At 39.2% G+C, this 1,132,514-nt stretch overlaps 2 protein-coding genes, 1 long non-coding RNA gene and 1 pseudogene across 22 annotated transcripts; 3 read left to right on the plus strand and 1 right to left on the minus strand.

Moving 5' to 3' along the window:
• On the minus strand, window positions 3,988-8,559 carry LOC106504871. Its single transcript, XR_001298767.2, has 3 exons — window positions 8,439-8,559; window positions 6,152-6,313; window positions 3,988-4,035 (listed from the first exon to the last, which is right to left on the minus strand). It is a non-coding gene; the product is annotated as an uncharacterized LOC106504871 (long non-coding RNA).
• Window positions 8,749-268,151, plus strand: DDX10 (DEAD-box helicase 10). Its single transcript, XM_021062753.1, has 18 exons — window positions 8,749-9,069; window positions 17,305-17,365; window positions 18,124-18,254; window positions 19,306-19,464; window positions 20,474-20,594; window positions 21,195-21,384; window positions 24,705-24,831; window positions 27,899-28,061; window positions 34,422-34,506; window positions 50,909-51,010; window positions 52,181-52,268; window positions 54,509-54,597; window positions 57,520-57,997; window positions 152,110-152,229; window positions 155,043-155,204; window positions 165,991-166,047; window positions 239,509-239,645; window positions 267,492-268,151. Exons 1-18 carry the CDS (start codon window positions 8,884-8,886, stop codon window positions 267,667-267,669), a joined length of 2,634 nt encoding a protein of 877 aa, XP_020918412.1. The 5' UTR covers window positions 8,749-8,883; the 3' UTR covers window positions 267,670-268,151.
• On the plus strand, window positions 299,616-942,100 carry C9H11orf87 (chromosome 9 C11orf87 homolog). 20 transcript variants are annotated; one of them, XR_002346992.1, is made up of 8 exons: window positions 299,616-300,256; window positions 372,305-372,370; window positions 372,639-372,682; window positions 810,465-810,538; window positions 912,945-913,109; window positions 937,742-939,931; window positions 940,114-941,329; window positions 941,988-942,100. XR_002346992.1 is itself a non-coding variant. In XM_021102339.1 (5 exons), exon 5 carries the CDS (start codon window positions 617,285-617,287, stop codon window positions 617,879-617,881), a length of 597 nt encoding a protein of 198 aa, XP_020957998.1. In that variant the 5' UTR covers window positions 299,842-300,256; window positions 321,422-321,540; window positions 372,305-372,370; window positions 372,639-372,682; window positions 617,027-617,284; the 3' UTR covers window positions 617,882-623,785. The 20 variants fall into 20 exon arrangements, 6 of the variants coding, with proteins under 6 accessions (XP_020957998.1, XP_020957997.1, XP_020958001.1 ...); XR_002346993.1 differs by lacking the exon at window positions 941,988-942,100 and having other exon boundaries at window positions 937,742-937,999; window positions 939,802-939,931; window positions 940,114-941,348; XR_002346987.1 differs by lacking the exon at window positions 941,988-942,100 and having other exon boundaries at window positions 937,742-939,488; window positions 939,802-939,931; window positions 940,114-940,252.
• Window positions 1,049,235-1,050,296, plus strand: LOC100628100 (annotated as a pseudogene).

Genomic DNA, 1,132,514 nt, shown 5'->3' on the forward strand with positions numbered 1-1,132,514 from the left:
CCCTCACTGGATGCTCAATAAATGTTCACAGTTACTTTTAACTGAAAAAATTATGATGGAAAAATACTTCAGAAGTACTCCAGAGAACTTGAGGAGTACTAATTGTAGACCATGTTCTGAAAGCTCATTGTTCCAAGGCAGGTAAACTGACCAGAAAACCAACTACTTGGTGGCTATAAAAACTCAGATTGAATTTGGTCCAACCCCAAGGGAAAGATAGGCATGATCCTAGCCTGCCACCTGCTGGCCATGACCAAATAACAAGACTAGCTGGACGTTCCAACTCCTAAGTGAAAAAGGCAAAAGATGTTTAGTTTGTCTCAATGATTACGGCATAAGTTTTCAAGTGTTTTTATTAGTAGATCTCTTTATCAGCATGCTTTTGTGTGAGAGTCACAGTAGTTTTTATTGATAACACTCATGAGAGGAGGTGGTTTTGTTCAGCTTATTAGTATCATCTATGACTCAAATGTGAATCAAGGGATATGGAGACATTATTCACTACGATTTTCCTTTCATATGTCAATATTTTATAGTTTTAGTATGGTGTGATTTTAGTGGCATTAAACTGGAACAGACATAATTAATTATAATCAGCTTCAATTATTATAATTAATTATAATCTATTAGACCAGAGGTTCCCAAAAGGCAATGTGCAGACCAGTTGATCTGGCCAATCACATCAGATTGCCTAGTTTATGATTTATACATACAGAATCAGAATTTTTTTTTTGGTAAATCTGAGAAAGTACTATTTTAAAAAAAAAACTCCCTATGTGATTCTCAGGAAGCTAACTTTGGAGACTATCCTACAAGGTTATAAACTCCTTGAGACAAGGTCAATTTCTTATTCATTTTTGAATTCTTGAAGCTTAATAATGTCCAGTACACTCTAGGTGCTCACAAAAGTTAGACAGATGAATGAACAATGTGTGCAGAGACAAATTAATTGATTGATGACTCCTGGCACTAGTTAAAACACAACAGTTGTGCTGGGCTAGAACTTCTTGGGCTTCTGATTTATGTATACTAGCCAGTTAGGCAAATATATTTTTATTGTTGAAAATTTCAATAAAGTTACATACACTTTGGCTCTTTGGGATTGAGATGGCTGCATGTTGGCCCTGCAAGTTTTAGAGTATATCAGTTAAAGAAGATGGAACCATCCTAAGTTGCAACCTCTTAAATTCTGTAAAGAGTGACTGATGATATTGATAAGGCATAAAGAACAAAGGGGGATGTCTTTATTTGAATAAACATATGTTTTGTTGTAGGGCTATTAATTTCCTTTCCAATAAAAAGTTGACATATAGTTGAATTGATTTATTAGAAATTATTTGTCATTTTTACATGATAGGATTTAGATGAATCATCTTTAGCTTCTTTAGGCAGTTATTCAGCTCTTGCAGGAATCTCTTGAAATTAAACAGTATTTAGTTTTAGTAACAATGCATAGAGGCAGTTATATCATAGCAGAAAAATTAAACAAAGAACTGCTATTGAAGAGATCCTTTGTGTGTCTGGAAAAAAATTTACCTGTAGTGGTTAACTCTAAAACATGATTCAACTCAGTAAAACTATCAAATTTTCTTTATTGAACTATAGTTGATGTACAATATATATCACATCTTCTTTATCCATTACTCTGCTGATGGACATTTAAGTTGCTTCCATGTCTTGACTATTGTACATAGTGCTGCAATGAACATTGGGGTGCATGTATCTTTACAAATTATTGTTTTCTCCAGATATATGCCCAAGAGTGGGATTGCTGGATCATATGGTAGTTCTGTATTTAGTTTTTGAAGCAACCTTCATACTGTTCTCCATAGTGGCTGCACCAATTTACATTCCTACCAACAGTGTAGGAGGATTCTTTGTTCTCCACATCCTCTCCGGTATTTATTATAGCCTTATTAATGATGGCCATTCTGACTGGTGTGAGGCAATACCTCATTGTAGTTTTTATTTGCATTTCTCTAGTAATTAGCAGTGTTGAGTATCTTTTCTTTTGGCCAATTGTACGTTTCCTTTGGAGAAATGTCTTTTTAGGTCCATTTTTTTTTTTGATTGGATTGTTTGTATTTTGATATAGAGCTGTATGAGCTGTTTGTATATTTTGGAGATTGATCCCATATCAGTTGCATCATTTGCAAATATTTTCTCCCATTCTGTGGGTTGTCTTTTCTTTTTTCTAAATGATTTCCTTTGCTATGCAAAATATTTTAAGTTAAATTTGGCCCCATTTGTTTCTTTTTGTTTTTATTTCCATTACTCTAGGAGATGGATCCAAAGAGATATTGCTGTGATTTATGTCAAAGAGTGTCCTGTTTTCCTCTATTAGTTTTATGGTGTCTGGTCCTCAATTTAGGTCTTTAATCCATTTTGAGTTTATTTTTACATATGGTGTAAGAGTATGCTCTAATTTCATTCTTTTACATGTAACTGCTCAGTTTTCCCAGAACCATTTATTGAAGAGACTGTCTTTTCTCCACTGTATATTCTTGCCTCCTTTGTTATAGAATAGTTGACCATATGTGTGTGGGTTTATTTATGAGCTTTCTATCAGGTTCCATTGATTAATGTTTTTGTGCCAGTGTCTGTTTTTGTGCCAGTACCATTATGTTTTGATGACTGTAGCTTTGTAGTAAAGTCTGAAGTTAGGAAGCCTGATTCCTCCAGCTCCATTTGTCTTTCTCAAGACTGTTTTGTCTGTATGGGTTCCATTGTGTTTCCATACAAATTTAAAATATTTTTATTCTAGTTTTATGAAAAAACCATTGTTAATTTAATATATCTGAGCAGAAATAAATAAAATAGAGATGAAGAAAACAATAGACCAGATCAACAAAACTAAAAGCTGGTTCTTTGAAAAGATAAACAAAATTGATAAACCTTTAGCCAGACTCACCAAGAAAAAGGGAGAAGACTCAAATCAATAATATTAGAGGAGTTTTTGTCATGGAGCAGCAGAAACAAATCCGAGTAGTATCCATGAGGATTCAGGTTTGATCCCGGGCCTTGCTCAGTGGGTTGGGGATCTGGCATTGCCGTGAGCTGTGGTGTAGGTCACAGGGGTGGCTCAGATCCCGTGTTGCTGTGGCTGTGGTATAGGCCAGCAGCTGTAGCTCTGATTCAACCCCTAGCATGGGAACCTCCATATGCCATGGGTCTGACCCTAAAAAGACAAAAAAAAAAAAAAAAAAAAAGCTATAAAGCTCCCAACAAACAAAAGTCCAGGCCCTGATGGCTTCACAGGAAAATTCTATCAAATCTTTAGAGAAGAGTTAACACCTACCCTTTTGAAACTATTCCAAAAAATTGCAGAGGAGGGAATACTTCCAAACCCATTCTATGAGGCCACCATCACCCTGATACCAAAACCAGACAAAGATAACACAAAAAAAGGAAATTATAGGCCAATATCACTGATGGACATAGATGCAAAAATCCTCAACAAAATACTAGCAAACTGAATCCAATAATAAATTAAAAGGATCATACAACATGATCAGGTGGGATTTATCCAAGGGATACAAGGATTTTTTATTATCCACAAATCAATCAGTATGATATACCATATTAACAAACTGAAGAATAAAAACCATGTGATCATCTCTATAGATGAAGAAAAACTTTCTATCAAATTCAACATCCACTTATGATAAAAACTCTCTAGAAAATGGTCATAGAGGATTTCCTATTGTGGCTCAGCAGAAACAAACCCAACTAGTATCCATGAGGATGCAGGTTTGATACCTGGCCTTGTGCAATGGGTTAAGGATCTGGCGTTGCCTTGAGCTGGTGTAGGTCATAGACACAGCTCAGATCTGAGATTGCTGTAGCTGTGGCGTAGGCTGGCAGCTACAGCTCCGATCCAACCCCTAGCCTGGGAACCTCCATATGCCACAGGGTGCGGCTCTAAAAAGCAAAAAAATTTAAGAAAATTTTTTAAAAAGAAAGAAAATGGGCATAGAGAGAACCTACCTCAATAGAACAAAGGCCACAGCTAATATCATACTCAGCAGTGAGAAGCTGAAAGCAAGACAAGGATGTCCACTGTCATCACTTTTATTCAATATAGATTTGGAAGTTCTAGCCACAACAATTAGAGAATAAAGAGAAATAAAAGGGATTCAAATGGGAAAAGAAAAACCGTCACTGTTTGGAGATGACGTATTACTATACATAGAAAATCCTGAAGATGCTACCAGAAAACTACTAGAGCTCATCAATAAATTCAGTAAAATTGTAGGATACAGAATTAATACACAGAGGAGTTCCTGCTGTGGTGCTATGGATTAAGAATCTGACTGCAGCTAGGGTTGCTGGGGAGGCCTGGGTTCAGTGCACAGCCCAGAACAGTGGGTTAAAGGATCCACAATTGTTACAGCTATGGCTTGGATTCAATCCCTGACCCAGGAACTTCTACAGGCTGTGGGTGTGGCCATTAAAAAAAAAATTGACGCAATCCCATTCTTGGGCATATATCCGGACAAAACTCTACTTAAAAGAGACACATGCACCCACATGTTCATTGCAGCACTATTCACAATAGCCAGGACATGGAAACAACCCAAATGTCCATCGACAGATGATTGGATTCGGAAGATGTGGTATATATACACAATGGAATACTACTCAGCCATAAAAAAGAATGACATAATGCCATTTGCAGCAACATGGATGGAACTAGAGAATCTCATACTGAGTGAAATGAGCCAGAAAGACAAAGACAAATACCATACAATATCACTTATAACTGGAATCTAATATCCAGCACAAATGAACATCTCCTCAGAAAAGAAAATCATGGACTTGGAAAATAGACTTGTGGCTGCCTGATGGGAGGGGGAGGGAGTGGGAGGGATCGGGAGCTTGGGCTTATCAGACACAACCTAGAATAGATTTACAAGGAGATCCTGCTGAATAGCATTGAGAACTTTGTCTAGATACTCAGGTTGCAACAGAACAAGGGGTGGGGAAAAAAATGTAATTGTAATGTATACATGTAAGGATAACTTGATCCTCTTGCTGTACAGTGGGAAAAAAAATTGAAATTAATACACAGGAATCTGTTGTATTTCTATACACTAACAATGAAAGATCAGAAAGGTAAATTTATCATTTATCATCACATCTCATTTATCATAACATCCAAAAAAAAATCTCATTTATCATTGCATCAAAAAAAAAAAAAGCAAAAGCAAAAAAATGCCAAGGGAAAAAGCCACCTAAAGAGTCAAATGACCTGTACTCTAAAAAGTATAAACTGATGAAAGAAATCGAAGATGACACAAACATGGAAAGATACTAAGTTCTTGGATTGGAAGAATCAATATTGTAAAAAACGACTATACTATCCAAGACAATCTGCAGATTCAATGTAACATCTATTAAATTACCATAGCTTCTTTATCCATTCATATGCTAATGGACACTTAGACTGCTGTCATATCTCAGCAATTGTAAATAATGCTGCTATGAACATTGAGATGCATGTATCTTTTCAAATTAGTGTTTTTGTTTTTTCAGATACATACCCAGGAGTGGAATTGTTCGGTCATATGGCAGTCCTATTTTTAGGTTTTTGAGAAAACTCCATACTGTTTTCTGGTTGCACCCGTTTACATTCCCACCAACACTGTACAAGGGTTTGCTTTTTCCCTCATTTGTTATTTGTTAAAACTATCAGATTTGTTTTTTTAAAAAAGGGGGAAGTCCTCTAATTTACCAGTCAAAATAAACAACATTTCCAAAGTACATATTATATCACAATAATTTAGCAATTCCTGGGTAATCATTAGGTGATTATGTAAGAGCACTTGTTTCTTTGTTCTTATAAAATGTCACTAGACCAAAAAACAAGAAACAAAAAAACAATGGTGAAGGTTAGCAGCTTTTCGGTGGTATATATATTTTCAGATATTTACAAATTTTGAGATAAAACACAAAGCTCATATAATTTATTACTACATATCAGAAACACAATTTAAAAAATTAATAGATCCAGATAACAAAAAAGAGGAAGCTATTATAGAGAAAAGTAGTTAACTGAATACATATTTTTGGAGAAAACATAGGGAATACTGCAAAAAAAATAGTATTTTCATCAGACTGTAGAACCCAGAGATGGTGGGAATTTACTTACCTCCATGTTAACCAAGACAGATGAATTTAAATAAAAACTGGAAGGAAAAAATTAAATATACGTTTATATCACGTCTCTTTTCCCACTTCAAGTACATGGTTGTGTAACTTGAATATTAAAGAATAGGTCATTCTTCTTGGAAGTACATCACAATCGAGAAATCTGAAATTAAAAAATAAAAAACAACATTGGTAGAAGTTTTGGAAACAAACAAACAAAATACAAACTCTTTCAAACAGTGAAAACATATTAGATTCTGTTTATTGTATCTTGAAGGTTTCTGTTTTTATTAAAAACTGTCAATGAATGAAAAAAGTTTAGAATGCAAAGGGTGCAAAGACTGGCATTTATCACACGTTCTTAGAAATGATAAAGAGAATGAAAAAGCACATCAGCCAAGTGCTACTATTTGAAATTAAAGCTGAATTTTAAAAGTATATATGTAACTTAAAATATATATTTTAAAAGTATATACATATATACTAAAAGTATATATGTAATTTTAAAAGTATATATATGTAACTATGGTGTTATGTAATAGAGACTAGAGGGTAAAATATAAAACCAAATAATTAACATAATAGCAGGTGCATTAAATGAAATAATTTGAATAAGGCAAGATATGCTAAGTATAGTTCAATTATTTTAGTTATAACCTCCCTAGAACACATGTAGAACAGATAACAATTATTGTTAGACTTATGAATTTCTAAAATCCACCATTTCTATACATGAACATAGATTTTGCTCAGCAAATGATACAATTGGAAAATGATCAGATCTACTTATAAATACATAACAGAAAGAAAAATCATGTGAAGGGAAGAGATCTTTGTGATTTGTAACCATGATCTCCATCACGAGAGCATGTTGCCACAGCAAAAGCAATTTTTCCCTAAAGACTGAATTCAAAGTAAGTGCCAAAAAAGCTTCTGACGGCAGTGCAAAAATTGTGACTGTGAAAGAAAATAATGTTACCTGAGTGAAGTTTTATTTATTTTTTGCTTTTTAGGGCCACACCTGTGGCATATGGAAGTTCCTAGGCAAAGGTCAACTGGAGCTACAGCTGCCAGCCTACCCACAGCCACAGCAACTAGGGATCTGAGCCTTGTCTGTGACCTATACCACAGCTCAGTGCTGGATCCTTTAACCCACTGAGTGAGGCCAGGGATAGAACCTGCATCCTCATGGATACTAATCAAATTCATTTCTGCTGCACCACATCAGGGACTCCCTGACTGAAGTTTTAAATCCTACAGTTTTGAGGTTAACATGTTATGGCAAGTAGAAAAGAGAGTATCTTTGGGTTCATAGATTGATATCTGGAAAACTGAAATCTGGTACAAATAATAATTTTAGTGGCAATAGTATATTAATAATAATAATAATAAGCAAAACCACTAAACAACAATTCCCCATTTCCTCTCTCCCCAGCCCCTGGCAACCACCATTCTACTTTCCATCTCTATAAACCTGACTACTCTAGGTACCTCATTTAAGTGGTATCACAAGGTATTTGTCTTTTTGTGATTTATTTCACTCAGCATAACTTCAAGGTTTATCTAGGTCGTAGCATTGCCAGAATTCCCTTCCTTCTTAAGGCTGAATAGTATTCCATAGTATGGAAATGCCACATTTGCTTATCCATCGTTGTGGATGGACACTTGTGCTGCTTCCACATTTTGGCCGTTGTGAATAATGTTGCTATGAACATGGGAGGTACAGGTTTCTTCCAGACACTGCTTTCAATTCTTTTGTGTGTTTATCCAGAAGTAGAATGGCTGGATCTTGTGGTAGTTCTATTTTTAACTTTTAGTGGACCTATATGTACTTTTATGTAACCTCCCCTTATTGAAGTTTACTCTCTACTACATCTAGTGACTCCCTGCCACGCCCCCAACTCCATATTCTCTTTAGAGACTTGACATGTGGTTCCGGTATTTATCTGGCTACGTGGGGTTGGAAAGGGAATTTCAGCCCCGAACTCTCTGCATATGAACCTTGAACTTAATCTCTGTTTTTCCTTGCTACAACTCTGCTCCACCCCTATCTAGACTACATCTGTGCCCTAGGTAAATGTACCGGGAAAACTAATTCACGGAAAGACAATTCACTTAAATGGCCAATTTGCAAATAATTTTCTCTTAATCCTTTATTAATGTATCAGTTTGTCTTCATAATAGCATTTTAAAGCAAATTTAATTTGATTCTGCTCTAGTTCCCTGCTGCTGCAGCTAGAATCTGACAGGCTAAAAAAAAAAGGAAAAACCCTAAAGCTATTACCTACCTGTTTGATTTTTGGGCAAATCATTCGGCTCCATGGACAAAATATGCAAGACCGGGCTTACAATTGTAATTCACAGACTGTGTGTTTAAGTGCGAAATTGTGTGACGCCACCATAGTAACAGCAATCAGCGCGCATGCGCCCATTTAAAGCACCAGCGTGCCCCTGGAGCCACTCAGCCCCGCCCTCTTCCTCAGGTTGCACCGCCTCCGTTTCCCCGAGACGACTCCGCTCCGCCCTGCAGATTCCCAGTAGCCAATCACCGCCCATTTCTTTCTCGCCGCGGACGGCGCGTGCCTGGTTTCAAAGGCCCGAGGGCGGGCACCTGGTTTTGCGCACGCGCCCTCGCCTTCTCTCCCCACGCTGGTTCCGCGTCCTCGGAGTGGTGCCTCTGTCCGCCTCGGTTGCCAAGGGTCTGGGTGAGATCCGGGCTGTCGCGCCACCGCGATGGGCAAAACTGCCGATTCCCGGGGCCTCGGAGTCCGGCCCGACCCGGTGCGGAGCTTCAATCGTTGGAAGAAGAAGCACAGCTACAGGCAGAGTCAAAAGAAACAGTTGAGGAAGCAGCTGAAGAAGCCCGAGTGGCAAGTGGAGCGTGAGGTTATCAGCCGCCTCGTGCAGAACTATGAAAAGGTGAGTCCTGAGGGGGGGGGGTGCGGGGTGGGCCCCGCGGGAGAGCAAGGCATGGGGTGGTCCGGCAGATGCGCGGGGCTGCGTGTCCCTGCGGCGCGGGACTTCACAGGGGACTCTGTCAGGGGAGCTGCTGAGAGGTGCTACCTAGGCCCTCATGAGGCCACAGGTGGTCTGCTGGGTGCCACAGTCCAGGCCTCCCGACAGTTCAGGCCGCTCTTCTGCTGACCACACTGTTCTTGGTAAAGTGATGGAAATGCAGTGTTTCTTAAGCATAGGGAGAGTGATTGCTGTAATGGTTACAGTTTTATTCATAAAAATTATTTATTCATGCCGCCAACGAGAGTAACGGTAAATAATGACACCTACATTTCAAGCCACCCATCGTGTGCTTTACATTAATTATTTGACTTGACCTGAAGTAATGGTTCTTATTCCCGTTTCGCAGATGAGAACATCGAGCCTCTGAGAGGATAACTTGTCCTTGGCTCTCACCTGTAGTAGGTGCTGTGGAACTGGAACCTAGACTGAGTCCAAAGCCTTTGCTTTTAATTGGTCTTTATGCCAGCCTTGCATCTCTCAACATCACCCATCCTTCCTGTGCTCATTTCATTTTCGCAGCTTGTTTCATGGCCCCATCCAAGAACTAGTATAAAAAAGCTGCACCCCTGGTCTGTTGCTGGTACCTGCCATTCCGCAATGTAGGTGATACTCCTTGATGAGAATCCCCATAGTTACAGTTTTGACTTCTTGATCTCTTCCACCCTCAAGCTTCTTGCGGCTGTCCCTACCCTTTCTTTTCCTTCCCCTAATTACACCTCTTTTGGCCTTAACTCATCTCACTCAGCCTCTCAGTGATTGCTCTTTTCTAGAACAGGATTTAACACCGCCACATATCTGGAATTAAAGTCATCAGAGGTCATGCTAGTATAGCTTTCCTTTAAACAACACTTAGATCAAAAGTAAGTTTAGATAGAGCTGAGAGTGTTTTGGGCTTTGAAGTTAAGATGGTGATGATTTGATCCTGGCTTTTGCTCACCCAGTGAATGATGTGGGGCAAGTTACTTAACTTTGCTTCCCTTTTCTTGTCTTTAAAAGGCATAATAGTATCCATCTTGTAAGTTATGGGCAGTTAGTAAGAATGCATGTAGAGTATTCTGCGCAATGCCTGACACATGCAAATATTCCATATATTACCTGTTATTACTATTACCCTTACATACTCAGCATCTCAAAAAGCCATTGTAAATTACTGTTATTTTGCATTTGGGGCTTTTTGACTAGAATTGCTTAGGGAGGAGAGCCTCAGCCCTTGCTTATTCTCACTCTTCTCTTGTATAATCCTAAAGTTTATTCCTATTAACTCCTTCTTGTGTTCTACCCAGAGCACTTCTGAGTTTATATATATATTTTTTTCTCCTGACTGTGCTGGATGGCTTTATCTGTGTCATAGAATTCCTTATATACCACAAATCTAAAACTGAGATCATTATTTTTTTCTTTTAAATTCACAATTCTGAGGTGTTTTTTCTTTTTAAGGCCGCCCGCCTGGCATATGGAAGTTCCCAGGCTGGGGATGGAATCAGAGCTATAGCTGCTGCCCTACACCACATCCACAGCAATGTGGGATCCAGTCTGCATCTGTGACCATAGCTCAAGGCAATGCTGGATGCTTGACCCACTGAGCGAGGCCAGGGATCAAACTTGCATCCTCATGGATACTAGTCGGATTTGTTTCCACTGCACCACAATGGGAGCTCCCCACAATTTTGTGTACTATTTCCTTGTATTATTTCCTTATTGCCACCATGGCAAATTACCACAAACTTCATGGCTTAAAACAATAGAAATGTATTCTCTTGTAGTTCTGGAAGCCAGAAATCTGAAATCAGTCTCACTGGGCTGAAATCAGGGTGTCAGTAGGCCCACATGCTCTCTCTGGAGCTCTAGAGGAAACTCCATTTTTTTCTCTCCCAGCTTCTGGGGGTTGTTTGTATTCTTTGGCTTGTGGCTTCATCACTGCCATCTCTGCCTCTGTGGACAGATTGCCTTCTCCTGCTCCATGTCAGATCTGCCTCTATCCTTTTTTTGGTAGGGATAACTTTTGGTCACAATTCAGGTACTCAGATACTTGAGGATAATCTCCCCATCTCAAGATCTTTAATCACTGTACGAAGTCACTTTTGTTATGTAAGATTATATCCACCGTTCTGGAAGTTAGGATTGAACATATTTGGGAATGATTCTTGAGCCTATCACATCCTAGCCCCACTATCCAAGCAGACTGCTGACTTGGACACCTAGGAGTAATCCTGGAGGCTTCTCTTGTCACTCCTACATCCAATTAGTCACACTGGTGATCTACTCTGCCTCTTAAATCTCCCAATTGCTTCTCCATCCCTAGTCCCAAGCCTTAGTTCAGGCCCCATCATCTCTTGCCTGGGTTGCTACAATAGCTATTGCTATGGGTCAGCAGACTTTTTCTGTAAGGGATGGGACAGTACATGGTTTCAGTTTTGCAGGTTGTAAGGGTGGAACTATTCAACTCAGCCATTGTAACACAAAAGCTGCCATGGAAATACTTAAACAAATGGGCATGGTTGTGAGGTTGTGTTCTAGCAAAACTTCCATTACTAAAACAGGTGGCTGATGGGATTTGGCCATTGGACCTTATTGCCTTCTATTCTCTCCTTCATATTGCTGCTAGAATGATTCTTTCCAAGATGAAATCTAATAGTTTTACTCCTGATTGAAACCCTTCCTTGGCTCACAGTTACTTTTAGGAAAGTGGTCACTTAAACGTGTCAGCATGTTCTAGTCCAGTGAGAGTAAGTTTTCTGGGGGTCAGGCAGACCTAGTTTAAATCTTGCTCAGCTCAGGTGTTGACTAGCCAAGTTTTTTTTAACATCCCTGTGTCTCAGTTTCTTCATTCAACAGAGATTATTAGCCATGCAGAGTGTTGTAAGGCTCAGAGGAGGTAATATATGTAAACCAAGCAATATGTGTTAGGGACACCTGTTTGGTGCATGACGACCTTTTCCAGGTGACTTTATTCTGCTTAATAAGATGGGTCCATTCTTGGTTTCTTGTTTTAATAATTACTAACATTTATCAAGCCTTTATGCATGTTCACTTGCCATATCCTCACAACAAACAACCCCATGAGATTATTCCCATTATATAAGTGAGGAAATTTTAAAACACAGCAAATTAAGGAATTTGTGCAACGTTGAATAGTAAGTGAAAAAGTTCTAATCCAGGAGGCATAGTTCTGATGTCAGAGCTTGCTTTCTGTGTTGCACAAATGTTTAAATCACAATCTTTGCACTGAATTGAAGGAGGAATTTGTCCCCACCGAGTAGTGTTCTGTTTTTATTTTTTTTAATCTTAGAAATATTTTAATATTTTTGTCAAGAAACAAATGTGTGAAATCAGTTGCCAGGGCTAGCCGTAGTAGAATACAATCGAAGCCGATTGGTTATTCTCTAGGTAACAGAGGGGCAGACCCTCACCATATGGCTTCTTAGATGATGGAACTTATGCATAAAAGTTCTATTACAGCGAATAGTACACAAATGTTTACTAGCCTTTTATACTGAACAATTGGTGAAATACTGAAGTGGTGATATACTGAACAATTTGATTGAGAGACATTTTGAAACAATTTGACAGATACTGGTTGAGGTCCCAGTAAAAATAGGTGGGAAAAAAAAAATACAACCTCTGGGTCCCTAGGGAGGTGGGGTAGGATTGATAAATTTTGACAAATATTGTCTTAGTGAATATGTGCTATGGAGTTAGAGGTGTTATTAGATGGTGTAATTAGGGGAAAAGGTTGAGTTATTCTATACAGAGCCTTTTCTGGCCATGGGATTTAGAGAAACCTGTTTCTTCTGGGCATTGCTACCCTTCCTCTCAGCGGTTGCTGCCTCAGGCCTGGCTTGTGGAACTGAATGTTGGCTGGTTTCAGCGCCTGCACTTCAGCCTTACCAGGTGCAGGGCACGGATTGTGTAGGGCACGCACTGTCCAGCAGTTTGTGGTAGCTGTGAGTGGAGCTAGTTCTTGAATGATGTGTTCTCCAGGTAGAAAAGATTGCAAGGAAGTTGTAGGTGGAAGAACAACAGGAGGATGTACAGCGATGTGAAGGTATACGGAGTTCTCTGAGGGGAACATACTCCTTGAGTGTGGTGTGTGTTCCTGAATTGGCTTCAGATGGGGCTGGAGAAGAGTGGTGGAGGTGGACTGAATGGCTTTGGGGACTGTGGTAGGTAGGATAACAGCTTCCTAAAGATGTCAGCATCCTGATCCCCAGACCTGTGAGTACATGGCAAGGGGTCATGTGAGATTGCCACTCACCTGATCTTTTTTTTTTTTTAATTTTTTTTGCTTTTTAGGGCTGCACCCGCGGCATATGGAGGTTCCCAGGTTAGGGGTCCAATTGGAGCTACAGCTTATGGCTTATGCCGCAGTCACAGCAACGCCAGATCTGAGCTGTGTCTGCGACCTACACCACAGCTTACAGCAACGCCGGATCCTTAACCCACTGAGCGAGGCCAGGGATCGAACCTGCAACCTCATGGTTCCTAGTCAGATTCGTTTCCGCTGTGCCATGATGGGAACTCCAGCTACTCACTTGCTCTTAAACTTTGGTGATTGATCTGGATTTTCCAGGTGGACCCAGTGTAATCATCCAAGGGTCCTTACATGTAGAGGAGGGGGCAGAAGAGTCAGTGTCAGAGCATTGTGAAGTGAGAGGGTTGACCTCCATGCTGGCTGGCTTTGAAGATGGAAGGTTGCCAGAAGCCAAGGAATTCAGGCAGCCAAGAAAGCTGGAATGCAGCCTTGCCAACACCTTGATTTTAGCTGAGTGAAACAAGTTTTGGATTTATGACTTTTAGACTTGTAGGTTAATAAAGTTATGTTGGTTTAAGCTGCTCTTCATGGAAGTAGGTAACTTATACAGAGGCTATGTTTAGGAACTATCTGGAAGCAGTGGTGAGTTACTGGGGGCAATAGAGAGTATATCCAGACTGTAAAGGGTCTGGAGGCCCGACTGTTGTCCTCTGGCAGGCAGATGCCAACACAGGGTTAAATGAATTGGAACTTACTGGGGGAAAGTGTCTGTGCAGTAAAGGAGAAGGAGCAGGAACCAGGAGGGAAAGGAGAGGGGCTGGAAGGAGGAGTGGGTAGGAAGAGCTCAGGCTGCAGCACAGTTCTCAGCCGCTAAAGGGATGGCCTTGAGCCAGAGTTACCCATTAGAGGCATCCCCTGTCCTGCAGGAATGGGTGCTGTGGCCATGCTTGACTGGGCACACAGGCCAGGCAGGCATGGCTTTTTCAGGGGTGGCTGGAGAAGGGCGACAGCTATGTTCCCCAGAGTGGGAGCTCTGGGTGGCTTATTTCTAAGGCCACCACATCATAGGGTATATATTCTAGCAGGGCTGCTGGAGAGCTGGAGATTGAAGCTTATTGAGAAATATGAATTATTTTAGTTCAGCAACCGTTTTCACTTGCTGAATGACTGCACCTGGGATTCATTTAGATTTTTATTGTAATCAGCTATGCTCTATGCGAACTGCCTGCTAATCTGATTTTTTTCCCCTTAATCAGTAATTGGTCTAGTGTAATATGAGGTAGATTGCTTTTCTTCTCTTGATTGCAATAGGTGGAGAACCCTAGTAAGTGTTTAATACTCTCCTCCCCTCACCCCCACTTTGGGATGGGAAAGCATCATTCACTTTTGTGAGAAATAAGAAACAGTTGGAAAAAGAATAGGAGAGTGGTTGAGTAATATCCACCTTATTTCCCCTCTAACTTTTCCACAAACGCTGGGAAGCCTTTAATAAATACTGTCATGGAAACATCTGTTTTCTGATTTCAGAACAATGATGATACAGATTTTAGAGGATGTATGATTTTTCTAAGAAAAGAAAAGGATGCAGGGAAGGGGAAAGAGTTTTATTTTATTTGTAGGAACCATAGCCAGCCTCTGCTGTGGTTTCCAAGTATTCCTTGGACTATAATTGAGAGTGTTCTAGGACAGGGTTGGAAAACTCTGAAAAGGGGCAGATAATAAATATGAGGTTTCATGGGCCCTGTGATCACTGTCACAACTGCAGAGGCTATATGTAAATGAACGGCTGTAGCTGTGCCCTAGTAAAACTCTATTTACAAAAACAGGCAGCAAATTAGACTGGTCCTGTGGCTCATAGTTTGCTGACCATTGTTCTGGAGCATCAGTGGGATAAAAAATGCCATTTTTGCTTCTCTGCTGACTTTTTCCTAAGCATGTGCTCTCCAGCCTTGCAAGGACATAGAATGGCTGGGACAGTCTCATTCTTCCAGACTCTCCCTCTAGGAAGTTAAGAAGCTTCAGAAGGATGTGCACTGTTGGTTAAGTACCCCACTCTGCCTGTGGGATTAAAGGGTGTATTGCCCGTCTTTGTCTTCTGTAAGCATTCCATGCACTGTGAAATCAGATTTTTGAGCTGATGATATAAGTACAGGTGGACTGAACCTAATTTTAATGTCTGATTTGGGAACGTACTCACCTCCTAATTTAGGTTCCTTGATAGGACAGGATATTATTTGAATACATTTTTCGCTTTCTAATGCTACTATGCTGATTCTGCCCCCTCTGCAGTGTTATCTGGAATTATTTGTCAGAATTAAGGCAATGTTTTAATTGTGCTTTCAGCATTTGAGGCCAGAGCATAACCCTGTCTGGACTACATTAAGAATCTTGGGAAAGATGTTGTTAGACTGTAAAGTGAAAGACAGGCTGACCTCCCTTTACTGCCTGGAGTGTAATTTAAATAAATGAACCTTACAAATGCAACTTTCCCCTTTTGTGAATCATGAATAATTTGGCAGCATGTTCTCAGATCAGGGCACTCCGTTCCTGCTTTCAACATCCGTAATAAAATAATGCTCCTGAGCATCAGAAATGAAATTCACAAAATTGGGTTTATGTTAATGAAGAGCATCAGTGATGAACATTTAGATAATGTCAAGTTAAAGGGAAAACTGTTACTTATTGTGGCTTCAGATCACGACAGAGACACATCTCCTGGATATTGTTAAGTAATACCCTCCTCCAGTACACCCTCAGGTGATGGTTGTCAGGTTGGATTTTTTTTTTTTTTTTTTTTGGTCTTTTTGCCATTTCTTGGGCCGCTCCTGCAGCATGTGGAGGTTCCCAGGCTAGGGGTCTAATTGGAGCTGTAGCCACCAGCCTACGCCAGAGCCACAGCAACGCTGGATCCGAGCTGCGTCTGCAACCTACACCACAGCTCATGGCACCGCCGGATCGTTAACCCACTGAGCAAGGGCAGGGACCGAACCCGCAACCTCATGGTTCCTAGTCGGATTCGTTAACCACTGTGCCACGACGGGAACTCCTGTCAGGTTGGATTTTGTAAGCTACTGATTTATGGTTAAATTTTTGAAAGGTTTGTGCTAACAAGATATATTTTTGCAACTAATTTCAATTTATTCTCCAAAGTGTGTGAAGAGACTGGTCTCATCATGGTCTGTGGTTTATAGTCATTTTGCTTCTTACTGCTTAGACTGATATTCCTGGAAGGATGAGCTGAAAGTAAATTTTCATCTGAAAATTGATGGGATGATGACTTATGACATTCGTGTTGTGAATGTTTTACAGGTGTTGAAGGATGCTGGAGGTAGAAGTGTGTGTGTGTGTGTTGAGTGAAGTTTTTTTTTTTTTTTTTAACCAGTTGAATTGGTTATAAACTTATATTTTAGTTAATTTATTTTATTTTATTTTTTTGCTTTTTAGGGCCACACCTGCAGCATATGGAAGTTCCCAGGCTAGGGGTCAAATTGGAGCTACAGCTGCCAGCCTGCACCACAGCCATAGCCAGAGCAACTCGAGATCTGAGCTGTGGCCTACACTACAGCTCACGGCAATGCCCGATTCTTAACCCACTGAGCGAGGCCAGGGATCGAACCCTCATCCTCATGGTTCCTATTTGGGTTCATTCACCGCAAAGCCATGACGGGAACTCCCTAAACTTACTTTTTTTGATAATGGCGTCCTCAAAGTACATTTTTTTCAGAAGGAATGAGTTTTTAGTTAGAAGCGATGATTGAATTCTGTACTGCAGTACCAAGGATACAGCAGCACAATGTAGACAAGACATAGTTTTGTTGTAAAACAAATGAATTGTGTAGTATGTTATTTTGTCTTACCTGACATAGTCTCCTTTTACTTTTCAGATAAATGTAAATGAAATTACAAGATTTTCAGATTTACCCTTGTCCAAAAAAACATTGAAAGGTAAGTCTGTGATGATCTTGGGGACATGTGGTTGGATTTCTTGATGCTTTTTTTTTAATGGAAAAAGGTTTATAGAAAGTTTAACCTGAGAAATTTTCATTTTGGCAAATAATATGAAAACCTATAAGAAGAAACAGTGTTAATTCATTTAAGTGTTACTAAATTATCATTGTCATCCTTTCTGGACTGGTTAAAGAACAGTAGTAAAAAAGCAAGATGCCAGGGCCTCTGAATAATTAAAAAGTTAGTTAAAATAAGTAAGAGAACAAACAAAACAAAATATCACAGCCTAAGTGGTTAAAACAGCAGAAATATCAGAACAAAATATCACAGGCTAGGTGGTTAAAACAGCAGAAATTTAATTTCTCACAATTCTGGAGGCTAGAAGTCCAAGGTCATAATGGTTGAGACATAATGGAAGTATCTGTTCAGGCCTCTCGTCTTGGCTTATAGACAGTCACCCTCTGCTGCCTCGTCAAGTGCTTGTCCCTCTGTGTACTTACACCTCTAGTGTTTCTTTTTGTGTCCACATTTTTCCTTCTTATAAGGACATTAGTCAGATTGAATTAGGACCCACAGTGATAGACTCATTTTAACCTAGTCGCTCTTTAATCATCTGTCTCCTAATATAGTCCCATTCTAAGTACTGGGGGTTAGGGGTTCAACATGTGAATTCTGAGATTGGGGTGCACAGTTCAGCCCAGAGTACTGTTCTACAGGGATGCTCTAAGGTGTCATTCTCTTCTCCATCCTGGCAGGTTTGCAAGAAGCCCAGTACCGCTTGGTAACCGAGATCCAGAAGCAGACCATTGGGTTGGCGTTACAAGGTAAAGATGTCCTTGGAGCTGCCAAAACTGGCTCTGGCAAGACTTTGGCTTTCCTTGTTCCAGTAAGTAGTTTTCTCATATTGGGTTAAGTGATTTTAGAACATTCTCTGCCTAGATAGAAAAACTTGTCAAGAGCTGTTTCATGTTGGGTTTCCATGGCTAGAATGCAAGCTTTATTTCAGAAAGGGGCCACATCTGTCTGGTTTTCTACTATTCCCCAGGTTCAGAACCTGCACATGGTAGGTGCTCAGTAACTTACTGAACGAATGAAATACTGTGCCTGGACAAGCAGATACCCCTGAGGGATGTGGAGTGTCCTGGGTAGCAGGTCACAATGGTTCTGCTCAGCAGTGAACCCGGTGGGGACGCAGGGAAGACTGTTGCTGCGCTCACTCTCGCAAACCTGCCAGTCACATTTATACTTGCCACTTGTGTTGGGAAAACCGAAATATGCTCACTTTAAGGAGATTGGTTCATTCATTGAGCATTTTCTGGGCCACTGATACCTGTCCTTTCTAGCAGTGAGACAATAGAGCCTCATAGAAATTGACTTATTTCTGTTATGTAGTTGGTGTCATAATTTTTCATTCCTACTAAATAAGCAGCTTGGAAAAATCACATTTGATTCTTTGTTCCAAGTGTAACAAAACCATTTTTTCTCTTAAATCCTAATTTTTTATGACATTGTCTCCCTACAGCTACAAAATTCAGTCACTGTGTACCACAGCCCCTACACAGATGAGAGGTTATTTTAATGTGCTTTCTGTTCAGAAGGTGCTGACAGATATTTGTCTGAAATCTGAAATCCGTGTGGTCTTTGGGCTATACAGACCTTTCACTGATTGCCAGACTCCTCATGGCATGACTGGCAGCAGCTGAACTGCCATGGGGCTTCTTCTCCTTTCCATCCATGATTCAGGGAAGGATGCTTTTGGTAGATAGAAGAGAAAGAAAAAACAAAGCAAACAGTGTCTTCTTTCTGACTGGATAAGACTCATGACTGGTATGCTTTTTCCTTGGAAGGTGCTTTTGATTCGAAGGGGCAAGATTGACTCAGGTATCAGAAAGCCACCTTCTCTAAAGGGCTAACTGAACATGAGTTTTTTTTTTAAGGTGCTGGAAGCTTTGTATCGACTGCAGTGGACCTCAACCGATGGGCTGGGTGTTCTGATTATATCACCCACAAGAGAACTGGCCTATCAGACTTTTGAGGTTCTCCGAAAAGTCGGGAAGAATCATGACTTTTCAGCTGGCCTCATCATTGGTGGAAAGGTTTGTCTTTGTGTCCTTGTCCGTCTTTCTTTCCTTCTGTCATATACGTTGGAGCCCTGTGGCAGTTGGCCAGGAAGAGGTGGATTTCATCTAAGTACTCAGGCTGGCCCACGGGCCAGGGGGTGGTAGCGTCCTGGTATGGTCCTTATAATCTTGAGTCTGTCTGGAAAGTCTGTTTTGTCAGGGAGGGTGTCTGAACTGATCAGATTCTCTGAGACTGATTAACTCTAATCTGTAAATCTATTTGTTAATATTCATTGGGAAAGGTACCATTTCAGTATGTGGACTAGTTCCTTCTGATAAAGTATCTGAGAGGTTGAATGTTTCAGATTCAGAACATTGCTGGGTCAGCAGCAGAAGAAAGGAAGGTAGAAGATAGTTTTACGGAGTGTTTATTTTAGGTCATGGGAAAGCCTGCTGCTTCTAATTTACTTGGACTACTACTCTCTGTGAGAGTCTCTTCTAGATTGTGAGGATAAATACTTGAATTCTTAAATTTATATGCAAACATTCACACAAAAAGAAAGCGTAGTATCACAAACCCTCACATACTCACGTACCTGCTATCCAGCTTTAACAACTAACATTCTCTGGCTCTGGCTTTGGGGAGAGATCTAGAATGTAGAGAACTCAGCTCTTTTTTTTTTCAATTCACAAAAGTGCAGTAGGTGGTGTCAGAGCTTGTTCTGACGTAAAGAATGGGGATAATACCAGTTTTAAGTTGGTTCTGGCAGACACAGGAGGAAATAAAGACTTGGAGCATTCATATATTCTCTTGGCCTCAGAATCCTGAGAGGATTAAGAATCTAGAGGAACTCTGAGCTAGTTAGATCTTCACGAAGGACTTTTATGTGACCCCAGAAATGTGGATATGCTGCGGAAATTGCGTTTATTTCTAGAGTGTCTGCATTGCTATGATGAAATGCCACATGCAGATGGCTTGTGTAGTTTTGGTACACAAGTTGCTCAGTGATGTGTCTGTGTAATCAAAAGAAATAACTGTTTTTAGGATCTGAAACACGAAGCTGAGAGGATCAATAACATAAATATACTGGTGTGCACACCAGGTCGGCTTCTTCAACACATGGATGAAACAATATGTTTTCATGCCACCAATCTGCAAATGTTAGGTGAGTCTAATGAATTTCTAAAGAAAACAATCTCCGGAGAGAACCCTCATAAATTTCAATGATAGAAATGTTTTATTGAATAAATACGGTGATTAAAAATCTGAGAAATAACTTGAAACAATGTTTTGGCATATGGTTCTAAATCCAGAGAGAGTACAACTAAGACTTTTAAAATCAAAATTATGCACCCTTTTCTATATGAAATTGGAGACCTTCGTATTTGGCCCTGCTAAGAGTTTTTCATCTTTTATGGTACATCTACTTATGATGTTACCTAATGTACATTTTTTTAAATCAACTTTTTATTTTGAAGTAATTCTAGACTTAGAGAATATTTGAAGTGATAATACAAAGAGTTCCTCTACACCCCTTCCTCCCCCCAGTTTCCCCTAGTGTAACATCTTACATAACTTTGGCACCTTTGCCAAAACTAAGTGATTAGCATTGGCACATTATAAACTCTAGACTTTATTCTTTAGATTTCATGTTTCTTCACTAATACCCTTTTTCTGTTCTAGGATCCAGTCCAGAATACCACAATGAGTTTAGCCTGATGTATATCGTAGATACTATGGTTCAATTTATATTTTCTCTTTTTAGTTCTTGATGAAGCAGATAGAATCTTGGATATGGGCTTTGCTGACACCATGAATGCTATTATTGAAAACCTTCCCAAGAAACGTCAGACTTTGCTTTTTTCAGCTACACAAACCAAATCGGTAAAGGACCTTGCACGCTTGAGTTTGAAAAACCCTGAGTATGTCTGGGTTCATGAAAAAGCAAAATATAGGTATGTACTGTTTGAAACCATATTTGATTCAATCAAAATCAGTGCCCTCTCTTTTTAGATTGAGAACCTGGCATTTCACATCAGTACTACTTTTCTAGGAAATAAAGTATCCTCTTATATTTTATTTTATTTTATTTTTTATCTTTTATTTATTTATTTATTTGTTTTTCACTTTAGGGCTGCACCTGTGGTATATGGAAATTCCTGGGCTAGGGATTGGATTGGAGCTGCAGCTGCCAGACTACACCACAGTGTAGGATCCGAGCTGCATCCATGACCTACACCAGAGCTCATGGCAACACTGGATCCTTAACCCACTTAGCAAGGCCAGGGATCGCACCCACAACTCCATGGATGCTAGTCAGGTTCATTATTGCTGAGCCACAATGGGAACTCCTCATTTTATATTTTATGGATTAAATATGCAAGGCATAGTAAATATGTTGGTAAAAATTATTTAAATTCTCAGTGCACCTTTAAATATGAGACTATTCTAACGCACTATTTCCTAAAATGTGATCTGGGGAACAAGTATTTTTCCATAAGATGTTAATAGATATTTATTTATTCACCAGCTCTCCCCTATAAATTAGAGGTAGGATGGGGAAATGCATTCCTAGGTAGGTAGATAGCAAATGTTGGGTAAAGATGAAGTCATATTTTTCAAGACTTCTCTGAACTTTTAATTTTCGTGGACATTGTGATCTGCAAAGCAGTGGGAGAGAGTAAAGCCTCCTGCATTTCCCAGAATTATTTTGGTACAGAATCATTCTTTGTAGCTGTATTATGCAGGACCACTGTGCTGTGGAGCACATTTTATTTTACATCAATATTTAGCAAAATACCTTTCTGTTTAAAACATTCCAGCAACTGTTGTTTTGTCTTGATGTTTCTACAACTGGAGAGTAAGGATTGTATGTTTATGACAGTAAAAAGTATGTGTTGGGAAGAGAGCGGGGAGAGATGTGTGAAAGGGTTGGGGGAATATGTTTTAAAGTGTATTTTGATATTATGACAACTGGAAGTGTATGTATGTTTGATGTGAATTATTACAAACTGTGGACATACCTGACTTGCAGAAGTGTTTTCCAGTGAATTTAAGTTGACTCTGTGTTGAAGATCTCAATATACATTCATCCCTATTATTAATCTCCACCTGAATTTCATTTCTTGCTGTAAAATGTTAGTTGAAAAAGAAAAGTGGGAAAGTGAATTGGGAAAGTGAATTGGGTTACCCTCTTGGAAAATCTTAAATACAGGGAATATTTAAGTGTTCAGGACCACTTTGATCTTGTTCAACCAGTAGATGACTAGGATTAAAAAAAGCCTGAGAAGAGGCTAGATTCTTTGCTTCCAGGTGATCCTAATGGATAAACTTTGGAGAATCTGAGTTCTGGTAGCTTTGGTTATCAAGAACTTGGGAATAGAATAGCAGGAGATATTTGGCTTTCTCCCTGGCTTACCACTGAGTAGAGACTGGTTTTTGTTTGTAAAGTTGTGTTGAGATAGCTATTGAAATTCTGTTCAATTTGATAATATAAATGCCGTCTAGGTCTTTGGATTTTATTTTTTTTTTCTTTTTGCTGTTTCTTTTCTGCCTATTTTCAAAACTCATTATTGTCTTTATAAGACACGAATTTTTCAATCATTAGAAAGTCTCTAAAATCTTTTATAATTTATGTAAATTAATTATACATATTATCCCCGTTCCCAATTTCTGTACATAATAGTTGATCATTATCTGTAGATCATAGAGTTAGAAAAAGCTCAATGCAAAAACTATTTATGTCATAAATGATTCTGGAAATGCAGTTCCGTCCTTTGTAAAAAATGTGACTTTCAGAAAACATTTTAGAAGGCAGATATTTAGCAACATAATTTACAAAACTGCAGGCTTTATGATAATGACTGCAGTACTCTGTCATTTCAAATTCACCAGGAGGACTATAACAAACAGATGCTGTTGTGAATTTTGTTTAATGTCCTTATTGAATTCTCCCCTTTAGCAACTTAGCAATTTGGTTAATATACCCTGAGAAGTTATGGTTGAGAATATTTTAAGGCATAAAAGAATATTTACTTTCAAATTGTAAAGGACCAGAAAAGTCAGAACTGAATCTTCCTGAAGTTGTATATCAGCATATACTTAGATGAAGTACACCAGCGTTTCGTTCATGTTGCTGTATGTTGCCCTTTCCCCCCCTTTATATAAACAGACACACCTACAGACATGTCTGTATGTGTGAATGTACATATATATGTATATCCCTGCACCCTGATAAATGGCACTGAATTTTATGTACTCTTCTGCTTTGCTTCTTTTTTTTTTTTATTTTCCCACTGTACAGCAAGGGGGTGCTTTGCTTCTTTTACTTAACAATATGCCCTAGAGATCACTCCATAGCACTTTATAGATTCCTCATTCCTTTCTTACAGTCGCATGGTACTTTATTGTGTGGCTGTGCAATAGTTCATTCCACACATTTTCTACTATGGATATGTGGGTTGATTTCCATCTTTTTGTTGTTGTTGTTCTATAAATAATACTATATCTTTTTTTTTGATATAGTATGTTCCAGAGTATTTTTTGGAACAGAATCCTAAAAGTAGGTTTATTAGTTCAAAGAGTAACTGCATTTATATTTCTCGCCAACATTTTTATTATGAGAAATTTCAAACATTCAGCACAAGTGAAAGGATCTTCCAGTGGAAACCCTATACTGACCACCTAGGTACTCCTTAATGGTAGCATCTACTTACTATTCATTTATCTATCCCTGTGTATCAACCGTCTTATTTCTGATGCAGTCATCTCAGCACTTCCCTCAGATATTTCAGTACACGTATCTCTAACGAGAGCTCAGTATTTGTATAGAGATTTACTTTTTTGTTGTAAGATTTACATACAACAATGAGCAAATTAGGAGTAAATTCCTGAGTTTCGATAAATGTGTATGTCTCTGTAACCCAGGGCCCTACCAGAGAGGGAACGTTACCATCAGCCCAGCAGGTTCCCTCATGTCCCTTCAGTCGATCCTTGACCCTCCCCTTGCATAGGTGACCTCTGTTTGCATGTTTATTTTTCATATGTAATCTGGAAGGGATTTTGGAGGTATTTTAGTCCTTGCTGAATTCAATTCCTAAGGGACAGCAGAGAAGTTCTTTTTTGGGGGTGTGTATGTATGTGTGTGTGTGTGTGTGTGTGTGTGTGTGTGTGTATGAAAACTTTGAGAAGCATGTCACTGTTAACATTTGTTTTTTGGTCTGAGTTCAGAGTTACAGACATGGCATTTTTAACATTTTTCCTCTATTTCCGTAAGCACCCCTGCCACTTTGGAACAGAACTACATAGTTTGTGAGCTGCAGCAAAAAATAAGTGTGCTATATTCCTTTTTGAGAAGCCACCTGAAGAAGAAAAGTATTGTATTTTTCTCCAGTTGCAAAGAGGTACCTAAAGTTTATTTTTCTTAAGTTGTTTGTGTTGAATCATCCCTTTTAAAATACCAAATTTCGGTTAGAAAAATTTGTCTGTTTTAATAAATGCAGTGCTAGATGTGGAGGAATTTGTAGAAAATGAGAATCCTGTGCCTTCATTTTAAAGGAACCGAACCCACGGATGAGACTCGAAGCTCAGTAAGGAAGAGCAGAAACTGCTTCTTTTTCCTTCAGTATTAGCACCGAGCACAATACTTAGAACATAGTGGCCCTCAGTGAATATTGGTAGGACCAACAATTGAAAGGCTAGACTAACTAGAGGTCTTTATCATCTGAGGCCTACCTTACCTTCCATGAATGCCAAACCGAATGTGCCATTATTTCTATGCCTTCATATCTTTGTTCATGCTGTTCTTCCTACTTCCCTCATCCTAAACCTGGAGGAATATTTAATATCCTTTAAGGCTAAGCTCAAATGTTACACCTGAAAGTCCTTTTCTGACACTTCCCAATCCCCTTATTACACCCTCCCTGCACCCTCCATGTAGTGTTTTATATCTTTATTTAGTTAATCAGCATTTCTTGAACACTAGTCATGTGCTTATAAGTAAGGGATTCAGTGATACATAAGAAAACTTAGTCTTTTCCCTTGAAGAGAAGCAACTGTGGTTGATTTCTTTGTGTTACTTTTTCCTCTACTATATTACAGATTTCTGGATGACATGTAGTTGTTGGCATAGAGTAGGGTATTTCTAGATTTATAGCTTTTGCAGTAGCCTAGCATGATAAATATGCAGTGAGTTTTTCTCCAGCTTATGGGGAAGGTAAGTCGTGGTCTGTCTGATGTTGGGAGAAAGGAAAGAACCTCATTATTTTTCCATGTAAAGAATGACTTAGATTTTTTAGGACTTATTTTAGATTTTTAGAACTTTACATCTTCTAAGAAAGGAGTGTTTTTGATATCTACATACAAGGAAATCATTTTAAGAGTCAGTGTTTAAAGTTTCTACTCTGTAATACTCTGCTTTTCCTCTTTATAGTGGGCAAAGTATAGTCTGCCCTTTCTTGATTTATATGCTTTCTATACCTTTTCAGTTCCATGGCTTTAAATGCTGTCTGTATTCTAACAACTGCCAAAGCTACATCTCAAGCCCTGACCCCAGACTTGTGTATCCACTTGACTACTAGATATTTCCATTTGAGTGTCTAGAGGGCATCTTAAATTTAACCTAGAAAAAGCTATTTACAATTTCCTGTCCCTAAGATCTGCTCCCTCAGTTCTTCCCCATCTCATGAAATGATCAGATCCTTAATTCTTATCTGTCTTCAACTCAGATTCAATCTATTGACAGTTCTCATTGGTTTTACCTCTTCTCACCACCCCTCATACCACAGTGCGGCTTGAACCATGCTTAACTTTCTCTTGGCCTCATGGTTGATCTTCCATTCCCTTACTTTCTCTTTTACAGTTCTCCCACGTGATAGTCAGAGTAATCTTTGGAAGATAGAAATTAATATGTCACTACTTAAAACATTCCAGTGACTTTTCTATAAATTAGAATTAAACTCCTTACTTAGAATCTACATGGCTTTGTTTTACATCTTCCACCTCAGCCAGTGTTTCCTAGAGCAGGAATTAAAGGCCAGTGTTTATTCAAGAGACACAGATTGCAGAAAGTTTTCATGGGCTCAGTTTACCCTTCTTCAATTTTCATATGTACTTCCCTGAGATTGGGGTGCATGAAGGTGCAGTCTGGTCTGCAGGTTCTCCTTTCCCATCCCCTCTTTCACTGTAGTCCTTTTTAAAACTTTACAGAAGATAGGCAGGAGTGTCTCTATCCCCAGTTGTAACTGGTGCATTGTCTCAGGGTTAGAGAGTCGACCCAGTATCAGAGTATTGCTGTCGAGTATGCTGGGGTAACAAGTCAGTTTATGATGCAGGTGGTTTCCCATTCTTCACTTTCAACAAAATTAGAAGAAAGAATGAATGGAGTTATTAGCTGATAGAGAAAGTTGTTTGTGATCTGTCATCGTGTTTTTGACATATTTTATAGGGGCTCAGAAGGTTGTTTCCTTCCAGTCCATTTTCATGAAGAGATTTTCTAAACACTTATGTTAGAGAAATAGGAATAAAATGATGCTGTACTTTGCCTCAGTCTAGCAGTCAGTAGTATTCATTTAAGAGTACATAAACTAAAGAGAAAGAAAAGTTAAATAACGATTAGCTCCATCTAGTCTCATATATTAAGAGATGTATTTATAACAGAATTTTATTTTTTGCGTCTTATCAGTTTTTAAAATCAAATTTTAACATTTCTTGTTTTGGCCAGTTCTACACTAATAATTGTAATCATAGCTAAGTCTGAGAATTTTTTTATGCAGCTTTATGGCCACAGGAAGTTAATATTAAAACTTATATATGCATAGTTTTGTTATAGAAAGTCATAAATTGTGATAAACTGATAAGATTTTAGAGCATAAAACAAGATAAAATTTGGTGAGGTCAGCAAAGAGAAGTATGAATTTAAGGAGGAAAAGAAATGATATAAAGTTTTTTGACAAAGAAGAGTTTCCTCACATTTTATTAATAATCTTTCTTTTTAAAGACTTTGTTTCAGAACAGTTTCAGGTGTGCAGCAAAATTGAGGGCCCTGACCCACACATAGATAGCTTCCCCCATTATTTTCACATGTTTTTAAATAACCAGTGGTGGATATCAAATTGCCGTGCCATTTTTAGTCAGTTGGATACATTTATAAGAGATAGGTGTTTATTTTAAAATATATTTACAAGATACCAGAAATTAGATTCTTTGCAACCACTTAAATTGGAAAAATGTCAGCTACTAACCTAAAAATGTAAGGACAGCTTATTTTTTCCAAATTTCTTTTCGGAAATAATGTGAGCAAAAATGTCTGAAGACTACCAGTAGACTGCATTTCCCATTCTCTGCTCTGTATTTTTTTTTTTTTAATTAGTGAAACTTGTGCTTTGAAAAACACATTTTTCTGTTTATCTCATAAGCTTACTTCCTGCGGCTCTCCAGAAGTACCAAAATCATTTTTCTGTTAATGCCTAGGTTCAGTATCTGTACCGAGTGTTCTGCCGGCTACGTCCCGGTATTTCTATCCTTGCTCTGCATGGTCGACAGCAGCAGATGAGAAGAATGGAAGTTTATAATGAATTTGTCCGCAAGAAAGCTGCCGTGCTCTTTGCTACTGATATTGCAGCCAGGGGGCTTGGTAAGAAAACTTCTGACGAGAAAATATTCTGTGATCATGGGAAATAGTTTGCTTATAAATGGGTGTATTCTGGGAATTCAAATAGTTTGACTCAAATAATTGGGCTTTCTTATTTTGTAAAAGGAAAGATAAGTAAATTGGTAATGAGATGGCTGGCACCAAGTCATTAAGTCAGTGAACATTTTTGTAATCGTTTCATCTTTGTGCTCTTATTGTTTCATGGTAGTAATTATATCGTAGAATCCCGAGGAGCCTATAGGATCAAAGGAGGACTAAAGATTTAAAGGTGTGAAGAAAAGTCCTGTTGCTTTGAAAGTCAGAAACTTGAAGAATAACTTACTTAACAAGACAAATCAATGAAGTCCATCTTTTCTCCAGTCATTCTAATTTTTATTTTGGAATCATTACATTTAGTGTGTTTAGACTTTTAAAAAGCCACTGTGGTAGTCTTGTACAACTGGTGGTTTTGTGGGGGTGGGGTGGGGCATGGGAGTAATTACAGAGGTAAGAGCAAAGGCTGAGAATAAATAGGTGGTAATTTGAATTATTCAGTCACTTAATTTTAGTACATTATTATGGCACATTTTAAAGACACACTAGGAGATTAGCCTAATGTACCTCACATACATGTTCCCCAGTCTTGGCGTTTATCGGTTTTGTGACTCCTTTCCTCCTGTGTCCTGGCCCCTGGGAGTATGTTAAAGCATGTCTCAGTCAGGTATCAGCCACTCCCATGCTGATGGACATGGAGGTTGCTTCCTTGTCTTGGCTATTGTATACATACTGACTGGGGGCAGTAACCACACATGCATATTTTTAAAGCTCTCTAGGCTTCTTCCTCAGCCCCACAGTAATTCATCTCAATCTACCCCCCAATCCCCTGCCACCCCTCATCACTGTTTTGAAATATTTTAGTTGTGTTGGTATCTACTTTCCCTTTGATTCCACCCTGCCCCTCCCAATTTTTGAACCTAAAATAGTTTAGGTCAACATAAGCAATTAATTCTATTGCATATGTAATATGTATTTTCTGTGTATCATAATGAACAGACATTACTGTTTTGTCCTGTTTTCCTTGGAGATTGTTAAAGAAACCAAATATTTAGTAGCTGTAGTTGAAATCCTTTTTGTACCCTTTCCCTGTCTCATTTTTTTCTCCTCTCCTCCCTTCGCTATGCATAGCTACTGTCATAGAGTTGGTAGGAAACCTTTTAATTGAAGGCTCTTCACCTCTAGTCTGTGATAGAGTTCAAGGTGTCTGTGAACTAGACGGGGAAAAATTATATATATTCACTAACCTTTAACTGAGATTTAACATTTCCTTCAGTTTTGAACTGTTGTGGTATTAGCAGTACCTGTAACTTTGTCATCAGTTGAAATCATAAATGTTTTCATTTTACATAACAGTTTCTGTAAATATCTTAGAATATTATTTACACTTCGTACTCTTTTGGTACTATGATGATTATTTATTTTATTTTTTGGCCACCCCAAGGCATGTGGAGTTCCTTAGCCAGGGATCAGATTCAAACCACAGTTCAAACAAACCACAGATTCAAACAACTGTGGCAGTGCCAGATACTTAACCCACTGTGCCTGGCTGGGGATTGAACCTGTGTCTCAGTACTTCAGAGGCACCCCCAATCTCATTGTGCTATGGTGGGATTCCTGTGATGGTTATTAAATATACAACTAGGTTGTGTTATTTAATGTGTTAGTAAACAAGCATGTATATTGCTATATCAAAAATTTAATAAAGATATACATTTCATTATAATTATTTTCTCTTACAATCCTGTATGTTTTACTCTATGCATTTAAAAAATATTTTGAGAGGTGGTTTATAGGTTTCAGCTATGGCACAAAAGATGTTAAGAATCTCTCTTTGGTTTATTTTATTTTATTTTTTTGGTGGGGCTGCACCACACATTTATTTATTTTTTTAAACTCAATGAATTTTGTTATATTTATAGTTGTACAACCATCATCCCAACCTAGTTTTACATTTCCATCCCAAACCCCCAGCCCATCCTTCTCCCCCATCAACCTGTTTCCTTTGGTAACCATGAGTTTTTCAAAGTCTGCGAGTCAGTTTATGTTCTGCAAAGAAGTTCATTGTATCCTTTTTTTAGATCCCACCTATAAGTGATAGCATATGATATTTGTTTCTCACTATCTAACTTCACTTAGCATGGTAGTTTCATGTTGCTGCAAATGCCATTATTGCATTCCTTTTTATGGCTGAGTAATAGTCCATTGTATATATAGTAATATTCTGTTGTACTACATCTTCTTTAGCCACTCCCATGTTGATGGACATCGAGGTTGCTTCCTTGTCTTGGCTATTGTATACAGTGCAGCAATAAGCACTTGGGTACATGTATCCTTTTGAGTCATGGTTTTATCGGGATAGATGACCAGGAGTGGGTTTGCTGGATCATATGGTAATTCTATTTTAGTCTTTTGAGGAATCTCCATACTGTTTCCCATAGTGGTTGCACCAATTTACATTCCCATCAACAGTTGTGAGAGGGTTGTCTTTTCTCTGTACTTTCTCCAGTGCTTATTATTTGTAGATTTCTTGATGATGGCCATTCTGGCTGGTGTAAGGTGGTATCTCTTTGGTTTATTTTAAAAAGCTTATATGAATGTATTTATAAACAATATATAGTATTATCTTAGGTGTTTATGAAGTTTATATAAACAGTATTATACATCTATAATCTATGACTTTTCATGTCTTTCCATGTTGATGTATGAGGTTCCAGTGAATTTATGTAGTTTATCTCATAGTATGAATTTACTTATCCATTCCTAGAATAATGGACATTTAGGTTTCGGTCTTTTTTTTTTTTTTTTTTTTTTGGTTTCAGTCTTTTAATTCCAAAAACGTGCAGTGAATATTCTGAAGCTTTATTCTTCTATAAATGTGCAGAGATTTCTTTAGAGTACACCAGCGTCTTTTTTAAACTTTATTTTATTCTTAACTTTTCTCAGTTTTATTTCTTAATGAATAATACATGCAGTATGGCTGAAAGTGTGTATGAGACATAGCAATCCTACTCTACCCCTCCTCACTCTGTAGAAGCAGCTGTTTCTTTCTGTATTTAACTTCATATTTCTAAGTAGTTTTCTTATATTACCATTTCCTAATTTATCAAGTTTAGAAATTAACAAAGATTTCCTTTTGTTACCTCTGTCATTCTTTTTCTGCTACCCCCATCTTTTCAGTATTGTTACAGTATGACCTTTGGTAAAGTCTGCATTTTGTATTTATGGTGTTTTGAGCATGTAATTGTTTGTAGAAGGAAATGGTATGCTAAGATTATCTACTCTCTTTTGTTTTTCTTTGAGTTAATGATTGAGTTAAAATTTGCTTGGTTTTGTGTTTCTAGTTCTCATATTTCTTGAATGTTCTTGCCAATGTCACATGTCTAATTTCCTAGCAGTTCTAACACAGTCTGTTTCTCTTTTCCTTGGGACCTCCCTGTGGCAGCCTTTCATCTCCTGCTCTGACCTGGACTGGTTGCTCTGTAAGCCTGGTACACGTTTGTCATCCTTAGACTTCTTTCCAGATCTCTACCTTCCTCTTTCATGACTTATTATTATTATTTAAACTAAAGCTCATTCTTTAATAGCTTCTTAAGTTGGAGTGCATGGGCGGTACATTTTCTGAGCTGTTGTATATCTGATAATGTTCCATTCTAGGATGATAGTTGGGTTGAGAATAGAAATCTCGGTTGAAATAATTTTCTCTTAGAGCTTTGCAGCTGGTGCTTCATTGTCATACAGTAGTCAGTATTATGTTGAAAAGACCTTTGCCTTTCTGGTTCTGTTTTTTGTAGCCCCGCCTCCCCCGCCTTATTTTCTGGTTATTCTTAGGATTTTCTGCTTTTCCATGGAGTTTTGAAATTCTGTGATATTGTGCCTTAGTGTGAGGCCCCATTTGTTGTACAGGCACTCAGCATATTTTTTCAATCTGGACCAGCACTGTTCAATAGAATTTTTTGTGATCATTGAAATGTTCCAAGTCTGCACCCTCTAATACTAAGGTACTAGCTGCACATGACAATAGACCATTTGAAATGTGGCCAGTACAGTGAGGGAAGAATGAATTTTTACTTCTATTAAAATTTAATTTAAACTTGAGCAGCACAAAATAGAGAGTCATGTCTTCAGTTGCAGGAAATTTACCTCTGAATTGCTTCTTTGTGATTTGGTTAAATAGAGATTCAGTGTTTATTTTGACTATGTAATTATTGTTTACTAACGGAGATTTTTATACTTAAGATAGTTTCCTTTCTCATATCTTTTTTATTTATTTATTTATTTATTTTGTCTTTTTAGGGCCACACCCGTGGCATGCGGAGTTTTCCAGGCTAGGGGTCGAATTGGAGCTACAGCTGGTGGCCTACACCACAGCCACAGCAACACTAGATCTGAACTGTGTCTGTGACCTACACCACAGCTCATGGCAATGCCGGATCCTTAATCCCCTAGCGGGGCCAGGGATCAAACCTGCTTCCTCATGGATCCTAGTCAGATTTGTTACCACTGAGCCATGACGAGAACTCTGTTCTCTCATATCTTTTTGAAATAACATTTTCCCCTTCCCCCCCCAGTCTCTTTCTGGAAGAGTATTTAATCTCTTTGAACAATCCTCTAGTTTTCCTGTTTCTTCTTTTGCTTTTTTCTTTTTGTCTTTTTCTTCTTTTTTAATTATTCTTTTTTTCTGGCCATGCCTATGGCATGTGAAGTTCCCTGGCCAGGGACTGAACCCACACTATAGCTGTAACCAGAGCCACAACAATGGAAATGTTGATCCTTAACCCGCTGAGCCTTGAGGGAACTTCCTCATTGTCTTTATCTTATTAATTCTGGGAGATTTCTTGACTTTATAGTAGTTCAGCTTTTCTGATTAAAATTTTGAGTTCCATGAGTTCCTTTTTTACAGCTTCTTATTTGATGGATTCAGTGTTTTTTCTCTCTGAAGATATTGTTAGAGTTCTCTTCACATTGTTTCTGTTACTACTGAGTTTCATTTTTACATTTTTGTCTGTCTTCATTTTTGAAGCTTTTCTTGACTGTCTTGCAATTGGATATTCCTTATTACATTTAACAGCTTGCAGTCAGAAAGCTTATTTGAACTGATTTCTACATGGGTGACGCTTGTTGACTAATGGCCTTTATTGTGAGGGGATTTGGATGGAGTTGATCACCTTGTGCGGGACTCAAGATGTTAAAGTCTGCTCTTGAACATTCAGTCTTTCCAGAGAATACTTCAGCCTCATGAGCTGAAGGAATAAGCTTGCTGCTGACTGCCTGGCAAGGAAGTCAACGTAGAAGGCTCCCAGTCAGCAGTAGGACTTTCACTCAGTTATCCCTGTCTCTTTTCTGGCTCTGGTGCCTCTGCCTTCCACCCTCTCTGGTGTCTTGGTTTGGAGACTTTCTCCAGAATAAGATAAGCTTTTCTGCAGGAGACCAAGTGTGTAGGAAAAGGAGGGGGTCTGAGTGCTGCCTTCAACCTCTCTCTGTTTCCAGCCCTGAAACATGCCATGGCCTTCTGGTTACTTAAAGTCCTGAGAGAGAGAATTGTTCTAAATATCTTTGTTCTGTTTTTCTTGGATTTTGCCCCTTTAAATAGATTCAACCCTTTTGCATAACTTGTGTAACTTGGTGATAGTTTTTAATGCTCATAGGTACCTGTAGATATCATTACCTCCCCAAATCTTTTTCTTTTTCCCTTTTTTCATTCCCCCTCCCCACCTCAGCTTTTTCTCTGTGATAGAGGTTGATCTGAAGTCCTTACAACAAAATCCATAAATGAGTAAAGGTAGTTCTCTTAAATTGTTGAGATCAAAATCTCTGGAAATAAATGGAAACTTTTGTGGCCAGAAATATGTATGGAGTAATTATTGCTAGGAAATGGGGAGAGAGATTTAAAAAGACATCATCAATTCAAATGGAGATGGGAATAGCAGGAAAAGTAAATTTTCATTGAAATTTATAAACCAGTTTCATAGTTCACTGGGAGCCCATGAGAAGCAGTTCTTTTAGGTTATTAACTATCGGGGTATTTCATTATTTGTCTGACACAAAGCCATCTGTCTCTTCTGTGTCAGATGCAAAGTAATCTTCACATTCAAACACTGTCATTAATTTCAGTTCAGTTTGTCAAAGAAGAGAAGTGTTTATTATCTTTTGGTTCATGCAATTAATTTTATTTTTAATAGAGTTCACAGATGATATCTGTCAGTTTGATGTGATGGAAAGCCCTGGCAAGCAGTATTATAAAATAAAAATAGTGCAGCAAGGCAGATCTTGGAATTGGATTTTCAACTTGCTGTTCCTTCTGTACAGATTTCCCGGCTGTGAATTGGGTTCTTCAGTTTGATTGTCCAGAGGATGCCAACACATATATTCACAGAGCAGGTAGAACTGCCAGGTAAGTGTGCTGGCCAGTTTCTTTGCTTTTTGGCTCTAAGTAAAAAAGCTTGCTTTCTGAACTGTATACAAACAAGGAATGGAGGCATTCAGGTAAGTGAGTGCTGATTTGACATTTTTGTGATGGTAGGTTGTTGCCAGCAAGTGGATAAGTCAGTAATGAGTGCTGAGAAAAATACATAAAAACCTTATTTTAGTGTTTTTGTTCTTCCCTTACTGAGCTTTTCATTAGAACTTCTCACTGAACATCATCTCTTTGATGGGATATAAGACTATTTATTCAATCTGTTTTCAGATGACAAAACTTGAGTCTTTTGAGCAGTTAAACATTTTTTGTGAAGGTCCATAGAGCCAGGATTTGAACCCAGGCAGTCTGACTCCTGTGGTCTAGATCTGTGCACTCTCCTTCTCTGGTGTAGGTTCTAATAAGAGACAAGGTGATTTTGAGTCATAGATTTCTCTTATCCTTTTTTCTAGAGTGGGAATTGGAGGCTTTGGCTGGAGGCCACTCCCAAATACGCCCTTTTCATCCTCCCGCCTCAATGAAAGTACCCTGTGTTTGCTCACGAATGTGGGGAAATTATCTGGAAAAGAATATAGCAAAGTCAATAATCTGGGAGTAAAGGGCATAGGAAGGTATCTGAAAGAATGAAAAGGGTAATATGCTATGCATTGCTGTTGAGGTTGTAGTTAAGTTGGGAGATGTATGCTGCTGGTAGAATTGTAAATGTTGTGTCTTTCTGGGTAGCATTTGGTGGTGTTTATCAAAAGCCTCAGAGTTCTTCCCTTTCCCTCAGTAATTCCACATCCAGAAATTAATCTTAAGAAAGTTTTTATATAGCAGCAGCAACAACAACAACAACAACAACAACAAAAAAAGACAAAAGACAAAAAAAAAAAAAAAAAAAAAAAAAAAAAGGGAGTTCCCGTCGTGGCGCAGTGGTTAACGAATCCGACTAGGAACCATGAGGTTGCGGGTTCGGTCCCTGCCCTTGCTCAGTGGGTTAACGATCCGGCATTGCCGTGAGCTGTGGTGTAGGTTGCAGACGCAGCTCGGATCCCGCGTTGCTGTGGCTCTGGTGTAGGTCGGTGGCTACAGCTCCGATTTGACCCCTAGCCTGGGAACCTCCATATGCCATGGGAGCGGCCCAAGAAATAGCAACAACAACAACAACAACAACAACAACAACAAAAAGACAAAAGACAAAAAAAAAAAAAAGTTTTTATAAAGTTATTCATTTTGCTGATATTTGTCATGGGTAAGAATTAGAAATAACCAGTGAAGTGTTAGACTCAAGATCACTAAGTAAATAGCAGAGCGAGAACTAGAACTCAGATCTTTTGGCCCCAGATTTCATTCTTTTTCAACTAAGTAACCATTTGCTAAAGGACCAACCATGTGTGAGGTACTTACTGAATTAGGTCTGGTGTGGACTTCTGCATGAAAGTAAGGTATAGTGTCCATTCCATTAAGGGAGTTTTAATTACCTTGAAAACAGTCTATAGTTGAGACATATATGGTATGAGAGATATTGAGAGAAGTTTTGTGGAGCTCCAGAGGAAGTAGAAAAGGAAGACTTCACAGAGGAGAAACAGTGGCTTCAGTCTTGATTGGTGGATACAAGTTCTGCAGGGACATCTTGATACAAGATATTTTCTTCCTCTGTGAACTTCATGCTGTATAATGTATCTCTCTGTATTTTAACTCAGACTCAAATCCCATCTACTTTTGATAATTTTTTTAAGGGAGGGACTACTGGTAAATATAAGAATGTTATATATCCGTATCCTAAAATGTGATCCTTCCCATAAGCATCTACCAACTGAGCCCTGAGTTGGTAGTTAAACACTGTTCCCTAAGGTTAAGGAATGGTCTATGTGCCATGCAATATTGAGCCACTTGTGACATGTGGCAAATTAATTTTAAATTAAGTAAAATTAAATTCAAAATACAAATTCGGCTTCTCAATCACAGTAGTCACATTTAAACTGCTAATAACCATAGGTAGTTAGTACCAGCAAACAGAGTAGGTACAGAGCATTTCTATCATTATGAAGAATTCTGCTGAACAGCACTGGTATTTGTTTAAAATATATTTAGCTTAATATTGTTGGACCCTAGAACCATAGGTTCATATAATAAAACCATAAAATAGAAAATCAAAAAGATACTAGAGCTGAAAGTAATATAGATTCTCTCATTCATTTGTTCTACTGGGTTTAACAAATACGTATTAAGTGTCTGACATTGAACATAGTGGGAGATATAAGGAGCAAAACAGACACAATTCCTGACCTCATTCCTGACCTTGAAAACCTAGAGGGAATACGGACAATAAAATGTGTAATTTCAGTAGAACATGATTGGTTATTTACTCCTATCTCTAACTTTGTTGCAATCACCGGAATAAAGGACAACTCTTTCAGGTTTACATGTGCAGTGAGAAGCAGACATTTTTGTCTCCTGAGAGGCTATCATCTTCCTGAGTCACATAAACCCCGTACTAAGTTTTCTTTCAGAAATTTTTGTCGGTTTTTGAGGTGTGAGCTAATTAACAGGCATTTTTACCTCACATAGATTCAAATATGAGGTTCCTCACACATGGGTACATTTTGTTTAAAAAACTGTAAACAACCGAAATCATAACCACAATAGGGTTATGATTGGTTGTGATCAGCTACAAATGGACTGTCTCTTTGGTTTTACCTTTTCTTTCTCATCAGAACTGGATGAGTGACTCTAATATGGATGTCAGTGAGGCACTGATGCTTAATGATGGAAGAGACACCAACTGTTGGTCCAAATGGACCAAGCTACTTTTGATTTTTAAGGCACTAACTTCTATTTAATGAGTTCCTAGGGATGGCAGGATCCTTAAGACCAAAGATCTAGGAGTTCCCATCATGGCACAGTGGTTAACGAATCCGACTAGGAACCATGAGGTTGCGGGTTCGGTCCCTGCCCTTGCTCAGTGGGTTAACGATCCGGCGTTGCCGTGAGCTGTGGTGTAGGTTGCAGACGCGGCTCGGATCCCGCGTTGCTGTGGTCCTGGCGTAGGCCGGTGGCTACAGCTCCGATTCGACCCCTAGCCTGGGAACCTCCATATGCCGCGGGAGCGGCCCAAGAAATAGCAACAACAACAACAACAAAAGACAAAAAAAAAAAAAAAAAGACAAAAAAAGACAAAAAAAAAAAGACCAAAGATCTAAATCCTCATTTAAGCAAAGACCATCATTCTGCCAGCTGGCTTGCTCTTCTACTTGCCCTGTATCCTTTTCAGCCATGGCCTCAAGTATGAAGGTGTTCTCTATGCTTATCTAGGAAGTCCCTTTGGAGTTAAGTTCTCTTCGGTTTCTTTGTATCTGCCATTCTTGGATGGCTTTAAAGGGAAAGATTTTTTTCGTTTGTACCTGATGAATTTTGTTACTGTTTCAGCTGAAGTAGGGATTTTTCCTGTACTTCTATAGCCTAACAAGATATAGAGTTCCTCCTTCCTATTCATTTTCCAGTTTTCATAAACTGTCTTAATTTTTAAACTTTTTTTTTTATTGATTCAGATTTACTTTGTGGGTCGTTAAACATGGGCTATAATCAAGTTGTACTCATTTAAATTAAATGTATTTCTTTTGACCAGTGTGAAGGAAGAAGGAAGGGAGAGAATAGTAGAATAGTGAGAGATAAAACTGTTTACTAGTAGGACTTCACTAGATTTACTAGATTTTACTAGGATTCAAAAGTAAGTCTTTTTATTGCAATTAATTATGTAATTTGAACAAGTAATAGAGTTAGAATTAGGCTCTGTGTATGATTTTGTTGTCTGCATTCAGACAGACTTGCCTTTAGACTGGTAACCTTTTGATTTCTAATGGGATCTAAGTAAACGGAACAGGGTAGAACAGCAGCTTTGTTTTCCATTTGATAAGAAGTGCATTTGATAAGTGGTGCATCACTGGTCTTTGTGATGGGTACGTGTTTGGGTTATCTTTTGTAATGAGATATTTAGAGAAGTCCTTGGTAGTGGTTGGTAGAATGAGTATTTTAGCACTGTTTAATTCTCCCAGTAAAGGTGTACCGTGTATGAATTTCTCTATGTACCCATGCATACATTTGCATTTTGTGTCCCTGTGGGCCTCTGGATTATTAAGCTTGGTGGATATGGTCTCATTAGCGTATTGGACCAGGCCAGAAGGGCTCTTTAAAAGTGCCGATGGTGTGGGCGTGGACAGGGTACACCGATTCCTTTAAAGCATGCATTTAGCATGAAGATTATTGGACATCTCAGTATATCAGGAAAAGCTTCAAGAAGGGGAAACACTTCAGTGCTCTTGGTTCCTGGAGAAGTTGTTAAAAATCTTATGTAGTCGAATGTGCCGTGGTGAACGTTAAATTGATATTAACGACTGGAGAGGAGGTGCAGTATCACAAGGATGGTGTTTACAGAGAGAATACCAATTTTGAAAAGTAGCTGTAATGCATTTTCTAATATGATCATTAATTTTCAAAGTACAAGCCTGTTTGGCCCTTCTTAACCAATGAAAAAATAATTTGAATTGACTATTTTAGATGTACAGTCAGTGGAAAGATTTAAGATATGTAATGCTTATTTTTTCTTTGGCAGTCTAATAAAGAAAATAACCAAACTGCAGTTTAAAAGTTACCATTAATGGGCTTAGATATAATTAGAAAGTTTCGTGGGCCATCAGACTGGATAATTGAATTGAATAAAGACTAAATTAAAATTTGAAACTAATTAAAATCCTCTGTATATGCTGTAATTAAAACTAGGTTGCTAGATCGTGTAGCTTTCGGAAGTAAACTATAGTATATGAATATGGAGAAATGAACTCACTCCTTTGTGGCCAAATAGCCAAGGTTTAGGGGAAGTCTTATTTGTTTGTTTGTTTTCCTTTTTATGTTTTAGCTAAAAATAAAGGGTGATTTAGGTACTTGTTACCTTAAGTGCTTACTCTGTTTTAAATTTGTTTACCTGTTTAAAATCTTTTCATCTTTAGCAATTGAGAGAAATTTTAATTTTTTTTAACCGTCCATATCCCCTTTAACAAAGCGATCTCCTGTGGGGTAAGTGAGGTAAGGAATATGAATATAGTTTTATAAAGCTGTATCCTGTGATACATTCTACCACTTAAAAGCAAATGTCTTTAGGGCTTACAGTTTTTGGTACTTTTAAAGCCAAGCTCTTCTGTTTCTTATAAAAATGCTCAGTTGAGAATAAAAAAAATTTGGGAGGAAAGTCCTTACACATCAGATACTCCTAATTTTTAAAATGCTTTTATCTTGGGCAGTAGAGGTCTATGGGTGGAAGATGGGAGTTTATATATGTGTGTGTATATATAAGTACTTGAGAGTTTATAGATAAAAGATGAGACTTTATATATATAACTGTTTTGTTTTCCAGAGTAGTCGTAAAATTCCAGCCATATTTCAACGGAGCCTTGTTTGCCTGGCTGCATTTTGTGGATCTCAGATTTTGTTTGTGGGAGATTTAGGCAGCAAAGTGTGGTTCCAGTAGGGGGCAGCAGAGGCCAGTTCTTTGCATTGCATGCTCACTGGCATCAGTTTAGATCATCGGCAAATACGAAAGATGGAAAATAGTTAAAATTTCCAAAGTGATAATTTGTGAAGAGTTCATGGTTTGTGGAGAATACTTGTACTTGGTGAAACAGATAATGAGAATTTTTAATATAGTGTCTTTAATTGGTTTAACTGTAAATTCAAAATAATAAAAGTGAAAAGACAGTTTCTATGAACATAACATACTGAAGCCTGCTGTGTATATCTTCTGTATAAGATAGGAATAATCTTTGCTAGTGAAAATTCTTACCATCCTGATTCCTTTGTTGACTGATCCTATCTTTAATCAGCTCCTCCTAGATAGAGGCTGGTGCTTTCTTACCTGGCCTTCTCCTTTGTTGCTATCTAGGATTTAAAGCTTTAAAAAAAGGGCAAAACCAATCCTTTATTTTGCATCAAAAAGCATTGAGCTGGGGTAGAGAATGACGACTGTGGCCATAGAGGTGGATGGGGGGCTGATATTTCTTAGAAGTCGCTTATTTCCTAGCACTTCCTCCTGCTCTCTTGCTCTCTATGCTCCACACAGCAGAAAGAGTGATCCTTTTAAAACACAAGTCAGGTCACGTCACTCTGATGGCTTCCCATTTCACTCAGAGTGAAAGCCAAAGACCTACTGAGCCTATGCTATTCAACCCCCCTCCAGTCTTATTTCCTATTATTCTCCATCTGTTCCCTGGCTCCACACTGGTCGTACTCTTTCTCCTGCATGCCAGGCATATTTTTGCCTCAGGAGCTTTACAGTATCTGTTTCTTCTGCTGGATTGCTTTTTCCTCAAGTATCCATTTGGCAATCTTTCTTACACTGCCTGGATCACTTCTTACCTTACTCTGTTTTCTTTTTCTCCATGACACTTAACACCTTCACATATACTAGAGCTTTCACTTGTTCTGTTTATTGTTTCTTTTCTCTCTCTCTTCCCTAGAATGTAAGCTCTATAAAGGCAAGGGAGTTGGTCTACTTAATTGATGTTCCCAGAGCACTTAGAACAGAGCTTGACTTGGGTAGTTACTTCAGATAACACAATTAGTTTCTCAAATCAGGCTCATGAATCAGAGATGCCGTATTAGTTAGCTATTGTGGCGTAATGAGTTACTTCACAACTTAGTGGCTTAAAGTGAGGACTGTATATTATCTCATGGTTTCCGTGGGTTCGGAACCCAGGTGTGGCTCATCTGGGTTCTCTGGCTCTTAGTCTATCGCAAGACCATAGTCAAGGTTCACAGCTACTTTAAGGCTCAACCAGGGATGGATCCCTTTCCAGGCTCTGCATGTGTGCTTGTTGGCAGGATTCGTTTTCTTGCTGACTCTTGGTCAGTGGTGTTTTATCAGTCCCTTTCCATGTGGTCGCCTCTTCAGAGGGTTTCTCACAAGGCAGCTGGCCTCATCAGAGAGCAGATGAGAGGGAGAAGGAATAAGGGGGGAGCAGCAATGTCTCTTAAGTCTAGGCTCAGAAGTCACACTCCGTCTTTTTTTTTTTTTTAGTAATTGACATACAACATTATATTAGTTTCTGGTATATAACATAATGATTCAGTATTTGTATGTTTTGCAAAATGATTATCAAAATAAGTCTAGTATCTGTTACCATTTAGAGTTTAAGAATTTTTTTCTGGTCATGAGAACTTTTAAGATCTATTGTCTTAGCAATTTTCAAATTATATAATATAATGTAATTAATTATAGTCACCATGCTGTACATGACATCCACACGACTTCTTTTCTAACTGGAAGTTTGTTCCCCTCCACCCATTTGTCTGCATCCTATTTCCTGCCTCTGGCAACCACCTCTGTATCTATGAACCTGGTTTTTTTTTTGTTTATCTTGTTTTTGTTGTTTTGATTCCACATATAAATGAGATCATATACTATTTGTTTTTCTGACTTATTTTACTTAATATTTTTTAAAATCTATTTTTGCCCCAACTGCTCCTGAATGATTTCCTATTCATGTTGTTGCAAATGGCGGAGTCTTTTTTCTTTTGCTTTTTTTTCAGGGCTGCACCTGCAGCATGTGTATGTATGTGTGTGTGTCTCCCATATATTCTTTATCCATTCATCCATTGATAGACACTTAGGTTGTTTCCATATCTTGGTTACAGTAAATAATACTGCAGTGAACATGGGGGTGCATATGTCTTTTTGAGTTAGTGTTTTTGTTTTCTTTGGCTAAATACCCAGAAGTGGAGTTGCTGGATCTCATGGTAGTTCTATTTTTAATTTTTTGAGGAACCTCTACTGTTTTCCATAGTGACTGCACCAATTTATATTCCCACCAGTGAGGCACAAGGGTTCTCTTTTCTCCATATCCTTGCCAACACTTGTTATTTCCAGTCTTTTTGATAGTACCCATTCTGACAGGTATGAGGTGATATCTTATGGTGATTTTAATTTGCATTTCCCTAATAGTGATGCTGAGAACTTTTTCATGGACCTGTTGTCCATTTGTATGTCTTCTTTGAAAACAATGTCTACTCAAGTCCTCTGCCCATTTTTTGAATCAGATGCTTTTGTTTTTGCTATTGTATGAATTCCTTGAAAATTTTGTTTTGTTTTGTTTTTAGTTCCTTGAATATTTTGGATATTGTAACCCCTTATCAGATAAATGGTTTGCAAGTATTTTCTCCCATTCAGTAGGTTGCCTTTTTATTACGTTGATGGTTTTGTTTTCTGTGCAGGAACTTTTTAGCTTGATGTAGTCACACTTGTTTGTTTTTGCTTTTGTTGCCTTTGCTCTTGGTGTCAAACTCCCCATATCTTTGCCAAGACCGGTGTCAACACTTCATCTTGCCCAAGAGGCCCAGATTGTTGAGAGCCAGTAATTTAGAAAGCTGCCTACCACACCTAATACTAGCTTCACTAACGTGCAGTTCCAAGTACAAAGGTAATCATGCGCTGTAGGTACCGCAGGAAGAGGTCTGGGACCTCCATCACTGCTGCACAGGTGCATTCTTGCCACATCAGTGTGTGCTCTGGTCCAGATTAATTCAGCATCTGTAAGTGATGTATGAGGTTTATCACTTACACAGATGGGCCACTGATGTAGTTAAATCCAGACTTAAATCCCTTAAATCCATAGACTGTAAACAAACCTGGTACATGGTATTCATAGATGAGAGCTCTCATACTAGCAGATTTACCATGTTTGTTTCCAGAGGGCTTGTCATTATATGTTTATGAGGAGATTTGACTATATATATTGCTTTGGGGGGGGCAGGGCAGTTTCTTTCCCACCCCCTTCCCCTGCACCCCCATAGGCAATGAAGGGTTGTGGTTCAGCCATTCACTTCCTAACACTCAATAAGTAGCTGGGTGAATATAAATGAACTCACTTAGCCTTTATAATAGCCTCATTGCCGGGTGGCATGGTGGAAGGTGGTGGTGGGGAGGGGAGTCTTCTTTTTAGGAAACTGTTTCTCTAAGATTGTGAGGTAAACTATGTCCAAGATCACGTAGGAAGTACCCCCTCTAGGGCTTCTTGCATCTTTCTGGCTCTACAACTCACATTCTTGCCAGGGTGCCCCAGACCAGCTCTTTTCATTTAATGACATTAAGTGGCCACTGCTCCTATTCAGGGCTTCTAGAATGCATGAAAGACAGGTACTTAGAGAAGGAAAGTCGGTATTTTTATTTAAGTGTGCTGCCATTTGTGGTCAGAAGGTTAAACTAAAAATGTATGCACTTTCCTTCTTAATTTGGACTATGAGAGACAGCTATCCCATAGGTGATCAAATACTGTCCTTGTCCTTAAAAAGTCAAGAAGTTTAGCTTTGATATGGCCATGTACCCTTGGACCTTGTGTTCTTAACCTCTCAAAGCCTTAGTTTTTTTCTCTTGTAAAATGGGATTATTCATATTTCTCAGGTTCCTGGAAGTGTTGCTTTAGGTAGTATCAGTACTGCTTTTACATGGTTTTTCTTTTTGTTCTTTATTAAAACTTTAGTCTTTTTGGAAAAAAAAATTCTTTTGGGGGAACAGAGTTGACAGAGTTTAATGATGTCTACTCTCCTTGTGAACTCCATAAATCTTTGTTTTTAATCAGTTTGCTGGAAGCTTTCCATGCAACACATGTTAGACAGCTTGGCGTCTTTCTTTTACAGTGGACCTTGTTTATCAAACTGTTGAGCCTATCATGGTATACTTGTTTGTATTTCCAAGATCTTAGGCTGCAGATGACTTTATTTTTCCCAGAATATTTCCAAGGTGTCTTTTTCTTCCCTTTTTTTTGGCCTATGGAGGTTCCCAGGCCAGGGGTCTAATCAGAGCTGTAGCCACCAGCCTACACCAAAGCCACAGCAATGTAGGATCCGAGCCAAGTCTGCAACCTACACCACAGCTCACAGCGACACCAGATCCTTAATTCACTGCTCGAAGCCAGGGATCGAACCCGTGTCCTTACGGATGCTCGTTGGGTTCGCACTCTGCTGAGCCATAACGGGAATTCCTGTCTTTTTGTTTTTTAAATCTAGTGTGTCATCTTTAGATATTCTGTGATTCAGAGATACCCTTTTTCCTGGAATAAGCTCTCCTCTGTGGCACATTGTGCAGGAGGAACAGAACCGTGGGACTCTGACTCCTATGGCTGTCTGCATCTGCATGGCTGACTGCACTGTCTTCCCTAAGAGACAGGAACTCTTGGGGCTGGTTGCCACAGGTGACACTAAGGCACAGGGCGCAAGCAGCAGACGTGGGAGATGAGAGAGAAGGGAAGTGGAAGAGAGGAGTATGACCTACAGTTGTCTCCATTTCTCTACCTCTTGATCATACTTGTATTATGAACAATTACTAGTATATTAATGGAGTCACAAGTGTAGAATTTAGGTCCTGAAGGGACCTAGATAATCTCATTCAAATTGTATAATTTATAAAACGGAAATGCTATGTTTAGTGATAAAATGACTCATTATCCAAGGTGTAAAACTAATGAATAGTACAGCTGGGGCTTGAAATCAGTTCTATGACTCCAAATCCAGTATTTCATCTGTTAGTGCAACATCTAGTGGTTTGTTTGCTTTTGTTCACTCACCATGTATTTAGTGACCAGCTCTTAGCTTCAAATGATATATGTTAGGTATGAAATGCAAGTTCATACATGTCCTCAATTTTAGGCCAAGTTAAGAGAATACACTAATATTGATAATAGTAGGATGTTTGTTAAATGAGGTGAAAGTGATACAAAAGATGTACATTTTAAAAGCACTTAAAGGTTTTTGTTATTTAATAACTAGTGTTTTATTACAAATGTAATGCTTAATTGCCATACAAATTTGAGACAACAACAGTTGAACCACCAAATTCTACCACCTCCAAGAATTTATTTTTCATGTATGTTTATCAATTTTTTTAATTACAAAAAAGGAATCATTTTAAACATTCTTTTATAACCTGATTAGTAACCTGGAGAACCAGGCTGGGAGAACTCAGAGAGGCTAGGTAGTTGTGAACACTGCCAGATCATGTTCCAGAAATAGTTGAAGGTAGGAGTGAGCAAGGTTGAAGGACCACTTAAAGACTCAACTAGAATGGAGTTTGTGTTGGAGAATTTGAATTGGAGGGTGACTGGTTCTTGGGTAGAAAGCAAACTATGCCAGAATGGCAAGGCTTCCCCCCAACCCCCTCCCCTGGCCATATTGTTTCAAGGTTATTTGAATGCAAGAATTACTATTGGGATCCAAATGCCAGTGGTCTGGATCTCCTATTTTAGCTACAGCCACAAGTGATCTGTAGGGCCTAGTGGTTAAGTTTCCTGCTATCAAACAATTACGATCCATCTGTTGAGTATCCATTGTTCCAGAGGGAATCCTGGTATAGGTGGAAAAAAGTATTGAATTGTAAGATAAAGTTTCTGATATGTAGTGGTCAGCTGATTATTTATTTGTTTAGGTCAACTTCTTGGCCTTTCAAGAACTTTTTTATTTGTGCTCTCTATTGGTTGCTTGCTTTTAAGGTTGGCAAATTAATGTAAAATGAAGCTCATCATAAATTCTGAGGCATTACATACATGTAACATGGTGTTAACACTGATGGTGAAAATGAGATTTTTGTTGTATTTCAGATGCAGGGCTTTTTATTTGGTCCCTATGTCTCTTAAAATAATCTGTCTAAATATATGGAGTTTTAAAATGTATGTCTTATGAAGAACTCTTATTTTTCTTTATACGCATATTTGGCCTTGGGCCTTGGGTATTGCTTTTGAAATCTAAACGCTAGCTTAGGGGCAAATAGATTATTTTTGTAATCATTTAGAAAAAGGGGGGATTGCTTATGCATTTTTAAAAGTGCTTTTATTTATGAAATAAAAGCTTACTGGTACATTTTGGGTGTTGGTATGTGGGAGATAATTTGTGCTTTACATTGTTTCTGGGAAAAGATGTTTGTGATGTAAAATAGGTAAGATAGCCAATAATCCTCTTTATTAAATGATGCTTACTTTGTGGGATTTGACTTTGGACATACTTTTCCATTTTCCTTTGGGAACCTTTTTCTTGTAAATTTCAGAGTTGTGGTCTGTCATAACCTTAGCCTTTTATGTGTATATTCTGTTAGCTGTAGTTTTAAAGATTTGGATATGGCCCCTTTGTGACTTTACTCATGACTCATCCTAAGAGATTATCTCTGGATGCATGGATGGGTAGATAAGATAGATGTAGGTGATTAAACTTACTGTTGTTGCTGTGAGTCAGTCTGAGAATAGAGATCTTCACTGGATGCCTTTTTGATATCCTAGAGATTTCTTTTTACCCCTTTGCTACAGTTCTGGCCTAAGTAGACTTGAGAACCTTCTTACTTTCTCTCTCCATCTCTGAATTTGAATACAGAATGTTGAAAGGGTTTGTTATCCTTCAACCCACTGTTTTCCCTTATTCCCAGTTGTTTCTCCTGTGCCACATGCAGTAAGCCTTTTTACTTAATGACGGTAACGGACTTTACCCCAAGAGTTTGGCTGCTTTGAGGGTGTTTGGTAAGTGCATAGGAATTGATCTCTCTCCTCTTTGACCTTCACCCTGTCCTTGGTGAAATCTTAGAACTTCAGGGGTTGTGATGTCGCTCAGATATCTTGTTTGTTTAGTTGCCTCACTGCTTCATAGACTCATAATTTCTGCCTTCACAAATAATTTAGTCCAAGAGTGCCTAGGGAAATGCATATTTCTTCATAGTAAATTCGACAAATTCAGCTGAACCATTTGCGTCATACTAGTCTGTATTAAAATATAATGAGGAAGTTTTTCGGTTTGAAACATATTTAGTAAAAGGAGTAAATGTATGTTTAGCTTTACTCTCTTTTCCCTGTTTAATATACAGGCATTTAGAAAACCTAGAAAAGCAAACATGAAACTACCCACTGGACTCTTTTTTTTTTTTTTTTTTTTTGTCTTTTTGCTATTTCTTGGGCTGCTCCCGCGTCATATGGAGGTTCCCAGGCTAGGGGTCGAATCGGAGCTGCAGCCTCCAGCCTACGCCAGAGCCATAGCAACGCGGGATCCAAGCCGCATCTGCAACCTACACCACAGCTCACGGCAATGCCGGATCGTTAACCCACAGAGCAAGTCCAGGGACTGAACCCGCTACCTCATGGTTCCTAGTCGGATTCGTTAACCACTGCGCCATGACGGGAACTCCTACCCACTGGACTCTTAAATGCTGTTTCCCTCCCTGGAAAACCTGACTGTCCCCTAACTGTTGACTAATTCCTTCTCATATTTTCTCTTTGTTTTTAATTTTTATCAGTTTGATTGATGTGTGTCTTGGTGTGTTCCTCCCTGGGTTTATCCTGTATGGGATTCTCTGTGCTTCTTGGACCTCCTTTCCCATGTTAGGAAGTTTTCAGTCATTATCTCTTCAAATACTTTATCAGGGCCTTTCTCCCTCTCTTCCTCTCCTGTGACCCCTATAATGCAAATGTTGGTGCATTTAATGTTGTCCCAGAGGTCTCTTACTTAGACTCTTCTCATTTCTTTTCATTCTTTTTTCTTTATTATGTTCAGTGGCAGTGATTTCTACCAGTCTGTCTTCCAGCTTGCTTATTCAGTCTTCTTCCTTATTTATTTTGCTATTGTTTCCCTCTAGTGTATTTTTCATTTCAGTTATTATATCATTCATTTCTGTTTGTTCTTTAAAACTTCCAGCATTTTGTTAAAGATTTCTTGTATCTTCTTAGTCCTTGCCTCCATTCTTTTTCCAAGATCTTGGATCACCTTTACTGCCATTACTTTGAATTCTTTTTCGGATAGGTTGCCTATCTCTGCCTCATTTAGTTGTGGGGTTTTATCTTGTTTCTTAATCTGGAACATATTTCTTTGCCATCTCAGTTTTTGTGTTCACTTATTCCTAATTGTTCTTTAAATCTTAGCTGTTAGATGTCATTTCCTTGGGGTAGTTTTTTTGTTTTGTTTTTTTTTTCTTTTTATCTCCTAGAGCACATTTAGTAGAGCTCTGTGTTATGTGTTCTTACATCTTCCTCTCTGTCTACTGTAATACTCATACCACTTTGTTGTTACTACAGATTTTATGTCTGTCCCTAGTAATCTGTAAACTCTGGGGCAGCCAGAACTATGTCTCTTTCATCACTCTATTTCAGTGCCTGACATATAGTAGCCTCTTAATTTGTGTGTGTGTGTGTGTGTGTGTGTGTGTGTGTGTGTGTGTTTTAGGGCTGCACTGGCGGCATATGGAGGTTCCCAGGCTAGGGATTGAATTGGAGCTGCAGCTGCTGGCCTATACCACAGCCACAGCAACATGGGATCTGAGCCATGTCTGCAACCTACACTATAGTTCATGGCAACGCTGGATCCTTAACCCACTGAACAAGGCCAGGGATCAAACCTTCGTCCTCATGAATGCTAGTCAGATTCGTTAAGCACTGAGCCACGATGGGAGCTCCTGCCTCTTAATTTTTTTTAATTTATGGATGAATACTTTGGATGTTTATTTCCTACTTTTCAATGTGTCTTTGTACCCACTTCTGTAAAGATAGTACACTGGAATTTTTTTACCCTTGTGTGGGACTGGAATTTTGAAATCACCACATGAGGTAAAAATTGCTTTTAAGTTTTAGATTGACAGTAAGTCAGCCGAGTCAGTTTTTCCTCCAATGTTCAGTGATAAATCTCTGCTTCTATGCAGTGATAGTCAGTCTGTCTCTCTGCAGACTCTTTCAGAGTTCCCCAAACCAGATTGTCATGTACCTCCTAGCGTCATTCCTGCTGTGCACGTATATCTATTGGCTTCAGCTGAATTTCTTTTTTTTTAAATTTACTCTGTGTTTGTTTTGTATTTTCTAGTCTCCATTCCCTTTTTCATGATGTTTTCCTCTTTGGAATACCTTAGCATTTCCTTTTCTATCCATTTTTAAGGCCCACCTCAAATTCCATCTACTGTAACATGTTTCTTTTTTCCTCTGGCTAACTCTAAGCAGCTTGCCTTCACTTCTGAGTTCATGACATTTGCCAGTGGTTGTTCTTTGACACTCATTTACCATTTTGGGGCTTTTTGGAATCTCTTGCTTTTGTTTGCATTTTTTTTTAGGCAGCTAGATTGTTAGAACACTGAAGGCATCTTCTATTTTTTTGTGTTCTCAATTTTTACCTGGCACAGAGTTTCTCAGTAAATAACTTATTTGGTTAACTATAGGAATTTTTTTGCCCCTCGTATTTTATAGCATGAACCCCGAAGAGAGTGCTTTGGAATTGCTTTTTCCTTTGTGTCTTTAAGAAGTATGTACAAACACCTGATTCCATTCTCTTACTGCTTGCATGTAATATCTAAGGTATGGAAATCTGCATGTACGTAGCACAAGAAGCTTAAGTAAATATGGATGCCTTGTGGCCACTTGTGTAGAAATTTCTGGTGCACCTGTTTGGTGAGGAAAGAGAAATCACGGATTAGAGAAAAGTTTTTTTGTGGTAGCAGAGATCCATTTTGTATAACTGATAGCTCTGAACCACGTTATTCCCAAGGTGTAAGAAAAATCCCCAGGACGATATTTTGATTTCCATAAGGTATTGGGTACCATGTTTATTAAATGATTAATTTCATTATAGTACTCTAGTGGCTTGAATGAGAAATTGTCTCCTTGCTATGGGTAGAGAGCTATTTAAGAAATTCTCCTTGGAATTCCTGCTGGATTGGCAGTGTTTCTGGAGTGCAGAGATGTGGGTTCAACGTAAGGATCTGGCATTGCTGCATCTGTGGTGTGGGTCACAATTGTGGTTTGGATCTGACTGTTGGTCTGGGAACTCCATATGCCATGGGGCGGCCAAAAAATTTAAAAATATGTATATAAAAAAAGGAAGAAATTATTAATTGACTTGATTCTTTTACTGTAGTATAGCCTAAAAATCACTAAGAATTATTACTAGTGATGAAAATTTGAAAAAGGTTTTTAGATTCCTAGTTTCTTGTTGTAACAAATGTTTAAAAAACAGCAATCCGGGAGTTCCTGTCGTGGGGCAGTGGTTAATGAATCCGACTAGGAACCATGAGGTTGCAGGTTTGATCCCTGCCCTTGCTCAGTGGTTTAAGGATCTGGCGTTGCCATGAGCTGTGGTGTAGGTTGCAGATGCGGCTCGGATCCCGCGTTGCTGTGGCTCTGGCGTAGGCCAGCGGCTACAGCTGATTAGACCCCTAGCCTGGGAACCTCCAAATGCCACGGGAGCGGCCCAAGAAACGGCAAAAAGACAAAAAAAAAAAAAGGTAATCCTAATATTTACTAATTTGGTGAACTTACTTTCTTGTTACCTATTCATCAAACTATTAAAATGTAAAATGTAGATTGCATTAATGTGGCAGAGATTTTGTTTGCTTTTTGTTTAGGTACAAAGAGGATGGTGAAGCTTTATTAATTTTGCTTCCCTCAGAAGAAAAAGGGATGGTGCAGCAGCTTCTTCAGAAGAAAGTGCCTGTGAAGGAAATCAAGTAGGAACTATTTGCTGTCTTGATGTTATTGTTAGGAAAATGAAGGCATGAGATTATCATGCCTAATTATGTACACCTAATTCCCTCTTCCCTCTAATCTTCTCTGCTGTTTGGTTTTTGACTTTTTGTTTGTTTCATTTTTAACAACTTTTTTAGAAGGCTGAGAGTGGAGAAAATAAGATGAAAAGAGAATTTGTTAGCATCAGGAGGCATTGGTGGTTGAAAGATTAAACCTCTTGAGTGAAATTATTTTTAGGGCTGTCTGTGCCTTTTGGAGGGTTGTGCTCTACTGTCATTGAAGATGTTTAGATTGAAGGTCAACAGAATTGATTGTAGTCTCACTTATATTGGGGCCCTTGAGGCACCTGGCTTAATTTGGACGAAAATAATTTGGAGGGTGGTGATATGGGGTGGAGGAGTGGGTAAGGATTTAGATGAGACAAGACTGGGGATGAATTGATAATTGTTGAGGCTGAGTGAAAGATTTCTACCTTTGTATATTTTGATATTTTCTGTACTTAAAAAAAGTGAAAAACACCTCATCTACCACCACCTATCACTATCCCAGCTTTGCAGGAACAAAATGGTTGAGTCTAAAATCAGGGAAACAAGTGGGGTTTCCTCTGTGAAACCTAGAATAGCCCCTTGTTAAGAATTTCATTCTTTTCCTGTAGCTATCTGGGCAGATTTAAGTAATGATTCCATTATATTATGTGTAATTTCCAGATAAGGAAAATAATATTTATATCCTTGGCTATTTATTTAGTATTGAATTTGGTTTTGTGATACTTAACTGAAAATGGAAATCTTACTAAAATGACTTTTGCTTTCATTTATTCTGTTTCATTGTTGATCCACCTCTTGTGAGAGGCTGCTTTCTCTCTTTAAACACCAAAGAAGTAAACTCTGCTAATTGTGGCTGTTAACCTAATATTTCACTCAGCATGGCCTCTTTGGAGAAAATGTTGGATTTTTCATTTCTTTTTCTTAAATTATTCTAAATGTGCAGAGAGTCACATTTATGTCTATTGTAATTTCAGTTTAATCTGGCTCATTGATGAGAAATAACGTTATAGACTTTAAAATACTGAGGAAAATAGGAAAATGCTGCATACTATTTTCAGTTTCTAAAACTGAACAGTTTAACCTTTTATCTTTTTGTTATAAAAGAATCAATCCAGAAAAACTTATAGATGTTCAGAAAAAATTGGAATCGTTTTTAGCCCAAGATCAAGATTTAAAAGAAAGAGCCCAAAGGGTGAGTTATTTTGAATTGAATATCTTCATTGGAATAGAGCATATAATAAAGTTAATTTTTATCATTTTCTGCTACTTGTAGATTGCATGGTTATGCTTCAGATATTCAGGTAGTATAATTTTCAGATTAAGTTTAGCTACTTCTTTAGCTTTGAAAAAATTATATAATTCTTAGAGTAACCTGGGAAAATGTCCATTACTAATTCATAATCTTGTCAGACATATAGAAAATCCTTTTAATGATGATTTTTAAGTGCACAATAGCCAGATTTCTAGTATACTTGATAAAGTTATCAACTTTTGATCTCTTCAGTAAAATTATCTCAATTCCTGACTGCACTTTCTTGACTGTAAGATTAATGTCTTCCTTTATATATTAGGTTAAATTCCTAGAAACTTGCTAAATTGTCTTTAGGAATGAGATTTTAATCTATAAATATGACTTAATGTTCTTAATATGCTTTTTTGGACTTAGAGATCCTGTTGATTACTAAATACACAAAGAATTGTCACTTTTTTATTCTGTCTTTTCAGGGCTGCACCCATGGCTATGGAGGTTTCTAGGCTAGGGGTCAAATTGGAGCTGTAGCTGCTGGCCTATGCCACTGTCATAGCAATATGGGATCCGAGCCGTGTCTGCAACCTACACCACAGCTCACGGCAATGCCAGGTCCTTAACCCATTGAGCGAGGCCAGGGATCGAACCTGCATCCTCATGGATGCCAGTCAGATTCGTTTCTGCCGACGCATGATGGGAACTCCTGAAAAGGGTCTTCAAACAAATTCTTTTTCTTAAAATTTTTGTTTGAACCTGCAGATATTTGTGTGCATATTTTGTCTAGCAGTCGCACTTTAACCAAGGAGTTAAATCTTTTAGAAAATTAGGAAATAGTATGCACATTTGCAAATAACATGCATGAATTCTGATATGTTGTGACTTACTGCCTAGGTAATTCATTGGTGAGTTGGGAAATGTGAAACACTGGAAGGATGTTGTTTGTTGGTTACCTCATACAACAAATGAGCCTTCCAGAACAAGATTGTAGAAAAGCACATTGAAATAAATGATGTGATTTATTGGGTGTCATACATGGTTTGGCAGAATGGCTAACTGTGTTGCCAGCAGCAGCAGCAAGGTATCTAGTTTCATAGAAGTGATTTTCCTAGCTTTTGATTATAATCTAGATAGACCAAAACGAAAAGCAGCTGGGTGATTTCTTGTGGATGATTGTCGGGGAAAAAATTATCCTTGAATTATTCATTTTAATGCCTATGGAGACAGGGAAAATGGTTTGAAGATTAGTGTAAGTGGTTTGAAGAAAGTATTAGTGTAAAGTTAGAGAAAATGAGAAGTTAAGGAACTATAGAAATGGGAATTAAATATTATTTTACAAAGATTAATTTTAAAATAAAAAATGAAATTGCTTGTTTAGATGTGTTTCATCATCTTTGTTGCTTGCGTATTTTGCAAACTGACAGAAGATCTAGGACCATGTTTACTTTTTAGATTGTAATAGCTCTTGACATATAGTTTTCTTTTTTTTTAAACTGAAGAAAATATTACAAGTTAATAACAAATTCTTTAAAATTATAATCATGATGAATCACTCGAAATTATAATAAAAAGGAAACACTTTAGTAATAAACTTTTTCTGTTATGATTTTATTAAGTCTAACTTAAATACATTAAAATTTTACTTTTAGTCAAAGGATGTTATCCAATAATAATTCTACTGATAACTAGTATTCGTTGGTACTTAATGTATTCCAGAAGATATACCCAGGTATTCCACAAGCGTTTTTCTCATTTAATTCTCATAACACTTTGAGTAGAAGGTGCTATTATATTATCTTTGATAGATAAGGAAACTGACAGTTATAGAAATGAGAAACTTGCTCAGCTAGTAAGATGTGGAACACAGATTATCAACTGTATTATTCCAAAGCTTATGTTTTTTCCCATTAATGCACCTGAATGATAATAACTTCTATAATAGCATTTTGAGAAGGTTATATTTTATGCCAAGTTGGCTTGATGAAACCAGATTTAAAGTCTCTTCTAATATTGCAGTCTGAAAAGGTAGGTTTTTTGTTTTTGGTGGAATGGAGAGTACGTTCAACTCTTTGAGATTTTCACTACTGTTGAATTACCCTTTGGTCAGTTTTCTTTTATCTTGGTTAAAATTCATTTTCCATTTCTGGCTACTGCATGTCACACATTTCAACCTTTTCTGTTTACAGTGTTTTGTCTCCTACATACGTTCAGTATATCTGATGAAGGATAAAGAAATATTTGATGTGAGCAAGTTACCTATACCTGAATATGCCCTGTAAGTATTCATATTATCATTTTGATTGTAAATTCTCGAAGTTAGAGGGAATCTGTTTGAAAGCTGGTTCTGAGAGTCTTAGTTTAAGCCACTCTTAGCTGTAAAGAATGTTAGAGATCTGCAGAGAAACAGATTTTACAAACTGTGGAAAACTCATTGAGTGTTTAGTTCAGTTCGTAAGATGTTTTCTTACTTGTAAGGATAAATCCTGAAAATTATACTGGTAGTATCCTTTAGTTTGATATTCAAGGAGATGGAGACCAATTGATAAGTATTCTTTGAAATATTTGAAAGTTTGTAGTTCTCTTGTTTTCTGAAACACAGGCCTGGTTTACCATAGACAGTTCTTTTAATGCTTTGGATGCAAGTCTCTTGGCCATTTCTTCCCTTATTTTCGATTGGTTTCCCAGGCTGCTTGCTGCCTGAATATTCTTTACGTCTCGGTGTTTCTCACAGGTGCTCAGTGTTACCATGGCAAAATGTCCCTGTTTAGTTAATTGAGGATACTGTTACATGAAAACAGAGCTCTTGGTCTTGTTTTGGCTTAGTATTTGAAGGACTTTTTTCCCCTAACCTTTCCAGCTTAGAAAGAGGACCCATTTTTCAGTGGGGTCCTATCTATGGGAAAATCCTGTAGAAGCGTCCTTGAGGTTACTCATACTTTGAATTTCAGCATGAAATCTAGCCTGTGATGAAATGTGTACTTTTAAGGCAAGGTCCGTGTATTTGGCCTGCTCTCCAGGAATTGGAGTGCCTTTACCTTTAAATTGAGTCTAATAAAAACTTGTATCTGGGTAAGCTACTGTTTTCTATTCTACATGTTAGATTACAAGTTCAGTATAACAGATAATTTGTTAGTTGCAATATTTTAGAGCCATTTAATTTGCTAGATAACAGGGTAAGGTCACTGACTTTTGTTTAGGTAATGGATGGAAAACCACATGCCATGGCTAATGGATTTTTGTTCGTTTATCTGTTTACCAGTTACTAATTTTACAGTTTCTGAATATAAAGGTTTTTAGCTGATTTTTGTGCTTTCTGAAACTCTATCCTAGTTTTCTCATTGACATGGCTGAGATATCAGCAAACAGGAGAGGCACAGGTCTTTAATGCCACAGGGCCATATTTAGGAGACATTTTGTTGTTGCAGATGCCAGTAAATCTCAGCTGTTTACAGTTGAAGATTTTTGTTTTTTATTTTGATACTTAGGGAAACAGTTAATTTCTGAGACTAAATTATTGGTTTAGTTTAACTTGTTTTTTTTTACTTAGATTTTCTGGATGTCTCAACGTATAATTTCCTTGATCTATAATTTCCTTTAGAAGACTTTGATACCTAAAGCAGTGCTGTGTATGTAGGATATAATAAAGGTTTAAAAAAATATTTTACCAAAGAAATATGTTTTTGGAGTTCCTATTGCGGTGCAATAGAAACAAATCTGACTAGTATCCATTAGGATGTGGGTTCAATCCCTGGCCTCACTCTGAGTTAAGGATCCAGCATTGCCCTGAGCTGTAGTGTAGGTCACAGATGGGGCTTGGATCTCACATTGCTGTGGCTGTGGTATAGGCTGGCACCTCTAGCTCTGATTCAACCCCTAGCCACCTGGGAATTTCCATATGTGACAGGGTGCGGCCATAAAAAGCAAAAAAAAAAAAAGAGAAATATGTTTTCTTTTTCTTTCTTTCCCTCTTTATTGATAAAATACTTCTATTGAAAATTAAAGAAATGTTTTAAATACCTAGTTCATTGTGCTAGGAATCAGTGCAGAGTATATACTTTTAACTTAAAGTAGCTTCAGGTTTTAGTAGCTGAGAAAGGCATGTAACTGTAACTGTCATGCATTGAAAGAAATGTTCTGATGGAGATGAGCTTGTGATCCTAACCATTACCCCCCTTAACAGTAATAATGCAAAGCACTCAGTAGTCGCTGCCTGTGTGCTGGGCACTATTTTGGGTGTATTGCATCTGTGAACTCATTTTATTCTTAGAATAACTCTATGATGTAGGTGCTCTTATCACGCCATTTTGCAAATGAGAGAACTGATGTATAGAGAGGTTTAATAATGTCCTTTGATGCCACAGCTAGTAGGTGACAGAGCTAGGATTTGAACTTCCACAGTCCTATTTCTGAGTCCACATTTTACATCTCCACTTCGCAGTTTCTGTGAATCGTGTCTTAGAGGAAAACCACAGTGGATGCATGTTGTAATGTTAGCTTTTTATTATAGCAGACCTTGCTTTAAGAGTTTATCCCCAATCCATCTGTGGGAACCTAGAAGCTGGGAAAGACCTGATCATAAAGTAAATCTTGGTCTTAGAAGGAGAGGGTAAAATTTGTTTTCCTTTTTTTGGTTTGTAGTTTAAACATCTTTTTTATAGAAGTGATTATGGCACATTCCATGTCTCAGAAGGGAGGATGGTAGCACTTGAGTATTAAATGTTATGCATTGCAGGGAACTGTGTTTTGTTCTTTTACGGCCATGTCTTTTCCAGCTTTAGTATTTACATTTTACAGAGTGTTTTCACATAGTTAGTACAGCAGATATTTATACCTGCTGTAATACATGAGAGAGAACTGGTAGGTATTGTTATCTTATGTTTGAGGAAGCTGAGGTTGAGAGAGTTGTACTGAAAATAGACTGATCTAGGACTTGAACTGTTCCCTTGTTTCTCGTCTCATGCTCTTTATTTTGTATCATGTTAACGTCTCAATGGAAAATGGGATATCGCCAGTATTTTCTAAAGGGTATTCATCTTTTGGATCACCTAACCTGTCAAGATTGAGTTGCATCTCAGAGGAACATTTTCTTCAAACAAACACCTCTAAAAATCGCAATCCTGAGAAACCATTTTAAAATAAACTCTTAAAGATACCCACTGTGTATTGAGATAACTGTTTTCATTTACTCACATTTAAGGTCTCTTGGTCTTGCTGTGGCACCGCGGATAAGATTTCTTCAGAGAATGCAGAAACAACCCACCAAAGAACTGGAAGTGAGCCAGGATGATAAAGTTGTTGAGTCAAGTGCTCCCTCTCTCACCAATGAAGAAGTGGAAGAATTTAGAGCTTACTTCAGTGAGAAGATGTCTATTCTTCAGAAAGGTGGGAAAAGACCAGAAGGGACAGAGTACAAACAGGCTACTGGCATTAGTGATGAAGAGGAAGAAGAGAAGGAAGATGAAGTAGAAATGGAAGAGAAACTGGCAAAAGCCAAAGAGTCTCAACCTCAGGCTGTCCCTGGTGACAAAACATCGCAGAAGAGCAAGCAAGCTCCTATGCAGTTCTTGGATAGAGATGAAGAGGAGGAGGAGGAAGACGGCCTTGACGCTGATTTCTTTAAGGTGAAGCGGCGCAATGTGTTCGGGTTGGACCTTAAGGAGACTAAAACATTGCAGGTGAGTTTACTCCCAGTGGAGGACCTTATGTTGATTCCCACCACTTCTTACCATGTGCTGCTTGTTGCCTTTGGGGAACTATGGGAAAGTAACTAGGAGGAATTAGCAGAATGACTTTCTTTGCTTCGAACTCTTCCTCTTTCTTCATATTTAAAGCTGGAGTAAGTGCCAAAGAATTCTCACTTTTTATACCTTAGAGAACTCTAAGAAGTTGAACAGCTTTAATCTTCTTGGTTATTGGTTTTCTGATGCATGTTTTAAAAGTAGTCAGAGTCATGATTATAACATGAAGGAAGGTGATGAGGTTCTCTGGTTTGTGGGGTGAAGATCCCTCTTTGTGATTCTCAACATACTGCTTTCAGATTTGAATAATTACAAATGTTCTTTACAACAATTTAATCTCCCTAAACATGAATTTTACTTTTTAATGAGACTTTTAGTTTTGGGCACCAATCCAGAATCTTTAAAAAGAAAGCCAGCACTGGTATTTAAAGGCCACTTATGAAGGTTTATTAAAAGTTTCGTGTAGGTCCTTTGTTTCTCAGTAGGCACCTGCTAGAGGGAACAAAAGGGAAAATCCACATAAAGCACCTGTTTTCTGGGGTGCTTGTAGGTGCACAGTTAATACGTTTCTCCGCCCTTTCTTTATTTCTCTTGTTTTATTTTGTTTGCCTTATTCTTGATCATTTCTTTAAAGAGAACTGAATGAAAAGTGAACCTGAGCTCTTATTCTTTATACAATTCTAAGACTCACAATAGGAAATGTTAAGTTTTGAACTGTAAACTTGCATAGATGTTTCTTGAAGTGACTAAAAATCTTAAAATTAGCAAACATACTTACTGAATACTTAATCTGTATTAGGCATTTTTTAAACATTATCTCATTTGGTCCTTGAAAAACCCTAGGAGGTAGGTATTCTTTCATTATATAAGTAACAGGAAAAAAACTGAGATACAGAGACAAGGCAAGCAAAGTTGCACAATTAGTTATTGATGAAGTTCGAGTTTGAACAATCTGGTTTTTAAGGTCTCGTTTAGGTTTTTCTCCCTTTTTTTCCCCCCCAGAGGCTTTGTTGTTTTAGCACTTGAATTTAGGACTAGTGTTTATTTCAATTTAATTTTTGTGCATGGTGTGAGGTAAGGATCAAAGTTCTAGCTTCCTCTAACCTGGCCATGAGGATGTCCGATTGAAGCAGTACTATTTTCTGAAAATACTGTGCTTTTCCCATTCTAGTTACTCTGTCTCTTTGTTTAAAGTTAATTGACCATGTACATGTAGGTCTCTGTGTTGATTCACTTCTGTTCTATACAGCTATCCTTTCACCAATAACACCAGTGTTGGTTAGGTATAGCTTTATAGGAAATCTCAAATGACCTGATATCTTTAAAATTTGTTATGGCTATTTTTGGACCATTGCATCTCCATTTAAGTTTTTGCATCAGCTTGTTAATTTTTACAAAAGTCTGCTGCTATCTTCATTGAGATTACGTTGAATCTATCTCTTTGGGGGGAATTGACATCTTAACAATATCGACTCTTCTGATTCATGACTATGACGTGTTTTTCCATTTATTTAGGCTCTCTTTAACATCTTTTAGCATTTTAAAATAATTTTAAGCTTGCATATCTTACACATATCCTGTTAGATTCATCTCTCTATTTTATAGTTTTCAATAACACTTTAAAATTTCTCATTTTTTGTTTCTAGAATATAGAAGTAAAGTTTTTTTTTTTTTAATTGCAGTCATTCTAAACTGCCCTATTCTATTTTTTTTTAATTTATTTTTCTTTTTTGTCTTTCTGTCTTTATAGGGCTGCACCCGCAGCATATGGAGGTTCTCAGGCTAGGGGTCTAATCAGAGCTGTAGCTGCGGGCCTACGCCAGAGCCACAGCAACACCAGATCTGAGCCGCATCTGTGACCTACACCACAGATCACAGCAGTGCCAGATCCTTAACCCACTGAGTGAGGCCAGGGATCAAACCCGCAACCTCATGGTTCCTAGTCGGATTTGTTTCCACTGCGCCACGGCAGGAACTCCCCTATTAATACTAATGGCTTTTTTTGGAGATGGTTTGGATTTTCTCTGAAGATGGTCATGGTATTTGTGAATAAAGGTGGTTTCATTTTCTCCTTTCTAATCCATGTGTCTTTTATTTGATTTTCTTACTTGATTACAGTGTATGTTGAGTAGCAGTAGTGAGAATGGACATCATATTCTTGTTCCTGATCTTAGGGCAAACATTCAGTCCTTTATCATTACATCTGATGTTAACCATAGGTTTTTTGTAAGTGCTTTTAACAGGCTGAGAAAGTTCACTCCTTTTATGGCTGGCTTAGTGTTCTTATCAGAAATGGATGGTAGATTTTGTCAGATCCTTTTCTGCACCTGTTAGGATGAACATATATATAGCTGCTCTTACTTTGTTGGCATATTGATTTTCCTAATGTTGAACCACCCTTAAAGTCCTGTGATAAACTCATTCATTCATGATGTGTTTTCCTTTATCTATTGTAAGATTTTGATAAGGGTCTTTGCTTCTGTGTTCGTAAGGAATGTTGGCTTATAGTTTTCCTATAATGACTTTGGGAATGTGACCATTTTAAAAGCTTTTGACACATTTTGCCAGACAATCCCACAGAGAAGTCATATTGATCATTTCCCACTGCTTTATGTCAGTGCCCGTTTACTCACGCCAACACTGACTATTCACGTTTTTACTGATTTGAAAAAAAGAGTTAATGAGAAATATTACTTATTATTTGAATTTATTTTTCCTTGATTCTATTATTGAACATTATTCATTTATTTATCCATTATATAATTTCTGTGTCGTTATGTATTGCTTATTTCCCCCCCTTTGTTTCTGTTGTGATATTGGTCTTTCCTGTTGATTCGCAAGATGTATTTAAATGTAACTATTCCTGGCTTTTAATTTTTTAAATAGCCCACATCACGTTTTTTATCCTGAATTTCCTGAAGTTAATGTCTCACAGACCAGTGTGTGTTCATGGATACAGTGTCTAAGACCTAGTGCAAACTTCAGAAATGTTTCATGAATCACTTTTATATCTTCTTGCTTTGATAGTTTTGTTTGCTATTAATTATGTAGAATTCATATATAGAGAGTTTATTCTTTGAAATCTATATTTTGAAGCTAAGTATGATTTGTGTAGTCGAGTTGTAATGATTCAAAAGATATTGTCGAACTTTCTATAAGCGTGAGATAGTAAATAAAAGTATCTAGTAGTAGTGATGAAAATTTTGTTTTACGTGGTATACTGAAAAGTTCTATCTTTAAAATACCTGCATTTTTTTAAAAACATAATAAACTGGAAGTATTATGGTGTATGTGTCAAATATGATAGAACTTTTGGAGCAGTTAGAGGATTTTGAGATGCTGATATAGGAATGCTTTTCTGTTTCTTCCTGCATATTCCCTAGTGCTATACACAAAAAATAGAGTTAAAATTATTGACTCTTTAGCTGAAATAGAAATAGAAAGGCTTGTCAGCTGTACCTGTTATCTGCCTTTGAGTTTTCAAAATCAATACTTATTTGCACTTAAATTATATATTTTTATTCATTATTGTGTTTTCAAGGCATTTGATTTTGAGTGTGATTTTGTATCCACAATCCATTTGGCTTTCCTATTTAGCCTTTGTTTTTGCATTTTATATTTTTGTATTGCATTGCAGCCATCACTCACTGGAGGCTGCTTTTTTCTTTATTGCTTTCTTTTTTTTTTTTTTTTGCCTGCACTATGGCATATGGAGTTCTCTTTGAGGCCAGGGATCAGATCTGAGCCACAGTTGTGACCTATGCTGCAGCTGCAGCAACACCAGATCTTTTAACCCATTGTGCCAGGCTGGGGATTAAACCTGTGTCAGAGTGCTGTAGAGATGCTGCTAATTCCATTGTGCCACAGAGGAAACTCCCTTTATTACCTATTTTTTAAGGATAGACCTGATAAAGAAAACCATACAAACATACTCCAAATGGAAAATAGTACTCTCATTTACACATATAAATGAATCTGTTCCTCTTGGGAGACCAAGTGCTTTTTTAGACACTGTTACCTTTGTTTAGATATTTTTGTTCCTCCTGTTTTAGAACTGTCTTTAGGGACAGCATACCAGGCACACAAGAGAACTGATTTCATTACCTCTATCACAGTCTATTCTCTGTTTTAATTATTTTTTTCTTCCTTTCTTGCTCCCTTGGAGCAATCGTAGACCTCAGTTGAGACTTGGAGTCGGTGGGAACACTTGGATTATAGATTACATGGAAGTTTTTTTATCATATCATTATCATTAATACAATAATGTATTTTTTTGTATGTTACCATATACCAAATACTTTTCTCACAAATACTCATTTTATCTTTACATCAGGAAAGGCAGATGATGATATTGAAAACTTCAGAGACTTTTTTTTTGGTCTTTTTAGGACCAAACTCCCGGCATATGGAGGTTCCCAGGCTAGGGGTTGAATCACAGCCACAGCAACATGGGATCCAAGCTGCTTCTGCGACCTACACCACAGCTCATTGCAACACTGGAAACTTAACCTACTGAGAGAGGCCAGGGATTGAACCCACGTCCTTATGGATGCTAGTCGGGTTCATTAACCACTGAGCCATGATGGGAACTCCTGAAAATTTGAGACTTTTAAGTGACCTTTCCAAGGTCGCCATGGTGGAGTTAGATGGTCAGATCTACCTCTGATGTCAAATCACATCCCCTTTCTCCTTTCTCCTGTTGCTTAGTGTCATTTGTGTGTAGTTCACTTTCTGTAAATGGGTGGTGCCAGGGCAATTGACAACACTGTAAGTAACTTTGAGTCACTCATTGTGTGTAGACACTTGGAATACAGAATTGATATGTTTACCTCTTTAGAGGTGGGTATGAATGGAGAAGAGAGGTACTGAGCACCAGGTACAAGCAACATCCTCTGGAAGACTGCCTTTTCCATCTGACAGTTCAAGGCATTGACAGAGAAGCAGATCTCCCTCGAATTGGAGAGGGAGTCATAAATGATGGAGTATTGAAAGAAAAGGGCAGGAGAGAGCACACATGGGTTGATCAGGCACTAAGGCAGTAAGGGAAGGTGAGCTGACCTCCCACCGTAGGGAAGAGACTTTTTTTTGGCTTTTGCCTCATGGGCTGTTGGGTATCTAAAAGTTAAACCTCCAGGGAAACAGTGTTAGAGAAGAGTGTGAATGTATCATTAAAATGATTAAATTGAAAATGATTTTAAAACAGATTCTTAAATATGAGAATGAAATCTCTAAATACATACTTTTCTCTCTCATATTTTATAATTATTTAGAAATGACGCTAATAGGTGGGTTCCATTTTAGCTGAGCAAGTGTCCTTTTAAAGCTTTCCCAACAGTAAACATAGATTAGTTTTAATTAAGATTTGAGTACTACTCATAGATTATTCTTTGTTCTTAGAGTTGAATCTGTATTCTGTTTCTATTTAATTTTACATTTTGGCACAAAATTCTTAATATTTTAAGAACTCTCTGTTGGTGGTAAAACATAGATTAGCTAACTTTATTATTAAACTGTTGTTTATGAGTATTCTTTTATAAAAATACTTGAAGTTCTGAATCAAGATTCCCATGTATGGAGGCTGAGATTTTTTGCCTCTTGTCTCATCCTCTTTCCTCTTTCTCTTCTTCCTCACTTACTGAGTGCCTCCTAGGTGCCAAGGATTCTGGTAGGTTCATAGTTTCAGAGGCTTATACTTTAGTAAACATAGCAGATTATTAAGCCAAAATTTCAGTGCAGAATCTTGGATTTCTGTTCACTTATTGATTCTATTTTTTTTCTCCCCCACTTTTTAGGGCCATACCTGTGGCATATGAAAGTCCCAGGCTAGGGGTCAAATCAGAGCTGCAGCTGCCAGCCTATACCACAGCCACAGCAATGCAGGATCCAAGTCAAGTCTGTGACCTACACTATAGCTCACCATAGCTCCTTGATCAAGGCCGGGATCAAACCTACATCCTCTTGGATACTAGTGGGATTCACTTCTGCTGAGCCACAGTGGGAACTCTCACTTACTGATTCTTGAAACCAGATGTTTTAAAGTGTTAATATTGGCATTGCAGTAGAGCAGATATCCTGAGGGAAGTTGTACCTTTAAGGATAGTTATGAGTTAATAGGAAGGAGGAAAAAGCATTCTAAGCAAAGACTGCAGAATCAGCAAAAACAAGGCAATAAGACAGTGTGTGTTGGGTGTGAGGAGCTATTTCCGATGTGATGTTCAGTTTCAGTAGTTAGCCTTTCTAGGCCTTAGTGTCCGTCTCTATAGAATAATTACTTGGCAGATTTTGTGGACACATCTCCTTCTTTGTGTACATAGTTGCAAAGTACACTAACATAGTGTTAGCTATTATTTCCACTTGATGAAATATAATAGGAACATATCGATAAAGGGGTGATAGAGTTTTGCCAGTGCCATGGCTAGGCAGTGTCTGAAATAATGCTGAAAAAATAAGGCCTTTTTCTGAATCAGGACTGCAGAAAAGAAAAAGTGAATGCATTTCATTATTTTAGGTGTAGTATCAGGAAACAAACTGCTTCTGTGCATGGTTGGTAGAGGATTTTTCACATTTTCTGTGTCCTGCATTGATCTGGAGAATGCTAAGCCTGTACCGATATCGTAAGTCCAGTTGACATCACAGCTAGATTTTTAAGGAGAGTTTATAATTTGAGATAATCAGACCATAACTGGGCAAGCACAATGCCCTGTCAAAGTGAATCAATTGATTATAAATAGACCTAAAAGTGATATTAACAGTAGATATTTCATGTAGAGTCATTAAATGAACTTAATTATTATATGAATATTTTTCTGAGTGATATTCTCTGTTCAGTTTAAACTGGCAACATTCTTATGGAATATTGATAATATTGTGCAGTATATTTCTAGAAGATTTTGTATAAAAGACATTAGGTTATATAATACTGTTTATGTTTTTGAGACTTGATTTAAAAATGGACATGAGAGGAGTTCCTGTACAGTGGGTTAAGAATCTGACTGCAGTGGCTTGGGTTGCTCTAGAGGCACGGGTTCAATCCCTGGCCCAGCACAGTGGATTAAAGGATCTGGTGTTGCTGCAGCTACAATGTAGGTTGCAGCTGCGGCTCAGATTCAGTCCCTGGCCTGGGAACTTTCATATGTTGTAGGTGCGGGCTTAAAAAAAAATGGAGATGAGAGAAAGTAATGCCCTTGTTTGGGGAGTGATTGGACATGCTGATGAACTGCATTAGAAGCGTGCTGATTTAGCTGGGTTTTTTTTTTTTTTTTTAATCCCCATAATTATCTGATTTAAAAATGGGAATGAACTATGCTAACTTATTTCCGGAAATTTCTTGCAGATAACTGTGTTTTTGTAGAAGAGGATCAGGAAATGATGAGCATCTGTTGGTTTTCTATAATCTGCCATGCCTTTGAATATTGCATCTCATAGCTTAAACTCTTACTGTAGTCTTACACAGTATTACCCGTGTTTTGCAAGTTAAGAAACAGAGGCTTTGGAAAGTTCGGTCGCTTGTTTACTGTCCCACAGTTAGTGAAATGGCAGAACTGGAATTTGTTGTGCCCAGGCACATCCAACTCTTTTGGTTGTGCTATTTTTGATTTCTGTCATTTCTACCGTTTAGGGTTCTTTTTTACTTCCTGCCAGCACTACCACTAGTTTACCTCCAGACCCTTTTCACCTTGGACTCGGCTCGTGGGATAAGCCTTGTAACTGGCCCCAAAGGGAATGTTCTTCTGATTCATCTTCCTGTAAACCTCTATCAAGTCAGTGTTTTGTTTGTTTGTTTGTTTTGTTTGTTTGTTTTTTCCAAGTGTTTGACTTGCCATGCTTCCCTTCGTTTCAGCTCGGCTTTGTAACCCAGCCCCACCCTTTTACACCCCCAGCCCAGCCCATCCTTCCCAGTATGTTTCCACTTGAAGGATTCCTTCCTAGGATGTTCTCACCACTCCAGCCTTCTCATTTATCTTTCAAAATTTAGTGCTGATCTTGCCTCTTCCTTGAAATCTTTATTTATTTATTTATTCCACTGACCTATGGATTCCAAGTGTCTATTTTGCCAGTATTTTTCTTTTTGGCACTCTAATGTACCTAGATGAGTGTCTTAATTTCCATTTCTCCTGGTGATTACTGAGATTGTCATAAACTGTGTGCAAGGGTCTTATAAAATGCTGTTGAAGTAAACAGAAGAGAAAGCTCTTTAAAATCAAACCTAGGGGTCAAGAGCTTTATTCTCAGTTTTCGGTATCATGAAATGAACCGTAATCTTAAATGTTGAGTAGATCAAATAGAGTTGGTATATATGTTCTCTTGTTTTTTTTACAGGTGCCATTTATTTTTGTGTATTCTGCACTTAATTCTTATAAGCTTCATTCCAATTCAAAAGCAATAGTTACTGTGTGACTTTCAGCTTAGATATACATACATTTTGAGTTGTATGCAGATGATTTCTGATGATATTAATTTACAATGGAAAGCTAAAAGTTTGACATTTATTCTTTCACATGCTGCCTCATTACTGCATCAAAAATACTTTGGTTTATTTCCCTTCATTTGCTAGTTTTGTACATATTAAGTGTTTAAAGCAGCTGCTGACTACTGGATTTTCTCATGACCTACTTTTATAGCCTAAATTTCAAGAACTGCACTTATCAGGATATACATATCTTCATTTTAAGGTAAAGTGAAGGTAATAAAAGAAATTTGAAATAGGACAGGTTATTCTTGAGGTCATGTAAGTTGCCCTTGAACTTGATTATTAGAATAATCAGAAATAAGTCCTACTGTATAGCACAGGGAACCATATCCAATCACTTATGATAGAACATGATGGAAGATAATAGGAGAAAAAGAATGTGTGTGTATACGTGTGTGTGTGTGTGCGCGCGTGTGTGTGTGACTGGGCCATGTTGCTGTACAGCAGAAATTGATACAACCTTGTAAATCAACTCTACTTATCAAAAAATTAAAGAAATAAAAATCTATGGAAAAAAAGAAATAAGGAGCTTTTCAAAGTAATCAGCAAGTGACACACACACACACAAATATAATTGAAGGCAGTTTAGACTAATTTGCTGGGTTCTCTACTTACAAACAGGTTAATTCTAGTATGCTCTTCATGAGCGCCTTTGTTCTTAAGTCTAAGCCATCAGTATGGTTATATTTATCTAAAGGTTTTTAATGGGAGGACTGTCATTGTGGTGACACAGGATTTAACTCTTCAAGTTTCTTTTCAACTCTTAAATTTGTCCAAATGTATTTCCCTTTTGACTTTGTTCTTTTCAGCATATGTTTTATAAACAAGCTTTAAACATCCTGCTGTATATAAGTCCAAGGCAGCAGCTGAAGCCAGTGTCATCTGGTAGTTAAATCACATTTGCTTTGATGCGAAGCCTTGTTCCTATGATGGAAGTTTCTACTGTAGGTGAAATGGAGGCTTAGTAAACAAGGAATTAATGAGAATTTTTAAAAACATCACTCCTTTAGCAAATATTTACTGCATACCTGTTATGTGCCAGGCATTGAGAGCATCACCGTTCCCTCTTCTCATGGAGCTTACGTTCTAGTGTGGGGAGATGGACAAAGAATATGCCCCGAGGGAATACTGAAGCGAGGAAAGGGGAAGGCAGAGCTCAGGGGTGGGGTGTTGCATTTCGAAGGGTAGGATGGTCAGAGGGGCCTCCCTGGGAGTGTAGTGTAAGAAGAAGGCCTCGAGATGCTTGAGGGGCTGATGATTCTATGTTCCCTCTGCCTAAATGGAATTTGAAACCGAATACTACATTTTAAAACAGTAAAACTCCTCTAGTTATTATTCTTTCCATGATGACTGCTTCATGTTTTTGTTGAAATACATTATTTCAAAAACATGTTCTTCTTAAAATACTCCAGCTTTTGCTGGTGCCCTGAGCATGTGTGTGATTTGCCAGTTGGTTAATTGCACTTGGAATCTAGGCCTGGCAGGGGGGAGGGAAAGAGAATTCAGACCCACTTGAGAGCAGGTGCTAACAAGTAAATTAGAGCAGTGGTACTTCAATAAAGTTCAGTTGGAAGAGGAATGCCTGTATATTAAGAAAGGTGTATTTTCAGTAAAAGTGAAGTCTAAGTATAAACTATATAAAATAAACATGAGATTAGCGTAGTGATTTCAAGATTTAAATTTTTAAAGTGTTTAGGACCAAATTTCTTAAGCTATGTTTACGGAAGTGCTAATATTTTAATTTCCAATTCATCATAGACCAATAATGTTCTAAGGTATATTAAGGAAAAATTACTAAAAAAGTGAAATGAATCTCTTTGTTTTCCTGGCTCTTTACTTTCTCTGCCTTTTTTGCTGCTTTCTTTGTCTCTCTCTGGGGTGGACGATTGTTTTTCTCTTTTTACCATTTGATCGTAAAGCCTTCTACATCACTCCCTGCCCCCGCCAGCTCTTATGTTTGTGTGGCCCACGATAATGTTGTGGGGTATCTGTGTGTGTAGTGAATGATGTTTAATGAATGGAACATACTGTTTGTCATTTAGACAATGGTGTAGTTTCTCTTTAACCCCGCCATGCCTTTTGGGTTATTTTGGGGGGATGGGGTTTGGCCCTCTAAGGGACACCAGCACAGTTGGGATATGAGAGTTCCTTGGCTCTTTTTGGGACTGGTTCCTTGTTTAAAGTGTGCCCTTTTAAACAAGAAAGGAGGGAGAGATTACGAGGAAGAATCAATCGGTCAATGGGCTTTTGGTAGACACACTGACTTTGCAAAGAAACGCGTAGTAAGATGAATCTCCTTGAGAGCAGGTAACCGCACTTCGTGCCTGTAGTGGCGGTCTCTGCAGCATCTTTCACTAGTAGACACAAATGCTTGTTTCTAGAGTGCAGTCATTTTCTCTCAGTGAGTCTCTCCTATGGCATTCAGCCACAGCCCTTTCATCCCTAGTATCAAAATGAAAGGAAACAATAATGTTTTCCTAAACAAATCATAATTAGAAACATCTACGATGAAGTTGTAGTAAATTGAATTTAAACATTTTTGTTTATTTTTCAAGCTGAGAGTGTTTTGACATAGCATGAAAAGTTTATCTCTCTTAAGCAAGAGGCAGGCATTTAGCCCTCGAGAGTGCTGTTGCTGTTTTCGGTTTGTTTTTCTTCCTTCTTTTTAGCTTGCCGGCTGGCTGTTAGAGTGGAGGTGACAGACGGTCCTGATATACTGTTGGGCACAGAATCTGCTGGCTTTTATTTGGTATAATAAATGATGGAAAACAGGGTGATACTTTGTTACAGTTCTAATAAAGCCAGTGTAGAGGTGATTCTTATAGTGCGTTAATTTTAAGCTCCAGAAATAAGTGCCTTAGTATACTGGACACTGTAAATGTCCCTGGCATATATGAAGAAAATCCTAAGCATTTGGCAGATGTGATAGAAATCACATATTGCACCTTTGCTAGAGCACATAGAGGACGCAGCTCATATTTTCAGGGATAATCTCTGTTGATAACGATTTTCCTCCCATTGGCCTGTTCCCTCTCCACCCCTCACATTTGTGGAATAAGGGAGTCAATTAATTTCTCAGTGGCAATCACCATAGAGGCTGCCTCCAAGTAATAATTCTTACCTGAGTTTGTTTTCTAAATTAAAATGGCCTATTTCTATTACATCCTTTGGGTGATCCCGATTAGAATAATTCTTCCACCTGCACAAATTTTTGTACCTGCTGAGTTTTGTCATGGGAAGCAGCTGAGCGCAGGAATGCTTTCTTCCTTGCTGCGATGCCTAATTTTGGAAGGTATACTAATTTCAGAATGTTTGATGTTGGAAATGGTTGCATATTCCAAAAACACTTAGTAAGGACTTGCTGAATAATGTTCTCTCTTGTGGTTTGGTTCAGCATTATTTTCTTTCTTCTTTTGCATCTTTTGATCTGTCTGGGCTATTTTTCCTATCTGCCAACATTCCATAAAGTAGAACTTCACAAATCAAAGAGTAGGTGAGTTTCTGTTCAGTTCTCTATCTCTTTCTGAGACTGAACTCTTTTTTTTTTTAAGGAATCTGAAAAGCTAGCTTTTAGTGAGTCTTATTTTCTCCTTACTCTTTTTAAGGGTTTTTAGGTTACTCAATTTCAAGCATACTTAGTAATACATGTTTTAATAGCTATTGAACCATTTTATTTAATAACTTGAACAAAGATTTGGTTTTTAGTGGGTGTGTTTAGAAATAATACTCTATTTCTAACATTCCCTTCCACAGAAAGGAGGGAGCAAGTATTTTATTGCCCAGGAACATGCTATCAATGTCCTAGAGCCTACCTTCCTATCTAGTTTCCAACCTGTCTACGACACCAGCTTAGCTAACCAGCTTTTATACCAGATTTGTAATTACAGGTTTAGAGACAGTATACTGGTAATTCTTCCTCTCTTTCTTACCTCATCTCCCATTAACTAGCCCTATTCTGTGGTGGAAATTGCATATTAGTTTGTCTTTTCTTATTTCTGTACTGAAAAGAGAAAAACAAGTTATTTCCAGGTTTCCAGAACCATGAAGAGTCTGAGGTTCTACCCTACTTGCTACAGTTAGCCTGCCACATTTTGATATACATTGCTAGGCAACTGATGGCACAGCAGGCTGCATGAGCTTCAAGTTTGCCTTGGTCCCCTGATCTCTGCAGTTCCTCAGGGGCCATGGGAGGAGTCCCCAGGTTGGAGCTGTCCTTGGTCCCCTGTCTCTAAGTTCCACAGGGGCCATGAGAGGAGTCCCCAGGTTGGAGCTGTCCTTGGTGCCCTGTCTCTAAGTTCCATAGGAGCCATGGGAGGAGTCCCCAGGTTGGAGCTGTCCACAGAATACGTTTGTTCAGAGCTAGAAAACCCCAGCCTCAGAAGAGGACTGACAGCAAACCTGCCCGGCCTTCACCCAGAGGGAGACATTGTTAACTTTATTAATCTGTTTGCTGCCTCCGAGTGCAGTGCCATCTCTGTCTTTTAAGACTGAATGCTGTATTGACACCCTTGAAAAGATAATCTGGAAGAGTAACTGATTTAAGATGTACTGAAACGTGGGCGACCCATGGATGATTGTCTCTTGGTGCTTGGTAGCAGCAGAAAGTCAGAACTGGTTCCTTCTGTCTGTCTGTTTTGGTGTGCTTCTCCCAAATCAAAATATAGAAAAGCGACTTAAATTTAAATGATCAACATGAATACCAGAGTATTCATTCCTCCAAGTGAGAACCCTTGCTTTTGTTTGATAAGGCTTAAAGTAGTGGGCAGCTACGTTTGCTGGGTCAAGTCAGGTGCTCCAGAGTGTGCCTCCTGAGCGCCCTGTCCTTATGCCCTCAAAGCACTGAACACAGCACTGCCCTATTGCTTCTTTCTCCGCTATGCAATGTACTTTAAAAAAAGAAAGTTTTGTTGAAGCTGATTTACAAGGTTGTAATGATTTCTGCTGTACAATAAAGTGATTCATTTATACATATACACATATTCATCCTCTTTCAGGTTCTTTTCCCACATAGATTATCACAGAATATTGGATACAGGGCTCTGTGCCATACAGCAGGTCCCCGTTAGCCAATCCATATACCAGATCCCACAGTGTGCATATACCAATCCCAAACCCCAGTCCCTTCCTCCCACTAGGGAATATATATTATTCATTTCTGTGTCCTTATATCTGTCAAGTTGCCTGTCATTATAGTAGGTTTTTAGTAACTTTTTGTTGAATGAGATAAATGAATGAATAAACAAATGAGTAGGGCCTCTACTTCACATACTATCGATCTTTTTTGCCTGTTTAATCAGATTCCTTACCCCAATTTGAGACTGTACCGTTTGATAGAAAAATATTCTGGGAATGTAACGGGTAGAAAATACTGGTTGACCGAATGAGTTAATCTTAGGTAGGACCCTTGTATTTATTGGATTTGAGAAGCTGGATTAGACACAGAGTAAATAAATACCTCGTGTGAAATAATTTCCTAAGCTTGACTAATTCATCCATCATCCTTTCCTCTGTATGTTGATTATTTTGATCTCTAGGACCTGTTTTCTTTTTTCTTTTCTTTTTTTTTTGTGTGTGTGTGTGTGTAATGATTTTTATTTTTTTCCATTATAGCGGGTTTACAGGACCTGTTTTCTTGATGTAGTCCTCTGGGTTCACGAGAAAACCTCACCTTCACTCACCTTCTAAAGATAGTTGAGAAGATCCTTTGGAAAAGATACTTATGTTGAACTATCAGTCAGTTTATTTTAGAGTAAGTTTACTTACAGAGATCAGTTTGATCCTCATGCTACCCTATCAGTGGTTTGTTTTAGGTCTAAATATGTTTTGAGTAAAGACAGAGGGTGTGTGTGTACCAGGGAGACTTTGCAAGACTCTTTCCCACAGTTGTATACTTCTTCAGCTGGGATATTAACTTTGGCAGAGGCAGGGGCAAATGAAGGCAGGCTTCTTGTTTCTCCAGGCACAAATGCTCCTCCAGGGGCAGCACCACTGGATTCCTGTTGGCTCACATTTAGGAAGCCTGGAGAAGCAATCTAAGAACTACTAGTCAGGAGTTCCCAATGTGGCTCAGAGGGATAAGGACCTAACATAGTGTCTGCAAGGATGCGGGTTAAATCCCTGGTCTCTCTTAGTGGGTTAAGGATCTGGTGTTGCCACAAGCTGTTGATGTAGGTTGCAGATGCGGCTTGGATCTGATGTTGCTGTGTCTTTGGTGTAGGTCAGCAGCTGCAGCTCCGATTTCACCCCTGGCCTGGAAACTTCCATATGATGTGGATTTGGCCGTTTAAAAAAAAAAAAAAAGAGAAACAAAAAACTGCTAGGCAGTTCTTGTGCTGTCTCTTTTTGAGACATGAGTAAGCATGATCCTCAAAATTATCTAGTTATTTTAAACCAGGTGTGTGTGTTCACATCTTGTCAAAAGTGTTTTGTGTGTGTGTGTGTGTGTCTTTTTTTTAGCCTTTTCTAGGGCCACACCCACAGCACATGGAGGTTCCCAGGGTAGGGGTTGATTTGGAGCTGTAGCCACCAGCCTTCGCCAGAGCCACAGCAACACGGGATCTGAGCTGCGTCTGCAACCTACACCACAGCTCACGGCAACGCCAGATCCTTAACCCACTGAGCAAGGCCAGGGATCGAACCCGCAACCTCATGGTTCCTAGTTGGATTCGTTAGCCACTGAGCCACGACGGGAACTCCGCAAAAGTGTATTTAGTAGTATAAGGGAGAATGATTATTCATGAGCTTTTTCAAATTCAGATCTTCCGTTCATGAGTACTTAATTATATCTCATTAATATCATTTTGAATGGCTTTATATAGTTTTCTAGGAATACCTCAGGCCAGAAATTGGGGAGAAGTGTACTTTCGTTGCAGTAGGAAGCATTTTTCCAATAGTGTCCGTGTGTTGAGTTGCACACATTCTGTGAAATGTGAAGCCTTAGAAGGTGCCAAGAAACAGTCATTTAATGAAGCTATTTATGTCTCTCTTTTCTCAGGTTGAAAGACCCTGCTGGATTACTTAGAACTCCAGCTTCTTTCTTACTCTGTTGAAATCTCTGTAAAAACACCCACAGCCACAGGAACTTATTTATTCCTACTTTCACTGAAATAATTCATAATTCCTAGACCGAAAATCTATTGAGGAAAGAATACACATTCTGAACCTTCAGGCAGAATGCGTTCGCCTGAGTATTAGAGATTGTTTATATCAGTTTGCCTTAAATATCTTCTGCCACAATTTCCCCCCTACAATTGATCAGGTGTTTGTTTGAGTCACTTAATGGGGACATGTTATTGTACCAAATATGAAACAGTTAGACCTGTCAGCTCTCAGGAAAGTTAAAAGGTGAAGAGATAGGACATTTATGTGGAAACACTGAGTGAACTAACAATGTAAGATAGCTGTGTACAAGATAGAAGAAAAATAAGGCAAAATATTTGCTTGTAGTAATACAATGTTTCGAATTTGGGCTAGAGTCCCAGAGATCTTTCTGGAGAGGGTGGGACTTGATTAGTATTGAAGGCTGTGTTGGATCAGATAGGTGGAGGAAGAGGAAAAGGGTGAGAGCAGAGTCAGGGCCAGTAGTTGGGGTTGGTTAGTTTTGGAAGAGGAGAAGGATCTCTGCCGAAAGTGTTGAGGAACCTTGAAGCAAGTGGAGGGCTGTTTCTATTTATGTGTTTTTGTATTATCCAAGTTCATTACTATGAGCACTACTACCTTTGAAATACAAATCTGATCATAGTACCAAGTAAAAGAAAGTTGATGCAGAAATATCTTAAAACATGACTTCGAAGGAGAGTCCTCCCTTTTAAGAGTTCTCTGAATAGTCTTAATTATTAAGTCTTATAATTAGCATTTATAATTGTGACTTTATCAGCAAGAATAAAGTAAATAATTCAGATGCTGAACTCTTTTATTAGACTTTGAAGACTTAATGTATGGTTGAATGTGTTGGAAATTAGTGCATCATGTTATTCCCTTCTCAGTGGAAGACTCTGAGTGTGTCTCCCATATCCTCTCTCTTTCTTTCTTTTCTTTTCTTTCTTTCTTTTTTTTCTTTTTTTTTAAATAAGGGCTTGCATCTTTGGCATAGGTAAGTTCCTAGATGAGGGGTTGAATCAGAGCTACTGCTGCTGGCCTATACCACAGCCACAGCAATGCGGGATCCAAGCTGCATCTGTGACCTATGCCACAGCTCACCACAGTGCCGGATTCTTAACCCACTGAGCAGGGCCAGGGATGGAACCTGCATCCTCAAGGAGACAACATCGTGTCCTTAACCTGCTGAGCCACAGTGAAAACTCCCCATATCCCCTCTTTTTTTTTTTTTAATAACAACTCTATTAAGATATAATTCATGTATCATATAGTTCATCCATTTAAAGTGTACAGCTCAGTAGTTTATTTGAAGATTTGTCCAACCATCACCACAATTAGTGTTTTATTACCTGTCAAAGAAAACCCCATACCCTTTAGCAGTAACGCCTTCATCCTCCATTTATCCTCAGCCATAAGCAACCACTAATATATTTTCAATCTCTACAGGTTTGCTTATTTTGAATATTCCATATAAATGGAATCAAGTATGTGGTGTTTTGAAACTGGCTCTTTTCACTTAGCATATTTTTTAAATTTTATTTATTTATTTATTTATTTTTTCCCGCTGTACAGCATGGGGATCAGTTTACTCTCACATGTATACATTTTTTCCCCCACCTTTGTTCTGTTGCAATATGAGTATCTAGATATAGTTCTCAATGCCACTTAGCATGTTTTTAAGCTTTATTCATATAGTTTCATGTATAAGTACTTCATTCCTTTTTACGGTCAAAATAATTCCACACAAATACACCACATTTTGTTTATCCATTCATCTAGTGTCCATCTTTTGGCAAAAGATTATGAATTATGAATGATGCTGCCGTGAACATTCATGTACATAAGTATTCATTTCTTTTTGGTATATACCTAGGATTGCAGTTGTGCTAGGTCATGTGGTGACTATGGTTAACTTTTTGCAAGTCTGCTTTCCAGAGTGATTGTACCTTTTGCATTTCCAACGAACAGTGTAAGAGAACTCTAATCCTTCCGTATGTTCACTAGCACTTGTTATTATCTGTCTCTTTTGCTTTGGTCTTTTTTTGGGGGGCCACCCCCGCAGCATATGGAAGTTACCAGACTAGAGGTTAATCGGAGCTGTAGCTGCAGGCCTATGCCACAGCCACACAGCAACACCAGATCCGAGCTGCATCTGCAACCTACACCGTAGCTCACAGCAATGCTGGATCCTTAACCCACCGAGCGAGGCCAAGGGTCGAATCCTCATCCTCATGGGTACTAGTCGGGTTCATTAGCCATGACAGGAACTCCTCTGAATTTTTGGTTATAGCCATCCTACTGGATATGAAATGGTTTCTCATTGTGGATTTGATTTGCATTTCCCTCATGACCACTGAATTGCTTATACTCATGTTATTTGTAGTTTGGTTAAGTATAGAGAGCATAAGCATTAAAAGATGATTATCAATACCTATTATCTGATTATCAATGCCTATTAGCTTAGGTGTCTTAGAGAAATGTTTTGGAGGGAGGTAGTGCAAGGACCTGTGAGGGTCGGATGTGAATTGAGCCTTGAAGAAAGGAACCTAGCTAAGAATTATAATTGTAAGTTTGTTTTGTTTTGTTTAGCATAAACAAAGCCTTGCAGATAGAAATGTACATGTTATATTGTGCAAAAGGACTGAGTGGAGTTGTGAAGATACATGTAAAGGAATCAGCTCAATTTGGATAGGTAGATTGTGCTAGGCTAAGAGGCTCAGTATATGAATTTGAGTGTGCAGTATAAATAGGGGTCACTTAAAATATATTTATTTAGTCTGATTATATATTAATCATTTTGGTAGATCAGTCTGATCAAAATATAAATCAAGGAGAGCAGATAGGTTTCCTATTAAGTGGTGACTGATCAGTTAGTGGTGTTAACCTGGGTCCCTGTATTGAAAAGAATGATAAATTGTTTGGCTCAATGGGCCAGAGTATGGTGATTGAAGTGAGGCCCACTTTTAATACGGTGTGGACGAGTTTTGACATGATCAAGACTGATTTTCCCATTTCTAGGTAGACTGAGGTGCTAACAGTGAGTTTAAGAAACGTGGAGAGAGGAGTTAATGGCGTGATATTGGGGGGGCAAAATGTTCATGACTTCTACTCTAACATTCCCTTTGATTTCTTGGGAACTTACTTACCTGTATACTTGTAATTTCTTTGACCCAGTTCCCTTCCTCTTTATGCTCACCACTATCCTCTCCCTGTTCTTTCTTTGGACTGTTAAGGTAGTCCCCTAGCCAGTCTCCTTTCTCAGTCCATCTTCTAACAGAGCCATCAGAGTTATCTTAATTTAATGCACATCTGATCAGTACTGTTAATGATCTTCCTCTTGCTGTTGTTGTGATCCCAAAGTTATTGAGTCTTTGAATTCATTCTGTCATACTTTTTATGGATTCTGGCCTTCCTGAGACCCTTGAGTATTTGGGTTTATTATTAAGTTTCAGATAGAAATACACATATACACAAACATACATACAAAGTAATATTGAAAAATTCAGTCTGCAAAGGGGTAAGTATAGTAAGCGTCTAATAGGCTGACCCTCCTGCAATTCAGAATCATAAATTTTGGACAAAACAAAAACCTAAAGACTCAAGAGAGAGCAAAAGTAAGCAGATTTTTCAAAGGAAGTCAAAGCTAGCAGGGAAGGACTGGCTGGCACAGGGTGGATGGTCCATTGTGGCCCTTTTCATAGGAAGTATGCAGAAGTGGTCTTTCTGGTTTGAGGAAATGAGTTGGGCCAGGACAGTTAAGGCCCTCAGAGTGAGAGCAGACCTCTGGAAGAGAGAGCTGGAGAAGGAGAACCCCAAGTCATTCCAGGGCCATTGATCTCTCCTTAATCAGCAAATGATAGAGCAGCTAGGTTGAAAAAAGCCAGTAGGCATATGAAGACAGTGAGCATCTATCTGGACCATACTATCGACCACCTAGGCCTAACTGATATTTCAGAACAATGCATCCAGTAACTGCGGGATGTTTATTCTTTTCCGGTTCACAGAGTATATCCATACTACGCAATATACTAAGTTATAAACTGTAATATATTTAAAAGGGTTGAATTCCTACAGAGTATGTACTTTGATTACAACAGAATTAAAATAAGAATCAGTAAAACATCTAGGAATACCTCAAATACTGGGAAACCAAATCTGTTCAAGGCCTAAAGATAGTGTCCTTGCTAATTATCTTTTTTTTTTTTTTTTTTTTTTTTGTCTTTGTCTTTTTAGGACCACACCCATGGCACACGGATGTTCCCAGGCTAAGGGTCCAATCACAGCTGTAGCAGCTAGTCGATGCCAAAGCCACAGCAACTCAGGATCCAAGCTGCATCTGCCACCTATGCCATAGTCCACTGCAATGACAGATCCTTAATCCACTGAGCAAGGCCAGGGATCAAACCCCTGTCCTCATAGATCCTAGTTGGGTTTGTTAACCACTGAGCCACGACAGGAGCTCCGTCTTTTTTTTTTTTTTTTTTGCCTTCCGATTGTTAATATTGACTTAAATACGCATTTTTAATAGTGAGATGGAAATGCAGAGGGACATAGAATAGGTTACATAGGAATATTGAAATCTATGTCTGGAATTTTTCCTTAGCTTTATTGAGTTACAATCATGTGGATACTTTTAAAGGCCAGACTGGTAAAGGAAATAGAATTCCATTATTATACTGATTTAGAGATTTGTTGCAGGGTTCTATAATTCTTCCAAATTGGTATTAGTGATGGGAATCTTTATTCCAGGAATGGGGGATTACTGCCATGTTTATTTCACTCTTCAAATTTGTTAGCTTACTGAGAGGCTGCATGTTTTATCAGGTCAAATTTTAAAGTCCTCTTGATGCTTAAAGGTCAAAGAACTGATCTTCTTTTGTTATGCTTGAAAGAGAGAAACCATATATTATCTTATTAAATGCTTCCTTTAAATGCTTGGCTTTCTTCTTCATACTTCTTGGAGTTATTACTGCTATAATTTTTTTTTCCTTAAATGTCAGTACATATAGGACATTACAAAGTAAACTGTGGCTGAATCACATTTAATATTGTAAAATTTTGTTAATAAAATTGAATTACCATGAAAGAAATCACACTGAAACTGTTTATGATCATTTAGAGAGTCTAGAATTGCAGTGAGGTGTTTATTTTGATTTACGTAGAATTACTCATTGCAAATGGATTATTAAAATTGTCATTTACACGTCGTTACAAAGGTTTTTACTTTGTTAAGAAAATTAGGTAAAACTATTTTTTTAGGTTCTATATTGAAATTGGTTAGTAATATGGGCAATCCTATAAGTACTCTGTAAAAACAGATTTTATCTTGAGCTTGTAATTTCCTTTTTTAAAGAAAAAAATCATGATCAATCAGTATGATAAAAGCTAAAATCAAATTGCAGAATCTGTATGATGTACAGCTGTTGCTTTGAATATAGTAGTTTATGGAAATGAGAAGCCATATTAAGATTCTGTTATGAAAGATTCTGCTTAAGAAATTGGCTGTTGGAGAGTGTCATTGTTTTCTTCTCTGGGAAACAATCAGAAAAGCTGACCTCAAAGAAATCTTTTATTTTAGTACATTTAGCAGTGAATGATGTCATAGTACTGCTACCAGCTCGGTTTGTTCTTCATTTCGTACTGACTAAGCAGGTGCGACTCAGACTCAAAGTCAGTTACTTCAACTTTCTTAATGTTCACTTGCCAACTGTGGTAATAGGAAATGGGAGACCTGGAGTTCCTGTTGTGACTCAGTGGTTAACGAACCCGACTAGTATCCATGAGGACACGGGTTCCATCCCTGGCCTTGCTCAGCGGGTAAGGATCTGGCATTGTGGTGAGCTGTGGTGTAGGTCTCAGACATGGCTCAGATCCCGAGTTGCTGTGGCTGTGGTGTGGGCTGGCAGCTGCAGCTCCGATTCGATCCCTAGCCTGGGAACCTCCACATGCTGCCGGCGAGGCCCCCAAAAGACAACAATAAAATAAAATGGGAGACGCGAATCTTAAGTTTTCTGCTAACAAGTTATAGGATATTGAACTACTCACTCAACTGTGTGGCAGATCACCTTCTGTCTTGTCTTAGGGGTTCCTAACACTGCCTGTCTCATCCTCTTTCTCTTTTCCAGTGGGCTCTGTTAGCAGTCTGATAACATCTGTAACTCCTCAGAGTAATGTTTCAAGTGCATAAAATAAAATACATAAGATTTCTTGGAACCAAGTAATCGCTGTCCCCCTGATCCCTGGCTTTTATCACATATCAACTACAGATTAAGAGGTTTCATTATAGAAGGAATTAAATTAGAAGGATTCCTCTACTTCTTAAAATTTTTTATTCTAAACCTGTAAAAAAGTCTCCTTTGATGATGAAGGATCTGTAATGTAAATTTCTTTATAATTATTTGACTCTTTAGATATTCTACACCTACCATACTGAACATCCTTTAATTTTTTTTATGTTAAAATACATGGCCTAGAGTTCTTGTCCTGGCTCAGTGGTAGTGAACCCAACTAGTATCCATGAGGATTCAAGTTTGATCCCTGGTCTCCATCGGTGGGTTAAGGATCTGGCGTTGGCTGTGAGCTGTGGTGTAGGTCACAGACCTGGCTCAGATTTGGAATTGCTCTGGATGTGGTATAGGCCAGCAGCTGCAGCTGTGATTCAACCCCTAGCCTGGCAACTTCTATATGCCTCAGGTGCAGCCCTAAAAAGACAATAAGTAAATAAGTAAGTAAGTAAATAAATAAATAGAATAGAATACATGGCCTTTAAAAGGTTTACTTATCTCTTTATCAAAGGTTTGTAACAGCCAGTTTTTGAGCATCCATTTGAACAAAGCATGCTGGTAGGAATACAAAGCAAAACAAAAGGTCTTTTCCTTCATGGGACTTTAAAATGTAGTTAGGGGAGACCTCTTCATCTTAAAAAACAACCTAAGGCCTAAGGAGATTAAGAAACCAGTGAAAATATACATTTTTATGTTAGGTATATTAGTAATATTTTACTGGAAAGCTTAATAGAGTTCTTTTCACCATAGCATGAAGCCTTAATATATGGTAAAGTTTCCAATGAGTGTTACAGATTTTAAGTTTTAGAGCTTAAGTTTTAGAGTTCTCTCATCGTGGGTTGAATAGAGAGGGAAAACTTTCCCCAGCTAGAATTACACTGATTCCAAAAAATGGGGCAGATGGTCAGAACGAGGGACTGACTTCATGACTTTATGTTTTGAGGGTGATCATGGTAGTTCAACTGCAGTGACTAGTGTTTTTTTTTTTTCTTTTTCCAGTTTTTTTTTTTTTTGAGGAATAATTGGCAAAATTATAAGATATTTAACACGTATAGTGTCAATAGAAGTAATACACAGTCTACGATGGGAATAAAAAATAATTTTATTTGAGCCAAACTGAGGACTGTAGCCTGGAAAACATCTCAGATAACTGAGAAACTGCTCTGAGAAGCACAGTTTTCAGCAGTTTTATGTCTTCTCAGACCAAAGAACACCAAGAAAGTCAGGGATACATTCCTTCATAATTTCAAACAAAAACAAAAACAAAACAAAACCAAAAAACAGCTGCCTATACATAGCGAGTCAGTGCTGCCTTGGCATCTGTGAGTGGAGTCTTACCATCAAAAGAGTATCAGCATTGGCTTCTTAAGAGGGGAGGCATTTCATCTTTATTTTAGCATGGGCATTCTTTACTTCTGGTCAGTGTACTCTTTTCTTTAGTGATTAAAGCAGATGTGGGCTACAAACAGGTTGTTTTAATTAGCATAAAATTCAAGTTAAATCATATATAAGCCAGACTGACCTCCCCATACTTCAGTATGTTAAAATTTCTTTCATCAGTGGTGTGATTTGATATATGTATGTATTGTGAAAGGATTTCTCCCGAGTGAATGAACACATCACCTCACTCGTGTGTATGTGTGTGCGAGTGTGTGAGAGAACAATGAAATTCTGCCCTCTTAGGAAATTGTAGTTACTTAGTACAGTGTTATTAACTGTAGTCACCATGTTATGTATTAGATCCTTAGACCTTACTCATCTTATAACTGAAAGTTTGTATCCTTTTACCAACCTTTCCTCTTTCCCTCATCTCCCAAGCCCTGGCAAAAGCTTTTCTGCTCTCTTGTAGTGGCTAGTTTTTATGTGGAGGTGTTAGAAATACATTTGTGCTGGGTCTTCAAATGTAATCTGGGATTAAACTTGCTGATTTGCCTCTTGCTTTTGACGTGTGCTCAATACAAGGTAGGGAAAACAGCTAGAAGTGTCTTAATACTGCCTTCAGCATGTCAGTGTTTTGGGTTTCTGCTTCCTGTTTCTCCTTCTCCCACAAGTACTAACCAGACCCAACCCTGCTTAGCCTGAGATCAGACAAGATCAGGCGCGTTCAGCGTTCAGGGTGGTATGGCCGTAGACTCCTTCTCCTTCTTTCTTTACTTTCTCTTGTGGCATGAATTGAGTAGTGGTGGCTCACCAAGTAATTTATGTAGAGCCTTGATTAAATTCACAGCTGTCACCACGCCCGATAGCATGAATTTCCAGTAGTGTTTTATCTGATAACCAGTGATGCGTGTTTTGTATTGTTAGTACAGATCCATATTGGTGTGTGTTTGAATGAGTAGCTGGTAAATATTATGACTCAGTTGCAACAGTCTTTGTTGTTCTGGTCGAACAGCCAGATTAGATTATAGTATGCTATGTAATAGTCATTCCTTGTGGAATAATCACAGTGGAGAGAACACTTGCGATATTTGAAGTGGTTTTATATTTGTCATATTCATATAATATGTACTTCTAAAATAGAATTGGTAGAAAATTACGAAACTGTTTTCTCAGCACCACACTGTAGACATAGCTTAACAGTTTACCATTTTGAGCAGTAGCACCTTAATGTTTATATTCCTCAGGCAATTCATTGTTGTTATTTGTTGCTAGATTTAGAGTCTGTACTAGGCAACGAATGTCACAAAAGTTCCATTTTTGTCTCTTGGGGCCTGGCACATAGTAGGTACCAAATAAATATTTGCTGAATTGAATTCTGGTAGCCAAACTGTAACATCAGAAAATGTATAGCTCTTTATCATAAACTAGAAATGTGTTTCATATCAATTCCCAGTGATTATTAGCAGTCTATTTCAGAAGAGAGTTTGTAATGTATAATAATTTGTACACACCAAATGTGTTTAATTTTTTTTATAGATGGACTGGAATGTTCATTAAAAATTTATGTCAATCATAAGGCACAAACCCTAGATAATTACTTAAATACTTATCCTTGGTTGGATAAAGTCTGTCTAAATAGAGCCACTGTTTATTAATTTGCTATATGCTTATTTTTAGATTAAAAGAAATAACACATCTTAAAATATAGGTTAACAAACATACATGCAAACCTACAAAATAGAATCATCTACTCGAACATGGATAAACATTACAAAAGAATACAATGGCACTGTATTATGTACATATCACCCTTACTGTTGTAAAGGTACTTCCAAATGGAAGGTACTTCCTTATCTGTTAGGTTTTCGATGGTTATACTTTTTTTTTTAGAACCACGCCTGGGTCATATGGAGGTTCCCAGGCTAGGGGTCCAATCGGAGCCACAGCTGCTAGCCTAGACCACAGCCACAGAAATGAAGGATCTGAGCCACATCTGCCACCTACACCACAGCTCACAGCAATGCCAGATCCTTTAACCCACTGAGTGAGGCCAGGGATCGAACCCACAACCTCATGGTTCCTAGTCAGCTTTGTTTCCGCTGTGCCACGACGGGAACTCCGGTTATGCTTTTTATATATCATGAGTGCAAAGGAGTCTCTGTGCACTGATTCCTGTAAATAACTGGTTCAGAACAAAATTGGAAGCTAGAGTGATGTATATAGTTCCTATGGTGTGTTCTCATTTGGAAAGAAAAAGCATTGTGAAAAATTGGAAGTATTGAATGCGTGACAAATAAGCACTAATATTCTCATGGAAGTAATTTGGAAATATTTAGTAAAGGTTTATATTACTGAGTTATCAAATGAGTAAGTTTCTTGTTGTTGCTGTTGTTGTTATTGTTGTTGTCATCCTTTTAGGGCTGCATCCGAGTCATATGGAAGTTCCCAGGCTGGGGGTTGAATTGGAGTTGTAGCTGCCAGCCTATGCCACAGCCACAGCAATGCCAAATCCGAGCCATATTTGCAACTACACCACAGCTCACAGCAACGCTGGATCCTTAACACATGAGCGGGGCCAGGGATTGAACCTGCGTCCTCATGAGTTTTAGTCAGATTCATTTCTGCTGAGCCATGATGGTAACTCCTAAGCTTATTTTTTAATGTAGTATTATTCTGAGGCACATAGTACTTGCTTTTATAGGAGTATTACGAGGTTTAGTAAATTAAAATTTCTTAGATGTTTGAAACCTGTGGCCATAATCCTGTTTCCATGTAGAATGTGCTTGATATGAGGCATTGGGATATAGAAAGAAAATATTAGAACCTGCATTTGATTATTTAATCCTTCATATTTTTCTCATATAATTTGATTTTATATATGCCTACAATAAATTCATATATAAATTTTATAAGTTAAAGTGTGTATTGGGTAAATATTTAAAATGCTTTTAGTAAAAGGTGTAAGTGATTAAAAACATTTGGAAACGAAATAAATAATAGATGGGTAAAGGTCAAATTAGAGTGGTAGCATTGGGAATCTGAGAGGAAGGGGAGTAATTTAAGATATATTGCACATTTAGCTGTAGGTGAGAGATAGCATGAGAATAAGGTGAGTGATAGAAGGAACAAAGAAGATTCCATTTTCTTGTTCATTAGTTCAGCCAGCCTGGGGGATCTATGAGAACAGAGCAAACCTTGTTCACTCTTCTGTCCACTGTTCCTAATTGGGTGAGGAGCCAGGAGGATAGCAGTTAAAAACTAGAAAGTCAGCATCAGAAAAGGTTGAATTTTCAGAGTGATGCGTTTAATTTGCATACTCTGTTTAATCTAATTTGCATACTCTTAACTGAAGCGCACTCTCATGCATCCTGCTTTCAGTGTTCTAGGAAGTCTAATTTTGCTGGCTCAATGTCATGACCCCAACCCTGACAGAACAGATGCTGTTGAGGGGAAGTATATGTGGGCCAGGAACAAATGTAGACCATGCAGCAGCCCTCACGCAAATGCCTGTGGATTTATTAAACCTGTCCTTGGCAGGAGGTGCTACCTCCCCTGGGGATTTAGGAAAACCCAGAGGTGTCCATAAGAGGCTGCAAAGAGAAAAGCTGCTCTAAATATTAAAACAGTGCATTTTAGCAATGTAATTAAAGATAACAGATCTTTTTGCAAGTAAAACTGCACTTGCCCTTGAGAAGCTCCTTAAGGATCTTCTTATAAGAAGATTGCGTCATATAGCTCTGTGCAGACTTTTTCCTGTAATTGATTTCTATAGGAGTCAGGAGTTTTATAGTCTACTGAACCTTTTAAAATCTCCTGCCTGTGAGCTAGACTGGGTTGAAATTCTGGCCCCAAAGAAAAGTCTGGCCCATTGCTTTTGTTTGTAAATAAAGTTTAACTTTTTTAATAAAGTTTTGTTGGAACACAACTGTGCCATTTTATGAGTTGAACTTATAGATATTTTCTGAATAGTTATTTCTCTTGCCTCAGTTTTTTTTTTTTTTCCTGTTTACACGGAGAAGCTTTGATAATATAGTAGAATGATTAACGACATTGGCTCTAGAGTAAAACTTCATGAGTTCAAATCTTGCCTCAGCCACTTGCCAATTTTGTGACTTTGGCAAATATTACTTATCTTTTAGTTTCTTTTCTGAAAAGTAAGCTAATAATAGTGCTAGCTAGTTCTGAGAATTCAGTAAGTAAACTGTCTATATACAGTAGGTGCTCAGTAAATAGATGTTAGATGTTTTCACTATGGACTTTTTTTTTTTTTGCTCTGAAATCTGAAATAAAGAAAATGGCAAAAAGGAACAAGTTGAAGGTTATATATCATGTCAGAGGTTTGTACCCACTTTAGCCTCTGGCTGCATTAACTTCATTAATGCTGCTATGGTTTTCTTTAAGGATGTTTGTCCAAACCACAGAAAGGTTAGTTTTTGGTAAATGTTATTGAATGTGATTTCTCTTGGTTAATCCATGTTTATTTTTCGCACATCAACTTAATGAAATTCAGCCCAAGGTAGTTCATTGGACTGGCTGATTCTTAGAGAATTTATCACTGCTGTGAGAGCCCATGCATCTGGATGTCAGACTCACTGAGGTCAAATTGCATTCTTCATTTGCTTTCATCAGATTGCAAGCATAATGAAGTTCAAATTTATAGTTGTCTGGAGAATAGGCCACTGAACAGATGACAGGTAAATTGAAATTGACCCCATATTTTCACTCAGGTTAATGTACTCACTTCACTGAGCTATTTATTTGGCTGTTAGGTTGCTGCATTTAGTTGGATTTGTCTGTTGATTTAGGATATTTAGACTTTACCTGATCTTTGGTTTACATAGTACTGGGCTGGTAACTTTGTTCTTGAACATCTTTTTAGTTCTACTCTTAGAGCTGCAGATATATTAGAACTGTGAAGAATTTTCTGCAGACCTCAGTTTGGCTGCTTTTGGAAGTCCCTTTCAGTGCAGCTAGTCTAAAACCATAAGGTAGTATTCTCATGATGTTTTCAGAGTGTCTATTTGTGCTTTCTTGATGGCTTGAGATGGCCATTAGGCTTTTTTGGCTATTCCTCCACTGAGAAAAATGCAGTTCTTGTGTTTCAGTAAATTATAGTCAACATCTATCTAGTTATATCTTGCTTTCAGATTCTTTTGGTCTTAAGAGAAATATGTTGTAAAGTCATTTATTAAGTGGAATTTTCTCTCATGTAATTTCTTAAGCATCTCAATACATGTTAATTCTCTCTCCTGACTTAGGAATGATCTGAAAAAAATACACAAATATAGAGCATTTGGTTTTAATCCAGGTCTAAGTTAATGGAGGGTTAGACCTGAGGAAGGTGTGGTGTTGGAAGCTGGATGACTTTTTGGAGCCTGTGATCTGTGGCGTCAGTAGGTCATCTCAGCTGTAATTCACCAACCCAGTCACAAAACTCTCCCATCTGTCTGTACAGAGAATTCTTCAGACCAAAACATCAACCAGTCTGCATTCCCCTTTATCTTCGTCTCTTCCTCTTTTTCTATCTCTGTAGTTCTCCTTTCCATGATTCATGTTACATATCAAAATCATTTGCTTTCTAAAAACTCAGTTGCCATCTTTTGTGTTTCTGTCTGTGTCAAATAAGCTGCACCTGTGAATTAAAATTTTATGTAATTATCCAGATAAAAATATTCACTGGTAACCCTATTTTTATAATTCTGAATACTTTTTATGGGATTTGGGAGCAGATGTGTGCACATGACGCCCTTTGCTTATATGATAATTTCCATAGCATAGTTACCTTCTTTGCTGTCAGCCTTAATACTCAAGCTCTTCATCTCTTACAATCTTATTATGCCCAGATTTGCCCAAACTCTTTGACTTTTAGTTCCTTCTGGAACCATCTGTTTGTTGCCCTGTTGAAAGCTATTCTACTTTCTGATCCTAACATCTTAACCTTCCAGCCCTTATAATCTCTTCTCTTTCCTCTTCTTTCTGTCCAGCTTTTTCCTGATATCCAAACCCCCTGGTCAGTTCATTTTCTTACCATCTATCAGCCTCAGCCTCCTTTATTTCCTTCCTGTCTTCTAATTTGTGATCCATTTCTTGAATCTTTTTTTTTTCTTGGTACCTTTAATGCCATTGCATTCTTATCTTTCTACCTCATCCTGCCCAACAGACTTCACACCAGAATTCACCTGTCTGTCCAGCTTTATGCCTGAGCCTAGGTTGCCACAACCACCTTTCTCCCTCCTCTTACTCATAGCGGCATCATCAAATTTTCACTCTTCCTAAGCAGTCATCACCCTGCTCACTTTTATCAGATGACTCTAAAGAGAAAATAGCTACCATCTGGCAGAAACCCTGGTTTATGTTAAGTAAGTGAGGGTGACTCTATGATACACTTTTTTTGTATTCTCAGCACCTACTGTAAATTCATGTGCCATGGGTGTTCTGGATGTTTGACAATGTTGTATTATTTATTTTAAAAATTTATACCATCAGTCTATAAAGGATTTGAAATAGTTCATTGGAAGTATATATTAAACAGTAAAGTGAACTTAAAGATGAAACGTCTCGATTTTGTAAAATGTCAGGACAAGGGATATATATATAGCATGAGGAAAGTGGAATAATGGAGGAATTGTGCTAGTTTTCTGTGGCAGCTTTAACAAGTGACTGCAACCGTAATGGCTTAAAGCAACACAGATTTGTGTTCTTACAGTCCTGTAGTTCAGAAGTCTTACGTGGGCCTCACCGTGTCTGCAGGGCCGTGTTCTTTCTGGAGGCCCTAGGAGCAAGTCCTTTTCCTTGCCCTTTCGGCTGCAGAGAGGCCGCCCACATTCCCTGGCTCCCTGCCTTCCTCCTCTGTCTTCAGCACTAGCAACAGTGGGTGGAGTTCTTCTCACATCACATCACCCCTGACCTCTTCACTTTTGAGGATCCTTGTGATGACACTGGACCCACCTGGTAATCCAGGCTCCTCTCCGCACTTTGAGGTCAGCTGTTATTGACCTTAATTCTGGTAGCAACCTGAAATTTCCTTTCCTCTGAAACACAATAGATTCATAGCATGGGGGGGATGTGCATGTGGGCATATTTTGGGGGGGACGGAACTGTTTTGCTCCCCACCACAGCAACTGACTATACAATTCCACTTGATTGTCCTAGTTAAATCATAATTGTGTGTCTAAGATCCTTTATGATGGGCAAAAGGAAAATAGGAAATATTGCTTGTTTTATATTTATTATGTATATAGTATGTGTGTGTGTATATTTTTTTCCTTTACTAACAAACGTACCAGTTCTAGTAGTGCCGTTAGAGTGTAATCCACATGATCCTTTTATTTCTCCTCTCAACCATGTTGACTTGCATTATTAGAGGTTGGTGTTTTAGATGCTATATAATTATTTCCTTAAATTATTTGATTACAGTGTAACTTAACAAAAACCTGTGTCTAAGTTCCTTTTACTTAGAGCTTTTGTTTTGGTTCTATACCTGTAGAACCAAAACAAAATAAAAAACAAAACTGAAAACCAGTGGACTTGAAGTAAACAGCATTCATTTGGTGAGCTGGAGGACACTGTTTTGGGATAGTCATGCTGGCACTGCAGGGGTTGCGCGATGAGTCAGTGCTCCTACTCTGTTCGACTTCTCTGCCTCTGCTTGTGCTGTCCCAGCAGGTCCACTTGGTGCCACTATGGTTGTTAATACTCTCCTGAACTCAGATGCTGGATTTGGTGTAGGATAGTCATCAGTTGATCCAGAATGTAAACTAAGCATTTTAGATTGTCATTGAACAGAAAATGTGGCATCCTGAATTGTTATAGTGACCTCATCGAGACCTCTTTCTGCCTCAGTCCCAGGGCTGCCTTGAGGACCCTAAAACTAGGTTAGGCAGGGCTTGGTTTAGTCTCATCATCCTGCACCTTTTTTTCTCTGTCAGTAATAGCTTGTGACTTAGATTTTCCATAAATTTCTTTTTTTAAAATGATTTTTATTTTTTCCATTATAGTTGGTTTACAGTGTTCTGTCAGTTTTCTCCTGTACAGCACAGTGACCCAGGCATACGTACATACATACATTCTTTCTGTCACATTATCCTCCATCGTGCTCCATCGTAAGTGGCTAGATACAGTTCCCAGTGCTGTATAGCAGGATCTCATTGCTTATCCATTCCAAAGGCAATAGTTTGCATCTATTACTCCAATAGCTCAGGTTAGGATGTGGTAGTAGGACTTTTGTTGTAAGATGCTGCTTACTTCAGATGTCACATTTTATTAAGAGTTAGTGTTATTACAAAATTACAAGGGAACTTGGGGATTTCTAGGCATTCATGCTGTTCCCGAAAGGGAGATATTTTTCTGTGGAGGATGTTTTCCTAGCCTCTTTCCATTTCACCATATAGCTGAATTTGTCTGTGAAAGAAATAGTTTTGATATATTTAGAGAAATTGTCTGCCTTGATTCACTGCAAAAAAATATGATGTGATTATCCACCTCTGAGAGTCAGAGATAACTTGCATATATGAGTAGTGGATATGTCTACCAATTCTTACATTTCTTACTGGTTGTTCTTTTCTTTTTTTTTTTTTCCCCTTTGTCTTTTTGCCATTTCTTGGGCCGCTCCAGCGGCATATGGAGGTTCCCAGGCTAGGGGTCGAATTGGAGCTGTAGCCACCGGCCTACGCCAGAGCCACAGCAACACTGGATCCGAGCCGCGTCTGCAACCTACACCACAGCTCACGGCAACGCCGGTTCCTTAACCCCCTGAGCAAGAGCAGGGACCGAACCCGCAACCTCATGGTTCCTAGTCAGATTTGTTAACCACAGCGCCACGATGGGAACTCCCTGGTTGTTCTTTTCTTTGCTTGAATCTGGACTGGAACTTTTCACTTTTTCCTTTTTGTTGATGTTGTCTATGTGATATGTGTGTAGGTAGGTTTTTCTTATTCAAGTTTTGTTTAAGCTTTAAAAATTGTTTTGTATATTGAGCCAAGTTTTAGTTGGGGTATGTTCTCTGTCTTTGTGAAACACATCTGCCTAGGAAATTGGCCTAGCTTGTTAGATTACTTGGTGGGTTTGATGTGTGAGCTGATGGGGGTGGTTGTGGGCACACACATGAAAACTAAGGGAAAGACAGGGAAAGATAGAGAGACTTTAAAATGTCCCTGCTGTTTATGTTTTTATAAATTTTAAAATGACTACTACATTTGATATATTAAGGTTCCCCTATGCTTTCATATGAATTCATGTGAGAATTTTCTTAAATTGATCTTTTAGGGTTATAGGTAATACAGTTATCTGTACAACTATGAAATCATATTCAGATTCGATTTAAGATATGTTTTTATTAAAATACAACATAGCATTGTTTAAAAAAAAAAAATTTAGGGCCTGTAATAGGAAAGATGGGTGCCTTATCCTGACTGGATCCCATTAACTTATAGGTGAATGACTTGTTGCAGTAAAAGTCTAGAGTTTAGGAATGGGAAGCATCTACTTTTATGCTGTTCTCAAAAAGGAATTTTAAGTGTGATTTTAATTTTTGCCTTGTAATTCCTTCTCAATTTGATGGTTATTTTCTGTGATTGGCAGGGCTAGTCACCTAAATCTTCTTTGAAGCAATATGAAAAATCTTGAGGAGTAGATGATTGAATAAACAAGGTAATTCAGTCACCTAAGCACATGCTGTTGGAACTTTACCTACATGACGAAGCCTAGCTCATACGCAGTGCTTTATCGGGGCCTGTAGAGAAAAGCGAGACAAATGCACTGTGTGAAATGAAAACCATTTTCAGACTCTCATCATTTCACATCACTTTTATTTTGGAGTGAGATAAGACCTCGAAGGACCTGGTTGATTTTCTGTCTCCTTTTTTCCTGTTGTAGCAACAGTATGAACATCTTCTGAGAAGGGGTGAGCCAGCAGATCTCGTTTCCACTCTGCTGAATTTTCAGAGCCCCCAAGTTGTATAAAACCGACTCCATTTTGATTCTCTTATGAAAATTGTTATATTATGTGCTGTGTTTTTCTCCTTCTCTCCTTTTGCTGAACGGTAGTTTAGAGGCAGCTTCACTCTGGTTTTTTGTGGTCTGTGAGACAGTTCATTTTGCATGGCAGTAACAGTAGTAGGGTTAAAGTCTTCCTATGGGCCTCTTTGATTCCAGACTTTTCCTTCTAAATGGCTGTTAATGTTAACTTTTAAAGAGCTGTTGGACTGCCCATCCCCTCTAATAGAAAATTTATTTGATTTAGAACGTTCTTACTTCTGGCTGATAACATGGCTATCTCCCTATTATGCTGCTCTCAGTGATGAAGAGATTACCATGTATTGCTTCTGTGTTCATTGAGGAACTCAGAAAACATGTATGGACCACTATATCTGGGAGATTAGAGTTTCAGAGGAAGAGTCAAGTATAAATCCAGATCTGTTCTTCTTGTAACACATTTCAGCAGCCATAGTGTTGTTTCTGCTTCAACCTGCATGTCTTTCAGCCTCTTCCATTTGGCACAGAATTAGAAAGGACCATCAGAGAGAAAAAGTACCGCATAATAAGAAGTGAAACTGACTGGTAGTGTGGAGAGTTGTATCTTGCAGGAAATTTGAATACATATTTTGTGGAAGCACAACATGTTACTACCATTGCAGATTTACTAAGGATGGAAAATAAGACATAACTTGTAATAAATCATTAAGTAATGTATGTAATATTTCCTGTAGTAATGGAAATATGAAAAATCAAAATTTGACTTACTGCTTTCATTAAGAATGGATATGATTGATGTTTTTATGTTCACCAGAGTTTCTCAGGCTCAATTCTGGCAGTTGGTTTAGAACAATATTCTTTCATGTGAATTGAGCCTGCTGTTCCCAATTTTCTTAAATTATTAAAAGAAGGTCTGCATATATTTAAGAAGACTTATGGGTAAGTCCTAGCCAGCTGTTCATTTAGTAAATCTGATTCACTTACCAAATCTCTGTATTGAGAACACGAGTATTGCAGCCTCTCCGGTATGAATCAGAGGTAACCTCCCTAAACTCCCTTTTCAGAATCCCTCCTGATTTGCCATGATTACTTTATAGAGGGCATAATAAAGCTTCTGTTAAAGAGCAAACAACTTGACCTTATTTTAAGTATTAGGCGTATTCAGCCAACGTTGCAGAAAGAGACATTTTGTGCATTTTAAAACATTTCTTTGTTGACTTCTATTGTAACTTAAGTGCTATAGTAATAACAAAGTTTTTATCCAGTACATAATGAAAATCAATCTTATTATCTTAAATATTCAAGTTACATTTTGCCTTTTACTGAATAAAGTCTTCAGGTATTTAATTCTCCAGTAAAACTGGCAAGGAGATGTTCAAATGAACAGTGGATCTTTATGACCTTTCTATTAAAAAGGCTTAAATATGCCAAAAATCACAGTTAGTTGCTATTAGTCCTTAGTGACTTCTACATGTTCTACAAGTTGATTCAATACTTGTAGTCAGCTGTTGCTATGAGAAGCATTTATAGGTGTTTAGTTCATAATTTTTTCTCCAGATTGTCTTTGTAAATGACAGCTTAATTAAAAGATACTTATACATTTTATTTTTAAAAAATTATTTATTTATTTTTGGCCAGGCCCTTGGCATGCATAAGTTCCTGGGCCAGGGATCGAACCTAAGCCCACTGCAGTGACAATGTGGGATCCTTAACTGCTAAGCCACCAAGGAACTCCCTTCTATATTTTATTTTATTTTATTTTTTTGTCTTTTTGCTATTTCTTTGGGCTGCTCCCACGGCATATGGAGGTTCCCAGGCTAGGGGGTCTAATCGGAGCTGTAGCCACTGGCCTGCGCCAGAGCCACAGCAACGCAGAATCCGAGCCGCGTCTGCAACCTACACCACAGCTCACAGCAACGCCGGATCGTTAACCCACTGAGGAAGGGCAGGGACCGAACCCGCAACCTCATGGTTCCTAGTCGGATTCGTTAACCACTGCGCCACGGCGGGAACTCCCCTTCTGTATTTTAAAGGGAGGTTATACACCATTAGGGCTTTAAAGAAAAGCATCTTCTACATTTTAAAGGGAAGTTATAAACCATTAGGGCTTTGAAGAAAGGCATCTTGGTGAACATGGATCAATTTTAGGGTGCTCTGTTGCATCAATATGAAGTTGTAAAATAAACAGTTTTTAATTTTGTTATCTTATTTTGTATAAATTTACCAGTGAAAACTTGACAGTTAAAGAAATGTGGAAAAAAAATTAAATCATGTTGAAAAATAATTTGGACAATTCTGGAAGTCAGTTTTAATACACTGTTTTGTTCATGGTTATAAAATAATCTTATCTGGTTAGTCTAAATCTTAACTAATCTAAAGATGCCTGCCTCTCCCAAGATTATGACCCTAGTTTCCATTCATTTACCACATATTTCCATTTCTACTGAACTAACCTTGAATAGTTAAGCATTTGAATTAATGCATTATTCCAGGAACTTACCATTTTCTAGATAGGAGCCAAACATGGATTACTTTTCACAGCCCCCCACCATCCGCCCAATACCATTCACCTCTCCCTGCATACCTCTACCTAAAACAGTGAAGTGTTCACTTTGCCTCACTGAATAATATGCTTGGCTTTTAAAGAGAATTATTGATATATTCATAGAGTCACTGAATAATATTTCAAGATTTATTTTTTAAAAATGCTAGAAGTTAGAAGAATGGCGTAGAGTGAATATGTTTTTTAAAAAGTTGAGATAGATTGTGGCATTGACAACTGGCAAGCTCTTTGGTGAAAATATTACATCTTACTAAGTAGATGTGAGCAACATAGGGAAGAAAAAGGAAGGAATGCTAGAAGCCAGTATGGATTACTCACTTTAAATCTAGTTCATTTCAGTTCTCTGACTGGGATTGCTAGATTGACAAATAAAGGGATTTTTTTAGATGTATAGTGTGTCCTGCTTTTGACAGATATCCTCAGAGCATCTTTGATAGTAAGATAAGAAACTAGGAATCCCCAAAGTAGTATCTGTTTTGCTCTACTCAAAGTATGATTTGCATACCAGTTTTAGTTCACAAGAAATTTGCTCTTGACCCTGATCAAATTGGTATTTGAGTTTTAAACTTGACTCTTAATCTCTGTTTTTACCCATACTAGACAGGAGAGGATTGGACTAGACCATCTTTTAGCTCTCTTCATTGCTCTAAATTTCTGATGCTTGGGAATATTCTTACTCTTAATGGTTCTATTTGCTTTACTTGGTACAGGATGAAGTGCTCAAATGTACAAGACAGATGTGTACCAGTGAGGTGGAAATAAATCAGCATTCCCTATTAGTTAAAAAACTTAACAGAATGGGTAGTTTTTCCTCCTTGAATTACTTTCCTCTTTGCAGGGTTGTGCTGTCAGGCAAACAGTGTGGTTCATTTATTCTGTGGTTGTCAAAACAAACAAGCAAGCACACAAACAAATCAGGATAATAAATATGCTGGTATCACAGTTATGGTGAGAACCGGGGAGATTATCAGTCTAGAGCAATAATCCAGGTTTAAAAACTGGAGAACAAAGATTGAAAACATAGGCAGGAGTTTCTGAAAGCAGGGCATAACCTACTGTTCTTAGAGACTAGGGAAACTTGATTATTAAATTAAAGGCTCTATGACAGAGATTGTCAAAATACCTTTAAACTGGTCTCATGTGGGTAAAGCAGATCTTTTTGGATATAAGTAAACGATCCTGATTAAAGTTAGAAGAAAGCAATATCTTGATCAGCTGTCTCCGTTTTGGGGGGTATATATACAAAAATTATGTGCATTTCTATGCTCGTTTCATACATTAAGTATTTTATTCCGCATTCCCATGCAGAACGCTATTTGGCTGACAGTGAATGTTCCTTTCCTTTCTCCCTTTTTAGAACAGTGTGATTCCTTCAAATGTTGAAAATAGGCTCTGCTGGCTTTCTTTCCTTGCATATAGAATAATTTGGTTCCCATTAGAATATCTTTGAGTTTCAACATCATGCCTCAAAGAAATAAATTCTAGTCGCAAAGCCAGTGTGGTACATATGGATCCTGTTGTCTCTAATCTTGTTGCTGCCTCTGTGTTCTTGAACACGTTGAGTCGTGAACAGATTTTCACCATAGCGCACACCTCTTTGCAGAGCAGGAGCTGAGTGTCGTGATAGAAATGGCCACGACTGGCAGAGCAAGTGCTTTGTTAACAGATTCACAGAAGGGTCTGGTGCTTTTCTGCACCTGTGGTTTCAGTTCCATTGCTGTCAGAACGGTCTGCATGGTAGCAGTAGTATTGAGAAAAAGCTGATAGTTCCTCTGATGGGGGATGTCTAATTTCATAGGCCTTCGGAAAGCCCAGTCTCACTTGAGCTTATTTTTACCTCATCCGTTTCTACTTGGTTTTGGAAGAATCTGTAATAACAAAAACACTAAAAAGAAAAAAAAAAACCATTATCCATTAGGCATTCTATTACCAGAAACAATGTGTTAATAAACAAATAAAACTAAATAGAAATGTGGGAGATGTGGAGGATGCTTAACACTTGACAGTGCACATGTATTAACAATTTACTGTATTGGTGAGCTTTTTCCAGTGTTGAATTTATTTGGCTTCCTTTTTAAATGGGCTGGAAAGCTTTGTATTTTTGAAATGTTTTATAGTTGTGCTTTCATATAACCAAAGTCATTTGGTATAAGAACAGTGAACTTCTAAAATTGAATTTTTAAATTGAGCTGTGAATCATTGGATGGTAGGTTCTCTTTTAATGGGGAGTATGAAGGAATAAATGGGAGAGAAAGATTTGATTCTGCTCTAAATACATGTATTATAAAAAGCAAAGGATTTCTCTTCTCAGCAAACATTCTCTACTTAGTAATACTACATTAAACAGTCCAGGTTTAAAATTTTATATAAGAATAGCTGATATTCAAAGAGAATATGCTGTGTTTCTACATATTCAGATTTTCTGAAAATAGAAATTGACAAATGTTTACCATTCAAAATGTGGAGCTTTAATTACCTTATTGACTAAGTAAAAAAAAGAAGAGTGATAATTATGGAAATCAACCATTTTTGTTTTGAAGGCAAAACATCTAAAATCTGTGATGGGTTTTGAATAAAAAAACCTTTGTGTTTTAGTGCATCTTTATAACTCTACACTCATGGTTGAGAACTGCCTTTACAGGGCAATATATGTTGTGTTAGATTAGCAGCAAAATTAAGTTTGCCTCTTTCAATTTTATGGAATAGTCAAACCCAACATCAAAGGAATATCATCTCTTCCAGGGAATTTTTATGTTTAGCCAAGTAGAATACAAGATGAAGAGTTATAGGGGTTGTTAATTCATTTTGGTGTGACGGAGGAGAGAGAAATAGCATCCTGAACTTGGTTTTTAAATTTTCACTACAATACAGATCAGTTTCACTATATTTGCAACCAGACATTGTAAATTAGGAGGACATTCAAAGGGCAAAACAACAAAAAAATGAAGCTTAGGAAAAGAACAACAACAACAAAATACTACATGTATATGAATATAAGACCAAGAGTTTGAGATGGAATGACCTTGGGCATGGAATGCATTTTTTGCCATTGCTTTCCTTGATTTCGTCTCTTAAAAATCTGTAGTAAGTTTAAAACTTAAATAATGAATAAGTACTTGGATGCTGTGAGTTGTTCAAAATGACTTTTGAACATTCATATATATGGTTATTCCGGTATAAATTATAGCATAAAGTTCAAAGTTTATATTCATTCTCTTAGCTTTGGAATAAAAATCATGGTCTTTAAAAGTATAATACCAGACAGGACATACTTGGATTGCAGTTTAAATGTTTATTCTTATTTCTTTCATATAAGACATTTAGTTGACCTTCACATTAGTTTAAAATATTCTGAAGTAAGCAAAATTTCTTGATAGACCTGAAAGAGAGGTAGAGAGATCTACAGTTATTAATACAAGATCAGTTCCTCAAAGTGGGTTTGTACCTTGACTCTGAGACTCTGAGGCAATGAATAGAACAGTCTGTTACTTGCTTAAAATCAGTGGAAGTGTTAAAGCATCTGTAGTGCTGCTGAATTTTGAAATAGCTTCAGTTTTATACTACTTCCTCACATTGTCTCTTCATTGGTTCTTAACCTATATGCCGTTAATCATAATATTTGACTATGGATAAGAAAAATACTAGCGTTCAAGTTTTGTATACTGTAGTTTTAGAAAATTACTTATAACTCTTTTAGATAGGTTGCTTAGGACTAGATGACAAGGTGCTATTACTTTTTAGGTAAATTAGGTGCTCTGTCTTTAAATTAGGCCCAGAAAAATATTCGTTTCAGCTGTCTAAAGGAAATAAAATATTTTGACTGTGGTTTGAGAAATTTGACAACCTCATATTAAATCCGGGAGTCATTCTGTATTTAATAGATGTCAGTTTACTTCTGCATTGCAAAATATATTACTAGCCATGATGTTTGACATTTGTTTGTGTACTTTATTTTTCATGTGAGCATCATAAATTGATTATTGATCAGTGTCTAAATAGGTGAAATTCTCTATTAAGTCAGCTCTGGAATTCAACAATTATTTAATTGCTCTACCTTACCATGCAGTAAGAGGGTTTTGAATGAAGTGGAAAATTGGGCTAGGGGGTGATCCAAAAACCTTAAATTGTTGATGAATTTGACCATATTTTAAGGAAATTTAAATAGTTTCTCATTAATATGTTGGAGTATTGAATTATAGTTGCCTACAACATTTAATGATGAGCATTAGCCACAGTTGTATTCAGCCAAGCCGTATTTAAATTTAATTGATGTTACTTACTTAAAGCTTTACTTAAAAATGATTTTGAATTGGGTATTTCCCTCAATATAATAATCCATGGGTATCTACATTTAAAGTTCTGTTTGTATTTTCCTTTGTTTCTGGTATTTTTTGTACCCTTTTTCTCCACCACTAGGTTATAAGCCTATGAAGGCAGAACTATGTCTTGTTTGCCTTTGTATCCTTCACAGAACCCAGAATACCTCTACCCTGGAAAAGTTGAAGAGCATGATGACACATTGGGATGCAAGAGAAAAATATTATATTTTTGCTTATGTGTTTATCTTGGGGGAAAAAATCCAAAGCTTTGGCTATTGTAGATGGTACTGCAGTGAACATTGGGGTGCATGAATCTTTTCAAGTTATGGTTTTCTCTGGATAACGTGCCCCAGAGTGATAACCAAATGTCTGTTTAGATCTTCTGCCCATTTTTTGATTGGGTTGTTTTGTTTTTTGTTTTTGTTTTTTGATATTGAATTGTATGAACTGTCCGTATATTTTGGAAGTTAATCCCTTGTTGGTTGCATTGTTTGCAAATATTTCTCCCATTCTGTGGGTTGTCTTTTTGTTTTGTTTATGATTTCCTTTGCTATGCAAAAGATTTTAAATTTAATTAGGTCCAGTTTGTTTATTTTTGTTTTATTTCCATTACTGTGGGAGACAGATCCAAGATCTTGTTGTGATTTATGTCATATGTTCTGCCTGTGTTTTCCACTAGGAGTTTTATAGTATCCAGTCTTACATTTAAGTCTTTAATCCATTTTGAGTTTATTTTTGTGAATGTTCTAATTTCATTCTTTTACATGTAGCTGTCCATTTTCCCAGCACCACTTACTGAAAAGATTGTCTTTTTTCCACTGTATATTCTTGCCCCTTTTGTTATAGATTAATTGACCATAGGTGCACGGGTTTATTTCAGGGCTTTCTATCCTGTTCCACTGATATATATTTCTGTTTCTGTACCAGTACCATACTGTTTTGATTGTTGGAGCTTTGTAGTATGAAATCAGGGAGTCTGCTTCTTCCAGATCTGATTTTCTTTCTTGAGTGCTTTGGTAATTTGGGCCTCTTGTTTTCCATACAAATTAAAAATTTTTTTGTTTTAGTCTGTAGAAAATGCCGTTGGCAACTCGTCAGGGATTGCATTGAATCTATAGATTGCTTAGAGTAGTATAGTCATTTTAACATTATTGATTCTTCCAGTCCCAGGACACAGTCCATCTTTCCATTTGTGTCATTTTCAGTTTCTTATATCAGTGTCTTATATTTTTCAGAGTATAACTCTTCTGCTTCCTTAGGCAGTGGTTTTATTCCTAGGTATTTATTCATTTTGATGAAATGGTAAATGGGTAATTTCTCTTTCTGATCATTTGTTGTTAGTGTATAGAAATGCAACATTTATGTGTTTATTAATTTTGTATCCTGTAATTTTACCAAGTTCATTGATGAGCTCTAGTAGTTTTCTGGTGGTGTCTTTAGGATTTTCTATGTATAGTATCATGTCATCTGCAAACACTGACAGTTCAACTTCTTTTCCAATTTGGATTTCTTTTCTTTTTCTTCTCTGATTGCTGATTTAGGACTTTAAAACTATGTTGAATAACAGTGGCAAGAGTGGACATCCTTGTCTTGTTCCTAATCTTAGCAGAAATGCTTTCAGCTTTTCACCATTAAGTATGATGTTAACTGTGGATTTGTCATATATGGTCTTATTAGATTGAGGTATGTTCCCTCTATGCCTACTCCGTGGAGAGTTTTTATCATAAATGGATGTTGAATTTTATCAAAGGCTTTTTCTGCATCAGTTAAGATGATCTTCTGGTTTTTATTCTTCATTTTGTTAATGTGGTGTATCATATTGATTGATTTGCAGATATTAAAAAATCCTTGTATCCATGAAATAAATTCCACTTGATCCTGGTGTATCATCCTGTTCATGTTTGGTGGAGTTGATTGGTTAGTATTTTATTGGGGATTTTGCATCTATGTTCATCAGTGATATTGGCCTATAATTTATGTTTTTTTTGTGTGTGTGTGTGGTATCTTTGTCTGGTTTTGCTATCATGGTGATAGTGGCTTCATATAATCAGTTTGGAAGTATTCTTTCCTCTGCATTTTTTTGAAACAGTTTCAGAAGGATACATGTTAATAACTCTTGTCTAAATGTTTGTTAGAATTTGCCAATGTAGCTATCTGGTCCTAGACTTTTGATTTTTTGGGAATTTTTAAATCACAGTTTCAATTTCAGTACTGGTGATTGTTCTGTTTAAATTTTCCGTTTTTCCTGGTTTAGTCTTGGGAGACTGTACCTTTGTACAGTTTGTAAGAATTTGTTCATTTCTTCTAGGTTGTCCATTTTATTGGCATATATTTGTTTATAGTAGTCTCTTACAATCCTTTGTATTTCTGTAATGTTAACTTCTTCTTCTTCTTCTTTTTTTTTTTTTGTTGTTGTTTTTGTCTTTTTGCCTTTTCTGGGGCCGCTCCCGCAGCATATGGAGGTTCTCAGGCTGAGGGTCTAATCAGAGCTGTAACTGCCAGCCTATACCACAGCCACAGCAACGTGGAATCCAACCCACGTTTGCGACCTACACCACAGCTCACAGCAATGCTGGATCCTTAACCCACTGAGCAAGGCCAGGGATGGAACCCGCAACCTCATGGTTCCTAGTTGGATTCGTTAACCCCTGAGCCATGACGGGAACTCCTGAAACTTCTTTTTCATTTCTAATTTTATTGATTTTGTCTGTCTCCCTTTTTTCTTCATGAGTCTAGCTAAAGATTTATCAATCTTGTTTATATTCTCAAAGAACCAGCTTTTATTTTCATTGATCTTTTCTATTGTTTTCTTTACCTCTATTTCCTTTATTTCTGCTCTAATCTTTTTTTTTTTTTTTTTTTTTTTTTTTTTTTTTTTTTTCTCCTTTCTGACCCAGAGCATATAGAAGTTCTCTAGCCAGGGATCAAATGCAAGCTGCCACTGCAACCTATGCCACAGCTGCCATAACGCCAGATCCTTAACCCACTGTGCCAGGCCAGGTGTTGAACTCACACAGCTGCAGAGACAATGCTGGATCTTTAACCTGCTGTGCCACCAGGGTAACTCTTCTGCTCCAATCTTTATGATTTCTTTCCCTCTGCTAATTTTGGGTAGTGTTTGTTCTTCTTTCTCCAGTTGCTGTAGGTGTAAGGTTAGGTTATTTATTTGCGATTTTTCTTGTTTTCTGAGGTAAGCTTGGGTTGCTATAAACTTCCCTCTTAGAATTGCTTTTTGCTGTGTTCTTTAGGTGTTGGATTGATGTGTTTCTGTTTTCATTTGTCTTTAGGTACATTTTGGTTTCTTCTTTGGTTTCTTCAGTGTCCATTGGTTTTGTAGCATATTGTTTAGCCTCTATATGGACTTGCTTTTTTTTTTTTTTTTTTTGAGTTTTTTTTCTTGTAGTCGATGTCTAATCTCATAGTGTTGTGGTCACAAAAGACACTTGATGTGATTTCAGTTTTCTTAAATTTACTGAGGCTTAATTTGTGGCCTAGTATGCGATGTGTCCTAGAGAATGTTCCATATGTACTTGGAAAAAATGTGTATTCTGTTGGCTTTTCAATGGAATGCTCAATGTACATCAGTTTATCCATCTGGTCTAATGTGTCATTTAAGGCCTGTGTTTCCTTATTTATTTTCTGACTGAACGATCTGTCTATTGATGTAAGTGGGGTGTTAAAGTTCCCGACTATTATTATTGTCAGTTTATCCTTTTATGTCTGTGAACATTTCCCTTATATATTGAGTTACTCTAATGTTGGGTGTGTATATATTTACAATTGTTATATCTTCTTCTTGGATTGATCCCTGGATCATTGTGTAGTGTCTCCTTCTTTGTCTTTTGTAACAGTCTTTATTTTAAAGACTGTTTTGTGAGGTATAAGTGTTGCTACTTCATCTTTCTTTTGATTTCCATTTGCATGGAGTGCCTTTTTCCACCCCTCACTTTCACTCTGTATGTATCTAAAGATCTGAAGTGGGTCTCTTGTAGACAGTATATATATGGGTCTTGTTTTGTATCCATTCAGCCAGTTTCTTTCTATTAGTTGGAACATTTAATATGTTTGCATTTATGGTAATTATTGATGTGTATGTTCTTATTGCCATTTTGTTAATTGTTTTGGATTGGATTTGTTTTTGTTGGTCTTTTTTCTCCCCTTCCTCTTTTGTTCTCTTGTGACTTGATGACTATCTTTTTTTTTTTTTTTTTGTCTTTTTGCCTTTTCTAGGGCTACTCCCATGGCATATGGAGTTCCCAGGCTAGGGGTCTACTCAGAGCTATAGCTGCAAGCCTACACCAGAGCCACAGCAACGTGGGATCCAACCCACGTCTGCGACCTACACCACAGCTCACAGCAACACCAGATCCTTAACCCACTGAGCTAGGCCAGGAATCGAACCCGCAACCTCATGGTTCCTAGTTGGATTTGTTAATCACTGTGCCATGACGGAACTCCATTTTTTTTTAAATCTTTTTAGGCTCTCACCCATGGCATATGGAAGTTCCCAGGCTAGTGGTTGAATCAGAGCTGTAGCTGCTGGCTTACACCACAGCCATAGCAGCGTGGGATTTGGGCTGCATCTGTGACTTACACCACAGCTCATGGCAATGCCAGATCCTTAACCCACAGAGCAAGGCTAGGGATCGAACCCGAGTTGTCACGGATACTAGTCGGGTTTGTTACTGCTGAGCTACAATAGGAACTCCCTTGATGACTATCTTGAGTGTTGAGTTTGGTTTTCTTTTTCTTCTTTATGTGTATATCTATTACAGATTTTTGTTTTGCAGTTACCATGAGATTTTGCTATAGTAGTCTATATATATACCAGGTTGTCTTAAGTTTCTGATTTCTAAATTTCAAATACATTTTAAATATCCTACGTTTGTAATCTCCTCTTATCACAATACTGGTTTTTATATCATATTTGTGTCTGGATGATTGTCTACCTTTACCGTATGTTTCCCTTTACTGGTGAGCTTTCCTATTTTATAGTTTGTTTCTAGTTAATGGCTTTTTCTTTTCTGCAAGAGAATTTCCTTTAGCATTTGTTGTAAAGCTGGTTTGATGGTGCTGAATTCTTTTATCTTTTGCTTGTCTGTAAAGCTTTTTTTTTTTTTTTTTTCTCTGTGAAATCTGAACAAGAGCCTTGCTGGGTAGGGTATTTTGGGTTATAGGTTTTCCCCTTCATCACTTTAAATATATCATGCCACTTCTTTCTGGACTACAGAATTTCTGCTGAAAAATTAGTTGATGATTTTGTGGGGATTCCCTTGTATGTTATTTGTTGCTTTTTCCTGTTACTTTCAATGTTTTTGCTTCATCTTTAATTTTTGTCAGTTTGATTACTATGTGTCTTGGTGTGTACTTCCATGGGTTAATACTCTGTGGGATTCTGATTCCTGAACTTGAGTAACTTTTTCCTTTCCCATGTTAAGAAAGTTTTCAGCTATTATTTCTTCAGATATTTTCTCAGGCCCTTTCTCTTTCTTTTCCTTCAGATAATCCTATAATGCATATGTTGGTGCATTTGGTGTTGTCCCTGAGGGCTCTTAAGCTGTCCTTGGTTCTTTTCTCTTTTTTTATTTTTCTTTGGTCCGTTCACAGTAGTGATTTCCACTACTCTCTTTCAGCTCACTTATTCATTCTTCTACCTCATTAATTTTGTTTCCTTCTGGTGTAGTTTTAATTTTGGTTATTGTTAAAGTTATTCTTCAACTTTCTTTGATTGTTCTTTATATTTTCTCTTTGTTAAAAATTTCTTGTAACTACTCATTTTGTGCATCTGTTCTTTTCCAAAGTTCTTGTATCATCTTTATGATCACTGCTCTGAACTCCTTCTTGGTTAGACTGCCTGTCTCCACTTCATTTTGTTATTCTTTCATGGTTTTATCTTGCGCCTTTGTCTGGAACGTATTGTTTTGCTGTTTCATTTAGTTTAAATTTCTATTTGTAATTTTATATATGTAGTAGATCAGTTATGTTTCTTAACCTTGGAGAACTGATGCTCTTTAGAGGATGTCCTAGGTGCCCCAGTAGTACACTCCCTTCTCATCACCCAAGTTCCCAGGATAGCTTCTCACCTGTGTTTGCTGACTCCATTCAGCAAACTCTGGGGTCATAGTATTTAGGTCTATCATATGAATCTATTTTCCAAATTTCTTGAAACTATAAACCATTGTGTTTTATGTGTGGTTCTTTTTTTATGATGATGGATCATTTTTAGGTATGTTTTATAATTTTTACTCTGAAGCTATCTTCAGACTGCCGTCTTCTGTGGAAATTCTTTGTGCTCTAGTTTGCATAAAGAATATGTTCATCTGGACCTGTTTTTAATTCATTTTGGCACCTGGCATTACTTAGACTGGACATAGGTTAATTTCTCAGCTTGGGAGTTATCAGTCCAACCATTTGTAAACTTTGACCTGTTATTCTTTGATCTGAATTGGGATGTTTGTATGTACATCCTTAGTGTCATGTTGTTGAGACTGGAGATATTTCTTTTAAATGTTGGGAATTAAATTTCGCTTTAACACTGAGAAGTTTCAAAAATAATTTAAACATTATACTTTTCACATGTTAACCTAAGGTTTTTTTTTGTTTTTTTTTTTTTTGTCTTTTTGTCTTTTTAGGGCTACACTCACAGCATATGGAGGTTCCCAGGCTAGGGGTCTAATCAGAGGTACAGTTGCCCACCTATACCACAGCCACAGCAATCCCAGATCCGAGCCTTCTCTGTGGGTGGGGGTCAAACCCTCAACCTTATGGTTCCTAGTCGGATTCATTTCCGCTGCACCACAACAGGAACTCCAACATAAGTATTTTTAAACATAAATTATGTTCCCCCCCAAAAAAAAATTAGTAAGAAACTGGTACTGTCATATTTTTGCATTTTCTTCAATGTGTGGCTGATTAGAATTGAAGGCAGCTGGATTCTAACAACAACGTCTGAGTTCCCGTCTGTTTGCAACATATTTCATTGAAGGACTTGAAGAAAATTGGACCTCACATATTTGTACTTGGAAAGGAGGACTGTTAAAATAGCTCTACCAAATAATTATGGCTCTTCTTTGATACTACACTAGAATTCAACCACTGATATTGAAATGAGTTGCAGTGTAAAATATAAAATCACACCAGTGAATGTTTGTTACAATAATATCCATTGGTCTGTCTTGTATTCTGTCAAGACCTTTTACTTATGCAGTATTTTTAAATCTCATGTTTTTTTATTTGGAAAATAGTTATTTTCTCAGTCATGCAGATCTCCCAGATGGTGACCCCCTTCATTTTATAATATTACCCCTCTTCGCACATTTGTTATTATCACCACTGTCCTCATAAAGAGAAGTTTTATGTTATTAGGAAGCTAATCCAGTGCACAGTGGATAAAAGGTTTCTAAAACTCTACTTTTCTCTTTAAAGTTTGATTATTGTTAGTGGCAATAAATACTACCATTTGTTTTCCTCAAGATAATGGGTTTGCTTTGTTGCTAATATTAGCAAATTGTTGCTAATATCTAAGGTTCAAAAACCATTGTTAATGCTCTGTAGCCAGGTATTACTAGGACCCTTTAATTCACCTGTAGTTGAACGAGTTGGGTTTATCACTGTGGCACTGAGGGAGAATGCCTCCTGAGAACCTTGGAGTGGCTTAAGTTAGAATTCGTCAGAAAGGATTTATTATAGTACTAGGGCTTGTGTTACATGATTTGGTAGAGGGTTAAAAAATTGGGGCTTTGCTCCTGATTAGATGCTGTGGGAATATGGGGGTGACTCTGTAATTCAGTAACTTATTTAATGAGGTAAGAATAAATGCAGGCTAAAGGTTTATTTGGGGAATAAGCAGCAGTCACTCTTATTAGCCAGGAAAAGGGGGGGTTGTTTGGTCATTTCGTGGTTTGGATGATGCTCATGTTTTTGTTTTGCTTCATCCTGGTCAGAGTGGCCTTACCTGATGTTGATGTTCAGTTTATGTTTAGCAGAAGAACATCAAGACAGCTGCGAGGGTGAGATCTTAGTCACATCAAGTGTCCACAGATGGTACCAGACACATTTCTATCTTTTAGAGCTGCTTTGTAGTTTATCATTTGTTCTTTCAAATAGTAATGGTGTGCATATAAATTGTGTCTGGTTTGGTTTGTAGCACAGTCTCACAGGTGCCTTTCCTCAGGACAGCCTTTATGTTTCACTCTGCAGTACAAGTGCTTTGTGCTCACTTTCCCTTTGGTCATAAAGGCCCATCCAAAAATATATCCAAAAAACATATTACGTCTTTGTAGATGTGATTTAGTTGAAGACCTCGAAATCATTTCGGGTTTTCCAAGTGGGGCCTAAATCCAGTGATAAGTGTCCATGTGGAAGAGAGACAAGAAGAGAAGACATTTTGGAGTCGAGAAGGAGGCAGTGTGTGCGTGGAGACAGAGGTTAGAGGATGTGGCTTCACACCAAGGAACACTGGAGCCAGAAGAACGGACGAGGTGAAGAATGAGTTCTCATTATCTCTGGGGGAAGCATGGCTTTTCTGACACCTTGATTTTGGACTTCTGGCCTCCAGGAGAATAAATGACCATTTTAAACCACTAAATAACCATTTGTGGTTGCTTGTTATGGCAGCCTTAGGAAATGAATACACTTGTACTTAAGGGTTGAGATTTAATGAAATCAATAATTTTTACTGGTTTTTAAAGGGCCTTTGTAAGTGAAACTGACACCTCCTATTACAGGGAGTGTTTAGAAGTAAAGAATACAGTGATGCTAGTACAGTTTGCTGCCAAAACCCTGATTGGTGCTAATGCACTGGCATTTTTATCCACTGTTACAGTGAAACATAGTATTATTCGGAGAGTAGATTTGACCTTTCAGACCTCCTGAAAGGGTATTGTTGGGTGTATGTATATGGACCACACTCTGAGAACCATAAGTGGAGGAAACCTGACCCAATTGCAGAATCCAGATAGAAGTGAAGAACTTTTCTTCTTTGAGACTCTTTGTTAGGGCACAGGAATACTGCAGCCACCATTTTTTTTTTTTTTTTTTTTTTTTTTTTTTTGTCTTTTTGCCATTTCTTGGGCCGCTTTTGCGGCACATGGAGGTTCCCAGGCTAGGGGTCTAATCGGAGCTGTAGCCACCAGCCTACGCCAGAGCCACAGCAACGTGGGATCCGAGCCACGTCTGCAACCCACACCACAGCTCATGGCAATGCCGGATCGTTAACCCACTGAGCAAGGGCAGGGACGGAACCCGCAACCTCATGGTTCCTAGTCAGATTCGTTAACCACTGCGCCACGACGGGAACTCCAACAGCCACCATATTCTTTTTCACTGCCAACTCTGATGTGAACTGTGGCATGGTGTTTTGACACAAAATATTTCTATTGAATCATAACTTGTTTATTATTATGAACCTTATTGTACCAATGTAAATGAGCAGAGAAGAATTATTTCTCTCCTTAGAAAGTAGCTCTTTTACTTGAGACAGAAACCCAGCTCAACCCCAGTTTTCTCTTTTGCTCACTAATTGGCTTTTCCTTTCAGAGATATACCTAATCAAGGCAGCAACATGTATTGCTGGGTGCCTTGTTTGTTGATGAGGTCTTCTTGTCTAACTGCATTCTTTATATAACATAGTTCCTTTGGAACCATGAAAAAAAAGTTTTTTAGTTATGATTTATTATCAAAGTTGGAGTTCCCATTACGGTGCAGCAGAAATGAATCAGACTAGGAACCATGAGGTTGTGGGTGTGATCCCTGGCCTCGCTCAGTGGGTTAAGGATCTGGCGTTGCTGTAAGCTGTGGTGTAGATCACAGATGTGGCTCAGATCTGGCATTGCTGTGACTGTGGTGTAGGCCGGTGGCTACAGCTCCAATTAGACCCCTAGCCTGGGAACCTCTATATGCCGTGGGTCAGGCCCTAAAAAGACAAAAAGACCAAAAAAAAAAAAAAAAAAAAAAATTCTCAGAGTTCCTGTTGTGGCACAGTGGAAACTAATCCGAGTAGCATCCATGAAGATGCGGGTTTAATCCCTGGCCTCGCTCAGTGGGTTGGTGATCCAGCATTGCCCTGAGCTGTGGTGTAGGTTGCAGACGTGGCTTGGATCCTGCATTGCTGTGGCTGTGGTGTAGGCCAGCAGCTGTAGCTCCGATTTGACCCCTAGCCTGAGAACTTCCACCCCTGGCCTATGGGTGTGACTCTAAAAAGGAAAAAAAAAAAATATATATATATATATATGATTTATTCCCCTACCAAATTATATCTAGGAGATCTGTGGGGCTTTTCTGTCTTCTCTATGCTTCCTAGCCTGTGCACATATATGCACTCAAATGAATCTTTCAGTTCGTTATCTAGCTGTTTTTAAGCCTTTTCCTGGAATCTAGTTCCATCATTGCAGAATTACAAATACTGATTTCCACAGATGTTAAAGGTTTGGCATTAGTTTATTTACAGCCAAACTGAGGAGGACAGAATGCAGTAGGGGAAACCACCACAACAAAAACCAGCCGTTCCTCTGTGTAAGCAATCAAGGAGAGTCTGTATAAGTACTTTGTAATACGAGGTTTTTTCATTGGTTTGGAAATATCCGATAACCAGGAAGAGACTGCAGAGCATTGTCTTCTATCTAGTAGGAACTGTATCAGGTAGGAATTGATTCTGAAATTTGGGGTATAGTGTGGGACTGGATGTGCCTTAGTTTATTGCACATGGTTAGGTGAGAGTCACTGGTTTGTTGGCTGTGGGACTAGTCTGGCTTACTGCGGGCATTGCCCTGTGGGGGCACTCCGTTTGCATTTTTCTTCACACTGCTGAGTTATTTACCATTGTTCATCTCTTAACATGATGTAAAATTTTGTTAATATCTGCTCTGCTGTTTTCACTCTCTTGGTGGTTCCTATACTCATTTCTTGTATGCTTTTTAATTAATTCTTTTCTGGAGGGAATAGAAAGGGTAAACTCTTTCCATTGCCTGTAACTGGAAATCTCAGCTTTGATTTACAACTAAGTCTTGCATTATACCCTGGGCATTAACTTTTTCTTTAATTCCTGGAAGCTGTGCCTGGTTATACTCTTAAATATTGTTTCACATTCTTTCCCAGTGCCCCAAATCGTGCCCCTATATAGTCTTTCTTACACACTATTCTGTTTTCCTGACCAAGGAGATTTGTGAGCTTTACTGTTTATAGTTTTTATTACAGAAAAATATAGGCACATTAAATATGCTGTTTCATACTGTTCCTGGTACGTTTTGAGGAAAGATTTGGGTTTGAATCTTTTCTTCTGCAGTGAAAAATCCCAACTGCCACTTGCTAGAGTAGAAGGCATCCTTTATATGACTGCATGTCTGGCACCTGTTGACCCTTGGTAATTTGCTACAGCTTTTCTCACATGTTTACATTTAGTGAAAGAACTCAGTACCATGCAGCTTTATAAGTGAAATAGAACACAGTGAAATGTTTTCAAAACCTATTCAGAATTGGACATTGGCTCATTTAAATGGTTGGTATTGCCAATGCATCCAGATCTGAGAGAACTGAAATAAATCTGAAAGCTGTCTTTAGCTCATTAGTGAAATGAAGGAAACATCGTGAATCTGAGGTGAATTGTCATGGGAAATTTAAAAGGATATGAAAAATGTTAACAATCTTAAATTGGTTTTGCTATACATACCAATTTTTAAATGCATCAGGTTACACTGGCAGATGGATGCTATGAAGACTTTGACCTTCACAGGAAAACATAGTTCATTTGCCAGTTGAGTGATTGAGTGAATGCGTCAACAAAAAATGAGAGAGATACTGTCTGTTTAATTTAGGAATTGATGACCAGCTAACTGAAAAGAGTAAAAAGGAGAAATGAGTGCTAAGCCTTGGTAGCTGGGTTGAATTATGGAAACTCTGGCATTATCCACTTAAGTTCATCGTCTCAAAACAATGCCTAATGATCTTGTTTTGTTCATGTAGCAGGCTGTTTGAGCAATGGGTCACTTTTTACTTCTCTGCCCAAATACTGTTTAAAGTATAAATATGTAACTGTGACATCAAAAAAATTGACATAAATTTAAAAGTACTCATAAACTCTTTGCATTTGTCATTTTTGTCAACATAAAAATACTTTTACACGCTTGTGGTTTTAGTGCAATGTCATTAATTCCTTTATTTTACATTTTTAGAGGTATAATTTATATGCAGTACAGAACTTTATGTTCCCTCTGCCCATTCCTGCCCCTTGCCCTCCTCTAACTCAAATGCTATAATCATTCGACTAGCTTATTATCCTTGTCCATTTTAAATTTCAAATAAACATAATCATACAGTGTATACTCTTTTTTTTTTTTTTAAAGAAAGAAAATTTATTTATTTATTTGGCTGCACGCACAGCATGTGGAAGTTCCCAGGCCAGGGGTGGAATCTGAGCCGCAACTATGACCTTTGCCATAGCTGTGGCAACATCAAACCCTTAACCCACTGTGCCGGGACGGGAATTGAATAGGGGACTTGAGCCATTATATTCAGATTCTTAATCCACTGTGACACATGGGAACTTCCATCATATACTCTTTTCTTAAAACGTCTAGTTTCTTTTGTTCAACATATGTTTTGAAAAATTCTTTCATGTTCTTGGATGTGTGAGTAGTTATTTCATTTTTAATGCTGACTTGTATTCCATTGTGTGAATGTAGTATAGTTTGGTTACCTGTTCACTTGATGAACATTTGGGTTATTTCTACTTTTTGGCTACTATGAATAAAATTGTTGTGATCAGTCATATGCAAATCTTTTAAGAATATCTGCATTCATATCTGTTGGGTAGATGCCTAGGAATGGAATTGCTAGGTAAATGTGTGTTTAATAAAGCAGAAGTTCTCAACTGTGGATAATTTGCCACCCTGGGGGACATTTGTCAGTGTCTGAAAACATTTTTGATAATCATGACTGAGTGAGGGGTGGTCAGAGGTCCAAGAGACTGCTAAACAACATACAAGGCACAAGATAGCTCTGCATAAAAAGAATTATTTGTGCTACTATTTATACTGCTGAGGTTGAGACTTCTTGCTTTAAACGTAATTGCCAGTGTACCAAAGTAGTTATGTTGTACATCAGCAGTAGATGACAGTTTCCATTTGTTTCATGTACTCTATAAAATTTGATATTAGTCTTAATTTTACTAATCGTAGTAGTATCCCATTTGTGTTTTTAACTTGAATTTTTATGAGTCTAGTGATGTGAAGCCTTTTTTCATATACTTTTGACCATTCCTGTATCTTTCTTTTTCCAGTTTGACATAACGTTGTGTAAATTTAAGGTATATGACGTTATGCTTTGATATATGTCTATAGTGTGAAATGATTACCACAATAAGTTTAGTGAACATGTTGAACACCCCAGCCCTCCCACTTTTGTGGTGAAAACATTGAAGACCTACCCTTTCAGCAACTTTGAAGTATACAAAACAGCATTGTTAAGTATAGTCACCATTTTTTAAGTTATGTCCTAGACTTACTCCTCTTAGAACCTGAAGTTTGACTACCGTCACACATATTCTGCCGTTGGCAGCCACCAATCTTCTGTTTCTTTGTGTTTGACTTTTTAGATTCCACATATAAATAGGATCATACAGGGTTTTATCTTTTTCTGCCTGACTTATTACACTTAGCATAATATTTGCAAAGTTCATCCATGTTGTCACAAATGGCAAAATTTCCTTTTTTGTGGCTGAATAATACTCCATTGTACACATAATTCCTGATTTAAACTATATTACAAAGCGATAATAAACAAAAGTATGGTGATGGCATAAAAACAGATACACAGACCAGTGGAACAAATTTGAGAGCCCAGAAATAAATCTAGGCATAGATGGTATTTCATATTTGACAAGGAGCCAAAAATAGTCAATGAGGAAGCATAGTCTCTTCAACTTTATTCTCCTTCAGTATTATTTTGCCTATTCGAAGTCTTTTGAATTTCCATATAAATTTTAGAGCATACTTGTTAGTTTCTACAAAAAAAGGTAGGATTTTAATGATGATGACATTGATCGGTTTGAGGAGAATTGATGTATTACGTTACTTTCAGTAATATTGAACCTTCCAATTCACAAACATGAACTCTTTCTCCATTTGTTTCTTAGGGCTCTAATTTCTGACATCACTGTTTTAGAATTTTCTGTTACAGTCTCAAAAGAGTTTTGTGTTCTTTTAAATTATTTTATTTTATTTTTGGGTTTATTTATTTGTTTATTTATTTTGGGATTTTGGGGATTTTTTTGGCCATAGCCATAGCATGCAGAAGTTCCTTGGACAGAGATCGAACCTGAGTCATAGCAGTGGCAATGCCTAATCCTTAACCACTAGGCCACAGGGAACTCCTTATGGTTTTTTTTTTTTTTTTTTTTTTTTTTTTTTAGAGTGATTTTAGGTTCATGACAATATTGAGAGGGAGGAACAGAAATTTCCAATATATTCTTTATCGCCCCCACCCCACATGGATAGACTGCCCCAGAGGGATACATCTGTTAAAACTGATGCCTACAATGACACATCATAATTGCCCAAAGGCCATACTTTACATTAGGGTGCACTTTGGGTGTTCTAAGTTCTGTGGGTCTGGGCAAATGTATAATGACTCCCATCCACCATTATAGAATCATACAAAAAATTTTCACTGCCCTGAATCTTCTCTGCCTCCCCTATTAATTTCTTTTTAAGTATTTTATGATTCTTGATAACATATAACTATTATATGAAAAAAATATAATTGTTGCTAGTACAACAAATTTAGAATATAATTGGTGTTTGTGTTTTGATTTTGTATCCTGCAAAATTAGTAAATTTACATATTTTATTAAGGTTTCTTTTTTGTTAGGTTCTTTAGGATATTTTGCATGAACAATTCTGTCATCTAAGAATAGAGACAGTTTTAATTTTTCCTTTTCAATCTGTATGTGTTTATTCATTTTTCCTGCCTATTGAAATGGCTACAACCTCCAATATAATGTTGAATAGAAGTGAGAGTGAACATTCTTACTTTTCCCCCAATCTTTGGGCAAATGCATTTAATTTTTACCATTAAGTGTGATGTAAATTGTAGGTTGTTATTCCATTTAGCCTCTCCAGGGTTTCTCATGGGTTCACCTAAACATTGGATAGGGAAGTAAAACTGTCATTGCCATACTTGGCTTTGGGTCAGCCTCAGTTATCTTAATCTTGGAGCTCAGTCCCCACAGCTCTCCTCAGCATAGGTGAGAGTTCGGGTAAATAAGATAAGATCCCCAGTGAGTGGTTGGGGGAGCCATACTAGCTTAGAAATGTCATGCCCCTTGGGAGCTACTTTCTTTTGTAACAATTCCATAGTTATCTCTTCCATGGTTCCTGCAAAGGAGTTGTCCATCACAAAGAAGTTTGAGTTTATACTTGCTATCAGATGCACACTACCAACCAGAGATTATGTTTACTGTAAGCATAAGTGTTGTGGACATAGTACCTTTATCAGGTAGGAGATAGCTGATAAAGGAGATAGAACTGGGAAGTTTAGCCAAACGTCTGTTTACCCACATCATAACTGTCTTTCATTAAATTGATAACATTCTTTTTGGTTCCTAGTTTTCTGAGAGCTTTTGTTTTTAAAATTATGAATGGGTATAATTTAGTCATGTGCTTTTAAGAATTTTTGTATCCATGTTTCTGAGTAATATTGGGCTATAATTTTGTTTATAATGTGTTTATTAGGTATTGGTGTCAGGGGTTATGCTTGCCTCATGAAAGATGTTTCATGTTTTTAAGATTGTTATTATTTTGTCCTTAAATGATTGATAGAATTCACCAGTAAAGCCAGCAGTGTCTGGATAGTTTTTGTGGGAAAATTTTAAATTATGAATTTAGTTTCTTTAGTAGATGTAAAGATATCCAGATTTCTTCTTCTTATGTTTTAACGGTTTTGTTTGCTGGTTACTTGTCCCTTTAATCTAAGTTGTTTTGGGATAATTTTAGTTTACTTATCTTCTGATCCATTGGTTCTTTTTGCTGTTGTGTCAAATTTTCTATTAATTGTAACTAGTAAATTTTTCATTTTAGACATTTTTGTTTTTGAAATCTGGGATTCCTGCTTTTTCCATTTGATTTTTTAAAAAAAATATTCCACTCTCTTCCAAAAAAATCCAGTCTTTCTTTTCCTGTAGGCACTTTTATATATTGTGATAGAAAATTCTTATTAATTCCAGTATCTGGATCATTTGTGGATTTTCTCTATTGATTGTTTTTTCTCTAGACTTGATCCACATCTTCTAATTTTTTTATGTCTAATTTTTTAAAAATTGTACATTCCAGATGCTGTGTTGTAGAAGCTCTGGATTTTGTTATCTTCTTCTGAAAAATGTTTTCTATTAGGAGGTTAAGTTTTTGACAGACTCCCTTGAACTTGCGGAGGCTTCATTTTTGCCCTTATTAAGGAAGTTCTGTTTTGGTTTCATCCTTAGTTTGGAGATGCATTCCTTAGTCCTGGATCCTTTCTGGAGTTATAGTGGAAAGATAAAGGTCTACACTGAATTCTCTAATTTGATGGGACTCAAACTGGACATTTTGTGTTTTTCAGTGAACAGTAGCTGAGATCTCTACTCAGCTCTTTCTGTCTCCCAGCTGTTGTTTCTCCTTAAGTTCCTGGGGGTTTTGTCACTTCCATATGCATTTCAGTTGTCAGCCAAGAGTTTGAGAAGAATTGTAGGGTGTTTGAGCTATCTTCTCTGTGGCCCCTTCTGTTTTGGGTTTTCTCTTCTTAATTTCTAGATTACCTGGGCCTGAGCTACATTTCTAACTCTGCAGACTAATAGATAATGACTTTCTTCTCCACAACTTCTCCAGCATTTGTTATTTGTAGACTTAACAGTGATGGCCATTATGAGCACTGTAAGGTGGTACCTCACAGTAGTTTTGATTTGCATTTCTCTAATAATTAGCGATGTTGAGCATCTTTTCATGTGCCTACTGGCCATCTGTATGTCTTCTTTTTTAGAAATGTCTATTTAGGTCTTCTGCCCATTTTTCAATTTTGTTGTTTCTGTACAGCTGAAATTGGCACAACATCGTAAAGCAAGTATACTTAATAATAATAATAATGATAATAATAATAAAAAGATAGTGGCTTTCTGCTTTAGTGTTGGCAGTCCATAATAAATGGGTTGGGAGTCTCCCCAGAGAAAAAGCCATTTAATTGGGTGGGTAGGGAAAATGCTAAAAATGGCCCCTCAAGATTCCATGCTCTGATACCTGGTGCCTATGAATAGGATGGGATATCATCTTTGTGATTATATTGTATGGCACAGCTGACCTTAGGGTGGAGGTTATCTTGGGGGGGCCTAACTATTCACATGAGATCCTTTAAAATCAGAGTTTTGTCTTCATGGTGGCAAGAAGAGGAACTCAGAAATTCAAAGCACAAGAAGGATTTGACATATTCTTGCTAGCTTAAAGGTGGTGGGGGCCACGTGAAAAGTCATCTTAAGGGACTGGGAGAAATTCCTAGCTGACAGCCAGCAAAGAAATGGGGGGCCTTCGGTCCTATAACCACAGGGAACTAAATTCTGCCAAAACGAACAAGCAAGCGAACAAAAAAACTGTGTGAGCTTGGAAGCAGATTTTTTCCCCCAGAGGTGGGTTCCAAGTAAAAACTTGGTCCAGCCAACATCTTGGTTTTAGTCTTGTGATAACCCCGAGCAGACAACTCAGTTTTGCTGGCTAGATTTCTGCCTCTTAGAATTGTGAACTGTTTAATGGATGCTATTTTAAGTGGCAAAGTTTGTGGTAATTTGTTGCCCAGAGTAGAAAACCATTACATCAGGGTTTTCACCCAGCAAGATTTCCTTCCTTCCTAATAATCCCCTAGGGTTTCTGCCTGATTTTGGTTGCCCTCCAGTGTCTTCAGTGAGTTGTTTTGCATATTTTGAGTGGAGTTCATAATCACTGTCTGTGGGAGTGCTAGTATAATACAGACTATTCTGTCATTACTGGAGCTAGAGCTCTCTCCATATTAATTTCAGGGTTTCTTTTTCTTTAAAAATTATTTAGATGGTCTTCATATTAGTTGTATGATATTTCATTCTGTTGGAGTGCCATTCTTCTAACGTTAGCTATTTGGTTGTTTCTGTTTGCTATAAAAAGCTGCAGAGATATATTTATGGGTCTCTACTTTGGTTTTGTTGATTTATTTACTTAAATTTGGAGTAGAATCCCTAGGTTAAAGAGATCAGAGGAAATAACAAAGCCTTTAACAGGAGATGTGAGTTGAGTTCACATTCTGCTGTGCTACTTTATAATACTGCCATGTACATATTTGATGCTAAATCAGATCTCTGAAAGACACAATGGTCCTATTCTCCTGAGTTTGTGCTTCAAAAGGAAGTCCTTTTGAAATGACCTAGAGGAGTGGTTTTTGGACACTCTTTTTCTTTGCCTCTATGCTTTGGTTTGGGTCTGGTGTGGTGGTATAAGCCAGCAAACTGTGTTAGCTGGTTTGTTTCCAGTATAGCTGTCATTTGAATGGTCTAAAAAGCTCTGTATTGGAAGTCTTTATCAAGTGCTAATTGGACCTGTAATTTTCCTGGTTTACCACATCCTCCATAAATACACTTGTCTCTGTGTCCCAAGGGATGTTGTTTTATTACAACACATTGAAATAACATATTCTTATTATTCTACTCAAGCATTTTATTAATGTTGATGCCTGAGTTATATTGTTGCAAATGTTTCTGCTATTGACAACTTGCTCTCTTTTTATTTTGTTGGGGCAGTAAAGGTACTTAATTTACATAAGCCTATTAAATGAAATTCTCAAGAGGATAGAAAATAATTTTAAATGCAGTTTACAGTGTGGTGACAGCTGATCCACTTACAAACAAGCTCATTTAGTGGAATCTGATTGAATGAAAAAAAAAACTTTGAAGTTTCATAACATTATTGTTTGTAATATATACGAAATGGTATTCGTGATATTTAGCTGCATGAAGAGATTAACTCCATTTCTATTGACCCCCCTCTCTTTTTTCTTCTTACCCCTAGAGGGTAAAAGAAGAAAGAGTTTTTATTTTATTTTCCAGAATGGTTCTGTCAATTTGTAGTTGAATTGGCTCTCCTTTAAAAGAGAAGCAAAGAATCTGAGCTGTAGTTATTAGTGGTTCTAAAAGTATAGTTTAAGTTGCAAACCAAAGACTCACCTCTCCCAATTGTTTCCTTTCTTCGATGAATAATTTGCAGACTTTTTTTCTCCCCTGTAGAAATAAAATCAATGAGAGGGTATGAACAGGACAACTGAATTTTCTATTTCTAATGTCTCTTCAAAAATTTTTAAGAGTTGCTTCTGCATGCAATATCATAAGGATTTTGTTTCCTTTGGCCATTCGGCGTTAAGAGCACAGCTATCAGAAGAGATTATTCTCACACGTTCCTCTTTGGCTTCCACAAAGGTGCACTTTCTCCTTGAAAAAGCCCCTGACAAATTTAGCTAATGCAGAACATGGAGTTCATTTGTTTAAAGGGTTGCAGCCCTTAGGGCACAAGTATAGCACATACGCTCTTCCAATTAACTTCTGACAAGCTCAGGTGATGACTTTGATACATCAGTTTGTGTATGGTATGGATATGGACCTTGGTTACCTTAGAAACCATTTTTATATTAGGTTTCTGCTTAGGAATTGTGATTCTTGCAGGCACTTCTGTAGAAGATTTTCAGATTTGAATTCGGACACAGAGGACCCACCTACATTCTTCAGAGAAAGCAAAAGCCTAGGATTCTTCTCCCATTAATTCAATCTGTGGTCATTTTTAAAAACCTTGATATGTTTAGAATTTATATGACTAGTTTTTTCTCACCTGCAATTAAATTCCAGTTAAACTATTTCTAAATGACAGATTCTGCAATTTCATTTTCCCAGGATCACTTTCTGCTAACTTCTGTTCAATACATTTGATTAATCTGCTGTGGTATACTTGAGGCCACTATTTATGCACCATATTATCCTCATAATTACTATTTTTTAAAAAACGTTAGTTTGTACATTACTTTTATGAAAGTAATTAATTTGACTAATCCTGCAGAGAGAACTGAATATTCTTTTGCTCATCAGTACATCATTAAAGTTACAAATAAAAACTTTTTATAGTGACCCAGTTTGCAGTATCTGCCAACCAGTAGGAGGCTGGGATCAAATCTTCTTGAGAGCATTTAGAGTATGAGGAAGTTGGAGACAGACTCTTGGGAATAGAAAAAGAATCTGGAGTTCCCATTTTGGCTCAGTGGTAATGAACCCGACTAGTATCCGTGAGGATGCGGGTTTCATCCCTGGCCTTGCTCAGTAGGTTAAGGATCCTGCGTTGCCATGAGGTGCAGTATAGGTCACAAACTTGGCTTGGATCTGGTGTTGCTGTGGCTGTGGTATAAGCTTGCAGCTACAGGTCCTAGTCTGGGAACTTAAATATGCTACAAGTGCATCCCTAAAAAAGCAAAAAGGAAAAAGAAAAGAAAAGAAAAAGAGGAGTTCCCGTCGTGGCCCAGCAGTTGATGAGTCTGACTAGGAACCATGATGTTGCAGGTTCGATCCCTAGCCTTGCTCAGTGGGTTAAGGATCCGGCGTTGCCCTGAGCTGTAGTGTAGGTCGAAGATGCGGCTCGGATCCCGCGTTGCTGTGGCTCTGGCGTAGGGCAGTGGCTGCAGCTCCGATTGGACCCCTAGCCTGGGAACCTCCATATGCCACGGGAGCAGCCCTAGAAAAGACAAAAAGAAAAGAAAAGAAAAAGAGTCCAACAAAAGAGCGAGATAAAAGGAAAGCCAGAAAGAGTATCAAGGAATGAAGACTAATCAGTGGTGTTGAATTCTGCCTGACAGGTTAATTAGTTTCTCCTAGATCCATCCCTTCCTTCCTTCTCACTGCTGTGGCCTGAGTTTAGGTCATTTCTCTATTTTTCACACACATATGCTCTGTCTGAAATATCCTTTTCCGGTGTCTACAACATTATGAATTCTTGTTGAACCTGTAAAACTTTGATTATTTGTTGCTTCTTTGAAACTGTTTCTGAGCTCCTTTTCCCTATGATTTCCCTCTGTCATGTATAGGCTTCTGGTCTGAACTTACATCCAGATATTAAAATTGTCTCTGTAACTGTTTCTCCCATCAGACTGTGAGCTTTTTAAGATAGGGACTGTTTTAATCAACCTTGGACCTCAAGTGCCTAACATACAGTTTGGCTTTAATGGAAACTTAAAAATAATCAAGAAAGAAGCACAAAGACCCAAGTGGGGTCATTAATTTTAGCAGTGAGGCAATAATTGGTGAGCTTTCCCAGAGCAATTTTAATCAAGTAGTGGAGGTGGAAGCCGTATTGAAGTGTGTTGATAAATGTAGAGATGAGTGGCCATAATTCAGGATCGTGGACTGTAAAAGGCAGGGGTGGGAGTGGAAGCTGTAGCTGGCAAGGAAAGGAATATGAGATGCGGCGTCCTGTACTAGATGTACGAACTGGGAGCTGTGAACGTAATTCAAGGCCTAAGGCAAGGAGGACAGTGGAGACAGTGGGGAGCAGCAGGTTCAGGAGAGATGGGAGGGGTCCAATCCAGGGAATGGCGGAGAGATGAGCTTTGCATGTGACAAGCCGTCTACACTCCCTTGAGAATATCGAAGAAAGGTTTAAATAATTTACTCAGAAGTGAATCTGGCACAGAATCCTTAATTTTTTTTAAACAGGCTTAATTCATTTTACTTCTCTGGTATAAAAGCTGTATAGTGAGGCCATAGCCGGCACCTGCATCCTCTGCAGGGAGACTCTGGTGTGGGTCTTTTTGAGATGGTCAGTGCATTCTTGATAGGGAGACTTGGTCAAAGGGGTGTCTGCAGGGGCTTAGGGGTATAGCTGTGGGTTTGGCAATGATATCAAAAGCGGCTTTGGTGAAGTTGCTGGGGGGCATTATAGCCACCCTCTGTGTAGGCCATCAGCAGCAGTTTCTTGGGAACAGGGGTCTAGACCATGCCAGTGCCCCTGGAGGTAAGGGTGAGGAGCACCTGCGTAGAGCTGCACTGATTGGTGACCTTGCAAGAGATGGTTAGGGTTTTTTGCCCTTGTTCCTCTGTAGCCTCACATGGGGGCGACGGTGAGCTCAGCCTGGACCTGCAGATGGTAGTGGCTACCTCCCTGGAGCACTTAACACTCAGAGTGACGCATCCATAATAAGCCTTGATGGCCTCAGTGGCGGCAGATGCTTTAAACTTGGTCTGCTGGCCAGCACTGCTCTGCTTTTGCAGGAGCATAATCTTCAAAACCTTGTCCTTGAGGGATACCTCTGAAAAAGTTAGTGATCTCAGATTCCATGAAGGGCAGAGAAAAGAGAGAGGTCTCCTCCAGGGACTTGATCTTCATGTCCTTAACCAGGCAGCTCCGCTTGGTGACAGGGATCCACTTCTTGTCTTCAACTAAGCCTCTGTGGAAACTTTTCCAGTAGGACCTTCCCGTCATCTACTGTTACATGTTCTCTTAGAAGAAACGCAGAATTCCTCAAATCAGGTGCTTTCTCTTCTTGTATCTTAAGTCAGATCCAAAGTTGAGGAATGTACACCAGTAGCATAGCCTTGGTGGCAGTTGCTTTTAATGTCTTTATATATGTTGAATGGATGATCAGAACAAAGAAGGAAATGTCATCTATATATTGTTTCATGCTGGTTTTTGAGAATGACCTTATTCATTTCAGACTGCTCTTGTAGGTCTATCTGGGAAATAACTCTTAAAACTCTTGTGAAAGATAATATGCACAAGATGATATTAACTTATATACTACTGCATCATCAATTTCCAGAAGAAATGCTAGTCATTTGGAGTTGCAGTTGAGCAGGCATGATTTGGTCAAATATTCAAAATTAGATGTATTTTATAAGCTTCAGAAAAGATCTTTTCATGTTCAGTAAAATGACATCATTCTTTGCTGGCTCCTGTTAAATTGGCTTATCCTTTGTCAGCAGAATGACTGAAGTTCTGCTTCCTGTTTATAAAGCCAGACTTTTATCCTGAAAATTTTATTGCCAGGCGTAGCTTGTAGGATACTTTTCATTGTAAGTAACAGAAAATGTACCCAGAAGTGGCTTAAAGAATGAGAAAAATTGGAGTTTCCGTTGTGGCTCAGTAGGTTAAGGATGCACCGTTGTCTCTGTGAGGATGTACTTTCGATTCCTGGCCTTGCTCAGTGGGTTAAGGATCTGGCATTGCTGCAAGCAGTGGCATAGGTCGTAGATGTGGCTTGGATCTGGTGTTGCTGTGGCTGTGGCATAGGCCTCAGCTGAAGCTCTAATTTGACCCTTTGCCCTGGAATTTCCATATGCCGCAGTGCAGCTGGGTTTTTTGTTTTGTTTTGTTCATTTGTTTTTTTAATGAGAAAAAATGTTAATGTTGTAATTAGAATCCCGGAAGATAGACAGTTCTACTGTCAATTCAACTACATTTTCAAGATCAAGATTGTCTTTCTGCTCTGACAAACCTTAGTTGTTACTGAGTTGACTTTTTTTTTTTTTCTTTTTTTTTCAGAGCCACACCTGCTGCATATGGAAATTCCCAGGATAGGGGTCAAATTGTGGCTGCAGCTTCCCACCTATGCCACAGCCACTCCAGATTGGAGCCCCATCTTCAGCCTATGCTGCAGCTTGTAGCAATGCTGGATCCGTAACCCACTGAGCTTGATCAAGGTGAGGGATTGAACCCATATCTTCATGGATACTAGTCGGGTTCCTTAACCCACTGAGCCACAACAGGAACTCCCTGAGTTGACTTTTGTCCTCAGACTTATCCCCTAATGATGAAAAGACTATTACTATAGACTAGTTAAATGAGAATCACTGCAAAGGAGGGAGGGAGTCCAGGTATTGTTCTGTTTAAAAGTTCCCAGATGATTCTATGCTGCAGCTTCTCAGGACTGAGAACAGAGTTACACCAAGTAAGATTCACCCTCAGGATTATAAAGCCAGCTCCCCTGAGACATGGGAATTTAGTAGCTGAAGAAGGCAGGAGTTCTTTTAGCAAGGAATAATGGAGAAGAATTTGGGCAGTGTTGTCTCCCATGCTACAGATGATTTAACGTGTGAAAAACAAACAGTGTGTTTTGAATTCATGTGTGATCATTATTATCACTTTAAAAAGCTATAGAAATTGTTCCTGCCCCTCGCCTTGGAGGCAAATCTCCTCACAGGCAGTTCTGTTAACCCAGTGAACTACAAAGAGAATGTTTTGGCTAGGAAGGAAGCAGGAATATAAAAATATACTTTCAGGCATTTGGTGTGTAGATAAATGTCAATCTTTTAAGTAAATGTAAAGTAATAATCTATGTTGCCTTGTCTAAGGATTGTAGCCAGCTCTTGATCCATCAGAATTGAGTCTCTTCTTCACAAAGTTATATAGCATGTGCTCTTTGTTATGGCTGTCTTATTTCTTAATTTTCAGATGCATTCTATCTTCACCAGGGTGAGCCAACGCAGAATTTATTATTGTCTCTCCTAAACTTTGTGTTGCTTAATGGCATTGCCGTTTTCCAGCCAAGACATTTCCCTTGTATTCATATGGCATCTCTGGCAAGCATGTTTTCTCTTCTGTCTTGCTCACAGGCATTGTGCCATTTGAGGGTATCTTTTGTTTTCTGATCCTCAAATACCCCCTTGAAATGTCCTCCCTTTCCCTGCCCACACATATCTTCTTCAATCTCTCTGTTTTAGTTTATTCCTAATAGTGTTTCTGGAGTTACCACCCTAAAATTTAGATAAGTTCATGTTGTTTTGCATTGCCCTGCCTCCCACCTATCTACAGAATGAAAATCCAACATGGTAGATCGTCTTTTCTGAAATAGTCCTAAATATGTCTCCCATCTTACACACTCTGCTTTGTAATGTGATGTTGATTTTGAATTCATGTGTGATCATTATTATCACTTTAAAAAGCTGTGTAAATAGAATCTGGGCAGTCTTGTGACTGTGACGGAAGAGGCACTTAATTTGCCTAGCCTAGGTCATAAAGAGTGTTAAGTCTTCTGCCTGTAGCTTCTGGGAACACTCAGTATTGGAATCGAGGTCACCATGCTGTGAGGGACAGCCCCCAGCCCCCAGCCCACACCAGCTTGCTGCCCTGTGGGTGATCTTAGAAGTAGATCCTTCAGCCCCCATTTAGGCTGCCCTAGCTGGCATGAGCCATCCCTTTCAAGTCCTGCCTAAAATGAAAAAATCATGGGGGGATAAAGTTTACTTGTATTTGAAGTGACTACGGTTATATACTAATAGTGTTGAGTCAATGTTGGCCAAATTCTTCTCCATTATTCCTTGCTAAAAGAAAATTTCAGGAATGTTCAGTATATAGTCCAATGAATTTTGAGAAATATTTGCAGTCTCTTCACACTAACTCAATCCAAATAGAACGGTTGTATGATTTTACAAACTTCTCTGGTCCATCACTGTCCTCTCAGTCCCTGAGAACTGCTGATCTGCTTTCTGTTACTAGAGTTTTGCCTTTTTCAGAATGGAAAATTTGTTTTTGTACCAGTTTTTGGCTATTACAAATATACCTGTTATGAAGATTCAAGTATAAGTCTCTTTGTAGACATGAGTTTTCATTTCTCTTGAGTAAATACTGAAGTATTTAATAGCAAAGAGTGGGATTGCTGGGTTATGTGGTAGTTAGTCTATGCTTAATTTAAAATTTTTAAACTGGCTATTTTCCCAAGTTGTTTTCCCTGCAATGTGCGAGAGTCTCAGTTGCCCTGTATTTTTGCTAGTTCTTATCATTGCTGTCTTTCTTTCTTTTTTAAAATTCAGCCATTATCATGGGTATAAAAGCATCCCATTTCTGTTTTAATTTGTTTATCCTTAATGACTAGTGGTATTGACATCCTTCATGGGTTTGGCATTTGCATATCTTCTTTGATAAATTATCTATTCCAGTATTCTGCCATGTTAAAAAAAATGGGTTATCTCTTTAATACTTAGTTTTAAAATTCTTTATATATTGGGGTTATATCTCCTATCAGATACATAGTTTGTAAATATTTCCTCCCATTGTGTGGATCGTCTTTTCACTTTCTTGATGGTGTTCTTTGAAGCACAAAGTTTATAGTTTTGGTCAAAGTCCAGTTTATCAGTTCTTTATTTTGTGGCTTATGACTTTTGTATTTTATTCAAAAAAAAATAAACAAACTTAGCCTAAACAAAGTCACAAAAATTTTCTCCTGTGCTTTCTTCGAGAAGCTTTATATTTTTAGCTCTTGCATTTAGGGTTATGACCCATTTTGAGTTAATTTTTGTATGTAGCGTGGGAGAAGTTTCAGAATTCATTTGTTTGCATATGGCTATCAGATTGTTTCAGCAGCATTTGTTAAAAAGACCATCTTCTTCTCCATTGAATAATCTTGGCATCTTTCTTGAAAATCAATTGGCCATTATTCATAAGGGTATATTTCTGGAGTATGTGTTCTGTTCCTTTGATTATCTGTCTATCCTTGTGCCAAAATTATACTCTCTTGATTACTATAGCTTTATAGTTAGTCTTGAAATCAGTTAGTGTTTAAGTCCTCCAACACTTCTTTTTTCAAAGATGTTCTATCTATTCCAGGTTCTTTGCTTTTCCATATACATTTTATAGTAAGCTTTTAGTTACTATGAAAAGGATTGCTAGAATGGGGTATTGTATTGAATATAGTGATTAATTTGCTGAAAATAACATCTTTAAAATAATATTGTTTTTTCATTCTGCATATCCATTTACTTAGTTTTTTAAGCAGTGTTTATTGTTTTTGGCATATTAGTCTTGCACACATTTTGTTAAATTTATTCTTTGCACTAAATTTGGTGCACTAATTTTGGTGCAGTTAATTAATTGCACTAATTTTGGTGGCAGTTCAAATAGAGTTCACTCAAAGTGTACTAAGGAACACTCAAAGTTTCCAAAATTACAAGGCTTTCGAAATTTATTGCAGAGAAAGGATTCAGTACAGCAACAGGATTAGACCATTAAGGATATGCATTGCTGCCAGTGGCTTCCTCATTGCAAGAGACTTGGAAGGGTTAGGCTTGACCTTTGACTATCCCCTCCATTGATCATATGGACACACTTTTTCTCTCAGGTTAGGTGCCACTGGTGTGTGTACAGAACCATGCAGACCCAGAGGGAATCTAGCTGGTACTCCTTATACTCTGTTGGTCTGGTGGTCATAGTCTTCCATGAAACCATCCCCTCTGGCTGGTACTCCTTATACTGTCTTGGTCTGGGAGGCATAGTCTTCCATGTAACCATTCCCAAAGGTAGAGCCCTCTGTGGTGTTTCACTGAGACCAGATGCAAATCATCAAATCTCATTTAAAATAAATGTTGTTGACAGTTTGGTACAAACTACCCTGAAGCTCATCTTGGACCTGTCAGTACAAAGCAACACTGTCAAGCCATACATTTCATGTCTTTACAGGGATCAGTGCTATGCATGCACATTTTTGCTTCAACAGAACAGCTCAGCCTAATTCCAGGCATGCTGATTTATGATTTACATCCCTAAATTTTGTTTTGGTCCTATTAGAATTGCTATTTTAAAAAAATTCCATTTCCAATTGTGTACTGCTTTTATATGTGAATAAAAACATGCTTTGGGGGAGTTCCCATTGTGATGCAGTGGAAACGAATCTGACTAGGATCTATGAGGACTCAGGTTCAATCCTTGGCCTCACTCAGTGGGTTAAGGACCCAGCATTGCTGTGAGCTGTGGCGTAGGTTACAGACGCGGCTCGGATCTGGCGTTGCTGTGGCTGCGATGTAGGCCAGTAGCTACAGCTCCAATTCGAGCCCTGGCCTGGGAACCTCCATAATGCTGCGGGTGCTGCCCTAAAAAAGCAAAAAACAAAAACAAAAAACATGCTTTTTGTTTATTGACTTTATAGCCTGTGCCTTTTTGAACTTATTTATTACTTTTAGTAGCTTTTTGTTGATTTTCTAGGAATTTTTACATTGAAAGTCATGCAGTCTTTGAATAATAGTAGTTTTTTTTTTTTTTTTTTGCATTCTTACCAATCTGTATGCCTTTTATTTCCTTTTCTTGCCTTTTCACATTGGCTAAGAACTCTAATACAATGTTGACTGAAAGTCGTGACAGCATTCTTTCTGATCTCAGAGATAAAGTATTCAGTATCTCAGCATAAAGTAGGATGTTGTCTCTAGGATTTTTGTAGATGTCCTATATCAAGTTTAAGGAGTTTCTTTTCCTTCTCTTCCCAGTTTTTATCATAAATGGATATTAAATTTTGTCAGATGCCTCATTGTCTATCATTAAGATAATCCTTTGGCGGTGGAGGTGTGTTTATGTATTAGTCTGTTAATGTGGTGAACTGCGTTGATTTTTGAATGTTAAACCAGCTTTGCATTCCTCGAATAGGCATCTCTTGACCATGATTCTTTTTAATGTATTGCTTGGTTCAATTTGCAAATACTCTGCTAAGGACTTTTACTTCTGTGTTTATAAGACCCATCATTAGCCTGTAGTTTTTTTTTTTTTTTTTTTTTTTTTTTTTCTTTTTTTGGTAATGGCTTTGTCAAATTTGAGTATCATGGTAATGCTTGACTCACAGAATGATTTGGAGAGCATTCCTTCATCAGTATTTTGCACAAGTTTCTATAGCATTATTATTTATTTCTTAAAAGTTTGGTGTATATAGCTCACTAGTAAAGCCATCTGGGCCTGGGAATTTTCTTCGTAGGTAGGTTTTTAAACTACATATTCTTTTTCTCTATTTAAAATAGAGCTATTCAGAGTATTTTTTTCTTGGATAACCTTTAGTAGTTTCTACCTTTCAATAAATTTATCCATTCCATTTAAGTAACTGTTTGTTGACATAGAATTCTCAGTAATATTCTCTTATTAGCTTTTTAATATCTATTTGACCTGTAGTGATGTTCTCTCTTTCATTCTGGAAATTATGAATTGTGTTTACTCTCAAATATCAATTTCACTGACCTTTCAAAGAGCTAGTTCTGAGTTCATTGATTTTCTATAAGGACTTTGTTTTTATATTTTTTGGTTTTGATGGCTGAACTACTCTTGTTCCTCATAACTTTTTTTTTTTTTGGTCTTTTGTCTTTTTTGTCTTTTGTTGTTGTTGTTGTTGTTGTTGCTATCTCTTGGGCCGCTCCCGCGGCATATGGAGGTTCCCAGGCTAGGGGTTGAATCGGAGCTGTAGCCACCGGCCTACGCCAGAGCCACAGCAACGCGGGATCCGAGCCGCGTCTGCAACCTACACCACAGCTCACGGCAATGCCGGATCGTTAACCCACTGATCAAGGCCAGGGACTGAACCCGCAACCTCATGGTTCCTAGTCGGATTCGTTAACCACTGCGCCACGACGGGAACTCCTTTTTTTTTTTCCTCATAAATTTTATAGAACAGATTCCTTCTGTTCTAATTGAATGTATACTTGTGTTTTACTTTTTCACTTCCCAGATGAATATGCTTCTGGGGACAAATATTGTTATTCATCTTTGTCATGTCCACAGAATCTTGATTTAAATCAGGCTCAGTAATAGTGGATAAAGATCTTGAAAGTGAGCATGATTGATTTAGTCTTCTGGTAGCAGTCTCACATAGAATTCAGTAGTAAGCTAAAACAAAAAGGCATAGAGAATTATCATTATCTGGATGGCAAATTTAGGTTTTTTGTTTTTTTTTTAAATTAAAGATTGTCTCTATAATGTGGTTTAAATGTTTGCATGTTATTATGATGTACATGCTTGTTAATATGCTTTAGTTGATTTTGTTCTCATTTTCTTTTGGTATACAAAAGGGCTCTTAATATATTTACCTAATTTAAAGCTTTCTTTTAAGCTCCCTTCAAGCCTTTTTCTCCTATGCTACAGTGGAGATGAATGCAGAGGAATCCACACTGGTATATAACAACACAGATAAATGATTTCTATTACAAAAAGAGCCACTCTAGGAAGTAGAGCTCTATCTAGTAAATATGGGCTTTCTTAGAACATTTAACATGTGACTGGAGTTATCACAATTTTATTTATAAAATCTTTCAGAATTTCATCTGTTATGTAATTTGTAAAGAGTTGTGTCATTATCACAGCAGCTCAAGTTCAGGGAAATGTAAATGCTTCCATTGTGCTTGGCCAACAGCAAGTAGCAGAACAGTGATTATTTGCTGACCTTTATCTTTTTAGATAAGGAAAGGTATAAATAAATAAAGCAATTCTTTGATTCCTGATACTTGGCCTGAAGGCTGAAGAGCAAAAGAAAGGGACTCATTCTGCATCTTATGCAGTTTACTGTCCCTTTATCTTCTTGCTCAGCTACTCCTTAAAGATGACCCCAAGGGAGCAGACTCAGGCTGCATCCTTCCTTTTACCCCTAACAACTTCATCTTTGAAGTGATCCCTGGAATTGTTAGTCCTTTAATTTTTCTGAACTGCTTTTCTTGACTCCCTACTTCTGGGTCTTACTTCCATCTAATATACTTCAGTATATTGATGTCATGTTAATCTTGCTAAAAAAACACATTGCAATGGTATTACTATTTGGGTTTTTTTTTTGTTGTTTGTGTTTTCAGGGCCACACCCTAGGCATATGGAGGTTCCCAGGCGAGGGATCAAATCGGAGCTACAGCTGCCGGGCCTACCTTACAGCGTGGAATCCAAGCCATGTCTGCAACCTACACCACAGTTCACGGCAATGCCAGATCCTTGACCCACTGAGCGAGGCCAGGATCAAACCTGCATCCTCATGGGTACTAGTTGGATTCATTTCCACTGAGCCACAACAGGAACTCCCTGATATCACTATTTTTAAGTGTCCATATATTTACTAGCATAACTCAGTGCACTTCAGCCTCTTTGTGTATAAAGGAAGACTTAAGAAGACTTCTTTTTGGCACTTTTGAATTTCTGATAGCTTTGAATTTCCACCATGCTTGAGTGCTCAGGTATTCACCAGAAGGCGTCCTTGTGCTTTCTTGATTTCATATGTTGAGATTTTATCCCCCCGCCCCTGCAAACTTTTACAGTATAAAATACTCTAAACTCTTTGTCTCCAATAAATGTTCTTTTGGTTTCGCCTTCTTGGGACATGGACTCATCCTCAGTTATTTACCATTTTGGTCTCAGTGAGGTTTTTTTAAATCTTTCTTTAAAAAAAAAAAAATGGTAGTATTTTAAAGTACACATGAAATTTCCCGTCTTAACCATTTTTAAGTATACAGGTCAGTGTTGTTAAGTATATTCACAGCATTGTGCAACTAATGACCAGAACTTTTTTATCTTGCAAAAGTGAAACTCTATTCATTAAACAGTAATACTCCATTTTCTCATCCCTTCAGCCCCTGGCAACCATCACTATACTTTATTTCTATAAATTTGACTAATCTAGATAGCTTATGTAAGTAGAGTTATACAGCATTTGTCTTTTTGAGATTACCTTATTTCACATAGCATAATGTATTCATCCGTGTTGAAGCATCTGTCAGAGTTTTCTTCCTTTTAAGGCTGAATATCAGCTCTTTTTAAGAGCAGATTTTTTATAAGAAGAGATTTGAAGATGTTAGAATATTAAATGTGTGAGAAGAATTAGTATAGTTTGAAGGTTAGGATGGTGGGAAGAAGATTCTGGAGCTTCTGAAAGTTTCAGCTTTGCTTATCCTACTTGAATATGCTACCCTGAAATATGACCCTTGGGCTTATTATTGAGAATTATTTTTGAGTCAAAGGCACATAAACAGTAGATACAAGAAGGTCATACAGTAGATGCATTGTGACCTTTTTCTTCCTGAGAGCAAGAAGTAAAACTCCCAGGTAAAAAGTACCTTCCTGATACCAGGAGAAAGGAAAACATTCTTACTACTAGAGGCAAAGAAGAGAAACTGAGAAAATTCTGTGCAAATAAACCTTGTTACTCATCCTTATCTTCCTGGTCACTTTTCCACAGTTAATTGCTCTAGCCCAAACCCTTTATCTTATCATTTCTTCACAATTTACTACCCTCTGTCCAACCAAATATATAAGCTTTTGGCCTTAACTGCTGCTTTGGGTTTTCATTTTTCTCGTGAAGGCTTTCAGGTACACAAAAATTACAAAATAAAATAGGCTTATATTATTTTAGGCTTTTCTCCTGTTAATAGGTCTTCTGTCAATCTAATCAGGAGAGGGTAGAGGAGAAATTTTACTCTCCTATACTTGTTTCCCATTTATTGCATTTCCTGTAAGTATTAGTAGTGCCTGAGCTTTTGTAATTTTTTAAAAAATATAAGTAAAATCCCATCTCAGACCAGTTTATTTTTATTTTTTGCTTTTTAGGACCACACCTATGGCATATGAAAGTTCCCAGGCTAGGGGTCCAATTGGAGCTACAGCTGCTGGCCTATACCACAGCCACAGCAACACGGGGATCCTTAATCCACTGAGCAGAGGCCAGGCATCGACGCCCCAACCTCATGGTTCCTATGGATTCATTTCAGCTGCGCCAGGACAGGAACTCTACCAGTTTATCTTTAATAAGCATACTGAGTGTATCTACTATCTTAGGAGTTGCCTTTTCTTTGCATTCTTTGTGATGTGTATATATATATATATTTTTTTTTTCTTTTTTTTTTTTTCCTTCACTGAAGAGCTGTTGAAAGTAATGTAAATGACTTTTTTGGACTCGTGATAACCTAGATCTGAAAATAAGTTATTTCTTTAGAGTTCTCTTAGTCATCTATAGGTGTATGGATGACAAAGTTTGCTTATCCTGTTATATAATAAAACATTATTTCAATGTGAAAAAGTTTAGGCTCCAATTTGGAGAGAACTTTTTGTCCAACTTAGTCTCCTGAAAGGGTTAATTCTTCACCTCTGTGAACCAGAACCATCCTAAGAAGTTCTTTGGGACAAATCTGATCACTTTACACCTCCAGAACATGCCCTTGTCTAAAGTCCTTGGCAACTCTGTGCTTTCCAATCGAATGCAAAACTAAATCCATGTCCTATTTCTTGCCAGACTCCAGTTCTCTCCCTACTCACTTTCATCCCTGCCTTTACCTCCATGAAATTATTTAGAATTCTCCAGATGAATTTGTCCTTGCAAATATGATGCTCCATGCCTGGGGTATCCCAGGATAGCCTGGGATATCCCATTGTTATTTCTCTGTATCTGGTGAAATCTTACTTTTGATTGAAGCCTTTGTCTGCCAGGGTTTCTTTCTGAACCTCTGAACTCAATGGTCTGAGTGACTATTTCTCAATTTTTCTAAAGATAGTATGTGAATATTATCATTCTAGATGTATGAGTTAATTTATTACTTTCAATGGATTCTTAGGGCATTAGGAATTAATTTTCATTTTAGACACCCCCCATAAAAGAGGTCTAGACTGAATTTGTTTCCTTCTCTTGCCCCTGCATAGATGTCGCACTCCTTTGGAACATTTTCACATTATAAGTATTTGTTTGTATATTATGTATTACTTTTTGTCAGCTTTTCCATTTAGGCTGGGCATGAAGAGAGTCTGTCTTATTTATTCTCACACCCCAGGACTTGGCACCATGCCTGACAGAGAGTTGATATTCAGTAAATATTGGTGAATATAGATAGATACCAGTGCTGAGTATCATACTGACTTCCTAAAGTAGTTCACCTTCATTTTATTTATTTATTGGCCATGATGTGCAGTAGCTTGATGTGGGATCTTAGTTCCCTGATCAGGGGTCAAACCAGGGCCAAAGGATCAAAAGCGCCAAGCTGAATCCTAACCACTAGGCCACTTGGGAACTCTACCTTGTTTTTTTTTTTTTTCTTTTTAGAGCTGCACCTGTGGCATATGGGAATTCCCATGCTAGAGGTCAAATCAGAGCTACAGCTGCCAGCCACAGCCATGGCAATGCCAGATCCAAGCGTCATCTGTGACCTATATCACAGCTCATGGCAATGCCAGATCCTTGACCCACTGAGCAAGGCCAGGGATCAAACCTGTGTCCTCCTGGATACTAGTTGGGTTCGTTTCTGCTGCGCCACAACAGGAACTCCTCATTTTTTAAAAAGCATGACTGTAGTCTTCATTGTTTGTTTCCTTTTCAAACTTATTTTTGTATCTGCTTTCATTTTTTAATGGGTACCTTGACATTTGCTGCTCTATTTCCTAGTTGTCCATATATTACACTTCAGCGATTTTCTTGTTTGTTGTGGATGCTTTGCCTGCCTAAATAGAACTAATTGCTCCTAGTGAGAACTTGTTGGTATGGGTTTTTAGACTCTCTAGTTCAGATTTATAAGAAATTACATCCTTATTGATTAATTGATAGTTATGTGGAAAATTGAATGAGAGGATGCTTTTGCCTAATTTTATTAGGCGAAAATATGGTTAAACCATTTATTTGAATAATAATGTTGCTTTTGTAGTATTTATAATTTGTGTGTTATCTACTCCTATTTTCTCAGTTGATGCTAATTTTGACTATGCATTATTATTCTTACCCCTTGAGTGTTTGCTCTATGAATTGATCTCTCATCCAGGTGGTAAAGTAATTCCCTCCATTCTTTTTGCATCCCTATCTACCCAATATGTGGAGATGGAAATAGATATTGGTTGTTATTTGATGTCATTTTGTCAGGCTCTGTTCATTAAGAACAAAGGAATATAATCCTTTGAATTGGCAGAACCAGACTGTGCTGACCTATCAGTTCTCTCCCAGACCCAGAAGGATGGTGACAGTGCAGCGTCTTTTCATGGAAAAGACTTCTTGTTGTTAGATTATGTACTTAGGAAAGTCTGAATAGTTTCTCTGAGTGTCAGAGTGTGATTATTTTAACTTTAATCAAGCAGATATTTAAACTATAGTTTTCTAATAATATGAGAATAAAACGATGGGTTTATCTTCACCTCTCCTTATCTGCCTAACCTGTGAAAATTTTGTGTTTAGATTTTTAAATTTTATTTTTGGCTGCTCCATGGTATATGGAGTTCCCAGGCCAGGTATCAGATCCAAGCCACAGTCGTGCCCTAAGCCACAGCTGTGGCAATGCCGGATCCTTAACCCACTGTGCTGGGCCGGGATCAAAATTGCGTCCCAGTGCTCCCAAGATGCCGCCCATCCCTTTGCACCTCAGCAGGAACTCCTTGCCAATAAATTCAAAGGACACATTCACTATTTTGTAAACTGCCATAGAATCTGTAGGTTTCTGTTCTCTTGGCTTGTCTTCTCTCCTTAAAGCTTGAAATAAATGTGCTTTTCTTTTTTGAGCTTGATTGGAAATATATTTTCAAAGTGTCTGAATTGGTGAAGTGTTGAACCATTCCGAGATTGGAGGAGCTCGGTTGGCGTATATAGGGAAAACCATGTATCCTGCGGGGACTCATGTTCAGAAGATCTGTGAATCCTGAATGTTCTAGACAACAACATTCTGTTTCCTAAATTTGTTCTTAACTTCTTATAGCCTGGTTTTCTCTTATACTCTGTTGTAAAAATCAGATAAAAGCATAAATGGTAATATTTATATAGCCTGTATGGTACAGATGTGAAGTAGCATTACTTCTGTGTTTGATTGGTATGATATTAAGTCAGCTCCCACTTTCTCCTGCCTGAATTCAGTCTCCATGCTCTTCTAACCCCTTTCTGATGCATCCAACCCTAAAAACCCTTTTCCTCATGAAAATTTTGAGGATTATTTTAATGTACTAACAGTACTAATAAAAACACAGCAGGGAGTTCCCTGGTGGCTCAGCATGTTACTTCTTTGGCTGGGGTTGCTGCTGTGGTGTGGGTTTGATGCCTGGCCTGGGAACTTCTGCATCCTGTGGGCATGACCAACAACGCCGCCTCCAGCCCCCCCCCCCCAAAAAAAAACTAGTAAATAGCAAAGTTAGAATTCAGATCCAGGTCCTTTTTACTAAGCCTGGGCTGCTAACCAATACATGCGATCAACTATCAGCATTCTTTTATCATCATTAATAGTAGATTGGTGATTTTTGGAGTCATATTATTCAAAGATAAACAGTTAAAATGGAGCTATAGGAAGCTTGAAAAAGAAAATTACAGAAATTCTCAACACAGCACTGTTTTAGTGGGTGTGTGTATAGTCAAAACAAAACAAAACAAAAAAATTAGGATCAGTGTGTTGAGTACTCTGTGGCCCATTGTGGCTGTCAAGTGGAACCCCATCACTGCTCTCTTCAGAAAACTCATAAATGTGTGTGGATAAGTCTGCAGCATCCAAATAATCGCACATTTATATGCTTTAGAATGCACTAAATCCAATGGTACTGTTACTAGAAAGATAACAAAATTTTTTTCTTCTTTAAAGCAGTCTTTTAAATTTTCACTAGTTCATTTTTGTTTATGTATCAGAAGAAGCATCTGATTTCTTGCACAAAATTTATAAGACAGCAGCATGTTATTTCTCTTTAGGGATATGCTATTCAAGTCTTGTTCTGTCATGCTTAGAATAAGTTGTTTTTCTTTTGCAATTTTCTGAAACTCTCTGAGATTTTTTTTTTAAAGATAATTAAAAGATTCCTAGAGTTAGTTGCTTACATTGCGTGGAAAGAGACAGCTATGTGCTTTTATTTTTATAGGCACACTTTAATGAAAATTACTCTCCTCTCTTATTAACAGAGCGGATTTTTGAACAAGAAAGTGCCAACGCAGGATACTTGTCTCATGAATTTATTTTTCTAGATTTGAAATTTAATTATATCACTCCCTCAAACTTGGATATAGATACAGCTCCTAAGTACTGTCAGCAGAGGCAATCTATAAAATTAATGTCTGTATCATTTTTATAAATCTGACATAAGAAAAGTGAAAAACATAGTTCTCAGAAAAGTCAATCAGATTTAAATTTATTCTGTAGAACTGATACTCTGCTGTTACAGACACAGGCTGTCTCCAAGCAACTTTTTCTTTTGGCTGCTTATTTCATTTTCTTCTACTTTTTCTTTCTTTTCAAACAAATGATTTTTTTGCCAGCAGCACTCTTTCAGTGTATCTAATTTAGAAAGAAAGCTCCAACTGAAGTATGTATTCTCAAGTATAAACTTTTATTTTTCCATGGAATCTGTACTTTATTTTGAATTTTTCTCACGTTTGAGTGATAATGTGCGTGTACAAGTGTACACGCACACACACACCCCAGTGCATGGCTAGACTTGACACTCTGGGAATTTTAACAGTGCCAACACCCCTGATCCCCACCTCCCTCAAACACACGTACCACACGCCAGCTGCTCCTCCTGTCCCTGCTGTGTATTTTTTCCTCTTGCACTTACCTTCTAGTCATTACTCCTTGTCTATCTCCAATGGACTGTAAACTCTTTTAGGGGGATGTTTTTGTCTGTTTTGTTCACTTCCTACAAAAAGATAAATCAAATACATTTTACATGGTATTTGTATCTGTTCACCTCCTGCAAGAGATCATAGATTTTGTTGACTATGTTAGTAGTTGGTCATTTGATACACTATGTGTTACCTCGGCATCTTTTTGTACTAGGCAGTGTGCCCAGTACTGAGATGGTGGTGGCGGCTGTGGCTGCAGCTAGATGCATGTTTCACCTGTCACACTTCACACAGTTATACTGTGGAGATAGGTAGTATGTGTAAAATCTATCAAGTGATACAAGACCTTATAAAATTCAGGGCTAAATTTTACAGTAGTAGGAGTTGATTAAAGATCAGCCTGTTGGGTTGAGGAAGAGACAGATTCATGGCTGGACTTTTAAAATTATAGAGGGTAAGGAAGGATATTCTGGAAAGGAGCCCTTAATGCTACTTCCTTTCTGAACTTTCTCTGATTTTACCTGCCCCCCAATCCCTTAAGATTTATTTTTTAAAAGGAAACAAACTAAAAAGTTAGTCACTGTCTTCCACCATGATCTGACATATAGCACATAATTAAATTTAAATGTTATTTTATAATGTAACTGTGTACTGTCTTTTGTTCAAAACAAACAAACAAAAGTCTTAAGACATATTATTGACATTGCGTTAGAGATATTTGTTTAAAGGCAAGCGATAGAATGAGCTTTCTCTGGAAGTGAGGGGGAAAGAATCCTCAGAAGTCAGTCTGGCTCAATTTAGCACCCAGTTATATTTTCTCATTAACTGTCCACCAGTTCCCCATTGCCTTTATACCCTAGAAATGACAAGTGATCCATTGAATTTTAGTTAGTTGGGACAAATAGAGCAAAGGGTAATTCTGAAGGGGAAATTAATTGTAAATGTGAATTATTAACTGTAAATTAATTATTGGTGCTCTCTCTAGAGAGAGGGAGAACCAGTAATTAATGACTGACCATTTTTGATGGATGGTTGCTGTACTCTTCATGTATATATTTTAATTGTGTAAGATCTTCATGGTTTTTGTTAAGGTTCACTTATTCTAAAATTTATTTTTACTGGTACCAAATGTAAATGTAGACATTACTACATTCCTATTTTTCTGGTAAAATTATTGATCATTTTGCAGTGATGGCTGCAACCAACCTGCTCATTAATTTCCTTGTTGAAAGCGGCTTTGCCTAACACACTAGATATGGTTTGAGCAATGGAAAACAAAATCAATAAATAAGATGGTTTTAAAAAATCCACTTATCTCTCAGGATTTGTTAAGTAAATCACTAGTACACGGATATTTAATGAGCTTTTTTTTTTGCCACATATCATCAAATCTTGCTGTGGTTAATATCCTGTTATAGCCAATTAATTACCCATCCCTGTTTTCAATTGATTTTTGTTTTTCAAAAGTAAACTCTCTGAATACTCCTTTTTATTGTGTTATCTCTCTTAAAAAGCTGCATGTGAAGGAGAATTTAAGTACTTCATAGATTTTTTTATGTAATAGACATGTCAACTTATTACTTACATTGATTTATAAATAAGTATATTTATGTTAGAATAGTCCACATGGAGTTATATTTTTATAGTTCTTAGATATTACCACCCTTTATTTCCTTGTATATGTTCTTCAGTAACTATTGACTAAATGGACTATAGCATATGTGGAAAGATGTAAAATGAATATTTCTAAAATTATAATGATAAAAATTCATTTTATATAATGATATAAAATGCCATAAACAGACATTTGCTCTGTTTATGAACAGATTTCCTGGGTTTTTCTTAAGTTGTTATAAAATTGATAATATGTTTTTGGAAACAGATAACCAGGCAAAACCATATTTATTTTCTTCCTTACTAATACTGAGAATATTTAAGTATTTCTCTTCATTTAAACATATACTATGGAATAAATTCCTAGGTGAAACGACTAAATCAAAGGATCTGTGAATTTAGAATTTTAATAGATATTGTAATTTGGGCTATTTCACATTTTCTATTCATAATACATGGTACCACTTTTTCTCCTAACACAGCATCTTTTCAAATATTTGATCTTTCCAAGTTACATAGAAGGGAAATGGTTATCTCTATGAACTTTTTATGTATGTTTTTCATATCATGAATGAACCATTTGTATTACATTTTCTGGGAACTATCCATATATTTTGCCTTATTTGGCTTTTGGTCTTTTTTTCTTTCTCTTTGTATATTAGGAAAATTAGACCTTTGCTTGGATCTAATGAATTGTAAGTAGTTCGCTGTTTTTGTTCTTGGTTTGTTTTTGTTTTCCAGATTAGATTGTCTTTCGTTTTACTGACTTTGGATTATGTTTTAAATGTTTTTATGTAGTTGAATCTGCCAGTTTGGTCTTTTTTGACTTCCGAGTTACATGTTAAAGTTCTTGTGCATGTAAGTTTTTGATCCACTTGGAATTTATTCTTTTGTAAAGCATGAAAGTGTTGAAAAAATAAACTTTATTTTTTCTAGATAGCTATTCAGTTGTTCCAACATCATTTATCGATGTCTGTCTTTTGATCTGATTTAATGTGCGCCTTTATTCTATTTGAAATCCTTTGTATGTTTTGGGTCTGTTTTTGAACTTTCTGTTCCAGTCCATTGATATGTGTATTTTCCTTTATCATACACTTAAATATTTCATAGAGCTACTCATCACTTACTCTTTTTCAGAGTTTCCCCAAATTCTGAACTTAAACTTTTTTCTATTTCTTAGCTTGGGGACTTCTGGTAATGTAAATTTGGGCAGTCCACCTTGGCCTTTTAATTTATTCTAGGATTTTTTACTCATCTGCCTCCTCTTATGCTCTCTCTTGTACCCAGAGCTCAGAGCTTGAATTGAACTAACCTTCCTTAGTTGTTGTCTTTCTGGGCCCCCAGCCATATTTTTTTCTGATCCTTCTTTCACAGAACATACAGCCATTTGAAAGTTTCATAGGGGATTCATTGTACTCATTTCCCGTGCTTTTTCTGTCCAAGTGTGAGAATAATGCTCAGTCCCATGGCGTTTGTGGTATGTTTTGGGTTGATGGCATACCTCAAAACTACCCAATTTCCTTTTCCTTTTCTGAATTGGGGGATTTTTTTCTTGCTTACTTAGCAATGTATTTAATTATTGTAAAGCTATTTGGTGATATTTTATCACTGTTTCTAGATACTTGTGATGCGAGAGCTTCTACCCTATTGCCAGAGCTAGTAGTCTCTAAATATTACACATTTAAAGCTACCTCTCCTGTCTTGGCAGTGAAAGAATAGTGATTTATAGCTTTCTCTTGTGCCTAGATTAGGTAATGGGTAGCAAGTTCAACTTTCACTGGCCTTTCGATATTTTTATTCATCTTTTGGCATGGACTGGATGAGTCAGTTTATAAAAAACAAAAATTACATGTTTGTCAATGTTCCTAAGTTAACATTAAGCACAAATTCTTTTCTTTTCTTCCTTCCTTCCTTCCTTCCTTCCTTCCTTCCTTCCTTCCTTCCTTCCTTCCTTCCTTCCTTTTTCTTTCTTTCTCTTTCTTTCTTTCTTTTCTTTCTTCCTTTCCTTTCCTTTCCTTTCCCTTTCTTTCTTTCTTTCTTTCTTTCTTTCTTCCTTCCTTCCTTCCTTCCTTCCTTCCTTCCTTCCTTTTTCTTTCTTTCTCTTTCTTTCTTTCTTTTCTTTCTTCCTTTCCTTTCCTTTCCTTTCCCTTCCCTTTCTTTCTTTCTTTCTTTCTTTCTTTCTTTCTTTCTTCCTTCCTTCCTTCCTTCCTTCCTTTTTCTTTCTTTCTCTTTCTTTCTTTCTTTTCTTTCTTCCTTTCCTTTCCTTTCCTTTCCCTTCCCTTCCTTCCTTCCTTTCTTTCTTTCTTTCTCTCTTTCTCTCTTTCTTTCTTTCTTTCTTTCTTTCTTTCTTTCTTTCTTTCTTTCTTTCTTTCATTACTAATCACCTAATAAGTAGCTCCACCCTTCAATGGCTAGACCCACAGCCAGTGCCACGTATAGTGGGAGGGGAGGTCAGGGGTTATTTATTGTACTTATGCTACATGCTTTACAAATGCTGTTTTGCTTAGTCTTACCCCAGATCTCTAAGGCATTTTCTTTCTCTCTTTCTTTCTGTCTGTCTGTCTGTCCATCTTCTTGTCTTTTTATGGCCATACCTGCAGCATATGGAGGTTCCCACGCTAGGGGTTGAGTTGGAGCTGTAGCTGCTGGCCTACACTACAGCGACAGCAACAACAGATCTGAGCCACATCTGCGACCACAGCTCATGGCAACGCAGGACCCTTATCCCACTGAGCGAGGCCAGGGATCAAACCTGTGTCCTCGTGGATACTAGTCTGATTCATTTCTGCTGACTCACAACAGAACTCCCTCTTTGTTCTCTTGAATACTGCTAATGAGTATTAGTCGAGGTTTATTTTCCAGCTTGTGACTGGTTTATTTTTGGCCAAATTTATGGAAGGTGACTTTATGCTCAAGGGAACTAAAATTGAAAATAGGGGCCGGGTCCTTTGTAGTGTGTGTGAGAGAGTATAAGGTGGCAGGACGCCGTAGTGAAGAGGGAAGTAGCAATAGTGCAGTAAGTTTGATGATCATAGGTAGATGCCACTCTCAGTAGGATGATGAGTAGAGGTGGGAAGACCAGAATAGGGGGACACACCTGTGATTGGAACTGGTTGATGAATTTTGAGGTTAGTAGACTGAACCAGTGAAGACAATGCTTCTGGGGCCCACTCCTTTTCTCTGTTGGTCTCCATTGCCCCTAAATCTCTGGTATACTCTGCTTTGTTTACTGCCCTGTTGGTAGTGACAACAATATAGGAACCATTCATTGTGCTTTGCCTAGCACTTCACTTATATTTACTAATTAATATATTATTTTTCATATTTTACGGATGAGGAACTTGAAGATTGGGAGGTTCAAAAATCTTGAGCTAGTAAATGGTAGAGCTAGAATCTGAATATAGTATAAGTAGTTCCAACATGTATGTGCTTAATCTCCTTTGTGTTGACTTATTAGTGAAGCAAGTTTTTTGAGTCAATTTTCATCTTTTTGTTAATTTGTTAGACTTAATTATAGCAAATCTGTACCCTTTTAACACATTTGTGTAAATGCTGGCTAGCTGGGTCTAGGCTGGGTCCCACAATAAGTTTATATAGAATTGTCTTTGTTTAGCTCTTCTAGAGTTACTCTCTTATTCCCATAGATATTTATTAATAATAGAAAATTAACTGTCCCTGAATTAGATACCTTCTTCTTAGCCCAGTATTTCCTTCATTATATCTGAGGCTATTTTTTTTCATGGTGATTTTTAAAACTACAGCACTGTGAGTAAAACAAGCTAGCTGATAACTTCATGAGTAACAGAACATTTTGTTATCTTTCCACGCTCCGCCTGCTCTGTAAGATTTGGGAGACAGAATCTTCTGATTTGACCTTAGGGAATTCTACATTCTTCCTGTGGCTCTGACTTCCTCCCCTGTTATCCTCCATCTTGCTGAGTCTTGTCTGGTCACTGGGAATTTTTTATTTCTTGAACATAACAAACTCATTTCCACTTGTGGGCCTTTGGCACTTACTGTTTCCTCTACTTGAAAGTCTTATCTAGATTATTGATGACTTCCTCTTTCGTATCATTTCGATCTTTGCCTGGGTGTCTCCTCTTCAAAGAGACCTTCTCTGTCTAAAATTTCTCCATCCTCCCTTCTTTACTGTGCCTTTGTTTCTATCTTGCAAAGCTCCTTGACATATTCATTGTGGGTGTTTGTGTGTCTGTGTATCTGTGTGTGTCTGTGTCTCCCCACTAGAATGTAAGCTTCACTGTATCTTAAGTGCCTCGGATAGGACTTAGAATATAATAGATAGTCAGTATTTGTTGAATAAATGCCTGAGCTTCTTTTATTCTTTTAATTATATTTTATCCCTCCTAATCCCACAAGGAATTTGAAGTAGCTTCAAAAATACTTCTAAATGTAATAAAGTAGAAAATATCAGGCATGCAAAATATAGATAGAATAGAAATGACTGGTGGGAAATTTAATATGCAGGTCATGCAAGGTTTTACATGGTTCTTAATATGGATCAGGAATTTCGTTCTGAGGGCTTAACTGCCAAAATGAAAAGAACACTTTTTCCGTATGGAGAAAACATTCTTCTATGCTAGAGAAACACAGTTTTTGCTTGCAATTCAACAACTGTCCTACAGTAGATAAAATAATAAATTTTATGTGGCAGTGTTCATCCTAACGTAAATTGGAGAGATGATGCCGGGGTGAAGTTCAGGGAAAGTAACTCTCTGGAAACTGACTGATAAGATACTCATACACATCCATGTTCGTCCCCTTTCTCTGTGTCCCCCAGCTGCCGGGAAATATGTGCATGCTTCTCTGAGTAAGTCAGGGCTTATTTTAAACAGGATTGTCAAGGAGTAGCCACTGTTTTTTGTTTGTTTGTTTGTTTTTGTCTTTTTGCCATTTCTTGGGCCGCTCCAGCGGCATATGGAGGTTCCCAGGCTAGGGGTCCAATCGGAGCTGTAGCTGCCTGCCTACGCCAGAGCCACAGCAACGTGGGATCCGAGCTGCGTCTGCAACCTACACCACAGCTCACGGCAACGCCGGATCATTAACCCACTGAGCAAGGCCAGGGATCGAACCTGCAACCTCATGGTTCCTAGTCAGATTCGTTAACCACTGCGCCACGACGGGAACTCCGCCACTGTTTTTTGACAGAGCAGTGAGATGTAGCTTACTCAGTATTCTTAAAATGATTAGTTCATTCCAGAGCAAGGTGAAAATTATCCAAATGCTGTGCCTTTACTTGAACAAGGCTTACTGTAGGTGCTCAAATAAGTAACTGATAATAGTACTATTTTGATCAAGTTATTCTGTGGTAGTTTGTGGTCTTTATTAGGAAGTTTTGACATCCAGCATCTTAGATTCAGAATTAATGAGCCAGATTATTAGTGAGTTTCATAATACGCTAACTCCAGAAGTCTTAATACAAGTGGAGAATAAATTGTATTTTAATAGAGAAAATTCCCATCAGTTCAACCTGTTTATTATGATATTAGATTGAAATTGAATGTATTTAAAATGAGTTCGAAGTACATTTTTTATTAGGATCATCAAGTTATTAACCAAATCTGATTAAACCAAATCCTTCAAATTATTGTACAGTTTAATTATTCAAGTTTTTGGAGAAAAACCAGCCTTGGAAATGTTATAAATAGTATTTCCTGGTCAGTGATAACATACCAATCTGGAAATAACCACACTGAGTCCCAAAGAGTCACTTCATATCCCATTGTTCCAGTGAACTTCTTACCAGTTCTATTCTTTTTTTTTTTTTGTCTTTTTGCCTTTTCTAGGGCCACTCCTGCAGCATATGGAGGTTCCCAGGCTATAGGTCTAATCAGAGCTGTAGCTACCAACCTACACCAGAGCCACAGCAACTCAGGATCCGAGCCATGTCTGTGACCTACACCACAGCTCATGGCAATGCCAGATCCTTAACCCACTGAGCAAGGGCAGGGATTGAACCCGCAACCTCATGGTTCCTAGTCGGATTCATTGACCACCGCACCACAATGAGGACTTCTTACCAGTTCTATTCTTAGATCTTAGACATTCTTCTGGTGTAAGGGAGAGAATGTTTGGGAGATGGAAGACAGTTATTACACATCCTGTCATGAGCTAGTTAAGAAATCCTCATAGTTTCCTGTTGTTGGCTTAATCGTTTTGTTTTCCCTATTTAGAATTGATAGTGTGGCTGGGTGTCTATTAAGGGAAAAAAATGACTTGGCAGTACGGTGTAATGTTTTTACAACACATCACTAGTCCTGAGAGGGATTTGTTTTTGTAGAGCTTTTCCTTTCCCCTGTTTCATTCTTTCTTGTGATTTTGTTTTCACATTGTCTCCTTTTATTACTGTAACTGTCTTAACTCTGCACGGCTGTCCTTTCCCCTGTCTATTTTGTTCCATCGGTGCTGTCTCTTTTGTGCCAGAGTCTTCCCTGAATCTTGTCAACGGAACTGTTATTACTTTTCTACCACCAGCACTCCCTGACCCCCACTCCCAGTTTATTTCACCTCTCTCTGTGATTACTGTTTTCTTTTTTCCTAGAGTGACATAAGGATATTCCATTTGTCTCTGTTTTTAGTAGCAGTGTACAAGGGTAACACTGGAACTAGGAAAAAAGCATTTAGATTAGGATTTTGACCAATTGGTTATGAGGTTTGGAAACTGCATTAGTTTTTTAGTAAAAAGAGTAATTTTCCTAGTTTTCTATTAATGTAATTTATTCTTTTAAGAATGCACAGGGAAGATAGCCATAGGTGTCCCAGTGGATGCATCTTATCTTTATTTAGTGAATTCTTTATCATAGGCTTGCTCAAATGAAAACTGTACTTCAGTCTCTGAGAGAGGTTATGGACTCCAGCATATTTGGAAGGTAGACTAAACTTTCCTACCATGTTTCTAAAGTTTATTTTAAATAGTGACAGTGTGGAGTCTGAGAAGAGCATGAGCTTCGGGGTTTGAGAGTACATTTGAGATTAATTACTCTGTGTTCAGAACCTGCCTCTGTCTTTCTTAGCAGGATAATTGTTTAACTTATTTTATTGTCAGTTTTATCACCTGTAAGATACAGAAAATATCTCAAAAGGGAAGTTCTGAGGAGTAAATGAAATATAAAACATCTATCATGGTATCTATCAGATGGTATCTTTAATTCGTTACCATTCTGTAAGCATCTCAAAGAAGTTTAGTGACCTTCTGATTTGCCAGGTAAGTCCATCTGGATTGGCACTTGTCATGCACTGGAGTTTAGTACAGATTTCACAATATCATGTCATGGATTAAGGAATAGGCTTTATTGGGATTAGGGAACATCTCATGGGAAAGCCAGGATCAGCAAGAAGAAGGCGAGGCATGGGTTTCCCACCCTCCTATTATTCTGCACAGAGGGATGCCAGAGCTTTGGCAGTCTGCTCAACCTACAGCATTTTTATTCTAGTGAAGGCATCCTGCCCCATATTATTCTCTCTTATTAAAGAACAAGTGGTAAATCAACCTTATCAGTGAATAGTCCCCCCAAACTACTTGGGAACCAGGCAGTATAGGGTAGACACACCCGCAGTCATCTGTGAAATCACCTGTCCAGCGTGTGGAGACGTGGGGCATGTGGGAAGTTGGGTGGGCCCTGCTAAGGGGAGAACTGTGGTTCTGTCCAAAGCTGAGTGACGTCTCTGCCTTCCTCCTGGGAACAGGGATGAAGGAGTGACTCCAGCTCCTTGACCAGGCACCAAAATAACTCCTAACAGACTGTTCTACTTCTCGCATCACACTTTATTGCCCAGAGTCAGTGAATCCATTTGCTCGAAAAATAGATGTTAGAGGTGAAATAGCATATGTTTGTTTATTTTTATGCTATTTAGGTAAGTCGATGTCAGAATAGGTAACAGAAGAAAGCTTTTCAGAGTTTGAATGAATGTTGCTCCCAACAAAAATTGAACATGATTTGACCAGGCTCAGCTCAGCTTCACAAATAATTATTGATTTCTGCAGTCACAGTGTAGGCACTTACTCTAGGAATTGAACAGAAAGTAAGACCATATTCTCAGGAAGTTTGGTGTGGTATCTAAGCAGGGTAAAACAGAAGTAGAAAAATTTCTTAAAAATAGAAGTAGAGTATAAGAAATACCATGAGGGATAACCACCAGGAGGCTGAGGGAAGAAAGTGAGAAGAGGTCTTAAAAGATAGCCAGTGCTGAATCTTAAATTAAATGTTCCTTTTGGGGGGAGAATTTTAAGCAGATTGATAGCTCCCGCATTTTCTAGTATGTGGATGGGATGGTAGGAAGAAGAATTATTTAAAAAAAAAAGTGTTGCTTGGCTATGTAGCATAAGGAGTTTGGAGCTTAGCAAAAATTTCATTTTAATTCTTTGGGAACTGTGGTTTATAGTAGTTTTTAGTGAGCTGTAATTCAAAATATTATGTCTTAGTGTTACAGATTTACTAATGAAATAGTGAGGACCCATTCTAAGGTATGGGAAAAATAAAACAAATGAGCAGCAATCTGTCAATAACTTCTACTCACTGTCAAACTTTTAAATTACTTAAATGCTGAAGAAAGCAGATGGAAATTATATTCATCACTGCATATTTGTCAGAAATAAAAAAAGGTCAAAGTAGTAGAGCATTGAGAGACAGAATACTTTTTTCCTAAAAGTTTTGCTTTTGAGAGATTAAAAAAAAAAAAGGTTGGAGAGTTCCCACTGTGGCTCAGTGGGTTAAAACCTGACTAGCATCCGTGAGGATGCAGGTTTGATCTGCAACCTGGCTCAGTGGGTTAAATATCCAGCATTGACACCAGCTACAGCATAGATTGCGGATGCAGCTTGGATCTGGCATTGCTGTGGCTGTGGCATAGGCTGGCAGCTGCAGCTCTGATTCAACCCCTAGCCCACAGGTGTAGCCCTAAAAAGAAAAAAAAAACCTTTTAAAATGCATTTCTTAAGAGGTTTTTTTCATTGTAAGGAACACCATTTGCTACTGACCATATCTTGATTTCCATTTTATGTGGTTCTGAGTATTATTTAGGAAAATTATGGTTCTCAAAGGAAAGTGTGTAGTGTCTGAGATGTTTCTGAGATATTTTGTTAGTTATGTGTAGTATCAAGGTAAGACCTCAAACTAGGCTTGGAAGTTTTTTGGCAATCAGTATGAATTTAGTATTGTTATTTATTTATTTTTTTTGTATTTTTAGGGCCACACCCGTAACAAATGGAGGGTCCTAGGCTAGGGGTCGAATCAGCTGTAGCTGCCAGCCTACACCACTGCCACAACAATGCAGGATCCGAGCCATGTCTGTGACTTACACCACAGCTCACAGCAACACAGGATCCTTAACCCACTGAGCGAGACCAGGGATTGAATCTGCGTCCTCATGAATACCAGTCAGATTCGTTTCTGCTGAGCCATGACGGGAACTCCTAGTATTGTCATTTTTCAAGTATAATTGATTTACGATATTATATTAGTTTCAGGTGTACAACATAGTGATTCCATGTTTTTAATACGTTACAGAATTATTACCACAATAAGTCTAGTTATTATCTGTCAAAAGTTAGGAGCTCCTGCTGTGGCACAATGGGATTGATGGTGTCTTGGGGGCTCTGGGACTCGGGTTCGATCCCTGGCCCAGCACGGTGGATTAGGGATCTGGTGTTGCCACAGCTTTAGCTTGGGTCAAGACTCTGGCTCAGATCTGATTCCTGGCCTGGGCACTACATGTGCTGCGGGGCCCAAAAATGAAAAAAAAAAAAAAAAAAAGTTATTACAATATCGTTGACTATATTCCCTGTGCTATACATTACATCCCTGTGATTTACTTATTTTATAACTGGAAGTTTGTGCTCCTTTATTTATTTTGCCCATTCCGCCACCCCAGAATTTAGAGTTCCAGCCCTAAGTTTCCTGGTACTGGCTGTGTGATGTTGAAATTCTCTTAACTTCTGCATATGTGTGTGTTTGCAATGTTGTTTTCTAGGTGATTTTGGCCATTTCATTCTTCTAGGTGTGTACTTATAATGCTAATATTTTAAATCCCCATTATATGGCTTTGTATGCCAATATTTTATAAACGGCATATTTTTAAGAGTATCCAATTTAAAATAAATCGAGACATCATCCAAGCACATCTTGTTGAAATGTGGTAGACATATGCGGGGCTTTGAACTTTCATTTGGTACTTTTTGCTTAGCTAACTTTTATATACCATAGAAGGCAGAGCTTGGAAAACTGGGCTGTACATGTAGTTGTGAACATGCGTGTGGTAGTGATGTCTATTATTTCTTCCTCAGGATGCATCCCATGCAGTTCTTGTGATTGACTAATGTCAGCCAATTTAGAAACATGGCAGGCATTGGAACCAGTTAACAGTGTTTACCTTGTCTTGGGGATTTAGAAGGTTGGCATCAGCATCTCTTCAGTGTCTTAAAATGGCATGTCATGGAGAACAGACTTGTGGTTGCCAAGGGGGAGGGAGGGAGGAGTTTGGAGTTAGTAGAGCAAACTATTACATTTAGAATAGATAAGAATTGAGGTCCTACTGTGTAGCACAGGGAACTATATCCAATCTGTTATGACGGAACATGATGGAGGATAATATGTGAAAAAGAATGTGTGTGTGTGTATTCATACACATATACACACACATTTGTATGACTTGGTCACTTTGCAGTACCGCAGAAACTGACACAACCTTGTAAATCAAATATAAATTAATAGAAAAAAATTTTAATGGCATGTCATAAGTGGCTTAACTCACCATTTAGTTTAAGCCCAGTTTAAGTTTAATATATATCTTAGTTTTGTTACTCTAGGTCTTTTAGTCATATAGGAATTCTTTTTCTGTAGTTTAGAAGGTAGAAGCACGTGCATGTATGTGTGTATATAATTTTTTAAATTGTGGTTTGCTGAAAAACTACTATTACTGTGGGATTTTTCTGTTAGACTTTCATGATGAATGAATTTTCAGAAACTCTGATTTAGATCTCACTAACCAGACTGCCAAGTCATTTGTTATTCTTGTAGGTACTGGAGCCAGCTATGGAGTTCTCAGTTAAACCTATAATTAAATCTTGTTGAATGTTATTTTGATGCTATCTCATTTTGGTCATACAAATTCTGATTAAATTAGCTGCTGGTATATAATTACAAAGGCTTTGGTGTCACTTGGAAGGAAGGCGGTGGAGGAGTAAGATAGCTGCTTCCTCAAGAGAATGTACCTTAGTGTCATATTGTTTATGGTTGTTTCATAAATGCCATCCCAAGTCTTTTAACTTAGTTGATTTCCACCATGATTGCCTTCTTTAGGTAGTCCTATCTCCCTTAACTTTGTTAACTAAGTAGCTGTGTGATAGAAATTAGCTTTCCTCTTTGTATGGCTGGGTTTTTTGTAAATAGCTTATAATATTTATAAGTTCTAGAAGAATTTCAGAAGTTGTCAGAAACAGCAGAAGTTGATGTAGCCAATTTGGACACAAGTTAGAAATGAAATCCATACTGTCATTTTTAAAGTCTAAAAAGAGAGGCAAAAAGTATGTATCAAGCTCCTTTTCTCTAAATTGCCTCCAGCTGCCTGCTTCCTAATATAGAAATATTTATTAAAAGTGGCAGGTTAAAAATTGGATTCCTAAGGCAAAATAAATATGACTGGTTCCATAATTTTGTTAAAGAATGGGAAATATCTGAGATTTCACTTTTGTAGTGGCTTTTTTTGAGAGGAGAGTGGGGGAGCATGATATAGAGCAAATAATACCTGTTTCCTGGATAGCAAAAAGAAAAAGAAAGAAAGAAAGAAAAAAAAAAAAGTAACCAGACAGTTTCAGTGAACCAAAGAAAAATTTCCCAGGTCAGTGAATTAGAAATCTGAATTATTTTCATATTTTGTACCTTTCAACAATATAAAAACCACTGAAAAGGTAGAATGAAACATCTGAGATAATAGATAAGACAAAAACAGTGATGGATTTGCCTGGCCCTGAAACTCAGTCAGGGATGAGAAAGTAAGAAAATAAGCAAAGTAAAATATGGCTTGGGTGGGGAAAAAGAAATTTAAATCTAACCGAGGCTAGTGGAAGGCAATGGAAGATTTAAAGAATTGTTAGACTCAAATGATATAAATAGGCTTTTTTTTTTTTTTTTTTTTGTCTTTTTGCTGTTTCTTGGGCCGCTCCCGCGGCATATGGAGGTTCCCAGGCTAGCCATAGCTGCCAGCCTACGCCAGAGCCACAGCAACTCGGGATCCAAGCCATGTCTGCGACCTACACCACAGCTCAGGGCAACGCCGGATCGTTAACCCACTGAGCAAGGGCAGGGACTGAACCCGCAACCTCATGGTTCCTAGTCGGATTCGTTAACCACTGCACCACGACGGGAACTCCTAAATAGGCTTTTTAAAATCAAGGAAAATTTTATGCTAGTTCTAACAAGAAATTGATGAGGAAAAGAAGACACATGTTGAAAGGGAAAAAACATGGGCATTTGAGTGAGGGTTTGGTGCGTGGAACTTACATATGAAAAGTGAGAGAAAGACACATAGAAATGACAAGTGTATTGGAGATAGATTTGAAAGTTATTTTTCTGAAAGCATTCAGTAGTTAAGGTGGCAGGTACATACTCCTAGGAAGAGTTTATTTATTTATATTATAAACTTTCTGGAAAGTATTCCAAGTTAAGCTGCAGATTCAGGGAGCAGGAATCATGATGGGAGGAATCTAGCAATCAAGAAACCCTGCGAAGGATGGCTATCCCTCGTGATCCTCCATAACCAGAAGGAAGTCCAAACAAAGCTGAGATCACAGCAAATCACACAGTTTTCAGTCTGGGTGAAAAAAAAAAAAAAGCCATATACAATCGCCTGTGTTCCCATTTATACTGACTAGTTAAAATGATTTTTTAAAAAAGAATCATGAGTATTTCATAATAAATATTTTGTCATTGCTGCTTAATGTATTGTAGTATGCATTAACCATTCTCATTATTTTATACACTGACAGATTACAAAGAAATTAGTAGTGCATAACCTTATTGACTCTATGGAATAGAGAAAGAGTAATGCTTGCTTATGATTTGCTTCTTAGTGTAATCACAAGGACTGATGTAGCCTTAAAAAAATGAGGAACTTTGGATATGTAGGCTTTAATCTGTATGATTTTTATTTTTGGAATAAACACATTATTTATAAAATATTTGCAGAGTTCCCGTTGTGGCTTAGTGAGTTACAAATCCAACTGTTATCCATGAGGATGTGGGTTTGATTCCTGGCGTCACTCAGTAGGTTAAGGATCCAGCGTTGCCATGAGCTGCGATGTAGGTCACAGACACGGCTTGGATCTGGTGTTGCTGTGGCTGCGGTGTAGGCCAACAGCTGCAGCTCTGATTCAGCCCCTACCTGGAAACTTCCACATGCCACAGGTCTGGCCCTAAAAAGACCAAAAAAAAAAAAAAAAAAAAAAAAAAGGATGAATTTCTAGAATGGGTCTTTTAGGCAGTCTTCTACATATAATTTTTGAAATATAAATATGAAGTAATGAGACAAGTATCTCATACAAATAAATTCTGTAACAGCTGTGATTCTTATCAGGAAGGAAGTAGGGGTGGGACCTTGTAATTTGAATAGCATATTCTTCTCAATGATCTTTTGGTTGAGATGCCAAAACCATTTTGGGTATCTTTGAATTATGACTGTTTCTCTTGTTACTGGGACTGGGCGTTTGTATTTTATTACAAAAATTTTCAAACATACAGAAAAGTTGAAAAATTATACTTTTTTAAATGATTTTTTTTTATTATAGTTGGTTTATAGTGTGGAAAATTGTACTTTGGATACTGAAATATCTGTCACTCGCATTCTACATTTACCTTTTTACCATATGTCCTTTTTCATGTAATTTTCCATCCATCTATGCGTCATCCGTTTATTTAATGTATTTCAGAGGAAGTTGCCAACATCATTACATTCTCTTCCATATTCTTCAGCTTGCCTGGCATTAACTAAAGTTCAGGATGTGTTTACAAAATTCTTTTTTGAGGAAGAAATTTATATACAAGGAATTGCACCAGCTCTGTCACATTTGATGAGTTTTGACAAATGTATACACCTATGTAACAAACTCCTATCAAGATGCAGAGTATTATCACCCCCAGAAAGTTTGCTCCCCTTGCTCTCAGTATTTTTTGTGCTTTTATTTAAGTGATTATAACTTACTCCTGTTTAATTGTTATTTTATGTCATACTAATCTTCTCAGTTTGCATTATTTGATTGGCATTCTATCATTAGCTGAGGGCTGATGGACAGAGTATCCACCAACCCAGAATCCTTAAGACATGGCCTCACCATAAAACCAAAATCCAACAGGAGTTAGTAACATAGTCTCTAGCCCTGGTGGTTGTGTTGGTGGTGTTCTCTGATAAGTGTTTGCAGGGAAAAATGAGGTGTCAGAGTAATGACTGGGTGGAAGGAAGCCTTATTAGTGCTCTGTGTTCACAAGGTATACTGCAGGGAGCAATTTATTTTGGTTGACAAGCTTCCTGTTTTAAGAACTCTTACCCATCTCACCTTTGGACACAGCCTAGTTATCATTGGATGTTTTCCAGCATACATAGAGTGAATTACTGTAAGGGGAGGAAGATTGTTGAGTTGCAAACAGTGTATTGGAGTCATTTTGCTTTCCAGGTAAACATATTCCTGCTCTAAAAAACTAAAGTGTGTACCAGAAAATCAGAGTTGTTTTGAAAATGTGCTCTGTTTTTAGTGGAAAGATAGCTTTATCTTAACTGGCCATTAATCACATTATCATGTAGTTTCTGATGCATTATCAGCATAGCACAGTTTTAGTAATAGAAAAAACTTAAGGCTATTTGTGTCTTACATTCATATTCAAACTTAAACCGATTTAGCATTGGGGAGGTCATTAGTTAAGAAGTCTGGACAGTAAATTTGGTGCTTCTCATTAGCCAATAAGCAGTAAACACTCAGTTTTGGAAAGTGTATTGCCAAAGCTAAATTGTTAATATAAAGCAACCATTTCCCTAATCATCTGTGTTTTTTATATGTTCTCACACAGAAGAAAGACCCTTCTAAATCCAGCATGAAGAAAAAAGTGACAAAGGTTGCAGAAGCAAAAAAAGTAATGAAGAGAAATTTTAAAGTAAATAAGAAAATAACATTTACCGATGAAGGGGAGGTAAGATTCTATAAATGCTTTGTTTCTGAGGTACATTGCAAGTGTTAGAAAGAGTTTGACTCTCGTGCTGACTTACCGTTCTTTAATAAGAAAAATAATGTATCTCTAAAGCACTCAGGGCATTTCTTTCACCATTGTTGTTATTTGGTCAGCTGTGCATCTGTAGGCAAGATGCCTTACAATAAACTGAGATCCTTCTTGGTGATAACAACAGAGTTGGTTTTGAACTTCCAAAATCTGTTTTTATAGATTAGACTTTCTTGTCACAGGGTCCATCCGTCAGCATGTTCTGTGGAACAGGCACAAGGATACACAACTACTGGCCACAGCTTCTCTTGCTTGACTTTTAAAAAGCCTCTGCTCTGCAGTTCCTCAACTTTAGATGCTGTATTGGCATGCTTTTTCTTACAGGCCTGCTGTGGGAAGGAATTCTCTGATTTAAAATAACCTTGGACACACAGGTGTCTGGTTTTCATCTCACTGTTACCTGGTTTTAGTGTAAATACATCCTTATAGAGTAGGGGAGGGGTTACTGCTCACAGATTGTTCATGAAAGGTCACTCTATTACATAGTAATATTATCTCCATTTTTAAAGAGGAAATACATCCAGAATGTCAAGTGGCTCACCTAAGGAGTGGTGGCTAGAGTCACTGGCCATAGCAGGGTCTTCCAGATATTGTCTCTTTGTCTCACTCTCACCCACCTACAATTTCCATATTCATCCTGATATGGCACACAGCACCCTACGGCCACACAATCTTATTTCTGGTGACCTATCTTTATTTTTTTCTTCATAGCACTTATTATGTGACTTGACTTGATTTGGTGGTAGTCCCTTTCTTTTACTCCAGTGGATGAGGGAAGATACTTCTATTCCACTGGGGTGAGGGAAGCTACATGAGGGAAGGCATTTGTTGACTGATGTCTGCTCTATCCTCAGCACCAGCACAGTGCCTGATAGTAAGCCCTCAAAAAAGGGCTGCTGAGTGAATGAACCATTGTCTCATATCCCAGTAAAATAACAGAGCTTTTTATACGGACCATAATTTATCACACCAGATATTTCACTATTATTAATATAAAGTACTGTCTACACAGTCTATATTTGATGGACTAAGTTTCCTTTTACTTCTGTTAAAAAGTTAACAAAGATTTGCATGTTACTTTGAGGAAGAGGGCTTTGCTTTAGAAGCCCAGATCTGCATGAATAATATGGAATAAAGTGGTGTACAAATCATATTAAAATTAGCAAAACAGAATGCAATTCAAAGTGTTGGGACTTGCAAGGAAGGCTATATAACTGATAAATATGAATCTTCATGAAATTACTAAGGAGGTCAGCACCTGAGAAGTAGCTTAAACCAGAATATAGTTAGTTGTATTACATCAGATGCTCATTGTAAAAGCTTACTTCTGTCAGCAAAATGAAGTTCCTTACTCTGCTGCTAGGTTTAACTGCACAGATTATACCCCTTAGCTTGGAGATGAGTGTAAATCCTTAACTGTAAAATGTTTCAATGTAAATTCATTGCTGATAGGAGCTGTGTGTGGCTGTGAGTCACACAGAAACTTCTGATCTAAAATTCTGCAAGGAATGCTAACATTCGTTCAGCCCACAGAGGGGTGAACTTTTTTCACTCTGATAAAAACAAGGATGAGAGTCAGAGCAATGGATGGCGTTCTTAGTGTCACAACTGAGCCCCTCACTGCTTCCTCCATGTCAGCGTCTGCTGGCGTGGCTACTCATGCAGTAATATTTGTGACCCTCAGTTGCAACTCTGTAGGAATCTCATGTTGAAGAATGACTGTGGTGGTGACAGGAGGCATTAATACCTGTGATGTGTGTGCCTACAGCTCCCATTTGCCTGCTGCTTAATTAGCGGTCTTTCAGAATCTGTGGCTGCTACTTAAATCCTCCTGGCAACGAGTTACTAGGTAAAATAAGAGAATCGTTTTTGTCTAAACAGCCTAGAGTTTGACTCTTAGGCCTGAAAGATTATTAAGGCAAACAAACCTTATTTTTCGGGCAAGGACACAGGTGTCCAGAGCTTAAGAAATTCATTCAGGATTAGGCACTGAACAAGTGAAAGGGCCAGGACGTTAAGCCAAGTCTCCCAACCCCCAGATCAGTGCCCTGACATCTTTGTGCCCTTGTTCCTAACCATAAAATGTATGTGTAAAATCATGTAGACCCGAGCAGGCTTGTGAAGCCCAAACTTTCTCCTTTACACTTAAACTTAGTTATTCCAGTCTTTATGTGCAGTACCAGCTGACACGTGGTCAGTTTTGAGCACCTAACGTGTGCCAGATAATGTGTTGGTTTCTGAGGATACAAGAATAAGACTGCCCTCAAGGAGACTAATGCCAGTAAGAAAAACAGGAAAGTAAAACCAACCCAGGAAGGTGAGAGAGGCATTAGAGAGGGTCACCAGGGTGCCATGGCGGTGGCTGGGGTGCGCTTTGGGCAGCCTGGCTGCCACGCTGTGCAGATCTGAGTTGGTAGAGTAGCGAGCGTGTACCAAGATCACTGAAATGATGTTGAAGCAACTACCTTCTCCTTCAAATTATTTTATGAACTTTTCCTTTCACTCTGTGCTCATTGAGTTATGGCAACATTGCTTTCCTGACTGGGACAGTCTCCTCCGAACTTGCTCCCTTTTATTATAAAGTTTGTCAGAACGTTTAGGGGTTGTAGGTTGTAAGGCAGAAAGAGTGTATGTGCAGCATTTGAAAAATCATTATGCAAAGGGGCATGATGTTCTGTTAGTGTGCCCTGCCTCCTGCCCCATACTCACCTTTTTCCTGTTTGCAGTTGGTTCAGCAGTGGCCACAGGTACAGAAATCTGTCTCCAAGGATAACGAGGATGAGGACGACAGTGGTGGTATCAACTTAGATAAAGCCAAGGAGAGGCTTCAGGAAGAGGACAAATTTGACAAGGAGGAATACAGGAAGAAAATTAAGGCAAAGCATCGGGTAAGCTTTCCATCTTGAAGTAATGATGAGTGAACTTTAGTATGTCCTAAATATATGCAAATATTCATTAGTCATTAATAATCAAGTTACTTTATTATTTTCTTGAACACTTCCTTTTCTTTGGCTATTTTATTATTTTATCTAGTCCTTCTTTTTCCTTCTGCTGGTGGAGTCTTTGTATATTAACTGGTTTCTGAGAGTGTCACTTAAATCTGCTTTTGGTTGAGGTGACCCAAGTTATAGTGATTTGTTTTTCAGTTAAAGTTTTAATCTGGAGATCATTGCAGTTGCGCATGTAGTTGATAGAAGTAGTACAGAGGGATCCCATGTGTTCTATTTCTATAATTTTGTCCTTTCAGGAATGCCATATGAATGAAACTATGTAGTACATAGGCTTTTAGGATTGAGTTTTTTTCACCCAGCATGAATGTAGACTGATCCAAATTGTTCTTTGTACAGCACTCCTTTCTTTCTGTTACTGAGTTGTGTTCCATGGTGTGTAGGATGCAGTTTGTTTCACATTTCACTCATTTGAGTGGCATTAGTGTAATTTCTAGCTTCAACTTAGTAGTTAAATTTCTTTCCATAAGCAATTACTTAGTAGTGGATATAAAATTAAATTTACTATGTTAAGAAAAAAAAAAAAAAAGGAGTTCCTTTCGTGGCTCGACTAGGATCCATGAGGATTCGGGTTCGATCCCTGGCCCGCTCAGTGGGTTAAGGATCTGGCGTTGCCGTGAGCTGTGGTATAGGTCTCAGATGCGGCTCGGATCCCAAGTTGCTGTAGCTGTGGTGTAGACTGGCAGCGGTAGCTCCAATTTGACCCCTAGCCTGGGAACTTCCATATGCCGAGGGTACAGCCCTAAAAAGCAAAAAGAAAAAAAAGTAAAAAAAAAAGAGAGAAAGCTTGTGAGAGGAAGTGTTTCTATATAGGCATGTTCCCTGTTGGCTTTAAACTTGGCACTTTTCAGTTGTCCTTGAAACAGGGTTATTCCATTCTGGTCACTCATGACACTACTGTCCTTTCACACTACTTAAAAGTGGACATTTCATTAGATAAATGAGTCAATTAATGAAGTAAAACAGATTTACGTTTTTAAAGAAGTTTCTGCAGCGTGGCCTTGAGGAAATGAGTGATCTCAGGGTAGCACTGTATTATACTCACAAATCACTGCTATAATATTAAGTTCTATATTAAAAAAAAACTTTAAAGCCTTTGGATGTGAACATTATTAACCATATCCTGAGAAGAATTCCTGTAGTTTTTGACTTCCATTTGACCTCAGTGACTCAATAAACTTTTTTTTTTTTTAATAGAGCAGCAGTTCTTATTTCTCTATTTTAAGATTTGAGGCAGCTTCACAGTAACATCTAATGAATAAGAAAAAGTAGATATTGAAGTTAGCTTCAGGGATGGAAGTGAATGGTGGGAAAACCATTCCAGAGCTATGGAGAACAAATGAACCTGACCTGAAATGTAGTGGTGGCAGTGGTTGAGTATTTATGTTATTGAGAGAACATTTTCCCCATTGCTGTTAACAATTTGTTATTGAAATTTATAATAATATTGAGTGTCAGCAGCTTCTTATGTTTCCACTTATAGTCTTAGAGTATTTATCCAGCATAAGTACACTTTATCCTTTATTTTTAAATTATAGCCAGCGGTAAAAGAAATATGGAAAATTTACATAAAATAAAGGCTCCCCTTCCCCAGCTGTACCCTCCTCTGCCTCCCCTTTTTTGTCTTCCCTTTCACCCACTTTCCCCAGGTGTGCAAGTTACTACTGTATCCAGGTCGTGGAATATTATTTCTGAAACATTTAGGAACTTAGTTTCAAGTTCACTGTTGTATATTTTTAATGGAGTTAGTGTGCTAGGCTCTGCCCTGGGCTGTGAAGATGGAATGTTTAAAATGCATGGGTTCCTCAGCCATCAAGAAGATTATAATTAAATTATAGTTGGCTATGGACATTCTGTCACTGCACAGAATCTTTTTTTTGCCTCAATTTTTTATATTAAAATTTTTGAGATGATGGAGTACCTGTCGTGCCTCAGTGGTTTACGAATCCGACTAGGAACCATGAGGTTGCAGGTTGGATCCCTGGCCTTGCTCAGTGGGTTAAGGATCTGGTGTTGCTGTGAGCTGTGGCGTAGGTCGCAGACGGGGTCAGATCCCGCATTGCTGTGGCTATGGTGCAGGCCCGCAACTACAGCTCCTATTAGACGACTAGCCTGGGAACCTCCGTATGCCACTGGAACAGCCCTAGAATAGGCAAAAAGACCAAAAAAAAAAAAAAAAAAAAAAAAAAAAAATTTGTTTTGATATGAATAGTATCTTCACATTTTTTGAAAATCAAGGTGATAAAGTAATGTTGAGAAGTCTTGCTTCTGCCCATACCTGTCATTCCTATTTATACCTCCACCCCGTAGGTAACTTTTTATTAATTATTGTTTAATTTCGTTATGCAAAGACTGGTAAATAGAAATACATATTCTTATTTTCTTCCTTTGTTGCATGAAAGGTTGTAGGCACTTTCTCATTTCACTTATTTTTGAGCTCTTATATAATTCATTTACTTTTCTTGCACCGTTGTTAAAATGTAGCATATGATTTCTAAACTATCACTGTGATCATCAAGGTTGAAGAGAACAGTTTGGTGCTGATACAATTGTGAGAGAAATCACAAGAACTTTGCAAGCTACTGGTTTTGAAGACAGTCCTCTGTAACTAAAATAGATATGAGGTCTTTTTGAAAAACAAGTCATATCTTGTTTTATATAAAATAAGTATATTCTGCACAAAGTGGCCCAGAGCATACTTTCTGTATTGGATGTCGAAAATATTATGTAGCCTAAAAAAGGCACAAGGAAGTAACAAAGATAGTCTTTTCTCTACTCAGCCTGAATGTAAATGGTGCCTGGCACAAATATGATTCATTTCTTGGTATTTTCATTCGAGTAAAATTATTATTTAAACACACATATTTGTATATTTAATTAGTGGAAATTTCATGTTTGCGAGCACTTAGTATGTTTATTACAATAGCATACATAAGGCACAATACAGGTGCTCAAATCAGTTATGTACCAAGCTGCCATGGTCTGGATTTCTGCCCGGAAGGCATATGGAATATTTCCTTAAATGGCAAGTTTTAACATTTGTCATAGTGTTTGATGAAAGAGTGTTGTGCTTTCAGGGAGAATACTTGTATTTGAGTCCTTAGTCTGGTATTACCTAGTCCATTTGGAATCACCAGTCACCAGTGTGGACTGTGTTTTTTTATTCTGAAAAATGGGGGAGTGAGAATAGGGGTTGATACCAGGTGATCAGAGAGATCCTCTGACCCTGTGTATAGTAAGGCATGGGAATAAAAGTATCTTTCCTGTTTGAAAAATGAAATTTTAATTTGTCATTTGTCTCTGCTGACCAGTCAGGTTCCTTGCTGATGATAAGTCTTCCTTCTTGTTCACTTATTTTCCAGTGGTTTCTAAAATTTTACTTTAATTTTTTACTTTAAATTTAATATGTTATTATAAATCCTGCATAGTTTATTTTGTCTTAATTGCGTTTACTTGAGCACATTATTGGTTTTGAAATCAGGTCTTTTCCTAATTGAGTATATTAGTCTAATGATAATTCTTAGTTCTTCTAGAATGAGGTTTTACCTTGGGCAAATGTAATTATGTTTGCCTTGAAGCTGTCACTCATAATATTGTAATTTCTGTGAAAGTATACTGAGAAGAATTGTGTGTTCCTAAAGACTACTTGAAATATTAACTTTATTGTCTAAGAATAAGCTTTACTACATGAAGACAGAAAAAGGTGGCTAAACTTTTGACACAAAATTATAAATGAAAATATGCCTAAAAGGCTTTTACATGTGAAAAGAAAACTATAAAATCTATAATTCTGTATTTGACATATTTTATGACACATACTATATTTTTAAAAAGATGTGTCAATTTTAGAAGCTTTTATGAGCTGAGAAATATTCTTTTAGCATGTTTAAAATACTTCATGATTATGTTTTTGGTTTAAAAGGAGAAGATGGTTAATACGTAAATGAATATATAAGTGAATTTAGTCTTAATAATTCTGTTTGAAAGCAGTTTTTTGTTCTTGCTCTTTAAAATTAACCATCTTGTACCATAACTTTGAATATGCACTTGGTTTTTGTATTGTAGGTCTCAGCTACTCATTTATTTCCCCCTGTTTTTCCTCCATGCTATTATACCCATCCTTGACTCATATTTTCATTTACCAAACTCTGAAAGTTGTGTCATTTCTACTGTGACTCAAGTAAAGGTCTTTGTCCTAAAGATTTAGAAACTGGGAGCTATAGAATGTTAACTAGTTTATAGCTAAAGAAAAAAAGAAAAAGGAAACTAAAAAATAAAGGCTGTACAGTTTATGGCATCACTGGGAGTAAAGTTTAGCTGCCCACTTGCTGGAATTTGGTCACTCACTCTGGGGACCTCAGGACCTCTTGTGTAACTCCTTGGGGTCACCCAGTCAGTAGCTTTATTTCTCTTCATGGGTTTTCATTGCAGCCATTAAGCGTTATTTTCTTCTGAGACCATTCTGGTCCTCAGCTTTCCCTGGCAGTTTATAAGTGGCTATACACAATTTGTTTGTTACTCTTTTCTTTGCTAAACCTGAAACTATTTACCAAAAGTAAAATTATAGCAAAAGCCATATTTTTTTGCATATAAAAAACCATTAGTAAATTAGCAAGTTGTAAAGGCAAAAGCACTACTTTTGCAGGGAAACAAATTTTTCTTTCTGGTAATTCAATCAGAATTGTTAAAAATGGGCCATGGATCATATCACTGAAAGGTTTTTACTTTAATGGAATGAAAATCTGCTCTGTGGCATATGTCATCATTCTTAGCTCTGAAGGATTGCTTGTACTTAGTGTGATAATATCTGCTATAACAGCTGGGAGTGGAAAACAATTCATTAGGAGGTTCCCTTTCACTTCTTTGAAATTTGCTTTGAGTACTTTATCCATTTTGGATTGTGTATTTAAAGCCATAACCACATCAAAATGCAGCTCTGAACTATTTGCAAAAAATGCTCTGGGTTCTACTCACTACTAGCATGAATATTAGAAAGTTAAGAAAAAATTGAAGGGACTTTTTAGAAAATCTGTTTTGTTTTGTTGTTGTTGGCAGGGAATTGAGTTGGCATGGAATCCAGGTATCTTAAACATAAATTTATATGATAGTGGAGAAGGAGGGAAGCAGTAATTGGGCATCTCAGGAATAGTAGTAACAAGAACATTAACAATAGTAATAACAAGTAACAGTTTGCCCTGCACTAAGTATGTGTTATAGACTGTATTATAGGCTAACAAGTAACTTCTGACAGAAGTGATTCTAGCCTCATTTTACTCAGATGACACAACTAAGACTTATAAGGGCCAAGTAATTTGTCCAGAGCCTCGTGGCTCCCAGAGAATAGCCCTGGGACGTCACCAAGGTCTTTGTTACTCTGCACACTGTTTTTCACCATGTGACTGCTACCCATCTCCTACCATCAGGAGGTATCACCTACCCTCTTACAATAGGATAACTCCAAAGCAATGAATCAAAAGGTATAGGACGCCAACGGGAAAGGAGGATTTCGAAGAAGGAATGACAAATAATAGAAACTGTTCATGTTTCCAGAGCAAGGTCATTGGTTTCAAAGAAATTTGAGAGTAAAATAAGCATGGTGGTTAGTAGTTTAGTTTAGGACTCCATGCTAACATTACCTTTCCCTGAATGGTCTTTGCATAGCTGTATAGGTACTAGGACCATAATCAACTTTTACGTAGCTGTGACCATTTAGGCATCGAAGGCATTGTCAGAGACTGGTCTAGCTCATATGATCATACGAAGTTTTACTAATGTCAGAAGTGTTACAAGGGCAACGGACAGAGTATCTGGTGCTTAATTCTAAAACGGACTTTATGACTAAAGCTTATTTATAGGGTTCTTACTACAGAACCTTTGCCTGTAATTTATACCTGGAAGTTTCTGTCTTATTCTCATGAGCTTGTAACATCTTGTGACATTCAGTCCAGCATCTTGGTACTTGGGCCTTTTTTCGTATCCGAAATGAGGTCAATACTCAAGCGTATGTAGAACTTACCAGCTGTGTGGCAAGTCTTTGACCTGTTTATTATCTCTATTTTTATTTGTTAAGTTCTTTGTTTTGTGAACTTTTTCTAAACCGCTATATGGTGTTTGAGAGATAAGGTGGTTGTTAGGTTGATGGTCGATAGTTGGTGAGGCTGAGGAGCTGGGGCAGAATTTGGTGCTAATGGAATTCAGAAATCTGACAAGATTAGGTCATAGGCTCCAAAGCCTGGGGAAGCTAGGTGTGTCTGTCTTCCCCATGCCTGAATACCTAGAACCCACCACAGGGCCTGGCATATAAGAGCTCAGCAAATATTTAAAGGAATTAATTAATGAATCTGTGTTTCTGTGTAAATTTGTTTTTGCCCCTGTCTTTACACCATTATCATAGTTGTTATAGACATATATGGAAGACCAGTTTTTACTGTTCAAATAAAACACTGTAGAACAGATAACAGATCAGAGAAGCTTGTGTTCTTAGTTCTTGGGAGCGATTCAGGCTTACTGGGATTTTGTTCTTAGAGGGCAGGAGGTGTCTTCAAGGCCAAAAATCCTTGTAATCATTCTTTTTCTCACTTTTGTTGAGCCAATTTTCTTCCCTGAAAAAGAGGTTCCTATAATACGGAAATGAAGATTGATGTCCCATCCTGTTCTGTGTGACAGCTGGGACCTCCATTCCTTAGCAGATTGACACAGTTTCCTGAGACTCGTTCAAATAGGTTATGCTTCCACCACCCCCTGAAAAATATGAGTTTCCAAATCTACAAATTTCCAAGATCACCATGGAATGAAAATGGTTTAAATACATAGTTCTGACTGCTGATGAAATTCATATTTCATGGTACTTTCTTTTCTGAAGCTAAGGATCTGTAGTGTGTGAAAAGCCGACAGACACATAATAACATCTCTAAAGGGAGAATTTTGTACCTTGAAATGTAATTTTTCTGTTTTCTTGTCTCTTGTGAATTTGATTTTTATTATTGAATTTCATGCTCTTCTTATACTTAATCATTTTTAGCATGGCAGAACTAAAGATAAAATCGTGCCTTTTTGTTGGCATAAAATACCTTTTGGTTTCAATCTATCTTCACAAATAAAATAGGAGAAGAAAGGATTAAAGCATTTAAACCACGTAAAATTAAGTGGAAGGGAGGGACCTCAATAACTGAATTCAATTATATTTTTCCCCTAGTCATTTTAATCCAACCTTTTATTTTTGAATTGTCATTTATAATTCAAATACTCTTCTATTACAAACTTTTTTCTTGCCTTAGCGAATGAAAAAAAAATGTACTTTCTTCCCTATATCTATTTCCCAAATTTTAGATTACCATAATTCTAGTTCCTAGTCTTCTCTATTTAAAGACTAATGTTTACTGTTGCTTCTTTTCAGGTAGAGTGCTAGTGCAGCTTTTTAAGGCAAGAAAGAAAAGTTTTCTGATTTTCTTTTTGTTTCATCCAATATTGAAAGTTTGTTCTTTTTATTATACTTTAGCTTCATGCCATGGTCATGTTCACTTGATATTTTAAAGGTTTTGAATGTCCCTCATCCACCTGAGACTGTGGTAGAAATTTTAAAAGGAAAAATTCCACTTGCATGTACATGTGAATTCTGATAGCCAATTTAAATTCAAATTTTAATATATTCTTCATTGCTATAATGAATTAATACTGGAGTTCAGTAGTAGTGGAAACTTGCCAATATGTTTTTTCCGGCTATGATTAAAAGGGCTAGATGAAAAGCCCCCCCAAAGAGAGATTGTGTTTTACTTGGTTAGAGAGAGTTTTTCTGAAGTGAGCATGTTGAGGTTATTCTTTGGAACTTTGAAGTGCCATTTTCAGATACTCTAGTGTGTTGGGAGAAGGCCAGTTACTGAGTAATTACAACAACAATTTGTGTGACTGTTAAATGTGGTTAGTTATCTGTTTTTACTGTACAGGAGACAGGCAAACATTCATTAATTAATGCACTTAAAATGCTATCAGCAAAAAATTCCTATCAGGATGAAGGGCCCATATGTTAGCAGACCATTAGTAATAAAAGGAAATGCAGCATTTGGCTAAAACATATTGATAAGATAAAAAACACTGCTCAACTACAAAGCTTAAGTAAGCTTTCTAAAGGAGGAGAGAAAGAGGTTACAGTCGTGTGCTGGAGTTGAGGAGTTGGGGGTGTTGGCTCGATAGACCCAGTTTTAGTCGCAGATCTATCATTTACTGGCTCTGTGATATCAAGCAAGTTACTCAGCCACTTTACTCTTCAATTTTTTTCATCTATGAAATAGAATGATAATACCTCAAAAGTTTTGTTGCATAGATTTAAAAATATATGTACAACACTTAGCCCGGTGCTGATATTTAATAATTTGGTGATACTACTGATAATAAGAAAATAACAATATAAAGTGCTAAGGGACAGATACATATTAATAAAAGCACAGTTTTATTACTCTCTAATTATTTGATGTTTCATGTAGCTGTAATTTTAAAATTAGTTTAAGCAGTACAACGCTTAAGTCGCTGTGATCTTTGTAGAATAATATAAAATACTGTTTTTGCTTAATTTTTCCTTCCAAACATGAAAAATTATTTTTTGTGTAAAATGGAACTAAATTGTGTATGCACGAAAGGGGAAAAAGAGAGAAAATTACAAACACATGCATACACGAACTGAATAAAGCTAGCTGTTAAAGTAAGCATAATTATGATCAGATGCTTTAAATTCATTACTGTTGTTTTGCTACATTCACTTGTTTTATAGTCTGCTGATACTCATAGAGAGTCAGTAATTGGTGCCAACTCTTATGAAAAATTTGGGTGCAAGTGTTTAAAAACTGCTATCCACTAACTTTTTTCCCCTCCCACAGTTGAGAACACATTGAGATTATTTAGTGACAGAACAACTCTTTGAAGCTCAGTAGAGAACCAGTTCACTTATATTATAGAGTCTTAATAAGTATTGCATTCATTGGATGCTTTTTAAATTAATACTAAGGTGTTTTGTTTTTCTTTTTATTAAAGGTGTCATATATGTTAAGGTCTCCAAATCCTGACTTTTAAATTTTTTTAGAATGTGTTGGAAAGAAATATTGGACCTCTGGCACACAAAGACCCATGTTTGAGATCAATCTCTCACTTATTAAGCGCTTTGACAATGAACAAATCTTCTTCACCTTTCCTTTTCCAGCTAACCTTGATATGGAAACTTCCAAGTAATCGTTAGAATGTTTCTCTGAATAATTGCACATCGTTTAAATTTTACCTGCCTATTTAGTTGTATGTTTTATCTGGAAGTCAGCATAATACTTTTTCTTTCCAAAATGGGGGTAGAGAAAGAATAATAATCACGTAACAGAATAATTTAACATTATGCGTTATTTAGGGATATGACGTCTTCACAGTTGCCATTTGAATTTTATTAGTTTCACTTAGAATTTATCTTTCCTTGAAATTATAAAAACTGAATCTGTAAGTTCTGTGGACTTCCTTCCTCCTTGCATTAGTTAGTATTTAACCCCCTTTGAAACTTTTAACATTGATGTTCTCATTTCATTAAAAGGGGGCTTATAAACCTTGGTAAGTGAATAGTTTGTATCATAACAGTTGCCTTTCATTCTCAATGTTGTGAGCAACAGAGCAGCCTCAGGTCTGTCTTCAGAGTATGTAGTAGAGCTGGTCCTTGAATCTGGAGAAAGCCATGAGTAAAGCATGGTGGTAATGATAAATTGTCCAGACTGAAAAAACTTGTTAATTCTTATATTAGTGGATATTTAACGAAGAGTAAATCATGGTTGCAATTTCATATTACTTTGTGAAAAAATTATTTGTTCTTTCTTTAGTGACTTGTTACCATTGAAAGAATGGTTCATTTTCATTAAATTAAAAAAATATATATATATGTGTGTGTGTGTAGTTAGCTATGAATTTCGGATTGAGAATAGCCTTTTTATTGTTTTAACCCTTTTTTTTGAAGGGGTGTTTTATAATTTAAAACAAAAACTTTAGCTCCATTTTGTTGTTTGAATTTCATTATTATACATATTTATTTTCTTATTTTGAAAAACAGTAGTGTTGCATTTTCTGCCTGTGCACTGGAAAACTAATGGGGAAATTATAAAGCAATTGAGTAAAATAGCATCTTATAAGAATAATCTTTCATTGTTTTTCTGAGAAAAATACTGCCACTTTTCTAATAACTCCAAGGATGAGAATTTCATGTCCTTAATAAATTCTGCTTATAGAGGAAAGTGAAATAATCATCACTGCATTTCTTTCTTTTAATTCTAATAGCCAACATTATATACTAGTCATATGTCAGACATTGTGCTGAGCATTTGTGTTATTTTATATAATTTTCATACCAACTTTATGAAATCTTTGCTCTTGTTATCTCCATGTTTAGGTGAGGAAATGGAGGTAGCTACTATGTTGATCAAAATTGCACAGCTCGTAAATGGTAGAAGTGCAATTTGATTCCAGATCTGTTTGCCACATTATTTAAAGTTTATGAAAATTATGCGAATCCCATAGTAAGTACTTAATGTCTATTGAAAAATGAATACCCCTGATCAGTTGGCTTAAGAAAAATGATTTTGAGTGTATAGTATGACTTGTAGCTGCTAGATAAGCTTATATGTTACTAATTTCCCCCCTTTTCATGTAGGAGAAAAGATTGAAGGAAAGGGAAGCCAGAAGAGAAGCAAATAAGAGACAAGCAAAGGTAAGAGTTTATATTTTAATGAGAAAATTGTTTGTAACCTTCTGTGAAATTTAAATACTCTTCTTTCCCATATGTATTTTATTTTATTTTTATTTATGCATCATGACATTTGAATTGGATTTAAGGCTGAATGTGTGTCATTTACTTTCTCATGTTCATTTCTTTCGTCTGTGAGGCAGGATGAAAATACATAATTTGTTGATTGGACTTTGCCCTCCCACCCATGCCATCTCTTTCATTTTATTTTGTGCGTATCAAGTCTAAGAGATGGTTTACTCTGTAGGCCAGGCCTCAGAGGGATTTTTATATGTCATCTTCCAATGGGAGACAGCTGATATGAACCAACTTGATAGCAGGTAACCCTGAAGGCATTGGTCACTTCAGCTCCTAGAATCTAGGGGAAAGTGTTCTCTATTTCCCATCGCCACTATATTCTGTAAACAAATTTTCAGCAAGTGTCTAAGCTCCGTTTCTTTCAAATACATGTAGAGTTGTAAACACCATCATCCTTGTGCAACCTCAATATTTACCTGATGCGTTTGACGCCAAGGAAGGTTCAGCTTCTGCATTCTAAGGACATTTAGTAGAAATGATGTCCTAGAACCAGAAATGTGTGTCATTTCTCATGCTGTATCTCATTGTGCTATGCCTGCCTAGCCATGATTTCTTCTTAGCAGTTAGCAAAGATCCGACTCCCTTGAGTAAACCCATAATGTTCTTTATCGTTTTTTTTTCCATGCTGACCCTGGCACTTAGCAAGTCAGAGATGATAACTCATGCTATAGTTCTGAAGTGGGAAGCAATTACTCTACAGAGTAAGATGAAAAGACTGCTTATATTTTCAGTATTAAATATCACTCTGTCTTCAAAGGTGCCTGAAAAGCGAGAGCTACAGTGTATACAGCCTGACTGCTAAATCAGGTGGCAGAGTCTGCATTTGCTTTTAAAATACAGATGTAAACTGTCATGGCATAGACATGAGATCTCAGGGACCACTGGGGAAAATTTTAAATTTAAGAAGAAAATCTTAAATCTGATGAAAGCACTTGATATCTGTGAATATTGCATGTTCACTATTAAAATAAACCTGTTTTATTTTTACTAAGAAGCTTTCATTTCTGCACATGAAATATAAAATGACAAATTCAATCTGGAGCCAAAAGAAAACCCTGTTACTGTGTTTCCTTTGTGTGGTTTGTGCAAATTTGGGTATATTACTAAATCTGGTTTATTTTTTATTTTTTATTTTTATTTTTATTTGTCATTTCTAGGGCCGCTCCTGCGGCATATGGAGGTTCCCAGGCTAGGGGTCTAATCAGAGCTGTAGCCACCGGCCTATGCCAGAGCCATAGCAATGTGGGATCCGAGCCGCGTCTGCGACCTACACCACAGCTCACGGCAATGCCGGATCCTTAACCCACTGAGCAAGGCCGGGGATCGAACCTGCAACCTCATGATTCCTAGTCGGATTCTTTAGCCACCACGCCACGATGGGAACTCCAAATCTGGTTTATTTTTAATGCTTGTTTATACTGTATGCCTCACCTATCAGAGTGGCTTAAGCTATAAGAAATTGCTTTCACCTCTGAGCCTGCCTCTTGCGCCTCTTCTTTTATTTCCCTATGAGTTGATGTATGTATTTAGTTTTGATACTGCGCCAGCTGGGAGATGAACACCTATAAAGCTCGTCAGGGTTAAGTTTGCTTCTGGGGAGGAACCAAAGTGAACTCCTCAAGCAAGACCCCTCTGTCCACAGCCCTCCTGTGTTTGTGTGTGTTTGTTTTCTGTTGTCTGAGAAAAGAGGAAGACTTCCTTGTCGAGTGGTTTGTCTCATTTCTGTATAACCACTGAGGATTGTACTGGGAACAAAGAGAAGAACAGCTGACATGGCTTTGCTGCTCAGCCAGGAGCTTTCAGGAGGCAGAGGCTGTGTTTCACGATGGCTCTTGAGTGGTTGAGCTGGTCCATTGCACAGCCTTGTCTGAGTGCTCAGACGGCAACCTCAGGTAAGTAAGGGATGTTAGCAGAGGGATGAGAGAACAGGGTACAGCCAGGACCCAAACATTCCTCAGAACACCAAGGGCTGGCAGTAATGACAGATTCAGGCTGACTCATGGAGCCTGAGGAATTAGCTTGGACTAACTTCTTCACACCCAGCTTGTTCTCAAATGAAAGTTGGAGTGGAGGGTCTTATGGCTTTTCAGGTGCCATTTGGAAACAGACCCAGGAAATGCTGGGGGGACGTGGTAGAGAACTGATGGCCCAAAATGCTGTGATACTAGAGAAGAAATATATGAGATGAATTATCAGGTTTTCCTGTTGTTTGTGTGTGTCTTCGCGTGTGTACATGCTCACATTTTAAAGGATGGATATGACTTTGTTTTAGAGGAAACCTTTTCTTCTCTTTAATATGTTTAAACATAGTCATTGTGTGACTTGACTGTTGCCTTCTGAGGCCTTCTGGTCAGCTTCAATCCAGAGCATCCTTCAGTCACTGAACCTATACCTACAAGTTGTCTTAGTGGTCAAAGAAAGTGGTATTTGCAGACTTTCTATACCAGGAAGTGTCGTCTTACCCATTTGTAGCTATTTTGAGAAATCAATGCATAGAAACTGAAATTATGGGAAAGAGAGACTTGGAGCTGTCTTTCTACCTTGTTTTATGCTTCACTCAGCAAACAGCACATTACGGGAGGAACATAGAAGTTACAGAGGGTTGGTTTAAAAATTGGAAAAAGAAGTGCTGGTTTAAAAGTTGAGGAAATTATCTCTATTTCCCAGAAAAGAGAAGCCTTAATGATACTGTGAGTTTTCAGTTTTGTAAATGATACTTGGTAGTTATCTCTTCCCTGACATAATAAGTATTCATAAGAAAAATTGCTTTAAAGTTGGAGTACAGTAAAGTAAAGTTGGAATGGACCTCTGAGAAGTCTGATATAACTTCTTGTTAAAAGATAGATCTAAGATCTGCCTAGAATATGTTATATGCAGTGTCAGGAGGTAGAGAGAGATACGAAGTTGAGACTCTTAAGAAAGTTTTCAGGATATCCAATATCTAGTGATTTGTGAGATAGAGGTCTTTGTGTATCAAAACTTTCTTTAGCAGAGAAATATTTTGAACTGCTAAGAAATATTTGACTTTTTCTTAAGCTAAGAGGATGTTGTATGTTCTTATAAGTTAGAAACTTTAAACTGAGATCTGAAAAAGTAGTTATAGCAATGATCAATAGACCACATTGCTTTTTGGATTCATGAAGGTTATATAATCTGGGAAATATAGCTTTACCTCATTATCTGGCTAGATTGCCTCATATTACTTTGATGGTCTCAAGTACTTGTACCAATCTCTGGTGGCGGGAAGGATTTTACAGAAATGTAACGAAAAGGAACAACAGTGCTGCAACTTGAGGAAATAGATCCTCAGAAATATCTCAGCACTGTGCTACTCTTGAAAAGAAAGTAGAACTTTTTAAAATAAAGTATATGGTTGATAAAACTGAACTCTGAATTTGAAGGAGCAAAGAGTAGGAAACAGCTTAGAGGTACTTAAACATCTGAAAGTTGTGTTGCTTGGAGTATGTTACAGATGATGCTTATAGTTCTTAATTTTTTAGGCATGGGAAAAGTGATATGAAAATAATTAAAATAGTATTGTACATTTTGAGGTTAAGGTTATATACCCACTGTAAATTTTAACTTTATCTTTCTGTTTTTTTAATTGCTTTTTTAAAGAATTAGTGACCCTGGAGTATGTTATTGATGTACTTAAGAAATAGTAGTCTTAGAAAATAGTTTCTTAGATACCTAAAGCGGTCTTGGTTAGTTCTTTCAGAATAGTAAAAAAAGAAGTTGCTTAATTTTAGAATTTGAATATACTTGAGAGATGGTCTGGGTTTTCCTAATCTATTGGTTTACAATATCTTTTTTTTTTTTTTTAAAGGACTGCACCCAAGGCATATGGCAGTTCCCAGGCTAGGGGTCTAATCGAAGCTGTAGCCGCCGGCCTACACCACAGCCACAGCAACACCAGATCCATGCCGTGTCTGTGAATCTACACCACAACTCACAGCAACACCAGATCCTTGACCCACTGAGCAAGGCCAGGGATCAAACCCACAACCTCACGGTTCCTAGTTGGACTTGTTTCTGCTGTGTCACAATGGCAACTCCTGGTTTACAATATCTTTTGCTCTGGCTAGTGGTAGTTTCATGAAGTAAAGCTAAACTTATTTCTTTTGATATTATGTTCTTTCTAGTTTTTTTGGTGCTGGAATATCCTTTCATTTATGAAATAATAATAATGATTTTTAAAATCCTCTTTACTTGGCAAAGTAATGGCAGCCCTTCAAAATCTTTATGAGCTTTCCCTGGTCCATGATATGTAAGAATGTGAAATAGTCACTCATCTATTCTAGCAGTTTTAAATGGCACATTGAGTAACCTGGGGGCTCTTGGGAGGTGCACATACCCACCCCAGCCCTTGCTGCTGCTGCCATCACTTCAGGATACAGAAGGGTATTTGGCCAGGATCTAGGCTCCCATTCTGTCTTCAGTCAGAGCAGCCCCGTTTTTCGCTTTGTGTACACTGATGATCCAGGAAAACTTTTGTTTGAAATAATGGTTCTATTTAAATACATACAACCATAGATACTAGTTATTTTTGAAATACCCAAATAATTTTTTTTAAGTTTTATTGAAGTATAGTTGATGTATAATGTTGTGATAATTTTTGTGGTAAAACAAAGTGATTGAGTCATACATACATGCACATCCATTCTTTTTCAGATTCTTTCCCATATAGATTATCACAGACTATTGGGTAGAGTTTCTGTGCTGTAAACAGGTCCCCATTAGCTAACTATTGAATATACCACAGTGTTCATATGCCAATCCCACACCCTCAATCCATTTCTCCTCCAAATCTGTCCCCTTTTGTAACCATGAGTTTGTTTTCAAAGTCTATGAGTCTGTTTCTTCTTTTCTGCAAACAAGTTCATTTGTATCCTTTTTTAAGATTTCACATAGAAGTGATGTCATATGATATTTGTCTTTCTCTGTCTTACTTCACTTAGTATGATAACCTGTAAGTCCGTTCATGTTATTGCAAATGGCATCATTTCATTTTTCATTGCTGAATAATATTCCATTGTGTGTGTATATACCCTGTCTCCTTTATCCGTTCTTCTGTTGATGGACATTTAGGTTGCTTCCATGTCTTGGCTGTTGTAAATAGTGCTTCAGTGATGCATGCAGGGTGCGTGTATGTTTCAAATTATGGTTTTCTCTGAATGTATGTCCAGGAGTAGGACTCCTGGGTAATATGGTAGTTCTAGTTTCATTTTTTTGAGGAACTTCCATACTGTTTTCCATAGTGGTTGTACCAACTTACATTCTCACCGATAGTATAGGAGGGTTCCCTTTTCTCCATACTCTCTCCAACATTTATTGTCTGTAGACTTTTTGGTGATGGCCATTCTGACTGATGTGAGATGGTACCTCATTGTACTTTTGATTTTCATTTCTCTAATAATTAGTGGTATTGAGCATCTTTTCTTGTGCTTTTTGGCTGTCCTATATGTCTTCTTTGGAGAAATGTCTATTTAGGTCTTCTGCCCTTTTTTTTATTGGGATGTTGTTTTGTTTTGTTTTGTTGGCATTGATCTACATGAGGTGTTTGTACATTTTGGAGATCAATCCCTTGTTGATTGTTTCATTTGCAAATATTTTCTCCCATTCTGTGGATTGTCCTTTCATTCTGTTTATGATTTCCTTTTCTGTGCAAAAACTTTTAAGTGTAATTAGATCTTATTTGTTTATTTTTGTTTTATTTTCATTACTCTAGGAGGTGAATCTGAAAAGATGTTGCTGTGGCTTATATTAGAAAGAGTTCTGCCTATGTTTTCCTCTAAGAGTTTTATAGTAAACCAGTCTTATATTTAGTTCTTTAATCCATTTTGAGTTTATTTTTGTGTATGGTGCTAGAGAATATTCTAATTTCCTTCTTTTACATGTAGCTGTCCAGTTCCCAGCACCACTTACTGAAGAAATTGTCTTTTCTCTATCATATATTCTTGGCTCCTTTGTTATAGATTAGTTGACTATAAGTGCATAGGTTTATGTCTGGGCTTTCTATCCTGTTCCACTGATCAGTTATTTCTGTTTTGGTGCCAGTACCATACTGTTTTGATGACTGTGGCTTTGTGGTATAGTTTGATGTCAGGGAGCCTGATTGTCTCCAGCTCCATTTTTCTTTCTCAGGATTACTTTGGCTATTTAGGGTCTTTTGTGTTTCCATATACATTTTAAAGGTTTTTGTTCTACTTCTTTGAAAAATTCCATGGGTAATTTGATAAGGATTGTGTTGAATCTTTAGATTGCCTTAGTTAGTATCATTTTTGACAATATTCTTTTTATTTTTTATTTTTTTATTTTTAGGGCCACTCCCATGGCATATGGAGGTTCCCAGGCTAGGGGTCAAATAGGACCTGGAGCTGCCAGCCTATGCCACAGTGACAGCAACACCAGTTCTGTGCTGCATCTGTGACCTCTACCATAGCTCACAGCAACTCCAGATCCTTAAACCACTGAGAGAGGCCAGGGATCGAACCTGCATCCTCATGGGTGCTACTCAGATTTGTTTCCACTGAGCCACGATGGGAACTCCCATTTTTGACAATATCAATTCTTCCAATCCAAGAACATGGTATATCTTTCCATCTGTCTGTGTCACCTTTGATTTCTTTCAAAGCGTCTTATAGTTTGCAGAGTACAGGTCTTTGCTGGTTTAGGTAGGTTTATTCCTAGGGTTATTTGTGTACTTATTTATTTAATTAATTTATTTTGATGAAGTGGTAAATGGGATTGTATCCTAATTTATCTTTCTGAGTTTTTTGTTAGTGTATAGAAATGTGAGGCATTTCTGTGTATTAATTTTGTATCCCTTAACTTTACTGAATTAATTGATGATCTCTGGTAGTTTTCTGGTAACATCTTTAGAATTTTCTTTGTAGAGTATCATGTCATCTGCAGACAGCAACAGCTTTATGTCTTCATTTCCAATTTGGGTTCCTTTTTTTTTTTTTTTTTTTCCCTGATTGCTGTTGCTAGGACTTCCAAAACTATGTTGAATAAGTGACAAGAGTAGATGTCCTTGTTTTGTTCCTGAGCTTAGTGAAACTTCTTTCAGCTTTTACCATTAAGAATGTGTTAGTTGTACGTTTTCATATATGGCCTTTATTAAGTTGAGGTAGGTTCCCTCTTTCTGGAGGGTTTTTATCATAAATTGGTCTTGGATTTTGTCAAAAGCTTTTTACATCTATTGAGATGATTATATGATTTTGTTCTTCAATTTGATGCCTGATTTGAGGATATTTAAAATCCTTGCATTCCTGGGATAAATCCCACTTGACCCTGGTGTATGATTTTTTTTAATGTATTGATGTATTTGTTTTGCTAGTATTTTGTTAAGGATTTTTGCATCTATATTCATCAGTAATATTGGCCTATAATTTCTCTTTTTGTGGTATCTTTATCTAGCTTTAGTATCAGGGTGATGGCAGCCTCATAGAATGAGCTTGGGGGTGTTTCTTCTTCTGCAATTTTTTCCAGTAGTTTCAGAAGGATAGGTGTTATGTCTTCTCTAAATGTTTGATAGAATTTGCCTGCATATCTCTCTTGTCCTTGATTTTTTTTTTGTTGGAAACTTTAAAATCACAGTTTCAATATCAGTACTTGTGATTGGTCTGTTCATATTTTCTATTTCTTCCTGGTTCAGTCTTGTAAAGTGGTAGTACCTTTACGAATTTACCCGTTTCTTGTAGGTTGTCCTTTTATTAGCGTATAGTTTGTTGTAGTAGTCTCTTATGATTGATTCTTTGTATTTCTGTTGTATTCATTGCAGCTTCTCCTTTTTCATTTCTAATTTTATTGATTTGAGCCCTCTTTTTTTTCTTGGTGAGTCTGGCTAAGGTTATATCATTTTTGTTCATCTTTTCAAAGAACCATGTTTTAGTTTCATTAATCTTTTCTATAGTTTTCTTCATCTCTATTTCATTTATTTCTTTTCTGACCTTTATGATTTCTTTTCTTCTGCTAACTTTGGGTTTTGTTTGTTCTTCTTTCTCTAATTGATTTAGGTGTAAGATTGTTTGAGATTTTTCTTATTTCCTGAGATAAGCTTGTATTATAAACTTCCCTCTTAGAACTGCTTTTGCTGAGTCCTGTAGGTTTTGGATCACTCTCTTTTCTTTTTCATTTGTCTCTATATATTATTTGATTTCCTCTTCGATTTCTTCAGTGATCTCTTGGGTTTCAGTAGCTTATTGTTTACTCTCCATGTGTCTGTGTTTTTCCAATTTTCTCTTGTCATTGATTTCTAATCTTATAGGATTGTGGTCAGAAAAGATGCATATTATTATATTTTCTTAAGTTTACTGAGGCTTGATTTGTGGCCCAGCATGTGATTTATGCTGAAGAATGTTCTAAGTGTGCTTGGGAAGAATGTGTATTCTTTTGCTTTTGGATGGAATGTTCTATAAATGTCAATTAAGTCCATCTAGTCTAATGCATCATTTGAGGCTTGTTTCCTTATTGATTTTCGGTATGGCTAATTTGTCCATTATTGTTAGTGGGGTATTAAAGTCCCCTACTATTATTGTGTTATTGTTGATTTCTCTTTTTATGGCTGTTAGCAGTTTTGTTATATATTTTGGGTGCATATATATTTACAATTGTTATATCTTCTTGGATTGATCCTTTGGTCATTATGTACTGTCCTTCTTTGTCTCTTGTAATATTATTTTAAAGTCTGTTTTGTCTGATAGGAGTATTGCTACTCCAGCTTTCTTTTGATTTCCATTTGCATGGAATGTATCTTCTTCCATCCTCTCACTTTCAGTGTATATGTGTCCCTAGAACTGAAGTGGGTTTCTTGTAGATGGCATTTTTATGGGTATTGTTTTTGTATCCTTTCATTTACTGTATGTCTTTTGGATGGGACAGTTCATTCATTTACATTTAAGGTAATTATTGATATGTATGTTCTTATTGCCGTTTTGTTGATTGTTTTGAATGTGTTTTGTTGGTCTTTTTTCTTCCCTTCTTTTGTTCTCTTCTCTTGTGGCTCGATGACTATCTTTAGCATTGTGTTTAGAACTCTTTTTCTTAGTTGTTTGTGTATTTATTGTAGATTTTTGGTTTGTGGTTACCATGATGTTTTGGTATAAGAGTCTGTATATATACACGCTTGTTTTAAGTTCCTGATCTCTTAATTTCAAGTGCATTCCTAATATCCTGCATTGTACCCTCCTCACGATTGCTGGTTTTGATATATTTGAGTATGCATCATTTCCTGTCTTTACTCTATGCTTGCCTTTACTAGTGAGCCTTCTCATTTGTAATTTTCTTGTTTCTGGTTGTGGCCTTTTCTGCCTAGAGAGTTCTTTTAGTGTTTGTTGTAAAGCTGGTTTGGTGGTGCTGAATTCTCTTAGCTTCTGCTTGTCTGTAAAGCTTTTGATTTCTCCTTCAAATCTGAGTAAGAGCCTTGCTGGATAGAGTATTTTTGGTTGTGGGTTTTTTCCTTTCATCACTTTCAATATATTGTGCTACTCCCTACTTCCTTGCAGCCAAAATGCTGAAAAATCAGCTGATAACCTTATTGGGGTCCTCTTGTATAATATTTGTTGCTTTTCCCTAGCTGCTTTCAATATTTTCTCTTTGTCTTTAATTTCGGTCAGTTTAATTAATATGTGTCATGGGGTGTTCTTCCTTGTGTTTATACTGTATGGGACTCTCTGTGTTTCCTGGACTAGAGTGAGTGATTCCTTTCCCATGTTAAGGAAATTTTCAGCTACTATCTCTTCACTCTCCAGTCATTTCTCTCTCTCTCTTCCTCTGGCACCACTATAATGCAAATGTTGCTGCATTTAATGTTGTCCCAGAGTTCGATTATTGTTTAAGAGCCGCACATGGAAGTTCCCAGGCTAGGGATCCAATCAGAGCTGCAACTGCTGGCCTGTGCTCCAGCCACAGCAATGCCAGATCTGAGCTGTGTCTGCAGCCCACACCACAGCTCATGGTGATGTTGAATATTCAATCCACTGAGCGAGCCATGGATACTAGTTGGGTTCGTTACCCCTGAGCCATGATGGGAACTTCTTTTAGACTGTCCTCATTTCTTTTTATTCTTTTTTTTTTTTTTTTTTTTTAATTCTGTTCTATGTCAGTGACTTTCACTGGTCTGTCTTCCATCTTGCTCCTTCATTCTTCTGCCTGATAGATTCTGCTGTTGATTTCTTCTAGTGTATTTTTCATTGCAACTATTCTTTTGTTCATCTCAGTCTTTTTTTTTTTTTTTCCCTTTAAATATGCTGCTTCTTTGTTAAACATTTCTTATAGTTTCTAGATCTTTGCCTCCAGTTTTTTCCCGAGATCCTGGATCATCCTTACTATCATTACTCTAAAATATTCCTCATACAGATTTCTTATCTCCACTTTACTTAGTTGTTCTTCTGGGGTCTTGTCTTGTTCCTTCATCTAGACTGTATTTCTTTGCCACTTCATTTTGTCTAGTTTTCTGTGTTCATTGTCTCCTTTATCTGGGCTGGAATTTTGTAGCCTCTTTGCTTCTCGTGTATTCCCCTGAGTGGGTGAAATTGATAAGAGGCTTGTGGCAGGCTTCCTGATGGGAAGCTCACTGGTGAGTAGAGCTGAGTCTGGTCCCTCTGGTATGTGGGGCTGTGTCACTGACGTGATTAGAGGCAGCTGTGTACCTGGGAGGACTTTAGGCAGGCTATCTGCTGATGAGTGGGACTGTGTTCCCACCCTGTTTTTTGTTTGGCCTGGAGGTTCTGAGCACTGGTACCTGCATGCTGTTGGGTTGGGCCAGCTTTTTCTAAAATGGCAGCCTCCAAAGGAGCTGATGCTGATTATTCCTCCACCTCCATTGTCCTGCCCCCATAGTGAGACACAGCTGACCCTTGCCTCCCCTTGAGACCCTCCAAGACCTGCAGGTAGGTCTGGCCCAGATTCTTAAAGAGTCCCTGCTTTACCCTGGGACCTAGAGCACATGAAACCTTGTGTGCACTTTCTAAGAGTGGCCTGGTTCCCCCTGGCCCGTGGAGCTCCTGCATTCAAGCCTCACTTGCCTTTAATGCCAAATGCTCTGGGGGCCCCTCTTCCCAATGTCAGACCCTCAGGCTCAGGAACCTGACATGGGTTCAGAACTCTCACTCCTGTGGGAGAGCTTCTGTAATATACTTATTTTCTAGTTTGTGGGTACCCACCCAGCATGTATGCCAAGACTTACATTGTAAAAGCACCCCCTCCTAACATATCACTGTAGCTTCTTTGTCTTTTGGTGTCACCTATCTTTTTTGGGTAGCTTCCAGTCTAATTTGTTGATGGTTGTTCAGCAGTTATTTGTGACTTTTGAGAGGAGGTGAGCTAGAGTCCTTCTATTCCACCATCATTTCTCAACTTCTCTGAATTACCCAAATAACTTAAAGCTAATAGCAAACAAATGACTTACCTATCATCACTGGCTTTTTTGATCACAAAAGTGCTGTGTCCTCAGGCTCCCTGAATCCTCCTTTCCTGTTTTTCTCATTTCCCTGTGCTCTTTCTGTATGTTACTTTTTGCCTTTTTTTTTTTTTTCTTTATAAAACAAACCTGATGTATGGTACATGGGCTAACAATTATTCATAGAAAATTAATTATAGCAAGTAAGTTGAGCAAGGCGAGAACACCATAATACGACGGGAAAGCAGTCTGTGTCTGCATTGTTGGGTGGCCCCTTCATCTGAGCTGAGATATGTTATAAGTATGAATTGTTTCAACACAATTCCTCATGTAGGCCCTCAGCCTTTCTCAATGTTTGATTATCTACCTTTTTCCTTTCACATCTTACTGTATGCTTATCTGCTAAAGGATTATCTCTCCTTGTAGAGCCACAAATAGACATTGATGAATGTTGGTAATGATCATGCACAGCTTTTCTTTGTCTTAGCCTTTGCATTTCTTTCTTTTTTGGCAGTGCTTTATTAATTGACACAGAATTAATACTTTTTATTTTGGGGTAAATGCCTCCTCATTCCATATGTTTCATACAATCCTCTAACTCTCCCCCCTTTTATCTTTTTTGGCACTTTATAACATTGAAATTTAACTGGTCTCTTTCTTTGTTCTTAATATATTTATGATTTCAAGAGCTGTAGAGGATTAGTTTCTTTTAAACCAGACAGCTTTCAATAAAATTAAAAACAAGATAATGGAAACATAAGTTTGTTTATGGTCCCAAATTCCCAGGGAAAGTAAAGGTGCTCGCTGGGAGTAAATTGCTCTCCCATTTGAAGGGGCTGAACTCTTCCAGGGCACCTTTGCTGTACTGCTGCAATCACTTATTTAATGGTACCCTCAATGAGTCATTTGATTTCTCTAAGCAAGCTACTCAAATAATACCTTTTTTTAGTGCTAAAATAAGACCCATTATTCTGTCCTTCTGCTTCTTAAATAAACAACATTGAATCTTTTAAAAGACATGTTTTCCCCTTTAATATCTTCTTGAATTAGCAATGAAAAGCCAAGTAGGTTTAGCTTTTATTGTGATTCTAGTGTTGGTTTGGTTTGCTTGGAGATTAATGTAGTGGTTATTAATTTTTCCTTTCTTTCTATTTTTGTGATAATGAAGAAGGAGATAACTAAATATGAACTTGTAACCATCTTGGATTATTTAAGAGGTGCTCCCAGTGTTCCCTGTCAGAGATTGTCCTTTTTTTTAATCGTGAAGACTTAAAGTCAAATATGGGAGAAGAAATAGTGCTGAACATGCATATCATCCCCATGTTTAATACATGCTGTTCTTTTAACACTCAACTTATGAGTTTTTCCTTTATGAAGATTTTTCTGACCCTCTCGATATAAAGGACTCCCACTCCAGCCTCCTAAAGGACATCTCATAGTCTGTTGCATTTATTTGGACTTGTGTCTGTTTTCCCACCTCTGCTCTAAGTCTCATTCTTTTTATCTCCTATAAACAGTGCTTGGTTCACAAAAAGCAATTAATAAATACTTGAATAAATGAGTGGGTGAATGAGTTATTTAAAGGCATACAGACCACAGACTTTAAAATTCTTTTAAAATACTATGTATTGTTTTAAGACATATCATAAAATGTATTGTTTTATCCATCTTTAAGTGAATTGTTTGGTAGCATTAATTACTTCCTGATTACTGTGCAACCACTGCTACTGTCCATTCCCAGAACCTTCTCATTATCCTAGACTGAAACTCTGTGCCCCTTAAACAGCAGCTCTACATTCCTACCTCCCCCTAGAGTATAAACTTTTGAAGAGAAAACCCATATTCCAAATCATTCTGTATCAGATGAAGAAGTGGAGGCCCTTGATGAATAGGAGATTCTTCCCAGTTAAATAACAGTGAACAGGGCTAGACCCAAGGTCTCTGAATGACTATGTGTGTGCTTTTCATTTCTGCCTTCAACCCCTGCATAACAATAGAGGGAATACCAAAGAGCACTGAATATACTCTAATTAGATTTATTGTATTTAAGGTGTCACATTAAAAATATAATAAAATGACATTATTAATACTACTGTCAGTCACAATCTCAAAACTTATTACTGTTAAATTGAAAGTTTCGGTAGCATCAATGTTAAACTTATACCAAAAGATGTCAAAAAGGGTAGACCTTTTTTCCCTCTGGTATACTAGGAGTTGATAATGACAATAATTTGGGATATAACTTTCATGCCCAGTGTATAAGCATAATAGTAATTAGTAGCTGCTGTCATTCATTGACTGCCTCCTCTGTTACAAATATTGTAATTAAAGGCTTCACATACACTGTTGCTTTTTTTTTTTGTAGATGTTGCTTTTATTCATTTATTTATTTTTGTTGTTATTATTATTTTTTAATAGTTATTTTCCCAATACAATTTTTTTTTCTACTGTACAGCATGGTGACCCAGTTACACATATCTGTATACATTCTTTTATCTCGCATTATCATACTCCATCATAAGTGACTAGACATAGTTCCCAGTGCTACACAGCAGGATCTCATTGCTAATCCACTCCAAAGGCAATAGTTTGTATCTATTAACTCCAAGCTCGCCAACCACCCCACTCCCTCCCCCTCCCCCTCGGCAACCACAAGTCTATTCTCCAAGTCCATGATTTTCTTTTTTCTTTTCTTTTTTGTCTTTTTGCCGTTTCTTGGGCCGCTCCCGCAGCATATGGAGGTTCCCAGGCTAGGGGTCTAATCGGAGCTGTAGCCACTGGCCTATGCCAGAGCCACAGCAACGTGGGATCTGAGCCACATCTGCAACCTACACCACAGCTCACGGCAACGCCGGATCCTTAACCCACTGAGCAAGGCCAGGGACTGAACCCGCAACCTCATGGTTCCAAGTTGGATTTGTTAATCACCACGCCATGAAGGGAACTCCTGATTTTCTTTTCTGTGGAAAGGTTCATTGTTGTTGCTTTAATCCTCACAAACAGTGCTCTGAGGTAACTGGCCTTATCTCCATTCCTCAATAAGGAAATGGAGACTTAAAAAGATCACAACACTTCCCCAGAGATCACATAGCTCAGATAGGACAGAGCCCAGATTCAAAATCTACATTACTGCCCTCTAAAAGAGCTTTGACAATTTAGCATTAGGCCATACTGTCACCTCATTTCCAAGGCAGTCAAGAGTATTCACATTTGAGAGCCTTAAAAGCTAAAATAGATGTTGCAAGTAGATACTTTCTTCTCCTAAAATTGCTTTTCTTGTCCACAGTTAGTTCCCTTTTTATAGTGGTTAAAAAAGAGAATAGTTCATTGCATAACCATTGGCAGAAACAGTATTGTTCATTTCCTTTCGCTTTTTATAAAACTTCACTATAATAATTTACCATTGTTTCCAGCCTGTGGACATCAGTTAAAATTGCCTGTTCTCCTGTATTGTTTACTTTTACACAAATTTTCCCTCTGCCTAGCATGTCCTCCCTTAGCTGCTTCTTCCTCCTTGCACCATTTCTATTTTGAGGCCTTTCTTGCCTCCTTCAGGCAGATTTAGGCATTTCTTCCTTTCTGCCCTACTGTACTTTTTGTGCATTGTTCTGTTGATTCTTAGTGATTGTCTCTCTATTCGTAGACTGTAAACTCGCTGAGAGCAGCAACTGAGATTTTCCATAGCTGGCACGTAATACATGCTCATAAATATTTATTGAATACATCAATGAAGTGAACTTTATTCTTAAAGTTAACATTTACATGTTAATGCTATGCCAGTTACAGGCCCTTGAAATCCATCAAAGGGCTCCATAGAATTCAGTGGAGTTGCATCACACGCATTTAAATTTCTGCCAAACTCTGGGTGTAACCGGGATACCCAGTGCTGTCCAAGTTGACATTCCTCTCTGCTCCACTGTACTTTTTGTACATTGTTCTGTCATGATTCTTAGTGATTGTCTCTCTGTTTCTAGACTGGGAAATCACAATCCCTTTAGAATACTTGAATATAATAAATAACCTTAAAAGTTGAGCTGTCCTAATATGTGATACTGATTTCCTTTTCTTTCTTCCTTTCATGTAACTTAGAGGTCTTCAATGTTTAGTGTAGACAAATATACAAAATTATGTGAATTGTACTTTATGGGTAGTAGAAGGGGCATTCTAGGGTAGTTTGGTCATGATGCTTATCACCTTGCCTGCTGATTATGGCACTCCATCAGAGTTGTGAGACTTCATTCTGTCATCTAGTACCTTGCTCACAAATATTTGTTGATTGACCAAATCAGTGTATCCTGCTAAAACTACTTTATTGGCAGTGTCACATTGAATATTATATTTGATGCCATTGGATATGGATTGGTGACCTGAATAATTGCAGCCTTATTAAAATGTAGTTAGACCATGAAAGAAAACAAGTCATATTTGTTGCTTTTAAACTGCAATGCTATACCAGATTAATTTGAGACAGAATTTTTTAGAAAGAATTTAAACTCTGGTCTATTTTCATTCTTTTGCATGTAACTGCCATTTGTCTCCAACACCATTTATTGAAGAGGCTTCTTTTCCTCAGTGTATATTCTTGGCTTCTTTGTTGTAAATTAATTTACTAAATAGATGTGGCCTTATTTCTGGGCTCTCTTTTCTGTTTCTTTGATCCATGTGTCTATTTTTGTTCCATATAGTTTTGCTTACTGTAGCCTCTTTTTGTTAGTGTAGCCTCATTTTAGCTTTACTTAAGGAAGTACGTTTCTTGCAATTCCAGATCAAATGTTAAGCTTGGAGAACACTGCAGAAATAATGTACACATGATCCAAAATTTCCTTTATCAGGAAACTTATTGCTTGTCTGTCTCTGAACTGTAAGATAATCACTGGTAGAATTAAGACCAATTGTTTTATTTTGCTTATCTTGATTTTTCAGCTTTGTACATCAGTTCTCCCCTTACTTTAGATACATTTGATTTTGATTTTTTAAAGTCATCTCATTTCCTTCAGTTAGAAGTGATACACACTCTCAAGCTTATCCATGTATTTGTATTAGTGCAGCTTTCTTTGAAAAGTAGAAAGTGTATTGTCATAGGGCTTCAGCCTCATTGAATTGCTTTAACATGAGTCTCATCTAAATTCTAAACATGACTGCTATCGATTGCTGCCTCCTGGCATACATCCAATCCTAAGATTTTTGCCCTTCTGAGTACAGCTGGTACATGGTATTTTTGTGATGTTCCTTTGAGGATAACAGAAAGTGAAAGAAGGAAGAAAAAATATTAAGTCATTTCTAAACAAAAGAAAAAATTAAGATTGACTGATAGTATAGTCTGTACTGTGAGTTCATCAGTAGTGTTAGATCATAGATTTGGGGTTTAAGGTCAGCTTTTATCATTAACTGCCAGGCTGTTAGAGCTCTCCCAAAAAAGCATGAGATTTCAAAATAGAAGAAACAGGTACAATTCTTGCCAGTAATCTTTGAAATCCATGACAGTCACCCTTCCCCTGAGCCTCAGTTTCCTATTCCCTAGAATAACAGCATGATGTTGCCTGCATTGTCAACCTTCCAGGTCTCTTATGAAGATAATAAATGTGTGAGGGCTTGGTGAGCTATGAATCACTCTAATATTATTATATGTTGCCTTTTCAGGCATGTTTCTGCCTAAATTATAAATTACCCAGGATCTAAGTTAGTGGTTCAGTCAAGACAGGAATATATCAAGTCCAAATCACTGAAAGATATCTCAAAATGCACATATCTAGCTTCTTCCATCCTCACCCTCCTCCCATCAGAATCTCTGGGAAGGGGTTTATTTGCATGCATTCATGCAGTGTGTATGTGTTTAGTTAAGATACTACCACCACCCTATTGAGAGCCAGTGGCCTGAATCTAGATATGTACCTTTATACTTGCTTATAACCGTGAGGTACTGATAATAAGCATCTCATTTTGCATTTTTGGTTTGGCTTATGTTACTGTGGTGGAATGTTGTTCTACCTGAAGTACCTGGATAAGTGCATGCTCAATCTCTTGAATCAGTTTGTAACCCAGCATGAGCAGTTCTAGTTCTCACTTAGTGTGTTTGATTGTATGAAGGGTGACATCAGAGGAAGAGCTCCTTTTGTTCTTGCCCTGAAACCTCATGAACAATCTCTGAGCCAATGCTGGCTGTAAGGGAATGAGAATGTGAGAGGTATGTTGTCTAGAGACTTGTAAAAGACCAGGGCCACCAGAATTTGGCCTCTCCGTGGCATGTACATATGTAAGTCCTGTGTTTTTCAGCTTAGTACTGGCGGAAGAGAGTCCTATCAGTGACCACACTGGGAGAAAGTGGCTCTGGTTTGTTAGGTGGAACTAATGCTGACCTAGAGGATCGAGTGGCCTGGAAACCTGATTTGATTTCTGTGCTGCCAGGGGATCACGGTGTGTCCTTGAGCAAATTTGTCAAACAGCTCGAAGTGTCTCGGTCTTGAAGTTCTGTATGTCCCTTTTAGGCTTTACTTCTCATTTCCTTTTTTATTCAAGAGATAATAAAATATTCTCTATCATTTTTAGCTCCTTTCTAACCTTCCCAAATATCACTTACAGGTATGTTGTCTGTTCTGTGTAGTGTCATCACCAGTGATAGAAATACAGCAAGAGACCATAATTATTCCAGCATAATTCTTGGCATTCTTGGCCGTTGGGGAAGCGTCTGATTTGGGAGGGTCCCTCAGTTTGTGTTGGCACCTAAGAGGAGTAACAAAAGGAGCTTAGAGCTGGAGAAAGTTGGTAGATCGCAGAGAATCTCAAATGCCTAGTTAAAGATTTGGGCTGATTCAGGAATGTGAGGTATGCACTGAAGATTTTGAGGAGGGGTCCATCATTAGCAGTAGGATGATCCTAGAAAGATTTAATGGTTGTTCTACCTGCATTTCTTGAGGGCCCACTCTCTGTGAGCCCTCATCATTCCAAGATAGAATTAACCTGCTCATGAGAAACTGTAAAGGAAATATTAAGTTACAGTCTGTCTTCAGGCAGCCCTTCATATATGGTTTGATTTAAAGGCCTCTTTCATATGAATAGTAGCTTGGGACTCAAGGTAATAGGAAACTCCTAATTCTATAGATACTACAACTTGGTATTCACTGGGTTCATTTTCTTTTGCCTCCAGTGATTCTGACATTGTCATACACCTTGTCATAGGGATTTACAGTCAGCAAAGAAAAAAGGGCAGAAGAACTATTTTGGTGCCTCATCTCATTTAATACTTTTTAACAAAGGACTTTGACATGTTGTTCATAGCAGCACTACAAGATGGCTATTTATGTTCCTCCATTTTTCAGATAAGGAAAAGAAACCCAGAAAGTTTAGGTAGAAGGGCAGTCTGAGTGCAAGGCTAGATGACTGAAGATCATGAAGGTATGATCACAAAGAGTGAGTAATTCACTACAGGGTCTCCCATACTTTTTTCGTCTAGATCCTAGAGTAAGAAACAGTTTACGGAGTTCCCGTCGTGGCGCAGTGGTTAACGATCCGGCGTTGCCGTGAGCTGTGGTGTAGGTCGCAGACGCGGCTCGGATCCCGCGTTGCTGTGCCTCTGGCGTAGGCCGGTGGCTACAGCTCCAATTCAACCCCTAGCCTGGGAACCTCCATATGCCGCGGGAGCGGCCCAAGAAATAGCAGCAACAACAACAACAACAACAACAACAACAAAAAAGAAAAGACAAAAAAAAAGAAACAGTTTACGTCTCTTCCTGGTAACATGTATACACAACATTGAAAGATAAATTTCACCAAACAATACTTACCCTTACTATGTGTCATATACTCAGAATTTTCTTTTTTTATTTATGTTTTTTGATTGAATTTGCTTTTTAGGGCCACACCTGCAGCATATGGAGGTTCCCAGACTAGGGGTCCAGTTGGAGCTACAGCTGCCGGCCTACACCACAGCTACAGCAATGCAGGATCCAAACCACATCTGTGACCTACACCACAGCTCACAGCAACACCAGATCCTTAACCCACTGAGCAAGGCCAGGGATCGAACCCACAGCCTCATGGTTCCTAGTCAGATTCATTTCCACTGCGCCACGATGGGAACTCCTCTATTTTCTTTTTAAAAAAATTATAGTCAGAATCCACTCAGTGGCTTCCTGGTTCACTGATGAATTAAGATGTGCAATCTGATACACACTGGTCTAATGTGACTTGAAAGTAGATTATTTTAGGAGGAGGTAAAGCCAGAGGGGTATATTGTGGTTACATTGTAGATAGATGTCTCAAGTTTAAAGCTACAGTTAGGAATTAAGTTCAATTTTTCTGACTGGTAGATCAGTGAGAAGGAGAAAGAGCTTAGCTAACAGGACTTCTCAGAAGTCTGGGCCAGAGACAATGAGAGTGATTAAAATGGAGAGGAAGGGCCAGATGCAGAATTAAAGGAAAACCAAAATAATTGCTTGAAGAATTTACTTTTGTACAGAAAGTCGTATGCATGCATCCTTAAACTATGATTCTTTCTTTTGTAAGATAGGCTTTTGGTTATGTTGTAAAATTCCAGCTCATTTACCCAGCAAGGACAGGATATAAAATTGCCATTATGCTCTGTCATGGCCTATGATAGTTTTCATCACTCATTTTCTCTTTGGAAGGAACTGAATTGAGAAAGCATTTTCCATTGTTTAATGTTTAAATCTGGAAATACTGATATTTAAACTTCAGAAACATATTGTTTAGAATAAGACATGTCAGCAGGTCTTTTGTCAAGTGTGAATTGTTACAGATATGCCTGTATTTCTTTTTGTTATGGATTATTATTTGCATTGATAACCTTTCATTAACATTTTTTTTTTTTTTAATTTCTTACCCCCTCTGAAATTCATTAAAAGAATAATAAGTCTTGGAGTTCCCGTCGTGGCGCAGTGGTTAACGAATCCGACTAGGAACCATGAGATTTCGGGTTCGATCCCTGCCCTTGCTCAGTGGGTTAAGGATCCGGCGTTGCTGTGAGCTGTGGTGTAGGTCGCAGACACGGCTCGGATCCCGAGTTGCTGTGGTCCTGGCGTAGGCCGGCAGCTATAGCTTCGATTCGGCCCCTATCCTGGAACCTCCATGTGCCGCAAGAGCGGCGCTAGAAAAGGCAAAAAGACCAAAAAAAAAAAAGAATAATAAGTCTTGCTCCAAATTTTACTCTGAACAGATTAAAGATTATCAATATAAGTCTGAAACACAAAAATGAAAAAAATGAGTGCTTGAACATATTTGTATATAGGTAAACTTCAAAAATATCAATTTTGTACTTTTCTGATCTGTAATTTGCCAAAATAATTTTTTCTTTTACTACGAAAAGCTTGATATATATTCTTTTTAAAAAAATAATACTTTTTGTAAAATGTATTAATTTTTTAAAAAGTTATTACTGAGATTTTTTAGCTTTAGTGTAGAGAATTATGTTAAAATGTGGATATTAATTAGGAGAAAGCTAAAATTGACAAACTGCTCTGTCATCATTTATCTGTTTTTTCTTGCCTAGAAACCTGGAAATCATTTTTAGTTTTTTATATTCATCATATACAATTAAGCAATTTTTGCAGTTCTTTCTTAATCTTATACGTTACTCTTCCTTGAAACCTATGTTCTTATAATCACACCTGTGTATTGGACCTACCTCTTCACGTGGATACTTAGAAGGAATCTCAAACTTAACATAGCCAAACACAAACTTCAGATTTTTTTTTCTGTCAGATTTTTTTCTTGCCATGCTCTTCCTCAACCCAGAAACTGACCAATCCATCCTCCAGTTGCTCTGGTGAAACCTAGGAGATACCCTTGACTTCTTCTTCCTCGGTTCATCAGTAAATCCTATTGACTTTACCTTAAAAATAGATCCAGAAAAATTGGTACAGTCTTAGTTTAGTTCGTAGTAATTAAGTCTAGAGCTTAGTAAATAGTAATATGCCAGTGTTGGTTTCTTAGTTGTTATAAATATACCACAAGATGCTAAGAGTTGGGGAAACCTGGATGAGGATTGCATGGGAACTCTGTACTATGTTAGCAAATTTTTTGTAAAGCTAAAGTAATTTAAAAATGAAAACTTTTTTAGTAGATCCAGAATCCAACCACTTTTTAACACCTCTCACAAAAACTATGTCTTTAATCCAAGTCATGATCATCTCTAGCATGAATTATTAGTTGTAATATCCTTACAAGCAGTGTGCTTGTCTCTCTTCTTTCACCCTTCCTGCCTTTCTCTGCTTCTCAGTTTATTCTTAGTATAGTGGTCAGAAAGAGCCTTCAAAAGTAAGTCATTATTATATCACTCCCTATTCAGAACCCAACCCTCAGCGGGCTTACCTGTCTTCTTCATGATCGAAATTGCAAAGTCCTCCATACATGATCTAGTTCCCAGCTCCATCTCTGATCTTATCTCCCCCCATTGTGTTGTTAACTCCTTTCACATCAGGCCCTCCTCATTATTCCTCACATCGGCTGATTATATCCTTTGCCCTTTGTACCCCAGATAGCTGTGGGGTTTGCTTCCTTATTCCTTTCACCTCCTTCCAGCCTGCACTCTCTTACTCTTTACTTGTCTCCATTGTTGCTTGTCTTACCGCCATTAGAATGTGAACTCCATGACAGGTGTGTCACCAACGCCAAGACTGTGTATTACACAGCAAATAGTAGACACTCAGTATTGAATGAGTGAGTGAATGAAATAGTAACTCTGTAATGAAGTCACTTATTTTCACTGTGATACTTATTAAACAACAATTATAGAATTATAGAATTATAGAATTATAGAATTATAGAATTACAGCGTACTATTTATTGGAAGGCACAGTAAACTTTGGGGGATATTTCAAGATCATTTTAAAGGAAAAACAGTCAAACAAAACAAAATAAATTTAGGAGGGAGGCCTAGAAATCAGTGATGCCAGGCCAAAAAGGGATTATTAAATACAGACAGTCTCTGATTGCATACTTTATATCTCCAAATTCAGTTGTAAGCTGGAGCATGTTTTTTTTTTTTTTTCTATAGAAAAGATGTCATACATTGTTGATTTTATTGATTTTTATTATTACCTCAAGTGACCATGTAAGGTACCATACAAACAAGATACTTTAGAGAGTAAAAAGAGTGGAATTAATAACTACACTTGGACGGCTGGTCCTGGGCAAACCTGACTGTCTTTGGCAAACCCAGGCCATATGGTCTCCCTCATTATATCTCAAAGATGCCTTTACCCAAACCTGTGGGAAGGGGCGTCCTGAACTCTCCTGGAGGGGAGTCTGAAAACATAAGCTCCTGCTGGTAGAAAATATGAGTTGTAATGTTTTGCCACATTTTTTTTCACCTCCCCTTTCCTTTCTACCATCCTCCTCCTACCAGTCTCAGAAACTTAGAAAAAAAAAAGTTGAGCCTTGATAACAGATGAATGTATTCCCCTTTTTATGTCTAACAGAACTTTAGTGAGCTACCAAGAAATTTTTGAAGTTAACAAGTGATTGCAGTAATAGTAGTGATTTACTAAGTACATCCATTGCAGCATTCTTAAGTTGTGGAATGGGTTAACCATTTTGCACTTATCCTGATTCTTCCTTTTGCACAGTATGTTCTTGAAAACTCATCTTGTCCAATGTTCTTCTGAATACGAAACACTGTTATAATGTTTTATCAATAAGATAAATCACAAATATATAAAAAAGTTTGAAGACTAATTGCAAAGTCAACTTAATTTTACATAATTGATTTTCCATTAAATGGTTATTTGCACTGAATATCCTTTAAGATCATTGTGTTCTATTTTAGTATCTATAAAACAAGTAGTTTTTTCACAATGTTCAGCTCTTTCAGAGAAAAGCAAATTGGTATAAGCATTAGATAGTTAAGAAAACATTCCTCATTTCCTTAAAATTAGCACTTACATAAGTTAGCGTAGGGGGTAGAGGGATGGGGGTGTAGCCTATAAAAAGTGTTGAGTTGCACAAAACTAGGGATACTTTGAGATAATATTCTCCCAGGTTTAGATAGCTTTGGTTTGTAAAACAAACGTGTTTTGACAGCAAAACCACGAGTCCATTTTAGTTTGGTGTGCTAGCTTCTCAACCAACTTCTATTATTTTTGGCGCTATGACCATTCTGTTCCTTTTAGAAGAACTTCTAAGTTAATTGTGGTATTCCGTGGTGTTTAGTAGGGGGTGTGTGTGTGTGTTTGAATTTGTGGAAATTCATGATAGTATTTCCCTTCAGCAATGTTTTCTGATGCAAATACAAGAGTGTTGCTTATCTAAAGTATGTGGATGCTAATTTCTTCTATCAACTCTCCCACTTACCCATTTCTCTTTCTCTCTTATTTTCCTTCCCATTCAATCTCTCCCTCTCCTGTCCCTTTTCCCTGCCATACTGTAAAGACTCCAAAAACAAGGAATTGCCCTCATTAAATATAAGCCATGTTATGATTTGAGACCAGAAGCTCAGCAGGAGGCCTGGAATGAATTCTGTGAGTGAATGTTTGTAGAGTAAAGCATCATGGACATAATTCACAGTTAAAGCATCCTGTGCAATTATTTAACTGTTTCACATATCAGTAGAAGGTTACCATGATATTTTGCCTTGTCGTCTTATGTTAGTGTAATTATTTTAATGTTTAAGTTTGGACGAAGTGGCTTTTTTTGTTTGTTTGTTTGGTTGGAAATTTGAGCCATGGTGTATTGTTCTTCTAAGTCTGGTAGACAAGTGTGTCTTACCTGTCAAGGTCAAATTTGAGGAAAACTTGCCACCCTGCCCCTGAATAGCATGTTATTTGGCAGGGATGAATGTGCTATTTCAGTCCCCTTGGGAAAAGACTTGTGGTCTTTTTTCCCTTCTAACTTTTCACTCTCAGCCTTAGATCTCCAGTGTTGAAGGGCCTGAGAGTTAAGAGAGAGATGTGTTTATCCTCCTGCCTGATTGAATATCCTCTTTATATAGGAGTGACCCATTATAAGACTATTTTCTTTTCCTCCTAGTCTATGGCTTCCTTTCTCCTAAAACATTGTCCTGGGTGTTCCAACCAAGAAAATTTTTATTTACCTGAGAACACCTCCTTTTCGGGACAAATTTTTTAGTGATCTGGATCTGCTTCTCTTTTTCTCTTACAAAGAACCCCAAATTCCTTTCATAAAAGCTCTTTCCAAAGAGGTTAAATGATTGATTAGCCAAGGACAACACCACCTAATACCCCCTGACGTCTATACTGCCTGTGCATTTTGTTTGACCCAGAACATCACTTCAATATTTTGTCCATGATACAAAGCTGCCTCATAAGAAAGTTGAAATGTCATTATAGTTTTATCAGAACAGATTTTACAGCACCAATCCCAAATAAGTTACTTTGTTAATCTTTTATTTTTCTGGGTATTGGAGTAAACCAAATCAAACAGTACCTGAGCTGTGTTTCATTCTAATACCTCCAGAGGCCCTATTTCTGTTAGACGTTTCAGCTGCCCACGGTAGGTATGCTTGCTTGACCTCCTGAAGGATGCATTCTGTTTAATCTGCAAGATAGCTAAGTGTCAGAAGGGGTATTGATTTAGGTGGTAGTACTGTGTTTTCACAGCAGTAGAAAAAAATTCTCATGTTTTACAGCCAGTAAGTGCAGCAAATTGTTGATTAATCCAAGATGACATGGCTTTTGAAAAAGTCATTTTTTAAAATGCTGTATGTGTTGAAGAATAAAGGTTGTCTGTGGAAGACCTTCATGGCAGAACTACTGAGAAATGAAATGAGTTCTCTCATGAGGGAAAAATGTCGTGTCCTCACTTTCAGACGTTCATTCTCATGGAAGCTGGGGCTCCTGCTCAACGTGAGAGTTTGGATGAACAACTTCTGGGGCCTAGCAAGACACTCAGAAGTTCATGATTGTGTTGATTCTACTTGGAAGGGAATCCAAGGAGGCAGACAGCATGTTTTGTCAGCAGAGCGCTGTCCGTAAGAGTGATACTGGATTTAAGGATAGGTACTCTGAGATATTTGACAGTGCTGGAAGATGGTTAACTTTGTTTAGTGGCTTAAATTAAACCTTTTTAACATCCTAACAGATCCAGCTTTACTTGGTAGCTCAACAGTTAATTTCATCTGGTCTTCTTTTTTTAAACTATCAGTGTCAAAATGATGGGCCCTGAATTAATAAAGTATTGTGCAGTCCTTAAGCTCAGTTCCTTTATTGAAGGCAGTAGGACAGAGAGGTAAAGAGGGCTGGCCCTGGAATCAGAATGCCTAGGTTTGAGTTCTCTGGCAACTTACTGACATTCTCAGAGCAGTTTCCCCATTTCTAAAATGAAACTAATAGTAGTACTTATTTCATAGCATTGTTTGGAGGCTGAGGTAATGCATGTTAGAGTACCACAACTCAAGTTAATCAAAAAAGGTTATTATTGAGCCAGGAAGAAGTTTAGGGCAAATAGTTATTGCTCATTTCAAGGAATATCTCTAAATCAAGAAAGGAAATAATATTTCTAAGAAGACTCATTACTATATACAACATTTTAATTCTGATTAAAAGGAAGAGAGACTGGCTAATTTTGTCAGTCTGTGCTAGGTGTCTATTGCAACACAGATATTTTCTGAAATTTTAATGCACGTGTTTTTAAAATTAGACTTTTTGCATCTTAGAAGCCTTTGTCTCCACTGAGCGCTAAATGAGTCATAGCTTGAAAGTGCAGATCCTGGTGGAAACCAGAGGGCTTGATGGGTCAGAAGCTTAAAAAAAAATTGCAGGTACTTCTAATCCCAATTTTAGAACTCCCCGTGGCCCTTTTTTCTGTTATTATAAAATAGTTTCAGGGGTTATAAACTCAGAAGGGTCTCTCAGCAAGAGATTTGTTGTTCCAGATTTTTAAGCTCACATCAGAATGCCTTTAGAAGCTGCTGATGTGTTTAGTGCACAGATGCAGGAAAGTGCCTGTAACATTCTGGTATTCACCCAGGAGAAATGACCAGGTGGTCAGAAGAGCAGTTAGAAAAAGAGTCTTTATTTCCACAGGGAATGTCCAGAGCTCGCATCCTGTCAGATCTTACCTGTAGCCACAGTGGCTCAGGTCTACATCGGCTTTCCAGTTCCAGGCACACTTTCACCAGGTGTACGCCCATCGGTTGGCTTCTCCGTCCTCGCCTTCCCAGTAAGGTGGTGGATAGGAATCGTATTGGTAGAAACTGGAGGTGGGTGGTGAAGATAGAAAGGACAAATGATTGAGTTGCTGGAGGCATCTCTGAATTTTCCTGTTTCTTTTCATATAGCCCGTTTGATTCAGGGAGCCTGACTCAGTGACTCGGGTTGTTATCTGCGCTAGATCGTGTAATGGTCTCAGCAGACCTAGATGTAAGTGATGGTGTTCTCCCCGTTTTGTGCACAAGGAAAATGGAGCCCTGGAGAGGTTAAATATTGGTTGAATCTTTAAAAATTGCTGATACCTGATTATCTTTCCTTGACAATAATAGCACTTTGACATGGTTCAACCTGATAATTTAGTCATTGATACTAAATGGACATGTTTGTATATCTCTGTTCTGATTTATTCTATGTTGATTTTTGTCATTTGACTCTTGGAAGACTATTTTATTTTCATTCACTTTTAGGTTCTTCGAGGGGACCTTCCTGTTGCCACCATCTCTTCTTAACGTGATAGTTTTTTTCTTGCATCAGATAAGAAGCCTGAGGGTCAGAGAGGTTAAGTGATTTGTTTGAAGTGCACAGGTTATATAGCTTGTAAATCTACATACTCCACACCGCTTTTCCTGCTGTGCCACATCAGTGGACAGAGTGGTTAGGGGCCTTTGGAGCCATGAGATATGAAGAATAGTTGCAGAGGAACTGTAAATATTTAACTTGGCTGAGAAAATACTTAGGAAGGGGAAATAATATTGAGTTTTGAGTCATACAGGACTAGATTAAAACCCATCTCATTATTTACTAGCAGCTGTGCGATCTCGAACAAGTTTCTTAAACTCTCAAGTTTTTTCATCTGTCAAAAGAGGCTGTCAATACATACATTCTAGAATTATTGAGAGAAATAAGAAACATTTATGAAGTACCTATTAATGCTTGACATCTATGAGTTTCTCCACAAACTAGTTCTTTTTCACTCAATACTTCTTCAGAAGAGAGAAAATGCATCCATTTTTAAACATTTTATTTGTTTATGTATTTATTTAGTATTTACAGTGTGGAAAGTCACATCAGCCACTGTATGGATGTTAAAATATGGAAGGTTTCATAACATTGTGTTTTGTTTTTGTTTTTGTTTTTGTTTTTGTTTTTGTTTGGCCATAGCCACAGCATGTGGCAGTTCCTAGACAAGGGATCAAACTTGCACCATAGCAGTGGCCTGAGCTACTGCAGTGACAACACTGGATCCTTAACCCACTGTGCCACAAGAGAACTCTCATAATTTTTTAGAGATTTCAGTTAAAATTACTGGAGTTCCTGTTGTGGCACAATGGGATTGGTGGCATCTCTGCAGCCACTGATCCCTGGCCCAGCACAGTACGTTAAAGGATCCATCGTTGCTGTAGCTGCAGTCTAGGTCACAACTGCAGCTCAAGATCTGATCCCTGGCGCAAAAACTTCATATGTTACAGGTTGGCCAAAAAAGAAGAAAAAAAAAAATTATACTACCACCAGCACTAGTTGTGTCCAAATAAAAGTCCCCTTTATTATAAATGAGATTCTTGCTTTAATAATGGTTAGTCTAGTTGACCTCCACAAACTTCCTAGTTTTTTTTGGAGAGCTATCCATAAGCCTAAAAATAACAAAAGGCCAACAACTTTCATGTTGTCACCATAAACATCAAAATATTCTAGAATATTCAAAATTTTAATATATTTCCAAGATTGTCTTTTTCCCATAAAACTCAAGAATACCTAGCCCCAGTGTGAGAAGCGTAGTTGGATAAAATCTTGGTCCCTGTGTCTGTTTTTATATACTGTATTTAACTTTGTGAAAGGATACTCTAGGTTAAAACATGTGCAAACTTGAATATAAATAACTAGTATGGTTGTTTTATTTTCATGATTCTTTGAAAGTCCCAGCACCATTTGTCTTCTGTTTTTTATGCTGTTCTAGGAAAAGTCTAGTAAGTTATGTATAGCTGTGGTTCTTTAAATTTATGTAATGCTTTTGGGTATAGACAACACAGGTGGAATTTCATTTTAGTAACCAGATGAGATTTCAGAAGTTACTATATCTACATCTCAGTCACAGTCTAAAGCCCGTTATTACAGCACAGTTGCTGTAAAGAACTTCATTGCATTTCTAACATATTTGTATAAGGCAAACTTTTGTTAGGTATTTATTGTGTTATTAACAATGAAGGGGGCTTGGCTGTTGGCTCTGCATGGCTGATTTTTAGGAGAGGCGAGATGCCTTCTACATTAGCTATATTTGGTATGAAAAGGCATATGGTTGATAATCTGTACTCAGGGACCTGGGTAAACAAACATTACCAATATTACCATAGGAATCCTGGGGAAGATACCTGTATGGCTCCCTGCTGTGGAGACTCTTGTCTTGATAATTGGAAAATAGAAAAGTGCAGCTCATTTGATTTGCCATTTGTTGTAGCTTTCCAAATTTGGCAGAATTCTTCTGATCATTTGAAGTGAAACAAATCTAGCCGAAGGAAAATAAACTTCACATCCAAGAAGCTTATTAAGGCACTGCTAGATGATGCTAGCAAATGTTTCTTTTTCTTTATCTTGCTTCTGTTTGTACGTTGGTGATTCTTTTTCACTTTTTCCATCCCTCTTCTTCACTTCCTGTCTTGTCCTCCATCCTTCCATTATTTCAGAAAAAGGAAGATATTTAATGGATGGCTTTTTTCCCTCTATACTTAATGTGTGAAAATAACTTCTAAGATAAAATACCAGTTTTGACTGTTTTTGAACCTGCATGTTATTCAGAATTAGGCATATTGGATTCATATATAGGACAAGAAATATTTTTATTAGAAACTGTAATATTTTTTCTATCTGTAAGTATGGTAGAGTTTAAAAGCAAAAAATGAAGAGGTGGATTGGGCAGAATATCTTGTTTATTTGTTTCTCCCTGGAAGACAGATGCACTGAAACGTCCTCCTATAAAGAACGAGTTGTCTCTGGGAACTTTAGATTGCACGTCAAAGGCTTTATATAAATTACTTCATGGATATAGATGTATATCACACTGCTGCTTACAGAAAGTTTTTGTATCTCTTTTTAACTTTCTCTCGGTCAGCTACTGTTTCACTGAAGAATGATCTCTGTACTGGTTCTCTTTTCTCGATTTCTTGCCCTAATGTGATATTTCAGTTTTCCTTTTGGGATGAAATATGATTACTTGAACATCATTCTCCCTTTTTCCCCCACAATAGCCCATCAAGTCTTATGGCAGACCTCCTTTTTTCTGATGAAGGTATTTATTTCACACCATGTTACAAAGGAATTCTGTATCTTGAATGCCTTTCTTTGTTAGCTGCTTGCCAAAGCCATGTTCTAGTGTAAAGAACTCTCATGCCAGTTTAAAAACTTACTAGGTCTGTGAACTTGGGCAAATTTCTTAGCTGCTCTAAGCCTCAGTTTACTGACTTACAAAGTGAGGAGAACTTCTAAGTGGAACAAAAATGCTTTTGCTTTTATTATAGCTTCCATGGAGTTTCATGTTCAGTGCGAATTAAGGTAGAACAGATTTTTCCCATGAGAATTTTCTAAGTCTTCTAAACATTGAGTTTAATTAATTTGCTGCATTCTTCAAAGATAAACAGATAGTCTCCTATTTATATGAACAGCATTTAGCTTATATTCTAGCTTAGATTCTTCTTCAAATTCCTGTGAAGAAACCATATTCATAAATAATACAATATTCCTGAAGTAGTAACTTCTGCCTTGCTCCTACTGATGAAAGATCATGGAATAAGAGTTGCAATAGACTTTAGAAGCACATAGTTATATAACATTGGGTGGATATTTTGATACGGAGACATACTGAAGTATCAAAAAAAAAAAAAAAAAAAAGAGGAAGAGGGAGTTCCTGTCATGGCTCAGTGGTTAATGAATCCGACTAGGAACCATGAGGTTGTGGGTTCGATCCCTGGCCTCACTCAGTGGGTTAAGGATCCGGCGTTGCTGTGGCTGTGGCGCTCGATCCCTGACATGGCTCAGTGCATTAAAGATCTGGTGTTGCCGCAAGCTGCATCACAGATGCAACTCGGATCCGGCGCTGCTGAGGCTGCAGCTTCAGCTCTGATTCATCCCCTAGCCCACCTGGTTTTGTTACTGAATTATGACAATAAAATAGGTAACCGGAATCCTAACATGATCACTCTTAGCAGCTCTGGATAGGTGGCAGGCAGAAGTGGATTAACAATCATCACTATCTCTGCACGTAATACTTGCTAATACAAAAAAAAAATTTGCTTTTGCCTTTTAATGGGGTCATTCTGACATGACTTCATCAAATTAGCCTTGTCACAATGTCCCTTATTTCAAGGTGACCGTTTCAAAATGTTTCAACTGACACATTAAGACCAAGTTTTTACGGTATAACTGCATACTTTTCCAACTTGAAGGCATGATGTTCAAAAAATATGTGCTAGTAATTGAAGGGAATTTATTAGTTTGTGGCTCTTTTAAGACTAGCTTTTAAAAACACTCTACTTAACAAAATACTTCCTTGGTATTGCTGGGGACATGCTCAGATCATCAGTGTCGGAAAATGAGACACATCAACACGGGGAGATCTCGACAAGGCCCTTTACTTCTGCAGAAGGGTGCAGGTGCTCAAAAAGCGTGTGCAAAGAAGAAAAGACCCTCCCTATTTATCCCTAACGCAGGTGATGTACTGTCCCCTTCCCATTGGTCAGGTCAGGGCACACATTCTTCTCCGTTGGCTAATTTGAAACAAGTTGTTACTGGGAGAAGAGGGAAAGAGGAGGAGGGTTGCAGGAAGGCGTTTCAGCTGAAACCAGAGCAAAATGGAATAACCAAGATTTCCTTTGATAGAAAAGAGATTATGTTATTTTCCACAGTATTAGCTGCCTTGGACTGCTCACAAAATACCACAGAGTGGGTGACTTAAGCAACAGAGATTTATTTTCTCATGATTCTGGAAGGTGGAAGTCCAGGATCAAGGGGCTGTCAGGGTTGGTTTCCAGTGAGGCCTTTCTTCCAGGCTGGACAGCTACCTTCTCACTGCATCCTCATATGACCTTTCCTCCGGGCTTGTGTGTAAAGAGATCGCTGGTGTGTCTTTCTCCTCTATTAGATTAGGACCTCACCCGTAGGACATTACTTAACTTTGTTGACCTCGTTTAAGGCCCTTTCTCCAAATAGCATCACAGAGGGTGTTAGGGCATCAAATATGTGCATTTGGGGAGGGGGCAAAATTTAGTCTCTAACGGCATTGCATTGGATATATAAACATTAATTAGGCCTCACCTTAATCTTTAAAGGACTCTCAGTATGGAAGCCCAGTGTATAAGCTGATTCTTGGAGTATTATCTAGTAAGTATGATAGCAGTATTATTTTAGCTGTATCCTGAAAAAGTTGGAGGCTTTGCTATGAAGGAAAATACAGGCATTCTGGGAAAAGGGAATAAGATCACACTCTAGGGCTGAGCTGTAATTAATAGTGAACCTGGTAGAGTTTTTAAACAGGGAAGTGACATAATCTGATTTATGCTTTAGAAAAATAGCATTGGTCATCTGGCCTAGACTCCAGACAAATGTAAAACTTCCTAATTCTTTAGGCACTTAACTTAAAGCTATTTCCAGATGGTCCTTCTAATATATTTCTGGGAAGAAGGTTTTTCTACCACGTTATTTTGGAGGGGTTTTTTTTGTTTGTTTTCGTTTTTTTGGGCCTTGAATTTTCCTTATGTAGCATAAAGCATTTTTACATTGTTTTCTTTTTTGACCTAAAAAAAAAAATTTATTTTTATCACTACCACGGTATTTATAGATGGACTCATGTAATTTTTTGCTTTTTCCGAATTAAACCATGTTCATTATTTAACTTCCCCTTAATCATTTTTAAAGTGCTCTTTAAACTCTCACTTTCTTGATACATCTCATACATTGTGAACACAAAATTTTACAGCATCAAAAAAACCAGTATTTTATCCTGTAGAAAGCTCTCTGAATAGTCCAATTGGTAGCTTTATGGTATTTTCCACCTCTTCTTCAAGATGGTGTGGCTGTTAGGCTTCATGACTTCTTTCTGTAGGAAGATTGGCTTTGTGGAAGTTTCTTTTTCATAGATCAATTTGATGTGGAAACCTTAGATGTGAATTAAAGATGAGTAAGCATAGTATGATTATAATAACAACCCTGATATTTGGAGTAAAACAATCTAGGGAAATACACCTTTTATAAAGCTATAAAACGAGGTCAAATGAATTAAGAGGGTCTGACCTCGAGGAGAAAAGACTGAGAAGTTTTTAGAACAATCAGAAATAAATACCAGTATACTTTTCAGATGATTTTGATAGACTCCATTGTCTTTTAGTACAGAAAGTGTCTGGGCCTAAACTCTTGTCAGATGGAATTAGGTGAGACACCTTGAAATGGCTTAACACACAAGCTGTGGAGTCTCTGGGAATTCCAAGGGAGGGGGGGTCACACTTCATCTTTTCTGGGAAAATATTGAATTGGATACCTCTTTAAGAGCCTTTTAAATTCTATGCATGTGTGATTTTTTTTTCTTTTTCATTTTTTTCTTTTCTGGCCACCCCATGGCATATGGAGTTCCTAGGCCAGGGATCAGATCCAAGCTACAGTTGCCGCCTACACCGCAGCTGCGGCAATGCTGGATCCTTAACCCACTGTGCCAGGCTGGATGTCAAACCTGCGTCCCAGTGCTCCAGAGACACCACTGATCCTGTTGTGCCACAGCAGGAACTCCCTGTGTGGTATTTTAATATATTGTGGGCATTACAGAATCAGAGCTTATACTCTGAATAAATCCTTCTGTCCTTGATAGAGAGGAGAAAAGATTGTTTTTGCTGGTTTGAGAACACTATAAATAATTAGCTCTTTGCTGCTACTTTTTGTTTCTGCTATTAGGCAGGATCATTTTTCAATGATTAATTTAAACATTGTCTCTTACCATTAATTACAAACAGCTTAGAGTCACCAACAAACAAGTTTTTTAAACACCTGCTTGTGAGAAACAAGGATTCTATGAGCTGTTTTCAGGTGTGGAGAAAATTCATTAATTTTACTCTCAAAGGATTAATCAAAACCACCCAATGCTTCCTTCCTTAATTCTTCTGGATGTTTCCTTTCTAGTTTTCTTTCCTTTTGCCATCTGCTCCGATCTGAGATTTCTCATATATCAAACTATAGTGCTACAAAAACTTTCTAAATGGCTCCAAATTCTTAGAATTCTTTTCTTTTCTTTTCTTTCTTTGCTTCTTAGGGCCACACCTGCAGTATATGGAGGTTCCCAGGCTAGGGGTCGAATCAGAACTACAATTGCCAGCCTACACAAGAGCCACAGCAACACCAGACCCGAGCTGCAACTGACCTATACCATAGCTCCCAGCAACACTGGGATTCTTAACCCAGGGATCAAACCGGCAACCTCATGGTTCCTAGTCGGATTCCTTTCCGATGCACCACAGATGAGAGCTCCTAGAATTATTTTCTTTAGGGTATAATTCACATGCAGTATAATGCTAATGATGCCATCAACTTAAAAAAAAAAAAAAGCACAACCTAAAAGTTGATAGTTAAATTTTATTTGGGGCAAAATGAGGTCTTAAGCCCTGGAGGGTGACCTCAGGTGACCCTGAGAAAACTGCCCCGAGGAGATGAGGGGGGAGCTAGGATATATAGGAGTTTTGCAACAAAGGGCAGATGGTAGGAACAAAAGATTACTGCTAATAACTGAAAACCAGATATCTCAAGGAATTTAGTGCTTTTATATGGGAAGATGCAAAGGTTTGGGCTTGCTGAAGGCATTCCTTTGATATACATCTCAGTTATAGGCCAGCATCCTATGTTTTCCCAGCCTGCCCACTGTGAGGAGTGGCTGCAGTCCAATGGCTGCTAGATGGCAGGTATTCTTTGTTTCCTTCCTGAGTTCCCTCAGGGCTCACTGGGAGCCTTGCACACTGTTGTGGTCTGTGCACATGGGTCAGAAAAAAGAATTTTCCCGCATAGCGAGGTGAAGAGAAAGAAGAGTTTATTGAGTTAAGAGACACTGCTAGCGCAGCAGGACGACCTCCAAAAGGGCTTGTGTGTGGTCACGTCTGTCATAGCCCAGGGAGAGGATGGCACCTGCTGACCTGCTGATTGGTTGGGGAAAGAGGAATCTTAAGATACAGTTGCTGGTTGGTTGGGGGTGAGGCCACATACCTTTCCTAATAGGGGTAGGAAGGAGTAGGCCAGGTTGCTCAAAGGGAGGAATGGGCATTCTGATGCAATGGGTGGGGCAATGATAAGGGTCTGGTAATTCTTGTCTTAGCCAGAAGCTTTGAGTTCTCTCTCCTTGAAGAGGCCTTGAAGTCCAATGCACACCCTTTGCAGAAGGTTGCTGCTGGTCTTGTGAAGGTTAGTACTAGTCATGAGGAGCAGACATCACCATGAAGGATTTCAGTGCTTTTCTAGATAGGAGGAGATGCAAGATTTGGGTACATAAAATCTAAGAAAAAAAATCCGTCTGAAAACCTGTTCTGCCAGTTTTCCCAGAGCACAGAGTCCTCTCTCCTGAGCTCTGCTCAGCCACTCAAGTGCTGTGGGTCGGCAGGTACAGTGGTGCATGATTCAATCCACATAGAGGCAGGTGGCAAATGATGGCACGTGTCGGTTTCCAGTTCACAATGCCTTTTGTACTTGTGCAGTTCATGGCTGCCCCTTCACAAGCCTTACATAGTTCTGTAAAGTTCATCCTACCAAAATGCCGCTCTCACTGTATCAGTCTATTGTTTAAGAATCTCCTGGTTTTTTTCCCTTTTGCTTATTAGCTAAAGTTAAAGCTCCTGTTTAGAAATCTGCCTGTCCCTCGTGGCTTATTTGTATTTCATTTTGTGGTTTTCTCCATCTGAGGACTACTCACTTTTCTCAGCATTTTAGACCCTGAACTTCCTTTTCAAAGACTTACCTGGTCCATAAAAACCTTGCTTTACAGCTATCCTTGCCTGTTTTAAAAATGGTAAAGAGGGAGAGAAAGGAAACTAAAATGTAATTAAACTGGGCCCTGCAGGGCCTTCCCTGGACAGGCCCTTCCCCACATCCTTTGTTTTGGCTCTTAAGTATCTGATGCACATTTCCTGAGTTGTTTTACAAATGTGAAAACTTCCTACTGGATGGAAGGTGTTAGCTGCCTGACAACCACAAGCACATAGCCCGAGGCCTGTTGGAGCCTAAGAACTGATAATGAAAACCTGAGATACCACCCTGTTACCTCACCCTCAGCCAGAGAACTGCACTAGCAGATCGCACACCCTGCAACCCCCCACCACCCCCAACCAGCTTTTAAAAACGCTTTGCTGAAAACCCATTGAGAATTCCTGCTATTTAGGGGCAGGAACCACCTTTCTGCTTGCATGGCCCTGCAATAAACTTTTCTCTGCTCCAGACTGACATTTTGGGCCCAGTTTGTTTGGCCCTTGAACTTCTGCTAACAAAATGTGCATTCTCTGTGGGCCAGGGTTTCCTGCTAAACTGTCTCATTTAATCCTTTCTCCAAGCAGGACCTGTCTAGGTAGAGTTTGACAGAAGAGGAAATAGCTTCCTTGAGATTAAATCATTTAAATGAAGTTACACAACACAGAGGGTTGGGATATGGATTTGGGCTTGCCTAATTTTAGAACTTTTTCTTTTTTTGATTATCATTTAGGCCTTACTATGTTAGTTTATATTTAACAATATGTCAGGTTATATATTCTCTGGTTTTATTTAGTTTAGGACAAAATGTCATCTAGGGCAGCCCCCCACCCCTAGAGCTTCCTGCTTTTTTGTAAAGCTTTTGGGAACATTTCTCTCCTTTCTCTGTCAGTGTCTGTCTCACAAGGTTGTTGTTTGAAGTGTTAACTCTTTCAACTCAGGAATATAAAGTAGTCCTTTTATGATGCTATAGGACAGATAAGTTCTATGTAGAGTTTTCAAATGTTGTTTTATTCTGTGGTAGCATGCCCTTTGAGAGTAAACCACGAAGGTTGCTTAACCAGGAAGTAATTATGAATTATGGGAGAAAATGAAAACTAAAAGCATCTATCCTTTCTAAACTAGATAAAATAATCAGTCCAAATTACTCGAGAGTTCTCTGAAGTCATTTTCTTGTTTTTCTGTATTTTCCTCCATGGACTAGTGTTTGCTCAAAATCTTCTCCCTCCCATTTTTTAAAATCTGGGAACAGGCAGAAATGGTTCTAATTTTTAAAGATTATTCTCAACCATTATGATCTCAAGGTGTTCCATTCGTGTTCTAATTCTGCATTTCATCTAGGATGGGAGACAGTAGTTAGAAAAGAGCAAGCACCTAGTCCGTGAGAATCAGGGTGAAACAAGTAGTGTGGCAATCTGTTTGACTAAAAGACCTGTGTTTGATTCTACCTTCAGAACATACACATTTAAACTCTCATTATAATTTCACGGTGACATCCATAACATAAGCAGTTAATCCTCAATTGTGTAGATAATAAGGTAATTTGAAACATGCTCTTAAACCATTATGTAGTTAAGAGTGTAAAAATGCGTTGCTTTTCGTTGATGGATGGGAGGTCATATTTTTAAGTTTCATATGTCTCTGTTAACTTTGACTTCTATTCCTCTTAGTTCTTCAGAAAATTACCAAAAATATGTTGTATCTAATATTGTACAAAAGGATTCTAATAAAAAAGGTTTTGGAACAGTAGACTGGAATTAGGATACCATGCTTCTTGATTGTTCTGGGCCAGCGACATGACCTTGAACAAGTCATTTAAAATCTCTGGGTCTTTAATATTTCCTCAATTATTTTAAAAATGTTGCTTTCACAGCTAAAATTCTGATTTGTTACAGTAATGGCTTTCCCTGCATTCATTCCTCTTTTTCGCTCCTCCCATTTTAAATAACTAACATTAAAATTCTTAAACATTGGTTTTTAAAAAAGCAGAAGCGAATATATTGTGGGTTTTTTCTTTTAACCTCCTTTTTTTTTTTTTTTTTTTTTTTGACATGCTCTCTGTTTAAGGACACTTTGTACTAGCTGCCATTAAATTGTAGCTCAGGTTGCTAATTATGTTTGGTTGGAATACTAAGGTAAATTGAAGATACTTGTACAAAGTGTTTTTATTACATACTCCACTTCTAGTGATCAGTCTGTTCAGTTGACTTATTTTTTCTTGATTCAGTTTTGGCAGGCTAAACTGAAGATATTTTTTTTACCTATATGACTCATAAGAGCAGTGATCATACTTCAAGTTTTTATTTTCTCTGTAATATCGGTAATTATGAGAGTCACTGGAAAATTAATATTTTTTGCCTTCAGATTAGGCTGTAGTAGAATGAAATTGTAGATGCGGTATATACTGTTTTCTCCTTTGCTTTCAGGGAATACGTAGACTTGGAAGGTAACATGACACAAATAATTTTACAGTTTTTTTACATCTGTGGTAGTATATGCAAATCACACCTTACTGAAGTTTGCTTTGTACTAAGTAGTGTTTCCTAGAAGAACAAGTGAACACTGAAGAAATAAATGTTCCAGCTCTGTAGTGGTGTTCTATGTGATTGTGACCTTAAGAAAAATTCCCACCCCCACCCCCAATTCTGTGACCTTTGGTATAGCAGAGGGAGATCGAACTAAATTAAGAGTTAATTGGGAACATTCTTGAATACTTGCACAAATGTGCAACCTGATAGGGCAGGTCCTGCTGTCACCCTGCCTCATGTCAAGATAAAGAAACTGAGCTCTTAGGAGTTCCTGTCATGTGCATTGGAAATGAATCCAACTAGGAACCTTGAGGTTGCGGGTTCAATCCCTGGCCTCGCTCAGTGGGTTAAGGATCTGGTGTTGCCCTGAGCTGTGGTGTAGATCACAGATATGGCTTGGATCCTGCGTTGCTGTGGCTGTGGCTGTGGCTGGTAGCTGTAGCTCTGATTCGACCCCTAGCCTAGGAACCTTCATATGCCTAAAAAAAGCAAAAAAAAAAAAGAAAGAAACTGAGGTCTAGTAGAAATTAAGTAATTAGTCTTTAGTAGTGGACGAGCTGGTATTCAATCCACACCTACCCATGCACCATCTACTTCTAAAACTAATGATTTGACCACTTCGGAATAGTGCCTTCCCACTTGACCAGTCTGAGATTCTAGGAATTTCTAACACAGAAGGATCTATCCTTTTTTTTTTTTTTTTTTTTTTTTGCTTTTTAGGGCTGCACTTGCTGCTTATGGAGGGTCCCAGGCTAGGGGTTAAGCTACAGTTGCCAGCCTACACCACAGCCACAAAAACACAGGATCCAAGTCATGTCTGTGACCTACACCACAGCTCAGGACAACACCATATCCAGGGATCAAACCCGCAACCTCATGGTTCCTAGTTGGATTCGTTTCCACTGCGCCACAAAGGGAACTCCCAGAAGAACCTATCTTTTTTATTTTTATTTTTTTTGGTCTTTTTGCCTTTTCTAGGGCCACTCCCACGGCATATGGAGGTTCCCAGGCTAGGGGTCAAATCAGAGCTGTAGCCACCAGCCTACACCAGAGCCACAGCAACTCAGGATCCAAGCCGTGTCTGTGACCTACACCACAGCTCATGGCAACGCCAGATCCTTAACCCACTGAGCAAGGCCAGGAATCGAACCCGCAACCTCATGTTTCCTTGTTGGATTCATTAACCACTGCGCCATGACAGGAACTCCAGAAGAATCTATCTTAAACAACATGCAGAATCTCAAGATACTGCCCACATCCCCTGTAGAGTGTTCCTATGTAAATTTTCCATAGCCCGTGTCATATCACTACGTACACCTGTGACACTTACTGCTATTTCTCAATAACTTTAAAAGAGTTTGTACTCACGTTCGCAACACTCTATAAGGTAAATACTGAGGTATGATAATAAGATGAGAAAGGAGATTTGGCTGGTTTATTTAAGTGGTGAACTCCTAGAACCAGATCTAGAATCACTGCTTGGCTGCTTCTAATTTCTATAGGCCTTATGCCTATGATTATTGTTTTTAAAGTACAGCTTAGGGACTCTACTCAGTATTCTGTGATAATCTATGTGGGAAAAGAAGCAAAAGGAAAATGGATGTGTATACATGTGTAACTGAATCACTTTGTTGTACTGCAGAAATTATCACAACATTGTGAATCAACTATAACTCAATAAAACTTAAACAAAGATTCACAAAAAAAGATCAATCACTGAGACACTCAGATTACTACTGAGAAAATAGTAATAATTCAAGGGGTTATTTTATATTATATAGTATTTCTCCCTGCATCTGTGACTTTCCATCCATTACCGTGAATACGTTGTCCCAGCTCTGATCCAAGGCCAGGCTGTACTTGGGCTCTGGATCTCATCCCTTCCCTGCTACTCAAGAACTTGGCTCTTGAATTTTCCCGTGTGTCTTCTGTAACATCAACTTCTTGCTCTTTACCAGATCTTTTTTATTAGCATGCAAGCATGTTATATCTCTCCTCGTAAGGGGAGAAATGCTAGATTTTACATTCTCCCTTATTTTTATCACATTTTGGACACAGTTATGTCACTTTTTTGTCAATTTCCCTTGCTAGTAAAACACCACAGAACTTTTTCTGCTTCAATTACCATTTCCTCATTCCTCATCTCTTCAGGCTGCTCAGCATGTGATACTTCCACTTCACTGAAATGTTTCGTTTCATAACCATCAAGTTCCATCTTATCTGATTTGATTTAGTGGTCAGTTCTCAGTTTTCATTTTATTGGACCTCTCAGCATCTGACCTAGTGATTCATTTTCTCCTTCTTAAGACCTTTCTTTACCAAACTTTAAGACTATCAAGTTCTGAAAATCTTCGTGGAAGCTGCCTGGGAACCTCTTTTACTCGTGGACTTACAGTTGTGGGAATGCTTCTGAGTACAGTTCGTGGACCTCCTTACTTTTCTGTCTTCACTCACCTTCAGATAGTCTCATTCATTCTCAACACTTTAAATTCCAATGTGATGAATCCTAATCTGCATCTTTAGCCTTCACCTCTCTCCCGAGGTCCTGATTCATGTATTTAAATGCCTCCTTAATATTTTCACTTGGGAACCTGTTAGGTATTTCAAATTTATGATAATTAAACATACTGTTTTATTGCTGAACAAGGAAATTGATAAGCTTTTTAAATCAACAAACCAAAGGGGATGCAAAGAATTTAAATAGTCTCCATTCTTGAGAAAGCACTAGAGGATCTTATGTGATGGGTAGAGTGGCAATTCATCTTCATTTATGGACAATTCCGAAGATATTCCTTTCCCCATGAAATAAAGAGAAAGTGGTAGGTAAGTCATTTTCGAAACAGACCCAGTAACATAGAGAATCCATTCTTCCTAACAGTTTTGAAACCTGTATCTTAAAAGAGTTTAACCAGTGCCACCCAGTGCAGTTAGATGAGAAACTGGAAGGCACTTCCAGGCACTCTCTCCCCCGCCTTCCTTCTCTCTACCTGTCTCCCATACTTTCCCTCTCCTCCCTCTTTCTGCCTCTCTGGCTTCATGGTTCATGTGCCCTCTAAAAAATTTATATAAAAATTCTTGAAAACAATTCATTCGTTATTACGAGATTTCTGATGAACAGGAAGTGACAAGCCTCTCTCTACCTTCTTAAAATCCGGGCTCTTCTGAGAGGACTGTTGAATTTAGCCATGGAAAATCCATCCTCATTTTTTTAATTCAATAAATTTTATTATATTTATAGTTGTACAGTAATCATCTTAACCCAGTTTCACAGCATTTCCATCCCAACCCCCAGCCTGTGCCCTTTGGTAACGATAAGTTTTTCAAAATCTGTGAATCAGTATCTGTTCTGCAAAGAAGCTCATTGTGTCCTTTTTTTTTTAGATTCCACATATAAGCAATAGCATATGACATTCGTGTCTAACTTCACTTAGCTTGATAATTTCTAGGTCCAGCCACATTGCTGCAAATGCTATTTTTTCATTCCTTTTTATGGCTAATATTCCATTGTGTATATCTACCAAATCTTTACCCACAGCTCAGTCAGTGGACATTTAGGTTACTTCCATGTCTTAGCTATTGTACATAGTACTGCAGTGAACACTGGGGTACATGTATCTTTTTGAGTCACGGTTTTCTCTGGATAGATGCCCAGGAGTGGGATTGCTGGATCATATGGCAATTCTATTTTTGGAATTTTGAGGAATCCCCATACTGTTCTCCATAGTGGTTGCACCAATTTACATTCTCACCAAAAATGTAAGAGGATTCCCTTTTCTCCTCATCCTCTCCAGCATTTGTTATTTGTTGACATGTTAATGAAGGCCATTCTGATTTATGTGAGAAAGTACCTCGTAGTTTTGATTTGCATTTCTCTAATAATTAGTGACGTCTTTTCATGTGTTTTTTGGCCATCTGTATGTCTTTGGAGAATTGTCTGTTTAGATCTTCTGTCCATTTTTTAATGGGGGTTTTTTATGGTATTGAGCTGCAAAAAGTGTTTATAAATTTTGGAGATTAATCCCTTGTCAGTCACTTCATTGCAAATATTTTCTCCCATTCTGTGGATTGTCTTTTTGTTTTGTTCAGGGTTTCCTTTGCTGTGCAGAAACCTTTAAGTTGAATTAAGTCCCATTTGTTTATTTTTGTTTTTATTGTCATTACTATAGGAGGTGGATCTAGGAAGATATTGCTGTGGTTTATGTTGGAGAGTGTTTGGCCTTTGTTTTCCTCTAAGAGTGTTATAGTATTTGGCTTTATGTTTAGGTCTTTAATCCATTTGGAGTTTATTTTTGTATATGGTGTTAGGAAGTGTTCTAATTTCATTCTTTTACATGCAGCTGTCAGTTTTCCCAGCACCACTTATTGAAGTGGCCGTCTTTTCTCCATTGTATATTCTTGCCTCCTTTGTCATAGATTAGTTGACTGTAGGTGTGCGGGTTTAATTCTGGGCTCTCTATCCTGTTCCACTGATCTAGATTTCTGTGTTTGTGCCAGTACCATATGGTTTTGATGACTGTAGCTTTGTAGTATAGTCTGAAGTCAGGCCTGACTCCTCTAGCTCCATTTTTCTTTCTCAGGATGGCTTTGGCTATTCTGGGTCTTTTGTGCTTCCAAACAAACTTTAAAATATTTTGTTCAAGATTTGTGAAAAATGTCCTTGGTGATTTGATAGGGATTGCATTGAGTCTACAGATTGCCTTGGGAAGTATAGTCATTTTGACAATATTGATTCTTCCAATCCAGGAGCATGGTATATCTTTCCGTCTGTTTGTATCATCTTTGATTTCTTTCAACAGCATCTTGTAGTTAGTTTCCAGAATACAAGTCTTTTGTCTCTTCAAGTAGGTTTACTCCTGGGTATTTTATTCTTTTTGATGTGATGGTAAATGGGATTGTTTCCCTAATTTCTTTCTGCTCTTTCATTGTTAGTATATAGAAATGAAGTTGAGTTCTGTGTACTAATTTTGTATCCTGCAACTTTACCAAATTCATTGATGAGCTCTAACATTTTTCTGGTAGTGTCTTCAGGATTTTCTAGGTATAGTATCATGTCATCTGCAAACAGTGATAGTTGTACTTCTTCCTTTCCAGTTTGGATTCCCTTTATTTTTCTTGTCTGATTGCTGTGGCTAAGACTTCCAAAACTATGTTGAACAGTAGTGGCAAGAGTGAATATCCTTGTCTTGTTTTTGATCTTAGCAGGGATTCTTTCAGCTTTTCACCACTGAGAATGTTAGCTGTGGGTTTGTCATATATGGCCTGTATTAGGTTGAGGTGGGTTCCCTCTATGCCCACTTTTTGGAGGGTTTTTATCAGAAATGGGTGTTGGAATCCATCCTCATTGGAATGCTACTTATAGCATTGCTTTGATTCCTTTGACATTTAAAAATATCAGTGACATCAGGGTGTCAGACACCAGTAACAAAGTAGCTTTTATTTATTTGGAATGAAACAAATCAAAACCACAAGTTAGCAGCTAAGAGATATGTTTCTTCAAGACAGATCAAACAAACATTTTTCAGTTGGCTACTGAGTTATTAAGCTGATCTTTCAGTCTGTGTTCATAGATTTTGTTGTTATTATTTACCTGCAAGCATCATTCTGTTAGCCACAGGAAAGTTAATTCAGTAAATGAAGCTACACATGATATACTGGACATTTCATGAACTAAAACTTAATGAAACATTTCCATATTTTGTCTTCTGGGCTACTCTTAATCAACATCCTTCTTTCTTTCTTTCTTTCTTTCTTTCTTTCTTTCTTTCTTTCTTTCTTTCTTTCTTTCTTTTTTTTTTTGTCTTTTTGCCATTTCTTGGGCTGCTCCCACAGCATATGGAGGTTCCCAAGCTAGGGGTCTAATTGGAGCTGTAGCCGCCGGCCTACACCAGAGCCACAGCAACTTGGGATCCGAGCCACATCTGTGACCTATACCACAGCTCATGGCAAAGCTGGATCATCAACCCACTGAGCAAGGCCAGGGATCGAACCCACAACCTCATGGTTCCTAGTTGGATTCGTTAAGCACTGAGCCATGACGGGAATGCCTCCTTTCTTTTTTTTAATTAAGCATATAATTCTTGGAAAATGGTATTACATGGAAACATTAGAAATGGAATACTAGTTACTTACATGTGTTATAGTTTTGTAAATACCTACAAATGAACAAATTTTAATTTTCATAGAGAAATTAATGATTAGTTTCTATGTAATTTTAAACTTCTGAGTGTATTGCCATATTATACATAGGCCATGCAGGTATTGTCTAATGTATTGCTTTACCCGATACAAAAGTCAAGGCTGTTAATCACCAAAGAACTAATTGATAATCTAGGATTAAAAACTTATTTCCAAAAGAAAAAATGTCAAAGTATTTCTTTAAATCTTAGAGATATATATATTTTTCATTTATATTTGTCTCTGTATAGCAAATTGTTGCTTGGAAAAGTGTTCTTGGTTTTATTTTTATTCTTGTTTTGTCATTGATTTTTTTTTAATTTTACTGAAGAAAAAGTGTGATACAGCAAATTTTTTAGGCTCTGAGCAGGTCACTTGTGAATTCCCAAGATGCAAAGAATAAAATCACATCAGAAATAACCTGAAAATCATAGTCGGCTAAAGACTGGTTAGAAATATATTAATGTTTCCCTTCTGCCTTTCTAGCTACTAAATTACTCTTCGTTTTTATAACTTTTTCCTTCAGAGGAAATGGATGTTGCTTTGTTTAAGTTAGTGTTTTTAATGCTTATAAATCTTATTTTTAACATTAGATGACTCATGGATTTTAATAGTCCTGTCAGTCACTTCATGAACAAGCTTTCTCAGTAGAGGGATAATGATTAGAATAAAAATAAAGATACCAAGCCCTTTATATTACAGGCTTTGAACTGTAAAAAATCGTCTGTATGGGTTGTCAAATTAAATTCAAATAAGGGGTAACAACAATACTATCAAATTCTAACATGAATTTATGATAACATGTCTGTAAATACCATGCATGGTTTCAATTATCTTAAAATATTTACAAATATTTAATATGTATGTCTCTACCCTCTAAGCTTGCAGTTATGTTGACCAAAGAAGCTACTGAATACCTTTTTTGTTTTTGTTTTATAATGACTTTTATTTTTTCCATTATAGCCGGTTTACAGTGTTCTGTCATTTTTCTCCTGTACAGCACGGTGACCCAGTCACAATACATATATACATTCTTTTTTCTCATATTATCATGCTCCATCATGAGTGACTAGATATAGTTCCCAGTGCTATACAGCAGGATACCTTTCTTTATTGTACAAAACCCCAAGTAATAATATAAATAAAATATACTCTCTTCTGTTTGTAAACCTTATATGCCATTTTACTTCTTATAATCAAATATAGTTGTTAATGTTCCCATGTCTTGATTATTTCTATATAGGCTGTATATAACTTCACTGTGCACTCAGATTCCTGATTGACTGTGCAGCTGTACCTTTGTTCTGTATTAGGGTTTGTGCTGCAAAATCTCTGTTCCCTTCCCTAAAAAATTCCCTTAAACCAAACATTCTACTGGGGAAGTTGGACATGCAATACTGGTAATAGACTAGAAATGGGATATAAATGTTGATATATCTGACAAGATTTATCAACAACCAACCCCCCATAAAAAATTTTTTTTTGAAACCTAACCCGTAGCTTTTCTTAGTGCTCATCTTTATGGTTGAATTCTAGTTTTCTGCACTGTAAGATATTATGATTTGGTGATAAGAACATAGAATATGCAGTTAGACCTAATTCCAGTTCAGACCCTGATGTTTATCAGCATTATGGCCTGGGGCCAAGATATTAAAGATCAGTGAGTCTTACTTTCCTTGCCTATAAAAGAGAAATAAAGGCCTATCAAATAGATATGTCTGAGAATTGAGTCCACATGGAAAATGTGCTTTGTAAACACATTTACGTATGTTGATTATACAGATGTCAGAATTCCTTAATAATTCAGTATTTTACAATATATCCAGGTAGTCTTCCTCTGCTTTTATGATGATTACATAATCTGTCAGTGTCAAAATGACAGGAGATGGAGCTGAAGCTCTGTTGACTCATAACACATACTATTTCTTTCACCTAAAAATTCATTATCCCTAATTTCTACTCAGTCAAAGAGTCTAGTTAGTCTTTATTTAAATAATTGAAGTTTTAAGTTTTTTATGAACTCAAGAGTACTTTCAGTTGAAATATTTGAGCCAAAGCACAGTTGGCCATAGGAAAAAATGTTAAATTCTAATAAATGTTAAATTTATTAGAATATCTTGAATTGTAGGAATATATAAAGAAACCTTGAACAGTTTATTTCGTTATAGTAATAGTAATGTATTGTGTGCATTTATGGTTGCTATGAGACAAATAAACCAGAATTAAAGAGCAAACTCACAATTTCAGTATAGCCAAACATGAAAAAGAGAAGCATGATAAAGAGAGGAAATTTTGTTTCTTACAGTTTGGTTTGTAGAGCCACATCATAAATATAAGTGATCTTTCTGACACTTTGAGGCATTATAAAAAAAATTCTATGTGTAACATACTGAGTCTTAAATAAATAGAAGTTTTCAATAATTAAATAGGTTAAGGAATAGCAATGTTATTTCTTTTGTAGCAGAGATTTTCAAAAAGGTATACTGAATCTCCTTAAACAGATAAAAATTATGTGAAACTTGACGTATGGAACAAACCAGTAGATCTTAGGTATTTGTTAAAGTGTGGATACGTGGCTGCCTTAGAGAAAGGCCTTCCTTGAGAATGTCACTGTTTTGAGTATTTGGTAAATTTACTATGTCCTCTGCAAGGGTAAATATAATTTGATAGAAATAGGCCATCAGTTCAGGAACTATCAATCCACATCACTATGATAAATCGCAGCTGAAAGGGACACTGTTCATTTCACCTGCTAGTAGTTTGTTGGGAATGGCAAGTGCAGCTTGTGTGGAATCTGAGAACAACATGATGCAGGTGCCCTGGGCTGTTCTAGAGCTGCTGCCCTCTTCTCAGGGCCTTCTGATTACTGCCTGGTACCTGTAGTACTGTGACACCCTTGCCAACTCCTGCCTTTTTTGTAATTTAAAAAAATTTTTTTTTCAAAATTGCTTCAGCATGAGGCTTATGGCTAGAATGAATTTTTCAAATACCACTTTGTTTTTCCTTTTTAGTGCCACTTCTCTGTTTAAGAACCTACGTAGATGCCCTAATTCATTAGACTACTCTTTCAACATTCCAACTTCCCTGTAATCTGACCTTACCCTACGGTTCCACCCCAAATTTGTAGATTATACCAAGTTCCATTCCACTGAGGATTGGGAGAGCCCATGAGGACACTTACAATAACATAATGGATAAATGTATTTAGAACTGAGGCAGGAACTTTGGATGTACAGAATAAGGAGCCCAGAAAGTGACACTAGGAAAGAGAACTCAGATGCACAGGTTATACCTGCTGTGACTGAGGTTAAGGTGTAGCTCTGAACTGCTAGGTATCTATCACCTCTTCTGCTGTCCCCTCCAACATGCATCGTCTCTAGTTCAACCTTCTCCCCACTGTGCCCATGTTCAGTGGCATTTCCGTGTGTGTGTGTGTGTGTGTGTGTGCACGTGTGTGTTTACTCATCATCTTTCCCACGTCCTCCCATCATTCAAAGTTCATCTCAAATCCATTTCCCATCTTCCATGAAGCCTCCCCTATGAGTTCCAGCCTTCTTGGAACTTTTCTTTGGCTCCTGTAGCAGTTATACTCACTGACCACTGTTGTGTAAGCTCCTCGTTACCCGTCTTTTGTGGTGGTCAGGAATTATGTTTTTGGCCATTTTTTTAAATAGATTTTTAAGTGTTCTGAGAACTCTTTGTATTTGTAAACTTTTGTATTGGTGGCTCCCTTCTTTCACATCGATATCCTGTACTGGTGCCTGTGCCACCAGTACTCATCCAGGCCTTCCTGAGATCATCTTTTACTCTCCTATTCTCCTCCTGGATCCTTCACAGGAGCCTGCATGCAGCTGAGATGAGAGCGTAGCCAGTGAAAACAGAATTGACTGAGAGGTGGGTAAGTCTGTCTGTCCAGTCAGGCTTGTAGGTGCACAAAGCATGGCTTTAATATTTGGAACCTTCCAACGACTTTTACAGATATATGGCAGGGCGGGTAGTTTAATCACTCTTCCAGGAAGGGAAAGTCTTTGAAGAAAAGTGCTACAGTTTTGCACTTTCTTTCCTCAGAACACAATTGCGAATCAGTCCCCTTCATAATGTTGTTACTCCTGACCTTGTTTGCATTACTGTGGCTCTGACAGGCCCAAAACTGTCCTCTAAAGCATTCTACAACTCTAAGTTCTAATTGTCCAGTATCGTGATAATTTACACCCAGGATTATGCCGCTAATTACTTGAATTTGGTGAACAGCAGATATAGAGCCAGAAATCTCCAGAACATTTTGGGGGATAAGGAGTGAAGAGGTGAAGGGATAATAGGACAATATAAAAACCCTTGTAAAATTAGCAAGGGTGAGTTTCTCACACCTGGAAGTATCTGCAGTCTGTTCAAATGTTACCAATATTTTCTCTGTGTCTCCAGACTGACCTTTAGAGGCCCGGGAAGCCCGCATCTACGTGTAGGACTTTGCTGCCTTGCCTGGTGCTTTCCGTAGTAGTCAGGACAGGTGTGGTTCCATATCCTTTGCCATTAAAGAAATTTTATATTTTTAACCTCATCCGGTGGTGTCTTCCTTTATTTGCATCATCCTTTGGTAATGCCTGTGCAGCCAGCTCTTTTTTTTTTTCCGGCTGCATCCAAGGTGTATGGAGGTTCCCGGGCCAGGGATCGAATCCCAACCACAGCTGCAACCTGCACCACACCAGATCCTTAACCCACTGTGCTCGGCCGGGGATCAGACCCGTGCCACTATAGAGAGGACGTGGGACACTGCGCAACGGTGGGAACTCCAAGCCAGCATTTTTATTTATTTATTTATTTATTTATTTTTATTTATTTTTTTTTTTTTTGTCTTTTTGTTGTTGTTGTTGCTATTTCTTGGGCCGCTCCCACAGCATATGGAGGTTCCCAGGCTAGGGGTCTAATCAGAGCTGTAGCCACCGGCCTACGCCAGAGCCACAGCAACGCGGGATCCGAGCCGCATCTGCAACCTACACCACAGCTCACGGCAATGCCAGATCATTAACCCACTAACAAGGGCAGGGATGGAACCCACAACCTCATGGTTCCTAGTCGGATTCATTAACCACTGCGCCACGACGGGAACTCCCAAGCCAGCATTTTTAAAAACATACTTCAATTAAAAAGCTTGAACTGAATAACTCTTATACATATAAACTACTTACTGGAACATACATATAGTTGCTATTAGTATTAAGAATTAGTAAAAATATATTTTTGCTTTTATTTTTAGGGCTGCACCTGCAGCATATGGAAGTTCCCAGGCTAGGGGTCAAATCAGAGCTGCAGCTGAAGCCTCTGCCACAGCCACAGCAACACTGGATCTGAGCAGCATCTGTGATCTACACCACAGCTTGCAGCAACACCAGATACGTAACCCACTGAGCAAGGGCAGGGATCAAACATGCATCCTCAAAGAGATAGTGTTGTGTTCTTAACCTGCTGAGTGACAACAGGAAGTCCAAAATATACATTTTTTTAAAGAGTCTCAACTTATTGTAATTTTGGGCATTACATATGTTCTCATGATTACTATCATGTGGGAGGAGATGAAGATGGAGGAATCTAGGCCTTTTTTTTTTTTTTTTTTTTTTTTTAATGGGGAAAAAAAAAAAAAACCCTGTTTTTAAGAGGTTAACAGCTTTGGGCCCCTAGAATTAAGTCCAGATTTTCTTACCATACATTCAAGCAGGCCTCTTGCACACTGGCCTTTGTCTACATTTCTAGCCTTGGCTCCCAATGTTGTCCCATCCTTCATGGTCCTGAAACCCTGTTCTTTTCCTGCCCCTTTCTCTGTCCCTTTGCCCTGTAAATTCTGACTCATGCTTAGGATAGTTTGGGCTGTCTTCTATGAAGTGTCCTCTGTCCCCTTAGATTCTCTTTCTGTCTGCACACACCAGTAACTATAAGCAGGTGCTTTGTCGTTTAGAAGTCTTTCATCCACTAAAATGGCATATAATAAATAATTTATAAATACTTGCTGAAGAGAGGAAGGAAAAGACAAAGTACACGAGAGTTCACAGATTTGTGTAATAGCTTCATAGTGATTGGGATTTATATTGCTTTGAAGATTATTATCAACATCATTGACCTGGTAGTTCAGATTATAGATGAAGATGGGAGATGTTTATTTAAATTATCTTTTTTGGAAAGAATTTTAGGTTAATTTTGTATTAAACCCAAAGGTTTGGGTTCTAGCTCTATCACTGACAGTAATTAAATGATATAGTCCTATTTCCTAATCTGTACAATGTGAAATTTTAATACAATTTTCATTTATTCATTTGTTCATTCATTAAACACTTGTGCTCTAGACATTATTTTTATCTTTAAAATTTAATCTTTAAATAATGGGCTTACTACTTACATTGCTTAAACCTTTAAAAGATGCACCAAAATTGTTTTTTTATCTTTTGTTAGCAGCTTATTTGCCTACCTTATTCTTTTGGAAAACTGCGCAAAATAAAGTGTCTTTCAAATATGTGGTCACTAGAGATTGTAGTTTCAACTCTGTCTCTAAATAATTGTATATGAATAGGTGATTTAATCTTAGCCGAACATCTGAAAGATACACAGAAATTGCTTTTTGTCAGCTTCTTTGCAGTTTCTTACCAGGGAAGCATTGATTGCTAAATAGAATACTAAAGAGATTGATATGCAAGATTAGCTATATTTTTTTTTCCAAAGAGGGGAAGTAATAGAAGGTAAGAAATTTCATGCAAATTTATGCAGTGGATGGGTTAGCTATGATTTCGAGGAATTCATCTCCTCAAAATATGTTTCTCCTGTGTAAATAAAACATTTTCTTTACTTTTGTTTTGCTGAAGGGAAAATTGATTATCTTAATTGTACCTCTATTCAATCCCACTTATAAATGACTGTATGGCAAATTGTAAAGAAATAGAATAGAGAATTTCAACACTTGCAGGTTTTCACTACACAAGTGAAGTTTAATTTTGGATATTAAATTTTAATTTAAATATTAAAATCATGAACTAGTTGATTTCTTAGTTAAACCTTGTGCGTGAGAACATGAGGATAGTAATATACTTTGTACTGCTGTGTACTAAGTTGGTGCTGAGTTTTATAGATAAGAGAATGAGAATTAGAAAATAGTAAGTGAGCTTGAAATTTCATAGTATATTCTTAATGTCTTTAAGGTGAAGGTGGTAAAGATGTAGGAAATTCATGGTAATTCAGTCTTTCTATAGTATAATGCACTTAGAGATTGTTTTGTAATTTTTTTTAAATTTATTTAAACAATTTTAAATGAGAATCTTTTTTCATAAGTGTAAGCCATTGCTTATTATGTCCCACAGATTATGATTACTCTAATTTTAATGTGAAAGTCATTTCAACTAAATTTGAAAAATAGAAGCCTAAAATGGAGTTAAGTTAAAACTGCTAGAGTAGGTTTAAGAAAATATTGTCATGGCTTATCTTAGTGCTAGTTTATTATTTTTTGTAAGTAAAAACTTAATTTTTTTGTTGCCAAAGTATCATGGGGAAAATAACAAAGTTAATAGGATTCAAAATGCAGAACATTTTAGAAAATGGTATTTTGCTCATTTAGGCATACTCTTCTGTAAAATTGCTTTTAAAAAAAGTAAAACTTACAATAAAAGACAACTGTGTGACTTTTCAATTAAGAAGTGATTGTGGAATTTTAACTGAACTTGGGAACAATTTATAATCCATGTCCATTTTTGAAGAAGTAAAGACTTTCATTTACTGTAAAGAATGTTGAGTGATTGCTTTCTTCTTCTTCTTCTTCTTTTTCTTCTTCTTCTTCTTTAATAGAAATTTCTTATCCTATATACAAACTTTTTAGAATATTGGATTTGTAGTTGGCATTTATGCTCTGGCCTACAATTCAGATCATAACTATTTTGGTCAATTTCAAAATAAGTAAAAAATAGAATTTTAGGTAATTTGTAATTTGTGTTTAGTGAGATTTGAAATCTCTCCTTTGAGTAATAGAGGCAGGTTTTGATTTGGGTAATTAAAGAGTGCATACTGAGACCTCTTACTAATGCTTGAACAGTTAAATTGGCTGTTTTAAGATGTGTAAGAGTTCTCATAAGCCAGTGTAATGCTCCTCAGAAAACTTTCCAGGGTGTTAGATGTCATTATTGAGTGAATTATTTTTCTGCTTAGTACACAAGGCATAGCTGTTTTTCTAAATTGTTTTGTTAATCCTATTATATTTTAAGTCTTCTGTGTTCTCCTTAAACTCAGGTCAGAAAACTTATCATTAGTTTCTTTATTTTATTTTATTTTTATGTTTTTATTTTTTTCTGTCTTTTTGGCATTTCTTGGGCCCCTCTTGCGGCACATGGAGGTTCCCAGGCTAGGGGTCGAATTGGAGCTGTAGCCACTGGCCTACGCCAGAGCCACAGCAATGCGGGATCCAAACCGCGTCTGCAACCTGCACCACAGCTCACAGCATCGCCAGATCCTTAACCCACTGAGCAAGGCCAGGGGCCGAACCCGCAACCTTATGGTTCCTAGTCGGATTCGTTAACCACTGCGCCACGACGGGAACTCCCCATTAGTTTCTTATTAAATGCTTTTTTACCAAAATCTGAATATTATTTCTTAGGAGCAATATTAAAGATTTACCATTTTTGGGAGTTCCCATTGTGGCTCAGTGGTTAACGAATCCGACTAGGAACCATAAGGTTGCGGGTTCGATCCCTGGCCTCACTCAGTGGGTTGAGGATCAAGCGTTGTCATGAGCTGTGGTGCAGGTTGCAGACACAGCTCAGATCCCATGTTGCTGTGGCTCTGGCGCAGGGCGGTGGCTACAGCTCCAATTAGACCACTTGCCTGGGAACCTCCATATGCCGTGGGTGCAGCCCAAGAAAATACAAAACGGCGAAGAAGAAGAAGAAGAAGAAAATAAAAAAAAAAAAATTACCATTTTTCTTTTTGTCATGTGATATGTTGTATAACAGCTGGAACAAAATTTGTTTAGCCTTCAAACCATAATGGAATTATTTTTCTGTATTGCAATTATACATTAATACTGATTTTAGCATACATCTTATAAAATGTCCTTACTGATATTTCTTTTTGTAAAATGTAATTAATAGCAATAATATAGTTTCACTTAATAATATTGCTGTAGCTCTAGTCTGTAATAATCATCACCAAAAATATTTCAAAAGATTATAATTTTAATCCAAAGCCCTGTAGTTCTGATTAAAACAGAGGTCATAGCTAAGATTCAAGACTCATTTTAATAGAGTAAGATGCTTAGACACCAAACATGTAAGTTGCATCTGTTTAGCTAAGCAGTTTCAGATAGTCCAAAAGTTATCAACTTATTGCTCAGTATACCAAGTTGTTTTCTTTTCTTGTTGTTTATAATATACTGTTTGTGCCAAAAAGAAAGTTCTATCAACTTCCTCTTTGGAGCAGTTTTCCATTTACTGAGCAGTACTGGAATGTTTGCGTACCTCATGCCACCCAATTGAATCATTCAGAGGAAGTGAATCAAGACTTGAAGAGACAGGTTAACAGAAAAAGACTTTAGTAAGAGATCTACTTCATTGTGCATTTATCGTCCATTTTAGGTCATATGCATACGTAAGAAAATAGCCACTGGGAAGAATTATTATAGAGTAGCTCTTGCTAGCTGTTACGCATTCTAAAGAGTATGACAGTGGTCGTACCTATACATATAAAAGGCAAGGTGTGAACTGGAAGTTTGGGGTCAGCAGAGGCAAGCTATTGCATTTAGAATGCATAAACAAGGTCCTACTGTATAGCATAGAGAACTGTATTCAATCTCCTGGGATAGACCATGATGAAAAAGAATATAAAAAAGAATATATAACTGAGTATATGTATAACTGAGTCATTTTGCTGTACAGTAGAAATTGGCACAACATTGTAGATCAATGATACTTTTAAAAAAATTAAAGAAAAAAGGCCAAAAAATTAGCAAACATCTGGTGAGCCCGGAATTAAAGATCTCTGCAGCCCCTTGCTGGTTCTTAGAACTAGTGATTTTCAGAGCAGTAGTCCTTCACATTTCTTCCTCCTGCCAATGCAGATTTTACCTCCGCTCTCTCCAGGCCTAGTTTGGGAAAGTAATGGTTTAGGCACATTGCATATGGTGTGTTATTGTGAGTAACAGTAAATGCATGCACTGGTGTCTGTCCAGCCACCAGTCTCCTTTACCCTAAAATGCGAGCCTGCACATGGTTTAGAGTTGGACGTCCTCTGATTGGTCCTGACATAGAAAACTGAGTCTAGGGTTTATTGTTAAAGGAGTATTATACCTGGTCTTTATCACATTTTTCACTAAATTCTATCTTGCAATCATACCAGTTCCATAACTGATGCTTAACTCAGGGAGTTCAGGTCAGGTTTATATTAGAAGTCCATCCTGATGTCTTCCGTAGTTGCCTTTCTATTGAGAAAGAAAGATAATATTTATCGAGTGCCTACTTCTTGCCAGATACTTTGTACACGTGTAATCTTTAGGTGAGAATGGCATTGTCTGGCCTTGACTGAAAGACTGAAAACTTAAATATCTAGGCTAGTTCTGCCATTGACTTGTTCTGTGATCTTAGGAGATTTGCTTAAACTCCATAGGTCTGCATGTGTTTGCTTGCTTGTGCTTGAACGTAATCCGTAAAGTGAGAGTATTACCTAGACAATCTTCTTTTTAATTGTGATAAAATACACATACCATAAAATTTTTCCATAACCATTTTTATCATAAATTCATCATAATTTATCATAACTTTTTTTGTGTGTGTTATAATGGTGTTAACTATATCTACATTATTATGTAGCAGATCTCTAGAACTTTTTCATCCAGCATGACTGCAACATTATACCCATTGATCTGCAACTCCTCTTTCCCCCTCCTCGCAGCCCCCTTGCAGTCACCATTCTTCTTGTTTCTAAGAGTTTGCTTTAGATACCTCCTATTAGTGGAATCATACAGTATTTGTCTTTTTTTGAATGGCTTATTTCACTTAGCATAGTGTCCTGAGGTTCATCTAGGTTATAGTATGTGTCAGAATTTTCTTCCTTTTTAAGGTTGAATAATATTCCGCTATATGTATATATCATATTTTGTTTATGCATTCATTCATTTGTGGACATTTAGGTTGGTTCCACCTCTCAACTATTGTGAATAATGCTGCAGTGAACATGGGTGTCCAGTATCTCTTTGATATAACTTGCAGTTCTGGTGCTGAAAGGCAGTGCTTCTAAACTTTTTTCCCTCCTCATAACCCCTGTTTATGAGTAAAAAATAATTGGAGTAGATCAAAATAATGAAAAGTTTCACAGTATTTTTTGTTTTCTGAAGGGTTTTTGAAGCATACAATCTATATGACAATCGCATTGTATTACAGTATACATATAGAATGCAAAATACAGAATCACGATATTTTTTGAGGCGCTCATAAATTAGTGGCAGTAACTAGTTGCTTAATAGCATATGAAGTATTTCATAAGTGAAGAATATGAGCTTACACATGACTTATATGCAATATAAACAAGAATACCACAGCAATTTTATTACTATGTCTTGGTGGTAGATGGTAAGTTATTTAAAAAATGCAGATTCTCACAGATGTCACTGTATAAGAAACCCAAGTATATATGTTAGTATAATTATTTAGAAAGTTATGCACCAAAATTATGCAAACACGTGTCACCTTTGCTCTATAATCAATGAACAAACTCAATTAATAATAATAAATTTAAAGTGACCAAATTTCGTAGTTGAGGAAAAATAAAAATTATAAACAACCTAAGACAAGAAGGATGACGCTCTGATGCTAAAGTGACCTTTAATTTTTTGAGTACTCTATTCTAGTAATTTCTAATAATTCAGTTGATCAGGGCCCAGTAAGTAGTCTTGACAACTGTAAAAATAAAAGTTCAGGGAATTATTCATTATTCTCCCTAAAGAGAAGCAAAAAGAGCTCATGTTTTTTTAATGAGTTTGCTCCCAATCTTGGCTCGCTAGTGGACCATGGACTTTGAGATTTACAAATAAATCTAAGACAACAGTTCTCCATGTACTTGAACGCAGACAGCAGTTCTCCGTGTACTTGAAAGCTTCAAAGGTACGCTGCCCAATTATGATAGTTACACACGTTCACCTTCCCTCACAACCATAATACATAAACGGTTACAGCAGTGGGTGGCAGAGAGAAAGTTAAACAGAGTTAGTAGACTGTGTGATGTGGATAAATTAAGATAGTACTTGCTGCCAGTGAGAGGGGAGGGGTGAGTCGTAGGTAAAGTCATCCACTGCCCAAGTGAATCATACCTTCATTGGAACAATCCCTTTTCACCTCATGTGTATACAAACAAATATAGTCATGGCAGTTGTTCCTTCCATTCAGATCTGACGTAGTGCCAAGGAGTGACCTAGGCAGTAGGGAGATAACTGGATATTTTGTAGATAAAACACAATGCCTCACACTTTATCTATAAAGTGGCTCTGTAAGAGTAATTTTAGATAGAATGCTTTTTTAGATGTAATGCCATTGCACGCTTAATAGATTACAGTGTAGTGTAAACATAACTTTCTCTTATAACCACTGGCTGACGTGTGGTCTGTAACAAAGAAGAGACAGGTTCTGTATATTTACACTTATGTGGGGAATCTAAAAATTAAAGCCAATGAATGTATATAGAAAAACAGAAACAGACTCACAGAGAAAGAGTCCAAGCTAGTGGTACCCAGAGGAGAGGGATGGGGGGAGGGATGAAATAGGTGGAGGGAATCGAGTTATAAACCATTAAGTATAAAATAAATGTTACAAGGATGTAATGTATAACATAGGGAATATAGTTGATTTTATAAATAGCTTTGGAGTATAATCTATAAAAAATATCAAATTATCATGTCATATGCCTGAAACTGATGTAACAACTCAGATATACTTTTTAATAAGTTTAGCTTCCATTTGTGTAACTAGCTTTTCATTATAGATTTATTTCCTAAAGTTAAAACTGTAGACAGTATATATGACTCTACATATGGCTTCTGAGATATTTATCCTAGAGTATAGTTTTTCCATTTTTGAGTGTTCTGGGATTGTGTTGGAATGTATCTACAAATTAAGACTTCAGAAAGTGTCTCTTTGCTTTGCGTATACTAGAAGCTCATAAACATATGCTGCAGTCTTAAATACTTCATTTGCTAATAAGCACAACTCTGTAAGGAATTTTTCTCCTGTGGTCTTTATCTGAATTATAACAGGGAAAGTTAGGCTAGTCAGCAGAAACTGCTGAAAAGTACAAATATGTCATGAAGCAATTACTAAAATATTTTTTGGCTTGCCTATAGGGATTTTGATATCTAGGGTGTTAAAAGGGCATTATGAAATTGTATTTTAAATTACCTAAAATGTGATAGGTAATTTAGTGTTGGATTCTGAAAGAACTTGAGCAAAAATGTCTGTGGACCATTTAAGAAAAAGTTTTGCACAGCCATGAGGGCTTGGGGATAACTTCATTAATATTTCCTTTGACAGAATAATTAAAGGATGATCTTGTTCCTTTTGCAGAAAGATGCTACTGTAGCCATATCATTCGATTTTCTTAGTGATGATGAGTCTGTCCTAGTCCTCTCCATGAGTTCTCTTTGTTCCTAACATGAGCAGTTTTAATGAGACCATCTGGTATCAGGAGTTCATTCTCTAACGAAGAATACCCTGGAGCATGACTGACACAGAGGGCTGTAGCCCATGACAGTGTTCCTTTAACACTGCAGAAGGTTAGATTTATATTCCTCAATAGCAACATGAATCAGGAGTTCAAGGCATGCAATACTTGCTACTGGTGACTTGGGCACTGCTATAACAAACAAGGCCACAAAACTATAAGCTTACTGGCTATGTTTGGGTTACAATAAAGAGTTGGTTTTAGAAAAAAACACATGAGCAGATTCCCAGGACAAGTACCAAAGATGAGCAAACATTTGCTTATGGTTCTCTCATAGAGAGATAAGTGTGGTCTTTATGACATAATGGAAAGAGGATGAACTTTTAAGTCAGATAACTGTTTTTTTCTTTCCAATTCTGTCATCTAAACTATGTGTCACTGAGAAGTTATTTAGCCCATCTAAGCATCAATTTTCAAATCTAAATCTCTGTAATGAGAATATTAATACTTCCTGAAATGTAACACCCATTTTAAGATTAAAATGTTAGGATTTTCCCCTCATCAAAAATGGGATCTTAAAAATTCATTTGTTTTATAATTTTAAGTAGATATGATCTCTTTAGTTCTCTCCAGTGATGATAGAATTTGAAAACACAGAAAGTGTTCATAAATGTGGTGGGTTTGTGCTTGAGCGTTTTAGCTGACATCAAGGTGCTATCTCTTCTTCTTCTCCTCTCTAATTTTTTTCTTGCTCTACAACTGAAGTGACCATTATATAGAAAGAGGGTTTTTACATCATTATCTATTAAATAGCACTGTGTAATTGTTTGTTAGAATATAAATTTTTTCTTTTATAATGAAAATTAAAGTATTTTAATCTTTCTATATTTTAAAAATTGAGACATAATTCACATATAAAATTTACCCTTTTAAAGTATACAATTCAGTGGTTTTTAATATAGTCATGAAGTTGAATGACCACCACCACCATTTAATTTTCAGTACATCTTTGTCATCGCCTAAAGAAATACAGCACTGTCAGTCATTTTCCATTCTCTCCTCCCCTCAGTCTTGGCAGCCACTAATCTACCTTCTCTCCCTGTGAATCCATGTCTGCCTGTTCTGGAGATTTCATCTAAGTGGAGTCATATAACATGCTGTCCTTTGTGTTTGGCTTCTTTCATTTAGCATGTTTTAAGGCTTCATCCATTTTATGACATATATCAGTACTTCATTTCTTTCACCAACAAGTAATATTCTACTGTATGGATATCCTATATTTTATTTATCCGTTTATCACTTATAGGACATTTGAGTTGTTTGAACATACTGGCTATTATGAATAATACTGCTTCTAACATTCATGTGAAAGTGCTTGTGTGGACATATATTCAGCTTTCTTGGGCCTATACCTAGGATTGGAATTGCTGGCTTATTTGGTAATTCTATAATTAACTCTTTGAAGAACCTCCTGTTTTCCAAAGCAAAGTACCCTTTAGTTTTAAGGTTCTCCTTTTAGCTCTCCTCTGCTCCCATTGAGTCATGGGTGCAATGATATTGGTAGGTTGGGAGGGAGGAGAGAAAAAGAGGAAAAAAATTTCATTACTGGGATTTTTTTTTTTTTAATGGATAATTTTTTTTTTTTTTTTTTAACTAACCAGTTGCAAATGATCCTACTCTTACTAGGAGGCAGGTTGTTAGAGCAAAGCAGTCTAAACTGAAGTGACCATGTCTTCAAAATGCAAAAGGAAAAATTGATTTTGGTTGGAAGTGTTCAGTCGATGACATCTCATTCATTAATATCAAAATGACCTATTTCCTTGGAAATCATCCCCTTGTGGTTTACAGTTTTCATATTTGTAGGAATGTTTTCTTCACTATTTACCATTTTTGCCTTTTTGCATACATGTGGTTAATGGACTTTCATATTGTAGTGGATTCATTCATATGCATTTATCAAAACTTGAAGTCATTCGGTTCATTTCTGATTTTAAATTGCTGTTTATTTCCTACCAAACATGAGCCAGTTTTAGTCCCTGTGGAGACTAGTTTTCCAAAAGCTCACTGAGGAGTTCAGATTGGACTTGGATTTCCACTTGGTGAAGTGATAATGAATTGATAGAACAAACCATGAAGAATGTAGCAAAAGCAAACATGCACAGGACTGAAAACCCATCTCATCAATGTTTCCTTGCTCTAAGGCGTCAAGCTCAGCTAGCTTCATCATGTTTGTTTGTTTGTTTTCCTCTCCCTCAGCTATGACAGTTTTGGCCAAAGATTGAAAACATAGCCATGTGTTAGGAGAGGTACATGATTCTGTTCTTTCTGTGGCAGTTTTATGAATTATTGTGGTATTATGAATTCTTGTCTTTACTGTCAAATTTATGACTTTTGTTCTGTGTTTTTCTGCTTCTTAGCAGCTCGAAACAATTCTTAAGAGAGAAACTGGCAGGTGTTACTGTATAGTTGAAACCTAAATCATGTTCAAGGCTTTTTGGGATAAATGACCTTCTCAAAGCTCCAAAACTGTCTAATTTGAGACCTCTGTTCTTATTATCAGCTCAGCCCCAAGAAGTACAATTGTACCAAGCAAGGTGACCAGGGAGTGGGCTCATGGACTATTGAGAATTACAGCTCTCCTCCTCTCCAAATGCATGTGTGCACCTACTGAAAATATTTTGCATGTTGTTTTAATCATTTGGGGGCTTCCAGGAACCCTGTGTTAAGAACTTCTAATCTAAATATCAGCCTTAATACTCTTTATTTGATTAAAGAGCTCATACCAACTTCTTTTTTAGATCTTTTTAAAACAGTATTTTGTTTCTTTGATTTAAAAAATATTGCTTATTGTAACACACTTAGATTGGTAGAAAGGGGGGAAATCCTGTAGTCCCATCCAGCCACTGAAAGCTTCCTCTACATGGTTGTTTTTTGTCAGTATAGTCATTATACTTTACTGATTCATGGTGATGAAGTGTCATTAAAATAGTCTTTGTGGAATTCTTTATTTCTTAACTTGCTCACAGTAAAATTCACTATTTGTGGTGTTCACTTCTGTAGATTTTGAGAAATACACAGTAGTGCATCCACCACAGTTGAATATACAGGGTAGTTGCATCATCTCAAAAAATTCCTTCTTGCTGCCTCCCCCCAGCCTTAGCTCCTGACAATCACTGTTCCGCTTTCTGTCCCTGTAGATTTTTCCTTTTCCAGAATTTCTCATAAATTGAATCATTCAATATATATAGTCTTTGGAGTCTGTCCTCTTTCACTTAGCAAGGTGCACTTGAGACTCATCATGTTGTTGCAGATATAGTCCCTGTCATTGTTGAGTAATGTTCCATTCACCAAACTATTTACGACTTGGTTTACAAAGTAGTACTTTTATTTAAACTTGAACTACCTTCCTTAAATACTATGATTGTTTTCTTTTTTCTCCTTTTGTCTTGTCTTTTCTCATTTTTTTTTTTAATTTCCCCAATACATTATTGTTTTTTTTCTCTACTGTACAGCATGGTGACCCAGTTACACATACCTGTATACATTCTTTTCTCTCACATTATCATGCTCCGTTATAAGTGACTAGACATAGTTCCCAGTGCCACATAGCAGGATCTCATTGCTAATCCATTCCAAAGGCAAGAGTCTGCATCTATTAACCCCAAGCTCCCAATCCATCCCACTCCCTCCCCCCCCTCCCCCTTGGCAACCACAGGTCTATTCTCCAAGTCCATGATTTTATTTTCTGTGGGAAGGTTCATTTGTACCATATATTGGATTCCAGATATAAGTGATATTGTATGGTATTTCTCTTTCTGACTTAACTTCACTCAGTATGAGAGTCTTTAGTCTTTTCTCATTTTATCTTTTCTTGTCTTTTTAGAGCCACACCCATGACACTTGGAGGTTCCCAGGATAGGAGTCGAATTGGAGCTGCAGCTGCTGGCCTACACCACAGCCACAGCAATGTGGGATCTGAACACATCTGCAAGCCACACCACAGCTCATGGCAACGCCATATCCTTAACCCACTGAGCGAGGTCAGGGATTGAACCTGCATCCTCATGGATACTAGTCGGGTTTGTTACTGTTGAGCCACAGCAGGAACTCCAAATACAGCAGGTCTTTTCCACATTAATATTTTTACCCTTTATAACCTCTGTCATTTTATAGTTTCAATTATATTCTCTTTTGTGTGTAATCCTATATTCCTAATGAATATACTGCTTCCTAAGTAGATTTAAATCTATTTCACATTTCTGTTTATGTTAGAATCAGATTTGGAGAAAGCAGAAAGGTACTTAAGAATAAGATGACCAGGAGTTCCTGTCGTGGCGCAGTGGTTAACGAATCCGACTAGGAACCATAAGGTTGCGGGTTCGGTCCCTGCCCTTGCTCAGTGGGTTAAGGATCTGGCGTTGCCGTGAGCTGTGGTGTAGGTTGCAGACGCGGCTCGGATCCTGCGTTGCTGTGCCTCTGGCGTAGGCCGGTGGCTACAGCTCCAATTCAACCCCTAGCCTGGGAACCTCCATATGCTGCGGGAGCGGCCCAAGAAATAGCAACAACAACAACAACAAAAGACAAAAGACAAAAAAAAAAAAAAAAAAAAAGAATAAGATGACCAAACTGCTGGAATGTCTTTTCTAAGTTGGTGCAGTTTTGTTAATAATGATCATAAACATTTTTGTAGACATCTTCACATGCTTTTCTCGTTTAATGCTCACAACAACCTCGAATGGTAGATGTCATTGTTTAGATTATACAGATGAGGAAATAAAAGCTCCCTGAGTTAGTCAGTTGCCTAAGGACACACAGCCAGCCACTGGTAAAGCAATTAAATCAGGGTCTTGTGACTCATATTAAAGTATTCATTATTGTGAGAAGAATGGCAAATTGGACTTGTAAATTGTATTTTATTTAATATTTAGTGTAACTTCTGGATAGAAAAGAACAAGATACAAAGATGATCAATAATGGAATATACTTTTATTTAATAGGGTATTGTGAAATTGAAACATTGTTAATATCCTGTAGGGCTCTGTGAGATAAGCAAGTGAGTAAGCAATTTAGGAAGAACAATTAATTTTGCACAAGGCAGACTTGGAAGAAATTTTATTTTACTAAAACTCTTACTAAGGTTAAAATGCTAAATCATAGTCTCTTCTGCCGTGCTGTGTTTCAGATTATATTCTTCTTTTATAGTAATGCTCAGTACACAGTAAGTATGCAGTAAACAGTTGCTGTATGAATATTCCAAATTCTGAAGATCCCTCCAAATTTGGGGTTTGTTCTCTGGGACTTTAAATATTCATGTGCAAGCCCTTTGCCTGCCATTCTTAACTGTGTTCACTTCATGTATTATTTATTTCTCCTCTTCATAATCTTGTTTTGGAATGCTGGGGAAAAAATAAAGACATTACTGAGAGGAATTTGGGTAAACTCTACTAGATTTAAGAGAGAAATTGTGTTAAACAGTCAGCCTTTGTGTGGATTCTTCATATTCCACCTGGATTTTGCTTTTATCCTTTCACAACATCCTGCATTCGTCTTCTCAGATTCCTCTCTGGTTAGGTGGTCAGACCTGGCATGTGTTAGCTTGCTCTCATTAACTGTATCTATTTTGTAAATGCTGGGTGTTAGAAAATACAGAGATGTTTTTGAGCGGGATTCTCGTAATTGTAGAGAATTGTAGCCCTTGTGATCAAAGTTGGGATTTTCAGACATAGTTCAGCCAGCACATATTAGAAGTGCAAGAAGTACACACCTTGGCCAGATACCAAAGAGCCAAGTATATAAATAGTATTAAGCTAAAGTCCAACATCACCATTATGGATTCTAAGAGACAGAAATAAACTGAAAATATTCAAAAAGTATTTTAGTTAGTATTACGTTATTATGAAAAAGTAAAGGGGAGTCAGGCCATTCCACTTTGGCATTACAGTGCAGGAACAGTGATTTCTCAGCACTGTCACCTACTCCTGGGTGTGCTGTTCAGCACATTTGCTTTAGTAGATAGATGCTCATTTTTCAGGAGGCACATTTAATAATGACATTAATCTTTCTGTGCTCATAATGCAGAAAAAAACATTTTCAATAATTTTTTCTCTAACTTTGTACCTGGGATTTATAGCTTGGATAAGTGTCAAAAATCAATGTATCTCTAACTATGCAAGATGGTTGCTAATTTCAGCAATCTGAAATTTTATTAATGAGAATAAAATGTATTTTGAATACCTCATTTTTTTCTAAAATTTTATTTCCGTTACCATCTTTACATTCTTTGTCAGAATCAAAAATAGTTTATCATGAATTCTGGAATTTTCTCAATCCTCATGAAAGTTTGAGGTGTCAACGTTGATGTTCTGCTTTTAATTCATACAATATGGAATTAAAAGAGGAAGGCTCCTTTTTTTATAACCCTGAGTGGCATTAAATAACTCAAGTTTAAATTCAGCTCTTGAAGCTTATTTTTATGAATCCTGTATGCCATACAGGAGGGCAATAAAGGTAATTCTCTGTATTTAGACTTTAAATTGCTTTCCTCACTAATAGTCACTGACTGACCAGCAAGAGTGCCCATTCTGTCTTTCCCCCATTACATGCACTGTGGCTTCCACCTCTACACCTTAGAGTGGTTAAAACTAAGGTTTATTCCCTTTTATTTTATAAACATCTAAGGTCTTTGGCCTAACATTTACCATGGCTCTAAAGGGATGATTTCTTGCTTTCTGTATAGTACAAGGAAATAATCTATTCTCTGTATCCATTTCTCAGAGATTTTCTAGAGTAATATAACTTTGTTTTTCTTTTAAGAGAGCTTCAAGAGTATTACATTTCTTATTGAGACATTTTGTGTTCTCTCAATTTTAACATTAGGATTTCATTTTTGTTTTTGCTTTTGCTGTGATCATGACTGCTCTTAGAAAAGGAAATAAGGAAAAGGAAATATTTATAGCATGTATAGAAGCATAGTTAAGCATAAGTTTACACCTCTTTATGTTGCCTGTCCACCAGAGGAAATTTATGCAATATTCTATTCTAAAGTTTTTAACTTCTCAAAAGTTATACCCTAACTCCTTCATTTTTGCATACCTATCACGGGCTAAATATACTAAGCACTTAGGAAATGATTAGTAATTCGAGCTGAAGGCAATTACTTGAGGTTTCTATATTTTTTTAATGACTTTAAGGGTCAAGAACCTGATGATATGCAAGTCCATATGTGTAGAAATAACTGGATTCTTCATGTTTATATAAGCTCTCAGTGCGGGTACAGACTCTTACATGAAATTTTCTTACATGACCCCCTAGAGAGAATTTTAAACATAACTTATTTGTTATTTTATAGACGTTATTACGCATTTCATTTTTCTTTACTGACTACTCATTTTTCCCATTAAGGTGCTGATTGTGTGTTTTCCAAGCATCTGCAGTTAATTAAAATCTTTACAAGCTTCTTTAAATTTAAATATTGTAAATTTTATACTTGAGAAATCTGAGGTGGACATTAAGTGGTTGGCAGTTATTAATAAAAATCATAGGGTCAGATCTAAATTGGTGAAATTTCTAGTGTTAAACTCATCAATAATAAGTACCCAATACTTAATAAATGGTATTATATCCTACTTTAGTATTTTTACATTAAATATCCATTTATTTATCAAATATTTGAGAACTCTGCTCTGGCTTTTTGACAATAGTGAGCAATGTTAAAAAAACATTTAGAGGAGACAGTATAGTTATACAATCTTCATGTAACACTTCATGAAGTAGGCAGTCTCCTTTTGGAGAACTGCAAATTGGGGCAGGAGGCAGGAAGCTTTTATAGGATAAAGAACAAGAAGAGAAAAACTGAAGATCTGTGATTGGTTGGGACCACATAATCAATGTTGTTGGGAGTGAGAAGGCCTAGGTTGGCTTGGCGTTTGGGGATTGGCTGACTGGAAATGCCATGTTTCTGGTCACTTGGAGCATTTACAGGGATGCAGAAGTTCTTCAAGTTTTGTTTTGCTGGTTATGGCAGCCTGGGCAGGAGCAGCTCTGTCTTAGGCCCAGAAATTTATTTTAACAGTGATAACAAGATGTGGCCTCTACTGCCATGGAATTTAGTGCCTAGGAAGGGATGCAGACATTAAACAAATAATGAATTCACTCAAGGTGTGGGACTGAAGAGAAATCTGCAGGATGTTTTACTAGGAAGTGATGTTTAGAAATAGGTAGTCTGAGACCTGATTACTTGAAGTTAACCAGGTTTGATATAATAAAAATAAACGTTTGGTCTTTGTCCCTGGTTCCTGACACTAAAGTCAAAGATTTTAACCCATGAGATTTCCTGAGGAATAGAAGTGTCTCTCATTGTTCATAATGAGCCCCTGTTCAACACCCTTGAATTTATGCTAATAAAGTGACTCAGGGTGGGATCTCTAGATAGCTTCAGAGTAGGGACTGGTCACCAGAAAGACCAAGCATATGATTAGTGGATGGACTCTAGCCCCATCGCCCTTCCTGGCAGGAGGTTGGGCCTAGAAATTGAGTTACAAGAACTCTAGAACAACAAGATTCTGAGAACTTCTAGGGTGGTGAATGTGTGTTGGGCTGGAAGGCAGCCCACCCGGAGAAGACATGGAAACTCTGAACCCAATCCCCCCTGCATACCTTGTCCTATGCGTTTCTTCCTTTTGGCTATTCCTGAGTTGTATCCTTTAAATAAATAAACTTTCCTGAGTTCTGGGAGTCATTCTAGGGAATTATCAAACCTGAGGAGGGAGTCGTGAGAATCCCTGAATCCGTAGTCAGCCGGGTAGAATTGCAGGTAGCTTGGTGACTGCATTTTGCAGCTGGCATCTGAAGTATGGGCAGTCTTGTGGGACTGAGCCCTTTCCCCAGGAGGTCTAGGCTAACTCTGCATAGTGTCAGAATTGAATTGAGTTGATACACACTCATTTGGCATTGAAGAATTAGTATTGAAAAGACACCACATATTTGGTATCAGAAAACACTAATATTCCACACAACAGAAAAGAGAGGCTTGGGAGACAAGGGTAGTGAAAGTAGAGATGGACACACACAGGGTAACTGAGAAAGCATCCTCCTTGTTTTATGATACTTATAAAATAAGCTTGGCTCTGAAGAAGTAATTGTACAAGTAGAAAGTTCAAAGCTTTAAAAATGGTAAAAGTTGGAGTTCCCGTCGTGGCACAGTGGTTGACGAGTCCGACTAGGAATCATGAGGTTGTGGGTTCGGTCTCTGCCCTTGCTCAGTGGGTTAACGATCCAGCGTTGCCGAGAGCTGTGGTGTAGGTTGCAGACGCGGCTCAGATCCCGCGTTGCTGTGGCTCTGGCGTAAGCCAGTGGCTACAGCTCTGATTAGACCCCTAGCCTGGGAACCTCCATATGCCGTGGGGAGCGGCCCAAGAAATAGCAAAAAAAAAAAAAAAAAAAAAAATGTAAAAGTTGAGATTCAAGGTGATGTATACCTAGCATACATGCAGGTTTGCATGATTAAGCTGTTTAGTCATCTGAATCACAGTTTCTTTATTTTGAAAAATGGAAACAATAATTTTTCCTCCTACTTCATAGAATTTGAAGATCAAGTAAGATAATGTATGTCGGAGCACTTCATAAATTTGTTGTAGAAAAATGCTACTTCCCGTCTATTTCTTCTCATCATAATGAAAGCAGACTAAAAAGCTCATTGGGTTACATTTCTTCTCTGGATATTTTTAACTGCCCTACTTTTAATTGAGTCTTCCAAATAAGTATTTTAGGAAAAGTCATTCCTATTTTAGGTGAAATATTTTCTCAGAGGTTCTGAAACTGTATTTCAGGAACAGCCAGTTCATAGAGGTGACCCTGATATCCTGATATGTATGAACTACTTTCTTTTTTTTCCACCGGGCCTTAAGAGAGAAGTGTGGATGTGACAGTAGGGCTTCTTGTTTTGTTTAAGCTGGGAGGGTGGGAGGAGATGGGAGAGTGATTGGCAGAGAGGGTGGAGTGGTTGCAGGTTCCAGCCTCTTTCCTGAAGAGAAAGAGGCATGTTGACATCCAGGACCCATAAGTCGAAGACTGCAGTCATTCTACCAGATGTTAGGAATTTAGCAGGGCTGATGGATTCAACTCAGTCTTGATCGGCTGCTTTCCCAGAAATGGAACATAGCTTTCATTTTGGTGTTTATGTGGATAACTATCCTAGAATAGTTTATTTTAGCATCAGGGCAGGGACTTTGTCTTATTCACTGCTACATCCCCAGAACCTAGTAGTGTGTCTGTCATGTGTCTTCTTCATAAAAATTGGTTGAAGGAAGGCATTTTTAAAAAGCATCTTCGTAATATTTCTTAGACCATATTTAACATGTGCCACTATGATTATGAGCATATTCATTCTCCGAAATACACTGTGTACCCATGTAGTCTGCAGTCTAGTTTGTTCTCCTTCCTTAACACCTCTCATACCTGTTCTCCACCTCCATCTCCACTGCTGCTTCCTTCACTGAATCCCTTGTCTTACTTGGATTATTGTAGTTTTTAAACTGATATCCTATTCTCTTAAACCCTCCATCCACCCTTCCCATTGCTGCCAGGGTGCAGCATCTGTAAGGTACAAATTTAGTCTCCTGCTAAAATACTTAAATTGTTCACTTTTACTTAGAGGGGTGAGTTTCCAGCCATGATATTCTAACACATCGATAGGTCACAGTTATTTGGGAGGTGATAGGTGTATCATAGTATTTGTGTTGTCTCTCATGAAAATGATTCCAGAGGGCGATAAAAGGATAGTGCCATATTTATAAATTACCTTTTAAATAGCTCTGAAATCACAAGGATATAAAGAGACACAACAGCTAGAATGTTCATTTTCTTTGCCACCTTATAAAACTAGAAAGAGCATACTTCTAAACTAGACCTTTGCCTAAAAGATAAACCCAGTACTTTTCTCAGAGTGTTTTCATTACGGCAATACCTTTTTTACTTAGTGCCTTTTGTTTATACTTTATGGTTATTTTAAATGATAGTATTTCTATTTTTAATAGGTTAAAGGCACATTATACTTTTTAACAGAGGTTATACATTTTATAGTTACGTATTTCTAACCATTAAAAAAATAAACTAAAAGACAAAAAAGATCAATGTGAAAATGTCTTTCTTCCATCATCTCTACACTTTTAGTAGGTTGAAATTTTATTTCTAAAAGGAGTGATTGCCAACTTAAATTTCTTTGTCATTGTCATGAATTAGGAATGTAATACAGCACAGACAATATGGTCTGGCATCAACAGTGCAGTCATAGGTTAGGAAATAGCAAGACTTGAATGTCATCAACTACAGGAGAGTCATTGTAACACAAATCCAAGTAGTATTTTATCCATTTAAAAGTAAATTTTCATCATTTTGAATTACTGTTTTCCTTCAAATAGATAAACATGTACAGTGCAATATTGAGTTAGGTATTTATACTAACTTCCTAATTTATTTCTATCATATTGTAGATACTTTGTGAAGGCCACCTGCTTTATAGTAAATGTTAAAGGAGCATATTAAATGGTTTTAGATGTTAAAATACAATTAGTTGAAACATTCTGCTTGTGTCAGAGTCCAGATCCTGGAGCCAACAGAGCAACTGGAAATTAGGAGAAACCCCAAGAAGAAGGGAAATCACAGAGAAAGTGAGCCCAGTTCTGCCTAAGTCCTTGGCTGAATGTGACATTTCACAGACTGGGGGAAGACCCATAGGAAACCAGGCTAAAAAAGCATCAGTTGGAAGCCATAAGAATAAAATGGAGGTGAGATATAAGCACCTGAGTACCATAGAGAGATTTTGCAGTTTGAATCCAGGCAAAGTAACTGCCTATTAGAATAGAAATACAGTAATCCTCAGAAAAACCTGACAGAATTCAGTGTCTCTATAATATATTACCTGTAGTGTCTAGTTTTCCACAAAAATACTAACATGCAGTTAAGCAGGAAATTGTGATCCATGGCCAAGAAAAAGACAATCAATTGAAACTCTTAGCCCAGATTTGAATTTGGCAAAGATTTCAAAGAAGCTATTTTAAGTATGTTAAAAGAATGGGAAATATGTTTGAAGAATTAAAGGAAAATATAGGTATGAATAACAGAGAGCCTCCCAGAGCAATGGAAACTATAAACAAAACAAAAACAAACCCGGTCTTAGACCTTAAGATACAATTACTGTAATATTTCTGCTAGGTGGCTAAAGAACAGTTTGGCAGTGTCAAAAGAAAGCAACAGCAAAAAACAAAGAAACAAACAAAAAAAACAGAACAGAAAAAAAGATTGAAGAAAGATGAACCAAACCTAAGAGAACTGTGAAGTAGACTAAGATAGATGTTCTTGCAATCGTGGAGGGAATGGTGAGGAAGAGGCATAAAAATATCTGAAGAAATATTAGCTAAAAGCTTTTCAAATTTAGTGAAAAACATTGATAGATCTAAGAAGATTGCAGAGCTCCAAGAAAGATGAACACAAAGAAAACCATTCCTAGATACACCACAATCTCACTGCTATAAGATAAAGAGAAAAATTTGAAAACATCCAGATGAAAATGACACTTGTTGCTTATACTTCAAGGAAAAAACTGAAATTATTTGTTGCTAATGATAAAATTCAAGCTTTGAAGAAAAAGTTAGAATTCTGGAAAGCTTATATTCACTAATACTTTCCAATATTTGACTTTAGAAATCTTGTATCAGCCAATAGTTTCCCAATACTTTGAAAGACATTTTTAAGTGATAATGACAGTGACTATAAGAAATGTTATTTTAAAAAATAGTATATAATGAAATGTGGAATATTTGAAGATTTGTATAAGGAAGATATGCATAATTTAGTGAATTACTATTTTCCAAATGACTAATGCATGACATTGTGAAATCATTCACAGGCAAGATATCTATTCAAACCTCAAAGTAGACCAGTGGGTTTTAATGTAGCAGATTACAGAAAGTGTATTATTAGTGGCTTCAGATTCCACATTGCAAGTTTTTTTTTTGTTTTGCTTCACCTATAGAATGTAGAAATTCCCAGGCCAGGGATCAAACCTGTGCCACAACAGGGACCCAGGTGCTGCAGTGACAGTGCTGGATCCTTAACCAGCTGCACCACAAGGGAACTCCTGGCAACTACTTTTTAAGAAGCTATCATTCATCAGTTTTTACTGTACTATCAAAGAGTAACTGAATTTATTTTAAAAGGCTGTTAAGCAGCCAGAGCCATCATTGCTCCCTTTTCCCGTGTAATCTGGATTCCCAGGTGCCAGAGAGGGAAATAGACAGGCAGTTAGACATGAGCCCTCAAGAAGAGGGGGGAATGTGGGACTTCAAGGCCCCATCAAGGAGACTGAACTCAAAGCCTCTGAACCAGAGAATTACCAGCACCTTGTTATCGCCCCACCCATCTCATTGTAATGCCCCCTCCCTCCCTTGATCAACCTGGCCTACTCCTTCCAGCCCCTACTAGGAAAGGTATGGGGCCTGCTCCTCACTCCACCCCTATAGGGGCTTTATACATGCCCAGCCAACCAGCAAGAGTATAAGACCCCTCTTTCCCCAGCCAGTCAGCAGGTCAGCAGGTGTATCCTGAGACCTCTCCTGTCCCCGGGTTATAAAAACAGACATGACCAGGAGCCCAAGGTCAGCTCTCCCTGGTCAGGAGGAGTCAGCCCACTGTGTTAACAGTGTTTCTTGCCTCAAGAAACCTATATTTTAAAAAAAGAAAGCCATTGAAGTACTTCTCCGTTTCCCAACCCCCATCTTTGAGAAACTAGATTTTCTTCATATATTTAACCAGAAAGTATTGATGCAGAAGCAGATAGGAGAATCCAGATATCTTTTTCTAAACTAGACATTAAAGTGACTTGCAGAAATATAAAATAAAGTTCTTTTGTATTGGAGATTGTAGCTATTTTCATAAAAATACTGTTTATATTAATGTAGAGTAATATTTATTTTAAATGAATGAATTTTTTAAAATTTTGTTTTAACTTATAATACAGTAAATGTCAATAGATATTATCCACATTAACAGAAACTCTTTGGAGTCCTTCATATTTTTTAAGCATAAAAGTACCCCGAGACCAAAAAACCTTGAGAATTGCTTTGGTTTCCACCTTTAGATAGCAGATGCCTCTGAAAGCATCAGACTGGAAAATTGGAAATATTTTGTAGCCCGGGAGATTGGTGTTCTTGAGTGTATGATGACATTCAATTTTTGTTGATATCCTTGATTATTTTCAAGCGGACCAATAGTATGCTGTTGAGTGTGCTGCTTAAAACTCTAATGGCAGCCTTTTCTTTTTCCCTTCTGATATTTATTTCCAGACCTTTTATTTTTAGCAGGAAACTTTACCTGGAAAGCCATAAAGGACTTTGGCAGTGGTGACTAATCCTTATTTTCTTTACTTCTTCTTGCTTTTGTTATGTTAGAGGCTATCCAGGGAGAGCTGTTCAGAAAGTGTTAGGGGACTTCAGCAGGGGCCTGCACAGTCAGTTGCTATGCTATTCTGAGTTGTTATTCAGTTCCTGGGAGCATTAAATATTTGAAGTCAAAGAATCAATGGAGCTTGTCTCATATGGTGTGAAGAAGAATTATAGTTACCATAAAGATGGTAACTAAGAGATATTCATCTAGAAATTTGTTTTTTTGGTCCTGCTTACTGCTTATAATCGAATAAACACATGTGACAGTGCTTGTTTGTAATTTCTCATCTAGCATCTATCAGGTGACAAAACCAATCTGCCCGCAATAAATTCGTTATAAGGGTTATTCAGTACATAAATATGTAGTGAATTTATTTTAACATTCTGTTACTTTGTTCTTTGACAAAAATAAATCACTGCAAAACAAAAGCAAAAAATCTTACCTGCCTAGTTGCATGAAACTAAATAGTTCCCAACTTCTTCAGTGTGTCACTGCATTTTCTGTATCTTGGTCTTCATCCTATTTTTTTCATTAATTTGTGTTTAGAAGCCCCCCACCCCACCCCCACCCCACCACCGTTAATGAGCTTGAACAGATCTGATTGTTAGTTTAAGACTTGCTGTCATCATAAAATGATGAGACATGTTTCTGTACTCTTTTTCTGGCCTTTTATATTTTCACCTGATATTTTTGGTAGTCTTGAAACTTGCATCATGCCAGGAGCACGAAAACTATTTTATACTTTATTTCCTTGATAGTTGATTTACAGGGAAGTAATTAAACTCAATTTTTTCCCATATTTCATTTAAGGGATTTAAACTATTTACTTTTTGACCATATTTTGTTTTGTTTTTGAAATGATGTAGGTTTTCTTTCTCAGCGCAAGTGATTATGGCTCTGAAAGTCACAGAGGCTTCCACCAGAATAGAAGGCTTCTAATTTGTGGATCTCAATTGGGGTATTTATTTGGCGTTAGAAATAAGACCTGATTGTTTATCAGCTCTTTTCTGAAACCACGCTTTCTCTTGTGTTTTCTTAGGCCAAAGATGAAGAGGAAGCTTTTCTCGATTGGAGTGACGACGACACTGATGGGTTTGATCCAAGCACACTTCCAGATCCTGATAAGTATAGAAGCTCCGAAGAATCAGACAGTGATGATGTGGGAAATCAAATCAGGTGTGTTTTTACCATTCATAGCAGCTCTCCTTTTAATAAGTTCAGAAGATGTGTGGAGACAATGTCTCAGTCTTTTCTCATTTTAGGGGCCTTTTACTGTGTCTGTAATTCCTGCTAACAGATAAAGAGTGATACACGGTTGTAGTTTCTCCTGCTTATTCTATTCCCTTTTTCTTATCTCTCTTTCTGAATCCTTTATGCTTAAGTATCTGATGTTCTAAGGTATGTTTAGTGCAGACGGAGGTAAGATTTTATTTGGATTCACCGTCGAACTCTGTGGAGATTGTTGTTAAAAATTATCTCTGAATTTTTTAAAAGGGCAGTTATACTTAACATTCTTTGATATAAAATTAAGAAACATAAAATAATGAAAAACTCATACATAAACAGCCCTTGACATTCTCTCAGACGAGAACCTGTTCATTTTAATATGGACTTATTTGCTGCCATGCCAAAAACAGATGAAATGTGATGAATGACTTGCTCAGCATTTGTTTTCAGAGTACTGTGTATTAGGTTATATTGAGAGCCTGTTGATTTAAAAGCTGAAAATATTGGGAGTTCCCAATATGGCTCAGCAGTAACAAACCCTAGTATTCATGAGGACACTGGTTTGATCCCTGGTCTCGCGCATTGGTTAAGAATCCAGCGTTGCCTTGAACTGTGGTGTAGGTGGCAGATGCAGCTCATATCCCACATTGCTGTGGCTGTGGTGTAGGCTGGCAGCTGCAGCTCCAATTCAACCCTTAGCCTGGGAACGTACATGTGCCACAGGTGTTGCTGAGGAAGACAAAAAATAAAAATAAAATAAAAGTTGAAAATATTGAACTGCCTGGACATTCTAAATTAATGAACCTGTTTAGGCACAAGGGAGGTGCTAATGGCAGATGAAGTTAATATGCTTAAAGGGAAGAGGAACTTGTTGGAACCCTTCAAGTGCTAGTCTGGAAAGTTCAGAGTTGAAAAAATAGGCCACAAAGAGCTATAATCTAGTTTTCACCAAAAACATTACGAAAAGATCTCAAAAAGATCATCCCTTAGGAGCAAATGCTATAGGGAGATATTTTCAAAGTTCCTCTTCATTTTTATCTTGTGCTCGTTCAAACAATTATTTTACAGTAGTGAAAATGACTTGTCCAAAATACAGTCTTCCCAAGTAACGCCAGAAACCTGAGACGTTTGCTATTGGAAAACTAGGTAGTGGACACAATAGCTTTCTAGTTTTGCAGACTAGATAACTAATAGTAGCTTTACTACCATAAGAAGCACCACAGGTGAAAATAATTTATTAGGATTTAGAAAAATATATAAATATTAAGTGTTAAATAATTTAGGTTCAGGACATAATCCTAGTCTTTAGAAATTGACCTCTATGAGTAAATATGCAGACTCTGCTTCAGAAAGCTTCTTGGTGCACATGTCCACACTTTGATGAACTATCAGTGTAGTTAAGTCTGTTGCCCTTTTTATTCTTACATAAATGTCCCTCTTTCAGAATTGTTTCTATGAGTGTGATATAACTTAACCCATATGATTTTATATCATTAACTTCCGAATGTTTCTGTGTAATTTTACTCTCTGGAGAGAACTCTTTTTTTTTTTTTTTTTTTTTTTTTAGATGAGAGGAAACATTTTATTTTATTTTATTTTATTTTATATTTAATGATTTTTATTTTTTTCCATTATAGCTGGTTTACAGTGTTCTGTCAGTTTTCTACTGTACAGCAAGGTGACCCAGTCACACATACACGTATACATTTCTGGAGAAAAGTTTAATTTGTTCTCATAGTTTGTTCTTCGGCCAAATTTTCCACATCTGTCTGACATACTTTTAAAACAGAGCCAACCTTTGAAATCACTGGCATAATGTCTGATATTAGGTATCTGATTCATAAGGACTTTTTTCTAAAATTTTTTATGATAGTTTTTGGATCACCCTTAACCTATGCACAGCAGACATTTCATTTCATTCTTCTGGCAGTTCATACCCTCTTTGTGACATTTCCCTGCTTCAACCTAGATAATATTACTTGTTCTCTAGTATCTTATTCACATGTGTTTCATCCTCTTCCTTAGCCTATAGCTTTGTAGCTACAAACTCTGTCTTTTTATACCAACACTTTCAACTCTAGCCTCTACTCATCTCCCCAACATTCATGTCATAAGCACAGAGAAAGGCTCTGAAATATTTGTATTGATTAATTGATTGGTGAAGGAGATAAAAGGAGAGTAAAAGAAGTATAATGATAAGCAGCTATATCACCAGTCCTTGTAGGTAAATGGTAAGGAGATGACAGAATAGATGTTGGGAGAATTGGAAGAAGCCAAATTCACATGGTGCAGTGATGAGGGGCAAGAGGTGTCATAGCATCTAATTCAGTGACAAAGGTTCAGATGGGAATATCTAAGCCTTATATGAAAGTTAAAATAGTTTTAAGTTCATACATAACTAGAAACTGCATTATCAGAGATTGCAAGGAATTGATAAACTTGTCTTAAGCTGAAGAAAATTGTCTTTTGTTGACAAGACTATCAACTAGGGCTTTATTCCTTAAGTGCATTTAGGGGCTTCCTAGCAGTTTTGTCCTTTGTATGAGCACAGTGATTATTTAGTCCAACCCCCTCTTCTTATAGGTTAAAAAAAAAAAAAAAAAAAACAAGCCTTGATGGGATGAAGTAATTTGTGATCACAGTACAAGTTAGGGACAGATCAGTGTAGATCTGCCTGAATCAAATCAACTCCTTGCTTCTAATACTCCAATCAAGTTATAAAGGATTACTCTGGCATTAGGAGAAGTAGTGCAGGAAAACCACCCCAAGACAGATTTAATGTCTTTGGCTGAAGACCTCACCCATGGACTAATCATAGGATAGATTTCACTAGACCATGGTTTCCCAGACTCAGCCTCATTGACATTCTGGCCCAGATGATTCCTTGCTTTGGGGGATTTGGGGTCGTTCTAGACTGTTTAGCATCATCCTTTACTATTAGCACCTCCCCAGCTGGGATAACATGAAATATCTTCAGACATTGCCAGATATCCCTTAGGGAGTGAAATCCCTCACAGTTGAGAACCCCTGGACTAGACCCAGGATGGCCATACATATTCCTTGTGCTTAATTTCCTCATCCCTCATCCAGGATAGGCTTTGTCTGTACTCCTTTCCATTTAGCCCTGGCAGTTCTCAGATAGGCTCCATCAATCACTTGGGATTGGTATACAAGATAAAACCTGTTTTCCATTCCTGGGCCAGAAGGCAGGGTTTAAGGTAAGTTAACGAGTAATAAATAGTCTGCCTGTGAAGTTTCTGTTTATACTGTCATTTTTCCTTCTCTCTTGAAATTACCTCAATGGCAATGAGTAAAGATATATGTAAACTAAGACCACATTGTTTTGGATAAGAAAAAGTATTCTAGGAGTTCCTTTCATGACTCAGCAGTTAACGAACCTGACTAGGATCCATGAGGATGCCAGTTCAATCCTGGCCTCGCTCAGTGGATTAAGGATCCAGTGTTGCTGTGAGCTGTGGTGTAGGTCACAGACGTGGCTCAGATCCTGTGTTGCTGTGGCTGTGGCAGAGGCCAGCAGCTGTAGTTCCGATTCAACCCCTCCCCCGGGAACCTCTGTGTGCCATGGGTGCAGCCCTAAAAAGGCAAAAGACCAAAAAAAAGTCTTCCAGTGTACTCCATGTACACTAGAATTTTGACAGTAGTATTATTATGCATAGCTACTGCATAATATTATGCTACTGCTATGCATAATAATAGCACCAAATACAGTTTTCCTGTATTGTTCCAGTTTTGCTATGTCTTTTTTCTTTGCCTCTTATGAACATGACTAGATGCTAAGATGTTGTGATGTCAGCTTTAGAGGATCCTCCTAGCTTGTTCACAGGTTTTATTTGCTGCCCCATTTCTAGCTCTTGCTCAGTAATTCCAGGAACAGCTAGTGTCCCAGCCTCTCCGTCGTCTTTACTCTCCCTCTAGGTCATTTTGTGGATATAAATCTAGGGTTTTCAAATATGAGTTTACATGGGATTGGATATACCAATAGTATCAACTAATTTCTTTGAAAGTTTCCTTTGTGTGTTTCTTTTTCCTTCATTCAGGTGACACCCATAGATATTCAGCACAAGTAACACTTTTGTCTACCTGGTGAGACACTTAGTCAGTAGGAAATCGGCAAAGGAGAGCCAGATTTAGTGGAGAACAACTGAACTTGGGGTCAGTAATTCCTCCTCAGGGAAGTCTGATAGGATTTTAAAGAATTTGTACCTCTGTCTTCCTCCTCAGCTCAGTGCATAGCTGCAGGAGAATTTAAACCATCCTTAACCCTCTGTAGAGTTATCAGAATTGTCATCTCTAAGACTGAGATTCAAAAGAGATTCTGAGGAGTTCCTATTGTGGCTCAGCGGTTAACGAACCCAACTAGCATCTACGAGGATGTAGTTTCAATCCCAAACCTCGCTTAGTGGGTTAAAACGTTGCTGTGAGCTGTGGTGTAGGTTGCAGACTCGGCCTGGATCCCACATTGCTGTGGCTGTGGCGTAGGCCAGCAGCTGTAGCTCCAATTCGACCCCTAGCCAGGGAACTTCCCTGTGCCACCCGTGTGGCCCTAAAAAAAAAAAAAGGCAAAAAATTAACAAAAAAATTTTAAGAGGTTCTGATATATAAAATTCAACTCCTTTATGTCAGCATGACAAAAAGAAATACCTTGCTTATAAGGTGGTCCCAAGGACGAAGAAAATTATACAACCTGAGTTCCTTCTAAGGAATTTTAAGAATTCTGCCATTAATAACTCCATTTATCCTCAGAAACAAAGCTGTGAAATAGGGGGAGGAGAGAGTCTACCCATAGTACAGAAGAATGTCCGCTGGTGAGTCAGCAGCAGATGCCTGAACTCCACTGGAAGCTCCCAAGTTTTTGCTATTTTTGAAAGTAGATATAGAGGAGAGGGCTTGCTTTGATAGTTTCTGCCTTCTTTTCTCATCTTCAACCATCTTACGTATTGGTCCAGGCTGTGGTTTACTCTTTGGCTTTCATTTCTGATTCCTCCTTTGGAACTGTGGAATTAGCACAGATGGAGTTAATACAAGACGTTAGGATTTGTTGTTATTAAACTAGCGACGCAACAGTTTGGTAGGAAATCTGGCTCTTTGTTGCAGTGGACTTTGTGACATCAGAGAATTCATTGGTCTGCTGGGCACTACACAGAATCATGTGTTCTTGTCTTCAGTGAGTTTTGATATAGGCTTTAACACCTTTTGAGGACAAAAGACCTCAAACATTGCAATTATCTTTGTGATCATAAGTGATTTTTCATTTCTTTATCTCCCAAATAGTCCATATAATAGAGTTTTACTGCTTTCACAGTGAACATATTTTAACAAGCTTCTATATGTGATGCCAAGAACTGGAAAAAGAACTTTCTGCATTATTTAAATCACATTCTATTTATTTGAGAGTTAAAAATACCCACTTGATCTGTAGTCTCTGGCTTCTTGTCACATTTCCTCCATTCGTTCTTTCAGAATTTTTTAGTACCTATCCTGTGCCAGGCATGGTGCAGGTACAGAGGGTAGAACATTAAGCAAGAAAAGTGCCTTTCCTGCTTTCACAGAGCTTTTAGTTCAGTGAGGGTTAGAGACAGCTAAGCAAGCAATTACAAAACAAGGTGAAGGTTAAGTACTGTGATTTGTAGGGGAGGCGGTGGGGAGAGGGCTAGATAGGTGAGTGGGAAAATGATGGGCTGAACTTGTGCTTGGCAAACCAGAAGGCGTTTCCTGAGGGGAGCGATGGCCAAGCTGAACCTGAAGTCAGTTTTAAGTTATCAATGAGCCGGGAGAAAGGTAAATTGCCCTTCTAAAGAGTATGGCCTCTGAAGTGAAACAAGTGTCTTCAACCATATTCCAATATTCCAATTAAACTCTTCTTTCAATAAAAGTGTTCCTTTTAGCGGTGCCTCACAAGCTGAGAGAGATTTGGTTCTGAGCGTGTAATATAAGATTAATTTTTGTATATCTAGCAGCATTCATCATGTTTGGCTTATAACCATCTTCATGTGAATTGCTAATGATGTGAGAATTTGCAAAGTATTGAATTTGATGAAAAAGAAGCAGCTGGATGTTCCAGATATTCATTATCCAGTCAAATTAAGTTTTTAATATTTATAATCTTAACCTTTTTCAAACAAAAAAGGGAAAGAGGAAAAGGTTGTGGTTAGACTCTTACTGTGTTACATCAATCTTTTCTTCACAGACTGCAGTCTCTGGCTGAGGCAGGTGGCTTTATGAAGAATTGTTGTATAGTGGGGTGTTTGGTAGGTTATTCTAGGTGGTATAAGACCAACTACATCTATTATTTGTACTGAGACTATTGGCATAGTTTAGACATGAAAACATCTACATGAATTGGTACCTTTTCCTACACAGAGTAAATTTTCACATCTAATACAATTAGCTGCTCTTTTTGCGTGGTCTGACACAGCTCTGAATCAAAAAGCTGATCAAGGATTTTTCATTTGTCTTCCCATTTGTTTGGAGGTTTTGTTTTGTTTTTAAAAATCAGTTTGATATTAGTTTTCTGTTTTTAAATGAACTTGCCCATCTTTAAAAGTTCTCTCTTACACAAAGGAGAGAGAGAACCGCTTTAATCTCCGTGGTTTCAACTACTCTTCTAAGGCTTTACAGTCAGCTTTGTCATCTGTGGAAGACTTTTCACCTGGAAAAGAAATGTGTATGAATCAAAGATGAATCTGGGGGGAAGAAAAATTCCCAGAAAGTATTTTCCTTTCTTAACTGGTTTTGGTTGGGGCTGAGTGTGGCACATTATTTATTTTATATAAATTGGTAGAATTATTGATGCCAGGTATAGGAGATGATTTTTTTAAAGGGATTTTTCTTACTGAGTCTAGGTGATTGTTAAATAGTATTGGCTACAGTTTTCTCTTACTTGAACACTATTCATTGGTGAATCTAGTTGTGAGCAATAGACATGGAAAGGAGGTGGCTCAGCATGATGATATATTGACTTTATTGTGTACCTGCCATGCTTTCCTTTTACTCTTTTTGTTTTTTTTTCCTTTGGTCTTTTTAGGGCTGCTCTTTTGGCATGCGGAAGTTCCCAGGCTAGGGGTCAAATCATAGCTGCAGCTGCAGGCCTAAACTACCGCCGCAGCGACATTAGATCAGAGGCACATCTGCGACCAACACCACAGCTCACAGCAAAGCCAGATCCTTAACCCACTGAGGAGGGCCAGGGATCAAACCCACATCCTAGTATGCTAGTCAGGTTCATTACCACTAAGTACTGCTAAGTCCAACTAGTATACCAGTCGGGTTCGTTACTGCTAAGTTCGACTAGTATACTAGTTGGGTTCGTTATCACTAAGTCGTAATGGGAACTTCTCCTTTTATTCTTTTTAACTTCAGAGATTTATCCCTGGGTCCAGTATGCCTAGCAGCTTTCAAGAGAAAATCTCAATCATCTCTTCTTCATGAAATACAAAGTTCGTGACCTATCAAATTTCATAGAGCTTTTATCAGAACTTAACAGGAATTGTGAATAACAAGAGGAGTTAATTTACTTGACTTTCTTTAAATTGTGTTCCTTTTGGCTTTCTCTCTTTTGCTCTTGCCCTAAAACAGAACAAAAACAAAACAAAAGGATATCCTGTGTGATGTATAGCATGCATGGAGAACTTCTAAGGCAGATTGTTGAGACAGAGGTGGGGAAAGGCAGTATTATTTGTCTTGGGGGAAACGTTGCTCCCGATTGAGGAAGGAAGGTGTTGTTTTCTGAGGTAAGAGTTGGGATGGGGAAGGCGTTTTGAGAAATATGAGGTTTGGGAAGCTCCCAGCTTGACCTTACTTGCAGTCTCAGTTTTTGTCCTGTGTTTTCTACTTCTCTATCATTTAGGCCCGCTTTGAATAACTATCACTCAGTGATAGTGGTGAGTTTGTCATGTTTCAGAAGTGCTGGAATCTCTAAGACGGACGAATGGCTCTGGATGCCATGAGGCCGAGGTGAACCATCTCTTGGCTATGCCCTAATTATGGTGCATGGCAATGGTGCTTTCACTGAAAAGACTGTTGACACTTTCTTAGGACCATCTTTGATAATGACACCATCCTTTTTAAAAACTTCACATTGCTTCAGATAGAATTTGTTAATACCTAACTGACGTTACATCATTTAGTTATGCCATAACTTCTTTATCCATTCCTCCTGTAGAACTTTAGGTTGTACCCATGCTTAGGTTTCTGGTTCTTATTGTTTGGTTTTGTTTTCTATTGTTTTCACTATTAAAACTAATCCTTTAATGAAGAACTTTGCTGTAGATTGGATTTTCTCTCTCTTGAAATCATTTGAAGTACTATTGAAGAGTAAGACGAAACTGTAAAACTTGATTTTGTCAGATTGCTGGAACACTGCGGTGTGCTTGGATGGGTGATGATCTTGAGTATTAAAAGCTCATCAGTGAAAGCAGTTTGAGGAGAAAAGCTGAGCACAGGTTTAGGGGAACAGAAAGGGTTTTACATGCAACCTAATAGCAAGAAAGATCTATAATATTAAGCCAACTTGTATGGGTATTTAAATACTTTTTTTTACTGAGGGAAAAGAGAAATCATTATGCATGTCTTCTCAATTGCTGCGGAGCAGAGTTTCTGAACTTGGACTCTATGGATGAACTTTCGGGGGCTCTCACACACTGAATTGTAGGCAAATGATGGTGTGGGTGTGCACGCGGCACTGACACGCCTATGCCTTTGTCTGGAAAAGGAGTCACAAATTTTCATCAGATTCACAAGTGGGTTTATAAGCCAAAAAAACTAGAGATTGGGGGAGCCAAAACTTTTTACCCATCCCAAGTGACGTGTGTGTGTTTTAGAAGGATGCATGTACGGGAAACAGGAATGAGATGGCTGTCCCTGTGCCTCCTCATGGTCCCCAGCCTTTGCCGGTTATTAGAATTCTGATCCAAGAGGACATTTTCCGCTCTTGCAGTTATATTTGTAACGAACTCTGAGGCAATCAGTCTTTTCTTTGACTAAATTGTTTTTACAAATCTGTTTCTTGAACGAGCAGCTAGAAAAGAGACATTAAGGATATGATACATTTTCAGTTCCTTTCTATATGTGGTAGCCTTCATCATCAGAAGGAAGCTGGGCAGATTTTACGAAATGTACTGCAGTAATTAATCTTCATCACGGCTGTTGCCATAGCCTAGTAAATGAAAATTTATGATAAGGGGAAAAGTCTCTGGCACAACATATTTGAATATCTGAGTGCCAGTACTTAAGGATGGGTATGAAGACTTCTGTGAATTTTTTTAATCGTTCCAAGGTCATTTATTATTAGCTTAGAATTCTTTAAAAACACGTCCAAGCTACATTTACGTGAATGCAAGGAGAGTTTTATACAAACAGGGGCACAAACTGGACATTCAGAGGCTGAACTCTTGGTAGCTTTCCACACATAATTTGGCGGCATGTCATAAAAGGACACTCAGGTTTCTGTGGGAGTGAATATTCCCAGTTCTCCACTCAGTCCTCTTCTTGCTTGCAGCTAGATCTGTCTGCAGTTTCACCTGATTCTTTTCTTTGCAGTCTAAAGAAGAGAAAAAAGAACGAGGCTGAAAAGCGGCACAGACACTGTAGTAAAGGGCTGTGCTTTCTTCCAGCAGCCCGTTGTCCTGGCTTTTGTTGGGATTCTGAATAGGCTTGTATGGGGATGTTGATCCTCCATTTTACGATGTCACACACACCAACTCACACAGCCCTGATCGTGCGAGAACAAACGCAGCCACTGCAGAAGTTAGGAGCTCTCATGTTCGGCATCGTGACATTTTCTGGCTTACAGGCTCTCCCCGTGTCAAGCGTACAGAATCCCTGGTGATTTTGGTTGCCATTTTATAACTTAAATGATTAGAATTGCTTGCCTCAGCGTCCTTGGACGTTTAGTGCTCACTCTTGTGTTTTTGCAAAGCCCTGCGTACAACCAGAAGTCAACAGATTTTCCCAGCAGATCTTTTTCTTCTACAGTGCCTTGGCTACAGTCATATCAGAGAGCACATGGAACATTCTTGAGGTTTGGAGTAGCAGTTCTAAGTTCAGCATCCTTGAGCTCAAGGAATGTGGATGAGAGGTTGCAGAGAATATTCTCGTCTTTTGTGTTGGGCTTTATTCACACATCAGTTATTTAAAGTATGCTGTTTAACACTGAGTGATCTTCCCCTTCATGGCAGGTAGTAGGGATTACATTCTTCTTATTGTAACAGCCCATCCCGTTCTGTATTATCTGTTAAGTCTGGTGGCTAAAGCTTCCTAAGGGCCGGAGAGAGAATTTTTAAAAAATCAAGCAGAATAGGACTTGGTCATTTCCTCTACATGGAAAAATAGTGTATCAATGAATAAGGCTCTCTCCTTTCACCTTTCTCTATTGATACATAGGAATTTAAACTATGATTATTCCTGGAAGGATGGTCTCAGAAGCATCTGTACTATAAAAATAGTTCCTTGAGCAGGTGTACGATGTGAATTACATGAGGTTCTATGAACCAAGATATTGAATGCCTTGCCCACATGCACCCCTGCATAGAGTTTTGGAATAGTGGTCTACATGTCATATCCTAAACTTGGCAACATAGAGAGAAGTAGGAATTTTGTGAAATTAGGTCTGTATTAGAACAAAGGCAGGCTCGTTGGCTCTGTGGGAAATTGTTGCTTTTGGAGTCAGACCTAAGTTCAGATGTTACTTTCTTTTTCAAGTTGTGGACTATGAGCAAGTACTTAACTTCTCTGACCCTCAGTTTTCTTCATCAGTCAAATGAAGATAATTCTTACCTTGCATAGTTATTGTGAAGGTCTAATGAGGGTAAAAAGAAAGCAGAGTATGATATGTAATAGGGTCATTAATATATGATAATCATGTTAAGTACTAAAAGCAAAACCGTGGTAGGAGTTTTTCAATGAGTATATACATTTACAAGAATAGAATTTAATGTCTTCTGGAATATCTACTTTACATTTTCTTCCTCATCAAAATCATTCATTAAACCCAAGACACACAATAGTCTTCAAAACTATCCTACAGACTAGGTGGAAATGATGAATGATATAACGAAAATAATGCCATGTAATGTATCCTATTTCGTGTATGGATAAAGAGTCCATGTTACCAAGTTGGAATAGGGTAAATGCCTTTACTTGTCTTTCTTTCTCCTTCCTTAGCATTTCCCTTATGCAGACATTAAATCAACTGAAAGTTTCCCTGTGCCTGGAATAGAGCCATAAAGAAGAAAGACTAGATTGCAGCCCATATAAAGCTCACATTCCAGTGAGAGGATGCAGAGAGAAGAGATGATGGTCAGGGCCATGCAAGTGATAACTAAAGGATAATGAAAGAGGAATTGGGAGGGTTGGCTTTATATGACGTGGTTAAGAAAAACCCTCTCCGAGGTGAGACCTGAAGAATTATTGAAAACCTCTTTTTTAGGAAAGAAGGAATCATTACCCTTCATCCTCACACTCTACCATGAACTGCTTGGACAGTTATTAAAATTTAAATATTTACCCAAACAGTGACTCTATAACTATACGTATTCCTACCAGAGGGGACTCCTCAGCTTTTTTACATTCCATCGTCCTTCAACCATGTGTCTATCTTGACTTGGATTCTAATTGGTTTCATGGAGGTGATGAGGGTAAGAAACAGCTGCTGTTCTAGACCACAGAGTGGCAACTCATTAGAAAGGTGTATGCCAGCATGAAGTTTATGAGAATAGGAGAGTGAATTCAGATGACCTGAGAACTCCAACTGAGGACTGGGAAGGTAATTCAGGTTATGAATTAAAGCAGCATGTCATTCATTGGGGATAAGAGGAGAAAACTTGCATGTATTTTCATGCTTAATAATTTAGGTTATGACGTGTTGATGGTATAGCAGTTCTTTTGAACTATGAAGATCTTTTTATTATTAACTATTTTTTAGCAGCTTTAGTTTTTGCAGCAAAAATTAAATGAAAAGTAAAGTTCTCATTGACTCCCTGCCCACCACAGTCTTTCCTGTTATTGACAGACCCGGACACTACATGTAAAAGAATGAAATTAGAATATTTTCTAATACCTTATACAAAAATAAACTCAAAATGGATTGAAGACCTAAATGTAAGACCTGAAACCATAGAACTCCTAGAAGAAAATACAGATTACTCTTTGACTTAAATTTTTTGTATCTGTCTCCTAAGGCAAAAGGAATAAAAGGAGTTCCCATCATGGCTTAGCAGTTAGCAAACCCCACTAGCATCCATGAGGATGCGGGTTTAATCCCTGGCCTTGCTCAGTGGGTTAAGGATCTGGCCTTGCCATGAGCTGTCATGTAGGTCACAGACGCAGCTCGGATCCTGAGTTGCTGTGGCTGTGGCCTAGGCCGGCATCGTCAGCTCCAATGGGACCCCTAGCCTTGGAACCTCCATATGCCAAGGGCGTGGCCCTCAAAAGACAAAAGACAAAAAAAAAAAAAAAAGAAAAGAAAAAAATAAATAAATGGGACCTAATTAAATTTAAAATCTTTTGTGCAGCAGAGGAAACCATTGACACAATGAAAAGACAGCCTAGCAAATGGGAGAAAATACGCACAAATGATATAACCTTGGAGTTCCCATCGTGGCTCAGTGGTTAACGAACCCAACTAGGAACCATGAGGTTGTGGGTTCGATCCCTGGCCTTGCTCAGTGGGTTAAGGATCTGGCGTTGCCATGAGCTGTGGTGTAGGTGCAGACACTGCTCAGATCTGGCATTGCTGTGGCTGTGGTGTAGGCTGGCAGCTGTAGCTCCGATTAGACCCCTAGCTGGGAACCTCCATATGCTGCAGGTGCGGCCCTAGAAAAGACAAAAAAAAAAAAAAGATCCTACAAATGATATGACCAATAAGGGTTAATATCCAAATTATATAAAAAGCTCATACAATTAAATATCAAAAACCAAACAATCCAATTAAAAAACGGGAAGAAGCCTTTAATAGACATGTTCCCAAAGAAGATACACAGATGGCCAACTGACACATGTAAAGATGTTCAGTATCACTAATCATTAAGGAAATGCAAATCAAAACCACAGTGAGATATGACCTCATATCTGGCAGAATTGCCATCATCAAAAAACCCAAACAAACAAATACTGGCGAGGATGTGGAGAAAAGGAACTTCCTTACACTGATGGCAGGAATGTAAATTGGTACAGTCACTCTGGAAAACAGTATGGAAGTTCCTCAAAAAACTAAAAATAAAACCACCATATGATCCAGCAGTCCCATTCCTGGGCATATATCTGAGGAAAATGAAAATACTAATTTTTAAAGATATCTGCACCTCAGTGTTCATAACAGCATTATTTACAATAGTTAAGATACGGAAATAGCCTAAGTGTCAATCAGCAGATGAGTGGGTAAGGAAGATGTGGCAGAATATTATGCAGCCATAAAAGAAATGAAATTCTGCCATTTGCAACAGTGTAGATGAACCCAGAGAGTATTATGCCTAGTGAAATAAGTCAGAGAAAGGTGAATATTGTATGTTTTCACTTATATGTGAAATCTAAAAAATAAAGCAAGTGAATGTATATAACAAAGCATAAACAGACTGACAGATACAGAGAACAAACTAGTGGTTTCCAGCAGGAACAGGGGAAAGGGGAGGGTCAGGATAGGGGTATGGGACTAAGAGACACAAACTACCAGGTGTTAAATAAATAAGAAACAAGGATATATTGTAAGCATAGGGAAATATAGCCATTGTTTTATAATAATTTTAAATGGAATACAATCTATAAAAATATTGAATCACTTACTTTCTATGAGGTAGATCTTAATCACATTTTACAAATTAGCGAGTTAATATTCCATGAAGTCGAGCAGCCTTCCCAAGTTTTAGGCATTTGCTAGTCTGATTCCAAAGCCACTTTCTTCCTTACCAGAATTTTTATAAAACTATATTTAATAGCAGTAGTTGAGTCACTGTTAAGCAACCATTTCATTATTAACATGTTGAGGGGAAAAGATATGCTTTATATTATGAGATCTGTACATTCCAGAGAAATTACATGTATTGTTTCAAAGAAAATAAAAAATAGCTCTCTTTTTGTGGAATCAAAATGCCAAATTTTAGTCTTTCTATAATGTTAAAGTATTGTCTGATTTCTTATTCTGAGTCTGAGGTTATTGGGTACTTCTTTCTAGTATTCCTTCTGCCATTAGTGTTTCAGTTTTCTCTGTGACTTTGATCTTTTGGATTTCTTTGGGATAAATGGTATGCTACTTGAAAACAATACAGTACAGATTCAAATGTCCACTTATATACTAGCTTGCAAAGAAAGTAAGAATGTGATTTTATTTAGAGATTATTCTGTCTATGTGATAATCAAGTGGGCCAATCAAATATTTAGCAGTATAGAAGCTTAGCCTAGTAGGTTCATTCATCATTTATTTAAGAAGTATTTATCAAGTCTGTAGTTACTAAAGCAAGGTGACTGCAAAGAATAAGACAGTTTTTGTCCTCAGTGAACTTGGAATCTAATGGATGAAGCAGATCAGTAAAACAGACACTCTCAGTACAGCATTTCATATGGTCTAATGGAGGAGTGCACGGTGCCACTTCATATGGATTAATGGACGAGTGCATGGTGTCATTTCATATGGTCTAATGGAGGAGTGCACGGTGCCACTTCATATGGATTAATGGACGAGTGCATGGTGTCATTTCATACGGTCTGTTGGAGGAGTGCATGGTGCCATTTCATATGGATTAATGGAGGAGTGCATGGTGCCATTTCATACGGTCTGTTGGAGGAGTGCTTGGTGCCGTTTCATACAGTCTAATGGAGGAGTGCATGGTGCCGTTTCATATGGATTAATGGAGGAGTGCATGGTGCCATTTCATACGGTCTGTTGGAGGAGTGCTTGGTACCGTTTCATACGGTCTAATGGAGGAGTGCATGGTGCCATTTCATATGGTCTAATGGAGGAGTGCATGGTGCCATTTCATACGGTCTGTTGGAGGAGTTCTTGGTGCCGTTTCATACAGTCTAATGGAGGAGTGCATGGTGCCGTTTCATATGGATTAATGGAGGAGTGCATGGTGCCATTTCATATGGTCTAATGGAGGAGTGCATGGTGCCGTTTCATATGGATTAATGGAGGAGTGCATGGTGCCATTTCATACGGTCTGTTGGAGGAGTGCTTGGTGCCGTTTCATACAGTCTAATGGAGGAGTGCATGGTGCCGTTTCATATGGATTAATGGAGGAGTGCATGGTGCCATTTCATATGGATTAATGGAGGAGTGCATGGTGCCATTTCATACGGTCTGTTGGAGGAGTGCTTGGTGCCGTTTCATACAGTCTAATGGAGGAGTGCATGGTGCCGTTTCATATGGATTAATGGAGGAGTGCATGGTGCCATTTCATATGGATTAATGGAGGAGTGCATGGTGCCATTTCATACGGTCTGTTGGAGGAGTGCTTGGTACCGTTTCATATGGTCTAATGGAGGAGTGCATGGTTCTAGGGGGCATCTGTGTGTCTCTAACCTAGGGTGAGATGGTCTGGGAAGACTTCCCAGAGCTGAGTCAGGAGAATGAGGTCAATGAATGACAAATGATAAATATAGACAAAGCCTAAATTAAGGCAGTTACAGCGGCACCAGGAGGACTAATTGAAAGAATTAGTGAAGAAATGATCACTTAAATTAAGGATGTGAAGGAGAGGAGGTGGTAAAGGGTGATTTCCAGGCTCTTAGTAGGGTTATTACTGTGCACTCAAAGGGAAAATATCACAGGAAGAGTAGATTTGAGTCTGTGGTGCCTTTGAAGTAGAGGTAGAGGAGTTCCCATCGTGGCACAGCAGAAATGATTCTGACTAGTATCCATGAGGATGTGGGTTCGATCCCTGGCCTCACTCAGTGGGTTGAGACTCCACCGTTGCTTTGGCTATGGTGTACCCTGGCAGCTGTAGTTCCAATTCAACCCCTAGCCTAGGAACTTCCATATGCCACAGGTACAGCTCTAAAAAGAAAAAAAAAAAAAAAAAAAAAAAAGAATATAGGTAGAGGTATCCAGGAGTTAGTTGAAAATGCTAATCTGGTGGTCAGGAAAGAACTCTAAGCTAAAGATGCATATGTTAAAAGTCATTGGCAATATGAAAGATAGTTGAAATACTGAACCATATGAGAATACTCAGAATGAGTATGTAAAATGAGAAGACTAAAGGGCCAAGGATGGAATCTAGAAACATACACAGTTAAGTAATGGGGACAGAGGAGGAGGAAAAAGATACCACTAAGGAAAGAGTAGTTAATCTTTAAGTACTTAAAAGTTAGATTATTGCCCTTGCAACTCATATGGAACCTGCAGTAATGGTAAAATTATACCTGTCCCCAACTGAGTGTTAATAGACATTTTGTGTTTGAAAAAATGAGTTACTGAATTTAGTCATAATATGGCCATTTATATAGTTTTGAAAAACATATGCAAAGCCAAAATTTAGAACACTGGGAACTTGTGCTATTAAAAACAGAGGATTGGTCAGCCTACTGGAGCCTGTGTACCCACAGACCAGACTGAGTGCCGCGGGTGCTCCAGTGCGTAAAGCTGTCCTCCATGACTCTGCTGGAACTGGAGTTAGAAACAAGATCTGTTGAAACATCATCGCCTTCTTCATTACAGTCACGGTACTTCTCAAGACTTGGAAGAACATCCACGAGGTCATTTCTGCCCTTCACATGAGTGGACACTTATTGAATGACCTCTTTATTGGGGTCATCTTCAGAGATAAAGAAGACAAAGAGCCCCAGACTACAAAAACTTAACAATTTAGTAAACACAGAAAGAGATCTATATAAAGTTACTCTAATATCATCCACGAGTGCGACTGAGAAAGGCACAGGCAGTGTGTAAAGTGGAATTACATAAGGTGGACTCTTTGAGGAGGCAGCGACAGTTGAACTGGGCGTTGAAGGATAGGGAGTGTTCAGATAGTTGTGAAACAGAAAAGGGAATTCCAAATGGAGACAAAGGAAGTTAGGAGCCTAGAGCATGTTCAGGGAATAAGAAGTCGTCCAGAGGAACAGAGCGTATCTCAAAGAGGGGGTAACGCAGAACAGAGTACAGAGGCGGGCCTTTGCCAGACTGTGAGAGTCCTTAAAGATTATGCTAAATAATATGAGAAGGCAGTCACTGAAATGTTTATGAAAAGTTTCAAAACCAGAGTGTGTTTTACAGAGAATCCTCCTTTACGCATGTGTAGGGTTGTCAGGAAAGGGAGGACTGTCACATTGGAGACAAGAGGTTTAACATTTTTTTTTCAACAAGAAGCTAGATTTAAGACTGGCTTTTAACCTTTTCCTTTTTTCTTGGGGGATGGAGGCATGGAAATCACTATCAAATGCCTTCATTAGAAGCCTGATAATGTAAAACTGAAAAGTAAAACCTCTGGAACTCTGGCAGATTTCTCTGTATGGTCGGTGGAGCAAGTTCATGAGTCTAGACCAAGGACTTGCAACGTTTTCATCATCACAGAGAACTGTGGCTTTCAACTCCTCCTGTGAGCCCCTATGTCTTGAAAGATTTTTGTCTTTCAAGAAAGTTAATAAGTTAATGTTTCACATTTGTTTTATTAACAAAGGCATAATTTCCATTTCACCCAGGCTTCTGAAGTATCAAGTGTTTACAGTATCAGTTAATATAATTACAGCCAAAAGAAAACAAATGCCAAGATTTAGTCCCAGCCACACAGTTGGAGGTGTTTTGAAATGCTGAAAATAACCCATGACCCAACTGTCATGACAGAAGAAGCCTTACCTTTCCCTATACTTCTGTGGACCCAGGGATCCTGGTTGATGCTCTTGTACCACACCTGGTCTCTATGCTTTTGTAATGTGGAATTACAAAGAATAATTATGGTTATTCTTGGCTCAGAATTACTTTGAAGTAGTTTCTGAACCTGAACGAAAATTTGTTCCTTTCTTCCTTTTTTTTTAAATTGCAAAGAGTAATACAAGCTTGTTTTAGAAAAATCAAAAGGTATGTATACCGGCAAAAATAACATTTTTAAAAAATCTTCCAACTCTTACCCAATGCAAACATACATGCAGCCTTTTTAAACAAAGATGGACTCTCATTCTGTATTGGTTTTGTAACTGTTTTCAGTGTCAGTAAAGAAATTCCTGCAACAGTTTTAAAATAGCTGCATAGTATTTCATTTCTAACTTTATAATTTATTTAACAGATTAATCCCTTATGATTGGACCTTTGGGTTTCCAACTTTCTGAATTATAAATATCTTTGCCTTAAATATCCTGTAACTAAATCTTTATACACATTTCTAATTATTTCCTTGGGATAAATTCTCAGATGAGAAATTGCTGGTCACTCACACTTGAAAGGTGCTGCCAAATTGCCCTCTGGAAAGTTTGTACTAATTTACATTCCCACCTAGGAGTTTACATTCTAATTGGGAGTTAAGATCCACACAGGTTAAAAAAAAAATTACTTTATTGTTAGGAGGTAACAATGTGAGGTGAAAAATGACTAACAGATAGTTAGAGCTATAGGAATTCAGAGGAAAGATTTTTAATAGGGAGTTCAGGTACCTTTCATGGATGATGAGGAATTAAAGATGGGTCTTGAAGCAAAGGACGACCCAGGAAGGAAGTGCCACCAGGAGCACAGGTGGGAACATCTGAGAATTCTGGGAGAATTTTGAGGTTTGGGTTTAGAGAATTCAGAAAACAAGAAAACTGTATTCCATTTAATACTCAATTATTAATATATATTAAGATGTTAAAATGGGAGTTCCCAGGAGTTCCCGTCGTGGCGCAGTGGTTAGCAAATCCGACTAGGAACCATGAGGTTGCGGGTTCGGTCCCTGCCCTTGCTCATTGGGTTAAGGATCCGGCGTTGCCGTGAGCTGTGGTGTGGGTTGCAGACGCGGCTCGGATCCCGCATTGCTGTGGCTCTGGCCTAGGCCGGTGGCTACAGCTCCGATTCAACCCCTAGCTTGGGAACCTCCATATGCCGCGGGAGCGGCCCAAGAAATAGCAACAACAACAACAAAAAAAAAAAAAAGGACAAAAAAAAAAAAAATGGGAGTTCCCAGCTGTGGCACAGAAGGTGAAGGATCTGGCATTGTCACTCCAGTGGCATGGGTTTGATCCCTGGCCCAGCGTATTGGGTTAAGGAACTGGCATTGCCATAGCTGTGCCGTAAGTCACAACTGCAGCTCAGATTTCATCTCTGGCCTGGGAAGTTCCTAGTTTGGCATCATGAGAAGCTGTTTTGTAAGCATTTTCACCAGTCATCGAAGTAAAATGTCCTTGTTATTGTTGATTCAGATTACACATTGCAACATGATATCTGTGTGTGTGTTTTGTTGTATGGTTGGTTCTTTAAGTGGCACACCAGACATTTACTAGTTAAATCTCTTTGTAGATTATCAAAAGCTAAGCAAAATTCTTTTGCTTTTGTAGTTTTCCTCTTACAGCACTAGTGGGGCTTTTAGTGCTTGGAACCATCCTTTAGCTTTTCAGGGTGTGTTTTGTCAACCCAATATGTTGTACTCTTGATGTTGAGCAGTCGTATGGTCATACATTTGAAGAATGTAGAGAGTTTGGTACTCTATATCCCACAGAAATACTAATATAAATAGGAAATGCAGAGCTCAGGCTCAGATTCTCAGCCCTGTCTTGTAAGCACTACATAGTGTCATTTCATGCTATGAACCTCCTTACCTCCTTCGGTTCAGTGGAGTAGACTTATTTGATGAAGGGAACTCACAGCTGTTAGTGGTTTCCCACCTGTACTGCACTGCATGTTGGGAATCCAGTTCTTAATTGGATCCAGTAAGCTCCTGGTGAACATTAATTAGATAGAGGCAGAACTGTCCTGCCTAAGTCATTAGGATATAAATAAAATAGAGGCTTCTAGTGCCACCCATTTCCTCCCAGCCTTACGGAGATATAATTGGCATCTAACATTGTGTAAGTTTAAGTTATGCAGCATGTTGGCTGGCTACACTTAAATGCTGTGACACAATTACCGCTGTAGCAGTAATTAACTCCTCCATAGCATCACATACTTAATGGGTTTAGGGGGAGGATGGGGGGGGTTAAAACATTTATCATCTACTATCTTACCAACTTTCAAGTGTGTTATACAGTGTCGTTAACTATAATCATCATTCTGTACATTAGAGCCCCAGAATTAACTCATCTTGTAACTAGAATTTCATACCCTTTGATCAGCATCTCCCCATTTCCCCCACCTCCCCAATCTCTGGTAACTACCATTCTAGTTTCTGTTTCTATGGGTTCAGTTTTTTTTAGATTCCACTTAAAAGTGATAATGTATAATATTTGTCTCTCTTTGTCTCTGTATTTCCCTTAATGTAATAACCTCAAGGTTTCATTTTGTTCTAAATGGCAGGATGTCCTTTTTCAAGGCTAAGTAATATTACATTGTATCTATATACACACATCTTTATCCATTCATCTGTACTGTACACTAGATTATATCTGTGTCTTGCTTATTGTGAATAATCCTGCAATGACCATGAGACTGCTGACATCTCTTCAAGATTCCTATTTTCATTTCCTTTGGACATAGTAACCAGAACTGGGATTGCTGGGTCATATGGTAGTTCTATTTTTAAATATTTTTAGGAACCTCCATATTTTTCCCATAGCAACTATCCCATTCTCAACTGCAGTGCACAAAAGTTCCCCTTTCTTCCCATCCTCCTCAACTTACCTCTTGTGTCTTTGATGACAGCCATTCTGACAGGTGTGAGGTGATATCTCATTGTGGTTTTGATTTTCACTTCCCTCATAATTAATGATGTTAAGCACCTTTTTCTGTCCATCTTGGCCATTTGTATTCTTTGGGAAAATGTCCAGTTTCTCTGCCCACTTTTTAATCAGATTGGTTTTTTTTTCCTGTTGAGTTGTATGAATTATTTTGGATATTAACCCCATGTCAGATATATTGTTTGCAAATATTGTCTCCCATTCTGTAGGTCACCTTTTCATTTTGTTTCTTTTGCTGTGCAGAAGCTTTTTAGTTTGCTCCAATCTCATTTATTTATTTTTGCTTCTGTTGCTTATACTTTTTATCATATCCAAAAAATTATTGCCGAGACCAGTGTGAGGAGCTTTATCCATATGTTTTCTTTGAAAACACTGTAAGTGGGGAGTTCCTGTCTTGGCGCAGTGGAAACGAATTTGACTAGGAACCATGAGGTTGTGGGTTTGATCCCTGGTGTTGTTCAGTGGGTTAGTGATCTGGCATTGCTGTGAGCTGTGGTGTGGGTCACAGACACAGCTCAGATCTGGCGTTGCTGTGGCTCTGGTGTAGGCCGGCAGCTGCAGCTCCAATTAGACGCCTCGCCTGGGGACCTCCATATGCCACAGGTGCAGCCCTAAAAAGACAAAAAGACCAAAGAAAAGAAAATACTATAAGTCAAAAATGTATTTAATACTTCTAATCATAGCTTAGCCTAGCTGACCTTAAATGTGCTCAGAACACTGTAATTAGCCTACAGTTGGGCAAAATCATCTTAACAATATGCCTTTGTTGTAGTGTTAAATAAAATATATAATTTGTTGAATACTGTACTGAATGTGAAAAACAGAGTGGCTGTAAGGGTACTGATTGTTTATTTACCCTCATAGTAAGTAGTGTGGCTGACTGGAAGCTGTGGCTTTGCTACCACTGCCCAGAACAGTGGTAGAGGATCATCGTGTACATCACTAGCCCAAGAAAAGATCAAAATTCAGATTTTGAAGTATGGTTCCTACTGAATATGTGTCAGTTGCATAGCATCGCAAAATTAAACAATCATTAAGTCAAACCATTGTGAGTCAGGGTCCATTTGTATAGTTTGACATCAGGCTATGTGATAACTCTGACTTTATTGTTCTTTCTCAGATTTTTTGGACTCTTGTGTTTCCATACAAATTTTAAGGGTTTTTGCTTTTTTTTTTTTCTCTTTCTGTGAAAAATGCCATTGGAATTTTGATAGAGATTACACTGAATTTATAGATATTTTGCGGTAGTATACACATTTTAACAATATTAGTTCTTTTGTTGATCTTTGCTATTGTCTCCCTGGTTTATTTCTTCTCTGATCTTTTTTATCTTGTTGCTTCTGCTAACTTTGGGCTTCATTCTTCTTTTGCTAGTTCCTTAAAGTATAGTTAGATTGTTTATTTGAGGTCTATCTTTTTTCTTAATTCAGGCTTTTACTATTACAAACTTTCTCTTGGAAATAATTTTGCTGCATTGCATAGGTTTTGATATTTTATGTTTCCGTTTCTGTTTTCTTTGGGTTTTTTTTTTTCTTTTTTCTTTTTCCTTCTTTGACCCATTGGCTATTCAGAACTATGTTTTTTAATTCCCGTAGATTATGGATTTTTCAGTTTTCTTATAATTAATTTCTAGTTTCATACTGTTATGGTTGATAAAGATACTTGGTATGATTTCAGTCTCCTTAAATTGCTAGGACTTGTTTTGTGACTTCTCATATGATCTGTCCTGGAGAATGTTCCACATGTGCTTGAGAAGAATGTGTATCTTCTGCTATTGGGCAGAATGGTCTATGTCTATTAAATCCATTTGGTCAAAAGTATAGCTCAAATCCAACATTTCCTTTTGATTTTTTTTTTTTTTTTTTTGGTCTGGATGATCTAGCCATTGTTGAATGTGATATATTGAAGTTCCCTACTCTTATTGTATTGTCTATTTCTCTCTTTGGCTCTATTATTATTTAATATACTGTGGTGCTCCACTGTTTGGTCTATATATATTTGTTATGTCCTCTTAGTGAATTAGCCTCCTTATTATTATATAATGATCTTGTTTGTCTCTTGTTACCATTTTGGACTTAAAGTATATTTTGCCTAATGAAAATTTAGCTACCTCTGCTCTCTTTGGTTTCCACTGGCATGGAATATCTTTCTTCAGCCCTTCATTTTGTGATTTCAGCCCTTCATTTTGAGACTGTGCTTTTCTTGTAGGCAGCATATAGTCGGGTCTTATCCATTCAACTACTCTATACCTTTTGATTGGAGAATTTAATCCATTTACATTAGAGTTCTTACTGATAGATAAGGAATTGCTAATGCCATTGTGTTGTTTTCTGACTGTTTTGTTGTTCCCTCATTCCTCTTTTTCCCCTTTTGCTGCCTTCCACTGTGAATTGATGATTCCTTATAGTGGTATGCTTTGACTCCCTTTTCTTTATCTTTTGTGAATCTACTGTAGGTTTTTGCTTTGTGGTTACCATGAGGCTTACATAAAGCATCTTAGAGCTATTATAGTCTATTATACACCAATAACAGCTAATTTTAGTCACACACTAAAACTGTTTACTTCCCTCTTATGTTTTTGATTTTTTTTACCTCCTTTTATATTGTATATTAGTAACTTGTATTGTAGGTATAATTATCTTTAATACCCTTGCCCTTTAACCTTTATATTAGAGTTAAATGGTGAATATACCGCCACATTACAGTAGTAGCATATTCTGAATTTAACTATATACTTACCTTTACCTGAGTCTTAGATATTTTCGTGCACTACTTAGTGTCCTTTGATTTAACTTGTATCCCTTAAAGCATTTTTTTGCTAAGTCAGCTCTAGTAGTGATGGACTCCTTCCGTTTTTGTTTGTCTAGGAGTCTTTATCTCTCCTTCATTTGTGAGGGACAACTTTGCAGGATAGAGTACAGTAAGCCCTTTGTATCTGTGGGTTCCACATCCATAGATTCAACCGATTGTGCATTGAAAAATAGTCACGGAAAAAAAATTCTAGGAAGTTCCAAAAAGCAAAACTTGAATTTGCCAGCAACTATTTACATAACATTTACATTGTACTAGGTATTAAAAGCAATCTGGGGATGATGTAAAATACATGGGAGGATATAAGTAGATGATATGCAAATACTATGCCATTTTATATAGGTGCTAGAGTGGGGTGGTGGTCCTGAAACCACCACCCCCATGAATTCTGAGAGTGGCTATATTTTTGGTTGACAGTTTTTCTTTCAACACTTGGAGCATATCATCACATTCTTTCTTGGCCTGTAAAGTTTCTGCTGAGAAATGTGCTGATAGTCTTATAGGAATTCCCTTGTAAGCTACAGGCTTTTTTCTTTTTCCTTTTAAGATTCAGTCTTTTTCTTTGATTTTTGACAGTTGTATTACACTATGTCTTGGAGGAGATCCCTTTAAATTGAGTTTGGATACTCATGAGGTTCGTGAACTAAGTTTTCTGCCCTCTTCTTCAGGGATTCCAATAATTCACAAATTGTTTCCATTGAAGGTTTGCCATAGATCACAAAGGCTTTCCTCTCTCTTCTTTATTATTTTTTTCTTTATTCTCCCCTGACTAGATAATGTAAAAATTCCTATCTTCTAACTCACAGACTCTTTCTTCTGTTTAATATATTTCCTGTTGATCCTCTCTTTAGTGATTTTCATTTCATTCATTGTAGTCTTCAATTTCAGAATTTCTGATTGGTACATTTCTATGATTCCTATCTCTTTTTTAAGCTTCATATTTTGTTTATGTATTGTTTTCATGATTTTGCCAGCCCTCATAGAGATTCTCAGGGTTTCTGAGACCTTCTATAGGTGTACCAGCTCCATGCTTCTTCTTCCATTTGGTGGCAGAATTCTTAAGCTTGTGTGCCTTCATTTGATTCTGCCATGCACCAGGCTGAATGATGACCACCTCCCTTTTGTTATTCCATGGATGATACCAAAGCTGAAGTTTGTGGCCTCTTCCTGACCTGCAGATTTGGATTATGCTCTCTAGCTATCTACCCAAGCCCCCTCTCACCACCAACATGGGCGCATGCACAGGGAGCTGGACACAGAGTGGAGAGGGGTGTAAGTGAGTGAGCACATGCAGCACTGGGGCTGCCCATGAGCCATTTGGAGGGATGTATGCGCAAAGCATCTCCAGCAGTTCATGGGCAGACTTCTTGATGGAGTTCATGATGTAGTTAGTACAATTTGTGTCCTTTTAATTCCCTCCCCATATGCTACTTGCCTAGCCTCCCCCACACCCCAATCACGCAGCTCATGATTTAGTACTCTGGATAGCATGAGAGAAAAATGGGTCTCTTTGGCAGCATTTTGTACAGTTGGGGAAGCCAGGCACTCACTCGCAAGCTGTCACTTTTCCCCAAGGGGAAAATCACAGGCCAAGATAATCTCTCTTGGCCCTGAACTGTGCTGCCTTTGAGGAGGGGTGATGTGAATAAAAATCATACTGTTCTGTTTACTCTCTCCAGTGTGTCCAAACTCGTATTTTCTTGCTCTATTATGGTATGCTAGAACTTCTCCACTGACGATCTGGATTTCCATAAAATCTCACTGGTCTGTGGGTGATTGTCTAAGACAGTGTTATTCCACTGCCAGTAGGTACCAGAGCCATAGTTTATGGGTCACTGCAGGGTTCATGGCTGACACCGAGGTCTGTATGCCTCTTAACCAATACACAATTGGGTGAGACTCCTCCAGGGCCTTTGGTGGATAGTGCTGGGTCCCACAGCTCCCACACAGGCCATGCATGGATGGATGCCTAATGGTTATTGTTGGAAGGGACATAAATGAGGCATCTCATTCAGTCATGCTGCCGACATTACCCTTTAATGTCATACTGTTTAGAGGAGTCCTTTTCTGAAGATACTAAATTATGACCATATCTTGACTAATTGTTTTCTAGATTTATTACAGTACTCTCTTTCTGGGAAATTAAATGTTTTCTAGACTCATAACATTATCCCTCTTTTGGGTAAGTTACCTGTAGAATATCCAAGTTATTTTGTTTAATAACTAATTTGTTATACCAATTACCACTTATTTGCTATGGAAAGTAGTATACAATTTGAACTGGTCCACAAAGCAGCAAAACTGCTAATTGTGAAAATATTTTCCATCTGCATAAATTTTCCATTTTTTATTGTCTGAACCAGCTATCTCCTGTAGGGACTATAAGGTGCAGGAGCACATTAACGAAGGATGCATTAGTAAAGCTCACTAATTAGGCTGCTTCTGATGAGCTGCTCTGAGACGCACTTGAAGTACAGGCAGGGCAAAATCAGTATTAACTTGTTCCAAATAAACCATGGCACGCTAGCCCTGTGCACTGGCACCAGGGTGGACACACTCAAGCAGATTAGGACTAACTGGTCTTTTTTTTAAGTCCTCTTTCCAGTAAGAATAACTTTCTTTGCTGACTGAATTCCCATCACAGGGAACTCTTTTGTGTTCATCTCTGTAGGCACCCTTTTAAAGTTCAGTTATTTGTGGCTTTAAATAACCTCAGTGTTGTCTAGTTTATCTTTCCTCTAATGGTGAGAGAGAACGGCTGCTGAGTCAGAGCATTGGAGTTTCTGGGGGGTGAATGGGGAAGTTGTTTACAGTTCTTCAAGTTGGTCATACCTGGAAAGGCGGATTAGACACATTCACTTTGATAGCCAGGCTATCTTCTTAAGTTAAAATAGAGTCCATTGAAACTGAGCAATTTATTCTCTTTTAGAATACATTTCATGCTTGGGATATAGTATAATATTTCTGTGATAGGTTCTTACAGTAGTTCTGCTAAGTAAATTATATAATCTCCATCTTTATAGATAAGGAAATCAAGGCTAGGAAATGTTAGTTGATTGTCTAGGGTCTGACTGTGTTGATGTCAAACCAATGCTCTTTCCAGAGCTGATTCTTTCCATTACTATCATCTAAATGTGGACTGAAGCAAGTCAACTCAAATTGCTTTCAATAGCCTGGGGCTAAATTTAGAGTCATTCAGATCTGAGTTTGAATTCCATGTGCATAATCTGGGTTCAACCATTCAACCTCTCTTAACCTCATTATAGAACGAGGCCAGTGTTTCGCACAGCAAGGATTTTCCTCAAGGTAAATGATGTAATCTATATAAAGCATGTAGCACAGTTGCCAGACCCTTAGTAAGCCCTTAATAAATAGTTACTACTGCCTTCGCTACTAGATATTTTTTTTTGTTTTAAACTTGTATCTAATAATTGGATCACCTTCGAACATGATGGTATCTCAAATACCTTGAGGATGTTACAGCTTTTTCTTCTGTTTTTAATGTATCAATGTGGATTTTCTCCACCTTCAGAAATCAGCTCTATTTTTATGGTCTATGGCTCAGGTGTGTGCAGGATGCTACAGTAATGTGTATGTTTTCTTAAGACTATATTTGGGTGTTACATATTTAAATGGGGCAAATTTAGCTGGTGTCTCAAGTAATTTGTAATTTAACATTTCAGGTTCTGTTGTACTCATGATCTATATATCACAACTTAATGTAACAGATACTAGAATCAGTACCTGGTATTCTGATAGCTGTTACCCTACAGACCGCTAGCTAAAGGATAACCTAGTTTTAAATAGAGGTGGGTTGATATGGGAGGCCAGACGCAGACTGGAGCCTGTCTGGAGACAGACTGTGAGCCACTTGGTGTCCTCAAATTGTGGACACTATATCCAGAGCTTCCTAGAGTTATTGTGTGGATTGTATGAGACTGTGTTTACAAAATACCGTGCACAGTGCCTGGTATGTGATAAGCCCTCCGTCCCATCTGTTAATGGGAAGGTGGTTACTTATGACAGATACCCTGATGTTGTTGTAGTTTCTTTCCCTCTTGAATGATAATAATCACTTAACCAAGTATCCATTATTGGTTGTCCTACTTTAACTGTTTCATTTCATAATAATGGATTTAATTATTTATTTATAAAGTAAATCATTGAATTTGTTCCCACCAGTGATAGCAAGAAACAGCAGGGAATGAGGAAAAGGAACAACAGTGACGTGGAAGAGGCGGGGCCCACAAGTCGTAACAGAAAGAAGACCAAGTGGGAAACCTTGGAGCCTTTGGATACGGGCCTGTCTTTAGCCGAGGATGAAGAGCTGGTGCTGCATCTGCTCAAAAATCAAAGCTAGAAGTTCCTGCTCTTGTCTTCTCCTTGAAACCTCTGGTGGTGATTATGTGGACAAGAAGTTGAAAAAAACAGTTGGTTTTGGGGCACTTAAGTAGCATGAGTCCTCAGACAGGAGCGATCATTCCTCTAAGCCCCTTTCACAGGGCGTGCTTGCGCAAATACTGGGAAAGGGTGGATTATAAAATGTCCTGATTCCATGTTCCAGCATGTGCTCTGTTAGCTTTTATCCATGGGTTCCTACATGTTGTCATTGGAAATCCTTCCTGTATTTTACAGGCAAGTTCTGAAGACTTGGTTTCACTGTGAGAAATTCCAGTCTTGCTTACTGTACAGAAGTTTCTCTGTAATGTTAAATAAAATTGCTCACAATTTTGATGTATTTAATATCTCTAAAGAGAAAGAGTGTGATGGACTGACCCTGAGGGGGAAAAAAAGAATATTTTTGAATTTCCATGATCAATAATAAACATATTTCCTATGAAATGAACTGTTGATGTTTTCATTATGTCCAGTTAATTTGAGAGCATTCTCAGGGGAACGTTCTTACAATTAAAATGGTTGGCTAATTCCTACAACAGTGAATTTTTCATATTCTTAAATTAGCTTTCCTAAAGATACCATTTAACTTAGGCTTGCAGATTTGGTCACCATTTATAAAGTCTGTACAAGTCCTGACTCTAAAGACTTTGTGATCTAAAACCAGGCCATTTAATGAGCACCTGGCAGGCTGTGGGTCTTCTAAAGTTCCTTGTTCAGCAAGTACTACAGATTCCCACCCCCAAGCTAGCCCCTGATAATGAGTAAAAAGCAGAACAAGGCAGAGCCTCCTTTTCTTTCTTTCTTTCTTTTCTTTCTTTTTTTTTTTTTTGCTTTTCGGGGCTGCACCTGTGGCATATGGAAGTTGCCAGGCTAAGGGTTGAATTAGAGCTGCAGCTGCTGGCCACAGCCAGGGCCACAGCGACGTGGGATCCGAGCCACGTCTACAACCTACACCACAGCTCATGGTAACACTGGATCCTTAACCCACTGAGCAAGGCCAGGAATCGAACCCATATCCTCATGGATCCTAGTCGGGATCGTTAACTGCTGAGCCACAAACTTCTAGAGCCTCTCTTGGCTACAAATAACTATCAAAGTCTTCACGAACAGAGAAATCTGGGCTCTGGCATGAAACCACTGATTTGTCACCTTCTCCTTTTTTCCTCCTCTTCCTCCTTTCCGCTCCATTCACAAACAAGAGCAATTGTTGGTAACTAATGCAAATGACTCATGAATCCATGGAAGGGAATATCCACAAATACTTCCATCTCAGCCTAAGTCTGTATCTGTTTCTGAAAAGTTTCTCCTAGTTTTGTACTTGATATTCTCGGGAGGGACACCACTCTCGGTCATCAGAATGAGAGACCTGACCTCTCATCAACTTCCCCCTGCCCAGACCCTTCGTTTTACTGCTGCTGTCAATTCTTCTTCACGGTGACTCCCTTGTCTCCATTGTTTCTTCTCTATCTTCAGAGTTCAGATGCTCATCACAACCTGCTCAGATTTCTGCAGTGACTTCCTATTTGGTCATAGTGCTTCCTGCCTCACACTTGTCTAGCCCAACCTTCCACGTGGTCAGAAGTCTCTTCATAGCACTGATCTGAGCATGTTTCTCACTTTTGTTGCAGAGCTTATTATGTTGTATTGCAGACATTTGTTTATAAGCCTGGTTGCCCCCATGACATGTCAGATTTCTTGAGAGCAGAAGGACTGTGTTTTGTCTAACCTATGTGTCCCCAGAGCCAAACACAGCAACTGCCTATAATGGGTTCAGTAAAGATGTATTGAATTAATGAGTGGAGAGTAATAAACCAAGATGATTTTTAAAGGTGTGTTGTAGTGCATGGCTCTGTTATCTCTAGTGGGAAGGATGTAGAATGATAGAGATGAGAACTGGATGAAATGAGTGTAATGAGCAAGGATGACTATAATGGAGAAAATAGATGGGAAAGGAATTTGGGGTATAACAACCTGGGAAGATTTTGAAATTAAAGTTTCTGGTACAGGATGTCTTAAATATTTTCAAAAGACGAAAAGAGGCAAGAGTATATAAACTAAAGATTTACCATTGAATTCACACTATGCAGTAAATTAGATTTTGGTTTTTTCTAACCCAAATAAGGAATATTTACTTATTTTACTCTATATAGGTAAACACTGAATAAATATTCTGTAACACCTTTGGTTTATAAACTAGTTTGAGTCGTATTTTGTCCCTGGACCTGGTTGGATCCTGACTAATATATACATTGTTGGGAATTTCAAACATCAGAATGGTGCTGATGGAAAACTCACATAACAAATCTTTTCCTTTTTTGCTTTTTAAAGCTGCACCTGAGGCACAGGGAAGTTCCCAGGCTAGGGATTGATTCAGAGCTGCAGCTGCTGGCCTATACCACAGCCACAGCACCACCAGCTCCAAGCCACATGGGTGACCTACACCACAGTTCATGGCAACACCAGATCCCCTCACTGAGTGAGGCCATGCATCCTAGTCAGATTCATTTCTGCTGCATTACAACGGGAACTCCCAACAAATCTATATTTCAATAGACTAAATTAGTTACTGTTTTGGCTGTGGTGGAGGCAGGATGGCACAGCCAAGTTAGCCCACTTCTTGGACACAGGGATTGGCCCAGAGATGGAGATATGTCAGAAAGGGACAGAATAACTCCTTCCTTGAGAGTGAAATGCAGACTATGAAAGAAAAATTCCTTACCCCTGGGAAATTTCTAAAAAAGGGGGAGGATGTGGATCTGGGGCCTTTGGCAGCCATTTCTCCTGGTTAAATGGAGGCCCCCTCTCGGAGGTTGGGGAGAATAAGGCCAACACACTGAAGTGAGCAGAGTGGAGAGATGGAGAAAGAGCTTTGGTGGCATTGTTTGAGCCCTTTGGCCTCAACTGAATCTACTTGTACTTCCCAGCTGTGGGTCAGTAAGCCCTTTTTTTTTTTTTTTTTTTTTTTTTGTATAAACTACTTTGAATTCTGTTGTATTCCCAGAACTGAATGGATCCCCTCTACTATCGAGGGTTTTAGTTTGCTGATTTGAAAAAGAATTAGAAGACCGGAAGCGCTGATAGAAAGCTTGGTTGTTGTTATTCAGCAGAAAGCACCCAGCCCCTCCTTTCCTTGGAGAAGCATGATGTTCCCACTCTGCTCCTTTGGGCTCGGCTGAGGGACTGACTCCAGCCCGCGGAGTTGGAGTGCAGTGCAAGGGACTGCCCCTTAGAAGCAGAGGCTTTAAGGTGCTCTGATGCTTCCATCAGCCCTCTTGCACGCCTGCCTTCCAGCATGGACAAGAGAGGAGACACTGCTTCCAGCTGGGCACCAGGTGAGAAGTGTGAAACAGACCTACAGCCATCTCCAAATCTTGGGGAGCAGGAAAATCCACTGAGACTTGGGGTTCTTCACAGGAAAAAGTGAGGAAGCACTTAACCATTGAGCAGCAACATTCATTCAGTCATTCAAAAAGTGTTCATTCAGCAAATACCGCACGCCAGCCCTGCACGCATACTCGTGAAAAATGCAACAGTCCCCTCCCCTGCTGTCATGTACTGGGGGGAAGAGAGAAGCAAATTCCTAATTTTAGTGCATTGTAAAGAGAGCAGGCAGGAAAAGGAAGATTTTTGTGTGAGTGAGAAAGCTGTTGCTGGAGTGCAGGAAGGAGGGAGGCCAGGGGTAGTGTCTTGGCCTAGGACCAGAAGCTAATCCTTGCTCGATGCTTAGCTGAGGGCGAGAGGCCATTCATCAGACTCGCTCACGTAAAATGATCCCTAAGACGCGTAAGTCCCTGCAAGCGGATACACCCAGCAGCAGAGTCCTTTGGAGGATTGCCATCTCATAAGCTTAACATGGCATTTTAGATTGGTTTGGAGCTATAAAAAATGGATAAGTTTAATTAAATGTAATTAATTTTGTTATACAACACTTGAAATCCCCTGAACATGAAAAGTCATCTCCCTGGCTCTCAGAGTCTGCCAGAGGATGCAGATGTTCCTGGGAAGCGTGGGGAGGAAGGTGGGCAGGTGGAGAGAGAGGGATCTAAAGGGGGGAAGCCAGCAACCAAGATTTTGAAAACCCTGCTTCATATTTTTTTTAAGACCATTTTCACTAGACATGTAATCATAGTGTGAGTTTCTTCCATAGCACCTGCTGCTCAGACAGCCCAGGGCAGAGTGCTATATGTTTTATACCCTATTACCCAGTGCCTGCTGAATCAGGAATTGGCAGCTAACCCAAAGCCTAGCCATTAGTCTGGGAGAGAGGATGGTGCAAAAAACTCTGCCCAAACAGGGACAAATTGGGCAAATAATGTTCTTATTCTCTGAAACTGAAATGTAGGTAATCAGCAAAATAAGGTTATGAGGCAGACCAAGAGCATATCATGGGCATAAGTGAACTCAGATTAGAAGTTAGGCAAAGCTGTAAGTGGAAAAGAACTCTGGCGAAAGATCAAGAGTAAATGGTGAGGGATTCAACCGATCAAGACATTTGAAGCAAGTACATACAGAGTGGTGCATCCAGGCCAGAGCAGCAAAGCCTCGCAGATTCCCCTTGTTGAGCTTCTGAGATCCATCTGGACCTCCCGGCTCCTGTCTCCAAGCACCTTCACCTTATCCTGGGTCCTAGTCTTAGATTTCTGTAAGAGTCGGTCTCCTTCACTACCAGGGGTGTAAGACCCCATTGCCTGAGCTAGTCTGAGTGAGTCTTTGGGATTTTTGTACCCAAAAAGCTTAAGTAAAATTCAGATACTTTAATGTTTAGACTTTAATGTGCATAGGAATTGCCAGGGGATCTTTTAAAAGTGCTAATCCTGGGAGTTCCTGTCGTGGCACAGTGGTTAACGAATCCGACTAGGAACCATGAGGTTGCGGGTTCGGTCCCTGCCCTTGCTCAGTGGGTTAACGATGCGGCATTGCCGTGAGCTGTGGTGTAGGTTGCAGACGCAGCTCGGATCCTGCGTTGCTGTGCCTCTGGCGTAGGCCGGTGGCTACAGCTCCGATTGGACCCCTAGCCTGGGAACCTCCATGTGCCGAGGGAGCGGCCCAAGAAATAGCAACAACAACAACAACAACAAAAAGACAAAAAAAAAAAAAAAAAAAAAAAAAAGTGCTAATCCTGGATTGGTAGGTCTGGGGTGAGCACTGAGATTCTGCATATCTTAGAAGCTCCCAGGTGATGGCATGCTGCTGGCCACAGCCACATTTGAGTGTCAAGGCACTAATGGGATTCAGAGAGTTATTAAAATCATTATTTACAAATAGGGACCCTGTCAGAGTCCCAGCAGGAAACAGATGGCACACGCAAATTAGGATCACTCTAAGGGGATTTAATAAAAGGATGATTTACATAGGCCAGAGCAGGGTGTAAGGAAACCACAAAAGGATAGTTAGTCTACCAGAGACTAGTAATAGAAATGTTATCACTCCTCTCCCCAAAGGGCTGAGCAGAGAGAAGGGAAGGAGAGACAGCTGATTTTTGACCTTCAGTTGATAGATGTGAAACCTGAGGTAACCACAGGGAACTGGCAAGAAAATAAACTCCGTGACCTGACCTCATTCTCCTGCCAGTGGTCACAACTGGCCCCAGCCAAAGTCAGAAAGCAAGGTGCCCAAAGATGTAACTGCAGGAGTCCCCTTCATGGCTCAATGGTTAATGAACCCGACTAGGAACCATGAGGATGGTGGGTTTGATCCCTGGCCTCGATAAGCGGGTTAAGGATCTGGTGTTGCCGTGAGCTATGGTGTAGCTCGCAGACGAGGTTCAGATCTGGCATTGCTGTGGCTCTGGCATAGGCTGGCAGCTGTAGCTCCAATTTGACGCCGTGTGTACAGTCTCCCAGGATGCAGAGCAAGGTGGAGAAGTGAAAGGGCCAAGAGAAGACACTGGCAGAGATGCAGGGTATAAATGTAGAACCTCTTTGTGGGAAAAGAGGAGAGACCCTTAGACTTTGCCCCTTCAACAACTACTGAGCACCACTCACTGTTCTAAGAATAGACACAGAGCAAGGATGGACAAGGAGCAAAATGGCATATAAAACGCTGTCAGGGAGTTCCCATCGTGGCTCAGTGGTAACGACCCCAAAAAAGACAAAAACAAAAACAAGCAAACAAAAAAAAAGGATAAGTGTTATGAAGAAAAAACAGCAGGGTATGGAGATGGAGCAAGTGAGCAGCATTTTTTCATTTTTTTAGATTCCACATAGACGTGATCCCATATGGTAGTTTTACTTCTCTGTCTGACTTACTTCGATGGGTATGATAATATCTAGGTCCATTCATGTTGCTGCAAGTAGCATTATTTCATCCTTTTTTTTTATTGTTGAGTAATATCTCTTCAAATATTTTCTCAAGCCCTTTCTCTCTTTTCTTTCTGGAACCCTTATAATCCAAATATTAGTGCACTTGATGTTGTTGCAAAGGTCTCTTAACCTGTCCTAGGAGTTTCTGTTGTGGCTCAGTGGTTAGCGAACCTGACTAGTATCCTTGAGGACGCAGGTTTGATCCCAGGCCTTCCTCAATGGGTTAAGGATCTGGCATTGGCTGTGAGCTGTTGTGTAGGTTGCAGACGTGGCTGGAATCCCGAGTTGCTGTGGTTGTGGTGTAGGCCAGCAGCTATAGCTCTGATTAGACCCCTACCCCTAGCCTGGGAATTTCTATATGCAAAAAAAAAAACAAAACAAAAAACCCCACTGTCCTCATTTCTTTTCATTCTTTTTTCTTTTCAATGGTAATGATTTCTACTACTCTGTCTTCCAGCTCACGGATCCATTTCTGAGTCATTTAGTCTACTATTGATTCCTTCCAGTGTATTTTCAGCTATTGTATTCTTCATCTTTGGTTGTTCTTTATATTTTCTGACTCTTTGTTAATTTCTTGCTCTGTGCATCAATTCTCTTCTTGAGCTATTTGATCTATTTTCATTACTCTGAACTCTTTCTTGGGTAGATGGCCTGTCTCCACTTCACTTAGTTCTTCTGTGGTTTTATCTTGTTCCTTTGTCTGCAATATATCCCTCTGCTGCCTCATTGTGTCTAAATTGCTATTTGTATTATTATGTATGTGGTAGGCTAATTACATTCCTTGACCTTGGAGAAGTGGCCTTCTATAGGGGATGCCTTATGTATCCAAACAGAGCACTCACCTCTCATCATCCAAGCTATATACTCTAGGGGTTCCCCTAAGAGGGCTGCCTGGGTCCTTCTGTTGTGACAGGACTACTATGTATGTTGTCTGGTAGGCTTGGCTGGCCGCTTAATCTGGTTGGTTGCCAAGCTCTGGCTTGTACGGATGCAGCTGGCTGCTCTCTAGTGGTGCCTTGTCATGAGGTGGCTGGTTGCAGATTTTAGGGCACCCCAGGGCTAGTGCTGGCTCACTGGTGGGCAGAGTCAGGGTTCTGAAGACTCTGGGGCTGTTGCCCACCCACTGGAAGGTGAAGCCAGATCTTAGGGTTAGTGCCAGACTACTGGCAGGCAGAACTGGTTCCTGGAGTCTGGCTGTAGGACCTAGGAATCCCAGAGCTTGTTTCAGATCATTGAGGGGGTAGCAAGGGGTGGTGCCAGTCCTGATACAGTTTGGTATCGAGTCTGGGGTGTCCCAAAAGTTGCGTTGGCCTGCTAGTGGGCAGGGCCAAGGCCCAGCTGGTCCCAGGGTAGGGTCTGGCCTGTGTTGTGGAAAAGTCCCTTTCTTGCTTCTGGTATCTGTCCCCTGGTGGGTGAGGCCAGTCTAGAGGCTTGTCGGGCTTTCTGCTGGCAGGGGCTGGGCTAAGTCTAGGGGCATGTCCAGAGGTGGCTGTGGGCTCTTTAGTCTTTAGACAGCCTGTCTGCTGCTAAGTGGGGTTGTGTCCCTGTCTAACTGGTTCTTTGGCCTGAGGCGTCCTACCTACTCCCTATGCGTGGCCACACCTGTGGTTTTCTTTCAAAGAGGACCACATGGGAAGAGAGCAAAAAAAAAAGAGTGAGGTGATCAAGGTCAACGCTGACAGTGGTGAGGCAGAGTGACTGTGTGTAATCCTGATACACGTGATGGAACCAGCACGTTTCCTCTATGTTCTCCTCCCCAAAAGACGTACCCCCAACAAACACAATGAAGAAAACATCAGACACATCCAAGTTAAGAGACATTCTACAACATATCTGACCTGTACTTTTCAAAATTCTCAAAGTCGTCGAAAATAAGGAAAGTCTGAGAAATAGTCACTGCCAGGAAGAGCTTAAGGAGACGATGATGAAAAGCAATGTAGTGTTTTAGATGGAATCCTTCTTCTAATAGAACATCAAGTAAAAACTAAGGAAATTAATAAAGCATGGACTTTAGCTAATAATAGTTTATCAGTATTGTTTCATTAATTGTGAGAAATGTACCATAAAATGTAAGACAGTTGTAATGGGGAAATGGGTATAGGGGATATAGTAACTCTGCACTAGATTCACAATGATTCTGTAAGTCTAACAATTTTCAGTTTTATTTTGAAAATGACACAGAAGATGCATCATATTTAATTTAATATCTTATGATTGGGCATTTAAATAATTTCTAAATTTTTGCTTTTGAGCACGTTTATAAGGAATAGCCTTATGATTAAATCTTTGCACACATCTATTATAATTTCCTTTAGAATAAGTTTGTGGATGTGAAATTGTGCATATTATAATTGTCTTAGGGATTTTGATACAAAATACCTAATGAGGCACTTTTAATTGAAGACTAAGTTAACTCCAAATAACAGTCATGATGAGTGATGGTCAGATTTGGAAAAGCCTTCTTGGATTTTATCAGGCAATCAGACTAAGAAGAGTACTGTAGATCGTTGGTTCTCAAACTGTGGTCCCTGGAAACAGCATCATCAGCATCATCTGGAAACTTGTCAGAAATGCAAATTCTCAGGCTCTACCCTAGGTCTCCTGAATCACAAACTATGGGGTTGGAGCCCAGCAATATATATATATTTTTTGAGAAGTATATACACACTTACATTTTTGAAAACAACTTTATTAAGCTATAATTCACATACCATACAATTAACCCATTTAAAGTGGGCAAATAGTCACAGATTTGTGAAACCATCACCACAATCAATTTTAAAACAATTTCATTACCTCAAAAAGGAGCCCTGTACACTTTAGCTATAATTTCCTATCCATCTAGTTGCAGCCAAACACTAATCTACTTTTGTCTCTATAGATTTGCCTATTCATATAAATGGAAACATAAAATATACCTTTTGTGTCTAGCTTATTTCACTTACCATAATGTTTTCAAGGTCCATCCATGTTGCAGCATATGTCAGAATTTCATTCCTTCTTATGACCAAATACTATTCCATCATGTGGATATACCACATTTTATTTATCTGTTCATGAGTTGATGGATACCTTTCGGCTACTGCAGGTGGTGCTATGAACATTTCCTGGGTTTTCACAAGCCCTGCAGGTGATTCCAGGGCACGTGAACTTTGGAGAACCACTACTGTAGTTGAGTGAGGACAAGAGCTGGTCACAGACAGGTATTTTTAGTAAAGGGAGAACACCATCGATCCTTTAGTCATAAGTCAAGGTGGAAGAGGAAGAATCCAGGTAGTGGGATCCAATGGTGGGTGCCCATGCACTGATGTTGAGATGAAAGGAAAGGTTGTGTTGAGACAGCTGAAGGAAAGGAAGCCCTGGTTATAATGGAATTGCTCACTTTTTGACCACTGGCCTCCTGTCTCTACTTTTCCAGCGTGTCATTGTGTTCTGAAGGTCACCTGGGCTCTTAAGTGTTGAAGCTTCTCTTCAGAAAGAATGGTGCACTGGCACCTTGAATTTTGATGGTTCTTGAAATTTTGCAAAGCTTTTCTCTCTACATTGTACCTTCATACTGTCAGAATCCTTAGTTACAGCCCAGGGACTCATTTTACAGGGAAAGCCCCTGAGGCATAATGAGAATAAATGACCTGAAACTGTAGAGCAGGATGTGGCAAACGGGGAATCAGCCTCTGCTCACCTACTCCTCTGTTGATGCGAACAGTGGTTCTCAGTCTTAGCGACACATTAAAATCACTGGAGGGTTTGTTTTGTTTTGTTTTGTTTGCTGCACCTGTATCATGCAGAAGTTAGCAGGCCAGGGATCAAACCTGAGCCATAGCAGTGACCAGAGCTACGAAGTGACAACACTGGATCCTTAACCCTTTGCACCACAAGGGAATTTCAAGGAGGGTCTTTTTATTTATTTCTTTATTTATTTACTTATCTATTTTTGCTGGGTTTTTTTGGTTTTTTTTGTTTGTTTGTTTTGTTTTTTTTAGGGCCGCACCCACAGCATATGGAGGTTCCTAGGCTAGGGGTCCAATCAGAGCTACAGCTGCCAGCCTACACCACAGCCACAGCAATGCCAGATCCGAGGCACATCTGCGACCTACACCACGTTCATGGCAATGCCAGATCTTTAACCCACTGAGCAAGGCCAGGGATCAAACCTGCAACCTCATGGTTTCTAGTCGGATTAATTTCCTCTGTGCCACCACAGGAACTCCAGTGTCTGTTTTAAAACACTCATATTCAGGCTCCAGATATGATTGATCTGGAGTGGGACTGAGGAATTGATAAGTTTTTTTTTTTTGGCCGTGTGCATGGTGTGCAAAGTTCCCAGGCCAGGGATCAAACCCTAGCCACAGCAATGACAACGCCAGATCCTTAACTGCTAGGCCACCTAGTAACCCTTGATATTGAGACTTTTTAAAGGCTTCTTGGGAGATTTTGGTTTTTTTTTTTCCAGTTACTTTCTTTTAGTTATTATTATTTTTTTTACTTTCCCTTTTGAAATAAATTTGGACTTACAAAAAAGATATAAAATAGTATAAAGAAGCCCCATCTAGACTTCTGCCAGCCTTCCCAAATAGTAATGTCATTACATAACCATCATATAATTATCAGCCAGATATTAACATTGGTACAGTACTATTCAGTAATCTACAGTCCTTAATCAAATTTCATCAACTGCAATTTTGGATAATTTTAGTTGCTCCATCTCCTTGGTGGCCTTTAATCTTTTCCAGGTGATTTTAATGTGCATCCAGAGTGAGAAATGCTGGGGTGGACAGTGGAGCCCTGAGGTTAGCATTCACTTGTAGACTATTGACTGAATGGTGTACTTTTCCCCATTCTCTGACATATAAGAGCTGTATCTGAAAATCCAGTGTATTTCTAAGCCATTATGATGCGGCTGATAAGATTAATCATTTGAAGATTTCTGACTATTTTTTATGATCGTCAGTTTTCATATCTGCCAGGAGGAGAAATGAGGCTAGTTACATTCATAGTAAGGTTACTGGCACCCAGGTGAAAATGGAAAACGGTTCATTAGAGAAGGGAGAGTTAAAGAGCTTTTCAGTGTTAACTCAGAATTCAGTAATCTAGGACTTTGCTGAACAGAATGGCATTCTTTGGATGTAAATGTCTTGAATGCAATTTAGATTTTAATTAGAGATGTGCTGGACCTTAATGTGGAGGTATTTATATAGGGACGCCAAAGACACTAACATGAAAACCTTGCATTTCTTACAGATGGTTTGTTAAATTAAAAAGTGCCTCTCAGCCTTTAGTGTTGACCCTGATGCTGCAAAGATGAGTCATTAAAACATCAGCCTGTCTGTTATTCTGAGTGATTGGCTAGGTGCTCCAGCTGGATACATCACTGACAACTCGTTAAGCTGGGTAATTTATGAGAGTTTTTATTTTTATTTTCTCCTAAGGTAGTTGAACTACCTTTATCCAATTAGAATTTCATCCTCATCTATTTATATTATCCCTTGTTCTGAGTAGAAACAAACCTGTGTGTCTCTGTTGTGTGCAAATTAGCCTGACTCCCAAGGCCCCGAGGCTTAACAGAAACCCATCAGTGAGTAAGTAAAAATGTTATTAAATTTGAAACTGCATCCCCACCACCTGAACTGGATTCCTCTAGGCAGCAGATATTCACTGTCAGCAAATATTTCCTCTGCGAGACACCAGCTTGGAAGTATTTGAATCTAGCAGTATCACATGTGTGTTTATAACCGAACTCATATACACAGCTACATCCATGGCCTTCAGCTTCTGGGAGGATGCAGCTGGCAGACAGCTGCAGGGCTCATGGCCTTGCAGGGTATCTGCCCAGGAGACTCTCTCAGGAGAATACACAGGGCTTTTGAATACAGTGTTTCCCCTGTCAAGCCCGCCCTCGCCTCCAGCCCAGTCCTCACTCTTTTTGCTGGTTCACTGTTGCCACTTCCTCTCAGAAGCTTTCCTTGATTTCTCCCCCTCGCCGGAGTTAGAAGTCTTTTCTGTGTATTTGCACAACAGCTAGTGCTTATCTTGTGCTATAGTTTCAGTCATTGTTTGCTTGTCTGGTTTCTTCACCTGCAAGCACCCAGCCCAGCACCTGCCCCGCAGTAAATGTCAGAGACAGGTATGTGTGTGTTTGGTGGGTGAAGGATGAATCAGAGCTACTAATTCAGCCTAAGAACTGCCAAGCACTATGGTAGCCATTTGCTCCCATTATCTCCTTCAGTCCAGGCAACGATTCTAGATGGAGCGGGTTCTTTTTCCCACTCTACAGATAAGGAAGCTGGCTGACAGGTAAGGGACTTGCTTTGCTTCCATGTCACCCAGAGCCAGGATTTGAACACAGTCTATCTAGTTCCCAAGCTGGGCCTCTTTCCCCTGCACTGTGTGGCCCCTTCTGAATAAGGCGGGGCTGGCTGAGTGGCCAGCTGGCTGCCGGGATGGGAAACGGGGAGCCCCGCAGGGGCAGCGTCACAGGGGCTGCGGGGCTCCAAGGGCTGCATCTGGGCTTGGTCCCGCGAGACCTTCAGCGGGAGAGACAGGGCCCCAGGCCAGGAAGCTCTCTGTGCTGGTGGCAGGGACCACGCCTGACCTGAGCTCGCTGGTGGGAGGATGGCTGGTGTTCACGGGTACCTGAGAACCACCTGGCCAGGGCCTTCACCCGCGGAGCTGCCTGAGCTCACTGCTGCCATGGGCGGAGGCACGTGCTGATGGTCAGGCTGCTCCGGAAAAGACTTGAAGCCTCGGGTTCCTCCTGAAGCTTTGCAACCGGAAGTGTCGGTCAGTGCGGGGTGGTGGGGGCGGGGGGGGGGGTGTCAGTCCGGCCCCACTTTCAGGAGGGGGCGCTGCCTCCCTGGCTAAAAAGGCACAGAAGGGTGCGGGGCCGAAGGGGGCTCTGGGTCGCTTCCCCAAGAGGAAGCGTGCCCGTGGGCACACGAGACACATGTCCACGGCCCACTCGTGAGTCCCCCGCCGGCTGTCCTGGTGGGTCCCGCTCAGGTCCGTCCCCTCACCTGCACCCCACCCCCCGTCCCCGCCCCCAGAAATTCTGGAAGACAGCGCGGCCTGGGCCGAGGGGGGGACACTTTGTGCCCTGCGGTTCCCAGTGTGAGGCCCCCTCTTGCTTCCTGGCTGCTTAGGTGAAGAGGTAGGTAATTAATTGTGGAAACAGGTCAGACACTTTTAAGGGTTCCTCACTGGAATTTCTTACTAAGGAAGGCTCTGGTTTTTTTAAATTCCTTCTCCACCCCCTCTTCTGTGCCTCCCACAGCTGACAACCAGGACTTGGCGAGGTGGTTCAAGCTTGAGCCTGGGCTGCCTGGGCTGCTCAAGTCCGCTTTCTCTCCTCCTTGGTAGCCTATGAATTCACATGTGAAGGACCTTCTGCTCCACTAGCACCATTCTCACAGAACCTTCGAGTAAAGAGGCCCATCCTACCTCCCAGCATGTGGAAAGGTTGCCGGGGGAACCCCTGTCCCCTCCAGGTCCTGCTCCCCCCACCCACCCCACAGAGCAGACCAGGGCCAGCAAAACTGACAGTGGCTGATACAAGAGAGAAGATAAATGTGTTGCTCAGTAAGAGTATCTCACAGGGAGTTTAAATGAGGGAGCCCAGAACCATGCAGTGGAAGTGGGCAGGATGTGTGATGAGCTGCCTGAGCAGCCACAGCGGACCCCCGCTCCACTGCTCCAGGTGGGAGAAGGAGCCGCTGCGTGCTTGTCTTTCCTCCCTGCTGCATCTTGTGTCAAGTCCTCCACTATGAAGAATCACTTTTTCCTATTCACCTAAAAGTATTCAAATCACAACCCTGGCGTCACAACTGTGTTCCTCCGAGGCCCATGACCATCTGTAGGTCTTATCTGGAAGCCATCTCTTTTCAACAGAGGATATCTCCTGCTGAATAGAGTAGACACTTTCAACATGACCAAGGCAGCCTGGAAGATCTGCTGGAAACTGTCTTGCTGCAGATCCACCATGTAGCTTGTATTTGTGGTACCCTGAGAATCTCACTCCACACCATGGGAGTTTTGGGGCTTTGCTCCTGAGCACCCCCCAAATCACAGTGTAACGGAGCAGGACCCTTTGAGGCCTTCCCAGAGTAGACCCACCCACTCGTGCCCCCCAGCTGCCTTTTTATCTATAGAAAAACTTCAAAGAATTAGTTTAATCAGAGAAGGAAGAAAATACAGAGAAAAAGGAAAACAGTCAAGCAAGACAATAATGATAGTTTAGCCATTCAACAAAGGCCCTTTACTTCTTCAAAGACTATAGGTGATATTCTGAGCCATATGTTTGGAGCTGTTTTGCAGATGCTGAAGCTCCCACCAGGTGGAAGAGGTCAACGATATGCTGCCTCCAAGCCTGTAGACTCCAGGCCAGGTGAAACCAGAAGGTTGATGACACTGACTCCCAATTACCTCACCACCACGCAATCCGAAGGATGTCCGCAAGGTAGCTGATCACGCCTCGCTCCTCCAACACTGTAAGACTCCTCACTATACTCGCCCCCCGCCAAGGGTGGACACAGGCCTTGAAGGACTAGCCTGCTACGTTTCCCTCTTTGCCTGGCAATTAAGGCTACTTTTTCTGTTTCCTCCAACTCTGTCTCTGAATTTCCATTTGGCATTGATGGACAGAGGCAGCTGATATTTAGGCAACAGCAGACACCACCGATCTTAAGGATGGCTTCTGGGGAGACAAAGGAACTTGGAGGAAATATTAGGAATCGATGGGTCCAGCCTGAACAGAGGTTAGGGGAAGAAGGATGAAAAGATTTCAAGAGTAAGCTCAGTATTGAAAGCTGGTCTCTGGGCTTTAGAATGATTGCAGATTAGACTCTGTAAAGAACAAATACAAACACAGAAAAGCTTCACTATGGTGTCTTAAATGAGGAGACCCATTAGCCTTATGGAGTGTTGGATAGAGGTTTTTTTTGCAATTTGGTGACTGTGAGCAATTTTAGGGAAAAGAAAAAGCAACAAACAGCTTTAGCAAGGGGAGGAGAGGGGAGGGTTGGAGGAATGGGAGGGTGGGGGTTGGGGGTTAGGGGTGGGTGTTCATTTGGACAGACACATTGCCTCACTGTGTCCTGTGAGGCAAGTGCATGGGTTTGCTGGGTGGTTAAGCTGTTGACATCCTTTAAAACCTTGCTTCTGCTCTGCCATTAAATCTTTGCAGAGATTTGAGAAGAAACCCTTAAGGAGTTTGCATTTTGGTTTGATTTTTTTTCTCTTTGTAGGAGAGGGTTATTGAGTTCTCAGAAAATGGAAATTAGCCTTGTTCAAAGAGTCTCAAGAAACTGCCTTTAAAAAAAAAAAATAGGAACTGTGGGTTTTTCCTGCTTTACAAATCTCTGTATCAGGGACAGCCAGCTGCATTAGTGGGACTGCTGTCGGGGCATTAGAGGAAAGAGATTCAGCACCTGCCTGAGGAGATGAGATGACGTCAAGTGCAGTGAGGGGTTTGCGGAGATGAGTATTTTTCCACATAAACAGTACAGAGAGTATAGCAATAATTACAAGACAAACCTGCTTTATTTTTTCTACTGCTTCTTGAGGACAACTTGGCAATATACATCAAAAGCTGTGAATTATGTGTTTCTTTTGCCCTGCAATTCCACTTCAGCAATTTATGCCAAAGAAATAAAGGATATGGAAGGATCGTCATTTTAGCCTTGTTTATAATAGAAAAAAACCTGAAAATAACATAAATTTCCAACAATTGGTGAGTGGACTAGTAAATTATGGCAGATTCAACTGAGTACTATGCATCCGTTAAAAATTCCATTGGAAAAATATATTTCTTGATATGAAAACATATTTATGATATTATATTAATATAGGACTCCGATAATAATCCAGAAGGAACCATTAAATAATTGAATGTTTGGGTGAGATTATGAATCATTTTTCTTTCCTTCCTCTTGCCTATCTGCATTTTATGATTTTTCCCCAGCATTTATAATTTTTTTTAATAAGAAAAGAAAACCAAACTGCTCACTGACTATTTGTAAAAAGAAAGAAACTTTGTGATATGTCTCACTGTGCCTGTAGGAGAGCAATTGCATCAATGCATAGCAAGCAGGAGAAATGGGGAGCTCCGGGCCAGAGAGTTGGATGGAAGGAAGGGAGGAGGGAAGTCAACGCGTGAGCGGAGCCTAAGCTGCTACTACAGAAAAGGCCCCAAATTCAGTGACTTGGAGAACAAAGGAGTTTATTTGTCCTTGGTGTCCAGGGTCAGCATGCCTGAAGGACAGGCAGTGCTGTCCACTTCCTGTGGGTCCAGGCTCCTTCCATTATCTTGAGGCTCTACTTGTCCAGCACTTTGCCATTCGCTGTGTGTGTGAGGAGGCTGAGCACACAGTGCCTCGGGCATGCCTGGCAAGAGAGTATGGAGGAGACCAACTGACACCAGTAGAACTGCACACCAGAAGCAGCCCAGTGGTGAGAGCTTCGTCCCTGACCTGAGCTATCAGCAGGTGTGGGGTGGTGGGAGAGCTGCATGGCTCGCTTTGATTCTGCTCCTGTGGAAGCGGGGCCGAGTGGATTTGGGTGGACCACCAGCAGTCTCCTCCAGGGGGCCTCTGAGCTGAGTGCAGTCACAATGAGCAGTGGGGCAAGGCAGGAGCAGAGAGAGGAGGAGGAAATGGGAAGCATAACCCCTGCTGGCATCTTGCAGCCAGCGTTTCCTATTTATACGCTGAGTGAGGATTCTTGAACATACACGGATGGGCAGTGCACAGGGGTGCTAAGCACTTTTGTCGTAATTCCTGATGTGCCAGCATCGCTCCCTTCTCTCCTGATCGGGAAAGGGTATCAGGGTTCAAGTTACTGTGGCATTGTTATGAGGAGGCCTGTCTCCATGGGCTTCTGCCTGCGTGTCTGCAGCAGCCTTCTAAAATGTCTTCTCACCACGATCCATGGCCAGAGAGATCTGCAACTAAATAAAGGCACCTCATTTTCCTGCTTCCAGCCCTTCAGAGGCTTTCCAGTGTTCTTAAGGTAATGTTTCGAGCCTTTGCCTTGATTCACAATGCCCTCTGCCATATGGCCCCTGCTGACTCCAACAGCCCTGTAGCTTTGCTCATCTGCAACCACCCTGGTTGTTTCAGCTCTTGGGTATAAAGAATCTTTCTCTCCCACCTCAGGGCCTTTGCACATGCTCTTTCTTCTCTCTGCCCAGAGCACACCTCTTCTTGCTCTTCTCCTGGACAATCCCTCTTCGTCATTCAAGATCTTTGAGAAAACATCTCTTCCTCATAGGGACTCCCTGTCTCCCCAAACCAGTCAACACATCTGTGCTGTACATTTCCACACCCCCTCGCATTTACAGTTCTCCTAGGAAACATGGAACTTATGTAGTGATGTCTTCCTCATTATTGTAGAAGACAAAACAATACAATAACATCTATAATAATGTCTTACTGTAGAGTGAACCCTGAGGTCAGTGTCCAAATCTGTCTGCCTTGTTAGACTCTGTGTTAAATGGGTGAAACACAAAGCAACTGGATTCTTTGGGATGATGGAATTCTTTCAAATGAAGAGATTTAGAACCAGGTGGGAGTTAACTCGGGGAAGGGCTGCCAGCCGAAGGAGAGCAGCCTGCCATGAAGAATGTTGAAAGGCGAGCAAAGCATTCACTGACTTTGAGGGAGATACCTGAGTTTTAGATACTGAAGAAGCTGAAAGAGGTAGGAATTAGATATTTCAGAAGGTGCCAAAAGTAAACGTGTCTGGCCTTGTCTTCAGAGCATTCTTGGCTCTGGGGTAGATTTGTATGCAGCTGTCATTTCTTATTTATAAATTAGCCTGGAGGGATTGTGGGTGGGGAGGTGGCAGAAGGACAGTGACGGGTGATGGGTCCATGTGGGGGTGAGAGATTGGAGGGGGAGGAATGGAAAAATGTCTATTCTGTATCTTGTACATCAGTTTAACAAATAATTTTGACGATTTACTGACGTGCCAGGCACTGTGCTGGCCGCTTTTGCAGGTGGGAGGAAGGTCATGGGGAGATAGAGGATTGAAAGCTCAAGGTCTGTCGAGGCACAGAAGAGAATTTGCCTGAGCCAAGCAGGAGAAAGTGTCATGGAGAGGGTAGATTTGAGCTGAGTGGGCCTTTAAGAAAAATTGGAATTTTCCAGTCAAAGAAAGAGGGGGGAAAAGCATTCCAGAAAAGGGATAATTTGAGTTTGTGCAATAGTGAGAAACTAGAGTGCCCCGTGCATTAGGGCCCAGAGCTGGAAGGCAGAGATAATGATACTGAGTTGACGTTTGGCAGACCCTCGTTATGTGGCAGACGCCGCTTAAGTGCTCTACCCGCATTATCTCAGCTGGTACGAGGCAGAGCCAGGATGGTGAGCCAAGGCAGTCTGACTCCAGCACCCACCCCTGTAAGCACGGGGCTCTTCCCCAATGTCAAGGAGACTGAATGCCATGCTCAGCTCCTGGGAGAGGAGGACTTGGGAAAGTGACCCATTCAGACTGCGTTTTAGAAAGTCCACTCTGAGCGCTGGGTGCAGACTGGATGGGTGAGATGTCGAGAGAGGCAGAATACACAGGAACCTGCCTCCCATCGGGAAATGAAGAGAGTTCCCTAGCAAGCCAGGAAACTTGAGGGGGAGCCAATGAAATGCTAGTGCTGGTGTCTCCGGTGAGGAGGAATTTGAGTTCTGAAAGGCCTGGGAGACAGCAGAGCTAGCCTGGCCGGCGGAATGCTCCCATTGTAACTTGAAAGAAGGTGGAGTTGCTTTGTCCAAGTTGAGATTTTCTTTGCCTTTGGCAGTGAACTGGCCCTGTGTTTGTCCCCCAGATTTACAGGTTGTGTTCCCCTAAAATTCAGGCTCATCCCGAACCTCAGCATGTGACCTTATTTGGAAATAGGGTCTTACAGATGTAATCAGGTAAGAGGAGGCCAGTCGAAGTAAAGTGGGCCCTAAATGCAATATGACTGGTGTCCTTAGAAGACGAGGAAAAGAGACAGAGATAGACACGGACACACAGGGAGAAGGCCACATGAAGGCAGAGATGGATATTACAGTGTGGCACCTACAAGCCAAGGGATGCTAAGGGTTGCTGGCCACTACCACCAGTAGCAAGAGACAAGGATGGATTCCCCCCTGCAAAGCCTTCAGAGAGGAAGTGGCTCAGCTGCCAACACCTTCATTTAAAAAAATTTTTTTTGTCTTTTTAGAGCCGCACCCACAGCATATGGAAGTTCCCAGGCTAGGGGTCAAATCAGAGCTGCAGCTGCCAGCCTACACCACAGCCACAGCAATGCAGGATCCAAGCTGCACCTGTGACCTGCACCGCAGCTCATGGCAACGCCAGATCCTTAACCCACTGATCAAGGCCAGGGATCAAACCCATATCCTCACAGACACTATGTTGGGTTCTTAACCCACTGAGCCACAGTGGGAGCTCCCTTGATATCTTGATTTTGGACTTCCAGTCTCCAGAACAGTGAGAAAATAAATATCTATTATCTTAAGCCACTTAAGCCTATTATCTTAAGCTTCTTGTGGTAATAGCGGCCCCTAAGAAAGCTTTAGGGGGTGCTGAGAAGCCAGAGCCAACGTGCTCTCTGCCTACCCAGAGCCCACAGCCATGTTTGTTGTGGTTAGCCGTGTGGTTAACCAGGCTAAGGACTGCAAGTTAAGGGCGAGAACTCTGGATTTCAAGTCCCCACTTCTTGCCTCCACCACCTACTCATCAGGTGACTTCAGGTAAGTTACCCAATAGCCACATCCATATGCCTTGGATTTCTTACCTGTAAGATGTGGTTAGTACTAGTTCCTCCCTCATAGTGTTGTTTTGAGGATGAAGTGAGTTGTACACTAGCATTTATCACCCTGTTCATAAAGGACATCATTCACTTGAGTTTGGGAGGGGAGCAGGATGCTTTAGACCTGCCCTCCTTTGCCCCCTGCTCTAACCGGGTATGCCCCTGCCTCTGTGCACCAGCTAGTGAAAGTCCATCATCCATGCTGTGGTGCACACGGCCTTGGTGGTGAGGGCGATGGGTCCAAACATAAATATACTGGGCAAGAGGCTGGTTGAACACCGGTGTGCATCTCAGACTCAGGCCCAGATGTGCCAAGATGGGGCTCTGCTGTGTGGGAGCCATCTGTGACTCAGATAGCATCGGTCCCAAGGGCCCAGGCACCAGGCCTGCTGAGAGGTTGTTTGGTCCAGAAAAGGTGGTGCAATTTGCGAGGCGATGCTGAGGCCGCAGCTGTTGGATCCCAGGAATCACACCTCCAGGTCCTCCCAGACCCGTTTCAAATGCAAGGCCCTGGGAGACATCCAAATGCATCGCTGGGAGTTTCTCTTTCCCAGACCTGGCCCAGCCAACGGGTCACAGGACAGCAACCGCTGTGCACACACACCTGAGTCTCATGCTGAGAAGAAACTGAAGTGTTCTGTGGGCTTCTAACCCCGCCGGCCTTACCAGGGTCCTTGGGGCTCTTGGCTTCTTAAGATCCAGGCTTTCCTAGTCTGGGAGGGAGCCATTCTGTCCACTCTCCAGAGCCTGGCTTACAGAATGTGAATGCGAGGAATGGAACCAAGCAGGGGTCCATGTTTCCCAAAGAAAAGGCTCCTCAGAAAACTGCAGGTTTCAGATGAAAATGGGACTTTTTGCTCCTTCCCCCACCTTATGATCAGATGGATCTCCCCATCATGGTAAAATGCCTGCAAACCCTTCCATTGCACATAAGGTCTATGGCCCCTATTCTTGAATCTGGTAGGATGTTTGACCAGCAGAAGATGGGTGGAAGGGACCCTGAGCCAGTTTCCAATGTTCTTCTGGTCGTTAGGAACATTCACCCTTAGAGCCCCGAGTGGCATGTGAGGGTCCATGCGCCCTGCTGGAGGGACTGCGTAGCAAGGGCCTGAGACTCCACAGAGAGGAGAGGTGCCAGCCCAGCCCAGCCTTCCAGCCATGCCAGCCATGGTGCCCGGCATCCGAGTGAAGCCTTCTGGGAATCTCCAACCCGGGCCCGCCCTGGTCATTGCCTTGCGGAGCAGAATTGCCCAGTCAAATTTCTTTTCTACAAAATTGTGATGTATTACAAAATTGTGATGCATTACACGATTGCTATTTGTTTCCAGCCACTAAGCTTGGGAGGAGCGCATTACTCAGCAGTGGGAATCGGAACGTTCCCCCAGTTCCAGTGGGCAATGCTGGATACTGGGAACAGAGGTCAGGCTTGGCAGAGGAGGCAAGCACTCTCTGGCAATCCCAGGGCACCCAAGTTAGGGGTCCACGAGTGAGAGGGGAGTGAGGAGCCCAGGATTTGAGCAGACCCGCCCCTGGTGGACGCACCCAGTGGTGTCAGCCTCCCACCACTTCCACTGAGCAGACAAACCCCTCTCTGGAGGACTTCCTGAGAGGGTGGAAATGTTTGCAGAAGGTTCTTCTTCTGTGAAAACTTGAGAGTCGAGGAGTAAATATCATATGTTAACCGATAAAAACCAGAAATGGATTATCTGATCTGACTTCGCAAGGCAAAGGCATACTTGGAACTGGTAAGACAGAATCTGGCAAAATACTGGATTTTCCCTTTCCAAATCTGTCCTTAATCCAGAGCAGGCCAGGTCCTGTTATATGCTCTCTTGGCACTTCCTATTTCTCCCTGGGAACCCTTTTCCACTTTATAATTAATGGTTCATAGGATTATCTGTTTAACGCCTGTGCTTCTCTGCTCTGAAAGCTCCATGGTGGCAGGGCATCTTCCCCCACTGAGTCCTGGGGCCAAGCACGATGCCTTGCTCGTCGTGGATGCCCAGGAGGTATTTGCAGAACACAGAAATCAACAAGTCCTGACATTTGGCTTGTGGGGGCCCTGATTTCATCTACTCCCCAGAGCTCCTCCTATGAGCCAGCTCCACGTGGAGGCCTCGGGTAGGCAGCTGGTACTCCTGGCCTTGCACGAGACCACTTGTCAGGCACTAGCTTCTTTTTCCTTTGCACTCAGCTGAACTGTGCAGCATGGAGAGAAAACTCTAAGCACCCCCAGGTAGGTGTTCACGTCCCTACCTCCTACTGCCCAGCGGGCTGTGTGACCCTAAGCAAGTCACCTGACAGGTTGAACACAAAGTTCCATAAACAAGCACAATTTCTGCTCTGGCAGCCCCACGTGGCAGCTGTGGGAATCCGATCAGAAAATGAGGGCAGGACACTTTGAAAAGCTTTCCTTCGGACCATTAGCAGTGAAAGTACGTGCCCAGAAAGGATATAAAACACAAACTTCGTCCGTGGCTCAGGACTTTTTAAAAAACAGTTTTCTTGGCATGTAATTCACATTCCATACAATTCACCATTCAAAAGTTACAAATCAGTGGTTTTTAGTACATTTGCAGAGTTGTGTATCCATCACCACAATCAACGTTTGAACATTTTCATCTCCCTGCAAAGGAATCTCATACCCAATAGTAGTTACTCCCCATTTCCTGTCTGACCCACCCCCAGGCCTGGACGACCACTCATTTACTTTCTGTCTCTACAAATTTGCCGTTTCTGCACTTTTCTTATACATGGAATTGTACGAAATGTGACCTCTTTGGCCCGGCTTCTTTCTCTGCGCGTGACAGTTTTCAGGTTCATCCAATCGTAGCAGGTAATATTCCGTTGTATGAACATGCCATCAGTTGATGGACATTGGGGTTGTTGCCACTTTTTTGGCTATTATGAATAAGGCTGCTGTGAACATCCAGCTGTAAATTTTGGTACAGACCTGCATTTACATCTCTCTTGAGGACATAGCTAAGAGTAGAACTACTGGGTCAGAATGTAACACCATGTTTATCACTACCAAGGAATTTGCTGCTTTGGGAATAGAAAAATGAGGCTGTTCTGAATGGCACATATGTATGCATGTGTGCGTGCATGCGAGTGTGTGTTGCAGGAGCCCTGATGGTGAGGTAGGTGGAGCCACTTTTGAATAACATTTTGTATTCAACGTGATTCTTGGTCAGTCAAGTCCTCGTGGGCCTGAAATTGCTGCCTGTCTGCTCCCTTGTCTGAATGGTGTCCCTATGGGCTGATGGCCCTCAAATAATTCCCCCATCAATTAGAAGCCTGAAAAGTTCAATGAAAGCATTCTTTTTGAAAAAAATTTTAATTTATTTTCTTTTTCGGCCACCCTGTGACCTATGCAAGGTCCCAGGCTAGGGATCGAATCTGAGCCAGAGCTGCGACCTACACCACAGCTGCAGCAATGCTGGATCCTTAACCCACTGCCCTGGGGTAGATTCCCTACCTGTACCTCCACGAGACAAGCTGGATCATTAACCCACTGCACTACAGCGGGAACTCCCTCAGTGAATGCGTTCTAACAGAATCAGTTATACGAAATTGACAATGTGGACTACTGCAAATGTTATCATCAGTTGTCTCTGTGTGTTATGCATGTTTTGGATCCATGCAATTTATGATCAATATTTGGATGTATACACATGCACACATTTACCCCCTGCCCAAGAGCTGTTGTTAAACATGTACTAGTATGTCTGTCAGTGTTTCAGTAACTGAACTAGGAGCTCTGCTGAGGGTGGAGACAGAGAGGGAAGGTGAGGTTTTAAATTTCCAGGATAAGCCCAGGTAATTGCCAGTCATAGAATGTGATCCTTCCAGACCCTTGCTCGGCCCCTCTCTAGCCATCTCTGACACCTCCTTTTAAAACCTGCTTCTGCTGGGCTTGAATTCCCCCAGTAACTCTGAATTCCCTCCTTACTTTAAGGGAGCCCCATTTAAGTCTCTCACTCTGGCCTGAGTCCAGCATAGGAAAGGCTTGATCTCCTGGAGCCCCACACACTGCATCCTAGAAAGTGTCCCTGACAAACACACATCAGGATGATCCCGCTGTGCCTCTATGCTGGCAAAGGCCCTTTTGGCAAGCACCAGAAAGATACTCCTTAGTTTCTAGGCTTTGATGGCATAGGCTTTTTTTTTTGAGTTGCCTCTTATTGTGAGCATAGATGCAAAGAGCCTGCTGACGTCCCTGGAGTCAGCTGCCATCTCTCGGGTGGGTGTCTCCTGACTTGAGAAATGTTAACTCCTGGTGATGACGGGTCTGTAATAATACTCTTAGATTTTCCTCCTGAGCCATTTCCTAGGGCTGATTGAGTACTGCATAATCTGGCGGCTCTTTTTAAGGAAGGGCTCAAACCTCAGTTCACCTGTTTAATTTTCTTTGCTAGAAGGATATGTTGGAAAGACTCTGATGCAATGACATTCCTGCCTGTCCAGCAGAGCCCCTGGCTCTGGGGCAGGAGCTCTGTTCTGCTCTGTCCCCACTGCCTACTGCCTCGCAGAGGCACCTGTCAGCCAGCCACCTAATAACTCAGAGGGAGCTCTGCAGCCTCCGTCTGTGAGACCCCAGAGACCAGAGTGTCAAGAAAAGAAGGGGTGGAGACAAGAACCCACATGTTTTCTCTCTGATCCCGTCCTGACAGCATTCGCTCATCCTGCCTCCAGCTTCCCAGAGTTTTTAGAGCATTGCCTGAGATCACCACACTCCTGGAAGAATAAAGGCCTTTGCCTGCCACCTGAGACTGAGATTGCTTCCTATTCACTGTCCTTGATCCCCGCACACTGCAGGTGGGCCTGAGTGTTGAAATGTCAAGTCTGCGGAGAAAGAAGTCTCACTGTGATGGTTTTCAAAGAGAAGGCCCTGTTGCTAAGTGTATAAAGATTTTTGCACAACGTATAAGATTCCCCTAATGATTAGTGCCATAAGAAATTGGCATACTGATCTCTTTGTCAGGGAAATACATTGATCAGGTGCTCACATCACACCATTGGCTCAATTTTACTGCATTTGATGAGCTGAGAGCATTCTTCATCTGATTTGTGTTAACTCCCTAATTGATATATTCCATAGCTTTATTATAAGCCCCACAATTACTTCTGGGGTAACTAATTTGTATTGGCAAGAGCTTCAGAGCAGGTGTGTGGCATTTCCCAAAAGTGATTAAACTGAGACATGTGAGATCGAGTGGAAAACATCTCTGACTTTTGGATCTAAAGGAGACACCCTTGACCAGTGTTGCACCTGTGCAATTCAGATGCAAATGGAGAAGCCCCAGCAGTATGAGAGGCTCATAAGTTATAACTATATATGTGAGTGGTTTATTGCGGTTGAGTTACAGTAAATTAGACTCTGGTCCAGTTTCCTAGGCACAGTATTTTACCAGCCACTGCATCACTTTCTCTGCCTAATTTGCTTCCCATATGTCACTGGGGAGACTTGGAGCTTTCTAGGATGCAGAAAACTAAGGCAGACCCATTTCCCCTGGAGGCTCATCGCTAAACAGTACTGACAGCACTCACCATGCCCCAGTCGTGAAACGTTACCTTAAGCTCTCTCCCAGCCCATCATGTCGATGCCATTCCAACCTTGCTCAAATATTTGCAGGCACAAACCAATCCTGAACAAATAATTGCCCACAGAGTGAAATTGTTTGTAATGTTTACTATTCTGCTAGCTTCCTCGCAAATTTTGTGATTTTGTAAGTGCAACCAGGAGCAAGCATGCTGGGGAGGGTGCCTACAGCAGAGAAGCAGAGTGAGTATGTGCATGTATGTGGACCTTTTGGTCCAGTCTAGCCCCCATCCTCTCCACCTAGCACCTGATGTGATTATTCTCTGCTAAAAATAGGAGTGTTATCGCAGCTTTTCTGCAGGTGGGAAGCTTTGTGGAAAGCGGTTGTCTTTGTTTTTTTTCTGGCTCCCTTCCCAAGTCCTGGAGTGCCAGATGGATGATTGTGTATGCAGTGCAAGCTGGAGAGATGAGAGCAAACTCCACTTGTGTCCCTGGTCAGAGGCAAGGCCAGGGCAGCAGGGCTTCCCCGGTTCTCTCACCCTGTGATCATTTCAAACTGCAGCATGGAAGACAGTACCTGTGTGAAAACCTCATCTTGGAAAACTGCTAAATTTTGTTCTCTTACTGCTATACATGGGATTGTATTTGGGATGGAAAAAAAAATATGAGGATTAGGGGATAGTAGATATAAAAGTGAGAAGAATAACTTCTTAAATATTCATTTGATTCCTACTCCACACAAAGCAAGAAAGGTTTCCCCATCTGTGGACTACTGAAACCACCTCATAAAGGGCTTCATTGGTGATGTCAAGGAGTTTACAATCTATTCTAGGAGTCAAGATATAAACATAAAAGTTATGGTGATATAATAAATAGTATTCAACAGCAAATTCTTAGCATATACAGGCATACCTTGATTTACTGCTCTTCACTTTATTGCACTTCACAGATACTGTGTTTTGTTTTGTTTTTTTTTTTTTTTTTTTTACAAATTGAAGGTTTGTGGCAACCCTGCATGGAGCAAGTCTATTGGTGTCATTTTTCCAAGAGCATTTGTTCGCTTCATGTTTCTTCGTCACATTTTGATAATTTTCACGATATTTCAAACCTTTTCAATATTGTCATATTTGTTATGATTTCAAACCTTTTCAATATTGTTATATTTGTTATGATATCTGTGATCAGTGATCTTTGATATTACTATCTCAAAAAAGATTACAACTGGCTGAAGGCTTAGGTGAATAGATGTTAGCTAGCATTTTTTTAGCAATATAATAATTTTTAAATTAAGGTATGTACATAATGCTATTGCACACTTAATAGATTACAATAGAGTATAAACATAACTTTTAACAATTAAAAAACAATATTTTTTTTGGTCTTTTTTTAGGGCCACACCCATGGCATATGGAGATTCCCAGGCTAGGAGTCTAATAGGAGCTGTTGTTGCCAGCCTACACCACAGCCACAGCAATGCGGGATGCAAGCCACGTCTACAACCTACACCAAAGCTCACGGCAACGCTGGATCCTTAACTACACTGAACGAGACCAGGGATCAAACCTGCAACCTTATGGTTCCTAGTTGGATTCGTCTCCACTGTACCATGACGGGAACTCCAACAATTTAAAAAAATTCTTATTGGAGTATAGTTGACTTGCAATGTTGTATTATGTTCAGGTGTACAGCAAAGTGAATCAGCTATATATGTATTCATTTTCCCATATAGGTTGTTACAGAATATTGAGTAGATTTCCCTGTGCTGTTCTTGTGCTATACAATGCTATATAATTATTTTATTTATGGTAGTGTGTATGTGTTAATTTCATCTCCCTAATTTATCCCTCCCTACCTCAGTTTCCCCTTTGGTAAACCATAAATTTGGTTTTAAAATCTGTGAGTTCATTCTGTTTTATAAATAAGTTCTTTTGTGTCATTTTAATTTGATTCCACATATAAGTGATATGATATTTTTCATTCTCTGACTTCACTTAGTATGATAATGTCTAGGTCCATCCATGTTGCTTCAAATGGCATTATTTTGTTCTTTTTTATGGCTGAGTAATATTCCATTGTATATATGTACTACATCTTTTTGGGTTTTTTTTGGATGCACCTGCAACATGTGGAAATTCCCTGGCAGGGATTGAATCCTCGCCACAACAGCGACCTGATCCATAGCAGTGATGATGCTGGATCCTTAACCCACTGAGCCACAAGGAAATTCCCACATCATCTTGAACATAACTTTTATATGCATAACTTTTATATTTGTACTATTCGCTTTTCTGTGATATTCTCTTTATTGAGTGGTTTAAAACCGAACCTGTAATATCTCTGAGGTATAACTGTATAGAATTTTCTCCTATTTCTTCTGAAAGAACTCTCTTAGTTATGCTGGAGTATATTTGAATGACTCTTTTTTATAAGTTTTGTTTAGTTTTTGTTTGTTTGTTTTTGTCTTTTCTAGGGCTGCTCCCACGGAATATGGAAGTTCCCAGGGTAGGGGTCCAATTGGAGCTGCAGCCACCAGCCTATGCCACAGCCACAGCAATGCCAGATCTGAGCCGCGTCTGTGACCTACGCCACAGCTCACAGCAACGCCGGATCCTTAACCCACTGAGCAGGGCCAGGGATCGAACCTGCAACCTCATGGTTCCTAGTCGGATTCGTTAACCACTGAGCCACGAGGGGAACTCCTTGAATGACTCTTTTTTATAAGTTTTGTTTATTTTTTTTAATTGAAGTATAGTTGATTTACAATGTCATGATCATTTCTGCTGTATGACAAAGTGATTCAGTTATACATGTACACACTTCCATTCTCTTCCCACATAGATTATCATAGAGTATTGGGTAAAGTTCTCTGGGCTATACAGCAAGTGCCTGTTGGGGAAGTTGTTGGAGCAGTTATGCAAACATATCCAACTCACCAAATAGCCTCTTTTCTGGGAGGAATGAGCTATAGGAGTTGGGTAAGGAAGTGAGGTACAGATGGTGGGATTTTCCAAGGAAGCAAAAAAAGTGGGTCCTAAAGGAAGGGCTCTCCCCCATACTCCATGCAAGTAATGGCAGTAGAAAAGGCACTGGGCACACGTGGAAGAGAGCACTGTGAAGTACTGAGAGATTTTGCCTCAACGCATCATCGTTTCTCCTAAATGCTCTGCTATGGATTTAATGTCATTTCTGTGCTAGAGGGCATGAGTCTGTCTGTGCCGGAAGTAGAGGCAGGCCCTCAGGAGGCTTACCCTGTACAGTTTTGCTTTTTGCAATTTCAGTTATTACCTGCTGTCCACTGTGTTCTAATAATAGTATATGGAAAGTTACATAACTACACTGTAAATGTTAAGTTGCAGGCAGTTCTGCATGGGGTGATGAAACCCCACGCCATCCGCTCCATCCCACCTGGGATGGGGATCGTCCCCACTTGTTCTGCCCACTTGCCACTTAGGAGCCATCTCAGGTGTCAGGGTGACTGGCACGGTATCACAGTGCTCGTATTCAAGGAACTCTCATATTTAATAATGGCCTCAAAGCACAAGAGTAATGATGCTGGTGATTCAGATCTGCCAAAGAGGAGCCACAGAGTGCTTCTTGTACATGAAAGGTGAAAGGTCTATACTTAATAAGGGGGAAGGAAAAAAAACTCTTATGCTGAGGTTGCTAAGATCTACAGTAAGAACGAATCTTCCATCCATGAAATTATGAAGAAGAAAAAAGAAATTTGTGTTGGTTTTTCTGTCGCACATTTAACTGCAAAAGTTAAAGCCACAGTCCGTGGTATGTGCTTAGTTAAGACGGAAAAGCCATTAAATTTGCACAAGATAGGTTGAGAAAGAGAAAGACCATATTGACATAAATTTTATTATAGTATATTGTTGTAATTGTTCTATTTTATTAGCAGTAGTTGTTAATCTCTTACTGTACCTAATATATTTTTATCATAGGTATGTGTGAAAAGGATAAAAACATAGTATATACAGCGTTTGGTACTACTAATGGTTTCAGGCATCCACAGGGGGGGTGGGGGGGCGTGTCTTGGGACATCCCCTGTGGATAAGAGGGGCATGCATGGGCCAGGGCAGGGCGGGCTAAGCAGCTATAACTAACAGATAAATCCCCACCTCAACTGGATGAACAATAAACCAGTTTTGGGAGTTCCCTGATAATCTGGTGGTTAGGACTTGGTGCTTTCACCACTGCAGCCTGGGTTCATTCCCTGGTCTGGGAACTGAGAGTCCTCATCAAGCCATTGCATGCTGTGGCCAAAAACAAGATAAAATAAAATAAATCAGTTTATTTCCACTTATGTAACCATCCGAAGTCACTTTCTGCCATGTAGTCATTCAGGGACAAAAGCTGATGGCTGACCCTTCCAAGGATGCGTGTTCCAGCCTAAGTTATCCCCTCAGAAAGCAGAGTCTGAGACAAGGGTTTGGTGCAGGTGCAGGGCTTTTATTTGGGAACTTAATTTGGGATCCGAGGAGTTATGAAGAAATTTCAGGGAAAAGGGATTGAGGTGAGGCCAACGCAAGGGCGGCTTATCAAGCTGGTCCCACTGTGGGACACTGAGATACCTCTTATGGGATGTTCTAAGGTTCTGTGTATCAGTTTCCTAGGGTTGCAGTGATGACAGACCACAAATGGGTGCATGGAACCTCAGAAACATGTCTCACAGGAGGCCGAGAGTCTGGGATCGAGGTGCTGGCAGAGTTGGTTTCTTCTGAGGTCTGTAAGAAAGAATATATTCTGGCCTTTCTCCCAGCTTTTGGTGATTTGCTAGCAATCTTTGCTGTCCCTTGGCTTGTAGAAACATTGCCCCGATCTCTGCTTTTATGTTCACATGTTGTTCTCCTGTGTCTTGTGTGTCTCTCTGTGTCCAAGTGTCCCTATTTTATAAGGACACCAGTCATGTTAGATCAAGCCCACCCTAATGACACTATTAACATGATTGTCTGCAGAGACCCTATTTCCAAGTAAGGTCACATACACGGTACTAAAGGTTAGGACTTTAACATCTTTTTGGGTGATACAATTTAACTCACAATGAGCCATATAGACTCTACTTCAGAATTATCTGCCCAAGGGACCAAAGAGGAAGCACAGGCTCATGGCTTCCATCGTCAAAGCCCTATGGGGCATAACTGCTCCTGTTTTTCCAGGTTGTACTGTGTGAGTGGCCAGTGGGTCCTGCTGGTACCCGTACAGAAGCTGCAGAGAATCTCTGGCACAGAGAGTGAGGGTATCAAGCAGATGTCAGGGTACAGCTGTGGGAAGCTCTCAGGTGGAAAGCCGGGCTCAAATGTGAGATGAGGCTAACAAGGTATCTCTTATGGTGGGTGTCAGATAATATAATTCCCTACTTAGACCCTGATGCTATTCCTGCCTGTCTGCCTCTCTTACTGGACTGGGAGCTCCTGCAGGCAAGTTCATGCCGATCGTTTTCACTGTTGTATCCCTTGGTACAGCAGAATGCCTGGTACCCTAAAAGCAATAATTCATACTGAAGGAATAAAGGGATGTGGGGGTGGGTGTCTAGTCTCAACATCTCTATCAAGGCTGAGTGTTTTGGAGACTTGGGAGAGCTACAAGAGGCTGCTTAAGTGAACTAGGGAAATAGGATTCCCTCTTTTGTGCCTCGTCCACACTCAGCTAAACCACTGGGAGAGTTAGAAAGTATGGCCTGCCTCCTCTCTTCCCCCTGCACCCCTCCCCGCCCACCCCACTCTGCTGCCTCCCCCTTCTAAGTCCTGAGGGATGGAAAAATAGCGAGGCATTTAATTTTTTCTTAAACTGATGTTTTGCAGTTGTTTTTATTTGGTGCAACCACCTTATAACGTGTATTTTGGGTATTTTAATAATCAAATCCCTTTGGACAGGATCCAGGATGGAGCCTCAGTGGAACAAACAGTGCTATAAGAAGGTTGTTGTGTCTTATCGTTATCACCGTCGCCTTTATTTCAGCACGGGCTTGCAGAGAGAGAAGAGAGGTCATCTGTAAAGTGCTCATTTAAAAGTAATTTCTAAGCATCTGTCTGCACTGAGTTCCGCATTAGGTACTAAGTGTACAGAGCGTGTTCAATGGGGATCCTAACAAGGTCATGCCAAAGCACTTACCCGCTTGGCTCAGGCTGGGAGGATGGGGACACTGTGACCTGCCTCTGGGAGTCACTCATTAACAAAACGGAAAAATAAATCTCTCTCTCTCTCTCTTTTTTTTTTTTTTTTTTTGTTTTTTAGGACCACATTAGTGGCATATGTAAGTTCCCTGGCTAGGGGTCAAATTGGAGCTGCAGCTGCCAGGCCTTCACCACAGCTACAGCCACGTGGGTCCGAGCAGCTTCTGAGACTTACACTGGCAGCTCACGACAATGCCAGATCCTTAACCCACTGAGTGAGGCCAGGGATTGAACCTGCATCCTCGTGTATACTCGTTTGATTTGTTTCCACTGTGCAACAACTAGTGGAGGGCCCTCATTAATCTCTTTCGTCTTGAACTCAAAACACTTGTCAGGCTTCCCGCCCTGCAAAGCGGCTGGGCTGGGCGCATGCTCGGAAGGCTTGCACGGGCCTTGCTTCCCATCCCCCTTTCCACAGGCAGGTCCCTGGGCCTCCGCACCCGCTGGTCATCTCAAGAATGCGCTGGGTACCCCGAGGCTGAACACCCTGCTCCAGGACTTGCCAAGGCCTGGCTGGCTCTGTGCCCGCTCCTCCCCACTCCCCTTTGCTTTCAAAATCATGGGACCTTTACGTAAAGCATCACGTGGTCGTCGCGATGGAACAAAGAGGTTTCTCCACGGCCCTGACCCTGTGCTTTCTCCAGCCTCTGGGATTCGCCAGCACAAACCTTTCTCACCACGGAGGCGTCTAGGGGGAGATGGCTGTGTGTTGCTGGAACCATCACCAGGGCGTCTTCTGCCCCCAGGTGAGTAGGGAGCAGTGTTAAGTAGGGATTGAGCAAGAACCACGGAAAGGTGCAGTGAAGGCCTCCTGTGCATGGGCTAGGAGGGAGCTGGTGGCGTGTGGACAATGGCCATGATGAAGAAAAAGCGGAGTGAAAGTGAGTGAGCGCTTTCCGCCTGAGGAGTTTAGGGCCAGTTCTTCCGACTGCTCAGGGAGAAGAACCCAGACGCCCCAGAGTGGATTTGCTTGGGCCCCTTGTAGCGACTTCCTCTTGGGTGTGCAGGCAGACCCTTAGCTGGGGGCTGGCTTAGGTCGCTGAATTACCAAACCTGAGCTCCTAGCTCTGGGCTGGGGTAGTAGTAGAACCCACCCAGAAGGTTATTGTGAATCTTACATGGGGAAAAACCTTGGAAAGCTGCTAATTGCGGGACCTGAGACTAAAACCAGATTTTAACAATCATTTATTATCAGTATCATCTGTGACATGGTTAGTGATTAGCCGGGAAGGAGGCAATGTTCTCTCAGGACAGGCCTGAGAAGCCAATGAGCTGGCCATTCAGGCAGAGAGGTGGACATCCACCTGGCAGAGGAGCCCCAGTTCTCTGGGTGATGCTCTGAAAGCTTCTCAGTGGCTGTCCCTTAGAACCTGGGACAAACCTCTGCCCCTCTCTCCTCAGACTTCCACCCACCAGACTCTGACCCAGTCTGGTAGCCCTGCCTTATGAGGGATCTTGGTTGAAAATTCAGGCAAGGTCCTGACCAGGTTGTCCTTGTGGCCTGGGTGACTTCTGACAGGTAGGGTGGACGCAGAACATTTAAAAAAAGAAAGGAGCTACTTGTAGTGACACTAAGACTTGATTATCCAGTGGCTCCTAAAATCAGCAAAAGAGAAGATCTTAAAAAAAAAAGAAAAAGATTTGCAAGTCTTTGAAAAAAATGCACAATGACTTTCATTTCCAGACCGCGATGTCTGCCTCAGGAGGATCCCAGAGACAAACAAGGCTCACCCATGTTTGTGCCTCTTCCTCCTGGGCCATGCCTGGACTGTATGTCCCAGCCTCCATGGCTGTGAGGTTGCTGGCGGGGTTGGTGGGGGTGGGGCCCATAACTGAGTTCAAGCCAGTGGAATGTGAGTGGAAATGATACGGTCCACAAACACCTGCCACTTACAGTCTTCGCTCTTTGTTCACCAGTGGACTGGAGAGGACGGTGAACATTTAAAGGAGGGCAGGGCCACCAGATGGAAGGAATCTGGGTCCCTTCATGGCTGCATGGTCCCTAGATTATGAAATTATGATGAAGGAACAAATAAGCTATTATGGTATTATGCCACTGAGATTTTGGGGGTTTTGTTACAGCAGCCAGCTTTATTTACCCAAGTGCTGTTTATTTGAGATGATACTTTTCTCACACGTTGCAAGATGGCGGTCCTAAAACTAGGTAGATTGTATGGCTGAGCCTGATGGCATCTTACATTTGAATATATACTCTTTCCTTTGGCCAAGACCATTGATGGTGGTTAGGTTGTAATAAGGCTTTAACCATCATTCACTTTTAATATATTTCCCCACCCATCTCCTCTATTTTCCACATATCCCCTCCCCCCATGCCCTGCTGCCATCAAAATGGCATTGCATTCAGACTGTGTGTTGAAGAAAAGCATGGAGAATCGGAGACTTTTAAGCTAGTGGGAAATTTATAAAATATTGAAACTCAAAAAATTGAGAATTATGTAACTATGAAGGGTGGTTATCTTTCAAATATATATCTTTTCAATTTCTTTTTAATACTCAAACACACACACACATATATACACTTATTGATAAGGGTACTAGCTAGACTTTATTGACAGATTATTGCCTGAGAGTCACTTTTAAATCTAATTCTCATAGTAGCCCCATAGAATGGACATTATTCTTCCCATTTTTTGAATAGAGAATCTGAGGTTCAGAGAGATTAAATAATTTGTCTCAGATAATATCGTAGTGATAGAGTTCAAACCCCTACCGGCTGTGTCTCAGATCTTGCCTGTAGATCTAACCTATAGTACATTTTCTCTTATTCTGGGGATAAGAATTTTTGGAGCCTCTTGCTAGGGGCCTTGACCTTAGGGATGGTGCCTTCCCTTATCCTGGCTTGTCCAATAAAAAGTACAGGGTCCTCCTGACCAGCATGGTCTTCATAGACCTCTTTTCGGGACCTCCAGTCAGGCCCAGAGACCTTTGTAGCTGCCTGTCCCATCGATGCCTTCTCCAGCCTTAGCCTCTTGTGTCTTTCCTTGTCAGGGTCCTGGCCCCGAGCAGAGCCCTATCTGACAGGGCCAATGGAATAGCTGGCTTGGGAGGGCGAAGGTTCTTCTGGGTCAGTGGTGGTCATGTGGAGGGAGACAATAGAAAAGGGGCTAGAAGGTGGAATAGCCTGGATGAGACAGGTGAAGGGAAAATAAGAGTTAAGTTGGTCCCCAGTTTTTTCCTTGGGCTTCTGGGTGGGCAGCACTGGCAGGAAAGAACCATCCTTAAGGGATAATTATGAAGGAAGCTTGGATCCACAAACACCTCCCATATACACCACCCTCTTGGGAGATGTTCTACAAATTCGTGGAGGCTTTTTTTTTTTCTTTCTTTCTTTCTTTTTTTTTTTTTTTTTTTTTTTGTCCTTTTAGGGCCACACCCGTGGCATATGGAGGTTCCCAGGCTAGGGGTCAAATCGGAGCTGTAGCCACCAGCCTGTGGAGGCTTTTCTGGGCCACCTGGTCATGAGATAATGTCAGTAGTCCTCAGGACTTTTTACTGAATTTTAACCAATTATAACAAAAACTAAAGGACGGTTTGTTTTAATTGTTCATCATAACAATGTGTCTGTGTTTTATGAAGCTCGTTTATGGCAAAGTATAGTTTCGCTGGCTTCCATGTGTGTTTTTCTTCTGTGAATATTGTTCCCTTATGTAATTATATATTTTTTGTCATATTTATATACACATACAAAACATTTTCTAAAATAGTTTCTTTTTTTAAAGGGAACTCAGAGATACTCTTTGAAATTAAATTGAGATGAATTTATATTAGCTTTTGCTTTGGATACATAGGACTAAGTTTTCTTTGGCCTTGATTGACTAAGCTGTGGTGGTTTCCATATGCAATTACTCATCAAGATTACCTGGGATGATTTTAATAGATACAGCTTCTTGCCATGACCCCTCCTCCAGGAGGCTCTGATTCACTGGGACAGAGGCATCTGCATTTTAAGTTCATCAGAAAATTCTGATGAGCAGCCAGGTGTGGGATCACCCATCTGGAAGTAGCAGCTTCCAGATTTATAACCCCAGCTTTGGTCACATTAGCATTTTATTTTCATTGAAGAAAAGGTAGACATTTTCGTACAGAAGTACATGATATTTTATTAACAAAAAGTTAAATTATTGACTACTTGCTGCCACCAGACCCTGGGTAGAGTCTTCTTCGGAACACGTTTACTTAGTGCGGTCCTCACGGGTGAGCTCTAGAACATCCTCTTGTTCTAAATCCACAGAAACTGAAGCTAAAAGAAGTTGAAGAAATTGTTTGAGAAACTAGTTCAGGTGACCAAGTGGAGGAACGGGGTTAGAACCCAAGTAGCTGTGACTCTGGAAGGAAGCCTATTTCTGAACCACTACCCTTGGTTGCCAATTTATGGGATTAATGATGATTCCAGAATTTCTCAGCCACATTTTGCCTTTTGGAGATGACTCCCTTATTATTACTGGGAGGACAATAAGTTAAAGCTGACACCTCCCACAATAGCTGAGCTCTAGTGAAGGAAAATCTCTTTATATCCTGCAAAGGAACTAGAGAAGGCATTTGGAAGGAAAAACAAACAAAAGAAGAGAAGAAGAAAATCAGAAGAAAAAGCTACACTTTCCTAAATATTTGAGCCTTTTATTCTTGTCTTTCTTTTTTTGAACCAGGGTTGATTTGAATTTATTACTTATAAGTTAATGTATCCAGTTAACTACACCCGTAAGATGTTCCTTCTGTTTGCACTGTCATAAATCATTGAGAGACTGTTAATAGTAACACGGGCTTAATCACTCTGATGCCTCTGTTGCTAATGGGGACTATAAAAATAGATGGAGGTGTGAACAAATGTATTTTCTGAGACTTGCCAGGCTTGAATGGAGCAGAGCATGGACCTGGAAAGTCAAGCCCAAACACCTCGGGGTTAGGAAGATAAGATAAGCTCCATCACTTGGCTTCTGTGTGGCTTGATTGAAAAGCTTCGTTTCACTTTTGGAAAGTGCTGTGAGGCCAGCATGTTGGCCTCCGACTTCAGGTGAGGCGACCTAGGCAGCTTCTAGGCCAGAGCATCCTCCTCCTTTTATAGCCCGCCTTGGGGTCCAGGCGGACACTGCCTGGCTCTGGCCCATGCCCGCTTTATCCTGCCACCCACCGATCCTCACAGGGCCTTTGGATCCTGTGATTTCCCCATGTGCTTGATTTGATGTGAGCTGGGCTGAGATTTGAAGCTGCTCCAGGCAGCACGCGCACACTTCAATCGCTGCTAAAAGGGAACAGAGAAACTGAATGGTCCTTTGGCTCCTCGGAGGGGAGTTTGCCATAAATTCTCAGCTGTTTCAATAGCTCTGCTTTATTAGAGCATGAGCCAGTGATATTTTTCTTCATTTCCTAACTTAGTGCTCACACAGGATTATTGCTTTGTAATATTTAGTTTTCTTGACATTGTAGCTGTATTAAATGAAGACAAGGGGGCCCTGGATGGGAAGGAGGGGGCACGTCTCCTTGCCTTTGGATCCACCTCTCGGCCCAGTTTGCTGTGTTTAATGAACACAGTGGCGAACATAAGAATTGACCCACATGCTGTGGGCCTCCACAGAATCAGGGCAGGCCTTGCAGAAATGAAAAATATCATTTAAAGTGTTTCTGAAATTGGTTTGCCCTCCCCCCCCCCCCAGGAGGCAGGCGTAGCAGGTACTCATGATTTTCTAGTTGGAACTAGGTTGAGGGGAGGAGGAGAGACACATGAAGTATTTTTTAGGTCTTTCTGTTTTTATTAACCTGTAAGTGGGTTAGTTTCATCACCCCACCAATTGCAATTTATCTGCATCTCTGGAACTAAATGGTGGCTGGAGTCAATGAGTGCTCAGTTCAGGTGGGGCTGGAGGCAGTGTGGAAGGGGAGAACTCAGACAGGAATTCTGTGCCAGAAGTAGGCACAGGTTTGGCAAGAGTTCTGAGACAACCACCAGTTTGTGGAGATTGGAAAGCACTTTTGTGAAGGGCTTGGCCCAGTGAGGTCTCAGAATCCCAAGAAAGAATAATGGCATCAGCCTTCTGGGTAATTCTCATCCTTCTGGTGCCTGAGAGGCCAAGAAAGAGCTAAGGGGGTGGCTGAAGGCAGCTCTCCACTGAGGGTGATGGAGTGCCAGATACTTTCCCTCTGCAGCCTCAGGAGGGCCTGCTTTTGTACTGCCAGCCTTGGAGGAAGAGATCTCTTTCTGTCTACCACCAACTAGACCTGATCCCCACTGAGCCCCTAGAGAGAAAGAACATGCAGGAGAGAGATCCCTGAATCTAAAGAGAGAAAGATGGGTCAAACTAACAGAACACAGTCTTAGCAAAATGGAGTTGCTCTAGGAAATAGGCAGAGATATAAGAGAACTTAAAGAGATTTAAGTGTAGTATAAGAGAACTTAAAGAGATTTAAGTGTAGTACAAACAGAATTTCTAGTCGAAAAAAAATCCTCATAAAGTAATTTTATAGGTGTAACTGAAAGTTAATGATCACTATTGAGACCCACTTTGGTGGCTTGGAAGACTAAAGCACAGAGTAAAATCATAAGGAGATAAAAAACATAGGAAATAAAAAAGAGACCGAGGAGTTCCCTGGTGGCCTACTGGGTTAAGGATCTGGCATTGTCACTGCTGTGGTGGGGGTTCCACCCCTGGCCTGGGAATTTCTGCATCCCTTGGGCACAGCCCCTCCCCCCAAAAAAAGGAGACTGGGAGGGTGAAACCAGGATACTAACTTGCAAGTAGTAAGGTTTATAGAAAGAAAAAAAGAAATAGCAGAAGAAAGGGCGATAATTAAACACATGATAAAAGATAATTTTATTTATTTATTTTTTATTTATTTATTTTTTTTTTTTTTTTTGTTGTTGTTTTTTGGGCTCCGGCATATGAGTTCCAGTAGGGTTGAATCGGAGCTGTAGCACGCCTACGCCAGAGCACAGCAATGCGGATCCGAGCGCGTCTGAACTAACAAGCTCACAAGCCGGATCGTTAACACTGAGCAGGCAGGACGACCGCACTCATTTCTATCATTCGTTAACACTGCACACGGGAATCTTATTTATTTTTATTTTTTTGTCTTTTGTCCTTTTTAAACATTTTTTTAAATTAAAAAAAAATTTTTTTTTACAGAATAAAATACATACATTTAAACACAGTTAATTTACACAGATTATTATATCATGGATCTTAAAAAACAGATTGACTCCCTCTGGAGAAGTGGAATGAAAAATATGCTGAGACAAATAGGAAATTTATTCTATACTTTATCCCATTTTGTATGGCTTTCATCCTTACTATTTAGTATTATCTATTGCATTTCAATTTTTCTTTAAAAATTAGCATTATATTAAAATTGTTATATTATGCAACTAAAATTTATAAAGAAGGCCTTATATACCATTAAGTAATTTATGTAGCATAATAAAAAGAATAACTTACCTCATAAGAATAGCAAAAATAATACACCCTCTGAAAATAAGCAAATATAAAATGCATAAATTGGTTAAAAAACAATGTAACTATATAAATATGTCCTCACAATTTGTTATCTCATTGATTCTTCAATATAGGCATTACATCATTCTAGGTGATGTGATAAACAAGACATTATAGACCTTACATTTTACCATGGAGAGAAATGGTTATGAATAATACAGTTGTAGAACTGTATTATTTAATTGTACAGTTGCATTATTTAATTATAATTACCATAAATTCTTTGATGGAGAGGAAATCAGAAGTAAGAAGACTTCAGCATTCCAAGAATGATGTCAAATGACCCCCTTTATGGTGGATTATGCACTTATTTACTATGAGATATATTTCTTCTCCAGAGATTCCTTGTTTGTGTATCAATTGTAGATTTTTGGTTTGCGGTTATTCTGAAGTTTTGATATGAGTCTGTATGTATATGGGATTGTTTTAAGTTGTTCTCTTAATTGCAAGTTCATCTGCAGTGTCCTGCATTTGTACCCACCTCTTCTCATGATTTCTGATTTCGGTGGTATAATTGTGCATGGATTTTGTATCTTTACTGTATATATATCTTTACTGGTGAGCCTTGTCATTTGTGGAATTTTTGTTTCCTGTTGCTGTCTTTTCTTTTCTGCCTAGAGAGGTTCCTTTAGTGTTTGTTGTAAGGCTGGTTTAGTGTTGCTGAATTTTCTCAGCTTTTGCTTATCTGTGAAGGTTTTGATTTCTCCTTCAAATCTGAATGAGAGCCTTGCTGGGTAAAGTAATCTTGGTTGGAGGTTTTTTCCTTTCATCATGTGAAGTATATCATGCCACTCCCTTGTGGCCTGCAGAGTTTCTACTGAAAAATCTGCTGATAATCTTGTTGGGGTTCCCTTGTATGCTACTTGTTTCTTTTCCCTAGCTGCTTTCAAGATTTTCTCTTTGTCTTTAATTTTGGTTAGCTTGATTAATATGTGTCTCAGTGTATTCCTCCTTGGGATTATTTTATTTTATTTTATTTTTTTGTCTTTTGTTGTTGTTGTTGTTGCTATTTCTTGGGCCGCTACCATGGCATATGGAGGTTCCCAGGCTAGGGGTTGAATCGGAGCTGTAGCCACCGGCCTACGCCAGAGCCACAGCAACGCGGGATCCGAGCCGCATCTGCAGCCTATACCACAGCTCACTGCAACGCCGGATCGTTAACCCACTGAGCAAGGGCAGGGACTGAACCTGCAACTTCATGGTTCCTAGTCGGATTCGTTAACCACTGCACCACGACGGGAACTCCGGGATTATTTTATATGGTACTTGTTGTGCTTCCTGGATTTGAGTGAGTGGTTCCTTTCCCATGTTAGGAAAGTTTTCAGCTATTAACTCTGAGAATATTTTTCCTGTCCCCTTTTCTCTATCTTCTCCTCCTGGCGTCCCTATAATACAGATGTTGGTACCTTTAACCTTGTCCCAGAGTTCTCTGAGACTCTCTTCATTTGTTTTCAATCTTTTTTCTCTTTTCTGTTCTGCATCCGTAATTTCCACTAATCTGTCCTCCACCTTGCTTATTTGTTCTTCTGCCTCCTGTATTCTGCTGTTAGCTGCTTCTAGTGAATTTTTTATTTCAGTAATTGTTATTTTGCATCTCTTCTTGTTTAAGTTTTATACCTTGTATCTCTTTGGTCAATGTTTGCTGTAAGTTATCCATCTTTGCTTCCAGTTTATTTCCAATGTCTTGCATCATCTTCAGCATCAACAATCTAAAATCTTTTTTCTGGAGGCTAAGAATCTCCTGATCACTTAGCTGTTTTTCTGGGGTTTTTCCTTTCTCCCTCATCTGCGTTATAGTTCTCTATCTTTTCATTTTTATAGGTTTTTGCTATAGTGACCTTTTTATAGATAATAGGGTTGTAGCCTCTCTTACTTTTGGTGTCTGCCCCCCTTGTGGCTGAAGTCAGTCTGGGGGCTTGCTGTAGGCTTCCTGATGGGAGGGGCTGATGCCTGCCCACTGGTAGGTGGAGCTGATTCTAATCCTTCTGGGGGGTGAGGCTTAGTCTTTGGATGAGGCAGCTGTGTGCCTGAGGAGTCTTTAGGTAGCCTATTTACTGAGGGGTGGGGCTTTGCTCCCACCTGGATTGTTGTTTGCCCTGGGGCTTCTCAGTGCTGACTGATGGGTGGGGCCAGGTTTTCCCAAAATGGCCACCTCCAGAGAAAGGCAGATGCTGAATATTCCTGAGAACTTTGCTTTCAATGTCCTTCCCTCACAACAAGCCACATTCACCCCTGTTTTCCCAGGATGTCCTCCAAGAACTGCAGTCAGGTTTGACCCAGATTCCCTTGGCGACTTTGCTTTGCCCTGGGACCCAGTGCACGTGAAAGTCTGTGTGCGCCTTTTAAGAATGGGGTCTCCATTTCCCCCAGTCCTGTGGAGCTCCTGCGCACAAGCCCCACTGGCCTTCAATGCCAGATGCTCCAAGGGCTCTTTCTCCCAGTGCCAGATCCCCGCACGTGAGGGTTTGATGTGGGGCTCAGAACTCTTACTCCTGTAGGTGAGTCTCTGTGAACCATTAGTTTTCAGTCTGTGGAGCTTCCCACCTGGGAGGTATGGGGTTGTTTATATCATGAAATCGCCCCTCCTACCTCTTGAGGTGGCTTCCTCTTTTTCTTTTGGAGTAGGGTATCTTTTTTAAGGTTTCCAGTCCATTTGGGTGGAGATTGCTCAGTCTTTAATTGTGAATTTTGTTGTTTTTAGGAGAGAAGTTGAGCTCTAGTCCTTCTATTCCATCATCTTAATCCTGTCTCTATTGATAAAGAATAATTTTAGAAAGACCTGACTCTATATATTGAAGGGACAAAAGAAGTTCCAGATCAGATTGATGAGAAAAGTGAGACCCAATATATGCCCTTAAAAAAAAAATTCCTGAACTCTAAGAATAAAGATAAAATCCTATAAGTTTATTTTAGACAAGAAGAACGTGTTATTTACAAGGGCCTATAGTAGGACTGACATCACACTTCTCATCTGGCAGCTAATGGATATTGGAACAAAATCTATAGGAATACACAAGAATCCTATTCCCAGCCAGGATATCATTCACCTGTCAAAGCAGGAAAAAAAAAAAAAGTGATTTAAAGGTATGTAGTACTCTGGAGTATTATACTCACATTCCCTATTCTCAGCAAAATACTTGAAAAGGACTCAAATAGCAAAGGAACTAACCCAGAAGAAGGTGAAGTGGAAAAGGAAACACTATTGAGCAGAGAACCTTGCTCTTTCTGTCTGTAGCTGATGGATGAAGCCGTTTCCAGCCCTGGGGCGACAGTGTACAGAGCAGAGGAGGTACCGAAACTTGATGAAAGATTACCCAGTGAAAACAGGCCCCAAGACCAAATGGGTTCATGACTCAGATTTATCTAATTTTTAAAGAAAGATTTTTGCAATGTTATTTAAACTCTTTTAGGCCATATTAAAGTAGGAAAACCAAATTCACTTCATGAATTCAACCAAATTTTAGTACTTAACTCTAATAAAGGAGGTATAATTGGAAATTTAAAAGTATAAACTAATCTCACATGAATATTGAGACAAAAATGAAAATAAATAGCAAATGGAATCCAGTGAAGTTTTAAATGAACACTATACTGTACCTAGTAAGATTTATTTTAGGAATGCAAGAGTAGGTAGAAATAAGATATCTACCAATGGAATTCATTACACCTGCAAATTAAAAAAGAAAATAGGAGTTCCCATTGTGGCTCAGTGGGTTAAAATCCTGACTCATATCCATGAGAATGTAGGTTTTATCCGAGGCCTCACTCAGTGGATGAAGGATTTGGTGTTGCTGCAAGTTGCAGTGTAGGTTGCAGGTATGCCTTGGTTCTGGCATGTTAATGTGGCTGTGGCATAGGCCTGAAGCTGCAGCTCCAATTTGACCCCTAACCTGGAAACTTCCATATGCCGTGGATATGAGTGATATCATATGGTATTTGTCTTTCTCTTTTTGACTGACTTCACTTAGAATCTCTGGTTGTATCCATGTTGCTGCAAATGGCATTGTTTTGTTCTTTTTTTTATAGCTGAGTCGTATTCTGTTGTACACATGTACCATGTCTTCCTAATCCATTCATCCGTTGATGGACATTTAGATTGTTTCGATGTCTTGGCAACTGTGAAAAGTGCTGCAGTGAACATAAGGGTGCATGTATCTTTTTGAATTGTAGCTTTGCCTGGATTTATGCCTGGGAGTGGGATTGCTGGATCATATGGTAGTTCCGTATTTAGTTTTCTGAGAAACCTCCATACTGTTTTCCATAGTGGTTGTACCAATTTAGATTCCCACCAACAGTGTAGGAGGTTTTCCTTTTCTCTACACCCTCTCCAGAATTTGTTATTTGTAGAATAACAAATCTTATTAATGAGAGCCATTCTGACTAGTGTGAGGTGGTATCTCATTGTATTTTTGATTTGCATTTTCTCTAATACTTTGTGATGTTGAGAATTTTTTCATGTGCCTATTGCCTGTGAGTATCTCTCCTTTGGAGAAATATATAGGTCTTCTGCCCATTTTTGGATTGGGTTGGTTTTTTTGTTTTTGATGTTTGCATAAGCATTTGTTTATTTTTTATTTCTGCAGTACATTATTATTATTTTTTTTCTGCTGTACAGTGCGGTGGCCCAGTTATACATACTTGGATACATTCTTTTTTCTCACATTATCATGCTCCATCATAAGTTACTAGGCATAGTTCCCAGTGCTACACAGCAAGATCTCATGGGTTGGTTTTTGTTATTGTTGTACCTGAATTGTATGTGTTGTTTCTATATTTTGGAGATTAAGCCCTTGTTAATTGCATCCTTTGGAAAGATTTTTCTCCTATTCTGTTGTGTTGTCTTTTCATTTTTTAAAATGGCTTTCCTTGCTGTGAAAAGGCTTTTAGGTTTAATTAGGTCCCATTTTTTTTTTTTTAACTGTCGTTATTCTGGGAGGAGGATCAAACAAGATACTGCCATGATTTATATCAAAAAGTGTTCTTTCTATGTTTTCCTCTAGGAGTTTTATAGTATCTGACCTTCTGTTTAGATCTCTAATCCATTTTGAGTTTATTTTTGTGTATGAGAATGTTCTGATTTCATTTTTTTACACGTAGCTGTCCACTTTTCCCAGCACTGCTTATTGAAGAGACTTTCTTTTCTCCACTATATGTTCTTGTCTCCTTTGTCATAGATTATTTGACCATGGTCCTTGGGTTTATTTCTGAACTTTCTATCCTGTTGCAGTGATAAGGAATTATTGATACAGATGTATTTATTGCCATTTTAAACTTTGTTTTCCAGTTGATTCTATGTTTCTCCTTTGTTCCTTTCTTTTTCTTTTTTGGTTGGATGATTTCCTTTCATCATGGTCATGTCCTCTTCTTTTTGGTTTTTATGAATGTATTTGGTTATGATTTGTGGTTGCCCTGTTTTTCAAGTATGTTAACCCCTTCCTATATCTACTGCTTTAGAGTGATAGTCATATAGGCCCAAACACATTCTAAAAAAAGTCTACATTTTCTGACTCTCTTTCTCCACATTTTATGATTTTGATGTCATTTTTTACATCTTCATGTTTATCCTTTTGTGATTTCATGTGTTTTATCATCACTTTTAGAAGTAGTTTTCTTTTTTCCTTTTTGATCTTTATACTGGCTAATTTCAATGCTATTTAAATGCTATTTTCCAGTTGTGAGTCCCTCCATCCCATGTCTTCTTACTTCTTTCCTTTTTGGAGGAGACCTTTTAATATTTCTTTTAGGATAGGTATAGTATTGCTGTATTCTTTTAGTTTTTGTTTGAGAAAGTCTTCATTTCTCCTTCTATTTTAAATGATAATCTTGCTGGATAGAATATTCTAGTTTGCAATTTTTTCCCTCTTAGAACTTTGAATATATCTTGACACTCACTTTTGGCCTGTAGCATTTCTGTAGAGAAATAGCTGATAGTCTCATGGTGGTTCCCTTGTAATTAACTCTTTGTTTTTTCTCTTGCTGCCTTTCAGATCTTTTAATCTCTAAATTTTTATTATGATATGTCTTGGTGTAGGTCTATTTGGCTTCATCTTGTTTGGGACTTTCTGTGCCTCTTCTATTTGGATATCTGTTTCCTTCTTTAGTTTGGGAAATTTTCAACTATGACTTCTTCAAATATGATTTCTTTTTTTTTTTTTCTTTCTGTGGCGGCACATGCAGCATATGGAAGTTCTGAGGCTAGAGGTTGAATCAAAGCTACAGCTGAGGCCTGTGCCACATCTGCAGCAACACCAGACCCTTAACCCACTGAATGAGGTCAGGAATTGAACCCATATCCTTATAGAGACTACATTGCATCCTTAGCCCACCGAACCACAATGGGAACTCCTTCAAATGCATTTTCAATCCCCTTTAGTCATTCTTCTCCTGCTGGGATCGCTATTATGCGTAGATTGGCTTGCTTTATATTATCCCATAGATCTCTTATATTGCTTTCATTTTTTTTTTCATTTGGCTGTCTGCTGTCCTGATTGAGTGATTTCCATTATTCTATCTTCCAAGTCACTTATTCGTTCCTCTGCATTATTCATTTTGCTCTTCAATGCCTTTAACTCAGTTTGTATCTCTGCAAATGAATTTTCTAATTTTTCTTGGCTCTTCCTTATAGTTTCTAGTTCATTTTTAAAGTAATCTGTGTTACTGCTGATAGCTGTTCTTAATTCCTTTAGTATTTTCATTACTTCCTTTTTGAACTCATGTTCGAAAACTCATGGTGTCTATTACACTGCAGAGGTCTGTTTCCTTATCTGCTGCTTCAGGGGAATTCTCCTGTTCTTTTTGCCTGGGAATGGTTCCTGTGCTTCTTCATTTTGCTTATATTTTTCTAACTCTGTGAGGTTAGGGAAAACAATTATCTACTGTAGTTTTGGAGGGCTATTTATATCTGGGAATATCCCTGGGTAGCTTGTGGGAGTTTAATATATTTTTGGCATGAGGGCTGGTTTTGGTTTGGATACTTGCTATCTCTTTCCCCAGTGTGTGCAGGCTATTACCTCTTTCATAGTGGGTGCGCAGGTGTGTGGTCTGCTTGTATTTCCAGGGAGGTGGAAGCAATGGGTGGTTCCTTCAGGCTGCACCTGGTCACAGGGCTCTTGGCAGTGGTGGCAACTCATGGGACCTGGTTGCAGGGAAGTGGGGACAGTACCACAGGCTCTAGGCAGCAGCAGCTTCAGGGCATGTGCCTTTCCAGAGTTGAGGGGGCAAAAGGCAGTGCTTGGTTGTAGGGTCCTCTGTGGTAGCGACCCCTGGGGTTACTGGGGTGGCAGGCAGTGCTTGGTCTCAGGACTCTCAGTGGTGGTGGGCTGTGCCTATCCAGAGTCCAAGATGGCTGTGGCAGTTTGTACCCACCACTGTTGCCCATGCTGGAGACACCCTGCTGCCTGAGACGCCACACATGCACAGAGAAAAAATTTCCTGTGGCTGTTCTGCTTACCGCACCCCCCCCCCCCACTCCCCAGCAATGGCACCTTGCTTCTCTGGTGGGCCCAGGCCTCCTCCTGCACTCCCTGGGCTGCACTTTCTGGCCCCCAGGCTGTCTTCACACAGCCAGCTCCTGCCCTCTCCATGTAACTGACCTCAGAAGCCCAAGTCTCAGCCCAAGACCCCCGCTTGAGTGTCTCAGGCCATGGTGTCTGGGGATGGTGGTACCGATAGTTTGTGTAGCTCTCTCTCTGCTTTGCCCTCCTCAGGCTGCCTGTTGTGCTTTTTTCCAAGGCTTTGAGGCTCCTTCTCTGTCTTGGCTGATCTCCCAGTCAGTTAGGTGGCCTCCCAGGGTGTTGATTCCTTTCCTCTTTCACTGCTCCCTCTCAGGAGTGCTGGTCCCATCCTGACTCCTTCTCTCTCTCTCTCTCTCTCATTATCTCTCATATTTCCTTTGGTTCTACTCCATTACATGGAGCTTTTTTTGCCCTTTACTTGAAGTCTGTGGTCTCTCTTTAGAGTTCAGTAGATGTTCTGTGTGAATTGTTCTACATGTAGTTTTTTAAATGTGTTTATGGGAGAAGGTGAGCTCTAGATCCTACTCCTCTGCTGTCTTGATCCTGGATCTTTTTTTTTTAAGACTATATTTTATATAAAAGAAAAATGGAGAGGAGACATTCCCCAGCAGATATCACCACCCACTTTTAAGGCAGTGAGGTTACATCAACAGATTACTGGAACTAAGTAGACGAAGAGATTCTTGGAACAGAGTAGATAATCCAGAAGTAGAGTGTGATTTATGTGCAAATTTAATATATTCAAGAAGTGACAGTTTAATTCAGTTGGATTTAATAATATGGTCTTGGGATCCCTGGTTCTCAAACTAGAGGAAAGCAAAATTGGATTACTTTCATATGCACAATAGTGCAAATCTTGCACAAAAATTTGGGACCTCACTTGTATAATATAATGGCAGGGAGATCTTGACCAAGCCCAAGAATTGCCAAGCTATGAAAACAAAACAAAAAAGAGATTTCACCAAACATAATGACATAAAAACAAGTACATGATACCATAGGAGAAAATCAATGAAGAAATAGAATTAATAACCATACATCAAATAATGTACAAACAATTCTTACAAATTGTCAAAAAGGAGCAGATTACCCAGTAGAAAAATGGGCAAATTATATGCATAGGAAATATGCAGAACAACAACCCAAATGGCAAAATTTTTCTGAGAAAGTATTAAAAAGTCATTGCTGTTCAGAGAATCCAATTTTAAGTAACAGTGTGATACAGAATGGCTGACATTTATTTATTTATTTTTTCTGTCTTTTTGCCTTTTCTACAGCCGCTCCCACAGCACATGGAGGTTCCCAGGCTAGGGATCCAATCAGAGCTGTAGCCTCTGGTCTATACCAGAGCCACAGCAATGCCAGATCCGAGCCGTGTCTGCAACCCACACCACAGCTCACTGCAATGCCGGATCCTCAACCCACTGAGCAAGGCCAGGGATTGAACCCGCAACGTCGTGGTTCCTAGTTGAATTCGTTAACCACTGAGCCACAATGGGAACTCCCAAAATGGCTGAAATTTAAAAGGGTAGTCATCCCCATTGCTAGTAAGGATAGGAAGAAAAAAAGAGTTTTCTTATACAATGCTGGCAAAATATAACTTTTTATAGTCTTTGTGGAAAGCAAATTATTAAAACCATTAAAATTAACACTGCATTTTAGTTCAGTAGTCACAGGACTGGCACTTTATCCTGTATCAAAAAACAAAACGAAAAAACTGCTATGTAAAGAAATTGTGATAGACAATTTTATGTGTCCACTTGCCTAGGCTATGTAGTGCCCAGATATTTGGACAGATATTATTCTGGATTTGTCTGTGAGGATGCTTTTGGATGAGGTTTTTTTTTAAAGGTCGTGCTCCATTTAGAGTTGTTATGAAAGTATTGGCTACATTCCTTGTGTTGTTCACTATATTCCTGTAGCATATTTACTTTACACATAATAGTTTTTACCTCTTAGTTCCCTACCCCACACAGCCCCTCCTCCTTCCCTCTTCCTAGTTTGTTTTCTGTGTCTGTGTTTTCTATGTTTCTGTTTTGTTATATACATTCATTAAATAAAATTTTTAGATTCCACATATAAGTCATATTATGTAGTATTTGTGTTTGTCTGGTTTATTTTATTTAGCATAATACCCTCCAAATCCATCCACATTTCTGTACATGGCAAATATCTATTTTTAGTTTTTTTTTCCTTTTTTTTTTTTCTTTCTGGGCCACACCTGTGGCATATGGAAGTTCCCAGGCTAGGTTTGAATCAGAGCTGCAGCTATAGGCCTCTTCCACAGCCGTAGCAATGCCAGATATGAGCTGCATCTGTGACTTACGCTGCAGCTCACAGCAATGCTGGATCCTTAACCCACTGAGTGAGGCCAGGGATCAAACCCACATCCTCATGGATACTAGTCGAGTTCATAACCCACTGAGCCGCAGTGGGAACTCCTGTTTTAGTTTTTCGAGGAACCTCCACACTTTTTCACAGAGGTTACACTAACTTACATTCCCATTAACAGTGTATGAGGCTTCCCTTTTCTCTGCATCTTTGCCAACATTTGTTATTTGTATTCTTTTTGATGATAACCGTTCTGACGTATGTAAGATGGTATCTCATTATGGTATTGATTTATATATGCCTAATGGTTAGCAGTTTTGAGTATCTTTTCATGTGCTGCTTGGCCGTCTGTGTGTCTTCTTTAAAGAAATGTCTATTCAAGTCTTCTGCTCATTTTTAAATTGGGTTGTAAGCTTTTTTGATATTGAGTTGTATGAGCTATCTATATATTTTGGTTACTAAGTGCTTACTGGTCACATAATTTGCAAATATTTTCTCCTATTGAGGAGGTCGTTTTTTCATTTAGTTGCTGGTTTTCCTTTGTTGTGCAAAAGCTTTTAAGTTTCATTAGTTCCTATTTGTTTATTTTTGCTATTATTTCCTTTGCTTTAGGAGACAGACCCCCCCCCCAAATATTGCTAAGTTTTTTGTCAAAGAATTATTTTGCTTGTGTTTCCTCTAGAAGTTTTATGGTTTCTGGTCCTACATTTAGGTCTTTAATCCGTAATGAGTTTAGTTTATCTTTGTATAAGGTGTTAAAGAATATTCTAATTCATTCTTTTACATGAACTGTCCAGTTTCCCAGCATCACTTACTGAAGAGACTGTTTTTCTCCATTGTATATTCTTGCCTCCATTGTCGTAGATTAAGACCCTAAATATGTGGATTTAATTCTGGGCTCTCCTGTTTCATCAATCTATATTTCCTTTTTTGTGCCAGTACAATACTGTTTGATTACTGTATACTATACTTTGTAGTATATTTTGAAGCCAGGGATCCTGATTCCTCTAGCTCTGCTTTTTTCTTTTTTTTTTCACATCAGGATCACTCTGGCTATTCAGGCTCTTTTGTGTTTCTGTACAAACTTTAAAATGATTTGTTCTGGTTTTCTGAAAAATGGCAATGGTAAATTGATATGGATTGAATTTAATCTGTAGATTGTCTTGGGTAGTATGGTCATTTTAACAATATCGATTTTTCTAATCTAAGACCATGGTGTGTCTTTCCATTTGCTTATGTCATTTTCAGTTTCTTTCATCAGAAGAAAGAACCGCTATCTCATAGTTGTTCAAGTATAAGTCTTTTACCTCCTTAGGTAGGTTTATTCTTAAATATTTTATTCTGTTGATGGGATGGTAAATGGGATTGTTTCCTTAATTTCTCTTTCTGATAATTCATTGTTAGTATATATAAAAACAACAGATTTCTGTATATTAATTTCATATCCTGAAACTTTATCAAATTCACTGATGAGCTCTGGTAGTTTTCTGGTGGTATCTTTAGGATTTCTTTTGTGTACTATCATGACATCTGCAAACAGTGACAGTTTTACTTCTTTTCCATTTTTTTTTTTTTGGTCTAATTGCTGTGGTTAGAATTTCCAAAACTGTGTTTAATAAAAGTGATAAGAGTGAGCATTCTTGTTTTGTTCCTGATATTAGAGGAAATGCTTTCAGATCTTCACTGTCGAATATGATTTTAGCTGTGGGTTTGTCATTGTAGTTTTTATTATGTTGAGGTATATTCCATTTACATCCACTTTGTGGAGAGTTTTTATTGTCAATAGATATTGAATTTTGTTGAAAGCTTTTTCTGCATCTATTGAACTGATCATATGATTTTTATCCTTCACTTTGTTAATGTGGCATATCACATTGGCAGATTTGAGAATATTGAAAAATTCTTGCATCACTGGGATAAATCCCACTTGATCATGTTGTATCAATCTTTTAATGTGTTGTTGGAATTGGTTTGCTGGTATTTTGTTAAGAATTTTTGCATTTGTGTTCATCAGTGATACTTGCCTATAATTTTCTTTTTTTTGTGCCATCTTTGTCTGTTTTTTTGTATCACGGTGATCCTGGCCTCATAGTGTTCTTTCCTCTGCAATATTTGGAATGGTTTGAAGAGGGTAGGTGTTAACTCTTCTCTAAATGTTTGGTAGAATTGAGCTGTGAAGCATCTGGTCTTGGACTTTTGTTTAGGAGTTTTTTGAATAAAGTTTCAATATCATTACTGGTAACTGGTTTTTTCATATTTTCTGTTTCTGCCTGTTCAGTCTTGGGAGGTTTTACTTTTCTAAGAGTATGCCCCTTTCTTCTAGGGTGTGCATTTTATTAGCATGTAGTCTCTTGTGATCCTTTATATTTCCATAGTGTTGGTTGCCCTTTTTTATTTCTGATTGTATTGATTTGGACCCTCTTCCCTTTTTCTTGAGTCTACTAAAGGTTTATCAAGAAGCAGTTTTTAGTTTCACTGTTTTTTCCTGTTTTATTCTCTATTTTACTTATTTCTGCTCTGATCTTCATGATTTATTCCTTCTACTAACTGTGGGTTTTGTTTGTCCTTCTGTCTCTAGTGTAAGGGTACATTGTTTGAGTTTTTTTTTCTTGTTTCTTGAGGTAAGCTTGTATCACTATAAACTTTCCTCTTAGGACTGCCTTTCGTAGTCCCATAGGTTTTAGATCATGAGGTCCCATAGGTTTTAGATCATGAGGTTTTCATTGTCATTCATCTTTAGGTATTTTTTTTTTAAATTTTCTCTTTGATTTCTTCAATGATCCATTGGTTGTTTAGTAGTATATTGTTTAGCTTCCACATGTTTGTATTTTTTGCAGTTTTTTTTCTTGTAGTTGATCTCTAGATCCACAGCATTGTGGTTGGAAAAGATGCTTAACATGATTTCAGTTTTCTTAAAAATACTGAGGCTTGTTTTGTGGCTCAGTATGTGATCTATCCTGGAGAATGTTCCATGTGCAATTGAAAAGAATGTGTATTCTGCTGCTTTCAGATAGAATGCTCTATATACATCAGTTAAGTCCATCTTGCCTAATGTGTCATTTAAGACTTGTTTTTCCTTATTGATTTTCTATTTGGATGATCTGTCCATTGATATAGGTGGGGTGTTAAAGTCCCCAACTATTATGGTGTTACTGTCAATTTCTCCTTTTATGCAAATTAATACTTCCTTTATATACTGAGGTACTCCTATTTTGTGGGTGTGTGTGTGTGTATATATATATATATATATATATGTATATTTACAATTATTATATCTTCTTCTTGGATTAATCCCTTGATCATCGGTGTAGTGTCTTCTCTGTCTCTTGTAATGTCTTTATTTTAAAGTCTGTTTTGTATGAGGTAAGTATTACTGCTTTGGCTTTCTTTTGATTTCCATTTGCCCCCAAGGGCCAGGGACTAGCTAGTCTGAAGGGTAGGTTCTGACCTGTATTTGTGAGCTCGTTCTGCAAGCTGCATGATTATATTTTCTTGCTCTTGGTGTCTGCCCCCTGGTTAGGCTTGTTTAGGCTTCCTGATGGGAGGGGCAGGTACCTTCCCACTGGTGCATGCAGCTGGGTCCTGGCCCTCTGGTGTGCAGTGCCATGTCGAGAGGCATGTCTAGATGTGGATGTGAACTCAGAAAATCTTTAGGCAGACTGAGTTGGGTGAGACTGAGTTGTCCATCTCTCGTGCCAACAGGCCTTGGGTAGGGCCAACTCTTGACTCTAAAGAACTAGAGGGAGGATTTTCCAATGGTACCCTCTAGCATCAGTGTTCACACAGTAGAAGTAGCTCCCCAGATTGGCTACAACCAATGTCTATGTCCCCAGGGTGAGCTGTAGCTGCCCCCCATCTCTCTGGGAAAACTTCCCTAGACTGGCAGGTAGGTATGACCCAAGCTCTGATCAAATTATTGCTTGTGCCCTGGGTCCCCAAGCATGTGAGATTTTATGTGCACCCTTTAAGAGTAAAGTCTCTCTTTCTCTCAGTCCTTTGGGACTCTTAAAATTAAGCCTTATTGGCCTCTCAAGCCATGTACTCTGGGGATGCATCTTTCTGGTTTAGGATTCTGGGTGGTGGAGCACAACATAGGGCTCAGAACTCTCATGCCTGTGTGAGAACTTCTGCAATATAATTATTCTCCAATTTGAGATTTGCCAGCCTGGGAATATGGGCCCTGATTATGTCACAGGTCTGCCCCTCCTGTCCATCTCATTGTAGTCCCTTCTTTGTGTCTTTATTTGTAGAAGATCTTTTCCAGTAGGTTTCAGTCTTTTTCATTGATGCTTGCTCTGCAAATAGTTGTGATTTTGGTCTTTTCATGTGAAGAGGTGAGCTCAGGGTCTTTCTACTCCATCGTCTTGGCTGATCTCCTGGAAGAGGTTAAGATGTGAATTAGTAAGCTGAGTAAAGTATACTGCTCTCCCCAGTGTGGGTGGACTTGATCCAATCACTTGAATACAAATAGAAGAAAAAGGCTGACCGTCCTGAGAGTAAGAGCTAACTCTTCTTTACTGGACATCCTTAAGGAAAATTTGTTTTTTTTTTCTGCTTTCAGACTTGAAAACTCCTCTTGACTCTTGAGCTCACTGACTTTTGAGCTGGAATTTACACCACTGGCTTTTCTGGGTCTCTAGCTTCCACACTGCAGATCTCGGGACTTCTTAGCATCCCTAGGTACATAAACCAATTCCTTATAATAAATCTCTCTCTGTCTCTCTGTCTCTGTCTCTCTCTCTATATGCTATATATATGTATATATCCTTTTTTTTTTTTTTTTTTTTGGCTTCACCCATGGCATGTGGAAGTTCCCAGGCCAGGGATTGAATCTGAGCCACAGCTGCAAGTGCATCTGCAACCTGCAGCATGGGTCACAGCTGCAGCAATGCCAGATCCTTTAACCCTATGTACTGGGCCATGGACTGAACTCGTGCCTCAGCAGCGACCTGAGCCATCACTGGATCCTTAACCCACTGCACCACTGTGGGAATGCCTATATATTTTCTATTGGTCTTAGGTCTTTGGATAACCCCAAGTAATACAGATTTACACATGGAAAAAAACCTAAATTTTGTTGGGAGGGGAGTGGTTTTATCAATGTTGTATTTTCATCCATACACGATATCTTATATAGGTATTTAAAAACCAAAACCAAAAAATAAAACTGTAACTCCACTGCCTGGGAGTTCCCTAGTGGCTCAGCAGGTTAAAGATCTAGAGTTGTCACTACAGTGGCTTGGATTGTTGCTGTGGATTGGGTTTGATACCTGGCCCTAGCACATCTGCATGCTGCAGGTGTAGCCAAAAAAAAACTCCATTGCCTAACTGGAGGGATATCCATGACTTGGTTTGTCCTGAGAAAAGCAAGGTGCGTAAAAGCATTTAAAATACAATTCCATTTTTGTAAAACAAACAATGCCATATCTCTTATATTTGAATGTGTTTATATAAGGATATGTGTGTGCATTTGTACAATGTTATACGTGCACAGGGAAAAATATGGAAGAACACATGTTTGGTTTTTAACCAGAAGACTTCTGTTTTGGGAAGGAGGTCATGATTTGGGTGGAGCCATAAGGGAAAAGGGGAGCAAGGTTGCAAAACAAAATAAAAAACCCAATATGTGTTGTATGATATGCTTGTGCTTTTAATTTAAAATGTGTATTTATGAATAAGGAACTTTAAAAATAAAATATATAAAAAGAAGAGAAAAAGAGAAGAAAAACCTGGTGGATGGGGCTGCCAGAGTCTGCAGATCTAGCATAACTGGCAAGACCAAGTTGAGTTATTGGTCAGGGTTGCAACTGACCCATTTTATCATTGGGTAGTTTTGTCTGTCATACAAGACAAGCCACCTGACAATTTTGGCTTCACCAAAATCATAAGGTGTTTGGGGGCCAGATTTAAAGCTAAAGGCAGAGTTCGGTATATCAGATATGAGTAGGTTGGACTACCACACTCAAGGACTCTGTTAAATTTTAAAATAAAGTACTCATAGAGTGGGTCTAAAAAAGTTGTTTATGAAAATTAAAAAGGCTTAGTAAGCTCTTCTTCCATGCCCTGGACTAGAGTGTACTTCCCTGAATTGTTCCAGGGTTAATATTAACTCACATTTAAGAGAGACTTGAAATTGAAAAATCTTCTGTTCCAGTACCAAACAGTCCTATGTAATGCCAAGGCTTTCCCGATGAATAAAGGGGAACCTGGTGTGTCTATTGCACCTTTACGACTTTGTGGTCCCAGAACAGATTTCCGTGTTTATTTATAGAAAGAGAATCCATTTCATTGTCTCGTTATTCCTGCTGCTTTTTGCTACTCACCAGTGTGAAAATGTTGCCTCGGTTTGTCAGGAGGGGAGGCACATCTACCCTTCTAATAATTATCTCCCGCCTGCCCTGAGCCTGGGCAGGATGGGCTGGTGTGGTGGGGGTGTGGGAAGGGGGGACATCCTGAAGCAGAGGTCACGTGCCTTCTGCTTTCTATAGGGCAAAGGACCGTTTGTATGGGGTTTGGGATGGGAATGTTGCCGTTGCAGAACTTTTGCTTTGGCCTCTGAAGAGGAGGTAGTGGCAGAGGATGGGTGAATGGGCATCACTGAGACATCTTCCTGCAGATGTCCAGCCATGCCCCATCTCCCTGAGCGGAGAACTGGGTTCCCTCAAGGTGAGTTTCTTGCTCGGCTTCTGCCAAGATCCACATCAGCAGAGACTGCAGCTGCATTTTCTACCCCATTGCTGGCCTTCTTCCTCAGATGATATTTTGTGAAATTGTGAAAGGGTAAATTGCGTAACTCTGTCCTGCTTTCTCCTTGTTCATCTTGCATCCCTTTGTCCCTTCCCCCTTTCCCCAGATGGCAATGTTTGACATTGTTAGGGCATTTCTAAACTCTCCACGATATGTTTGCTTTCATACCAATAATAGACATCTCAGACTTACTCCTGGAGACAAAATAAATTCTTATATTTTCTGAGTGTTATTGATTAGTATTTCATGGACTCTGTTGACCAAAATAAAATTGGTGTATTGGACATAGTATGTTTCATTTCAAGAAATAGGCTGTTTGATTGGTACGAGCCTGGATAAAAGGATTTAGGCAAGAAAGAGTACATGAATGCATAGAGGACAAATTGTGGTAGGTCCAGGCCTCAGGATATCTAATTTTTCAGGCTAAAATCTGGGACATGTAGTCTGACCAATATGTTTGTAACGGTGGAGGCAATAAGGCAGACTGTTTTATGTTTGGACTGTCCCAAAGCATAGAAGGCAGTAAGTGCTCCATCTCGGTGTATAAAACAAGGGAAGCAGCGAGAACTGTGCCGTTTAGATGTCAAGGGAAGCAAACTTTTAGTTTCATTGCTGCCTCTGAAATCCCATTGGTTCTAGGATTTCAGAGGTCAGAGCCTCACTCTGTTGAATAATTATTTAGGGGAGGCACAACATAGTCTCACTTCTGCCTGTTTTCAAGTAAATTATTAAAAAATGACTTGAATGATTTCTAGGCAGTTTTATGGACCAAACCTCTAGATTGTTAACGTTTGACGGCGTCTAGGAAAGAAGTAATTAAGGACATTTACTGTAAGTTGCTGTACTGAGTCTTGCTTCTGGGCACATTCAGCACTTGAAAATGAAATGGGAAGTTTAAAAACACAATCAACATCTCTGCAGTTTTCTAGCTTCTGCCCAAACCCCCTGGTTTCTGTCTTTCATAGTCTTTGAAATGAAAATGGACTCCTTGGTTACTTGTTTGTTCCTGTTTCCACTGAGAGGAATGTTAATTGCTCTCACAGAACAGAAATATGAGCCACCAGGATTTTTCAGGAAAAGGGCCAAATTGTTGTTAATGTAAGATTTCTCAAAATCACTCGTAATGGACTAAAAAATCTATTTTGAATTTGGAATATGGGCAACAATTATTTTAATGGATTGAATTTCAGTCTTTTCTGACAAACTGTTTTTATTGAGTTTGGTTTTTTTAAAAATTGGTGGTAAATCATGCTACTTTTAGGTGTATAGTTCATGTTTAAGAAAACAGGCATTATCCACTCATTATCTTTAATCGGAGGCATTTCGTTGACAACATGGAGTCCTAGAGCTGGAAGGGACCTGGCGGTCATGTTATTCTATTCACCTATTTCATTTTATAGTTGAGGCACATGGAACAGGTACAGAGAGGTTGTGTTGGCCTCAGCTCTCAGAGCTGGTTAAGGTCAGTAAGACTAGCACATGGATTTCCTGACTAGTGATCTTTTCATGTTACTGTTCTGCACTTAAGACCTTAACCAACTCGATTTTTTACCTTGAAGACTGTGGTTTTCAGTACGGTCAAGAGGTACCGTGCCCTGCATTATTGGTGCAGTCTTCCAAGGACTCCGTATTTTTACCTTTACAAGCATCACTTCTGCTTATGTTCCTCTGTCTAGAAAAATACCATTATTTACATGTGTACGTTTTAATTAGATTAGGCACATTTGAACTAGAACTAGAAGATTGATGGTTGTTGAAAGGACCTTAGGGATCATCTAGGCCAACGTCTCAATCACAGGTAGAGTGATTATTATTTTTTAATTTTAAGAGTTTGAGCAAAAATGGAATGGAATTGGGCAGCACAAAACCAGAAATGGTTAGGACGAGAGTGATTCTATCTTTCCCTCTGGAGGCAGTCTTTGTTGAGACAGTCATGATCAGGTATTTTTTCCTTCTGGTTAACTAAGCAAGGAGCCCAAGCCAGTAGAATATTTCTCTTGGAGGAAAGGACTAGAAACAAACCAAATGGGAATACAGGCATTTCTTTCCACACTTTCTTTTCTTTATTTCCCCCCCCTTTTTTCTTTTTAGGGCTGTACCTGCAGCATATGGAAGTTCCCAGGCTAGGGGTCAAAATACATCACCAGCATTGATAGTTGTTATATGGTTGAGCAAAGACCCGATAGCCATTTGCCCCTCCTGTCCTCCCACTGTGCAGGGCTTCTGTTCAAGAACCGAACTGAGCAGGCTACATGCTTTAAACTTGAGCTGAAGAGCCATCTTCTGCTTCCTTCTTTATGAATCTCATATTAGTCTCATCTTCATCCCCAGCCTAAAGAGGGATTCTTTGAATTTTGAATCAAGGTCAGACTCATCCAAAGCACACCTGTTAACTCCAGGAGAAAAGGAGATGTAAGTGTGCCTGTTGTGGCTCAGCAGTAATCAACCCAGCTAGTATCCATGAGGACACGGGTTTGATCCCTGGCCTCGCTCACTGGGTTGGTGATCTGGCATTGCTGTGAGCTGCAGTATAGCCTGCAGATGTGACTGGAATACTGCATTGGTGTAGCTGTGGTGTAGTCTAGCAGCTGTAGCTCCCATTTGACCCCTAGCCTGGGAATTTCTATAAGCTACAGGTACAGCCCTAAAAAGACAAAAATAGGAAAAAAAAAAAAAAAAAAAGGAGATGTGCATTAACATGGGGCATATTTGTGACCAAGGTGTCACCCAAAGTGGGTTTATATTGTTTGGCTCCAGGCCAGTTCAGCAGCCCAGGTTGGGCTGCCTGATGGGAGAGGAGAGGAGGCATTTTCCCATTGCTTGCTTGCTTGCTTGCTTTCTTCCTTCCTTCCTTTGAAATTTAAGTATAGTTGATTTACAGTGCTGTGCCAATGTCTGCTGTACAGCATAGTGACCCAGTTATACATATATACATTATTTTGCTCATACTATCTCCCATCATGTTCTATCCCAAGAGTTTGGATATAGTTTCCTGTGCTGTACAGTAGGACCTCATTTCCCATCCATTCTAAATGTAATAGTTGCATCTGTTAATCCCAAACTCCCTGGCTATCCCACTCCTTCCCTTTCCCCTAGGCCACCACAAGTCTGTTCTCTATCTCTGTGAGTCTGTTTCTATTTTGTAGATAGGTTTGTTTGTGCCATATTTTAGATTCCACATATAAGTGTTATCACATAGTATTTGTCCTTATCTTTCTGATATGAAAATCTCTGGCTGCATCCATGTTGCCGCAAATGGCATTATTTTGTCCTTTTTATGGCTGAGTAGTATTCCATTGTGTAAATGTACCATGTCTTCTTAATCTATTCATCTGCTGATAGACATTTAGGCTGTTTCTATGTCTTGGCTATTGTGAATAGTGCTGCAGTGAACATAAGGGTGCATGTATCTTTTTGAATTATAGTTTTTTCTAGATATATGCCCAGGAGTGGAATTGCTAGATCATAAGGTAGTTCAATATTTAGAATTCTGAGGAACCTCCATGCTGTTTTCCATAGTGGTTGTACCAATTTACATTCCAACCAACAATGAAGGAGAGTTCCCTCTTCTCCACTCCCATTGCTTTCTGTCTGCTGAGTGGTAGGGAGTGCAGAAGGCAGTCGGAAGAGCCTGCTGCTCATGGTGCAGGAAGTGACAAAGAAAGAGTGATGTCATTCTTGTTTAAGGTACTGGAACTCTGTTATCTGGCAAAATGTGGTCTAATGACATCAGGCTCTGACCAATCAGAGAGACAACACTTTCTCTTGTGGGGAGGGCTAGGAAGCAAGGGAAGAGAGTAGGAGTACAGAACCCTTTTTGGCCAAGGCCAAAATGTAGGAAAATAAATTGAGACTTTCCCTTATTAACAAAACTTTATTATTCATAGAATAAAGGATTATGAGTTTACAGATTAATTAAGGAGAAAGCTCATCTTTGTTAATGTGAAGCCTAAACTAGAAAAAATTAATGCCATTTTATTATTTTCTCGTACAGCAAAAACTAGTGGGCTCAGTTGTAATTTTGCCTAGTACATTTCCACATTTCTCCACAATACTGTCAAGAAGAGATATGTGACCTTGGGCAAGTCATATCACCTCCCCAGAACTCATTTTCCTCAGCTGTGTAATTTGATTTGGATGCTGTCCTTATGGATGCTAAGATTTTTATGACCCTATGACTTGGAATTATTTACACAGTTGTATAAGGCAGGGTGATTTAAGGAGGATTCACTATGTTTTGTGCTGTTGTGCTCTTTAGATGTGCATACACTGACTGCTGTTGTGTATAAAGGGTCAAAGGAGTGGGATAGAGGAGCATTGGGAAGAGATGAGAGGCATTTCTGCCTAAAGTTCAAGGGGATTTAGAACATTTCAGTAATTATCCAGGGATCAACGGATCAGTCACTTGATAGAAGTAGATTTCAAACCAACCAGTGACACTGTGGAAGTATTAGGATTTGTCAAGGCTCTGTCTCAATATGTAAGAAGCAAACAATGCATTTATTATGGACATGAAGATAGTACTGTATTTTTTTAAATTAACTATTTTCTCTGTAACCTTTTTAATAAGAGTATTTTCAAGTAAGGAAAAGATGATATTTTAGTATGGTATATTTTTCTAGATGTATTAGATGGATGTAGATCTAATATTTAATTCCAGAAAAGGGTAATCAGAACTCTTGTGACAGAATGTAATCTGCAGTAGCATATAAAACATTTTTAAGTTCTTGTTCCTAAAACCCTCAAAATTCTTTTTTTTTTTTGGCTGCGCCTGTGGCATGCAGAATTTCCTGGGCCAGGGTTCAAACGTAAACCATAGCAGAAGCCTGAGCCACAGCAGTGACAATGCCAAATCCCTAACTGTCAAGACTCTTAAAGATAACATTAAGATGCTTCTTCATGGAGTTCCCATTGTGGCATGGCAGAAATGAATCCGACTAGGAACAACGAGGTTGCAGTTTCGATCCCTGGCCTCACTTAATGGGTTAAGGATCCAGTGTTGGCGTGAGCTGTGGTGTAGGTCACAGACACGGCTCGGATCCTGCGTTGTTGAGGCTGTGGTGTAGGCCGGCGGTTACAGCTCTGACTCAACCCCTAGCCTGGGAACTTCCATATGCCACAGGTGCAGCCCTAAAGAGACAAACAAAAAAAGACACTTCTTCTTGGTATAAGTGAGTTTATAATGACAATTTTTTAGGAAACTATGTTTTTATGGATATAGCAAAGATAGGCATAGCAAAGTTCCCATTGATGAAGTCTGAATTCATGAGGTTTCTCTTTACTCAATATTATTCATTAAACTTAATTTCATTGCCAGACTGTTAGTTATGTGTATACTCTTCTAACCAAACTTGGACTCTGTCACTGAAGTTTTCTCTCAAGACACCCAAATTGTGGTAGGAAATTCTAGTTTATGTATAATTTCTAACTTGTGCAATTTCAGTGTAAGGATAATATGAAGTAGAAATTGTCCTTTAATAGACAGTTGAAGGTAATTACAGTGATTATAATAGATGCTGGCAAATATTGCAATAAATTGACTAATTTAGTTCACATTACAGAAACCATTAAAACTGAAGCATTAAATGCTGTGTGCAATATTTATTAAGAATCACACAAAATACCTTTGAAATTGTAGTTGTGTAGAAAACATTTCCCATTTTTATTAATCTAAATTCACAATGCTTGTTCCCAAATCAATACCTTCTAAAAGTTAGCGCCCAACAACATATTCTTCTGTCATTTTTTTCTGTTCTCTCTCTCCCTATCCTCCCTCCCTCCCTTCCTTCTTCCTTCCTCCCTCCCTCTCTCTCTCCCCCTCCTTCCCTCCTTCTTTCCTTGAGACCTTTAAGAGTTTATCTTTTTCTCCCTGAGTATTGGCAGTTGAGGATTTATATGATCAATTCCTTTGTCTTGATAAAGCTGGAAGCACTAAGAACGGCCACATAGTTAGAGGCCAGAGATAGAGAAGGAAATCTTCACATTTTCGGAATATCTTGGTCCATAACTCTTCTAATGCTGCTCCACTTCCTGTAGATGAAAAGTGCTGGATAATATCAATGGATAAAAGAGACTGTATCAGAGCTGGGGTCGTGCTTTCCACTTTGATGGCTACTTTTTTCTTGTAAGATTTCCTTCCTGCTGGATCTCTTTGGAAATTTTTTATTTTCAAGGTTGACTTGGCACTAGTTTCATCTGGAGAGCTTGGCCTGCTCAGCCATTGCTCTCTCTTCCTGCTTCCTTCTCAGAATTGATGCTACTTTTCAGCAAGCCTTGCAAGTGCTTTTTCTAAAAATGTTCTCAGCAAAACCAGAATCCTAATTATCCCTTCTGAAGCAGATGGCCTCATGCCACCTGCTTCCCCTCTCCTCTTCTCTCCAAAATAAATTCTCCTCTTGACCAAACTCCCTTGGTTTTGCATTGGCATTTTATAGCATTGTTCAAATTATGTAGTACTTAAATCACACCTAATTATGATCCCTGCCAGCAGGGCTTGCTATCCGGAATGAAAATGGGAGTGACCCAAAAGAAACTAAAGAATCAGTCTTTTGAAAGGGGAATCAAATACTTGCAGTTGGTTGTTTTCTTTTAGAAAGATTGGAAACTCAGATGATCAGTTCTTAACCCACCCACAGCCTAGTGAGTAATTCCAAAAGCCTTGTTCTGACCAGGTTGTTGAAGTAATACCATGTGCCTCTCTCTGTCGGTACCAGCTCTCTAGTTCCTTGAAAAGATTCATGGAAATGAGAATGATTACATCTGTGGAAGAGGCTTGGAGCAATGAGGGCCACAGGGAAGGTCTTGTGGGGCCACGTCTTTCCCCAGAGGAAGCTATGCTATATTTCTAGAGAATGTCTGTAATACCTGGGTTTTTGTTATCCCTTTATTTTAAAAATGTCCAACTACTGTGTTAATTTTCTTTTCTTCTCCAGTGATTCTGAGCCAGTTTTTCCCCTTTAGTTTGCAGAATTTTCAGTAGATATGAAATAATTTTTAATATTGATCAGAGTCAAATACAGTTAGGTATTAAATTTTGCAGCGCATCCCTGGTTTTCATAGCTGAAGGCCCACAATTAAAGGTGGGTGGATTCGTGAAATTCTCAAAATTGCTGATGTGCTGATGGCACCTGTCTTGCTGCCGTGCTATGTAATTTTCTTATTTAATGAAACTTGGGGGGCAGCTTAATGTGTCTACTTAGTAGATGTGGCACTGCCACCTCCATATCCGGTCTTTGCACATGCTGCCTCCTTTCCCGAAAATGTCTTTTTCCTCATTTTTCAAAGCTTTCTAACTCACCATCTACCTTGCTCCCTACAACTTAAAGCTTTTCCCACACCTGAATTATGTGTGCTTCTTTGACATTTTTTGCAGTGGTGTTTACTTGTCAGCTTCTCAGCTGAGAAGGTGATTCCTGGAGACCAGTAGCTATGTCTTTTTGTCTTAGTTTTGACTGCATCCTTCGTGCCCATCACAAGGCTGGATGCACAGTAGGTACCACATAGATGTCACCAAATCAAGAATAGCAAGCCTGCTCCACAGCTCGTTCACGCCATCTTTCATTGATTCCTTGGAAGAAAGTGTCACTTGCAGCAATGCTGAGCTGTTAGGTTGTCTTTAGGGTCACCATGGCCCTCTGGGCTGGAGCAGAAAAATAATCTTTTAAAGATTCTCAAAGGTCTGACATAGAGACTGACATCCATTTTCTCATATGTAGGAAAAAGATCGAGCACATTACTGTTACACTTCAAGGTAGCATCTTCTGTTCCCTGTTTGAAAGAATAAAAATGGTTGTTGAAATATTTATGAAATGCAGCAAAAGAAGTTAAATTCTTTTACTTCTTTTATTTGTAAAAAGTAAAAGCTAAAACAGGTAAAATTAACTTGTCACTAAAGAGCAATAAACTTCTGAAAAAATTTTAATTATTTTTATATCCTGCAATATATGATATGTAAAATACATAAACCATATATTATAAAACAAATGAATTGTTAAAAATATGTTTTCTAACATATATGTCATTTATGTGTAATGAATGAAACACCAGGAACTCACCACCCAGCTTAAAAACTAGTACATTAAAAATATATTTTTGGGAGTTCCCGTCGTGGCGCAGTGGTTAACAAATGTGACTAGGAATCATGAGGTTGCGGGTTCCATCCCTGACCTCGCTCAGTGGGTTAAGGATCTGGCATTGCTGTGAGCTGTGGTGTAGGTCGCAGACGCGGCTCAGATCTGGTGTTGCTATGGCTATGGTGTAGGCCGGCGGCTACAGCTCCGATTCGACCCCTAGCCTGGGAACCTCCATATGCCCTAGAAAAGAAAAAGATGTATGTATATATTTTCATCTATCTATGGGCTCTTTCTCCTTCCCAAGCCCCTGTCTCCACCTCTGAGGCGTTTCTCCTTTGAGTTTTGGGTTTATCATTTCTATTTCTCTGAATTTTAAATAATAGAAATGTCAGAAGATGAATGTATGGGTTCACACCATTTCTATAAATCTTCAGTTGAATTTACTGGATAAGCAGTTATATCTGTGGCTCATTAATTATTCATCTCATAAACATTTGTGCAAGGGTATGTGCCAGACACTGTCCTCAGTTTTGGGGATACAACCACAGATAAGCTATAGTTCAAGCCTTACAGAGCTCATGACCTTGTAGAAGACACAGATGCTGGACAGGCCATTGCACTGCAAAGGGGCAGGCAGAGGGGGCTTCTAGGATGGGCAGCTAACCAGGCCTGGAGGTCATATGAGATGAGGAACAAGGAGTTTATGTTGGTTCCCAAAGGCTGAGCAAGAGCTAGGCAGGCATCGTGGAAACTGGTGGGAAGCAGTGGGTGCAAGGCCTTGGGAGCCTATTAAGTCTGGAGCATTTGGGGAGCTGCATGGAACTCAAAGGAATGAACTGTAAAGGGCAGTTCTGGGAGTGGGAGTCATGAGGCTCTGAAGGAAGGCAGGACCGAGACCAAAAGCCTTGCATGCTGTTATTAACCAGTGTTATTTTTTGAACATTGTCTATGTGTATGGAACACAGAGCTTGGCTCTAGGAATGATACAAAGAGTTAAAAGGACAAATCCTTGTATTTAAGGAACTAAAAATGTTCTTGAGAGATACGACATGTATATGGGTTTGTGCGCAAGTAGCACAAAAATGACATCAGCAGCGGGCTGGCTAGGTTCTAAGTAATAGTTCTTACCAAGAGCTACATGAAACTCTGAAGAAGCATCTGAAGATAGTAACAACACCATGGTCTAAATTAGATCTTCTCTCAGAATATGGAATATTTGCATGCTTTGCTGGCAAAGGTGAAAGTAACTGTACATTAAATAACCATCACGCTCTAATGTCTAACTTCCCTAAGCAATGTTTATGGAATTGCTTTGTCCAAACCTGTCCAAACCCTGCCAGCTGTCTTGAATAATATCCTCTAAGACAGTGCTGTCTAATAGAACTTTCTGCAGTAATGAAAATGTCCTAGGAGGCTTTTCAGCAGTCCGTCTACAGCCAAAGACTAGGAAAAAGGTAATATATAGAGTGAAGATGGGGAATGGTATTAAATGAGGATGGCAGGTGAGCTTGGTCTCAGTGTACCTGTGCAAGGAGGCCTGTCCTCGTAAGTGAAGGAATTCCCGATTGGTGGTGTTTGGGAATTTCAGTCCCTTCTCTCACCACTCCCTCTGTAGCCTCCAGTGATATTACTTCATCACTTTTAAGCCCCTGTCCTTTTACTTATCCTGTTTACTCTCTTATGGAGGTCTTATCCCCACTGTGCTGTCTACTCATCAGATACAGCCTTCCCTCATCATGTCACAAGTATTGACGCCCCTGTGCTATAATTCTTCCAGCATTTTTCACATCTTATTATTGCCAATTGGGGTGGGGGGTCTGTCCCATTATACTCTCAAGGAACTTGCTTATTTATTGTTGGAACTTGTACTTCCTCCTTGAGGAACTTGCTTATTTATTGCTACATTTTCTTGGTTTCCTACCTCTGGGCAGTGATATGCACATAGTAGGCTCTTTAAAAAAATGTCTACTGACGTCAGTGAGGCATTCCAGTTTAGCAGTGGAAGTGAAGGATTCTACTGACTCTGGTGCAGTTGTTAAGCTGGAGACCTAGCACTGTCAAATGACAAATACCCAGCATATCAGAGCAAAATGTCTGTCTTTATATATTCTTCCTTGTCATGTCTTTCCAGCAGATCTAAGGTCTACTTTGACAAGCAAGCTGATTAGCTATAGGCAGGACTAAATAGGCTTGGAAAAGACAAGTCATTTGAAGACTTATCTTCTAAGGAGTACTTTAAGACTTTCTTTGTAGTCTTCAGTAAGAACAAGAAAAACAAAGGGAAAAATTCATCGCCTGCCAAATCAACCTGTATACAGGGGCTTACAAGTGGATGCACTTCATTTAATATGAGCAGAAGCCCTAAGTATTCATAGGCAGAAGTTAAAAGAGTGAACTGTGGCTTCTGGAAAGTGGATTGTCCCCAAATTTGTGGCCAGCGGGTTGTGTCACACTCTCTGTCCTTGGTTCAAGACTACCCTTGGTTAGTGTTGCTTGGAGGCACCTTCAATGATGCTTTCAGTAGATCCAACAGAACCCCACCCAGGCTGGGCCAGTAATTAGCTGAGATGCTTAGGGCTCAATTAATAATAATAATCACTAATATTTACTAAACCTTTACTTAGTGTCAAGTGCTGTCTTAAGGCTTTTATGTGTGTGAACCCATTTGATTGTCATGACAATCCTGTGTCCTGGGACTTAGATATTATTATAATAGTCCTCATTTTTCATCTGAGAAGTGTGGTTCAGAGAAGGCAAGTAGCTTACCTAAGGTCTCACAGCTCGTATTGGGTGTGCAGCATTAAGATTTAGGACATTTGTCTAGAGTTTGTAGCTGTCAGAACAGTGCTGGTCTGACTCCCCAACAGGGTCAGAGAGGTTTGGAGGATGTGTGCCCACTCCCGGCTTGTTCTTTGGATGATGCTCTGAATTGTGTCTTCCCCCAAATTCATATGTTAAAGTCCTAACCCTAGAACCTCAGAATGTGACTGTGTTTGGCAGTGTGAACTGGAGGTGGGCACTTGCCATCTGCCTCTATAGGGACTGAATCAAGAGCCGCTGCAGCTGCAGCCCCTCAACACCCCCTGAAAGATCTCAGGCTAGAGATCAGGAGTGAGGTACTCTGTGCTCTGGGAAGACTGGCAGACAAGGTCTTCAGATAGCTATTTTCAGGAGAAGATTTTATGCGCTGAATTCTTGCATCTCCTCATAACTAGAAATGTACTAAAATCCTTTATGGTGATAATTGCTCCTCATGACTAGCAGCAACCTTCTGTAAAGAGGGTACATGTGTACCTTTCCCTTCACCAAAATCACATAGATACTGACCTCCCCATGCTGCCTCTTTGGAGCGGTATTTCAGATGCTCTCCTCCAGGCTATAGTCCTCATTTTGCCCCAAATAAAACTTAACTGTCAACTTTTAGGTGGTGTATATTTTTTTAAGTTGACAGTAGATAGGGTCTTTAAAGAGGTAATTAAGTTAAAATGAGGTCGTGGGGGGGGGTCATAATCCAGCATGACCAGTGTCCTTATAAGAAGAGGAAATTCGGACCCAGCCATATACAGAGGGAAGACAGCCAGATACAAAGCAATAAGGCTTCAGAAGAAACCAACCCTTCCAACATCTTGGTTTTGGACTTCGCATCTCCAGAACCACGAGAAGATAAATTTCTGTTTTTTAAGCCACCCAGTCTGTGGTGCTTGTTTTTCTGCACCCATGGCATATGGAAGTTTCCTGGCCAGGGGTCACATTGGAGCTGCTGCTGCTGGCCTATGCCACAGCCATGGCAAGTGGGATCCGATCCAACGCCAGATCCTTAAACCACTGAGCAAGGCCAGGGATCGAACCCTTCTCCTCATGATACTAGTTGGTTTCCTTACTGCTGAGCCACCATGGGAACGCCTCCATTGTGTTCTATCCCAGGAGACTGGGTATAGTTTCCTGTAGGACTCCATTGCTTATCCGTTCTGAATGTAAGAGTTTGCATCTACTAAACCCAAACTCCCCATCCATCTCACTCCCTTCCTCCTCCCACTTGGCAACCATAAATCTGCTTTTCATGTCCATGATCTGTTTCTGTTTTGTAGATAGGTTCATTTGTGCCATATTTTAGATTCCATATATAGGTGATATCATACAGTACGTATCTTTCTCTTTCTGACTTACCTCACTTAGTATGAGAGTCTCTAGTTCCATCTGTGTTGCTGCAGATGGCATTCTTTCATTCTTTTTTTATTGCGGAGTAGTATATTGCATTGTGTGTATGTACCACATCTTCTTAATCCATGTGGTGCTTTTGATGGTGGCTTGAGCAAAGAATACGGATAATCAGAGGTGGGCAGTGCTGTGTCCATCTTTGCTTTCAAAGATAGTATTTCTAAGGAGCATCTATGGACATCTCTGTCCATATGGTCTGGGCTGAGGGTCAGGGATTGCTGTGGCCGTATGCCCTTTGTTGGGTGGCTCTTGGTCAGCAGAGGCCCCTCCCCTTCCAGTCTGCCACCCACTGACGTCTGGCCCTTGTTAAATCACCACCAAGTGCAGCATGTTAAGCTGCAGTGCACTTGCTAAGAGAGACGTTTTGCTGAAGGCCTTTGGGCCCTTCTTTCATAATACAGGGCTCCACAGAGGCTGAAACAAAAGGCAGGTGATTGAAAATTATACCAAATCCCTCCTCCCTTACTCCCCAGCTCAGAGCAGCCCAAAGAGAAGAAGGCTCTTGGATCATTTTGATAGAGGCTGTATCCTAAATACTGAGGATCTTTTCCCCCAAGCTCATTAGAATATATGGAAGATTAGAAATCCAATTAAAACAAGGTCCCAAATGACGTTCTTTTAATGTGTCTGAGCTTAGTATCAGGTAGGCCTGAGGAGATGGGATCTAAATTCTATTCTGTTTGCATACTTATGCAAACATTACTGCTTTATTTCATGCACCAAAATAACTTTTTAATAGGCTTCCAGCATGGAAAATTGTGTGCTGTTAAAATGGAGGTGATTTCTCATCTCCTCATGTTGGCCTGTAAGGAGAAAACGCTCATGTTCATGTGTGCACATGTATATGCACAGACACGTGTGCACAAACACACACAGAGTGAGTGGAGTTCCACTTCAGTCTCTTTTTAAACCACGCAGATTAAAACCCACCCCTCATCCCCAGTTCTGATTCCAGAGCAGAATTGTTTGCTATCATCACTTGAAAGCTAGTTTTCGGGTGTTTACACCACGTTATTAGCTTATGTTAAAGGCTGACACGTCTCTCAGGCAATCCAGCAATAGGCATGTTAAGCCTGCAGCGCACTGTGCTGAGGAAGATGTAAAAGATGCTAGAGGTGGAGTTCCTGTCGTGGCACAGTGGTTAACGAATCCAACTAGGAACCATGAGGTTGCGGGTTCGGTCCCTGCCCTTGCTCAGTGGGTTAACGATCCGGCGTTGCCGTGAGCTGTGGTGTAGGTTGCAGACGCGGCTCGGATCCTGCGTTGCTGTGGCTCTGGCGTAGGCCGGTGGCTACAGCTCTGATTACACCCCTAGCCTGGGAACCTCCATATGCCTCGGAAGCGGCTCAAAGAAATAGCAAAAAGGCAAAAACAAACAAACAAACAAACAAAAAAACAAAAACAAAAACAAAAACAAACAAAAAAAGAGATGCTAGAGGTAAGGCTGGCCCCTGCCCCTCCCCTGGGCTGGCTGGCAGGCTCACTGACTTAAAGTAAGGGCTGCTGGAGGCTAACCTGGGGGATCCCAATGGCAGAGGAAGTGTAGCCAAGAGAGTCCATGGGCTGAGGATGCCTCTTGGGAGCGTCTGCTCTCCTCACAGCAGCTCCCTCTTTCTGGAAACCACACTTTTCATCCACAGGGTCACAGAGTGGCTCCGCTGGGTATCTTGGAACCCACAGGCTGGCCCTCACTCTGACAACAAGCATGGATGCCTAAGCCAGATTCAGCCAGTTGGCTTTTCTCCAGTCTGTGGGACTGACCCCGAGGCTGTGAACTAGGGCCATCTTCTTCTTTTCTGTGCTTTTAAATTATTTACTACTTACCTTTGCATCACTTTTTTTCATAGCAGTGCTACAGGATTTTCAGTGGTAACTTAGCTTGTTTATGTTAGTTGCAGATTTACTTAGAGGACACTATTTATTCTTTTTACAGAAAGTTTTTGACAGGAAAATTTAAGGATATAGACCAAAGGTAAGACAAGAAGCCATTATGATATCTTTTTGGTAAATTCCAGATGAATTTGAGATCAAACCTTTAAGTTGCTCAGGCCAGAACTGAAGCAAGGTGTGGAGAGGGAACAAAAAGACGCAGTGAGTCCCACTGACCTCTTTCTAGCCACCGACCCAGAGAAGAGCCTTCACATACTGGTTCATCAGTTTCACAGTGTCAACCAGACACATCTGTACCTGGTCCCTTTTTCTGTCTGAGAGATGGAAACCTGCAAGCATTTGTGTTAACTTGAAACCTGTTGATACTTAAATGATAGCAGGAAACTAGATTTAAGTATGAGATATGAAAGGAATGTGATTCGTTTTTATTTGGGGCAGTCTTCTAATATGGGGTAGAGAAAGAGAGTCTGTCTCTCTTAAGACACAGAAGAATAAAGCTGATGTTTGAGCCGAAGGCGTTCTTATACATCTTTTATCTGTGTAATACACTCATCTTCCCGCACACTTCTCCACTTGGCTTCTGTAACCAACAAAATAAAGAGTTCTAACTAAGGCACATGGTTCACCAGACAAGCAGGTCCATCAAGAGTGGATTTTATGGGCAATACCATCAAATGAAAACCCAATACTTTAGGGCAAGAGAATTGTTTAGATTCTCCTAATGAGAAGGGATCCAGAGTCTAGAGAGTTTTCTTTTTTTAAAAAAATATTTTAAATAATAGTTGATTTACAATGTTCTATCAATTTCTGCTGTACAGCAAAGTGACAGTTATACACATATATATGTATATATATACACAAACATTTTTTTTCACATTACTCTCCATCATGTTCCATCACAAGTGATTAGATATAGTTCCCTGTGCTATACAGCAGAATCTCATTGCTTATCCACTCTTACTGGGTTTGTGAGGCAGGATCAATCTTTTCTGTGACTGGCCTGTGGGAAATATTGATCATTATTCTGGGCTTCTGCCTGCCCTAGCACTATAAATCCTTTCCTTGTACGTGAACTCTAGGTAGAAATATGATTTTATAAGAGCCTGAGACACCTTCTTTAGTTCCTATTATAGGTGAAAAACAGAAAATTGGAAATATATAGAAATGTACAAAGAAGAAAAAAACCCTGTAATCCTACTGTATAGAGGCAAACAGTTTAAATATTTTCTTATTATTAAAAAAATCTTTTACACAGCAAAGGAAACCATAAAAAAAAACAAAAACAAAACCAAAAAGACAACCTACAGAATGAGACAAAATACTTTTGAGTGATGCAAGTGACAAGGGCTTAATCTCTAAAATATGCAAACAATTCAACAGCAAAAAAAACCCCAACAACCCAATTGAAAAATGGGCAAAAGACCTGAATAGACACTTCTCCAAAGAAGATATACAGATGGCCAACAGGCACATGAAAAAATGCTCAGTATCACTAATTATTAGAGAAATGCAAACCAAAACTACTGTAAGCCACCACCTCAGAATGCCCATAATTACAAAGTCAACAAATAATAAGTGCTGGAGAGGGTATGGAGAAAAGGATACCCTCCTACACTGTTGGTGGGATTGTAAATTGGTACAACTGCTATGGAAAACAGTATGGAGGTACCTCAGAAAACTTAATATAGAACTACCGTATGATCCAGCAATAATCCCACTCTTGGGCATATATCCAGACAAAACTTTGATTGAAAAAGATATACGTACCTATGCTCTTTGCAGCACTATTCACAACAGCCAAGACATGGAAACAACCTAAATGTCCTTTGATGACAGATGAATGAAGAAGATACAGTGTATGTATACGATGAAATACTGCTCAGCATAAAAGAAAACTAATGCCATTTGCAGCAACATGGATGGAACTAGAGACTCTCATACTAAGTGAAGTAGTCAGAAAGAGATAGGCAAATACCATATGATATCACTTACGTCTGGAAACTAATATATGGCACAATAGAGTCTTTCCACAGAAAAACTCATGGACCTGGAGAACAGACTTGTGGTTGCCAAGAGGAAGGGAGTCGGATGGACTGGGAGATTGGGGTTAATAAGTGCAAACTATTGTGATGGAATGTGATGGAGAATAACATGAGAAAAAAAAATATATGTATGACTTGGTCACTTTGCTATATAGTAAAAAATTGACAGAACACTGTAAATCAACTATAATAGAAAAAATAAAAATCGTAAAAAAGTCTAGTTGTATGTATGTGTCCAGATAACTATATATATCTAAATATCTAGCTAGGTACAGTGACCTAGGCAGCTATCTCTATGTTATCTAGCTATCTAGGTAGTCAACTCTATTTATTTTAAATTTTCTTAATAAAAATGAGATTATATAGTACTTACTGTTTGCTGACCTCTTCTCCCTTTGCAGTATATCAACATTTTTTTTATGTTGTAAAAATGGTCTCCTATATCTTTACTTCTAATGACTGCATTGCGTTCCTTGTATAGATATACCATTAGCTATTTCTCCTGTCCCAATTATAAATAATGTTTATTAAGTAACTTTATAGATGAATCTTTGTACATAGTAATTTCTTTTTTCTTTTTTTTTCTTCTTCAGTTTGTTTTAATTTATTCTGAAGTAGCATGGATTTTATGTTTGGTGAGGAATAATAGTAATTTCTAAAGGAAATAATATACTATACTAATATAATATACTTTATATATTTTATATAATATATAAAAACTGCATTGGCCAATTGTAAACTGCAAAAGCTAATGTTTGCTAAATTGCCTCCTGCAATGGTTATACCATTTAACTTTTGCACTAGTGCATGAAAGTGACTGTTTTCCCAAACTCTTGCCAACACTACGTATAGGCTTTTATGCAAATATGGTTGGTTCTGTCATTTACTACCTGTTAATTTGGTTGAATTTCTTAGTTTCTCTTAATCTCAGTTTAGTAGTCTATAAATTGAAAAAAAATATTTTCTGGGGCTATTGTAAGGGTCTAGTAAGTTAATCTATGCAAAACACATAGCACTGTACTTGGCAAATAGGAAACATCCAATAACTGTTTAGTTTTTAGAGGTGACAAAGGGGTGAAACAATCCAGAGCATGGTCTTGGAGCCCAAGTATCTGAATTAAAATTGTGTTTTTAGCACTGTCTAGTTGTGTGACTCTGGCTAAGTTAGTTAACCTCTTTGTGCCTTACTTAGTCCCTTCGCTGTAGAATGTAGGGGATAATACTAGTAACTTCCTCATAGGCTTGTTGTGAAAATTAAATGGATGAATTCATGTAAAGTACCTAGAAGAGAATCTGGTTCATAGAAAATACTTAATAAATATTAGCTATTGGTATTTTATTTCATCTTTACCCAATTCATGCATTTAAAATGTTTAATTTGCATTTATTTGGTTATTAGCAAATTTAAATTGTTGAAAAATTACGTATATTACCCACATATTTCTCTTGAAAACTGCCTGTTCATATTCACTGACCATTTTTCTGTTGGGAGGTCTATTTTCTTTTGGATTTATGAGAACTTTTTTTTTCCCCCCTTTTTACAGCTATACCTGTGGCACATGTAAGTTCTTGGGCCAGGGGTCATATTGGAGCTAAGCTTTGGCCTAAGCCATAGCTACAGCCACACTGGACCCAAGCTACATCTGTGACCTGTGCCACAGCTTGTGGCAACTTTAGATCCTTAACCCACTGAGTGAGGTCAGGGATCGAACCTGCATCTTCACAGAGACAACATTGGGTCCTTAACCCACTGAGCCACAATGGGAACTCCAAGAGCTCTTTATATATAATATTTATAAAACCTGTATCTGTTGCAAATATATCTTGATTTATTCCTTGCTTTTAATTTTTCTAGCCTGCTAAGGAAGTGAGATATGGCATGACTCAATAGAAAAAGGCGAAGAACTCCTCCATCTGCATCTTCTCCCTCATGGCAATGACAGTTCAGTAGAGAATATGAGTCATATACAAATGGAAATATAACACATAATGAGAGGCAACAGAAAACTTAGTAATAAGTGGTATTAGTAGTAGTGGTGAGAACCATCTACTTTGCAAGTAGCTTGTTCCATTGTGAAGATCAGATGATCTCTTTTGGCATCTTGAGTTGGTGAGCAATAGTCACCGTTGAAGTGTTTGTTATGAAGGTATGTTTACCCTCAGTGTATTGTGAAGATTGGATTAGAAGATGGTTAGAAGATGATTTGTAACCGTGAGACCATCCAGGAGAATGTCTGCCATAATCTGGGAATGACGAGGTGAAGATCTGTGTTAGGAGGTGACACTGGAGCCTGAGTGGCCAGGGAGTCTGGAGAATGTAGTTCTCAGTCGTCTGGCCTTGTGATACAGGTGAGAGCAAGATGGGGGAATAGCCGACAGTCTGGCACGGTTGCTGTTTTGGATACGGTAGTGAGGAAAGTCCTTTTGGAGGCGGAATGTCTTAGGATGCCTCCAGATTTTGTTCCTCTCTTTCTGTCTCACTAGGACATGTCATTATTCTTCACCATCACCTCTGAGGCAGCCACTTTGGAGATTTCTCTTTCTCTAATCTTATTCTCCTAAAGTCCATTCCCCACGCTGCATAAAAAGCCTAGGGTCTTGTTATTACTCCATCCTCTCTTCTCAGACTGCCAGTACTTTCTAGAGAAAGTCTCTGAAACAGCGTATCACTTAGCTGTGGAAGGGCTGTATTTTGAGGGCAGAGAGGGTCCTAGAATGGAAGCGAGGGCACCCTTAGAGGGACCATCTGTGAGACTGGATGGTGAACCTTGGAGTGGGTGATGGACTTGAGCTGATGTGGGCAAGGATGTGGAGTCACAAGTGCCAAGAGAGGCGACTTAAGGTTCAGGAAGGGGGACAGTAGGGGTTTATAGACATGGAATGATGCTTGACGGTGGTTGGGAGGAGTGGTGATATCTAGGGGAACCCTCCACTCCCGCAGCTTCCTGTGGCTGGGCAGAGAAGGAGAGCACTAGCTTTGTAGGGACGCTTAGAGGCCAAGGAGTTAAAATGATTGTCAGTGTGGGTTTGGAAACCTTGAGGATGGTGCCGGGGGACATCCTAGAGGAAGGTAGGCTGGGAGGTGGTCCAGGGGAAAGGTGTGGGCCAACATCTCTGTGCCTTCCTCTTTTGTGCAAGTATACCTGGTTCTATCATTTATTAACTGCTAATTGGAAAAGAGAAAAGGAGGAAAGGAGGTTGATGCAGAAAGGAAATGGGACTCGAGCACCCGTCTGCTCTGTCTGGCTATGAGGATACATCCGTTCACCAAAGAGAGTTGGAGGGAAGTAGAGTCAGAAGAAAATATTTGAATCGTGAGAACCTGAGCATGGAGTGGAACGGACTGGTCTGCTTTGAACCCTGACTCCTCTAAATGCTCACTGGGAACTCAACGTCCTGAGCCTCACATTTCTCATTTGGAAAATGGGGATAATGGTTTTTGACTTACACTGTAAATCAGAAAGCTGTAGGAGAATTTTATGAGAAAATATACAGAAGTGCCTGGTATGTCATAGGTGTTCAATAGGGATTCTACGAGGATTGGTTTTCTGTGGGGAATTTATAACAGAAGGATGGTTCTAAAGAGCCAAGGGCAGAAACTTGTGGGCTGACCTGAGTTCGCTGGAGTCTGGCCCCTCTGGGCGCGATTGCAAGTGCAGGCAAAGAGAGTTCGGAGATAGATGTGAGGTCTCTGCGGTGATTGTCATTTGCAGGGTTGGGCGGTGGGAGGGGGAGAGCTTAGCAGAAAGGCCATCGCATCCTGGCAGCTCTTGGAGACACAGGCGAGGGAGTAGGGGGCACCAGGCTGGAGTGGACAGAGGCCATTGCTGAACCATCTGTAAACTTGACAAGGCGGAAGGAGCGGGGGCCTGAGTTCAGAAGTCCTGGCACTGACTAGTCCTGCTCCCTCCACCTAAACCAGCCAAGGAGCTGCGTGACTTGTGAGCAAGTCACACATTTTGGCACGTGAGAGTGGTCTGTCGTCTGTTCAGGGCTGTGCAGTGTTGGCCTGGGGGTGTTAGAGGACAGCCCTGCGCCCATGTCAGACAGGAACACATTCACATGGAGAGCAGCTCCGGCTCACATGCTGATGCCATCAGTGACACTGACTGTTGCCTTTAACAAAACAGACTTTATTTATTCATGCATTAATAATTTTTTTTTCTTTTTGTCTTTTTCTAGGGCTGCACCTGCGGCATATGGAGGTTCCCAGGCTAGGGGTGTAATCAGAGCTGTAGCCACCGGCCTATGCCACAGCCACAGCAATGCTGGATCCAAGCCGTGTCTGCAACCTACACCACAGCTCATGGCAACGCCGGATCCTTAACCCACGGAGCAAGGCCAGGGATCTAACCCCAAAACCTCATGATTCCTAGTTGGATTTGTTAACCACCGAGCCACAACGGAAACTTCTAAACTTTAGTTTTTAGAGCAGTTTTTTGTTCCTAGTAAAACCGAGAGGAAGGCACAGAGATTTCTCATATGCTTGCTGCCCCCAGAGGGGATGTTTGTCACAATCTAGGAACCTGCACTGGCACGTCGTTCCCACTCCAGTCCCTAGTTTACTCTTCTCTTGTACATTTTGTCGGTTTGAACAAATCTGTAATGACATGTATCTATCATTATAATATCACACAGAGCAGTTTCATTGCCTTACAAATCCTGTGTTCTGCTTATTCTTCCCTCTCGCCCTCAGCCCCCGGCAATTGCTCATCCTTTTACTGTCTCCATGGTTTTGCCTCTTCTGGAATGTCACTTAGCTGGAATCCTGCCCTGGACCCCAGCCTTGATTTTAGAGTTGGCAGAGGACTATCATAACAATAGCAACCCTGAGAGGCAGGTATTCTGGTTTGTTTTCTTATTTATTTACTTATTTTTGGCCGCACTTGTGGCATGTGGAAGTTCCCAGCCTGGGGATCAAACCCGAGCCACAGTGGTGACAGTGCCAGATCCTTAACCCACTGAGCCGCCAGGGAACTTCAGGCTTTCTTCCCCCCATTTCATAGTCCAGACACTGAAGGCAAAACCACTGCAGAAGGCCACACAGCAGGTGAGGGGTGATCCCAGATCTTCAGATCCGTCCTCACAATCAAGCCTTCCTGGTGTGAAGGGGAGAAAGCTCTGATGATGGTGACTCATTGTTGTCCTGTTGGCGAGGCTTTTCTCTGGGGCCCTGCATGATTCTTTCTTCCTTTACGTGAAAAACATATTCCAGATACGCAGTTTTTCTTCTGCCCCTGTTTCAGCCAGAAAGCTGATTTTCTATTTGCTCTGAATCTCCCATTGAGATACTGCTGTCTCCTTTTCTGCCACATCAGTCCTGAAAGACACACTGCTGCCTTGTTGATCTCCTGATGTCTCCCCAGCCCAGCCACTCTCCCCATCTCATGTCTGTCAGTGATGGCTTCTCAGCACAGCACACAGCCTTCCTTGGAAAGTGGTGACCTTCGCCATGTCATTCCTTCTGAATCCCCATCTCTCCCCGCACCCCCTTAGATGTAGTATCCTGTGATTCATTACAGTTAGCCAGACTGTTTTGTGAATGCATTCTCTAACGGGGCAGGTCCTGTAAAAACCCTGGTCCCGTTCCGTAAGGCGTGGAGCAGAGCCGATGGAGGGGCAGGGAGGTGGGGTGGTCTGAGCTGCTGTTGCAGGAGGAGAGCATCCACATTACAGCCTGCCTGGGTGCGAGAGAGCAGTAGGTATGCACTCAGGAGCTGGGCTCTTTCTGATTCCGTCACCCCCTGGGTGATGGGGGTCAGGGCCTGCCTTCAGGAGAAAGAAAGTAGAGGTTTGCACTTGCAAGCGTGAGGTGTTTTAGTGGTTCCTTGCGTAGGCCGATGGCCAGAGTCCCCGAGGAGTCCCCTTGATGCCCTGGTTCCACGGAAGACCTGGGGATCTTTGCACAGCCTCAGGGACGAGTCCCTCAATCGAGATCAAATTTTCTGCCACCCCTTGGAAGGGGCCCCGGCACTGAAGTTAAGTTGATATGAAGTATGTGTGGAAATATGATGTTCTTGCTGACCTGAGTTTGTAGACTGAATCATTCCTGCTATGTCCTCAGCCTGAATCCCCATCTCCTCAGACCCAAGCATGTCTTATCCTTAAACACTCTCTCTCTCCTTTCCAACGTGGCCAAGCCCCTTCTGCTTCCGAGCAGAACTGCTTTTCCGCTTCAGTGCCTTTGCTCGGGGCCCTGAGAAGAAGCTTCTGAACAAGGTCGTTTATGGGTAGTGCACTTTAACTGTGCAACCTCACCTCTCTGCAAGCAGGAACAGGCATGTGACACACAGACACCGCTGAGGAGTAGTTTCAAAATGGCCTGGCAGGAGATCCCTGCTCAGCAGGACTGCTCTGCCTTGGATGGGTCTGGCCAGCAGCTCACTCCTGTTCTTGGTAAATCTGAATGCAGTGAACAGAAGATCAGCAGACCCTGGCATGTGAAGTAGCCGAGGCATAAAGGAGAAGGTGCAGGTAGCAGGAAACACCATGCATCAACAGAAATCAGAGGGAATGAGGTAAAAACATAGCAGTGATGGGGCTGTAGAAAGATGAGAACAAAGGAGATAGGGCATGAGAAAGAGGGTGGAGAGAGAAAGCAGGTCAGAGAGGGGGCTCATTGCATTATTAGTGTGGTGGATACCTAAGACAAGGGGCAGTGGATCTACTGCTAAGAGAACACAGGGTAACGGAGCGCTCGTGTTGGTCCTTGAATGTGCCACATGAGGTCTGACTGTCTTGCCGCAGAGATGGCTTCCTGGCTTTTATTTGCCCGTGAACGTTTATATTAAATTTCCATTAACTGTACAACCTTTAGTCCTTCAACCTGAAAGAACTCCACACAGTTCTGAGGTCCGCCCTGCCCAGATTCCTTGCCTCCCTCCTCTGCGTATGGCTAATTTCTATTCTTGCTTTAAAACTCTGTTCAGGTGCCCCCCCTGCTTTTGTCTTCTCCCCTTTCTCTCCCCCAGGCTCCATCCTCTGTGCTCCCAAGACTATGAATGTCTCCATCACCGTGCTTTCCTCACCATGTCGTAACCATCTATCTATTGTCCCTATTAGATGCTTGCTTCTTAATGGCAGGGATTACATCTACTCATTTTTTAATCCCACTAGCAAATGTCAGAACTTGAAACTGAACTCAAGCCCTCACTACTAAACTCATTACTACTGCTTTTTCCTGTCTCCCAGTAGATTTGTTCAGCAAGAGATTTTTCCACACGTCTTCAAGCTCACACAAGTACAGGCATCTTTATTTGCTGAAACCTGTATACATATCAGAGTAAAGCACAGTTACTCACTACGTTCACGTTTGCTTGATAATTTCTTAGTTGAAAAATAAAATACACAGAGAAGATACTTTCTTACTGAAGAGTAGTATGGTTGATAAATTAGGGTTAAGCAAGTCTTTAGAATCTATTCTCAGGTACAAACTATGTTAAAATATACCAAACACATGTGTGGCAGAAAAGGTCCAGAGATTTATGGTGAGCTATGAATGAATCAAAGAAACATGATTCTGGAAGCTTGGCTTCAGAAAACTTAACATTGCCAGGAGGAGAAATGGGGAGCCTAGCTACAGGGCTGGTAACCCACTGAATAGTTAAGGGAGGTGCCTAGGGTCTGAAATTAAAGACAACATCATTCTCAAGGCCATGCAGGAGAACCTTTTTTACCTCACCCTAGTATGGGCCTAGTCTATGGAGTCCTTGCTCCAGAACCTAAAACATATTTTGTAAGCCTTTGTGTAAGCCTAGGAGGTTCTGAGAGATGGGATATTGTCTGATTTTTTTCTCTGTCATTATCCCCAGCACCTAGTACAGTGCCTGGCGCAGTCAGCACCCAAGGAAGGTTTGTTGAGTAAATAACTTAGTAGGATCCGGGGAAACCAAAGCAGATTTAGCAATAAGTGGTGTGCATGTCTTTTAGAGCAGATAAACCTAAAGACATTTGCATTGTAGAATGGATGACAGGGAGTTCCCATTGTGGCTCAGCGGGTTAAGAACCTGGCATATTGTCCATGAGGTGGCATAGGTCGCAGTTGTGGCTTGGATCTGGTGTTACCATGGCTGTGGCTTAGGCCGGCAGCTGCAGCTCCGATTTGACCCCTAGCCTGGGAACTTCCATATGCTACAGGTGCGGTGGTAAAAAGAAAAAAAAAATATGGTGGATGACAGGATGGATGAGACAGGTCTTCTTATCTCCAAGAAAGGTTGCATCCCCACTTTTCTTGTCTAGTGGATATTTACAGAGAAAACACTAAGCTTTAAATGAGCTAGTTTAAGCTAGTGACAGGGGACTAGCGGAGTGAGATGGACTTTGGAAGAAACTCTTTAAGTCTTGATTCTGTTACTATTTATTAATACATTCTCTCAGTAACCATTTTTTGAACATCTACCTCATGTCTTATTGACAAGGCCTTACTGCTGAGGAGCACTTGAAGGCCTGGATCTATCTGTAGAAATTTGGGAAAGCTGGTGGCATCACCTGAAGGGAGCCTGCTGCAGCCGGGCAGGATCTAGGACCTACTGCACATAGAGAGCCTAACGTGACCAGAACCTGCAGTTGATGGATGGCTTCAATGAAAGGGTAGATTAAAGTGAGGAAGCATAAAACATGATCATAGGGCTCATAGACCGTTATTTTAACTTAAAAGATACAGACGCATTTATTTGCTGATTGTGGACACAAAGCCTTTGAGTGTGGGTACTTCATCCTGGAGTTCTGCACTATCTTTTTGTATAATCATATCCGCAGCACATCCATCATCTGTGACTTCTGGTTTCAGTTTCTGTAAGATGGAATGAGAATTTAACACTTGGAGGCAATCTGTGTGCAGGACACTTCCACATTTTTTTATAATGCTCCCCCTCCTCTAATCTTTTAAAAATTTCTCCTTCACACCCAGTTGATCAACAGTTTTAATGGCTCAGTTTTATGAAGTCCTTCTAAAACGTTTGACTTCACTTTGGAAATGAGTTTCTTTTCTTTTCATATTCATATTTAGTATTTTCAATGTACGAGCATGAAAAAGTATAGAAGTGTATTGACATATGCTTCGGTAATATATAAATATGTAAAATAACAAGATGTAAGCTATGCTACATGGAGGGGATAAACAACAAGGTGCTACTGAATAGCACAGGGAACTACATTCAATGCCTGTGATAAACAGTAATGGAAAAGAATATTAAAAAAGGCTGTACATGTATGTATAACTGAATCACTTTGCCATACAGCAGAAATGAACACAGCATTGTAAATCAACTATACTTACATTAAAAAGTTTAAAAAAAATGACATTCTGTTAAATTATGTAATTCCAGGAGGTAAACAGTTGTTTGTGTTTTATGCAAAACATAAACACATATTTCAACTCAGAGAAACATGTGCTGCTGAGACGGTGCTTCTGGCTCCTATAATGTCCAGTGCATTGTGGCCGTTGGTCTGTTGTGTCACAGGGGAGCTGAAGGCCTTCTGTCAGCTCAGCTAGTAGAGGTGGGTTAAGAGAATAGGTACTAAATCCGTATTGTTTTACTGGTTCAGGAATTTGGTCTTCCACCTCAGATGGCCATAAACTCACTCTTGTTAGGAACAGAAGGGATTTAGACTTAAGATACTGACTCAGACTAATGAATTCACTGAGACTTGAGATCTTTGCAGTTTATTAGCTGTTCATTCACAGTGAGGGACCTGGACTCTCAGGGTCTGCGTGGTGAGTATATTCTCCTGGTGGTCTCTCAGCCCCTCTTATTTTTTGTGTAACTATTTTATGCCTTCTTATCTGGTAGCTGCAACTGAGGGTTGACTGAGGCTTTTAAAATAGTTGTAAATAGGCTTTATTTCTTTTAGGTTCTTAGCAACCTAAAAAAAGGGACAGAGATTTCAATCCATAGAGCCTCTGACTTCTCTCCCAGCCTCCATGCATCCCCTTCCCCATTATCAGCGTCACTCACCAGAGTGGTGTGTTTGTTACAGCTGATGAGCAGACACTGACACATCCGAATCCCCCCAGGTCCATAGCTCCCATGAGGGTTCACCATTGGTGTTGCACATTGGATGGATTTGGATAAATGTATAATGACATCCATTCGCCATGATGGTATCATACAGAGTATTTTCACTGCCCTAATAAGCTTCTGTGCTCTCTGCCTGCTCATCTTCCCTCTCCCCCAACCCAGAACAACCACTCGTCTTTCTGCTGTCTCCATAGTTGTGCCTTTTCCAGAGCGTTATGTAGTTGGAATCATACAGTATGTAGCCTTTTCAGATAGGCTTCTTTGACTCAGTAATATGCATCTAAGTTTTCTCCAATTTTTTAATGGCTTTTGTAGCTCATTTCTTTTTAGTGCTAAATAATATTCCATTGTTTGCATCGACCACAGTTTATTTATCCACTTACCTACCGAAGGACATCTTGGTTGCTCCCAAGTTTTGGAAATTATGAATAAAGCTTCTGCAAATGTCTCTGTGCAGATTTTTATGGGACATATGTTTTCAATGCATTGGGGTGAATACCAAGGTGAACAAAGATTTTTGTTGCTTTACCTTTATTATTATTATTATTTATAATTTTTTGGCCACACCCACAGCATATTCCTGGGCCAGGGATTGAATCTGAGCCACAGCTGCCACCTATACCACAGCTGCAGCAACACCAGATCCTTAACCCACTGCACTGGGCTGGGGCTCAAACCCCCACCTCTGCAGTGACCTGCGCTTGCTGCAGTCAGATTCTTAACCCACTGTACCACAGTGAGAACTTCTGTTGTTATTATTTTAATGATGGAAGAGACTTGAGGAGGTTATGGGCCCCTGGGAAGGACATAATAGAAAATTAAAGCTGAAGTTTGAAGGATGGTGCAGATAGTTAGTGGTTCTGAGCGCCTGAGCATGGAGGTCAGGGCTCGGTGCAGTGATGATTCTTAGACGGGAAGAGGGATTCCTATTGGTTGTAGTTGGAAGGAAAGAGGAAAGAAAAGGTATGGACACATTAAGTTGGCAGGAAGTTGGGAGGGTTTTCTTCAGTATCTTCTGTTTTCTTGGTGAAGTGATAGGTAATGTCCTGAGGGTTTCTGGAGAGTGGTGGAGGCCTGAAGAGCAGTTCAAGAGAAGAACCTTTTCACCAGGGGAATATTCAAGCTGGCAGGCTTTGTGGGGCTGGGGTGGACAGTGGGGGTGGAAGCTCTGGCTGGTTGTGGCCTTGGTCTCTTAATCACCCTCAGAGCTCAGGGGCAGTCATGAGAAGGAAGAAGTCATCTTGTTCTAGGACAGGTCTGCCAGGTGGGCGCATGGACATTGCCAAGAATGTGGTTGAAGCAGTGGCTCCTTTGAGGACTTTTTTTCTCATTTTCTTGCATTTTGACCCTCTTTGTCTGCAGTGGGGTGACTGGCTGAGTGAATGAAGAGAGGCTAGTGACAGGTTTGCACACATCTGGTGGTGTCCTAGGGCAGTTTGTGGACTTTGCTTATACTGAAGCACTCTAGCAATATGCATCGTGAGTCTTAGGATTTGGCTGTTCAACTTGGGTAAGTAAACACTGAGAGTTTTGTGGACAAATGCCAATGCCTGGACATATTAAAATGCACAGTAAGAGCCTCCTATGTTCCAGGACTTTACAGTCTAGTGGGACAGACAACTGATTGATTACAGGGAAGAGTAATAATGCATTAAGTCCAGATATAAAGATGTTTCCGTGGGGTTGTGGCTTCCCAGGGAAGGCTCCACACCCACTCAGGCATTTCCCTGTCCTGTTGGAAGGGCAGTGGGCAGAAGGATGCTTAGCTTCTGCCTGTCTGCGCAGAAGGGATGCTCAGAAAGCAGCAGGTCTGGGCAGGGCTAGAGTGCTGCCTTCCTTTCTGAAGCTGGTGCAGGCTCAGGAGGAAGCCACCAGGTTCCTGCTGGGCGTGTGGAAACGCAAGGGAGAAGCTTGGCTCAGATGAGCTTCCCCAGGCACCTCTTTCAGGCTGCCTCAGCACCACTGTGTGCCTTTTTCATGGCTGGGAGCCTAGTAGGAGCAATGCTGAACTTTGGCAGGTTGTAATAATAACATTAAGAGCAATAATAGCAATCTACTACTGACATTGATTAAATGCTTGCTTCATGAGTGAGAAGAATCTGTGGCTCAATCACTAAGACAGGCTATAGAGCAGATGTTAGGGACCCTCTTTTAAAAACAATGACTCGGTTTGAAGAGGCTGAGCACCTTGCTCAGAATCATACTGTGGAAATGACAGAGCTAGGACACAACCTAGGGGCACCTCACTTTAAAGTCCACCTTCTTGACCACAGCTGCCCACTACTCCAGAGGCATTTTACATTTGTGCATTGCTTTTCCGTATCAAGTCATCTTTCCCTCTATCATCACTCTCTAACTTCAGAATGTTCCTGGGAGGCAAGCGGAACAGGTATTATTGGCTCAAAACACAGGTGTGGAAATTGAGGCTTCAAGAAGCTAGGTGACCAGCCTAGTGGTGCATAGCTGGCTTATAGTTGAGCCTCCAACAAATGTTTGTTTATATCCTGCTCTTCTCTCTGTATCCTATTCCACGATTTTCAGTCTCCTTTATAAGATGCCAGGACAGGTGAGAGAATACAATCAATGCCTTTGGAAACAGCCAGAACCACATAGGAGGAAAAGCAGCCCTGAGAGATGTGCTTCCAACACCTGTGGTTGTTAAGGGAACTATGAGGTGGCCTGTAGCTGAATTTGAAGGAAGGGACGGTTTAGGTCAGAGACAGGGATGAACCTCTGCATAGACTATGGCTGAACAGAGAAACCGGTTCAGGAAGGCCTGCCTGAGACCGACGGTAAGTAGTAGCAGTTGTTTGCCTTCTGATGTACCCTCCGCCCGCACGGTTCCTGTGCTCTTTGGCTGTCCCTCAGCACTTTGCCTATTCCTCGTCGTTAAGAATGATTGCCTCTCATGCTTGGGCCACACGCTATACTTTATTTTTTGTGTACATGATCTACTTGACTTCTCATAGTGGCCATGAAGGGAAGAAAGCCAGAGCAAGACATTTTATTAATAGTTATTAGAAAGCATACATGACTTTTTTTAAAGATATACAGGTATTCAGTGGTAGAATAAGGATTCAACATAACCCTGTAGCTCTAAAGTCCCTGGTCTTTTTATTATTCTTCTTTTTTTTTTTTTTTTTTTTTTTTTTTTTTTTTTTTGCTATTTCTTGGGCCGCTCCCGTGGCATATGGAGGTTCCCAGGCTAGGGGTCTAATCGGAGCTGTAGCCACCGGCCTACACCAGAGCCACAGCAATGCGGGATCTGAGCTGCGTCTGCAACCTACACCACAGCTCACGGCAACGCCGGATCCTTAACCCACTGAGCAAGCGCAGGGACTGAACCCGCAACCTCATGGTTCCTAGTCGGATTCGTTAACCACTGCGCCACGACGGGAACTCCCTTTTTATTCTTTTCGCTTTGTTTTTAGGGCCACACCTATGGCATATGAAAGTTCCCAGACTAGGGGGTCTAATACAAGCTGCAGCTGCTGGCCTACTCCACAGCCACTTGGGATCCAAGCTGCATCTGCAACCTGTACCACAACTCACAGCAATGCTGGATCCTTAACCCAGTGAGCAAGGCCAGGGACCGAACCTGCATCCTCGTGGATACTAGTCAGGTTCGTTAATGCTGAGCCACAACAGGAACTCCTACTGTATTTAATGATTTTCAGAAACCCATCTGCTCTGGCTTCCATCTCCTCAGGGCCTGAAAATTCTCAAGCTTATGTATTACTTCTATCAGTCTGTTTTAAGGAGATTTTGGCAACAGAAATGCTTAAAATCTGGTGGCAATTCCTGGAACAGGTAAGTTACTTAGCCCTGAAAATTCAAAATTTCACTGTTTTGCCCATGGGTCCTATCACATATCAGGGCATACAGATGCTGAGTGGCAATGCGTACTCATGGCTCTGCCAAAGTTAAATTCTGCCTTTGGTGGGTTAGAAGCTCTACCTTCTTATAGGAGAAGCAATGCAATTTTTATTAGTTTATCATTTTGAAGAAATACTTTTGGCAGCTATGTGGTTATACTTACTCTTCACGGGTAAATTAGCCAAGGGAAGAGACTTTGAGGGAACTAAGGATGGACATAAAAATTACTTTAGAAAGAACCATAGAGAATGTAGCTTGACCCTCATATTTTATAGATGAATATCATCTATTGGGATATTTTTGGCTGCAAGTAACAGAAAACCTACCAGCCAGGTCTTACATCATAGGGACATCTGTTGTTTACTTAAGAAGTCTGGAGGAAGTTGTAGTAGAGGTTAGTTTCTTGGCTCAGTAATACCCCCAGAGACTTAGTTTCTGCCAGTCTTTCTTGTCTGCCAAGGTTGCAAGATATCTGCTTTAGTTCCAAGTATCACATCTTCCATGAAAGGGTGTCATGGAAGGATTAACAGGGTATCTGAGGTGGCAAGAGAGTATTTTCCTTGTGTCTCTGTTTTCTTTTTTTCTTTTAAATTAAGATTTAATCTTTTGTAGCAATTTAGGTTCACAGTAAAATCCAGGGGATGGTAGGGACATTTCCCATATACTCCATGATCCACCCACTCCTGGCTTCCCTCAGTGTCAGTATCACCCACCAGAGTGCTGCATTTGTTACAATTGATAAACCCACACTGACACATCATAATCACCCAAATTCCACCGTTTATATTACAGTTCACTCTTGGTGTTGTATGTTGCATGGATTTGGACAAATGTGCAGTGGCATGTATCCATCGTTATGCTGTCATATAGAGTATTTTCAGTGCCCTGAAAGTCCTCTATGCTCTGCCTTTTCATCCCCTTCCCTGCCATCCAAACCCTGGAAATCACTAATTGTCTGCTATCTCCATAATTTGGCCTTTTCCAGAGTGTCCTATAGTTGTAATTTTAGTGTGTAACCTTTTCAGATTGGCTTATGTCACTTAGGAATTTGCATTTAAAGCTTACCCATTTCTTCTCATGGTTTGATAGCTCTTTTAGTGCTAAATAACGTTTCATACATTTTATTTACCCATTCATCTAATCTGGCAAATCATGGTTACTTCTGAGTTTTGACAATTACGAATAAAGATGCTGGTAATTATCTTTGCGCAGGTTTTTATATGGAGATAAGTATTCACCTCCTTTGGCGAAACACCAAAGAGTTCGTGATCGTGGGGCCACATGCAAAGAGTATGTTTTTGTTTTGTAAGAAACTGCCAAACTGTCTTCCAAAGTGAGTGTTTCATTTTGCATTCCCATCAGCAATGAAGGAAGTTCCTATTGCTCCACATCCTTACCAGCATTTGGCATTGTCAGTGTTATAGATTTTTGTCATTCTAATAAGTGTGATAGGCCATTCTGATAGTGGTATCTAATTGTTTTTTAAATTTGCATTTCCTTCATAACATATGGTATGGAGCATCTTTTCATATGTGTATTTGCCATCAGAACATCTTCTTTGGTAAGATGTCTGTTAAAGTCTTTGGCCTATTTTTTAATCAGTGGTTTGTTTTCTCTTGTTGAGTTTTTAAGCGTCATTTGCATCATTTGAATACCAGTACTTATCAGATTGTCTCTGTGTTTCCAGGATGAAACTTTTGTCTAGAATCCCCTCAGCTGACTTCCCTATATATCTCATAACACCTTGATGGCGAGGAAGGCTAGCAAAATGAGAATTCAGAATTTGTATCCTCTGCAGTTGGAGGCAATTCAAGAGAAGAGGGTTGGGAATACCTCTTGGGTGGTCAGTCATTGTACCTGACCACTGGAGACATTGAGGTCCTGAGAAATATGACCTCTATGGGGTCATGTAGCCAGCAGGAGCTAGGACCAAAATCCACAGTTTCAGTCAGGTATGCAAAATGGGCAACCAAGTGTGTAGGGTGGGAGCACTTCCATTCCAGGGCATCTCCTATTCCCAGCTGATCTGCAGAAATCACATGGCTTGATTTTTGGCTCATCAAGACCCCACAGCTGTAATTTGGAGGCTGATTCCTGATGCAGCAAAGTAGTCTTGGTGGCCAAGGGACCATCAATTTTTCCTTTTGTCTCTTTGCTTGTGGGATATGATGCCAGGTCAGTTGTTTGGCCATCACAGCAAATGTTGGTGTTTCTTCTGTCAGAATCCATATTTTGTAAGGTGTTGGTGATTTTTTTGGTTGATCAAAGGACAAAAGAAAAGTACTTGAGTCTCTAATTCCCCTAAGGTGAGCTATTTTAGAAATCCTCATAAAGTCAGGTAGGAGAAGATCACAGCCCAGATCAATAACTGCCTCTTGGACTGAGAGCAGAAGATGGTTTATTTATGTGCCTGGGATGTTGTTGAGTGCATGCTCAATACCCAGGGCTTTGGCCACATGGGCTAGATAACACCAAGCAGTGAATTATTAAAGCCAAAAGAGACTTGCTTGATTCACATATCCTATATCGATGCTGCAAAAAGCAACTTCTATTCTCTTGACTTCCTTGAAAAACTTCCCAGAGCTGTGATTTGGAATTACTTTTCGCCAAAGATCTTAAGTTCAATATAGGTCAAATCCATCACATACAATAACTGTATTCTTGGGAGGGGATTTCTAAATGCTGTTGGGAAAAAAAAATCACATCATGTTTTAATTGCACTGCAGAAGTAGACAAGTTAAAGGGACCATAGAGCCCAATCCTTTGCACAGAGAAGGCCCATTTTGTAATATTATTTATAATGCTAAAAGCCTCTACCCCACATATCTGTTTAGTGTGTGGTATACTTAGTTGGATTTCTAGAACTAGAAGTAGGGCCATACTGCGTTTCTTCTTTCCTTCCAGTTTTATTGAGACGTAATGGACATACAGCACTGTGTAAGTTCAAGGCATACAATGTAATGATTTGATTTACATACATCATGAAATAATTATCACAGTAAATTTAGTGAACGTCTGTCATTTCACACAGATACAAAATTAAAGAAATAGAAAGTTTTTTTTTTCCCTTGTGATGAGACCTTTAAGGGTTTATTGTTTTAACAGCTTTCATATATAGCATACAGCGGTGTTAATTATACTGACCATGTTGTACATTACATCCTCAGTACTTATTTTCCCTGTAACTGGTCCATGGTCACTTTTTGACTCCCTTCATCCAATTACCCCTCCCACCACCTCTGCCACTGGTTACCACAAGTCTAGTCTTTTTTTTTTCCTATGAGTTTGTTTTTAAAGTATAATTGACTAGTTCCTGTTATAGTGGTTCAGTATTTCTATACATTCAAAATGATCACCAGGATAAGTCCAGTTACAATATGTCCACATAAAGATGTTACATAGTTATTCACTGCATTCCCCACACTATACATTTCATAAGTGTGACTCATTTGTTTTGCAACTGGAAGTTTGTACCTCTTAACCCTTCTCACCTATTTCTTTCCACTTCTTGTCTCCTTTCTCTCTGGCAACCATCTGTTATCTGTATCTTTGTTTCTGTTTTGTTATATTTGTTCATTTCTTTTGTTATTTGGATATAATCTCACATCATGTAATATTTGTCTTTCTCTGTCTGACTTATTTCACTTAGCACAATATACCCTGGATTCAATCTGCATTGTTGCAAATGGCAACATTTCATTCTTTTCATTCTTTTTCATCCATTGTTCAAGTGTGCATTTCCATATCTTGGCTGTTGTAAATAGTACTGCAATGAACATAGGGGTCATTTTAACAATATTATTTCTTTCAATATATCTTTTATAATTAGGTTTTTTTTTTGGATAAATAACCAAGAGTGGAATTGCTGAGTAATATGGTAATTCTGTTTTTAGTTTTTTGATAATTATCTGTATAGTTTTCCATAGTGACTCTTTCAGTTTACATCCCAACCAACAGTGCATGAGACTACCCTTTTCTCCACATCCTTCACCACCTGTTACTTGTCTTTTTGATAATAGCCATGCTGACAGGTTTGAGGTGATATCTTGTTGTGTTTTAGATTTGTATTTCCAACACAACTTAGAATAGATTTACAAGGAGATCCTGCTGAATAGCATTGAGAACTTTGTCTAGATACTCATGTTGCAACAGAAGAAAGGCTGGGGGAAAAATGTAATGTATACATGTAAGGATAACCTGACCCCCTTGCTGTACAGTGGGAAAAAAAAATTAAAAAAAAAAAGATTTGTATTTCCAGAATGATTAGTGATACTGATGTGCCTGTTGGCCACCTGTATGTCTATAGAAAAATGTCTATTCAGGTCTTTTGCCTTATTTTTATTCTCATTTTTATTTTTAGGGCTGTGGGTGCAGCATATGGAAGTTTCCGGGCTAGGAGTCGAATTGGAGCTATAGCTGCTGGCTTACACCACAGCCACAGCAATGCCAGATCTGAGCCTGAATGCAACCACATCACAGCTGATGGCAACGCTGGATCCTTAGCCCCCTGAGAGATGCCAGGGATCAAAACCTCATCCTCATGGATACTAGTCGGGTTCATTTCTGCTGAGCCACAATGGGAACTCCTTCTGCCCATTTTTAAAATCAACTTGTTTGTGGTTTTTTGATGTTGTGTGAATTATTTGTATATTTTGGATATGAACCCCTTATTGCATATATGTCATTTGCAAATACCTTCTTCCGTTCAGGAGATGGTCTTTACATTTTGTTGTTGGTTTCCTTCGTTGTTCAAAAGCTCTTTAGTTTGATGTGGTCCTATTTGTTAATTTTTTATTTTTGTTTCCCTTGCCTGAAGAGATATATCCAAAAGATTACTTACACTGATGTCAAAGAACTCACAGCATATGTTTTCTTCTGGAAGTTTTATGGTTTCAGATTTTACTTTAAGCCTTTAGTACATTTTGAGTTTATTGTTATGTATGGTATGAGAAAGTTGTAGTCCAATTTGATTCTTTTGCATATAGCTGTTCAGTTTTCCCAGCACTATTTATTGAAGGATCTGTCTTTTCTCCCTTGTATATTCTTACCTCCTTTGTTGTTGACCATAAGGGCATGGGTTTATTTCTGGCCCATTGATCTATGTGTATGTTTTTGTGCAAGTACCATACTACTTTAATTACTGTCATTTTGTAGTATAGTTTGAAATATTGAGCATGAAACCTTCAGCTTTGTTCTTTCCTGAGATTATTTCAGCTTTTTGAAGTCTTTTTTGTGTTTCATTACAAATTTTAGAACTTTTTGTTCTAGTTCTGTGAAAAATGCATATGCTATTTTGATAGGGATTACATTGAATCTGTAGATTGCCTTGAGGACTATGGTCATTTTAACAATATTATTTCTTTCAATCCATGACCACAGTATATCTTTTCACCTGTTTGTGTTGTCTTCAGTTTCTTTTGTTAGTGTCTCATTGTTTTCAAGTATAGGTCCTTTACCTCCTTAGTTATATTTATTCCAGGGTATTTTATTCTTTTTGGTTCAATTGTAAATGTGATTGATGTTCTTAATTTCTCTCTGATAGTTTGTTGTTAGTGTATAAATGGAATAAATTACTGTATGTTAACTTCATATACTGCAGCTTTACCAAATTCATTGATGAGCTCTAGTAATTTTTGTGTTATCTTTAGGATTTCCTGTGTATAGTCTCATGTCATCTGCAAACAATGACAATTTTACGTTTTCCTTTCCAATTTTAATTCCTTTTATTTCTTTGTCTTGTCTGATTGCTGTGGCTAGGAGGTCCGATACTATGTTGAAAAAAAGTGGCAAGAGTGAGAATTCTTGTCTTCTTATGCCTAATCTTAGAGGATATGCTTTCAGCTTTTCACCATTGAGAAAGATGTTAGCTGTGGGTTTCCCATATATGGCCTTCATTATTTTGATATAGCTTCCCTTTGTACCTATGTCGTTGAGAGTTTTTGTCGTAAATGGATGTTGAATTTTGTCAAATGTCTTTTCTGAGTCTATTGAAGTGATATTTTTATTCTTCAGTTTGTTAATGTGGTATATATCACATTGATTTATTTGCAGCTATTAAATCATCCTTGTATCCCTAGGATAAATCTACTTGATCATGGTGTATGATCTTTTTAATGTATTGTTGAATTCAGTTTGTTAATATTTTGTTGAGTCTGTTAGTGATATTGGCCTGTAATTTTCTCTTTTTGTGATCGATTTTTCTGGTTTTGGTATCAGGGTGATACCTCATAGAATTAGTTTGGAAGCATTCCTTCCTCTATAATTTTTTTTGTAATAGTTTGAGAAGCATGGCTGTCAGCTTGTCTGTAAATGGTAAAATTCATGGGTGAAGTCATCTGGTCTTGGACTTTTGTTTGTGGGAGTTTTTAAAATTACTAACTCAATTTTACTTCTGATTAATTGGTCTTTTTATATTTTTCTATTTTTTCCTGATTCAGCCTTGGGAGAGTGTACATTTCTAGGGATTTTTCCATTTCTTTCAGGTTGCCCATCTTACTGGTGTAGAATTATTTGCTGTAATCTCTTATCTTTCCTTTTTGTTTCTGTGGTGTCAGGTATAACTTCTCCTTTTTCATTTTATTGATTTGGGCCCTCTCTTTTTAAAAAAATTTTTTAACAATTTTTGTTTTTTTCCATTATAGTTGGTTTATAGTGTTCTGTCAATTTTCTAATATACAGCAAAGTGACCCAGTCATTCATATATGTATATATATATATATGTGATATACATATACACACACATTCTTTTTCTCACATTATTGTCTCTCTTTAAGTTTTGAGTCTGGCTGTAGGTTTATCAGTTTTCTAAAAACCAGCTGTTAGTTTCATTGTTCTATTTTTTTTAATATGTATTTCATTTATTTCTGTTCTGATCTTCATGATTTCTTTTCTTCTATTAACTTTGGGTTTTGCTTGTTCTTTGTTTTCTAGTTCCCTTAGGTGTAAAGTTAGGTTGTTTATTTTAGATTTGTTATGGTTCATTGCTATGCAGTTCCCTCTTAGAACACTTTTTATGTGTTCCATAGATTGTGGATTTTTGTGTTTCCATTTTAATTTGTCTCCTGATATTTTTAAAATTTCTTCTTTGATTTCTTCAGTAATTCATTGGTTGTTTCATAGCTATTGTTGAGCTTCCATCTTTTTTTTTTTTGATTTTTTTTTTTTTTGGTAGTTGATTTCTAGTCTCAGCGTTGTGATCAGAAAAAAATACTTGATATAATTTTAATTTTTCTTAAATTTACTGAGACTTCTTTTGTATCTTAGCATGTGATTTATTCTGGAAAATGTTCCATGTGCACTTGAAAAGAATGTGTATTCTACTGTTTTGGGGTGGAATATTTTATATATAGCTATTAAGTCAATTTCGTTTAATGTGTCACTTAAAGTCAGTGTTTCCTTGTTGATTTTCTGTCTGGATGATCTATCCATTGATGTAAGTGGGGTATTGAAGTCCCCTACTATTATTGTGTTATTTCCAGTTTCTTACTTTATGTCTGTCAGTATTTTCTTTGTATATTTATATGCTTCTATGTTGGGTGCAGATATATTTACAATTGTTACATCGTCATGTTGGATTGATCCCTTGTAATGTCCCTCTTTGTCTATTGTTATAGTATTTGTTATTGTTTTTGTTTTTTGGCTGCACCCACAGCATGCAGAAGTTCCCAGGCCAGAGATCAAAACCGAGCCACAGCAGTGACCATGCTGAATCTTAACCGCTAGACCACCAGGGAACTCCTATAGTCTTTGTTTTGAAATCTATTGTGTCCAAGTATTTCTACCCTGGGTCTTTTTTCTTTTCCATTTGCATAGAATGTTTTTTTTGTCCCCTCACTTTTAGACTGTGTGTCCTTTAGATCTGAAGTGAGTCTCTTGTAGGTAGCATATATATGGATCTTGTTTTTGTATCCATTCAGCTACTCCATGTCTTTTGAATTGAGCATTTAGTCCATTTATTTTTATAGTAATTCTTCATAAATACATAGTTTTTGCCATTTTGTTCATTGTTTTAATGTTTTCTTGGTAGTTTATTTTTTATTTTTATTTATTTATTTTTTTGTTCCTTTCTTCCTTTGCTCTCTTCTCTTGTGATTTGTTGACTATCTTTAGTGTTTGGATTCTTATGTTTATGTTTGGATTATTTTTTCTTTTTTGTGTGTTTATCTTTTATATCTTTTTACATGGTTGATTTATTGCCTTTGCTGTTTATTTGCCTTTACCAATGAGATTTTTCTTTTCATACTTCAAATTCCTGGTTGTGGCCTTTTTTTGCTTAGGGAAGTCCCTTTATCATTTCTTGTGAAGCTGGTTTGGTGGTGCTGAACTCTTCTAGCTTTTCTTGTCTGTAAAACTTTTGATCTCTCTTTTGAATCTGAATGAAAGCCTTACCAGGTACACTATTCTTGGTTGTAGGTTTTTCCCTTTTATCACTTTAAATATATCATACCACTCCTTTGTGTTCTGCAGAGTTTCTGCTGAAAAGTTAGCTGATCTTGGAGCCTCCTAAAGAGGCAGGGGCAGCTGGAGCTCACCCTGGGAACACAGACACTGATATTAGCCATATGGGGAGCTCATGCTACTGTGAGGACACTGGTCCTGACAAATGTCATTTTTGAATCCTCCCTCTAGCTTATTAGTTCCAGAACCTAGTCCCACTCACCAGCCTATCAGCACTAGTACTGGGTTGCCTCAAGTCAAGGCAAAAGCTTGGTGGGGACACAGGCCCACCCACTAGCAGGCCTATTAACTTAAAACCCCTTGAACCCACAGCCATCCAGGACCCAGCCCTGTCCACTAGAGGGCCCAGGACCTGGCCCTGCACAGCAGTGCACTGGCAGTAGCTTGGGATGCCCAAGTCCCTGCAGCTAGGGATGCTAGTACCAGGCTCTGTCTACAAGTGGCACCAGTCCTGGGACCCCCTGTAGCCTAGTCCAGCAGTGGGCAGATACCACCCCAGGACCACCATGGCCCCACACCTGCTTTATCAGGACTAAGCCTACCCACTAGCAGTCCAGAACCAGACCAGCACCCCCTGGGCCCAGGCCTTGCCCACTAGCAGGCCAGTACCATCTGTGGGACCCATTAGGACTCTTAGCCAGATACCCCAAGATCCAGCCTCACCCACAGCAGACCAAAACTAGATCTAGGACCTCTGATCCTACAACCAGCTCCCAAGTTTACAAGCTACCCAGAGAGGTTAAGGTTCTCTTTTTTTCTGGGTCCCAATCCCAAATTACAAGGAAGGTACTATGATTGGTCCATTTTGTGTCAGTGGCCCATTCATGGAACAGTCAGCTATGTCCAAGGGCCAGGATCAAGCACAGAAATGTAATATCCTGTAAATATAATGCCTGTGGTCAAGATGGGCAGGTTCTAGAGAACAGGGTTGGGCAGGTTGCAAGATATCTGCTATATCCTTTTTCTGTGCCTATGAAATAAATAGCCTTTCTTCCCTTCTTCCTCCCTCCCTGCCCTTCCTTCCTTCCTTCTCATACAATCAGTAAATGTCTCAGGAAAAGTTCTAGTTGCTAGAGGTACAGCTCTGGCCATACCACAGAGATCTTAGACCTGAGCAGAGAATATATGATTAGGAAACTCCTCCTTATCCTTTGCAACCCAGTTCAAGTATCACTCACGTTAGTTGGAGAAGCCTTCCCTGGCCCTCTTCCCATCCCCAGTTCTCACATCTTTGTTGGTGCTACTTTCTCCATTCCCTGTGGTTCCATGACCTACCTCTACTGTGGTAATCACATTTCATTACAGTTTTGTTTCCATGATTCTGTCTCAGTAGCCTGTAAAGTTCCTGAGGAAAAGAGATGGACTTTGAATTCAGAGTAGTTGGCCCAAGGCACATATTCAGGAAATGTCTGTTGATTGAATGTACTGGTCACCTTTAGGAAAGATGAGGTCACTAGGCCTCTGCTTCCTCCAAGGTGTAAGGCCAATGAATGAGGCCACATAGCTGCATGCATCAGGGTACATGGCTTGGCTGCTCTTGGGAGGACAGGGTTACCATGGACACATGGCCTGTTCCATCTGAATAGGACTTGGAGGAATTAGTCTGCTGCCCACAAAAGCAGTAATTGATAGTCCTCAATAGTCCCTGTGGGAAATGCCTCACAGCTTGTTTTTATTAAACAAAAGGCAGGTCAGACCATTAGCTTGACAGCCTTTTTGAATCTTTGGGTTTTCCTTGCTGAAAGGGAAGCTTAGTACCAAGGTCTTTCTCTTCTGAATATTCCATTATTCATTATTTCCCTTCCCCACCAAGTCCCTCTCTGTGATAAGCTCTAACAGAGAGTATCAAAATTCTTTATTGATGAAAAAAACCAGTAAAATAAAATTTGCCCAAGTACTCTTTGAGTGATTCACTGAACAATTAGCAGTACCCAAGTTTGATTTAAATAATCTTTTTTTTTTTTAATGAAAAAATTTCTGAAAGTTCTTAGCCAGGGCTTGTTATACTCATGGAACTGACTCATGGTGCTTTTGGGGTTTTGAGTGAATGCTGTTGCTTTCATTTTTCAACAATATCTAATTGGCACCCAAGAGCTCCACATTTTTCTTTTTTCCCCACAAGTCAATTGTGAGTGGCAGGAGGAAGGAACATTTCTCCTGGGTCTGTGCTTCTCTTCTGATGAGTTCTTTTCTGCCCCCTTGACAGTTTGTTTACTCCGAGGTGCTGGATGAGTAGGATATTCGGTAAGGGTATTTTTTTTCTACTGCATTTGCTCTAGCAATTTTTTTGAGTTTTCTTACTATTCCACATTTTGGGGAGAAAATCAGTGGAAATAATTCCCTTCTAAATCTCTTCTCCTCTCCCCTCACCCTTTTTTGGGGGAGATGGCTCAAACAATGACCAATTATTAGAAAAGAGTTTTCTCTAATCACGATGTCTTTGGTTTCCTCTTCTGTAAAATGAGCTTGATAATAGAACATACTTCATAAGGTTGTTGTGAGGAAAAAAAAATGACAAAATAAATAAGAAAATACATATAAAGCGGTTACAATACTGTATGACTTGGTAAATCCTCAGTAAATGTTACCTGTTCTTAATTTCCCAAAGACTCTTCAGATGTTCACACTGTACAAACCAGATGCAAATGAGTCAGGGTGCATCCTTCTGCACCTCCTGCTTCCTCGTGCCACCTACCTCTGTGATGCTCAGAACTCAGTAAGGAGTCACCAGCAGTGACTGGGGCACCACTGCTGTCTGGTCTCCAGTCCTCCAGATGAAAATTGCTCTTATCCCAAACTTAATGTCTAAAAATAAATGGAAATCCTCTGTATGTACGTGTTTTGAGTCTGCTGCCAATGAGTTTTGCTTCCATTTATCTCTTACTTAAAGTGATCTTTCAAGTTAAACAGTGAGCATTTTCTGAAAAAGAAATCTGGATTCTAATTAACTTTATCTCTAATTGTTATGCAGTTCTGAGTCACTGTTTTTTTGGTAAACAAGGGTAAGAACTACAAAGATTAATGAAGGTTGTCAAGACTGGTAGAAGTACAAAACTGAAAATTTCCATAATGATATCTTATAGATCCAATACTTTGCCTCATTTGATTGCATACAGCCTGGAGAAGGTAGGAGAGTTATTTCTGTTTTGGGGTGAAAGAGAATCAAGGTACAGAGGGGTGCATGCTCTTCCACATGGCTTGGGTTCCGTATTCCTTCCCTGGGCTCCAGCCTTCTGACAGAGCCTTCCTTGTCCTGTAATGTAATTGTTCTTTCTTGTGTCCTTCTCCCACCAGAGTGAGATCTTCTTAGGACAGAACCCCACCTTCTTCATCTCTGTGTCTCTCATGTCCATCTCAAGGCCTGGCACATTGTACCCACCCAATAATGTAGAATAAGTGATTGGATGAATGAATGAATGAAAAGAGAGTGAAGACCAAAGACCTGATCTTATGAGTCTCAGGCAAGTGCTTGTGTTTGCTCCTTTCATGCTGCTTCCCATGCTGCAGTGACCATGACGTTAGCAGAGGAAGAGGAGACATGGCGACTTATGAAGATAGAAGCAGGAAGCACTCAACCAAGAATGTGGATTTTTTTTTTTGTATTGGTTTTTTTTAGATGGGACTCTCAAAGAATCATCTAGCTTGACAACCTTAATCAGTCCCCATAGATTTATTGAGGGTTTGCTACGGCACTGAGCTCAGCGATGCAGGCTTGTTCCCTCGTTTGGGAGACAGGAGGAGTGAAGGTGAACAGGGTGCCCAAGGTCAACACTGAGAACTGACTGTCCTAAGAGTTGGAGATAGGGGGTGACCACCTGGAAGAGGCTTCTTTTGGCCTGGACCCAAAGGGTCTGAAGGAGTAGCTCTCTAGCAGAGGGGATCCTAGGAGAGGGGAGGCACCAGAGTGGACAGTGTTGGAAGTGCATGGGGACTGCTGGGAATGGGTGCTCTACTGGATTCTATGTGGAGCCCAGGACCTTTGAGAGGGGGAGAACTTGCTTCATATCATCTGCTCCAAGATGATTCATGGTCACACTGTATAGTGGTCTTCAGATGCAATCCTCTAATGACTAGAATTACCTAATTCTTTTGTAAGACGAGTCAATATGAAAGATGCCACCAAACAAAAAAAGTTATTTCACGAAAGAAATTGGTAAATTGAAACATACTAAAATCTCTCTCTGGACATCCCTTGTCGCCCACTTCCCAGCATGGACAGTCAGGCACAAAAGTGTTAAGGTTTACATTTTTTATCTGCCACCTTCTAGATACATTTATCAAATTATTGGAGTTCCTTGGTTGGGCAGCAGGTTAAGGATCTGGTCACTGCTGTGGTTAGGGTTGCAGCTGTGGCAGGGGTTTGATCCCTGGCCCTGGAACTTCTGCATGCCGTTGGGGTGCCCCCCCCAAATTTGACAAGTTATTGGACCTCTCTGAACCTTAGCTTACTCAGTTATATGACAGAGTAAAGAAAGTTACGTTGCAAAATTGCTGTGAGAATAAACGAAGAACATGTGGGAAAAGTGCTTGGTATACAGTGGGTGCACAACAGGTGGCTCATTAGATGCATTAGGTTCAAACACAGGTGCCCACAGGGACCAGGCAGATGATGTGAATGAATAATGGAGACCAAGTCAAAGATGTGTTTAGGGGCCTGATGGGCACTATAGCAAAATTGATGTTGCACGAGCTCGCCGAAAAGAGCAGCTGCTATTTAGAGCCGTCTAATTGTTGCTGCATTGGAGTTTAATCTTTGTGTCATCGGTCTTTTCTTTTTTTAAAAAAAGAAGCCAGTAATATAAAATTTATATGAAATTGTTTGATTTCAAATGTAGCAACTATGGCAGAGATGGCTAATTGCCTCCAGGATCCCCTATTCGCTACTTCTTCTTTGTATTAGAACCCTCAAGTTTTAGTTAGGTCCACATTCTCCCCCTTCTCTCAGCCTCTCTGTACCTCCCTACCAGCAGCTTGATAGTATGTTTTCTAGCTTCCCTTGTGGCTAAGTGTGCCTGCCTACCAAGTTCGTCTGACAGAGCATGGAGATGAGGGATGTGTGCAAGTTTGTGGTCCTGTTCTTAACAAAGAAGCTCCTTGAATTCCACTTCATTTTTCCCCTCTCCCAACTGGATCAAGAGTCTGTTTCAACCACGTGGATGACTTAATTCATCATTTTCAGGGACAGCTTGGAATGACTAGATGGGGTAGAGCCTATACCCCTGTAGAGCCTACCAGTTCACACCTTTACTGAGAGAGAATTAAATGTCCATCTCATTTAAGATACTGTTATTTGGTCTCTAATAAAGCTACAGGACCAAGACCCTAAATAATACAACTAAATCACAATTTTAAAAAACAGAGGAAAGAGACACTTATGTGTATATATTATCTATGTATCTATCTAAAATATATTTGTGGGCTGAACTTGCTGTCAGGATGTTATTTTTCTCAATAAAAAGAATGAAATAGTATAAGACACAATCCATGCTGGCTAGAAACTTTAGTCCCACTGGAGAAGTCAGACTGGTATCCAAAGCAATTAGGCCGTGATAAAAAAGCAGAGTGCACAGACTCTTGAGTACTGTAAGAATTCAGACAAAATGTGTACCAACTAAAGACATCCCACCTCCTTTGCTAGGGTACTGCCAGTGCATTTGCCACTTCCAGGAGCCTGAGTGTAGCACCTAGTCAAGGTGGTGCAAACTGGACCAGGAACAGGTGTATCCTCGGCCTGCGACAGGTGCATTCTGTGTCTGCTCATCCCGGTCACTCTCCTGGAGAAGAGGGATGAGAAACCCTGGGCAGGTGATGCTCCTGTTGTTGAGCACCCACATTTTACATCTACCATACCCTTTAAACCACCCTCCTCCGTTTTATAGGTAAGGAAGCTGTGGCTGAGTGAGATGAAATAACTTTCCTGTAATCATTGATAGAACAGGATTTCAAACGTGACTCTTGGACTCTTGGGCAAAGAGTCCTTCTTTCCTTCTGCTGCCCAACCATAGCATGTGCTTCCTTGGTGGGCTGTGGCAGGCTGAACGATGTCGTTAATCATATGAAGGAAGATGAGGAGGAAAAACAAAGTCTGAAATCTCTACTTGATATTAAGGCCTTGCTTGAAATACATTCCCGAGGAAGAAATTCAAAGGGAGGGAGGAAAAGGATAAGGTGGAAGAAGTATTTTTTTTTTTTTTTAAGTTTAATCACATCGAATAAACCTAGAAAACAAATGGTGTTTGGAGCATCATTTTCTTGAGGTTCCCATAATGCATTTTGATCTCTAAGAAGAGAGGCTCATTATAAACAGGAAGATTATCTGCTTATTTGGGATGACAAATCTATCCTTATAATCATGGCTGCAAATACTTGGGAGCCTGATCCTAAGCACATTTTCATAATCTTTGCAAAGATTAATGAATGATAATTACCTTATTCAATGGGAAAAACTGTGGTTTGGAGTACGTGTCATAGAACAATTTCTGCTATTCATATTCTAAAATGAATCTACATAATGCATTATTTATAATTCTGTGTTTTCCCCTCCCTTTAGATTCACTGGTAGATTCTCTTCATTTTATAGTGTAAAGTAATTCAACTGTTTCTTCACTGTCAGTTACTGCATTAAAAAAAATCACACTTTGGGCTTTAGTTCTCTGATGATCCACGGCCATTATTCAATATTTGTTGACATTGTGGCTACAGGAGCCTTTGTTTCCTTCAAGTTAGATGAACTCCCATTTCAATATTGAAGTTTAAGGAACACCAAAGAGCAATTCTGAAATTACACAGTTGATGCTCTTAATTGCAGTGTGGGGATTAGAGACCATTGCTGAGTTGCAAATTAATAAAATCCTTTTGAAGTGGAAAGGTCATCGTCAAAGAGAATGCAGGCTTTAAGTTGTAAAAACCTGGGAAGGCACCTACATTTGCACAGGAAAAAATTACCCTGACACAGCCCTGGTAATTCGTGAGGAATTAAAAACAAGGGTGTTCTGGGCACCCAGGACAAGGGGTAGCCTCAGAGGGATGGGAGTCGGGGGTTGTCCAGTAGAAATCTGGGAAAAGGCCACATGCCACATGTGGCCCATACCTTTCTTCCATACCCCATGGTGACAGAGACACAAGAGCCTCTTTTCGTGATAACTGCAAATTCTTCTACCCTCACTTCCCAGCACAAAGGCCCTATATGGAAGCTGAGGCCATGGAAATAGAACTAGTTTTCCTGCAATCCCTCAATCTCTTTAAAATTCTCTTCTTCTAGCCATAAACTTGTATTCCTTCCTGGAGGTAAAACTCATTCTGATAGATGTTGCAAAAGATAACACTTAAGTGATGTGTGTAGAATAGGTTCTTATAATTCTTTTTTCACTAGTTGAATAACCAATTTCCCACCTGAACTTTAGTGCCCTTTTTATCTCAGGTTCTTGGCTCACAGCACCTGTAAGTTTCCATTCTCTTTTTCTTTTCTTGGCTTTTCCCCTGATGTTGATCTGCTTCAGCATTTCTGTGTCATAGAGACTCACTGTGGCAGAATCATGAGTCTTCTTTCTTTAGCTTTTCTTGTTACACGGCCCCAGAAATACCTCCTTTCTGACAGCCCTTTGCTCATATGACCTCCTCCTGTGATCTTAGCTCTGACTCTGAAGCTTTCATTTGTGGGGTCAGGACATGCCCTCCAGCAAGGGTGGCCTTTCCAGAGACCATGTCTTCACATTCCTTAGAAGCAGAGATAGTTCTGTGGCCTCTCAGCATTTCTGTACCTCGAAAGGGGACAGAGCCTGGGTCTTTGGCTTTTTCTCTCTCTCTTTCTTTTTCTTAATGGCCACACCCAGGGCCTATGGAGGTTCCTGGGCCAGGGATTGAATCTGAGCCACAGCTGCGACCTGTACTGCAGCTGTGGCAGTGACCTATCCTTTAACCCACTGCGAGGGGCCTGGGATGTAACCCACACCCTGACAATGACCTGAGCTGCTGCAGTTGGATTCTTAACACTGTGCCACAGCAGGAACTCCTTGGCTTAATATCTTTACATCCTCGTTTCCATTTTTATTCTAAAACAGATGCCCACTCTTCCCCTTATCACTGTACACACTGTATCCTGCACTTCATCAACTTTGAGGCAAAATTCAGCTGCTTCACCGATTTTGTCAGGAAGTTCAAGGAGGTTTACTGAATGTCTCTGGGGTCTCAGGGAGAGGTTTCCTCACAAAGTCCACAGCATTTTTCATGGAAAATCTTAGTCCTGTTTCTTTTCCATCATCTCTCCTCCCCGACTCCTTAGCCAGGCATCCCGCTGATGCTGAGCCCATGCAGGGCTCTGCTGCTTTTACTCCATTCTTCCCATTTTCTTGATGTCCACTCTCTTCTCTTTTGATTATATAAAGTAGCTCTTTGCTCCTCTGAAGGAAATCTCCTGGCCAGCCTGGTTTCCTTGTCTGGAGGCTGATGCTTCTGGATTTGGGTGAGTGGGCTTATTCAACAGCTTTTCAGCCCCACTAGCTTTCTCCTCACAGAAGTCTCTGACCAGCTACTATTAACAAAAAGGTAAACATTTCCGCACACCATCACTTAGGAAATGGGGTTATTAATACCTCATGGGTTTGCTGAGAGGACGAAAGGGGAACATGGAGGATGTTGCACAGCATAGTTTATCATCCTCTTCATTGAATGGAATCAGGTTATGCCATTTTTATCTGCTTTCTCTCTGGGTCTGTGCGGCTCCTTCATTCCAATTCCTACAGCCGAGTTGTCCGAGGTTGTTTCTAGCTTTGAGCTCCCCAAGGGTAAGTGCTTCGTCTTATCCATCCTTGTATCTCTAGCACCTGCTTCAGTATCCTGTGCACAGTGATGCACAATAAATATTTGTTGAACAATTGAATCTTTGGCCTGAGGAGCTTCTGGTACAAACTGAAAAAGCATTCGATGTTGAGAAAAAGACAGATCTGGGGAGGAATGAAAACTTAAGGTCTGGGGCCATTGCTGAAGACTGTTCAGTACACTGAAAGCACTTTGCAGGGAGAGGCCAGGAGGGGCTGTGCACCCTCATTTGTGGATTCCCAGCTTCCCAGATGAGGTGCCAGGCCTCTCCCACCCCAGAATGGACTTCTCACATTCACTTTGTTAGCAGCTTCAATGTTTAATTTTTAAATGTAGTAAGTTGTTTGTGTTTTAATAAGTCACCTTTAGCATTAATGAATGAGGTTCTAATTACGTGAACTATTCATCATAAGTTACTTACTCACCGCAAAAGGATGCACTCTGAGAGCCTCTGTGCTTTCACCAAGTCCCCACTGTGCTTTGTGCCTCTGGTTTTCTTCCCGTTGTTTGAACACACAGTCCCACGGCTGACTCAGTGGAAGGAGGAAGGCTCTCATTGTGTGCAGTTCCTCCCCTGTGTGCTTTCTTTCTCCCCGGGCCGAAGAAGAGTGGGTGTGGGGAAGGGCTGAGCTTAAACATTGAAGCATCTCAGGAGAATGCTAAAATTTGGTGCCCTGTCAATCAGGTACTCTTAAAAAAACATTTGTTCATAGAGGCCAAGCACCTCTCTCCAGGGGAAAGGATGAAGACTGCATTTGGGGAAAAGATGCAGATTATGTATAGCTCTAATCAATTCATATCAGCCCCAAAGTGGTGTACCCAGCTTAGACAAGCGAAATCCCTGCATTAACCCAGTCAACTTTCTTAGAAGACAGCTCGTGAATGTGACATCTCGCATTACTTGAACTTATTCCTGGGTGGGTGAGGAGCTCATCCAATCTGAAGTGATTTTTTTAAAAATATTTTTTTCTCACCACATAGACAAGTACGCTGAAAAAAGTTCTTGTGAAATACGTTTTTCCATCTCATTAAATTTTTAGTGATGTCTTAGCATTCATCAATGATTGACACCTTAGCCGATATCAGCTTGCCATTCCCCATTTAGCTTGAGAGGTATTTGAACTTTGACCCAAGAAATGTATCTTCTAAGTATGTGATTCCATTCATTACATTGGAAGATAGAATATGAATGTTGGTATAATTTCTTATTAATTTTGATCACCACAATTTTTTGGTGTAGAGTATTTGTTTTATTACTCCAGCAGCTGATGTTTGTTAACTCTGAGGTTCTGAATCGTTCTTCTAGGTTTTATATCTCTAATGAGGAGGTCCTAGAATGCATTCTGGAGCATTGCCTGCAAAAATAGCCCAGGTGAGTATGGTTTGAGTGAGTGAATAAATACTTGAATAGAACACTATCTGGCTGATGAAAGATCTTGCTTATATTTTGGGCTTTTGTATCTTGAACTGCTGCTCAGATTTACACAGCTGTTCAAGGGAAATAATGATTACTACCATGTTTCTTTATAATGGGTGAAATCAGTTATTAAACAACTTTATTCTGACATGTATAATGCAAAATTTTGGTACTGAAAAAAAAAAAAGACCTATAAATCTATTCCAACCATTTCCTTTTACAGATGAAAACCAGGTACAAGACTTGCAGAGGGTGATCTGTCATACGGTAAGAAGCCCTTTCTATTGGGCCTGAGTTGGTGACTGTCGCCGTTACTATTTTCCATTGTCAGCATTTTATCAGGTTTTCTCTGATTGTCGCATATCCGAGGACGCCATGCGTTTGGTGGAAATTAAGTTACTCCAAGCTCCGCACCAATCTCTGCATGATTAAGCTAGTCATCGAGGGTGAGGAAAGTTAATAGAGTCCAATCTTTTGTAGAAAATTAGCAAACTGGTGAACTCATCAGATGTAGGGATTCTGAGATCCAAATGGACACCTGGCAGAATTACATCAAATTTTCATGGAGACAATTATGGTCCTCCACCTAGAGCCATTCATTTATACACTATCAATTAAACGCCAGCCCTCAACATTAAAATGCGATTAGCCCTTTGCTAATAACACGTAAAAAAACATCAAGGTGATCATGAGGGAAGAGGGAGTAGGTCTGAAGTACAAAGACTAATTTCTTGATTGTTCAGTGTCCACTCACCCCTGGATGAGATGGCAGAATTTCTTCCATGACACAACAGCCATCCCTTTGGTTGGTAAGAATGGAGAGTTCTGTACTTCTGCCAGGGAATTTTCTAAAATATGATATGCTCTTCTGGTTCAAATACCAGTCAAAAAGGACTTTTCAAGCAATGCTTGAAAAGGTTGAAACAACTGGGACTATTCAGCTTGAAGAAGAGACAGCTTAAGGGCACTTGAAACTACTGTTGGCAGAGCTTTTCTAGACAGCTCTAGACAGTGTCTTTTCTAGATGGTGAAAATCATTCTTTACCCTTCCTGAAGCCAGAACAGACAGAAACTAGATTAAATTTTAGTGGATTGTGGGTTAAAAATAATTACTATTAATTAAAGACAGTGTTAGAATTCTTGGTTGAAAAGGCGAGAAACTCAACTCAGATTTACTCAAGTGAAAAAAATAATATCTTGGGTTTTTTTTTTTTTTTTTTAACTGACATCAGGAGTTTACCCACATCAGGGAAGGCATGATCCAAATTTTCAGTCTTGTCATTAGGGACCTGGTTTCTTCTCTCTCCGTTTATTGGCTGGCTTGTCTTTCTTTCTCTTTTTCTCCCTTCTTTCCTTCCTTCCTACCTGCCTTCTGAAATAATTTATTGTAATGAAGTTAACACAACATAAATTAACCATTTTTAAGTGAACAATTTTTGTACACAATGTTTTGCAACCATCACCTCTATCTAGTTCTGAAACTTTCCCATCACCCAGAGGAAAGGCCCATCCCCTTTAAGCAACTTCTTCCTATCTTTCTCTCACCTCCTAGTCCCTGGCAGCCACTGATTTGTATTCTGTATCTATGGATGTACCTGTTCTGGTCATTTCGTATGAATGGAATCATATACCATGTGACTTTTTGTGCCTGGAGTCTTTCATTTAGCATTCTGCTTTGGAGTTTCATCCATATTGTGGTATGTATGAGAACTTCATTTTTCATGGCTGAATAATATTCCATGTATGTATAGACCACAATTTGTTTATCTGTTGTTCCACTGATGAACATTTGGGCTGTTTTCACTCTCTATTGTTAATAGTGATGCTCTGGACATGTGTGTACATTTACTTGTTTGACTACTTATTTTTAATTCTTCTGTGTACATACCTGGGAATTTAGGATCATGTGGCAGTTCTAGATATATATATATGAGAGAGTGACCTATGTGTGCTGCAGCCTGCAGCAACACTGGATTCTTTAACTCACTGTGCTGGGCCAGGGATCGAACCTGCACCTCTGCAGTGAACTGAGCCACTGCAGTTGGATTCTTAACCTACTGTGCCATGGCGGGAACTGCCCACACCAGTTATTTCAATACAGACTTAATGAAAGAAATTTGTTGAACAGGTATTTATGTAAATACAAAAGGGAACACTGAAGTAACACAGGTGTAGCATCTTTAGGAAGAAGCTACTACCTCTACAGCTAAGGGAACAGAGGAGGCAAGAGGTTGGGGCTGTTAGAATCTAGAATCTAGGAGAAGAGGCCCCAGATAGCTGGCTGGTGCTGTATCTGATGAGGTGCAATGAGGCTGGTCCTGGGATTGTGGGCAACATTTGAAACTGGAACCAACTACTGCTGTAGGTGCAGAAAGCAGCCTTTCCATCTCCCTCTAGCACCCCCTTTTGGCAGAGCCTTAGAGAGCCCTGGCTAGCAAAGCAGAAATGTGGTTAGCAGGCTCCCAGCTCTAGCATCACATAGGAGATTCTAACAGGGTGGGCTGGGAGTGGAGAGACAATGGCTTAATTACCAGTGGTGCTATTTTATTTTATTTGTTTATTTTTTGTCTTTTTTGTTTTTTTTTTTTTTTCCATTTCTTGGGCCGCTCCCGTGGCATATGGAGGTTCCCAGGCTAGGGGTCTAATCGGAGCCGTAGCCACTGGCCTACACCAGAGCCACAGCAACGCGGGATCCAAGCCGCGTCTGCAACCTACACCACAGCTCACAGCAATGCCGGATCCTTAACCCACTGAGCAAGGCCAGGGATCGAACCCGCAACCTCATGGTTCCTAGTCGGATTTGTTAACCACTGCGCCACGACGGGAACTCCCAGTGGTGCTTTTAAAAGGGGGAAACTGTTTCAGAGTTTGCAGTAAAACTGTACATATATAAAATTAGAAACATGATTAGATGCTTTCTTTATTTTAACAATCCCAGACTTTTTTATTTTCTGAATTTAAGATTACTTTCTTAGATTTGAGGAATTAACATAATTAAAGCCTACATTCCTTTGTGCAGGTGATTTACCAGGCCTCTCCCCAGTCCTACTCCAGATAACATTATGCTTGAAACTTTCAGACTATCTCAAATTCATTTCCATTCTGTAATTTATCCATTGAGGTATTACTCAGAGCTTTCAAATGTGGAAAGATCAAGGGCTTTCAAATCAGAAATGTATAGATTCAGTTTTGCCTCTGCCACTTAGCTTGTGGATTAACCTTGGGTAAGTTAATTAGTCTTAATTTCCTCATCTTTTAAACAAACAGATAATTCATATCCATATCATAGAGTTTTTATAAGGTTTACATGAAATTATGTATAAAAAAAACAACTGGCAAGTGGCCTAGCAAAGCAGTGCTGCTTAATAAAAACAAATTCTTGTTCTTTTTACTCAACCCTCTACTTGAGAGCAAATCATGAGTTTCAAACAGATCAGCTCTCTGAAGATGGGGGGAAATCTCACTTTTGCAGTGGCAACAAGAATTGGACAGGCATTCGTGTCTCCCACATAATTTCCATCCCCTCTTTGTTATAGCTCCCCCAAATAACCCACTGTTCTAAGCAGCAGTATGATCACTTGCTATACCATTACTGCCAAGCCAAGCTCCCTATTTTCTCCTTCCAACTAGAATGCCATCTCGGACTCTCTCCTATGAAGAAAGTCTGGGTCCCAAGACTGGTCATTGTCTTCTCCTTGCTCCCCTTAACTGCCCTAAGATTTCTTAATTGAGAATTGGAGGCAATGACTCATCTTTGAATGAGGCAAGGGAACGAAGCAAGGTGAACTTTGGTGAACTGCATGTTCCAGGCTTACACTTCCAAGCATTGGGAGATGGTACTTTTGAACTCCCAGAGTGGCCCCTCCTGGGGAGATATGGGCAAGCAGTGATGCTGGCAGAAGTGCCAAGTGTCACTGGGGACACTTCATAATGAAATTATAACTGGACAGATGGTCACAAATGTGTAGCGGCCTTGGGTGCCTGCCTCAGAATATGCTCTGGAGGGTAACAGAGAGACAGAGATGGTTGCTTTATTTTCAGGAAGTGAGGAATTGGGTCCTAATGTTCCTTTACCTCATCAGAATGTACAAACTTGCCGAGCATCCCCTGTTCCTTCTCTGCCTTTTCCTGAGCCAGGGAAGATTCCACATGTGTCCCTCGAGAGTTGTCATGGATGTGGTCCACGAGGGGGACATTGCTCCCAGGGGAACCCCCCCCCCGCAGCCCCGCCCCAAGGAGCAAGTTCTAACACATGCTGTCCCCACTGCTTTTCCAATCGGAAAACACATCACGGAGCTCAGTGCTTTTGTCTTTAGCGTCCTCACAGGGCTCTTTGCACATGGGAATTAATAACCTGTGAAAACTCAAATTTGAAAACAAAATCACCTTTGAGTCACGTGGGGTCAGAAAAGCAGGGCAAGGCTCTGGCTGTCTTCTTTTTAAACAATCTGTTTCCTTTTTCTTTTTTTCTCTTTGTTGCTTCTCAGCTTTTTATCCTTTCTTTGAATCAAACTGCTTCCTGGACTGCAAACTCACTATGTTGCTTTTCCGCCTGGATTGAATTTTTACAGCAAGTCATAAACCCTTGGAAATAGGATTTATAATGGAAACCCTGATAAAGGCCTAGCTAGTGTGGCCAGAGAGGTGTTCTAATAATACTGGAGAGTAATATTCTCTAAATCTAATACTCTATAGATGTTTTTCTCCTGCTCTGATTCACACTGACCCAATTCTTTCTCTCACTTCTTCAATGCCACAGCATGTCCCTGACGGGCAAAGTCAAATGCCCTTTGGGCATGTTTGGGTCACACTGGCATCTGGCAGAACATGACACAGTTAATTCTTATAGGCATAGACTTGGGGAGGGGAAGTTCTGAAAGGAGACCAGATCCCTGGAGTGAGGCAGGCTTGGGATGGAGGGCGCAGGCACAGCTGGCTAGTCCTGCGGGCAGAACCTCATAGGAGCGAGTTTTCAGGTAGGCAGACAGGCTGCCCTGGCAGGTGTGCAGACAAGTGATGGGGAGCCAGGAAGCGTTCATAGAAATCCAAGCAGGTGGCTCCCTTAAGGGAAGTCTGGTGGCAGCTAGCAGAGTTTTAGTCCCTGGCCATGGTTCCTGGAGGGGTGAGGGTGGGGTATACTTAAACAAATACACACACATGCATATATAAAATGAGTATATATGTATGTATGTATGTATGTGTATACATGTATATACATTATTGCCCCCAATTTCTGGCACAGAGCTTCAGAAACCCTTGGAATTTCCTGAGTGATGGGAGTGTTTTTTATTATTCATAAAGAGCCCCTTTCTACCATACCTGACTTTATGCTAATGAGATGACTCCAGGTGGCCCCTCACATAGTTTTCGGGAAAGAGCTGGCTACACACTGTGTGACTAGAGTTGGAACTTTCAGCCCCTTCTTCAACTTCTGGAGAGGAAAGGAGGGCTAGAGATGAAGTTCAGTCCCCGGTGGCCAAGGACATAATCAAGGATGCTTATGTAAGGAAGCCTCGATAAAAGCTCTTGAACAATAAGAGAGCTCCCAAGTTGATGGTCATGTTGATGTGCCAGGGCGATGCGCCCAGAGAAGTCATGGAAGCTCTGCACCCCTGTACCCCTGGACTCCGCCCTGAGCGTCTCTTCATGCGGCCGTCCTGAATCATAAGGATAGAGTTTCCTGAGTTCAATGAGTAGTTTTAGTGAGTTATCAAAGGATGAGCCTTGGGAGCTCCCATGTTTATAATCAGCTGGGCAAAAGAGCAGGTATTTTGGGAACCCCATTTACAGTTGGTGTCTTTGGGACTGTGTCCTTAATCTGTGGGGTCTATGCTAACTCCCATACTTAGTTCATGAGTTGACCTGAGTGGTAGGACACCCAGTCAGAGAATTTGAGAATTGATGATTGTTCAGAAAATGACATAAGATCAAGGGGAGGAAGGTATAGGCAGGAGCAGGGTAGGGCCCAGAATTGAATGCTAGTCCTGCTATTTACTAGATGTCGAATGGCAGACAAGTGATTTAACCTCTCATTTTCTGTCTTCCCATCTGTAAAAGGGGCACAATAGCATATTTATTAATTGAGTGCATTCTCTCTTGTTCATGATTAGTATGTAGTAGATAATCAAAAATATTTGTCCAATGAATGAGTGAAGACCTCAGAGTAAATTGTAGATAATCTACACAGGGCCTCAAACCTAGGGAACAAATAAGGAGCTTAGCTATGCGTTTGGGTACATAGTCAAGTTTAGAGCCACAGGAATATGTCTTAGTCTATGTACAAAGTCTCTCAAATCCCTTTACCACCTGAGATTAAGATAGGATTTAGATTCTTTGAAGCCTGCAGTAAGTTAGGAGATCCGAGCTATGGGGAGAAGAAGGCTATAGAAGCTGGTGTGTGGGAAGGGCCTGGCTCACACGGTGTAGCAGAGGGGTAGTGAGAGCAGACTTTATCCTCAAGCTGCCTGGGTTCTAACCCCAGCTCTGCCTACTAGCTATGTGACATTGGGCAAACTCACCTCTCTGATTTGTTTCATCATCTGTAAAGTGGGGTTAAGGGCAGTCCTGACCTCCTGGGTTCTCGTGATGAAAACCTTGGGAGTTTCTACAGTGAAATCTGAAACTAGCTCTATACACAAAAGGCAGAGCGAGACCAAGAAAGAGGCAGCCTACTTCAGAGTGGTAGCTGGCAACTCTAGTAAGCAAGAGAGCTTACAAATGAGGCTTATCTTGGGTGGCTAAAAGATGAGTAGATTTCCACACCTGCTACCAGAGTCTTTTTTTTAAATACATTTTTAAAATGAGAGTGTAGTCGATTTACAATGTTGTGCCAATTTCTGCTACACAGCAAAGTGACCGAGTCATATTCATAGGTATATATTCCTTTTCTTATACTATCTTCCACCCTGGTCTTCCCCAAGAGACTGGACGTAGTTCCTTGTGCTAAACAGCAGGACCTCATTGCTTATCCATTCTAAATGTAATAGTTTGTATCTACCAACCTCAAACTCCTAGTCCATCTCACTACCCCTTCTTCCTGCCCTTGGCAATCACAAGTCTGCTCTCCATGTCTGAGTCTGTTTCTGTTCTGTAGATAGGTTCATCTGTGCCATATTTTACATTCCACATGTAAGTGATATCATATGGTGTTTGTCTTTGTCTTTCTGACTTCACTTAGTATGAGAATCTCTAGTTGCCACCAGAATCTTGAAGGTTTATGCAGAGGCCTAAACTGGGTTCAGTCACGTATTCAATCCAGGTGGTCTTAGGGCATGTTACTCTGTCAAGGCTGCATCCTTGAAGTGGTTGTGGGCGTGGTGGGCAGAGGTAAGGTAAGGATGGATGGGGAGAGGTCCGGACTCTCTCTCGCCTGGGTCAACTGTGGGTCCTGTTCTTGTGATGACCTCCCCAGCAATAACCAGAATGTACCAGGCACACACCTGAAACGAGGGAATTGATTTAAGTGTTACAGTGTATCAGGGCTGCTCTTACAACTCTTCTTTCTGGGAGAGTGAGTTCAGTAGTAAAGTGGGGTTGGGTGGGCTTGGCAACTTCCAGGAAAACCAGGCCCCAGGAAGGAAGATGAAAAGAGCAGACATCTCTCTGGAGCAGCTCCAATTCTTCCCAGACCGAGTGGAAAATTTAAAAGGTAGGGCCTGAGGGACCTAAAAGAGCTTCCCGTTGTTCATCATTTCTTGTCAGAACCTGGAAGCACAGTTTCTTTCTGCTGTAGCTTTGTCTGGTTTCCACTGGGTCCTGCCCCCAGGTCGAAGGAGCCTGGAACCTCTCGAACCCCTGTTTGAACATAAAGGTATTGGGATGGATTCCCACAATGCCAGGGTGATGTTGAGGCCTTACTGTCAAGGAAAGGGGAAGAGCCGAGTGCTTTAGCTCTAAAGATCCGCACGGGCAGATGGACAGTAGATTTAACTCTTTACATGTGGTTTAGTGCCTGAAGCTTAGCAAGTACATTGACGATCATCTCCATAAAGAAATTCTAAGGGAGACAGTGTAAGAAGTAAGTACTGCCTTTCTTCCTATGTTGGCCTGCCTTTGCAGAGCTTCTTAGGAAATGCTAGAGGGCTTTGTTTTCATCAGATAAGAAGAATGATGGGCTTTGTATTGATTATCATGGGAAAGGTGCTGAAAGAATTAGAGTCATACAAAGAATGCAGTGTCAGAGCTGGAAAGGGTCTTAGGTAGCACCAAGTGTGTGGCCTCCCAACTTTCAGGTGAAGAATCCGAGGCCCAGAGAGAGGTGACTTGCCTAAGGACACCTAGCTAATTAACGCTAGCTTACATCACAGTTTGGAAAATTCACCTGTTGGCACAGCTGTTTTTATATAAGCTTTTGAAGACAATTTTGCTGATGTGGTTTTGAATGGAGTAGATCACAGGCAGTCTTCTGTGGACAGTGAATAGGCCACTGGTGGAGAGCAGGATGCCCAGGTCCTCAGTGATGGATCAGTGGTCCCTGGGGACAAGGCAGAAGCTGGGGAAGCTCTTTGGAAGGTGGAGTCTCAGGTACATGTTGGGAGGGGTCGTAGTTACCTCAGAGTGGGGTCTTTCCTAGTGTGGCTCTTTGTAGGATTCAGTGGAAAACATTTTTTTTTTTTTCTTACTGGCCTTTGGCTCTTCCTTTGATTCTCTTTTAAAGCTTTAGGTAAGCAAGAGCAGCAGTTGAAGGCTGAATGTTTTTCTTCTTGTTTAGCCTGAAGGCTGTGTGCAGTTCTGGCAGTTAATGTCATAAATTAAGGCCTTTGAAGAACATGCCTGTTTTTGTCAAACTTGGCAAGTGTTGAGGTTCAGCATTTTCCCAAGGAGCCTCCATCAAGTATAGAAAGAGAGAGAGATTGAGGCCTGGGAACACTCTCTTCTCCTTGCACTGATTTATTTTGGCCTCTATGGGACTTAGGCTGCCATGTATGGCCTCCCAGGCTGTACACTGCACAACTCCAGGATCATGATCCAAAGATGTGCCAGGAACCCCAGTGTATGATGCTGGGACTCTTGGCCTGTCACTGAGATGCTGCAGTTCTAGAAGCCTCTGGGGCTCACTGGTGACTAAGCTGCTGCACAGGTCTCTGCTTCTTTCATCGCTTTCTTTCTAGCTCTATCCCTCGTGTGGGGTCATGGTATCTTCCAGCGTCTAGGGAAACCCAAACCAGGGTTCATCCATTCTGGGTAGCAACTGTGACCTGATCTTTGTCCTATCAAAATGTCCTTGTTCTGAATGTGGCATACCTCCCAGGACTATTGACATTTATAATGGTACTTTTGGAGACAAAATATCAACCTAAATAGAAATTTTGCATTGTGGGGAGTAGGAACATTTGGGAGGAGAGGGGCCTTTGGAGGCAGCCCTCATACCATGGCAGTTATGAATGTCCTTTCTGTCCCCTTCCCCCTGATGCGCTTTAGTCACAGGAGATAGTTGCTCTGTAAGTCCCCTAACAACCTTTTTCGCTTTTGCATCCTCCCACTTGAGGGCAGGATAAAGAATTACCCTGGACACCTCCTAACTCTGGGTGGGGGCCCTGCCCTTGGAAACCGAGCCTGGGTATAGACCCATTTCCCTTCCATTTCTTCCCCTCAGGACGGCTGAGAAAGGATGGCTTTTTCCAAAGGAACTTTTATGGTGTTTATGCTGGTGAGCCTTTAATAAAAGACACAGAAGCGCTACATAAAAATTTTTTCCTAACTTTTTTATAGAGGGCAAAGGAAAAGAAATTCAGAAATGAAGAGCACTAATAGGGTGGGTTGAGGAGGAAAGTTGTTTAGAAAATATTAGCTTGGAGTTCCCATCTTGGTGCAGCAGAAACAAATCCGGCTAGGAACCATGAGGTTGCAGGTTTGATCCCTGGCCTCACTCAGTGCGTTCTGGATCTGGCATTGCTGTGAGCTGTGATGTAGGTCGCAGACGCGGCTTGGATGTGGCATTGCTGTGGCTGTGGTGAAGGCTGGCAGCAAAAGCTCCGATTAGACCCCTAGCCTGGGAACCTCCATATGCTGTGAGGGCGGCCCTAAAAAGATAGACAAAAAAAAAAAAAAAAAAAGAAAAAAAAATTAGCTAAAAGAGACAACTGAAAGGAAGCCTAAAGTTAAGTATTGTGATTGCAGGTCAGGTCAGGTCAGAAGAGGGGATGCCATGACTATGTAAGCTGTAACTGAAGGGAGAAAATTCATTTGTTTAGAAAGAAAAATTTCCCCTACAATTCCAGTGGCAAAAACAAAACAACATGTGTAATAGGGTATAGATCTGAAAATATTTTACTGTGATTTTTTTTTCCTTTATGAATTCATTTTCTCCTCACTCAGCTAAGGATATCCATCTGCCGGCAGATACGTTAGGAATGTTTGGGAAGGAATGCAAAGAGGATGGATCTATAGAGTAATATTCAGCTTCTGGCATGCAAAATAGGATGCAGTCAGACAATAGGCTTGAAAACCAGGCATTTTAGCATTATGAAGGATTTACTAAATTAATCTTGATCTCATCTAACAAACCAAGGGCTCAACCTACAGGATTCATATCATAAAGTTCTCCTGCTGTGTAGAGAAAGCCCCCTTATTCTAGATAGAATTCAGATCACAGAGTCCTTTCAGTGTGTAGAAGAAGAGCCCTTTGTTTGCAGTGAGTTTTAGCTGCAAGCCTAGAAGGGGAGACTATGTCTTACTGTTTCTTATAGTGTGGTCCTCAGACTGGCAGTGTCAGCATCATTCGGGAACTTGTTAGAATTAAAAGTTGCCTGGTCCCACCGCAGACCCACTGAAAAGAAGCTCTAGGGATAGGGCTCAGCAGTTTATTATTTTAAACAAGCCTTTTGAACGATTCGGATGCACACTTCAAGAAGCAGTGATCTAGGGTACCCTTCACCCTTTTCTGATCCAGGGCATTTAGGAGGAAGGAGGAAGAGTCAGGAGGGATGTGTATTCCTATTTCTCTCTTCTCCAAGCTTCTGCCAAGAAGTGGGAGGGGCTTTAGAGCAGTGAGAGTAATACAGAGGGAGCAGGGTGTTCCTGCTCATGCTCCTTATCTGGAACTCTGTGTACTACCTTTCACTAGGTGGCCTAACCAGCTGAGGATGTCACCAGACCTAAAGGGAATTTGGTGTTGCTGTGGTTACACTGAGGAGCTCTGCATTTTCAATTATTTGTAAGCCTTCTGCGAGACCTCTGTGGCATGGACAGGTCCCAGACTGGCCTGAGAGTCCAGCTGGGGCTTTGTCCATAGGACTTTCTCTATTGGGGGGGGTGAAGAAGCTTTGAGCAAGGATTGCAGGAGGGTTTCCCAGGTCAAGGCTGTGGGAAGCACGGACATATCTCAGCGTTCTCTAGAATCAGAAAGCTCCTCACTTAACCAGGATGGTTAATCAGGCGCTCTCGCCAAACTGAAAGAAGATGACACCAGCCGTGGGGTAGACCCAGGACAGTGCTGCAGAGTCTAAGACCAAGTCACCCCCTCTCTTTCCCTGTCACATGAGTTAATATATTCCCCTTTTACTTTGGTTGCTTTGAATGGTGTTTCTGTCACTTGCGATGGAACACATTTGGAGATTAGGCATCTTGAACTCACTAGTGCAAAGTGAAACTCATCTTCCCCAATCTGGCCCCGCTCTTATTATTCCATTAATGACACCACCATTGATCCCATTATCTGGGCCAGAGCCCTGAGTTTCATCATTGACTCTGTTACCTCCTTTCCCCTCTCCCCATTTTTCTCTTAATCTGATCACTTTTCTTACTCTACACTGGTTCAGACCGCCGTCATCTCCCCTCTGGATTATTGCAGTAACTTTCTAACTACTGTCCCTGCCATCATCTTTGCCTCTTTCTCCCATTCTCTGCAATCCAGCAAAGTTATCTTTTGAAGGTGAAATTTCACCATGTGATTCAGTGACCTTGGTTCCAGACACCTGGCCTTTCTTATGCATCGTGCATCTCTAGGAGGCTTTGTTTTTCACCACATTTTCCTAATAGATTTGACCATGAGCTTTTAATCATGAAATATTTCCATGGGGATAATATTCCTCTGAATACAATCTGGGAAACAATATTCTAGAAGAGTTTAAGGGCAAGAGTTACAAAATCTTGCTTCTGCCATTAGAAGGCTCTAATTTGATTCTTATGGAATGTGCCATTTCAATAATTGTGGCATCTGACATTTATTGAATCCTTATTATAGGGCAGGCAATGCTAAGTGTTTTGCATGCATTATCTTATGTAACCTCCAAAACAGCCTTTGAGTTTGCTATTATTATCTGCATTTTATAAATGAGGAGTAGAAGCTTAGGTTAATTTGCTCTAATTCACATAGGTGATAAATGGAAGAATTGGGATTTGGAACTAGGATTTTTTTTTTTTTTTATTGAAGTAGAGTAGATTCACAATGTGCCATTTTCTGCTGTTCAGCAAAGTGACCCAGTCATACACATATATGCATTCTTTTTCTTGTATTATCCCCCATCCTGTGGAACTAGGATTCCTTGATTTTGAAGACTGTGTGTTTAACCACTAACTAATATTTTTCAATTATGTTTTACATAGCCCTGGGGTTCTACAGTTATGCCTCAGAAGAAAGCTGTATAAGAAGGAACAGGGGCAAAAGAAAATGAGGGAGAGAAAACTATGAAATTGTGGGTCCCTGAAGGCCACTTCAACCAGAGCATCTATACCTTTATCTCTTGCATAGATGAGGGCTCTGTAGAAAACTTGTCTTAAGCAAATGGCTGGAACATGTTGGAAACTACTGGATTACTTGATACTGATAATCAAGGGACATTTTCTGTCAAGAATCCTTGCCCTCCCATTTCTTCTGATTCTCCAGTCTGAGTTTCCATGCAAACGCTGAAGCATTTGATAGACACCTCATTTAGCCGGCACCATCAGTAGATCCTGTTTATGTACAGTTTCCTTAGCTGTATTCTGAATTACATGGAATAGAGTCGGGTGCATATGACAGACTACTCCATATGAGCCTGCCTCTACCTCATCTCAGATATTAGATTGAGGGAGTTGCAATTTATTCATTGGAAAGCTGGTGTAGGATATTGAGGGATATTCAGGAGATTGATGGGTCTGAGGAATTTGCAAAGTGAGAGAAATACAAATGAAAACAAAGAAAGGCAGTATTAACTGAGTGGAAGAGTTTTCACGAGGCAGGTTCCTTAAAGTTCTCAGTTAAATTCATTGGGAACTTGATGCATCATGAAATCCCTTTTATCTCTCAGTATCTTCCCTCAAGCTGCAGACTGGCTGGCATAGGTCTCTGCCATCTGGCTCGGTTCCTTCTCTTCCTCTCCGTGTTATCTTCACTGAGACACCATCTTGTTTCCTGCCAGTCAGGAGCAATCTGCCTACACATGTATTTATGCACTGGCTTCAGCACTTTTTTCCCCTTGATGTAAACCACCTGTACTTCTGGGTATTTCTAGTTCAGTTTCCTGACTGGGGGCTGGGCCTAAGCTAGACTTAATTCCCTCATCATGGTGGTAAATACTATTGGTCTTCTGTGAAGACTTAGATGTTCTGAGCTTCTGTCCTCCTGGCAATTCCATAAGTTTCAAGGGGTCTATTCTCCAGCAATATGTTTTTTAAACTGTGGCCTTTGGGAGGCCATTCTGATTGGTTATTGTTTAACTGGTTGTTAAATTAATTAAGGCTCCTAATGAATTAGAAGTTTGGTGCACAAGTCCCCTTAGCGTGGGAGAATTGTACAGTGAATTCAGATCTTGGGAAGAAGACCATATTAGGTGGCCTCCTAGGTCTTTTGATCTATTTTTTTTTTTTTTGCAACTTGATTTATGAAACTCTTTTGATCTATGCATTTCAAGCCAAGTAGGAAGGCCCCCATTTGTACCCTGCAATTGATAGGCATCATATTAAGGCAGACTTAAACACAGAACTAAGTCTAGTTGTAGCTATAAGGTATGGGTGCAAGTTAGAGGCAGATTAGAGGAGGACATCAGAGGTGGGGGTGGGGAGAGGTGTTACCCACTTCCCATATGGATATGTTACAGTGATAACAGTGTTTTTGGTGGGAATTACTTATTACTATTGATGCAGTCATCTAGATACTTTTATAAAGAAAAGTTTCTCAAAAGCCCCAAAGGTATCCCAGGACCAAGTGTGTCTGATGAGTGGTGGTAGCATCTGTAATCTTGGTGCCTTTCTTCATTAAAATAAAATTGAAGAATGTCAGACACCCACAAGCAAGACACAAGATTAATCAAACTGAGCACCTCTTTTCCTCAGGGATTCCTAAATCCTAAATCTCAGCCTTTCAAAAGTTACTGCAAAGATTATAACGGATAAAAATGGCCATTTAAAAACCCATGGAAGAACATTAATTTAAATTATGATAATATGACCTATTAAAGAGATGCACTCTGGTCTCCCACCAGACCAGACTGAAATAAATCAATTTAGTTAATCTTTTGGGAAGAAAATGGAAGTTACTTACATTAGTGGTCAGAAATTAAAAATAAGTGAAAATAGCCACAATATATTACCATTTTCTCTAATGGTGTTTACACAAGGAGTGATCGTCTCTGCCACTTTCTCAGGCTTTCAACACTTTATCTAAGCTCTACAATTGGGTGTAAAAGGATCAAAAGCATCACACACTGAGAGAAATGCCAAACAAATTCCTGCCCACATCAGGAGGAGCAGACAGAACTGGACGCAGGTGTTTATGCTGTCCGGGAAAGCGTATATAAAATTAGTAGCATCTGTGTCTTCTAAAAGCTAATCATTAGAGCTAGACAAATACTTTATATGGAAATTCAGATCTGCCAATATCCCATCATCCTCTTACCTACACCACCATTTACAAAGGAACATAGCCCCTATCAGAGCCCCTCCCATCTTGCCTTTAAGTTCAGTCGGCAGTTGACATCATGTTTAAGTGGGGGTCTTTGGATCAGGACTGGAGTAGCTTTATCAGCATGCCTAATAAAATGTTAAAATATCAAAGATTTGGGTCGTGTTTGAAGCAACATATTTAAGATGGGCATAGACACCGAGAAAGGATATGAAGGCAGATCACAGAGATAATGTATTGGAAATAATCTGTGACACCGTCTAGATGTCATTAGTATTTCAAGGAGTCTTGAATTGCGTACATGCAAAAATGTTTTGTTTCTAATTATTGTGGTTAGCTGAACTCTATTGAACTTACTTTTCCTTCACTTATTCATTCTACAAATATTTTTTTCTTTTTTCTTTTCATGGCCACACCTTTGGCATGGAAGTTCCCAGGCTAAGGGTTGGATCAGAGGTGTAGCTGCTGGCCTACGCCACAACCACGGCAACTCAGGATCCAAGCCATGTCTCTGGTGTAAACTGCATCTCTCAGCAATTCTGGATCCTTAATCCACTGAGTGAGGCCGGGGATTGAACTTGCATCCTCATGGATACTAGTCAGATCTGTTCCTCCTGAGCCACAACAGTAATTCCCATTCTACAAATATTTATTGAGAACTTATTATATGTTAGGTACTGTTTTTGGTGCTGGGAATACAGCGATAAAATCCTTGCCCTTATGGATCTTACACTCTTCTTAAATTCCCTTTGTAATAGTTTGATTCATACTTCTTCAGATACTTTGGTTTATTTAAAAGCCACTGTGGGAGTTTCCTGGTGGCCTAGTGAGTTAAAGATCCAGGATTATCAGTGCAGTGGCTCAGGTCACTGTCCTGGCGTGGGTTTGATCCCAGGCCCAGAGGCTACTGCATGCTTCAGGTGTGACAAAAAAAAAAAAAAAAAAAAAAAAAAAAAAAAAGCCACTATGATCTACTAAGGATCTCTCTGTTTGGGGTTATTCTGTGTACTGTTCTTAACGCTAGGTACAATGTGTAAAGTGCAAATAAGTCAATACCAGTACAGGTATAGGTAAGTTTTTGGCTTTGAAATGTAGGCAACAGGGCAGGGAACTAGGACAAAGAGACAGGTTTAAGACAAACATTTGGGACACAAAAAACCAAAACAGATAAAAAGCACAAGATAACAGGATAGTAGTGATTTAGGGTGAGTGCCTTGACTTAGTGGCAGGAACCAAGTGAGAAATGTAGAGTTGGATGGAGCGTAGGCCTGATACTCAATGCCAATAAAGAAATCTCTGAGCCAAAGTCAGGTAGGGAAGCTGGAGGAAAGGCGTAAATAATGAAGGAAACTCAGGTGTGTGTGTCAGCAGCACATGTAAGCAGACTCCAGGGTATTGAGCAAGATCAGGTGTCCTGGGAGAATAGCCAAATATTAGTGGAAACTGAAGGAGGAGAGTAAAGCCAGTGAGAGACAAGAGGTAGAGGTGTTGAGTGGGGTATAGCTGGGGGACCACGTGGTCTGGGCACATGAGATGAGGCTTATGGGGCCGGCAGTCAACACAGCAGGAGGTGGGAAACCTAAGTTGGACCTGGCAAGTGTAAATGCAAATTGAATGAGTATTAGGATGGAGAAATCTGAAAATTTTGGGGTGGGAAGGAAGATGGAAATCTGGCTCTGATCCTTCAGGAAGTTCAAGGGCTTCTTAACAGGAGGAAGTCTGCAGATTGGCTGTGCTGGGGTTGGAAAATCTTTGTTGAGAATAGGAAGTTGACAAGGACAGTTTTGAGGGTACTTCAGAGCATATGGGGTCCTCTCACTGGGGGACAGTCCTCCTTGTGAACAACTCAGTCCCTGAGAAAGGAGGCTGTCATTTCTGAGCAATGTAGTATCAAGCTGTATTGAGGCATTGCATATATAAATAATAATGATGGATATTTTTAATACAGAACTTACTGCTTCTACTTTGGTCCTGTTCTCCACATGGCAGGGAAAAGGATTGTTTTAAAATATGAGTCAGGGTTGAGACTCCTGGAATGGTATGAGGAGCTTGGTGGACACTTTCCCCAGCAAGATAATTATTTAACTGATGAAAATTAATACATGTATATATTATTTAAAGTCTCTTAATTCCTTAGAGCATGCAACAAATGGAGAAATATTTATTTAAGAAAATCTACCAGTCTCCGTAAGAACAATGCGTCTCTGGCATTCGAATCAGAACCTTCACCATTTCCTCCTCCCCCAGCTCCATGCACTAGAAGTTCTAATGTGGGCACTTTACTTTGAGCAGATGCAGCCAAGAAAACAGGTTTTTCTCTCCCCCCAGTTCCTAGGGCTACTGTTTCATGCCATTAGGGGCCGTGTCTCTTACCTGCCTTTCACCCTCCCAGCTCACATCACAAAAACGCTATTCCAAGCAAGTACAGCTGAGGGGACTGGTGCTCCCTTCCCTTATCCTGCTGCTATTTGTATGGTAAGGGCTGTGGCTACTCCCAACTCCAGTGCAGAGTTTCTTCCCAGGGAAAGAGGCAGGCTTTGAAGACAGAGAGCTCCATGACTGCCTGAGGAGACTGAATTTAGTTGGAACAGAGTATGGAGAAGTTCCTAAGGTTTTTCTGAAAAACAGTAGACATCTTTGTGGTGAGCAATTAAAAAGACCTGGTAGTTCCATGATAGAAGCAGTAGAGAAGGAGATAACTAAGGAGAGCCCTTGTGGTCACTCTCATCCCCCAGGATCCAAAAGGTTGTGTGTATGTGCTTGCACCTGCTGAGGAACAGTCAAAGCTGAATGTGGGGCATACATGAAAGCACAACCCATGCTACACACAGATCCATTAGCAAAGTGTGGAAGCCTCATTGGCTCAAGAAAAGTAAGTGCAACTTCCGACCAGACACTAGCTGAACAATAAGCTGCTCTGATCCTAGGGAACCAAGCTTCAAAATAAAATTACACTCTTGCCTGGTAGGTCTGGAAGACTATCTGCATGTACAAGACTGCCCTCTCAGGAGTGAATGGTGGCAGGAACTAAGCTACCAGTCCTGGGCTGAACATGGGACAACATTGTAAACCCTTGAGCCTCTAAGCCACACACACATCTAATTGTAAGAGTGTGTATCTAACTTGCTAAAGAGGCTTATGCACAACCTTTGATCAAAAAGTGGTTCATACAGATCCAAGAGTGACCCATAGCTAAAGGAAATCATGTTTAAAGATTTATGAGAAAGTATGATATCACTCATCAAATAGTGTAAAAAATGCAGACATTATTAAAAAATCTAAATGTTGGTATTGAAAAGTACAGTAACTGAAAAGAAATATTTACTAGTAAGACACTAGTACATTTGGGTAAAAGAAAAATCAGAGAACTTGAAAACTGATCAATAAAGATCATACAATCTAAAGAACAGGAAGTAAAAAAAAATAGAGAAAAATTAACAGTCTCAGAGAAATGTGAAATGCCCTTTAATGCACGAACTTACAGGTAATGGTAATACCAGGAGAGGAGAGAAAGGTACAGAAAATATATACAAAGAAATCATGGCCAAAAACTTTCCAAATTTAGTGAAAAACAGCTAATATACAAATATAAACAGCTGAACAAACTATTAACATGATAAACACAAAGAGATTCATACTCAGAAATGTTATAGTCAAAATATTGAGAGCCAAAGATAAAATCTTGAAAGCAGCAAGAGAAAAGTGAGATCAAGACATCAGATTAACACAATAAGATTAACATCAGAAACAATGGAGGCCAGAGGGCAATGTGACAATATATTCAAAGTTCTGAAGGGAAAACAAACAAAACCCCCAAAACTATCAACCAAGAATCCCACATTCAGTAAAGCTATTTTTCAGAAATGATGGCGAAATAAAGACAGTTTCACATAAATAAAAACTGAGAGAATGTATTATTGACAGAGCTGCCTTATAAGGAACACTAAAGAAAGTTCATTCAGGTTGGAAGGAAGTGACAACAGACAGTATTGAATCTACATGAGAAGACAGCGAGTTCTGGTATAAATAATTCTATGTAATGGTAAAAGACAATATGATTATTTTTTATTCTAATTAATTTAAAATCAAACTATCTTTAAAATTATATTATTGGATTTACAACATAATAGAAATTTATTTGATATAATACCACAAAGGAGGGAGTGGGTGTGAAGCTACATTGATAACCTGAGGAGACAACACCAGATGATTCTCAAATCTGCAGGAAGAGATGAAGACAACCACAATTGGTAAATAAGATTAATATATTAAAAAAATATAAATATATTTGTGTTTGCATTTCTTTGAGCTTACATAAAGATAGAATATTATAAGATGCATTAATGATAACAATGTATTATTGGGTTTGTAACATATATAGGTATTCATATGTAAAACAATAATGGTACAAAAAAGGGAGAGGGAATGGAACAATATAGAAAAAGTTTTGATATTTCACTAAAGTTAGTATAAGTCTAAAGTAGATTTGAATAGGTTAAGATGTACATTTTAAGCCCTAGAGCAACCACTAAAAAATAGCTAAAAGTATATAGTTCAAAATTATTAAAGGAATTTAAATAGTACACTAGGAAATGTCTGCCTAAGTCAAAGGAGTTAGTATAATAGTGGCATATGACAACATAGGTATGAGACATATAGAACACAAAAGAAAGTATGGTAATTGACAACGCAACCATGATAATAGTATTAAATGTAACTATATTAAACAATTCAAGCAAAAGAAAAGGACTGTCAGATTGACTGAGTTAACAAAAAGAACATGTTCCTACTATGCATTGTCTACAGGAGACACAATTTAGATTCAGAGATGCAAATAGATCGAAAGTATAAAAACGGAAAAAAGTGCCCTGTAAACCACAGCCATGAGATATGGACTGATAAACTATCAGATAAACTATAGGGTCTACTAATATCAGGTAAAATAGACTAACAGATCAAACATGATCAATACATTAGATCATGCCACTCCTCTAGTCAGACTCCTCTAGTGGCTTCCCATCTCTGGGAATAAAATCCAAATGTTTAAATCAGTAGCTGCCCTTCACCCCCCACCCCACCCCCCAGTCTCAGGCCATCCTTTACTTGAAAATGTCTTTATCCCACCTTTTGATCTTATTTTGGAGGTATAGAATTCTTGGTTGGAAATAATTTTTCCTCAGAATTTTGAAAGCACTTCTCTTTTTCCCCTTTGGAAGCTTTTAGGATACTTAGATATTTCTTTTCAACCCCAGTGCTCTGAAATGTCATAAAAATGTGCCTAAGTATGGATCACTTTTCTTTCATTGTGTTGGACACTTAATGGGCCCCTTTGATTTGTAAATTCTCATGTTGCCTGTATGTGCATGCATGCGCATGTGTTTGATTTTTCTTCCATCACCTCTCATGTGTTGAGTTTTATTAGTTCTGGTCTTAAGATATTTTCCTGTTCTCTGTCAAAGTTTGGGAGGAACTTACTGCAACCCCAAGTGCACCAAACCTATTCTCTTGATCATCACTTGGCATACAACTGTGCCTAGTCAGTATCTATCAGTTGCCAAAATGAAAGTAATTATTAGGAGTGATTAACAAGATGAACTGAAATGTGGTGGGCTATACAAACATCACCGGTCTAGGTTGGATGGATGGCCCTGCATCCCCTCCTCCTGTCCCCATTTCTTTTGTTGGCCTCTGTGGGTTCCTAACTGATTCTCACAGATCTTGTATATGTTACACTTTTGTCTTGATATCCTTTTATTAACCAGTCCTCCAAAACTATCTCCAATAGTTGTGTCCAGAGTCTCTGTTTGGCTCCAATGTCATGCATTTAACCAGTTAGTTAGTACTTCTAGATCTAAAATTCCTAAAATAAACAAACACCTAGGGAGTTCCCGTCGTGGCTCAGTGGTTAACGAACCTGACCAGTAACCATGAGGTTGTGGGTTTGATCCCTGGCCTCGCTCACTGGGTTAAGGATCTGGCATTGCTGTGAGCTGTGGTGTAGGTCTCAGATGTGGCTCGGATCCCATTTTGCTGTGGCTGTGACATAGGTCGGTGACTACAGTTCCGATTAGACCCCTAGCCTGAAAACCTCCATATGCTGCAGGTGCGGCCCTTAAAAGACAATAAAATAAAATAAAATAAAATAAACACCTAAAATAGTAGTTTCCTGTTACTGAGAAAAGGCAGATAACATGATCCCTATTTTTCCTATGAGGTACTGAAGCTTGCCTGGGTGAAAGAATGAGCCTTTCAATCCAGGTCTGACTCCAAGGCTTCATGTTTTTCCAGCCTTCCATGCTGCCTCTCAGTCCACACAGTGCGTTTATAAGGATCAAAGGAGGCAAACTCTGCACAGACTTTGGTTATGTTAATGGACATGCAAATCCACCCTGAAGTTTTCTTGTCTTAAAAGGTGATTTCTAGAGCTAGAGAGATTAACACAAAGGAATGAATCTCTAATGATAAGATGTAAGATGAGCTGGCAGCTATGTGCAGGATGGAGGAGGTGGACTATTACTAGGGAAAAGGAGGCATTTTGGCTGTACCCTTGGAGAACCTCATCCAGGTGCTGCTTGGACAAGCAGAGCTAGGTGATAACATCAGAGGTTTTGTTGGCACTGCTTCCTTCATGGATGTTGAAGCCAAGGACAGTGTGTTCTAGCTTGAGCGAGGAAGCAAGCTGTGCATTAGGAGGTAAATCTCTGGCTTGCAAAAGGTTGAATAAGATACTCCTTTAAAAAGCTCACCAATTGGCTAAATATAGGATGGTGAATACCAACTGGCCAAGAATATTTTTTGGATTTGGGCCCATAGCATTTTCAATTGACTGGGAATTGGATGTGTTTTCATTTCCTCTTGAGTCTTCTTTTGAGGTGGGAGACTATGTGCTGATAATTGGGTAGGGCCCTGTGGTGAGGACTAATGTCCCTGCTGATTATGACAGTTAAAGATAACCTTGTTTTGGGGGATGTGTTTTCTGTAAGTACTTGAGTGTGTCAGTGTTTCTTGACTCTGCTCTTCTTTTTTCTACATTCCCTTCTTTGAACCTTATTCTTTTCTTTAAAGATGTTTTCAAAGACAAGGACATCATTAGCAACCTTTTGCTGGCCGTACATAATGGATTTGAATGCCTGTTCATCTGCTTATTGATTCAGTGCCACCACTCCATTCAACTCCCATGACTTCAAGGATGCCCATCTTCCAAGCCAGCTTCCTGCTAACCAGACTATGAAAATAAACACTGATATCTATCAAATTTGAGAAACAATAAGGCAGAGGGAAAAAATATGGACTTTGACATCAGCAGATCAGATTTCCTATCTATGGACATATCATTTGCCCCTTGAGCACTGGTTTCCTTATCTGTAAGAAGATGATGATAACAATTTCCTTGAAAGCTTTTATTTGGCTTAAAAAGGATGTACATAGGTGCTCTATAAGTGGTTGTTCCCTTCTCTTTTATTTACAAGGAACTGCTGGCTTGGCATTTTCTTTCCTCTGCCCTCTGGCACTGCCCATCCAGCAGTACCAACCTCTCATTCCCTCATGGTGCTAATTCATTGTGAACCCCAGAGAGAATACTCAATTTTTATGCCTAGGAACCTCTACTTTCCCCTTTTTCTTTTATTGGTTTGTTCCTCAGTAGACTTCTTTTTCCCCCCACTGCACCTGCAGCATATGGAAGTTCCTGGGCTAGGGATCAAAAAGAGCTGCAGCTGAGGCATATGCCACAGCCATGGCAGCACCAGATCCAAGCTGCATCTGCTATCTATGTCACAGCTTATGGCTACTCCAGATCCTTAACCCACTTAGTGAGCCCAGGGATCAAACTTGCATCTCATGGAGATAATATCTGGTTCTTAACCCATGGAGCAACAGCAGAGGTTCCCCTCAGTAGACCTTTTGAAGTGGTTTGGTAATTATAAAAACAGAAACCACGTGTTCTTGGATTAGAAGAATCAATACTGTCAAAATGACTATTATCCAAGGCAATCTACAGATTCAAGGAGATCCCTATAAAATTACCAATGACATTCTTCACAGAACTAGAGCAAAATACTTTAAAATTTGTATGCAAACACAAAAGACCCTGAATAGCCAAAGAAATATTGAAAAAGAAAAGTGTAACTGGAGGAATCAGGCTTCCTGTCCTAAGACTATACTACAAAGCTACAGTCATCAAAATAGTATGGTGCAGGCACAAAAACAGAAGTACAGATCAATGGGACAGGATAGCCCAGAAATAAACACAAGCACCTATGGTCAACTAATCTGTGACAAAGTAGGCAAGAACGTGCAGTAGAAGATAGTCTCTTCAATAAATCATTTTGGGAAAACTTGACTGCTACATGTAAAAGAATGAAATTGGAACATTCTTTAACACCATAAGAAAAAAAAAAAACAAAGCTGATTAAAGACCTAAATGTAAGGCCACTCTAAAACTCCTAGAGGAAAACATAGGCAGAATGCTTTTTAACATAAATCACAACATCTTGTTTGATCCTCCTTCTAGAATAATGACAATAAAAACAAAAATAAACCATTGGTACCTAATTAAACTCAAAAACTTTCAGAGCAAAGGAAACCATTGAACAAACAAAAAGACTACCCACAGAATGGGAGAAAATCTTTGCAAATGATGCAACTGACAAGGTGCTAATCTCCAGAATATACAAACAGCTCATACAAATCAACAACAACAAAAAACAAACCCAACTGAAAAGTGGGCAGAAGACCTAAATAGACATTTCTCTAAAGAAGACATATGGATGGCCAGTAGGCACATGAAAAAATGCTCAACACATCAATAATTGTTAGAGAAATGCAAATCAAAACTGCAGTGAGGTACCACCTCACACTTGCCATCTTAACAAGTCAACAAATAACAAATGCTGGAGAGGGTGTGGTGAAAAGGGAATCCTCCTTCACTGTTGTTGGGAATGTAATTGGTACAACCACAATGGAAAACAGTATGGAGGTACCTCAGAAAACTAAATATAGAACTACCATATGACCCAGCAATCCTACTCCTGAGCATATATCCAGACAAAACTTTCATTAAAAAAGATACATACACCTCTATGTTCATTGCAGCACTATTCACAATAGCCAAGACATGGAAACAATCTAAATGTCCATCGACAGATAAATGGATTAAGACGATGTGGCACATAAATACAGTGGAATAGTACTCATCCACAAATAGGACAGAATAATACCATTTGCAGTACCATGGATGGAAGTAGAAATTCTCACACTAAATGAAGTAAGTTAGAAAGAGAAAGACAAGTACCATATTATCACTAATTTGTGGAATCTAAAATATGGCACGAATGATCTATCTACAAAATAGAAACAGACTCACAGACATGGAGAACAGACTTGTGGTTGCCAAGGGGAGAGGGGAGAAAGTGGGATGGATGGGAAGTTTGGGTTTGGTTGATGCAAACTATTACATTTAGAATGAATAAGAAATGAGGTCCTACTGTACAGCACAGGGAACTATGTCTGATCTTTTGGGGTAGCACATTATCTGATCTTTTGGGGTAGTATATGAAAAAGAATCTATGTATATATGTGTATGACTAGGTCACCATGCTGTACAGCAGAAATTGACACAACACTGTAAATCAACTATACTCAAATAAAAATAAAAACATCATGAAATATTGGAGTTCCCATCGTGGCGCAGTGGAAATGAATCTGACTAGGATCCATGAGGACGCAGGTTCAATCCCTGGCCTCACTCAGTGGGTTAAGGATCTGGTGTTGCTGTGAGCTGTGGTGTAGGTCGCAGACATGGCTCAGATCCCACGTTGCTATGGCTGTGGTATAGGCTGGTGACTACAGCTCTGATTAGACCCCTAGCTTGGGAACCTCCATATGCTGCAGCCCTAAAAAGACAAAAAAAAAAAATTATGAAATATTGTGCATTCCATGAAGGAATTTATATAACAATATAAATATTTACTCAATGTCATCAATGGTTTGAAAATCAGATTAAATATTGCCCCACAAAGTTTGTTATATTGCAACATCTAGGGAAACAATAAAAGCTGAGTTTAAACATGTAAAATAATTAGTGGTTTTTAATTATATCTACTAATCTGGTTCAGATTCATTCAACAAATAGTTACTGAGCACTTCTGTATGCCTACAGTGTGTTAAGTGCTAAAGATATAAAGTCTCTGCCATCAGTGAAACTGCAGTTTAGAGAAGATAGGTGAGTCAACACACAACTGCAGTAGAGCGAGCTGATGCTAAGACAGTGCGGATGCACACAGAAGGGTACCTACGCCAACCTTGGGGAGTCACTAATGGCTTCTTAGTGGAGGGGACATTTATACTGAGATCTGAGGATGAGTAGGAATTGGTCAGGCAGAAGCCTGGCAGGGGTAGAGTGGCCTGAAGAAGGCCTGGGCCTGGGGAGAGATTGTGCTGACCTTGATACTGTCTACCTACAAGCTCCTAAGAAGCTGTGGGGCTTGGAGGCATTTCAGAGAAGCACAGGGTCATCAAGGATGATGCTGAGAATTGTCCTTTTGTGGAGTATTTTAAAAGATACTTTATTACTTTTCAGATACTATTCTGAGAGTCCCAGTGTGATATTTTTTGTTGGTTAATGGGTCGGTGTTTGTGTGCATTTATGTGTGGAGAGGTGCAAAGGGTAGGGGAAAGTCACTTCTCTCAAGTTTTATGGCATATAAAAGGTGTTTTCTTTGTAGGTTGTTCATTTTCTAGGCTCACGCAGAACAGGCTACCCATCCCCACATGAGGAGCTCATGAAACTCTCGCTGACTGTAAAGAAGATGCTGCTGCTTTTGGCTGATGGGGAAGAAGGATGCATAGTACTGGAAACAGGGCCCTGGATCCCCACCTAAGTGTGTGTGTGTGTGTGTGTTCATTGAAGGCAAGTGGGAGGCCAGCATACCTCCAAAGATGGCTGCCGCTTTTTGCTGTCCTTCTCCAGTGCATGTGGGGAACACCCAGGAGCTCCATGATGGACTCTGACCTAGATTAGCCAGCTAGGGTCAAAGTGGCTCAATATTTCATGTCTTCCTTGTTGGATCGGAGGCTCTTCCACTGGAAACTTGCAACCATGATTTCAGAGGCCGAGGATTGTCTTTTCTATCCTGTTCTCTTTCCCACACTGCTGCCCCCACCCCAGCTGCTTTTGAGTATGATACAAGGTAGTTCCGTTTGATCCAGAATCTTTGGATCCCAGGTGGTCAGTAATTCTGAACCTGTGCAGCAATTCTGGTGGACCCCAAGGTGATGTCTCTTTATAGCTTTTTTTTTTTTAGCATTTTCATCTGCTCCCATCTTTGAATCTGAATTCCCCTCTCGCCAAAGGGCCTCTCAGAGATTATCTAGTTCATTTTGCATGTGATGAAGTTAATGCATCAGGAAGTGTAGTGATTTGTTCAAAGTCGCAGAATTAACTGGTGTGAGAACCAGGTCACTAATTCTTAGCCCAGTAGTAGACAGTCCCAAATGTTGGTTTCAGAAGTGTGAGAGACAACTGATAGGTGTTAAATATTGTGCTGAAGACCTTACCCAGGCTTATCTCATTGACACTCACAGTAAAAGAAGGGAGAACAGACTCAGAGTGAAGCAGCTTATCCACAGACGGAGTGGGGATTTGGAACAAGGTACGGGGCCTATGTTCTTTTTTCAGGCAACGTGATATCTCCCTGTCCCACTTGAGCCTGAGAATTGCAGGACTGGGGTCAGCGATTTCTGCCTTTTGCTATTAACACTGCAGAAATTCAAACCTGGGTCTGGCTTTGCATTTTCATTGTTAGCCTCTCCAGTAAGGTCTTTAGGGCTTAGTTTCTCCACTGAGACAAGCTTTACAGCATCCTGATTGAGTCCAGTATCTGCCTCAGCCAGCTCCCCTGGAGTGGATGCTTTGTTATTTTTTTAACTCAGCCATCTTGATTCTACCCAGATTTATTCTTTTCTTTTGGATTGATTAAAGAATATTTGCTGACTCTGGGAGGAATAACTTTAAAATGCAGAGCTCACTAATATCAGAGAGGGATCTCAAATTCTTGTAAGTAGTTTTTCATAATGCCGTCCTGGAAAGGCCTCTTGACTTGTAGGCTTGTAGCTAACCCATTTAATTGCCACCTAGAGTCCTTGTTTATATTATTAGCAGAAGCTCTTGGAAAAGGTAGGCATGCCTGAAATTTTAGTCTCTTTCTTTACATTTAAAATGTTCAACCATAGCTGATTTGAGTTGTGTGCCATGCATTCAAATCCTTAAATATGGGCCAAGCACAGGCTGCAGGTCACTATAGTGAAGACAGTCAGGCTGAGTTATCTCTACTTGTTTTTGGTCTTTAACTTTTGGAAGCTGGAGATTTGAATGTAGAATTTAAAGGGGCCAGGATGGAGTTTTAATAGGCTATTCACTGTCTTAGATTTAAGTTATTTATGTCAGGCTTTGGGCCTGGCCGTGCATCTTGAGTTTGACATGCAGTCTGTGGTGTGCCAGGATGTGCTTATGTGGCTTCAGTTTCGGGTTTTCTTGAAGTCATGACATTTCTTAAACAGGCTCCTTCTTCACATCCAGGCTCAGCTGCCTCTCCCTTTCATGACTATTTTGAGGAAATCCTGAGGCTTGGCACCTTTCCTTCTTGGTCCACAGAGCACATGGCCAGGGGGCACTCAAGGGCCAGGCTGCAGCTGGAAGACTGAGCCCGTCAGGTACTGAGTGAGCTTTCTTCTCGGCTCGTTCATGGGCATCTGGCATCCCTCAGCCAACACTCTCTGGTGTTTTACTGAATTACTGACCCACAATGAGCTCTTGCATTATCTCCTTCTCCCAGACGTGCTGTGGACTGATTTTTTTCTCAGAACAGAAGCTCCTCAGACCTATAAAGGGCCGGGGCAGTGGGAAAAGGTGCAGCTTGTGTGCGCACACGAATCATCTACAGGGGGTGGGGAGAAGATAGGGAGGAAGGCAGCTCTGATTTTGGAACCACCCCTTCCCTCTCTTCAGAATGAGGCTGCTCTTTAGGGAGATTCTGTTATAAACCGTCTAGCGACTAGAACACTGTAAGGGGCTGTGGACCTCTGAGTGAGAAGAGAGTGATGGGGACTTTGCAGGGTGTAATGCGCTGGTGAACATCAACCTTGAACTTTTCTTCAAGGGATATTCTTCTAACCCCTTCCCTGTACCTTTTGGATCCTTTCCCCCACTTCACTAGCTTTATCTAGTACCCCTTCACGGTATGTTCCAGGGCGATTCTCAGCCAGGAGCTTCAGTAGGTCTTCCAATGACATGACTCTTGGGAGTCTGAGGGTCTCAGAAGTGGAATGCATCTTGGACTGAGGGTTAAATTATTTTAACTGCTGCTGTCTTATTTTAAGATCACGAAGGTCCCAAGGATGCGGAGGCAGCCTACCCTTGTGTGGTTAAGCCTGCTGTATCATCATGTGTAGTTGCAATCAGTTCTGTGTGGGTCTTCGATTTGTCTTACATAGATGAACGCTGACCTGGTATAAACGCCAAGGATAGGATGAGTAGGTCCTTAAGATAAGATGATGACAGAGGAGATTGTTTCCCTCTGATGGCATCTGGCTTAAATTATTGCGATGGAAAGGCTGGTAGGGCTGGCAGAACAGTCTCTCTCTTCAATCTTACCTCTTGCAGCTGCTTAGTAAATGGCAAGAGTGAGGGAAAAATATGGATGCGGCCTTACTTCTCTGGAATCCATTTATTTAGCAGAAAGGATTCTAGAATTAGGTGGTTTTTCTCCTCTTCATTTTTTCCTAACAGATTTTCTCTCCCTGCTACATCGTAAGATTGATTTCTATCTTCAAAATGTGTTCATGAGAATGAGGGCTTTTCAGTGAAAGCATTACAAATCATCCACAAATATCGGGTGTCTCGGGAGAAGTGAGACTGTTTCTCCAAAGCTCATTTTTCACAGAGAGCAGCACCACCTGGCATCTTCCTGTATTTCCAATTTTGCATTGTCCTTGTCTGTTTGAAGCTTGGGGATGAGAATTCCAGATGAGCTTGTGCTGGCTTTTTAAAATTGCATGGTTTGAAGAGAAGGAGCACTGACAGCTGATCGACACAGAAGTGGCTACGAAAGCCAGGCTGAATCAGGAGCCCTGATTCCGATGAAACCCCCATCTTTGCTGAGTGCTGGCTTGTCACCAGTGAGACCATATTTCAGAGTAAGTTCACAAGTACTGGTTCATTGACTCCTCCCAGCATCTCTGAAAGAGGCAGAGGAGAGATTAAGTCCACATGGTAGAAGCGGAAGCTGAGCGCTTGAAGGTTTTTATGACTTAGTTTTAGCCCAAAGCAGGTTAGCGGCAGAGCTGGGATAAAAACCCCATTCCTTTTCCACTGAACTTGGAGAGACCAAGGCCTGGGGAAATGTTCCTTAGGAATCTATATAAAGCTTTTTGATTGTATAGTACCAAGAAACTCAGAGAGGGTCAGAAAATTAACCACAAGAGATCTGGATTTTGCAAAGAAACTCAGTGGTAGCAAATGATGGAGTGGACTGGGAGTTTGGGGTTGGTAGATGCAAACTATTACATTTAGAATGGATATACAGTGAGGCCCTACTGCACAGCACAGGGAACTGTGTCTAATCTCTTGGGATAGAACGTGATGGACGATAATATAAGAAATGTGAGTGTGTGTGTATATATATATATATATAGAGAGAGAGATGACTGGGTCACTTTGCTGTAGCAGAACTTAGTACAACATTGTAAATCAACTATACTTTAATAAAATTAAAAAAAAAAAGATGTGACTGTGGCTAAGCCCCAGGATGCTTGCATCTTGGCCTCAGGCCTCTCATTTGTTTGCTCCCACGGGTTTGGAACTGACCGTTCTAGGGATTTTTTCCTGTTGCATTGTCCATTTAGATTCTCGGAAGCCCCATCAGGAAAAGAAACTGGCATTTTCTGTCAGACGTCTTCCAGAGCGGCCTATGACATGCCTGGCAGGACGTACATGACTTTGAGGGTTTTAGAGGAGAGGTTGTTGAGATTTGAGTTTCTTCTGGTGTCTCCCAACTTTCTAACCTACCCCTGGCTTTTCACTTTGTCACTGATTTTCTGTCTTGGACGAGACATTCTGATCCATCTTGTCTCAGACATGAGCTCTTGCTGTGCGTTTTCTTGGTGCCGTGGTGTCCTCTCACTGCCCTGGACCTGCTCTTCAGGGCCCTGCATCCCTGAGGCCCGACTGCTTGCCCGACTCCAGACCCCAGCTCCATCTGAACCTTTGCTTCCTGGGCTTCTCTAGCCTTTGGCCCTGTGACCTGAACCATGTGTTATTTTCTTGCTATTTTTTTATCTTTTCATCTGACCACTCTTACTGACCAATGTCCATGTAGGGGAGAGGTTATTTTGTAAGTTGAGAGCAAATTATCAAAAAAGTCTCATGGAACTTTGAAATTTGTTGGTCAAAGTCTTCATTTTACAGATAAAGAAACAGGCCCAAAGAGTTTTAGGGAAGTCTCAGTTCATAGAGAGAGTTAGTGGCTGAGTCAAGTGTAGAACCCACATGTTTGTTCTACCACTGTGTAACTATGATGTCTCCTATTTTACTTGAATTTATAAAATCGTGTAAACCCCACTGGCAAAGGAGAGGAGGAGTAGGAACCTCTTTTCTGGTGGAGTGGTTGCCCATTCCTTGTCTTTCTTCACCAACACTTAAGCTCCTAGGGAAGGAGGGGCATTTCAGACACAAGTGCTCTGACTGCCTGATGCTTCCCGTTTTCCCCAGAGTGAAGGCTATGGGCCATTAGCAAGAGCCTTGCAGCTGGTTCTTACAAAGAAGCATAAGGTGATCCCCATGGTAACCGTGACCAGAATGGGAATAGCGGCTTGTATTGCATCCTAGAGCTAATTGTTGGTCATAGAAGACCACAGACCATAGATGTAATGAGCTCCTTGGGACCTATGGTCTCAGAGTGGTGACACTGGATGCCACCCAAAGTTGGTAAGTGAATGAGCTTGAACAAACTCGATTGGTCAAGCTGTAAAGAAGAGAATCAGAACAGAGAAATTCAGCTTTGAAATTTGGCTCTATTTTGTCTGCAGCTGTCTGAGCCAGGTTTGGTGCTGGGTATGATGTGGAGGCTTCCTCTGGGCTGAGGAACAGGGCTGTGCCCAGGGGCACCTGGCCTGGGTAGGCTAGACTTGTGTTTTCTGCTGTTGTCTCTCTAAGGCACGCACACACCCATGAGTTCTATCTTAGGTCCATACCTCGGAAGACCTCCACCTGGCTTCTAGTTCTGCTATAGGGACAGCTAGATTCCAGGAGTGAGTTGGGGTGGGGGTGATTTCAAGGGGTAAGTAACTTGGATTTGGAAGCTATCACAGACCCACCTCACTTCTAAATCTGCCATTTTTTTTGCTGGAAATGACTGTAAACCCAAGAATCCTCGTCTGAGAGGCAGGTTGCTAAAGACCAAGAGAGAAAAGTAAGTGGTTTTAGATGAGGTCAGATACATGTTCGCGTTGTCTAGGCTGCTTCCTGCCCCAAGTGCTACTGTGTCATTTCTCTGTCTACATCATCCGTATCCCCCGCGGCTGTGCTTTCCTCCTTCTTTCTTCCTTCCCTCTCTGTCAGCAAAGGAAACACATTTTCTAGTAGACATTTCTGCAGCATCAATGGCCTATGACAGACCTGGCCTGATTTACATGACCGTCAGTGTTCTCAGAGGAGATATTGGGAGGACTGCAGCAGGTTAGGACTGGAAAGAAGGGGACTCTGGTACTTGGTTACAGCGAGAAACCTTTTCTACTCATTGCGAAGTGCTGACCTTGACTGAGGCCTGTAATGAGCCAGGACACAAAGGTGAATGAAGGAGAGCTTCCTGGAGGAGGTGGTGCCTGAGTTATATCTTAAAAGTTATATGAGGCAAGGAAAGGGCAGAAGGGCATTCCAGGAAGCAGGGTCAGTGGGAGCAAAAGCAGGGAGGCAAGAAGGAGTGGGTGTGCAGGGAGGTCACAAGCATTTGGATTTTGCTAAAGAAGTGAACCGAAGCAGGAGATTAAGAGCATGGGAATCATTTTTTGTCATGTGCTGGAGGCACTATTTGTTCTGTTACTGTGGCTATTTGAGATTTTAATGAAAGCTGTTTTTTTTTTTTTTTTTTTTTTTTTTTGGCCACACCTGCAGCATGTGGAAGTTCCAGGGTCAGTGATTGAACCTGAGCCACAGCAGTGACAATGCTAGATCCTTTACCTGCTTTGCTACCAGGGAACTCCTAATGAAAGGTATTTTTGATTATCCATGATGGTGGAACTTCAGACATTACCAAATAATGGATAATTCTCAAGTCACTTAAATCCGCCAGGGAAAGTGACCAGATGAGAACATGGGGTACAAGGCTGACTTTCTTCTTCTTTTACAAGAGCGTCTGTTTGAGGGGCATGGGGAATCTGCCTGCAGCATTTTCTTTGTTCCTCTCTCTGTGCAGATCTCTCTCGGCTCTGCTCTGGGACCCTTGGAGGGGCCTGCCTTCCTGCTTCCAGCCGCATGTGCCCGGGGGCAGGCGGGGAAGCCAAGGGGCTGGGAATAAGGCTCCAGACATGCCTCTGATATTTGAGCTGGAAGACCTCAGACAAGTCACTTCACTGCTCTGTACTTCTGTTTCCTTGGCTGTGAAATGAAGGGATTATTTCTCTGAAATCCTGGGTGGGAGCTTTGCTCTGCTCTGAGTGCCCTTCGCTCCAGAGATGTTGCTAGCTGTGGTTTTCCTGAATTGTATTCCTATTTCACTAAAGCAATACCCTGGCACATTAAAACAAATGAAATAAAAATCCAGTTGTAAAATATAATATATAATAAATAAAATTCAAATATCAAATAAAATATAATAGTACATAATAAGTATTATATTTATAGATATAAAATTATATATGTATTTATATACACAACATACACACATAGGTGTTTCAGAGTATTAGCACAGCTACATTGTCCTAGCTCACATTTGAAATTCATCTTAAGATTTCGGATATTTTGTGGCATCATTGCAAGTAAGTAAGTAAACCTGTGGAGAAGGCCAAAATAAAAACTGCCCTTGTCATCCCCACCCTCTTTTCTTTAGAGTACAACCTAATTCTTTTTTTTTTTTTTTTTTTTGGTCTTTTGTCTTTTTAGGGCCACACCCATGGCATATGGAGTTTCCCAGGCTAGGGGTCTAATCAGAGCTGTTGCTGCCGGCCTATGTCACAGCCAAGCCACATCTGCAACCTATACCACAGCTCATGGCAACACTGGATCCTTAACCCACTGAGTGAGGCCAGGGATCGAACCCGCAACCTCATGGTTCTTCGTCAGATTTGTTTCCACTGCGTCAAGACGGGAACTCTGAGTACAACCTAATTCTAATTGGAATCTGTATTGGCCACGTCTTCTGAGTTTTCAGGGTGGGGCAGGGAGCTTTTTACAAGGAAATCAGTTAGTAGGAAAGGAAACACAGCCTGAAGACATTCCCACTGCTTAGTGTGCTTTAGCTCCTGGAGGTGGTGAGGGCCAGTATATTAATAATGTGATGACTACCATCTTTCAGAGCCTTCATTGTCGTTAACTTCTTTTTTTTTTTTTTGGGGGGTCGGGGGGCTATGCCTGCAGCATGTGAAAGTTCTGGGGCCAGGGTGGAACTGATACCACCGTAGTGACCTGAGCCACAGCAGTGACAACATCAGATCCTTAACCTGTTGAGCCACCAGGGAACTCCTGTAACCTTTATATGAACTTGCCAGGTATGTATTATTTCCACATTTTGCAGGTGAGGAAACTGGCTCAGAGAGGTTTGACAGTATACCCACAGTCACCAAGCTAGTGCACAAGGAGTGGGAATATGAACTAAATTTACTGGGAAAACTGGTCCTTCCTTCCTGGTCCCCCTACCTCTCAACTTGAGTAAACTTAGTGTGTGTAACATGAATTCAATACCTTCAACTGCCTAAGCGTTCTAGGGTGTGGCTTAGAAACTGAGGGGCATAGAAGCTTCATCTTCATCTGGGAGAGGGAGTTGCAGTTTTTCTTAGATAAGATTTATATAAAGGACACAATGCTTAGCCAGGGACTGCATATTCTTTGTTCTGGCCCTTATAAAATAATGTGCCATTAACCCCATAATCTTAACATTTGTAATGTGGCTAATTTAGGTACTTTGTGTATATGCTCAGCATTTTTCTGGGAATGGCAGCTCCCAACTCCAGCCCTTTAGTTTTACCAACATGGCCATCTTTTTCTCCTCACCTCATCCATTTGACCACCAGCGACCAATACAAGGTTGGACACAGATCCAAGCAGGGCCAGCCCAAGTAGCCTGCTTTCTTGGCCACAGTTGACTGGCCCAAGTTTGGGAATCTGATTGGGTCTGGGCCACAGAGCACTTTTTCCATGTTTTCAACTGGGATTAGAAAAAGCAACAAGTCATTCTCTGAAGGCTGGAGCTTGAAGACCTACAACTCTGGTGTTGTTGACCAAGCTTACTTCCACACTGGTCCCCATGGAGAGATAGAGTGAAGCAGGGATGCAGAGGGAAGCAGAGATGAGAGGATGAAAGGAGCCTTGGCTGGGCATGTGTTCCTGCTTTTTTTTTTTTTTTTTTTTTTGTCTTTTTGCACTTTCTAGGGCTGCTCCTGTAGCATATGGAGATTCCCAGGCTAGGGGTCGAATTGGAGCTGTAGCCGCCGGCCTACACCAGAGCCACAGCAACGTGGGGTCTGAGCTGCGTCTGCAACCTACACCACAGCTCACAGCAATGCCGGATACTTAACCCCCTGAGTGAGGCCAGGGATTGAACCCACAACCTCATGGTTCCTAGTCATATTCTTTAACCACTGAACCATGATGGGAACTCCATGTGTTCCTGCTTTGAGTTGCCACTCAGGTCTCAGTTTTCCTGGCTTGGGTTCCATGAGACATCTCATATACTTTTTTTCTCCTAAACAATCTCTGGTTGAGCTTCTGTTGCTTGTAAACAAAATAGCTCTCACTCTGTAACTGATAGCCCTAATAGTGTTGATGAATTGGATTGCACAGGAGGCTGGTTAGTTCAGTGTTTAGAACACCATGCTAATGAAGCCAAGGGTTTGCAGTATATTGAAATGATCTGTTCCACATTGACTAATTTCATTCTGTTTCTCAGCTTAGTATTTGTAAATTGTAAGTTTTATTTTTCTGATAAAGCCATCTCTTTAAAAGGTAGTATGCTTCAGGACTAGAGTTTCAAACCTCAAAGCTATAAAGTAAATATGCTTAGTAGATCTCATATTACACAAAAATGTTCTGTGCTTGGTGCTCCAGTTTTGCTTCTTGCTCTCCCGCCTTTGTTTTGGTACCTTGACTGGCTGTGTCTGTTTTCTGAGCTCAGAGCTTGGTCTCTGACTATGGCCCTCAACCAGATCTGACTATATTGTGATCGTAATATGTTGGTGATATCTGATACCCTAAATCCAACTTATTGGTTAGATTCTTCCTTCCCTTCTCCATTTCTGAGCCCTGGGTCAGCTGGGGCCTTGTTTGAGTTAGGACTCAGCTATGTGTACCTTTCGAAATAAGAGAAAGCATTTAAAAGTATATGGTTGGAATGGTTAAAATTTATCATCACTACTTTTATCACAGGTCAAAAACATCATCTTTCTTACAAAGAGCAGCCTCCATATTCCTGTTTAGATGAGTTCAACTTGCTATAAAATCTCCTAGATGAAAAACAGAAAGCAAAGGATAAGGGCCGCCTTTCCTCCCGAGTTTCCTGGTAACGCATAGAGTTCCTCTTTCAAGTGCTATTACACAAAACATATTTTCTCTGTTCTTATTTTTAAATGTATTAACATTAGTTTGAAGGAAAAAGGATAATAGAAAGTAACTTAAACAACAGTGCAGTTGATATTCTGCCAATGATTTTTTATGTACGTATCAAAGATCACTTTGAACAACAAACTATTTCCAACACTATTAAGAGTATTTTACTCAATACAGTTCTCATTTGGTTTTGAAAAGCTTTAGTGCTTGAGTGAACACTGAATGGCAGTTCTGCAAAATGAAAATAAGTAGCTGATCACTTGTGGATCATGTCTCACAGCACTTGGCTGTTACCATTGAAAACTGCCACTGGAATGGAAGAGCAGCAGTGTGGTGAGACTGGTGCATGGCCCCATGAAGACCTGCGTCCTGTTGACTTTAAATGGTCAACAAATTTGTGGAATAGTATAAATGGAAGGCACAGCATTTGTTTATGGAGCTGTGTCCCATATTGGATGTGCATGTGGGAGTTTTCTATCATGGGACTTGCCCCCAGGAACACACAAGGGCTTTCCCTTTGTGGATTCAAGGTTTCAGGGGTTTGCGGGATGTTCCAGGCCAATGCAGGCTTTCTCTAAACAGAGTGTTGGTTATTTTATGTGCATTTTGACATGGTGCTGTGCATCATCATGCAGCAATAGTTGCTGTTATTTTCAAGCGATGGACATAGAAATGTTTTTAGAAGAGGAGCAAAGCAAGGACTGGGCATAAGGTGAGAGGATGTGGCTCACAGGACAGGCCACTGGTGAAAGGGGAAGAAAACAACAGAGACCCCAGTAGGATATGAATAATTGGACTTCCTTATGTGTTCAAATGGAGCAGGCTAGGGCCTACTGGCTTCCTAGCTCAACCTGGCTCTAGTTTTGTCTCTGCTATTACGATTTCTCATCACATACCTTATTTTTCAGTTACACTGTTCTCTGAAGAACAGGGGAGCATTAGATACACTTGATTCTCCTTGTCCCTTTCTAGAAACTCCATTGTTCAAAGTCCAGACCAAATGTTACTGAGTGCAAACTCATTCCGCTCGCTGCAGGACTGGCTGATGAATCAGAGGACAAAGTGTTGGGGCGAGGAATCATGACTATTCAGAAAGCCAGCAGACTGAGAAGACGGTGAACTAGTGGTAGATTAGCGTTCCATAGAATCAACTTCCCCACATCAGAAATCAGGCTTCTTTTATACTAAAAGGGGAGGAGGCGTGGTTGGTTGTTGAAAACTTGGTGTCGGGATCCTTTGTTCTTGCAGCTGTCCACATAAATCAGGTCATGATGTTCCTGTAAACCTCCAACAAGACAAAAGTAATTCTCTGTTTTGCAAATTTTTATCTCTATATGAATGGGAAAATGTTATACCCGAAAAGGTCAGAGCTGTGAGAATGGACTGTCCTATATATTTCGGGCTATAGGCAACATTCTTAACTTGAAAGAGGAGCAATAGAATACAGAAATTAAAGTTAAAGGAATAGATCCAGTATGGAGTCAGATTTATTCTTCCTCATTACAACTTCCCACAGGCAGAAGTGCTGTGGGAAGAACTGATTCCCACAGGCAGAAGTGCTTTCTTAGAACTTCCATGACACTTTGTATCAATCTAATTTATTATTTATTACATCTTGCTATTTAGATAGCTGGTATCATTCTGTATGTGTTTTTCTGTGACACACTTTTCCTCACTATTTTGTTTTTAACCTTCACCCACATTGATGGGTGTAGCTGTTCATTTACTTACTTTAATGTAGACCATTCTGCAGTATTAATTTGCCACAATATATCTATTCCCTTGGTTATACACATTGAAGTTGTTTTCATTTGATTGCTCTCTACAGACATTACTGCTCTGTCATCTAGGCCATATGTGCAAGTGTGTCAGGGATATATATCTAAAGGTGGAATTCATAGACTCTTTCTAGATTTATTTATTTTCCTCTCTCTCTCTCTCTTTTTTTTTTTTATTTTTTATTTTTAACGGCTGCACCTGTGGCATGTGGAAGTTCCTGGGCTAGAGGTAGAATCATAACTGCAGCTGCCAGCCTATGTCGCAGTCATAGCAACGCCAGATGAGAGCCGCATCTGCAACCTATCCTTCAGCTTGAGTCAACACTGGATCCTTAACCCACTGAGCATGACCAGGGATCAAGCCTACATCCTCATGGATACTAGTTGGGTTCTTAACCCACTAGGCCATAACAAGAACTCCTCTTTCCAGACTTAAAGGTAATATTAAATTATTTTACAAAGGAATTGTATTCTGTTATGGGCCCGCCCATCAGTATATGAGGGTTCCCATTATCCTGCTCTTTATCAAAATGGATACTATTAGAGTTTAATATTTGCATTTCTGATGATATAAAGTTGCCTTTAATTGCAGTTAAAACTTGTATTTCTCTGATTACTGACCAAGTTGACATTTTTCAATATGTCTGATCAGTTTTTTATTTTGCAGCATGGCTGGACAGACTTTTGTCCATTTCTCAATTTGGTTATGACTTTCTTATTGATATATGGGTTTATTAACTCTGTATACTAATCCTTTATCAGGTACATTTATTACAACCCTTCTTTTCCTAGCTTGTTGCTTGTTTTTTTTTGTTTTAAAATAGCATCTTTTGCTTAACAAAAGTGTCACATTTGTCATAGTGAAATGCTGCAATTATTTCTTTGTAATTTTTATGTCTTGCTTAAGTTCATAGAGATGCTCTTCTCTGTTTGGTTCTAAAAATTTTAAAGTTTTGCATTCCACAGCTAGGTTTATAATCTACTTGAAACTTAATTTTGTATATGGAGGGAAGAAGGAGTCAGATTTAATTTTTTTCTGTGTTAGAACCAGTTGTAACAATGCCAGCTTTTAAATATTCCCTCTTTATCCACTAACTTGCAGGCCACCTCTTTCATTTAGTTGCCATACATGAATGGCTCTCTTTCTGAGCTTTCTGTTTCATCCATTGGTCTGTTTGTCTATTCTTACACCAATGTCACAGTGACTGTATTATTTTAACTTTATAATGAGTTTTGGCATTTCATATGGTGAGTTTTCCTCTTCTTCATTTCTCAGGACTTTTTTTTTTTAATATTTCATTATAGGTTTAATCAGTTAATTAAAACAAATTCTTATGATGTCACCTGATCCAATTACATGGGTATGATGTAACAAAGTCAGTTGCAAACTGATATATGCGTATTTACATTATATATCCCAAACTATCAAGCTAGTTAACTATATCTAAGGAAATAGATGTTGACATGAGTTAAATAATTTTTCATTGCTTATTAGAAAGAATGCAGTCAAACTTTTAATGGAAATACTATACAGGTGAGGTACTTTAGAGGTCTAAAATAGAAAGCAAATGGCACTACACACTGACAGTGTTCACAAAAATATATGTGTGTATTTAATACAAAGGCTTTTCAACTAGATAATTCTTGAAAAATTTCAAAACTAACAACTTACGCAATTTAAAGAGTTTTCAGGAACAATGGCTGACACCAGTGTATCAAAGCATATGAAAGTTTCATAATAACCTGGCTGCTAGGCAAGTAGTACCTTGATACCCTAAAGCCCGCCACCCCTTTTTTTGGTTTATATAAATTACCTCAGATTTTGATTTCTTTTTTCATGTTTTTGACTTACTGTATATTTTCATATATAATTTTAGGTTCAGATTATTAGCATCCACAAAACAAACATTAGCATGTTGATTAGAACTATATTGAAGCTATGTATTAATTTGGGAAAACCGATACCTATGATATTGAATTTTCTTATCTTTGAACATGCATCTCTCCATGTGAGCATTTTTCAGTGCCCTTCAATAAAGTTTTAGAATTTTTGTCATAAAATTCTTAGACGTTTTTCTTTTTTGTAGATATGTTCCTAGGTGACTTTGCTTTTTGTTGCTGTAGTAAAGATTATTTTAAATTACTTTCTCTCTATTGCAGGGATGTAGAAGTGCAATTGATTTTGTATATTGGTTTCATATTAGTTCATGTTACTAAACTTTTTGATAATTTTAATAATTTTTCTAATGTTGATTTAGATTTTCTCTATAGAAGATACTAACATGAATAGTTGATTCACTGTTTCATTCAATAGACATTTACTCTGTATCTACAATGTGCTAGACCCTATTCTAGGTAATATTCTAGGAATTTAACAAAACAAACACAAGTCCCTACCTTCATATAACTCACATAGACAGTTGCTCCTCCAATCTTCCAGTCCTCATACCTTTTATGACTGGGAAGGGAAAGGTTGGCAGCTGGTCTGTAATCCAGCCTATTCAGGGAAGAGAGGAAAAGAATTCAAAAGAATGAGATGACCTGATCAATCTCCTTGTAAACATAATGGAGAGTCCTTATACGTGGACTACTTTTAGCAGGATATGCCTAATCCATGTATGTGCTTCATGGTAAATAAACCAGTTGTTTATAGACTTAAGGGGCATAGCTCAGTGGAAAATGTCAGTGTTAAATAGGTAATTTTTGGTGTACAAATGGAGATGTTTCACAATAGGAACTGCTCCTCTTTGCTTGAGTGATGGGCAGTGTGCATCATTAAATATCGCATCTTAAATCTGGACCAGGGAGTGTTCTGGCATAATACAATGAGCAGAGAATTAGGGAGCTGTGATGATACAATCAGAATTATCTGTGATTTACCTGCTTCTTGTGGTTCATTACCTTTAGTCTTTGAATTACATGTTTGTTTATTTTTAATACTTATTTTTATTTAATGATTTTTATTTTTTTTCATTATAGTTAGTTTACAGTGTTCTGTCAATTTTCTGCTGTGCAGCAAAGTGACCCATTCTCTCACACACACATACATATCCATTCTTTTTCTCATATTATCCTCCATCATGTTCCATCACAACTGACTAGATACAGTTCCCTGTGCTATACAGCAGGATCTCATTGCTTATCCATTCCAAAGGCAATAGTTTGCATCTGTTAACCCCAGATTCCCAGTCCATCTCACTCCCTTCTCTACCTTGACAACCACAAGTCTCTTCTTCAAGTGCATGAGTTTCTTTTCTGTGGAAAGATTCATTTGTTCTGTATCTTAGATTTCTGATATAAGTGATACATATGGTATTTGTCTTTCTTTTTGTGACTTACTTCACTGAGTATGAAAGTCTCTGGTTTCATCCATGTTGCTGCTAATGGCATTATTTTGTTTCTTTTTTATGGCTGAGTAGTATTCCATTGGGTATATATAGCACATCTTCTTAATCCATTCATCTGTCAATGGACATTTAGGTTGTTTCCATGTCTTGGCTATTGTGAATAGTGCTGCAATGAACATAAGGGTGCATGTATCTTTTTTAATGAAGGTTTTGTCTGGATATATGCCCAAGAATGGGATTACTGGGTAATATGATAGTTCTATATTTAGTTTTCTGTAGAACCTCCATATTGTTTTCCACAGTGGTTGTACCAGTTTACATTCCCACCAACAGTGCATGAGGGTTCCCTTTTCTCCACACCCTCTCCAGTATTTTTTATTTGTTGATTTGTTAATGATGGCCATTCTGACAGGTGTGAGGTAGTACCTCATAGTAGTTTTGACTTGCATTTCTCTAATAATTAGCTATGTTGCTGAACATTTTTTCATTTGTTGGCTATCTGTATAACTTCTTTGGAGAAAAGTCTATTGAGGTCTCTTGCCCACTTTTCAATTGGGTTGTTAGCTTTTTTGCTGTTGAGCTGTATAAGTTGTTTGTATATTTTAGAGATTAAGCCCTTGAGAGTTGCATCATTTGAAACTATTTTCTCCCATTCCACAGGTTGTCTTTTTATAATGGTTTCCTTTACTGTGCAAAAGTTTGTCAGTTTGATTAGGTCCCATTGGTTTATTTTTGCTTTTATTTCTTTTGCCTTGGGAGGCTGACCCAAGAAAACATTTGTATGGTTGATGTCAGAGAATGAATTATATATGTTGACATATGGCTATTTATATTTATTTTAAAATGGTGGTCATTTAAATTCAAACACATTCTAAAAGATGTAAACTTTTTATTCACCATGTTTTACATTTTTGATGTCATATTTTACATCTACATGTTTATCCCTTATTATTGTAGTTATAGTTTATTTTATAATTTGTTCTTTTAATTTTCGTACATACTTATTTAAGTGGTTGACCCACTGCCTTTACTATATATATTTACCTTTGGTAGTGGGATTTTTCCTTTCCTATAGATTATTACTTCTTGTTGTAGCCTTTTCTTTTCTATTTAGACAGGACTCTTTAATATTTATTTTAGGGTTGTTTATTATTGATGAACTCTTCTAGTTTTTGTTTGTCTGAGAAGTTCTTTATCTCTTCTTCAATTCTGAATGATAATCTTGCTGGATGGAGTATCCTAGGTTGTAGGTTTTTCCCTTTCAGTACTTTAAGAATGTCTTGCCACTCCCTTCTGGCTTGCAAAATTTCCAGAGAGAAATCAGCTGAAAGCTATATGAAGGTTCCCTTGTATATGATTTTTGGAGTCTTTCTTGCTGCCTTTAGAATTCTCTATTTATCTTTAATGTTTGCCATTTTAATTATAATATGTCTTGGTGTAGCTCTCTTTGGATTTATCTTGTTTGGGACCCTCTGTGCTTCCTGTATCTGGATATTTGTTTCTTTCTGCAGGTTTATAAAGTTTTCAGCCAAAATTTTATCACATACCTTTTCAACCCCCTTCTCTTTTTCTTCTCCTCTGTGATCCCTATAATGTGATTGTTTTTATGCTTGATGTTGTTCCAGAGGTCCCTTACATTGTTATTTTTAAAAAATTTGGAGTTCCTGTCATGGTGCAGTGGAAACGAAGCCAACTAGGGACCATGAGGTTGCAGGTTCAATCCCTGGCCTCGCTCAGTGGGTTGAGGATCCGGTGTTGCCATGAGCTGTGGTGTAGGTCGCAGACATGGTTCAGATCTGGCGTTGCTGTGGTTGTGTTGTAGGCCGGCAGCTGTAGCTCTGATTAGACTCCTAGCCTGGGAACCTCCATATGCCGTGGGTACACCTCAAAAAGCCAAAAAAAAATTTTTTTTGTTCTTCTTTTGGCTGTTTTGATTGGGTAATTTCCATTTTTATTTTCCAGATCACATATGTGTTCTTTGTTTCACCTAGACTGCTGTTAACTCCTTCTAGTGTTTTTTGTTTCCATTATTATATTTTCCTGTCCTGACTGATTCTTTTTGTATGTTTACTTTCTTGTTGAAATTCTCACTGTGTTCATATATTCTTTTCCCTCATTCTTAGCATTCTTAATATTAATGCTTTGAACTCTTTGTATGGTAAATTATTTATCTATTTCATTAGTTTTTTCAGGGACTTTTCTTATTCTTTTGTTTGAAAAAAATTCTTCTGTCTTCTCGTTTTTCTGCACTTCCCCTGTTGCTATGAAATTAGGTGAAACAGTTACCCCTCCCATCTGGAAGGTGTGTCCTTGTGAAGGAACATCCCTAGAGTGTCTGCATGTGTCCAGTGGGTGTGGTGGGAGAGCCCAATCTGATGTGAGTGTGACTCACCTCTTCCACTTGTCACTCTTAGTAGGTGGTGCTGGAAATGGAGGGGCTAGAGCAAGAGCCAGGTATGAGCTGGAGCTTCTCTGCTCAGGGTTCAACAGTACCCTATTGGAGGTGGGGTGGGATCCCAAGTTGCTGGAGTAGGAGCTGTGAGGTTCTAGTCTGAGCTGATTTTGTTCCTTCTAAGTGCGTTAGAGTTATAGTTATTTTCATCCATCAGTTCAAGCATTACATTGTATTCTGGCTTCTAATACTACTCTTTTATTTTTTTATTTTTTGCTTTTTTTAGGGCCACTAGTGTGGCACATAGAAGTTTCCAGGCTAGGGGTCAGATTGGAGCTGCAGGATCCAAACTGTGTCTGCAGCCTACACCATAACTCATGGCAATGCCAGATCCTTAACCTGCTGAGCAAGGCCAGGGATTGAACCTGCCTTCTCATGGATACTAGTCGGATTTATTACTGCTGAGCCACAACAGGAATTCTTCTAATATTACTCTTGAGAAGTTTAATATCAGTCTAAGTTTCATTCATTTAAACGTGATCTGGGTTTTTTTTTTTTTTTGTGTGGCTGTTTTAAAGATATTTTTGTCTTTTATAGTCATCAATTTAATTTTGATATTTCCATCCTTATTATTATGATTGCAATTCATTGGGATTCCTCTGGTGTATGTATTTTACAAATTCTGGAAATTTCTTAGCCATTCTCTCTTCAAATATTCTCTCTCCTTAATTCTCTGTTTGAGTTCGTTTTTGGAACATCAATAAGTCCTATGTTAAGTCGCTCACTTTTTATTTTCTATGCCTTAATTTAGTTTTCTAGTTTTTGAAATCTCCCTATCATTTATCCTCAATTATGGATAAATTCTTTAATTCTATTTTCCAGTATGTTAATTATCTTTCATAAGTATCTAATTAAATTTAAAGTCTACATTTATTTATTTATTTATTTGTCTTTTTGCCTTTTCTAGGGCCACACCCATGGCATATGGAGGTTCCCAAGCTAGGGATCTCATCGGAGCAGGCTTTCGCCACAGCCATAGCAGCGTGGGATCCGAGCCGCATCTGCAAACTACACCACAGCTCACGGCAATGCCGGATCCTTAACCCACTGAGCGAGGCCCGGAATCTAACCCGCAACCTCGTGGTTCCTAGTCGCATTTGTTAACCACTGCACCACTATGGGAACTCCAAAAGTCTACTTTTAGATTTCAATATGTAACTATGTCCTAGTTGTGAAATTTAAAATTTAAATAGTTATATGTTTTATTTTTAATATTTTATTTGGGTCTATTCATAACTTGATCATTTTTGGTAGTCTTGTTTCTTATGACCTTTTTTATTTCATTTAAATTTTTTCTTTAAAAAATATTGTATAGAGTATTTTATATTCTGAATCAAGTAATTCTGAATATCTGAAGTCCTTGGTGGAGAGTGGGCTAAAACTTAATTTCTTTTCTCTTCTAACTCTTTTTTTTTTTTAGCTATTTCTTGGGCCGCTCCCTCGGCATAAGGAGGTTCCCAGGCTAGGGGTCGAATTGGAGCTGTAGCCACCGGCCTACACCAGGGCCACAGCAATGCAGGATCCAAGCTGCATCTGCAACCTACACCACAGCTCACGGCAATGCTGGATCGTTAACCCACTGAGCAAGGGCAGGGACCGAACCCGCAACCTCATGGTTCCTAGTTGGATTTGTTAACCATTGCGCCACGATGGGAACTCCTCTTCTAACTCTTGATCATGGTATCATATTCTTTATTTGCTTAACAATTTTTATTTTGAGTGCATTATTGTTTAAACATAGTCTGTGAGAAGTCTTAGGGGCTTAGCTTTGGATATCTTTATCCAGAAAGAAATGGTATTTGTTTTTGTCATATTCCAGGACACACTTTGGTTTATTTTCTGGATTAGGGATTTCCTCTGACTATACCCATGAGTGAGAAAACCTATGATTGTGAATTGTAAATTCTTAATGGGTAGGTCTCATCAACAGTAATATTATTTAATTTTTACTAACACAACCATAATAGAGGGAGATAGCGTCCTTACAGGCTTACTTTCCTGAAGGATAATATTCTTCTAGTTCACTCTTTCATTAATGCAAAAGTCAAGACTTCTTCAGCAATCTAGGAAAGCCTATGCACCCTTCTTGAGTGCATAAAACATATATGGGATGACAAACGATTATAATTATATTGAAGTACAGTTGCTGTAGGTTGAACATTTGTCCCTCTCTCAACCCCAGATTCATATGTTGAAAACTAAAGCCCGGTGTGATGATATTTGGGGATGAAGCCTTTAGTGTGCAGGCCACAGAGGCACTCAGGAATGGCATTAGTGCCCTTGTTAAAGAGAACCCAGAGAACTCCTTTGCCTCCTTCTGTTATTTGAGGACACAGCAAGATGGCCATTTATGAACCAGGAAGCTGACCAGACACCAGGTCTGCTGGTGCCTTAATCTTGTACTACCCAGCCTCAAGAACTGTGAGAAATTAATTTCTGTTGTTTATAAGCTATCCAGTCTATGGCGTTTTGTTATAGCATCCTGAATGGACTGAGACAATAGTTAGAAAAATACCAAAAAACAAATGTGAAATAGTAATATATGTGCTCCTTTATTCATGCATCAAATAATGCAACTTAGTGATCTGTCCAGTAACGACCATAATGGCAAAGCAGTCACAATGAATTAAATATCATTTCAAGTTATCTCCCTTGCTCTAATGTGATACGAAATATCAATGATTTCTATTGGAGGCAAAGACACAGTTATTGCTCATACTACTATGATTTACTGCTTACATTTTGTAATTAAATGAAATTGTAATTAGAGATATATGAAAATTTTTATTCCCATCCAAGTCCATGAATTTTTTGAACTCTCTATGAATACTTTGAGAGCCCTCAAAATCCGGGTTTAGAACCCCTGGAAAGGACTGACCTCCCACTTCCCTTTGGCTAATCTAAAAAGTCTAGGTTTTGAGGCTTGGTACCCTCTTTCTGGTTACCCCTGGCTTCTGCCTTACAGATCAGAAGAACATAAACCTTATGTTCCTTTTTCCCCTCGATAAGGATTCTCTGACTTCCTTAAAGACCAATAATATGTTTCAAACTTTGCTTTTGTTGCTGCTGCTGGAGCTGCTTGTATTATATCGAATACCTGTTTTTATAATATAAATGTGGTAGCACTGGCTGCACTGCCAAAAGTGGAATTATAGGTTTCTCCCCTTTTATACGATCTTAGAAAACAGAGACTTTTTCTTTTCGTTGCTGTTGTTAAACCCACAGCAGTGGAAAAAAGTGTCTACATGTAATAGATGCTACATGTAGATATTTGCTGAATGGATAAATAAATACATGCATAACTGTGAAACTTAAAGATTACCTCTGACTTCTCACTTCTCAGAGCCAACTCTGTGAACTAGTGAAGGAATTTTATATTTTCAAGGTTTGAAGAGGCATTTCTCCTGTGAATACAGTGTGACCTATGTTCACAGTGAATATTCTATCTACAGATCTATATATAGAGATAATGAGTGAAGCATATACCAGGGTTGGCTATATATAGATTTATCAAGCTCTAGAGAGCAAGGGAGATTAGAACAGAGCTCTTATACAACTTTAGGAAGATAGTACCATTTTCTACATTTTTAATTGCTCTAATAAAATCATTTTTAAGGAGAAACATTTTACAAGATCGTCTCCACTTTAAGTACCATACTTCCATCTGAAGATAGATTAGTTTTCATTTTTGTTTAATATATTAACCGCAAGGGCAAAATCTGCCAGACTTCTCACTACTGCTGCTTCCTTTGAAACTGCTGCCAAATGGAAGATGACTGACTATAAATCAAACTTTGGGACAACTTTAGTACAAACGTAACAGTTTCCCCAACCACCATTATTTCAAGCTGCTGTTAAGGAGCAAAAAACACTCAGATGTGTTAGTGACATTTGCTGTTATGAAAGATTAAAAGTGAGTCCTTACTATGTTTGATTCCCACTGTAATTAGTCTTTCCTTTATAAAATATCATTACTCCTCTGCCATTTGCTAAGAGCAAATTATATATTACTTTTAGCATTTCATTCACCTTTTATCTACAAAAATGAGGTGCTGAATAAGAAAGGGACATTTTGTTCATAATGTGCAGTGTTCTAGAATGCCAAGTCTCTATAGAAAGATGAAAAATGGGAGTGCAAATAGAGAAACCACAATAGAGCCGTTTTGCAGCTGTGTTATGTTCAAGCATAACACACTTGGATATGCACACACACAGCTATTTGAGAGTGGGGACCAGTGGATAGCTCACTCATACCTTCAGCTAAGGAAAGGAAGCCTTCCTTCATTTATTGCCAAATATGTAGTTTCTCCACCTTGTGGGAGTTATGCAGGCAATATTCAGGATAAAACAACAAGATCAAGTGGGGAGCTGGCTATATTTTCCTGGATCAGATTTTGGGGGGTGAATAACTGATCTTTGGTAAATGGTTAATAGTTAGAAAGTGATCAAGATTAGTGGGTATTTGTGGCAAGTTGAACTGTGTCCCCTCTCCCCTCTGCTCCAAAATTATGTTGAAGTTCTTACCGCTGGGACCTTTGAATATGATCTTATTTATAAATAGAGGTTTTAAGATGTCATCAAGTAAGTTGAAGTCATACTGAATTAGCAAAACCCTAATTTAAGCATTGGTGTCTTCATAAGAAGAGCGAAGTCTAGACACAGGGACTCAGATACACAGAGGAAAGGTGGAGGCAGAGATTGGAGTGGGATGCCTGGAAGCTGAGGGGCACCAAGGATTGCCAGCCACAACCAGACACTGGAAGAGAGGAACAGATTCTCCTTGAGAAGCTCTTAAAAAAAAGGAACCAACTGTGCTGACACCTTGATTTCTGACTTCTAGACTCCATGATCGTGAGAGGACAAATGCCTGTTAAGTCACTCAGTTGGTAGTACTTTGTTACCACAGCCCTAGGAAACTAATTCCTATTAATTAACAAGGAAGTGCTTTCTGGATTTCAATGTTTTTTTTAAAAAATTCAGCTTATTTGTTGGTATAAGATAGTAGTATACCTATTAGTGAAATAAGTGAGATCTTGACTCTTTCTAAAAAATTCTGGGAAGTTTCTACCTTTTTAAAAATTGAGGTATAATTGATATATAACATTATACTATTTTCAAGTGTAAATTATTCAATATATGTACATATTGCAAAAGTTCACCACAATAAGTCTAGTTAACATCCATCATCACACATTTTTTTTTTCTTGTGATAAGAACTTAAGGTCAGCTCTCTTAGCAACTTCAAAATATACAATACAATATTATTAACTCTAGTCACCTTACATTACATTCCCATGACTTATTTATTTTATGACTTGAAGTTTATATCTTTTGACCCCTTTCATCCATTTTGCCCACCATCCACTCCCCATCTCTGACAATCACCCATCTGTTCTCTGTATTTGAGTTCTGTTTTCCTTTTTTTTTTTTTTTCTTTTTAAAGATTCTACACATAAGTGAGATCATGCAGTATTTGTCTTTCTCTGTCGGACTTATTTCACTTAGCATAATGCCCTCAAAATCTATCTAGGCTAGAGCAAATGGCAGGATTTCAAGTCACAAATGATAGAACTTCAATGATTTTTGATAATTCTTTGTCTTATTTTGTTTGGCCTAACACCCAGAAGGTCAGTGACTATTCCTCAAGGCCCACAGGGCCTTTTTTGGGTTATAGCTACGTTTACTTTCTTTGTCTTTTTATTGTTAATATTATTAACAATAACTTCTTTAAAAAACAAAACAAAACAATGGCCAATATTATTCTTATCTTGATAAATTGAAAACCACCCTTTCTCACTCCTGCTTGCTTCTGGTGCTCCTCCCCCCTGTCAGTGGATTTTCAAACTCAACACATACTTGTCTTACACAGAATCCCGCATATTGGAAAGGGTATGTGTGAACAGTAAGAAATAGAAAAAGAAAAGCTTGCTCAGCTCGAATGCTGTTTGGTAAAATGATGGGCACATGCTGTGAGTCTCTGAGGAGAGGTCTTTTGGGTAATCCCTGCGTTGGCTTGTGTACTGAGGTATCCTTTCTTCCTCCAGGCCCTGCTAAGGCTCCCTTCCTCTGTCCCAGATCACTCTTTGAAGCACCACATTTCGATGCAACGGCCTCTCTTTCGGCTAATGTTCTCTCTCTGTCCCTGGTCTCTCTCCCGCACGAGCCTTGAAGGGCCTGCAGCAGGGTGCCGTTTGCATTCCATCGACGCCTTCTTCACATTCAGAATCCTGTGTCGCAAAGAGCAAGCTTGCGGCCTTGGAAGATGGAGTCTCTGCCCTCAAGGGTCCCGTGGTGCAATCTGGCACCTCTTCTTCAAAGCAACAGTGACAAATGGCAACTGCTTTCTATTAAGCGCAGTTTTATAAATGCTGCATTTAACAAAACATGTCCCTCTGCTATAGTGGCATATGTACCCCGATAAAAATAAAATGAAGTCACTGACACACAAAAAAGGTTATCCTGAGATGAGCCCTGCCTTCAGGGAGGGGAGGTGCAAAAGAGAGGAGTCAAAATATTTACAGGTGTGTTGAGGATACAGGAGGCATGCTGAAATTTCTCATTATTTATGTTCTCCTACCCAAGTCTCTCACTAACAGTGACTTTGGTGAGCTGTGGATGCCCTGGCTTTAAATCAGTGATGGTGCTGCTATTGACTTTTGGGAGCAAATCTAAGCTACTCCATATTTTAACTGATGTGTCAGGTGTTGCCAGCAGCTGCAAATTAATCCGGCCCCACTCACTCCACCATGCTCGTTGGCCGGGATTTACTGGCTGCGGCTGTTCTGTGTTAACGCACTTCTTGGAGTGGGACTGTCCCAGCAATGATTATTTATTTTCAGGAGGTGGCCTCTTCACAGGAGCCCATCCGTCCCTGTGTCAAGGCAGCCTTGTCCACCAGCTGCTGCGGGCATCCTGCGGGCATCCTGCCAGCTGAGCCCTGCAGGCTGAGCGTGGCTTTCTCTGCTTCCTCTAATTCCCCTTCCCCTTTCCTGCCATGTGTATTTCCATGATAAATCACCCAGGAAAGATTTTCAATGCCTTTTGACAGGATGAAACTGTCTGATTCAGCTTGATCTCATTAAGAGCCCCATAGCCAAATCCCTCCAAAGCACAGAAGACAGGGAAAGCCTGCAAACCGTGATGGCTTGTCTCTCTAGCTGAGAGAAAGACACTGAAAGACCTTAACTGACACTGCTGACTTTCTGCCCTTGACCTAAGGAGAGAAGGATATTTACTGCATGATTTAGTCTCCAGAGTCTTTGTGTAAATCAGGGAAGGCATTCCTGTAAGGGGCAAGCCTCCAGGCTTCTAAAGAATGTACTAGCCTTCTTCATTCATTCATTCATTCCACAAACAGATGAGTGCTAAATATAACAAGCTCTGTGCTTAAATAATAAATAAGATAAAAATCCATATCCAAGTAGCTTATAGTATGGTAGGGAGCGAGATATGCATATATACCAGTATGCAGAATGCAGTGGTATACAAAAAGCCCCGGGTGTTAATAGGAAGGGACACCAAACTCCACCTGGAAGAGGTGGTGGCAAGGATGAGCTTCCAGGTGGAAGTGCTGCTGAGCCTGGTTTCGTAGGATGAATGGGAATCAGCAAGGCGGATTTGAGGTGGTGGAGGTGGGCTGTCTTAAGCAGAGAGGGCAGGTGTGAGCAAAGGTCTCCTTGTCAGTCTCTGCGGCCTTCCAGTCTCAAGATTTCCTCATGGAATGTGCTTCTCCTCTTTTCTCCTTTTGTGTTTTCTGTGCTTGGGTTGTGCGGACTATCTGAACGTGTCTGCTCTGACTCTGTGTGGCTTTCATTGCAAGGACTGATTTGAATACCCTGCTTACATGCTCCTGACCATCTTCAGCCCACCCTTGAGTTTAGGTTCATCACTCTTTTCATGATACCAACAGCTTCTGGTGATTCTTATGGAACATACAACCAGTTAAAAAGACCAAATGCATTTCCTCAGAAACAAGGTGACAGGCCCCTCTGTCCAAGTTGATGGGAAAGTCAACGTTGGATTTGTATTTTCTCCGTCTTTTTATTCCCAAGTGCCCTGTGCATTGGAGGGGCTCAGTAGATATTTGGTGAGAGAATGAATGAATGGGCCCAATGAAAGAGAACTTAGGTGTTCAGTGTCTTTTATTATTCTGGCTCTTCTAAAAGCAGAGAATGCCATTTTTATGAAAATTCAACTTCTCTGCACAGTCAGAAGGAGCCTGGAGGCTTGGAGGGAGGCTGCAGTCAGATGCCTATTGTTGTACATGACAGGAAAGCTCTACCCAGAAAGAAGAGGGCTCAACTGAAGTAAATGCAGGAACCTTGAGCACAAGGACTGCAGCCTGGGAAATCAGAGTGGTGATGATGGATGGAGATGGATCCATCTTTATATTTAGGACTCTGCTGTGGCTAGACAGGAGGCACTTGTATTCTGCATATGAGAGGCAGAATTGCTTTTTCCAGGCAATTAGCTTAAAAAGAATGCAATTCCCTGGCATTACAGAAATGCCAAAAATGATTCTGAAGTCTCTAGAGCTCAGAAAAATGCCAGGGTGGTAAATGACATTTTATTCATTAGGATGGATACTCAAGTATTCTGTGCCTCAGAGAATGCTTCGTCCTTCGTACACTGGGATGAGGAGCTTGGGGTACCGTTAAGTCATAAAGGCAGCAGTAAAACACCTTACATTTGCGTGATACTTTGCGGCTCTGAAACATGCTTTTTTGTATGTAATTATAGAGGGAACCTCTTGTGGGGGGATGGGAGGAGGAGGAGGTTTTCAAAGAAAGCTCTCTTTCTGTTCTGTAGGAGATCTGACAGTCAGCTAAGACTGAGTCTGTCCTTGATGAATGGGATTATGCAACTCAGTGACATTTCGAAGGTGGGAAGGTTTGAACAGTGGATGATTGTGGTACAGCCAGATTGTTTTTATTTCTTATTTCTTGCTAGAGGAGAATGTGCAAGACAAAATCTGAAGGAATATTTTTCCAAAATCATAGCTCTGAGCCAGAAAGTAAAAGGAGAGAAGAGAGATGCAGATTCTAGGAACAGTTTAGTACTACCTGTGTTAGAACAGACAGGGATGTCCTTAAGATGTAGCCTGAACATTTAGAAGCTCAACTGAGCCTTCCTGAAGGGATGGAGGAACAACAGGTGGCCAAAGAACATGGAAGAAGTGCTCCTTGCTCTCCACTTTCTCCTCCAGACCCACTGTCCATCTTTCCAGACTTGCTCTGTGCTTCTGGAGGGTGACCTCTACCACTTAGGCTTCTTCACCCTCTAGATCTAGTGATTCTGGCCAGTGGAAGGCCCAGGGGATTAGAAAGCAAGAGGGAGGCTGAGGTATTATTCACTGGCTCCCTGGCTGACAAGTTACCTTTTGGCGGTGGCTGCATCCCCCTATTGGGCAGCCCCTCCCTTATGGCTGCTGCTCCTTCCTCTCACCCCTTCAGCCTGGGCTGCTGATAGCGTCCTTTGTAGGTGATCTTTCCCTGCCCACAAATCCTCCAACACAGTGCTCGAAGGAAAAAGTGAAAATTTAGAGCTCTTTTGTTATGTAGAAAAGCAAAAAAAGATACCTCAAATAACATCTGATGACTGATGCTGTCGTTATCGCAGTTCTCTAAACTTTGCAGTCATACGTTATTCCTTCAAGGTGTCTCGAATGCTGCTCTTTTTCGGGAGAAAGACAGTATATACTGGAGAGGGTTTCCCCTGGGGAAATGTACACACATAGTGTCAAAATTTGCTTGCCAGTGGGAGCTTTCTCCCCGTTTTATTGAAGGGCATAGGTGGTGTCCTGGTGAGGATGAGCTCAGAGATCTTTGTTGTCAACTCTTACCCCTTTTAGCATGGAGTCTTAGCTATGCTATGGTCCATCGTAACACTAAGTGCTTAGATCTGGGGACCTAGAAATGTTGGGATTTAACTACAGTCGGGGCTTATTTTGTCATTATGGGACTAGTGCAACACATAAGTGAAACATATGCAAATCTTGCCATTTAATTCAACTTGAGGGGTCTGAGAAAATAAAATTCATATGGCAGACAAGAGCCCAGGCAACAGCTACTGAAAAATCCAAATTCTACCCAGGCATCATGATCCTCCAATTTGAGGTTCAGCAAAGTTAAAAATTCAGAGGGATTATATAATAATCATGTAGATTTAAAATTCTTGAGATTTTGAATTTTAAAAGATAAGAAAATTTAATTTTAGACTTTAACTTGTGAAAAAATTCATTTCTGAACATTAATTTCTCCCTGTAAGATTCATAATTGGAGACGATTTATACGCAAACTTGGGAACACTTACTCTTGGTATTCTCTTAATAAGTACAATATTTTTTTATTTTTTAAAATTTATTTATTTATTTATTTTTGTCTTTTTGCCTTCTCTAGCTAGGGCCGCTCCTGCGGCATATGGAGGTTCCCAGGCTAGGGGTCTAATCGGAGCTGTAGCTGCTGGCCTATACCAGAGCCACAGCAACTCAGGATCCAAGCGCGTCTGCTACCTACACCACAGCTCATGAAATGCTGGATCCTCAACCCACTGAGCAAGGCCAGGGATCAAACCCGCAACCTCATGGTTCCTGGTCGGATTCATTAGCCATTGAGCCACAACAGGAACTCTGAAGTACAATATTTTATGTTATTAATAATAACATTGTAGAACCTCTGATGAGCTGCAGATTTTACAGTTGGGCAAATTTGGGTTGGGAATGGAATAGGGAGTGAATTTTTCATCTTTGGAGTTAATCACATTAATAAACCACATCACCCCATTTCAGAACTCTTGGAGAGCAAAGTGTTAGAGAAGAAACTGCAAAGAAGCTGTAGTTGACATTGAGAGATTGACCCCACAGAGATGGGACAGACTTTTGAGCTCATTCGTCTGTTTGAACATGGGATGAATGCAGTGGTTCTCAGCTATGGCTGCTCATTGGAGTCTCCTGGGGAACTCTTAAAATCCCAATACTAAGGCCACTTCCCAGCCTTACTTATCAGAATCTTATTGATCTTACTTATTACCTCAAGGTAGGAGAACAAAATTCTGATTGTGGATTTTGGAATAATTACTGGGCATTCATTTGCCTCCTCTTTCTTATGTTCGGATCTTCCTACTGAAAGAAGCATGTGCTCTCCTTTAGCTAATAGGTGAACTTAATGTTAAAAGCCTTTTGCTTTTTAAAGGAGGCTGGTGTTGGTCTGTCTCTGCCAGGAACTTGATGCATAGAATTAATTCAGAGCTGAGATATGAGAAAGGCAACTTTGGTCCCAAGAATCTTTTTTTATTGGTTAAAAAAGAGCCATTGTTTTTACCTTCATCTACATGACCTCTGTGTTTTTCCTCTCACTTTGTGCTGACTTTAAGAGAGGAACATAATAGGCCAGGACTCAACGTAGTTAAATCCGTGCAGATACCAAAGGCAGGCTAATAATCTGACAACCCTTTATCAATATTTGCAAAATAATTGTTCATCATTTTTATTAGGGAGAGGGACACATATATATTTTGCTGAGAGAATGTTTATGTATAAAATTACATGCATTGTATCAAATATAACCTAATATTTTAACTCACTGGGTTTATCTTTCACTTATAGGTTTTTATAGCCTCTTGATCAGATAGGTTTAGTTACTTGGACTCACTGAGGATAAAAGTAACTTACATGGGAATTTTTACCAAATCTTATCAAAATATTTTGAAAGTTTTTTCCCTGACTTTTATATAGGCAGAGTATTTCTCACTTGTTAGTTGTTCCTATTTTATCTTTATTTTTATTTTGGAACTTTCTGAACCAGACAACTTCTTTAAAATAATGCTACCAGTTTTATCATACAGATAGCATGTATAGCAAAAGGCATTACATGATGTTGACAGGATTGCCAGCTTCAGGTTACTGTAGTCACATCATGAAGTGTGCATGTTTACCTTGCGGAAATAATAAACACAAAGAGGTCAGCACCATCCAGGAGCAGCTTTGAAATTTTCCCTTGAGGACACTACCTTCCTCCATGTGAAATGAACCACAGTGCCTGTGACTGTGGTCATATGTGGAAACTGATAGCACAATTTCTGTATATTCCCTGATGCTTTGATGTCCTTTGTAGACAAATCAGACTGGGTACCTACCCTTCTGGCTCCTTCTTTAGTTAGAGCCTGGCTGGGATGCAAGAGGAAATGACTATTAAAATCCCAATACTAAGGCCAAAGTGAGGCCAGATTTCAAGTTAGTGGCATTTGGATTATTCAATAGAATAGTGAGTTCTGATGCTTAGAAGTAGTGGGGTAGGGCTCGTATGAATGCCTTTTAGTGAAAGGTCCTGAGGGCTAACCAGGTAGAAAAACATGAGGGGGATTCAGATTATGAGATGTTTTTAAAAATGTGATACTTTTGACTTCCTGAATAGAAGCATTAAAATAGTATGTATCTAGGGTTCCCAGAGCAAATTAGTGAGTTGCAGTAAAATAAAATATTTTCCTTTACTAAGATGCAATGGACTATGATAGGTTTTAATGAAATTATTTAAAGTATGTTGATATTTTTAATCAGTTATCTGAACTTATAATTATTGAAATGTGCATTAATATATAACTGGCTTGACCTCAAATAGCCAAAGAAATATTGAAAAGAAAAAACAGAACTGGAGGAATCAGGCTCCCTGACTTCAGACTCTACTACAAAGCTTTAGTCATAAAAACAGCATGGTACTGGCACAAAAACAAAAATGTAGATCAATGGAACAGGATAGAAAGCCCAGAAGTAAACCCAGACACCTATGGTCAAGTAATCTATGACAAAGGAGGCAAAAACCTAGAGTGGAGGAAAGATAGTTTCTTCAATAAATAGTGCTGGGAAAACTGAACAACTGTATGTAAGAGAATGAAATTCAAACATTTTCTTACACCAATATACAACAATAAACTCAAAATGAATTAAAGACCTAAACGTAAGGCCAGATGCTATAAAACTCCTAGAGGAAAACATAGGCAGAACACTCTGACGTAAATCACAGCAACATCTTGTTTGATCCACCTCCTAGAATAAAGATGATAAAGACACAAATAAACCAGTGGGACCTAGTTAAATTCGAAAGCTTCTGCACAGCAAAAGACACCATTAAAAAAACAAAAAGACAACCAATAGAATGGGAGAAAAATTTTGCAAATGACTCAACCGTCGAAGGTTTAATCTCCAAAATATACAAACAACTCATACGACTCAACAACAAAAAAAACCCAATTGAAAAATGGAGAGAAGACCTAAATAGACATTTCACCAAAGAAGATGTACAGATGGCCAATAGGCATGAGAAAAAATGCTCAACATTGCTAATTATTAGAGAAATGCAAATCAAAACTACTATGAGGTACCACGTCACACCAGTTAGAGTAGCCATCATTAACAAGTCAACAGATAACAAATTCTGGAGAGGATGTGGGGAAAAGGGAACCCTCCTACACTGTTGGTGGGAATGTAAATTGGTACAGCCACTATGGAAAACAGTATGGAGCTACCTCAGAAAACTAAATATAGAACTACCATATTACCCAGCAATCCCACTCTTGGGCATATATCTGGACAAAATTTTCATTGAAAAAGATACATGCCCCTATATATTCATCACAGCATTATTCATGATAGCCATGATGTGGAAACAACCTGAATGCCCATTGATGGATGAATGGATTAGGAAGATGTGGTATATATATACAGTGGAATACTACTCAGCCATAAAAAAACAAAATAATGCCATTTGAAGAAACAAGGATGGAACTAGAGACTCTCATACTAAGTGAAGTAAGTCAGAAAAAGACACCATATGACATCACTTATATGTGGAGTCTAAAATATGGCACAAATGGTCTGTCTACAAAACAGAAAAGGTCATGGACATGTAGGACAGACTCAGGTTTGTCAGGGGGAGGAGAAGAGGGTGGGGTGAATTGAGAGTCTGGGGTTAGTAGATGAAAACTGTTACATTTGGAGTGGATGGGCAATGAGATCCTGCTGTATAGCACAGGGAAGTATATATCTAATCACTTGTGATAGAACATGATGGAGGATAATGTGAGAAAAAGTGTGTGTATGTGTATGTGAGAGAGACTGGGTTACTTTGCTGTGCAGTGGAAGTTGACAGAACATTGTAAGTGAAGTCAATACAAAATTAAAAAAATATGTAACTGGCTTATTGATAAGACTCTTTTTTTTTTTGTCTTTTTGCCATTTCTAGGGCCGCTCCCACGGCACATGGAAGTTCCCAGACTAGGGGTCTAATTGGAGCTGAAGCCACCGGCCTACGAGAGAGCCACAGCAACGTGGGATCCGAGCCATGTCTGTGACCTACACCACAGCTCACGGCAACACCAGATTCTTAACCCACTGAGCAAGGCCAGGGATCAAACCTGCAACCTCATGGTTCCTAGTCAGATTCGTTAACCACCACGTCATGACGGGAACTCCGACAAGACTCTTCTTTTATGTCTAGTTTCTCCAGAGAAAACCAGAAATGAGTATCTGCAAAAATAATTAAACTTATTATTTGGATCACTCAGGAAACATCTGAGTTTACCATCCTATAATCTCTTTGTCCTTGTGTTAAAACCTATCACTACTCTTTTATCCCATATGTATGCAAAAAAGTAACCTAAAGATACATTAAACTCAGGTGTGCTTTTGTCATAGGTCATGCCCTGTCTTACCTGTAATTAACTAGGAGACCTGTTCTCAATATAGACCTTTCTGACTAATGAAATTTGTATCACTCTATTCATTGGTGACACTTTGTGCAACTTGGCTCCTTCCTCCACGTTGGAAGATGAACAGGGGTCAAATGTCATTACTTTATACCTAGTGGTTCTGTACATTAAAGACTTCACTCAGTATAATAATTAAAGATCATGTCTAATTTTTCCAAAGAAGACATAAGGATGGCTAATAGGCACATGAAAAGATGCTCAACATTGCTAATTATTAGAGAAATTCAAATCAAAACCACAATGAGGTACCACCTCACACCAGTCAAAATGGTCATCATTAAAGAGTCTACATAACAAATGCTTGAGAGGGTGTGATGAAAAAGGAACACTTCTTCACTGTTGATGGAAAATTAAATTTGTGCAGCCATCTTGGAAAACAGTATGGAGGTTTCTTCAAAAACTAAAAATAGAGTTATATAATCTAGCAATCTCACTCCTGTGCCTAAATCCAGAGAAAACCATAATTTGAAAATTGCCATGCCAGTGTTCATAGCAGCATTGTTTATAATAGCTAAGACATGTAAGCAATATAAATGTCCATCAACAGATGGATAAATATAATGGTGTGTGTATATATATATGATGGAATACTACTCAGCCATAAAAAGAATGAACTAATGCCATTTGCAACAACATGGATGGACCTAGAGATTAACATACTAAGTGAAGTAAGAAAGACAAATGCCATATGGTACCACTTATATACAGAATCTAAAATATGATAGAAATGAACTTATTTACAAAACATAAACAGACTCCCAGACATAGGAAGGAAATTTGTAGTTATCAAAGGGGAAATGGAGTTGGGGAGAGCGAAATTAGGAATTCTGGGATTAGCAGATACAAACTACTATATATAAAATAGGTAAACAACAAGGTCCTACTATGTAGCACAGGAACTGTATTCAGTGACCTGTAATAAATCATAATGGAAAAGAATATGAGAAATAATCTATATTATATGTAACTGAATATATGTAAGTATACACATATAAAAAATATAATGACTGAATTATTTTGCTTTGTACCAGAAACTGATACATGGTGAATCAACTATACTTCAATTATAAGGATTTTTTTAAAAGGATCATATCTATTTCATCTCTATATCCCCAGCATAATTTCTAGCATAGAGTACATATTTAATGAATGCTTGTTGAATAAAGGAATGTATTTCTGAAACTTCTACTACTGATATGCTTCACTGAAATACATTAAGAAGTCCAGCTTGTTGAAAACGTATCAGCCCTCATTTTATTTTAAATTGCAGAGTGAACCAAATCAATAGTACCTTGATAATCTTTAGAAGGGCTCCCAATTTGATGAAAACCTGACATCATTTTTGAGTGTGGCTATAGTATAGATTGATAATATTAGACTTAGAGTGGTTAAATTGGCTGAGATTTCACTTTGTTCAGCAAATCGGCTTCTGAGTCATTAAGAATTGGCAGTAATGTAATGGAGCATTTGGATGTATGAAAAGACACTTGGCAGATCCTGTCTGGTTTACATGCTGAACATTTGACAAGTTTAGCAAAGAATAATTAATGATAAATCTTAGGGAAAGGCAGGAAGTATGAATATTTGCATTTGTTATAGTCAGTTTTTCCCCCCACTTTATTCTTCAGTTTGTTAATTTCTGTGGATCTGTCTTCAAGTTTACTGATCCATTTTCGTGTTATTTCCAATCTGTTGTTTAGCCCATTGAGTGGTCATGTCATTTCAGATATTGTAATTTAGATTTCTAGAATTTCTTTTTATTACTTTTAAATTTGAATCTCCATCTATCTCTTAAGACCATATTTTCTTTAAGTCCTTGGAGATGCTTATTGTAGTTGTTTTAAAGTTGTCTGACACTGGATTGTGATGATCATTGTACAGCTATAAATGTAATAAATTCATTGAGTAATAAAAAACAAAAGCAAAAAAAAAGTTGTCTGACAGTGCTAACATCCATATTATCTCAGGGTCTGTTTCCATTCATAGTTGTTTTTCTTGATTATGGTTTACATTTTCCTGCTTCTTTGTATGTCTAGAATTATTTATTGTATTATTGTGGATGATATATTATAAGGTGTCTGAGTTATGTTCCTTCATTTACAGGCTGTTGAAGTAGATAATTTTGGGGTGTTTCTCCATCATTTCAGGCTTGATTTTCAGCTTTGTTTGACTAAGACTACCTAATGAATCTTTCTGTGATGACGGGAATGTTCTGTATCTCTGTTGTCCAGTGTGGTTGCCACTAGTCACATTTAAATCTTGAGCATTTGAATTGTGGGTAATAAGACTGACAAAATGAATTTTAAATTTTATTTAATTTTAATTGGTTGAAATTTAAATTTGTTTAAAAACATTTTTAATTAAAGTATAGTTGATTTACAATGTTCCTTCAATTTCTGCTGTACAGCAAAGTGACCCAGTCATACATATATATGCACATTTTTTAAATTGTTATATATGGTCAGTGGCTACTGCATTCACTGGTCAGTGCAGGTCTAGATTGAATCTTACTCTAGAGTGTGATCCTTCTGCCTAGACCTTTCTGGGGTCTCAGTGAATGGGGTGTTGATGAGTCTCTCCATTCTGACTGGGCGAGAGCACTAGTGTCATTCAGAACCGTGTAACCTCTAGCATTTTTGTTCTTTTAAATCTACGATGGGCAGTCTTTGTCAGACTTTGTTTAGTCTTGCCTTGTATGTGTTCAGCCCAGCGCTTGGTCAAGGACTTATAGGGAGCTTTCACACGTGCCACTAATTTGCTATAATTAGGATTTGGAATTTATAGCATATTTTGATTTTTCATATTGCACTGTCTTGTTACTGCTTGAAGATGACCATAAAATTGTGATTTTAGGACGTAAAAAGTAAGACAAGCTATAATGATGGCTTTTTGGCTGCTTCTTCCCTATTCCCAAAGTACTTTCCATTCCCCCATCATAGCTTCTATCACATTCCTCTAGTGAGTTATGTACATGTCTGCCCACCCAACTAGTCTATGAGCTATTTAAGACACTTTCGTATCTCTGGTACCTAGAACCTGATAGATACATAGTGATGCTGTATTTATTGAATTATGGAGGACTAGCAGAAGGCAGGAGGAACTAAACTTTTAACAGGCCGGACAAACCGGCACTGCAAAAGCAAATAAACCCTTAAGTGAGGTATCCATGTGACTGAAAGAGGCAGTCAGACAGACTCTGGGTTCAGCAGGAGCTGGCTAGAGATTGCTGTCACATCCCTGCACACTCATAGTCCCTGTTAAGAGTTAGGAAATTAAAAAGACTTTGAGACTCCCACCATTATTCCATTGTTCTTGTGGGGTCCTAAGAGAGCAGATCTTTATGGAAGCAAAGAAAAGTGGGAGAGGCACACCTGTGATATAGCCTCATGTCTATGGTGATGATGACAGCTGACATACTTTGAGGAATTGTTATATGTCACACGTTAAGTCTCTCACCACAACTCTATAAAGTAGGTATTAGTATCCATTTAATATATGATGAAACTGTGGTATAGAGAGAAAAAGAATATGATAAGTTTATAAAAACTAATACTTGTCAGAGAGGGATCCAACCAGGTAATGTGCTCTCGAGCCCATGCCCTTAGCCTCTACATTTATTGTCCAGACATCAGGAAGAATGATGAATTGTTTACCAGAAATTTTCAGCATCAGTATTTTCAGAAAACACACTTACTCTTCAGTACTCTGTGAGACATCAGTAGTTAAAAGATGTAATATATAGAGCCCTAGTCTAAGAAACTTGAAATCTTGCCAAATAAGACAGCTAAAAATTGAATAATGATGTAAAGTATACATCATGTGTGTGTATATGCGATATATATTATAAGACATATAGATTACACAGCTATTTTCAAGAGTTATTATTACATAGGATACTTGGGTAAAATCGTCATATAAGCTAACTTTGTTACAGGTATGGAAACTGAAGTATGCAGACGTTAACTGACTTGCTCAAACCCTTAGTCACTCTCTAGTCGATCTGTATATCTATCATCTATTTATCTGTCTATATATCCATCCACCAAAAGTTTATCAATATTTGTCAACATATTTTCAATTTCTGGAACCTCACCTCATTCCAGAAAGTGTAAGTCCTGTTTTTATGGAGCTCTGATCTAGTGCTAAGAAAAAACATATAGTTCTTTTGACCATCTAACATACTATGTCGTGTGTTTTTTTTTTTTTTTTGTTTTATAATTATTTGTTTATCTCCCCCTTCACTGTGGAGGTATATATAAAAAATATGTAATATATGTATATTTCTATTTGCTTCACTCTATATCCCTACCTCAGGTGGATATAAGCTTTGTGAGGCTTTTGTTAATTTGAGGTCCTCCGCTTTAAGAAAAATAAAACAAGATTATTAACACAAATTAGTTCTCAATGACTATTTGTTTGAAATAAAAAAATGACAAAACTATGCATTTATGAAAGCTGACAAACAACAAACATCATAAATTGTAGAAAAATAACATGATATTCTCATTAATTGTCTGTCACTGTTGCCATACTTTTTCTTCATATATTTTTTGGCTACATACAGTTTGAGCACTCTTTGTTACTATAATAATTTTATAATTTAAGGTAATAGAATTATAATATATTTTTTCCCAGTTGATCAAACTTTTTATTATTGGAAGTTTAGGAGAGTTTCTTTGAGCCTTATAGTTTGCCTTGTAAGTACCAGCTTTCTGATAATTTTGATTTTGCATGTTTCCCTTCTTAAAAAAAAAAAAACTAATCAAACTGACAAGCTTTTGCACAGCAAAGGAAACCAAAAAGAAAACAAAAAGACAACTTACAGAATGGGAGAAAATAGTTTCAAATGATGCAACTGACAAGAGCTTAATCTCTAAAATATACAAACAACTTATACAACTCAACAGCAAAAACGCCAACAACCCAGTTGAAAGATGGGCAAAGGACCTGAATAGACATTTCTCTAAGGAAGATATACAGGTGGCCAACAAGCACTTGAAACAATGCTCAACATCACTGATTATTAGAGAAATGCAAATCAAACTACCGTGAGACACCACCTCACACCAGTCAGAATGGCCATCATTAATAAGTCCACAAACACCAAATGCTGGAGGGGGTGTGGAGAAAGGGAACCCTCCTGCACTGTTGGTGGGAGTGTAAGCTGGTGTAACCACTATGTAGAGAACAGTATGGAGGTACCTTAGAAAATTATACATAGAACTACCATATGACCCAGCAATCCCACTCTTGGCCATATATCCAGACAAAACTTTCCTTAAAAAAGACACATGCACCTGCGTGTTCATTGCAGCACTATTCCCAATAGCCAAGACATGGAATCAACCCAGATGTCCACTGATAGATGATTGGATCAGGAAGATGTGGTATACACAATGGAATACTACTAGCCGTAAAAAGAACAAAATAATGCCATTTGCAGCAACATGGATGGAACTAGAGACTTTCGTACTCAGTGAAGTAAGTCAGAAAGAGAAAGACAAATACCATATGATATCACTTATATCTGGAATCTAATTTAAGGCACAAAGGAACCTTTCCATAGAAAGGAAAATCATGACTTGAAGAATAGACTTGTGGTTGCTGAGGGGGAGGAGGAGAGAGTGGGGTGGTTGGGGAGCTTGGGGTTAACAGATGCAAACTATTGCCTTTGGAATGGATTAGCAATGAGATCCTGCTGTGTAGCACTGGGAACTCTGTCTTGTAAATTATGATGGAACACGTAATGTGAGAAAAAGGAATGTGTACATGTATGTGTAACTGGATCACCATGCTGTGCAGTAGAAAATAATATATATAAAGAAATAAAAAAACCAAACATATGGTGAATTTATAACTGCATTGCATGATTGGATATAATTTGGATAAGGGAGGATTTTTGTTTTGACTTGGTGCTGATGAGGGTCAAATTGTCTGTGTCCCATTTTCCACATTTGATTTTGGACAGACTAGTTTCTGGCTCGTATGCTGAAACCTGACTTCTCCTCCGCCTGTACCTCTGGTACTGGATACTACAGGGTATGTTCATGTGAGACCATGTGTGGCACAGAGCCTCTCTGTCACAGTGGCTGGTGAGTTAACACAGTACATGGTAAAATAATATTAGTATGGATGTTACAAAGGAAAAATAAAGCAGAGTAAGGATGTACAGTTTGGCACGGATTCTTTTAAATAGGATGACCTCAAATGGCCTTTGTGAGGACATTTGTGGAGAGAATTGAGTAACAGGCAAACCATGAAAATATCTAGGGGACTAGTATTCCAGGCAAAGAGAACAGGGACAAAGACCCTAAAAGTACTGCATGCATTTTCATCCTTTCTAGAGGATTGTTGCCTTAAATGCTTTCAAGGATGGGATCTGGGACTGGCAGCTCTGTTAACTATTACCGTTTGCCATCTGAGACCTCCTCAGCTTCCCAAAAGTAGGTACAGAGCTGCCTATCCAGAAATAGAGACCAATAAACAGGCTCTGGGCCCCAGGAATTTTCATCATTTGACCACACTGCATCCAGACCAATCCCTGTAGGTGGAGATCTTTGGAAGACAGGGGCCAATTTTTGTCTAAGTAGGTTGCTTAGTTTCCTGTTGCTGCTGAAGGTTCAGCCCCAGGAGTTTCTAGAATCTTATTTTCAGCAATATTACCTTTTACTTGAAGATACAGGGCTTTCTTTGTATGGATTACTGGCCATAACAGCAGATAGTGTCTCTTGTGTTTAATTACCTGTTTGCTGCATCTGCTTGCTGAGATGTCTAGGGGGAGACAGCTCAGGCATTCTGGAACCAGCATGGGCTCTGTGAGGTCAAACTCACTCACCACTTCATAGCTGTATGGCCTCAGGGAAATGATGCCTCTCTGGGTCTCAGCTTATGCATCTGTAAAATGGCTCCAGTTTCTTCTTGAATTTAAGTCCCTCTTACTTCCATTCACCAAACCCTGAAGAACTCCTGGATGTGGTAGTGTTTATATCTTAATTCACCTAGAAGACAGGGGAAGAGACATTCTCTCACACAGTGAGCTTGCTCCCTCAGTGGAGGCATTTGGCTGGCAGACACACTAATTTTGATGATAGCTCATTCACTTTACCTCTTGGCAGTCAGACTCTATTTACTGACTTTTGAGAGGGCTGTTGATCCTGTTACCAGGTACAGAGGCTGGGAGAAGATACAGAGTGTCCAAACTATTAACAAATGGCTCTCAAACACTACCCACTAAGTGAAACAGTGGATCCAAAGGCACTTGTAAGCTTAGATAACTGGCCTGGAAGGTATTGTCTGATTTTCTAAAGTTTCTGGTGTGGGGCTCATGTAGGGAGAGTCTCAGTGAACAGTGTGGAGCTCTTGGGAAGAGCAGTGTGTTTCCAGGGGATAGCCAAGGATAAGCAGGACCTACAGAGGTGAGGGATTGACATCTTTAAAAAGTTTCACACCCAATATTTTGATTATTCTTTCTAAAAAAGTCTGTGAGCTAACAAGCCTTAAATGATAGACAGCAAAGCCTCGAGTGAACACTGAAATGTCTCTAATGAGAAAATCAATGACCTTGGACAATATTATTGCCTGCAAGGAGGCACCTGTGCCATTATTCACACAGAGTGTTTCATGTTCACACCTGATGAGTCTGCTAATGTGTCATATGTATTAAATCACATGAGGACACAATTGAATGCCCTGAGTGATCTGACCACCAGCCTAGAGAACTTACTAAATCACAGGTTCAGATCATGAGACTCTTAGTGGAAAAATTGTTACTGACATCAGAAATCACAACCTTAATTTGTTTTCTCTTGCTTGTGCCTATGTTGTTGCTATGGCATCTGCCACCAATACTGCCACCAAAGGAAGCATCTCCATGCTAGTACAACTCCTGGCTGACTGCTCAGGGCACATTGCAGAAGAGGATGTGTGTATGAGATTGCAAGAGCCGGGGTGGAGCCCTGGGGGAGGTCATGGAGGTGATGTGGCTGCTGGTTGACCCACAAGTGGGACCAGGACAGTCTGAGGCTCCCCACCCCTCCCTTGTCCTTGGAGTTACATTCCACCCACCATTCCAACAGTGGGAGCCATTTTCAAGGACATAGCCTTGAGAGAGCAAAGTGTTGCGGAGACCCTTTTAATCACTGAACCCAGTTAAGGCCTCTATGTACATTATTTTGTCTTGTCTTTTTAGGGCTGCACCTGTGGCATCCCGGCCTATGCCACAGCCACAGCAATGCCAGATCCAAGCCACGTCTGCAGTCTGTGCTGCAGCTTGCAGCAGTTCTGAATCCTTAGCCCACGAAGCCAGGGATCAAACCCGCATCCTCATGGATACTAGCTGGGTTCTTAACCTGCTGAGCCACAATAAGAACTCTGCCTCTATATAAACTTTTAAGATTCCGGTGGTGGATGCAGAGAATCTACTCATCTTGCAGTGGCTCAAGGGAAACCTTGAATGTAAGTTCCCTTGCTTATTAAACTTGCCACAACAAACCAATCCCCCCACAACCCCAAAGCTTTGTATAGAAGGCAGAACAGATATATTTTTAAGTTTTATTGAAGTAAGTTGATTTACAATGTTTGAATTACAGCAAAGTGATTTAGTTATATATATAAACATATCCATTTTTTTTTTCAGATTCTTTTCTGACAGGTTATCACAGAACTTGGGTGGCATTCCCTGTGCTACACAGCAGGTCCCTATTGACCATCCATTCCATATACAATTAATGTGCATATGCCAATCCTAAACCCCCAATCCATCCCTCCCCCAACTCTGTCCCTTTGGTAACCATAGGTTTGTTTTTGAAGTTTGTGGTTTGTTTCTGTTTGTAAATAAGTTAATTTGTATCTTTTTTAAGATTCCATATATAAGTGATATGTTTGTCTTCCTGTCTGACTTACTTCACTTAGTGCGAGAATCTCTAGGTCCATCCCTGCTGCAATAAATGGCGTTATTATTTCATTCTTTTGCTGGCTGAGTAGTATTCCATTGTACGTATCTACCACATCTTCTTTACCCACTGATCTGCTGGTGAACACTTAGGTTGCTTCTATGTCTTGGCTATTGTAAACAGTACTGAAATGAACACTGGGGTGCATGTATCTTTTTGAATTATGGTTTCCTCCAGATATATGCCTAGGAGTAGGATTGCTGGATCATATGGTAGTTATATATTTAGAGGACAGGAGGATTAGAGTGTTACAGTTGCAGTTAGAATGAAGTAGGTGCAGAGAATGAAGGTATAAGGTTATAAATGATGGGTGGCTGGCGTTTTGGGCAGGAGTCAAGGATGGGAATTCACCAAGCTGGTATGTTTCCAAATGAAGTACCCATGGAGGTTGTTGAAGTGCTGAAGGAGCTGAGCTTCCAGATGTAGTCAGGGACTCAGAGCACATGTGAAAATGTGCCTTCATTTCAGGTTCCAAATGGGAACATGAGAGTGCTCTTGTGCCTTCATATACATCCTTTCTGCATTTCTGACCATTTCTTGGTCAGATAGGCAAAAGATAAGATTGCTCTGTTTTCACAATCTCAGATTGATTTGGGAGAATCATATTTCTGGGAGGACTTAGTTGAGGCCTCTGTGGATTCTGCTCTAGAGGGGATTCTAGCCCAAGTGTGTAGACAGTGTCATTCAGCAGTTCTCAGTAGCTTACTCTCATGCATTAGTATCATCAGCCATCAGACATCATAAATGTGTCGTGTCAAATTTGATTTTTTTCTGAGTTAATTGTTTTTCATTTATTGAAAAGATTTGGTTTTGGGGACGTCCAGTTATATTAAAATATATTTTATTTCAATTCATTTCAAAAGCCTAGAAGCTGGAAAAATGACATTTCTGTTGTTAAGAATCCATGAGTTAATTTCTCCAAGAAGATATACAGATGGCCAACAGACCATGAAGAGATGAAAAGATGCTCAACATCCCTAATTATTGCAGAATTGCAAATCCCCTATATTGTAGGTTATACTGCAATGAGGTATCGCTTCTCAAACAAGTCAGAATGACCATCATCAAAAAGTCTACAGATAGTAAATGCTGAACGTGTGGGGAAAAGGGAACCCTCCTACACTGTTGGTGGAAATGTAAATTGGTACAGCCACTATGGAGAACAGTATGAAGAGTCCTTCAGAAACTAAAAATAGAGCTACCGTATGATCCTCCAGTCCTACTTCTAGGCATATATCTGGAAAAGATGAAAACTCTTAATTCGAAAAGATGCACGCACCCCAGTGTCCACAGCAGCATTGTTTACAGTAGCCAAGAAATGGAAGCAACCTAAATGTCCATTACCAGAGGACTGGATAAAGAAGATGTGAGATATATATATATATATATATATATATATATATATATGCTATAAAGTAGAATGCAATGTGGATGGACCTAGAGATTATCACAGTAATTAAAGTAAGTCAGAGAAAGACAAATACCATATGATATTACTTACATGTAGAATCTAAAAAAATGATACAAATGAACTTAATTACAAAACAGAAATAGACTCATGGACATAGGAAACAAATTTATGATTACCAAAGGGGAAGAAAGGTGGTATGAGAGGGATAAATTAGAAGTTTGGGATTAGCAGATAGATGTTACTATATATAAAATAAGTAAACAACAAGGTCCTACTGTATAGCACAGGGAACTATATTCAATGTCTTGTAATAACCTATAGTGGAGAAGAATCTGAAAAATAATATATAAGAATATATGTCTATATCTATATAGGTATAGACAGATATATCTGAGTCCCTTTCTGTCCTCCTGAAACTCTGTAAATCAACTATAATTTTAAAAAAGAATTCATATCTTTAGAGGAGGACATTCTGTTGACTTTAATTCATGGTTTTGGAGGCTTCACAGTTGTTTTAGACAGACTAAAAGTCACTCTCACTAAATAATGAGCTCTTGAAGGTTGGTTCACAAGGAATATTCAATTAATGTTTGTAGAATTGATAGCACGTTTCTGACCATTTCTTGGTTGGATGGGCAGCTGTTTCTTTGTTAATAACACCCTTTCCACAGGCCCTCCTTTTCCGATCCTGCTATCTCTAACCCACATGCTAGTGCAGGATGTCTGTCTAAAATCTCATCCCACTGTGTCCTTTCCTCCAAAATCTGCTTCCTCCAGTCCATCCCAAATATTATTGTCTAATATCTTCCCTAAAAATGTTATGTTTACTATGCCATTCCTTGGTGCACAAGCCATCCCTGGAGATCTCTGTTCCCTAAATGACAGCATCTAGAGTTCAGAGTGTGGCAGTCAGTGTCTTCCAGTGATACGAGCAACACCTTCTCAACTTAATTTCCTTTTCTTCTTTATAGGAACTTACTTTTCTAGCCAAATTGATCTGTTCCCTGTCTTTTGTGCAAGACTAGTATTTCCTCACCTCTGTTTCATTATCAGTGCTCACTTTGCTTGGAATAGCAGTCTATTCCTTGTGTTTATTTTCTGCTTCCTGAAACCAGTGCATGTTAATGAAGTTTTGTGGTATTGACTATAAATGTGATGAGAGTTCACTTGAGGTAAATCCAGTCACTCAGTCATTCAACCAACATTTATTAAACTTATACTGTGTGTTAGCCAGTGTTTTAGGCACTTTTAGACAACAACAATAATAGCTAAAACGTGTTAGGGATGCTTGTAAGTGTTTTACATATAATTGCTCATTAAAGTCACTTAATTTAACTCAAATAATACTACTTTAATGTAAATACAGTCTGCTCTCATGGGAGTCACAGTCTTGTTGGGGGGGACAAAGTTAAAGGTAATTATGATGCTGTTTGGTAACAGGGTTAATCACATGGTGCTATGGGTTTGCATAGTATATGGTATTAGGTTAATATTACTGTGTAACAGATTCCCACAGGCATAACAGCTTAAAACAACACAAAGTTATTATCTCACAATTTTTTTATACCAGGAGTATGGTGTTGCTGTGTTCTTTGTTCCTTGTCTTATTAGGCTGAAATCTAGGTGTCAGCTAGGCTGTGTCTCAGCTGGGGGCTCGGCGTTCTCTTCCAAGAACACTACTTATTGGCAGAATTCATTTCCTTGAGATTGTAGGTGAGAGATACGTATGTTTTTTTGCTGGTTGTTAGCTCCCATTGTTTACTTTTCTAGGGGCTCTCTAAGGTTCTTTCCAGGTGGACCCCTCCATCTTCAAGCTGGCAGTGGCACATCAAAACCCTTCATGCTTCAAATGTCCTACTTCCTCTTCTGCAACCAGGCAGAGAAAACTCTGCTTTTCTAGGGCTCATGTGATTAGATCAGGCACTCTGATGTCTCTTTGGATTAACTCCAAATCAACAGATTAATAATGTTAACCACATCGGTACCGTTTCTTTTGCCGTCCATGCCGTGTAATGTGGTCATAGCAATGATGAACTGTCACATTCACAGGGAGGGGATTATAGATGGAAAGGGTCATTGGAGGTCATTTTGGAACTCCACCTGTAGACATAGTGGGTGAGCACTCCACCTAATTTTGGGATTGGAATGGGAGTAGGTAGAGCAGGGCAGAGCTTTTCAGAGGAAGTGATATCTAAGCAGAGAACTAAAGGGTTTATAGAGATTAGCCAGGTGGAAAAGGATAGAAGTGAAAATGGGGAGAAGTAGATTCCTGACCAGTGTGATATGGGTGATATTTGATATCATCTGATGTTCTCTCTGTTTCTGATATATTTTTTTCTGCAGTGAAATCTTTTATTTATTTTGTGTTTTCATCCCTGATATCTCCCTGTTTACTGAAACCTATCCATTATTTCAGTGGCAGCTAAGGCAGCCTGAGCTTACAGCTTCAGGGACAGGCTAGGTCAATATTCAGCTTTTGTATTCCACAGCAGATTTTTAAAACTCATGGTAGAGAGCCTGCAGATAAAAGACATTTTTCCCCCCATCTCAAAAGTCAAAACCCGGAAGGACTTAGACATAGAATTTTGAATTGGAAGACTGAGAATCTGTCAGAGCCTATTTTTCCAGATGAGAAGAAATACATTCTTTCGGGAAGAAGAGCAGGATAGTGAGAACCCGGTGGTGCACTCTGTGCTTGGTCTGAGCCTTGCCTGGTGAGGACAGTAAAATCAACATGTAGATTGGAGGGTCCCAGAGCAGAAAAGAGCTGAGTCCAGCTTCCCTGCTTGAGTCTTGGGAATCAGCAATTTTAGCAGAGTTCTCGTGCCTCTAGGGCAAGAAGACCTTAGTGAAGATATGGCTGTGGAGGATGTCTAGACAAAGAGGCTTGACATAGCCTCATTCAGGTGTCTGTCACCCTAGAGAGATTGAGAGAATGGACCGGCTTTGTGGACAGGCAAGATACAGCAAAAGATGCTGGGTTAGTCTTCTGAACCAGAGAGCACCCAGGAGCGAAGCCCTGAAAAGTAGATGTGAGTAGGGAAAGACTGATGATGGGTCAGTGGGGGAGATGCCCCTGTCAGCAGGTGCCAGAGTAAAGTGTGGACAGTGCCAGGGTGATAAGATTTTCATCACCCATCCTTCAACCTTAAGCCTTACATAAGCTTGCCTGGAATTTAGATGCAATTCTAGGAAGAATAAGAATCTGAAAATTTCAGAAACGATGGAGAAAACGGATCTGAGAAAAGCAAACCAAACCAAACAAGAACCAAACATGACTATGATTGAATCACTACTTCTGGTTGGAAAGGGGGTTTGTGCTGGAAATTACTGAGGCTAAGGCTGGAGGAGAAGAGGCTTGAGCTAGATCTTAAAGGATATTGGTGGGGGGAGGATAATGAATATAGAATGTGAGTAAAGGGAGAGAGGTAGAAATGGAGGTGAAGAGGGGTGGGAGCCTAGTTGGGGCACAGAATTCATTTGGGAGAGAATCAAGTTTGGATTTGGAGCATGGAGTCAGGTTCTGAAGGGCTTTGGTGAGTTAGGAAGAGCTGGTGCTGAGTAGGATCATAAGATCTCAAAGTTACTGGAGAGGCAAAAGTGAAGCAACATTTACCGAGTGCTTTCTGAAGGCCAGGCATTTTTCACATAAGGTACCATTTATTTGTTATAACCTCCAAGGCATGCATTAACCCATTTTACAGATGAGTACACTGAGGCTCAGGGTTGTTCAATTTCTTATACAGATTCAAACAACTATAGTTGATGGAACAGGGATTTAAGCCCTTGTCTTTGGCTCCAGACATTTCCCACTGCACCTACCTTCCTGTGGTAGATTTTTGAATAGGGAAGAAGCCTGAATAAACAGCATTTTTGAAAGATTGGTCTGGCATGATTGTGAATGATGGATTGGAGAGCAAGAATCTAAAGAGCACAAACGGGAGCTTTAATTTGGGGAGCAGGTGATATGAACCAGATTTGGGAGATGCTGAGAGATTTTGGGAGATGCTAATGGAAAAGGAGAGGATGAATGTTCCAAGGAATGACTTAAAGGAAGAAGCTGCATAATAAGATGGATCTGATAGATGAGACAATTTTTTTTTCAGTGTAAATGATTTTCCTCCTCTGTTTCCAGTGGTTTCAACTGCATTCTCCATAAACCTGCAGCCATTTAAAAAAATCATAAAACATTAAAAAGAAGTAATAGCCCAAGGCTTTTCACTTTTGGTAGGTTTATTTCAGGACATCTAGTTCTCATAATTAGTCTCCAGAAGGTATGAGGTCTACCTGCCATGTTTCAAAGAAACAGTTTGACTTTCTCCAGACTTTTTGATAGGAAAATTCACTTAGCCACTGTTGCAGCTTGCCACACATCCAGAGCTACACAGACTGTTCTTTTGTAACATATGGGAAAAGAACAATGAAAGCACAAGCCCTCTGAGATGTCTGAAATTTATGCAATTTTAAGCCCACATTTTCATGGAATTTCTGGTAACAAGACATCTGGAAGCTTGCTATCAGCAGTCTGCCACCAGCAACTGGTCCCTATTTCTCAGGCAGGTCTGTGATTTGGGGCTCCCAGCATTTTGTGAGGAGTAATTTTCTTTTCTTAAGGCATTGCTATCACCTGAATTTCCATTGGTGATGAGAAAAGTCCAGATTCTGGTTAATAACTTCAGGTTATTTGTTGTGAGCAGTAAAAACAGATGCTGGCTAGCTTAAGCTAAAATAATGGAAAAGTAGTGGAAGATTCCTAGGGTATTTCATGAGACTGAAGGAAGAGCCAAAAAGTTTATGAACCAGGGCCATCTGGGGATCCCAGCCACAGGACTCAGTGGATCCCTTTAGAGTTCAGAAATTAATGTCATCCAGCTGCGAGGACAGATCTCTCTCCCATTCAAGTTTCAGATTCCTTGGAGAGAATGTGCTTGGACCAGTTAGGTGTGGGGCTCTCCCTCTGTATCAAGGTCATTTCCAGAAGCAGGACTCAGTATGGGTCAGTCAGGCATCCCATGTCTTTGGAGTCAGACAGATCTGGTTAAATCTAACTGATCTCCTTTCATTTATTCGTTCACAAATATTTGTGGAGAATCTATTGCATCTAATATGCCTATATTTCATGTTTATAAATGTTCAATCAATGTGGATTTATACTTTCTGAAGAAGGAATATAGAGATAATCTCTGGTATGTGTGGGTTTTGAAAGTCAAGTTCATCATTAAAGTAAGAGTATTTATAGAGAACAACTCCCCTTCTATTAAGAATTAAGGCAAACTACAGAGGCTCACTGGTGGAGGAGAGGTATTTAGGGCAATAAGGTGCTAGGTGAACTACTAAGTATGAGTTGAAGATCTATAAATGTGAATTTGTACAAATTTGCAGGAGAGTGAATACATGTCAAAAGCCTTAACTATATTTATTTTTTGACTCAGAAATTTGACTTCTAGGCATTTATTCAATGGTAATAATTTGACAAGGGAAGAGATATTATCCTGTAAAATATTCAACATGGTACATTTAAAATTTGGAAATTCTCTGAACATCAACAGAATGAGATTGGTTAAATTGATTATCATAATGTATAACATACTGCCTAGCCATTAATATCATGTTGTAAAAGACTATTTATTGATACTAAAAGTGCCAAGTAATTCAAAGAACTTGAGAGACTGAATTAATACATGCTTCTTGGTGAAAAAACAAGGAAAACACACATATACGAAGGTGTCTAGAGATAATGGTACTTCTTTCTGAATAGCGATAAAGGTTTACATTTTTTACTTTGTATTTTCAAATTTTTGTACAATAAAGGTATTTTTATAATTTGAAAAAAGAAAAAAAAAAAATCCCAGCAGTGCCAGTCTGCTGCTTGGGAAAACTCTGCTGGCACGAAGGCCTCAAGTTGCCTGGCTTCCTACTTTGATTAACCGAGTCCCACCTCCTTTGCTGCTGTCAGAATCTCTGAGGAAAGCTGACCTTTTTCTCTGCCTCTGCATAACAGAACCAGCTTCTGCATAGTTTGTACTAGGCCACTATCAAAGAACATTCTGCTAGGATGTAACTCAGGAGGCATTCAGGAGGCATTCAAGAGTCAGTGCTAAGAGAAGGCTTGAAAGGACCCATAGATAATTAAACAAATGACACTGGACAGTGCTGAACCTGCTGGAGCCATAGGGGTATTTTCTGTCTCTGTCCTGCCATTAGGACAGGATTGGTGATTAAGATTTGTGATTTATGTATCTGCTACCTGTGTCCTTTGCAGTGAATGTATCACAGAGTAGATCATGCCTCTCTTTGGGCCACAAAAGCAGGACAACTCTAGTCTGCTTCTTCCCTGGGCTTGTTTTAATTTTATCTTAAGGAGTTTAAATGAAAGGAAAAAAATGAACTCCCTCAGAATATTTACCAAATGCTCCTCCCTTAAAGATAAACCCTTATTTCTTATTTTATTTTATTTTTTTTGCTATTTCCTTGGGCCGCTCCCACGGCACATGGAGGCTCCCAGGCTAGGGGTCCAATCAGAGCTGTAGCCTCCGGCCTATGCCAGAGCCACAGCAACGCGGGATCGAGCCGCGTCTGCAACCTACACCACAGCTCACGGCAGCACCGGATCGTTAACCCACTGAGCAAGGGCAGGGATGGAACCCGCCACCTCATGGTTCCTAGTCGGATTCGTTAACCACTGCGCCACGACGGGAACTCCAAACCCTTATTTCTTTTTTGTTTACTTTGAAATAATAAAAAATGCTATTAGGCTCTTCCTTGCCTTTATGGTAGAAGAAATTATGTGACTCTTAGCTCTCCAAGCCTGCATGTAGGCAGCTCAAATGCTGATAGAATATCCACTCATTGCTTGGCAGAGCTCTCTTGAGTCACAGGCTTTATGGGGGAAGAGCCAGCTGTATGCTGAGTGTCAACTTCTCGACCACTCAGCATCTCTGTCTCTAGGTTGACTCATCTGCAAAATGGAAGACATGATACCTATCTTAGTGTTTTGGACTTGAGGTATCATGTATGTAAAGCACTGAGAATGTTCTCTGGTACATTTGTAAGCACTAAAATATGGTGACAATGTCATCAAATCAAATAGGGCTTTATGTTATAGCCATGGAAAATCCAACTCAAAGTGGCTTGTGTAATAAAGGAAATTTAAAAAAAATTTTTTCCCCATACAATTTTTTTCCTACTGTACAGCATGGTGACAGTGTTACACATGCATGTACACATTCTATTTTTGTACATTATCATGCTCCATCATAAGTGACTAGACATAGTTCCCAGTGCTACACAGCAGGATCTCATTGCTAATCCATTCCAAAGGCAGTAGTTTGTATCTATTAACCCCAAGCTCCCCAACCACCCCACTCTCTCCTCCTCCCCCTCAGCAACCACAAGTCTATTCTGCAAGTCCATGATTTTCTTTTCTGTGGAAAGGTTCATTTGTGCCTTAAATTAGATTCCAGATATAAGTGATATCATATGGTATTTGTCTTTCAGTTTCCGACTTACTTCACTCAGGATGAGAGTCTCTAGTTCTATCCATGTTGCTGTTATTTTGTTCTTTTTTATGGCTAGTAGTATTCCATTGTGTAAATATACCACATCTTCCTGATCCAATCATCTATCAGTGGACATCTGGGTTGATTCCATGTCTTGGCTATTGGGAATAGTGCTGCAATGAACACGCAGGTGCATGTGTCTTTTTTAAGGAAAGTTTTGTCTGGATATATGGCCAAGAGTGGGATTGCTGGGTCATATGGTAGTTCTATGTATAATTTTCTAAGGTACCTCCATACTGTTCTCTACATAGTGGTTACACCAGCTTACACTCCCACCAACAGTGCAGGAGGGTTCCCTTTCTCCACACCCCCTCCAGCATTTGGTGTTTGTGGACTTATTAATGATGGCCATTCTGACTGGTGTGAGGTGGTGTCTCACGGTAGTTTGATTTGCATTTCTCTAATAATCAGTGATGTTGAGCATTGTTTCAAGTGCTTGTTGGCCACCTGTATATCTTCCTTAGAGAAATGTCTATTCAGGTCCTTTGCCCATCTTTCAACTGGGTTGTTGGGGTTTTTGCTGTTGAGTTGTATAAGTTGTTTGTATATTTTAGAGATTAAGCTCTTGTCAGTTGCATCATTTGAAACTATTTTCTCCCATTCTGTAAGTTGTCTTTTTGTTTTCTTTTTGGTTTCCTTTGCTGTGCAAAAGCTTGTCAGTTTGATTAGGTCCCATTGGTTTATTTTTGCTCTTATTTCTGTTGCTTTGGGAGTAATAAAGGAAATTTTGTTAGCTGATATATCCAAAAAGATTGGGGATAGGAGTAGCTTCAGATGAGATTTGATCCACCTTCTTGATAGTGGCACTAAGGAAACTTTCTCTTTCTCTCTCCCATCCCACCCACCTTCACCATCAACCCTCTGCTTGCCTTGACCTTCTTGGCTCTCCTTTTTAACTGTACTAGATCTAGATCTCAGATGATCACTTTCTATCCTATGTGGAAAAAAATGAAAAACTCACAATTGGTTGGCGAGAGAAGAATTTTTCTTTGGCTGAACTGCAGCTTCAAGTTACAGCTTCATATTTCACTGGTTCTGATTGGGTTTCATATTCACATCAAACTTTGTCATCTACCAACCCCAAACTCTATGTCCATGAGTCTGTTTATGTTTTGTAGATAGGTTCATTTGTGCCATATTTTAGATTTAGAATGGATAAGCAATGAGATCCTACTGTGCAGCCCAGGAGATTATCCAATCTCTTGGGATAGAACATGATGGAAGATAGTATCAGAAAAAGAATGTGTGTGTGTATGTGTGTGTATATATATCTATCTATGTATCTGTCTGAATGATTGTGTCACTCTGCTGTACAGCAGAAATTGACACAACACTGTAAATCAACTATACTATAATAAAAATAAAATTTAAAAATTATCTTTGTGGCCAGAAAATTGGGTATGTTAATTGACTGGACTCAATCAAGTTCTATCCCTAGAGTTAAGGTTTAGTTGAATCCCATCCAAAGGACATAGCTGAGAATCAGAAGTAGTTGTAGAAGAGAACTTTGATTATAAAGGATATTTGATACAAGGTGTTGTTTATCAGTGTGGTATTAATTTGCATTTTTCTGATAATTAATGATGTGTGCAGTTTTAATATGCTTATTGGCTTTTCCTCTTTTGTGAAGTGACTGTTTAATTCTTTTGCTCATCTAAAAAACTTGTGTTGCCTTTAAAAAAATTGATTTATAGGAGTTCTTTTTGTCAGTGATATGTGTTGCAAATATCTTTTCCCATCTGTGGCTTGCCTTTTCATTCTTTTAAAGGAATCTTCTGATGAACAGAAGTTCTTAATTTGAGTAAGGTCCAACATATCAGTTTTATTCCTTATGGTTAGTATTTTTAATGTCCTGATTAAAAACTCTTTTCCAACACTATCCTCTGATGTTATCTTTATAGTTTATTTTATTCTCCAAGTTTTAGGTCCATAATCCATCTGGAATTAAATTTAGTATATGAAGACACTTGGGCCTGGAGTTTCCTTTTTTGGAAAGGTTTTTAATTACAAATTCAATATCTAATAGTCACACTTAAAAAAAATTTATTCTGTTGTCAGTTTTGCTAAGTTGTGTTTTTCCAGGGATGTATTTATTTCACCTAAATTGAATTTATTGGCATAAAGTTTTAAGTAATACTTCCTTATTATCCTTTTTAATGTTTATGGGAGGGCTTGACAATTTTTTTTCTGTAAAGGGCCAGATAGTAAACCTTTTAGGCTTTATGAGCCATTCAGTCTACATCACAAGTACTCATCTCTGCTATTGTAGTGTGAAAGCAACCATAGATAATATGTAAATGAATGAGCATGGCTGGGTTCCAATAAAACTTTATTTGTAGGCACGAAAATATGTTTCATATAATTTTGATGTGCTACAAAATATTCTTCTTTTTTTTTTCAACTGTTAAAAAATGCAAAAACCATTCTTATCTTGCAGTGGGTTAAGGATTTAAAATTTTCCTTGTGACCTCTTATTTGACTTAAGGGTTATTTAGAAGTGCATTGCTTAAATTTCCAAATATTTAGTATTTTTGATTTTTTTGTTATTGGTTTCTAATTTCTTTTGTGTTCAAAAAATATAAAGATCAATCTTGAAATTTGCATTTTATGGTATGTGGTAAACATAACTTGGTAAACATACTATGTGCACTTGAAAATAATGTTTATTTTGCATATGTTGGGTTAGATAGCAATTAGATCATGTTGGTTGATAATTTTGTTCAAATATTCTATATGTTTATTGAGTATTTACTTACTTGTTCTGTCAGTTACTGAGTGAGTATTGTTAAAATCTCCAAATATGATTGTGGATTTGTTTATTTGTTTACGTCATTAAGTACATTTTACACCTTTTATCCCTGAGAAATATTTCTCTTCTCTTCTGGGTATTTAGTCAAAAGAAATGAAAGCAGGCTTTGAAGAGATATTTGTACATCTATACTTGCAGCAGCATTGTTTACCGCAGTCAAAAGGTAGAAGCAACCCAAGTGTCCATTGATGGGTAAGAAATCACAAGGAAAATTTTAAATGATTGTGAAATGAATGAACATAAAAACACAACATAAAAAATTCTGTGGGATGCACCTAATGTAACACTTAGGGAGATGAATGCAAAGGCTGAAATTCTTACATTAGAAAAAGAGCTAGCTTTAAAATTAATGGCCTAAGATTAAGCATTAAGTATCTACAAAGACTAGAATATTATTCAGTCTTCAAAAGGAAGGACATTCTGACATGCTACAACATGGATGGACCTTGGAGACATTATGCTAAGCAAAATAAACCGGTCCCAAAAAGACAAACTATATGATTACCCTTATGTGGGTTATCTAGAGTAGTTAAATTCGTAGAACCAGAAGGTTGAAATGTGGTTGCCAGAGTCTGGGAAAAGAGGAGAATGAGGAGTTTAAGAGGTCCGGAGTTTGGAGTTCCCATCGTGGCGCAGTGGTTAATGAATCCAACTAGGAACCATGAGGTTGCAGGTTTGATCCCTGGCCTTGCTCAGTGGGTTAAGGATCTGGTATTGCCGTGAGCTGTGGTGTAGGTCGCAGACATGGCTCGGATCCTGTGTTGCTATGGCTCTGGTGTAGGTCAGTGGCTACAGCTCTGATTAGACCCCTAAGCCTGGGAACCTCCATATGCCATGGGAACAGCCCTAGAAAAGGCAAAAAAAGACAAAAAAAAAAAAAAAAAAAGAGGGGCAGAGTTTTGCTTGTGGAAGTCTACCTTGTCCAATATTAATATAGCCTCACCTCTTTCTTATGCTTACTCTTGCATGGTATATCTTTTCCCATCATTTTACCTTTGGCCTGTCTCTCCTTTTTTTATTTGTGGTGCAAATCTTTTAGACAAAATTTAGTTCTACCTTCTTTAGTTCTACCTTATTTTTTTTTTTTTAAAACTGTATTCTGACTATCTCTGTCTTTCTATAATGTTTTCTCTATATACAGTGTTTTCTCTAGTTCCTCTCTGTTTAATGCATTTTATGTTTACTTCCTTTTTCCTGTCTTCTTTTGGGTTAACCAATATTTGTTAGTATTACAATTTTTCTTTTATTCATATTTTAGCCATACCCCATTGTATTTTTTTAAAATGAATTTTCTGTGGATGATAACATGTATCCTTAATTTACACATTCTACTTTGTTTTAATATTGTTTAACTATCTGTAAGAATCATAACAGTGTAGTCTTTTTATATTTTCTTATTTTTTAAATCTTATTTATTCTTTTTATCTTCTCTGTTTCCTCTCTGTTGTAGATTCTACTTCTAAATATGTTAGATCATCTGCATAATACAGTGTTTTTTATTTTTGCTTTTCAAATCAGTTTTTTTTAAACATTAAAAGAAGATAATATATTTAAAAAATATACCCCATATTTTCCATGCCTAGAACTATTCTGTAGACCTGAATTTCCATTTATATTATTTCTCTTTAGTTTGAAGTCCTTATTTTAGCATTTCTTATAGTGTAGATATACTGGTAATAAGTTTTTTCAGCTTTTGTTTATCTGGAAATGTCTTAAATCTCTTTTTATAAGGGCTGTTTTTCCAGATATGAAATTCTTTTTTTTTTTTTTTTTTTTTTTTGTCTTTTTGCCTTTTGTAGGGCCACTCCCACGACATATGGAGGTTCCCAGGCTGGGGGTCTAATTGGAGCTGTAGCCGCTGGCCTATGCCACAGCCATAGCAACGTGGGATCTGAGCCATGTCTGTGACCTACACCACAGCTCACGGCAATACCAGATCCTTAACCCACTGAGCAAGGCCAGGGATCAAACCTGCAACCTCATGGTGGTTCCTAGTCGGATTCATTAACCATTGAGCCACGACGGGAACTCTCCAGATATGAAATTCTTAATTGACATTTTTTAACACTCTAAATAAGTTACTCTATTTTATTTTGCCCTCCATTGTTTCCATGAATAGCAGCTGCTATTATTATCATTGTTCCCCTATATATAGTGTGTCATTTTTCTCTGACTGATTTGAAAATTTTCTCTTTACTTTTGGTTTTCAGCAACTTGTCTATTAAATAATTAGACACAGTTTTACTTCATATTTATCTTGCTTGAAATTTGTCAAACTTTCTGGATCTGTTGGTTTACTTGTGAGCTTTTTCTGTCATTATTTCTTCAAATAACTTTTCTACTCCATACTCTTTGCCTTCTCCTTCAGAAATTCCAGTTATACATATGTGAGACTACTTGATGTTTTTACAAATGTAATTGAGGTTCTGTTAATGAGAAACAAATCTTTTTTTTCCTCTTTGCCAGTGTGGATAATTTCTATCAACTTGTCTTTTACTTATGATTATATTATTATTTTATTATTATATTATTATTTTCTTTTATTCTGTGAGGTCCAACATGCTCTAAGCTCATTTGGTGAATTTCTTATTTCAAATATTATAATTTTCAACTTTAATTTTTAAATAGTTTCTTTAATATTACTCATCTGGCCTACTTTTTCCCTTGAATCTTTGCATGGGTTTTCAATAGCATTTTTAAACCTCGTGTCGGTTAATTCCAATATCTTTGTGATTCATGGTCTTTTACTTTTGACTTCTGCTTCTCTTGGTTCCGAGTCATTTTACATGTCTAGTATTTTTATTCTGTGCTATACATTGTGGATAATATATTGAAAGGAATATACGTTGACTTCTTTTAAGGATGTTGAATTTTATACTGCCAGATGACTCAGTTGTTGGAGGAACTTCTTGATTCCTTCAGGCGTGGTTTTAGTCATTGTGTTGTCCTCAGTCCTAGGGCAGAACCCTTATTTTAGGGTGTGGTCTTTACTTGCAAGAGATGCTCTTTCTGGGGTCCCAAATGAAGTCTGAGGTACTCAAAGAGGTGTATCTATTCTGGCTCAGCCAGTGTATCCAAGCATTTCTTAAGCTTTGATATTTCCATTCAGCTCTCAGTTTCCCAGGAGCCTCTTTCTGCTAAGTGTTAGGGAATTTCACTGTGCACACACACAGCCCCTCCCATGGCCAAGGACTCAAGGGAACCCTGAACACAATGTTCTGAGGTCTCTACTTTGCAAAGCTTTTACATTTCTAGTATCTTGTCCCCCCCAAAACCACTCCCTTCAGCAGGAATAAGCTCTGATATCTGCTTCCTCAACTCAGTGATGCAGGTGCTCTCTCCTTGGTCTCTACTTCATTATGTTTTTTATTTTGAAAAGGGACCCAGGCAAAAAGCCAAGGTGAGTATAGGTTTTACCTGAGTATTCCTTATCTCAAGGACTTCAGCCCTGTGTTTCTCATTGTCTAATGCCTGACAACAGTTGTCATATATTTTGTCCAGTTTTATAGTTGTTTATGGTAGGAAAAGTCTAGTTTTACTAGTTATTTCATCATGTGCAGAATCAACTGTTACTACATTGTATAAATAAGTAATCATTTCTCTGGTGCTTTGACTCATTTGTTGACATCATTTTCCTGTTCCCCAAGCTCACACACTCACACGTTTTAAGTAAAGGCAAAAGTCATTAGGGTTTTGCTTCTATTTCAGTGGTTCTCAAATGTTGGTGTGCAAAGGAATCACCTATTAAGAAATATAGATTCATTTGGGTGTGGGGTGGGGCCTAGGATTATTCATTTTCAACATGCGCATAGGAGATTTCTGATACATTTGATCTTAGTTCCACACTTTTCAAAATATCATCTATATTGTGTTGGTTAATAACTTATTTGTCCAAATATCTTATTGATATCTTTTTGATCTACATATCATTTTCTCAGAGGGACGTAATGACTTCATAATAATGATGCAGCTTCTTCCTTACAAACATTGGTAAGTGCTCCCCTTCTAGACTTAGATACACTCCATGTAATTTAGACTATTTTTTTTTTTTTTTTTTTTTTTTTTTTTTTGCTATTTTTTCGCTCCGCATATGAGTTCCAGCTAGGTCTAATCGAGCTGTACCCGCTATGCAGAGCCACAACGCAGATCAAGCGGTCTGCAACCTACACCACAGCTCAGCACCGATCCTTACCACTGAGCAGACAACCGCACCTCATGGTCCACGATTCGTAACCACTGCCCACGAATCGAAGACCTATTTTAAAGTGCAGCAATCCTAAAAGAATTTAAAGGTGACATTATAAATCAGATTCCATTTTGTTTCTTGTGATAAAGACTAAAGTGTTAGGGGTTTGGAATTCTGTTACCTTTAAGGTTTACTGTTGCTTTCTATAAGAAATATCTTGCCCTAGGCTCTGGTGTGATCCTGCGTCACTTGGTTTGATGGAAGGAATTCGTAAGCTTGTTTGATTGTTTGTTTTTTTGTAGCTTCAGCAGCATATTTCTCTTCCGAGGTAGAGAATTTTGTTGCACTCTCGAGGAGAGGTTAATCTTCCCCATTCCTTATTTAATTTTCAATCTGTCCCACTTGAAATGTATAAACACTGAGCTTTGTCTATATATATCCAGCATAAAACCTATGCAGCAACATGAACAAGTATAACCAATTATCACTTCTCCTCAAGATGCTTTCTGTTTTCTTTTTCTTTTAATAATGAAAGTCAGGGTAGCTCAGGGAAACATTACATAGACCTCATAAAATAATGTTGCCCTGTTGTCCTTAAGGAGCCATTACTTGAATTATAGCCTTCATTTATTTAGCACTTATTTACTAAGCAAAACATGCTCTCAATGAATAATAAGTCTCTGAGAAGTTGTAATAGAAAAAGGGATGGATGTAATGTTTTTCCATGAATGGTATTATTTTTTGCTTTTTTCTAGGGACACACCCATGGCACATGGAATTTCCCAGGCTAGGTGCTGAATTGGAGCTGGAGCTGCTGGCCTACACCACAGCCACAGCAACGCAGGATCTGCGCACCATCTGTGACCTATACCACGGCTCATGGCAATGCCAGATCCTTAACCCACTGATCAAACACATATGCTTATGGACACTAGTTGGGTTTGTTACCACTGAGCCACAGCGGGAACTCTGGTATTATTTTTTGAATGTGGTTAATAAGGATTTGAGCCATTCACTAGAGTGATTTCCTTGTTTCCAAAATATGGGCAAAATAGTCATCTCACTATAGTCAGCCTCACTGGTAGTTCTTTAAACATTTACTCAAAGAGTGTACTCTGTGCTCATTATGTTTCAGACATTGAATCAGGAAAATGAGAGCTGAAGCTGGGCCTGTCTTGTTCACCACTGTATCTTCAATGATAGCTAATGTTTAATAAGTATCTCTTGAATAAAAGAAAAAAGGAAAGCCCCAGCCCTTGCAGAATCTAGGTGGAGGGATAGGAATGTAGATGAATAGTTATGATAGAATTTGAGATATGTTCTAATAGGAATAAATACAAAATTCTATGTGATTAAGCTGGAAGGATAACTAGGTTTGGAGGGGTAAATGATTTCTCTAGTGCAGTAATTCTTATAGGTTAGGACTATCAAAAGACATTAGGTACAATAATTAAATTAAATCTATCAGGAAAAATTAGGGTCCCTGACCTTGGAGAAGTGGTTCAACTTGGGGCATCGTGTGGTACCCTTCTGGCTTAAGTGCTTAAAAATAAAAAAAGTTAGAGCATGTTAAAAGGAACACAGGAACCTACCTAACAGAGCTTGCAATGGCCCAAGCTGGAACAATTTGAGTAACAAAATAAATAGCAATAGAACTAGATTATAACTCAAATAATAAAATAAATATTCATAAGTGATAGCGATATAAATAATTGAGTAAAAAATAAAAGGACATTTTTTTTCCTTACAAAAAACCTCCAGTTAATAGATGTAGAAAGAATGAGAGATGTAGAAAATCACCATTAGAACACGATGGTAGTCATTGCTGCAGAGAAGATCCACTGATGAATATTAAAATCAGTGGAGAAAAAAGTTTTTGAAATAATTCTTACTCAGTACAAAAGAAAACTACTTACTGATTACAAATAAGTTTTCTGCAGAAGTAGAAAATCTGGGCACACTTCATTTTAACAAAACAAAGTTAATATCACCAGGAACAACTCATCTAGGTATCATGTACTGTACTTTAGGATAAGAAAAGCCCATTCCCTCTGTGGTCTTCTTCCAAACATGGATAATCTCAGTCTAATCAGGAGAAGCTATCAGACAAACCCAAACTCAAAGACAAAACACCTGATCAGTACCAGTACTCTCCAAGAGGGTCAAGGTCATGACACCGATATAGAAAACAAATTTATGGTTACCAAAAGGGAAAGGAGGGGAGGGAGGGATAAATTAGGAGTTTGGGATTAACACCTACACAGTACTATATATAAAATAACAAGGACTACTATATAGTGCAGGGAACTATACTCAATATTTTTGTAATAACCTATATGGGAAAAGAATCTGAAAAAGAATCTACATTTATATCTCTGTATGTATGTCTGTCTAGAACTGAATCACTGTGCTATACACCTGAAACTAACATGACATTGTAAGTCAACTATGTTTCAATAAGAAAGAAAGAGTATCAAAGTCATGAAAAACTGAAGAATAGGCACAGATTGGGAAAAACTAAGGAGGCACGATGACAGAGCAATATGGGATCCTGGACTGGATCCTAGAATAGAAAATGGACATTAATGAGTAACTGGTGAAATCTGAATGAAGTCTGTGGCTTAGTCAATGGAATTATATCAATGTTAATTTCTTAGTTTTACTAATTGTCCTGTGGTTATATGAGATGAATACGGTAGAAGCAGCAAGTTGATGGGTACACAGGAATTCCCTACTATCTTGGGCAACTCTTCTGTAGTGAAAGGTACGTCAAAGTAGAGTTAAAAAATTAGGAGCCCTGCAGTTAAGCTTGTTTTGTTCATTTGTGGACAACTCTACACATCGCCCTTATAAAACAGCTTTTTGCTAATTGACGTAAATGCAAGTCTGACATGGATGCCTCTGTGTTGAGCTTCAGACCTTGGCAATGAAACTTTCATATTTGGTGTCTCACTCCTCAGTCAAGGCAGAGGTGGACTCCTCTAGCCTTGGGTAGCTGCTCAGGAAAAGAGCAGTTCAATACCTTTAGCAACTGAAACACTTTTTAATTCTAGTATGAAAGAATTGATAACTGCTTGAGCACAGGCCAGAATTGTTTTGTGTTGATGATCTTACTGCTTCATAGTATTCTGTGGGGGCATCTCAGAGAGATGAGAGGTTGTAACAATATTTTGACGTTAAGTCTGTGAGAAATCTGCTTAGGAATCTGAGAAAGAACAGAGTCACCAAGATGGCCAAGATGGAAAGTATTTCAGATCCTTACTGTGAGGAATAAGGTTTACTGATAAAATAACTAGACATCAGTAATTTTTATCAAATTAGCAAGTTTTATTAAGATGTTACAAATGCCAAGTACTCTTCATGTGCTATCCCATTTAAACATAAGCAAAACACTTTGAAGTTGATATAATTATTCCCATTTAATAGGTGAGGAAGCTGAGGCATGGAGAAGTAGGTTGCCCAAAGACATAAACTTGGCAGTGTTGCTTGCAAGTGGAGGAGAATCCTAAAAACATAAAGTTCACTCACTAAATTAGTTAAAAGGAACACTTGGTACTGTGCCAACATGTTCAATACATGCTGGTTGATGTGCACAGATTCAGAAAGTTTAACTTTAATGTGAAATGGGAGATCTGGGATAATAACTCAAGCTTGTCCATGTCTGAAACTGGTGATGTTTGTATCTCATAAGATGAGTCTATGGGGATTCAGATAGAAGAGGTGAAACTTGCAGTAGAACTGGACAAGTGGGCAGGATTTGGATGAGCAAATAAGAGGCAGAGATGTAGTCATAATGGTCCCTTGATGATTTGAAGAATTTCCAGTCCTCTTCTACTAATTTTTGTTGAATTTTCAAAGAAATTCATCTGCTGACCACTTTCAAGTTCAACTGATAATTTAATGTCTACTCTTTGCTGATACTTCTTGGAAATTTCTCTCCTCCGCTGAGAAATGTCTTGCAATAGTGCTTAAACAATGCAGAGTGTCTCTTCTTCTTAATGGCCCTGGCCTAAGCCCTCCTTTTCTTCTAAAAAGCCCTCATTTTCTTCTTTGGGGTTTTGGAAGAGGATGGGAGCCCTAACAGGATCTTTCACTAAGAGTTCGTCTTTGGGGAGATTAGATAAAGATGGTGGAGTAGGATGTAGAGCTCACCTTCTCCCACAAATACATCAAAAAAATTTACATGTAGGTCAGTTCTCACAGAACATCTACTGAACATTGACAAAAGACATCAGATTTCCAAAAGGCAAGAAAGTCTCCAGGAACCTGGATAGGACATAGGAAAAAAGAAAAGAGAAAGGATTTAGGATGGGACTGGCACCCCCTGGAAAGGAGCTGTGAAAGAGGAAAGTTCTTCGCACACTGAGAGGCCCCCTGACTGGAGAGGACTTCAGTCAGGATGGAGAAGGAGCTTCAGAGCCTCAGAGAAAAGTGCAGCAGCTGATCTGAGAAGGGCAAAGTGGAGAAAGTGCTGCATAGACAGTCAGTGCTGCACCTGGTGCACCCCTACCTGAGATGCTTGTCTGCTGGGGTGGGTGGGGCCTGGGTACCGAGGCTAAGCTTCAGAGATCAGACTCAGGGGGAGGACAAGGGCTGACTGTGTGGAAACAGCCTGAGGGGTCTGAGGTGTGGTGCACCACAGCCAAGGGAGTGTGGAAAGAAGTTGTGATAGATATACACAATGGAATATTACTCAGCCATGAAAAGAACAAAATAATGCCATTTGTAGCAACATGGATGGAACTAGATTATCCTACTAAGTGAAGTAAGTCAGAGAAAGATAAATATGACATTGCTTATATGTGTGATCTAATAAAAGTGATACAACTAAACCTTATTTACAAAACAGAAACAGACTCATAGATTTCTAATTCAAACTTAGGGTTACCAAAGGGGAAATGTGGGGGCAGGGCTATATTAGGATGTTGGGATTAACACATACATACTACTATGTGTAAAATAGATAACTAACAAGGACCTACTGTATACCACAGAGAACTCTACTCAGTATTCTGTAATAACCTACATGGGAAAAGAATCTGAAAAAGAATGGATATATATGTATAATTGATTTATTTTGCTGTACACCTGAAACTAACACAACTGCAAGTCAACTATAATCCAATAAAATTAAAAAATAAAAGTATTACACCTACCCTTGGAAAGGTCACAATCCAGTGAGAGAAGCTAAGCAGTTGCTATATAATGTCATAGTTCTAGGATGAATACATACGTACATACATATATATACATACATACATACACACACACACACACACACACACACACATATAGATGTGTGTATGTATATATATTTCAGAGGAGCAAAAAGGGAGTAGACTACCTTTGGGGATGGGAAGTGGTTGACAAAAAGTCAAGTGGGTTCATGGTAATTAATAGTTCAGAGTTTGAACAAGTATAGCTTGTCTGCAGTTAAAAGTTCATCTTACTCTATTTGGCTGCTATAACAAAGTACCATAGACTGGGTGGCTTATTACCAACAGGAATTTTTTCTCATACTTCTGGAGGATGAGGAGTCCATGATCAAGGCACCAGCAGAGTCAGTGTTAGTGAGGCTCTGCTTCCTGGTGCATAGATGACCATCCTCTGTCTCCTCATGTGGTGGGAGGAGTGAGGGAGCTCTCTGGGGTCTCTCTTACAGGGTCACTCATCTCATTCATAAGGCCTCCACCATCATGACCTAATTACATCTCAAAGCCCCACCTCTGAATACCATCATGTTGTGGGCTGGGATTTCAACATATGAATTTTGAGAAAGCCACAAACATTCAGATCATAGCAAGGTTCTAGTAGGAATGTTTTCTAGAGTCAATATAAATAAAATAATTTCCTGGATGAGAACAATTAGAAAGTTATTGAAAGGCCAACCTTACCCTATTAAGGCAAGAAAGAATCATAGAGAAAGTCAGAAAAATTCTAGCTCAATTAGGATATTGTTCACTCTTGTTTAAATAGAGATGTTTTGATACATTGATTAGATATGTGTAATGGATGAGTCTAGCCAATGCTGGCTTGATCACCTCTATTTTCTATTCTTTTTGAAGACAGTCTGGTTGACACACCTTTAAATGTGAAATCTCAGAGAATAGAGACATGTTCTACCTGACTTTGCTTCAAAAGGTACCTTCTAAGTACTTTTTAATGGTAAGAATAAGAAACAGCATGAGAAGTAATCTACTCCTAAGTACAGCTGGTGGCAAATTATTGTTAATAAACTAGTTGTTTTTCTTGATGTTGGCTCACTGTCATACACGCTCCATGGTGCATATGCAGGTTAGACTACATTAAATTAAATCCATCAAACATTTATTGAGAGCCTATTGTGCACCAGTCTTAGGGGTACAAAATGGATCTGGAATGCTGACTGCAAGAATAAATGGCCTTGGTTTCACTTAAACTTCCTATTATCACGAAGTCAATGGATTTTGACAATTTATACACCCCAAACAACAGAGAAAAATATAGATTTCAGACTATTATATGTAACTACCTCAAACAAATTATTATCTTAACAGCCGGCAGCAGAATTTCTCTTCAAGAAAGAAACTCTTGAAGGAAATATCTTGATAAGTTGCTTGAACAAAAGGTAAGACACCAAAGTGATAGTACAGCAGGAGGTAAATCAACCAAAGGCATAAAAAGTTATCATTAGCTCTGAAGAGAACATGACTGGAATGAGGAAGCCTGGAACATAGAACAACGTGATAGAGTTCCCCAGGACGGTTCAGAACAGGGATGCGTAATATTCCATTTTAAGTTTTTGTGTTGTGATGAAGTAAACTGTCTTTACGTGCCTCCCATAAGCCTACAGTAAACTGCTACACACGCGCGTGCATGCGTGCACACCCCCCCCACACACACACAGAGGCTGTGTGTTGGGGGCAGGAGGGAGAGAGAGGAGAAGCAGAGGATGGGAAGGGAAGGGAGGAGCAGGGAGAGGAATGACCACCATGGATAGGAAGAAACTGTGTTTTATGTCTGTGCTGACACTTGGGGTTGAAAAAAGACAGGGCCATTAAGGGAGTCAATCTCTTAACTGAATGAATTCTGCAAAACTGGAAGAGGAGATCAAGAGAATTTGGTCACATCAAACCTTGAACTTACAGATTTCTTTGGGAAGCCTTTGGACATTTGAATTAGTCTTATCGAGCTCTCTGGTGTCCTGTCATTCTGTTTTATCAGTTCATTCTGTTTTATTGCCTTCACAGCACTTGCTGTTGCCTGAAATGATCTTATTTATCTGTCTCTTTATTATTTTCTGTATCTTCTGTCTTCTCCATCCTCCCTTGCCGCACCCTGTGAAGATAAGCCTCTCTAGAGTAGGCTCTTGCCTATCTTGTCACTGCTGTAACCCTGGTGCCGGGTACAGCGCATAGCACAGTAGTAGAAATTCAGTGTTTGTTGGATGAAGGGACTTTTTTTTTTTTTTTAAATTTTTATTTTCCCACTGTACAGCAAGGGGGTCAGGTTATCCTTAGATGTATACATTGCAGTTACAGTTTTTTCCCCCACCCTTTCTTCTGTTGCAACATGAGTATCTAGACATAGTTCTCAATGCTATTCAGCAGGATCTCCTTGTAAATCTATTCTAGGTTGTATCTGATAAGCCCAAGCTCCCGATCCCTCCCACTCCCTCCCCCTCCCATCAGGCAACCACAAGTCTCTTCTCCAAGTCCATGATTTTCTTTTCTGAGGAGATGTTCATTTGTGCTGGATATTAGATTCCAGTTATAAGTGATATCATATGGTATTTGTCTTTGTCTTTCTGGCTCATTTCACTCAGTATGAGAGTCTCTAGTTCCATCCATGTTGCTGCAAATGGCATGATGTCATCCTTTTTTATGGCTGAGTAGTATTCCATTGTGTATATATACCACCTGTCCAATCATCTGTCGATGGACATTTGGGTTGTTTCCACGTCCTGGCTATTGTGAATAGTGCTGCAATGAACATGCGGGTGCATGTGTCTCTTTTAAGTAGAGCTTTGTCCGGATAGATGCCCAAGAGTGGGATTGCAGGATCATATGGAAGTTCTATGTATAGATTTCTAAGGTATCTCCAAACTGTTCTCCATAGTGGCTGTACCAGTTTCCATTCCCACCAGCAGTGCAGGAGGGTTCCCTTTTCTCCACAGCCCCTCCAGCACTTGTTATTTGTGGATTTATTAATGATGGCCATTCTGACTGGTGTGAGGTGGTATCTCATGGTAGTTTTGATTTGCATTTCTCTTATAATCAGCGATGTTGAGCATTTTTTCATGTGTTTGTTGGCCATCTGTATATCTTCTTTGGAGAACTGTCTATTCAGGTCTTTTGCCCATTTTTCCATTGATTGATTGGTTATTTTGCTGTTGGGTTGTATAAGTTGCTTATATATTCTAGAGATTAAGCCCTTGTCAGTTGCATCATTTGAAACTATTTTCTCCCATTCTGTAAGTTGTCTTTTTGTTTTCTTTTGGGTTTCCTTTGCTGTGCAAAAGCTTTTCAGTTTGATGAGGTCCCATGGGTTCATTTTTGCTCTAATTTCTATTGCTTTGGGAGACTGACCTGAGAAAATATTCATGATGTTGATGTCAGAGAGTGTTTTGCCTCTGTTTTCTTCTAGGAGTTTGATGGTGTCCTGTCGTATATTTAAGTCTTTCAGCCATTTGGAGTTTATTTTTGTGCATGGTGTGAGGGTGTGTTCTAGTTTCATTGCTTTGCATGTTGCTGTCCAGGTTTCCCAGCAATGCTTGCTGAATAGACTTTCTTTTTCCCATTTTATGTTCTTGCCTCCCTTGTCAAAGATTAATTGACCATAGGTGTCAGGGTTTATTTCCGGATTCTCTCTTCTGTTCCATTGGTCTGTCTGTCTGTTTTGATACCAGTACCACACTGTTTTGATGACTGTGGCTTTGTAGTATTTTTTGAAGTCTGGGAGAGTGATGCCTCCTGCTTGGTTTTTGTTTCTCAGGATTGCTTTGGCGATTCTGGGTCTTTTGTGGTTCCATATAAATGTTTGGATTGTTTGTTCTAGTTTTGTGAAAAATGTCAGGGGTCATTTGATAGGGATTGCATTGAATCTGTAGATTGCTTTGGGTAGTATGGCCATTTTCACAATATTGATTTTTCCAATCCAGGAACATGGAATATCTTTCCATTTCTTTACATCTTCTTTGATTTCTTTGATTAAAGTTTTATAGTTCTCGGCATATAGGTCCTTTACCTCTTTGGTCAGGTGTATTCCGAGGTATTTGATTTTGTGAGGTACAATTTTAAAAGGTATCTTTTTTTGTATTCCTTTTCTAATGTTTCATTGCTGGTATACAGAAATGCAACTGACTTCTGAATGTGAATCTTATATCCTGCCACTTTGCTGAATTTATTAATCAGTTCAAGGAGTTTTGGGGTTGAGTCCTTAGGGTTTTCTAGGTATAGTATCATGTCATCTGCATACAGTGACAGTTTGATCTCTTCTCTTCCTATATGGATGCCTTTGATTTCTTTTGTTTGTCTAATTGCTGTGGCTAGGACTTCCAAAACTATGTTGAAGAGCAGTGGTGAGAGTGGGCATCCCTGTCTTGTTCCAGATTTGAGGGAGAAGGCTTTCAGTTTTTCCCCATTGAGGATTATATTTGCTGTGGGTTTATCATAAATGGCTTTGATTATATTCAGGAATGTTCCTTCTATACCCACTTTGGTGAGGGTCTTGATCATGAATGGATGTTGAACTTTGTCAAATGCTTTTTCTGCGTCTATTGAGATGATCATATGATTTTTGACCTTTTTTTTTGTTAATGTGGTGTATGATGCTGATTGATTTGCGTATGTTGAACCATCCTTGTGAACCTGGGATGAACCCAACCTGGTCATGGTGTATAATTTTTTTTGATATGTTGTTGGATTCGGTTGGCTAAGATTTTGTTGAGAATTTTTGCATCTATATTCATCAATGATATTGGGCGATAGTTTTCTTTTTTGGTGGTATCTCTGCCTGGTTTTGGAATGAGGGTGATGGTGGCCTCATAGAATGTCTTTGGGAGTATTCTGAAGGGACTTTTGAACTACGAGGATTACATACAGTTGACACTGCTCTTGTTCTTTGAAACGTTATTCTGTTTGTGATCAGTGTCACACATTTTGCCTATAGTAGACCATACAGTTGGCTGTCCATATCTGCATGTTTTGTGTCTGGGGATTCAACCAACAGTGGATCAAAAATATTTAGAAAAAAATTTTCCAGAAGGTTCAAAAGCCCAAAACTTGAATTTATCCCACGCTGGCAACTATTTACATAGCATTTACATTGTATTTACAACTATTTACATAGCATTTGCATTGTATTAGGTATTATAAGTAATCTAGAGATGATATAAAGTATACGGGAGGCTGTGCTTAAGTCCCACGCAAATACTATGCCATTTGATATATGGGACATGATCATCACAGATTTTGGTGTCTGCGGGGGATGTCCTGAAACCAGTCCCCTGTGGTTAAGAGGGACAACCCTATTTCTTTTCAAATATATTAGTCAGTGACTATTTCTTATTCTCAGGAGTTTTAAAAGTCACTTTGGAGGAAAGAATGAGGCACTGGTAATTTTATCTTTATTATTAGAAAATGTTCTCTACCCTTCTCAATCCCTTCATTCCTCTCCATTTCTCTATCAACATCAGCGTGTGCATTTCTGTTCGTTCCAAGATAATGGAGTAATTGGAAATGGTAATTTTTAAGTAGAGAAGTGGTGTCATCCTGAAAAGAATTTTGTGTCAGTTGGCGGGGTGGGGTGCATATGAGGTGTAGACCGTTCAAGAGCCTGCTGTCCATATTTCTTTGGATTTCCCTCTTGTTACCTGTTGATTGAAAAGACTGCAGCTAGAGATGGCCAGGCACCTTTCATAGGATTCAGACCCCCGTAGGAATGGAATAGTTCACCATTTTGCCATTTTGATCTGGGAGTGAAGGCTCATGTTTAAGAATTCTCATGGATATTTTTCCCTTAGTGAGACTCCCTTGTTGAGATTCACATTTTTGTATAAAGTTTGATCCCCCAGTTTTTGACATTGGGATACTGTTCATTGAACCTAGTCTTTTACTGTCTCTTCAGCATCACTTGCTGTTTCAAATCTCCTTGGGGATAAAGTTGTCAGATAAAATATAGGGCACTGAGTTAAATTTGAATTTCAGACCAACAGTGAATAATTTTTTTCATATAAATATGTCCCATGCAATATTTGGGAAATACTTGCATTAAATTTATCATTTGTGTAAATTTCTAACTTATCTGGGCATCTTGTGTTTTTATTTGCTATTTAGAGAGAAAAGTCACTTGGGACTGAGATGCTGAAATTCACATTTTAGGATGCCTGTAGGATACATGGAAATATAAACCTGTCTCATGCTGGGAAGACAACATGAAGCCACTGCAGTATATCACTCTGGCAAGAACTAAACTTCTTTTCCAGCACTTTTCTTTTCAAAACACGTGCCAAAGTAATTTTCTAGATTGAGGTAATGAATTCCAGATCTTTTAATACCGTGTACTGTAATTAGCTGGATAATAATCTATAATTACTCAGGGAAAGTAAGCCCATGTATAAATTATTAGAGTTGTAAACTATGCTTTCAGTGGAGGAATTTTTGGCCTTTTCTAATCGGCTGTGGCGTTCCGAATCCTCTGATGAGTATTTGGCTCTCTGCGCTGGGCCATCGATCTCCTGTCTCTGCCATCCTCCTAGACTTCTCTCACTTTCTTTAGAGAGACTGGGCAGATGGTTCTGGATCTGCTCTGTCAGTGGATGGTACAGAGCCCAGACAGACACACAGAAAGCTATATGGGTTCTATGAAGCAGAGGCCAGGTAGCCCCTTCTGTAAACAGTTGGGGATGCAGGTGCCCAGATATGTGGGCTGGACATGGGGAACTAGCCAAGTGGTCAGTGGAGATTATTGTGTATGAAGGGTCCTTTGGCACAAATCACCTCCCACAGCCATCGCCAATGGGATACGCTTTCTACACACCGTCCCCCCGCCCCAGTCCAGGTACAGTGCTTGTCAGAGCTGGAAAGTTAGTAAAAGTTTATCATTAGAATTCAGTTAGGATTTTTTTCTGCCTCGGAACCCTCATTCCTATGATGCCCCCCATCTGCTTAATCACTAACAGCTTACTCATCACTCTCTGAAGAATTTGGAATTTGAAAAAAGAAATCTGGCAAGGACTCCTTTTGAGCCTTTATCCAAGAAGCAAGTCTCTAATAATGAAATTTCCAAGCCCCTGTGGGGACAGTTGAGGATATATTCTGGGAAGTAGGAACTTTCCAGTGGTCTTTGGTTCACATCACATGAAAAACTGATATAAGAGAAGTCATGTCCTGATCTTGGTGGATGGTGGGTATCTCAGAAGAAATGTGAGGAAGGCCCAGGGTGGTGCCAAACTGTTCCAGCACTTATGCCCCTTAGCTGTCATCGTGGTGGAGTCTTAGTCTTCTGACCGAAGGGTCAGACATCCAGGAATCTGAGACTCTTTCAGATCTTGGAGTCTTAACAGATTTTTGTATGTTTACTTTTAAAAGTTTCTGATAGTCTGTTTTATGCATTAAATGTGAGAGGGGAAATAATCTCAATTAAGCTTACATTTATTGAACACCAAGTATGTGCTAAGTAACTTATTTCCTTTGATTCTTACAGCATTCCTATAAAAATATCACTGGACTCATTTCTCATTTGCAGAGTAAGGCTTGTTGAGGTAAATGATTTGCCCCCATCAGCGAGTGATGCAGCCAGAATTTGAACCTGGGTTCATCCACATCCACTTTGTTCATGGGCTCTCATCATTCCATTCTATTGCTAACGGTAGCCCTGGAGTGGCACCTCACAAAGAGCCTACCTCTGTTTAAATTCTGAGCTTGGAAGGACCTTAGAGAATATCCAGTGCAAATTCTTACATTTTGAAGGTTAAGAATCTGGGCCAGGGCTTCTAAATGACTTGTGTAATATCTCTTAGTTGGGTAGAGGCAACATTGGGATCAGAACCCGTATTTCCTCTCAGCACTATTTCTGTTTAACTGGCCCATGGCTCTGTACCCTCGTTTTAGTCACAACGTAGGTTCTGGTTGACATTCAGCTGCTTGTGTATCCCTGTAGGACTGTTCCTGCCAGTGTGGCTGTCTTCATGACCTCTCAAGGGGTCAGGAATCAGGTCTGCCTCTTTTCTGTCTGCATCTCTCAGCCCCGTACCGGGAATGATGAGGAACTTGATGATGATGATGATGATAGGATGATCTCATTTAAGAACTTTTGATTGGAGACATATAAATGCATCCTCCAGGCAGTAAATATATAACCAGAGACTAAAATATAAACAGTTAAAAAAAATCTACTCCTTCTTCTATATATCAATGCTTATTTAATACCTGATGGGTCAGTTGTTTGGGTTGAAATACAAATTAATTTTGAGGGCCACATATCTGACATTTGTTAATTTTTCTTGCCTGTAATCTGATGTCTTTTAGGTCCTGGTTTTTTTTGTTGATATGTATTAATTAGTGATATTTTATATAAGTATCATTTAAATTAGGCTCTACAAGTGTTAGAATGAACAGAGAACAGTTGTTTTTTTTTTTTTTTTTTTTTTTTTTTTTTTGCTTTTATGGCTCTACCAGTACTGTTATTTAGAGCTCAGTCAAAAACCCAGTCAAGATTTAAAAACTCTACCAGGAATTCTGAAATAGAAAGTATTCTCATTGATTCATATCAACACTTAGTTACTGACTTCCTGCTACAGCTTATGCATTGATTAGAAGGTAAGGGAAATATAAAATACAGTCCTTTTCTGCAGTGTATTTGTAATGGAAATGGCAAACATGTCTGAAAATCTACGAAATAAAATGAGACCAAATAAGTGACAAATGAGCTGTGTTTTGGTAAGATCACAGGAGAAAGGTCACTTTGAGCTGCTGTGGGCAGTGGAGGCTTCATAAACTAAGCAGAATCTAAGCTGTATCTGACGTTCATTTAGAATATTAAGGTGACCCTAGGATGGTCAGTGTTTTTGCTACACTCTGGAGAACAAGTGTGGAGTTTAAAATGGCCTTGATGAGTCAGAGGAAAGGTCAGAAACTGACAAAGCAAGTCCGAGAGGACAGTGCCCATTTCTTTAGATAGATAGGGAAGATGTGGTTCATTTATTCTTTCAACAGATTTTTGTTAAACACCTTCTAGAGGCAGGGAGTACAGTGGTGAGTAGAAACAGATACATCCTGATGGAGGTATTGGGAGGACCGTGTGCTTTTTTTGGGTTCTGTATTTCTAGCTAAATCTATATTTAAATTCTAGATAATGAAGGATTGAAAGACTGAACTTCCTAGAGACAGAAAAAGATGGGAAGAGAGTGGCTGGTGCTTTTTAACAGCGCAAAGGCAAGGGACAAGACTGAGTGGGAGGTGGCTGACAGTAAGTCAGTAACGTGGCCCTGGGTTATTATTATTGCCATTGTTATTATTACTATGATCATTTTCAGAACAAGCCTGACGTTGGCCTTGCATAAAGAAAGTCTCACTGGGTGAGCAAACAGTCATGTTATATGAAGGTAAAACCTTTTGTTCATCTTCAGCCTTCAGAAATTTTGTTCTTCTGTGGATTGAGAACACACGAAGGAAAGGAAAAGAAAATAAAAGGATCCACTCCTTTCTATCCTAGTCTTGATCTCACTTTCTGTCCAGTTCCAGCCCCCCCATCCATTCCTTCTTTAAGAAATGAATTAAAATATGGAGACCTCTGAGATACCCTCTATTAAAAGGCCTGTAGCCCTTCTCCATTCTTCATTCTGCTGTCATTTCAAGCTGTCACTTTTTCCCCCTGAATTTGGTCAGCACAGTACCCTGCCTCTTAGTGCCTTCTTGACTTCCAGCCGGAGAGCCTGTCTGTTCTAACAGTAACTGCCGTCCTTATGCATACGAGTTGAAGCTGGAACCCACTGTCTATGCAGACAGGGGAATTCACAGAGCAATTGCTGTGGGAAGTGATTGTTTGCCGTTTGGTAGGGAACAGCCTTGCTGACTTGTGTCCGCTGCGAGATAATTTAGCTCTGAAGTCCAGGGAATAATAACCAAGGCCTTTCCTGAGGACCCCTTAGTAAGTGAAAGCACAGCCACGGCAGCTGACAGGATGAGTTCAGAAAAAGCCACACGGGGCAGTTTTTAACCTTGGAGAAGCTGTTACATAAGCCTTGCCAATGTGCTGTTTTTCCATGCTTCCTTTTTGCTGTACAGACACAGAGCCCATCCATCCCTTTACCTATGCCGTTGATGACTTGGGAGGGATCCTGTCAGACAGTCAGCCCACTCCCCTCCTACTTTTATGGCTAATGCATTTTAGGTGCAGGGCCGTGTCTTTGAGCTAATTCATAATAAAGGATGAAAATTAGTCACTAGCGGGCTGAAAAAAGAATCTCTCTAGAACAAGTTATTTTTTTCCTGTGATAAATACAACACTTGTCATGGATTGAACTTAAATTTTTAAAATAATAAAATATTTTGATCTTTGTAAAATCTCTGTTACCTTTTTCCAGTGAGTTGATGACCTTTAGACAGGGAATTAAGGGACACCACTGTGAATGCTGGCTTTGTTTCTAATGACCTCTGTGACCTTGGGCAAGCCTGCCTAGTGATGAGCGGGGGTCAGTTTCCTCATCTGTATGCAGCTTCTGGAGTGTCCCTTGGTTGAGTGAGCCTAAGCATTGATTGGGCTGGGGGTCCTGGCAGTCCAAGTGCACCTTCCACTGGGTGTATTCTCATGAAATCATTGTCATGAGGACCTCCCTCCCTTCTTGGAAGAGAAAGGAAGGACATTTCTGTACAGGTACAAGCAAGAAAAGAGTAAGATAGTGAAGGAGCAGATAATTCAATTCATTTTGAGCCACACGAGTCAGAGAAGTCTTAGGCAGTAGCTGAGGAAAAGTCCTGGTGAGGCCTAAGCACAGGCAGAGCTCCTTCAGGGCTCAGCTGGCACAGTACAGACCAGAAGTAGAAAGAGAGCTATTCTCTTCCATCAGCCACAAGCAGCAGCTCAAAAGGGAGGAGAATTCCAGCTAAAGCCTTTCTAGGTTTGTTGAAGTTGATGGCTTCTTAAGGGAGGTACCTGCAAAGATGGGACTGAGAAGGGATCTTTAGCCCCATACCCTGGGCACTAAGTTTCCCAAGAGATGACACTTTCTAGAGAAAAAGATCAGACCAAATCAGCCCTGGCTGGTCTCCTTGGCTGTAGGTATCACTTGTTCAGACCCAAGCTTTGGCGTGCCATCAGAGATAAACATTTATAGTGGAGGAAATGATGGAGAAATTTGGTTAGCCTCTTGTGAGAAGGATGAGGTCAGAAAATGGAAAGTTTTCTTAGTTCTTTTTCAGCTTTAATAAAAACCTTTGAACTTTGGCTGAAAGTTTTGCCTCCTCGAGAGAGATGCTCTGCAAGGAAATAGAAGAATGTTGACAGTTTGCAGGGTTTTTCACTGGAGTCTGTCTATCTGTTCTGGCAAACAGGACTCTAAGTGTGATGGAGACCTTGGGTGTATTTAATAGTTACTCAAATGCGGGAAGTTGTAGGACAGTTCAGGTTCAGTTTCTTAAGCCTGACCCACTGGAAGGGAATGAACATTCTTTACTTATGTGTGTCCCTGTTCTTGCAGAAAAGCCATTGTCCATTCATTTTCCAAATGCTTTTCACAGAACCCGAAAATTTCCTCAGTGTCTACTTAGAGGACTCGCCGTAGTGGAACTAGAGTGAGAAGGGGTGATGGGAGAGGAAGAGGCCAAGAACATGGGATTCCTGGTCTCCTAGTCCACTTTAACCAGAGTGGCTCTGCCTTGACTATTGGGGCCCCTGCTTATAACTTTGTTTAAACAAAGCACTCCTTGGCTGAACCATGGCCACTTTTTTTTTTTTTTTTTTTTTTTTTGTCTTTTTGCCATTTCTTGGGCCGCTCCCACAGCATATGGAGGTTCCCAGGCTAGGGGTCTAATCGGAGCTGTAGCTGCCAGCCTACGCCAGAGCCACAGCAATGCAGGATCCGAGCCGCGTCTGCGACCTACACCACAGCTCACGGCAACGCCGGAACCTTGACCCACTGAGCAAGGGCAGGGATTGAACCCGCAACCTCATGGTTCCTAGTCAGATTCGTTAACCACTGCGCCACGACGGGAACTCCACCATGGCCATTTTAATAGAGGCCGTGGATAGAAGGAAATAGTTAGTTCACAAATGCCTCAAAAACTCATCGTCAGGAGAGCCTTAAGGTAGGGCTTTGGTGCAGGTTCTGGCTGCAGTGATGACGTAAAGAGTCTTCTGGTTCTCTGGGCTTCAAGAGGAGAGGAAGAATATCAAACATTTGGAATAGTCGCTAAGCCCCCTGCCAGGGTTGAGGAGACAGCACAATCAATAATTTCACATTTCAGAGCATTGCCGGAATAGACTGCAAAGGCTGCTGGGACTGTAGGGAGCATCATTCAGCCCTGAAAGCAAGGGCCCCTGAGACTTCTGAAGCAGAAATTCTGTTATTGCTGGACAAAGGATGGCCGTTTCCTAGAGGCTTTGAATTTAGGGATCCTTCAATTCCTGATTCAGAAACAAAATGTCCTTGAAAGCACATGAACCCTATACCCCACCATCCTTCCTACCCCACCATCTCCCAGTTCCCAATTCCCGGGTAGTAGAGCATTGTCCTCCGTTTTGTCGCATCTTGAGGGCTGATTGAGCTCTTGAAGAAGGGATGTTGAATGCAGCTCCATTCTCACAGTTGCTCAGGCCCCAAACCTGGAATCTTCCTTGATTTTCCTACCTCACACCCAGTGTATCACCCAGTTTTGTTGGGTCTAACCTCCATATGGATTCAGAATTCCACCGTTTCCCACCACTCCCCTAACGACCACTTGGATCTCAGTTTTCTTTTCTTTTTATCCTGAAATAGTTTCTTAACTTGCATCCCCACTCCCATCATCTATTTTCAGTAGAGAGGCCAGAGTTATTAAAGTACAAGAAATATAAATCACTGTACTTCCCTTTTCACTTGTAGTGGAAGTCAATGTCTCCATAATGGCCTAAAGGGCCCCTCTACTTGATCTGCTCTTCCGTTCTTTTTCTAAACTCATATCCTATTCTCTCCAGACATACTGGCCTCCTTGTTAATCCTTGAACACTCCAGTCTTAGGGTCTTTGCACTGTCTGTTCCTCCTGTTTGTGATATTCCTTCCACAGAAGTCCACATGGTTAATTTATTCATCTCCTTCAAGCTTTTATTCAAATAATATTTTCTCAATAAAGATTTCCCTGACTACCCCTACCATACACACTTGCTACTCCTCTTACTCAGTTCTACTTTTTCTTTTTCCAAAGTATGTTTTAGTGGTCTGACCCAGATCACTTATTTATTAAGTTTATTTTGTATCTTTTTCTGACCTAATGTAAACTCTGTGAGGACAGGGTTCTTTTCAGTGTGATTGACTCCTCTATTTAAAGTCCCTAAACTCCCGCCTGGCCCTATTAAGCGCTCAATAAAAATGGAGCACTTGCTCACATGAATGATTAAGGGAATTGGACTAGATTTTTTTCTGTCTCTACTATAATGTATGATAAATTAATAAACTGGCATTTGGGCATTCAACTCAGTCTCATATGTGTTTCAGTGAATGAGAGTTATTTTCTCAGCTCTGAGCGGGATTTGGAACTTGGTGACCCAACAGTGGTTAGGGCCTTTTGAGGTTCTGCTTAATACCTGCTGATACATCGTTATATCTTCCATCTCTCAATCTACTGGTTGGATCAAGAAAATACCCATTTGGAAGAGCATGATGCATCTATTTAACTAAAATTATTGATAAGAAACTTTTTAATGTGTAAAAATATGAATTGATGAGAAGTCATGTGGTTGTGAAAGTTCTGTTTGAACCCCGATTTTAAGGTTCCCACCAACCTCTCTCATCCTTACTTTACTGCTCGTTCTGTATCTACCTGTAGAAAACATCTTCAGAAAACTGAAAGTAAGCAAGAGAGGCAGAACACATGGGCTATTATTTTTTTAAGTTTTACTGAGGTATAATTAACAATTTAAAATTGTGTATAGTTAAGTTGTGTGACTTGATTGATATACATATTCATTGTGAAATAATCACTACAATCAAGTGAATTAACATATCCATCACCTCACATCCTTACCATATATATATATATATATATATATATATATAAATATATATATATATATATATTTTTTTTTTTTTGGTGTTGGGAACATCTAAGAGATCTACCCTCATTGTAAATTTCAAGTCTACAACAGTATTGGTAACTATAGGGTCAGTATTGTACAGTAGGTATCCAGAATCTATCTATTCATCTTGTGTAACTGAAAATTTGTAGCCCTCGATCAACATATTCTCATTTTCTCTCCCTACTACCTGCCTCCCCTCCCCCGCCCCCCCCTCCCCGCCCCTGGCTACTACCATTCTACTCCTTTCTTCTGTGATTTTGACTGATTCATTTTTTTTAATTAAAAAATATTTTCTTTTTATGGCCACACCAGCATATTGAAGTTTCTGGGCCAGGGGTCAAATCAGAGCTGCAGCTGAGGTCTGCACCACAGTCATGGCAACACTGGATCCAAGCCTCATCTTCAGCCCATGCTGCAGCTTGTGGTAATGCTGGATCCTTAACCCACTGAGCAAGGCCGGGGGATCAAACCTGCATCCTCACGGAGACTATATAGGGTTCTTTGCCCACTGAGCCTCAGCAGGAATCCCTGATTTTGACTATTTTGGAGTCCATGTGTAAGTGAGATCCTGCAGCATTTGTCTTCCTGTGTCTGGCTTATTTCACTTAGCATAGTGTCCTCCAGGTTCATCTGTGTTGTCACAAATGGCAGGATTTCCTTCTTTTTATGACTGAATTATATGTATGTATATATAACATTCTTTTATATATCCATCCACTGATGGACACTTAGGTGGTATCCACATCTTGACTAAATCCACATCTTGACTAAAGCTGAAATGAACGTGCTTCCAATAAAGTGAATAAAGCTGAAATCAACATGCTTGCTGTCTTGTCTTTCTGATAATAGGCATTCTAACAGGTGTGAGGTGCTGTCTCTATGGCTTTCATCTGTATTTCCCTGATAATTAGTGAAGTAGTGCACCTTTTCAGGTACATGTTGGCCATTAGTATGTCTTCTTTTGAGAAATGCCTGTTTTTAAAAATTGGGTTATTAGGGTTTTTTTGCTATTAAATTATGTGAATTCTTCATATATTTGAATACATGTAAATATTTTCTCCTAGTACATAGATTGCCTTTTCGCTCTATTGATTGTTTCTTTGCTGTGCAGAGATTTCTTTAGTTTGATGCAATCCCACTTGTCTGTTTTTTATTGTCTGTGCTTTTGGTGTCATATCTAAAATGAACATGGACATAGGCTATTCTTTATTTTCTGGAAAGAAGAATAAACTGAGCTTCATAATAACTGAGTTCTCCTTTGAAATCCTATGCCACTCAGTAAATGTATAGGAAAAGAGTTTGAGGGCAATTAGTGGAGCAGAGGCATTCCGGAAATCAAAGCCAGAAGGCAGCCACCTAGAGCATTTCTGGGCAGAGGGCATGGTCAGTTCTTACAATGTTGATTACTATTGCTTACCACCTTTCAGACTGGAAGGAGGACACAGTCCCCCTAACGTGTGTACTAGTCAGTCTTCCATCTCCTGGACATTTCATTCTCTGTTCATTTTACAGTCTGCTCATGGACTGGATCCTGGGAAAGTGATTCCTTCTCTTCCCCAGCTCCTTCATGATGTTTGAGCATTGGGTGAGTGATTGCAATGACCCAGTTTGTTTAATATCATGTGCACAGCTGTATTGTGCATTGTTATACTGCATTAGAGTATGGTGATGGCTCTATTTGAGCATGGGAGACATTTCCTGTAATCTCTGCTGTGGTATTTGAGAATATTACTATGCTGCATGTGGACCTGCCTCAAGTACACAGTTAAAAAAGAAAAACAACACAGAACATCCAATAAATGTAATCATTTCAGAGTGGAGGGATGCAGTTCTGAATCTTGCTTTCTTTTACTTCCAAACATGTGCCTGTAAGAATTGCTCCACCAGAGGCACTGAAAATATAAATTGTGAGGAAAACTAGGTTTTATTGAATGCAATCTCTTTTGGTGGATATGGGTCAAACCAATCCTCTTAACCTCATTTTATCAGATTGAAAAGGCTTTCCTGCTCCTTATTGTATATTTCAGCTGTGATGGTGTATGTGGATAAAATACACAGTCTGAGATTACCTTCAAAGAATTTCAGGAGCTCGTAGCATATTGGCCAGGGCAGTAATGATATAAAATCCCTTGACTGCTGAATGGTTAGCAGTGCTCATTTTGTGCTCCTTTTAATGTGTCCTTTTTCTTTTGGGCCAGCTGCAGAGGAGTGATTTGGCATCTGGCTTATTAGTTGCAGGATTTAGGTTATAGGTTTAAGTTGTTTATTGGCAACATCTGGATTTCAGTAGCCAGCATCTTCACATCTTTCGACAGAGAGATTGTTCCCCAAAGGTGCTCAGTAATGGTGATGGTTATTCTTATTTCTTTCTTCTTTCTCTCCATATCTTCCTTGCAGGCTGGGCCAATCTATGTGGATGGGTAAAAAATAAACGGAGAACTTTGGGAGCAATAAAAAGCAAGAGAATTTTCAGTGCATTAGGCAAACAGCACACTAGGGTGTGCATATAGTTGCAAATGAGCTTTGGGTTTGAGGTCTCAAGCCAAGCGTGGTTGCATGGGGTCCTGGTACATGCCCCTCAGAATTGCATTCCCCATGGTCCTTTCTGGTCTGAGAGCACAAGAAGTATTCCAGGGCTTTGAATTGAGATATTTATATTCATTCCTCCTGCCCTCTATGTCTTGGTTTCTGAAGCTTAATATTTTATTGACAATCTGGTCCTTTGGATCCTTCCAGATGAGGTTGGGAACAGTGATTTTAGATGAGTTCTACCCAGAGAGAAGTGAGTTCCTCGGGGCAGACTTGGTGTCTTCAGGTGAGCAGTGTGTATCTAGATACATGTCAATAACATAGGAGGAGGAGTTAACACTAGGATAGGAAGAATGGTGGGCAGATATGTTGGAATTTAGGGAGGAAGGTGGAATTTATATCCTTATATAATGAAACAAGTAGGTGGAGATTATCATCTTGGCCTATTGTTCCTGCTACAGATAGGCCCACTGCCATTTGAGCTGATCTGGACCAGAGCACAATTCCAAACCCACATCTTGAGGCTGTACTGTTCCTTCCTTCATTCACTTCCTTATTCATACATTCATTTATCCATCTCATCCATTTCATTTATCCATCTACTTATTCAAGAAATAGTCATTTAGCACTTATGTGTAAGAGCTTGAGCCGGACCCTTTTTATATAGAGAAAAGAGCCAGTTTCCCCTTCATACTGTAGTAGGTGAGACATGGATCAGTGCTTATAGTATAGAGGGGGATTGTGCTCCAGGTAAGCACATTTCTGCACAAGAGTAAATAAGATGTACATATATATATACAGCAGAATATTACTCAGCCATAAAAAGAATGAAATAATGCCATTTGTGGCAACATGGATGAATTAATTAGAGATTATCATACTAAGTGAAGTTAGTGAAAGACAAACATCATATGAGGTCACTTATATGTGGAATCTAAAAAAGAATACAAATGAACTAATTTACAGAACAGAAACAGACTCCAAGACTTTGAAAAATTTATGGTCACCAAAGGGAACAGGTGGGATGGGAAGAATGGCCTGGGGGTTTGGGATTGGCATATGCACACTGAGGTTGTATGGAATGATTGACCAAGGGGTACTTGCTGTAGAGCACAGAGAACTCTATCCAGTATTCTGTGATGATCTATGTGGGAAAAGAATCTGAAAGGAACTGGATGTGCGTACATGTATAACTGAATCCCTTTGTTGTACAGCAGAAATGATCACCACCTTGTAAATGAACTATACTTCAATAAAACTTTTAAAAATAGAAAAAAAAAAACAAATACATCCCACACAGGCCACACAGGGATGATGCCTTGCTGAGTCTTAGCAGATGAGGAAGGGTTAGCGTGGTAAAGGAGGAGGAGAAAGGTCTTCTGGGCAGTGGGGCAGTTTTCCACCATCTGGTTGAAGATGCTTTTTTAGAACATTCTTTCTTTATCCTCAGACTGACTGGAAGAGACCTGATAATCTGGGGTCAAGTTTCCTGCATGCTCACTGAACTCACCTAAGTTTGAGTCATTTTTGCTCTGGTGATTGTTTAACTCTCAGGAAAGTACATGGAAGCCACTGCTCAGTTGATTTCAGGGAAGACTGAGATGTGTGTGCTTTTCTGGAGGTTTTGCTTTTCTTTTTAAGGAACTCATAGCAGCTTCATAATGAAATGGTTCTGATTAAAATCATCCCTACTAACTGATAAAAGTGTGAATAGTCTTTGGGATTTCATGCTATGATTTATATTCAGTGGTGAGACCTGCGGTCAGAAGATGACTGTTTACTAAGTTGGCTGGAAGGGAACTCTTAAATAAATGTTTGAGAAAATGAGTCAAATCCACAGGCCTGGCACTATTCTGTGAAATGAAGGCCTAGCTTTGATCCTTTCAGACTGGACTGACAGTGAGTCACAGCAGTGTCTTATCATTTATCCTGCTCCCAATACACCATTCCTCCTTTGCTCAGCTGCAAGGCTGTGTTTTCATTTCTGGCTTTCTCAAGATGACCGAGAGAGCTGAAGGTATTACTTGCAGACAACAGATGCTCTTTCTGACTGTCAGAGAAATTGCCAAAGGTAAATGGCCCTTTTCTAATATCAGAAGAAAGTACCTGGGCATTTTTTCCTTCTCTTTCCTGTCAGGTAAAAAAAAAAAAAATGATGGCCTGAGGTTGAACCACGGCAACTCCATCAGGTCTAGGATCTCAGTGATGAGGGAATAGGTTCCTCCTACACCTGAGATGTGGGTTTCACAAGGTTTGGTAGTAAACACTGAGTGACAAGAGGTGGCAGTTGGGTGACATGTGCCCTAAGTGATGCCTGCTCTGAAAATTCAGAGGTCCTGATTTTTAAATAGAGTTATCTGGTTTATGACAGGTCTTGAAGAAACTGTCCAGATCAGAGAAAGCTTTTAAATGGGTCAGAGGTAGCAGATGATATGCATGGTGGTGGCTGGAGAAGGCAGTTGAATCAGCAGAGGAGGAAATGTTGAGCTTATGTGGAGATTGAATCCATGACCTTGATCCCATTCCTACCAAACTCAGGCACCTGAAGGTCTCAAGGGACTGCAGGTGGGAAAGGTAAAGCAGGGATATTAACATGAAAGTGTGCTCATGGGCATCAGATGGATCTGGATTTCAGATCTGGGTCTCCCACTCATGAGCTGTGTGGTTTTAGCTGTTCCCTAACCTCTCTGCCCATTTCCTCTTACATAAAATGGAGAGAATTAATGTCAGAGCGAATAGTAAACACTGAGATGAAAAGAAGGATTGTCCAAAAATGACTAGTAAAGTTCTTGGCACTCAATAAAGGATATCTAAAAATAACAGAAAAAATTAGCCAGAAAGTGAACAACATGAATAACATAGGGCAGAAGCACGTGTAACTCCTAGGACAATGGGACACTTTTGTACAGCAATTGACTACGCAAGTGACCTCTCCACTTCAGAGTCAATAATAACAGCAATAAAAACAGCAATAACAATGACAGTTTGGATCTTAGTAGGCTTCTGATGTTATGAAATGGTGTGACTGACTGCTTGAATGCTACCTACCACATCTCTTTTTCCCCACTGGGGCCCTGAACTTGTTGTCTCATCAGCACCACCTTCCTTCCAAGTCTTGGAATTTGAAACGTTCTTATTAGCAGCACGAGGCAAGTGGATACAAAGTGGAGAGCTTGCGTCTATATTCATCAAAGATATGGGCTGATAGTTTTCTTTTTTGGTGGTATCTTTGTCTGGTTTTAGAGTTAGGGTGATGGTGGCATCATAGAATGTCTTTGGAAGTGCTCCTTCTTCTTCAACCTTTTGAAAAAGTTTAAGGAGGATGGGTACCAGATCCTCTTTATATGTTTGGTAGAATTCAACTGTGAAAAAGACAAATACCATATGATATCACTTATAACTGGAATCTAATATCCAGCACAAATGAACATCTCCACAGAAAAGAAAATCATGGACTTGGAAAATAGACTTGTGGCTGCCTGATGGGAGAGGGAGGGAGTGGGAGGGATCCAGAGCTTGGGCTTATCAGACACAATTTAGAACAGATTTACAAGGAGATCCTGCTGAGTAGCATTGAGAACTATGTCTAGATACTCATACTGCAACAGAACAAAGGGTGGGGGAAAAATAATGTAATTGTAATGTATACATGTAAGGATAACTTGATCCCCTTGCTGTACAGTGGGAAAAAAATAAATTAAAAAAATGTAAAAAAAAAAAAAAAAAAGAATTCACCCCTGAAGCCATCTGGTCCTGGACTTTTATTTGTAGGGAGTGTTTTTATGACATCTTCAATTTCATTTCTAGTGATCAGTCTGTTCAGTTGGTCTGTTTCCTCTTGATTCAGTTTTGGCAGGCTGTAAGATTCTAGAAAATTGTCCATTTCTTCCAGGTTGTCAAATTTGTTGGCATATAGTTGTTCATAGTATTCTCTTATGGTTTTTTGTATTTCTGCAGTATCCATTGTGATTTCTCCTTTTTCATTTCTAATTTTGTTTATTTGGGTTCTTTCCTCTTCTTAGTGAGTCTAGCCAGGGGTTTGTCAATTTTGTTTACTTTTTCAAAGAACCAGCTCTTGGTTTTATTAATTTTCTCTATTGTTTTTTGAATCTCTATTTTATTGATTTCCTCTTTGATCTTTATAATTTCTTTCCTTCTGCTGACTTTAGGTCTTTTTTGTTCTTCTTTTTCTAATTCATTTAGGTGGAGGGTTAAGTTGTCAATTCGAGATCTTCTTTTTTGAGGAAGGCCTGTATCGCTATGAATTCCCCTGTGAGCACTGCTTTTGCAGCCTTCCATAGATTTTGAGAGGTTGTGTCTTCATTATCGTTTGTCTCAAGGTATTTTTTAATTTCCTTCTTGATTTCTTCATTGACCCATTGGTTTTTTAATAGCATGTTGTTTAGTCTCCATGTAGTAGGTTTTTTCTCATTTCTTTTCCCATGGTTGATTTCTAGTTTCATGCCATTGTGGTCAGAGAAGATACTTGAAATAATTTCTATCTTCCTAAATTTGTTGAGGTTAGCTTTGTGTCCCAATATGTGATCGATTCTTGAGAATGTTCCATGCACACTTGAGAAGAATGTGTATTCCAATTTTTTTGGGTGTAGTGTCCTGAAGATGTCAATTAAGTCTAACTTTTCTATTGTTTCCTTTAGGATCTCTGTTGCTTTATTGGTTTTCTGTCTGGAGAATCTGTCCATTGGTGTGAGTGGGGTATGAAAGCCTCCTACTCTGATTGTATTCCCATCAATTTCTCCCTTTATGTCTGTTAATATTTGTTGTATGTATCTGGGTGCTCCTGTATTTGGGGCATATATGTTGATGATAGTAACATCCTCTCCTTGGATGGATCCCTTAATCATTAAATAGTGTCCTTCTTTGTCTTTCTTTATGTCTTTTGTTTTAAAGTCTATTTTGTCTGATATGAGTATTGCAACTCCTGCTTTCCTGTCATGTCTTTTGGCATGAAATATTTTTTCCCACCCCTTCACTTTCAATCTATATGTGTCCTTTGTCCTAAGGTGAGTTTCTTGTAGGCAGCATATTGATGGTTTTTGCCTTTTTATCCACTCAGCCACTTTGTGTCTTTTGATTGGAGCATTCAGTCCATTGACATTTAAGGTGATAATTGATAGATGATTATTTATTGCCATTTTGAACCTCGTGTTCCAGTTGATTCTATGGTTCTCCATTCTTCCTTTCTTTTTTTGGTTGGATGGTCTCCAGTTATTATCTGCTTGAGTGTTTTTTCTTTTTTCCTGCATTTTTTTGCGAATGCAGTGTTTGGTTTTGGTTTGTGGTTGCCCTGTTTTTTAAGTATGCTAACCCCTTCCTATAATTGTGTGTTTTAGCCTGATGGTCCTGTAGGTTCAAACCCTTCATTAGTATACTATTCAGCCATAAAAAAGAATGACATAATGCCATTTGCAGCAACATGGATGGAACTAGAGACTCTCATACTGAGTGAAATGAGTCAGAAAGACAAAGACAAATACCATATGATATCACTTATAACTGGAATCTAATATACAGCACAAATGAAACTTTCCACGGAAAAGATAATCATGGACTTGGAGAGTAGACTTGTGGCTGCCCTGGGGGAGAGGGAGAAAGTGGGAGGGATCAGGAGCTTGGGGTTATTGGATACACCTTGGAATGGATTTACAAGGAGATCCTGCTGAGTAGCATTGAGAACTATGTCTTGATACTTACATTGCAACAGAACAAAGGGTGGGGCAAAATGTATACATGTAAGAGGAACTTGGTCCCCATGCTGTACAGTGGAAAAAAATTAATAAAACAAGAAAAAAAAAAGTGGAGAGCTTGCTAGCTGGTCTGCAGAACAGACCTTGGCTTCAGTTCACCCAGTTGTAAACCTGTGGGGCAGCACAAAAGCACCAGAGGAAGATGGCAGGACCTGCTCTCTGGGCAGTGTATTCACTCAGCAAGGTGCATGCCTGGGAAGAGAGGTCAGAGAGCACAGAGGGACTCCTATCCATTAGGACGATATGGCCCAGTATAGACCCTGCAGCCTCTTCTTCCTTGGAGGGGAAGGGGACTTAAAACTTCTCTCCCCTCATTGAACATGGTAGATACCTTTTTCTGAAGCAGTCGTGTCTGGCTACAAATCTCAGTTCTTAACATCCCTGTTAGCAGGTCCCAGAAAGTAAGAAGCTGCTACTCTTCAGACCTAAAATGCAAGAGCATGAGCCCTCCTTTGTGAAGATTATCTTAGATGTTGCATTTCATACTGATGTTTTCTTTTCACTTTACCTTTTAAGCTTGCAGAGTATCGTTAATCATATCATACTTGATTCCAAGAGTTCTTTCTCTGGCTCTTACCTTTTTAAACTGCCCCAGCTTGGTAGATGTTACTTTATATTTTGTTTTAGAAATCCATACTAAAAAATTGGCCTTAGTAAGATATGTATCTTTATATTTTAAAAGCACTGAGTTATATTATCAGGTAAGCATTCGTGGTTTTAATGCAGAGAATCAATTTCATTTACATGTTAATAGGTCTGGGTAACATTGTAAGATCTTAGGCAAACACAGGCTTGAGGGCTCTGCTAGAATGCACTAAGGTGCAGTGCTAAAACAAAACAGATCCAGCTATATCATTATATACTCACAATTTCTCAAAAACTTCTGTATCCATGTCCTTTCTGAGGGGACAGGACAAAAAAGCCAGCTCTTATCACAGTGGGTACACGAAGTCTCTGATTCTTTTCTGTACTTTCAGAAGAAGTCTGATGACTTGATGGAAGGGTTTTATGAATAGGAAAGCCCCACTCTAATATTACCTGTTCTTACTACTATTTTTTATTTTATTTATTTTTCTCAATGAATTTTATTACATTTATTGTTGTACAATGATCATCACAACCCAATTTTATAGCATTTCCATCCCAAACCCCCACCCCATCCCCCCACCCCCCAGCCTATCTCCTTTGGAAACTAAATTTTTCGAAGTCTGTGAGTCAGTATCTGTACTGTGAAGTTCATTGTGTCCTTTTTTATATTCCACATGTAAGTGATAGCATATGACGTTGGTGTCTCACTGTCTAACTTCACATAGCATGATAATTTCTAGGTCCATCCATGTTGCTGCAAATGCCATTATTTCTTTCCTTTTAATGGCCGAGTAATATTCCATTATGTATATGTACCACATCTTCTTTATCCACTCCTCTGTCAATTGACATTTAGGTTGTTTCCATGTCTTGGCTATTGCAAATAGTGCTGCAGTGAACAGTGGAGCACGTGTATCTTTTCAAGTCATGGTTTTCTCTGGATAGATGCCCAGGAGTGGAATTGCTATTCTTACTACTATTATTAGTTCAGTAATTTTATTCTATTCAGGGAATGTTTATTAAGTGATTTCTATGTGCCTGGCATATTCTGGATGTTTTGGAGAGTTTAAAAAAAATCATAGGACTGAATTTTTTCTCTTGAGATTGTAGTATACTGGAAATAGCTGGCATTCATGAACAAATTAGAGAGCTTAACTGCTTAAATAAATGCAGAAAAAATTTTAAAAAGTGTTCTGAACAAAAAGCATATTAGGAGCACAGTTTTCAGCCACACTGTTATTACACATTTGTGTCACAATTAGTTGCAAGATTTGTGGCAGGTAATATTATTAATAATAACGAAGATCTAAAGTTTATGAATTATGTGTTTTTCATAATTCTAAAGTTTATGAATTATGGTGTATTCAATGTAATTCCTAAACATTACTTGTTTGCATGCCGAAATGTTTTCCTAAAGGAGATAAGATCAGAGAGGTTGAAGCTAACAAGTTGTGATTACAGTACTGCTTCTTGTTTAGGAGCTCAGGCCGTGGGGTCATTTGAGCTAGAATCCCAGTTCCCTCACTTGATCTAACATTGCAGAGACTCCTTGGTTTGCTCTGAGGATTCAAGGAGAGAAGCCCTGTGCAGTTGTGCTCACCTTGCCACGAGGCAGCCACTGGATAAATGTCAGCCCGCATCATTATTAATTACGTACAGCACTGCGTGTACAGCTATTGTTCTAAGAAACCAGAAAAGGGAGCAACTGGTGTTGGCTGTAGTTAAGAAGAAAGGCCTAAGGACAGGATCAGTGCAAGTTCGGAAGAAGTGTTCAGTTCATTTTGGCTGCCCTTGTGTAGGCCCCCATGCTATGCCTCTCTTCCTATTTTCTCCACTACTGACAAGCCACTCTTTGGTTTTCTGTTTATTGTCCTTGGAGTTTGCCTGATCCTTAAGAGATTGGATCGTTTGGTTTTGGGAAGGTATGTGATGCCTTGATTCCCTTCTTTTCTTTTTTCTTCCCACACGAGCAGAGAAAAATGTCACTACTCACTCCTAACTACCATTTCTATTCCTCCACCAGTGCAGCTGGCTCCACCCAAGCCAGGACCCTTACCCTGAGGGTCCTTTTCTTTAAAGCTTTTATTTATTCTTGATCAACCCAACTCTATTTCCCTCTGTAACTCTTTCAAATTACCACTTCCCTTAAGCCCACTATTTGCACTCATTTTTAAAAAATAAAATCATTGTATTATAAATATTTAAAAATATATGAGTAAAAATGAAGCTCCCCAAATTTATATTAATATTCAGTAATTTTAAAGATTTTCCCTCTTTGCCTTATCTTATCCCTTTTGGCTTTTTCTGTGATAGATTATTTTAAAACGAATTTCACATGTGTTATTTCATGACTGTGTGCTTAAGAACGCATCTCTACAGATGGTGGACATTTTCTGACATAACCACAGTGCTGTTATCACACCTAACAAAAAAATAAATAAAAGTTTGGTATCATCAACTACCCAATTATCAAAATTCTTTTTAAAGTTAGTTTATTTGAATTAGGATTCAAGAAAAAGTCTAAGAAAACAGGAATATTAATTCATAAAGATACATATACCCCTATTTTCATTGCTACATTATTATATATATATATTTTTTTTGTTGTTGTTGTTAGAGGACACTCTTGGGTGTACAGGATGGACAGCTGTGGGCATTCATGAGTCAGGAAAACCTTAGAAACCTAACAATCCAGATAGGACCTGCTACAATTCTATTAGGGTGAGAAATTCATAGTTATTTAATGTCCTGAACTCTAATAACCACGTATTCCATGATAAGTAAAAAAAAAGAAAAACATCTTTTTCCTGAAGAAAATTGGGGAATTTTAAAACTAGAGAGAATGTGATAGGCTGAGCAGAAGAACAAGATGTGGAGCTTAGATACCTAGAATTGATCTTACTTCTACCACCTCCAACTGCATAGAAAAGACATTTATACTCTCTATGAGCAGTTTCTTCATCTGTAAAATAGGGACTATAATAATAATACCTACTTCTCGAGGTGGTCAAGAGTATTAAGTAAGTTAGTAAATATAAAGTGTTTAAAAGAGTGCCTGGCATATACCAAGTGTTCACTAGTGTTAGAATCTGTGGATGCCACCTTCCACTTTAGAAATTGGAAGACTGAGGCGTAGAGAAGTTAACTAAGCTAACATCCTAGAATTGTTTAGAGCCCTCACTGACCTGCATATTAATAGCAAAACCATGGTAACATTTAGGTCTGGGAGGTCTGAACATGGACAGCATTAGCCTCTATCCTGAAGTTGGAAAAGATTCAAGAACGAGGAGAACCGATTTTAATCAATAGGACTAGAGGGCCCAATGGTGACCTGATCTCTTCTCAGAAGACAGGCCCTGAAGCTGCACAGGCTCTGTGAAGCACTCCCGAGAAAGGGGCTGAAGGTGGGCCCTGCTCACCATCTAAATGTTCACCAGGAAATGGCAGAGTTAGAGGAGGCCAAGTGGCAGCTGGGGAGATGTGGGAGTTCCCTCAGGAAAGGAAAACAAGAGACACCTATGAGCTCAGCTGTGATCTGAAGTCCAAGCTGGAGCGGCCCACTCATTTCAAGTGTGTCGTCCTCTTTCCCTCTTGTCTCTCCAGCACAGCTCTTGGCAATGCATTAAATCTTCTAGCAGATGGCTGCAGCTGCGATGGCGGCATCTGTGGCTGCTCTTTCACCTTCTAGCTTTGGCAGGAGCAGTTGGCAAGACAAACTCGCAAGGTCTGTCAGCACCCGGTAGTATTACTATCTGTCAAACTTGTAAAAAACAAAACAAAACCTAAGGCAGAGGAAGTGCTGATGTCACTGGCTACAATCCCTGGGGCCTCCTTGATTCAAGATTCTGCTCCACATGGGTTCTGCTCAAGGGATCAGATGCATTCATTCACCCATCACCCAACTCTAGGAATGAAGACCTTTCTGATCGGCAAATAAAGAAGCCCAGCTACAAAGAGCAATAGCTACACTGAAAAGCAGAGGAGATGGAGGCTACACTGAAAAGCAGAGGAATAACTGGATGAAACAAAGATGCATGATAATCTCTGCTTTCCTCAGCCTCACTCCACAGGATGAACCCCAGCCTGGCCAGAGTCCATCCTCCCCAGGCCTGGAGATACATTCCGAGCCCCGCCCAGATCAGTGAGGGGAGTCTGTGGGAGCCCTGGCTAGCCACTCGCTGTCACAAGTTGTAGCCTTCTGTTGGGTTTGCCCAGTCTTGGGAAGTGACAGTTGCTGTAGTTTTCTGTTTTATACTTCCATGTCCTTTAGAAGCAATATTTGTCCCCCAAACCCCAGACTCTTTGGCATAAGTTTAGGTGGCCCTTTAGCACTTGTTAGATCCTTTCCCTGCAGCCTGTCATCCATACCAGGGACCATCGAGGATGAAGATGCGTCTGTGCCCTTGACGATGATGCTCATCCCTGCCTTGAGGCTTTTACTGCCATGTCCACATCAAAAGTCAGATATATTGGATACTAAATTAAGCTTGACTTGAGCCCAATTTTGCCATGCTCTTCTGAGAACTTGTGATTTGAATGAAAAGTCTGTAGCTGTATAATTACCCCTACTCGACCTTCATCTTCCCTAAAACTTCTTTGCCTCCACTGATTTACTACGGAAAGAATCCTTGAGCCATAGATTTCTCTCTCAGCCTTTGTTGGAAATTGGAAATCCGCAGCAGTAGAAGTCTGGGAGGCCAAGGCTGAGTAAGAGGCCAGTATTTTCCCACTGATCAAGTACTTATATCAAATGGTAATCCATAGGAAAAAGAATGTGATAGGTTTTGAAGAAAATTGTTTTGATGAAAATACATAAAGGAAATAGGAAAACATCATAATTAATTCAACTTAAACCTTCATTTAGAGTCAAACTGGGGTATTATTCTAGTGGCTCGCCCCCAGAAGAGATTTAAAGCACGTGGAGCCCAGGAAGGAAGAGAGGGGGAGACACAATCAGGAGGTAGGGGGAAAACTCACAGAAATTAAGATAATCTCAGAAGATACAGCATCTTCTTGTCAGAGAGGGACTGACAATCAGACAACACATCTAAATAAGAAGAGTCAAATACAGTCTAATTCTGAACAAAAACCAAGATCAAGAAGGAGTGTGTCCGTTCAGCTGTTCAACATGAGCACATACATCCATCTACCTCCTCTCTCCCAAGGGTCTGTTGAAATGACAAAAATCCCAACATTTCTAAACATCAAAACCATAATAATACTAGAAAATGATCAAGAATGTAATCAACAGAATAAAAATGTGGACAAATTTATAATATCTGGAAATCCCTGGAATCAGATAGACCAAGAAGCCATTGCAGACAATACATCTGTCCAACATACCAAATGAGAGTACTGTTCTTCTAAAGGGCAGCTTTGGAGAGCTCCAAACTCAAAGGACTAAATCCAATAGTTTAGAGGCCAAGGGGGGTAACCATTAATTAAGAGGTATATTTGGAATTACAGTAATTATGAATTTCTCATCCTAGTTGAATTGTAGCAGGTCCTATCTGGATTGTTACGCTTCTGGTGTCCTCTGACTTTTCAGATTAAGTGTCAGTTGTTCATGCTACCTTCAAAGCTTTCCAACTGCATGAACTTGTGTTTCTAAAGTGATATAGTTGCTTTCTAATGCATTTCTCCTTATAGTAAAACTTGCATTCTCCCCACTTCCTTTTGCCCTGAACATTGTCTGTTTTCATAAGGAAACTACTGTTTTATATTCGTTTGCTTCTTGGTTTACAGTATACTTGCACATAATATATTCTCCTGGCTCCCCATGGCAAACCCATGGGGCGTCTACCTCGATTCTTATAGCCAAAGATTAGTTTTTCTACCTCTAGCCATGTCCATCGCAATTTCTTCCTCTTCGTTGCTGCCAGAGGAATCTTTCAGAACAAATAAATCTGTCCTATCCCTCCCTTGCACAAAGCCTTTCAGTGGATTCTTATGCTCGCAGGATCTTGTTTTCCACCTTTCCTGCTCCTTTCTCTTCCCTCTCCTTTCCTCACCATGGGACTCAGCAATATCGAACTAAGCATAGCCCCCAGGACTCAGCACAGTGTATCACACCTCTGATATTTTGCTTATTCTCTTCCTGGAGCATCACCTGCCTTCTTCTTTCATTGCTCTCTAATTCCTCTAATTCCATAATGTCCTTTATGATTCTGGGGCCGGTGCCTCCAGACAATTTCTCTGCCACCCTCCCTGCTCCAAGATCATACTCCCCTAATGTGTCCATCCATCCATATCCTAACATTCATCTGCTTGTATTGAAATGCTCTATTTCTTATCTGCCTCTTCTCCCAAACTACCTTTATTCCTGACATATATAAACTGTAGAAGATATGCCTTTAAAGCCTTTGAATCCCCAGGTCCGCTGAATTCTGCTAAGTAAAAAGTATGTTGAGGGAATCTTCATTTTATTGATCAGTCAGCTGAGTATGAGAAAGGTTAAATCGACTTTCTGGCTAAAAATGACAGAACTAGGACTAGACTACAGGACTGTCACTGCTTTAAGACCTTGTGCAAGTTGTCCTGAATATGTGCATTAATCTTCCTCCTCCCTTACACAAGTCTCTCCCTCTTTTTCAAATATCTTCTCAAGATGTAGCATCTCTACCAGTCTTCTTCCTCAACTCAAGCTTGTAGTGACTCTGTTTACTAACTAGGTTATATGTTTTAATCATGCTTTTTCCCCATTGTTTTTAATCTTTAGATCCACAACTACATCTTCTTTCCTCTCTGCCTCATTGCTTAAAAAGGACATCCAGTGGGCCCCAGTCATTGTTTTCCTTCTGACTGAAATACATCAATGGAAACCCCAAGGCACTCTTGCCCAGTTTGTGGAAATAGTGTCACTCTGCCGAGGGCTGGGCCAACTCTGGCTTGCCCTCATTCTCCCAGAGTAAGTGTACTATGTCAGCTTTCCACTGCACCCCATTTCTCTGGGACAGCTCCACTTGGCTGAATAGTCCTGGCATCTGACACAGCCTGAGCAGAGTTGGCTTCCTCCTACTGCATAGTAGAAAAAGCAAGAGCCTTGGAGTCAAAAGACCTGGGTTTGTGTCCCAGGTCTTTGAGCCCCAGTCTCTCATCTAAATGGTGGGAATCAAAAATAGCATAGGCCCTCTTTAAGTTCCAGAGCTGTTACTGTAGGATGAAATAAGATAATGCATGTAAAATGTGCTTTGTAAGTTTCAAATATGCATATGTGTATATAGTACAGTTAATTCTTATTATTTGTGGATTCTGTATTTGCACATTTGCCTACAGTATATGTGTAACTTCAAAACCAATACATGGGGGATTTTTATGGTCATTTTTGGACATGCACAGGGCTGTGAAAGATTTGAGTTATTCCGCATGTGTTCCCAGTGGAGGGGGAACAAAGAGACGCTCTGCCTTCTTGTTTCAGCTCATACTTTTTATGGTATATTTAGTGCCATGTGATTTTTGCATTTGTATGCTTTTTGCACGTGACTTCATGATTTAAAATAGCCCCCAAGCTGAAATACTGTCTCATGTTTCCAGGTGCAAGAAGGTTGTGGTATGTCTAAAGGAGAAAATACACGTATGAGATAAGCTTCACTCAGTTACGAGTTATAGTACTGTTGGCTGTGAATTCAGTATTAATGTGCCAGCAATATATAATTAAATTAGATGTCTTTAAACAGAAACACATGTAAAACAAGGTTGTGTATTTATTGGTTGATGAAAATACATCAACTAAATCAAAATAAGTTGTGACTAGAGGCTCTATATTTGTAGGAACAATGGTTTCGTATTTGCTAGTTCAGTGTTTGCGGTCACTTTATGAAACATAACTACCATGATTAGTAAGAATCAACTGTGTAAGATTTTAGGAGACTCTTCTCACTTGAGGCTACTGCTATTCTGTCTCTTGACCAGTCCCAATCCTTAGCCCAATACTTCTCAAACTTTTTTTTGCTCCTTAAGGATCATGGAAGGGTCTGCTAAAAGGCAAATTCCTGATTGCAATCCCACATATGCAGATTGAGTAGCTTTTGATGCAAGTAATTGCCCAGGAATGAATACGGAGAAGCCCTGACTCAGGCAATAGCTTTTGGGTGGTGTAGGGCTAGCAGGCTATGGGCAGCCTTGAGCTTATCATGCTAGGATTAGTCTTCTGAAGACTTTCCATGGAACCCAGTACTCTAGGAATCTTTCCCCTTGAACTGGCCCCAAGTCCATTAGGTGTCTTTTCATATCTTCCCTTGGAGTTGCCAGAACCAGAAATGAAGAGAAGGCCTCAGAGAGGGGAAGGGAACGACCATGCTAGTACCAGTTACTCAAGCCTTTGCGTTTTGGAGAATTGCAGACACATCCTGCTCTTTGACTTTTTACTAAATTTTCTCCTAAGACATGGGTGAGCAAAAGCCAAACTGTCTCTCGGACTACAGACACTGGGCTGAGCAGCAGTGTGGCCATTTTGGTCCCATTAATACTTCATCCCTGATAAGACACAACACTGGCTAATACTTAAGTCCATTGCATTTTGTCAAGGGAACGCTAATTAGTTTCCTCCAAGAATTCACTTTTCTAATTAATTTCTGCTCCTAAGCATGACAAGATTATTTAGAGACTTTTTTTTTTTTAAATCATAGGGGCTTTATATTGTGTTCAGTGAGGAAATAAAATATGTTTTCAGAGCTAGTCAGTCTCATGCTCAAAGAAGGGGTCCCCAGGAGTCAACATAGTGTCCCCCTTGAGTGTTGAGGAGGGTGGTTGCAGTGGAAGAGAGTGGGCTGTGGACATCAGACAGCCTGAATTCAAACTCTTGCTTTGCTATTTTCTAGCATCGTGAGCTCAGAAAATGTATTCAACCTCCTAAATCTTCCTCTTCTAGAAAAATGTAGAAGAAGGCGTTAGTAAGGTTAGAAGGTTCCCAGTCCGATGCACCTTGGAACTTGGATTTCTCTTCAAGGAAGGGCATCATAGAGTTAATTAAGAGATGACAGACCAGGAAGAGATGCTTTGTGATGTCTAGAATCAAAAAGCAATTCATATCTAAAATATAGAAGGAATTTCTTCATTCAATAAGAAAAGATAGGAACCACCGTAGTGAATGGGAGAAAAAAAACACAGTGAACAAACAAAAAACCAAAGAAACTATTTAAATAGATGAAATGGCTCCAATTCATAATCAGAGATGTGTAAATTAAAACAACCACTTTCTTCGTTTTTAGTAAGTCTGGGTGTAAATTGGATAACTCTTGAGCGTTAGCAAAGCTGTGGGGAAGCAGGGCCCTTATACAGAGCTGAGAATTGACACAGGCATTGTGTGGAGCCATCTGGAGGTCCTCAGGGAAGTCATATCTCTCCCTGCTCCATGACCCAGCAGTGGGCTCCTGGAACTCTGTCCCAGCGATACCCTCATGTGTGTCCACAGGAGGGCGTGGCTTACGGTGGTCCTGAGGAGCTGCAGCACCTCTGTGGCGGCTACTCTTGTAGACTGTGCTGCAGCAGTAAGGAGCGAGAAGCACACTAAGCAACATGGATACATATTAAAATGAGATGGAGAGTGAAAAAAATAGAGAATAAGGTCTGAATAAGGTCAAGAAAATTAAAGATGAAACTGCTTTTACAAGAAAATTTGTTTTCAGCTTTCCCAAGGTATAATTGACAAAGTTGTAAGGTACTGAAAGTGTACAATGCAATGGTTTGATATATGTGTTCATGTGAAAGGATTCTCTTTATTTAGTTAATTAAAACATCCATCATGTCACGCTAGAATAAGAATAGTTACCATGTTATACATTAGATCCTCAGACCTTATTCATCTTACAGCTGAAAGTTTGTACCTTCTTACCAACCAATCCCTATATTCCCCAACCCCCAGCTCAGTTTTCTACTTCCTGTTTCTATGAGGTCAACTGGCAACCACTTTTCTACTGCTTCTGTTAATTTGACTTTTTAAATAGATTCCAAATATAAGTGATACCATGTAGTATTTGTCTTTCTTTGACTTATTTCACTTAACAATGCCCTCCAGGTTCATCCATGTTGTCGTTAGTGATGGGGTTTCCTTCCTTTTAAAGGCTGAATAAGATCCCGTTGCATATATTGTGTCTGTCTATCTACATATCGTCTATCTATCTATCACATTTTCTTGATCGATTTATCCATTGATGGATCTTTAGAATTGGTTCCATACCTTGGCTATTGTGAATAAAGATGTAATGAACATAGGAGTAGATAGTTTTTTGTGATTATGATTTCATTTCCTTTGGATATATGCCCAGAAGTGGGATTTTTAATTTTTTGAGGAACCTCTATACTGCTTTCCATTGTGGCTATACCAGTTTACATTCCCACCAACTGTGTCCACCGGTTCCCTTTTCTCCACATTCTTGTCAGAATTTGTTATCTCTTATGTTTTTGATAAAAGCCATCCTAACAGGTAGAAGGTGATTGTGGTTTTGATTTGCATCTCCTCGATTATTAGCGACATTGAGCACCTTTTTTGTAACTCTCGGACATTTGCATATCTTCTTTGGAAAATTGCCTATTCAGATATCTGCCCATTTTTAAATTGTGTTGTTTTATTTCTCTTGAGTTGTATACGTTCCTTGTGTATTTTGGATATCAACCCCTTATTGGATGTGTGTTTTGCAAATATTTACTTTCATTCACTACATTGCCTTTCTGTTTTGGTGATGATTTCCTTTACTATGAAGAAGCTTTTTTAGTTTTATGTAGTCACACTTGTTTATTTTTGCTTTTGTTGTCTTTACTTTCAGACTCAAATCCAAAAAAATCATTGCTAAGATCACTGTCAAGAAGCTTACCCCTGTGTTTTTTTTCTGAGAGTTTTACAGTTTTAGGTCTTATATTCAATTCTTTAATCCATCTTTAGGTAATTTTGGGGAATGGTATAAGAGAGGGGTCCAGTCTCATTCTTTTGGATGTGGTTGCAAACTATTTATTAAAAAGACTGTCCTTTTTCCATTGAACATTCTTGGCTCCTTTGTCAAAAAAATCAATTGACCATATAGGAATGGGTTTTTTCCCTGGCTCTCTATTCTGTTGACTCATTGTGTGTTTTTTTTTAATACTGTTTTGATTTTTATAGCTCTATAATATAGTTTGAAATCACATGCCTCCAGTTTTGGTCTTTCTCAGCAGCTGCTAAGGCACCAGACTGATGTATAAGTTCCTTCCAGGGAGATACTGGTGACTTGACATTGGCTATAAGAAGAAGACAGGGGAGTGCCCACCAGCTTCCCTCATCTCCAGGGAGGAATACAGCCCATCCCTAGATGCATGCTAACTTAGAAGCTTGACCCACAAGCAGCAGCTTTTAAAGAATGTGGTTGAGTCCCTCTTAGGGAAAGACCGAGGTATGGGCATTTTGCCGGCTCTCTGTGCTGAGCGCCAGTTAAGAATTGATTCTTTGTTTGCTTCAGTCCTTGGGACTTTGGAATGAAAATTCAGTTGGTTGTTAGAGCCAGGCAATCTGGGGGTAAAGATATATATACAAGCTCTTTCCCATGATTTATTTATTTGTCTATTTATTTATTTTTGTCTTTTTGTCTTTTAGGGCCGCACCTGTGGCACATGGAGGTTCCCGGGCTAGGGGTCCATTTGGAGCTGTAGCTGCCGGCCTACACCAGAGCCACAGCAACGTGGGATCTGAGCAACGTCTATGACCTACACCACAGCTCATGGTAATGCAGGATCCTTAACCCACTGAGCAAGGCCAGGGGTCAAACCCTCGTCCTCATGGATGCTAGTCGGGTTCATTAACTGCTGAGCCATTATGGGAACTCCCCCGTGATTTAGAGTAGGCTGGAGGGAGACCCTAGGGGAAGTGTCTGCTGGTTTTCCTTTATCTGGGGGGATTGCAGCCTGCCCTTACGTGCGTACTGATAAATGAGAAGCCTGACCTTCAGTCAGTAGCTTTCAAAAATATTCAGATAGACCCCTTTCAGGGAGAGGCTGGGAGATGGGCATTTTTCCCCTACCCCCTGTGCACTGGGCAAGTCCTCATGTGCCCACGAACAGCTGCTTCTTTGTTTGCTGTGGTTCTGTGGTCTCATGGATGTGAGCCCTGTTAGCTTTCAGAGTTAGGTGTTTTGAGAACCCCCTGTTTGGGTAGGAGTCTTAAAAGGGTGCTAACTGTGGGGTCCAAACCCTTTACTGTTCAAAGAGAAGCTGGGACGGTCCCTCTGATTGTATGATGCTACATCAGGGGTGTGGGAGGGTGTGTCTCAGCCTTCAATAGCCGTGTCAGTGTGGGTATTTTCTCATTCACCTGAAGTGTGGGAATCATTTAGCTAGTTTCTGGATTTCTTTCAGAGGTCATTGTAGCTGTATATCTGCTGTGACTGTGGGAAGAGGGGAGTTTAGGAGCTTCTTTTATTGTCATCTTGGTCAACCCTCACCCAAAAAACTTTTGTAAGGAAGCAAATGGGTGTGGTTCTTAACTTCTAGCATATCCAGTTTTTGAGGTTTAAAACTTGTCAATGGAAAAAAAGGGCACAACCTAAAAGTTGAGAATTGTTTTATTCAGTGAACTTACTGAGGACTTAAGTCCAGGGATATAGCCTCTCAGATGGCTCTAAGGGACTGTTCCAAAGAGTTGAGGGAAGAGCCAGGAGTTTCTGCTAAAACAAACAACCCCCCCCCAAAAAAATGTAGCTGAATGTCAAAAGTTTACTGCTAATGACAAAAACAAATATCTCAAGTTAAAGATTTTAGTGCTTTTCTATGTATGGGAAGATGTGAGAGTCTGAGCATATTGAAATTATTCCTTTGATATGCACCTTAACTATCTAGGGCTAGTATCTTGTTTTTTCTCCATCTGGCTTCCCTTCAGGGCACACAGTCCAAGGTGGCTGCAGTGGCTGATGGCTTTAAGGCTGAAACATCCTTTGTTTACTACAAACTCTAAAAAAGCATATGGAAACATAACAAACTTTTCTTAATTGATGCATAGATTTCCTTATCAGATGTGTTTCTAATGTGTACCAATTTTTGTGTGTCTAAAAATCTAAATGCTTTGAAATTTAAGTTGAGTATATAGAAGAAATCTATACATTTTTATTAAGGCAAAACATATTTGGACCAGAATAATTGTTACTATGTTTGTTTGTTTCTTACTTTGTCTTTTTGTACCTGGCATTTATTAAGGCAAAACACATCATCCTTTTTCTGAATAAGAGGTAATAACCATTCATTTGATGAAGCCCTTTGCATTCTCTCAAAGATTTTATCAAATGCCTCATTCTTGAGGGAGGATTACTGAGGGATGGTGAAGTTACAGAGCACAAAATAAGGCTGAGCTGTAATTGGCTCATTCTGTATGGGTGCAGAGATTTGCAAAGCATTTTATTCCTCATGTAGATTTCTAAAAGTAGTTTAGGAAAAATAAATGTATGTATGTATGTATGGTGAAAATCCACTCTTATCCTAAATGAAATAAATAGGAGTGCTCGCTGGAGTGTGCAGGCAGCAGCCTGGTTATGAGAGTGTTGCCAGAAAACTAGCAGAGTTGAAGGCGTGGTTGACATGAAGCAGGAATCTCTCACACGGATGCCAGGGGGGCAGGGTGTCTTCACGAGGGTCACTACAAGTGGCAGGTACATATGCCTAGAAATGCTCAACACTGACTCTAAGGCAATCACTGAAGTGACTGGCTATGTTTAAACGAAGAAGCCAGAATCGTCTACCAATAACCTGAAATAGGTGGCAGCTCCATTTTTGAGGAAAGAAGACATAAATCTCAGGGTCAGTGATTTCTATTAAAGGGTGACATCCACCTATCATTTCAGGGTGATCCAGCATTTGCTCATCTTTCAAGAGTAAATCTAATCAGATGTAGCACCCAGACTGAGCCTTCCACATTTGCAGCTAAAGATTTTCCATTGCACTCAGCTTTGTTCCAAGGTGGCACTGAGGCTAGTGAGTGGCAGCAGCTTTGGACTCTATTGGATTATATGTCATTTATTATGTAATGGATTTTTGTCACTTATTTTGACAGCCTAACATCATTTTCTGTTTGGAAATGTCTTATGAACCTGTCTCCCTCTATGAAAGCTTAAAATGGAAGATGTTCTGATATTTAGTTTTCCAGCCTCCCTTTCAGTCAGGGCACAGGCACATCATTTAGGCTCTACCAATCAGATGCAGCTCAACTTGAATCTCAAGTCAGGAACTAGAAGTGCTAAGTATCTAGGATGGAGGAACATGAGGAACAGTAAAATGAATTTTCAGGGGCGACAGCAATAGAGCAATGGCTGTTTCCACTGGCTAGATCCCTTCATGGTGGTGACTGTATTGAGTCGAGGGTTGGGAGGTGACAGTGTCCTCTGTCGTCTGGTGTTGTGGAATGGGAATTTTGACTGTAATTCAGGTTCACACATTCGCTTCCCTTGCTCTATTTTCCAAACCTGGCCTTCTTAGCAGCTATAAACTACCCAGTAGCCTCTCAATAAATTTGTTTTCTGCTTATGTCAGCCAGAGTTGGTTTCTATTGTAAAGCTGACTGATACAGGATGCATACTCAGGTTTCCGATGGTAATTACTTTCTGAAATCAAGTGTGTGGCCTGTGGCTTTTCCACATCTGATTTGTCTCTGAAAAGGTCTAAAGCTATATTATAAATAGTTTATCATGATAATATTTAAACTCTGTGATTTCAGTGTTGCATCTTTAAGTTATTCCCAAAGTCAGCATTCAGTGAACACCTTTCTGTGTGCCAGATACCATACTAGAAATGACGTTGACCAGTAGCTCCTGGTCTCATGGTGCTCACTGTCTGAGAAAAGAGATGGACAAAGAGGGACAGTTGTAATACAGTTACTGTGAACAGGCAGTGGGCTTTAAGTGCCCCTAAGAGGATCAACTATCTAAGCCTTATAGGAACTGAGTAGCTGCATATATCATTACCTGAATGTTCCATTTGACTTAAACACATCTTCATTTTCTACCTCTGTCCCATTATTTTCTTATTATTATATTTCCATTACAACATCATTATTCTCCAAGTTACCTAGATCTTCACTTGGAGGATAACTCTTTTGTCTTCATTCTCTGTGTTCACTTAGTTACCCAAATTGCAAACTAAAGACACACACTTGCAAACCACAACTGAAACAATAGTTTCATAAAAACTATAATAATTGACATCTTCCTTTCCTTCCATCAGCATTCTTCTCTTTTCAAGTTCATGGAAATCATTGGTAGTTCAAAAACCCTTGGAGCTTTCCTTTGCTCTACTTTACTCTGTGGGATAGCCTCTATTATAGTCTATCCTATTCTGTTATATTTCATGTTTCAAAAATAATGCAACTTGCAACTCACTAACTTGATTTCATGGCTTACTGATGTTTTATTATGCATTCTGTTTTCTTCTATAAACAAAGTTTTCCTTCCAACTAGATCTTTTGTGTTTTATTTAGGAATGACTCTCCCATCTTAAAAGTAGCACTATCGAAAACAGACCAATCTTCTTTCGACGCCCTTTCCCCTAATCTCTAGTGTTGTCATAGCCCAAAGGATCTCCCATTTTGTTCCTCCTCTATTCACTTAAATTTAGGTTTCATCACTAGTATGCCAGAGAACCTGCTTTTTCGAGGGTTACTAGCTGCTTTCATGTTTAAAAATGAATGGATATATTTTAGTTTTCTTCTTGCTGAATATCTCTCTCCTTCAGAAACACTTCTTAACATGGCTGCTGTGACCCCTACCTACTGGTTTTCCTTTTATTACTCTGGTATCTCCTTATTTTAGGTCTTTTTTTCAGGTTCCTCTTCTTCCATCTGGCCATTCAAAATTTCTCAAGATTCCAACCTAAGTTTTTTCTCACTCTGTGGTCTCATTATGCTCACACCTTTAATTTCCATGTACATGCCAATGGATCCCAAACCTGCCCCAGTGTTTCTAAACTGTGGCATTATTGCCATTTGAGGCTGAATCATTCTCTGTTGTGAGAGGACTGTCCTATGCACTGTAGGATGCTTAGCAGTATCCCTGACCTCTGCCTACTAATAGCAACCCTTCCATTTCCAACAGTGACAACCAACATTTCTGCATGTATTGTCATCTGTCTCCTGGGGACAGGGGGTGGGGGGGCAGGGTCACTCCTGGTTGAGAATCTTGGTCCTACCCTGACCTCTTGCCTGAATACTAGGCTGCCTTCCCAACCACCAAATCAACATTTCCACTTGAATATTTGAAAGACGTCTCAACTTCACCCTCAAAATGTAATTTATTTTTCAATCCTGGTCCTCTTCTAATCATACATTCATCTAGTGCCTTAAGTCAGAAAGCTAAAAGTCATGCTTGATAACTTCCTTTCCTTCCATTAGCACTCTCCTCTTTTCAAGCTCACAGAAATCATTGGAAACTCAAAAACCCTTGAATCTTTCCTTTACATTATTTCATCTAAACTCTATGTGCAAGTTTATTTTTTCTCTTAAAAAATCTTCAGATTTTCCTTTTTTTTTTCCTTGGCACTGATCCTCCTACTTCATACTTGAGTTATACCAGTTGCCTTCTTACTGCTCATCCCTGGCTCCAGTCTCTCTCTCTTCCCCTTCTAATGTGTATGTATATATATGTGTGTGTATATATATATAATCTGTTCATAATTTTAAATATCCATGTTCATTATTTATTCCTATTCTCAATAAGCTGAATTATTTCTCTCTGTTTCGATTCTTCAGTCCAGTTTTTACAGCTCTCCCTAATACCTCTCTCTTAGGACCTATCACTTGGCCCCCTGTCCAGAGGTGCCCTCTGCTACTGACATACTGATCACCTCATCAGTCTCTCTCTGGATGTTCACACACGTTGTTCTCTGCATCTGCAACTCTACTGCCTCTCTTCCACCCAGTGAAATCTCCGTCTCTGAGGGCAAGCTTGATAAATCTTCTCTGAGCCAATCTACTCCACAGAGTGCTTTCTCCTTTCTAATCTCCCAGTTATACTTCTAGTCAACACAGAATTTGTTCTTAATTGCTTAACTTCCTTTAATTTCATGCACACTAGGTTTTCTACTCCCAACTTGATTGCAAGTTTATTGAAAACAAGGTCTTCATCTTACAGGTTATTTGTATTCCACATTTCATTGATCAGAATGACTGGTACATAGTACATGTTTATTAAATGTTTGAATAAATGTTACTAGGTTTTTTTTTTTTTTAAAGTTTATAGAAAAGGCTTCTTTTAGTCATTTTTTTCCTGGAAATTTTTTTCTTTACAGACTCCCTTCTTTTACAGCTTAAACCTAGTGGTCTTGTTTTGAATTCATAGAAGTAAAAATAAAAACTTTTTTATGAACATGAAAGTTGATGTCCTTTTTCACCTTGTTGAAGTTTTGTTTTAAAAGTGTTCCACTGCAGTAAAGGATTAAATGCCTTTATTAGAATAATTTACTCTCTAGTTACAGATGTTACTGTTCTCTTGAACTCACTTTTGGAATTCCTTTTTCTTATTTCTTTTTAAAAGGGGAATAATAAATGGAAGTACTATTGAAGTCAATTACTCTTGGGGTCACTGTCTATTGAAAAAGAATATGTGTGATCAGGGGGATGAGCACATCTCAGAATAGGAAGCAGGTTTTCTGATTAGACATCCAGAATCATTTTGTGGGAGGGTGAGTTTTAATATTTGAAGGTTACAAAGGTGAACTCAAGCTGAGTGCAGTGTATGAAAACAGCCTATTTTTGCTAAGCAAATTACCTTGGAAGTGATTCATTGTTGGATTCAGGAAAGCTTACGCTGGCTCTGAGAGAAGGCGGGGAAACTGCATTTTTTGCTAGGGAGTGCCAGTCATCCATCCAAGCCCATCAATCAATAGTGGATGTCAAAAATGAGATTGAATGTCCTGATTCCTCTGATAATGGCCAGGGAAATGAAGATGTCCAGAAGCAGAAAAGGCTTTGGATTTCAACACTCTCCCCTAGGGATGGATTCTGCAGTACTTTCTCTAGGATCACACTTAGTATTCACTCCCAAACGTCCTCTTAGGATCTCAAAGAATTTTGCATAAACCATCCCATTTATTGTGTTTTTTTTTTTTTTTGGCAGAAAAATCATGTTGTAGGCTATTTTTCTGATTTTGGAGTGTTAATAAACAGTTCATACTCAGACTTAAGTAAAATTTATCCAGTATTAACCATATGCCAAACACTGTGCGGTTTTTATAGTTGCATCTTTCATGTAACTTTCTTGGTAACATTGTTACTATTACACATTATAATAACATTAAGTAGATATTAGTATTCCCATTTTGCAGATAACAGAATTGAGGCTAAGAAAATTTATGCAGTTTGTCAAAGATATCTTGTAAGAATCAGATTCCTGGGAGTTCCCATTGTGGCGCAGTGGTTAACGAATCCAACTAGGAACCATGAGGTTGCGGGTTTGATCCCTGGCCTTGCTCAGTGGGTTGACGATCTGGCATTGTCATGAGCTGTGGCATAGGTCGCAGACGCAGCTCGGATCCCGCATTGCTGTGGCTCTGGCGTAGGTTGGTGGCTACAGCTCTGATTAGACCCCTAGCCTGGGAACCTCCATATACCGTGGGAGCGGTCCTAGAAAAGGCAAAAAGACAAAAAAAAAAAAAAAAAAAAAAGAATCAGATTCCAGGATGAAAATGCGTGTTTTTGGACTTCAAGTCTCATATTTGTTATATGCTGCCCTGGAGAAAGTCTTGTAAGAGTGCAAATCCCATGAAATGCAAATTTCCTTCTAACTTAAACTAACAACCACTTGAGATAAAGTGGGTGTGCTGATCTATGGCTCTGATTCTCATATGTGAATGAAGTGGGGTGTGAGCTGTGTGATTTCATGGTACATAGTACATGTTTATTAAATGTTTGTAACACAAACTGACTGGAATTTGACTGAAATTGTCTCAGGGTATGAAACTTACAAACTTACCCATAAGTGCACATGGTAAAATGGCCCTAGTCGGTCATAGACTGGGACTATCACATTTGAGGACCTCAAGACACATGAGGGCTGTGGTTGTGCCTTAATTGATCAATATGGTGTACTTCTGTTTGTTTCAACTGATTTTGAGATTACTATTAGGCAGGCAAATTCCCATAAATTTGTCCCTAGCCTCATTACTCTCTGATCATTACTTACGGCCAACTCACACCATTCTGTGACCTGCCTGATCCCTGAAGACATTTGATCTTGAATCCCTGATTAAAGGCTTCAAAATCCATTACAGTTTCACTCTGGGATATAGTGTTTTCATTGTCTGAGGATTCCAACCTTCACCTCTCTAGAGGACAGTATAATCATGCAACTGATTAATTTCACTAAAGCCTAGACTCTGCTAGGTGCAGGGGACAGAGTTACGTTTAAGACATACTTCTTAGCCTCCAGGAGCTCTCAGACTAGTGATGGGATAGTTACGTAAAAATGTATATCCTCCTATATCAGAGGTATAAACTTGTAAAGAGAGGTCCTACACTAAAGGTATGTACAGTATAGAATGAAGCCCTGCTGTACAGTACCAGGAACTATATCCAGTCTCTTGGGATAGACCATGATGGAAGGTAATATGAGAAAAAAGAGTGTGTGTGTGTGTGTGTGTGTATGACTGGGTCACTATGGTGTACAGCTGAAATTGACACAACAGTGTATATAAACTACACTCTAATAAAAAGAAATCTTAAATTATTAGCACACACAATCCCCAAAAATAGAGTCTTCAACAGAGTATGTAATTTCTGAATTGTGTCTTGAAATTACAGCAGAAGTTTGCCAAGGAAATGGGGAAGAAAGGCTATTTTTGACACATGAGAAAGCTTAAATGTATTAAAGCGTGTGTCTTGATTGGGTAAGAACAAGCTTTCTGGTTGTGATTATGACATCCTGTGCATGGGAATAAAGGTTAAAGTTTAAATAAGAAAAAGAATGTTATATAGAATGTGAAGGATTTTATATGTTGTACTAAAAAGTTTAGATTTTCTCCTGTAGGTCATGGGGAATTATTATATAATTTTTATTGATGACATAACATAATCAGTTTATTTTTTTGGAAGAAACATTTGGAGTTAAAATTAGAAAGGAAAGACAAGACAGAGATCACGTTAGGAGCTTATTCAATAGCCCAGGTCAAAAATATGAGGGCTTGAACAAAGGAAATGGCAATGTAGATGAAGAAGCATAGTTTCAAGGGATTATTAGGAGGTAGAATGGATCAGATTGGGTAAGGGATAGAAGAGTAGGCTAATGCACAATGATCCAGGGTAAAAATGGACTGGTACCATACTATGGTTTCACCCAGGGGTGATCATAACAGACAGTGTTAAGGGGCATTCTCCCAGTGGGTGGAACTTGGGGCAGTGCACTTGTTTATCCACTTTGTGTAGAGAGAGAAGTGACCCAGGATAAAGACATACATAAACTCTTTGGCTGTGGTGAATGGCTTGGTTGGTTGATCAGGGCGCTAGAAGGAGCAAAATAGGAAGATTATAAACAAGAAGGTCTGGGGAAGAAAAATGTAGAGAGACCTATGGGAGTGGACACAAACTGTGAGGATTGTTGTATGTTTATGTTCACCAGACAGTGTCTCCTTCAGAAGACCACCAAACAGCCAAATGGATAGGATAATAGAGATGTCAGTCAGCCTCTGTCCCTGGCTTTCCCTGTGTTTACACAGTAGTTTCCTAAATGAAGCAGGTAAGGTGGTAGAGAAAGAAGTCCTGCATAGGCCTCCTTGTACAAAGGCTGACCTAACTTCTGCTGCTGTTGAGTATCTGAACTTTCAGTAACAGAGACTGATGCTGAACCCCTTGATAAAGTACCATAGCTTACGGAGACCATCTAATTACTTGGAGGCAACTCTGGTGAATCTCTCCCATTCTACCTTGGAAAGGAAGGTGTTTGATTCTGATTTGAACTGACGCACATTTTGAGTATGAGTTTCCCTTCCTACTCACAGGGTCTCAGCCCAGTGTTACTATCTGAGGCCTCACAAAATGTGTGATTTACTAATATGGCATGTTATGTAACTGTCTCAGATCAAGGAACCATTGTTCAGCAAAGGAGTTATGTCAGTGGGCATGTACTACGGAAACTGTTGGTCCTTGCAGGTTGAAAGGTACGGCTGTGAGAATGGGATGTTTTCTTTCAGAAGATGGTATATACACTTTTTGTCTTAGGCCATTGTGTGGTAATGTGTCTGCATTGAATGGTAAGGAATTGAAATAGAAGTGGTTCCAATTGCCATGACTTCTAATTACTCATTTGAGAGATTTTGTATTTTTTATTCTTTTGTCTTTGTGAGTCCCACAAAATTTTAAGGCACTGCTACCACTTGGTTACTTTGTGGTCAGTATGTTAGAAGACCACTAAACAACGATAACTGAATCCAATTGTCATGAGGAGGTGGACTGCTGCTACATCCTGAAGCATAGAAAAATATGGTTAGGACTTAAGAATTGTACTGGCGTATCTTTTTAACTGCGAACGAAAAAGTACAGCAACTACGATCTGAAAGGAACCAAGTCTTCAGGGCACAGGAGTTTTAGGGATGAAGATTTGGGTAACTCCCCTTAGGCAAGCCACCTAAACTAGCAGAAGTATCAGCTAATATGGAGAATCATCTAATATGGGTAGTGAAAAAGGGAGATGATGAGTACTAGTTATTGGCCCAGGACCATCTATAGTCCTGAGTGGGAGCAGTAATTTCTGCCACTAACTGTTTTCTGAGAATTTTTTTTTTTAGAAACTGTGGTGAACTAGAGTCCTAGAGAAGCTGTGCCTGGTTAGTGTGAACCAATATAAGAAGTAAGTGAATCCAGGCAGTGCAAGTGTTGGATTAGATACCTTGCCCTGCCTATATTCCCTTCACCACTGTACCAATCTCACAGTTGCTGTTACTGGTAAAAAAAAAAAAAAAAAAACAAAAAACAGCTGCTAAAGACTGATGACTGCTCTTTCTCCAGAGAATTGTCCTTTGCTGATCAGGAGCCATTTCTCTTGGGAAATCTATCTCCAGTCCCCCAGGAGAAGCCAACAGCTAATAGCTGATGCATAGGGCGTTCTAGGAGATCGATCACCTTGAGTCAAGGTGCTACCACCGATGTTCAGCAGAATACATATCCTTATTTAGCATTTTATCCTATCCTGCTTTCCTCATGAGAGCAAGGCTTGGCCTCTTAGGAACCTGGCTTGAATCAGAAGTTCTGGCTTGGAGGGATATATATGGAATGAGGAGCCCATAAGTAATAGTTGATGATGTGAATGGATGAGAATGCTCAAGGGGAGGAGCTATAATGAGAAGAGAAATAAAGACAAATTTTGAGGAGCACTAAGTTTGGATAGGAGTTCATAAAAAAATTTAGATCAGAGGATAAAGAGAAGGAGAAGGAAGCAGTGAGAAAGTAGTAGGAAAGGGTAGGAAAGGGTGAGAGTATATTTCAGGTCTCATCAGCCCTGGATTATAGCAAAAAGCATTTAACTCCTGTCTTGGATGTAGAAATCAAAGAAGAGAATTTGACAAAAAGATTGGCAATTATGGTGAGAGATGAGAAGAGGCTGTCCGATGTAGTATGGATTGGAAGTTCATTGGTATGCTCAGGAGGAATATTTCGTATTTACTATAGAAATTATATTTACTATATAAATATATTTACAATAGAAACTTTGTGTACTTATGGATCAGTTGATATTTGTGATACCACTTATGAGATTCTATGCTCTGATCATCCTGCCATTCTTGCTGAATTCAGGTTTAGGTGTAGGAGGCAAGCAGAAATAGATAAAGGATTTTTGTGTTCAGACTTGTGGTTGCCAAGGAGGAGGGGGTGAGGGGAGGGATGGAGTGGGAGGTTGGGGTTAGCAGATGTAAGTTATTATATATAGGATGGACAAACAACAGGATCCTACTGTATAGCACAGGGAACTATATTCAATATCCTATGATAAACCATAATGGAAAAGAATATATATATGTATATGATATATATATATATCATATATATAAAATATGAATCACTTTGCCATAGAGCAGAAATTAGCAGAACATTGTAAATCAATTATACTTCAATAAAAAGAAAGTATGAGTTCAAAAAAAAAAAATCCCACAGTGGATTATTCATAAGTGCTTTTGCAACAAATGGCTGGCCATCTGTAAAAGAAAAAAAAAAGTGGACTTTTAGTCTCACTTCTTACATTTAAATAAATTCCACATGGACCAAAAATTTAAGCATAGAAATGAACTATAAAAGTCTCAAGGAAAAAATAGGCAAACTTTTTATAGTTTTAGTGTGGGGAATATCTAAATAAAACAAAACTCAGAAACTATAGATGAAAACAGTACATTAAAATTTCAAATTTCTGCAGGACAAAAATAATAGTATTTAATAATAGCTAAGGTTTGAATACTATATATGTTTTACAAGTGCTATCCCATTTATTCTTCTAAACAAATATGCAAAGTAAATATTACTGTTATCCTTATTCTAAGCTAAGGCAACAGAGATTCAAAAGATTAGGCAAATTCCTTTGGAGTGGATTAGCAATGAGATCTTGCTGTGTAGCACTGGGAACTATGTCTGGTCACTTATGACTGAGCATGATAAGTGAGAAAAAAGAATGTATACATGTATGTGTAACTGGATCACCATGCTGTACAGTAGAAAATTGATGGAACACTGTAAACCAGCTATAATGGAAAAAAATAAAAATCATTTTATAAAAACAAAAACAAAACAAAAACAAAAGATTAGGCAAATTTTATAACATTACAAAATTGTAAGAATCAGTGAGAATTCAACCCAATTGGTATGCTTCCATAACCTATGCTTTATTTTAAACTTTTTGTTTTGAAAGAGTTTTAGACTTATAGAAAGTTGCAGAAATTGTACAGTGAACCCCTGTACATCCTTCATCAAGCATCCTCTAATGTTGACAGCTTACATAATCATAGCAGTGTTATAAAAATGAAGAAATTAATCCAGTTCCCTCTGTGGGAGAGTGGTTTAAGGATCTGACTGAGACAGCTCTGCTTGCTTCAGAGGTGTGAGTTTGATCCCCAGACTGGTGCAGTGGGTTAAGGATCTGGTGTTGCAGCAACTGTTGCATAGGTTGCAGCTGTGCCTGGGATTCAGTCCCTGACCTGGGAACTTCCATATGCCGTGGATGTGGCCATTAAAAAAAAAAAAAAAACAACAACTAAACAATTAACATTGGTTGAACTACAGACTTTATTAGAATTTTCTCATTTTTTCCTACCATCCTTTTTCTGTTTAAAGATCCAGTCTAATGTCTGACATCACATTTTTATATTAGGTTGTTTTGTTGTGTTTATTGTACATTTTTCTGTGTTCCAGATATTAATCTTTGTGAGATGTAATTTGCAAATATTTTCCCCATTTTTTGTAGTTCCTTTTCACTTTCCTTTTCATATCTTTTTATGTACAAAAATTTTAATTGTGTCATCAAGACAGTGTGGTACTGGTACCAAAACAGACATATAGACAAATGGAACAGAATAGAGAACCCAGAAATAAACCCAGACACCTATGGTCAACTAATCTTTAACAATGGAGGCAAGAACATAAAATGGGAAAAAGAGTGTTTTCAGCAAGTACTGCTGGGAAACCTGGACAGCTGCATGCACATCTGTGAAACTAGAACACACCCTCACACCTTGCATGAAAATAAACTCAAAATGGCTTAAAGACTTAAATGTAAGACAAGACACCAAAAAACTCCTAGAAGAGAACATAGACAAAACATTCTCTATCAACCTTACAAATGTTTTCTCAGGCCAGTCTTCCAAGGCAACAGAAATAAAAGCAAAAATAAATCATAGGACCTAATTAAATGGACAAGCTTTTGCACAGCAAAGGAAACCAAAAAGAAAAAGACAACTTAGAGAATGGGAGAAAATAGTTTCAAATGATGCAACTGACAAGGGCCTAATCACTAAAATATACAAACAACTTATAAAACGCAACAGCAAAAAAGCCAACAACCCAATTGAAAAATGGGCAAAAGACCTGAATAGACATTTTTCCAAGGAAGATGTACAGATGGCCAACAAGCGTATGACAAAATGCTCAACATCACTTATTATTAGAGAAATGCAAATCAAAACTACCATGAGATACCACCTCACACCAGTCAGAATGGCCACAAATACCAAATGCTGGAGAGGGTGTGGAGAAAAGGGAACCCTTCTGCACTGTTGGTGGGAATGTAAGCTGGTACAGCCACTATGGAGAACATTATGGAGGTACCTTAGAAAATTACACATAGAACTACCACATGACCCAGCAATCCCACTCTTGGCCATATATCCAGACAAAACTTTCCTCAAAAAAGACACCTGCACCCACATGTTCATTGCAGCTCTATTCCCAATAGCCAAGACATGGAAACAACCCAAATGGCCGTTGACAGACGATTGGATTAGGAAGATGTGGTACATATACACAATGGAATACTACTCAGACATAAAAAAGAACAAAATAATGCCATTTGCAGCAACATGGATGGAACTAGAGACTCTCATCCTGAGTGAAGTAAGTCGGAAAGTGAGAGACAAATACCATATGATATCAATTATATCTGGAATCTAATATAAAATGAACCTTTCCATAGAAAAGAAAATCATGGACTTGGAGAATAGACTTGTGGTTGCTGAGGGGGAGAGGGAGTGAGTGGGGTGGTAAAATTAGTGAAATAAGCTAGAGTGACCAAGAAAAAAGAGAGAGTACTCAAATTAGAAAAATCAGAAATGAAGATGGAGCTATTTCTACTCATCTTACAGAAATAAAAAAGATCATAAGATATTATAGTAATTCCCAGTGTGGTACAATAGGACAGCAGCATCTCTGGAGTGCTGGGATGCAGGTTCAATCCCCAGCCCAGCACAGTGTAGTGGGTTAAGGATCTAGTATTACTGCAGCTGCAGCTGCAGCAAAGGTCACAACTGCACCTCAGATCTGATCCCTGTTGCAAGATATTGAATATAGTTCCTTGTGAGATATATATATATCCCTTCAGGTGAAAAATTAGATTGTTAATTTGAAGTCTTCTTTCTAAAATATAAGCATTGACAGGTATAAATTCCCATTTTAGTACTACTTTTTGCTACATCCCATTAAGTTTTCGTATGCTGTATTTTCATTTTAATTTGTGTAAAGATATTTTCTATTTCCTCTATGGTTTCTTCTTTGACTCATTGAAGTTTAAGTGTGTGTTCTTTAATTTTCACATATTTATGGATTTTCCCATTTTCCTTCTGTTATTCATTTCTAGTTTCATTCCATTGTAACTGGAAAATATATTTTGTGTAATTTCAATCTTTTTAGATTATTAAGACTTGTTTGGTAATCTAAATATGGAGAATGTTCCATGTGCACTTGAGAAAAATGTGTATTCTGTTGTTGAATGGAGTATTCTGTGTATTTCTGTATGTCCAATGTTGAAGTCCTCTTTATCTTATTGATTTTCTTTTGGTTGTTCTATTCATTTTTATTTTCTTTTTCTTTTCTTTTTGATTGCACCCACAACATATGGAAGTTCTTAGGCCAGGGATTAAATCCAAGTTGCAGCGGTTACTTGCACTACAGCTGCGACAATGCTGGATCCTTAACCCACAGCATTGACTGAGAAATGAACAGCAACCTGAGCTGCTGCAGTTGAATCCTTAACCCACTGCACCATAGAGGGAACTCCATTCTATTTATTATTGAAAGTGGGTATTAAAACTTCCAGCTATTATTGTATAGCTATCTTCTCTCTTCAATTCTGTCAATATTTGCTTCATATGTTTAGGAGCTTTGATGTTTGGTGCTTATATATTTATAGTTTTTTATCCGCTTGGTGAATTGCTGCTTTTATTATCATATAATGTCCTTCTTTGTCTCTTATGACAGTTTTTGAATTAAAGTGTATTTTGTCTGATATTAGTATAGACACATTAGATTTTTTTTTGGTTACTATTTTTATGAAATATCTTTTTCAATTCTTTCACTTTCAATCTACCACCATTCTTTGATTTAAAATGAATCTCTTGTAGACAGCATATAATTGGGTCACTTTTTAAAAATCCTTTCTTACATTCTCTGTCATTTAGACTGTGGAGTTTAAACTGTTTACACTTAAAATAATTACTGATGGGGAAAGATTATCTTTTGTCATTTTATTGTTTTCTGTATATCTAATTATTTTTTCTCTTTAATTTCTGTCATTACTATCTTTCTTTAAATTAATTTACTGGCATGTTTTGATTCTCTTCTCATTTCTTTCTGAGTATAGTATATTGATATTTTCTTCATGGTTACCAAAAGGAATGAATATATATATATATATATATATACATTAAATATATATATATACACAGACACACACCATGGAGAATATCTATATATATCTATCTATACATCTATATCTATCTATATATATCTACTCTTAAAACTATTACAATTTGTTTTGAATTGAAATCAGTTTAAGTTCCATCATATACAAAATATACTGTATAGCTCTATCCCCTACCCTGTTATTGATGCCAAAAGTTGTATCTTTGTACACTGTGTTCCCAGCAACATAAATTTATAATTATCTTTCAGGCTTTGGTCTTCTAAATCCCATAGAAAATAAAAAGTGGAATTACAAATCAAATTTGCAGTGTTACTGGTTTTCATTTTGACTTTGTATTTATCTTGTAAATACTTTGTGTTTATCTTTGTAAAGAGATCTTTTAAAAATATGTATGTATATTTATAAAGAGAATTGTTATATGCTTTCAAATTAATATCTAGAATCCTTTCATTTCAACCTAAAGCACCCTTTTAGCATTTTTTTTTTATGATAGGTCTAGTTGTAATAAACTCCTTCAGGTTTTCTTAACTGGGGGGGATGTCTTAACTTTCCCTTCATTTTTGAGGGACAGTTTTCTGGATGTATAGTTCTCTATTGATAGTATTTTTCCCCTAGCACTTTACATATATCATCCCACCATTTTCTGGCTTCTAAAGTTACTGCTGAAAAATCTGATATTCTATTGATGGTCTCTGTTTTATGACACATTGCTTCTATGTTGCTGTTTTCAAGATTCTCTTTTTGTCTTTGTCTTTCAGCAATTTTATTATAATCTATATCAGTGTGGATCTTTTGGGGTTTATCCTATTTGGATTTATCCAGTTGGTGCCCCCTGTATTTGTAGATTTGATTTTTTTTTTTTTTTTTTTGTCTTTTTGCCACTTCTTGGGCCACTCCCACGGCATATGGAGGTTCCCAGGCTAGGGGGTCGAACCGGAGCTGTAGCCACCAGCCTACACCAGAGCCACAGCAACATGGGATCTGAGCCGCGTCTGCAACCTATACCACAGCTCAAGGCAACGCCAGATCCTTAACCCACTGAGCATAAGGCCAGGGATCGAACCTGTAACCTCATGGTTCCTAGTCGGATTCGTTAACCACTGCACCACGACAGGAACTCCTAGATTTGAATCTTTTATCACACCTGAGAAAGTTTTGGTCATTATTTAAAAAATAATCTCTTCCTCTTTCTCTCTCTCTTTTTCTGATACTCGCATAATATGTGTGTTGGTCTGTTTGATGGTATAGCACCAATCCTCCAGATTCTGTTCCGTTTTCTTCATTCTTTTTTTTCTTTTTGTTCCTTGGACTCAATAATTTCAAATGTACTACCTTCAGTCTTACTAATTTTTTTTTTCCTGTACTAACTCAAATATACTGTTGAAATCCACTAGTAAATCTTCAATTCAGTTTTTGTATTTTTCAGCTCCAGAATTTGTTTTTTGGTTCCCCTTTTATACTTTTTATCTCTTTGTTGATATTCTCAACTTATTCATATATCATTTTCCTGATTTTCTTTAGTTCTTTATCCATTTTTTCTTAAACTCTACGAGTATATTTAAGACATTTTAAAAAATTTATCTTTTGAGTCTTGTAAGTTTTGTCTTTTAAAGAGGCTTAGGGTCAGTTTTTGCCAATTTATTTTATATTCTTGAACAGGCCATATTCTCATTTCTTTGTATACCTTGTGATTCTTTTTAATACAGGGGAAAAAAAAAAACCCTCAGCCACCTCTGTCAGCCTTTTCAGACTGACTCTGAACTGGGTGGTCACCCACTAATTAGCTGAATGTGCTGAGGTGTAGAGATCAGTTCAAGATGAAAGCTTAAGGTCTGTGAATGTCTTTTCTGAGCATGTGTCTCTCCTTGGCATATGTGTGTCATTTTCAATTGCCTGATACACATAGTTGCTTTTGAATGTTTTAATTTCTCAAAAAGTCATATCCCAACTTCTCCTTGGGACTTTTTCTATTCTATTTTATGTTTCTACCAAAAAAAAAAATCTCTTGACTCAGGCATCTGTGAGTCTCTAGTCCCCCTGAAGTTTTCATGACCATTGCCTGCCATTTCTCCTGTCTCAGTCTTAAATTAGGTGAGATAGACACCAGTTCTCAGGAAATGCTCAGATAAGTTGAAGTGTTACAGATAAAAGGCTACTTTATTCCCTCTAAATTGAGAAAGGGATTGGGAACTAGGATGCCACCTCCTCCAGACCAAGACCACATTGCCAGAGAGTGGGTGGGACAAAGATGAGTAATAATGACTCAAAGTTTCTTCCTAGTTTGAAAATAGTTGTTCTGGATTGTGTGTCTGCTTAATTCCTACAGATCTAGGTAATTTTAACCAGGTTCTAGGTTTTTTTTTTTTTTTCCTTTTTAGGGCCTTACCTGAGGCATATGGAAGTTCCCAGGCTAGGGGTTGAATCAGAGCTGCAGCTGCCGGCCTATGCCACAGCCACAGCAACACAGGATCTGAGCTGAGTCTGTGACCTACACCCCAGCTCATGGCAACGCTGGATCCCCAACCCACTGAGTGAGGCCAGGGATCAAACCCACATCCTCACGAATGCTAGTTGGATTCATTTCATTTCTGGCTGCACCATGATGGGAACGCCTGTTTTTTAATGTTTCTATGGGAAAGTGAGATTTTGAAGTTTCCTAGTCCACTATTTTCTCTGTATGTTTTTTCTTGAGGACCATTTTAAAGATTTTTTTTTGTCTTTTTAGGGCCATACCCACGGCACATGGAGGCTTCCAGGCTAGGGTCCAGTCGGGGCTGTAGCTGCTGGCCCATGCCAGAGCCACAGCAACGCAGGATCTGAGGTGTGTCTGTAACAACTCATGGCAACGCTGGATCCTTAACCCTTTAAGCGAGGCCAGGGATTGAACCCACAACCTCATAGTTCCTAGTCAGATTCATTTCCCCTGCTCCACAATGGGAACTCCCCATTTTAAAGGTTTTTTTTCGGCAAGTTGTTTGACCTTTCTTCCAAGCTGCCATCATTTTGGGATCTTTATTGTACCCAAGGTATTAAAAAAAAAAAATCTCTCCTCTATGACTGGATAAAGCTAGAATGTCTCTGACATTGGTGTGATTTGTACAAATTATTCAGCCTATGATTTCTGGGAAGATCTTTGTCCATCCTTTTGTGCTTATTATAAACATTCTCATCTTAATGTTTAGAAGTTGAATTTGAGAAAAATTCTGTGAAGATTTCTAGAGATATTTCTTTTTTTTTTTTTTTTTTTTTTATTTTCCCACTGTACAGCAAGGGGGTCAGGTTATCCTTACATGTATACATTGCAATTACAGTTTTTCCCCCATCCTTTCTTCTGTTGCAACATGAGTATCTAGACATTGTTCTCAGTGCTATTCAGAAGGATCTCCTTGTAAATCTATTCTAGGTTGTATCTGATAAGCCCAAGCTCCCGATCCCTCCCACTCCCTCCCCCTCCCATCAGGCAACCACAAGTCTCTTCTCCAAGTCCATGATTTTCTTTTCTGAGGAGATGTTCATTGTGCTGGATATTAGATTCCAGTTATAAGTGATATCATATGGTATTTGTCATTGTCTTTCTGGCTCATTTCACTCAGGATGAGATTCTCTAGTTCCATCCATGTGGCTGCAAATGGCATTATGTCATTCTTTTTTATGGCTGAGTAGTATTCCATTGTGTATATATACCACCTCTTCCGAATCCAGTCATCTGTCAATGGACATTTGGGTTGTTTCCACATCCTGGCTATTGTGAATAGTGGTGCAATGAACATGCGGGTGCATGTGTCTCTTTTAAGTAGAGTTTTGTCCGGATAGATGCCCAAGAGTGGGATTGCAGGGTCATATGGAAGTTCTATGTATAGATTTCTAAGGTATCTCCAAACTGTTCTCCATAGTGGCTGTACCAGTTTACATTCCCACCAGCAGTTCAGGAGGGTTCCCTTTTCTCCACAGCCCCTCCAGCACTTGTTATTTGTGGATTTATTAATGATGGTCATTCTGACTGGTGTGAGGTGTATCTCATGGTAGTTTTGATTTGCATTTCTCTTATAATCAGCGATGTTGAGCATTTTTTCATGTGTTTGTTGGCCATCTGTATATCTTCTTTGGAGAACTGTCTATTCAGGTCTTTTGCCCATTTTTCCATTGATTGATTGGTTTTTTTGCTGTTGAGTTGTATAAGTTGCTTATATATTCTAGAGATTAAGCCCTTGTCCGTTGCATCATTTGAAACTATTTTCTCCCATTCTGTAAGTTGTCTTTTTGTTTTCTTTTGGGTTTCCTTTGCTGTGCAAAAGCTTTTCAGTTTGATGAGGTCCCATGGGTTCATTTTTGCTCTAATTTCTATTGCTTTGGGAGACTGACCTGAGAAAATATTCATGATGTTGATGTCAGAGAGTGTTTTGCCTATGATTTCTTCTAGGAGTTTGATGGTGTCCTGTCGTATATTTAAGTCTTTCAGCCGTTTGGAGTTTATTTTTGTGCATGGTGTGAGGGTGTGTTCTAGTTTCATTGCTTTGCATGCAGCTGTCCAGGTTTCCCAGCAATGCTTGCTGAATAGACTTTCTTTTTCCCATTTTATGTTCTTGCCTCCCTTGTCAAAGATTAATTGACCATAGGTGTCAGGGTTTATTTCCGGATTCTCTCTTCTGTTCCATTGGTCTGTCTGTCTGTTTTGATACCAGTACCACACTGTTTTGATGACTGTGGCTTTGTAGTATTTCTTGAAGTCTGGGAGAGTGATGCCTCCTGTTTGGTTTTTGTTTCTCAGGATTGCTTTGGCGATTCTGGGTCTTTTGTGGTTCCATATAAATGTTTGGATTGTTTGTTCTAGTTCTGTGAACAATGTCATGGGTAATTTGATAGGGATTGCATTGATAGAGATATTTCTTTACATAACTTTATCTCCTCTCATAATCTGTTCTGCAAATTCCAGCCATTCCAGCCTCCTTAAACTCTAATCTTTGTCTTCTCAACTCAGTGAAACCACTATGGGCTTCCCCTCTCTGCACATGGTTCAGATAATACCTTCAAGTGGATAATCAAGGCTCATCTTGTTTTTTTTTTTGTCTTTCTTTGATGATCTTCATTCCTTTACTGATTGCTTATTGTCCAATATTGAAAAATAACTTCTTCTCATGTATTTTATTATTTTCTAGTTATATCTAATAAGGCAAATCCTATCTGGTCATGATTGCAGGTAGAAGTCTACAAGTGGCTCTTACTCTTTTGAATATGTATTAAATTTCTTCATAATTAAAATAATGTAAATTAAAATGGATATTGTTTTATATTTACTGTTCTGAAATTGGGACCTTTATGTGTGGGATAGCAGTGGAATCCAGTATGACAATCTTCCCCATCTATCATGCCCAGAACAGTGAATCACATAGAGTAAATCCTCAATATGCATTTTTAAAAAATTCTCCAGGCAATCAGGGGGTATGTTTTTGCAAAACATAAATCCAGGGAAGAAGATTTTTGATCCTAGATCCAAATGTCAAGCCACCTCAGCTTGATAATCAGTTTGCTTCTGTTTCTATTCCAGCAGCTCCTGGATCATGATTTGTTCTCTGCTTGGCCATCCTTTAAGGCCTTTACTCTTGGATTGTTTGGGGGCAGTCTAGGAAAATTATGTTTTTCACATATTATAGCTCATATGTTGGAGAAGGAGACATAATTATTTCCTGTGGAAATGTAAGAAAGCTGAGTATATCTGGAGTTTGCAGTCACCATTATCTTCACGTAATGTAATGCTGATTAAATTCCCAGGGTGTGTATGTCACTGCTTTCCTCACTACTGGGGATGTCACAAAGCTCAGATATGACATAGACATTGGTCTTATGAGAAATATGGTTATTGTATTTTTAAATAATTTGCACCTAGTAGAGCTTGTTTATATAGGATAGTTCTAACATTGGATTTCCGAAGGCCTTCTCCTATTTCTGATGCTAATATCCTAGAAAGATCTTATCATTTCTATTATTAGCTTTGACCTGAAGATAACTCTGCTTTTGAGATTGTGATTGGTTGTTTACTTTTTGGAGATAGTGGGCACAGGAAGTAATTGTAATTAAGTGTATGTATTTAGAGAAGATTTCACAACTTAGCTCAGTCACATCCTTTTCTGTGACCTTGGGAAATATCTTAATCCTTTCTGGGAGTGTTTCCTCATTGATAAAATAAAGGTAATAATTCCTTCTTTATAGAGCTTCTCTGTGAATTAAATGGAATATGTAAAGCTCTTAGTACAAAGTTTAGAATGTTATTACAAACCAAACAAATTGAAATTATTATTGCTAATACTAGTAGTAAAGATGTATTGCTAATTTCCAAATAATAGTACACCAAATATTGTAGACATAATTGCTGCTTTGTTTTGGTTCTGTCCTTTACATTATGGCCTATGGCCTGTGAAATATTTTTAGTTTTATTTTTTATTATTTAAAAATTTTTTTATTGTTATTTACCCGATACAATTTTTTTTTTCTACTGTACAGCATGGTGACCCAGTTACACATACATGTATACATTGTTTTTTCTCCCATTATCATGCTCCATCATAAATGACTAGACATAGTTCTCAGTGCTACACAGCAGGATCTCATTGCTAATCCATTCCAGAAGCAATAGTTTGCATCTGTTGACCCCAGGCTCCCCAGTCCATCCCACTCCCTCCCCCTCAGCAACCACAAGTCTATTCTCCAAGTCCATGATTTTCTTTTCTGTGGAAAGGTTCATTTGTGCCCTGTATTAGATTCCAGATATAAGTGATATCATATGGTATTTGTTTTTCTGACTTACTTCACTCAGGATGAGAATCTCTAGTTCCATCCATGCTGCTGAAAATGGCATTTTTTTTCGTTCTTTTTATGGCTGAGTAGTATTCCACTGTGTATATATACCTCATCTTCCTAATCCAATCATCTGTTAAAGGCCATTTGAGTTGTTTCCATGTCTTGGCTATTGTGAATAGTGCTGCAGTGAACATGTGGGTGCATGTGTCTTTTTTAAGGAAAGTTTTGTCTGGGTATATGCCCAAGAGTGGGGTTGCTGGGTCGTATTTTTTGTTTTAGAGTCACTTTTTTAAGGCACAAGATGACCAGCTATTCTATGTTCAGAGGACTCCATATCTGTTGGCACTGAAAAACCCCAGTGTCTGCAGGAGTCAGCTTTCTTGAAGTTAGAGCTAGACTCTGGCCCTGTTGCCATTTGCCTCTAACACAGGTACACTGACAGAACATGATCCTCAGGCCGAGTGTAGGATTTTAGGGTTAGAACTGCCAGAAACCAGTTCCCACTAGTTTGTCACTGTCCATCCACATGGGATGCCGTTCCAGTAATAAGCCCATCTGGGTCTCTGCTGTGCAGACAGATGGCAATTGATTGTTTTTATTGAAAATTACAGTCAGAATTGTTCTCTAAATATACTACTGCTGTGCATATGGCCATAGCCTAGACACTTAAGATTATAGGTTATCCACAGGCTCCAAGGATATCTGTGAAGAGTTCCTGGAAGCAGCCTGACTCTGCCTCCCAAGCATGTGCTGATGACAGTTTCTCTCTCATTTGGAATAATTCCTTATGCTCTTCAGAGAGATCTCAGGGTAATTCTGAGTTGGTTAGAGATTGAGAGTTTTTCCCTTTGGCTTCTGTGGTAGGTTGTGGAAACTATAGGCTCTTTTTTCCATCCAAAAGGAATTATAATTCCTTAATTATAAAAGCAATATTTTATCACTATAAAAACTTTATAATGCTTGAAAGAAAAAGAAAAAGTACCCACTTCCCTCCACCCCCCTACACACAATCTTGTTATCCAAAGACAGTTACATTTTGAATTTTGATTTTTTTCCCTTAGGCTTAATTTTTTTCTACTACCAAGTGATTGTGGCAGACACATTCTGTTGCCCACTCAATAGCTACTTAGCTTTCCTGTATTCTATTAGAACCCCCCAAATGGTGGAAGGACAATATGCCTGGTCTTAGATGGTGAATCATTATCAGGATAGATTTTAGTGATTTCTGTTCCACTTTGCCAGTGATTGTACTAAGAATGAGCATGTGTCCCGGGACAGTGAGATGCCTGAGGATATCTACTGGGTTGGGGTTCCATAAAATTTTTATCTCGTATTAAAAATAGAATCAATGAAACTAGAACACACTGTCACACCATGCACAAAAATAAACCCAAAATGGCTCAAAGACTTAAACATAAGACATGACACAATAAAACTCCCAGAAGAGAACCTAGGCAAAACATTCTCTGACATAAATGATACAAATGTTTTATTAAGGCACTGTCCCAAGGCAATAGAAATAACAAAAATAAACAAATAGGACCTAATCAAACTTACAAGCTTTTGCACAGCAAAGGAAACCATAAAAACAAACAAACAAACAAAAGACAACCTACAGAATGGGAGAAAATGATTGCAAACAATGTAATTGATGAGGGCTAATGTCCAAAATGTACAAACAACTCATACAACTTAACAACAATAAAACAAAAAACTCAATTGAAAAATGGGCAGAAGACTTTTCTCCAAAAGAAGAATGTTTTCTCCAGAAGACATTTCTCCAAAGAAGATATATGGGTGGCCAGTAGGCACATAAAGATCTGCTCAACATCACTAATTATTAGAGAAATGCAAATAAAAACTACAGTGAGGTACCACCACACACCAGTTATAATGGCCATCATTAATAAGTCTACAAATAACAAATGCTAAAGAGGGTTTAAAGAAAAGGGAACCCTCCTACACTGTTGGTGGGAATGTAAATTGGTACAACTGCTATGGAAAACAGTATGGAGGTTTCTCAGAAAACTAAATGTAGAACTATCATATGATCCAGCAGTCCCACTCCTGGGCATATATCTGGACAAAACTATAATTCAAAAGATACATGCACCCCATTGTTTGTTGCAGCACTATTCACAATAGCCAAGACATAGGAACAACGTAAGTGACTGTTGACAGATGAGTGGATTAAGAAATGTGGAGTACTCCTCAGCCATAAAAAGTATGATATAATGCCATTTGCAGCAGCATAGATGCCACTAGGGATTCTCATACTAAGTGAAGTCAGTCAGGAAGAGAAATACAAATGCAGTATGATGTCATTTACATATGGAATCTAAAATATGGCACAAATGAACCTGTCTTCAAAATAGAAGCAGACTCACAAAGATGAAGAACAGACCCGTGGTTGCCATGGGGAAGGGGGAAGGAGTGGGATGGACTGGGAGTTTGAGGTTAATAAATGCAAACTATTACATTTAGAATTGTTAAGCAAAAAGTCCCTACCAAATAGCACAAGGAATCATATCCAACCTTCTGAGATAGATCATGATGGAAAATAATTTTTTAAAAAAGTGTATAAATGTATGCCAGGGTCACTATGCTGTACAGCAGAAATTGGCACAACATTGTAAATCGACTATGCTTTAATAAAAGAATCAAAGACAGTTTTGAATATTGACATTTAAAAATATTCTACCTGGAGATTTGGCAGCCAGTTGCAGCCATAAAGCTGCATGCCTCTGGATGCAAGTCAGTATCCTGAGGATGATAAAATGGGAAGTTGAAAAGAGGCTGAGTCTTTGATGATGCTTTGAAACTTGTCAACCAACGCATCTTCTTGTTAAGCAATAAATGTCAAAATAGTACAAACCAGTGTTACTTTTTGTTATTTTTGTTATTTGCTGTTGAACACATACTCTCTGATGAACAGTTCTTTTGAAAAACTGCTGAACATAGTATCAGCTAGAGACTGAAGAAAAGACTCTTATTATTGAAAGTAGTAGAACAGTAGAATCTACAGGATCAAGGAAGTGTCATAATCCATGCTTTGCGCCTTTTAGATATTATATTTTGATTTAATAGTACTCTAGTGAAGGAAAATGCAATTGAGCTGATACTGCTCTTTCGTCATGTTTTGGAACCACGGATTCTTCATGAATTATTTGCATTACTTATCTGCTTAGAATTTATTTTGCAAAGAATTTGAAGATGGGTGAATGTGATGGTAGAAATTATTCTGGCCACATTTCACTCTGGAGTTAGCAAATTGCCATTTGTCTGCTCCTGACAGTGGTAACACACAGTTTATCTACTTTTGAGAAGATATTGTTACACCTTGGAGACAATGCTCTTACTACTGTCAGCTTTTCTCTGATTCTATAGGGCATAGGTAAAATAAGATAGAAGAGAAGAATAATGAACTTTTTCTCTGTAAAAAAAATGAAAGAGTTAAATATGTTGTGCTGAGATGAAATTGTAATTAACTTACAACACAATTTTTTTGAATAGCTATGTGTTGGGGCTAACCCTAGCCCCAGAATAATATGGATACCTACCATTTATTGAGCTCCTAGAATATGCATATTATTTTACATTTATCTCTTTCAGTTTGACCCTTTAGAGGTAAATATCTCCACAGAGACTGCTGTGCTTTTCAGTTAAACATAAGAAGTGTCCTCAAGTAGAATCTGTTTTTGTTAATATTTCTCCCCCTTCGTTCTCTCCTGCGTTTGCTTAGGCATTCATAGGAGTTAGCTGTATTTCTCCTGATTAGGTTATGTGACCAATTATATTCTATATATGAAATATTGACACTGAGAAGAGTTCTTTATCAGTGTGGAAAAAATGAAACTTACACTTACGTAAAAGCCCAATTTCCAAGTAGACTACATATCTGAATGTGGAAAAAAGAATATTTTTGTGAATTTGGGTATGGAAATATTTTACAAATGAAAGCAGAATGCACTAAAGATAAAGAACATTATTATTAAATTGGACTACACTAATAGTAAGAACTTCTGTTTATCAAGAAGCTCCCTTAAGTTAGTACAGTGGATGCTCTACTTGTCATTCAGATTCCTCTTCAGTGGAGAACTTGCTGTTTCACCTGCTGGTCATGTTGAGGACAGCCAGTCAGCAGCTGTCAGTTTCTTCAGGAACTGTCTCAGCTACAGAGCTCTGCCATCCCCTTTCTCGGATGGCAGATAGACAGAGTGACTGATGCAAGAATATAACGATCTGTCTCCACCCAATATGGAACGACTCTGAAAGGCCATTCGACTCCAAAATTCTCTGTAGGATCAGCTGCAGCTTTCTTTGGTTCTGCATCACAGATTTCCTTCTTGCTCAGTCCTGTTTCTTGCTTTTCCCTTCCACAGTTATTAAACCCTATGAGACTCCTTAATATTCTGCATGCTAAAGTTTGACTGAGTGTGCCTCCTTAGTAACCCGACCTATGGTGTAGAATTTTTTTAAAAAGCTAAAGAGACAGAAGAAATATTTTCAATCCATAAACCTGGAAAGAGACCATCAAAATATTATAAATAACTTTTAAAGTCATTAAGAAAGGTAAAAAACCCAGTATAAAAATGTGAAAGAGATTTGAACAGTCAGTTCATGAAACAGAATATTCAAAATAGCCAATAAAATGAAGAAAAGGTGTTCAACCTTGTTAAACCATCAGATAAATACAAACTGAAAAAAAAAAAACCCAAACCCAAAAAAACTAGATACCATTACACACCCACCAGAATGGTTAACATTAAAGAGACTGTCAATAGGAAGTATTCGTGAGGATATGTAGCAAGAGGAACTTGTGTGTACTCTTGTTGCTACAGTTGATGAAACCACTTTGGAAACTGAATTGATAGCTTGGGGTTATTTACTAAGGCTTATGTGTACACCGTGACCAGAAATTTCACTCCTAGATGTACACCCAGAAGAAATGTGTACCTCTGTTTAGAAGTCAAGATCCTGCTTATCTTTGGGGTAATGCAGAAGCAGCACCAAGGGGGAAATCGAGGTGCTGACAGTGTTGCATGTGGTCATTCACTGTGGTGTACATTTGTTTTCTGCATTTTGCTGTATGTGTGTTAAATTCCACAATTCTAAAAAAGCTTAAAATAATTGACTGCGAGACCAAAAATAATAATAATATTTTAGTATTGGAATTATGAGAAATTTTTCTTCACCATGGTAAGAGTGATTCAGAGAAATAATGAAGCCTATGGGGCAGGCACAATGTCCATAATGTTATAAATATTGGAGAGGAAGAACAGCTACACACATGTGGAGATCATATCAAGGCAAGGCCTCTGTTTTCCAGTGTTACATCAAGGTTATGCCACATCACTACAGCAGGTTTCAGCATCTCAGATTATGTGGTAGTGGAAAGAGGACTGGTTCTGTCGCCATTTCTAGGATAAATTATTTAACCTCTGAATCTTTGTGTTGTTATTGCTAAATGTTAACAAGACTTATTTCATGTTGTTACTATAAAGAATAAAGAAAATAAGGTAAATAAAGTGTCTGTACATCATAGATACTCAATAATAATGGTTTCTTTGTCACCACATTTCTCTCACAATTTTGTTACACTGTTGGCTTATCATAGTTGGCTTTGGGGTTGATAGTCCAACTTTCAATTACCTCTCTCTCTGCTATGGAGGAACAATGGGCTTTAGAGATATATTATGGTTTCAGGGTTGGATTATGATTTGTCTAACATATTCATGGAAATCCCAAATTCCTTGCCAGTGATTGGTTTAAGAACCAAGACTAAACTTTTCCAGGCAATGGGATTTCCCTATGAGAAACCCAGCTTGAGAATCAAGGTGACCCACAGCAGAGGGAATTTCTTAAGAGACTTGTAGGGAAACAAAGCTTAGCTCTTACTCACAATACACCTGAAGCAGCCTCACCCAAGTCTCCACTTCTGGTTATATTAACAAATAACATTTCATATTTCTTAAAGCCTGTATGGATTAGGATTTCTATTAGCGTTGAATCAGTCCACCTGATATGCTCATAAGCTTTTATGTTCAAAATTGTTGGATCTCCTATATAGGAGATGTTTTTAAGTCCTGCATATTTATAGTTAATTTGGGAACTTAAGTATAATTATCCTGGGAGTTATTTGACTATTAAATACCAAATAATTTTAGTCAGACTGTTCTGATGTGTTTGAAATCTCTTTTCTTGAACTTATATTAGGAATACCTCTCCATAGTGTCCCAGAAAAAAATTCCTGCATGTGGCATTAGCCTTCCCAGCACAAAATAAGTAGAGTTCTGTTCCCGTCTTCCTTTGTAGTAACTATCTGTATCATTTCGGCTCTCTGCCTTTATTGCTCTGTGCTACCATATCTTTCTGCCTTTGTCTCTCTGTCACTTCTTCCTCTCTTATCTCTGTTAGTCTCATTCTTTTCCCGCATCTCTCTGTATCTCTGCCTTTATCCATCTATCTTTTTCTGTGTTGTCTTTCTTGTTCTCTTTCCTTGTTATCTTATTGACACCACAGGGAGATTTTGCTTTTCTTATCCAGAAGGATTGATAATTGTTTGGAATAATGAGTGACTCATGTGTTGGGTTTTTGTTTGTTTGACTTTTTTTTTTCTCCTTCCTCCCTCCCTCCCTCCCTCCCTCCCTCCCTCCCTCCTCCTTCCTTCCTTCTTTCCTTCCTTCCTTCCTTCCTTTCCTGCACCTATGGCATATGGAGGTTCCCAGGCTTGGGGTTGAATGGGAGCTCTAGCTGCCGGCTTACGCCACAGCAACACCAGATCCGAGCCATGTCTATGACCTACACCACAGTTCGCAGCAACGCCAGATCCTTAACCCACTGAGTGGGGCCGGGTATCAAACCTATGTCCTCGTGGATACTAGTTGTTTATTTTGAGCCACCAATGAAATTCCCTCAAGTGTGTTTCTGACTCTTAACTTTGTTAGCCTAAAGGGTTGTATAGTAGGGATTATAGGAAATAACATAGAAAGTGCCAGGTACATGGAAGATACTAAATTAAATGGATTCACCATTGCCTTTCTCTCTTGAGTTCTCTTCTTCCTCAGATAGCCAAAAAATATGTGCCATGTTTTCTCTGCACTTTGAATAATTTGCCATTCTAAAGTATGTGGGATTCATGACTAAACATACTTGGTGTTTCATTTCTCAGGTTTTTGTGAACTCTTTCGAGGCTGGACTGCACTCTTCTAAAGTACTTCTCATTCCCACTGACTAACGTGTCTTTCTCTTTTCTTTTACGTTCAGAGAAGAACAGTGAAGTAGGCCAAATGTGGTCTTTGGAGCAAAATTCTTAATGCATTTCTCCTGTCCAAGTGGTTTGTGGAATATTGCCACAAACATATTATTTTGATTTTTCTGTGATTTATCTTGTCCTTAAAATTCTCTCTTCTCATGTGATTCCACATTCAGGTCTTGAGTTTCATTAAAAAATTTGTCGTCTTGACTTAGAAACCTCTTTATTTTAAACCCATCTTTAGAATCTGTTTCTTTTAGATACTTTATATCCTCTACTGTTGAATTCTAGCCATGAATTCTATCCAGTCAAATCTTGGGACTTTTTAAAAATATTTTTAGTCTTGCATTAAAGTTGCAAATATATTGAATATATGTAGTCTACTAGTCTATGCAGTGATATTCGGACAATTCATTTGCTTCATAATATGTGTGTGTAATTATACATGTATAGTTGTGTAGTTATATATGATATGATATAATATAGTATATGATATAAATCTCCTACCATGTGCTAGTGCTGGGTGCTGGGGTGCAACTGTGAATAAGGTAAATCCGGTCTTCTCATTCTCGTGGAGACTACTGTATTGGGTTGAATAATGTTGACTCCCCACCCTCAAATTCATGTCTATCTGGAACCTGTGAGTGTGACCTTATGTGGGAATGGTATCTTTAAAATACAATAAGTAAAAATAAGATTATACTAGATTAGAGTGGACTTTATTCCAATATGACCTTATAAGAGGAAAGGCATAGGAAAGTTGGGTGAAAGAGGACCTGTGTGACATTAGAGGCAGAAATTGGAGCTCTGTGTCCTCAAGCCGGGGGATGCCAAGGACTGTCAACAACCACTAGAAGCTAGGAGAGAAGCATGGAACACATTCTCCTTCAGAGCCTCTGGTAGGAACACGCATGATGACCCCTTGATTTCAGATGTCTCATCTCCAGAATTGTGAGAGAATATATTGCTGTTTTAAGTCTACTCAGTTTGTGATTATTTGTTATAGCAAGCACTAGGAGATTGATTATATACAGTGTCCTTTCTAAGCTCTTTTCTTCTGATTTCTCTGTTTTTGGGAGGGAGAAGGTCTCTCTTCCACTATTTTTCTTTCTGTGGCCCCACTGTATCCACTTCTTTTTTTTTTTAGGGCCGCACCTGCGGCATATGGAAGTTCCCAGGCTAGGGGTTGAATTGGAGCTGCAGCTGCTGGCCTAAGCCACAGCCACAGCAATGGAGGATAAGAGCCTTGACTGTGACCTACACCACAGCTCGGATCCCCGACCCACTGACCCACTGAGCGAGGCCAGGGATTGAACCCGCATCTTCATGGATGCTAGTCTGATTCGTTTCTGCTGCATCACAACGGGAACTCTGAGTATCCACTTCTAGAGTATTATCTAGGCATTTATCTTCATATCTCTGGGCCATTTGTTTTATGTCTTCAGGATCATGATGGTAATTGATTTCTTCTTGTTTTTCATGGGACATGTCCTTTGCTTGCCAGTAGCCTTTGATTTAGAATCATAAATCACAGTCTGGAAGCTTGTTCTCTGATGCTGTCTGTTTAATCAGCATCAACCATTTCCATATCTTCTATACCCAACCTAAAGTATGACCTTAGGCAGGAAGTAAAACATATCTAAGGCTTTTCTAGTCCTTCAGGAATGCACTCATTGCATGTGGTCTTTTGACAAATGACTTCCCATTTACTGTTTAACTCAGTTTGACTTGTACCTTCTCTATTAGTTTTGTCTCTCTGAAGAAAGTATGTACACTGAAGTTGGAGAATTTTTAAAAAAATTCTCTTTCTCCTTTTTTTCTTCTTTTCACCTCTCAGAATATTTAGCACTGAGATGAGCACAGAGTCAGCATTTAATACTAACTGGGGGACTGATGATTTGCTTTGACTCTTTCTTTTTCCCAGGGGAATTTTGGGGAGTAGATGGACATAAATTAATCAGAATGCTCTTTGGAAATCCCTGACTAGATCCTAATGATGTTTGGAACTCATGAGGGTATAAGTCAACTCCCAGATTTTCCACTAAGGGATTTTGGGTAATTCTTTTGGGATGATCCAGGTTATGGTCTTATTAGCAGCTTGGAGAAAGCCTTATAGGAACTAATCAAATAAATGCATACTCTTCTTCAGTCTCATATTCTTTACTTCCATTGAACTTTCCAAGGGTTTAGAATTAATCCAAGCCATGTATTCAGATTGGAGACTTTCCTGTCTGTTTATACACACTGATCAGTAAATTTCAATTCAGCTCTGGTTTCACAGCACGTGCCTTGTGTCCAGGCTGAAGCTTATGTACCTGAAAGCTCTTTTGCATCAGTCTGAGCAAAGATCAGCCATTACAAAGAATTGTGTTAAGCTCCTTCGAAAGGCTACTGGCTCTACATGTAGTCAATGACTCACAAGTACATTTGTTGTATAATGATTGTGAAACTCTGTCATCTTCCCTAATACTCTCCCTTAAGAGGCCCTAGTTCAGTGATCTTGTTCATTGTTTGGGGTGTATTCATTTGATTTAGTAGTTTATGATGCAGATTGAGGGATCATTGAGGACAGATACTGTATTATTTAATCTGTCTTGGAACATGTCCATCCCCTGGGCAACCTTAATTGAGGATGATTTATCTATTCTCAGTTGTATACTTTTGACATGTACACTTAATTGGAAGGCAATTAATTTTTTGGTAATTAATTTTTAATTGAAATATGGTTGATGTACAATATTATGTTAGTTTCAGGTATACTGCATAACAATTTAATATTTATGCACATTATATATGAAATAGTCACAAGTCTAGAAACAGTCTTCATACAGTTATCGTAGTATTATTGACCATAATTCTTATGCTATATATTATATCCCTGTGACTTATTTATTATATAACTGGAGATTTGTACCTCTTTATTCCTTTACCTATTTTGCCCATTCCCTATTCCCTTACCTTCTTGGAACCACCTGTTTTTTCTCTGTATCTATGACTCTATTTTCATTTTGTTTTGTTTGTTTTGTTTTTTAAATTCCACATATAAATGAGCTCATGTGGTGTTTGTCATTCTCTGACTTATTTCGCTTAGCATGATAACCTCTAGATCCCTTCATATTTTTTGCAAATGACAAGATCGCATTTTTATGGCTTACTAATATTCCATTGTATATGTTTATACCATGTCTTTATTCTTTCATTTGTTGGTGGACTTAGGTGGTTTCCATATCTTGGCTGTAATGAACATACAGTGAACATAGTGTTTCATGTATCTTTTCAAATTAACATTTTTATTTCTTTGGGTAAATATCCAGAAGTAAAATTGATGGCTTATATAGCAGTTCTATTTTTAATTTTTGAGAACCTTCATACTGTTTTCTATAGTGGCTACCCCAATTTATATTCCCATCAATAGTGCATGAAGTTACACTTTTCTCCACATCTTCACCAACACTTATTATTTGTTTTCTTTTTTATGGTGTGCATTCTGACTTCTGTGAAGGGGTGTCTCTTGATGTTGATTTGTAATTCCTTGATGATTAGTGATATTAAATATTGTTTCATGTGTCAGCCATTTGTATGTCTTTGGAAAAATGTCTGTTCAGGTCCTTTGCCCATTTTTTAATCAGGTTGTGTGTAGGGTTTTTTCATGCAGAGTTGTATTATTTTTTTGTATATTTTGGATATCAATCGCTTGTTAGATATGTTATTTGTAAATATCTTCTGTTCAAGAGTCTGTTTTTCATTTTGTTGATAGTTTCTTTTTGCTATGCAAAAGCTTTTAAGTTTGATTAGGTCCCATTTATTTATTTTTGCTTTTGTTTCTATGCCCTTAAGAGACAGATCCAAAAAAATATTGCTAAAACTTACATCAGAGAGCTTATTGCCTATGTTTTCTTTTAGAAGTTTTATAGTTTCAGGTTTTGTGCTTAAGTCTTTAATCCATTTTCAGTTTATTGTTGTGTATGGTGTGAAAAAGTAGTAGTCCAGTGTGATTCTTTTGCATGGCTCTCCAGTTTTCCCAGCACTGCTTATTTAAGTGGTTGTCTTCTCCCCAAAGAGAGAAATTCTTACTTCCTCTGTTGTAGATTAATTGACCATAAGGGCATGGGTTTATTTCTCTCCATTTATTCTGTTCCATTCGTCTCTGTCTGTTTTTGTGCCAGTACCATACTATTTTGATTATTATAGTTTTGTAGTTTAGAAATCAGTGCACATGAACCCTTAAGCTTTGTTCTTCTTTCCGAAGATCATTTCAGCTTTTTGAGGTCTTTTGTGTTTCAATACAAAACTTAAACTATTTGTTCTAGTTCTGTGAAAAATGCCCTTGCCATTTTGATAGTGTTTGCATAGAATCTGTAGATTGCCTTGGGTGGTATGGTCATTTTAACAACATTAATTCTTCCAACCCATTAACACAGGATATTTTTCCATTTGTTTATGTAATATTCAGTTTATTTTATCAATATCTTATAGTTTTCTGAGTACAAGTCTTTTACTTCCATGGTATTTTTTTTGACACAATTGAAAATAGAATTGTTTTCTAAATTTCTCATTATGATAGCTTGTAGTTAGTGTGTAAAAATGCAGTAACGTCTGTATATTAATTTTGTATCTTGCAACTTACTGAATTTGTTTATTAGTTCTAATAGGTTTTTTTGGCCATGCTCATGGAATGCATAAGTTCCTGGGCCAGGGATCAAAGCCATGCCATAGCAGCAATCTGAGCCACAGGAGTGATGATGCCAAATCCTTAACCCATGAGACACCAGGGAACTCCTGATTTTTTTTTTTTTTTTGGTTATATCTATAGTATTTTCTATATGTAGCATCATGACATCTATAAATAGTGACTTTTTACCTTTTCCTTTCCAATTTGGATACCTTTTGTCTCTTTTTCTCATCCAATTGCTGTGGCTAGGACTTCCACTACTATGTTGAATGAATGTGTCCAGAGTGGGCATTCTTGTCTTGTTCATGATCTTAGAGGAAATGTTTTGAGCTCTTTACTGTTGAGAATGATGCTAGCTATATGTTTGTCATATAAGGTCTTTATTACAATGTGTTGTTTCTTTTATACACTTTGTTGATTTATATTAACACAAATGGATGTTGTTTATTAACATAATTAATTAACATAAATGGATGTTAAGTTTTGTCAAAAACTCTTTCTACACCTAGTGAGATAATCACACAATTTTTATTCTTCAATTTATTAGTTTGGGATATCACATTGATTGACTTGTGAACCACACCTGCATCCCTGGAATAAATACCACTTGATCATGATTCTTTTAATGCATTGTTGAATTTGGTTTCCTAATACTTTATTGAGAAATCTTGTATCTATGTTCATCAGTGATATTAGCATTATGGACTCCAAACCAGACATTCTGGGGGCTTACCCTTCTGATATAGGAACCTACAGACTGGGGAGTCCATTGTGAGACTCAGATTCCTTACTCTAGGCAGAACCTCTGCAATTGTAATTATGTTCCTATAAGTGAGTCCACTACTCAGGGTGTCAATCTTGACTGTACCGCATCTCTGGTCTTCTTATCTATCTTGTTTTGGATCCCTTTTTTTTTTTTTTTTTTTTTTTTTTTTTTGTCTTTTTGCCATTTCTTGGGCCGCTCCCGCGGCATATGGAGGTTCCCAGGCTAGGGGTCCAATTGGAGCTGTAGCTGCCAGTTTACTCCAGAGCCACAGCAACGCAGGATCCGAGTCGCGTCTGTGACCTACACCACAGTTCGCGGCAGTGCTGGATCCTTAACCCACTGAGCGAGGCCAGGGATCGAACCCGCAACCTCACGGTTCCTAGTCGGATTCATTAACCACTGTGCCACCACGGGAACTCCTGGATCCTTTTTTATATCCTCAGTTATAGGAAATTTTTCTTCTTGTCTTCAGGTTGTTCTCATATAGATAGTTGCTTCGAAAAGAGTTGTAATTTTGGTGTGCCCATGTGAGGAAGTGAGTTCAGGGTCTTCAATAGCTGCCATGTTGGCAACTCCCCTTTGTAATTAATTTTTAAAAAGATATTATCACACCGTATATATCCATGAAGTATAGTTCTGTTTCATTTTCTTAATACTGTATAACACTATATGGAAGTTATAAAGAATGATTTGAGAGCATGAGGCGTAGGTATAAGAGGTTAATGAGAGATAGCTTGAAAAGTTGAATTAGTTCAATTTAGAGTTTTTTCAATGATTGTTATTTTCATTTTATTTCACTTTATTTTTATTGAAATATGGTTGATTTCTAATGTTATATTAGTTTTGGGTGTACAGCATAGTGATTCAGTATTTTTAAAGATTATGCTTTAGGTTTATTTCAAAATAATGGCTATATCCTATGCTGTACAATATATTCTTATCGCTTACTTATTTAACACATAGCAATTTGTATCTCTTAATCCTATACCCCTGTCCTATCCCTTCCTCTTCCCTCTCCCCACAGGTAACCACTAGTTTTTTTCTCTGTATCTATAAGTATTTTCTGATCCATTTATATACATTTGTTTGTGTTATTTTTTAGATTCCACAAATGAGTGATAACATATGGTATTTGTCTTTCTCTGTCTGACTTATTTCACTAAGCACAATAACCTCTAGGTCCATCCACATTATTGCAAATGGCAGAATTTTATTCTTTTTTACACTTATTAATATTCCATTGTTCATATCTATATCTATCACATCTTCTTTATCCATTTGTCTGTTGATGGACACTTGGATTGATTCCATATCTTGGCTATAATTGTAAATTATTATTTTATTTTTCTTTACTTAGAGCCTCAGGCACACCATATGAAAGTTCCCAGGCTAGGGGTAGAATCGGAGCTATAGCTGCTGGCTGGCCTACACCATAGCCATAGCAATGCTAGATCCAAACTGCATCTGTGAACTACACTACACCTTGCCAGAAAGCTGGATCCTTAACCAACTGAGCGGGGCCAGGGATTGAACCTGCATCCTCATGGATATTAGGTTTGTTTCCCCTGAGCCACAACAGGAACTCCCTAAACATCATTGCATAGGCATAGGGGAAATGTTCAAGGTCTTTGAAGAAAGAATTGACATAACTGGAGTTGCGCTTTGAGAGGATCAATCAGGCATTCAAGTACAGGCTGGACTGGAGAAGGACAGAGTGTGGAGGTGAGAAGCAATAAGCCCTTACTATTTTTGACACTGTTTTGAATTGCTGAGCGGAGTACACATGACCAACAATCATATTGTTGCAGACCTTTTCAGCTGTGTGTCCCTGTTATTGTTCTAGGACTAAGAAGTATTATCTATTTGCCTACAAACTGAAACAAAAACTGGGTTCACAGCTTTAGTTTACCAGTATAAAGTCAAGTAGCTAGACTTGGTGAATTGAGAATAAGGTGCTGATGAGCCAGAGAATATTCCAGGGGTTATAATGAATAGTGATTAGGCCTCTGTGGTATACATCTTTCATGCCTATTTCTATCTCTGCCTACACCTCCACATGATTTAAATATACATTTAATAACTAGGGCTTCACATAACCAAAGATTCACAGATGGAAGAATTAAAAAGGGAGGAAGCACCAAAGAATTAACCTATTATGACATGTGAACAAGTGAAGATAAGGCTCTCTCAGCTTTTGAGGAAGAGCTTCTAATTTTCACAAGTTTGTGAGAATATCTATAGGTGCAGTAATAGACTGAATAAACAGGGCTGGGTAAATGAATATGACGATGTTGACTTTTACCTGCACCTTGTGCTTCTTCAGAATAGCTATGGGTAAGATTCTTCTGTCATTTTGTGCTTAGGAAAATGATTTTTTTTTTTTTTTGCGAAGAATTTCTCTTTCTCATATGACTTAGGTAAGACTCATTAACATCCCTCTTGGTTACCTATGACAAAGTCAGACATGGACCTTCTAAATTCCCATTCTTTGATTCATAAATAACTAACTGAGCTATTTATACCCACTGGCCAATGTAGTGGTAAAGGTGCCTTTTGCCTAGAAATATCTGGATCCGAGTGTTAATAAGTGTCAACCCACTTCTGGACAGATAATTTATCCCCTTTAGTCCTCAAGATTATTCAGCTATAAAATGAGCGTAATAGTATCTACCTCACTGTGCTTTTGGAGGACTGGAGAAAATAAAATGTGTATCACATGACGCCTGCAACATGGTATGTACTCAATAAATAGTAGTTGCTATTACTAATACTGAAGCATCAGTATTATTTAGAAGCTCTGATAGATGCATAGAAGGAATTGCCATTTTGCCAGGATTTTCTTAAAAAAGAAACAAAGTCTTTCAGCCATTTTGAGTTTATTTTGGGGAATGGTGTGAGAGTGTGTTCTAGTTTCATTGATTTGCATGCAGCTAACCAGGTTTCCCAGCCCATCAAACTCCTAGAAGAGAACATAGGCAAATCATTCTCTGACATCAACCTTACAAATGTTTTCTCAGGCCAGTCTCCCAAAGCAACAGAAATAAGAGCAAAAATAAACCAATGGGACCTAATCAAACTGACAAGCTTTTGCACAGCAAAGGAAACCAAAAGACAACAAAAAGACAACTTACAGAATGGGAGAAAATAGTTTCAAATGATGCAACTGACAAGAGCTTAATCTCTAAAATATACAAACAACTTACATAGCTCAAGAGCAAAAAATCCAACAACCCAATTGAAAGATGGCCAAAGGACCTGAATAGACATTTCTCCAAGGAAGATATACAGATGGTCAACGAGCACTTGCAATTCAACATCACTGATTATTAGAGAAATGTAAATCAAAACTGCCATGAAATACCACCTTACACCAGTCAGAATGGCCATCATTAATAGGTCCACAAATACAAAATGCTGGAGAGGGTGTGGAGAAAAGGGAACCCTTCTGCACTGTTGGTGGGAATGTAAGCTGGTACAACCACTATGGAGAACATTATGGAGGTACCTTAGAAAATTATACATAGAATTATACACAGAAATCCCACTCTTGGGCATATATCTGGACAAAACTCTACTTAAAAAAGACACCTGCACCCACATGTTCATTGCAGCACTAGTCCCAATAGCTAAGACATGGAATCAACCCAAATGTCCACTAATAGATGATTGGATCAAGAAGATGTGGTATATTTACAAATGGAATGCTACTCAGCCATAAAAAAAAAACGAAATAATGCCATTTGCAGCAACATGCTGGGAACTAGAGACTCCCATCCTGAGTGAAGTAAGTCAGAAAGAGAAAGACAAATACCATATGATATCACTTATATCTGGAGGCACAAATGAACCTTTCCATAGAAAAGAAAATCATGGGCTTGGAGAATAGACTTGTGGTTCCTGTGGGAGGGACTGGGAGCTTGGGGTAAATAGATGCAGAATGTTGCCTTCAGGAGGGATTAGCAACGGGATCCTGCTGTGTAGCACTGGGAGCTCTTTCTAGTCAATTATGATGGAACACATAATATGAGAAAAACGAATGTGCATGTATGTGTACCTGGGTCACCATGCTGTGCAGTAGAAAAAAACATATATAAAGAAATAAAAATAAAAACAAGCGAAAAAACAAAAATAAAAACCAAAAAGCTTCCTTGGATTGACTGAATTTTAGTTAAGTTTCTCTCTTTTCCCTAGGCCCTTAAACTTTGACCCACTGTCAGAGAGAGCCAGCATAGAAGCCCATCCTTAATGTCCTGAGCATTACTGACCACAAAGAAAACATTCCCCAATCAGCTGTCCCATTAGTATACCCCTTTATTCCCTTTACCTGTACCTGGTTCTTTCTAATTTTGTTCACCCCTCCTTATAAAATAGAACCTTTTCCTACCAGGCTTTTGAGGCACTTGCAGATCTCATAGTCAGAGCCTTCTCCCTATTTCAGTGGTCCTCTGCAATAGTCTCCATATTGTACTAGCCCTTTGCCTTCTTCTCCCAATAATCCTTTCACATAAAATCTCATTTTACTAAGTCCAGGCTTATTTTTTATTTGGCAGGTAGGATATGGAAAAAGAAATTATTGAGAGGATGCTGAAAAGAGGTTATTGCCAACTTTGTTTTCCTCCTTGGAAATTCCAACCAAAAAAGGGAAGAAGTTAGCACAGTGATAACTTGTCTGGACAACCTATTATTGTCATAGAATCTTCTAAATAGAATGAATCTTGGGATTAACTCTCAATTTGAAAATAAGAAAGCTCTGGCCCCATGCATCAATTTTCTACTGTCATGTAACAAACTGCTCAAAACTTAGTAGCATAAGAGATTACTCATTTATTTAGTTTAAGAATCTTCTGGTTGCCAGTCTAGGCTGGCTCCAGCTTTTCAACTCCGTGGGACTGGTCTGGGCTCACTTGTGGATCTCTGGTCAGCTTCCAGGTCTAACTGGCAGCTGGAGGACTAACTGGTTAAGGAGGGTCTCAGCTGAGATGGCTCACCTCTGTTCCACATAGTCTCTCATCCCCCAGGAGGCTAGCATTGGCTTGCTCACAGGATGGCTTGCAGGGTTCTAATAGATTGAGTGTAAATGCACATGGCTTCTTGAAACCTAGATTCAGATTCATCATATTGCTTCAGTCACAAGGCTGGCCCATGTTCAAAAGGTGGAGAAATAGATTTCATGCACTGCATGGAATTATGGCCATTTTTAAAATCTGTAAAATCCCATGAGGTGAAACAGTTTGCTCAAATTTGGTTTACTCAGTCAGTGGCAAAGCTGGAACTGAAAGAAATTGTGTCTTTTAGTTCAGTACCTTTTGCTGGTCACAGCTCTGTGGTATGCAGATAACACCATTCTAATTAGGGACTCTTATACCAGAAGAAAGAGGAGGGCTAGCCCTTTTCAAAGGTTTTACCACGGAAAGCACATGGTTGGAGCAGGAGAGACAGAACATGATAGTTTAGGTAGAGCCCTGCACTAGGGGATGGGTTGGGAAGAGGAGTGGGAGCTAAAACTCATTTTGTGCTCTGCTGACAAGCCCTCTGCTCTTGCACAAGGTTTTGCTTGGAGAAGATTTCCTTTAAGTAACTTCTACAATGTCACTGTTCCTCAGAAAGCTGTGCACCCACCAAGGGGGATGTCTATTTCTAATCCTCTCAAAGCTCCCTGTGAGCTGGCTTTGGCTTGACCACATAGCTCCCAACACTGCTTATAAGAAGCCTAGTATGAAGGCAAGAGTCCCAAGCTCTTCTCCCAAATCCACCCTTCTGATGGACAGCAAAGAGATGTCAGCATTTGGAAAATGCTGTTAGTGGAAACTAGTGTAGGTACTGAGAAATAACTGATGATGAAAAGAGGCAAGTACAATTTTGAAAACATTAAAAGGAATTTCAGGAACAGGAAAGGTCCTCCTTAAGTGTTTTTGGTTCATCCCACACTTGGCTTCCTGTTCCTCTTACCACTTTCCTCCAGCCCTTATACTTCTCTAGAAATAGCAATTCTGTAGGTGTTGTCGACCACATTGGTTGTGTGCTTTGTCTCAGTCACCTCCCTAGCAACTCATTCCTTATGTTCACTGATTTCTGTGGGCTGTTCTACTTGAATTTGCTCTCTGCACGTGGTTTCTTACCCTATAAAATCTGATATCTTTTAAGACTCTGAAGGTAAATAATTTTTGTTGGAAATTGGTAAGAATAAAATATTTGGTGTCCCCTCAAATTGGAAGATCTTTTAAAAAAAATTCTCTTAAGTATTTTTGGATAGTTGGTTCCATGCTGCCAAATTGTGTTCTATGCAACAAAACACCCCATGAGGCAGTTCCTGATAACAGCAGCCTGCAGTCAACTGGGTTTGGGAGACATTCCATATTTGTACCATCTCTTAGAGAGTCACACGTACATTAGCATGTTAGAGGAAGGTCCTTGAGGAATGAATACTGTTTAATGTATTTAAAAATTTTCTTAAATATCTCGGCTTAGGAAGACCTTTATTCTCTTAAAACTACTAATACTGGTAGACCTAGTGACTCAGAGAGGACCAGTCACTCAATGCGTCCTAACTCTTCAACTCAGTTTCACCTTTTTCCTGAAGTCTTCCCTGGTCACCCTTGGCTTTTGTGGTCTCTCTGTCATATTTCTGAAATTCTCTTGAATTCACTGGGCTACAAATCTTCCCTTTGTCATTCCCATTGAACTTTGTCCCCGACTTTAATCTTGGCTTTTCTTGTATGGACTTTTGCAGAATTCTTATAACTGGCACCCTATCTGTGATGTGAAACTTCGATGGCCACTCCGCTGTTAGTCCCACCTTTAGTCTGGCATTGAATTTGTCTAGAACACAAATCCATGTACTTAACTCCCTCATTTAAAATTTTTTTGGGTGAATCTTTGTTGCCTACCAAATGAAACTCGAACTTCTTATTTTGGCTTACAAAGCAGATAGCAAAATGGTCCAACTTAACTTACTTGTCTTATTCCTTACTACTCCTGCCCAAACACATAATAATTCACTTACACTGGACTCCCTGTTGTTTCCTAAAAATTATAAGTAATTTGCACATGTGCTCACACTCTCTCTACCTTTTCTACTTGGAATCTCCTTATCATCCTTCAAAGTCAGTCCTGAATAGCGTGTTCTCTTTTTTATGTTCATTTAGCCCTTTGTATATCCCTATATAATAGCACTTAATCATACTGCATTATAGGTAGACATGGCTATTTTTAATTCTTTGTGAGCTCTTTGATTGCAAAGTCTGTATCACAGGCGTCGCAGTATCTCAATGCATAGCATGACATCAACCGTATAGAAGACTTTTAGTAAATGTGTGCGAGTAGGTTGAAAATAAGCCGCTCCCTCCCAACTTAAGCTAGAAGGTATCTTCATAATAATCTATTCAAGGGGATGGCATATATATGACTCTGCTTCTAATACTCTCCCTTTTTAAATTCATGGTAGTCCTTGCTCATAAAAAATGGCCACCTTTCCCACTGAACTCAGGTGTATTTTAGAATCTGTATCACCACAGTGCTCTAGGAAATTACTATTGTTTGTTTAGAGTTGGCACTTAACTTGAAATCTGTTTTCCATCCTTGATATACTTGAATTCATTAGAGAGACTTGATATACTTGAACTCATTAGAGAGACCTAATGAGTTGTCCAAGAGTTCACATAGCAAATGAATATCAGACCCAAGAGTTGAATCCAGTTTTCCTGATTGTTCCTCTGGTGCTCTCCCTGCTATGCTGAGAGGCCCAACTTTGTTAATGTTCATTTTGTTCCTATATTTTCTGGGCTCTTCAGTAGGTTTGAAATTCTCTGAGGGAGACAGCTAAGGATTATGTATCTTAGCGTCTTTTGTTGTCTTGCACATTGTAGAAGCTCAATGTATGTTTGCATGAATTCTGAATTGAGAGATGAGGTTTTTCTGTGCTTCTCGGTTCTGCCACTCCACTTTGCAGCATTGGCTTTGGTATCACATGACTCTTCACTTACAAAATTGCCAGACTTTGGTGTTACATTTGCAATCATGGTCTCTCCAAGTACCCCCACCCCAAACTAGACAGGCTGTAGTAACACGTTAGTTGTTGTGGGGGAAAAAATAAAACACATTTGTAAATCATGCAGCACATCAAACACACCCATTCTTCCCTTCCCCATATGGGAAAGGTGGACATACATTTAAACAAACTGAAAAAAAAAAACCCTTTATACCTTTTATGATCATGTGTGTGTGCACATACGCGCTTAGTATCAATAATAGATTTTCTCTTTTCCTACAGCAGCTGCTTACACATAGCTGTGAATCAGGAACATACTGGCAAGTGTGATTCTCTGAGAGGCGATACCTTGGCTCTCTGCTTCAATTTACCCATTTTCCCTTCTCTACCGTGACTTTGACATGCCAACATGCTAGAAATCCCCACCACTAGAGTGATTCTGTGAGGCCAATGTATATATTTCCTGAAAGCAACTGCTAAAATACCAAAATGCCTATGAAAATTTCAGCAAGTATTCGAACTTTCTATAGAAGGGTAAGAGAATAGCTCCCAAGATAGACAAGTTGTTCACGTTCTTCAAGAATTATTGTTGAAGAATTAGCAGAAAAGCCTAAACCCTGGGTGTTCCCTGGCTATGGAGATTCCAAACATTGAAAAGACAGCAAGCACATGGGCACCAGGTACCTGTAGTGGACTGTTGAATGGGGACCTTTATCACAGATGCAGCGATGGAGAAAACTATAAAAGCAAGTTTCGTCTCAAATTTAGCTCATGAATTATTAGGTGACTAAATAGCCAATAATTTGAAGACTCAAGCCACTCTTTGGGTGATATGATGCATTTTACTATTTTTATTCAAATTTGTAAGGCATCTTCTACAATTGACCTAGTATGGCCCTTTGTCTCTCACCTAAAATATTGCAGGTGCTATTAACCAGTCTGCTTCCTTCTAGAACCCCCAAGCTCAGTTCAGTCTTCACACCATCTCCAGTGTAATTTTCTCAAATACAGATCTGATTACCATCCACTTTGTTGCCTTGGTCATTCTATTCCATCTACCTAGTGGGTTTAGCTCTCTTTTCTCCTTTGTCCACCTCTAGAAGGTCAACATTTCAAGGCCCAAGTTACTATTTTAGTGGAGAGTCCCATATCCACCAGACAGTTTAATGCTATCTTGTTTGTGTTCCTATAGTATTTCCTGATAGTGATTTTGTGATCTCAACACTTAGCATTCTTTTTTTTAATATAATTTTTATTTTTTTCCATTAATAGCTGGTTTACAGTATTCTGCCAATTTTCTACTGTACAGCTTAGCATTCTTTTCAGTGGTCTGTCAATCTGTTTTTCCCTGTCCAAGTCACAAACTATTTTTTCTTATTTATTTTTGGATGTCTAGCACTTAGTACAATGCCTGACACTTAGTGTGACCTCATTAAGCATTTTTGGAATTGAGTTGAACCCAAGGCATTTGATAATCAATAAAGTAGATCAAACTTGCCACAAAAAGTGAAAAAAAATCTACATTTGGAGACATTCTCAAGAGCTAGAAGTAGTATCTTTCAGTGTGTAATGCATTCACCTGTCCTGTTTGGATATTTAAAAATCTTTTTCTGTTACCTAGAAGAAAATAAAAAAGGAGTTCTCTTTACACTGAATTCTGTCTTTCTATTTTGATTTTGATCTTTACATGACTTTGATTTCCTTTAATAGAGATTACTACTTCCCCTTTTTCTAAAAATAGATTTGGTTGATGTTCCTCCCCCCTCTCTCTCTTTTCCCTTCCATCAATGTTGTCATTGCCAACAGTCATTATTATCATCATCATTGCCATTATTCTACGTGCCTGATGCTTTATAAATATCACCTTGTGCTTGATCCTCACTGTGTTTTGCAGCAAAGGTCTGATTTTCCTTTTGTTTAAAGGTGTATAAACTGCAGTTCAGGGAGGTTGAAGAAATTGTTAGTGTCACTGAACTGGGTTTTAATGCTAAGAATGTGTCTTTCCTTCTCTCTCTCTCTCCTTCCCTCCCTCTCTCCCATCATTCCTTCATTCCTTCCTTCTTTTCTTCTTCTCTTTCTCTCTTTTCCTCTTCCCCTTGTTATAAAAGAATAAAGGCAGGATCTAAAATTCTGCTCTTTCACTTCTGGAAGTGAATTTCTTTGGTTGATTAATATATGTTCATAGTTTGGGCAGTTTTTCAACCACTTAGATAAGCCCCCTTTAAACTCCAGTGCAAGTGGAGAGGCCAGATTAACCTAACTGTTGTAGAGAGATGCTTGGCAGATATGCATAACTTGCTAGTTATCAACCTAGATCCACATCCAGGGCCTATTCAGTGTTCACTGTGTGGGTGGCTCTTTCAGAGACAGATTTTTCTCTTCCCTTCACCAGTTTGTTCTTCCCGATCCCTTATTTTAGATCCAAATGTTATCTTCTGGAAAATATATTTCACTGTGGTCTAGTTTCCCCGGTACAATAACAAATCAAGTTTTTGTGTATTTATGGACAATTAGATTTTTGAAAGCTTTTATATCCCTAAGGAAATTAACTCTTAAACTTGAATAGATCACCAGAGACCCTTAGCCAAGATTTGTGTGCATATAGTGTAGGTGAATTACAGATGATTTTCTAATAAGAAAAGAGAGGAACATCTCAAATCACACTAGACAGTTTTCCTTCTAACTTGTTCAGTCCTTAAGTATCACTGACCCAGATAAATGGCAGCAGATGGACTGAGAGCTAACTTGCGCTAGGATGTGGCCCTCTTAGCAACCTACTCTGAGCTTGTAGATATTCCTAAAGACACGTGCTGGCCCTGAGGAACAGGGCTGTCCTCTCATGAGGCACCTGGTAAAAACAGTGTGATGACTGAAGCACCATCTCTGCTACACACTGGCCTTATTGCCACCGGACTTCAAATACTCCTCCAAAGGGCACTGCTCTCAGTCACTGTTTTATTGTAACCTTTTTTTCTGGGGTGGGTGCTGCCTGTCTCAAGAGACATCCCTGGTGCCTTCTGACCTGCCATCTGCTCCTGTGAATAGTTCTACCAACCACGTGCTTCATTATTTGCTTCATTATGTCTGAACGTCCTTTACACAGTGTGTGATTTTTATGGTGCTGGTATTTCTTGGGAAGGAGAGAGGAAAGGAAGGAGGGGGTTCATAAAAATAATGAGACTGAGCTTTGCTTAAAAAATGTTCTAAATCACCCACTTATAAATTGACTGTTTAGAGAAGCAGCTTTCAGAATTGGCTGGGGAGCTAGAAGGAAAAGAAGTAAAAATAATTCAAGCTCAGCAGATATATATTTAGATAACAAATTCAAAGAGAAGCAGATGAAGAAACCTGGATAAACAACCAAAACCCAGCAAATGAGAATAGCATATTGCAGTTGGGCTGCACAGCTGACATAAGAGTAAATTCTAATGGGGAAAATGCAGATGAGGTGGCCTAGGAAGAGAGATTACCTGGGAATTTGGGGCTTATCTTCTCCAAAGTCCCAGCATCCCTACTCGAAAAAGGCTCTGGAACCTGAGAAGTGTGCAGTGTCCTCTTTGCTTCAGCATCAAAGGAAGACAAATGTACTGCTCTGTGTACCGACATCATTATTCTCAGCTTGGCTGCAACTCCTCTCTGGCCTCCTGCTGAAAGGTCATGCCCCTCCCCCAAGGCTCATTTATGAACTGTGCACTCGTTCCTTCATTCAGTCAACACACACACTTGCTTGGAACTATACTAATGGCATGCAATATTGATTTATATTTGTACAATGAATTACAGATTACCAAGGATGTTCCCATAGAAGTTTCCTGATAACTTGGGAAGTAGATTATAATACTTTCATTTCATGTATAGGTTAAAGATAGGGAAACTCAGGAGAGTTTGTCTAAGATTTTACAGCACTGAAGTGGAAAATCTGGCATTGAACACCTATTGCACATTGTACATAGCACAGTATTAGTTGCTGAAACCTCAAAAATGAATAAGACATGATCTCTGTTCTGGAGAAGATTAGAAACCAAAAAGAGAGAGCAAGGAATAAAGACTTCTGTATGGATAATGCAAGAAAGAATCTAAAGAATCTAGATATGATAAGAGAGATTTAATTGAGTGGGGCTGATAAGAATTTAAGAACTCTTTCTAAGGACAACTGAATGTCAGGTAAGAACAGATGAAGCCAAAAGTGGTCTCTGTGGTCTGAAGGGATGCATCATAAGTGGAGGCATTTCAGCTAGTGGTGAGTGGCAAGTAGGAAGAATACTTTGGGGCAGGAAACCCTGCTGGCTGACTCCTAATTTGTACAATGGAGGCAGTTTTCTATTGTTAAATCTGATGTGTTGGCCCATGTTGGCAAGTCTAAGGACAGACTCCCCAGTGAGTGGGTTAGAACCCCATCATTAGAGGGCTCAGACTGTGGAAGTGCTTTCTTCCTTAGACTCTACTCTGAAATCGTGTGGGTCCTAGCCTGTACTGGACCATGTATATGAGAAAACTCAGCCAATGGGTTGCAAACCCATTCCTGCACAGTACCTCCTATGACTGTCCGCCTCCCCATGATTTCTGCCCCAGCAGGGTCTCATTTTCCATTTAAGTTAATTATCACAATGGCCTCCCTCAGTTTCTCCTCAGCCTATGCCCTACACTCCTACACAGTGAGCAATCTAGCTCACAGCTATGATCTGTAGTACTGCTGGGTTCAAAAGCATAGTTCCTTGATTAATAGAAAAATATCCATGATATGATACTGAGCGCTGGCATGGCCACGAATCTCAGTTTTCCTAGAAGGTGGGACAACTTATATCTGTGGTTTTGGCATCAGAGTTCTGCCCTCAAATGTGCACTGGTTTGGACCTCATCCTACTCTAGGTCCTCAACCATCTGCTTATCTTTCCAGACCCATAATCTACCCACTACTCTCTGCCCTAGTATCCAATACTACAGAGAGAGCCCTCATCGTCACCCCAGCCAGGACCTGCCCTTTGGCAACTTGGCACTTTTGTACTGGACTGGCTTTTTTTTTTTTTTTTTTTTTGCCTATCCTACTTTTCTTATCTTTGAATGCCAACTCAGATGCCACCATCTCCTTCTAATCAACTCCCTTGGTCCAGTACTTTGTACATATGATGGGCTCAGAGGTCTTGACTTAGTTGCCTCAGTTGCCTTAGTTGTTGAATAGTTCAGTAAATTGAGAGCTAGTTCATGGCTTCTCAGTTTTGATAGGATTGGTCTCTTTTCCAACAATCACATCTTCTGGGGCCTGTGTGACCTACTGCTCTTTGCCAGAGGAACCTCATGTGACTTCTTGTATAACTGAGTCATAGGTTTCAACCACAGACACATTATCCTTCATTAGATATTCCTTGCATCATTAATAACCACTATCCCTTTCCGTCTCCTTTATTTATTGAATACTTGTGTCCTATTTTGAGTAAACCAATATGAGTCAACCAAAGTTTATGAAATACATTAAGGAGTAACTGTTTGCTTTATGTAAGGATTCTCCATAGGATTGCTTTTGGCAGTCAACTCCTATTATGTTCTTTATTATTTTTTTTAAAAAATAGTTTGAAGAAGGAATTAAATTCATTAAAGGCAGACCCTGTATTTTGAAGCTTGTGAGTGGATTTGTGTCTTGATAATTGGTTATCCTTTCTTAGTTTCTTGATTCTTCTGGGGTAAGTTGGTTTATCTCTGACCATTCTGGGTTTCTACCCCTGTCAATCTTTTGCTTTTAGAAGACCCTGGATTACCTCAGTAAGAGGTACCTTATCTTTTGGGATATCCAGCACTTTCTTACACTCCTCTACATTGAGGAGTTTACTACCATATAAGTCATTGCCTGCCAGAGTAAAAGATGGTAAAAAAATCATTTTCCTACCTGTCCTCGTAGGCAGGATTTATATTGGTGGCTTTGGTGTTTGCAAGCAGAGTATCCTCTCCAAACTTCAGACTGGAAGCTAGTGTTACAAAGGAAAATGTACCTTGGGAAAAATCACTGTGGTGAGCATGGTAGCAGTTACATCTAATTTTCTGAAGCAGCTGGTCTGTATCCAGCCTTGGCCATGTGGGAGGTCAGCTATGGGACTTCACATTAGTCATGTGGACAATGATGTTTCTAATGAAACATCATCATGATATGATTTTACCATGATTCATGGCTGAAGAACCTTTTATTCTGTTTCCCTAACCCTCCAGGAGATTCTGTGGATGACCTAGTATCCTAAATTATTTTGTTTGAATTAGCTAGAGTTTGATTTTCCTATTTGCACCTCAGAAAATCCTGATGAATATAGAATCTGCATTATGTCTGGTGTTAGTTCATATTGTTGGTTCTGGTTCTGGAAATAGTCTGTCATGGTAGAAGGGATGGTGAGATGGGGAAATCCTGCCGTGGCTTATGTCTTTGGAGTGTAGCTAGCGTCTCTGTCATTAAGCCCTAACTGAAGACTCTTGACTTTTAAACAAATTTCTGATCTGTTGACTCTCCATCTCCATTGCCATCAGTTGAGTTCAGGCTATTGCCATTCTATCCCCAGGCTGGTGCAATGTCCTCATACATACCTGCCTGGGTGTGGTCCTGGCCCTCTGTGATCCAGCCTCTGTATTACAAGCAGATGGAGCTTCCCCAAGTGTTCATTTGATCCTATTATTCCACTCTGAGAAGCTCACTTATGACTTTTTAATACTCATCAAGTAGAATATGAAGTCCCTCATATGATTTCAAGACTTTTATGTCATAGTTCTCTTGACATCTCAAACTGGATATCTCACTACTCTGTTTCTCCAATTTCATACTCCAAATATATTGGGCTATCAGTTTCTTGTACATAGTCCTAACCCCTGGGTCACTCTGTCCTTCTGCTTAGAACACTGTTCCTCTTCTCATACAGCCTCTTTTGTCTGGCTCACTCTTTTTAGTATGCAAAGTATTTCTTGTTGCCATAAAAGAAAAATCCAGAATTCTCAGAGACTTAACACAGTGAGAGCATACTTCTCATTTGCTTCAGAGTCTAGTGATGGATTTCCTAGTTGGGAGGCCTTCTTCACGTTCATCCTTGGATCTGGGATACTTCTATCTCCCTGGATTTCTTGTCCTCTAGGCCCTTTGAGAATCTCTTCAGTGGAACAGAGGAAAGAGAGAATGAAGGATCTCTAAATTAGGCATGAACCTACACTGTCTCTCTCTCACGCACAAACACACACCTCAGTTATATCATCACTCCTAATTATGAAGAGACTGGAGGCTCTTGTCTATTCATGTACCCTATAGGAAACAGAGTGGAAGTCTCTGGCATAGAACTCAATCATTTTCAGCTATCACTATCTTTTAGAGGATTTCTTTGATTCTCTGGTCCCAAGTCTATTCAATACCCCTTTCGGTGCTCTTAAACTAGCACATTTTTAAAGAAAGATGATGGAGCCTAGAAGCTAAAAAAATGCAGGTTCTATAACAAGGCTTACATGCATTTGCATCTCAGCTTCACTATTTACTAGCTGTTGGATTTGAGAAACTTAGTTGTGTTTTGGACCTAGTTACCTTTTCTGTAAAATATGGGTACCAGTAGTACTTACTTTGGAGGGATGAAGATTAAACGAGATGATGCATGTAGAGAAAGTAGCACCTCACTACATATATGGTATTGGTAGGTTGAAATAGGTCATTGTGTGAGCATTTATAGCATTGAAAAAGGCAAATGCCACAAAATGTCAGTATTTATTTTTTCTAAACACCACTGCTTCTGCATAGGTTCTTTACCTGGTTCAGTGAAGGAAGCTCTGTGAAGGAAAAGCCCAGCATAATACCTTACAGGTAGTAAGTGCTCAGTAATTGTATTTTGAGAGACTGAAAGTGTTGGGGGAACATACACTGGAGAATCATAGAGAGGGTGAGCAAAGTAGTGTATGCCTCAAAGGCCTGAGTGACAGAAGATTGAAGTTATTTAGTCTCCAAAGACTTACCTACAGTATGACTTGACTGAGCTGGTTAGGAAACCATGAGAAGAGTCAGTGAGGTCAGAACAGATTAACGATGCATGTTTGTGTTCTCTGGTGTCACTGAGAAGTACAGGGTGGTAGAAAGGTGAAGTTTCTCAGGGAAAAAACGAGCCAGCGATTCTTGAAGAAAGATGATACAAGCAATGCAATGGAGAACAAACACCATAACTGATCTGTGTTGTTTCTCCCACTGTACTTTAGAACTAAATTGACTAGTTTGATCTTCTAAAAATTATCTTCCATGTTTACACTTGGGGCTAGAATCAGCTTGGGTCATGCCAGTTATTCTATATATTACTTACTAATTTTGAGGAGAAGATCATTTATTCTTTTATTATATCAACCCTCTTTGAAAAGTGTCACAGTGTTTAGGGGCAATAGGAGATGTTATCCGGTTGGGCTCTCTGCCTCCCACCAGTCTTAACTCTGTTTTCCTCATAGCATCTGGTCCATGTTCAATAAATACTTACTAAAAGAACAGCATTGGCTAGTTATATCAGAACCCTTTCATAGAAGAAGAGAATCTAATTTACTTTAAAAGGTAATCAGAGATTTTCCTCTCCTCACCCATTTCCATGAGGGTTTTTCTTTCTTCTCTCACCCTCTCTTCCTTCCCTCCTTTATTTCTTTTATTTAAACAAATTCAACCTAACTTCATATCTCTTACTTCACAGGTGTACCTCAGTGAAGATGGAAAGTGGTGGTAAAGTTTTAAGCTTTGTTTATCACCTCAGATGCAGTAATTTTTGCACATAAAAATTATTTAGTTCAACTTCAAAACTATATTCGCTGAACTTAAAAAATCCAATTTCCCATCCATTTTTTTTTTTACAAGTTCTGCAGCACTCTGAATTCCCATGATATACAAGGGGTCTCCCCATGGTCATAATTTCTTTGTGTTGAAATTTCTTCTTGAGCTACTTCTCAGTCTAGGTTGTGACTTACTTGAGGGCAGGGTCTTTATTTTATTCCTCTAGGTTTTTCCAGTATAGAACACAGTATCTGACATATAGGAAGAGTTCTAGAAATATGTATTGAATGCCAGTTTATTTGATCAATGAATAGAAGAGGCCGAGCCTTGTAGTACTTCTGTTTGCCCTGCAGTTCAGAGGCTATAGGGTTCTTAAACACTGAAGGGAATTCAGAAAGCTTTTTATGTTCTCAAATTCTCTTTCACAGTCAAAAGAAAGGAAGCCTTAAATAACCAAACTCAAACCCAAAATTCAAAGTGAATTTTCCAAGGTCACACAGCTACTAAGTGGCAGAGCGGAGACTTGAACCCAAAACCCCTAGGCTCAAACCAGACTCTTTCTATAAAACTACAGCTGCACTTCTGCTAGTGGGCATATTCTGATGGATTGTCCGAGGCAGAGCATGGAAAGGAATTTCATTGGCCTCCTTTTGGGGGCACGTGCATTTTTCTTAAAGGTCCATTTAGGAGATGAATTGCCATAAATTGCTACTCAGAGGCTACAAAATTGTGCTCATTTATGCAAGAAAGACAATACACTACCAAATAAAGACAGATTTACACTAGTCACTGCTCCTTCTGACCCGTTACTTTAACTTTAGAAAGGGAACTAAGGAGGAGTTATTATCTAGAAAATTTAATCCAATCTGAAAATGAAAATGCCAGTCTCATTCTTTTTTTTTTTTAATAGTTATTTCCCCAACACAGTTTTTTTTCCTACTGTACAGCATGGTGACCCAGTTACACATGCATGTACACATTCTATTTTTGCACATTATCATGCTCCATCATAAGTGACTAGACATAGGTCCCAGTGCTACACAGCAGGATCTCATTGCTAATCCATTCCAAAGGCAGTAGTTTGTATCTATTAACCCCAAGCTCCCCAATCACCTCACTCCCTCCCCCTCAGCAACCACAAGTCTATTCTGCAAGTCCATGATTTTCTTTCTATGGAAAGGTTCATTTGTGCCTTATATTAGATTCCAGATATAAGTGATATCATATGGTATTTGTCTTTCTCTTTCTGACTTACTTCACTCAGGATGAGAGTCTCTAGTTCCATCCATGTTGCTGCAAATGGCATTATTTTGTTCTTTTTCATGACCGAGTAGTATTCCATCGTGTATATATACCACATCTTCCTACTCCAATCATCTGTCAGTGGGCCAGTCTCATTCTTACTGAGGGAGAAGATATCCATTTACTAGGAAATAAATTAATGGCTATTTGCATTTTTTGAAATAGGCTTAAAAAACCTATGATGGAGTAATGCAGAACCACATAAAAGAGATGCCTGTCCAATCACAAGTGGTTAACAGTGGTAAGCACAGAACTAGAAAACAAGGAGAGGAGAAACAATGTAACTCTTAAACCTGCTCTCCTGCTCCCTAGTGTGTTTGGAAACTCCTTTATTGAACTGAAGGACCACTGTGGTCTTTTGACTTTTTTGAGTACAGGGCCTGCTGACTACAGGGTTACTGTTATTGTTTTAGCATAGCAATTTCCCAGGAGACAGGAGCTCTACCTGATACCTCTTGCCTGATCAGCAACAAGAAGGATGTTTCTGAAATAATTGGTTTTAAGAGTCTTCTATAATTGCAATGAAGGGAAGGGAAGTCATACAACATTTTTGCTGATTCATTTCATTCCCCTAAACTCAGTGTCTGGTAGCTACTAAACATTCACAATATGTACATGACAAGGTCAGCCTGGAAAACAGTATAGAGAGGTTGTCAAGATAGCTCTCTTCTTTAGCTATCCGTTCATCTTTTGACAATATCTAGGTACCCACTGTAACTGCCAAAATCATTCAGACCTGCCAGTATACTTGGATGATGGACCATGCACTGTATTTCTTTTGTATTCTTCCACTAAGTGTAGTAGTGCACAGCTCAGTATGTAATAAGTGTTTAGTAAATATTTATTAACTGAATAAATGAAACCTCTCTTACTTTGTCTTTTAAGTGCTTTGATTGGCATTAGTCTACTTGATCTATTCTCCAACCTTGGGATGTGGGCTCTGTTAATTTCCACAACTGTGGAAATTGGACCTTGGAAAGATTAAATGACTGGCCTAAAAAGACATAAAGAAACAATTCACAGAAGAAGCATAAAATAATTAATAGACAAATTTAAATAGTTTCAATTGTATTAGTAATAAAAATACACCAAATAGGACATACCATTTTCATTCATTATATTAAAATTAGAAAGAGCATTATTGAGTGTTGAAAAATTCTGGGAAAACGCAAACTCTCATATACTTTTAGTACAAGTATAAATTAATACAGTCTATTTAGAGGTCAGTTTTCGATATGTAAAAGTCCTTCAGAAATTATTAACCTTTTGTTCTAGCAGTTCTGTTTAAAGATATTTATTTTAAGAAAATAATTATACAGTATATTTATGAGTGTTTATTAAGGCATTATTTATATATGAAATAATATTAAAGAAAAATAGAAGCAAACTAGAAATCTACCAATAATTGGTTAATTGATTTATGTATTGGTTAATGGATGAATATCCATGTATTAAAATACCATTCAGAAATTAAACTACTTTGATAATATTTATTGCAATGGAAGAGTTTCCATGACTTGGTCAGTTAAGATAGCAGTTGACAAAATCATTTGCATAGTATGATTACCTTTTGTTTAAAAAAATCTTTGTGTGTGTGTGCCTGTGGATATGTCTAGATCCTCATATGCTTAGTGCTCACGTATTTGGAAGGATACATCAAATTTAACAAAAGTCCTTTGGTGTATTAATGATGTTTTAAAAATTTTCTGTGTCCTATGATTTTTTTTTTTTTTTTTTTTTTTTTTTTTTGCTTTTTGGGGCCATACCTGAGGCATATGGGAGTTCCCAGGCTAGGTGTTGAATAGGAGCTCGAGCTGCTAGCCTATGTCACAGCCAAAGCGATACAGGATCTGAGCATACCATACACCATAGCTGATGGCAATGACGGATCCCCAACCCACTGAACGAGGCCAGGAATCCAACCCATACCCTCAGAGGCTAGTCAGATTCATTTCTGCTGAGCCACAATGGGAACTCCTGTCTTATGATGTTTTGACATCCGGAGAGGACTTACAGGCTTGAGGAGGGACTGCCTCTCCTAGGGGTAGGTAATTCCTGAAGATAGCAAACAAGTTAGGAACACACAGCTCATTTGCAAGTCACCTATCCCCTTTATCTAACGCTTTGTCTAATATTGGCACCAAGCCAATATTTCCCCTATTCTAAGTCAGCCCAGGGCCATGTATCAGTCAGCTAGGGACAGCCCCTACACCCACAAGCCCCTCTTAGAATTATTCAAACTATCTAATCCCAAAACAGTTATGCTGTGCCTTGCCTTTTCTGCGGAAATCCCAGGAAAAGCCCAGGCATAGGCTCTCCCCTTGTTCCTAATTTTGCTTCCTGACCCAAACTCGGTGCTTCCTCTCTGGGCCTCCTTGGGAAATGTAAGCAGTAAGTTCTTCCTCCAACGGTATTGACCTTTCCATGTCATCACTAGTCATATCCATAAACCCTATAGACACAAATAAAGATATCTAGGTAAGAGGTCAGGTTAATTTTACTTTTTTTTTCTTCTTTTTTATATTTTATGCAGGTGGGCATTTTAAGAAATAGCATTTTTCCCCTTATGGTTTTAGTTTCTTCATTTATTTTAAATATTTTTCTCTTAAGGACGAACTAAGAGCATTTGGTGCTTTGGAAAATCTTATTCCTATTGATCTTGTGTTTGCTGGCTCACTCAAGGTAGATTGTTTTCTTGTCTGTTGATAACTGTGAGCTCATCTTACATGGGCCTTATCTGAAGAAATCTTATGTAGTTTCCTAGAATTATCTCCCCAGAGGCGTTTTCCATTCTAACCTAACGTTATCACTAACTACTAGTTCTCACTTTGAGGCATCCCTGGACCCTGAAGGTGGTGGACATCCACTTACCGACACAGCCTGAAGTCAGTGGGCTGTTGCAAATTCTTTAGGGGTTTTAAAATTCCCACTCAAAGCACAGGTAACAACAAGCAAGCCTCCTGTGGACCTTCCTGAGCTGGTAGTCACTTCTCTTTTTGTTTATAGTCCACTCTTTCTTCATCTCTTCCCTTACCCTTAGGCTTACATTTCGCTTTTCTTTTTCTCTTCTTTTTTTTCTAGCAGTTCCTGGGCTAGGGGTCGAATTGTAGCTGCAGCTGTCAGCTTATGCCACAGCCACAGCAATATTGGATCCAAGCCATATTTATGGCCTACACAGTGCTGGATCCTTAACCCAGTGAGTGAGGCCAGGATCGAACCCACATCCTTACATACACTATGTCGGGTTCTTAACCTGCAGAGCCATAATGGGAGCTCCTTTACATTTTGCTTTTGATCTCTTTTACTTCCACCCAGGTCTCTTCATCTTCCTCATAATCAATTTCCCTATCATTGTGGTCTTCACCTTGACCTTCTCTCCATTCACAGAAGGGTAAAATCCAACCGTCCACCATGCTTGAGCCCAGGGACTCATCCAGCACTTTCATCTGGACATTGAATTTCAAGACTCTTAGTTCCTAAGAATGAGGTACCACCCACGGCCCATCATCTCTGCCACAATCACCTGGTCATAGTAGCTCACAAACTGGCCGCTCCCTCTGGTTTTTAGTTTCGTCTTTGTACTTTGGCTCCTGAGGATTTCCCTTTACTTTTATAAGAGCTCAACTTTGTATTTAAAAAGAATGCCATGATTTAATAGCTTTACAAGGTGTTCTACAAATGGAGTTTTAAAATTATGTCCTGGAAATATAAATATTATATAAATAGAAAAATAATAAACTGTTTCACTTTGGAAGATAAAAATGATTTGTACAACATCATAAATTGGCAGAGTCGAGACTTAAGGATAGGTCTCTGACTCCAAGTCCTGTGTTCTTTTTCACTGTGTCTACTGACCCTTTTAGAAAAGACCACAGTATGATAATCTCTAGGTCCATCCATGTTGCTGAAAGTGGCATTTCATTCTTTTTTACTTATGAATAATATTCCATTGTATATATGTACCACATCTGCTTTGAGTGAAGTTAAGTCAAACAGAGAAAGACCAGTACATGATATCACTTATATGTAGAATCTAACAAAAATGATACAAAATAACTTATTTATAAAACAGAAACAAACCTACATATTTCAGTACCAATCCAGTGGTTACCATAGGTGAAACCATTGCAGAGAGGGAAGAATTGAGAGGGTGGAAATAACATATGGACACTGCTTACAAAATAGATGATTAACGAGAACCTACCGTATCACACAGGAAAACATACTCAATAGTTTGTAGTAACCTATATGGGAGTAAAGAATGGATGTATGTATTTGTGTAACTGATTCACTTCGCTTCACAACTGAAACTAACACAATATTGTAAGTCAGCTATACTCCACTAAAATGAAATTTTAAAAAAAGAACACAGTAAGAAAGAAAGAGAGGCAATGAGCACTACATAAGAAGGCAAATGTCCTAGATTTTTTCAATAAATTTACCACCTGTGTGATTGTGAGCAAATTTTATTACTTTTCATAACCTTTCTTTCATTATTGGCCAAATGGGAATAATATCTACCAAGCTTATTGCCAGTCTTGCCATTAGGATGTCCATAAACAAAAGACTGAAAGTTCTTATAAATTGTTAAGAGAGAAAAAAAAGTCTTGTAAAGGATGTCTTGTGGAGGTGACGGTAGAGACTCACTGATCCTTAAATATTTTGTCTACAGCTGACTTTTTATCTTTCATCTAATTCTTCCTTATGAAGATTTCCAATCTCCATCATGTCTTCCCAGTGTTCTCTGATATTTTGAACCCTCTTTTCCTTTTATTAATTATTCAGATATTGATTAAAGTCCTGTCTGCCGAGAAAGAGTGTTTATAGCCCCTGACTGTGCAGTGAGGTGAACGCTACGTATTGGCGAGCACAGGGCTACAGACTCTGGGGAAGGACACTCCTTTCCATCCTTCTCACCACACATTCCACATTTTCCTATGTACTGGTCCTTTGGAGCCCTGCTTCCAGCTTGGTGAGCCAGAAAATATTGATCTGTTTTATTTTGATAAAGGCTGTTGTTGGTTATTCTTTAGGAAATAAACTCTCTCTCTCTTTTTTTTTTTTTTTTTCGTCTTTTTTTTGGGCCGCTCCTGTGGCATGTGTAGGTTCCCAAGCCAGGGATCCAGTCAGAGCTGTAGCTGCTGGGATACACCACAGTCACAGGAGCACAGGATCCTTAACCGACTGAGCAAGCCCAGGGATCAAACCCACATACTAGGTTGGATTCATTAACCACTGAGCCATGACAGGAACTCCCTGGTTTTTTTTTGTTTGTTTTTGTTTTTTGTTTTTTTTCGTCTTTTGTAGGAAATAAACTTTCTAGAGCCAGTGCCAAGCCTGGAGGCATGATACTAATAGTGGGGATTCGGGCAGCCCAGGCTGGCAGAAGGACTGTTGGGGCAGGCAGGCCTCTGGTGCATCGCTGGACACACCGTGGCAGTTAGCTACATAGACAGATGCCCCAAGTGACCTTGAACGACAACTCAAGCTGAGTTTCTTTTTAGGAGAGCTATCAGACCAGCACTGACAAAAATCTATGTTTTTAGGAAGGGTGGCTTGTGGGTGCAGATAGGGGAAACTTTCTTCCGTGAAATGCATTTGTGTATGTAACACTACACTTGGAATGGGTTTGTTGGAAGAAGATCATGTATCGGTATCAAATGGAGAATCAGTTTTGTTGTGACTTTTTAAAATGCCTTGCGATGCCCCAATCTTTTAGTTCTGAGTTTATCAAAATTACAGGCTACAGTAAATTTGTCCTACTGATGAATATGCTCAAGGAAAATAAATCAGGGGTTGGTGGATAGGGTGGGGGTGGTTGAAAGAGGGCGACTAATCCTAGAATAGGTTAAAAAAGCAAAATACCCAAAGTAGAAATTTTAAAAATAGAGAAGCCTCCAGGACCAGATGGTCAGAGTTGTGAACAAGACTGGGGACAAAATTAAATCAACCCTCAGGGAAATATTTTGTCATCTTTTGAAAGCCTTGATGGGCACTTAAAACTGCTAAAAAGCTTCCTGTACCCCCTCCTCCATATAAAAGCTATGATAGTGAGAGTTAGCTGAAATCTGACCTACTTTCCAGGAAACTTTTTTGGTTAGAAAGAAAAGAGAAAGAGAGGAAAAAAAGAGCTGACAGGGAGACAGTGGGATGCAGAGCAGAAATGACTGGATTTACTGTTAAGAAATCTGGACGACAGTGCTAATTCTATCAATAATAAGGTAACAACTAACATTTATTGTAGTTATGGCACTACATACATCACCTCATCTAATGCTTATAAAATCCAGACGTATGAAGCTATTGTCCTCATCTTACTGATGTAGAAACCCTGAAAGTGGTGTAGGAGAAGCAAACATCCTTCTATCCTCTTAGATTCTGTAGCTGGTCTAAGAATTCAACTGTAATCCAGCAATTTCACAGGAGAAAACATACAAATGTATTTAATATTTCCATGTGTATACAAGAGTCTTCAGAAGGAAAATGAAGACCCCAAACCTCCTTTTTATATGAAAAATGATAAATTGTGGGGACGTGGCAAGACAGAGGGCTTGGACTAGGGTGAATACATTTTGGGATTGTGACTAGGAAATACATGGAGAAAATAATGGAAGATAAATTATTTTAGTAGGTTTGTGTGTGCGTGTGTGCAAATTCATTTTGGTACTGACTTTTGGTCTCTGGTAATAAAAATGTCCTTCTCTTCCTGGTACATGGAAGGTATCTTTCTCGTGGGGAATTTTAGGACTCGCTTTGAGGTAGAAAGGGGGAAGTCAAAGAACCCTTCCTGTATCTGCTGTTTCTCAAGTACCTCCAGCTCAAAATAATTAATACACCAAAGCAGCATTTTTTTTGGGTGGCATGTTCTGAACCCTTTCAAGGGTTAAGTACCATGCCTGATATCCTGCAGTTATTGAGGAGCAAAGTCAAAGCTTGAACCTGGGTCAGGTTTTACTCCAAAGATCATGCTTCTAACCATATGCTATACTGATGCATCCACCTGACTCACTTTGGGAAGGTCATTTTGTCTCTCAGCCTCATTTTTCTATTGTTCACTTTTACGTGATCCAGCTAGACTTGTACTATCTGTTGATGAGTTAGTGCATAATTATTGTTTTAAGTTCATCTTTCTCTCTCAGATTGTCATAAGGACAGCTGTTTTGTTGGAACTGCCATATTTGCAGCACCAAGCAGAGGGTCTGACATATGGTGGATACCCAGGAAATATTCCCTGAATAAGGACATGAACGGCCAATCTCTTTTTTTCACCTGTCAATCCTAAGATCCTACACGGCAAAGTCAGATGAGCCTTTTGCACCACTCTCCCTGCTTCCTGAGGAGTCTGCCCAGAGAATGAGGTCTGGCTTATTTGGTTTCCCTGTGATTCTGCTCTTGGAGCCAACACTAATTTCTGCAGGACAATTTCTGTCCCAGACACAGCAACCAACATTGTCATATATTAAAGTCTCTTTATACAATTTAAGAAACAATGGCACAGTCAATTATAGAAGCTAATTTTTTATTAAAGTGTAGTTGATTTATGATGTTTCTTCAATTTCTGTTGTATAGTGAAGTGACCCAGTCATATATATGTACATTTTTTTTGTTGTTCATACTATATTCCATCATGTTCCAACCCAAGAGACTGGACATAATTTGTCCATTGCTTACCCCATTGCTTATCCATTCCAAATGTAACAGTTTGCATCTATTAACCCCAGACTCCCTGTCCATCCCACTCCCTACCCCACTGGCAACCACAAGTCTGCTCTCCATGGCTGTAATCTGCTTCTGTTTTGTAGATAGAATCATAGGTGCCATATTTTAGATTTCACATAAAGTGATATCATAAGGTATTTGTCTTTCTCTTTCTGACTTCACTTAGTATAAGAATCTCTAGTTGCATCCATGTTATTGCTAATGGCATTATTTTATCCTTTTAATGGCTGAGTAGTATTCCATTGTATATATGCACCACATCTTCTTAATCTGTTCATCTGTTGATGGACATTTAGGTTGTTTCCATGCCTTGGCTATTGTGAATAATGCTGTGATGAACACAGGGTACATGTATCTTTTTGAATGAATGTTTTATCTGTATATTGCTGGGTTGTATAGTAGTTCTATATGGGATTGCTGGGTCATAGAGTGGTTCTATTTTTGGTTTTCTAAGTTATCTCCATACTGTTTTCCATAGTGGTTATACAAATTTATGTTCCCACTAACCATGAATGTAAATGTGTAATTTACATTCCCCTTTTCTCTATTTTCTCTCCAGCCTTTATTATTTGTTGACTTGTTAGTGATGGCCATTCTGACCAGTGTGAGGTGGTACCTTATTGTAGTTTTGATTTGCATTTCTCTAATAATTAGTCATGTTGAGCATTTTTTTTCATGTGCTTCCTGGTTAACCATATGTCTTCTTTAGAGAAATGCCTATTTAGGTCTTCTGCCCATTTTTCAATTGTGTTGTTTTGTTGTTGTTGTTGAGTTGTATGAGTTGATTATATATTTTAGAGATTAGGCCCTTGTCTGTTGCATCATTTGCAAAGATTTTCTCCCATTCTGTGGATTGTTTTTTCATTTTTTGAATGGTTTCTTTTGCTGTGAAAAAGCTTTTGAGTTTAATTAGGTCCCATTGGTTTATTTTTGTTTTTATTGACCTCATTCTAGGAGATGGATCAAACAATATAATGCTGTGATTTATCACAGAGCATTCTGCCTATGTTTTCCTGTAGGAGTTTTATAGTATCTGGCCTTATATTTAGGTCTTTAATCCATTTTGAGTTTATTTTTGTGTATTTTATTAGTGTTCTAATAGCAACCAGAGAAGAAAAAAATTAAATAAATTAGAAAAGATGTAAAACTATCACTGTTTGCATATGACATACTATACCTAGAAAATCTTAAAGACACTACCAGGAAACTGTTAGAACTCATCAATGAATCTGGAAAAGTTGCAGGATACAAAATTAATACACAGAAATCTCTTTCATTTCTATATACTAACAGTGAAAAATCAGAAAGAGAAATTAGGGAAAAAAAATCCCATTTACCATCACATCAAAAAGAATAAAATATTTAGTAATAAACCTACCTAAAGAGACAAAAGACCTATACTCTGAAAATTATAAGACACTGAGGAAAAAAAATCAATGATGACATAAACAGATGCAAAGATATACTATGCTCTTGGATTGGGAGAATCAATATTGTCAAAGTGACTATACTACCTAGGGCAATCTACAGATTTGATGCAATCTCTATCAAATTACCAAGGGCAGTCTTCACAGAACTAGAACAAAATATTTTAAAATTTGGGAGTTCCCATTGTGGCTCAGTGGTTAATGAATCTGGCTAGGAACCATGAGGTTGCAGGTTCGATCCCTGGCCTTGCTCAGTGGGTTAAGCATCTGGCATTGCCATGAGCTGTGGTGTAGATCACAGATGCTGCTCAGATCCTGCATTGCTGTGGCTGTGGTGTAGGCTGGTGGCTACAGCTCTGATTAGACGCCTAGCCTGGGAACCTCCACATGCTGCAGGAGTGGCCCTAGAAAAGGCAAAAAGACAAAAAAAAATTTTTTAATTTGTATGGAAACACAAAAGACCTCAAATAACCAAAGAAATATTGAAAAAGAAAAATGGAAATGGAGGAATCAGGCTCCCTGACTTCAGACTATACTACAAAGCAACAGTTGTCAAGGAGGCAATGGAAGGAAGATGGTCTCTTCATTAAGTGGTGCTGGGAAAACTGGACAGCTACACGTAAAAGAATGAAATTAGAACACCTTAGACAAAAATAAACACAATTATAGGAACTTTAAAAAGCACACTCTTTCTTTCCAGGCTAGTGCTAGTTATTATCAGGTTAGAAATGACAGCAGCCTCCCCTAGTAAGGGCTCAGGTTGGCATGGAAAGCAAGCATATGCTGACAAGACAGTTGTTAAAAATGCTATATGGGAATAAGGGCCAGATTACTGAAGCTAATTACCATGGTGGTCCTGAGAAGGGGAGGCCAGCTGTGGCCTTCCTGAAGCCTTGGTGGAGAAGGAACAATGGGGGAGGGGAGGACAAAGGTGAAGGGTTTCAATATGTAAAGAAAGGGAAGAAAGATGGGCCCTAAAATGCTTTCGCCCTCCTTCCAGAGAATAGAAGGTTGAACACTAAATCCTGCTGGTCACCAGGCACAAAATAATGTCAACGTAATGTTTTTTGAACATTAACCACATGCCCTGTACCATAAGTTCTTTTATATGTATTATATACTATATAATGCTCAATACAATCCAAGGAGGTGGTACTGATGGTCATTATTGCTTCCATTTTGTAGATAAGAAAAAAATTAGGCACAAGAGAGGTTAGCAACATGCCCAAAGGAACATACTTGGTGGTGGAACTAATATTTAAACCTGAGAATCTGTATCACAAGAGCTTCATTGGAGACAAGACCTCATCCTGGATTTGTGGTGAGGAGTTTCTCAGCTTACAGAATGGCCCGGCTCCAGCCAGCTCTGTGCCTTCTCATGCTCTTCTGATCTTAAGGCCCTTACATGTGGGAAATTAGGAAAAATAAAAATCATAAACCAGATGGAGTCCCAGTACACAGATCCGAATTATGGAACCCTCAGACCTCAACTAGAATTGAAGTGTGGTTTAGACATGCCTAAACATCGGGATAAACTTGGAAACTGTGAAGATTAGAGGAGAGATTGACAAACCATGAGTTCTCAGCAGCCCAGAAGGAGCCAGTCACTAATGCTATAAGGAATGAGGATCATGTGACCGCCACTCATCTCAGCCCCCATAGGATGAAAGGCTGTTTGTTGTCAGATCTAGAAACCTAGAAGAGGTGCTGTGGAGAGTCCTGTGCTTCTGGGCAGCAACTTCTGGACAGGTTGGCACCTCCTCCCAGAGAAGAGGCTGAACACAATTTATAGGAGCCGCTGGAGTGAAGATGGTCATGAGGCTGAGGAAAGGTTTGACATGGCCCAGTGTACACCCCAGCTTCATCTGCTCCTTGTAGAGGGCTGGAACATGCCTAAGTGACCTTGCTGATGGCTTTCCAGTAACTATATTGTGAAGCCATTGCAATCGAAGACTTCTCTCTGTTTTTCAAATGAACTCTAAATCAGCATGTGTTAAGATAATAGAAACCTTTTCATATGTGTGTGTCTTATGTCCTTAATTTTTTAAGTTTCTGGTTAGTAGATGTGGTACCTTGTCTTTTATTTTTATTGTAGAATTAATGATTTCCAGAGTCTCTTCCAGTACTAAAATTTTGAGATTCATTTGCTTATATCCATAACTTTAGAGGGTGACTGGGTTAACATGGGTGTAGGGAAAGCTGGGAAAAGTGCTGATTCAGCAGTTATTGACATAACTGGGACTCTTTCATTGATTACTGATATTATAGATGATTTATGGGAAACTGATATCCGTTTTTTTTTATTCTCTTGAAAATTGAAGGAGTTCCTGTCATGGCTCAGTGGTTAATGACTAGGAACCATGAGGTTTCGGGTTCAATCCTTGGCCTTGCTCAGTGGGTTAAGGATCCGGCGTTGCCATGAGCTGTGGTGTAGGTTGCAGACACGGCTTGGATCCCGCATTGCTGTGTCTCTGGCATAGGCTGATGGCTACAGCTCTGATTAGACCCCTAGCCTGGGAACCTCCATATGCCACGGGAGTGGCGCTAGAAAAGGCGAAAAGACAAAAAAAAAAAAAAAAAAAAAAGAAAATTGAAACTTGTATCTCTTTTTTTTCCACATTTTTATTTTGAGTTTGCTGGCTAGCAAATCTCAGGACAGTTTAGGGTAGAATTTTAGGAACATTCTGTAGAATTTTCTATCATGTGGAAAGCCCAATTCTGAAATGTAAACAAAGAAAACATATTCCCTTGTCAAAATGTGAATTAAAAACACTGTTGTTTTAATGTTTTCCAGATAAAATTAATACCTATAGTAACTTTTTTCATGAGCAAAGAAAATGTCTTCCCACTCTCCTATTAATGAAGGGCTTTGCTCTCTGAGACAGGACTGAGCCTCAAAGAGTTGCAGGTAATGGAGGAGGAGGGCAGACCTCATAATGACAAGAGTCACAAGAATAACATTTATATTGTGTGATTGTTGAATACTTAAGGATGTTGCCCTTGTCCTTGCTTTGACCTGTTCCCTACTGCTGACAAAAGTGCAATAAAAAGTAATGTATTGATTCTTCAAACTTCATGTTCATGGTGTTTGCTTTTTTGTCAACATACCTCATTCTTTTGCACCTGTCATTTCTAGGATGCTTTCTCCATAGTTAACTTGATCCATCTAGTAAAAGGGCTTTTTTAACTGAGATTGGTCTTTTGTATTCATATTTGTGGAGACTGAGGACTTCTTTGGGGAAACGTCATGATTTTCTTGCTCTTGCTATAAGCTCATTCCTTTGTATTACTCAGTATGGTGTTCAGTAGTATATATGCACTGCAGTTTTTTTTTTTTAATAAACATTCACCTATTGAAGGATATCTCTGTTTTCATTTTGAGACTATTATGAATAAAGCTGATATAAACATTTGAGTACAAGTTTTTGGGTGAAAAGTATTATTTCTATCAGAAAAATATCTTAAGAGTACAATACCTGGGTTGTATGGTGATTGCATATTTAGTGTTACAATAGACTACCAAGCTGCTTTCCAAAATGGCAGTGCTATTTTTCATTCCAACCAGCAATGTATGAATTTCACCACATCCTTGCCAGCATTTGGTGTTTTTACTATTTTTTTTAACTTTGAAGATGTGTAATGAGTGATATAATATTTTAGTTTTAGTTTGTATTTCCCAAATGGCTAATGTTATTGAATATTTTTTCATATGCTTATTTGACACCTATGTATTCTCTTCGGTTAAAGGTCAAATTAATTTTTTTTCGTTTTTTAAAGTTTTTTTGAAGTATAGGTGTTTTACAATGTTGTGTTAATTTCTGCTGTACCACAAAGTGATTCAGTTATACATATTCACATATGTATTTCTTTGAGATTCTTCTCCAAAATAGGTTATCACAGAATATTGAGTAGAGTTCCCTGTGCTATATATATAGCAGGTCCCCTTTGACCATCCATTCCATATAAAATGGTATGTGAAAAATGTCGTGGGTAATTTGATAGGAATTACACTGAACTTGTAGATTGCTTTGGATAGTATGGCCATTTTAACAATATTAATTCTCCCAATCCAGGAGCATGGAATATCTTTTCATTTCTTTGAATCTTCTTTAATTTCCTTGATTAATGTTTTATAGTTCTCTGCATATAAGTCTCTAATGTCCTTTAGGTTTATTCCTAAGTATTTAATTTTTGGGGTGTGTGATTTTAAAAGGTATTATATTTTTATATTCCTTATCTAATATTTAATTGTTAGTATACAGAAATGCAACCAATTTTAGACTTCCTGTCATGGCTCAGTGGAAACAAATCTGACTAGTATCCATGAGGATGCATATTTGATCCCTGGCCTTGCTCAGTGGGTTAAGGATCTGGCATTGCCGTGAGCTGTGGTGTAGGTCACAGATATGGCTTAGATCTGGCATTGCTGTGGCTCTGGCATAGGCCAATGGCTACAGCTCTGATTCAACCCCTAGTCTGGGAACCTCCGTATACCAAGGGTGTGGCTCTAAGAAACCAAAAAAAAAAAAAAAAAAAAAAGGGCAACTGATTTCTGAATGTTAATCTTATATCCTGTTATTTTGCTGATTCATCAATCAGTTTGAGTAGTTTTTATGTGGAGTTCTTAGGGTTTTCTATATATAGCATCATGTCATCTGCATAGAGTGACAATTTTAACTCTTCCAATTTGGATACTTATTTCTTTTGTTTACCTGCTTTCTATGGCTAGGACTTCCAATACTGTGTTGAATAAAATGGTGAGAGTAGGCATCCTTGTCTTATTCCAGTTTAGTAGGAAGGCTTTCATTTTCTCTCCTTTGAGTATTATATTGGCTGTGGATTTATCATAAATGGATTTTATTATGTTTGTTCCTCTATACACAGTTTAGTAAGAGTTTTTATCATGAATGGATGTTGGATTTTTTCAGATGGTTTTTCTGCATCTATTGAGATGATCGTATGGTTTTTGACTTTTCTTTTGTTAATGCGGTGTAGGACATTGGTTGATTTCCATACCTTGTGAACTTGGGATGAATCCCACTTGGTCATGGTGTATGATCTTTTTTATATGTTGTTGGATTCTGTTGGATAAAATTTTTTGAGAATTTTTGTACCTGTATTCATCAAAGATGTTGGCTTATAATTTTCCTTTTTGGTAGTATCTTAAATTACCCATGACATTTTTCACAGAACTAGAACAAACACTCCAAAAATTTATGTGAAATCATAAAAGACCCAGAATCACCAAAGCAATCCTGAAGAACAAAAATCAAACAGGAGGCATAACTCTCTCAGTTTTCAGACAACATTACAAAGCTGCAGTAATCAAGATAGTATGGTACTGGTACAAAAAGAGACATACAGACCAAAGGAACAAAATAGAGAACCTAGAAATAAACTCAGACACCTTTGGTCAGTTAATCTTCTGCAAAGGAGGCAAGAATATAAAATGGGAAAAAGACAATTTTTTCAGCTAGTAGTGCTGGGAAAACTGGATAGCTGCATCTAAATCAATGAAACTGGAACATACCCCCACACCATGCACAAAGATAAACTCAAAATGGCTTAAGGACTTAAACATAAAACAAGACACCATCAAACGCCTAGAAGAGAACATAGGCAAAACTTTCTCTGAGATCAAATGTTTTCTTAGGTCAGTCTCCAAAAGCAACATAAATAAAAATAAAAATAAAAATAAGCCAGTGGGACCTAATCAAACTTATAAGCTTTTCTATAACAAAGGAAACCATTAAAAAAAGACAGCCTACAGAATGTGAGAAAATAGTTTCAAACGATGCAATTGACAAGGGCTTAATCTCTAAAATATGCAAATAACTTATACAAATCAACAGCAAAAAAACCAACAACCCAATCAAAAAATGGGCAGAAGACCTGAATAGACATTTCTCTAAGGAAAATATACATATGGTCAACAGAAACATGAAAAAATGCTCAACACCACTAATTATTAAAGTAAATCAAAACTACAATGGTCAGAATGGTCGTCATTAACAAGTCAACAAATAACAAATGCTGGAGAGGGTGTGGAGAAAAGGGAAGCTTCCTACTGTTGGTGGGAATGTATATTTGTACAACCACTATGGAAAACAGTATGGAGGTACCTCAGACAACTAAATATAGGCTACCATATGACCCAGCATTCCCACTCCTGGGCATATGTCTGAACAAAGCTTTCATTGAAAAGGATATATGCACCCTTATGTTCATTCAGCACTATTCACAATAGCCAAGATGTGGAAAAACCTAAATATCCTTCAACAACAGATGATTGAATTAAGAAGATGTGGTATATATACATAATGGAATACTACTCAGCCATAAAAAAGGACAAAATAATGCCATTTGCAGCAAGATGGATGGAATGAGAGACAAAGTGAAGTCAGTCAGAAAGAGAAAGACAAGTATCATATGATATCACTTATATCTGGAATCTAATATATGGCACAAATGAAACTACGTACAGAAAAGAAACAAACTCATGGACTTGGAGAACAGACTTGTGGTTGCCAAGGGAGCTGGGGAGGGAGTGGGATGGACTGGGAGTTTGGGGTTTGTAGATGCAAACTATTGCATTTGGAGTGTATAAGCAATGAGATTCTGCTGTGTAGCACATGGAACTATTTCTGGTCAGTTGTGATGGAACATGATGGAGGATAATGTGATAAAAAGAATGTGCATGTACATATACACATACATATACATGTATGACTGGGTAACTGTGCTGTACAACAGAAATTGACAGACCATTGTAAATCAACTATAATAGAAAAGATAAAAATCTTAAAGTAAAAAAAAATACGAATAAAACGGTGTGTATATCCCAGTCCCAAACTTCTAGTCTATCCTTCCCTCTGCAGTAAACATTTCACCTTTGAGAACTATAAGTTTGTTTTCAAAGTCTGTGAGTTTGTTTTTGTTTTGTAAATTAGTTCATTTGTATATATATATTTTTAGGTTCAATGTATAAGTGATCTCATATACTTGTTTTTCTCTTGTCATACTTTAGTTAGTACAGTGATCTCTGGCTCTATCCATGCTGCTGTGAATGGCATTCTTTCATTCTTCTTTTTTTTGTCTTTTTGCCTTTTCTAGGGCCACTCTTGTGGCATATGGAGGTTCCCAGGCTAGGGGTCTAATCGGAGCTGTAGCTGCTGGCCTACACCAGAGCCACAGCAATGTGGGATCTGAGCCGTGTCTGTGACCTATGCTGCAGCTCATGGCAACGATGCATCCTTAACCCACTGAGCAAGGCCAGGGATCGAACCTGCAACCTCATGGTTCCTAGTTGAATTCATTAACCACTGAGCCATGATGGGAACTCCTCTTTCATTCTTTTTTATGTATGAGTAATAGACCATTGTATATATGTACCACATCTTTATCCATTCCTCTGTCAAAGCAATTTAGGTTGCTTCCATGTCTTGCCTCTTGTAAATAGTGAACATTAGGATGCATGTGTCTTTTAAAATTAAGGTTTTCTCTGGATATATGCCCAGGAGTGGAATGGCTGGATGATATATTAGTTTTATTTTTAGTTTTTTGAGGAACCTCCACACTGTTCTCTATAGTGGCTATACTAATTTATTTTCCCACCAACAATGTAAGAGAGTTGCCTCCATACCCTTTCTAACATTTACTGTTTGTAGATTTTTTTTTTGTCTTTTTTTTTTTAAGGGTCGCACCCAGGGCATATGGAGGTTCCCAGGCTAGGGGTCTAATCAGAGCTGCAGTGGCCAGCCTATGCCACGGCCACAGCAATGTGGGATCCCAGCTGTATCTGTGACCTATTCCATAGCTCACAGCAATACCGGATCCTTAACCTACTGACCGAGGCTAGGGATTGAACCCAAATCCTCATGTACACTAGTTGGGTTCATAACCACTGAGCCATGACGGGAACTCCAGTTTCTAGACTTTTGATGATGGGCATTCTTACTGGTGTGAGTTGATACCTCATTGTAGTTTTGATTTGCATTTCTCTAATAATTAGCAATGTGGAACATCTTCTTATGTGCCTTTTGGCCATGTGAGTGTCTTCTTTGGAGAAATGTCTATTTACAGCTTCTGACCATTTTTGATTGGGTTGTTTGTATTTTTGGTATAAAGCTATAAGAGATGTTTGTATATTTTGGAGATTAATCCCTTGTCTGTTGCCTCATTTGAAATATTTCCTCCCGTGCATTGTTTTTTCTTTTTGATTATTGTTTTCTTTGCTGTGCAAAAGCTTTTAAGTTTAATTAGGTCCTATTTGTTTATTTTTGTTTTTATTTTCATTACCTAGGCAGTGGATCCAAAAGATATTGCTGCAGTTTATGTCAAAGAGTGTTCTGTTTATGTTTTCCTCTAAGAGTTTTATAGTATCTGCTCTTATATAGGTCTTTGATCCATTTTGAGTTTATTTGGAGTATGGTTTTAGAGAATTTTATTCTGTTGCATGTGGCTCTCCAGTTTTCCTAGCACCACTTATTGAAGAAACTGTATTTTCTTCATTGTATATTCTTGCCTCTTTTATCATGTGTTAGTTGACCATAGGTGTGTGGATTTATTTGAGTTTCTATCCTATGCCACTGATCTATGTTTCTGTTTTTATGCTGGTACCATACTGTTTTGATGATTATAGCTTTTTAGTATAGTCTGAAGTCAAGAAGCCCAATTTCTCCAGCTCCATTTTTTTTTCTTTCTTTCTTTTTTTTTTTTTTTTTGTCTTTTTGCCTTTTCTAGGGCTGCTTCCCACGGCATATGGAGGTTCCCAGGCTAGGGGTCCAATCAGAGCTGTAGCCTCCGACCTATGCCAGAGCCACAGCAACGCGGGATCCGAGCCACATCTGCGACCTACACCACAGCTCAGGGCAACGCCGGATCGTTAACCCACTGAGCAAGGGCAGGGACCGAACCCGCACCCTCATGGTTCCTAGTTGGATTGTTAACCACTGTGCCACGACGGGAACGCCCCATTTTTCTTTCTCATAATTACTTCAGTATTCAGGGTCTTTTGTATTTCCATACAAATTTAAAAATTTTTGCTCTAGTTCTACAAAAAATGTCATTGGTAGTTTCATAGGGATTTCATTGAATTTGTAGATTGCTTTGAGTAGTATAGTCATTTTTAACAATATTGACTCATATTTAATCTTAGCTTGTCTATTCTGGGTCTTTTGTCTTTCATATAAATTTAGAATCATTTTGTCAATATGTACAAAATAACTCACTTGGATTTTGATTTGAACCATGTTCAATCTGTAGATCTAGTTGGCAAAAGCTATCTTCTTGATGATATTGAGTATTTGTATCCATGAACATGAACTCTCTCCATTTATTTATTTCTCTGTTGTCTCTCATCAGAGTTTTTTAGTTTTCCTCAAATAGATCTCTTATGTATATTGTTAGATTTATTATTTTTTAGGGGTGCTAATGTAAATGGTAATGCATTTTAAATTTCAAATTCCACTTGTTCATTGCTAGTATATAGAAAAATGCTAACTTTTGTATATAAACCTTGTATTCTGCAACCTCTCTGTAATGGTTTAGTTGTTCTAGCAGGGTTTTTTTTGTTGTTGTTGTTGATACTTTTCAGGTTTTCTGCATAAGTGATCATATAACTGGGAACCCAAACAGTTTTATTATTTCCTTCACAATCTGTATATTATTTATTAACTTATTTGTCTTATTGCATTAGCTATGACTTCCAGTGCAATATTAAAGACAGTAATGAGAGGAGACATTGTTACCTGTTCCCAAACTCAGTGAGAAAGCTTCTAGTTCCATTATATATGATGTTAGCTGAAGAATTTTTATAGATCTTTTTATCAAGTTGAGGAAGTTTACCTCCATTCTTAGTCTGCTGAGAATTTTATTATGAATTGGTGTTGAATTTTTAAAAATGCTTTTTCTGCAGCTTTTGGTACAATCATGTGATTTTTCTTCTTTAGTCTGTTGATGTGAAAGTATATTTTAATTGATTTTTGAATGTTAAACCAGATTTGCATACCTGGGATAAACCCAACTTGGTCACAGTATGTAATTCTTTTTATACATAGTTGGATTTGACTTGCAAGTATTTTACTGAACATTTTTGCATCTATACTCATAAGATATGTTGGTCTGTGATTTTCTTTTCATATAACATCTTTGTTTAGTTTTGGTATAAGAGTAATTTTGGCCTCATAGAATAAGTTTGGGAGTATTCTTTCTGCTTCTGTCTTCTAGAAGAAATTGTAGAGACTTGGCATAATATCCTTCTTAAATGTTTGATAGAACTCACTAATGAACCTTTCTGGCTCCTTCCTCCCTGCTTTTTGAAAATTGGTTTTCACAGCCTGAAATGTACTTCTTCATTATATCTAGAAAACCATGACTTCATCTTTAAAAAATTTTCTTTGGGAAAGATTTACCATCCTTCTATTTCTCTCCCCAAAGTCCTTGGGCCTGTAGTATATTTATTATTATTATTATTATTATTTTTGCCACACACATGGCATATGGAAATTCCTGGGCCAGGGATCGAATTCTAGCTGCAGCTGTCACCTACACTGCAGCTGTGGCAATGCTAGATCCTTAATGTTCAAACTCTTGCCTCTGCAGTGACCTGAGCCACTGCTGTATTCCATTTTAACCACCTTTAACTTTGCCTCCTCTTTCTTTTTATAAGCCTGCCCATTGTATGAAGCACAATATCCACCACTTTCCTTTCCTCTACCTTTGAATTTATGTCACAGGTCCTTTTCAGTAAAAGTGGTTTTATTGTTCATCCTTGTGGAGAAAGAATTGAGTAGCAAAAAATTAAATGTGATGCCATCTTTTATGGTTCTTAGACTAATAACCTCTGGCCTATGTTTCTTGCTTATCCTTCAAGTTTTAAATTTATAAAACTACTTATCGATGGGGTTATGATATAATAATCATTAGTCGCAAATATCAGTGGCTTATCACATCAAATTTGTAACTTTCTCATGCTACATTTTCATCATGGTCATTCAGGGACCCAGAATCATGAAGCAGCAACCATTTCCAACACTACTGGCTGTGGCGCTAGAGGAAAAGGGAACTTGGTGGTGGGGTGGGTCTTATGCTGGCCCTCAAGTAACACATGCCTTCCTTTTAAAATTCATTTGCCAAACCTAGTCATATGCCCCTATATAATAAAAGGAGATCAGGACATAGTGAAAAACTGGATATATTTGGGGAATTTTTTTACTAATATCTACTAGTAAATAATTCCCCTTTATATTTCTTAGGGAAGGGCCCACAACTCTTAACTTCTCCAACTGTTCTCCAAATTTAGGGGAAAAGCCTGCCAATCTCCTTTACTTCACATATGAAGAAAAGTTTTTTGTGACTGTCTGGATAAAACTATACATGTCTTCATATTTTATAAGGACAGTTTTCACCTCTAAGAATATTAGTGTGAGACATACTTACCCCAGCGGCTCTGATTCATACAGAAATAATTCCTTTTATGCCTTTGGATTCTAGCCTTAACTTTAATTAGTTCTGTAATCTAGGATTAATAGTAATAATAACAACAATAATAAATAGTAATAGTAATGATTAAACTTGACAGTAATTTGGTGATTACTAAATTCCAAGTCTAAGAAGTCCAAATGCATTAATTTATGTAATTTTTACACACACAAAAAAACCCTCAAGTAGATAGTATTTTCCACATTTTTCAGATGAGGAAAATAAAGCACCAGAGAGTTAGAAACTTTGCCCAAATTTCCATTGCTAGTAAGCCAAGGGGTTGGAGATCTACTTTGAGCAATCTGATGCACCTACTAAGGTAGTGTCTACCTTTCTGTTTTCCACTTTCTTAACCATGACACTTGATACCCTGTTTTATTTCATTTTATATGCCCATTGTCTAGATTAATATACTAGAATTGCCATCCTGAGTCAGTGATCTTTACCGCCTCGCTCTCAATATTTTATGTTTTAGTCTATTTTTAAGTATTTTTAAAATACTTGATAGTCTTGGCTACAATGAGCTAATGGTACTGATAAAAAGTCATGGGCCATGACATTGCCTCTCCACTCTATCCTAAAACATTTTATCTGTTCCATTTTCCATTTATCAGTCATGGCCCAGTCGGAAAAAATATCCCTTTAGGCCTTTCATACAGAGGGAATTTATTAAAATAATTGGTTAGATGGGGGAGAGGAGAAGAATCATATAGCAAATAGTGATGCAGTGTAGGGACTAGCAGAAAACCACTTCTTCCTCTAGGGCCGGAAGGACACTGGGAGGAAGAATCCGGAAGGCAGGATCATTTAGTTAGAGTTAGACCATCATGAGGGGCTGCTGGAGGACCAGGGACCAAGAACCAGAGAAAGAGGAGGTTTAGGTGGTAACTTTAGCCTACTGCTAAAGATGACAAGAGATGGAAAAATATCCTGGCTTCCTTCTGTTTCCTCTTGGCTCTTCTATCAGTTCCTTGATTTGCCAAAAATTTCCAGATGCCAGTTGCCAAGGAAGCCTAAGAAATGTGCAATCGAAAGGAGACTGGGGAAGAACAGAAAATGGATTTGAAAAGAAATGAGCAAGTGACTGGCACTCTGACCATCTCTGTAATTCTCTTTGAAAGGAAGGGATAAATTTAGTATTGCTAGGTCAGCACCATTAAATTTGTTTTTTCTCTTGAATTTATCTTAAATGTATGTTACGTGATACAATCAGCTTGAATAAATTTTTTCACCTTTAAAGTGAATGATTTGATATAATACAGACACAGTGAGACTCAGTAAGGTTTTTTTCCCCTTTTAAAAAATTTTTTATTACTCAGTGAATTTATTACATTTATAGTTATACAATGATCATCACAATCCAGTTTTATAATATTTCCATCCCACACTCCCAGTGCCTCCCCCAACCCCCCAGCCTCTCACATTTGGAAACCATAAGTTTTTCAAAGTCTGTGGAGACTCAATAAGTTTTACTAACTGTTTGGGGGTCATAATGCCACATAGCTGGCAAATGTGAATCATTTATGGCCTATCGTATATGATTATATGCTCCTGTTCAACCCTCTTCCCATTCTAGTTGAAATTATAATATTTTATCCCAGGATTACCCACTGTGTTCCCCAGTGAAGACTCAGGAATAACAGTTTTCAATTAATGCATGAGATTATGTTCCTTAAGGGCAAAGTGAAGATCTACAACTGTGTCTACACAATATAAATTTAACTTGTTGAAAAGGGAGGAAAAAAAATCTACTAAACTGGTTATTGTGAGTCACACAGAACAGCACTTCCCATACCATGTTTCCAACACAAATCATGCAAGATGCTTTGTGGAAAAAAACCATACTGTGTTAAAATAAGTTTGAGAAAATCCCACAATTTATACCCCTCCAGGAAAGTCACAATGTTTAATAAGGCGTTGGTGACAAAAAATTATGGAATCCAACATTCTAAAACCAATATGTTTAAAAGTGTCAGGGGAGTTCCCATCATGGCGCAGTGGAAGCGAATCCATGAGGATGCGGGTTTGATCCCTGGCTTCGCTTAGTGGGATGGGATCCAGCATTGCCATGAGCTGTGGTGTACATCGCAGACACAGCTTGGATCCTACGTTACTGTGGCTATGGTGTAGGCCGGTGGCTGTAGTTCCAATTTGACCCCTAGCCTGGGAACCTCCATATGCCATGAGTGTGGCCAAAAAAAAAAAAAAAAAGAAAGAAAGAGTCAGGCTGCCACCATCACCTAGATAAGAAGTAATAGTTCTTTGAATTAGGGCTGTGATCACAAGGGTATAACAATACATGACAGTAATAATGTGGACCTTGAATGGATGAAGATTGCCTTAGAATTGGACTGGGAGTGGTATTAAGTTGAAAGAAGTCAAGAGAAGCCAGCATTTTCAGTATTCAAAAGAATAGTGGTGTCAACACACATGGAATGTATAAGGATGTTTATTGAATCACCATTTATAGTAGTAAAAAATCTGAAAACAAAGATGTTCATCTATGATAATTATTGAATAATACATATTAAATATTATATTGCATATATCATAGAATATATGAATATTCATTCAAATACAGATTTATGTATGTATATACATATAGCATATAGCTATATACATATAGCTACATATAGCATATAGCACACAATACATATAGCATTATTGCATACCTGTTAACAAGAATGAATAACCTTTGTATTCATAGACAGAAGCACATATGTAGAGTATGATCAAATTTGAATAAAAAAAGATACAATATGAGCATGTTAAAAAAAACTCTATTTGTTACAATAGACGGGCGTTGCTCTAACAAATAACTCCAAAATATCAGTGGCTAAATGCAATAAATCTTTCTCTTGCTCTCATAGTCCCATGTGGATCAGCAGTCCTTGTACCTCTCCATTCAGTTGGCAGATGGGCAAGGTCAACCGTGAAAGTATCATGTGCTTCCTTTTATGAGTCAGGCCTCGTGGTGGTGCACATCACTTGTACTCACATTCCTTTGGTCCTACCCATACCCATCTTCAAGGGAGGCTGGAAAATGAAATCCAGGTATATGTCTAGCTGGGAGATGGGAACACAGATGTTGGTAAGCATTAGCAGGCTCTTCTTCAGAAAGTTATCACTAATACCTGGTCATCATGGTGGAGGTGAAAGACAGGAGAAGTAATGATTGTAAGAGACACTTGGGTCAGGGTGAGATATAGAGTAAGGAGGTGGGAGGTTATAATGGGTTTAACTTTGGGAGTAATCGGGGTGCTGGTGAGATAACCTTAAAGGAGAGAGCAAGTAGGCAGTGGGAAATGTGAATGGATCATGGAAGAGAAATCGGAACCAGAGGAAAGTGTTGGGTCATTTACTTGACTCAGTACACATGCAAACTGAAAAGGCTGTCATGGATCGAGGCTAGAATATTCATTGATTTCTCTAAAAGGAGGTGGGAGAAAAAAGCCAAGGAAGAAGCGCAAACTAGTCAGAGAAGTAGGAAGAAAACCATAGAGTATCATAGGGTCTTGGGCGCTAAGCTAGATAAACTCTTTTGGGTTCTGAGCAAGAGTGGCTGCAGCAAGTGATGTGTTTTTATAAATTTTTTTTTTTTTTTTTTGGTAACCAGAGATAGCTGAAGAACTCATCTCAGCAGGTAAAAGGAAGACCTTGAGAAGAATTAGAACAGTTTTTAAGATGCAGTGTGCCTCTAGCAGCTCATTTTGTCTTGACTCAGCACCTCTCTCTCTCCAAGCCTCTTTTTGCCTACTTTAACTCTACTGAATGATTGACTCTCTTTCTATGTGTAACTGCCATTCATACCTTCCAGGAGAGGAGCTGATTGATGCAGGTAGTGTTTTATACTATAGAGACTGTTGTGAGCAAATTTCTAGGACTGGGCTTCCTCAAGAGCAAATGTCTGTTCTGTTGGCAGAACTTCTGGTATGAACATGGTAGGTTAGCTCAGAATCTACTCCTTTCTTCCCCAGGGAATAAAACAGAACAAGGTGACACACACACATATACACACACTTCATTTTCAGTGAAACCAGAAGATACTCCAAACATCGTGTAATGGAGGCAAGAAGTGTCTATGAAGCAGAGCTATGTAGGAGGTGACGTTGGGAGGGGTGGGGAGCTGGGTTGAAAGAGCTCAGGGTGCTGAGTGGCAACAGACTTCAGGAAGAACTCACAGTACAGTCCCTTAGGAGAGAAACCAGACCTGCAACTTGAGAGCTAATGCTGCTGTGAGAAGAACTAAGCTTAAACAGGACTCGGGTCAGGACACGGTCACCTGCACAGGGACAGGTGAAGAGCAAAGGGACAGAAAGTATCACAGAGGACACTGTTAGACTTTAAATTATAGAGAGTCCAGGTAAATAGTTTTGGAAGGACTCAGTAAATACAGTTGATCCTTGAACAATATGAGATTGAACTGCCTGGGTCCATTTATGTAGTGGTTTCTCAAGAAATACATCCCACACTACTGCATGGCCCATAGTTGGTTGGCTCTGTGGGTGCAGAACCTCGGGTTTGGAGGGTTGACTGTAAAGTTACATGCAGATTTTCCATTGCCTGGAGGTCAGTGTCCCTAACCTTCCCACCCTCACGCCCTGCATAGTTTACAGTTCAACTGTAATTGTTTTGTGAGTCTTTGTTAAAGAACCTCCTAAAAGACAAACAAACAAACAACAACAAAAAACAAAATGAGATGATTGGAAAACTTTTGGCAAAAGACTGGTGGTGAACACCGACAGTATATAAGATTATGATTAAAGGGAAAAAAGAAAAAAAAAGCAATTTTAGAATAAGGAGGTGAGAGGTATGATAAGTTTGTCGATTGATTGCTTCATTCTTATTCCAACTAGATCAGCAGCACACGTGTTTGTCACAGTTCTTGTTCCAGGAAGACAAAAAGATTTAATGTGGAAAACAAACTTGAACACTCTGAAACAAGATATTCTTTCACAGACTAATATTCTAGGGGTTATGTTTATTTTGAAGAAAAAGTGGCTCACTTTAATTGGATTTGTGGTAACCTGTGCTTGTCTTTTAAGAATTGGCCGATGGAAATGGCAGCCACCATGAGACCTGTGGTCCCAGGAAGATGGGCCCAAAGCCTGGCTTCACAAGGCTTACTTGGGCCTGGACTTGGCTTGAGACAGAAGTGTTGGGCTTTTTTTTTTTTTTTTTTTTTTACAGCCCTGCAGACCGTCCTTTTGTGAGCTTTGGTGGACTGAGTATAATTATTTGTGAGGCTGGTAAATGTGTTCCCTTCTCATTCTTTCTCAGGCCTGCATCTCCTCAGTTGTTCCCCTCCATCCCCCACATCCCAGAACCCTTGCTGAGCACAGCATTATGAAGATGTGAGGACAGTGACAGTGAGGGTTACTTGAAAGGCCAGTCCCTCTACTCCTCTGAGACAGTGTTGTGCTGTTATATTATCTGCTGCTGACTTGCTATGAGCTTATTTTAATTAAGCCTGATAATGAGTGCTGAATATGCTCTGCAGAAGTCAATATGGATAATAAAATGGAAAAGAAAAACGGTGATTCTGTTTCTTTTCCAATAGCACCAGAATACACTGGTGTGCTTAGTCCAATCAGTCTGATTTTATTTCCATGAAATGAAGTCGTTCGTTTGTTTGCTTGGCTCAGGTGGCTGCCTGGCAATGGTCACGTGCATGGGGATGGAAGAACTAACTAGCCTATTTGCACCATCATGAGTGACATGAAGAGGGGAGGTCCTGGCTCATTGTCTAGACTGGCTGGAATTTGTGTTCTGTCATGAATGACAGGCTGTCTCCTCAGTGTGGTCTACAGAATGAAGAAAATTGACCTTGCCCAAAAATGACCCTTTCGTGTTTTATGAAACCCCAACATGGCTTGTGCCTATGTTTTTGTGTTTTGAGGACTGACGTAAATATAAATGGTATACAAATGCAAAATACAAATTCCCTGTGGGAGGAATATCACATAAAATCACAATGATGTGGTCATACTGCTCAAATTTGTGTGTAAAAATAGCCTTCCTGGAACCTACCAAGAGCCCAGTACAGTCGGCAGAAGGAGGAAGATTTTCATGAGCCAAAGGGAGGCAGGAGAGGATAAAGGGAATGGTGAATGTAGGCTACCTAAATAAGGAGCTAATGTGGTGCTTGGTGGAGTTGTGACACTGAGAGGCTAGAAAATAATCCTTAAAAGAAACCTTGGGGCCTGGAATTAAGTTGATTTATTTTCTAATTCTGCAGAGGGAGGACCTATAGCTGGCAGAAACGGAAATTTCACATACAACTGCACTGGCCTCCTTTCCTAACTTTGTGCTGAAAAAGCCTCTTCTATTTAGGCTAAGAGGTGAAAATAAGGAGGACAGAAGGGCAGAGAAGGGCCAGTTATTTAGGGTAGTCAGGGAGAGAGCACATAAAGCATTTTGGTTAAAATTGGACAGAAAGAAGAAGCAGTTCAAAGTCAATCTGTAGGAAATTAGACCCGAGGATAGACTTCAAAGCTCCAAGGTTGCCTCTCTGCAGTGTCACTCTTCAGATGCTTCCCAAGCAAAAAGGAGAACAGTGATGGCTGAGAGAACCAGGAGTGCATTTGTGTTGTGTGATACTGTTTCATGCTCAAGATAAAGCTCAACGCCCTTGGGCAAATGATGGGTAGCGATAGAAAAGAACTGTTTTCAGGTCCATAGAATTGTGCCTCCATTGTTTTTCCATTGGGAAATTTGCTGGGATTTAATCCTTTGCTTGGAAGGATCACCGTGTGCTGAGGACTTTGTTTAGGGGACTTATCTGCTGAGCCATCGTTTCTGAACACCAGGTTGAGGGTGTTGATGCGGGACAGGGCTGAGAGTGGAAGCAGAGCCCCAGAAGTGCAGCCCCTTGGAATTAAAACACTGCTAGACACGTGACTATGAGTGTCTGAGAACAGGGACTGTGCCTTATATGTTGTAAGTTGGGTCCCCTGTGAAGCAGGCTCTGAGACCTGCAGAGTGTTTTTTAGGGAGTGCTTTTGAGATCAATGTCTGTGAAAGGGGAAAGAAGCAGAATGGGGCAGAGGGAGAGGCTGAGTGAGCCCCACAGGGAATTCGGGAGCTGGCATGACCCTCTGGTTGACATAAGTTGGAGCAAATAAAGGAAGGATTGGATTCAGGCTATCTGGGTAAAGAGGAGAAAACTGCATATCCTTACCTTGTGTAAGGCAGGTTCCTCCAGCCAATGAAATCACCAAAGAGGGACAATGGCTCAGAGCTGTCTTCCAGGAATACTCTCAGAAGCTGGGGAAATGAGTCCACAAAATTTGACACCCTCAGCACCTAATGTAATACATGGCACACAGTCAGTGCTAACACTTTTTTTTTTTTTGACCAGATGTTGAACTGATTTTCTAAGAAATAAGAAAAGTATCACTTCTCCAAGGATCCCATCTCTCTTAGTCCTGTGACATCCCTCTGCACCAATCCTTTGCAGGATGGGAGGGCTTAAAGATTTAAAGAAAACCACTGCCTTGACATTGTTCACATTAATTTACACAGAACCAGTTATGTTCTTACAAGGTGATAGTTGAGTGGCTCTCAGTTAGAGGTGATTTTCCCCATGAAGGACATTTGGCAGTATCTGGAGACATTTTTGATAATCATGACTGAGTAGGGAAGTGCTACTGGAATCTAGTAGGTTGACATCAAGGATGCTGCTAAATATGCTATAGTACACAAGACAGTGCCCAGACTAAAGAAATATCCAGCCAAAATGCCAGTAGTGCTGAGCTTGGGAAACTGCGGCTGGGCCCATAGAGTATCAATGAGAGTGTCCGGGGCACTCTGTCTCTTCCTTGATGTGCACCCCTTCAACCCAACCACATGTATTTTGTGGCTACCTCTGCCATTGATTCAAATGTCGTTGGACACCTATTCCCTTCAGAGACTGTGAGTGTCTGGAAGGTTCTTATTTACTCTGTCTCTCTCATCACACTTAGCACATGGTAGGAGTTAAGTTGTAGTGAAATATATTGGAAGAGCATTGATTTTCAGGCTGTTATCTCTGTGCCAGACCATACTGGTGCTCCTCTCAGAGTCTCAAGTACATGCTAGGAGGAGTCAAGAGCTTGGGTCCTGGGTGGGGTCATCGGAAGAGCTGGACAGAGGACAGTTTATGTCAGGGTGATTCAGGACATGGAAATCCTGGCCTGAAGGTGCTGTGTAGTTGGTCCTTATTTCCTCAGGCTCTCAGAAGCGGAATCTGGATAAAAAGGGCCTCTGAAGCTGAGGACAGGAGGAAGCTTCCAAGGAAGAGAGGGTTGTCTCTCTTTTATGCCTTGTTCCTTTCACCCCACCCCCAACCCCCACCCCGCCCAGTGCTCTGGGTTCACTCATATATAGTCCAGGGGGCAGATGGTCCTGTCTCTTCCTCCTCTGGGTCTCTTGGAATCAAGATTGTCTATAAGTGTGTGTTAGGGGCCATGTTCAGGACTGCAGCTTCTACTGAGGGAAGAGGGGGTGTAAAAGCCTCTTCCTCTTTTCTTTACCTTTCCATGCCTGGGAAGAAATGGAAGAGTTATTCATCAGTTTTCCAAGTTTGATTTAGAGAAGTCCTGGATCTCAGTCCCCATGGACAAAAACCTTATGTCTACACACTCAACACCCAACAATTTGTCATTTTATTAGACCACCAAATACAATCAGCTTGGTGCACTGAAAGTCCCCAGGATTAAAACTGCTTAAGTGTACAGTACCTATTACTGTTCATGCAACAATTTAATTTTCCAGATTTTCCTAGAAGAAAACTACAAATGTTTATTGCTACTGGTAGAGCATAGGGATGAGAATTCTAGGTCTTTGAATCTCATGGGATTTATCCTAAGTGAAAAAGTCCTCCTTCTCTAGTCACTGAAGACCTCCTTTTTGGTTTTCAGCCCTGAAGGAGGCATTGGAGGTGATGTTTTTACACATAGCAATAAAATGCATATTCCTCCCTTCCAGTAGAAGAGAGTATCATTTACATAACACATTCAGCCCAATTGGCACTGTTGTCATCTATCATTCAATTAGGTATTTAGGATATGTCCTATTCTAGTCATAATAAAATCATTTTGAAAATCCTTGGAGAAATGCATTCTTCCTGGGCAGACACTGGTTTTTAAATTAGAACATCACCACTGTTATTATTAATTGTTTTTTGTGTAAAAATATAAGTGATTGGATCAAATTATGAATCAGTCCTCTGCCAAATTAAATTCTTAAAACCACCATCATCATTACTAGATTATGCTAATGTGAAAGAGAAGCCACTCAAACCTAGGAAACATTAGAATATTCTTACATGCGTAACAAGTAGAGAAAGAAGCTCATGTTTTCCCAGATGCCTCAGTCCTCAGACCTCCCACTCCTTCATCATCCCCCGCAGTGACTGCTTGTGTATGTGCATGCACACACACGTACATGCACACACACTAGTACACCTCTGAATACAGCCTAGCAAATTTGTATATGTACAACCTCCTGAAAACTTTATTTTCCATCTTTATTGAGAAATAATTGATATACAGCATTGCATAAATTTTAAGATATACAATGTATTGATTTGATTTATGTATATATTGTGAAATGATCACAACAATAAAATTAGTTAACACATTCATCACTCACATAATTATTTTTTTGTGAGATGAGAACTTATAAGATCTATTCTCTTAGCAACTTTCAGCTGTACATTTTTGCTAACTACAGTCATCAGGCTGTACATTACTTCTCAAGTACGTATTCATCTTGTAACTAGAAATTTGTACCCTTTGACTGTCTTCACCCCCTCCCCTCCCCCTTCCCCTGCCCCTTTCCCTTGGCAACCACCAATTTACTCTTTTTCTATGAGTTAGGGTCTTTTTTTTTTTTTAAATGAGATCATGCAGTATGTATTTTAGGAAGATTTTAATAATAAATTTAAATATAAATTTGTTAATTTATGAAATCAATACATTTAATTTGTTTATTTTATTAACTTTTTATTAAGAGGCAAAAACCAACTCTTAAGTTTATAGTTTATCAGGCTAAAAAAATGTGTAAAATGAGAGAAGAAAAATGATTGATACTGAAAACACCAACTGGAACAACAGGAAAGTATACATTTGGAGAATCAGAAATTCCATGAAAGTGTAGCAAAAAGATGAGATTTGGAGTCAGAAAGTTCGTGTTTGGTATTTAATGTTTTTGAGTCTCAGCTTAAAATCAAATATACTTTTTACGTTAAAGTGGAAATCAAGGAGATATATGAAGGCATTTTATAAACTCTAATAGCATATCAGATTTCATTATCATCATTACATTTTTCAATACTTATGTAGTTGAGCTTTGAACAATGCAGGGGTTAAAGGTGCTAAGCCCCTGCACAGTCAAAAAGCCATATAAAACTTTTGACTCTTCCCCAAACTTAACTGCTAATAGCCTACTATTGATGTGAAGCCTTACTGATAACATAAACAGTTAACACACACTTTATATATTTATTTATTACACATTATATTCTTACAATAAATTAAACTAGAAAAAAAGAGAATTTTGGAGTTCCCTGGTGGCCTAGATGTTAAGAATCCAGGGTTGTTACTGTTGTGGTTCAGGTCAGTGCTGTGACAAGGGTTCGATTCCTGGCCTGGGAACTTCCACATGCCATAGGGGTGGCCAAAAAAGACAATGTTATTAAGAAAATTATAAGGAAGAAAAAATACATTTACAGTACTGCATTTATTGATTCATCTGTTTACACAATGAATCATCTGTCAGTGCCTACATCAATATTGTCTTATACAAAACACTATACATACACTATAGTTATACATATTACTAACACTGATGCATCAAAAATTACAATACAATGTTAAAAAGAAATCTAAATTTATTTACAGGTATAACAATGCATGCATTGATAATAGAGAAGCACCATATGATTGCTTTATGCCTGGGGTAATTGATGTGATTGCTTCATGGTAGACTATTCTATACACTAATGAATGAATCATTATAAAAATTTTATGGCATACAGTATTACATTTATATTCATAAATATAGTATTGGAAAGGTTGTTAAATTTTTTTCAAAACCACCAACCTGAGATGATAGTCTGACACACAGTTTCTCCTATTACGAGAGAGGGAGAGGCATATTGTATGGTAACATAATTATTTGAAATCAAACTTACAATGCAGTAAGAAAACTACATACTATTAGTTTTATTTTAAATGTCACTTATGCCTACATAAAAATTGGCTATTCACTTCAATACAAGTTTTGCACACAGCGTTTTTCTATGTTTTCTTCCTCATCTTCTGGAACTGGTTCAGAAGCACTCATCTCCATCAAATGATCTTCTGTTAATTCCTCTGATGTGGTGCTATTAGCCCTTGAATTTCTCCAAGATCCATAACTTGAAACCCTTCACCCATTACCTTTTTTTTGCCATATCCACAGTTCCTTTCATGACTTCCTTGTTTGGCTCTGTCATAAATCCTGTGAAGTCATACAAAACATCTGGACACAGTTTTCTCCAGTAGGAATTTATTGATTCAGGCTGGATGGCTTTCATGGCTTCCCTGTAACAACAATGGCATCTTCAATGATGTAATCCTTCCAGACCTCTATGATGTTCTCTCTAGCAGGGCTCTCGGCTACAGTGTTAACAATCCTTGAGTACCATGTGTAGTGAGTCTTAGAGGTCTTTACTGACACCCTGGTCTAGAGGCTGAATTGGAGATGTGTTTTGGGATCAAGTAGACCACTTTGAGGCCTTTGGTGTTGAACTCATGGGTTTCTGGGTGAACAGTGGCATTGTCCATATCAAAGAACTTTCAAAGACCGTTCCTTACTGGCAAAGGTATTTCCTGACTTCAGGGACAGAGCACTGATGGAACCAATCCAGGAAAACAGTTCTCATTGTCCAGGCCTCCTTATTGTACAACCAAAAGACTGGCAGATGGTGTTTATCTTTTCCCCTCAAGGCTTGGGTGTTCATTATAGATAGCTTATAGTTAAGGACAGTCTTGATCATAAGCCCAGCTGCATTTGCACAAAACAGTAGAATTAGCCTATCCCTTCTTGCCTGAAACCCTGGTACTCGCTTCTCTTTCCTAGGAATAAATGTCCTCTGTGGCATTTTTTCCCCTTTCCTCTGTATTAAAAACCAATTCAGGTAGATATCCTTTCTCCTCAATGATTTGCTTAATGGTATCTGGGAACTCATCTGTTGCCTCTTAGTTGGCAGAATCTGCTTATCCTGTTACCTTGCCATTTTTAAGCCAAAGCTCTTTCTAAAATTATCAAACCATCCTTTGCGGGCATTAAATTCTCCACATTAGATCCTCACCTTTCTCTTGTTTTATGTTGTCACGGAATGACTTCATTTTTTTCTCAAGTCGTATTAGAGTTTGTAGGTATGCCTTTCTTACAGAAATCCTGCACCCACATAAAAGCTGCATTTTTAGTATGAGATAAAAAGGTATTTCACAAAAAGTGCAAGGTTTTTGTGCCTGCTGGCAGAGCTGTAGTGATGGCTGCATGGATTTTCTTTTCTTTTTAAAAGGTGATTCATTGGCTGGATTCATTTATCTTGAAACGGCAGGCAACCACAGTAGCAGATCTCAATCTATAGCACACATCAAGCATTCAACTTCTTCTTGTCATGTCATGGCTTCTCTTTGCTTATTGGGATCAAATCCAGCATCACCAATGGGATGTCATATGGGTTCCATGATGTTATTCAGGATTTGTGGTATTTTACTACACATGATAAAAAATATGCAAGAACCACAAGTGTTCACTTTTCACTGTGATGAGCGATTTGCTGGAGGGTTGAACTGCTCATGCAGAGATGATTAGCATCACACAGCATTTTAAGCAGATACTTAGCACTTGAGCTCAACACAACTACAACAGGATGTGGCTATGAAATTATGACAGTGGTGCAATAATTCTACAACTAATGTGGATATAATTTAATACTGCATCTTTACATTTCTTTACATTTCTCTTGACTGTGAATGGTGCCGTGTATTGTCTAAGTGTATACTTAAGTTTTGATAAACTTTAACTTTTTGTAATAGATTTGTTTATATTTTATGGTAGTATATGATAAAATAAACTAGTCCCTACATGTATTTTATGCAGTCATAACATACTTGACTTTTTCTCAATATTTTTGATATTTCTGGGGTATGCGGTTCATCTGCAGGTTTTTGTAAATTGTTGCAGATCTCTAGAAAATTTCCCAATATATTTATTGAAAAAAAATCTGAATATGGGAGTTCCCATCATAACTCAGCAGTAACGGACCTGACTAGTGTACATGAGGATGTGGGTTCTATCCCTGGCCTTGCTCAGTGGGTTAAGGATCCGGTGTTGCTATGAGCTGTGGTGTAGGTCACATATGCAGCTTGGATCCCATGTTGCTATGGCTGTGGTGTAGGCCGGCAGCTGTAGCTCCAATTAGACCCCTAGCCTGGGAACTTCCATAGGTGGTGGGTGCAGCCCTAAAAAGAAAAAAAAAATCTAAATGTAAGTGGACCTGCACATTTCAAACCCCTGTTGTTCAAGGATCAGATGTAATTAGTCTGATTTTTTGTAGAGCAGTATTCTGTGTTTTAGTTTCCAGTAAATAGCAAGTAGGTTTTTTTTTTTTGAAAAATAAAGGTAATTCACCAATCCCTCTGATTCATTAGAAATATCATTTTTGACAATATCTGATTTCCTTTTCTGAGATGGCTTCCACAAATGAAATAAAAGGGCCACTTGGGGAATAATTGATCTAGGGCAGGGTGGCTTGCCTAATTTCTCAGTCATCACACATTTCTCTGAAGAAGGCCCTGTGTTAGGAATGGGGCACAGGGTCCATTTGATACAGGAAATGTGGCATGAGGTTGGGGGTGTCTAGAGTAGCACAAAGTTAGGGAAAGGAGAGACTCCTGGCAACTCAAGTGCAGGACAATATACTAGAAAAAAAGAGCCTCACACCAGCTTCATAATATTGAAGCCTAGTTCTGCTTATGAAAGAATCCCCCCAAGAATGGCCTGGATGAATACTGTTTTTATACATTCAGCTCTCTTTAATGCCTTACGTGTGGTTATTTCTTTTTGTTATTTTCCTTTTTGGGAAAAAAAAAAAGTGATTGCAAAACACCAACACTGACTAGACTAGAGGTGGTATTCTGTTTCCTGGTTAGCCCGGGGTTCTGATTTTGCAGGAGGTAGGCTGAGTCCTAGGCAGACAGCAGATATACACTAAGGGTGGGAAACTGAGAAGTTCTGTCCTGTATATTGGGTTAACACAGGTGGGGTAGAGTGAAGGGAGTAATTCTTTGGCTCAGAGTCAGCAAAGGTGCCCAGGCATGAGCTGAAGGGAATCTGACAGAAATGAGCAGCTGCAACTACATCACCTGTCCACAAGCAAAACCTATGTCAAGTCTACTCATGTGTGGCCAGACCCGGAGAAGGTTGACTGGATCACTTGGAAAGGTGGCAGCAGGGGGTGTTATGTGAAGTCCTTGATCAGCAGCCTCTGATTGGATAGGATGATCTCCCTGCCCAGGCTGCTCCTGGGTGCAGGTGCCGCCATCTCTCTCAGGGCTCTGCTTGCCTCAGGCACCCATCCTCTCTTGGTTCTTTTCTGCTTGGCTCCTTGGCCTCTGATGCACTGCTTTTTCCTGCTCCTCAGCTTGTGTGTGTGCCTAGATCCCTAACACTGGTGTATGAATTATTCAACTAGTCCTTTCCCATCTTTGCAGACACTCTCCATGCCTTCTGTTGCTGCTCGTAATCCCCGAACTCGCAGGCCCTGGTAGGGGAAAGGCATATTCTAGAACAGAAATATATACAACAGGTAAAGCGGTTTTATTTCTACAAGATGCCACTAAATTCATTTAAGCAACTACGCAATTTGGCTGGAGGTGAGGGGGAACATGAGTTGGAAATAAATCAATTAGACCAGTTGTATTAAACTAATTGGTCATTTCAGCCCAAATGCTTGATCACTTTGCACTGGATAGACACAGCCTTAGCTTCAGGAACACTGTTCCCATAGCAACTATACAAAGAGGAAGCGGCAATAAGAAACAGTGCATGTGAAATTTATTTTATCTTCTTTTGCCTGACTTCCTTTAGACCCATCTCATATTCCCTTAGGCTCTGGCCATCTGGGCATGTTCTTTTTTCCAGGCAGTTTCCCCCAGGAAAGAACTCTGCTTAAAATGCCCTTTCTCACCTTCCTCTGACTGACAGATTGAGATTGTTGTTTGCAGTTGCAAACTTCAGTACTTTGTGTGTGCCTCTCTTGAAATTTGGCCTCAAACTGTCCCTGTCCTTCTCCCTTGAACTTTCCTGGTTTCATTTGCTGTAGGATTAGGAGTTTATTGCAAAAGGGATTAAGATTTTAGTGCTAGGACCCGTTGGAGATGATTTCTCTCAGTCAGGGAGCACATGAGTTTGCACACAGCAGTTCTGGTAGCTGTGAGAAACTTGAAGGAAAACCCAGCCTGGAGGTATCTCACTCCTCACCCCACTCTTTATCACTAACAAGGAGATTCAGAACATTCCTTATTTTGGTGATTTACAGACTGCTGTTTATTTCAGCCTCCTCTGTTGATCTGTGTCTTAACTCAAATGTCCATCTTCTGAACATTGAAAATGTCTTCATTTGAACTGCACTGTCCATCTTTCTTTAACTAAATAGAGAACATAGCAGGCCAGGCTGTCTCACCCAAACTTAATTCATTATGGGTAAAAGGCTTTATTTCCTCTCCTTTTGGAAATCACTCTCCCTAAGAATTGCTTCCAGCTCCTGTTTCTAATATATGGGCAAAGAGCTTCTGCTTTAAGTTGCCTGTCCAACCTCATATCAAAAAAGCAGCTCCCGTCTTTTTTAACCATCTCTCCTAGGATACATGTCAAACTTCCTCAGGTTGACATTCAAAATCTTTCACAAGTTCATCCCAACATACCCTTGCAGTTTATGCCAAAATAAGAAAAATGCAAAAATCTTCTGCTTTAGCCAAAATGGTTTGTGTGCTGGACCTTCCAAAGCATCTTACCATTTCGAGCTACATATCTTTGCTCATGTGATTCCTTTCACCTGAAATGACCTCTGTCTTCCTCCATGCCATTCAAAAATCTCCCTACTCTCCACTTCAGTTATCTCCTTTTAAAGCTAATTTTGATCATATTATAGGTGCTGCTTGTTTGATATTTCTATGAATGTGTAAGGACTTTGTAATAAACCATCGCAAAAATCAGTGGCTTAAATCCGTAAGCATTATTCTTCTGTACAAAGGTCTCCAGTCAATAGCAGTTCAACTGATCTAGGCTGGGCTCAGCTGAGCAGCTCTGCTTCATGCTGAGGGTTAACCAGGACTGGCTCCAGATGGCAAATTGGGCTCAAGTCTATTCCATGTACCTGAGTTGAAGGGGCAGTGGTTACCTGGGGCATGTTCTCATATGGGATTGGCATATGCACAGTGAAGTATATGGAATGACTGGCTGATGGGAATCTACTGTATTCCCATATTCCTGCTCTCCAATATTCTGAGATAATCTAAATGGGAAAAGTATTTTTAAAAGAATGGATGTGTGTGTATGTATAACTGAATCAATTTACTGAATAGCAGAAATTATCACCACATTGTAAATCAACTGTACTTCGATAAAACTTTTAAATAATAAAAATTATTTATTTATTTATTTATTTTCTGCTGTACAGCATGGGGACCAAGTTACACATACATGTAGACATACTTTTTCCTCCCATTGTTGTGTTGTGATGTAAGTATCTAGACATAGTTCTGAATGCTACACAGCAGGATCTCATTGTAAATCCATTCCAAGAGCAATAGTTTGCATCCATTAATTCCAAGCTCCTGATCCCTCCCACTCCCTCCCTCTCCGCCTGGGGAACCACAAGTCTATTCTCCAAGTCCATGATTTTCTTTTCTGTGGAAACGTTCATTTGTGCTGTATATTAGATTCCAGTTATAAGTGATATCATATGGTGTTTGTCTTTCTCTTTCTGACTTATTTCACTCAGTATGAGAGTCTCTAGTTCCATCCATGTTGCTGCAAATGCCATTATGTTGTTCTTTTTTTATAGCTAGTAGTATTCCATTGTGTATATATACTACATCTTCCTAATCCAGTTGTCTGTAGATAGAGATTTGGATTGTTTCCATGTCTTGGCTCTTATGAATAGAGCTGCAATGGACACACAGGTGCATGTGTCTTTTTTAAGGAAAGTTTTGTCTGGATATATGCCCGAGAGTGGGATTGCTGGGTCATATGGAAGTTCTATGTATAGATTTCTAAGATACCTCCATACTGTTCTCCATAGTGGCTCGACAAGCTTACATTTCCACCAGCAGTGCAGGAGGGTTCCCTTTTCTCCACAGCCCCTCCAGCACTTGTTATTTGTGGATTTATTAATGATGGCCATTCTGACTGGTGTGAGGTGGTATCTCATGGTAGTTTTGATTTGCATTTCTCTAATAATCAGTGGTGTTGAGCATTTTTTCATGTGCTTATTAGCCATCTATATATCTTCCTTGGAGAATGGTCTATTCAGGTCTTTTGCCCATTTTTCCATTGGGTCGTTGGCTTTTTTGCTGTTGAGTTGTATAAGTTGCTTGTATATCCTAGAGAAAAAAAATTAAATAAAAAATAAAAATTAAAAAAGAATCCAGACACATAGGAACTTTTAAGTCTTCTGTTAAAAATCACATTCAATAATACACCATGGCCAAATCAAGTTAGGTGACCAAGCCCATGATCGACTGGGTAGGGAAGTCTACTCTACCCACTGTGGAAGGAAAAAGAGAGTGAATATTTGCCGAGAAAGAATGCAAACCTTCACTGTATTTTTTCATATATTTCAATACCCCTTTCCCATGTAAACATGCTGCATCTACCCAAATGGGTGATGGGCTTCTGCTTAAAGGGTAGGACTGTATTTTGTTCATCATATGAGCTTCATAACACCTATCCCAATGACTGAAACATAGTTGGACCCAAATTAATCTCTGTTTATGTGTTGTTCTCACTGCGTATTTTAATAGACTTTACTTTTAGAGCAGTTTTGGATTGATAGCAAAATTGAGCAGAAGGCACAGAGATTCCCTATATAGCCTTTCCCCCCAACACAAACATAGCCTCCCCTATTATCAACAGCCCCCACTGGAGGTACATTTGTTACAATGATGAACTTCCATTGACACCTCCTAATCACCCAAAGTCCATAGTTTACATAAGGGCTGACTCTTGGTGGTATATATTTTATGAGCTTGAACAAATTTGCAATTTCAAAATTATAGTAAATTTGTAATTTGATTTTATAAATGACCATTCTACTGTCACACAGAATATTTTTACTGCCCTAAATATCTGTGTTCTGACTATTCATCCTTCTGTCTTCTCTAATCCCTGACAACCACTGATCTTTTAACCATCTCCATAGCTTTGTCTTTTCTGGCATGTCATATAGTTGGAATCATACAACGTGTAGACTCTTCAGATTGGCTTCTTTCACTTAGTAATATGCATTTAAGCTTCCTCCAGGTCTTTTCATGGCTTGATAGCTCATTTGTATGTAATAGTTGAATATTATTCTATTGTCTGGATGTACCACAATTTATCCATTCACCTATCAAAGGACATCTTAGTTGCTTCCAAGTTTTGGTGATTCTGAATACATCTGATGTATACATTCGTGTGCAAGTTTTTGTGTGAACATGTTTTAAACTCCAAGTAAATATGAAGGAGTGTAGTTACTGGATCATATATGATAAGACTATGTTTGATTTTTATAAGAAACTGCCAAACTGTCTTCCAGTATAGCTATACAATTTTGCATTCCCACCAGCAATGAATGAGAGTTATTATTGCTCCACATCTTCACCAGCATTTGGTGTTGTCAACGTTCTGAATTTTGGTCATTCTAATAGGTGTGTAATGTTCTCTTATTGCTATTTTAATTTGCATTTCCTTGATGACATATGATATAGAGTGCCTTTTGCTATGTTTATTTGTCCTTCACTTCATATTTTCACCTTACAAAGAGATAACCCAGAACTAAGTCTGAAAGCTGTGACAGTAGTTCCAAGGGTCTAGTCTGGACTAGAGCAGTTCCAAGAGGTGCTGTAAGCTTGAAGTGGACAATTTCCAAGTTCCAAGGCATTTTACGTAAGGACTGAGTAGTTATACTGTGGTTAACTAAGATGGACAGGTGATGGTATCTTTATTGGTACATTACTGAGTCCATTTGAAAAACGGTGAAAGATCAGACCCTGATCAAAAATTTCCCTGAGAGTCATTTGAATCTATTAAAGGGAAAACATTTGTTTTTCATTTTCTTCTTTGTGGAAATAATTCTGATATATTTGGTCATAACCTCCACTTATTCTTGGCAACAAGAGCTCTTTTCTTTTTTCTTGCTGTCTACTCTATGATATAATCTTCAGCTATCTCCTTGAGAAAATTCTTGAGTGGCTTAGTACAAATCTGTAGTGTCTTTGATGGGCCCTGATCCATTCAGGGCTTCCTTGTGCTGTTACATTGTTGATCACATGTGCAGTCCTTCCCAATATGACTTTTGTTCTCATTGAGAAAGTAGTGGGGGCTACAGAGGAATTCATAGCTAAGAGGTATTATAGAAAGTTTGCAGGTGGAGTCCCGTTGTAGCACAGTGGAAATGAATCTGACTAGGAACCATGAGAATGCGGGTTCTATCCCTGGCCTTGCTCAGTGGGTTAAGGATCTGGCATTGCCTTGAGCTGTGGTGTAGGTCACAGACGCGGCTTAGATCCTGTTGTGGCTGTGGCGTAGGCCGGCAGCTGTAGCTCTGATTAGACCCCTAGCCTGGGAATCTCCATATGTCGCAGGTGTGGCCCTAAAAAAGGAAAAAAAAAAAAAAAGAAGAAGAAGAAAAGAAGTAAATCACACCTGGGTGCAAATCACACCTCTCCCATTTTCCGTCTCTGTTAATTTAGAAAAATTACTTAACCACTGTGCAACTCAGTTCCCTTATCTGGAAAAAAAAAATAGGGTATGATCTTCAGTAGTTTTACTGTAATTGGTAAAATAAATTGGTTATTTACAAAGTACTCAAAGGGTGTCTGGCTACATGGATCAAGGGGAAAAATGCATTTTTTTTTCTTTTTATGGCTGCACCTGCAGCATATGGAAGTTCCCAGACCAGGGGTTGAATCAGAGCTATAGCTGGGGTCTATGACAATGCATATTTTTATATAAAATGTCATGTGAGATGAATAAGAAGATCTCACTTCTACTTCCTACACTGTGCTGCCCTTCATCTCATGACCAGCTCATCCACATATTTATATTTCTTAATGTTATTGAACTTTAAACAAATAATTAATTAATAAATCAGTCCACTGGTGTTTTATGTGTTATGAGTATGTGTACTACCCTGGGGTCTGTAAATAAGTACTTGATTTTGTGATAGGCTAGGAAAATTTGGAATTTTTTTTTTTCTAGAAAGGATTAAGCTGGACCTCTCTCCAATTTAGTAGTTTTCAAGTGGCTCCCCCAGCAGACATGTGAGAATGTCTGGATGCATTTTTATTGGCACAGCTAGAGGGAGGGGATACCACTGGCAAGTCTGAGGTGCTGCCACAAAGCCTGCACTGCACAGGACAGCTCCCTCCCCATAACAATGCATTCATTGGCGCAAAATGTCAGTAGTATCACTTTTAACAAATCCCATAGTCCAACTTGGGAGAAAGGTATTCTTTAAGTGAAGAATGGGTTTTGAAAAATCTCACTCTTACCTTAAGAAGGATGCTGAATTTGTATGTAGGCAGCGAAATGTCTAATGGTGTTGAAGTGTTTGGGTAATTCACATGAAGACTATCTCTATGAAAATCGGTGGCTCTAGTTGACTAAATAAATGAAAGTATAAGTTTCTCTCCTCTCATTGCTTTCAAATTAAGGTAAATGACTCAGAATTCTTTGGCAGAAATTACTGACAACAATCTTGTTTTCAGTTGCTCTAGAACCTAGGATTAAAAGCACATAAATATGGGTTGACAACCCAAACATAGGCCCTGAGCTGTCCTGTCTCTCACTTTTAACTTTCCTTATGTTTGAGCCCTTGGATGCTCAGGGAATGACCCAGCCATTTCTCTGGAGCTGCACTCTGAGGGGTTGAAGTGTTGGCACAGTTCTCTTAGGCAAATTGTCCTGTGAGGATCCCAGACTCCGTCTCCCTACTCCCCACTCTCCTTCCTCCTTTCCTTTTACCTCTTGCCATGTGGACTCTGGGAGGTCCCACCTGTTATGTTGTACGTGGCAGTTGACAAAGATGAGTCCAGGAATTGAAGTTTATCATCCAGGATTAGGCTTAGTATATCAAAAATTGTTTCAAATGACAGGACTTTGCTGAATTACACCAGGACGGGGGTCAGAAAGTAAAAATTGAGGGGGAAGCTAAGGTAAAAACTAGAGGGAGTAATGTGGCAGAGACTGGCTAGCTATTCACCAAATCCTTTTCCTTTTTCTCTCTTGAGCTCACAGTTAAATGTCTCTAGACTCCTTTGTATTACACTGTGGCCATGTGACTGACTACTGGAACATGGGCATAAATGATCCTTGCCACTTCAGGCTCGACCTATAAAAAGTTTCTGTGTATCTTTCAACTGGATTTGAATGCTTAGGGAGAACTTGCAAGCCATGTGTTGAAGAGAGCAGAGCCTGCTCCTCCGATATGTAATAGCCAAGGTATGAGAAGCAAGAATATATCCAGAGTCCTAGATAAGAACCTACTGGGGACCAGGAAAGTCAGTTAACAACCGGCAGGAAAAATAGATGTGAGAAGTCAAGATGACTCTGAGAGAAAGGGCATGTCTGATTTTTTGACTAACCGTTGGAGAGAATTCACTCTGGCTATATCTTGTAGGTATCATTCAGCTCTGAAAAATGACTTTGGACATCCAAAGAGGTATTGGATAAACTCATGAGACTAAATAATAATTATGTTTAAGTCACTGTGGTAAAAATCATGGCTCTCATTCTGATAGGTCTGCCTGGAGAGGTCCAAGTTAGAAGTGGACTTTTTTTTTTGGTCTTTTTAGGGCTGCACCTGTGGCATATGGAAGTTCCCAGGCTAGGAGTCAAATTGGAGCTTCAACTGCTGGCCTATGCCACGGCCACAGCAACGCAGGATGTGAGCTCTGTCTGAAACCTGCACCACAGCTCATGGCAACGCTGGATCCTTAACCCACTGAGGGAGGCCAGGGATTGAACTTGCATCCTCATGGATACTAGTCAGGTTTGTTACCACTGAGCCACGATGGGAACACCTAGAGGTGGACAATTTCACTCTGGAAAACACAGTTTGAACCTATTCTGGCTGTCTTTCCTTTACTATACTCCTTAGGGTAAAAGGAATTTATTTTTAACAAATAAAAATGGCATACTAATGACAAAACCAAATAATTTTTTCTTAAACTTCCTATTACAAGCACTCTCAGGTTTTAATTGAGTCCTTTTTTTCCCCCCTGCCTCAAACCTGGCCTTCCTGGGCAGCACAGGTGCCCATAGAAATCACTTGAAAACGGCCTGGAAGCTTGTTTAATGTCACGGCCTAATCATTTTGCGAAATGTCACTGCTTCAGAGCATGCATTTTTATCTTAAATTTCTCCTCTGCTTATCTTCTCTCTCAAGTAGGAGCCTCTCAAAGCATCTACAAGGAAGAACAAAATCTTCTCCAGTTTGGTTTCACTCTGTTCCTTTAAGGATTCTGGAAGTGCCTCTAGGCAGGCAATATCATAGATATGACCAGACATGCTTGTGTGTAATAAGGAATTTCATAATTTATGATGACTCAGGTTCCCTTTAATATGTAGAATTAAGGTTCTATGTCTTTGTGGCTCTTCCAAACTCCTGAAATTTTGTCAAGGCTCCCTGCCACCCTGATCTACCCCAGACCTCTTGAGATACACAGGGTGTAAACAGCACCTCTCTGTTTTCTGTAGATGTTTCATCATTATACACAATTCCTTTGTTCTTTCTTCCAACTTTAGTCCTTTCTCCAAACTTTTATTCCACTCCATTTTCTCTAACTCACTGATAAATGAATAGCAATAGTACATTTAAAACATATTTCAAATAAACTACGAAAAGAAAAGCACAGGATAACTTCTTCTTTTGGGGCCTTAATGTGAAGGAATAGTGCAGACGAAGGTGATGAATGGAGACATATGTAGAGTGAAGGACATTGGAGGCTTACTCTGCCCATTTTAACTCAGAATCTCAGACCTTCACCTCGGTGAAATGTTTTTACTCTTTTTTCCATCTCCCTCTCCTTTTGGAACTATGGTCTAACGTGGTCAAATTTCCTCGCTCTTTTGTATTCCTTTTGGTAAATCTTTTTATTTGATAACATCGAATAATAATAGCAAGCCTCACAGAGAAGGGAAGTGAGGACTGCCTCAAACTGTGGGAAACACCACTTGTTACTCAGCACGTATCAACTTCTTCCACTTCAAAGATGTAAATAAGCAGTTATGGCTCTCCTGAGAGTTCCTAGTCTAGTGCAAGGAAGGATGTATTGAACATTATTACAACAAGTATAAATGCCTTTAAGAAGGTGAGCAGACACCGCAGGGGCCAAAAGGGAAATCCTGTAACTCATGAAGAAAACAAGGACAGCTTTTGAGAAGAGGAAGTACTTATTTGACTTGCTTTGCAAATGATGGGCGGTGCTGTTAAATCAATGGGGGAGAATGTGAAAGAAGCAATTTTGGGTTAATATGATTTTAAACTGGCTGCGGAATACAAAATGGTGATATTCGTCTTGCATTCCAGATATACAATAGCTATATATTACTAGGTCTATAATAGGAAATGTAACAGTAGATTCAGGCATCCCTGGCAGATAGTAGTTGCAATAATAGAACTAAGTATTTTCCAGGGAGAGTATATAAAGTGCTGGAGAATGAAGGCAAAAGCCAGGTGGATGATGGAAGAAGGAATATAACACACAAGAGGTCCCCAATAAATATCAGTTGAGTGAGTGAATAAATGAGTAAATGACTAAACCTAGGAAGGTTTTCAAAAAGACTAGCTCAAAAGATAGGCAGAAACCAGCAGAGAGTGATATGAAAGGTACATTTCAAGAAGGATCGTTTGTCAACAGTACAAAATACTATACAGAAGACAAGTAAGATTAACATGCCCATTGAGCTGGGCTAAAACTTGTATATTGAATTCGTCTGTCAGAAGATTATCCACAAAACCTATAGTTTATATGACAGAAAATTTTAGGTGCATTTCCTCTTCAACATAATCATAAAGATTTTGATCAATGCAATAAGAAATAAGAAGCATAATCACTGGAAAGGCAGATGCAAAATTGTTTAAGTCACTGTGATAAAATCATGGTTTGCAGATCATTTGAATAAAAACATAGGAAAATCAGCAAACTCTTAGATTAAAAGATACCTCAGCAAAGCTACTGGATTAAAGATTAGCAGTAGCATTTTTCCTATAGCAATTAGCAATAACCAATTGGAACATGTTATAGCAAATACATAACACCCAGAGAAGGGGAGCTCAAGATGATGGAAAAAGAAGATGTGTATCCTCAATCCCACAAACAGACATCAAAAATATATCTACATGTGAAACAATTCTTATGGAAAACTAACTGGAAACTTGCAGAAAGACTGCTATGCAACCAAGGCTGTAGGAAAGAATACACACATCATCAGGCAGGATGTGAAGAAATGCATCAGGTCAGGGTCATTGGTGCCCCTGGGAGGGGACTAAGAGGAAAAGGGAGCTAACATGGGCAGACATTCACCCTGAGAGTGAGCAGGTCAAGACACAGATTGGGCATCCCAGTCCTGGGAGCCTACATGTAGGAAGTGGCTCCTTAGAAAACCATCAGGACAGACAGAAAGGCTGGAGAAACCTATATTTCACGTGTGAGAGGTGTGCAGGGGCTAGTTTGCCTCCAAACAGGGTGGAGAGAGGACTGTCCTAGTGGCTGATTCTTCATCACACTCTCCAGTCCAAGCCAAAAAAAAGGCCTGGCCCTGCTCACTCCAAGCCACAAACTTGCACTGGGTCTAGGACAGGCAGGATCTGAGAATAGACTCTATCTAGAGATAGGGAAGTGATCCAGGGCACCAGGGTATAGTCCAGATGGGATGGTGACAACCATCATGGGTGCTTACTCAAACAGCACCCCAGAAGCAGCTCAGACTTCTGACAGCAGTGTGGCTACCTGAACTCCTGTGACCACCACACTTTGCCCTACAGTCCCAGCTGTGCTGATAATCTGGCCCCACCCACTACATGCCACAGTCTAGCACTAGATCTGGGTCACTCACAAAAGGGGAAGTGATACAACCATAAGCTATATCTGAATGGAACCACAGATGCCTAAGCAAGCAATGCCTTGGACGTGTATAAGTGCACAAATCCTACTTGCTTTAGTATTCCCTTCATTTGGAGCAAAGTCCCAATGCAAGGAGAAGGAAAAGCACTTAAAAGGAGCTGAACCAGATGAACCTGACACTCGGGACTTCCGTGCTAGCATCTTGGGAGCAAACCCTGCCTCTGACGTAACGACAGCCACTGAGCTGACAGGAAGTCCAGCTGTATACCCTGTGCAGGTCCTAGCTCTTACATCACCAACCATGTCCCTATCAATGTGGTGGTGGCTAGAATTGGATGCAGAAGGTGAATTAGGCACCTGAACAGGTAAGAAGAGTAGAATTGGGATGGTCACATAGAGGGAATCAAAAAAATAAAAACAACAACAAAAAAATACCATGACAGTGCTTTCATAGACTTTTGGTGACAGCTTGTTATGAATTTAGAAGGTAGAAAACTCAATTCCATGCACCAGGTCAGAAGACAGGAATCATCAGCTCTTACTGATGAATTTTATAAAAATATTTTCTGTGAATTTGTTGTGGTGGAAATGAGTGCGCTAGATTGAGATGAGAATGTGAAGTGAGACTAATTTTTCTGTATAGTTATCAGAAAGACAGTGAGTTATCAAAGAAGTTAAAGGGGCAGGGGGGTAGAAAGAAGAGTCTAGAGAGGGTATATTTATGGGAGATTCTTGAAGCACTTGATAGATGGAGAGAAGGGGATCTATAGAGGTGATGCAGCTGGTTTTTAGAGTTTTCTGAAGAGACAGAAATGTATGGAAATTCAGAACAATGGACTGCAAATGCTGTTCCCACACAACAGCTTGATTGGTTCCATTAGATTGCCTGGAATATATACTGTATACATACATAGCCTCCCCACCTTTTTTTTATATGAAATACTGTACCACAAAGAAATGGATCATCAGCTTGTTAAATTTAAGATTCCTGATTCTTCCCTCTTAGATTCAGCTGATTTCTTGGGAATCTACAGTTTGAACAGTCTCTGAGTGATTGCTATGCTTTCAGATTTGGGAATCACTCATTTAGGACACACGTGAAGAAAATAATCTTGGGCAGAAGTAAGAACACTTATTTTGAGACATAAAAAGATTTAAGGAAGAGTGTGGATTCAGAGACTTTCAATGGCTCATCAAGGTGGTCTCTGGTCATGTCATCTGCTAAGAGATGTGGGGAAAATATATGCAGCATTGGCCCCAAAGCCCAGGAGGAGTCTCCTAGGGAATCAGTGATTGACATTACTCTAAAAAGCCCTCTTTCCCAGGATCAGGGAAATTCTTAAACACAAAGAATAACATGGCTGCAACTTTGAGGCTAAATGACCCATAATCATCTGAGTCTCCTAGGGTCCATCCAGAGCAGTGGAATGGAAGCAATCAGATTAAGCAGTGGCCATAGAGCTGACCACATCTGGAGAGCAACAAGAGCTTTTCAGGAGATACAGCCAAGAGAGGAGACTAGGTCAGGACTTCTACTCCTCGGTGGGTGACCCTATGTGACGGGAACTATGAGGGTAGAATGGAGAGAAGCATAGGTTGGAGGAGACTGTAGGCAAACTCCCAGCTAGTGATATACCATTCTGTTTCCTTTCTGAGACTTTCTGTGCTTTATCTCTTCTTGAGTCCTGTTCTTCTCCACACTGTCACCCTTGCAATCCCATCTACCTGGCAAACTTGAGCTCATTCCTTGAGAGTTATCTCAAGCATCATTTCAAGCATTATCTTCTGTGAGGCTATGCCTGACTTCCAGAATAGGTGCTTTCTTTCTTCGTATGTCCAAAGGATGATGTTTATGCCTGCCATTGTAGTGTATACCACATTGCCTCATTTATCCCAGTGGCTTGAAAGCTACCTTGTAGATTTTCAATAACTAACCACAAATCCATTAATATAGGAATAAATTGAATGATGATGGGAGCCAAATATTTCTGTGAAGCAGGGATGTCCTAGAGAAAGAAGTCTCATGGGTGGGCCTGATTGCTATGCCGATAATTGAGACGGGTCTATAGACATTCCCTCCAGTTAGCCAGGAGTTCCAGAAGCATGAAAGTCAACAGATACAATTTTACTCCAGGTAATTCAGAAGTACTTAAAATGCTCCTAAAGTCTACCAGGATAAGCGTGCTTGTCCTGGGTGAAATTACTTTAGGAAACCTAATTTCAAGATGATTCTACCCCCTGTTTTTAGATGCCAATAAAACACAAAATCCTGTGTAGTAAAGACTGTTATTAGAGACAGAAAGCAGGTGATTGGTGTTTAGCTGAGCATCATCTTCCTGGCATGTTTCTAGTTTCCCATCATGTCATCTAGCTTTATTCTCCTTGAATATTTAGCACCTCTGTGTATATTTCTATACAATTATAATTGACTTACATATGCTTACAAGTTCCATCAGCATGATTATACATTGTTCATATGGGTAATATCCCCCAGGGTATCTAGGTCATTGCTATTCACACAAGAGACATGAAATCATAGAATGTTAAAGAGCATATAATACAAAATTCTTATTTTGCAAAAGCGCCAGAGACACAGACTTGCCTTACATCACATATTCATTTAAACTATGAGTGAGGCATCAAATTATTCATCGATTCAACAGATATTCCAGTGACTTAATGCCCAAAAACATAAAGATGTAGGATATAAAGATGAATAACACAATCCCTGACATCACGAATTTCACGGTTTTCTTGGGAACAGACACATAAATAGCAGTATACTGCCAGCGGAGAGTATGCTTTGATTTAAATCTTTGGAGAAGCATCTGATAATATATAAGTTTTAAGAAATGATTTTGGTTCTTCAGTTCTATTTGAGAATTAATCCAGTGGAAATAAATTTGGATATAAGCATAAGCAAAGATTTAGCCGTAAAGTGGTTTTTTTTTTTTCTTTTTAAGTAATAGGATTGTTATGAGAGTGTTGCTAGATTTCAGAATAAACTATGGTTTGTGATACATGGAGTTCTTTGCAGTCATTAAACACATGTGGGGAAGAATACTAACTTAGATCATAACATATTGTTTAGAAGGCAAAAGAGCAGGTACCCTTACAGTTTATATTTCATGAACTTATTTTTTAAAAGTTTTGTATGCCTTTATTTATGCCTATTAAAAAACTCTCAAAGTATAAACCGTAGGCATCTCCAAATGGTAAATTAAGGATATGGTTCTTTTCATTGTTGTTCCTCTTGGCTGTATTTTCTAAGAGTTTTGTTTTGTTTTGTTTTTTTACCATGAATACACATTCTCTTTACGGGAAAAAAGAAAAAGTTACTTCTAAAGAAAATACATTATCTGGATATCAAGGCAACACTTTAGTACCGGAATATCTGAATCTCTTCACGTGGAGCAAAGGGTGGGAAGGTCTAGCCTGTACTCAGTCTTTAATCCCCGACCCACTGGGCACAAACTAAATTGTCAGATTGAGCATAATATGTAAATAATTTTTCAATCTCATGGAGGACAGCCTAGAACAAATTTTTTTCCCTAAATTTTCATGAGGAAGAAACAAGTAACAAGTGACATCAGAATCAATGATGCTTTCACAGCATTTCCAGAGCTAGAGCTGCTACCGCTCTTCCCAGTAAGCTCCATGCCCCAGCCTCCAAGGAGGTCCCAAATTACCAGCTATCTTCATGTGTTATGTGTTTCCATTGGTTCTATCTTTGCAAATTGATAATTTGGGCATATGTACTGACTCTCTTAGGCAGAACAGCAAGTTGCTCAGAACACCCCACTCTCCAGTCATCCAGGGTAGACAGGTATTTACTGGTGATTAGATCTTACTAATCTCTCTTCTCAACACAGAGCTTTCAAGTTATTAGGGAGGCATCAGTATAACATCAGAAAGATGAACTGAGACAAATTCAATGGGAACGCTGCACCAAGGTCAGAGTGAAAACAGTATTTACCTTGCAGAGACCTCCAGGCACTCAAATAGATTAAATTAGAACAGGAATAAGTACATGCTCTCCTCTGTTTATTTAGTTGGCAGAACGTGCTTTGTTTTATATGGATCACATAGCTGTCATTGAAAATGTGGTCTATTTTTAAAGTGTCACACCTTGTTGGAGAATCTGGCTACTTAAAGGACATGGTGTAGTCTATGGGGCTACAGAAAGAGGGAAGAGACAGAGAGTGAATATTTCTTGAGCATCTCTAGGGCTCTCATTTAACCCTTCCCCTTGAATTCTCATTGATCTCAATTCTGAGCCCTTTCAGGGAGTTATGCTTTCCATTTTGCAGATGAGACAATTTAAGGTTGAGTTTCAGAGAGTTTAAAAAATAAATCTATGTTTGCATAGTTGGTTAAATGGTTAAGTGGCAGCAACATATTTCAGACCCAGGTTTATCAGATGCTTTTCCTATGCTTTCTGCTATTTCCGAAGGGGAGACAGAATGAATGCTAGTGTCATGTTAAAAAGGAGTCAGAGAGATCAAGTGAGAGGGAAAGTAGACTCGGCATTTAGACATTGAAAATCTTCTACAAAATTGTCACATACCTTCCTGTCTTGATACAGCAGGTATCTCTGGGAGATGCTCAATGCAATGGAGGAGGAGAATATGATCAAGTTATGGCACCTCTGTAGGCAGCTACTCGGTAGCCCTGAACCTCAGCAAAGTGAAGGTGCAGGTAGTCATCATCTCTAATGTTGAGTGGGCCTGTTACTTCAAGGTGTGCAAAGCAGAAAGCTGTAGTGGACATCCAGTGCCCAGCAGATTCAGCCTAGATCTGGCTTGCTTCATAATTTCACCATGCTTCCTGCCCACTCCTAAACACCTCCTGTCTTTGTTCTATGAGCTTCTGATTTTGAGTCTGCCTCAGCTCTGGCTTTAGTGATTTATAATCCGTGAATCTACCCAATAGAGATTTTAAAAAGATTTATTGAAATATAGTCGATTTAAAATGTTGTATTAGTTTCAGGTGTACACTAAAGTGATTCAGTTACACACACACACACACACGTGTGTGTGTGTGTGTGTATATGTATATACTTCTATATGTATTCTTTTTTACATTCTCTTCCATGATAGATTATTACAAGACATTGAGTATAGTTCCCTGTACTATATAGTAAGTCCTTATTGGTTATCTATCTTATATAGAGTAGGGTGTATATTTTAATCCAAATCTCCTAATTTATCCCTCTATCTTCTTCCATTTGGTAATCATAAATTTGTTTTCTATGCCTGTGAATCTATTTCTGTTTGTGAATAAGTTCATTTGTATCACTTTTTAGATGCCACTCATAGGAAATGCCATATGATATTTGTCTTTCTCTATCTGGCTTACTTCACTTAGTATGATAATTTCCAGGTCCATTCATGTTGCTACAAATGGCATTATTTCATTCTGTATTTTGGCTGAATAATATTACATTGCATATATGTACAACATTTTCTTTACCCATTACTATGTTGATGGGCACTTAGGGTGCTTCTGTGTCTTGGCTCTTATAAATAGTGCTGCTGTGAACATTGAGGTCCATGTATCTTTTCAAATTATGACTTTTTCCAGATATATGCCTAGGAGTGGGATGGCAGGATCATATGTCAATTCTATTTTTAGTTTTTTTTTCTCTCTTTAGAGCCACACCTGCAGCATATGCAAGTTCCCAGGCTAGGATTTGAATCAGAGCTGCCTATGCCAGTCACAGCAACGCTAGATCTGAGCTACATCTGTGACCTATGGCACAGCATGTAGTAATGCTGGCTCCTTAACCCACTGAGTGAAGCCAGGGATTGAACCTGCATCCTCATAGACATTATTTTGGTTTCTTAACCCACTAAGCCACAATGGGAACTCCAATTTGTAGTTTTCTAGAGAACCTCCATATTGTTCTCCATAGTGCCTGTACCAATCTACATTACCACCAACAGTGTAAGAGGCTTCCTTTTCTGCACACCCCCTCTAGCATTTAATATCTGCAGACTTTTTGATAGTGGCCATCTGACTGTTGTGAGGTGATACCTAATTGTAGTTTTTATTTGCATTTCTCTGAAAATTAGTGATGTTGAGCATTTTTTCATGTGCCTTTTGCCAAAGCAACCTTGAGAAATAAAAATGGAGCTAGATAAATCAGGCTCTCCGATTTCAGACTATACTACAAATCTACAATCATCAAAAGAGTATGGTACTGCCCCCCTCAAACAGAAATGCATATCAATAGATCAGGATAGAAAGCCCAGAAATAAACCCAGGCACATATAGTCAATTAATCTATGATAAACTGGGGAAGAATATACGGTAGAGAAAAGATGGTCTCTTCAATAAGTGGCATTGGGAAAACTGGACAGCTAATGTAAAAGAATGAAATCAGAACATTCTCCAACATCATACCCCCTGAAACTCAAAAATGGATTGAAGACCTAAGTATACATTAAAACTCCTAAAGGAAAACATAGGTAAAACACTCTTTGATATTATTTGCAGTGATATCTTATTGGATTCATCTCCTAGGGTAATGAAAATAAAAGCAAAAAAAAAAAAGGGGGGGGCTTAATTAAACTTAAAAGCTTTTGCACAACAAAGGAAACTGACTTCAAGACCCCTTCAGGGAGATAGAACTCAAAGCCTCTGGCCAAGACAAGAATTGCCTGACCCTTATCATCACCTCACCCATCTCATTGTAATGCCCCCTCCCTCCCTTGAGCAACCTGACCTACTCCTTCCTGCCCCCACTAGAAAAGGTATGTGGCATCACCCTGCCTCTATAGCAGCTTATACGCCCCCAACCAACCAGCAAGTGTATTGTAAGATCCCTTTTTCCCCAACTAATCAGGTCAGCAGTTGTATCCTAAGACATCCTCTCCCTGGGCTATAAAAACAGGCATGACCACGCTCCTGAGATCAGCTCTCCCTGTTCATCAGGAGGTCGGCCTACTGCACTAGCATCATCTCTAATCTCTTCTTCCTCTTCGCCTCGCTATGCTGGGAAATTCTTTCTTCCAACCCACATGCACAGACCATGATAGAAACTATTAACCAAATAAAAAGACAACCTAGAGAATGGAAGAAAATATTTGCAAAGGATGTGACTGACAAAGGATTAATCTCCAAAATATACAGTTATTTAGCTCAATATAAAAAAAAAACCCAAAAAAACCAATAAAAAAAATGACCAAAAGATCTAAATAGACATTTCTCCAAAGAAGACACACAGATAGCCAAAGGCACATGAAAAGATGTTCTACCAATAGAGACTTTTTTCTTTTGCAGGGAATGGTGATGGTCTGGGCTTGTCTCTTACTTTCTGATTTAGAGTATAAGAACTGAGCTCAGGGAAACTGATTCTTCACTGACCTCAAAGAAGCAGCTCCTTCTCTCATAAGCAGTTCTCCTAGAACCCCATTTGAGATCTGACCCTCTGCAAACCCTTTTTCAGACACGCAGTATTATACTGGACTTTATAGGATTATGCACCCAAAGAACGACTAACTCACAGCCCTCTAGGATGGAACGTCTTACTGAAACTTTACCCTCCCATGTCCTCTTCCCTTAGGCCTGGCAAAGTGATTGGTTAGAGTTAAACTTTTATTATAAATCATGGAATTTTAACTTTGACCTTAAAAGTTAATAGTGTTCGATCTCGAATCTCTGCCAGTTCAACAACTTTCCCACTTAACAATAATGATTTGAAAGTTAGGTCTTATGTTGAATCAAAATCAGCCTCTCACTAGTTCCAATTCTGCCTCTGGGATTATGCAGCCTGCAGGAAGGTAATGGTAAAGAATACTTAAAAAAAAATGCCTTTAATGCAATTGTTAAGAGAGGCTTCATGTCGGAGTGTAGTATAAGAGCAAGCTCCAAGGCAGGCCTCTGCTAGGAATCACCTTTGCATTCCCTGGGATCCCATTTCCCCTGTAAGGTGGTGTTTGGAGTTTCTGTTCCTTACATGAAACAAGCCAGGAATAGGCAGGGCTCCAGTTCCAGGCTGCAAATCCTCTGAGGACAGCTTCTGTTGCCAAATCTTTAGAGAGGATGAGCTGTGTAAGGAGAAGATCGTCTTCAGCACGGTCCCACTTGACCTCACAAACAGAGCCAAAGCCCTGGCTAAAAAAAAAAAAGGTAGAAGTAAACTCTTTGTGAGTTTTATTTTTGAGAATTGGCTTGCAAATAAACAGATGTAAATTATATAAGGCTTGTAGAACACTGAATACATTTTATCAGTACAGAAACACATAATAGGGACTTTGGGGGTATGTAAAACTGACATTAGCTGCCTGTTGGGTGCTGGATCATTGAAAACACAGTAGCCATAAGCCCAACAAAGAGCAGGTTAGCCCTTTGGGTCCTAGTGACTAAGTGCCCCATGCCACACCAGCTCTGCTTTTTCTAATACTCAAGTCTCCTGGCTATTGGGGCTCATGGAACCAAGCTAAGTGTAGCCACCCCTGGAGTCAGGAGATTGGCCAGTGGAGGATGTATTCACTTGGATTAATGGAAGGAGCAGGCTTTATAGACAGGCAGACTTGAGGTTGAGTCCTGACTTCATCAGTTAGTAGTTGTATGCTCTTGGTCAAATTAACCTCTCATTTTTTTCATCTATAAAATGGAGTTAATTCTCAACCCACAGAGGTGTTGCCAAGAATTAAATGAAATCATATTTGCAAATACTGTGTATTATAGCTGTTGTTCAGTGAATATTTGTCCCCTTCCCCTTTTCTGCTGATATCCTCCTTGCCTTGGCTCTTTCTCTGGTCTAGGGTGTGGAATGAGGTCATGTTAAAAAGTACTTTAGAAAAGAGATACTTCTACCCACTGCTCTTTGGAAGCTCTGCCTCTGCTTCCTGCTACTGCTTCCTCTTTCAGTGATTTTGATCCTCATCATCACCTCCGTAGAAAGATGAGCCAGAGGACATGGAAGAAGCAAAACTCAAAACCATCTGCTCAGTTCTTTGTATGCACAACTTTTGGAAGGAATCTAAAAGCTATTAATGGAAGTATGTATAAGGCTCTTATTTATGATGTATCTATTCTAGACAGTATAGAGTGGAATCAAACATGATGCTTTTGTTCCAGGGCCATGCTGTCCAATGTCAGAGTTGTACACGTTGGGGAATAATTTCAGGAATGTGGTAGATGTTATAAATGAGGTATGACAGGTTATCTGGTGGTTAGGAGCCACAGGCTCTGTTACTCTCTCTCTCTTTATTTCACATAACGAGGGTTCCTGGCTTGACACTGTTGAATTGACAACTTACTATGAGTCTGGGAAGGACATTAGCTTTCTTAAGTTCTCTTTAGATTTTGCTTCTAGTGAATAAATTCCTAGATGGTGGTGGAGAACTTAATGGCAAATTGCTGTTGTTAGCAAAGAATGACAGATGTGGAGATAATTTTGAATTGTGTTAATGTTCTCAGGAACAAATCAGCTCCTGTTGACATAATACCTGATTTAAATATTGGATTACAGTGTATTAAGTTTCAGTGACCCTGCTGGAAAACTCAAATCTAAGAGCCAGGGGTATTATGAGATCTGACACCATCATAATCCCAAGAGTTTTCTTCTTTTCTTCTCATTAAAGAAGGAGAAAAATCAGTTTCTTTGGATTATCTAATCAAATTCCTAAGGATAAAAGTGTTACACTTGAAAGATCTTTGTACATCAATATAATCATGCCAAAATGTGTCCTGTGATGCAAAAAAAAAAAGATATAATTTAAGACTATTTGTTAGAATATCTGTCCTTTTATGATATTTGGTTTCTCGATGTTATGATCACAAATTGATTTGAAAGAAAACATACCTACATTCCAAATAATATGGCTCACTGGCCTCCTGTTCTTATTAATGCATTAGAAAGGAGTGTGCAGTGACCATCTCTCTTTTTCCACATGCATTCCTCTGACCATTCAGCATTGAAGTCGGGCAAAGATTGATTTTATGTCACCAGTACTGACATCATGCTTCCATAATTTCAAATAATCCATGAGGTCTGTAGAACCCTTAAGAACTTTGAATATTCCCATCCTCTACTTCTCTTTTCTATGCTTCAGGATCATCTAGAATAAGGAGTTCTTGGAGTTCCCATTGTGGTTCAGCAGGTTATGAACCTGACTAGTATCCATGAGGATGTGGGTTCAATCCCTGGCCTTGCTCAGTGGGTTGGGGATCCAGCATTGCTGTGAGCTGTGGTGTAGGTCATGGATGCGGTTTGGATCCTGCATTGTTGTGGCTGTGGCATAGGCTGGCAGCTGCAGCTCTGATTCAACCCCTAGCCTGGGAACTTCCATATGCCACAGGTGTGGCTCTAAAAAAAAAAAAAAAGAAGAAAAGAAAAAAAGAAAAAAAGAAGAGGGAGTTCTTGGTGGCCTAGCAGTTAAGGATTTGGTATTGTCACTGCAGTGGCTTGGGTTTCTGCTGTGTCTGTGTTTAATCCATGGCCTAGGAATTTCCATAAGCCACCAGAGCAGCTAAATGAATGAATGAATATATGAATGAATGAATAAATAAATAAAATAGAGAGGGAAGTTTGAGGAAAGGAAAGGGAGGCTAGCCTAGAATCCCACTATATACCAGTGCTTTCTGTGTGCTAGGAAATTTCCAGATATGTTTTAAAATTTGACTTTATACTATAAAGTTACCACAACATTGTAAATGAAATGTACTTCAATAAAACTTTTAAAAATGAAAAGAAAAAGAAGTCTCTTCTCTCTTGTTACAGATGTAGAGACTGAGGCTCACAGAGATTAAATGATTCATCAGTTTTCAGAATTAGTGGTGGCTGAGCTAGGGGTCTGTATCTCAATTCATCTGCTGCTGAAGGTGGTCTGAATCAGCAGACTAGGGCTCATGGGTATGATCCAACTCACGGTCATGTTGTTTTCTTTTGCTTGGTCAGCAATGGGATATGCTCTCCTGGGTTAGCTGTTTTTACTCTCTTATACCCTGTACCTTGTCATTCATGTATATATATATATATGTGTATATGTGTGTGTGTGTATAAAACACACACACATACACACACACACATATATAATACACTTATTTTCTATCCCTCTCCCTGGTAGTACTTAGAGCTTATGATCTCTCTCCCTGGTGTAATGGAGTGATTGTGGACTTTGGCACCAGATGAGTTAAGCGTTTTAGTTTGGGCCTAGCCAATCACTAAGAGTGTGCGTGCTTAGGACAAGCTTAAGTCCAATTCCACCACACACGTGGGAATAGTCAAACCTAGGTCATAGAGCTATTGTAAAGATAAGAAGGAAACACACATAAAGTGTCTGGTATTTGGTGTCTAGTGCCCTCTATGATCCCCTCCCATCCTGATCACTATCAGTTGTGATCCCTTTGAAATATGTCCACATGTTCTGTTGGCTTCAAAGACTATCTTGAGAGGTTTTGGTTGAGGCTGTGGTCTCAACTGCTGCTGTAAGAATATTGCACTAGACTTCTTCCTACCTCCATGTCTACTGAGGAGTGAAGCTAGAAGATACCAACTCTTGAAGAGAAGGTGGGACCTGCCTTCATATTTATGTGTGATGATTTATAATAGAAATATTCAATAATCACCTTCATAATGCTTGGTCTCTTAACTATGTCACAGATATAAGAAAGGGTCATAATGCAGAGAAGTGGGAAGATGGGTGAAAAGATTTCCTAGGAGTTGGCTGTTGCTGTGTTAAAAGCCTTTACTCCCCTTCCCCTTTGCGTCAGCCTAGTGGGAATGGTCTTCCCTGTGGCCTTGGGGAAGGTAGATGTTGTGATAGATGTCAAGTGGGAAGGGGGGCTCTGTTTACCTGGGTCTGATTTTCAGGCAGGAAATTTAGGAGACAAAAGTTTGATGGAGTGCTTTGGTGGCAGAACCAGGAGAGTGTTGGTAGAATCTCATTCATCTTGTTCCTCAGTCTCATCTGACAAAGGTACGTGGACATTTCCAATGGAGTGCATTGGGCCACGTGGGGAGCTTGTAGCAGATGCCTCCAGCGCTTCATATATATCCCGTAGGCCCTTCTACATCAGTGTGCTCCTACTGACATCACATTTCTAGTGACTACAGGGCTTTAGGGTTTTTCTAGAATGGAAGAGGGCTGCTCTGCCTGGGGGTGAAGTCGACCAGAAGTGCCAGAGAATTAACTCCTCCTTGGAGCAGTCCTACAAGATTAACCTGAAATGTGAAACTGAGGTGTGTTTGTACACACACAAATACCACAGTTCCCATGTTTCTAAGCTGGGCTAATTCTGAGGCATGTGTCTGATACTCTTTCCCAAAACATCCCTGTGGGACAGCAGCAGCTGGCTTTGTGTGGTGCCCTTCACTGGATGTCTCCTCCTCCCTCATTACCTGCTGGTGTTCTCTGCAGCTCCCCACCCCCAAACTGCGTGCATTCGAATCCTTGTCTCAGGGTCTACTTTCGGAGGAACCCAAATGAAGACAAGTGGTACTAGAGGAGGTCCAAGGAAGAACATCATAGGGAAGGATTCTGGAACTTGCCAACCAACCAAATCACAAAAACGGACCCCATTATTGGTGGTGATACGAGAGGTGATGATCATTACTAGCATGCTAAGCGTCATAATTATAAATATTCTCATCTGTGGTGAATTGGAGGGAATAGAAGCTTATACAGTATCTCAGCACTTTTTAAAAATATGGCAGTGGTAATTATGAGGACTGCGGAAATGGTTATTGTTAATTGTCATAGTGGCACTGAAGGGAAAATAGTGACAGCCTCAATTCAACAACCATCAAATTATTCTTAGTGTGAATCCCAGAAGACCTCTAATATAGCATTTAAAGACACCGTATTTCTTGTAGCCAGAGGGCAGATCTAGCTGAAATTCAGGTTCAGATCTGAGTATGGAGGAGGGAGAATTGCAAAGACTTTATTCTCAGCCCTGATAAGTCTCTTCTGCTAAAACTATAGCCTTGATAGGGGTGTGGCTCTGAGAATTGAGATGGGGATATTTGGGGCAGATGTACTTGAAAACCTTGAATTTATAGATTCTCCTGAACTCCTGGTCCTACAGAAATGGTTTGCTCCCCATTGTTGTAGGATAGAAGATTTTCTCATCACCCAGAAATCATAAGAGGCAGACTCCTCATGAGATGATGCTTATTTTCTTCAAGGTTTACCTCTTCCCCCCTCACAGATTCTAGGACACTAGAATCAAAACTAGTAGGATCAAAATTCAGCTGGAACTCCTGGGAAAATACTATCCCTGCTCCTGGAAAAAAGTGATCATCTCAAAAGAGGTATAAGACTTGGCTAATGTGTCTTTGCAGAATCAGGAGAACATACCTGAAAGTGGACTTGGAGGGTACCAGCCCATCAGTAAGGACCATAATCCTGGATACAGAGGATTTTTTAAGTGGGGGCATTCTCCCATGGCGTTAGCTTTAATATCTTGGGGAGGACTGCAGTAGACCTCGAGTTGATTCTAACATGCTGCTAGGATGGTTCCTTGAATCTTAGAAAATGATGGCCTGCAGCAAATATGACACAATTGGTGAATAAATACTCAGCTCCCTTGCTCCTCTGGTGGGAGGATTCATGGGCATGTGCTGAAAACTTTTCCCCAGAGTTTTGCTTTAGGATTAAGCAGAAAAAAGCTGAAAGAAATAGGTCCCTGGTTGAGGGTGGTGGTGGTGAAGAAATAGTCACTAGTGATAACTGAGAAAAGGGCTGAATATAAATCAGTTGAGGAGAAAATTTTCCATACGGAGTCAACCTGGACACCTACCAGGCCCCAGAAGTGTAAAGGCATCTTGAGACAGGACCAGTCTAAGTCAAATTTTCCTCTTCTTTTACCATTTTTCCTTCCCCATTGCTTTGACTCCAGTGATTAAAAACAAAACAAAACAAAACACAAACAAACAAACAAAAAAACTATCCAGCAATCTAAGGATGGGTAGTGAAGAAAAAGGAGGAAAAATACAAGCCAGAGAGATAGGGAAAAAGCCAAATATTACTACTGCGTATGGCTCTAGGTTTTCATTTTAAAATTAGTCCAAGCTGTAAGGAAAGAGAAAATATGTGATTAATCAGTTTTTGTAAGGGTCTTATACTAGATATTCTAGTTACTAAATTGACATTGTATTTATTTAAAAGGATATAGGAGTGTCTTTTAACTACAAATGATCCAAAAAGGCATGATATCTACCAATTTTTCATTCACCAGCGGAGAAAATATTTCTGGACAATATCTAAAGGTCCAGTGAAACAAACCAAAAAAACCCAGTTTCACTTGATTGCATCAGGTGTGCCTCTTCAACATGGCTCTTTTACTGCATTATTGCCTTTGTCTACTCCCCTTATATTCTGTTACAGTAATAAAAAGATAGTTGACAGCAACTGATGTAGGGAAAAGGTAACTTAGGGTAGAGGAAGAAATCTAAGCTGTCTCATGTATTTTTCTCCTAGTCAGTCATACTTTAGGGTTGATAACTCCCAGGCTGCTTTAAAGCCATATTCACATTGCTTCGCTTGTTTTCTTTTTCAAGCATGAATGATATATAAACAATGAAAAAAAATGTATAGGCAATACAAGGTTGAAAACCATGGGGCCATTTGGCTTTCTTTGCTGATTCTCCGATTAAATATAGTAATGTTTGCTTTGTAAGGAAGAGAGAAATGGCAGCAATTGAAATGACCACCCGCCATGTAATAAGTCATTTACTGTCATGAGTTCTCTCAGAATCTTTCAGATCATTGAGGATTGTGCACCTACCAACACATCCGTGCCCTGAGCCAAGTGTTTCTCTCTTGCTTTGAACTTTTGTGTTACAGAAAACAAAATCCAAAGCTGTATTCAAATCCAGCAAGATCACTTCCCTTTTCTTTGCAGGAATTTTCACTGACTTTGGACAGCAACAGTTTTTGTTGGGACTACTTAATCTCCTCAAAACCCTCTTGATTGCTCCCTGGACCAGTTTCTTTTTTAATTTGTTACAGATTGATTTACTAGAGAATCCTCACTCTGTATCAGATTCTCTCTTGGTCCAATTTGATAACTCAGAGAAAATAGTAATTAAAACTGTCATAAAATATGAGTAGGGCTCAAGTTGCCCATCTCTTCCTTTGAGCCATTGTTTCTCAACTGTACAGAGGTTGTATGTTTAGTCAGGGCGATTTAGCACCCTCAGCCTTATGACATTTGGCAATGTCTAGAGATATTTTGATTGTCATGACTAGGAAGGAGTATTACTAATCTCTCATGGGAAGAGATCTGGAGTGCTGCTAAACAGATGTGTTAGTTTCCTGTTGCTGTGTAACACAGCATCTTTAAACGACACTTATGTATTATCTCATAGCTCTGTAAGTCCAAAGTCTGGGGGCTTGGAAGGGGTGCCCAAGCAGTTTCTCTACTTAGAGCCTCACAGGACTGAAATAAAGGTTTTGTCTAAGGTAGGACCTTACATGGAATCTCTGGGGAAGATTTCAATTCTAAGATCATTCAGGTTGTTGGCAAAATTTAGCTTCTTGCACTGGAAGACTGATGTCCCCATTTCCTTGCTGCTTGTCAGACAGTCTCAGATCCTAAAAGGCCTCCACATTACTTTGTTCCTGCTATCTTCTAAGTCAACAACAGCAAATTGAATCCCCCTTGTGCTTTGAATCTCTGACTTCCCCTTCTGCTACCAGCCAGAGAAAACTCTTTTCTTTCAAAGGGTTCACCTGACTGAATCAAGCCTATCTGAATGATATCCCTGTGTTAAGGTCAGCTCTGTGGGAGTTTAATTACATATACAAAAATCTCTTCATGGCAGTACGTTGATTATTTTTTGATTGAATAATCAGGGACTTAATCATGGGGGACCATCTTTAGAATTCTGCTTGCCCCAACAGTCTATAATGCATAAGACAGCCTCTCACAACAAAGAATTATCTGGTCCTAAATACCAATGCTGCCAAAATTGAGAAACCCTGGTTTTGGCCTGTCTTTTGGTGCATAGTGGAAATATTTTGTTTATCTTTCTCATGAAAGGCAGATTCACAGCCTGGAGCGCTTGAAAGAAGCATATGCCAGTGGGTTTCTTATCATGATTCAGAATTCTCATTTTCCAGAAGCTGTTGGTCACAAAGATCTTAAAATTATTTGACATCTACTGGTCCATCTATATGTACCCATTAACCTGTTCGTTTCACATCCATCAGTCTACTTAGTTCACTTTCTTCTGTTCTTTGACACACATGATACTTCATTTAAAAATATTAGGAAAGAAAAGGAATATTACCATTCTTTACCTTTGGCTAGATAACCAAAATGTGATCATGTATGTAATTGGGATGCAAGTTCCTGATTTCAGATTTTTCTTTGGTCACTGATGTACTGAGTACCTAGCACAATTTGAGAAACATGGTAAGCACACAATGAATATTCACTGAATAAATGAGTTTCCCAGTCAAGGATAATAAAGCAAAACGAATCTTGACTTTCTGCACAAATACTCAGATTTAAATGGGTCTAAGACTGATTGGAGAATGCTTTTATTACAAGGTATAAAGGGATGACGCATATGTTTATGCACCTTGGGCTTAAAAATTCCCTGATGGGTATATAAAGGTATGTATGCTCTCCACCTTTCTTAAAGTTAGAGAAGCCACCTTGTATAAACTCGTACTGTGGAAAAAAAATCTCTGTATGACATCTCTGATGGCTCTAGTTTGTGTTTGAGCCTTCCAGATCATGTCACAAGGATTGGACACTTTGGAATAGAAATCTTCCAAGATTTTTTTTCCTGAATACTCTGTAAAAGAATTTTGGAAAATAGTATACCCCTCTGCACATTTTAATTTGGTATCTAGAACTTTTTAATCATAGGTTAATCATTGCAAAGAATGTAATTTCTGGCACAGTCCATATCATGTATCTACTTTAAATATGTTTTGTCAGAATATCCAGATTGATAGATTTAGTTCATTCCGTTTGTATATGTCTTCCATGTTATCTATCAGAAAAATGCAGTTCAAATTCTCAATTCAAATAGACAAATCAGGCTTACTTTGTGTGTGACAGATCTGAATTCATTTTTCAGTTTAAACTGGACTACTTGTATCCCTGTGACAATTATTTCATTTCTAAAATCTAATTCTAAGGTAAATTGATATACAGATAGAGACAGTCTTAAAGTGAGTGAAATAAGGCACTGTCCCATCAATATTTCGTACAGATGATCTTTTTGCTTTGGTGTCACTTCCTCAAGAGTCATACACCCATAAAGTATTCTTTTGTTGCTTCTCAAAAGGTTTTTACACCCTGAGTAATGCATGCTGGTAAGACTGAAGATTGGTGAATATAGGTTTTTCCCCTGTAAAGCAAGAGAAATACAGGAGAGTTGATAAAGGGTAAGTTATAACCTCAGATAGATATATTTGGGGAAAAGTACACATAGTGGTTGAGGATTTGGGAAATGAATCCTTTAAAACGATTCATACCCAAATACCTGTAGAGAAAATCTTAATGCCAGGAATATAAGTGTCCCAATTTGAAGACTGCTGTTTTAGATGAGAACCTGCAGCATAGTTAGAAAACTCTTTTCAATAAGGAAATAGTGAAATAAATATACTTCCTACCATGTATCTATCCCATTATATTTCAGTTTTCTCTTGAGTACTTGAAGCAGGATCTTCTACTGATGATCTAAACATTTGAAGATTCTATGATTCATCCCCATGTCTTCCTATCTCTAGTATTCAGATTCCCAGTTCCTTGAATTACTCTTTATCTCTGTTTTCAGTCCCTTCACCCCCTGTAGTTATTCTCCCATAAAAATATTCAAGGTCACAAATTTTTTTCCTGAATTTTGATGTCCAAAAGAGCATAATGCTTCTATTGCCAGGGTTAAAATATTAATCTTAGTAATAGCTTTATAACATAAACAGCTACCATTTCCTGAATGGTTACTATATGTTCCATGCACAACAATGATACTATTTGCATTTTATGGAGGAGAGGAAGGAGTCAGAAAAAAAAGTACTAGATAACTCCAATAAGGTCAAGAGCTTCATTCAATACTTTGTTCACTAATTAGTTGCTGACTGGGCTGGTAGTTGATTTAACTGCAACACCTAACATACAGAGCCTATCTCTGTAGCATTGCATGGACCCAGAGTAGCTGAGATGTGATTAGGCAAAATGTCAGAATTGCCTGAAGAGCCGCTAGAAGTCCCTGTAAATCTAAGAGAAACCTGGCGTGTATCATGCTGCCCTGTGGTCTAGAATAACTGTTGGGGTGACCTAGCCCAGTACAAGGGATTGTGTGGAACGTCTCGTGGACTGCTGCTGTGGGGGAGGGGAGGATGCTGTTGATAGAGCTTCCCCTCTCTAGTTTTACTTCTTTTTTGCCCCCAGTCCCACAGTCAGAAGTAGATTGTGTGTGTGTGTGTGTGTGAGAGAGAGAGAGAGAGAGAGTGAGAGAGAGAGAGAGAGAGAGAGAGAGAGAAAACACTAGTCATGAAGAGATTAGCAACTTTAGAATCACTTTGCTTGGGTTTTATCCCAGTACTGCACTTACTATTAAGTGATGTGGGCATGGTATTTAGCTACTTTGAGCTTCAGTTTTCTTACCAGACATACAGCAGGTAATCAATGATTTTTGTTGAACAAAAACATTCATGAATAAAAAAATAAATAAATGCGTAGTTTGGCAAAGCAGGTTATGTTGCGGTTTAGCACTGTTATTGGGAGAGTTTAGTACGGCCTGGTACATGGTAGGTATTTTTCAAATAATAACAAAATAGTACTTGTTATGGTTGTTATTATTATTGATTTCTTGGATTGATGTACCAGGTGCCCATGTGGCATTGCTCTCTAAGCTAGGTCATCAGACTTGAGAGCAAATGCTCTGTGTCACTGAATATTTGTAGTGTGCCTGAGTCCGGAGAGGTTTTCCCATCACAACGGGAGATTAAAGGAGTCTCAGGGGCTTTTTGGTCCTCCACTCTTGGAAGTGTGGCCCAAGAAGTGTGGTGGCTAACACAGTGGTAGCTGTTGGCCAGAAGAAGTCTTGCCATTGTGCCAGGTGTGCCAGAATCATCTAGCAACTTGGTGGGATCAATTCTTGCAGCCTAAGAAGTGTGCATGTTTGCTGCCACTGATATGGTTGGGCCTTGAATCATACTACCCAGTGACATCTACATCTATCTATTGAGCACATTCCTTCTCTGGGTAAGAACAAATTATAAAGCTAGACTATTCTTGAAAGAAAAAGGAAAAAAAAAGTGTTCTGGGCTTTTGACCTGAAAATTGATGTCTTTAATCTGCCTAAATCATTTCCAGTTAAATACCATTGTCTTATGGATCACATTCATCTGCTGTAGATTGTAAATTCTCCAAGGCAAGACCTTGTCTTTTCATAACTTGTGTAAAATGGTGCAGACACTTTGAGCACTTGCGGTGTAACAGATGGTTATCATTTATAACAAAAGAATAAGAACAATGGCAGCCTAATCACATGCCCTAGAAGTTTGGTGTGCACAAGGAAACCCATCATATACATATTGTAATACCATTACAGCTATAAGGTATGTATGTTTCTCACTGGCAAAACCTGACAACTCATTTTTCCAAGTTTAGAAAACAGACTAGTGAGAGTTAATTCTAATTATGTAAAGATTCTTTGCTTTACAAGACAGTTTTTCTAAAGAGTCTCTTTAAATAGCCAGATCTCTTTTTGGAGTATTCAAAATTGGATCTGCTTTACAAAATGTTGATTAGACCCAACTTTTCAGGAGCAAAGAAAGTGTGCAAAAATGGGGCATTGCATGTCAATGGTGAAGTCTTACTTAGTGATCACAGTGAAAACAAGGCTCACCATTCTAGTCCTTGAGCCCATCACAGTTAGAATGTCCAAATGTGGCAGGTGACTTTTACAGGGCATTAAGTGTCCTCATTCCAGGAGAAAAGCTAAACCAGCATTGGAGTCATTGTCTGTCATTAACTCTGTGACTTTGGCAGCCAAAGGCATCAGTCCATGCTCTTAAGTATTCATTATTCAGCATGTACTGCACTATCAGCTTAAGTAGAATTTTTTTTTAATTGAAATAATTATGAAGAAAAATGATGGCTTTTATTCAAATAAATGAAAACATAATTTTGGGGGGAAATAAAGTATTTCTTCTTCTGTATCTAATCATGGGCATGGAAAGGAAAAGGAAAAGTTGGAATAGGACTTGATAAGAACACAAGCCCAGAAGAAGGGGACCCCCCCAAGTTACAGACAAACAAACTTTTACTCCCCATGTCAAACCCCTCTTTCTTTTACAAAACTATCTGCTTGCAAATACAAGCAGATAGGTGGGCATTAGTCATTGCTTCTTTCTCTCAATTCTGAGGCATAGCAGGAAAAAGCAGTGATGTACCCTGCAGCACTCACTTTAGCCAGTGAGTATTGTACAGGCACTCGGTTGGACTCCAAGATAGGAAGAAAACAAAACAGGAAAGGAAGAAGAAAATGCACATTTAATAAGACATTTGAATAGCTTCAAAGACCACACACTAGCTCTGAATCTACTGTTTTCTACAGTTGGAAAATGAGAGTACTTTATTTCGAAGTTGGCTACTGTAACCAAATGCACTATTCATATTTTCCCAAGGATTTTAAACCAATAGTTGATTAGTCTCTGCCCAGATGTCAGCAGGCTGTTGAGAAATCTTTCGGGAAGTCCCTATCCATTGCACTGAAAAGCTATTGTTAATACTACAGAAAGGCACCAGCCACTGTGACAAGGTTTAGGACCACTGAAAGGGTACTGTGTCAAAGACGCAATGCTCAGAATTTTCCTAGGGTAGTTTATTTCTGCACTCCTCTGAGTGATTTTTGTCTTTTTGCCTTATAAGCCTTTTGTGTGCTTTTTGTGCTCATGAGTGTCTAGATTGTGAAGATAGAGTATTTAGTCCATGGAGTGGGTCTTGGGCCTGGAGATGAGTGTGTGAGAGAGAGGAGAGGAGGATCCTGAGTTGGGTGGCCTAAAAACAAGTTGGAGACTCTGATGAAGAGTTCATTTGGATTGTTTGATGTTAAATACATGTTCAGGTTTGTATTTCAGGTTCTGCCACACTTACATTCAGAAATGCCTCTCTCATGCACGCAGTTTCTGTTCAGAGCCAGGCCAGCATATTCAGGATTGGAGGGGGAGGAGATCCTTGTCAGCAGAGGGAGAAAATCTATTGTGTGCCCTGAGAGGAGACAGAGCTCTAGAGTGTGAAAACGTGTGCTTGGGACCACGTGGGAAAGGGTTGAGGACGAGGGATCAGGCAGCCAGAGAACTGAAGCTTCAACCCTTTCTCAGAAGTGCTGAAGGTGGGTGGCTTACAGGGTGAATGTGGGGGCCACTCCTCAGCCCCTGGGCAGGCAACAGCAGGGAATTGGGAACATTTGTGGCAGAGAGTCGCTCTGTCAGGACGAGGTGTTGGGGTATGAGGGTGGGGTAGGGGCCTGAGGGGTGGCTTGGAGCCCTGGCGGTGGCTGTCTGACGTCACCGGCCTCTCTGGCAATAGGCTGCGAGCTGAGCTCCCCGAAGCGGCAGCGGCGGCGGCAGCAGCGCGGCTTGGTCTCTGGCCCCTTCACTCCGCGCCTTCTGCAGCCACCACTGCAGCCGCGCGGCGGGGCTCCCTCCCTGCAGCCAGCTGGCGGCCCCAGGTAAGGGACATGGTGCGGCTAATGCTCCGGGTGGCCGGGCGCGAGTGGGTAGGGCAGCCCGGGCGGCCTGCGCAGGCACCCCTGGCCGAAGCTTTGGCCCCCGCCCCTGCCCGGGCTTGCGCGCTGCCTCGCTGCTCCGCAGTGCAACAGTTTGCAGCTGCCTCTTGAGAGCGGCAAGGGGGCTCTGCTGCGCCCTGGGGGGTCTACCTGGTTCTGGTCCCCGGGAAGAGCCTCGGGGCCCTGAGGCTGCGTCTTGGAAGGCCCAAGAGAAGGTCCGTTCCCCAAACTTTGCAGGCGGGAACCCTCCTTTCATTTCCAGCCACCTTACAAAGAAGCAGGATACTGTTGAGTGGGGGGGAGGTGTCACAGGGATACGGGGAGAGGGGGTGTTTGCAGTGATGTGCTTTAGCTGAGAAAGGTGCTTCAGCGGGTTTTTTATTTTATTTTATTTTTTGGTCGGGGTGGGGGCAGGTACCAGGGAAGAAGGCTGGAGAAAGGATGGAGCGCGATCCTGCGCGTGAGCCACGGCCGCGGACAGAGGCGGAGTGGAGTGGGATGTGGCTCCAGGGTTATCCCCATAGGAATGGGACCTAAGGAATCTGACGCCGTCCAGGGAGGAAGAGTGGAGGGGGAGGGAAGGGAAGGGAGAATTGCGTACAAGGAGCCGGCTTGGCGGCCAGGGGTGGGTGCTGGGAGGGGTAGGATCCAAGCGCAGACCTCCTTTGAGGGCGCAGTAAAGAGGAGAGTCCGCGATCTGGGCAGCAGGGGCTGCGTTCCGAGGTGGCTGCGTGTCTCTTGCAATTAGAAAGTTGTGGAGGGCCCAGGGAGGCTGCTTTATCTGCTGAGTAATCGGCATCTCTGCGGTGCGGGCGCTGACCCCTTCCCGGCAAGTGGCGCGAGCGCGGAATTGGAGGCTTTGGTGCGCCGCCAGGGGCGGGTGGGCTGGGGTCCGTGGTCTGCGGAGAAGATGGGCAGCGCCCAGCTGAGGCAGTCTGCCCAGAGGGCCGCTTTGCAGTGGCGGCGCTTATTCCGATTCTCCATGCTCCGTGAGCAGCAGCCCAGATCCTAACTAAGCCTGTTCTCTTTGCAGCCTGGTGCCTTGGCAAAGGAAAAGGGCGCGCGGACACGCGTTCGAGGCGGGGCCGGAGAGGATCTCCTGGGCACTGCTCGCTCCCTGGCCAGCTAGCTTGCCCACAGTTGCTTCCTCAGTTCTTCGCTCGCGCGCTCATCCCCTCCCACGCCAGGGAGTAGTTTTGGGTGGCGTGGGCTCCGTCCTTTTCTTGGCTGGTTGGAACCGTGTGCCAAGAGAGGAAGTCTGGTGGGCCCGGCCCCTCCCAGCCCAGCGCCGATGAGTGCCAGGGCGCCCAAGGAGCTGAGGCTGGCGCTGCCGCCGTGTCTCCTCAACCGGACCTTTGCTTCCCCTAACGCCAGCGGCAGCGGCAACGCGAGTGCCCGGGGACCGGGCGCCGCCGGGGGCGGTGGCGGCACCTGCATTTCGCAGGTGGGACAGCAGCTCTTCCAGTCCTTCTCCTCCACGCTGGTGCTGATTGTCCTGGTCACCCTCATCTTCTGCCTCATTGTGCTGTCCCTCTCCACCTTCCACATCCACAAGCGTAGGATGAAAAAGCGGAAGATGCAGAGGGCTCAGGAGGAATATGAGCGGGATCACTGCAGCGGCAACCGCGGCGGCAGGGGGCTGCCCCAACCAGCTGGCGGCCAGGCCCCAATCCACGCAAAAGAAACCCGACTGGAAAGGCAGGCCCGGGACTCTGCCTTCTGCGCCCCCTCCGACGCTTCCTCCTCTTCTTCCCCTGGCCTCCCGTGCCAGGGTGCCTGTGCTCCTCCGCCTCCTCCACCGGCCCCCAGCCCGCAAGGAGCACACACAGCCTCCTCCTGTTTGGACACAGCTGGCGAGGGCCTTTTGCAAACGGTGATACTGTCCTGATTGTCTGGCCCCTCTACTCTTCCCTTCCTCGTTTCCAGCATCTTTGCCTTCCTTGCTTTTTTTCCCCCCCTCCGGCCTTCCTCTTCCACTTTCCTGTGGCCTCCCTCTCCTCTTCTTTCCTTATTCGTCTTCCCCTACTCCGTTTCTCCTCCGCCGAGGCACTGTGCGGTATTTGTAAATAAATATTGGGCGAGGAAAGTCTCGGAAGAAGAAATAACGCTGATAATACTACTTTATTATTAATATTTATAGTAATTATTATAATACTAATAACACGATCCAAGCGCATGACAAATCACATAATTTTTCATTGTTCATGGTACGTCTTCCCTCTTCACCCTGCGCCCCCCACAATAAGGAGGAGAAACCGGACAAGCTACCAGATACGTAAAAGGCATTGACCCCCAGAGCGAAGGGAGTGGAGGGGGCCCGGTGTGTTGTACATAGCTGTCAAGTTAAGGTTCAGTTGCCTTTCTTCCCTTCCACCCCCATAGCTTTCACTTTTCCTTCAGCTTCCCTCCTTCCCCATTCTTACCTTCAGCTGGGCTCAGGCAATAGTATATTATAAAGGAAACGTATACGTTAAGCACCAGGACTACAAGAGGCCACAGAGACAGTCCCAGAAAAATGTTTATGGCAGGTACCGCTCTCCACTCAGCCCTCTTCGTACCTTTAGTTAACCATTCTCTTTTCCAGAGCCAGGCATTTCAATTTACCTTTGGAAACGTCCCTCGCTGGCCGAGCATATAAGTACATTAAAAACCTTTAAATGAGTTGAAAGAAAGAAAAAGAAAGAAAGAAAGAAAGAAAGAAAGAAAGAAGAGAGAAAAAGAATTTACTGCTTTCTGTTGTTCCCTGCCCTGCCCCCACCTGTACACCTTTGATTGAGGCACTTTCAGGATTCGCAAAGGATCCATGGAGCTGTCCAGCCAGGTCTGGTGTTGAAATTGCCTCACAGAACTGGTTACCTTTTTTTGGTTTGTGCAGGCGGAGGAAGGGCTGTTTTGGAAAGTGATTATCCTAGCTTTCTGGTGGTTTCTTTCCTCTTTTTCTACAATCGGGTTTGTGTGTACTATTATTTTACTTCTTATTAAACATTGCATAAGTTACCTTTTTTTGTAAAAAAAAAAAAAAAAGTATTAGGTGATGTGCAGTGCTGAAAATGCAGTATCTAACCAACCAGAATGTTTCTGTTAAAATTTTAGAACAAGTGCACCTTTGTTATATATTTATTATATTGGTACCAAATACAGAAGCAAACTATAGTTCTGTACTATGTCCTCCAAACTGTATATTCTTGTTCTTAATTTCCAGCTGTTGATATAATGGTAACCACTGGATGAGGAATTCAGTGGTGCAGGCCCGGCTATTTCCAGAAGTGTTCTTTTGTACCTTACTCTGTAGTAGACTGTTATAAAAAGATGATACATATGTTTTCTTATTTCTTTTGTGGATAACAGAAACAACCACAACAGAAAACAAGCAAATAATGGATGTGCAGGAATGCCATCTATTAAAACATGGATAATATTTAAACAGTGCCTGTAGTCCTCCCTGCATGCAGTTACCACCTGGAGGCAGTGGTGTGTGTGCTTGCTTGTACTGTATGTGTTTGGGGGTAAGATTGGTGGGGACATTGGGCAATTTGGATGACTGGACATGCAAATTTCAAGAGAGGTGTTAAACCCAGTAACCGCTTATAGGATAAAAATGTTTGCAGCTTATTTCGTTAGAAACCTGTGCCTGTATCTGAGATGCAACAAAAGAGGGGCTCTCTTTCTCTTTCTCAGTCTGGCTTGTCTAACTTCATTAAATGAATGCATGAAGAAAGATTAAGAAAAAAGGAAGTGAGAAAAAAGATCAATATTGATGTTTTCTCTCCTAATGCTAGACAAGGCCATCGATGTTAGAGATGGCTTCCACCTCTGGTTATTTGCCACTTGGATTCCCTTGGGTTGATGATAGAAGGGGCCAGAAGCATATTATAATCTTAATTGTATGCAGTGGCATCATTTTGGGGGAACAAATTTGGAAAATGTATGATGAGAATGTTTTACAAAAATCTCAACCAAAAGAATCCTTACTAGCCAGCAGGATGTAAGGTAACAGTGCCCCTAAGTGCATCCCTCTCCCAAGTAACTAGTAGTTCTAGATTCTCTGTCTTGGTGGCATATGTGCTCTTATCCAGAGAAAAAAATTACCTCTAAGGTCTTAGGTTATCTATTAAATTGCCCAAACTCCGTCTGAATCTTTTATAAAGATAATTTAATAAGCTAAATTTTAATCACCCATTAGATACCCACTCAAGACCTTTCCTGAAGCACAGAGGATCATCATCTAAGCATGCTATGTTGTAATATTAGGAAGACTAGGTGTAATCTTTGGGTACAATATGTTCAACAATGAACCAGATTCTCTCCAGTGCCTTAGTCACTTCCTAGTAATAAGTAAAAGAGTGCATTAACTCCCTCAGGCCACTAGGGGATCCTTTCGTGCATCAGAGCTCTACACTGTACTTCAGAATGACTAAGGCACTGTGAAGAAGAAAGCCCATTAATTTTTGTAGCTCACCCTCATCTAGCTGTAGCTATTTAATACCTTATTACAGAATGACTTTGGGACTTGAAATTTGAATAGAATTAGGGACTCAGAAGGGAGCTTCCTCATTTCCAATGAGCTCCACTAAGTGTATGGATATTACTTTCTCCCCCTTATTTGGTGCACTTTTTACAGTGAATAATTTCCCATTTTATTAAAGCAATAAGATGTTCTGTTGTGAGCAGTGCTGGATGATGATTCCATTTCCTTGGTGCTGAAGCTACTCATACATTTTTGCCTTATGAATCATAGTGAATTCAAGGCATGCAATAATAATCCCCTTTCAAGGAGCAGCCTGTACACTCTAGGGGGTAATTATGAAATCAGCTTGTATAATTTTTCCCCAAAGGGATAGAGGAAACAGGATAAATAAAAACACTACATATATTGTTTTTAAAAGATCTTGATACCTCTAAACATGGGCACACATCTATAATATGCTCTTATTGTACACCTTTAAATATGTATGCCTTTCTCCATTAATTGGCTATGGTTTAATATTTTTAATAGTGCTCTGTGTGAAGATGATGTGGTTTGTGAGTCAAATTTCATACTGAGTTAATATGCTGAGAACTCTATAAGCTTCTGATGGTGTCACCTGAGATTTTTTTTTTATGAGTTAGAGAATTACATAAAATTCTATTAATGCCAGTCCCCACACCAAATTACTGCAATAAGCACATATCCAAGCAATTTGCACAAACCCTGTTTAAAGTATTGCTTCTTATAGAGCTCAACTGACAGTCTCAGGAGTTTGGGATGCTACCAACAGGGCATTTTGGATTTCATTTTATATGAACCAAAAGGCAATCTGGAAATAGATAAATTTATTTTAAGGATTTTATTCACTGATGTCCCGTCAAACTAATTGCTTCAAATCCCTATAGCTACAGCTCAACTTCTGCACTTGCTATTCAGTATTCATAAGGTGGCATGCTTGATTCTTATTGTTTTTAAAGATAAGAAAATTGGAGCAAGAATACCATTATGTCAACTGTATGGGATTCTGAATCTTCAAGATATAGATGGATATAATCTTCTTTAGACTTTATATACACCCATAGATATGTATTTATATATGCATACATTTTGTACAAATTTACAATGGACTTTTTGTATTCTCTTTTCTGTCATTACAAGAATGAGATGGAAACCAAATAGTTTTTCCATCCTCTTATGCAGAGAGGATCCTGAGAAGTCAGGTATATGCATGCACTTATTTCTCTGGAGTTAAATCTGAATGACTTTCTCTTTATTTAATGAAATGGGAGAGTCCCGTTTGGCTCGGGGGAATTGGTAATTAGATAAGCTTCCTTTCTTAGTGACTTAAATGTAGCAATGATAATGAATTTATGACCATATCCTTGTGGCCTGAATGTGTAGTTGGAAAGCAGAAATCCCTTGAAGAGATTTAGGGCCATCTAGACCACAAACCTGGATTGTGGCTTGATTTTTAATTTTCAATCTATGTGTGGTGTGGAGATAGAACATATCTGCATAGCAAAAGGTAAAATGAAAATAGGACCATCATCTGTTTAGTTTGATAAGTAGTTTTGGGAGAATATGGATAAATTAGCTTTAAAAAACTTTGGCATCTGACTTTTCAAACGTTTTTTATCTGTATCAATTAAGTCATTTAGATAATGGTTAAAATTCCATTTTCCATCGTGCAGACATGCTTTAAATGCTTTTCTGTGGGTGGCAGTTAAGTAATTGCCAGCTGATATTACATGGAAACTGTAGATTAAATGAGAACCTAAAACTTAATCTGGTCAGGCTCCTCAGGTCCATTCCCATGTGAATCTGGACTTTGAGCCTAAATCTGAAAAGCCGCTTATCTGGGCCATTGTTTTTTAGAACTAGTGATTGTGGCTCCTAGATGTTTTAGTTTACATTAGAATAAATTGAGCTATCTATATAGGGTATTTAGTCTTTGGATTGAACATAAATCTTATTCTTCTGATTTGGTTTTTATTTATTTTGATAACATGAGAAACATCTGATGGCTTGAAATCACTTACTAATGTCACCAACATAATAATTAAATTGGTGCCATGTAAGAATGCTTAGCTAAGAATAAGAATTTAATTAGCTTTAATTGGGGACAGTGTCTTACCAAGGTGGTCCTACCTGTGTGAGGCAAAGGCATATGATTTCATTGGGTTGTTTCTGTAGAGAGGCTAACAACAGAAATAATGATGACAACAAGACCAGCAACAGAAAAAAGAAAAAAAAAAAAAAAAACTAACTGATTTTGGAACTCGAGTATATATCCAACTGACAGAATAAAACCGAAATTAGAATTCATGGAGAAATTGTTTTGCTTTTCTATCAATAAAAGAGTTTTCTTGTTAATTGGCTTTTTGGACACTATTTCCTCATTAATTTATAACATAGCAGAATTATAAAATTATTCACTCTGTTAACCTCAGATGCTCAAACTATTTTTTAATTAAAAATTCCATCACTCATCTTATCTTCTTCACAAACCAACTGCATGTGAGAAATGGGCAGTGTATACATTTTAGATAACCTGATAGACTGAGTCAAGTACAATAATTCATCAATGCTTTTAAGCAGATGCTCAGGTTCTTTAGGGCATGTGCTTAGTCTCTCAGGTTTCCTCTTTCTGCCTGTACTTCTCTAATATAAATCAGATATGTGGGAAAAGATTATGGTTAACATGATTTTATGGCAGTCGGGGGAAAGGGAGCCTCAGATTCATATAAATCCTATGGCTCTTAGCTGAACACTGCTGAAAGCAGCTGATTGGGTCTGTCCTCTACTCTGAGGTACTACTGCCTTATCCAGCTTTTGTGCTGACAGTCACCAAAGCAGTTTCAGACCCCAGAGTTTTGTCCCCAGGCTCAAAGTCATCATCCATGGGAATCTATGCATCCTGCCCCTGCTATCCCTAGGATCAGCAATGCTCTCACACTTTGTCCCCTTCTTGTAATAGGAACTTCTGGGTGTCCTGCATGTTATGGAGCTACTATTGAAAGACATGAGTTCTAGCTCAGGATACCTATCCACCTCTCACTGCCACCCCAGCTCTGCTAGTTTCGCTTCATGTCAGATGGCGTCATGAAGAAGGATTTCTTCTGAAGTCTTATATCAACACTCTGATACCTTCTGGGGAAGGGGTTGACATTTGGCCTTAATCATTGGGCTCCTTCAAAGCTGTTTAGAGGTTTATGAAGTACCACTCCTCTTCTTTTTGACTCATAACTGCATGTGGAAAAAAAATGAAGGTCTTAGCAGATGCCTACATCACTTTTCTGTCTCACTTTTTTTTTTTTTTCAAAATTGCCCCAGAATACAAGAAACATATTTCCCTCTTAATTCTTCCCTTTTCTCTGCCTGAGACGACTACTACTATTGTTAGCATCCCTCTTGTGCAGTGGACTCTGTCTTTTCTGACCTCAGCCTTATAACTAACTCTAAAAAGCAGTTGAACAGCGTATAGGAAACAGAGAGATAAGCTCTGATAAGGAATTCTAAATTGGGAGATAGTTGGAACTTATAATGCTTTTCATTTTTTTTAAATGATTTTTTTCCCATTATAGGTGGTTTACAGTGTTCTGTCAATTTTCTACTATACAGCAAGGTGACCCGGTCACACATACGTATATACATTCTTTTTTCTCACATTATCATGCTTCATCATAAGTGATTAGATATAGTTCCCAGTGCTATATGACAGGGGAACTTATATGCTAGCACAGTAAATATTTGTATTCCTGCAAAAGATATTTATTCATGATTAAGGTCCTTCTCTCCTTTTCTCCAGGAATGTGAGAGCTTGATCATTAGCCTACATTTATTTTTCTATTAAAATCTATACAATCCCCCTGCCAAGTTTGGATAGAAAATCTGGGTGCTGACAGAATCTTGTACATTATATTACTATTTGGTTTTCAAGAAGGCACAGCCTCTTCTCAATACCATCTTCAATATCAACTTCATCCTACCCCCACCCTCTAGGAGCTGCAGACTTTGTGTCAGAAATGTTTCCCTTGAGCTGGGATAACTTTCTAGTGGCTGTTGACTATCAAAGTGCAGATAGGGAGCTAACTCTACCTAAAGGCAGCAGGGAGTATAAGTTGGTGCCACAAACCAGTCTGCAACCATGGTTGTCTTTACTCTTAGGAGATAAATATCCTTTAACCTCATCTGTTTGGCTCAAGAGATGGACGGTTCCCTGAGCTAGATGGCACAAGACTGACAAATCTACTTGCTGGCCCCTTGGATATCCCCATGTGGACTTAATTAATTAAATACTAGCTGGGTATGCTCTGTCTGATCAGTTGTTGAAGTCCATTCTCATTTTCCAAAAATACCTCTCCAAATATGTCCCAGTCTTGAATTGATGCTGATAGTATCAGGCCTCCCTTTCTGAAATGTTGACTCTCCTTTTCAGAACTTTGCAAATCAAGAAGGGGATCTAGAGAGAACTTTTATTTGTCCCTGTTTTCTATCTTCTGCTGACCATCTTCTACCTGCATCTACAAATCTCCTTTCTACCTGGGTCATGGCTCTAAAATAGGAATTTTAATTTTAGCTTGGGTTTTATGTATCACTCCATGGAACAAAAATTTGTTCCACATAGATTCTCAAAAATCCTGGGAAAAAAACTTTAAATGCACTGAGATGGCAAAAAATACTCACCTTTCACACACAGATGTGCAAAGCAAATTGGCTACTCTGTTTTCCTATAATTCATCTTATCTTTCCCATAGGGGCCAATTTGCAGGGTAGCCCTTTTAAGAAAATTTTCAGAGCCTCATATTTCCCCCCTGCTCCTTTCCAAGTTAGTGTATAGGAATGATTTATATGATCTCATGGAGACAGAAAAGGAAGTTTCCTCAGATCTGTGCAGTGTTAAACAACCTTTGTTGGTTTGGGCTGCAGAGTAGCCAGTCCTGTCTGCTTCCTGGGAAGCAAGTTCCAGCTAGTATCCGCCTGTACCCTATGCTTGTAGACATTTTATGTAGTCTCAAAATCTTAGTCTACAGTGGCTTTTTTGTTCCAAATGCAAGATTTTGCTGATTTGCTGTGTTCTAAGCGTCTCTGGATCTCCTCACTTGGGACAACTGAGAATTTCTGGTTAGGTTGGTATATCCCTTTGGCAATGGAAAGTAAGAAGACTGAGAATTGCCTGCTGTCACCCCCACTGCCCCAGTGCGGCTGTCTTCCTATAGGAGAAAGGACAGTAGGTCCCCAAGTTCCAAAGGGGCAGGCATTCTCAGAGAAGAACAAAGAAGGAGAAGCAGGAAGTTATGTTTCTCTAGCTTTGCGCTTGTGGGTGGGACCCCCTTCCACTGTCACAGTGTGTCCTATGGGGAGATGCAAAAAGGATCATGCTTATGCCCTGCATAAGAGAATGTGGGCATGCGGTGACAGATTAATCTGCAGGATCCACCTAGGTTAGTATACTTCTTAGACTAATTGGTAGCTGCATTGCTTTTCTCCAGGTATACTGCCCTGCTTCTGACAGTTGTCAGTCAGCCTGCAGCTCCCACTGTTTGGCCTCATTTCCATAGCTAATTCTGGCTTGGCCACCGACTAGGTGTCGTTGACAATTAAAAAAAAAAATCTGATTAATGAGATGGTCCCTTTGAATTTTTCACCTCTAACATTTAAGAGTTAATTCATCAATAGATATTGAGAGCCAGTTATATGCCAGGCATCATTCTTGGTGCCAGAAATACAGCAGTGAACAAGATAGGCCAAATTTCCTGCCTTCACAGGGATTTCATTCTTGTGGAGAGAGACAATAAACAAAATGCATAAGTAAATTACGGAGTATATGATAGGGAGAAGATACTATAGAGACAATAAAGGAGGAAAGGGGAAAAGGAATCTGCCATGGAGTTCCGTGGAAGCTCAGCCAGTAAAGGATCTGGAGTGGTCACTGCTGTGGATCTGGTTATTGCTGTGGCATGAGTTCGATCCCTGGCCTGGGAGCTTCTCCAAGCCCTGAGTGTGACCAAAACAATTAAATAAATAAATAAATAAATAAATAAATAAATAAATAAATAAAGGAATGTGCCAATAGAGAGTGTTGCATTTTATATAGGATGGCCAGGGAAGGTTTCACTGAGAAAATGATACCTGAGCAAAGACTTGAAGAAGTCACGCAAATATTGTGTATGAGTTAACTGATTAAAGGTTGTTTGGCTAGAAAGACTTGTAATACCCATTTCAACCAAGGCCCTCATGTTGTTGATGAGCAAATAGAGATTTTGGTAAAAAGAAGACAGAAACTCATGCTTACGGAACAGTGTATCCAACTGATACTCCTCAAATAGGGAAGAGAGGAGAAATCTGCCCCAATTGTGAGGAGCTCATAGTATAATTAACTGAGAAGTTTCAATTGTGGTAATAAATGTGCTTAAAAAGTACTTCTGGGAGTGCCTACTCTGCTGCAGTGGTATCGGCAGCATCTCTACAGAGCCAGGACAAAAGTTTGATTCCCAGCCCAGCTCAGTGGGTTGAAGGATCCAATATTGCTACAGTTTCAGCATAGGTCAAAACTGTGACTGGGATCTGATCCCTGGCCCAGGAATTCCTTATGCCTGGGGCAGCCAAAAAGGGGAAAAAAATTAAAAAGAAAAAGAGAAAAACAAAAACAGAACCTAGAAAAAAAATATTACTCTAGGAGCACAAAGGAAATAGCAGCAAAGTCTATAGGGGAGGGTAGAAAAGTTTTCCAGAGGAGGTAATACTTTAGTTGAATTTTAAAGGATAAGGAGGAGCTCACTAAGAGACGGAAACACATTTCACACCAAAGAGAAGTATGTCTGAAAGCACAGAGATAAGAGCACTCCGCATATTTGAGGAGTGTTATGAGGTTCGTACTGGAAATAACATAAAAGAAATCTGAAGAGTAGAAGTAAGCCAGATCACTTAATGGAATAGCTTTTGAGAACATGCTTTTCTGTTGTAAGGAATTTTGAATAGAGAGCATCAGTGCATAGAATAGATGCAGTGGTGATCACAGAAGAAATAGAAAGCAACCGCATAATCCTGCAACAAATGAGGAAGTTTGAACCAGTGGGGATGGGGGTGAAGAATAGGATATATTCATTGAATTGGAGTTGGTAATTAATAGATGCTTGGTATGAGGGAAAGGAAGCCAAAAAAAAAAAAAAAAAAAAAAAAAGAAAAAAGGAAATGGCGGAGAATTAATTTATGCTTTCTAGTTTGTGGATTAGGGCACATTTGACCTGGGTGCTGCTTAGCTGTCATGACTTGAGGACAAAGGTAATTATTAACAATAGGGAGTTCAAATGGAGGTCTGTGCTTTGCTGGAACAGCCTGAATGGTTTTGTCTCCAGGCCATGCTAAAACTTGTAAAGCCTCGCTCTATGAAGTAGCCTGGAATTTGGCATGTGAGCTTTGAGAAATAGCACTGTCACTATCATGTAATTCCTGGATAACTACTCATCGTCTGTCAACTTGCAGTTCTCCATATGTCTGGATGTGTGTGTTCTGACATTAGCTTCCAGGCCATTTGTTGCAATTCTGAGACACACTTTCAGAGAACTGTGAAGTTTTACAGGGTCTACTATAAACCCTTCTTGGCTCTCTTGGAATCGAGAAATGATAAGATATAAGAAGGAATCTTAGGGTGCCATTCCTCTTTTTAATCCTTCCACCTACCCCAAGATGCTCATATGCTTTCCAAACTTCCCAGTGTTTCACAGTGTGCCCTACTTTCACTTGAAGTTCTGTCCTCTTTTGGGCTTTTTGTACTCATTTCCAGCATGTGGAAGTGTTATTTTTCATGCCACCACTGAGAAATTCTCGGACATCATTTGGGTATCATACAATTCAATCCTGACACTACCTACCCAGAGATAGCATCGGATCCCATAGGTAAAGAGCTCAGTCCCTCTAGACTGTCATACCCTCACTTCAGACATCACTTACAAGCCCAGGTTGTTACTTCTGACCCGCTGGCTATAAATGAGAGGTTCCCACAACTTCCTCCTCAGGTTCAATTTGCTAGAGTGACTCATGGAACTCCAAGAAACATTTTACTTATTAGATCGCCAGTTTACTATAAAAAGATGTAACTCATGAATAGCCAGATAGAAGAGATGCATGGGGCAAGGCCTGGCGAAAGAGCACAGAGCTTCCATGCCCTGTCCAGATGCACCATCCTCCCCAATTCTCCACATGTTCACCAACCTCGAAGCATTCTGAACCACATCCTTTTGGGTTTTTTAGGGAGGCCTCATTACATAAGCATGATTGATTAAATCATTGACCATTGAACTCTATTTCCAGCCCCTCTTGCCTCCTTGGAGATCTGAGGGTGGGATTGAAAGCTTCCCATATCCAATCACATAGTTGGCTCGAAGTTCCCATCCTTAGGTATTTTCCTTGGTCACTCTCAACACTTAGGAAATTCCAAGAGTTTTGGGAGCTGGGATTTTGAGATCTTGGACTTGACCAAAAATATATGAAAAATAATGTTTTTGTTATATGAAAGACCAAATATACATTTGTCTTATAAATCACAATATCACACCTCCCAAAGTCACTCTTTCTACTTAGGATTATTGTCTCTCTCTGAAAATTCAAAATGAAAGTATGTTCCTTTCCTAATATTATCTGTGACCTACATCTTTCCTTCTCAGAACAATATTCTTTGCAATATTGAGCATGAGTATTTGGTATTAATCACCAATAATGACTATGACATATTAAGAGCATTTTCATTTCATGGAAGCTACGATGCCTTAGGTAGGAGTATTTCAGCAGGGCGCCTGGTACATGAGTGTTGATCTCAGTACCTTTCTAATCATATCAGGGGAGTAACTACATACTTTGCTCTCAGCAGGGAAGGCCCAAAACAGATGAATAACCAGAGAGGCCTCAGGTCTTGAAAATTGAAAATCTTTGAAAAACCTTAGGGCCCAGGCTTTTTAGTCTGTTCCCCATTATGTGATTTAGTGTAAAAATAAAAACTGTTGAAGGACATTTAGATTGTTTCCATGTCTTGGTTATTGTGAATAGTGCTGCAATGAACACAGAGATGCATGTACCTTTTTGAGTTGTAGTTTTGTCTGGATATACACCCAGGAGTGGGATTGCTGGATCATATGGTAGTTCTATATTTAGTTTTCTGTAGAAACGCCATACTGTTTTCCATAGTGGTTGTACCAATTTACATTCCCACCCATGGTGTTGGAGGGTTCTCTTTTCTCCACATCCTCTCCAGCATTTGTTATTTGTACATTTATTAATGGTGGCCATTCTGACCAGTGTGGGGTGGTACGTCATTGTAGTTTTAATTTGTATTTCTCTAATCAATAGTGATGTTGAGCATCTTTTCAAAACAGAAGCAGACGTAGAGAACAGACTTGTGGTTGCTAAGGGGAAGAGGGAGGGGGAGGGGGAGGGAGTGGGATGGACAGGGAGTTTGAGATGAGTAGATACAAACTATTACATTTGGAGTGGCTAAGCAGTGAGGTCCTATTTTACACAGAGAACTACATCCAATCTCTTGGAATAGAACATGATGAAAAATATTATGAGAAAAAGAATATATATATATCTTTGCTGTACAGCAGAAATTGGCACAACATTGTAAATCAGCTCTAATTTTAAAAAAGAAATACAATATGAAAAAAATTAACAACAACAACAAAAAAACCCTCTTATGTCAGTCAGGAAGTCCATTAATAAAGTTCTAGTTTTCCCCATGACAACTATTTTAATGCTTCGTTAAAATAACACTTTTTGTTTTTTCAGGCTCAGTCTGCCTGATGGAAAATGTAGCCAGGTGACCTCAAGTGGATTTAGTGAAGTAACTTGGCAGCCTGGTGTGACCTCTACAATGGCCAGCATCTCACATTATGACTGAGGGGCTGTCTGTAGAAATTTCATCAACCAGTCCTCTAGTCCTGATGGGCTTAGTCCCCAAGGATCTGCATCTTTTGATTCCACACTGATGTGGTTTCTCCTATGCAGAGTACAGTGCGGCCACAAAGTCTTGTCAGGACTTGCTGACCCTGACTTCTACACTGTCCTTCAGGTTTGAGGGTCACTTTGGAGAGGAGGACCATGAAGGAGAGTGCGCTCACTCCTGCGCTTTTTTTCACCTTTAAATTTTATTGGGGTATAGCTGATTTAGAAGGTTGTGATCATTTCTGTTGTACAACAGAATGATTCAGTTGTGCATGTACCTACATCCATTCTCTTTTAGATTCTTTTCCCACATAGATTATCAGAGAATATTGGGTAGAGTTCTCTGTGCTATACAGCAGGTCCCCTGTTGGCCAGTCATTCCATATACCTCAGGGTGCATATGCCAATCCCAAACCCCATCCGCCCCCACTTCTAATCAGAAGGTTCTTTGCCTCTTTGGAGGAAAGAATGTAGAAGAAAAAAAAATGTCCAGGAAGATGCTGTTTCAGGAGTTCCCTTCGTGGCTCAGCAGTTAACAAACCCAACTAGGATCCATGAGGATGGGGGTTTGATCCCTAGCCTCGCTTAGTGGGTTAGATATCCAGCATTGATGTGAGTGGTGGTGTAGGTCAAAGATATGGCTTGGATCCTGCGTTGCTGTGGCTGTGGTGTAGGTCGGCAGCTGTAGCTCTGATTTGACACCTAGCCTGGGAACTTCCATATGCCGGAGGTGCGGCCCTAAAAAAAAAGATCCTGTTTCAACCTAGTAGAGCATCATTACCCTCTGTTCTTTTCCTTGTAGAAATGGTCATCAACATCATTTAAGGGAAGGGAAACTTTAGCACCACTTTTAAGAAGTATCCTATCCAAACTCAGAGTACCTGCCATTGTTTGCACATGTTTTATATTCAAGAACTCTGTTAACCTTCTGGGTAAACTTTCAAAGGTAATTATTCCTGTTTTATACATAAAAAATTGAGGCACAGGGTGATTAAGTAATTTCCCCCAAGATCACCTAGTTGGTAACTAATTGAGTCTGGTTTTGAATTAAGAGTTGCCCCTAACTCCAAAGGGCATACACTCATTAAGTATTTACTGTGTTAGTGGAACACAGATACTATTTCTCTGTGTGCTGACACTTAGCACTGGAATCAAATGGAATGACCCAGCTTTTTGAGCTCTGTTTTGTTGTTGTTGTTGGCATGAAAGGGACAAAGGAACCTCATGGCCTGCAGGCCTGCCAGTCAGTAGATCTGGCAGGTCTCCCCTTCCAAAGACAAGTAAAAAGAATTATGCAGATTGCATTGGCAAAGTCATTGCCTCTGAAACAAACCCAAAAGCCACAGCCACCCACCAAATTGCATAAAGCAGAGCTGTGGAACAGAGAAGGTGCACAGCACCTCCAAATGCAATGGTGTAAGATGCTACCAATATAGCCGTTGGAATACCACATTGCTGGCAAAATAATCCTTTACTCCTTTAGGACTGATGAAGGTCATAGGCCATATCTGAAATATTTACACTATTATCATTTTCCAAGGAGCCAGATGAAAAGTGAAAAAATTCAAATTAGAACTGGAGGCGGGTGCAGAGAATGAGGAAAGGGGCTTCTGTATGGAAAGGGAGGCCATAGCTATGATGAGTTTGGAAAGGAGACATGAGCTTATTCATTTTTTAAAATGATATAAGTGGAATAATTGGATATGCTTCACCATCATTTATTAAATAGTAATGAGCTGCATAAATGATGCTAAGAATTTTACTCTTATTATCTTTTTAATTCTTCACAAAATTTGTCCTCACTCATGATTTACTGATGAGGAAACTTCAAGGCTTAGCAAACACAAGTGATTTGCTTGTGGCCACAGGGTGAGTTGCAGAGCCATTCTGGCCCAGAGCCTTATGTCAGTTGAGTCTGTCAGGTTCACCCTATTCCTGTATTGTCTCTGTGTTCCCATTCAGGTTCTTTGCGAACAGCAGGCTATGGCTGGTCCAATATGAGAATTTTTCCTCTGCTCCATGCATGCTGACTCTAACCAGCCACTCTTGCCACTGTATTGAAAATGGCCTGTAGCAAGGGATTCAACCTCCCCCACCCCATGGTATTTACCCCACCTCTCACTACTTTCTGGTTTGGAAATCAGTCTGGCAAGGTGCAGATGACCCATTTTTTTTTTAACCTGTGGTAAGATACGGCTAAGAGCATAGGGTCTAAAGTCAGACTACCTAGGTTTGAACACTGCCTCATGATTTCATAGCTGTGTGAATGTGATTTTGTGTAGGTTACTAAATCTCTCTACCCCTCAGTCTTCTAATTTGTAGAACTAATATGAGGATGAAAGAGTGAAAGGGTTAGAGTGAGGATGAAATTAGTTAATATATTAAAATAAACATGCTCAGAACTGTAGCACAAAGTGAAAGCTCAGTAGATGATGTTGTGTTTGCAGTTGTTAAGGGTTAGTAATTAGAAACTTTGAGGCCATTTATATGTTAATATGTAGCATTATGTGTCACAAGCCACAAAAAAGTGAAACTAAGAGTAACTTTCAGAGACAAAACAAGGAGAGGTTCAGTGACTAAGAATGTGGACTCTGCACCAGACCACCTGACAGCGGATCCTGTCTTGTCACCCACTGTCTGTGTGACTTGGATGATTTGCTCAACTCTTTTGTGCCTCAGTTTTCCCACTGAAATATAGTAGTAATGAAATGATTTACCTCATAGGAATATTATTTTTTCAATATTATATTGCTAGTTTTTATATTTCATTTATTTTTTTATGGCTGTACCCACAGCCTATGGAAGTTCCTGGGCCAGGGGTTGAATCTGAGCTGCAGCAATGCTGGATCCTTTAACCCACTGCGCCAGGGCCAAGATCAAACCCGCACCTCCTCAGTGACCTGAGCCACTGCAGTCAGATTCTTAACCTCCTGTGCCACAGCAGGAACTCCTCAGAGAAATATTATAATGATAAAAACAAGTTAACATTTCTAAAGCGCTTAGAAAATGTTTGGCACAGAGTAAGAATGCCTAAGTGTTCATTAATGGAGAACAACTTAAAGGACCAATTAAGATGACACTATTGAAGTCTTTTCTTAAAAGTGTGGATTTTCTAATCATCTCTTGTATTTGTGTGGCCACTGCAGCTTTTCCAGGTGTTAAAGTCAGACTTGTCAGCAAATTCTGGGAATGCATTAACCTCAAATGATGAATGCCTAATTCCAGTAACCTTAGACTAAAGGCCTCAGTGGTTCACGTGATCATAAACAAGAGTAAAAATGGATGCATTGTGAGAACTGAAAAAAATATAAATAAAAAAGACTTGCCTAAATGTCTTTTGACAGACGAATGGATTACAAAGAAGTGGTACATATATACAATGGAATAGTACTCAGTCATAAAAAAGGGCACAACAATGCCATTTGCGGCAACACAGATGCAACTAGAGATTCTTACACTAAGTAAATTAAGTCAGAAAGACAAAGACAACAATGATATCATTTATTTGTGTAATCTAAAATATGGCACAGATGATCCTGTCTACAAAACAGAAACAGATCACAGCCATGGAGAGCAGACTTGTGGTTGCTGGGGAAGGAGGGAGGGAGTGGGATGGATGAGGAGTTTGGGGTTGGTAGATGCAAACTGTCACATTTGGAAGGAATGGGCAGTGGGGTCCTACTGTACAGCACAGGGAACTGTGTGTGATTGGGTCACTTTGTTGTACAACAGAAATTGAAGAAACATTGTAAATCAACTCTAATAATTTAAAAAAAAAAGTCATGCAATTTTGGATCAGTCCTCTGATCACCAGGAAAACTCTTGGTAGCCTGCCATAAGCCCCAGATTATACTTTGAGAAATTTGGACTTCAATCTTCAAGATCTTCCTCTGACAGTATGAAAAATCCCCCTTCAACCATGGAAAATGTGAGACGAGGGCAGCAGTGTATACAGCTATCCAGATGGACACTATGCATGGCCCCTGGCAACCCCACAGAGAGCATCCTTCAGCAATGTCTGTACCCAGTTAAATGCCCAGTAGATCAGAGCATGTGAGTGAGCATGTCTGCAGGACACAGGCTGAAGCAGCTGGTGGTGGGAACAGCCTAGACTTTGACCTGCATTAAATTCCTGTTCCCTCACTCACCAGCCATGGACCTGGAACAATTTACTCAGGCCCTCTGAGCCTGTATTTCTTTCAACCTCAAATGAAGATAGAGATACCTACTTATAGAACAACTTAGATTTTATTAGTAAATTAATTTATATCATGCATCTAAAGGAGTAATGTAACCTCGGTTGTCGATGCCTGTCAACAGCAGCAGTCAATTACTGGACACAAGCACTGAGGATGCAGTCAGTATTCACTTCCTTTCCACAGGAGAGGGGTTCTGTTAACTCTTTCTATAGATGAGGAACCTTAGAGTGGGCAAGGCTACATAACGTGTCCCAAGGTACATCACCAGGATTGTGTGAGCCACGATTTGATCCCAGATTTGTCTTGAGTCTGAACTCCTGCACTTTTACCATCTTTCATTCTTCCTTCTCCTCTACATCCCCTTTCTTTCATTACAATTCCTTCAGGTCTTCAAAGGCAACCACCCATCCTCAGAGCAAATATATGGACTACAATATTAGGTACCTATAAATTGAGCCCAGGATACTTGTTTATGGGCAGGACTTTAGTAAAGGTCGAGGCAACTGGGGGTGAGCAGAGCAAAGTCAGGCAGCAGAGCTGAAGGATCCTGTTGGATGCAGTTGACCTTCACAGGAAATATGTATTTAGAGGCCTGATCTTCTGCTCTTGCTATGCTGTAGTTCTGAAATAACCTGCTTTAGAAGAGAGAGGCCAAGGTTTGCTTTGCCACAACTGATTTGGAGGTATCACACTGACTTAATCTGAGGCCTCTGATTAAAACACTGGCACATGATCATCATAGAGGCTTTCACTCATTTTTCCTTGGATGAGGCTCCCAAACACTTTCCAATAGCACCTCCTAGACTTTTATATTGCTCCTTCTTCTATTAGGAAATCCAGGGAAGGCTAATGGACCTTCAAATTTGAAAATTAATGCACCTGGACATTATTCAGTGTAGTGTTGGTTTTACAGTTTTACAAGAGCAGCTCATTCAAACAGGAAATCTCCTAAGTAATGGACCTCACTTACCCTGGCTTAGGAGATAAGCAAATTAAATAGCAACAACCTCCACTGCACAGACAGTGTTCCCTGGTGGGTGTCAGGATCCAAGACATTCTTCTTAAACTTGAAACCAGAATGAAATTGATATGCGTGTCTTAACACCGTGGCAGCTATAAGACATATCTGCCATTAGATGTGAGATTTTTGCTTTTCTGGCTAGGAACGTCCTTGGGCAGAGATCAGACAATTTTCTTCTAGAAGGATTGGGGATATTTATCCTCTCACTCCCCCTTACAGAGATGGTCTCAGGAATTGCTGATGTACTGTTAATTATAAATCACCACTCAGTCTACCACATCTGTCCCCATGAAATAGGTCCAATACACCAATGCAAGCTGGGTAAGTATTTCTTAGCAACCACAAACAATCTTCTTCAGAATTGCTTCAGGCCACCCCCGTTTACTTGCTCCACTAGTTCTCTCTTTGCTCTTTCTTGTTTTTGCTATGTGCTCCATGTTGGCTGCATGCTACGGCTCCTGTTCTCCCTTCTAACCCTTGGACCCATTACCCAGTTCCAGTCTCCTTATCGATGGTAGCTGCTGTCGGTGCCTCCCCCTAATTCCCTTGGCATTAGTGAATGCCATGAGGATTCTCTTGCATGTGGACGGCTTCTTACTGCAAACACTGCAGCGCTCAGCCTGACTGCTTTTTTCAGGCTGTTAGGAACACACCAGCCTTCCTCCCGTGATGGCTCGAAGTCCCAGGAAGCTCATATTCCCCACAGGAGATCATCATGAATTTCCCCAGCTTCCCCGCCCCTAAGATGGACCAATTCTGAGATGTGTTTTATACAGTCTCTTAAAGATTCCTCTTGACTGATTTTCCTCCTCCCCTACGGATGCTCCCTGGAATCACCTCCCAAATAAACTAGTCCAGTTTAAATCTTTGTCTCAGGGTCTTTGACTTGGAGTAGCCCACCTACAGTACTATCCCAGTTTTAGACATGAGCCTCCTACAGTACATAAACTTATATTTGCTTTCTGAGACCTATAGTAAGAGATCCCAGCCTTTAAGTCTGACCTTTAAGTCTAATCTCCTGAGAAGAGCCCCAGTCAAACCTAATCTTCACCCAGGTTCCTCAAGGCAGCAGAAGTTTGAGACATTACAAATACCTAAATTGATGCAAAATTTCATGATTTATGCAAGCAAATAGACAAAGTAAGGCAGTTTGTGAAAAACTCCCAAGTTACCTGACTACTTCAGCAGTCATTTCTATGAACTTGGTTTAGTATGGTGAGCAGTATAATATAGGGGTAGGAAGCTTGGGCTCTGGACTGGCTCTCTTGTCCTGCATCTTAGTCACTGCCTGTGAGATGTACCTTCTGGGGGAAGGCACAACCTTCGAGGTATTTCCAGGGGAGGTGACTTTCATTTGCTGAGGACAGTTCTCAGTGGAAGGATGCAGCTGTGAGCTGTTGGCAGCTAACATTCCCCATAGCTGAGGGTCAAAGGCACTGCCTGGTAAGGAGGATCTAAGTGGGACCTCAAAGCCACTACTGAACCCTATTTCCTAAGATGTATATCATGTTGTTAACATCAGAGTTTATCAGTCATTTCTGCTATAGTGATTAGGAAAAAAAAAAAAATCCACCAATGCTTATCCTGCTTCTTGGTCAGTTGGTAACGCAAAGTATTCCAGTAGTTTGCTTCCTCTCTCCCCAGGTCCCTATGCGTGTAACCTCTTGATGGACATAGTGCCCAAAGGCTGTTACCAAGGAAGACTTGTATATGCATCTCTCTCTCTCTCCGGTATCTCATAAGTTTCCTGCTAGTCTTAGGGATTCTGATTTTGCTGTCAGATCTCATTTGGACAGCATCTCTGTATCTATAAAAGTCTTGGGGAGGGAAGGCGATTCCACTGGGTTTATGAAAAATCCACCAGCCTGTTTTTGGACAGACTGTCTGTATTGCCACAATATACTTTGGGTCCAGGGACAAAATCTTGGACCCATCACATCTTCTTTATGAAAAGTCATTTTCTCTTAATCTTCTCCTTCATGTGCATAACTATTCTGTTTACTTATGGCTAATACAGTTGTGAGCAAAATGGGGTGATGAGAAAACACTGAATTAAGAATTAGGAGGCGTGAGTGTGAACCCTGGTTTTACTGCCTCCCTGTTATATAAGGCTCAGGAAGTCACTGTTCTGTTAGGCATCCTTTTTTACAAAAGAGGTTCAAAAGTTCTGCCCTGAGTCCTTGATTGTGTGATCAAGTGAGAAAACACATACTAAAGAGCTTTATCAAAATACCGTCCCAAGGTAAATTATTAATACTATTGCCATTACAACTATTCGTACATTTACCTTTGCCTGTCTCTAGCCTTATGACTTTGGTTGAAGTGTAGTACATCCAAAATAATTGCCCATGAGAATCCCTGTGAAAGCCTTGCAATGGCACTGCTTTCCTCTCAGCATCATCCCTTAGCTCCTCAGTGATCCGTTCTCCTCTGTCTTTGACATCCGAATAATTCCCCAGGGGTTACAGACAAAGATCTTCTCAAGTCCCACAAAAGATTTGCTAAGGAAAGGCCAATGCAATTTTCAATATGTGATTTCCTACAGAGTCCAGTCACCTAAAGTCTTCCTTTCCTGGTAAAAGTTATTCAATTTTTATCCAAGATTAGCTTTCTGGAGAAATAGAATTATGCTGCTGTACCAAGGAAGATAATTTTAAAATCCATTAAAACGAATAATTTAACATTAATATATTTGTTTAGTTCATTACTTTAACACAAATGTTAACTTTTCCTTTAGAACTGTACTGCGAGCCCTTTAATACTGTTACATCTAATATATGTAACACAGAGCTTGGTCCAAATCCTAGTCCTTTCTTTTTTTTCTTTTTTTTTTTTTTTTGTATCTTTTTAAGGCCGCACCCACACCATACAGAAATTCCCAGGCTAGGGATCAAATTAGAGCTGTAGTTGCTGGCCTACACCACAGTTCACAGCAATGCCGGATCCAAGCCAAGTCTGCAACCTACACCACAGCTCATGACAACACTGGATCCTTAACCCACTGAGCAGGGCCTGGGATCGAGCCCATGTCCTAATGTATACTAGTTGGGTTTGTTACCACTGAGCCACCACAGGAATGCCCCAAATCCTAGTTCTGATTCATGCCATCTGTGTGACCAGGAACATTAGTACATAACCTTTCTCAGTTATAGTTCCTTTAATTTATAAAACAGGAGTGGTAAGGAGTTCCTGTCATGGCTCAGTGGTAATGAGCCTGGCTAGTATCCATGAGGATATGGGTTCAGCTCAGTGGATTAAGGATCTGGCATTGCTGTGAGCTGTGGTGTAGGTCGGAGATGCACCTCGGATCTGGCATTGCTGTGGCTGTCGTGCAGGCTGGCAGCTACACTTGTGATTCAACCCTAGCCTGGGAACTTCCATATGCCTCGAGTGCAGCCCTAAAAAAGACAAAACAAAACAAAACAAAAAACAGGAGTGTTAATAATGGAACCTACCTCAAAGAGTTGTTGTGAGAGTTAAATATCATGATACTAAACCCCTTATCAGGGCTCCTAAAACATTACACATATAAAAGTAAATATTGGCTATCATTAATATGCCATAATAGAGCCAAAGAGAAAAAATATACTTGGATAAACACAGTGATCTGTAGATTCCATTTTCTTGCTATATAATAAGTGGAGATTTGGGGCGGGGGGGCGAAACATGATCCCTTTGGGTTAACACATTGCTCCTGGTCTCCAGACTTGTTTCTTAGAAGCAGAACCTGATATGGGCATTCTTGTACAAGGAATTAATTGTGAGAGAACCCTCAGGTGAACCTGTAAGGGTGAGGAAAGCAGAATAAGGCAGAGAAAGTAGCTAAGCAGAGATGTAGATTCAGCTGAATCTGGACTCATTTAACCCTAGTCCCAGGGAGCTTTGATGTGAACGGCTCTGTAGTTACTCTACACTGAGGCAGGAGGACAGCATTTTCCAACACAGTTGTTAACCTCTTTGTTCTTTAGGTCTGTTAGGCTAAGCGGGCTTGTGAACAATTTAGATATCCCTAACCAGATTCTGTTTCAAAAGAGGTCCTATAACTAATGGTTTCTTTAATCCCTAAAGATCCTTGCTAATAGCAGTAAAATTCTAATAAAAGATATTGATTTAAAATACTTTTTCCAAATACGGCTTATTTAACGTTTTAAAATCAATATCCTGGTATTACCCAGTTCTTCATATTTTTTTTTCTTTTTATGATCACACCTGTGGCATACGGAAGTTCCCAGGCTGGGGGTCAAATCAGAGCTGTAGCCGCCGGCACACTCTGCAGCCACAGCAATGCCAGATTCTAACTGCATCTGTGACGTACACCACAACTCAGGCAACACTGGATCCCTAACCCACTGAACAAGGCCAGGGATCGAACCTGCATCTTCATGGATATTAGTCAGATTCTTAACCTGCTAAGCCAAAAGGAAACTCCTGCGCTTCATGTTTTCTTAATCTTGCAAATAATTCTTTACAGAGGGAGGATTGGCATCCAGCCTACCTAACGTTGTTTAGCTTATCTACATGCTAGGCTAGATAATAAGATTCTATTATGAAGTTTAAGGTTTTTTGCCCCCAAGTATTTAGCATTTAAATTTCTAGAGTGAATGGTGGGCTCCTATTACCTTCTCACAATAGGCTTCCTTAGGAAATGGTTTCTGCTGTATATTCGACATTCATTATTTTTAGCTTTTTCCTGAGGGACATTAACTTACCATGAAGAGGGTACATTAACATGATGTATAAATCAATGGCATAGTTATTAATGGTGTAATAATGGGATGTCAGGCTTTGGTAGCCTGATAACCACCTAATATGGAAATTAACAGCCATGAAATCTTAAGTCTGCTGTGTATTTTAAGGGAAAAAAATTAAAAACAACATGTTATGGCTGCAGCTTCAAAGAGTTAAAATGGCATTGTTTTCCCTTTGAGGTGACACATTTCCCTTTTGAAATCATCTTTAAAGTAGCAGGACACTGTACCATAGACTTTGGATATTGAGGATGAAACGTGCTTTTTAGGGCAGCGGGTGCCTTGCTTAATACTAGGTGATCATCTGCTCACTTCTTTATTCAAAAATATTTATTTAGTGCCTCCCTTTCACTGAACACAGTTTGAGCACTAGGGAAACAAAACAAAAAAGACAGACATTTCTTTTGCAGCTGATAATCAAGTGCAGTAGAGAAGTGAGTTGATAATTCCAATTACAAGTAGAAGTAGTCATTCTCGGAGGCCCCCGCCTTTCCTTTAGAGTCAGGCAAGGGTTCCAGGGAAGAAAACATTGTTCTGAGTTTCCAAAAAGGTGGGAGCAAAATGTTTTATGTATTATGAAAGGCATTCTAAGAGCCTTGAAGTTCCACCCACAATGGTAGAATGTATGTCTATTCATCTTTCTATCCCATCACTTAGCACAGCACTAGTACTCTGTAGATTAGCAATAAATATATGTTGAAGGAAGGAAGACCATGGGACAAAATAGATGTTTAGTACAGTGTCAGATAACTTGATGTGTGTGTGTATGTGTGTGCATCTGAAGCTACTGATGCCAAATGGTATTGCTGTTCCCCTTAGCCTTAGAGTTGTTTTCTCAATGGCAGAACTGATTAATGCCTCTTACACAGCTGTTTGCCTAAGCAATGGATTTAAGAGTGACTGCTAACTATTCAGTTGGATAAAATAGACCATCATTTTTGTTTTTCAGATGAGTAATTAAGGCTGCCACTCTTGCTCCCCCTATTGTACATTATTCATACAACAGAGTAAGGTTTTTAAAGAGCTGAATAAGATTCAGATAAAATGTAGAAACTAATTAAATTAATCATTTATCAAATACCTATTGAGATTTTATTATGTGACAGGCTCCCGTAAAAAGTCTTAGAGATAGAAAAATGAAAAGATACAGTCTCAGTCCTCAAGGTGTTTACAGCGTAGAGGGAGAGAAATGCTGAAACAGACATTTACAATGTGCTATAGGCATTATTATTAAGGTGTATGTAAGATGCTATGAGACCACAGAGGAGGGAAAGTGATTAGAGTGTTTGGGAAAAGACGTCTTAGAGAAAATGGTACTTCGGGTGAATATTATGAGATAAATAAGGACCAGATTATGATGGTAGTCACTTAGAGTGGATAAGCAATGAGGTCCTGCTGTATAGCACAGGGAACTACATCTGGTCACTTGTGATAAAACACGATAGAAGATAAAATGAGACAAAGGATGTATATGTATGACTGGGTCACTTTGCGATACAGCAGAAATTGATAGAACATTGTAAAAACTATAATAAAAAAGGAAGGTGGTAATGGAAAAGAAGTATATTTCTTACAAACTCTGGGAGACAGGGAATTATGATGTAAGTTGGTGATGAAAAGTAGTGTGCAAGGCAGGGGTAAGGAGAGGAGATTAAAAAGAAACGGTGGGGAGTGTGTATTGCAGCACTATTCATGATAGCCATGATATAGAAACAGCCAGTGTATCATATGAACAGATAATAGAGAAAGAAAATATGGTATACACATATAATAGGATAATGTTCAGCTTTAAAAAAAAGAAGGAGATCCTATCATTTGCAACAATATGATGAACCTGGAGGACATCATGCTAAGTGAAATAAACCAGTCGCAGAAGAACAAATACTGCATGATTTCACTTATATGACAGATCTAAAATAGTCAAACTCATAGAAATAGAGAATACACTAGTGGTTGCAAGGGGTTGAAAAGGTAGGGGAAATGGGAAGTTGTAATTCATTGGGCAAGTTTCAGTTGTGCAAGATGAGTAAGTTCTAGAGATCCATTGTATAAAAAAAGCCTACATATAACAATATGTATGTATCATGCACGTCAGAAATTTTTGTAAGGGGAGAACTCATGTCAAGTGTGGGTAAAACTCATTACAAGTGGTCTTTCCACACATACGTAACAAAGAAACAAGGAAACTCTGGAAGATATTGACCATGTCTACTACCTTGATTGTGGCAATGGCATTATGGGTGTTTGTGTATGTTCAAACTCAGCAAATTATTCACATTAAAATATGTACCGCATTCACATACACCTCAGTAAAGCTGTTTAAAAAAGATGACGGGAAGTGGGATGGGTGGGGAGATTGGGGTTGGTAGATGCAAACTATTACATTTAGAAAGGATAAGCAATGAGGTCCTACTGTACAGCACAGGGAACTGTATCCAATCTCTTAGGATAGAACATGATGAAAGATAGTATGAGAACAAGAATGTATACATAAGTATGACTGGGTCACTAGGCTGTATAGCAGAAATTGACACAACACTGTAAATCAACTATATTTTAATACACATTTTAAAAAATTTAAAAAAAGATGGTGGGAAATAGGACTAGAAAGATAAATGGAGTCAAATCATAAAGAACTGTGTATGCCACACAAAAGAGTTAGACAATAAAGAATTTGAAAGTTTTGAGTAGGGGAGTGATGTAGTCAGATTTGTATTTTATTTTATTTTATTTTTTTGCTTTTTGAATTTTACTTATTTTTTACCATTTATATATATATATATATATATATATATATGTATTTTTTTTCGACTGTGCAGCATGGCGACCCAGTTACACTTACATGTATACATTATTTTTTCTCACATTACATGTTCCATCATAAGTGACTAGACAGCGTTCTCAGTGCTACACAGCAGGATCCCATTGCTAATCCACTTGGGGTAAATAGATGCAGAATGTTGCCTTCAGTATAGATTTGTATTTTAGAAGCATGGCACTGGCTGCACAGGAAATCATGCCTGATTCAAAGAGATGACTTAGAAGCTTGTTGCAGCCTTCCCTGTGATTAGTGATGAGAACCTGAAAGATCTGTATAGACTGAGTAAAGCACATATCAAGAGTAGGAGAGGTTATAGAGAAGGGAGAGAATGGAGATAAGTGCTGGAGTAAAGTTCTGAGAAGTCAGAAGGGAATATCTAGATCTCAGGAAGGAATTAGACCCTCACAGGAGAAGAGTCATTTTTTTTTTTCCCCGTGGAATCCAGAGTGAAATTTGTCAGCTGTCTATGAATGCACAGAATGAGATAAGCAGCTCATTATCATACTGTTCATTGTACAAAGGAATTTATCTCTTCCATTTCCATTCTAACCAAATTATAGTATTCCTGTAGGCAAGACTTATGTCTTATTCTTTAAAATATATATATATATATATATATATATATATATATATACACTCATACCTGGCATAGTAAATGAAGCAGTGTAGATAATCAGTAAATGTGCTCTTTTCTTGTAAATCAGTGTGGGAGTCAATATTTCATATGAATTCAGCATGTGAGCATGTGAATCCAGCATGTACTTAAGACTCTATAAATGATTTGGGGTTTAATAGCCTTTGGAATTAATCACAGTCACAGCTTTTCTAGAGATACAACAATACATAAATACCACTAATATAGGCAATTTTTTTGCATTCTTTTATGAAGGTCCATTACATTATAGACCCTGGAAGAAAGGGCCAGTAGGAGAGATCTTCTTTGTTGTTTTGCACTTGATCTCAAGAAACTAAGAAATTCATATAGAGTAAATATGAGAATTTTTTCTATGGGTATGCGTGTATTATGTCTCTGAGTTGCCAAAACAATCCTGAGGGAAAAGAACAAAGCTGGAGGCATAACCTTCCAAGACTTCAGACAACCCTACACAAGTTTTACACAGCCCAGTGGCAAATATAGACAATAGAGGGAAACCATCTGTGAAAATATGAGTGGTCCCATTACATATAAACATTCAGATAATATTTTAATTAGTTAGAGTTTCATGGCTATAGAAGTGCAGAGTTAAAAATATATCTCGGAAGAATAAAAATGTCATTACATACAGTTGTAAGTATTGGCTAGAGTTATGAACACTAATTCAAGCAAAGTCAAAACTAATTACAGGGATTAGGAATTAGTTTTCAAAAGAGGTGATACTTCACACATTGAATAGTGAACATACAGTATACATTAACCCTCAGAGAAAGTTTATAGATATAAATGTCAAGAAAATAGATGTGTAAATAAAGTATCTACAGTACATATGTAAAGATAAATGAGAATTTCTAAGTACTTGTGAGTAATGTTAAAATTAATCCTCATTCCTTCCTATGATATGATACCTGATGCTTCACTGTAAGACAAAATGCTAGTATGTGTGAGTCATGTATCTCTCCAGGGAGGTATATCTTTGGTACAAGATCAACCTGGTAAGTAGAAAACACAGGAGACCATCACTCTTACCTGAACAACCAAAATAATCTGGATAAGCTACAAAATCATACTTTCTTTTTAATTCATCAAAAAACTAATGATGTGATGCCAAGAAATTTAAATTAATTATCTCCAGAAAATGAGAAGTCTTTCAAAATTGAGAGGGGACTGTGGCTGTTCTCATCTTAGAATGATGGGATGTGGAACCTGCCACAGACAGGAAAAAGGAGAGACAAGACACAATGTTAAGTAACTGAACAGCATAGATAATCACACAACAGATTAGAATTTCAAGGTGCCCCAGGCCACTGAATGAATCTGAATTACCCTACAGCCTTTTCTCTTGGGAATTTATCAAGTGTTCAGGTATAGTGAATTTAAGGCTGAAGATGGGACAGGAGAACTGAGAGAGAGACCCTGTGAAGCACAGGGCATTTACTCCAAATAAAAAGGGAAATTTCGAGTTCCCATTGTGGCTCAGCAGAAAATAATTCAACTAGTAACCATGAGGTTATGGGTTTGATCCCTGGCCTCACTCAGTTGGTTAAGGATCTGGTGTTTCCGTGAGCTGTGGTATAGGTCACAAATGTGGCTCAGATCACATATTGCTGTGGCTGTGGCATAGGCTGGCAGCTGTAGCTCTGATTGGACTCCTAGCCTGGGAACCCCCATATGCCACAAGTGTGGCCCTAAAAAGCAAAAAAAGAAAAAAAGAAATTGAACATGATTTGAAGAAATGGAAAGATTTCCATTGCTCTTGGATTGAAAAAATTGTTAAAATGGCCATACTGCCCAAAACAATCTCTAGATTTCATGTGATCCCTATCAAATTATCCACGACATTTTTCACAGAACTAGAACAAAAATCCTAAAATTTGTATGGAACCACGAAAGACTCTCAGTTGCCAAAATAATCCTGAGGGAAAAGAACAAAGCTGAAGGCATAACCTTCCGAGACCTCAGACAACACTACAAAGCTACAGTAATAAAAACAGCATGGAGTTGGCAAAAAACAAAAAAAAAAAAAAAAAAAAAACCAGGTATATGTATAAATGGAACAGAATAGAGAGCCCACACACCTATGGTCGATTAATCTTCGGCAAAGGAGACGAGAATATACAATGGAGAAAAGACAGTCTCTTCAGAAAGTGGTATTTGGAAAGCTGGACAGCTGCATGTAAATCAATGAAGTTAGAGCATATCCTCACACCATACACAAAAATAAACCCAAAATAGTTTAAAGACTTAAATATAAGACATGACACCACAAGACTCCTATAAGAGAACATAAGCAAAACATTCTCAGACATAAATCATACCAATGTTTTCTTGGGTCAGTTTCCCAAGACAATAGAAATGAAAGATAAACAAATGGGACATAATCAAACTTATAAGCTTTTGCACAGGAAAGGAAACCATAAACGAAAAGATAACCTGTGGAATGGGAGAAGATATTTGCAAACAATTCAAACAGCAAGGGCTCAATTTCTAAGATATACATACAAACAGCTCATACAATTCAATAGCAAAAAAAAAAAAAAAAAAAAACCCAATTCAATCAAAACATGGGCAGGAGATCTAAATAGATATTTCTCTAAAGAATATATACAGATGACCAATAGGCCCATGAAAAGATGCTCAATATAGGTAATTATTAGAGAAATGCAAATCAAAACTACAATCAAGTACCATCCCACACTAGTCAAAATGGTCGTCATTAAATAGTCTACAAATAACAAATGCTGGAGAAGGCATAGAGAAAAGGGAACCCTCCTACACTGTTGATGGGGATGTAAATTAGTGCAGTCACCATGAAAAACAGTATGGAGGCTCCTTTAAAAAATAAAAATAGAGTTGCCATATGATTTAGCAATCCCACTCCTGGGCATATATCTGTAGAAAACTCTAACTTGAAAATATACATGCACCCCAATGTTTATAGCAGCATTATTTACAATAGCCAAGATTTGGAAGCAATCTAAATGTCCATTAACAGATGAATGGAATACTAATCAGCCATAAAAAAAAAGAAATAATGCCATTTGTAGTAACTAGTTTGGACCTGGAGATTATCATACTAAGTGAAGTAAGTTAGAAAGATGAAGAAAAATACCATGTCACTTATATATGGAATCTAAAATATGAAAATATATATATATTGAACTTATTTACAAAACAGAAAGAGTCATGGACATAGAAAGCAAAGTTATTGTTACCAGAAAGGAAAGGAGGTAGAGAAAGGACAAATCAGGAGTTTGGGATTAGCATATACAAACTACTATGTATAAAATAGATAAATAACAAAGTTCAGCTGTATATCACATGGAAATACATTCAATATACTATAATAAACTATAATGGAAAAGAATATGGAAAATATTATATATATATATATAAAACTGAATATATAATGTGGATATATATATATATATGAATCATTTTTCTGTACACCAGAAACTAACACAACATTGTAAATCAAAATCAAGTATACTTCAATTAACAAAAAAGTCAATCACTCTCCATAAGAGAGGGGAAATGCATGAGAATTAAGAGAAATTCATCTGAGGCCATTTAGGAATTCATCTACCAAAGGCTTGGAGGAAGGGCAGAAGAACTGAGAGGAACCTCTTTGAATCATTCACGACCTTCATCAAAGGCAGTGTATCTCTACTCCAAAGACTGGGGTCAGAGAAGCAGGGATGGGAAAGATTCCCAAGGCACTAAAAGCTGATAGTGCTGCCAGAGAGCAATAAGAATTCCTCAGTTACTTAGTAAGCTCGCAGTCAGCTATAATGCAGAAAGAGAGATATTTTATAGTTAAGGAAGCTGGTGGTTCAGCTTTAAATCATAATGAGAACTCTGGAAAGTTACCAGTGCTTGGATCTTAAGTCATGCAAGAAAAGAAATCCCTGATGAACTGAGTAAATGAAGCCAAAGGAGAACTGAGCAAAACTAAATCTGCATTTCCTCTTTGGAAAAATGTCCATTCAATTCTTCTGTCCATTTAAAACAATTTTTTAAGTTGAATTTTATGGACTGTTTATATATGTTGGATATTGATCCCTTTTTAGTTGTATCATTTGCAAATATTTTCTCCCATTCTGTTTGTTGTCTTTTTGTTTTATCAATGGTTTATTTTTCTGTGCAAAAGCTTTATGTTTAATTAGGTCCCATTTATTTATTTCTGCTTTTATTTCCTTTGCTTTACAAGATAGATCCAAAAATATATTGCTGTGATTATGCAGATGGCCAATGGACACATGCAAAGATGCTCGACATCACTAATCATCAAGGAAATGTAAATCAAACCAACAATGATATATCACCTCACACCTATCAGAATGGCTGTTATTAAAAAGAATATAAATAACAAGCATTAACAAGGATGAGGAGAAACGGAAACTCTCATATACTGTTAGTGGGAAGGTAAATTAGTGTGGCCACTGTGGAAAACATTATGGAGATGTATCAAAAAACTAAAATTAGAACCACCGTCTGACCTGGCCATTCCATTCCTAGGTATATATCTGTGAAAAATGAAAACACTAATTTGAAAAGATAGATGCATTCCAGTGTTCATAGCATTATTATTCATAGTAATTATTTAAAATTGCCAATATATGGAAGCAACCTATGTGTCCATCAACAGATGAATGGATAAAGAATAGATGAGGTGTGTATATATGTATATATATATATATATATATATATATATATATATATATATATATATATGGTATACTACACAGCCATAAAAAAATGAAATTTTTTCACTTGCCACAACATAGATTGACTTGGAGGACATTATGCTAAATGAAATGTCAGAGAAAGGCAAATATTTTATGATATCACTTATGTGTGGAATCTAAAAATACAACAAATTAATGAATATAAAAAAAGAAACAGATTCATAGAGGACAAACTAGTGGTTACCAGTGAGGATGGGGAAAGAGGCACTATGGGTTGGGAGATGTAAACTATTGGGTGTAAGATAGGCCAAGAATGTATAGTTCAACATGGGGAATACAGTCAATCTTTTGTAATAACTTTAAATGGAAAATAATCTTTAAAAATTATGTAATGGAAAAAAATCATTATACAAAAAGAAAAATACCCATAATTTAAAAAAATATTAAAGGATTGTGGTGTAGGTAGACAAAATGTGTGAACTGATAGGAAATTTCAGTAGAGACATGGAAACTGTGAAAATATTATAAGTGAACATTAAATGAAAAAAATAAGGAGTTCTTTAAATGGGCAGGGTAAATACAACACAAAGGAAAGAATGAGTGAAAATAAAATGTCAAGAAAAGTAAACTGACATATAATTAGAAGAAAAAAGTGAAAAAAAATAAACTGACCAAGTGTTTTGGAATAATATTACAAGGTCATACATGCATGTAACTGGAGCCCCTGGAAGTGAAAGCAGCAATTTATTTGAAGAAGTAATGGCTAAGAACTTTTTATTGTAAATATCAAACCAAAATTTTAAGACCAGTAATTCCAAGAAGTATAAATATAAAGAAAACCACAGGTCAGCACATAACCAATGGTTGTTTTTTTTAAGTGCAATTAATTAATAAAACAGAGAAAGTAAAACATACTGTACACTGAAGGATAATTAATTACAGATGACTTTTTCCCATAAATGATAGAAACCAGAAAGCAGTGGAATTACATTTTTCAGAAGTTGAGAATAAAAATACTGTCAAGTTAAAATTCTATTTCTAGAAAAAAATCTTAAAATGAATGTGATCCAAATTACTGGCAGTAAAGACAGACTTTTAAATAAATGATTCTAGGACAAGTGGGTAGCAATTTGCACAAAGTTAAAATTAGGTTCACATCTCACACCATACACAAGACTGAGCTACAAGTACTAGAAAAAAGTAGAAATGAATTCTTATTTAACCTTGGTGTAGGGAAATGCTATCTAAAAACTCAAAATCCCAGGCCAATAAAAGAAAAAATAAGTTTGTACACAAAATGAGGGACAGTAGATTAAGAACCTAGTAGAAAAATAGCAGAAACATGAAGAGATAATTTGCAAACAAAGATACACAAATTAGCTCTCAAACTCACCCATAATGAGAAAATGCAAATAAAAGAACACTGAGAAAATATTAGTGACTTCTTATACTGACAAAATAAAAATTCTTCCTTAATTTTAATTAGGAAACTAGTGGTTACCAGTGAGGATGGGGAAAGAGGCACTATAAAACTAGTGGTTTTATAGTGGAGAAACAAGTGTTCATACAGTGCTGATGGAAATTAAACTTGTTCAGTCCTTCAAAAGAAGATTTGACAATACCTACTAAAACTACATATTCCCTCACCTCTGATCCATAAATCCCCCTTCTAGAAATACAACCTGAAGATAACCTAAAACAAACAAAAAACACGTGCACAAGCCTATTCATTGCACTATTGTCTGTAGTAGCAAAATATTGGAAATAATATAAATGCCCATGCATAGGAGAGTGGTGGTTGAATAAGTAGCCTATTTACATAAGGAAGTATTACATAGTTGTCAAAAAGAATAATGTAGATCCCTATGAACAGTTTAGAAATTATTTCTAAGATATATTTGAGTGAAAGAAGCAAAATTTAAGCATATCTAGAGTATACTACCCTTATTTTTAGAATATACATTTTATACAAAATGTAAGCATATCTAGAGTATACTACCCTTATTTTTAGAATATACATTTTATACATATACATCCACAGACATACATATATGTGCTCCATTTAGGGTACTTACGTATATTTTGTAGTTCTGTCTTCTAAGAGGGTGTAGAAGTAATAAGAATACCTAGAGCCCAGATGTAGAAAAATACCATTTTTCAGTAAAAGAAACCAGAGCTTCCTGGAGAAGAAGTTGATTCTTGGACTGGAATATGGAACATTCAAGATGAGCTTGAAACATCTTGTGATGTCAGAATACAAGGAAGTACTTAATGTATGGAGAGAAACTAAATCACTCATGTATTGCTGGTAGAAATGTAAAACTGTATGGCCATTCTGGAAAACATTTCAACAGTTTCTTATATAAAAGTAGGTATGTAATTGTTACAAGACTCAGACATTGCTCTGTGGGCATTTATTTCTTAAGAGAAATAAAAATTTATATTCACACAAACATCTATACATGAATGTTCATAGTAACTTTATTAATAATAGCCCCAAACTGGAAAGAACTTCAGTGTCCTTCAGTGGGTGAAGAGTTACAAGCTGATTGTAGATCCATACTATGGCATACAGCTCAGTAACAAAAAAGAATGAATTATGGTATATACAAAATTTGAGCTTAATCTTCAGGAAATAATGTTGGGTAAAAGAAGCCACTCCAGGAGTCCTGAGGATGCAGGTTCCATCCCTGGCCTTGCTCAATGGGTTAGGGATCCGGTGTTGCCATGAGCTGTGGTATAGGTCGCAGACATGGCTCAGATCCCGTGTTGCTGTGGCTGTGGCAGCGTAGGCTGGCGGCTACAGCCTGGGAGCTTCCATATGCCACAGCCGCGGCCCTAAAAAGGTGGAAAAAAAAAAAAAAAACAAAACCAAAAAAAAACCCCCAAAACGAAGCCATTCCCAAAAGGCATTCCTAAAAGGTTATGTAAATGAGTCCATTTATATAACATTTTCAAAATGACAAGTTTTAGAAATGAAAAGTGGATTATTGTGTGCTCAGGGTTACAGACTATGATAGAGAATGCAGTGAATGGTAGATGGGGGTTTATAAAAAGGGAAATACAAGGGATTCTTATGGTACTGAAACTGTTATGTGTCTTGACTCTGGGTAAATATATAAATGATAAAATTGCATAGAACTAAATACATATACACACAAATACTTAAAGTGGGGAAATATGAATAAGATTGGTGACTTGTACTCTCAGTATCATGACTGTGGTATTTATCTCGAGTTTTGCAAGCTCTCCCTCTGAGGAGAACTGGATAAAAGGAACATGAGATTCCTCTATTATTTTTTTTTACAACTTTATGTAAATCTAAAATTATCTCCAAGTTAAAAGTTTAAAGAAAAAGAATGGTGGAATGACAAAACAACGCAAATGCCAAACAGGAAGAGCTCCCAATGGCCAGTACAATTTGAACAACAAAGTAAAGGGTATTAGATTACAAACCATGTAATAAAATAAACATCCATGAGACTAAACTGATACAAATTAATGAATAGTATACAAATGGAAGATGAGGGATAACTCTTCTCTACAGAGGAGGTCCAAGTAGAAGAAATTGAGGAATATAAAATAACCACTAGGCAAATACTTGAATATGCTAAAATCAATAGGCAAAAATTTGAGAGAAGCAGGCTATCAATAAAGCCTCAAAGTATCTCTCCCAGTTGTATTTATCAATTAAAAAGGAAATGCTATTATGCATAAAGCTACCATGAACAGAGCATTCACATATGGGTTTTTTTGTGAACATAAGCTGTCCTTTCTTTGAGATAAAAGCCCAGCAGATACCACCCTAACTCAATGACCAAAGTTAATAAAACTAGTAGTTTAAGGCAAATTAACTTTGTCTACTCACCCGACCTAATGAACTTAGAAAGATTGTGAGTAGAGTTAGTAAAACCAGTCCGTTTTTCTCAGTTCTTACTTGTGTCTGTAGCCATAATGATGACTCTTTGTCAAATTCTGAAAACTACTGGAATGATCAAAACATTGCTTGGTAACATTATGGGTTTATAGCTTTTCTATATGCTAAAGCAGTGGGTGAAGATAAATTGTTGGTATGTTTAAAGTCAAAATGAAGATTCATGATATATTGCTAGTACCAGGTTTAAGGTCTGGTCATATGGAAGAGATGTACCTTTGTGACCAGCTCCCTTTAAGAATTTTGGACCCCAAACTCAAGCTGGCGTTTTTGGGCAAGGACATCTCACACATGCCCTTGCAGTTTATAGCTAGAAAAAGACATGCCTGTGCATCTTTGTCCTTTGTACTTTTCTAGTCCATGCATATATATATCCTTTTCCTGCATAGTGTTCTCTGCCATAACGTTTTAGTTGTGAGTGTAACTTTATGTAGAGTTCTGTGAGTCCTTCCAGTGAATCTCCAAAATAATGAGCCCTAGACAGGTATCCTTGAGATAGGGACAGAGTATCACAGCTATTATATTCCTAACAAAAATGTGTAACTCCAGTCTATTCATGAAAAAACACCTGAAAGAACTAAATTATAAAATGTTCTACAAGATAACTGACTAGTATTCATAAACACTCAAGTTCATGAAAGTTCAAAGAAGGTGAAACTGTCACTCATTGGAGGAGACTGAGGATTTCCATAAATTGAATGCAGTGTGAAATCTGGGATTGAAATCTGGACAGGAAAAAATGACACTAGTGGGGAACAGATGAAATTTGAAAATGCATAGAGTTTGGTTTATAATATAATGTGTGCGCTGTACAGTATGGTACAGTACAGTACAGTATAATATAGTTAATAGTCTTGTGTAAATGGTAATTTCCTGGTTTTCCAGTAAGTGTTAACATCAGGGGAACTGGGTAAATTGTATATGTGAACTCAGCCCTATTTTTGAAACGTCTGTAAATCTAAAATTATTTCAAATACAAAAGTGAAAATGAAAATAAAAATTAAATACAGGTGTTATCAGACAGACAAAAATTGGGAAAATTCATTTCAGCAAACCTTCATTACAAGAAATGCTATAAAGCAAGATATTCTTAAGTCTGAAGGGAAATGATAGCAGATGAAAGTGAGGATCTGTCAGATGGAATTGATAACACCAGAAAGGGTAAATATAAAATTAATTTTAAAGTGTATTTTAAAAGCCTACTGACTATTTAAAACAGAAACAATATATTATGGGTTTATAACATGTAGAAAACAACAAGAGCATAAAAGGAATGGAGAGTAAATCAAATATAAAGTGCTTTTCTTACAACCTTCTTAAGCAGTATAACATTATTTGAAGGTAGACTGTAATCATTGAAAGGTGCCTACTGAAATATCTATAGCAACCATTAAAAACTGAAATGTAAAAAAAAAGATACAATAAAACTTTTTACTGTATTAAAAAGACAGGAAAGGGGAAACAGGAACAAAACTCAAATAGATCAAATAAAAACTAAACAGGAGGGTAAGAGGCCTAAGTCTTCCCATATCAATATTTACATTAAGTATAAATATACTAACACTTTAATGAAAAGGAAGAGACCATCAGGCTGAATAAAATAATATTTGTGCTTTATAAGAAAAATATTTTAAATGTAAAGAAACAGATTGGAAATAAAAAGGTGGAAAACATTGTATCATGAAACACTACTAACCACAGAGAAGCTGGTATGACCACATAAGTATCAAACAAGTGGACCTTTCCCAGTTTATTGAGATAATACTTGACATACAGCGCTGTACAAAGGTAAGGTGAACAACATAATGCTTTACATACATCATGAAATGATTAGCACAATAGGTTTAGTGTATACACTCATCATATCATATAGGTCATATAGGTCCAACATTAAAGAAGCAGAAAGAAATTTTTTTTGTGTCATGAGAACTCTTAGGGTTTACTTTTTTAACTTTCATTTGTAATGTACAGAAGTATTAATTATCTTTGTCATATTGTATTTCCTGAGTACTTATTTATCTTATAACTGGGAGTTTGTACCTTTGACTGCCTTCATCTAATGCATACTCCCTTTATCCCCCCCACCTCCAGTAGCCACAAATCTGATATCTTAATCTATTTTTTTTGCTTTGTTTTGTTTTTGAAGTATAACTGACCTACAACACAGTTAGTACCTGGTTATTATACATTTCAAAATGATCACCATTATTAGTCTAGTTGGCATGTGTCACCATACAAATATATTACATAATTATTGACTATGTTCCCCACACTATCCATTTCATGCCTGAGACACATTTGTTTTGTAACTGAAGGTTTGTTTATCTTAATCTCCCTAAACTATTTCTCTTTTCCTCCCACCTGCTCCCATCTGGCAACCACCAATTTGTTCTTTGTCTATGACTCTCTCTCCGTTTGGTTATGTTTACTCAATTTTTTTTTTTTTTTTTTTTAGGTTCTACACATAAATGAAATCCTACAGTATTTGTCTTTCTCTTATTTATTTAGCTTAGCATATGCCCTCTAGGTCTATCCATGTTGTCATAAATGGCAAGACATTAACCTTTTTATAGCTGAGTAATATTCAATTGAATATATACACTACATCTTCTTTAATTATTCATATTGATGAAAACTTAGGTTGCTTCCATATGTTGGCTATTGTAAATAATGCTACAATGAGCATCAGGGTGCATACATATTTTCCAATTAATGTGTTTTTGTTTTCTTTCAGTAATTAGCCAGAAATGGAATTGCCGATTATATGGTAGTTCTATTTTAATTTTTCGAGGAGCCTCCATATTATTTTCCATAGTGGCTGCACCAATTTATATTACCAACAGTGTGCAGGGGTTCCTTTTCCTCCTTGACTCTTGTTATTTCTTTACTTTTTATAATAGCAGTTATGACAGGTGTGAGGTGATATCTCACTGTGGTTTTGACTTGCATTTCTGTGATGATTAATGATATTGAGGATCTTTTATCTGCCTGTTGGCCATCTATATGTCTTCTTTGGAAAAATGTCTATTCAGATCCTCTGCCCACTTTTTCTTTTTTTTCTCTTTCTTTTTTTTCTTTTTTATACTGTTAGGGCTGCTCCCTAGGCATTTGGAGGTTCCCAGGCTAGGGGTTGAATTGGAGCTGTAGCCACTGGTCTACACCACAGCCGCAGCAACACGGGATCTGAGCAGTCTACAACTTACACTACAGCTCATGGCAATGCTGGATCTTTAACCCCTGAGCAAGGCCAGAGATCAAACCTGCATCCTCATGGATGCTAGTCAGATTGATTTCTGCTGAGTCACAATGAGAACTCTTCTTTTTCTTCTTATTTTTCTTTCTTTTCCCACTTTTTAATCAGAGTGGTTTTGGTTTGTTTCTTTATTGTCTTTTTCAGGGCCACACCCACAGCATGTGGAGGTTCCCAGGCTATGGTTGAATCAGAGCTGTAGCCATTAGCCTACGCCATAGTCACAGCAATGCCAGATCTGAGCTGCATCTGTGACCTACACCACAGTCCAAGCAACACTGGGATCCTTAACCCACTGAGCGGGGCCAGGAATTGAACCTGTGTCCTCATAAATACTAGTCAGATTTGTTTCCACTGAGCCAAGATGGGAACTCCCAGAGGGATTTTTTGATACTGAGTTGTGTGTGTTCTTTTTATATTTTGGATATTAATTGATTGTTAGATATATCATTTGAATTCTCCCATTCAGTAGGAGGCCTTTTAGTTTTGTTGATAGTTTCCTTCACTGTTTTGAAGCTTTTTACTTTGATTAAGTTCTGTTTGCTTATTTCTGCCTTTTTCCCCCTTGCATGAGGAGACATATCCAAAAAAATAGTGCCAAGACCAACATCACAGAGCATACTGCCTAGGTTTTCTTCTGAAAGTTTTATGGTTTCAGATTTTACATGTAAGTCTTCAATCCATTGTGAGTCTGTTCTTGTGTATGATGTGTGAAAGTAGTCCAGTTTGATTGTTTTGCATATAGATATCCTTTTCCCAACACCGTTTATTGAAGAAACTGTCTTTCCCTCTTTGTATATATTGTATATTCTAGCCTCGTTTGTCATAGTTTAATTGTGCGTGTAAGTGTGAGTTCATGTCTGGATTCTCTATTCAGTTTTATTTGTTTATGTATCTGGTTTTATGCTAGTACCCATGCTGTTTTGATTACTGTAGCTTGATAGTATAGCTTGAAATCAGGGAACATGATATCTCCTGTTTTGTTCTTCTTAAGATTATTTTGGTTATTTAAAATCCCTTTTTTCCACAAAAAAATTATAATTATTTGTTCCACTTCTGTGAAAAATGTCTCTGGTATTTTGATAGGGAATACATTGAATCTGTAGATTGCCTTGTGTAATACCATCATTTTAACAATATTAATTCTTCCAGTCCATGAGCATGGTGTATCTTTCCATCTGTTTGTGTCATCTTCAGTTTCTTTCATCAGTGACTTAAAATTTTCTGAGTAAAGTCTTTTACATCTTTACTTAGATTTCTTCTCAGGCATTTTATTCTTTTTGATATGATTGGAAATGGAATTATTTTCTTAATTTCTCTTTCTTATACTACACTGTTAGTGTGTAGAAACATAACAGATTTATGTATATTAATTTTGTATCTTGCACTTTAATGCATTCTTGATGAGTTCTAGTGAATTTTGGTGGCATCTTTAGAATTTTCTATGTGTCGTATCATGCCATTTGTAAACAATGACAGTTTTACTTCTTTCTTTTTAACTTAGACTCATTTCTTTTTGTATAATTGCAGTGGCTAGGACTTCCAGTAGTGTGTTGAATAAAATAATAAGCAGGGACCTCCTTGTCTTATTCCTTATCTTAGAAAAAAATGTCTTCAGCTTTTCACTGTTGAGTAGGATGTTGGCTGTGGGCTTACCATATGTGGCCTTTATTACATTAGGTATGTTTTCTCTATACCCATGCTGAGAATTTTTCTTTTATTGTAAATGGATATTGAATATCATCAAAAACATTTATTGACATGATCCTACGATTTATATTCTTCAAATTGTTAATATGATGTGTCAAATTCATTGATTTGTGGCTGTTGAACTATCCTTGCATAACTATCACAAATCCCACTTGATTATGGTGTGTGATCTTTTTAATATACTGTTCTAATACTTTGTTAAATGTTTTTGCATATATATTCATCTGTGATATTGGCCAGTGATGTTTGTGTGTGTGTGAGAGAGATGTTTTAATCTAGTTTTGGTATTAGGGTGATGATGGCCTCATATAGTGAGTTTGGAAGCACTCCAAACTGCAATTTTTGGGAATAGTTTGAGAAAGAATAAATATTAACTCTTCTGTAAATGTTTGGTAGAATTCACAAAGTTGCCTGGTTCTGGGCTTTTGTCTTGGGTAAGTTTTTTAAAATTACTGACTCAATTTCATAATTGGTCATTGATCAATTAGTATTTTCTATTTGTTTATAGTTTAATTTTGGGAGATTGTGCATTTCTAGGAGTATGTTCATTTTTTTCTAGGTTGTTGATTTTATTGGCATATAATAGTTCTTAGTAATCTCTTATGATCCTTTGTATTTCTTTGGTACTGGTTGTAACTTATCCTTTGACATTTCTGATTTTATAACTTGGCACTCTTTTTTTTTCTGGATGGATCAGGTTAAAGATTTGTCAAAGATTTTATTTATATTTTCAAAAAATCAACTCAGTTTCACTGATCTCTAATTTTTTTAGTCTCTATTTCATTTATTTCTGCTCTGATATTTATGATTTATTTCCTTCTGCTAACTTAGCATTGTGTTTTTTCCTCTTTTTCTAGTTCCTTTAGTTGTAAAGTTAGAGTGCTTATTTGAGATTTTTTTTTTTCTTTTTTCTTGGGTTAGGCTTGTCTTGCTATAACTTCTCTCTCAAAATTGCTTTTGTTTTATCTGATAGATTTTAGATCGGTGTGTTTTTGTTTTTACTTGTCTCCAAGTATTTTTAAAAATTTCCTTGTTGATTTCTTCAGTGTACCATTGATTTCTTACAGTAGATTGTGTAGCTTCTGTATGCTTGTGTTTTTGCAGTTTTTTTCTTATAGCTAATTTCAGGTTTCATAGCATTGTGGTAAGAAAAGATGCGTGTATAAGTTGAATCATCTTAAATTTATTAACCTTAATTTGTGGCCTAGCCTATGATCTATTCTGGATAATGTTCATGTGCACTTGGGGAAAAAATTGTATTCTGCTTTTGGGTGGAATGTCCCGTGTGTGTGTGTGTGTGTGTGTGTGAGAGAGAGAGAGAGAGAGAGAGATCTAATGTGTGGCTTATAGTCAGTGTTTCCTTATTGCTTTTATACCTGCATGCTCTGTCCATTGGTATAAATGGGATGAGAAAGTTCCATGCTATTATTGTTACTGTTGGTTTCTCCCTTTATGCTTGTTAATATTTGTTTTTACACTTAGGTGCTCCTGTAATGGGTGTAAAGGTATTACAGTTGTTATATCTTTTTGTTGGATTTACTTGTTTATGTAAAATCTTTGTTTATATCTTGTTACAGTCTTTGTTTTAGAGTTCATTTTGTCTGATATACATATTGATACTCTGCCTTTCTTGCTAGACTTCAGGTTGCTCTCATAGATAGTTGCTCAGTAAATAGTTGCAATTTTGTTCATTGGAGAAGGTAAGCTCAGGGTCATTCTTCTTTGCCATCTTGGCAACTCCTCGAATGTTAATCCAGTAGACCCTGAGATGAAGTGTATTATCAGATATAAAGAGGGTTATTTCATGATGATACAGGGATCAACTCACCTGCAAGATGAAAAAATCCTAAATATTAAATAGCTAATTATATAGCTTAAAAATTCATGTAGAAAAATAGAATTTTAAGGAAAATCAGGATTCATTTTAGAAATTTTAACTCTTGATTGATACAAGACATAGGCCAAAAAAAAAAAAATCAGTACACATATAGAAGTAGTGAACAACTTGACCAACTTGACATTTATAGAACACTACACTCCAAAACTTTGGAATACACATTCATTATTTTCAAGTGTAAATCGCATGCTGAGCCTGAAACCAATAAATGCTCTGGGACTGAAACATACAGCATGTATTCAGTGACACTATGGAATTAAATTAGAAATTAGTAACAATATGGTATCTTTGAAATACACAAATGTTTGGAAACTAACACCACACTTCTTTTTTTTTTTTTTTTTTTTTTGTCTTGGGCCGCTCCCGCGGCATATGGAGTTTCCCAGGCTAGGGGTCCAATGGAGCTGTAGACACCGGCCTACACCAGAGCCACAGCAACGCGGGATCCGAGCCACGTCTGCAACCTACACCACAGCTCACGGCAACGCCGGATCGTCAACCCACTGAGCAAGGGCAGGGACCGAACCCGCAACCTCATGATTCCTAGTCGGATTCGTTAACCACTGCGCCACGACGGGAACTCCCCACACTTCTAAATAATGAGAGCATCATGACATTTAAGGAATCATGATTCAAAGATACTTATGGAGTATTTGCTTGCTATAGAGATTAGTCCTTTAATTGCATGCTCTGGGAAGAGTCAGACATCATATCAAAGGGATGGACACCTGAGGCACCAAGAGAAGCCCATGTGTGGAATTTTGGGGATGTTACATCTAGAAGTATCATCAGGTTCTTACAGTGAAGATACGAGAAATATTTCACTGGGGGCACTGACAAGAGGAGGAATAGAGTTATCATTGAGAAATAATTCAGAGTATTTCTCCCCAAACAAAGGCTGCTCTTGAGAGGGAAATGCTTTACTAGACTATTATCTCAGCTGGGGTAAGGAGGTTTTTTTACTCTAGGTTTCCATAGCTTTCCTGCCTCACCTTGATAGGAAGGTAGAACTATAATATTGGAGAAACATTTGTGAAGGTCACAGCTCAGAGACCCATGCCCACAAAAAATTGAGATTAAATCACACACCCCCATTCCTGCAATAGAAATGATTATTCTTCTCATTAGAATCTCAGCATGAGAAAGGTTTTAGAAGTTCATATACGTATTTTTAACTTGCAAAGAGAATGCAGATTTCTAGATAATGGGAGGGAGTGGGAAGAAAAAAGGAAATTATCTATACTACAAAACTTCGCAAAAGCTCCTACACTAGTTTTGTGAGTCTATTCTCCTTTCTGTATTGAGAAAAAGCAAACATGCTCTGTGATTGAACATAGTAGAAATGAACACCTCACTGCCTAGAGGTAAGTAAGGCTCAGAGGATAGTTAGAGAAGGGGAAACATTATTTGCTCTACACAAGATTTCTGCTCTTGCAAGTTATATAGTAACCAGCTCATTAGTGATATCAAGTCAGTCAGTCAATCTGTCAAATTTTGAGTCAGCTGAAGAAATCATCTTGTTATTCTCTTGAACACATTTATTGAAGGTCTTCTATGTGCTAAATATTGTTCTAGATATTAGAGATGCAGCAGAAAGCAGAACAAAATCCCTTGTGTAATTTAGTGAAAGAGACAGGTAATAAACACAAAATAAATAAACTATAATCAGTATAATTTCCAATAGTAATAAGTTTTATGGCAAAATTAAAGTAAGGCACAGAGACTGGATTAGGGTGAGGAGATGGACAAAGGCAGCTAACAGCCTGAAAAGGTATTGCTAAAGAGATATTGTTTGAGGTGAGATCTAAAACAAGAGCAGAAGAGGGAAGAGCCTTCTAGATGAGAAAGAAATGCTATTGTAGAGACCCTGAGATAGAAATGAAAGAAGATAAATGTGGTTTGAGTGCCGTCAATTTTATAGAACAAAATAAGGGATGAGCTGTATGAGATTCACTTACGTAGGACTTCTGGGCCAGGAGAAGGATATGACTTTTAGTTCATGTATAGTTTGAAATGATTAGAGGACTTTCTTCAGGGGACTATTCTGATTCCTGTGCAGAAAATGGACATAAGCAGGTCAGGGAGATAAGTGAAGAGGTTAGTGCAGTAATCGAGGTAGAAGATATTGTGGATTAGACTAGGGTTAGCAGTGGAGGTGGGGCAAAGTGGTGAGATTGAGACTACATTTTGGTGATGGATCCAGGGGAACATCCCTATGGTTTGGATCTTTCAAAAAGCCAACAAGGATTTCAGGATGGATTAGAATTCAGGCATTTTACAAAGTTAGAAAGACTTGTGGAGGAATGAATTGGAGTAGGCAGTGATGAAGAGATTTCTTTTAGATTCCAGTCTAAATGGCTATTAGAACTCCAAATGGAGATATTTAGGAAGTAGTTAGATATCTTAAGTCTGGAGGTCAGAGGAAAAGTCTAAGCTAAGGATATGGATTAAAGATTAACCAGTGCATATATAAAATTTACGTCCTCAAACTTGATGAATGTGTAGATAAAGAAGACCAATGAAAACATCCTGAAGAAGTATAATAAAACCCAGAAACTTCCTACCATCTACACAGAAATAGCATATTAGCTATGCAGTTATTACTTGGTAAATGAATAAATTAGTTACCATAGGGACTGCCCAATATGTTAGGAAAAAATTTTAATATGCCATGGCCTGCACCAACACACTTGATTTATCTACTAAAATATGCTACATTTATCATTCTTATTTTGTGCTAATCAGTATTCTTTAACTCTTTATTGCATTACATTTATGACAATATATATTTTATCCACTCCCAGACAACCTCTGGTGTATTTCACCATTCTTCTGGCCTGGGGCAGAGGGAAATCTTGTGCTGATTCTGTTTAGTCCCCATTCAAGTACAGATATGAGATGGAAGCTTTTCCTTTATTGTCCCTGTTTGTTTTGCACATCCAGGTGATCAAACAATAGTAGAAAATTTGTAAGTGTCCTGAGTCACTATAATTTGGAAGGAGCTAAAATTGTATGGCTCTTAAACTATTCTCTTTCCAATGTGCTATTTATACACAAATATTGTGTCCTTGTGCATCAAAAATTTTTTCTTGTTGCTATTCAAAGCCAAACTCATAGTACTCAATAAAATCACTTATTTTTCAAGAGGTGATTGTTTTCACCATAGTTTTGATATTTTATTCCACAGATGGAATTGGCATTTCTTTTAGATGGTTTCTGCTCTCCTCCTAAGGCATTTAATGAAACTGAATTAATGGTTTGGGGGTGGCAGGGAACAGAGGAGGGAACAGGGTAACCAGAAAAATGTGGGAAGAAAAAGCTTAGGTAATAACTGGAAAGAGAATCCATTGATAAAACGTATCCGGTAAGAAATATTCAACATTATACTGTATCTTTACTTCTTTTTTAATGTGTTAAAGGAAACGTCTAGAGCAAAGAATATGATTTCTCACATACAAAGAACCAAAAGTATTTGCCAAGCTTCTTTATTCTTTTATCTGTATGTGAATTTACTCTCTGGGAGCTGAGGCCCTAAATGGCTCCAGGATGGCTTTAGTTCATGTTTGAAGAACCAGGCTCTGATTGAAGATTTGAGTACAAGTGATTTATAAAGGAAATATGCCAAGAAGTAAGAGTTGGGAAATAATAAAGGGAAAAAAAATGAAGACAATCCAAGTATGTTAATGAGCAGGTTACCTCTGTGGGCAACTGGGACTCAAAGCTTGCTGGGAATTTTGGAAGACTGCATCAAATTCATTTCTCAGGGTGAAATGTGGAAAGAGTGAGAAACACTGAGTATTTTTCATTCAATTCTTACCTTTCAATGGATGAGAGTTCTCCTGGGGAATCAGCTGACAGATGTTTTGGCCTGCCTTGTGTAGACCCATTATATCAGGAAAAAAACCTTCAGGCAGAAATGTGCAGGTGCTCATAGTAGAAAACTGTCAGCATCTTTAAGAACTGGAAATGCCAAGGCAATACAGGTGGGGCACTCAAACAACTTCTAAATCTCGTTGGCTTAAAACACCAAATTAACATTTTTCTCACTAATACTGTGTGTATATCACAAGTTGGCGTGATAGTCTGTTCAGTGACATCCTTGCTTTAGGACCAGGCTGATTGAAAATTGATGACCTTTGTGGCAGAAGGAAATGGAACTCTGGAGGATAAAACAAATAACTAAGTTCTCCTGCATAGAAGCAACGATGACACTTTTTCTGACAACTCATTGGCTGGAAATAGTTACATGAACCCTCTCAAAAGCAAGAGATCCAGGAAATTCAGTTTTGTATGTGTCTGAAACAAAGAGAAGAACTGGTTGTATATGAGAAGCACAGTTTACCACAGTTTAGGGTCACGAAATATTTCAGGCTCATTCCCTTTCTCACATGCAAAATATACTCATCTTCTCCCTAAGGAAAACCACTGCAGTGTTAAGTTATCTATGCACCCAGTAGACAGTAGTGAAATAGGGATAAGATAGTTGTAATAAACACATCTATTTACAAAAGGGAATAAAGGCAATCGGTCACAATGCTTATATCCTGTGGGGCAGACCCTTTAAGGGCTTTTGGTTGGGGAGGTTATTCCTTAATTAAACTCTAATTCTGCTCCCAAGAAGAGCCCTTTTGTCTGTTTCCTGCATGAACCTTATCTCTACATTCTGGAATATAATTCATTTTCCATTATCCGTTTTAATCAGATTTAAATATGACTTGGGACTACACCCTCCTTGAAGGCTGAGTAGATTTCTTAGCTCGGTTTTTTTCCCCACAGAAAGTTAGAGCCTATGGGTTATTTTAGGTCTTGAGCAAGCACAGTCTCCTTTAGTCTAAACCAATAATTTTTTGGGGAAAAAACTCTTTCAAAAACAAGGTTTCTTATAAATATTTGATTCTATTCTATTCTATTTGACAATAACCACATTAAAACTATTTTCAAGACCCATTCTCATGTCTGGTACACTTACTTTCCTGCTTACTCCATGCCTTTACCTCTCCATTTAGTTTAAGGTATCTTGAGCCTATGAGGCTTTGGCAAGAAAGCCACACTGTTCTTTTTTTCTCCCTTGAGTCATTTTATCCAATTAAAAAGATTTATTGGGGCCACCTTAATCCATTCAAAGCTTTTTAAACAGTCAGCATAATAGCCATACCTTTGATTTTATTCTTCTTAATGATTTGAATTTTAAACTTTTGTTACTTAAAGCATTTTTCAATTTTATCTTTCATTATATATGGTTGAGAGACAGTTTTTTCCTTTATACTTACAAGTTACAGAAATTGCCAACCATTTCTATTTCTTCCTTCCCTTCTTGAAATATGGTCAGTTCTTTCCTCCGCTGTATTCTTTTTTTTTTTTTTTTCCTAATACCTTGCTGAACATAGCTATTAGCAAATTAGCATAATAAGGAGCTCCTGTTGTGGATCAGTGGGTTAAGAACCCAACTAGTATCCATGAAGATGCTTGTTTGATCCCTAGCATCCCTCAGGAGGTTAAGGATTCGGCATTAGCTATGGTGTGGGTTGCAGATGTGGCTCAAATCTGGCATTGCTATGGTATAGGCCAAGAGCTGCAGCTCCAGCACCGACTTGACCCTAGCTCGGGAACTTCCATATGCAGCAGGTGCAGCCTTTAAAAAAAAAAGCATACTAATATCATTTACTTTTCAACATCTGCTAAAAGTTCATTGAGTGCATACTGACCTTCCCAGTTACTGCCAACATCGGTTCTACTGAATGTTTTGCCAATGTATAAGATAGGAGCAACTTTGAAAGTTTCAGGTGCTTAAAATAATCCTGCTTATGGTATATCCATCACAGGTTTACTGAGAGCTTTTCTTGGCATTACTGTATTCTAATGACATACCAATGGAGAAACCTTGAAAATTTTGAAATTTTTCACTGAAGTGTAAAAATGTGCTCTGGAACGTTTCACACAAACAATTACATATTTCAATCCCAGATGGAACAACTCATTGACCAGAAGTAGTCATATGGCATCATGCAGTCATCAAAGGGCATGACATTCAGATTTCCCTGTGCCTGAAGAAGAAAAGAACTTAGCTTAGTAAGCAGAGAAGTGACTACCAGTCATCACTAGGGGTAGAGCCTGAACAGAGGAGAGATACACCCTGTTCTCTCCTGCCTCCTAGTGGATGGGAGGTGGGGAAGCAATGATTCTCCATCATCTGAATATGTTCAGCAGGCATTACCTACCAATACAGTCATACACAGTTCCAGTTGTTTGCCAGTTCTGATCTGCTTGGAAATGTAGAACCTGGAGACTATTAAAGTTGTAAAGACACAAATGCTAGTGCTTGAGGGAGCTTTTGATAACATATAGTCCAATTTCTAATATTTTAGAAATAAGAAAATGTTATCTATTAATGTTAACCATTTGATTTATATTACCAATAATTACTTACTCTATTATGTCTTATGTGCCAGGAATTGTGATAAGTGGTTTACATTTGTTTTCATATTTAATCCTCCAAACAGGCCTGTGAAGAGGTATCATTATTATTGTTAGCCACATTTTTTATATTAAAAAGCTAATGTTTAGGGAGGTCCAATGACGTGCCTACATAAATTAGTACAAACAGTCAGTGCTAGGTCTTAGACTCAAATGCAGTTCCACCTGGATCCAATATCCTTGTTGTCAAAGACTGCAGGATACCTCTTCCTGTGTCCAGTATTTCATTTACCATTATTAGATTTTCATTCTCAGCATTTTCTACTTTAATATAATAATGCATTGTCAGAATCCATTTTCCCTCTTGATATCAAAAAGAAATATCTTTGAGTTATGTGATAAGCATAAAGAAATACCTTTGTTGAACTGATGCCCACAAAGACTGAATTCACAAATCCCAAGATGTTTAATTATTGTGTCCAGATGCTGGGATGACAAGTTTTATTTACATGTCCCTCATTTGTTTCCATGCTTGGTTTGGTTCCTCTTTACTTGGCATCTATCCTTGGGGGCATTTCTGCTTAATGGAAGAACAAGATCAATAAGCAGGCCTGTTTTATTAGCCTCAACAAATGGCAGAATAACTAGCCTGATGGCCACATTTTTGTAGACCTGTTATCAGGAGTTCGGTGTTCTGCATTTTGTAGCAGCCATTCCTCAGAAAAAACAGATTGAGAGATAAATAGTACCAGTGACATTACATAAACCCCTAGATCTGGCCATACTTGAAGTCAAGTAAAAAAAAAAAAAAATACTCCCTTATTCTTCCTGATAAATATATTTTTTTTTCTCTTAAGGTAGCTCACGTATAAATGCAGTTAGTTACAGTTTTATAACGTTGATGTAATTCACTGTGATCAGATCTGTTAGCTATACTTTCTATTCTTCTGAGCAAATAGCTTCTTCTATCCCAAATCTACATGACAAAGAGGTATTGTGAAAGACCCAGATTAATTCTCACCTTTAGGTTAAAAGGCCTATATTTGCATTAATTTAGCAATTTGGCAAGTTACCTATGCTTCCTCAAAACAATCTTTACTTCAAAATTATTTACACACAATGTTGTTCTTTGATATCAGCATTTACCACAGGTCATTATAGTAAAGAGCCTGTATTAGTTTCCTCTGACTGATACAACAGATGACTTTAGAATCACACAAATGTATTCTTTTATGGTTCTAGAGGTCAGAACTCAGAAACCATATCGTTGGGCTAAAGTCGTGGTGTTGGCAGGGCAGGATGGATCAGGGGGAGACTCCTTTTTCAGCTTCTAGAGCTGTGGTCCTGGCATTTCTTAGTTTATGGCCACTTCCCCCATCTTAAAACCAGCAGCACAGAATCTTCAACTCTCCTCCTTGCTTCTGTCACATCACCTTCTGCTGCAGCGCTATCTCCTGTTGCTTACCTCTTATAAAGATGCTTGTGAGTACATTTAGAGCCCACCTAGATAATACTGGATAATCTCTCCACAGCAAGATCTTTAACACTTTTTACCATATAAGGTAATATTCACTCTTGTGCCATGTCTGGCAATAATCACAGGTTCCAGGGGTTAGGAAATAAATATCTTTTGGGCCCATTATTTAGCCAAACACAGGGCCCTGTAGACTGTGTCTCTATTCACTGTAAATCCTAATTTGAAGACACTGTCTCCTAATATATATTTCTATGTATGAGGAATGCATTTTTGAATCTCGTATTGGAAAAAAAAAGTTCTCATAAATAGTAAGTAAATGTCCGATGTAAGTTGTAGAAATTGTTAAGATTCCAGTTTTTTGTCTTGAATTTCAAGAAGCTCATGGTCTAATGTGTTGCCTAGTACTGGGAGAATACTCATTTTTATGGGTAGCATACTTACTTCCTCTTCCTTTGTAGCTTTTTAAAATTATAATATTTTGTTAACCATACATTATGTGTGTATTAGTGTAAGTCATTTCTAGAGTGTCAGGAATGTGCATGAGATACAAGTTGCTTATTAGCCAGAAAGGAAGGTACTTGTTCAAACAAGGTAAAATATAACACATATGGAAAAGCAGTGCTATACAGCCCAGGGACCTATGTCCAATCTCTCAAACATGATGGAAGATAGTGTGAAAAAAAAAAAAGAATGGGTCACTTTTCTGTACAGCAGAAATTGAAGGAACATAGTAAATCAACTATGTTTTAATTAAAAATTAAAAAAATATATACTTTCTTAAAGATTCCTGGCAGAGGTGGCATTTAAGTTGAGTTTCTGTGATAAAATATTTCAATAGAGGAAGGGAAGGCAAGGATAAATTGAGGTGGGTATTCATTCTTTTATTTATTTATTTATTTATTTATCTTTTGACTTTTTTTAGGGCCACACCTGCAGCATATGGAGGTCCCAGGCTAGGGATCGAATCGGAGCTGTTGCTGCTGGCCTACGCCAGAGCCACAGCAATGCCAGATCCGAGCCGAGTCTGTGACCTACACCACAGCTCACGGCAATGCTGGATCCTTAACCCACTGATCGAGGCCAGAGATCGAACCCGCAACCTCATGGTTCCTAGTTAGATTCATTTCTGCTGCGCCTCGATGGGAACGCCTTCATTCATTATTTCATAAAGATTCTTCGAGCTGATAGTGTATTTTAGGCATCATCTGGGCACTGGGGATACCAGAATGAACAAAAAGAGATAAATCCCTATTCTTATGATATCTGTATTTAGAAAAGAGTAGGTAGACGATAAACTTAAAGAAATGTGTAGTCAAGTTAACATAGTAAAAAATATGATAAGAAAAATCGTCACATTCCAGGAATATAGACATGACCTATGCAGCTAGAGTAGTGGTTCTCAGGTGATTGTGTTGCCTAAGGGACATTTAGCAAATATATGATATGTTCTGTGTTGTCACAATCCCACCACTACGTCCTACTATGTGCAGGATAGACACCCAGGACAAAGAATTGCCTGTGTCAGTAGTGCTGAGGTCAAGAAACTCTGGGTTAGAGGTTGAGAGTGAAATTGGTAGGAGCTGAAATCACTGAGGTTGGCAGAGGCTGGCTAGTAAGAGCCCATTGGCATTGGTAATCATTTGTCTTTCATTCTATGTGTAATAAATAGGAAGCCATTGGAGAACTTCAGTCAGGGAAACCAAATTATCTGATTTGCATTTTAAATAATCACTTTAGCTGTTGGGTATAGAATGGACTGTAGTTAATGCCAGTGGGATTAGAAAAAAATAAGAAGGTTATTAATATAATCCAGGTGAGCTAATCATGATAGCCACAACATTTTAAAAATATTTCTTCTTTGGAGTTCCCATCATGGTTCAGTGGTTAACAAATCCAACTAGGAACCATGAGGTTGTGGGTTTGATCCCTGGCCTTGCTCCGTGGGTTAAGGATGTGGTGTTGCCGTGAGCTGTAGTGTAGATTGTAGACATAGCTCAGATCTGGCGTTGGTGTGGCTGTAGCGTAGGCTGGCAGCTGTAGCTCTGATTGGACCCCTCGCCTGGGAATCTCCATTTGCCATGTGTGCAGCCCTAAAAAAAGGCAAAAAACTGAAAATAAAAGTATTTCTTCAGACTCTTTGGTACTCCTCCCTTAAGGAGGTGGAGCTTAATTCCTCTTTCCTTGAGTGTGAGACAGACTTAGTAGCTTGTGTTTAGTGAATAAACTCTGGTGGAAGTGACAGTGTGATTTGAGATTAGGTCATAAAAGACAACCTAATGCCTTCCTTTTTCTCCATTCTCTGGGTCCTGCCAGATTACATGTTTACAAGGATATACAAGCCCTGTAGTGAATTCCATGTGGTGAGGAAATGAGACTTCTTCTGTCCAATATCAGTCAAGGAACTGAGGCTTCTCCTAAAAGCCGTGTAAATAAGCCATTTAGGAAGTGAATGCTCTGACCTCGGTCAAGCCTTCAGATTACTGCAACCCCAGCTGACATTTTGAGAGCAACCACATGAGACTCTGGGCCAGAATCACCAATCCAGATCACTCCCAGATTTCTGACCTAAAAAAACTGTGAGATAATATATGTTTATTGAGACTCTAGGGTATTTTGTTATGCTGCAATAGATAACCAATGCAGACAAGGAACCAGGACCAGCTTAGGTGCTTGTTGAGGGAAAAAGGAATATGGCTTGAGTAGTAGAGGAAGGTAAGTTATAAATACCAGTTACTACAGTGTGACCAAGTACAGAAAGGAAGAAGGTTACAGTTAAGAGTACTTCTTTCTTAATTTGATATATTTATATATATATATAAGTATTCTTGTTTTCTTCTCCTCTTCTTTTCCAGTACCGTCTGAGATATAATACTCTTAAGAGTTAAATGGGCACATTGGAGTTCCCTCATGGCTCAGTGGGTTAAGGGTCCTGTGTTGTCGCTTTTGTGACTTTGGTCACAGCTGTGGTGCAGGTTCAGTCTGGGCCAGGAACTTCCACATGCTGCAGGTATGGCCAAAAAAGGAATTAAGTAACAGGAATATGAGTAGCTAAAGAATGAACATTACCCAAATACAAAATATGGCCTTTGCAGCCTTTTTGGGGGAAAGGGTTAGCATGTTTCTGTTTGTATGTGGGATAGCTGTCTCATGTTAGGTGGAAGCATGATTTTTGCTATTGTCTTTATTTCTCAAGTAGTATAGCTATGTTTTAGAGAGGTGTGTATGGGTGCCAATCTGTCAAGATATGTACTGTGATAGTTTTGTAATGTGCCACAACCAGGCCTGCAACTGCTCAACCTTCCGCTGGAATTCCCTTCAACTTTTCTAATTGATTGGCCAGGTGTATACTTTGGTCTGTGATAAAGGGCATCAACTTTTTTTCCATGCAGAATACATCAATGTTGAAGGCAGCAGGAACAGAATGGGTATCCTTTCTTCCTTGTGAAGTCTCTCATGCTCACCCATTTTTATATCTCTTTTCCTTTCCTGCCTTCTGCCTAAACTGTAGACTTCGAGGTCTTGTGTCAGATGCAAAGACAACAGCTTTAGAGAGACTGTTTAACCAGCTATGTCAGTTGAGTAATGGATCTCAAAAGAGATCTGCAATGGATCTCTCTCTCTGTCTCACACACACACACACATACACTCTCACTTTCACACTCACACTCACACCCTAGTGGATTGCCTCTGATTGAATTCTGACAGTGGTGTTAATAAGCCGGTGGTGAGAAGTGGTTGGAGTTGTGACACATTTTGAAGGTAGAACCAATGGTCCTTCTGGAGGCTTTGATCTGGAGATTAAAAGAAAGAGGTGAATCAAAGATGATGTGTAAGTTCTTGATGTAAACCACTAGGTGAAATTAGAAACACTTGGGGTGGGGGGCAGAGAATTAATCAAAAGTTCTACTATAGATATTTTAAATTTGAGATGCTAATTAGACATCCAAGTGAAAATATTAAGCAAATAAATGGATAAAACAATGTCTCTCAGGAAAGCAGTCCAAAATGGAGACAGAAAATTAGGAGTTATAAATCTGTTCAGGATATTTATTTACTTATTTATTTATTGGTCCTTTTAGGGCTACACCTGTGGCATGTGGAAGTTCCCAGGCGGAGGTCGAATCAGAGCTGTAGCTGCTGGCCTACGCCACAGCCACAGCAATGTGGGATCCTAGCCATGTCTGCCACCCCAGTTCATGGCAATGCTGGATCTTTAACCTACTGAGCAGGGCCAGGGATTGAACCGAAATCCTCATGGGTACTGGTCAGATTCATTACTGCTGAGCCATAGTGGAAACTCCCTGTTCTTGATATTTAAAACAATAGAGGTGGATTCATTTCCTAGAGAGAGCAGATGGAGAATTGATGAGAGATAAGAGCTCTCCAACATTTAGAGGTAAATGAGAAGTGGTGCCAACAAGGGAGACTGGAAATGGCCCATCAGTAAGTATAAGAAAATGTGAATAAAAGCCAACAGCTGAGAGTGCTTCAACAAGGAGTGGAAAATGAACCCTAAGAGTTGTGGATGTTCCTAGAACAGCAAGAGGCCCTAAACATCAGGAGGCATTCTGGAAAGGCCCACAGCTCCTTCACTTTCATCTTTCAGTTGGCTGGAATCAAGAGTGGATGTGGAGTTCCCGTCGCGGCGCAGTGGTTAACGAATCCGACTAGGAACCATGAGGTTGCGGGTTCGGTCCCTGCCCTTGCTCAGTGGGTTAACGATCCGGCGTTGCTGTGAGCTGTGGTGTAGGTTGCAGACGCGGCTCGGATCCCGCGTTGCTGTGGCCCTGGCGTAGGCCGGTGGCTACAGCTCTGATTGGACCCCTAGCCTGGGAACCTCCATATGCCACGGGAGTGGCCCAAGAAATAGCAACAACAGCAACAACAACAACAACAGACAAAAAGACAAAAGACAAAAAGACAAAAAAAAAAAAAAAAAAGAGTGGATGTAAAGGGGTTCCCGCTGTGGCACATTGGGTTTGATAGGGCATTGCCACAGCTGTGACATAGGTTGCAAATGTGGCTCGGAGTTGATCCTGGCCCAGGAACTTCCATATGCCTTGGGTGCAGCTGAAAAAGAAAAAAAAAAAAAAAAAAAAAAAGAATGGATGTAGTGTGCTAGATATTCCTCACTTTCCTTTCTTTCCAACAATTCTTATGACTGCCCCTGTAAACTCATCATGCTGTTTGTCCCTCTGGCTAACTTAAACACTAATCTCTACAAGCTTAGAATTCCAGGTCATTCCTCCTTCCATCCACTGAAATCTTATCTCTTAGGGCTCAAACCTCTCTTGCCCTCCCATCAAACTTGAATATCAACTCTTCTTACTCAGCAGCTCCTAAACCCTTCCCACCATGCCTCCAGGATTCTTAGTCAGTCTCAAGCAGAAGTTCCTGCTTCTTCAATATATCATCTCTAAAAATTCTTTCTTTGCTTGATTAAAACTTGGCTGGGTCTCCTCTGAGGTTTCTGCTTCCCCTATAGTGGTAGCATTTTGTCTCTCACATTCCACATACCACAGGGGTATAAACCTGTGTTGAGTGTCCTCTTACTTTACTGCTTCCAAACTGGAATTCTGACTGTGAATGGCATGTCATCACACTACACTCCCTGGCAGTCATTTACTGGCCTCTCTCCCCAAACACTCATTCACTTTTAGCTTTTAGCTCCTTCCAATACTATTTCTATCATAGTTTGGGGACATGTCACTTTTCACACAGATAATCATTCACAGATCCTGGAATGACAGTTATTGGATCACCTCATCTCCACTAATTCTGTACTCCTAGTACTCCTAGTCGTCCTCTCTCAAAGCTATATCTTATAATTACCAATAGCTTCAACTTCTCCGTTAACTCAATTTCAAGATCCTTGTAGTTCTAGTTACTCCCTAAAGTACTCCATATTCAAAAGTCTTTTAATTTCTAGGACCTATAATTCATTGATCTCAAAACTGTTTCACTGTCCCTAAACCCTAACCCCTCACTATCCCAGTTAGTCAGTTTAAATTCATGCTCACCTTTAAAAACTGTCTTTTGCATACATCCTCATGTCTCCAGCACCCATGTGTCTGGATTTATCACACGTGCCTAGCAAAGTCCCAGCCTTGGTTAAATCCAATCTTCTACCTATTTTGTATCTATACTCCAATAACTAAATATAGCTGAAGAAACTCATAAACATGATTGCTATGGACTGAATGCTTATATCCCCTGGAATTGACCCTTCTAGTTAAGACTAGCCCCAATAATATACTAGGTCTCATTCTCTTTCACTGACCCTAAGACATACTGATAGTAATGCCCTCTTCTCTCATGAATTATCAGTTTTGCCATTTCTATATTTAATTATAATCTTAGTTAATAAAAACTTGTTATTTCTCTTATCTGGAATAAAGCTTTTTTTGATCCTAACTCCCCTTTATAGCAAACATTTAAAAATATTTGTCTGTATTTGGTATCTCTAAATTCCTTATCTCCTATCCTCTTTCACATCTACACTATTTAGGCCTTTGTCTCTCACTGTTCCATTGAACCAACTCGTCGAATTTCCTATTCATGTCCCTGATGCCATGTCCAGTGGTTATTAATTCATGGTCCACACCCTTTTAGGTCTATCAGCTGCCTTTTACATCATCTTCTTCTTAAACACTATTTTTTCTTGGCTTCTAGAACTCCACATTCTCTTTTTTCTTGGCCTGTTTCACTGGTTGCTCCTTCATAGTCATTTTGTTTGTTCGTTTTACTGGCTCTTCCTCGTTGTTCTGACTTCCAAACTTTGGAATGCCCCAAGACTCAGTCTTAAATAGTCTTGTGCCCTGATAACTACCTAGGCCGAACCTGGTAATCAGATCTTATCCTTGTGTTCCCAATCATTTGTCCAAATGCTTATTTATCCGTGTAGATATCTGTTAGCCATCCCAAAATCACATGTCTAAAAAGTCAGCTGCTGATCTCCCTGCACCATACTCCAGCCTACACAAAGCTTCACTTTACACAGTCTTCTCCACTTAGTAAATGAAAGTTTCATTCTTCCATGTGTTCAGGCAGAAAACCTAGGAGTCAACCTTCAGTTTTATTCCTCAGGACATAGCAATTGCTACTTCTTCTGCTTCTTATGCTTACCCTCTAGAGAAGTATATTGGTGACTTCCCCACCATCTTTAGGCCTTTACTCAAAAGTGGCTACTTTCTTTTCTTTTTTCTTTTTTTTTCCTTTTCTAGGGCCACTTCTCATGGCATATGTTGGTTCTCAGGCCTAGGGGTCTAATCAGAGCTGTAACTGCCGGCCTACGCCACAGCCACAGCCACAGCCATGTGGGATACAAGCCGAGTCTGCAACCTACACCACAGCTCACGGCAACGCCGGATCCTTAACCCACTGAGCGAGGCTGGGGATCAAATTCACAACCTCATGGTTTCTAGTCGGATTCGTTAACCACTGTGCCACTATAGCAACTCAAAAAGTGGCTACTTTCTTAGGGAAGAGTTTTTCTGACTACCCTATGAGAAATTGCAGCCTCTCCCTCTCCCACCCCTTGCCACTCCCTCGCACCCTTATCTTTCTTTCTTGATATATTTTCTTAACAGTAGTTTTGATCTGATATTTTGCATTTTTTATATATTTGTCTTTGGACCGTCTCCCTTCTCCAGCATATAAGCTCTGTAAGGAGAAGTATCTTTGTTTTGTTCACCCTTGTATCTCCAGGGCCTCAACACTCTCTGGCTTATGGTAGTTGCTCAAGAAATATTTGTTGAACGAACAAATATACCTCAACAGACTCTAACTCCTTATGTATTGAGTTGGTGAATACATCTTTGTTTAAGATTGCAAAGGATCACCGAATAGCAACCCATATTTTGCAAATGAGGAAAATACAGTATAAAAAAGCAAGTGAGTTACTGTAATGACACCAGTAGTGGAGTGCCATGCCTAAAAGTCAGATCGCTTATAAGTACACATGACATTTAAATTCAACCAAAATACAAGCAGAGGTTTATATACTTCAGATGGTTTGGAGCAGTGAGGGCCAGGGATCATATATTCATCTTTATATTCATTATATAAATATTAATTTAAAAACCCAATGTGCCCTGTTTGGGGTCTGAACCCAATGTTGTGAAAGGCAGAAAAAGCCCTGTCTGCATATGGCTGTCAAAGGAAGCAGTTAGAGGAGCAATTATAACAGAATGTGATAGATGGTGTGATAGGAAACTATAGGGTACTCTGAAAGCCTTCCCTGGGAAAAGGCTTCCCAGATGAAATTTCCTTTAAAGTGAAACCTAAGGATTCATAGGAGAAACTGATTTTAGTTTTTTTCTGAGCAACGCTGTGAGGTTTATGACTAGAGTCTTACCACTTGAGAATCTTAGCAAAGTGAATAATCTGATTCTCACTATTCTCCTCAGTGTCCATCATTGCCGCCCCCACCATCGGCACTATCATTATCTTAAGAATTTGTTGTAGTTGCTGTCTTAGAAAGAACTTGCCCCTTATTTGGAATAACCTCAGTTATTATGGATGGTCATGAGAGTTCCAGCAGTGTTTGGTTTTCATGAATGAACCTTGAGGATGAACATTTTCCAAATGGCCCTGAAAGCGCATTATGTAAAAAGACCTGTGCTTGCTCAATAACCTGCTCAACTCAAAGGGCCCGATACACTGAGATCCTTTTTTACTTCTCCTATCTGCCTGAGCAGTACTTTAAATTGCTTATTAGAGCAGTTATACATTCAGAATGTTAATACTCATCTATTAAATTACAATGGCAATTTAGAAATTTAGTGTCATCTTTATTTTGGAGCTTGGTCTGCTAATAAAGGATACACAGAGTCAAGGTGATTTTCAGAGCATTTTAACAGGATAACGAATGTAAAGGATAAGAATTTCTATCCTGGACTGCTTTCCATTTCAAAGTTGATGGGGACACTGGTCTGCTGGCAATAAAGATAGAAAATTTATAAGGGTATGCAAGGCAGACTGTGGTGTGACTTAGCTGTTGAATTTTTCATCTGTACCATAAACAAAGAAGAAGGAGAAACATTTACTGTGCATTTCAAAGAGATCTATACATGAAAAGAGACCATGAAGTGGGAAGCCTCAGCAATTAAATTTCAGTCTTTACAATGTCACTATGTGTTAGATATTTCTGTATTAGGTTGCTGGTTCTTAATTTTTAAATGTTTTATTAAAGTTTATAAAACTCTACCTCCTTTGGAGGACAAATCACTGAAGAGCAGCAAGCCAGTTATTAGAGGTTCTAGACTAAATGTCATCCCAGGATTCAGTGTAACAGTGATTAACATGAAATTTCTTATCTTTATAACCAGCTTACCCTGTAACCATCCATAAGCTTGAGCAAGATGAATTATCATCATGGATATTGGCAGAAAGTTCAATTTGGAAATGCAAAATAAATTGTCTGAAACGTTAGTGACCACGTATTATTAGTATAGTGGATTAGTATCATGGTTCCAGAAATTGTGGCATGAGCTCAAAAGATGGGGAGGACAATGTAACAGACTGTTTCTGACAGGGACATCAAGGGACTTTGAGAAGACAGAATGTTTATTTCCTCTGATGTCAAACTCTGACCTCAGTTGGGTCCAACCATGTCTTTTGTGTTAACTGCGGGTCAGCAGTTAGTGATCTCTTCTGATTCAGGTAATGTAGGTGATAATGTTTCAATTTTTGCCTTCCCTTAATGCTCATATGAGGGACATTCTATTTTCTAGGTTTTGTTTTTTATTTCTTTATTCCTGTGCATGTGTGTGTGATGCACATACATGTATTCACACATATCACAGGAAATTTTACCTCTTTCAACTATTTTCAAGGTATGTTATTATTCAAGAGAGGGATTTGTCGTTAATATCTATGAATCACGTTAGCTTAACAGATGGAATGGTTCTTTTGTTTTCAGCCTTAAAACTGACTTTTTCAAATCTATAGTGACTTCTTAGCATAAGATAAAAATGTTTGTGCACATTCGAAGATGTTAAAGAAATCACCTGTGACAAATGTTAGTCACTGGGGACTTAACAAAGTGTGCTTAGGCTCCTTTGAGACTCTGTTACTCAATTTTTGTGGGTATAAATTAGAGACCTGAAGCCACAAGCAAGGCTGTGATGCATCACCATTAAGGCAGACACTGCAAGCAGGTGGCTCACAGTGATGTTTTATTTTGCCAACATGATATTTTAACATTATTTGATTTTCCAACACTTAAAAACTGTGTGTTCACAAAAATATCTGACTTTCTGCTTCTCGAAGTACTGGGGGATCTGGGAACACTTGGTCTATAATCAGTAGTATACTGGTAGATGTTTAACGTCCAGCTTGCGTTCTCTCAAAAAAATCCTGATTTGTAGCATTTGCTGATTTCTCTGGTATGATCTTAAGTTACTAATGTGATACTACTCAAGTGAAGTTGAGAGAAGATGAATACAGTCTGTTCTTGCAAACCAGTGTGAGCCAGCTCATCAAGTCTACATTACTCCTCAGCAAAACTGGCTGAAGTTACTAGCTGACCCGTTTAGATGAGGTACAATCTTTCTCGTTCATGATATTCTCTATGGTATCTGTGTCCCTTAGGAGACTTGCTCATTCACACAGGGATTATGTTTGTGTTTTTTACCTCCAGCATAAAGGATAATTATGTTGAGAATTAAGGCCTGGGACCTTGGAAAAATGACATAAGCTCAATATTATTCAAGTAGGCCCTGTGTAGTTAAGGCTTTTGGTTGAAAAAGAGGTGACCTGATTAGAAAAGCATGGCAAATTAGGGACAGGAAGAGCAGAGGCCAATATACATGCATTTGTAGCTCTAGTCATTTTCTGGAGAATGTGGCCTTTGCAATGGTTGGTAAACAAAGTCAGTGCAAAAATTGTGGCACATCTAGGTTTATAGTGTTGAGTCATAAGGAACAGCTCATTTGGGAGGCAGCTTCTTGGACTGTCTTTGTAGAGCTGGTGGCCTGAGAAAACATCTAGTGATTTGGGCCTCATGACTTCTCAGGTGCCTCTAGGGAAGTGTGGCCAGGCAGCTGCCTGATCTATAAGTGGGTATGAACTATACCCACTCTGGCCCTCAGTAAACTCACTCCACTGCTCTGCTTTCATGAACCAGCACTGAGCCTGCCCAGAAATGCCATAAATGATTTGAAGGTTTGCACACTGCACATCCCTGGACGGTACCTTTTCCATAGACTGTGATTTGGATGGTTCCTCCTTAGCTGTTCAATACATTAGCCTGTGCAGCCATACCTGTTTGGAAATAAATGACAACCAACCAAATAAGAACAAGCAAACGCTATTTATTCATATCTTGCTATAGCGAGCAGTTGGACAGAGTGCTTCAGCCACTGTCACTTGCATTTTGAATGAGACTCAAAGTCAAGTAGAAAAGAGAGAACACTTTCTAGTGGAAAAAAGAGAAGGCTTCATGTATGTCCTGATTGGAGGTTGTTTGCACAAGGAAGCCATAGGGAGGCTAATGAGAAGCCTAGAAATGGTATTTTATAGGATACCTATTTGGCCTTCTCTGACTGGTGGTGGGAATACAAATTAGAGAAGCTGTCAGTTATTAGTCAAATCCTTGCCATTGTGAGCCAATTGCTATAGAAGTTATTCTTTGACTTATTGGATTGTTATTAGAGATGGTACTCTGGTCTCCTGCTTCCTGGGCTGATGATTACAGATAAAGTGGGTTGGTTTCCTTGGCATGTTGCTATAGGTTGTGGGTCAGAGTTCTGTTTTTATACATGTTTTGGCCATTTTGGATTCAGTATCACTGCTGATGGTCCTGACTGTCCTTCTCATTGATTGCCTTTTCTCTGTCATTTATTTTTATTTCTAAGGGTATCTTCACATTGAGTCAGCCAATATTGGGTTGTCCAATAGTTAAACTAAGTTTAATAGAAGTATGTTTTAGATGGTATGATATTGTGATTTATAGTAAGAACCATATATTTGGTCCTCATTCACTTTTCTAGCACAGAGCCTTAAACCCTGGGGATTTCTTAGGCGTTTAAAGCCATAAAGGTGTCTTTTGCTGTGATAATGAGATGACTTTTGGAAAGCACCTAAGGCTGTGAGGGCTGGTTGCCAGGGAATGAACCCTGGGATTAGAAAATTAGAACTTTCACTCCCATCCCTCAAACATTCAGGGAGGGGAGAAGGACTGAAGATTAAGTTCAATTACCAAGGGTGCTGTTTTTTATTACTTATAGAGTAGATCAGGCGCCTTCACATGTTTCTGGCTAAGGTGTACAGCCTTTTATTTTTTTAAATTTTTTTTGCAAGTCTTACAGAAGGGGAGAAAACAGTTTAAATGATGTAACTGACAAGGGCTTAATCTCTAAAATATACAAACAACTTATACAACTCAGCAGCAAAAAAGCCAACAACCCAATTGAAAAATGGGCAAAAGAGCTGAACAGACTTTTCTCCAAAGACGTTATACAGATGGCCAACAAGCACATGAAAAAATGCTCAATATCACTGATGATTAGAGAAGTGCAAATCAAAACTACTATGAGGTACCAACTCACACCAGTCAGAATGGCCATCATTAATAAGTCCACAAATAACAAATGCTGGAGGGGTGTGGAGAAAAGGGAACCCTCTTATACTGTTGGTGGGAATGTAAATTGGCACAACCACTATGGAAAACAGTATGGAGGTGCCTCAGAAAACTAAATATAGAACTACCATATGACCTAGCAATCCCACTCTTGCGCATATATCTGGATAAAACTTTCCTTGTATAGCATTTTAAGGAAGAGTTGTACAAGATAAGGCAAAGCAACAGACTGCATTATGCTTAAGGCCAACAATGCTGTGGCCTGTGATTAGGCCTGGGCCAAAGTCTAGCCCTTGTGTCCTTGGGTCAATAATTCACTTCCTGTCCTCATCCAGAGCAGCACACACAGTAACACTGCCACTTTGTTTCCTTAGGAATTTGACAAATGGTATGTGAGAAGCTGAGCTTCCAAATTCCTTTGGTTTCATATTAAAGATGAGTTCTTGAAAGTTTGCATTTCCTGGATTCTGCATTTCATACTATTTCCACTTGGCTGCTCTGTCTTCCTTCGATATTGTTTCTCCCAAGCCACAGACATTGAGACTTACCATGATTTTCCACTTTCTTTCAGTAAAATTCTAACTTTTTAAGATATATTCTTTGTCCATTAGAATAAAAAATAAAAGCAAAGATGATGAAATCATCTCTAGTTTTACCTTATCTCAATGTACAGTATGAGGACTTTGCTCCCTTTCCTTTCTTTTTCTTTCCACCTCTCCCTTTTTCTTTATTTCTTGGGCTCCTTTCCCTTAGCTTGTGCCTGTGCCTGCGCTGCTGCTTAGTGTTAACAGCAGCTCAGAGGGCGGGGATACATCACCCAATCTGCTTTGCATGATATTCATACCATACCATGTCCAGCTGTGTTTTCTAGTTTGACCATGATGCCACCAGAAAACACTTTCTTCCCCAGATGACACATTGAACTTTTCAATTTCAAACTGTCCATTCTAGATCCCTAGTGAAAAAAGTCACCTCATTCTGCATTATTTGTGGTGGTGTCTGTTCAAATACATTAACAGGTGTAGAAAAGCACAAAAGCATCACTGCTTTGTTCTATGGTTGTGAAGATACTGGGAAGGTACTGCCATTTCTTTTTTCACCAAGTATGCAAAATAAAGTCATCTGCAGGTAAATGAGCAAGGCTTTGGGTTACAGTTTTAAATGGTTAGATGTCGGAGTTCCTGTCATGGCGCAACAGAAACGAATCTGACTAGGAACCATGAGGTTGCGGGTTCAATTTTTTTTATTTAATTATTTATTTATTTATTTATTTATTTATTTATTTATTTATTTCTCAAATGAATTTATCACATCTGTAGTTGTATAATGATCATAACAATCTGATTTCACAGGATTTCCATCCCACAGCCCAAGCACATCCCCCCACCCCCAAACTGTCTCCTCCAGAGATCATAAGTTTTTCAATGTCTGTGGGTCAGCATCTGGTCTGCAAAGAAGTTCAGTCTGTCCTTTTTTCAGATTCCACATGTCAGTGAAAGCATTTGATGTTGGTGTCTCATTGTATGGCTAACTTCACTTAGCATGATAGTTTCTAGCTCCATCCATGTTGCAAAAAATGCTGGCATTTCATCCTTTTTAATGGCTGAGTAATATTCCATTGTGTATATGTACCACATCTTCTGGATCCACTCCTCTGTCGATGGACATTTAAGTTGTTTCCATGTCTTGGCTATTGTAAATAGTGCTACAGTGAACAGTGGAGTACATGTGTCTTTGCAAGTCGTGGTTTTCTCTGGGTAGATGCCCAGGAGTGGGATTGCTGGATCAAGTGGTAGTTCTATGTTTAGTTTTTGGTGCTTTCCACAGTGGTTGCACCAATTTACAATCCCACCAACAGTGTACTAGAGTTCCTTTTTTCCCACACCCTCTCCAGCACTTATTGTTTGTAGACTTTTTCATGATGGCCATTCTGGCTGGTGTAAGGTGGTACCTCAGAGTGGTTTTGATTTGCATCTCTCTAATAATAAGTCATGTTGAACATCTTTTCATGTGTTTCTCGGTCATCTGTATGTCGTCTTTGGAGAACTGTCTGTTTAGATCTTCTGCCCATTTTTTGATGGGGTTGTTTGTTTTTATGGTATGGAGCTGCAGAAGGTGTTTATAAATTTTGGAGATTAATTCCTTGTCAGTTGATTCACTTGCAAAGATCTCTCCCATTCTGTGGGTTGTCTTTTCGTGTTGTTTAGGGTTTCCTTTGCTGTGCAGAAACTTTTAAGTTTGATTAGGTCCCATTTGTTTATTTTTGTTGTCAATACTCTGATAGGTGGATCTGAGAAGATGTTGCTGTCGTTGATGTCCGAGAGTGTTTGGCCTATGTTTTCCTCTAGGAGTTTGATAGTGTCTGGTTTTCTATCTAGGTCTTGAATGCATTTGGAGTTTATTTTTGTGTATGGTGTTAGGGAGTGTTCTAATTTCCTTCTTTTCCATGTGGCTGTCCAGTTTTCCCAGCACCACTTATTGAACAAGCTGTCCTTTCTCCATTGTATATTCTTGCCTCCTTTGTCATAGATGAGTTGGCTGTAGGTGCGTGGGTTGAATTCTGGGCTTTCTATCCTGTTCCACTAATCTATATTTCTGTCTTTGTGCCAGTACCCTGCTGGTTCAATTCTTGGCCTCGCTCAGTGGGTTAAGGATCTGGCGTTGCCATGAGCTGTGGTGTAGGTTGCAGACACAGCTTGGATCTGGCGTTGCTGTGGCTCCGGCATGGGCCGACAGCAACAGCTCCTATTGGACCCCTAGCCTGGGAACCTCTGTATGCCACGGGTGTGGCCCTAAAAAGACAAAAGACAAAACATAAAGAAATAAATGGTTAGATGTTTATGGTAATTGTCTTCAGAAAGACAAAAATTTTTTTGTCCCTCCCTCGCCCCTTTTAGAAATATGTTCTCCTTTGAGCAAATGGTTCAAAAGTGAGAAGAAGGTGCTTTTTGAGAAGAAAAAGTCACTCCTTCCTCCTGGCAAACATTCCTCCTGGGATTAGTGACCCGTGGCTTAGTGAATCCTGGGAGGGCTGCACTTATCCCCACCCGTTCCTTTGACTGGGAGATGTGGTAGAGGGTTCAGTTGATTCCCTTCACCTGCTGCTTTCACAATAGCTGCTGAATCCATCAGAGTGCCACCAGAGAAACAGAGCCAGTGGGACATAGGTGAGAGGGATAGAGAGATAGAGATACAGAGGATGGATGGATGGATGGATGGATGGATAGATAGATGGATGGATAGGTAGATGTAGATAGATAAACAGATTGATAGGGAGTGAGAGATTTACTACAAAGATTGTCTTATAGGATAGTGAGGGCTGGCTGAAGAAGTCTGAAATCCTTAGGGCAGGGCATCAGGAAGGGCAGGCTGGAAGTCTCCAACTGAAACTGCTACCCACAGGCAGAATTTCTCCTTCTTCACAGGAAGTCTCGATTCTGCTTTTAAAGCCTTTCAACTTTTCTATCAGATCCACCAGATATCTAGGATAAGTTTCCCTCCTGGGAGTAAACTGATAATAGTCTTAAATCACATCCTCAAATACTTTCACAGCAATACCCAGTGTTTTTGTTTGTTTGTTTGTTTGTTTTTTTGTCAGTTTGTCTTTTTTTTTAGGTTCGCACCTGTGGCATATGGAGGTCCCAGGCTAGGGGTCTAATTGGAGCTGTAGCCGCCAGCCTATAGCACAGCTCATGGCAACGCCGGATCCTCAACCCACTGAGCGAGACCAGGGATCAAACTTGCAACCTCATGGTTCCTAGTTGGATTTGTTTCCACTGCACCACAATGGGAACTCCCAAATACCCAATGTTTACTTGGATAACTAGGGACCAAAGCTTGGCCAAGTGGATGCTCAAGAGTCAGAACTGCCCCTTCTCCAGAGAAGTGCTCTTAGGTAAGAGGAGCCCCCTAGGGAAGCAGGGCTGGGAGATGGGGCTGTGCCCACCCCACCCCCAACACCGCTGCCCCCCCTGCATAGCTGCTGTGGGGTTACAAACAGTCTGCTCAACCTCTTATTTCCGGACGGAGACCATCTGTGATGAAGTTCATGCGCCAGGGTCCATACCACCTCGCCTGCCCAACCCCTGAATCAGACCTAAGCTAGACTTTACCTGAGGCCACATCCCTGGCTCCTTCCCCTGCTCTATCCTACTTCCCTCTCCTGTTCACAGGTTTCCATGAGGATCACACCTTCAGGAAACTGCCTTGGCAGAATGCTTGTCTCAGGCTCTGCTTCTAGGGATTCTGACCCATGACAGTGCTTTGTGCAGTGAACACACTACTCAACTCAGCAGTTCTGGGAGGGAGCCTCCCTTATTTTTATTTGTACAGCCTTTCACCTTTTTCCTCCCACCTTGTTCTTCTAGAAATGCCTTCTTCATCAGATTTAGTTTCTCAGTGCTATACTTTTGATCTGGCAAACTATGGTCTGTTAGAGTTCCACTGGGCCTCAGGCACTGGGAGAAGCTTGTAATACTTTTTCACTCCCACCTTTATTATATTTTCTGTTATTGTTCTTCCCTCCCCACTCTCTCTGTTCCATTCCCCTTTTTCCTTTCTCCCATTGTCTTCACTGTTCCTGTTTCTAACCCCTGGGGCCTGCCAGTGGCAGCCTGTGGGCACTGCTCAGCCCAGGCAGGAACCCACAAGGGTAAGAAGCTGCTAACCTTGGTTCTTTCATGTAATATAAAATCAGATGTTCACAGAGTTGGTCATCACAAGAGATTCTACGATAGAGAATAGTGCTGAGGACCTGGATTCCTCTATGGTATTTGGCTTTTTCATCTCTGCTTATTTTAGGTGATCTAGTCCTAATTCTCCCTTGCTCTCCTGTCATGGCTGTACCACAGCCTCTCTCTCTGCGTTATGTACCTGACTGCCACACGTCACCCCCACCCAGCCCCCTCCTTGGATGTAATGTCAGAAGCCTTCAAGGGACAATTCCTACTATGGCTTGTCCCATGAGGGGCCAAGAGAGGAGGTACCTATTTCTTCTCAGATTCTAGAAGCATAAATCTTAAGGATGAGCCCTGACCAGGTGGAAATCTTACTGGGACCAGGGGCTTCAATTTGCTTAGGCTCCAAAGCCCTTAAACACCTAATTGAGTTAACAGCGCCTATATCCTCTATCTCTATCCTTCTTGGGTCATTATTAAATAGACCCCCCCAAATCCACCCCACCAGGTCATCTGACATCAAGGGCTTTCAGCCAGCTCAGCTTGTCCTGCGGGATCAGATGCTTCCCACTGCTATTTTCTGGTGTGCTTTCTAAGAAGTCTTCTCTGACTTGGCCAATCTTGGGGCCTCTCCACCATGGTGCACTGCCTCCCCAGGGATGCATCTGCTTTGTGGCCCCCCAAGATCCAGCGGTTTGTCTTTATCTATATCTCTTATCTTGCAATCAGAAGTAGAGAGGTCGGAGTTCCTGTTGTGGCTCAGTGGCAACAAACCCAACTAGTATCCATGGGGATGCAGGTTCAATCCCTGGCCTCGCTCAGAGGGTTAAAGATCTGGCATTTGCCATGGGCTGTGGTATAGGCTGAAGATATAACCTGTGTTGCTGTGGCTGTGGTGTAGGCTGGCAGCTGCAGCTCCAATTTGACCCCCAGCCTGGGAACTTCCATATACTACAGGTGTGGCCACAAAAAAGCAGAAAGAAAGAAAGAGAGAAAGAGAGAGAGAGAAAGAAAGAAAGAAGGAAAGAAGTAGAGAGGTGAAGAATATTTAGAGTTTTCTACACCAATTTGCAAACTTTTTTTCTCTTTTTCTTGTGATTAACAAATGTTTGCATTTATTTTCTGCATCCCACTACCATAGCTTCTCTTCAGGCCTCATCACTACCTCCAGTGTCCCTTCTTTGAAAGCCCAAACTTGCTTCCCTATTTTCTAACCACGACCCCCTGACCTTTCATCTTGCACAGTCACTCTGCCTGGTGTTTGTTTTTTTCCTTTTACTTCAATGCCCACAAGTGCCTTGACCCATTCTTTCCTTCTCGTCTATCAGGGAGCCCTATACCTGCATCTGCTTTCCCTTTTCCCCACCTCTGCCTGGAGTCGTCAGCCAGTCATCTCATTTACTCTCTGGTCATCACTCTCAAAATGCCTCTCCTCTTCTATCTGTTGAGTGAAAGTAGAAAAAGCCTTACAAATTGGGAATTGGTGATGCCATTGAAGTCGTATCCTTGAATGGCCCTCTTGCCTCTTTTAGTCAGTAGCTCTTTCCAAATCACAGATGTTAGCTGATGTTAATTTAAAATAAGTCATGGGGAGTACCTGTCGTGGCTCAGTGGAAGTGAATCTGACTAGTGTCCATGAGGACGCAGGTTCGATCCTTGGCCTCACTCAGTGGGTTAAGGTTCGGTGTTGCTGTGAGCTGTGGTGTAGGTAACAGACGTTGCTCAGATCTGGTGTTGCTGTGGCTGTGGCTTAGGCCAGTAGGTACAGTTCTGATTCGACCCCTAGCCTGGGAACCTCCATGTGCTGTGGGTGTGGCCCTAAAAAGACAAAAAAGAAGAAATAGAAAAAAAAAGAACTAACCAGACAAAAATAAGTTGTGGAATTCTTGTTGTGGCTCAGTGGGTTAAGAACCCGACATAGTCTCTGTGAGGATGCGGTTCGATCCCTGGCCTCACTCTGTGGGTTAAGGATCTGGCATTGCTGTGAGCTGTAGTATAGGTTGCAGATGTGATTTGGATCTGGTGTGGCCGTGGCTGTGGTGTAGGCTGGCAGCTACAGCATCTGTTTCACCCCTGGCCTGGGAACTTTTCATATGCTGTAGGTGGGGTTACAAAAAGAAAAAGAAAAAAAATAAGTTAAAATTCTAATTGGGATGTTCTATGAAATTATGACAAATATTTTCTGAGTAGCCACAGAGAAAACAGAAGCTATAAGCCATGGACTCCCTCAGCTTCCTGCTGTCCCCCCGTATATTTACATATTAATTTATATATTACTTCTTATATATCACTTATTATATTATACATATATGCATGTATAGTACACATGTATGTACATTATTACATATATGGTATATGGTACTTTATATCTAGTACATATTATAATGTTATTATATCTTCTACATTATATATTTATGGATTATAATTGATAATACATTTATGTATATTATAATTAATATAATATGAATATATTATTAACACAATATAAATTTATATATTATATATTAAATTCATATATTTACATGCATCTTAAATTACCATTGCCTCATGTGCCGGAAACCCATACTTTGTGGTCACCCAATCTTTTTACATTTTCCTCTTTCTGGGCACATTGTAAGCCAGTGTCATTTAGGAGGGCCTTGTGACTAGATGTATAAGCAGATGTGATGTATGTCATTCTAAGGCCAAAACATAGAAGAGCAAAAAATGTGAGCTCACATTTCCTCTTTCTTTCCGTGCTTCCCCGTAAGATGCAGATGGTTTAAATTCTGTTGATGATCTAGATACTGCAGCTGATGGATCCTGCAGCAGTTTAGATCCCTGTGTCACTGCCCAGGAGGGAACTGCCATAGACAGCCACCAGACCTGCAGTGGGTTTTCATGAGCAAGAAGTGAAGCTTTCTATACTATGCCCCTGGAATTGTGGGGTTTATTTGTTATTAACCTGAAATATACATATCCCGTCTTTTCCTTTGGGAAAGAGTTGTTGTACCTATCTAAGGATTTTGCTTACCATCTATTATGTGACAGACCCTGAAAGCAGTTCTCTGAACCCACCATGCATGTTTATCCTTCTGTGCTAATTCTTCTGCTGTCCTCCCAGTCTAGAAAGTCTTGACACAAACTTACAATCAATCTTAGGTCAAGTTCCAATTCTAATTTCAGAGGTTTGACCTTAATTAGATAGATTACTTGGATTCCTCACCAATAAAAAAAGTAGGAATAAAACCTAGTCAGTGTCGTTTTTTAGGATTAAATGAGTTTGTGTATATAGAAGCCCTTAGTACAATTCCTGATTCCAAAGTGAAAATGTTAGCAGGAGCTCATCAATGGTTCACCTGCCTTTTTCTTTCTTCTGCCCTTATTAAAATCCTAGACATCTTTCCAGGCTTACCTCAAATATGACCTCTTTTTCGTTAAAATAGTTTCCTTTTTTTCTTTGCAGTCACTCAGAGCAATGTGTGTTCTTTTGCTTAGCCTTATTCTGTTCTTCCTAGAATGAGAGTTATTTGTTCACACATCTTATTGCTTTCCAGTAGATTTTAAACTCTTCAAGGGCAAAGAGACCTGCATCTTTTATCTTTGTATTTTCTCCTTCCTCCTCACAGCACCCAGGGAACATCTGGCAAGTAGGAAGTACTCAATGATATTTATTTAAATGGAATGAAATGAAACCGAACAGGTTTTGCAAATAAAATGGACTTGCCTTTTCCCAGAACCTCAAAGACATTTTGGTGAGGAGGGAAAATGAAACAGGCAGTATACCTGGCACATGTTCACTAAATCATTAGCAAGTTTAAAGCGAGAGATTCATGTTGTCTTGAAGCTGTAACAGGGAATATTTGCAGTGTGCCACGTTTTATGAGAGTCGTTCTACATGGATTTTGCACAGCTCAGTTGCTAACAAAGACATGCCGCAGAGATATTTGACATTGTTCTTTACAGAACTCATTCCATGCACAGCGCTGGACTCAGAGCTTAACACTTAGCTTGCATAATGCCTGTTGGAAGAAGAAAAAGCCTGCAGCTTCAAAGTCTGAGAGGGGACTGAAAGAGAAATGAGATGTACAGAAGCATTTTGGATTTCATTGTTTTGCCACAGCCTTAACCACAAGGTTTAAAAGTAATTGCAATGGCAAATATTTAGATATTTAGGAGAAAACAGAAGTAATATGTGTGCTTTTAAGTGTTTGCTATTTTCTTTTCAAATTAGGCATGGTTGTTACCTGAATAGTTCATGGAATTATGGTTAGAATAATTTTTAAAATTCACTTCTAATAGAAAAAGGGTAAAATACATTATGGTCCATTAATTCAAAGGGATATTATGAGACATTTACAAAATCATATTCTTGCAGAATATTTAATAACTATTGAGAATAAGAGAAGAGAGCAGGTTATCAAACAGGAGCAGCACAATTAAATATACCTGTCTCCAAAGGTATGCATATGCATGCACATAGGGACAGCCAGGAAAGAAACACATCCAAACGTTAATACTATGTTTTTCCTTCTAAATTTTTGGCTGACTGAATTATGGATAATTTTGATTTTTTTTTTAAATTCTAACTTTTCTGTCTCTCATTTTAAATTCCTATAGGATTTTCTTTTAACTTTTCCATTATTCCTGCCATAATAACAGAAAAAATCAGAAAACAAAAAACAACTTAATTTGACTTAACATAATAGCAACATTTAGGTGCTTATTATAGGTGAGGTACAAGTCTGAGTATTTTTCATAAATGATCTTATTTCATCTTCATAACATTGCTGCTATTATTTATACTTATGTACCAGATGAGGGTATCAAGGCATGAGCAAATTAAGGCAGATGCTCGTGGTAACCCAGGTAATAAGAGCTCAGATTTAATATCAGCTAACTCATTCCAGAGCTGAGCTTGTAACATTAGACTCAAGGTAACTCCTAGGAGGCAAGAGGGGAGGAAGGTCTGTACTGACTTGTGCTTATATATATTTTTTTAAATTTTTTAAAAAACTACCTCATTGAGGTAAGATTTACATACAAAAAGCTGTTCATATTTAAAGTATACAACTCAGGTTTGAAGATATGTGTACATCTATTAAAACCATCACCATAATCTATACCATAAACATATATATCACCACTGACAAAAGTTTTCTCTTGCCCTTTATTATTTTTTGTAATAACACAACACAAAATTACCCTCTTATCAAAATTTAAAGCATAATTATACCATGTTATTAAATTTAGGCACTATGCTATGCAATAGATCTCTTGGATGGATGCATTCATCTCACATAACTGAAACTGTACCCTTTGACCAATTCCTCCCCATTTATCCCTCCCTTTAGACCCTGGCGACCACCATTCTCCCCTCTGCCTCTGTGAGTTTCCTGTAAAAGAGATCATGTATTATTTGCCCTTCTGGGCCTGGCTTATTTCACATAAGGTAATGATTTTATATTGTTTTAGAGAAACCACATTCCCAGCTCAGCCTGTTGAAAACAATGAGGAAGATCAGGGATTAATCTTAGAATGGAAGAAAGGGGGTCTCTGAATTAGCAGGGCATGGTTACCTGGAAACACCAGTCCAAACTGCAAATTATTTGTAGGTAAAACAAGTTCTAATTTTTTGGGGACCTGAGTGATGGCTACAGAATTTGAGAGTCTTTGAAAGTTTTCAAAAAAAGAGCGGCAGTCAATTCTTATTTTTTAATCGGAAAAATATGTTTAATTTGCAACGTGTCTTACAGTAAAAGGGTAACATCATATGTATATCTTCAAAATCAACAAAAATTTAAAAATCAGTAAAAAATTAGAGGTGCAAGAACAGTCAATTCACAAAGAAACATGTGTGACCAGAAAGCCCAGGAAAAAATTACCATTCTCATTAAGAATTTCAAAATTAGGGAGTTCCTGTTGTGGTGCAGTGGAAACGAATCTGACTAGTATCTGTGAGGATGCGGGTTTGATTCCTGGCCTTACTTAGTGGTTGGGGATCCGGCATTGCCATGAGCTGTGGTATAGCAGATGCCTGAGCAGATGTGGCTCAGGTCCCATGTTGCTGTGACTGTGGCTAGGCTGGCAGCTGTGGCTCTGTTTCAACCCCTACCCTGGAAACTTCCATATGCCGCCAGTGCGGCCCTAAAAAGCAAAAAAAAAAAAAAAAAAAAAAAAAAAAAGAATTTCAAAAACAGTAGAATGCGGAGCCTATTTATTTTTTTCATTGTAATGTGATTTATATACAATACTGACTAGTTTTAGGTGTACAATATAATGATTTGATATATGAATATGATGCAAGATGGTCACACGGTACGGTTAGTTAACATTCATCACCACACAAAGGCTACAGTTATTTTTTTTTTAACTCTGTTCTGTTCAGCAAACATTATTTGAGAATATTTGTGAATTATCAGGACAAGTCTTCATGCAAGTGGTTTTAAAGGCTGGAATGGACTGGCAGGAGGCTTGGAAGCTGTCATGACCAATTGGGATAAGGTTCTGGAGCTTGGGAGAGAGGTCAGGTCAGTCTTACCATACAGACCAGAATGGTAACTGATACCTGCATGCCGCTTTACAGTGTCCAGTGTGATTTCTCAAACTGTTGTATTTGTTTTTACTTTATGCACCTAAGAACTCTATAAAATAGAAGGACAAGCATTTACCAAGGACACATGCTAGGCGTTATGCTACAATTTTGGCTCACATTGGCTAATGCAACCTTCTTAAAAGCTCCTTCTAGGACATCTTGGTTACATATTAGGTAACAGAAGCTCAGGAGAGTGAACTAGCTTCTGCATGGCTACATATGGTAAACTCTGGGGCTCCACTGAGTCCACGTATGGAATTCTGTCCATTGCACCATGAGCCTGGGCTCTGAGTCACCTAAGGCCTAGATATTGGAATAAACACACTTCTACAGGAGAGGTGTTCTTAATCAACTTGGTACCTCTTTGGGCTCCTTTGCCATCTTTAAAAAGAATTCCCGTCAGATTCTCAGAAAATCTCTTCGGTTCTCTCAACTATTCATCATCTGGGTCAGGATGCACTTGATACATTTATGGCCCCTTGCCTGCAGGGCCCAGGCTTTGGATTTAATTTTTTCTCCTTATTAGCCTTCGTTGGAATTGTGCTCAGCAAAGGTCAATGCCCAAAGTGCTGCCTATTCTTATAAAAAGAAGTTTTATTGGACTACAGCCATGTTCATTTGTTCATGTCTCTCTGTGGCTTCTTGCTTTTATGCTACAATGGCAGAGTTGAATAGTGGCTGCAGAGACTAGATTTCAAGCCCTAAAATATGTACTATCTGGTTTTTTTTTTTTGTTTGTTTTTTTTGTTTTTTTTGTTTGTTTTTTTTAAAGCTAATCATAATATGCTTTGTCATGTCACTTACCTAGGTCTTGTGTTGCTGTTCCTCCTTAATGCTAATACGGTTCAGTTCCATTCTTTGTTCTTTGCTCATCAGCATTAAGCCAGCCCTGTCCACTGCCGGGCCCATCCTATACTTTGCCTAGAACATAAATTGAGGAAAAGACTGAAGGGATAGCCCTGGCCTTGCAGAAGTCCACAATTACAAGGAAAGAGGAAAAATAGAACTGCCAGAAAACAGGGTTGCAGAGCCTGCTAGAAACCAACAGATAGATTAAACAACAAAAGAAAACAAAACAACAGCCAACCAACCGACAGAAACCCCAAGCATTTAATGGTGGCTGGAGTTGCAGAAAGAAGTTGAGGAAAATATGAAAGGAGAAGTCACATTTGAAAGGAGAAGTCAAATATAAATTTGACCATTAACAGGCCACTGCTGACCTTTGGAACTGTTGTATCAGCTTAGTGACAGGGGTGGAAACCAAATTTCCAGCAGGGAATAAGATAATGATTTGGGTTTCTAGAATGGACTTTGCATTAGTGGCTGAACTTCCTTCCTGATTCATTTCTCATGGGTAATTTTGTGATTCTGTTTCCTTATTTAACTTCCCGACACAGTTAGAAGAGCTAGTTATGCTCATCATTTGTAATCAAGCAGCTGTTGCCTTTGGAGGATCTCTTGATAGCCACATCAGCACACTTACGTAGTATCTCTAATTGACTGTTTAGTTTCACTTAGTTTTTTCCCTTTTTTTGAAGCTGTGGAGATATAACTTTTGCCCTGGTCTGTGCTCTTTGGATCCATGATAGCAAAAGCTGTGGAATGTTAATAAGGTCATGTCTTTGCTGGTAGGCAGAGAGATCAATGGCTTTCAGGTGTTAATGAGATGTCCTCAAAATTTATGCCATTATTACAGGGCTGATGGTTCCCTGCGGAACAGTTAGACCTTTCTTAAATGGACAACCAAAGGTGTTTTTCAGCCCTGCATAAATTTTAGTCATCAGATTTCGACATTGAGAAATCCAAGCCTTCTCAATCATGAACTTCTCCCCTGCCTTCAAATTTTAATGTCTCCAACCTCGAAGAGAACTATTCCTCTTCCTTCCCAGCTGTGCTTCTGATCCTAATTCCTATCTCCTCCTTCAGTCACTCATCCATCATGAATCCCATCTCTCCAATATATTTCGCTTTTTTTCCAATGCGTCTTCTCTTCCGTCTACAGATGTATTTAAGCTTCTCCCCACTTAGAAAAAATTTTCACCCAGACCCCCTTTTCTCTCGTTGTTGTACTCTACACCAGCACCACTCCCCTTCAACTGTAAAACTTTTTCGATTGAGAATACTACCTTCTAGTTTTTCCTCGATGTTTTTCTCTCCTTTATTCCAGTTGGTTTAGGGCCCACCTAAGTTTTAAAATACTTGGGAAAGGTCATTAATGACCTCCCAAATACCAATCCACTGACCTCTTCTTAATGTCCTCCTACTTGGCCTCTCAAGCCTTCTCATCCCTTTCCTGACACTCATATTATGTCTTGGGTACACAAATGCTTTCTGCTTCTTCTCCCTCTCTGATCACTTGCCTCTGAGTCATTTTTATGAAATCCCATTTCTCCCTCTATTCCTTAGTGCTGAGTTTCCTCAGATTTCTGTTCTAGGCTTCCTTTTCTTTATAATTTTATGAATTCTTCCCAGGATATTTTATCTTCATTAATGAATTCACCCATCTTCAAATGCTCAAAAAAGTCCCCAGTTTATATCTGTAGTCTTTTCTTCTCTCCTGAGCTCTGCACCAATACTGCTTTGTGCAATGATGGAAATGTTTTCTGCACTGTGTGATACTGTAGCCTCCTGCTGCATGTGGCTGTTGAGCACTTGAAAAGCGGCTAGTGTGAGGAATTGAATTTTTGGTTTTATTTAAGTTTCAATTTCAATAGCCCCATGTGACTAGTGACTGCTATATTTGAAAGCACAGCTATAAATAAATAATAATAAAGCACAGCTGTTTAAATCTCCTAGTTGATATCACCTTTTAACTTTCCCTCTCAATATATCCCAAACCAAAGTCATCATCTAGTCCCGCAAATATCTCCTCTTCTTATGTTTCTCATTTTACTAAACAGCATCATCATCTAAACATTTACCCAAAGAGCAAACCTCAGAATGAGATTTGAATTTTTTCTTTTCCTCACACTGACAATCAGTTGTTTCTGTTCTGAAAATATCTGTCAAATCCAGTCTCTCCTTTTACTACTAATGACTCTGTTTTCCTTCCAGCACTCATTATCAGTGACTTGGAGTTCATTGTCCAATCACCTCACATATACAGACACATACACACACGCACCTACATCATGACTTGATATTTGCCGTTTTAAATGCTATGACACTTCCATTCTTTTAATAAGGGCATTTCTACATCCTGGGAGATAATCCTGGTTCTGAAACTGGAAAGAATAAGGTATTAAAACAAACTATAAAGAAATGTTAAATATTTTAGACTTCTGTATTCTCTGGACAGTGTTTGTAATACCAGCTCCTGGTTATTTCCTATGTCTCCTGTGACACAAATTAATGTTGCAACGGATGCTGATAATCCTTCACTTTTCCTCCTCCTTAAAGACAAATTAATAGTTTATTTGTAGTCCTCCTCATCCTCTAGTGACTTGAGGAGTCACTATAATGTGTATTTAGACTGACTAATAAATATATGGCCTGAACCATTTTGAAGGACGGTCTTCCAGTTCTACTGAAACCATGAAATTGACCCTAAAAAAGAATCATCTTAGAATTGCCAGTGTCGGAGCCAAGAGCTCTTCATTCCCCTTCCCTTACAGGGCACCAGCCTCTGAAATTCTTCCCAAGGTCCACTCTATACTTAGGAAAGTTCACATAGCACCCAAGGAAACAGGGATGCTCAGAGAAACCTTGAGAATCCACCAGGGTGATGCTCAGGTCTCGTCTTCGGCTGCTGTTGCTGTACTAACTGCCTGTCCCTTTAGTTAAAAATCAGAAATATTCTCTTGTTTAAGTGATGGGGATTGGGATTGTTACTTTTGCCTTCAGCATACTCATGAAGAGAAAGTCACACCTCATGGTGTGGAGGACAAAGGCCAGCGTGTAGCTTGTGGCCATCTGAACAGGAGGTGGAAAAAGAGTGTCCTCTTAAATTAAAGCTGCTCTGTGGACCACAAAATTGATACTGTTTTCTTTTGCCTGAATAATTTTAATAATTGAATAAGTCTTCTTACCTCTGGCCTTTTTTTCTACACTCTATCTACACCCTGCCCTAGTTGTTCTAATGAAATATAAGCCTCCTCTAGTTTTCACTGCTTGAAGGATAACGTCCTAAATTTTAAGTAGCACACAAGATCCTTAATAATCTGACCCTCACCTAAATGATGCCCCCATTCGTACTACCCCTCTCAGCTACCCAGTGCCATGGAGTTTCAGGCATTTTCCAAAAATCAAAGTTGATTCCCTTCTCCAGACCAGGCCTAAATGAACCATAAGGAGATTTCAAGTACCTAGACATCAGTCAGAATGTTTTATTTCACATTTAGTCACTAAATAAATAAATATTCAGATAATATCAGGTTTCAGCTGTTTTCTTGTGAGATTTACCTTGTTAAAAATTATTAAAAAATTTTTTTTAAAATTATTTAAAAAAATTTTTTGTATGGCTGTACCTGCAGCATATGGATGTTCCTGGGGCCAAGAATTGAATCCAAGCCACAGTTGCAAACTATGCCACAATTGTTGAATCTCAGGATCCTTTAACTCATTGCACTGGCCAGGGACTGAACCCGCACTTCTGCAGCAACCTGAACTGCTGTAGTCAAATTCTTAACCTTCTGCATGTCACTGAGGGGACTCCTTTACCCTCTTATTTTTCATTTGTCAAATGTTGGAGCTTACTGGGCCCTCCTCTTCATCCCACAGGAAGTTTTGCCTCAAACGGGAAGTTTGCTTCAGTAAAGGGAAGTAAGCAGATACATACTACAGCCTGAATGAATCTTGAAAACATAGGGCTAAATGAAAAAAGCTAGACACAAAGGTCATACGTTGTATGAAGTATCCAGAATAGGAAGCCATAGAGACAGAAAATAGATCAGTAGGTAGGGCAAGGAAACATGGAGAGAGACTGCTAATGGGCATAGGGCTTCGTTTAGAGAAGATAAAATGTGCTGGGATATAATGCTAAATTCTATAGTGATGATGGTTATATAACCTTGCGCATATATTAAAAAAACACTGAATATACTTTAGAAGAATGAATTTTAGGGTATATGAATTATATCTAAAAAAAAAAAAAAAAAAAAAAAACTGCATATGCAGCTCCCCCATTGTAATAGCCAAGACAGAATAATAGTTCTTTCATGGGTGAATGGTTAATCCATCCACTGTAGTATTTTCATACCATACAATAGTACTTGTGATAAAATGGGGCAAACTCGTGATATAATCAACCATCTGGTGAAATGCCAGAGAATTACACCTAACTGGGAAAAAAAAAGGCAATTTCAAAAGCTTGTATACTGTATAATTCCATCTATATAACATTATTTCAATGAGGAAAATTATAGAAATGGGTACTAGATTAGTGATTGGTTAATCATTAGGATTAAATAGGGAAGGGAGGCATGAGGGGGAAGTGGGTATTCCTATATCAGGGTAGCAAGTAGCATTGTCATGGTAAGGGAAATATCTGCAGCTACATTATATCAATGTCATTATCCTGGTTGTTGATATTATACTATAGTTTTGTAAGATGTTACCATTAGGAGAAATTGAAGGGTGCATGGAATCTCTCTGTATTTGCTCCAATTGCATGCAAATCTACAATTAACCTAAAATTTAAAAAAACTTTTAATTTGAGAGTACCCTGGTGACCTAGAGGTTAAGGATTTGGCCTTGGCTTGTGTTAGAGCCCTTGTCTAGAAACTTTCTGCATGCTGCAAGTGGGGCACAAAAAAAAAAAAAAAAAAAAGAAAGAAAGAAAGAACAAGATGAAAGAAAGAAAAGAAGAAAAGAGTTCCTGTCATGGCTCCATGGTTAATGAACCTGACTAGAAACCATGAGGATGTGGATTCAATCTCCAGCCTCGCTAAGTGGGTTAAGGATCTGGCATTGCCATGAGTGTGGTGTAGGTGGCAGGCATGGCTTGGATCCCACATTGCTGTGGCTGTGGCGTAGGCTGGTGGCTACAGGTCCGATTTGACCCCTAGCCTGGGAACCTCCATATGCCATGGGTGCAGCCCTCAAGAGACAAAAGATGAAAAAAAAAAAAAAAAAGAAGAAAAGGAAAGAAAAAATGTTTAATTAAAAAACAAATAATAAATAGAACCTCTGAAGTTAGTCTTCAGAGATATTTGTCAGTTAAAGCTCAATGAAAGAACCAGACCATGCTAAGATATAAACTATCTGTGGCAGTGACTCAAGATGAAAGGAAATGTCAGTGAGATTGCATATTTACTGAGCAAGAACATCTGAGAATATGAGATGAGGAGCCTCAAGTCAGAGGGCTCTCCCACTGTTAAGGCACATTTTGCTAAAAAGTTTAGCTGATAAAAAAAAGTTCAGAACTTCAGGGGTGATCATCTGACTTTGGAAAAGGGAATTTAATGGGCTGTTTCATGGGTCAACTTGCGAAGTGGCAGTCCCCACTTACCCAGTTAAATACAAATCTAAGAGTTTCTTTAACAGCATTTTGTAGACATGATTAACATTCTTAGCAGTTGCCTCTAAGTAAGGAGATTATCCTAAATACTCTGGGTGGGCCAGATTCTAGCAGTTAAAGACCTTAAAGAGCAGAACTAAGGTTTCCCCAAAGAAGAAATTCTACCTGCTGATTGCAGTTTGAGCTCATGCCTGAGAGTGAGTGAGTGGATGGCCTTTCTGATGGCCTGCCCTGCAGGATTTGGATTTGCCCAGTCAGTCCTACAATTGCAAAAGCTAATTCCATGCAACAAATCTCTTAATATAAATATATCCCTCCACATCTTTGGTGAAACCCAGAGTGATAGGTGGGTTTGTTAACATTTAAAAATAAAAACAGGAGTTCCTGTTGTGGCTCAGTGGGTTAAGAACCTGACATAGTGTTCATGAGGACTCGTGTTCGATCCCTGGCCTTGCTCAGTGGATTTAGAATCCGGCATTGCTGCAAGCTGTGGTGTAGGTTGAAGATGCAGCTCAGATCGGGTGTTGCTGTGCCTGTGGCATAGGCCTGCAGCTGCAGCTCCGATTTGATCCCTACCCTGGGAACTTCCATATTCTGTAGGTACAGTCCTAAAAAGAAAATAATAATAATCAATAAATAAATACAAATTTTTTTCTCATCTGGTAAACACCAGAAAATTTTGAACACAAATATGTGGACTCAAATTTTATTATAACTTGAATTTACTGATTTGGAGCTTACGAATTACAAGAAAAATCCAACTCCTACAGCAAATTAGAAAATGACAGAATCAAATTTAAAAGGACTTTCCCTAAATTTAAAGACGAAATGGGAGTGAGTTGTCTGATCTTCAGTTTTGGTGAGGCATCAGGCTAAGAGGTAAAGGCCGTCTTCATTGTCAAAAGTAAATCCCCTCTCTTTTCAACCTCTCTCTTTCTTGTATTCATCACACTTCCACTGAAACTTGGCTAAGTGTCAGGGTAGGCGCTAGGTACTGAGGTTACAAACACAAATGAGCTGAGTCCAATTTTCTTTCAAGGAGCCGTTCATATCTCTCATGAAAGAAACAAACATAATTGATTAGCATAAAGAAAGCCTTGTCGTAGGAAAGAGATTAATCTCTATCATTTTTAGAGATTCATTTCCTATTTGGGGGGTGACATTCGTGACATATCATTTATTCATGATTTTAAGGAATCTTTAAACAATTTTAAATTACATGCCCAATGGTACACTTAACACCAAAGGACAAACTGTGGCAAATTCTTCTGAGTTGTTAACACTCTTTATTCGTGAACTATGCAGTTCCTGCTGGCAAAATTAGAAATTTATTTTACTAAAGTAAAACTTCTGGAATCATTTCCTTCTGACACCTCGTCTGTGCTTTCTCTCTGGTCATACTTTCTCACACAATGTAGAGCCAAGTTCCTATTTAGATGGCAGTGTTGTGGGGACCATGACATGCAAGGTCTCTTTAGGTTTGGTTTTACCTGTGCTGTAGCTGCAAAAACTCTTATCTGCTGTTCAAAAATAACTTGTATGTTTTTGTTATTACATTTGTTGTGTGGTTTTTAAACCAGCAGAAGAGCTAGTATTTTCTTTGCTAGGTTAGTTGATATCAGAGTAAAAGCACTTTACCTTTTATTAGGAGTCATGACTTTACTTGTTTAGTGTCTTTTCAGATCCACTAAGCATGGTGATTATAGGGATGGCTTTGGGGACAGTATGGCAGGCTTATTCCACTTGAGCCGTAGTTTCCTTATCTGTGAAACAGAGATAAGAATAAAAATTAGTATGACAGGATTAAGTGAAATGTCCATGTAAAGTATTAGATATATACCTAGCATGCAGTAAACCCTCTGTGAATCTCAGCTGTGGTGATGTTCTCCCAGCAGCATTGAAGAAGTACAGTAGGAAAAAAAATTGCATTGGGGAAATAACAATTAAAAAAAAATGGTTAAAAAAAAAAAGTACCCATCTCGTGTTACATCATGTGAGTCACAAAATGCGAACAAGTAGATGAAGTTTGTAGGAAGGCAGACAGCTCATCACTGCCAGCATATATCTTGACTGTGTGATCTTATCTATTCTTCAGAAAAATCTACAGATAAATTGCACTTATCATTTTTAAGGCTTTCACTTCCTCATGGTCTGCTTTACTTACTACGCATATTTATATAACGTACAAAGGCATGTCTACTTCTGCATTGTCCAAAGAAGTTGTTCTCAAAGAAGTAGGAATGTTTTCAAGATCAAAAATCTCCAATGGGAAAGAGTTTGGACTGAAACTCTAGTTCTTTAGATTTGGCATTTTTCCATCGTATCTCATTTATTTTGTCTAAATCAAGAATTCCTATTCTTTGATAATTATAAATTTGTATCTAACAAAAACACTCTCATTTTTTAGTAACTTTGTTTCTAATGTGCCTCACCAAAGAATATTAGATGGATATTTCTAGTCTGTGTCTCAGGATTTGCTTGGTCCAATCTGCCTGAGATTTATTCCCTCTTCTGTGTAAGAAGCTCAGTCACCTGTCGTTCATGATGCAGTTCAGCACACGTATCTTCCATAAAGCCCTCCTTGGATGCCCCAGTCTGAACATTTTACAGTTTTGTCTGTCCAACTCCCTGGGCATTTATTCTGTGCTCTCTTTTATTGTTATTTACCTTTCGTGCTCATGCTTACTTCTTCAAATTGACTGTTGTGTCCTTGTGCAGAGGCATCATAGCCTCGCACATTACTGATTTAAACAAGTACGTGGTTGTTTGAAGATGCTGGTGGAGATGATGATGCTGGTGATGATAGCAATACTTATGGTAATATCTCCAGGTAACCTCATTGGTGTTCTTCCCATGGCTGTGACCCTGGCAAGCAACAATCAGTTGATCACTGATAATTCACCTGTTCAGTTGTGTTTATTCATTTGACTCAGAATATTTCTGGAGAGTCTACTATACACCAGGCCCTATCTAGGTACTAGGATTATGAAGACAAAGAAGGTATGAACTCCAGAACTTACATTCTAGTGGAAGAGTCAGACTTAAAAAATATATTTTTAATTTATATTATTGGGATGGCAAAAGTGAGGATATGATTCCTAATTTATTTATGAGGGGAATGGTAGGTTCAGGAAAAACTTCAGAGAGGAGGCAGGGTTGGAATCGAGTCTTAAAAGATGAGTAAGTGGAACAAACCCACTTACGTCTGCTCTTTTTCTGTTATTGGCAGCAAATATGTCTCAAGGCAAGACAAGACCACTAGTTTAAAGTTCCTAGAGCTAGAACAGAACTGGAGATTTTTGACCTTCAGTGACTGGAGTAGGAGGTAATGACATGATATAATTTAAGGAAACAAATTATCTGTTATTTGGAGAAGTTACTGTGAAATGACCTGAAATTGTGTTGAGATCACTGTGGCCTGCTCTTGCAAAAAAGGGACCTCCTCTGTCACTGTGGGGGATTCTAAAGAGCTCATGAAAAAAAAAAAAAAAAAAAAAGGCTTGCTCTGCATTTGAGACTTTCAGAAAAATGGTGCATAGCTATGTCTCATTGTACACCAGTAGGCAAAATCCCTACATAACTACCAGCTTATTCAGCACATTTATTGAGCAACTACTATGTGCCAGGTACCATGACAAGAGCTGAGGGCTATAGCAATGAGCAAACTGACTTAAATCATTATCCTCCTGAAGCTCACATTCCAGTGGGAGGAAATTGACAGTAAGCAAGTAAATAAGTAAATTATATAGCACATTAGAGAGAGAAAGCTCTATGGAGAAAAATAAAACATATAAGAGAAGCAAGGAGTATTGAGTGGGAGTAAGAAGTTGCATTTTTATACAGGCTTTTAGAAAATCTCACTTTGAACGGGGCAAACAAGCCAAAATGTGAAAGAGATGGGGCACAAGCAATGCAGATATGCAGGAGGAGAGGATTCCAGGTTGAGTAAACAGCATGTACAAATGCTCTGAGGTGGAACTAAGCTTGGCTCAATTAAGGAACATCAGGGAGGCCAATGTGGCTAGAAAGGAGTGACTGAGGGAAAGAATATGAGATTAGTGAGATAACTAGGGACAGATTGTGTAGAGTTTTCACATGCTTGTAACCTTTCACTCTCAGTGACATGGGGAACCCTTGAAAGTGTAAAGCATGATCTGTCTTATGTTTCAGTGGGTTACCCTAGGCTTGGGCAGTGAGTATATTCTCTGGGGGAGCAAGGGTAGAATTAGAACGGTTATGAGATGTTTTTCAGTAATCCAGGTAAGAATGATGTGGCTTGGTCCAGGATGGTAGTGATAATCATTAATGAAAAGAGATCAGAATGTGAATATAATCTGAAGAAAAATTCAACATGATTTGCTGATGGATGAGATTTTGATAGCCTGGAAAGAGAAAAATAAAAGATAACCCCATGGTTGTGACGTGATCTGTTTGCCGTTAACTGAGACGGAGAAGACTATGGGAGAAGCAAGTTCAAGTTCTTTTTTTCCTTTTCTTTTTAGGGCCACATGTGTGGCATATGGAAATACCCTGGGGTCAAATCAGAGCTGCAGCTGCCGGCCTGCAATCATAGCCATATAGCATCATAGCATCGCCAGATCCGAGCCACATCTATGAACTACACTGCAGCTTGCAGCAACACTGGATCCTTAACCCACCAAGGGCATAGCCAGGAATTGTTGAACCTGGATCCTCAAGGACACTATGTTAGGTTCTTAACCCACTGAACCACAAAAGTAACTCCCAGGAGAAGCAAGTTCTAAGATAAGGTCAGGTGTTTTGGACATGTTATACTTGAGATATTTATTGGACATTTAAGTAAGATGAGTGTAGGAGACCAGAAGTTAGGGGGAGACATCCATTCAGACATATAGTTTTGAGTCAACAGCATATAGATGGTATCTAAAGTCATGAGACTGGATGAGATCATCTATGAAACAAGTTTAAATAGAAAAGAGAGTCCAGGGCTGCCATTATATTTAGAGGCTGTGAATAGGAGAAGGAACCAGCAAGGAAGACTAAGAAAGAGTCACCAATGAGGTAGGAGGACAATCAGGACTGTGTGGTATCCTGGAAACCAAACAGAAGAGGTTAGAGAGGAGCCATTACCTGTATTGACCCTGCAGTGGATCAAGATGAATGAGTACTAAGAATCCATCATTGCATTTAGCATCTCACTAATCACTGGTGACTTGATAGGAACAGTTCTCCTTTTGGCGTGATGGGGAAGAAAACTTGACTAGATTGGCTCTGAGAGTGAATGAGGGCAGAGAAATTGTATACAGTAAGTATACACAACTTTTAAAATAAGTTTTATTCAAAGAAATGAAGCTTAAGATAAAGAGTATAGTGTTGGGTTTTTGTTTATTCATAGGAAAATAAAAATAGTATATCCCCACAATCCATATAAACTCATTATCTTTACTGGAGGAATAAAAATGATATGCCAGGGTAGGAACAGACTAAAATGTGGGTACCTATATCACTGTGCTCCTCTATAAGAGATTAAATGTTGTATGAGATTGGATTCTTTCAGGAGAAATTTTGCCTTGATATAACCAGATATCAATCAGGAAATTTTGACTTAAACCAAACTGTAAAATCATGAGCCCCCAAATTTGCAACTAAAGTCAAGATTCAAAGTAATATTCCTGGAGTTCCTATCATGGCTCAGTGGTTAACGAATCCGACTAGGAACCATGAGGTTGTGGCTTTGATCCCTGGCCTCGCTCAGTGTGTTGGGGATCCAGTGTTGCCGTGAGCTGAGGTGTAGGTCGCAGACATGGCTCAGATCCAGTGTTGCTGTGGCCCCAGTATAGGCTGGCAACTAGGCAACTACAGCTCAGATTAGACCCCTAGCCTGGGAACCTCCATATGCTGCAGGTGCGGCCCTAGAAAAGACCACCAAAAACAAACAAACAAACAAACAAAAAAGTAATATTCTTGGTTGATTTACTATTACAAGAATACTGTTAGTTTAATGATAATTTCAGTATAATAACTTGGTGGCCCAGCTATGAAATTTTGATCATTTAAGATGTCATATTTAATATAACGTTATGCTTGGAAGAATCACAAAATACAGGGCTAAAAGCAACTCTCTAGATGATTTATCTTAATATGTATATTTTATCAGTTGGTAATTTAACTCCAGAGATTAAAATGACATAACTAAGATCACAAAGACAGTTAAACAGGGCCAGGACTAGAAGCCAGTTATTATGGTCCTAAGGCTCATTTCAACCTTGGGAGAGTACCCTGCTGATGCTTAAGAAAAGTGGCATTTGTATCCATTTATATGGCAATTTTCTATGAAGAATAAACATTATAGGAGAAAGCTGCTAATTTAGCTGGTAGATGCTGAAGTCAACTCTGTCTATTGATTTCCCCTTCAGTCTGCAGCTGAAAGGAAGAATTAAAACCCAACAACCCTGTTTTATTCAGTATGTACTCAGAGAACACCTTCTGTATGCCAAGCTTCACAGAGGCATCTAAGAGGAATATGGTGAATTCTATATGCTTCCAGAGCCTAGTGCCATTTGTAGGAAAGAAGGTGGGGGGCTGACAATTTGTGGGCCAGGCACCTTCATGTACAATCCCTCTTAAATCTCCTCACAGACATGTGAATTAGGGATGGTCATTCCCTTTTTACAGATAAGGAAACTGAGGTTAATCAAGCTGTTCAAAAGTCAGAGCTGTACCCTACAGACCTTGCTGAATGCAGGAGTCACGTTCTTTCCATGCGTACCCAATGGGGAACTGAAGCCTATTCTATCACAAGGTAGGGTCAGGGACCTTGTCCTTGAGCAACTACATTTTTGAGGGACTGAAGAGAAAAGGTGGGGGGAAAAAGTCTCATAGAACACAAGAGGACCTTTTGTATGTCTTGACCCAGTAACTCAAAGAAGTGGGTGATATGCGGTCCTCTTGGATCTGGGTAGGATGGGGGAGAGGAAGAGGGTGTGGGAAGACTTTAAGGTTAATTAGAGCTGGGTTGCTCCAACCCAAGAAGCTAATAAACTAATTTCCACCATGCCACAACACTATATGGGCAATTTTAAAGAAGTTGGCCTGAATTTTAATTAAGCAGCCTAGAATATGGTGACCAGTGATCTTGCTCTCTTTGGAAAAGTAGGATTTTAATAACTTGAGTAAAAATTGATTCAAATAAGTGAATATCACATACAGTGGTGGAAAACACACATCTAGGAAACAGAACACCTAGATTTTGATCCTAACTCTGCCACTTACCAGCTTTGGGAATAGTGCAAAGTCACTTAAGTAGCCCTCGTCTTTAAAATGAACATAATGATAAGCACTCCTTTATGTAGTTCTTGTGAAGAACAAATGAGATGATGAAGATAAAAATGTTTTAAAATCGAGAATGTCAGTACAGACCTGAGTTGTCATCACTCTTAAAAGTATCCTTAAATTTCTAAATGCACTGTTTAAGATAATTTGAACATACCAGGGTTATCCAGGAGTTTTTAATTATTTTCCTTGGTTTTGAGAGTCTTTGATATTGGGTGACCTAGAATCACAAGATCCAGTTAAATCTCTTTGGGCTACTTCAAAGAATCCCTGACTCTCAGGAGTTCTGAAGTCCTTGGAGTAAACAATAAATCCTGGGGTTCTTCCAACTAAAAGCAAATTCCCAGGCACCACCCAGTACCAGACCTAATAGGGAACCGTGGATTATATAGGCTTTGGAAAATGTGGTAGCATTTTTGGAGTGCTGTGGGTTGATCATAAAGACTACACTGAAAATGAAAATGTGACCGTTCTTAAAAATATGTTTATGTAACTATCAATGTGTTAACCTAGAATATAGGGTCACTTATGTATCAATGACCCCTTGAAAATTTGGAATTTTTAATGTACTAGCTATGCAACAGATGTTCTTTGGGACTGATAGGAAGTAAGTGATTAGTAGTCGTCAGTATGTTGCAATCTTTCATGGAATTCTAATTCATTTGCTTATTTTGCACATGGATCTGATTAAAAATCTACAGTATAGAAGATGGAGCTTTATGGTACTAGGGATGTGAGAAGATTTAAAAATTGTGGCTCACTTTTTCTTTCATTTATATTACTCTTTGTCTTTATTGTTTCCCATTTCATTGTTGAATTCAGGATTGCAATAGATGAAAAGTGAATTGTTCTGATTTAATGGGTTGACGTTACTGCAGAGGGATTTGATAGATTTCTCCTTAGCATCTTGTAATTGAAATAGAATTGCCCTATATATGCACTGTTAACAATTTAAATAAAATTCCTTTTATCAGCTGAGAATAATTTCCATGGGACAAAGTTAAGCCTGCACCTTTCTGACTTTGTGGGCAAAGGATTTGATTAAAATTGACTGGCTAAGCATGACTGCCCTTTAGAGCTATGGAATATCCTAATGATGTGGAATATCCTAAAATCCCATTTGCTGGGGACTGTTTGCTAGTGAGTAGTAGCTGACTGCAGTCAACTGTGTGGTTTTTGGCTGAGAAACTGCTCTCTGTGTGTGAAAAACAGGGAAGCAGAAATAACTAACCTTCATCAGGCTAATGTTGGTCAAGTGAGATTGTAGTTATCCTGGTCAGGAATTGCTTGGTCACAAGCAACAGAAACCTACTGAAAGTTACTTTTATATGAAAGAGGCACCGATTGGTAGGAAACTGGATGCCTTTCAGAGCAAGGACTATAACTAGCCTCACAGGTGGCTGGCCCCAGTGACTGGACATGGGTCCAGGCAGCCTGACTACCTTTGCACTTGTTTCCCCATCAATCCTTAGAGTCAGATGGCCTATTATCATAGCTTCTCTATGCATAGCTGCTTCATTCTTCTCTCTCTGAAGACCAGCTTTCTCTTATCACTTTTGCATGGGCCCAATACAGCCACCCGGGATCACAGGTAGTGGAGCCAAGTCCTAGAATCTTTTGTAGAGTTCTGATTAAATGTTTTGCAGTTTGAAGCCTACTTCATTCCCTTTGTAGCCAGTGGTATAGTCTGGCCTTAAGGATCCTTAGAACTCTGAGTAAGTCCCAGAACTCCTGGGAGCAGAGAAGGTCTGAGGACTAAACCCCGAAATAGTTGCATGGCTTGGTTAGGAAGAATCCTGCTATTCTTGGCTTCTTCCTTTGTCTCCATCTGGATGTCATTACCCATTTGGGGGCATCTGCTGCCCTCAGACTGTCTAATTCTTTCTTCTCTGATGCCCATCTTCTTTGTCAGCAGACTCAGTTAAACTATACCCATTGCTATTTGTATCTTCCTAGCTATGGTCTCTCATTTATTCAGCTATGGTCTGAATGACACCAACTAGCAAATGGGGAACTCTTCACAGTCAACAAAGAGTACTTGTTTGTTTTCTTTCTTTCTTTCTTTCTTTCTTTCTTTCTTTCTTTCTTTCTTTCTTTCTTTCTCTCTCTCTCTCTCTCTCTCTCTCTCTCTCTCTCTCTCTCTCTCTCTCTCTCTCTCTTTCTCTTTCTTTTTTTGTCTTTTTAAGGCTGCACCCATGGCATATGGAAATTCCCAGGCCAGGGTTGAATCAGAGCTGCAGCTGCTGGCCTACACCCCAGCCACAGCCACAACAATGCCAGATCCTTAACCCACTGAGGGAGGCCAGGGATTTAACCTGCATCTTCATGAATGCTAGTCATATTCTTAACCCACTAAGCCACAATGGGAACTCCCAAGAGTACTCGTTTTCAAAAGGACTTGAAGTAGTGACTCGAATGATCAAAGTTCAGATACGAAGCAGGAGCCATTTGAGGTCAGGAGGGTCTTAATGTAAACCATTAAGTCAGAAAGATTTGTGTTTGAATCCTGGGTCCATTACTCTGGGTTGTGAGAACCTACAAATTTGTTTGGCATCTCTGTTCCTACATTTTTTTTGTTTTGTTTTGACATTTTCTGTACTTTATCACCATCAGAGAAGTACCTCCTATGTAGTACCAGCAAAACAAATGACATAACATTGTATGCTCTGTGTTAACCCATGCAATAGCTTGAGTCTCCACTTAGACCTGCCGGCTTACAGCCTAGTTTGTAGCATCAGCAAATGCCCAGCTTGCATCAGTAACCCCACCACTACCCCAAAGCCTCAGCCCCCCACATCTTACCCTTACCCACAGGTCCATAAGAAGTTACAGAAAACTTCTCATCTGCTAAGGTTGTGGCAATTCATATTTAGATCTTTAAAACAACTCTATCATGGAGTTCCTGCTGTGACTCAATGGGATCAGTAGCATCCTGAGAGTGCTGGGTTGCAGGTTGGATCCCCGGCCCAGCACAGTGGGTTAAGGATCCCCCATTGCCATAGTTGTGGCTTAGGTCTTGACTGCAGCTCAGATCTGATCCCTGGCCAGGGAACTCCATATTCCATGGGGCAGCCTAAAAAATTTAATTAATTAATTAATTAATTAAAATAACTATATTATGAAATCTTGATGGTAAGGTTCTTGTAAGGGAACTTCAGATATATTGGATTTTTCCTTTTTTTTTTTTTTTTAATGATCTCATTTCTACTTACCCCATAAAGTTGGCATATTAAATGATATAAGGAATGCAGGTATGTTAAGTACCCAAGTGTTGTAGGATTTCAGTAAATGATCATCCCTGAATCCCCACCCCATTCCCTTCACTTAAATTTCATTACAATGATGGTTGACTTAGAGTAAGAGCAACACTCTGTGGGCACCTTTAGAAATACTACTGACTGCTCTCTCCAGGGCAGGTGTCTCCCAATCTTTGATACACGGATTGAAGACAAGATGCCATACTCTTCCCATAAGAGGCATACGTGTTTACAACTTCCAAGACAACAAAGGAACCCAAGACAAAGAGGCACTTTAGATCTAAAGGTGTTTACTGACATCATGGGCCATGGAAAATATAGGGATGGACACTTTTCTAGTGGTGCCATCTCTTAACCCAGGAAGCTCTTTTTATATGGCTATATTAATTTACACATAATCATGCCTCCACTCGTGGCCATAATCATAATAAGATAATGATCTAATTAACAACTGCCACGTTTTCACCACTGGCTTTATATTTACTATATGAAGCATTTCACGTATTATTTCAGACAGAAATTGTCCCACTTTACAGATAAGGAAACTAAGACTCAGAAGTGCTCAGTAACTTGTCAAAGGTATGCTTGTATTGAAAGACATAAGGATTCCAACTCCAAAAATGATGCTTTTAACTACTTAGGATACATGGTGCTGTGCTCTACTGCTTCTGTGCAGCTTTCATTGTTCCTATCACCATCACAGTGATGACAAAGCTCCCTGGAAGTTCCAGCTCCCCGTAAGCCCCTGCACTGATGGGTTCCTTGGAGAATCTGCAGCCCCACAGCTGAGATCCAAGCCTCATCCCGCTCATATATCCAGGACCTGGCTCTTCAAAGTGTGGCACCTGGGCCAGCAGTGTCCTCTGGGAGCTTGTTAAAAGCGTAGCATCTCACCTCAGACCCACTGAATAAGAACTGGCATTTAAAAAAGTTTCCCAGATGATTTCTATGCATATTAAAGTTTGTGAAACACTGGTCTGGGATGTGAATCACGGTGGCTACAGATTATCTTCATTGTGTGGGTAAACATTTTTCAGGGTGTTATTCTCCTTTCTAAATAGCCACAATGTTTTTGATCCCTGTAAGCAACGTCTACCAGGAAACTTTATCACGTTCCACTTCTTTCCCAGCTTTATTCAATAGCACTTTCTTCACTGACTTCGAGTCAGAGAATTTGGAAACTGGGGAGAGATTTAGCTTTGGGGGGGTCCTTTGCCCCAAATAGAAGGCCCTGCTCAGGTCCTTCGCTCCAGAGGTCAGGCCCACTGATGAGTGAAGCCTCTGTAGCTCAAAGGTTAAGAGATGTTTTTCTTCATTTACTCATCCTGAGCCTTCTCTCTCATTTTTCTCCTTTCTGCATTGCACTTGAAGACAGCAGAACCGCCTTTGTGGCAACTGTCCGTCTCTGTAGCCAGACCTGCTGAAGATACAGCTGCTGGGCACCCAGAGAAGCCCCCTCTTATTTGTTGCTAATAAGACATTTCTGTCTTATTTTTAAGAGCAAATTGGGCCAGAAAAGGGGAATTCTTTCCTTTAAGGCAGTAACAGAGGGGCACTGGTGCTTTAACTCTGGCAGAACAGAGATTTCAACTACTTCTTTAATGTAAGGCTTTTCAGTTGTGTTGAGGTTGGTGACAGTAGGAGGGCAGGCTGCCCCTGGTGCTGGTGAATCAATGGCAATAGATGGCTTTTAAATTTTTTAAGAAATTCTGTGGTTTAGAGATGCTGTCAATGGTCTGCAGAACAGGTGAGCTTCCCAGACTCCACACTGTCACTCCTCCCTCTATCACAGCCCTGATTAGAGGCCACAGAAGGACTTTGAGCTGGGATGCAGGCTGTGATGACCCAGAAGCCTGAAGGTTGGCCTCCAGGGCTACTGAGAGTAGTGCGCACATGAAGAAGCTGGAAAAGCTAGAAATCCTGGTAGAGGGAATTCTGCATGACTTGACTTTCCTCTCAGTGCTTCATCAGGCCCTGGAGTGGGTCTCGGGGGTGGGATATCATCTGGGAAAGATAGATAAGATAAGGTTTGGGAGAGGACTTTGTCACCATGCATTTAAGAATCTTTTTTTCCCCTTGTTTATGAAATAATAGAGTATGTGTTCATTACAGAGAATTTGGAAAACACAGAAAGGTCCATAGAGAAAATAAAAGTTGCCTGTAACCCCACTAGCCAGAATAATTACTTATGTTGGGTTATATTTCCATTCAGTTATACACATTTTTTTCACCTAATATCATTTGTGTTCATTAGTAAATATTGTCAAAAACAATTTTAATGATTGCTCCATGTAAATGTGCCCAGTCTTACTTATGTAAGATTGTTAAATTGATTGTTTTGGTGATTTCTAATTTCTAGCTATTAAAAATATCTGTTATGACTATTTTAGAGTGAAAGGTGTGATTATTTTTAAGGTTGCTAATTTGCCCTCTTGAGAGGTTGCTTCTAATTCCAACTGCTGAGTTTGTTAGTACCCGTTGCAACCTTATCAGAGGAAAGTCAGTATGCTTTCCCTTATAAGTAATAGTAATAACTAGCTCAAAGTGGCTTAGTCGGAAAGGAGATTTATTGGCCTATATAACTGGAGGGTCGCGGTTTCACTTTTTTTCCCCAGATAGTTTTCTTCCTCAGTCTGCTTTCCTTGCCATTACAAGATGGCTGCCAGTGATGTTTGGCTTCTTTGATAACTAAAGGAGAAAGTCCCACAGCTATTGGTAAAAGCCATTTTGATTGGCCAGGTTGGGCCAGGAACACCAAACAATGGGGCTGGGGGGGCTCCTGTTACCCTGACTAACACTCAGGGAGCAACCTAGGAGCAGAGAGTGGGTCAGGCTCCCCATGCCATTTTGGGGCTCACAGCAGCCAAAGTATGTGATGGGTGTTGGCATGGCAACCACTAGGTCCTTCACATCCTGCTGGATACTGTAACTTTTAAACTTTACCAACGTGATAGGCAAACATGGCATTCCGTTGCTGCTTTGCTTTCCATTTCTTTGATTACTCTTGAGGTTTACTATATTTTTTTAAAAAATGTAATGGTCATTTCTTTTTTTTTTTTTAATTTTATTTTCCCACTGTACAGCAAGGGGGTCAGGTTATCCTTACATGTATACATTACAATTACAGTTTTTCCCCCACCATTTCTTCTGTTGCAACATGAGTATCTAGACATAGTTCTCAATGCTATTCAGCGGGATCTCCTTGTAAATCTATTCTAGGTTGTGTCTGATAAGCCCAAGCTCCCGATCCCTCCCACTCCCTCCCCCTCCCATCAGGCAACCACAAGTCTCTTCTCCAAGTCCATGATTTTCTTTTCTGAGGAGATGTTCATTTGTGCTGGATATTAGATTCCAGTTATAAGTGATATCATATGGTATTTGTCTTTGTCTTTCTGGCTCATTTCACTCAGGATGAGATTCTCTAGTTCCATCCATGTTGCTGCAAATGGCATGATGTCATCCTTTTTTATGGCTGAGTAGTATTCCATTGTGTATATATACCACTTCTTCCGAATCCAATCCTCTGTCGATGGACATTTGGATTGTTTCCATGTCCTGGCTATTGTGAATAGTGCTGCAATGAACATGCGGGTGCATGTGTCTCTTTTAAGTAGAGCTTTGTCCGGATAGATGCCCAAGAGTGAGATTGCAGGGTCATATGGAAGTTCTATGGATAGATTTCTAAGGTATCTCCAAACTGTTCTCCATAGTGGCTGTACCAGTTTACATTCCCACCAGCAGTGCAGGAGGGTTCCCTTTTCTCCACAGCCCCTCCAGCACTTGTTCTTTGTCGATTTATGAATGATGGCCATTCTGACTGGTGTAAGGTGGTATCTCATGGTAGTTTTGATTTGCATTTCTCTTATAATCAGCGATGTTGAGCATTTTTTCATGTGTTTGTTGGCCATCTGTATATCTTCTTTGGAGAAATGTCTATTCAGGTCTTTTGCCCATTTTTCCATTGATTGATTGGTTTTTTTGCTGTTGAGTTGTATAAGTTGCTTATATATTCTAGAGATTAAGCCCTTGTCAGTTGCATCATTTGAAACTATTTTCTCCCATTCTGTAAGTTGTCTTTTTGTTTTCTTTTGGGTTTCCTTTGCTGTGCAAAAGCTTTTCAGTTTGATGAGGTCCCATGGGTTTATTTTTGCTCTAGTTTCTATTGCTTTGGGAGACTGACCTGAGAAAATATTCATGATGTTGATGTCAGAGAGTGTTTTGCCTATGTTTTCTTCTAGGAGTTTGATGGTGTCCTGTCGTATATTTAAGTCTTTCAGCCATTTGGAGTTTATTTTTGTGCATGGTGTGAGGGTGTGTTCTAGTTTCATTGCTTTGCATGTTGCTGTCCAGGTTTCCTAGCAATGCTTGCTGAATAGACTTTCCTTTTCCCATTTTATGTTCTTGCCTCCCTTGTCAAAGATTAATTGACCATAGGTGTCAGGGTTAATTTCTGGATTCTCTGTTCTGTTCCATTGGTCTGTCTGTCTGTTTTGGTACCAGTACCACACTGTTTTGATGACTGTGGCTTTGTAGTATTTCTTGAAGTCTGGGAGAGTTATGCCTCCTGCTTTGTTTTTGTTTCTCAGGATTGCTTTGGCAATTCTGGGTCTTTTGTTGTTCCATATAAATGTTTGGATTGTTTGTTCTAGTTCTGTGAAAAATGTCCTGGGTAATTTGATAGGGATTGCATTGAATCTGTAGATTGCTTTGGGTAGGATGGCCATTTTCACAATATTGATTTTTCCAATCCAGGAACATGGAATATCTTTCCATTTCTTTACATCTTCTTTGATTTCTTTGATTAAGGTTTTATAGTTCTCAGCATATAGGTCCTTTACCTCTTTAGTCAGGTGTATTCCGAGGTATTTGATTTTGTGTGGTACAATTTTAAAAGGTATCGTATTTTTGTATTCCTTTTCTAATGTTTCATGTAATGGTCATTTCTATGCCTTCTTTTTTTTTTTAAAGAGTTTTAGTTTTTTCTATTATAGTTGATTTACAGCATTCTGTCAATTTCTGCTGAACAGTAAAGTCCATGTCTTCTTTAGCAAATTTCTTCCTCAGATCTCTTTCCCAATGAAATCCATTCTCTTACAGATGTAAACTCATATTTCAGAGCTTGAATATGCAGAACAGTGGCTCTCATCTTGGTTGTATATTAAATTCATCTAGGGAGTCTCAAAAAAATATGTCATAACCTCCTAACTCCTATCTATTCTTATAACATGCGAACTAACCTTTTGAAACACCCCTCCTCAAACCTACCTAAATCTCTTTCACATCAAACCTAAACTCTGCTTCTTTTGTAGAGTACTCTGGACAACTCTAAGGTATCATAAGTACCTCTAGTAAAGTGCAGCACTTACTCAAACCCTGTAAGAAAGAGAACGAGATGAATATTCATGACCACTTAGTACACATAAGTCAAGCAATCAGCAGCTTCTCCAGCAGGGTCAGTGCTGCAGTGCTAAGACTCACTGGAATCATTATTGGTCCCTTCCTTTCTGATTAAGGGGAAAAGGCAAGTGTCCCTAAGAAATACAACTTAGGAATCGTATATTTGTAAACAGGGAGCTAAATAGGGACTTATTCCTGTTGAAAAGCAGAAACATATTTACTTCTACCCTTGGTTGTTTATGGCATTGCAGCTGTACTACAGAAACAAATGCAGTTATATTTGGTTTATTCCCACTCCTAAAGAGCCTAAGGAAATGTGAGCAGACACTTCTTTTAACAAATGACAACACTTCTATTAAGCAGCTATTCTGCATGCATCTGCCTTCTCCATGTTTGGGGAATAGCAGGGTATTTGTTATTCCCACGATGTGTTAAGTCAATGAAATCAAATGAGAAACTTTGTTCCTTCCAACATTTTACTGACAAATTGGTCGGAATTTTTTTTTTTTTTTTTTTAATCAGAAACACCTCACTGCTTCAAATCATCAATCAGGAGAAATTGCTTTGTAAATGTTCCTTTTCTTGGTGATAACTAAGATGTGCTTCCTCCTTCAGTGTTCAGGAGGGCTATTAAGGCTTTTGAATACTGAGAGGAAAGCTAGCATCCCATCCCACCAGTTCCTGCCATTGCCGCTAAGTGTTTATTTGATAAATCATCACGTGTACTTCCTACATCCATCACTGATTGATCATCTTTAATTATCTCACTCAGTCTTCCTGTAGATTTATCCATAAGCTGTTTGCTAATGTTTTATCAAATTATAAAAATATTTAGCACTTTAACCACACACATAAACGCCATCTGTGCAAAATAGTTGCAACTATTATTAGACAGAAATAACTAGCAATGAGACATGATAGACTTACTGGCATTTGACAAGCACTTTGTCGTCCTCAGACAAAATGGCAAGGCAAATGTATTTTAAAGGATGGCAAGAAAAGAATAGGGCATTTAAGGAAGCCCTCCTTTGTATAAGACTGAACCTTGTACTGCATTTTCACTCAAACTTGTATACCTGCTTGTCCAAAAGGCGTAATGGAAATACCTAAAGGACTTTATTATTCTAGCACTCTAATTTACCTATGAAGCCCAGAGAAGTATTCATTTAACAAAAGGAAGTTTTTTTTTTTTTTGCCTCCTTGAGAGTTAATGATACAAAATGCAGAGTTTTGAAAAATATAATCAGTCCCCAAGGAGATTGTTCCCATCTTCATAATTTGCAAATCCAGCAAAGTGTAGCAAACTGTGCAGTTTAGCAGTGAGTGAAAAATCCCAACCCTCAAAGAGGCAACAGAGTATTACTGTCGGAAAATTCAAATGTCCAAGCACTGGGAAAGCTATGGCTGAGATTTTTCTTGTCCAGCAGACAAGAAGAAAAGGTAATCAGTGGCCCAGGTGATATTCAATGCAGTATTTTCTTGAAGTAGAAGGTAAGAATAAACGAAAGTTCTAGAATAGGCTAGTGAAACTATGACCCAAAAGACTCTGGGTGAGCCCTTGGGCTATTACTGGAGGCACTTCTGCTCCTACGCTGTCTTTCTAGATAAATGCCTCCCCCTCCTCCAACGTGCCCCGCCCCCATCCTCTTTGTAGGTAGAAGAATATGGGGAAAAGAGCAATGACTTATGAACCAAAAAGAACATGGTACTAATCTCCATCACAAACACACCATGTAACCTACAGAAAGTTATTGGCTCTTTGGACTCAATTTCTTCAGTAGCAAAATGAGCATAAATTAAAGTAGGGTCTCAAACAATATAATAGAAGGGAGGAAGGAAGGGAGGAAAGAAAACAAGAGAAAGAGACAGTGTGAGATGAAAGGAGAGGAAGAGAGGAAATAAGGGTGGAGAGGAAGGGAAAGAAAGTGGGAGGAAGAGAAGGGGGAGGAAGAGGGGAGAGGAAGGGAAGGAGAGAGCGAGGATGGGAAGAAGATGGATGTTGTCATTAGGGTCAAATGAAATAGTTTCTCAACCAGCTCTAGTGCCCTGTTTGCCTATCTGTTCCCACTTCCTTCAGCCTCTCTCAGACTCTTGGCTCTGCTCCCTTTACCTTTGTCCCAGGGCGTCAACCACGTCCACTCAAAGCTCCGACTTAGAAAGAAACACTTTGCTCCCAGGGCTGCTGGTACTGTTGCCAGGTAACACTCACAGTGCATAATGGAAATGACACATAGCATTGGTCTGTTTGAATCTGGTTAACTTTACCAGTGTCTTCATTGTAGGAAAGGTTGAATACCAAAAAAATTGTTGGTGAAACCTGCAAGTAATCCATCTGTTGTTGTTAGGATTTTTTTTTTTAATCCTCCCTCCCTGACTAAAACTTATATATTTATTTATTTTTAAAGTTTTTTTTTTCTCGTTTTTTTTTTAGGGCCACAGCATATGGAAGTTCCCAGGCTAGGGGTTGAATTGGAGCTGCAGCTGCTGGCCTACACCACAGCCACAGCAACTGGGGATCTGAGCTGCATCCGTGACCTACACCATAGCTCATGGCACTACCAGATCCTTAACCCACTGAACAAGGCCAGGGATCAAACCTACATCCTCCTGGATACTAGGCAGGTTCTTAACCCACTGAGCCACAATGGGAACTCTAAAAGCTTATTTTTATTTTTTGTCTTTTTAGGGCTACACTCACAGCATATGGAGGTTCCCAGGCTAGAGGTGGAATCAGAAACTTATATATTTATTTATTTTTAAAGTTTTTTTTTTCTTTTCTTTTTTTTTAGGGCCACAGCATATGGAAGTTCCCAGGCTAGGGGTTGAATTGGAGCTGCAGCTGCTGGCCTACACCACAGCCACAGCAACTGGGGATCTGAGCCCCTCTGTGACCTACAGCTGCCAGCCTACACCACAGCCACAGCAACGCCAGATTCCTGCTGAGTCTGCCACCAATACCACAGTCACAGCAGCACCGGATCCTTAACCCACTGAGCGAGGCCAGAGATAGAACCTGTGTCCTCATGAAACTAGTCATATTTGTTTCCACTGAGCCACAACAGGAACTCCTAAAAGCTTATTTTTTATCATTTATTTACTTTTTTCCCTTAATTCAGCTATTTTTATTATTTTAATTTTTTTCCCACTGTACAACATGGGGACCAAGTTTCTCTTACATGTATACATTTTTTTCCCCACCTTTTGTTCTGTTGCAATATAAGTATCTAGACATAGTTCTCAATGCTACTCAGCAGGATCTCCTTGTAAATCCATTCCAAGTTGTATCAGATAACCCCATGCTCCCAATCCCTCCCACTCCCTCTCTCTCCCCCCAAGCAGCCACAAGTCTATTCTCCAAGTCCATGATTTTCTTTTCTGTGGAAATGTTCATTCGTGCTGTATATTAGATTCCAGTTATAACTGATATCATATGGTATTTGTCTTTCTGACTCATTTCACTCAGTATGAGAGTCTCTATTTCCATCCATGTTGCTGCAAATGGCGTTATTTCATTCTTTTTTATGGCTGAGTAGTATTCCACTGTGTATATATACCTCATCTTCCTAATCCAATCATCTGTTGATGGACATTTGGGTTGTTTTCATGTCTTGGCTATTGTGAATAGTGCTGCAATGAACATGTGGGTGCATGTGTCTCTTTTAAGTAGAGTTTTGTCCGGATAGATGCCCAAGAGTGGGATTGCAGGGTTATATGGAAGTTCTATGTTTAGATTTCTAAGGTATCTCCAAACTGTTCTCCATAGTGGCTGTACTGGTTTACTTCCCACCAGCAGTGCAGGAGGGTTCCCTTTTCTCCACAACTCCTCCAGCACTTGTTATTTGTGGACATTTAAAAAAGCTTATTTTTAAATAGTGTTGTTATGCTCTACTGAGGAAGAAAAGTCGAACATAAAACAAAAACGACCTCAGGGTTTTTTTCTGGGAGGGATGGGCATCAGGGAAAATAGGAACAATAAAAGATAATAACTAGTATTTATTGAGCATTTACCAAGTGCCATTCAGTTTAAGTGATTTGTGTGTTTCACCTCATTTAATAATTATATATAACAACTTCACAAGCAGGTAGGGGTCACAGAGAAGCTATGGAGGCACAGAAAATTTTTAAATGTCCTCATCTTGAATTTGATCTAGGAAATGTGGAGCTCGATTTTAAAACTAGACTCTGATTCCAGAATTCTTGAGTTTAATTTGTATGCCGAGAGGGACATGGGTTTAGAGTTACCCTGCCATGTAAAGGCTGAGTGACATTGACTATGATGCTTAAACTTTGTGAATCTTCATTTGTTAAATGGAGATGTTCACAGAACTTTGCTTCAGAGGTCTGGCTGAATGTTAAATGCCTTGGCCTGGGACTTGATATAGAAGATATCTTCTTAGTTATGAAGAGATTCGTTTTATTATGGAAGTAACAGAAATAGCAACACTACTTTGTTTCAATTTGCCAGTTTTTGTACATTCATCACAACATAGGCACAGTTGGCACTGGTGCAGATATTTATATATTTTTTAAAACATGAATTCTTATTGCACAAAATGAATTATATTCTGAAAACTTCTCAGGCATTAGGGTGAAATGGTTTCTGCTGTTGTGATAAACTTCTGACTAGGATTTAAAAGTCATCCTGGAGACGTGGACTGTGGACAATAATAAATTGCTACCCTATTATCCTGTTTTCTTAATCCTATCTAATCCTTGTTGTTTTGTCTAGGTCATTAAGAAACCATATCTGAAGGGCTCAAAGGAAAGCAGTGTTGTGGAAAAAATTAAGAGTTCAAAATTCATATACTAAGATTCTTTTTGCTCACAGATTCGAGGCAAATTCATGCTTTGGTTCCGCATATTGGATATACTTGTATATACACAGGCAACCCTTGGGTGCTCTTTGAAAAGAGATAAGCTACAAAACATTAGCCCCGCAAGGAAGCAACCTTAAGATGGTACCAGTTCTATCAAACCAAGTTTCATAACCATGTGCTATTCATTCAAACTTTGAGCTAGAAGGTTGAGTAAAATGAGGAAAAGTATTTGAGCACCTTTCCTTCCTTTTAATGATGTATTGAAAATCATCCCCAATTCTTTTACATACCTCCACTCTCCATGACTAAATTGTGTTTCAACTCTGCCATTAAGCTATTTCTTAAGGTGTTTCCTATCAATGCATATTGTTTTTACACCAGTAATTTTCAGTAATTTTCCTCTTTATCACAAAGCCCTGTAGGTGGGGAAAAAACCAAGATTTCCAAGAATGAACTATAGGTAAAGAGAGCAGTGAAAGGGAATAGAAAGTGGGGTCAGAGAGGCTCCTGGAAACAGTGGGTGCAGAAGGGGCTCTAGAGGAGGACATATGGGGTTTCTCTAATTACCTGCACCATCCCAGCCTCTTTAAAGGGCCCATGGCCCTGAGGAAGAAAGCAAACAGCCTCTCTGTTCATTCAAACCATGTGGAAGCTAAACAGATTCTTTTTTGAAAAAATTGTTGTCATTTCAAAAATACTGGGTTTCATGGTACAATATTTAAAACAAACAAAAAGGAGGAGGGGGAGATGACAATACATGATATCTTTCGTAATTGTCAACAGAGTAAACACTCCCCTGATATTTTTGATACTAAATAAAAACAGAATGAAGTGATCCAAAAAAAGAGGATGAAATTGCATATGGGAGAGAAGGTGAGAGGAGAGAGAGGGAGAGAGAGACAGAGACAGAGTGAGAGGAAATACAGATTTAGAGGGAAGCGGGGAGGGAGAAACTGGCCGTAGGATAATCAGTTGAAATCCTTTCCTATCCTGTCAGACATTTTTAGTGGCTAATCTATCCTGCCTGTTGAGTGAACTCCAAAAGCTCACCCCACTGTGATGTCAGCCATGACACAGCCTTTGGACCAGTCTAGGAACTAGCTCCATGCGCTTCAGTGTATTGCTCAGAAAATCAGAGTGACAGATTCTGGAGCAGAAGTTTATTTTAGAGAGCAAATTTAAAAGTCACTGACTATTTTCCTTGCATCAAAGACACTTGTCTTCTGAAGCAGAGTTGGTGGTACTGGGAAGGAAAGGCATCTCTGGTGTTTATGAGACCATTTAAAATTTTTTTTAAATTTAATTTTTATTTTTTTAAATTACTCGATGAATTTTATTACATTTGTAGTTGTACAATGGTCATTATAACCCAATTTTATAGCATTTTGAATACATTTTTTATTAGAGTTGATTTACAGTGTTCTTTCAATTTCTCTTATACAGAAAAGTGACCCAGTCATACATATATGTACATTCTTTTTTTTTTCATGCCATCCTCCATCATGTTCTAACCTAAGAGAATGAACATAGTTCCCCGTGCTGTATGGTAGGACCCCACTGCATATCCATTTCAAATGTAATAGTTTTCATCTACTAACCTCAATCTCCCCATCCATCCCACTCCCTCCCACCTCCCCTCTGTTGATTGTGAGACACAGCTATAGGAAGAGACATTTGGAAACTGAGCTCTGAGAGAGAGATGGAAGCCATGGAAAACAGTCTCTATACAACAGACATAGGGCTTGAAGGATTCATGGATATAAATCTAGAAACATAAATTTAAGGTTGAGGAAACTATAGTCTGAATCAGAATGACTTGTCCAAGGGCAATATTTATTAGCTGGTATAAATAACAAAAACACTGGGGATTTTTGTTGTTGTTGTTTGTTTCTTTGTTTTATTTTATTGAAGTATCATTTACAATGCTGTGCGAATTTCTGCTGTATAGCAAAGTGACTCAGTCATACGGGTATGCACATTCTTTTTCTCATATTTTCCATCATGTTCTGTTACAAGTGATTGGATATAGTTCCCTATAGCAGGACCTCATTGCTTTTCCGATCTAAATGTAATGGGTTTGCATCTACTAACACTGGTTCTCAGTCAGGCTGGTTCTTTTTAAAATCACCCTCTACTTCCTCTTAAACAATCAGTGGACCTGGGGCCAATGTATTCTTCTCCCCATCTTTAATGCCTATCACTATGAAGAATGTGGGAATGTTCCACTCCCACTGCTGAATCTCCCAAGGCATCCACACATACACAAATATCTCGTTTGTTCGATTCTTTTTAGTGTAATATTTTGTCAGTAAATTGACATTTGAAGAGGCGAGGGTCTTTCAAGCTAACAAGCAAAATTACTATAACAAACATACAACATCTTCTAGAAACTTGAATCTAGAACCTTCAAAATACTTCCTCTCTAGTCTTTCAAATAGTAGTAGCCACAATGTCTTCTGCTTACCATCCTTGAATTCCCATCTCTTCCATATTAGGAAGTGAACTGATTATTTCTTCCTGTTTCCAAACTTTGATTCTGCAATCCCATAACTATCTTTTCATCATCTACCTCACTATATGAAATCAATCATTCTTATTTTATTGTGTCCATTTGATATACCTGCTGTGGCACAAACAGCTGCCTTCATCAGAATAGAGGAAAACTTTCTCACAGCTCCTTACCCTCAGATTCAGAAATTGTTTCAGTTTTTTCCCCCTTGCCTGCCTAGAGGCTTTCATTCTTTCATTTTTTCTGACTAGTAGTTTGTCTCTCACAGGTACTGGAGATTAATAAATATCAGAAAATAAATATGCTCCTTGTCCTCAGATAGCTTTAAGCTCAGGGAAGAAAACAAATCATTGATACCCAGAATGGTAGTTGTATAGGGCTAGCAGAATCCATATCACTTGGGGTCTTGTTAGAAATGCAGAATTTCAGATGCCATCTCAGACCTACTAAGTCAGAATCTGCACCTTAATGAGACTCCTGGGTGATTCAAATGCATATTAAAGTTTTGGAAGCACTGAAATCAACACCAGATTAGTAAGTATAATGTGGGGTGACTTTCACCATTATGAGGCAGTGAAAGCTATGTGTTATGAGAACACACAGGCGGACACCTAGCTCTGATTTATTGGGTCAGGGAGGGCTATCAGAGTTGACATCTGAAGGACACATTTGCATGCGTTTGTGTTGGGGAAGAATGGTTGGAGAGTTATGGAGTCCTCTGTCAGAATAGGTCAAGTTCTGACAGAGTAAAACAACCCCTAAGTTCCAGTGTCTTGGAAAATCACAGATTTCTTTCCCATCCCTTATATTTGTTGACTGTAGACCAGACTCAGAGACCCAACTGAAGAAAGACTTCAGCTGTGCTTCCATGTTCTCTGAGACAGAAGCAAAGAGTGTACAATGATTTATCTGCTGACTCTTCAACCATCAGCCCAGAAGTGGTGCAAGTCACTTCTTAAATTTCATTAGCCAAAATGATTGACATGGCCACCCCTAATTATAAGCTGGCAAAGAAGTGCAACTCTACCATGCATGGATCAATAAAGAGCCAGCATAATATTAGTAAACAGCCCTTATGAGTTCTATGGGGGAAACACCGATTAAGGAAATGTTCCAGGAAAAAAGAATGGTGGGTGCAAAATCCCAGAGACAAGACATAGGATGAGGCTCTGATAGGAGTTCAGAATAACTAGAGCTGGGGTTCAATAGCTACAGTGGGGTTCAAGAGGAGAAACTGTGAAAGATAAGGCTGGAGAGCTAAGCCAGAGGAAGATCACTCAAGAGTATCGTAAACTGTATTAAATTACTTGGAATTTGGGAGTTCCCACTGTGGCACAGTGGAAACGAATCTGGCTAGTATCCATAAAAATGCCGGTTCTATTCCTAGCCTCACTCAGTGGGCTGGGGAGCCAGCGTTTCTGTGGCTGTGGTGTAGGCTGGCAGCTGCAGCTCCAATTTAACCCATAACCTGGGAACTTCCATATGCTGTGGGTACAGCTCTAAAAACACAAGAAAAAAGAAGAAAGAAAAAAAGAAAAAATTTACCAAAGATAATACTATGCATCAGGCACTGCTCTAGGCTGATTAAAAAAAAAAAGAAAGAAAGAAAACTGAATAAGATCCCTGACTTTGGAGCTTGAAATATAGTGGATGCACAGAGAACAGTTAGGAGGCTATTGTAATATCCAGGCAAGCAGTGAGCGCCCTGGACTAAGGAATTAAGGTGCTGGAAATGGGGATAGAGAGAAATGGGCATATTTGCAGAAGAGTTATGAGGTGTGGGTGGTGAAGGAGGGGGTGATTCCATAACAAGATTCTTCCTCTGATTTAGACTTCAGGGTGATGGTGACGTCATTTCCTGAGATGGGGAACACTGCCGAAGGAGCAGATGTGGGCAGGAGGAAGTTGGATAAGTTCCATTCTGGCCCAGTGTTTGAGCTTTAGAATTAGGTTCTTGTTTTCTGTTTGTTTTTTGTCAGTTGGATATGATACTTTTACTTAAGTGCTCAGTGCATTCTTTTTAGCTAACTTCTTGGATTTGGTGACTAGGCATTTGAACTGTTCTCTAGCCTGGACCCTCACCCTCTCCAGACTCTGCCCCATTTTCACCTCCTCTCACAAGTTTCTGTCGAGAGGGAAATGGAGAAATTTGTCAGGCACTGGCTTCACTTCACCCAGAGATGAGCTGTTCCACTTAGATAACTTAACCTAGTGGTCATTTGGTTTAGAGGTTGCTATGGACTGAATATTTGCATAACCCAAAATGTGTATGTTGAAGTCCTAACCTCCAATATGATGGTATCAGGAAGTGGAGCCTTTGGGAGGTGATGAGGTCATAAGGACAGAGCCCTTATGAATGGGGTTAGGGCTCTTATAGAAGAGCCTTAGAGCTCTTTGTACCATATGAGGACACAGTAGGAAGGCAGACACGTATGAACTTGGAAGTGGGGTCTCAAAAGACATTGAATCTGCTGAAACCTTTTGTCTTGGACATCTAGCCTCCAGCACTGTGAGAAATAAATTCCCATTGTTTATAAGCCACCCAGTCTATGGTATTTTGTTAGCACCCTAACCTAAGACAGGGGCCTTTATATCATCCATCTGTCTTATATTGGCTACTTGTATTCCATTGTATAGTATTAAATGGCAAAAGCCACATCAACATTTTAATGGCTTTGGACATTGAAGTGTTGGTGGAGATGTGGAGCAATGGGGACTTTTCTTCAGTGCTCTCAGGAGTTTAAATCATATGCAAATCCTCTGAGTGGTTAATCCACTCCTAGGTACACACCTCAGAGAATGTTACACACATATGCCCAGGGTCCATGAAGAGGAATATATGTATTACAGAATTGTAATAATTAAGATTGGAAAAATCCAAACATCTAGAAAAAGTAGAATATACAAATAAATTATAAATATTCATAAAACAATATACCTACAGTAATGAACATGAGCAAATCTTAACTTTGGTCAACATTGTAGACAATTTTCATAAATTTAAATACCAATGAGTGCAAGACACAAGAAAGAAAACATGATATGATTTTATTTAAGTAAGATTTGAAATCGTCAAAGCTGCCATATTGTCCAAGGATGCACACATAGGTAGTAAAATATAGTAGAAAGTAATATATATCTATCCAAAGACCAGAAGATATAGAAAAGTTAAAGAAATTAAAACTATCTAAATTCCACCATCTACAGATGTCTGGCATTTCTTTCTAGTTGTTTTTTCCTATGTGAATATTTTGAAAATGAAGCTCATACCCTACATAAAGCTTAACATAATTTTCCACTCATAGTATATCATGAACATGTTCCATGTCAAAAAATACTTTTTAAAAGCATAAGTTTAAATGGCTGTGAAATACTCAGTCTACATGATGTGCCAGATCCACATTTCTAAAAGAAATCCAGAAATATTTCTCAGCAGCCATTGTTTATATGTTTAGAATATATTCAAGTGGAGACACATTTCTGAAGGAAGAGTTATTGGGAGACTAAACCACAGTACAGAATACCAAATTCGGATTTCAGTCGGATGACAACCTCTTTCCATTTTCAATACTGAACAAAATTAGCGGAAATTAATAGATAGCACACACATTTGAAAATAGAAATTTAAGAGCTGGATGTTAACTTAGAAAAGATATTACTTGGAAATGTTGCTACAGCAAGAAGCCCACTAGAATACAAGTAATTGCCTCTTGTGGTTTAATTAATCTATTTTCTCAAGAACACAGTTTGGAGCTCAAGTGTGCATATTGGGGAGCGATTAACCTTCAACAGTAATGTAGAGGACACCAAACAGCTTATTTAAGCATCTCCCTTCGTGAAATGCCGCTAAAATGAATTAAATTCCAATTTCTATTCAGGGATTAGAACAAATTGCTCATTACGGTCAGGCGGATGGAGACCTTGTGACACGTGGGAGGACACTGGAGTTGGAAATGACTGCCTATGAGCAAATCTGTGACAGAGAAAAGACAGGAAGGTCAAAGAGCAAATGTCCTCCCTAGGAAACTGGCGGGCTCCCTGCCTTCCCCACGCTCCACTTCCCTGCCCTTGACAAGCCTGTTAATTCATCTCAGGCTGGCTTGAAAATGCTTCCAGGTCACGACCAGATTCCCACCTGCCCTACCTCTGCCCCATGCACTTGACCTTACATGCCTTCAGAATAGCAGGAGGATTCAGTGGAACAACCAGAAGGAGTTTTCTAAAGTGCCCTCTATTCAGAAAATATTTGTCTCCCCTCTGGCAATCAAGTGATGAGGTAACAGTCCTGAATGAGGCACTATTGTGAAGACAGCCAAGTTGCCCTGTGGCTAACGGCGGAGGGAGGGGGGTCTCTGGATTCAGAATCCGCAGAGGTTAGCTGTGTAACTTTGAGCAAGTCACCTGCCCTGTCTGTGCCTCAGTGACTTCTACCTGCCTAATGGTAAGAGCACGAATACCCACTTCTAATGACTGCTTGAGGGTTAGACAAGACAGCATCTGTAAAGCAGGGCGCTGGGTGTTAAGGTACAGGTGCAATCTCAGCAAGTGTCCTTATTCTCTGTTCTCCCTCTACCCTTCAAGGGCCAATACATCTAGGTGTCCAATAGGAAAGGGCTATCATAAGTGCAGGGGAGTGTTCAAGGGGGATGTGAAGAGAAGACTGAAGGTATTTGGGGAAGGGTCGTGGAGTTCAAGCAATTCCCTCATGGCCAGTTAGGTTCTCTCTAAGCCCCTGAGACCAATACTCCTCTTGGTCCTATTTCTGAGTGGCTTGCATTTAGCATGCTGGCTAGGCTGATTTAATCTATTCCTCCTTGTGTAGGAAAGGGAATAGCTTTCTGACAGTGCTTCTAGGGGAATTGTCACACATCCATTCATTCATTCAGTTATTCAACACACATATATATTGGGTATCTGCTCTCTGGGCCACACAAGAGGTAAGCAGGTGAGTGAAAATGTAGACCCTACTCTGAGATAACTCAGGGTTTATTGAACTAGGGAGATAGTTGAAACAGACCTCAACAGAAGGATGAAGGCTGTTAGCAAGCAGAACAAGGAAACAAAAATCACTGACCCCTTTCTCTATATAGACATTTCCTGCTTCCTTACAAAAAAAAGTCTTCCTCTTCTCGCAGCTGCTGGTAAAGAGACAGAATATTAGCATTCAACATATGAAAACTGTGGCTTACATTCAAATTGTTGAACATCTAGCAGAAAATCCTTTTAGAATCCTTCAATCAAGTAACTCTTTGACTGTCTCAGTGTCTCGGAATGCACTGGCATTCTCTATTGTTGAGTCCCCTTCCTTTATTTATATGTTGAAAGGAAAATATGTCAACATTAAGGAGAAATTTGTGAAGTTTGAGTTAGAATCAATTTCAGGACTTAAATCCTATGTTTGAAAGTATTGATTTCTGGGCCAAACTCTCTGTAAGGTGATCATGATGAATTCCCTAATTCTATCATATGTTTGACAATATTTTTGGTTGCTTGGCCTTATTTTGTATTAAAGCTAAGATTTTTTTCTAGTTGGTCTGCGTTAAAAAGATTCCTTTCTGGCTTACCCACAGAGCTTTGTGCTGGAGGCTTTACAAAAAATGGTAGACACCAGAACAAAATCTAGTGAAATGCAGTGAACACATTCTACTCTGGAATTGCGTTGACCATGGAGTAATTCCTCTAAAGATGTGATGATTTAGACCAAATCAGACATGCAATGCACTTTTAAAAACATTATTTGGTAAAAGTGCCAACACATGGGGCTGAGGACAAAAGTTCTCTACAAATAATTTTGTCCTAGAGTAAGTAGACAGTCCTCAGAGCGAACAATAAGTATAACGCACACTGCAGACTTGGGAATCTGTAATTGCCTTGCTTTCATTGCAAGCTTCGAAGTGGGTTGCCCAATGGATAGTCTATGCAAAGTAACCACTAGAAGCAGCCGGCATCAAGTCAGTTTGGTTTTCCTGATGATTGAATTGCCTGACAGGTGTAAGAATTCCTTGGTCCTTGTTCTCAAATCCCTCAGATTACCATATACTTTAGCTTCCATCTGGAGGCCTAGCTTTTCTCCAGGCTTTATAAGCAATTATTTTCTTGAATTTTAGGAAGTACAAGGATTCCTAGGTTCTGTATCTGGGTCTTGCTTTAGCCCCATTCTGGCTTAATAGATGTGTTCTCAATTTTTTTTTTCAATGTAACTTTTTTTTTCAATGTAACATCACATAATTCACTTATTCAAAGTGTACAATCCTGGAGTTCCTGTCATGGCTCAGTGGTTAACAAATCCAACTAGGAACCATGAGGTTGTGGGTTCGATCCCTGGCCTTGCTCAGCGGGTTAAGGATCTGGTGTTGCCGTGGGCTGTGGTGTGGGTTGCAGATGCGGCTCAGATCCCGAGTTGCTGTGGCTCTGGTGTCGGCTAGTGGCTACAGCTCCAATTAGACCCCTAGCCTGGGAACCTCCATATGCCACAGGAGTGGTCCTAGAAATGGCAAAAAAAGACAAAAAACAAAAACAAAAACAAACAAAAAACACAAAGTATACAATCCCGTGATTTTTAAGTTAAATTTACTGTGTTGTGCAACCATCACCATATATCAGTTTTAGAATATTTCCATCACCCTGATAATATATCTCATGTCTATTTACTTCTACTCTCCATCTCTATCCCACATTCCCTGCCCTGGGCAAGCACTAATCTACTTTTGTTTCTATAGATTTGCCTTTTTTTGAATATAAAAAAAATGGAATTATGCAATATGTAGTCTCTTCTGTCTGGCTTCTCTCCTTTAGTGTAATGTTTGACAGTAGGTTGTTTAAGAACTGGATTTCTTCCTTAGCTTAGTATCTTTCATTAGAGCAGGTAATCACTTTTTGTAGTTATTCTTCAGTTCTCCCACAAACTCTCCACCAATCGGAATTTCTTTTTCCCCAAGGACAAAAGTAGTTTATTCGTTTGTGTGCGCGCACACACACACACACACACATACACACATCTTGATGTTTTTGGACAGCTGCATACACCCATATCCCTGCCACTAAGTTACTAAACATATCCATCACCTGTAAAAATTTCTTGTGTGTGTCTTAAGAACACTTAACATGTAATCTGTCCTCTTAATATATTTTAAGGCACACAATACCATATTGTTAACAATAGATATTATGTTGTATAAAAGTTCTCCAGAACTGATTCATCTTGCATAATTGTATCTTTAATACTCATTGAACAATTCCACATTCCTGCCCCCCACCATGGTCCCTGGAAATTATCATTCTATTCTTTGTGAGTTTGATTATTTTAAATAACCTTTATAAGTGGAATTTTGTAGCATCTGTATTTCTGTGATTAGCTTATTTCCCCTGGCAAAATGTTCTCTAAGTTCATCCATTCGTTGCAAATGACAGAATTTCCTTCTTCTTTAAGCCTGAATAGTATTCTATTGTATGTACACACCACATCAAAAATAGTCACTTCTTCTTTCAAGCTTGTACTTGTTCGTCCTTGTTTAAATTGTATTTGTACAAATATGTACTTGTTCTGCATGAGATATAAAATTCAGTTGAAGCTGAGAGCAACTCTAGAAGCTATAGGTGCCCCAGACCTGTTGTCTAGGGCTCCTAGATGCACAATATTTCCCCTCCACCATTGGTGGTTGCTGTCGCCTTTGTTGTTGTTCCGACAGCCACTGCCTACATTTTCTAGGAGTTGCACTCTTTCTCGGGCAGTGCATAAGACCTATATGGATAATCTGGCCTCTTTATGCTTGTGTCTCTTCAGCATCCCACACATTGCTATCCCTTCTCTAGCTGCAGATGAATATAAAGGGATATGGTGTCATGGTGTCTTCAGTACTCAGCATAGCACCTGGCCCATGGCAGGGACCAAACAAATATTTTAGGACTATTAAAAACAAAGACTGTACTTTTCGTCCCTATTAAAAGCAAACAAACAAACCAAGTAGGATGCAACATTCCCTGGTGTCTATGTTTCAAATTCTGTTTTTGATGTTTTCAGCAGAAGCTCTCTGTATCATCTTATATTGATTCGTTTTTGAGATCGGCCTGGACTTAGGGTTTTTAAGCCTCAAATGTTTTTAAAGACCTAATTTGATTATTCAGGAATCCAATTGCACTTTGTTCTTCAAATATTTTGATCTCATTTTCACTTTAAAACTGGAATGCTTGCTCATCCCCCCTTAAAAAAATTAGTTTCATAACCCTAATCTGGGTGTACTTTAGAATATGACTTTTTTCCATAAGAGTTTGCAAATATGCAGCCTGAGGCATTTACATGAATGTGAGACACTGGAAGAGAAAATGAACACTTTCGTATCTCAGAACTCTGGCTATAACCCCAAACATATTACTCGCCATCAATTCCATTTTCAAGCTTCAGTGCAACTCTTTTTGGCAAGGGATTTTATATAAGTCTTTCTTTTTTCCCCTCTGAAAGCTTTTCTCATATAAGATTTAAGACTGAGGTGAAGCAGTGGCCTTCACTGGTTTTTATTTTGTTGTTTTTTTTTTAATTCCCAACCTTGAGCATCCACACAGGAGATTAAGAAATGAACTAGAAGAAGCCAGCCTGCAGTCTTTCCACTCTTCTCACCTCCTTTGCTTTTCTCTATATTTCCATTACCCCTGTTCAACTTTCAGGGTGAAAGGAGGCTATGAGAAGGGGGGGGTGGATTGTTCCTGGATGAAGGGAAGACACGTGACAGCACAGCCCAGCAGACAATGATGCAGCCTTCTATTTTTGCTACAGTTAAATTGCTTTTCAGGATTTCTGTGTTATAAGAATGCATGGATTTTTAGAAAATATACCTGATTATATAATCTAATCCTCATTCCAATCCTGAAAGCCAGATGTAGGGCAAACAGCAATACAGTTTTTCTTGCTTTTCTGTCTCAGCTCATAAAATAAGAATTTTTGACCTCTCGGAATTCTCAGAAGGGTGGGAAAAAAAGTTTTTTTGTTTTTTTGTTTTTTTTCCCCCTCTCTCTCTCACTGATTTCTTTCCATGGGAGAAGAGTGCTCTGACTGATTTGTAGATATGACTAGAGCCTGGCATCTGATGGCCTGGGTTTTTCCATTGTATTGAGCTATGTGTTTACAGCTTTGCACAAAAGTGGCCTCAGAACCCTGGGCTTTTAGCTTGTCTCTGACTTGATCTTTGGACTCTGCGTGCTCAGTAACGGAGAGACAGTAATGGTTCCCCGGGCTACTGGCTCACTTAGTGTCTGCATAGCAGTCCAAAGTCTCACCTCAGATGTTCATAAAATCCAGGATTTTTAGTCACTTGAAACCCCAAGAAAAGCTTTTATTACCTCCATGTTCTGAGGTGGAAACTATCTCAGGGAAGTTAATAACTTGTCCAAAGCCGTATCGTTGGTGAAAGGAAGAATGCAAGTTCGAACCTGGATGTACCTGTCTCTGTGCACACACTTGTTTATCCATACTGTCCCCATCGCACATGCCCTGCAGTTCCTGGGCCAATACCATGACTGGAAATCACCAGAATGTACTTTTCTGATTTCACGGGTCAACTTGTTTTTATACCTGGGTGTGGAGATTGGAGAGAGAGCAGTGGCCAGGATACCAGAGTTCTCTCTCTGCCTTCCCTCTATTCCTCACTCTGGAGAAATCCAGGATATCATTCATGACTGGAAGGCTTGTCACATAAACATTCCAGAAATCTCAAAGAATTTAGCATCATGAGGACTTTCCTGATCTGCCCTGATTATCCATCTAAATATAATAGGTCCAGCCCGTCACTTGTTCCATAAAGCACACTCTTTAGCTAGCTACATAAATTAGAAAATCCAGACCATCAATGGCTTTACACAAAAAAAGCAGACATCACTTTAAAGGCAGGCATAGTCATTCCATTCTGTGATCTTCAGGACGCAAGTACTTTCTATCTTTCTTCTCTCCCATCCTTCCCATGGCCCTTAGTCATTCAGATTGGCTGCTGGAGATCCAGCTATCATGGTCACATATAGGAAAGAAGAAGGGAGGGAGGGCAAAGGAGTTTTCCTAAATATTCCACCAACAACTTCAGCTTATATCCCACTGACATCAGGCTACCAGGAAAATGGACCTTTTTAGCTGGGCATCCTATAACCCAGAATGAAAACCAGCATTCTCTTAGTGGGCAAGAAGGATAGAATGGATATTGGATCTGCACACATACACTCCCCAACAAACACACAAGGCTGCAATGTTGTACAACTCCAGGTGTAATTCACATTATATTCTATAAGCCCAGAAATTTAAATATCAGTTTTACTCATCTTGCTCAGGTAGCTTCCTGAATGTGTTTATTTAAATTACACTTTTATACATTCAACATCAGAAATTAGTTAAGCATTATTGATCTTGGGCTTTGGAAGAATTTTTCTAAAATGGTTAATCTAAATTTTTAAATGCATACATGAAATAAGTATAAATAATCATCAGATAGGACTTCAGTATGTTTTTGTAACTACTCACCATTTCTCAAGAAAATTGGAAAAACAGATTTCTGAGTCTCACTATCAAAATTTTTCCCAGCCCCTATGAGGCTGAAGTCTCTCCTCCTGCCGTCTTGCTAAATTTCTGTTCTTTAATCAGTTATATGTATCTATTTGCTTATGTATCACACACCTGTGTTACATATGCATTAGGAAATTCATGGGGGAAGTAGGGCATACCTTAAAGTCATCCTTCTTTGAAGGCCAACAGCCATACTGAACCACAAATGCTCCTCCAAAAAAGAATTATCCCTTTAGAGAGGCAAGAACCCTCTTTTCTGGTTATGAGGCTTGAAAGATAAAAACCTGGTGATGTTTGTTGCCATGGAGTGTAAGGACAGCCAACCAAAGAGCATGGAGTTGAAGGAGATGTGGAAGAGAAAGACTGTCTTTAAGGGGTACAAGTCCCTGCAGTTCCTATTATACTCTGATAGTCCTTCAATGATCCCATCTTTTCCTTAAGCTAATATGAGTTGGCTTTTTCTTACTTAGAGCTAAAGACCCGACTAATGTAGCCTGGACTATTATCGTGTTGTGATACCATGACACCACATTCTTATATTTCTGGATACGAAGCTCTCTTCTTCTCTTGGAAAGTCATTAACTGGATTTGATTTTTCTGTGTGGATGAGATGACCTTGAGAAGTCCTCGTGCTTCATGATCCCCAGGAGGAATAACCATGGACAAAAGGCCTTTTTTTCTTCAGCTTGAAGCGAAAAACGTTAATCTACCTTTGGACATACAAGACCAGAGTCAGATATGGTAGAAGCCTTCTGTCATGGAAAGGTGGTCCTGTGACTGAGACGAGGCTTACAAAATCACAGGTGTGATATGAAAAGGAGCGTTGGCATACATTGAAGGTATTTTCACTCTTCTGGGAGAAGACTTTTTCAACCCAAAACATAGCAATGAGGAGTATAACCAAATTTGAGAATGTGGGTCCCTTCCTTAACGCTAATGAGTTTCTTGAAGGCTTAAGCAGCAACACCACATCTCTGCGTGGGTGGGAAGGGTACACACATCCACTTTGCCCATGCATTTTATCAGTGAGTAATAAAAGTCACAGATTAACTGGACTCCTTCATAAAAACACAGCAAGTTCCAGCATCTTCCTTTACTGATGCTATTTTCATCAAAAAGTTATATTATTTTATGGCTTGTGTTTCATTCTTCTTTATAGTTTCCTCCTTACCTCACAGCCAGCTACTAATAAATAGTAAAATGAGCAAGGGCAGACAACAGGAAAGAGAAACAGAGAAGTAACTGGCATGGCATGGATAACCCTAAACAATACGGACTTTTCCTGAGTAATCAAGAGCTGCTGATTTGCAAAATTATCATGCATCCTAAACAGTCCCTTGCTTTTTCAAAGGCTGCAAACTCTGCAGTAATTACCTAATCAGTAAGCACAATTCCCTGCATTGAGGAGATGTGCAATTTGCAGGTGGAGAAATGAGAAATAGAGTCAGTGAGGGAATTGCTTTATTAAGAAATCCTTGTGTGTGTACTGGGTTTTATAGCTCACAGTGAACTTTCACATTCATTATCTTGTATCTGCCAGGAATATTGTAAGAGAGTTAGAAGAGATATATGTATTCACATCCAGTGAGTTAGAAAAGCTCAGATTCAGAGCGAATCTAAGGTTAGTGCAAGTTTATACTCATGGAATGTCTTAGAGGTGGGACTTCACAAACCAGCACCAGTGTTCCTACTTTAGAATTCATTTTCATTAAATGATCTGGGCTCAGGATTAGAAGCATTGGCTCTTTAGACCACCCCAATTTTTGAGTATGTTTTTTTCCCCCTGAATATTAACTAACACGTGGCTTTTATGGAATATTTGTATGAATAAACAATATTACCTGCAAAACAAAGAATGTTGCAGCCATTGGTCCATCATTACATAGCAGTGACCCAATGGTAATTCCTGAGGGAACTCAGGATGGAAACAGAATGCCCTCCCCTGCAGCGTCTACCTCCCCCAACCTCTGACAATGCACCCTGAGGAGGCTGAGGGTGAGAAAACACAGGTTGCTGCACCCAGATAGCTGAAGTGCATATCAAAGGAATAATTTCAATAAGCCCAGACTTTGCATCTTCCCATACATAGAAAAGCACTAAGTTCCTTAACTTGAGATAACTGGTTTTCTTTAATTAACAGTAATCTTTTGATGTTTCCATCTACCAGGTCTTTGTTGCAAAAACTTCTATATATATCCTGGCTCACTTCTTACCTCTTTGGAGCAATTTTTCAGTTATTGGGACATGCTGTTTCCTGGGCTTAAGTCCTCAGTTTTGTCCACTAAATAAAACATAACTCTTAACTTTAGGTTGTGCATTTTTTTCAGTTAACCTTTGTAACACAAAATAAAATACAAATCACTCAAAACAGCCTGGAGATTGAATGTCGAAAATATTTTAGCATGCATGTTTTTCTAACATTTTTATTGCATAACTAATAACATTAAATGTTAACATAATAAATATGCTAGGCACTGCTTATGTACTTTATATAAATTTATTTATTCTTCATAATAATCCTTTGAAGAAGGCACTGTTATTGTCCTCATTTTTTTTCTGTTTTTTTTGTTTTTTTTCTTTTTGGCCATGCCCACTGCATGCAGAAGTTTCCAGGCTAGGGATGGAATCCGAGCCATAGCAGTGACCTGAGCCATGGAAATGACAACACTGGATCCTTAACCCACTACACCATCAGGGGACTCTATACTGTCCTAATTTTTGAATGAAGAAACTGAGGCATAGAAGGCATAAAAAAAAATTCTTCAGTTGCACATAGCTGTTGTATGTGACTCTTGAGCTTATACTCTTAATTATAGTAATATATAAATACTTCCCACTATAACACACATGTACACACTCACACATACATGTATATAAATATACAAATTTGAGAACTTGATCTACAATTCTTTGGAAGCTTCTTTTTGCATTTATCTATATTTTTGCATATTTTCACATTAATATACATTAAGATAGTATATATGTATTTTAGATTTACTCTTGTTTTCTTAACCATCTCTTGTTACTAAATATTCAATTTGCTCCTATTTTTTTTCATTTCTAAATAAAAACGATCATTCTTAAACATGGGCCATTTATCCAGCTGATTATTTTTCCTAAGGTAAATTCTTAGGCCCTGATTTAACTTTGATACATTTTGTCCCAGTAGCATTTCTTTGCATATGTACATTGTGGAGATCCAACTGTACCTGCAATTTTTTTTATCCTGTTTTTTATCTTACCAGCATATTGTAATAATCACTTTTCCCATTTCATTTAAAAATTCTATGTAAGTGTTAATACAGCAAAACCTAGATCAATAAAAAGGCAGTAAAGGGAGGCAATGAGACCTGAAAAGAAGATGTCTGCGGCGGTGAATTGCTCCCAGTTTCACTCATTCACATCTGTCCTCCACACCCACTAGAATTCTCTAATAGAAAAGCAACCATGCTACGCTTTTGCCTACAGCTCCCAGTGGCTCCTATTTCGTATAGGTTATTATCCAAGCTCCACTGTGGGGCGCACCACGTGCTGTATGACCCAGATATTTCCCATACCTTAGGTTTTTTTTTTCTTAATTGAGGTTTAATTGATGTATAACATTATATCACTTTCAGGTGTCTCCAAAAAAAATGCACAACCTAAAAGTTGAGAGTTAAATTTTATTGGGGTCAAAATTAGGACCTAATCCCAGGAGACAGCATCTCAGGTAGCCCTGAGAAAACTGCTCCGAGGAGGTGAGGGGGGAGCTAGGATATATAGGCATTTTTTTGGAACAAAGGGCAGGTGGTAGGAACAAAAGAGGTGTGGGCTCTCTGAAGTCATTCCTTTGATAGGCACTTCAACTCTGGGGGCCGAGGGGGGTTGCAGGATCCTGTGTTTCCTTCGGAGTGGCCTCAGGGCTCACCTGCTCACCCTTGGAGGTGGCTGCATTTGCAGATGATGAAATACCACCCCAAAGAGGAAAGGGGAAATATCAGAACATATGTGATAAAGGTGAAGTGGGAGGTGCATGCAGCCATGCACACATTTTACAAAAGTTTGTTACTGGTCTTGTGAAGGTTACTACTAGTCACGAGGAGTAGACATCAATCACCATGAAGGATTTTAGTGTTTTTCTAGATATGAGGAGATATAAGAATTGGGCATATAAAATCTTCTCCTAAAAATATCTGGTTATCTGAAGATCTGTTCCTCTAGTTTTCCCAGAGCACAGAATGCTTCACTCCAGGTCTCCACCCTGAGCTCTGCTCAGGGGCTGCTGCAGGTTGGCAGCTGTAGTGGCTCATGATTTAATCCATGTAGAGGCTGATGATGGCAAGTAGTGGCTGGTGCCAAACTCCAGTTTACACGGGAGTACAACATGCTGATTTGGTATTTATATATATATTGCAAAATGATCACCACAATAAGTTGAACTAACATCTATCACCATATATAGTTTAATCTGTGTGAGTGATATGAAGAATTTTAAGATTTGTTCTTTTAGTAACTTTCAAATATGCTGCATGGTATTGATAACTGTAGTTACCATGCTGTAATTACACTCCCATGACTCCCCCACCCTTCTCTGTACTTATGAGCTTTTTTTCTTTTCTTTTTTTCTTTTTTTTAATTCCACATATAAGTGAGATCTTATGGTATTTATCTTTCTCTTTACTTCACTTAGCATAATTCCCTCAGTGTTCCTCCTTGCAAATAGCCAGGTTTCTTTTTTATTTATTTATTTTTAATGGCTGAATAATATTCTCCTTTATCCTTGTTTTTGATGGTCTTCTTTCCTGGAATGTTTCTCTTTCCTTTTCCCCAGAATAGTCTGTTAATTCTTTAAAATCTTACTCAGAAATTATTTCCTCCAGGAAGAATTTTTTTCTTGGACTCCACCACACTCTGAGCTGGGTATGCGAGCCCCATCTGTATCACCACATGACACCCTGGGGCCCGAAAAAAAAGCTTGCAAATACCTCCCATGTTGGGAATACATCTATCCAGGGACAAGGCCAGGAAATCCCGTCTTCTTTATGTAGTCTAACGCTACTCTTGAGTGATCTTGTGGAATCCCATAGGAGTCTTGGATCAGAATTTCCCTGGATCATAAGATGAGAGATCCCGAGGGGGGCTCCGGGGGAGGCAGCTTGTGACTATCTCTCTTGGCCCCTCTCTCCGAATAGTCCGCCAGGTTTCCTGGTAGAGAATTCATCCTATTTCTTAGAAGACTTTACAAAAAGGTTTTCTTCCCATGCTGCTGTGAGCGCCAAGAATCTCTTTATCTTCTGGTTTAGATTATGAAAAAATAAAAATAAATGAAAGAAAAATAAAGAAAAATTCCCTGGAGACTAATGCTGCTTATATTAGTTCTCTATACCTTGATATGAACAAGGGTCTGAAAGAAAGATTCAGAAAAGGAAGGGAAAACAACGGAGCATCCTTAAATTTGCCAAAGGCCTTCCCTGACTACAACGCACTCTCAGAGTTGCAAGCACCCCCTCTAGGAGAATGAGCCTGGGGTGACCTGGGCCCTGGAAACCCACTAGGATTTCTTCTAAACCACAAGGTCAGTCTCTTCACTATTAACTTCACTTTCTGCCAAAGCATCTGGTCAACACCCACCCACCAGGGCCTGACTTGGCTGTCTAGCACCTCTTCACTAGGCACCATTCTCCTCTGACCTCTGCACCCCAAACCAGGATCTGCATGCTTACAAATGCAGTTTGAACTATCCCTTGTTGCCTGGAGGATTTGCTGCTGTGGAAGAGACAGCAGCTAATACGTAAGGAATGTATCTACCTCTCTGTGACTCGTTTGTAGGTAATTTAAGGTCACTTGTTTAAACAATATCTATCTCTTTATGAATGGGACAGAGTCTATGTATTGCTATTTTTTTACCTTAATATCTTGTTCAAAATAAAAATAACCTGTTGCAAATATCACATCCAGTCCATTTAATTCAGATCTTGTTTTCAAGTCCCTTCATAGGGCAGCTTACTGAAACCAGCATCCAAAATAGCTTAGCCCTCAAAACAAATATCATTCCATTAATGCTTGGGACCAGAGGCCAGGCTGAGAATTAAGGTTGCTGGGATGCTACTCGGCTTTCTTACACAGGCTGTAATGATCTGAATCAAACCATTTCACCACTGAGTTTCAATTTCTTCCTAAATTAGGAAAATAGTACCCCTCTCCTTCTTCCAGAGGCTGATGGAGAGCAGTTGACAAGTGTCCCCAAGGCATCGGAGTTCCGTAGTTGCTTTTTCTAGCAGCATCTCTTTCCCAGTAAAGGTTCTCAGAGGCTCAGTGTGGCTCAGGTAAAAATTGCCTTTCATCTATTTCTTCCTTGCTTTGCAGATAATCCGTGGCTAAAATTAGCAATGCTTAGTTTAGTAAAAATATCGTTATAGCGGCAGCCATGGAAACAGTGTTTGAGCAGCTTCCCCTTCAGGGAGCTGCCTTTTGCAGGATATGCTTTCTTGCTGATTAAATGAAACAACTCACCACATTTGAAGCTGGGGTTTGAAATTAGTTAAGAGTACAGGCAAATCTTTCAAAAGAACCATCTTCTTCATTCCCCCTCCCCCTCTGACTTTCCATCAAGGGAAGAAAAAAGGTATCTCAGATTAAGTGTCAGGTTTTGCTTTGAATAGAGTATGGAAAGATTCATCTGTTGACCCACCAGTCTACATTTGAGGTGTTTTTTTTCAGTAGAAATAGTGGGTGATGATATTAGTGCCAATGTCTTCTTCCATACATCATTTTATAGTTTATAAAAAAGCTTTCAAGGGCTTTGCCACTCAAGTCTTATGCTAAGTCCAGATGGTAGAGTGAACATGATGAAGAAATTCTTGATCAGATAAGGAAACAGGCTCAGGCATTCTTGCCTGCTTGGCTAGTAAATGGGAGAGAGAGGATGAAAATTTTCTCACCTCTGACTCGTTGTTCTTTTGCATTCCCTGTCCTGTGTCCTTGTGTTTGGGGTACCTAATGCAAGTGGCCAAGGTCAGGTGTATCTGGTTAAGTCTGTGTTTGGTAAACTTTCTGCTTTGCCTTGGTCAACCTCTCTGATTAGCAAGCTCTCCTCTACTTCAGAGAGCGGAGCCCTCCGGATGCCCCTCTAGGAAGAAGTCTATATTTCAGTTGCCGCTTTATGATCTGTCTGTCATCCCTCCAAAAGACCCTTCCTCTGGGTCCTTATTTTCCTCAAATTTCCACCATCTTTTCTTTTTTCTTTCTTTCTTTCTCTCTCTCTTTTTTTTTTTTTAGGGCCGCACCTGTAGCATATGGAAGTTCCCAAGCTAGGCATTGAATTGGAGCTGCAACTGCTGGCCTACACCACAACCACAGCAACGCTGGATCCTTAACCCACTGAGCAAGGCCAGGGATGGAACCCACATTCTCATGGATACCAGTTGGATTTGTTACCACTGAGCCACAATGAGAACTCCTTCATCATCTTATTTCATCTGTCCTTATCTCTTTATTTCTAGTCCCTGCTCCCCTGAAAATTATCTAAGAAGTTTATTCTTCTTAATGTGTTTATAGAGCCTAATGAATTGATGGATCCCAGGACAGGGGTGTTTGCTTTTTAACAGACTTTAATTGCTTTGGTTTTAGTAAATGGCTCCTTTATGTAAGTTTGGCCAACCTGGCCAAGGTCAGGAGCCAGACTACAATGTCTTCCCCTAAGGCTGTAATGGGAATGGAAGGGTGATGATTTTAGGGAGAATGAGTATAATAAACTATTTTTATAGGTTTTTTTTCTTTTTCTTTTTTTGCTTTTTGGTTGAGCATCTTTAGGAAATTGCAGTTAAAATTATTTTAAGGATTTAATATTAAACATCACTGCCACAAAGTATCCTGTAGGTTTCTGTCCCCTCTCCATTCCACTTCCTCCCCTATCCTAAAGACTTCAGAAGCTTTCTAAGAAGCTGTGGGCCAGAGTGGGGTTCCTGATCACTCTGGTCATTGAGTCAGATGTAGCTGACTCTTTTCTCTCTCTCTGACGCCAGAACAGAGATTCATCATTGAATCTACGAGCCTACAAGCCACATGCCACTTTATGAGGTGGGGGCAAGACAAACTCCTCACAGTAAGGTTTTTTTGACCCAGAAAGTCTCCAGTGCTGCACATTGCAAGTGCCAAGTTTTGTTTTCACTTTCTGTAAGAAGAAAGATTTTTCTAAAGTATGATTATTTTGCGGAGGTTTCAAAATCGATGTCCTCACCCAGTGCTCACATGGACATTCTCTGCCCTCAGCAGTGCTGAGGTTGTATAAGGGATAGTGATTCATCCACAGCTTAAGAGAATTGTCCAGCTGTCAAAAATGCACAGTCTCACTGGCACACTCAGGGTAGAGGGGTCAGAGAAAACAGCCACACACATGACTTGTATTTCTGTGTCAGAAATTGTTTCTTCTTAGTACATGAGCTTAATGGCTTCCTCTTCCATGAAAAACCCTGTGTCACCTCCACTACCATTCTGCTCTCCCTGGGTCCCATAATATCCCATTTCCATCTCTAAAGTCTTATCAAACTGTGTTCTATTTACCCTTATCCTTAGTTTCCTCCTGAGGGAAATCACTGTTTATCTCTACAACCCCAGTACCTACTAATTTATACCTTAAATGAGGTTAGGCTAACGGCTTGTGTGAAAAGAGAGATGACAAATAGATCTCATTTTACATGTTAATTCTCATCAGCTGAATGTGTCTGGCTAGAAACAGTGCAGTAGTTGATTACAAATGCCTGACAGGAGCTTGGTTGTGCTACTGATGTCTCTTAGTCTAGTGTTAGATGCATGTCTTATTAAATTATTAAACAGTGCATGGTACATCAGGGACCCTTGTATGCTGTGACATTTTCATATCTGCCTTAATTTAGGAAATGTTATTTTTTAAAAGTCTGGTTGGATGATACAGACTCAGAAGGCCACTCTGCTTAGATTTTCATCTTTTTTCTCTATTCCTTTTTTTTTTTTTTTCCCATTTTTGTCTACCCAGTGGCATATGGAGTTCAGCAATCAGGGATGAGAGCTGAGCTGCAGTTGCGACCTAAACCACAGCTGCAATAATGGCCTTCAGCTTGCACTTAACTCATCAGATATTCAGACCGCATCCTTCTTTTACACAGGAAACTTTTTCTCTAGTTGGGCAGCACTCAGTTTTTTTTCAGGAACTTCTTCTAGTGGCACTAGGAGGGAAAGGAAAGAAGACCTCGGTCTATGTCCTATGGCTGACGCCTACTTATTATACAAAATTCAGCCCAAATGGCACTTCTTCAGGGACGCTGTGACAACCACCCGCTCCAGGCCCACTAGACTGTATTGGTTCCCTCTTTTTTAGACAGCACAGCACCCTACACTTCTCCTTCACAATACTTGTCACCATTGGAACTGATTAATTTTTAAAAACTATCACTCCTGTTAGAGTGTATGCTCAGTGAAGGCTGGAGCCAGGTCTGTGTTGCTGCCATAATCACCAGCACCAAGTCTTTGCCATATGAAAAGTACTCAACAAATATTTATACAACTAATGAGTTGGGAAAAGCTTTGTACTTGTAGCTGGAACCCCAAGAAAGAAGTAAGGTCAACAATTGTCAATAATTTTTCTTTATTCAATAACCCCCCATTACTGTTGTCAGGGACCATTCTCCTTGAGCATTTTTATGATCAGAAGATTCTGAGGTCAGAGGTGAGATCTTCCTTTAACAGACCCAAAGATTAAAGATTAATTTTATTTAGCCAGCTAACTAGTTTTCTCTGAACAACGCTTCTAGGTTTCCTGTGATGACCTATGGAAGGTATAAGAAATGAACATCTTGAAATCTGATGGTTTAGTCAAACCAGCAGACTGCTTCCAACTGAGTCTGTAATAGCAAACCAAAAAGGTAACTGACAATTTGAGAGAGTTATGGCTGAACTAACTCCCAATTCCTGAGACAGTCATCTATGGAACCATAAGTCTTCCAGAGATGTAAACCCCAAGACCTGTTGAAGCTAAGAAGCTTACAGAATTTTAACTTAAAAAAATAAGTAACAACTGTCTTGCCCTGCCATCAGCATGTAAATGGCCTTCTCTCAACACACTCTAAAACAGCCCTTTCTGTTATTTGCTAAAGGCCAAAGAGTTGCAATAAAATATCTCTTTCTCAAAGTATCAAACCAGATATAGCAAAGTAACAAAGAAAAATAAAACTTGGAATCTATTTGCAAATATTAGCATTGATTATTTCTCCAGCAATATGAGGCCAAAATCCCATGGGGTCTAACTAAATAAACACTATACTTATTAAAACCAAAATGCAGGACATGGTTCTCGCTTCCCAGCTCATAACCAGGCCTGCTGAAGCTTCACTGTATAAGGTTGAGTTTAGTCAAAATTAATACACCTAAGACCCTTATAGCCAGAAATATTTATTAGAAGATTAGACCATAATTTTTATTTAGGTTATGTAAATACACAACATTTCACATATCTTTTATATTTTAACCTCTTGGAAGTGGCTTCTTATATCATTAGAAAGGGCTGCTAGGGCTGAGAGAAGAGACAGAATTAAACAGAACTTGTACTTGTTATAGCCTGACTTTCATGTATCTGAAGAATATAGTGCAGAAATTGAATAAAGTCTAATCCCATTTTGCTATCTCTTATATTTTTTGTGTGCTAGATCCTGGGAAAATTCATTCAGCTCTGCTTCCTTTTTGTTAAAGATGTATAACTGCTATTAAGGTGAAACAGGGAGGAAAAGAAAGACTAATGCGTCTCATTTTCCCATAAAAATTTTCCTCAGAGGAGTAAAAGGCTCTTTCTTCATTTTGCATGCAGAAATATTCTTTTCAAGTTTCTATAAAATTTCCCTACCTAATGAAATCTGAATATTAAACAGACTGGTATAACCATTTCTTAGCTTTTAGGTCTTATTCTGCAAGTGAATACTAATTTTAGTTCCAATAGTTCCTTCTTAGTGAACTAGCTCATATTATTGATATTGGAAATAGATATATATTCATCATAAACTCTTTCATTTAACGAATATTTAATGAGTGTCACCCTAGGCATTGCGAGAACAGAAAATCTAATGAAGAGAGGACTTCCATTTATATCCAAGAGAGAGGGACATAAATATTCTCCAGAATAAACCAAAAATATAGACAATACAAATCAGACAATGATTTGAAGTCACTGGACACCCTGTAGTGAAGGACAGTGATCCCTGTGAGATGGGAAACAAATTAGGTGAGTCCTACAATTTTTCTCATCTTAATGCCTTGAAAGAATTTCTAGGCTGCAGTACCAGAAAGGGAAAAATCAGGAGGAACCTGGAAAACTCCCTGGGTTGGGAAAATGAAGCTGAAAGGCCAAGGTGGTTAGAATTCATAGGACAGTGTAAGTGACAGGGATCAGAGAACCCTGGAGATCGACAGATCCCCTTTAAGTAGTCAGCAGAGTACTTATTTGTACATACATGGGAAAAACAATCTGTGACTAAGGAAAGAACTACCTGAAAGGAATAGGAATATTATGTCCATGCTCACGTATAGCCAGGACTAGTGCCCATTACCACAGCCAGACTGGAAATCCTTATGACTAAGGGTCCTGCCTCTAGAGTGGAAAACAATTAGTCCTAGTCTGAGAAATGCTTTGGTCCTGCCTAATAAATCTCCAAAAGAAGACCTGAAAGGATCAATTGTTTTAAGTGACTGTGTTCCATAACAAATTTCAAGAATATTTATAAAAATACCAAAATATCCAGGACATAACAAGGTGAAATCCACAATGTTTGGTCTCCAATAAATATTAAGATACACAAACAAGTAGGAAAATAAGATTCTCAGTGAGAATAATCAGTCCAGAGAAGCTGACCCAACAGACATAGAATTTAAACTTCACAGAAAAAAACATTATCGAATAATTTCTTGCATATATTTGAAAATTTATGTAAAGAAAAGGAAGATTATAAAGACTAAATAAAACTTTTATAGGTGAAAACTACATTGTGGGAGATTAAAATGCAGATTAGATGTTACAGAAAAAGAGTATTACTGAATTTGAAGACATACCAAGAGAAACTATCCAAAATAAAACATAGGAAAAACTTTTTTTTTTCTAATCAGAAAGTATATTGATGACCTGTAGAATGACTTCAGTTGACCTGATTGGAATCCCAAAGAAGAGGAGAAAGGTAGGGGATTTAAAAAAATCTGAAAAAATATATTGAATAGCTAAAATTTTCCAAATCTGTTGAAAACTATAAATCCACAATTCTAATAACTCAAAGAAAAGGGAACAGGGGGAAAAAAACCCTACACTGAAACAAATCATAATCAAATTACTGAAAAGTAATGATAAAAGAAAAAAATCTTAAAGCAGCCATAGGGAAAAAAGGCATGCGATTAAAATTAAGATGACAACACATTTTTCACTGAAAATAATATAAGCAGGAAGAATGGAGTAACATAAAGTACCAAATTAAAAAAAAAAAAAAACTGAACCAAAAAACCTAAAGGACAAAAAGAATTCTATAACCAGCAAAAATATCATTCACAAGTGAGAGTGAAATAAAGACTTTTCCAGACATAAGAAAATAGGAAAAAAATCCACCACTGACAGAACTACACCACAAGTAATGTTAAAAGAAGCCCTTCACACAGAAGGAAAATTATACCAAATGGAATTATAAATCTTTATAAAGAAATAAAGAACACTAGAAATAAAAACCACTAGGATAAATGTAAAGCAATATTATGTTTGTTTATATATCTTTAAAATATAATTGACTAAATAAAAGTAACAATCAGCATCATATAGGATTTATAATATGCATAAAAATGAAATGTGTCACATCAATAGCACATAGGCTGGAAGGAAGGAATTAGAAGCATAACTATTTTAAGGCTTTTATACTATAATGAATGTGGTATATTATTTGAACAAACTTGGCTATGTTAAATATGTGTACTATTAAAAGGAGCTGAAAAAATAAAATAAAAATATATCAAAATCAACTGTATTTATAATAGAGACAACATTTAGAAAATGAAATTTAAGGAAAAAGTAGTTTGTGAGAGTTCCTGTTGTGGCTCAGCGGTAATGAATCCGACTAGTATCCATGAGGATGTGGGTTCGATCCCTGCCCCTGCTCAGTGGGTTAAGGATCCAGCCTTGCTGTGGCTGTGGTGTAGGCTGGCAGCTTCAGTTTTGATTTGACCCCTAGCCTGGGAACTTCCATATACTGTGGGTGTGGCCCTAAAAAGACAAAAAATAAAAAACATAGTTTGTCACAATACCAAACTTAAAATACTTAATAATCAATTTAATGAAGATATGCAAGATCTCTACACTGAAAATTATAAAGCATTGCTGAGAAAATTTGAAGAAATTCTAAGTTGTGAGATAGATCATATTCATTGACTGGAAAACACAATAATGTCAATGATGTCAATTCTTCTATCAATCTGCAGATTTGATACAATTACAATAAAATCCCAGGTGAAGTTTTTTTTGCAGAAATTTACAAACTAATTCTAAAATTGATATGGCAAAAAGGATGTAGAATAGTCAGAATAATCTTGAAAGGGAACAGAGTAGGAGGATTTATAATAACTGCTTTTAATATTTAACATTAAGCTTCTGTGATTAATACTGGTATGTCCTAATGCTATGTTTGTATAAGGCTAGACAAATAGATCAATGGAACAGAATAGAGATCCCAGAAAGAGATCCACAAAAATATGGTCAATTGATTTTCAGCAAATGTACTAAGAGATCTCAATGGGAAATTAAATATTTTCAATTAATTTCTCATGATAAACAAAAATTAATACCTAAACATAAAAGCCAAAACTATACAGCATCTAGAAGAAAGCTTAGGGACAAAGATTTCTTAGAGAAAACAGAAAAAACAATAAACATATAGGAAAAAAGTTTTAAAATTTAATGCTAAATTTTTAGAATTCTGCTCTTAAAGAACACAGTTCAAAAATACAAACACCAGAGTCAAAGAAAAAAATACATGTACAAGAATTTCTATCCAGAATGTATAAAGAACTTCTAGATTCTAATAGCAAAAGATAAACAACTGAATAAAATTGGGCTAAAGGATTGAAGCAGGTAGGTCAGTAAAGAAGATGTATCAATGGCAAATAAGCAATGAAAAGCGATACTGCATCAGGGAAATTGAAATTATGAGCACAATGAGGTATCACTACACACTATGCAATGGCTAAAATCAAATCAACAGCAAAATCTTGGCAAGTATTTGAATCAATTTGAACTCATATCATTTAAAGGTGTGTAAAACATCAAAATTACTTTGGAAAATTCTTGGAAGTTTCTTATAGTGTTAAAATTTCTTCTTCCTCCTGGCCCTTGCAGTTTTACTCTTAGATAGCTATCTAAGAGAAATGAAAATATATGTTCTCAAAATGACCTGCAACATTATAGAAGCTTTATTCATAATAGACTATAAGAGGAAATAACCTAATGCCCATGCACAGGATAACACGCAAACGATTTCATTATACTCATGTAATGGAATAGCACTCAGTAATAAAAATATGAACTGCTGATACATGCAATAACATAGGCCAATCTCAAAAAATTATTTTATGGGAGTTCCCGTCATGGCTAAGTGGAAACAAATCTGTCTAGCATCTACAAGGACGCAGATTTGATCCCTGGCCTTGCTTAGGGGGTTAAGGATCCAAGGATCTGGCATTGCAGTGAGCTGTAGTGTATGTTGCAAATGTGGCTCAGATCTGGTGTTGCTGTGGCTGTGGTGTAGGCCAGTGGCTGCAGCTCCATTTCGACCCCTAGCCTGGGACCCTTCATATGCCTCGGGTGTGGCCCTAAAAAAAAAAAAAGACAAAAGAAATTATTTTATGTGAAGGAATTCAGATACAAAATATTATATTCTTAATGATTCCATTTATATAAATTTCAAATATATGCAAAACTAATTAATAGTAGTAGCAATCAGAACTGTACTTGCCTATGGGTTGTGGGAGTTGACTGGAAGTAACGGGGAATATTTTGAGAAATATGAGAATACTCTATATCTTTTGTATTGATGTGTTGATTACATTAGTTATACTTTTTATAAAACTCATAAAATTATATGTTTAAAATCTTGATAGTTCACCTTAGTTAAAAAAGAATTTATGATCTGCAGTTGGCTGTGAAATTCCTGCTGTGTCTCAGTCATTCATATGATAAAATGAAGTTTGTCTCTTCAGTTAATGAGTTTTCTGAGCCAAAAAGTAAAAACCATAGATATCAAGAATCCCACTACTATTATTTTTCAAAGGAGGAAAGAGAACCCCAGAAAAGTATCTGCCTCAAAACCAAATAGGAAGAAAGACATCCTATTCAGGAAAAAAACAGACATTCTGTTTCTAATCCCAGTACATTAAGTATTACCTCATAGCACAATTATCTAAAATAATTTAACATATCTAGACTAAATTTATAAAATCATAAAAAGGGCAAATAAAATTTTGAGGCAAATTTGAACAAGATTCGCAGCTCTATTAGATAACAAAATAGAACCCTAACATCATTTTGATATCTAGACTTCACAGTTTCATCCAAAAACATACTCCCATGGGTTTTTTTTTTTTTTTAAATAAGCTCTACCATGACATGATAATATTATTGCCTATAATGCTAACTTATGATGTTCTGTGTAGAAAGTTGTTTCATGCTACATATGATAATGTACTACTATGAATTCAATACTTATTGAGTGCTCTGTATGTGACAGTAGTGTCCTGAATGTGACAGTAGTGTCCTGAATTGTTTTCTGATGAAAATTCGAGAACTGAGTCACATTTAGTCACTTTAATTTTTTTCTGGCTACGGCTGCGGCATGTAGAAGTTCCCAAGCCATGGCTGTGACAATGCTGAATCCTTAACTGCTAGGTAACCATGGAATTCCAACATTTAGTCACTTTAAATGGGTCACTTTTCCATGCACTTAATTATGAGTTAATATTACAGTCAATAATATTATGATTTCACGATATAGCTTACGTTTAAAAAAATCATAAAAGTACTGTTTTGGACGAGCCATGAAGCCTAGATACCAGGCCTTGTTTTATGCGTGTGTGTGTGTGTGTGTGTGTGTGTGTGTATGGCTATCTAATATAGCTGGAGTTTTTAAATTTACTTCAATTATATTATTTTACCCTTTTAATAATTTAAAAAACTTAACTTAGTTTTTGATAAATAAACTGCAGTGTAGTTTTGAGTGTTGAGGCTCCAAATGAATCAAATCTCCATTGCAATTAGTGATTCTCTATTTGTGATATGTAACTGGATAGAAAATGACAAATGTTTCCCAGGAAATAAACAGAGAGAGGGCTTGATCTCTCTAACTAATAACTTATTCTGAGATGTCTAAAAGGAGTGAGGCCAAAGAGTAAGGAGGCTTTTGGTTTGATAGTCTAAATTCAGCTGCTTGTGGTCCATAGTAACTCCCAGAATGTGGCAATCCCAACTGCTTTTGCTGCTCTTGTAGTATCCTTGAAGCTGTTTGCCTCCTCAAACATCCTGTGTTAGGATAGCTCCAAATGACTGTGTTACTCAGGCTAGGCACCACCTCTAGAGGGCGCTTCAATCTGGGTGTGCTCTGATCCCTCTGAAACAGTGTGGCTTTCACACTTTGAGGGAAATTTACAATTAGGAACATACTTTACACTGTGACTCATTAAACACATACACGCATATATAAAACAAAAACAAACATAACAAAATAATACTTTTATTAAATGTGCTTTTGTATTTTACTTAATTCTTAAATGAGAATCACAAGCTGAATTGATTTCATGACTAATAATATGGTACAGCTTGCCATCTGAAAAATATTGCTCAAGAAGAAGCAACTATATGGGGACATTATTTTCCATAAAATATTTTTTAAGAATTTAAAGAAATTTCAGGTTTAGAAGAGTGAAAAATTTCCAACACTTAGCATATGAGGATTTCAAATATATTGAACTAATCAGAGATTCCAATAATGGAGAAGGTGGAGAACAGTACTGCTGAAGATTATATGCTAATGCTTTCTGCAATACCACTAGGCATTTTTGGTAATATTTTTTTATTTTAGGATACACCATTATATAATCATAACACTCTACTCCCTGAAACTGTTTATTTCTTATGTTAACACACAGTTGGCTTTTCTTTTTCTTTCTTTTTTTTAAAATTATTTACTTTATTTTATTTATTACTCAAATGAATTTATCACATCCATAGTTGTATAATGATCATAACAATCTGATTTCACAGGATTTCCATCCCACAGCCAGGCACATCCCCCCACCCCCAAACTGTCTCCTCCAGAGACCATAAGTTTTTCAATGTCTGTGAGTCAGCATCTGTTCTGCAAAAAAGTTCCGTTTGTCCTTTTTTCAGATTCTACCTGTCAGTGAAAGCATTTGATGTTGGTGTCTCATTGTATGGCTGACTTCACCTAGCATGATAGTTTCTAGGTCCATCCATGTTGCAAAAAATGCTGGTATTTCGTTCTTTTTAATGGCTGAGTAATATTCCATTGTGTATATGTACCACATCTTCTGGATCCACTCCTCTGTCGATGGACATTTAGGTTGTGCTGGCTTTTCTTAAGCTTATTAGAGTATATTTTCTACATTTTCATTTTTTCTTGTAAGAAAAATTCACATTGGTGTAAATTACACACATCTAGGGTTGGATAGATTTAGATAAGTGCATACACACCTCAGCTTTGTTCTCTGCTTCCAGCCCTTGCCAACTTAGCTTCCCATTTTGCTGCACTCTTTCCACTTCTTATGGAAGAGTTTGATCTAGGCTCAGGGCATCATGCCAGAATTCCCCATGGAGAAAATTCCCCATGAAAATTCACTTGGGAAGGCAAGTTGCACTTTTCAGCAAGTCCAACAGGGGCAGACCTCACTCTCAGATGAGCACCCCAAGAAACCACTGGCTTGTGTGGGGAGTCAAGTTGTATGGAAAATGTGAAACCTTTAAAACTAGACCTATAGCAGCCCAGTGAGATGCATATATCAGAAAAGGCAGAGTCAGATCTATCTCATACAGAGCAAATGATAACTCAAAGGACTGGCAGATAGGGTCATCTGTTTCTGTTAGGATTGTGTTTGCCTTGAATAACAACAGCACAAGACAAAAATACTCCTGTGGCTTAAGCAAACAGGAAGTGATTTGCTCCCTGTGATGTAAAGAGCAAACATAGGCAATTGAGAGCTGGTTTTGCAGGGCTCAGCCACGCAATCAGAGACCTGGTCTTTAACTCTTCATTGTCCGTAGTTCATTGGCCTCTGTCGTTATTTGTAGAACTGTGTGGCTAAAGATGAGGTGGGTTCAGGCCTTATGTTCACACTTAGGCAGAAAGAAGGAAGGGCAAAAAGCCTAAGAAGAAAAGTCCTTTCTCCAGGGAGGCTATGTAGGATGCCCTCCCTAGGGACTTTTACAGAGATCATATTGGCCAGAGCACGGCCATGCCCTTGCTGCAGAGAGAATGTAAATCAATCAAATCTTTGGTGCAAGTTGGTGCCTTTCATTGGAAATAAAGTGGAGGTTGGCAAATGAGAGTCTCTCTTTCTCTCTGTCTTCCCCTTCTCTCTTTCTCTTTTTTTCTTAGCCTATTTATTTTTCTTAGTGCATAAACTGCACATATAACCATGAGTCCACTATAATTCATATATGGATATCTGAGAAGGGAATTTGGAAAGGAATTAAAATTTATTGAGTACCTTAAATGTGCTAGGCATATACCATACATGTAGATATATATATAACACACTTTATATGTACATATTTTCCATATATACTAATCTTCTATATTATATATTATTATTCTATGTATAATGTATATTATTCTCTATTATATATTATCATATATATGTTATATATACACATACACACACACACACACACAAAAAAAAAATCCTACAAAATCTATGGAAAGGTGTAATGAAGACAGCATTATTCCCATGATGTTACAAATTGAGAAAATGATCTTCAGACAGATTAAGAAAGTTGCCTATAGCTTTTTAGTGGCAAAACTAGAGCCAGAATTCAGACATAATTCTGCCCATAATCCATGCTGCCTACACCTACAAGATAAAGCAGGCACGAGGAAAATAGGCATGCAGTGTTTAGAACTCTGCACATGATTTTGAATTGATCATTACCAAAGCACTCAAGTCACTAGGACAGTATATGCAGTCAGAAAATAGTCTCCTGTGCCCAATAGTTCATATGAGAGTTTTGAATATCTTCCAAGACCATCTCTAATGTGACAGGGGCTTGGATGACCTGTTGCCAAGTAAGCAGCAGGGCGACAGTTTTAACTGAATTGACTAGCTGCTCTGGTGCCACATAGGAACAGCCTGAGGGTAAAATCATCTTTTTGATCCTGTTTCCTGAATCCCAGATGAACACAGTTTTGTCATAGCTCTATGCCAGGCACAGCCTTGGCAAAAATTCCATAGCCACCATGTGGCCACCACAGGCCTCAAACTCTTTCCATTCTGCTTTAGTGAAAGTAGGGTCTGTTCTGAATTAGAAAAGAGAGACCTACAATGTTCCAAGAGGAAGAGATGGTGGAAAGCAAATAAAATCCACTGATATTATCAAAATATAGTTTGCAAATTTCATCACTGGGAAATTTAGGTACGTTTTAAATAACATATTTAAACACAGGCTCAGGGATAGTTTTCACCATGCTCCACAATGGCATTCATAGAAAAGGGTTTCCTTTTACATAATAATGCACAATTGTTTAAAGCTGTGTTATCTCTCTGAAAAAAAATGAGACTTTTTGATCCACTACAATATACAATAAAAATGGCTTGATTTTAAAAATGGGTTGGATTCAGCATGTATTTGCAAAACCAGTGTTAGAATATTTACATCTCACCTCCTTTAAGAAAATAACCAGGGTGGCTCTCACAGTCATTTGAAGAGCTACTGCTGTCATCTCATTATTATTTAGTTACTGGTATGCTGCTTTTATTACCTGTAGTGATCAATTCTCAATAAATAAATTGTCAGACAAGCAAAAACTAAAAAACACAGTAATACTAAACCTATCCTAAAGGAAATATTGAAGTGTCCTCTCTAAATGAAATGAAGTAAGAATCTATAGGAAAGAGAAAACTACAATTGGGAAAGTAAAATCACTTACATAAACCAGTATACAGATTTTTAAAAAAAGGATTCAAAAAAAATTTCTGTGAAAGTAATGATAACAACAATGAAAAACAAAATTATGAACATGAAGATGTAAAGGAGTGTATCAAAATCATAAAATGTTGGGGAGGAGAGTAAGAAAACATACACTTTTTCCTAGAATGTGTTTTGAGTCTATATGACTACTAGTCTAAGGCAGGTAGTTATAGGAAGGGGTTAACATACTCAAAAACAGTGTAACCACAAATCAAAAATATATAATAGAGTCACAAAAACCAAAAAGAAGAGACCATAAGTATAATAAAAAGGAAAATCATCAAACCACAAAGGAAAAACAAAAAGAAAAAGAAAGGGACAAAGAAGAAATATAAAATCAACAGAAAAAAATTTTAAATGGCAATAAATGTATATCTATTAATAATTACCTTAAATGTTGATGGGGTAAATGTTCTAATAAAAGATGCAGAGTAGCAGACTGAATTTAAAAAAAAAAAAAAAGAGCCTACAATATGCTGCGTAAAAGAGATCCATTTTAGGGCAGAGGATATTGAAAGTGAGGGAGTGGAAAAAGATATTTCATGCAAACAGAAATGACAAGAAATTGAGGGTTGCAATACGTGTATCAGACAAAATAGACTTTAAAACAAAGGCCTTAAAGAAGAACACTAAGAGTTCCCATTGTGGCTCAGTAGAAATGAATCTGACTAGTATCCATGAGGATTCCATGGGTTCAATCCCTGCCCTCATTCACTGGGTTGGGGATCCAGCATTGCCCTGATCTGTGGTGTAGGTCACAGACATGGCTTGGATACTGTGTTGCTGTGGGTGTGGCATAGGCTAGCAGCTACAGCTCCAATTCGACCCCTAGCCTGGGAACTTTCATATGCCACACGTGTGGCCCTAAAAAGCAAAAACAAACCAGAAAAACCAAAAACAAAAAAAGAAACACTCTATAATAACAACAGGATCAATACCAGAAGTTTTTACACTCATCAATATATGCACCTAATATAGGCACACCCAAATAAATAAAACAAAAATACTAACAGACATAAAGGGAGAAATTAATAGGAATACAATAATAGGAGACTTTAACCCCTCACTCACATCAATGGACAGATCTTGTAGACAGAAAATCAGTAAGGCAACAGAGATCCTAAATGACGCAATAGGACAGTTAGACTTAATTGATACTTTCAGGACATTACATCCAAAAAGAAAGAAAAAGAAAAGAAAACATATTCCTTTCAAATGCACATGGAAGATTCTCTAGGATTGACCACATACTAAGGCACAAAACAAGCTTCAACAAATTTCAAGAGTACAGAAATTATCTCATCATCTTTTCTGACCACAACAGCATGAAACTAGAAAGAAAACACAGAAAAAGAAAGAAGAAAATGATTACATGGAGAGAAAACAATAGACTACTAAAAAAACCAATGGGTCAATGATGAAATCACAAAAAAATTAAAAAAATATCTTGAGACAAATGACAATGAAAATACAACCATAAAAAATGTGTGGGATGTACAAAAGTAGTTCTCAGAGGGAATTTCATAGTGATATAGGTCTTCAAAAAACAAGAAAAATCTCAAATAAATAACCTAACATACCACATAAAAGAATTAGGAAAAGAAGAACAAGCAAAACTAAAGTCAGCAGAAGGAAGGAAATAATAAAAATCAGAGGAAAAGGGCAGATGCTGCTGGCATAGTCCCTCTCTCCACACTTTTCCTTCCTCAAATAAGGATGTGTCAAATGGCAGCAGCTTGCACATGACCATGAAGCAGCAAATATCAACAAAGAAAGCTAACCTGCTGAATGACAGCATCATGGAACAGCTAAAACAATGCCAGCAATCACCTTCTAATGGTTACATAAGAAAAACAAACCTTTGTTTGCTTAAGCCACTGTAAATTGAAGTTTCAGTTACTTGTAGTCATATCCAGTCCTAACTAATTAATCACCAAAGGAATCATCTTAGAATCCACAGAACATACTATGCTTCCATTTTCACAATGTCATGACAAATAAGATAAGATGCCTTGAAACATGCCATGGATATTCCTGACTTCATAAATCTTTTTAGAGTTGCTCCTACGCATAATTCCCTCTCATTCCTCTCCTCTTACATGAATTCTGTCTTCTGTTAAATATTATTTCCTTTCTGAGAAATTCTGTTATCATAGACCACATTGATCCCCTTTCTCTTCTATTGTATTTATAGACTGAGATTTGCAACTTTTTTTTTTTTGGCTTTTTGCCATTTCTTGGGCCGCTCCTGTGGCACATGGAGGTTCCCAGGCCAGGGGTCGAATCGGAGCTGTAGCCGCCAGCCTATGCCAGAGCCACGGCAATGCGGGATCCAAGCCAAGTCTGCATCCCACACCACAGCTCACGGCAACGCCGGATCCTCAACCAGGGAGTGAACCCGCAACCTCATGGTACCTACTCGGATTCGCTAACCACTTAGCCACGATGGCAACTCCCGAGATTTGAAACTTTTATCTTATACCTGGGGACGGCATCCCTCAGTTGATTTGTTGCTTGATTTTTGTGTTGCTATGTGCGCAACATCTCCCCTAATTGGATGCTAAACTCCCAGAGGGCAGACAGTCCCTCGTGTTTCTGTTTTCAGTGTCTAGCAAAGTGTTTTCTAGATATAAATAGTAAGTGTTTGTCTTGTCAGTGACAGCAATAATAATGCCATTAGAGGATACTTGGGGAATTTGATAAGACTTCTGGCTATGAGTTCTAGGGCAGAGGCTAGACTAGATGGTTTTGCCAAGACAGCCACAGCCTGAAGGAGAACTCAAGAAGGACATTTAGCAGGTATATGAGTTTTGCAAGTTGCTTAACATCTCCAAGTTTCATATTTTCTTCTGGAAAATACAGTGCTAAGGTGAAGATTAAAAATAATGTTGGTAAACTCAGGGCTTGTCACATAATAGGTATTAGAATCATTATAATTCAGCTTTAATCTCCTAATGTATATGCCAACCAAATTATAAGATTTTTGTTTAGCGTTGAGAAAGGATAAATTTGTATATTTTTCTTAACAAAAGGGAGGCAATGAGAAAACAATACATTTAAAAAGCACTGGACTAGTAAACAGAAGAGCTAGTGCTAACTTGCTAACAGGCGGTGTGATCTTAGGTAGGTCACTTAAAATCTCTAAAACTCAGTTTTCTGTTTGTAAAATACAGATAATGGGACTTGATTTATTTGCCTTGTTGAGTTATTATGAAAATCACATGAAATGATATATTGAAATTTCCTTGAGAAATACATTTATATTAACTTAAGGGTAGAGAAGGGAATCTATAGATTTGAGAATCAGCAGCAGATGCACATTTATTCATAGCTTGAAAAATGTCCAAATTTCAAATTCACATTGAGTGATTTAGCAAAACTCCAGCATTAAGAAAGTGTTCAATGACAAAATGAGCTAGACTTTAATTAATGGAACTGAAATGAAATTAAAACAGAAAACTCATTTCCCTTGAATGAAATGCAAATGCATTTAAATGCACAAAAGGGTAGTACTATTTCATTTTTTAAGAAACACTTGTGAAAAACATTAACAACAGTTAGAAGCATTATCAAGACTTCATACCTACAGTGTTAACCTGGAAGTGACGGGGCCAAAGATTCTATCCGATATGGATGTGGCATACTGTGGGTGAACTCTCAAATTCATGCTTTGCTTGAAGGCGTGCAGATTCAGGATTAAAAAACAAATCTGCAAAACTCTCCACCAACACTAGTTATCACTTTAGTACTAAAAAGCTGAGAGATATGATCATGCATTTTTGTTCATTTGGCGATGGGATAAGGTGAGGAAGAATGTGCAAATGGTAAAAATCAAAACTGGATTTGTTGAAAGACATAAGGTGTAAACTGTACCAGACTTCTTTCCCACCTTGAGTCAGCAGACCTCTCTGGAGGGAAGTCTTTTCAGTGAGGGAAGTCTATAACTTCAGCGTATTTGACATTTCCCTTCTGAGATGATCATTCTCCCTCAATTTCCCAGATGGAAGGAATTGCTTGCTCTTTTAAACTACTGGAACAGATCTAATTTGTGCTAACCATCTGGGTGCTTTTTACTCCCTTGCAGTGAAGTGTTAATGTGCATGTCCTATGGTCCATTGTTGGTTATGAGCTCTTAAAAGATCTGCTAAATACATTTTTGCAACACTACTCCAAGGATTTCCAGGACAGTGTCTTTAACAAAGGAAACAAACAATGAGCATGTTGGCTGATGGGTTTGTTATGCCACCCGAACTTCTGGCTTTGCTAGAAGTCTAACCAGTGGTTATTATTCTGAGGCTTATTGGCTCCTACAAATTCTAGAGTGATCTTTCATAGTATTCATGAATCCTAGTTTGTTCTATCTATCTATCTATCCACTTATCTATGTATCATCTATCTATCTATGTTAATTGGTATGGTGCAATACATAATCTATGACTTTCATCAGAATCTCAAAAAAGTTAAAATTCATTGTGTCCAGTCTCTTGGGTTAGAACATGATGGAAGATAGTATTAAAAAAAGCAAAAACAAAAACAGTGTGTGTGGCTGGATCACTTTGCAGTACAGCAGAAATTGAAGGAACATTGTAAATCAACTATACTTTAATAAAAAATTTTTTAAAAAAGAATCATTGCATCTTTTTGTTGTAGGCCTTCATCCAGTAGTTTATGACTTTGGCCGTAGATTAGACAACTTTTAAAATATATGGGTGTTACTTTAAGGATTATGATATAATTAGATGTGAAGTGTAAGCATAAGTACTGTTAAAAAATTCCCTAGACAATTCTAATTTGCAAACAAAGTTTGTCTTGAATCTCAGAAATGCTTTCAGTCATGGAACTCTCATGGGCTAGCCTGCTTCAGTGACCCCAGTCCTATGGAAGTCCTGACCATTCCTACAAGTAGTAATTGCCTAGGGCATTCTCTTAAGTCAGTGCTTAGTCAGGGACTCCAAACACTCCCTTAGGTTATTTAAAATTCTATCAGTATTCTCAATGCCCTCTTATCTGTTTGATTCTAGCAGGGAACACAACATACTTTCTTAATATCAGCTGTGTACCTAGGGAAAGGAAATGCATTAACTGCAGTTCTCGGGGGAACATGCCCATATATGGTCATGTGTAAGCACGGAATAACCTTGGAACAAAGAGTGCTAGTGATAATTAGAACAGTCCCTTCAGAGAGCTGATGTCATAACCCAGGCAAGAGCAGCCTTTTGTCTATTAGGTTTGATGTCATGACTTACAAGGAGAGTCAAAGCTTGATTTTCTTCTCCTGTTTCCCCTACATTAAGAATCAGCAGCATTTGGAATGGAAACAGATTTCTGGGATATTGTCAGATATCTTTTGGGGATTTTTCGTGACTACAGTGTTTATCTCAATTTGCCATTTCCTATAATTAGGCGGCACACCACAATCTGATTCTTTGAGAGATAATTATTCTCTGCGTGGATCATTCAGACTCTTTGCTTTGCCTCTCTGAAGCAACCCCTTTGGATGTTTCACTCATTAGTAAGTCTGCCAAACTGTGAGATGCAAAAGAAGGAAAAAAATTCAAATTTAAGTGTTTTTCTTTCTCACATGTTTGTTCATGGTCAGGGAAGTAAAGAGGTCAGATTTCACAGCTCAAGTTTAACTGACAGTTGCCCACGGATATATATTATCTTCACACCACAGAAACATACAGAAATTTTTAAAAGGTTAGTTCACTTCATTAATGTCTTTTTTTTTTTTTTTTTTTTTTTGTCTTTTTACCTTTTGAGGGCTGCTCCCACGGCATATGGAGGTTCCCAGGATAGGGGGTCTAATCCGAGCTGTAGCCACCGGCCTATGCCAGAGCCACAGCAACGTGGGATCTGAGCCGCCTCTGTGACCTACACCACAGCTCACGGCAATGCCAGATCCTTAACCCACTGACCAAGGCCAGGGATTGAACCCACAACCTCATGACTCCTAGTTGGATTCGTTAACCACAAAGAGAACTCCATTGTCTTTTTAAAATTTTTTTTGTTGGAGTGTAGTCGAGTTACAATGTTATATTATTTTCAAGTGTACAGCAAAGTGAATCAGTTATCCATACACATATATCCATTCTTTCTCAGACTCCTTTCCTATATATATATATAGGTTATTACAGAACATTGAGTACATAATGTCTTTTTAAACTACGTATCTGTTCCTTTACTGAAAGTAGTAAGTGATTTTAGTTTCTACTTTTACTGCCTTTGCATAACCCTTCCAATGTTGAAGGTCATAAGACCAGTGACACCCTGTATGTAACCATGATGAGCTGAGCAACATAGAAGATGATCAGAGAGAAAAAGAAAATTTCAAGGTCGTAAATATAAGGAGGAGTAATTATGCAAGCGGAGGTGAAGGAGTGTCTACAATGTGATCAAAATATGTCTGCGAATAGAGAAAATCACAAAACCAAGAGAAATTTCTGTATTTTAAGTCAGTTAGTAGTTCCAGTAGAGCACCCACAGGATGCTGAGTGTTGAGAAATCAACCTCAATGAGATGTGTAATTATGAGCAAACGGCAGGATAGGAACAGGACTAGCAGCCTTTATAATCATGGAAACCCAAAGTCATGGGGAGTGCACATCTGGTTCCATGATGAAATACACAGATCCTAGAGGAAAAATGATGAATACTTAGAAAAATAAAGCCCATTTGTGAAACAAGCTGGCCTTCCCATCAATCTTTCTTCTGGGGACGTTAATTTTTATTGTTAAGGCTTTAGAGGAGCACTATGACATAGAAATTTAAGTTACAGGTTTCAGAGTTAGACAGCCAAGGGTTCATGTGATTTTAATACCTGTTTTTCTTCTGTAAGCTGTGTGATTTTTATATCTTTTTTACTTCTGTAAGTCTGGCACAAATAAGTATTAATGTTTATTATTATTATGATTATTATAACAGTCATCAGAAATAATATTTACGAAGCACTTGGTGCCACCGTAGGCATTTGAGTTAGTTAATAGACCTAGCTCCTGCCCTCTGAAACAGTCTAACACAATAAAGTGAGTTTTATGATGTGGAGATTTTGACTTGAGTCTGAGCCCTACCAGTTAGTTGCACCTTTATGACTTGGGGCAAGTTACCTTGCCATTTTAAAATCTCAATTTCTTCACTTAAAAGAAAATGAAAGTAATGAAGTTCTCTTGTGGTCCAGCAGGTTAAGGACCCATTGTTGTCACTGCTGTGGATCAGGTCACTGCTGTGGCATGGTTTCCATCCCTGGCCCAGGAACTTCCGCATGCAGCAGGTATGGGCAAAAAGAAAAAAAAATGGAGGTAATTACACCTACCTAACAGTTCCATAAGAATTAAATGATGATGAGATAACATATGCTACAATGTTAGTAAAATGTCTGTTGTGTAAGGGGCTCTCAAAATAATGATGGTCCCTTTTACCCTCTGCAACCTTCTAGCCACCATGTGACAAGGTTGATGTGGGCAAGGCATATTCTGACCCAAGCATAAGCATTGCATAAGTGCCCACATTAAAGTAAGATTGAGAGTTCCCATTGTGGCACAGCAGAAATGAATCCGACTAGGAACCATGAGGTCACAGGTTTGATTCCTGGCGTCGCTCAGTGGGTTAAGGATCTGGCATTGCTGTGAGCTGTGGTGTAGGTCGCAGACTAGGCTCGGATCCTGTGTTGCTGTGGCTGTGGTGTAGGCTGGCAGCTGTAGCTCTGATTTGACCCCTAGCCTGGGAACCTCCATATGCCTCGGGTGTGGCCCTAAAAAAAAGAGTAAGATTGAATGCATGTGCGTGGTACAAAGAGCTTTATCAGAGTAGAACAAGAAGTGAAACCAGCATTGAAATTGACACTTCAGACACCGAAGAGTCAAGAAACATTCACTATTAGTGGGTGAGATTATTTTAAATAATGTCTTATAAGAAAACGTAGGGGAAGGCTAATTTCTGGAGGTTTCCAGAGACCTTGTGAAGAGCTGAGAGTTAATCATCTTTTGGATATACTTGCAATTGATTGGCATGTTTAAAAGCTAGGTCTGTTTTACAGTATTTAATAGTGAAAGCCTATGCACAGGTCCAATGGATGCAAGAGACTTATTTTGTTGCTGTTGTTCTAAGTGTAACCATCAGAAAATTAATAGTCTGGGTCTATTAAGTTGGCCTTTTCATGATGGTGTGTTCTTGTAGATTTAATTAGTGCCTGCTGTCTTCATTACAATTAGCATTTCAAGATGGTTTTGATTGAGAACTGAATTGAATTGACCAAGAAACACTGTATTTGTATGTACTCTTTTCTTCTCAAGATTAATTTTTCAAATCGAATCTGCTTTTTTGATGGGCTGAGTCTCTAACAAAAATGGTTCAATAAACAAATCATTAGACTGAAAACAGAAGTGCCTCCACAAGTCCAACAGCCCAATTTAACTCATCTGATGACATATGACATCCAACTTTCCAGAAAGCAAAATGCCTACACCGTTTTTCAATTATTATGAAGAGTGGCAGTTTTACAATTATATTCAACCAAGAGAAAGAAAGAAAAGTTGTAACATGTCACTGGCACTTGTTTTCTGAGATCCATTCTCTTTCCTCTGTCAATAATAACTTCTTTCTGTTGGATTATATAAATACAGCATGCTGTAATCAGTATCTGCCCTGTAAGGACATGCTTTTCAGAACACGCAGCAGCTATAATACTCGTTATTCAAACCTCCAATTTTTCTTCTGTTGAATAACAATTTTTATTTGTGATGGTGTTGGTTTCATTCCAACCTCTTTTCTCAAGATGGAGGAGGATTGGGCTCCTGGGGCCCTTGTACTGCTTTTCCAGCTAGGAATTATTTTCTAATATTGTAGGCAGGAAGAGATTGCTTCCCAAGGGCAAAGCATTAACTCCAAACACTTGCCTTCCTGGGGACTTACTGCATTCTGAGTGCTCTTGCTGAGTCAACTCTGGGAAAAGAATTAGGTCTCTCTGTATTCAATAGATGTGCTTGGTGTATGAGAGGAAAGATCATATCTTCCAAGGCGTTGGAAATATTATTTTGCAAACCTTAGGTAAGAGGTATGACAGAGGTGAGACAAAGGACTTTGGTTTCTTTCTTAGAGAAATTGTCTAAAGGAGTCATAGATTTGGAGAGTAGGAGGCAGTTTTTCTCTCTTGGTTGCTTTGCTAATAAAAAAAAAAAAATGGACTTGGCAAAGTACTTTGCTAATTTCTCGCTTTCCATAGAAGTAATACTCAAGAATGATCATATTGTGTCCTACATATACTCAGAGTGGGAAAGCAGAAATATTTGAGTCTTTCCTGTTAAAGTGTAGATTCTTGGAAAACATATCCCTAGCCCTGGTCAGGACTATAACTAATTCTTAGGATGTATGTTCAACATCCCAACAGGTGTAAAAAGTTGATGATGGGACTTCATGGGTATAGATTTTATGGTTATTCCAGAAATAATGAGGATAATGATAATAGCTATCATACATCAAAATAGTTATAATGTGTCAGTTTCAGGCTACACAATGCACACATGTAACTCATTTATCCCTTCCAGCTACAGCATGAGGGAGAGGAAGCACCTTTTCTCAGATGAGGAAACTTAACAATTCAAGTGATTTGCAGTTCTCAGAGTTTAAAAAGTGGTAGAGAAAGAAAGTTGAAGTCAGTTGTATCTGAAACCAAATTTTGTACTCTAACCCTACAATTGTTAATTTTATGTGTTGTCTTAACTGGACTAAGGGATGCCCAGTTGAATAGGAGTTGACTGTACAGTCTGGGCTTGACTGGGGCAGTTGAGCTGGAATGCACATTTGACTTATCTTGCTCTTATGACCAGTGTGGAAGCAGGACAATAGCTAGGATCTGAGAAAGGAAGCCCCATCATGTAAGCAGTTTTGAAGGCTTTGCTCACGTCCAGTCCAGTAATATTTCTTTGGTCAAAATAAATCTCATGGCCAAACCCAAAGTCAGGGGCAAAAAGAAACACTGCATCTTTATAGTGGAAGTAATTGCAAAGTCACTGGCAAAGATCATGCACTGGCTGCAGAGATAGTCAGGAATTGAAGCCACAGAGTTCCCGTTGTGGCTCAGTGGTAACAAATCTGATTCGTGTCCATGAGGATGAGGTTTGATCCCTGGCCTCCCTCAGTGGGGTTGAGGATCTGTCATTGCCACAAGCTGTGGCTCAGCTTGAAGGTCTCAGATGTGGCTTAGATCCTGCATTGCTGTGGCTGTGGCCACGGCTGGCAGGCAGGTCCAATTCAACCCCTAGCCAGGAAGTTCCATGTGCTACAGGCATGGGAAAGAAAGACAGACAGACAGAAAGAAATCAGCATTAAAAAAAGAATTGGAGCCACAAATCCAATCCACCATGAATATAAAAATGTTTTAAATGACAGGCAATTATTCATTTTTCCCAATAATTGGATGTAAGATTAATGCCCCAGAAGATGAGCCATATAGTTTATCAGTCACCTTATCAATAATATATGGCTAATAATATATTATTGAGATGAGTGTGTTGCTTAGAACTTGGCATGTATAACCTTTTGACAAACATTATTACTTCTGAGGTTAGGTTGAAGTAAATACCCTCATTATACCTCCCTCAGCCTTTGAAAATTGGACTCACTAATATATACCCTAGGAATTAGCCATAGCTTTGCAAACAAATCTGATTTGCTTCCCAGATTATACCATATTTATGCCTCCCAGCACATGATCACATATAACATTTTGAGAAGCTCCTCAAAGCAAGGTCGTAGATATTTTTATATTAAATTTGCAGAGGAAGTGGTGAATGTTACATCTTTTCCAGTTCTCTCCTCTAAGCTGCCTTTTCAGGAATCTGCAAGTTCAGAGGCCCCTGTAGCTGGATTTCCACAGCACATTTCTCTGTCCTTCCTTGATGAATGGAGGCCACTCCCACATAAATTCTTCCCTACCCACATTACATTTATTAACTGGAAATAAAAAGTAATTTGGACATAAATTCATTATAAATAGATCAATATTCCCCCTGCTCCCTCCTGCAATTTCGTTACCTAGGATTGTAACACATTTACTACATTCACCACCTAGGCCTTCAGTGGTTTTATTCTGTAAATCAATGCCTGATAATATAATTCAAACTAATCCCATAATTGAGTCTAATTAAGTACAGCTTCAGACAATTATTAGAGAATTATTGAAAGCAGAGATTGAAGAGATCTGTTCTTTTACCCTGTGTCCCCCTGCTGAGACTAGAGTTCCCTGTAGCTTTTCTTTCTAGAGATTTGTCTGGTCTTGTTTTGAAGTCTTATAAGAATTAGTCTGTCTGGTTTTTGTTTTTTTTTTCTTTGAGACCCTACTTAGAAGTATAATAGGTGTCACTAGAAATTTTAGTATCATTTATTTTCAGTGGTACTTGCTTCTCATCATCCTTTTGAGATATGTGTTTCATCTTGGGAGTCATGAGGCAATTTGGGAGCAATCTAGACTATAACACATGCCCAAGAGAGGAAATGAAGGCCTCAAGGGAAAAATGTATAGTGACTTAAAATAAGATCATATATTGCCTTATTTAATGGAAAGCGCATTCAGATCAAGCGCTCACACAGGACTTGATTTTTTCTTCTCTTGGCTATTTTTCTCTGACCAGTTTCCATTTATGGCAGGTTATCCCTACGAAGGGACAAAGGTGGGTCTTAACATCTCCAGGCTTCCAAAGAAGAGCCATTCTTTCTCCATATATATATATGGAGAATTGTGGGGCAGGTACAATTCATGGCAGCCTACAATGAACCACAGGAGGAAGATGCAGCCACTGGAGGGAGGGTCTTTGAATATTTCCTCCACCTGGGATTCAGTTAAAGAAGAGATGCTCTTTCATTCCATTACAGCCATCTGCCTGGATATTCTTTCTTGGCCAGAAAAGGAATTCTTGGGCTATACTATTTTCTTTTCTTCTCCTCAACAGAACCACTCAGTCTTACACTAACAACTAAAATATGTATGTATTTTCTTGCCCCATCTTATATCTCTTCGGTGAACTGGCATCTTGGTACAGAAAAAGAGTTAGAGGCAATTGAACTTATCTTTGACCTGTAATTTGGGGAAAGAAAATAGTTCTATCACAAATGTTTTAATTGAGAGATATTTGATATGAAGCTAATAACAAAGTTCAGTAAATAAAGCAACAGGCTGGTCGCTGTGAGTTTACCTTGTGTGTCATTTTTCAAAAATGTGAAATAAATAAAGATGCCAAAAAAGGCTAGTAGCTAAGGAAAACAAAACAAAGTAAAACCAACAAAAAAACCTTCCATGCAATACCAGATGCGTGCAGTTTAAAAACAATGGCCAAATCTGAGACATTGATTGAAGTCAAATAAGTTGGTTTGAAAAATCAGAGATTGGCATTAGGGAACGAACTTTTCCCAGGAGGAACGGTTATCTGGTTCCCAAGCTGACATCCACTCATATGGCTATTCAAAGTAGTGGAAACAAGTCTGACTAGTATCCATGAGGACACAGGTTCAATCCTGGCCTTGCTCAGTGGGTTAGGGATCTGGCAGTGCCATGAGCTATGGTGTAGATCACAGATGTGGCTCAGATCCTGAGTTGCTGTGGCTGTGGTGTAGGCCAGTGGCTACAGCTCTGATTCAACCCCTGGCCTGGGAACCTCCATATGCCCCGGGTGCGGTTCTAAAAAAGCCAAAAAAAAAAAAAAAAGTATTATTTAAGATAACAGGTTAAGTCTATTAAAATCGATACAATTGTGCCACTCTCTGGTATATTGCAAAACTATCTTCACACCCCAACCTATGTCTCCTTATCATTTATCTGAAGAAATGAAATCTTTCACTCTCAGATGATTTTGACTATGTGCAGGAATTCACTAAATCTAGTTTAGACATGACAGCATCACCATTTATATAATAAAATACTTTGAAACTATCTTTAAAGTTGTGGATAATGATGTTATTACCTTCTCAGCCCCCACTCCCACCTCATCCCTCCTATTTATACATACATCCTTCCTATATAGACAGTCTTGAATCCATCTATGCATCCTGTCTTCACAGAGCCTTGTGTTTGCTGACCAACCTAAGAGCCCTAGAGGAATATTTGGAGTGCACAGAGGACATTCCCTCCCCCCCCCCAACCCCAGTCAATCCCCTCCAGTCAGCCTAAGCTTAATCAGCACCTTAGGCTAGGAACAAATTTTATTTCTTATGCCAAAGTCAAGAAGTTAAGGCAGTCATTCTAATATGATATAGGTTCCTTCCTTAGTTCCCTTTCCATCCACATCTCTAAAATGCTTACAGAGCTAGCATTCCAGCCATATCAGACTCAGACGACTTGTTTTTCAAATAAGTTATATATACAGTGCCAGGATTTCTAAACTTGACCACACCTTAGACTTCACTTGACCCATGTGGCTAATGACAAAGACCCTATAAATAGCATAGATTAAAGAATCCTTTTCTTGGCAATGAGTGAAGTCTCTGTTATGCTGGATGTATTCAGGTGAGGGTTAGCACCACAGAAGACATTCCTTACCCTGCCTCTCCAGTACGCTCTCGCTTGATGAGGATGGGTGGGAAGGGCTGAGAAGGAACAGCAGAGTGCATGCTGGATTAGTAGTAAACATAGACCTTTCTGTCAGAATAACTCTTATACTCGATGAAGCAAGAACACAAGTGCAAATCTAGCCTCTCTATTATCGCTTTACCATTTAGCACCTAACTGTGCCTGAGAATCCTTAAAGTAATTACTCTGCACTCCTTGAATGTGGATAGGTCCTATAAAACTACCCCCCAAAATATCAGTATCCTTTAAACCCAGGTTATCATATTACTGTTTGCTGGAGTCTTATCTATTCTGGGTGAATGCTTTTTTTTTTTTTTCCTAATCTTTTTTTTTTTTAAATGTAATGTTTCTTTTTTTTACCATTTCTTTTGGCTGTGCCCACAGCATGCATAAGTTCCCAGGCCAGGGATCCAACCCAAGCCACAGCAGCAGCTGGAGCTGCAGCAGTGACAGTGCCAGATCTTTAACCCGCTGCACTGCAAGGGAACCCCTTAATGTTTATTTTTATAAGAACTATACATGCACACAGTTTAAGTGATCAAAATTTCTGTAATATTATTATTGAAATAAAGTTGAACTAAACAACTGTCATCTACCCAACCCTTTGCCCATTTCCAGCTCCCAGGAGGCAACATTTGTTTGGTTGTTTCTTTCAGTATTGACTTCCACATCTATAATTAACATGATTATTGGACCATTTTTTAATTAGGGAGGTTTTGGTGTTAATGATTATTATTCTATGAAGATGAGGATTTAGCTTTCTTTCACCACTATCTCCCTTGTGTTTATACCCTGTTTTTCTGAAATGGCTCTAACATGATTAAACAAGCATTCAGTACGTAGCTTAGTATGACAATGTAAATATTATTCCCAGTTGAGCCTTGTACTATACTAAAATGACTACTTTCCTACATTTGTTTTGTCTTACTGGAATTAAAAATTGTGTTGTACTCTGTTTGCTTAGTATTCTGTGCACCTGTCCGTCATTCATCAACAAACTCTCCCAGTTAACTAAAATGTTCTCTGAATAATAAATGTTCATCAACAACCTCTCTCTGATTACCTGAAATTTTCAGACATATCAGACATCTTATCAATTTCATGTTTTGGAAACATCTTTCTTAGAGTTTTCTGCCCATTCCAATATGAAATACGGTCTCTAAGGAGTTCCCGTCGTGGCTCAGTGGTTAATGAATCCGACTAGGAACCATGAGGTTGTGGGTTCGATCCCTGGCCTTGTTCAGTGGGTTAAGGATCCGGCATTGCTGTGAGCTGTGGTGTAGGTTGCAGACATGGCTCAGATCCCGCGTTGCTGTGGCTCTGGCATAGGCTGGCGGCTACAGCTCTGATTCGACCCCTAGCCTGGGAACTTCCATATGCCACGGGAGTGGCCCTAGAAATGGCAAAAAGACAAAAAAAAAAAAAAAAAAAAAAGAAAGAAATATGGTCTCTATGTTTCAGGGCTGTTATCTTGGAGTTCCCCATAATCATTAGCCTGGGGGTCCCTTTGCCTTTCTCTTGAGTTTGATCTGATGCTAAGATTCTGTCTATCCTTTTTCCTTCGGCTTCCCCCTTGCTTTTATGGAGCAATTGTCCAGCCCTATAAAGAGTGCCTGGAGAGGGGAGGGTGGGAGAGGTAGACTTTGTAAGATCTTGCATGTTTCAAAGTCTATATATCCTCACATTTAATCAATAAATGTTCTAGATACAGAATTTTATGTTAAATATCAATTTCTTCCAGAATGCTGGAGGCATGGATCCTTCTGGTTCTTGTGGCTGCTGTTGACAAGTCCAAAGGCATTCTGAATTATTATCCTCTAGGAATGACATGACTTTAATCTCTGATGGTCTATAGCATTTTTCTTTAACCCCAGTTTAAATTTCACAATAATGCATATAAATGTGGACTTTTGTATCCATTGTGCTGAATACTCACTGGAATACTTTAAAAATTCATGGCCCTTAGTTGGTGGAGTGATTCGTCTGGTTAATTCTGATAAAAATTTATGACCTTGACATTTTTTTGAATTATTTCCTAGCTTATTTTCTCACCCCCCCCCTTTGTTTTTTCTTTTGGTAACTATTATTTGAATATGGAACCTCCTTCTTTTATTTCTTGTTTTTCTTTTTTTTTGCTCTCCTGTCTGTGAAATGAGCATATTTTTTCTTTTTTCAGTTTTATTGAGGCATTATTGGCAAATAGACTTATAAGATATTTAAAGTGTACAATGTGATCATCTGATATACATTGTGAAAGGATTCTCAAAATTGAGTTAGCAATCCATCATCTCACATACCTCCTTTTTTCTTTTTGTGAGAACATTTAAGTACTATTCTCTTAGAAAATTCTAATTATACAATAGTGTTTTCAGCTACAGTCACCATGCTATACATTAATTTTTTTCTTTCAACCTTTACATTGCCAGTTCTTTAGCTAGTTCATTTTTATTGTTTTTTGTTTATTTTCTGCTACAATTATTTTTAATTTCTATGTATTCTTTATTATTCCCTAAAGTTCTTTTTATTAATCCTGTTCTTGGTTCTTTTACATTCTTTTTTTCTCTTTTCTTTTATGTTTTGAAGTTTTCACTGCCACTCACAATATTGGTTTCTCCAAGATATTCTTTCTAATTAAAAAAAAATATTTCCTGAGATGTCTGACTATCCTTAGCCATCTGTTCATATTTAAAAATGAAATTGTTTAAAAAGCTAATTGGAGATGTTGTGAGCATGTCGATTTCCTGGTTTTGATAATGCATCGGAGTTATTTAAGATGTTAGTGTTGGGGGAAGCTGAGTGATGGGCACACAGGAGTTCTTTATACTGCAATTTGCAACTTCCTATGAATTTGTAATGATTCGAGAATAAAGTAAAGCAAATTGCATTGGAAATTCCAGGTGTTCAGCAAGGGAGTTTCCTGCTTTGGCATCACTGAATGATGCTGTTGCTAGAACACTTCCATTAGTAACTGAGGGTACTCTCTTTGGGGCTTTAACACTGGGCTGCTTAGATGTAGGAATCTGCCTAGTGGCCATGTTGCCCTGGCACTGAGTTGGGGAAAGCATGCTATACTTTTGGTGTAAATATTTATCTCCCTCCCAATTTGACAAGGTTTCCCACCCTTAGCTATGCCTGAGGTGAGTCCCAGTTGAAGGACTCTGTTCTACTGTATCTAGAGAATAAACTTCCAGTTATCTGTTGGTGGGAGATGGGTAATTGCCTGGATATATGGAATGGGGTTTCTAATTGTTTAAATTAATTCTGCCATGATTATTACTAACATGCCATTTTCTAGATAAGCAAACTGAGTTTCAGATGTTAAGTGACTTGCCTGGGATCCACGTTTAAATCCAAGTCCTTTAGTCACAAACCCTGTGTCTTTCCATTACATCCAATGGCTTTCTTATAAACAGCAAAATACCAGAAATTATCAGTTTCAAGTTTTACTCATTTTGTTATAATGAAAGGACTTTGACTTCTTGTCGTTGAAGAAAATGCTCACAGCAACAATTCCATGTAAAAGGATATGGCTAAAAAGATGAATTCAGCCAAAGCAATTCTATACCATGAAAATTTAGAGGCTACAGTTCTTACCAGTGCTGTTACTTTAGGTGTCTCAATCACCCAAATCCTGGTGAGCCTAAAGCCTTGCTCAAGAAGAAAACAAGTAAGTCTGCAGGTACCAGTCTCAACATCATTCAAAGCAAACTGTAAAGATGTATATAGTTTTTAAATGTTTCCCCATGTTTATATCATAAACTGCAAGTTTCAGCAAGGGGTATTTGCTAGGAGTTTGAAAACACTTGAAGGATTTAAAGACCAGATTAGTATTGGAAAACAAATAAACAAACAAAAAAAACAACCTTTTTGCTGGTTTTGTTGGTTTAGAAGCTTAAACCAGGTCAGGTGTCTATAGCTTTAACAAATATTACTCAACAACCAGGAACTTTTATCTATACCTGATTCTGTCATCTCTCCCCCTTTTGTTGTTTTTCATATTTATCCCTGGTAAGGAGGGTACCTTGTATCAAGCAAAGCACATCAAAGTTAGGCATTGAGAAATGATCAGTATTAGTGTAGATAGGGCTTTTGTCCTGTAGGTGCTGAAGTATGACCAGTATAATGTGCAATACAAGAGGAAAGGCTCACCAGCCTTGACCAAAAGGGAAAGGGGCAAGAGAAACGGGGGACATGGTACCCAAAGGAAGAAGAGTGCGGAAGGAGGAAGGAATGCAAGAGAAATGGAACCCAGGTGCTCCACTGGAGAGCACATCTATGGTTGAACATTGATCAATGGCAATGGCAAAACACATTTTGTACCCATCTTAGCACTCCCAGTGCATTCGTGAGTGGCTACTACTAAGACTTTTTTTTACTACTAAGATTTTTTCTTTTCCTGTAGCAAAAGGGGTCACTACACCGATTCCAGACACTATGGGACCTAACACAGAACAACAGAAGCATGGTTATTCCTGAGCATGACATGAGCGAGTCTTGTACCATAGAATGAATTTCTTCACGGTTGAAAAACTGCAATGAATTCACTGAATTTTTCCCCTTCTTTTTCTAAGCATAAGAGAACCAACTGGTCAAATCCTTGAATATAAATAAAAACTCTGCTTGAAGATAGAACATCAGGACATCAATAAGACAACACTTCTAATTACTTTCGGAGCTCCTGGACTCTTTGTGCAATCAAAACCTTCCACTGAATCTAGAGCATTAAAAAGTTGAAAACACAGTTGAATAATTACCTCATTCTTCAATACCTAAACCCCTGCAAGGTCCTCACTCCTTCTATACTCTTTGTTTCAAATCCTTTACTCTTTATTTTAGTTTTTTAGTACCACACCTGCTGCATATGAGGTTCCCAGGCTAGGGGTCAAATCAGAACTGCAGCTGCTGGCCTAACTCAGAGCCACAGCAACACAGGATCTGAGCAACACAGGATCTGAGCCTGTGACCTACACCACAGCTCAGAGCAAGGCCAGATTCTTAACCCACTGAGCAAAGCCAGGGATCAAACCCACGTCCTCATGGATACTACTCGAGTTCATTACCCCTGAGCCACAACGGGATCTCCTCAAATCCTTTCTTTTTAATATACATAGTACATAAAACCCAAAAGACCTTGAAAGCTAACAGATATATTTTCTTTGTCCCTTTCACATTCTTTGTTTCAACTCATAAATCATATGTGAAACAAAGCAGTTTCTTGAATATTAAAATATAGATACCATGAATAAGTCTAAAGTTCAAGTATAAACTCTTTGTCCAGTCATCCAATGTGGCCAGAAAGGCTGGAGGCTGAACCCTCTCAGCTCACCCCAATACATGGAGGAGGTTAAGTTGGTTAAAAGGGAAGTGGCCTCAGACTTTTTTTTTTTTTTTTTTTTTTTTTTGTCTTTTCAGGGCCGCACCCTCGGCATATGGAGGTTCCCAGGCTAGGGGTTGAACTGGAGCTGTAGCCAATGGCTTGCACCACAGCCATAGCAATGCCAGATCTGAGCCTCTTCTGCACCCTACACCACAGCTCACAGCAACGCTGGATCCTTAACCCACTGAGTGAGGTCAGGGATCGAAATCCACATCCTCATGGATACTAGTCAGAATTTTTCCACTGAGCCACAGTGGGAACTCCCAGACATTTTGTTTCTGTTTTTGTTTTGTGTTTTCTTTTTTTAAGTTTTTTTTTTTAATTAAAGTATAGTCAATTTACAATGTCGTGCCAATTTCTATTGTACAGCAAAATGATCTAGTCATATATATATATATTCCTTTTCTTATATTATCTTCCATCATGGTCTGTCCATGGAGACTGGATATAGTTCTGTGGATTCTTAACACAAACACTGAGCCATGGCCAGAACTCCAGAGTGGAACAACTTCTTCTTTTTGTTTTTTGTTTTTTTTTGGTCTTTCTGTCTTTTCTAGGGCCACACCTGCGGCATGTGGAGGTTCCCAGGCTAGGGGTCAAATCGGAGATGCAGCTGCCGGCCTACACCAGAACCACAGCAACACAGGATCTGAGCTGCGTCTGCAACCTACACCACAGCTCAAGGTAATGCTAGATCCTTAACCCGCTGAGTGAGGCTAGGGATGGAACTGCAACCTCCTGGTTCCGAGTCGGATTTGTTTCGGCTGTGCCACGACAGGAACTCCTGGAACAACTTCTGGTCTTTGGTTGTTCAAGTCTTCAGTTACAGTTTGGGGAAAACAACTCTTTCTTGGGGCTGTTCACTCTTTCTGGCCTTCTCCCTCTCCTCGGACCTCAGGTGACCCTGTCCCTGAGGCTCTGGGGACTCTCAGGAGGTGTACTTCCCACTGAGGTGTACTACCCTAGGGAGCTGGTCAGGCCTGAGGCAGCCGGCTTTTCACCCGGAGCACAGACAAGCTGAGATGGCACGACCAGCTCACTTTAGCCTGTGAAATACCTGGCTCTGCCTTTTTCAAGGTAACACACCTCCTGAGTCTGAAGTGGCATAAATAAACTCTATTTTTAAAGCTCAATTTCAGGAATAAAGACAGAATGACGTAAAAATGCAGGGTGCACTTCTTTATGAAAACAAGGGGGTGGAAATAGAGAAAAGAGCAATAATGAAAATCTCAGCTCTTCATTTTAATCATTTGATCCTCTTCTGCCCGAATCTTTTACCAGAGCTACTTCAATAGCAATGCAATAGATAGATTCAGATTTTATGTTGACTGTCTTTGAGCGGAGGTAATGACAAGCCAAGTTTGTCCAAGGACAGATGGAAAAGATTGCGGGGAGTAAAAGAAAAGACTGAGGCCTAAATTCCCAGCTCCTGTGTAACTGAGCAGTAGCTGGGTAATGTTTGTGTAATTTTATGCCAAGAGCCCAGATGGGGGTGTGGGACACAGTTTAAGGGTGTACCGGACTTGCTCTTAATAATATTTTTCTTCTTGGCATGGAGAGTCTAACCAAACAGAGACTGTTTTTTGGCTAATTAGATGTATCAGCACGTTGCCAGGAAGTGGAAGGTGTATCAGTACCTTGAGTAATTGGAGGAGGGAAGAATCCAGCGGAATGGAAGAGAGCAGCTGAGAAGCCCCACCCTTTGGGATGGGCTGGCAGATTCCAGAAGGGCTCATTCTGTGAGCTGGGAAAGCATCCAGCATCAGGCTCACTTTAATATGCAGACCCAATGAGCCAGAGAGAAAGCCCCACATCAGGCTGCTGCAGTCCCACCCCTGTTACGAATGGGCTGCAGTCTCTCCCTCACAGCGTCAGCCACGTGGAATTTACATCCAGGTAGCAACTACACACTAGGCAGTGGCAGAGTTGAAATAATTGTTGCCCTTGACTCAGAGAGGCCATATCCCTCTATGGCTTTAGATGGCACTGTTTTAGACCCTAGTGAAAATCCATTCAAAAGGGAGGTTGGGCCCAATTCCTTAGTGAATCTGAATTTTTTTTCCTCTCTCTCTCTTTCAAGATGTAGCACAGAATTAAATCAGTGAGAAGCCAAATGGAGTTGCTGCTCTACTAAGTCAGATTGAATGGAATTGATAGGCTTCATCCGTATCTCAGAGATTCCTAGAAACTCGATCTGACCGTTCTGGTCCATACTGAGCAACACGGACCAGGGGGTGGGGCTGTTTGGAAAGTGGTGGCATCAGAAGAGCAGTCCTGGGTGCAGATGAAAAGTCAGGCTCTCTCGTAGAAGGGAAAAGCCACTGGGAACGGGGGAAGAAAACGGCCCCAAAGGGGTGGGAACAACCCATTATTGTTGGCAACATCCCTTGGTCTCCGGGGAAAATGGGAACTTGGGAACCAGAAAAAAGGGAGACTGGGTTGGAGTGGGAAGAAGTCCTCTGCCCAGTGTCTGGCATACTAAGGGGAGAACAGCTACACGGCTGGCATCACGCTGACCTATTTTCATATCCAAGCTCAGTCATTTCTTATTCATTCATGACCTTTGTCACCTAAAGCAAATTAGTTTTTCTCAGGAACAAAATGCATTACATAATGATGCTTCCTCTTAGAGGGTACATATGAAGATTAAAGGAAATAATGTTTCTAAGGTGTTTGTGACTCGCTCAGCACGCAATAGGTCGCTGCTGCTGGTGGTGGTGCCATTGGGGCTTGAGGAAAAGCATCTCTTTTCTCAAGGCTGGTGTAACTTTCTCTATCAAGGGAGGCAGAAGGTTTCAGAGCAGAATGGCTGTTATTCCAGACCATCAACCTCTCTGGCAGTGCAAAGAATCATGACAAAAACAAACAAATAAAACTAAAAAACTTGAACTAGAAAAGATAGAAGCAGCAACTTATTTCAACTTAATTTTAAGGCTTTTAGACTGTCTCAGGAAAATTTAAAGAGAGAAAGCCAGTTGAGTCTCGGGAATAACTGCAAGCAGAGGGTAGGAACCCAATTGCTTTGTTTTGTTGAGAAAGCAAGCCCAGTTCCCGAGGCAGCGCAGAGCTAAGCTTGTGCTTAGACAGTCAGTGGGGGGAGTTGCCATTGTGGCTTGGTGGTACCAATGTGAGTAGTATCCTGAGGACACAGGTTCAATCCCTGGCCTTGCTCAGTGAGTTAAGAATCTGGTCTTGCGTTATCTGTGGTGTAGGTCGAAGACATGGCTTGGATCCTCGTTGCTGTGGCTGTGGCGTTGGCCAGCAGCTGCAGCTCCAACTTGACCCTGGCTGGGGAACTTTTATATGCTGCAGGTGCGGCCCTAAAAAAGCCAAACAAACAAACAAACAAAAAAAGTCAGTGGGAGTTACTGACTATAGCCTGGACTGTGTCTCTAACTTTTCTTCGTTTGTTTCATTATCTCTTTCACTGAGGTCATGGATGGCTGTTGAGCCATGTAACAGTGGAATCCAAGCAGCAGACAATATTCTTGGATTTATATTTTATAGTCTAGATCCCCCCTAGAACCAGACTAAAGTATCTTTGTGAGATCCAGTTATAAACAAGCTAGCAAAGACAGTAATTATCTAATTTGGGCAAGATAGCCACCCATAGACAATAACCATGTCTTTGATAGGCACAATTTGGTCGAGTGTCCAGTTCCGGACCAGCCACCATGGTCATGAGGGCAGAATCATGCCAGTGGTTTCCATGGAAACCATGTAAATGAGGGTGGAGGGGACAGTTCTCAGAAGTGGAGTTCTTGGAGTTCCCCTTATGGCTCAGTGGATTAAGAATCCTACTAGTATCCATGAGGATGTAGGTTTGTTTGATCTCTGGCCTCACTCAGTGTTAAGGATTTGGTGTTGTCGTGAGCTGTGGTAAAGGCTGCAGATGCGGCTGGGATATGGCAGTGGCTGTGGCTATGGCCTGCCGATGCAGCTCTGATTTGACACCTAGCCTGGGAACTTCCATATCTCACAGGTGCAGCCCTAAAAAGACCAAAAAAAAAAAAAAGTGGAGTTTTGGAGACTGAGTTTAGGAGGACTCAGCCCAGAGCATCTCCATGCTGGAAGGGAAATATGATAGAATCAGATCTCTATTTCCATATCCTTGGATTCTTTTGGGACTGTCATGTTCTAACCTGCTTTTTCCCAAATGGCAAAAGGAACTATGTCATCAGGATGCATTTGGAGTTCTGTAACATTGGAAAAGGAGTGAAGGGTAGAAGGAACCATTAAAAAAATAATGCGAGAAAAAGAATATAAATATGTATGACTGGGTCACTTTGCTGTACAGTGGAAATTGACAGGACACTGTAAACCAAGTATAATGGAAAAATAAAAATCATTTAAAAAAAGAACTTGGAGTTCCCATCGTGGCTCAGTGGCTAACGAATGGAACCATGAGGTTGCAAGTTCGATCCCTGGTCTTGCTCAGTGGGTTAAGGATCCAGTGTTGCCGTGAGCTGTGGTGTAGGTCACAGATGCGGCTCGGATCCCATGTTGCTATGGTTCTGGCTCTGGCTGGCAGCTACAGTTCTGATTAGACCCCTAACCTGGGAACCTCCATATGCGCGGGTGTGGCCCTAGAAAAGGCAAAAAGACAAAAAAAAAAAAAAAAAGGACCTTTGCACTATTTTTCTAAAATGAATCTTTTGGCCCGATGCAAACAAACTCAGGATTTACTTGACTGCTATTTATTGATAAAACTGTAAAAGTTAAGATATGGTTTTGAGTCTTGGTTGTGCTACTCAGGAACTGTATGACCCAGGTAGATTCTTAAACGTTGATTTCTTCCTGCATAAAAAAATGAGGATAACAATGAAACCATCCATCTAGTCTTGTGAGGAAATATGTGTAACATGCTTAGGACAGCGGACATGGCATAGCACTCAGGAGACATCAGCTAGTATTTTTATACATCTTAAACAATTTTTCATTCAACAGACTCATAGTATACAACTTTCGATTATCGCTCTTAGTGTCTTTCTCCTCCTTCGGAGATTATAAAAACTCTGTGGGGTCAGGGATTACTTATTTGCCTTTGTATCGCAGGACTCCCACAGCAGAAGCTCACTAAATATTGACCAAATCAATGGCGAGTGAATGATGACTGGGCTGAATGGCCCTATGTGTTCTTTCCACCATCTCTTGGGGGCTCTGCAAGCAGGCAGCATCCTACGGTAACATAACTGGCACATACAATGTGAGCTGACATCTTTCACCATTTCAGATGGATTAATTCCATTCATTTGCTCATTTGTTGATTCATTCAGCAAATATTTACTGAATGTTTACTAATATTCTCGATACGAGCCAATTTCTGCTTATATAGAGAAAAAACTCCTGCTGCCATGGAGTCTGCATGGAATGTCGTATGCTGGTGCAGGGTTTTCATGCCCCCACCTGCAAACCCATTAGCTCTGGATAACTTCCGTTGAATTGTCTGTCTGCCTCGCTTGCTGGTGACCTCCTTGAGGACCAGACTCACATATTTATCTCCGTGCCTAGCTCAGTGATTTTTCCATACCAAGGTTCAGTAAGTGGAGGACAAATGAATGAATATATGAATGAACGATTTTCTGGAATCATGTCCAGGTTTCTGGAGAACAGGATAACCTTTGCATGTATTTGTTCCTTACTGAATCTCCAGATGCTTTGAGTGAGACAGGAAAGCAACAAGTTTTACAGGTTGGTCCTTTGAGCCTTCCGAGTCCTGCGTGAACAACTTGAGTGATAGATATGCTCATAGTCCCTGAAGCCAAGAGAACAAAACAAAGCAAAACTTAACAGTGAGAATGGAATTTGATTTTAAGAAAATACCTCTTGCTCTAATCTTTCAATATTCTCTCTTCTTAGAGAGGAGATACACCTTCTCTCTCCCAACCTTAGCTCTTTGCCTCTGAGCTCAAACTTATATTATTAATCATTTGAAACAACTGTTTCCATGGAGATAGCCTAGCAATTTTCCAGAGCAGAAAATTACCTTTGGAGACTTTTGCACACTTGGGTCAGACACATGGAAACTTTGACAAATATAATGTTTTAAAGATGATTTTAAGTAGATTTTTGAAACCAAGCTGTGAAAAAAGATAAATCAGTTTATTTTTAATTCTATTCAAAAGAATGCTGATCTGGACAACCAGTGGGTTACCTCTACCCCTCCGAGAAAAGACAGTAGGAATCGGGTCATTAAAAAATTAATCTGTAAATAAAATATATTGCCTTACTAGGATTTTTAATGGAGTACATGTTCATTATGAAAACTTTGGAGAACACACAAAAGAATATTTAGGTTTATGTTCAAGATGACAGCTTTAGACTCATTACAGCTGATGTCTTTTATTCCCAAGTGCCCAGATAGTTGAAGAAAGTATTATTTACAGCCACCATCATCCTGTCTCCATCCCTGGGGTCCGACGTTATCAGAGGTGTCTACTGAATTTAACATTGAATAAGCCATATCACTGATAGACACTTCATTTTAAAATTATTGATTCATGAAAGTTAAGTGTATTTAGTAGTTAAGTATATTTAGTTAAGTCTATTTCATTAACAAGTTCCTTTTCCTCTGATTTCAGAAGAAGCAAAACAGAATAAAATATTTTTCTAAAGCCAGGAACAATTGCATAGGACTGCCACCGAGTGATGTTTTCATCATTTGTGATTTATTTATTTAGCAAATGTTTAGATAGCCAGGTACCATTCTAAGTGCTTTAGAAATATTAATTATTTAATTGTTGTAATAATATCATAAGGTTTGTACTATTATCTTCATTTTAGAGGTAAGGAAACCTGGAGGCATCAAGAGGTTGAATAAATAGGAGAGATAGTAAGCATGACGCACCAAGCATGTTTTTCTCCTTAAACCCAATCTGGTTTCCATATCATTAGAATATACACGCTTTGCTTCTCTGCACATTTTATAATGAGAGCAACTTTGCCCCTCTTGGGTCTTGACCTCTTCCATCTAGATTTGCCTGAGGTCCTGTCTTAAAGTAGTTTTTCTACATAGGTGTGGTTTTAATGACGGTGATCTTTCTATGTCCCTTCCTTTGTAATACAAAAATATTTCTAGGCTGGAAAGAGCACGTTTTCTTCTTTTGTTCTGCTATTAGATGACTGACCCATGATGAGCCAGCCCAGGCAACTGCTTAAAGGTGGCACATTTCATCTTCAGTGCTCTCAGTGCCTGAAATCACTGTCATCACAAGATGCTTGGGGGTGTTCACCCACTCCCTGTCCTAAACAGTCCTTGACAAAGGCTCTGAGAATCTTATTCCCACTGGGTTGTTGATTGGTGAGCTTTTGAATAGGGAACAAAGGTAGACACATAAGTATGGTTTCTAGACCCCTACACCAACAAGTGTTTATTGAGCAACACTTGCATCTTTCTAGGTATGTGCCAGCAGGTAAATATATAAAGATTCAAACCTCAAACCTGCTCTTGATAGTGAACATCAGAAGGTGGCTAGGTGCCATTTCTTCACAGTCCGTCTCTTCCCCTCTGCTGCCGACATTGCCACAGAGCCAAAGAGACAGAGGCAAAGACAGATTCCAACTGTGGGCCAAAAGAAATTTCAGAAGAAGTGTGCATTGTATAAATTCTGAGGACAGAACACATTTGGTTCTGTGCATAAAAAAACTTACCTTCTAAATCATCTTTCTCCTAAATAACTATTTTTTAATAGTTTTTAATTCTACTTTTTTTAATTCTACTTTTTTTTTAATTCTACTTTTCCCTAAAATCACATATGCCATCCCACCAGCAGGAGGGTCCCCGTATAGGCAGAGGGCACAGTTGGCTGTGTTGAGGAAGCCATTTCTCCCTCAGTCAGTCTGCAGTGGCCCAGCTGGAAGGATTCTGCTCCTGAGCTGATTGCAGTAAGTGCTAAATGCAAAGCCTTCTGGGAATTGGCACCTCCTTGAACCTGGCCCATGTTTTGATTACAGAGACCAAAAATAGGTAAGCTCCAGGTAGGAGGCACTGCAGACAGAGGCATCTGCGATATCCCTGAGTAGAAGGCAATTGTAAGAGAGGTGAGTTCTGATACCAGCCCCATCTGTGTTTGTAGGGGGTTGGGGAGTGGAAGATTGCCAGTGTAGTGTGTGTGAGGCAGAGGTGTTGAGGGAGAGATCCTGTGCCCCCACCCTCCATAGAAGTCTGAAGTTTATCAAGTGAGAAAATGCTTATGAATTATTCCTAAATATTTAAAATATAGTTTGCTATTCAAAGGTAAGATGTCATTGTAGCAAGAACATGCCAGCTATTTTTGAAACAGACTTTACACAAAAGCTCTACAGCTACAAATGATCCTCACGTACCTCAGTCTCTAGCTTTTAGACCTTCTTTTCTTACGGAGGCCAGTTTTTATACCCTGAGTATTCACCTTTCACTTGACTTTTATTTCTCAGTTTGTATAAGGTCTCTGGTTAAGAAGAACCATTCCTCATCTTCTCTTATCCATCACCTTCTGGGACTGCAAGTTGAAATACTGTATACAGAATACCCTAAGTTGCTAGTTGTTCTATGACCACTTCTTCATTCTTCTTCTCTTCCCCTCTTCCTTTTCTTTCCTGTTCACCTTCCAGTCCCTAAAAAAGTGGAATAGTAGACAGAGAGCAGAGAATGTGAAGCAGGTTTCAATGCTATGTCTCTTCTAGTGGGTAATTTCATCATATGATCTAATCTCTCAGATCCTCTGAGTCTGTATCTGAAAAAAAGATAATGAGTAAGAATAGCAATACCTATCTTGCTGGTTGCTGTGAGTTCTACAGTATATGAAAAGCATTTGGGTCAATGCCTGGCCCAGAATTGGTTTGATACTTTCTTACCCTATTCCCACCTTGTCCATCTATTTGCACCTTTCTGATGTGTAAAACATTTTAGGGAGCTCTGGGATTTTTAAAATCTGATTCCTTGACCTCAGCCTAAACACATCTCTTCCAAATCGCCTTTTTACAGGTGAGGGGAGTCTCTATACATATAAAAAGTTGTATAGTTGACTTTATTCAACTATGTTAACAAAAATATGTCTCCAAAACCAGTGCTGATCCTTTGGAATAGTTACCAGACCAATCTGTGCTTCTGTGATAATTGAATAAATCAACACATGCAAACTACTCAAAATATTTCTTGACATATAGTAAGCATTCAGTAAGTGTGAATTAGTAGTAGTGGTAATAAGTAGTATCTATTGAAAAAGAACTTCCAATATAGTAAGTGTCCTATCGCTAGCATTCTGTACTACCTTTAAAAAAAGGAGCAAAATAGGAGTACCTGTCATGGCTCAGCGGTTAAGGAATCTGAGTATGATCCCTGACCTTGCTCAGTGGGTTAAGGATCCGGCATTGCTGTGAGCTGTAGTGTACGTCGCAGATGAGGCTCAGATCCTGTGTTGCTGTGGCTGTGGCTGTGGCTGGCAGGTACAGCTCTGATTGGACCCCTAGCCTGGGAACCTGGGAATCTCCATATGGCGTGGGTGCGGCCCTAAAAATAAAAAAAAAAAAAGAAGAAGAAAAGAAAAAGAAAAGGAGTTTCTGTTGTGGTTCAGCAAGTTAGGAACCTTACATAGTGTCCTTGAGGATGCAGATTCAATCCCTGGCCTTGCTCAGTGGGTTAAGGATCTGGCATTGCTGCAAGCTGCAGCATAGTTTGCAGATGTGGCTTGGATCCTGAGTTGCTGTGACTGTGGTATAGCCGGCATCTGCAGCTCCAATTCGACCCCTAGCCTGGGAACTTCTATGCTCTGCAGGTGCAGCTTGTAAAAAGAAAAAAAAATTAATACTTTTGCTTAAAAATCTATTATCTACATCTACATTTTACCATCTAATCTTAAAGGTTAAGTTCTGAGAGACAGCAAGCAGGAGAAGTTATAGAGGAAAGTTCATGTGGCTAAAGGCAAGACAACTGGGTTTTATTTATTTTATTTTGTTATATTTTTGTCTTTTCTAGGGCCCTACCTGTGGCTTATGGAGGTTCCCAGGCTAGAGGTCTAATTGGAGCTGTAGCTTCTGGCCTATGCTACAGCCACAGCAACGCCAGATCCGAGCCACGTCTGCCACCCGCACCACGGCTCACAGCAACGCCAGATCCTGAACCCACTGAACGAGGTCAGGGATCGAACCTGCAACCTCATGGCTCCTAGTCAGATTTGTTAACCACTGAGCCATGGCGGGAACTCCACAACTGGGTTTTAATGAGTACTCTATCACTAATGAACGAGTGACCCTGGGTAAGGTAGCCTTGCTTTTTGGGGTGTTTTAATGACTTCCTCATTGTTTTATCAACCATTTCTTGAAGATGCCTTCTGGCCCCAACACTTCATGAATCCATTACACCAACGTCTAGGGAGCAAGAGGAAGCATTTACAGAGCTCCAGGAATCTACCTCTTTCCTAGTGCTTCAGATTCGGCTGACATCCTCAGACCTGACACTGGGAAAAGAAACTTAGAACATTTTAGTTTATGGCCCAAACAAAAAGTCCTCTTAATTAAAATCTAGAAGCCACTTCCACAGACAATTTCTGGAAGTAAGCCCAGAAAAAAAGAGAGTTTATGACATAACCAAATAAACCTATAAAAGTTTAAAAAATGGTTGAAGAGAAATCATTGTATATCTATGTAAACCAAGGTAAAGGTCACTTGGAGGTAAAAGAGGGTAAAATAAACTGACTTGGGCATACAGCCTTGGCTTGGCCTTGACCCTCTTAAGTGGTCGAGGAAACAGACATAATCAATAACTCACTTTTTACTTTCCTCACTATATGACAAAACATAGAGGAATAGGTTTCTTAGAGTTCTACTCCTGGGAGATTTGAGGAAACTTTTGAAACAATAGATACGTATATTATCGTGATTTCAGTGGTGGATTTATGGGTGTGCATGTCAAAATTTACTAAATCGTACACTTTAAATCATGCAGTTTATAATGTTTATACCTCAGTAAAACTGTTAAATAATATTCTAGAATAACTACTATAATCGCCTAACTCTTCATGATTCTATTCATCTATTTCCCTCAGGGTCCTTTTGAGAGTATTAGCTCTGAGGTGTAACACAACTTGAGTATCACTGGGTCCCTGGCTAATTTCCATCCTGAGAGTACCTCAACTTTATCTCAGGAAGTACTAAGAACCGTGTCCTTCACCTTTGCACAAGGTGATCCTTCTTTCCCAAGAGACAGTTTTGTCTTTGTTGCTTCCCAGCTCATTGCAGTATCTTGGTAATTAGATGGGCCTCTGCTGTCCTAGAGAATCTTACCAAAAACAAAAGGACCAACAATGGAAGCAACCAGAACATAAAGTGTAGACCTCGAGACCAGCAGAAATAATAGAAAGGAAGGTTTCAAAGGAAGAGGAAGGTTTCCAAGAAAGCTATAGTGGACCATCTACACCTACGCAGAATTTGTTGGTATAACTGACTATAAGAAACCTTATCGCCGAGATCAGCTCAGCAGGATGGGGCTGAAGAACGGGTGCCGTGAAACTTAAGGAAAAAAGTTAACATAAAACAAGACATAGAGACATTTATCTTAAGTAAAGGTGGGAACCGGGGGACTCAAGGTCTCAGGGACCAAGAGCCCCACCTCAAGAAACCACACTGCTTTTACTGTGCTCTTGAGGATTAGGTCAAGTGAGGAGGGGGTTGTAGGGGCAGGATGTAGGTTTTTTTAAGTTATTTCAAAAGTCACATATTCGGTTGCTGATTAAGCATTTATTCTGACCTTTAGGCATTTAACAATCATTAGCATTAGAGGAAGCTTGGCGTCAGCTATCTATGCATAGCATTCTAGAGAATCACCATTGTGCTTCTGCAGATAGCAAGCCTAGGTTTGCACCTCAGTTCTCTTTGCTAATGCATATTCTGCTAACAACTGCTTGTAAACCACTTGGGGCCATGAGGATCCTCTTTCTATTATTCTTTAGAGGACATATCATGCTTGTGCAAACTGCGTGCCTAGACCAACGCATTATGTCCTCAGTCAGCTGACCCTATGAATAACTTATGCCTTTAGGTCTTTGTTCTTAATTTACCAGCACTGCAACTGTTTTCCAAGCAGGAAGATGGGGTAAAGTAAAGCAGGACAAGATGGAGTTTTCAGCAGAGAGGCTAAGAAAATATTGTAGAAACATGTCTCTGACACCTTATTATGCAGAAGCTTAGGAACACCACTTGACAAAGCCCTACAGAAAGTAGCAGCAAGGCAGGAGAACAAGACAATTTTATTTTATAGTTATGTCAACCTGAACGTAACTTAGCATTGGTAGACCTCTTTGTGTAGTGATTATTGAGAAGACTTGTAAATATGTATCAAACATATGCTTTTTGTTATGAAAGGAACTAATGAAATAATGCAGGAAAATGGGCTTCGTAAAGTATAAAGCATGGATAGCACTAAACAATAAGTATTCTTTAGTACAGAACAACTAACCGTTACAAACAAATGTGTCTGGATGATATAGAAGGCATAAGGAGCAGAATATAGAAATCAGAAAGAGTCTGAGTATCTTTTTAGAGTTTATTTCAGGGACATTTAAACAGAATCACATGAGCCAAAGAACTTCCAAAGGATAATATATATTAATGGTATTTGTAAAATATAAAGCATCACACAAGTATTTGTTTTGAATTATATGTGTGTGTGTGTGTATGTCAATGTGCATATCCATCTATTTATTTGTATATCTATATGTTTATGTTGTTATTATATGCCTACCATTTTGACTTCCATGTAAGGTCAGAATTCCCACTCATGGTGCAGCCTAAGAGGTAATCATCAGTCTATAGCAACTCCAAGTATTAAAGATAGTTATACTTTGTGTTGATCAAGTCAGAAGCTACTCTTTTGCAAAAGGGACTGGGCTATTTGCCTCTAGAGCAAACTGAGGAATCCATGTGTTAGAGCAGCTCCAGCTCATTTTATGCTGCAATGAAATAAAGATAAATTTAAATTACGCCTTTGAGTGGCCATGCTCTCTTGAGGAACTCCTCGCCTTTTGCATCTGACAATGTAATGATCCAGCCCTAGCTGATGAGGACACCATTTCCTTAACCACGGTGGTTATTTCAGGCAGGCACACATGATCCAGGCTGGGCCAATAAGGATCATACCTAAGATTTTATATAATTATTGATAATAGAGTGATCTCTTTTTACTAGGGCTGCTAAGGTTATAGGCTTGAAGCCCCTGGTGGCTACCACAAAGGGAAGGATTTATTTCAGAATGAAGTCAATATCCAAAAATAAAGCCAGCCTAGAGATGGATAGGTAGTATTTTCATGTCAACATTTGAGCCTCAGGATCCAATCATCCCTGAAGTTTTTTCAGGCGTTTAAGTCAATAATAATTCTTATATTTATTAAATGAATTTGAACTAGGTTCTGCTGCTTGCAACCAACAAATGCTTATCCATATTATGGGAAGGATTTAAAATGAAAAACTCTCAAAAGCTGTGGATTTCACCACTAATGCCATCTCATCAAGTTCTTTTCCTACCCAAATGTCAAAAGACAAACAAACAAACAAACAAAAACTAGCTTTCAGAGTAGTAATACTCACCTTTGGGAGAGTTAAAGTTCTTGGCCAAAAATTTAGGGCTGGGGAGCTTGAAACTGCCTTCAACCACTCTCGAAGAGATAAGCCCAGTAGAAATTCTGGAGCAGTGTATATTGCAATGCTTTTTTTTTTTTTTTGGACAGAATACAAAATACGAGGCACCGTGTATTAGCTTAGGTGATTTTGTTTGTTTATCCAGTCTAGCAAATGAAATTTCTCATCTCTGTTGATCACATCTATTTTACTATATCGAAGAGAGAAAATTATTGATATTTTGGTGTAAATACTCTAAATATTTATACACCAATCTGGTCATACTTGCAGTAGCCATAAAGGAGATTCTGGAGTTCTTGGCATGGCTCAGCGGTAATGAACCTGACTAGTATACCTGAGGACACGGGTTCAATCCCTGGCCTCGCTCAGTGGGTTAAGGATCTGTCATTGCTTTGAGCTATGGTGTAGGTTGCAGACAAGGCTCAGATCTGGTGTTGCTATGGCTGTGGTGTAGGCTGGCAGTGACAGCTCTGATTCAACCTCTAGCCTGGGAACTTCCATATTCTGCTCCTGTGGCCCTAAAAAGACAAAAAAAAAAAAAAAAAAAAAGAGTCCTAGGACCGGGCTAGGGATCAGGAGCTCTGATCTATGCATTTAATTGTCTGCACAGTAAGGAGCAGGAGGAAAATTAAACATTTCTTACATTTCCTTATTGTAATGAATAAATGGGTCTCTAAAATAGTATAAACACTGAAATATATGGAATGATTGGCCAACAGGGATCTGTGATCTGTGTGGGAAAAGAATGGATGTGTGTACATGTATAACTGAATCACTTTGTTGTACAGCAGAAATAATCACAACATTGTAAATCAACGGTGTGTCAATCAAAATTTAAAAATGAAAAAAATTAAAAGTTACACAAGGAATCATATCCTGATATGGCAAAATTTTCATCCCTCTCTAATAAATCCATAAGATATGGTGTCTAGTACTCCATTCATCTCACAAATTCTCCAAATAAGAAGAAATTCCTTTAAATCTGTTTGGTAAGCTGGCTGTGTGTTAGCCAACACGGGACCCGCATCCCTGTCATACTTGATCAAGAAGAAACACTTGAGCTAATTTATGATACAGAAAGCTCACTTGGATAGATTTTACTGGAATCAATTCTTCAGAGAAGAAAATTAAAATAGTTTTTCTAAATCAATATGAATTCTCTGGTCTGAAACTTTCTTGAATTTAGAAAACATAAACTGGTTTTGAATACAAATTAAACTCCTTGACAGTAGATTGTGAACTATTAACCTATTGTGCTATACATACATACAAAATACACATACACACACATAAACTTGTAACAATAAAATTGACATCTACAGTCTATTTACATTTACTTACCTGTATATACCTGTGGGTCGACATCAATTTCTCCTATTATTCTGTCAGTAAGGAATAAAAACATGAGTACTTGCCAATATAAAGCCAATTCTTTATATTCCATTTATTCTCATCTCAATCAACCTTTTTTTTTTTTTGCTCTTACAATTCAGTATTCAAATACCAAAACGTTTCTATATTATAGTGTGAATGATCCAGTTCCACTGTTTAAATGTCCAAATTAATTCAACAATTTTCAGTAGCTATTTGGCTCATTAAATAATGATATACTCTGTATCCTGAGTGAATAATGCCAATAATTAGCATTAAGTCCACTTCCAAACATGATGGATGCTGAGTGCAGGTGCAGCCCTGAATTTCTTCCTTTTCGCTATGAGACTAGAATTCAACTATAAGAAAAACAAAACAAAACAGCAAAAAAAACGTTCCTGGAAGCTAAACAATATGATACTAAACAACCAATGGCTCATTGAAAAAATCAAAGAGGAAATCAAAACTTCCTTATAGACAAATGACAACAGAGATAAGACAATCCAAAACCTATGAGACACAGCAAAAGCGGTTCTAAGAGGGAAGTTTATAGCAATACAATCTTATCTCAGGAAACAAGAAAAATCTGAAACAACCTAATTTTATACCTAAAACATCTAGAGAACGAAGCACAGACAAAGCCCAAAATTAGTAGAAGGAAAGAGATCATAAAGATCAGAGAAGAAATAAGTGAAATAGAGACAAAGAACACAATAGAAATAGAGACAAGAAAACTTTCAATGAAACCGAAAGTTGGTCTTTGAAAAGATCAGCAAAATTGATAAACCTTTAGCCAGACTCATCAAAAAAAAAGGAGAGTTCAAATAAGTAAAATTAGAAATGAAAAAAGGAGAAGTTACTACTGACACCACAGAAATACAAAGGACCATTAGAAATCATTTTGAAAGTGTGAGAGGAGTTCCCTGGTGGCATAGCAGTTAAGGATTTGGTCTTGTCATTGCTGTGACTCAGGTTCAATCCCTGGCCCTGGGGGAAGTTCCACATGCTGTGGCTCGGCCAAACAAACAAAAAAGATGAAGGTATTTTTGGAGTTCCCTAGTAGCTCAGCAGTTAACAATCTGGCATTGTTATTGCGGTGGCTCTGGTTACCACTGTGATGTATTTTCAGTCCCCAGCCTAGGAACTTCTGCATGCCACAAGGCCAAAAAGAAAAAAGAAAAAGAAAAAGAAAAAAAGCATGAGAGATATGAAATTATGAGTTATGAGCTAAAAATATTCAAGAAAAAAGGGGTGTTGACTTTGGGGTTGGTAGATGACAAGAAGGAAAAAGAGCGGAGGCATGAATCTCAAAGCTGGTGGATTTCAGGGAGGAAGGGGACTTCTGAAAGTGAAAGAACAAGGGGGACACCCATCCCACCTCTAGACCCGGGGTTAGGAGGCCTATTAGAACCAAAAGGTGGAGGGAACATTCAGAACATGTTCTGAAAAATTAGGAAATTTTGCTGACAACTGACCTTGAATTTCAGAAAGTACACTTCATTAGTTTTAGGCTCTTGGGGGGGATGGGATAAAGTCAGAAAAGGGGATGGGTGGGGTTGATGGGGTTTAGAAGAGAGTTGAGAAAGCCCTGGGCTTCTCTAGAACTAAGTAGTGGTAGTTTCTTTCTTCCTTCCTTCCTTCCTTCCTTTCTTTTTCTTTCTTCCTCTCTGTCTGTTCTTTCTTTCTTTCTTTCTCTCTCTCTCTCTTTTTCTTTCTTTCTCTTCCTTCCTTCCTTCCTTCCTTCCTTTCTTTCTGTCTTCTTTTTAGGGCTGTACCTGTGGCATATGGAGGTTCCCAGGCTAGGGGTCAAATTGGAGCTGTGGCTGCTGGCCTACACCACAGCCACAGCAATGCAGGATCCTTAACCCACTGAGCAAGGCCAGGGTTTGAACCTGCATGCTCATGGATGCTAATCAGATTTGTTTCCACCGAGCCACTATGGGAACTTCCAGATCCTGAATTTTTAAAATAATAAAGAGAAAAAGAAAGAAAAGGAAAAAATAGCCATAGAAAAAAAAAATTAAGAGAAAACTGAAGACTTTTTTCATATGAACTGTATTTAGATAATACTTTTATATATGTTAAATTTCTTGGGTGTGATAATGGCACTGTGCTTACTTGGGAGAATATGCCTGTTCATAGATAAAATGGGTTGAAGTATTTAGTTATGAAGTGTTATGATGTCTGGAATATTCAAGTGGTCCAGCAAAAATAAAAAAGGAAAGAGAGAGATAAAAAGGCAAATGTGACACAATATTAATAATAGAGGAATTCAGCTGACATGTGTATGGGTGTTCATTGTACTATTATTTGTTAAATTGTCTGTAGATTTGACATTTTTCAGAATAAAAAAGCTAAGAAACCCTCAACTCTTCATGTTGGTAAGTCTTATATTTCAGCTTAACTAAAAAATTCTGTGTGCCAGCACCCTTCACAAAACGCTCAAGTAGATTTTGTGATTTCTCCTTAATTGGCCAACATTGTTTTCATAAACTCACAAGATGGTTTCTGGCTAAATTGCAGAGAGGAGTCACATAAAAGAAAAACGGCATCTGTGATCCAAAAGCAAAAAAAAAAAAAACCTGTTAAAATATTAGTTTATTTCACGTTTTGTTGTGCCAAGGAAGTTATGTCACCTAGTTATTTTTAATCCCAGTTAGAAAAGTTCAAATTAATTTTAGAAGGACAAGTAAAACTGACCCCAGCAGGGTTTGACCTTATCCACTTATTTCATTTTGTTTGTTTAAATATGTTTTAAAATTTTTAGCCAGAAGATAAAATTCCTTTAAAAATTAGATGGTGCACTGAAAGACTGATAAAGCTGTTGTTTTTAAAATATACACACTCATTCGAAACGTCTTGATTTTTAATATGGGAATGGATAAAGGAAGGAAGGTGAAGTTGGAGTAATTTAAAGGCTTTGTCCAGAAAAATTGCTGTTTTTTAAAAAGTATATGCCCTGAATGTGCATTGTGTCTCCACGTCTTTTCTTTTTTCATGTTTCAGAATCACCACAAAGAGGAGAGTTGAAGTAGGGACTAGAGTGTGTAATTTAGAAGGAAAAATCAATCCATTCCTTAGCTAGATGTTTGACCTAATGGAAGTTTCTTGCAAAGGCTTTTGTTACCAAGATGCTCCTCCCTCTAGAAGGGATCCAGAGGGGGAACTACAAAGAAACCCATAAGGTCTTTACTCTCTTCCCTCCTTGCAGTGTGGACCATACTACTGGCACAAGGAGATTGTGAGAAATGAAGGTTCTCAGGCCTCACCTCAGAATTGTGTATCAGAATCTACATTTTATTTTTTTGATGAACATTTTTTATTGAGGTATACTTGCTTTACAGTGTTGTGCCAATTTCTGCTGTACAGCATTGTGACCCCGTCATACATATATACACATTCTTTTGCTCATATTATCTTACATCATGTTCTATCACAAGAGACTGGATGTAGTTCCCTATGCTGCACAGCAGGACCCCATTGTTTATCCACTCTAAATGGAATAGTTTGCATCTACCAACCCCAAACTCCCTGTCCATCACACTCCCTTCCCCTCCCCCTTGGCAACCACAAGTCTATTCTCTATGTCAGTGAATCTGTTTCTGTTCTGTAGATAGGTTCATTTGTATGATATTTTATATTCCACATACAAGTGATATAATAATGGTATTTGTCTTTCTCTTTCTGACTTACCTCACTTAGTATGAGACTCTCTAGTTGCATCCATGTTGCTGCAGATGACATTGTTTCATTTATTTTGTTCTTTTTTATGGCTGAGTAATATTCCATTGTATATGTGTACCTGTTAATACATTCCTCTGTTGACGAACATTTAGCTTGTTCCCATGTCTTGACTAATAGTGCTGCAATGAATATAGCAGTGCATGTATATTTTTGAGTGAAAATTTTGTCCAGATATATGCTCAGGAGTGGGGTTGCTGGATCAGATGATAGTATAAAGTCCCCAAAGTCATCTGCATGCCTACTAAAGTATGAGAAGCACTTTCCTGAGAGGAGTGGTTCTCTGCATTAGTGACAGAGCCATAGGTTCCCTAGGGAAACAGCACTACTGATGCCTGTTGAATTAGGTGGAACTCTGTCCCCTAACCTCTAGAAACTCTGAAGTCCTAACCTCTAGAAACTCTGAATGTGACCTAAGAGGGAATAGTCTTCGAAGACGAAGATGAAATCCAATTAAAATGAGGTCATATTGGGTTAGGGTGGGTCCTAAATCAAACTGTTTTTTTTATAAGAGAAAGGAGAAGGAGATTTGAATACAGAGACACAGAGGAGATGCAGGGGGGAAGGACATATGACCATAGAGGCAGAGATAGGAGTGATATAGCTACAAGTCAAAGAATACCACAGCTCCCTGGCAGCCATCTATCTAGGGAAAAACGAGGAAGGATCCTCCGCTAGAGCCTGGAGAGAGCTGGCCTGGCCAGGACTCTCATTTCAGAATGCTGCGAGAGAGTACATATCTATCGTTTAAGTCAACAAGCAGGGGGCCATTTGTTTTGGCAGCCCTGAGAAATGAATATACCTGTGTCTCACCTCCAGAAATTTAGAGCAGATAAGAAAGAAATTAGTTTTCTAACCTAATTCTGAGAAATAGTCAAAGGAATTAGGAAGTGATTTTCATCTTGGTGAAGGAGAAAGCTAAATGGTCCCAAGTGTTTGTATTTTGTAAAATTGTGCTCAAAATAATATGCATATCCATAATATATAAAATTTATATATATGACAATATCCACTGTTTTCTGTGCTTTGAAGAATAATAAAGTATTTTTATAGGAAATACAATTCAGGAGTTTCCTTTGTGGCTCAACAGGTTAAGAACTTGACATAGGATCCATGAGGATGCAGGTTTGATCCCTGGCTTAGCTCAGTGGGTTAAGGATCTGGAGTTGCCACCAGCTGTGGCATAGGTCACAGATGCAGCCCGGGTCTGGCATTGCTGTGGCTGTGGTGTAGTCCAGCAGCTGCAGCTCTGATTCGACCCCTAGCCTGGGAACTTCCATATGCCACAGATGTGGCCCTAAAAATAAAAAAAGAAAAAAGAAAATATAATTCAGTGAAAACAGATTGTCTCATTTCATTACACCTGCAAGAGGTTTTGTTTTGTTTTGTTTTGTTTTGTTTACTGCTGTAAGACCAAGTGCCACCGTCCATCTACTAGTGGGATAGTGTTTTGGAAAAAGAAATAGTATGCTACATTCTGACCTCGCAAATCTAAGCTCCAAAAGTGACAGCAAATATCCTGTCTTACATTTCTAATCTTTTCCATGTTTATGACATTTAACTTATTCTGAGAATTTAGCTATAAACATTCTTAAGTACAATATTTATTATTTAGAAGAACTTTAGAGGAACATTGACAAGAAACCTTTGAATGTGTTATAAACAACACATTATTATTAGACAAGAAAGAATTTTAAACAGCTAACCTGATTCACACCATACAGTACTGAGTTACTAGTTTGCCGTTATACTGAAAAGCATGTGAAAATAGGGTTGCAACTGCCTTCTACCAAATCTTCTGAATATTTGGCAGCAAATTTAATAATGCATACGTTGTATTTAGATGGTGTCCACACAGACATATGAAGCTTCCACTCCCTGACCTGAATCAAGTATAAAACTATGGAAAAATATCTGAAAAAATTATGTACTAGATAGTAAAATTATGAGCCAATGTTTTTTTGAGTTAAATTATTTTCTTTCTTTCTTTTTTGGTTTTTATATAATGATTCCAGATATAAGAGATTAAAAATTTATACTTCATTATACCTACCCATGTTTTCTAGTTTTTCTACCAATTCCAACTTTTTTAAATTAAAAAATAAATAGTTTTTTTTTTTTTAATTTTGATAAAAGGACTTAAATGATTTTCAGTGGAACAAAAAAAGCTAACATTTTAAACCTGGGAAATCACATGATCCTTGGCCTTGCTCATAGCTACTAAGCTGCTCCTCTTGTGAAAGTCATGTCTTGAACCTGAGGTCCCAAGAGAATACACATGGGAGATGAAGACTCAATAATGCTGATCATGTTTAACATAAAGATTAAACCTGAGCAGTTCCCGTCGTGGCACAGTGGTTAACAAATCCGACTAGGAACCATGAGGTTGCGGTTCCGTCCCTGCCCTTGCTCAGTGGGTTAACGATCCGGCGTTGCTGTGAGCTGTGGTGTAGGTTGCAGACGCGGCTCGGATCCAGCTTTGCTGTGGCTCTGGCGTAGGCCGGTGGCTACAGCTCCGATTGGACCCCTAGCCTGGGAACCTCCATGTGCCGTGGGAGTGGCCCAAGAAATAGCAAAAAGACAAAAGAAAAAAAAAAAGATTAAACCTGAGGTGACAGAATTTACAAAAGGAATGCGATAAAATGAATATTCATAATCTGTTTATAGGTCATGCCAAAAAATCTTGGCTATGATAAGCTTATAGTTAGCCATAGGTGTTAAAGACTAAGAAAAAATGCACCAAATAGTATTTCATTCTCAGCCCAAGATTATTGCCACTTCCCTATGTGAGTTATAGCTATAGAGTACCTTCTGAACTTTTCTAGAGAAAAGCCAAAGGAAATTAATAGTAAGTCAGTAAATTAATGCATTTTTTGGGGTTTTTTTTTTGTCTTTTTATTTATTTATTTTATTTCCCCAATACATTATTTTTTTTTATACTGTACAGCATGGGGACCCAGCTACACATACATGTATACATTCTTTTTTCTCACATTATCATGCTCCACCATAAGTAACTAGACATAGTTCCCAGTGCTACATAGCAGGATCTCATTGCCAATCCATTCCAAAGGCAATAGTCTGCATCTATTAACCCCAAGCTCCCCCTCCCCCTGGGCAACCACAATTCTATTCTCCAAGTCTATGATTTTCTTTTCTGTGGAAAGGTTCATTTGTGCTGTATATTAGATACCAGATATGAGTGATATATAGTATTTGTCTTTCTCTTTCTGACTTACTTCACTCAGTATGAGAGTCTCTAATTCCATCCATGTAAATGGCATTATGTCATTCTTTTTTATGCCTGAGTAGTATTCCATTGTGTCTGTATACCATATCTTCCTAATCCAATCACCTGTTGATGGACATTTGGGTTGTTTCCATGTCTTGGCTATTGTGAATCATGGTGCAATGTACATGTGGGTGTATGTGTCTTTTTAAAGGAAAGTTTTTTCCAGATAAATGCCTAAGAGTGGGATTGCTGGGTCATATGGTAGTTCTATATGTAGATTTCCAAGGTATCTCCATACTGATCTCCATAATAGTTGTACCAGCTTACATTCCCAACAACAGTGCAGGAGGCTTCCCTTTTCTTCACACCCTCTCCAGCACTTGTAATTTGTGGACTTATTAATGACGCCATTCTGATTGGTGTGAGGTGGTATCTTGTGGCATTTCTCTAATAATCAGGGATGTTGAGCATTTTTTCATGTGCTTGTTGGCCATCTGTGTATCTTCCCTGGAGAAATGTCTATTCAGCCCATTTTTCCATTGGGTTGTTGGCTTTTTTGCTCTTGAGTTGTATAAATTGCTTGTATATTTTAGAGATTATGCCCTTGTCAGTTGCATCATTTGAAACTGTTTTCATCCATTCTGTAAGTTGTCTTTTTGTTTTCTTTTTGATTTCCTTTGCAAAAGTGTGTCAGCTTGATTAGGTCCATTGGTTTATTTTTGCTTTTATTTCTGTGGCTTTGGGAGACTGACTTGAAAAAACATTTGTAAGGTTGATGTCAGAGAATGTTTTACCTATGTTCTCTTCCAGGAGTTTGATGGTATCTTGTCTTATATTTATGTCTCTAGGCCATTTTGTGTTTATTTTGGTGCATGGTGTGAGGGTGTGTTCTAGTTTCATTGCTTTGCATGCAGCTGTCCAGGTTTCCCAGCAATACTTCCTGAAAAGACTGTCTTTTCCCCATTTTATGTTCTTGCCTCCTTTGTCAAGGATTAATTGACCATAGGTGTCTGGGTTTATTTCTGTGTTCTCTATTCTTTTCCATTAGTCTATATGTCTGTTTTGGTACCAGTACCACACTGTTTTGATGACTGTGGCTTTGCAATATTGCCTGAGGTCTGGGGGAGTTACGCCTCCTGCTTGTTTTTTTCCCCTGAGAATTGCTTTGGCAATTCTGGGTCTTTTGTGGTTCCATATAAACTTTTGGAATATTTGTTTTAGTTCTGTGAAAAATGTCGTGGGTAATTTGAGAGAGATTGCATTGAATCTGTAGATTGCTTTGGGTAGTATGGCTATTTTTACAATATTAATTTTTCCAGCCCAGAAACATGGAATATCTTTCCATTTCTTTGTATCTTCTTTAATTTCCTTGATTAATGTTTTATAGTTCTCAGCATGTAAGTCTTTTACCTCCTTGATCAGGTGTATTCCCAGGTATTTGATTTTTTGGGGGATGTAATTTTAAAAGGTATTGTATTTTCGTATTCCTTTTCTAATATTTCATTGTTGGTATACAGAAATGTGACCGATTTCTGAATGTTAATCTTATATCCTGTTTTTTGCTGAATTTGTTGATCAGTTTAAGTAGTTTTTGGGTTGAGTCCTTAGGGTTTTCTATATCTAGTATCATGTCATCTGCATACAGTGACAGTTTTACCTCTTCTCTTCCTATTTGGATGCCTTTTATTTCTTTTGTTTGTCTGATTGCTGTGGCTAGGACTTCCAAAACTATGTTGAATAACAGTGGTGAGAGAGGGCATTCTTCTCTTGTTCCAGATTTTAGTGGGAAGGCTTTCAGCTTTTCTCCATTGAGTATTATATTTACTGTGGGTTTGTCATAAATGGCTTTGATTATATTAAGGAATGTTCCCTCTATACCCACTTTGGCGAGGGTCTTGATCATGAATGGATGTTGGACTTTGTCAAATGCTTTCACTGCATCTACTGAGATGATCATGTGGCTTTTGACTTTTCTTTTGTGAATGTGGTGTGTGATGTTGATTGATTTGCATATGTTGAACCATCCTTGTGCATGTGGGATGAATCCCACCTGGTTATGGTATATGATCTTTTTTATATGTTGCTGGGTTCAGTTGGCTAAAATTTTGTTAAGAATTTTTGTGTCTATATTCATCAAAGATATTGACCTATGGTTTTCTTTTTTGGTGGTATCTTTGTCTGGTTTTGGAATTAGGGTGATGGTGGCGTACAATGTTTCTTCTTCAACCTTTTGAAAAGGTTTATGGAGGAGGAATATAAGTTCCTCTTTGTGTGTTTGGTAGAATTCACCTGTGAAGCCATCTGATCCTGGACTTTTATTTGTAGGGAGTATTTTTATGACATACTCAATTTCATTTCTAGTGATTGATCTGTTCAGCTGATGTATTTCTTCTTGATTCAGTTTTAGCAGGCTGTAAGTCTCTAGAAGTTTGTCCAATACTGTCATTATGACTCAGTAGAGAAAGACAGAAGAACAACACAATGCATATTGTATATTAGTAGCTGAGAAAAGGAAAGAAGTTAAAATTTAATGAAACAATTGATCATGCAAGGCAATGTACTAGAAACTTTGTATATGAGAGCTCATTCTGTTATTACTACTACTATATAAAGTAGATAATAAAAGCCAAGCTCAGAGAATCTTAACTCACCCATGATCACAAATTTAAGTGCCAGAGGCATGTCTTAATATCACATGTCTTGATTTCCAGTCCAGCAAAAGCTTGACTTTAAAGCTCAGAATGCAATAATGTGCATGAAAGGTAAAGGATGAATATTTCCAAAGGGCTCTCTTTAATGTTAGGTTTAACAGAAACTACTGAACTGAAAAAAAAGTTGAGGAAAAAACAGGTTAAGTCAAAAAAGAGAAAGGGTAAGATAAACAGTGAAAAGAATGAAAGCGCAAATTAAATAAAGAGTCATGATTAAGTTTTGGAAGATAGTAAACTTTGTAAATTATAATGTGTTAAGTCGATACATTGTAAAAAATGGGAAGAACTAAAGCGGGTCTACTGTTAGTGTGTGAGATATGTGTTAACTGATAAATGGTTCTGATATTCTTTGAAGTCCCACATTTCCACGTAAACACTACATTATATTCATGGTAACTGCAGTAGGCAGGGCAGAAGATTCCACAACCTAAAATGTATGAGAAGAAATATCTAATTGAGAGGAGCTTCATTTGCCCAATGGAACTCTGGGCAGTAATACAATTTGATATTAAATATATTAGATATTAGAGAAGGCAAGAATGAGATACAATGATAAAACACACATCAAGCTAGGAATAGAAAGAAACTTCCTTAACCTGATGAATGGCATCCATGAAGAAGGCACCATACTTGACAGTAGAAAAACATAAAGACTTTGTAAGATCAAGAATGAGACACGGATGTCAACTCCTGCCACTTCTACTCAACACTTCTACAGCAATAAAGACTATGTGGTACTGGTATAACGATAGTCATATAAATCAATAGAATATATTTGTCAATCAATCAATTGACATGTCTAAGGTCAATTAATTCTTGACAACTGAACCAGGACAATTTAGAAGGAAAGACTAGTCTTTTCAACAAATGGGTCTGGGACAACTGGATATCCACACATAAAATAATAAAGTTGGAGTGCTACCTCATATCACATATAAAAATTAACTCAAAATGGATCAAATGCAAGAGCTAAAACTATAAAATTCCCAGAAGAAAACTTAGGCAAAAAATCTTCATAATCTTGGATTAGTAAATGGTTTCCTAGATGTGATACCAAATCATAGAAAGAAAAGAAACAATAAGCAAACTTGATATTATCAAAATTAAAAGCTTTTTTGCTTCCTAGGATACCATAAAGAAGTGAAAAGACAACACACAACATGGGAAAAACTTTTGTAAATTACATATCTGAAAAAAATAATGTAAAATATAAAAGGAGCTCTTACAACCCAATGACAAAACATCAATTATCCTAACATTTAAATGAATGTTTTGAATAGACTTTTCTCCAAAAGAGATATACAAGTCAATAAGCACATGAGAAGATGTTCAGTATCATTAGCCACTAGAGAAGTGCAAGTCAGAACCATGATGAGATACCTATAAATAAAAAGGCTGAAAATAAGAAATGTCAATGTGGATGTGGAGAAAGGGGAACCTTAAAACATTGCAGATGGGAGTTCCCGTCGTGGCGCAGTGGTTAACAAATCCGACTAGGAACCATGAGGTTGCGGGTTCGGTGCCTGCCCTTGCTCAGTGGGTTAACGATCTGGCATTGCCATGAGCTGTGGTGTAGGTTGCAGACGTGGCTCAGATCCTGCGTTGCTGTGGCTCTGGCGTAGGCCGGTGGTTACAGCTCCGATTCGACCCCTAGCCTGGGAACCTCCATATGCCGCGGGAGCGGCCCAAGAAATAGCAAAAAGACAAAAAAAAAAAAAAAAAATTGCAGATGGGAATGTGCAATGATGCAGCCACTTTGTAAAAATGTTTGGCAGTTCCTCAAAACATTAAAATAGAGTTGCCATGTGACCTACAAATTCTCTCCTAGATATAGTACATACCTCAAAGAACACACAAAAATTGTACACAAATATTCCTTGGAATAATATTCATAATAGTTCAAAAGTGGAAACAACCAATATCAACCAACTGATGAGTCGATAAACAAACCATGGTATATCTATATATAATGGAATAAATAAAGTATTGATACTCCAATATGGATAAATCTTGGAAACACTGTACTGTGCCAAAAAAGCCATGACATAAAATGTGTGATTCCACTCCTATGAAATGCCTAGAATAGACCAATCCATACAGAGAGAAAGTATACTAGTAGTAGCTAGACTGGACAGAGGGAGAAATAAGGACTGACTACAAGTGGGTGCATTTTTCTTATTGAAATTAGGGGAGAGGTGACAAAAATGTCCTAAAGTTAGATAGCATTGATGGTTGTACAGTGTTGTGACTATAATAACAACACTTCATTGTCCACTTTAAAAAAAAAAAAGTAGGAGTTCCCATTGTGGTGCAGCAGAAGTGAATCTGACTAGGAACCATGAGGTTGTGGGTTTGATCCCTGGCCTCACTCTGTGGGTTAAGGATCCAGCATTGCCGTGAGCTGTGGTGTAGGTCGCAGACGCTGCTCGGATCCTGTGTTGCTGTGACTGTGATTCGACCCCTAGCCTGGGAACCTCCATGTGCCATAGGTGTGGCCATAAAAAGCCAAAAAAATTTAAAAAAAATAAAGTAAATGTTATGGTATTTGAATTTTATCACAATAAAGCTATTTTTGAAAACCATGCAAAACCAAATAGTAATCAGGAAAAAGAAAATATAATAATAATAAAAGCTGAATGAGATGCACAGTTAAAATGCAAAATGTAGAACTGTAGATGTACACATGTTCCTCTCTTCTAATCACTCCTTCTGTAGAATACTTGGCTACAGATCACCTTCATTAGGCTGAAGATGAAGAATCCTTCCATGGAGATTAAGTGGCCTCAGACAAAAATTCCTGGCTTTTGCACATATGCAATAACAATGGTCACCTCTCTTCATTCCATAAGGTAAAACATGCCAGGGAACAAAACTCACAAATGTCTACATTGCCTTTCAAACTTAAAGGTCAAAACAGCATTTGAGGAACATCTCCATCATAAGAGTTAAAATGCCGTAATAGAGACAATAGAAGAGAACTAAAACAACACAACACAAAACAAAGCTCTCTAATCTACAAAACAAGGGCAAAGTGCTATTTTTAAAAAGAACAAATAGGAGCTCTTGGAAATAAGGGAGACATTGCAAGAAAATTCAATAAAAGGATTTTAAAAACAAAATTGGACAAACTATGAAAACTGATGTGAGAGTCAAAGGAAATCCAAGGTATATTCAATGTGTAGAAAGAGAAAACTAAGAAATTGGAATATTCAAAAGAAGCGTTTTGTTCTAGGCCAGCTTCCTGATGAGACTGACATTTGTGAGCAGGATGTTGATAGGGGATGAATACCTCTGAGGGTTGAAGGAAGCAGAACTAGCAGAGAGAGAAGCTGAACTCTCCAATGGATGCAGTTGCCACAGAGATTTCAGGAGGCGGTTCAGCTGTAATGACCCTTCGGAACTGTCTTAACTGAGGCAAGAGGCTGGGTATGCATAATCCCTCACCGATCAGTCACCGGGTGCACTGGTGCACTTGGGACAGCTCCCAAGACAGATGGGCTATATGGCTTTTGGGAAAGCCAGTGAGGGCACGTCTTGGAGTGAGACTCAGCTGAGAGTCTTCAGCACAAACCACTCCCAGCAGATGACTGTCTTAGTGCTGACTGGGGGTTCCGGGTTGTAGGTGAGCATCCCCCATAGGTTTAGAGACTGAAATCAAAGCGATCTCCCAGAAAGTAGAACAAAAAGTCAAAGAATAAGAAAAAAAATTGACAGAAAATCAATTCAGGAGACCAAACCCAGGAACTCTAGGAAGCGAGAACTAAGCAAATGGAGATAGAAAAGTATTTTAAAAATAAAGATGATTTCCCAGAACCGAAAGACAAAACACTCTCCAGAATCAATTCATTTTGTTGGGCCCTTGATGGTCTTTTGTGTTCTAGAGACTCATGTCCTTTAACTCTGGGAAATCATCTGTGCATAAATATGTATAAAGAGCATTTCATGTGCCAGGCAGTCAGAATAGACCCACACTTAAGCACGTTTTCTTGGAATATTCAGAACTACAAAGATGAACCAAAAAATAAAATAATAAATTTAGTGGGAAACAAAATATAAAGTAAATTCAAAGACACATGTAGAGGTAGGGTTGGGAGACCTGAGTTTTGTAGGTGGTGGGTTTTGTTTTTAATTTTGATTTAAATCAAGAGCTCACATGAGGATCTAAGAAAACATTTATTAAATGTAAAGTACAAAATTTGAGGAAATGATAGATGGTGATTTTAAAAGTTTGGGTGAATAGTACAAAACAAGAAAGAATAAATTTAACAAAGTAAAACGAGAAATAAAACTTATAAAAAGTGAATAGTAAAACAAATATATGTACAATTACTCTACTTCACTACTAAGCAAAGAATAAATAAATAAGTAGAGATGCAATCTTCAGGTTGAAAAATACCTTTAAATTATAAATTACCATAATAGAATTATGGTGAAAGTTATATAAATTTGAATATTGGTATTACCCTTTTTGTTCTTTTGGAAAGTGACTTAGCAAGTAATTTCAAGGGCCGGAAACAAAAATTCATGTTTTTGACCCAAACAGTAGTGTCTGTGGATTTAACTTAAGAATTAAAAAGAATAAAAGTCATGCTCAAGAACGTTTACTGCAGTTTGTTATAATAGTTACAAATCAAAACAATCTCAAAATATACAACCACCACTTAAGCTATAGCATTTAAAAATAAAAATGATTTAGAGAGCTATACTGCAAAGAACACAGTCAATATTTTTTTTTTTTTGAACAGAGAATACAAATAGTTTCCACTGTGATTATTATGTAAAATCAATGTATGGAGGTGAAAACTGGGAGGGAATATTCAAGAATGAAAATAATTGGATTGAATACTGAAAGTATGCCTAACAGTTTTTATTCTATGAAAACATTTTCAATTTTACTGTAAAAATAATTGCCAAAAAATACATTTTTAACTTGTGTTTTAAACTGTTCACATGCTAAAAATGGGCCCAGAAGTCAGGTGGCTTTCCTTGGGTTTATTGTCCATCTGTGGGTTTTCTCTTCTACCTCAGTTGCATCTAATACACTGTGTGAATTGGTCTTTGATTTCTTCTCTGTGTCATTCTGCTCTAATTACTACTCTTCAGTCTGTCACTTGCCCTATTACACACACACACACACACACACACACACACCCCTGAAGCATGGACTGACCCAACCAGAAATCCAGTTAAGTCTAGATTTCCATCAAGTTCTCATATGATAGGGGCCTGAATTTGAGCCCTTCTGACTTAATATTTAGGAGTAGTCCTTCTGCTAAAAATATCCTCTTAAAATTTTTAAATATACAATACAATTCAGATTTAATATCTTTATCTTTCCAAAACAAAGGTTGGAAGGAAAAATAACAGAGAAGGCTTTTCTTCTCTGTCATCAGCTCTGGCTCATCCTACTCAATTGATACTGCCTATCCATCCTCATTTTACCAGGCCTGATTGCTAGGAAACAACAGAGTTAGATGGTACCATATGAAAGGTTTATAGGCAAGAAAGCATTTTGGAGGAATGGTAGATATTTTGAGACAATTTGAGGTTAATGCCTACAGTAAACAAATACAGTCAATACATGTGGCTCCAGTTTATGGCAGAGAAACACAAGAGATTCTGAAAAGGCCACAGTGAAAAGTTCTGAAAGTTAAACCAGAGTGAAAGGCAATATAACAACTAGAGGATATTTAGAGATCTTATGCTGTTTAAAGCTTAAAAAGAGAGAGAAGAGGAAGAAGAAATTAGACTAACTTTGCCTGGTATTAGCTGAGGGTGAAAGCCATTTGCTGCCATGGCAAATTGTTACTGTTCAGTATGTCAGCTTGGATTTAGCTCAAAAATACTGTTGTAACACATGAAATGTAGGTGGAAACATGCTAAGGACTCTAGGAATCTGTCTAAAACACCTAGGTTAATCTCACATCATCTCCCTGGAGTTGCTGGAACAATCTGGGTGTAATCTGTGGGTCAATGTAGAACCGCTCGTAGGCTCTGTATTTACTCACCAGGGATGAAAGAATGTCTTAGCAATTGAAAGATGCCGTCTGACTCATTATCCAGCTAAAGAAGCCAGCTTTTCCTTGGGGCCTGAAAGCATTTCAATCACTTTATTTCAGCAATTTATACTCCATGCACTTTCCACTCTGTGCTACAGTTGGCCCCAGGAGTGGGTCTGAATTGGGTAAGAAGTCATTTTTACAATGCCTCCAGCCAAGATTACAGAGAAAAACAGCTTTAAAATCTAGAGGGAAAAATTCATCCGTATAAGATTTTCAAAATGATGCATTTTACATAGATGTTAAGACTCAATATGCATACCAAATACTTTATTTACACACACACACACCAGCCAGAAATCTAAAGCAAAATTAATTTTTAGTGGCAGCTGGCAGGAAGAGATTGTATGCAAGGATGGACAAAAAGATGCTGATGTATTTGATGTAATGATATACAGTAACAAACTTGATCATGTCTGGAAATATCTGGTCTGCCCTCCTCCAACATGTATTTGGACCCAGAATGATTCTGGGTCCAATCATTCTGTGTCCCAGAGTCCCAGAATGGGTTTCAGAATGATTGAGGTCTGTGTCCAACATGCTCATCCCGTGAAAAAACATTCAAAGTGTGTTGAAACAAGAGCCACTTTGTGCAATGGGGGCTCAAACCTACTTGCGTATAAGTCCAGGAGTCCAAATATGCTAGGATTTATGAATGAAGAGGAATTATTAACATAAAAGTGAAATTTAGAATTAGAAAATCTGAAGCAGTCAACAAAGGAGTGTTGTCATTTTTGTCTTTAACACTGTTCTGTTCAGGAGCATATCAGAGTCACAAACCTCTAGAGGAGAAATCAGATACAACAGATGTAACACAATCCAGTCAAAACTACTTCCGTTCTTGCATTTGTTTATGCACCCATAAAATCATCAAATTAATTACATCCTATATAACAGAAAAGAACATAGTCTTCCAGCTGCTAATAAGCTCAGATACTAACCTGCTCTTTGACCATGGCTGGTTATCTTCTTTAACCAGAAGCTACACTTTATTAATTACTTAGAAATAATAGAGTGGTTAATCTCACAGACTTTGGAATTATGTAGGTCTGAGATCTATGTTGTTTTATTTCTACCACTTACTATGTCACTTTAGGCAAGTTATCTGACCTTCCAGAAGTTTATTACAAAGAATAACTAAAATAACATGCTGGACATATCCTATACAGCACCCAGCTCATAGCAGGTGTTTGTTAATTATACCTATTAGCACTGCTGACTAGAAAAGTATAATGGGATTAGGGTAATTTGCTGAATATATAGTCATTTGAGGTAATAAAATACCTTTGGAAATTAGATCATCCATGTACTTGTTTTAAATGTGTTAAATAGCTTGTTTTAAATAGCTATGATGTGTAATTGGAATAAAAATTATTTTATTCTGTAAATCCTCTTCGGGACCCTTGGTCATATTCGTAAGATGGGTGTATCATGGGGGGGTGGGGTGGGAAAAGAGAAAACTATTATGAGTCCAAAAGGCTATAATTTACTCCAGAGGAAAAGTAAGAATTAAAATGTTGGGGTAGGAGAAAACAAGGGGCACCTGCATGGTATGAGGTGAGAGGCAGTTTTGACAAGAGAGTATGAATTTTGTGGGTGGGAGAGAGACTGAGAGGAAGCCAGGGATGTGTGAGAGGAAGAGCAAAACAAGTAGGGAAGAGAATTTTAAGAAAAATTAAGTGGATAGGTTCCTCTGGAGAAAGAAAAAAACAAAACCAAACCTAGCTTTTCTAGTGCAGTGTCTGCATCAGGGCTGACCGTGGTGATGTTCTCCGAGAGGGGTGGGTAAAGATTGGAATCACTTTTATTACTACTAGTTGCAGGACTGTATTTCTTCTTCTGTGACCCTCTGACAAATGTGGGCCACATGGGGCCTGGAGTATATTTGGGTTACACTTTGTGGAAAGTCATACATTTAAACATGTATTGAATGCTATTGGGTTTCCACAAGGACAGAATTGGAACTCTTGAGGCATAACGGTAAGCTGACAGCACAAATATGAAATTTCTGCAGCTTCCTGACATTATAGTCACCATCTGAAGGTCTGAAATATCCTGGCAGAGCAGGAGCATTGTCTAAGCTGTCCCTGCCTTCTGTAAACTGCTGGTTACTGGTTCGTGATGTTGTGAGGAGGCTGAGGTGAATCTTTAAGTAGAGACCTGAGCATCTTTAGGAGAAAAAAAATTTTTAGGAAATATCACACTTTTAATTATTTCTATTTATTTATTTAAAATAAAGTAGTTAATTCATATGAAAGAAGAAAACTAAATAATTCCACTAATAACAAAAAAGTGCTTTCTAGGCAGTAGAAAAAATAATTATTGTATTAATTACAACAGTTATTATTTCAATAAATACTACTCAAAAGTAGCTTAATAAATAAAAATACCGATGCTCAGAGAGGGCGCATTACTTGTTCCATGTCGCAAAGCTAAGAAGTTGAAAAACAAATTTTAAAACTCAGTCAAGCTTTGCTTCTGAAGACAAAAATGGTAATAATAATGAGGTACTTTTTTCTAAACTGTGTTTATAGTGCATATTTAATAGAGAGAATCTGTAAAGTTAAAAAAATACAGAGAGAAAAATAAAAATGACATCTTAGTGGAGTATAGTTGATTTATAATGTATTAGTTTCAGGTGTACAGCAAGTTGAATCAGCCATGTATGTAAATGCATCCATCCTTTTTTCCTGTATTGGTTATTACAAACTATTGAGTAGATTTTCCTGTGCTATACAGTAGTTTCTCAAAGAAATGCATACAAAATAAAACTTTTCTGTATATACAATATTATTTTAAAATAAAAACTTTATTTTTAAAAAGAAAAAAAAAAGACCTGTCTTCCTACTCTGAGACATAACTACTGATAACATTTTGAACTATTTTCTTTCAGTCCTATTTCTTTGCTTTGTTGTAGCTTCTTAACTCAATTTTGATTATCCTGTTTTGGTTCTCTCTAAATTTATTCTCAATCAAGTAGAATAAGTCCCACTGTTTAAAAACCAAAAGACTCTATCTTTTTACTTCTTCTTAATTACCAAATGTCAACACAGAGCCTTCAATCTTCTTCTCCTGCCTTTTCTCTAAATCAGTTGCTCTCTTTTCTTATCTCCCTGAAACCACAAACCTCTGAATTACTCTTCCCTTCTCCTGCCTGAGCTGCCTGTTGCACTAACTGAAGTCTCTTCCTTTAGATACAACTAATTAATCCCTCTAGGCTGCCAGGAGAGGTAAATGATTCAACAACCTGACTTTTTAATAAAGCTACACCCATAGACCCCACATTCAAACATGACAAACCATGAAACGATGTTTACAAGTCAATGTGAATGAATTTATTTACAATGACAACAAATCACAAATCCTGATTAGTAGCATAGGCAATGAACATGAGTTTTCAGGCAATGCTTTAAGAACTAGGTGGGTCTGAATTTTGATTCTAGCCCTACCACCTTCTACCTATGAAAATACTTCTCTAATTTGAAAAAAGAGAATAACTGAAAAATGGAGATCAATTTTCAGGGCTGCTATGGGATTAATTTAAATAGTGTGTTTAAAATACCTAGAGATAATCTGGGTTTAACAGAAATTAGTCACTCATCTGTTTAAGAATTATATTTAATTCAATTCAACATATCACCTGTTTTTAAAAATTTTTTTAGTGGTTTAATGATATTGAGAATAAATATATGTAAGTCAAGATATATCAAAGTATCATGTAGATTTAATGAGATATTACTATATTTAAAAAATAATTTTAACTTATTAAAGTAATTAAGCATATGTAAAACTACAGAATGAACTTGACACTTTCCAGATTCATGGTAGTCGAATATCATTAATGGCTAATTTTATATTTCGTGCTTTAATTACAAAATTATCTTCATAGGGTCAAAAATACCTACCATCAAATATAAATTTGAACCACATGGCCTTAGTTAATCACCATTAATTTGTCCTAACTATTTACATAATGATGTGCCTCTAGCTCTACATTAGCTCATTTCCCAATTACAATCAAGAAAAACAGTAAAGAAAGTGAAATTACAGGTTCATAAACTTTTACCCAGTAAGACAAAATATGTTGCAAGACGTGTAGTCATAGAAAACAGGAATGAAGTTGTAAATATGAACAGACAGACAGATTTTTTTTTTTAAGGAGATGTTGGGGCGTCGCTAAAAAAGTGATACGTTCTTATTACACACAGTGACTTGGGATTGAAATCTATAAAAAATGAGATGTTACAGTGGTTGCCAGGGGTTGCAGGGGTGGAGAAGGATAAATAGGCAGAACACAGAGGATCTTTAGGGCACTGATAATACTCTGTATGACACATAGAACAATGAATACATGTCATTGCATGTTTGCCCAAACCCAGGAAATGTGCAATACCAAGAGTACAGTAATGTGAAGTATGGACTTTGGGTGATTAAGAGGTCAATTTAAGTTCATCAGTTGTAATAAATGTACCACTCTAATGGAAGATGCTGATAACTGGGGAGTCATTGCAAGTGTGGGAACAGAAGGCCTATGGGAAATCTCTGTACCTTCCTCTTTATTTTGCTGTGAACCTAAAACTGCTCTAAAAATCTAAAAAATAAATTTAAAAACAAAGTCTCAGACAAGTAAACCCAGGCATTCTGTTGCTATGTGTGTTTGGGGATTTTTAACAATAGTTTCTTGAGGTGGGGAGTCCCCAGTGTGTCTCAGCAGAAATGAATCTAGCATTCATCAGGTTTGATGCCTGGCCTTGCTCAGTGGGTTAAGGATCTGGCATTGCCATGAGCTGTGGTATAGGTCGCAGATTTGGCTTAGATCTGGTGTTGCTGTGGCTGTGGTGTAGGCCAGTGGCTACAGCTCTGATTTGACCCCTAGCTTGGGAACCTCCACATGCCATGGGTATGGCCTTAAAAAGACAAAAAAAAAAAGGTTATTTGAAGTGAACAAAATAGGGAGGGATATGGAATTAGAATAGATAAAAGGAAAGCAAGGCTCAGCAAAAATAAAAATATGGAATAATATTTTCAGTAGTCAAGACATAGAAGCAATCTAAATGTCCAACAACAGATGAATGAATTAAGATGTGGTACATATATACAATGGAATATTACTCAGCCATGAAAATAAATGAAATGATGCCATTTGCAGCAATATGGTTGCAACTGGAGGTTAAGATATATAAAGATAAATATATGATATTATTTATATGTGTAATTTAAAAGAAATAATACAAATGAATTTATTTACAAAACAGAAATAGACTCAAAGACATAGAAAATAATTTAGGATTACCAAATAGGAAAGAGGTGGGGGAGAGATAGATTAGGAATGTTGGATTAACAGATATATACTGCTATATATAAAACAGATAAGCAACAAAGATTTACTGTATAGCACAGGGAACTGTATTAAATATCTTGTAATAAACTATAATGGAAAAGAATCTGAAATATATATATATAATTGATCTTTTGCTGTACGCTTGAAACTAACACTATATTATAATCAACTATATTTTAATAAATATACATAATAATGTATAATAGAGATAAGTAGCATATGGACAACTAAAACTTGGATGTTATATTTTTCTTTGGCCAACATTGACTGCCATGCCATTTTGACCTGCTTTAATAAATTTAATAGCAGATCTCTGCAAAACTAGACCAAGACTCCCAGGTAGTCACATGGGACACCTTCATGCTGACACAGAAGCTTTCAGGGTATAGAGGCTCTTGGATCTAAGTTCCCCAGGAAGATTCCATGACCCAAGGAAAGACCTAGCAGGGCCTACCTCACTCATCTCAAGATGCCCTTTCCTCTCCTGCCCTTAGCTGATGTTTCTCCTTTTTCTTCTTTGTACTTCTGATGTCTCCAAAGGGTGTTTGCTGAGAAAATGGTTTTGCAGCATGAAATTGGTTGCGCCATTCATCCTACCAGGGTCTAGGTGACAAGTGTGGTAATTAAGAATGGAAGAAATGCCAACAGCAAGAGCAGACTGGAGTAAAAGACTGGGCAAAATGGTTTGCTTGCCCCTCTGGTGAGAGTCTCCATAGAGTCTGGGAGGCTAGGCTGGCTGGTGATCCAGTGTGGGCAGGAGAGGCCATAGATAAATAAATGTCTCCTTCGGGGCAAATATCCGATCCACATGGCTCATTGCGAGGCACTGCCCAGCTGCGCCTGGCATCCATGTGCACGGATGGCTTGTGACGGAAGTTTAGCATTTGAGTGGAGATAACAGTTTGCCCGCTCCAGAAAGGAACATTTACTATGGAGCAGAACCTGCAATGAGCCTTAAGGTGCTTTTCTCCAAAGATACTGTAGTTTAGCACTCACGTCAAAGCACAAAGCAAAATAAGAAAAATTAGGAAACAGAAATCCAGAGAAAATGACCTTCCAATGTTCCTGAAAGCAATCAAAGGAAGAGAAAATACTTGAAAGGATGTGGGAACTGGTTTTTCACCTGAGGGAAAAAAAGCATACTTTCCACCTGAATATTAAAGTTCTGGGGAAAAGAGAACAAAATTTTATTTTGTTTTCTTCCAGTTCTCATCCTCTCTGAGCCTTTGTTTAAACTAAGTGGAGGAAAAATTCACTACCCTTTAAACAGAATCTCTTTCCTCTGTCAAGTTGTAAATTGCTTCGAATAGCTTTTCATAGTTTTTAATTTCACCAACACGAAATTGGTAATTATTTATGGCTTATCACACCTGAGACAAGATTTCTGGAGCTACAATCTAATTTAGATGTAAAGTAATTTCTCCTGAAATAAAAGTTTACTTCCTAGTCACAGGAAAATTTATCTTGGCTTTTTCTGGGTCTTGCAAATAAAAGGAAAATCCTAATACGACTTTTTTTTCCATTCAAATTTTGAGGAACCTCAAGCTAGAAAAGAGATAAAATTCATAGTGAGAAGATCCTCAACACAAATGAATTAACTGATTTACAAATCACAGGCAGACTGTATGAAATACTGATTCACTCAAAAATGGACATGCCGGAGTTCCCGTCGTGGCGCAGTGGTTAACGAATCCCACTAGGAACCATGAGGTTGCGGGTTCGGTCCCTGCCCTTGCTCAGTGGGTTAACGATCCGGCGTTGCCGTGAGCTGTGGTGTAGGTTGCAGATGCGGCTCGGATCCCGCCTTGCTGTGGCTCTGGCGTAGACCGGTGGCTACAGCTCTGATTCAACCCCTAGCCTGGGAACCTCCATATGCGGCGGGAGCGGCCCAAGAAATAGCAACAACAACAACAACAAAGACAAAAAGACAAAAAAAAAAAAAAGAAAAAGAAAATGTAAAGAAGGATGCAGGGTCAGAAGATGCTGAGAATGGAGTGAAGCTGGGGCAGGAGGAGGGGTAACTGCCTGTCCAGAGCAGAGCAATGGAGATGTCCTTGCTGAGACACTGGGGAGATTCCCTTGCAACCTCATACTAACCACATTTGCTCCCACCAAGTGGTGGTTCTTGTCACTTCTAAAGTGACAGTGTGAGAGACCAGGAAGCTGCCTAGCTCACTGCAGGGGATTCACCCTCAGTAGAAAGTGCCTTGTAAAGCCATTGCCCTGATGCCTGCAGCCAGCTGGGGGCTGTTTTTACCTGTTGTGTGTCACCATGTTACGTACACATTGACCTGCCCAAGGTTACAGCGCCAGTATGTGGTAGTGATACTGAGATTTGAGCTGAGGTCTGTCTCCAAAATTCATATTCTGTGCAGGACACAGCACTTCAGAAGAGGCCCACATGTTCTTAAATGTCAGAAGAGTAAATAGAAACATGCAGTGCTGTTTTCACCAAAATAGAATCATCATTGACCAGTATTGATTAGCCATGCAGAGTCTGAGCAATACCTCCTCAAATCCTGGGAGCTTAATAGGAGAATGTTTGGGTCAAGCTTCACTACATATGTTTTTCATCTTGATTGTTTCTTGACTCTCTTCTAGAAATTCCATTACACTACTTCCTTCTTATTTCTGTCATCACTTGTATCATTAAACGCAAAAGTCTCTCTATATGGGACTTTTTGGTACTACAGATTTTTGATGATACAGTTACCACACATAAAACCACAAGGTAGCTATTTTGGGATGGGCATTTTTTTTTTTAATTTCTGGTACCAATTTTAAGGTGAATATAATATAGGACAAATCAAATTCCTTCCCTAGAGAAGTCTGCTCCCTAGGGTTCTACAAATAGTCCTTCTATGCATAGTTGTCCAGAAAGCCTTGGAATAGTTTTTTTCTGGCCAATTTTCAAGATTTATTAGTTTTGCACCATAGGTAGAGATTTACACAAAAGATGACACACAATGCCTATCCTGTCAATTATATTTCCTTTATTTTCTTCATTTCAAAATATATCAGCTAAAACCCACATATTAGCATATCAAGAAATATCAAATAATGGAGAAACCAAAATAAATCATCTATAACCTTACCTCCCTACTCTGACCACATTTCGCAGGTTAGTATACTGACTTTTCCCTTTTTTTCTCTGGCCTATTTTTTTCCAAGTTGGCTACAGTAACATTAGATATTTAATGTTATATTTTGTGTTTCTCTGTTATTATGGTCTAAGTTTTTTTATATTACTATATAATCTACAAAGTTATTATTTAAGGACTATACAAATACTATATCCAGTGAATATGTCATAATTACTTATTGAATTTTCCACTTGTTACTGGTTAGGTTATTTCTATTTTCATACTATAAATAGTGCTATGAATATCTTTACCTACACAGATTATTTTTTCTTAGCTTCGTTTAATTTCTTTAGAGTATGATCCTAGAAATTGAAGTAACAAGGTTCAAAGCACAAAAACACTTCTATGCCTCTGGATAGAGGGAGATACTGGGTGTTACAAGAAACTTGGGGTGAAGAAAAAGCTCATGGGGGCTAGAATAAATTTGAAGCGAGACATAGCAGAAAGAAGAAATGCACTTGATCACAGGAATACAGGATGTTCACTGCTGTGTTGTGCATAAAGGCTGACTGGTACTAAATTGCCTTCTGCAATATGTTAAAGTTATAAATACAGCAAAAAGATTAAAGTCTTACATAAGAATCCTAACAGATACACAATACTAAATTGCCCTCCTAAAGTGTTCTACCAATTGATAATACCGCCAGAAATGAATGATGACGACACTCTTTCAGCACCTTCACAAGAATTATATGTTATCAGTTTTTTAAGTCTTTGATAATTTAGTGAGAAATCATTTCATCCTCATTTGCATTGATTTTATAGGTCCACGGAGCATTAAACCCTCCACGGTCCCTGGAATATATGTTTATTGGCGTTCCGCAATGGATTTTCTCCAGGTATGTTCCCTTTAGAATCTACTCCTGGCCAGGATCCCCCCAAGGTAAAGAAGGGCCTATATTTCTGCCTCCAAGGGGTTTTACTGTTGTCCACAGTGATGTTTACATTTCATTTACATTGTCACCTCCTCACGGCACGGATCCTTTCTGTGGTGTTTTATGTTCTGCGAATCACTGTGTAACACTTGTGATGCTCTATAAATAATAAATAATAAAAGTCCTGTAGTTTTCTGCCAGCAGCCTTTGATCAAGGGCAGCTTTCAACTGACTTCATGTGAATAGACGGAAAGCAGAAAAAGAAGGAACCTTCTTGATGGTTTGGCTGTTTATCAACAGTGATCAACCATGATGCTGACAGGGAGGCGTCAGAAACACACCCCATACCAGCCCCCAGAGAAACTCTATTTCCTGGTGGATAGTCAGGACAGAGGTCTGCACAACCAAGACAGCTCTTGTTGGGAAGATTTAGTACTTCTAGATCTTTCCTCTCTCTCATGAGACCCCATAGACGGGGATGCGCCTCATCTCAGCTACTGTAGGCTCAGAGGAAGCTGGAGTAATTTCGGGTTGGATTTCAACTTTTCCACAGTGCAGTCTGAGTAAGAAGTGGCACCTTCCCCACGAGGAAAGCCTTCAGTTCACCTACTTCTCAAACAAGAGCAAAAGTGTACCCCATTAATTCATTGCTTTCACCATTTCAAAATGAACAACAATTTCAGTTCAGTGTCATGGCCCATTGTTAGAGGGGTCAAGAAAAAGGGTCAAGGAGAGAAAGGAAAAGAGAGCACAATGCAGAAGAAATAGAAAAGGAGATAGAGAAGTAGGGGAAGAATAAGGTAGACATAACAGAGTGCAAAAAATATCATTTAAGAGGGGAAAAGGAGAAAGAGACCCCGGGAAGAAAATGGATACAGAACAGGATCTGATAAGGGGAGAGAGACTCGGGAACTTAGGAAGTGTGTATGTTACCGTGCCTGTCTAGCTAGAGTGGTAACAATTTCAACCGCTATCTTTCTGAAATTTCTGTTTTTTTAAAAAAAATTTTTGATGAGTTCCCATGGTGGCTCAGTGGTAAAGAACTAGACTAGGATCCATGAGGATGTGGGTTTGATCCCCAGCCTCACTCAGTGGGTTAAGGATCCACGGTTGCCATGAACTGTGGTGTAGGTGGTAGACATGGCTTGGGTCCTGCACTGCTGTGGCTGAGGTGTAGGCCGGCAGCTGTAGCTCTGATTTGACCCCTAGGCTGGGAACTTCTATACACTGTGGGTACAGCCCTAAAAAGCAAAAAAAAGAAAATAAAAAATAAAAATTGAAATGTTCTTTGTATTTGTGATATTATAGAACACTTTAAATGTGCATAAAAAGAATAACATGATGAAATTCTTGAAGCTGTAATCCAGCCCCATCAATTATCAATATATGCCCCAGACGGGGTCTGGGGTCCTCCCTATCCTCACTTACTACCCCTCTTCTGTATTATTTCCCTGAAAACTCTAGACGTCATACTATTTCAAATATTTTAGTATGAATTTCTAAGACAATGTATTTTAAAATATATAACCACAATGCTATTATCACATGTAAAATGTAGTAATAATAATTTCTAATAATACTAAAACATCAGAACTCAAATCTCCAGTCATAAATATCAATGCTTTTTTAAAAAAGTTGTTATTGTGGTGGTTGTTTCTTGCAAATATATCCAAGTAAAACTTTTAGAGATTGGTGATCTGTCTTTTAAGTCTCTTTTAACCTATGAATTCTCCTTCTAGCTCTTTATTTTCCTTGTAATTTATTGTTAAAGAAAACACATTTTTCTGTAGAATTGTCTATATTGTGTATTTTGCTCATTCATTCCCATCATGTTGCTCATTGCAATGTGCTTCTCTCTCCTTGGTATTTAAGTTGATAGTTGGATATAGAGATTTGATCAAATTCAGATCTGGTTTTTGGCAAGGCTGTTTCATAGGTTGTTCTTTGACCCCCTACTTGGAAATGCATAATCTCTATTTTGAAGTTGTTAGCAAATATTAATGATCAATATCTAGGTCTATTAAGTAGAGGTTGCAAATGGTAATGAAATTTCACAACCCTTTTTTTTTTGAGTTGAAAACATCTACAAAAAAGATATTTCATCAAATGTTCATTCATGTGGTAAATTAGTGCTAAAGGAAATAGTAGAATCCTTTACCTAATTTGTGAGATTTCAAAATAATTTGGTTCATTGCCATCTCCCAACAATGAGAGTATGATCAGTGATCAGTGGGCATGGTTTTTTAAAATATCTTTGTGAACTCATGGATTTAACTGTATTCGATGGGCTTCAATAAATGATAATTCTTATCTTTACTGATGCTCAAATTGCCCATGTTTAGTCAGTAGGAGTCTAATTAAATTTTCTCCTCAGTGCTTTGGATGTGAGTCTATAGTTGTTCTTTACCTGTATTGTCTCTTTTAGCAGCTCTGTCTCCTTTTATGAGTGAATTTAGAGAGATTCTAAAGTGGTGCTGCTCCTCCTGTCATCTTTCCAGGGTTATTGTCTGCTTCTTCATTTTTGACTATTTTAATTGTTTGCCTTTGTTACATCAGGAGTTCTCAAAGGGATAAGTCTGGGAAACTTAGGGAGATGTTTTGACTAACACAGTTATTACGAAGTCCTAAAAGCATTTAGATTAGGGATGCTAGATGGTCTACGAGTCATAGAACAGTACTATACAACAAGGAATGGTCCCATCTCCCAACTGTCCCATTTCCATGCCTTTTGAATATCCTTTTTGATATTCATGTAAGTAAAGAAAACCACTGATAATTTTCCGAGTTTAGAATCTAACTCTGTATTACATATAAATTCAAAATATCTTTTGCACAGCTTCATTTCAGTATGCACTGAATTTCCAGGAATGCAACTGCATTGATGGAAGACTATAATTTGTTTTATTCAGGAGTTCCCGTCATGGTGCAGTGGAAACAAATCCAACAAAGGAACCATGAGGTTTCGTGTTTGATCCCTGGCCTCACTCAGTGGGTTAAGGGTCTGGCGTTGCCGTGAGCTGTGGTGTAGGTCAGAGACATGGCTCAGATCTGGCACTGCTGTGGCCCTGGCGTAGGCCGGCAGCTGCAGCTCCAATTAGACCCCTAGCCTGGGAACCTCCATATGCCATGGGTGCGGCCCTGAAAAAAAAAAAAAAAAGACAAAAGACCAAAAAAAAAAATTTGTTTTGTTTGGACCTATACCAAAAGGTTTTCATTATTTGAGAAAAATGTCACTGATGACAATGTCACTCACGGTATTTGAGCAACCAGTGTAACGAACTTGTATCAAAGTACACTTGTAGCTATTGTAGTCACAACAATTCTTCATCTGACTACTTCATTAGTCATTTCCTCACAGATACGTTGAAATTTATATTATTTATAATAAATTTGAATGTATTTACTTTCATTTCTCCTCTTATTTATTTTTAGCTAGAGCATATTATTGATTTTTTAAAAATTATGTGTGGAACTCCATTTCAGTAAATATGGCAAAATATGTGTTTCAACATATGCCAGGCAGTAAGTCTTATAGGATTGAGAGCCAGGGCTCTGGAAGGTCCTGAAAGTCAAAGAACAAGGAAGCAGATCGTACCTTTGCACCACAGCAGCAACCTCCACAGAGGTGAGGACCCAGAAGTAAGAACTTCACAAAACTCGGAGGGGAATTTCCTATTCTTAGGCTTGGCAGAAGCGGAGCCCTTTATAGAGCCATGCTCAGTGGGAAGCTTGCTCCCAACCCGTTATCTGTGGAGGAGTGAGGAAAAATGAAATAATGACATAGAAAAGGTTAAGGAATGACTATGAACCAGGTAAACAAAGATTACACAACAGCTGGATAATGAGATTGTATATTGGTCAGTTTATGTGATCTAAGTCACATCTTTATTTCTAGAATGCCGTAAACCAGACTTCATTCACCCGATGAGACCAACAGCTTTATCAAGCACCTGGTTGTACATGGCACTGTGTTAGATACTAGAGAGGAAAAATGAAATGGACAAAATTACCTTTGCACCAGCTCTGAGCCAGCCCCATTTATGCAAGGTGTGAATGGGACAGTGTTTAGTTAGTAATAAGACTGCTTCTTGCTCTGTAATTCTAGAGTTCATGAGGGTGAGCCTTAGTAACACCGGATTAACCTAATTTGAACTGCTCTTGTTGGGCTTCCAGGCTGATGTTGCTCTGTGTCAGTCATTCCCCCGGGTCACAGACAAAAATATATTCAGCCAGCCCAGTGAAATTATGGGAGCATTCAACTGAGTAAGAAAAATGCTATGAGATTCTAGTCACAGATGATTATATAAAGAGTGTGATGTTGCTGGTAAGTGGAGACACCAATGATGGATTATCAGTTTGCTTTTACTGTGTGATCCAGTTGGTAGATCCCAAAGGGGCAGCCCATTTTTAATAGGACTTTGTCCCTGGTAGCAGCATAGTACATTTCCTTTAGGATCTCCTCATAGCGTTTGGACAGCTAAATTTTTTTGTGTGGGGGACTTGCTTTTTGGGGTTTTTTGGGGGTTTTTTTGTTTGTTTGTTTTGCTTTTTAGGGCTGCGGCATATGGAAGTTCCCAGGCTAGGGGTCAAATCGGAGCTGCAGCTGCCAGCCTATGCCACAGCCACAGCAGCACAGGATCTGAGCCACGTCTGAAACCTACACCACAGCTCATGGCAACACCAGATTCTTAACCCACTGATCAAGGCCAAAGATCGAACCTGCATCCTCATGGATACTAGTCAGTTCTTAACCCGCTGAGCCACTACAGCAACTCCCTGACAACTAGACAGCTAAAATTTATGTAGCACAAATCCATTGTCTAACTCCCTTTCAGAAAAAAATTTTCTAATACATCAGTGGTTTGCAATGGAATAGTCTTCTGTTCTTGAGAATGGTGTGTTTTTTTGTTATAATATGTGGAATAACATTACATATTTATAATATATATATATGTAATGTTATGTGTATAATTAGCTTATATTTATTTCTGTATCCCTATCATTTAACCTTATAAACATCCACTTAATGTTTGTAGAAGTGGACTGAATGAAGAATAAATGCGTAAGTTGAAGGAGATGGAAGAGACTATGGAGAACATCTAGCAATGTGGGCAGAAATAGTGTCTAAAGCCAATTATCTATTTAACAAATATCTATTCAAGACTGTCTTCTATCTTGCTTAATTCACTTTTTTGTAGCTGCCAAAATGTACTCTAACTAATACACATTTATATGTCAAACATTATGGTCATATGCATTATATATTTCAACCATCAAAATTACTCTGTAAGATAAGTAATCTATATATCATCTCCAAATTTCTTGGAAAGAGTAAGATTTTCCTAAGTTGCTAGTGTCTTGGAGGGCTTACATAAATCTGGTTTCCCTGGTTCCTTCTTTGGAAAGAGAAATGCTACCTCCTCTAGTACCCTCTCTGGGCCAAGATCCCTTATCTCTTCAATACTGCATCCAGATCTCCGGCCTGTTCTGACCCCTCACTCTGCTGCTAGCACCCCCTCTCTGTGGAGAAGCACTTAGGCTCCAGAGAACCGTATCAGCTTCTCTGCAATACAAATGGAAGGGTCTGGTTAAAGATAGGTCTTTTTTTTCAATTGAGGCCTAAGCATATGTGAAGAGCCAGTTATTAAGGGGGAAGACCAATGAAGCAGTTGCCTGGAATCTGCAGGGGAGAGGAACCTACAGGCCCTGCACCAGGCACATTATAAAGGGCATCCCAATTTGTCCCTCAGCTCAATCCCATGAAGAGGGTATTAGAGCTGCCATATTATGAAAAAGACAACTAATGGGTTAAGATCTTTGCTTAAGATCACAGAATTTGGAGTTCCTGTTGTGACTCAGCAAATTAAGAACCTGACATATTGTCCGTGAGGATATAGGTTCAATCCCTGGCCTTGATCAGTGGGTTAAGGAGCCAATGTGGTTGTGGCCATGGCATGGCCTGCAGCTGCAGCTCTGATTTGACCCCTAGCCTGGGAACTTCCGTATGCTGCAGGTGCAGCTCTTAAAAAAAAAAAAAAAAAAAAAATCACAGAATTTGACCCCAGGTTTGACTGGCTGCATTTCAATGTTCTGCCTCCTCTACTGTATCATTAATAATGAGAGGGGTTACTTCTAGACATAATCAATGTCTTATTTTCTTACATTTTTATTGCTTTCTTTTTACTCAATTTTAATTTTCAATATATTTTAATATTTAAATTATTTGCGAATTTGTCAAGGAAAAGTGATGCAATGAAGTATTAATAGAATTGGAATAAAGGATGTTAAACAAGAGAATATTATACATCCCCCCTTCAACATTTCCTGAGTTATAATATCATCTCCAGGCATAGCAACCTTGAAAGACCCTAAATCTGCATAAAGACCTTCTCTTTAGGGCCTTCTCCTACCCCACCTTCTGACTTCTTGATTTAAAATACCTCTGTCATTGCCTTGGCATCTTTCTTATCTGTAACATTCTGCTAAGGACCAATCCTCTCATATATACAGTTTAGGTAACCTGACTGTTACAAAGAAGTATCCAGAAAGAATGTAACTTAACTTCATGGAACTATGAAACACAGTTGTCAGAAAATCAAGGAGAAGCCAAGAAGAGAGTTTTCATAGACACCTCCTATTATATTTCATTTATGAATAAAGGAGGCCACTGGAAATGTAAGAAGTATAGTGGTGGTAACTGAAAGACCACCCAGCTCCAGATGTGCAAGATCTGTGATTGAATGGCAGGTAGTGTGTGGGAAACAAAATCAGAACCAGCTCCCAGGGTCAAGCCCCAGTGGATCCCCCTCGGGACCTCAGGAGGGAAATTTACCTTGGTTTTTCAGTGTATGATATTTGAATGTCGACTTCAGTGTCTACCTAAAGAGCACATTAAGATTCCAGACTCCCAAGACCCCCTGGCTGGGACCCTCTCTGAGAGGTTCTCCTGCTCAGCTGATTCACACTAACCCGTCTACCTCCAAAGGTCACAGCTTTAGGGTCTTGGTAGGACAGTTAACTACAAATATAATGCCCAAACCTCATACCATGTGAAATTCAACTCACTTAGAGTTGCCAAGTGTTTCTAGCCTTTTAGAATTGTCTTACCTTCAATCACAAAAGTAGATTGCTAATATCTAACACAGAAGGGGAGAATTAGTGTCTGCCCATCACCCCCCCACCCCCCGACATTGACAGGTTTGCTTTTCTTGAGGTACCTGAATTTTGACTAGTCACCTCTCAGGCTGATTTCTTCTTTCCCTTTAATACATCATTTCCCTCACATCTCACTCCTAGGAAGATCTTCTCTTACTTGTTTACTGTGACCTAAAAGTAGACTAATCTCCCTTCCCTTGATTTCCCTAAATACCACTATGATGAGGCAGATGTGCACGGTAGAATTCTGCTGGACATCGGGGGACACTGGGGCATTACAAGACAGCATCTTTATCAGACATTAATGCCCTTAACTATCTAGAGGGCAGCCTTTCTCAGTGGCCCATGCTGCACCAGTGCAGTGCCAAGCCACATTAGGGCTGGAGGCAAAAGGAAAACCATCAGTAATACTGATCCTGTCTTTATTTAAATTTTTGCTATTTTGTTCATCAATGACTGTTTTACATTAATTTTGATTTTTTTAAGAAAATGAGTTAACTGTTATTTATCTTTTTTTTTTTTTTTTTTTTTTTTTGGTCTTTTTAGGGCCTCACCCACAGCATGTGGAGGTTCCCATGCCAGGGGCCAAATTGGAGCTCTAGCTGTCAGCCTGCACTCCAGTTCATGGCAATACTGGATCTCTAACCCGCTGAGCAAGGCCAGGGATTGAACTGGCATTCTCATCGATCTTAGTCGGGTTCATTAACCTCTGAGCCACAATGGGAACTCCTTTTTTTTTTTTTTTTTTGCCTCCAACACCTTGATGTCAGACTTCTAGCCTCCAGGCTGTGAGAAAATATATTTCTATTGTTTTAAGCTACTCAGTTTGTGGTACTGTGTTATGGCAGCTCTGGAGAGTAGTAAAAACTCCCACTACCTTTAGTAATTCTGATATAAATAGTTCATATACTATTTATATATACATATTATATTTTTATATACATATACTTACTCAAAAGGTTTGTCATTCTATCTCTGGATTTTTTTTTTTTTTTTTTGTCTTTCTGCTATTTTTTGGGCCACTCCCGAGGCACATGGAGGTTCCCAGGCTAGGGGTCGAACAGGAGCTGTAGCCACCGCAAGAGCCACAGCAAGGCGGGATCCGAGCCGCGTCTGCCACCTACACCACAGCTCACGGCAACGCCGGATCATTAACCCACTGAGCAAGGGCAGCGACCGAACCCGCAACCTCATGGTCCCTAGTCGGATTCATTAACCACTGTGCCACAATGGGAACTCCCATATCTCTGGAATTTTTAAATTCTCCTTTATAACTAAACAGAGATTCAGTGTTCCTTGTCTTTATTCCTTTGCCTGTCAGACCATAAGCCAGAACCTATTTTTCCCAGTAAAATTGATCCAGGAAGTCCTATATATTGGCTGGATTGAGATTTGAAAACTGATCCTCCAGTGTCTTTAGCTTGTTTTCTTTCTGCTACACCAGGCTGTCTCGCTCTCCCTAGTTTATACCAGAGACTTTCCTGAAAGCATGCCAAATGGATTTGTCCTCTTTAGAAAGATTTCTCATAATCTATTCATAGCTTTCTGTAGTCTCCTTGTGTTGACTTGCCGTGGGGCAAGGAAATTATCCTTTTCATATCTTTTGAAACATTTCATGTTGTGTGATGAATCTATTTTCTGTTTCTATTGATGACTTTATTGGAATAAAAATAGTCAAAGATGATGCCCTCTCAAAACATACAAACATAATTTAAAGTCCCAGAGATTGTGACTGCTACAAAATTGTTTCATATTAACCACACAATTAAACCTTTTTCTTTGATAAAATGTCTAAGAAAGGAGACATTTGCAGAGGTTAATTGGTATCGTGTACGTAGATGCCTTTCCCCTGCAATTCTATGTAAGTGGAGCTGCGGAGTTTTAGATGAGGCAGAAGTTAAGACACATTGATATGAAGATGTGGGTTGAAGGAATAATGAGTGAGCATCATGTGTTCCACCTCCACATTCACTTGTCAGAGGCTGCAGTGAATTCAGGTTCCTCGAGCCCAGAACACCTTCTGAACTCAGATTCATAGAGGGGTCAGAAAGTTGGGCTCCTGTTTTCTCAGCTTCCCATGAAGTACCATGAAAAGGTTATATAGCATCCCCTTTTCTCTTATAGAAGAAAAATAAAATTGAGTTCAGGGGCTTTTTCCTTTAATCCCAAGTCAGACATTCATCTAAAAATCATTGCTATAATTCAGGAACTGTGATAAGAATATAAAGCTGAGAACATCAAGCCCTTTCTCTCTTGTTTCTACCATTCAAGGGAGTGTGTGTGTGTGGAAATAACCACATACATTAACTCAGAGAATTGATAGACACTGTAGCACAGGTATACAGAAAATGCAATGAGAAATAGCTTGCAGAGAGGCATTAAAGAAGGCTTCACAAAAGGGGTCACTTTAGGTGGAAACCTGAAAATGAATAAGCTCTGCAGGACCCAGAAGTTGAGGGTTAGGAGGAAATCAAGGTATTTTCAAGCAAGATTGTCCAATAAAATTTTCTGTGATGATGAAAATGTTCTATATCTGCACTATCCAATACCTGCGGTTACTGAGCTTTTGCATAGTGTGGCCAAGGAACTGCATGTCTCATTTTATCAATCTTAACTAGTTTATAATTAAATTTAAACCACATTTAAATCACTAGTGGCTACCTAACTGGACAGCATAGCTTTAAATAAAAGAAACAGTATGTTCAAAAGCACAGAAGTCTTTTGAAAGCCTGGCTTATTGTCACAAAGTAGCAGGCATTTGAGGGATTTTGACAGGAATGGCAGAAAGTGGGAGGTTATAGGGGTTGGAATTGTTGGTTGGGGCTGGATTACAAACAGACCAGTAATATACCAGAGACATTTCTCTTGATCCTTCAGGTCACTGATGCCATAGAAACATTTTGAACATGCTGCAATTTCACTTTAGATAATTACACTGGCCTTTGTTGGCTTTTTATAAGTATTCAATATAGTATTTAGTATTTGGAGTCATATTAATTATATAGTATAAGGTAAGGCAGTCAGGGCCCATTGTGGTTGTGGGCATTTCTCCCTCCCCAATTACAGCTCTGAAATTTCAAAAGGAGAATAGTGAAGTTTATAAACTGATTGCAATCTCAGTGTGCCCTTTCCTAGAGTTAGGCTTGTCCATTGGTCATGTAAAAATTCTCTGTTCTAGTTTTCTGAGAGGGCAACAATTGTACTTACATGTTGTTCCAAGAATTATAGGAATTAGCTCAGTTCCTGATTCATGGTAAATGCTCAATATATGTTAACAATTGTTATTGCAGAGTTTTCTTTGCCGCCTTGTCTGATCGTGGCCTCCAAGGATTCTAAGAGAAACCCTGGTTTGGATTATAATGAAAAAGCTCATTTGGAGCATCCTGCCTTCCCATTATAGGCAGGAAACATGAGTATAAATTACATTAAGAATGTCTCCAACTAGATTTAAAAGAAGACCCTCCTGATTCTGATGATTTTTACCTATTTAAATTACTTTCTGAGAAACAGCATGGTCATGACTTCCTACAACAAATTTTAAACGTGAAATTTCACGGTTTGGAATCATATGATATTCTGGATTTTTCTTTAGGCTGTTTCCCTGGAGAGAGAGAGACAGGCTGCAAACGGTGAGAAGGGCTTCCCTTGTACCTGGGCTCCTGCTTTACTGCTGATTGAATTTGACAAATCATGTAACAGGCACATAGAGCTAGCTCAGCCTTTTTTGGTGAATTCTTTAGAAAGTAAACTCAGTGAACTGATAACTGACTTGATGTGTTTTGAAAGTAAGGAGATGAAGAAGTCAAAACTGAAACTGAACTTTCTGCTTAGGCAACTGTATGGTGTCATTCACAGGATAAATCCTACTTGATTCATTCAGCAGAGTTAACAAGTGCCCACTAAATCCCTAGCACTGTTCAAATGAAAATGAAACAGTAGTGAGTGTTTCAAAGACCTCACCGTTTGTAAGCTCGCCTCAGAAAACTATGGCTCTTCTCTGCCTGGTTTTCCACCCGAGAATTGGCATATGGCCCCCCTTAGCCGTGGCACATTGCCAGGCTTAAAACTCTAGGTGCAAACTTCCATCGCAAGACTTCTCCACTGGACCCAGAATTTCATTTGGCTGGGCCTTCCTTCCTTCCTTCCAGCTCAAGCTCCCTAAAAGTTCTGTTACTCTAGCTTAGTGTTCTGCAAATACTCTCCTTTTGAGCAGTTCCAGCCTCCAGGAACAGCTCAGCCATTCTTTCCAGTGATTCCCTCAGTCAATACATCAGTCTTCCTTGTAATTAGAAAGGTTATTGCTGTTATTTCTTATGCTCCATAAGAATCGTCGCTGCCATCCCTGAATTATAATCAGTTTTCCAAAAGAGCGTTATAAGCAGTTCCCCACTGCTGCCGCCTCACCAGAAAACTGCAGTGCACCAAGTGAATATGAATGAGTTTAAGCTCTGATGAATTTCCTTTGGAGAAGTAAGGATTCATGCTAAGTGACAGCTCAGAAATTGCTGGGAATGTTTCAAAATTCCAGTTTGGTCCTACCTGAGCCTGGTCGCAGCAGAGGTGATTGATCTTATGAAACATGATGGAGAAACTGTCTAACAATGCTGAACCTTGTGACTTTTTGTTCTGTAGACCTGGAATGGCCTCATAAATCAGACACGCCTGCTTTCTATAGCTCTAAGCAAAGGGGAAAAGAAAGAAACAGACACTGTATTTGTGTAAGGCTGTCCTACAAGTGTCTTAGAATAATAGGAGTGGCTTTTTGAAATGTATACATTCAAGTGCACGGACTATCAATATGTAAAAATCAAGGACAGGGTCATTGCTTTTTTTGTCTCATCGAGAGGGATGTTCCATTTTGATGTGATCTGTCTCCTCCATTCTGTTGTGACTGAGCACAGAAAAAGACAATTTTTTAATTCTTCTCAAGTTACCCGGTACGCTGAGTGCCTTGGCCTTTGTGCAGTGAGTGGGCAGGCAAGCCAGGGAGGCAGCACCTTTGATAAAGATCCTGAAAGGCACATAATTATCCTGGCCTGGGGCTGGGCCACAGCTGGGTGATTCTGCCGTGGTTGGTGCGTGTGGAACAGCAGGCAGCCATCATTTAAATGGAGTTTGACTGATTGGCAAGTTGAAAATCCTTTAGGACAGGGCAGAATTTATGACAGGGTAGGTATCTGATTGTGGTTTCACTTTATTAGTCCATCAAATGCAGTGCCACTAAGGCAGACCATATTTAACTCAGAAAAACTCTGAAGATGCTCTCTCCATTTTTTATTGATGTCAATTTAAACCTATTAAAGTGAGAAAGATTTAAAAATTGGACATGACTGACTGAGCCTTCCATCCCAGACCCTCCCTACCTCTTCTCCTCCAAACATCCAAAGGGGACCACCCAGGAATCCCCCAGAAACCCAATTTGAGCTTTTAAATCTGTCTCTCTGTCACTCTTTCCTGAATATAAAACATCTAAGAAGTTGACATTTTCTTTTTCTGTGGTTTGTTTTTATTTGCATCAATATACATAGTGTTTTCAGGACAAATTGTGTAGCAGATTGAGTTGGTGATATATATGTGTGTGTGTGTGTGAGTATATGGGTATATATGTATATAGTAAACACATATATGCTTATAGAAAAATACATTTAACTTAAAAAGACATTATAGACATTAAATAAAGACATTACAGCTTACCAATTCTGTTCATTTTGCAGCTATAATTTTATTTTTTATTTTTTTTATAATGACTTTTATTTTTTCCATTACAGCTGGTTTACAGTGTTCTGTCAATGCTCTACTACACAGCAAAGTGACCCAGTCACACATACATGTATACATTCTTTTTTCTCACATTATCATGCTCCATCACAAGTGACCAACTAAGTTCCCAGTGCTGTACACAGCAGGATCCCATTGCTTATCCATTCCAAAGGCAATAGTTTGCATCTATTAACCCCAAATTCCCAGTCTCTCCCACTCCCTCCCCCTCCTGCTTGGCAGCTGTAATTTTATAATGGTAATGCCATCTCGAATTGGCTGACTAGAGAGTGCTTATGCTATAGCTAAATGATATGAAAATAGTCAATCAATTCAGAATATATATATATATACATATATATATATATATTTCAACTAGCAATCTTAAATTGTGTAGAATAAGAAATGTTTGATTACACTTCCATATTTCAATTGATTGTGCAATCTCACTAGCAATCTTAAATTGTGTAGAATAAGAAATGTTTGATTACACTTCCATATTTCAATTGATTGTGCAGTCTCAAAGTAATTTAAAATAAACATTAGTTCTACTGTGGTTCAGTACTCAATAAACCTGTCTAAGGAGAATACTGGTCCCCAGTGAACCCACACAAAGGAGCTGGTGAGATGCCATGTAGTAGTTCCCCAGCTTGTTGACATATCCCTCTGTGAAGTTTGCCTCCCAAAAAAGACTAAAAAGAGATGAAGGATGGATTTTTTTTTTTTAAGAATGGTTAAGGCAGACGTATTTCTCCACATGGAGGGGAAAAATCATGTTCAATAGCATTTTAAAAATGCAAATTATATTTATTTGTTTTGTCATTTAGTTAATTATTTCTTGAGCTCCTTCTATATGCTAGGCATGATAGAGTACAGGGATGGACAAACAATGCCTCTACCTTTGTGGAGCTACATTAGCAAACTGTGTGCATAACCAGCTGTAAACTAAGTGGAAATATACAGGAGATTGTGAGACCCCCCAAGAATGCAAGCTGTGATTAAGCATCACAACAAGTCCTTGAAAGGCTCAATGTCAAGGGTGCTGGTGTAAACCATAAGTGCTAGAGAAGGTCAGAGGAAATCCAGGTTGGTGGGAAATGGAGCAGCAAAGAATCCTTCACTGGAAAATATGACTTTAACTGGACTTTAAAGAGTGAGAATCATTTGGACAGAGAAGAAAAGGAAGGTAATTTAAGACAAGGAGAAGGCAACAGTAAGGAAATTGAATGGGGAATGAACATTGCTTGTTTGGAGGACAAGGAAGGAAACGAGGTAGCTAAAATATAGGGTGGATTATTAGATGAGGTTGGGTGAGCAAGGTGGTATCCAAAAAAAGAGAGACGTTATGCTGGGCTCAGGCATGTGGCCTTGGTCACTGGAAATGGGAAACCACTGAGTTTTTATCACAGATGGAGGCACTCTAAATGCTCAGTATTTTCCCTGCTTTGTGAAAAGTACCTTGCTTTTTTTTATTTCTAAGCAAAGGTTTCAGACTAAAGCAGAGAAAGCATTAAAAATTAAATCTTCCATGTTTACTTTGGCATGAAAAATTTGAGGAGGAAAAAGACTGAAAACCAATGGCTAAATTGACATGGATTTTAATGACATTCTCTCCCCCTTGTGTTCATTAATCCCTGTTTTTATAAATAGGTGGGAACAGTTCAACCAGAGAATAATTATGAGCTCCTGTAGAAATACTGTAGCGTGCGATCTGATTAAATTTCCACCCACCACTACTCCCCACTCTTCTAATGATGACTTCTGGGCTCCTCCATACTGGTGGCTTTTTTTGGTTCAGAAGGAAAAAAGAAATGAGATACTAAAGTTTGAACAAAAAAGATTTGAACTTCTTGAAAGTAGTGTCTGGGCAATCCAAGAAGATGGGTTTGAACACTTAATTTTATTATCAGATTGATAATGTGAATGTTTTAGAGTGAGTGTCTTGGGGGCAAGGGGACAGTTTCCTGATGGCTATAAAAATATTTACTTTTCTTTTCTAAATCACTGTTATGTTTTCTCATTTTTTAATTCTGGTATTTTGCACAAGCTATTTGGCTTAAACAAGAAAAGTTTCATTAAACTCCACTTGGTAGAACCATGCCATACTGCTTTACTTGTTGGTTGACAGTAATGATAATAACATTAATAATAACTACTTCTTATTGAAAGTTTACCAAGTTCTAGCTGCCCCAAGCACTTTATACACATTATCTCATTTAACTCTCACAATATTCGTGTAAGTTATCCTCTTTCATTTCACAGATAGAGAAAACTGGAGTTTAAAGAAGTTAAGAATGGGCAGTTGTCACTTTGCACACTATTTGTTGCCATAAAAGTGATCATACAAGAAACCTTGCAAAACAATCTTAATAATCAATGGGACATTTTGCTATTATTTTGTGACCTTTAAAAATGTTTTTCAAAACATTAAGAACTCTATGGCTGTTATAAATGCATAGGAAAATGAAAAAAATGGTAAAACTAATATTTATTCAGACACTGTGAATTTAGGAGAATTAAAGTGTTTTATTTCTTAAAGTATCGGGGTAGTATGAACAGTGAATGCCTTCTTGTTATACAACTCGTGATACAGAGTGGGCATCTTTTCTATGCCTTGTAAATTGTAAATTTTCTGTTTGGATGAACTTCCAACATTCTATTGTTTTCTCTTTTAATGTTGTGAAATATCTCCAAGAATTCCTTTAATCTAAAATTTTTGCTGACATAAAGTCCTCAGAGACATCTTTATCTTTTTCATCAAAACCATTACATCATTTTTGTCCATGAGTTCATCTTCACCAAATTTCTTGGGCTGTATTTCTGGGGTCTCTTGAAGAGTGGGTGTGTCAGTATTCCCAAGGTCAACTTTCTTTAACAAATCCATTTATGCTCAGTTCAAATTTCATTTCCAGAGATGTCATTTTTGTTTCTTTCCTGCACTTTCATTTTTCTTGGTCAGTTTCCTCTTCTGAATATTCATTTTTTTTAAACTCATGTTGGTTTATCACTACAACACAAGAAGGCAACATAACTTTGCTCTGTGTAAACTGAGTAACAGATGCATGTAAGACTGAAAAAAGTGATGTTAGTCACTGGACATGTTGTCCATCTGTTATTCACATTGTGACTTGTGGTTTGAGAAGCTAGCAGTGAAGTTCTTAAGTTATGCAAACACTCACAGTCAATATACTGAAGTAATTTAAATATGAATTGTGTTGTTCAGGGACTAGTATTCTTTAACTACATTATAGGGTTTTAAGTTCATGCATATCAGAACTGAGCAAAGTAAGGACTTCTTCCAATTGCTTATGTGGATGCAACTGGTAGAGACAATGCCAAGATTTGAATTCAAGTTGGCTGAGCTCCAAGACTGTGCTTTGACTAATGCCTTACCATTGATTTAGAAATGCATGTCTCCCCACAGAGAGACAGAATTTATTTTTTCCTGGTGGAGGCATGAGTGAAGGAGAAATGGAGGGAGGTTAGAGGAAGAAAGAAATGCTGAAGGAGGTGGAGGAAAGAAGAAGAATAAAGAGGGAAGGAAAGAGAGAAAAGTGGGAAGGAGGGGAAAGGAAGAGAAGACAAGGAAGAGAAAGTAAGCCAAAGAGCACACAAGAGCAAAAGAACAAAAGAACAGGCAAGAGCAAATGAGAGTGACAAAAAGGGAAGAGAATAGAAACCAGAAGAGAACAGGGTTCAGTTTCACAGCACAGTGACTCAGTGGTCAGTGTGAAATACCAGAATGTTACTAGGTAGAAACTGCTCCCTGACCTGCTTCCTTGCCTAAACTCTGACCTCCTTAGTAACCAAAATGGCATCATTTTCATTTTTCATTTCCTTGTACCTAGAACACTAGATGACTTAACAAGGGATATTATCAAATAAGTTTCAAAAATATAATACTACCAACAGGGCATTTTAAATGGTCATGTGCTATTTAATAATTGATGTAAGAATAAAAGTACATAATATAAAGTAATCATCTAACACCTTTACCAAAATTAATGCTACATGATAAGGCAAATGTAAAATTTTAGTCAAGGAAAATCAACAAACCATAGGATTAAAAAATTATATTCATCTTTAGAAGAATGACAACTATAAACAAGAAATAATCAACAAATTCAATTGCATAAATACTAAAGCCCTGGTACAATAAAGAATAATGTAACTAAAATGCAGTGGAAAACAGAAGACTAAGAAAATATTTGCAGCAAACATGAAGCCTCACAAAAATTGACATGAAAAATATTTACACCCCAATAAGTAAACAAACAATGGCTACGAAAAGACAGTTCACACAAAAGGAAACGTAATTGCTAAACAAACATTGGAGGGGAAGGGAGTGGGGTGGATTGGGAGTTTGGGGTTAATAGATGCAGACTATTGCCTTTGGAATGGATTAAGAATGAGATCCTGCTGTGTAGCACTGGGAACTGTCTAGTCACTTATGACTGGGCATGATCATGTGAGAAAAAAGAATGTATACATGTAACTGGGTCACCAGGCTGTACAGTAGAAAAAAAAATTGTATTGGGGAAATAATAATTACAAACAAAAAACTTCTCAAAGAAAAAAAATTAATAGTCTCTGAAACTACCAAAAATACCAGGAGAAACAGAGTATTGTTTCTTACATGCTTCATTAACAAATATTTTAAGTAAAAATCCATAATCCTGGTCAAAATATATTAACTATATATACCATTAGGAGCAATATAATTTGTTCAACCCTATTGAAAAGTATTGGAATGTATTTTATGAGGTTAAAGAAGTTTATAAAATTACTCACAGGACTATCTTAATAAAAGAATAAAATATGTGAAAACACACAGGCATGTCTATTTCCATTGTGATATTATTTACAAGATCAAAATGGAAGGGACAACTACAGAATTGTGGGAAATATTATGTGCCATTATAAAATTAAAATAAAATAAGAAAATGCTATAAAATGATAATAAAATGCAAGATTTGGTGAAGCCATTCTATTTATCTTAAACACATATAACATTCTAAATATGAAAGTATAGAACATGTAGGCATAGAAATAAATACCAAATGACAGTATGGCAAAATGAAGGCAGTGGATTGGAGGTCAAAAGAATTTTTAACTCATAATTTTTATAAATATTTTGTGCAGTGCATTAAAAATGATATATTTTGACATCATACTTTTGTTTCTTTTTGCTGCACCTGCAGAATATGGAAGTTCCCAGGCCAGCGTTCGAATCCATACCACACTTGTGGCCTGTACCACAGCTGCATCAGTGCCGGATCCCTAACTGCTGTGCCACACGGGAACTTGCTTGATGTTATACATCTTGGATGAGCTCAATCTTGCCAGAAGCTGACAATAGCCTGTTATTGAGAAATATAAACTGAGGAAATGATCAAAACAATGTTTCTCAAGGTAAAAGTGTAGCCACAGAGTAAAATCCATGAAAAAAGTTCTCTTTTCTTACGCCTTATCATAATTGTATATCAAAAGACAAGGACCTAAGTTAGACACCGCCCCCCCAAACAAAAACAAAGGATGCTCTGTTTTTGAAGCTTCCTAAGAGGACACAATGTTAAAAACATCCTAAAAGAACATCATTTTAATGACCATATTTAAGCCACTTGAAACCCCAACTCCATGCTTTTAATCAGTTAGTTAGTAATTTCAAACAGATTTTCTTCATTTTGCTTCAAATTAAACTCTGTTGCTAACAACCAATCAGAATATTTCTTCTGGAAAATCAGGTTATTACCAAATAAAGATGGTTATATAACTTGATGAGGCAATGCCAAATCACCTACTTGCTGGCTTAGTTATGAATAGAAAGGAAATGCATGGAACTACCACATAAAAATATTCTGAAACATGTTATATTTTCAATCAGTTGTTTTATTATCCCCAGTGCCTTCGAGTTTCATGTTATTAGTATAATATATTTTCATCAGTTGAATCAATAAGGATGTGTTATAATGAATGTTTCATGCTCAGTCTTGAGGATAATAGAAAAACTGACAGACTAAAAAATGACTGGAGTTTCTGTCTGCTCTAATCTAAGTCATTATGGTAGCTACAGGGTTGTTATCCAGGCAGCTCTTCCCCCCTTCACAGCTCAGTGGCATTTATTGCTTCCTGCACCTTCACAGGCTCTCGCATGACAGTCACTGCAGGGTAGTAGACAAAGCCCAGTTTTTCTGGGGATTGGAAGTCTGAGCCTCAGCAGAGCATCCCTGTAAAGGTGCTTCTTAGCCACAGAAAGAGGCTAGAGGCTGCTCTTCCTGTGTCTCCTCCTAGCTGCAGAGAGATGGGACTCTTCTCATAGCCTCTTCCCGGGGAAGTGGTTCAGAGGCCAGTATAACAAAGCACCAGAAAGCATGTCTGTGTGCTACTCAGCTGGAGAAACAGAAAACTGTGGTACAATATAATGAGTGCCATGATAAGGATTGGAAAGATGTTTTCTGAACCCATAGGAACCGTACCTAGCCATAGTATACCTGTACATGTTTATATAATGTGTATTTAAGAAATAAGTCCTATCATAAAAAAATGAAGCAGGGGAAAAAGAAGACCGAGGGCTAATAATTTAGATAAAATCATCATGGAAGACATCTGAGGAGGTGATATTCAAAAAAAAAAAAAAAATTGAACAAACTGAGGGGATCAGGATTGGAAATTAGGAATTGGCATGGGAATTAATGGAAACAAAATGCATGGAACTACCATATTAAAAGTCTATGTGAACAAGGGAAGAATCAAAAGAAGAAAGGAACAGAGAATAAAAAAAGTAACTGGAAAATCAGTAATAAAATGGTAATAATGGTAAATTCCTATCAGTAATTACATTAAATGTCAGTGGACTAAATGCTTCAATCAAAGGACATACAGTGGCTGATTGAATAAAATGAAAAGACCTTCAATATGTGGCTTACAAGAGACTCACTTCAGGAAGACACACAGACTGAGAGAGAGGAGATGGAGAAGATATTTCATCAAAATAGAAATTGAAAGAAAGCAGGATAGTAATACTCATATTAGATGAAATAGACTTTAAAATAAAATCAATAACGAAAGACACAGAATTATATACTGATAAGCGGATCAACATGAGAAGAGGACATTACACTTATTAACACATATGCACCCAATATAGGAACATCTAAATCTGCAAAGCAAGGATTAACAGACATAAAGGTAGAAATTAACAATAATACAATAATAGTAGGAGGTTTTAACACTCTGCTTACATTTGTAGATAGAACATCCAGACAGAAAATCATTAAGGCAACAGTGTTCTTAAACGACACAATAGACCAGATGGATTAAATAGTTATCTACACAATAGTCTATCCAAAAACAGCAGAATACACATTCTTTTCAAGAGCACATGGAACAGTCTCCAGGATAGATGATGTGCAAAGCCACAAAACAAGCCTCAGCAAATTTAAAAGGATAGAAATTATATCAAGCATTTTCCCAACTGCAGTTACATGAAACTAGAAATCAATTACAGAAAGAGAAATGGGAAAAACACAAACATGAGGAGACTAAACAACATGCTACTAAAAAAAAAAAAAAAAAGTCAATGAAGAATTCGAAGAAAAAATCAGAAGATATATCAAGACAAATAAAAATGGAAACACACCTTTCCAAAATAGATGGGATGCCGCAAAAGCAGTTCTAGGAGGGAAGTTTAAAGTGATATAGACCTAATGCAACAAAAAAGAAAAATCTCAAATAAACAACCTAACCTATCATCTAAAGGAATTATAAAAAGAACAAACAAAGCCAAAAGTCAGCAAAAGGAATGGAATAATAAAGACCAGAGAACAAATGAATAAAATAGAGATTTAAAAAAAAAAAACAAAAGGGATTTCCCTGGTGGCTCAGTGGGTTAAGGATCTGGCATTGTCACTGCTGTGACAAGACTTCAATCCCTGGCCCAGGAATTTCCACATGCCACAGAGATGACCAAAAAATAAATTAAAAAATAAGGGTGTTTGGGCTTGGCATATGCACACCGAGATGTATGGAACAATTGGCTAATGTGGACCTGCTCAATAGTACAGAGAACTCTACCCAATATTCTGAGATAATCTATGTGGGAAAAGAATCAGAGGGAATGGATATGTGTATGTGTATGACTGGGTCACTTTGTTGTACAGCAGAAATTAATTACCACAGCCTTCTTTTTTTTTTTCTTTCTTTCTTTTTTTTTTTTTTTTTTTGTCTTTTTGCTATTTCTTGGGCCGCTCCCGCTGCATATGGAGGTTCCCAAGCTAGGGGTCCAATTGGAGCCGTAGCCACCAGCCTACACCAGAGCCACAGCAAAGCTGGATCCGAACCACGTCTGCAACCTACACCACAGCTCATGGCAATGCCAGATTGTTAACCCACTGAGCAAGGGCAGGGACCAAACCCTCAACCTCATGGTTCCTAGTCGGATTCGTTAACCACTGCGCCACGATGGGAACTCCAACAGCCTTCTAAATTAACTATACTTCAATAAAACTTAAATAAAATAATCAATATAGCATTGAGGTACATTAAATAAGTTGTAAAAAATTTTTAAATTTACAAAACAGAAGCAGATGATAGACATAGAGAGCAGACTTATGTTTGCCAGGGAGGAGGGGGGAGGGAGTGGGATGGACGGGGAATTTGGGGTTAGTAGATGCAAACTGTTGCATTTAGAATGGATAAGTAATAGGGTCCTATTGTACAGCACAGGGAACTAGGTCCAGTCTCTTGGGTTAGAACGTGATGGAAGTATGAAAAAAAAGGTATGTGTTTGTATGGCTGGGTCACTTTGCTGTATAGCAGAAACTGAAGGAACATTGTAAGTCAATTGTATTTTAATAAAACAATTTTTTTAACTTAAAAAACGGAAACAACAATGAAACCAAGAGCTGGTTTTTTGAAAAGAGAAAATGAAATCGACAAAACTCTAGCCAGGTTCACCAAAAAGAGAGACTGAAATAAAATAAGAAATGAAAGAGGAAAAATAACCACCAGTACCACAGAGATGCTATCATAAGAGAATACTATGAATAGTTATATGCCAACAAATTGGTCAACTTAGAAGAAGGGGACAACTTTGTAGAAACGTACAACCTGCCAATAACTGATTCAGAAAGAAACAGACAATCTGAAAAGACTAGTAGTGAAACTGAATTTTTTATTAAAAAGCTCCCAGCAAACAAAAGTCTAGGAATGAACAGCTTCACAGAGGAATTTGACTGTACATATCTAAAGGAGTTAATACCTATTATTCTTAAACTCTTCCGAAAAATTGAAGAGGACAGAACACTCCTAAATTCATTCTATAAGGCCATCACTACCTTGACACCAAAACCAGACAAAGACGACAAAAAAATAAACTACAGGCCAATTTCTCTGATGAACATGAACACAAAAGTTCCAAACATCAGGACTATTTTCAAATGCCAGGAAGTGACATAGAATAGCCATAAAATTTGCCTGAATTTGAACCATGGCTGAGGAGAGCCAAAGCAGACCAGATTTGAAATGCAATGTTAACAAGAAGCCACGTTGCTTCCTACTGGGCGCCCTCCTAAATTCAGCTTGCTCAAGAGCTGACTTTAGCTCACATCTAATCTTTACCACAATCCGAAAGAGACAGGGATACCTTTAGCAAGGAAACCAAGGTTCAAAGCAGTAAATGAGTTTACCCAAGCTCTCATGGGCAAGTTAAAGGACTAGTGTCTAAAGCTTATACTTTTACCATTATGCTAAGCTATCTATATTAACATACTTTCTGTACAAAATGATCTTAATAAGCCAGTAATTGAGTACACAGGGGGCAGGAATGCTACAATACCTCCTTTGGGGATGTTTGCTGGGGAAGACCCCTGGCAGGAACTAGGGGCAACTCAGGGCTGCAAAGGAGATCAGTTTTGGAGTTCCCTGGTGGCCTAGTGAGTGGTTAAGGATTCAGCCTTGTCATTGCTGTGGCCTATTGTCACTGCTGTGGTTCAGCTTCAATTCCTGACCCAGGGAACTTCTGCATGCCACAAACATGGCCAAAGAGAGAAAGAGAGAGATTGGCCTCTAAAATGAAGTTTTCTGGAATGCAGGGTACGAAGGGTCCCTAGCATTAAGCAGAGGCTCCAATTGCACTGCAAGTGTTTATAAAGTTTATCTTTGTATTCTGTTCTCATTCAGTGGGTGAGCTGAATAATGATTAGTGCTTTGTGAGTTTGTATGGCTAGAGTAATGGATGGCCTCAACAACTGGAGGTCTGTTCCATCCATCATTAACTCTGAACTACAGATTTTCCAGGCTCAACTCTGAACTTGGATATTTGTAATAGATGGCAGATCCCCTTTGTTCTCCATCCTGCCATATGTATAGCCCTCGTCTCCCAAATCCTCACTTTTCTGTGATCAGTGATGGCTCCCGTCCTCCCCAGAGAACTACAGCGGAGGAGGAGAGGGAATAATGAGGACCTGATAACATTATGTTTTGCCTTCAACTACCTGCTTTGTGTCACTTTGCCTGTGCAATGGGATGTTATCCCACCCACCAAGTTTCTTGTTAAATTTGTATTTCTGAAAGCCTCAGGTTCCAAACAGCCTGTAGGTGTTCATCCCCTGCCTCCCCCCCGCCCCCCGCCCCATGCATGTCACATAGCTCTTGGTAACTCTGTTCAGTTCTGTTTCCTTTCCCCAAATGGCTAATAAAAGATGCAAGAAGCAAGAAGTTTTTCTAAAGATAAGCTCTTCCACTTATGTCAGCTATGCTTAGCTCTCACCACTTTGCCAAAGGTCAGCACTCACATGTCCCCCAGTCCTGCTATAGCTAAGGACGTCAGTTCTTCAGCCCGACTGCACACTGGAATCACCTGGGGAAATGCTAAAACATGCAGGATACCACCCCGAACTCACTGAAACAGAATCTCTGGTTAATTTCCTCCTGCACCAGTATATTGTAAAGCCTCTCAGGTGCTTTAATGTGCCAGCATTGCACAGCACGCTTTTCTTTCTTCCTCTTCTTCTTCTTTCTCTCTCTCTCTTTTTTTTTTTTTTTTTTTTTTCTTTTTAGGGCCACACCTGCAGCATATGGAAGTTCCCAGGTTAGGGGTTGAATTGGAGCTGCAGTTGCCAGCTTACACCACAGCCACAGCCATGCTGTGGGATCTGAGCCGCATCTGTGACCTACACCACAGCTCCCAGCAACGCCAGATCCTTAACCCACTGAGTAAGGCCAGGGATTGACCCTGCATCCTTATGGATACTAATCTAGTTCATAACTATGAGCCACGACAGGAACTCTGCACATTGCTTTTCAAGGCTTTGACTGCTCAAAGTGCAGTTAGAGACCAGTGCTAGTCAGTGAACTTGTTCCACATTTGAGACAAGAGAAGAAGCTTTTTCCAGCACCAAGTCTGTCATTATACCCTTTGGTTCAGCTGTCAATTCTTCGTATAGCAAGATTGCCTCATGAAAGAAGCAGTTCGTCGATCCACCCTCTGGATGGTGAAAGCTCCTCATCTTGTCACATTGGCAACAGAGAATCTGGAGGCTTGTTTCTTTGAGTAGTGCTACCATGCGCCTTTACAGCATATTCAAAAATAGGTGGAATTGTTCCTTTTCTGTAGCTTCTTTCAGGCCTGGGTATTTAATTTCACATTTCTTGTTACAGTTCTGAGTATACATACCAAGTGTATATCAATGTCCACCGAACTGTCTAGCATCACTTTACTAGGATTAGACATCTTCTGCCACTTAATGGATATTGTCAGACCATCATCACAATGTGCAGGTGACCATGCTGGGGGCATTGTGAGAAGAGAGGGGGTTTGAAGCATTGAAGACTCAAGTTCCAGATTGATGACATAGGGGGCTTCTGCTTTCTCCTCCCCTCTCCCAATCTCTCTTTCACTTTTCTATTCATGGGTGGTTTTAGGAGTAGACAGTAAAGTAATTGATCAATATAGAAAAATATGGGGAATCTCAAGACCAACCTTTCCCATACACCCCAAACCAGGGCCATTGCTCTAAAAAATGTCCTTTCTTTATTGGGATGAAAGGGATGTGTTTCAAGTGTTCCAGGTAAGGCTGGAAATATTCCTGGAATGTGCTAAACCTAATGAACCACCAATTTATTTACTTTTTTTTTGTCTTTTCTCTTTTTAGGGCCGCACCTGCAGCATATGGAGGTTCCCACACTAGGGGTCTAATTGGAGCTATAGCTGCTGGCCTACTCTGGAGCCACAGCAATGCCAGATCCTTAACGCAGGATCCCAGCCACATCTGCAAGCTATCCCACAGCTCACGGCAACACCGTATCCTTAACTTGAGCAAGGCCAGGGATCAAACCCACAACCTCACGGTTCATAGTCAGATTCATTTCCTCTGTGCCATGATGGGCACTCCATGAACCACCAATTTAAATAAAAGGGAGAGGAGAGTATAAATACTGTAGGAATTGGAGTCAAGATAAGCATTTTGTAGGGAAAGGAGAGAGTGCAAATAGACATGTAGAAGGCCCTTAGAAGGTGGCATGAGAAGAGGAGTTCTGCATTTGGAACAAGACCTCATTTTATGTCCTGGATCTCTCTCTGTCTCTCTCCGTCTCTCCGTCTCTCTGTCTCTCTCTCTCTCTCTATATATATATATATGTATATTCATTTGACAGTTTTTTAACATACCCATGCTTTAGTGCCTTAGTTTCCACATTTGAAAGTGGATCACAGAGCATTTGCCATCAGATTATGAAGTTTAAATGTGATAATATATGTAAAAGCACATAGCACGTGCCTGATACCACGTTTTTCTCTGTTCATTCATTCAGCCAATGTTTATTGTCAGGCGCTGGGCAAGGCACAAAACATGTGGTGGAAGGCACCACGATGTAGTCTCATGTAGCCTAGAGTCATGTGGAGGAGACAGAGAAGAATCATGTAACGCTAAAAGCATAAGTAAATATAAATTACAAATGGAACAAGTAGTATAAGCAAACATAACATAGATACCTTATCTTGTTGGAGGATTAAGAAACATTTTCCTAGAGAAATAATGGTTAAGTGAAACTGAAGAAATTAACTTGGTGTGAGGTCAGGAGATACGCTGTAGAACTAAGAATAAGATAAGAATAAGGTTCCCTCTGGAGTTCTTTTGTGGCACAGCAGGTTAAGGATCTGGTGTTTTCGCTGCAGCAGCAGGGGTCGCTGCTGTGGCACAGGTTTGGTCTCTGGCCCATGAACTTCCACATGCTGCAGGTGGGACAAAAAAGAAAAAAAAAAAAAAAAAAAAAAAAAGGAGTTCCCTTTGTGGCTCATCGGAAGTGAATCTAACTAGCATCCATGAGGATGTAGGTTCAATCCCTGGTCTTGCTCAGTGGGTTAAGGATCCGTCATTGCCATTAAGCTGTGGTTTAGTTCACAAACACAGCTCAGATCCCATGGCAGCTACAGCTCCAATTCAACCCATAACCTGGGAACCTCCGTATGCCACAGGTGAGGCCCTAAAAAGCCCCTCCCCAAAATGTCCCATCTTTTGAAGGAAACTTTTAGCTATATAAACTCAATTTAAATGAACCTCAACCTAAAAGCAGTGTACTGACTCTTATAAATGAGAAGTCCCAGATCTGGCACTTGCTTCCAGCACTGGGTCAAACAAATATTACTGATCATCTGTTTCTTTTCTTCATCTCACTTTCCCTCTGCATTAACTCCATCTCAAACAGGCTTTCTCTACATTGTAAAGGCCTACCCAACAGCTTTTATCTCAGAAGACAAGAGGCCTTCCTTCTCTTAGGCTTTTATTCATTTCTCTTATTCATTTATTCAGGTTCCCATTTTTCTCTTATTATTTGTATTCTTTTTGTTCTATACACTCACCTACAGCATAAATCCTAATTTGACCCTTTTAATGGGAATGTTTTCACAGATTATCTTAAATTGATTCATGAACAACAAATTATAAAAATTGGATATACACATAGAGAAGTTATTGTTGTAATCAAACAAAGCTTGCAACGGAATTAATCAGGTGCATATTTTAATGCTATGCATAATTTTTATTATGCTGCATACAAATTAGTCTCAAATGGCAGGCAGTTCACAAAAGTAACTATAATAATCATTACCATTACAGCCAAAGCAAATCACATTTTTAGTTTTTTTTAGTTGATTTGTTCCCAGTATTTGTCATCGTTGTTATTACTGACCTTTTTTCTGTGTATTATTCTCTCACACATGTGTATATGTGTGCATGCACACACACACACACACACACACACACCCTAAATATTATTCATCAATGCCTCAGATTACCTTGTCCCTGGCCCTCTCTTTTAACAGTATAATAGGTTAGCCTAGGTTAAAGTAAGATAATATACAACCTAAATCATATTGGCTTGCAATAGAAGTTTATTTATTGGTAGATAGGTAGGTAGGTATATAGAGATAGATAGATAGATAGATAGATGGATAGATAGATAGATAGATAGATAGATAGATAGATAGATAGATAGATAGATAGATAGATGATAGATAGATAGATAACTTGCTCCCTGTTGTCTTTGCTCTGGGACCTAGGCTGATGAGGAAGTCTTTGTTCAGGATCAATACTGGTCCCTGTAGTAGATGGAACAGAGAAAGAACATAGATTGCCATATGCTAACCCCTAGAGATGCTTTTCAGAAGTGGCACCCACAACTGCTACTCATTTCATTTGCCAATGCAAGTTGCATGAGTGGCAGCAGGGAAGGGAAGATAATACTTTCTCAGGAAAAGCAGCAAATGTTTTGAAAAATAGGACAGTCTATCATCATTCCCCTTCTATAGCTATTCCATTGAGGGCACACTCTGAGAGTATTTTGCTCTTTCTCTCACTTGTCCTAATACATGATGGGTTCTAAGATAACTTCACCCTGATCTCTAAATCTACTGGTTGTCTTGGCCACCAAGCGATTTGTGACAGCAGAGATTCTGGGCCCTGAGGCCCTGAGTTGACTGTCTAGTCGTCACCGTGATGTGGAGCTAGAGATGCCAGTAGTGTGGCAGTAGTGATGACAGTGGTGAATCAGAGGGAAGAATATAAAGCAGTGAAGATAAAGGAAGAAAATACATTGAGAGGCCATGGTTAATGTTCAGAGTCAGTGCTAAGTGACAATAAGTAGATCAACCCTTTGGCTAACTTAAAATAACTACAATGTTTATTTTAGAGCATTCCTAAGTATAGAATGAGTTTAGAGATAAGAACAACATTTCATCTGTTTTTAGTAGGTATTGGAGCTGGTATTCAAATCCACATTAGCCCACATTGCCATCACTATCCCCCACCCATGTACTCAACCTCTTCAGTCTTTGTATACCTTTTGGACTCCATGCCCCACCTTGCAGACTATTTTATTTGCACTGCAGCCCTCTTCCTCATGCCTGCCTTCCCCAAGGGGAAGATCCACTTCTCTAGGAAGCACAACCTCTGAGGTTGCTCTGAATGCCTGTAGATAATATCCCATGGGATTAAAACCTCTTTCACAAAGAAAATAATACTGGGTATGGGGGAGGGCATGGTTCATGCCTCTTCTCAGATCAGTGAATGAATTTCCGTCATAGGGTAACGGTGATATAAATCAATGTTTGCTTTTCTTGGGAGAAGGCTGATAAAGCAATGAGGTCTCGGTACCCAAGAGTGAAATAGAACACTCATAAAGATAAAAAGAATCAGAAAGGGAAGCCAAGCAAACAATTATCTTACTAATATGACTATTTTCCTGGCCAATGCTGGTTGTTTTCTGTGTGTGTGTAGAGATGTTGCTGTGAGTATGTTGGGGGCAGTATAACATGTCATAGACTATGATGCAAAGCAAGAGCTTTAAACATCATAGATGGGGATTAACAGGACCTTGAAGTTCACAGAGGCTCAGACATTCTGTCCCATGGGAATTTTTTGGTGAGGTGGTCCAGTCTAGATTTTGACTGACCTTAATTCTAAACTCCCTCAGCAATATCTGTTCATGCCAGTGCAGCTTGCCTGGAGTTCCTGCCTGATACCACTAGGACTTTTTCCAGGACTCTCTGTTCCCTGTAGATTCTGGTGTGTTTGGTGTATAAACCAGGGTAATTATTAAAGAGAAGCGATTTTAGGCAGCCCAATTTGTGGCCACATCTGTATGATGCTGACAAGTCTCAGATTTGTCTGATATTTCTGGTGAAGCTGTTAGACCCCTGACCAATTGTCTCTTTCATGCACATAGTTAGATGACCTGAATTTTCATGAAATTGGATCCTTGGGCCAGTGAAACTTTATAGATCAATTTTAGACATTTGTTACACATGTCTCCTCTAGAGATTAGTTTATAAAAATACTATTTCGTTTTAAAAAATATGATTCAGCCACCCTCACATTAGGAAACCTTGGAATTACTGTGTCAAAATACTCCCATCTGTTAAAGTAATTTCCATCAACATCAAGTTCCACTTCTCATCAATTCTGTAATATTGTCCAATTAAGAACAATGTGAAACAAGAACTGCCCAGACATGCTGATTCTCATTTTCATCAGTCACGAAGGTCAGTGCTCATGTCATCTAATTCCCCTTCTCTGGTTCTGAAACCTAATGTTACTCTGCAATTGAGCCATTGAGTTATACAAATACAGCACTGTGGCCGTACCAATCTGAAATGATCGGTGGTGAATTTCACATTAATTTTTAAAGTGCTTTGGTTGCTCTAAGTTATTAGGACATTGTGTCAAGTCATCTTTTTTGAGAGAGACATTATCCTTCTAATTTTCCATTGATTCTTTAATCTGTTGGTCAGCTGATCTATTGGTTCATTTTAGAAAATCACTAGGTGGAGCAGAGGCATTTCACGATTAAGTCTCTGTCCATTTTATTTCCTATTGCTATTCAAATGGTCAACCTGTTTCTCCTTCTGACACTGACTGAATGAAGGTCTATTTTCAGAGGTGCTCATAAAGTCCCCCTGAACAGGGGTGGAATGATAAGAAAGACAATTTCAAAAGCATACAGGTGCCATCCTGAAGGAAATTTGCCCCAAACAATCAGAATACAAAGCTTCACAGTGTAAAAAAGTCAAGAACAAAATAGCAGGAATCTTGGAAAAGTGTACATCACTATTTTTTATTTAAAGGAAACTACATGCAGAAAAGTCCTAAGAAACAACATCCAACCATGGCTAATATGAAGGTGAGAGCAGCCAAGCCACTGAGTTTTCACTGGAAGTGTTCTCAGGAGCCTGGGTCTAATCTCCTCATTTCCCCAATGTCAATGCTGAGGCCAGTAAGGCCAGAGTCATGCAGCTGGCTAATTTCAGATCCAGGTCAAAACCCGATGAAGTATAAATGGCCAATTCCAACATCACAAATGTTTGATTAAAGTCTCAACTTTCCACTATATTAGCTGCATAAAATATGATAAGTTAATTGACCACCTTGAAAATGCTCTCTAGTTTTTCATTATTATGAGGAGCGTATGTAAAACATCTGGCACACAGGAGGGGCTTAATAAGGGTTATTTCTCTTCATTTTCCTTTCTCTCCTGGGTGCCACAGGAAGGATATGAGAACATTCTTATTTTCTTTGAGATCAAAATCTCATATTTCTTTTTTTTTCATTTTTAGTAAAAGTTTATTAAAGTATAGTTGATTTACAATATTGTGCCAATATCTGCTGTACAACAAAGTGACTCAGTTACACATATCATATACATTCTTTTTTATATTCTTTTCCATCATGGTCAATCCCAGGAAACTGGATATAATTTCCTGTGCTGTACAGTAGGACTTCATTGTTTATCCATTCTAAATGTAATAGTTTGCATCTACTAACCCCAAACTCCCAGTCCATCCCACTCCCTTCCACTTCCCCCTTGGCAATCACAAGTCTGTTCTCCATATCTGTGGGTCTGTTTCTGTTTTATAGATAGGTTAATTTGTGCCATGTTTTAGATTCCACATATAAGTGATATCATATGATATTTGTCTTTCTGACTTAGTATGATAATCTCTAGTTCCATCCATCTTGCTGCAAATGGCATAATTTCATTTTCCTTCTTTTTTGTGGCTGAGTAGTATTCCTTTGTATACATGTACCACATCGTCTTAATCCATTCATCTGTCAGTGGACAATTAGGTTGTTTCCATGAACATCAATTAACAATTTTTTTAAAATAAATTCATGAACAACTCTCAAGCCCATAGAGAAGTGATCCATGACTATTCTTTTTTATTTTCAATTGGGATGTTAAATATTTAACTTTATTTATTTTTTTAACTCAATGAATTTTACTATATTTATAGTTGTACAACAAGCATCACAACCCAATTAATCCATGACTATTCAATTGGAGTAGTCAGATGGTGTGTTCACTGACCTGAAGTGATGATGGCCAGAGCAGACAAAGCAATTCTACACCTTGAAGTCAGATCACTAATTCAAGCATACATGAGGTACAATAGGCTACTTTAAAGTATTGTTATACTCAAATATTAGAAAATATCCTGCTGATATTTTTTTTCCAATTTACCCTTCCTCAGGGGAGAAACCCTGGTGACAAAATTAATTAGATCAGTTTCTACTATTTACCTGGCATAAATCATCATTTGCTACAGGCAAGTGGAAATCTGGCTACTTTCCAGGAGGCTGTAAATGTGATTCTGGTTCATGTGTTTGAATGAGTAATAATAAACATATATACTTGATGTACAGAATATCAAGATTTATAGTTTCTTTGAGTTACAGTATTGATTTCCATTTCCCTTGAATCTAATTTCTTTTCTTTGGTCAGTGCATTTTGAGAGTTGTCTTATTAGTCATTGATGCCTGCTTTCATTAAGATTATGGATTTGTCTTCCCACAACTCCTGGACATTGTAAGGGGATACACCCCATTAGGATGGATGTTCCTACCATGAAGAAAAGCCACTGGGCTGGTATAGGCACCTGGGAAGTTTCATGGAGCCCCATCCACAGATGCATAAATCCTTATTTGGAGACATCTACTTCCCTATAAAAATTGTCTCCATCTGCTCAAAAAACATGTCATTCAGTTAATCATTGCAATTGAAGAACTACAGCAAATGATACATACAGTATAAACTAAATTTAAGACGTAACGTCACATATGTTTTCCGGCATGTTAACAACCAGAACATCTATAAATCACGGCTCTGGATGCACATCTTTTGTGAAAAGAATCTGTGACGGATTTAAGTCAGGTCTGTAAAAATTAGAAGTGTCAGCATGCAAACAAAGGCTAAATCAATTCTGTTTTGGTTATACGGTCTCATTTGCTCCCCGTATTTTATTTCTGTCTAGGTAAAAACTTGTGACTTGAAGCAACAAATTGGTTGCAGCCATCAAAAATACAATGTGAAATTAATTGAACATTGCTCCATGAAAAATGGGAGGAAAGGAGATTATTTAGTAAAGCATGACATTTCTAAACATCTATTCCACATGTTAACTCAGGATCTAGGATTCTAGAAGATATGTATGCCAAGGGAAAAGTCAGAGTAATCCTCCAGTAAAGAACCTAGCATTTAGCATTCATTTTCTGGCAAAGACACAAATCAAGGACTTAGAAAGCCGCTACCTTACCTTTTATTCTCTCTCTCTCCCTCTATCTCTCTCCCTCTCTCTTTTTCAGTCCACATTTCTCAAGCATTGGGAAAGAAACCTTCCTTTAAAGGAATCATTTACTCTTGGGAAGACACTTTATAAAGTCTCACCAGGCAATTGGTTGAAGGAAGTCATACTAGGAGGACTGATATTCATAAATAAATTATCTTGAAGCAATTATTTAAATTGTATATCGACTGGAATTAAATATTCATGTATAGAAACGTTACTGAGTAAGAGTTTCCTGTATTGTTAACAATTGGAGCTTGAAATGTCCAGAAGCAGGAAAAATATTAATTCTATGACTTATGAGAGTGAATTTAAAATGTGTTAAACTGTTTCTGTGGCCCACATGGAGGCCTTGTCCCTAAGTAACAGAATGTCCCCTATTGACTCCATCCCAGAGGTCTGTCCTGAGCAGGGCAGATGCTTTAAAACAGCTTTGCATCTCAGGCGTGGTCATCAACTAGAGGCGCTCCCCCTGGCAGGACCCCCTTCTCCCCATTTAGAAGTAGGATCCAGGGAACCTTCTGATGTTAGCGCCTGAGTCCGCATTCTCCACCTGAAAATCAGTGAACACACTAAAATATGACTTGGGATGGGAGGGATGAACCTGAATTTCCTAACTCATTCTATCTGCGCAGGTGTACATAGCTTGGTCCCTGAAGCTGTGGACAGAGGCACAGTGATGTAGGGGGAAGAGCAGGCACTTGGTCAGGGGCCCTGGGAAAGGCCCTGACAGCACCGTGAACTTCTCTCTCCCAGCCCCATCTACTCCTAGAAACACCTAATGAACTATCTTCCCTTCTTGAGCATCAACTCCACGTCAGCGAGAAATACGTCTTCCATTCTCTGAAATCTGCTTTACCTCTCACCCCAAATAGTGCAACTCATTATCAGCACAGTTTTGATTACAGCCACTCATCATTAGAGTCAGAAGACCGAGCTCTACTGTCAGCTAGCTGTGTGCTCTTGAGTGAGGTACTCAACCTCTCTGAGCCTCTGTTTCCTAACAAGTAAAATGTGGATTATAACAGTGCCTATTTGTAGTGAAAATGAAATGAAATGAAGCCCATGAGGCCCTTAGCAGAGTGCCTGGCATATCATAAGCATTAAATAAATGGTCACTATTATTTTAATTTGAATTATTATATTACTCATCAAGACTCTATTATCATAGTACTAAACAAAGAGCTCCTGCTTATAGCCACAGAGTCACATGTATATGTAAATTCTTCTCCACACCCCACTCTCACCTTTTCCTTCCCCTTTAATAACGCTTTGATTGCATCATACCAGAATCTTCCCATTTAATTTGAATGATTAATTTTTCCTTCCAAATACAACACTCAACTCTCCAGTGCCCTCAGCTCCAAGAAACAAGATTTGTGGGGGTCATCTGAGTGGGCAGCTCTCAGTGTAGGGTATGAGAACACATTAGGAGACCCAGTGGCCACAAAGCCACCCTGGCTGTGATTTACAAGGTGCAGTGTGGAAGGCAGGGACTGTGGCTCTGAGCCCAGGCACTCCCCGGGGGAATAGTTAAGAGCAGCAAAGCTTGGAGCAGAGCCTGCATCTCTGATCCTGACCCTTCAGCCCAGGGCGCACCTCTGTGCATTGTCCACTCCCTCTACCTGACCGCCCTCCTCATCCGTGTCCTAACCAGCCTCCACAGCTCTGCCCAGTGCTGAGGCAACTATGTAAGGCCTGAGGCTGGGGTGGGGTGGGCACAGTCAGGCTCCCTATGCCTCCGTGAACACACTTGATGCCAGCAGCCTGAGTGAGCACGTACCTCTTGGGATCCTGCTCACCGAGCCCAGTTGTGATATTTTTGGTTGGGAGCTTGCTGCACTGCAGGCTTCATTGTCCTTTTTATTATCAGTAAAGATTTCCTATGAAGATTCATTAAATATTGAACAAGAGGTCTGCTATCAATTTGGTGCCACAAGAATACAAACAAAGCAGAAGAGCGTCTAGGCTGATTTGATTACTAGTGGTCTGAAAACATATGTAATTGAGTACATTTACCCAGCATATATGGGGGAATTATATAGCCATTAATCCTACATTATTCGGGATACACTTTCTGAGGCAGAACTTGTTCTTGATCACCTCTCTGATTGGGAATGTGTCGTACTATGACCGCAAAAGCTTGCGGGGCATGAATATATTAACTATTTAATTGAACAGAACACAAACCCTATTTCTTAGGTTATGATGTTTCTCAATGAAGTTTTGGAGACTGTCAGGGCTCTTAGGATTTAAGCCTCCCGAAATACAAAGTAGTACATAATATGTCAATCGTTAGATAACTTTTATTTTCATTGCATACCTCCTGTTTGGAAGACTCTTCCACGAAACAGCTTCTTTTTCATTCACATGACTTCAAGAACTAAATAGAAACGTGAAGGAAGCCAGAACAATGCTGGCCACATCCATGGAGGTTTTGATGAAAAACCCCTCAAAACTGAGGTATTATACTTGTTTTAACACAAGGAGCACATGCACATAAAGAAGCCTTCCTAGTCTTAAATAGAACAGTTAAATCTAAACCATTTTTACAGTGCTAAATTGTGTGATTTTTGTCACCCGTTCTTTATCCTAATTATTCCTGAAGGACTCCATAATGGCCTTTTTCAAAGGGGTATCTGAAAAACACTAGCCCAAAATATACCCTTGTGCCTTCAATATCTAGAAGCCCAAATACTCCCAATATAAAGCACTCCTTAGTCATTGAGTCTGGGGAAAACTGCATTTTATATGCTGTGCTCACATATTCATCATTCGCACCATAAATTACAGACTGTAAAGTCCTTTAGTGAAGAGAGCTGTTTAATTTTGGATTGCCCTGCTTTATTTGACACAGAACCTTTTATCGTATTATACTTACAATGCATTACAAAACCAACTTCAGAGAAAGCTCTTTTAGGACATATGCTCATCATTTACTTAAAGGTGAAATAATTCTCTCTCTTCTCATCATTCATGGGAAACAGTTGAAGAATCACTAAACTAAGACCAACAAGTGAATACTTAATCTTTCTTTGACGAAGGGATTTAAAAAATGAAGGTCTCTTTTTTTATTATTATTGAGTCTTTTGTGATGAAGGTAAGGTGTTCATATCAATATTATCTGCAGAGACTACAGAAACCATTTGCTGGGCTTGGTGGTGGCCACATATAGCCTCGAACTTCCTTTCCCAAGTGATGTGTGGTCCAGGGCATGACTCTTGGAGTGTGAGTATGGTTACCATGGCTACTCCTGAGCAGGTACAAGAAAAATGCACCTGGTATGCTGCTCCATGGCTCCACAGCCAGCCCCACAGACCACAAATGTCTTAGGTTCTCTCCTTCCAGTGATAAAATTGGATCCATTGCTCATCTGTTGTGCCCAAAGTAGAAACAGACAACAGGCCATCTGTTCCACCTCTCCAAGTTCTTCCTCAGCATGAGGCACCATCTCTGCTGTTCATTGTTACCATGGTAAGGTGCACCCATGGTAACGATGAACTGTGTGGCCTCAGAGCTACCCACTTAGCTGCCTGAGTGACACTCTGACTCAGCTTCAACTCCTTCCTTGGTTGGAAGGGCTGTTCTTATCCAGATCCGGGAATGAAGACCTAACGCAAACACTTTCTATTGTCTGGAGGTGCTTTTCTTGGGCTCATTTAATGCATTTTATGGCCCATGTGTCCTTGCAAATGGCTGGATCTCTTCTGCCCAAGTGTGAAGAATAATTAAGATCATTCTGAGTCAAATGAAGTGTTGAAACATATTGTCAGAGGACCTCAGGACTATGAACGTCTCGTTACCTCTGACATTCTGTAATAAGGTGTGTAGCTGCTCTGTTCATTTCCTATGGCACAGGCCTCAGCTGCAGCTCCAATTTGACCACTAGCCTGGGAACTTCCATATGCTGCAGGTGCAGCCATAAAAAGAGAAAGAGAAAAAAGAAAGGAAAAAAATAAAGTGACCCTCTCCCCACAGCTGAAAACAATTGATTCTGATGTGAAAATAGTTGGCCTAAATATACATGAGCTAAGAGTTAATGAGCACTCTCTACTTGTCAGGAATAATGCTAATGCCTGACATACCCTGTCTAAGTTCATCTTAACAGTGACTGCTTCAGAAGATTGCTACTGTCTCATTTTATATCTGAGAAACTTAAGGCTCAGAGAGAGACGTTCATGTATCCCAAACCACACAGCTTTTGATGGGTAAAGCTGAAGGTCAAATCTATGTCTCTGCAACCCCATGGGCCATATTCCTAACCTCCTTACTATGCTTTCTGATCCTATACTGCTTGTCCCCATCGTCTATGTATTTCCAGATACCCCCTTGCTCAGTTTATACACACAAGGATTGTGTGTTCTATCTGCCAGGTAGTCTCCTGAAGTGTTATCCCCCTCACTTCTGTGGCTTTCCCACCATCACGGACAGATCTTTTTTCTAGGCCTCAGGCCTTCCTCTCTGCCCACCTGCTCTTGTCACCGAAACCACATTTGGACAAACCCCAGAGTTTGACGCCCCTCATTTACCAAAAAGACATACTTGAGACATGCTTTAAAAAGTACAGTGCTGGCAAGTTCCCGTCGTGGCTCAGTGGTTAACGAGTCTGACTAGGAACCATGAGGTTGGGGTTTGATCCCTGGCCTTGCTCGGTGGTTTGGGGGTCCGGCATTACCATGAGCTGTGGTGTAGGTTACAGACATGGCTTGGATCCGCGTTGCTGTGGCTGTGGTGTAGGCAGCTGCGATTAGCCCCTAGCCTGGGAACCTCCATATGCCACGGGAGCAGCCCTAGAAATGGCAAAAAGACAAAAATAAAATAAAAAGTACAGTGCCTAAGAAGCCACACACAGAACACCGTGGGCCATATGCCCATAAAAATGACTAGTAATGCTTACTTTTGGGTAGCACTTTAGAGTTGGTAAAGCAATGTAACATAACACCTCATTTAATCTAAATGAATCGTTCAAGGTTCAAATAGCAAAATGATTATTTGTCAGAGAACAGTCCATGTACAAACTGGCATTTGAGGCATTCTCCAACAAAGGAAGTAAATTTTTGCGCCAGCAATAAAGTACATTTTATATTTTAAAGTAATGAGTAGGCCTTTTTTTTTTTTTTTGTCTTTTCTAGCACCACTCCTGGTTCCCAGGCTAGGGGTCTAATCGGAGCTGTAGCCACCAGCCTACACCAGAGCCACATCAATGTGGGATCTGAGCCACATCTACGACCTACACCACAGCTCACAACAACACCAGATCCTTAACCCACTGAGCAAGGCCAGAGATCGAACCTGCAACTTCATGGTTCCTAGTTGGATTCATTAACCACTGAGCCACGAAGGGAACTCTGGCTTTTTCTTTTTTAATTCAAAGTTAATTTTTATTCATTGATTGACTCATAGAGACTTATGCAAATTCAAATATGCTTTAAGAACCATTGGCAAATTCATTAAACCTGATGATGTTTCTACTTCTCTTTCACCAAAGTGACCAATTTTTGAGAAAACAATGAGCTTATTTACTGCCAATTGTTAACTGCAAATATGTTTGCACTTTCACAAGTTTTCTGTTTTATAACCTGGAACAAGTCTCCATTAACTTTTTCTTAACAAAATAACTAGAAAAGGCAGTGTTTTAGCAAATAAGCAAATAATTACCAAATAAGTACTCTTTTGGGCCCAGTTTGGAGATATACTGTTATTCTTTCCTATAGTGAATGTTAACCTCCAAACAACCTTCAGCTACATCATTATTAAACTATTTATACTGATTGTTTATCTATTTTGGCATTAATGTGGGTCCAAATGTCCTATGTCAAGTCTCAGACTATCTTGGCCTGGCCTTCTACAAATTGTGTCAGATTGGCATTTAATCTGTTGCCTACACTCCCAGCATCTCTCAACATTCTTAAAAAACTAAATATAGAACTACCATATGATCTAGAAATTCCACTCCTAGGCATCTATCCAGAGAAAACTATAATTCAAAAAGATCCATGCACTGCTATGTTTACTGCAGCACTATTTGCAAGAGCCAAGACATGGAAAAAACCCAAGTGTCCATCAGGAGGTGAACAGATAAAGATGTGGTACATATATACAATGGAATACTACTCAGTCATAAAAAAAGAATGAAATAATGCCATTTGCAGTATCATGGATGGAACTAGAGATTATCATACTAAGTGAAGTAAGTTAGAGAAAGACAAATATATGATATCACTTATATGTGGAATTTTAAAAATGATACAATTGAGCTTATTTACAGAACAGAAACCTGAGGTTTCCATCATGGCTCAGAGGTTAACGAATATGACTAGCATCCATGAGGATGCAGTTTTGATCCCTGACCTTGCTCAGTGGGTTAAGGATCCAGCATTGCTGTGAGCTGTGGTGTAGGTCACAGATGTGGCTCAGATCCTGTGTTGCTGTTGTGTAGGCCAGCAGGCACAGCTCCAATTAGACCCCTCACCTGGGAATCTCCATATGCTGTGAGTGAGGCCCTAAAAACAAAACAAAAACAAAAATATAACAAACAGACTCACAGATTTTGAAAACAAATTTACAGTTAACCAAAGGGGAAGAATGGGGGGGAGGAATGGATTGAAGTTCTGGGGTTGACAAAGGCACGCTTTTGTATATGGAATGGATGATCGATGGGGACTTGCTGTATAGCACAGAGAAATCTACTCTATGTTTTGTGACCTATATGGGAATGCATATGGGAATATATATAGCTGAATCACTTTGCTATAGAGCAGAAATTAACAAAACATTGTAAATCAGCTATGAAAGTAAATTATGGAAATCAAAACCACAATAAGTACCACCTCACACCAGTCGGAATGGCCATCATTAACAAGTCAACAAATAATAAATGCTGGAGAGGGTGTGGAGAAAAGGGTACCCTCCTTCACTGTTGTTGTGAGTGTAAATTGGTACAATCACTATGGAAAACAGTATGGAGGTACCTCAGAAAACTAAATATAGAACTACCACATGACTGAGCAATCTCACTCCTGGGCATATATCCAGACAGAACTTTCATTGAAAAAAATACATGCACCCGTATGTTCATAGCAGCACTATTCACAAGAGCTAAGACATAGAAACAACTTAAATGTCCATTGACAGATGAAGGGATTAAGAAGATGTGGTATATATACACAATGGAATACTATTCAGCCATAAAAAATAACAAAATAATGCTATTTAAGCAACATGGATAGAACTAGAGACTCTCATACTAAATGAAGTTAAGTCAGAAAGAGAAAGACAAATGCCACATGATATCTCTTATATTTGGGTTATATTTGGAATGGATAAGCTATGAGATCCTGCTGTATAGCACTGGGAACTATTTCTAGTCACTTGTGATGGAGCATGATGGAGGATAATGTGAGAAAAAGAATGTATATATGTATGTGTGACTGGGTCACTTTGCTGTATGTAGAAAATTGACAGAACACTGTAAACCAACTATAGTGGAAAAAATAAAAATCATAAAAAAAGATGGGGTATATATACACAATGGAATACTACTCAGCCATAAAAAGAACAAAATAATGCCATTTGCAGCAAGATGGATGGAACTTATACTCAACAAAGTAATTCAGAAAGAGAAAGAAAAATACCACATGATATTTATATCTGCACTCTAATATATGGCACAAATGAATCTATCTACAGAAAAGAAACAAACTCATGGACTTGGAGAACAAACTTTTGATTGCCAAGGGGGAGGTAGTGGGGTGGACTGGGAATTTGGGGTTAGTAGATGCAAACTATTGCATCTGGAGTAGATAAGCAATGAAATCCTGCTGTATAGCATAGGGTACTATATCTAGTTACTTACGATGGAACATGATGGAGGTAATGTGAGAAAAAATATCTATATATATATATTATTGACTTGCTTACTTTGCTGTACAGCAGAAATTTGGCATCAACTATAATAGAAAAAATAAAATCTTAAAGTAAATTAAATTTTTAAAAAGTTTATATATATTTTTAATCCCTATTAAATAGTCTTCGATTCCTTCATACTGAAAGGTAAAAGGCCTAAAGAGCTCCCTTCTTTATCAACCTACCAAACTCTCATTCTTACACCCTTTTCAGATGACTTTGTGTCTCATTCCTTAGACCCAAAGATTGATTCCAAGGACAGAAGAGCCTTGACTTGTACCCCATCCAGTTGGCCCTCATTTCTGACAATCCTATTAGTGGTGTCTCCTAGGGTGCCACCAAAAAAGTACCATAGACTACACGGTGTAAATGCAGCAATTTATTGTTTTAGTTCTGGAAGTCAGAAGTCCTAGATCAAAGTGCTGGCAGGAACCGTTCCTTCTAAAGACTGTGAGGAGGAATCTGCTCTCCTAGCTTCCGGTGGTTGCTGGTAATCTTTGCATTCCTTGGCTTGTAGAAGCATCACCTCACATCTGCCTTCACGTTCACATCATGTTCTCCTAGTATACTTGTCTTCGGGTCCAAATTTCCCCTCTTGTATGGACACCAGTTATATCGCATTGGGTGCCTCTTCCACTTCACAGGATCTCGTCTTAACCGATTGTATATTCAGTGACCTATTTTCAAGTGGTCATATTCTGCAGTAATGGGGGCTCAGACTTCAGCATATATTTTGTCTTCTTCCCGTTCACTGGAACACTTGGGATTTCCTAAGATATGAGAGCTGGAAGAGTGTCTTTTGTTATGTTAATGATGAGACTTTTAGAAAACCCCTAGGTTACCTAAAGTGGAAGCTGGTTTCCAGGGGAACCAACGTTGTGACTAGAGAGTTGACACTTTAAATCTCATCCCTGACCTCTGGGAAGGAGTGAGGGGCTGGAGATTGTGTTCAATTATCAGAAGCCAATGCTTTAATCAGTCATGCCTGTGGATTGAAGCTTCCATAAAACCCCCGAAAGATTAGCTGGGAGTACTTCCAGACTGGTGAACCACAGTGCATCAACATGCTGCTGTGTTGGCCCCCAACCCCAAATTCTACAACTCCACTCCACAGGGACAGAAACTCCTGCTTCAGGATTTCACCCTATGTATCTCTTCATTTGGTTTATATCCTTTAATATCCTTTGTAATAAATTGGTAATCTGGTAGGTAAACTGTTTCTTGAGCTTAGTGAGTCACTCTATAAAATTAATCAAGCCCAAAGAGGGGGTCTTGGGAACCTCTTATAGTTGTCAGTCAGAAGCACAGGTGGCAACCTGGACTTTCAATTGGCATAAGAAGTGAGGGGCGGGAGGCAGCAGTCTTGTGGGACTGAGCCCTTAACCTGTAGGAGCCGATGTGAACTCTAGGTAGAGAGTGTCAGAACTGAGTTGAATTGTAGGTCACCCAGCTGATGTCCAAGAATTGCTCGGTGTGGAGAAAGAACCCACATATCCTATACATCACATTGAAAGTTGTGTCAGACTGGTTTAAATACCGTTGATACATTTGACACACACTCCCAGGTATGGAAGAATGATTCTTAAAGAATTAATGTGTTGTTTCTTTTCCAAGAAGGTTAATTTGTACCACACAGCACAATAGCAATAGGATGACAAGTGAATAGGGAGAACAAAAGAAGAAATAGGTGAAAGCCTACAAAAAAAGGGAAAGAAATCTGAGGATCCAGGAGGAAAGGAAGAAGTCACCAGAGGGCAAAGGAACTTAAAATGCCAAGAATGCAAAGGTGGTGTCCATCATTTCAATAAAGGGCCTTCACTTCTCCATGACATGAGCTAAGGTAACCTTAGAGACTGGAAATATTCTGCAGTGCTTATTTGACATGCCAATTAGTCTTCCTATCTGGTGGGGTTTTAATAAAACTATTACAGAGGCGGTTATTAATCTTATTTGGGTGATAATTTTACATGTTAACAACATAAAATCAGAGGAATACAAATGAAGTTGGTCGTCATAGAATTGTGGGTAAAGATACACAATTGACAAATTCCATTCCTAATTCCATAGCTTCCTAACCACATGACCTTGACCAAATTGTTTAACCTCCCTCCCTATGGCTCAGTTTCCCCGCCTGCAAAATAGAGTAATAATTTTGCCTCATTCATAGTGTTAAGATCAAAGGAGATAACAAAAGATAAAATTCCGAGAACATTGCCCGGAATGTAGTGCGTGCCGTATACATTTTTATGTATTTTATTTATTATAGTCATCATCACCAACATGAATTGCAAAGAAATTAGTAACCAACAGGCAACTGTCATGCCCATCAGTTCTTTTGGGGATGTTACCGTGTGTCTTGTTAATATCCAAAGGATTTGAGGGGATCAGATTGCAGGGAAAGCAGGAGCTTTGTATTCATTTCAAAGATGAAATTGAAAGAACAGTACAATCGAAGGAAAGCTTTCCTCAGATAAATAGAATAAATTTAACAAATGATAGAATGAATGTCCTGGCCATATATACCTGCCCTATGCTCTGCAATATCTCATTAAAAATTTTGTTTTCTTCCCATTTCTTCTGTATTTTCAAATGAAAATCAACTGTTATGAGCCTGGATTTCAAAAAGGAAGAAATGAGTTCTCATTTTTTTCAGCTTACAATTCACTTTCCATTTGAAGTGCTTTTTTCTCTATCTGGGAATTTCACGACAAATATCACAGAGATTTTGCTCATTTTAAGCAACAGGCTCAAGTATTTAGCCTTTGTTCGTGGAGAGGATTGATTGATACTCAGATCATGTGCTCAGTAGGAAGGAGGCATTGAGGTGATGATGGGCACTTCTGAGCCATATTCACAGCCAAGTTCAGGCATCTATTTGCTGTCAGGCTGCCGACACCCGGAGTAACGTAAGCCATAAAGAACAACCAATGCCAAATGGGGGTGCTGCTTAGTGGAGAAAGACGCTGGCAGAAAAGAAGGTAGAGCTGTTACTGGCCTGGAATCTTGGACTCTTTAATCAACAGAAATTGAAAAGAAGCCAGACTAGGAATTCGGGCAAAGGCTTTACTGGGGCTCCTACTGCAGCAGGAAGGGGTGAAAACAAGTAGTAATTTCCCACGCTCGCTCCCTGGGGTGGTGGTGGTGGGAAATGCAGTGAGAGTAGGAGCAAGCCCGGGGGTTGGGCTGGAGGGGTGGTTTGGGTGGTCTGCCCATGCCCTTGGTGATGCTGTGTGCAGGGATCATGGTCAGGACACTGCTTGTGCTCCGGACACCTCAGAAGTGGCTGTTACAGTTTGGTCTTTTTGTATCTTGTTCATAGTTTGCCCCCACTGCCCATGCACTCAATTATTTTTAGTCCCTTATAGTTTCTCTCTTTTCTGTTGCTGGAGGAGACAGTTGTCAGCACTGCAAGCAAAGGATCCCAGGTCCCAGGTCCCAGCCTGTTTCAGAGCTGCCAGGGCCTAATTCTGGACCCTATAAGTGCTGGATGCCTCTGTCCAGGAATCTGTACTGGACAAGCTCTATCTGTTGGATCTGAGATGAAAGTGGGCTGGGGACCAGGAAAAGATCTGGGCTTGGAAGAAATACCTCATCATTGTCCTCCAAGATTATAATAACAATAACTAAAACTTAAGAGTTTCCAACAAAATAATGAGTCCAAATTTGATCAAGCCTCTAACATGGGGCATAAAAGAACACATTCACAAAAAGTGATTGTAATTACAAAAAAATAGTGTGGTTTCTTAAGAAAGAAGTTACTGAGGAAAATTAAAAAAAAATTAAAAACAGGAACATTAAAAAAATTATTTTTAAAAACAGAAAAATTGGAGTTCACGTCATGGCTCAGTGGTTAACCAACCCAGCTAGCATCCGTGAGGACGTGGGCTCGATCCCTGGCCTCGCTCATTGGTTTAAGGATCCGGCGTTGCCGTGAGCTGTGGTGTAGGTCGCAGACACGACTCGGATCCCACGTTGCTGTGGCTCTAGCGCAGGCTGGCAGCTACAGCTCTGATTAGACCCCTAGCCTGGGAACCTCCATGTGCTGCGAGTGCGGCCTTAGAAAATTTTTTTTTTTTAATTTTTAAAAAATAAAAATAAAAAAAACCAGGAAACATTTAGAGTAAAGGAGGTTTAGATAAAGTTACCAGCCAAATGTTATGTGTATACCTGTTTGAACCTGCTATTCTGAGACATGAAAAAAAATTTTTAATGAAATGTTTCACTATGTGCCACTTAAAAAAATTAACTCTTTAACATGGATTATTTCATTTATACCTCACAACAAACCTATGAGATAAGTACTATTTCTGTCATCATCTTAAAGACTAACTCTTGGAAAATGTGTTTTCCAAAGTGATATAAACAGTAGGGAACAGAGTTAAGAATTGAAACCTGGTCTGTCTGACTCCAAAGTCTAAGCTCTTGACCAATCTTGCGCTTACTTCCATATGTCTCCCATCATTTCTCCCCTAGGCTGTCCTTTCCTTCCTCTACACTGCAGCCAGCTTTTATTCCATTGCTCATCTCCGATCTTTTTATTCCTTTGCATAGGACATTCAGATGGCCCAGTTCCTCCCAAGCTCCTGAGCTTGGCCTCCATATGGCATTCCCATGTGCCCCTCCAAGTCATCTAATGGACACTGGGTTCTAAGCAAATCGCATTGCTGTTCTCAGTCCTAATGCCAGGTCCCCTGCCTCTCTGCCTCCTCACTGGCCTCTCAGCCTGGGACTCTGCTCTATCATCTCCCTTTATTCAACAACCGTGACCACCACCACCACCACCACCACCACCACAATGACTAGCTTACTCTGTACCAACCGTTGCGACTGCCTTTTACCCTCTGAGGTAGATACTGGTCTTATTTCAGGTTTATAGATGGGGAAATTCAGGCTCAGCAATGCCAGGTCCAAGTTCCCATAGCTGCTAAGTGGACTAAGGTGGGTTTGAACCCAGTTGACTAATACCAGGGTCTGAGTTCCTGGCCACTATGCTGCAGAGGTGAATAATACCATGCCCAGACTTTGGAACCTTACACACGCACAAAGCACTTTGCTCAGCCTTCCCAATGCCCCAGCGAGAATTTGCCATCAGCTCCTGCTTCCCACAAGGGCCCACACTGTGTGCCTCTGTTATAAAAATCACTCCACTCTGTTTCACTTTAGCTGTGTGTCTCGCCCACAAGATGTGCTCTGTTTGAGGCCATGTCATTCATCTTGTGTCCTTCATGAACCTAGTGCCATATCTGAAGCTCAGCAGGCACTTACTTGATGTGTGCTGAATTCATTCAATGGCTGTTTATTGAACTCCTGCAGAAATGATCTCACCCCTGCCCGAAAACTCCCTGGCACAATTGTTCTTATCCTTTTTTGATTCATACCCCCCTTGGAGAAGCTGATGAAAGCCATGCATCTTTACAACAGAAAAACTACAACCAATAAAATTTTACATCCTTCTTTAGGTGGCTCATGGATTCCGGGTTCAGAGTCTAATTGATTTGAATTCAATTATTAGTGAATTGAATTGTTCTTGTTATTTTTTTTTTCAAGTTATAGAAAGCCAACTCAAGCTAGCTTAGACAGAAAGAGGTTTTTCAGCTTAGAGAGTCCAAGAAATGATTACATTAAAAAAAAAAATAGATGTGTGAGCTTGGCTTCTAGAAAAAATGGAACCAGAGACTCCACTCTTACCAGGATATGCTTCTATTTGCAGATCAGTTCTAATATTTCAAACTCACCTTCTCCACAAGTTGGAGAATAAGCTGGCTGACAGGTCCTGTGCCTCGCACCCCATCAGAGAGAAGTTACCCAGTCTCCCTTTAGTAATATTAAAAAAAAAAAATCTAAAGGGAATACTCTAATTGTCACTTAGATGACAAGTCAACTCCTGGACAACTGGTCATTGGAGAAAAAAAAGCTCCACAAAAAGGGTGATCTTCTGAGATGTAGCGAACAGAGCGTCACTACCACTTTTCTCACCAGCACCCCTGAGCACCTGTGTCTTGAATGCAGCCCTTCCATTTCTCCCTGGAAGCACTCTAAGCCCCCAGACTTCTATGCCCCCCCACCTTCTTACAGCATCATCAAAACTCTCCTGCTCTACACCCATCCTTTCAGGACTCAGCTCTTTGCTCTCTAAGAGAACAGCTAACTAATCCAGTGAATTGATCTGGGCTAGACTATCAAGGGGGAAAAAACAAAACAGTCAGCTGGCTCCCTCTCCTTAGAGAAGTTTTTTTCCATGGCCAATTACAATTATCACCTTAACCGGACTTAAACAGCACTGACTTTTAGAGTGGGGAGAGTCCCTTGGGATTATCTTGCCCAATTCCTCATTTTATAGATGAGGAAACCAAGTATTGGAGAGTCACGCGTATTTGGACCACACAGCAAACTGGTATTAGGCCCTTAGCCACAGCTCATGCCTCCTAATTCCTGGTCCAGTTACCTTCTTCCTTCACTGTGACACACTGAGGAAAAGTGGGGCTCACTAATCACTGTGCCTGTGTATTTCCTCACTGGGACACATCGTGCCTTCAGGATACCCATAAAACGTGTAGAATTAGCAGGCTTTACGGAAGACTTGGGCTGGAGGTACCTGGAGCCAGGCTACTTATATTCATTCTTAGCCTCAGCACTATTGTCCTTGGACAGGTGAGTTAACATTTCTGTGCCTCAGTGTCCTCATCTGTAAAATGGATCCTCCTCCAGGTCTTCTAAAGCAACAGCTCTACTTAGCCTCTGTGGTTCTTTTGATTTGTGTTCCTCTAGGTATCAGCAGGTCCACACCAAATAGATGCCCAAGAGTCATACCTACCACATTAGCTTTCAGAAAAATAAAGTTAACCCATGATAATCACTTAGACTTGGGTCTGATGCACTATAAGCATTCCATGAGCATAACAGTTACAATTAAAATGAGGTTTTCAGGAAAAAGGGGAAGATTTTGAAGGCAAAACCATAAAATAGAATTTTCCAGAAATCAAGTAATTTGAATAGCTAGAATTCCCTTTTTGTCATGCCTTCTTATAAAAACAATGCAAAGAAAACTATTACCAGGAATTTAGTTAAAAATTAAGAAGCAATTCATTATAAATAAACCTAAAATATTCCTAGATTCAGCCTAATCTGCTAAGCAAGCTATCTGGATCAGCTGCCCCTTGCAATCAAAAGTAACATTCAGAATAATGATTTGTGTCCTCAAAGACAAAATACTTAAAATAATTGCTATCATTTGAGGACTGCTTGCCAAATAACTGGCACTGTGCTAAGTGTTTAACATATGTTATAGACCATGTAGACACACACACACACACACACACACACACACACACACACCCTCATTCACTTAATCATCTTAACTTGGGGGTGGGGATTTATTGATTTTACAGTTAAAAGTATATTTTACAGTTAAGGAAGTTGAAACTTAGAGAAGTGACTTTGCAAGTGTACAATTGGTAAGTGGCAATAAGATTTGAACACAGTTTTCTGAATCCACAGCCAGCACTCTCAACAACTCTGCTTATAGTCTTCATACTCTAGTTATTAAACAAAAAGGATAGGATGATTTATTTTCAATTTTCAACAAAAAAAAATCAAATATTTCTGCTTGGCTCTTAATTAACTGGAAACTGAAGCAAACCAGAACTTCATACTCTTTTTGAGAATTCACTTATAAAGCATCAATTTCCCAGTGTTTTTAATTATTCTCAATCCTATTGCAAGAAAGGAAAGCCAAGAATTGACTGGAGAAGGTGGACTTTGACTCCATATGCACAAAGACTGTGTCTTATTCATTTCTGTTTCCTCAAAAGAACCAGAAGAATGACTAACTAATTTTGACAGAGAATAAATGTTTATTGAACAAATGACTAAATAAATATGCATATCAGTCTTTCCACCATGGAGCCGTGTTTGAAAGAGGAAAAATGTTCTATCCCAAAAGACAGGTGGTGTGATGAAAGAAACTCTAACTGCAGTGCTTACTAGCTGGTGTGATCTTAAGCAAGTTGTTTAAACTCTCTGACCTTTGGTTGCCTCATTTGGAAATGGAGGGACAATCTATCATTTCATTCACAGTGTAGGGAGAATTAAATGGGCTAAAAAATTCTAACCTGTTACACAGTAGCCACTCAAAAATACATTTTGGTTTCCCTCATTCCTTATTTTTTTTCTTTCCATCATAAGCCTGCTGTTTCCTTACACTTATACCACTGATAAATAGAATCTATCATTTGCAAAATCCCTTGCAATTTACCAGAGTATCATGTTATCTTTTTTGAACATCGAAATAGCCCTTAAAGATAAGAGAATAGAATAAGCTCATTTTATCTCAAATGGGAGATGACAAAATCTATTCTGTTCTCAGTTATATAGTGAGTAAATCATACTACCAAGACTCAAATCTAGATTCACGAGCATGAATTCTGAGCTTTCCTCAGTAGTCCAAATTGCTTTTGGAGAGAGTGAGAAAACCAAATCTTAAATCTTTCACATTAACTATTATATATGTTCTAAATGTAGATTTATAAACTATCGAAATAATCATAAAGCTGTTTGTATCCTTCAGGTTTAACCTATAATACCCTTCCTTTTAGAAATATCTTCAATTAGTTTTGTTAAAAAAAACAAAATTCAGGAGTCCCCACTGTGGTGCAGTAAGTTAAGGACCCGAGTTGCTGTAGCTGTGTTGTAGGTCGTAGCTGTGGCTCAGATCCAATCCCTGGCCTGGCAATTCCATATGCAGTGGACATGGCAGAAAAACAAAAATAAAAATAAAAATCAGCCAAGCAAGTTTGAACATCTAATTGGCTTTATTCAACTATCTATGAAAGAGGCAGCACCCCATATGGCAACTAGAAAGAAATCAGAGGGCTGTACAAAAGGAAAGATTTTTATAGGAAGAAGGATGGGGCAAGGAAGCCATTAGCAAAAGGAAAGAGATTATTTTCAGACTAGGACTTTGGAGGGAAGGGGAGAGAAGAGAAAGGGTTTTATCACGGAGAAGCCTCTTCTTCCACTTGGGGATGGAGAGGGCCACTGTAACAGATTACTCTGCTGCGGCTTGACCAGAAAACTACAGACTGGTTGGCTAAGATTACATTTCTGGGAGAAGTGGAAACTGTGGTTAGGTTAGGTCGGGTATTCGATCTAGGTTTGGTATCGTGGGGTCCTAGCGTGATAGACACCATGTGGGGACTGCAGTTTTCTTTTTTAACATCTCAGATAACCAGGGATAGCAATTTTTCACCTGGTGTCACTCTAATGTTAACACCTGATAAGAAGAGCTTATCAAGTGTTTTCATCAAAGCCTTGAGTAAAATTCAGAGCTTGTCAATTCTAGGTAAAGCCTCTAGCTTTTGTTCTGTGTGGTAAGCTGGAAATATATATATCATATATATATGATTAATTAGGACTATTTTTAATAAACTCTGGTTTTTCACACATTGAGCCAAAGAAATTCGCTTTTCTTTATGACCTTTGAAAGTGTAGGAGCAAAGAGGAAAAAATGATAAGGTAAAGTTTATTTTAAACTAAAAGGTTATTCCATTTTTATGTGCTTTATTGAAGTGCAAAATGTTTTGTGCAATCATTAAAGTATTCACCACTCCACATCTTCCCAAGATGCCATTGTGAAGGCAAATAGATTTCTCTGTACAGAAGGAAAAACAAGTCAACTCTGAGTCACTTCAGGAAACTAACAATTTTAATAACAGCATATTTGACTTATATTAAACATCAAGAGATGCTCCAGGATGTCTATTATTTAGTGAGAATTTCAAAGAACACTGAGTTACGCTAGTCCTCATTTAAAGAAAAATCAGGATCTAAATTTGACTGAAAAGGACACAACATAGAAAGGAATAAAGAGGATTTATAGGCAGAGATAGAAATCACGGCCAGCATCTCCTGGCTCTGGCATCCAGCGTGCTGACCCTTCACACTCCTAGAGTGAGTGCTTCTGTCAGGAAGGAAGACTTTACGCTTCTAGGTTCTTCTGGCTCCTCTAAGAATTACATTGACCTGAGACATATTAACGGAAAAAAGTCGGGAGTTCTTGTCGTCACTCATCAGTAACGAATCCAACTAGGATCCTGAGAATGCAGGTTCGATCCCTGGCCTCCCTCAGTGGTTTAAGGATCCTGTGTTGCTGTGGCTGTGGTGTAGGCTGGCAGCCATAGCTCTGATTTGACCCCTAGCCTGGGAACTTCCATATGCTGTGAGCGAGACCCTAAAAAAGAAAAAAAAAAAAAAGAAGTCAAATTTAATTTCATATATACTGGAACACCACATGCATGATAGGCTCAGAGACAGATAAAATGAGGAATATATGGCATCCTGAGCTAAGGAATAAGATAGGGGCCTGGGGCTTCTAAGGTCAGGAGGGCCTTTCACAGGATGAGAAGAGCAGACATTTGATAATTTGATGTCTGCCCTGTCATATAGATGGGACCACACAGACACAATTTATCTCCAGGAAATTCATCCTCGAGGCAATTCCAACTCCCCCATGTTCATTTTGCCCCTTCCTGTACCATCACCCCCCACCACAGGCCCAAGAGGTAATTCATTTGAGAAAGCCCCTTGACCTACTTTCTCAAATCAAATTTTCTTATCCCTTTGAAAAGTACAGGGCATCCTCAAGTTCCTTCTGCTCTCTTCAGCTCAAAACAATTGTTAAGTGACTCCATGTTCAGGCAGAGGCAAGCAGAAATAAAAGCTGAGAGGAGACTTGCCATTAATTTTGCCACTGGTTCCTGGTGTGAGTAGAATTACACCAATTACGTGCATCAGAAAAGTTATTTTTCAAATAAACTGAGTCAGACATCCCTCATTCGTATCTCTGTGGGCCATGGAATTCTGAAGCTGAGGCATGAAGATGTTGCTCAAGGCTGAAAGCTCACCCTCCAAGGATAAAAACAGACTGCAAAATTATCTGCCAAAGTTGATGAGCAGGAAAATGAAGGCTGATGGAGGAAATTCACAGAGTCATAGTTCCAGACAAATCACAGCAAATCTCACTCGTTAGGGGATAAATCTACAAAGAAAGCATTATAGTCAACCACCAGCTGAGATTTACGCTATCAGTCTAATTTAGTCTTGAACCCAGCTCACAGGAATAATGAAGTTAATAGAAAAGATAACGCTATGTGTATAGTACAAGATGCCTGAATTTAAGTAGAATAAATAGGTACCTAAGTGATATGAGTGTCAGCATCCTCTGCCCTCGAACATAAATAAGACAGGTGCCATTATACCTGAAATGCTATGATTCGAGACCTATTTCTATCATTTAGGCATTTTCTCTACAAATAACATTCTCTTTTCAAATGCAAGAGCTCCTGCAGGTGGAAAGCCGGAAGTCAGTAAAATACGAGGGTAAGTCAATATAGGAAATGGTTTTGTTCCTTATTAGAGGAACTCAAGCTCTCCTGTGAAGCACTGGGCACCCTGGACAGGAGAGGACCTGAAAGGAGTGAGGGAGAGAGAAACAAAAGTGGGGCAGTGTTTCATGTGAGCTGTTTACCACATCAGAGACACCCATTTTTCTAATGTCTTGACAGAGTCCAACAGATGAAGTCTGCAATAGTGCAGCTACTCATATACAAATTCCATTTGCTAAGAATGGCGAGACATATGGTTGCACGTACCATCAATTACACCTATAATAAAATGCTCCTTCTATGGCATTTGTGGCAGAAGAACTATCTACTTTTTCCCTATAGATGGAGATGATTTTATGACGTTCTTCTCTGTAAATGCGTTGTCATTTTTTTGCCTTCTATAAAACAGTTCCCATCTCATTTGTATAATTCCACTGTAGATGTTGGAGAAAACATCTGACTGTGTCTCTCAGGCCTCTTTGGAATCGTCTGTGTCCATTTGTGCTTGTTCTTTGGGCTTTTGTTGCTGGCGCTTCTGTGCCTGCCGTTTGTAGCTAAGTAAATATAGCTCATGTCACTCCTGTGCCATCACCCAGACTTCCCCACCTCGACTGCAGCTGCCATTCTTGCCAGCTCCAGAGATGGCTCTCTGCATGGTTTCAAGGCAGCCTATGGGGGGCCCAGGCTGAGCCACCCTCGGGTATCCATGTCAGCCTGTTGGTTATCAGAGTTTATCAGATGGAAGACATCAAACTGTTCAGCTGCCTTTTTAGTTTTGAATGCTGAGCATCTGGTGTTTGATTGTGTATTGCCATGTAAGAACACAATAATCCTCAAACATTTTGATCATAGCTAAATCTGTGTGTGAGGAAAAATATCCTCCTGCTGGTACATGTCTCCTGAGCTTTGATAAAAGGTGTGGAAGACATCACACAGAACCTCAAATTGCCGAGGGAAGCAGAGGCTCAGAGACTTTGGAGTTTGGAGAAGCCTGAATTGACTTCAATTCCCTGTCTAATTTACCTCTTTCAATTTGCAAAGGAAAAAGCTGATTCCCAGAGGAGAAATGAGTGTCCGTGATCACGTCCTTAGGTAATGAAGGGTGGGTGGCATCAGGGCCAGAATCAAAATTCTGCTCCAACTGGCAACTGGAAGACCAGGGTGGTCTTGCCTCCAGCGGGTCCTGTGGACAAAAGAGCTTCCAACTCCGGCACAGACCAGTGTGAAGCTAAGGGACAGGGCAGAATCAAGAGAGACCAGGACTGACTGTATCGGAAGGCACCATCATTTAGTCTGACTTCGACCTTCCTGCAGACTAGTGAGTTGGCCTTTCTTATGGGTGTCAAGTGTTACTCCTCATTTATTGTTTAAATCAGCAGGGCTGGTCTGAAGTAAGAAGAAACAAAGTGAGACGTGAATGTGAAAACTAGTCAAGCAAGAGAAACAATACTAATTCAAACTTTAAAGTGGGGAGGTTTAAGACGGACGATTTAGTCACTGAGCTGTGGACTAGATTTTCCCTGGAGACCCAGCGCTAATTAAGTAGGAACAGCACTTCCTAGTACAACAGGGGTGAAACTGAAGGTTTCCCTGTTAAGAATCTCTTTCTTCTCCAACCATAGAAACTCTCAACCTCTTCCCCAAAGCACATGTCCCAAGTTAGATGTGGTTGGACTGGATCACCCACTAATTCATGAGTATACCTAACAATTTTCAGTGATGAAATATCTGAAGAAATTGAATGGAGGAAAAGAAAGGTATGGGATATTGGGTATACAAGGAGATGAGGAGAAAAAATTATACATTAATCACATATTACGTGCCAGCCACCATGCTAAGAACTTCATATACCCCAATTTATTTAAACCCCACAATAACTCTGTGAAGTACATATGAGCTTTATTTTCTAACTGAGGAAAATGAACCTCAAGGAGGGCCATTAATTTACATAAGAGCACAAAGCTGATAAACATGAGTTGCAGGAATAGTTAACTATGCATCAAAAAATGTGCTCCCTCGATGTAAAAACATTATAGCCACTATGAAAAATGATGTTACATTTTATCCAAAGTTAAAAATAGAATTACTGCATGATCCAGCAATTCTTCTTCTGGGTATATTCTCGAAAGAATTGAAAGCAAGGCTCCAAGAGATATTTGTACGTCCGTGTTCATAGTATCATTAATGACAGTGGCCAAAAGGGAAAAGCAAACTGTGTCCTATTTAAAAATATTTTTATTAGAGTATAGTTGATTTAGAGTGTTGTGTCAATTTCTGCTGCACAGAATAATGAGCCAGTCATATATGTATATATACACATACTTTTTCTCATATTATCTTCCATCATGTTCTATCCCAAGAGATTGGATATAGTTCCCTGTGCTGTATGGTAGGACCTCATTGCTTATCCACTCTAATTTGATAGATGAATGGTGAATAAAATGTGTATAAACACAATGGAATACTATTCAGTCTTAAAAAGGATTGCAGTTCTGACACATGCCGCAACATGGATGAACCTTGAAAACATTATGCTAAGTGAAATAAGCCAGACACAAAAGGACCACTATTTGTATGTTTCTACTTGTATGCAGTACCTAAAGTAGTCAAATTCACAGAGACAGAGAGTAAAATGGTGATTTCCAAGGTCTAGGGGCGGGGGATTGGGGAATAATTGTTTGACAGGTATAGAGTTTTATTTAGGAAGATGGAAAAAGTTCTGAAGATGTGTGGTGATGTTGGTTGCACCACAATGTGGATGGACTTAGTGCCACTGAATTGTACACTTAAAACTGGGTAGAATGGTAATTTTTATGCTATGTGTATTCTATCACAATTTTAAAAATCATGTTTCCTCTTCCACGGTGTAAAGTTATTACTGAGGAATAGATCCTCAGGCAGTAGTGGCATTCCCAGATCCTCTTGCATCCTGATGGGCCATATGAATAGCTCTCACCAAGGGAGTATGTGTATGGATAATGAATATTGCGTCTGCATCAAGGCAGATACGAAGCAGATGTGCCTTCTCCAGCCTCTCTTTCGCTATGTTCCGGCTATAGTCAGAGAATGCTGAGATCCCGAAGGAAAGAGGAGCCACAGGGTGGGGGAGCCTGGGTCCCTGAATCACCATAGAGTAGGGAACTGTGTAAGACTTACAGGTGTGGGAAATTCAATTTTATTGTAAGTTGCTGTAATTTTGGAGTTTGCTGTTATGGTGATTAGCATTTCCCTAAACAGTACATAAAAGAATTGGGTCACTTTCCTGTCTAACCGAAGAAAATGAAAAGTAGACCCTAAGATTGAGCACCACCGATAAAGACAGAGCCAGGAAACAGTGCTCTGAGCAGCTTAGCATTAGCATTTGAGCACTGGAAATCCACAGACATAAGGATGGACATGGTGGTTCGATTCTGAACTGGAGGAAGGGGCAGTCTGATCCATTTGGGGTGTGCAAGACAGTCTGATTCTTGTCCAGTAAAAACGCGACTAAAAAATTAGTGTGAAGAATTTATGACCTAGGGAAAATGTGAAGAATTATCTAAATTACAATAGGAAGGAGGTGATGGTGACCCCCGCCCCCAGTCCCGGCCCCTGCCAAGGAGGTCAGTCTCTAAAAATGAATTGTATAATCATTGAAGCTAGCGTTTTAAAAAGCCTCTAAAAGTCCTTTCCAACTATACTTTTATGACTGTGAGTCTTACTGATGCAGAGTTTTAGCTTATTTATGAGATGCCTGCTGACTCAAATAAACTGCCTAGAGTGAGGCCACAGGGAGTTTGGGAACACAAAGAACTGGTGAACACTGGGTTTCACACGGCTGAAAGAAGTGAAAGTATATGCTGCATTCTTCTCATAGAATATTATAATCGACCCTGAAGCTAGGGAGCAGGGCTCCTGTACTTATTGACCCCCAAGCTTCTGCCAGTGTGTGTCAGAGTTATTCATTTCTTTGTGAGCCACATGATTTTTATCCTGAAAGAGCCTATATTTTTAGTTTAAAATAACAAATAGAGCATCTAAGTAAAGTATAATTAGAGAAAAGAATGCTTGGATTAAAAATAGGAAATAGGAGTCCCCATTGTGGCTCAGCAGAAATGAATCTGACTAGGAACCATGAGGTTGCAGGTTCGATTCCTGGCCTCACTCAGTGGGTTAAGGATTCCGGGTTGCCGTGAGCTGTGGCGTAGGTCGCAGGCATGACTTGGATCTGGCGTTGCTGTGGCTGTGGCATAGGCCAGCAGCTACAACTCCAGTTGAACCCTGGGAACTTCCACATGCTACAGGTGTCGCCTTAAAAAGCAAAAAAAAAAAAAAAAAAAAAAAAAAGTAAGAAAGAAAAGAAAAGAAAAGAAAGCATGACTGGGTGCTGTGATGCCTCCAAGATGGTTCCAGTGCTATCTCTTCCAGTGCCTGTCTCCAGGGGTCCTTGGGGAGAAAGCTAACAAAACAAACAAGGGTAGAGTCTCATTCAAAACCAGCAGGAGATTCCAAAGATGGAAGTTATGAAACAGATGATTCTCCCAGAATTCCTTACACCAGAACATAATGCAGAGAGAGGGAGGTCAGATAAAGGAGCCCACAGCATCAGAAATTTCTCTTTTGCATCATACAGTAGAATAAGCAGAGACCCTGTGCAAAACTAGATTATGATCCCATATCAGATACGAAGTTGCACCTGAAGCAAGTTCTAGTCAGCACTTGTGTTGCACAGTATTCTAGTTGTGAGAGTACTCAACAAGGTTGCAAGAGTCCAGATAGGTCATGGGTAAGATCAGTTTATGTCAGGATGTGCCACTGGAGACCCTCAGTCCATTATGCATATCTTTGAACAATTTGCCTAAGACACAGGAATCTCACTGATAAAAAGAGCTCAAGCCCCATCACTAATTAATGCTTAGTCATATGGACACATATTTAATGGATTTGGGGAATTATCTAAATGAATTCAACTTTCGGGAAGTAAGAGTGCACCTCAGAATAGGAAATCCCCACATGTAGGGAGTCAGGCAGGAAGAGTGTAATCAGCAATCACAGCTCAGAGGAAGGTCAGATGCACACGTTTCAAGGAGCAGTGTGAGGCTGTTCTTGAACTTGATTCACCTCTCTAGGGAATAGCCAGGTATCCTGGGGTGGAGAGAACTGAAAGGACCCTGTCCCTGGGTGACCAACTAACTACACTGGGGCCATCACACCCAAACACCATCCCCAGAGGACATGAGAAAAGAGATGCTTCCCCACCTGTTAGAAAGAAAAGCAAACACCTGTTCACAAGTGGAAGGAAGGTGAACCGGTAAGAGGTGGTACCTCCTAATACTAACCCTGACCCTAACTGGATCAAGGCCACCATATGGATGCCTGGAGCTAGTCCAATAAGCAAGACAGAATCAACCCTGGATAGAAGTCCTAGGCCACAGGGAAAATTAAGAGTCAATAAGCACAGAGTGACCTAGGCTAGCAATTCAGGTTTCAGGGCCCCTTTCAGTCTTAATAATTATTGACCACCCCAAAGAAAGTTTGCTTATATGCACTACATCTATTGATATTTACTCTTTTAGAAACCAACACTGTTCATTTAAAAATATTTATTTATTTGCTTAAAAATAATTATTAATAAAAAATAATAAAAATAATAAACATTTAAAAATTTTTAACATTTAAAAATTAATAATAAAAATAATAATAATTAACATTAAAATAGCTATATTATCCCTAACAAAAAAAATTATTGAGAAAAGTGATCTTATACTTCATTTTGCAAATTACTGTCTGGCTTCAAAGACATCTGGAGTCTCAAATCTGCCTCTACATTCAATTTTTAGGATATATTGTTTTAGCTGAAAGACATATAGAAAATTTGTCTTACACAGATGCGTAATTGGAAAATGGGGTAGTATTTTAATAGTCTCTTCAGAGAACTGTGGATAGTCTTCTTTGATATTATACCAAAACTCAACAAGCAGTAGTTTCTTACAGGTTAATTGCAATGTGGAATCTGAAACATATTATTGAACTTACTAGACTCTGTTCCATTAAAATATATTTTTTCTTGCAAAATGAATGGATCTTTTGTACATACATGATTTTGTAACATCATGTATTGGTCATTTGGAAAATGGTTCACTGAGTTATGCTATATTTTATTCACAACTATCAAAAAATTACATTTTATATGTCTTCCCTCATCCTTTCAGAAAAGTCTGTAAGGAGTTCTCTTGTGGTTCAGCAGATTAAGGATCCAGCATTTTACACTGCTATGGCTCAGGTCACTGCTGTGGTACAGGTTTGATGCCTGGCCTGGGGACTTCCATATATATCTGCAGGCTGGAGTTACAGTGGGGGGAAAAAAAAAAAAACTTAGAGTGTGAAGAAGCTGCCAAGCTCACCATAGAATATACAAGTTTTCTATAACTTTAGTCTTCATGTAAAAGCTGAAATTTTATCATTGGCAACAAAGCAAAATGATCTGTCAGTTGTTTTCCTTGAAGGGAGCGACTGATTTTGATCTTTTTTTGAAAAAAAAATGTCTGCCAAATACCCAATTCTAAATAACCATAATTTACCTGGCAGTCATGTTTTCAAGAAAAAATGCTGTTGCACAAAGAAAAAAAGAGTCTAGTTAGTCACAACTCCAACAATTGCACAAGTGCTTTTTCTTAAGATGAGCATTCTACTTCAATAGGCAGCAGAAGTGCTTTATGCATATATCCTATTTCATCACCCAGAATATTAAAATGATGCATACTCAAATTTCAATATTTAATAAAATTGATACCTTATACTGCTTCACTGAGAACATTCTTCAGTAAAACAGATTTTTCAATTTGAATGTGTGGCAGTTAAAAAAAAAAATCTCTGTAAAATTTAGTGTCACTGCCTTGATTCATGCTAAGCCACCAATGCTTTTGCCCAGCATTGATTTTGTACCATCAGTACAAATGTCAACACAGTGAGCAAAAAAAAGCTCGTACAATTCAATATCAGAAAAATAAACAACCCAATTTAAAAATGGGCAGAAGACCTGGATAGACATTTTTCCAAAAAGACTTGCTGATGACCAACGGGCACATGAAAAGATTCTGAACCCTGCTGATCATTAGAGAAATGCAAATCAAAATCACAATGAGATGTCACCTCACACTTGTTAGAATGTCTATCATTAATAAGAACACAAATAACAAATGTTTACAAAGATGTGGAGAAAAGGATACCCTTATACACTGTAGGTGGGAATGTAAATTGGTGTAGTCACTGTGGAAAACAGTATGAAGCTTTCTCAAAAAACTAAAGAGACAGCTACCATACAACCCAGCAATTTCACTCCTGGGTATATACTCAAAGAAAATGAAAACACTAATTTGAAAAGATGCTTGGAGTTCCCGTCGTGGCGCAGTGGTTAACGAATCCAACTAGGAACCATGAGGTTGCGGGTTCGGTCCCTGCCCTTGCTCAGTGGGTTAACGATCCGGCGTTGCCGTGAGCTGTGGTGTAGGTTGCAGATGCGGCTCGGATCCAGCGTTGCTGTGGCTCTGGCGTAGGCCAGTGGCTACAGCTCCAATTCGACCCCTAGCCTGGGAACCTCCATATGCCGCGGGAGCGGCCCAAGAAATAGCAAAAAGCCAAAAAAAAAAAAAAAAAAGAAAAAAGAAAAGATGCTTGCACCCCAATGTTCATAGCAGCATTATTTGAAATAGCCAAGATATGGAAGCAACATAAGTGTCCATCAATTGATGAATAGATAAAGAAGATGTGGTATATACAATGGAAGAGTGCTTATCCATAAAAGAATGAAATTCTGCCATTTCCAACAATGTGGATGGACCTAGCAAGTATTATACTTAGTTAAATAAGTCAGAAAGAGAAAAAATAAATACAGTATGATATCACTTATATGTGGAATCTCAAAAATACAACAACCAAATATATGTAACAAAACAGAAACAGATTCACAGGTATAGTGAACAAAGTAGTGGTTACCAGTGGGAAGAGGGAAGCAGGGAGGCGCAATATAGGGGTATAGTGTAAAGAGATACAAAAACTACTATGTATAAAAAAGAAACAAAGATATACTGTACAGCCCAGGGAAATATATCCATTATTTTATAACAACTTTAAATGGAGTTATAATCTATAAAAATATTGAATCACTATGTTATACACTTAAAACTAATATAATATTGTAAACCAACTATGCCTTAATTAAAAAAAAATAACCTAAGAGAGATGAGATGATCAAATGCACTTGCTGTGGTTTTTACAGATTTTAGAAAGTACTTTGGATCTAAATTTTCCATACAATTTCAATTCTACCATTAATCACTGCCACCCACCAAGTAGACCTTTCTTTCATATTTATATCACACTCTCTACTAGAAACACTCTCTTTTCTCTTTCTCCCTGTCCAATCTCTATGTTTTCTTCCAACACTCAGTTCCAGTCTTATCATCTCCTCTGTAAAATTCACATATATTTCCTTGTCTTTTTTTTTAATCGGAGCTACAGCTGCTGGCCTCTGCCACAGCCGCAGCAACAGCAGATCTGAGCTGCATCTGCAGTGTACACCAGAGCTTGCAGCAATGCCAGATCCATAACCCACTGAGCGAGGCCAGGGCTTGAACCTGCATTCTCACGGAGACGACATCAGGTCCTTAACCCACTGAGCCACAAAAGGAACTCTGAGATTCTTTTAATATTTTTCTTCCAAATGAAAAATCTTATTGTACAATTTGTGGTAAAACGTATAAATAAAATATGAAGAAGGAATTAAATTCAAATTCTATCAACCGGAGAAATAACCATAACTAACAGTTTTTAATATGTTTATGGAAAACTCACCCTTTACACAGATATACACACATACGCACACTACTGTGCAAGCCCACATAAAATTTTAAATAAATTGGTTCACACATTAAAAGCTATCTTTAACCTTTTTTTTTTTTTTTTTGTCTTTTTGCCATTTCTTGGGCCGCTCCCGCGGCATATGGAGGTTCCCAGGCTAGGGGTCGAATTGGAGCTGTAGCCCCTGGCCTACGCCAGAGCCACAGCAATGCAGGATCCGAGCCCCGTCTGCAACCTACACCACAGCTAACGGCAACGCCGGACCGTTAACCCACTGAGCAAGGCAGGGATCGAACCCGCAACCTCATGGTTCCTAGTCGGATTCATTAACCACTGCGCCACGATGGGAAGTCCTTAACCTTTATTTTTTTAGTTTTGTTTGAATCTTCTTTTTATTTAGTAATTATTCATGGATATCTTTTATTATTGATGAATGTAGCATTATATCATCATTTATAATGACTATGAGTTTACAATTGCATGGATAGGCAATGATTTATTCAGCCAGTCTCCCACTGATGGGTATCTAAATTGCTTCTAACATTTGTTATTATAAGCAGTGCTGAGATAAACAACTTTATACAAATGTCTCTTCATATTTTTCTAATAATCTTATTAGAATAAACTTCAAGAATTATAACTGTTTGATGAGATTATTTTGTTTTCTTCCTTTCATTCCCTAAAACACCTGATACAGAACAAAGCACAAAGCAAATACAAGTCAGAGAGCTACAGGTAAATTCAGCCTGACAGATAAAGGATGTCTCCAACACACAAACATTGAATACCTAATGGAAATGTAGATCAATTTCTCTCAGAAAGACCTACTTGTTTTAAATCCAAACACTCTTTGTTTCCCAGGAAAATGCCTTTTTTTTTCACTGGAGAGAGAATTTTTTAATGTTGATTAAGAAATAGAGTGACTTAAAAATTTGCTGGTTAAAAAAAAAAAAAAAAAGCTTGAATGACACTTCTGTCAACTAAAACTACTGACAGAAACCAGAAACCAGAAAGAGAAAATCATTACTTTGTATTCTGATTCAGGACCCAAATACATTTGTCTCTAGTAGCATCAGTGACTGATTAAAAGATCAGTTTACAGAAACCTATTTAACCTAAAATGTACCTGTCTGTGTTCATAATACAATGTTAATATGGACTCAAATTCATTGTATTATTTCTATGGAAAATACATCCTGCATCACAACTACCTAGATTAAAAATTAAATATGACTCAGTCATATAAGCTGGGTCTGTTGTTATAAGTAGATCCATCTTTTACTTTGGCCAAATATCTGCCACTGATGTTTTGTGTCAAAGCATCTCTGTAGCATGGGCCTCAGTATCCTAATCATAAAATGAGGGTGGCCAAAAATAAACTCAAATGACCCTTCTATAATAAAATTCTATGTTCCTATGAATCCTTGAGAAGTAGATTTCCTGCTGTTGATTGAGCAATATTTACTCTTTGTTGAGACCCAATTAGACTAAATGAAATTAAATTTTAAATGACTTGGGAGGAGCCCTGTATAACATTAATTGCTAAGTACATTTTTATGCTAATCATAATAATTAGAATGTGGAAACAAAGAATCACTTGTCTCTAATGGAATTGAACCTGAGCAGGCAACTTTTGTAAATATTGTCTAAAATAATATTGTTAGGAGTTCCCGTTGTGACTCAGTGGAAACAAACCTGACTAGTATCCATGAGGGTGTAGGTTTGATTCCTGGCCTTGCTCAGTGGGTCAGGGTTCTGCAACTTGGATCCTGTGTTGTGGCTGTGGCATAGGCCGGCAGATCCAGGTCTGATTTGACCCCTAGCCTTGGAAGCTAGGGGTGCAGCCCTAAAAGAAATCATAAAATAAAATACACAAGACTCCACCATCAACCAAGACAGAGAAATAGGGACTAGGTTTACCCCACCAAAAGAAATAATTTGAAAACTGGAAAAAATATATGAAAAGACAGCTTTCAATATATTGGACTTAAAGAAACAAAGGTAGTGTTCTCTGAGAGTTTGGCAATCAAAGTGAGCCCTATGATTACATCAACTTACTACCTGGAGAGAATTCATGTGCAGTAGCACAAGAAAGGGAAAACTGAAAAGATTCCAGCAAGCTCTCTGAGTTGAAAAGACAGAGCTGGAACAGTGGGGAAACGAAGGAAGCTAGACTTCACAAACCATCCTATTGAAGATGAGAGCTTCGCAGAGAGAGAACTCCAGAGATCTAGAAAGAACCTTCTTGAGTCTTCAGCTGAGTGCTTATCAACACATGTGTGGGAAGAGACTAGCCAAGGCTTGGGAATAAAACACCCAAAATAACTTATTATAGGAATAGGCTTACACAATCATGGAGTCTGAGAAGTCCCAAGATCTGCAGTGTGCAAGCTGGAGAATGACGAGAGCCAGTAGTGCAATTCAGCCCAAGTCCAAGGCTGGAGAATTAAAGGGCACATAGTGGAAGTGAAGGTCCAAGCCTGAAGGCCCAAGAACCGGGAGAACAGCCATCCCAGAGGAGGAATAGGTGGATGTCCCAGCTCAAGCAAAAGGAGCAAATCTGCTCTTCTTCAGTGACTTAAAACAGTCAGAAGTCCATCACAGCGAAACTGGGTTCTCTGCTTGGGGTCTCGCATGGCTGAAATGGGGTGTCAGACTGGCTAAATACCCAATACGCTGACTGGAGCTCAAAGTCCTTTTTCAAATGCAGTCAGGTTTTTGGCAGGATCTATTTCCTTGCAGTTTTAGGGCTAAGGTCCCTTTTTTTGATGGCTGTCAGCCAGGTGTTGCTTTCAACAACTAGAGATCACTCTCAGGTCCTAGGCACACAGCCCCTGTGATAAGAAGTTTTCAATATGTTGTTTGCTTTCTTCCCTGCAGCTAGCAGGATACTGACACGTCCCTTCATTTTAAAAGTTTCACCAATTTAGGTCAGGCCCACCCAGATTAACCCTTCTTTTGATTAACTAAAAGTCAACCTATTATAAGCCTAATCATGGGAGTGAAATCCAATTATTTTCACACATTCCATCTACTCAAGGAACGGAAATTACAGAGAGCATGTATATTAGGAGACGTGGCAGTTTTAGGGATTATATTAGAATTCCCCCTACCATAGTTCACCTTTCTCTGAATTCAGGGTCCATCATTTTTAATATAAACTGGATGTGTGATTAAAACAGATGTTTTCTGTGCCTCATATGTTCATTTATTTATTTAGGAATTGATCCTGTAGGACTCCAAAGAAGTATTTGAGAAAGACTATGATTAGATTAGTATTAAAAATGAAAGATAAAAGGCATATAACGAAAAGGGAAAAGATGATAGCAAGAAAGTCCTGTCTGAACATAAAACTCATCTCTCTGCTTCTTCTAAAGCAGAGATAGAATAAGATGAGCTCTTGTTCAAGTTCATCTTCCTTGCTAGAAAGAAACAGGAGGTTTTGTAGGAAAGACAAACGCTTCTTCTCTTGAGATCTGACAGATTTTCCCCTATCATTCTTTACAAAAGGTAACTTGAATAACAATGTCCTCAATGGCAGTTTCCATTTTACAAAATTCAGATTTTTTTTCAAATACAGTTTTCAATCCTTTATGAAAGCCTAGAGCAAGGAGAACAGCAGTTGCACAAATGTAAATCTATCCTAGGCATCGCAAAACTTTATGTGGGTTAACTCATTGAACTTTCACAATGACCATACGAGGTAGGTATAATGATTATCCCTATTAATAGAAGAAGAGCCCGAGTCTTATACAGGTTAGGTAAATTTCCCTGGCTTGATTAGATAAAAGGATGAACTTTGGAAAATAACAAAGAGCTAATATTTCATTAATCTCAGTGTCAAATATTGGCTGCCTCCATCAAGCTTTGGACAAGAGCTAAATGTAAGTCAATTCTTTTTTTTAATAGCTTTTATTTTTTTGGAGTTCCCATTGTGGCGCAGTGGCTAACGAATCCAACTAGGAACCATAAGGTTGCGGGTTCCATCCCTGGCCTCGCTCAGTGGGTAAAGGATCCGGCATTGCTGTGAGCTGTGGTGTGGGTCGCAGACGCGGCTTGGATCCCGCGTTGCTGTGGCTCTGGCATAGGCCTGTGGCTACAGCTCCAATTTGACCCCTAGCCTGGAACCTCCATATGCTATGGGAGTGGCTCAAGAAAAGGCAAAAAGACCAAAAAAAAAAATTATTTTTTTCCATTATAGTTGGTTTACAGTGTTCTGTCAATTTTCTACAGTACAGCAAAGTGACCCAGTCACACATACACATATACATTCTTTTTCTCATATTATCCTCCATCATGTTCCATCGTAAGTGACTAGATATAGTTCCCAGTGCTATACAGCAGGATCTCATTGCTTATCCATTCCAAAGGCAACAGTTTGCATCTGTAAACCCCAGTTGAGACCAATAGCACTTCTTAAAGAGCTGATGGTTTCTGCTGCGGACCGAATGGCAATCCATGTGCTTTATCATCTAGAGGCAAGATGCAAGGTGCTTAAATGCAAAAGGATGATGTTTAGTTGGAAAAAAATGAACAGCTAGACTTACATTATTGGCTAATTGGAAGGGAACACCATTTCCAGATGGAGGTGAGGCAATGGGCCACCTGCTAGCTAAGAGTAGAGATGGAAAAAAACACAAATTTATGGATGTTTGTGTGTATTAAGATGTGGACGAGGCATAGAGGAAATAGTCCTCTTTTCAGAGAGTGATTTGATAGAAAGGGAAAAGAAAGAAAAAGAAGAGACCCACTGAAGAGAAACGAGGCAAAGGTGTAATAGCACCAAACCCACACAAGTTGTAGCACTGCTTTGTCTCACTGGATGAGGAGACAAATATCCAGGTCCTGATTTTGTCACTAAGCTGTAAGGGTCCTTGAGCCGACCTATCCAACCTGCCCAAGCTTCACTTTCCTCTGCACTAAAATGGAGCTTTTCATAGTCCTGGCTGTTAACTCCACAGAGTTTTATTGATATCATTCATTCATGCATAAAACTTTACCTCACACATTTTATGTATCAGGAGCTGTTCTGAGTAGTTGAAATAAAGGCTAAAGGACTCCATATTTACCCTCATATCCTTAAATCCCTTTCAAAAGAAAGCAGATACAGATAGAGAGAGGATAAAAAAAAAAAGATATATATGGACAATCTCTAACTTCATGGTATCACAGTCTTGGAGGGTAGCAGAGAATGTCATGAAGGTATAAAAGAGGCACATAAAATCATCATAAAATAGGTGATGTGTTGAATGTGTCTTCAAAAAGGGTGGCTTGGAGAAGCTGACTCCAGCTTCCAGAATGAAAGTGGATAGGAATTGATGATGCACAAGCAGAGAAATAGGAAAAAGCAAAGTTTTGGAATTACCACTCCTGGATGCAAATGTAAGATGTACTGTTTACTGCCCGAGAAGTGACGGGTACTTTGTAGGATTATTATGTGGATTGAAGACAATTTATGGAAAATAGTAAAAACTCAATAACGGATAGTTGGTAAAACGATGTTTATTTCAGTTTGTGAGGACATGTGCAAAGCATGAGATCATGAGAAAATATTAGCATGGATTGGAGAGGTGACACCACAGTTGAGATTACCTGGATTCCAGGTAAAAATGGTGAGGGATCATCTTAGGTTGTGGCAATAATATTGGTGACATGGAGGAGAACATGAAAGGGAAAGGTCTCCAGGACTTGGGGAGGGTGACCTCTGCTTAGGGGTGGCCTCCTGGTTGTATATTGGTGCTCTTTGCAGAGGGAGAAATAAGGTGGAAGAAATGGATTTGCTTGGGAGGTACAAGGTAGATGGCAGGTGCAAGGGTGAGAAATAGAGTTTGTATGTGTACCTGTTGGATTTAAGGTGGCTCTGGGCCATCCCAAGAGGAGCTGTTCAGAATGAGTATCTGAACTGGGGATTTAGTTTTGAGAGTCATCCACATGCATGCAGTAATGGAAGCCACAGATACAGATGGAATCACCTCAAGAGAGCATTTGGAGGGAGGTGAGAAGAGGATCAAGGACAGGGCACTGGATAAAGGCAGTCAATGGCAGGTTGAGAAAGAGAAGCTTCCCCAAGGAGAAGAGACTGTGCATATGTGAGGACTTGGTATATGACCAGGTGCTAATGCTCAGCACCTGTCTCTTTTCCCTTCCTGGATCCCTGTTTCCTATCTTAGACTCTCAGTCTCACAGGCTGTTCTATCAGGCCTCTTCCAAGGGCGATATCTCATTTATCCTTCCTACTCCCAACTTCCCCTCAACTCTCCCATTTCCTCTATGGACAGGTTTTAAGTTATCTGATAAGTTAAGTCACAAGCAAACCCCAAAGGAACACTAACTCATGGTATAATACAGGCCCCCGTGGTAACAGGCTGGTAGCAATCTGTCTTGGCAGATTGTCCTTCCCAGGACACCCAAAATCACATCATTTAGTTCTCCCGTGTGCATCTCCAATCCTTGATAAAAGCATATGGAACAGCAGAGATGACAAGAACAGAAAGCAGCAACTGGAGTATAAAATATCACTACAACCCCCACTCCACCCCCTCTTCCTGCAGGAAGAAGAAAGAACCAGAGGGGACATTGAGGAGGTGAGAAAACACTTTCAGGCAGAAGATGATTCTTCAGACCTGGGGAGTCTGGTACGCTATTGTTCCCACCTGGCATACAATGCCATGCTGGTTTTCATGCAAAGCAGTAAGAATTTTAAAAATGTTATTACCAGAGGACCTAGCAAACCATCTGGACATGTGGGGCATTTGAGATTCTCAGGTAGAACCACACAGATAGGAAAAAAATAATCTAAATATTCATAAGTACTAGGATTTGAAAAGCAGACTCCAGATTTCACCAGGTATTGTGGCTATTGAGTTAGGAAGTTTGCTAAGGGTCTCATTCTGAAGATATGGGAACAGACCTCACCACTAGAAACCCCACGAGATGGCCTGCACTCCCACTCAAACGGGGGCTCATAATCTTTCCAGCAGCTAACTCGTGGGCTTCCAGACTGTCAATATGAGAGGGGCTGAATTTACAACCAGTGCTGTGCCCATGTGACCTTTGGACTGTTTCATCTGGGGGGGGGGTGCCTTTTATCTACAGCAGCTTCTCATCTGTTGGTCTTCCTTGTGACTGTGATTTCGAACCTGTGCCTGCGTGAGATAAGAACTGAGTGGGCTTCTTTCTCCAAATCCTTCCCTGTTCCACTAAGCCTCAGAGTGTGTGTTAGGAAGCTGGCTCAGAACTAGCATGGAGCAGGCACCTGATAGATGGTAACTGTCACTGTACATTCCTATAGCATATATTTCATACACAGGATTCTTTCTCCCTAAATTTTTTTGGAGGTTCCCAGGCTAGGGGTCGAATCAGTTCTGTAGCTGCCAGCCTATGCCACATCCACAGCAGTGCCAGATCTGAGCCATGTCTGTAACCTACAACACAGCTCATGGCAATGCTCGTGGCACTGAGCAAGACCAGGGATCAAACCCGCATCCTCATAGACCCTAGTTGGGTTCGTTAACCACTGAGCCACGACGGGAACTCCATCTCCCTAAAATTTTTTTCAGAAACCTTGCATAGATGTAGGACATTGAGAATCTCAATAACCTATAGGGACTGAGATCCTTCAGTATTACCAGGTCTGATGTTTGAACTTGACCAAGGTTTGCTGATGGTTACTGCTTTTCCCAGTCATCAAGAGAGCATGGCTTCCATGCATAAAGGCATTTGCTGGAAATGTCACTAAAGCAGTTGGGTATCGGCTTGAAGAAAGGAGAAATGAAGACTCTGGAGATGTTGGCCTCCAGATTCCGCTTCCAGAGAGGAGCAAGTTTAAGAGTATCTGCAGGTGGCAGGGCACATATTTGGAAAACTGAGGATGCTACCTTCCTATACATTTTCCTTCCTTCTGCACTTTGTCTTCTTTCCTTCCAACAGTAATTTCTGTGTGCCTGCTATGTACCAGACCTTGGGGGTATGGGAGTGGTCAACACAAACCAGACCCCACTCTCAAGGAACTTACAGTCAGGGGTTTGGGGAGATGGACAACAAACAGACTTACCGATAAACAAGTGAATTTTAGATGGCAGTAGGGGCCGCGAAAACAATAAAACTGCCCCCATGGTGAGGGTGACCATACAGACAGGGCTGGGAGGGACAGCTCCTATGAAGATTTGACATCTGCCCCAAGATTTGAGTTACAAGAAGGAACACCCAGAGGTTGGAGGAAATGAGCTTTCTACACAAAGTGAATGGCAAGCCCAAAAGCCTGAGGTGGGAATATGGTAAATTCAAGGATCAGAAAGGGGGCCACATTGCTGTGAAGGCCTTGAAAGAATTTTGAATTTCATTCTAATGGGATGCCACTGAAGGGGCCTAAAGAAAGGAGTTATGTAATGTGATTTATGGTTTTATGGGGTTTGTTTTTTTTGTTTTTTTGTCTTTTCAGGGCTGCACCCATGGTATAAGGCATATGGAGATTCCCAGGCTAGGGGTCGAATCAGAGCAGTAGCCGCTGGCGTACACCACAGCTCACAACAATGCCAGATCCTTAACCCGCTGAGTGAGGCCAGGAATCGAACCTGTGTCCTTATGGATACTAGTCAGATTTGTTTCCTCTGAGCCACAATATGAACTCCTTATTTATTTATTTTTTTAAAGATAATTCTAGCCAACAGATATAAAATGGAGTGAAAAAATTACCAGTCCACACATCATAATCATTCCTGTTATTGGATTTAAAATTAATTCAGTGGAACCTCCATCCCATCAATTGACTTATTGCCAAGGTTCATCATCAACTTTAAGCACAAGGTTTGGGGAGTTCCCTGGTAGCTCAGTGGGTTAAGGACCTGGCATAGTCACTGCTGTGGCTCTGGTTACTTCTGTGGCATGGGTTCAGTCCCTGGCCTGGGAACTTCCACATGCTGTGGGAATGGCCCAAAAAAGAAAGTGCAAGGTTTGGTCCCGCAGCAGAAGTTTAAGAGAATATGAAGTATGCCCTAAAGACCATTCCAAAAGAGAAATGCCGATTTCAATAAACACATTCTGGCACATGATTTATTTTAAATTTCACCTATTGCAGCCTCATCTACATTTCAGTTCCCACAATACAGAGTCTCAACCCTATGCCTCCCATGCCTCTCAACCTTGGCTGTAGATTAGAATAACCCAGGGAGCCTTTAAAGACAGATGCCCAGGCGGTACTGCCTGTGACCCATTAAATCAGAATCTCTGGGGTAAGTCCCAGGGATTGGTGTGTTTTAAAGCTTCTTCGGTGACTCCCCTGGGCAGCAAAGGCAGCCACAGCCTCACAAAAACAGGCATTTCATAGCGTCTGGTGGTGATGACAAGTAGCATGAGACCACGAGAAATGCGCTGTCCTGATGCTGTGCCCTGGAGGCCTGAGGAAAGGCAATGACTAGCCTCCAGCTGCCAAGGAGTGCATCCCAAAGCCTGAAGAACGCACACACACTCGCACAGGAGGCAAGGCCACAGTCAGTGGCATGTTGATCTGCAGTCAAGTGCCCAGATCTGCCCGTGAAACTAGGGGACATAGTGCCTCTTTAGAAGGAACTCTGGGGACCTTGACAAACTCCATTTAGAAATAATACATGAAACAAAGGATGATTTCATCCAAATAGGATGTCTGTGCAAGCAGCACCATAAAGATAGATGCCACCCCTGCTCTAAAGTGCCTGACATCCTACAGAGTTGAAAATGTACAAGCTAACACATCTTGTCAGGCTCTCAAATAGGGAAGCAGCTTTCCCACTTTCCTGTTTAGTTTTTTTCTACGTTCGCTTAGATGCTTGGTTAAAACAAAAAAAGAAAGAGAGAAGATAGGAAAAGAAAAAAAAGAAAAAAGCTCTAGCAGGTTTTAGTAAAGTGATATGTATGATCCAGTCAAGGAAATTTTCATTGTTTGCTGTGTTCAAGCTCTGTTTCACAGGGAAGAATGCTGTGGAGTCCTAAAACACTCTTTTATAGTCCTTCCTACATACTTTAACACTTAATTATATTCTGCCCTATATGGCTTGATATTATTTCACATGTGCTCATCTTGCCAAATCTGGTAGATTTCTTGAGAACATAATTCTTCCGTGATTTCAGCAGTACCTGTTCACAGGTTCACATTGCCTAGTGATCATAGATTCCATACTGAACAAGCCAGGTAACATTCGTACCTACTTTTACATCATGTATTTCCTCCCAGCGCCCAACTCCGAACCCTTCGCCTTTTCTCTGTGTGTGTGTGTGTGTGTGTGTTTATACATGTGTGCACATATGTGTGTGTGATTCTCTAAAGGAAATGCAAGGCTCTATGCAGGCACCTCTGTAACTTGGAAACTTCAGTGGAGGTTACCGGGGTCTTGGTAAATCAAGGTACTGTTCTTGTGTTTACAAGTGACATGCAGAGCTAACATAGAGCTGATTCCTTGTATTAAAGGGGATGGATTCTACCTTGAGGGAAGCTCCATGGGTCAGTATCCCAACTCTTAACAGACCATAAAGCTTCTGGAAGTCAAGGAGGAGCTCCCCGCCACTGTCTTTGGGTGATGATCTAGATTCTTCACTGGAGTAATCATAATCTGAAGAGCAAGGCAAACTTCAGAAGGCAAAGCATGTTGTAATTCTTAGCAGCCCAGGCATGGGGAGTGGGACCACTAAGCATCATTAGCCACAATGAAGAGGAAATTCTTTAAAGTTTTCAAAAGATAGCACACTTAGTGAGAGATGAATGGTGCCCTTGGAATCCCTCCACAGGACCTCCTGAGAAGGAATGGGGCCAGGAAGTCACCTTCTTTCTGATTATACATGTGTATGGAAGACAAAAATCAAAATCTATAGGGTGTTTCCACTGTGGCACAGGGGGTTAAGGATCTGGCGTTGCTACAGCAGTGACATAAGTTGAAGCTATGGCTCTGATTTGATCCTTGGCCCAAGAACTTCCACATCCATGCCAAGGGTGAGCCCCCCCCTCCAAAAAATAAAAATAAAAATATATCAACAACGGCAAGATTCATCGAACCTAAGAACTGGGAATCCTGCTAGGTCTTGGAGTTGGGAGTCTATATGGCTCAATTTTCCACTGTCACTGTGATCTAAGAAAACAAGAATCATAGTCATTGTCCTGACTAGAAGTTAAAGAAGGAGATAATCTAAAGAGTGTGAGGTTTAAATGTCTCCAGCATTTTATTATTCCCCAAACGTTCTCTAGTAATTCCCCTAGTCAGGATGATTATCGAAATCCACTGAGGGACTTGTAACAACAATACAGAGTCTCTGAATCTAGTCTGTCACCATCAGAATCCTCAAACAAGGGGACCTGAAACCCTTATTTATAAGAGGTCCCCAAGTTGATCATGATGTTATGGTTGGAAAGCAACAAAGCAACCATTGGATAGTTACCGAAAAATGGATTTTACCCAGACACTTGGTGGACGCTTGCCCTTGACTATTTAATAACTAATAAAGTCATTAGTCAGCTTCCTCTGTCATTAATCAGAAGGTCTTGGTATTATTGTCAGGGAAAACAGAGCCTAGTAATTAGTCTCTAATTTTGCTGCAGAACAGGACATCCTTGGTGAGGAAGGAGTCAAGCTCATGAACTAATCTTCTCCCCCCCCCATTGAATTCCCCAGCATGGATCCCACCCTGAGAACATATATGAGATTCCTATAATAAAAATAATCTACCCTTGCTCAGACAGGTAACAAAGTAATAGGCTCTGGCTAATTCTAAATGATTTCTTCTTTAACTCACCTCTGTATAGGGCAAAACTCCATTGCAAACTTTTAAACATTCTTCAAACTTTAGTGGGATCTCACCTTCTATAAACCTACTGGAAAGAGAAGTTAGGGCTGGAGCTAAAGTAAGGAAAAGAGCTCAGCAGGGTCTTTTTTACCATCAGGGCCACAGAAGATAGAAATTATTTAAAAGGAGATGGGGGAGTTCCTACTGTGGCTCAATGGACTAAGGATTTTATTTTGTCTCTGTGGGGATATGGGTTCGATTCCTGGCCTCTCTCAGTGGGTTAAGGATCTGACTTTGCCAGTAAGCTGCAGCTTAGGTCATAGATGCAGCTTGGATCTGGCGTTGCTGTGGCTGTAACTGTGGTTGTAGCCTCAGCTGCAGCTCCGAATTGACCCCTAGCCCGGGACCTTCCTTATGCTGCAGATGTGGACCTAAAAAGAAAAAAATTCTAATATATGGCACAAATGAACCTTTCCACAGAAAATAAAATCATGGACTTGGAGAATAGACTTGTTGCTGCCAAGGGGGGGGGGGAGTGGGAGGGATTGGGAGCTTGGGGTTAATAGATGCAGACTCTTGCCTTTGGAATGGATTAGCAGTGAGATCCTGCTAGCAGCACTGGGAACTATATCTAGTCACTTACGATGGAGCATGATAATGTGAGAAAAAAAAAATGTGTACATGTATGTGTAACTGGGTCACCATGCTGTACAGTAGAAAATTGACAGAACACTGTAAACTAGCTATAATGGAAAAAAATAAAAATCATTATCTATTAAAAAAAGGAGGTGGCTTATGAAGAGTGGGAACATGAAGATGACAGTACAGGCTTAGGAGAAAGGGTAATGCTACATTGACAAGGCACGAAGTGTGACGTGTGCTTTGGCAGTGTGGAAGAAGGATACTGGGTTGAGGGTGACTGTACCTCCTTAGATATCACTTTATGCACAGTTCTGTTATGGCATTTCTGAAGTTGAGTTATGTTCCAGGTCTCTCTTTCTCTCCTAGTCTGTGAACTTGCTGAACTCAGGGAACATGTATATTTATCTTTGGATCTTTAGTCTTTAAGAGAATTCCTGGCACATAGTCAGCTCTCAGTAAATGTTGAAATGAGTAAAGCAGCTGCAGCCTTGAGGGCATTATCCATGGAATGGTCCTACAAATGTTCTAGGAGCTAATAAAATATTGAAAATACAAAAATATGTCCCTAAAACAAGATCAGAGTCTTGATCATCTCTAGAATAAAATGTTTGGATTTTATTTTTAAGAATTTATTAAGCTAGCAAGTTCCCATTATAGCTCAGCAGTAATGAGCCCAACTAGTATCCATGAGGATGCCAGTTCAATGCCTGGACTTGCTCAGTGGCTTAAGGATCCTGCATTGCTGTGGCTGTGATGTGGGCTGGCAGCTGTAGCTCCAATTCAACCCCTAGCAGGGAACTTCCATATGTTGCACCTGCTGCCCTAAAAAAAAATATATATATATATATATATATATATAGAGAGAGAGAGAGAGAGAGAGAGAGAGCGCACTACATGTGGCTCTTATTGTTTTGTTTTTTAGTACAGCTGTATTTTTTAAGCATTTAAGACTCTAAGCCATAGCTTGTCCATTACATTCATATTTCTTGGGTTTAGGTGTTGTACTACATTTATAAGATGTAGGATAAAAGGATGAAGCCCATGGGTATCTGCGACTGGTTCTGTTAATAATTGTTTTCCTTTTCTCATTATAGTTTGACATTTTAGAAGCCAAATTCTGTTGTACACTCTATTAGTCTCTTGTACTGGACTGGGACTGAGGTTGAGAACAAAAAGAAAGTAAAAATGGAAAAACCACCAAGACTGAAATGGCACAACTAGAATGACAACTTTAGCTCATCATATGCTGACACCTGAAAATTGAGGGACAATCACTTACTCAAAGAGATAAAAATAATGGTACAAAGAGCCAGGGATAGAAGAGGGTTGCCATAGATACATTGTATATTCTACAATGGATAGGTTTTCCTTTGTCATGGGTATTGTCACTTGGCACCATATCAGTCAGCTGTTGCTGTGTAACAGATAACCACTAAATTTCAGTGGCAGACAACATTAAGTTGTTAGCTTCAGTCATACATGGCTGATTAGACTGGGCATGGATGGGTAGCTCTGGGCTGCCAATTGGGCTCTGGTCTGCCTACGTGTCTCACCTTTCTTGCATGACCGGCTACACAGGAGAAGCTTTATTGCGGCAATAGCAGAGAACACAAGGGGCCACACAATCAGGCAAGAACATTTCAAGTTCCTGCTTACACAACTAACTGACATCTCATTGGCCAAAGCAGATCACATATCCAAGCCCAAACTCCAAGGGTGATGAATGTAAATATTTTTTAATGACAATTAAATGTCCACAGGCAGAGCCACAGGCTGAGGCATTTCAAGAATAAGGGAAATAATTATGTTAAGAAGGTCAAGGGTAGGTGATTCTTGTATCATTAAGCCCCAAATGTCTTGACTCTCATTCACTGCTGTCAGGATGGTGAATAAATAACAATCTTTCTGCAATATACATTAGAAAATTCTTGCCTATTGACTTCTAAGAGTTGTCCTGAGATGTATAGAAAGATTTTTCCATAGTGGATGGAATTTTGCATCCATCGTACTTTTATATGAATGAAACACTGGAATCAACCACAAGGGGTGGATGATAAAAGATGGCACATGTAGATGAGGGATCATAGCAGAACATGTAATGGCATAATTGCCAACATAGGTACTTAATGAAAAAATCATCTTAGAAAACAGGTATAACATAATCCTAATTTTGTTTCTAAATCATGTGAATATAGAGAGTTTATAAACTAAAATATAATAATGGTTATTTTGAGTAGAGACAATTTTCATCTGAAATCCACTCTACTCTTTCGCCTTAACACTAGGAGAAGCCCTATGACTTAGTTCCTAAAAACAGAATGTTAGTAGAAGTGGTTTGTCCATCTATTCATGTGCAGGGGTTCTTTTCCCTCTTCCTAATGGCTGGAGTGGTGGTGGCTAGAATAAACTTGAAGCCACATCAAAGATGACAGATCTACTACCCTGTTTGAAATGTTCTCAGAATTCCTAGAGGAGAGGGAAATTAAATTTGATAAATCACTTAATTTTAGGATGACTTTATTACAGAAACCAGCCTAAACTCTTAAGCCACTGGACTTACTAATGATTTTTTTATTCTCTTCTATATGGTTTTCTGCATTTTCCAGATTTCTCTTTTGGATAAACAGTAATGTGCAATTAATGCAACCAATAACATATTATTTTTTCAAACCTAAACATCTTATTCCAAGACTTCTTCAAAATATGAATTACAAGTGTTTTGCACAGGTACTGTTTTTTATTTTCTCTTTCATTATGATTAAATTTATGGGGCAGGAAAGCAACAGAATAGGGACATCTCAAAATAGGGACGTTTTGAGGTCCCTTTTAACTGAGAAAGTCGGGATGTAGAATACAGAGTTTGAGGCTCAGGCCAAACTGGGTTTGAAATTCCTTCTGAGGTTTGGGTAACCTCTCTGAGTTTTGATTTTCCTCATCTGCAAAGCTTGCAGAATTAAATGAGTGTGTGGGGGGAAAAAAGACCACCCCAGGGGGAGACACCATTACCAATGCTCTCATGAGATGTAAGTTTCCTTCGCTAATTCCCTTCTTTTACAAAAATGTGCCATGTAGACCAAACACTTGATGTTGAGAACAATATGAAACATACAATTTTTTTTCTTCTTCTTCTTAGCTTGTGCTTTGACCAAAATGTCACACTTCTCCGGAAAGGAGAATTATAGCATTACATGACTAAACATGTCACTGAATTCTCTTCCCTGTTCATTTTCCCATTAGGCATCTGGCCAGTCGAGTTAGGGCGGGAGCGTGCTGACAGGCCTTCAAGGTTAGCACAATACCCCTCCACCCTTATTCTAGTTTATATTTTTCCAAAATAGAGCTGGGGCAGAGAATTGTGTTGCTCTCTCGGCAGAAATAAGAGCTTACTTTGTGTAAACACCATTAAAAAGCAAAGTGGAGGGGGAGATGCAAATAGAATAAGCCACGGTCTCCAGAAGCACTGTATGGGAATTTCATTGCATATGTTTTCTGAAAAGACTAGAAATAACATGAATAATCATGAAGCTCAAATTAAACTCACTAACTCCTACAGCCACTCATAACCTTTCCTTTATGCTGCACCTCTCCTCTCTCATTAAATTAGAATACTAAATCTACTTTAAATCTTATATTTAACATCCATGGCAAAAAAAAAAATACAAAATACTTTAATGAAATATTTAGAGACCTCAACTCCTATTACTGTTTTTCTCCTTCCCTTTCAATAGGATATATATGTATTCTCTCCCTCTCAATCGCTCTCCTCCACCCCCAAATCTAGCCCTTCCATCACCTCTGTAGACCCAGCTACTAAATTCTTTGATCTTTTCTCCTTCCTCTTAATACTTTCCTGTCTTGTATAGCCTACTTTTTGTACAACCCACATTCCTGATTTTATCAAGGTGAATGTGATCAAGATGTCAGAACAGATGTGTTCACTTACTGTTCTCTTAAAATGCCACATTGTATTTTAAGTGACTTGTTTGAATGTGAGCCTTAAGTAAACTCTTCAAGAATAACTCTCACTGAAGAAACAAACTAAGGATCTAAAGAGTAGATGGTTTACATATATAAATCTATACACATATATAAATGTGTGTGTGTGTATATACATATATGCACATATACTTATGGAGACCTGGCTTGTGACAATAATTATAATTCTGCATAAAATGTTTTTCTCTCTGGGAGCATCAGTGTCCTTGTCCCGATAGAGACACTGAAACCAGCACAGTGAATGTCCGAATCCATACCCTCATTTTCATGGCTTTGGATGTGATTTGATTCACTGCAGTACTTACAAAGCTGCAATTCCTTGGAGGACATGGAGTAATTGAAGATGTACACGGGGCAGGTGCCAGGTCAAGATTTCAACAGGTTTCAAGATAAGGACCCACAAAAGTCATCCACACAAACAGACCCAGTCGTTATTTTGAGGAGGAACAGCTAAGGGAAATTGTAGCCCTGGTCAGCTACAATAGAGGAGCAGGCATTGGGAGAGAGGCTACTAGCATGAATGTGGAAGACCGTGGCACCTCATTAGGTGCTTGGGGTTCTGAGGAGTGCTTCGCATGAAGCTGGGAGTAGCTGTACAAGATCTGTCACTCTCAGAGATGTGGTTGGGAAGAATCAGGTGAATGAGCTACTCCAAAAAGGGAGCAAAGTCTTGAAAAATAAAGGTAATGATAATTAATGATATCTCTACCCATATGGAGAGCTTATTTCGGGCTATGTATTATCCTACATGTAATTCATACATCGTCTCATTTAAATAAATGGAGGATGGCCTGCCCATCAGAGGAAAGCAATGAGGGTTAAAAATTAGAATTCTAGAAAATCCTGGGAGAAACAGGACCAAGAGATCTCAGCCATGAATTACAGAAAAAGTACTTTCAGTAGATATAAGTAAACCATTAGATAAACAGATTCTTTTTCTTTGGGCCAATTCTTTCTTGAATAAATACACAGGCAAGTTGCAAATTATTGCACACTTTTATGGTATCAGCACTGGACTCAGCAGTATACATGCATTAGCTCTTTCACTCTTCACAGGTATCTGAAATGTAGTTATCTTACAAGGAAACTGGGGTTTTGAGAATTTTAAGAACTTCCCCAATATTGCAAAAGGGAAATGTCCAAACCAGATTTTTTATTTTATTTTATTTTTTGGGGGGGGGATCTTTTTTTTTTTGTCTTTTTAGGGCCACGCTCACAAAATGTGGAGGTTCCCAGGCTAGGGGTCAAATCGGAGCTGTAGCCACCAACTTACGCCAGAGCCACCGCAACACCAGATCCGAGACACGTCTGCAACCTACACCACAGCTCACGGCAATGCAGGAACCTTAACCCACTGAGCGAGGCCAGGGATCGAACCCACAACCTCATGGTTCCTAGTTGGATTCGTTCCCACTGTGCCACATCATGAACTCCTTTTTTTTAATTATTTAATTTTTTTTATTTTTTGGCAAGTCAGCATTTGAACCCAGAATGATTTTTCCCCCAGACTCTGACTTTTCCTGCAGTTCATGATCTCTGGTCTTATCTTTTCTAGTCCCATTTAGAGCCTCACTGTTGGAGAAAAGTCTCCTGTACCCTCATCAACAAATCTGACCTTGTGTCCAAATATTACTATAATAGAAACCATGACATAAATATTCAATTATTTTCATCAAGACAAACAACCTCAAATTTTCTCTTCCTAAGGCACAATTTGACCCCACATTCACCTCAGAAAAAGCGTATAACACTCTTTGGCCAAACTTATCCACACTTCAGATCAGATTAAACTCTCTTGGTGCCAAGTACTTAATGCTAAGCCATAGAGCTCAGCTTTGTGTCATAATATCAGCTTGCATTTCTTTAGCACCTGTCATCCCCATGGATACCAAAGCAAATTACAACCGTGGACCAATATGAATCTATATATAGGTGTCTCTTCACCCCCTCTAGGGACACAGTTTCTTAGAATCTTAAAAAATTGTCTGACAGTTCCAAAGAGGAATGAAGAACAGAATATCTCTATTTAAGTCAAATATCCAGGAGTTCCCATCGTGGCTCAGTGGTTAATGAATCCGACTAGGAACCATGAGGCCGTGGGTTCGATCCCTGACCTTGCTCAGTGGGTTAAGGATCCGGCATTGCTGTGAGCTGTGGTGTAGGTTGCAGATGTGGCTCGAATCCCTCATTGCTGTGGCTCTGGTGTAGGCTGGCGGCTACAGCTCCAAATAGACCCTACCCTGGGAACCTCCATATGCCGAGGGAGTAGCCCTAGAAAAGGCAAAAAAAAAAAAAAAAAGTCACAATATCCATTATACTGTATATCCATTTAAGCTAGAAAATAGTATAACTCTATACAAATTTCTAATGCTATGGGGGTTAAATGTAGAATTTACCATTACATTCTTCAGTCTGAAAAATAATTGACTTGAAAAGTAGCACTCTACCAACAGCCTCTCTAATTTATTTTCTATTTTGAAAAATCAAATGTCCATTTGCTTAATGAGAGTCATGTCTCTCTACTGTCCTGAATGACACCTGTTCCATCTGAATAATGACAGTGTTCTTCATCACAGACTCAGAGAAACAGTCTTTCCACCTGTGATGAACATTAACTTTTTCAATTCCAAACAAGTCAACATATATGGAGCACCAACTATTTTAGACATTTTTCTAGGTGATGGAATGTAAGGAGCAGGGGTAAGAGCATAAAATATGGATGTAATACATGCTTTCAAGGGCCTCATAATACAGCAGCAGAAACAGATATTAACCACCTTTACACATATTACACATGACATATTTACAACAGATACAAAGTTTGTGGGTCACAGAAGAGGAAGCAGTAAATTTTCCCTAAAATAAGAGAGAAAAGAGGAGATGACACGATATTTTCTGACAATAATAGTGTTGGGAGAAAGTTACCCCCAAGGAGTTGCTCATGTTTTTACACATCTTGTGGGTAAGGCACTGCCCTCTTGTTCTGTATTATCTTTTCAAGGATGTTTATATAATAAGCACCCTTGGAAGGCGGAGCTAGTGTCTTGGTCCTGAGCACAGGGCAGATTTTCTTGTTTCCAGTATAATAAAGACAGTGTCTCCCTTGAAGGCAAAGAGCAGGTATGCTTGCAGCCCATTGTAAAGGAGCATATTCCATAAGTTTGGGGTTCTTCAACTGCAATGTAACAGCCAAGTAACATCAGCCCCATGGAACTTGGAGTGTGGTACCACATAACAATCATGGTCTTTGTTCTGCCATGACTGTTAACGTTCTTCATCTCTTACCCAGGAGTGTTGTTTCTCTGACGTCATCCATGAAAGAGTAATAGGCTAACTTGTTAGCTGGTAAAGTCAATCTAAGACCCTTCACACTTTCTTCCCAATTGCTTTCACTACAGACTAATCCTTGTCTAAGCACTTTATTCTTTTCCTCACCCTCACAATAGCACTACAATGTAGCTACCATTGTTATCATCATCCTTGTATTAGAAGTGAAACAGAGGCACTGGGAATTACAGAAGCAGTAGAGATGTGATGTGAAACTGAGCCATCTGGATCCAGAATCTGCAGGCTCACAACTCCATGGCTCTACCTCCATGGATGGGAGCTCATGGCTGGAAGTCATGTCATAACTTGTGCAGGGCAGCTCCATCATGGAAAGATTCTGTTTACATTGCAAGGAATTTTGAAAGGGCCTCTTAGGAGAATAGGAACTAATGCCCAGAATGTTCACAGGGCTATGGAAATGCCTTGGGATCATCCAGGAAATTTCAGAAGGAGAGGAGGACTCAGTGAAGAAACTGACAAGGCATAGCTTTGGGGTGGGAGGAAACCAGAAACCTGTAACCTTAGAGGAGAAAGATTAGGAAAATGTTTCAAGATGCAGTGGTTTATGAGTCTAGAAAAGCATCCTTTGCATTTGGCAACATAAAGACTGCTATAATGTTTGTTGACATAGTTTTGGTAGGATGATGATGATAGTAGCTAGATTAGAAAAGAGAAAGTGAAATTAGTTGTGTAGACAACTATTTCTAGACATTTGAGTTGAAGGGATGTTAACTAGAAAGATATGAAGACATAGTGAGTTTTTATTTTATTTTTTTAATTAAGATGGGAAAAGCAAGACTGGGTGGGAATGACCCCATGAAGAAAGAAAGATTTATTATGTTTGAGAGAGAAGATAACCTAATTAGGAAAATTCTTGGAAAAAACAAGAAAGAGAATATGATAAAAAAAAATGGGCCAAAGAGAAGAGATTCACCCAAAATCTCCATCTGGTTAATGGCAGTAAAAGAATTAACTCTCAGGCCTGTACTTTCTCCCCCTCGACCACAACTTTTTTCAAATAGCATTTGTTACTGCTTTTTCATCTCAATATTCACCAAAGAGGCAAAGAGAAGCAGTAATGGTTCTGTGACAATTTGATTGCTCAAATTAGATTTCATCAGTGAGACACAGTTGTTCAGAGAACACTTTTTGAAAATATAAACCTAGTTAAGGGAAGGGAGGCAATGTATGCCAGGGGTCACTGTAGTTTATCACTGGTATTTTCATTCCTGTAGTTGTTGCCTTAATGATTGAACCAAGTGAGCTGATTAATGAGTGAGCTGAACTGAGTAGCTTTACAGTGAAACTCAGGCCTCTTTTGCCTGCAAATCAACCCCCTAGGAAGCTGGAAACTTTTATTTGCAAAAATATTTAACAGTACAAATAAACATACTGTTGTACATCATGTAAAATTAATGAAATAATTACAGTGAAAGCCCTCACTGAGACAGCTGGCAGCTTAATTCTCATAATTTTTGTAAAGAGAGAGACACCGTCAGGTAGGAGAGAGTATGTGTATGCGCGTGCGTGCACGCATGTAATACCAAAGAAATTTGGAGATGGAGATTGCCCTTCATCTTCATGCTTATCTACATACACTCATTGAGGTTTTCAATTTTGATGTATACATATATATGTGGTTTTGTTGGTAGGAAGAAAACTCGTTCTATTTTGTTTCCTTTCAAGGTAGCAATGGCTTGATGATAGGAAATCTGGTTTTATTCTTGATGTATTATTCCCCTCATAACTGCTGGAGTTGGAGCCAGGGTCTGGGATGGGAAGTGAGGTAGAGACAGAGGTGGGAGCTCATGTTGACATGTGGACAAGTCAAGATTATACGACAAAGTTTAGGTAGAATGTTCTCATGGACTGATGGTGAAGGACTGAGTGCGTTTAGAATCGGGGGTGTAGGAAGGATTAGACCTTCTGAATTAGAGAGTTAGAACTTAGAGGTTGTCCAAAAGGACTGAAAAAATTAAACATGGCTTCTTGGGGTTTTTTTGGAAGATAGTATAAACTCTGAAGTACATTTTTAGACTAGCTATTGAATTCAATGGTGCTCTTTAACGTGGCTGGAATTAGTGTCGTGTGACTGTTTACAGAGACATAAGAAATTGGGATGATTAATCTGCAAGAAAAGACATAACCTTGCAAGTTAAAATTCTCCTTAAAAGGAAAGGAAATTAATACTGCCTCATACCAAGACAAAGGTTTGTTCAGAGTTAAATAAAAATTCAATAAGTTTGTAAAAATCCTATAATTTCAGTCCAGGTCTAAATTTATATTATTGATATCGACTGTATTAATCAGTGACTCAGAGGTTAGCAGTTATGATTCTCTCCTGTCTATATTTCTAAAGCATCTGTTCAGCCATTGGAACCAGAATAATTGCATTGAGGTACACATCATTCAGAATAAAACCCTACATTTTCAAATTATCAAATATTGAAAGTGAGGGGGAAATTGAACATGTTTAGCACCTTATCTTGCTATTTTAATAGAAGCAGCTCCAATTATGACATTTGGCAATTGCACCTCCATTTCATGGAAGAAGACCCTACCTATTCTCCGCTACTGATTCCTGCATGTTACTTTGTCCAGTAAAGATTTCATTAATTCACTTATTCCAACAAGGGACAATAAACACACAAGTCACCTTGGTTTAAAAACAAAAACAAACCAACAAAAAAACCTCATCACATTACCCCAGAGGCATTTCTCTGGGCTAGAAACAGAGCAGTAACTAAACCCCAAGTTTTACCTATGTTTGCCCTTTAACCTAACCCAGTAGAGTATTTTAAAGTTTGGAAGAAAAAGAAAGCAGATACAATTAAATATATATACCTGACCACACATTATTTTTCAAAAGGCCTCTGGGAAAATTCTCCAAAATTCTGGACATCTTGGATTCTACTTCTTTTATCTTCCCCAAACCTAGTTTTTTTTTTTTTTTTTCCCACTGTACAGCAAGGGGGTCAGGTTATCCTTACATGTATACATTACAATTACAGTTTTTCCCCCACCCTTTCTTCTGTTGCAACATGAGTATCTAGACAAAGTTCTCAATGCTATTCAGCAGGATCTCCTTGTAAATCTATTCTAAGTTGTGTTTTATAAGCCCAAGCTCCCGATCCCTCCCACTCCTCCCCCTCCTTTTTAAAATTTTTATTATAGTTGATTTACAATGTTCTGTCAGTTTCTGCCATACAGTAAGGTGACCCAGTTATACATATAAATACATTCTTTTTCTTGGAGTTAATTTCTGATGCAGTACTCAGATTTTATTCTCTCAACAAGAAAAAAAAAATAAGGCATTTGTGTTCTAGTGACTTTGCTGTTAATTTTAAGACAATTTTTTTCAAAAGTCATGAAAATGCCAACAAATTAGTGTCTATTCACAAATATTTCTGATTTATTCTAATTGACTTGACATCTCATAACACATGCAGCACTATACTGGCATTCTGCAGGGAGGTCATTCATAAAATTCAAAAATGGAATGTGTCTGGGCATTGATCATAATACCTCTCATGAGGAGTTGCAAGGAAGATATTACTTCCTCTCTCACAGAATGAGTGGATTACTTGTAGGCTGCCATCTACTCACAGTTGTGTCAAAAATAGTTAAATATTCAAGGAATCTTAGCTTCAATAAAAATATAAGGCTATTTTGTGCTTTTCACAGAGTTTGCAAACAAGTTTCATCTCAAACACAAACGTCAATCAATTGACAGGGGCAGATTCGCTTGTTGGGTCACAGAAGATTCTGAGGTCATATGCATTGATGAACTGATGACACGTGCAGTGAACACAGATGGGTTATGTGTCAGGAATTTACTATTCTTGGCATAGACCTGAGTGGGAGATGACAGTGGCTTTTGTTAAGTGAAAATGGGCCATTTCCATGCCAGCAAAGCAAAACCGAAAGAGACACTATTGGCAGTTTTCCAAATAAGCAATCAAATGAAGATTGATTATCAATATCAGTACTGTTAGACTAGATCTAAATTTACCAGGAAATTTACAAACTTACTGCTTACACAAGTAATAAAAAAGTAATGTCACTGTGCCTGTAATCTTTTTCCTTGGGATTTACATGATATTTGCTTAGTCCATCCATTGTGTTTGATCTAAAAGTTAAATAAATCTTGTCTTCAAAATGTTGCTGTAAGGTCTACAAGGCAAGCGTCTATGTGCCATGAATATATATCCATGTCAGAGAAAATGAATAGATAGATAAACTCCAAACAGAGAAATAACTATAAGTTTATGTGTGTGAGCATGCAAGACTTAAAAGAAACCATCCTTAAATTTATGAAATTAATATTATTTCTTAAGTTTTCTATTTCTTGAGAAAAAGACAGAGCATGACAGATGTTAGTGAACAGACTGGGACTTGGGAATACCATTTTTAATAAATGTGAATATATTAATATTTTAAAATGTGGAATACAGCTTTCCATGGATGTATAAGAGTTATTTCTCATCACCCAAAGACAATTTACATGAATCTTTCAGTTTTTAGCATTCCTCCAGAGAGTATTACACTTTCTACCACATGAGACTTGTTGAAAGAATCCAAGATTAAGTATTTTGCCACATTTATTCTGTACTTTTATTCTGGAATATGTACTTCATTCTTTTCTAAACTCTATGTTCTAATTAATTCTTAAGTACACGCACTCCTCTATGGGTAAAAGTATCTGTAAACTCACTAGACTCACATAATCCATTAAAAACAGACACTGTCATTTTCTTAATAAATTACAGTTCCTATTCGCTCCATACAGTATCCTACATTAGGGACATGCAAGTTTTGCTTTACTCTTTCTTACCTTGCGAGAAAATATCTGAAAATTAATAGGATTTGGTGACATTAATGATCTATCATCAGCATCTGATTCTATGAAAGCTGCAAGAATCAACAAGTACATCGAGGATCTTCTGATTTATCATATTCTGGTCTCAATTCCTATAAATCAGACCCATGATTTAGTCTTTTCTTTAGTTTTATTGAAATTCCACATATTATGGCATATGACACAAATGATTAGAAAGATAAAGCCAATTGTTTGTTGCCAAAGATCTCATGGGATGCTGTTTATTGATAGAGCTCGGTGAAGCCAGATTTCATTGGCGAATTGAGAATGGATCCATTAATTAACCAACTATGTGCATGAATATATATGAATATCTTTTCAAATCTTTCCCTAAATAACATAAAATATTATTTATTTGCCTTTTATTTACTAGATGATAACTCCAGACTCTACACCCTTACAAAATATGTATCCTTTAGATGGATAACTTTATATGTTGTGTATAAATATTGTTAACCTGATTTTCAAAGAATATTATTTTCCTCACTTCCAAATAGCTAAATAACTTCGTGCATTTCTTGGGTTAAAAAGAGTGCACATTGATTTTTTTCTTGGCAAACAAGAAAAAAAATTCTTCTCTATACAGACAATATGTTTTATCCTCCCAAAGCTATTCCTAATAAGATGAAAATAGCCAACACATGAAGATTTTTGTTTCAGGCAGCCAAAGAGAATCCCAGAGTGCTATCCTTGCCAGAAATTTTAACCTTGAATTGACTGCTGTCCAGCTCCTGTCAAAGCCTTGACTGACAGACACAGTATCCTACAACAAATGGTCTCTGTTCACCGTTGCACTGAGCAGAGCATTCTTACTCCATAGGCAAAGTTGCATTGGTTATAACCAAGAACTCAAGGCCCACTGGCTCAACTAGGAAATTAAGTTGCAGTAAAATGACACACATTTTCCTCCTAGGATTTGTGACACCAAAACTCGTGGGGAAATGCAGAGGAGAGGAGAAACTTGAGCCCACCTCTAATCCATACAATATTTTTCCTCTCTGGGGCCATGTTAATTTCAGGGGTGTGGAAGAAATCACAAAGTCCAGCTCCAGTCCCTGCTTTCAATATCCAAAAGTCAAAGAGGCTGTGGTTTTCCTATTCTACGCTTTTATTAATGTTTTTCTTCTTTTTATGGCTGCACCTGTGCCATATGGTAGTTCCTGGGCCAGGGATCGAATTAGAGCTGCAGCTGCCAGCCTACACCATAGCCACAGCCACTCCAGAATCGAGCAGCATCTGTAGCCCATGCTGCAACTTGTGGCACTGCTGGATCTTTAACCGACTGAGCGAGGCTGGGGATCAAACCTGCATCCTCATGGATACTATGTTGGGTCCTTAACCCACTGAGCCGTAAGAAATCCTACACTGTACAGTCTTAAAGAGGTGGCAGAGGGAGGTCTAGGAAGTAGATGACCAGTGTCCTAGTCCATGCATTGAGTACCCCTGGAGAGCGTGGTAGGTAAGTCAGAGATTCTGAGCTACCTCGGTAATGACTCAACACAGTACTTACTGAGGATCTATTTAGAACCAAGCTCCATGTGAGGCACCTAGGGGGTCAGATGATGTGTAGAACATTGTCAGTTCCTCCATGGAATTCGTTCAGTCTTTAACAAGAGATTGATGCATGAAACAAAATCAGTCATTATTACGTAAAGGTAAATTTTGCAATTACAATTACTTGAAAAGTTCATCAGGGTTCTCTGAGGTTCTATGGATGGTGGGGGAGTTCTCTTGAACTTTTTTATGACTATGTTAGGAAATTATTAATGCTGCCTTTGCAAAGTTTCTCATCTAAGAATATTATGGTATGAAACTTTAGGACACTGATAATGTATTTGTTCATGTTTTGAGGCAGATCCAGACTCCTTCTGGAAGAAACGTGGGCCCTATCTGCAGGTATCCCATCAAACCACTTCTCTTAGCTGATACAATAACTAGTTGCTCAGAAATAAGTTAGGCTGCTAGGATTCATGATACAGTGGGTCATTAAAATAGCATTAACTGGTAATACTAAGGGCTTTTAAAAATGATTATTTTGCTTGCAAGTGACAGAAGACGAAAGAGATTTATGGAAGAATATTGTGGCAAATTGCATTTTAGAATATTGTGGCTGTCTTTATGGCTACACTGTTATATATATCCATTCTCACATGATCATCTTATGATGTGACTGACATTTCTCCCACCAAACAGTAGAGAGTCTGTATTCTGGTCTCTTGAATCTGAGCTGAAGCTTATGATTGACGCAACTAATGGGGCACAGCAGAAATTAAATATTCAACATCCAAGACTAGGTCTAAAAAAAAAAAATGCAACCTACATCTGACACACTGTTTATCTATCCCTCAGGAACTGCCGTTGGAACCCAGGAGTCAAGTAGGAAGCATAACTCATCCTGGGTTAGCTGGTGTTTCCCCAGTTTTAGAACTGAATGTCCATGTCCTGGGAAACCAGTCAGACCCAGGCAAAGCATGATGGCTGGTCACCCTACACCACCACGGTAGGAGGAAGCACAGGTCACATGGCGAGGTCATGCGAGGGTGTTCCAACTAAGAGCCCAACCACCAGACATGTCAGTGAATGAGCTTGAGAAAATTTCAGCTCCCACTCTTTGTTTCTAGATTAACACTAGATGTCATGGAGCAGCTACAAGCCATAACCATGACCATGTCTGAATTTCTGATCCATGGATATCATCAGAGATAATGTATGAATATTGTTGCTTGAAATCATAAAGCATTGGGGTAATTTGTTACACAGCAATCACTTCTAAAGAATACAGATACAGGAGTTCCCATTTTGGCACAGCAGAAACAAATCCGACTAGTATCAATGAGGATGTGGGTTTGATCCCTGGCCTCACTCAGTGGGTTAAGGATCCAGTGTTGCCATGAGCTATGGTGTAGGTCCCAGATGAGGCTTGGATCATGTGTTGCTGCGGCTGTGGTGTAGGCAGGCGGCTACAGCTCTGATTCAACTCCTAGCCTGGAAACCTCCATATGCCACAGGTGCGGCCCTAAAAAGCAAAAAAATAAAAAAATAAAGAATACAGGTATAGAGGTACAGTATAGGAATGCACCTTGATTTCAGGAATAATTGGAACCAGAACACAAATACTATCAGGACTATGTCATATTGTCCCTGCCTTCCTTTCTGTGTGGGCTTAATATTTATTGATAACGGATGACCATTCTCTCCAACGTACTGTAAAATATTCTCACATTTGCTGTCTTAGGGCTTCAAGCAGGAGGCTTGACTCTCTGGTCCTGAGGAACCACTTTGATTAGCCTGACTTAGGTCAGGACAGCACTTCTGGATCAATCAACCATAGCAAGAGACGATAGGAAGCAGAAATGAGGTCATATTGTGGGAAATGGTTGTCTCTCAGTAACCTTGGATGAGAGGAGAAAAGAGCCATTTCCACAAATGTGCAGATTCTGACTACATTCCACAATGCTGAGAATATAAATTGGGGAACTTCATGGTAGTATTTAAACATATATGATCAAACTTTCAGCCAAAGCCTACTTTTGAGATAAATTAGTCACAGGCAATTGTCTCAAATATGAGTAGACTCTTAACTTCTGTAAATCTGGTTAAATTTATGATTTCAGACCTCTGAAGACTGAACTCGGAATTTGCATTTTAGAATAGATGTTTATATTTTCATATAAGTTGATGTTAAAGTATATGTATCTGCTTAATATTTTTCTGTGTGTTTTCAGCAAAAAAAAAAAAAAAAAAACAGAATTGTTTTTTCTTCCAATTTTTTCCCTGAAGATCTCTTATAAAATCAGTTCTTGAAAAACCTATACAATTGACATGTAACAGTCCTGCCTTACAAATACACATCCCTAGATACTCCGAGTAAGTAACAATTTATGCCCAGTGTGTAGTAAAAAAAAGGGGGGGATTCGTTTATTTTATCACCTTCCTCTTTCTTAGAGGAGGGCAGGGAACCTAGTTTTTAAAACGCAGTATGTTTTATTTTGGTACACACTTGCCCAGCTGGATTATAGCAATGTGGGGTTTTTCTAAGGCTATGAGAGCTGCAGCAATAAATCAAAAATATATAACCTATCTTTAAAGATTTGCTGTTTCTACTTTATTGGTATATTTCTAACACCAACGTAAGAGTCCTAGGAGCTACAAATTTCTGATTCTATTCTTCCCCTGCTCCACCAAATCTATCCTCCACGCAACGGTAGCAGGGATCCTCTAAAAACTCAAACTGAATCTTATCATTCTGCCGCTTAAGACCCACCAACAGCCTCTTTCCAGATTTAAAATCATATTCAAAGTATAGGTCATACTCTAGCAAGGCCAGGTCCCCTTCCTGCCTTCTAGTTCCACCTCCTACTTTTTTCAATCTTTTGTCCTCTTTGCTATTTCTCAAAAAATTCCACAGGCTCTGCCTCAGGACATTTGCACCTGCTCTTTCTGCTATCTGAAACATATCTTTTACATATTCCTGTGACTTATTTCCCCACTTCTCTCAGGTCACCACTAGAATGATGTCTCACCAAAGGGTCCTTCAATATTTAAAATAACATGTGCACACCCAAACCTACTATTACTGTTATTTTTCTTCAGTTCTTTCTCAGTATCCCCTGTGGAAGGGACTTAAAAAGTATTTCTTAAAAGAATGAATATGTGGACTAACAAGTTAATAGCCACTTTGCTTTGTTCTGGAAAACTCAGAATTGTATCATTTCCTAGAGTGCCTAATGTGTTCTTTGAAAAACAAAACGGCCTCCTGCAATAGCAGAGGTTAATACTATCAAGTTCAGTTTCCAAATGTTCTGGAAATGTGTGGTTGACAGCGTACATGAGCTTTTACAGTATTTCTACAAATCAGAATTTTTGGACCCATTTTCACTAATGAAGTGTGGCAGGTTCCCTTGAGGAAAGGATTGCATGGAAGATTTGGGCTTTCAAACCTTTGGAATTATTTTACGTCTGTGACAAACTATGAGGCAAGGACATTGACTTCCTGAACTGTAAGATGAAGGTGAATGATGCAGCCCAGCTGCTTGGAGACTGTGTTGCTTACATATTGGAGTCTGCCTGGTCATTAAGCCAAACCTTACTGTTCAAAAGTTCCCAACATGTGCATATGCTTTGTTAATAATGCAGCTGGCATCAGCCCTTGTGATAATTATTGGAAAGGTTGCACCTCTTCCAGGAAAGACCTGTAGTTTATGTCTCAGGAGGATATTTCTAACTCAATATGTGCCACTTAAAAACAGTTCCTAGATTTTCAAGGGCAGAGAGTTAATTCACTTTGTTATCCTCTGGTTCCCACTAGATGGCTAAGCAAGGTGAAGCCTTTGTCATTTGCACACTTTGAACATTTCCTGATATGGTAGAAATCTAATTGGGCTACAGAAGCTAATGGGAAGACAGGTGGTGCTGATAGAATTTGCTCAGCATACTGTGTTCAAGGCTGCCTCTAACCAAAACCAAAAATTTTGCGAATACCACTGAAACATAGGTGTACATAAGCAACTGAGTCAATCCCATGTAACTGACTTCTCAAAAAATACTGTTAACTCTGATTGCAGTTCAGTGAATCCAACAATATGCAGTCCATGCTCGAAGTCCACAAGTTCGGGTCCAATTATAATCCAGTCATTGTGAGCAAGCTTCCAGCCACTGGCTTGGTGCTGGTTGACAGATGAGATCATGGGATATTATGACAAGTGTGTAGTGTCAGACAGAAATCCAGGACAGCTACACTTCAGTGCGACCTGACAATTTAATAACAATGAAGATGTTATCATGGTTATAAGAGCTACACACTTCCTCTTCAACCAAGTGAGCTTAAAGGCCAAACTTCAGAAGACCAGCTGAGTCAGAATGCCCCACTGAATGTTCTAAAAATACATTCTCTAAGGTTCCAGCCTATCCGATTTGGTTTCAGCAAAACGAAGCAAGAGCTCAGAAGTATACATTTTTATAAAACTTAGAACTTTCTAGGTAACCTGATGTTCAGACATATTTTATTTTATTTATTTTTTTGGTCTTTTTGTCTTTTTAGAGCCACACCCATGGCATATGGAGGTTCCCAGGCTAGGGGTCTATTCAGAGCTGAGGCCACCGGCCTACGCCACAGCCACAGCCACATCAGACCTGAGCCAAATCTGTGACCTACACCACAGCTCACAGCAACACCAGATCCTTAACCCATTGAGCGAGGCCAGGGATCAAACCAGCAACCTCAAGGTTCCTAGTCGATTCTTTTCCCCTGTGCACAATGGGAACTCCCTTTTTATTTATTTATTTATTTATTTTTTGCCTTTTTTTTTAAGGCACCAATAAACTTTCTGAGGTGATGTGTATGTTCACTATTTTTTTTTTCCCACTGTACAGCAAGGGGGTCAGGTTATCCTTACATGTATACATTTTCCCCCCCACCCTTTGTTCTGTTGCAATATAAGTATCTAGACGTAGTTCTCAATGCTACTCAGCAGGATCTCCTTGTAAATCTATTCTAAGTTGTGTCTGATAAGCCCAAGCTCCCGATCCCTCCCACTCCCTCCCTTTCCCCCCCGGGCATTCTCCAAGTCCATGATTTTCTTTTTTGTGAAAAGTTTCATTTGTGCTGTATAGTAGATTCCAGTTATAAGTGATATCATATGGTATTTGTCTTTGTCTTTCTGACTCATTTCACTCAGTATGAGAGTCTCTAGTTCCATCCATGTTGCTGCAAATGGCATTATGTCGTCTTTTTTATGGCTGAGTAGTATTCCATTGTGTATATATACCACTTCTTCCTAATCCAATCATCTCTCGATGGACAGTTTGGGTTGTTTCCAAGTCTTGGCTATTGTGAATAGTGCTACAATGAACATGCAGGTGTATGTGTCTCTTTTAAGTAGAGTTTTGTCCGGATAGATGCCCAAGAGTGGGATTGCGGGGTCATATGGAAATTCTATGTATAAATGTCTAAAGTATCTCCAAACTGTTCTCCATAGTGGCTGTAGCAGTTTACATTCCCACCAACAGTGCAAGAGGGTTCCCTTTTCTCCACAGCCCCTCCAGCATTTGTTATTTGTGGACTTATTAGTGATGGCCATTCTTATGGTGTGAGGTGGTATCTCATGGTAGTTTTGATTTGCATTTATCTTATAATCAGTGATGTTGAGCATTTTTTCATGTGTTTGCTGGCCATCTGTATATCTTCCTTGGAGAACAGTCTATTCAGGTCTTTTGCCAATTTTTCCATCTTTTTTGCTGATGAGTTGTATTAAGTTGCTTGTATATTCTAGAGATTAAGCCCTTGTCCATTGCATCATTTGAAACTATTTTCTCCCATTCTCTAAGTTGTCTTTTTGTTTTCTTTTGGGTTCCCTTTGCTTTGCAAAAGGTTTTCAGTTTGATTAGATCCCATTGGTTTATTTTTACTCTTAATTCTATTGCTTTGGGAGACTGACCTGAGAAAATATTCATGATGTTGATGTCAGAGAATGTTCTGCCTATGTTTTCTTCTAGGAGTTTGATAGTGTCCTGTCTTATATTTAAGTCTTTCAACCATTTTGAGTTTATTTTTGTGCATGGTGTGAGAGTGTGTTCTAGTTTCATTGCTTTGCATGCAGCTGTCCAGGTTTCCCAGCAATGCTTGCTGAATAGACTTTCATTTTCCCATCTTATGTTCTTGCCTCCTTTGTCAAAGATTAATTGACCATAGGTGTCAGGGTTTATTTCCGGGTTCTCTATTCTGTTCCATTGGTCTGTCTGTTTTGATACCAGTACCACACTGTTTTGATGACTGTGGCTTTGTAATATTTTTTGAAGTCTGGGAGAGTTATGCCTCCTGTTTGGTCTTTGTTTCACAGGATTGCTTTGGCAATTCTGGGTCATTTGTGGTTCCATATAAATTTTTGGATTGTTTGTTCTAGTTCTGTGAAAAATGTCATGGGTAATTTGATATGGATTGCATTGAACCTATAGATTGCTTTGGGTAGTATGGCCATTTTTACAATATTGATTTTTCCAATCCATGAATATGGAATATCTTTCCATTTCTTTACATCTTCTTTGATTTCCTTGATTAAAAGTTTATAGTTCTCGGCATATAAGTCCTTTACCTCCTTAGTCAGGTGTACTCCGCGGTATTTGAGTTTTTGAGATGCAATTTTAAAAGGTATGTATTTTTGTATTCCTTTTCTAATATTTCATTGCTGGTATACAGAAATGCAACTGATTTCTGAATGTTTTATCTATTCTCTTCCTATATGGATGCCTTTTATTTCTTTTATTTGTCTGATTGCTGTGGCTAGGACTTCCAAAACTATGTTGAAGAGCAGTGGTGAGAGTGGGCATCTCACCACTGCTTTCAGATTTTCCCCATTGAGTATTATAGAAGGCTCTCAGTTTTTCCCCATTGAGTATTATATTTGCTGTGGGTTTGTCATAAATGGCTTTGATTATGTTCAGGAATGTTCCTTCTATACCCACTTTGGCGAGGGTCTTGATCATGAATGGATGTTGGACTTTGTCAAATGCTTTTTCTGCGTCTATTGAGATAATCATATGATTTTTGACTTTTCTTTTGTTAATGTGGTGTATGACGTTGATTGATTTGCGTTATGTTGAACCATCCTTGTGAACCTGGGATGAACCCTACCTGGTCATGGTTATGATCTTTTTGATATGTTGTTGGGTTTGGTTGGCTAAGATTTTGTTGAGAATTTTTGCATTTATATTCATCAAAGATATTGGCCGATAGTTTTCTTTTTTGGTGGTATCTTTGTCTGGTTTTGGAATTAGGGTGATGGTGGCATCGTAGAATGTCTTTGGGAGTGTTCCTTCTTCTTCAACCTTTTGAAAGGGTTTAAGGAGGATGGGCACCAGTTCCTCTTTATACGTTTGGTAGAATTGCCTGTGAAGCCATCTGGTCCTGGACTTTTATTTGTAGGGAGTGTTTTTATGACATCTTCAATTTCATTTCTAGTGATCGGTCTGTTCAGTTGGTCTGTTTCCTCTTGATTCAGTTTTGGCAGGCTGCAAGATTCTAGAAAATTGTCCATTTCTTCCAGATTGTCAAATTTGTTGGCATATAGTTGTTCATAGTATTCTTTTACGGTTTTTTGTATTTCTGCAGTATCTGTTGTGATTTCTCCTTTTTCATTTCTAATTTTGGTGATTTGAGTTCTTTCTCTCCTCTTTTTAGTGAGTCTGGCCAGGGGTTTGTCAATTTTGTTTACCTTTTCAAAGAACCAGCTCTTAGTTTTATTAATTTTCTCTATTGTTTTTTGAATCTCAATTCTATTGATTTCCTCTTTGATCTTTATAATTTCCTTCCTTCTGCTGACTTTAGGTCTTTTTTGTTCTTCTTTTTCTAGTTCGTTTAGGTGGAGGGTTAAGTTGTCAATTTGGGATCATTCTTCTTTTTTGAGAAAGACCTGTATCGCTAAGAATTCCCCTCTGAGCACTGCTTTTGCAGCATCCCATAGATTTGAGAGGTTGTGTCTTCATTATCATTTGTTTCAAGGTATTTTTTAATTTCCTTCTTGATTTCCTCATTGATCCATTGGTTTTTTAGTGGCAGGTTGTTTAGTCTCCATGTAATAGGTGTTTTCTCATTTCTTTTCCCATGGTTGATTTCTATTTTCATGGCATTGTGGTCAGAGAAGATACTTGAGATAATTTCTGTCCTCCTAAATTTGTTGAGGTTAGCTTTGTGTCCCAATATGTGGTCAATTCTTGAGAATGTTCCATGTGCACTTGAGAAGAATGTGTATTCCGATTTTTTTGGATGTAGTGTCCTGAAGATATCAATTAAGTCTAACTTTTCCATTGTTTCCTTCAAGATCTCTGTTGCTTTATTGGTTTTCTGTCTAGAGGATCTGTCCATTGGTGTGAGTGGGGTATGAAAGTCTCCTACTCTGATTGTATTCCCATCAATTTCTCCCTTTATGTCTGTTAATATTTGTTGTATGTATCTGGGTGCTCCTGTATTTGGGGCATATATGTTGACGATAGTAACATCCTCTCCTTGGGTGGATCCCTTAATCATTAAATAGTGTCCTCCTTTGTCTTTCTTTATGTCTTTTGTTTTAAAGTCTATTTCGTCTGATATGAGTATTGCAACTCCTGCTTTCCTGTCATGTCTTTTGGCATGAAATATTTTTTCCCACCCCTTCACTTTCAATCTACATGTGTTCTTTGTCCTGGGTTGAGTTTCTTATAGGCAGCATATTGAAGGTTTTTGCCTTTTTATCCACTCAGCCACTCTGTGTCTTTTGATTGGAGCATTCAGTCCATTGACATTTAAAGTGATAATTGATAGAGGATTATTTATTGCCATTTTGAACCTCGTGTTCCAGTTGATTCTATGGTTCTCCATTCTTCCTTTCTTTTTTTGGTTGGATGGTCTCCAGTTATTATCTGCTTGAGTTGCTTTTTTTTTTGTTTTTTTCATTTTTTGTGAATGCAGTGTTTGGTTTTGGCTTGTGGTTGCCCTGTTTTTTAAGTATGCTAACCCCTTCCTATAATTGTTTGTTTTAGCCTGATGGTCCTGTAGGTTCAAATACTTCATTACTATATTAAAATTAAGAAGAGAAACAAACAAACAAAAAGGGTCTATTTATTTCCTAATATCCCTTGCCCACATTTTATGATTTTGATGACTCTTTTTTGTCTTATTAATTTTATTTTGTTTGAAACATGTTCATGATTCAATCTGCATGCTGGCTTATTTGAGTGACTGCTCTCTGATTGTGGTTTCCTCAATCCTAGTCTTCCCCTTCTTTTTTTTTTTTTTCTTTTTCCTCCCTTTCTTTCCTTCCTTTCGTTTTGGTTTAGAGAAGCCCTGTCAGTATTTCTTTTAGCCTGGGTTTTGTATTGCTGTATTCTTTTAGCTTTTGTTTGTTGGAAAAAAATTTCATTTCCCCTTCTATTTTAAATGATATTCTTGCTAAATAGAGTGTTCTAGGTTGCATATTTTTTCCTTTTAGCACCTTAAATATCTCTTGCCATTCCCTCCTGGCCTGTAGTGTTTCTGTAGAGAAATCAGCTGATAATCTTATGGGGGTTCCCTTATAGGTAACATTCTGCTTTTCTCTTGCTGCCTTTAGGATCCTCTCTTTATCATTAACTTTTTCCTTTTTTATTATAATGTGTCTTGGTGTGGGTCTATTTGGGTTCAACTTGTTTGGGGCCCTCTGTGCTTCCTGTATCTTGAACTCAGTATCCTTTAGATTTGGGAAGTTTCCAGTGATAATTTCTTCAAATATATTTTCCATCCCCTTATCTTTTTCTACTCCTTCTGGAATTCCTATTATGCATAGATTGGCCCGTTTCATATTATCCCATAGGTCTCTTATATTGCTTTCATGTTTTTTCATTTGGTTTTCTGTCTGCTGTCCTGATTGGGTGATTTCCATGATTCTATCTTCCATATCACTGATTCATTCTTCTGCATTATTCATTCTGGTTTTTACTGCCCTTAGTTCAGTTTGTATCTCTGCAAATGAATGTTCTAGTTTTTCTTGGCTCCTCCTTATATTTTCTAGTTCCTTTCTGAGGGCGTCTGCATTACTCTTCATATCTCCTCTTAATTCCTTCAGTATTTTCACTATTTCCCTTTTGAACTCCAGGTCTGTCAGACTGCAGAGATCTGTTTCATTGTTGACTGCTTTAGGTGAGTTCTCCTGTTGGTTTAACTGGGGGTGGTTTCTCAGCTTCTTCATCTTGGTTGTTGTTTTCTTTTTCTTGGTGGAGTTGTACTCCCCGTGGCCGGGCAGTGTTTGCCTTGGCACTGCTATGGAATGTTCCCTGAGGGCTGGCATTGTTGGTCAGTCTTTTTTGAGTCAGCGTGGCTTTTCTGGAGTGTTGGCAGGGCGAACAGGGTCTCTCTGAAGCAAAGGACAACTTCCTCAGGGCAGACAGGACTGGGAGGTCAACACCACGATGGGAGCTGATTTCACACGGCTGGGCAGAGCTTGCTCTTGTGTTTTTGGGCTGTGGAGCTCTTTCAGGGGGCTGGCGGTCCTGGGGAGCTGTTCCACAGGAGTGCAGCACCCCTCAAGGTTTGGATTGGCTAGCTGGGCCTCTGCGAACCCAAGAGGCTCTTCCCCAGAGCAGCCCAACTCAGAAGGACTGTTTGAGAATTAAGAAGATCTTTTCATGGCCCAGCCAAGCTTGTTCTAGCGTTTCTGGGCTGCTGGGGCTCCTTCAGGGGGCTGGCAGTCCTGGGCAGCTGTTCCACGGGAGTGTGGCACCCCCAAGGCTGGAATGGCTAGCTGGGCCACTGAGAAGCCATGAGGCTCTTCCCCAGGGCCGCCCAACTCAGAAGGACTGTCCGAGAATTAGGCAGATCTTTTCACGGCCCGTCCAAGCTTGTTCTAGCTTTTTCTGGGCTGCAGGGGCTCCTCCATGGGGCTGGCGGTGCTGAGCAGCTATTCTGAAGGAGTGCGGCACCCTCCCCCGCCAAGGGCTGGAGTGGCTAGCTGGGCCTCTGCGAACCCAAGAGGCTCTTCCCCAGAGAAGCCTGACTCAGAAGGACTGTTCGAGAATTAGGCAGATCTTTCACGCCCAGCCAAGCTTGTTCTAGCTTTTCTGGGCTGCAGGCCTTTTCCTGGGGGCTGGCGGTGTTTGGTGCTGCTCTGCGGGGTTGTAACCCCTCCAAAGGGCAAGCAGACCAGTGCAGGGATAGCCCCTGTGGTGGTAGGCTTCCCGCAACTGTTGAGGCCAGCCCTCCCAGATGGCAGGCAGCCCCAGGTCCCGTGTGCGTAAGGGGTGGCCGGGGTGGGGGGATGCACTGGGAAGCACAGCTTTCTGATAGCTAGTGGGCCAGTAAGCTCGCTGTGGTGTGGGGAGTATTCTTTGGGGGCCCACTCCTCTCCCCTCCCCAACACTGGTGCAGACCCAGCTCTTCTCTCAGGTTCCCTCTGATGTGGCTTTCCACTTCCCCACCCTTAGCGTATTGCTCCCTCCCCCTGCAACCCTCTGCTTTCTAGTCCTCCAGGCAGTCTCTGCCCTGTCAAACTTGAGAGACTGGGTTTCTAGACCTCCCAAGCAGCCTCCACTCCACCGCCCCCCGCCCCAGCCCTTTCCCGGGGACTGACCTCCAGAGCCGAGGTCTCAGTGCCCAGCCCCCACCCAGGCGTCTCAATTTTTGGTGACTGTGCCCATAGTTCAGATGATCTGTTCGGTTCTTGCTGTGCTTTTCAGAACTCTGACTTACTGTTACACTCTTCTCTGCATCTGGAGATTCCTCCGGTTCAGTTGATCTTTCCATTGAGTCTGTGACTTTGCAGGGTGTGGGATCCCTTTCTCCTCCTCAGTTCCCTTTCCGGAATGCCCCTCTGGCTCAGATTTCCCTTCTCTCACTCTCCTCTTTTCTCTTGTCTTACCTAGTAATGTCACGAGATTCTTGCCATTATTGGAGTTTAGGTTCTTCTGCCAGTGATTGGTTGCTGTTCTGTGCGAGTCGTTTATCCTGTACATGTGTTTTTTTGTTGTTGTTGTGTTTGTGGGAGAGGGCAAGAGTGTCCCCCTACTCTTCCGCCGTCTTGCCTCCGGACCTATGTTCACTGTCTTGATTGTGGTGATGGTTTCATTGGCACAGACGTTAATCAAACTTACCAAAGTATACATTTTAAATGTGAAGTGTGCTGTATGTCAATTATACTTCAATCAAATTGTTAGCAGTTATTTTTTAGGTAGGTACAGATTTGTCCTTTAAGCAGTAAAGAACAAATCAGACTATGAAAGTGTTTCTAAGAGAGTTGCATGGGATCTCAGGAGAAAAGGTTGATTCTGACAGTAGTGATGGGGAATGCCTCCCAGAGAAGGTGGGGTTGCACTAAGTGTACCTCTGATCCCAGCAAGCCATACCCCAACTTCCTTATCTAGTTTGCATTTTCTCTTCTACCGCTATCTTGATCTCTCTCAGTAGAATGCGGCAGTTTCTGGTTTGAGCTCTAAAGTCATATGGCTTCTGACCAATTAGATAGTCATCATCCAACAGGCTAGGAAATTTTCATTCTGTACCTCTGGGAGCAGCCACATTACCTGTCATCTCTCAAGGACGATATCCTTGTTTATAGAATCAGGATTATAGTGGTACCTAGTTCCCAAGTCGTCTGTAATGTTTCAGTGAGATAATGCTTGTAAAGGGCTTAGCACAGTCCCAGAACATGGCACTTAACAATGTTATTTAGCTGCTTTTATTCACCCCAGCCTTCCTCCAGCTATCAACCCAGTTGAATTTTTCCATTAAAATTAGTGTGATCCACTATCTTTCTAATCCACCATTTACTTTCTTACTAACCTGGAGCAGCTGATTCACTTCTTGCTCTTTTTTTGGCTGGGCTCTCTGGTACCTTCCAAGTCCTATTTCCCCACCCTCAGCATTTGCAGTGAGAACTAGTTAAAAGCCATTTGAATTATTCAGTATTTGACAAATACATAGAGTGTGGAATCCTAATGGGGCTTTCAAATAAAAAGTGCCTGTAAGTAATTTATCGTTAAACTCAACTTTGGCCAGAGCTTGAATAGATAAATGTAAAATTACCCTTGGTGATGCTTATGAAGACATATGTAAATACAGGAAAGGGCATGACACAGTTAGTGAATATTTAAAATCATTTTGCCCGTTACTAATGAATGACTGGCCAGAATCAATTGCATACTCAAAATCAATAAACTGAGCATATTTCACTCTGAATTACAAAATAGATGATGGATTTATTTCCTCGTATTTCATGGTATGCCACCAAGAAGTGGTTAAAGGACTTAGCGATATTGTATCTGAAAGCTAACTGCAGAAACTAAGAAAAGAAGAGCACATATTCCCAGGCCTGACTTCAGGTCTGAGCCCAGATGGCAAGATCAACCTGTACAATTCAGAGCTGACAAAGCTCTAAGTCAGGAGTTCTCAGCATCTTTGTTGCTACATCCTCATCTCTGTGGTTCTTTCTTATTCCCTTCCTTCACCCTTCAGGGCTTGAGAGTTTATAAACTATTAGCTTGCCTTCAGGAAAAAAATCTGATATTAGCCATTTAAATTTAAGTATGAACCAGGCTTAATGTCTAATCCTTCCGAAGAGAATTTGCATTTTAACAAGAATTTTTTTTTTCCTTTTCAGGGTTGTACCTGTGGCATATAGAAGTTCCCAGGATAGGGGTTCATTCAGAGCTGCAGCCTCAGCCACAGCAGTGTGGGATCTGAGGCACATTTGCAACCTACACCACAGCTCATGGCAACGCCGGATCCTTAACCCACTGAGCAAGGCCAGAGATCAAACCCAAATCCTCTTGGATACTAGTCAGGTTTGTTACTGGTGAGCCACAACAAGAACTCCCAAGAAAAAAATTTAAATGTAAAATTTCAGAAAAAGACTCATTGGCTAGAAGAGAATTTGAGAAGAGGGATGGGGGCTCTCTTTCCTTCCCCAAATCATATTACCTCTTTTATCACTTTTACTTGTAAGAGAATCCCTGTGTCTGGGTTTTAAGCCAAGCTTAAAATTGCTTGTCTTCCTGGAAAAGTATGATTTCTTCTTATGGCAAAGGAGATTGGTTGAAAAACTCTCAAGAGATTTCTTGTCGAACTGATGCACATAAATGATAGGAAAAATATTAAATACTTTGATTTTCTAAAGTGGAAAAAATCAAAGATTTATTGCTAGATGTTTAAAGCAGAGCAAAATATATACCCGAGGTAAATTAGGGATATATTGATCTTGTAGTAAAAAACCCCACTGAATTTTATATTGCCCAGTAGGACTGGTTGCCCGAAGCCATTTTAAGTAGAACAGAATTAAATTTAAATTGCAAAATGTACCATACTTCTAACAAAGTGAAAATATAGACACATGAAATGACTCTTGGTAACGTCATCAGGAAAACTATGTTAAAAATACAGGGCAATGTGACTCAGCAAATGAAGTAAAGTTAAAAATCTGAATCTAAAATCACTTAATCACTTCCTAGCCACTCACCTCAAGTGTCTAAGGGCCTGGCATGTGGCAGATATAGTGCTAGGTGATAGGCCCTTCAGAGAGCTCACTGTCTGGGGGGGACAACAGTCATATAAATCACAGCAAAGCATGACAAGTTCTGTGAGAAAGAAAAGCAGAGAACTCCTGGGTCTCCCTCAGAGGAGCAAGCCAGGCCTGTGTTTCTCTAAAGACAGGACTTGGGGGTGCAAGTCTTAAAGGAAACCTGAAGCAGGAATTCAATCCATAAGGCCTGGGTGAGAGAGATTGACAAATACCAGAAACAAAACATCCAAACCAGCTCTAAGATCTAGGTGTCCATTGAAAATGAGGTAGATCAGAGTTGCCACTGTGGCTCAGCAGGTTAAGGACCTGGCATAGTGTCTGTGAGGATGTAGGTTCGATCCTTGGCCTCATGTTAAAGATCCAGTGTGGCTGCAATTTGTGGCATAGGTTGCAGCTGTGGCTCGGATCCAGTATTGCTGTGGCCGTGCATAGGCCTGAAGCTGCAGCTCTGATTCAGCTCCTAGCCTGGGAACTTCCATATGCCACAGGTGTGGCCGTAAAAAGAAAAAAAAAGGAAGGAAGGAAGGAAGGAAGTTGAGGTAGGGCAGATGTCAGGCTGAGATCCAGGTGGGTAAGGAGGGCCTAATCTAGCAACAGAGACCAGGGCTCTGTCTCAGGGAGATGTGGACAGAAGAGCATAAAACTTCCCATTCCTTTTGCCAGGAACATTCTTTCCTGAGGATGGATGACCTCAGCTTCTTTTCATTGGTCCAATATGAGGAGCACACCCCATCACTCACTGTTTTTACCCTGTTTTATTTTCTTTGCAGCATTTCTTAATAACCAAAATCATCTCATTAGTTTTCTGATGTACTTTTTTTTTTTTTTTTTTTTTTTTTTTAAGGGTCGCACCCACGGCATATGGAAGTTTCCAGGCTAGGGGTTGAATCAGAGCTGCAGCCACCGGCCTACACCACAGCCACAGCAACGCGGAATCTGAGCGGATCTGAGACCTACACCACAGCTCACTGCAATGCCAGATCCTTAACCCACTGAGCAAGGCCAGGGATTGAACCTGCACCCTCATGGATACTAGTTGGGCTCCTTTCTGCTGAGCCACAACGGGAACTCCTCTGATGTACTTCTTTATTTTCTCTTTCTTCCCCCATAGATTTAAGTTTTGTAAAGGCCTATTTCCTAAAGGACATTCAATAAATGTGTTGAACGGCTATGAAATGTAGAAGGCTCGGGCCCAGGGGCGAGCAGGCAGATGCCAAGGAAGCGGACACACAACAGTCTGGTGGGGCCTGTGGGACAAAGAATTTTCATTTCCAAGGTAATGCAAAATTTAATTTTGCTAGCATGGGCTCAAATAGTCAAGGCATTGCTCAGCTTTTTCAAGTTTTATTCATTTTTATTAAAGTATATAAAGTATAGTTGATTTATGGTATTGTGCCAATGTCTGCTGTACAGCATAGTGACCCGGTCATACATATATATTCTTTTGCTCATATTCTCTTCCATCACCTTTTGTCACGTGTAATAGGATATAGTTTCCTGTGCTATACAGCAAGACCTCATTGCTTATCCATTCTAAACGTAACAGTTTGCATCTACTAACCCCAAACTCCCGTCCATCCCACTCTCTCCTCCTCCCCCTTGGCAACCACAAGTCTGTTCTCCATTTCTGTTTTGTAGGTAGGTTCATTTGTTCCATAATTTCGATTCCACATATAAGTGAAATCATATGGTGTTTGTCTTTCTCTTTCTGACTGACTTCACTTAATATGAGACGTATCCATGTAGATCTAGTTTCGTTGCATCCATCCTCCTTACACAGATCTGGGTGGTTCTTAGTGTTCCTCTGAGTTTGCTGTAGATCGTGAGCTTGACTAATGTCATGGATGATGGATCAATTCTAAGACTTCAGCTGACTGATAAAAACTTGGTCAGAAGTCAGGGTCTCTCCTATGCCATCGGTCTGAGATGTTGCTATGTGCATTGCGTGCGATGAGTTTCTTTTATCTTCCTCCAAGGTTTACGTGTCAGAAAGGCTCATTTGCTCCTTGTTTTAATGAACTCCTCAGGTTCAGGAGAAATAAAAATCTTGTGGGTTTGGCTGTTTCTTCTTGTACCTTCAATAGAAAGTCTGTGTCCTCATGATGTCTGGGGTAATTCCTCAGTCTAGAGAGTGACAGACAAGATTGAATTAGCTTGGGTTCTTTCATCACTAATTAGGTGGCAAAGCAGACCAGCCTCAGGGCACACAGACATGGACTCTGTTCCCGTAATTAGTCTAATGAAGGGATGGTAGCCCTGGCAAAAGTTGTCCTTGCATGATCTCCAGCCCTGGAATTCTCATCAGACAGCGGGCTTCTCAAGGACAGGAAGGTGCCTCCTTCTCTGGGTATTCCAGGTGTCTCACTCAGGGTAGTTTTCAACACATGACAGGTTTTCAGCCACCCATCTGTAGAAATTATTGTGTTTATATGGAGGGAGTTTCCAGAAGTATGTGACTGTATTGTGCCCTTAGCCCTGTTTTATTCACCAGTTTTATCAGTCTTAAATAAAGAGAGATAGCCCTAAAAAGCAAAATTATATTAAATTAAATTAAAAAATAAAATAAAGCAATGATAGAAGATTTGATGCAAATATAATGCACAGAGCCAGGTAAATAATCTCATGTTATTTTGTGGTCCTCAGACCACATTTGAAGACATCATAAAATTAGAGTTGCTATGTTGCTATGGGGTTTTTTTTTTTGGTTTTTTGTTTGTTTTTGTTTTTGTTTTTTGCTTTTTAGGGCTGTACCCATGGCATATGGAGGTTCCCAGGCTAGGGGTCCAATCAGAGCTACAGCTGCCAGCCTACACCAGAGCCACAGCAACACGGGATCCGAGCCGCATCTGTGACCTACACCTCAGCTCACATCAACGCTGGATCCTTAACCCACTGATCAAGGCCAGGAATCGAGCCTACAACCTCATGGTTCCTAGTTGGATTCGTTTCCACTGCACCACGATGGTAATTCCTAGCATCGCTATGTGTTAACAAACAGTCCAACAAATTTGCACTGTGCTTCTCAAACTTTTATGCTCATATAAACCAACTTGTTAGTAGGTCTGGCTTGACACTAAGAGTCTGCGTCGATGACCAGCTTCCAGGTGATCCTGAAGCTGCTGGGGCACAGAGAACTTTTGAATAGCAAGAAACTAATGTCTTTCCAGGCAAGAGCCCACATCTGGAGGATTTAGGAACCTGAAAATCAAACCATGGTGGTTATTAGCAGAAATATTTAGCCCAGAGAAGATTTGCATAGTGGGGACCTATTTCTAGTCCTTCTGTTTTGAATAACTCTCCTATGAATAAAGAACAGGCTTGTGTTTTCCTGTGACCAAAAGCAAATGCAGAAGTGGAAGGAGTTACAGGAGGCAGATTTTGGCTAAATATAACGGAGTAATTCTAGCAGATGGAGACACTCAATGATGGACAGCACTGCCTCCTAACCCGGACGCGTCCTTGCATTAGGAATGTTTAAGCAGGAGCTGTTCTGTTACCAGTTGGGCGTAAAAAAAGAGAAGGCCTGTGTGGATGAGAAGACAGACTTGATCACACTTATGACTCCTTTCAAGGTTAAGATGCTGTGAATCTGTACCTTCTCTCTCTTTATTGTCTTCTCCTTAATGGTTTCCCTCAGCCTAGTGTTCCAGGCCCGTGGACTCCATGGCAGATTCTCTCTTATGAGAAACTGGATGCTCTGCAAAATATAAAATATTTTCTATACAAGTTTATATTAAGAATTTTATATTGCTTCAATCTTTTTCTTTCATTTCTACATGTTTGGTTTTCAACTTAACATGGAAGTTTTTGGGATCAAGACAATATTTGGCAAGTGGGTGATATTCAATTGGGCATTAGAGTCATATTTCATACTAATGAGGGCCGTGAAGGTTGTTAGGTAGTTGGATGTGTTACAGAGCATTTGTGGCACTTCCAGCATTTAGAAATTTAGAATAGATTCTGACTCCCAAGATGGTTCCGTCATAACCCATTGTGGAATCTGAGGGATCAACTAGTTGCCATCTCAAGGTCACTTTGAAACCTGGTGTTGGAGAAAATGTAAGCACATCCTCTAATATCTACCTTCTTCTGGTTTGCTGTCATGTCTGCAAATTGACTGGGTATGCCAATATACATTTCAGGGCAATTTTTAGAGAACTGGCACTCTGCATCATGGTGAAGATACTTCATTAGGCTTTTGTGACTGAATCAATGCTTTTGTGCCCTGAAGCAAGCCTGCTGCACCATCTAATTAGACACAGAAAGACCAAAGCTAATTCAACCTAGACTGTGCTCCTGAAAGATTGGGACTGAAAGATTGCCCTGGACATCCTGGGTGCACAGGCTCTCCGAGGATCTCAGCATCAGCAGCAGCCCAAGAAGGGCAGTGATGTTAAACTATCAAGGCCCTTCCAGCCCCTTGCAAAAGCCCCTGGAAATCAGCATATTTGATGGGAATGCACGTCACAGCCAGGAGCCTTCAAAAGAAATATACCGTGGGAGCAGCATATTCAAGATGACCTGTTACCTTCTCTTGATATAAAGTAGCTACCAGATAATTGTTCTCCTGGATTTGAGATTCAAAAATTGGCAAAGGTAGTCCCATGTCCTCCCATGAGATCCCAAGAAACAATGCCATGTATACATAGATTTATGTAATCATACCGCACAGAAAAAACACTTCTCACGCTCAGCAATCAATTTGTCTTCATCAAAACAGAGATAGGAAGTCATGAGGGTAGATAATATCATTTCATGGATGAGGGCACTGAATTTCACAAAAATCTAAGTGGCTTCCTTGATGTCACAGAGATGCAAAATAAGAGAGCCAGGATTCCTTTTAATTCCTAACTTAATTTTCTTTCCATTTTGAAAGGCACAATTAAAATGTCCTATTTTCTTTGAGAACTAAAATATGCCATTGTATTATGCCCATATATGGTTGCAGAAGAGGTGCGCTTAAATACCTCTGTCCTGAATGTTTTTGGTGGAGTTTTTTTTTAATCTTCCCCTTTAAGACACAATTTTCTCAGACAACTCATGTTTTATGGATAGCCATGGTAACTGAGTTCCTACTACGCACAATGCACTTCACAAAGTCATTTTCATGTGCTATGATTCGATACTTACAAAAGCACCTTAAAATAGGGATTACTAGAGTTCCTGCCTGTGTTGCAGTGGGTTAAGAATCCAGCATTGCTGGTCAGCTGTGATGTAAATTGCAGCTGTGGCTCAGATCCCCAGCCCAGGAACTTCATATGCCATGGGTACAGCCAAAAAAAAATAGACCTTTCTCGATCTGTTTTTTATTTTTCATTTTTATTTTTTGTCTTTTTGTCTTTTTAGGGCCACACCCACAGCATATGGAGGTTCCCAGAATAGGGGTTCAATCAGAGGTGTAGCCGCCGGCCTATGCCAGAGCCACAGCCACAGCAACGTGGGATCTGAGCTGCGTCTGCGACCTACACCAGAGCTCATGGCAACACCGGATCCTTAACCCACTGAGCGAGGACAGAGGTTGGACCTGTGTCCTCATGGATGCTAGCTGGGTTCATTAACTGCTGAGCCACAACAGGAACTCTGGTCTGTTTTTTTAAAGGAGGAAATAATTAGGAAAGGTTGACCAGCTGGGGGGGGGGGGGAGTCTCACAGCTGACAAGTGATATATTTGATTCCCCATCACATCATGCTTCTTTATTTAGTATTGCAGAGTCAGTGACTAATTCTCTTGACCAATGTTTGTTGAGCACATATATCTTATAGTAGAATGAGAGCTCAAAAATGTAGTTGATGATCATTTGAATCAATGAATTCACAGCAGTTTGAAATTACTGTCTTCCTATTTAGCTTGGAATTTGTATCTTGCTGGATGTTATTACTATTTTTCTCAAAATAGTTGTTCAAAGTACAGCAAGTACTGCATTAACACAGAGCATCTTTTTGTGTTAAAACTTGGAGAGCATGACCTCAAGGATGAGAAAGATGCCAGGGTAAAATCCACTGTGGTCCCACTTGCACTGTCTTCCTGCTTTGTGCTCTGCAGTGAAAGCCTGTGATGAGATTTGGAGGATGGGAATTGGAGAGGAAAGGGGTGTGACAACTACTTTCTATGTTGGGGCATAAAGAGCTCACATATCAAAAGGAGCTCAGGAATCTTGGGGGCAAAATAAACTCTGCAAGCCTCAGTTTCCTGACCTGTGAAAAGAGAAAATCACTATTAGCTCTACATTCCTCTTGAATTACTTTAAGAGCAAATGGAATCATGTCTATGAAAGCCTTTGTAAACCGATGGACATTGCAAAGAGAAAATCTCACAAACTGGTATGGAATTCACATGTTTCATTGGGATTAAGTATTTTCATTGACTTGACTCTGAATCACCTCCTTAACTGGCCTTGCCACTTGGAAGTGCTGGTCTCAGCAAGCCTTTGTCACTAAAATGAAGACTATAGATATAAATGAAGCAGTGAGAAAGATAATGCTGAGGCCACTTCTACCATGTCTACATTTTAATAGCAACGTGACCTTAGGCAAGTTACCTAAGTATCTTTTTCTGTTTCTGTAAATTGGGAAAAAACACCTGCTTTTCCAAAAGCTGATCGTGTATTTAAAGCAACTAACCAAGTTTAGGGCTTTTAGGACATTTACCAGTTGTTAGTTTCTTTTCCATGGCTATCCAATCAGTCAGTCAATTTTTAAACCTATTATGACTTGATTCTTAGTTCCTCCTTCCCAACTATAGGGTAAGGCGCTCTTTTAACACAGGTGTAAGTTTGTTTTTGTGGTTACTATATAGAACTCATATGACAAAAACATTGCATGGTATTTCCAACTCCATTTTTATACCCAAACAGGTCATGGGTGATCCTAACATAAATCTTCATTTCTAAACCAACAGCCTGATAATATGTTAATTCATGCTTTTACCAGGGTTTAAAGGAAATGATTCATAAAAGCTACAAAGGTTGGAGTATACTAACTGCAACAAAAATTAATTAAACTGCAATCAATAGTATTATCATTTTCAGTTATATGAATCGTGTGTGAGTGATTTGAATCCATGGGAAATTTTTGAAATTTATTTCTGATTTATTCCTTGCACCACAACCCCCTTCCCGTGAATTGATGTTAGTAACATTTGGATAAAGTTTAGCTTTTCATTAAATAAATGCTAGCAAATAAAGCAATTTTTTAAAAATTGCAACAGCCCTTAAACAGAACAATATTGATACTTCCCAATCGATGTTCCTAGTAGCTCATGCAGGAAAACAGTATAGCACTCTATGGGGAAAAAAATCAATATGTCCTAAGTAATTCATTTCAATAAGGAATGACAACTTCAGGAAACTGCATATTTTATCATTGTGTTGTTAGGGTGGGTTGGGTTTTTTGGGGAGGAGTCCTATAATTAGCTGAATAATTTTTACCGCTGTGTGTCATCTTTCTCCCCAAGTGGCCCTTGTGAATTTACTGTAATTCCATTTGCTTCCACCAGGCAGACACATAGCTCTAGAAATTAGCAAATTGGCCTGAGAACCCTTCTTGAGGTGTACTTTTTTTTTTCTGGAAAATTGTATTTTTATTTATTTTTTTTATTGCTCAAATGAATTTATCACATCTGTAGTTGTATACTGATCATAACAATCCAATTTCTCAGGATTTCCATCCCACAGCCCAAGCACATCCCCCCACCCCCCAAACTGTCTCCTCCAGAGACCATAAGTTTTTCAATGTCTGTGAGTCAGCATCTGGTCTGCAAAGAAGTTCAGTCTGTCCTTTTCTCGGATTCCACAAGTCAGTGAAAGCATTTGATGTTGGTGTCTCATTATATGGCTGACTTTACTTAGCATGATAGTTTCTAGGCCCATCCATGTTGCTAAAAATGCCGGTATTTCGCTCCTTTTAATGGCTGAGTAATATTCCACTGTATATATGTACCACTTCTTCTTGATCCACTCCTCTGTCAGGGGACATTTAGGTTGTTTCCATGTCTTGGCTATTGAAAATAGTGCTGCAATGAACATCGGAGTACATGTGTCTTTGTGAGTCATGGTTTTCTCTGGGTAGATGCCCAGGAGTGGGATTGCTGGATCAAATGGTAGTTCTATGTTTAGTTTTCTGAGGAATCTCCATACTGCTTTCCACAGTGGTTGCACCAATTTACAATCCCACCAACAGTGTACTAGAGTTCCTTTTTTCCCACACCCTCTCCAGCACTTATTGTTTGTAGACTTTTTCATGATGGCCATTCTAGCTGGTGTAAGGTGGTACCTCAGAGTGGTTTTGATTTGCATTTCTCTACTAATGAGTGATATTGAACATCTTTTCATGTGTTGCTTGGCCATCTGTATGTCTTCTTTGGAGAACTGTGTGTTTAGATCTTCTGCCCATGTTTTGATGGGGTTGTTTGTTTTTCTGGTATGGAGCTGCAGAAGGTGTTTATAGATTTTGGAGATGAATCCCTTGTCAGTTGACTCACTTGCAAAGATGTTCTCCCATTCTGTGGGTTGTCTTTTTGTGTTGTTTAGGGTTTCCTTTGCTGTGCAGAAACTTTTCAGTTTGATTAGGTCCCATTTGTTTGTTTTTCTTTTTATTGTCAATACTCTCAGAGGTGGATCTGAGAAGATGTTGCTGTCGTTGGTGTCCGAGAGTGTTTGGCCTATGTTTTCCTCTAAGAGTTTGAGAGTGTCTGGTCTTCTATCTAGGTCTTGACTCCATTTGGAGTTTGTTTTTGTGTATGGTGTTAGGGAGTGTTCTCATTTCCTTCTTTTCCATGTGGCTGTCCAGTTTTCCCAGCACCACTTATTGAACAAGCTGTCCTTTCTCCATTGTATATTCTTGCCTCCTTTGCCATAGATGAGTTGGCTGTAGGTACGTGGGTTGAATTCTGGGCTTTCTATCCTGCTCCACGGATGTATATTTCTGTCTTTGTGCCAGTACCATACGGTTTTGATGATTGTTACTTTGTAGTATAGTCTGAGGTCAGGGCACCTGATTCCTCCAGCTCCATTTTTCTTTTTCAGGATGTCTTTGGCTATTCTGGGTCTTTTGTGCTTCCAAACCAACCTTAAAATATTTTGTTCAAGGTCTGTGAAAAATGTCCTTGGTAATTTGGTAGGGATTGCATTGAATCTGTAGATTCCTCAGGCAGTATAGTCATTTTGATAATATCAACTCTTCCAATCGATGAGCATGGTATGTGTTTCCATCTCTTTGTGTCATCTTTGATTTCTTTCATCAGGGTCTTCTAGTTTTCAGAGTACAGGTCTTTTGTCTCTTTAGGTAGATTTACTCCTAGGTATTTTATTCTTTTGGATGCAATGGTAAACGGGATTGCTTCCCTAATTTCTTTTTCTGCTCTTTCATTGTTAGTGTATAGAAATGCCATCGATTTCTGTGTATTAATTTTGTATCCTGTGACTTTGCCAAATTCGCGGATGAGCTCTAACAGTTTTCTGGTAGAGTCTTTAGGATTCTCTAGGTAGAGGATCATGTCATCTGCAAATAGGGATAGTTTTACCTCTTCCTTTCCAATTTGGATTCCTTTTATTTATTTTACTTCTCTGATTGCCATGGTGAGGACTTCCAAAACTATGTTGAAGAGTAGTGGCGAGAGCGGACATCCTTGTCTTGTTCCTGATCTCAATGGGAATTCTTTCAGCTTTTCACCATTGAGAATGATATTCGCTGTGGATGTGTCATATATGGCCTTTATCATGTTGAGGTGGTTCGCACTATGCCCACTTTCTGAAGGGTTTTTATCAGAAATGGGTGTTGATTTTGTCAAAGGCTTTTTCTGTGTCTCTTGAGAGGCTCATATAGTTTTTATTCTTCAGTTCATTAATATAGTGTATCGCACTGATGGATTTGTGGATATTGAAGAACCCTTGCATCCCTGGGATAAATCCCACTTGATTTATGGTGTACAATCCTTTTAATGTATTGTTGGATGTGGTTTGCTAGTATTTTGTTGAGGATTTTTGCATCGACGTTCATCAGTGAAATTGGCCTGTATTTTTCTATTTTTGTGGTATCTTTGTCTGGTTTTGGTATCAGGGTGATGATGGCCTCATAGAATGAGTTTGGGAGTATCCCTTCCTCTGGAATTTTTTGAAATAGTTTCAGAAGGAGAGGTGTTTGATAGAATTCGCCTGTGAAGCCATCTGGTCCTGGACTTTTGTTTGTTGGAAGTTTTTTAATCACAATTTCAATTTCAGTTCCTGTAATCGATCCATTCATTTTTTTTGTTTTATTAATTTTTTTTGGCTGTACAGCATGGGGACCAAGTTACTCTTTTGTGCATACATTTTTTCCCCACCCTTTGTTCTGTTGCAATATAAGTATCTAGACATGGTTCTCAATGCTACTCAGCAGGATCTCATTGTAAATACATTCCAAGTTGTATCCAACAACTCAAGCTCCCAATCCCTCCCACTCCCTCCCTTCCCCCCCGCCCGGGGCAGCCACAAGTCTATTCTCCAAGTCCACGATTTTCTTTTTTGTGGAAAATTTCATTTGTGCTGTATATTAGATTCCAGTTATAAGTGATATAACTTATATCACTCATTTGTCTTTCTGACTCATTTCACTCAGTATGAGAGTCTCTAGTTCCATCCATGTTGCTGCAAATGGCATTATGTCGTCTTTTTTATGGCTGAGTAGTATTCCATTGTGTATATATACCACTTCTTCCTAATCCAATCATCTCTCAATGGACAGTTTGGGTTGTTTCCATGTTCTGGCTATTGTGAATAGTGCTACAATGAACATGCAGGTGTATGTGTCTCTTTTAAGTAGAGTTTTGTCCGGATATATGCCCAAGAGTGGGATTGCGGGGTCATATGGAAATTCTATGTATAGATGTCTAAGTATCTCCAAACTGTTCTCCATAGTGGCTGTAGCAGTTTACATTCCCACCAACAGTGCAAGAGGGTTCCCTTTTCTCCACAACCCTTCCAGCATTTGTTATTTGTGGACTTATTAGTGATGGCCATTCTTATGGTGTGAGGTGGTATCTCATGGAAGTTTTGATTTGCATTTCTCTTATAATCAGCGATGTTGAGCATTTTTTCATGTGTTTGCTGGCCATCTGTATATCTTCCTTGGAGAAAGTCTATTCAGGTCTTTTGCCCATTTTTCCATTGGGTGATTGGCTTTTTTGCTATTGAGTTGTATAAGTTGCTTGTATATTCCAGAGATTAAGCCCTTGTCCGTTGCATCATTTGAAACTATTTTCTCCCATTCTCTAAGTTGTCTGTTTTCTTTTGGGTTTCCTTTGCTTTGCAAAAGGTTTTCAGTTTGATTAGGTCCCATTGGTTTATTTTGGCTCTTATTTCTATTGCTTTGGGAGACTGACCTGAGAAAATATTCATGATGTTGATGTCAGAGATGTTTTGCCTATGTTTTCTTCTAGGAGTTTGATGGTGTCCTGTCTTATATTTAAGTCTTTCAACCATTTTGAGTTTATTTTTGTGCATGGTGTGAGAGTGTGTTCTAGTTTCATTGCTTTGCATGCAGCTGTCCAGGTTTCCCAGCAATGCTTGCTGAATAGACTTTTTTTTTCCCATCTTATGTTCTTGCCTCCTTTGTCAAAGAGTAATTGACCATAGGTGTCAGGGTTTATTTCCGGGTTCTCTATTCTGTTCCATTGGTCTGTCTGTTTTGATACCAGTACCACACTGTTTTGATGACTGTGGCTTTGTAATATTTTTTGAAGTCTGGGAGAGTTATGCCTCCTGTTTGGTTTTGTTTCACAGGATTGCTTTGGCAATTCTGGGTCTTTTGTGGTTCCATTTATTTTGGATTGTTCTAGTTCTGTGAAAAATGACATGGGTAATTTGATATGGATTCAATTGAACCTATAGGTTGCTTTGGGTAGTATGGCCATTTTTACAATATTGATTTTTCCAATCCATGAATATGGAATATCTTTCCATTTCTTTACATCTTCTTTGATTTCCTTGATTAAAAGTTTATAGTTCTCGGCATATAAGTCCTTTACCTCCTTGGTCAGGTGTATTCCGAGGTGCAATTTTAAAAGGTATCATATTTTTGTATTTTTGTATTCCTTTTCTAATCTTTCATTGCTGGTATAGAGAAATGTAACTGACTTCTGAATGTTAATCTTATATCCTGCTACTTTGCTGAATTTGTTGATCAGTTCAAGTAGTTTTTGGGTTGAGTCCTTAGGGTTTTCTAGGTATAGTATCATGTCATCTGCATACAGTGACAGTTTTATCTCTTCTCTTCCTATATGGATGCCTTTTATTTCCTTTTGGTTGTCTGATTGCTGTGGCTAGGACTTCCAAAACTATGTTGAAGAGCAGTGGTGAGAGTGGGCGTCCCTGTCTTGTTCCAGAATTGAGTGAGAAGGCTTTCAGTTTTTCCCCATTGAGTATTATATTTGCTGTGGGTTTGTCATAAATGGCTTTGATTATGTTCAGGAATGTTCCCTCTAGACCCACTTTGGCGAGGGTCTTGATCATGAATGGATGTTGGACTTTGTCAAATGCTTTTTCTGCATCTATTGAGATGATCATATGATTTTTGACTTTTCTTTTGTTAAATGTGGTGTATGACGTTGATGGATGGTTCAACATAACGCACATCATTGTGAACCTGGGATGAACCCTACCTGTCATGGTTATGATCTTTTTGATATGTTGTTGGATTTGGTTGGCTAAGATTTTGTTGAGAATTTTTGCATCTATATTCATCAAAGATATTGGCCGATAGTTTTCTTTTTTGGTGGTATCTTTGTCTGGTTTTGGAATGAGGGTGATGGTGGCGTCGTAGAATGTCTTTGGGAGTGTTCCTTCTTCTTCAACCTTTTGAAAGGGTTTAAGGAGGATGGGCACCAGTTCCTCTTTATACGTTTGGTAGAATTCGCCTGTGAAGCCATCTGGTCCTGGACTTTAATTTGTAGGGAGTGTTTTTATGACATCTTCAATTTCATTTCTAGTGATCGGTCTGTTCAGTTGGTCTGTTTCCTCTTGATTCAGTTTTGGCAGGCTGCAAGATTCTAGAAAATTGTCCATTTCTTCCAGATTGTCAAATTTGTTGCAATATAGTTGTTCATAGTATTCTTTTACGGTTTTTTGTATTTCTGCAGTATCTGTTGTGATTTCTCCTTTTTCATTTCTAATTTTGGTGATTTGAGTTCTTTCTCTCCTCTTTTTAGTGAGTCTGGCCAGGGGTTTGTCAATTTTGTTTACCTTTTCAAAGAACCAGCTCTTGGTTTTATTAATTTTCTCTATTGTTTTTTGAATCTCTATTTTATTGATTTCCTCTTTGATCTTTATAATTTCCTTCCTTCTGCTGACTTTAGGTCTTTTTTGTTCTTCTTTTTCTAGTTCGTTTAGGTGGAGGGTTAAGTTGTCAATTTGGGATCATTCTTCTTTTTTGAGAAAGGCCTGTATCGCTAAGAATTCCCCTCTGAGCACTGCTTTTGCAGCATCCCATAGATTTTGAGAGGTTGTGTCTTCATTATCATTTGTTTCAAGGTATTTTTTAATTTCCTTCTTGATTTCCTCATTGATCCATTGGTTTTTTAGTGGCAGGTTGTTTAGTCTCCATGTAGTAGGTGTTTTCTCATTTCTTTTCCCATGGTTGATTTCTAGTTTCATGGCATTGTGGTCAGAGAAGATACTTGAAATAATTTCTATCTTCCTAAATTTGAGAGGTTAGCTTTGTGTCCCAATATGTGGTCAATTCTTGAGAATGTTCCATGCACACTTGAGAAGAATGTGTATTCCAGTTTTTTTGGGTGTAGTGTCCTGAAGATGTCAATTAAGTCTAACTTTTTCATTGTTTCCTTCAAGATCTCTGTTGCTTTATTGGTTTTCTGTCTAGAGGATCTGTCCATTGGTATGAGTGGGGTATGAAAGTCTCCTACTCTGATTGTATTCCCATCAATTTCTCCCTTTATGTCTGTTAATATTTGTTGTATGTATCTGGGTGCTCCTGTATTTGGGGCATATATGTTGATGATAGTAACATCCTCTCCTTGGATGGATCCCTTAATCATTAAATAGTGTCCTCCTTTGTCTTTCTTTATGTCTTTTGAAGTCTATTTCGTCTGATATGAGTATTGCAACTCCTGCTTTCCTGTCATTTCTTTTGGCATGAAATATTTTTTCCCACCCCTTCACTTTCAATCTACATGTGTTCTTTGTCCTGGGTTGAGTTTCTTATAGGTAGCATATTGACGGTTTTTGCCTTTTTATCCACTCAGCCACTCTGTGTCTTTTGATTGGAGCATTCAGTCCATTGACATTTAAAGTGATAATTGATAGAGGATTATTTATTGCCATTTTGAACCTCGTGTTCCAGTTGATTCTATGGTTCTCCATTCTTCCTTTCTTTTTTTGGTTGGATGGTCTCCAGTTATTATCTGCTTGAGTTGTTTTTTTGTTTTTGTTTTTTTCATTTTTTGTGAATGCAATGTTTGGTTTTGGCTTGTGGTTGCCCTGTTTTTTGAGTATGCTAACCCCTTCCTATAATTGTGTGTTTTAGCCTGATGGTCCTGTAGGTTCAAATACTTCATTACTATATTAAAATTAAGAAGAGAAACAAACAAACAAAAAGGGTCTATTTATTTCCTAATATCCCTTGCCCACATTTTATGATTTTGGTGAATTTTTTTTATTTTTATTTTGTTTGAAACATGTTCATGATTCAATCTGTATGCTGGCTTATTTGAGTGACTGCTCTGATTGTGGTTTCCTCAATCCTAGTCTTCCTCTTCTTTTTTCTTTTTCCTCCCTTTCGTTTTGGTTTAGAGAAGCCCTGTCAGTATTTCTTTTAGCCTGGGTTTTGTATTGCTGTATTCTTTTAGCTTTTGTTTGTTGGAAAAAATTTCATTTCCCCTTCTATTTTAAATGATATTCTTGCTGAATAGAGTATTCTAGGTTGCATATTTTTTCCTTTTAGCACTTTAAATATCTCTTGCCATTCCCTCCTGGCCTGTAGTGTTTCTGTAGAGAAATCAGCTGATAATCTTATGGGGGTTCCCTTATAGGTAACATTCTGCTTTTCTCTTGCTGCCTTTAGGATCCTCTGTTTATCACTAACTTTTGCCATTTTTATTATAATGTGTCTTGGTGTGGGTCTATTTGGGTTCAACTTGTTTGGGGCCCTCCGTGCTTCCTGTATCTTGAACTCAGTATCCTTTAGATTTGGGAAGTTTCCAGTGATAATTTCTTCAAATATATTTTCCATCCCCTCATCTTTTTCTACTCCTTCTGGAATTCCTATTATGCATAGATTGGCCTGCTTTATATCATCCCATAGGTCTCTTATATTGCTTTCATGTTTTTTCATTTGGTTTTCTGTCTGCTGTCCTGATTGGGTGATTTCCATGATTCTATCTTCCATATCACTGATTCGTTCTTCTGCATTATTCATTCTGGTTTTTACTGCCCTTAGTTCAGTTTGTATCTCTGCAAATGAATGTTCTAGTTTTTCTTGGCTCCTCCTTATATTTTCTAGTTCCTTTCTGAGGGCGTCTGCATTACTCTTCATATCTCCTCTTAATTCCTTCAGTATTTTCACTATTTCCTTTTGAACTCCAGGTCTGTCAGACTGCAGAGATCTGTTTCATTGTTGACTGCTTTAGGTGAGTTCTCCTGTTGGTTTAACTGGGGGTAGTTTCTCAGCTTCTTCTTCTTGGTTGTTGTTTTCTTTTTCTTGGTGGAGTTGTACTCCCTGTGGCCAGGCAGTATTTGCCTTGGCACTGCTATGGAACGTTCCCTGAGGGCTGGCGTTGTTGATCGGTCTTCTTTGAGGCAGCGTGGCTTTTTCTGAGGTGGACGGGGCTGACAGGGTCTCTCTGAAGCAAAGGACAACTTCCTCAGGGCAGACAGGACTGGGAGGTCTGCACCATGATGGAAACAGATTTCACTCAGCTGGGCAGAGCTTGCTCTGGTGTTTTTGGGCTATGGAGCTCTTGCAGGGGGCTGGCAGTCCTGGGCAGCTGTTCCACAGGAGTGCTGCACCCCACCTCCCCCTGAGGGTGGAGTGGCTAGCTGGGCCTCTGCGAACTCAAGGGGCTCATCCCCAGGGCAGCTGGAATTGGAAGGACTACCTCGGAATGGAGGCATATTTTGCACATCCAGGCCAAGCTTGTTCTAGCTTTTCTGGGTTGCAGGGGCTCTTGCAGCGGGCTAGAGGTGCTGGGCAGCTGTTCCTTGAGAGCACAGCAACCCCCGAGTATGGGAACAGCTAGCTGGGCTGCTAAGAACCTAGGGGGCTCTTCCCCAGGGCATTCAGAATTGGCAGGACCGCCTCAGAATGGAGGCAGATTTTGGCCTGCCGGGCCAAGCTTGTTCTAGATTTTCTGGGCTGTGGGGGGCTCTTGGAGGGGATTGGCCGTCCTGGGCAGCTGTTCCACAGGAGTGAAGCACCCCCTGAGAGTGGGAGCGGCTGGCTGGGCCACTGATAACCCAAGGGACTCCTCCCCAGGGCAGCTGGAATTGGCAGGACTGCCTTGGAATGGAGGCAGATTTTTCAGGATGGGCTGAGCTTGTTCTAGCTTTTCTGGGCTGTGGTCGTTTTCCAGGGGGCTGGCAGTGCTGGGTGCTTCTCTGTGGGGGTGTAGCCCCTCCAGAGGTCAGGTAGGCCAGGGCAGGGAAAGCCCCTGTGGTTGTCGGCTTCCCACAAATGATGAGGGCAGCCCTCCGGGATAGCAGACAGTCTCAGGTCCAGCATGTGAGCATGGGGTAGGGGGAGGGGGTATGCACTGGGAAGCACAGGTTTCCAATTGCTGGTGGGCAAGTGAGCTCACTGTGGTGTGGGGAGTATTCTATGGTGGCCCACCCCTCCTCCTCTCCCCTCCCCAACATTGGTGCCTTGTCTCTCCTGCAGATCCAGCTCTTCTCCCAGGTTCCCTCTGACATGGCTTTCCACTCCCCAGCCCTTTGTGTATTGCTCCCTCCAAGAGTGATACTCCACTTTCTAGACTCCCAGGCAGTCTCTGCCCTGCCAATCCAACAGACTGCTTCCTAAACTCACGGGGCAGTCTCTTCCCTGCCAACCTGACTGACCAGTTCCTAGTTCCCCAAGCAGCCTCTGCCACCAACCCAACATAGGGCTTCCTAGTCCCCCGCGGCAGTCTCTGCCCTGCCCACCCGACCAACTGGTTCCGAGACCCCCAAGCAGTCTCTGCACCGCCTGCCCCAGCCCGTTCCCCAGGACTAACCTATGGAGCTGAGGTCTCGGTGCTCAGCCCCCACCCAAGCATCTCGGTTTTTGGTGACTGTAGTTCAGATAATATCTTCAGTTCTCACTCTGCTCTTCAGATCTCAGACTTACTGTTGCACTCTTCTCTGCATCTGGAGATTCCTCCGATTCAGTTGACCTTTCTGTCAATTAGGTGACATTACAGGGTGTGGGATCCCTTTCTCCTCAACACTTCCCTTTTAGGAGCGCCTGTCCAGCCCCAATTCCCCTTGTCTCACTCTCCTCTTTTCTCTTGTTCTACCCAGTTATGTCACGAGATTCTTGCCATTATTGGGGTTTAGGTTCTTCTGCCAGCGATTATTGCTGCTCTGTGCGAGTCATTTAACCTGTAGATGTGGTTTTTTATTGTTGTGTTTGTGGGAGAGGGGGAGTGTGTCCCCCTACTCTTCCACCATCTTGCTTCTCGTTACATTCATCTTTTCTATTTCATCTTGGTTTAGTGTTCGAAGATTGTACTTTTCTAAGAATTTGTCCCTTTCTTCTAGGTTATCCGTTTTATTGGCATATAGTTGCATATAGTAGTCTCTTATGATCCTTTGTATTTCTGTGATGTCCATTGTTACTTCTCCTTTTTCATTTCTAATTTTATTGATTTGAGTCCTCTCTCTTTTTTGCTTGATAAGTCTAGCTAAGGGCTTATCAATTTTGTTGATCTTTGCAAAGAACCAGCTTTTCATTTCATTGATATTTTCTATGGTTTTCTTTGTTTCTATTTCATTGATTTCTGCTCTGATCTTTATGATTCCTTTCCTTCTAACTTTAGGTCTTGTCTGTTCTTCTCTCTCGAGCTGCTTTAGATGTAAAGTTAGCTTGTTTATTTGAGCTTTTTCTTGTTTCCTGAGGTGGGCTTGTATTGCTATAAACTTTCTTCTTAGAACAGCTTTTGCTGCATCCCATAGGTTTTGGAGTGTCCTATCTTCCTTGTCATTTGCTTCTAGGTATTTTTTAATTTCCTCTTTGATTTCTTCAGTGATCCATTGGTTGGTTAATAGCATGATGTTGAGTCTCCACGTGTTTGTGTTTTTTGCAGATTTTTTTCTTGTTGATGTCCAAGTGTATAGTGTTGTGGTTGTTAAAGATGCTTGATATGATTTCAGTTTTCTTAAAGTTACCGAGGTTGGATTTATAGCCCAGGATGTGATCAATCTGAGAGAATGTTCCATGTGCACTTGAGAAGAATGTGTATTCCATTGCTTTTGGATGGAATGTCCTATAAATACCTCTTAAGTCCATCTGATTTAATGCATCATTCAGGGCCCGAGTTTCCTTATTGATTTTCTGTCTGGTTGATCTGTCCATTGCTGTAAGTGGAATGCTAAAGTCCCCCACTATGATTGTGTTATTGTCAATTTGTCCTTTTAAGGTTGTTAGCAGTTGCCTTATATTTTGTGGTGAACCTATGTTGGGTGCATAGATATTTAAAATTGTGATATCTTCTTCTCAGATTGATCCTTTGATCATTAGGTAGTGACCTTCTTTGTCCCTTAAAATATTCTTCATTTGAAAGTCTATTTTGTCTGATAGGAGTATTGCTACTCCAGCTTTCTTTTGATCCCCATTTGCATGAAATAGTTTCTTCCATCCTCTCACTTTCAATGTGTATGTGTCCCTAGAAGTGAAGTGGGTCTCTTGAAGACAGCATGTATATGGGTCTTGTTTTTGTATCCATTCAGCCAGCCTGAGTCTTTTGGTTGGGGCATTTAGTCCATTGATATTTAAGGTAATTATTGATATGTATGTTCATATTGCCTCTTATTAATTGCTTTGGATTTGTTTTTGTTGCTCTTTTTTCTTTCCTTCTTCTCTGGTTCTCTCCACTTCTGGTTTGATGACTATCTTTAGTGTTGTATTTGAGTTGATTTTTCTTTGTGTATCAATTGTAGATTTTTGGTTTGCAGTTATTCTGAAGTTTTGATATAAGAGTCTATATGCATATGAGATTGTTTTAAGTTGTTGTTCTCTTAATTGCAAGTTCATCTCCAGTGTCCTGCATTTGTACCCACCTCTTCTCATGATTTCTGATTTTGGTGGTATAATTGTGCATGGATGATTTTGTATCTTTACTGTATATATACCTCTATTGGTGAGCCTTGTCATTGGTGGAATTTTTGTTTCCTGTTGCTGTCTTTTCTCTTCTGCCTAGAGAAGTTCCTTTAGTATTTGTCATAAGGCTGGTTTAGTTTTGCTGAATTCTCTCAGCTTTTGCTTCTCTGTGAAGGTTTTGATTTCTCCTTCAAATCTGAATGAGAGCCCCGCTGGGTAGCGTAATCTTAGTTGGAGGTTTTTTCCTTTCATTGCATTAAGTATATCATGCCACTCCCTTCTGGCCTGCAGAGTTTGTGCTGAAAAATCTGCTGATAACCTCATCAGGGTTCCCTTGTATGTTATTTCTTTTCCCTAGCTGCTTTCAAGATTTTCTCTGTCTTTAATTTTGGTCAGTTTGATTAAGATGTGTCTTGGTGTATTCCTCCTTGGAATTATTTTATATGGTACTTGTTGTGCTTCCTGGATTTGAGTGAGTGGTTCCTTTCCTGTGTGAGGGAAGTTTTCAGCTATTATCTCTTGGAATATTTTTCCTGTCCCCTTCTCTCTCTCTCTTCTCCTTCTGGCACCCCTATAATATGGATGTTGGTGTGTTTAATGTTGTCCCAGAGTTCTCTGAGACTCTCTTCATTTGTTCTCAATCTTTTTTTCTTTTCTGTTCTGCACCCGTAATTTCTACTAATCTGTCCTCTGCCTCGCTTATTCGTTCTTCTGCCTCCTGTATTCTGCTATTGACTGCTTCTAGTGAATTTTTTATTTCAGTTATTGTATTTTGCATCTCTTCTTGTTTAAGTTTTATATCTTGTTCTCTTTGGTCAGTGTTTGCTGTAAATTATCCATTTTTGCCTCCAGTTTATTTCCATTGTCTTTCATCACCTTCAGCATCAACAGACTAAAGTCTTTTTCCTGGAGGCTGAGAATCTCCTCATCACTTAGCTGATATTCTGGGGTTTTTCCTTGTTCCCCCATCTGTGTTATAGTTCTCTGTCTTTTCATTTTTATAGGTTTTTGGTGTGGTGACCTTTTTACAGGTAATAGAGTTGTAGCTTCTCTTACTTCTGGTGTCTGTCCCTCTTGTGGCTGAAATCGGTATGGGGGCTTGCTGTAGGCTTTCTGTTGGGAGGGGCTGATGCCTGCCCACTGGTAGGTGGAGCTGATTCTAATCCCTCTGGGGGGTGGGGCTTAGTCTCTGGATGGGATTAGAGGCAGCTGTGTGCCTGAGGGGTCTTTAGGTAGCCTGTTTACTGAGGGGTGGGTCTGTGCTCCCACCTGGATTGTTGTATGCCCTGGGGCTTCTCATTGCTGACTGATGGGTGGGGCCAGATTTTCCCCAAATGGCCCCCTCCAGAGAAAGGCACCTTTGCTGAATATTCCCAAGAGCTTTTCTTTCAATGCTTTGCCCTGGGACCCAGTGCATGTGAAAGTCTGTGTGCACCTTTTAAGAATGGGGTCTCTGTTTCCCCCGGTCCCATGGAGCTCTTGCATACAAGCCCCACTGGCCTTCAATACCAGATGCTCCAAGGGCTCTTTCTCCCAGTGCCAGATCCCCACACGTGAGAGTTTGATGTGGGACTCAGATCTCTCACTCCTATAGGTGAGTATCTGTGAACCAGTTAGTTTCCAGTCTGTGGGGCTTCCCACCGAGGAGGTATGGGGTTGTTTACATCGTGAAATCGCCCCTCCTACCTCTTGATGTGGCCTCCTCTTTGTCTTCTGGAGTAGAGTATCTTTTTTAAGGTTTCTGGTCTATTTGGGTGAAGAATGCTCAGCCTTTAGTTGTGAATTTTGTTTTTAGGAGAGACGTTGAGCTCCAGTCCTTCTATTCTGCCATCTTAATCCCATCTCTGAGGTGTACTTTTTTGTATCTTCCTCTACAAGTAGTTCCTGTACTCAGTTATGGATATTTAAGTCTCTGTAAGTAGAGCACTGAAAACGCACATCCTTTGAGAGATAAACACTGGCAATACATGTGTTCTGAAGAGGCCCAGGTAATGTGGTGGCTCAGTACAAGACCTAACTTTCTTGTAGTTCAGTATTCATTTTTATCATCTTTTTCTGCCAAGGCTTAACTATTGCTGCTTATAGAATGGCTGGGTCTCCTTAAGGAACACACAATACGGTAATAATCTCTTGTCCTTTATTCTCCTTCCTGCCTCCCTAATCCCTACCCTTTATTTAGGGTCATAACACATCTTCCTTCAATAAAATCTTCCCTGATAACTTTAACACACTTGCTCTCTCCCTATTTGGCATATTAAAAGGTATTGCCTATGTAGGTGATTTCACAGAAGAATGATTAAAAATTCATCTTTGCAGTAAGATATATATACCTTAGAACCCTAACTCTGACAGTTACTCATCATGTGACTTTGGACAAATCATTGACCCTCTGTAAGCCTCAATTTCTTCATCTTTGAAAGGAAGATAATGATAACTACTTAATGAGATTGTTGTGAAAATTTTAAAACTAAATGCAGGTGAAGCATTTAGAAGGGTGTCTTAAAAATATACAAACATTGGAGTCCCATCCTGGCTCAGTGGTTAATGAATCCGACTAGGAACCATAAGGTTGCGGGTTCAGTCCCTGGCTTTGCTCAGTGGGTTAATGATCTGGCGTTGCCGTGAGCTATGGTGTAGGTCGCAGACACGGCTCAGATCCTGTGTTGCTGTGGCCCTGGTATAGGCTGGTGGTACAGCTCCGATTAGACCCCTAGCCTGGGAACCTCCATATGCTGTTGGAGTGGCCCATGAAATGGCAAAAAGACAGAAAAAAAAATGCATTTTCTTTGTCTCTGTATATGTCTCTGTGAAAGAGAAAGGAGGAATCATTATTAAATATATGACTGCTATAAAGCAAGGTGGTACATTAGATGAGACCTCGAAAAGAGTCCCAAAGATGGGCCTGAATTAACCTGATATACAGTCCTGTGATTAGTTTATTAAAAACCATTGAAATTATAGAATGGGAGGAAATCCTACATGGCATTTCTTTTGAAAATAACTAAAAGCATTTAAATTACTATTGCTTCAATGTGTTAACTGTGCAGCATAGCTATCCAAAACATTGAGATGCTACAAACATTTTCTTCCAGTCTATACTAGTCTTTTAATTTTAAGGGGTTTTCTGTCATCCAGACAGTTTAAATCCCTATGACCTCATTGACAGGTGGTATTTATGGTGTCAGAAGAAATAGGCAGAACACAGTATATACTGTACCATCCCAGAATGACTAGTTGTTCCCCAAACCCTATCTGTTTCCTGGGTACATGTCTTTGCAGTTAGGGGTAGCCACGTGGTTTTATGAACTGGGGTGTTGCACAGTATTTCAGGCTATGTCCAGAAAAATGTCCATATGCTCCACTCTCTATCTGTTTTTTGTTTGTTTTTTGTCTTTTTAGGGCTGCACCTGCGGCATATGGAGGTTCCCAGGCTAGGGGTCCAATCGGAGCTGTAGCCGCCGGCTTACGCCAGAGCCACAGCAACTCTAGATCCGAGCCACATCTGTAACCTACACCACAGCTCATGGCAATGCCGGATCCTTAACCCACTGAGCAAGGCCAGGGATTGAACTCACATCCTCCTGGATGCTAGCTAGGTTCATTGACCATTGAGCCACCATGGGAACTCCAACACTCTTTTTTTAAAAAAACTTTTTGCAGTGACCCTGGAAGTTCTGTTTTAAAGATAGCAGAACTGTAGGAGGCAGTAAGTCTGGCACTTTATATCAGTGCTCAGAAGAGAGCCACCCACCAATCAGAAAAGTCCACTTTAAATGCACAGAAGCAGGAAATAAACTTCCATTGTGTTTGAAACATCACAGTCTTTTGATTTGTAGCTTATAACAGCTAGCACACCCTAACTAATTCAACAAGTCCACATGTATCTACAGTGTTTGTTTGAATCCATGAGTCATTTTTTAGAGAAAAGTTTTATAGACAACTAATATTAAGACTACAGATATTAAGATACTGAAGAATTTTAAAATCAGCTGGAGGGATTTTTCAAAATGCACACATTTTAAAACCTCCTAGGTGATTCTGATGTGCACTTTAAAAGTGACAAGCTTAGAACCCTGGCATGGAGGAAATTATTGAGTTGGGGAGGTGTTTTTCCTGGTAAACAGAAACATGGTGAGTGATGTCTTCAAATATCTGAAGGACTAACATGAGAAAAAATATCTACGGTGTGAAGAAAGAGAGATGTACACTTATACTGCAAGATGCAGCATCAACAGGTGAATTTGCAAGAAGAGAGGTTTGGGTTCATTCAGAGGAAAAGATTCTAATAATTACAGTTTTTCAAAAATGAATGGCCTGATTTTAACATGATGGGTTCTCCCCTTCTTATAATATCCAAGCAGGAATGATCACATCATATCATTCCTATCATACTTTTCATTGTTTCATCTGAGCCTTGGAACCACTTCCTTATCGATGTGGAAACCAAGACCCAGCCACAGTGCTGATTGTCACAGAGCCAGAAAACAACACAGGCAAAACTTGTCCCTGTCTTCAGATTCAGAGGCTAGTTCTTTCTTCCACTGAAATGTGGGTACCTCCTCTCAGAGGTGAGATTCTCTAAAAAAGATTGGGAGCACCTCAAAGGCAGTGGTATTAGCATATCCTTCTTTATATTTTCACATTGCTGAGCACACAGTATGTGCTTATTAAATACACATTAACTGATTCCATCCTTCTAAAATTAAAATGCCCTAAAAGGTAGGCCTTTCCTCTCTACGTGGTTTTCACACAAAACCACCTCCATCCTGCCCAACACCATGCACAGCAGAAGCAGTACAGGAACACAGCCTGCACCTTCCAAACAGAGGATACTCAAAAGTCAGATACTTGAGTCACTTAGAAGTAAAAATATTTGAATTCCACTCAGAAATTAAGAGTTCCATTTTCAATGCCAGTCTGGAGCATAAAGTACACTGGAGTAGGAGTTCCCATTGTGGCTCAGCCAGTTAAGAACCCAACATAGCATGCATGAGGATGTGGGTTCGATTCCTGGCCTCGCTCAGTGGGTTAAGGATCCAGCCTTGCTGTGAGCTGTAGGCCACAGACATGGCTCAGAACGTGCATTACTGTGACTGTGGTGTAGGTTGGCAGCTGCAGCTCTGATGCGACCCCTAGCTGGGGCACTTTCATATGCTGCAGGTGCAGCCCTAAAAAGAAAAAATAAAATAAAAGTACACTGGAGTAGACTTCAGGAGATCTAGGCTCTGCCTTGAGCACTTAGCCAAACCATGTAACTTCTGCCTGCTTCAATATCCTTACCCAAGGCCAGGCAATTTTTGGTGGCCGGTGAGGCCACAGAAGGAGAAGCCAGACTTTCTGTGTCTCCCGAGTCTGATCCAGCCTCTGCCTTGGACACCGATGCACAGGAAATGCTAGAGAGAGCACATAACTAAAGAAGCATTAGGGATACGATTGGCAAAATCAGTCTGTAGGAGATGCTATGGGGTTAACCTCTCCGTTTCTCTTTTACAGATATTTAAAATACTAAAAGAAATGGAGAGGATGTATACAAGACATAAATAACATAACAATCCATTGCAATCTTATTTGGTTCCCAATTTCATGTTGTAGGGAAAAAATATTTTAAGCAAAGGAGTGTAAATGGTGTGATTCCATTTATATCAAGTTCCAAAATAGATAAAACTAATCTACACTCCAAGGAGTTACTATAATATTTTGTTTCTCCGTCTTTGGTTCCGTGGGTGTCTTCAGACGAGAAGATTGAGATGTAAAGTATGATATTTGCATTTTTCCATGTACTATCAATCAATAAAAAAGTGTTTCAAATGACAGACGTCTGGGTACCACGTCAGTAAATGTAAATCATAGAAGAGTTAAAGGGAAGAAAAAATTAGCAACCTCCTTTTAGGTTTGTTGAGGAAGCCTTCATGGAAGGGTAGCCTTGTCTAAAAACATACTGAAAAACAAAACGGGAATTCCCGTCGTGGCGCAGTGGTTAACGAATCCGACTAGGAACCATGAGGTTGCTGGTTCCATCCCTGCCCTTGCTCAGTGGGTTAAGAATCCGGCGTTGCCGTGAGCTGTGGTGTAGGTTGCAGACGCGGCTCGGATCCTGTGTTGCTGTGGCTCTGGTGTAGGCCAGTGGCTACAGATCCGATTAGACCCCTAGCCTGGGAACCTCCATATGCCGCGGGAGCAGCCCTAGAAATGGCAAAAAGACAAAAATAAATAAATAAAATAAAACAAAATAGACACAGTATCATATAAAAAAACAAAACAAGCTTGTTCAGTGACATTAGATACCAAAGACATAAGATTTATATCATGTGATAGTGGACATACATGCCAGAAAGCTGGGAAATGAAGAAAAAGTGAATTTTGACAGATACATGCATTGAGGAGGGAGGGGGAAAAAAAAGTCAATAGCAACCTGGAAACTGAAGGCAAAAACTAAAATTAGCTATAATCCTATTTGTATCTTTGCATACAAAATAGGCCCATTTTACATGGGCACCGTAGCTGCTGTGGACATCAGCTCTGTTTATTTCAAAGATATGGTGAGTTTAAGTGGCTCCCACAAGAACACTGCAGCGGTCCACACCTGCTGTCTTCTGACTCTGGATCTGTGTTGGCTTCATCAACCAGGCTTGTCAAGAGAAACCGAGTCACACCAGCCACAACCTGAAGAGGAGTATCTGGGAAAGGACAGCAGAGACAGAAGCTCTAAGGTCATCAGTGACCCTCTGTATCCTCACTGTCTATACCGATGGGTTGTTGTTAGACCTTCTACCAGACTGTTTCATTTCAACTCTATCCATGACTGAGCTAGGAATGATCTGGAAATTTTCTGCCCAGAAGACAGAGATGCTCACTCCCCAGCAAATCAGACCCAGTTCTTGGCAGGTAATAATTACAGCAGTTTCCCTGTGTCATTGTAACTTTCTCTGACGCACGTAAAGCTAGTGACTCAGAATTCTGGGCCCACGTCATGGGGATGTGGCGGAGATAAGAGAAAAATGAACAAGCCCTGAAGATGGGAAAATCTGCAAAAAGATGATTCAGACAGGAGACGCCATCTGTCACCAGAACCTTCCTGACCCTGGGCTGGTTGATAGCAGATAGAAAGTAAGAAGGTCCCACAGCCCCAGGGCTGAGCTGAGTAAGACTGTCCTAATGGTGCAGAATTTGCAAAGGCCTGTATAACAGAAGCTCTCAGACGAGTCCTCAAGAAGTGAAATGGCAGAACACGTATCTTAGAAGATAACATATGCATAGACTGGGAAGAGGGGGTGGGGAGTTACTGTTTAATGGGCACACTTTCGGTTTGTGCTGATGGAAGATTCCAAGATGGATGGTGATGATGGTTGCACAACAATGTGAGTGGATCTGATGCCACTGAACTGTGCACTTAAAATGGGTTAAATTAGTAAATTTTATGTCACATATATTTTGCAAAAAAATATATATTTATAGATATTTGCAGGAAAAAAAATGGGAGCAAACAGTTGTAAAACTAGAAATTAAAAGGTAGTCAAGCAATCTAGTGCCAATTTCTAAGTCAAGGGTTCAGGGAAGTTCCCATTGTGGCTAAGAACCAAACATAGTGTCTGTGAAGATACGGGTTCGATCTCTGGCCTCACTCAATGTGGATTAAGGATTCACCATCGCTGCAATTTGCAGTGTAGTTCATAGACAAGGTTCAGATCCCGCACTGCTGTGGCTGTGGCATAGGCCAGCAGCTGCAGCTCCTATTTGACCCGTAGCCTGGGGACTTCCATATGCTGCAGGTGCAGCTGTAACAAGAAAGATAACATAAAATAAAAAAGAGTTCCAGCTCCAAACAGACCTCAAGCTCCAAATCAGGGCTCACTAAACATCACCTTTTCTTAGCCCCACGGCATTCAGCAGGTTACAGAATTGCTCCAGGGCTCACTTTCTTCATCTTTAAAATGGGTTTATTATGGTATGTAACCTGTAGGCTTGAGAGGGGGAAATGAAATAATCCTGTCTACTTACAAAGTAAGTCCCTAGAAACTCTTAACCATTATGTTATTATCATTATCCTGTCATTCTTGTTGTTGATAGCTAAATTCAGATGCTCCAGCCTGGCCCTTGCATGAAAAGCTTCGGGAAAACCCCCGGGAGCAGAGAGGCTGAGAGCACACCTTCATCAACAGGAAACTTACTAAACCACCTGCTAGAATCCAGTGCTCTCCTAGGGACTTCGGAAAAGGGGACAGACCCCAAACAAAGACACACCACACATTGGGTGCTCTGAAGGCGTTTACGGCCTCACTGGGGAGATGAGGTGCACACGTGAAGCAGGTCAGCAGTGTAACAGTGCTCGGACCTTTCCCTGATGTCACACTGGAGAGGACAGAAAGCCCAGCCAGTGAGTTCCCATGGGAGGTCAGGGACACGTGTCTTGGCAGCTGCCACATGCAAAATCAAACCCCACCCCCACAAGTCCCCGAACCTTTCTGAACCTCCAGTTCCTCCTCAACACAGTGGGGGTAATAACAGTCACCATCTCACAGGGCTGTTCCGGGGTTTATACAATTGAGATTGTTGCATGTGAAGAATTTAGGACAGGACCTGGCACAGATGCATTAGGGCTCCGTCAAATAGTAGCTGGCTCCTGCAGAGCCAGGACTGCAACCCGGATGATGGGACCTTGATCCAGTGCCCTTTGCTCCGTATCACAGAGACCTGTGTGGTGTTAGTGTCCAATGAAGGCTGAGAGTAACTCCTGTCGAAGCTGAGAAGATGGTGAAAGCAATGCCAGTGGAAGAGTAGAAAAAAACATGAATGGAGTGAAACATCGGGGAAAAGAAGGTAGGATATTTCAAATCAGTAGCTTATTGGGGACCGAACTGCCAGGTTCTCTCTTAAACAACATACCTCATTGCATTTCAAATTTTTTTTCAATGATTTTTATTTTTTCCATTGTAGTTGGTTTACAGTGCATTTCATCTTTACAATAGCTCTTTCGACAAATTCTTAACCCTATTTTACAGATGGGAAACTTAATCTTGGAGAGATTTAAAAACTTGTCGAATGTCACAAGGCTGGTCAAAGGTGAAGTTAGGATTTGAACAGCTGATTTCAGATTTCAAAGGACTCCCTGCCCTTAAGCAGAGAGCAGAGCGGTCTCAGTGACGGGAGAAACATGAGTCCTGGCAACTTTGTGGATGAGTGGCAAAGACAGGGCCTGAAAGAAGTAGAGTGAATTCGGGAGTAGGGTGGAGTCCATATGGAATACAGGTGGTGAGAGCAGGCCAGAAGGAGAGAAAAGGGGGATATAAGATTTGGACAGACGGAAGCCAGCCGGGGTGACAGCCTGGAGATGAGAGGTTTGCTCTGCTTGGTTTAAAGGAGTCTTTCACTTTTTTCCCCACTGGTTAGGCTGCAATGTTCCTCTTTTTAGACTCTATTTTTTTCTTAAGAATTTGATTTTAACTTCTCTGATTAATTCCTGCCAGACAATGAATATCCGGGGGATCCAGGAAGAGTTCATTCACCTCATCACAGGAAGTGGCTTCATCCTAAATTCAAAATTGAAACTGACTCACTACAGAATCAATAACGATGATGGCCAAGACGGCAGCAGTCTCTTGAAGGCCAGAATCCCTGACACCGCCCATTAATGAGACACGAGAGGGAAAAGTTCAGCGATGTTACTAAGAGCCACTCTGAGAATATGTTTAAATAAAAGGCTCTGTGGGTGATGAGCTCATCTTTATAGACCTCAGGCCTTCGAGAGAAAGGAATGGCCTTTGAATGTCTTGGATTCTATTCAATTAAATTGAATTACCTAAATATAATTTATCGTAGAGTACAGAAGATGTATTTATTTAAATGGAAATATTTATAGATTTCTGCTTTTTTGCAGGGGCATGTTATTGCCCACGTATCTGTGAGTCCTTCAGAGAATGACCTTACATCCTGTCCAAGCCATTTTAAAGACTGGTCTCGGAACACTCTAGAGCAGGACACCATGTCCCGTTCCCCATCCATGGCCCTGAGAAATGAGGCCGGCTCCTTCCAGGGGCTCTTGGGCTTTCGACTTCAGAAGAGCCTATATTCTTCAAGAGAATTCAAAAGGGAGTGATGAGCACCAGACTGTCTCCACTTCTTCCCAGCTTTGGTCTCATTCCCCTGCAATAAGAGCACCAGATGAACCCTGAATCTCTAGAAGTTATCTACCTCTTGCAAATGTCTGATCCATAGAAGGTAAAAAGATACCTGGGAAGTAGCCCCCACACTTGTTAAAAAACAACAATCAGGGTGGATGTGAGTTGGAGTTGATTTCTGAGGACATGCAAAGCTGACAGATAACTTCTCAGCAACCCCGGTGGTCAAGTAACATCAGACAACCAGCCCTTTCTGTTCTGCACATAAAAGACTGTCCCCTGGGGAAGGACAAGCCACACAGATACAATTACTAGTGCTGACTCAAGTCAAAGCCTCCTTTGCCCCTTCACGTGGAGGTCTGCAAAATGATAAACAGTACTTCCACCTCTTGTTTCTTAGTTATCTCTTCTGATAAGTAAATTAGAATTATCTACTTCCTGCTGGGACACAAGTCCTACAGATCTGAATTGTGGATCCACAGCTTTCTAAATCTATTTAATGAGAAACCCACATGGTTTCAGGTCAGTAAAACCAGGCACGAGCAATTCAGAGGTCTAGTTTCTGAATCTAGAATTTGTTGGAAAAAAATCAAATTGGTTCCACATTATGATCATAAGGCAAACCATTGTAAGTTACATGAAACCCTTTTTCTTAACAGTGTAAAGTGATATTGTAAGTTGAGATTCCAGTCTTGGAATCTTACATATGGTTCTTTTTTTTTTTTTTTTTCTTTTCAAATGGACCAATGACCTTTAAGATCTTTAGAATGCACAATGCGATGACTTGATATAGGTCAACATTGTGAAAGGATTACTTCTCATTGAGTTAACATGTCCATCACCTCACGTTATCCTTTTCGGCGGGACGGTGGCCTGGTAAGAACATTTAAAATTCTAGTCTCTTAGCAAATTTCAGTTGTACAACACAGAGTCATCAGCTAAGTAATACCTTAGATCCTCAGACTTTATTCTTCTTGTAACAAACTTGGTACCTTTTGTTAGCCTTCCCTCTTTCCTCCAACTTCCAGGCCCTGACAACCAGCTTTCTACTCTATGTTTCTATTTTATTTTTTTACTTTCAAGACATGTAAGTTTCAGATGTATAGCATTATAATTAGACATCTGTGTACATTACAAAGTGACCACCACTACAAGTCCATTTGCCTCCATCCCCATAGAGTTAAGCCCTTTCTCCCACTTGGCCCACCCCCTCAACTCCCTTCTCCTCTGGTAGTCACAAATCTGACCTCTGTATCTCTGAGTTTGTTTTTATTTTGTTTCTTCATTTTATTCTGTTTTTTAAACTCCTCATGTAGTGAAATCCTATGGTATTTGTCTTTGACTTATTTCACTTACAATAATACCTTCAAGGTCCATTCATGTTGTAAATGACAAGATTTCATCTTTTTTATGGCTACTATTTCCTTGTGTGTGTGTGTGTATGTATATGTATATATATATATATATGGCATCTTCTTTATCCGTTCATTTATTGATGGGCACTTAGGTTGCCCCCGTATCTTGGCTATTGTAAATAATGCTGCAAAGAATGTAGTGGTGCTTATCTTTTTAAATTAGTGTTTTCATGTTCTTCAGACAAATACCCAAAAGTGCATAGCTAGATCATAAAGTAGTTCTATTCTTAATTTTGTATGGAATCCCCACATAGTTTTTACATAAGCATCTGTACCAATTTACATTTCCACCAGCAGTGTCTGAGAGTTCTCTTTTCTCCACCTACTTTCAACATGTGTTATTTCTTGTCCTTATGATAATAGCCATTCTGATAGGTGTGAGGTAATATCTCACTGTGGTTTTGATTTAAATTTCTCTAATAATAATTAATGATGCTAATTAGTGAACTTATTTCCTTCTATATGCCTTTTTTGATGAAATGTTCATTCAGATCCTCTGTTCATTTTTCTAAACAGGTTGCTTGTTTTTCTGTTGTTGAGTTGTATGAATTCTTTCTTATATTTTGGAAGTTTTTTATATATTACCTCCTTATAAGACACTTCATTTATAGATATCTTCCATTCAGTAAGTTGACTTTTTGTTTTGATGATGGTTTTCACTGTGCAGAAGCTTTTTAGTTGCATGTGGTCCCATCTGCTTACTTTTGCTTTTGTTTTCCTTGCCTTTGGAGTCAGAACCACAAAAACATCACTAAGATTGATGTTCATGATGTTACTGGTGATGTTTTCTTCTAGGAATTTTATGACTTCAAGTCTTGTATTCAAATCTTCAATCTATTTTGAGTTGATTTTTGTATATAGTGTAAGATAGTGGTCCAGTTTCATTCTTTTGCATGTGACTGTTCAGTTTTCCCAAAGTCATTTGTTAAAGAGACTATTCTTTCTTCATTGTATGTTTTTTTCTTTGTTGTAAATTAATTGTCCATATATGTGTGGCTTTATTTCTGGACACTCAATTCTGTTCCATGTATCTATGTGTCTGTTTTTGTGCCAGTGTCATACTGTTGGTTACTAAAGCTTTGCAGTATAGTTTGAAATCAAGGAGAATGATCCCGTCAGCTTTGTTCTTTCTCAAGATTGTTTTGACTTTTGTAATTCCATACAAATGTTAGAATTACTTCTTTTAGTTCTGTAAAATATGCCATTGGAACTTCAATAGGGATTTATTGAATACATAAATTGCTTTGTGTAGTTGGAAATTTTAAAAATATTAGTTATTCCAATCCATAAATGTGAAATAACTTTCCATGTATTTGTGTCTTCTTCAATGTTTTCATCAATATGTTATAGTTTTCTGTGTTTAGGTCTTCAACCCTCTTGATTAAATTTACCCTTAGGTATTTTATTCTTTTTGATGTGATTGTAAAAGGGGTTGTTCTTTAATTCCTTTTTCCTATAGTTTATTAGTGTATAGAAATGCCACAAATTTCTGTACATTGACTTTGTGTCTTGTAATTTTACTGAATTCATTAGTTATAAATTTTTTAGTGGAGTTCTTTGGGGTTTTTTATATATAGCGTCCTGTCATCTGCAAATAGTTTCACTTCTTCCCTTACCATTTGAAGGTCTTTTATTTATTTTTTCTTGTCTGATTGCTGTAGGATTTCCAATACTATGTTTAGTAGAAGTGGTGAGCGTGAGCATCCTTTCCTTGTTACTGGTCTTAGAGGGAAAGTTTTTAGTTTTTCACCATTGAGTATAATGTTATCTGTGGATTTGTCATATACGGCCTTTATTATGTTGAGAAAACTCTTCATATATTGACTTTGTTGAGAGTTTTTTTTATCATAAATAGATATTGAATTTTGTCAATTGCTTTTTCTGTATCTATTGCGATAATCATGTGGCTTTTAACCTTCCTTTTGTTAATGTGGTGTGCTTCTGTATTCTCATTGTGCCTAGTTCTCTGTTTGTATGTACTAACTATATCTCTGAGTTTTCAAGGTGTGGTCTTATTGAGATGTCTTATGGGACTCAGGAATCTTCCTGCCTGGTCCCCAGAACTGAGCACACAGGGGAATTACCCTATGTGATCTGTTGTGCACTCTGCTGTTGTGGTGTAGTTGTGGCTGCTACTAAGGATGCTGGTGGGCAGGGCTGGCTTCCAGCCTGGCTTCAAGGCCTGCCTGGGACTGTTAGCACTCTAGTGAGTGGGACTATTGTTTGGTTGGCTGTAGGGCCTGGCCAAGGCTCAGGGGTGCACCCACTGATGCCAGTAGGTTAGATGGAAAATTCTAAAATGGCACCTGCCAACATTGGCATCAACAAAGTAGCCTTAGATTGTGAACACGGCCCCCACCAGTGTCTCAGTCCCAGGGAGTGTCCCACCTCATTCCTACTTCTCCAGCAGATGCTTCAAGATGTTTAATTGGGTTCCCCTCACCTTTGATCCATGCACTTTTAAACCTGGTGTGTTTGTACTGATTTTCAGGTCAGGTGAGTCTGTGTGTGAGCCCTATAAGAGCGTTTTTTTTTTTTTTTTTTTTTTTTTTTTGGTCTTTTTGCTGTTTCTAGGGCCACTCCTGCAGCATATGGAGGTTCCCAGGCTAGGGGTCTAATCAGAGCTGTAGCTACCGGCCTACGCCAGAGCCACAGCAATGTGGGATCCGAGCCGCGTCTGCAACCTACACCACAGCTCACGGCAATGCCGGATCCCTAACCCACTGAGCAAGGCCAGGGACCAAACCCGCAACCTCATGGTTCCTAGTCGGATTCGTCAACCACTGAGCCAGGATGGGAACTCCTAGAGAGTGGTATTTTTGTTGTTGTTTTTCGCTGTAGTTCTATAGTTTTCCTGGAAGCATGGAATGTTCTTCAAAGCCAGATGTTTTGGGGACTTGATCTTTTGTTGGGACCTAGGGGGATGAGGTGCCTGATTGGGAGCTCAAATTTATCACTCAGGGAAAAAAAATCTGTACTTTTGTGATCTCTCCTGATTGTAGATTTCTGTGGCTGGAGTGTGGGTTTTTTCCCTTGGTGAGACAGATCTATCTCTGCCTCTTCTACCCATCTTGATGCTGGTTTTTGTTTTTTTTTTTTTTTATGGGTTGAAATTATGTGTTTTTATGGGAAAGAAAATATCCAAAAACAAAAACAAAAGGCCTTCAATCTTGCCAAGTTTTCAACCAGTGATAACGAGGCAGTTTCAATGTTTGGGTCTGGCTGGGGACTTTTGCTTTTATTGTGGAAGCTCCGTTCTTCCTGTTTTCAGGTCCTCTTTCAAGGGAATTATTTCCCATGCAGTTGTAGATGTGCTGTGTGTCTAGGATGAGGTGAATTCAGGACCTTCTTATGCCACCATTTTGAACCCTCTCCCAATATGCTTCTTTATGTATACTTATTAAGCACATAAAGCTAAATAACATAAATGCTACAACACAAATGTTCCTTTTAAGAGATTTTTCGACATATGAATTAGACAGGGCATCTTTAAATGTAGTTTCAGTAATATTTGGAATAAAGATGGTTTTCCTTTCTTAGTTAAGATCCCTGAGGCAAACATGAGTCTTCTTCATATGTCCAAGAACCTCTTAACTGTGCTCAAAATTGGGTCATCTTAAATTTTGTAAAAGAAATAACCACAATCGAGAGTTCCCATTGTGGCTCAGCAGTAACAAATCTGACAAGTATCCAGGAGGATGTGGGTTTGATCCCTGGCCGTGCTCAGTGGGTTAAGGATCCAGCATGGCCATGACCTGGTCGCAGACATGGCTTGGATCCTGTGTTGCTGTGACTGTGGTGTAGGCCGCCAGCTGCAGCCCCAATTTGACCCCTAGTCTGGGAACTTCCACATGCTATGGGTGCAGCCCTAAAAAAAAATTAATTAATTTAAAAAACCCCACAACCTATCATACCCTGAACCTACTCTGTACTTACATAACTGTTCTCAAAAAAGAAGCCACACTGAACTGGACATGTAGTGTGTATAAATAGTGTTGATTTGAATGTGCAGTTAATCCTAGGACCCAAACACAAGGACTGATCAGCTAGGTTAGGATTATGAATTTGGGCTTCAGCACTGTCCTAATCAACATCAACAACATCCAAAAACATGTATGAAATATATACATATATGTATGTATGTAAGTCTGAATATATGGCATGAAATTCAAATGAGAACCAAACTGTCAGTACCACTCATTTTTTTTATAATGAGTTGGATTTTAGATATCTTGAAGAGAAACTCACTTTTTTTTTTTTTTTTTTTACTTTTTAGGGCTGTACCCACACATTTGGAGGTTCCCAGGCTAGGGGTCGAATCAGAGCTACAGTTGCTGGCCTACGCCACAGCCAGAGCATATCAGACCTGAGCCACGTCTGTGACCTACACCACAGCTCATGGCAATGGCGGATCCTTAACCCACTGAGAGAGACCAGGGATCAAACCCACAACCTCATGGTTCCTCGTTGGATTCATTTCCGCTGCGCCACGATGGGAACTCCCAAGAAACCCACTTTTTCAAAGTTAGGCAGTGTTTTGTTCAAAAGGTGTTTTAAAACTATGCAGACAAAAAAATGATAAAATTAGAATGCTAATTTGATAATTTGTTCATTCCCTTGCATGCCTGTTATATGCCAATAACTATGTTATATACTGGGAATATGAGATAAAATGTGCTGTCCCTATTTCTGAAGAGTTCCAGAAATAGATACACACACATCCTGCACAGAATAGTAGGTCATAATGCACAGCTCTGAATGAGCTATTCACTGGGAATGCAGAAGGGGAAGAAATGGAGTAAACCACAGTGGGATAGAGAGACAGCTCAGACTTGCCTAGAGTCATCAAAGTATAGAAATGAGAGAAATATATCTTGATCATAGGATGTGCCTGAAAACCAGAGAACAAAGAGCACTGGCCAGGAATATTCAAGGCCAGCACCCTCATGTCAGTGCCCAGGCATGGAAAGGTTAACTGAGTCATTCAAAGTTATACAAGTTAAGAATTAGGATGAGGTTCATCAAAAAATACAAGCAAATGCATTTTAATTGAGTGTGCAAGAGCCTTCACATCAATGAGATATTTTGTAAATAGGTTTATCCACTGCAGAGGACCAAACTCAAAAGAGAAGTGAAGTATTTTGCAACTAAATAGGTCTTGAGTCCAAAAGCACCGGCAAGGGCTGAAATTTGGTTCTGTCATATCTATGTCTGTGAGGTGTTCAGGGTCTCTGTTGCCCCCACAGAGGAAACTAGGTTAACTAAGTTGTTAAACGAACGATTGTGTACTTTTAGCCAAAAAAAAAAAAAAAAAAACCTGTATGTAGATGATTAAACTTTTGTCCAAAATTATATAACCCCTAAAACATATTAATCAAAATTAGCAATTGGGTTAGCTAAGGAAAAGTTTGGGTTTTTTGTTTTTTTGGTTTTTTTTTGGCTTTTTTCTATTTCTTTGGGCCGCTCCTGCAGCATATGGAGGTTCCCAGGCTCGGGGTCAAATCGGAGCTGTAGCCACCAGCCTACACCAGAGCCACGGCAAAGCGGGATCCGAGCCGAGTCTGCAACCTACACCACAGCTCACAGCAACGCCGGATTGTTAACCCACTGAGCAAGGGCAGGAACCGAACCCGCAACCTCATGGTTCCTAGTCGGATTCGTTAACCACTGCGCCACGACGGGAACTCCCAGTTTAGGTTTTTAAAAGATGTTTAGTTGTATAATTGTGTTCATTCATCACTTGTGTTAGATTTTTTTTTTTAAATAAGACAATCTCTCTTAAAAACAAAGTATAGGAGTTCCCATCGTAGCACACCCGAAATGAATCTGGCTAGTATCCATGAGAATGTGGGTTCAATCCCTATTCTTGCTTAGTGGGTCAGTGATCCAGCATTGCCATGAGCTGTAGTGTAGGTCGCAGACGTGGCTCAGATCCTGTGTTGCTGTGGCATAGGCTGGCACTTGTAGCTCTGATTCACCTCCTAGGCTGGGAACTTCCATGTGTTGCAGGTGTAGCCCTAAAACGCAAAAAAAAAAAAAAAAAAAAAAAAAAGTATAATCAATTAAATAATGTGTTTTTCCTTCTCCCTCAACTATGCTTAGGGAAATTTTGGATAATTGACCTATTTGGCCAAATGTCCAACATAATTTCTCCCTTGGTATCTGTTTCAGATGCAGAGATAGGCTCTAAGTGAAATAGAAGCCTGTCAAAGTCTAGGTCAAGGGTACAGGAACTTCCTCATGCAAATCTAGAGTTGTGGCTTTTCTTGAAGAGATGAAAACTCTGACAAGGCCAAGTCCACATTTCTAAATGATAACAACCAGCAGGGGCCGAGGCCCAGCTGCCCCTTGTAGATAACATGCATAGTCTGCAATTCTCAAAACCAAAGTTAGGATCACTGGCCTGGCCTTGCAGACGTTTAAGTTTATGATCCCTGGTATGTCTTATAAACTCAAATTCAGAGTTCCAGTAAGCGTCACAGATACCTAATGTTCTTTTCTTTAGAGAAGGATTTATTTTTATTACTTTGGAATAGACTCCATTGCCTCTTTAAAATATTTTAGTCCTTTGAGTTTTAGCCAGGAATTGAAATGCTGGCAGTCCTCATTTGTATCAGCAAGCTACCTTGTTCCATAAATTTTATTTTGAATATATATATATATGTATATATACATACACACATTTTTTCCCTACTATTTTAGGGCTGCACCCATGGCATAGGGAGGTTCCAAGGCTAGGGGTCAAATTGGAGCTGTAGCCATCGGCCTACACCACAGCCACAGCAATGAGGGATCTAAGCTACATCTGTGACCTACACCACAGCTCATGGCAATGCCAGATCCTTAACCCACTGAGCGAGGTCAGGGATCGAATCTGCATCCTCATGGATCCTAGTCGGATTCGTTAACCTCTGAGCCACAAAGGGAACTCTGAGTATTTTTTAAAAGTAAATTAGAGAGTATCTATATATGAAAGTCTAATTCCTAATAGCATGCTAGCCCACAGATTTCTTCCCTATATCCTAGGATAATCAAGAAGGAAAATTCACTGTGGTTTATTGAAAAGTTTGAAGAATGGCTCTTTTATAAATTAACAGCAAACACCCAATGTTCCTGCTTTCTCATCAAAGCAAGACATCCTATGACATTCAGTAATTAATGATATGACCTATACATTACTGGGAAAATTAATGGAGTATACATTTCAAAGAAAATCCATTTAGTAAATGAAAAATGTTTTAGTTCTACACCATTATCCTCAAATAGAGGTATGCCAAAATATATGAATTGGTAAATCAGGATGAGGAATAAGAATTATATAATTAAGTATGGAGGCTGTTAGAGTCATTGCCAATACATTAGCTATCTCCTCTCATGTCAGCTGAAGCTCTCAATGCCCTTGGGTTCAGTAAAACTGAGAAAATTTGGACAAAAGCAACCCTGAGTATAGGTAAAAGCTTTCAGAATTAGGAACTTCCGATGCACCACCATTTCTTTTCTTACTTCTATTTCAGGAAATAAAACAAAACAAAGATCTTTGCATAGAAGTCTTTTAGCTTCTCAGTAGAGAAATCATGTTTAGTTTTCCTCATTTGGAGATAGGCCCACCTCTCTGGGGTGTGCTGTGAGACATCAAAATCACAAATATATAACCAAGTGATGCCTATGCAGAAATCCTTAAGGCAAATCAAGAAAAACATGCCAAGGTACAAGAGGGTTTGGATTCCTTGAATATGCTCATCTGAAGGCATCACAAACTGGAAACATTTCTCTTTTGAGATAATTCCTGGAGCATTTTGATGCCTGGCCTCGACACCCCTCCTACATAAATTTCTCTTCAACCAAGAGAAACTTAGAAGTTTACTCAAGGATTTAATGACCTCAAGTTGGGTAGCAAGAGCCTGTGGCTTTTTCTGAGTCAAAAGAAAACTGCTGTCGGGTGACAGTTAAAACCCTACAGAATTATCAAACGTGAGATGAAGGCCACACCCAAAGAAAGGAATCCTCATTGTTTTCCAGGGCAGTGAGTGGCCTTTTATCTTCTCCCTTTGGAAGTTTACTTTGTGACTATGAGGCCTGTCAATTATAGGGGTCCTTTCAACTCTGAAGAGAAATAAAGAATTATTCCTTGCTAAGAAATCCTAGGCCAGGAGCTGTGATCACACTTCACAAAAGAACATCTCTTACTCAGTACTTCCTTACTTTTATGGGAGGCACAAGAGCAATCTTCCAACAAGGACAAGTGATGCTCCAAGGCAACTCTGTGAGTCTTGGGGGCTGGTTTTCCCTCCTTTCCTTCCTCTGGGATGTGACGGAGCAGACCAGAAAATCATCATCTCTCTCTTAAAGTGTAGGTTGAAATAAGAATGTTCTAAAAGGTAAAGAAGACTAATTTAAACATACCCCCAGAACCAAAAGAATAGGATGGGGTGTTTTTTGGGGGGCCGGTACATGATTGGTTTCAGTAGCAATCAGTCTGAGAATAAACAATCATGTATGTACCTCTCAGTAGGCATGGACCCAAAACATTCCATAGTTACTCAGTTACTAAAGAGTAAGTATAGTCATTGGAAAGATTCCTAGCTTTGGACTCTGAAGGACCTAAGTTTAAATCCTGGCTTTGTTGCATAGGCTTTATGCTTTGAGTTACTTTACGTCTCTCCATCTCTCATCTCTGCATTTCTGTAATATTTGCCTTTCAGGACTTTTAGAAATATTGAATGAAATAATATACCTTAAAGTCAGATACATATTAGTTGCTTAATGGAGGATCATTTTTATCATGATTATTTTTATGGTTAATGAAGAAATGAGTGATCTCTTCTGAGCTTCCTTGTTCTTTTTATTGTCCTGATAGCTTTGCCCTTATAGTGAAAAATACTCCCTTTGGGTTTCCTTTTGTCTTATTTTCTTTTTTCTCTTTTTTTTTTTTTTTTTTTTTTTGTCTTTTATCTTTTGTTTTTTAGGGCTGCATCTGTGGCATATGGATGTTCCCAGGCTAGGGGTCTAATTGGAGCTATAGCCACTGGCCTATGCCACAGCAACCTGGGATCCGAGCCGCGTCTGTGACCTACACCACAGCTCACAGCAACGCCAGATCCTTGACTCACTGAGTGAGGCCAGGGATCGAACCCACAACCTCATGATTCCTATTCGGATTCGTTAACCACTGTGCCACGATGGGAACTCCTGGGTTTCTTTTTCCATCAAAGTAAAGCTCTGTCAAATGTTATGACATGGGCAGGAATCAAAGCTAGGAAATAATGGGTAATCTAAAAAGTACACCTATCCAGTTAGGTGAGGCAAGCACCTAGAACATGGGCCTAACTGTTTGTACAATAAGATGGGGATTTGGTCTAAAAGATATGTCACTTCTCCTGAGTTACAAAATGAGGCAGCTCTGAGTCAAAGAAAGTGAAGGGTTTCTTGCAATTTCAGGATCAGACATTGGAGTTAGGGGAGAGCTTGATCCCAGGCAGCACAGGTGGCTGCTGAAAACTTCTTAGGAATTTACCTTTTAACATGTCTGGGGGAAGTGTGCATGGATGTTTTATATGTCTTCAGACATGAACAAATGAGCCAGCTACCTCAGAAGCAGTAATTCTGGGATCGCAGACCCACACTGGCATGGAGTAGCAGCAGCTCAGGGTAACTCCTGGAGAGCAGGACTTCCTCTTCCAGCCCATCACCCAGAGCTGGCATCCACAGCCCTCGGTCACTGATGCTTCTTTGTTCAGTGGACAACAGAGTCAGCCCAGGCTCCTGAATTTCCACTTATCAGTGGTAGCATGCCATCCACCCAGCCCCAGGCAGATTTCCTGCCAGTAGGCCAGGGCTATATCAGCTTTCAGGCTGCCTATGTTTCAACACTGACATCAGGTGGCATTGACAACTTTGAACTTCCCAATGGAATAAGTTGATTTCTGGTTTTCTTTTTCAATGTGACTCTTTGGATTGAGGAAGACCCCCAAGAATCTTGTTATCATGGAATGAATTACCCTAGAAGTGAAAGAAATGTCTTTCATTGTAGGGACTATGGGGATTTGGTCACTTAATTTGAATATGAAAAGAAAATGTGACCATGTGACCGTATACTGTCCTGAAAACTAGACATGTCGGTTAAGCAGGTGATGATGGAATCACAGTGTTGGAGGACAGTACCTGGAAAACATGGTGACAGAAAACAGCCTGTTCTTTATGATTTCGTTCCTTCTACTAAATTTAGGTCTTGTCTGTTCTTCTCTCTGGAGCTGCTTTAGATGTAAAGTTATCTTATTTATTTGAGCTTTTTCTTTACTACCTGAGGTGGGCTTGTATTGCTACAAACTTTCCTCTTAGAACAGCTTTTGCTGCATCCCATAAGTTTTGGAGTATTGTATCTTCGTTGTCATTTGCTTCTAGGTATTTTTTAATTTCCTGTTTGATTTCTTCAGTGATCCATTTGTTGTTTAGTAGCATGTTGTTTAGTCTCCACGTGTCTGTGTTTTTGGCATACCATAAAGATCAGAGCAGAAATCAGTGAAATAGAAACAAAGAAAACCATAGAAAAGATCAATGAAATGAAAAACTGGTTCTTTGAAAAGATCAACAAAATTGATAAACCTCTAGCTAGACTTATCAAGCAAAAAAGAGGGAGGACTCAAATCAATAAAATTAGAAATGAAAAAGGAGAAGCAACAACAAACATCACAGAAATACAAAGGATCATAAGAGACTACTATAAGTAACTATACACCAAAAAAATGGAACACCTAGAAGAAATGGACAAATTCTTAGAAAAGTACAATCTTCGAAGACTAAACCAAGATGAAATAGAAAAGATGAATGCACCAATCACAAGAACTGAAATTGAAACTGTGATTAAAAAACTTCCAACAAATAAAAGTCCAGGACCAGATGGCTTCACAGGCGAATTCTATCAAACATTTAGAGAAGAGCCAACACCTCTCCTTCTGAAACGATTTCAAAAAATTCCAGAGGAAGGGATACTCCCAAACTCATTCTATGAGGCCATCATCACCCTGATACCAAAACCAGACAGAGATACCACAAAAAAAGAAAACTACATGCCAATTTCACTGATGAACATCGATGCAAAAATCCTCAAGAAAATACTAGCAAACCACATCCAACAATACATTAAAAGGATTGTACATCATAATCAAGTGGGATTTATCCCAGGGATGCAAGGGTTTTTCAATATCCACAAATCCATCAGTGCGATACACTATATTAATGAACTGAAGAATAAAAACTATATGAGCCTCTCAAGAGACACAGAAAAAGCCTTTGACAAAATCCAACACCCATTTCTGATAAAAACCCTTCAGAAAGTGGGCATAGCGGGAACCTACCTCAACATGATAAAGGCCATATATGACACATCCACAGCGAATATCATTCTCAATGGCGAAAAACTGAAAGAATTCCCACTGAGATCAGGAACAAGACAAGGATGTCCACTCTCGCCACTACTCTTCAACATAGTTTTGGAAGTCCTCACCATGGCAATCAGAGAAGTAAAAGAAATAAAAGGAATCCAAATTGAAAAGGAAGAGGTAAAACTATCCCTATTTGCAGATGACATGATCCTCTACCTAGAGAATCCTAAAGACTCTACCAGAAAACTGTTAGAGCTCATCCACGAATTTGGCAAAATGACAGGATACAAAATTAATACACAGAAATCAATGGCATTTCTATACACTAACAATGAAAGAGCAGAAAAAGAAATTAGGGAAGCAATCCCGTTTACCATTGCATCCAAAAGAATAAAATACCTAGGAGTAAACTACCTAAAGAGACAAAAGACCTGTACTCTGAAAACTAGAAGACCCTGATGAAAGAAATCAAAGATGACACAAAGAAATGGAAACACATACCATGCTCATGGATTGGAAGAGTTAATATTATCAAAATGACTATACTACCTGAGGAATCTATAGATTCAATGCAATCCCTATCAAATTACCAAGGACATTTTTCACAGACCTCGAACAAAATATTTTAAAGTTGGTTTGGAAGCACAAAAGACCCAGAATAGCCAAAGACATCCTGAAAAAGAAAAATGGAGCTGGAGGAATCAGGCGCCCTGACCTCAGACTATACTACAAAGCAACAATCATCAAAACTGTATGGTACTGGCACAAAGACAGAAATATACATCCGTGGAGCAGGATAGAAAGCCCAGAATTCAACCCACGCACCTACAGCCAACTCATCTATGGCAAAGGAGGCAAGAATATACAATGGAGAAAGGACAGCTTGTTCAATAAGTGGTGCTGGGAAAACTGGACAGCCACATGGAAAAGAAGGAAATGAGAACACTCCCTAACACCATACACAAAAACAAACTCCAAATGGATTCAAGACCTAGATAGAAGACCAGACACTATCAAACTCCTAGAGGAAAACATAGGCCAAACACTCTCGGACATCAACGACAGCAACATCTTCTCAGATCCACCTCTGAGAGTATTGACAATAAAAAGAAAAACAAACAAATGGGACCTAATCAAACTGAAAAGTTTCTGCACAGCAAAAAAAAAAAAAAAAAAGGAAACCTACACAAACGAAAAGCTGCACAGCAAAGGAAACCCTACACAACACGAAAAGACAACCCGCAGAATGGGAGAACATCTTTGCAAGTGAGTCAACTAACAAGGAATTCATCTCCAAAATCTATAAACACCTTCTGCAGCTCCATACCAGAAAAACAAACAACCCCATCAAAACATGGGCAGAAGATCTAAACACACAGTTCTCCAAAGACATACAGATGGCCAAGCAACACATGAAAAGATGTTCAATATCACTCATTAGTAGAGAAATGCAAATCAAAACCACTCTGAGGTACCACCTTACACCAGCTAGAATGGCCATCATCCAAACGTCTACAAACAATAAGTGCTGGAGAGGGTGTGGAAAAAAAGGAACTCTAGTACACTGTTGGTGGGATTGTAAATTGGTGCAACCACTGTGGAAAGCAGTATGGAGATTCCTCAGAAAACTAAACATAGAACTACCATTTGATCCAGCAATCCCACTCCTGGGCATCTACCCAGAGAAAACCATGACTCACAAAGACACATGTACTCCGATGTTCACTGCAGCACTATTTTCAATAGCCAAGACATGGAAACAACCTAAATGTCCATCAACAGAGGAGTGGATCAAGAAGAAGTGGTACATATATACAGTGGAATATTACTCAGCCATTAAAAGGAGCGAAATACTGGCATTTTTTGCAACATGGATGGAGCTAGAAACTATCATGCTAAGTGAAGTCAGCCATACAATGAGACACCAACATCAAACGCTTTCACTGACATGTGGAATCTGAGAAAAGGACATGATGAACTTCTTTGCAGACCAGATGCTGACTCACAGACATTGAAAAACTTATGGTCTCTGGAGGAGACAGTTTGGGGGGTGGGGGGATGTGCTTGGGCTGTGGGATGGAAATCCTGTGAAATCAGGTCATTATACAACTATGGATGTGATAAATTCATTTGAGTAATAATAAAAATAAAGTTGATAAGCAAAGAAAAAAAAAGAAAGAAAAGAAAGCAAGCAGGCTGTTCTTTCTCTAGGCATCAGTGGCGTGTGGTGAACAATAGCAATAGATGAGGACAAGAGGAGCATTAAGACCAGATCATGTAAGTGGCTTTGGCAGGCAGGCCTTCATGCAGCCATGGGGAGTGCTATTCACAGACTGTAGCCCCCACTTCACAAGACTAAAGCTCAAGAAGAACCTGTGATGGAGGCCGGGGGGAGGTGGAGGAAAAGGGCAACAATGACAAGAGAAAAATAAGCCCAAGTTATTAAGGGGCAAGGGCAGGGTAAGCTATTAAGACAAAGATCTCAGACATAGTCTGAATCAGGACGATGCTTGTTAGAACAAGGCCAGGTCCTGGTCTAAGGAATGAGAAATAAGAGTCATTGATTCATTTATTCACCCAGCAAACATGTATTGAGTCCTATAACATGCCAGGTGCATTCTAGATACCAGAGATATAGCATCATATAAAAATTCCAGTGCATCATTGGAATTACATTGTCCAATGATGATTAATGCAATGGAGAACAATAAAGCAGAGGATAAGACATGATGGGAGTGGGAGAAGGTTTTCAATAAGGTGGCCAGGGATGGCCTCTCTAGGAAGGGGGCATGTGAGCAAAGACCCAAAGTGGTGAGGAAGTGAACTGTCTGAGTATTTGCGCAAAGAGGGCTCCAGACAGAGGGAAGGAAAACAAAGAGGCAAGAGCAATGTGGAAATGTCTGAGTAATTGCAAGAAGGCCAGGGGGTGGGGATGAAGCCAAGGAGACAAGGTTCTGGAGTTGAAGGGTCAAACTGTGTGGCACCTTGTGGGCCAGATGAAGGATGTGGGCTCTTGTCTGAGTGGGACAGGGGGGTCACTAGAGGGCTCTGGGCAGAGGGGTTGAGAAGAGACCATCAGGCACATGGCAGAAGTGGGAGACAGGTTCTAAGTGGCTGGGATCAGTGTATTCCCCAGGAAGGTGGTGAGAAGTAGCCAGATTCTGAGGCCATCATCGAAAAGTCTACAAATAAAAAATGCTAGAGAGCATTCCCTCCTATGCTGTTGGTGGAAATGTAAATTGGTGAAACCATGATGGAGAACAGTATGGAGGCACCTCAAAAACCTGAAAATATAGCTACCATAAGATCCAAAAACCCCATTCCTGACCATATACCTGGAAAAGGTGAAAACTCTAATTTGAGAAGTTACCCAGTATTCATAGCTGCACTGTTTTCAATAGCCAAGATATGGAAACAACTGAAGGGCAACTGGTTTAAGAAGATGTGGTATATATTGAGATATATATATATATAAAATCTAACACAATGCTGTAAATCAACTATGCTCCAGTAAGAAGAAAAGAGGAAAGAGGTAGCTGGATTCTGGTTGCATTTCAAAAGGTAAAGCAGCCACAGTTTCTTGCCAGTTTGGCTATGGGGTAGGAGAGAAAAAGAAGAGACCCCCCCAAAGACTTTGCCCTGAGCCACTAATCAGGTCTTGAGTAGGTCAGGCTAGACCAGGCAGTAATATCACTTAACTCAGCTCCATGAGTCCTTTAAATCCCTCCCAAACCCGCCAAGATGACAGGTGCCTGAACATGGATGGTTGAATCTGATCACAAACTGTGAGGGTGGAAGACAGAAAAATGTCAGATCATCACAGAACCCCTCTTCTAGATCCTGTCCTTCAGATCCTACCTCCTACTTGGGGTGGTACCAGTGTCCTCTGAGACTTGTGAGATGTACTGTTCCGCTTCCCTCTTACTTATTATCACCAGAGAAGTAAATGAATTCTAAACTCACAGTGTGGAAACAAGTTCTGGGAGAGGCATGAACATACTAAAGAACAACACTCCTCATTTACCTTCTTGGATTCACCATAAATCAACAATCTTAAGCTTCAACAAAGCAGTCCCTTTCATAACCCTCTAGATGCATTTATATAACTGATGAATCCCACTTAATACAGTTATTCCTATAGCACCCACTCAGAACTTTTGTCCTATCAGCCAAACATCCATCAAGCCAATTTTGGTGTTTCCATCCTACAGAGCTTTCCACTCCACTTCCATCCACACTCCCACCACCTCAACTTTCCCAAAAGTGAATAGGCCAGTACAACCCAGATGCCTGAATCTCCTTTTCAAGGCCATATTGCCTGCTTCTCCATTTATGCTTTTTAAGCCTTATGACTCTCTTCAGTCCCATCTTTCCACTGGGATGTCCTCTTCAAAATAGCCCAACAGCATAATTCTTTATATGATATCACTGTAGGTGACACCGGCCAGCTTTCAGAACAAAGTAGCCTCTTAAAAACTCACCTTATGGAGATCTTGTCATGGCTCAGTGGTTAACAAATCCAACTAGGAACCATGAGGTTGTGGGTTTGATCCCTGGCCTTGCTCAGTGGGTTAAGGATCTGGTGTTGCCACGAGCTGTGGTGTAGGTTGCAGACGCGGCTCAGATCCTTCATTGCTGTGGCTCTAGCGTAGGCTGGCAGCCACAGCTCCAAATCAACCCCTAGCCTGGGAACCTCCATATGGCTTGGGAGCGGCCCTAGAAAAGGCAAAAAGACAAAACCAAACAAACAAACAAAAAAACTCACCTTCCATTACACACACACACACTCTCATCCTTCATGTCTGTTTAGCTTGTGAAATCAGAGCTCCCATCTACCAGTTCATTTTGACAGCTACATTTTAGCTACAAGTCCCTCTTAGGAATGGTCAGCTCTTAGAAATGTGAAATTCTCCCTGCTGTGCCTTTGCAGATGCAGAGAAGGTGAATCATCCACAAAGATGCTTTGCTCCTGAGCTCTCAGGGACATTCTTGCAAATATATTGGTGCTCTCTGTGCTTTGGGGCATGGTAAGTAGTCACCCTGTTATTTCCAGCAGTTTATTTTTAATGAAATGCTGACAGTTTAGCATCTTGCGTAGCAGCATTCCAGGGTATCTGTCAACAGTGACAGCTATTCAAGAAAGCATGGAAAATAATCCACCAGTTATCAGCCCTGTCTTCAGTTTTCCCACAAATTGCTACACTCTTGAAACTAATTTTAGTTGGCAATGGAAAATCAATACAGATAACAAGAGATGGTTTGATCTCTTTAGGCACGTTGTAACTCACATCACAGCACACATGTTCATTCCCCTGGAAACACACTGGAGATGGACGTTCCAGAAAGAAATGCAGAGCATGAACAAAACAGCATCCGTGTGCAGATAAAGGGCAGTCATTCCACTGGCAAAAAACAAAATGTTCCCTGGGGGCATATGTGCAGGTCACTTTGGTGTAAGTAAGATTTGGATGATTCATCTTATAAAATTGTTCATGCAACAACATGCCTTTCTCAGCTGGTGAAAAAGGGACCACGATGAGTCAGACTGAGTTCTGAAGCTTGGTTTCCAGCCCTGTTTCAGGACGGGCAGTCCTATACCAGTCATGTTTGGAGAACACCAGATCTCATATGACTTTCTTTCCCACTCAAACAATATATGCCTCTCTGCTGTAAGAGCCCCACTAACAGAAAGTTTTGGTATAGTCACCACTCCTGGATTCTGAAGAATTCAGCAGCCATTGTTCCTTATGAATTTATTACATTTTTTCCCCATACCACCAAGATTTTACATGGAATAAAAAACTTTTTTTTTTTTTGGGTCTTTTTAGGGTCAACTCATGGCATATGGAGGTTCCCAAGCTAGGGGTCCAATCGGAGCTACAGCTGCCAGCCTACACTACAGCTCATAGCAATGCCAGATCCTTAACCCACTGAGCGAGGCCAGGGATCAACCCGTGTCCTCGTGGGTGTTAGTCAGGTTTGTTGACCTCTGAGCCACGATGGACACTGCATAAAACTACTTTAAAATCACATTTTTCATGGCTTTCAGATCCTGCCACTTTTTCTAAAAGTCTTCAGAAAACTGTCAAGGATAGCCTGAAGCTAAGTGAAATAAGTCTACATAAAAGGACAGAAGTTATATGATTCCACTTCTATGGGTACCTAGAATAGACAAATTGATAGAGACAGAAAGTGAAATAAAATTTACCAGGGGCTGTGGTGGAGAAGGAATCGGGAGCTATTGCTTAACAGGTACAGAGTTCCTGTTTGAGAAGATACAAATACTTAGAAATAAGTAGAAGTAGTGATTGCACAATATAGGGAATATAATGCCACTGAATTTTACACTTAAATGGTTAAAATGACAAATTTTATGTTATATATATTTACCACGGTAAAAAAAAAAAAAATAGTTTGAAGTTAAGAGTCTGCAGAGCAGTTTTCTCAGGCTTACATGAGATGCTGCCTCCTGGGCTTAAGCTCTCATTTTGCCCCAAGTAAAACTCAACTCTCAAAAAAAAAAAAAAAAGTCTGAAGAAATGAAGGTGAGATTTTAATGCCAACCTCAATAAATGAAGACTTTTTCTCCTGCTCCTCCCAAAACAAAATTAGGATTTGTATCATTGTACAGAAAAGGTTCCTATATTTATGCCTTCAGATGATGGGCACGTGTGCTCCTCCTTAAGGCAAAGAGGGAAAGATGGTTCAGAAATTTCCTCAGGATACAAATTTTTTTTTGACCACTCCCATGACATGTGGAAGTTCCCAGGCCAGGAATCAAACCCACACCACAGTAGTGGCTTGAGCTGCTGTAGTGAAAAACCAGATCCTTCACCTGCTGCACCACAAAGGAACTTCTGGACACAAAGTTTATACACATAAATTATTTAGCATCAAAAGCTTATAATGGAAAACACCAGTTATTTGATCCACTCATCCTTACCTGTCACATCTCTCCCTAGAGGAACCACTTTTAAATGATTTTTATGGTAGTTACTTATAACTGTGTAAACAATATGACTAAATGACTGTTTCAAAGTGTATCATCTTTAATGATCAGCTGTTAACTTCCCCTTGTAATAGGTGACTGTTATTTGATTTGCACCACCTCCTCCTTCCTCTAGCCTCTGCCTCCAAATATAAATATCACTGTTCTCAGTTCATGTCTGCAACTTCAGACCTGAACCTCCTCCTCTTATTCAGGCAGCCAATTTCTCTTGGCTCTCACTTTGAAGTTGGGGTTATTAGTGGGTTCCCTCTTCTCTTCACTTTCCATTCTGCCTTTTACTTCCTAACATATGTCAGCTCTAACTTTACTTTCACAGTCAGAGTTGATAGCGGTTAAATAGTTGTCTTTCATACTTCCTTGACGGATTTTTTTTTTTTTTGGTGGGGGGGCACACCTGAGGCATATGGATGTTCCCAGGCTAGGGGTTGAATTGGAGCTATAACTGCTGACCTATGCCACAGCCACAGCAACTTGGGATCCAAGCCACATCTGCTACCTACACCACAGCTCACAGTAATGCTGGATCCTTAACCCACTCAGCGAGGCCAGAGATCGAACCTGCATCCTCATGGATACTAGTCAGATTCATTTCCACTGAGCCAAGACAGGAACTCCTCCTTTACAGATTGACTGCAAAGGTTAAACGCCAGCAAATAGCACTGACATTATTGTAATCATGTAAACATTGTCTGCAGAGACACCGGGTGTACTATGAATATTCTTCCTTCTCCAAGATTCTAATACCATTTGGATTGCTATTAGAAGTGTAGATTCTCTGATGCTTGAAGAACAATTCTAATATTTAGTTTAAATAGACTCTCTGCTTTGCATTCACCAATTGCTAAAAGTCATGTCATATTCAGTTTATTGCATTTGTGGATCATGATCGTTTTTTTGACGTTTTAACCTGTTCTCATATTTACCTCTTAATTCCTCTAAGATTGTTTCTGTTTTTGTTGTTGCTATTTTTGGCTGAACCCTCAGCATGTGGAAAGTGCCCGGCCAGGAACCCACCCCACAGCAGTAACCCAAGCCACTTCAGTGACAGCACTGGATCCTTAACCCACTGTACCACGAGGAAACTCCTATTTGTTTTTGAATTTCTTCTTCTTCAGAGGACAGGGAGAGGGCTTTTATTTTATCTCACTGCATTTCCTAAATATGTCAGTATCTTGATGGTCTATTTTTATTTTTAAAATTTTTGTATTAAAGTGTAATTGATTTACAATGTTGTGCCAATTTCTGCAGTGCAGCAAAGTGACCGTCATATATCATATATCTAGATAAAGCCTATTTCCATTACACTAAAATGTCTATTTGCAGCTAATTCCCCAGCCATTCTGTGCTGGAAGCAACCTCTGTTCTACTTTCTGAAAATCTAGATTGGCTTTGCCTGCTCTAGAATTTCATATAAAGGGAATCATACAGAGTGTGCACTTTTTTTTTTTTCCTGGCTTCTCTCACTAAACTAATACTAATATTACATTTAGCAATAATGTATTCCTTTTTTTTTTTTTTTTTTTTTTGGTCTTTTTAGGGCCACACCCGCGGCATATGGAAGTTCCCAGGCTAGGGATGGAATTGGTGCTGTAGCCACCGGCCTACACCACAGCCACAGCAACGCCAGATCTGAGCCGCGTCTGCAAACTACACCACAGCTATATATATATACACACACACACACACATATACATATATATACACATATATATATATACACACACACAGTTTTTCTCATATTATCTTCCATCATGTTCAATCCCAAGAGATGAGATATAACTCCCTGTGCTCTGTGTACATGAGTGAGCTGGTTGCTTGGCAAGATTTACTTCAGGGTAAGTGAGTAAGAGAATCCCTACGAGCCTGTATGAGGAATGAGTGTGTATGTCCACAGGGATACCTTTTTCTCTGTAAAAATGTCATTCAGTTGTTTAAAGAAAAACTGATCCTTTGTTGTCCAGGGCTATGAAGTCCTATGACTACTGCATATAAAACAATCACCATACTGAGTGACTCTCTATTTCATTAACCTGTCGTACTTCCTTTATCCTTCTTTACTGTCCTCAAGACTGTGTTGTCTACTTGCTCATAGTTTATTTCTCCCACTGGAGGATAAAGTCCATGAAAAAACAGTTCCTTTCTATCTCGTTCACTCTTGGACCCTCTGTGCCTGGAGACTATCTGACACATGGTAGGTATACAATATGTATTGCTTGAATTAATTAGTTAGTTATTTAATGAATACAAATGTTATGTCTAGACCACTTCAATTCCAAGAAATTACTCCTACGAGTTACCAAAAAGAGGGGGAGTTGCTTGGTGTCACAGAAAATGGAATGTGTTAACTCCCCTGTGATATTTCACTTTGAAACCAGAAAAAGCCCAATCCTCAGGCCCCAAATAAAAAATGACAACTTTTAGTTGGATGTCACCACGAACAACCATCTCAAGGGAGCACATCATTTCTCCTCTAGGTTCTAGGTGTGCGGGACCCAGAAGTAGTAGCCGGCTCATCTCAGAGCTTGACCTTAAGTGAACCTCTCTTTGTCTACCCCTCTTAAGGCACTATTTAGACTTCGGAAGCAATTCAAGAAGGAAAACTTCACCAGTAAGGGCTGAGATATAGGTTCAGATACATCAGATATAGGCTTAGGATTCTCTTGAGTAGAAAATAAATGTAGTTTTGTGGAAAGTTACTTCTGACTTCGGAGGACATCTTTAAATCCAAATTTTTCACTTGCTACTTTAGAAGAAAATAATTATTGCACTAAAAACCAGACATGGAGGAACAACTTTTTTTCTGACCTTGTGCCACGTATTCCCCTGAAACACTGACTGGCCAATTTAATGATCTAAGATTGAGTCCTGAGAACACTGTCACTAGAAGGCAACTGTTCTGACAGATGGCGTGATACGTAATATGGTTAATTGTTGCCCATATTCGTTTTACTCCCTGCACACGAGTCTTATTCCAGAGAACAGCCCTCTTTATGTTCAGTTCAACAAACATTGCTTGCTTGCCCACCTTGTAGTGCAATACAATTATGCAATCTCGTTTCCATGCCCAGCACTGGGGGTCTTAGGTCTTTCCTGTTTCCACTTTAAGTTGTTTATTGCACACTTGATTACCTTCTAACCACCGCCAAAGAGTAATATTTTTTAAAATTCCCCAGTTAAACAGCGATGCATCCAGACAATGGAATATTATCCCGTCCTAAAACGAAATGAGCCATGAAAAAAACATTAACATGCATATCACTAAATGAAAGAAGCCAATCTGAAAAGGCTACATCCTGTGTGATTCCAACAATACATTTTTTAGGAAAAAGCAAAATTATGCAGACCATCAAAGGAACAGTGGCTGCCAGGGGTTAGAGGGCGGGGGAGGGCTGACTTGGAGGAGCACAGAGGATATTTTAGGGCAGTGAAGAGTACTCTGCATGATACCATAATAATGGATATGGCATTATAATTTGTCTAAACCTATAGAATGTACAACACCAAGAGTGAACCGTAATGTAAACTATGTACTTTGGGTGATACAAGGTGTCGGTGTAGGTCTGTGGATTGTAGCAAATGTACCACTCTGGTATGGGATGTTGACAGTAGGGAAGGCTGTGCATATGTCAGATCAAGGCGTAGATTAGAGATCTCTGAACGTTCCACTCAGTTTTGCTGTGAGCCTAAAACTTCTCTACAAATAAAATCTATCCAAAAAATTCCCCGTTCTTTCTGAATAAGTAATCCCACAGTATGACTATGTGGACATTTAGAGCACAACAGTGCAGGAAAATGTCACCTATGTTTCCATCTTTGTTTCTAATTCTTCTTGCTTTTGTAAATACAAGTGCATTGCACATGTGTGCCTGTACATGCAAAAGCTTGTCCTGACTGGTGTTTTTTGCTGAGAGCCAGAACATAGGATGTATGTCTGTGACTGAATTTATAATTCTCAATTCTGGCCCAATGAACCTACAAGTATTAAAGGAAAACCACTGACTTCTGATTAGTTACTATGTAGACACAACCTTTCAAATGTCCTTTGACTTATTCTTCCAACTAGAAAAAAAAAATTAGTTGCTTAAGGCAGTAATTAATCAATGAGCCAACTAACCCAAAAGGGCACTATTATTCCTAGGTAAACAAATAAGCACTAGCACTTGGAAAATGGTGCAGCTATTTTCACCCCGTGAACCTGAGACGCAGCCAAGAATCAATAGTTGAAAGGATCACCAAGTGCTTGGCCCAAACACCATTCTTGGCATGCACTGAAAGCAGGAACTGTGTTTATTCAGTACAGTACTATATTTGCTTAATGGTGGGAGAAATTTCCCCAAATTTCGTATAACTAGAAATTGGCATTGCAAGCTGGATCGGGCTTGTGAATTCTGCATGTGGAGTATGATACTGGATTCCCACATCCACTTCCCCTGCTTTTCTGATTTACTGTCTCATTTCAATGCCTCCTGAATGGGAGGTTGGGAGCATAGCACCAAGCTGTGAGATGCACGGCCAGGGTTTGCTGGGTTAGCAGCAAAGTAATCCCACAATATTCCTGTGAGAGAACTGGAAGGTAGACTTGTTTCTTCCAAATAAATATGGAAGTCCAGGCCCCAAGATCATGTAACAGTTTAAGGAAGAACCTCCTGATTTTTTCCTGGCATAGTATCCACTGTATCCACAGCTGCTTACAATTTAGGAAACTTTCTTAGGTTCTCCTAGTTGCAAAGAATTTGTAAAGACTTACTCATTCCTTCAAGTAATTGGGAGTGGGAATGGGAGAGGGACACTGGTCCAGAGAAGAACTCCTATAGGAGCTCAGAAAGTCAGAAAATGATGGAACAATGAAGCCTCAGAAAGAACAAAAAACGGGAGCATCTAGAGATGTCTGATTCAGGGATATTTGCTTTTCATCCTAGAGCAACTTGAAGAAAAAAAATACATCCTCTTTGGAGAAACTCTTTCTCAAAACACAATTCAAAGATTCCTATAGACAAGATTCCAGGAAATGAACTTGAAGTAAAAAAAAAATCACAGACACAAAAAAGAAAGCATTATTAGTGACATTAACAAAAATGTCGAGCATTTAGAAATTTCATGTGAAGCTGGATGGAATCTAGCAATGGTACAATTGCTTTGGAAAACTGCTTGGCCCCTTGTTATGAAGTTTCCTGTACTTTCAGGCAATTCCACTCTCAGGAATTTACCCATGAGAAAAGAAATCATATGTCCAACTGAAAGACTTGGACTCGAATGCTCATTGCAGCTTTATTCATAATAGCCCCAAACTGCAAATAGCACAAATAGCCACCAAACAAGTGAATGGCTAAACAAATTTCTGCATAACCATGCAATGGGACGCTACTTAGCAATTTAAAAAGGAATACAGGGAGTTCCCATCATTGCTGAGCGGAAACGAATCTTTGAGGACACAGGTTCGATCCCTAGCCTTACTCAAGTGGGTTAAGGATCCGGCGTTGCCGTGAGCTGTGGTGTAGTTTGCAGACACAGCTCGGATCTGGCACTGCTGTGGCTGTGGTGTAGGCCGGTGGCTACAGCACCAATTCCATCCCCACCCTGGGAACCTCCATATGCTGTGGGTGTGGCCCTAAAAAGACCAAAAAAAAAAAAAAAGGAATACATTATTGCTAAATGTAATATTAGTATTAGTTCAGTGAGAGAAGCCAGGAAAAAAAAAAAAAGTGCACACTCTGTATGATTCCCTTTATATGAAATTCTAGAGCAGGCAAAGCCAATCTAGATTTTCAGAAAGTAGAACAGAGGTTGCTTCCAGCACAGAATGGTTGGGGAATTAGCTGCAAATAGACATTTTAGTGTAATGGAAATAGGCTTTATCTAGATTGTGGTTGTAGTTACAGGGGTAAACACATTTGCCAAAACTTATCAAAACATATTTTTCTTTCTTTCTTTCTTTTTTTTTTTTTTTTTTTTTTTTGTCTTTTTGCTTTTTCTAGGGCCACTTCCATGGCATATGGAGGTTCCCAGGCCGGGCCTAATCGGAGCTGTAGCCACTGGCCTACACCACAGCCACAGCAACGCGGGATCCAAGCCGCGTCTACAACCCACACAACTCACGGCAACATCGGATCCTTAACCCACTGAGCAAGGCCAGGGACCGAACCTGCAACCTCATGGTTCCTAGTCAGATTTGTTAACCACTGTGCCACAACGGGAACTCCAAAACATATTTTTCTATGATTGCATCTTATTATATGTACTGTATACATGTATATCATATTATATATATTATATATTTTTTAAAAAGAAGAACTTCACAAAAGAAAATTCATTATTTTATCTTTCTAAAATCAGGTATTGATAGGCCCTTTGTACTCTCAGATTTATCACGGATTACTATATTTGAGATGAGAAGATCTGATTTTTTTAATTAACTTTTATTTCTTTAATATTTGATGTTGAGCTTAGTGGACTTCAGTGTGAATTATTCTCCTGGAAGGAAGAAGTCATTCCCTCAGTAAACTAGACATTAACCTCTTTGCCCTCAAAGTTTTTCCCTATTAATTTTTACCTTTGGGGTAGAAAAACAATAAAACATAGATTAGGAATTCAGTTCCTTGAATCAAGAGAACATATATACTTTCTAATCAAAAATAGGTATGCTAAAGTCATTCAAACTGCAACGTGGGTTTGCAAGGAGGTTACAATCCACCCCACCCCCCAATGTGTTATATAACCAGTGTTCCAAAGACTCCGGAGGTCTCTTAGCACTGTGCCAAACACATGAAGCATGTTTAAATTTCTATGAGTTGCAGTTGAGCATTTCATCATTTATAGATAAATAAGAATATTTATTGAGACTTTCAGCAGTAAAGACGGTATGTTTTCAACAAAGAAACCAATTCCATGCTACCTTAGCTTTATAACATGGCGGTCCTATGTAATGTTGGGTTCATTGGTTCATGGCAGCAGTCAAGAAGCAGGTGTGGTTTGATCTTTAGTTCTTGACCAGGGTATCCAGAAATATTACCTCCTCGGTTGAGGATTGCTGCCTAATAAAGGCCACTTATTAGAAGTCTCTCTCAGAACTGCAGTTCTCACCCAGGTCTGTCCTCAGCCCAAAGCCTGTCTCAACTCCATTCTACTCCATGTCCACACATTTACAGTCAAGCTCGGGTCACTGGACTGATTGAGATGAAACAGCACACACTCTGGCTTCACATTCTCTTCCATTGGGATTGAACCCAGCGGACCTCATTCTGTTGGACCTTCTGCCAAGCCTCCCACGTTAACCCCCCACCAGGGCCTTCCCTCTGTCTGCTTTGTCTCTGGCTTCCTGCCTGCTGAGTAGGGCCAAAGGAAACTCCAGAAACTGGAGTGGTTTGGGACACCACACTTCCATATTCTTTTAGCTCACCTTTCTTCACTGCTTCTTGGGAATTATTTGACTGTTTTTTGCTATGGAATACTTAGGGATTATTCTGATTCTCTCTATTCCTTTAAGTTTCTAGTACTAGACGTACTCTGTTTATAAAAGACTGAGTCTTATAAGGAAGACAAATATTATTTTATATTATATTATGAATATTAATATTACTAGCCTGTACCTCCATCTAGGGATTTCTCTGCATCTTTATTCTTTCTCTCTTCTCCCACTCCCTTTTTGACTTTATTTCTTTATCTCTGTCTCTGTCTCTCTCCTCCTTGTGTTTCTCTCTCCCCCACCCTTTTCTTGCCCCCTTTCCCTCAACCCTCTCAAGTGGCAATCACCACTGCACCTCTCCTGTGTGGACAACACTCTCTTCTCCATGTTCTCAGCTGGTACCTCCTCATTCTTTAAAAGTGGCTTCCATCCCATTACTCTATTAAAACTGCTTTCTTTGAGGTCTTGAGTAAAGTACTAAACTCTGTACTAATCCAATGGCCTCTTTGGGGACCATGTGCTTCTTGGTCTCTCTCAACACTGCACACACTGTTGGCCACTGTTTCCTTCTTGTACTTTTGCTTCCATGATGCTACTCTCTCCTGATTCTTCCCTATGCTCTCTGATATCCTCCCAGTCAACTATCATTGCCCCTGACCATTTTCTCCCTCCTCTAAGGTGCATCTCCCCTAAGTCCTTGCCTCCCCTTTTCTTCCCTCCCTCATACATTCTCCCTCAAAAATTTCATAAGCTTCTAGTTTAAACCTTTAACTCCATCTTCTTTTAGATCCTAACAAACCTGCCTTGGTGCTTAGCTGGGCCACCACTGATCACTGACTTTCAGCACTGTTATTGCTTGTACCCTCCTCCCTGCCTACTTCACCCATTTGGGGGAATCTTCACTGACTTGCCCTGAAGAGTTAGGCTTCACATTGTGTTTGAGGATATAGCTTCTCAAGTCTTGAAAGGAAAAATTAAATCCAGTGTCTTACTACTTCGTAAGTAACAAGAGAACCTCCATTGTACCTACAGTGAAAGGGTTAGTTAATACCATTCTGTTGAGGTTATAGACAGTGGTTAATTATCAAAAACTAATTATATTATACCTATAGTATCAAATTCAATTCCCTCCATATAACCTATACTAGCAGTACAATATCCTCTGATATGTTTCACACCTATAAATTATCATATTTTCCTGGTCTCCTTCCCTGCCTCACAGTTCTCTAACGTCTTTAATATTGGAACCTATATACAACATGCATCTTTACACTGGATTCCTTTCCCCAAAATAATGTGCAGCTTTGGGCTCTATTCCTATTTGATCTGGACTGTTGTTACAGATTTTTAAATTTACTTTTCTCCCTTCTAAGTGGCATTTTAAGATAATCTGTGATACAAAATACCCAATAATTTATTCTGCTATTTCCCACTGCTCCCCAAATCCCCGGTACAAATATCCTCATGCTTTTGCTCCTCCACACTTATTTATGCTGCTTTTCCTGTTCAGAGTGGTCTTCCCTGCACTACACCTGGTGAAATCCTATTTATTTTTCAAAGCTTATTTCAAATACTACTTCCTCATCAGGCTTCCTGCTATCAGACTACACTACAAAGCTACACCATCAAAACAATATGGTTCTGGCACAAAACCAAAAATGTAGGTCAGTGAAACAGGATAGAAAGCCCAGAGATAAATTCATGTGCCTATGATCAACTAATATATGACAAAAGAAGCAAGAACATAACAATGGAGAAAAGACAGACTCTTTAATAAGTGGTGCTGGGAAAACTGGACAGCTACATGTAAAAGAATGGAATTAGAACATTCTTTAACACCATACACAAAAATAAACTCAAAATGGATTAAAGACTTAAATATAAGACCAGATACTATAAAACTCTTAGAGGAAAACACAGGCATAGGCAGAATGCTCTTTGACATAAATCACAGCAGTATCTTTTTTGGTCTGCCTCCTAGAGTAATGAAGATATAAACACAAATAACAAATAGGACCTCATTAAACTTAAAAGATTTTGCACAGCAAAGGAAACCATTAAAAAATGAAAAGACAACCCATGGAATAGGAAAAAAAACTTTGCAAACAAAGAACTGACAAGGTATTAATCTCTAAAATATATAAACATCTCATGTAGCTTTATATTTTTAAAAACCCAATTAATGAGTAGACAAAAGATCTAAATAGACATTTCTCCAAAGACAGACAGATGGCCAAAAAGCACATGAAAAGATGCTCAACATCACTAATTTTTAGAGAAATGCAAATCACAACCATAATGAGGTATCACTTCACACCAGTCAGAATGGCCATCATCAAAAGTCTACAAACAATAAATGCTGGAAAGGGTGTGGAGAAAAGTGAACCCTCCCATACTTTGATGGAAATGTAAATTGGTGCAACCACCATGGAAAACATAGAACTGAAAATAGAACTACCATGTAATCCAGCAATCCCACTCCTGGGCATATATCCAGAGAAAACCATAATTCAGAGAGATAAAAATGTACCCCAGTGTTCATAGCAGCAGTATTCACAATAGCCAAACATGGAGGCAACCTAAATGTCCAGCAACAAAGGAATAGATAAAGAAGATGTGATACATATATATAATGGAATATTCCTCACAAGGAACTATATTCAGCATCCTGTAATAAACCATAATGGAAAATAATATTAATATATATCTGAATCATTTTGCTGTATACTAGAAACTAACATAAAACTGTAAATTAACTATAATAAAAAACTATTGTTTTTCACAGGTGTTTTTCACAATAACTATTGTTACTATTTTGTTGTTATTATTACTGTAAATATGGTCAGTTTCTCTACAGAATGAGAGATCAAAGATGCCCCATGCCCCAGGTAGAGTTATTCCTTTGGGTTCCACTGGAGGGGAGACCCTTCCTTTGAGAATAATGCCTGTCCCCTATCACTATACCGACTACACAGAAACAGGAAGGAAGTCAACCTGAGCCGAGCTTTGCAAAAGCAGCCCAGTCTTGTGTGATCATCAGTGATAGTTGCTGAAGACACTGTGGTGAAACAGCTCTAAAAATAGCTGACATCAGAGTTCCCGTCATGGTGCAGTAGTTAATCAATCTGACTAGGAACCATGAGGTTGCAGGTTCGATCCCTGGCCTTGCTTAGTGGATTGAGGATCTGGCATTGCTGTGAGCTGTGGTGTAGATCACAGATGCGGCTCTGATCCCGAATTGCTATGGTTCTGGCATAGGCCAGCAGCTACAGCTCGGATTAGACCCCTAGCCTGGGAACCTCCATATGCTGCTGGTATGCCCTTAGGAAAAAAAAAAAAAGACAAAAATAAATAATTAAAATAAAAATAACTGAACATTCCAAAGAAGCAAAGCTAGAAGACCTAACAACCATCTTTCAAATTTTTGTTCTTAAATTTGAATTATTTGATCTTCTGAGTAAATTGTTAAGTCTCTGTGCTGGTATAGTATTTTTTTTCTCATTTTGCACAGCATTGGTTATACTGCCAGTACCCCAAAATAATAGATAATAATTAGGAATATAAAAACGGTAAAGCTTGTAATTTTTCATGTTATTTATATAAACCAGGAATTTAACGCAAGTGGAGGTCTGCCATGGAAGTTTTTCAAACGTGTTGACTGAAGTTACTAGTGATATGTAAATGTTATTAGGATAGTAATTTGATGTGGAATGCAATTTAAAAGGGGTGCAGGATATAATTGTTAGGTATCCTGAAGCTAATTGCTTAGACAAAAACAAATATTTCATTATCTGTTGAAATAGTTGCCCATTCATTTATGTAGTCTCTCTTAGGACATTGCTGCCCTAATTCACCTAGACTGAGGTCAATGGTTAAGGGATTTTTCAAATGCCTATATACAACTCAGAAGTCAGAAGTATATCAGCCTTCCTAATTATTGTGTAATCCTTCAATATGATTTTCAGTAACTAATATTCTCCATTTGAATAGGACCCTACAATGTGCAAAAATGTTCATATACATTGAACAGCACGTTTCAGCTTCACCCTCTGAGCTACATACGTTGGATTATTATTAAGCATATTTAGGTTAAGAAACTAAGATATGAAGTGCTATGAACTGAGTAGTGCCTCCTGCCATTCACACGTCGAAGCCTTAATCCCCGAGGTGACTATATTTGGAGAGATGGCCTTGGGGAAGTAATTACAGCCACAGGGATCATAGGGGTGAAGTCCTAATTTATATTGGTAGCCTTATAAGAAGAGGAAGAGAGAGAGAGAAAGGTGCCTCTCCACCGAGCAAGCACCTAGCAAGAAGGTGGCCTCTACAAGCCACCAGAGAGGCCTCACTAGCTCCAACCCTACTGGCATCCTGATCTTGGACATCTCAGTCTTCAGAACAGTGAGGAAATTAATTTATATTGTTTAAGCCACCCAATCTGTGGTATTTTGTTATGACAGCTCAAGCAGGTTCATGCACAGGTGAATGTGCCCTCCAAAATCTCCTAAGTAGTGGCTCTGAATCAAGAATGTTGATCCCTCTCATTCCAGGATTGTTCCCAGCCAGAGGTTATAAACCTCTGACAAGTTGATAATATTTTTTTTTTTTTGCTCTGTTATTTAAAGGGCAAGAGAGAAATTTGTACCAGCAGGAAAATGAAGAAATCAATGCACAAGAAATAAAACAATAAATATTTAACTTGATGAAATCCCATGACCTTTGAAAGATGTTAATCTTCCGCCAGCCTAGGCCACAGCCACAGCACCATGGGATCCGAGCCATGTCTGCCACCTACACCATAGCTTACGGCAGCGCCGGATCCTTAACCCACTGAGCAAGGCCATGGTCATGGTTCCTAGTCGGATTCGTTAACCACTGAGCCACGACAGGAACTCCAAAAGATGTTAATCTTCTATTGTGGTTTTCCTTCATCTTAGTTGGGGTTGGGAGGGGAGATTATCAAGTGAAACATTCTTGTTACCCTGCCATTTTCTGTGGGACCCTCTCTGCCTTGAGACCCCCACTCAAAGTAGGCTTCCTGCCCAAACTACCAGCAATTTCAACCTCATAATAAAAATGAGCTGGGGAACCAAGGGGAACCTCTGTGTCTCATACAAAGTATAAGGAGCATATTTTCAGGTCAAATATGAAAAACCAGTATTGGATTCAGAAGAGAAATTTCAAAGCACTCAGGCCTATTTTGTCTTTATGAGAAGTGGTAAACAGAGCTATCTGAATTATGTTAGCTGGAACATAGTTTCTGAGATTGTAAAAAACTATTCACTTACTTTTTAAATGGCCATGGTTTCCTTCTGAAAAAGTGAAAACTGCAAACAGAACATGCAGAGAAGGAAGGGAAAAGAAAGAGATAGGAAAAGGAGATGGGGAAAGCAACCCCAGAGCTTTCAGAAACAAGAACACAGCTCAGCACAATTAAAAAGCGGATTTACGTAGAACCAGTGGCACTGTTTTAGCATATTCATTTAGTATACTTTTTCATTTAACTGATCATTTATTTGAGCAAGTATTTTGGCAGATTAATAATCACAGCTGATCCAATTCTATTAGTATGAAAGGTCATTTCTCTGAGCTAATTCAAATTGGTAGTACCATGTCCAGAGGGTCCAAGAAAAGGGTTGTTTACTACTTCTGGTTTATTCCCAGGATGCCAAGGGACAGAGGTGGAAGCTTGGTATTTGAATATAAGAGCCTCAGCTCTCCACCCCCTCCCTTATCCCCCGGCCCCCACCAATGTTAGACATATTTAACACTAGCATCTCTCTAATTATTGGTTTTTGCACACATCCTACTTTGAGGTCCTCTAAAGCAGAGACCATGTTTTATTCATTTTGGCCTACCTGTATCTAGCATACATAGTTCCTGCCACTTAGTAGTAAATTAATAAATCAACCAGAAAACATTCACTGAGAACTGTAGGAATAAAAAAAATAATAAAAAAAAATTTTTAAAAAGCCAGCTTCTCTAGGTTCTGAGCTGTATCTGTTATGTCTGCCAGGAGCATCAAGAGACCAAGGCTGAGTATTGAATCATATCTTCTTTCCTAAGTTTTTGTAGTAAGGAGTGGGGAGTACGTGAGGCTTGCCTTGCCATGAAAAGTATACTAGGGATTGTGAGGCTGGCACCAGAGGGCACAGCAATTAACATTCACCATATTATCCTGTCTCACCTGTGTATTTCAGGAGTAAAATGATATCATCTCCTTACCTAGCATCCTCCTCCAAACACACACACACACACACACACACCCCGTAAGATGCTACTTCAGAAGATTTTCTCATTATATTTGTCCTTATCAAGAAGGGAAAGGAAATAATTTGTATCAAATATCTGCTCCCTATGCCAGGCTCTTGTTAGTTGCTTTTATATAAATTACCTTTTAATTTTGCCAAGGGAAAAAAAAAAAAACAAAAAACTGGCTTGTACAATGTCCCTAAGTGCTTGGTTGCTTGACTTCCCCACTCCACCTCCACCCTGTAAAGACAGGTTAACATTCCCCAGAACGTCCCTGTGAAAAGAACTTTGTAACTCATGTTCATTTCCACTGCACATGTTCAAGTTTATTGCTGGAATTGAGAGCAGACTGAAGTTATTTCCAGACAGCCCTACCTAACCCCTTGGCCAAATATTCTGAAAGACCCTAGCACATGCCCAACATCAGGCCAGAACTGACCCTGAGGCCAATGTGAATTCAGGTTAGATTCTGAAGCTATCTCAAGATAAACTGGTATGCACATACACCTTAATCTTAATCACAAAGCTAATGCAATTACCAAGACTGCCTTTTGACCCACGGGCTTTTCACTCATTCAAAAATATGTAGGTGCCTGCTCCATGTCCAAGAATGCAAAAGTCATCTCATATACAATACTTACTCTTTAGGAGTTCTTAGACTTTCTGTATTGTCCCTGGGGTGTCTATTTCATATAAAAAATAAACCTTAAACAACGACTTTAACCTACCAAATAATTGTTTTCACATAAATAATGCCCCCCATTACAGGTACACCCAAAATTTTTTTTCCCTTTTTACACTGAATTAACTAGTGTTCTGATTAAAACGCTGAATTCTCAGTGATTTCAATGTGATAAGAAAAAATCCCCTAATGCTATTTTACCCTTTAGAAAGACCCAGGAATGGCCAAACCCACAGCATGCACCAAGGATAAGAAAGCAAACGTGTCTGCTCCACTCTCTTTTACTCAGTTCAGGTTGAAGAGCACATTTTCTTTGTTGGAGGAGATTCTCTGAGACTTTCCAGAGCTTCTCATTTAGATGTTCCCAGTTAATTTCCCTAAAATCTATGTTAATGAATACATAAGCACTAGCATTATTGAAAATGAAGGACAGGACTGATGTTCATTGATGCTTCTGATAGCATTATAATTTTGGGTTTTTAATTACCAACACTTCCTTTTACTTAACACAAATGTCAGTCAACAGGGTTGTTTGTTCTTCCTGGAAAATCTTGGGCATTCCATTCATTATTTTTAGTAATTTATGTCTTTCTTAATGATCCAGGAGAAATAATTTAAAAACCTACCCCATAATTAAAATACTCTCTTAAGTACTTATGCTGAGTAACTCTAAAAAAAAAAGTCTTCCTACTTTTTAACCATCCTGGTAATGGATGTCCTGTTTTCCCTGTTGTTTTACTATGGAAAGACTCAGGTGTAAGAGTTTTTCTTCATCATCATCATAGCCTTCAATATGAAGTATGACTCTGAAATAAGAAGACTTTCCATTTTTGTCACCAATAATGATATTTTCTAAGTTTTTATTCTCTTTAATAGTGAACATCAAATTGTTATTTGATGCTCAGCAGAGAAGTAGCAAGATGCAAAATTAGAAATCTAAATTGGTCAAGTGGGCAGGTTGCCGTCTGTTACGTGGAGAAGACCATAAAGATTTAGAAGCTAAAGACCGCTGTTTGATTCCTGTTCAGTCCTTTCTTCATGTTGGGTCCAGTTGCTCATTTGGGGTTTTTTTAACCTGTGAGATGGGAGCCATAGCTATTTTATAGAATTCTTGTGTTAATAAGAGTTCATCAACAGTGTGTGACAATGCCTAGCATTTTTCAGGGCTCTAAAAGGTACACCATCACCATTAATTTCCTTCCATTTCTATCTTTTCTTCCTTTGAGCCATGTGGAGAGTTCAAGAAATAGCAATTTTAAAATTTTCATCTGGAGAATGAAATATTCTGAACAGAAGAACCAAGTCCCCAGCAAATAGTTGCAGTACAGGAATCTGATGTCCAGGATGAACACCAGCATTCATCATGAGGTGGGGCAAGGGTGAGGTCTCAGCTATGCAGCTGATGTTAGCAATGAACTCCATTTCCTAGGAAGTGACCTGGCAGAAAACAAAGCAGAGCCTCTCAGTCTAGGAGAACTAGACTGGGATACTGCATAGAAACCACAATGAGATGCACCAAGACCATGGCAGAATGCCAGGAATATGGCTTAGAGCACTCAAAAGCAAGTGAATTTTCAGGACAATGAAAAATCCAGTTACCAAGACTCAAACCCATGGCTTTGGAACAATGGAGGAACCCACCGATGAGTAGCAAATGTCCCATTAGGGTCCAACTGGAAGATCTAAGCTCTAGGGAATATTTATTAGTCAGATGATTAAAAAAATAAGTAAAGAAAAGGTTAACTTTTCATGCAGTGGGGGATAAGTTCCAGTGGTAGAGAGAGGGGGATTCTTGGAGCTACTTGGGCAGCGTGAGAAAAAGATATGAGTATTATTTTCCAAATATAAATTTTCAAGAGAAAACACAAAAAAGTACAGGAAGAAGATTAAGTGAAACAGTCATAAGCCAATTTTTAGAAGTGGGATGGAAGATAAAGAACCAAAGTAATCCAAACATCAAAAGGCATGAAATCTGATAAATCTGAGGTAGCACAATCAGAAAGGAATTCAACTTTAATTTTTTCTAGGACCGATAGCAACCATGCATTTTTATAGTATCTATTATCCTCAGATTCTTTGTATTAATGCTTTAAAAGGTGACATATCAGCAGAGAGAGGAAAATCATAAATAATATATTGTGTGAGTATCTGGTGTCAAGAAGATTAACTCAAATTATATTCCAGGCTGATCTACTGGGATATATCATGCTGTTTGTTCTTATAAAAATAGATTTAAGAGCTAAATACACTATGTCCTCCTTGGTCAATTCATGAAAATGTTTATCCATTTTAAGAGTATGTCTGTGGTGGAAAATGACCTCTTTAGCAGTGATTTATTGTAGCGCTTTAAGAAAGATAACCAATTCTTGTTTAAAGGCATGGAACTTTTATATTTTAGCCAGGCATGCAAAATAAATTCTTTTCATCCTGATGAGACCTTTCTGCTGGGGTTTCTTAAACGAGTGTATAAGCAAAATGTTTATCTGGGTCAAAAAAAAAGGACTAAACTAGATATTTGAAAACAAAGGTTTTACACCCAAGCCATACTTCGTAAACATAGAATTACAATTTTTTTAAGTCATTTAACTTTTCCTTTATGTTTTTTCATCTATAAAATGATATACCTCCCTGGTTTTCCACAAACCCTCTAAGCTATATCACTTAATGTCTTAATCATCCATTTGACCCCTAGCATATAACTTCTACCTTGAATCTCTTCTATGTTCTCAGAGCTTTACTAAACTTTAAAAATAAACCTATAATACACCTTTTTTTTTCTTTTTTTGGTCTTTTTATCTTTTAGGGCTGCATCCATGGCATATGGAGGTTCCCAGCCTAGGGGTCCAATCGGAACTGTAGCCACCAACCTGTGCCAGAGCCACAGCAATGCGGGATCCGAGCTGTGTCTGCAACCTACACCATAGCTCACAGCAACACCAGATCCTTAACCCACTGAGCAAGGCCAGGAATCAAACCCACGTCCTCATGGATGCTAGCTGGGTTCTCTAACCACTAACCCATGATGGGAACTCCCCCATCATACATCTTATTGTTGAAAATATAAATTCCATAAAATAAGAGACAAAGTTATTGAGTCTTTTACATTCTATAAAAGATACAACTAAAGACTGGTTTTTATTATATAGTAATTCAAAATTTTGTAAACAGATTATGGCCAGAATAAATGCTGGAATCTGAGCTATACTAAATAAGGGTCATGACTTCAAGCATTAAGGTCAATTCAAAAATGTGTAAAGTGCATGAACAGGTTTTTTAGATTGTTTTAAAAGCATGATAGACATGCAGCTGACTGCCAGATAAATGCCGTAGGTGGAACACACATTCACCTCTGTTCTTTCTGAAAAAGAGATTTTTTTTTTTAAGTTTACTCTCTCAAAATCACAAAGAGGAGATCTCAGACATGTCAATGACATTTTGGAAGATTGGCATCATGGACTGAATGGTAACTGAGGGCAGAGAAAGGTGAAACCTAAGGTCCTACGAAGGGTAATGCAAAATGCTAATGGCACCCAAGAAAGAAGAAATTGGAACTGGAAATGGGAAGAATGATGACAAGTCTAAGGAAGAAGTAGATCCCCAGATTCCCAGCCCTAGTTCTTATAACCACAGACTTCCCCTTCCCAATTCAGTAAAGCCAGGATAGTGACTCCCTGGAGAACTTGGCACCCTGTGCCAGAGAGCCAGATGTGGGTGAAGGTGGAGGTGAAAACAGATTTTGGTGGAAGTTTTATATGCTGTTCTGCTCTGAGAATGATGACAGGTAGGTTGTACCCTCCGGGGAAGTCTCAGAGGACTCCTCCAAGCCAGACAAGAGGAAAGTTCTACAGATATTGACAGGCACAGATCTTCCACTGAAATAGCTGGGACCCTGCTCCATCACCTCCAGTGTGCCCACCACTCAGCACATCCTGCCAGTCAGATATTCAGTGCCTCATTCTGAGAGTTGACAGTCAAGGATCACCAGGCATTTGAGGAAAGCTCTATGAAATGTTATTTTTTAAAAAAAGGAACCTGGGGGTTCCCATTGCAGCTCAATCCTAACAAACCCTATTAGCATGCATGAAGATGCAGGATCAATCCCTGGCCTCACTCAGTGGGTTAAGGATCTGGAGTTGCCATGAGCTGTGTTGTGGTGTGCCATGAGCTGTGGCAGTTCAGATTCTGTGTTGCTGTGACTGTGGTGTAGGCCAGCAGCTGCAGCTCCAATTCAACCCCCAGCCTGGGAACTTCCATGTGCCACAAATGTGGCCCTAAAAAGCAAAAAAAAAAAAAGTAAAAGATAAAAAATAAAAAGGTACCTAAAGCTATAAGGCAAGCATCAGGAAAAAGATTAATCAAAAGTATATAATTAAAATCTTCAAAGATATTACTCCCATAAATTAAAGACTATAATAACTAAAATGAAATCAGAGGAGCTGGAAGATAATATTGAGAAAATCTCACAGAAAGTAAAACCAAAAAACCCAAAGAGGTAGAAAATAGCGGTGGAAATATAAGAAAGAGGATCCAACCACAAGATCACCTATCTGAACAATGAGAGTTTCAGAAAGAAAAACAAAATAGAAGAGAAGAAATTATCAAAATACAAATACAAGAAAAAGACATGACTTTGAAGATTCAAAGAACTTGTAAGTGCCCAGTACAATGAAACTGGAAATAAAAAGAGAATCGTAAAAGCTTCAAATGATCAAAAAGGGGGAGGCATGTAAAAAGAATTGAGCTCAACAACAAAAAAACAACCTAATTGAAAAACGGACAGAAGACCTAAACAGACATTTCTCCAAAGAAGACATATGATTAGCTGGTAGGCACATGAAAAAAATGCTCAACATCACTAATTATTAGAGAAATGCAAATCAAAACCACAGCGAGGTACCACCTCACACCAATCAGAATGGCCATCATTATCAAGTCCATGAATAACAAGTGCTGGAGAGTGTATGGAGAAAGGGAAACTTCCTTCACTGTTAATGGGAATGTAAATTGGTATAGTTTTTTCCACTATGGAAAACAGTATAGAAGTACCTCAGAAAACTAACTATAGAACTCATATGATCCAGCAATCCCACTCCTGGGCATATATATGGACAAAACACTCAATCAAAAAATACATGCACCCATATCTTCATTGCAGCACTATTCACAATATCCAAGACAAGGAAACAACCTAAATGTCCATCAACAGATGAATGGATTAAGAAGATGTGGTACATATATCCAATGGAATACTACTTAGCCATAAAAGAGGACAAAATATTGGCAGTTGCAGCAACATGGATGGAACTAAAGATTCTCATACTAAATGAAGTGAGAAAGAGACAATTACCACATGATATCAGTTATATGTGGAATCTAAAATATGACACCAATGATCCTATCTACAAAACAGAAACTGATCACAGACATGGAAAGCAGACTTGTGGTTGCCAGGGGGGAAAGCGTGGGATGTACTGGGAGTTTGGGGTTGTAGATGCAGTTACGTTTAGAGTGGATAAGCAATGGGGTCCTACTACATAGTACGGGGAACTATGTCCAATCTCTTGGATTGGAACATGATGGCAGATAGTATGAAAAAAAAAAAAGTACATATATGCATAGCTGGGTCACTTTGCTGTACAGCAGAAATTGAAAGAACATTATAAATTGACTATCCTTTAATAAAAAAACTTTTAAAAATAAAAACAAAAATTAGAACTGAGAATCAGAATGTTGCCAAACATCACACCAACAACCTGAAGGTGAAAAGCAAGAGAGATGCCTTAAAATAATGAGGAAAATTATTTCCAATCTAGAATTCTACATTCATCTAAATACTGAATCTAGTATGCGGTTAGAAAACTTGTTAGAATTGCAAGTTTCGAAAAATTTTATTTTCCTTTTACTAGAAGAAGTTGCTAGGTCACTGATTCTCAAAGTGTGATTCATATAACTGGGAATCTCTAAGACCCTATCAGGGTGTCTGCAAAGGCAAAACCACTCTCCTTGCAATGCAAAGGTGTTACTTGCCTTTTTTATTTTCATTCTCTCAGTACCGTAGAGCAGGGTTTCTTGAGGCTTCGTGACATTTGTTATCACAGCAAATACAATACAGAAGCAGATATGAAAACCTGCAATCTTCTATTCAACTAGGCATTTAAAAGATTTGCCAAAATATTATACATAGGATAGGTAAACAACAAGGTCCCCCTGTATAGCACAAGGAACTGTGCTCAATAGCCTATGATAAACCATAATGGGAAAGAATGTGGAAAAGAATATATATGTGTGTAACTGAAGGGAGTCACTTTGCAGAAATTAACATAGTATGTCTACTATGCTTCAATAAAATATATAAAAATTTTTTTCAAAAAGATTTGCCAAAACAGAAAACGCTAACTTTTTTTTTTTTTTCCTTTTAGGGCTGCACCTGCAGCATATGGAAGTTCCCAGGCTAGGGGTTAAACCAGAGCCTTAGCCGCTGGCCTAAGCCATAGCCACAGTAACACCAGATCAGAGCCACATCTGCAACCTACGCTATAGCTATGGCAATGCCAGATCCTTAACCCAGTGAGCATGGCCAGGGATTGAACCTGAATCCTCATGGAAACTAGTCAGGTTCTTAACCCACTGAGTCACAACAGGAACTTCCACAATGACACTTTTCCACTAATTTTTCATATATTGTATCTAGGTGAACATGCAATGTGTTCATTAACATTGTTTTAATGAATTAATAAAAAGTTTTAATTTCCCAGTTTTAACTTCTAATACATACAAATGACTAGATGTCACTCACTTAAAACTCTTTGGGGGCCTCAATCATTAAAAGAGTTAAAAGAATTCTGAAACCAAATAGGCTGAGAATTGCTTCTCTAGAGGATTCAGTCCACTGAGCAAGGAAAGAGGAAAGCAGGAGAACTGGGAATAAGGACAGAGGAGTTTGGGGGTTTTTTTTGCCACACTCTCAGCCTGAGGGCGGTCCCAGGCCAGGGATCAAACCCCCACCACAGCCGCAACCCAAGCCACAGCAATGGCAATGCCAGATCCTTAACCTGGGAGGCCACCAGGGAGATCTGAAATGATTTTTTTTTTTTTTCCCCCACTGTACAGCAAGGGGGTCAGGTTATCCTTAGATGTATACATTGCAGTTACAGTTTTTTTCCCCCACCCTTTCTTCTGTTGCGACATGAGTATCTAGACATAGTTCTCAATGCTATTCAGCAGGATCTCCTTGTAAATCTATTCTAGGTTGTGTTGATTTTTTTTTTTAATAAACAGGACTCTCAGTACTACATTCACACAGCTGACCTAGAAAGCAGCCAGTGTAGACTGAAGTAGAGAGTCCTGAGCAGGGTGCTGGGTGCAGATGTACAGGATATGGCATATATGGGCATTTAATAATCCAGTAATTCCATGATATCAAAAAATAGTAACAGACAACAGTACCAGTATTTGATGTAAAAATATGAGTGCATACTAAAAAAAAAAAAAAAAGTTTAAAATATTGAAGGTTGTTTCCTCTAGGGAGTGAAAAGAAGGTAGGATGACAAGGGACTGCTATTTGCACATAAACTATGTAATACTTTTTAATTAAGTGCATTGAAAGTCATGTTGACTTTTAGAATAAAAATCTACTCGTGTTATAAATCTATCTTGTGATAAAATATCTTCAGTTTTGTAACATTTCCAACAATTTGCTGGCCAATTGACAAATAGTTTTAATATTTATAGTTTGTCATTTTGTCCTTAACAAAAAGATCCCCACATTTGATTTACTTTTTATTTTTCAGTGTTCTGAATAACATCATCAAGTACCTTCTTTAAGAAAGGCAACTGTGTCGTCTACCCTCTGAGAACTTACATACACGAGAACAGACATTTGTTTAACAAGTATTTTTTACTAAGTACCTGTCTTGTGCTAGGAATTTATTTTTCTGTTCCCTTTACACCTGAAAGCCCATTTTTTTTCCCCCGTGGAGAACCTGCTTTTGTCTTCCTGTTAAGAATGTTGTCTTTCTATACTTGGATGCTTGTACCATTTCACTGGTTTTAGGAGGAAAAGGAGCTTGTCGGATTGAGAAGGTGAGAGGGAGCCTTCCAGACAGAATGAAAATGAGCAAAGGCAAAAGCCTGGAACCAGTGCAGTGGTCCCTGAAACTGGACTATTTTTCTGTGAGTCATGTGGGTGGGAAGAACTGAGCCTGGACGGAGCTGGGGCAGAGGGTTTCCTGGATCACACAGTGGGAGCCAGCAGAGACCGGGCAGTAAGGCTGCAACAGAATCAGAGTCAAGTGTTCTTCAGACCAAAGTTCCGTAAGGTTTCTTGTTCAGGGCTGTTCACTGACGCTGAAGTTCCCTCACAGAACATGCTGAAGGAAGATCAAGCTCTCCTTTTGCATATTCATCATAACCACTTTCATGATTCCTTTTATGTAAACATAACATTGTATGTTTGTTAAATTTTCAAATGTCATGGAAACGCAACAAGACGAAAAGTTTTATCTTTTCACATGTCCCTTGGTTAAGTGTTCCATTTCAACTCCTCTCCCTTATCCCAGATCTTGGTTTCAAGTATCACTTGAATAAAATGAGTTCTCAGCATTGACACACCAGTATTTTATTAATCTCAAACCGTGCAGATGAAAGATGGTCGCTGAGTGAACAGGCTTCCTGGTGAGTGCTCTGGGGAGGGGGACACCCTCGTTTGTCTGTTCGGAATTTCTAGCCCACACAACTTGGCTGCAAATCAGGCCAGAAGGGAATAAGGATTTCTGTTAAAGGCACTTACAGACAACAATTCAGTCCCCAGGATGGAAAATGCCATCTCTTAACAGCACCTGACCTTCTCCCACCAGTCTCCTACACTGCCAACCGTAGAGTCTACGAATTCTGACCTTGCTCCCCACGCTGGGCAGCTTTTGCAGAGTTTCAGCACAAAACTGGACTGTTTGCATCAAGTGTTGAAAGGAAATTTGAGCTACTTGTTCTCCTGCTGCTATGGCAGCTGGTATTGCCTGGGCTGATGTTCTTTCTTTGGTTTTATTGTTAAGCCTTCAAGCCCTCTACTTGAAATATATACCATGGATTCTTCTTACAGTCTACCTGAGATAAAGGAGGAGGCTATGCAAGACACGGTGATTTTTTCAACCTTATTCATAACAGCTTTTTTCATCACTCTAAGATTTAAAATAGTCTTTGGAGCAGAAAATGGGATGCATTTTTATGGATTCATAGATCACTGGGTTTAAGGAATACCTGGCATTTCCTCTGTGGCATCCTCTCTGTGACAAGTTTGGCTGGAGACCAAATAGTTCAGTCTTTGTTATACCATTTCTAGTAATGAGTCACTCCCAAGGTGTCAGTGCCATTTTTAGGATCTAATTATTAAAAAAAGAAATCTTCCTTACTCTATTGGAATTAAGTCTATGCTTCCATATACTGCCTCTAAATTTCAAAAGACTTAATATTTTCTAAGTCTTTCCTTTTACCAGGCTAAATTTAGGTCTTGGTTGAATCTATATTCTCTTTGGGATTATTGCGTTTCTTATCTTTAAAGTACTGACCCTTCACTCCTGGTAAAGTATCGGATTTCCTAGCTTAAAAAGAAGAGAGAGAATAATGATAATATCTTCCATACTATGTCATGAAGGTCAAGTAAAATAATAATTATGAAGTTTATAGTAAGGAAAATATAGCATTCTACAAATGTCCTACATATGGTATCCTTATTAGTAGAAACACAGACATTTCTGTGGGATCCCAGTGCAGACATCCTATCACTTAGAGCAAAATACTAGCCAAACAGTTATCCAAAAGAAACTGAATTTAAAAACTCAGTCTTGAAGCTCCCTGGTGGCCTAGAAATTAAGGATCCAGCATGGTCACTGCTGTCATGGGTTCAATCCTTGGTCCAGAAACTTCCACATGCCACAGACACAGCACCCTCCCCCTATCCCCCCAAAAAACCCTTGGTCTTTAACATCAGAAAAGACTTCAGAGAGTTCCCATTGTGGCTCAGTGGTTAAGGACCTGATGTTGTCTCTGTGAGGATGCAGGTTTGATCCCTGGCCTTGCCCAGTGGGTTAAGAATCTGGCATGGTCGTAAGCTGCTGCAAAGTTCATAGATATGAGACACATCCGATATTGCCACGGCTGTGGCATAGGCCTCAGCTGCAGCTCTGATTTGACCCCTAGCCCGGAACTTCCATACAGGTGGGGCAATAACAAAAAGAAAGGAAAGAAGCCAAACTGTCTCATACCCACAATCACCTCAAATTCTTATATGCAAGAAATATTTCATGAGCCTCTACCCTGTGCCGGGCATTGTTCTAGGAATTAAGGATATAGAAATAAGCAGAACAGACAAAAGCACAGCCCTCCCTCAAGGAATTTGTGTTTTAACGTGGGCAGCCTGGCAATAGACAATCTATTGAAAAACAGAAGCAGGAAAAGAGTATCCATGGATAAAGAGAGATATAACTATTTTGTATAAATTAGAGAGGGAAGGCCTCATTAATGTGACATTTAAGATAAAGCAAGAAGCAAATCAGGGAGTTAGCCATGTAGATAGCTGGGAGAAGCGTCAGGAAGAGGAAGCAGCACTAGCAAAGGTCCCGACACAGGAGGAAAAGTGTAGCAGCCTGTGTGGCCGAGAGCAGCAGGAAATCTAAGGCCATTGCAAGGACTCTGGATTTTTTTCCAAGTGAGCCAGAAGCCACTGCAGAGCTTTAAGTAGAGAAGGGATGGAACCTAAAGGGGAGATTACCATAGACTCACCGAGGAAAGAAGATAAATGTCCTGAAGAACTGTTTTCACCAAATGATGCTGAGTAGACTCCAGTCTATTCCAATTTTTCACCTGATCAATGCATTTCTTGCCTAGACGGTTCTAGAGAGATATGGATGAGTTCAAACTCTTCCAACTCATAACATCTCTCCAGGAAGCACTTATTGAGTCAGTACCACTAGTTAGGTACTAAGACAATTCTTTGTCTAGAATTATAGTTTTTTTAAAAAAGTGGAGAAAAATGTATTTGGGACTGCTTGGGTGCTAGTCCTTGTGTTTCATGTCGCTATTTCTGACCTTGATGTACTCATTTCAAAATGCAGAAATTTGATTACATACCCCTTCCCTACCAAGCACCTGAATTATCCAACATCCAACTGTGCAGAAGAAAAAAAAAAAATCACTGAAATATTTACTGGTTGGCATTCATATGCATTATTATTCTTACACCCAAGTTTCTAATCAGTGAGCATTTTTAGGCATATGGTATATGTCAAGATTGAACACACTTTGATTTGAACCTTTTGTTTAAGGGTGATGAGGTGGTAAATTGCTTTCATGCTGCAACTCAGTCAGAGGTATTTTTTTCTCTTACCATTTGCTGAACAGGGAAAATATAAGCTAATCATGGAGCCAACCTTTAACATTTTGTCAGGATTCTTGTATTAACAGGTAAATTCAATGAAGAATATTTTTAAGCAGCAAAGAGTTCTTGATGTGCTCACAGTTTATGTGTACTGACAATCCTACCTCATTTTTTTCTGCTAAAGTCTAAGCAAAAAAAAAAGGTCCTTTTTTTTCTTTTTACAGCCACACCTGCGGCATATGGAAGTTCCAAGGCTAGGAGTCGAATCAGAGCCAAAGCTGCCAAACTGCACCATAGCCATGGCACCACTAGATCTGAGCTGCACCTGTGACCTACACTGCAGCTTTCAGCAATGCTGGATTCTCAACCTGCTGAGTGAGGCCAGGGATTTAACCCACATCCTTATGGACACCATGTCAGGTTCTTTAACCCACTGAGCAACAATGGAAACTCCCCCCCCCTTTTTTTTTTTTTTTTGAATGTAGTGTTGTTGCTTTTTAAATTGCATTTCCTTTTGGAGTAGTTTTAGGGTAACAGCAAAATGAAGCTTAAAATACAGTGAATTCCCATATACCACCTGTCCCCATATACACAGAGCCTCCTCGTCAACATCCCACACCAGGGTACGTTTGTTTACAATTCGTAAGGGCTCTTTCCTTATGACCTAATCTCCTCCCATTACATTGGAAGTTAAGATTTCAATATATAGATTGGAGAGAAGGGTACAAAACATTCAGTCTAGAGCATACTTATTTCTTCTTGTGTCAATTTGGCAGATTTTATCTTTCAAGGAATAGGTCTGTTTTATATAGTTATCAAATTTATAGGCAAATAATTGTTCATAATATTTTTATTACCCTTTTCATATCCATGGGATTTGTAATGATGTCCCTTCTTTAATTTCTGATACTAACAATTTGAATTTTCTCTTTTTTTTTCTTAGCCTGGCTGGAGGCTTACTGATTTCATTGATCTTTTCAAATAATCACCTTTTGCTTAAAACTTGATTTTTCGGTTGATTTCCTCTTTTTAATCTCATTGATCTATGCTTTAATTTTTATATCTTTTCCTCTGGTTATATTGAATAATTTAATTTACTTTTTCTAATTTCCTAAAGTGGAACTTAAGGAGTTGATTCTATATCTATATATTTTTTCTAATATATACATTCAGTACTATAAATTTCCCTCTAAACACTTCTTTCACTGCATCCCATAAAATTTAAGAACTTTTTATTTTCACTTATTTCAAAGTATTTTTAATTTCTCTTGAAGGTGTATTTTTTACCTATGGTTATTTGGAAGTGTGTTGTGTAATCTCCAGGTTTTCAGAAATTTTCCTTATATCTTTCTGTTATTGGTTCCTGGTTTAATTACATTTTGATTTGAAAGAAGAAAATGTATGATTTATATTATTTTACATTTGTTATGGTGTATTTTAATTCCCAAAATATGGTCTATCTTAGTGAATGTTCCATATAAACCTGAGATGATTATGTATTCTACTTCATTGGATGAAGTAATTTGTTGTGTCACTTACATTTAATTGATTGATGGTGCTCTTGTATTCAATTATGTCCTTACTGATTTTCCGCCAGTTGGATCTTCCCATTTCTGACAGATGAGCTTTAAAGTCTTTGACACTAATAGTGGATTCATCTATTCTCCTTGATGTTTTATCAATTTTTGCCTCACATATGTGATGCTCTGTTGTTAGGTGCGTAAACATTCAGGGTTATTATGTATTCTTAAAGAATTAACTCCTTCAGCATTATGTAACACTCATCTTTATCACTGATAACTTTCCTTACTCTGAAGTCTGCTCGTCTAAAATTAATATACATACTCCAGGTTTTTTTTATTATTATTATTAGTATTACCATGATGTATTTTTCTTCTTCCATTTACTTGTAATCTCTGCATCTTTAAAGTGGTGTTCTTTCAGACAACATATAGCTGGGTTTTTTGATCCACTCTGAAAATCTGTCTTTTAATTGGTGCATTTAGACCACTGACATTCAAAATTATTATTGATACAGTTGGACTAATATCTACCATTATATTTGTTAGCTTTTTCTCTTCTTTGCCCTTGTAGTTGTTCCTATTTTTGTCTTCCACTCTTTTCCTGCCTTTTGTAGTTTTAACTGACCAAATTTTGGGTCCATTTTTTCTCCTTTCCTAGCATATCATTCTCTTCTCTTTTTTTACTTTTTTAGTGGTTGTCTTCAAGCTTGCAATATAACTTATAACTACTTCATGTCCATACAAAGAACACTGTACTACTTCATGACTAGTGCAAGTATTTTATAAAAAGAATCTTAATTTCTCTCTCCCGTCCCTTGTATCATTGCTGACATTCATTTCACTTATACGTAAGTATGTGTGCATACACATATGTATATACTTACACATATTGTTGCTATTATTTTGAACAAGTTATTATCTGTTACGTTAATTAAGAATAAGAAAAATAGTTTTTACTATACCTTCACTTATTCCTGCTCCAATGCTCTTCTTCTTTATGGAGGCTAGAGTTTTTGACTTACATCATTTTTCTACTCTCTAAACAACTTTTTAACATTTCTTGTACATGGATCAATGGAACAGAATAGAGAGCCCAGAAATAAACCCATGCACTGTGGTCAATTAATCTATGATAAAGGAGGCAAGAATATACAATGAAGAAAAGATAGTCTTTTCAGCAACTGGTGCTAGGAAAACTGGACAGCCACATGCAAACAATGAGATTAGGACATTCCCTCACACTATATACAAAAATAAACTCCAAATGGTTAAAAAAAAGAAAAAACCAACCAAATAAACAAAAAAACCTAAATGTAAGAACTGAAACCATACTAGAACACGAACAGAACACTCTTTGACATAAATTGTAGCAGTATTTTCTTGGACGAATCTCCTAAGGCAAAAGAAATAAGAGCAAAAATAACAAATGGGACCTAATTAAAATTAAACTTAGGAGTTCCCGTCGTGGTGCAGTGGTTAACAAATCCGACTAGGAACCATGAGGTTGCAGTTCGATCCCTGGCCTTGCTCAGTGGGTTGGGGATCCAGCATTGCCATGAGCTATGGTATAGGTTGCAGACGCGGCTCGGATCCCGCGTTGCTGTAGCTCTGGTATAAGCTGGAGGCTATGGCTCCAATTCGCCCCCTAGCTTGGGAGTCTCCATACGCCGTGGGAGTGGCCCTAGAAAAGGCAAAAAGACAAAAAAAAAAAAAAATTAAACTTAAAACCTTTTGCACAGCAAAGGAGACCATCAATAAAAGGAAGAGACAACCTATAGAACGGAGGAAAATTTTTGCAAATGAGGTGACACCCAAAAGATTAACATCCAAATTATATAAACAGCACATACAATTCATCATAAAAAAAATTATCAAACAACCCAATCAGAGGATGGACAGAAGACCTGAACAGACATTTCTCCAAAGAGGACATAGCGACTCCCAACAGGCACATGAAAAAATGTTCGACATCGCTAGTTATTAGAGACATGCCCAGCAAAACCTCAGCGAGATATCACCTCACACCTGTCAGGATGGCTATCATCAAAAAGTCTACAAATAAACGCTAGAAAAAAGGGAACCCTCCTAACACTGTTGGTGGGAACGTAAACTGGCGCAGCCTTTATGGAAAACAGTGTGGAGGTTCCTTACAAAAGTAAAAATAGAGTTACCATATGATCCACTCCTGGTATATATCTAGAAAAAAATGAAAACACTAGTAAGAAAAGATACATGCACTCCAATGTTCATAGCAGCACTCTTTACAGAGCCAAAACTTGGAAGAAACGCAAGTGCCCATCAACAGATGATTGGATTAAGAAGATGTGATTATATATGATATTACTCAGTCATATAAAATAATGAAATTCTGCCATTTGCAGCAGTGTGGATGGACCTAGAAAATATTATGCTAAGTGAAATATAATTACTGATTGACATCACTTACATGTGGAATCTAAAAAATAATAACAGTGGATGTATATGCAAAACAGAAACAAATACACAGGTATTACCAGACACACAGGAAACAAATTTGTGTTTACCAAAGAGGAGAGCATAAGGGAGAGGGACAAATTAAGGGTATGGGATTAACAGATATAAACTACTATATATAAAATAGATAAGTGGCAAGGATATACAGTGTAACACAGGGAATTACATCTATTACTTTATAATAATCCATAATGGAGTATAAACTGCAAAAATACTAAATCACCAGGCTATACCTCTAAAACAAACACATTATAAATCAAACATACTTCACTTTTTTTCTCTTTTTGTCTTTTTAGGGCCACACCCAAAGCATATGGAGGTTCCCAGGCTAGGGGTCCAATCAGAACCGCAGCCGCCAGCCTACACCAAAGCCACAGCAACGTGGGATCCGAGCTGCATCTGCAACCTACACCACAGCTCATGGCAACGCCGCCGGATCCTTAAACCACTGAGGGAGGAACCTGCGTCCTCATGGATGCTGGTTGGGTTCGCCAACCACTGAGCCATGACGGGAACTCCCTATATTTCACTTAAAAAAAAAAAATTCGTATAACAGGCCTGCTAGCAATAAATACCTTCAATTTCTGTTTGAGAAAGTATTTTGCAAAGGATAATTATGCAGGGCACAAATTTCTACATGGGGGATTTTCTTTCTGTCAACACTTAATATTTCACTCCACCCTCTACTTGCTTGCATGATTTCTGAGGAGAAATTGGATGTAATTCTTATCTTTGCTTCTAAGCTATTTTTCCCGTAGTTTCTCTCTAGACTTTTTTTCTGTAACTGTGATTTTTCAGTTTGATTATGTCTAGTTATAACGTACATTATCTTGCTTGATGTCCTCTGATCTGTGGTTTGGGGTCTGACATTAATTTGAGGAAATTCACACTCATTGTTTCTTCAAATAATCCTTCCTTTCCTTTCTCTCTTTCTTCTCCTAATGTTCAGCTGAGTTGGACTTTCGCATATGGGTAGCAGCAATGCTGGCTGCTAGCTGAAAGCTCAGCTCTGGTTGTCGACTACGCAGCCACCCTTGTCTTTTTCATGTGCTTAGCATCTTTTCAGCTCAGCATCTGCGTTCTTAGGCAGACTTTCCTGAGAATGAGCATTCCAAGAGACCTGAGAGAGACCAACTGCAAGTTTGTTCATGACCTAGCCACTGAAGTCCCAGGATAGCTTCTTCTGATACCTTCTACTGCCCTAAAAGGCAAAAAAGAAAAGAAAGAAAATAGGCAGAAGGAAAAGCAAAAGTACAAAACAAGAAATATGGCAAAGGCTGAGATCCGTGGTCAGGTTCATGTCTAGAAGGGCATCATATTGACTATTCTGCAGCCTCCCACTGCTCCTATTTGGATTCAGGTAAATTTAAGGTAAACAGTTTACTAATGGGCCACATGCAGTGTGATGGGCGCATGTGAAAGTTAGCAGTGGCCAGCTTTGACCAGACTGCATGTGTCTTAGAAGTGAGTTTACAGATCTCTGAATGCTGCTAAGAGATTAGAAGACTCATGGAGCAACACTCACTTTAATATTGTCCCTAGACTCAGATGGTGGTGGATATGACATTCTTAGCAAAGTGTCCTTATTAAAAATAAGCATCTCTTACACTCCCTTTGCCATAGTATCAATGTGTGTTGCATCTGAATTTTCAGAGTAGTCTTTGACTACTAAAAATCTAAGAGTACTTTCTGTGAATAGATGTTTCCTATTCTCTTGACTTATCAATGTAAGACAAAATAGAGGGCAACAGGGTCAGTATGGAAAAATGAAGGAGTGGCCGTGAACAGTGTGAATTTATCAACCAACTGGAATTTTGCTGAGCCAAATCATTTGAAGAACTGATTTGCCAGCTGAGATAAGCTGCTATAAGGAGTCTTGGTCAATCTGAACTGTATCCATCTGGTTAAATTAACTACAACAGGAACTCTCTGGGGAAAAAAAGGAGAAAAATTTTCTCTGTAATTTTATTCTACTGAGTGTGGTGAGATGTTCCTAAATGGACAAACTTCTAAATGACCATGTAATTCTCCATCTTGGCAGGGCAGGAAGAAGAAGTATATAAATATGCAAAAGCTGTTTGATTTCATGGTTGCATGGATACCAAGCAGATGGGTAGATGAACACGAAACTGTTCTTTACAAACAGAGAGAACCTCTGTCAATCCAGGCTGCATCCATCTGGCTATACAGCAACAACTCTGCTTTATTCAAAAGAGACAGAGTAGAAGAGAGAGACTGAGGGAGAGATTGAGAGAATGCTTTTAGGATCTAATTAATATTAAAATGGTAAAATAGCTCTCCCTTATATAAAGTTTGAGTTATAAACTCTTGTGAATGCTTGGAGACTGAATATCTTTGGATAAGATATTTGAGTGGCCTTTTGAATAACTTCAATAGCACTGACAAGCAAACTATTTACACTCTCGAAGACTCCATTTTCTTATCTATAAAACGAAGGATGACATTGATACAACCTCCTAGGGATTTTGTGAGGGTTAACTGAAGCAATGTTTACAAAACTTTTTGTGCCAAATCTGGCACATAGTAAATGTTCAGTAATTATAAAAATAATATGAGTAATTTTATTATGATGTCTTCACAGCTACCTGCTCTTCCTGGGAAAATTTTCTATTCCTCTTTACTCCTTTCCCTTCCAGTTTCTTATCAGGCATTGTGTTCTCTTCATTGCTCTTTGCTTTTTAGTCATTAAAAACAGATGTTTCTCCTATGAAATCTCACTGTTGCCCAGTAGACTCGGAGAAAGAAAACTCAGATGTCAAAGGTGACAGAATGTCTGAAAGTTCCTTTCAGAGGAGGCTGCCTTTTCACCCTTCTCCCTTCCAATCTATTAGAAGTTGCTGTAGCCTCAAGAGTCCTTTGCCCATTTCTTTTTTTTTTTTTTTTTTGTCTTTTGTTGTTGTTGTTGCTATTTCTTGGGCCGCTCCCGCGGCATATGGAGGTTCCCAGGCTAGGGGTTGAATCGGAGCTGTAGCCACCGGCCTACGCCAGAGGCACAGCAACGCAGGATCCGAGCCGCGTCTGCAACCTACACCACAGCTCACGGCAACGCCGGATCGTTAACCCACTGAGCTAGGGCAGGGATGGAACCCGCAACCTCATGGTTCCTACGGATTCGTTAACCACTTCACCACGACGGGAACTCCCCATTTCTTTTTTGAAAAATAATTTCATTTATTTAAATAATTATGATATCAAATTATGTGGTATTGCATGCTCTCAGAATCTAAGGTAACCTGGAGTTCTAAGGGCATCTTCCTCCTCCATCTCCCCTTCATCGATCACTGTTTGTGGTCCAGCGCCCACCCCCACCCCCAGCTTCCCTGCAGCATTTCCTTCTACAGAACTTCTGGCAGATGGTGTCCAGCTTTTGTCTGAATGTCCCTCTGTCTTATAAGCCAGGCCAGTCTTCTTTAGAGCTTCAAGAGTTACTTCTTTTTTAGGCTGACCCCAAATCTGACTCCTTTTCAATGGTCTTCTTTCTGACATCTGGAGTATGAGAGAATAAATGTAATTGCCCTTTCACGTGCTAGCCTTTCAGATATTTGAAACCTTTAACTCCTTAACAGGTATTCAACTCAAGCAATACCATGCTCGTCCATCCTTCTTTCCTAGTGAAATAATTCTCCAGCATTTTCCTGTCCTATTACCCTCTCCTAAATGCCATTTAACTTTCACTGCTTGTTACTTAAACATGGTACCTAAGGCTTCGGGGTTCTACTTAAGGCTCAAGAAGAAGAACAGAGTAGGCTACGTTTTCCTGGGGGAATACTGTACTTCTCTTCACTCAGACCCAAAGAGCTTTCAGAGTTGAGGAAGTTACTTTGTTAGTACAATTATATACTATTATATTATATAGAGATTATATATTATTATACAGGCCTCCAGGGTCCCTGCCCTTGCTCAGTGGGTTAACGATCCGGCGTTGCCGTGAGCTGTGGTGTAGGTTGCGGGCGCGGCTCGGATCCCACGTTGCTGTGGCCCTGGCAATGGGCCAGTGGCTACAGCTCCGACTCAACCCCTAGCCTGGGAACCTCCATATGCCGCGGGAGCGGCCCAAGAAATAGCAACAACAACAAAAGACAAAAAGACAAAAAAAAAAAAAAAGCCGCATCTGTGATGTTACTCTGAGGACAGTCATTCTTCAATGTCCCTGCCACACCCACAGTGGATGTATGTCACTGGGGAGCTGTGCTATTTGCCCTCATGCTTGTTCCACCCTGAACTAATAGACTCTGAAGGCAGAAACCCCGACTTATTCACTTCACATCCTCAGGGCCCAGCAGAGGCCCCAGAGTCACAGGTGCTCAGTAAATATTTGTAACTGAGTGAACTGCTCAACCAACTGTGACTCTCCCTGACTGTATTTCACCCAGCCCATAGTCCATTATTTTTGTAATAAAAATACCATGAGAAATTTTGACAATCACTGAGCTGAATCAAGATTGGTAGGACCACGGCATTTTCAATAAACCATCAACAAATGAAAAAAAAACAAAATGTCTGTTAGGCAAGACTGATTTTAAACACACACACACAATTTTTTGCAACATAAAAACCACATGCCCATCTTGTTAAAAGCTTGAGAAATTCCAAAAAGTATAAATATGCAACTAAAATTAGTCATCATCTTACTATTCAGATATCATGGCTGTTTTCATTTTTTAAAGAAAACATTTGTAATTCATTTATTACTTCTTTTCCATCTTTTTTTTCAGATATACTTCACATAGTTCACATAGAGATCATAAAATAGACTACAGCTTTGTATTCTATATTTTAAAATTTTCTCCTAGCTCCAAATATTCTTGGCGAATATCATAGTATACCATTGTCTAGATAATAACAACTCATTGAAGGGGTGATTTTCAAGCTGTGTGTTCAAAGTCATAGGGTTCTCCCAAGTTGCCTCTGCAAAAATCCACTGCAAAGAGCCAAAAAGAGGTGGGGTAGGTGGACACAGCCCAGATTTCACCATCCTCAAAACAAGTACGCTATAATGTGTCTTAATTACAGAATTCCAGGTAAGATTTCATTTGATTAAAAAAAAAAAAAAAAAAACTTCCACTAGATTTCTCAAAAGTTTAAAAATCACTAATTTAACATTATATATTATTTGGCATTTAGGCTATTTTTAGGGTTTTAATAATACAAATAATGCTAGAGTCAATTTATCTCACTTAAAATTTTATCTACATATGTAAGAATTCCCTTCACATAGAGTCCTAAAATTAGGATTAATGGAGCGAAGTCTGGAAATCTTAAAATTCATCTATATTACTTATATTTTGCTTTTCACACAGTTACATTGATTCACATTCCTGCCAATAGGAACCAACACCAAATTGTAGCACTATTATAATATTTTTCAATCTTTTTCTCTGAAGAGGCAAAAACATTTAAATCATTTTAATTAACATTTATTTGATTACTAAGCAACTTGCATATTTTTGTGACTATTACTCATTTGTATTTCATCTTCTATAAATGCCTTTTTTTTTTTTTTTTTTTTTTTTGGTCTTTTTAGGGCTGCACCAGTGGCATATGGAGGTTCCCAGGCTAGGGGCTGAATTGGAGCTGCAGCTGCTGGCCTACACCACGGTCACAACAACACAGGATCCAAGCCACAGCTACGATCTACACCAGAGCTCACAGTAACACCAATTCCTTTAACCTCCTGAGCAAGGCCAGGGATCCTACCCGCATCCTCCTGGACACTAGTTGTGTTTGTTACTGCTGAGCCATGACAGGAGCTCCTATAAATGCTTTTCTTCTGCATGACCTTTCACCATTCATCTATTGAATCTTAAGGTTTTTCTTATTTAGGAGTTCCCATGAGTTTTCTCATTTAGGAGATAGGCAGGTGCAGCCCTAAAAAGACCCCCCCAAAAAGAGTTTTTCTTATTTATTCATATGGTTTTAGATAAAGTCAGAATAACACTTTCTCTCTCAAATTGTGCCAAAGATGTTTTCCATTTATATAGGTTCCTTTACTAATAAACTTTATTAAGGTATACTTTTCATGCAATAAAATGCATGATCTTTGAGGGCATAATTTGCTAAGTTTTAAAAAATATACATAACAGTATAATCAATAAAGATAAAAATATTTATATCACCCCAAAGTTCCCTCACATTCTCTGTGGCAAAATTCCCCTTCATTCCTATATTCTGTGTCTGGTTTCTGATACTCAGCATAACGCTTTTTAGATTAATCCATGTTATTGCATGTGTGCATTGCTCATGCTTTTATTGCTGAGTCGTATCACAGAGTGTAAATGTACCAAAATGCATCCATTTACCGGTTTGAGGACATCAGGGTTCCTTTAGTGTTATTATGAATAGAGCTGTTATATAAGTTTGTGTCCAAGTCTTTCTGCTGCCATATGTTTTCATTTCTATTGGATAAATATCTGAAATGGAAATGGTGAATCATATAGTAAGCCTATATCTAACTTTTTAAGAAACTGCCAAACTGTTTTCCAAACTGGTTGTCCCATTTTATATTCCCACTAGCAAAGTATGAAAGTTCCAGTTATTCTACATTTTGACTTACACTTTCTATTGTTAGTCTTAAATTTTTGTCATTCTAACATGTGTAGTGGCAACAAACTGGGGTTTTAATTCACACTTCCATGTTGACTACTAATGTTGAATTCCTTTTCATGTGTTTAATGACCATTTGCATACATTCTTTTATGAAGTAGCTGTTCAAATCTTTTGCCTATTATTATTGATTTATTTCCTTATTAAGATGTGTCTTCTTTATACATTCTGTTTACAATTCCTTTATCAAATTTACTTCAAACGTTTTTCTCCTGGTCTGTGGCTTGCCTTTTCATTTTCTTAAAATTGTCCTTCAAATAACAGAAGTTTTTCATTTTATAAAATCTAATTTTCTATTTTTTTCCTTTTATGGTTTATGTCGAGTGTGTCCTCTCTGAAAATCTACATCTACATCAAGATTGTGAAGACTTTCTCCTACTTTTTTTTTTTTTTTTGGAAGTTTTAGTTTTTATATTTAGATCTGTGATTCATTTTAATTTATGGTAAATGGAATGAGATAAGAGTCAAGGTTCACTTTTCAATGATGATAAACAGTTGTTCTAACAATATTTTTTTATAAGGCATGCTTCCCCTGTGGAATCATGACCCTTTTATAGAAAATCAAGCAATCATATATCTATGAATGTATTTCTGAAGTCACTCTTCTGTTCTATTGACCTGTATGTTAACACTTAAAGCCACACTGTTTTCATTACTGCAGCTTCAGTAAATTGGAAGTCCTCCAGCTTTGCTACTCTTGGTTAAAAAAAAATTTTAAATACTCAAGGTCCTCTGCATTTCCATACAAATTTTGTAATTTGTCAGTTTCTACCAAAAAAAGTCAACTGCAATTTTTACTGGAATTGAATTGCATCTAAAGGTTAATTTGTGGAGCATTTATGTTTTAACAATATCAAAGCTTCCAGCTCTTGAAGATGGCCTCTTTCTATGCTGACCTTATAAAAATGAGTTATGAGTTATCTCTACCTGCTTTTCATCTAAAAGAATTCACATAGGTTGATATTTTTTCATTTCTCAAATATTTAGTAGAATTGACCAGAGAAGCCATAGTAGCTGAATATTTATTGGGCTTTTTTTTTTTTTTTTTTTTTTTTTGGGCTTTTTTTAGGCCCACGCCTGAGGCATATAGAGGTTCCCAGGCCAGGGGTCGAATGGGAGCTACAGCTGGGATCCGAACCGCATCTATGACCTACACCACAGCTCACAGCAATGCTGGATCCTTAACCCATGGAGCAAGGCCAGAGATCAAACCTGAGTCTTCATGGATACTAATCAGATTCGTTTCCACTGAGCCATGACAGGAACTCTGATGTGTGGGAAGATTTTTAAGTGTAAATTTAATTTTAAAAGCTACTAAGGTTTTCAATTTCTTGAGTCCATTTTGGAATTTGCGTCTTTCAAGGAATTGTCCACTTTGCCTACATTGTCAACTTTACTGTCATAACTTTACTTGTAATATTTCCTTATTATTGTAATGTTTATAGTGATAGCTCATCTTTTGTTTCTTATATTGATAATCATGACTTCCTTTTCTGTTTTTAAACAGACTAGCTACAGCTTTATCAGTTTTATTGATTTTTCTTTGTCTTTATTATCTCTAGTAATATTTTTCAGAAGTCTATTTGTCTGATATTACTATAGTCACTGCTGTCTTATTTTTATTAGTATTTGCATGGTATTTCTTTTTTGATTTGTTAACTTTAATTCTTCTTAGCTTTATATTTAAAATATGCAAATTTGGATTTTCCCTTTTATGCAATCAGATATTCACTTTCATTGAAGTGTCTTCGTGAAGTCCAGTGTGGATCTAATTTTCTCAAAGTAGAGTACAATAAAGCATATATACATATATTTTTGGGGGGTGGGGGACCATGTCCATGGCATGCAGGAGTTCCCAGGCCTGGGATTGAACCTGAGCCATAGTAGTGATAATGCCAAACCTTAACTGCTAGGCCACCAGGGAACAAAGTCGAGAATCCGGCTCGTTTTGGATTAGGTATGTTTGTCAAAAATCATGCATATCTTTTATTTTTTCATTGAAATATAGTTGATTTACAATATTGGGTTAGCTTTGGGTGTGCAGCAAAATGATTTAGTTTTTTTTTTCAGATTATTTTCTATTATAGGCTATTGCAAAATATTGAATATAGTTCCCTGTGCTGTACAGTAAATCCTTGTTGCTTATTTCATGTGTAGTAATTTGTATCTGATAATTCCATACTCCTAATTTATCCCTCCCCGTCCCTTTCCCTTTTGGTAACCATAAGTTTTTTTTCTATGTCTGTGCTATATTTCTGTTTTGTATATAGATTTGTATTATTTTTTATATTGCACAAATAAGTGGTATCATATTTGTCTTTGACTTCACTCAGTATGATATTCTCTAGGTCCATCCATGTTGCTGCAGATAGCAATATTTCATTCTTTTTAATGTCTGGGTAATACTCCCTTGTTTATATATCTGTATCTATATAGATAGATATAGATATAAATACAGGTATATAGATATAGATATAAATATAGATATATGTCACATCTTAAACCAATCATCTGTTGATGGGCACTTGGGTTGTTTCCATATCTTGGCTATGGTAAAAAGCTCTGCCATAAACATTGGGGTGCATGTATCTTTTAAATTAATTTTCATCTTTTCTGGACATATGCCCAGGAGTGGGATTGCTGTATCATACAGTAGCTCTACTTTTAGTTTTTTAAGGAACTTCCCTCCTGTTTCCATAACAGCCGCACCAATTTACATTCCCACCAACAGTGTAGGAGGGTTCCCTTTTCTCCACACCCTCTCCAGCATTTATTATTTGTAGATTCTCTCTTTTTTTTGTTTTTTTTTTTTTTTTTTTTGGGCAATCTTGCACCATGTGGACTTTTACAGGCCAGGGATTGAACTCGCACCACCTGCAGTTGCTGCAGTGACAACACCAGTTCTTAACCCACTGCACCACAAGGGAACTTCCTTGTAGATTTTTTGGATGACAACTATTCTGACTGGTGTGTGGTGATACCTCATTTTGGTTTTGATGAGCATTTCTCTAATAGTTAAGGATGCATATTTTTTAATTGGCATATTATGTGTAAGTATTTACAGTGAAATAAATCAAAGATAAATATCATGATATCACTTATATGTGGAATCTAATTTGAAGTGATACAAAAGAACTTATTTATAAAACAGAAACAAACTCATGGATTTCAAAATCAAGCTTATGGTTACCAAAGGGGAAACCATGGGGGTAGGAAAAAATCGGGAGGATGGGATTAACACATACACACTATTATAAATGAAAAAATAACTAACAAGGACCTACTGTATGGCATGGGGAGGTCCACACAACATTCTGTAATAACCTACATGTGAAAAAAGAATAGGTGTATGTATATTTTTAACTGATTCACTTTGCTGTACACCTGAAACTAACACAACACTGTAAATCAACTATATGCCAATAAAAAATTTAAAGTATTTACATAATTGTATTTCAATAATTAAGGTAATGTCTGTGAAAGTGTGTAGCTACCAAATACCTTAAAAAATTGTAAATTCCATAAAATTACCAAACATGTTTTTTCCAACCTGAGTTATTTTCAAGCCCGCAATTCATATGTTATATACTACAACAAGTCTTTCTTCGATAATTACAATAGCCTTATGTAATTAGGAGTTTGGGATTAACACATACACACTACTATATATAAAATAAATAACCAAGGGCTAGCAGCTGTACTCAATATTCTATAATAACCTATATGGGAAAAGAATATGAAAAAAGAATGGATATGTGTATATGTGTTACTGAATCACTTTGCTTGACACATGAAATGAACACAGCATTTTAAATCAACTATACTCCAATATAAAATAAGAATTAAATTGAAAAATAGATAAAAGCAATAATCATGTTTAAAATTGTCTATTGTATGAATTCTTTTGGTGTTCAGACAATTTTCTATTGTGTTTGAAAAACTTTGCCAGTATCATTTATGGAGTAACTCATTTATCACATTAATTTTCCATGACACTTTATTTATACATTAAAGTTTAATTCTGAGTTCTTTGTGACATTCTAATGATATTTGTGTTCAATTTTGTTCTGGTTCCATGCTATTTCAACTACTATGGCTTTGTTATATCTTTTGACATCAAGAAAAAGAAGACTTTCCATTAGTCTTTTTTTAACAAAGTTGAATTTCAGTGTTCCTCATACTCCTCCAAAACTTTAAACTTACATTCTTACCTGTATAGAAAAAAAAAAGTCACGGGGATTTTATTGAAATAATACTAAAATACTAAATAGGAGTTCCCATGGTGACTCAGTGGAAACAAATCTGACTAGGAACAGGAGGGGGCAGTTTCAGTCCCTGGTCTTGCTCAGTGGGTTAAGGATCCGGCTTTGCTCTGAGTTGTAGTGTAGGTTGCAGACGCAGCTTGGATCTGGCATTGCTGTGGCGGCTGGCGGCTGGCAGCTACAGCTCCAATTTGACCCCTAACTTGGGAACTCCCTATGTTCAGGTGGGGCCCTCGAAAAATAAACAAAACAAACAACTAAATAAACTGTAAGAACTGACAACTTTTTTAAATTTATTTTTGTTTGTTTTTTTCAGGATGCACCTGGCAGCACATGGAAGTTCCCAGGCTAGGGGTCAAATTGGAGCTACAGCCACTGGCCTACACCACAGCCACTGCAACGCCACCTCTGTGCCTACCTACACCACAACTCATGGCAATGATGGATCCCAGACCCACTGTGTGAGGTCAGAGATTAAACCTGCATCCTCATGGATAGTGGTCAGATTCATTTCCACTGTGCCACAATGGGAACTCCCATAACATCTTTTAAATGTTATGTTCCCATATAATGACATGACATGTTTTTCCAAATATTTAAGTCATCTTTTATATCATTTATTCATATTTTGTGTTTTATTCCTCTAGGTTCCAATTCATTTTTATAAGCCTACACATATGTATATTTTGTTTTGTTGCTATTGTGAAGGGCACTGTTTCCATTATTGTTTCCAGCTGTTCACCTCTGGATGTAAAAGAGCTATAGGTTTTTATATATTTACATCATGAATATTATAAATATTGTTTAAAAACTTCTTTATGTATCTAAGTTTATTCATTCAATATTTATTGTTCATCCCTCCCCAGATACTATAGATTCTCACTCACATCACTAATTCTTATTCATCACTACATTTTTTCCCTGCACATTTGTCAACCATGTGTTGTTTTGTTGTTGTTGTTTTTAAAGAGCTCTAAAATTTTCTACACAAACTGGCACCAATTTTCTTATTACGATTCTAAGCTAGATCCTTTTTATCTCAGTCCTAACCAGCCTTTCTGGGCTTATCCCGTGTCATTTTCTCTCAAACATCCTCTGTTCCACCTGCTCAGGCAGGCACTGTAATTCTTTCACAGCTTATTTATGCATATCTGCATGCCTGTGACGCTTCTTCATATTCGACCACTGGGAGATTCCTATTCATTATTTAAAGAGTAATGCAAATGTCACTTCCTATTTACAGCTATCCCTGACCACATGCTCAGAGAGAATTAATTTCTCATTTGTATTACCATAGCTGTATGTACATATTTCTATTACAATATAGGTCACATCAAGTTACATCTGCTTTTTCATGCCTCTGTCTGGAAGGCTATGGCTTCCTTCTTATCTTTGTATTCTCAGTAGTCAATATATTTTTACTGAATAAATTAATTTATAATCTTTATGATTTAAATAACAGTGATTTTTTTTTTTTTTTTGTCTTTTTGCCTTTTCTAGGGCCATTCCCGAGGCATATGGAGGTTCCCAGGCTAGGGGTCTAATCAGCTGTAGCCTCCAGCCTACGCCAGAGCCACAGCAATGCGGGATCCGAGCCGCGTCTGCAACCTACACCACACCTCATGGCAACGCTGGATCCTTAACCCACTGAGCAAGTGCAGGGATCGAACCCGCAACCTCATGGTTCCTAGTCGGATTCGTTAACCACCGCGCCACGACAGGAACCCGATTTTTTATTCTGAAGCCTATCATTCTTTCCCGATCACTCTTCCACTTACATTCATTTGAGGCTACTGACATCCCCTATGACTTCTAAAAGATTATCACTCATTGTTTTGAGACCACATCTAAAAAGTCTTTTCACTGATCTGCCAAGTCATGTATCTAGAGCTAGAACTTAAATTATTTTAGGTTAGAACTCTAAGGGTCTGCTAATCTCTTGTCCCATCTTTGGCTTAAGTTTCTTGTGCATGATGTTGAACTTCTCCTTTTACTAGAAAGACCATCTTGCTTGCTATAAACTGGAAGAAAAGTAAGAGTTCAAATCTATTAATTCAAGTGTTTATTCAGTTGATATTTATTCAAATACAATTCAGAGTCTGGTTGAGGCATAGATATAAACGCCAAAGTAAAGACTTAGTGTGAAAACAGCGAGACCAGAGGTATTGACATGGTGCCACTGGAGAACAAAGAGGACAGATTTCCACCCGGGAAAACTGAAAAAGATTTCTTGCAAGAGGCAGACTAGGCTTAGTTCTGTAGGATAGGGAAAGACAAGAGGAAGAGTATTCCAGACAAAGGAGTACAGCCTTTCCGAATTGAAGCTTAAAACAACAAAAGATTTGGGGTTAGTAGATGCAAACTATTACATTTAGAATGGATAAGCAATGAGGCTCTGGTGCACAGCACAGGGAACTCTTGGGACAGAACGTGACGGAAGATAATATGAGAAAAAGATCAGATCTGCCCATTCTTCACAATGCCCATTGCCACCACCCAAAGCCACTTCTTCCTCCCGAGAGCTGACACACATGCCACCTACCTAACTTCCCCACAGCTGCTCTTGTTGCCTCCAAACTTGTTGCCTCCAAACTAGTTCCCACACTGTAACCAGAGCCGTCCTTCATTAAATGCAAACCATGTTGTGCCTTGTCTTAGGATGCTTCAGTGACTTTCCATTGCCCTTGAGAGAAATTCTCTTTTCCAAGGTTTATAAAGCCTTTCACAATCCAGTCCATCTATCTCCAATGGGCCACCCACAGTGGCACATTGTTTTTTCTTCCTTGGGCACCTCTGTTTTGTTTTTTTGTTTTTGTCTTTTTAGGGCTGCTCACGCAGCACATAGAGGTTCCCAGGCTAGGGGTCTAACTGGAGCTGTAGCCGCCAGCCTACGCCAGAGCCGCAGCAACGTGGGATCTGAGCCACGTCTGCGACCTACACCCCAGCTCACGGCAACGCTGGATCCTTAACCCACTGAGCAAGGGCAGGGATCGAACCCACAACCTCATGGTTCCTAGTCGGATTTGTTAACCACTGCGCCACAACGGGAACTCCTTGGTTTTGATTTTGGAAGTAACATGAGTTATTAAATATGTTAATTTGGGGGAGGCAGTAAGTAATAGCAGGAAGATCCTAAAATTTAGAATCAAAAACTTAGGATTATGTCAAAATTTTGTCACTTACAATGTGTGTGACTTTGGATAAGTTATTTAGCCTTTATGACCTCCTTTTTCCCACCTATAAATAGAGGATAATAATTATCCCTACATTGCTGTAAAGGTTAAATGAGATAATGTATGTGAACTACCTGTAAACTACAACACATTATGCAAATGTCAGTAATAATATCACCTTATAAGGAACATCTACCATCAAGTGTTTATCAACTACAACACTGCTTTGGACATTCAAGAGTCAACGTGAGCTAATACCTGGAAAAAGCTCAAGTTTTAAGGAGTGACTGGCATGAAAAGGTGATCCATTACTTCTAAAAGAACCTGATATTGTACTATAGTTCCTTTCTTAATGCTGTTTTCTGACTCATTTGTAATATAGCACAATGTTACTGATATTTTAGAAATATTTATAAATATTTTAATACTATTGTCAGTGTTTTTCCAGATGGTTATTATTTTCCTTTAAATGGGCTATTTTGAAAGATTTGCTGCATTCCTCTGATTTAATAATATTCATGAATAATTTTTTTTCCTAAAGCTCTATATCCCCAAATTTGTAATGAAATTCAGTGAGGAAAAAATAGGGTTTATTTAATGGAAATTAATTTTATGGCTTGAAAAGAAAACAGCAATGCATTTACTTCATTAAACAAGAGACAAGTGTACTTGGAAACCTTTTCTTGGTGTGACAAGCATACCAAACAGGTTGAAATGATGAAATAGCATTTAGCTAACTGTGCTACTTTCCTCTTTTATATTCTCTCTGCCTTTAATTCAGGTAACAGTGGGAAGTGGGAACTTAACCGTTGTCATACGCATTCCCCTTGCACAGAAGGCATTTTTTCCACGGTAGTGAAGGAGTTCCTCTACTGCCACCTAGTGCATTTTTTAAAGGGCTTAGTGGTTTAGTCAGAGGAGCTGGTTTATATTTGGCTCAAAGTGTGGGTGGAGGGAAATGAAGGGCGGGGGTAGCAGAAATCTCAAACTTTTTGAGATGAATTTTTTAAAATGGATTACGTTAATTAGTAAAAGACGCTGAGTCACAGAAACACATTATAGGGAAGGACCTAGATATTTCAGACAAAGTTGCAGGAAATCAGGTATGGGGGACCCTGAGGTTCAAGGAGATTCTTTAAGTTTGTGAAAAAAAGATTGTCATTGTGGGGACAGATGTCATTATGAAGAGCTCAGCAGAAAGCAAAGAAGGGAGATTTGAATGGCAGTCACAGATGTGCAGTGTCTGTTTCTCCAGAGATAGTGTAATATATTCCCTTTGGGACCTCTCCACCCTACAGTCAAATTATTGCATTTGCCAACAGAAAAGCTATCTCTGAGGCCCCTCTCTTCTTTCCAGTTCTCCACTTTCTCATCTCCTAACCTCTTCTAACAGCCTCTCCCAAACAAGTCTCATGCACTCCTGGCTCATTCCTTGCTAGAAGTTAGTGTCTCAACACTCTCTACTAAAAATGTCGTGAAAGGTTACCTATCAACCACCATCTTCAGGAGCTTCTGCCATTTTATAGGAGACCTTTGGATACTCTTCAAAGACTCAGTGGGGCTTCAAGTTCAAAGGATTGATGAGGGAGGTTGGTGGTGGCAGCCTTCTGTTTCTTTGATTTTTCTGCATAAGCCTTTAAAAACATGCTATCATTCATGAACTTGCTCAGTTAAGAAACCTGAGGTTATCTTTGACATTTTCTCCTCCCTCATGCTTCCACCACTCATCCAACATGGAATACCACCCCCACACACCTGCAAATCCAATTGATCTCTAAATATTGTGGATTCTAGCTTCTAAAAGTCTCAAATTTGTCACTTTTCTTTATTCCCACTTACATGACACTAGTTTAAGTTACAATCATCACTCACCCAACTTATCTCCCACAACCAACATTCATCTGGCAGCTAGAATTGGCTTTTTAGTTAAGTAAATTCAATCCTACTCCTTATTCTTCAATGCTTTTTCTTTTAAGAGAAATTCCAAAGAGGATGGATATGTACATATGCTTGACGGAATCACTTCGTGGAACAGCAGAAATCATCACAAACTTGTAAATCAACTATACTTCAATAAAATTTAAAAAAATTAAAAATAAAATAAATTCCAGACATTTTAATGTGACCTAAAAGCCCTTACATGGTCTGGCTTCTGCCCAGCTCCCCAGACTTATCTCTTGCCATCTCTTCCTTCCATTCCTATACCAATGACATCAATCTTCCCTCATTTTCTCCAAAGAACCAAGCTTCTTATCACCTCAGGGCCTTTGAACATGCTGTTCTGTGTGTCTATTCTTCATTCTCCTGGCACCTTGCTCTTCCTCACTGTTGCTCTAAGTACAAATCATTTGAATGATTCATTATTTAATATCTCTAAGCCTAAACTTTAAATTCTGTCAAGTCAGGTACCAAATATATCTTGTTTATTTTTTTAACCAGGCCAAAATAGGCAATTCATAAAAATGTGTTGAAAAAATTAATGAATTAATTATTGCCTATGATTTCTAGCTGTTTTAAGTATGCTTCCTGCATGAGAGCAAGTTTTTCAAAAACAGTCATCAATTTTTCTTTTTTTTTTTTTTTGTCTTTTCACCTTTTTCTAGGGCCGCTCCCACGGCATATGGAGGTTCCCAGGCTAGGGGTCTAATCAGAGCCACAGCAACGCAGGATCCGAGCCACGTCTTCGACCTATACCACAGCTCACGGCAACGCCAGATCCTTAACCCACTGAGCAAGGCCAGGGATCAAACCCTCAACCTCATGGTTCCTAGTCCGATTTGTTAACCACTGAGCCACGACAGGAACTCCAATATTTTCTTATTTTTTATTGTTATTTCCAACTTTTTTTTTTCCACTGTACAGCATGGGGACCCAGTTATACATCCATGTATACATAATTTTTTCTCTGATTGTTGTGCTGCATTGTAAGTATCTAGACATAGTTTTCAGTGTTACACAGCAGGATCTCATTGTAAATCCATTCCAAGAGCAATAGTTTGCATCCGTTAACCACAAGCTCCCAATCCCTCCATGTAAATCCATTCCAAGAGCAATAGTTTGCATCTATTAACCCCAAGCTCCCAATCCCTCCCACTCTCTCCCCCCTCCCCCCAGGCAGCCACAACTCTATTCTCCAAGTCCATGATTTTCCTTTCTATGGAAAGTTTCATTTGTGCAGTATATTAGATATCAGATATGAGTGATATCATATGGTATTTGTCTTTCTCTGACTTACTTCACTCAGTATGAGAGTCTCTAGTTCCATCCATGTTGCTGCAAATGGCATTATGTCATTCTTTTTTATGGCTGAGTAGTATTCCATTGTGTATATATACCACATTGTCCTAATCCAATCATCTGTCGATGGACATTTGGGTTGTTTCCATGTCTTGGCTATTGTGAATAGAGCTGCAATGAACATGCGGGTGCATGTGTCTTTTTTAAGGTAAGTTTTGTCTGGGATTATGTCCAAGAGTGGGATTGCTGGGTCATATGGTAGTTCTATGTATAGATTTCTAATGTACCTCCATACTGTTCTGCATAATGGTTGTATCAGCTTATATTCCTACCAACAGTGCAGGAGGGTTCCTTTTTCTCCACAACCCTTCCAGCACTTGTTATTTGTGGACTTATTAATGATGGCCATTCTGACTGGTGTGAGGTGGTATCTCATGGTAGTTTTGATTTGCATTTCTCTTATAATCAGGGATGTTGAGCATTTTTTCAAGTGCTTGTTGGCCATCTGTATATCTTCCTTGGAGAAATGTCTATTCAGATCTTTTGCCCATTTTTCCACTGGGTTGTTGGCTTTTTTGCTGTTGAGTTGTAGAAGTTGCTTGTATATTCTAGAGATTAAGCCCTTGTCCATTGCATCATATGCAACTAGTTTCTTCCATTCTGTAAGTTGTCTTTTTGTTTTCTTTTTGGTTTCCTTTACTGTGCAAAAGCTTTTCAGTTTGATTAGGTCCCATTGGTTTGTTTTTGCTTTTATTTCTGTTGTTTGGAAGACTGATCTGAAAAAATATTCATAAGGTTGATGTCAGAGAATGTTTTGCCTATGTTCTCTTCCAGGAGTTTGATGGTGTCTTGTCTTATATTTAAGTCTTTAAGCCACTTTGAGTTTATTTTTGTGTATGGTGTGAGAGTATATTCTAGTTTCACTGATTTGCATGCAGCTATTCAGGTTTCCCAGCAATTCTTGCTGAATAGATTGTCTTTCTCTCCATTTTACATTGCCTCCTTTGTCAAAGATTAATTCGCCATAGGTGTCTGGGTTTATTTCTGGGTTCTCTATTCTGTTCCATTGGTCTGTATGTCTGTTTTGGTAGCAGTACCACACTGTCTTGATGACTGTGGCTTTGTAATATTGCTTAAGGTCTGGGAGAGTTATGCCTCCTGCTTGGTTTTTGTTTCTCAGGATTGCTTTGGCAATTCTGGGTTTTTTGTGGTTCCATGTAAATTTTTGGATTGTTTGTTCTAGTTCTGTGAAAAATGTCGTGGGTAATTTGATAGGGATTGCATTCAATCTGTAGATTGCTTTGAGTAGGATGGCCATTTTTACAATATTAATTTTTCCAATCCAGGAACATGGAATATCTTTCCATTTCTTAACATCTTTAATTTCCTTGATTAATGTTTTATAGTTCTCAGCATATAAGTCCTCTGCCTCCTTGATCAGGTGTATTCCCAGGTATTTGATTTTTTGCGTTGCAATTTTAAAAGGTATTGTGTTTTTGTATTCATTTTCTAATGTTTCATTGTTAGTATACAGAAATGTGACTGATTTCTGAATGTTAATCTTATATCCTTCTACTTTGCTGAATTTGTTGATCCTTAGGGTTTTCTGTATCTAGTATCATGTCATCTGCATACAGTGACAGTTTTAACTCTTCTCTTCCTATTTGGATGCATTTTTTTTTCTTTCGTTTAATTGCTGTGGCTAGGACTTCCAATAGGAACTCCAAATTTTTAATGGGATCTTAATGTTGGAGATGGTGGCAGAGATGACACAGACATGATCTCGTAAACTTGGTAGAGACAGAACATGGAAACAAAGTATCACACAACATTGGAATGTCATCATGCGCAAAATGAGTACATTTCTTTGGAAGCACGGCGGGGGGGTGTGAAATCAGTTTGGCTGAATCTGGTAGATGTGTCAGAGATGATGTCATTCAAGTTGAAGTTTTGAAGGACAAATAAGAGTTCACAAGTAGCAAACAGGAAGTGTGATCAAGGGAATGGTGGCAGAGAAGTCAGAAAGAACACAATGGTTTGAATGTAGGGAAAGGATGGCTTGTTATCTATTTCTCCACCAGACCCTCCATCGCGGTTATTAAATGCATACAGGGGACATTTAATTAACACCTGTGATTTGACTTTTGAAGAATGATGAGAAAAGTAGAAACAACAATATATATGGTATCTTGGTAAAGTCAGAATCAGAGACTAAATAAAATGAATTTTCTTCCATTTATAATATCAAAAACATTGGAAAAAATATGTTTGATACCTTTCAAGGAAACTCCAACAAAAATGTCATTTCTGGGACTCCTCATATGTTTGGTCAAACTAGCTTGCCTTTGAAACCTCTCTGAAACAGGGTTCTGAGTTTCAGCTGAAAGTTTACTCATGAAATTAAACCTAAATTTTCCCTCAGAGAACACTATTCTCTAGGACTATCTTCAAGTTGTGACAATGTTTTTTCCCCGCCACTTGCTGTATTTCTGGCCTGAGAGAATGAGAGGGTGACATTGTCTTAGCTCTATGCTAATACTTTTGAATAAATCCTTATTTACTCTCTTTTGAAAGTCAAGACATGTGACTTTATAACACCTAATGTTGATCCCTGGGACACTTTTATCCAATAATAATAAGTATCTGATTTCTCTGCTTTTGACTTTTATTCTCTGAATCAAAACAAAATATCGAAGTAACCAATTACCTGTCACTTAAGAAATCCTGCCCCATCCTACATCTCTTTGGTTGCTAAGAATTAAGTTTCAGGAAACCAGTCCCTTACTGTATCAATTTTTGGAGAATTGAAAAGGTTACCAAAGGAAGGCAAGTTATTTATATTTCAAGAAGAAGAGATATTTAATACTACACATGAATTCTCAATTGTCCAAGATATACTGAAAATTACTGAATTGCTGCTTAGGAAAAAAATGGAAGAAGGGAGCACGTTTATACAAAATTCTCTCAGGAGCAAATTATGGGAGTTTAGTGCTTTGCTTATGGAATGATTTTAAGTTAACAGAAAATAATCGAAAGCCTTAATTATGGGTAACAGGTAAATAACTTTGCTTTCGTATTAAGACATTATTCTTTTGTCTCATTTGGCTTCTGCCTCCTGTTTCCTATTATTATTAGGACCATTTGTTACAGAAAGCCTAGTATCTTCTGTACTGAAAACCAGACTATCACCTTAACGTTTTGTTTATGCCTATGTTTAAGTGTATTTCTGTGCCTGAGGACCCTAGGGTAAGATTCATCATGCCTATTCTGATCCTGAAGCACATTCCCTTTCAACAGAAATGTGTTTTTTGCATCATTGAATGGATCTCAAAGGAAAAGTTCTGGAACACTGGAGTTATCCTGGACTGAGGGAACAAATTAGCACAAAGATTGGCTTGAGTGAGCATCGCTGTCAGGGATCCTAGGCTCAGCTCCACCTCAGCTGGCTGTGAGGCACAAGCAAGTCCCTGGAGAAGTTGAGGCTAGATCTGGAAGGAGGAACGGCTCCAAGGCTCCTTCTAGCCTCAAACTACCTGGTGACAAGGCCAGCATTTAGTCCAGAAAATACTCATATATTCAAGATTGACACCTCAGCTGAAACCCCTGGCTAAAGTGAAGGAACACTTTAATGATTTAAGAAGCTATTCAGTTGCCATAAAAAAAAAAAAAAAAGTAATTTTGTTCCTTCCAAAACTCCAAATTATTATGAAGATTTTTCTGCTGAGTCTTATGTTAAAGAGGCATTATGCACAGCAAAACTGACATAGCCTAAGGAATTGTAGAAGTTTTCATATCTGTTGATGTGGATGAGAAACTAAAATTTCCATATTTAAAACTGTCAGATGACTTCTAAATGGATAACATTAAATTATCATCAGAAATGTTCAGTACATTTCATCTATAGACAATAGTTTCTTGGTAAACTGCAATCTAACTTTTTATGTTAAATGGCTGTTTTTCTGTGTTGTCCCCAAGCTTGCTACCAAATGTGTCCCAAATGCAAGGGGATGAAATTAAATCATTTCTTAAGAGCGTGTGTGTGTGTGTAAGAGAGAGAGAGAGAGAGAGAGAGAGAGAGAGAGAGAGAGAGAGAAGCAGAAAGGTAAGACGATATCTCTGAATGGTGTATTTTAAAAATAATTTTTTTTCTCAAAAACTACGTTTTTTAATGAGCCATATAAGCAGGATATTTGGAATGAGAAGCCCAAAACAAACTTGTTCAAAGACTTCCCAGTTGCAGTCTTGGCATATTTATAACGTAACAGTTGGGGGTCCAAATATCAGGATTTATTTTCTTTTTTACATCCAACAGCAAGAGGGGAAAAAAAAAGAATTACATAATCCTGCCTTAGCCTTTTTAGGGCAAATATATAAAAAAGAAAGAAGACAATTGGGACACTATGATGAAATTAGTTAAAACCTTTCTAATTTCTCTTCAGAGAGTAGTGTTCTGTGAAAGAGATGCAGGACTTCGGGAAGGGGCACTGTGGAGGTCACAAGTGAAATAAACCAGAGCTACTTACACTTAGTCTCATAGTTAGATAGATTTCTTCTTCTTTTCTGGCTACACCCACAGCATGTGGATATTCCCAGAACAGGGAGCAAATCCAAACCACAGCTGTGACCTACACCATAGCTGTGGCAATGCCAGATTCTCAACCCACTGGCTTGGGGATCTAACCCATACCTCCACAGCAAACTGATCCACTGCAGTAGGATCCCTAAGCCACTGTGCCACAGTGAGGCCTCCTCTTATGTTTTTGTTACCATTTTTTTCTCCAACACATGTAAGAGAATATGGTCCATAAATAGGCATAGATATTTCTTGATTGATGGCTTGCTAAAGGTAATAAATAGCCAAGTTTAATCAGCAATAACAAGTTTATCTAAATAGTTTATAGTTTTTATCTAGCTAGAGAGAAGGTGGAAGAGAGTGATAACTTTTTAGTCAGCAGATGGAAGGAAATCATAAAGATCAGAGAGGAAACAATATAACAGAAATTCAAAAAATAATAGAAAAAAAATCAATAAAACCAAGAGCTGGGTTTTTTAAAGGGTAAACAAAATTGACAAACCTCTGGCCAGACTCACCAAGAAAAGAGAGAGAACCCAAATAAACAAAATAAGAAATGAAAAAGGAGAAATCTCAAAGGATAATGTGAAAAACTGTAAGAGAATGCTGTGAATAGAAAACCATATGCCAACAAATTTGACAACCTAGAAGAAATGACAAATTTTGAGAGACATACAGCCCACCACAACCAAGTCAAGAAGAAATTGATAATTTGAACAGACCAATCAATGTATGAAATTGAATATATAATAAAAAAAGAAAATCCCTACAAACAAAACTCCAGAACCAGATGGCTTCACAGGTGAATTTTATCAAACACACAAAGAAGAACTTAACACCCATCCTTTTTAAACTTTTCCAAAAGATTGAAGAGGAAGGAACACTCCCAAAGACGTTCTATGAAGCCACTATCACCCTAGTACCAAAACCAAAGATGCCACCAAAAAAGAACATTACAGGCCAATACTTTTTATGAATATAGATGCAAAAATTCTGAACAAAATTTTAGCCAACTGAATCCAACAATGCATAAAAAAGATCATACATCACAACCAAATGGGATTCATCCCAAGTTCACAAGGATGGTTCAACATACACAAATCAATGTCATATACTACATTAACAAAAGAAAAGTCAAAAACCACATGATCATCTCAGTAGGTATAGAAAAAGCATTTGACAAAATCCAACACCCATTCATGGTAAAAAACTTTTATTAAAGTGGGTATAGAGTGGTATTGTTAAGTGGCTTAACATAATAAAAGCCATTTATGACAAACCCACAGCCAATATAATACTCAACAGAGAAAAGCTGAAAGCTTTCCTGCTAAAACCTGGAACAAGACAAGGATGCCTACTCTCACCACTTTTATTCAATATTGTATTGGAAGTCCTAGCCACAGCAATCAAACAAATAAATGCATCCAAAGTAGAAGAGAAGAGGTAAAATTGTCATTATATGCAAATGACATACTTTATATAGAAAACCCTAAGGACTCGGGGTACACCAAAACTACCCAAATTGATCAATGGATTCAGCAAAGTAGAGGATACAAGATTAACATTCAGAAATTGGTTACATTTCTCTATAATAAAAATGAACTATTGGAGTTCCTGACGTGGCGCAGTGGTTAACAAATCCGACTAGGAACCATAAGGTTGCGGGTTTGATGCCTGGCCTTGCTCAGTGGGTTAAGGATCCGGCATTGCCGTGAGCTGTGGTGTAGTTCGCAGAAACGGCTCGGATCTTGCATTGCCATGGCTCTGGCGTAGGCTGGCAGCTACAGCTCCGATTAGACCCCTAGCCTGGGAACCTCCATATGCTGTGGGAGTGGCCCAAGAAAATGGCAAAAAGACCAAAAAAAAAAAAAAATGAACTATTAGAAAATGAATGTAAAAAATATCTTTTAAAATCACACCACAAAAAAAATTAAATACCTAGGAATAAACCTGGCCAAGGAGGTGAAAGACTTATACACTGAGAACTATAAAACATTAATCAAGGAAATTAAAGAGGATTCAAAGAAATGGAAAGATATACCTCGCTCCTGGATTGGAAGAATTAATATCATTAAAATGGCCATACTACCCAAAGCAATCTACAGATTTAATGTGATTCCGAATAAATTTTCAAATTATCCATGACATTTTTCAGAGAACTAGAACAAACAATGCAAAAATTTATATGGAACCATAAAATACCCAGATTTGCCAGAGCAATCCTGAAGGGCAGGGGGAATCCAAGCAGGAGGCATAATTCTCCCAGACTTCAGACAATATTACAAAGCTACAGTAATTAAGACAGGATGGTACAGGTACAAAAACAGACATACGGATCAATGGAACAGAATAGCAAGCCCAAAAAATAAACCCAAATGCTTATGACCAATTAATCTTTGACAAATGAGGCAAAAGAATATAAAATGGGAAGAAGTCTCTTCAGCAAGTGGTGTTGAGAAACTGGATAGCTGCATGTAAATCAATGAAATGAAAACACACCCTCACACTATGCACAAAAATAAACTCAAAATGGCTTAAAAACTTAAACATAAGACAAGACACCATAAACTCCTAGAAGAGGACATAGGCACAATGTTCTCTGATATCAACTGTACAAATATTTTCTTAGGTCAGTCTCCCAAGGCAATAGAAATAAAAACAAAAATAAACGAATGGCACCTAATCAAACTTACAAGTTTTGCACAGCAAAGGAAACCATTAAGAAAAATGAAAAGACAACCTACAGAATGGAGAAAAAAGTTTCAAATGATGCAACTAACAAGGGCTTGATCTCTAAAATATACAAACTTATACAACTCAACAGAAAAAAAACCCAACAACCCAATTGAAAAATGGTCAAAAGGTCTGAATAGACATTTCTCCAAAGAAGATATACGGATGGCCAGCAGACACTTGAAAAAATGCTCAACATCACTGATTATTAAAAATGCTTACCAAATAAAGCTACAATGAGGTACCATGTCTCATTAGTCAGAATGGCCATCATTAACAAGTCTGCAAATAACAAATGCTGGAGGAGGTGTGAAGAAAAGGGAACCCTCCTACACTATTGGCCAGAATGTAAACTGGTAACAACCATCATGGAAAAAAGTACAGTAATTCCTCAGAAAACGAAATATAGAACTACTATATGGTCCAGCAATCCCACTCCTGGGCATATATCTGGACAAAATATTCAATTTAAAAAAACATACATTCCTATGTTCATTGCAACACTATTCACAACAGCTAAGACATGGAAACCACTTTAATGTCCATCAATAGATGAATGGATTAAGAAGATGTGGTACATGGAGTTCCCACTGTGGCTCAGTGGAAACGAATCTGACTAGTAACCATGAGGTTGCGGGTTTGATCCCAGGCCTCGCTCAGTGGGTTAAGGATCTAGCATTGCTGTGAGCTGTGGTGTAGGTTGCAGATGTGGCTTGGATCACTCATTGCTGTGGCTGTGGTGTAGGCTAGCAGCTGTAGCTCTGATTAGACCCCTAGCCTGGGAACCTCCATATGCTGAGGTGTGGCCCTAAAAAGCAAAAAAAAAAATAAATAAAGATGTGTTACACATCTATGATGGAACACTAATCAGCCATTAAAAAAGAACAAAGTAATATTTGTGGCAACATGGATGCAACTAGAGATTCTCATACTTAGTAAAGTAAGTCAGAAAGAGAAAAACAAATACCACAGGATAGCGCATACCGTGGAAACCTAAAATGTGGTACAAATGAATCTATCTACATAACAAAGACTCACACACACTGAGAACAGATTTGTGATTACCAAGAAGGAGGGAGAGGGAGTGGGATGGACTGGGAGTTTGGGGTTAGTAGATGCAAACTATTACATTTAGAATACAAAATAAGGATAAGCAATGAGGTCCCGCTGTATAGCACCGGGAAATATATCCAGTTACTAGTGATAGAACATGATGGGAGATAATATGAGATAAAGAATGTATGTATGTATGTATATTATATGTATGTATTATTGGGTCACTTTGCTGTACAGCAGAAAATGACAGAACATCATGGATCAATTATAATTTAAAAATTTAAAAAAAGGAGAGAAGATTGAGTGCAGGAGAATAAGAAAGAAGAAAACAAAGAACACGCAAGTGTTTCAACAAACTATTCGGTTACATCAGTGTTTTTGTTTCACGGTATTTTAACTCCCTCTTTGTCATAGTTTCTTTCCACACCTTCATGTACAGTAACTTCATGGATGGCATCGTACTGGTCTCAGTTTCTGCTCATAGAGCTGGCCCCATTCCGTCTGGAATAATCTATCCTTCCACCCTCTCCAATGTTTCCCCAAGGCCAGCTCTCCATGGATCTCTAGGTCTTAGCTAACACCTCACCTTCTCTGTCCTTGGCTGATTACCCCGTTTCTCCATCTAAAATAGCTGTAGTCCCATGGCTATTTGCCCTCCACTGCCCTCAACCGGGGTTCTCTAGCTCAACCCTGCATCATTGCCTTTGGAGACTTTAGCACAATTTATAATGACTTTATTTATTTCTTTGTTCATCTGTTTTCTCTCTCCCTCATTAGAGTATTAAGTACAGGAGGGCAAGAACCTGTCATCACTGTTGTGTTTCCCGTAGACATTCGGTTGACACTCAACAAATATTTGGAAAGTAAATGGCCTTGTGTACACATGTATGGGTCACTTTCCTCTACAGCAGAAATCAACACAACACTGTAAATCAACTATACTTGAATAAAAACATTTTCATTAAGTGTTTGTAATACAACATTTAATGCGGCAGACAGAGCAGAATTATTGTCCTCATTTTATAGTAAGAAAATCTCAGAGGTGCTCCAATCACTTGCCCTAAATCATACAATCAAGACCACAATGGTTCCTTTTATTTAAGCCCAAGATTTGAGCCAGGCTTCCTTCTAATAAAGTGATATTGGGCACTTTACAGAATCACTGTGCTTCCATTTCTCTACCTGTAAAATAGAGACTATAATAATCTATCTCACTATTGTTATGAGGACGAACTAAATCAGAATATAAAGCATTTAGAACAAAAAGCACAATATGGGTTAGTTATTATCAGCATTGCATGGTTCTCTTTAGCTCAGAACTGTGGTTTTTTTTTTTGGTTTGGTTTGGTTAGTGCCTCATTTTCCAAAGCAGAAATGTCTTTTAAAGCATAAATCCTTTAACGGTACTTAAAATTCCAAAATAAAAATTGTCGTAAAAAGAACATGAAAGCAGTGGTCATTTTAAAAATGCACTTTATCAAACAACAATAAAGAGCTGGGTAGCCACCTCTTTTCCAACTCTGTCTCCTTCATGGACCACCACCTGGAAACCCCACTCTAATGAAACAAAGAGCCTTTACCAGACGTAGCGACTTCCAAAATTTCCCAGCCACGGCCTCCCAAATGGCAGGATAACCCTTATATATTATCCACTTTAGAAAAAACAGCACAAGGAAGAAATGTCTCGAGATGAATGAAAGTATTTGAGGAGAGGACACTTTTGGGCAAAGGAACCATTGTGAAGCAGGACTTTGAGAGCTGATAAAGAGTTTAGGGGCCTGAGTCACATGCTAAAAGTCATGGCTCGCTGCCTCCCCCAGGACCCCAACACAAACCAGAGACAAGGATTCTAAGATATGAGATGTCCAGCGCTGAGCTGCAGTGTGTTGAGCTAAACTAACCACTCTAACCAATTTTTACTTCTCCCTGAGGCTTGTAATTTAATGGCCTTTAATTCCACATTTAGAGAACAGGGCTTGGAATGTATTTCCATTGAGAACAGGAATGTATTGACTTAATTTCACAGAAAGATGTAAAAGCCTGATACCTAGATCACAGATCTCGATGAAGGCAGTAGCACTGACTTCTGACTGTGCGTGTTATGGGCTGAGTTCAGGGGAAGAGGGTGGTTGTGAAGCACAGGGGATAAAGCAGTTCTGAAGGGAAGCCCGCACATCAAAGGCAAGCAGGCATCTTAGAGTTCTGCCAAAGATGGTTAACTGTTGACCAGTCATCACCTGGGTTCCCTTCCTGGCGCCTGTGGAGGCTGACCTGTTTTATAAACCTCATCAATGCATTTATGAAGGTCAGAAGTTGCTAGTGACCGAAAGAAAGGCTCTATTTTCTTTCACTTTAATTTCCGAGTTACCAGAGGCCCTCTTGCTTCATTGGGCAGTGCAGGCTCCGACCACGAGAGGGAGCCGCACCATCAGCTGTTTGATAAATTGACTTCAAACCCACGTGCTGTGGCTGTGACTGTACCAGTTCCCTCAGAAGCATAAATCAAACATTGATCTGATCATCTCTCTTTTATGACCTTCCAGGATGTACTTTCTCAGATTCAGTGTTGTAAGGATGTTAGCAAATGGAGTTCTCAGAGACCTGGTTTCCTTTCTGCAGCAGAAAGTCTTGTGACATGCCCCTCCTCACCCCCCAAAGGCAACTGTCCCCATACACAGCTGAGGCCTAATCTGACAAAGTTCCCCCCCCCGCCCCACCCCATAACTCCAACAGTAAACAGACCAAAGAAATAACCCAAAACACTCATTCTCCAAAACTGCACTGGTGCTAGGTTACATAATACAGGAACCCAGCAGGATACTGGCCCAGTCATTTAGACTGGGGCCAAATTGCTTCCTCTGCTCTGTGCCAGCTAAGAAACACCCAGATACCAAGTGCATACAAAGTAGGAAGAAATGCAGGAAACTAGTATTGTAATGGAGCAGGACCCTATGGGGCCCCCTGGGCAGACCTCTCCCTCACACCCTTTGCTTTAGCTCTTCTCCTAAATACCTAGATAATAGTATCAGATGCACATATCCTGAGTTGTTTTACAGATGCTAAAACCTCCAGCAAACACAAGGCATTGACTATTTAACCACCTTGACCATGTAGCCCCCAGGCCTCCTGGAGCCTGAAGATTGATCTTTAATTCCTGTGATGGGGCCTGTTACCTCACCATCAACCAATCAGAGAATTGTGTACCAGCTGACCACCTACCCTGGAACTCTCCTCCCTCACTTTGCCTTGAAAAATGCTCTCCTGAAACCCACGGGGAGTTTGGGTGTTTTGAGACGAGGTGCCCTGGGCTCCTTTGCTTGGTGCCCTGCAATAAACACTGCGCTTTCCTTGGACTTTTTGTCCATTTCCCCCAATGTTTACATTTACAAAAATGAAGGACAACATTACAGCCAGGATGTTGACATTGATTCAGTCAAGATGCAATATTTCCATCATCACGAGAATCCCTCATGCTATCCTTTTACAGCACCCATGTCCCCTTACCATCCTGCTGTACCCCCACGCCTTAGACCCTGGCCACCACTAATTTGTTCTCTATTTGTATAATTTTGTCATCTTGAAATTGCTATATAAATGGAATCATACAGTATGCAACTTTTTAAAATTGGCTTTTTTCACTCAGCATCATTCTCTGGAGATTCATCCACACTGTTCATAGTTCATTACTTTTTATTGCTGAGTAATACTCCATGATATAGATATACCCTAGTTTCTTTAACCATTCATCCATTGAAGGATACCTAAATTGTCTTGAGTATTTGCGGATGACAAATAAAGCTGCTATGAACATTCATGTATAAGATTTTATGTGAACATAAATTTTCATTTCTCTGGAATAAATGTCCAGGAGCAGTTGCTGAGCCATGTAGTAGTTGCATATTTAGTTTTTTTTTTTAAGAAACTGCCAACTGTTTTCCGGAGAAGTTGTACAATTTTTATTCTAACTAGCAATGTATGAGTGATCCAGTTTCTCCTAATCCTAGCCAGTTTTTGGTATTGTCACTTTTTTTTTTTTCAAATTTGAGCCATTCCAATAGGTGCATAGTGCTATCTCATTACAGATTTATATTGCATTTACCTGATGACTAACTAATGATGTTGAACATCTTTTCTTATGTGCCATCCATGTATCTTCTTTAGTGAAATATCTTTGTGTCTTTTGCCCATTTTCTAATTAGATGGATTGATTATTTGCCATTGAGTTTTGAGAGTTCACTTTTTAAATACATTCTTGAGGCTAGTACTTTGTCAGATATGTGGTTTGCAAATATCTTCTCTCAATCTGTAGCTTGTCATTCTATCCTCCCATCAGGGTGTTTCTCAAGGTAAAAGTGCTTAATTTTAATGATGTCCATTTTATTTTTTTATCGATCTTAATATTAGTATTAAGTCTAAGAATTCTTTGCCAGCTCAACTGTGGCAGTGACCTTAACTGTGGCAGTGACCTTAACTCACTTGCCACAGGGAACTCCTTGAGTTAATTTTTATGTAAAATGTAAAGTTTGAGATCCATTGATTTTTTTTTTTTTTTTGCCTATAAACCTTCAATAGTTTCAGCATCATTTGTCGAAGGCCTGCCTTTCCTCCACTGACTTGCTTTTGCACCTTTGTCAAAAATCAGTTGGGAGTATTTGGTGTGAATCTATTTATACCATCTCTAATCTGTTCAGCAGATCTCTGAGTCTGTCTCTCAACAAATTCCACATGAATTTGATTATTGTAGCTAAGTAATGTCTTGAAATGAAGTAGACTGATTTCATTTTGTCCTACCTTTTCAAAATTCTTTTAACTATTTTATTTTTTTCTGTTTATAAATTTTCAAATAATCATGTCTTTACAAAAAAAAATATTTCTCGGATTTTGGTAAAAATTCTATCAAACTTGCATATCCGTTTGGGAAAAATTACTACCTTTACTATGATCTATCTTCCAACTTGTGACCATAATATATCTCTCCCTTCACTTAGCATACCTTTGACTTCTTTCATGAGTGTTTTACAGTTTTCAGCATAAACTTCCTATGGATGTTTTGTCAGATTTACATCTATGTATTTCAAAGTTCTCAATCATCAAGCAATTGGAAATAGCATTTTCAATTTTCATGTCCATGTGTTCATTTAAACAGTATGTCTAGTGTACGTAGAATATACGGTTGGTTTCCTATGTGTGTCATGCAACCATACTGAATTCACTAATTCTAGAAAGTAATTTTTTTTAGATTACTTAGGATTTTCTATATAAGCAGGTCATTTGTAAATGGTAAGTTTTATTTGTCCACTCTGATCTATATTTTCTTTGGTTAGAGAGTAGACTTTTGTATTAGTTTTTACTTATTCCTGGTTTTTTTTTTTTTTTTTTTGGTCTGTGTTTGTTGGTATTTCCAGATTGTTAGTTATTCAGCTCCAAGTCTAGGATATATGAGGGGGGAAAAAATCCAGTCAAATCACTGCAGTGTTATTTGCTGGGTCTCAAGGTCCCTAGCCAATCCACCTTTTCTCTGCCTCTCAGAGCATCCTTATGTTTGTTTTATGTGTAATGTCCAGAGGTCATTGCTCTTAGCAGGAGAAACAGGGAAAAGCATGCTTATTCCACCTCTCCAGAAGTAGAACCCAGGGTCATTTTAAAAGGACATATTGAGATATTAGCTGCTGTCGTTTTCATTCTTCTTAGCTCTTGTTACTCATTTTGTCCTCTGCCCACGGAAGTCTTAGAATCTCTTGCCAAGAAGCAAGGAAGAGTGCAGCCAGATTTCAGCTTCTTACTTCTTAAATAAGCCGATCATGCACGTTTTGGAAGATGAGAGCCAGATCTTTTATTTCTAATTTGCAAGAGCCAAACTTGGTTAATCAAGGGGGAATAGACTTTTTCAGACTTCAAGGCCATAAAGCCTAGAGGACTTGAATATAGGATGCTTAGCAGGAAACATAGAAGGATATAAGAGGTGCGCTATGATAAGAATAGGATATTCTAACGAACAAGAGAAAGCATTCCTCCCAATCAGGAGGCAGGAAGGAGAAATAGAAGGACCCAAGGAAAGAAGAGTCTGCTTGACACCAAAAGACACATAGAGAGAGAGAGATCCTCCTGTGTCCTAAGCCATCATAGTTTAGATTCAGGGGAGTAGAAATGGAACATAGCTTATTAGGCACAGAGCCTTTGAGTTACTGACCCCCACAGGAACAGGACAACCAGGGCACAAAGTCCATGGGCCTGAAGATCAGATGGCGTGACTACATCCATGGGCACCAGCTCAGATGCTGGTACTTGTCAGAAGGATGAGCAGGGACTGGTGGTGTGAGACAATCAGGTGGAGGCCACCCCAGGCCAGACCCGCCTACCCCACAGTCCATACAGGTGTCCCTTTGCACCCAGAAACCATCATGAGGAGAAGCAGTATTGGGGGGGGGGGAACACGGCAAAGACAAGCAGACAAGGCGCAGCCCTAGAGAGGAAAAGACAACCCTAACAAAGACCTTGAATTTTGAATCAACTAAATTTAAATTCAGAGTAACTATACCAAAGACTAAATTCTATCTAGAAGAAAATAAGGTACCCTGAAGTGGCAAAATAAAACGGTGGTTTGCTTCATTGTTTACTCCCTCTTTCTATTTCTCTCTGTCTCTGTCTCTGTCTGTCTGTCTATCTCTCCCATCTTTGGAATAGGGACTATGAGAATTCAGTTTGGCTACAGAAGGGTAAAAATGTATTCCATGTTAACGCACGTAGAGAGGATATGACTGCCCCGCTTGAACGTTGGGTCCTGGAAAGGACTTTAAAGGTTCCCAGTCCAATTCACATTGAGAGGAAATAGATGAGAAATGGGGAAGTAATATCTCAGGGTCACAGAACCAGTAACAGGACAAGATTCCGCATCATCAAAACCCACTGACCCCTGGGCATTCAAAATCAAGAGCCACTTTCGCCTGATGATAGAAATCCCTGGGTTCCCTGGCCATAGCTGTCTCAGCGTTGTAAGGAACACACAGCTCCTCTACCACCGGGGCAGGCCAATCAGCTGTCAGCAAGGACTTTCCCTTAGCTCTTGCTTTTGCTTGGCTGGTGACTTTCTGTTTTCTGCAATGCCAGCTGGTCGTGACTGGTTGTAGCATACTGGGTTTTAAGTCCCACGGTTGTATTTCAAAGCTAAAATAAAATTACATGGTATTACCATGATATTTTCAGATGATCAACTACACCACGCCCTTCCTTTCTGAAAATAACAGAGGTAAGTGGATTTTAAAATTCTGTTCATTGAACAGCCCAATTCAGAGAACAATAACATTGTACCTTAAGCACCTCTAACTGCAGAGGATTCAGCTGCACTGACTCAGCCTCAATCCCAGAATGAGGGAGAGGAAAAGAGAAACAGAAACAGAGACCAAGACAGAGAAAAACTCATAGAGAAAATCGGTTTCATTCTCTCCTTTTGCCTCATTTGTTGAGAGTGATTCAGCTCTGGCTAGTGGACTTCCCTTAATCTTCAAGAGGTTCTCATCAGAGGTTATTTTCCCTCATTTCCTGGGCTGCTACAAAGTAGAAAACCAAATGCATGTCCTGCCTTTACTGAGTATTCACCCCAGTCAGCCTGAATCTTGTGTTACTAGAGTGACCTGCTTGAGGGCGCTACAAAAGCAGGGTGCCTTTTAAGTGTGATCTCACACTGGGTTTCATTCTACTTTTCTCTAGCTACATTCCTTTATCCTGACCTCTACACCTGTTTTTAAATTTAATTCACATAGTCAAATAGTTTTGTAACCCAGTTTACAAAGAAGACCAAGATGGTAGTCAATTTGTTTCCCCTCAGCAGCTTCAACCAGCTTTTTTTTTTAAAACGGGTTTTCAAAGGACTTACCCAAAGTATATCTACAAGTCAAAATGAAGAGGAAAGAAGAGAAATAAAGCCAAAATCTTTGCTCTTGAGGATAAAATGCATCTTTCATACACTAACGAGTAAACTTTACAGACCATGAACATGGATGATGACGTCCAATAGAAGCTTCAGTGAGGCACTTCTACTCTGCCCACGTGGACATAATCTGTTTAATGTTGTGATCATACTTGAGTGAGACAAGATGAGATTTAACCTGTTTAAGATCAGGAAGCACACCTTCTTTTAATATGCTATTCAGGAGTTCCCGTTATGGCACAGTGGAAATGAATCCGACTAGTAACCATGAGGTTGTGGGTTCGATCCCTGGTCTCGCTCAGTGGGTTAAGGATCCAGTGTTGGGGTGGGCTGTAGTGTAGGTTGCAGATGTGGCTCGGATCCTGAGCTGCTGTGGCTGTGGGGTAGGCCAGCGGCTACATCTCCGTTTCGCCCCCTAGCCTGGGAACCTCCAAAGGCCGCAGGTGTGTCCCTAAAAAGCAAAAAAAAAAAAAGCTATTCTACTTTTTGTCTAGACCATCCAACATAAAACAACCACAATAATTTCACGTGACTTTCATGAATAGGCTGCGTACTCTGCAGAAAGAAGCAAAAGGCTTAAGAACTCAAATAATAACACTCACTTGAAGTAAGAGTAGTTACTTGAAGACCTACAGCAATGCAAAGTCAAATTTAAAATCAGAGACAGGAATGCCCTTTTGCTCTCGGCAAATTATAAAGAAAAGGAGGTTCCCTTCCTTTATGCTGTACACACACTATGAGTGCTCGCATGCACAGTATTTGTACAAAGATAAATAAGATCATCCAAACTATGTCAGAGGACCCAACAATTTCTCTCTCTTGTGATTCTTTAAAATTACAAGTTACATTTCAATGTAGATTCCAACTGATTTGCACTTTATCTCTTTTTTTTTTAAGTCTGTGATTTTAGCTTTTTCTAATCAAGGAAATGAATAGGTGTGTTGGCAAGAGAGGTCCTGAGGAAGACTGCACGCTTTTGACTCTGCTTTGTTGAGTGGGTTCAGAATAGCTTATAATATATTATCATAAAAACAGATTGTCATCAATAGCATAATTGCTGCATGAATAATCTTAGAACAAGTGAAGCCTTTCAAGGCTTTTTTATTGTAAGTAATCATTATGTTCATCACATTAAAAAAAAAAATGCTTTCTGGGAATTTTTTTTTTTTTTTAAACAAGACACAGCTTTCTCTAGTTTGGATTTCTTGGTTTTGACATGAGATATCTACAAGATGAAGAAAGGTTTCAGTTCTCACTATAGGGATAATGCTGGATGTAGCCATTGATAAAGTACACAGTAAACTAGTGGAAAAAAAAAAAAGTTGTACATAAGATGAAATATTGGTGAACTAGTCCTTTTTACCATCATAATATTTGGTGCTGAAATCGAATAACTCTTTCTCCATACAGATGCCAAAGAGCATTGTAACATTAATTAAAACCCCACAATTGTATTAGATGAAAGGGATACTGTTAACTCAATTTTACATATAAGAAATAGAGTTATAGAGACCAGGACAGATTTTTTTAAATTATTCATAATAGCACTATGTCACTGGTGAAAATGGAAATACACGTCAACTCCCACAATCACTGCTGCACTCAGAGTTGCCCTATAATGGACTAGAAGCCTGGTAATTAGGGCCTCTTATTTCCATAGTTGTCCTCGCTCACTCTTCCGCCCTGCATTCCCTCAGCACCAATGAATTTGGGATTAATTTGAAATACATGATTAAAAAAATAAAAAGCTCTCTTCAACTCCTTTAGGGCAGAAATGAGTTCTTTGATTTTTTTTCCTCTGAATTTCACTATATTTCTCAGGCTCAGCTTCATGAAATGCGCAAGAAAAAGAAGAGTTCCTGGTCTGGGCAAAGTTAAACAGGCTTCTTCAGAATTCTCAGAGACTGTACCATGCTGATGAACAACACAAAACTCCAGGAAGGAAATATAATTTACAGATTTATGTGATAACCAAATCTCTATTTCATGAGACTGAAAGGCAGACGGATGGCCTCCCAAAGATGTCCATGTTCTAAGACCTGTGACATTATACAGCAAAGGGGAATTAAGGTTGCTAATCAGATGACTTTAAAGAAGGGAGGTTATCCTGGATTATGTGGGTGGGCCCAGTATAATCACCCAGGTCCTTAAAAGCAGAATTGGGAGGTGCAAGAGAGTCATTTTAAGAGTAGGGAAGGCTGGGGTTCCTGTTGTGGCTCAGTGGAAATGAATCTGACTGGCATCCATGAGGATGCAGGTCCAATCCCTGGCCTTGCTCCAGTGGGTTAAGGATCTACTGTTGCTGTGAGCTGTGGTGTAGGTCAAAGATGCAGCTCAGATCTCGTGTTGCTATTGTGTAGGCCAGCAGCTACAGCTCCAATTGGACCCCTAGCCTGGGAACCTCCATATGCAGCTGTTGCAGCTCTAAAAAGACCAAAAAAGTCCATATGGTTGAAGGTTGTTCAGCATTTGGTTGTAAGCAAAGATGACACAAATAGATGGAAAGATACACGATGCTCCTGGATTGGAAGAATCAATATTATCAAAATGACTGTACTACACAAGGCAATCTAGAGATTCAATGCAATCCCTATCAAACTATCAAGGACATTTTTCACAGAACTAGAACAAAATATCTTAAAGTTTGTTTGGAATCACAAAAGACCCAGGATAGCCACAAAAGACCCAGGATAGCCAAAGTCATCCAGAGGAAAAAAAAAAAAATAGAGCTGGAGGAATCAGGCTCCCTGACTTCAGACTGTACTACAAAGCTACAGTCATCAAAACTGTATGGTACTGGCACAAAGACAGAAATGTGGCTCAGGGGAACAAGAGAGAAGAAAGCCCAGAATTAAACCCACACACCTACAGTCAACTAATCTATGGCAAAGAGGCACTAATACACAGTGGAGAAAAGACAGTCTCTTCAATAAGTGATGCTGGGACAACTGGACAGCCACATGTAAAAGAATGAAATTAGAACACTCCCTAACACCATACACAAAAATAAACTCAAAATGGATAAAGACCTAGATAGAAGACCAGACACTATAACACTCTTAGAGGAAAACAGGCCAAACACTCTCCAACATAACCGATAGCAACTTCTTCTCAGATCCACCACTTAGAGTAATGGCAATAAGAAAAAAAAAAATAAACAAATGGGACTTAATTAAACTTAAAAGTTTCTGCACAACAAAGAAAACTCTAAACAAAACAAAAAGACAACCCACAGAATGGGAGAAAATATTTGCAAATGAAGCAACTGACAAGGGATTAATCTCCAAAATTTATAAACACCTCTTGCAGCTCAATACTAAAAAAGAAAATCCCATCGAAAAATGGGCAGAAGATATAAACAGACAGTTCTCCAAAGAAGACATACAGATGGCCAAAAAACACATGAAAAGATGTTCAACATCAGTCATTATTAGAGAAATGCAAATCAAAATCACTATGAGATACCACCTTACACCGGCCAGAATGGCCATCATGAAAAAGTCTACAAACAAGAAATGCTGGAGAGGGTGTGGAGAAAAGGGAACTCTATTGCATTGTTGATGGGAATGTAAATTGGTGCAACCACTGTGGAAAATAGTTTGGAGATTCCTTAGAAAACTAAAAATCAAATTACCATTTGATCCAGCAATCCCACTCCTGGGTATCTATCCAGAGAAAACCATGCCTCGAAAAATACATGTACTCCAATGTCCATTGCAGCACTACATGCAATAACCAAGACATGGAAACAAGCTAAATGTCCATCAACAGAGGTGTGGCTAAAGAAGATGTGATACATATACACAATGGAATATTACTCAGCCAATTAAAAGGAAAGAAATAATGGCATTTGCAGCAGCATGGATAGACCCAGAAATTATCATAAGTGAAGTCAGCCATATAAGGAGACACCAACATCAAATGCTTTCACTTACATGTGGACTCTAAAAAAAGGACACGATGAACTTCTTTGCAGAACAGATACTGACTCACAGACTTTGAAAAACTTATGGTTTCCAAAGGAGACAGGTTGGAGGGTGAGGGATGGGCTGGGGGTTTGGGGTGGAAACACTATAAAATCAGGTTGTGATGGTCATTATACAACTACAAATGTAATAAAATTCACTAATTTTAAAATAAATTGAAAAATTAAAAGACCAAAAAAAAAAAAAAAAGGGTAAGGAAGGCTGAATGAGAAACACTCAACTGGCCATTGCTGCCTTTGCAGATGGAAGGTAAAGGAACGTAGGCAGCCTTAGAAGCTGGAGATGGGAAAGGACTGGTTCTCCCCTAGAGCCTCCAGAAGGAAAACAGCCCTGATCCCATTTTGATTTCAGCCCAGTGAGACCCACTCATTGCAGACTTTTCACCACCAGAACTGTAAGATAATAAATGTGTGTTGTATTAAGGCACCACGTGTGTAGTCATTTGTTGCAGCCATATTAACATATAGTGGGACACTTAGTAACATCCAATACCTCCCAGAATTACAGCTCTGTGTTAAAACGTGGGGGCGGGGAAATGCTGCTGGAACAGGGGCCCACATCAAACTTGCAATCACTAAATATTATAGATTGAATAAATAATTTCTATGGGGTGAAAATTTTTGATACTTGGTCATTGGGCCAGTCATTCAGTTCACCTGTCTTACCCGAGTTGTTCACCTGTCTTACTGCCTGTTTTAATTTTAAAACAATGATAACTATCAACCACTTTGAATTATGAAGTAAAAATATGTCCACTTTAAATGATGTTATGATAAACAGTGTGGAATAGACCGGTGCATCTCAAATTTGAATGTGCATATAATCCACCTGAAGTATGTATTTCTAGCAAATGTCCAAGTAATCCCAGTGCTGGTGGTCTGTGCAGCAACATGTTCAGTAGCAAATGAAAAGAGGCTGAGCCATGCCAGACCCTTCATGGTTCCCTGGTCTTAGAAACCTTTCTATTGTCACAGGTGGAATCAGCAGCAAATCCTCCTTGCCCATGTGTTCAGTACCATTGCTGATCTTAAGCAGAAATCTTCAAGCGATTTTAATACTTAGAAGACTCAGCATCTAGTTAATATTGGATCTTTTAAATTTTTATGTGAATATATTGGAGTTCCTGGTGTGGCTCAGCACTAACGAATTTGACTGGTATCCATGAGGATGATGGTTCAATCCCTGGCCTTGCTCAGTGGGTTAAGGATCCGGCATTGCCGTGAGCTGTGGGGTAGGTCACAGACACAACTTGTATCTGCTGTGGCGTAGGCCAGCAGCTATAGATTTGATTCAACCCCTAGCAGGGGAACTTTCATATACCGCAGGTGTGGCCTTAAAAAGCAAAAATAAAATAAAATAAAAATAAAATTTTTATGAGCATATATTCTCATGAAAGACAATTGGTAAGATAGAGGAGGAAAGAATACTTTTAATCATACATAGTCCTAGTACCCCAAAGTATACCCTATTAACATTTACATGTATTTATTTTGAGCTCCTTCCTTGCATAGATTCATTTTTATCTATTTGAAATCATATGGCATATCTCAGTTTTGGCAGGTTGAATTAGGAGTCCCGATTCTTCACTTTAATTCCTCTAATAGATTCTACTAGAAATCCACGCTCTTGCCACTCTGGTAGACAGTGTCCTGTCCTTCGCACTCTTCTCCTGGAGACATGCTTTCATTCTTGCCAAGGCTGGTAGGCTCAGAGTACTTGCCCACACTTTGACATTGAGCTTGGCCAAGTAACTTAAACTGGTCAAAGGGATATTGGTGGTCAGGAGTTTTAAAATGCAGGATTCATTATTTTGCAGGTATGGCAAGGTCAACAGGACAGAGGTAAGGGCCATTGAAAAGATAGAGTTCCCATGGTGGCTCAGTGGGTTAAGAACCCAACACAGCGTCTATGAGGATGTGGGTTCAATCCCTGGCCTTGCTCAGTGGGTTAAGGATCTGGTGTTGCCACCAGCTCTGGTGAGACACAGCTGAAATCCCATGTTCTGTGGCTGTGGCTCTGGTGTAGGCTGGCAGCTGCAGCTCTGATTCGCCCCCTCGCCTGGGAACTTCCATATGCCAAGGGTGTGGCCCTAAAAAAAAAAAAAAAAAAGGATAGTTTGTTCACTCACAGATCTCAAGAAAAGGAGGCATGGGATACCACAGGCCACACAAGGAAGTACCAAGGTCAGCCGGGAGGCAGAGGGAACAAAGGGAAAATGTGGGCCTTTGTGTGGTTTCTGTGGGAAGGAATGAGCAAAGCAGGGTAAGCAGGATTAGCTATTTTTAATAGCTTCAATGGGCTCAGTGATGTAGGGACAGTTGCTGGGGGTCTAGTACCTGGCCCTGGGGTAATGAGAGCAGGGAATATTGGCTAGGAAAGTAAGAGCTGCCGAAAGGGGATGGTTGAGGGTATGGCCTCTGTATTGGTTTGCATGTGAAAGGCATGCTAGGAAACTAGCCTGCCATCTCTAGGAATTAGCTGCTCTGGGAGGGGCAGTCCCTCCAGGGTCAGCAAAACCACCAAAGCATCAAAATGCAGAATAAAAAGACAGTACGATATGATGCCAGCAGAGGTTTGGAATGTGCTGACATGGCTGGGTTTGTTCTCTCACAACGTGGTTATACATCACGAGAAGAGCTCATTCAGCTGGGGCTACAGAACCACCACAAGTGGAGCAGGCATGAACCCAACTCAAGACCACCACCTAAGCGCAGCTTCCACTCAGCTGGGAGCTGAGACAAACCCCAGCCAACTTACCTAAGTGAGAAATTAATGCTTATTGCTGCATGCCTCTGAGATTTTGCAGTTGTTTATTATTCAGAGTTACTGTGGCAATAGCTGAATTAGACTAAAGTAAGTACTGGAAACGGGGTGTTGCCATAATAAATCCCCAAATATGCACCATCAGCTTTGGGACTAGGGAGCAGGCAACAAGGAAATTGTCATGAGACCAGAAAAATGTTGACCCCTGTTATTTAGTAGTGAAACGTCTATTATAATTGTTTTTTGGAATACACCCAAATACAGAAAATGGACTTGAGGAGTTCCCATTGTGGCTCAGCAGGTTAAGAATCTGACTAGTATCCATGAGGATGCAGGTTTGATCCCTGGCCTCACTAAGTGGGTTAAGGATCCAGTTTTGCCACAAGCTGCAGTGTAGGTTACAGATGTGGCTCAGGGATCTCTGGTTGCTGTGGCTGTGGTGCAGGCCAGCAGCTGCAGCTCCAATTCGACCCCTGGCCTGGGAACCTCCATATGTCGCAGGTGCAGTCCTAAAGAGAAAAAAGGAAAAAAAAAAACTAAAAAAAAAAAAAAAAAAAAAAAAAAACCAAGAAAATGAACTTGATAAAGTTGGCATCATGGGCAAGCACAGTGCACAATGTTGATAAAATGGGTTGCTGCTAATTGCACTTGAAGAGGTACTGTCAGAAATGAGTTCAGAGGAAAAACATGGCTGGTTTTCAAACAGAACTGAGAGTGAACAGAGCTCAGAAGTCCTAGGGTTTGCAGGAATGAAAAATTAAACTGTATTGAGAACTTATGTAAGAGCTTGAACCAAAAGTGACTTTTGACTCTTTGAGATATAAAAATATCTATGGACTCCTCTTCTCCCAACTTTCTTCAGCCAGGAAGTAGGCTGCTCAGCTACCAAATGGGGCATATTCCCCAAAGCTGTCTTCAGAGGTAGTCAAGGGGGAGCTTTGGCAAAGAAGGACCTCCCAAAGAGGGGCACACAGAGCTGGAGGGAAAATCAGACTGAGTCTGGGAAGTTTCTCCCAGGGAGCAGTAATGGGATCTGGTCCAAGGACACTCCCTTCCCTCGGGTAGGGGAACCTGGCAACATGTGCCTACCAGGATTTCACAACTGCCATAACCCGTGACTACTATAGGCTTCTCACTCTTCCCCTATTAGAATGGGGCTGTCTGTGGTCATCTCGTTTGGTTCTGCTTTTGTATGTTGGACGTGGGAGGGGAAAAAACTTGTCGTTTAAGTTCAAAGGTCTCTAGACCAAGAGGAATCACACCAGGGGTTGATGTCAATCCAGAGATGCTGTCTTTCTAGCCTCATGCCATCATGGAGTGGGATGAGGGGGTGGTGTTGCGATGGGGTGAATATATGTGGCAGTGATGTGAATAGCAATATGGGAAACCAGACTTTGATAGATTGAATTATTGCTGCCAATTCTTTATTATCCTGTGAAAGAATTGTGCATATGCATTCTTGCCACTTTCTCATGGCAGGTAGAGGATGCTTCCCCACTCCTCAACTTTAAAGCTCAGTCATATGACTTGCTTCAGCCAATGAGAAGTTAGCAGACATTCAGCAAGCAGAAGTTTAAAATGTGCTATGCAGTGAATCTTGTCCTTGTGCCCCCTGGCCTTCTTGCATTCCCGGGTCTACCATGAGAAGAGCTTCCCCTGGTAGCAGACATCCCTCAACCCAGGCTCCAAAATGAATACAGTGCATCATACTTGAGCCCACAACCAAAGTCAATTTATCTGAAGCCAAAAGCAGAGTCACATCCCAGCAAATCTGCAAACATGTGCATGGGGAAAAAAGGCTTACTGTTGTATATTGTATGAGTACTTGTCTGTTTTGCAGCTTTGCAGCTTTATTGAGGCAATAGCAGACTAAGACATGTATGGTCTGTCATTACATATCTTTTTTTTTTTCACCGCACAAATTAGGCAGTCGAGTTTCCCACATTTGGGGAAATCGCAGGGGTCAGCACATCTGGAGTGCAATGGATAAGTCTCGCCCTGGGAAAACCACCTTCATGATCATGGTATCTCCCCTGCCAGGCAAGTATATCATTACATATCTTTAAGAACACTTTAGTAAAAGTATCAATTCCATGGAATAGTTTCACTTAAATTCTTGATTTTGAATCATTTAAGTTTTCTCTCTTTTTTTTTTTTTAGTGGTGGTGGTGAAAACGTTTTATTTTTTTTACTCCTACTTACATTGTTATAATAACATAGTGATATATAAATTTTTCCATACTTTGGCTTATTTTCATGGGGTTAAAATTGGTAATAATAACTCCTTCACAGGGTTGGTGTGAGACTTAAAAGACCTAAAACATATGCTATGCATATTATCTGTTATATATTAAACATTGAACAGTTTTTATTATTTTTTATAGTCTGAGAAGTTAAAAAAATAAAAAGGAAGCCCTTGACATGAAATGTAAAGCTATTTTCCCAAAGAGTTATACCAATGTACACTGCTAAGAGCAGCTTGTGTATCTTCAAACAATTGCAATGTTTTTAAGCACTGGCTATTTTGACAGGTAGTACATAATATCTCACTGATACTTTAATTTTTACAGCTTTTGCAACAAATGAGATGGAAATTTTTAAGTTAATTTTCTAATGTGTTCTTCTTCTGTGAATTCACAGTGAACTTGAGTTTCTCTTAATCCTCATGAGGCTAGACTTCCTATGGCTGAACCAACTTCCGGTGCCCAAGCCCCACTGATTCCTGCGTCCTTGTATGGCTCTGAACACTTGGAATAGCTAGTGCCTCCTGATGACAGGATGAACTGGGTTCAATAAAATGTATGACTAGAATTTATTTTACCTGTTTCTATTTGCTTTTTAAATGTGGCTACTAGAAAACATTACACTATGGTAGTAAATAATGGACAGTGCTGGTCAGATCCTTGAATATCATTTGCTCTGACATTCTCTGTGGTTAAAATCGTCATTGCTTTCACCCTCAGGTTCTTCCTGATCTCGTCTAACGCACAGTCCATCACCTAGGGTCTGTGGTCAGATCTTGTAGGGAATGCTGTGCTCGGTCCCAATCCCTCACCTCCAGTCTCTGTTCCCTTTTATCAAGTCCCATCTCCTCTTATTCCAGTTCCCTCCTCCTGGGGTTGACCCTCACATGTCTGGCAGCACCTCAGATCTCTTATGTTTTTCTGGGGGAGATGGCAAACCTGATAAGAATTCTCTACCTTATAGGAAGGGCTATTTCGTGATCTAAACAACCCCATACCTCCCAAGTAGGAAGCCCCACAGACTGGAAACTAACTGGTTCACAGAGACTCACCTACAGGAGTGAGAGATCTGAGCCCCACATCAAAATCTCATGTGTGGGGATCTGGCACTGGGAGAAAGAGCCCCTGGAGCATCTGGCATTGAAGGCTAGTGGGGCTTGTGCACAGGAGCTCCATGGGACTGGGGGAAACAGAGACCCCATTCTTAAAAGGTGCACACAGACTTCCACGTGCACTGGGTCCCAGGGCAAAGCAAAGTCTCCATAGGAATCTGGGTCAAACCTGACTGCAGTTCTTGGAGGACCTCCTGGGAAAACAGGGGTGAATGTGGCTTGTTGTAGGGGAAGGACATTGGAAGCAAAGCTCTTGGGAATATTCAGCAAAGGTGCCTTTCTCTGGAGGGGGCCATTTGGGGAAAATCTGGCCCCACCCATCAGTCAGCAATGAGAAGCCCCAGGGCAAACAACAATCCAGGTGGGAGCACAGCCCCGCCCCTCACTAAACAGGCTACCTAAAGACCCCTCAGGCACACAGCTGCCTCTAATCCCATCCAGAGACTAAGCCCCACCCCCCAGAGGGATTAGAATCAGCTCCACCTACCAGTGGGCAGGCATCAGCCCCTCCCAACAGAAAGCCTACAGCAAGCCCCCATACTGACTTCAGCCACAAGAGGGACAGACACCAGAAGTTATTATCTGTATAAAGGTCACCACACCAAAAACCTATAAAAGTGAAAAGACAGAGAACTATAACACAGATGGGGGAACAAGGAAAAACCCCAGAAAATCAGCTAAGTGATGAGGAGATTCTCAGCCTCCAGGAAAAAGACTTTAGACTGTTGATGCTGAAGGTGATGGAAGACCTTGGAAATAAACTGGAGGCAAAGATGGATAACTTACAGCAAACACTGACCAAAGAGAACAAGATATAAAACTTAAACAAGAAGAGATGCAAAATACAATAACTGAAATAAAAAATTCACTAGAAGCAGTCAACAGCAGAATACAGGAGGCAGAAGAACGAATAAGTGAGGCGGAGGACAGATTAGAAGAAATTATGAATGCAGAACAGAAAAGAGAAAAAAGATTGAGAACAAATGAAGAGAGTCTCAGAGAACTCTGGGACAACATTAAACACACCAACATCCATATTATAGGGGTGCCAGAAGGAGAAGAGAGAGAGAGAAGGGGACAGGAAAAATATTCCAAGAGATAATAGCCAAAAACTTCCCTCACATGGGAAAGGAACCACTCACCCAAATCCAGGAAGCACAACAAGTACCATATAAAATAATCCCAAGGAGGAATACACCAAGACAGACACATCTTAATCAAACTGACCAAAATTAAAGACGAAGAGAAAATCTTGAAAGCAGCTAGGGAAGAGAAACAAATAACATACAAGGGAATCCCGATAAGGTTATAGGCAGATTTTTCAACAGAAACTCTGCAGGCCAGAAGGGAGTAGCATGATATACTTCACATGATGAAAGGAAAAAAACCTCCAACCAAGATTACTTTACCCAGCGGGGCTCTCATTCAGATTTGAAGGAGAAATCAAAACCTTCACAGAGAAGCAAAAGCTGAGAGAATTCAGCAACACTAAACCAGCCTTATGACAAATACTAAAGGAGCTTCTCTAGGCAGAAGAGAAAAGACAGCAACAGGAAACAAAAATTCCACAAATGACAAGGCTCACCAGTAGAGGTATATATACAGTAAAGATACAAAATCATCCATGCACAATTATACCACCAAAATCAGAAATCATGAGAAGAGGTGGGTACAAATGCAGGACACTGGAGATGAACTTGCAATTAAGAGAACAACAACTTAAAACAATCTCATATGCATATAGACTCATGTCAAAACTTCAGAATAACTGCAAACCAAAAATCTACAATTGATACACAAAGAAAAATCAACTCAAATACAACACTAAAGATAGTCATCAAACCAGAAGAGGAGAGAACAAGAAGAAAAAAGAGCAACAAAAACAAATCCAAAGCAATTAATAAGATGGCAGTATGAACATACATATCAATAATTACCTTAAATATCAATGGACTAAATGCCCCAACCAAAAGACTCAGGCTGGCTGAATGGATACAAAAACAAGACCCATATACATGCTGTCTTCAAGAGACCCACTTCACTTCTAGGGACACATACACATTGAAAGTGAGAGGATGGAAGAAACTATTTCATGCAAATGGGGATCAAAAGAAAGCTGGAGTAGCAATACTCCTATCAGACAAAATAGACTTTCAAATGAAGAATATTTTAAGGGACAAAGAAGGTCACTACCTAGTGATCAAAGGATCAATCTGAGAAGAAGATATCACAATTTTAAATATCTATGCACCCAACATAGGTTCACCACAAAATATAAGGCAACTGCTAACAACCTTAAAAGGACAAATCAACAATAACACAATCATAATGGGGGACTTTAAGACCCCATTTACAGCAATGGACAGATCAACCAGACAGAAAATCAATAAGGAAACTCGGGCCCTGAATGATGCATTAAACCAGATGGACTTAAGAGGTATTTATAGGACATTCCATCCAAAAGCAATGGAATACACATTCTTCTCAAGTGCACATGGAACATTCTCTCAGATTGATCACATCCTGGGCTACAAATCCAACCTTGGTAACTTTAAGAAAACTGAAATCATATCAAGCATCTTTAACAACCACAACACTATACACCTGGACATCAACAACAAGAAAAAAAATCTTCAAAAAACACAAACACGTGGAGACTCAACAACATGCTACTAACCAACCAATGGATCACTGAAGAAATCAAAGAGGAAATTAAAAAATACCTAGAAGCAAATGACAAGGAAGATAGGACACTCCAAAACCTATGGGGTGCAGCAAAAGCCATTCTAAGAAGAAAGTTTATAGCAATACAAGCCCACCTCAGGAAACAAAAAGCTCAAATAAACAAGCTAACTTTACATCTAAAGCAGCTCAAGAGAGAACAGACAAGACCTAAAGTTAGTAGAAGGAAAGGAATCATAAAGATCAGAGCAGAAATCAGTGAAATAGAAACAAAGAAAACCATAGAAAAGATCAATGAATGAAAAGCTGGTTCTTTGAAAAGATCAACAAAATTGATAAACCTTTAGCCAGACTTATCAAGCAAAAAAGAGAGAGGACTCAAATCAATAAAATTAGAAATGAAAAAGGAGAAGTAACAACGGACATCACAGAAATACAAAGGATCATAAGAGACTCCTATATGCAACTATACGCCAAGAAAAAGAAGAGTTGGTACATATACACATTGGAATATTACTCAGCCATTAAAATAAACGAAATACCAGCATTTTTAGCAACATGGATGGACCTAGAAACTATCATGCTAAGTGAAGTCAGCCATACAATGAGACACCAACATCAAAGGCTTTCACTGACATGTGGAATCTGAAAAAAGGACAAGATGAATTTCTTTGCACAACAGATACTGACTCACAGACATTGAAAAACTTATGGTCTCCAGAGGAGACAGTTTGGGGGCTGGGGGGATGTGCATGGGTTATGGGATAGAAATCCTGTGAATGATCATTGTACAACTACAGATGTGATAAATTCATTTGAGTAATAAAAAAAATAAAAGAATTCTCTACCTTTAATGTGTTCCAAAGAGACTGCATTCTCTTTTATCTATATGTTCACATCCTACTCATACTATTTCTGTCATTGAAGAATATGATTTTGCAAAGCTCTTCTCATATTTTGCCATTGAAAGGTCACACACGTACTAAGCTAATAAACAAATTTCATATGTTTTCCAAATTCCCCCTCTCTGCCCACACTTTCCAACACAACCAGGCATCCTCTCAAACCACATTAGTAAAGACAAGCAAAGGTTATGCCTGTAGCTGCTAACAGTTGAAAGTTTCCCCAACACCAACTGCAATTAACCAAAATGTCACAGACATTTACTCATCATTCCTGAGGGTTTTTAGTCTAGAGGGCGGGGTGTCTATGTGTTAACTTACCTGGTTGTGAAAGAAAAATCTTTAAAATCCATTTATGAAGCATTCAAGAAGAAAAAGTCCTTGCTAATGCAAGGTAGAATTTTTAATCTATCAAAAGGGATTATCATATGTCACTTGGAAATTCAGCCTCATTTTTTAGATTCACAGCTCTTTCCTGGTTGTCTGGATTTTCATAATTATGGGGCTTTTTCACCTTTGGGAAATATGTGCAGCATATTTTTAATGCCAGACCAGCTTCCTCTGCAGCCCCTGTCTCTACGCGGCATGCTTCTCTTCCACCTCCCTTGACACCCGCGTGGTGCCCAGGGAATCAAAAGCAATTTGCGCATGTAATTGTGTGGAATAATAAACTCAAGTGTACTCTCTGGGGTGCACTCTGGCTGCCACTCAGCTCCTTGCAACTAGTTTCCTAACTGCCTCTGAGAGATGCTGAGAACACCATGTTGGCCGTTAACCTTGTAACAGTTTGGCTGTTCTCTGCTCCCAGAGAAGCCAGAAGCCCAGCTCCAAGAAGGCACAGGAAGTGGGGCAAAGAAAGTGTTTCCTTCCATCTAAGACTCACCAGGACACCCTCTTCACAGCCTGAGGCTGACTTTGAATCTATATAGCCTTTTTTTTTTTTTGCTTTTTAGGGCTGTACCCATGGCATATGGAAGTTCCCAGGTCAAATCAGAGCTGTAACTGCCAGTATACCCCTCAGCCACAGGAACGTGGGATCTGAGCTGCATCTGTGATCTGCACCACAGCTCATGGCAACGCCAAATGCTCAACCCATTGAATGAGGTCAAAGATGGAACCCGTATCCTCATGGATACTAGCTGGGCTTGTTACTACTGAGCCAGGAGGGGAATTCCTGAATCAATGTAGTCTTAAAGTATTCATTATTCTGACAGTGTAGTTCCATGGAACTAGTTTTTATTCCTTTGCAGAAGTCACACAGAGATTTCCCAAAACATATTATAACACCAGGAAGTAAATAACTATTGCCTTGTTTCATGAATATGAGAAATTTCTGTAAAGATGCCTAAATATTTTGATTAATCTAAGAACAGATGAGCTGATGTGTAGATATTTACAGCATCAAGGAACTGTTCTGATTGAATCTGTTTCAAAGAATGCAACATAAAAGGTAGGACATTCATCTTAAATAGCAATTTTAAACATGGGTGCTCTGGTCGTCTGAGGCTTTCAGAATCTGATTAAACACCAGAGTGATCAGTTCTGGAGGGAAGGCCTCATTCTGGACGCAGCAGTCAGATCAAAATGTAGACGCACCTACTGTGCCTCTTGAATTTAAAACAATAATGAACAATCCCAGAAAATATCTTAATGACAATCAGTGTTCTTTCACCTCCATGGTCTGTGTTCATCTCCAAAGCAGACTGGAAGATAGATATTATTAGTCTTAACTGCTGATGTTGCTGAGGTTGAGCCTTCCTTCTCAGTTGCTTAGAAGGTCTAAGAATCACTCATTTTTCTTGAACTCAGGCATACCCCACCCAAGGCAGAATTTCTGCAGATTGCACTTGAGCTATTTTTAGGTGGGGCCCCAAAAAGCAATTGCAACTCAAGTGGCACAAGCACATGCCCTTTTGACTCAGCAGCTGAGAGTTCTGCTTCAGGCTCCTCTCTTCTCCTCCAAACTCCCAGGGCAATGGCAGAGAGAGTGTTTGGGACAAACTCTGCAGAGTTTTGCACATACCCCATCTCTGCAACATAACTGGAAGCCCCTTGAAGGTTACAATTTGGGAAACCTTGTCACAGGGCTCTGAACATCTCACACTGACAACTGTTCATTGATAGGGAGATTCTGTAAAATGTCAGAGGCCGGCATGTCCTGACCCCAATGCAGAAGAGGGAGGGTGGGGTGCCCAGGGACAGAGACATCCTGTCTTTGGGACAGTCAGGGAACTGGAGATGAGGAAATGGCAGGGCCTTGCCTGGCAGAGAAACGGAAAACTCCATTTCATATCTAGAGGTTGTGAGAGAAGAGGCCAAGTCAACAATTAGAGAGAGTTTTCAGTTTTGTTCACTATTATTTCTTGAGAATCTTGAACATACTCTCAAATCTAGAGAGCCAGAGGCCTTTCTCCGTGTCTGCCTCAAACGCTGCCTTTCTGGCAGCACAAGCCAACTAGCCTCACTGAACACTAATAGAAACTGTAAAATCTTAGATTTGGAAGGACCCTTTCATGGGACTCTCTAAGACCCTATTAGTTATCTAATGTTGTTGATGCAAGAACAAAGAGTTTATGCCAGGTGTGGTATATTGTGACTTGGCACATTTTTCGTCTGATATTTTTCCTTTTCCAAGCATATGGACAACCCTGAACTCACTGCTGGGGGCGGGGGGCAGGGAGGGGTGATAACTAGTCAAAAAGTAGACATAGCCAATCAGCTCTTTTTGACTCTGTGTTTTAAAGGGGGAAATTAGAATCTGGGGGATGATGGGTAGACAAAATGTGTAGGAGAAGTAGGGGTCAGAGGGTTTTCCATGGGCTGAGGGATGGAGGGCAAGTGAAGAGGAGACAATTAGGACAGAAAGAACAAAGTGATGGGTCCAGCAGCCAAGCTCCATTCTTTCTAGGAAGGGCCCCTGGGGAGCAGTCACACCCACCCCAAAGAGGAAATGGCTTCTTGAATTGTCTAGGCTCGATGCACCATTGCCTCTTAAAGTGTCCCTGCCCTGAAGTGATGCAGCAAAACCTCTGTGGGAGACCCTCACCCTACAGGGCCATGCTGAGGCTAAATTTGGCCTCGCGGTAACTCAGCATGAAGAACTGACTCCCCGCTTCCCCAATTCTCTGCACAGGGCCCTCTGTGAATCCCTCCAGGGCCTTTGTCTCAACCTCACGGATGCAGGGAGAAGCAAAAATCACCTGAGATTATTACTCTTAGCCTGGAGGAGGCGTGCTAATATAGAAGTGCGTTAGAAGAACTATTGAAGTCATTTTTCTAGATTAACTATAGAGTCTGTGGACTAAGTCATATATCTATTATATGCATGAAACATATATAACTAACACATCCTACATGCTCCAAATGTTATCTATACTATTCCTGATATCTGTATTTGTGAATTCAAAGGCAACTACAAAAATCTGAAAGGTAATTTTTCATTTCTATGGCTGTCAGTTGAGTTGCGTAAGGTTCTTGTGTCCAGGTGGAAAAATACTGATTCAATTCTTTGCTCATATAATCTTTAAAAAGAGAAAAATGTTTATTAAAGATGTACTGACTCTCGAGGGGAAAGGAAAAAGCAGAGAGCGTGGAGTATAGGTCTTCACCCTGCAGGAATCGGTTCTTGTCTCTGTTTCATTTGCCACTCTGCTGATTCCCCGGACAAGTGGCGGAATGGGCATGTGTCCCTCTGAGATTTTTCACTCTGCTAGATAGGACCATGTTTTCCAACAATGCTACTTTTGAGTCTCAATTATGTTAACCAGTATTTTGGCTGCCCACCCAATGTCACATGATCTTAAATTCAGTCGCCACATGAATCTATTTCTTCAACAGCTTCTTTCCCTTCCTCCCCCATCTTTCCTTTGATCATTTCTGCAAACCTCTCATTCGTAGACCATTCAGTCCATCTCCCTCTTCTCTCCCACATCCTGAGGTGAGGGTGTTAGTCTACAGCTAGAAGTGCTAGACAGAAGTCACACATCAAGGCCAGCTGGTGTCACACCAAAGCATGTCTTTCAAGCCACCTGGAGCTCCGACACTATGACACAATGTAGCACCTCCTCTCCTTCTTCCAAGGTCACACCACCCTCTTCTGGTTCTCCTCCCACCTCCTTGACCTTTGTTTCTCAGTCCTCTTTGGAAGCATTTTTCTCTTCATTGAACAGTAGTGCTCCCTGCATTCTAGCTTTCATTTCACTCAACTTAGCTGAGAAATCTTAGCCGCTGTGAAAACTCAACGACCATATAAGCTAATGATTCCTGGATCTGGGTCTCCGGTCCAGAGCCTTCTGAGTGCTAGTTCTGGATGTTAATACACACCACTCCCGGGATCACTGACCCATTTCACCACAAGGGCAAAATGCAACTTGTTTTCTATTCCCCCATTTAGCAACTCCTGCCTTTCCAATTCCGGTAAAGACTACCACCATTCGTTTTTTGGGTAACTAGTCAGATCTCAGTCCCATTCCTTACTAGATTATTCGATTCTATCCCATGTTCATTAACAAATGAATGTATTGCCTATTTCGCCAATAAAAACATAGCAATTTTCCTGCACCTCGTTAGTGTTAACAAATATTTATTGAATGAGTAAATAATTTCCATGATCTACTAGTTTAATAATCTTACCAGGAAGGAAAATGAATATGCTGACAAAGCTCACATTAAAGAGCTAATGTCACATCTTCATGACCATTCTTTTCCTTTCCCAAATGGTCCCAAACAATATTCCCCTTGGGGGAAACATCAAGTTTCTTGGTTTGTTATGCTTGAAGCTATGAGAATGAGTAGACGCTTCCTCATCTCTTTTGGAAATCAGGATCTGTGTCATTGTCCAGATATGTGCCCACGCTCTGGGAGTCTGCACAGACTGCGATTTGTGGTTCCACAATCTTCTCTGCCCCTTTCTGGTAGCCTATGGTGTGGTTAATATGAACTCATTTGGATAGCTCTCTTTCTACCTCTAAGAATTTAGATTCCTCTCACCAAAATTTACTCTTCCCTTTCTGGATGAAAAATACTTCTATTTGACCACGAAGAAAAAAACCTAAAAGACTCATTGGACAGTTCTGCTTTTTTTCTGTTATCTGTTAACATTACAAAATCTTCTTTAAGCAGTAGATGTTCCTTCCTTATTTTTCTTACTCTAAAAACAACTAGGGCTCTGCTTTTCATGTTCTGTCCTTTTGCAAACCTCCACTGATTCTGGGTTTGAACCTTCCTGATCCAGCCTTTCAAGGTTCCTGCTGCTTTCCATTTCTGCTTCATTTCTTTCTTCTTCGTCCAGCTTATAGTTATAGCATTTAAAAATTGGTATGAAAATCTCAGCAATATCATTGGCAGATAGCAGGTATTGAGCACTTATTGTGTACTAGGCATCTCACATTAAATTACCTTTAATTTCACAATAACCCAGCCGAGTAGGAGTCAAAAGTTCATAAGAAACAGAAGTAAATCCAATGAATCAGCAAAGTAGCAACTAATAAAAGTTAATTGCTCACACACCAAAAAGATGGTACACAAACTGGGAACACACAAACCAAAATATAGAAGGCGGCTCTGGGGTATATTGTTACAGAGCAGCTTGTATAGTGAGAAAGCAGTGAAGTGACTATTCTTCACAGTGATTGGTTATAATATTAGAATTTACTTAAGTGATAGGAAATTGCTGAGCAGTTATCTCAACGATTTGGAGAAACAGTTTACGTTTTCCTTACGATTTCCAGAGGCATGAGCAAGAAATAACCCAGGTCAAGTTTAGTCTTGCAAAAAGCTGCATTAAGCTTTGCCTGGATGACTAAACTGGTTTTGTCTGCTTAGGGAATTTTCAAGGCTGGTTTCCATTTTTTTAATTTTAACATAGGCATCATTAAAAATCCCTATATTATTGTTGAGGAAATGAGTCTTAATGAGATTCAGAAGATTTCCAGGGTCACAGAGCCAGTAAGTGGCAAAGCCAGGAGCTCAAACACAGTTGTGAATGACTGAAGTTGAAGTCCTACTTCATTGGCAGACGTGTGAAAGTTGCCATGGACCTGAGCTCAAAAAGTTAAATCTGAGTGAAAAGGCCTAAGTATTTGCATTTTAAACATGTTGGAATATTCTTCACTTCCATAAAGGCATAGTTCTCCTATTTTTTTCTTTTTTTTAACTTTTCCACTTTCTGGAGCAATACATTGGAAAAATATTTCTTTAAATATACCAATGATAGTGCTATGAGCTTGGTGACAAATGGCAGTGGATACCCAGGTTATGGGAACCAGTAAGAAGTGTCAGGACCATGCTTTGCTGGAAAGCCCATTCCCTACCTCAGTAGTTCTCAAGGTGTGGACCCCTGACCTGGAGTAGCAGCATCACCCGGGAGCTTGTTAGAAATACAAGTGTTTGGATCCTGGCCTGCTGCATTGCTCAATCAAAAACTCCCCAGTGAGGCCTACAATCTGTGGCTTAACAAAGCCTCCCAGTGATTCTAACGTACTGCATGTTTACCTACAAGTTTGACAGCCACAACTCTTCCTAAAAGAACACCTGCCATCCCCCCACAAGCTGCTTGTTGCTAGAAGGAGACTATGAATCCCCAGGTCATCAGACTCTTCCAGGTTTAAGGAAGCTGGAAGTCTCAATTATTTTCATCTTCCTGGTTTTTTTGGCTTTTTTTGTTTGGCCACACTGGGCAGATATGGAAGTTCCCAGGCCAGGGATGGAATCCAAGCTGCAGCTGCGGCAGTGCTGGATCCTTAATACACTGTGCCAGGCCAGGGATCAACCTGTGCTACCAGAGACAACATCACATCCTTAGCCTGCTGTGCGAACTCCTCCCAATTTTTAAATAAATTTTAAAATTTCAAATGTTTTTAATACTATACAGACTAAACCAAACATATAGGCTAGTTCTGGCCTGCAGACCACCAGTTAATGACCTCTGAATAGAATCTGAATTACATTAAATATAGGAGTTATTTTATTAACAACTATATATTGAAATATCAATTAATTGACTGAATGAATTGAGGTCTCCTTTTCATTACAACCACTTGTTGGGGAAAGTGTTGCCTACCTCACAATAGCACCAGAGCTTAACTATTTTGATCATTAAGGACTTGGGGCCTTATTTTAAGAAGAATAGGAAATTACTGACTGATTCAGATACAGCCATGATTGCCTAAAAACTGAGTTTTTAAGAGAACAGCTTGATTGAAGGATGGACATTTGATGGAAATTGTAAATGTAGAGCAGATTACTTAGTAAGTTATTCCAGGAATTCTAGTGGGATATGGTGTTGAGTGGCAGTAATAAAAATAAAGAGAATTTGAGTTCCCAGTGTTGCTCAGTGATTAGCAAACCCAACTAGCCTCCATGAGGACACGTGTTCCATCCCTAGCCTTGCTCAGTGGGTTAAGGATCCGATGATGCCATGAGCTATGGTGTAGGTCACAGATGCAGCTCATATCCTGTGTTGCTATGGCATAGGCCAGTGGTTACAGCTCCAATTAGACCCCTAGCCTGGGAACTTCCATATGCCATGGGTATGGCCCTAAAAAGACAAAAAGACAAAAAAATAAATAAATAATTAAAGAGAATCTATGTGTGTCTGTTTTTGTGTCAATACCATATTGTTTTGATTACTGTAGCTTTGTAAATCAACTATAGCTTAATAATTTTTTTAAAGAAGAATTACATAGATTTAATAAGCATTGGGGAAGTTAAATGGATATGGCTTTGTGGTTATTGGTCAGATGTTAATAAATCAGAAGGCCCTGGGACCCAGGGACATCCCTGGAACCAGCCTGACATTCATACCTCAGTCACTCTTAGCTTCTCACCCCAGTGCTGCATGAAAGCTCAATCTTATCCCAGCTCCCTACTCCTGCTGCCTCCCTCATCTCATGCCTACACCATGCTCTGAATACTGAGGTTTTATACTCCACATTTGCAAATGCATGACCTGCCCTGAGAAAACAAGCACTATTTATAATTGCAATCCTTTGTAAAATTGTGTTGAGTTGCAAAACAATCAACTTCTGGAAAACAGCCTATTTTAAAGTTAGATAGTGTTTGCCTTTTGCTCACTATGGGATTTCCATATTAAAAGCCCTCAAACTACATTCACACCTTGTTATTCTAATAAGGCTATGAACCCTTAAAACAATTTTTTCCATGTTTTATTTTCTTTTATTTTTCTAAATCTCATTTCCTTTATTATTATTATTGCATTAGCACAATTTCATCATGCTCACCTAACAAATGTCTTCCTGCTTATCAGTCAAAATCAAAGACATAATGTCAATGTTATACCTACACTGAAACACTGAACCTCTCGGTTTAAGGTGTAGTTATAATTTAGGACACTGTGGGTTTCCACAGCAAAATAAATTAAATCAGCACCAACTCTCTTTGCACTTCATTATCATCCCAATGAAAATCTAGTAGAGAAACTTGCATAATCTTCTCATTTCTTTTAGGAATGGAGAATTAGAATCATTAATACTTATCAAAGAAAGAATACAAATAAAAGGAAATATTAGGCCAGAAATATGGCAGCACATATTAATGCCTAGAAGAGCATCTTTTGAAATACAGCAATCACTTGGAAATTCTCCATTGGCTAAGAACTGTTTTTTTTTCAACCTAGGAGTGACTATAAAGGGGTTGGGTCAATACAGTATAAACTCATCCCATTAAGATAACAGATGAAAACATGAGCCAAAATTAAGAATAAAATATTTGTATGGCCCTGAATGATTAGATGTGGAGTCCACCCATTTTCAGATTCTTAATCTAGCTTTCTTTGGTAGGTAAGGTTCAAATACACAACGTGGGTGGAAATCGAGTCACCATAAGACCTATAGGAAATGTAAGATTTAGGACCAAAAAGTGGCCCATAAAAGCTTCTGAGGTACAGAGAAGGGGTCCCTTTTCTCTCAAGATACTAGGACTCCTAGGGATACAGAAAGTGTGGGCACCCAAGAAATGCGGAAAGAAGTAAGACAGGTAGATTTGTCTCCCTAGCTGGTTCTTCAGCAATACTGCAAAAGCAGTTTTTAATGAGATAAAGTCCTGCCCAAGGCATCTGCTGATGTCCCTCTGTTCAATGAGAAGAAATGTTATGACATAAACCAGATGAAGAAATGGACTTCCCATTTGCATAGGAAATTTGAAGGTTTCATGTGCTTTGCTGTGGGCTGCCTTTTGCTAGAAACCTAAATGGAATCACTCTTGGCTTAGTGGGATTAGGAGGGAGGTGGATCAGAGAGATACAGCCTTGAGTTATTCCAAGGCCAAAAAAAAGAGTAACAGTTCCACTAATACTGTGTTTTCCAGGATTATAAAACCAAAAAGACTTAGGACCTAGAATTGATGCCAGGAAAGTACCATCTTTATATTAGACATAGAAGCTACATGGTAGTGAAAGAAACTGTAAGCAAAACAGATCACCTCTCCGGATGCTTTCAATAGAACTTTCTTGGTTATTACTTAGTACATTATATAATCAGTAACTATAGCAGCTTATGGATTTGAACATTACTGTTAAATTCCATATAATTGGCAAAATGCAAAGATGAGTCAACATTTTTTCCTTTTTTGCTCAACAGAAGTAAGTTGGTGTGAAGTTGGACTACCCTGTAAAACAGAACCAGAAATTTTTCTCTTTCAAGGTCATGGAAAAGGAAACTGAGCAAAGGAGTTGACTTTAAGTATAAAAGAGATAGGTTTCACATTTATCAAGCATCTTTCCCTAAGCTAAAATATTTAATCTTCTCAAAGCCCTCCGAGGCATAGGTGTTACTATTATAACTCTATAGATGAAGATGCCAAGGATTAGGAATTTCAGTAACTAAATGACAGTCACACGGCCAGAGGGTAGCAGAAGCAGGACACACACATAGGTATATTTTATGGGTCTATTTCTGATTCCTGATTCTGTGCTCCTTTCTAGGGTAGCTTAGTTACCATTGGAGCCATTTTACAGATAAGAGAAACAATAGTTTCTTCTCTCCTCTGACAGATAAGAAAACTGCAGCTCAGAGTAATAAAGCATCTTCCGAAGTCACATCATTACTTAATGCCACAGAATTCAAGTTTAACTTTTCATAATGGATTTGCCCCAAAAATACAGGAGCCACAAATAAATCTAAGCCAAAATAGGAAAGGAAAAGACATCTCAATATCATCATCACTGAACACACAGATTGGAGCAAGTCTACCACAATTAGCCATCTAATCTACAAAAATGGTGGGATCAACAGAAGAATCATTAAAAAAAAAAAATGAGAAGGCAGCTGCTGATATGGGAAAGTACTCCTTCAAGTGTGCCTGGATGGTGGACAAACTGAAATTTGAACCCAGGCATAGTATTGCCGCCATATTTCCCTGTAGAAATTCAAGACCAGCGGGTGGTAGGTGACCATCACTGATGCCCCAGAACCCAGAGACTATTAAAAAACATGGCTGTAGGCACACCTCATGCTGATTGTGGTGTCCTGACTTGCTGCCAGTGTTGGTGAAGTTGAAGCAGGGATCTACAAGGATGGGCAGACTCATGAGCAGGCACTTCTGACTTCTGGACTGAGGGTGAAGTGACTGTTCGTGTTCCTCAAAAAATATAGAGCTACCATATGATCCAGCAATATCATTCCTGGGCATATATGCAGACAAAACTATAATTCAAGATATATTCACCCCTATGTTCAGTGCAGCACTATCCGCAATAGCCAAGACATTGAAACAACATAAATATCCATCAACAGATGAATGGATTAAGACATGGTACACATCTACAATGGAATATTATTCAGCCATAAAAAAATAATGCCATTTGCAGCAACACAGATTAAACTAGAGATTGTCATACTAAATGAAGTCAGAAAGAGAAAGACAAACACCACATGATATCACTTATACGTGGAATCCAAAATATGGCATGGATGAACTTATCTACAAAACAGAAACAGACTTACAGAAATAGAGAACAGATTTGTGGTTGCCAAGGGATGGGGAGGGAGTGGGATGGACTAGGAGTTTGGGGTTGGTAGATGCAAACTATTACATTTAGAATGGATAAGCAATGAGGTCCTACTGTACAGCACAGGGAACTATATCCAGCCTCTTAAGATAGAACATGATGGAAGATATATGAGAAAAAGAATGTATATATGTGTATGACTGGGTCACTAGCTGTACAGCAGAAATTGGCACAACACTATACATCAACTTTAATAAAAAAATTAAAAAGCTAATATAAAAGCAAAAAAATTATGTATCTATTAACAAAAAAATTGTCCATGTTAACTTAATGTATTCCACTAAGTTGCACTACATAGAAGAGGGACACAAGATACGAGTGCTGAGTTCCTTCATGAAGGAACTACATTAAGAAAATTGACTACAAGCAGACAGGGCAGCATTTGTGCCACTTTCTGGTTGGAATGATGACAACAGGTTGTAGCTGGGTGCACAATCAGCTCAAGAGATGGAAAGTCAGCAGGAAAGATGCAATGCCAGTGAAACGACACTCCCTGAAGCTCCAGATTGCATCCTGCCACCAATTCTTCTAAGCAGCAATCCCTTGCATATGCTCCTCCAGGGCATCTACAATATGGGTGGCTTTGGCACTGTCCCTGTGGAGACTGGTATCCTCAAACCCAGCACAATGGTCACCTTTGCTCTAGTCAAAGTAACAACTGAAGTCAAATCTGTTGAAATGCATCATAAAGCTTTGGGGGAAGCTCTTCCTAGGGACGAGGTGGGCCTCAAGTGGAGAATGCACCTGACAAAGATGTTCGTAATGGCATCATGGCTGGTGACAGCAAAAATGACCCACCAGCGGAAGTAGTTGGCCTGACAGCTCAAGAGATTATCCCGTACCCTCCAGATCAAATGAGTGCTGGCTAAGCACCCACGCAGGGTTGTCACGTGGCTCACGTTGCTTGCAGGTTTGCCGAGCTGAAGAAGAAGGTTGTTATTCTGGAAAGAAGTGAGAAGATGGCTCCAAATTCTGTAAAGCTGGTGACGCTGCCATCAACCATGAGGCTGATACAGTTCCTAACAAGCCCATGTATTTGGGAAATTTTCTGACAATCTTCCTTGGGGTCGTTTTGCTGTTAGTGACATGAAATTACCGTTGATGTGTCATCAAAGCAGGGAACAAGAAGGGAGCTAGAGCTGGAAAGGTCACCAAGTCTACCCAGAAAGCTGAAAAAAGTAAATGAATAATATCCCTAATACTGCCACTTCAGTCTTTTTTTTTTAATTGGCCACACCTGCAGCATACGGAAATTTGTGGGCCAGGGATCAAATCTGAGCCACAGCTACAACCTACGCCACAGATGTGGCAATACGGATCCTTAACACATGTGCTGGGCCAGGGATTGAACCCTCACTTCTGCAGCAACCCGAGCTGATGCAGTCTGATCCTTAACCCACTGTGCCACGGAGGGAACTCCTACCACCCCAGTTTTAGTCAGTGTTGGAGGAACAGTCTCAGAATTGTTTCTGTTGGCCCTTTAAGTTTAATGGTAAAAGAATGATAATTCCCTGAAAAATATTTGAAGAAAAGGAAAATGTGTTGTGGACAATTTGGTTTTGTGTGTGTGTGACAGTTTTATTCATTTTTAAAAGAGGTACTTTTTCTAGGAAACCACTTGACCAAAAATCTGTCACAGAATTTCAAGACCTTTTAAAATAAAGTTTAATGAGAAACCTGTGTTTACTTTTGGTCAAGACTCTAAACTCCAATAGCACTACTTAGGTAAAAGGTCTAAATAAAAGTTACCTATAACTTGTTTTTGGTTCTCCATCTGTGGAAACTTGAAAACCTCACAATTTGGGGTTAACATTTTTTTCTGGGTGGGAATTTTGTGGCTTTTTTTTTTTTTTTTAACCTTGTCTAAGTGGAAGAATCATCTATGTTTTTTAAGGACATAGTACAAACTGTAGGAGAAGGCCTGTTGGTTGCAACCCTTCATAGCAAAAGGTGCTTTTGTTTCTAGATAACCTACTTAAAAGAAGGCCAAATTTGTAATAGGAATGTCCATGTCTTGCATATTAAATTTTTTGTAGTTATATCAATATTGAGTGAATTTGCTGGTATCATCTTAAGCTTTAGTTTCTCATTATTGGAACATGCACTCTCAGATTTATAAATATTGAAGAGGTTTAAACGACCTAAAGTGTGAGGCTTAAATAGTGACAACAGCCCAGCTAGAGTTCACTGTATCTAGACTCTGGGAAAGTAAAGATCCTGGGAGTTGAAGGGAAAAAAAAACAAAACAATTGAAACCCTACAACTTCTGAATTCTTCTCTAGAACGCTTTCTATTTCACAGGTAATTGTAATATTCTACTAAGTCCAGTATTTGTCATTTTTAATGTCATTTGTAATATGTGTTGAGCATGTACTTAATCCTGATGACATCCAGGGTCATCCTAGACAAGACTGGTCTCCAAAGTCCAAACCCCTCTCCAAGATTTCTGAGTATACCTGGCGGGGGGTGGCAGGGGTGGTCCTATGTTCCCATGGCCACTTCTGCTTCAGCCGAAATTTTTGTTCTCCACTTGCTATCTTGCAACTTCTTTATTGCCACCGGGGCTCTTGAGCCAGCTTCCTCAGTTTTACAAAATTATGCACACAAAGCTTTTGCATACAGATTTTACAAAACGTTTAGAGAAATCCAGAAGTAGGTGGGGTTTGTGGAGCTGACCCATTTCAGTTTGAATAGTCCTGTGTTTCTAGAAAGTCTTTTGGCTGATTTCCCTTATCATTGTTCAACCATTCTCTCTCCTGATGATGAGGGGACCTCTCATCATCACCATCACCAATTTTTTTTAAATGTAGAGTAATTCTACTCTCCCTTAGTTCTGCTCCCACACTCTGAATCCTACGGTGGGCCTATTTTTTCGTACCCAAACCCTCTAAGGTATTTTCTTCTTTTATAACCTAGAGGACATTCTACTATCAACTATTTAAGAAACAATAGAATTTCGTAAACCACTCACCAATAATGCCACATGTTTTAAGGAGCACACTGGGAAGAAAATCGCTTTTAAAGAGTAGTTATCTGATAAGGAAATAAATGCACGTAATTCAGAGATCTCTTGGGCCTCACCAGCCTCTGAAAACAATGAGATCGCGTGACATTTAGTAGTTCAGTCTCTAAAACATGCCTACCTTTCCCCAGGCCTCCTGTCCTGATAGACGTGAGGAATGCCAGTACAGCAGAAATTCGGCTAATACAACTATGGAAACTAAGTAACTTACAGTTAGAGGCGGGAAGACATTTAAAGGCTAAAGAAAAGAGTTACTTAGGATGACCATGGGCGAAAGGGCCTGCCTGCGGTTGAAGTCATTTCGTTTTCTGAACTCAAGTGACCAGGGTTCATGGTAACAGCTTCTAAATGTCTGTTTCATCTATTTTAGTTTGATTCTTTCCCCCCCAAAAAAATCTAGGGTTATCTGGGGTTTCCATTTCTGACCAAATGGAAAGTATTCATACTCAGAAAGCAACTACAATGGAAATTTGTTCAACTTCATGTCACTGTTTCTTTTACAGGTGATGAGAAAAACTAGTAAAGTTAGTGAAAAGGAAGTCTTGCAAAACAGCTTTTAATAATGCTGCTACCACAGGTCCTCCATTCCCTTCTGGGTCTAAAGGTTTTTATTCATAAAATTCTAGCATTTGATGGCAAAGCCTGAACTGAACAGATGGGAGGCTGTTTGTAGTCATTATTCCTCCCATTTCACGGGGACAGTGGTCCTGTGTTGCCTGAAGAAACATCAACGTGCTTGATTCCAGAATGCTCCTTTAGTCACAGCAAGGCAGGCACGTGAAATGAGGAATGCAGAATCTACCTTTCCAACGTTTAAGACAAGCTGAACTCCAGACACAGGTGACCCCCAAGAGATGCAGATAAAGGGTTTGGTATGTATGTTGGCTCCTGCTGGAAGAAACTGAGAGCAAATGAGGAGAAGTAATGGCAAATGGAGAAGCTGGTGTGGCTCCAGGGGCCAGTTGTCAGAAGGACCGATTGGAACATGTGGTCCGTCAAAGGCAGAGAACATGAGATCAAGGACTGTTGGAGTCATGTAGAGTCATGCAGAGGCTGCAGCCTGCCAAAGAGACTATTTGGGAAACCCTACCAAGTCCTCCAGCCACAGCCAGGCTCTGCTCTCGGGGCCTGTGATCCGGCCAGAGGATCACTGCCCGCAAGGCAGGCTGAACAGGGCAGGTCAGTAAGATCACAAACATTCTAGGAGTTCCTGTCGTGGCTCAGTGGTTAACGATCCGACTAGGAACCATGAGGTTGCAGGTTCGATCCCTGGCCTTGCTCAGTGGGTTAAGGATCTGGCGTTGCTGTGAGCTGTGGTGTAGGTTGTAGACGCCTCTTGGATCCCGCGTTGCTGTGGCTCTGGCAGAGGCTGGTGGCTACAGCTCCGACTGGACCCCTAGTATGCCGTGGGAGTGGCCCTAGAAAAGGCAAAAAGACCAAAAAAAAAAAAAAAAAAACCCACAAACATTCTAGTGAAAGTTTCCAAGCTCCTCCTTTTTAAGAAATTTAAACTTGAATTTTTTTTTCAATGTGCATTTAATTTTCAGAAAAAAAGACTATTTTAAAAAGAAAAAAGAGGAGTTCCCTGGTAGCCTACTGGTTAAAGATTCAACATTGTCATTGCTGTGGCCAGGGTTCGATCCCTGGCTTAGGAACTTCCACCTATCATGAGCATAGCCAAAAAAATCTTTTTGTTTTGTTTGTCTTTTTTTTTTTTTTTTATTATTAAGGGCCACACCTGTGGTATATGGAGGTTCCCAGGCTAGGGGTCCAACCCAAGCTACAGCTGCTGGCCTAAACCAGAGCCACAGCAACACCAACACCAGATCCCAGCCACATCTGTAACCTACACCACAGCTCACGGCAGTGCCAGATCCTCAACCCAGTGATAGAGGCCAGGCATCAAAACTGCAACCTCATGGTTCCTAGTCGGTTTCATTTGAGCTGCACCATGATGGGAACTCCCCCTCAATTTTTTTAGTAAGTTAAAAAAAAAAAGCGGGGGGGGGGAGTAAATAATGACTTACTAAAGTAGTCCTTAAATTTGGCAGCATGTCAGAGTCACTGGGGAAGTTTTTTAAACTACTTGATCCCTACACCCATCCCAGACAAAATAGCCTTTAAGTGCTTCCAGAGCACACGCAATTTTCAAAATGACCCAGGTAATTTTGACATGTAGGCAAAGTTGAGAACTACCTTGGGAATTTTTTTTTTTTTTAAAGAGAAAGTAAAAGGATATTTTCCCTATTTCTATACAAGGAATGAAAGTGCCAAAGATCCAGAAAAGCCCAAAGAGGGTGGCAAGAACACTTTGTGAGTTCTTGCTTTAATCACATGTGCTAACCACACAAAGGAAACTTCATTTCTGCAAAAACTATCAGTTTCTCTTTCATACTTATTGTTTGAAATCCTAGACATATAAAGCAATTTTCAGCCAGTGATTTCATCTTTCGCAATCTTGAGGTCACAGTCATATCCTGCACTGAGGTACCATCAAGGATTAAGGGAATGTCTGCTATACATCAGAAGGAAAATCAACTTCCCAGAAACCCTCTGGTGTGTTGGATGGAATGTAGCAGAATCAGTATCTTGACAGGGAGCTAACTTCTTTTCTCTTTCTTCTGCTGGAATACATCCCACAGTCCTTGTATGTATGCATATGTGTGAGCAAGTGGGCTCTCTCTCTCTCCTCTTTTCCTGAACCATCTGAAAATGAAGAAAATGTTGCAGGCTAGTCTCTCCCTCTTATCTGCTTTAAAATATGGCTCCAAATGCTTTTTCTTTGACTGTATCATGTTTACCCCCATGACTGTTCAGGTCATTTGTGATAGCTGACGGATCCTCTTTATCTGCCTCTAAGGGAAAATGATCAGCCAAACAGGATTCACATGCTTCATGTGTTGTCCAATCAGACATATTTTCCAAGCTGTCCTTCATTTTTCTCTCTCCATTTGGGCTTTTTTTTCCCCCTCCTTCCTTCTCTTTCAGGTGTCTTCCTCAGAGGTGCTGCCTTTTTCCCTGATTCAAATTGGCATGCCTGCTATTGTTTCTCAGAACATCATGTGCTGTACATTTCATACATTTCATAGCACTCATCACAGTTTAATTAAGTGTGTATCACTTTGCTTATTTAATGTCTACTTTCCTAGATAATGAGGTCAGGAACCAAGTCTGATTTTTAGTTCAGTTTGTGGTTGTTTAGTTGTTTGACCTGTTTTTTGTTTTTGTTTTTGTGTGGGGGTGTGTGTGTTGTGTATATGTTTGGGGATTTTGGTTGGTTTTTGGTTTCAGGACAGAGAGGTCCGGAGTTCCTATTGCAGCTCAGCAGGTTAAGAACCCGATTAGTATCCATGAGGATCAGGGTTCCATCCCTGGCCTCACTCAGTGGGTTAAGGATCCAGTATTGCCATGAGCTTCAGGGTAAGCCAGCAGCTGCAGCTCCAATTTGACCCTTAGCCTGGGAACTTCCATATTCTGAGGGTGCAGCCCTAAAAAAAAAAAAAAAAAAAAAAAAAGGAGAGAAAGGTCCTTTTTTTTTTTTATTACCATGCATCAAATCAGTGCCTGAGGCTATCACATAGTGGATAATAAATATTGACTCAATGGATTAAATACTCCAAAAACTCAAGTAAGCTGGGGCCATTAGGTATGTTTATCAGAAGGTCCTTGGAGACTTTATGAAGAGGTGTCAGTTAAAGCAGAGATAACTGGCAGGCAGAAAGCAGTAGACGACGGAAGGCGGCCTAGGAGCTCAGGGAAAAGAGGTAGAGCACACCCTCCTTTGCATAACAGGACTTTCAATTGTCATGTAAAATGAAAGCGTGCAAAATGCAAGACTTCAACTGATGAGTCACACCTAACATGAACATTTATTTTAGAGTTGCCCACACTATTTTTATATAATTGTGATTCAGAACAAATACCTTGATGATGCTTTATTTGTTATGGCAAATGCTTAATTGCAGCTTGTTTTGCTGGCATTTATTTAAATGTCAGTAAAACTCTCTACCATAGATATTAAAATTTTATAATTAATCATTCAAGAAGCCTTCTTTAATCAACTTTTCCTTAATTATTTCAGATTCTTGTTAGGCCCATTCACTTCCCCTGTGATGATCACAGAATTGGTTTTAGGTGATAAATGACTATGTTCTCCCAGAGCACATTTTTCTTAAGAGTTTGAAAACATTCATCTTCACTCATCCAAGTTATCACGCAAGGGGGCCCAAGCTACAGTAAACACAACATAATGAGTAGCATCTGTCAACCCCAATGGCAAGTGATGTCAAGCATTCTCAAGTTTCTTGCATTTTTATGGCAAGTAAAATAATTTGATCCATACATTTAGTGAATTGGTAAAATAACATTTGTGCAAGTGCCAACCATGAATCATATCTAGGAATAAAGTTATGTATATATAACACTATGCCTGCCCTCATGGAGTTTATAGTCCAAGTGGAAAGACAGACATGGAAACAAATATGAACAGCAAAGAGTTACAGGAACTATCTATAATGGATGCAAATACAATTAATTGAGGAAAAGATTAGAGTTTGGGGTACTAAGGGGGTCAGCATGGCTTCCTGACTTGAGCTCCATCTTAAAAACTGAGTAAATAAGGGAGTAAGAGGAGTAACGGGGAGAAAGGACAGTCCGGACCTGAAGAAAAAGTAGACCATAGACCCAGAAGCATGAAACGGCATGGCACCTTGGACATGCCAGTCGATGGGTGTCTTGCAGGTCATTGGCTCAGTGAGAAATGAGATTGGAGAGGCAAGCAGAGACCAGGTTGTGGGGTGTCCTGTGTGCTGTGAGCAGTGTGGATTATATTCTCGGCAAAGTGGAGCCTGGGGTGTTTAAGTTGGGAGTGACTTGGTAGGATAATTTTCAGAAGCTCACCCTGGAAGTTGCTTAGAGATTAAATTAGAAAGCTTGGGGTCTGGAGACATTTTTTCATTCATTCAAACATTTTTAAAGTACCTTTTAAGAGCCAGATACCATCTAAGCTCTAGGAATACAGCATGAACCGAAGAGACCAGAGGTCTGCTTTCACAGAGCATTTTAGCAGAAGCAAGTAGATAATAAGCAGACAAGTAAATAAACAAGAAAAATAGAAGATAGTGAGCACTGTGCAAAAATGAAAATAAGCTGACATAAGACAGAATGTCCAATGGCTACTTTAAATTGAATCAAAAGTCCTCTCAGAGCAGAATCTGAATGCCAAGAAAAATCAATCAAGCTATGATTGGGGAGTTAAGCATTCCAGGCTAAGGAATGGCTGATGCTAAGATGAAAAAAAAAAAAAAAAAAAAAAAAAACCTGGCCATCTCAAGAAATGGAAGGAAAGCCTGTGTGCCCAGTGAACAATAGAAAGGAGGTTGAGGAACAAGTGATTAGGCTTGTGGGGCTGACCCAGACTAGAATTCAAAGGCCCTGTGCCCTGGGGCAACAGATTTTAAGGGCCATAGGAAGTCACTGCATGGTTTTAGGCAGGTAATATGGTTTTGGTGTATATTTTTCGACGATCACAGGAGCAAAAGCAGAAAGAAGTTGCAATGCTACTGTGGTTGTCCTCATGGGGGGGGGGATCTGGTGGACTGGAGTGATGACCATAGAGTCGGAGAGAAGCCGATGGAACTGGGATATGTTTGTGGGTAGAGGTAGAAAAAGAGTTGGTAGTAGATTAAAGATGGGGAACAAGAGAAAAAGTGGAAAAGAAACTACTGAATGTTTGGCATATGCAATGGGTGGGGTTGGAAATGTTTATTGAGAAAAGAGGAGCTATGAGAGAAGAAAATGGCAATTTCTATTGGACCATGGGAAATGTGAGATAACTATTGCATCCAAATGGAGGTGACAAGTTGACAGCTGGATGTACATGTCTAGAGTTCTAAGGAGTGGTCAGAGCTATAGATAAAGATGTGAAAGTGTTTCTAAAGCTTTGGGACTGGGTGGGAGATGGTGTAACTGGAGAAGAGGAGAATCCAAGAACCAGCTCAGGAGAGTGAGAAGGAGATGCAAAGATAGTTTTAAAAAGATACTGTGCCTCGCCAAAGCCAAGAGAAGAGTGAATGGCTTTAGAATAGGGTTAGAAGCAAAAAAGTAAGATATTATCATTATAGGCAGAGCTTCTTTTGCAGCAACCTAGTTTGTCCATGTCTCTCTTGTTGTCTCTGAAAATTTAATGCTATAAGAGTGTCTGGCACATATCATACTAAGTGAAGTCAGCCAAACAATGAGACGCCAACACCAAATGCTTTCACTGACATGTGGAATCTGAAAAAAGGACAGACTGAACTTTTTTGCAGACCAGATGCTGACTCATAGACATTGAAAAACTTATGGTCTCCAGAGGAGACAGTTTGGGGGGTGGGGGGATGGGCTTGGGTTGTGGGATGGAAATCCTGTGAAATCAGATTGTTATGATCATTATACAACTACAGATGTGATAAATTCATTTGAATAATAAAAATAAATACCAAAAAATGAGATAGGTAAGGAAGAAATGCTCCCCTTATTAGAAGAAACATTCATTAAACTACACTTTTATAACCAAAAATAAATTGTTTAATGAACTGCTTTTAATAAGTAGTAAACTATAACCCTGACTCCTTCAAAATGCTGGACTGGGGCTTAGTTATTCAACTTTAATCGACCTCTCAGTGGCTCCCTGCATTTATTATAGTGGGGTGTAGCTAAGTTTTAAAAGCAACATCGCACAGAGATTATATATCAGTATATTTAAACACCTGCATTCTCGGTATCTGGCATCTGTATCTATAATCTTTTATATGTTCAGGTATTTTTTGCTATCCTGTTGAGGATTTTTTTTAGCTATATGTTCTAATTATAAAGGACACTACTCATTTTTGTCTATTCATGGTTCTGTAAATAATATCCTCAGTTGCTAAAACGATAGACAATGATAGAAAACAGCCAAAAAAAAAAAAAAACCCTCAATTTTCATAGGTAACTGGACACTTCACACCTTGGAAACTACAGAAAACAGTTCAGAACTCTTCATTTTATAATATGAAAATACGGAAAAGTTTTGATGTCAGCCTATGTTTTGATATTAGGAAGCTTTCCTTCTTTTTGAAAGTATTAAGATCCAGCTACTGAGTCCAAAATGACTAGGACTACCTGTCACAATCTTGTGTCATTATCAGAACTACTAACCACCCTTGCTTTCTTTCAAGCATCGATTTGAAAATGCCCATTTCAAACAGGATTCAAAAATACTCTGAACACATAAATACAATGTATGCTAGCATCTCTCCCATCACAACTGTTTTTAGAGGTTTTTCCAGTAAAGTTTGGAAGCTCCATCTTTCATATGTCTTTCATAACAAAAAGTCTATAACTTTCTATGCAGCATCCATGATGACACAGTACATTTAAAACAAGTTTAATTACTATTATCACCATATTTAAACTTAAATCTGAACAATAGGTATAGTCATAAAACTGAGTACCATTGGTAGAAGTTCCATCTACAACACATGCAGAATTTTGGATGAAACTACCAGCTAAACACAAGAAATGTATACTTTATAATAAGTGCAAATTTTTTCTTACTATTTTTTCTGTTCAGAAATTACACAGTAAAGGAATCGAGGCACAGAGACAGAAATACATTTTAATTGCAGACTCAAAATAGTCACCTGAAAACCATTACTGCAGATTTATCAGAGAAGATCCTCCCAGGCATTCTTACCAGCCATCAGGTGACTTCCATTACACGAAAAACGCTAAAGCTTGGAATTGTTTTGGTTTTTCTTCCAGTGGTTACAAAAAGAAAAGGGCTAAAAGCAATTCAGTATTTATGATAACATTTAAAAGTGCACATGAGGAAAAGATTAATTCAACTCTAATATATTAATATAGTGTAATATATAACTAAAATAGTGTTCAAGCAGTAAACATACAAAGATTTTGCTAAAATTGTTAAACTACCACATGGTCATCAAGATTTATCATGTGGCTACTACTTAAAAACATATTGTTTACATAGCAATAGGCCGACTGAATGTTTGGATGGGTATGTGTGTTTTTATGGCTTAGTAACAAATTACCACAAATATAATAGCTTAATATAGCAAAAAAATTCTTACCTTACCATTCCTGTAGGTCAAAAGCCTGGTACCACATGGCTGGTCTTCTTAGGGTTAACACAAATCTGACTTAGAGGGGTCCCTCAGGCTGAGTTCTTCTGGAGGTTCTGGGAGAAGTCAGCTTCCATGTTTAATTTCAAAGCATTTATAGTCCAAGGAAAATTCAGTTTTCTACAGTTTTCAGACTGTAGTCTCTGGTTTCCTTTCTGACTGTCCGCTGGGGCTGCTCTTCGGTCCAACATTCCACCAGCATCCCTTGCTGCAAGGCCTCCTTCATCTCCAAGCCAGAAAGCGTGCATCAAGCCAAAAAGCGTGCATCAAGTCAGAAAGGGTGCATCAAGTTCTCATGACTCTGACTCAGACCACATGGAGAATCCCGCTCTTGTTAATCAATTGACTTCATAACTTAATTGTACCTGTGGAATTCCTGCTCAGGAGCGTTGCTTAAACTTGGCCTCTGCACACCGGCACAGAACTGAATCATGGAGACAGAGTTTTGGGTGAAATAAAAATGAATAGCTTCATTTCTCTGCCAGATTCAGGGAACCACAGCAGACCAGTGCCCTCTAAACTGTGCATCCCACCCTGGAGACGGTCGTGAGGAGTCTTATAGGGCTCAAGGAGTGGGGGTGTGGTCAGCTCATGGGCATTCTTCTGATTGGTTGGTGGCGAGTTAATTGGAAGTCAGCATCATCAACCTTCTAGTTTCAGCTGGTTTGGGGTCTATTTGTTTGTGGGCATTTAGTTAACATCTTTTACCTGATGAGAATTTCAGTCTGCAAAACAACTTGAAAACACATGGCCCAGAGTGTTATCTATATAGTCCTTGAGGAACAACTAAAGGTCCTTGACTTTGTTGAATGACTAAAGTATTATTTTGTCTTGCTTGACTGTTTTCCTTTCTTTGGGCATTTTCTCACTTCTATGATTAAATTTATTTTTTGACTGAGCTTTTTCTATAGGCAAAAGGCAGGTGGAAGATGTAGGTGGAGGTCTATCCTGGGAAGGCCCCAAAGAGTCCTACTCAGTTATAGGAGTACCTAGATTACTATTTAATTGAATAATTGAGAGAAGATGTGTATACACCAAGAGTCTGGGGAATACTATATTTGAGAACATAGAAGTCTGTCTATAGATAACAGCTCCATTTCTCACAGAATGAATTCTTTCTGGGGAAATAATTAAGTAAATCTACTTAAGAAATTGTTCTGATGTCAGGAAGGAGGATAAAGAAACCAGCCATTCCTATGTGGAAACTATATTTTTTTATATTTAAGAAATAACAAGAAATCTCTTGAACTGAAGGGAACTGAAGGAGTGGATAGAAGAGGAAAGTATTTGCTTGGACTATGGATTTAGGTCCTGGTTAGTATTTGTGAGGTTTTCAAATTTAAAAAAGGAATTTATTTTTAATTGTCTTTCTCTGATCTAGTGGGTTCATCAGTGGTGTCTCAATGTGTTTTCAATTTACATTCCCGCATGACCAACTATGTAAAATGTCTGTTTATATCATTATTAGCTATTTACATATGCTTTTTTGAAAAGGATCTGTCCATGTCTTTTTTTCACTTTTTAAAATAATTGAAATATTTTTTCTTTATTGTTGAGTTATAACAGCTTTTTGTGAATATAATTTGCCAAACATGTTTTGCTGATATTCTCCCCAGATTAATTTGCCTTCCTTAATGATGTGTTTAACAAGTTATTTTTTATTTTGAAAAAAAAATTATGTGGCTTTCATCTATATATATATCACTCTATAGATATGAGAATTGTTGTCAGCAGTTCAAAAATAGTTTAATAAACTATGTGACCTTAAAAAAAAAAAGAAAAAAGTGTCTGGCACAGAATAGTAATAGAATAAATCTTGCTGAGCCTAAATCTCAGGCAAGAGTCCTGGTTGGAGGTTTATATAGACGTGGGAAACTTCAAGATTGAGGTCATGGGAGTGGGTAAGAGACATTACCCAAGATGGGTACAGAACGGGATAAAAGCCAAGGACAGAAAGAACCCAACAAATAATAACATTTAAAGAATAGTTAGCAAAGAATATTTAGCAATGGACCATTTCACATCACTTAGCAGTAGAAACAGAGACGGGATATTCGGTAAGACAGGAGTAGAGTCCAGGAGAGCATTATTATTATGGGGGAGGGTGTGAAATGCAACCAAAAAAGAGAGTCCACTAGCAGAGCTCGTAGAAACAAAAGACTCTTGGTTGTAATGGGAGAAAAAGAGGTGAGACAACCAGGAAAGGAAGTTTATTTTTTCAGGAAATGGGGAGTTATCATTTAATGGTATAGAATTTCAGTTTTGCAAGATAAAAAGACTTCGGTAAAGGTCTTTTTTTTTTTTTTTTGCTTTTTAGAGCTGCAGGTGTGGCATATGGAAGTTCCCAGGCTAGGGGGTCCAATGGGAGCTAAAGCTGCAGGCCTTCGCCACAGCCAGAGCAATGCCAGATCCAAGCCACATCTTTGACCTGCAATGCTGGATCCTTAACCCACTGAGTGGGGCCAGGGATGGAACCCACATCCTCATGGATCCTAGTTGGGTTTGTTTCTGCTGAGCCACAGTGGGAACTTCTCAGTGAATGTACTTAACCCTACTGAGGTTTGCTTTTAAAAACAGTTAAGATGATAAGTTCTACGTTCTGTGTATTTTACTAAAGACTTTTTTTTTTTTTTTTTTTTTTTAAATCCAGATTCGGAGTTCCCGTCGTGGCACAGTGGTTAACGAATCCGACTAGGAACCATGAGGTTGTGGGTTCAGTCCCTGCCCTTGCTCAGTGGGTTAACGATCCGGCGTTGCCATGAGCTGTGGTGTAGGTTGCAGACAAGGCTCGGATCCCGCATTGCTGTGGCTCTGGCGTAGGCCGGTGGCTACAGCTCCGATTCGACCCCTAGCCTGGGAACCTCCATATGCTGCGGGAGCAGCCCAAAGAAATGGCAAAAAGACAAAAAAATAAATAAATAAAATAAATCCAGATTAATAGCAAAGGTAGAACAATCAAAACACTGATGAAAAGAGACCCTCTTGCTCTGAAGCTGGAGAAAAGGAGATACATCTGATGCTGAGGATGTTAGGTGATTGATCAGCCCAAAAAACAGAAGAGTATACATGAACCTCACTTTTCTCTATAAAGCAAAGCGTAGTCATCAGTGAGAAGGGGAGAACCTCAGTTATCTTTGGCATTTGAGAAAGAATTTAGTGAAGTCATTTCACAGAGGAACCTCGCCTTACTTTCATCCTCTCCCCTGCTGCTAGGCAGTCTTCCCCCAATGTACAACTTGTTACTATAGTCAGTCAATGAGAATGGTGAGTCTCATGTCACAGATAAATACAAAACCTTGTATTTGAGTATATCTACTATATTTGAGTATATTTGAGTATATTTAGACTTATACATCATTTCTTTTGTTCTGGTTGTACAATAAGATCATAAGATCAATAAAATCAATAAGATCATGGCTTCTGCAGACAAGCAGTTTTGAAAATGTTTTTTTGTCTTTTTTTTTTTTCAGGGCCGTACCCGTGGCATATGGAGGTTCCCAGGCTAGGGGTCGAATCAGACCTATAGCTGCTGGCCTACACCACAGCCACAGCAACGCCAGATCCAAGCCTCATCTGTGACCTACACCACAGCTCACGGCAATGCTGGATCCTTAACCCACTGAGCAAGGCCAGGGATCAAACCCACAACCTCATGGTTCCCAGTCGGATTCGTTTCCGCAGCACCACCACGGGAACTCCTGAAAATGTGTTTATTTGTTGACACTCATCTTGCAATCTTAGGATGGCCTAAAATTAAACAAATCTAGGGGCTCAAAGAGGAATGGAGTAATTTTATTGTAAATGTGAATCACTTATAATATCAAAGAGCTGCATTTATTTCATAATGTCACAAAGAAGCACTCATGATATATTTTTAAAAAATACCTACAGTGAAATATCAAGGCACGATGTTAGTCTTTCTCACCTGATTATTAATTCCAGTAAGAGTGGGAACAGAGCAGATGTGCCTAAACTTTGCCTGGCACTTCATTTATCCCAGTGCACATGTATAATAATATTTTATTTGCTTGCAGAATTTTATTTGTATCTGTACAGACAGGCTTGAGTTTTAAAAAAGAGCAGTGCATAGGTCCAACGTATCATGGAAATGTTTATAAGCAATTTTTTGTTTATTCACAAATATTTCAGTATGTATTTCTAAAAGCTAGGAACTTAGTTTTTAAAAGCTAGCAATACCCTTATCACATCTTAAAAAATAAATAATTCCTTAATATCTTTGTCCACTCAGCGTTTAAACTTCCCAATATATTTCCCAGAAGTTTGAAATGATGACCCCTGTCTGCTCTATATATTGTAGTTATTGTGTTTTCTAAGTCTCTTTCAATCTATAGTTCCCCTTTTCATCTTTCTTTCTTTTTTTTACTCAGCATCTTCCTTTTACATTGAAACTAATGGGCCAAGAACTATGCTAGATGCTTAATGGATATCATTCCATTTATTCATCCCAAGAACCCCTTACAAGCAGATATTATAATTACTTGGCTACAAGGTCAGGAAATGAGGGCTTAGGAAAATGAATACACTCACAGTGGGAGAATGAGTTTATGTCTGCAGACCACCTTGACTCTAAAGCTCATGTTCTTTTCACTAGTGATGGCCTCCCAAGTCACCATGTACTTGAACCTCCAAAGCTCAAGACCATCTCTGTTTACTTTTGAAATCCTATCCAAGCAAATGTGAGCCCAAGTATCCCAGAAACGTGAGTTTCTGTAATGAAAGCAAGGATGAGCGTCAAACCTTCTAACCACTTTGACATTTCCAACTCATTCTCATCAAAGCATTACTAAACAGCAGCTTAGAGATCATTCTCCCACTCCCCAGCTCCCTAAAAGCTTTCAGTCTTTCCGAAGGGAGAAGGAAACGAAGAAGGTGTGTGAGCAATCAGGAGGTGCTACAAGGAGACAGATATTCAAAATAGCACCTCTCATACCTGCCTTCTTATCCTCAGGTTTTACAGGGCTGGTCACTACTGAATGACTCTAAATACAATAAATGTCAGCTGGATTCCATTTTTCCCAAGAAAAGAGTGCCAAAAAGCCTTGTAATAAAACAAAAGAAGTTTGGGTGTTCCCGTCGTGGCTCAGTGGTTAATGAATCCGACTAGGAACCATGAGGTTGCAGGTTCAATCCCTGGCCTCGCTCCGTGGGTTAAGGATCTGGCGTTGCTGTGAGCTGTGGTGTAGGTTGCAGACGCAGCTCGGACCCTGTGTTGCTGTGGCTCTGGTGTAGGCCGGCGGCTATAGCTCTGATTCGACCTCTATCCTGGGAACCTCCATATGCCTCAGGTGCAGCCCTAGAAAAGGCAAAAAAACAAAAACAAAACAAACAAACAGAAAAACACAAAAAGAAGTTTTAAAGCAGTTGCAGTCTCTCCAACAGATTTGATCAAGGATTGAATTCTTGATCAAAAAGCCATCTCAAAAAGAAGAAATTGGGGAAATAACAATTAAAAAAAAAAGAATACAACCCAACCTCTCACTATCACTGAACTTAATAAATATCTTTCCCATAAAGAAAGAAATCAAACAATATGTAAAAAAACACAAGATTTTTGCAATCACTTAAAATAATATTCCAAGTTCTATAAATGAGTATAACTCTACCTTGTATATTTATGTTTAAAGCTGTCCCAATTCATTATAATTGCATGTAGAGCTTACAAATGATGTAATCCTACTGAATCTCCATATTTACCACATTATCCTTGTATTCAGTCTCTCAAACGGAGTCTACCGTTTTTATGTTACTTTTTCAGATATATGTTGATGCCAACCTTATGCCTAAGTAAAAGTTTATTTTATTCCGATAGTCATTCAAACATTTAATGAGCCAAACTTAGGTGCCAGGTCCAGGGTTAGAGCTAATGATTAACAAGACAAGATTACTGCCGGTGGCTAGGAGAACCAACAAGAAAAGAAACAAGGACAATATAATGCAATGAGTGCCGGGTGCATAAAATGCTACAAAGATGCATGAAAGGGAATGCCTAGATGTGCCTCCTGAAGAATCTAGGAGGTCTTCACAGAGACGAGCATCTATGAACTGGTGGTTGAAGGATGACAGTGATAATGGTGATGATGGCGGCGGTGGTGGTGATGGTGGTGGTAGTAGTGGTGGCTATGGTGATTCTTAGAGAGGAACACCAAAGACATGGGAGGCCAGAGCACTGAGACATCAAGTGAGTTTTATTGACCAACAGACTGGCCAGGAGCATGGAGAGAGAACTCAGGCTCCTCGCTGCTGAGGGAGCAGTTAGTTATATAGGAAAAGGGGTAGTTTCCATTTTTAGCATATGTTTGTTCTTGGGCTAAGTCAGTATTCAATGGTTGGGGGAAGCAACATCCTTAAGAATGTGGGTAATGGTTTTAGGTAGGGAATAGAGGAAAATTGTAAAGAAACACCCCATGACAAATGACTAAATTTAACTGGTCTCCCAGGTAGCTCATTGTTGGGGGAGGGATCCACCTTCTATACTGTAAGTCTGATTGACATTTTGGTGGTGCCTAGCAAGTCATGTCCAATTCCCCACTTAAGAGTGGTGGTAATGGTAGTGATGGCAGTGATGGTGGTGGTGGTGGTGGCAGTGATGGTGGTGGTGGTGGCAGTGATGGTGGTGGGAGTGGTGGCAGTGATGATGGTGGTGGCAGTGATGATGGTGGGCAGTGATGATGGTGGTAGTGGCAGTGATGGTGGTGGTGAGTGACAGTGATGACAGTGGTACTGATAGCAGCTATTGCTACTGAGCACTAGCCAAGGGCCTATAACTGTGCATGTTTACATAATATTTCACTAAATTCTCACCCTAGTCCATCAAGGTCAGTTTACCTACATTTTATAAAAGTAATAGCTGAGATTTAGGGAGTTGAGAATTTTACCTTATCATACAAGAGATAGGTGAAATCAAAGCCACCTACCAACACTTTGAGTTAAACCAAGACCACTGGCTCCAACAATAGCTTCTTATACTAATACACGCAGCCTCCCTGCCCAGGAGTTTCTCAGATGGACAGGTAGAAGGAGGACATCCATGGCTGAGGGCAGGTGTTTACAAAGCCTTTGAAGTGTGGGACAGCCGTCCACAATCACAGAGGGAAGAGCCTGGTGGAGGGTAGAAAATGATTACAGTCTCTGCTAGAAATGTTTCACTAAACATGCAAAAAAAAGATAGTTCAGGTAAGTGTTGAGAGTGAGATTGGAGTGGGTGATCAAATGAGTTCATTACAGTGAAGCTGAAAACTTAATGTTATGACCTTTCTACCTTTCTATCTTCTAAAGGTTATTACTTTTCTATCTTTCAGGCAGAAATTGATGACCAGGTTATATGGCTTATTAATTATTCATGGAACCAACATTTCTTGGATGCCTCTATGTCCAGGCAGACACTGCACTGAGCCTTGCAGAGAATGAGGTGAAGAAGGCATGAAGCCTCTTGAATAAGGACCTCGCCTGGAGAAGGCTGACATTTCAGCGCGCACACAGCAGGCAGGAGGGACTGCGTGTGAGCGTGTCCTCACTTTGTCCTCACAAAATGAATGTGGTTTGAATTTAGAAGCTACATAAAGTTAAGAATTAGATTCACAAGGAGACTGAATAATGAGAATAACAGCAGACAAGAGCCAGTAGGAGATGATGTTTCAGAATCTAATATTCTTCGTCTTTCATTAAGCCTCAGACAATTGTGTTGTGGGCCTATTATGCCAGTTTTTCAACTTTATGTCCACTGGATATCTACTTTTGTAAGATATTACAGATAATACTGAAAAATATATATTTGCTTCACAAAAAATAAAAGGAAAAAGAATTAAACTTGCAATCATTTGTGTTTAAAGCATTCCACTTTTTAATGTTCTTAAGCTAAAAGCTATGTGGCAGGCTCTTGATTTCTAAGTGGAGTATCTAGAGGATTAAACAACTGTTAACAATGTTATTTTTAGTTAGGGAAAATTAATAGATAATCTGACAGAAAAAATAGAAAATGAATACACATCAAGGATACTAAAAGGTAAATGATTACAGTGAAGAGAGCAGGCAATGGCTGGCGAAAGTCTCTTTAGTGATTTTTCAAATAGAAAACAGAAACCATGGTCTCTCCCCGTGAAACACTGTGTATGTACTCAAGGCGTGAGTACATGTGTCTAAAGGTGGGTGATGTTACCAATGTGCTATGAAAAATGGAACCAAATATTCTCTAGATCTTAAAATTAGATGGTTTCTTCCTTCTAGCCACCTCTTCCTGCCTGGAGCCATGGTGAATGGCATTCTCTGAGTACACACTGTGAAGTTCCAAGTATAACGTGGGTCTGCACAGATGTAAACCTAAGACTAAGCGTTGAGGTTCCTCACCATAGTGGTCTATAAGGACACACGACTCTTACAAAGATTTGGCTGTGAAGACCAACAAAATATGAAAGCAGGGGTGAAGAAGAGAAGCAAAAGAATGGGGAATTCGAGTAAATCTCCATGGTTTAGAGCTTACAGTTGGATTCGCATTTGTAACTAATAGCCCTTGACCTATTCAAATGCATCACTCTAGGAACATTCCCTACTTTGTCCCAGACTATCATTTTTCCTTGCCTGTTGGCTGGACCATTTCCAGCACATGTAAACATAGTTTCATCTTTATCATCTTATAAAAAAGTCCTCCAGAGCTACAGATGCTGGCCTACACCACAGCCACCGCAACTCGGGATCCGAGCTGTGTCTGTGACCTACACCATGGTTCATGGCAAGCCAGATCCTTAACCCACTGAGCAAGGCCAGAGATCGAACCCACATCCTCATGGATCCTAGTCAGTTTTGTTTCCGCTGAGCCCACGAAGGGAATTCCCAGTTTTAATTTTTTAATGAGATTTAAAAATAATGATAGCAATACCATGCAAAAGAAATTCAGTCCCAATATGTGAAGAAGAAAAAAATAGATTTTGAATTTAAAGAGTTTTTTCTTTTTCTTTTTTTTTTTAACTTCACAAATTCCACAGATGAACTGAAGGAGCTGCTATTTCATGTTGGTGATTAAATTTGGGCTTGTATGATCAACCAAAAGGTATCTCAACACAGAAAGTAAAAACACAAAGAGAAGGAAATCATACGAGAAACTTTTAAAAAGGGCTTGGAGGACAGATGTAGAGACCCAACAAATGAATAATAAAGTTCCAAGGGGGGAGAAGAAACAGATGTAGGAGTGCCTTAATTAAGGAAATAACAGAAGAAATGTTCCCTTGATTGAAGAAAGATTCAAGTCTGAAATTCAAAGTGCTCACTGAATTCCAGGCATAATTGACGAGGGGAAATTAAAAAAAACAAAACAAAACAAAACAAAAAAACCTGTTGGACATATCCTGGCAGAATTCCTAAATTCAAGCATTTAAAAAAAAAAAAGTATAGGCTGTCAGACATAAAAACTGTGTTACATTCAAAAGGAAGAGCCAACAGAAATTGGGCTGACTCACTACATAGAAGACAGAAGAATTACACCCATTGAGCGCTGAGGGAAGAGGATGCCAACCCCTATCCTACCCCCAGCTGAGAGAGCCACCTGTCAGGGTGAGAGAAGGTGTGGGCAAAATATGTGAGGATCCAGGGCTTATGTCACCCACATATTCCATCTAAGGAAATGCTTCAGGAAGGACTCAAGACAACAAAATGTGAATCAAAACGGCCTTCCCAGTAAGGCACAAGGAGGTGAGGAAACAGCCTGAATATGAGTTTCTGTCTCTCTGCATTTGTGCCAGCGTATGATTTTCTATTTAGATAGACATATATATTTTTAATATTTTATTGAAGTATATTTGATTTACAATGTGTTAATTTTGGCTTACAGCAAAGGGATTCAGCTCTACATCTATATATGCATTTTTTTTCCATATTCTTTTCCATTACGTTTTACAGCAGGATATGGAATATAGCTCCCTGTGCTATACAGTCGGACCTTCTTGTTATCTGTTCTATATATAATAGCTTGCATCTGCTAACCCCAATCTCCCACCATTCCCCCTTGGCAACCACAAGTCTACTCTCTACGTCTGTGAGTCCATTTCTGTTCCGTAGATATACATGCGTTTAAATCTAAATTGAAAGTGATAGAATGCCTGGGAATTTTTAATATAAGTGCGAAACAATTGTCATATAAAGAGAAGAAACATCCTATGGGAGAAAACCTAAAAATGTCTAAAAGTACTAAATGATCTCATAAATCCGTAGGAAGGGAGGGAAGAGCATGTAGAGAAGGGAAGTAGAAGATTTCTTGTTTCACCTGAGATACGAGTAGGGAAATGAAAGCCTTACCAAGGTGGAAGACAACAGCGAGGAGATAAAACACGTCATTGGAGAGATGTGGTTGGTCCCTTGCTTTCGCAGCAGGGAAAGAAGTCGTTCCATAAAAGTAAATGAAATGGGAGAGTAATACCTAGAAGAGTGGGAAGTGTGACAGAAGCTCTAAATTTAATCAGGAAAATGTAGAGAATTAACAGTATGTTGATCAAAATCAAAGGAGATAAAAGGAAAAATAAAGTAATAAAAGACATGCAGGACTCCCCATTGTGGCTCAGTGAATTAAAAACCCAACATTGTCTTTCTCAGGATGTGTTTGATCCCTGGCCTCGCTCAGTAGGTTAAGGATCCAGTATTGCTGCAAGCCATGGTGTAGGTTGCAGATGTGGCTAGATCCCATGTGGCTGTGGCTGTGGCTGCGGTGTAGGCCGGCAGCTGCAGCTCCAATTTGACCCCTAGTCTGGGAACTTCCACATGCCACAGGTGCAACCATATAAAAAAAATATATATATATATATGCATAAGGTAAAATGAAAGAAAATCAAAGATACCGCTTTTCAATTAAATGTGAATGGATTGGATTCATCTTTTAAAGACAAAGACTGTTAGACTGGATTTGATTTTACTTTATTCATTTTTTTTTTTTGGCCACACTCACAGCATATGTAAGTTCCCAGGCCAGAGATCAAATCCAAGCTGCAGCTGCACATTCACTGCAGCTATGGCAATGCCAGATCCTTAACCCACTGTGCCACAGCAGGAGCTCCTAAACTGGACTTTAAAAAACAGGTGCATCTTATTTTCAAACCACACTCAAACAAAAGTGTTTTTTTAATGTTGAAAAGAGAGAAATAGGCAAACAGGTATCAGAAAAATATATATTTCTTAGAAAAGGAAAGGAGAAAAAGCAGCAATACAATTATAATTAGCAAAGCAGCATTTAAGATTAAAAGCATTAATCAGAACAAGAGAGAGGTTATAAAACATAAAGGCACCACTTGTGTATAGGGTATCAGTCACAGAACTGTATGTACCAAATATCTAAAAAGCTAAAATATGAAGCCAACACCATTCGGTATCTTTTTTAAAAGTGATACATAAAACTTTATAGTTGGTTATTTTAAAACTTGCTTTTATTAGATCACTTTTATATTTGTATTTATTCCTGCATTTAGCGTAGGTGGCCGTGTTTATGCTTTGCTGTAGACCCTCAGGTGCAGTAAACCTTAGGAGAAGGACATCTGTGGATGCTGTTTAATTATGAAGATTCCAATTTTTATTGGTTGGAAAGTTAGGGATCCCCTACCACTGCACTGCCTCCCTTGGACCAGGCGAACCCAGAAAAGGACACAGGGCCCACCAGGCAGGTGGAACACAGCCAGGGGGCCCCTCTGAGGGAATGTTCTGCCCCAGGGGGTGCAGCGGCCTCGGGCTGTCCTTTCCCCTGCACCTCCAACAACCCCACCCCTAACGCGTCACCAGAGTAGGAGAGAGGAGAGGAGTGGGCCTCCTGAAGGACCTGGAGACCCCTCTGCCCCTCTGCCCGCTGCTCCCTAGATTCAATCCTGGCCCTTGGCAGACATTCATCCCTCTTCAGTTTCAACAACAAAAGTGTTCTGAGCACACAGTGTGTACAAGACCCTGGGCTTCTTTTTAGGGGGGCACTTTTCCCCCCAAGATTTCCCTCAGGTCCGATGAGTCAGCCAGAGTTCCAGGACTCCTATTTGGCTTCCACATGCTTTACATTCAGGGATTGTCTGGCAATGGTCCAAGAGCAGTGCTGACCCATGACTCAGTTCCCATCAGACTCAGGCAAAAATTATTGTATTAAGATGACTACACTAGAGCGAGTTTTTAGTGACACTGAATCTATTCCATTTAAATGAGTGTTCTTTATCCTGATACCATGTCCTTCCTCCTTAGAGCTTCAAGTAGCCTATCTCTTATGAAATGATAGCAGATGGCAGGGTTTTTTAAAAAAATGTTCTTACTTGAAAAATAAAAGGATAAAAGTTTAATGACCCTATGACCACCACCTCCCGCCCCCCTCCAAATACCTTAATGGACAGATAATAAAGATGTATAGCTCTGGGTATTCAAATGTGTAAGGACCTCTGTTCTGGATGGCTGTCTTTGTACTTCTGAGGACCATGCATATGCTGAAAGGGTACATTTCTGCAGTCCCCTTTCACTCTGCAAATGCCTCTTGACCAGCAATGGAGATGGTCCAGTCATTCAAGGAGCCAGATTTCCTCTGAAGGGATGGGGGCTCCATAACACCAAGTCCAGCCTGGGGAGGTTGGAAGAATGTGCTGCATTGACAAGTGCGGTTGAGCCTGATGCATCCATCCCCGTTGCCCACTAATGCCAAAAACTTGGTCCCCTACATACTCTAATGGGGAAACATCATAATCCAATGTCATCATTTAAAAGGAAAATTCTCGCAGACACACATAGCACTCATCACAAAAATGACAAAGTTGCCCTGAATCTGTCTTCAAAATTCACAAGAAAAAAGAATGAAAATGGAAGGTTATAATATTACCAAACCAAAGATAAAGCATTGTTCTTGGAATTCCCGCCATGGCTCAGTAGAAACGAATCTGATTAGTATCCCCGAGGACACAGGTTCCACCCCTAGCCTTGCTCAGTGGGTTATGGATCCAGTGTTGCTGTGAGCTGTGGTGTAGGTTGCAGACAAAGCTTGGATCTGGCGTTGCTGTGGCTCTGGTGTAGGCCAGTGACTATAGCTCCGATTTGACCCCCAGCCTGGGAATTTCTGTATGCCGAGGGTACGGCCCCCAAAAAGACAGAAAAAAGCACTGTTTTCATTTACATCATGCTTTTACCTTTCAAAATGATTCCTATGTTCTCTTTTAACCATTCAGTGATTAAAATTTTAGGAAGAGTACATTTAACCCAGGTTGAGTTTGGAAATTTGGCTCATTTGACATGATGCTTCACTTCTTCCTTCCTCAGGACACAGTGTAGTGGAGGGAACTTCGGTCTATCTGACTGAAAGGGTCTGAGTTGGAATCTTGATTGGAAACTTGTTATTAGCTGTGTTACTTTCAGCAAGCTTTAACCTCTCTGAGCTTCAGGTTCATCATGTGTAAAATGGATATCATAAGACAAACAGCACATACTTGTAATGTATCTGGTATGAAGTATTCAAGAAAAGCTAGTAGTGTTTTTTTAATCTAATTAGACTCCAAATTTTACTTACAAATAAACTTGCACAAGATACCTGTTTTTCCTGTTGGTACTATTTTTGAAAAAGTAATTAGGAAGACAAGTTTAAATTTGCTTCTGAAGTTTGTGAAGAATTATACAAATGAACCTGGCATGAAAAGGATCAAGGGCCAAATGTTTTGCCTGCTCAAAATGCCAAATATCCACCAATAGGAACCACAAGTGGTACAGCAGAAATTAGCACATCATAAATCAACCATACTTTTTTTTTTTTTTTTTAATGGACATTCCTGTAGCACATGGAAGTTCCTGGGCAGGGGACTGAAATTGAGCCACAGCTGTGACCTATGACACAATTGTGGCAACGCCAATCATTTAGCCCACTATGCCCAGCCAGGATCAAACCCCTGCCTCCACAGCCACCTGAGCTTAACCCTCTGTACCAAAGTGGAAACTCCCAACTGCATTTTTTAAATCTTTTTAAAAAGAGAATCACAGTGGTCTCAGCTTTAATTTCACATGACTGTCTCTTTAACTAGACAGTGTCCTTAGCACTGTGCTTCATGCTGAATCATTATTGACTCAGAGGTTTATAAATACCAGTACTTGAATCACTTGGAGTTTTCTTCAGTGGTCCCCTACTTCCCTCTCGGAGTTTCAATTAAACCTGGCTGACCCTGCCAAGGGAGTGACATCTGCCTTCCCACATCAGTGGGGCTGCTAAGTCTCTATGACGTACCTGATACATTTATAAGGAGGAACACTCTAAAAATAAGCTTAATGTATTCTCATTCAATTCACTAAATAACTGACGTAACCTGAAGACAGTAGGCTCCCCGCATCAATTTTCTCTAACAGCTCACTAAAAGTCAGAAAGAAATAGAATGTTCTCAGCTAGGACCCCACTCTGAATGCCTTACAAGGTAAATCAGAATGCATACATTTTATGGAAACAAAGTTTTGAAAATAAGGTAAATATATAACATTCAAATTCTAAATCTCACTTCGTAGGAATGGTTAAAAGCTAACCCTCAGAAAGACAGCCAAGATGCCTAACTGAAAGCAGCTGCAGTGTAACTGCCAGCAGGTGAAATCATTTCAGCAAGGAATTTACTTAAGGAATAGGGGCTAGGAATTATGGAATAATGCGCAGGTCAACATTGTTTAGAGCCAGCTCATCATCTACGCTAACAATGATGCGCAACAGCAAAGATAATCCAGAAACCTTTTATATTTGCTTTTGTATTACATCATTATTTGTGGTAGATTTATCTTCCCAATTATATTTAAGCTTTGGTTCCCTTTTGGGGTATTCATTACCTGATGGATGGGGAAACATATCAATGGCAACCTCAAGGGCACAGGAAAGCCAGGTAGATAAAAATTTTGCCAGAGATAATCTACCAAATGAATTGTTTCTGTAAGTGAGTAGGAGATGCAGCCTAGAGCCCTGAGAGCATGGAGAGGAGAGGGGCCAAGCACAGCATTTGTGACTATGCCATCCATCAGGCACCCCAGGTGAGAATTGTGGTTGCAAGCATGTCTACTCATTGCAATTCCTCTCTTTTCCCTCAGACATGCACCTTACCTCTCCAGAGCTGCTGTGGTTAGAGTATTGTGGAGGACAGGCCTCCAAACAGGAGCACTCCTTCCATGGGCCCCAAGTAAGAAAGGACTACCTGAGCGCTGGCTGAGAGTCCCCTGGGCTTTTTGGGAGCCAGAGAAACCCTGAAACCATAGATCACTCTTATATGTTTTGAGACATGCTTTATATGTTTCTTCCCAGAAGTCCTACAAGTATCCTAAAAATTCAATGTATTTATTTATCTATCTATCTATCAATCTATCTATTTTGTGGTCATACCCGCATCATATGGAAGTTCCTAGGCCAGGGATTGAATCCGAGCCACAACTGTGGCAACAGAGGATATAAAAGATATAAAAGATACATGCACCCCTATGTTTATTGCAGGACTATTTGCAATAGCCAAGACATGGAAACAACCTAAATGTCCATTGACAGATGAATGAATTAAGAAGATATGGTATGTATACACAACGGAATACTACTCATCCATAAAAAAGAACAAAATAATACCATATGCAACAACAGGGGTGCAACTAGAGAATCTCATACTAAGTTAAATACATCAGAAAGACAAATACTATATGATATTGCTTATAAGTGGAATCTAAAATATGGCACAAATGAACCTATCTGCAGAACAGAAACAGACTCACAGAGATAGAGAAGAGACTTGTGGTTGCCACGGAGAAGGAAGAGGGAGTGGGAGGGACCGGGAGTTTTGAGTTAGTAGATGCAAACTAGTACATTTAGAATAGATAAGCGATGAGGTCCTACTATGTCTAATCTCTTGGGGTAGACCATGATGGGAGATAATATAAGAAAAGTAATGTGTATATAAATATACATGAATATGTATATGTGTGTGTATATATGTACATATATGACTTAGTTACTTTGCTGTACCATGTTTGCTGGCACAACATTATACAACTCCTTTAATTTAAAAAAGAAAGAGGAGTTCCCGTCGTGGTGCAGTGGTTAACGAATCCGACTAAGAACCATGAGGTTGCGGGTTCATCCCTGCCCTTGCTCAGTGGGTTAACGATCCGGCGTTGCCGTGAGCTGTGGTGTAGGTCGCAGAGGCGGCTCCGATCCCGCGTTGCTGTGGCTCTGGTGTAGGCCGGTGGCTACAGCTCCGATTCGACCCCTAGCCTGGGAACCTCCACATGCCATGGGAGCGGCCCAAGAAATGGCAAAAAGACAAAAAAATAAAAAAGAAAAAAGAAAGAAGAAGAAAATGAATGAGTTAAGCCATCTGCTGAAAGTGAGTAGAAGAAAGAATTTGCAGAGGAATTTTGCTGATTCTTAAAAAGGAGATGAACTGCAATTTATGTAAAAATTCTTCTTAATCTTTTAAATTGTAGGGAAGGTAACAGTGGAACAGCTAGTTTCAAATCTCCTCCCAGAAACAAAATCATAAAAGTAAAATATCAGAAGCAATTCCTCTGTACTAAAAGTAAGTCATGCTGTCAGCAAACAAAGAAGATTATCTGATCTACAAAGTAAGGGTAAAACAGGATCTAAAGATCTCACTAAAAACCAACTCAGTTTTCCCACCCTAGAAGTACAGCTGCAAGAAGAAAGTAAGGCAAATCTTGACAAGCTTCACCAGCAATCCCCAATAATGAGGGATGAACGCAATGGACAGAATGTGTCCACAGATTCAGAGGCTGGGGCGGGGCAGGAAAAGCAAGCCCTGGCCACAGCAGAATTAAAATGCATTCCAAAATTAGTCAAAACTGGAAACATTATAGAGGGACAGTCCTCTACCGTGACAAGTCACTCTCCCAATTTGATGGGTAAAAATCTCCAGGGAAGCTCCAAAGGAAAGCTAAACCCACCTTGTGTACTTGGAGTTAGAGATCAGACTGAACAAAACACCGAACATAAAAAAATCTAGCTTCTGGTGCAATAATTTCAGCTAAGAGTGGGAACAATTTCTGAGACAAAAACATATAGATTCCCCCCTTCTTGACCCACATGTGACCCCCATTCCCTCCCTACCCTATTCAGGTATGATTCAGAATGATGGAACTGATAACATTATCCAAAAACATCCAGCACTCCAGGCTATCAATGAGAAAAATTCTTTTCAAAAACAGGCTGGAGGGAGTTCCTGTTGTGGCTCAGTGGTAACAAATCTGGCTAGCATCCATGAGGATGTGGGTTCAATCTCTATCCTCCTCAGTAGGTTAAGGTTCCAGCATTGCCACAAGCTGTGATGTACGTCGCAGATGCAACTCAGATCCCACGTTGCTGTGGCTGTGGCATAGGCCAGCAGCTATGGCTCCAATTTGACCCCTAGCCTGGGAACTTCCATATGCCTCAGGTGTGACCCTAAAAAGAAAAAAAAACTACCAAACTGGAGTCAGACATCTTTTTTACATTAAATGCCAAAAAAACAGGAATCATATTCATTTTTAAGGAAAAAAGCTACAATGCTAAGTTCAATAATTCAATAATGAACATAATACAGTAGAGAACATAATATGAAGTTTCATAAGTCAGTGAAATGTCATTTTCATATAGCGATAACAGAAAAGTCAAATACGCAAATCTTCAGAAAGTGCACAAACTGTACACTCCACTCAGAAAAATGACTTGAGGTTATGTACTAGTGGCAAAGAGATGCACATAAAGAAGTAACAGATGGAGATGCAGTGGCATGAAAAGCCCAGATATTATGAATTAAAGCACATAACCAAGTCTAAATGACAGGGAAAATAAGGGTATAAAACAAGATGAGATATAATTCTCGAAGGAAAAGATAATAAATTTTAAAAGAATAATATTTTAACAAGCCAGTAGTTCTCTAACTCCCAGGATGTACCAACAAAAACCTTGGAAATGCAAGGAAATATTACCCCTGATAACTTCATCTTAGTAGGTGACATGCATTAGGTAATATTTCATCTTAATAACCTGAGAATGTTTACAGTTAAATATTTAAAAGAAATCATTAGTGAAACTAAATATTGACTTTAATTCACAGCATTCCTGAAAGAAAATTTAAAAAGAAAAAACAGATACTACATCAAGTTAGAGAATAAATGAAACAGAGAAAAGGCAGAAAATATGAAATGAAATAGGATAATTAATAAATTCATTATAAAAATAAATGTGTAGGAAATAATCTCCCATCTATTAAAAGGAAAGACTCTTAATCAGATCAAAACGCAAAATCTAAGCAAACATTGTCATTAAGAGATATATTCAAGTCACTGCATCTTGAGTACGTATGTAAAGACAACGAGTAGCTGGATCTTGTGTTTTGGCCCAATTAAGAGCCTTTCCTTTCAATAGATGGGAGATTATTTCCTGCACATTTATTTTTTATGAGGAGAAAGTATATATATATACATATATGCATGACTGGGTCACTGTTGTACAGCAGACATTGGCACAACATTGTAAATCAACTATAATAAAAAAAAAAAAAGAAAAACCACCACTCTTTTTTTAAAAAAGAGACATACTCAAAATAAAATGACTCAGAGAAGTTAAAAAAATGAACAAAAAAACATGGGTTACAATATAAACATCAAAGTAGAACGCAAGAAAAAAACATTGAACACAATAGGGTCACTTTTGTTAAGCAGTGAAAACTCAAAATGAATATTATCTATCATAAATATATGTGTCAAATAACATACCATAATACATATACCTTAAAAGTTTAAAATAAATTACTATAGATGTGAAGAAATTGACATAATGATTACATTCCCAAAAGACTAGGTAGATGAAAATAATCAATAAATAATAAAATTGTTCTAATATCTTTACAAATGACAAATTTACAGAGAGTACATCTCCTTTTCAGGTTACCGCGGAATTTAGTTATAATGTAACATCATATATGAAAACTAATGGGACAGAATTCTAAGTGCATTCTCAAAGAAACACACACCCCACTCCCTTCATCCCCTGTCAGTCTCTTTATTTCATTTTGGACAGAATTTTGTTACATCGTCAAGTTTACTAATTTTTTTCTTCTTCAGTGTCTATCTGATTTAATTCTATCCAATGGTCTCATGACCAGAGGTGGACATTCCAACCAAAATTGAGTATTAAGAAAATCGTAAGAATACATCATCATTTCTATCACAGCGTTCTTACCCTCCTATGCCAGTAAATAAATTTAATTTTTTCAACTGTTGTATTTGCAAAATTTTCTGAAAAAAAGACTATCTATTATGGGTATCACAAAGGCACCACAATTCTGATGTAGAATAAGACCTGTGAGATACAACTCAGGTTGATGAGCACTGCCTGACTTTTGATGCATTCTCCCATCATACTTGTGAGCTCTGTGTCTTATTTCCAGAGGACAGAGTCCAGATCCTCTGGTGAGTGAAAATTTTTAGGTTCTAGGGGTATGATTTTATGGTCCATATTCAATCCAGGGTTACTTTCTCTCTTCTTAAGGAAGAGATACTGTGTCTTTTAAGCTTTACAACACTTTAGAGTCTATTTCAGTTTGATTTTTGCCCCTGGCACAGTGACAATGCTGCATATTCCTCATTGGTCTTACTCTAGGAAAAGAAAGCCTTGGCAGCAATGGTAGTTTGGATGCACTCCTTCTTAGAGTGAAAGATCCTAATAATAATAGGAACAATAATAATAACCAATAAGTAGGAATAACAACAATGAAAGCCAGTAATGTAACATAACAAATAGTTTACTAGCAATGGAAATAATTATTAGAAATAATAATGAGGGAGTTCCCATCATGGCTCAGGGGAAACAAATCTGACCAGCACCCATGAGGATGCAGGTTCGATCCTTGACCTCGCTCCAGGTTAAGGATCTGGCATTGTGATGTAGGTCACAGACACAGCTCAGATCTGGAATTGCTATGGCTGTGGTGTAGGCCAGTGGCTACAGTTCTGATTCAAACCCTAGCCTGGGAACCTCCATACGCTGAGGGTGTAGCCCTAAAAAGACAAAATAAATAAATAAATAAATAAATAAATAAATAAGGAGGCACTATATCCAGTCATTTGTGGTGGAACATGATGAAGGATAATGTGAGAATAAGAATATCTATATATGTGCTGGATCACTTTGCTGTACAGTAGAAATTGGCAGGACACTGTAAATCAACTATAATGGAAAAAAATTTTTTTAAATTTGTTAAATCCAAAAAAAATAATGAAGGATGTATGTTGAATGAATATACTAACAAATCTTATTACTAATATTCAGTGGGTATTGGGTTATGAAGGGTAATGCATGACTGTGCCTGCAAGATATGCTCCTCTTCTGCCTCTAAATGTCCCCTCGCTAGTCTAGGAGGGTCCTTCTTATTGGATCAACTTCACCAGTGCTTGGCTGGTTGAGCACCTGAGCAGTATGTGCATTTCCAACTTCTGTTAGTATTGCTCCCCCTCCCTCTCCAGCTGGTAAAAAACTTACAGAGCTACATTTCCCAGACACAATAACAAGAGATAAGGTAGTTGAATGAACCAATCAGTTTTGAGTTTTTATTAAAATTTTTTCCCCTTTCTTTTTCTAGTTTTGCACTGTATCATTTCAGAGAAATTTCTCCATTTGGGGGGAAAAAATTCCCAGAAGAGTAGCTCAGTCACAGAACTGAAAGACTATTTTCCTTTAAGCATTATTCAGAAGAAACTAATTATTTTTAGAGAGCTAGGAGAATTTGCAATGACCTCTCAGCCTGAATTTATAGAGGCTTCGTAGGAAGGTTTTTGATTGCTAAGTTATACTCATCTAATTTTTAATGTTAATAATTTTCTGTAAAATATTAAAATAAGATTTATTTGAAAATATTGCAGCTGCTCCTTGGTTAGCTTCAATTGTGTATCAGATCTGGATGCTACATTCAACATCCATTGGCTCTGTTTCTTTGGTCTTGCAATCCATACACAGAGTTAAAAAGAAAAAATTCTACTACTTGGACTTATATTAAGACTAGTTCATTCTCTGTCATCAAAGATGGGAGAAATATCATTACATCTGCTGGAAGAGAAACACTGAATCTTCAAGGTCAAAGGAGATAATTTTAATAAATGTGGTGAATAAATTAGAAAAATAGAGGACACACAAGTTCTGAAATAACAGAGGAGACACAAGTTCTGGGGCCTTCTGATTACCTGACATTTGGGAGCTTTATTTCTTCAAATACATATATGTTAGACTGCCTGATATTTATCCTTTTTCTCCCTTGAGACCTGCCAAGGCCATAAAGATAACTCTTGCTCTGAGTCAGTAGGCAGACTTGTTGCCTGGCCAGAATAATCTCTGTTTCCCCAGGAGAAGATGGACAGGTTTACAGGCAGTCCCTTCATAATATCAGGGCTTCCCTGGGCTCCGTGTTATTTAGCTGTGACACAGATCCACTGTGTACATAAGCATTCAGCTGGGCACTCACTCCCCACGGGTCTTGTGGGTTAAAGAGAACCAATGAGAACACAATGCTCATTGGACTGTGCTGCAAGAAATAAACTGTTTAAATCTGTCTGGGCTCCTGCTGCCTCCCTGGCTGAGTCTCTGAAGAAGTGGTCAGCCAGACCAGGACCTGCAGTTGACACCGTTGCTTAGGAACTGCTTAACTGCAGGACAGATGAAACTCTAGAGAAGACAAATCTAATCTACGGTGATCATGAGTTGGTCAATGGTTGCTTGGGACTGGGGTGAGGACAGACTGGGAAGGAGGGAATCTTTTGAGGCAGTGACAGCATCTGTCAAAGTTCATCCTACTATATGGAGTTCCTGTCATGGCTCAGTAGTGACGAAGCTGACTAGGATCCATGAGGATATGGGTTCGATCCCTGGCCTTGCTGGTGGGTTAAGTTTCCAGCATTGCTGTGGCTGGGGCACAGACCTGCAGCTCCAATTCAATCCCTAGCCCAGGAACTTCTATATGTCCTAAAAAGCAAAAAAAAAAAAGTTCATCCTACTATAAATTTTAAAAATATGGCTCCTATTGTATGCAAAGTACATTTTAATAAAATGTGTTTTTAAAATACTTTGTTCTCATCACATGCTAGTGCATGTCTGAGAGAATATGTGAGGCATAAGTAAAAATAATTCACAAGTCAAGGGCAATATGCCATTATGGAGTAGTCAACTGAAATTAGTTTGTCACCTTGAATAAATCACATACTTTTCTATGTCCAAATTATTTAGAAAGGTAAAGTAAAAGCTATATACTTATTAAATCTTGATGAAACAAAAAACTAAGATTTAACTTACCTACATTGAGCTCTTTGAAAAAGTTTCACTTAAAAATTAAAATTTATAATTGTATATATATTTTGATTGTGAGTTTGCTTTCAGATAAAAGTGTTTCCACTAGAAGTTACTAGAAAATATGTGTACTACCTTCTAAAATCTTTTTTTTTTTTTTTTTTTGCCTTTTCAGGGTCGTAACCCACGGCATATGGAGGTTCCCAGTCTAGGGGTCCAATCGGAGCTGTAACTGCTGGCCTACATCACAGCCACAGCAAGGTAGGATCCAAGCCACGTCTGCAACCTACACAACAGCTCATGACATTGCCGGATCCTTAACCCACTGTGGGAGGTCAAGGATCGAACCTGCATCCTCATGGATGATATATTCATTTCCACTGAGCCACGTTGGGAAACCCCCCCCTTCTAAAATCTTAAAGGAAAATTAAACTTGGGACAAACGACTTAAAATCTATACAATGTTCCAATCTGAATGACAGAGAAGTGATAATTTCAGTAGAAAATACTGGTCCCATTAGAAAGACATTACATTCCTAATAAAGAAACACTGTTAGAAATGTAGGAAGCTCCCCAAAATGTCAAGTTTTTTGGGGAAAGAATAAAGAGGAATTGGGGTTTCCAATTTATAGAGAGACAAGGAAAGGTAAATGCACACATCTGCATTCCAAAAATAGGAATTAAAGTCAGAAAAAAAAAAGTTGTTTTGAACATACAATTTAAAGTAATAATAAACCAAAGGCAGAGTGACTTTTCTAAATCTGAAATCTTCCGTCACTTTCAGAGATATGTCAACTTTTGTCAGCTAGTGATCAATTGCACTGCCCTCAGATGTGGCTTGGGACCTGTCTCAAGTGTTTTACCAGGTAATTGGCACATGAGATCTAAGGACCCAGGAAGAGCTCAGGCTCCAAAGTAAAGTTCCAAATTAAAAGTCCCCAGGGTAACACAGAATTTAAGAGCACCTTTCGAAAGCAAGCTAGATAAATCCTCAGCCCCAGAGTTAATTAGGACCTTCCTTTCAGAGATTATACTGCAAATAGCCCTCACAATCAGGTGGTAGAAACAAAGAATGCATTTTTAAAGTGAGGGATGTTGGGTGTTTACCAGCACAGACCCTGGGGACAAAAATTCTACCTGCGTTCTGAGTCCTACTCTGCTTCTCATTGGCCTTTCACGTTGGGTAAGTCACTCAACCTCAACTGCCACGCCTATAAAATGGGAGTATTGATAGTCTTCAGAACAAGTACTCATGTCATAGTGGGAAGTATTAAATTAGTTGTTAGTCTAAATCAATTAGAGTAACTCTTGGGAACTCTAAGGACTCCATCATTTAGTGTTTGCTGAATAAACAAAATGATCTTCCTGACAGCCTTTAGGGCACTTCTTTTAAGGAAGTTCCTTCTCCATAGTTCCTGAAAGTGCCACCTGTGGTCCTGTCTCCTCACGCTGCTGTGACGGTTTGGAAAGCGTGTTCCTGGTTCCCTCAACAGAAGAAATGAGTAGAGGCTTGACATTTAAAGCCGAAAGGCAACCACACTGCACTTAACTAATAGGGCCAAAGATAATCTCTTAAGGAAAAATAAAACAAAATGAAAAAAAATCTTTTAAAAAAGAGTAAAAACCAGAAACAATAAAGTCTGCACACAAGGCATGAGCTAAGCCCTTGACCCCAGCGCTGTCATTGATGAGTCTCCCAAGACTTCAGATGCGCTTTCAGTAAAAGGTAAATGGTACTGAGATAACCGAGCTGATTCAGAGAATCGAGGTAGGCCAGTGGAGACTGGCACACAGCTGCCATTCAGTGAATACATAAATAACAGCAAATATATACTGTGCAAGTGTTTTACACTTAAATGCTTCTAAATAAACAATAGCCAATATATACTGTACAAGCATTTTATACTTTAATACGTGAAATATATACTGTCAAGCATTTTAATGTTAATAACATATTTCACCTATTAATAAAGAATAGAATATTAATGTCACTATGTCATGTAAGTGCTTTACAAGAATTCTATAAGGTCATGACTGATTTTGTCTCCACGTTAAAAATGAGGAATATGAATCTGAAAGAGAATGGATGTGAGTATATGGATAATGGAATCACTTTGTTGTAGAGCAGAAATTACCACAATCTTCTAAATCATCTATACTTTAATAAAACTTTTTAAAATGAAAAAAACACAATTTAAAAAAAACTCCCTCCAAAATAAAAAATAAAATAAAAATGAGGACTATGAGGCACAGAGAAGTTTAAAATTTTTTCTAAAGTCATACATGAGCAAGTGTTGAAACGGGGATTCAAACTGACACTATTTGGCTCCAGAATCCATGTGCAGAGCAATTATGCCATGAATGAATTTAAGACATAGTTCAAAGGGACAGTTTGACAGCCACCGGATCCACCTTGGACAATGTGACAGCACCACTCAGGTCTCCCTTCGGTTACAAGGAGCTCAGTACCTACAGGCTCCAGCTAGTTCGGGATCCTCATTCATCCTGGGCAGTCCTCCCAGGTGACTGCCCACTAGGCACTAGGGCCTGGCTGCTTCTGCCCAAAATGGGCCCCGGATGGGCAGTCTTTGCTCTGGAGTTCCCTGCTGGGTTGGCTAAAAACCAGATCGGCACAGAGGCCTGAGGCTCTCCATGCTTAATCTGCTTTCACATCCTTTTTCTTTCACACCTGTTACTCCCAATAACTGCACTGCTTAACTCCATCTCAGCATCCACCTCCCAGAGGAAATCTCTGGTTTTCCCTGTCAAATATCTGGCTAAGATCTCACCAGTAAGGAAGAGGAATTAGTAACAAGCATCTGAACTGGAGATGATGGGTGCAGAAAGTTGTCTGGCTCAAGGTGTGCCCAGGGGACACTGAGCATGCTGCCTGCTGTCACACTGCTGCAGCCAAGCAGTGATTTTGCATTGCTTTGCTGCTCCAGTGACAAAGCTTGCATCATCACTCAAGAACTGATTTTAAGGTTACACTAGTATGCCTTCTCTCCTTTGGTCATTTCAGCACCAGTGAGAGGATGAAATCTGACTTAACGACAGAGTACTGACATTCTGGTAAATGCAAACGCTCCCTCCTTCCCCAGCATTACCTGCAAGAGAATACAACACTTGTGCCCCCAGCATAAGCCACAACTGAGTTGACTTCTTCCCATGAAAAGGCCGACCACATTCTGCCTTTTCAAAAGGTCACTAATCTTTTATGTGCAGTCAAAATTAGATTTTTTTTTTTTTTGGTCTTTTTGCCTTTTTCTAGAGCGCACCGCAGCATATGGAGGTTCCCAGGCTAGGGGTCCAATCAGAGCTACAGCTGCCGGCCTACACCAGAGCCACATCAACACGGGATCCAAGCCACGTCTGCAACCTACACCACAGCTCACGGCAACACCGGATCCTTAACCCACTGAGCAAGGCCAGGGATCGAACCTACAACCTCATGGTTCCTAGTCAGATTCGTTAACCACTGAGACATGAAGGGAACTCCTAGGTGCTTTATTAATGAACTTTCTGCTAAAAATGATAGAATCTTATTGCAAGAAGGAGTGGAAGATGGAAACACATTCAGGTTTCTGTACCATGGATTCAGCCTCCTACAAGTAAAGATAGCACATTATGGCAGAAATTAAAAGACAGGAGATAACCTATAATTTTTAAGTTGTATGAACAAGTATTAAAGAAACCTTTAGGGAAAGATGTTGTGGAAATATTTATACAGTACAGTAGCACACCACCATGTACAATGATAGTATTAGGGTTTCTTTGATTGTAAGCAATAGATAGCAACGCTGCTAGCTTAAGGAGAAATGTACGTATTAGGAGGATGTGAGGTTCATGGAGAAAATGGCAGGCTAGAAAACAGGAACTGCAACAGTGGAACCACGTACAAAGAACAGTATGATCAAGGAAGTTGCCCAGGGTGGGATGGAAATCCAACTGCTTTCAAAATCATTGTCCTCCTGTTCAAAATTCGAATTCCAGGGAGAGAACAGCAGATTGCACATGCTTACATCAGTACTTGGTTCTTGAGGAGGAGTAAACAGGATTTCTGATTAGAGTCTCAACAGACAATATCCACTGGAGAAGAGAGAATTCCTAAAGAGGCAGCCAGGTCAGAAGGAGAGAAGAAAGAAAGAAGGAAAGAAAGAGAAAGAAAGAAGGAAGGGGAGAGAGAGGGAGGGATGGAGGGAGAGAAAGAAGAAAGAGAAAGAGTGAGAAAGAAGGAAGGAAGGAAAGAAAGAAAGAGGGGGAGGAAGGAATGGAGGGAGGGATGGAGGAAGAAAGAGGGAGGAAGAGACTGTTTTACAGTCAAATAACTTTTTTTAATAGTTATGTCACACTTAGCAACTAATACTGGTGACCAAATTCAGTAAGATGGAGATGATTTCTATCTGCCTTCTTAAAGCTAATCAGCCCTCAGTGGAAGGCATGCAACATGAATAAGAAATCTCTTAGAGGAGTTCCCGTCACGGCGCAGGGGAAACGAATCTGACTAGGAACCATGAGGTTGCAGGTTCAATCCCTGGCCTTGCTCAGTGGGTTAAGGATCTGGTGTTGCTGTGGCTGTGGCAGAGGCCAGCAACTGTAGCTCTGATTAGACCCCTATCCTGGGAACCTCCATATGCCGCAGGGGTGGCCCTAAAAAAAAAAGCGAAAAAACAAAAACAAAAAATAAACAAAAAGAAGTCTCTTAGTACAGTTGGATCAGTTCTTTGAGAGAGATCCAGATAAATAAGGGTATCTTTTCAGGGGTGGAGGGAAATAAGGATGGTGATAGAACCATCCTCATAAAGCCATTATGACAAAAATCATATGAAGAAATGTTGAAGGAACTGGGAATATTTAGCCAGGAGAAAAAGGTCTCAGGAGGGATAGGTTAGCTGCCATCACCTATTTGTCACATGCCGATGCTCTTAGAGTCACTATCTTCTTAAGGATTAGATTTGGAACCTGTGTGGTTCAGAATCAAAAGATGGATTCAGAAAAAGCGAGAAAGGTTGGGCAGCCCTTCCTGGGAGTCACATTTTTTAATATTTTAAAAAATATTTAGAACTGTCTGAGGATGGAATGGACTATCTGAGGAAACGTGTACCTAGACAGGGTGACCTTTGAGCCACGAAGCATGCGCTCAAAACCAACCTCATGAGCCAAAGCGGAATCCTTCAGTCCATTCCTTCAGTTTATCCATCCGAGGCTCTCTCAACTTCCTGTGCTTCAGAATCATCCCAACACTGGAAGCACCAAGAACAGTGACCAGCACAGGGGAAAGTGGCCAAAGGCCAAGGACCCACAGAGGCTTTAAAGGGCCAAATAATGGACAACCTAACACACAGGGGGAACTCACTATTTTGCTACTGAATTAAACATGCTCTAAGCCCCTTCTCTCCTATTCTCATGGTGAACAATATGTTCAATATGCATTTGTCAGCGAGCCATCAAAAAAATTATACTTTTTAAATTATTCAAAGAGTTTAAAGCTGAAAGTCATCTTCAGATTAAGTTAGCCTAGCCTTCCGACAATCAGAAAGCCGGATTTCTGTAAATTGAAGTGGCTTGCCCAATGCCGAGATCAGCTCAGCAGGATGGGGCTGAAGAACAGGTGCTGTGGAACTTAAGGAAAAAACCAACCCAAAACAAAACACCAACACAAAGCAAAACACAGAGACAGAAAAGGTGGGAACGGGGGAACTCAAGGTCTCTGGAACCAAGAGCCCCGCCTCAAGAAACCACATCGCTTTTATATTATTCTTTTGATGCGCTCACATGAGGAGGGGCTGTGGGTGGATGATCAAGCAAGAAGATTGGAAAAACATGTCTCACAGCCCAAGACCATAAAGCTTTAGGGGCAGAACTGAGCCTTTTTATTCCCAACTTTTTTTTACAGTGACAATGTGCTCTCACAGAAGGAGAAGCTTTAAAATGGTACACGCACAACTAGTTTCCCAGCCTGTGGCAATCTGGACAAGTTGCTTAGCTTTTCTGAGCTCCAGTTTCCTTCCCGTAAGGTGGGAACAGTAACTGCTTCAGAGGTTCTACCACAGATTTCTTTATTTCTCTATCTATCTGTGACCTACATCACAGCTCACAGCAACGCTGGATCCTTAACCCACTGAGCGATCAAACCCACGTCCTCATGGACACTAGTTGGGTTCATTAACCTCTGAGGGAATGGCCCCAAAGCAGTTAACAGAGTTAGTATATGGAGACTGCCTCCAGAGATACTTTTTTTCTCCCATTTCTAAGTCTTTCTTGCTGGGTCGTTTCCCAAGTCTTCCAGCTGATATTACTTCCATAAATTTAATGAGAACGGGATTTTTTCCCAAATCACATGACTGAGAATGACACACACGTGTTTGAAATCATTTCAACATAAATAATTTTTAAACGAAAGATAAAACTCCTACTACCACCCGTTGTTTTTCTTCCATTCCAAAGCTCTACCACACAGCAATTAGATGAAGTTTTTTAACCCACATGCATCTTAAACAACACATTAGCAACTTTCCAACCCCTCTCTAGAGAAAGCCGTTTGTGATTCCTCTTTCATTTGTTGAACAAACAACACAAAGGGGAACTGGACCCAGGCTCAGACCTCAAAAGTACCTTGGTTTGCATAATAAATGTATGGTCACCCTACCTTAACCACCAATTAAGACAAAGGTCAAGTGCTAAATTAGAAAAGTCCCAACAGAGGGGGAAGTGATTGAGTCTTTCCTATCCAAAATAGCACAAAGGGGAGTTCCCCTCTTGGCTCAGAGGTAATGAACCTGACTAGTATCTATGAGGACTCAGGTTCAATCCCTGGTCTCACTCAGTGGGTTAAGGATCCAGCATTGCTGTGAGCTGTGGTGTAGATCAGAGATACGGCTCAGATTCTGGCATTGTGGTGGCTATGGCATAGGCCAGCAGCTGTAGCTCCGATTAGACCATTATTCTGGAAACTTCCATATGCCTCAGGCCCTAAAAAGAAAAATACAAAATAAAAAAATACTCCAGCTGTACTCCAGCTGTGAAGAAATCCCAATTTTTTTAAATTTCTTTTCACAATGAGTTAATGCTGTGGATTTTTTCTTTTAATGTTTTGGAAGACATCTCCACTACTAACTAAGCAGATATACATTCTGCTTCATCTGATAAAATGACAAGGTCTTGGTCAGCTATAGCTCTGATAAGCAGAGATGATCCCCGCCTGCATTAGTCTGTAAATTTATGAAAAGCTATGTTTTGACCTTTAAATAATCTGTGGACAGTTCCCACAAGGGCAAAGGGGAACAAAAATGACATTATCCGGCAAGAACTTTTCAGATCAGAATTAATATGTAAGGTAGGAATGTGAGGATAAATCCAAAGCAACTTCTCCTCCCTCAGACTTCAGCATAAAATTAATTCTCCCACTTATATAATAAGTATTTATTGAGTTCCCCTGAAGCAGTTATCCTTTTAGAAGCCAGGGGTACTATGGTGAATGAACTAGATGAGGCCCTTGCTCTCACTGTATTTACAGCCTAGTGGGGAAGATAAGCATGATCAAATGATGGTAATAAATACAGTGACTTCTCTGGCAGGGAGAACACGCAGAGGGGCATTCAGCGCGGGCTATGAGGCAGGGGCCTTCCCAGGAGAAGTTACATGGCAGCTGAGACCTGACATTCAAACCAGAATTCACAATGCCAATTGAGTTGGGATGTCTTCCAGGCAGAAGAAACAATATGTGTAATTGCCTGAAGGTCAGAAATTCCAAAAACCTAGAATTTAGAGTCCAGGAAGGTTGGAATGAAGCAGGAAAAGTAAAACCGAGAGGCATACTCACACCCCAGATGCCATGCGAACACAAGCAGCACACACTCTGCAGCCTTCAAGGGCCTGCGCGTAGGGAAGACCTTTGCAATAAGGTTCACGTGGCTGCTTTCCTTGGCTGTTTCTGATGCACAATCACCTCTCTGGAGATTAACTGGCTTGGGGCAAAGCTGTTTTTCTAGCCAGGGCTTGTCTTTGGCACCTTCTCTCTTCCCTATTCAAGCCATTTTTTTTTTTTTTTTTTGCTGATATAATAGCAGAAATAATTAATGATCATGAAATACTGATTTCTGAGAGACAGCAGTGAACGATAGTTGGGAGCGAGATCTTAATTCTCAGCTCGGGGATTGAACCTGGGCAGCCTGGGTGAAATCCAGGAATCCTAGTAACTAGACCAGCTAGAGGCTCGAAGAATTGCCCTGATTCTTGCCCCTTGTTGGAAGCAAGAATATTTCAAGGAAGCAAAGACTGTAAAACCAGGTGCAGAGTTTATTGTTAGAAACATAGTACAACATGCGGGAGGGCACACAGAGAGGCAGTCTATTTATCTAAGGCAGAAGTAATGCAGTAATATACACCCCAAAGAGTGAGTGGGGGTGTGGTTGTTCCCCTCAATGAGGAGCACCCCAGAAAGATTATTTATATCACTTATACGGGGCAGTTCTTCAAGGACTTTATTTTTCTTTGGCCAATTATCTTGTTTTATCTTTCACACCTGACCAGACCCAGGACCCTCCCTGATCTGTGCATTTTTAGCCAAGATGGATTCCAGAGCAAAGCATGGCAGGAAAGTTACCCACACTTATTATGGCCTGGCATCCCCTCCCTTCCTGAGCCAAAGGGGTCTCTCTGTACATGCTCAGTTGGGGGTTTCCCTGACCTGGAGGATGGGAAGTATGTGACCTCTTGGTCTTTTGTCCAAGCAGGGCTTAGCCCCTCTTTTGATCTTGTCATTACCATGTTTAACAAGTTCACGGAGTTCCCGTTGTGGCTCAGCAGAAACAAATCTGACTAGTATATATACATGAGGCCACAGGTTCAATCCCTGGCCTCGCTCAGTGGGTTAAGGATCTGGCATTGCCATGAGCTATGGTGCAGATGTGGCTCAGATCTGGCATTGCTGTGACTGTGGCATAGGCCGTCAGCTACAGCTCCAATTCATCCCCTAGCCTGGGAACCTCCATATGTCATGAGTGTGGCCCTAAAAAGAAAAAAAAAAAAAAGTTCATAGGAGATAAGTACCAGTTATTTGCCTTGTGTCTGTGGCTATTTCTACCTTGAAGTATAGATAAAAAACTGGTTGTAAATGTTTATCTGGGAGCCCACCTATCTCCTGCTTTAGGAAGCAGAAACAAGAGGCTCTCCCAGAGCCCGTCTATCTCCTGCCTCATTACTTCATATGAGCCTGGCATTCTTGCAAGTGCCTTGTAGGTATAGTTTAATCAGGCCTCAAATATAACCCTAACAGGTGTTATCCCTATTTTACAAATAAGGGAACTAGGCTTTACATGCATTAGCTGACTAAATTTCCCAAGGTTGCAGAGCAAATAAATGGTGGAACTGACATTAGAACCTAGTTCTCCCTGAGGTGGAAGCTCACCCTCTTAATCATCCTGGTGGTTCTCTACCTCAGGGTGGCTGGTTTGTATCCCTTTTCCTGCAGAGCCTTGCTTTCAGGCATCACTTAGACGGTGAATTACAGGAGGTCCTTCTGGGTCCGACACACAGGAGATATTCGAAGTGCTAATGGTTAACTAAAGTATTAACCAACAGAGTTAAGATACATGAACTGTGAGTTACACAGAGAACTCTTTAAGACTGCAAAAGCCTTCGAGGCCCAAGGGAACTGTTCTTTTTTAGAAAGAGTCCTGGCCTTGATATATGGAATGGTAGCCATGGCAGCCCCTTAAATCACACCATGGAAACAATTAACTACCTTCCTGTTGTTGCTACACTGCTTCCTCTTGGGTGATGCTTCTCAGGCCTTAACAGAAACCCACACCACCACCACCACTTTCTTCCCCTATGTCTTATGAATCAGGGTATTTTACAGAGGAGCAAAATGAGGCCTTTTGCCAAACTGCAGCTGCAATAGTGGCTTAAGAGGTAGGAATTTCCAACCCTAGTCAGAAGGGAAATTTAGAATACTCTCATGCTTTCAGTGTTCTGCCTCCTCCGTAATCTATGGAACATGTCTTTTTTTTTTTTTTTTTTTTTTTTTCAACTGGATGGTCAGCCCACTCAGTATGGCTGTTCTCTGTACATCCCCTGCTCGACCAGTGCCCTATTCGCCTACACCCTATACACAGAACTGACCTTCCAATGTAGGCCCCAGCTAGTGAAGGGGCAGTGAGGCGCATGCTCCTTGCTGGTTTCCCTGGTAACTAATGAGCCAACCTAGCGTAATTCCCCCTATAACTGGCAACCCCACCACCTCCCCAGTGAAGACTGATGCCATGTCCCGCTCACCCTCGGCAGCATCCAATAAGGTGTTGCTTTGGGACCGCGCTCCTTAGATGTGTAAGCTCCTCCATCCGTTAAAACATTGATGTCTCTGTTGCTGACTCTGGGCTCTTCTTTTTGTCTTGAAGCTGGGCTGAGCACCAGCCTTGTAGTGCTACAGGCTGCAGCCCAACATAAACAGACACGACTAGTGGTATGATCTTGGAAAAACATATTTCACCTGTTGGAGCCTCATTTTCTTCTTCTGTTAGGAAAAAAGAGGCTCAAAAAAGGTCATTTCTAGGAGTTCCCACTGTGGCACGAGGGGATTGGTGGCAACTCTGCAGCACCAGGACGCAGATTCAATCCCTGGGCTGGCACAGTGGGTTAAATGATCTAATGTTGCTGCAGCCGTGGTGTAGCTTGCACTGCAGCTCAGATCTGATCCCTGGCCTAGGAACTCCACATGCCATGGGGCAGCAAAAAATAAATAAATAAATAAAATAAAAGGTTATCTCTAAAGATCACTCCAGGTCAATAACTCTAAGATAAACATGCTGCATTTAAGGCTTTTAAAAAAATTATTTTATTGAAATAAAGCTGGTTTTCAGTGTAGTCGTCATTTCTACTGTACATCAAAGTGATTCAGATTTACATAAATGTGTATATATATATTCTTTTTTACTTTTAATTTTAAAGTATAATTGTGTTGTGTCAATTTCTGCTGTACAGCAGAGTGACACAGTCATACAGACGTGTGTGTGTGAACAGATACACATACATTCTTTTTCTCTTATTATCTTCTATCATCTTCCTTAAAGATTTCATTATATGCATCTAGACCGCGTTTCAGGTGGAAAGGAACCTGGGAGGTCTTCTAAGCTGACCCTGCTGGACAGTCTTGCTGGTGCTCTCCTTGTCCGTAGCATAAAAAATACTCAAATGCTTGCCGCTATTGATCCATCTTTCCTCAGATGCGTTAACCGTCTCGGATGTTATCTCTGGCACGTTTTTGCCAAGGCCTAGTTACATAACTCCAAGCCAAGAAGCTCACACTTCTGGAGGCAGCTCATTTGTTTTTCAGGCCCCTGTAACTGCTACTGGCTTGCCCTTATACTGAGCCAATATCCACTCCTTGTCATTGTACACACCAGGAGACAATACTTTAGGCCACAGGAGAGGTGATAGGCAAAAACCAGTGTGGGATTTCACAAGCCCTAGAGTGACAAGGGTGCTTAAAAGTCTTCTGTGAGCTTCTGTCAGATATGTAAAAATACGCTATGTGAGGAGGGAAGACAAAAATACTGACCTTGTGAACAAAAGGAAAGAGGGTGCCAGGGAAGCAGGCTTCCCTGTGAACAGGGAGAGTGTTCATGCTTCTTTACAAATAAAGACGAAAGGGGCCAAGGTCCAAACCCTAAATGACCCACGGGTTCTTTCAGTAATAAACCTCAAATGAATCACGGCCTCCATCCAGGCTCCAAGGCAGACATGACGGTGAAACATGGGCCCCAGGAGGAAGGGTCGTGCCTCCCCAGACAAGTGTGGAGTCATCCAAACACAGCGCCCCTGTGCTCTGATGAAAAGCCTTGCTGGTCACTCTCTACGAGGGGCAGCCCATTCACTGCCCAGGTGCCCTGGGAGAAGGCACCAAGGCCTCATCTGAAAAGAGAGGTTGTAAGGAGAGGGCCAGGTAGTGCGGCCGCCTGCCAGGGGTCGAGGGGTGGGCTCAACGGTTTTATCTTTTTGGCCCCTTTTTGTCCTGTGAAGGCATGAGATATTTCTGGTTGTACATAAGGAAAGCCTCTGATTGGCTACAAGCTTGAGCACTTCTCTTCACCTCCACAGTTTAGTAGGCACAATGTCTCCCACCAAAAGTGGGCAGGGCGATGCCACACAGGTCCTCCGGGGGCTTATATCTACTCATTATTTTCTCTTTCTTGGATGCTCTGCTCCTAAAAGTCTGAGAAGGCAATATGTAACCTTCCCTTCCCAAATCATGTCCCCGAGCACATGGTCTTGGGAAAGGCAACACTGCTGAGGAGCACCTGGGAACCCCACGCTTTTGCAGCACCCCTCTAGGGTCTTTTATGGTTCTGAGCCAATACCTGGTCCAGACCTAGTGACAGAGCAAGAAGGTTCCAGAGATTATAAGTCACCCAGAAGACCCATTACCTATTTCCGATTACCCCAGGATTCTTGGGGCTTCTTAAACAGTCCACCTTCATGGCATATTTCTCTGTGTTTTAGGGTGAACTTTCCCAGAGTCTACACTGGACCTGACACGACCCCCTAAAAAGAGTTCCCAGGGGCCTCGGAACCAGAGAACAGGTCAGGGGAGCACGGCCTGTAAAAGTGGCCCCTGAACAAGCCACTTAGCTTGTTGGTGTCAGAGGATGGGAGGATACGTTATAGCTAACCCTCATAAATCTCCAGTCTCCCATGTTTACACCCCTTACATAGATTTTTGTCTTTATTTTTGAAATATATTTGGACTTGTTGATTTTTTTAAAAAGGAGCGTCAATGTAAACATTTGTAGCAACACACTGATCTTTGCCTTTTGCTTTGTTTGATTTGATTTGATTTGATTGTGGTAAAAACACTTAAGATCTAGCTCCTTAACACTTTTTTTTCCCTGAGCCCAAGGCATGTGGAAGTTCCTGGGCCAGTGATCCCACCTGCAGCACAGTTGTAACCAGAGACACAGCAGCAACAACTCTGGATCCTTAACCTGCTGAGCCATAAGGGAACTCCTCCTTAACAAATTTTTTTTTGTTGACTACAGGTGCAACAGTTTACTTCAGATCTCGAGAACTTACTCATTTTGTTTAACTGAAACCTTACCTCCATTGATTAGCAGCTCCCCACTTTCCCCTCCCCTTGGCCCCTGGAAACCACGATTTTATTTGCATCTAACCTGCATGTGCCACGGGTGTGGCCCTAGAAAAGACAAAAAAAAAAAAAAAAAGAATTTGACTACTTTGTAACCATGTATAAGTGGATCATACAGTATTTGTCTTTGTGTGACTAACATAATCCTCTTAGTATAATGTCCTCAAAGTTTGTCCATTTCATCACATATTACAGAATTTCCTTCTTCTTAAGGCTGAAGAGTATTTCATTGTGTACATGCCACATCTTCTGTATCCTTCCGTCAATAGACATTTAGGTTGTTTTCACATCTTGGCTCTTGTGAATCGTGCCACAATGAACAAGGGACTGCTAACATCTCTGCAAGATCCTGATTTCAACTTCTTTGGATAAATACCTAGACGTGGGACTGCTGGATCACAAGGTTGTTCTATTTTTTATTTTTTGAGGAACTTCTATACTGTTTCGCATTCCTACCTACACAGTGAACAAGAATCCTAATTTCTCCTCATCTTCACCAACACTTGTCTTTTGGGTTTTGTTGTGTTTTTGTTTTTGTTTTTGTTTTATAATTGTCCAGACAAGAGTGAGGTGATGTCTCATTGTGGTTTTGATTTCCCTGATGATTGGTGATGCTGAACACTTTTTCATATGCCTCTGGGCTACTTTTATGTCTTCTTTGGAGAAATGTCTATTCAAGTGTTTAAATCTGAGTCATTTCAGATATAATATTTTGGATATATTTCTTAATTTGATTTGTGCCAACAAGAACCAAAAGTAATACTTGATTGAAACAAAACAACTAATTGGCTTGTGCCCAATACTCCTATCTTTTCCCCACCCTCCTTGATGGCAACACCCAGAAAGCCGCAGAGACTGGCACTTGCACTGGTCCAGATGGGTCAGGGCAGACCCTATCTGGACAGTCCAGGCAATCCTGATGCCTTCTGGATTGATGACTTCAGGTAGAATTGATACACAAGTGTTCATCCGTCACTAAAAACTGGCTGAGGTGCTTAGTAATTGCAGTAAAGACTTTAGCTTTTATAGATCCATTTTGACCCTTGTCAAATCTTCCCAGCTATTTTAGGTCTTAGGATTTGCATTTAGAACCACAGGGAATGGACAAACTGTGCTCATAGGATAATGTCCAACTTTACATCCTATAATTTTGCGTATGTGACTGTGGTAAGTAACAATACCAGTCTTTCTACAATGCAGACAGCCTAGGGGGAAAAAAAACCACTCCTTTATTTCCTGTACATTTTTATTCACTTTAGTTTTGGAATACCGCAGGACCCAGAGTTTGGTCTTAGTACTAGTAGAAATATCACTGAAAACCCACTGATTACCCTAAGTGCATGCACATTAGTAAATTGGTATTATTTCTGGTAACGGAAGAAAACCATTTCTTCCTTGTGACTTTCATGAATTATACAATTTATGTACTGTATCATTTTTCTGACTTTCCAAATAAATTCAACCACGTGCTCTACCACCAAAGTTCATTAATAGTGTATGACGTTAACTCCATTAAAGGCATTGTAATTCATCATTCTCAGCCAGGTATTCCAAATGATTCCAAATATAAAAAGAGTAAGGGAGCTCCCATTGTGGCTCAGGAGTAACAAACCAGACTAGATCCATGAAGATGCAGGTTTGACCCTTGGCCTCGCTCAGTGGGTTAAGGATCTGTCATTGCTGTGGCTGTGGCTGTGGCCAGCAGCTACAGCTCTGATGCGACTCCTAGCCTGGGAACTTCCATATACCACAGGTGTGGCCCTAAAAGGCAAAAATAAATAAGTAGTTATTATTTTTCCAATTTAGTATATAAATTTCCCACTAATCACACATCACCGCTTTTTTCTATTTTTACACTCATTCTCTCTTCTCTGATCCATGTTCCATATGCTGCTTTTCTGTTTCTTTTCCAATAACCTTTTGTTTCTGACAGTTTCAACTCCCTTCCATTCATCCGCATTGCCTTATTCTTCCTGACTAAGCTCTGCTGCCCTGTTCTCCTTTGTGCTCCCTGGGTTCAGTGCATCACTTCCTCCACCTTCCTCCCCACCCCCCTCCCTCCTCGTCCTCCCTTCCCCAGAGCTCCTTTGTCTTCTATGCCCTAGGGGCTTCAAGAAGGCGGTGAGGAGCTGCCTTCTGGTCAAGGCCAATGATCCAACAGCTCTTCAAGCTGCAGGCGACTTGTAACACTCAAGCAAGAAAGAGAAGCCCAGAGAAAATGCCCTGCCACTCGCCTTCCTGCAGTGTCAGTGTTCTGGAAATGCGAGAGGGATTAATTGTACCTCGCGTTTGAATGGACTTGACGCATTCGCCAAATTTGTCATCCGTCTCCCAGAGTGGATGTGGAAGGACTTTTCCCTTCTGATGGGGTTTGGGATTTATTAATGTTGTGTTTTTTCGTCTCTGTTTGTTTGTTTGCTTACCAAGAAAGCAGTGTCCTTCCTTTGTGCCTTGCTTGGCCCATCTGCCTTGCTGGGAGATTTTGTCATGTTTGTTTAATCTTCCATAGTGGAGTCAGGGTTCGTCTCTGCCTGGAGGCACCACCCTGGAGGGAGGGTGTCAGGAGACACGTGGGTCACAGTCACAGACACAGCCGTGCCAGTAGGCCTGACAGGGCATTTCCCAGGCACTGTATCTCACCAATCAGCATGCACTTCTGAGCATTTAATAGCTCTCAGAGATGGGGGGGGGGGCGATTTTGAAGAGGATACAGGGACTTTTTTTTTTTTTTTAATCTTTTTAGGGCTTCACCTGCAGCATACAGAGGTTCCCAGGCTAGGGGCTGAATCAGAGCTGCAGATGCCAGCCTACGCCACAGCCACAGGAATGCCAGATCTGAGCCATGTCTGCAACCCAGATCTGATTGAGGGTCGAACCTGTGTCCTCATGGATACCAGTCAGGGTCTTAACCTACTGAGCCCTGACAGAAACTCCAATACAGGGATTTACTAGATGTTTTCACTGCCCTCCAGGAGGCAGCAGCATAGGTGAGGTAACAAGACTAAAGCAAACCAAAGATCTTAACTAAGCAAGACCAGGTGTGATTTAGTGAGGAGACATTGTAAGAGCAACTGGGATTGAGCTAAAGGCCAAAGCAGCATTGCCTGAGATAAACAGATCCTCTGGCCGGGAAGGGGGTAGCATTAGATAAGCAGCTCACAGGGTCTGGAGGATTCTAGGCCATGATTGTGGCCCTTATTTCACAACCTGCTTGGGTGCCCTGGGGTCTCTCCTCGGACTTTTTTTCTCCGCCATCTGCATTCTTCTCCATGGCTGTAATTTCTAGCCGTTGAATATAGGTATCAATAGTATGCACAGCTTCTCAATGATTCCAGGGGGCCACAGACTTTGAGAACCACTGATTGAATGGTTTTAACCTCATGATCCTTCCCTGAACTTTGCCTCAATTTTTTCACTGGAGGTTAAAGATTGGTGACTCTAAATCTATAATCCCCTCTCTCTGTATTTAAAAAAAAAAAGCAAAAAAGAGTTGCTGTCATATCTCAGTGGTAATGAACCAAATTAGTGTCCATGAGATGCAGATTTGATCTCTGGCCTTGCTCAGCGGGTGAAGGATCTAGCGTTGCCCTGAGCTGTGGTGTAGGTCATGGATGTGGCTTGGATCCCATGCTAATGTGGCGATAGGCCGGCAGCTGCAGCTCTGATTCAATCCCTAACCTGGGAACACAGAGAGAAATATTGATGTTAAATAGAGCCATTTGAGAATTCACACAAAGGCAAAGCGGGTGGAACCCACTGAGATCTGATGAACTGGCCAAGTTCCAGAAAGGCGAGGTTTAAACGGTCCCATAGAAAGCAGCACAAGTCTAGAATGAAGTGCGAAGTTATCTGATGCGAAGCACCTACTTAACTTCCGTGAAGTCTAGCATGGCCTGCCTTAATCAAGGAGTGCCACCACCTATGTAGGAGAGAAATTCTGCACCGCGGTGGGAACTCCTTGGATATCTTTCTTTTTCAAGCACAGCTTTAATGAGATAGAATTTATGTACCATAAAATTCACCTTCTTAAAATGTACAACTCAGAGGGTTTTTTCAGTCTGTTGGAAAAATAGCCCAACCATCAACATTCATTCCATAACACTGACGTCACCCAAAAGAAACCCCACACCCATTAACTGTCACTCCCTGCCCCTTGAACTGCACCCCCTGCCCCAGCCCCTGGCAACCACAAATCTACCTTCTGTCTCTATAGATTTGCCTCTTCTGGACACTTCACATAAATAAAAATCATACAATAAGTGGCCTTTTCTGACCAGATTCTTTCACTTAGCATAACATGTTCAAAGTGTGTCTATAGGGTAGCATATAGTAAAAAAGCATTATCTTCCTTATTTAAAACAAAACAAAATGTCTAGTAAGCTCCTGACAGAAAGATGTCCCCTGTCCCCTGCTCTCCTTTTCTTTCCTCCCTCCTTTCCCTCTCTCTTATGAAAGAAAAATAACAGTTTACCTGCTCTGGGTTCTTCTGGTCTTAGCCCATCTTAACTAGCAGTTGGATATCTTTTGATGGACCATTTTTTTTTTTTTAACCTACCGCAGTCTCAGGAGGAGACAGGACATCTGGGGAGTCAGAGTGTGGTTATCCTCGTCTTCATTCTTTTTCTCTCTTCTCCTAAATGTTATTAATATTAGCTCTTCTTCTATACCCTATTGGAGATAGAGCTCTCTCTCTCTCTATGTATATATAGAAAATGCATACACACATGTACATACATATATGTATATATATTCCCAGGTTCCAAGGATTAGGGATGTATATATATGTGTGTATACACAGAGATGATCTTTGTTCTCACTGATTCTTCCTGTCCACAAACTTCTGTCTCTCTTTGACTATATATACTATATTCTCTTTCTCACCTTTATGAGAGGTAAGACTTTTCCTTTCCTCCTGGGAAGTATTTTCTCCAGAGTTAATCTCAGAATTTGTCTTCTTCATAGCTGGCATCACTCCTTGATTAAGGCAGGCCATGCTAGACTTCACAGAAGTTAAGTAGGTGCTTCCCACCAGATAGCGTCCCACTTCATTCTAGACCTGTGCTGTTTTCTGTGGGACAGGTTAACCTTGCCTTTCTGGAACTTGGCCGGTTCCTCAGATCTCAATGGGTTCCACCCTCTTTTCCTCTACTTGAGTTCTCAAATGGCTCTATTTAACATCAGTATTTCTCTCAGTGTTCATGGCAGGTGGTAATTCATCTGTAGACGTTCATTTGGCCTTGAACATCTTTCGCAGGACTCTAGCTGCTCTCCGAGGAAAGTGAAGAGCAGCACAGAGGCACCTACCAGCATGCCAAAACACAATCATATCCTTACGCTGGGCTTCCTTTCCAAGAAATCTCACACCAGGTTTTTAAAAAAAATCCTTCACTTTCCAATTTCCCAAGGAAGTTAAGAGTGTCCTCACATTTTACAGGGAAATAAGGTGGGACTTGAGATGCACTGTAGCAATCAAGGCACTAAATTACAGGAACTTTTTTTTCCCCTTATATTCATTTATAATAGCTAAATCTCTTACTGTCATGTCAATTGAATCTTTTTCTTTTTTTTTTTTTTTTTTTTTTTGTCTTTTTAGGGCCATACCTGCGGCATATGGAGGTTTCCAGGCTTGGGGTCTAATTGGAGCTGCAGCTGCCGGCCGACACCACAGCCACAGCAATGCCAGATCCTTAACCCACTGAGCAAGGCCATGGATGGAGCCCATGTCCTCATGGATACTAGTTAGGTTCGTTAACCACCGAGCCACGATGGGGACTCCCTGAACCTTATTTTTATGAACTCACTATCAAGCCAATATCACTGCTGTGTGATTCTCTGCTGCTGACCTCAGTTATTTAGAAAACTTAAACAATGGGATATGTAGAAAATCCAATTCTCTGGCCAATCAAAAGAAAATCGCTTTTATTTCCAATACTTATTATTAAGTATCGCTCTAAAATATGAGTTCACTTTTCAGTATAAGTAAGTGTGGAATAGTAGTCATGATTTACTTTAATTCTACATGACTAAGGACCTGACAATAGTGCGGGGTAAATATTCTGAAGAGTAATTAGAACTATAGCAAAGATTCTTAAAATGGGTTTCATAATTGAACATCACAGTTTATGAACTGTCAGAAATTCTATGCAAAACATTGCACAACTTTTCCATGAGAAAATTGGCCATGACTTTCATTAATTTTTAAAGGAGCTGTGATGAACATTGATCAGTTCTTTAGAATACGCAATATATGTGGAGCATGGTACTATTTATACAAAGTTTTTAAAACTGGAAAAAAAAAACTATCCTTTAGTTCTTGTTCACAAGTCCACGTAAATGTAGTAAAAAGTATAAATCCTGCTCAGAGTTAATAAACCCCAATTTCAGAATAGTGTTTACCTCTGTGTCTTCATCTGCTCAGCCACTATAACAAAATACCATAAACTTGGTGGCTTAAACAACAGAAATTTCTTGCTCACACTTCTGGATGCCAGGAAGTCCAAGATCAAGGTTCTGGTTGGTGAGAAACTGGTTTATAGATAACATCTCCTCACTGTGTCCTCCTTAAAGGGCAGGGGGTGGGGTGTGGGGCAAGAGAAGGAGAGGGAGGAAGCTCTGTGTCTCTTGCTCTCTCTTTTTTTAAAATTTAAAAAATTTTTGTCTTTTGGGGACTGCACCCCTAGCATATGGAAGTTCCCAGGCTAGGGTCAAATCAGAGCTACAGCTGCCAGCCTACACCACAGCCACTGCAACTCCGGATCCTTAACGCACTAATCAAGGCCAGGGATCGAACCTGTGTCCTCATGGATACTCGTCGGGTTAGTTACTGCTGAGCCGCACCAGGAACTCCTCTTCCACTTTCTTTAAGGAACCGGCAGTATGGAATCAGGGCCTCATCCTTATGACTCTAATCTTAATACCTCCTTATAGGTCCTTTCTGCAAATACAGTCACATTGGGAGTTAGGGCTTCAATATATGAATTCTGAGGAGACACAATCCAGTCGATAGCAGTCTGGGAAGGGGAGGCTACATGGAGGGTTTCAACTCTATATGTAAGTTGTTCCCTAAGAAAATAAAACAAAACAGCTAAGCAAATGCAGCAAAATGTTAACATCTGTCAGACTAGAGGATATATGAGTTTTTATTAATAATTATTTATGCTTAAAGATTTTCTTTGAAAAGAAGAAACAAGCAAACCAAACCTTATTTAGATTTCTCTAGAAGGTGAGCTCTGTGTGGGAAAGGATTTTATTCACTTTGTCCTTTACTGCATCTCCATTACTTAGAAGAGTGTCTGGTCCAGAATTGGCGTTCAATATAAATCTGTTGAATCGAATGAAAGGAAATGGATAGGGAACCAACTCATATCTTTACTGAGCCTAAAACATTCAACAACCTTAAAAACTGTTAGTAATGTTGTGTGCATTTTCTAGAATTCCTTTGCTTATATGAAATAATAAATCATATTAACATAGAGTAAATAAGGTCATACGTGTCAAAGCAATCATAAGTATTAAACCTAAGTATGAGACACGATGTCTTACTGAGAGAATTGATTAGAGTCAAGAGAGATTTGAGGTTAAATCTGACTTTTTAATCTAATTCCTGCCAATTACATTCAGTTCTAAGGGATTATGACTTTCCTAAGTTTCTGCTAAGGGACAGCAGCCATTTTTCTAATACAGACCCTTGTCACATACTGTCTCTGATTGTATAAGGATGGGAGTTGATCTTAGGGTAGACACCTCATCTATGGGCTGGCAGACAATCCGTAAACTGGGTGATTTGTTTCAAAAAGATGACCTGAGCCAATCAGATCCCCCCCACCCCATTTTTTCTTTTTACGGCTGAACCTGCAGCACATGGGAGTTGCCAGGCTAGGAGTCGAATTGGAGCTTCAGCTGAAGGCCTACACCACAGCCACAGCAATGCTGTATCCAAGCCACATCTGTGACCTACACTGCAGCTTGTGGCAATGACAGATCCTTAACCCACCAAGTGAGGCCAGTGATCAAACTCACATCCTCACGGACACGATGCGGAGTTCCTGACCCACTGAGCCACAAAGGGAACTCCCAATCTGATTCTTTTTGGATACAAGGAATTAAGTGGAAGCTAACAGATTTTAACAACTGGCGGAAGAGGCAGAAACTGAAAATTAAGAATGTGGAGACAGGTGAACTTCATGAAGGACCAGGTAAAAGTCGAAGTTCTAAGAAAATACGACTTCAGAGGGCACAGTAGAAGGCAAATGTTAGAGAGAGACTAGAACAAACCTACAGAAAAGAAATGTTTAGAAAGAGAGAGGAACCCTGAGGGCATTTCTAGAGCCCAAAGCAGCCCAGCTAAAATCCTCTAGTCAACTTCCGTATTTTACTTTAGAAGTGAGGAAATGTATTTTCACTCACACACACAAACACACACACACACACACACACACACACACACACACACAGTTTATAAAAATACTTACGGAGACAACCTCAAATACTGGAAACAACCTCAAATTCTGGAAACAACCTCAAATGTCCATCTACAGAAGAACGGTAAACAAATTGTTGTGTATTTAGGCAATAGACTATTAGTCAGAAATCAAAGGGCACAACCACTGTTATAAGCAACGACATGTGTGAATCTCACAGACATTATGTTGAGGGAAATAAACCAGATACAACAGAATCATACTGGGTGTTCCCACTTAAACGAAGCCCAAGGAACAGGTACAACTAATCAGTGGTGACAGATTCAGAAAGCAGTTCCCTCTGGGAAAGAGAGGAATTGAGTGGAAATGGGTGTGAGGGAATTTTCTGAGGTCACAGTTCCTCCTATCTTGTTTTGGGTGGTAAATGCAATTGTTAAAATTCAATGGACTGAACAATTTAAGATTTGTGTGTGTTAGTGTGTGTACATCATACAGCAATTTTTAAAATGTGACTTTCTAAAAACAAAAAAACAAACAGACAAACTAGGAAACTAGGATAAAAGTGGAAGGAAACTTCCTAGACTTGGCAGAGTTATCTTCCTGAAACTCCTGAATTTCCATTAAATTCAGAGATGAAACAAGCGTTCTTAATGCACTGCTATACAACATTATCCTGGAAGTGCTTATCAAATAGTATTACCCAAAAAATAAATGAGGTATAAATACTGGAAAAGAAAAATTTCCCTTGTCTTTTTGTCTCATTTTGGATCTAAAATTGATCTAAACATCTTTTTTAAATTCTAAAATCTGTTTTAAATTCTATTTTAAATTCTTAAGTTTTTTTTTTTTTTTTTTTTTTTTTTTTTGGTCTTTTTGCTATTTCTTTGGGCCGCTCCCATGGTATATGGAGGTTCCCAGGCTAGGGGTCTAATCGGAGCTGTAGCCATGGGCCTACACCAGGGCCACAGCAACGCGGGATCCGAGCCACGTCTGCAACCTACAACACAGCTCACGGCAACGCCGGATCGTTAACCCACTGAGCAAGGGCAGGGACCGAACCCACAACCTCATGGTTCCTTGTCGGATTCGTTAACCACTGCGCCACGACGGGAACTCCGAAATTCTTAAGTTTTAAAATATATTTTAAATTCTAAAATTGATCTAAAAAAGTTAGAAAAGAGTCAACCGAAAACATATTAGTACTAACAGGAATTTTAGTTAGATGATTGGACACAGGATCAATATACAAAAATGAATTTCATTTCTATTACCTTAAAATTTCAAAGCACAATGAAAAACTATTTCTTCCACAATAGAATCAAAACTGTAAAATAGCTGTGAGTAAATCTGTCAAGAGATTGAGAGAAAACAATGGGAGTTCCTGTTGTGGTGCAACACAGAAGAATCCGACTAGGAACCATGACGTTGCAGGTTCGATCCCTGGCCTTGCTCAGTGGGTTAAGGATCGGAGGTAGCCGTGAACTGTGGTGTAGGTCGAAGACGTGGCTTGGATCTGACGTTGCTGTGGCTGGGGCGGGCGTAGGCCAGCAGCTACAGCTCTGATTCGACCCCTAGCCTGGGAACCTCCATATGCCACAGGGTGCGGCCCTAAAAAGCAAAAAAAAAGAAAAAGAAAAAGAAAATAAAACAATGAAGAAAGCAATAATAAGAAATAAGAATTTTTTTAAAGACCAAATAAAATATAAAAACTGTTGTTTCTGGATGGAAAAATTCAAAATTGTAAAAATATCCATCTTAATCCATAAATTTAATGTAATACTAGATAAAGCTTCAATAAGAATATTATGTATCATTAGCTTATGCTGTTTCATATGGTAAAAAAAAGTTAATAGCCAAATTTTTTGAAAGAATTATAAGAGGAAAGAGCTCTCCCAGATATTCTTCAAAATACTTTGAAGTTATGGTAATTACATTAATGTGATATGGATATAGAAATATATAGATAAATAAACAGAATATGATATCCAGAAATAGACTCATATAAATAGGACTTTAATATATTCCATAAATATGGCTTTATAATCAGTTAGGAAAGAATATACTCATTGAATAAATAGAATAAATACCTATTTGGAAAAAAATAAAATTAAACCAATCTTTAGTTCAAGTTGCATAAGTACAAAAAATAATGGCAAAAGTAATAGAGAGCTAAAGGTGGAAAACAAATTTAAAAAGTAGAATTAAAAAACAAAAAAAATCAGTTCTGAAATCTTGAAATTGAAAAGGCTTTCTTAAATTATAAAACTCCAGAATGCACAATGGAAAAAATTGATTTAATTAAATAAACCCAAACCCTTTTTTTGTGGTCACACCCCCTGCATATGGAAGTTCCTGGGCCAGGGATTGAACCTAGGCACAGCTTTGACCCATGCCGATGCCTGTGCCTCCACAGAGACCAGAGCCATGGCAGTCAGATACTTAACCCACTGTGCCATAGCAAGAACGCCCCAAAAACTTTCTAATGATTAGATTTATCATAAATAAACCTTAAAGGCAATACTATAAAAAATAATAGAACATAAAACAGATAATTAATATTCAATCTATATATAAAAATTGAGTTGTAAAAAGGTAATTGGCAGAAGGAATATAAATGGCCAATAAAAACCTTTCAAAACTTGTCTAACCTCACTAGTAATCAAGGAGATACATGTTAACATAACATTATATCTCTTCCATCAGACTAATAAGATTTTAAAGGTTTATAGGAGTTTCCGTCATGGCTCAGTGGTTAACGAATCCAACTAGGAACCATGAGGTTGAGGGTTCGATCCCTGGTCTTGCTCGGTGAGTTAAGGATCTGGCGTTGCTGTGAGCTGTGGTGTAAGTCACAGATGCAGCTCAGATTTGGCATTGCTGTAGCTCTGGCATAGACCGGCAGCTATAATTCCGATTAGAACCCTAACCTGGGAACCTCCATATGCTGCGGGTGCAGCCCTAGAAAAAGACAAAAAAAAATTTAAAAAATAAATTAAAAAAATAAAAGATCTATAATAACTTGCATGAGCAAGGATATGGGAAAATAGGTATTGCTAGTGAATAAATTGGTAAACTCTCTTTGGACTGGAGTTTGGCACTACCTAATGAAATTTTAAATGCATTTACTTTTGGTCCAACTATTTCATTTCTAGGAATTTAATTTACAGAAATTTTGACCATGTGTACAAATAAATATGCATTAGGATTTAGTACTGTCCAGAACATGAAAAAAATACAGCTACATATTAAAAACAGAATTAATAAGCAAATAGATAAATAAACCATGAAACAATAGTATGGAATGTATGACTACTACTGGAATGAGGCAGATTAAATTTTCTTGCAGTCGAAAATTTTTATATGCATAGTGCCGTTTGTAAAACAATGCATACAGAGTGAGCCCACATACATATTTTAAATATATATGTCCATATCGTGTGAATGTTCAGAAAAAGATTGAAACAATACACTTCCCAAAGTGAATAGAGGTTACTTCTGGGAAGGGAAGTGTGATAAGTCAGGACAGACAGGTTCCAACATTTTCTTCTGTATAGTTTCTAGTGTTTGAATCTTTTATTAGGTCATACCTCTTTTATTAGACTGGGCTACTTGAAATTGCTGCCTTTTCGCCCTTTTGACCTACAAAAAAATATATATAAACTTTAAAGATTCAGTTTAATAGAATAGGAATTTTTTGTGCATCGCCTTTGTAATTTAAACAAATGGATAAGAGAAGAAAAGAGAAAATCAGAATGTGTACACACTCCCTCCAGACTGAGTTAAAGGAGCAGCGTTAGCCAGGACGCTAAGGATTTATGAGAAACCACGAAAGAGGAAGACCGGCCCACCATCAGTCATTTTTCATTTAAAACGGCCAGCCACTCCTCATGTCGTCCTTCCCGCTGTTTGTCCAGGAGTTTTATAACATTTTCAGCTTTGGAGAGACAGACGCTCTCACCTTCTCCCCCACCCTGGGACCCTGGCGATTGAGTGTGACTGTGATTGCAGAACAATGTGCCATTTTCGTGTGCTGGAAATACACATTCCACATTTTACAAGAAGCATTGAGAAATGTGATAGTCCCTATTTCTACACCCTCATTAGTAATTTTCTAAAATAATCCTGAGCTCAGTGGCAAATTACTGTAAAAACAATGGCCTAGGAATCTTTTTTTTTCTTTTTTCTTTTTTTTTTTTTTTTCTGGCCATCACCGAAAACCCCATTAGCAATCTTACTTGAATAGACTGAGTCTTTTCCTGTAATCACTGCAAACAATTTCAAATCAATCCACCTTTTTTCTTCATTGAATATAGAGTTGTTAAAAGCTTCATTTATTTTTTCAACTACTTTTTTGTATGAACTTTGCACTGATTTACCGAGAATACATCATCTTAGTTAAAAAAAGAATCTCTCCCAGTCTATTAAAACATGACAGGTATAATAATCCACTTTTAAAAATTTTACCAAAGTAAATTTGAATAAAGTCTGTAGGTTAGGTAATAGTTAGATTGATGCTAATTTCCTGATTTCAATAATTTCTCTGTGGTTATATAAAGAGCACGTTCTTATCTTTAGGAAATCTACACTGAAGTATTTGGAAGTCTAGGAGTCAATACAGCTCAGCTTACTCTAAAATATATTAGAAAAAAAGTGATACACATACATAGAGAGAGAACTATAAAAAAATAATTAAATACATGGTGTGATGTTAACACCTGGGTAAATATGGGTGAAAGGTAAAGAGGAATTTTTATACCATTTTGCAATTTTTTCAAGTCTGAAATTATTTTTTTACTCATTTCTTTATTTATGACATATACACCTACAAATGATTTGGAGGAATTAGAATGAAAGTCCCATAAAAATGCTGAGTCTAATGAATTGCACTGTCCAGAAAATACTGCTTTCTTTTTTCAGCTTAACAGAGGAAATATGATCATTCATGGGTGTTTTCTTTCATCTATCGTCTTCTTTAAAAATTTTTTTTTCCTTTAAAGTATTTACAATGTTTTGTCCATTCCTGCTGTAGAGCACAGTGACCCAGTCTTTTCCTCATATTATCTTCCATCACGATCTAGCCCAAGAGATTGGATAGAGCTCCCTGTGCTGTACAGTAGGACCTCATTGTCTATCCATTCTAAATGTAACAGTTTGCATCTACTTAACCCTAAGCTCCCCATCCATCCCACGCCCTCTCTCTTGACAACGGCAGAGCTGTTCTCTGTGTCTGAGTCTGTTTCTGTTATGCAGATTGGTTCACTTGTGCCATATTTTATATTCCATATATAAGTGATATCATATGGTATTTGCCTTTCTCTTTCTGTAAGTCTGAAAGCATTTTACAAAAAAGAATTTTTTAATCTATGTTTTCTCCCAAAGTGATCCATGGATTCAATAATAATAACAGTTTCCATGGCGCCGTAACTGCTCACTGTCTCTGTCTGCCAGGCATCGCCCGAGGGATTCCTTTACAGTTCACTGGGAAGTGATATTGTCATCCCAGGCTCCTGAGCTTCTCGAGGCATCGGCCAGGAATCCAGCAATGCCCTCCCTGATCTATGGCTTTAGGAGCTGTTCTAAGCCTTCACCGGTCTCTTCAAGCCCCCTTCCTCCCTTCCTCCCCTAACACCCTACAACCTTCAGCACATTATTTTTTGTTCATTACGCAATTACATGTTCTGAATCTCTTCCTCTCAACTGACCAGCCCACCTCAGGCCCTAAATGCATGATGAAGTTACTACAGTCCTATTTCAAAAGTCCACTCCAGGGAGCTCTTTCGTGGCCTAGCAGTTAAGGATCCATTGTTGTCACTGCTGTGCCTCAGGTCTGATCCCCAGATCTAGAACTTCTGCATGCCACGGGTGTGGGCCCAAAGATAAGAATAAATAAAATAAGAGTCCACCCCTAATTCAATGTGCTTCTCTGGCTTCTGCCCTCTTATCTTCCTCTCTCAACCAGGTTTTGAAAAGAATAACCCATATCTCCAACCCTCACTTCATTCATAACAGTGAACAGATAATCTATATCCTACTCTGTGATTGATTGTTGCCAAGATTGTTGCCTCTAATAAACAGGGGAAAACTGAATTAAGAAAAAGATAGGGAAGATGCCTACAGGAAGGAAAAGACAGATTTCTCCCTGGCAGGCAACACACACACAGAAGGGAATAAATAGCTACTGGATAACTATGTACAAAGCGCTCTGTGAGATTTTAGCTATAAATGTTTAAAAGAAGATTCTTGTTCATAATCGACTTCCGGCTGTAAATATAAATCTCATCACCAGAAACAGAATAAATGCTAAAGACAAAAATTCTAAAGTAGTAGGATAATACCAAATAATCTTCCAGGTTTTTAGGGCAAATAAAATACTGGCAGCCACAGATCCAGAACCAGAACTTCTGTCAGGTGAATCTGAGCTGATTCTTTTCTCATCAAAGGAGTGTCAAGTAACATCCCAACTTAAAGAAGGCTTAAAACCCATGGCAGGAGTTCCGGTCGTGGCTCAGAGGAAACAAATCTGACTAGTATCTATGAGGACGTAGGTTTGATCTCTGCCCTTGCTTAATGGGTTAAGGATCTGGCCTTGCTATGAGCTGTGGTATAGGTCACAGACATGACTCCGATCCAGTCGTGTAGGCCAGCAGCTGCAGCTCCAATTCTACCCCTAGCCTGGGAACTTCCATATGCCTTGGATGCAGTCCTAAAAAGACAAAAACAACAACAAAAACCATGATAGTTTGGAGCTTGGCTTGTTTCTTTGGGTCAAAATATCCAGTAGACCCCAATCTCGAAGCCCTTCACAGGAGGGAGTTGTAGTCAGTTTCCTCACATTCCCCAAGGTCAAGGCTCCATTCTCTGCATCACTAAGCAAAAACTTGGAGCTGCAGGAACAGGAGGCAACATTCAACATTGTTAACCGAAGGATGAATGAATGAATTGTATCTCAAGTATCCAGCGCATAGATGAAATTTGAGGAATATTTCTTGAATGAATAAGTAAAACTAACCCAACAGATAAAAGTCAGAGCAGAATTGCTAGCCTTGCTGTAACAATCCCAACCTTTCCCCACTGCCCTCCCCTGTCCCCAAGCTTACCCCATCACTTGGAAATATTTGAGGAATCAGCTAAAGCTGAAGGAAGACCCTCAATTCATCACGTTTCATCTAGAATCCCTTCTCAGCCAAATGCAAGTAAAAGCAAAGCTCCTGCTTTGCCAACTCAGAGGGGTGGGGTGGATAGATACTCAGTGCCAGGAGACAGTACTGCCAGTTTTTCTTAGTTTTTAGTTTCATTTATCCATTCATTCAACAAGCAGTTATTGAAAACTTATTGTGAGCCAGAAAGTCTCCTTGTCACTGGGAGCAGAGCAATGGACAAGCCAACAAGGCCTTTCTCTTATGGAGCTGACCTCTTCATCCATTCAGCTGACAGATACTAAGTGAGGGTCTGCTGTGTCAGGCCCCTTACAGAGCAATGGATTCCTGCCTCCATGAACTTTACATACCAATGGATGAAAATCAGAAAATAACAAAATAAATAAATCAGTTACATGGTATATCGGAAAGTCCTAAATCCTGGGTGGGGGTTAGGGGGCGGGTACTGAAACAGGAAAGGGGATGGGAAGAAGTAGGGATAGAGCATGCAATTTTAAACATGGTGGTCAAGGTAGAACCCACTGAGAAAATGATACAGGAGCAAAGCCCTGCAGGAGGTGAGGGAGCAGGAAGGGTCCAGGAAGAGCATTCTAGGGAGAAGAAAGCAAATGTAAAGGCCCTGAGCTGGGAACACTCTTGGTTTGTTCAAGAAACAGCGAGGAGCCTAATATGACTGAAGGGGAACAAGGAGGAGAAATGAGAGGGTGGGGGGAAGGGAACTATGTTGGCCTTGGTTGGCCATTTTAAAGCTCTTTCCCTTTCGTCTGACTGAGATAAGAAGCCGTCAGATGATTTCTAACAGAGGAATAACACGACGTGACTCAGGTTTTAGCAGGAACACTCTGGCCCCTGAGCTGAGAACAGGCTGTGGTATGGCAGGGAAATGCTGTGGTATCTGCGGGGTTTTGTCAGCTGATGATGGGTAAGCTATAGTGAAAGACAGAAAAATGATGCTCCCAGGAAAAGAAGGGATAATTGCTGCAGAAGGTCCTTCAACAGCCAAGAGAGGAGGGGCTATGGGACCCAAGCAGAAGAGCTTGCACACAGAGGTTTCTCCAATAGTCATGGCGGGAGGAAGAATTTACAGGCGTAGATGAACACACATATGTGGGCAAATGTGATGCTGGGAGCTTGCGTTACTGTCTCAGATTTTTCTCAATTTTTCAGTGAAGTAGGAAGCAAGACCATCAACTGAGAATGAAGTTGGAGCAGGAGGTAGTGCAAATTTGAGGAGAAAAGAGTCATCCTACATGAATACACTTTAAAATAATCCCTTAAAAAATGCTAAGACAATACACATAATACTAAAATGTTGGCACTAGATGTGGTTCCAAGAAAAAAAAAAAAAAAGACCAGAAAATATTTTTATACACACAGCATATGTAAAGCCATCTGAGTACAACATGTACAAACGAAGTGACATGATTTGGCACATTTCCATGAAGCGATGAAAACTGTAAGTCAGTTCCCTAAATTCGACTGAGATTTGAACCAGGCAAACATCCCTTTATTACTGGAAGCCATTTAAATTTAGGTCATCACTTTAGGAGTGAAATAGGCGTCTAAAACACATGCCTAGAATGGAGCAAGTGAGAAACACTGGTTAAGGAGCATGATCTGCTCACACCCCACACTGACTTCCAACTGCCAACTGCCTTTCAAACCCACATGTTGACCCTTGAGGTGGGGAGCTGGAACTCCCGGGATTTTTTTCACCCCTCTCCTCTCAGCCTTCAGTCTCACCACAGGAAAACATGTTCAGAATGCAGCCAGTGCCACTGTTGGGTTTTACCAACTGGATAAGACAACCTCGTGGCACACCATGCAAACAATTAAGGTGAAGTAAAAACCCAAATGTATCTGCCTATTACATATTTTTAAACCTGGAACATGTTAAAGCCTGAGGCGCTTTCTTGGTCTCTTGGGAGACTGTTCCCCAGCTGAAGTTTTGACAGCATTGTCCAGCATCCGAGGCTGCTTGTTGGTACACCAAGCTGGGCTGTGTACAGCTATTGTCTAGGGTAGGCATACAGCTGTCCCTCGGCACAGAGAGCATTAAACCAAGAGGACACTTGGGCAGGTGGAAACCAGCAGTGCAAGAGGCAGGCAGAAGCCACAGACTCCTGCTCTGGTCCTTCAGCCATCTGGGACTTACCTTAGAAGTAAGTGGCCTCATCCTGGAAGCTTTGGGGGTCTGTCACCATACGGAGATCTTAGTCCTAGAATTTTTTCTGTTTTACATTTTTACTTTCATTTTTAACTCGTTGGATTTTAACTTTTTAAGCCTCTCAATCTCTTGGCTTAAGTACATTATTCTAACATATATGATTACGTTTATTTTTTAAATATCTTCTTTGTATATGATGGTTTTCTGTTCCTTTAATCATATTTAGTTTGTCTTCCTTATGCTTTAATTTTTACCTTTTAATATTTTAACAACATTAAGAAACCTGTCTTGTTTCTAGTTTTCTAGTCATTTTTAATTCTCTTGCTTTTTATAATAGCTGTATTTGTGTCTGTCTTTTTAAATTAACTAGCAGCAGGAATGTTTCTGATTCTTAACATCGCCTGGGGGCTTCCTTATTTCTCCACTCTCCACCCACCCTCCACTCGCCCAGACTCCCAGATAAAAATCTTTAACCCAGACAATTCAGGAGATCCAACAACCACGATTCCTTCCTTGGACAATAAATTTCCTGTTCTAGCTGCACATACTTGCATATTTGGAATATTTGCTTCTCCCACTGTGCTCTGTGATGGCGTAATGTCCTTCTAGCATCCATGGTCTCTACTGTACAAATCAATGGGTGAGGGGGCCAGACCTGAGGGGGAGGAAGGTGCCAGATTTCTTCCAGAAATGGACACAACATAACACCCCTGAACTTATTTTAACAAGGGGGAATCTTGATCCTTACAAAAACTCGCCTAAGAAGAAGTCGCATTAAAGATCAACAGAACCTTTCAAATAGAAACTCCCTCCTACGCTGATAGCAGTGGGAAAGTAAGTTGGTGCATCCACTGTGGAAAATAGTATGGAGGTTCCTCAAAAAAATTAAAAATAGGAGTTCCCTTGGGTGTGGCAGGTTAAGGATCCGGCATTGTTGTTGCAGTGACTCGGTCTGCTGCTGTGGCATGGGTTAAATCCCTGGCCCAGGAACTTCTGCATGCGTGGGTATGGCCAAAAAAATTAAAAATAGAATTACCATATGACATTTATCCAGACAAAACTATAATTCGAAACGTACATGCACTCCTATGTTCATAGCAGCACTACTCACAATAGCCAAGGCATGGAAGCAACCTAAATGTCCATCAAAAAATAATGGATAAAGAAGATGTGGTACATGAATAAAATGGAATATTACTCAGCTATAAAAACAAATGAAATAATGCTATTTGTAGCAAAATGGATAGCTCTAGAGATTACCATAATTAAGTCAGAAAGAGAAAGACAAATACCATATATCACTTATATGTGGAATATAAAACATGACACTAAGAACTTATCTAAGAAATAGAAACATATTCACAGACAAGAGAATAGACTTGTGGTTGCCAAGAGGGAGGGAAGGATTGAGAGTTTGGGGTTAGTAGATGCAGACATTGCACATGGAAGTGATAAACAACAAGGTTCTACTATATACTACAGGGAATTACATTCAATATCCTGAGATAAATCACAATGGAAAAGAATATGTATATTGGAGTTCCCATTGTGGGTCAGCAGGTTAAGAACCTGACACAATCTCTCTGAGGATGCAGGTTCAATCCCTGGCCTCGCTCAGTGGGTTAAAGATCTAGCATTGCCACAAGCTGTGGTGTAGGTCGCAGATGCGGCTCAGATCCCACGTTGCTGTGGCTGTGGCATAGGCTGGCAGCTGCAGCTCTGATTTGACCCCTATTCTGGGAACTTCCATATGCTGCAGGTACAATCGTAATATATATATATATATGTATGTGTGTATATATATGTATGTATATATATACCTGAATCACTTTATGTAGCAGAAATTAAAACATTGTAAATCAACTATACTTCAATTTAAAAAAGCATTATTACTATTAATGCACACACAAATATAAACTCCCTCAGCTTGCTATAAGTAATATAATTGACCTAGGCAGGATGGGATGATAAATGTCCATGATAAAAAAAGAATATATAATATGATGCTGTTCATATATATATACATATATATTCATATTTTTATATACATTCCTAAAAAAATATATGAAAACAATGATCACCAAAAGTTAATGATGATCATGTCAGGGCAGTGGAATTTTAGATGAACTGAATTCCTTTGTTTGTATATGCTGCATCTTCCTACTAGTTTGACAACCGCATCGCCCTTGCTACCCTTGTTTGATGAGGATCATGAGACAGAAAGCATGAACCTGTCTTGGTTAGGAAGGTAAAGGGGCAAGTGATGTGCTGAACTGGCTTGAAAGCACCGTGGTCAGTGATCAACCATCCCAGTCACTGGCCGCAAGTCCTCTCATTGAGGAAGTTAAACACCCAGGATGGGGGGAGGTTGGGGGAAAAGGAGTTAACAAACAAGTGAGCCAAACATGACAGCAGAGTTTGGCTGGCTCCTTAAATAATCTCAGAGTCACTGGAACATGAAAATTTTTTTCTTTTTTTGGAACCCGAAAAGAGTCAAGGTAACACATGATCACTTAACAAATTATATTTACAGTTTTTGAAAATATTTCATAAAATAAATGTAAAATATCAAGATAGGAGGCCTTATGCTTGGTATAGTTATAAAGATATATTTATTGACAGTTTTCCACTGTACGTCTTTCAGTAAAAGACGTTTAAAGCATAGATAAAAATTAACATCTGAAAGGTCTGGGTCACATTGCTGTACAGCAGAAATTGGCACAACATTGTGAATCATCTATGTTTTAATCAAAATATTAAAAATACAAACTAATATCTCTCTATCTTCTATCTACCTATACATATATGTCTCTCTGAAAGGGTAATTTCTTCCAGCTTTAAATTCTAAAGTGATTTTGTATGTCTAGGTCTCCTCCAGTTACATATACTTTGAGCTGCTCTCAAAACCTGGTCACTGGTTTTGCAGTTCATCTGAATATACCACTTAAATTGAAGTTTAGGGTGACTATGTTTTGTCACAGAACCATTTAGTTCCTACTCCACCACTACGTAGCCCTCTCATCTCATAGAGAAACCGGAAAAGAAAAATTTAAGGCTGTGGAGTGAATGCCTGCTTGAGAGTAAGTTTGCACTTTTCCTTCTGTTCTTCCTGAAGACACGCCTTAAGAAGGGGTGGGTACAGATTTAGTGCAGTCACTCTTGAGCCAGCATCTGAGGGTAGGGATTAAAGCTACGAAGCCTGGAAAGGATAATGTTGGGATGTAGGGTAGCAAGCTTTCCAAGGGTACTTGCATAGTTAGGGAGCCACCTTTAGAAGGAGGGCAGAGCTCCATTATTTGGGAAAGAGGGTGAAAGGGACGAGTGCGGAGGTTAGTGGGGACTAGGAGGAGAACAGGACAAACAAGCTGTGCCATAGAGAAGAGCAGGCACCTCCATCACTACTGGCTACAACTTTCAGTGCCCTGCCATTGCCCTTTCCTCGGGAGGCAGGAAGTGCCTCAGGACCACCCCACATGAGCTCAATATAGGCTCTGTTTATCTATGTTCACACAAAGCCAGGGTAGGCACAAGAGGTCTCCTGACAAGTCAGATGATAACCTCCAGTGGTATGTGTTCTGGCCCCACTTCTTTTTAATTTATACATTCATAGCTTGAAATGACTTTAGATGATCTGGAGGATGTCCCCTCCCATAGATCATAAGAAGACAAATATCCTCCTCCATGCTATTAATAAGGTTTTATTAGGAACAGGGGATGGAGTTATAAACTCCTAGAGTCTATTGCCAGAAAGAGAGGCTTGGTATTAGTTGCACAAAAGCTAAAAGCATTGTCTTTGATAGTCCCCAAAATTAAATTCTGAAGTTTAACATAAAATAACCACTTACCATACATTAGGTTCCCTGTCTAGAGATACATTTTGCTGTTAATTCATCTTAGAAGATATTTCAGGAAAGCAAGTGAAAAACTCTAAAATCCACCTCTTCCTCTTTATCAGCTCTACCACTCTCTTGTTCTTCAGTGTTTCTTGACTGAAGGACCTCAACCAAGTTCTAACACGTGCCCTTGCTTCTGGTTAGCCTCATCCGGGTTATTTTCTTTTTTTAACTGAAGTGTAGTTGATTTACAATGTTGTGTTAGTTTCAAGTGTACAGCAAAGTGAGTCAGTTATGTATACATGTGTGTATATATTATACACACAACACACACACATATTCTTTTTCAGATTCTCTTCCCTTATAAGCTATCCCAAAATATTGAGTATAATTCCCAGTGCTATACAGCAGGTCCTTGCCTGTTATCTATTTGACATATAGTAGTGTGTATATGTTAATCCCAAACTCCTAATTCATCCCTTCCCCCCAACGCCACCTTTCCCTGTTGGTAACCCTAAGTTTGTTTTCTATGTCTGTGGGTCTATATTGCAGAAGTTCCCGGGCCAGGGATCAAACCTGAGCCACAACACCAAATCCTTAACTGCTAAGCCACCAGGGAACTCCCATATTTCTGTTTTGTACACAAGTTCATTTCCATCGTTTATTGGGTTGGTTTTTTTTTAAGATTCCACCTATAAGTGATATCATATGATATTGGTCTTCCTCTGTCTGGCTCACTTCACATAGTATCCTGGCTATTTTCAACAAACCTATTCTACCCACACAGATGTATGAAAATATGTATCTGGGCTACACAAATGCATGAAAATATACAAGTCCCACCACCTAACAGTCCCAGTGCAAATACTGGCTTCCATCCTTAGAATTTACTCAGGCCACCTCCTGCTCCATGGATTCCAGTCTGGTAGTAGTGTGTATATGCTAATCCCAAGCTCCTAATTTATCACTTCCCCCCAATGCCACCTTTCCCCTTTCCTGATGTTCACCGCCTATCATTCACCACCTAGCAGGTGGGTAAGAAATACTTCCAACCCTCCCCACACAGTCTTCTAGCACAGTCTTCAAGGGAAATTGGAAGGTTTCTAGTCTTAATCTCTTTATAACACATCCTCTAAACCGAAGCCAGATTCATCTCTCTAATATTAAACATTATAATGTTTCTTCCCTGCTTGAGAGTCTTCAAAGGCTCCCTGTGGAGAAAGTTGAAACTCCCCAGAGCAAACATGGTGAACAAAGTCCTTTGGGATGTTGCTCCAGCCACCCTTTCCAGCCTCCTCACTACAGCTCCTCCATACCCACTTCTCATCTTTTTTTTTTTAGGGCCCGCACCCACTGCATATGGAAGTTCCCAGGCCAGGGGTAGACTCTAAGCGACAGCTGCTGGTCTACGCCACAGCCACAGCAACGCAGGATCCGAGGTATGTCTCCAACCTACATCACAGCTCATGGTTAACACCGGATCCTTAACCCACTGAGTAAGGCCAAGGATCAAAACCGCATCCTCGTGGTTCCTAGTTGGGTTCATTTCCACTGAGCCACAACGGAAATTCCTACCCACTTCTCATCTTAACCATTGTGAGAGATTTGCATTTCTTCCAATGTACCATGATTTCCTACCTCTGATAACCCTTCTTTCTAGAATTCTCCTTCCTGCATTATTTACCAAGTTAATTCTAATTCAGTTTTTAAATATATACTCAGCAAGCATTCCTTAACTTCTCTGAGCAGAGCTTATCATATCACTATTGGAGGTCCTACAATGCTTTTTACTAACCATATTATATATCACTGTAATCATTTTTGTATTTGTAAAATTTGTCTTCTCACCAGTTATCTTTGAATCCTTGGTTCCTTGCATAATATCTGACTCCTAATTATTGTTGAGTGAAGGAACTAATAAATGAATTAATGAATGTTAGAGTAGATCTAAAGCACATTCTTAGAAAAAGTTAACATTACTTTTAGATGTATGGCTCTACAAGAGTTGGGTAACATCACTGACTTTTTTTATGATGAAAGAGAAGAAAAAAAGCATATGTTCTAATGTTTGAACCCAATACTCTGAGAGTTTCTCTGGGCCCCTGGTGATTCCTGCTCATTCTCCAGGAATTCTGTGATGGGAAAGAAGAGGAAGAAGTGAAAGAAATCCAAAAAGAGAGCAGCTGATGGTTTTTCAAGATTAAAAAAAAAATGTTTTTAACTTTTTCCTTGATAACATTTTCAAATATATGCGTTGCCAGGGGGAAAACCTTAACCAACCATTATTGTACAAGTTAGGGGAGAAGGAAAATTTGCATTCAGTGATGTAAGTCTGTAAGCGATGCTGAGGAAAGATCAGCTAGGAAAAGATGACACCATATTATTATTATTATTATTATTATTATTATTAGTTGAGTTATAAGGTGTTCATAACTTTGTTGTTATTGTTTTCTGTCTTAATGAAGGGGAAAAAAAGATATTTTTTAAAATCTTTTGCCACTACACCTGAGGCATATGGAAGTTCCCAGGCCAAGGGTCGAATTGGAGCTTCAGCTGCCAGCCTACACCACAGCCACACTTATGCCAGATCCAAGCCACATTTGCGACCTACACCACAGCTCACAGCAGCACTGGATCCTTAACACACTGAGTGAGGCCAGGGATCGAACCACATCCTCATGGACACTATGTCAAGTTCTTAATCTGCTGAGCCACAACGGGAACTCCAAAAAAAGGATATTACTGTGTGGCATCAGAGAATAAAGACAACCCTGAGATCTGTTTTACAACGTATGTAGCAGATTACATGTGCTTTGGACAGTTCTATTGAATTTTTATTTTTATTTTTTGATTCTGAAAGTTTGGGTGGGGAGAAAGAAGTTTCCTCCCCCACCCGCCACGTCTCCGATGCTTTGGATTCTCTGATCCATTTCCTTGTAAAGGTAGAAAGGATCGTCCAAGAAGGTCCTGAAAGAGCTCATATATTAATAATAGGATGACAGCATGACCTCCGTGGTTTTTATTTTCAAAGCACATATCGATCTCAAGCAGCCACAGAAACTCCAGACACATCAAGCCCTGGAGAGAGAGACAACCTCACCATTATCTACCTCCTACTCAGCTCCTATCAAGAGCCTCTCTGAGAGCCGTATTATTTAGAAATTATCTTGTATGCTAGGCAATCCCCCTGTTCTTCTAGGTACGATATTACTGCATTGAATCAAATCAAACTGTCAGATGAGATGTTTATCAAAAAACCTGCAAGACATAATCATATTAAACCTGCGATTTGATTTCCTATTTTTGATCATCATCAAGGTAATTAATGACCATCCCTAACAGAAAGTTTCAAGTGTAACATTTCTTAAAAGGAAAAGAAAAAAGTAACAAGACTAGGGAAGTCTGAGCTATTCTGAGAGAAAATGTGTGTGATTCCTCCTTTCTAGTAGAGGAAGACAAAGTTTCAGCCCCAAAATTGACCTCTTCAGAGCCTCTGACCCCAGTTCACAGGAGAATCTCTGTGGCGCTGTGATCAGGTAACACAGCCACTCAAGCCCTTGCTTGCTCCCTCCTGAGTTTACAAGCCACCTTCTCCAATTATTCGTGTTTTCTTCTATTTTCTTTAAGCTTAAGCCTTTTGTAGTGGTAAATTCTCAGTCGTTCTTTCACTCATTCAGCTAAATCTATTGAGATGGATTGAGAGCCCGCTATGTGCCAAGTCTTGGAGATTGTGATGAAGACAGAAACAGTCATGGAGTTTACAATCTAAGCTAGGAATCAACTCATGCTGTTATCTTTGGCTCTATCACAAACCCATGATTTCTCTGGCAAAAATGCCAGGCTCTGCCATTCTCCCAGCCCCCATATTGGTCTCTCTGAACCAGAGGACTCTCCAGACACTATCAGACACATGCCCATCAAGGACTGAGCAGCAGGTAATGCAAATCCCATTCTACCCATGAGCATCCCAAGGTCATAATGGCCTTTGAGGTAGATGCAGTGTAACACAGGTGCTGATTCTGCCAGATGCTATTAACTTTTGCCAATATTCTAATTCCATGATAGATCCCTGTCTAACTTTTTCATCTTTTCTGTCCCTAGCACACTAAGTCTATTCAACACCAAACAACCCCAGTTCCCTGAACACACTATGTCCTTCAATTCTGCTTATCTTTGCAAATGTTCCCCCTCCCCCTTCCTTTGCCAACTTGTCCAGCTGACATACTCCTAATCTATCATTCAATTCATTGTTTAAGAACACATCCTCCTTTTCTTTTCTTCTCCTTTCCCAAAGTATCCTCTCCCTCCTCTGTGCTGGAGAGGTTCCATGCAATGCACTGGTTTATAGATTGATCTCTGAACTTCAGATTAATCTGAGTTCATCTCCTGGCTCTACCACTTAGCAACTATGTGATTTTCGACAATTTATTTAACCTTACTAGGTCTCAATTTGATCTGCAAAAAGGAACAATCATACTATCAATCTCTAGGGTATTTAAACAACATAAAGAATCAAAAGTACTTAGGTTCTAGTACGAGCTTTTACCATTGGTCATATCACACTGGGTTATAGGTGTTTATTTCAGTTCCACTCTACCCCATTTGACTGGCAGCTTCTTACGAGCAAGAATCATGCCTTATTCATCATAGGGCCCAGCATACAATAAATGCACACAATAAGTGTGTTTTTAACTTAATCTAAAAGTGGCATGAAATATGTATGTCATAATTCATTGCAATTTAATGCAACTCAATGAAGGATTTTGGAATACCTCAGACTGATCTAACTGGAATTAGAGAAGATCTTTCTCCCATGCCCTCTTTAAAATTTCCTGTTCCTTTATGGCTTAACATCAGTCATTCAGTAGTTACCTGTCTAGTGCCTACCTTGTGCCAAGCAATGTGCTAGGCAGTGGAGCTTTCTCGGTGAACACGAGGCAGTCCTAAGCCTCTAGAAAAGAGACAGACAAGTAAACCAGCTTACACAATAAAGTCCTGTGGGCATCACAGTGGGATACCATACAAAATGTCAAGGGAAAACTTAAAGAGAGGCAGCTAGGCAAATTTTGGAGTCAGGGAAATAAACCAATGAATGCAGAGTATTTGGAAGATGTATTCTTTACCCACTCAGTTAATAGTTGACTAACCAGCTGAGCAGAGGCACCCCTGGTCCAGAGGCACCCTTCTCTTACTATTAATGGCAGGTTCTAGAATATTCTGGAGGGGAGTACCTTGGAGTTTTGGGCAACCCTAGCGTCCTTGCAACATTACTCCTTAAAGGGCATTCAGCCCTGAGATGATGATACAGTTAAATGCAAATATGTCCTGAAAAACATAAGACGCCTGGGCCAATACCATGTGGAGCCTCCTAGGCCTCCTAGAATTCACTGCAATAAGTTTTCTTGTTTTAAAGAACCACAGGTCTCTTCTTGGAAGGAGACAAGTTTTTTCAAAACACCCGTTAAAATTATATTTGCATAAATTATTTGACTATGGGCAAATAATTTGCACATACCTGTGCTCTACATACAAAACATGCTGAGACATCTCCAAGTTCTTGCACTAAATAAAACTCTTATTGGGGTAATATCATTATTGTCATTACACCATGGGTTAGTCTGTCTTGACTTTTTAATTTTCTTCTTATCTCAATGATCACACACTCAGTTTCCCCACACCTGTGGGTTTATTTACATAGTGAAGTAATTTGGGTGAAGTGTAAATACACTGAAGAACAGGAAAGCCAACAGAATCCCTCATTGGGAATTAAAGTGGATTCTGGCCATAGCTTGAGGAACTCCATTCTGGGACCTCGGATCTGTTTAGCAAGGGTCCCTTCCTTTGTCTCAGCAACACATGAGGGCAGTTTCCTCTAATTTGGCTTTTCCTTTCCACGTGAAGTACAGCACTTTCTCCCTCCTATTACCATCAGAATATAATTCTAGATGTTGAATTTGAGTCCTGGTCAAGATTAAGAGTTTGGATGTCAGACAGAACTGGATTTGAATTCTGGCTCCACGTTGTTAACTAGCTGTGTGACTTTGGATAAGTTACTTGATATCTCTGGATCTGGTTTTCTCATCTGAATAGAGTCATGGTAAAGATGAAATAACACATATAAAAAGTTTAACTACACATTGTTCTAAGCACTTTATATGTATTAACTCATTTACCCCTTCCAACATGCCCCATTCTATAGGGGACCTAGGGATAAATATCATGTCGCAGAGTTCCTGTCGTGGCTCAGTGGTTAACGAACCTGATTAGGATCCATGAGGATGCGGGTTCCATCTCTGGCCTCACTCATTGGGTTAAGGATCTGGCGTTGCGGTAAGCTGTGGTGTAGAATACAGATGCAGCTTGGATGCAGTGTTGCTGCGGCTGTGGTGTAAACTATCGACTATGGCTCTGATTTGACCCCTAGCCTGGAAACCTCCGTATGCTGGGGGTGTGGCCCTAAAAATGAAAAAGAAAAAATTATGTCGCCACTTTACAGCACGTTCTGCCAGCCCACATCTCCCCTACAGGCCATATTCTGTACCTCCCAGTCACAAAATAAAGGCAGTTCTCTTGCCATGGCCAGCCTTGACATGTTACTAACCCTAGGCATCCAGCCCCTAACCTCTTCTGAACAGGGCTTTCAACGTGCTCACTGTGTCGACTTGGCTCAAACAGGCAGCCTGCAGCATTTTGCACTGGCTGCTAATGCATCTCTGCATGTGAATCCAGCAGAGCTGGGTTTGCTGACATCAAGGACGTGATGCAAAGCACAGCTCTTTAGTTTCCAAATGAATGAAAAGGGCACAGTGAAAGAGTCTGGCCACCGCCTCTAGCTAAAAAACAGTAATGACTCACAGGAAAGACAAAGACTGAGTAAGCACCCACCACAGGCCACTCATCCCTTCAATGTCACTTGGGGAAATGTGGTCTCACTATGGAACAACCAAAACATATGGACAAAAATCTCCCAGGCTTCTGAGGATAGTCTAGTTCCCATCTGACCTACACATTTCATAACTTCTAAGTTAGCTCTACTAGGAGTTGGGGGAAGATGCACAGGGACCGTGGACATTAGACATGTTTACATGCGGCATGCACCTGTGTCATGACTGGCATTGCTAGTCAATTGTGAAATGACTATTAGATAGCCCTGATAAGACGTCTGGAAGTTGGACCACAAAAGTATACTGGCGACGATTAAAAGAGATTAAAGCTTCTTTCTGTGTATACACACTGTCAGAGGTCCAGGCAGAAATCTAAAACAAACAAACGAACTAAGAATATATAAAATATTTCCTGTGTTTCTCCTTCCCTAATGATGATGACATTGATAATTATACCCATAATGCTGCCTAATCATGGTATATCTTTTTTTTTTAATTTTATGGCCATACTTCGGCATATGGAGATCCTTGGCCAGGGACTGAATCCAAGCCATAGCTGCAACATATGCCAGATCCTTTAACCCACTGAGCCAGGCCAGGAATGGAATCCACACCTTGGCAGAGACCCGAGCCACTGCAATCAGATTCTTAACCCATTGTACCAGAGTGGGAACTCAATCATGGCATACCTTAAGTAGGAAAGTATTTTACTAATACATAAGATTTCCTGTTAACATATTCATTATTTTTATGGATAATTGTTTATTCAATAGATAAACAATTATCTTTGTGTAATTAAAAAAAACCTACATCTTGATTTTAATGTTAATAAATGTTCAAAATTTTGATCCAAACAAATATTTGCAGAATATCCCACAGGGGAAAAAAATTACTTTGCTAAAAGTGTCTAATGAATCAGTATCGCCTTCATTTTTGTTCAGATTTTTCAGGAATTGCCAATAAAAACTGCTAGCCAAAAGGAAACATCTAGAAGATCGGCAGTGATATGCTACAATATCTTGTATTAACTAAATCAAGGGTTTGTTGACCAAAAACAAGCATTCTTAGAGTATACACTTCTCATGTTTTTGGCTCCCTAGCATCTAAACCTCTTTACTATGCATGAGAAGACTTATGAGACAGAACCCACCTCCCACTATAGAAGCTCAACACTCCAGGCATTGGCTTGCCCAGCATCCCTGGCAACTAGAGTGTTGGTGCAAAGTCTAGACTCTTCTGACTAGATGCACCCACCTCTAATTTTGAACCAGAAGGAGGAAGCTCATAGAGTCTATTCTGACGAGAGTAATAATAGCAAGGACAGAAGTTACATTCATTTCCCAAAGCACAGTGATTCTAGGCCACCTCCAGAGCCAGCATCAGGCTGGAGGTAAGATCAGCTGTGGCGTCTGAACCTGTCAACAGAGACATGGGTATCTTCCTGGGATATTTCTGAGGTGTGATGTTGGACATGGTATCTGGTTCTCTCACTTGCAAATCTGGTTTTCAAGCCCTTCTAGAGATTATATCAAATACCAAACACTTTAAAGTAAATTCTATTGTGTAAGACCAGAGTCCTGAATATTTCATTGTATTGATTTTTTAAATGTTTTTAAATATTGAAAACATTACTCCAGCTATATATTGTAGCTTGAGAAGGGGGGCAGTTTTCTCCTAAGTTTGGAAAGAAAAAAAGAAAACATAAAAACATAAGTATCACAAGGCCGCTGGCAGCCATTGCAAAAACATGTGCTGTTAGTTTGGGGCATTCTCACTTTCAGTTCCAGAATGAACTTTCCAGGTGGTAATGATGGTGTATTGACATATGATGGGAATCAGCTTTTTTTTTTTTTCTTTTTGGGGCCGCACCTGCAACACATGGAAATTCCCAGGTTAGGGGTAGAATTGGAGCTGCAGCTGCCAGCCTACAACACAGCCACTGCAATGCCAGATCCAAGCTCCATCTGCAACCTATACTGCAGCTCCAGGCAACTCCAGATCCTTAACCCACTGAGTGAGGCCAGGGATTGAACCTCACAGACACCATATGGGGTTCTCAATCTGCTGAGCCACATTGGGAGCTCCAGGAATCAGCATTTAACTCTTCTTTCTATGTGTCCTAGAGTCCTCACACCACACTATGGCTCCCGCACTGCTCTCTCTGCACCCTGAGGGCCCACTCCGGGTGCTTGCCTGGGCGTAATTCACATTCACCAAGAATATCTTTGAAATCCTAGATCACCCTTTCAGCTGGACTTTCCCTCATTTTATTCATTCTCTTTCCATTTTCTTGTCAGAGTTCCTTAGTATGTTTTGCTTCTTTGAAGAGGAGTCTTGACTAGTTCTTCTACCTTATTTCATCCTACTTCTTAGGAGATAAATACGCAGCAGTAAGTTGAGCACGTATTGACTGCCCTTGCTGGCATTTGCTATATTAACAGTAAGGAATATCTTCTCCCTATTCTTCTGAAAGGCGAGAAAATCTTTTCTGAGAATTATATCTTTGTCCTATTCCCAAAGAAGAATGCCCCTTTAAATAGTCTCTTAACAGAATTTTCAGCAAAGAACTTAACCATTCAGGTAAACCCATCTCTCCTTCTAAGCAAAAAGGTTATTTGGATCATGGATAACTCAAGGTGCCTACAGTTCCATTTTCCAAAGAAAAAAAACATATGAAAGTATGAGTATAAACACTTGATGAAGGAAAATGTAGGCATTAGAGAAATGTACTAACTTGATCAAAGTACAGAGTTGGTTTAAGGTGGAATTGAATGGCTAGGACTCAAAAACCAGGCTTCAAGCCTCCTACTTTTCTTCTATACCACTGTACCTCTCATCTATAAGTGTTGCTCATGGTTCAGGCCACACCCAGAACCCAGAGCTACTTCTAGGGGAAACTGCTCCATCTTGAGTCCCTGCTGACAGGGGACCCTTGGCCAGCCGTGGTGGTTTGGTCACACCCCTCTCTGGCCTCCATTGATTAAACAGGGATGGGCAGCTGATCCCAAAGGAAGCCAAATCACTGACCAGTCAGCAGGGTATGAGGTGGAACAGAGTCAACGAGATTCTAGATGAGTTTTACTCTTTCTAAGCAAAAGACTTAGAAACCTTTCTATAAATAAATAATTGCTGTATACATTATTCTGAGTGGAATAATCTAGTTCAACTTTCTCTTTTTTTTTTTTTTGGCTGTACCCATGGAATGTGGAAGTTCCCAGGCCAGGGATCAAACCCATGCTATAGCAGTAACCCGAGCCACAGCAGTGACAATGCCAGATCCTCAACCCACTGCAATGCCAGGAAACTCAAACACTATTAGTATTTACATTTGACAGATGAAGGAAGTGAGGCACTGAGAGATGGTGGTGTTTTAGAGCAGGGTGGTTGCAGAGGAAAAAGAGGGCAGATTAAGAGATATATTTTTAAAGTAGAACCGACAAGGCCTGGCTATTGGATTAGCTGTGGACGTGAACAGAGGGGAGAATCAAGGATGATAATTAAGCAACAGGTGAATTATGCAGCCATTTGTTCAGCCTCTTTGTTATCTTTAACTGCATGTTCCTGATGCCCTTCTAGAAGCCAAGGTCAACGTGCCTAAAACAATTTTATCAATAATTATTCTATAAGATCTGCTCCTCCTTTTAATATTTGTTAATATTTTCTTTTTCAAAGAGTTAAGTGTCAAGTACTTTACAAAAAGAGATGCAAATGAGAAGAAGAGAAATGAGAGAAGCAAAGATCCTTCTATTGTTCAAATTGTTTTCTCCAACTTAATTAATATATTTGTTAGACTTTTAGCTCCTTTATTTGACAATAAACTTCTCAAGGGCAGATATTATGTCTGTAATCAGAGCTAACATTTGCTGAGTGTTTTCCCAAGGTCAGATCGGTGTTAAGCACTTTGCTTGCATCAGCCTGGACAACTGTTCCAGCAGCCTTGGGTGGCAGAGACTAGAATGCAGTGGTTAAGAGCAGGGCCTAGACTGCCTGGTTCAAATCCTGTCACATGATTTGGGGGAAGGCACTCGATTTTTCCATGCCTTGATTATCACACGGGACTCTGGGAGAACAGAGGAGGGACACCTAACCCATAAGATCGAAGAAGGCTCTAGAATGAAATGAATTGCTGAGCTTAACCCTTGCTCACAATGGGCAGGGTGTTGCCAGCAGTGAGAACGGCCTATGTGGAGCCCCAGCAGTAAAGAAAAGCATGGAACTTTGCTTTTAAACTGTGATTGCAGGTGCCAAGAGCAAGGTAGGGCCACAAACTCAAATACCTACAAGAACCAGGCAAATAAAGTAAGTAGGAGAGGCTGGCCAGGGTTAAGATAATGGTAAGATGTGAGATGGGACAAACGGGAGAGTACAGGTCTCATGTATAGGGGCCAGCCTCTTCAGCCCTCACCAAGCTCCATTATACTGCCCACCATCCTCTTCCTCGAACCATGAGCTTATACTGCTTTGAGGCCTCTTCACTTTCCATTTCCTCTATCTGAATGTCCTTGGAGTGGCTGGATCCTTTGCATCACTTCAGTTCAAATGTGATTTAAAAGAGGCATTCCCTTGGAGTTTCCGTCATGGCGCAGCGGAAATGAATCCAACTAGGAACCATGAGGTTGCGGGTTTGATCCCTGGCCTCGCTCAGTGGGTTGAGGATCTGGTATTGCCATGAGCTGTGGTGTAGGTTGCAGACGTGGCTCGGATCCTGCCTTGCTGTGGCTCTGGTGTAGGCTGGCAGCTATAGCTCGGATTGGACCCCTAGCCTGGGAACCTCCATATGCTGTGGGTGTGGCCCTAAAAAAAAAAAAAAAAAAAAAAAGAGGCATTCCCCTGCAACCTAAATGTCCATCAGCAGAGGAATGGATAAAGAAGATGTGCTACATCTATATGAAGGAATATTACTCAGCCATAAAAAAGAATAAAACAATGCCATTTGCAACAATATGGATGGACCTAGAGATTATCATACTAAGTGAAGTAAGGCAGACAGAGAAAGACAAATATGAAATGAGATCACTAACATGTGGAATCTAAGGTTTTTAAATTATTATTTTTTACTGATTTTTATTTTTTCCATTATAGTTGGTTTACAGTGGGAATCTAATTTTTTAAATGATACAAAAGAACTTGTTCACAAAACAGAAGCAAATACAAAGATTCCAAAACCAAACTTATGCTTACCAAAGTAGAAGCGTTGGGGGAGTTCTAAATTAGGAGTTTGGGATTAACATATATACACTGCTATACATAAAATAGATAAGTAACAAGGACCTACTATATAACACAGAGAATTCTACTTAATATCCTATAATAACCTATATGGGAAGAGAATTTTAAGAAGAATGGATGTATATATATAACTGATGAACTTTGCTGAAACTAACACAACATTGTAAATCAACTACACTCCAATACATTTTTTTAAATTAAAAATTAAAAAATTAAAGAGGCCTTCCGTAATCACCACCCACAAGCCAAGCCCAGACCTTCTAGTAATTCACTTTAATTTATTTCTTCAGAATATTGCTGTTGCTGTGAATCTGCCGCGCGAATTGTTTTCCTCAGGCGGTGGGTTTATGCCGCAGGAGCCCAAGTCGGCGAGACGACTGTGCACACTGCAAGTGCTCAGATGAGAACACGGAGGACGCTTCTCAGTGCAAGAAGTTAAGAAGCTCATTTGAATCAAGTTGTCCCCAGCAGTGGATAAAATATTTGATAAAAGAAGGGACTACTTAAAATTCAAAGAAAAAATTGAAGCAGGAGAGTTCCAGCCTTCAAGAACAACTGAAAAGTCTTAAGCTATTCCTGAATGTTTCAGAAAGGTTGAATTAATTTTTTTGGACATTCAGAAATGCTCTATGGGACAACAGTAATTTGAATAATGGCAAACACCAGTGCTTGTTCCATCTATACAGCTCTTAATTAAAGTGATCAAGTAACAAGATTCCATTATTCAAAGTATGAAGAATTGAAATAAAATGATATGAAATATGCTAAGTATAGTAAAACATAAATATCTTAAGAGAAAAAAAAGAATACTTGCTGTTATGTGAAATTATTGTATTCCTTTGCTTATTTGTAGGTTTCATGTATTTGTTTCATTATACAGTGGGTAAGTAATATAAGCTCTACTGGAAAAGGAAAACTTTCCAGCGCCTACAACAATAGCTAATACCACTGTAAGAACTTTATTTTAAAAGGCCATTTATTCATTTTGAATAAATAAAAAGTGATTTTATTGTGCACCTACTAAGTGCCAGGTACTATAAGCTACAGAGATTGAACAAACATCAAAATATAGGCAGTACTTAATGCCAGAGGAATGGGTGAGAAAACCAAGTCAGACAGGAGTCCTTGCAGGAGTAGACAGAAGAAGAAATATCTGGAAGAGATGATCAGGGTAGGTAAAGGGGAATTGGGAGAGAAATTGTACTACAGAAGCTGAAGGAAAACAATCCATGATATAAATCACAACTTGATTAGATTATTTGCTTCTGGCTAATTATAATGAGTAACAGATATCTGGATAGCTAAGAGTCCTCTAATTATGTTGTCTCATTATTGTGCCCATTTGAGACTTCTGAAGCCTCATAACCTAGCTACTGTCTGTCTAGGTTCCCTGTGCAGTATCTCAATAGTGATACCTGTCTGTTCTCCTTTTATCTTATATTAAAAAAAAAACAAACCTTTCTTACATTCTCGTCTTCAGATAAATAAAGTTCCATTTATATGCATCCTGTCTGGAGATGCATAAATGTGTGTGTGTGTGTGTGTGTGTGTGTGTGTGTGATATACTATGAGCAATTTAAAAATTGGCCACGGAGTTCCCGACGTGGCGCAGTGGTTAACAAATCCGACTAGGAACCATGAGGTTGCGGGTTTGGTCCCTGCCCTTGCTCAGTGGGTTAACGATCCGGCGTTGCCGTGAGCTGTGGTGTAGGTTGCAGACACGGCTCGGATCCCACGTTGCTGTGGCTCTGGTGTAGGCCAGTGGCTACAGCTCCGATTGGACCCCTAGCCTGGGAATCTCCATATGCCGCGGAGCGGCCCAAGAAATAGCAAAAAAAAAAAAAAAAAAAAAAATTGGCCAGGTCAGGGTATGGATAGTGACCAGACTCTCCATGACAGGAGGATGCATATGATATTCTAGATAGAGTGTTAAGGAATGGCTTCTCTAATAAGAATACTTTTGAGGAGAAATCTGAAGGACATCAAAGAGTGAGCCTGTGGCTATTTGAAGAGTGTTCCTGAGAGAGAGAAGAGCAGAAGAAGCAAGAAAGCCAGTGTGGCTGGTGGAGAGTGTGTAGGAACTAGAAGACAAGGGATTGGCAGGGAACAGGACAGACCTAAGGCAGCAGCAACTGCCTTCAGCTTAGAGACTCTCCAAGTCTGCCTTGGGAAGTAGGTACAGCCCCACAGTGCCCAGCCCAGCACACAGTAAGCGCCCGATAAACATTTGTTGAATGAATGAATCTCTAAGGGGGACAAAGAATTACTGTGAGATCTGCATCCTAGTGATCACAGCCGACTAAATGAGCCCCTGACTCAGGCAAATTTGGCACTTTATATTTAATTTAGTGTTTTCTCTAGATTTTCTTTCAAATATATATCTTACCTTTCTGAGAAAACATTTGTTTTTGTTTTTGTTTTTTTTAAGTTAGGCACTGTATCTTTCATGATTCTACTTCAGTGCTGGAATTTATTTATTTTTTTTCTTTTTTTTTTTTTTTTTTGTTGTTGCTTTCAGTGCTGGAATTTAAAAACAATTCAGGAAAGGTAGCAGAATATAAATATATAATGGAAGAAAAAGAAAAATCATAAAGAATGGTTGGTTATCTCCGGGTGATGGGATGAGAGATGATTTATATCTTTGAAACCTCATGTTTTTATGCGTCTTAAAAACTTTCTACCATAAGCATGTATTCTTGTTATAATTTAAAACAATACAATAGAATGCTACAAGGTACTAAATATTAAAGCCAGTGAAATCCACCTCCATTAATCCTTGTTCAAGATCCATACAGCTAAAGTATTTGAGTCTCAGTTTCACTATTGGTCAGGGACACATATTTAAAAAAAAAAAAATGCCAGATCCTACTTTTGTACATGAAGAATTGACCGCAAAGACAATATAAGCAATTGCCTAGACCCAATCCTGTCAACACTAAGTGTTCTTGCAAACTCATATTTTAGTAAAGTAAACACAGAAAGTAGCAATAATACGTTTCATCAGGATAGTGTCTTCTAGTAAACAAGTTGTCCTTGCCAAAGCTTACCGAACGTTTAGCTTCCTCTTGTAGTTATCCGTAATAAAGTGCCAAGTAACTGATTTCTCTAGCAAGATCTCCAATAAAAAGCAGGCACTGCCAAAGATAAATAACGCT

This window comes from Sus scrofa, chromosome 9 (genome assembly GCF_000003025.6).
Source record: "Sus scrofa isolate TJ Tabasco breed Duroc chromosome 9, Sscrofa11.1, whole genome shotgun sequence".
Lineage (NCBI taxonomy): Eukaryota > Metazoa > Chordata > Mammalia > Artiodactyla > Suidae > Sus > Sus scrofa.

Bases quoted from the DNA above. Each gene is read 5' to 3' on its own strand.
- DDX10 (XM_021062753.1), top strand. From the start codon at position 8,884: ATGGGCAAAACTGCCGATTCCCGGGGCCTCGGAGTCCGGCCCGACCCG. The intron at 24,832-27,898 runs GTACCTAAAGTT...GTTAATGCCTAG, and splicing joins TTTTCTCCAGTTGCAAAGAG to GTTCAGTATCTGTACCGAGT. The intron at 54,598-57,519 runs GTAAGTATTCAT...CTCACATTTAAG, and splicing joins CCTATACCTGAATATGCCCT to GTCTCTTGGTCTTGCTGTGG.
- C9H11orf87 (XM_021102339.1), top strand. From the start codon at position 617,285: ATGAGTGCCAGGGCGCCCAAGGAGCTGAGGCTGGCGCTGCCGCCGTGT.